At 42.9% G+C, this 851568-nt stretch overlaps 8 protein-coding genes and 3 long non-coding RNA genes across 31 annotated transcripts; 4 read left to right on the forward strand and 7 right to left on the reverse strand.

The window, feature by feature from the left end:
• Nucleotides 1-12063: 12063 nt before the first annotated feature.
• On the reverse strand, nucleotides 12064-450455 carry PRDM16 (PR/SET domain 16). 8 transcript variants are annotated; one of them, XM_039509460.1, is made up of 18 exons: nucleotides 421491-421754; nucleotides 420777-420854; nucleotides 279954-280303; nucleotides 214487-214537; nucleotides 70466-70600; nucleotides 57046-57148; nucleotides 50727-50922; nucleotides 48301-48448; nucleotides 47545-47698; nucleotides 41650-43060; nucleotides 37343-37430; nucleotides 31909-32078; nucleotides 30414-30491; nucleotides 23019-23188; nucleotides 21718-21892; nucleotides 18516-18746; nucleotides 16683-16857; nucleotides 12064-13772 (listed from the first exon to the last, which is right to left on the reverse strand). In XM_039509460.1, exons 3-18 carry the CDS (start codon nucleotides 280278-280280, stop codon nucleotides 13638-13640), a joined length of 3747 nt encoding a protein of 1248 aa, XP_039365394.1. In that variant the 5' UTR covers nucleotides 280281-280303; nucleotides 420777-420854; nucleotides 421491-421754; the 3' UTR covers nucleotides 12064-13637. The 8 variants fall into 8 exon arrangements, with proteins under 8 accessions (XP_039365394.1, XP_039365391.1, XP_039365390.1 ...); XM_039509457.1 differs by lacking the exons at nucleotides 420777-420854; nucleotides 421491-421754 and adding an exon at nucleotides 449930-450455 and having other exon boundaries at nucleotides 37343-37427; nucleotides 41650-43051; XM_039509456.1 differs by lacking the exons at nucleotides 420777-420854; nucleotides 421491-421754 and adding an exon at nucleotides 449930-450455 and having other exon boundaries at nucleotides 41650-43051.
• Nucleotides 21633-22999, forward strand: LOC120387980. Its single transcript, XR_005590467.1, has 3 exons — nucleotides 21633-21680; nucleotides 21782-21939; nucleotides 22894-22999. It is a non-coding gene; the product is annotated as an uncharacterized LOC120387980 (long non-coding RNA).
• Nucleotides 450456-465842: 15387 nt separating the features above from the next.
• On the reverse strand, nucleotides 465843-467113 carry LOC120387954 (actin-85C-like). The gene has a single exon (XM_039509387.1). The coding sequence runs from the start codon at nucleotides 467050-467052 to the stop codon at nucleotides 465919-465921; it is 1134 nt and encodes a 377-aa protein (XP_039365321.1). The 5' UTR covers nucleotides 467053-467113; the 3' UTR covers nucleotides 465843-465918.
• Nucleotides 467114-467190: 77 nt separating this feature from the next.
• On the forward strand, nucleotides 467191-523180 carry LOC120387958. The gene is made up of 4 exons (XR_005590452.1): nucleotides 467191-467368; nucleotides 467475-467544; nucleotides 495541-495910; nucleotides 523103-523180. It is a non-coding gene; the product is annotated as an uncharacterized LOC120387958 (long non-coding RNA).
• On the reverse strand, nucleotides 471275-473241 carry LOC120387955 (actin-related protein T2-like). Its single transcript, XM_039509388.1, has 2 exons — nucleotides 473088-473241; nucleotides 471275-472735 (listed from the first exon to the last, which is right to left on the reverse strand). The coding sequence occupies exon 2, from the start codon at nucleotides 472503-472505 to the stop codon at nucleotides 471369-471371; it is 1137 nt and encodes a 378-aa protein (XP_039365322.1). The 5' UTR covers nucleotides 472506-472735; nucleotides 473088-473241; the 3' UTR covers nucleotides 471275-471368.
• On the reverse strand, nucleotides 475046-476526 carry LOC120387957 (actin-85C-like). The gene has a single exon (XM_039509389.1). It carries the CDS (start codon nucleotides 476326-476328, stop codon nucleotides 475195-475197), a length of 1134 nt encoding a protein of 377 aa, XP_039365323.1. The 5' UTR covers nucleotides 476329-476526; the 3' UTR covers nucleotides 475046-475194.
• Nucleotides 505794-552588, reverse strand: LOC120387959. 2 transcript variants are annotated; one of them, XR_005590453.1, is made up of 3 exons: nucleotides 552462-552588; nucleotides 506648-507191; nucleotides 505794-506567 (listed from the first exon to the last, which is right to left on the reverse strand). It is a non-coding gene; the product is annotated as an uncharacterized LOC120387959 (long non-coding RNA). The 2 variants fall into 2 exon arrangements; XR_005590454.1 differs by lacking the exon at nucleotides 552462-552588 and adding an exon at nucleotides 551002-551128.
• Nucleotides 552589-669976: 117388 nt separating this feature from the next.
• TTC34 (tetratricopeptide repeat domain 34) lies at nucleotides 669977-713304 on the forward strand. Of its 2 annotated transcripts, none has more exons than XM_039509339.1 (8): nucleotides 669977-670053; nucleotides 672132-673798; nucleotides 675318-675543; nucleotides 680574-680766; nucleotides 689447-689613; nucleotides 700574-700844; nucleotides 701887-702101; nucleotides 712531-713304. In XM_039509339.1, the coding sequence occupies exons 2-8, from the start codon at nucleotides 672195-672197 to the stop codon at nucleotides 713050-713052; spliced, it is 3198 nt and encodes a 1065-aa protein (XP_039365273.1). In that variant the 5' UTR covers nucleotides 669977-670053; nucleotides 672132-672194; the 3' UTR covers nucleotides 713053-713304. The 2 variants fall into 2 exon arrangements, with proteins under 2 accessions (XP_039365273.1, XP_039365274.1); XM_039509340.1 differs by having other exon boundaries at nucleotides 675465-675543.
• An 11781-nt stretch (nucleotides 713305-725085) lies between these two features.
• MMEL1 (membrane metalloendopeptidase like 1) lies at nucleotides 725086-781543 on the forward strand. Of its 6 annotated transcripts, none has more exons than XM_039508982.1 (23): nucleotides 725086-725153; nucleotides 736646-736809; nucleotides 748207-748266; nucleotides 749854-750015; nucleotides 751418-751498; nucleotides 753329-753424; nucleotides 754855-754973; nucleotides 755702-755767; nucleotides 757361-757495; nucleotides 759181-759270; nucleotides 763279-763415; nucleotides 763988-764081; nucleotides 765525-765653; nucleotides 766406-766504; nucleotides 767331-767414; nucleotides 767745-767848; nucleotides 770851-770909; nucleotides 773147-773266; nucleotides 774382-774515; nucleotides 775246-775311; nucleotides 777986-778081; nucleotides 778863-778939; nucleotides 780027-781543. In XM_039508982.1, the coding sequence occupies exons 2-23, from the start codon at nucleotides 736656-736658 to the stop codon at nucleotides 780124-780126; spliced, it is 2262 nt and encodes a 753-aa protein (XP_039364916.1). In that variant the 5' UTR covers nucleotides 725086-725153; nucleotides 736646-736655; the 3' UTR covers nucleotides 780127-781543. The 6 variants fall into 6 exon arrangements, with proteins under 6 accessions (XP_039364916.1, XP_039364919.1, XP_039364915.1 ...); XM_039508985.1 differs by lacking the exon at nucleotides 725086-725153 and adding an exon at nucleotides 725683-725719; XM_039508981.1 differs by lacking the exon at nucleotides 725086-725153 and adding an exon at nucleotides 727751-728022.
• Nucleotides 781544-784336: 2793 nt separating this feature from the next.
• On the reverse strand, nucleotides 784337-795232 carry PRXL2B (peroxiredoxin like 2B). Its single transcript, XM_039508986.1, has 7 exons — nucleotides 795088-795232; nucleotides 793646-793850; nucleotides 791707-791758; nucleotides 790840-790903; nucleotides 790161-790236; nucleotides 787988-788106; nucleotides 784337-785591 (listed from the first exon to the last, which is right to left on the reverse strand). Exons 1-7 carry the CDS (start codon nucleotides 795148-795150, stop codon nucleotides 785565-785567), a joined length of 606 nt encoding a protein of 201 aa, XP_039364920.1. The 5' UTR covers nucleotides 795151-795232; the 3' UTR covers nucleotides 784337-785564.
• Nucleotides 795233-798643: 3411 nt separating this feature from the next.
• TNFRSF14 (TNF receptor superfamily member 14) lies at nucleotides 798644-834858 on the reverse strand. Of its 7 annotated transcripts, none has more exons than XM_039508741.1 (8): nucleotides 833674-833997; nucleotides 826262-826367; nucleotides 824767-824892; nucleotides 823179-823334; nucleotides 818781-818871; nucleotides 802552-802739; nucleotides 801139-801155; nucleotides 798644-799356 (listed from the first exon to the last, which is right to left on the reverse strand). In XM_039508741.1, exons 1-8 carry the CDS (start codon nucleotides 833680-833682, stop codon nucleotides 799234-799236), a joined length of 816 nt encoding a protein of 271 aa, XP_039364675.1. In that variant the 5' UTR covers nucleotides 833683-833997; the 3' UTR covers nucleotides 798644-799233. The 7 variants fall into 7 exon arrangements, 5 of the variants coding, with proteins under 5 accessions (XP_039364675.1, XP_039364676.1, XP_039364674.1 ...); XM_039508742.1 differs by lacking the exons at nucleotides 818781-818871; nucleotides 823179-823334; nucleotides 824767-824892; nucleotides 826262-826367; nucleotides 833674-833997 and adding exons at nucleotides 804396-804486; nucleotides 806141-806296; nucleotides 807397-807522; nucleotides 809071-809176; nucleotides 811234-811252; XM_039508740.1 differs by lacking the exons at nucleotides 818781-818871; nucleotides 823179-823334; nucleotides 824767-824892; nucleotides 826262-826367; nucleotides 833674-833997 and adding exons at nucleotides 804396-804486; nucleotides 806141-806296; nucleotides 807397-807522; nucleotides 809071-809176; nucleotides 810821-811201.
• Between the last annotated feature and the right edge of the window lie 16710 nt (nucleotides 834859-851568).

Raw genomic sequence — 851568 nt, forward strand, 5'->3', positions numbered from 1 at the left:
TAGCCGGTGCTGCTGGACACCAAGAACACGCTGAAGAGCAAAGCACTCACTAAAGAAGTTCTGCAATTTGTTTTTAAAGTATAATTTTGGAAGAAATTCCAGCAAAATCAGGTAAGCCACTTGTGAGCGTGGGGGGAGAACATGGCCTTGCCCCTTGTGGACACAAATTGCCTGGGTTGGGCAATTTAAAAAAATCAGGCTTCAGATGTCAATATCAAAAGGGACTGAATGGTGTGTGAGAGTAAATCAAGGTTTGCTCTCATCGCTAGCAGCTGTAGCATAGGGTACTATATGAGCCCGATTCCCAGTGCCCTGCAGTGCCATCATCTGCATGTGTGCTAGTGTGTGTAAATCATTAGCACTGCTAGGAAGGAATGGAGAAGTCCCATCTGGGTGCACCGAGGCCCTGCTTTGCACAGAGCTGAAGGACAAAGCTAGGCACAGGGCAGGGGAGTATCAGGTTCCAGTGAGTTTTGTCTCAAGGCAGAGCTGGTTAAAGTACCTGTAGGCAGCAGCTGTGTACGGCTGCCCTCTGCCGTTCCAAGGGTTGTATTGCAGAGATTTCAGGAGCCCGCAGGTGCTGCGTATTTAGGCCATCAGCCCAATTTTATTACAGTGTCCTGAGCTTTGGTTTCCACAGGGCATGAGGTAAAGTTCTTGGTGGACCTACCTGGGGGCCTTGATCCTTACAGACGAATTAACCTGAAGCATGGGAGGAGGCCCATGGACTCCTCGTGTGTGTGTGTTTGCTGGTCGGGCTCTTAGTTTGGCGTAAAGTAGGACTAAATGGAGCTAGTACTTCAAAGGTGTCATTGCACTGGCTCGTTACAGTCACACGTCTGTGCATATGCACACAGGCACATGTCATATAGTATGCTCCTACCCGGACTTGAGGCATGTAATTATTTCCAACACTTCGTTACGGTGAAATAGCAGCAAGTTGAGTGCACTAGGTTGCCTCACAGCTAAGGTAATGGAGCAGCTGCTTTGCTGGCTAAAACCTTTTGCTGAGAAGAGCTGTATTTGTATATGTCAAGGTAGCCAATATCCTAGTATCAGCTCCTAAGAACATGTTAAGGTGGGTAAATAAAGGTTTTTTTGGGGGCCAGGTGGAGGGGTGGGAAGGGCTCAGTGAGCCTGTCTGGGGAAGGGAGTTATCAGTATTATCAGGTTTTCTGCTACTGTTGGATCCCTCAGTCTCTGTGGTGTGTGCTGAATGACTGTGCTCTACCTCCTCCGCAGGCTGCTGTATTTTATATTTCTGGCTCCTGGTGGATGGCCCAAAATATTTATAAACTGTCATGATGGATCCTGCCTGGGGCACCCTCCAGCAGTAGGCTGTACCATGACAGGGGCTCCTGCCTCAGTTTCCCCTTTCTTCCACCCAGAAAGGAACAGTGTCTGATAAAAGCCCATCTCTGGACATAATTTATTCCTTCCTATCAGTGCAGCAATTCCTCAAAAGCCTGGTAGTAAAACCATTCTCACAGCAAACATCTCACGGTACAGCAGGTCCCCAGTCCCCTCTCCAGGGACATCACCACCAAATCCCAGGTTTGCCCCCTTCTCCCCTCTGTCCCCCCACCCTTCACTCCACCCAGAAGGTTCCCTGCAGGGCTTCACTCCTCCAGGTCTCCCTGCCTCTGAGTCCTGCCCCTGCTCAGTGGGATCCACTCTCCCAAGCAGCCCTCTCACTTCCAGGCTCAGCTTCCCCTAACCAATGTGGATCCTCCACTTTTTCCCAGAGGCCATCGCCCAAGGCGTCTGGTCAGCCGGGGTCCCCAGCTTTGAACAGTTCTCACCAACAGGCCTGTTTCAGCCCCATTCAAACTCAGCTGTCTATTGGGTCTCCTGTCGCCCTGCCCCAAGCAGCTCCTGTCAGCTCGGCCTGGTTGCTCCTGGTCTCTCCCTCCCTCTCACACCAGCTGCCCTCTCTGCCGCCTCCTTTGGGAGTTAACTGACCAGTCAGGCCACTGTTGCCCTGGAACCCTGCCTCTGAGCAGGGTCATCTTATAATCACCACGCGGGGAAAAGAGCCTTTAATTCTGAGGTTCCCTGGAGTAAAACCCTGTCACCCGAATGGAGAATTCACTTGGCCTTCTCCCAGAGCAGAGGGAGAGGCTGAAATGTGATGATAAACTGCTCCCTAGTGGCACGCAGTGATATAGCTATGGGCTGGCTGGCTGGGGCGAATTCCCCTCTCAGAAGCAAGGCAGGAGGCACATTTTGCACAGCAGTACCCTGGCTTTTATGCACCCAGCAGAAGCCTTGCCCGTGCTGGGAAATCGTGGGCTCTTTTTCCAGCACTAGCACTGTGACATAGTGCTGGCCTTGGTGCAGTCACGATTGCAGATTGGGTACAGGGGGTTTTCTCACCATGCCATGATACTCCAGTGCTAGGGCTGTTGCTAGCACTAGTAAGAAGCAGGGCTACTGGATAATGGGTACAAGAGTGTCTAGTGTGAGCGCACCCTTTAAACAAGCACCGATCTAACTACAGTTTCACTCTTGAGTCTGATAGAGACCCTTACGGTCCAGCGCGATCAGTTCCTGCTTACCAGGGACATGTGTCACTAGCTTCAAGGTGCCTCCCAGAAGTGAAAAACCAGCTTGGAACCCTACTCATCTCCAAGCCTTGGTCTGCTCCTTTCCCCCCCCAGACCTTCCTTCTGGGCCATCCTAACAGCATCGCTCCTGTCTATAGAACTGTTGTATCACGAGTCTGTCTCTAAACCACACTGACACTGAGGAAGAGCTCTGTGAAGCTCGGAAGCTTGTCTTTCTCCCCAACAGAAGTTGGTCCAATAAAAGATATGATCCCACTTTGTCTCTCTAATATCCTGGGACGGACACTGCTACAGCAACACTGCAAATGCTAAAACCCAGTTACGCCTTCCAAGTGCAGTCGTCTGTCGCTGGTTTCTCAGCATTTCCTGCGCCTTTCTTCTACATCTGAGCTGGTTGGTCTGGATTATATAAGAACTGAGCTGCACTTTCACCCCAAACTTGTTCCCAACCCTAATCAGGAGCCATTTTTTATTAAAAAAACTTAAAGCTTTTTAAAAACAACTCCAAATCTCCATGCTTCTCATTTTGCCCAGGGCCAGGAGAAGGGAATCCTGAGATCTGAGGGTACACTCCAGTTCCCACACTGACAAGATGTGGGACATTTGCATTAGCATCTCCAGCATGGGTCACCTCAGCATGCAGGTTTCAGGATCTTTAGAAGTTCCCCCCATCACTTGTTACTGACATCAATAATCTGGGGGTCTTGGCTCTGCTGTCTATGGGCACAAGCTGATGTAATAAGGGGCATTTTCTTTGCCTTTGAGGATGGCACTGCAATGGAATTAGATGTGGGAGTTATTGTACCCACAACAATTGAGCTTTTCATTGCAGATCTTTTTCTTCATTATTTTCCTGACCTATTACGTAGCGTGCGTGTTCATATGGGCATCTTCCCTCACTGGGCTCTCTCCAGGAAATTTTTTTGCAGTGACCTTAACATGATACAGTGAGCTATTAGCAAGGCTGTTGGGAGAAACTTTGTCTTCACTCTGTTTGGTGATGGTGGTTGGGGGCAGGGAGATGGCTGAACAGGACTCATCTGTTCACATTTCTAAGGCTGGTTCTTTAACCCATCTCTCTACCAGTAGAAGAACTATGATGCTGGCATCCAGAACCATTGTTGCCAAGGTTCAAAGCAAGGAGGAAGCTAGATCAAGCTACTCATGGGATAAGGGGGATCAAGATATTGAATAGAACTTGTGTTGCTTAAAAAATACTTTTAGAAATGAGCCCAGTCCAGATCCCTTGCACTGAATAGCCTGATCCAGAACCAAATTTTACAGCTGGCTCCCTTCTTTGCACTAGGCCAAACCAAAAGCACAGCTCCCACCATCCCAAACTTCAGAAGGGTTGGGCTCACCCTTCAGACAGTGTGGCTCAGTCCAGGCCTAATTATTCATATATCTAATTTCTGCACTTGAACTATATTTCCATAGTATTTCCAGTCCAGCCACAAGCAAGAAGGGACCAGAAATCTCACAAGACAGAATGCCCCTTGGATGGAGTTTAGATAGTTTGGAGAAGGTCTGACACCTTTAGAGATTCTCCCATCACACTAGCAGGTGGCAAACGAAAGGATTGATTTTCAAATTGTCCCCTGGGCTAGGTCGGCGATGGAAAGTAGGTGTCAGCTAGCACTCTAGTGAGCAAGTGGGACCTTGGATTTAGTGACGATTCCAGCCCACACCGTTATATTAGCATCTTGCGTTCCAGGAGTGAAAAGCAGCCTGTGTAGAGGGCAGCATGCAGCCCACTTGAGCCACTTAAGCCTATTCTGAGAGCTTAAGTGGTACCTGGGCTTTGTGCTGGCTCCCTGCATGAGGGAAGCCTAAAGAACCCAGATCCCCATTGTTACCTGTCAGCAATGGTACAGGATACCAACTGGCCCAGTTGCAGCAGTGGTTGTCTCCACAGCAGGGTGTAGGCACCCTGGAGCAGGTAGGTTTGAGACACGCTTGCACTTTCACTACTGCGGATAAGTACAGCATTGCCATCCCGCATCGTTCACCAACACTTGATTCACTCAGAAAGGGTAAAAAGAAAATATTATCCTCATTTCAGAGAGGGAAACTGAAGCATGGGGAGATTAAGGCCCCAACTGATCAAAGCACTTGGGACCCCCGTGATACTACTCGTCTTTACAGCAAGGGCACATGTTTAACTGTCCCGCTGAATTGCAAATCTAAGAGAGAGGCCCAGAGTCATGCAGGAATTTAACCCAGATCTCTGAATCACAGGACCGTCCTTCCTCTAATCTTCTTGACTCTCGCCCTTGCTTTTGGAAGTCACCCCTCATTTGTAGACAAATATACATATAACTAATACCTGTCTACCAGGCTTCGTCCCACCTTTTATCTGTCTTGTCTGTTTCGATCATAAGTTCTCTGGGGCAGGGGCAGCCTCTGACTCTATGTCCATTCAGCATCTAGCACCGTGGGGCTCTAATCTATGCTGGGCCTTTAGGTACTGTGATAAAAATACACTGAAAATATTGATCTCAAATCCCTTGATTGCATCATTTAATTTATTATTAGGATGTGGTTTGTATGTTAAAGAAAATAAGGTTATCCGCACAGGACAGGTGGCTCAGCAAGTCAGCAAAACCTGACCCTGCTTGGCTATACTGTATGTATCCACCCCACAATTGATAACACACATTTTGCTGGGAACAGATCTTTCCTTGATCTTCATTTTTTCCTCCCCTGTTGATTTTTCCCCCTCCCTAAAAATGGAGCCTTTTTCTTGCTAGTTTATGGTGAGAATCAAGTGCTTTCTGGACGACAAAGTCCACTTGTCAGCAATATTCTCTTAAATGTCTCTGTTCTCTCTCTAAAGCCTGCCTGACAATCGCTCTATTATCGGAGCTTTCTTAGCCAATAGATTTTTTTTTTTTTTTACTCCCCTCCAGGGCTAATAAGGAGAGAGGTTGCCAGCCGCCACAGAGATGCAGAGGATTTCAACTCAGTTCGGCTGAGACTGAAACCCTTATATGGCAAACTCCGGGAAAGTGCTATTATGTTGTATGCTGGATACTGTCATTTGAGCACCATGAATGACTTTTTGAAGCACGGACCATTCATCAGTTTTGTAATGCACATTGTTAGTTCAAAGACCCTGCTTTCAAGTCATTTTTGCTCCCAATGCCCCCGCTGAAACATCTGACCGCCATCTCTAGATATTTCACCAACTCTCTGCTCATCGTGTTGAAGGGAAAATATTTGCCACGTATTTTAATTCCTTCCTCTTATAATGTAAGAGACTCACCTGCCACTAAGAATTTTCTGCTAAGAAAGAGGCACCCCCAATTAGTCTGACGTTCGAGTACCCAGTAGCATTGTCTGTCTCTTTTTGACCTGGGAAGAGCTACTCAGGAAGGTTAGGGCATCAGGAACCCACTTTACCTTAGTTGTCTTCTCCAAAAGATCCAGAAGTTATGCTTAAAAGATCTCTTGCTGAATTTCAGATGTGGCCATGTACAAGTCGCGCTCATTAAGGTCATTCTGCAGGATTTATTTACAATGCAAACATCCCCATTCAAGTGGTCACCACAGGTACTTTACTATTGAAAAGTGAGTTCATGCCATCTGTGCTCTGTCACACAGAGTTGCTTAGACTCGTCCTCATCCTCAGAGCAGTACTCGTTGGCCTTGTCTGAAGAAATACTGCCAGCACTTTGGAGTTCCTCTTGCCATTGGAGAACCTCTCCTGGGTCTCTAGGTCCAGGTGACGTGTAACTTACAGTGAAGAAGAATTGACTAGCCGTTGCTGCTCTATGTTAGAAGACAGCAACAATGGAGTGGGTGGGTGGAGGGAATCCAAGATGCTGTTTGCCACAATTGAGACTATGAAAAAGTCCCAAACCCAATCTTTTACAACCCCATCTTTCCCCACACCTAAAACCAAACAGCTGGGCCCCATTCCTTAATCAAACCTGCATTCCCACAGAAACTCATGGGGCTGCTGATGAGTTTGTTAGGCCCAAACATCTTTATTATGATTTCTCTACTGTCAAAATGAAAATGCTGGCCCACTTTCAGGCATCACTTTGTGGTACACTGTCTTGTGCCAAGAAAGCTCACAGGGCCATTGCTTAGAAAAGCACACAGGTTTATTGCATATCAATCTCATGTATAAATTCATTGTAGCATTGGAAAGATTACATTTGGTATACATTCCTATTCTACAGCATTAACCTCAAAATCAGCTTTCCTATTCATTATTTTAAAGGTCTTTCTCTACACAAATACATTTGCCTTTTATCACAAGCATCAAAATGAAATTTGTAAAATCGCTTTTTTTTAATTATTTTCTACACTTCATATCTTTTATTTCATTATGCTCCCAACAAAGCGATTTCATATTAATTAATAACTGCCACCTCTTTTTTTTCTTCCTTGGCAGTTCAAGGCTTCTAGCCTTGGACGCAAAACCTAATCACATATACAATAAGTGCATCTACAGAATTTTTTTTCTTTTTGATAAAAATTTCACAAACAGACACAATAATGACTGCTAAACACAAGTCATGCACAGTTTACTTATAAACATAACAGAAGCAATATACAATCAAGAATGATATGGAACAAGCACCATCCTCTTTCTCAATGTTTTTTAAACATTATATGAAAACCAGACATTTACAATTGATTGTTTTTTAAAAAAAAACAAAACACTATACAGGTCTAAAGGAAAAAAACAAACAAACCCTAAATCAAATCTGTATTGTAACAATGGGAGAAGGAATGACATAGGATGCACAGATTTATGATTTTTGCAAGCATTATATATATATGTTTTAAATTACATCTTCTGCAGGCTGAAAATGACATTAGGGCAAAACATCTCTTACTTTTGAAGAGAGTGATGAGAACGTAAAATACATTGAGAAATATTTTCAGAATTACTTTGTTCACACGTGAATTGCACATTCGGAAATCAAAGCTGCCTTTTTTTTTCTCTCTCTCTCTCTTTTTTCGTTCTTTTCCAAAAGTGGTAATAAGAATCAATGACGGAATAAAGAAAAAAATATTGGAATAACGCAATAACATTTTAATCACAGTATCACTCAACACTACAGAGAAACAGTTTCATGGCTTTAAACACTACTGACCATCAACTAGGAGCAGAGCTTTTGCCCTCATGTTACCAACACAAATCTGAGCAGATTGTTTCACTCCCTGTTTGTTTTTAAACAGGCAGCAAAGTGCAGGTTCCTACACCATGATGCTTCCCCCTCCCCCCCACCACACACACACATACACACACACAAAATACAGCACGTAAAAATTGAATGTAAGTCAGTAGATTGAAATAGGCTGGAGGGGTGAGAGAGGGCTTACAGTCCAGTGCTTTGATGCTTAGAGTCTAAACATGTTAATATGTCATTGTGCAAGTGCTTTTATAAATGCTTCGTATGACATGAAAAAGAGAAGCAGTTTTCAATAACTATTGAATTTCTAAGTGCTGGTTTTGGGGAAATCGAGAGGCTCCACTAATCGTTTTGAGCAAGACAGAAAATCGTAACTTTGTTTTTTGTCCTGGAATGCAGTGTAGCGTTTCAGCTCATGTTTTGCTCTTAACCCTTTTGGTTTGGTTTGCTGCTAGCATGCTGCTGGGCCGGCTGGGCTCTGATCGTCCAGTGACGTCATGGCATGTCAGACCCAGCTGGAACGTTCAGCAGCGCAGGAGATGCATTCTGTAAGGAGGCACCAGGAGGTTCAGCAGCCCAGCAAGTGTCTTCAACAGGAACGTGCCTAGTACGTCTAACAGCAAATCTGGTGCGTTCTACCTGGACAGACCTGGGTCTTCCAAAACAAAACAAGTGCATTCTATCTGGATGGACCTGGCACATTCAGTAGCACAGCAGTTGCATTGCACCTTGAACATTCTGTACTTGCCAAGGGATTAATAGCATTATTTTCAATGCTGGTATCAGAGAGCGACAGAAAGGAGTAGCAGGAACATTTTGGGTTTTTTTTTTTTGCTTTTATAATTAGCTCATATATAAAATTTCTAAATTTAAAGTAGCATTCAGTAGAAGGAAGGGTCCCTCTGTCTTGTAGTTTTATTTCAGCAGTACTGAACAGTTTGGCATAGCCAGAGGCTGCTAATAGCCTCCCTGGATCCACCTAGTGATATGAAAAACAACACAGCAGGTCCCATTCCTCACCTCCCACTATTATGGCAATATGGCTACCTGCTGCAGACATGAAAACAGGTAAAATAAATAGCCCCCATCCAACAAAATTCTTAGTTATAATCACCTCTGGGATGGTACCCTTGATTTCAAACAATTACCAGGCCTTCTGGAAATCACTAACTCCACCCCTTGATGTACCACATCAACAGCATTGGTTCCTGAGCATAATACATTAGTGGTGTAGGGTGCACATGAGCTATGTAGCTCCAGCAGAGGCCCCAGATCCTTCCGCTGGCTAGTTCTAAAGGAGAGTCTCAGTTCTGATTGTGGGATCTTTCTCTTCTCTATTTAGTCTTGACATAAGCAAGTCTCAGGAAACATCCTTCAGAATACGCGATTGTTTTTTTGTTAAAGCCCCAAAAATATTAGCTACAAATTGCAACATTTTGAGTGCAATTAAAGAAGGGGCTAAGGGATAAACATAAATTTGATTAGGCATTGTATCTACTTCTCTTGCTTGGAAAAAAATCTTAAAACGTGTAGCCAGTGCTGGTTTAGAGAAGTCTGGATACTTAAATGGACAGAGACCAGCTAGAAGAAAAGGAAGGAACCAAAGTGTGGTCTTTTTTGTTTTTTAAGTAACAGGAAACAGAAAAAAAAATCATTTTATGATTTAAAAAAAATTTCATCTTCTTAATATAGGGCTAGACTGTGTCACCCTTACTCACGGTGGTTGGTAACGTACTCCTCAATGAGCCCTGGTGAAATCAGTGAGCTACTCAGCCCCGTAATGGTGGCACAGCCTGGTCCCTAGAAGGTAAACAAATATTGCTCATTGTCAGGCAGAATTAAGAGCTCTTAACACATTGTTCTTTTGAAGAAACAATGCAACAAATAAGGGGGCAGTGTCCACAGACTGGAGGGAAGACAAAAAAGCCTTTATAACATTTCTAAGATCTTTGCCACTGGTTTGGAGATGAGGTCACCATGGCAAGTTGTCCCCACACATGGAGAAGCAAGGCTGACCCCCTCTTCAAAAACCCATGCCAACTACTGACAGACAAAACTTAGGATCAGACTCTGCAAACACCTACTTCTGCTCTTAGGGCTTGATCTTGCAAGGTGCAGATCACTCTTGCTCCAATCCAGAAAGAGACATTAGCATGTGCTTAACTTTAAGCCTACCTGTTTGAACTCAGTTGGGACGGACTTGATCCTATGCTTAAGGTTAAGAATGTGCTTAAGTGCTTGGTGTGGTAAGCACTATCGTTGATAGTGTTGATAGGAGGGGGCCTCTGAGCCTCAATCCTGCAAACGCATACATAGACCCAATGATTTACTTTAAAATTAAGCATGTTTGCAGGATGAAACTTCACCTTGCAGGTTCTTTTGGGGCACATTTGTTTCTCGAAAGAGTGAATATTTTAGTGATATAATATTGCTGACAACCTCGCTATGTAATATGCCATTTTTATTTTTAGAAGAACCTTTTAGTTCTGGTAACAAAGAATCCTGTGGCACCTTATAGACTAACAGACGTCTGTTAGTCTATAAGGTGCCACAGGATTCTTTGTTGCTTTCACAGATCCAGACTAACACGGCTACCCCTCTGATACTTAGTTCTGGTAATTATACCAGTTACTTTTGTAAATGGCTACAAATGCCAACTGAATCAGTGTTATCCTGCAGCTACCCATCTACACTGCTAGATTTGTATTTCAGGTATTTACAAGGCATAGATTGCTTATAGTTAGCAAAAATTATACTGATGGGATTTTGTTTCCATTCCTTTAAAAAAATAAGCACTGATTTCCCCCGCAAAATATGGCACATTTGCATTGCATGCCATCCTGGCTACAATATGGAGTTTCACAGTTGTTTTTATTTACAGTTTTTTTTGCTTTATTTCTCTCTCTTTTTTTTAGTTTGTTTCTTTTGTTTTTTATTAAGGACATGTTGGAAAGGTTTTTTGTTTTCTTCTTGTGATTTTTTTCCAAACAATAAAAGAAATAAATAGAACACATCCTACATGCAAATGTAATTGAAACTCAAATTTAACAAAACATGATTGTCGGGAAAATCGGCAGCAAGAATAGGATTATTTAGGGTCATTTGGCACATAAAAAAATCTACTCCCTGGTTATCAATCATACAACATACAACCTTAATTACACAATTTTGGTCCTTCACTAGATACTTATATTAACATTATTTCTTCACAATAATGATATCCAATGCAAAAAATACTGTTAAGGAAGAAATAAAATAAGAAAAGAATTAGAAAAAAAATTACAAGTTATATACAGATTAAGGTAAATTCCATTAGGAAAAAAACAATTTTATTATTTTAAATTGGCCCCTACGGGAATAATTTAAAGCCCAAGTGAATGGCAAGTACTGTAATGTTAGCATAGGCAGAGGTGCCAGGGAAAGGAATGTTCCATCTTAGAGACTGGTTTCTTTTGACATTGTCAGTTCTTGGGCTACACCTAGTCAAGAGCTTTGTGCAAACATTTGAAACTGGGGAGGGGGGGGATAGATCACTGTTGGATTCAGAGCCTTCGGCACATAGACATGGTGACTTGGAGAAACTAGCAGGAGGGATGTCGTCTTTCCCTGGGTGAACTATGGAGAATTATTTGATGCTGCTAATGATCCTTTCTTTCCCTCTACCCCAGTGGCAAACAGAGGGGCAGCTCCAGGGGCCAGCTGAGGCCTCATGGCCGACCTTGTCTGGAGTATGAGGTGCGGCCCATCAGGACTGCAAATCCCAGCATTCAATGCTCCACTGTAATCTGAGCAGTTGCTTCCAGATGGAGCATTGCATGCTGGAACCTCCTTCTTCATATTCAACAGAGAGCAGCTGCAGTCTATTCCCGCACATATAAACTCGGGGCCCAATCTCGCAAACACTTACTAGTCGATGTGTTTACTACTGTGCGACGTTTCTCTGAAGTCAACTATTGACCCAATTCTGCAAACACTGACTACTAGGTGTAGCACTTACTACAAGTAGTACTCCCAGCTTTAAGTGTTTGGCAGGGGCGGCTCTACAAATTTGGCCGCCCCAAGCAATCATGCCCGGGAGGCGCCCCCGAGCCGGGGAAGCAGCGGACCTCCTGCGGGCATGACTGCGGAGGGTCCGCTGGTCGCGCGGCTCAGCTGGACCTCCCGCAGCTGCGGGCGGTTCGCTGGTCCGGCGGCTCCGGTTGAGCTGCCGCAGTCATGCCTGCGGGAGGTCCAGCCGAGCCGCGGGACCAGCGAACCGTCCGCAGTCATGCCTGCGGCACGTCCGGTCGTCCCCGGGCTCCGGTAGACCTCCCGCAGGCATGACTGCGGCAGGTCCGCCGGCCCAGCCTGCCGCCCCCCTGGGAAAGGGCCGCCCCAGGTGGGTGCTTGCCCCGCTGGGCTCTAGAGCCGCCCCTGGTGTTTGGAGCCTGGTCCAAAGTCCATTGAAGTCAGTGGGAAAAACTGCTAATGTAGAGTCAGGCTTGTACCGAATTGGGTCCTTAGAGCATCTGGAGGCTCCTAGGTGAGTTGCTGATGCAGCACTCAGATGGGCAAGTTTGCAGCACCCCTGATTCAACTTAAAGTCACTTGGTGGCAGGCACCTGTCTTACCTTCAGGCAACCCTGATTCTGTAACACCATATCGAGGCCTTTCTCAGCACACACATTACAAACGTTGTCAGAGTAGCCAATGTTATTCTTTGTAATATTTCTAACCCCTTTCGAGAATTATGTTCAGGTTTAGCTTTACCTATAAAAATCACAGCTAGAACACCAGGTTGTTATTACAATGTAGAAATAGCACAAACTAATGTCACAGGATTTCTGGAGGCTGCTTTACGTCAGCAAAAGAGCTGAGACTTCAAAGCAATTTAAAATCATCCGTAAAAAATTGCAAGTAATTTTAGATCCAGAGAGAAAATACATTTCCTTAGCCACATGCTTAAGGAGCTGAGCTGCACTCATAAGGTTATTAAAAACAAGGATTTTTTTTAGCCGTATTATCAAAATTATGGGGTAAATGATGGCAGGGTACCCGGCATAAGCAACCACCAGCAAACCAACACAAAGGCACAGGGCAGAGGTTTCTCCCCCAACATTGAAGAGACAGCATTTGAAAGACCCTCTGGGAGAGAAACTACACAGGAGCTTTCTAGGGTCGAGCTTACGGGGCATTGTCTATGTATTTGTGTGCATGTATGAGCAGCCCCAGCAATACTCCTTCTGCACCAATTATTTGTGCTCTTGGCAGAAGCTAGCCCTGTTTGGACATTGCATGTCAGGGAGCATAGCCTCCCACAACAGAGACTCACAACAACACTTTGCAGTGTAAGGAGGAGTGCTGTTGTGGGGGGTGCAGAATTTCACGCTCTTTCAAAGCGCTATGTTATGTAAAATGGGTCAAATTCACCGTTCCTTGGTATAACTCTGGTGACTATATCAGAATGATACCAGGGATGGTCAGCTCTAGATCTCTTCCCACCCCTTGTAACTGCTATTCAGCTGAGGTGAATGTGGTGTGTGAGGGGGGCACGGGGTCGAATGACTTCAAGTTTTAGTTTATAAGCAGAAACCAGCTGGCTCAGTTATATTGTCTTGTAACTGTAAAGGGGCCAGTATTTGATTGCACCATTGCAATTCACTTATGGTTTACACTATTCTTAGAGATGGTGGAATCCTAGGGCTTCTTCAGGGCTATCCAGTTTGGAGAGTTTCTTTCTAACAAATTAGAAATGAACAACTGTGGATAGATACAAATCTGGGAACTGCAGGTCACATGTGACAGGTTTATTCTCCCAGCCAAAAGCCCGGGCGACTCCGAGGCCCTCTGATCCATCTTCTGCGTGCTAGAATTTCTGATAGGGCAGTCACAGCACCACCTCCTCCTCACTCGGACTCTGAACCAGTGCCTTCTCGACCCGTCAGAGATGGTTGATGGGATTAAAAGTCCCCGACTCTGAGGCTGCTCCTGCCATGTTCAACCAAGCATCCAGAGAATTCTGGGAAGAAGTGTGAAGGGGAGCGTTCTCAGAAAGGGACAGCATCATTGCATAAGCCTAAAGGAGGGGAAGAAGCAGAGGAAGGGAAATGGGTGAATACACACTCCTGGGTCCTGGAATAATCCTCATGAAGTACAGAGTCATTTAACTATTTACATACCAGACACTCAGGACAGTCAGTGTCACTTTGGTGCGGGCTGGGGATCCTGCCTGCCAATCAATACTTATGTTCACTCATGAGGAAAACACATGGACCTTGCCATAGAGTTGTACCCGGCAGCAGTGGGTTTGGAAGGGCATCTCAAACACACCCCTTCACTTCCTTCCTTGCACTTAATGACAAATACTGACACTTGCATTTAGGCCCCTCTCCTAGAGGACATTACTCTTCCCACCGAACTTATCCAGGGAGTTCTGGCCTTTTTTCACATCGTTTTCAAAAGTGCATATGGAACAGTGTGCATTGCGGAGTGAGTCATGCCGATCCCCCCGACTTGGGCATGATAACTTTGCGGTACACCTGGGGAAGACAGGAGCTCATGCCTGTGAAACTTTGGCCTTCAGAAGTTATTGTTGACTCATAAAAGGAGAATTGTAAATGGGGGTTCAGCTATATAGGACAAAAGTGACTGAAGTGATTCAGTGGAGATGAGCTTGCGCATGGCATGTTGTTCCATTTACTGAGCATTTCCATTGTGTCTGGAGGGAGCTGGAGCCTGGTTGTGTCAATTTGGCAATGTAAGTGTGGTGTGTTTGCAGGCATGATTGTGTGTGTTTATTGCAGCACTACCAGCCGACAAAGCCTAATCCGTGAATAAGCAGAGACCACTGCTTACTGTAGAATAATTTGGTTACTTTGCTACTACCTAAGCCTTCTCCCGCCTCCACTTTTGTTTGTCTCATCCATTTTTTGCATCATCACAACCCAGGTCCTGATCCTGCAAAGATTTATGCATGTGCTGAACTTTGCACATTATGAGTTAAAATCTATGGAATTACCCATGCTGTGTAACGTTAAGTACATGTATAAATCTTTGCAGGATAGGGGCCCTAGGTTGGACGCTCTCTTTACTGCAGATGTCTATACAGTGCTTAGCACAATGGCACCCTGAGCTACTACTGCAACACAAATTTAATAAAGAATAGTAATAAAACTGCCCCCAAATTCCAATTACAACTTTCCCCTCCCCCACAGGAAGCTCAAATTCAGATCCAGTTCTCAATCTGACCATTGTATCTCATGCTTGTCTGTATGTGCTGTAGAGCATTCTGCTTTATGGGTGTTTGCATAGATGCGGGCATTTCAATACTACAGGGACAGTGAGCCAAAACCGATAGAAAGGTAAGATTTCTGTGCTGGTCTGACCAGATAAATATTATATTCCCACCATATTGCCTGCAGTAATACATGCAGAGCAGAGAATTTTAAATTGTCCAAGTTATATCATATGTGACAATATGTAACATGTCTTAGATCTCACTTACTACAAGATTACCTAAAAAAACAACCATGTGCCAGATCTAACATTGCAGTCAAGAAAAATCAAGTTGTGCCTAAATAGTACACTCAGCGTATTAGTAAAAGGACACAGACAAAGGCATGCAAGTGGCTTGTGTTGAAAGGATAAATGAGCTCTTTTTTCACCAGAAAAGAACTTCAGTGCTATCTTCATAGCCAAAATACTCCCTTAAGTGCAGTCAAATCTGTACAAAATACCCACACTTCCAATAGGCAACCCCCACCCCAACTTCCTGACCCCAGTCTTAACAAGTCACTGTAAAGTAGCCTTAGGGTTTCCAGCACAATCCCCTTTGACCTTTAATTAAAGACCCACCTCTATTAGGCAACTGCATTTAGTTGCACCTTTGGGTGGTCTTTAAGATACATTGTGTTGTATTCCTGTTGCTTAGAGGACAGAACGACTCCAAGAACAGGAGCTGATCTCATCCCCAATAAAACCTGAAGCAGAGGTAAATATACTCAAACCTGCACTACTATTCTTAAAAGAAGCATTTGAACTACATGGGCTCTTATAAGCAGATAAGAGCAGATGGTCGATGGCAAAAAGTTTGCAGGTTTTCTGCAGACCCTTTCTCTGAATTTTGTCTCGGTGTATCCTCTTTGTTCTAACGGGGCTGGACATCTCACCGAACGGCTCCCTCAGAAGATCTGTTGCTGCTTTATTGGACCAGGATGCAAACGTCATGAGAACAGAGCCTCTCGTGGCATTTCTGCGTATGGCAAAACCAGCACACGCAGAGCCATGCTAATTAAAAACAAAAGAAATACGTTTTCCAAGTTCTTTAAAATTTCAGGATTCTGTTTCAAGTTTTGGAAGAAGGCCTGCATCAGCTTTTGCTGTGCCTGAGCTGGTATGTCTTTTGATAAGAGGGGGGGATTTTATTTTAAAGGTGTGTTAGGTTTAAAGCTTAATGCACAAAATAATGGCATTTTCTAAATTTGCTTAAGATGATGCAGTTCTCCTAGCAAGTCTAGAAACTATCATTCTGAATTAGATTTTATGTTTTTTATTATTAAATCCTGTTATATTTTACTGCTGTTTCAAAGGGCCAGATGCTCAACTGGTGTAAATTGTCATTATTCCAGTGAAACCAATATATAACAGCTGGCGATTTGGCCCAAAGTTTGTAACTATTGCACCATATTTCTATATAAATTTCTATAGACAGATGAACCTACATCACTATATAGCTATAAACCTGCACTCACTCCACAAGGTTATAATGGTACGTGAAACTGATTATATAAAACGTGAGTTAACAATTCCCTCCCCCTCCTGTTTCTCCTGGACTGCAACATGGTAGCAAACATGTGATTTACAAGTTAGTCTTCACCATCAGAATTCCAATTCAGAACCCAGACCTGGCTACAGGAACCCAGCTGTTTGATAATCCCATGCTAAATGCTGGAGGTAAGCTCGGTAAAATGTTCTGTCATATACCTACCTGGTTTTTAGCCTGCCTGTACAGAGTCTGTTTTATTGTCTCAGAGTCTAAGGTGGAATTAAACACATCTTTAACTTCAAATGCTTCCTCGGCTGCTTTGCGAAGATCCAGCCCCTTCCCAAAATTCGGCATCTGCTCCAAATCTAACAAGCCGGCTTCGTCCTCCTCAATACACCTGTACCAATGACCAGGGGAAGGGGTTGACCTGTTGTTAGCTCATCTCACTGTTTACAGTCTAACCAATGTGTGTGTTGCTAAGTCAGTGCCTGCATGCACATACCATGGGGTTCTCACAAGCCACATGCATGAAGAGACAGACAGACAGGTGGACAAAAGAATGCACATGATGCAAGGAGCAAAGAAAAAGTGGAATGGATGGTTATGCACGTACATCTCAAGCATTAGTGCTACCATATGGTCTGTGGTTCGATGTGGTTACCATTTTCATTGTGGTCTCCTATTCAGAGATGCCTGATTACTAGCTATTCCTGAAAGTTGGGGGAATAGAGCCACTGCACCATATTCCCCAGGGGTTTCAATAGGCTTAACTGGAAAACGCTGACGCACTGAAAAAACCCTTGGAATAGAATACTACTTTGCATGACATAGCACTTTTCATCCATAGATATCAAAGCATCATTAGTGGATAGAAACCTGTAGCACAAGAGAGGCTAAGATCTACGATTTCAATAGTGGACTTTAATGTTGAGTGCCTGATGTTTTGGACCAACTTTAGATACCTACAGCCTGATTTTCCCAAACACCAACGACCCCAATGGAAGTCAGTGGGAGTTGCAGGTGCTCCTCCCCTCTGAAAATACTGAGAGTCAAATATAGACTTTTCCTGAACATTTAAGCTTAAAGTGACTTAAATGCTAGAGCGCATAGTGAGCCGATGGCAGAGTGACATATAGAAGTCTGGTTTCCCACCCTATCTCCTGGACCACCCTTTGGCATGCCAGCTCCTGGATGTAATGCAATAGATTTTGTGAAAGGCGAGTGGGTCAGAGAGCTAATGGAAGGAGTGGATTCCATGTTCCACCATTGTTTATATCTTTACAATCAAACACTGCTGTATTTTATTGCACTTTCTAATGTACAGTTATCCTAGGGTGCCTTCATGCTAATGCTCTACCCCATATTGTAAACTACATCTGCGGCAGATAGTTACCCATCTTGGTTTACACAGCTTTATACTGGTGTGCTTTGTATTGTCACTCTGGATAGACACCGGAGTAAAACAGAATTCCAATTAACTATTTCAGAAGTGTCCTTTTTGTACCTGCAAACGTCTTCCTGGTGGTTTACGAACCAAGGTGCACTGCACGGATGGGCACAAAGTGAAAGAGAGGCCTGGGGACACATCCACACAAAGGCCAGCCGCAGCGTCTCATCTGAAATTAATTCATGGCCTTACATCCTGAGACAAGAGGCTGCTGCAGATAAAATGGGTGGGGTAGTGGAAAGCTGCCATTATCTAGATTTCCTTGCACCAGCTCTCTTTTCACTGACCAGGGGTTTGAAAATCGAGATGTTGCCATTGTGTCAGGTAGAAGAGTTCATGATACATTGAGGAGGCTGGTTTTTTCAGGTGCTAACTGTTTACCTTTCCCACTAGGCATTTTTCAGGCCTTGTGTATCTGTCTTCTTATACTTTTGCATTTCAGTTTATTTATTTGTGCTTCCCACCATGGTGAAAATGAAGTTCCTAGGGCAAACTGGAGGTATGATTCATGGTTTGAAAAATAAAGTGATACCGCCCATGACCTGCTAATGACACAGGGTGAGAAATCTAACCCCGTTCTGCTTCCCAGAGGAAATGGCCCCACTCACCTTCGGGTATGGTCAAAGCTCATGGTGAGGGATGTGGGCTCTTCATCCTCCTCATCCTCAAACGCTCCTCGGGGCTCCGTCGTGGGTGATACTGTTTCATCCTGTGACTTCCCTGTCAGGCTGTCGTCATCTTCCTCCTCCAATTCTTCCTCCTCCTCATCCACATCTTCTGTTTTCTCATTTGCTAACCCGTGACACTGGGCGTTGCTGTCAATGTCTTGGATTTCTGGCCTGGAGTGTTTGAGCACCGGGGAAGGAACCAAGAGGTCAGTTGAGAGCAGCAATGCACTGCCACTTTGGTGCAAGATTCAGGCATTTAACCATTTATTTGTTATTTATGGTTCAGAACGGCTGGGGACAGAAAATACCTATTAGGTGATCTAATCTGTGCTTCCTCACCAATGCAAGATTGTTCTCTATAGTGTCTAAGAGCTCATGGAGTGAGTCAAATATTGTCCATTCTTAAAACTAGATTTTGTTCAGTCTGGTTTTAAGTATCTTCACCCTGTGGACTGTAACTTCTATGGGCCAAGGGCCATGTTTTTCTCTGTGCTTATAGTATCAAAATAACCACTCGCCTAGCGAAAAAGCTCCACAAAGGGATAGGTTTCATTACAAACATTCCCTAATGGCCAACCTACGTCTTCTTTTGTCCCATTGCCCATTGTTAAACCCATATGGACATGAGAAGAAGTAAGCTTCCAGCAAAATAAAACAAACCAGATTAAGAGAACAAGATCCCATTTGGTAACAACGTCTAGTTGGAACACTCTGAGATGCTGCTAGATGGAATGATAGAAATTTAACTTCTTCACCCAGAAAGTTTCCACAATCAAATTAATATTAAAATCAGGAACATCATTGTCCTGTTGCTTTTGTTGAATGTAGGTTACACTAATTACATGGAGGTTCCATACAAACATTTTTGGCTTTTTTTTTAAACCAAAACAAAAAAGCTTTCAAACTTGGTATCATCATAGAATGGTTATTTGTAAAAACAACAGAGCAGCAAGAACATAATTACAACTGGCCCTGGAATGGAGTGACATTTGTACAACACAGAATGTCCTTTTTGGTTCCCCTGTAGATTAAATATCACTCAGTCAAAATAAGGTTTAAAAAATTAAGGGGAAACTCAGATGTTTTCCAAGCCCTGGATCTTGTCACCTAGTCTAAACACATCATCAGCATGTTTGTTTTAGAGAATTTTGATCGATTTTCTTTAAGGTACAGGCCCAAATTTGATTCTCCCTCTGGATCAATTATACCAGCTTGCGGAGGAGTTCTCTTGTCTATTTTTTTGTCTACATCAGGCAAGGTTGAAAGATTCCTAATTTCCCTCAGGAAATACAGCAAACTTTTTCCTCCCTGTTTTATTTCCACGTGTGCAATCTAAACAAAAACTCTGGTGAGAAGTCTGTATCTGAGATGGGCTTACTTTATCTTGCTTTCAGGGCTGAGATGAAGGCAACAGAGTAGGGAAGGAAATGGAAAACGTGTCTAAATTTCACATGTTTACAAGCATTCTGGGTGAAGTGAAGTGCTGCATTCCACATGTAAAGTTCTTAAGGGCTGTCACTACTGTAGCACTGGCAATGAACACCAGGCTGGCCTGCTGGTAAGTTAAGCGCTGAATGCAGTGTAATCACCCAGCATCAGCACAATTTGTTCTTTGTTTATGAATGCAACTGAATATCCAGGGCTGGGTTCATGAGTGATGGAGAAAACGAAGGGATCCATGGGCATAGAGCTGGACAAAACATTCTGGACCAAACTTCTTTTTCCCCAGGAAAAAATAAACATTTGGCAACATCTAAACATTTTGCAAATTCTGGTCAGTTTCACCTAATTGTTGATTTGGGAACTTTCCCCCTCCCACCAAATAAGGAAAAAATAATCTGAAAAAACCAAACATTTTGATTGGACATTTTTTCTAATGAAACATTTCAATTTTTTTTTGTTTGAAACAACTTTGTTAAAAATTTTCTTTTAATTTTATTTTAAATATCAAGTGTTAAAGAATAGCAGAATGAAGAACTGAAATGAAATGTTTCATTCAACCCAAAGCAAATTTTTTTTTAATTTTTCAATTTGCCAGAACAGTCTAAAATTTTCATTTTCTGTCCTATCTGAAACAATTTTTTTTCTTACTTTTTGAAATAACCATTACATTGAAAATGATGTCAAGCATCAGCGGGGTAGCCGTGTTAGTCTGGTTCTGTAAAAAGCAACAAAGAGTCCTGTGGCACCTTATAGACTAACAGACGTATTGGAGCATGAGCTTTCGTGGGTGAATACCCATTTTGTCAGACGCATCCACGAAAGCTTATGCTCCAATACGTCTGTTAGTCTATAACAGGGGTAGGCAACCTATGGCACGGGTGCCGAAGGCGGAACGCGAGCTGATTTTCAGTGGTACTCATGCTGCCTGGGTCCTGGCCACTGGTCCGGAAGGCTCTGCATTTTAATTAATTTTAAATGAAGCTTCTTAAACATTTTAAAAACCTTATTTACTTTACATACAACAATAGTTTAGTTATGTATTATAGACTTATAGAAAGAGACCTTCTAAGAATGTTAAAAGGTATGACTGGCACGTGAAACCTTAAATTAGAGTGAATGAATGAAGACTCGGCACAGCACTTCTGAAAGGTTGCTGACCCCTGGTCTACAAGGTGCCACAGAACTCTTTGTCGCTTTGAAAATGATGTTATTCACCCAGCTCTACTTGGGAAGGGGGACCCAACGCAGCAGTGAGCCCGAGATGCCAAGTGACTTTTGGTGGGAAGAGGATGAAGGGGGAAGTCAAAGGGCCAAATTAAGACTTGCTGTGAGTCAGTGCAGTTCCACACAGAAGCCAGTGGCACTCACTGGAGGTCTAAATTTGGCCCAAGGAGTGCAAAGTGTGGAAGGACCGAGAGCTCATGTCTGTTCTATACAAACAAGCTATGAGAGGGTGAAAGAGGAGTCTGGGTGGGAAGGGGCTGATCCTGCATGGCCGTTCTTATGTAACTTCTGCCACAAGCAGAAAAGAATTGGGATGCTCCGTGTAAGGAGTCTAAGCTGAGTGCCTTGCGGGATTTCTCATTATTACTCTGATCTCTTCAGACTATTTGAAATCAAGCCCTGAACACGGAGATGGCTGGCCAGCCTTTGAACAGTCTGGTAAGAAGTGTCCATTAGTGCGGCTTTGTTTGTTTACCTTTTATCTGTTAAAGTTGATGCTTGATTCATCTCGCTATTTGCAATAAAATTTCTGATTTCAGAGAAATACGAGTCCTCTTTCTCGTCTAAAAGTGCATGGTTGTCTGGCTCCGAGTTTGGGGAGGAGGCACTGGTCCCAAGGTGGTTAGTGATGACTCCAGAGTGTTGGCTCACTGCACAGGGGACAAGGGACAAGAGAAGAACCAGGAGAAAGAATCAGGTATTGCCAACGCTGCTCTCAATAGAAACCAAGGAGAAAAATTAGCGCAATAAAGCATTTACTGCATGGTAAGAATTTACATTGAAAGAAAGTTTCAGGAAACAAAAATCTTGGCAGAAAAAGCTGGTATCTTCCAAAAGTCAATGTGCACAGAGAGACAATTAGTATCTGTACAGGGACGGGAAATATCATTAAGTACTGTTATCTGTCTATCCTAGGTTCTTATCTGCCCCCACTACTGCAATATCTGAGCACCCCGCAAGCTTTAATGAATTTATCCTCACAGCACTGTGGGCAGGCAGGGCAGGGTTATGGTCCCCATTTGACATAAGCAGGAATGGAGGCCTGGAGAAATGAAGGGCTAGAATTTTAAAAGATGCAATAGGCACCTAATGAGATTTTCAAACATGCCCAGGGCACTTTTGAAAATTCTTAAAGGGCTTCAATACCTTGAATAAGTGACTTGCCCAAGGTTACACAAGGAGGATGGGACAGAGCAAGAAATTGAATCCATGTCTCCTAAGTCCCAACCCTCAGCACTGGACCATGCTTCCTCTCTGTTACTATGGGGTTAGCAGGTCTAAATAATACGTCAAGTTTGTACTGTCACATACACATTTCAGCATTACTGGCATTTATGGTATAAAAACATTGGAGAAGAAGAATCCATTATAAACTTCTGTTTCTATTTGCTTGTAGCTTTTTCAAGAAATTTCTTCTAGACCAAAAGTTCATATGTTGGGTTTCAGTACACCGGTTCCTTCTCTCTCTTTGTGGGGTTGATTTGTTAAGTTGTTTTTCACAAAAGCAAAAATCTATCTGCTTCCATTATGTGAGCATCTAAAATATATTATTTCAGCTTAAAAAAAAAGTCTGTCTCTCTCACACACACACACACCTTTGTAATTTTAGAAATGCAACATCTAAAATAAATATTTTTCTTTTGCTGCCTAGCAATATTCACGTACAAGAATGGATATTTCCATGAAGATTCTCATATGTGACCCAGAGGGACTTAAATTGGGGATTTCTCTCTCCAGTGCCCCTAACAGAATTACACAACAGTGTTGACCCCTTACCTGGCACATTCTCATGTTCATGCTTCTTAAGGTGTCGGTCCAAGTTGGTCTGCTGCCCAAAGCATCGGTTACACAGGTGACATTTGAATGGCTTCTCCTTGTTATGGATGTTTCGAACGTGCCGCTGGAGGTTAGAGGAAATGCTGAATGACCTGTCACAGTATTTACACCTGAAAAATAGAAGCAAATGCCAATGAGTGCAACCGAGGGGGGAAAAAAACCTACCCTCAAACATCGCTCTATAAATCTTTACTTGACTGAGGACCTGGAAAGCATGGGGCATTAATCATCTCAGACAATTCTGATATTATTATTATTCAAGATGCGGAAAGAAGGGGTTAGGATTAATTAACAGGTTAGCCAGTCCAAACAAATAGAAACTTAAAAGTAAATAATTACTTTTCCATATATAAATGTACCAACACAAAAGGGGAATTTATGTCTGTCAGGTTTCTTATTTTGTAAAGAAAGAAGAAGGGAGAGAAGGAGATAGAAAGGAAGAGAAAGAAAAGCCCATTTTCTCATAGCTTCACAAGTGACAGAGTCATTTGGCGATAAAATAGACTCTAGTGATTTTTTGTGAAATTTCTCAAGGGCTGAAGGAACAAAGATGCTCAAGGTGTAGGCCTATTAGCATATAATTAATTTTTATATTGTGGTAGTACCAGCATCTGCAAAATAATCTCCAGTCACAGAGGGAAAGGCACTCCCTGCCCTGAGGAGTATAGGCAATCTAAAAACAAAGCCATGATTTATTTAGCAAATGATCATGCAAACCAGAAATGGCATTTGTAAAGGTGGGGAAACCGACCCATGTTGGGAAGTTAGTGTATGTAAGGAGCCATGGAAGAGAGCATTTAGAAAGGAGTGAGTGGGAAAGAGTCTCCCTTTCAAATAAGTCTCTGCAGAACCCACAGTTGATGTGTCAGCAGCTCATTTTGAAACCATGCCTCCCCACCCCACTTTATATTCAGTGTCTTTGAAACAAAGTAGGAGTATACAGGCCTTTGCAAATGCAATGGTGCCTCATGAGCCCAAACCCTCTGCACTCACTTGTACTGAGGAACAAGAATGTACCTAACTTACTGAAGAGGGCAGCTTTGAGCCACAAGGAAGGGTTTTAATATTGAAGATTTCAAATGTTAAGTCCTTTTTTTATCAGTCTGAATCTCAGTAAGTTAATACTCATCAAGTCTCCTTTCCCCGAGCCCCATCACCACAATCCGCAATAACAGTGTAATTATTTCTCCTCTGTGGACTTTTGCAAATCGTTTAAACTTTCTGGACCAATGCACTCACACCACCATAAATCCCGGGTAACTATACTTACTTTAAAGGGAGTTGCTCTGGATATATACAGGCATAAACAAGAGCAAAATTTGGCACATTAAACCCAGCTCCCGCAGAACACAACATAAACCCTGCTGTTGGCCAAGTCTTGTTAATTTTATAAATGTTCCTAGTCCCATTTACTTCAGTCAGAGTCCTTAGGTGTGAGGAAGACAATCAGGATTGGACTTTGTTGTACCATTTAGCTCTGAAACTAGATTCACCCCAACAGTAAGACGTAATGTTGGTTTAAAAAAAAAACCCATAAAAGATTCAAATGAGGGAGGGCTGGAAGTGTCAAAAATCTACACTATTGTGGCACACCCCCCTTCTGGATGTGCTACAGCTGTGACTGTGACTTGGTCTCTAAAAATATATTCATATTATTGTTGGAAGTAACAGAGAGATATATATGAAACTCTCCCCCCAAATATTTTTGGACTCCACATCCACCTCTGTGTTGCCTACTGTTAAATCACAAATAAGGATCAAGACATTAGATATAATGTAACTTCATCCTCAATACACTAGGGGAAACACACAGTCTTTTGCTTTATCACATTTTTTTCAAACTGCCTTTCTCCAAAATTCTTTTCCAAACACATTTCTTTTTTAACTCAACTCTTACAAAATGCAAACTGAACCATCAATGAAAACAGAGCATAATGCCTCTTTGGACATTTGCTTTTGTTGGCAACAAAAAAGCCAAAGAAACCATTTTATATACTGATGACTAAACGTGTACAAGTTTTGTACAGCTCCCTTTCCCTCCCCAAAATTGAAGGGTCTGATTTTAAGATATGTTGAGCATCTGCAGCTTCTACTGAGCCACCCGAAGATGAGGCTGCCCATCACTTCTGGTCATCAAGATTAAAAAGTGGCCAAATAACAAAATGTCCCGATTATTCCATAGACACCTGGCTACCAATTCTTCCTCTTTGTTTTCTAGTCTTTTGAACTATAGTAAGATCATCATACAAGACAATGAAAGAAAGTAGACACTTTGACTCATCAAAGTGAGGGGAGGGATGGCTCAGTAGTATGAGCATTGACCTGCTAAACCCAGGGTTGTGAGTTCAATCCTCAAGGGGGCCATTTGGGGATTGGCCCCCCTTTGAGCAGGGGATTGGACTAGATGACCTCCTGAGGTCCCTTCCAGCCCAGATAGTCTATAATGTCATATTTTTGTATATACACAATACACACCTACACACAGAACTAAATACACAGTAAATAAAGAAAGGTGATACTAAAATTGGAAGGAACCCCCCAATTAAACCAACCCAAAAGCATGTTAAGCCAATCCAAGAAGCTCCCTATTAGCTGAGTGAACAACTGCAGCTTCCAAAGAACAGGCCATTGTTTGAACTCATTTCTCAGTGCAATGTGTGTGTGGTAAAACAATTGAGATATTCTCAGGAATTCACAAGCTCTGACAAATCAAGTGTTCTAAGGGAAGCTGTCCGTGGGTGAGGGGCACACACACCATAGCTCTGGCAGTCCCATAAAGGGTATGACCACAGATCACACAGCCAGGTCAAACGTCACTGGAAGTGCAGGAAAGCAACACCCCAAGATGGCTCCTGTTTTGATTTGAAGGTACATCAACCCTTACCCTGGCTTCAGGCTTTTGGGCAATATAAAAAGGAAGGGGACAGGGATGCTGTAGATGACACAGATCTCTAGAAATGGACACAAGTCATTTAGCTTCTTGAATGTAAAAGCTTCTACCTCTCTAGCCTTGACTTCTGAGAACTTGCCCCCTAAGGTCCGCTCCAAATGCTGGTAAGACTAGCCTATTGCTCCAGCTACACGCTTGGTCCACCACCGCTCTGGCCATTGCGCTCCCAGTAGCCCTTAACTAGCTTCTCCGTCACCTCCACACCAACCACAAGCTTCTTGTCTTTGCGTTCAAGGCTCTTCACTACTGAGCCCTGCCCCATTTCGCTCTAATAATCTCTCATTAGCATCTCCTCCTTCACTCCGGCAGAGTCACCAGCCTTTTCTGTCCACCAGTCAGTGTCTTGTGCATGGGAAATACTCCTTGATAAAAAGCCACATAGCCTATTCCTCATCCTCCCTCAAATCCCTCTTTAGGGCTCCCCTTCACCATGCTGCCCACATCACCCTTCCTGCTGAGCGTGACTAGATTGGTGAGGACTCCTTCCCCGGCCTTCCTTCTCCTACTCCACCATTCCTCACCCTACCTCTACCCCCAGTTAACAAATTAAACCCCAGCCAAACCTGTAATTCCCCAAGTGGTGCCAATTGCTCGTATGTTATATCCCAATCCCTTCTGTCTGCGTTGTGTCTTTTAGACTGTCTGCCACTTGGGGTAGTGGCTGCCTCTTCTCTGTGTCTGTACAGTGCCTGACACAATGGGGCTTCAGTCCTCACTGGGGCCTCTGACTGCTACCGGAATATAATTGTTTACTGCTGCTGCTACTATTGTAGGTCTACGTGCCACGTCCGGCTCACATTACTCACACGGGCAGTTTCAGGGACTTCAAAGGGAGTATGCACGAGTAAGGCAAGAAGGATTTGGCCCCATGTTTGTCAGTTTATTTAGATGTTCAGGAAGCCTTTGAAAAGTTTCGCTTGACAGGCCCTTGCTTTAACTATGAGCTATGGGGATCCAGGGTAGGAGATGGAGAATGGATAAAGAGCTTGTTAAAAAACCAGAAAACAGAGGGACATGTGAAGGGAGGTATTTCTAATGTCTGTGAGTGCAGGGACGAGGGAGACGTACTGTATTAAATGTGGTCCCAGAGGGGTCAGAACTTGGATTTCTGCTGGTTTTAATCTAAATAAATTACCTCGACAGAGAGACCAACTTTAAATTTAGGGAAGAGGTAAATGCAGAGGCAGAAGGAAAGTAGAACACAAAAGGAGTTGCATTTGGTTTGTAAACTCACTGACATATTGCCAGTGAAATTTATTGCTGAACAATTTAAAATAATACACCAGCAGGCTCAAAAATAATAAGCAGGAACAAATGATGGATAGCAATGAGCCAGAGCTGGGGAACTTTGAGAAAGATCTCAGAGAAATAGTGGACAACCTTTAAGACCTCAAGGACTACGGAGACAGGGTTTAAAAAGCCAGTTGGAGAGAAACAGGCAGCTAGAACACCGTTGTATACCATTGTGTAATGGAGCTAGTCACCATAGAACTAAGATACTCTGATTAAATCACAACTAGAATATTATGGTGCCTTGTTCTTACTACACTATAAGTAATATGATTCCACTTGTAAAACTTTACATTTATTTGAAGACTCAATAACATGAGCTGTAAAGACAGTAAAAGCCCTTAAACATATGGGTCCATATTCCTTCCCTATGTAACTTCCTAGTCTTGAGTGGAGTTTCACCAGGGATGCATTTAGCCCATGATCTTTAACAGAAAACAAGAAAGAAGAGATTTTTATTGAACTATGTGCAATCTTAAATGACATGGTAAATGTCAGCTGTAGTTGTTAGTTTCAACTTAGTGCAGACAACAGGACATGGGGGCCTAAAAGGAAATTAAAGAAAAACAAATTCAAAACAGACGTCAGGAAGCACATCTTTATAGAAAGAATCGCAGATCTAGGGAACAGCATAACAGGCAAGGTTGCTAAGGCTCCAGGATTGGGTGTAATTCAAGAATCAATTAGATGGCATCCTGGAGGGAATGGACTTTTGAAAGAGGGAATAAGCCTTGTTGAACCAAATGGCCTTTGCTTGTTCTTGATTCTGGTTTTATGTCGTTTCAAAGCAGGCGGGGGAAAGCCCCCACAAAACACCCTTTTATTTCTGCATTTTAAACAGTAAGAGGGTCATTAAAAAAACCTGCTTCTTCTGAATCTTGCTTTGCAGTTCAAGGAGAAGGATGACAGAGTCCTGTTTTTTTACTACCTGAGTTGCCAGAGAAATTTGACATTATTTCACAACAAGCCAAACTTATTTTGTCCTCCTCTGAAGGAAATTGAAATAGTTATGTTTGATTGCTTTGTTTTATTCTTGGGTTCTGAAACATACTGTTGAATTTTAGACCAGATGGGGGAAAAGAATAGGAAAGAATGCCTCCTAAATCCACTGTATCACATAGATGTGCACACATCATGACACAGTCAAATCATCTTTAACCATTTTGCTTTTTAATACATATGTATAGTACATTAGTGTGTGTGGCTCAGTCACAAAAGAAGTAGCACTTTAAATTTTCAAAATGTAATGTATTTTTTCCATTTTACAGATGGGGAAACTAAGACACATACAGGTAAAGTGACTTGCCAAAAGATGAGACAGTTTATCAGTGGCAGTCAGGAACAGAACCTACGGCTCCCGATTTGCTAATTCCTGCTCTAACAATACTGCTTTTGTATTCATGCATGTACATTTGTATCTCTGGGTCTGTGTTTCATGTAGGTGGTTTTGTTCATGTTTGTGTGCATGTGAGTTTGAATAATCCAAATTACAAGCGTGAACACGGGAACTGCTTAAAGAGTCAAAAGAAAAGTTGCAACAAGAAGAAAAAAAAAAATCCCGAGAATCAGCCAGGTCCCTTTACCCAGACAAAGTCAATGTTTGCTAAAAAAGCTTTCAAAACAATTATTATTGCTAAAGTTGGAAATCGCAGTTCTCAGAGAGCAAAAGAAAATCAATGATAATTAAAGTCTTCTGTAAACATAGCACTAACTCTCAGGAGTACTATTCCAATGCAACATTGTCCAGAAGTCAAACCTCTATTACAAAAAAAAACACACACACAGCTCATTTTCTGGGAGAAGACCAGATCAAATAAATCTTTATTTTCCTAACCTTTGTTAGGTTGCATGTCTCCTTTTTTGGAAGAAAACTGGACTCTCAATCTGCGCGTAAGCGGGAGCGTGCATTTTGGTGAAACGGGTGTGGAGTGAATATCAGTATTCATTCACCTCATATTAAATAATGAAATTGAAGAATTAGAAGAATAGTGAGGAGTTACAAAATATATGCCATTTTAGAGAGGCCTTACAAATAATTCTTTACTTAATGCTTACAATCAAAATTTAACTCTTCTGGAAAGGTTTAAATAAGGGGGAAAGGTGGCTTCATTAAGTTAAACTAAACCACCAAAAATGTCCAGTATGTTTGACCAGATGGCCCTTTGCTGTTCCTAAAATTGTTTATGTTTGCCTTTATATGGTCAATATCACAGGTCTCTGTAGTTAGCGTAGAGATCCCCATGGTATTAATTACTAAAACACCATCACCACAATGAAAGTTACCTGAATTGTTGATATTAACGATAAGCCTCAATAACAATAACCAAGGCTTGTTCTGAAAATTCTGATAAATATTATGATAAACCTTGGAGAGGACACAACTTGTCCTTCGCTCGTGTGAGCTCAGTTTTGCATGTCCATATGCCTACAAACATTTTTTTTCCTAAATTTTTGTCAGCAACCGAAATTGAAATTGAATTGGAAAATTGAAAGGAAAAAAAGTTTGGCAAATTTTCCCACCATTTTTCAGTGAAAAATATAAATTTTCCGATTAGTTCTACTAAATTTTCAAACATTTGCACCAAGTGGATTTTGCGTACAAAGTTTCTAGCACTTGAATGTGCTGTGTCAAACAGGTATAAAAAGGGTGTGTGGGGGTTTGCATTTTGTGCACACACAAGTGCAGACTGAAGTGTGAAAATCAGGCCCTTTGCTTATGATAACCAATACTTTCAAACTGACTCAGTTCATATTTATTTATGTATTTAGATTTCAAAATATACAAAATATAGATTTCAAGATATACAAAAAAGGCTCAATACTCTGTTATTCAAGGCATCTCTGGCAAACATTAAAAGAAAACTCATCTGGCTAAACCCTACAGCTAGCTCACTGACAACCCCTACAAAACAGCTGGAGACAGTCTTCAGCACTCATTGAAGTGAATGGTTAATGACCGTGTTAATCACTATGTGTAACACAACGTTACTACAGTATTGTGCAGGGCTAACTTTATTGAAATCAATGGAATAGCACAGTGGTGAACCAGACTCTCAACATGTAGGGAAGGGATATTATCTGGGCAAGAGTATCACCTGTAGGGTTGTTCTCCTGTGTGTGTCCGAAGATGCCTTGTCAGATTCGCTGACCGGGGGAAGATCTTACCGCAGTACCTAGGAAGGCAAAAGTCAAAGTAACCATGAGTGCCTTAATGCTCTGCAATACTTCATAACATTCGGTATCACCCCATACTCTCTATCCTGCTGTCACTTATTTTGGTAACATTCCCAAATGAGAACATTATCCTCTCTCAAATGACCTGTGCAACAACACACTATTAAAGTGCAGGAGAAGCTGGTACAATCAATTGTATTTAAGATGCAGACTAAAAGGAAAAGGGCAAAAGACAATTGGTTATGCTCAAATGCTGAGAATGAACAGGAAAGCGGGATCAAACACCCATCATTACATGACTATAAATTACCATTGTCTGGAAGAACTACTGCAGGTGCGACCATCTGCTTCGAACCAGGTGGTTCAGCTTTAGGAGGTGGTAAGAGACCGGACAGCAGGAAAATAAGAAAGGGAACTGGATTTCACAACAAACACGAAAGGAGGAGTGGATATATTTACACACACGGAATGCACCACGCTAATAACAAATAAAGCTTTAAAATTCTGCCACTGCAAAACCTGACAGTTAACGTTTCCATGTGGGGAACATGAACCAGCATGGATTTACATGATGAATAACAGAATCCAGGGATTTCTGAATACCTTAGTAAAATCTTGGTCTAAAGACTAGATGTCAATTTGGACAAAGTGGATGCATCCACCCTCCCAAAAATGCAATGAGAATTGGCACAAAAAATTGGTAATTGCACATAAAAATATGGGTGTGTAGACACAGATGATTGTTACTCAATATGCAGGGTTGGCGGTCACCTAGGATGCCACCATTTGCGGGGCAGCGGCCGGATCTTCTGCTGCCCTGGTCGTCGTCGGTATTTTGGGGGTGGGACCTTCCGCCGCCTCTGTCAGGGGCAGTATTTCAGGGGCAGGACCTTCCGCTTCCTAGGGCATCAAAAAAGCTGGCGGTGCTCCTGTCAATATGCATGCTCAGATATGGGGTTTTGCAGATGGAATGGATCCAGAAATATTTTTGTGGCTATGCCTACATTTGACATATTGCTGCATAAAATATCATTTTGAGTGGCAAAGTTTCGCATAGTTGAAGCTACAATGAGCTTGCATTATAAAGACTTATTTTAGCTGCCTTCTCCTTCCCCCCAATAAATCTGGTTTATAAAATTCTCTTTGGCCTGAGAATTGCTAGATTAAGGCTATAGGTAAAAGGAGGACGGTGAATTTTCTTCAAACAAAACCAAACAGTTTTAGAATTAATGTGTCACCAGGATCCTCTTCTCAGATTCTGCTCTGTGTATCTTTTCTTCACACCCCAATGGAGTTGGGTAACTCCTCCACGTGCCCCATAACATGTCTCTATTGGATGTTGCCTTAACAAGTATGGAACCAAACTCCCAAACGGAGCATCCCGGGTTAGTTGTACTGGCAGTGCCTGTCCTTTACCTGCAGGTATAGCGCTCCTTGCCCTTGCGCAGGATGGGGTCTGACAGCGTAGGGGGCGGGGACCGGAAGTTGAAGGAGTGATGTGGGAGGGGCTGCAGGGATGTGCTGGTGTCTGCTTTCATGGCCGCAAAACTCTCCAGTTTCTCTGTCATGGTTTCTATGGCTGACATCTGTTTGTACAAGTAGAGAAGTCGTGTTATGAAAAGCCACTGAAAGAAGAATGCTGGAGGCACAGAACATGTTTCTCAGCTGGACTGTGCGTTTCTGAGGTGACTGCAGGCTCTAGCCCACACCCTCAGAAGCCAGCTCCACAGAGTAAAATAGATTCACTTAAACCCAATCAGTGCCCTGGGAAATAATTAACCAGGCTCTGAGAAATCAGCTGAAGATTCAGCTGATAAAGCCAAGCTTGGCTGTGCAGGAAGCATCAGAATTTAGAAGCTGTATCAGGCACATTTCTATCGTCTGCTATGCCCATATGTTGACTTTTGGCATTAATAACAACCTCAGAATGCACTTGGCTTCTCTCTCCCCCTATCTAAATGAGGCGGTGGCGGTGAAACTAGATAAAAGTGTTGAATGCAGAAGTTGTAGAGCAAACACTTCCCTCAAACACAAAACAAACACAGGCTGGGAATGTAGCACACAGCATTTTATTTTTAACAGAGCATCCACTGCACTTACAGTCTCACCAAGGACTTCAGAGGGAGAGGGAGAGACAGACAACCCCAGCGTGAAGAGGAAAGGAAGGTTTCAGACTGGAAGTGGCTCACAGGGAGGAGGCAGGAGAATTCTAGATGTATGGAGGGGGAAAGAGAACAAGTGAAGGAGTGATCTCCAGCTATGGAGAAGGGACAGAGACGAGGCTGAGCTTGGAGGAGTGAAGAGAGCAGACGGGGAGTAGGTGGATGTGTGGTCAGAGCTAGGATGGGGTGAGTCCTCAGAGAGTTTTGAAAGCTAAGAGGGCAATGTTTTAATTAGACACAAAGAAGGCTAGGAAGCCAGTAAAGGCGGTGAAAGGGTGGGTGTGATATGGGCCCATTTCCTGGAGTGGAAGAGAATTTCAGCCAAAATATTCTGGCCTCCTTGCAGTTGAGAGTGTGCAGGTTTAGAGAGGCCATAAACTCCATGTTTTAAAAACCTACAGAATGGGGTGGGGGTGGGGGGAAGGGGATGCAGGATTGGGAGATTCAGAAAGTCACGGTGGCATGACACAGTGTATGTCTACACGGCAATTAGACATGTGGCTGGTCTGTGCCAGCTGACTCAGGCTTGTGGGGCTCGGGCTAGAGGGTGGTTTAATTGCAGTGTAGACATTCAGGCACAGGCTGCAGCCCAAGCTCTGGGGCTCTCCCACCCCACAATGGTCACTGCTCTATGAAGAAGGTGCATGAGCAGGGATGGACAATACTAATGGGTCTTTATCATCAGTAATTTCTAGGATTTATGGAAGCTGATTCATCAATGGCTGTCAGATCATCCAGGAATGGGATCGGGGCACTGGAACAATTTGTATCATGGGGGTGCTGCGAGCCATTAAACCAAACTGTAAACCCTGTATATGATGGAAACCACTTCAAGCCTAGTTCCAGCACCTATTCATTGCATTAAATCACCAAAGTGTGATGGATAAACAGACCCAGGGGACAGCAAATAAATCCAGTCACATGCAAAAATAAATATGGAGAAAAGCAAAATGAAACGTTGTTACTTTCATTAGAATCAAAACGCTCATGCAGAAAATCCCAGGGAGAAATTCAATTTAGAGGAACCGGCCAACATTATTAACATTTGTTTCTCCACTCATGAGGATTCTTTCAAGACACCAAACTGAAAATTTGGGTGAAACAAACAAGCAAGCAATAAAACTGCCTCCTCGCTGCAGATTACATCATAAAGAAAAAGTGAGTGATGGGGGGAGTGGGATCCTGTGAGCTGGAGAGCCAGCCGCAGAGCAGGAGAGACTGTGAGCGAGCGGAAGGGAGTAGGAAGCCATATATCAAGACCTAGATGCTCCAGTGTACAGGAAGGAGTGACCTTTTGCACGTTTACACTATATTAAACTGAGCTGGGGGGAATGGGAGCCAAGATATTGTTTGACGGCCAGCCATAAACCTTAAAAAAAGAGGAACAGTAAAGCCATTTCTCGTTAATAGAGCCACAGCCCGTTAGCTGGAGACTCACAGCCTATGATAAATAGTAAGTAACACTTAGCACCAGCCATTTGAAAAGGTTACTTGAGCATTTACAGCAAAAGTCCTGCCCTAGCTGCCAGTCATGTAACAAAACCATCATGTTAAAACGCTATCCGGATCTTTTAGAGCCGTGTCACTTTGTCCTTTGCTGGAATACCTGGAGATATCTTTTGTTGTGCCCTGTTCTTTAGGCACTTAGTCAGAGATGTTTGCTAGCATGACAGCTGTGGGCTTATTTTAAAATTCTAAACACGGGTCATGGCCTCTCTAGTGGTAGAGGTGCTTTGTTATTTAGGGAACAAGTGACTGGTATAATAAAAAAGAAAGGAAGAAGAAAAGAAAGTTAACAGGTGGGAAAGGGTTTGCCATTAAGTAATCATGAAGTCATACCATTTATTTATGTTGTCTAGAGGTTCGTTTAAAATAGACAATGACAGACTAACTGAAATCATTGGAGGGCTGCAGGGAAATACTGGATAAGAAACTAGAGCTGTGTGGAATTCATTTGGCTTTAAGGGAGAAACGCCTTTTGCATGTTCCGTCTGTACCACACATTAGGACTCAGTTCTAAAGGCTCCACTACCCAGAACTTCCTAAAAGGTCAATGGGACTATTCGCATCAGGAATGGCTGCAGGATCAGGACCTACAGTAGGAGTGAAATCAATTTATTTCTCGGTTGGGTTCCAGTTCAGAGAAATACTGAAATAAATACACATGTGCATCTAGATTAATATGGGCTGTAAGAAGAGCAGAGACAAAGACGTATAAAAACCCTTTAGTGCATGGGACTTAGGCAAACAACATCCCTGACATTAAATAGGTGGACAGTATGGATGAATTCCACACAACTGTAGATAAAAGCGTCTTCTCTGTCTGCTTCCATCTATATGATCAGATTAACTACATAACAGTATGGTCATTTAATTATTCCGATCAGAATGAATTTACAGCTCACGATTAAATATCCTTTGTACAGGAACCTATTGTACTTTTTAAAAAAGTAGTTATCAGGAAGTTTCAGACTGAGTAATATTTAGGTTTTAGACTATTTTGTGTAATAAGCTATTAGAGATAACCAGGCCTTCCATATCTTTTTTTTTTCCATGGGAAGAGGAGGGGGGCTGGATTTCATGAACAATGTTAATAGCCTTCCACCCAATGCCTGCTCTTATTCGGGGCTTGTAAATTTCTCACCGTCTTGCTGGACCCCGGCTTTGCCTTAGTAGCTCCTCCCTGCTATCAGATCCTTTACAGGCAGATATCCCCACTATTCTAATTCACACAAACACAGGATGTTCCTGACTAGCCTGCCGCTATTATCCAGCTAGCTTGAAGGAAAAATCAGGGGAAGTTATTAACCAAACTCTCGGGCTGATGCGAAACAATGAAGGAACTAAGTTTAGCCGTGAAAGCAGCCAGTATCCAGCTTTCACAAACCCGTGGGTTATTTATCCAAGGTGGGAAATGCTGTCAGAAGAGAACAATGCACGTAAATATAAATGAGACTACAATAGTGACCACAGAGCTCAGCTCACAGAGCATTTGGAGAGAGCAAATGAGGGGAGCTGGTGGCTATCACATAGAAAAGGACACTATGGCAGCATGGCAGAGTTGACTGTATTATCTCTAAAGAAGCAGTGAGTCACACAGAGCATCAGAGAAATGCTAAATGATGGAGGTTTTAGTTTGTACTTAGCCAATGAGTTTTACACGGGCCTGATTTTCACTGACAGTCACTCTGGGGTTAGGGCTTACTCATGCCTTTTAAGCACAGTTCTGCACACTGGGCCCACTCTACACCCAGCACAGGGCACCGCAAGCGGCTGACTTTGGCCCCTCTTCTTCCCCCTCCCATTTGAGATGTCTTGCACCTTAACGAGGTACAGATTACTCCTGGGGGAATTCCGCGCCACTGCGCAATGCAGAATTTTGCAGAAATTAACGTCGTGCATGCAGAATTTCCTTTCCCCTAGAGAAATGCGCTGCAGTTCTGCTAGCCTCCACTAGTGGGTGCTGGACTTGCCAGAGCCCAGCTTGCCCATAGAAAATACTGCCGGGGGTGTGCGGTGGAGAGGGAGCTAAAAGGTTCCCGGCAGCTGGAGTTCCCGGAGTGCCCTGAGGGAAGGAGAAGGCAGTGTGCAGGAAACTCTGTGCAAGCCCCGGACTGAGCATTAGTCTTTCTCTCCCTCTGGATCCTGGGGCTCTGCAGGGGAGGGGGCTGGGTGTCTGGGAAATGGGTGCCTACAGCTGGGTTCTGGGGGGGAGGGGTGTGGGTATCTGGGTTGGGGGTCCCTGCAGTTGGGCTCCGGAAGGAGGGGGTTAAGGTATTGGCTGGAGGAGGCTCTGCAGGTGGGTTTGGGCGGGAGGGGTTGTGTGTGTCTGGCCCCCTGGCTGGGCTCTGGGTGGGGAAGGGGGCAAAGGAACGGGAACTGGGTTGTCATAGGGGTTTCTTTAACTCTCTACTCCTGGGGGAAATTTTCTGTGTGTCTGTATTGTTACAGCCATACTTGCTGACAGGTATTTTGAAATATATTACAAAAATAATTGAAATGGGCATGATTATGTAGTGTTATTATGACAAATAAAAATTGCAGAGTTTTAAAATATTGTGCATAGAATTTTTAATTTTTAGGCGCCGAATGCCCTCAGGAGTAACCCCTGGAGCAGTTTCTGAGCTCTCGGGAGCCCAGGGACGGTAACAGTGCCCAACGATTGTGCAGGGGCTCAAGGGAGGTGGGGCACAAGCTTGTTCTTAGTAGCAAATACATTCTTGAACTAACTGTCTCAGGAAGGCCTGATTCTCCACTGCCCTGCAACTGGTGCAATAGTTACAGGGGTGTAAATTGAGCACTGTAAAATGCTACTGTTCTGATTTGGTAGCGTCCTACTCCCACTTCGCACTGGTTTAAACTACTGCACAAGGTGCAGGGCAATGAAGAATTAGACCTGCCTTTTGGAAGAGAGGGAAGCAAGAGGTTAGACGGGCCCTTGCGAGCTGCCCAGCCCTTTCTCACTTGGACCCTGGCAAGATGAATTTGGTTAGTACTAAAGGACCAGTAGGTCAGTGATTCCATCCTGCTAAAATTGGGTATGAAATTACTTTGCTTTAAACCTGAGTGCTGGAAAATACTGTCAGGCTCAATCAGGGAGGTATGAACAAGGTGACCTAAATGTCACATCTCCATCTCTAATTTCTGGGCAGCCTATCAACACTGCATTGTGGTTCTGCTGGTTTTACCTGCGGGTGAAAAAGCAGCGGGGAAGGTCGCAAGTACTTCTCCTTTAGGGCACCCACCGGGTCTGTCACTTTCCGCTTCTCCACCCTGCTGGACAACAACACAGAGGGTTACATACCCGACAGGGCTGCAAATGGGGAAGAAAGCTAACAGCAGCAACAAGTCATTTGTAGAGCAGTTGAAATGCATTTAAAGACAATGTTTCTGGTAATAAACACACCTTACCACCCTTTTACTTGGGAAACGCAAATGTGATCCCATAAAGCACACAGACAGCAGTTCTTTGAAAGAACAGGCTAAGCTCATGCTTTAGATTTTGGGGATATACCTTACAACACACACCACAACTGTTGTGCTGGTGATGAACAAAAGGGTTAGATGTGCCCACTCAGGAGTGTCCCAGTGCCTTTGCTGCATCGATACGCCACCTGTGCCCTAAAAGGTTCATCGCTGTTGTGGAATGTTCTGATTCAAAACCACATGTGCTGCAATAGCTAAGTGCAAGACAGAGAAGCTACTGAGTCTGTGGCAGCCATAGCAAGGAAAGACCTTTGCCCCAGTTTGTCTTTATCTTATGGGTCACGCTGGGCCTGATTCTGCAGCCCCAAAGTGTGCTAAAATCCAGCTGAAATAATTAGGTGTTTTGTATTTATTTCCTCTCTCTCAAAGCTTAGGTATAGTTCACATTGGCTTTGCTTGGTAAATGCCTATGACCAAAATTTTCAAAAATACGAGCTGAAACTTTGTTTCCTAAGGGTCTATCTACACAGGGAAGTTCGTGCGCAGGGAGCGAGGGTGTGAATTTAAAGAGCACTAGCGTCTCTGAACTAACTCCCTGTGTGGACACTCTTAATACCCACTGAGGCTGTCCTCAGGCAGTTTAGCTTAACACACGTCCAAAGTGCATTAAGCTGATGCACACAAAGATGTTCTTCGTGCATAATAAGCGTGTTCACACAGGGAGTTAATGCAGAGTAGCTGAGGTCCACTCGCACTAGCTACTGTGGGCTTCTTCCCCATGTAAGCAAGCCCTAAATCGACATTTAGGCTCCTAAGAGTTGGGTTTTCCAAAACGCCTAAGTGACTTAGGAGCACAACCCCACTGAAGTCACTTAGGGTCTTTTGAAAATCTCAGGTTTAAACACCTAAATATGGATTTAGGAGCCCGACTTTAGGCTCCTATTTTTCAAAACATTGGCCTTAATGTCGTTACATCATAGATTTGCAGTGAAACGAGGCGGTGAAGTCACCCAGCAAAAGTGTGAACTAGACCGTTTGTTGGGGGAAATAATGTTATGGAAAATAACTCCTAGGAATGCAGCTGCATCTTTCCAACCTTGGACTAGATTCTATCTCCGTTACACCAGTGAAAATCCAGTGTTATCATAGTGACCTTAATTACATTTCTCAAGTATAAATGAAAATAGAATCTGCTGTTACATCTCAGCCACTTGGTACATAGTTTAAATTGCCAACAGAGTTTAATCCAAATGATGGGCAAAGTTCTTGCACAGTGCTATTGAGTGTATTAATTTAATTTGAAGCTACTCTTTCTAGAGGGAAAAGAAAAAAGAGGATCTGAAACTTAGTCCCAATTATTATTATTTATTTTTTTAGTGGTTTGGACATAAAAATCATGAACTGAGTAATTTTTGCTTAAAAAAGACAAATTGTAGAAGTAAATTTCAAACTGATCAAGTGTAAAATGGCAGATATATTAAACTGCAGCTAATAATGGTGCAGCCAACTCAGCCTTCCTTCCTCCATGAAGGGCTGAAATTAGCCAAGATGTATTCATTCGGGGAAGTACCTTCTTGAGCTGCCTAGAAGGTTTCCCATGAAACAACCCAACCTGTTTCAAAAAAATTGGAAAAAAAACCATTCACATGAGGCCCTGGGTGAAGCAATATCACCCTCTGCTCAGCTCTGTCACCTTCCGATGCCAAGCACTGAACACAGTAAAGGGCAGATCTCCCTGTCAGAGCCAAATTCCACAGTGACTAAAGGATTAAGCTGATCTTTTCAGCCCAGTGCCTGAGAACATTACCTTAACAAGGCTGAGTTGAAAATTGCACTGATTTCAGGCTGTCTGGCTGCATTAAATTATATCACCAAGAGAAAATGTCAAGGACTTAAGCTGCCTTGGTGGAGGGGAGAGGGGGGAAGAAAAAAAAAGGAGCCAAATGATGTGAGAGAGTCTGATAAAGTTTAGAAACAAAATATTTCCATATTTTTTCAAGCTAGGACTTGGAAGCTTTGCTGTTTAGCTCATTACATCAGAAGTCTGATTTGCAAGTGACTCCACACTGACTTTCTATTTTAATATCTTACTAAAACTATTTGCATCCCATGGAATGCAGCAAATGACACCCTCATCCTTCACTCACGCCTGTCTTCTGGTCCTTTAGAGTTTTCCCGAGCCTGCTATTTTAACTGGCAAGTGCTTTTTTTCAACCTTTGTTATTTTAGCATTCCTTCTGAGAATACCCAGAGGTGGTGGAATACTAAACTGATTCTCAGCTCCCACCCAATCCACTTTATTTATTGTCCAGACATATTTTTACAAAAATAAACACTGGACTATTTACGTCATCACTTATTTTTCTGGAGGAGGATGATCATGATAGGTGCCAGACAGAATATATTATATGTCCCAGGTCGTGGAGCAGCCTTCTTTCCACCCCAGACAGTAAGCATGTAAGTAAGCAATGCAGTATCAGCCTTGAAAGTGCTGGCGAGGAGACTGGGGCTTTCTTAACAGCGAAGCAATGAGGGCTCACTAATCCTCATCCTAGCTGACAGCTCTTTGGCCTGGTTAGACATTGACATCATTTTTTCCCACACTTATCAGCCATGCAATAGTAGCAAGGCAGTGCATAGCAGGTGTTTGCCCGGGGTACCCTTCCATTACTGTGTGCACCTCCCTGAGCACATGGACAAAGTGCTCTGCAACCCTCATGCCAGCAGAACTTTGAATCCCTTCCATCTAAAGGAGTGTGCCCAATAACGTTCTGAGACTGGTTAGTACTAGATTCAGTTTTCCTCACCATCTCCTCTTGGAGGACCGGTGCAGGTGCATAGCCATGTACTGGATGCTCCAATTTCCATGCAGGAAGCAATATAAAGACAAACCACTGAACCTGTGCAGCCAATCTGGAAAACGGAAGCTGAAAGCCCAAATCCATCATTTGCATAATGCAGTGGCCCCGATACCCATTTTAACTGTAAGTGCCTGATTTGGTGCCTAGATCACAAATCTGATGCACCAACTTACTGCGGGTGCTAAAAATTAGTATTTGCCACTCCACAATGATTGAAGTACCATGGTACAGCAGGAAGATATCAGGGATATTGCTGGCACTGGGGTGGGAAACACAGAGTGTTAATGGTGCCCATTTTTTGTAACTGGAGTCTCTACAGGTTTTTAGTGTTATAAAAACTTTTAAAGGGCTCTAAAATAAAAGGACTCAAACCTTCACTGTCAGTTGGAACCCAAACTCGCTCTTTCTGGAGGCTCAAAAACCAGGTTGGTTATTTTGTTTTTTCTACAAAGCTTTCACATGCTCCCTGGGTTCAGCTAGTACCAGGAGCAAAAGACCACTAATCAGGCTTTCCTCATTGGCTGAGACCAGGAAGCCCTTGAAACCTTGTACAGAAGACATGCTTGCAAGATTTGCAGACGAGAGAGTTTTGGATAACAATCATGCGGCACTTAGCATTTACATAGTACTTGTGACTTGTAGATCTCAAAGTATTTTGGAAAGGTGGGTATAAATCATTATCCCCATTTCTACAGACAGAATAAATACAAAACAAGGTGAAGAGACTTGCCAAAGGCCATAAAAGAGGTCAGTGGCAGAGCCGGGAATACAACCTATGCCTCCTGACTCTCAGAGTCATTCTCGGCTCATGAGAGTAAAGGTTCTGATAATACGTCAGAACCGTTGCATTCTTATCTGAATCAAACTCTTTGGAATTCACCCAATATGAGATGCCATCTTACTGTTGGCTAGGAGGTCTCTTAAATGGGCCATGCTCCTTCTTGTTGAAATAGGAATATGGCCCTTTCCCTGGATGCCTCTGGATAGCATCAGTGATTATTCTTTTCAGTTATACAGCCCTTTTCATTCACAAATCTCTAACTGCTTTAACAAAAGAGCGCAAGTACAATCAAATGTAGCATGCTTTTACTGAATCATTATTCTCTTCTTTCCACCAACCCCCCACATCTCGATCTGCCTTCAGTCATGAACCCCACCTTTGAAATGAGCCTGTTGGAAGAAATGATTAAGGCAGGGTATGTTAATACCTGTATATGGGGTCCATGAAAAAGGGTGATGGCTTAGCATAATGCAGGGATGGCTGCTGATGGAGCTGAGACTGAGAAATCTTGGGTAGTACGTCACTGGCCATTAGTTTCCTTTCCCCATAGATGTGGTTTTTCCGGGGCTCCCTCCCTCCGTTCTGGCTGGCTCGGATGCGGTTGCCGATGCTCAGATCCAGTGGCTGTTCCTCCCCACAAGATGGGGCCGGCAAGACCTTGGGTGGTGGCAAGATTGGCTTAATCTCTTTTGGTTTTGTGGTGAGATCAAAGGGAGACTCTGAGCTGGTGCTACCCACTTTGTGAAGGTCCCTGGGTGACTTTGGTTCTGCCTTGACCAGCAAGTTGTGATTGAGGGTCCGGTCCGTAAAAGGATACAGTGAATGGGGAAAATTGGGGAGGAACTGAAATGGGAACATGGAGTGATATGGGAGGGAACCTATCTTCTTCTCCTGCATTCCCATAAAGCCAGGGCCGAAATATTTCTCTGCAATAGAGGCAATAGCTTTTATAGAGTCATTGGCTGCCCCCGTCGTGGGTAGCAGCTGCTCTTCTGGGGGAGGGAAGAAGGAGTGCTGAGAATAGAAAAGGGGGAGCTCGTTCACATTGTTGGTGGAACTGGTGGACACAGAACTGCTGACAAAATCTGGCTTGTTCTCAGTCTGTTTGCTTTTGTCTTTCATTTTGTCCCTGTCACTCTCCGCGTCGCTCTCCAGGTCAGAGCCAGTGCCAGTGGTGGTATCGAGGTCTGTGCCTGTGGTTGTGTTGACATCCTCGAAGTCGCTCCCATCAGACATGTCGCTGTTCCTGGCTTTTAGCTTGTCCAGGTAGGAGTTTTTCAGGCTGCTTTCAAATTTCTCCTCCCGTGAGATGGGCTGATTGCTGTTGCTCACTGCAGAAATTAGAGGCAGTGCCGGGTTCCCCAGGGGGCTTGGAAGCTTTGCGTCTTGGGTGTGGTTGAGGGGACTCTTGAGCAGCGGGGTGGGAGGCAACAAAGGGGGCCTGGGGTACAGAGAGGGAGGAAAAATCCCTGGGAATCCTGGAGTAAGGGCAGGAAATGCTGGGGGAGCAGGCGAGAATGGAATACCCGCTGGGTGAGGTCGGGATGGGAAGTAATCATTGAAACCCAGGCTGGCATGGTTGAGGTTGGGTGAGGGTTTGGATTTGTCCATCATGGAGGTGGGCGTTAAAGGTAGGCCAGGGGCAAAAATCCCCCCTGGGTTGTAATGGTTCTTGCCCTCGCAGAAGCGCCGGTGCTTGTTGAGAGAGGAGGTAGTGCTGAACATCTGGCCGCAGTCCTTGCATTTGATCTGGGTGCGACAGTCCGCGTGCATCCGCTTGTGGCGGCAGAGGTTGGAGAACTGCGTGTAGGATTTGTGGCAGACCTCACCTAAAGCATCAACAGAAACCAAAAACAAAAACAATATGAAATTAATATGAAATTGCTTCGATCCTGGGATGAGCAGCTTTGTGGGTGTTTCTCTCCCCACTCTTCACCTAACCCCTCTTTCCCCACAGAGTTAAACAAACGAGGAGGAGCAGGCTTGTGGGTAAGCCACTGGTCTGTCTGATCTGCCTTCAGCTGCTGGTTCTACCTCAGACTCTCTGCATGACCTTAAGCAAATCACTTAATATCCTTGAGCTTCAGCTTCTCTTTTATAAAATGGGGATAATAATTCTCCTTTTGTCTGCCTTGTCTATTTGGAATATAAGCTTCTGGGGGCAAGGTCTGTCTCTTACTGTGTATTTGTACAGCTCCCAGCACAACAGGCTCCTGGTTGTGGCTGACACGTGGAAGCATTACTGTAATACAAATAGTAAATAGCAGCCAACAAATTTCCCTGTGAAAAAGTTCCAAGGGATGCAAATCTCTCAACTTGCAGCTTTTCCCCTGCAAATCTTCAGAAACCCTGATGTAATGTGCTATTCTAGCTCAAGGATTTTTATTATTATTTTAAATGATGATAATCATGCACTTTAATCATAATATCTATTTATATTAGCTAGTCTGCTTTCCTTGTAGTCTGGCATGGCAGGAAGTATTCAAGGCTGAAGGGAGAAGAACTTTGCCTCATTTAATCAAGTCTATCATTTTTTTTTTTAAATGCCATTAATAGTAAGTTACCGCTCCACGGGGATATTCTATAAATATTCCTCAAACCAGGGCTCAGCTTCAGCTAGGAATGAGATGAGATCTTGTGCTTGTTAAATTAATAGGGGCACCCTAGCAGTGGCAGAGTTAATGCTCTGTCAGCATTTTTCATACAGACTTCTAATACCAGGCTTTCACAATATGACTTGCTACAACTTTTACCTGGAAGGACTCAGCCCTAGAGGGGCCAGGCACGGTGGTTCTGAGGAAAGAGGAATTAAACCCAACCCAAACTGTTTCACAAGTCCAAAGAAGTTTAACTTTTTCAAGTGTCCCTTCTGCACTTAACAACATTACTGTCTAGCACCTCTACTTTACCTTCTACCTGAGGTAGAACCTTGTAAGCATGAAGGTGAAATTCACTCCCTGTGCAGATTACCAGCACAAGCCTTATCCACCACTCACATATACAGGACTTAAGCGGTGCAAAGGCTTTCTGCTGGCCCCCAGCACAGGGATGATGTTAGTGAATCAAGGCTTTCGCTGACTTTACAAGAGAGTTGTTATCACCATTTTACAAAGAGAGAAACTGAGGCAGAGCACGATTAAGTGAATTACACAAGTTAGTAGCCAAGAAGAATAGAATCCAGATCTCCTGACACCCAGTCCTGTGGCTTAAGGATAAGGCAATACTTCCTTCTGTGGTAGAGGCCTTTATACCTCGGTTAGAAGTGATACCTTTGCTATAATTTATTATCTTCCTGGTTTACATCAGTACTTGAATGGAAATATCAAAACACAGCAAGAGGAGATGCTCTAATAATATTTCCAACCCAGACAAATCCAAGCATCCTTGGGAAGCTGACGAGGAAGACAGTTCTACTGAGATTTCAAGTAATGATCAGTGAAATGTCACCAGTTTGGCAATTCAGTACACATGAGCATCCAAAAATGCAGAAGGATCTCACAAGAGCAGACTAGTTCTCGCTGTGGTGGCGTTACTACAAGAACGGTCTTTCCTCATGGTATTTCAGCACTCACGCTTCTGGCCCTGGATGCCCCTGAGAAGTGCAGAGGCAGCACAGAACTGAAAGGACAAACAGCAATCCATGTTTTTATTTTTAAGATCAAAAGAGGTTAAAAGGCCAAATGATGATCATTTTATAAAACTTGTTCAGTCCATCCCTAATTTCCAGTATTTACACCCTGAACTGTGGCAGTCTGTGCTTGTGTGTATAGTATGATGATTTTTCTATACATTCTTCAACTAAGATTTTCAAAGGAGGATTTGGGGGTGGTTGGTTGTTGCTTTGCTTTATTTATTTTTTTAACTATTTCCTTGTTTTTTATTATTACTTTTAAAAAGGTATAAAGGGAAATGAATCTCAAACTATTTTCACTGAGGGCATGTGAAAGCAATTATGGGTTTGTTTTATTTACACCAGAATTTGTACATAGGGATCTGCCAGAGTCTGCATTAAAAAAGAAGTTACAGGAACTTGCTCTGTGTTTCAGCAGCTGCCGCTGACTCTCATTCTTACTGAGTCCAAGAGACATGCCTGTCATTGGGCAGCCTCAGAACAGTGAAGTCAATTTTCTGAGATATGCTGCAAAATGCTGCAATAGGTAGGCCAAGGTAAGGATGGAGCATCCATCCTTAACTCTGAATTTACCGGCTTTGACAGTTGCATCTCTGACTCTTTAGTTCTAGTGTGCAGGAGTGTTTCTCCCTTAATGCTTGCGTGTATGCAAGGAGAGCATCTGTAGGCCTCTGAGTGTTTGTATGTATTCAAGAGAGCATATATATGAGTCTGTGTGAACACAAGTGTTTCCATGTGTGTGAATTTATAACTCCCTCTCAAATTACTAATAATTTTTGGAGAAATGTCACATTTTTGGATTTATTGAAAAGATGTTTGTATATTTTTCTTTCCAGTGGAAAATTACCCCCTTTCTAATTTTAACTATGTCTCCTTTAGCATGTGCCAAAAGATGTTATATTGTGGTTTGGAAGAGACATAACAATTCATAATAAATAGCTAATCTACTTTAGAAAATTACATCAGAACAGAATGCAATTTTTGTAAACATTTGTTGGCTGAACATTGGGTTTGCGGGTTAGCATTATCCCTATGGTAAACGTGTTTAATAATGCAAATAAACAAGCAAAGTATAATCATCTCATGCAGAAAAAACGTATGGAAAGATGAAGGGTAATATTCAAAGCAAGTTCGTCCAAAGAAAGGGATTGTTTTTTTCATTCTTCCATGCCCTAAAGAGTCCCTGCAACACCCTCACAGTTATGCAAACAGGCATCTTTGTGCTGCTAAAGATACCAGAGTTTATTTCATCATTCCAAGGCAAGCAGGGCCTAAAAATACTTGTTTAAAAGCCCAGAGGTGTAATGATTTTGGAAATCCACGTGGAATCTTCTCACTTGCTGTTCTGGGGTTAATAGTTATAAAAGCATCAAAACCAACTTCCTTTATTATCCAGGCACAAGACTGCAAACACTTTCTATTAAACAGAAAGAAAAAGTTTTGCTGGGGACCCTGGGTCCAAGGATCCCTAAAGCACAGTCAGCATGTCCCCCACAGCCCCATCAACTTTTGTTACCTTCTACCCAGTTGTTAACAGATTTAATATTAACACTTGTCACACGTGAACTGGGCAGACTCGTTCTCAAGTTATTTCAAACCTTGATATGGCTGAGGAGAACACTTTACCCATAATGGCTTTGGTAAGAGAGCGAAGAGATTGTTAGAAGGAACAGTTCATTTCAATGTGGAAATATGACGAGATTCAAATTCTCTCTCTCTCGCATGTGCCAGTTGGCATGAGATGCTAAGTGACAGATCACATCATCATCTCTCTAGTCAGCCAAATGAGTAGCAACAGAATTTTGCTGCCGCCCATCTGATGAGCTCAATGCACGTTAATGAATTTCGCCTTGCACCTACCATTGTTACTGTTCCTGTTTGGGGAAATGGAGGCACAGAGCAGCTCAGTGGCTTGCATGATGGATCGTCTGGCCTCAGCCTCAAAGCCAGGAACTGAACAGAGATCCTGTTTTGTGGTTTAACTACCTGGCCACCCTTTTTTTGTGAGATGATGAGTGGTAGCCACCAGAGCACCATATGCACATTTCTGGTGATGTAGAATACACCATCCTGCACAGTTACCAAGGTACAAGGGGAATGATAGAGATTAAAAAACCCCCAAAGGCAACAAGAAATGAGCTGAGGATCTTTTGGGCATTCCCAGGGTAAATGATCCCTTTGGAAACGCCCTTCTGAACACTACAAGGATGCAGCTAATTTGCAATTTAAATGGTTGCAGAGTATTGCCTAGATTAAAGTTCTCGGGAATAAAGAAGAAAAAACTGCTTTTAAAAGTGCCTTTTTTCTGGTATGCTGCTTTCCCAAATTCTTCACCCTGATTGTATGATTTGAAGCCCCCCAGAAACACATTTCTATCAGGCTATTTATTTATGTCACCAACAGGACCATTACAAAAAGAGAGAGAAAGAAAAGAGATGAGAAAATGGCATCGCTGGGACTGCTGAGAGACTCAGCTTTTAACATGTCAAGAAAGTCAAAAACTGCCATGAATGTTTACTGAAAAAACAAGGAGCATGCAAAAAAAAAATCGCTGCGGAATTTCATCTTGTGCTCTGACCTATAAAATTACAGCGGCTGCTCAACAGAGGTACAGCCAGTGCTGGGGGGCCCCCGCAGGATATGTGCAATTATAGTGAAAGCCAGGATTCTGTGATGGCCGTGACAACTTACATATGAAAGGTTTGACAGTACTGTGAATGTGCTTGTGTTGTTTGAGGCCAGACGAGGTGGCAAAGGTTTTGCCGCAGTCCGGGCAGGCATGGGCTCGTGCGCCAACGTGCTGGGAACGGATGTGCCGCTGGAGGTTGCTGGGGTCAGTAAACACCTGAGAAAATGAGAAAAGAGAAAATGCTTTTAGGGGACAGAAACAGACGTAGCAGTGGCAGAGGCGGGAGGGTTGGCTGACTGTTGTTTGTCATAAGTGTTCTTGGAATAATAGATTCTGAGTTCAGCAGTGCAGGATTTTCACCTTGCACTGCAAAGAGATAGCCGATACAATTAGTGCTGACTTGTATCACGTTAACCTGCTGTATATGGTGTATCCAATTTTATACATAAAGTTTTGCTTCTGAATAGCTAAATCTATCTGCCTGACAACATACATGCTTCACAGTGCTCACCTGGAATCTAAAGAACCTTGCAATGTTTGGGAAAAGGCTACGAGAATGGTTGCTTGCAGGTAGATTGGGTTCCACATCCAAGTTTACAGGACTGGGTTAAACCCCAGGCTGAGGAGTCTTTTCTTTGCTTCCTGTTACTCACGTTACCTTATTCTGAATTATGGTTACAATGGTCATTCCTCAAGAAAGTAAAACCATGTCGATTGCCACTACGTTTGATTATTTCCGCTGAGTCGTTTCTCCAGCTCACCAGGTCTTTTCCTGGATGACGCTGTGAACCCACGCTGCATCATGCCCTGAACCATACCTTCACACAGTTTTCACATTCAAATCGTTTGCCACTGTCATGTGACATCTGGTGACGAATCAGGTTTGATTTCCAGTTGAAAGCCTTTGGACATTGGTCACACTTGTACTCCCTCTCCTCAGTGTGGATGATCATGTGCTGCTCCAAGCTAGGAAAGAAAGAGAGCAGAGAATTCAGGCACACAGCCACAATAAATGAACCAATGAATAGTGTAGTCCTCCACTGGTTCTAATTTAGGGACAGGCTGAACAAGACACTTGCTGACAATGGAGCTAAGTTACCGTAATCCTGTTCTTTAGGGTCACAGTACTAAGGAGGTTTGAGAGAGACAGCGGTGATTAAAGATGGTGACAGACAAACAGGTCAATAACCACTGTTTTTTTCAGACCTAACTAGTTGACCTGCTGCTTGTCACAAAACATGACTTCAAAATCCTTTTAAAATAAAGTGAACAATGTATTAACAATGAAGGATGTCTCTAGGGAAATTTTCTTCTGTTTTTCCTGTTTCTTTTGGCATTTAATTTCACATTTGAAAACGGGCCCATTCTACCCTCCAAAGTTTGTTATGTTTCATGAATTTTCTCCCTCAAAAAATGGACTGTTTAGTGTGAAAAAGAGAGAAAATGGACCCCAATCCTGAAGGTCCATGAGGGAAAAAACTAGTGACAGAGACTCCAGCAGGATCCCGGCAAAGAAAGACAAGATATTAGCTATTGCTGCTGAACCTATCATGTTGCCATTTTCATGGGCACAAAGCCCGTAACTTCCCAGAACACTGGGACTCAACATTTGAAAGAAACGTGATAAGGTGCAAACACATTTCACTTTTAAATGTCAGACATCTTTTATTACTTAACTCGGTGATTTCAACTTCTGCCAACTGGCAGCTTCTCTCAAACCAGGACGATGATGGCAAACCCAAGTGGCTACTGGAATAGTGCCATTACAGAGATAGCTTTTCAAAGAAAGCTGTAAGCTGCTGTATTTCCCCCATGCCAAAGTGTTCTCTCTGCCTTTTCATCTTGAGTATGTGTGTCAGCAAGCAGCTCTCCTGCTGAGCCAGTAAACCAGGGGGTGACAGTAAAGGGAAGCCAATGTGATGGGTGGTGGGATCGGTAGAAAGGGCAGGAAATTCCTCTATTGAGGATGAACGTAAAGTGTGGTAAAGAAGATTTACCCCATTGGCAACTCAAGTACCAAAAAAGCTGGAAATTTTTCACCCTGTAAACCCCGTGATCCTGAGAAAGGAGGAACATTTGCAACTCCCATTGGTTTCAAGCATAGATCAGTGGGAGTTGCAGATACTCAGCTGTATAGATAAATTCCACAGAACTATAAGATTTCATTTTATTCTACACATTCTTTCACATATAGTGCCACTCCCGCACCAGCACAACCTGTTCTGTCCTTCTGATATATTTTGTACCCTTGTATTACTGTGTCCCATTGATTATCCTCATTCCACCAAGTTTCTGCGATGCCTATTATATCAATATCCTCCTTTAATATGAGGCACCCTAGTTCACCCATCTTATTATTTAGACTTCTAGCATTGGTATACATTGGTAAAATTCATAATAAAGGGCTAGAAGTTGTCTCATACTTTAATGGTTACTAAAAAGAAGATACTAAATTGAAGATATCCTGTTTTTTCATTCAGTTTTTTCCCCCCTCAATGAATTGTTTCTCATCCACTTCAGAACTGATTGGAAAACAGAAAATATTTTTAAAGAAAATTTTCACTAAAAATATATTTTAACAACGTTTTGTTTTGATGGAAATTTTTGGATCACCTCTGTAAGACAGAGTAGGAGACAAAGGCACCTTTGTAGCCCTACAACAATGTTTCTCTGGTACAGAACCTTTCCTCATTGACTTCAGTGCTGAAGGAAGGGGGCCTATTGAGATCCTTTTTTAAAATGGTCCTCATGCTGGGTTGACAGAACTGATCATCACTGCTTGTCCATGGAACTAGCATAGCATAGGGAGAGGCAGTACAATCATACCAGCCCTGCCAATGTGCCTCAGTCTTGACCTGACAAGGGGGAGGTGGAATTCAGTCACATGCCTGCTGCTGAGATGGCCAACAATCAGAGCCGACTATCAGGATGGATTTTCTAAGGCAGCGTGAAAATAGACAATGGATCATGACAGTGGACCCTAGGGCATGAACTGAGACCACAAACTCATTCAACATGAGCTGCCAACCAGCTGCCTGATTGCGAGTGATTTTCTGAAACCCCCTGGTCGGAGCAATATTCAGAATGGTGGCCTACAGCTGAAAAGCCACAATCAAGTACCAATCCTGAGCCCTCCAGCTCCCCCTTGATTCACGCACTTCCAAATACTATTTTGTGTTTGGATAATTTCTTCTAGCTTTCCACATCCCACTAGGTAGGTGAGTTCCTGCTATCTCAGCAATACCTGTATTTATTGGGGAACATTCTCTCACAGTCTTTGCACTCATAGACCTGCCCGTCTAACCCTTCCTGCTTGATCTCCTCGTTCAGTGTCTCATACAGCGAACTGACGGAGTTGCAGGCGTATTTCTTGTGTCGCCGCAGGTCCAGCTTTGACTGGAAGAGTTCATCGCAGTCCTCACAACGGAACGTGTGCTCTTCTAAAAACAGGAAGACAAAAATAGTTCAATGTCAGCATTAGAAAGTCACAAATAATTTCAATTCTTTTAAGCAACTATTTCGCCTGTAAATAAAATGGCATACATGCCACATAATCTGAACATAGCATGTTTGCATGCTGCAGGTACAGAATGCACATCCATAAACTGGGCTGGTGCAGTTAATATCAAGCATGAATGGCGTCATTACAAACGTCACACAAACCAGAGACCATGACTTTCAGAATGCTCTTTGCTGCCGAAAAGTGCCTTGACCAGCAGCAGCTTGAACTCCCCTGTCTGCTTTTTGTCCTCAGCTCAGCTGACACCAACAGGAGTTACTGGATTTACCCAGGGTTGGGTTTTGGGTGTCTTTTTTATTTGTGCAATTAAATGTTTTTAAAAATACAAATAACTTTGTGGCTGTTTCCTCCAATGGGCCTGCCAAGAGGCAGGAAGGAATGCTTTGCAAACCAGAAGGATTCTTGTCTCAAAAAAACCTGTAAAAAGATGATAATTATATTTCTGCTAGGAAAAGCTCCTCTGCTTTAAGCCAAAGTGGAGAACACACTTTTCAAGGGATTCCCTTTCCCCCAGTCCTCTAAGCTGGTTATGTAGCAGCCACAGTGCACTGTGAAGCAAGAGGAGTTCGAAACCAGAGCACCGTGCAGTGAAGAAAAAAGGAGCCAAATTCTTTGTTTAAAAAAAAAAGATCTAATGCACATAATAAATTATTGTAGTCAAGGTCAAACAAATTAAAAAGAGGGCAGCTATTATTAAGTTTATAAGGCAGCATCCTGACTATAGTGCCAAGTCAAACAATCAGTGCAGAGCTGTAAATTTTCCAGGAGAACGACTTCTGTGAGGGAGTTGGGACAATCCGTGGTTTCTCCACCCAGCAGTCAGCTTGAAACAGAAGCTTTTGAATGACCATTTAGTTTCTTTATGCTGGATTCCCTCCCTCCTCTTTCTCACTCCTCACTCTATTTCTGAAAGTCTTCTTTGCAATTCAAGTTTCATTCTCGCACTTCAAGAGCTTTGCTGCAAATTTAAAGCCTGTCGTTAACTCAAAAGGCATAATAAAAATATTATTTTTAAAAGGACAGAGCTGATAGTGAATTTCGTGATCTTGGCTAATATTGTTAGCGTCTGTGGTATAAGAAAGGAGATGAGCAGGTGAAAGATGGGAAGCATTCCTATACCCTCCTTCCCCTGTCTCTATGAGTCTCTGTCTGCCCGGCACTGGTGTTTCTAAGATGTGTAACAAACATTTTATCTGATATCCTTGCTATAAGGTACACATGCTAATCGGCACAAACTTTTGCACAAAATATCAGCATCCCCATGTCTTTGTTTTACAAGGCCCAAAAGTGTGTTTGGTGTAAATCAGGAGGACCACCTCTGGAGTCAATATAGTTACACCAACATAAGTGAAGTCACAATCAGATCCAGGGTCTTTTAGTGCTTCCTTGTTTGTGATTCAAATATTAATCCTCCTCTCTAATTTTCAATACTGCCTAGTGCTATGTAATGAAACTAAACAATATCAATCATAAATAATAATTACCACTCACAGCACTTTGTACATCAAATAATGTTAAGATATTAACTAAACAACTTGTTCTCACAGCACCTCTGTGAGGGAGGTCAGTAGTGCCATTCCCATTGGACACAGGAGGAAAATGAAACACTGAGAAGTGAAGTGACTTGCTGAAGATGAGACGAATGGATGATGCGAGGTGGGCACACAAAGAGAAGCAAATTAACATTTTCTAAAATGAAATTTTTATTCAAATATTTTTTATCCAATTTTGAAAAAAGGGGCAAAATTGGTGAAAATTTCACTTTTCCCCCTCCCTTTTCAAGTAGCTTAGATGGATAATAGAATATGGATCTGATTCTTCTGCGACTGTTGACATCAATGGCCAAAGTGCTCTTAGCCTCAGTGGAAGCTGGATTGGGCCCAGGGGCGGCTCTAGATATTTTGCCGCCCCAAGCATGGAGGGCCCGCTGGTCCCGTGGCCTGCGGGAGGTCCACCGAAGCCGCGGGATCAGTGGACTCTCCGCAGGCAAGCCGTCGAAGGCACCCTGCCTGCCGCCCTAGCGTCGACCGGCAGAGCGCCCCCCGCCGCTTGCCGCCCCAGGCACGCGCTTGGAGTGCTGGAGCCGCCCCTGATTGGGCCCCTTTTTCTAGTTTTAGGGGAAGAAACTATGTTTATTAGAGATCTTGAGAACTGCGCCAATATGTAAGTGACATGTTTTGTGTCACCGGGGAGGGAGAGCTGTAAACAGAAGCAAGAGAAGCTACCCAGGTGTCACAGAAGGTTGACAAGGCAGTGGAAGCTGCAGCACTCGTTGTGTTTATTCTATCATCAAGAAATTGTTTCTTATAAAATAAAATCATGAATGGACCGAGTTCTCAAATTACATTGTCACATTTGATGTGCTGTGATGGAATGATGTGATACAAGGAGTGTCCAGGCTAAATTTAAGACACCATCCACACACAGCCATTGGCTAAATTATGCCTCTTCTGGGACAGAGCTGAACTGGGCGGCAGGATTGGTGCACTACCTGAACAGCCTTTCCTTATCCTTGTCCCAGGCATAATGCATCCGGGGATGCTGGAACAGCCAGATGGGACTGTTGTTATAATATTGCAAGGAGCAGCCTGCACACCTTGTTTTGCAGCAAACAAATAGTTACAAACATTAGCGAGTTCAGCTCACGGAGACCCTTGTGTATTGCTACAGGGAGAGAAACTGCAACACAGATAAAGGCTAGTCTCAGCATCTTGTAGGAGTGGATGCCAAGTCACAGAGGAAGCTCAGAACTAAACTCAGATCTCCTGACTCCCAGAGCTGTGCCTTTGTCACTACATCATCCCTCTACCTCCAGTTTATGGTATTTGGGTTCATTAAGGGTTTTTTCCCCCTTTAAGCACAATACATAAAAACAGTGCCCTTCAAAAACAGGTTCCTACTTCAATATCTTAGCAAAAAGAAAAAGAAAAATCCAAGAACAACGAATTGCTGCCAGTGCTCAATGTCTTGTTTGTCAAATCTGTGGTTATATGCGTCTATCTTAAGTTCCATCAGTAACACTCAGGACAAAGCAGGAATGTAACAGAAAAATAAATCAGTGCCTAATAGCTTTCAGAGAAACCAAGGGGAACACAATTATGTGGCATCTACATGCTAATCTACCAGACTCAAGTCTCAAAGGAGTTCAAGAGCCCTACTCAAAATTCCTGCAGTGATAAGGGGTCTACTGCATTCGGCTGGGGTTTGGATAAAAGATTTTTATGATAATTATCTTTGTGTGGAACATTTTTGCATTTTCTTTCTTGTGCAATTCAGAGTTTAAACGGGGGGAGGGAGGGAGTGGGACAGGGGGAGGAAATCATTACCGAAGGTGAAAAAGTATTAAAAAGACAAATATTGGATGTTGGGCTATTACAATTTGAAAGCAATTAGCTGGCTAAAGCATGACACATTATTGGGAGGATGCAGATAAATGTTATATAATGACAACAATGGCGTATTATAGGGAACAAGGTGTTTTTGCTTGTTCAAATAAATGTCAATTAAAACCAAAAATGAAATCTCTGATGCAAAACAGATCATCCTACATTAAACAAAACAGCTTTGAGTTTTCGTCCTGATTTTGTGCCCCCCCTACTTTTTTTTTTTTATTACCGCAAATGATCACGGCTATATTTAGTTTTTATGACATTACTTTGAGGAAGAAACTACTCACATCTCTGTCTTGCTCTCAAAAACAGCATTAGTAGTTCTGAGAGAACACTGCAAAAAATTATTCAGAAACATGAACCTGAATACTTCCGTTAATTTGTATCATTTGTGTTTGGACTCTTTTTTCATTCATTTTTTCAGACTGCCCTTTGCAAAAGAGGTTTTTGGTAGAACCACTCAATAAAACAGCAAATATCAAACAAATATTGCAGAATATTCACAGAAAGTGGAGTTTACATTTATAATCCTAAATATTTTCATTAGAATTCTGAAATGAGGAGTTAAATTAATATACTCGTTAGGGAACAAAACCCAGCATGTGACCAGAATGTCCAACCAAAATACCTTAGTTTTCAAATATTGATTAGGTAAAGCAGTAGGCAAATAGCTCATGGGCAACCCACAGGATGAAACAGGTTTGTATAAATCAGTCATCAAATTATAATGAACAAGTTTGCACCAATCATGAACCATTCTCACAGTCAATAACAGAAAAGACTAACTAAATTCAGCTGATTGTTCACTGGAGATCATTCACCCTCCCTCTCATATTAGTCTTTAACTTTCGTCGTCACCAAATTAGAGCCAAACTCAAAAGCACATTAAAATATATTAGTTCTTAGCACATCAACAGTGACTTTTGTTTGGGAAACACAGAGCCCTTTACGTTTGCTTAGCTTTAGTTTCACATATGAGTTACAAAGGATTTTTTTAAAGAGGTGGGTTGTGTTCTTTTTTGATTCTTTAAAGGAGGCTTACAAGATTATATTTTCAAATTAGTTGTCTGTGGTTTAGGTTTTTACTTTAGCAATACCAGAAATAGCATGTCTGGTCTCCCCTGTTTTTGCAGGGTGACCACTTCCATAACTCACTTCCAGCCCTTGTATTGTGAGTTCTGTCACTTTAAATGAAAGGAGGAGGGATATTGAATCTTTAATGAACACATCCTCTTACCAAAATGTTGATTTCTGTGTTAAATAAGTATTAATAAAACAAAACAACACATAGGAACTTAGGAACTGTCAGACTGGGTCAGACCAAAGGCCCATCTGGCCAGGTATCCTGTCTCTGACCATGGCCTAGCACCAGCGACTTCAGAAAAAGAATTCTGATATTCTTGCCACCTACATAAATAGCCAGTTTTTAAAAATTCTTCTAAAACCAAAGCCCAAGTTGTAAACAGTCTATTTCCCTTCCCCTTTCAAAAACTTCTCCATATCACTAGTTTTCCAATAGTCAGAGTATTCCCCTGGAGATAAGACCTCTATTTCTAATGAAATACAAGCAGAAACCCCTCTTCCCTCTCCCTTTGATCTGGAAAAATCATTTCAGTCCATCTTTAAACATCATAAAAAGGGGAAGACGGCGGGGGGGAGGGGCGGGAGGAGAAAGGACATAAGCTCAGTTTTTTCCCTTTGCAAGTTGCCTTTAATTGCACATAGCAAGTGTATGGCATAGTCAGAAACAGAACCCAGGAATCCTGACTCACATTTCCTTGCTGTATCTATTATGAAACACTCATTCCTCCGTGAAAGCATAATGGCTCTTTAGATGTCCTGTGTGGTTACTGAACTTTAATAATTAGTATCAATGTATTTAGGGGGAAATGATTATGCTAATGTAAGAGCGAGATAAAAATGCTTAGCCCGTAGCTCTGCTCAATTCACAATGCCTCTAAGCAATGTGCTCACCCGTATGTGCCAGGCACTAGACCTGTCATTTCAATATGCTGCCAAGACACACACACATTGCTGGGCAACGTAGCAATGAAGATGTTAACTTTATTTGTGATCAATTCATGCAGCTTGTCACTCTAACTGTTCAGCTGAATGTCAGTTGATGATGTGGAGCCATCCATAGTTGGGGATTGGTCCTGCTTTGAGCAGAGAGTTGGACTAGATGACCTGCTAAGGTCCCTTCCAATCCTGAGATTCTATGATTCTACGATATTATAACAGCAGAATGGCTGTTCCAACTTTGCCTTGGTCACATTTGCCATGTGAGCTAAAGACACAGCATGGTTTGCAAGTCTCATAATGGTTTGGCTCAGTTTTACTGCAAACCAACCACCACGATCACCCTGGGAATTAATGAGATGCCCCCTATAGTATTCAAAACCACAAAATTCCTTAACATTATATATTAGTGTCGCTGGGGCTGTGTTTAAGTTAAAAAAAGGTTTTGCTCAGACTTCACTGACTAAGACAACCAACCTAGCCAGTGAGAAAAGGTATCACTATAAAACCTCCAAACAGGCTGCAGTTACATAAGAGAACAGGCAACAGTGCAGGCTTCATTTCTTACAGGATGTGCTTTTGTTAGCACCTGTGTGCACCTCACAACTGGGGGTATCCAGTAATAAGGGCCTCACCTTCCAGACTAGGTGGCATGTTCCCAAGAGAATAGGCACCTTCCTTCATATACACCAGCAGTTCTTCTCCCGGCTCAATTTCTTTAATAACTTTATAATAGACCTGGGGATAGGAAAACAAAAAGGAGACAGACACGTTAAATATGCAAAGCAACATTTTATAATTTTATGCAATAACTCAAATGATTCTGGCTAAGAGGGGAGGCTGTCACTCGATTTGTTTGATAATTGCTACTGAGAGCTCTTTCTCTGCCTTTATTTATACTCTACGTGTGTCAGAGTTTCATGCGGTTTGAATGATAAAGTAGTATTTACAGTAAGAGCCTCTCTTATCCAGATTACACAAAAAACTTCCTCCCCCTCCCCCCCCAAGGTTACTGAACTGATATTTGTTATTGTAAATGGGAAATAACATTGACAGAGAACTAGTCTTGGTCCCTGCCTGTCAAAGTCAGAATCAGGCTGGTGCTCAGAGGTTCAGTTCTTCAGCTGATCTCAATGAGCGGAGCTCCACGGACATCAATGGAGCTACACTAATTGACACTGACTATTTGTCTCTTCACAAATCCCTGATGCCATTTCTGTCCCTATTCAAAATATTGTCAGCCAGACTTGGTACTCTATAGGCCAAACATTTTGGAATTTGGTGAGTACAATACTGCACCTCTTAGAGATCGGGTTTGCTGCACTGAAGCACCATCAGGGGAACACAGATGGCAGCCACTCAAGGGCACAGCCCACAAACAGTCCTATGCACCACTTAAGCCTCCACTTAAACTGCATAGCGCAGGGCTCAAATGGTCTGAAAGAACTTATGGAGATCTCCTGCACTGGCGTGAGCTTTGACCACTTGTGTATAAGGCATAAACCTGAACAGAACCCTAGGGATACATTTATTCGAGAGGAATAGCAGTTGTTTTATTTATACAAGATGAACATTCATTGAATCCAAGAGACAAAAGACGACAATGCTGCAAGCAATACGTGTGCATCAACACATGGCAGGTACTATTTATTACGTACACGACGTCGTGTGCACTATTATTTATTATGCACTATCCAAAAGTGCGTTAGAGCCTTTACAGGACAAATAAGAAAAGCAGGATCCCAATAAGCTGACAGTCTATAGCCCTCCTTCTGCAAATCATTACATCTGGGCAGACACCTGCACCCGTGCAGATTCCCGTCAGTTTCACGCAATAACTGAGAGTAACAAACAACGAGGTGAGGAAGGGCGAAGGTTACAGTAATGAGATCACATCGTTACTTTTGGTATACGTGCCTGAGGTTCCTTTACATTTATTTATTAATTGTATTTTATACACACACACACACACACACACTCTTCTTGTGGGCAACACAGGAAAGAGTTTTTAGGAGCAAGTTGACAGAGGGAGGGTGGTCAAAGTTTGGGGGTCACCTAACAAAAGCCACAGCAAAGAATAAAGCACAGAAAGGGGAGTGTTAGAAGGAACCTAATGGTGGGGGTTGAGCTGGTGTTGCTGGCAAAGCAGAAAGGGAATATGCCAGGAGAAAAGGTTCAAGAAGTTCTGAACCTTGGATGTGTGGCCAAGAAGGTTTCCAATTTTCCAAAGAGTTTGCTGGACTTTGCCCTATTCTAATAGTAATACCCTGGGAATTCAATGGATATTAGCTATTAACCTTAAAAGTCAATTGCAAGGTTTTGTTAGCACTGGGCAATCCTTTTAGTGAGGGTGAATAAATACCATGATGTTTTACATAAGAGGCTCATAAGAATTTTCTTTTTTCAAGTTAATCAATGATAAGTCTCCTTCCCCCACCTCCCATGCAATTTCCTTCCCTGAGTATAAGCTAGATTTTATTCAGCACTTTCATAGTTCACTGATTTAGTAACAATAACTCAATCTCTGCCAATCTACCATTTCAGTAGGAAACCAACATACAGAATTCCTATAAGTCTAATGGTGTGTACTGATCAATATCCCTAGGATGAATATTTATTCACAAAATATTTCTCCATACAGACACTGCGATACACAAGAACGGCCAAATTCCCAGAAGTTCTGAGCATCTGCAACCCTAGCTGTATTCAGTGAGAACTCTACCTCATGTGAGTTGGGCCTTAATTGTTTCAAGATCTGATCATGCCAAAACTTACATAAATTACTATTTTTACTCCCATAAGGAGTCTCACTGAGTTCAGTGGGGTAAAATTGAATATGGTTACTCATCTGATTTTTTTCCCCAGAATAAATCCTTAGTGAGATCAAAAAATCTTAGGTACATATATTAATTAATTTTCCATATTACAGATGAACACAAAAGATGTTGTAAAACCAACGAGGCAGCCTTGTGGCACCTTAGAGACTAACAAATTTATTTAGGCATAAGCTTTCATGGGATATAACCCACTTCATCAGATGCATGGAGTGAAAAATACAGTAGGCAGGTATAAATATACAGCACATGAAAATATGGGAGTTGCCTTACCAAGTGTGTGTGTGTGGGGGGGCGGGGGTCAGTGCTAATGAGGCCAATTCAGTTAGGGTGGATGTGGCCCATTCCCGTGCATCTGATGAAGTGGGTTCTAGCCCACGAAAGCTTATGCCCAAATAAATTTGTTAGTTTCTAAGGTGCCACAAGGACTCCTCATTGGTTTTACTGATACAGGCTAACACAGCTACCCCTCTGAAACAGACATGGTTGTTTACCATATGCCAGTAAACTATCTCAAGTACTAGATTATTTATTAATAACATTTATAGTTTAGGAGTTTATGCAGCGGTGTGATCCTGGGAGTAATTACATTTAGAGGGAAATAATATCTTGCTTATCTCTTGTCTGTTGTTCCTCTTTTCTGTTTGCTTGTTATTTTAATTTGATACAATCTAAGAACTGCATTGAAATATAACCATGTTACATTACACATTCAGGACCTGGTTCTCCAAAACAAGTTTTGTCTGAGGAAAGAATTGGCCCAATGTGTCAGCATCACATATCAACTTACACTATGATTCATATTTTGTATCCTGTTAAAGAAAGAGAACAAACTGTAAAAATGTATTTACTAAGTACATAACTTTTAGTTTATCATTACTAGGGCTGTTGATTAATCGCAGTTAACTCATGTGATTAATTTTAAAAAAATCGCTATTAAAAAAATTAATCGTGATTAATCACACTGTTAAACAACAGAATACCAATTGAAATGTATTAAATATTTTTGGGTGTTTCTCTACATTTTCAAATACATTGATTTCTATTACAACACAGAATACAAAGTGTACAGTGCTCACTTTACATTATTTTTTATTACAAATATTTTCACTGTAAAAAATGATAAACAAAAGAAATAGTGTGGCTGAAATAGGACTGAGTGGACTTGTAGGCTTTGAAGTGTTACATTGTTTTATTTTTGAATGCAGTTTTTTTTTGTAGATAATTCTACATTTGTAAGTTCAACTTTCATGATAAAAAGATTGCACGATAATATTTGTATTAGGTGAATTGAAAAATACTATTCTTTTGTTTTTTACAGTGCAAATATTTGAAATAAAAATATAAAGTGAGCACTGTACCCTTTGTATTCTGTGTTGTAGTTGAAATCAATATATTTGAAAATTTAGAAAACATCCAAAAATATTTAAATAAATGGTACTCTATTATTGTTTAACAGTGCGATTAATCACGATTAATTGTTTTAAACGCGCGATTAATCACAATTAATTTTTTTTAGTCACTTGTCAGCCCTAATCATTACTATTCAGTAAGATATCCTCACACATTATCTGCCGTAATAAGTAGCATTCAGGGAGATAGCTTCGATTCAATACATTTTGATTATTCAATTAACATTACGTATGTCTATGTTGAAAAATATATCTGGCTGGTCTAAACACAAGTGAGAAAGAGAAGACAATTACTTTTCTTATTTTTAGTGACTTTAACAGCACTGATTTTGTTCAAACAACACACCTAGTAGTTTAGTTGTGGGGGGGGGTCATTATTATGCCTTCCAAGTTGTTCCATTAGGGGGCAGGCTTTACCAACTAAAATAGCAGCTTGTAAATAAATACCAAAAGCTACAGGCTCTCTTCACCCCTGCCTTGCACTGCAACTCTCACTGCTTTTCATTTAACAGTTGTTTTAAGGCCATCTCGTCCAAACCTCCTTCTACCAATTTAGGACTATGCAGACCAAATATTCAGGCAACATCTACCATCAACCAAACTTGGAAATAAAAGACCTAAGTACTGCTTGACATGATTACCTTAAACATTATGATCAGTTTCAAGACACTAAGCATATGAAAACAAGGAACTGAATGAAAACAAAAGTGCCAACAAGAACATGAAAAGAAAAAAAGAGTCAAGTATAGGCAAGAAGTTAAAGAAGAAATAAGAAATTAAATGTCTAACCTGTTTTCTCTGAGTAAGGTGCGTCAATTCAGAGACTTGAGTTAAGTTTAAAGCTTTCCAATAAGGTACCCCAGTATCAGTGGAGCTGGTGACAAAAGCCATCCTCTATACTTAAAAGAGAGGCAGCTGGTATTTCAGGCCTTGTGACAGCTCATGCTCTGAAGGACCATCCTGGCTACTGCATCATCATTCTGTGCATCTCTCTTACAGAGGGATTTCTTTAGTGATCCTTTCTCGATTATCTAAACTCAAGTCTGAGACACTCCCCCTAATCTTATCAGTGAGGACTGTTCTCTCTGGAGACCCTCCCTACATTATGCATGTAATAGAGACTACAACATTGCTGCAAATCAAAGGAAAAGGAAGTTTGGGTTATACAGCCAGCAGTCTAAGTTTCAAACAGGCAGAGGATTTTATTTTCACAGCTCTTTCTTCATTAAAAGGCCTGAGATTAAAAAAAACGTTATTTGAATTGCAAGACAAATCCCGATTACGGAGATCAACTAATACAGAATAAATCAGGGGCAGGCAAAAATAAAAAACAATTTCCATTATTGCTAAATACATTTAAGACAATTTATTTGATTTCCCCAATTGTCTCTATTTGTGCTCCTATATTTTAAAAGTCCTATAACTTCAGCCAGAGATTAATTCAAGTGTTAACATCATGTTCACAGCAGACCAATGAGTTCTAACACAAAAGCTGTTTTAAGTTCTGTTGTTTAACTTGGAATTTTTATCAATAACATGGACATGATATCAAATAGCAAAGGGAAAAAATAAAATCCGTCTGAAATTGACTTGTATCCCATTCTTGCATTTTCCAGATTTAGCTTGTTTTGAATCATTGCAAATTTCACTGCTTGGATTGCAACTAACTGCTTCCCAGATTGACAATTGCTCTGATCCTCCCAGTCAATGGGACGGTGTATGGATCAGCCTATGCAGGGATAGTTGCAGGATCGGGGCCTCTCGCCATAAAGTGTGCTGAGATCCTCGAACTAAAGGCTCTATAGCCGTCAAACACATTCTTATTTTTTAAAAATATATAATGTTGAGATGTGAAAATATCCCTGGGAGACTATGTTTAATCACTAGATACAAACCACAAGTATTTGCATTCTGGGTAGACTCCAAAGAAAAACTACAGTTGATACGGAGTGTTACTTTTTTCAAAAAAGGCTTTTCTTCATTTTCACATCATGCTTATTTCTTTGCTGTCTCATGCAACAGACACGATGAACCCAATACTGACAAAAAAAAAAAAGCAAAATCTTCAGGAATATCTAGTCTACAGATGCTCCGTTTTGTACATAGATATAAACAGCAGATGTTCTAAAATCAAGAGTGAAATCCGGGCCACAGTGAAGTCAATACTTACACACATTTCTTTCATTGGGGCCAGGATTTCACCCCGTATCTTCAAAACTGTAATAATCAATGGCTCCCATTAAATCTATTTCAATATATCATTAGCATCATGTTTGCCCCCTTCCATATGTTTTCAAAACCAAAAAGCAGCTGAGGTAAACAGTAACAATCAAGAAATGTAAAAATACAAGACAGATTAATTACTCTGAAAAAGGTTAGAATCTGCAGGAGTTACATGCATTTTATCATTTTCTTCATTCTAATAATTAACTTCATCTTGCAATTGTGCTACTGAAATTCTGATTTAATTAAAACTACTGCTGTGTTTAAAACCCTTTCCCTTTTGTTTGCTATGAACTGAAACATAGATTAAATAGTACATTAAAATATCATATTTTTGAAATAATTGATATTTTCTATTTTCATCAAAGTCCTATTAATTTTCTTTTTCATTTTTCTTACATCAGAAGATGTCACCATTAAAATTTTAAACACCAAACAAATATTAATGGCCAGCTAATGATATTTAGCCCGAGAAGAAGATACAAAATATAGTTTTAGTGCAATGCTCTGCCAGAGACTTGAAAATGTTACACTCCTGTTTGCAGTTCTCGATTTTCCTAAGGATTTCTCACTGGCTAGATATGGATTATTAATAAAAAGAGACAAATCTATGTTCTACGGGGCCCGAACCACAGCCCAAAGGAAAGTCTCCCCTTGACTTCAATGGGCTTTTAGACAAGGCACTTTTATGAGGTCTTTTTATTTTTTCCTCTTAAAAACTGTGTTTCTCGAGCTGTTTCTAAGGATGATAGCCTGGTGTTGGGGATATCTAGGAGAAACTTAGCGCTGAGTAGCATACAACATTTTGCAGCATATTAAAAACCACTTAGTACAATTACTGATTACGCAGAATTCTAAGTCCCATCTCATTAACACTACATCACAGTGTAGTCAAAGACTGTACATCTTTGCTATGAAAAGAGTGTTCGTGAAACAGACAGACATTTAAAAACAATGTGGTAATTGTCTAACTATTTCAATATCCATGCAATAGACAAAGATGAAACATGTGGAGTGAACAAAGTATGTCTGAGTACTACCTCATTATTCAAGTATCTTTCATTAGAAACAGCATTGTTTACCTGTTGCATGAGTGATGGCTGCTATTTATTTAAGCTTCAGCGTGGTGGCATTTTTCTACTTTTAAGAAAGGCACACATCACAGAACTGAGAAAACAGCTGCAGTGTTCAGCCAAAGATCAAAAAGCGCACCCACTAATTGCATCAGCGTGAAACAGAAGTGATGTACACAGTTTGAGACAATTTAAACAGAGAATTATTGCTGTAGTTTTTCTCTCTCTTGCAAGTAGTTAGTTATATTAGAAATTATGTGACCAACACTAAAAGTATTTCTAAGCGCTGTTGATCTAAAGATGCAGTCAGATGTATGTAAACGACACCACTCCAGTGTGGTTTTGCCTATCAGTATTGGGTATTTCAGGACTTTGCCCGTATTGGGATGGTGCATTTTGCTTTTGCTTGGCTGTATAATGGCCCTGTAAGAATTAGCTTCAAAAACATCATGCTAAAATTTATATTTGGAGAATTGGTTTAAAAATGGAACTGGAGGATAAAATGTTACAACTAGTGTCTTTGAAGAAGAGCAACAATTTACTTTAGAAGAAGTGAAGAAAATGTTCAGCAAGCCACATGCTGCTCTTAGTCACACGCCTGTAAATCCAGAATAATTCTATTGGCATTATTGGAGCTGTTCCTGCTTCACATGGGTGTCGAGGAGATCAGACCTCAGTCTGACGTATGCACAAATAAGAGTGAAAAGGACCACATCCCAATGTAAACATGTCTTATTTTTGTCTGGATAGCAAATGGTTTTGATTAAAAGCTTGCCCTGGCTTTCATCAGCACCATGATGTTTAGTTGTTTTGTGGGCAATCGTTTATTGCAGAGCTTTTGTTTTCTTTACATGTTTAAGTAAAAAAGATTAATCTTTGCATGCCTACTGAATGGGTGTGGTCAAACCTTTCTCCATTGAGCCTGAGTTCCAGTCTATAAACAGGATGTGCACCATGCTGTACACAAGGAATTAACATTCACTTGTTTGTTGGGCAGAAATTGAAAATGTTCATTCACTTCGAAAAGTCACATTCTGCTTGATGGCTTAGGGCTTGAGCCTATTAAGTTCTGAGCCACATAAACTCTCATGAGACGGATACTGATGGTGCTCAGGACCTTGCAGAATCACACCCCAGAGAATTATTCACGGTTTATAGTGCATAAGAAAGAAGTGTGACCTCAGCTCTGATAATCTGATAAATGTATAACACCTGATAACTGGGAGGATTAATGCCAGCAAACCACTATGGCCCCAACCCTACAAATATATATGCATATGAGCAATGCTGCTCACATGCATAGAATTCCCCATGGGCATAAGTATTGCAAGATCAAACCTTATCTGAATGTTAATTACTATTTTATTTACACTGAATTCTAATAAGTGTCAGCAAAAAAAGGCAGAATGAAGAGTGAAATATGATTTTCCCCATCAGTATAAATGAGGTTCTAATGATAGAGGCTTTAACTAGCCACAATGTAATTTAAAATGCACTTGAAAGTCTAGAGGGTCTCTTCATTATTTTGCTCCTTATTACCCTAATGGTTCTGATGGGTAGGATTAGAAATTGCTAAACCTGGATCTTGTTGTCTAGTGAGCGTACAGTGACAAGGAACCTTAAATTGGCTAAAGTTCAAAATATAAAATGTTCTTCTCAGCCAAAAGATGACTTTGGCTAGTTGCCATGATTTGACCCGACTCCCGTTCAATTCAGTGGGAGCAGGAATTGGCTTATACTGTAGATACTTTCACATTAACTGAGATTGATACTTCAGCCCTGAGAGGTAGGTTTGTGATTTTTTTTCTTTTGTGTTACTTCTTCATTTCATATTCCTGTTTCCGCCCCCCCTAAAATTAAAACAACTCAAGGTGCAAATCCTAGACCGATCTGTATGCATTGAAACTCTTCAGGCCAGACTATCCACTAGCAATTGTGCAAAACAGAGTCACACGTAGATAATGGCAATAGTTTGAATTTTTCCAAGAAAAGAAAATTGTGTTTGCATTTTGTTTTTAAGGTGGTGCGGAGAAGGGAAGGGGGGAAGTAATAATATTAATCCAGCATGGACATGCTTACTGCTATTTCCCCCATGTAAATGTTAAAATTGATTATAATAATGATAATAAAGCCTACAAGGATTTCAATGAGCTGCTGATTATCCCAAATATTGTAAGGCCTATTGCTGCCCACAGATTGTCATAATGAGCTGCTTGAGAAAAAGTACATCCTGACCTCGATGTTGTTATGCCTATGATTTTTTCACATAAGTGTCTGGGACTTCTGGTTATCAATCACCATTGTCTGCTGCACTTTGTACACTGGACCTTTTTATTCCTACCAGCTGGCTTGACCTAAAAGTCTTCATTGCTTCAGGAAAGAGGCTGGAGGGAGAAAACACTTTGAAATGCCTACCATCTAGTTACATTCTGGGGCCTTTTTATTTCCCTCTTCTTGAATAACCATTTTGCTATCTTTTTTGATGTATGTTTTAGTGAATTTATAATAAAGCAAATACACAGGAAATGGCAAGAATGTAACAGAAGGTGGAGAAACCAGGTCTGGTGTGAGTGCAAAACAGAAGTTCTTTCTAATCAGACTGCTACATAAATTGAAACTGTGCACAACCCAAAAGCTCCAGATGAAGGAAAAGAAATGCAATTAATTGGTCTTAAAATCAAATGTGATACCAATAATCATTTAGCCCTCTAGCTGTTGGCAAAATATATACATGTTGCTCTCAATCAAACCATTAACCTGGCATGCTTGGAAAAGGCCAGTAGTCTAAAGGTTAATATTTCAAACAGAAAAAAAAAACATACGTTAACATCAAATTGGCATATTTCTACTCTCTTTTATTTAGTCTAAAATATCTTTACAAGGAGCCCGAACTTGGAAGGTCCTTATCCCGCTCCAATGATTCCCCTGGGTTGTTTGTATTTAATACAGTGGCTACACTGGTTAATTCAAAAACTGCAAATGGCTTTTTCAAATTTCTGGTAAAGGAGCTTTTTGGCAACAGCAGGTGTTATAGAAGTAGAGTTGCTTGAACAGACTGTTGGGCGTAACTACATTTCTTAAGGCAGGGAGTGAATACGACCAACTGGAGACAGGGCTAGTAAGGTATAAGGCGGTGCCAGAAGGTATTAGACTGTGTATCCAATTGCACTGGAGCTGCTGAATCTATTGGGAGTCCCAAAGATATGACTTAGTGTAATAGGCTGAGCTCAGATAATCTGTGGGATGCACTAAAAGGAAATCAGGCCATTTGTAGCCTGCCTGGAGACCTGTATAATCTGCACAGAATGAAGGACTGTAAAGGTCTAGGTTATAGGTAAGGGGAAACATAATGGCTCCTATGATATTTATCCTGTCACTCTCTGAAACTGAGATATGGAATTCAGCTCCATGTGCTATAAAATGCATAGAGGATAGAGCAGCTTTTGATGTGAGGCATGGAGTCGATGATAAATGTAAGGCTCTTGGTTATAAGGGTCCTTGTTTCAAGAGGGTCCGTGATGAGTAGTGGATGGGCATCACAGCAATCAGGAGTTCATTTTATATACGCAACCGAAGTTCAGATGCTTTTATCCAAAAGCTCATCCAGATCATGTTGGTCTAGGAATCAGGCTACAAATATTGCAGTATTTTGGCTTTCCCATTTCTACTCATCGCCAAAGGCAAGCTCTGTAGGAGCCTGTTATAATATGAATGAGAAAAAGTTTATGGAAATATTTCAAACTTCATCAAGTTTGGATTTGGACTGGGTCAAGCGTTGTGTGAAACGTTCAGGTCAATTCTCATTTTATATCAATGGGCGTGCCCATCTCTATGTCAGACTCAGAAAAATATTTTGGCTTCCATTTCTACTAAAGAGATTCTTGTAATGTCTTCCTTAGTAACATGCATGTTAGAAATATATTCTCCATCATGGTTCATCCTTTTATGCCTCCAAATGCCTATTGACAATGCTAGGTAGTAATAATATTAGTATTGCACTTCTCATTGAGATGGGCCTGAATCAACACCCTGGACCTGAACTTTACTCAATCTGAAGTCTTATAAATCCCCAGATCTAATTGTTCCTCATGTACCCATTTCAATTTTTTAATCTTCCCAGCGCTTTACAAAAAACTAGCTAATTAATCCTTGCAACACTCTGTCATCTGTCTAGGAGGGAAGATGACTGAGCTTCTGGGAATATCATTATAAAAATTATATTAATTCCTTGTAACATCTCCTCCCCAAGGAGAGCGTGCTACAGACATCTCCACAACATGCCTATTAGGTTTCTATTCCTCTCTCAACAGTCCCCAAAACCATTCCCCCCCCCACTTAAATACAGACAAAAATTTAGTTCACAGCTTGGAAGCAGACTTTCTATCCATCACTGTCAGTGTACAGCATGCATTTTCTACTGTTCGAACTGCGATGAACTACCAGCATTGATCTCCATTCATTCATTTATTTTTTAATCAAGAGAATTTAGGTTTCAGCTTGCTGTCAATGCTTTGCAGTTTTCCTCTACTAGAAAAGAGATGTGTAGGCCAGGAGATTCCCACTATTCCAATGTCCTGAAAAAGATCAGAGCTGCTGAATGGACATCCCACTCAGCCACTTGGATTCAGCCAAAGTGCTGGTGTTCTACAAATCTTGCTAAATTATCATGACTCTGGATTGGAGTATACAAGCCTCTGTCTTGGATTCCAAAAAAACCTGGAGATAATCTGCTGATTGTAATTAAGTTCCTCTTGCAGCATTTGCAGAAAAAGTGGAAAGAAAAATGTGTGTCATTTTCTTGAGTCTCACACAAAGAAGAGATAACATCCCCGTGAGAGCTCTATTACCAAAACTCTCCAAGTCTGAATGGTGCCAGAGAAGGATAAAAACAAACAAAAGAAAACTGCAGCCACTGAAACTGGAAACATGACGTCTTGAAAACAAAATGGCTCCAGCCTCATTTCTCCATCATTGCCATGTTGTCCTACATTGTGCAACCTTATGGACAAACTTTTAAATTGAATAAATTCTGTTCAAGTCCCAGTGTAATAGCAATCTGCTACCAGAGACAGTCACTTCAGGAACAAACAAGCCCCCTTAAAACTCTTACAAATTGATTCCTCTGGGATATTATTTGCTTGCGATGTGGCGTAAAGCAACTGAGTTACTCAAACCACCTTTTCAACCAGACAGCAGCCTTAATTCCCTAAAGAGCTGACACAATGTGCAAAACATTTTTTTGGGGGGGGAAAACACTTAGGGCCTGATTCTCCACTGCCTTGCGCCTTGTGGGATCTTTATGACTGTGTAAAGAAGGGTGGATTTTTACACCCACTTTGCACAGGTATAAAAAACTATACAAGATACAGGGCAGAGGAGAACCAGGCTCACCACTTAGGAGCAGTTCTGTGTCCATCTCCTGTCAGACAGACAGACTGCCTGGCTATCTGATTATTTGCTTCTTTCAGATTTTACTGGTATGAATATCTGCATGTGCACTAAAAAAGGAACTTTGTTTCAGTTTATCCGCTCATGCTGCTTATTCCTCATGCAGAGCCATAATACTTTCTCTGTGATGCCATCATCATCTCCACAGTAACCAAGTGTGATGTCAGAAACAGAATATTATGCCTAGTGAGTGTTAGTGCATGGGCAGCGGGGAATGGGTGGGGGGGGGGGCAAGAGAATAAGCAGCTGATACAGAAAAAAAGTTATATCAATGTTTGGATTTTTATCAATTGAAATTTTCAGAGTTGTGTAAAATTACGTGGGTGGACAGAAAATTAGTATTTAATGACAATGGACATTAAGATTCAAAAAGTTAAAGCTTTATAAACCGTTAAAACAAATCATCAACATCACATGTCAAAACATAAAACAGATCATACTTGTTTTTATGCTTCATTTGCTAGTCTATTTGTAACAAGCCTAATTCAAAAGTCCAAATTGCTGGATTTTGACTCTAATCAGTTCTCAAGCAGCATTTTTCTGACTGTGCCTATCTGTAAATTTCAATTATTATTGATGGAAATTTTTTTTTGTTGGTTCGTGTGTGTGCAGTGAAATTGACGTTTACTGATATTTACTGATAAAGATCTAATCTTTCCGTGCCTAAGTATATGTAGGGCATGCACAGCTAGTTGATCTAAAATAAAATGTGAACCACATATTAGCTTAAAACTCAAAGAGTGTGGAGGAAAAAATAGCAGGTGAAAGTCTGTTCCTGTCATATGGCCCTAACTCCAGAAACACTACAAACCTCAGGAGAAAGCCTAAATTCATCTTGATTCCCAGACCAGAGGCGTTCAGAAAAGCATGCCGATTTAAGGGCTATCATCTCAACTGAACCTAGTAAATATATCCTCTGAATTTTCACATGGTGATGTTTTGCTTTTCTCCTAAATACAAAGCAAACCTGTATTTGTTCAAGTGATCAGTTGACTGTAGCAACCTGATAATTGCTAAAGCTATAAAAAAACCACATTGTGATGGCACAGCTGAGCAGAAGCATACCTGGTCATTAATGGGACATACAGCTAGATTTTGTTCATCACAGGAACAGGCCACTCGGATGTATTTCAGCCAATTTCCAGCTCCAGTCTGATTAGCATCAGCACAGAATTTCTCATTTCCCAGGTCATCAGCGATCTGAAGAAGAAGAGGAGGTGGAAGAATATTTTTCACTTGAGATGAAATGATAAATATGGAAATCAACAAGTGAGAAATGTACTTTTATAATGATTTGCATTGCAGGGCCCCAAAACAATAAGTAAAACTAGAGAAACAGCTTGTTAGTCGACATGACTAATGAAGATATACAAACAGAATAACACCAGCTGAATTACAAAGCTGCTTAAGTCCCAGTCAAGAACCTCTATTGACTTAAGGGGCACATGATCACATCCATAATGAGCAAGGAAAATAGAGCTACAGTATCCAGATATCTATTACAACTAAACAGGCCACCTTTTCTGAACTGCTTTCTATGAACTGTCTAGGTACTTATATGGCTCCATCTCCATGTTATCTGGTTCTATTATTAGGTTCAAAAAAGGAGCACAGTACTTACTACTGTAAATAAAGAGACATTCAAACCTGCAAAAACAAATCAGAACTGTCACCCTTCCCCACTAGTTCCTAGTCCCAATCTCCTTTCCAAGCCAGTCCCAGACTCCTTCATAACCCCAGTTCCCAGTCTTCCTCCACCTCCCTGTTCATAGTCCCAAATGACTCCCCCAGCTCCTGCAGGTCTATCTTCTGTCCTCTCTGTGTGGAAATCAGGTAGCTTCCTCCTCCATGCTGCCTAGGTCCAGGTCATTGTCAGCACAGGAGAGACAAACTTCTTGCTCTCAGTTGTGGTGCCTGATTGTGGCCCCAGCTCTGGCCTGCAGCAGTCCAGCGCAGTAATTGCAAGGAAAGTCCTACTCAGCCCTACACAACTGGTGTCTCCCCGTACTGCGGGGTGGGGGGACGCACAATCTAAAGGGGAGGAGACATGATTGTCCCACGTGTCCTCTGCCCACCGGGGGCTGCCGCACTCTCCCTGCCCCGTGTTACTTGTGTGTGGGGGGTGGGGTGGGTCGGTCCATCTCTGCCTGCACCTCCCCCTGGTGCGTTCAGCCGCTCTCCCCAGCGGCCAGGCAGGGAGTGGGATGGAGCCACTTCTGCTTGAGACAGTCTGGCTGGGAGGCAGCAGCCGCCTGCTCCCTGCCTGGGCTTGGCTGCCGGGGACAGGGGCTGAGCAAGCCAGAGCCCCCTCTCCCCTCCAGCATGTTCTGGCTCACTCGCCCAATGTGACCGGCAGCTGGGGTGGCAGATTTTCATGCAAAATGTAAAAGGCACATCCCTGACTCAAAGACCACCACTGTCTTACCAAATTTCAAGTTTCTGCTTCAAAGCCGAGGATGTCAGAGCTTTAGGAAAGGACATCCATTTTTTTTTAAAAGGCAAAACAACATATTTTTCTTCCCTGGCCTCATTCTTGGAAATGGCTGACCTGTCTGAGGCTGAAATTCTCAAAAAACATTCAGCCTGAGCCAGACACCCAGTATGAAAAATTTCAGCCCAAATGGTTGTAGTTATAAGCAACTAAAAAAAAGGGTCCCAGTAATGGGAAATATCAGGCAAGCTTAATAATAGTGTGGTGCTCCCATCCCTGCTTGTAATAAGGAACACATGATCATCCATGTAGCTACTCTCTCTCTGGATCACTGTACGGCCTCCCCTCGGAAACTCCACTCCAGCCCAGCTTCCTGAAAGAATTGCAAAGAAAAAGTACACACATCCTCGCAGGCGCTAGATAATCTAATTTCCTACAACAGGATACAGACACTGAGATCTCCAATTTAACTGGGTCCTAGACCATAAAGGGCCTTACAGATTGTAACCATAGAGAGGCAAACAGTTCAGAGCGAGAAGCACTGGGGTTTCAAACATTCAGACCAGCATGGCACCTTCACGAGATGAGCTGCTGCATTTTGCACTAGCTGAAGCATCTGGATGGACTTCAAGTGTTGCGCTAAGTAGAATGAACTGAAATAAACTAGCCTTGAGGTTACAAAGGTGTGAACTACTTTGGCAGGAGAACATTCACAGATGCTGGTCCAGCCACATACAATGTTTCCACAGTGAAAGTCTGAAACTAACTGTCAAAAAATGATAATTAACCCTTAGCCTACCAGAAAGTGCCATGACTGGTTAGATTAATGCTTATATATCAAAGTAACGAGTAATCTGACAAAAGATTTATCTTAAAAGACAAGAGGTAAAATGAGGATAACTCAAACAAAAAAGTTTCAGAAGTTTAGAAAGTTTTTTTTTTCTTTAAAAGAAGCGGTTCTCCTGGGAAAGGAGTGCACTTGTCAACATGGACCCGACTTGTCCTAACTTCAATAATAAAAATACTCCAGGTAACAAAATCACAATGTATGTTTGATGTTCAGTTGCTGAATTAAACACTGTGCAGAAGCTTGAAGGTAATTAGCACATCAAGTAGCATCCAGCAACATCCCCCAATCTTCACGACATTGTCAAGGTGGATTGTACACTCTAGTAGTACGGTGACCAGATGTCCCGATTTTATAGGGACAGTCCAGATTTTTGGGTCTTTTTCTTATATAGGCTTCTATTACCCCCCACCCCCATCCCAATTTTTCACATTTGCTATCTGGTCACCCTATCTACTGGTGACAATCTGAATAGGGTCAAATGCTGAAGAGATACTGTCAAACAAGACGACAAGGACTACAAGCATGATCTAAATTATAAGCTCTCTTTTTGCACTCTCTGAGGGCTGGGGAAAAAGACTTCAGTGAGTGCTGGTCGAACCCAGAACTCAGCTCAAATTTGCTAAAAAACTCACAATTCATGAACCATTGAGACCTTGTGTTTCAGAATGAAGCCTAGCCTGGCTAAAAATCACATGAAGCTCACTGGTTTGAGCTTTCAAGCCCAAATTGAAACTCTGGGGGCGTGAAATCTCATGAACCAAAACCGGAAAAAATATTTATGTGAAACTCTGAGAACTGAAACCCTTGTTTTTCACACACTCCTCCAACCTGTAAATAAACTGAGGTGACATGAACAGCGGCCCAGCAACAACACCGAACTATGTTCTGTCCAATACTTTCCTATATCACAACGTGTTTTTCTCTGGTTTTGATCAGGACACTGAAAATAAAAATAGCTTCCTGTTGCAGGGTGAGATAGTTGGCAGATACAGGGCCTGTGCATGGGGTTGGTAGGCAGGCCATTCGTCCTGTTTTAAACTGGAGAGTTTTGCTTTTCTAAGCTTTTGCTTTTGTCCTGCAGCTGGTACTGAGACAAAACTGGACAAGGTTTTGTCCGGTATGAGATGGGAGATGCCATTTTGAAAAGTGTATTGCCCTGCCCCCACTGGCATGGCTCACGCTGGTGGGGGCAGTCCCTCACGCTTCCTGGAAGTACTGGGACTTCTAGTATTCTGGGAATGCCTTCGTGGTGGGGCAGTTTTGTTAGAAATGAATATGGTTTATGAGCATACAGCAAACACAACTGAAAAGGAGGAAGATTATTGTTAGCACTTCTCTTTAATGGAGACTCTGTCTATCCACACACTCAAGGCTTGCCTACAAGGTGCATTAGTCCACGCTAGAGGGAGGTGAATTCCAGTGCATGCTAGCGTGTTGTGCACTCAGTGGCCTGGGTGGAGCCTGCTGGCATGCACTAAGAGTTCCCTAGTGCACATTAATGTAGGACTGTTCAAAATGGGACTACAGGAACATGCACTAGGGAACTTTTAACGTGTGCCAGCAGGGTCCACATGGGCCAGTTACTGCACAACAGAATTTATACATCTCTAGTATGAACTAATGCATGGTGTAGACAAGCCTCTAGACTGCATTGGAAGAATCACCTGTGACTAAGGCACTGGACTGGGATTCTGTAGATCCAGGATCAATTTCTGGCTCTATCATTGTCTTCCTGCGTAACCTGAATCTCTTACTTTGGGTGTGTCCAGTGCCTTACCCAATAAGGCCTTGATCCTAGTTGGGCCCTGTACACATTGCCATAATATAAATAAGGAGCATTAAGGAGCTAAATGTACTCCAGAATACCTTCCATATTCAGAGGTAGGACTTTCACCACCACCTTTAGTTTGGCTCTAGATATGGTAGCAGCCTGGAGTCATTTAAGAGTGCTACATTTCATGTGTGCTACATTTTGGTGCAACAGAGAAAGCTGAGTCTGAATTTCGTTCCTTTGCTGCGGGGGGATATTGCCCCTCGTAGTTGTTTAGAACAGAAAGAGTTCATAAGTGTTGGGTACAAAGCAAGTTTAACAGGCATGGATAATAATTAACTAATTTGTTTTAAAACAGCTAACCCAATTAATTTTATTTAGAAGTCAACGTGGCCTCCGGTTTTTTTCAAGGAACAACTTTTCTCTAGTAAATAATTGTATTAGCACTTTTTTCTATGCCTACAATTAATAGGAGGTGAAAATGTTAGTAGTTATAGGTTTAACTGAAGGCATAAAGAGGTAGTTAGTTGTGTAATTACTATACTTGCCTTCAATTTAGTGTGGATGCAAAAATGACACAGCAGAACCACACACACACACGAGGCTAGTTGTGTAAATCTGACATGTAAACACTAGTTTCTGCATTAAGATATCAGTATTTGCCAAAATTTACCCTACAGTTTCCCCCTATATATGGAAGAGAAATAACTGCAATATCTCAGATCCCATTTATTGGCAAAGGTTGACTTTTTGATGTAAATATTTCAACGCTTCTGTATTTGTCTGACAAGCTTCAAATGCCCCACGCTGTGAATTGCCTAAAAAGGATGATGTTCTGACAACAGTAAGATAGGCAGAACCAACTACTTACTGAAATAAAGTACCATACTTCACAGCCAACTCCATGGTGTACGCATTCTTAACTAAATCCAGTACACTGTGGCTAACACCTTGAAAGATATCAATTATAAACACCCACATCCTTTTTTGATGCTGTATAGGAAAAAAATTGATGAAAAAAATTGGCAAGTAGTCCCCCACTACCTGAGCAGTGTACTGTTTTTTGTGTGTCACACACATGTAGAGAGAGATGTTTAAAATACCCCCTAAAAGCACACCTAATTTTCTGTCTGTTTATGTTGAAAGACAACCAGAAACTTAGTGCTTGCTAATTTGTAGCATCAACTGCTTCCAAATCAGTTAAAGACATTGCCCGACATTTTTAAAAGTGACTAGTGATTTTGGATGGACTAGGCAGCAATTCTATCTGCGTGTCATGTTAAATTATTATGAATTGTATTACAGTAGCATCTGGAGCTCCCAGCCAAGCTCAAGGCCACTTTGTGTTAGGCATTGTACGGACACATAGTGAGAGGCAGTCCATGCCCCAGAGAACTCACAATCGAAATAGAAAAGACAGACAGAGTGGGAAGGTTGAAGTATTCCTATCTGTATTTGAAAGATGTAGAATTGTGGTTTGCAGAGATTAAGCAACAGGGAGTCTGTGGGAGGGCCAGGAATTGAATTCAGCTCTCTCTTTAACCACAAGACCACCCTTCCTCTCTAAATGGCATGGGCTTTTACTTATCGATACTGGCAAACGCTTCACAAATTTACAAAGCACAAGTGCCCCAAGAGGTCCCTTTTTATCTGAGCAGCCTCAGGGATTGCTTGATGGTCCAGCCTTAGGTGTCTTGTATTGTATATTCAGCAGCAGCAAATGGAACGATACAGAAAAATGTAAAAGTTGTGTTTGTACTTAACAAGTGAATCTGAAATAACTGAGCTGAAATCTAACAGACCAAATTCTGCCTTTTGTTTTACACTCTCACAACCTCTTTTATGCCAGTGAAGTTGCACAGGTGTGCTTGAGAGGGAATTTGGCCCACAGTTAACTGGATTAATCAGCTCTCTCTGTAAAAATCATGTGTGACTAGAAATTGATAAATCTTTCACAAAAGGTGAAAAGAGATAATTTCTGGATATTTCACTCAGTGTCAGGACTACATTAACTGCATTCTTCCTTGCATATCTTACTGTCCAAAACAGTATACCACTGCCCACGAAGCAGAGCTCATAGGGAAAGAGGAACGTATGTCTTGACTATACCCAGGTTTACCTCTCTCTTAAATTAGAGCATAAGCTCTTCAAAGCAGGGACCATGACTTTGTATGTGCTGTAGCTCACTTAGCACAAAAAGGCTTTGATCCAGATTAAGGACTTTGGGCTGTATTGTAATATTAATCAGAATAAATAAAAATATGTATGATCCCTCTGCAATCTCTCTCTGTGATCAACTTCCCACTTCTTCTTGTCTATCCATTTTATTGTTATGGATTTCCCCACTGCTTTCTTAGACTCAACAAATCAAAAATTGAATTTACCTTTTTTTTCCCATGACTTCTCTCACCCATTTCTCTATCACATTTGACAGCTCCACTATTCTCTTCATCATTCTATTACCAAGCCTAGGGTTAAGCAACACTCCTTCATTTCTTTCTCTCTTCACATCCAAATTGTGTCACTTCTTCTGCTATAATCCACCCCTTCCTCTCTGTCCACGCTGCCAGGGCCATGGCTTGATCTCTCTTGGACTATTGTTAGTTTCTCTGCCTCCAGCTTTCCTGTCTCTCACCTCTTTAGTCTCTTCAGTTAAAACAACCCTTCAATGCTCCTGACTTCAGGTGTGTTTGTATCAGGGGTTTTGGAAAGGCCCATTACAGAGAGATGAATTTTGGAGCCAGGTCTAAAGTTCTGACCACCTTTCATTCAGACACATTTTTATCTAGCCAAAAGGAAATTGTTGTCATGTTCCAGGGCTCACTTTGCAGCTTCCTCTGCTTTCTGCTGAACAGCATTCAGGATCTGAATCCAAAGGGCTCATTGATCTTGCAAAGACTCCGGCTTGTAATTTATTAACATCAGAAATGCTGAGTTATGAAGCTAAAGTTATGGAAAAATTCTCTTAAACGTTTATAATTTTTTTTTTGCACATCATTTGAGGTTTCCTGCTTCTCTAATTTGTGGGCTCTCCATTGGGTTGTTTCTTTCACAGTTTAATGGGCAGAGTCCAAAATTTGGCTTTAGCAGAGGTGTGCCATATGGACTGGAATGCTTGCAGATCTGTCGTCAGTTCGGCTAATGGATTCCCAGTGTGCATGAAGAAATGAAGCACCCATGAGTTTGCCATCAATGACCCAGCGTCTTGTTGCTATAACACCACTCCCCAGAAGCTGAGTGTGCAATAAACCTTCTCATCCCATAGTTGCAGGATCTGCCTTTGACAGTTTGGCTGATGTACGAATTTTATTTGGCAGGAGTGAGGGAGGTTTTTTTTTCTTTAATGACCCACAAGCAGATTTAGAGCAATAAACTGTTGCCATAAGGTTTTGTTGTGTTTTTTTAAAAATAAGGAAAAAATGGCTACAATTTATGACTTTTAAAAGTAACTGAAACAGAAAGTCCATTCTTGCAACAAAATGAAGAGGAAAAAAAATTGCCCAGAGAAACGCCTCTGTCAGTGTGTAGACACGAAGCCTGGATGAACTCATAAATTCAGCGCTCTACCTGCAATTAACCAGGCTTCCTGGTGATCTGACAATGAGTTAATAAGAAATGTGTCAGACAAAACCAGGTCATAGTACTGAAAAGTCAACGGGAGATGCAACAGAACCAGCCCTGTTCACTGGCTCCCCACTAGCTTGGAGTCACAGGAAGAGCTTTGAGGGATACTGACACAGAACTACTTTATAAAGCATAAAGAACAATGTCTGGCCCAAATTTAAGTCCCACCTACATGACCGAGAGGTGCCTCCCCATCCAGAACATTGAGTGCCATGTGATAAAGATAACAAGGACTGGAGGAACGGTGATTTCTTCAGGAGCCAGGACCTTTGTACAGTTGATGGATCTGCCACAGACTTCTTACATGACCTTGGACAAGATGCTTAGGCTCTCATCCTGCAAATATTTATGCCCATACATAACTTTACTCATGTGAGTGGCCTAATTGATTTCAAAGGGACCACTCATGAGAGGCAAGTTATGTGTTTGATTAAATGATTCCATTAATGATTGCATTAATCCCTCTGTGCCTGAATTTCTGCAGTTGTATTGGGGTAGCTACTATTCTTAGGCACATCATTAAGATTTGTAACACACTTCAGATCTTTAGGTTGTGGGAGATACTGCAGAACTAAAAATTACTATTATCTATACCAAAAAATAGCATCTCAAGTAGCTTGGAAAGCTCCGAATATGTGAAGCAAAAAGAAACCCTTGCAAGACGTCTTTCCTTGGAAACAAGTATGTTAATGGCAACTATTGAGACTGGGTTGAAAAAATGCATCCATGGACCAACCCAGTTAGAAGTTTCTATGCTCAAACACAGGGTTTGTGTCTTATGGTGGCCTTCATGGCTGCTGGGCAGCTTTATTCCCATGAAGAAGTCTAGCGATGACAACAGCCAGCTATGAGGGATGGGAAATAAACAAGGTTCAGATTAAAAAAAAAAAAAAAAAAAGGATTGGTCTTGACCTTTCACTCCAACCAAACTCATAGCTGAAGTGAAAATGTTTTGTCAGGTTATGTTTCTATTTCTAGATAATATTCACCTCTACATTATCTGGTTTCAGCAAGGCCTGGAAGCAGAAATACCAGTGTCCTGCAAGAAAGACTGTTCTGGTGATTTATTTCATTTATTTTTTCATAGGGGAAGGACAAGACACCCTCTCCTCCAAGCCCCACCCCACATAACCAAGCCCCAAAACTACTAGAAATCCCATGAAAACAGCCTGTTCTTTCAAAATGTCCTGCTCAATTTCTAGACCAAGAGAGTCGGGATAAGCTCAGCCAAACTTTGGAAACGTCTTTGAATTTCTTGTCTCTTATCTGAATCAAACCTTCTAGCCTTTTGAAGGTCTGCCCATTATTAACTGCTGTTCTGTTATGTACCAACAGAGAACTGCCAGTGAATATATCCAATGTATAAGCTGGCTTTGGGTGGGGATAGAGAGCCTGAGAAATTGCAGTGTCCTTACAAAAATTATTCTATTACATGGATGTGTCTTTCAAGCACAGCAGATTGATTCCAGCTGAGTGTACATTAGACCTGACTGTAAATACAAAATCTCACCAGAGAGCGCAACAGCAGCAATAATAATATAGCATACTTGTCTCCAGAGCTCACTAAACAGGATTTCCATGTAAGCATCTTCCTTCTCTAGAAAGCAACCAGACCCAGCATGTACTAGAAGGTTTAAGAGAACTCACACTTGATCTACGGAACAGGGCAACCTCTGTGCAAAGGGATAAGGATGAGAAATTCAAACCTTATGATAAAAATCAACAACTGTTCTGCTTTTCTTCTCCCGTAAAAAGATCTCTGCTTATTTTCTTGCTTTAAAGGTGCAGGTTCATTACACAGAAGCCAACTCTAAATAATACAGTATGTCAAAAGAGGTGCCACTCATGCTAATTACTGCCGATGCATGTAATCTTTTCTCCTCTCTTTCTCTCTCCCTGCCTCCTCCCCCACAACCTCACTCTTCTTGAGAGGGAAAGGCTAAACTTTCACAGCAACAGCTAATCATCGTGCAGAAAACCAGAAAGTAAAAATGTCAAAACAGAAGAAGAGTTTCAAGCTGATGGCAAGCATTTATCTCAACAAAAGCTCATGTTCCACCAGTAACGTAATTCATACCACACTGATTTAAATTAAACAGTAGGCTGTAAAAAATAATGTTCGAATCAGATCACAGATGTTGTACACACAAGTCAGAAATGGGACTGGCTGATTCTTTACAACACCCCCCCCCCCCCAAACTTTGAAACTTTCTTCCCAAGAAAGAGCTCAGAACATATTTTTTTCAAAGTGCATTTTGCTTTATCAAAAACCAGAACAACACAAAAGCAATAGTCTGCTATATTTTAATATTAATGGTTCATCGATGTCTAGAGCCTTGTGGATGGAAAAAGAGGCACGTACTTAAAACAGAAGCGCTGGACATGGTAAACAAAAGATGCTGAATATTTATAGGTACATTGAGATTTAGACTTTCATGCAATCTAATTCCAGTCTGACTGGGGAGGTTGAGAGGGGTGTGTGTGTGTGTGTGTGTGTGTGTGTGTGTGTGTGTGTGTGTGTGTGTGTGTGTGTGTGTGTGTGTGTGTGTGTGTGTGAGAGAGAGAGAGAGAGAGAAACAGAAGCGTGCAGAACAGCACAAGTGTTTTTCTAGTGCTGTTCGAAAGGATTGAATGTGGCATGATTTGGGTAGGACGGGCTTGCTATCATTTAAAAAGGGTGATATAGTACTGAACCGTCTCTTTCTAACGAAACCATGTCAACTAGCCAGATCATTGTTTCCATATGACAGATGGGTAAACCGAAGAGAGAGACAGCTTAAGAGACTTGCTCAAGGTGATGCAACAAGTCAGTGTTTTCTGACTTCTGGTCCAGGGAACTCCTTTCTGGATGCTAAACACAACGGGTGCCATAGTCCCAAGAAACTGCCATGCAGGGACTATTCTGGGTATTGTTGGCTTCCTCTGAAGAAATGAATAGAGATCATTCCTCAAGATCAGAAAGGTATATTCTACATTCTTGACCTCCTGCAGTTGCAGGGAGAATGGGCATTTGTAGGCTTCAGTTCTTATTGTCTTTTGCATTTCTATGTGCTGAACAGACCCTGAAAAGAGTAAACAAGAGAGAAGGAAGGACGTTCTTGTGGGCAAAGCACTGGAATGGGACTTGGCTGGTGTGAGTTCAATTCCAAGTCTGCCCCACATCGCCTGTGTGACCTTGGGCAAATCACTTAATCTCATTGTGCCCTGGTCCCCCATCTGTAAAATGGCAATGACAACGTTCCCTTTCTCCCACCCTTTGTCTGACGTGCCTAAATTGCAAGCTCATGACTGTTTCTGACAGCACCCACCACCAGGGGACGCTGAACTCAGGTGATGCCTTTTGATGCTACTGTGTTACAAACAAACAAAGGATAGTGATAAAATCAGAATGCACATCTTTCTGCTGAGATCAAGCCACGGAATCAGCAGGTCCCCAGAACGATACTCAAACGGGTCCATTGCTACGAAGAAACTGTAGCTTGTCTTTTTTAAAAAAAACAAAAAAAACCACCTCTAATCGACTTCCCTTAAAAGATTTTGTGCATTTCTCTACATCCAGAGGGGTTACTGCTGCTTGTTTTAAATCACTTATTACTACCTCTCTCTCTCTTTTCAAAGCTTCGGAAATGGAGTTGTGAAGCACCACGAACGTGTAAGCCCCGAGTGCCAAAACCATTTGCCACATTTCACACTCTTGCCAGAATAGTAGCAGAAATTTCAAATGCCCATTCCTACTGCTAATACTCATTTAAAAATACCACCCTTTCTTACAGCTTTTGCAGTCAATTGAAGGCTCAAGCATGAGAAGTGCCATATGAAACAACATTGTCTTAAGGTCTCTTACAAGCCTTTCCTGTGGAAGAATATTGGCTTCTAGCTGATAACTTCTTGGAACCCTCCTCCATACCCTCCCCCCACCAAACCAAGCCAAAACAATGCTCAGATTCTACTTGATCATGAATAATACACCAAAGAAATTATAACTTCAGGTATCCAGATGACATGGGGAATGTTGAATGAATTCAGATAACTACGGTTTTAGAAATAAAGGGCATTTTCAATTCAATTAATAGATGTTGAGAGAGATGACTCTGCTTCAGCTAACAGGGAGTTTCAGACATTTGAGGTTTGGAAAACCAGAGCTGTGGTGTATCATCATTTTGATGCATAGGAATTTAAATTAAAATAAGATGAGAATGTACTTAGAGCTGTTTGTTACACTCTTCTCCTCCTTTTTTGTACGGGTACCTGGGCAACATCCCCCGCCCCTGAAAACGTTGTGGTTTACTCATAGTGCCAAAAATCAAGCATTAGGACAATTACTGTCAGGAAAAGTTCTGAGAAATCTGATTGTAATATGATCCAATTGAAAAATCTCTCCAGATTAAGGAAAAGTCATTTTCCAGAATGACACATTCGTTCATATGTTATTGGTGCTAGTTGCATTCATCCCAGTGAGAAGCATTTTCTAGGTCTCGCTCTGTTGAAATTCACCTGTACGTCTGCTCTCATCCCAAGAAACACACTTACAGGGGCACAATAGAGCTAAAGTCAGTGGTAATGGGGATTTAAAGCCTTGGATGCCTATTACTAGTTCAAATGGGATTCAGTTTAGAAATGACCAAACTTTGCTACTATTTTGTGGCAACTGTGAAGGGAGCTGTAGTCCAGTCACAAAATCAGCCATCACATTTGGACCCTTTTTGAGACTCAGCAGAGAGGGCAAAAAGTGGAATGAGTCATGAATAGTGAACTCCCTGCCACACTATCCCCTGAGGTCAGGGCTTGAGACATTTTGGCAGGATCATTGTGTCTGTAAAGCTCACACTACAAACTATTCATGTTGTACTTGCTTGGTGGATGAACTTTGGACCTAAGTTTCACCAGCTCTAAATTCACCATTTTTTTTTAAAGGAGAATTCATGTACAGTGTCTACCTGCGATGAGACATGATAACACTGAACGATCTCCAGTGCAGAAAGAGTACAAGCCGTTCTTACCTCTGATTTGCAATCTCATGTCAGCATATGCTATTGTGTTCAAGCAGGTTAGAAACATGAATCTAACAGCATACATTTTTTCACATACTACCATTCAATCGCACAATGATATAAAGCAAGAGCTTGCACATTACTGCAGCCTTGGCCATGACCTTATGCCTTGTGAGCAGAGAGGTTTAGAAAAAGAAAAAGAAAAGCAGTACCCTCCCCCAGGGTTGATATTGCTTTGAGCATATCAGAACCGAAGTTTCATTTACACAGGAAGCACCCCCTCATCAAAGGTGCCACAAATGTATGGGGAAGCACAGTCCTTGTAACCTTTCTTGCCAGAAATGAGTAAGGCAGCTGCTTTGCAGATGATTCTCGTGCTTTTTAGAAGGTGTGAAATAGATGAGCCTGTAAACTTGGTTGGCACTGGAGAAAAGAATAAAAGAATATTTGTAGTTTTCCCTCCCGATCAATGTAGTTGACCAAAACCAAGAACAGAGACCTCTGTTTAAAGAGCTTTGCAAATGAAGCGGCCATCTCACAGTAATAATGTGCTGCTCACCAATCATGAAGCTGAAATGTGTTATTTTCTTTATATTTGATGTTAACCAAAAAGGAGGTGCAAAAACGAGAACATGAAGGTTGCACAATTGTTCCGCAGCAACATCGGAGGCTCCTACCCTGCTGAAGCAATTACAATCCTGCATAAAAGCTGTCCATGAACTTTTCTTTGATAAACAAAAAAAACCCCCAATAACATTGTAACCAATCTGTAGCTACTTGGTACTTTGTGGTTGCCATTGTGCCATGACTTTCTGGAGGTAGAACTCATATCTCCCCCCTCTACCCCTTGAATGAATGGGAGATCGCCCGTAGCTGGTAACAGGATAGGGCCTCTAACGTGTAGGCTACATCTACATTACAGATAACTGGCGGCAGTGTGCAGGGCACCGAGAACTACATGCCACAGGGGAATGCAAGCTGCATCCGCACTGCTGTGTGTAGCTACGTGTGCCAGTGAAAGGCTCCAGCAAAGCTCCAGTAGTGGGGAGGCAGTGGGACGCTATAGTGCTAAAAACCAGCAGAATAGACAGGGAGGTACCGCGTGGGAAGTAGAGAACCATGCAGGGTACATGCGCACACACTGCAGGTGTGACTTTGCTGGCCTGTGACTCATTGTCTTCACTGCTATTTATGTCCCGTTGGGAGCTACCTGTGCACGCACTCCTCTGGGTGGCTCTGGGGCTTGATGGGGGAAGCAACCTGGTGTTAGGGCCCCGCTTTGGTACAGAGAAAGTGAGCCAGTCTGTTTTCCCTGGTGCTTCAACAGCCCGAGCTACTCTCTCCTCGCTGCCCTGCAGTGCAGGGCTGGTGGGGGAGCTGGTGATCAGCTGCAGCAGAGAAGTGACAGCAGCTGCTCAGAGCCCCGGGGCCCATACCAGAGCTGCTCCTGTAGCTGCAGGGGAAGCAGTGGAAGGCAGTTGGGGAGGCAGCATTCTGGTCTGCCTCCCTGTAGCATTGGAGCTGCTTTGTACACTTGAAGTATCGCTGGGGGGTGCCTTTCAATTCATAATCAGATGCAACTTTCCTGATTAATAGAGTTGCCCTTGAGAACTACAATTTAGAGCCCCCAGGGGCAGCCCACAGGCCCTGGGCTGGACACCATTGTCCTAGACAGTTCGTTTTGACTCTCTGCACTTATGCAGTGCCTGCCATCTGGGGAGTTAAAAATCTCTTTTACAGAAGTAAAGGAATGAATCCTCTCAAGCTCCTCTCAGGTAAGTATTATCCCCCTTCCACAGGTGCACATAAATGGAGACACAGCAAGCGAAGTGATTTGCCTTCCAGGCCACGCAGATAATCAGCTGTGGACATATCAGACCTGACTTCCAGTCTCCTGCTCTAACTGTCAAGTCCTGCCAGCTCCCAGTGGAAGGGATCAAACTGTAAGAGACTTTCTTACCAATTTTTCAGACTGTTCTAGCTTTTCCAACCAGAAGTACCTTTTTCTGACTTCCAAAGTAGAGATACATGACCCTGTCCAGATGCATTTTAAGGGCATCTGCAAAGGAAAGGTGTGAGGACTGATACGCATTGTGTGACCCGCAGATAATATGCTATTATCTACACTCCAGTGGCCCCGGCAACACCAAGCTGTGTATGGCAGTACCCGCAGAGACAGCACCTTCACACGGACAGTGTGCATGTCTGAAGGGTGCGTCAGAGGTATCCACCTACTTGCACATCTCTAATGTTACTGGCTAGGTGCAGCTTTAGTGTGGGTTCCTGAGCTTAATTGTACCTACAGAAACTGCACACACTCCACTCTGAGCATTGCACCCCAGGGCCTGGGGGTGCATACCACTCAGGTTCGGCTTGGCAACCCTTCCATCACGATGGAGGGCTGGGGTGAGTCAAATCTGGTGTTGTGACTGGTCACTGGTGCCTGGGGTTGCAACCTAGATGGAGGGGCAGCCGGGCCAAACCTGAGTAGCACTGCACCCCTGTGCACCAGGTCAGAACGCCTGAAGAGGGGAGCCAGACTCAGACCCATGTGACAGGAGCCACCGCCCCTCCCCCCTTCCAGTCCTATGTTCTATAATTCTATGCAAGATGACAGTCCCTGCCTCAGATAGCTTACAGTCCTTATACTCTTGCATACTCGCCTCCCTTCTTAGTGTTCACATCTTTCAAATGGTTACACAGACTTATATCCTATTGTTTGTCAGGCAGACAAGCTATATATAGGTAGTTGCTGCTTTTGTGTTTTGGTCAGTCCACTTGCCTCTTAATCCATATTTGATACTCTGATCAAAATCATGCTAATGATTTTACTTCATTATCAAGCTTGATGGTTTGGATTTGAGCTCTCAGCCTGAGGAAACTAAGTGTCTATCTTGTTAGCCATCACAAAGTAGATTTTTAGTTATAAAGTGGTATAAGAGTAAATTGCACGTCTAGTCTGTAGTGCCTTCAGGATGAACTTTAGCTCAGGCCAGTTGAAATATAAAATTATACATTCCAGGGAATTGTTTTAATGAATAATCGGCCTTTTGGGTATTTTCAGAACCATATATTTTGAAACTCTAAGATCTAGTATCACAGGAATTTTATCTCAGTGTCAGAAGATGGTTTAAGGTGACATCTTTAAGGCAACAGTGTAATTACAAACCCAGAATAAAAGGTCAACATTAAAGGTATGCACCAATATCTTGACCCAGGCTTATTGTGCTGAGACTTTGCAGCCCAGTCGATCCACTAACAAGGATCTCGGAACAATATGTAATCTGACATACTATATATGTTGCGATTGCCTAGGTGAGGCAGGTTTGAGTTAAGGGGAATCTGACAGCTCTCACACAGAATTTCCTTTCCTTGTGGGCTTATTCTCACAATCTTAAAGACATACCTGCCAGACAATTGAGGCCAATATTTTGATCTACCTTCAAATTGTTCTAATCCAATGGGAAATGCTTCCTCCATTTCTAAAATTCACTGATTTCAGGCCAAAAATGAATCAGAAAAGAAAAAACAATAGCTACTGGCTATTGCTAAGATGTTGCAGAGCCAGACAGCTGTCCAGCCGATGGAGTCAGGGCTGGCACAACCCATTAGGGGACCTAGGTGGTCGCCTAGGGAACTAACATTTGGGGGGCGGCGACCGCGGTGGCCAGATCTTCGGCCACCCCGGGCGTCGTTGGTATTTAGGGGGCGGGACCTTCCGCCGCTTCTGTCGGGGGCAGCATTTCAGGGGTGGGACCTTCCACCGCCTCTGTCAGGGGCGGCATTTCGGGGGCGGGACCTTCCGCCACCTAGGGAGGCAAAAAAGCTGGCGCCGCTCCTGGATGGAGTTAAAGTTAACATGCACTTTTTTATTCTAGATCTGTCCTAACGTAAGGAAGGAAACATATTCTATGGTTAAAACAAGGGACTGCAAGTCAGAAATCCTGGCTAGGTGTCTTGGCTCTGCTGATGACTCACTCAGCAGCAAGTCATCTAACTTCTTGGTGTCTTCATTTTCTCACTTGTAAAAGCGGGTTAAATGTTTGCCTGTTTCACAGGATTTGCTTATTATTACTGGGATATTGTACATGATTTTAAACCAATTGATGTATCTATCTGGGTTGCTATATCATCACCATGGTATCTGAGCACTAAAATAAGACACATTCTCTGCCCCCCAAAAGCTTGCAATCTGAAAAAGCAAAGCCAGCCACACACAAGGCAAGACCCAAGCCAACCGGTTAGAAAAGAAAAGGTCTGAGACTCATTAAATGATGAAGGGAAGGAATTAATTGTATGTAAACCTGAATGTGGTTCCCAAATGTCTTCAAGATCATCTCTTCCAGCTTTGAAAAAAATGTTGGGAAAAACTATAAGGAACATCCAGGTACTTTGCAGCCTCATCCAAAAAGTCCTCACTGACCCCTTTGCAGTTGGAAAGAATATTTGCCCAACTTCCGTGTGGCATTATTTTGATGTATTAAATAAAAGACACCAGATAGCATCCGAGATGAAGCATTACTTAACCTTCCTTCAAGTTATAACAAAATCATGATAGGAACGATAAGGAGAAAAAAATTAAATCCCTTTTCCTTTAGCAATTCTTCAGCACGCAAAATACAAACACCATTAATAGAAACATACTGAGAAATTAAGAACATATTCCTGACAATATTACCCACATTCCCTTTGAAAGCACCTACGTAGTAAGTTCAAGCATCTATTCACAGCCTGAAATGCTGCTGAAAGATTTCATTAAAACCTAATCCTATAGTATTTAAAAATCTAATTGTATAGTATTTCCATGGCATAAATGATTCTCGTATGTGTCTGGCAGCCCCATGTGTTCTCAAGGATGAACATAACAGAGTCAATTATCCCAAATTAAATATGGGTGTACATAAGCCACATAGCATTTTAATTGGGACATTTCTTGGCATTTTTGAAAGAACTATACAATAGCAGAATCTACAAGGATGATATGACACATATGTTTTCTCCCATGAGCTGCCTGCTTTTATTAATTACTCTGCCAGAGATATGTTTATATTGATGTTGTCAGTTTGTGAATAAAACCTCATGGATAGAAATGGTTTAATTAAAGCAGCAAAACATGGTTTATGGGTGGTTAGCAAATCTGTTACATGAAGTCAGTAAAACTTTCATAAGTGATTAAACAGAAATAAATCCAAGGAAAAGATTTGTATCAAGTGCATCTTTTTACATTTTCCTTTTAAGTGTATTATAAAAGCAGCATGATTGTTGACATTAGAACCTATTGGCTAAAGCACCCTCTCTAGGTGAGCTCACATGGCTTCAGCTTCCATCTTCACTCATATGACTCACAAATCTACCTCTCCAATCGGAACTTGCTCCCTCTCGGTCTGTCTTACCGACGTCTCGTCCTGGATGTCTCATCGTTAACTTAAAAACTAAGCATGGCTAAATCCGAACCCCCTATTGTCTCCTCCCCTTGGAACGGGTAGGCAGTTTGTTCCCCTAAAGCTACATATGTCCCAAGATCAGTGCAGATCTTGAGTCATCATCAGAAGCTCAATAAGTCCATGCCGCTCCCTCACAGCAGTACAGGTCTACATATATCCCCACAACCTACTGCTCCAAAGCACCCATAAGGAAGACTCTCCATTCATTCATCTGAAGTGGATATCGCTCACCCTCAGAATTAACTCTGGGGGAGTATCCTCATAAGGTTGAACAGAGACAGTCTCCCGTCCCATCTTGGGCCATGCACCATGCGAGGGCGTCTATGGGATCAGGAGTAGAAATTAGCTGGCGATGGAAGTTCTGCCAGATTGGCGTTCCCTCTACTGCCAACATCAGAGGAAAATCTGGCTCTAAACAATTATGTAAATGCTCGTAAAGTGCTTTGAGATGGAATGTGTTCTGGCAGTGCTAGCTATCCGAGGACATGGCCCCATCACTGTAGTAACTGAGCACTGCACAATCTTTAATGTATTTATCCTCACAGCACTCCTAGGGCAGTGCTACTATTCCCATTTCACAGACGGGGAACTGAGGCTCAGAGAAGCTAAGGGCATGTCTGTGCTAGAGCTGGGCGTGGGCCCCCCAGCACAGGTAGACAGACTCGCGCTAGCTCAGCTCGAGTTAATGTCAGTGTGGACATGGCAGTTCTGGTGGAGAATTAAGCTAGTCACCCAAGCTCTGAGCCAAGGAATTGGGTGGACTTGAGAACCCACGCTGCCACCTGAGAGGCAATGGCCATGCTGCTATTTTTAACGTGCTAGCTCAAGCCGACCTAGTGCGAGCCTGTCTACCCAGGCTTGCTCCCAGCAGCAGTGTAAACGTATCCTTAGTGACTTTCCTAAGGTCACATGGGAAGTCTGTAGCAAAGCAGGGAATTGAAACAGGGCCTCCCAGGCCTCGCCTAGCGCCCTACCCATCCGTTCTGTCCCATAGCATCGTTATGTACAGCCACTTAAACAGAGACATGTTGCATTCCACCTAATGTGCTTGATTGGGGCTGGCCCGCGCCACCCAAGGCCTTGCTATAAGGTTTATTGGTGGATTATGCTGTATCCCAATAACCTCACACATCAGAGTCCCCGTCATTTAAAATTAAGTAGCCAGAAAATAAACAAATCAGGACAACCTCAGAGGTACTGAGAGACCGTAGAAGGGAATGCATCTTGTAGACCTATTTACTTGCCACTGGGGTGTTCATGCCGAGTTCGCAGTTCCTCTTTTCTCTCTTCCTCTCTTTATTTAAACAAAAGTTCTTGTTGTTGATGGACAATGTTCTTGAGAGAGACTGTCACAGAACAAGAGCATGCAATAGGATGTCGATCTCACATTCTAATAAATAAATAAAAATAAACATTGAACCTGAAGTAAAAGAGCCTTCATTAGACACTCCTAATCATTTTTTTCTACTCCAAGTTCAGTTTTTACTGGACTGGATCCAGTGATTCCATGGTAATGTAATGGCCTTTTCCTCTTTCTGAACAAAAGTCCTTTTCTAGTCCTAAGGACCAACAAGTTTATCCAAATATTCTCAGTTTACTACTAGCCTCTTTTTGAATTGATATAGCCAATAAAAGGACACTTTGTATCTTTAAAACCACACCACAGAGCAGTGAAGAGCAACAAGCTACGGAAACATGCTCAGAGCACTCGTTCCTGTCAAAGAGGCGTAGCAGGAGAGAGACGGAACAAACGGAGCATGTGCATGGTAGATCCCCCTCCTCCCCTCCAAATAACCCACTTATGGCTGATAATTCAAAGAAGAGAACACACATATAAAAGCAATTCTTTCTCCCCTCCTGCCCATCTCCCCAATCAGAACGTCTGCACACACTAATAGTCTACACCATGTTTCTGCATCTTATTTTGGCTAAGCTTGTCCAGTCTGTTAGCAGCTGCCAAATGCATGAAGTAATGAGAAAACATAGGGAGAGAAAGCTGACTTCATTCCAGCAGTGCTGAAGCTAACACAGCCAGTATGTTCTGTGGCTGTCAGCACGCTGTTGAAGTGGACCTCATTAGTGAATTTGAGTTTAACAGCCAGACAAGATCCATTCCTTAGTGCCACCTCCTCCCCCTGTTAGCTGGATCGAGCTCGCTTAATCCCTTCTGTGACTTATTTGTCTCAAAATGGTTGCAACATTTGTACCAGAGTATTTTTCCCCCATTCCCCTCAGAAATGGCCTATTATTTGTGATAACGCTAATCATCATTAATCACCAAGTCTACTCCGGATTTGAAAGAAGAGCAGGAAGAAGTGACATAAACCACTTACTCTATATTTATGACTTCTGTTTAATAGCTGCAATACAAGGTTCCTGACACTGCTGACCTACTGCTGACATTCACAAACTGCAGCCAAACTACACAAAATACGGTACCTTTCCCCCCATGACTTAAATCAATCACAACGCAGTCAGCAAGCTTCAGCTATCCATAATGTATATACAAACAGCTCTTTCTTGTTCAGGGTGTTTCCCATGAACAGCTGAAGTTTGGTTAGAATTAAAATTCATCTGTGGAATAAAATTAAACATCTTGAAGCTGATAAAAAGGGTGGAGCCAACTGCTCTGGTAAAACAAGAATTAAGTAACCCAGACCTTTAACCAAAGCTAGAATAGTCATCATGTAGCTTGGGACTTGATTGATTAATTGATTACATACTTCTTGGTTTCTTTTGGGGCCAGAAATGAAAGTAATAGAACACCAAGAGAAAGGTAGCTCTCTATAATATTCTGGTCTGGGCCAGAAATCTGGGTAGAACTCACAAACATGTGTCTCATCATTCTAAGCTTCAGTTCCAAGGTTTGAAAGCTTAGCCAAATGGACCCCTTCTCTGCTCCAGAAATATGTGCTTCGTTACCCAAAATCCTTCTCCAGGGCAGACGCTATGTTGATGTTGGCCAGATACATGGACAGAGAGACAGGTGTAAATAGGGACCAAACGAAGAGACTAAATAGATCAGACAGAACATCTACCATCACTGTAGTTGAAATGTCAGAGAATAGAATGTTGGGAACACACTAGAGCTGCGTGAATATTGCTAGCGGATGACTAAGATGTTAGACACATATTTTGTGTTATTTGACCATCTCCAGAGCTAGTCGCATACTAGTTATCAAGTTATTATTCAGCAATTGACGGTGATATTTGCTGGAAATATTATCCAATGAATATTTTTTCTCGTATTGGACTAACTCTAGTCCATGTATTAGCCTCTTCAAGTAATTTCACTGTGTTCCACAGTAAACTTTGCAAACTCTTGTATTTATAAATACTAGTCTTATTCATGGAACATTGAAACAATTTTCAGCAGACAAATATCCATAAATCTCTTTTCCTTTGCCTTATTAGAATGATCGCTAGCTAGCTAAAATGAACCCAACGTATCCCCGGAACGTATGCTCAATTTTTGACAAGGAGTTTGCAATAACATGCAAAAGCACATAGCTGAGACTAGTGCTGTAATTTCCATGGGGCTGAGTGCCACAGGTGCACTATTATAGGCATTAGTGAATGATTAGGCCTCATAAAATATATGAATGCTGTTTCTTTAAGAAGCCATAAAATTTTATTGAGGAAAAAATCCATGTGTAAGGCTTTTGGTTTGTTTCATGCGGTCATTCAGCATTTCACTCATTTCTGACAGGACTATGATAATTAAAACTGTGCCCTGGGTCTGGTTTCTATAAAGTCCATCTGGCCTTCTGCGATGGAGAGTTTTGGAAGTATGCAATTGCCTGGGCATCAAATAACTATTTTGCCATCCGCAGTAGTTTAATTTTGTCCTTGCAGCAGGGGAGCAAAGTCAGAGGGGCAAAAGATCATTAACGTACATGGTTAGAGAGAGGGGCTCCCAGGGCAGCTGGCTGGCCTGAATTTGTTAAAATGCTTGACACCAATGGGCCCCATTAATGCACGGGTTAGATACAATCTGTGGAAACGGCTCTATTATAAAGGGATTATTTGGAAGTGTTCACTAGATGGGTGTGGGTGTGACTGAAGGACTTAAAACTGTTACATTAACCCTTAGGGCACTCAAAGCAGTAACAAGCCTAGCATTAAAGAGCTGGTGTGTGTCACATTTGCTTCACTTCCCCTCTTTCTCCTTAACGTCAAAGAAACTAAAAATGTCCATAATGTGCTCTATGTTATAAAGATGAGGCTTGTTTTCTGACAATTTTATGGTTGTAGCTGAAACCGCATCAGAATCATTATGCACATACGCACGCACACACACTCTGTACCGATGATTTAAAATAAATTTTAAAAAGCAGCAAGGCAAAGATCAACATGGATGGAGTGACAATAAGGAGAGGCTCTACAGGTTTGAATAAGCATCCAAATCTTGTGTGCTTATGTATAACTTATCTGAAAAATCAAGTTGGAGATCACATGTTTGCAAGCTGAAAATCTGTTTGCAGGCTCTGAGATTCTGCTGTCTCAGACAGTGTCACATTTCTGCTTCCTTTTCCCTGGCTGACACCAGGAAATATGTGCAAAAATATTTTTAAAAATAAAATTTAGAAACTTCATAAAAGGTCAGTTCAGATTTTTTTTGCATATGTTCATACATTATCGTTGATGAAAGAATATTATTAATAATAATTTGTGTTGTGTGGCGCCCCGTAGAAGAGTTTACAATTTAAGCATAAGAATAGAGACAATAGATAGATACAACAAACTGACTGGAGGGACAGAGGGGAGCACAACATAACAGTGAGACTGATGTAATTAAGCAGCAATCATTGCTTAATAACAAAAATTATTTATTTGTTCCCAAATGACTGTGTTCCTCCACCAGTGGCCCATTTGCATCGTTCGGTGAAACACATTTTTGTAGTTGGGACCATTCACTTGGTCTGACTGACACACACTGCCAACCAAGCACCTATTCACAAGTATTTACAAGGATATTGGAAAAGTGATAGAAACAATAGTTGCAAGAGTGTCCCATTTCCTTCAGCACCGTACCACAGTCTGATGCAGGAATGCAAGTTACTAGCTCTGCTACACTGAGAGAAACCATGTGCTTATTAACTATTCCCCAGATCCTACTTGAAAGAGCAACAACAGATATCAGAGTGGAAAACATACTTTATGGAGAATTATTGAAGCTGTGATTCTTCCAGTACAGTAGAATGCTTGTTTTCTGACAAATGAACCTTTTGTTTCACTATCAGTAATCTGAAGTCATTAATTACTATTAGAATCTTTTTGAAATGTTTAATAGTTCTACTTAGAACATCAGATAGGTTAAAAATAGCAAATTTAAAACTCTTACCCAATCTACAAATACTACCTAGGGCAGGGTTTATTATCACAATTGACAGTTTAGGAGTTCTGGCTGAGGTCTAACATAACATGTTTAAGAAGGTGCATGTTAGCCTACAAGATAAATTAGTTAACCATACAGTATCATGTACAGCAGAAGGAGTACAGAGCATACACCTTCTGAAAAAAAACAAAGCCCCTTGAAGGTGTCTCAAATGGGGCACCAAAAATGGAGGTCACAGATCACTACAGAAAATTTAGGACCTAGATATTTTCAAGGTTGCCATCACCATGTCATCTGTTGCAAAGTAAGCTAATTAAGGGCAACAAAACTTTCCATTGCTCTCCAAGGTTTCATTTTTTTTCCACTTTGTATTGGTTAACCACAGCCCTGCAATTAGCAATTAATCTAACCAAAATAAGACCAAATCGAATCAGTAGAATCAATAGGAAGAAACAGCTTTAAAGTCCATGCACATTCTGACATTGTAATAAGTGAAGGTTTAAATGGGTTAAAAAAAATCAGTGGTTAAAAGAAAAGAGTTTAAAGTGCCTGAAGTTCACCACAGAACAGAATTGTATAACATGATGCCAGGCACATTGTTCCTGGCAACTTTATCTCACTTCAAAAGTCTTTTTGTGCCTTTCAATGGGATATTGTGTAATGGACACTGCAGTGACTGTTAAATCAGTGTCTTCACTAAATCAAACAGAAATGGTTTTGCAGCAGAAAATGAAAGACTAGAATGGACCTGTAACCATGTTACACTAATGGGACATCATGAGCACATCTGGTGTCACTTTATTACTTACCAAGGATGTTCCACTTTGGAAAATGCAGAAACACCTTAAGTTAAAAAGAAGACTGTGAAATGTATAGGAGTTCAGCATAACAGCTCTACTCCTGTGTGTGAACTCAAGGGCATTTCCCAGAGTTTGAATGACAGCACACAGGGCTCCACACCTGCAAACTCTCTACGTCACCCTTTCTTGAAAGCACAGGTGTAGAAAAACATATTCTATGTACATCATGATGTATTCTTCTCAGTATCCCAACCATGCTACTTTTGATGTCAGGAAGGTTCCTGTGGATCCTCTTTTTTTTTTTTAAATGAACACAGTGTTAGATCTCTTCGTTCAGCTGCATATACTCCTGTTATATGTTATGAACTGTCTATTTTGAGAAGCTTGGACTATAACTGTGGCAAGGTGAGTGTGTGTACAAGTTATAAATGGTTAGGTGCGCCCTTTCCTAAGGTGTGATCAGTGTGGACTCCAATGGTTAGAGATGGGTCTGAGATGCAAAGTTCTGATTCAGAACTTAGAAATTCAAGGACATTTGGACCCCAGGTTATAGCTCAGCCATACCACACACCCAGCGTTCATCTAGATTAGAATTTCATCAGTTTAGAGGTGCACAGATCTTGAATTTTGGTTCAGCCCCGCTCTTGCTGTGATGGGGATTGCCGATGCCTAAGAATCAGTCCGAGAACTCCAATTTATTTTACAAAGATAAGCAATCAGCCATCATGAATAGGAATTGCATCCAAAATGACATTAAAAGAAAGTTATTTAGGCTGCAAAGTCCAAAACTCAAAAGTAAGGACATGCCAGGTTTATGGGTTGTCGGGGTAATCTTAATTTTGCCCCTTGTGCATCCCAATCACACATGGAATCAGGCAGGGATCCTTGGAAACAAACAGGGTTATAATAATGTTCTGCTGCTGCTTGGTTGTAGCCTGGGCCTGGCTCTTTAGAACATTCATGTTCAATTATTATTTTGGATGGCTGACAAAAATTTTCTGAGGAATTCAAATAAAAGAAGGGAAATGGCAATTTTAACAGTTTATAACTCAGCTAAACCTGAACTGAATTGCACGGGCAAAGAAAAGGTACTTCTTTGGCCCCGTGGCTTTCTTCCTGATGAATTTAAAAGCCTGCTACAGATAATGGAGATTTTAGGAAAAGAGGTTGCAATAAACTTTTATAATAGATAGTGTTGGGCACCTTAAATGTAGAGCACCCATTATAATGTTCACATTTGTTACCTCCAGGCTGGGCTACTGAAATTCACTGTAGTTGAAGCTGAGTATGAAGATGATGCATAAGCTCAAGCTGGTACAGAATGTGACTGCCTGTACTCTCCATGTTGTAGACTCCTGTGAGCACATCACACCTATGTTTAACTCCCTCCACAGTTTTCCAATGCCAATTTAAGGCTTTGGTCCTAATCTTCAAAGCAATTAATGGACTGCTACACTAAAGACTAGGTTTTTGATTTATGAACCACAGCAACAGCTGCACTCCCCTGGGACACATCAGCTCACAAAGTCCTGGACAAAGCACACAAGATCTGGGGACAAAGTGTTCCCACTGAAAGAGAGCAGACTGTGGAGCATACTTCCAGAGGAGGTTGGTCAGACTTGCCTATCTTTAGGAAATGCTGCAAAACCTTCCCCTTTGCAAAAGTATTTCTACCATAAGAACAACACTCACAACACTGACATCCCCTTCTCCCTAATCAACTCCTACTAATTAAAAAAAATCAAATCTATATTTCTATATTAGAAAAATGAATATAACCTAAAAAATATCAAAAACAACTCCTTTATCCCATAACGGGAGAAGTGCCAGAGACCCAGTGAAGTCTAGTAGGGACTTTGCTATTACTATCAATTGTATGTGGAGAGTACTCAGAGATACTAAGGTGATTGGCTGAAGTATAATATACCCTAAGACAGTTTTGCAACCCACAGCCTGGATCATAGCTCAACATCCAGCATAAATATAAAGAGACACCTTTGACCATCAAGTTCCTGAATTTTACGTTTAACCAAAAATTCCAGCGTGGTTTGATAAGAGGTTTCCTAGGATCATCCAACTCTAGAAGCCAAGAGGATAAATGCTGGCAAAGAACACAAAAATTGTTCTCTAAACTCTCCAGAGGATTATTTTCTATAGCGCCAGATACTTTTGATTAATAACTGAGACAACAAATACTTGTTTTGAGGCACAAAATAAAGTTGTCTTAGTGAAACAACTGATTAACATCGTATTTCTACAACCACATACCAAAACTCTCACATATGGCCATTATAACAGTGGATGATAGCAAATCAAATAATTATTTCTATTTATGCATGCCTTCAAATGTGTGAAATATTTTTCTTGATATGCTCTAATGTAATTATACCCTAATTTACTTGGTGCCCACTTAATTACTATTGCTTGTAATTAGACTTCTATATTTTATGTAATTGGCAATGTTCAAAACAATTGGCTGCATTGTACAGTAAACAGCCTGCCAAATAGATCTTTGTGAATTTACCTTTATAGTTTGTCATTGTTCTCTCTAAATAGCTATTAATGAGTGTGAACAGAATTATTTACCAGAGTCAAAACAAAAGCATGCTTGTACTAACTTGCAGAAAGGCACATTACATATTAAATATGATAGACCATTATCCCATGCCAAAGTTTATACAGAACCACTTTTGGCAATGGAGCTACTTCCCTACATCAAAAGAGACACTTAATTCCTCTACAGATATTGTAGATATGGATTCATTAACCTTGTATCTTTGTTAAGTCAAACAGAAAGAAATTTTGCTAGAAAAATAAGAGCAAGATTGCCAAAAATCCAGAAAAAAGGTTTCTAGAGGGGAAAAAAGTCAGAATAAAAGAAGCTGTGAAAGTTTATGAGGATAAACATTGATGACAGGTGGAGTAGAGACTGAAATTTGAACTCCAAAGTAACTACAAATAAAGATTTGTTACAGATGGTTTTAATATGACCTAACACTAGGATGCCAGCTACAGACTCACTTTTTACTGTAGGCTGGACAAAACTAATAATACAGTTATGGAAACATGTTACACTAAAGCAGATACATAAGGAACAAAGCTCTCTAATGTATGTATACTATTCTCTAAGGAGAGCAAGACAGGATTATTTTATATATATATATATATATATATATATATATATATATATAGAGTTTAAAAGCATGCTTGAAGGAGACATCGTTGCTCATTTTAAACAGGTAAAATCAAGTCAATCCTGTATATGTGGAAAGTTATGAAGACATACAACCTAGGCATCTGTTTAATTTGTGCCATGGGTCTTTTGATCTTTGAAAATGATTCTTCTTTATTTTTTAAAGACTACATTTGGCAAATGGATTTTTTTTCAGTCTGCCGAGCTAAAAGAATGCTTAAGCTGACAATATTAGCGCTACTGGTTATAATTGTTTCACACTGACTTTTCAGAAGGGAACATTTGGCCATTTTTCAACTATTAACAATTTTCTATTCTTTTCAGCGCACCTCCAAGAGTCCATTTCCTTCAAAATGGTTTGAATTATGTGTGATCTCCCCCTCCCTCTCTTGGCATGAATCATCATGTATACTGTAGTGAGTATGTAGAGAAAAGAAGTAAGGTAAAAATCATACATAATTTCCTTTTGTTAGGTTAAATTATCTCCAGTAAATACTTGTACCAACATAGGAAGGTTTATTTCAGATGAACTCCATCTGGTTTCCCACTACAGGAATATTGCTTACCTTGCTCAAGATGCTGAAGACCATTTTAAACAGTGAGGAGGAGGAGGGGGTACAAATCACATCCTTCTTCACTGCTCTGTGTTTACAAAGATTCAGGTTATGGCTATACTTAAAACGGTACAGTAGCAAAGTTGGATCACTTCAGTGCAGACTGATGAGAGGGGTTCTCTTGTCACTGTGACGTGGGACCTAGGTCGACGGAAGAAATCTGGTGCTGTCTAAACAGGGGAGTTAGGTCGGCATGGCTGTATCTCTCAGGTATCATCCCAAGCTACCTGCCCTGTGTACAAACCTGCCTTTGCCACCACCCACCACTGCCCGTGCTCCGCAGGTACTCTACTACTTTTAACACACTGGTTTGATTACAGTAAGCAGGGGTATGTGTACTTGAACTAGGAATCTCAGCCCTAGCTCCAATTGTAGGCGTAGCCTGAATGTACTGACTATTTAAACACACTTTTAGGAGGATAAATACTCCACAGAGGATTTGGTGCAGCGATTGCCTCGTCAGAACAGATTGATCTATTCTGGTCACCCCCTCTGAAAGAAGGCAGTGCCAACAGGGTTAGAAAAAGGTGTCAATCACCACAAAACATCTGGGAGGTATCATTTGAGGTGGATCTGGTAGCACAGCCTACTATTAAGGTTGTCTGACTTCACTATGAAACCCAGTTTTCAGTTGCTTATAACTCTGCCAAACTTTACCCATTTGGCTGGACTTTTATATGCCAGGTGACTGCTTCAGGTTGTTGGTTTTTGTTTTTGTTTATATTTCAGCCAAAATGGTACAGTCATTTTGGAGAATGTGGCTAGGGACAAAATACACGTTTTTGCCCATGTTAAATGAAAATCTGGTGACCTTTTCTTTAAAAAAATATATGGAGCTTTGTAACAGGATAGCTGGCTCCTTACATGGCATTGGGCTTAGCTCTCCTGCTCCAGTGCAGCTGTGCCTTAGTTTGGGGAAAAGAGGAGGGTGGGGCTGCCCGTGGGAGTTACAAGGGAGAGGTCAGAAGCCTGAGAGGGGTGTTCAGAGTCCAGAGAGAGAGAGCTTTCGGGGAGAGTTTTGAACCCCAGAGTTTGGAAAGGGAGAAGGTTCTGAGAGTAAAGTGTGCTCCAAGAAAGAGCAGAGCTGGGCTGAGAGCTTCCAGGAGGGGACACTCCTGAAGCCCAATCAAGCTAGTGAAAGTGGAAGGCAGTCAGGGGGTCACCTACGAATGTTCTCTAGCCAGAAAGCCATGGCCAGGGATGGATGAAGCCAAGCTGATAGCAGCAAAGAGAGATGTCTGCTGGTCTCTGAACCAGAGAGCTGAAGCCAGAGGGCCAGAGAGGGCTGAAGGCTGGAGTATTATGGAGGGTTGAGCCCACTGGTGTCTCCAGGAAAGAGCTGGAACTCTACCTGGGAAGAAAACAGGATAGAGGAATACCTGAGCTAGCGAGGCTAGGAAGAGATGTTGGAAAGAATTAAAATGAAAGAAAGGAATGCTTTAAATTTCTGTACTGTGCTGAAAATTCTTTCCCCCCGGGTTTATAAAACATTAATTTGTATTTTTTATTTTACTATCTTTTTTTTGTTTTAAATCAATAGGTAAATCTAGGACCAGCTGGGGTGCCCTGACAGCTGGGGCGTGCTGAGAGATGCCACAGATGTCCTTGGAGTTGGACTGTTGAGCGAAATGTACTGTTTGGACTGTGCTGGGTGGGAGGATTCTGGCAGTGGGACTTTTGGCAACAAATCAACCACACAAAAAGGCTAATTATATAGTCCGGAGGCCGTACTGAGTTTATCTGAGGAACCAAGAGGGAAACTTGCAGGGCTGCCATGATGTCTGAGGGGTGCTCAGGAGGTGGGCATACATTTATAAGCTTCTATGCTTTGGAACAAGGACTTGAAATCTGGCTGGGGCGGAAGAGGGGGTGGGGGCGGCTGTGCCAGTGATATGCCTTTTGCCATCCCTGTGAAAGTAGCCCAAATGTGGCCAAGGTCAATTTAAGTGGCAGCTTAGCAAGGGGTACTGTAGCATATCAGGGGAGACACCATCTGGCCAGAGAAAACAGCACCTAGAGGAGGCAATGTGGTGGCATTTCTGAATCCAAACATTTGGGTTTTGGCTGATAATTTTCAGCTTTTGAATTTTCCTAAAAAAAAATAATAATAATAATTAATTAATAAAATGCTATGGCAACTTCCCCCATGTCTTTTCTGACCCACGCCGGGGGGGGGGGGGCAAGTGTGTGTGTATGTTTTTTCTTTTTAGCCAAAATCCTGAGACATTCCCAGGTAGAATTTTGGCAGTGACAACGTGCAGGATGCAGTCACTCACTGACTGGGTCCAACTTGTGACGAAATTTACTTTGGCGTCAGGTCACCCTTTGGGTAGGTGTTTTGTCCCCATTTACAGGCAGCTCCTAAATCCAAGCACTGAGACTCAGGAGTTTTGTAGATAGGGATAACCATTTCCGGTTACATCTGCATTATATGAGCAGTGACTAAATTCTCCGAGTCCTTAACCACCATGCACTGAGCTGTGTGTGAAACCTGGGACAGATTGTCTGGACACGGTTTGTCTGGTTGTTTTAAGGTACTTCTCAGTGAGGGGGAGGGGCTAAGTTGCTAGGTTGACTTGTCACAGATTTTTCACACAAGCATTTCCTGCAGCCCCATCGATCTCAATTGGTGTTACAGTATCTGATTACACAAACAGACCTCTCTGTCCTCCAACACTCAGAGATTCTGGATAAAGAGAAGGAAGAAAGCCTCTTCTTCCATCCCAAATTCATTATCTTGGGAGCTGACCCCCTGGGATAAGTAACTAGGGAAAGGGTCTTCTTTAGGGAAAGTTATGAAGCTCTTGTTTCTGAGCTCTCTCTCTCTCTCCCCTTCCCCAATTACCTAATTCTAACCTTACAGTCCAACTGAAATCAATTTGGTTGCCTCATCTTAGACTATACCTTAAGCATATCGCACAGCTGTCACCTCTGACCATCTTTGTAAAAACTGTAACAAACCGAATTGCATCTCAATTCTTAGAAGATTATTTATCATGCTGAGGAAAAATTAATCAGCCATGAGTCAGGGTAGGAAATGCTCCATTGTTACTGCTTGGCTAAGTATAAGAACATATATTTAGTTTTCATAACTGATTGCTTAAACTATGACCTGTGCAGGCACACGTTCTTAAAAAAAAATATGACCAAGATTTTTTGAAGCAACTAACGACTTGGAGTGCTTTATTATTAGGGAGTCATACTCTGAGCATCCAAAAATTCATACAAACTTACTAGCCACTCTTGAAAAGTATGGCATATTATATGCCAGGGGTAGGCAACCAATGGCATGTGTGCCGAAGGCGGCACGCAAGCTGATTTTCAGTGGTACTCACACTGCCCAGGCCCTGGCCACCGGTCTGCGGGGGCTCTGCATTTTAATTTAATTTTAAATGAAGCTTCTTAAACATTTTAAAAACATTATCTACTTTACAGGCAACAGTAGTTTAGTTATATATTATAAACTTCTAGAAAGAGACCCTCTAAAAATGTTAAAATGTATTACTGACACGCGAAACCTTAAATTAGAGTGAATAAATGAAGACTCGGCACAGCACTTCTGAAAGGTTGCCGACCCCTGTTATATGCCTATGTGTGCGCACGCACATACACACACACACACACACACACAGCTTCCTTTTAACTAACAAGACACGTGTTTAAGACAGAATGTAACAAGAATCAGTACAGCAATACAGTTATAAATGAAATTATTTATCATATTAGCCATGAAAACAAAAAAATACAACTTACAATAGTGCACAAAAGGGAGCCACAGTTTGTCAGTAATATCTGTTGTTTTCCCAACTGATACATATCTGTCACAGATAATAAAGACAACTATAAGAGAAAATGGAGGCTTGAGACCTGCTCCCTTTATCAAAAAGGTAAAGAGAAGGCATGCAGGGAAATGGAGCTTTTAATCAGTTGGCCGGCATTCTGCATTCAGGCTGAATGTTGTTACCATCTGATGGCTCTCTGATAGCCCATGTGAAAGGTTCTGGTGGTCTAGATCTGGTCCTAGTTTAGGATGTTACATGGAAGAGGGCCAGATATGAGGGTATGAGAAAGACAGAAAACGGGCTGGTTAGTCTTGCAGCTTGGACAGAATGAAGTAGGGGACCAGAAAGAGATGAGAGGATGGTATATGGCTACATTAGCATCAGTACACATGGATAATGAGGGGCACATTCACATTTAGTGCTGTTCCCTAACCGGCGATGCCAAAACCTGAATGGTACGCTGCTTCCACTGGAACAAAGAGTAGTTCCAGTAAAATTCCAGCAAAATTTCCTGCATTTCCCTTAGAATATTGTAATTGTTAGCTGGGCAGTTTTCACTTCAAATTCCTACAGCATGCCAGGTTAGCATGCTCAATAATGAATGCACCCTCTGTGGTGAGTGTTGCTGAAGGGCGTCTGTGCAGGACTACCTTTCTAACGGACTGGCAGGCACGCAGGCTGGGGTTGGTGTATGCCATAGCTCAGAACATTGAATGAAATCATCAATAAATCTAACATCAGGGGTAATGCATTTTTAACCACTAACCTTCTGTATCTTGTATTGTACACCTGATCAGCCTTGATCACCATCTCCAAAGAATAAAGGCATTCTTGCTGCCGAGAGTTAGAAACAATCTTTTGAGGGGATGAGGGTGGAGGGGATGGGAAAGCAAAACCAAAACAAAGCAACCTAATTCTAAGGGCTGCATTCCCCAGCAGTTTAGAAATAGCAGGAATAAACAGTTTAACACACACCGGTATAATTCTAAACCAGCGAGCAGAGAAGCAGCCTTACCTTTCTTGGGACTTGTGAAGTAACACCATGCCTTCCTAATACGCTGTGTTCTACTCTTCCCAGGCTCACATTCAATCCATATACTGTGGAAAAGAATTCCCAAACTCCACCCATGCAATAACTTACTACAATGGCTACTGATATAGCAGTTGCTGCCTTTTAATTGCAGCAGAAGATTTCTCTTGCTACACAATTCTTAAGTTCACTAAGAGAAATGCATTTGAATAGAGTACGCTACAAAACTATTACCCAGGCATATGTACTAGTAAGCGCTAGAGGAAGCCACACCTTTCTAGATTTCCTTTTACTCACTATGCTTATATTTTGAAACTTTTATGAACACCAAACATGAAAAACCTACTCTGAGTAATCCATTGTTTGTTAAACTGGATCATGCCAGTGGCCTTTGGGCCCCAAAAGTCAGGGGACTGTGTCTCTAAATGTCTGTTTTTAATACGAACCCAATTTTTTTTCCTGTTTAGTATAATTTTATACTGGGTGGACATATTTAGGGCCTGAATGGTTTGACAGTCATGATTAATACTGTGCATTAGGAGATTCCAGTGAAAGTATTCAGGAGCAAGCTGTGCAGTTTGGTTCTCATCAGATGGTCAGGCCTACAGACCTATTAAAAACAGCAGGAGAGCTGCAGACTTAATCACAGAGGCTGGGCCCATGGAGGGTGGAAGAGAGATATCCCCCCCCCCCCCAAAAAAAAAGCCCAGAAGAAATAGAGACTGAATCGAATGCTAGAGCAGAGGTATGTGAAAATGCAGCTCAAATCACACCCAAAACAACAGTAAAAATTAGGAGAGAGAGAAAGAATGAAGATTAAAAAAACAAAGTAGGAGAATGATTTTAAATATAGAAACTGCCTCCATACCCAAAACAGGTAACACTGCAAGAGTACATTGAAAAAACAATACAATAATACCAGCACTATGGGTGAGAAAGTAATTTTAAAACCAAACTGCAAAAATCCTTAAGACATGAAATAAAAGCAAAAGGGAAAAAATGGGTGAGCTGCTGGAGGGACCCGAAAGCGGAAATGCTCACAATAAATGCTTGATGTGATTGCAAGCACTGAGAGAATGTTTGAAAGCAGATTTATGAAGAGAAATCAGCTAAGAAATCATCTCTGAGGAGCAGGAAACCCCTCTGCAGTATGTAGCCCCAATCCAGGTCCCAGTTAAGTCACTGTGACTTGGTTTAAATTGGACCAGGAACGGGTTCTATGCCCCTTTCTGATGCCTGCTGTGAGTAGGGTGGCAGCATCCTTCTGAAATACTAAGTCACGCCGCTCAGTGTGTAGGTGATTACTAGCCAGGATGATGGGTTCGTGGCAATCTGTGTGACTAAGCAGACAGGCTGCTGTATTTCATACCAGTTTGAGCTTTTGCAGGGGATGAGTATTTATTCTTAGATATGATGCAATAATTAAGCCTGGCAGTCACGAATGTATAGATAGGTCTGACAGGCACAAGGACACTATTCTGGCAGAGGGATGTTGGTGTTTTTGCCTCTAGTTATTTGGGTAGCCAACTGCACAGGGGAGTCCCAAAGGACCCCAAGGCTGCAGAACAATTGACCAATCTGAAGACATGCGCTCTCAATAAGGATGTTGGTACTTTGAAGCACTTCCCTCTTTTTTCACCAACATCATCTCTGCTGGTGCTGATTTTGGCTAACCACTGGAAAGCTAGGAGGGAGCATTTGATCTAAAGGAGATGCACAGTGTTGGGTGTCCCCTGCACACCGTTGGTGCTTCAGCCTGTATTATCTCACCAGCTCTTCCAAAGACTTCAGAGAAATGCAGAACAATATAGGGGAGATGACTGGGCCTTGTGGTGAGGTGAGGACCTTGCAAGTGGAAGAAAGGGTGCCCATAACAGCTATCTGGGTTTGACCCAAGAGGAAGTATTTGAACCATGTCAGGTTGTTTCTGTTCTGCCTTGCAGCTTCTAGGATGCGAGGCAGGAATACGTGCTGATCCGCAGTATCTAATGCTGCACACAGGCTCTATCTGATGTTGTAGATGCCTCCTAGGCTGTTATTCTTAATATTTCTTCCCTCTCTCTGGTGTTGGCACCTTTCAGATATTTATGATCTTTTATATCTTACCAGTCATCACTTAGCCAACTCTTTTACTCTTTTTAATTATTCAGTCACAGCAGCCCTGTGATTTGAGAGCCCAAAGGTGGAACTGATCTACTTTGATAATTAGACTCTGCATTGAACTTTTTGAGCCTTCTTGGCCAGGTAAATAGGAACATGTTGTCCATGGATTTCACTGGGCAGTGATGTGCTTGCACACAGTGAATTGCAGGAGCGGGGCCAAAGGCTTCAGTTATCTTAAATGTAACCACATACGTAAATCTTTCCAGGATCAGGGCCTATCTGAAAGATCATTTCACCCACCACTGAAGTGCAATTTGATCAAACTGTGTAAAGATTTGTTCCTGAAACCTGCCCTTGCATGAAGTAGCGATTTTGGCCCTTCAACAAGGCATGTGTATTTATTCCATTATTCGGAGCCTAGCCTGTCAGAGCATAAAATGGCAGTTTATATGTCTGTCTCAGGAGAAACATAATATTCACCAAAGAAGTAAAGTCCTCACAACTGAATCAAATCCTAGGACATTCCAGGCAGCCTAATCCTGATGGCAACCCCGGTGCTTACTTCACATCCCTCAGCACTGGGAAAGGAGCCTTGGAGCCATAAAAGATGTCTGCTCAGAGCTAGTAAGGGACATTAAGGCTCTGGCTAGAAAAGATACCTCGGAACGTGGCCTCTGCTCCAGCTGTCAAGAAACACCTCGCCTGTGACTGCAGCTGTTTTGTCCCCTACTGGCGGAAGGAGAGTCAGTGGGACGGAAGGGGTAGTCGCTGGAGGACTGTCAGCGTCAGCAGGAGGTAGCTCGAAGCCCATGCTCACATTTCAGGCACTGCTTCATAATTACGTTGATGCTGTGGGAAATTTAGCTTGTGTACTGTATAGGCAAGACATAAAATATGTACATGCTAAGTACAAGGGTTAGACTTTTGGCCCGTGGGACCAAGTGTGCAAGGGAAGCAGATTAATGGGTTATGACACCCTTTATGGGGCCAGTTGGCCCATTAAAAAGTCACACGTTACTCACCTGTTCTGCATAAAGCATAGGACATGCTAGCAAGGAAGGCTGCATTTCCAGTATATTTTTAGGGATACCAGAAGAAGGATTCCTAAGGCCTTGAAGAGAGTGGCCGACACTTCTAAGAGTGAGTGCCTGAAGTTAGGCATCTAACTCCATGCATGATACATGCACTGAAAGAAATGGCCTAATTTTCAAGAGTGCTGAGTGCCAGGCAGCTCCCAGTGAAGCTAATGGGAGCTGCTGGGTAATTAGTACCTTTGAAAATAAGTCCCCTTTAATAAAGTGTTTACGAATTTAGAAGTCTACCTTTAGGCACCTAGGGGTGCGCCTGTGTGCTGTGCTGACAGGGATGGGGATCTTTGTACCCAGGGGCGGCTCTAGACATTTCGCCGCCCCAAGCACGGCGGCATGCCGCAGGGGGCGCTCTGCCGGTTGCCAGTCCCGCGGCTCCGGTGGACCTTCCACAGGCGTGCCTGCGGAGGGTCCGCTGGTCCCGCAGCTCCACCAAAGCCGCGGGAGGTCCACCGGAGCCGCGGGACCAGCGGACCCTCCGCAGGCAAGCCGCTGAAGGCTGCCTGCCTGCTGCTCTCTCAGCGACCGGCAGAGTGCCCCCCGCGGCTTGCTGCCCCAAGCACGTGCTTGGCGTGCTGGGGCCTGGAGCTGCCCCTGTTTGTACCCTCCCAGCTCTGGGCTGCTGCAGGGCCTGAAATGGCCCCCAGTGTAATTGGAGGCTGTGTTAAGTTGCAGCAGCTCAATATGAGCTGCCAGTGGGCAGCAGCACTAGGCAGAATCACCCGAGTACCATCCATTAGGGGCCCCATCCCACAACATCCCCTATGTCTTGCAGAAGGGACCTGGTAGAACAGCCTGTAGCTGTCTCACTTAGTTCCTGCACCAGGGGAATTGTCCTCCAGCTGGATCAGGGGCTTTTGTGGTCTCTTTATGCTGACATAAAGTGCTGTAGTGGGAGCGTGAGTTCCTCCCTCCATTTTTAAAATCTTGGCTCATTACTTTAGGTTTACAGTCTTATTGTCAGGTCAGCTGGACAACCATACGGTAAGAACAATTGATGGGTTTTTCCTGGTTGTCAGATAGAATATCCCCCCCCCCCCCAGTAAATTCTGGAAACCTATAGTTTTATAGAAAGGTGAAGGGGGGGATAAAGAAAGCTGTCCTCTCTTTCTGTGTTTGCCCACAGGTCGAGGCTGTCCCCAGACCAGGATCCTGACTTGGGAACACGCCAAGAGGGCTTTTTCCTAACTGGAGGCAGTAATTTAAAAAGAAATATTTAGGCCGATGCAAATGTGAGAGGAGGACATTCTTTCAGGACTCCCATCCAGCTCAGCCGCCTCCCCCATACAATATTCTTCCCTGGTCCTCCAACTCCCATACCCCAACATACACAGCCAGCTTCCGTTTTACTGCAGTAAAACGGAGCGAGCTGGAAGTGCCTAAATTCTACACCATAACCACCCACTAGAGGGCACACTTTGGCAAACCAGTGCACTATGATCTGTTTATATATTCTGGTTTTCAGTTCACACTCAAAACAATGAATATACCAACTGTTGTAATTGTTCTTTAAAAAATAAACACTGGGTAAAAAGAAAAACAAATCGAAAATAGGAAGACTCATTTAAAAGGTCTTTGACATCCTGTCCACTATGCCTGATGTATATTATGCTATATTTCACTTCCTGTTCATGGTTCACTTCCTCTCCAGGGGTTATTTCTTTGTTGTATGTGGTAACAAAGTGGTAAGTGGCTTTTATTGTGTAGTTAAATATGTGGGAACGTAGGATGCAAATAATGCATGGCACTGCTTGAAAAGAAGATTGTGAAGGGTTTTTGTTTTTTGTTTAAACTTGTGTGTTTATTTCATTGTTATTGAAACCACTGATTCTGTTCAAATTTATGCCGTCAAGAGGGGAAAATCTATAATTACTCATTTTTCTAGAACATTACAAGGCACAGCAGTAGCCAAAAATAAAAACCAAAAATATGGAACATATAGAAAACGAAAACTGGAACCATTAGGTATGTTCCCTGTTGCCTCTAATAGGCCAAAACTGTGATGACACAGACAAGGCTTCGCTGGCATTGCTTGTACCCAAACCTAGGAGCTTGTCTATTAAACCAATGAACCATGTAAGAAATGTATGTATATATAGGTTTCTCACTCAGTCTCCACCCCATTGAACACAATGGGAGTTTGCCTGGGTAAGGACTGAGTAAAAGCACTGTTACCATTTGTAATTAATTAAGGAGCATTGTTTACATATACCCCCTAGTACTGTTTAATGAGAGTCACGAATAAACAACAAAGTGTAAAAGCTCCACATTATGTCCAGTTACACTGGAAGTCAGGAGAGTTACTCCAGATTTCAGCAGTGTGCCAGAATTTGCTCCAGGCATCGACAGCACTTGAAGAGCTCATTGGCTCTTTCATTGAAGTACATTCCAACCATAGATTCAGGTTCTATTGAGAGAAAATCGGGTCCAGTCTGAGTCTCGGGGAATGGTTCAGGTGAGGTCCTGTTTAATCCAATTCAGTTTTCCCATCTCTAAGAAAGATTCCTGCGGACATATTAATAGCTAAGACAAGGTAAAAATAAGACATTGTAAACACTATTCCATCTCCCAGTTTGTTATTTTTGGAGCTAATTTTCAGAATTTTATATATACTTTTTTTCTCTCATGCACACAAGAATAAAGAAAGTACTAAACAGAGCCAAGAATGTCTCCCTTCGAGGGGACCCCGCCAGCATTTTGAGTTGCACATTCCCAGAAGAGCACAGAGAGGGGCTTAGTAACTTGCTCACAGTAGAAGTGATTTTTTTTTTTTTAAAGACTTGAGGAAAAAAGGGACTGTGACTTGGGCCTGATTTCAAACTGAAATAAGGCTAGAAACACCATATTTTCTGGAATAAATGGTACATTAATTGTGGAGAACATGGTCTATGACTTTATTATTATATTTTATAGTTTGCCTGTTGACCTCAGAGGCAACCGTCATCTCCTGTACTGCAAAGCAATAAACTACAACTACTAAATTGGCACCCTGTGTCTGGCAATCTCCGCAAAGAGGCCAAGGATTGCATGGACTCTAGGATACGGGCAAACCTCCAAAGGTTCGGTTAGAATACACATCCAAAAGTTCAAACACTTTCCTGAAACTTATCCAGGCTAACTCAACATCTGGAGTCTTGTTTATTTTTTAATTTACAATTTATGAAGATGCACCCACCATAAGACCTCTGGGCACATATGTAAAATAAAATGAAAACGAAAGCTCGGTGAACAGTGCAAACATTTTCTCTTGAATAGTGAATGAATTTTTTAAATGAATTTACTTCCTCCATCTTGGTGCCCCATGTGAGTGCATTTATGGAAAATAAATGTTGCCTTCACACATTTGAATATCCAACCCGGAAGTGCTTGTTCTGTCATCCTATCGGGGAACAGAAACAATACCACATGACTTATCTAAACAACACAGCCAGGATAGTGATGATAAAGGATCAAATTCTTGCAGGAAACTGTTTGCAATCAATCCATGTAGTTAAGAATATCCACCAAAAAGTACAGGAACTCCTCACTTAAAGTCGTCCCAGTTAACGTTGTTTCGATGTTAAGTTGCTGATCAATTAGGAAACATGCTCGTTTAAAGTTGTGAAATGCTCCCTTCTAACATCGTTTGGCAGCCGCCTGTTTTGTCCGCTGCTTGCAGGAAGAGCAGCCCGTTGCAGCTAGCTGGTGGGGGCTTGGAACCAGGGTGGACCAGCAGCCCCCTATCAGCACCCCACTCCCCTAAGTTCTCTGTGCAGCAGCCGTCCCTCCCCCCACCGCCATGTGCTGCTCCTGCCCTCTGCCTTGGAGCTGCTCCCAGAGACTCCTGCTTGCTGTACAGGGGGCGGGGGAGGGGGATGCTAATGTCAGGGTGTCTCCCCCTCCCCCCTGCTCCTGCACCCGCTTACCCCATCTTCCATAGAGCGGAGGGGACACAGGATGGAGGGAGGGAGCTTCTAGGCAGTAGCTGCAGTCTCAGGTCTCAGCAAGCTGATTGAATTAACAAGGCAGTGTACTTAAGCCTGGGGTCAGCTACTTAAAGGGGAAATGCGCATTTTTTTCTCTCACACACAGGGTGTGTGTTTCTGTCGGCCCTCCCTCCTTTCCTGCTGCCTTGTAGAGTGTTGAGAGAGTTAACCCTTGAGGGCTCAATCAATTGCTAGTTCATTTAGCAGTAAGGCATTCCCTGGGAAATATCCCACCCTCTGACTCCACCTCAACCAAGCTTCACAATCATCATCACTGTGTACCAGTATTAAATTGTTTGTTTAGAACTTTTGCTGCGTGTGTGTGTATTTTATATAGTCTTTTGTCCGGCAAAAATTTTTTCCCTGGAACCTAACCCCCTCATTTACATTAATTGTTATGGGGAAATTGGATTCACTTAACATCATTTCGCTTAAAGTTGAATTTTTCAGGAACATAACTACAACGTTAAGTGAAGAGTTCCTGTATTATCAAATTATTTCAAATAATATATATATATTTATTAAACTAGAGCCAATAATTAATAATATTTTCTCTATTTATAAAATAGGCAACAGTTGATCATGAATTCTTTGAATATATATATATATTCAAAGAATTCAAAGAAATATATTCAAAGAATTCATGATCAGCTGTTGCCTATTTTATGAATAGAGAAAATATTAATTATTGGCTCTAGTCTAATAAAAATAGACATTTTGATCAAAGATAACCCAGAATGAACTTTCCCCAGACACGACTTTAGAACCTTCTTCAGTTAATACCCTGAACAAACAGATGTAGCCTTGAAGATCAGCAAACTTGATGTCTATTGGTTAAACATGCGGAGCTATTTCTAACATCAAGGGCTGTCTATGATAGCAGTCCCCCAAAACTGGTTTGGAAATCTCACATCGACAGTTATTAAGCTCTAGACCTTTGGCTGGGCTCAGAATACAATGTGAACATCCTTTGTTGTACTGTTTCAGCATATGTGGCCCTGGCTGGAATGCGTAGCCAAAAATTAAAAATGATGAGACAAAAAGTCTTCAAGACTTTTTTTGGTCTCAAAAGAGATAAGTTTCAACTTTCCTAAGAGTGTTAAGTGAAGGTTTGGGTCACCTCTTATTTAATCTGATCCTCCAGCACTTATGGAGAAGGCGCTCCCCTTTACGCTTCAACTGGTCTCTACAGGTTAGGTTGAGGCTTTTTTTTAGGGCAAGGTGGGGATGCTTGTAACTGCTGTGTGGATAAATAGAGGACTTTTTCTTCTGACTGGTCACCTTTCACCAGTGCTAACTTCACTTTAAAAATTAAATCATCATTGAAAATGCAACAACATCAAAACTCCAACAAAGCCTCTTAGGTGTTCAAACCCTCTTTTTTAAATGTCTGAATAACAATAAACCCCAAACAACAATTAATTCTTCTCCAGTGCACAGACCCAGTTCAGTAGCAAGTGCTAAAAATACAGCAACAAACGATGTGGCATGGAACTCTTTGAAAGTTTGCGACGCTGATTAAATAAATTAGACCTGAGTTGCTAAGATGGAAGGGACAGAAAGTTCAATACTGGCACAACAAGAGATTGCCAAGGCCTTGACTTGTTTATGAGGAGCAAAATCCACCAAAAAGGGGGAAAAACAGAGCACGGTTTACCTGATTACTGAATTCCAGACCCTTACTATTATTAAAGCTGACAATATGATTTTCAAACCTAGCATAGTTGTGTGTTTTTCAGATGAGTGGAAGAGAATGTCCACTTCCTGCATTGTATTCTCTGACTCTTGCCAAACACAGTGACTGGGGAAGCATCTCCATGCAGAGGAGAGGAACGAAAACAGAGGCACTTGGCAACTATGTGAGTTTTGACACAGCCACAGAGTTGGGCTATCAGAACAGTCTAATTTGGGGTGTCCTAGAGATCTTTCATTCTCCCCACTGCTTCACCTTGCTAAATCATCTTCAAAGTCCTGACTTCATGATGGTCTTCTCCAGCTGAAATGAGATCCAGAAGTGATCAATGATGCTCTGAGCATTGTCCAGTGGTGGTCAGTGGACAATGGAGCTCACACCACCGTCGCCTCTCTGTGTATTTTTACTACACTCCACCCTGCAAGAATGAAGGTGCTGCCACAACTTGTCTAATTTAATTTGACTCTGCAAGCTGAGAGCTATTCCTTCTTAGCTCCCATGTGAACCTGTAGGGCGAGACATTTTAATTTTCACTAAAAGAAAAAAAAAAAGGTTCATGTTGGAAAACTGAACATTTTTAAAAAAGAAGAAGAATGGGCCCTCCAATTAATTTGGGTCATCAACAAAACAAGTTATTGTCTAAAGGTACTAGGCTCCTCTGATATGTGCTAGATTTAAAAAAAACAAACACCTTATCTGAATGTTCCTGGGCCTTCAGTATAAGGTCACAGCAATGTGAGCCTACATGTACAGTAAGATTTACTAAAGCTTTTCCTTTTCAAGTAGATTCTGCATTGTAAAACCCAGTAGAATAATTCTTTTATTGTACACAAATAAAATGCTTGGCTCTTTATGATGAGAATGAATGAGCCCGAGCACAAATATCCATATCCTACTGACTTCTCATAGCTCCAACCAGCTGTGGAAACTGGGAAAAGAATGTGGGTTACTCTTCTGGAAGCATTTTGGTTGGTTGTGATTGGGTGCTTGAATCTGACTGACAGCAAGAGAATACAGGGACAGGACTTCTAAACACCCTACTGATATCTTCACATTATTTGGATTTGCAGGTTATCAGTGGGGCAGCAACTTCAGCTATGACCTCATTAACTAATGTGGCCACATCAGCACCTTTCCACAGCCTTTATCACTCATCATGTGTCATAAAGCAGCCCGTTGACACCTCCTCGGGAACACTGGTTGTATCTTATCTCCTGCAGGGATAGGACCCTAACCGGGAGACAGAGAGCATGTCTAGGAATGCAGCTAGGAGACAAGTTCACCAGCAGCAGCTGACAGAGGATGATTTCTCAAACAAACACTGAGTGGGAAATTAATGGGCTTTGGTTTGCCACTGACAATGCTGAAGAGAAATACATTAACTTCTGACTGCTATAATTCAAGAATTATTACTGTAATTTCAGACTAGAGCTACTGGGACATTTCCATCACTCTGCATCCAGAATACGGCTGCTTTACTTACCATTACATGAGGAAAGTCCAATATATTTAATTTTCAAAAATATAGTCTTATTTGCGGGAACCTGGTGGCCTAACAATAGGCTCCCTCCCTTTTTTTTTTTTGGAAGGTTGTGGCAGTACTTTTGTCCTAATTTTTGTACATAAAAATCTTTCGTTTGCATCTCTTATAAATAGGACACAGGGGAAAAAAAATCCACTCTAAACCACTAGCTCCCAAACAGCTGGATTGCAGAATAAAATGATGCCAGGACGTCTTACCTTGTTACACTTAGCAAGAATCTTGTTCCAAAAATGCTTTTTAAAAAGGTATATTTTGCAAGAAAAATAGCCCATTTAAGTGGCAGAAGCTGTGCATTCTCGTCTTGATGCACAAAGAGGACTCAGCGTGGAAGTGAGTCAAGCACTGGGATAGGGATGGCTTTATGTCACCAGCACATATATTTGCAGAGAGCAACAGTGAACAGCTCCCCCCCGCCCCACCGACCCTTTTTTCCCCCTCCAGAGCAACAAAGAGGCTTTGGGCATGAATATTAAAAAGAAAGTTGAATGGAACTGCTTTATGCTCATATAAAAAAGGCATGAAACAAGTTATTCAGAATTAAATGAAAGTGACTGGCACACAAACGCCAAGGGTGAATATGTTGGTCATCACTAGGATAAGTCACAATGGCCTGTAATAGGCAATGGCTGTAGAAAAGAATACACACCCTGACAAATCCCAATAAGAACACAACATTGCACGCCTTGTAATCTGGCCCTATTTGGAGCAACAAACAGGAAAGATGGTCTGGTGGTTACAGCACAGGACTGGGATGCAGAGGATCTGGCTCCAGCTCCCAGATATGTCACAGATGTTCTTTGTGACCTTGGACAAATCATATGATCTCTCAGTGCCTCGGTTCCCCATCTATAAAATGGAGATAACAATCGTTCCTTTCTTCCACCCATGTCTGTTTAGCCTGTAGGCTCTTTGGGGCAGGGACTGTCTCTGACTAGGTGTGTGTACATCACCTAGCACAATGAGGCTAGGATCTCATTTAGGGCCTTTAGGCACCTGCTGGGACATAGATAATAGCGCTATTATCTATGGGTGTCAGTTTCACTCTAAGGAGTGTTCCCGAGGCCTCTTTCCCTACATTCCCCTGGAAGGATGGTGAAGCCTTCAAAAGTTAGTAGTTGTTCAAAATGCAAACTAACTGCCAAAGATCTTGGGCTGCCTCTACATTAGACACAAGAGCGCAAGATTTTGCAGCCTCTTTCTGTAGTGGAATGTTATTTTTTCGGTCTCTAACCCTTCTACACACCATGGACCATAGCCACCTTTTATAACTAAGTGGGAACCTGGGATACGGTCCTTCACTATCATCCCATATGTTCTAGCCCAGTGTAGTTATCTTTGTATGAGATTTCATAGAGATTGCCGTGCCTGGCCAAAAAAAAAAAAAAAATCTGATCTCTCTTTTGTCCTTGCCCTTGAAGGAGAACACCTGCTGCTAACTGACCACTAGTTGTCTTCCCATGCTTCTCTTTGTGTCATCCAGGGGGCAGATCACTGATAAGGGATGCAAAATGCTCTGTCCCTCAAAAGCCTGAGTGCACTGTCTTCCGTCATAATCCATTCCGGGGCAACAGCAGTTAGAGCAGAACATAAACAAGTAATTCTAGCCTCTTTCCACCCAATAGAACCTGATTTCTCCATTGTAAGTGCATGTAGAGCATAGGTTATGAAATTTCTGAATTCTAGAATCAAGAGCCAGAGAGCATAGAACCTTAGTAAATCTTAGGGGAATTTTGTACCAAAATATAGTTTCTGTGGCAGGTTATATTTGGGGGTTTGGCTAAAGTTGCCAGTTTTATTTGTACAGCATCAGTAATGGGCTAGATAGTTCATAAATTAACGATCCTTTAACAGGGGAAATGAAATCCTTGTAGAGTCCTTGATAAATTCTCTCTGTGGCTCTTGAACAGAATATCATTTCTTCACAAATAATGATGGGTTTTTTTACGGCTTTCAGACATGTGAAGTCATAAAAAGGAGTTTGTGTACGAATGCAATTTGTTCTTTTCAATGTGCAAAAAACCTTTTTTTAGGGCATCCCATTTCCTAACCACATATTTTGTAAACTCACACTATAACTGAGTTAGATCACCACGTGGAAGCTACAGGCAGTAAAACTCACATGGTCTGACAATTTGGCTCCTGATACAAGCTACACAAAACCACTAGATCCCGTATTTTTCCTCTCTGATCCAAATTGTTCAGGGAGCCTTGAGGCTAAAAGATCGCATGGAGTCTACACTGAGAGAAAGAATCTTCCCCATGCCTTTTCCAGACCTTAAACCTGATCTTTTATTAAACCACATTAACCCAAACATCCTCCCTTTATTTCTCCCCTGCTGGGTAACACCATGTCAGAACACGAGCTGCCAGGAAAGCTCAGTGTCCTGCTGAAAGCTGTAAAGTAGTCTGACTAAATGCACAGAACAGAAAACATAAACACATTGGGCTGACATATTTCTCAGGGATTAAACTGATCAGGGACATCATTACGACTACTCTCACATGCTATAAACAAAAGGGAAATCTGATAAACTTTTTCCATACCCAACCTGCCAGGAAAAGCCATTTTTTAAAATTAAATAATCCTCCCCTCAGAAGGTTCCATTTCAGCAGAAATAACTAAATATATCACAAAGCCCATATTGTCACAAGCTACACACATTCAATTCACCTTTATATACTCTAGGGGCAGCATTGTCTTAATGGTGTGAGCATCAAGATAGGAGCTAGGGATTCCGAATCCCACCTCTGCCGCTGTCTTTGAGGGGAGGGATAGCTCAGTGGTTTGAGCATTGGCCTGCTAAGCCAGGGATGTGAGTTCAATCCCTGAGGGGACCATTTAGGGATCAGGGGCAAAAATCTGCCTGGGGATTGGTCCTGCTTTGAGCAGGGCGTTGGACTAGATGACCTCCTGAGGTCCCTTCCAACCCTGAGATTCTATGATTCTAAGTCACCTAACACTTCTATGTCTCAGATTCTTCATTTGTTAAAAGGGGCTAATAACACTTACCTATCCCCTAAGGGTGGTATTAGCATTAATTAGTTCGTGTCTGTATAATGCTTTGAAACACAAAAGGGAGATTTCATCATGGATGCTTCATAGATTTAAAAAAAAAATCATTGGTATTTTGTATTTCAGGTATACTATGCTTTGTTTTTACCATAATGCAGACCTTAACCTTCACCCAAGCCACCTTTGTGAATCTGTCATCTATCATATACACAGCAAAGTTGGGCCTGCTCTGCATTTGGACAGGAGACTTCCAAGGGGAAAAAAACCATTTGCCTTAGGAAATGGCATTGCTGACTCAGCAGATCTGGCCCTTACCGATCCCTTGGTCTAAAATAGTCCGAATTGGTTGACCTTCCTGACATGCTGTAAGGCCCATTCATTTATCCAAGATTTTGGGGAGGGAGTGGTGCTGCCTTTTGTCATCGTAAGGCTGTGGTGGTATTTGGTTTATTTCTGGTTATTCTTTTTCTGGCTTTGGGGAAGCTGCTAAATTGTTATGACAGCTAGAGCCTAATGAAGCCTCTATTGTGAGTCTAAATAAATACATAACTGAATAATGACTGAGCGTGGTGTAATGGGTCACTGTGTCAGGCAGGATGTGGTGATGTCTCTCTTGGTGGCACCAATATGTTTTCCTTTGACTCAGAATTGAACTAATGTGTGTGCCAGAGAGCACAGAAATGCTGGCTCTTTAGATCTGGGATGGTGGATGTATGGGTACACACACACACGATCTATATATAGATCTATATCGGTCTATCTGATAACTGAAGTAAAAAAATGTGCGTGTGTGTATGTATATATCTATATGTTTGTGTACACACACACACTTTTTTTTAATTATTATTATTACTTCATTACCTGATTTTGCCTGGGAATTATACAGGCCAATTTACGTGTTGCACTTTCAATATTTGGCCTTTTGATTTTATAATTAAGCATAAGAATTTCAAAATATATATTCATAAAGTTTAATTATAAAATCAAAGGGCCAAATTTTGAAAATGCAATACCTAATTTAGGCCTGTATAGTTCCCAGGCAAAATCAGGTAACTGAAGTAAAATAAGCCTTTGCACATAAAAAGTATGTATTTGCACATGCAGTTTTTACCTTATTCACACAATTACTCTTTTATACATGCATACATGGGCCCTGGCAGCCACGCTTTTTGTTTTCACTGCTTTAGGAATTCTGTTTCATTGGCTGATTGGTATTCTTTTGGCTATTAATGTTATAAAAAGATCATTGTTCTTCTGATGATCTTTACAGAGAAATGTCTCTTATGAATGGTAACATTTAGTTATTAATTTAACACTATGCTGTCTGCTGAATTTTCTGAACCACAAGTACGATCAATGGGGCAAACAATTGGTTTATTGAATTTCCTATAGGCTTTATTTCCTGAAGACATAGATGAGAATGCAAAGAATAGCTGCTGTGCGGGGTATACCACTGAAAAATTAAACTAAATCAATGCAAGTTGCCAAAAATAATTGTTTTATTCTCTCAGGGAATGTTCAAGACGCTATCGGATGCACTGACCCATAAAGTTGATTCTTGAGAAGTGCAGGTACTTTGGCATTTATTGGCATTTTGTCTGCAACCTCAGAGATTTTGCCAAGTAAATGCCTATACTTCATTCTATTATTTTTACTTTTTATGTTATTGTTAAGGGCTGGAGAGGGGGAAGGAGGAGGAGGAAGGAGAGGTAAAACAAGCCAGCATATATCCCCTTGCTCGGCAAATATGAAACTAACGGTATTCCCAACTCAATGGGTGAGTCAATGCACACATGCTCATTGCTTCTACTTGCTCAAATGCTGCTGTACGTTCCAAGAGCAAGGAGGCCAAGGCTTTAAGCAGGGGGTTGGACTAGATACCTCCTGAGGTCCCTTCCAACCCTGAGATTCTATGATTCTATGACTGAATGGACCAGGATCTCCTCATACTCCTACAGGTGGGACCTTCCAGGTCAGGATTGATTCCACTTTAATGGAGGCTAGCGTATTAGAGGTTTGTACTGTCACTACCCGTACACTGTGCATGAATACAGTAAGAGTTTCAGTCCCAATAGCTATCAATCTGCCTCCTCTTGCCAGCCCAATATCACATGACTCTCCTTTTGCTGAATATATCCTACTATCTAGCACAGGGGGAGGCAACCTATGGCACGCGTGCCAAAGACGGCACGCGAGCTGATTTTCAGTGGCACTCACACTGCCTGGGTCCTGGCCTCTGGTCCAGGGGGCTCTGCATTTTAATTTAATTTTAAATGAAGCTTCTTAAACATTTTAAAAACCTGATGTACTTTATGTACAACAATAGTTTAGTTATATATTATAGACTTCTAGAAAGAGGCCTTCTAAAAACGTTAAAATATATGACTGGCACGCGAAACCTTAAATCAGAGTCAATAAATGAAGACTCGGCATACCACTTCTGAAAGACGGCCGACCCCTGATCTAGTACAAGATATACTCCCAACCATGGTTAGAAGCCTCATACACTCATCGAATGAGGAGCATAGGTGATGGCTGACGTCCCATCAGAGACAAAAAGTAAGAGGGGATGTTATGGAGTTCAGCAGTTATGATACACTTCATAGGGAGACGATGGCAGAGAATCCTAGCAGCACAAACATCTCACCTGAGACCAGCCAAACAGATAGGACTATACTTTTGCTTTATTATTTCCCCCCAGGAATAAAACGTGCCAATATTTGCATGCATCCCTTTTGATATTTACTTAATGCGTTCTCTACAATGCTGCATTAATTATTTTGGTATCATGTTAAATCTGATACCTTAAAACCTTTTAAATCAAACCATGTTTTCTGATGCATCAGAAGCTCCAAATCATTTAATTGTCCTAACGGGGGATTGCGGATAATTCTCCCACAGACTATTCTTAGTAGTGTCACAGAAATGAGCCAACCCAGTAGTAACAAGCACCATAGAAAAGTGAATAGTTCTAAAATGTAACTATATTGAGAACTGTACCTCTAACCATGCGAGCATTTAGAGCCCGCTCAGGATGGGATTTTACTTCCTCTATTGATTTTAAGCTCACCGTAGGCTTGCAGGTGTGGAGTGATTTTTTTCCCCTTTTTTAAAAAGGAGAGATTGCACGCTAAGCAGGTTTTTTCCAAGCACTCACTTCTCTCATTATTAGCACTGCCAACTTTTGCAACACAATGTTCAGTGTCAGATAAATGAAATCTGTTCCTGTCTGTTCTGTAACTGATACCAGCTCCATAGGGATAGTCCCTGACCCCAGGGCCCCAGGCTTTATTTAATACTACCTCTCTGACGTGTTGTGAATAGAGCCCATATACATCAGAAATAGCCAATATTCATTGAATCCCAGATACTCTTATCACCTTACTGAATGGGCTGTTCTGGGACATTCTGAGTAGCCCCAGCAATGCTTTTTTATTTGTTATTTGTAACATTAAAACATTAGCTTTTTAATGATTTACTTTGTCTAATCTACACTTGAACTATGTGATTCAGTGAATGTTTCATAAAGGAAGTCTAAAACCCAACAGGTGATCTGAATATACAGCACATGCTATGCACATCTGTATGATGCAATACTTATAATGCAATGTATATTCATAGAGGAAAAAAGTAATGAAGACTAATTGCAGGATATTAAAACAAACATGCTCCAGTCTGACAGCCAAATGGATGCCTAGGATGACGTGCACCTATATCTGCAGTGTCCAAAGGACTATTACCCCTCGGTACAATGGAGACAAAAGGTTAGAATGTTGGGTTTATAATGTGAAAAATGGATTTTTTGGTTCACTATAAATTCTGTAAAATCAGAAAAAAAATTTGCTTCGGGTTGAACTAAAAATTAATGGTTTTGAAATCCTTGCTGAATCATAAATTGAAAAACATTTTGTTTTGGGTCAAATGAAAATTTTTTTGGACAAAATCTAAATTTTTTGTTAGTATTTCTGCCATTTTAGAATGCTTTTTATCATTTAAAAAATAAAAAAATTGAAATAAAAAGGTGTTTTGAACTAAAAAACTATGTTTTGTTTTGAAAAAATTCAAAATGAAATGCTTTGGTTTTTTCAGCCTTGGGGAGGGGCAGGAGGTAGGTGTCATCCAAAACAATTTGGCAATACTGATACAAAGTCACAAAATATTTCAGTGTAGCCAAATGCACATTGTTGAAAAAAAAGTTTCAGCCAAAACACTTCACCCAGCTCTATATATAAGTGCATATGATCAAAATTACAAGACTAATTCCTGGCACTGATATTATTTTCACCGTATCTCTAAGCACTTTACAAGGACTCAGCTCAACTCTTCTTAGAACCATTTTACAGATGGGAAAACTGAGCAATGGCTGGTAAAGTGGCTCGTGTTGGCTCATGCAACAAGCCAGTGAGAAAGGGGAGAATTGAATCCAGAGGCCTGTGTGACTCCAAGATGACTTATCTAACTCCTAAGTCAGAATTAGACCTGTGAGTTATTGTGGATACCTGAGGAAGAACAGAACTTATCTAGGTGTTACGCATGATCCTCCATAAACCTCAAAACCCATCTTTCTTTTTTGTGCTATCCAAACTTACCGAGTATACAGAAAAAGCAGATTTTCCCCAACACTTCCACAGCCAAGTAAGTTTCAGTAGTGGGAGCTATTTGCTTTCCTTTCAATTTATGACAGTGTGGGGTTTTTGGTTTTTCTAAAAAGAGCTTTGGCCATTTGAGAAAGAACCATCCATTTATTTTAAACACTGCAAATGACTCATCTGGGCAGAGATAGCTGACAAATTAGGAGAAGGGAAATATAAAACATCTTGAAACTCACCTTCCTTTCCCACCTGAGTATCTTAAAGGCACCCATTGTTAAAAAGGGAAGAAACCCAAAACATTCAGAAGTTCATTTATGGAAAATGAAAAATGAGCCACATTAGAGCCTTGTTCAGAAGGCCCATAAAAAGGAGAATTGAGAGGGCTCCGTGTTTATCAATGGACTCAGCCAGCAGCATTGCAATGCAATGCTAATGACCCCCAGAACGTGAACTTTTTGGTCAGCAAAAGAGTCTTTTATGTAATTTTGGCTTGTCTTCCTCGCTTGGCTTTGCCACTGCAGGGATATAATGTAAAGTGGTTTCACTCTACACAGAAATAATAAACTCTTAAAAATGATTCTTGGGTAACTTATCCATTTCAATGTCATTCATAGACCCTCCAGTATCTGGAATAAGAAATCAGGGACAATACTAATGACCAATATTAGGGACACTTTGAGGAAGAAAAGACCGGCTAGTAAAGAGGCAGAAAGACGTAAATGGGAGAGGCTTTGAAAAAAGCAAGCGAGCACTAACTCAAAAGTATCCATGTAAAATCTGACCTTTATCATTCATTTTTGAAAAAAAAATCCTATTTTGTCTTTTTACCTTATTTATTACAACAACTAAATGATGCTTTATTTATTTGGTTTTGAACAAAATCAATAAACACGACTGAAATAAAAAAGAAATGGAAAAGGGAGTATGCTGCTGCTAACACTCCCGGGCCTGGAGCTGCAAAGCCCTCCATGTGAACTGAATGTGAATTTGAGTCCCACTGAACTGAATGGAAGTCCCACAAGTGCATGGCTTTGCCAGATCAGACCTTCAGTGATTACTGTGTTTGAAGATACATGGAGGGAACCTTGGAGTTAATTAGAACCATACAACACCCGCCACTGTCCTTTCAAAGGGTGTCAGGTAAATATTTTTTTTTGGTTTTAAAAGTTTCTTGACCTTGGAGTCTCATGAAGTTTGGGGTTTGAACAAACCAAATTCTTGACGGGAAACCTCAGTCAAAACTTGGTGGTTAAGCTCCCTTTGAACTGCTTATATTTCATGGTGATTTCTATGGGGCTACTTGCACTCTGTTCCTGGAAATCCTGGAGGAGGCTATTTGTCCCTCAAGGAACAGCTGGGTGCAGAGCAATCCCCTCCCCACTTTCGGTTGGTGTGACAGTGACTGTGGTGGATTTATGCCCTTGGCTCCCCCATCCACATAGTGTGTGTTCTGCAGCATAGGCAGTGGTCCCGGGCTGGTGGAATGATCCCTTGGGGGCTGTCTGAGGTCAGCCACTTGTCACTAGGATCAGGAGAGTTGGTAAAGTGGCTCAGATTCACCCAATTGAGGAACATGCTGCGGCTGGGGTGAAAGCTGTGTAAAACTGAGAATTTCATGTCATTTTACTACAAGAATCAAATCTATACCAGCTTGATTTGAGTAAACCTAGTCTGAGTTTCTAGTTTGTAAACACCCCCCCACCCAAATTGGGTAAGTATCTAGTGGCTTCAAGGTTTACTGTGAACATTTTATCTAGTTCTAGCTGTAACCTCCTATCTGTTCCCTTGGACACTAGTTGGTAATATTGTGTCATGATATGGATATAAATCGATAGCTGGATGGACGGACACACACAGATTCTCTCTCTCTCTCTCTCTGTTGCATACACACACACCTTCCCCCTCCCCACCCGCTATTATTTTCTGTTCCTGTGTACTGTGGCAAGCAGGACCTAAATTGTGTGAAGCCCCAGGTACATTTAAAAATGAAGGATTTTATTGAATTTAATATGAAATGTTTGATACAGTAAGTACAGTATTTCTTGTGTTATTTATTTTCATATTAAATTAACTTTACTCGGTTCCCGAATTTTTGGTATGCCATAGATTTTTTGCATGGATCATATGAAGCTGAGCATCTGTAGCAATTTTTTTTGATGTACAGTCAAGTTAACAAACACCGGGGGCCAAATTTTCTTTTCACTTGCTTTGGTGCAAATCTGGAAGAACTCCATTTAAGACCGAGTTATACCAGCACGTAGATAGAGTTAGATTAGTCTCTTGCCCACACATTGGTACAGCCTTAGCAGAAGGTAAAGAATACTAATATTTAATTTAATTAAGAGAAAATGAGCTGGTTTACAATCCTGTTATTATAGGCACCTACTGTAAATGAGAAGCAAACAGAACCTAATTGAAATATAAGGCAATGTGCATTAAATAATGATTTTAAACAAACGGTTGGAACTATTGGAATTTACTTTATGGATTAATGTCTTTTTTAAACTAAAAGTTAAAGGTTAAATTCCAAAAGCCTCTAGACAGGCTTGGCTCATCTGAAATGCTATTTATTTGTTTTGCTTGGGTACTTTAAAGTAAACTAAATCCGCGTTGCCTCTTCTAGAATGCTGTCAAATAAATGTTAAACATTTTGCTCACCAATTCTGATGTGACTGAGAAAGTACTTTTCATAGGTGAGTTTTCATTGGGTCCAGTGGATCATTTTACATATTTGAAGGGCCTGATTGTTTAAAAAAAAAAAAAAAAGGCGGGGGGGGGCAGGGAGGAGTGGAGTCAATAAAATCTTCAAGCTTGCTTCCATTTCTGAAGGGGTGTTTAACATACTGAAAGCAAGTACTTTTATTGCTATAGAAGCCATCTCCAAGGAATATTCACTGAACTACTGCATGGTCTCCCAGCCCCACATCCTTCCAGCAGCCAGAAGCAGGTAGCCGGTCATTTTGTGAACTTAGCACTGACAGAATGAAGCTGATATGGCATTTTGAGGCCTCCAATGCAAGGTTGAGTCAGACTGGGATGACACTCAGTTGCAACAATGCAGTATCATGATGAAAATATTCGATGCCAGGGGTCACACTGGATTCATATGCTGTCCTCCATGTAGTCCCATTGAGGTTAGCAGACTTCTACCAGCGAGGAGTTTGGCCCAATATGCTAGTTTTGTGGCACTTTGATGCCATTCAAAGGAGAACATTTATTTTAGGATTATTTCCCCTTCTCCAAGAGGACCCAAAGATGCGAGGATTTACCTGTAGTAAATGCTATTGCTTTGTTACTAGGAGACTGTAGCAAAAATATTTCTCCCAACTCCCATTACATTTAATAGTGACGTGAATGCTCATATCCCAGCAGCATGTAAGTTGTTCTTCTGCAGTAAACTTTGCACGGCTTAAGTTGAGCATTTGATGGGAGAATCTGCATAATGACTTCCATCTAGCTCACTGTTAGTATCAATCAGCAGTGCAATATTTAAATGCCCATTAAATGAAACTTTAATGTTTTTATGGAATTGTGGATGAAAATTGTTGCTTTATGCAAAATTTTGATGAAATGGATGATTTAAAATGTGCATTTCTGGATGTTTTTAGTTAAGAAAAGCCATCTTAGTAAAAAGGCTCATACGAAATAGAAAAAGGGATTATTGTTTGCTTGAGAAAAAATGTATATTTCGTAGAAAATTTTTCCATGAAAATAGGTTCATTGTCCAGTATTCCAGGAGACAAAGAAACCCACCATGTCAATATTTCACATATTGTTCTGAATATTTTGCATATCACTATTATAGGTGCAATGGCCAACCTTCGGTGGGCCCCCTATTGGATTCTGCACTAATTTTAAAAAATCTGACCCTAAATTTCTCTTACAAACTTTTTCACAAAAGAAATATAATTGCCCTTCATGGGTGATGAGGTACTGTATTGTATGTTAATTACTGGTAAACAGGTTTGTTTTTCATTTTTAATCTCTTCCATTAGCTGTGGAATAATAGGGACAAGATGGTAACTTTCTGGAGCTCGGAGTCTGAATCGTATCCCTAATAGTGACATGTTGACAATATAGTTATTTCCTCTGTATCTTAAAATCACTTTTGTAACCTGGAAGGAAGTTACTCTTTGCTGTCAGGGAGTATCAGTGATGTCAACATTTTTTGACACCCAAAATGTTATTAATGCCTAAACTTCTTTTCACAGGAATCTTTCCGCAGCAGTTATTAGAAACGTGTTGATTACTTGTATAATTGAGTGGTACTGTTCGTAACAACACAGCAGTCTAATTGAAATGTATGAGAGACAATTAAGAGTAATTGGAATCAATTAACTGATGATTTTCCTGGGAGCTGGTACCTGATCTGCGGCGAATTCTAATTACGTGTTCTAAGTCTAGGAAAAAACTGAAACCACATTATAGATTTTGAAATAATGCTGAGTTACTGCCATTAGAAGAGCTGCTGTCTAAGCATAAATTTAAAACCAGGAAGGATGACATATGTAATGTAGACAAAAATAAACAAACCAATCCCACTAACTCAGGCTGGCATTGCTGTGGCCCCTGTATCTGCATGAATGGCCTTATGCACATCTGCTTTATCCATGGCTAGTCAGTTTGCCCGTCCTTGGAGCAATTTTATAAGCAGACCAATGTTTAAAATAAGAGACCTTCGGTTTACAGCTATGTACTTTACAGTGCAAAACTAGCGATGCATTCTCTGTTATCTGCAGGGCTCCTGCCAGCTCCAGCCCTGCCATCTCTACTACCCTGAGGTCTCTGGAGTTGCTGCCCACAGACAGTGTTGCTATCTCTATTAACTGCAGCCCAGAGGGTGCTGCCCAGAACCAATGCTGCATTCTCCATTACATGTTAAACATGTTAGGGCAGGGGTGGGCCTCCTCTGGGTCTGGAAATTGTATGGTGGGCCATGAATGCTGACGGAATTGGGGCTGGGGTGTGGGAGGGGTTGAGGGTTCTGGCTGGGGGTGTGGGGTCCAGGATGGGGCCAGAAATGAGGAGTTCAGGGTGCAGGAGGGGGCTCTGGCTGGGGGTACGGGCTCTGGGCTGGGACCGAGGGGTTTGGAGGGTGGGAGGGAGATCAGGGCTGGGGCAGGGGTTTGGGGCATGGGGGGGTGAGGGCTCCGGCTGGGGGGTGCGGGCTCTGGGGTGGGGCTGGGGATGAGCGGTTTGGGGTGCAGGAGGGTGCTCTTGGCTGGGACCGAGGGGTTTGGAGGGTGGGAAGGGGATCAGGGCTGGGGCAGGGGGTGGGGGCTCAGGGGTGCAGGGTCCAGGCGGCTCTTACCTCAAGCAGCTCCCAGAGGCAGCGGCATGTCCCCCCTCCAGCTTCTACATGGCAGCACGACCAAGCTGCGGTTCCTGGCCAATGGGAGCTGCGGGGGCGGCCCTTGGGGTGGGGGCAGCATGCGGAGCAGAGCCCCCTGGCTGCCCTTACACGTAGAAGCCAGAGTGGGGACATGCTGCTGCTTCCGGGAGCCGCGTAGAGGGGCCCCCAACCCTGCTCCCCAGCTGGAGTGCCGGAGCGGGACAAGCCCCAGACCACACTCCGCCATGGGAGTTTTCCGACCCCTGTGTTGGGGCATTAAGTTTGAGAGACATATTCATGTAGTAGGGGTGCCAACTTGCAGACTGACTCCTGCAACTTTCCTCTCTAAGTTCTACTCTCACTTTTAAATCCTGAGCCTTATTTTTTCACTGATGCACCAGTACGAATCCCCATACGGTTAGCAGGAATGGGCATCAAAAGGTGAGAAAGACTCCCGAAGAACTGACTCTTCTTTTGCTTCTGATGGCTCGCCCTCTGCTTCAACATCACTGAATGGAGGGTGTTGGAGTGGCATTGTGGGGGTGTCAAAGCAAATTTGAATGGATTCTGCTGCACAAAGCAGGTGCATCAGTGGCAAAGAAAAGTGGGGGTATTTACCTGTAAAGAATATTATATAATATTATTGGGGTGATTGCAAACACTGCAGGCTCACTCTGCGACACTCAGCAGACCACTGTCTGTCTTTTAACTTCAGCTTGTGAGTGGAGTCGCCCTGTCACTGTTAAGTTTAGTGTCTATCCCTTATCAGATCAAACCAGGCTGGAGTTTCACCGTTCTGACTCCTGCCATTCTCCTTGCATTCATTCTTACTTCCTGTACGCTGAAAGTCAAGCTCCCATTCACAAAAAGCCTGGCCTTATCTCCTTACCTCTTGACCCTGAATCATGGCTGCAAGTATAGGATTTAATTTCTACCAGTGAGCTAATAGGTGACAAAGTCCTTTGGTGCTGTGCCTTAAAAGAATAAAAGAGAGGCCATTTTTAGACCTCTTATTTACATCCCATGCACTGAATCGAGTTCCTTGCAAAAGCTCATTAAAACAAAGCTCAGCTTTTGAAAATAGAACTTAAAAGTTAGGAATTCAATTAAGTCAAAATCAGAATTGAACCTTAAGCTGCGAGAGATGTTGGTAACAAAATCAAGCAAAACATGGTAGTGTTGGTAAAATTTCCCCTTTTAAATGAGCCCAAAATTCAAAGTGAATCTCTCTCTGTTCCGAGGGTTCAAGTGGCTGGGAATCAAAACTGGAAAAAAGTTTCACAAGAAAGACTGTGAACATAACCCCCAGTTTCTCTTATTCCAAAGAATTAATATTTTCCTGTAAAAGAATGATTAATTACCCTTCAGGAAAGCCCTATAGAATTTTATAGGGGCTAAGGTCAATTTCCAAAAAACAGGAGCGAAGGTTAGGGTCCTAGATAAGAGACCCGATGGGAGATTTTGAAAGGCACATATGGGAGCTAGACTCAACAGCCAGTGATGTTCAAGGGGAACTGGGCATGTAACTTTGTGCTTTAGAAATGATTTGGAAAGTGCTGAGGATCCTGCAGTTCCCATTTACTTTAAACAGGAGTTGCACTGTGTTCAGCAATTTGAAATTCAGGTCACTTACTGAAAAACTTTAATAAGGATTTGGGAGCCTAAATTAATACTTTGGGTCTTTTGGCCTTTGCCAAACAAAGTTATTTAGAAATTACTCTAAAAACGATAGAATTTAATAGAGAACAACATTCCTGCTATATAATTCTGTAGGCTGGTTAAAAAATTCCGTTGTATCACATTCTAGAGGACTTTTTTTATAAGGATAGAAATTAGAAACTTGTGTGCGTGCGCGCGCGCATGCTTCGCTGAGACCATATAACCTAACAGCTCTTATCAGGATTCACATTTATACTTTGCCTGACTTTGAAAGAGTGTTATCAGGCAGAGCACTTGAGCTGAGCAGCTTTCGGTGGGGACAGGACCCACGACTCAGTTAGGGTAACTACCACATAAGTGCCAGTGAAAATTTAAAGAGGAAAAATATAGCCTTGTTTTTTTAATGCCTTGGGAGAAAACACATTTATCCAAGACTGCTTGTGTGTCAGAGTACATTAAAACCCTGGCATTGCTAAAATAACCATTCCTGTTTAAAGGTTTCCAGATTTATTTTTAAGAAATGGTGTGTAGAGAATGCATAACTGCTATCCTCCTGCGCTGGACAGACCAAAGGGTTAAGAAGGCCAGTGGAGTTTGACAAGTACCAGGTGAAGTGGGTGGTCACAGGAGTCTAAAAGGCACCCTTAACCCCTCTTGGCTGGGAATTCAAGCTGTTCTCTGTGTAGACCCGCACATCATCACTTGTCGATAGAAATCAAAATGAGACGGCTGCGGCAGACTGGGGCTTTCATTCTTAAAGGGACAGTGATTCCAAAGAGCTCCTCAAAGTGGACTTTGGCACTTTCCTTTCGCCTGACATATATTCTGCCCTCAGTGCCTTGACGGCCTGATTAATGGGGGAGGGCTGTATTAAGCTTTACTTAAAGATACCCCTCTGTAATTCAGGACTTGACTACTGCTTTGCAGGTCAAAACGTGGGAAAAATCAAATCCAAACTGTGAGATCGCCTCCTGCACATACTGTTAATATGGATCCTGAAACACTTCATTCCCACTTCCTTGAAGCACATACTTGTATTAAATACAGTTTAGAAATCACTGGAGTGTTGATACCATTTCTGTTTGTTGCAGAGATGTATTATCTTTTGGTCCCTTTGGCAGGAATTAGGTACGAGAGAGACCGCAAAGGATAAACAGCTCAAGAAACTACAGAATAGGGAGTTGTGATGGCTCCTTTAAACGTGTAGCAGAGTTCAGACACTTAAGTCATGTCCTTTTCTGTTTGAGTTTATACAGCCCCCTAGAACCAAGGGGCTTTGATCCCTGATTTGGGCTTCTAGGTGTTACATCAAGACAAATAGTTTATAATAATAAATGGCTTTGTTGCATCTGGTGCCCTCTAGATCCCCAGAAAAGGGGACAGGATTTGCCTCAGTGAAATGGCTGAAGAAGCTAAAACTAGGTTCACCATGTCTTACTGTCCCTGGAGTCACCTCAATACTGGGGGAAAGATACCTGAAAGGCCAGACCCTGCAATCCTTTACTCACTTGGAGTAGGCCTTGCTCAGACAAGTTGTGCCACTGACACCACTGAGCAGTACTGAGTAAGGGCTGGCAGGATCCCAGTGTTACCTCTGAGAACTTGTTTCAAGCTTCCAATGTCAGATAAAAGTGACATGAAAGCATGTCTCTTTACTGCATTCAGAACTCCCCTTTGTCCCACAGCAGTACAGTGAGAGCTGACAGTGTACAGTAGTCATCAAATTGTTCAGCAAACTATGTCATGTACAAGATAGGCACAAAAAGCCTCTATTTAACCAAGTGTTTGTGGCCTTTTGAACTCGTGATGAGCTTTGCAGGTTTTCTCCTCTTTGCTTTTTGTAACTGCTCCAAGTTCCTGTGGCAGGTGATGAAAAAATTCAAGGCAGGTTTGCAAGGAGTAACAAGCGCATGGGCAGAGGGAGGAGACAGATGAGGCAGGCATTTGTTATCACAACAAATATAAGCATGATCCCATCACATAAGGAATACAGCTGAATCAGATCAGAAGCAACAGTACACTAAGAGGACAACACTTGCATGTCTGCATCACATTTCCTTTATTTTTATATGAAGGTGGAAAAATGAAACCACGACCACCTCATACTCCTATAAAGCACCTTCCCTTCCCACAGAATCTCACTCTGTTTTATAAACAATTCTTAATACCCATGTGAGGAAGGTAAGTACCCTTCTGCAAATGGGTGAGGCACAGAGAAAGGGGAAGTGACTGGGCCAAGGTTGCAGAGGGAATCAGTGAAAGAGACACTAGAGTTCTAGCTTTAAGACTACACTCAACTCACTAGAATGAAATTGGGTATACGTTTTATAAAATGTTTGTGAAGCAATAGCTGCCATGCTAACACAAGTCTGCAGTGATTGTGCTAAAGGTCTTGTAGTGGAGTCATTTTTTCTCAAAATAAATTCATTGAGAGCAGAAGGTCATTTAAGGACTTTCATTATATTTACCTAGTATAGATAGTGTCTGAGTTCTGCATAGGATGGCTCCACTATACCCATTACTTATCCTCGCTGATACTAGTCTACCTCTCCTGAGAACAGCTGCCCACACTGTGCAGCTAATGGCATATTGCTATGCTTTACTGCATGCTTTCCGCCATGAAGGGGTGTACGCTTGAGTTGCCAATGGAAACTCATCTTCTAAAAACATGCATCTCTGCAGTGAGTTCAGAGCAGACTCTCATTCACATTTACTGTGCCGGGGAGCATCGAACCCTTAAAGGAACAGTTTAGAAGTGAATCTCAGTCAGACTAACACAAAGAGCCCAGTTTTCAGAATTACATGACATTAAGGTGACCTATTCCTGCATTTGAATAATCAGACATGGACTTAGGTGCCTATCAGAGTTTTCCAAGGTAAAAAATTGGGCCGTTATTTTCATCCACCTTTATAAAATCATTTGTTAGCTTTCCATACAGCCCTGACGTGAAGCTAATAAAGTTAAGCTAGGATCTATTATTCAGGAGATCTCGATCCCCAGCCAGGGCCCAGAAAAGAGTAAATGCCATAACTTTACTGTGTCATCACTAGAGCATGCAAAAGCTCCTCCATGGCAATATCTCCTTCCTTGCAACTTCTTCCTCTCGGTCTCTAAATAAGGCCCCACTTCATTCCCCAGATGTCAGTGCATTGGTGCTCAAAGTATCAGCCAGTGCGTCAGTGATTTGATACATTCAGTATCAGTAACATGATCAGCCGGGAGGTCAAATAACTTATTGTCAGGATAAACAGAATTACTATAATAGGCCTGTCTACGTTTGTTGGCCCTAACTGTGTATGGTCTCAATGAAAAATGAATCCCAGTGCAGGAGAGGGGATGGGAAGATGGGAGCTCCAGGAAATGGGGGCCTCTGTTAACCCAGCTGAAAAATGGATATAACCCTTACCTCCCATTCATCTTTAGAGAATAGTTTGCGTTTCTACTAACATCTCTGCGGATTTTCAAAGTATTCCAACTATTAGAATGTCAAAGCACTTGTCAGTACCTACATCCAGGACATCAGTGCATCCTCTGTACAAGGCTGCTAATAACTATCATTTGAACAAACACATGGTCAGTACTAAGGCTTTATTTTGGCTGGGAAATGTGTCTTTTACTGCAAAGCGATTGGTAGAGCCACATGCGCACACAGAGCGTGCGTACAGACAAACTTTGCTAAGAATACATTTTACAGTATTCACGGAGCCTGCAGAAGCAGCAGCGTGAGGCAATTGAGCTCCACATTCAATCTTCTACGATAACAGGTTATCTACATAGCAGCCTGCAGGTCGGGCCTCCCATAATGAGAGATGCCTGGCAGTTGACTGAAAGCTGATTCCTGTCAGAAGCTATTTTCTCTCAGAGACAGAGGAGACATTGTACCCCTTGGTGCTTGAGTGTGGCCTTGGCTACTGGCAAAAGACCACCTTTTTTTTTTCTTCCCTGAGACAAAACAGAATCCCCCTGCTGTCAGCTCTATCTGGGGCTGCTGAAAGGCGATGTATAAGCCCGGTAATGCTGCTGAGGAGATAACTGTCAAACAGCATGAAAAACGCTGCCTATCTACCAAGCAGAGGAACTGAAGCACCGTCAAGGCTACAACTCAATGCTCAACAGTTTTTGGCATCTGTGAGGTCTTTTTTTTTTTTTTTTTTCCAGTCATTCATTAATACCCTGGTGAAAGAAAATACCGTGGACACAAGCAGAATTCAGAACCTGCTTTCTACTCAAAGTATTCGGGGGTTGGTCAACTGATTTTTGATTGGGAATGTGGAAACAGGCATTGTTATTCTTGAAAAGGAAGAAAAGAAAAAGACAGATTCTGTAGCCTACAGTGTGAATGTGAACTAGATTTTCAACCTGGCTCCGCAGTGTTGTGCTAATCAGAAAGGAAGAAAAAGGCCCTTCCAGAAGCAGAACTCTGCACTGAAGTCACAAGGACTGCAATATGCACTGCTGAAAAGCTGCAGTCTTTACTTAATGCTTTTTCTAGGGTACATACACATGGACTTATATGGTAAACAGTTTGTGTTGATATTCAAGAGACTCTGCAAGCCAGGTGAAGGATGTACAAACAGTACAAAAGCCAAGTTAAAAAAAAGTCAGAGACTGCAAGGCTGAATGTAAGATGAAGTGATTTATTTTATGACCCACAAGAACATTTGTAGTAATGCCGCTAAAAGCACAGTAATCAAGTCTGGTGCTCCACAGTATGCACCACAGAGGACAGGAACCAGTTCCCTCACCACTCCCGCAAATCCCCGACTGCAGGACAGGTGCTCATTAGAGTCTTGAAACAGTGGGTGCTGAGCACACACTTGGAGCTGAGGGTGATCTGCAGACAGCAACTCACTAGACCTGATCCACCCCTCTCTGGATCAGGCCCTCACATAGGCAGGATATTGGATTTGCCATATCTCATATGACAGCACCTAAGCCCCTACATTAAGAACCTGGGGCACTCTGAACAGAAAAAACAAAAACAAGCTAAGCAACCCCACCCCATGTCTGGCACAGAAAAAAAAATAGAATAAAGAAGTTTTCTCCTTAAGAAAAACCATGACTACGTTAAATTGCATTGAGCTGCAATGTGAGGTGTAACCAGAGCGGGAAAATGCCCTCCCATTGCTAGTACAGTATCCGCAGGTGTATGGAAATCAAGGGATTGTCTACGTGAACATTTCACTTGTGGCAAGCTGGGATGTGATTCTACCCTGTACTAGCTTGCTGAGCACTAGCTGTCCGGGTGGAGCCTGCAGATGCCCACGAACAATTCATTAGAGCACAAACTTCTGTCAGTATAACTATGTTGCTCAGAGGTGTGGAAAATCTACACCTCAGCAATGCAGTTACACCAGCTGAAATCCCAGTGTAGACAGCGCTCTGATGATGGGAGGGCTTCTCTCGTCAACATGGCTACTGCCTCTCTGGAAGGTGGAGAACATACCCTGATGGAAGCAGCCCTTCCACTGGTGTACAGTAAGCACTGCAGCAGCACTGGTGTGGTGCTGCCAGTGTAGATGAGCCCTCTGTGCGTGGCAGGCAAGCGTGGGATAGATTCACACACTGGCTTGCTGTGAACTGAATGTTCATGTGGACATCCCTGAGGCGTCACCATTGAAAGTTTTGTGGTTGTGTGACTGAAATTGAGAGGGCCAATTTTCTGCTGCCGTGCACCTAGTCTAGCTATTTATACTGATGTAAAATAGGTGTGAAGTGCTACCATTCTGACTGGTCATGTTTTACACTCGCTTCATAAATGACTATATGGTGGCAATGGAGAATGAAGCCCTAAACTGGTAGTCAGCAAAGGAAGTTTCTGTTCCCAGCTGTCTCACAGCCTCTCTTATAACTTGGGACAAGTGACCACAGGACAATCCTGCTGCTACTGAAGAAATGGCCAAGACCCTCTCTCACCTTCACGGGGAAGTGTCTGTGCTTCATTTCCCACAGATGTAAAACGGGGCTTATAATGTGATTAAAATGCTGTGAGAGCCTCACATGCCAGCCTGCACTGAAGTGTAAAGCACTGGTATTGGATTTTGAACCAAAGCAAGATGTTCCAGGTCAAACTACAAATGAACCAACCTATTTCACAGTATCCTCTACTTGCTTCCCCCATCTGTAGATACTCCAAACTGCACAACAGGAGTGAAACCCTGGGCTTACGTCCTCCAGTGACTTGCTCTTCTGTGCTGGAACCAGCCTGGCATTTCTGTCCTTCGAGGGAAAGATGCCCCTGAAGAAATTTTGTCTAGCTATCTGAGGGATTTATACTGCAGTATAGGGGCATCTTCCATGTAAAATCAACAGCAAGAACAAACTCCTTAGTGGACTCCATGGAATCTCCGGCTCTCTTCCCTTTATGGAGAAAAGCTCAGCTTGGAGTATTTTGTTTGTTTGTTTTGGTTGATTATTGATGGATACATTTTTGTTTATTTATTTTGGGAGCAGTGGCCCATATTGTGTGTCAATCTGCTATGGTGCAAAATCTTTTTCAAAGAGGAAGGTTTTGTAGAATTTCCTAAAGACGCCAAACTCTGAATTCTTAATCTCCCCTCTGGAAGTTTGCTCCATAAGTAGATCCCGTTAGCCAAGAATGCTTCACCCCCAATCTCTCACACACATGTGATCCCCATTGCCCCAGAGAACTGTCTCGCCAGGTTGGACGTCCCTAGTGCTGTTAGTTTCACATTACCTTTAGATGATGCCAAACCCTTGGGCAGATGACAGAGGCACACCTTTACACACCAAATTCCGACACAGCAGAGCTGAATTTGGTTCAATGTCTTCTAAAACAATTATGTAGAAAATCAATTTCATAGCACAGACCTTCTGGGGAGGAACCCGAATCTGTTGGAGGAACGGTTCCAAATTGCTATTACTTGCTTAAACTAAAACCTTCCTAAAGGCAGCTTGTGCTTTCTCATTCAGAAACAAATAGATAAAATAGTTCTCACTGTTTTAATCCAACACTGAGCCAGGAGTTCAAACTTATCCTAACATGTAGGTACACTCAGCACAACATCCACACTAGGTATGAGTAGTACGTGCAGTAATCGCTTATTGCTGCTTCCCCACCTAGAGTTTTTGCTCTATTCATTACAAAACAACTTCACTATTCATTGCCAGTCTGACATTTCCTCATGGATCTTTTGCATATATGTTAGAGCTGGTGAGTGTGTGTATTCTGGAGATCTATTTCAAGTGCACTTGTAGACGTAAGCAAAAAGCAGTCTTGGCAATGCAAAAATGAAACATTTCACTACAAAAGCTGATGGTATGTTGGCTGGCTACAGTACAAAGTGCTCCTCATCTTAGCCTCTGTTCCTGAAAGTGGCAGTACATATGGCTCCTGGTGCAGTGTTGGCAGCATAAGGCATTGCATCTGGGTATACAATCCTGGGCACATTTTCCTTTGGCTCACATTTGACTCCTAAATACAATTGTAGATATGATTCTAGGGGAAATCCATGCCCAAGTCAACGGATCATAATCTGAAAAAGAATGAGGGTTGTAGACACTTGCACATCTGGTATTTGACATCCACACCCCAAGACAGTTTGCTTATGCAATGAGAGTCAGATCCTGCCCTGGTGTAAGTGGCATCATCCTGCTGTCTGGACATGTATCTCACCTATTTGACGATAAAGCCCTACATTATATTAAATACTTTTCTTGACACCTTGGCATATTTTAAATGTTATCTAAGAAGATAAGCACGGTGCCTCCATAGTGAGTTGCAAAAATAAAATACAGAGGAGGCGGCATACTGCAGGAACTGAAAGCTCTGACGTCCCAAATGGCCCCCTCTTCAGTAGTTTGAATTCACACACGAGATGAGTTTTTATGCCCTTGTTGTGGAGTGGTTCATCAGTTAATATTTTTTTAACCTAAAAGTACAAGTCGGTATCCAGCTTTCAAAGCCGTCCCTGTATAAGTGTTTGTGCAGATGTTCCTGGATATCAACAAGAAGCTACATATTATGGGGCCAGGGCAGCTGCACTGGGGCTGGAAGCTTTAGTGACCGCTGGGACTCCCTAGCAGCCTCCCTGATGGAGACTGCAGTGGGACGGTACAGAATCAGCCCTGGCCACACCTTCTCCCTGGCTTGCCTCACCCACTTTTTGACTAAGGCTGGCCACCAAGGGCCTCCCAAATAGGTTGGCGGCAGTGTTCATCTTGTACCTAAACCTTAATTTGCAGATTCTCCACCACTAGGGAACCCATGCTCTGCTTTCTGCCTCCAGTAGCCTGCATAAACCAGGAGTGAATTTAGCCCCAGGTGTATATTTTACATTGAAAAATGTCCTACTCAGGTTCATTAGTAATTAAAATCTACAGGCATCCCCTTCTATTTATAGATTTCCATCCAGTTAAAGAGGCCTTGGGATGAAAGAGTCCACCAGATGTTTTAATCTAAGCATCAATTCATTTGGAAAGTTCCAAACAAAAGGTGTAAATTGAAAGCATAACGTAGCTGGGACACGGCGCGCGATAAACTGCTGCCTAAACCATCATGATTGAGACCTCAGCCCACGAAGTGATTAATCAGATACTTCCTTTTTGTTTTGATAAATGATAAGCAAATCTACTTAGTTTATGTGGATTGTGCCTGCAGGGACTCCTCCTTCCTCCACCCCGCACTAGGACGGCAGCAAGCCAAAATCTGGTAAATACTAGCATTTTTGAATTATGTCAACCTGTATGTTTATTTCTGTTCTCCAGGAAAAAGAGACGTCTGTAAGGAACTTCTGGTTTCATTCTTTGGTTCTGCTTTTCCTACATTTAACCACAATATCATTACCAAATTTTAAAAGCAGTTTGATAAATAAACTCAATATCCTTCTGTCTATACATTTAGCAGGTGACAGCAGGCTCATGTGCACTAACCATTACTCTTCCCTTTACTGAATGAAAAAATAATCCTTGTTCATGGAGCATGTCAAGTGGAATATTTTCAAGTCACAGATTTTTATAGATTTACATAACCAAGCCAGCCTAGTACCACAGAATCCACTTTAGAGCTTATCAGCCGCAGAAAATGAGGCTAGAACTTGAGGACTTTGGCGTTAAGACGTGGATATTAACCATTAGAAAACTAAGAAATGCCTCTTTGACATCATTACATAAGCGATCACATTGTTGCAGGCAGCGGCAAGAGGTTGTAAATAGCCTGAGAAAAGCCTCTTATGTTGCTTCAAGGTTCCTAGAGACTTTTGACTTGGAGCTTTTACTACCTTGGATTAAGGAATGAGGTCCAGTTCAGCGTTAGTAACTGCAACCAGGCTCAACACACTGCATGCTGCCCTGTAACTGTTTTTAAAGTATCATTATAGTTCTGGTTTCTAACACAAGGCATGATTATTGCTCTCTTCTCTTCTGCTGACATTTGGTTCACAGGTGGGCAGGGACACACCACCACTCATCTGGAGCACTGCTATTTTAAAAAAGTGCATCTCTTCATCCACCGATTGGTGCCTATAGCATTCGACCAAAACCGATAGTATCCAAAAGCTTGACCTACCTCTGTGGAGAGTTGAAGTCAATTATATCCCATTAGTAGAGAAAGAATAATACCATTCAAATCCCTGTTGAACTGAGAAATCTCCTCAGAAGTGAGACTTACAACAAAATTAACGAGTGTTGTAGCAAGCTTAACAATTGAGCATTTTTCCTTTAATTTTAACCCTCAAAACCAAAAAGGCCATGAATTTTACAATAATCAGAAGAGTCCACTTTTTAACAACATCACCTCTGCCAGTCTGGGCGTCTTTGATCAGAAATATTATTGAAGAGAGTGGAAACTTGAATGTGTGAATTAATGACTCTTGGAGCTTGATTGCCAAGTCAGGAAGCCTGGTATTTAGCTAAAGCCCCGTGATATGTACGAGGAGAGTGTTATCTAAACCACTAGGAAGACTATAAAATATCTTAACAGCTTCTGCTGCTTGGCTGGAAGTGGGGCTCCTCTAGCATCTAATATGAAACAAGTGGCCCAGCCTGTGAAAGGCAGCTCTATATTCAGAGGCCCTAGCGGCGGGAAGCTGAGGGGTCGTCTCAGAAGCTCTCAATTGTTTTTAAATTCTGTTTTTACAAGGAGCGTGAGATTTATAGGCTCTTGAGGGGAAGAAAATGATGTAACTTGAGTAAATCAACAGGCCATTTATTCCTGGCCCTGTTTCCTCTCTGTCACCGAGCTCTGGAACTAGCCCCCAAGCACTCTGCCTTTATAAAAAAAAAAAAAAAAAGCCTACCCAAACTGCAGACATCTTGCAGTGATCATTAAAGGCACAGCTCCTTTTTTTGTTGTTGTTGCCCGTTTCAAATGTGGATGCCTGAGCTGAGCCCACAAAATCTACACATGTACCCCCTGTGCATGCAAAACAAAACTGGTGAGACACTGGCATTTGTGCTCATGCAAATTGGGTAACTGTGTCTAAGTATCTGTGGAACATACAAACCCTGTATTAGGGCGACCAGACAGCAAATGTGAAAAATCTCGACAGGGGGTAGGGGGTAATAGGCGCCTATATAAGAAAAAGACCCCAAAATCGGGACCTCTGGTCACCCTACCCTGTATTTGAATGCCTGGTGCGAGCACATTCAGATTTGTAGATGCCTGTAGCATTGGCATAGCATAATTTTGTTTTTATTTTATTTAATTTTATTTATATTAAAGGGGCAAAAGACCAGGACATACCTTGAGTTGTCTAATGAAAAAGCTTTCTGAGAGCAATGTGCTGCAAACTGGAGTGAGTTTTGGAAACTGTACTTCCTAAGCTAGCACTGTGCATCTGTTCTTCTACAGTCGCTATTATTTCATTGTTCTTATATTCTGATTCTTCTAATGACAAATCATCATTAACAAAGATGTTATTTTTAAAATTGCTCTTAATACTGCAGTTTAGCTTCAGAGCTGCTTGGTAACACCTCATGGCACGCAACACTGTCTAAATGGCAATAGAACTTTTAGTTTGCGGTATCATGATTAGTGTGCTGTTATGGGGAGAAGATGATGCTCTGAATTCCTAGGCCAGCATGGAGGGTGTTTTCTAGGTACTTATGTGGTGTGCATCACTTCTGAGTACCAATGAGCAACATTCCTCCCTGTATGCAACTTCCTTCCAAAACAAAGTGAAATAATTAAAATAGGCAACTCATAGCCAGGGACCTGCTGCAGTTAAAACAGGAAACTCTTCTGATTAAAAATGACACTCCAGGAGTCTTGAAAGTGAGGAGCACAGACCTGAGGCAGATGCCCAGAGTGAGGAAGACACTGCAGGAGTTGCCACAGCAAAACCTCGCCAGCAGAACTAAAGCATGAGTGTTGGAACCCCTAAAAGGCAGGGGGCGTTTGGGTGCAGACACTAGAATTAAGCCCATGGGTAAGGTTTCTAATGCCTAAACACACATTTAATAAATCACTTTCACAAACCAAAATCTGAACAGCTGAAAAACCTGCTCTAAAGCCAGGAATGGCTAAGGGCTCCAAATAAGAGAACAAGTTAACCTTTGCACTCTTCAAATTTCAAGCCTTATTAGCATCTCCTAATTTGCCCCCTTAACCTTGACCAGGAGGAGGAGATTTTTATAAACACAATTTACTTGATATACACTATAATACCTGACTACCACCCCCTTCTCAACGCCATCCTCTACCCAACAAAGCAAAAACTGTTTTTTGTTTCCTGCTGACACACAGCTGCTGCCTCCAAGTGACTGCTGGAGTGAGCAGGGCAATTTTACCTTCCAGGCCAGCTAGCCAGTTTGACCTCTCACCTTTGACAGTGATCTTTATCTAGACTCCATCTTAATTATTTATCTCAGGAAGGTCAGAATGAAAATGCTTCTCTCCAGGCCCCTACTGTTTCATTCTGGATAGCTTTTTAAAATCACGTTCCTTGTGTACGGGAATCCTAGCAGGCCATCTCAGAAATTGTTGCATCACATTTATAACAATATGTTACATTTCCAAAATAGATTAATTGCAAATCAGGCCCCTTTTCTGCCATTTGCATTTTTACCATGAAGTCATACACAGAGTAGGCACCAAATTCAACTCTTCTGTTTTCTTATTACCTATTCTTGCAACAAACTTGCTGAGAAAGAGGAATTATATTAGTACTTTCTTGGCAAAACTGAAATATCTTAGGAAGTTGTTTAGAATATTGCTTGTGTGTTACATAAGGTGCCACCGGACTCTTTGCTCCTGTTACATTTGTAACATTCTAAATTAGTAAATGAGAAACTTCTCTCTTAAAGTTAAAAGTCAGATCGGATAGTAAAGCTTTCCCATTAATAAGAATGTAAAAGATTTTCCATCATTTTGGGTTAACATATGTCATTAACATTTTTGTGGTTAAAAGTTGAAAAGTCTAACAAAACAAAACACATACAAAACAGCCAACCAACCAACTGAAACAAAACCCTCAGACAAAATAACACTTTTAAAAATTAGAAAATAGGAATAACTTTTCAATGAGAATTCTTCAGCAACTTAAACAAGATTTAAGCAGAAAGTAGTTGTAACTGCAGTCTTCATAAAGTTATTAAAAATGCAACACTTTGTCTTCCTTGTAATTGTATTTAGCCACATAATTTAAGAAAATCTCCCCCCCCCCTCCACCCCACACACATACACAAAAAGGAAGAAAAAGAAAAAAAAACTTGTAAAAAACCAGGGTATAATTTTCTTCAATCAACTCCAGCTCATGACTGCAATTACCCAAAATCTTTCCGAACCTTGCTGTGATACACCAGGGACGGGTCTTGGAGCCTCTGTGGGTGGCAACCTTTCATCTGCCTCTCAAACTGTTCTTTATTGTAAGGTTTCAAATTAGTGCTAGCAGCAATGAGCAAATTTGATAATTCAGTCTCAAATTAGTTAATGTAACGTGCCAGGAACCACTAACGAGGGCATAACAAAGGTGAAAATGTATCTTTCCATAGTTAGGATGCAAAGTTAACCAGTCTGACATTTTATATTAGAAAAGTTACTTTTCGTTTTAAGTCTTTTAAGGGTAACCATCTTTTGCTCTGTGTTTTTTTCTCATTCTGCATGATAGAACTGACTATAAACACGATGCACACAGTTTTGGTGATACTATATGAATTTTGTCTGGATAAGGATGACACATATAGGATGTGAATTCCATAAGTCATCAGAATCTCATGTACTGAGTGAGCCTTTCTAGATAGTAAAGTTAACTGAGGATATATTTCAATGGCAGCTTTCAGTGAAATGAGTCAAACTAATGATCCACATTTCAGATCCTTATCTGAAGTTTACCCAAACTCATTTGTACTAGAAATCAGGCTGAAATATCTAGACACCCCCCCCCCAAAAAGTCTTCATCTTCAGTTTTCCAATAATTCTTGATCTTGACTTGAGACTACGAAGGCAATTCTCTCTCACTGTAACTGGGTCATTTTGCTCTAGTTAAAGCAAACCAGGAAGTAAAGGGACAGATTTTTTTTTTAAGAGACATATTTTATTTTTAAGAACACACTTCCTTTTTTTTTTACTTCAAACTTTTAAAAAGGGCTCTGGGTCTGAGTTCAAGGTTTGGCCAGAGTTTTGAGTTCATTATTATTTAATCGGACTCTTTGCTTTTCAAAGGCTCTCTCATCACCCCTCCTGTTCAATGTACATGGAGGCCATTAGGAGGGCTTAGGATGAGATGCCCTAATATCTTCAGTCTGCTGAAGACACACCACTCTTTCTCTCTCTCTTTGCCTCACCCAACTGGGCTGAGGCACTTTAGTGACTTAATGTCTGGTTGAGACTGATGGTTACCTGAGGCTCAACACAGACAAGACAGTAGTAGTGTCAGTCGACTGGGGGAAGTATCTGGAAGAAATGATGACGAGCATGTCAGCCATCTTGATTGAGGGCGTGCACCAGCCTCTCATTACATAATTCGTGCTAGAGCCAGGAGATCCAGGCCTGGATGTAGTTGGCTTTATGCGTCTGTCTCTGCTTTTTTCAGTCTGCGCTTGGTGAAGAGTATGGGAATTTTTCTTTCCAAAGCAGACTTTGCTACAGCTACCCACCCCTTAGTCACCTCAAAACTCGACTACTATAGTCCCCTGGCTTTGCGGCGTCAGTTTGGGACTATTCAGAAACGTAAGGTACCACAGAAGGCAGCTGCCTACTTATTGTGCAATGTTTTACACTTTGCCCACTACTCTGTAGTCTACAGTCAGAAGGAGTTTAAAGGGCTGGGTTTGATTTACAAATGGTTATATGGCTTGGGCCCTGCGTGGCTGAGAGATCACCTCTCTCTGCGCTATGCTACAGTTTGCAGTCAGTGGACCTACCTGAGCTAAGAGTTTTCGCCTTCCTCTGCAGCGTGGGGCATGGGTCACTTGCTGGAGGATTCTCTGCAGCTTGAGGTCTTCAAACCACAATTTGAGGACTTCAGTAACTCAGTCATAGGTTAGGGATTTGTTAGTGAAGTGGATGGGTGAGATTGTGTGGCCTGCATTGTGCAGGAGGTCAGACTAGATGATCATAATGGTCCCTTCTGACCTTAAAGTCTATGAGTTTCCCAGCTTAGAAGAGAGACAATTGGCAGTAGGCATTTTCCATTGGGAGTTCTTGAGTGGGCAAATAACTTACTTCTTTTGCCCCACAGAGACTGAATGTATTGACCTGGACATGCGGTGATGCTCATCTGTTTTCATGGTCACTTGACAAGGAGGGAGAGGATAGTGGGAAGAGGTGAGTGGTTGTTGGCCCTTCTCACCACATCATTGTGCATGTTGATATAATAAGGCCTTATCTTTATAGTCTGGAGTTTCCTACATTCAGTGTTTTACATATTGTTTGCAGAGGGCACCTAAAGGAAAGGTGATGCACATCTGACTATACTTATGAAGAGACAAAGTAAATTGATCTGATCGGGTTTGCCAATTCCCCGTTTGGGATGGAATCTCACATGCAGCACGTACACATGTCATGGTGAGGACATGGCGCTGGGCAGAAAGCCAGTCTAATGATCACTCTGAATTAGCAGAATGGAAATGTATATTACTGTAAAAAATATATAATTGACATTGTGGGCATTCTTTTAGCAGCAAGTGTAAAAATCTCACCGAAATGTCTCTGCCTACAAACGAGACCTCTCATGCGGTGACGTTTGGTTGGCAGAACCCTGCACGGCCCAGTGAGTTGAAGAAAGCAGGTCACAGAAGGCAGAAGAGGGTGGAGACAAGGCAGCCACACAGGGAAGGGCTCTACAGCTCTCTGCAAGCTTGGACGTGGAGGGAGGGGAGCTTTGTGCTGACTCTAGATCGGCTATCTGCATTTGCCATAGGTCACTCGATCTGTGTTTACACCAGAGGGCAGAGGGAGTGCAGATGTTTCATCCCATAGGCTGGGGTAACAGGCAGGCCTTGAGGCTAGGAAAAAGTTGTGTTGTTAGCACATTAGCTAAACACGGGATAACTAACACCTTTTAATAATCTATTGTAGAAAAGGCAGTATATTACTTTAGCTATGCCGAACTGGTGGAGCGAAAGCCAAGGGACGCACTGACCGCCGCTTCCAGCAGCTCCCATTGGCCTGGAGCAGCGATCCACGGCCAGTGGGAGCCATGATCGGCCGGACCTGTGGATGGGGCAGGTAAACAAACCAGCCCAGCCCGCCAGGGGCTCTCTCTACACAAGCGGCGACCCCTGTTTGAGAAACCCTGCTCTAGACTTTCACTCCACCAGCTTAGCACATGTTAAGGACAGTGAACCTTGTCTACGTTAGACTTTATAAACTTGTCAGTTACTGCCTGACATGTTCTAAGGACACACCTTTAAATCCTAGTCTATACAAGGCCCGGTAGGGAGAGAGGGCACAGATGGGCTGCACTATAGCCTGCTCCACAGCGATGGTGTCACTAAAACCTTACCTAGCTCCCCGGCTCACAGAACACCTGTTTAACTTGGGCGGTGGGCTTCAGGGGAAGGTATTCGTTGGGAGGAAGTGAGTGAATTTCACATGTAATTCATAAAGCAGGAAGCTTTCAGGGTATTTTTTAGCATAAGCAGCAAAATGTTTGTTAGGCACAGCCCGTCCTTTCCAGGAGGAATGTTTGCCTGGAATGAAAATCATATTGGTAATATCTGGATGCCGGGCAGTTTGCTTCAAACCCTGGGAAGCTTTGAAGCAAACTCTGGAAGTTAAGACAGAGGGCAGGACTGGAGCGAGTTTCAAAAGCTCCAGTGTTACGCTGAACTCCTTACTTTAATCAGAGCTGAAAGGCCTGCGGCCCAGAGCCTAGCGATTCTACCCTGAAACGTTTTAAAATGGAACAGAAGAAGTTCTTTATCTGTGTGGTCTGAGCTCATTGACTCCAGGAGAAAACTCCAGCTCCCGCCTGACTGAAAGCCAGGTCTTGTTCTCCCATCTGATGGATGAATGAAATTTAGAAGTTTGATACTGTCCCCTGAGATGTCATTTAAATCCACAGATACAGTCAACAAGCAGGCCAATGTCACTCCTTAGACCCATCTCTCCAGCTCCCTGCCTCCTTCTCCCCGTTCACTGCAAGATGCCGTCTTCACTTTTTTATTATAATGAAGTGAAGACATGACTCCAATCAATCTAAACCACAACAACCACCTGGGGGGAAAAGTCTCTCGTTTGTGGTTCACTGAAATTCAAAACAAACAACCCCTTCCCCCGCTCCCCGCAAGATTAAGAATAATTACTGAGGTTGTTATAAATTGTACGCCTTCAAAAGGAAATATTACATTTTCTTTAATAGGGGAGTTCCCACATGTTTTTATGTTTTGATGAAAGTGATGAAATAGTAGAACAAGCAAAAACAAAGAAAAGTTATTCCACCTCTAGTTGCCCGTCTCCTGAAAAAACTAGCTGTGAAGTTACCATTTTTTCATATTATGTAAACAAAGTTGGGGGGGGGGAAGGGAAATACTGATAATGATCCAGACAATCCTTAGTATCAGTAGATGTGACATTCCAGTGTAATGGGTCTACTCATCTTCCTGAGATTCAAACATAAATCCACCTCCCACCCTAATGGTTTGCAAAGCAGTCGTGGCAGTTTGATTTATTTTGCCCTGTCGACTCTCTGAACTTAGAAAGCAAAGGGATGCAGCAGAGAGACAAGTAACTTTTTCTGGACCATCCACATGACTCATTTACCATTGTGACAACCACACAGATCCTCCTCCTGAGTGGCCCGTGCTGTGGGGCAAGCGTGGTAGAACTTGACAGAAAAGTTCCCACTAGAGCAGGGGTAGGCAACCTATGGCACGTGTGCCCAAGGCGGCACGCGAGCTGATTTTCAGTGGCACTCACACTGCCCAGGTCCTGGCCACCGGCCCGGGGGGCTCTGCATTTTAATTTAATTGTAAATGAAGCTTCTTAAATGTTTTAAAAACCTTATTTACTTTACATACAACAATAGTTTAGTTATATATTATAGACTTATAGAAAGAGACCTTCTAAAAATGTTAAAATGTATCACTGGCACGCGAAACCTTAAATTAGAGTGAATAAATGAAGACTCGGCACACCACTTCTGAAAGGTTGCCGACCCCTGCACTAGAGCAATGAACAGAATATGGTTTTTGCATCTGATTACCTAGCAGTGATCTGTGCTCATTCAATTCATCTCAGACCGGATAGTGCTAATCTGCACATTTCTCTCTATGTGATGTTCCAATCACTTTATCATCAATAGGGCACGAAGACACTCAAAGCTGCTACTGTTGTAATCCATCCAAGATGAATAGCAGAGAAAGCCTGAAATAAAATCCTAGTTTCCTGTCCCATATGTTGGCCAGACTGCTGGGAAGAGGTCAGGGGCATCCTCACTCCAGACTAGTAATTGCAAAAAATGAAGGAGCTGAACCCTAACCAGTAGATCAAAGGATGAAGGAGAGGACAGGAGAGGGAGGGATTTTACAGGGAACAGACTGACTATGTGGGCAAAAGATTAAGGAAGAAGAACTTCTGGTAAGAGAAGAGTCAGTGTAAGTAAGAGTGCCTTGATATATCATGGCGAGATAAGTAGGTAAAATCATGAGCACTGCGTTACATTTTCTGAAGTAGAAGTAGTTTAATATTTTACTCAACAGAGATTTATATTTTTAAAATCCCTGTAGTCAACACAGTGAAGGGCAGCAAAGATTTCCCTTAGTTATTGAAGAGTTGAAACTGCAGCAGGAGTCAAACAGGATGTTCTTCAAAATTCGGAGTGGATTTAGTGGAATTGTTGGATGAATAGTACTTTGACAAAACATTGGCAGGCGCTGCACTGGCATCCCTTGCAAAACTCTGACAAGCCTGGCTCAATGCGTTATTCCCAGGCAGTCGAGGTTGTGTGACATGCAAAAATCAGAATGAGAAGGGGACTGACTCATTTTAAATGGGAATGTGCCTACACCAGGATTCAGGCATGAAAAGGACATGTTTAAACACTGCACCAGTCCTTTCTTCCAACATGTCACTGATTAGTCCTGCAACTCCTACTTAGTTCCTGCGGACGCTTGCCCCATGCCCCCCTCCACTGATTCACAGAGACCCTTAATACTACCTAGTACCCACTAGCACTCCCCACATTCCATCACACAGATGCTCCTTAAACTATGCCGTCTTTGTTCGCACCTCATTGCACCATCTTCCCCTCGTTTTCACTGTTGCTAACAAACCCAGCAGTTTCTTCTCAAACAGAAAGTGTAAACGCTTTCTCTCTCAAAGCAGATACTGAATAGTTGCAAACTAGGAACCTGCTGGTATTGAGAAGAAAGTGCTAATAATAAGTGTGTGTCTGTCTACACTGTAGGTTAAAAGAGGAATTCTCTCGATTTTGAATCTCTCTGCATTTGCACACACGACTCCATTAATTATGTGTCATATTGAAATAGATAACATTATGCAACCAAATAATATTTTCCATACCAAATTGATAATAAATCATGGTTTTGCGAGTGCTAATAGTGCTCACATTTATTCCTATTAATACTTCCTGGTTTTGAAAGCTGGGCCAGTTCCAGAGATAATGCATTACAAGCCTTCCTGCTGAAGTATTTGGGTTCCTCTAGGCTCAATTCCAGTTATAACTGGCAGCTAATACTTTCACACATTCACAAATCCCTAACTCCTCCCCAAGAGCAGAGGAGAGTGGAGAGGTTTTGGCTTGGGTCAGCAGATTGCAGAGTGTTAGAGAAATGAATGGGAAATGATGCAGTCTTCTCAAAACATCATGCTATAACAGTAAGATCTCTTCATAAATGTATGTGCTTGTGTGTAATAGATACATAATTATATATGTTTGTACTTACATACCCACCCGCATAACTTTCTGCACAGAGATCCAAAATCAAGTGTTTCAACCCTACAATAACACCCCGGACAATACCATTCTCAGACAGCCCTACAATAACAAACCACCATACAAGTTACAAAGCAGCCCCCAGACGCAACCCTACAGTAACACTGTATGGAGGAAACATTTGTTAAGAAAGCAGGCTTGAGTTTGAAATACCGTAGTTAAAAACATAAGAACGGCCACACTGGCATCAGACCAATGGTCCATCTAGCCCAGTATCCTGTCTTTTGACAGTGGCCAGTGCCAGATGCTTCAGAGGGAATGAACAGAACAGGGCAATTTTTGAGTGATCCATCCCATTACAAACCAGAATTTTATTTCCCCCCCTCCAAGGTGACTGGTTCCAGGCAGGACGAGAAGTGGAAATACTGAAATACTGGGTGGTGGGAGTGGGAGGACCATGGAGGAGAAGCCTCTTTCTAACCAGAATCAAAACAGGCAATATCCCAAATCTTGTGAGATATCTTCTACCTATTTGCAGAAAGCAGGGGACAATCTCGAGTCAATGGGAGGGTTACTGCCCACTGGTGAGAAACGGATCAGGACAATAAGGTTCAAGGTGAACTCAGACACTGTGGAGAAGCAGCTGAATTTTTAATGGTTTTGTTTGGTTGAACATCCAAACTTCGGAAGTTTGCCCTTCACTAATATTTACGCACAAATGTCACTTAGTACATTATAAAAGCAGCATGGCCTAGCAGACTGAACATGGAATCAGGAGTCACTCCCAGGAATTCTTACAAATGATTGAACTCGGTCCCAGCCACTGACTTCCTAATGTGGCTTTTGGCCAGTCACTGAAGCCCTCATAGGACATCTACTCTGCAGCTGGGAATGTGCCTCCCAGCAGGGGCAGATAGACATGAGTTAGCCCAGCTCCACGTAGCGCACTAAAAATAGCAGTGTGGCTGTTGTGGCACGGGCAATGGCATGGGCTAGTTGCCCAAATACAAGCCACCCAACCCTGGGGTCTAGCCCACGTCACTGACTATGCTGCCACAGCCACGCTGCTATTTTTAGCATGCTAGCTTGAGCAGAGCTAGCGTGTGTCTGTCTACCTGGGCGGGAAGGCATGCTCCCAGCTGCAGTGTAGACACACTCAGGGCTGGTCTACACTAAGGGAAAAAAAATATAAGAAGACTTCCGCCACGCGTGTGAATAGCGTGGCTGAAGAATATCTTATATCGATAACTTTCCCGCCCACTCGCGATCGATGATCGTCGTCCGGGGCTCTCCATGTCGCCGCCCGCCACGTTCGGGGCGGTGGAAGAATGAATCGATAGCGCGCGTTGGGATCGATATATATCGGTCTCTAGATAGATGATGATATAATCGATCCCTGAAAAAAATCGCTGCCGCCGGCCCTGTAGGTGTACGGACCTCAGTGTTTCAATTTCCCCACCCACAAGAGGGGATAACAATGCTTACCTACCTTCCTCATAAGGTTGTTGTAGGGATTAGCTAATGTTTGTAAAGCCCTTTGAACATTAAAAAAGCTATATCAGGAGATATGTCATTATGTGGCCTCGAGAACAGAAGTAAGCAATTGTTTCATATACAGCTAGCAGTTCAAATTAGATTTAAACAATTGCACATTGCTTTAAACCTAGCCTCCAAAGAGGGCTCCCAGACCACATCCTATTCATCATATAATCACAATAAAGAAAATTCTAAGTAAACCCAAATTGTTAGGCTTCTGCTAGTATTCATTATACACACTAAGTAAATCATAAGTGTAGGTATTTATGGGATGCCATTACTGGAGCTTCTAGGGATGCATATTGTTTCTTAATGAATAAATAGGAATGCCTTCAAAACTCTGTGAGCTTCATAAAAGTACCCATCACTTTCTGGAACGTGTCTCTGTTAGTGTACACTATGAATTTTAAAATACTCCACTGCATGTGAAGATCACACATGTTCATGACCCATATATACCTTTCAGGAGTTATTTCTGGAAATGTTGAATCTCATAACAGCAATAAAAGGAAAATATTGTTGTAGCCAAAATAAATGTCTATCTGGAACATGTTTAAAAAGCATTGGAATATTTGTGTAAGATTGAAATTCCAGCCTTCATAGAAGAACAACTTGGCAGTTCAGAGATATCAAGGAGGAGGATAAATTCATAAAGACCTTCTTACTTGATTTGACTATTTAATAAAAATGCTCAGTGATATAAAAAGTCTGAAATCAGATTCTTTTGCTTTAGTAAGATCAAAATGCCTTTGTTAGCTCTTTCAAATCCCTTAAAAAGGATAAAATCTATATGGACAGTATAAAACACACACTGCACATTTTGATACAGCCTGCTAAAGCTTAAAATGTTTATGTTCCTCTTAAGGCCTGGCATTTTAAACATACAAAAGCCTGCATGTGTATCTTTTAGTAGAGAGGGAGAGGTAAGCACAGCAAAGAAACACAAGCACAAGGAGGGGAATGCGTCAGGCTGGACAGGGATGCATGAATAAATTCATAACTCAAACAAAAAATGGGTGGAAAAATATGTTTTCATTGTCCCACCCTGCTAAGACAGACAGACAATATTTTATAGGTTGGTCTCAATATTTTTCAAAGTTACTGTTAGAAACATACACTTATTCTGCCTAATAAAATCACAAACAAGTGTTTCTATCAATAAAAGCATCAGCAAGAAGTGGTCTAAGAAAATTCTAATCTTTCACTTTAGCTTCTGACAATCCAACTGTGCACTATAAAGTAGAAATTTCGTAGGTCAGGTCTCCTTTCGGTTTATAAGTCTCTTGTGTAACTGAGGGCATTTTCAAGAAGAAAAGGGCTGCTGGGATATCCAGACAAATGGATGTTTATGTGGAAAACAGCTCAATATTGTTTGTTCCATATAAAATGCAAGACATTTATTTGCAAAGTGCTCACTGAAGTCAAGGAAATTTCACCAGTTGACACCATCTGAATATCTGGCCCAATGTCCTTACAAGCTCCTTATCTTCATTATTTAGCGACCCTACAATTCAGAAGCATGACAGAAATATATGATCTATTGACCTGGCAGACTCCCCCCACCCCGAAAGAAAAACAGATGATCAAATATATCGAATCTAGATGCAGAGTAATATACACATATATACTAAAAATACATATTATCTATATATAATAAAAACAACAACAGTGACACTTCTCCCAGACCAGGAATGGTATCTTGTAACACTGGAATGATTGTTGCTGGAGTGATCTGGTTTTCATTAGAAGGAAATGATGGGTCCAATTTCTGCTCAGGACTGTTTGCTTGCATCTCGCTGTTTGTGTTCTGTGTTGGTAGTTAACCCTTTAATTGATGCATGGCATAGGCTACCAGGCATGTCCTGCCTACTTCTGGCCTTGTGAAGCTATAGGCCATAGATAACGGGTCTGTTTTAAGACATAAATGTCTACACAATGCAATATAAAATTACTCCAGGTAATGTCTGCAGCCACGAAGAGTGGGTACGGAAGCTTTCTGTCTCTGATCTCAGATTGGAAGGAATTAAATTGGTTAAGAGGCTGGGGGGATTGATTTATGCGGAAAGAAAAAAATAAATATATAATTGTACCAAAGCTGCATGCAGGCAAATTAAGGCCAGGTTGAGGGCTCTTTGAAAATGTGGCCCTTAAAGTGAATTTAGTGCTTGTGAAAGATGATGTCAGATTAAGAGCCCTAGGAATGAAGGCCTCTATTTATCCAGAGAAGAGGTTCAGAATAGGCAAAGGCAATGATTGTTACCTCCTGCCAATGTGGATTTGGAGGGATCTCCTTTTAGAGGTAGCCTCCAAAAATACATTAGACAGGAATGACCCTCTGATCACTACTGATTTCAGCCAGAGTTGAACTGGCAAGCCTGAAGTGAAAAGCTCAGTGTCCCGTTACCCGAGTTACCAAATCCTCCATGCTTGTTTTCAACTTTTTCATTTGCCTGATGAGGAGGGAGCATACCCATTTTTTGTATGTTAAAGTAATATTTTGGGACAATCTGGCTGCATCTTTACACATCATTCTTTGTGAGGGACAGGTATTATTCCCCATTGCTTTGTTACATTGCAAAGAACGGTTTTACTGCTCAGCATGTCAATTCATATGAACTCCCTCCACGGAAAGAAAGTTACAGCAACCCCTTCAAAAGGATGCAGTGAATCTTATGGGGGATACACATGAGCCACCCTTCTACATACTACCCACATAGTCAGGTGTCAAGATACAGGACCAAAGTTTCCCGTTCCTATTCCCACTGCCAATCTCCATTGCACAGACTAATTTTATGCAGTTCAGAACTTGCATAGCTGTCAATGGAAGTTTTGCATTTAGAATACGCAGCACAGACCCACAATTACAGATGTGTAATGAGTAATTTGCTGGATGAATGTCATCTCTTTTTCTATTCAAAGACTACCCATGAACACATTGTGAAACTCTCAGATGTATTCACTATTCAAAGGTATGAAAAAAAATGTGGTGACTATTTCTTGGTTTGCAAACAGTTTACTAATTAACTCTTGAGATTTCAACTCCTGCCTACGAGTGGCCTGGGATGCCTGCCTCCAGCACACACTTGTTACATTTTCAAACAAGAATCTTTTTGCTTTCTCCCAGGCAGCCCCTCACACATGGGAGGTGCTCCCTGTAAACCCCATGAAATTAACGCATTATCTTCCTTCAAATCCCTCCTTAAAACTCTCCCTTGGCCTGATGCCTACAAAAAACTTGACAACGATTAGGCTGTTGGAGTGCCGAGATTACTGCCCATCAGGCTGACCAATAGCATATCACTGTTTTCTTGTACTCCCCTACTTGTCTGTATCCATTGGTTGTCTCTTGTCTTGTACTTAGATTGTAAGCTCCTTGGGGCAGGAACTGTCCTTTTCTTCTGTGTTTGTACGATGCCTAGCACAACGGGGCCATGGCACATAACTAGGGCTCCCAGGAGCTATGGTAATACAAATAATAAACAACAGTTACGCAAGCCCTGTTGGACTAATTTAACAAGCTATGAGAATTTCAAATTTCATATTAGAACGTAAAATTTGCTATTCACAACTCAACCATACTCAGAATCAAACTTTGCTTTCTGAGAATAGTTATTCTAGTAAAGCTCTTTCACCAGTATTTTTGTGACAAATGAACCCAGAGAGGGCATGAGTGCCGTTCATGCCAATGGCCATTGAAAAATTCACACAAATGTAAATGCAAACTCTTTCTGAGGTATTCACCTAGCTCTATGCACAATGTAGATCAGTGAAGAGAATTTTGCCCAAGCTTTGGAAGGTTCCACAATAACATAGTATTTATTTATTTATTCTGTAGTCAGAAATTGAAGAGAATTTGCATTATTCATGTCTAAAATGTGAATAAATGCCAGCCATATAGATTGCATAGAGCAGCAGCTGCTCAGGCACCATGGCTAATGAAAGGGGATTGTTCGGTGTGTCCTGTCAGACAGAAGCTGGAAGAATTGAGTCTTACATTCCAGTTTACACATCTTTCAGGCACAGAAATCAGGTAGAGCTTGCCGAAGACATGAATTCCTGAGTCAAGCTATGCACATCTGCTACCTCCATAAAACACTGTCCAAACAATACACAAAGGTGTTTGATTTTACAAGTTGAGAGATGTTTTTAGAGAGTTACACAGGGAAGCATTGCAAGACATGTACTTAATTGTTCTGCCACCATTTTTAACATGCCAAGAGCAAGTTAGTCCAAGGACCACACAGCAAGGCCAGCAAAATTCAGACTGAAAAAGCAGATGAGGTGTGGTGTAGTTTGGGCCCCACAGGGAGCTATAAGATCCCATGAAAAGGGCACATTGGTACTAGTACAATTTTGACTCCCTGAGGAATTTTTAATGTGTGTTGATTTTACCATGGCTAGTTCAAATGACAAAGTTACATGTGGCAATATTTTACTGTATTCTTCCGATTTCAAGATTAGGTAGGCATAACAAATCTTTGCAACCGGAGCTGGTTACAAACCCCTAAAATCCTCCTCTGAGGTAGCTTAATAAATAATATCCTACCTTCATATGGTGCTGTTCACGCCAAAGCGTCCCTAACTGTGCAGTGCAAAAATTGTGTTTTGAAACATGAAAGTCTCTTGGTTTCACATTTTGTTACAAACTCTTAACGCAGCAGAAGCTTGTTGAAAGGGTTGAAAACTTATGCGCATTGTTAAAGGAAAGCATTAGGGCTGATCTATGACCTTTTTATTATTACGTACTTATTTATTTATTAATATTATGATGATTATTATTATTTACCATTTGTAAAACCATTAGCGCCCAGTCAGAATGAGGACTCACCGTTCTAAGCAATTCTCAAACACACAGGAAGATTATAATCTCTGCCCAGAAGAATTTAGGCTCAGATTTTTAAAGGCATTGCTCTGCTCCGCATAGGAGGGCCTAAGTGACTTAGACAGCTACATTTCATTTTCAGAAATGGCGTAGGCACTTCTTCATGTGGTAGTAGCCGTGTTGGTTCCAGAATATTAGACACACAAGGTGGGTGAGGTAACATCTTTTATTGGACCAGAGTCTGTTGGTGGGGAACTTTTGTCCCATTGGGACTCGGGCTCCTATGTCACTTTGGGAAATGGGCTGTAGCCATGTAAATCACGTAGGAATTGCAACTCTGAGTGGTGCAACAGCTCAACACCTCTAAAACTCTGGCCCTTATAGTCTAAGCCCCAGACGCGGCAATGAGTCCTTTGTGGGCAGATAGCACTCTGCACCCACACAGCGAGGGAATGTGCACCTGCACTGAGCTCATTGCAGAACTGGGGCCTGTTTTCAAGCCAAGTGGGTGTAACAAGCAAAGGGAACGGGGAGGGAGGATGAAAATAACCGTGGTAAGATCATGTGATTTCACAGACTAGCTTACATGCAACTTGATGTACCTAAAAAACCAAATAAATACATAACACAGATGTCAGCAATTCCCACTGCAAAACCAGCTGTAACTAAAAAATTCTGCCGGAGTCTTGTTTTGGGTTTGTTCAGACCCCAGACCCCAAAAATACAAAGCCAGCAGACTGAACCCAGAAAAAAATATCTGATTGAACAGGGGTTTCCTGCCCTCTCTCCCTTGTTCTCAGAACTCCATTGTTCTTGTTCATCCCACCCGCTAGCTTGCCAGGCCATCTCTATATTTGTTACCTGTTATAAAATTATTTAAATACCAGGTTTTAGATACAAAATACAAAGCCAAACTCTCACCCAGCTCAATAGCCTCTAATAGCTAACTGTCATCTGCTCTCAGCAGATCTGCCCTGCTGTCATTGATATCAGCTGGGTCATCCCTTAGTGAAAAAAAAAAATGGAGCTCCAAAATAATATCAGTATCCCTGAGAACAATCCTTTGGAGAACTAATTTTAAAATGAAAGCAAATAATTCATTCTCTCCTATAGCTCCAGTCTGGATGCATCCACAAATATTCCTAATCACAAACCTAAGTAACATCTAGGCATCGTAATGAAGATTAATAGAGGCAGTTTCTGTCCCATTGGCAGAATATTTTTCTCTTCTCCTCCTTCAGCTAGGTCATATTTCTATGGGTCCTTTGGAAGGATTTATCTCGAGGATGGAAAATCCTGCCAGACCTTTTATTGGAGGAAAACCTCTCTCTTGATTTCCCCTTCCCTTTAAATTGAACATTCTTGTAGACATACTTTGTAAAAGAATATCAAGATAGTAATAGTGAAACAGTGTTTCGTTTGTGTTCTTGCCCTAAGCCCAAGCCTTAGCTAAAGTTTAGCATAACCACAATATGTCAGGTCGTAAAGTATTTATGGTAACATGGACTTGGTAGCATGTACATACACCCCAGCACATTTCAGACACTTCAAAACAATGTCCTGGATGCCTTTTTTTCTGCTCAGACAATTCCTTGCGTTACATCAGTACAATATTTTGCTGTACTCCAACCATTTATTGCAAATTAGATATTTTAAATCTTTAAAACATGCAGTTAATGTTTTAGAGGGGCAGGAAACACAAATAAATCTGGGAGTTTATTCATGAAGTGACTGATTGATGTGGCCAGAAACAGGGCTTAAAATCAAAACAAAACCAAAGCTGGCACAAAGACAGCAATGTAAGAGGATGGAGTGCTGGGAGTTCTAGTATTCAGCTCCAGTAATCTCACCTCACTGTGGCTTATCTCTGAAAGTCGGATAATTTATCCTCCTCATGGCAAGACAAAAGGAGAACTTGGCAAAGGGGGCAAGACAAGAGTAGACATTTTGTAACTGTTGAGGGCTAGCGTTTCTGCAGATAATTTTTTTTGCAAAAGGTTTCTAAATGGCCCGTCAGCCGAGTTGTGTTTTGTTATTTCAAAGTGACTGTGGGAGTCTAATCCAGTTCAAACCCTTTGTAAAATTTTAATGGAAGTGTTCTTGCACAAAGGACAAAAAATGCTGAGCTGCTGTTAGATAGTCAGGAAATCTAAATCTAATTTGCACTTTTAATCAGACCTACAGTCTCCACAATGCATGTTTGCGCTTCCCTGTTTTGCTATTGCATCTCCAAACCTGGTATCTATTTTATTACAAAATGCAATTCTCTCTTAGTTTTTGATAACAAACAAATCAATCAACCCACCCACCCCATCAAGATCATTTTTAGCACTGGGTAGGGTGACCAGATGTCCCGATTTTATAGGGACAGTCCCGATATTTGGGGCTTTGTCTTATATAGTGCCTATTACCCCCCCCATGTCCCAATTTTTCACAGTTGCTGTCTGGTCACCCTAGTACTGGGCAAATAATAGATTTTTCAGTTTGCTGGCAATTCCAAAAATCAGAAAAAAAGTTTCATTTAATGATTAAACGGATTTTTTTTTTTAAATTTTCAGTGAACCAAAAGTCAAAGACCTGGCTTCAGTTCCCTCGCCCTGTCTGACATGGAGAAGGGATTTGAAAAGCAGGGATTATGAATCACTATGAATTGCTTCTATGAATGACAATGAATAGCCACTGGGCCAGGGAAAGAGCATCAGAATGGGGATGAGGGCACTCACCTATGATATGAGACACCCAGGTTCGAGTCGCTGCTCCCATGACTATTTAAGTATTTATACAAAGTGAAGAACTTCCACAGGAGAGATTGAGACAGCCCATGCTAGAATAGCCCACAGCTCAGTGGCAAGGGCACTGTCTTGAAACGTGGGAGACAGATCCAATTTCAAATCCCTTCTCCACATTCAGGCACTAGGAAGTACTGAACCTGGGTCTCCCATGTGAGTGCTCTAAAAACTGGGCTAAAAATTATAAAGAGGGCATCACCACCTCCTCCTCCTCCTCCTCCTGCTGCTGTTTTGTGACCCCCTCCAAAAAAATCAAAATATTTTGGTAATGCCAAAATGAAATTAGTTTCTATATTGAAACATTTCAATTTTTCAATTTGGTTGAACTATTCAGCACACTTCACATAAATTAGCAAGTAGATTTGGGTCGACCAAAACTACATTTTTCAGTGAATAAACTCTTTTGCGGCACAAAGTTCTAATGATGTTTCTCTGCAATTCAAGCATTCCACGTTGGGAGGTGGTGGGCCTAGGGAAGCATTGGAAAGATTGTATATGTGCCACAGGCAAAGTATATTTAAAGATCAGGAAAAAGAAAACTTTTCCATGCATATCAAGATGGCAGGCTTCTTGGAACAGGCATCCACAGTGTTCTTTTTTTACTGAATATTCTGTATGACAAACTTCTATTCTGCATGAAAAATAAGTGCAGAATTTGTGACCACAAGCTACTCTGAACTTCAGAGATCGGTAACAAAGATCAAAGAGCAGAATTTTGCTCTAAAACATGACAGGTTTGTTTTGCTTAGCCCTCAGTGTTAGCAGTCTGGTCAGAGAAAAGTCATGGAGCATACAGTTTATGCCCTGTCCATTGATGCCTAGTGGGTAAACAACACCCCGAATGATTCTATGGAATCAACATTAATATTTTACATTTAAAACAGAAGCTTTCATCCAGGATCTTCGAGTGCTTTAAAAGCATGAATTAAAGCATCACAGTGTCACTGACAGATGAAGGTTATTACATCCCCTTCACAGATAGTTAAACTAAGGGATAAAGAGGTGAAATGATGTACCCAGTAAATCAATGTCAAAGTTAGAAATAGTAGACCCAGGAGTTTTGACCTCCAGTCCCCTGATCTAACTGCCTCACTTAATTTTTCAGAAATTCCTTTGCTTCCCAATTATATATAATCTTACAGAAAATGAAGTCCATCAGGAAAAAGCTGAGAATTTGCTTTGCTGCTCAGCTCAGAAAGTCAAGCTGAGCAAAATAATGCATTAAAAGACTATCTAACAAGACAGACTATTGCTGTTAGGTTACAAAAGTTACCTGTAATGAATTGAAACAATCATTCAACAGGATAGCAATCTAGTAGAACAAGCTTGAATTTAGTTGAAATTCAATTCCCCAGCTGTTCAGAAATGTTGATTTTCAGGCTTAGAATTAGTTACTGGATGATCTTCTAATGAAATAATGAGAACATTACTTCCAAGTCAACCAGACTGTGTCTCCTCCTTGGCACCCCTAACTCCGTAAACTTCTCCTTTGGTGAGTCAATAAATAACAACAATTAAATGTTCTGCACTTATATAGTGCATTCCATCCAAGGATCTCAAAGCAATGCACAGACATGAATGATTTAGCTCCAGAACTACTTTAATGAGGAACTGGAGATACAGAGATATGTAGTGACTTGCCCCTCAGTTCCATAGCTGTAAAATGTGAATAATATTTCTCTACCTCACAGGAGGGCTATGAGAATAAATCCACAAACACTCTGGAGATGAACAAATACTATGGTGATAGAGGCCACAGAAGTACTCAGATAGTTTCTCGGTTTACAGACAGTGGAATTTCCCTTTAACGGGAGCAAAAGGGGCATTACTTGAACATTTAAAAATGATACTGAATAAAAACTATTGCATATAACGTAGAGGCAATCTGTCACTGGCTGGGTGACTGTAGCTGTCCTAACCGGTCTGTTCCACCATCTCTAATTCTAAATGTTTAAAGTTAGAGTAAGAGGAGAATAGATATTCTAATAACGATGATAAGAGAAACCATGCTAATTGACACCCACCCACGCTGGTGATATTTATGTAACAGAGAGAGATTGGTCCACTGTGTTTAAAAACCTTCACTAGCGAGGAAGGCTGTTCCTTAGGGGGCAAAACACAGGAGTTGTGGCCATATTTTTCAAGGTATTTAAGCTCCTAAAAGGCAGATAGTTGTCTAGCGGGATTCTCAAAAGTGCCTGGGCACCTAACTCTCACTGATTTCAATATCCTTAGAAATCTGGTCCTGAGCATCTGGAGATCCAGATTCTTTTCCTGGCTCTGCCACAGATGTCTTTGGTGAACTAGGACAAACCATATAACCTGTTCATGCCTCAGGCTCCCGCTCTTTAGAGTGGATAATAAGCCCTTCCTACTTTGCAGGGGTATTGTGAGGATGAACACATAAAGCTTGTAAATGGAGGTGGGATCCTTGGATAGAAGGTATTAGAGATGGACAAAGTCTAAATGAAATGTTTCAAAAATTTTGAAACATTTTTCCTAATTTTTTTCAAGTCAAGAAATTCATTGAATGGATCTTTTCCTGCAAAAAAAATTCAGATGAAAAAAGTTTCATTAAAGAATTCCTGACTAGCTCTAATATTAACCTTTCATATGAGGAGCGGTGATGCTTACTTAGGGAATGTTTCTGAAGCGCTTTAAAGATGTATGATACTCGGCCCCCCAATACAGCAAAAATTTATGCATGCATACATGTGCTTAAAGCTAAGTAAAACTTCGCAAGACCAGGACTGCAGTGTTATAAACAAAAATAAAAAAAATAATGGATTTATTTTAAACAGCCCCAGTGAGAGACAAACACTAACCAGTTCTTTATCCTGGTGTACTTTGGAAAAAGAGCCCGAATTCCCATGTATATCTCAAAAATTACATAGGATATTTGAAGAATACATTATATGTGAAATATTTTAAGGGGTTTTGCCATCTTTATTAAAATTGCCTTGTAAATTTCTACTTGTCCACCTGGAACTTCTGCTTCCCAGCTGGCAGAATCCATTTGGATCACTCAGCAGGCTACCTAGCACAATTAGTGATGATCTGCCCTCAGGAGAAACAGGAACTTATTCATTTAAGGATGTTATTTAGTCATTTTTGGCTCCTTTGGAGAGGTCTTCTGCCTACAGAGCTTTGGAGGAATAAGAAAGACTTAAATTAAACACTGTCCAGACTAAACAAAAGGAACAGTGGGAAAGTCTTGGTATATGAAACTGGGAAGCAGGACAATTGCATCTGCTAGAAGGAATGAATACACAGTTCCTCTTATTTTAGAGAAATTTATCCTTTGCAAATACTAACGATCCAAATGCTCTTTAGGATAATACGAAAATCTGTTGCTCTCTTGAGGCACATACATAATTCCATCGACACTAATAGGATCTATTAGGCGGACTTAGTGCAGTGAGTGGGAGTTCAGGGAAAAGGAATCCTGCTCAACAGCAGCCGCAGGCTCACTGGATTCTTCCCGGAGCTAGGGTGGCTCTGATTGGCCTGAAAAGTGGGTGCTGCTGAGCTGGAAAGGGACATGGATAGGTTGGCTGGAGAACATACTGAGTCAGCAAAAACCCACCAAACAGCTCCTGCTAAGCCTCTACACAAACTAAGGCTGCCCCCTGCCCCGCGACCCTATCATAAAAGCTGAGGGATAGTGGCCACAGGCCACGGCTTTAGGGTGAACGTTCCAAGGTGCCAGGAGCCTGCTAACATAGGGTAAGCCTGTAACTCACTCTGTGTGCCTGCACAGGAAATTAAGGAGATACAAATCGTCCCCTTACACCTCTGTATGGTTAATCTGGATTGTCTGCCCCAGTGGAGTGTGTGCTCCTTAGGGCCACTACTTCTCCCCACCTACGTGGATGGGGGGGGGGGGCAGAGAATTGGCTGTGTTCCATCTATGCATCAGCATGCACAACTTATCTGGCATGGGGAGAGGTTGCACCTGGTTAAGGCACTGCAGCAGCTTAGTTTCCCCCAGGAGCAAGGAGGGAACCAAGGGAACATCCGAGTCACAATATCCTCCTGCACTCAGGTTTGGTAAATATAAGTCAAAAGCTATAGGCAGTCTGATCTCTGTCTGGCTATTCTGCCTTGTTTCTACTTAGTCTCATGACATCAAACCATTGACAGTAGGGTTAGCCTAGCTCAACGAAAAGTAAAAATGTATGTATAATTTTTTTTCCCTTTCTTGATTCCACCTGGACATTCTAAAGCCGAGTTTGCCATTCCTCCTATTGGTTGCATGTTACACGAAGACAGCCCATGAATAACTGACCAGTGTAAGCAGTAAGGAGGAATCTGAATTAGCTGTGTGGGATGTAACTATGTACAGTAGGATGAAATTAAGGAAGGAAAATTTAGGCTGAATATGAAGAAAACCTTCCTGACAGTGAGATCTATAGCATCAGCCCGTGGAAGAGTGTCCCCAAGGGAAACGGTAGAAGGCCATAGCTTTTCACTTTTCAAACTAGTTTGGCTAAAACACTAGAAAATGTGCAATAGGGAACAATCCTCCAGTGGCACAAGAAAAGGACTAGTCACTCTTTCCTATCTCTAGATGCTGTGATTTTATGACTCATCCTAATTGTTCTTTAAAGAAAGTATACGTACGTCAATGCTATGTCTAAGAGTATCCTGATGATTAAGTGGCTGGGTGGATAGAAAAGTGTGTGTTTCTGTGAACATGTGCACACATGTGTTTTGGAATAATAGCAGGCTAAGGATGGAATGGATTAGGACAGGAGTTTCCTTCATTCTGGGAAAGGGGTTACATCATTTAACCACTAAACGTGACAAACAGCTGTAGCCTGGATGCCATTTGGCTGAATTTTAGTTTTGATTAACAGTTGATTTTAAAAGGTAGGATATGGCCCATGAGAAATAATCCCATAACGCCCATGAGATGAATGAAAGGGACCAGTGGATGAACAAAGGGGGAAGAACAGAAGGAACAGGTACTCTTCATTGTCAAGCAGTATGCACATGGGACCTCTCAATAAATTCTATTCAACAATCTTAAAAAAAAAATAAAAAGCATAATATCAGTTGAGACAAGCATTTCCCCAAAGCAAATATTATTCATTAATTTAGCTAAACTGCATTCCCATGTGATCATCAGTTCATGGCCTGGATACCTTCATCTCTTTATTTATGAAATAATAATGGAATTATATTTAAAAGCAGAGCATCAAAGTTCAGTGCCTCTGATAAGTTTGCAGTCTAACTTTGCCCCTGGCAATACAATCCCTATTAATGCCTTGTCCTGGTTCATAGATGGATGAATCACTATACAGATATCAATACAACCTTTAGCCATATATTATCAAAACCACTGTCCATAGCGATTTTAGAAGGTTTCATTACAATGCTGTGTGTAGGTATGGATTGAGATGCAAATGTTTATACTGATTACCATAATTTCATATCCAGGAGCCCTGAATGATTTTAGCTGTAATATTTGTAATGTGGAGTGCAGATGATTTTCAGAAATCTCAGCATCAGTACAGATGCTGAACTGAATCTTTTGAAATTGTTGAGCATCTCAGTGGTTCCTGATTACCTGGATTCCAAAAGAAGTGGAAGGCTCTCTATGCCTTGCAGTTGGTACACAGCACCTCACAGGATTGTGCCGAGATTTCCCGAATACAGTTTTCAAACAGGCAAGTGGTTTGCTGGCTTTTGTTATTGTTATTATTCTGTGACTCCTTAAATATTATCCTTCAAATAATCATGGAGGGTTTTAAGTCTTAGAGTTTCCCCAGAATGCTCCACACACTGAGAGAAAGAACGAACGAACGAAGAAAATGACTTCAGGTTATTCGCTCATGTCAAGAATCCAAGCATGTGTGATTAGCTGCTGCAATTAAACCAAAATAAGTAGAATGGTGTAAAGCTTTGGTAAATGTCAGCTTCTAAAATGCAGCTAGAGGGATTACTAAATTATTTCTGAACAAACAAAAACCTTTACTGATAGATTAAACAGGTTCTTTCTTTCTTTCTTGTTACCTAATATTAGTGGCCTACATTTTCTAAAGTGACTGGTGCTTTGAGGTTCAAGTTTTAGATGCTAAACTTAAGCTTTCTTGAAAAGGTTCAATTTTCATAAAGTGCTGAAAACTGGGCCCTTTAACATGTCGTACAATGGGCGGCAACGAACATCAGTCACTTTTGAAAGTGTAACTCAACTCGTTTTCATTAGTAGGGGCCTAAGGATGTTAGGCATCCAACTCCCTGTGACTTTCTTGATGAGTTGAGTATCTCACTTCCTTTGCCCCCCTTGAAAATCTCAACCTTAAGTTTTGGATGATGGACTGCACAGGTCAAGCTCCATGTAAGTATTATTAGTGATCATAATCGTACTCAAAATAATGGTAATCATGAAAATGAACATGACCTTATATTTGTACCACCTTCATTCCAAAGAATCTCAGTTTTCCTTATTTAAATTCAGATGCAAATTTCAGTTTATACATGGATCTCTTTTCAGGAGTGGGTTCGGTTCTGTGGCCTGCAACGTGCAGGAGGTCAGACAAGATGATCATGATGGTCCATTCTGGCCTTAAAGTCTATGAGTCTAGGAGACAGCCACTGAAGTGCAATCATCTCTTTGAGTGAAAGTCAACTATTAAACAGTGCACAGTGAAGAACAGTCTGTCTGGTTAGAACTAACTTGCATCCAGCCTGTTACATACTGCAATATGGACCATAAAGGAGAGACACACACACACACCGTGACATTTTAAAATGCCCAAATATAAATCCTGTTATTTTATCAAACCACCCCACAAATGCAACTGAAATAATCATTCATATTCTCAACTGTCATTAAAGAATACCAAATAAACTGTAACTTGTTCATTTCCTTTATCCTCAAATATTTAACTGTCTCTAGACAGTGCAATCAAGGGTGAAGGTTATTTGTGTCATACTTGCCAAGAAAGCGCCCCTTTCAACACTTAGGAAACAGTCAAATTGCAGATAAAGAAGCAGCCAAAAATGATCCTGTCTTTTTCAAGTATTATTTATCTCCTTGATGTTCTTTATTTCTCTTAAGGTGGAGACATTAGCTAGAGCAAGGGCCAATAACTTAGAAAATTGGATTCAACAACAATTTAATCTTGCTGCATATGAAACTAACGCTGGGTGAATATCAAAGGTCAATGCTGTGCATGACTTTAACAAAAACCCAAATAGATTCTATTCCTTTTCCTAAGAAATAGGCCACAAATTTATAAAAACCAACAAACCCTACCACCCACCTTATTCTTAGAAAAAACTCCTGGCAACCGCCAATAAATAAATTAATATGAGAAATTTGGCTGCACTGCGTGTTGTTTATTGTTTCTTTGTATTTATGCAAAGACATTTTGAAATTAAAGAAATGCCTACTATATGACTTAGCAATATTAACATCCATATTCTATGAGCTGACTGTTTCTGCCCATTTGCAATGACTAATCACAACCACTTTTGAGAGTTGTATACTCAGTCAGAACAGTGAATACTCATCAGCATAATTGATAAAAACGGTTTCAGTAGATCAATGTGCTTGAATTAGCCCACTCAAAAAAACTGGTTATTACACAATGTTCTGGATTGGTTTATTCTAACACTAAGCTCTGTTTTTATGAGAGGCAGAAAATATTTGTTCTGCGACAATTTCATGCAGAACTGTAGTTTGTGTAACAGATTAAGGGCCTGAGACCGCAAACCCTTACCCAAGGGGATCTTTACTCACACAAGTAGCTCAGTGACTTCCCAGGGCTACTGGCAAGAGTGGGCTTACAGGACTGACCCCCTATTTTTGCAATGTGCCTCAGATCCTTTGGCACAACAGGCTGCAGTATAATGGTAAGGTGATATTATTAAGATTATATTATTGCTCCCTCACGCCACCACGGTTTCAAGGAATTAGCCCTGTGGAAAAACTCCACCTTAAGAGCATTGTCCTAAGACCCCAGACTGCATCACTTTTTTTCACAGCTGTGGGAGAAGAAGCCCTCTTCCCCAGCTGCTCAAGTCGGAAAGCTGGGCCCGCTCCTAATAACATCGGTAAGACAGTTAATAAGACTCCTGATGAATGATTAGTATGGATTTCTGCACTGCTAATTTCCGTAACTATCACTCTTTGAAAGACAGCTCAAGGGATTTTGGGTTCAGGGTGCCTCTGTCTCTGCAAACACAGACCTGCATTATTTGAAAAAGTTCAAATTGGTGTATCCCGTTTCAGTGATCTAATGTGCACTGCATTTTAAAATGATACAATATTTTGAAACACCGACTTAATTTACTGATACTTTCTGTTTACAAAAGTCTTAGTGGAGCTCAACTCTCACAAAGGCGTGCATCTTATTCTTTTTAAGACAACGCAAACAGGGCACGGGTTTTAATTTTATTTTTAGCATCATCTTTGAAGCTTTATACTGAAATCTGCTTCCATAAAGAATTCCAGCTCTTCTTCCCAACTACAATGCACACACTTGCTTGCAGCTGTAGGTCAATTGCAAGGGCTGGTTTCTCATTGTCCTTGTTGGTCATTGTTATTGTGTGGCTGTGCCTGAGTGTTGCGCTGTTGAGATGGATTCATTTTCTTTACTTATTCTTAGTAAAAAGCCAACATGTAGAATTTATTTTGAAATCTCTCTATATATTTAGACATAATTCTAGATTCCTGTTTACACACATATATACACACACACACGGCTTGTCTACACGGTGTGTTAGTTTACACCGGTAGGGTGTAAATTCTGGTCTGCCCCAGCATGTCGTACACTCGCTGGCTCATGTGCACCATGCTGGCATGCCGTACAAGTTCCCTAGCGTGTGTCAATGCATTTCAAATACATTTCAAAAAGTACATGTTAAAGTTCTCTGGGGAACTTTAAATGTGCTCCAGCAAGGTCCACGTGAGCCAGTTAGTGTGACACACACTCATGTGATCTAGAATTTACACACCCACTGGTGCTAACACACCATGTTGAGAAGCCCTACGTTTTATTTTCAAACAAATAAGGAAAAAAGGTAGCGCAAATTTTAGATCGGTCAAAGCTGAGTCTGCCCCGTAAGTTTTGTGCTATATAGAAAGTCTATCTAAGGCTTGTGACCTATTCCATCTTGGCATTTCTTTGACCACGGTCAGCCCTGCAGCTGCTTGATACAGGGATTTGATCTGAGAGTTCTGGGGACTAACCAGTGACAGTATGCAGCCGAAAGTTCACAGAAGTAAACACTGTTAACTAGTAATTATTCATTTAACACGAGACTTACATTCCGTTTGGTTATATTAACTAACTCTCCTAAATCCCAGTAGGAACGCCTAATTACAGCACAGAAACAAATTCAGAGGTGCATTTAAGTTTATCTGTGTGTGTGTGTCATATTATACCTATATATGTTGTGTATGCATGTTAATGTGTACATATGTGAATAAATATATACAATATATAAAATACAGCCTGATTATGTGGACTGGCTATTGTGTCATCGCTATAATATTTCTCCTACTCAGTCTCAAGAGCATTCTGTCCTGGAACAAGAGCAGTGAAAGTACCTGAAAGCCTGAGACAATGTCCAAGTTCCTGTCAGACTGGAATGTAATTAGTGCAAATTAAGCAACATCCTGAAAAGGGGGAGGTCAGAGAGAACTGGCAGGGCCAAGCAGGGTCATTACCTAGCATTTTATAGCAAAGTAAGGCAGGGGGGTGTTTGAGTTACTAATGCCACTGTAGTTTCAACTCTGGCTCTATTTCTGAGACTGACTTTTCTAGCCAGGCTGGACCAGATTAATCGGGTCAGTATGTATCTATCGTATCAGCAGCAGCCTGGGAGCCAGTGATTGCAAATTCAACCCAATAATGCAGATTTCCAGATTTTGGGTTTTTTTTGTTTTAAATAGGAGAAAATGTAGGGGACCCACCAAGGCTTCTTGATCTGTTTCATTCCAATGCTAGCTTTTGACATGAATTTAATCGTGACAGGAGCTAGAGAGTCCTGGAGACAGACGGAGATAAAGTCTTATTTATTTCAGTATCGCACAGTTCAGAACAGGAGTGCTGCAGGTCACGTGTGCCAAAAAATTTAGCATGTTCTTCTTACTTCTAAAATTATTTTTATTTATGAAAACTAAAATGAATAAATAAATAAATAAATAATAATAAAAAAAAATTAAGTGCACAAATTGCATCCTTAACAGGAATCTTTCAGGAATTCTGCAAGATGTTTGGTCTTTCACCTGTGTCAAAGGACCAATGCCACAAAATTGCATGTAACTATGCAAGTCAAACTTCGTAAGTTTTAGTTCATCTCCAGGAGATGGACATCCTAAGCGGTATTTGGTTATGTGATCATAACTTATTAGGGATCATTAAAACATCTGAGATGAGAATCTGAAATTACTAACAAAGGTTGAAAAATTGCCCCATTACATATTCACTATCTACCTATTGATGATAGCTGAAAAAGTCATTAGCTTCGGTGGAATTACTTCAGATTTAATTTGGTTTTAAACGAACTCACAATTTCACCCCTTTTATGGCAATAGAACTACTTGCATGAGTAAAGATTATTTGTGTGAATAAAGGTTTGCAAGGTTAGATTCTGCTTCATCCAAAACCAAGCAATTGCACCAGAAATATGAGTGAAGAACATGTGTCTTTTGGCTGAGATATTCAAACTGTTTAGACCAGAGGTAGGCAACCTATGGCACATGTGCCGCAGGCGGCACGCGAGCTGATTTTCAGTGGCACTCACACTGCCTGGGTCCTGGCCACCAGTCCGGGGGGCTCTGCATTTTAATTTAATTGTAAATGAAGCTTCTTAAAATGTTTTAAAAACCTTATTTACTTTACATACAACAATAGTTTAGTTATATATTATAGACTTATAGAAAGAGACCTTCTAAAAATGTTAAAATGTATTACTGGCACGCGGAACCTTAAATTAGAGTGAATAAATGAAGACTTGGCACAGCACTTCTGAAAGGTTGCCGACCCCTGGTTTAGACAGACACTCAACTCCTATTGAAAATTAATGGGATTTGGGCACCTACCTCCTTTAGGCCAATTTGAAAAAATCCAGCCTTGAAGTCCAATGTACTGTAGCTGTGTTTACTCCAGGCTTTAATATGTTCTGTACGCAACTCAAATAATTTTGAGACCCCCATAGTGAGGATATGAAGACCTCATCATGGATATTGTCCCCATCTGTAATTTAGGGAGAATTTGCACCACTGCCTATGGTCACAGAGCAAAGATGATCTCTATCCATTGTTCATTTGCTGTTTGGGAATAACAGCATAAAGGGAGTTTTCAAATCTTAGAACAGGCATTTAAAAACCAAGACAAAAGAGACAACTTTGAGCATGGTCACACACTCTGTTTTAGGTAAACTTTGTCATCTATGTCCATGCAGTAGCCACCCAGTCAAAGATCTTAGTGCTATAGACTTTTCCTGTGTCTGACAAAACACAAAAAACCCTCCGGCATAGCAACAAAAAAATAAATATCAAAAGAACATTTGAAGAGCTCAATAAATTGATCATATTTTGCTGAACCTTCACCCTTGTAACGACAGTACCATTTAAATGCTAATGTCATTTTTAAAAAAGTCAATTACAGGAGTTTTAAAGTAATGGAGTCAGCAGTCTTGATGTAAATCTGTTATATTAATCTGCTCCCTACCCTGTATCCATGGGCACTGATGCATTCACCCCCTTTTCCCTGGAGGTAATGTTCCCTCACAGTGGTACCAGTAATTGAATCAAGTTGATACAGACACCAAAAATATTGTAAGTCTTGTAGGTAATGAAAAGCATATGTTGATAAAGCCAGTTGCTGTATTTTTGGATAAGGGAGCACTGACATTTTGGGAACTCTGAAATTAAAGTTAACCCTTTGGAGATTAAGTGACCTGGGCTCTTCACTGCATACTCTGCTAATTTTGCTGAGGAAAGCTGTTTGAAAACCCTCCATACTATACCAACCAGCCCCTCTTTCTCCACACCCCGTACCCCCCACACACACTTCTCGTTCAGAGTACATTTAATCTAGTAACGTATGGTTTTAACTAGGGCTAGGTGAACTGGTTCAGATTAAATGAAAACAGAAGTGGATGTTCTCCCAGGCATGTTCCAGTCATGAAGAGAACCTTTCTGAGGTTCTGAGTTTGGTTAATATTTTAAAAACATATTTTCCATGCCTTGCCTCTTCCTGGCTTCAGCTGAAACCACATGCAGAAAGAACAAGAGAGCTTATGGTGCTTAGATCCAGGTGGAATGAAGATGCAGTGGAAATCGAATGAAGAGAGCCTGTTTTCACAAGATTTCTGGTATGATTTCTAGACCAAACAAGTTCAGATAAACATCTACATTTTGAATCAGTTTTCCAATCCTACTAAGGTTTGTCTATCGCTAACACAGAATCTTACAGGTGGATTCCAAAAACAAGTATGACTGATGCACTATTTGAAAGAGCACTGGAAATCCATGGAAATGACCATGCATGCCTGCTAGTGTATTGTATTGCAACAAAGTATTGTACTTGCATTGAATTTAGACTGTAACCCCTCACACTGAGAGCCCATTATATGTAACTGTCTGTAAAGCACAGTATACATAGATGGTGTTTTAAGAATAATAAAATATATATATATATAAGGATAAGATAAATATATATTATATAAAAACAACATTTGAAAAGGGACTTTTATCTGGGAACAAACTTTGGAGAAAGACCAACATTTTATAACTCTTCAGTCCATGTTGGCCAATAATGATATATCCATATTATTTAAGTTTTAAAAATGGCTACTTTACATATGGTGCATATTAAATAATGATTCCTAAGGGTTTTTAGAACCACAATTTACTGGGCATGCTCAGTACCCTTCATAGATTTCACGGGTTATTAGGAATAATACACAAACTCCTGTTGCTATATCTCCAAAAGAACTTTTATGGTGTGTGGTTTTGCTGAGTCACAGATTACTGACTTTAAAAGTAAATACTGACATCACATGCCAGCTATTATCAATTCTTACAATCCCTTATGTTAATCTGAAGATTAAAAGGTTAATTATATTCAGCAGCATAAGACTATCATTTTCTAGTCTAATAGAGACATGGGGCCTGATTTTGGTTTGGGCTGCTACTTAAGCCTATAGTGCTATATGCATGAACCGCTCTTCTGGCTTGGTGTATTAGGGACCATCACAGGAATACAGAGAGAAGGTGAATGGCCATTTGCTTTACAGTGGGATGCTGGAGTGGGTCTATGGGCATTCAGGTCTCCCTTATCCCACAGCTCTTGTAATTTATACTGGAGTTACTCAGGGTTTACACCAATGCACCGAAGAGGAGAATCTAAAATTACTGACATGAGCAAGGGTTGCAGAAATGTCCCATTGTACATTCACTAGCTACCATATTTGGCCTAATATTTACATCACAAGATTTATAATTTCTAATTTTGACATCCAAATGCAGACTATGTACAACCACAAATATATATTATTTATGTTATATATCAATATATATGAAACCAAGCTTGACTTTTGCATTTAATACATAAATATAGATACATATAAAAATAGAAAAGGAAAGAAAAAAGATGAAAAAACAGATTATTTTTTCTTCTATATAAGGATTAACAATCATTTTATATACCGTACTTTTAAAATAAATCAGAAACGGTGCTTCCAGACCAGTTAGTTGTCTCTATACGTTCAGTACGTTATATAAACACACCGCCTGTTTTCTGCTAGAGAGAGGCTGGTGCACCATAAATCAACTTCTGCCGCTTCTGTCCTCTATAAATTAATTTCAAGTGTGGGACTAATAAAGTTTTAGCAAACAACATTGAACACAGATAAAATATTTCCAGTGAAGTTATAAATCTAAACAGTTTGGAGCAGTGTGCTGCACAGTTATTTTGTTCGCTTAGGGCCTTATTCTGATGTGGTTCTAGGGTTAAAGGGATCCACACGGTTTTAAAACAAGGTTCAGAGAAGGCAGCTCCAAGTTAACCACAAAATTCAGAACATGTCTAACAACATCTCAACATTCTCAAAATCTGGAACTTTCCCAAAATACTAACGGCTCTAATATCACATGAAATCAATCTAGGGTTTTAGAAAATCTGCTGCTACCAATAGTGTCAGATTTTTTTATTACTATAAAGTTTTCTCCCTTTACTCCAGTCCCTCTACCCTCCCCACAAGGGGCAGAGGGGTTGTAATCCTCAGTGCTGGCTCACATAGTAGTGCTTACGGATAGTGCTCAAAATTAACACCGCTGTATCATCGCCTCACTCAAGAGAGTCCCTCATATGAAACTATTACACTGTACAAGGGACTTGCTCTCATGTAACAAGGCAAAAGCTTCCAAGATAGTGTTGCCGCAAAGCTCTCTTTGTGCGTATGCAAAATCCGATATTTCCAAAAACATTTGGAAGAGTTTAATAAACTGAGTCAGCAGGGCAATATTTAGCCACTTCTACGGACATGTTCTGTCCTCGGGACAAAAACTCTGAATTTGCCCCACATATTAATTTCCCATTTTAGCAAAGAAATGTAAAAGTTTAGCTAGAAATATTACTTCTTACACCAAAATGACAGCGTTTGGCTATAAGACCAGACATTTGTGACAATTGCATTTTTTCCACAAACCTGGCTAAGTTTGATTTTAAAATTGTATTTCTTCCTTAACAGAAAAATTTCCCACACAGTTCTGCTCTCAATGACCTGGAAGTCATGCACCCAAGAGCAGTTTATTTTACTGGAATAATAAAATCCAGAAAAGTGCTGCCATTTCTGATGTAGTGTTCATGGATCCAGTACTGTGAACAGAACCACAATCCTTAATGATTCGACTTGGACTTAAACTGTGACATGGTTACTAGGAAAACTAGCCATCTTGTAAATCTACGCAGGAAAACAAAGATACATGTGTATTGGGGCAAATTCTTTCACACCAGTGTAAAATGAGTAATAACTTTCTTCAGGTAAGTGCAATTGCTTCAGGCAACACCTGCATAATTGAGAGAATTCAGCCCTCTTATCTTTAATAATGTTCATAAAATATTAGGTATGTGAAACAAACAAACAAAAAAATCAAAGTATTGAGATTCTCTCCCTGCCACTGTATGAAAAGTTGAAAATAGACTTATGCTGGCCAGAATGTTTGGCTCTTTAGCATTTACATTTGTCAAGAGGTATTAGTTTTATTTTATTATTTTGCTTTAAGCAAAAGGCACTCGGTAATAGATACATCAAGGCACATGTTTCTGCAGAGTATATTTTGCCTCAGAGTCCAGCTTTGAACTAGTTAAGTTAAGTGAGGCTTGTTCCACTCCTTTTCCCTAGAGAGTATTGCTCTGTTACTAGCAAGGCCAGACCTATTGTGCCTGCAGTTCTCAGCGAACACCGTGAAGTATCTAGTGCTTCCTTGGCAAATTTTTAATAAGAATGTTTGGGTATGGGGAAAAAATAACAAAAACTAAAAAACAAACAAACAAACAAAGCTACAAAAACATATACACACCTTGGGGTGAAATCCTGCCTCTGCTGAAGTCAAAAGGCATTTTCCCACTGACTTCAATACAGCCAGGATTTCACTTCCTGATGTTAAAGTTATAACATGGAGCAAAAATTAGAAATATAAAGCTGAGCAATCTGCTCGCCTTAACTGGAACATTAACTATAGGGCAGCATTTGAATTTAGAATTGGAGTTCTTTATACACAGAATTACAATGCAACAAATAATTAAAGTCATGTCAGGCAGCTTTTTGTCAGGTAAGCATTATTATTTTTAGCACTGATTTTGTTTGTAAAGAAAATACAGCACCATGCCTGCTATTTAAACAAACAAAATTCTGCATGAATCAAAGCCCCAAACTATTTATTAGCCAGCCAAGAAAACACAAGAGTGTGGGTTTTGTTTTTAAGGTTCAGATAAAGTTGGCAGCAGCTGAGGAGAGCATTTTGAGAAGAAGAAGAAGAAAAAAATATATTTTATTTTAAGTTTTAAAACTCTCTAAGCTCGGCCAAAAACATATTTGCATATTACTGTAAATTCCATCTTTCAGCAACAGAGGGCGCCTTCATACAGTAGTTATAACCAGTATTCAGGCAAAACAATATGCTTAAGACAAAAATGGCATGCTTATGTGTAAAATATCAGCCTGACCAGTTTTTAAAAACATTTCCTCTCCAGGGATATGCTATAAAACAAAAACAACAGAAAGTACACATCAAAATAGTCAACATTTAGGTACTGTATCTCACATTTATCTTAAGGTTATTAAAAAAGGTTAGTTTTTTTAAATTATGGTTCTTTTCCATATAAAGCATTATGGTTTTTAAAACGGAAGGTCCGTGTATACATTTTAATATTTTACACATATTCCTCTATATTTCTTCATCCTAAAAGGAGATTAACTTCACCGTACTATACTTGATCAATTACTAGAGAAGTCAATGCACATAGCCATGTTCTGTAGTCCTGATCTTCTTTGTAACTTTAATACTTCCATAGTCTGAGCATCTTCTGATACTACCTTATGACCTGATCATTTTTATTTTTCAAAGGGAAAATTATACATTATATATTAAATTATATATTAAAATAAATGCTATTTGCTTCTTTTTAAGCTCTCCATGTAACAAGCTATGTTGAAATTCCATTTATATTTTAATAGCATATAACTTTAATGAGGATTGCACTGATTTCTTTTCAGAATACTTTAGCTTAAGCCTAGAACAAAGTTACTGTATCTTGACATATTACTCTATAAATGCCAAATCCTACAACTGTTTACACTGAGTTAGGTGGTACAGTGTTACCATAGTCAGACTGAAGGAATGAATGAAGAAAAGTCCTCAGAATAGTTTTCATTCATAAGAAGTTAGTACAAGTGTGAACTGACAGTCATTATATCACAATTAATATCCTAACACATTCTCAGGCAGCAGAGATTTTATTTAAAAAATTATTTCTTCTACTATGGATAAAGTGTGGCTTACCTGGTCAGTAGAGACTAGGCAACATTTTAAAACAGTGTTAAGCCACTTTGAAATCTAGTCAGTTAAAAAAATGAATTAAAAAGAGTCTAAGGAACTACATTTGCTCTAGAGTTTCCCTGCCATTTTTCTGTGGTTTTACAAACACATTTTCCTGTCTCTCTCCCTTGTTCCTGCAGGAAAGACTCTCACAAACAACAGGGGAAACTGATTAACTGACTAACAGAGAAGAGAGTGAAAATGACTGTACACCACGTGCTGCCAAAACAACAAAGTAAACAAATTGGGAAAAATATTCAATACTTTCCCTCACATTTACAGTAACCTTAAATGCTTCTTGTAACAAAATAGGTAAAAACAATCCAAACCGAAGTATGATTTTTAGGATGAAGCTTCCCCCTTTCTCTGCACTAGGTTTGTTCTTATTAGAAAATGGTTTCCCTAACCATTTAGAAGTGTTTTGCCTGGCACACAAAGTTCCACCTGTGTCAGCAGAAACCACTTTTAAACTGGGGTTTAAAACAGTTTATAACCATCGGCTTAAAAAATCATATAGTGAGGGTCTTAGAAGAGGGATAGCTGATGAAATCTTTCAGATAAAATAACAAGCATCCTGAATTTCTTCCAAACCCCCAGCCTTTGGAAGTTAAAAAAAAAAAGGTTTGGTTATTTGTCTTTGTTCCTTGGACCTTTGTTCTTCGTGTTTGCATCTGGAATCAAGAAATGCGGTAACAAAAACTGTTCTTACGATATCTCGGACACTATCAGTCCAAGAAGTACTGGAGTGCTCTTGAAAATGCAAAGAATCGGATTAAGCTTCTGGGCTGAAATCCTGGCCTCATCAAAGTCAATGACAAAACTCCCATTGACTTCATGGAGGCAAGGATTTCACCCCTGAACTTCTGGATGCAAATTCAACTGAACTTAGAGGTTATCATATGACAATTTTAGGCAAAAACAGGAAAAGAATGGCTACTTTTAGCTGGAATTCTTTGTTAGCCCTCCATCTGAAACTTAAGGACATTGTAACTCCACTTCCAACTGAAACTTGGACATATCAGCTCAAAGGAGTACTTTTTGTTGTTAAATTTAAAAAAAAAATGATTCAGACATTTTTATAGACATAAAAATAAAAGCCAAGATGGTTAGTGATTTCAGATGGTTTTTTATTTGCAGTTCCAAAAGGACTTTATTTATAAATTGAAATAGTACCGTCCGCTAATCCAGAAGGCAGGCTAGTGCCTTTGGCTATATTTGAAGAAGCAGAAAAAATATATTTTAAATACAAGTTATTTCATTTGGAAAAATGAGTGCTGTAGTTGGACAGTACATTTATTTTTTAACAAAACTCTTATAAAGACTTCTAGATTGCAGATTTATAGCCGTTGTGCACCTCAGCTGTAAGGATATGATAGGGTATAATATTTAATGTGGAGCCACTGCTGTGTATTGTGTCTGCATACTAATAATCCCTATCAATAATCAATGAGACAATTTATTTGAGGAGTTTAGAGGTAGCTGCCATTGATCAAGTAGCCTAACCTGAATCATAGGGGTAGGTACATTGAGAGTAACTTGGATTGGTGGTCTGAGCACAGGAATGGGAATCAGGAACTCCTGAGTCATAATCCTGCCTCTACCATAAATTCTTTCTGAAGTTTCCTTCTCTGTAAAATGGGAACAACAACACTGACCTAAACCATAGAGGGAGCCTGTGAGGATTAATACTTGCACTCTGAAGATGACAAGTGATACCTATAGGAATTACGCTCAGCAGCTAAACTGCTCACATGCCACATGGAGAATGCTCATGACCTTTTTGTTCCATGTATAGAAGCCTGCAGCATTCACACAGAAGAGTCTCAATTAATTTTTACTAGAATTGGGGCTTTCAGTCTCCACAAACCTCCAGTCCTCTGACGGAAGAGGCAATCACATACTACTGAGCAGGTCTGGATGTTGTAGGCTGCGACATATTTACATGCTGGTGAGATGGGCCAAGGCAACAGAAAACAACAGTGGCTATCGATAGTCTCCAATTGCTTGCATGCTGTCCAGTGCTTCCTTGCATTTTTCACATAAAACTTTCCCTTTCTGACTGACCCAGTGCCAACATCTCAGGCTGCCTAAAGAGGGTTCTGGGGGGAGCAATTATTTTCTGCCCTTTGGTGGAGCAAGCAGGGGATGGAGGAGGAGATACCATTTTTCATTGACGCGGAGGACAAATGAAAGCATAAATCCATTACTTGTCAGAGGAGAACAGGAAGCACCATAAAACTGCTACATTTTATTCACCTTTTAGTATTATATATGAATCATTCTCCAAACCTGAATCCAAAGGAGTGCTGCATCCAACTCGCAGTTTGTATCACTGTAACTAAGTTTGGCATCAATAAAAGGTTTGAAATTATATCTCCTACTTTGTTCCCAGGAGCGGACAGAGCATAGCTCAGGAAGGCACACCTCTAGGGTTAATTTGATTGCTATTAAATAGTACAACTAGGAGGCAAACAGTTTTGAAGCCCTGGAAACAATGTCAAGATTGAATTGGGACAGACCTTTTATTGTCAAGTCAAACATTTTATTGTATTGAAAAAAAAACCTGTTGCAGGTCAATCAAGATGTTTTCATCATTTCAAAATGATTTGGGCAGATTTTTCTTTACTTATTTGTTTGTTTTTACCATTAGCTTAAAAGTCCAAATGAAAGGTCATTTTTAATTGGAAAACTGGAATTTTTCATTTGGAAAATAATGAAATGAAATGTTTAAACAATTTTCAAAAAAATTTGAACGTTGAGAAATTCACTGAAACCAACTCCCGCAAAAAGTTTTTTGCTTTGACAAATCAGCATTTTCTGACCTCTCTGCCCCTCCCCCCCAAAAAATTGTCAAAAAATTACAGTCCAGCCCTATTAATTTATATTCTGATAGGGTCTAGAGACCCCAACCAAGATCAAGGCCCCTCTGCACTCACATTCACATAGTAAATTCCTGAACAATTTAAAAACTAAATAGGCAGACAAAAGGTGGGAGAAAAAGTATTTCTATTCCGATTTTGCCAATGGGGAACTGAGGCACACAGAGATTAAGTGAACCACCCAAGCTCAGACAGGAAGTCTATGATGGAGCCAGGCACTAAACTCAGATTTCCTGAGACCCAGTCATGCCTTAATCACAAGATCAACCTTTGTCTCAGGCACTACGTACCCAAGGTTAAGTGCCGTCCCCTCCTTTCTAAGTATTGGTGTTAACGTTATTAGGCAATTTTTTTTCTTGTAACCAAGCAACACATTAGTTCTTGATATAAATTCAGACAATAGAGCTCTGTTAACTACTGTGGGTATTGCTATAGTAGAGTATTGGAGCTGGCCAGTAGACGGTAAATGTCTGGTTACTGTAAGGATCATGTTCCTGGAGAAGGAACCTCTGGTAGGAAATAGGAAGTAAAGTAGCAAAGGCAGGTTCCAAAAGCAGGGTTAAGAGCAGCATGACTGTGAAGTCTCCTTCTTCACCCAAGTAAACAGAACTCTTCCTTCTGGATTTCCTCATTTCTAGTCACTTGGTTTGATACACTGGGACGATACAACTACTGCCTCTATTTCACCCACTGCTTACAGGGCCTGACTCTGTTGCCCTTCACCTGGTGTAGTCATTTACATCTGTGCGATGAGTGTGTAAAAGGCTACCAATCAGAATGGAAATACTTTACTCTTACTTTGCAATGGTGTAAACTGGTGATACTCAGACCTCAGTGGTTCAGGAACCAAATTAGCGATCAGCGTTACCCAAAAGAACTACAGTAGTGTGAATTCATTGTTTCATGTACTACTCTGTTTATATATAGTATTCTCACAGCAAAATGACTGACCAGGTCTTATTATTTTATCAACTACAATTAATTAATAATATAGTAAAAGCATCCTGATTGGTTAATAATTAAATCTCACAATGTTTTAATATCCTGTGCTGCAAGGAGCCACAGGAGACACATTAAAGAGCCACTTCAGGCTTGTGAGACTCAGTCTGAGTATCACTGGTGTAAACATCTATACAGTGGAGAAGCAGATCCAGAATATGTTGGTTTTGTCTTCATCATTTGGCCTTTTCAGCAGTTCCCTTTGAACTTCTATTATCATCGAGAAGAGCTTTCAGCATTCTTATGTGCAGGACACACCAGGTGGATGAAACAGACAAATGGAGTGGGTTGGATTATTTCCAATTGCTATGGTTTTGTTGTTTCCTTTTGGGTTCTGTGAAACTCATACGTAATGCATGGAGCTAAATGAAATTCACAGTTTTTATTTTGAACCATAAGGGTTAATCAGAAGCCAAAACTCTAAATTTCAGTGGGGAAGAGGACTCATGCAGGCTGAAATTGATGAAAGTTTGACCAAACTCATGCAAAATATAAACACTAAGGTTCACTCAGCTCTAAAACACACCTGTGGACTTGACACATGGTTAAGGACACAAAATATACATGGCGTACACACAACACAAATTTCTCTCTGGCGGCTTGTGGGTTTCCCCACAGAATACACAACACATTAGGATGAGGACTAGTCTCACTGTTTTTAATGCCCTTATACAATCACAGGGTTTTCTCTGGCTCATGTTTTCTAGCAGCCAATCCTCTAGCTCTCCTTGCAGTGTTTATGTCTAGTTTCTCTCTGATGGAAAGGAAACTCTCCGGGACGCTAAGACTGTCACCTCCTCAGCCTCCTGAGCTGAGATCATGGCCTGTTATCACAAGAAGGCAGCACATTAGCTGTCTCCTGGAATTGTTTCTACTCAAGTCAGTTTTTTGTTTTATAACTCACTGCTCAATGAGCGATTCCCTTTGTTACACAGTGTTCTTGTTTAGTGGGGTTAGAAAGCACCATAAATGGTCACCTGTTCTGATGGAAAAGTCAGGGACAGCCAATTTATACACAACAGAGTACAGTTCTATTAGCACCTCCAACCTGCCACATATCACATTCCCTATCCTCCCACAAATAGTAAGAGAAGTGCTTTTTGGACTCTGGGGCCTTCAAATGAGTTCATACTTACAGGGCCTTTCTTCCCTCTTTCTTTCAATATCTTTCCCCGCTACACACACTCCTCATTGTCTGTCCAAGGCTAGTCTGTAGATCCTTGAGACAGAGATCATACATTCATACACACATCACAATACACAACTGCAAGGATGATAATCTGCCAACTACGCCCAGCATCCAGCAGACCCCCTGAGTCTGGCGTTACATTGGCTATCTTGCAACCGGAGGACCCCTTTATCTGTAGGTTTCACAGTTCGGAAAAGCGAGCTTTGAGAGTCGGGTCATTAGTCAGCACAGAACATCCTATATCCCAAGCCTCACAAAATGCCCACTATGACATTTCTTACTACCAGCTACATTTGGACTGAAATGTCCAAGACAGGTTCATTTTCCTGCTCCCCACAGCATCTCTCTCCCACTTTCAGTCCTTCCCTGGCCTAGATGCCATTTTATTTGCAGTCTTGGAGCCTAGGATGCCTTGTGATTGTGCACTCACAGTAAAAGGCTGCTGTTTTTCTTTTCTTTTCTTTCCTTTTGTGCTGAGAAGAATCCCCCTTTTGGTCTCATTTCTCCTGGGCTGTTCAGATCGGCCAATGCCATAGCACGGGCAGGCATGTTTCTGAAGAAGCAGCCGCTCTGCAATGTGTGTGCTCACTCTGTATGGACTGTGCTGAAAGCACAGAGCATTTCAATGTTTCCTTCTCACTGCGAGGGCCAGCATGGTTACTTTCTCTCCCAGGCAGTGTTCACTACCCTCCTGTGAGAAGGCTACCTTCAGAACTCCAGTCAGCTAACCACAGCTGCAGGCCTAAACAGTATCTCCTCTTATTCTGCAATGTGTCCCTGCCCTCCTGTCATCTGAACATCTTGTTCTTTTCAATGCTTTGATCTGACCACATTTACCCAAAAAAACAACTGCTTCTCGGGGGCCCTGACCTCAGACTGCGTCAGTATCGCTAAACAACATTTTCATCTCCAATAAGCCTATGGGAGATTAGCAGCCAGCCGTCTTCACACTTCAAGGAGAGGACTACCAGGCTCCTCAGCAGGATCTCCACCAAGCCATATCCAGTCAGTGACGCTGTCTATTCATCTCTGGTGAAAACTTCCCAATTATCATCAGCCATTTAATAAAGGAGCCAAGCACAAAATTCCACAGGTGTTTGTTTTTGCAACACTCAAAGCTTCTTCCACAAACAGACTCTCTCAGTCAAAAATGCATGTTGAGAGAAAGCTGCATTGTGCTACTTACCTAAACATGGACCTTGATAGATTTTTAATATGGGACATGCTGAGAGACATGGACACAGACAAGAAATGACCCAGACCTTAATACTGGGAAAATTCAGATCCAGTTCCAAACTGCAAGCTCCTTTCTGAACAACAGGCCAAACCAGAACAGCAGCTTTGAACACCCCGAGGCTTTAGAGCAATTTGTCTCTGAACTTTGCAGTTCATAACCATCTCCATTTGTGATTGTGGTCAACGGAAAAGTCTGAATAAAATAAGGCGAACCCAACTGCTGTCAGTTGGCTTGCGCATGTGTTCTCTCCATGTGCGGTCCAGCTCTGCGCAGGTGGCTGGCTCAGCAGATCTTGACAGAACTGCCTGGAAAGACCACAGACTCGATTCAGTGGCAAGGATGTTTATTGCCCTCAAGACATAGTACTAGTTCCCAGTTCAAGTGTCTACAGGCACCCTAACGCATGAGTGCAAGGACTAAGGTCAGTCAGCAGTGGGACTTTCTGCTGCCCACTAGGCTGGGCAAAGGGTTAAGGCGATGTACCTCAACCTTTTTAGACTGATACAAACTCTGGGATAAACAACTTACCTACCACCTTGCTTGTTTCATGACAGCTGTTTGTTACCTCCCCTTGTTCCTGATATCTCGGAGAAAACAGCCCTATTCATTGTTTTGTCAAACCATCTCATGTTGGGACGTATCTGTCCTAGCTGGAATATATTTACATAAATCTCTAGTGCCTAGTACACTAGCACCAATGCTGCCGAGTTCATGTACTGGACAGTGGACTTGCAAGCATCTGCTTTAATACATGGCCTGGCTTTGGTTCACAGCCTCTGGTTCAGGCCTCAGACCTTCCAGCAAGCTCAGTGCTCCAGGCTCTCGCTCTCTCTCCCTACTACACCAACCACAACTTTTGCTTGAATATTTCGAGGAAACGCTTAAAAAAAACCCCACAGCTCCCTCCACACAACATTTTCTCACATCTGCACCCTGTGGTCGGTCCCAGATGAGACATTTCAAAATAATGCAGAAGAAAAGCTGCCCTTAGGGGTATTTCTAGCTCACTCCAAACCAGGATAAACTGATAATCTAATAGGTGTCGAGCACCCTTGTGACGTTCAATCGGAGTTGTAGAGTCCAGAGCACCTCACCTGATCTCATAAGATTTGCAGCCCAATTTTTTAATATGTCAGAAGGATCTGAGCTGATAGCTCAAACTTTTTAGATGCTTCTGTTGCCCATTCAGTTTAACACCATAGGTTTACAATGACTGTATGTATTTTGCACTGAAACACAAAGGCTATCGCTTGACTAATACTTGGTAATACATTTTTAGAAGAGTTCTGTACCATAATTGCAATGTATTTCAATTCACTATAGAGCGTTCTAGTAATAGAACAGTCCATGAATCTTCAAGGGTTCTTGTAATAGCTTTTAAACCGTATGTTGCAGGCTGTTTATGGTGCAGTTGCATTTGCTTTAGAGATTTCTTTTGAAGCTGCTGGTATTATTTAGAGAGATGTTAAATTCAAACAGCTTTATGGTTGCTAATAAACATCTATTACTATTACAGACATTCTGATAGAAAAATCTCATACAGATACTTTCTCTAAACTATGCAAATTTGATTGATTGGGCCACAGTGGTTTATTTTACACTTCAGTGGTCACTAAATCTATCGTTAAGATTAAAAATTATAGTTTGTGCAGTCTGGGAATAACTTTGCACTCAACCTGTAAAACAGAAGTCACTTAACCAAAATTCCTTGGGAAAAAACAACACGGCAAAAGTAGGTTAAGAGAAGAAAAGTTTTTATACAGTCCTACTCATACGTTGTTTGTTTTTCCATTTGTCATGTACAGCAGATAACCTGTTATCACAAGGATGAATGAGAGGTAGTATGACACTTTATCGTACTTTGTTCTAAAACTAAGATACAAATATCATTAAAGTCACTATGATCTGCATCACAACAGAAACCTAGGCCCTTATCCATCAGTGTATAATTTTAAGCATGCATGTAGTCTTATTAAAGTCAAATTAAGCAGGTGATTAAGTGCTTTCTTAGATCAGGGTCTTATTTAATATGCAGTCCTGGCCCTTTAAAACAGTTTTGCTCCTGCTGGAAGGGTGGGTCTTAATGTTAACTTGGGAACTCAATGCTATTCAATAGAATGATCCCTGCAGTGCAGAAATTCTCCTGTAAGATAAGGAGAATTTTTAAAGGACCAGTAACAATTTTTAAAGGACCAGGAAAGCCCGGGTCTGCAAAAGCTCATTTTTCAGAGCAAGTGTATTAAAAGGAAGGAGAGGTTTGCATTGGTTTTGCACATCTGCCCCCTTTGTTGTAATTATGTCTGTAATAAAATTATGAATTATTAATATTAAACAGCAGCAGCACCACCACTGACAACTAGGGACAGGATCAAACATGTTTAACAAAATGGACTGAGCAGGGCTGCCCGGGTGGGGGGGCAAATGGGGCAATTTGCCCCAGGCCCCGCAGGAACCCCCTCGAGAGTTTTTCGGGGCCCCTGGAGCGGGGTCCTTCACTCACTCCGGGGGCCCCAGAAAACTCTCGTGGGGCCAGGACCCCCAAAACTTCTTCCGCTCCAGGTATTCGGCAGCGGGGGGGGGGGGGTGTCCTTCCGCCCCGGGACCTGCCGCCGAAGTGCCCACCGCCGAAGACCCCAGGCCCCCTGAATCCTCTGGGCGGCCCTGGGACTGAGAGGAGCTTTGCAAACTATCAGTCCCCCAGATCTACACAGTAGGTGCTGCTTTGATTGCTTCAGTTTCAACCTGGACCCCCTTCAGCAATGAATAAATAGAGCAGGGGAAAACAGACTGTCAATACTGATCCATTGAAGCAATGCCTCTCCACCTTGGCACTTCTAGATAGATATCACAAAGCAGAGACGTCCTGCCTCTTCTCTCTTATGTGTGTGCTGAAGGATTAGGGGGACATAACGGTATCTCACATACACATGGTTCCTCTATTTGTGCAGTATGACATAATTAGACCTTGCACAGCGGTTTTCAAACTGGGATACACATATCCCTAGGGTACACGAGCTCTCATCAGGAGTGTTGAGAGAGAAAACCTGTAATGGCAGATAATGTTTTTATTTAGTAAGACTTGGCAATCTAATCAACAACTAGAAACTTGTTTGGGAGACTATTTTTATGCAAAACAAAAATATATAATAAATAAAGTAATAATAATAGCAGCAGCATCTGGGACAACACACTCCAGGGCCTGTGCATTGTGTTGCATCGTGTTATCCTTAGACCTAGAGTGACCAGATGTCCCAATTTTATAGGGACAGTCCCATTTTTGGGACTTTTTCTTATATAGGCTCCTATTACCCCCCACTCCCTATTCCGATTTTTCACATTTGCTGTCTGGTCACCCTACTTAGACCTTTCTTTCTGTTTCCATAGGTATATTATAATCCTATCTCAGATGACGGTACATGGTGGACTACATTATGGAAAGGGGTACACAGCCTAAAAAGTTTGAAAACCACTGGTCTTGAATAAAGAGGGTTTTCTGTTTGGCAGAGGACTGGAGAGGAGAAATGATGTGATCCCCCATACCAAGGGTCCTGTATTTGGGGAAGCAGCGTTAGCTGGTAGAAGCAAAGAGTTGATTTCTCTAGTCTTGCCTATTTTATACTCAAGTAGAAACGTGCAGTTTGACTCTTAAATTCCTCTAATAGCTAAAGATTTAATCTAGGCCACATTCAGGCCCAGGCACTATGGACCTGTGTCTAGGGACCCAGCTCCTGAAGTTTTGTGATTTCATATTTCTCTCTTTTTTAAGATGCTTGAAGAGAGGGTGGGATGTGTTTATGGGAGCTGTATTTGTTACACTTAACTTATCAGACAGGTGCCCCGACCACTGGAGGGCACCAGTAGTTGTACTTTAGAAATTCTGAAGAAAGAATATATGTCAGAATCTCAGCTTTCATCTTTTTAAGAAGCCCCTACCCCTTATGTTTGCAAAGAAAAACTCACAAGCATGACCGACATGTAGCTAATGCAGTGATGTCTACCAAGTCTGCAGACAGCCTACAACGAAAGCTCAGAGAGCTATGAACTGCCCCAGGCATCTCAGTGGGGTGTTGTGACTATCTACACTATTCTAGACTCATAGATTTTTAGGTCAAAAGGGACCATTGTGATCATCTAGTCTGACCTGCCATACATAGCAGGCCACAGAACCTCACCCACCCACTCCTGTAATAGACCCCTAACCTCTGGCTGAGTTACTGAAGTCTTCAAATCATAGTTTAAAGTCTCAAGTTACAGAGAATTCAGCATTTACACTAGTTTAAACCTGCAAGTGACCCATGCCCCATGCTGCAGAGGAAGGTGAAAAACCCCCAGGGTCTCTGCCAATCTGGCCTGGGGGAAAATTCCTTCCTGACCCCAAATATGGCAATCAGTTAGATCCTGAGCAAGTGGGCAAGACCTACCAGGTAGATACCTGGGAAAGAATTCTCTGTAGTAACTCAGAGCCCTCCCCATCTAATGTCCCATCTCCAGCCATTGGAAATTTTTGCTACTGGCAGTTGCCAATGGGCCACATACCATCGTAGGCAATCCCATCATACCATCCCCTCCATAAACTTATGATTAGATTATGGTCACCACTTTTACAAGACTATGATACACTTTGTACAAAGTATGTGTTGTGAGGGATCCACTGAAAAGTCATAATCTGCTGAATATCATTATCCTGCTAAAGTATGCGTAGTGTCACTACACAAAGTTATAAGAACCTACTGAATGATTATTACCAAAATATGTTGTTATTTTGGCTAACACCCACAAACCAGTTTTTCAGAGACAAACCCCAGACAAGTGTTAAAGGGCCATCACCTACTTAAGTGGCCATCCTCCAGCACCAGCAGCAGGCAAGGGTGTAAACAAGAAATTTACATTTCATCACAGGGACGATTCAAACCTCATGTCCACAACAGACTAGGTGTCACCATGACTCAGCAAGGACATTTCTAGCACAAGAAACTGAATTATAAAGACTTGACTTCACCTCTCCTCCTCCTTTGGTCATGACATCAATGATAATTGTCACATAAAATCACTAAAAATTTATCTTTCTGGTACATATATCATTTTCCTTTGATGAAATGACAGACTTTCTATGAGGTTGCATTGTGCTGGACAGTACAAGATGCATATTTCCAGGGGAACAAGGCTGAGACTAAGAATTTGCAGGTGTTGCCCTGCAGTTTAATTCATGAGTGACTGGTCAGAGTGCTCATGTATTTAGCTGGGAGTCAATTTGCATGCCGAATGCTGCGTGAGCAGGCCAGGAAGTGATGTTCCGACAACAAAGCAGTGTAAAAGGCACCCAGGCTAGAGAATTAACGGGACACAGATTGTACCTTGGGTTATGTCAAAGGTGTTAACGTCAGAAACCACTTCTACGGAGTGCCCCATGAACACTATCCCAGCAGAGGTCTCTGTAGGTGTCAGGAAAAGAAGAGTGCAGAGATCCTAGCCCAACCCCATTTCCATGCCCAGCAGATATTGAAAGGACTCCTGTTGTCGTTGTTTTCCTGAGGGGAGGACCCTGCGTCACTTCTTGAGGGTGAGGGGAAGAAACGGGTCTTCTATAGCTGCCCCTTCCACTCTTAGGCTGAGAGGGGTGGGAAGCCCCCCACCTTAGACTGTGCTGACGGGCCCAGGCTGCCTTAGTCCAGTTGTAGGTTTAGTACAAACGGCGGGACTCAACAAAACGAGCTATGCTATTCGCTCGGTGAAGAGATTCTCTAGAAGCTAGATTAATGTCAGATTATTATTATGAGTAGTGCTGGCTAGCCCAATAGGTAGGGCCCTGCCAAATTCACCGTCATGAAAAACACGCCGCGGACCGTGAAATCGGATCTTCCCCTCCGGGGCGCTCCAGCCGGGGGCTCCTACCATACATCAGGCTCCAGTTGCTAGTCCTGGCGGGGCTGGAGAGGGACATGACTTCCTCTTCCCCTGCACGGCCACTCTTGGAGGGAGCTCAGACCCAGGTACGTCCTCCGGCTGCAGGGAGCTCCGTGGTTGCTGCTTTCAGAGCCCAGCTCTGAAGGCAGCACAGAAGTGAGGGTGGCAATTCCATGCACCCCCCCGCCCCCCGATCAGCTTTGCGACCCCCCACATGAGCTCATTTTGGATTGGAACCCCCCATGGTTACATCATCATGAAATTTCAGATGCAAACATCTGACACGGTGAAATTGACTATTTTTAAAATCCTATGACTATGAAATTGACCAAAAGGGACTGTGAATTTGGTAGGGCCCTACCTATCAGCATCCGCACATTGGTAGACAGGGAAAGTACATGACAATCTGCAATACTTAAACTTTTCTGAATCAGTTCTTATTCAAAGAAAGGATGGATTTCTCCTGTTACAGTCTAGAACAGGGCCCATTCAGATTAAGAAAGTGTAATCTGACATGCATCTGAAAGTGCAGATTTTTATCTGAACTTGTTAAATTGACCCATAATTGGTATATAGGTTGCAGCCTGAGTTTATAGAGGAACTCAGTAGAATTTAAATGCGATATTTGTGCTTACAATTTTTATTCAACTGCAGTGTCACTTATTACTGTACTTCTCATATTAGCTTCAACTGAGTGTCCAGTGGTTTCAAATCTATCCCCACTGCAGTGAAACAGAAGTGGAGTTTGTTTGCCTAACGGTGTTCAGACACTGACCACTGGGGAACAGGTTGATAAATGGCCAGTTTATAATGCTGTCATGCCAATTTTGTCCTATGGGAAATGTGGGAGTCTCTCAAAACAGCTTATTACCAACCTGTGGCAAAGGCAATGATCAATCAAACTGATCAGATATGGCAAACATGGTAACTGATATAAAGAAGATGTCTTACTGCACAGTTTGAGGTTAACGTGACAAATGAGAGGGTGAGAAAGACTAACTAAATAAGAAAAAAAAGATAGCACATTAAATGCTGAGCTGCAGCATAGTTCAGGGGTGTGAAGTTAACATCAATACCTTTTAACATGCACTCTTTCCCCCCATTCATCAAGGCAACCATGAATGCATTTACTGCAAATATCCTGTATAACCCACATTACTTACAAGAACATAAAGACCATAAGAATGGCCATATTTGTCAGACCAATTGCCAATCTAGTCCATTACGCTGATGGACCTATCCTCCATGAACTTATCTAGTTTGTCTTTGAACCCAGTTACAATTTTGGCCTTCACAACATCCCCTGACAACAAATTCCACAGGTCAACTGTGTGCTGTGTGAAGAAATACTTCCTTTTGTTTTAAACCTGCTGCCTATTAATTTCCTTGTGTGACCCCCGGTTCTTGTGTTATGTCAGGGGTTGGCAACCTTCGGCACGCGTCCCATCAGGGTAATCCGCTGGCAGGCCGTGAGACAATTTGTTTACGTTGACCATCCGCAGGCACAGCCTCCTGCAGCTCCCAGTGGCTGTGGTTCACCATTCCTGGCCAATGGGAGCTGCGGGAAGCGGTAGGCCGCAAGGACGTGCTGGCTACCACTTCCGGCAGCTCCCATTGGCCAGGAACGGCGAACTGCAGCCACTGGGAGCCACGCCTGCAGATGGTCAATGTAAACAAAATATCTTGTGGCCCACCAGCAGATTACTCTGATAGGCCGTGTGCTGAAGGGTGCCGACGCTGTGTTATGTAAAGGGGTAAATAACACTTTCTTATTCATGCTTTCATAGACCTCTACCAAATCCCACCTTAGTCGCCTCTTTTCTAAACTGAATAGTCCCAGCCTTTTTAATCTCTCCTCAGAGGGAAACTGTTCCATACCCCAATCATTTTTGTTGCCTCTCTCTGTACTTCTTTCAATTCTAATACATCTTTTTTGAGATGGGGTGACCAGAATAACATGCAGTATTCAAGGTGTGGATATACAATGGATTTATATACTGGCATTATATTTTTAATGGTTCCTAACAACCTGTCTTTTGACTGCCATTGCACATTGAGCAGATGTCTTCAGAGACCTATCCACAATGACACCAAGATCTCTTTCTTGAGTGGTAACAGCTAATTTAGACCCCATCATTTTGTATGTGTAGTTATATTTTCTATTGTGCATTACTTTGCAGTTATCACCAGTGAATTTCATCTGTCATTTTGTTGCCCAGTCACCCAGTTTTGTGAGATTCTTTTGCAACTCTTTGCAGTCAGCTTTAGATGTAATGATCTTGAGTAATTTGCCATCTCACTGTTTACCCCTTTTTCCAGATCATTTATGAATACGTTGAACAGCACTTGTCCCAGTACGGATTCCTGTGGGATCCTGCTATTTACCTCTCTCCACTGCGAAAACTGACCATTTATTCCTACCTTTTCTTTCCTATCTTTTAACCAGTTACTAATCCATGAAAGGACCTTCCCTCTTATCCCAGTAACAAACTGGCTTTAGTTTAAAAAATACTAATGAGAAATGCACAAAATTCAACACTGTACATTTTTAGTGTTTAAATATCAAGATTCACAATGTATCTGTATGCGTTTCCTATATTGGTTTTATTCTGTATACTGCAGCCAGTATCTAGAGCAAGAGTTATAGTTGTCTCTTCAGCTTGTAAAGAGTGGGTAGTGTACAGTTTAATTTGAAAGCTCTGTACAAGCTATTGAAAATAAAATGCCTAAGCTATAGTAAGGCAATGTTAAGGTGGAAGAGAAAAGTCAGGAAATACCAGTAGCATGAGGTAATAAAGATGCTGTCCTACACATGTGGATAAAATTCCATCATATTATTTGAAAATTAGTATGACTGTAAGTCTCCATCCTAATATATATACACAGGTCGCAAGAGTTAAGGTTTCACATAGAACGTCAACATTTTAGAGCTTCACGGGGCAATTCCTACATAGGAACATCAATATCTTCTTTTTCCTTAAAATGTCCTAATGTTGCCGCCACTGGTGCAATTCCACTAGAGGGAGCAATGATGGGAGCAAAATGTAGACAGACCACCAGCATTTTAACCAGTGTGTCACTCAGATCTCCGCCAAGTGGCCGGCAAAGGGAGGCAGCCTGGTCTAGTAGCTAGAGTCTTAGATTGGGAGTCAGGAGACTGGGGTTCTATACCATCCCTTCCACTAACCTGCAATGTCACCGGGGCAAGTCACTTCCCCTCCCTCCCTCTGTCTTGTTTAATTTAGATTGAAAGCCATTTGGGGCAGGGATTGTTGTTCAGTGTGTGTTTATACAGCGCGTAGCATGATGGGGGCCTGATTTTGGTTGGGTCGTTGGCTAAACGGTGGGTGACAACAACAGAGAAGTTTTAAGACAAAAAAGCTTTAGTCTAAATCACAGGCAGATAGGTTGTGTCTTGTCAAAAGTCACACAATGACTTAGCAGTCCATCCTGGAAGAGGACCCAACTATGCCGGCGTCCAGTCCCTTAACTACAAATGTCTCTGAATTAGCTGTCTCAGCCCTGAACAGTATTTGAAGAAAGTGTCCTAGTATCTTTTCTCCTTTTTAATTTTTTTTCCCCGAACAGCAAGAAGGGATCTTGTAACTTCATATACTCTCCTTCAAAATTCTGCAGAAATGGCCTTGATGTTGGCCAAAACATGCCATTGTCCCGTATATGGGATCACCACTGCAATCAATACCAGGGCTCCACAGCACAAGGTACTGCAAATTCTACCAGTTACCTAGAATGCAATGGGAGCCAAGAGCAAACAGTACCCAGAAAATAAAAGGAATTCCAGATGCTTCACTGGGAATGTAAACTATGCTACTCTCAGACAACTCCTCAAACTGTGGGTTGAATGCAAACTTTTTTGAACTAACTTAGCCTGTTGTCCAAATTCACCATTTTTCAAATGTAACAGATGCAAAAAGGGAAAGGGTAAGCACTGAGATTTCCTGGAGTGCTAGCGACTTCACTTCTAGCAACCTTCATCCCACCAGGCTATTCAACACTAAGCCTAATTCCCTAAAACATTTCTTTAGTTTTGTTTTGAAAATAGTCTATAAGCTCTTTGGAGCAGGGATTATGTCTTCATATATGTTTGCACAGCACTAATCAGATTGATGGTGCTTCTGAAATAATATTTTATATAATTTTTCAAGAATATTTAAGATGAACTGTGCTGCAACACACCTCATTAAACGTATTTGCTGCTTACTAAATGCATATATATTTCATGACATTTATAAGAGCTAAATAGTTAAGTTGCAGATGATCAGTTTTAATGAATCCAATTTGTAACTTTAAGGGCTTAGCCATGTAAAGCATGGACACAGGTGCATGTTACAACACAAGATCTACCTGTCACTCTATTGGCTTGATTATTTTTGTTGGGTTTTTAATGATAGGATCTTTTTTAACACAATTATCATCAGAATTCCCCTTTTACCTTTCCTGGGCCACATATTTCTGTCACTTACACAGTGTAAAAACAGAGCAGAATGTAGCCCATTATCTCTTTGTGCCTAGAGGAGGGAGCATCCATCATGTTATCATTACACACATCTGTATTGTTAATTCTTGGAAAGTTGTTACAGGGTCTGTTGAGCCTGTAGCCAACAAATGATGTTACTCACTTGACTGGGTTTGTGAAAACAAAGACTTATTAATGAGAAAAGAATGTCTTCAATGAGACAGTAATTTATGGCTTCCAGAGCAGCTAGAGAGGAACTCATCTGATTGTACATTTCTGTGAAAAGTAGAGAAGGGGAAAATATGGTGGATTTGTTTTTGAAAACCTTACTGGTTGATTCAAAAATCAGATTTTGGATATGGAATCTATTTTATGCAATTCCTCCAAGTTTAGGTAAGGGTTAAAAAAATTGACCCAGTGAAATAAAATTAAACGCTGTGTATACATGCCATTTGATGGCACATTTTAGATCATACCAAGAATGCTGGATTCTGAATGTATTTTTACTTTGTTATACATGATAAATTGTCAGTCATTTTCAAATATGTCTAGAAATCTATATATTTAGAAATATTTCTGGATACTTTATACAATAGTAAGAGTGACAAATGCAAATATATATTTTTTGCTGAAGCTCAGTTCCCCGTGTGCTCACAAACACTGATTCTTTTAGCTTCAGATGCGGAAAACTGCAAATAGAAAAGCTAGAAAATGCATCAGAAAATAAAACCTGTATAATGGCTACCAAACTTGCAGAGTGTCAGTTCTAGTTTTTTTGTACAGATCGGTTTTAGACTCTATAATAATCATGCAGCTAAGATACAAGGTCTCTTGTTGGCAATAACCTACATGACATGACTTAGAAGGCAGGTGTTACTGTAATTAGCTATTGTTTGACTATCAAAAGTCAGAGCTGATTAAAGCCACTAAGTACAAGTGCACTATTTTATTTCAAAGAATATTATGAACTGCATGCTGGGACTCTTTCACTGCGGACCTACCTTCTGGAGTCTGCTAAGAGCCCATGCCAGCAGTAATCAAAACTAAAATCTGCATAAACCTTCAGGGTTTTAATTCAAGCAGAGCCCTTTCATTAGAAATATGTTACTTTATGAAATCTGGTCGCCAGCAAGGGGAGAAAAATGTGACTTCTTAAGAAAAGTGAATGGCATCTCTTTAGTGATTAACCCAAGATTAATGGAGGCTCCTACTGCTAGGCCTAAGTCCATTTTATTGCTAATTCATTTAGGTACTATTTCAGATGTACTTGATGAAAGTCACCTGCTAAGAAGTCATGTTTTGGCAAGCAAGAATAGCCATTATGGTCAAATCCCAAATAGAATTTTTATTAAAGAAGCTTTGAAAAGTGTCTTGTATTAGTCAGTCTTTTAGGGACATATTATTTAATGTACTCAATTAGTTAAAAATTTGGGGCCTAAGTCACTAATCAGAGTTATTACGTGTGTTTTTTCTCTACATAGATCTTTAATGTTCAAGTTAGGGGGAGTATTGTCTTGAATGTGTGACACACACACACAGACAAAAGCAGCAATACTAAGACTTGTCAAGAAGTCTGTGGGATTTGGGACACGTGCTCCGTCGGATGCAAGAAATATGGGTCTGGCGGAGCACCTCTTTATTCCCCATGGTATTGTGAACAGTGGGAATTAATGCAAATCATTTCTCAATGAACTGTACATAGCCACCCCCTTTGGGTATTGTGTGTGCGCGCGTGCACACACACACACACGCATCCGCACAAGAGACAGAGGGAGAGATGTGGAGGTTGATATGCTCTGGCAAAAATGGGTTGAGTCCATTCATATCAATAGTTACATTTTTCTTGCTTTGTATATTGTGTTTTTTGGGAAAAGTACCCCAAACAAAGAGGGCTACAGAGTTAGCAGTTGGTGAGCTCCACAAGCACTGCTTTGTCACAGTCTGTTGGGCTTCAGGCCCCATACTCACAGTCAGTGTAACCATGTCCAAATCCTATCCTTTATCTTTCATGGGCTAACTGGTGTTTAGGCATGCCTCAGGCATGATGGAGAGGTAGCTCTACATAGGTTGTGCACATTCTGATGGCTAGCTCCAGACGTGCACTCTTCAGGCACTTCCTGACTCCGACCTTCTAAGGCGAGGCACAAGGCTCCCTTCAAAGAGGCAATATATGGAATATGACTAATGATTGAGGAGAGGAAGGCCAATTGAAAAAGGCACGCTCTCATGATGGCCCTGGTAACCACAAACTATTTTCTCCCCTAACAGTTCCCTCCCCTCCTCTTAAAATGATGTACAATGTCAAACAAAGGTCCAAGACAAAAATTTAGAAGTGGAAAAGATGGATTTTCCCTTCACCTTGTCTCCTCACACCCCATAAAGTTCAATGGAGAACTTAAGAAGTCCACCAGTAGTAACTCAAGGCCTCCTAAATGCCAAACAAGATAACCTTATTTTATAAATCCTCTCCATGCCTTCACTTATATCCCATCATTTCTGGTGCGAGTTGCATGTTCACATACAGAGAATGGCTGTGCTAAACATGGGAAGGCCCCCACAGCTAGCTAACAATGTTTGTAATGTTTCTCTCTCCCTGGGGGAGGTCAAATTTAAGGCGATAGTGGCTGGGGCTTCATAGAAGCCATACCATTGGCCTGTTGCGGATCAACTCACGGGCATCTTGGCCATGTTCTCTCCCAGCCAACATCATGAAATTTTGCAAGTGAGCCCTCTCCCCACCATGTTGGAGTGGGGATTATGGGTATTCTGTGCTGCTATAATCCCTGTTCACCATGGATGGACTTTCCACCACTGAGGTCCCCTGGTCAGGGCTATTCTTGGGAGGGGCCAATGGTCTTTTATTGGGTTCATACTTAGTGTGCTAATTTTTCTACCACCAGTACCTCCCATACTGTACTGCACCAGGAGGTCATGCTCTGTTCTTTTCCAGTGTCTTGCTCTTAGACATCTGATTGCCAGTAACAACTGCAAAATTAATATACTATGGCATTTGAAAAGAGTCCCTTCTAGGAGCCCCGGGAGCAGTATCTGGGAGTCTTGTGTTAGCTTGGATCCGATGAGACACTTTACCTGACTATATGCAAATGTAAAATTGCACATGCACGAACAAGTGCATGAGAAAATTGCAAATACAATTTAGGAGCCTCTTTTGAAAATGTCCTAGTATTTTCAGAAAATAGAAGTCTGGGGAAAGAGGAAAAAGTATGTGTGTATGTGTGGCATCTTTAACTAATCTGAAGGTTTGTTAAGAGTTTGAAAGGTTAAAAGATGACTGGCGATTTGGTCTTTGTCCCTAGAAAAAAGTGTGTATTTAAATATGAATATTTGGATCCTAATTCTACAGATTCCATTTTGATCAGTACTGTTATCTACATAATTGATCAAATAAAAAAAAATTAAAATGGATTAGTGGAGTTAATAAGAGCAACAAAAACAAAAAGAGAAACTCTGCAGGAAGCCATAAGACAGCTTTGATTGCACATTTAGTTTCTCAGGATGTGTTAAAAACCAAACCCTGAATGATTCTGCCGCAAGGCACATCTCTGACACTCCTGGGCAAGCCGAACCTTTTATCAACGATGGCAAGAAAAGTCCTGGTGCCTTTATTAGTAATGATTAATGTGGTTTGAAAAGGCAACATGGGTTCAGTGCCAAAGATTTATTTCGGTTGGAGACAATACAAAAAAACAGCAATGTGGGCTTTTGAAATAAATTTCTGAAGGGGAAGGGTTTCTAAAGGAGACGCCTACATGTGATAACAAAGTTAACCTAATCTGTTCCCTCTTGTGTGCTGGGGCACTCACACATGCAAATCTTGTCCCTCGTTCAACTGTGTTTGTTCACCTCCATAGCCCTTCGGTGATTCAAATCTGTGTCTTACTATCCTATAATACCCTTGTCTAACAGTTCTTTTTAAATGCATGTGTTAATTATCTTGCCACTGCTGTAATTTCTCCCTGTGGTCCATTAATTAAGAGGTCACAATCTAAGAGCATGTTTACCCAATAAGCTTTCTTTTTTAATTATCCTAATTGCTTGAATACTGACAAAGGCTCTGTCCCTCCCCTTTCCCTCAGTGGATTAGCAAACAACATTAAAAACCCCACACAATGATGGGTTTGTTAAATATATACATTTATACCCCCGCCATGTTGTATCATCAAGGGTCACTGGGGAAAAAATGTTATATTCGTATTGCTGTGTAAAAGCACAGGCAAAGGTAAATTAATGAAGCTCAGTTTATTAATGCAAAAATTATATTGGTCAGGAAAAATATTAATACAACTTTTAAACCTCCAAGGCCATGAACTGAAAAAGAGGATGGTATGGTCTTAGTCTATGTTAAGGACAATCATAGTCTATTAAAGAAACCCGCATCTGTATGTTTGCAATCTGTTTGTATCACTTTGGATAAAAGCAAGCAGCAAAAACAAGCTGGGAGCTGGCTTTTATTGTACAAAAGATCTATTACTGTTTTTTTCAGAAATGCCAGTCTCCAGTCGGTCTAATGGAGTCTTGCATCTTGTTAATCTGGTCACAGTTTCACTTTCTGTTGTTTTAGCGGTACTAAGCACAACATAATCTCTAGCATCTAAAAAAATGGAAAAACATAGTTCACGTTTGTGAGTACGTTACAAAAGGAAAATGTGCTATTTGAGTTCCAGGTAAGATTTTGATACAAAAATAGGTAAAGGCTATGTTCAGAAAAGCCAGTATTTTTTCCAGTGCTCTTTTCAGAGTGTAGAACAATATTTGATAAGTCAACAAACATTTTTTTTTGTTTAATAAATCAAATGTTTCATTCAGACTAGTCATCTCTGGGAGTATATAACAGAAGTATAATTAATTAGAAATTGCTTAGGTAAGCGTGATTGATGCCTGGTAAATAGATGTTTCCAGCACTTATTGTTTCTCCTTGATGGATTAGGAAGAGTTGTTTAACAGTTCATTTGACCAGTCTCTCCTGGTGTTTCTTGAGTCTGGCTGTGCCAGTCAGCACCAGCAGTTCCTTGGTAGTTTAAGTCTCTTTAATAAAGATTAAGATGTCAGAGGTCCTGCATTGCACAAAATCCCAATTTTATTAACTTTTCATTATCAGCTGAAATATGAAGTGCATTTGTTTTCCTCTAAAGCACGGCATTTTCAGGGTGACGGGGACGTATGTATATAATATACATTTATGAGGATTAAGAGCTGGTTTATTCAACCCGAGCTCACACCAATGGGCACCTACTCCTGTGAGCAGCACCATTAACATCAATATTACTGCTCAAGAGAGTAAGTATTCACCAATCAAGCTGTTTCTAGAGGGAAGTGTGGTAGGCTACTTACACTTTCTGTATTCCAACCAATAGTGTTTTCATTGAACAGTGGCAGTGTACACTGTCAATGCAGATAAAACTGAATCACAACATTAAATCCACCAAGACAAAAATATCAGTGTTGTCTAGTTTCAGTCAACATCTCTCTTCACTCTGTGCAGATCCATCAAGAGCACAGACTGTAACAGTCCAATAGTTCACTGTACACTTACACTCATTAAAATGGACCACAAAAGCATTCAAAGTCCACTCCCTGGCCAGAAACATAGATAATCAACTCTAATGCCATCCATCTGAACTTAGGCAGCTGCTGATAAAGTTAAATTGCTGAAGGCAGCAGCACAGTTCAGCACCCATATGCCATCTTTGTATAAAGAACTGCTTTTGATCTTAATCTATCTATATATACACACAGTATGACTGGTGATCCATCACACAAAACCCTGATATTTAAGGTTGCTCTTTTTTCCTGTCTGATCAATTGGGCTCAAGTTTTAGGGAGCTTCTGAATGCTGCCCATGATACATATTCAGCATATTTTATTGGGAAAAATCCTTTGAGAATCACCTGGTTTTTGAAGCTGTTCATCAAAGGAAGCATACAGTTGTTACTACCTGATACTTTCTCAAAGCAAAACGGGTACAACTGTGAAGTGTGTTTTGGAAAGAAGGTATGATCTATACTCTTCCACCAAGTACAACATAAGTCCTAACAGGATGGCACAGGAAAACTGAACCCAACCCTGTAATAGAGCTGGTTGAGAATTTTTCATCAAAATGGTTTTTAAATCACCAGGCTATAGAATCACTTTCTCTCTCTGGCCCAACAAATAGTTAAGTATTTATAAAATATGAGCCTGCTGCAACAGGAGAGAACGATGGAGACCCACGCCCAGAATATCCCACAGTCAGGGGGCAAGGGTACACTCCTGGGCCCTGGGAGAACTGGGTTCAGGCACATCCCAGGTGAGTGTACAAGCTACTGAGGGTGACTGACTCTCTCTCTCTCTCCCTCTTTTTTTTTTTTTTTCCCCAAAAACGTAGAAAGGTTTTGGTTCCATCCCAATGTGAAACATGAAAAATTTCTGAAATCTCAAAAAATATTCGCAGGATAGAAAAACCGTTTCTGACCCAGCGCTATCAATAATCCCTTTCCTGTTAGTGTTAAGACCTGTTATATTTAGTCCTGCATAGTACAAGGCATTCTCGTGTTACCATGTAAGAATTTACATAGAGAAGTTCCTACGCAGCAAGATAAATAACATTTAAGCGAATGGCCCTTGTATTATATGCAAGGCACTTCAGTTTGGGTTTTTACTGAAATTTCCCCCAAATTTCTATGGCTTTTTAAAAACCTGAATTTGGGTTTTACTAGTTTTCACCCACAGTTTTCGAAATGCTGAAACTCCCCAGACCCAGCTCCCCACATTGGGAGGAGAAATGCCTGCTCGGTCCCCCCTCACAGAGTCCCCACTGGACAGCAGTGGGCGCCTGCACACAGGAGGGTAACTTCCACTGGGTAAGTTGGGCAGGGAGCAGGGTGCTGGCAGCTAAGACTGTCAGACTGCTATGGTGACAGGCTAAAGTCTTCTCAACTGCTACATCGTGAATAGCAGGCATTCTCACCCCCCACCTGCTGCACCCCTAATCCCTGGCTCTTTGGTGTGTTTTTTAAACCAATTTTCACTTTTTTTTAAAAAAAGGAATTTGGAATAAGCACTGAAATTCTCAGTAAATTTTAAACTAAATAAAAAAAACTATAATGAAGGTCCTTAATTACATGTCTGTCTCTATACCACTTTAAGTATATGTCGACTTATATAAATACAGATGTTAGACCAGGGGTAGGCAACCTATGGCACGTGTGCTGAAGGCAGAACGCAAGCTGATTTTCAGGGGCACTCACACTGCCCGGGTCCTGGCCACCGGTCCGGGGAGGCTCTGCATTTTAATTTAATTTTAAATGAAGCTTCTTAAAACATTTTAAAAACCTTATTTACTTTACATACAACAATAGTTTAGTTATATATGATAGACTTATAGAAAGAGACCTTCTAAAAATGTTTAAATGTATCACTGGCACGCAAAACCTTAAATTAGAGTGAATAAATGAAGACTCGGCACACCACTTCTGAAAGGTTGCTGACCCCTGTGTTAGACTAAATTCAGCAGTCAGTTTACTCCTATCACTCTATTCAAACCCTCCTTGATTTTGACAAAGACTCTGATTATCCTACATCCTGCAAAAATATCCCTAGTGCTACATCGTGACCTGGTTCATGTTAGAGGCTTTGACCATCAACAACAAGCAGTGGTTGTGTAGAATTAGTTATAAATTGACTCACTGAGTGGCTTCTACCATCACATATAGATTTAGACCACTTTTCCTTTTCACTAGAGGGTGTATTCATCTTGTCCTTTGAATACACAGGTATTGCAAAGAGGAGGAGACTGTAGCATCAGCTGAGCAAATAGCTGGCTGCTGTTTGTATCTCCAGACCTAAGTTAAAGTCTACAACTTGTAGGCAACCAGCTTTGAGGAAAATGCTGATTCTTCTTCTCTGTTTACTCCTTTGCTAAAGCAGGTCAATGTATCAGAAACTTCAGCCCATCAGTATTTAGGAAGGAGGAATACATATGCCATAGCTTGTCTGTTTCAAAAGTATGTATGTACAAAAGGCATGATAAGTGGGTGCTGAATGGCTGGGAGTGGCAATTATCAGTTATACATATCACTATAGTCTCTCAGCTTTTCAATAGCACATAGTTCCTAATACCATGTTTACTAGATCAGGTAAAAAGGGACTCTTAATACTGTGCAAATATGACTTACCAAAGGACTTTGCTTTCTCACCTATTCTTGGGCTTTTCAAATCAACATTATTAATTGGCTGGCTTATCGGTAAGTGCTGTCTGGCAGTTAAAAGATGTTTCCACCCATTGCAACGATACATAGAAACTGAGTAATGTCAGCCACAAAGACAAATAACTTCAATGGTTGAAGCAGAGAAATATTTTGACATACTAAATCTTCTTTTTTTTAAAAATCATACCATTCCAAGATTAATTTGCTATCCTTTAAGATATCAGTTATTTCATATTAGCTTATCATTGTCTGTTTTATATACATTACAGATTAATTCAGAGGACTGGTTTATAGGTATCTTTTAAGGATATTTTTACATCTTTGTTTCCCCTCATCGTCTCTCATTTTCTGTTGGGCAGGTGTGCGGGGTGGGAGGGGGAGGAAAGGGGTTTGAAGCTTGCACTGTTGCTGTCCACACTGTACCTGTTCTGGAGATAACTGACACAGCCCTGCAAACTAAATCCCTCTGAATTTGCCACCTTTCATGAGCACTAAATCTACTTTAAAATGGAAAGAATCAATTGACTGACATGATAAGGAATATTGAAAATCAGAGAACATGAAGCACAGGATTTATATGAAGCACAGAATGTACCTACGTTCATTATAGAAATAATAAAACAGACTAATGCTCTGCCTCTTTTCCTCTCACACTGCTCTACCATGCCTCAACCCTGACCCGAAGAGCCCACTTATGGAACGAGAAGTTTCAGACTCCATGGCCTATTTGCTTGTTGGTTTCTTTGATGCTGCTTCCAAAGAAAGAGGTATAATTTGTGCCTCTATGATGATAATTTTTTGTGAAGGCAACTGACCACTAGGAACTGTTCTGAGATCACAAACTCTTTTCATACAGGCTACCTAACCAACATAAGAATGGCCATACTGGTCAGACCAAAGGTCCATCTAGCCCAGTATCCTGTCTCCCGAGAGTGGCCAATGCCAGGTGCCCCAAAGGGAATGAACAGAACAGGGAATCATCAAGTGATCCATCCCCCGTTGCCCATTCCCAGGTTCTGGTAAATGGAGGCTAGGGACACCATCCCTGCCCATCCTGGCTTAACAGCCATTGATGGACCTATCCATGAATTTGTGTAGTTCTTTTTTGAACCCTGTTATAGTCTTGGACTTCACAACATCCTCTGGCAAAGAGTTCCACAGGCTGACCCATTAGATAGTGAGGACTTCAATGATAATAAACTATTATAGAAAAATTATGACTATTTTACCAAGCTTGCGTAACACAGTATATGAATTTGGGATTCAGTTATTTAGCTACAAAAGGCCTTTTACTGCTTTCATGGACATTTTCTAATAGAAGCAGGATCAGGCCCAATTATTTTATTTTAAATATTTGATATTTCCGGTTTCTCTTAAACAGGAGTTACTTGCCATTGCCATCTCAATGATGCTGAAATTATCATTCATGAATCATGATGCTTAGAGGCCTTTTTTATTTTTTAGAAGACGTGCTTGCTTCATAAAGGTGGACATTTAAAGAAAAGAAAACAAATATTTGATGTTCTGTGTTAGCATGAGTAGGGAGAGCATTGTGTATGGAGGGTGAATTCAGAGGAGTTATTCTGTGATGATAAAACAAGCTGGGGGAAGAAAGGTTGCTATCAAAGATAAACCAAGGCTGTTTAAACACAGAGAAGGGTATGGTCATACACAAATGGAAAAGGTAGTTAGCATACAAATGGCTGATTTAATCTGGAGTCTGGCAAATTTAAGTAGCAAATGGATGATGATGATTACACAGAATGATCGAAGAAGGGCAGAAACATGATGATATGAATAATGTGTTAGATCTCTTTATTTATCAACATAAATAAACTTTTTTTTAAAAGGCACCAATTAAAGTTTTTGCTTGCTTTCAAAGTTAATTACCCAGAATTCTGAGCACACTTTACCTGTTCACAGTCTGGAACGATGAAAGGTTTTCTATTACATCATAAGGCCATTCTGCTGCCTAATATCTCAGTAGAAACATTTGCTTTCTAAGGCCCAATCATGTCACTGCATCTGTGCAGGACTCCAGCAGACACCTGAAGCCAGCTGTACGATGGGGACCAAATCCAACTGAGTGTCTCGTAGATAGAGCAGTTGACTGGGAATTAGAACTCTTGGGGGTACTGACTGGTTCCACCTCTCTTTGTGACCACAAGCAAGCCATGTCCCCAAAACAGGAACATTAACAATTAATTGTGATGAGGGTCTAGCCAATCACCTGTTTTGGGGGTCAGGAAAGATTTTTTTTTCTTTCATGGGCCAAATTGGCAAGCCACAGTAGGAATGTGCCTGGTACCTAACTGAGATCTGGGGTGGTGTTGCTTACTTGTTGCAACTTGTGGCTGGTTTCCAGGGTAGTTAAGAGAATAAAATGAAGGGTTTCCAGAGGTAAAAGACATGGGATTTTGGTGATGGGCCAAACTTTATCAATCCCCAGAGTACACTGAGGTTCTATTTGGCTATAGTTAGGGGCAAAGGTTCTGTTTTTTCCCTATTTTAAATGTAACATTTCACTGGTCCTCCTTTTTTATTTTTATTTTATTTGGAATTTAATTTCTTAATTTATTTTCCATCTAAAAAGGAAAGACCTTCACTGATCTGGAGAAATTGCAGTGTTTGACGACACCTCTTCCTCTTCCCTTCACTGTAAATCATGCATATGCTGTTTCCCTGAAGGATACACACTGAAACACAATGAGAAATGCTAGGCCCAAAGCAAACAAGTTCCGATAGATTTAAAAACAACAAACTACAAGAACAACCGAAAACTAGTAATGGTTGAGAACTGTTTGGTTGTACAGCTTTTTCCCCCCTCAATCATTTGTGGATGAATTTACTATTCATTACATTTACTATCTTTTGGATTGATCCCTTTTATAAGGGGCTAAGCAAAATACAGTCAAGGAGCTGTGTAAGTTTTCTCATACAATTTCTGCCAATATCACTTCTGACCTGCAGTGATCTGTTCTTCTTTAGAAATCGGCCATTCATGTCAAATTGTATCAATTTTTGTAGTTCTGCCTAGGTACAGAAGAACCAGTTTGGATAAAAGAAGAACAAACACTTTTCATTCTGCAAAAACCACACCCAACTCTGAACTATTTTTGAGAATTGAAAAAAAAAAGTTTTTCCTTATTTTTCTCATTATTATTTATTTTCATTAGCCTCTAACACTTCAATAGGCTGTGTGGGATTGGAAGCAGAGAAGCAGAACAGCTGAATACAAGAAAGCCTATTTTTTAGGCATTACCAGCCCAGTTAGAATAAGGGATCGCTAGAAATCTCACTTTAAAAAAATGTTATGCACAAGATTTCCACCTAAGCATTGCAGACCCAGAGAGTTCAGATAAGTTTTAGCGAAGCAGCTGAACTTGAGAGTATGTATCCAAACCAAACAGACTCCAAAATGTCTGACGGTTATCAATGACTTTTTCTCCAACCTCTGTATCATGTGGTATATATGAACAGAAAGGGGCCTTTAATCATCTCCAGATACACTGCTTTCATGGTCATGGATATTTGACTGGGCTCTTTTTGTGCAATGATTTTGAGTCACAAAAACACAAACATTCATATGGAGGATGCTTGAAGCCCTCACCGGCACTCAGGAATAACACAGGCATGGTTCCAGCATTAAATTATAAATTGTGCTTTTATGACTCATTTATCAACACTACATTCTGGAAAAGGAAATATCTTGCTAACTGGCTAAGAAGAAATTGATCACTTACATTAAGGATATTACCTACCAAAAAACTGTCACAATAGTTAGTAGTAGTAGTAGAGATGGGAACAAGCAAAAGTACAGCTGAACTTCTCAGAAAACAGGTAGTGTTTTATCAGTGTAAACATTTATACACCCCGGTCATCGTCATCATATTTGAACTCCTCCCAATATTTAAGGATTTATCCTCGCAATGTTCCCATGAAGCGGGCACATGTTATTCATATTTGAAAGATGTGTAAACTGATTCATAGGATATCTTATGCGACTTGTCCGGTGTAATACTGGAATTCAAAATAGCAGATCCTCAGAAATAAAACCCAGAAGTTCTCAGTCATTCCTGACTATAACTATGAGAAAGGAAGAAAATTCACCAAAGGTTTTAATAAAAAAACCCAGTCATGCAAGAGAATGAGCAATGGAAGGCAAGCTTTAGTTCTTTTAAGCAAAGACAAATAATTGCAGAAAAACATTGTACAAAGTTATTCCATTGATTAATTTTGACATTAAATTCTCAAGGAAACAGGTCTCATACTATAACTAAAGAACCACGAAGTCGATTTTGGTGCACTAACATCTAAGTTTGTTTCTGGAATTTCCACTCCAATCTGCCTATAATAGAAGTGGAGTGGAATTAATTTTCTCCTGGGTCATGTTGGCTGGGTTCTGAACCAAGAAATAGTCTGTTGGAAATTCAGGTGTCCAGTAACTCAGGATTTCCATTTAATTCCTCTAGGCCTGAGGAAACAGGCTGTGAAATAACACTCTGGAAGTATTCTAACAGGGGATGTGAATACACGTCTCCAAAGTAGTAATTAACAACAAGGAAAACTGTTCAGTAACAGGCTAACATCCCTCTATTTCAGGCCAGCATTCATTGATTTAGATGGAGTATGCTGCAATCAACTAAGTCAGTATGAGAGCAGTATTGCCTCAAAATGAACCAGGATTTCCTAATTCCAGTAGCTGGTGAGGCACTTGTCTAAATAAAATTGAGCAGAAGCCAGAGAGCTGGCCCTGGAGCATGGGAAGCTTCCTTTCACCACAAGTATTCTCAGTATCTAATGCACTGGCTTCTGCACTAAGTATATTCACAGTAAAATCTAGAGGTACAAAAATGAACATCTCTTTCCTTTCCTTCCTCTCCCACACAAGAGCTTCTCTCAGGATTACATATTTGTATTTCACAGAAGGTATGAATTGTTTTAATATGTAGAATGAGTCATGAACATCAAATAATCAGCAGTCCTGGTAGCATTCCCTCACTGTCTTTCTTCTTCACTTCTTTTGGTCATTCATACTAGCCATTTTAAATTACATACAACTCCAACATATGCACATGGGATTTTTGTTGCTGTTTCAAGGTCCATAGGACCAAGATTAGTTAAAAATAGGTGTCTACAGTTAGGATTCTAAGTTCGCATTTAGGTACCTTAGTAAATGGTCTGAGATTTTCAAGACTGTAGATCACTACTGATATTAATGGGTATTCTGTACTTCTGAACAAAAAACAGAGTTTTTTTGCACTTTGGCAAATTAGGCGTCTAAATAAATATTTAGGAGCTGGATTTTATGCTTCTATTTTTGAAAATGTTGTCCTTCCTGCATCTGTTAAGCAAAGGTCCTATAATGTGCAAATGGATCGAAGTTTGTCAAGCCTCTTCAGATAGCCCTGGTGGACAACAGCACTCTGGTGGAGAGAAAAATACTGCAACAGCAGAAAATGTACATGATGACGATTGAGAACGCTCACTCTCCATGACTCCCTTGGGGGAGGGATAGCTCAGTGGTTTGAGCAAGGGCCTGCTAAACCCAGGGTTGTGAGTTCAATCCTTGAGGAGGCCACTTAGGGATCTGGGGCAAAAATAAATTGGTCCTGCTAGTGAAGGCAGGGGGCTGGACTCAATGACCTTTCAAGGTCCTTTCCAGTTCTAGGAGATTGGTATATCTCCAATTATTACCTTTAATTATTACTCAAGCTGCCCCAGTCTAATCAGGGACTTTTCAATGTGTAACATCTATCTAAGAGGAGAAGAATTCCAGCATAAATTACACAATTCATAACTGAAGGCGGAAGGATGAAGTTCACATTCTATTTTTTTCCATTATCTTATCTTTAGGGTTCTGTTAGGAAGAAGGTGCTGTTAATACAAGAAAGCTAAAAACAACACCAAGGTGATAGAGATTAATGTACCTTCGAATGCTTCTGATTATCTGAGGACAGTCTGAAGCTTCACTGCACCTTTATTGGTGATATATTAAAACTCTGAAAGTTATCATGTGACCTTCTGTCCTTGTCTCTGTATCTACAGAGTTGTGTGGGACTGTGTAAGGTTCTAGAGGGTCTAAAGAGTTAACATTGTGCGTGTAGCTATTAAGCTTGTGTGCAACATCTCACATTTGAAGTCCAACATTATTTGTAGTCTCTCAACTTCTGATTGGTCTGGGTTATTCAGATATCAAATGCTCAGACAGAGAGAAAAAACAATTAAAATACCATGTCTGAATCCTACCTTGTTGTTCACATATATAGCTCATAGACCTATGGAAAGCCATAATACAATTACAGATTATAGCAGTGGTTCTCAACCAGGGGTGCATGCAGAGAGGTCTTCCAGGGGGTACTTCAACTTATCTGGATCAGTGTTTCTCAACCCAGGGGGGAGCGGGATGGGTTTGGAGGGGTCACAAATGCAGGGCCAGTGTTAGAGGATGGCAAGCAGGGCAATTGCCTTGAGCCCCAGGCACAAAGCTAATTTCCATATTTCAGACTCCTGAAAGGGGTACAGTGGTCTGGAAAGGTTGAGAGCCACTGGATTATAGGATTTTATCTCAGATTCTCCATTTCTTTTCGCTATCATTCCTGGGAACGCCAGACTCACATGGGAACGAATGATGTTTGCTAAATGTCTCAGTTGCCTCTCTACAGAGACCTGGCTTTTCCCATACTCAGTGCTGATTTCTCCTTTCCTAGAGAAGGAGGTGGCAGAAGTAAAACAGAAGCCTGAGCAGAACCACTTGTAGCTCTGTATTAGTGTGATCTCTGAATGCTTAGTTAATTAGAAATGTTTTCAAAGTACTCTGAAAGTTAAAAATACAATTCTTAGGGAGTCAAAATAAAGCTTATGATGAGTGACACTTGAATATTTTCTGACAGAACATTTTTTCCATTGGAAAATGCTGATTCTACAAAATCAAGAGATTTGGTGGGAACGTATGAATGTTGTCAAATATTTTGACAGGAAGTTTTTGAAATGTTTCATTTTGATGTTTTACAAAATATTCTCAGATTTCCACTTTTCATCCCAGTTCAGCCTGAAATGAAATTTTGAAATTCAGGAATTCCATTTTTGGCCCAGCTCTATTTAAGATACTATGTTTTATAGAAATTGGACAGCCTTCTGTTTCTGTTAATCTATATCATGATTCTGGAAATCAAGGAGTTCATGAAATGGAATGAAAAGAAACAGTCATTTTGAATTACAATTAATATTCATTAAGATATAGGGCCAATTTTTCCATTAATCTCAAATCAGCCTCTAGCTTTGCGCTTGCAAGCTTTTGTCTGTGACCGTTTGTGCATGCAGCTACCCTGTCTGGTTGCACAAAGAGCAAACGTCTTGTGCAAAATAAATCAGATTATTTAAGCACGTTTTATAGGCAGAAGATCTCCATGTCGAAAGAAAGCAGTCGTCTGAGAAGCAACATCAAAATATATTGTATGCCTGAACTAGGCACAGGACTCAAGTGACGTATTGGTTGTTCTGTCCCTCCTACACACATTTCTGGCCCAAAAAAACCCTAAAAGGAGCATTTTTTTTCCTCCTAAGGTTAAATGTCTTGGAAAAGTATAGGTCATCAGTATCTAAATCATTACTATGACACTTTAGGTCTTGTTTCGTTTTCGTTTGTGCAGTGCTGCCAGGCGCTAATTCACACTTTTCCAATTGTTCTCTCCCTTTTCTCCCCCTCTCCCCTCCAACCCATCATATCTCCCTTCTCCCTCCTATTATTGTCTAGGCTTTTTAGCAGGAGAGGTCTAATAGGCCTCCTAGCTTATACATATTCTTCACTCTAATAGCGCTGCACATTTTAATTAACTGAATATTGCAGGCACCTGAAGATTACAGATTTTATTACTACCACCATCTGGCTTCTATAATGTATGTAATATATACAATAAATCCTGCGTCCAAACAATTCTGCAAAGAAATCTGTCCTACTCAGTGTAATCTATTCTTACAGCACTTATATATATATATATATATATATATATATATATATATATATATATATATATATATATATATATATATATATATATATATATATTGCATCTAAATAATTGGTGGCAACACACACACACACACACACACACACACGCTCCCCTCTTTACTAGACTAGAGTATTAGTTACAGCCTTCTCAGTTTTCCCAATCCATCTCATCTATGGCTCTGAATTTAGATCTAATACCAGCACATCCATCCTCTGTGTGCAGTGAGGAATTACAGGGTGGGTTGGGTTAGTTTTGTTTCGGGTTTTATTTTTACCTTGTAAGTTAACGTACAGGTTTGAAGTCCCAGAGGCTTTCGTTCCCAAATTTGTGATGTTTTGTCTGCTTTGGTGATTTAAGGTTTGTCAGAAAATGTCAGAAAGGCCATGAGGCCAAGGGCGTCCTGATGACTGAGGATTTTCTTTCACATGACCTTCCTGAAGTTGATTTTGGGCTCCAGACAGTGCTGCCTTCAGCTCTGACGGGGGCCGGCTGGCAGCAGATTCATGGGGATCTCTAGGGCATTCTGGCATTTTTAAACTAACTGGAGGCTGTAATACCTCCTAATCATCCAGAATATTATTTCACAAGTAATCATCTTGGAGGCAGTACATAAGCTCCAGACTTATTTTATTTTGCAGCTAATTCCCTAATGACAAACAGCACACTTTCAAGTGTATTCAAACAATTAAAAACACATCTCTATTTAAATGAACAAATGCATAAGCTGAGCAAGTGTTTTGGATTTCACAGCTGGCATTCTGTTTGGTTCTTTTGACAGAGACGTACATAAATGCACACATAATGGTGAATGTAACATGGATAAGAAATGGTTAAATAGCAAATACATATTTCTGAATACTTTCACTAGTAAAAGTGTTCAGTTCCCTCACTATGCCATTCAGTCTCATATTATTTAGGCAGCTGATAAGTATTCATCAAATTGTTTGAGAGTCCTATAAATAAATTATTAATCTATTGAAAAGTCACATCAGAAAGTGTTATTCATTCCCCACCTCTTTAAAAAGCTTCAATCATCCAATGAGAGAGCAGAAACAATACCAGGTGATTTAGTTGGCCAACCACACAGCATGAACTGATTTGAGCAAATAATCAATGCAAACACTTTGTGAATAACACAGAGGCAGAAAATTATTTGATCAAACTATTCTATGAATACTTACTAATAGGCCAGAAGAAATCACACACTAGTCAAAAAGGGGCTGTAATGAATAGTTTGGCCAGCTTTAGTTGTCATCATTTTTGCCTTAGTGAGATGTGCCTGCATCAGTGCTGGCAAAGGACTGTTTGTAGTAGGTTTGGGTTTTTTTTTAAACTAAGTAGCCAATAGAGATGAACTAAGACTGGAATAATTTAACTTTCAGGGCAGCAATATAAGGGGACACAGATTCATATCAATCTGTTTTTTGATTTTGACATATGGGCCACCTCTCTTTCACCCCACCACAAAAAATTAAGTACCCATTTCTGCTATTGAACTCAGGTTTCCTCAAAGTCAGAGCATTTATGTTTGAGGAAAGCTGAAAATCCAGGTAGGCAAGGTGACCTCCCATAGCTGTCAACCCCTGAAGTAAATATACATTTTTATCTTAAACAGATATTATTGTAATACAGATGCCTGTCATTTAGAACAATGTGTATAAATAACTCAGTAATACAGTTTAGGCACTTTCCCCCGAGATACATTGTTCACTTAGACATTAAAATATAACAGTGGGCTATAAATTAGTGTGAAAAGAATTAATTAGCTTCATTGCATTCTGGATTAATCTGGTGGCTGAGCTGATTTACTGGAGACTCCGCTAGAGTAAATGGTGAAAAAAATCAACTTAATTTACAAAAGTCACATTTATAATAAAATAAGGAAGTCTTCACCCTGTCTATGCTTTGCATTAACTCACAAGCAGAGGCTGGGGTAATTTACCATCAATCACCCTTATCATCCACAGTATTGACAATATTGAAAATTGAAACTGTTGCAAAGGTGCTGAGTTCACATGTTCTTGAGTTGCATGGGGTTAGAGTTCACTTGAGCGTACTGGAGACGGAAATATGGATAGAGAAATCTTAGCAAAATTGTGGGTCTTGTTAACTTGACCTGATTTTTACATTTAACTACCAAAATAAAAAAGCCTCTTCACAGAAATATTTCTCTCTCTCTGACTCACCCTCCCCACTTTTTGCCCCCTTTATCCCTGTTACAGCACTAATCAGACAATTGAATCTGAGAAATTAAATCTACAGCATTAGTAGTTCAAAGTTATTTGACCAACACTTGGTTTTCTGACTTTTCTGTGTCTGCTTTACACCATTTTTACTTTCCATGCTTCATTTCAGCAAAATCAAGGATGCAAACTTCTTAGTACTTAGTTTCCATGGAAACCTAAGCTGACCTCAACATTATTGTTCTCAAGAGGGAACTGACTTTACTATATGTTCATTCACTGAATTAATGGACTCCTGGTTCTTTTATTAGCAGCCCTCTAACAATGGAAAGAGAGAAATGTTGTAAAAAAGACTCTCAGACAACTGTTCCCTCCTTTGTCCAGGGCTTATTGGAATGACGCAAGTCTATTCAAGAAAAGATTATAAAAATCAACTCAAAGCTGCCTCTGTTTGTGGCAGCTAAACATACTTCTATTTCATAAAGATATAACCTATAAAACAAGCAAATTAAAGTTCTTAAGAAACAGCACCTTTAAGGCAGAGATCATGTTGAAAGTGGATTTTAGATATGACCAATGGATATTGCTATTCACTCCAATATAGTTTTGCGAAACATCATCAAGGTCTGGTTTCAGGCACTTCATAGAATTGGCTTTGAACTATGGCTGGAATAATGCTTTTTATGAATAGAGAGAGATAAAAAACACTAGCTAAATATAAACACAGACAGACAGTATCACAATTTAGAAATAATTACATTTAATCTCTGGTCTGCACCCTCTCCATAACCACTGCAAGGACCTTTCTAACAGATCCCACTTATCCTAAACGTATGCAGTTAGTGGATCAATTAGTGGAACTGTAAATTAAAACAAATGTCACTACAATTTCAGGATTTTTTGACAGTTTCAGGGAATCCACTTTTCACTTTCTCTGTGTGTATGTGTGTGTGTATAAATAAATAAATAAAAATGTAGTGATAAAGTGTTCCGTGCAGTACAGCAGACTAATGTGAAATGCTGTGAATCCATGAACATTAAACAGTTCATGTTAAAATCTTTAAGTCACTCTCTCAGTGAGTATCTAATATTATGATAGACCCTGCTTAGGCCTCAGGCTGTATGGCCTAGCTAGTAATTGCTCCACAAAAGACAGTTAACAGTTCCCCTGCTCTTCCCTAACTACCTTCCTGACTGCTTATTGAAGTCTGATTTCTTACTCCTCTGGGTCATCATTCATCAGCCCTAGATATCCCACTGGGAGAGACTGACGAGACCTTTCCATATCCCTTGTTACCAGGGGCCATTTCTGATGGCCCAGGCTATAGAAAATGTCTTCACAGCAACCCAGTGGGACAAGCTATGCTTATAATACCCAAATAATCATTTCACAAATTATCATAATTATCAATCAATCATCCAGTTTGAACAATGTGTTTCTGAAGTATCAGATGGTTTTTGTGACCTGTAGCATTTTGTACACAATAATAAACCTAGAGAGATTTATAGGTCCATCCTGGTTCACATTTGCAGCAATGAAACTAAGTTAATTTTTAATTTAAAAAGCCCACTACCAACACCTTTCCACTTATATAGCACACTTTGTGCCACAGAACACTTTCTAGATGGTCAAGGTTTCCAAAGCTAAGACAGTTTGAGTTTCTCTAAACAATGTTCAAGACTATCAGTTACTTACTTTGGAAAACAGGGTTACTTTCAGATTATATTTTCTTTCCAGCTGTACTGTATTAACAGCTTCTTACATTTTGCAATATAAAATAAAGTGAGTCAAAAAAGGACAAAAGAAAAGTTGGATTATATATATATATATATATATATACACACACACACATACCAGATTGAATCTAACTCTTTTATTAAAGCTGATGGTATCTCCCGCTCTGTGTAATACAGTCTTGTTAATGGACAAATTCAAGCTCTCCAGAAAGTCAAAGAATAAATTTTAAACCTTTTGCCAAATGTCTATCCTATTGGATTTTGATAAGATGGCTATTGAGCTTTAATAATGTCTTCTATCCATTTTCAGCTGGCCCTTAACATGTCTCTTTATTTGTCCCTAAAGCCTCTTCAGCGATGCCTTTTTATTACAAGTCTCTCAGCTTGCTCTCAAGGGAGACAGGGTCGACAAGAGTGATAGATAGATAACTCTATAGATTATCTCCCACAGATGTTTTCTCTCCAGTAGCCCCTTAGGCTATTCCCTCTAAGTAAACAGAGACTAAATAGAGAGTCTACTGAAGAGAGAAGTCCCTGAGGTCTCTTGTCACCACAGTTAGAAAAACAGTCCATCCAGAAGAGGTTGGTTTGGAGCCCTATACCCGGAGCCTCTCTCAGCATGATTCTCAAATGTTCGTCCAAAGTGACTTTTAGAGCAAAGTTAAATACAAGTAGAATTACCCATCAGAAATAAAAGCATCATGCAATGGACATTGGCATCATTTCCTAGCTGAACAGGGAGTATTATCTTTCATGTCCCTCCGAAGTCAAATCAAAATGATAATGATATCAAGCTGATCTTTAGATGTATTATCTGCAGTGGAAAAGCTTGGAAAATGCAGATAAAAAGCACATGAGCTGCCCTTTAAGAAAAATAAAATAGAGGGCAGCAGATTTAATCAGGGAAGATGTTCCTGAAAATGTGTATGGGAATCTGTGTCTAGCTATATCTATATCTATGCACATAAAAATGTGTGTGCACGGCGTGCACCTACCTGAAGGCATATATGCAGTGCACTAAAGAAATGTGAACTTTACCTGATTCTCTTTAAGCAAATACTTCAACCGCCAGAAAAATAATCCAAACCATGTATTGGCACAATGCCATCAAAGCTAACAATATGCAAATATACAAAAAATGTATGGCAGTTCACTTTGGCTGGGATGCACATGCTTAGAAGTTTGAATTATTCTGAATCTCTAGATTTCACAAAATTGGGCGGGAAACTTCATGAGAAAAAGTCCTCTTATTAGATTCCTTGGACTTCCTGCTTCCTGTGAGGCCAGTACCACCACCAAAATCAGCCTTCTAGTGTTAGTATGACACTTCTGCTTCTAGCAGCTACAGAACCCAGACATGTGGAGGCCATAACACACTGTGAAAAAGTTATTTGAACCTTAAAAAAAAACAGTGAGATAATTTTATATTTTACCCCAAGCTAAATGAAAGCCATTATTTATTATACAATAAAGCAGTGTCCTCTAAATAAAGTTATTGAGCATTTCACTAACAGTTTATTAATGGAAAAGGACCGATAGAAAGTAGAACATTTCCTTCAGTTGGTAATTTAACCAGGAAAAATTACGTTGAGGGTTTAAACTAAACAAATGTAACGTGTCTCCAACTATACTTCAGTTCTCTCACTCTTCCCTCCACGCTTTCCCTTTTTTCAGGTCTTCCCTCTCTTCCATGTCTTTCTCTCTCATGCCCTATTGATGTTCCCTGCTATTGCCCCCTTCAGAACCTTTGATGCAACAGCCACCTAACTGACTCATTTCCAAACAATGGTACCACTGCTTGGTTCGGACTTCCTTTGTTTCCAGCCTGGACTGGCCCACCCACTACATTCACGTCTGTCTTGGTGGCTGGATGGGGAGTGAACCACATTCCTGTCCTCCAGCTTGCCTCAAAAGGAAGAGGATTGAATGGCAATCAAACCCCAGAAAATTGTGTATCCCATTGGGTATGGCAATTTAGTGATTCAGCAAGTTTGGGAACTGAAATGTTCCCCCAGTGGCTTCTTGCACTGTCAGAGTGAAATGTAGATAAGCAAAGATTACTCTTATAAAAAATTAGACCACAGAGCCCTGATGCTGCAAAAATCATACAGGATTATTTTTCATTCATTCTTCCCCCCCACCCCCACTCCTGTCTGAAAAACTGTCCAGCAATGGTCCTTTCACAAGCCATTAAGTTTAGACTTGAACTCTTTACCTTACTGCTTTGACCTTTTTTACCCTGGCTGTAAAACCCTACTGCCCATCCTCCAGTAAATTTATCACCTCATAAACTCCCACTAGTGCTTCTCTACAATGCATTTAGAAGAAAAAGTCACAGTGGCAGTCCCTCTGTCAAATATCATAATTGTCCAGAGTTACATTTGGAGTAAGAGAATTTTGAAGATGCAAGAAAGCTTTTGGGAAGGGGGAAATAAATGTTGTCATCTTTTACTTCGTAACAAAAACAGTACAACTGAACTGGATTTTTTTTTTTTTTACATCTGAAGATGTCTGTTTAATGTCTCCTCCTACTCTTCCTTTGTTCAAAGCCTTCTTCTTTTTAGGTTGAATGTGGATTTGCAATATTGTAATTAAAGACTACCAGATAGAAATAGCTGAGCAGTCCCTGGGCCATGGAGAATTTACTTCCATCTTTGTGATAAGTGGATTATGATAATAAGAACCTGCCACCTTGTCACCATGTCTGCTCAGACAAAAGGATCCCACTGAGGCACAGACAAACATGAAACGAGTTATGGAAATCAACAAGGTAAAAAGTTCAGCAATATTGCTATAGGTCCTTTTGCAAGGTCAATGGATGGTCAAAAGACATTTCATAGAGGAAAGCTTAGCTTCCAAAATAAAAGCTTATTTTGCTCAACGTGGTGTGAATAGAATGGTCCATACTGGACATAGATGTGTCTAAATATCTGTTCTCAGACTAACTCCGGAGCCTGACAAGTATTAGATTTCACTATGTTTGGCAGAACTGCACAAGTGTTTTCTTTTAACTTTCAGAGCTAAGAAATGGTATTTAAGATAGCCTAAATGGGTGAATAAAATGGCAGTTGTTGCACTTTTCCAACTTCAAATATTTGACACTTTTGAATCTCATCTGTGTCTATTTCTTATAAGACAATAACATGTGAAAGGAATTAAAGCCAACTCATGACTCAAACAATAAGGATAAGCTACCCCTCTTATGGGCATCTAGATAGGCTATAATCAAATGTGACTTGCTATGCTTTACCTTATAATACTGTTAACCAAAGATACCAGTGGAAAGAATGTTATTTTTATGTTATTTAAAATAATCCTGAGCAAAACACTAGACAGGCTACTGACACATGTACTTTATGGAGTTGTCAAACAGTTCCAGTATAGACATTTATAGAAATTATAATACAGCTAAAATACACTTGAAACCAGATTTTCTCTGGAAATATAGTTTAAGATGTCACAAACCGAGGAAAAGCTCAGTAATACATAAGACTAGTTAAATTCTGTTATTTTATTCATGCATACCAGATCCCTTTGATTTCAAATAACCATCATATGGTGAACTGACTTCTACTTAGAAGTACGGACAAACATCATTTCACTGGAAAATGGGGTTTCCAGGTTTGAACAGATATTGTCTAGGCTATAACTGTAACAAAGATTCCTTTTAGATAAGTATTGGATCCACAAATCACACATAAAAGTATCCCCAAATAAAACTAGGGGTACAATCCTGTGCTCATAGAAATGGATAACAAGCTCTGAAAGCCTTTTTCATGTATTTTGATAACTACATTTATTACACATTCATGTGCAAATAGAAATGGAAAACTATCAAGATAATGACAAAGCCAAGTAACGAACACAACTTGGATAAGATTAAATTGTTTCCTACCTTTTTTATACAGCCCTCTTGGGATGCCACCTCAGGATCAGTCAGTATTTGCTGTAAAATAATAAAAACAAAAATAAGTCAATCTGCAATGAAAAAAGAACGTTATTAGGTACAGTATAAAGGCCAGAATCCTCAAATGCAGCAAACCTGTGTCGACGTTTTCAAAGTTAGATACAATACCCACCAGTACTACTACCACGAAAATACACTGCACTGGACCTGAGCAGTCACTTTATTCTGGGATGTTTGTCATAGAATTAAATTAGGCTAAAATTGGTAAGTGGTTAAGACTGCTGCTTCAGGCCCCAATACTGCAAAGCACTTAAGCACATGCTTAAATCCCACTGAAGTCAATAACTAAGCAGGGTAATATTAGCATAAATTCCACTTCTTGGGGGCATATTTGCCTAGTGCCAAGGGTTTAGTGGTTTCTAGCTAGCTGTGGGGTTCTCAATCCTGTTTTAAAATAATATGTAACATTTAATATAAACAATGATATTAAAATCTATAATAATAAAAATAACAAAATATAACAAAGATTAAAAAGTGACAAAATAAAGGTGGAATGCCATACATGCTATTTTGTTCCTATATTTTTTTATCTGGTACAATAGTTTACTTCATTGTAAGAGTTTTTCAAAATAGTCTGGCCTCTTAAATGGATGGCTTAATAAGAAAGACAGGTTCACCAATGGGATGTCCCAGTTCAGAGCATTCCACTCAAGTAGCAGCATGAATGTATAAAACACTTTCCATACCAAAGGATCTCAAAATACTTTATGTACTTGGAGGTATACCAGTCCTACTGATATTATTAATTATCATTATTCTAGAGCAGATAGACATTTTGCAAGTTTTTCCTCACAAAAATCTCTCATTGAAGCACTGAAAATTTTCAACTGTTCTAGTTACTATTTCTTTAGATTTGATACACACAAAAAGTCACAAAAAGCATCCAGTCTAGAGTACAGGCAGAGAAGATGGAATGCAGTGGAAAATCCAGAGGTGGTGATGCAGTCATTTCTGGAGTAGATGCCAGGTAATCACCAGCACTCAATATGCTGCACAGCAGCACAATTCTGTCTAAAAAATCAATTAAATGTAAAGAAATAATGCATTGGAAAATAATTAAGTTAAGTCTGCAGAAGATCCTAATATATCTGCTAGAGAAATCCTCACACACTTAAGATGCTAACGTTGGAGAGAGAAGAAATAAATCGCAGTGGTCTCAAAGCATTGGTGCTGGAACTAGGGGTAGTGGGGGTGCTACCACTCCCACTGCCTTGAAGTAGTAATACCAAAGACAGTTTCCATCATCAGCACCCCCACTATAAAAATCGTTCCAGCACTTCAGCACTGCAGAGAATTAGATTGGCATGCACACCATTAACGATGGCTTCCCTTGGTTCAGCAGCACAGGCTTGGTGAGGGGTATGGTATGGGTTTGGAGGAATGAGCTATTGGAGATCTCTTTCAGGTGAGATCCAACAGCAGTGTTTTCCAACCCACTTTTGTTCATTAAAGACCTTATGGCATTTTTTTTTAACAGTAAGTGTTGTCCTAACTCCAGAGAATTGGCCGGATTCTGGTTTGAATTATTCATATTCTACCTATTTAAATTCTTCCTGCACTTGCATACAGTAGTCTCCATGTCCTCCCGCAGGCAGCTGTGTAGTGCTGTGGTGTGTGGTAAGAGAACTGAGATGGAAATTAATGTTATCAAAATGAGAAACGTTACACATTTAAGAATTTTTTCCATTTTTAAAACAAAAACCAGACCCTCAATTGGTGTAAATTCACCTGGCTCTGATAGCTAATTTACATCAATTATTATTATTATTAATGTATGTCAAGTTACACCAGGTTAGGACCTGGCCTGACGTTAGTGGGCCTCTGTGACCCAGGGCAGGTGAGATTGACCCATTTACTGAACTAAAATATGTTGGCAAATGTTTCTGAGCTCAGCTGTAATAACATGTCATATTTTAAATATTAAGAACTCTAACTCATTCTATATTTTACATAACTTTTAATAGATACTGAAATTGTGGTTTGGAAAATAGCTAAAAGCAAACAAGAGTGAAAGGTGAACACTAGAGCAATATTAAAAAAAAATGCGAAGAGAAACCAGCTGCCCGAAATGCTGAAAGTTAAATAGTTTAACACGCACCGTTACAAGTAGATTCCACTGAGCTGCTGTTGGAACAACCTGATCTTTGAAGGTGCTAAGTAATCCCTCACTGCTCCCACTAACTTCACTGTGAAGTCACGGTCCTCAGTGCCCTTTGAGAATCAGGCCACTAAACTCTCTATACTCCAGTCTGATCCTCTGTATGACAGTTTAAATACACCTATCGTATGAGCCTTAATTTGTTTGTGAAACACTGGCACATTCAGATGAAAGTTGCTCAACAATAAATCCTAGTATTATATGCAAAGTACCATAAAATATTATTGATTGTAAATGATGGAGCAACGTTCTTGACCCATTCAGAGGAGACGTTCGGGGAGGGGGGAAGGGGAGCGGTCAGGTGCTGACCAACGTTCTTGACCCATTCAGAGGACATATTGCACTGGTTTTACTTAACCATAAATGCACAGAAAAAAAGTGAGAACTAAGTGCAAGTTGGGATGTGCTCTAGTGCTCTCTAACTGGGTTGCCATTCTTGAGTGCCCCCCCTGCCTCCCATGGCCTTAATGGTTCTGCCGAGGCCCTGCCTTTGTTTCTCCTTCTTAGGGCGTCTTTGAAAATGCCCACAACCTGGTTTGGCTACTCCAGTGACTTGGTCCTCTGGCTAAAGTTGTTTAACAAAAATCCACCCCTTCTGGGGTACACCAGTCAAAAAGACAAACAAAAACCCCACAGAGTCTTCATACCAGTCTCAAGCTAGGCCCAGGCCCTCATCCCTGAGGGCCTGTCTTCTCTTTAAAGTTCCTTTCAAAATTCAAACACAAACAGGCTTTTCCACCCAGTCCCTCCTTCCTGAGTAGCTTTCTTCCAAAGTCTTCTCCTCCTAACAGAAGAGTCTCAAAGTTTGCCTCCTTGGGGCTATGCTTATTCCCGCCAGTTGCAGACCTGGATCAGCTTCCCTCAGCTGGCCTCTCCTGCTGAATTCCATTCTTCTCTGGATTGGGAGAGGTCAGCAGGCAGGCCTCCTTGCTGGTTGGTGTCTCAGCTCTTATGAGGGAAGAAACAGGTGATAATCTATGCTGTTTCCCAGAACTCATCCTGCACTACTGGGCGAGAAGGGAGCCTTGCCTCACCCTGCACCGCAAGGCTCCTTGTCCCGCATCCTTAAAGAAACAGTCGCTTGGAACCACCCAGACACTATTTATCATTCCAGGACCACTTTCTCTCTCCCCACATGTGCTCCAAAACACCTGGAACAGGGTTTGACTGACTCCAGTACCTGCTCACTCTAACATGGGACAGACCCACCCTGTTATATGCTCTGTACACATGATTCAGAGTCAGGAACTCCTGAATTTGAATCCCAACTCGTACACAACTTTCCTTTGTGGTTTTGGACAAATTTGTGCTGAGGATGTAAATTCTATTTTGAAAAGGATTTTAGGATTGCTATGTATGGCTTGTTTCAAACTGGAGTGGAAAAAAATTCTCTGTGAAGGAAAATTCTGAAGAAAATTGTTTTGGGTTGATGGAAACATTTCATTTCAACAAAACCAAAATGTTTTCACTTCAATTTTGCCTTTTAAAATGTTTATAGTATATTAAAATATACAATACAAAATTTAAAAATATTCTAAATGAAGCTTTTCATTTAAAACTGAAAAATTGAAGCTTTTCATTCAAAAAATTTGAAAACAAGACACTTTGATGTTGTCAGAACTTTTTTCCCCTTGTTTTTTTCCTAAATGAAATTCTGTCAAAATCAACTGGTTTTGTGAGGCATTTTCATTTCAGAAGAACTACCTGTTTTGCCAAAGTTTCTCCAACCAGCTCCAGTTTTGGATAAGCCAGTCTGCCTTGTGTAAAACAAGATGATAATACTGCTGATAGACTAAGCTGCGAAATGGAGATCCTAATTTGAATTTTTCCAAAGTTCCTATTTTTGGATCTGGGGGTTTGATTTACTTGTTATAGAACAATCAGCCGTTGAATCAAGATCCAGATCGGAACCTCCTCCAATTTCAAGAGTGGGAAACAAGGTTTTAGCATCTGAGATTTGGTTTTGGGTCCAATCTCTAGGTAATACTTTCCTCTTACAAAGGACTTTAAAGTGGAAGGATGGTCTTGTTGTTGAGACAATAGACAGGAACTCAAGAAATCAGATTACTTTCCAGCTGTGCCGCAGACTTTCTCTGAGACTTGGACAAGTCCTTTAATCTCTGAACACCTCAGTTCCCCAGTTGTCCTGTGGCAATACTAACAATTTGTGTGTTTAATGAGTGTAAGATCTTAGGGGCAGGGTCTGCCATTTACTATGGGTATGTCTACACAGCAGTTAAACACCTGCTGCTGGGCCGGTGTCAGCTGAGTTGGACTCACAGGGCTCAGGCTGCAAAACCGTGGTGCAGATGTTCAGGCGTGGGCCGGATCCCAAGCTCTGGGCCCCATAAAGTGGGAGGATCACAGAGCCCAGCTCCAGCCTGAGCCCGAACATCTACCATGTAATTTTACAGCCCCACAACCCAAGCCAGCTGACATGGGCCACACACGGGGGTTCAACTGCTGTATAGATGTACCCTATTTGTCTGTAGGGAAAAGGGTCCCTGATCTTCATTGGGGTCTCTAAGTACTACTGTAATACAGATAAACATAACCCATCATAATAATACAAATCATAAGAAAAGTACCATCATAAAGGATGTCTGTTAGCAACAAAAAAATTGAAAACCCACCCATTGGGTAATTCTAGCTCAGGCCGGAATTCATCTTCTACGAATGCCATAATACTAAATGCAGTGCTGGACACGCACAGAGGGCTGTAATTCTGCAATTAACACAGATGTTCATAAATGTACTCAAAATTTACACCATATGCTTTTTCTATCAACTGCTGTGTTGTTTTTAGCCAAAAGAAAGACAACATGTCAGCAGCAGCCATGTCAGAGACATTTTTGTTACAGGAATCTGTTTGGAGCGATCACTCCTCCAATTGTTGAAGAACATCACTGGATTTCATTTCCTGGATTTAGGGAACCGATGGCAGCAGAATCCCGACTTTGGTTACATTAGTTAGGGATGTGCTAGGGATGTGCTATAATTTTTGCAAAGCCTCCCAGATGTATACTAAACATGTCAAGTAACGCCATGTGATTCTTTTTGAAAAACAGTTTACAAGCTGGCATTCTCCAGCTGCAGTTAACCCTAATTTGATTACATTACTGAGACAGATCACAATGAGCTTATGTAAATAGTAATGTTATCCATTCATTCCCTGAGCTCAGATAAACTGTCATTTAAAACAAAAATCTGAAATGGGCATGGTGTGACATATTCAGTAAATTCTAGGGTGAAGAAGCTATATAATGGGCCGAACCCTGCTCATAATATCAATGCAAATCCTGATTCTTATGTATTTCCTACAGATTTACAACCATGTAATATAGTGTAGAATTTGTCGACTGTTTCCATCAGATGAAGAGATCAAAGCTGTCCTGTACACTTTTTCTAAATGCTTTTTCCTTTATCAACATCTTCAGCTGTTTACTAACTAAGGTCCTGATACAGAAAAGCATTGCTATTCAGGAAGGGTGCTTAAACATGTGCTTACATCCCACTGAAGACAAAGGGACTTAAGTATATGCGTAAAGTTGAGCATATGCTCAAGTGTTGCCATCTATGATTATCTAATCTATGAAAATCACAACAGCAACTATGTGCTAACTGCACCATTTTTCACAACGATATACCAAGGCACAGTACAGTTACCTATATCAATCATAATAACGATACTTTGCAATTATGTATCCAATGCCTTTTAAACCAAGAGAGCAGAATCAGATTCTAAAGGTAAGCATAGGAGCCTTGATCACAACTAAAGTAGGAATCTTCTCCACGCTTTTGCACTGCAGACTTCAGGGACATCAACAGAAAATCCCGAAAACACAATTATAAACCTAGGCCGCATCCAGACTCCTGTGCCCAAGCAGAACCTCACTGAAATCAGTGGGATCCCACCTGAGCATAAAGGTCTGCAATGAGGACCATGATGTAGGCTCAGGTCAATTAAATTCTAGTATCCCAACTACCTACTATCTTGGCACAATACTAGGAAACTATGAATAAAATGATAGATTCATGCAATCAGCCATAACAGGACCAGTTTCGTTCAAGTTGTTATATGTTTCTTAAAAGAATCTGTGGTGCACTAGTGAGGAAGGTCACTGCAGGCTTCTCCATATGCACCAGAGCAGGATTTAACCTTGCACTGAATGCCATTAAGGTATCAATTAGTGCACCATAGTCCCAACAGGGCATGGTCTGTCACCTAAGGGAAATGGCCTGCCCTGCAACTGATTAACAACATGCACTAGCTGGAGGGGTGCACACTGCCAAAGTGCATCCCATGTGGTCAGGCAGCTGCCTATTCTGCCCTGCACCAGGAAGATGGCTAAGTTATTCACCACCTGTACCAACTCTCTGCTCCCTTTCTGCAGGCTGGCTTAGAGGAAGATATCCCTGCTGGGACCTAAAGCAAACTAGGTATCTCAAGCTTTAATAATTATTTTAGGGCTTGATCCAACGAGGTGCTGAGGGCTCTGACCCTGATCCAGCTAAGCACTCAAGCATGTTAGTATTAGTAACCCCATTGAAAGACACACAAGTCTTTTGCTGGATTGGGGCCAGAGTGCCAAGCGCCTTTCAGGAGACAGCCTTCAATTATAAAACACCCAAATCTGTTTCAGCTACATTCTTACCATTTCTCCATCGAGAACTTTTGCCTTGTACTACAAGTCCTTCATACTCATGGAGAAACTGACAGTGCTTGGGACACTTCAGTTCTAGCAGTCACCGCAAAGAGGACAACAATTATTATTTTCCCTTCCTCCTGGGGCACAAAAATGGATGTCCTTTCAAACGACAGACCTGTCTGTGTTTCAGTGCATGAACACATATGAGGACTTTCACTTTAAATCACAGTCAATTGGCCACTCTACCTTGAATTTTTCTGATTTATCTTTCTGGTTCAATAGTGGCTTCCTTGGAAGCACACAAGGAGACCTCTTCTTTTTCACCTCCAAATTATACTAGACAAGTAGCGATATATAGTACTTGGCAAAAACAAAAATAAAAACCAAAACACCCTCTCTTCCCTCCCCCACCCAATTTCTCCCTCTTTCATAAAGAAAATATCTTTCTATCCAAAGGCTGGTGGAAAGCTTGGCCTTTTGGGCCCACATTTTTAAAGATATTTAGGCATTGCTGCACCCAGTGTTGCAACAGCTAACTGATTTAGGAGCCTACGTCTCATTTTCAAAAGGAATTTAGGCATTTTAAAACTCTGGGCCTCGGTGTAAGTCTCAGTAACCCCATTGCGATCAGTGGAGTTACTCAGGGTTCACATAGACAGAGCTCAGAATTTGACCCTGAATCTTCATAGTCAATCACATTATTGGCAAAACCACCATTTCTCATCCCCATCTCTACAATTCGATAAAAGCACCCCCCTGCTGTCCACCTTTCTTTCTTTCTTTATTAAAATGTTCAAATAGTTTGACAATTTTCAGATACAGAAATGAAACCAAAAAATTGATCTGTTCCAAAATCCAGTAGTTTGGCAGTTGAACAACAAAATAAGAATCTTTTGCTTGTATAGATTTTTAGTAGTTTAGCATTATGTGTAAAGACTTTTTATGTTAAATTTATTAGACAGCCAAGATATTAATGTTAAAAAAGCACTTACTGCAGCTCTGTAGTAACTGTCCTTATGTTTATAACATACTTTATGTACGTGCACTAACAGTATATGAATGTCATTCTATGCATTGGACTTCATTTGTCATCCTATAAAGTAAGTGAACAATTATGCACTTTCTTCCTTCCATTACTATCCATTATTGTGTTTTTATATATTATATAATATGTAAATATACTCTCTGCAAAACACACACAAAAATTTAAAAAGTTATAGGACCCTATATAAAGCCCACTGAAGTCAAATAAAGTAAATATGTGCATTTCCAACACTTTTGGATCCTTATATACTGTAATGATTTTAAAAAGCATCAAAATCATGTTGAAACTGTAGGGATGATCTACTTTAAATACAACTTCAGATAATTTTTTGTTTATTCTGTCCATTTTCTCTGCATTTAAGAAATAATTGGTCATAAGCCCAAATTGGAACAACACATTTTAACCCTCAGATCTTAACTTTGGATTCAGATCCAAATGTTTAGCTGATCTTTGCAACCTGCGTAGTGATTTTAACCAAGTTTTTTAAAAGATTAAAAGTGACGTTAAATTGTGTAAACCTTACAACATCTGGTGAGGAAGGAACATCCTTTTAACAGACTGACAAACCAAGGCACAGAGTTCAGGTTAGTTGCCCAAGGTGACAGGGTGGGTCAGTGGCACAACCAGGAACTGAAACTAGAGGCTCTGACTCACAATCTTCTGCCCTAACCAATTGAACATGCTGCCTCCTTATTTAATAAAGTGAAATAATTAACAGTTTGATTTTAAAAATTACCAAAGTTAAGAAGTCCAAAATTACGGCTAAAAATACCCTTATTTCCCCTTGCTGAGCCTAGCAATTACAGGGGTCCACAAGCAGCATACAATGAGCTGAAATACCTAGGCACAATGGGGAAAATTCAGGTCCTTGTCATTATTTGAATACAGACAGGGAAGGAGTTGGTTTAATATTAACCCTAATCCAGACGCTTTCTGTGTAAACATTATCTCCCATCACGTGCGTGTCTGTTTTCACCTTGCTGTGCAAAGCTGCACTCTTCACCTGAGCCTTCTGACGTTCCTCAAACATTACCATGATTAATGGTCATTTTTGTCTCACCATTCTTCACTTAGAAATACACCACCATGCAGATACAAAGACCTCACCTAGGAGCTCCTTCAAATTAAGGTCACTCAGACCTCCCAGGTAGAGTTATAGGAAAGGCCATAAATGATATCAAATGCTATTAGAGACAAAGTGAATTGATTAAAAAAACCCACAACCTTGTAAAGCTAACTTTGTATACAAGAATTATTCTACTAGTAAAATTTGGAGGGAAGGAGGGTTGAGGATCCCCTCCTGAGCAGAGAATCATGCTCATTTTATGAAACAAAATAGATATCGAAGTTAAATCTGACCTTTGATCCCCAGGGAACATCTTTTCATCAGGTTTGTTTTTTTGTTTGTTTTTGCTTTGACAGCTTTTAATTGTCTCATGAGCTGCTGGTTTCAGCTCACATTTTCTATAGCTGAATATTTTATTCCACTCATCACTGCATGGACTTGTGATGTTAAAGTTTCTCCCAACTCTCTCTGCACCTGATGTGCATTCAGATCCTGGAGAAGAAGCGGGACAAGCTTGTGAAAACTGGCCGACAGCACAGTACGAGAAAGGCAGCCTGGCAGTGACAATAAGCAGGATGTTACGGCTTGTGTCCTGAGACACCAGAGCAGTCCTTTAAAACTCACTTCTAGGACTTTGGAAATCTCTACTGTACACATGTCACCATGGCAATGTTACTTCACAACAAAGGATGGGGAAGACGGGCACCATAACAAACTCTTCTGATGTTATTTTAATACTTCTTTCTGGTGTTCATCATAAAGAAAAAGTGTTTGTGATTCGCAGTATTTTCTGGCAAACGACAGATGAAAAGCCATAATGTTCTGCATCAAATGGGTCTGTGAAACACTGCTGAATTGAGGAACTTTTCAATATCCTGTTCTGAGTACTTAAAGTTGATGTACCTGAAATTAAGAGGAAATGGAGGAAAGATGTTCTTGATACTTATTTGAGAGCGGGGATGGGAGGGCAGCATTTGCTTTCCTGACCGGGGGCGTGGGGTGACTGAGGATGAACAGCGTGGATTCGTTATGCTGTCCAGGGAAGGGCTCTAAATAACCCAATGCTACATGGGACACTTGAGTTAGAATTTGTGTCTATAGATAGACTTGTCTGGTTTCATTCAGAATAATAATGTGTTGAAGTTGAAGCCAAATTCACTCTTTGCCAACCTCAGGAACAAAAGCATTTTGTTTCTCTTAAACAACTTAGATGACATTGGTCTGAATTGGAACATCTAATTTCTACCAGCATATGGGGGGGGAGTATAATTAACCCCCAATACTTAATAGTTACAGTTATGATTCTATATGTAATAATCAAATTATGTAACATTAAAATATGCAACATTGTGACACTTTTGCTTAAAGTTGTGGTATATCATGATACAGTTTGGGAAGGAAGTTCTATGGCCTGTTTATACAGGGGTCAGACTAGATCACAATGGTCCCTTCTAGCCTTGGAATCTATGAATCTGTGGCATAATAGAGCAGGGGCCCTGGATGTCCAAGCTGCTTATCACACTAAAGGAGAAATTCTGCCTTTCCATTGCCATTGGAAAGGAGAGTTTGCGAAGTCCGAGAGTTGTTACCGTTTAGCAGGAATTTAGTGACCAATGTAAATTCAGATGGTGGTCTCAGTCCAAGTCTAGCTAAACAGGTTTCCACATCAGTAAAACCAGGATTACACAGAGTCAGGGCCTGCTCCAGCTTTTTTGCTGCCCCAAGCAGCGAAAAAAAAAAAGAGAAAAAAAAAGCCGATTGGCGGCAAGTCGATTGCGCCGCTTCATTCTTCTGCGGTGGGTCCTTTGCTCCCTCTCTTCCTCTTCAGCGGCACTTTGGCGGCAGCTTAAAGAGGAAGAGAGGGACCGAGGGACCCGCCGCCGAAGACCTGGACGTGCCATCCCTTTCGATTGGCTGCCCCAAGCACCTGCTACCTTTGCTGGTGCCTGGAGCTGGCCCTGCACGGAGTGGTGCCAAGGACTGAGCAGGCCATGGAGAATGACCTCACTGCTAAAGGCAGATCAAGCACATTTTTGGAACACTGTAGAGGAACCTTGCATGGCCACTTGCCCGGGCTGTATCTCTTCTGGCAACCTTCAGGAGGGCTAATTGCACTTTTATAAAGATGAACTGTTAGAGGATATTCATATATTAGTAATAAATAACACCAGATAACCCCCAAAACAAAAGCCTGTGCATGCAGAAAGGAGTGAAAAAATGTCAAGGTCAGATGATGGGGAAAACAATGAATGTCAAACACTAAGAATAAGTTAAAGAACAAGATTGCAAGAGAGAAAATAAACATGCAAATTACATGCATGGTATCTGAACTCCTGCATTTCGTTTTAAAGACATAACTCCTCCACGACATTGTGATCAAATTCTACTGCAAATACCAGGAAGTAAAACACAATCTAATGGAGAGCATTTGTAATAACTTCAATAAGCTGAGGACTTGAGACTTTCAGCCAAGACAAATAAGAGAGGGTACTGATTAGTAAATGTCACCATTTCTCTTGCCAAGCACTCAGAGGCTGGTGATAGGAGGGTATTAAATATAATCTCACAGTCTTTAGGGGCTGTTTGATTTTATATTGCATTCTTATCAGGCTCTTAAAGTCCAGTGTTAATGAGCATGAGAAATGCACTTGGAAGTTTGGCAGTTTTGCTAAAAGAAAAAGTATTTCATTCATTATATGTATTCTTTGGATACAAACAACAGATGCATTTGCCTTTCACACTACTCCAAAGCATAGATACTTGTGGCCTAAATTCTTGTCTACTCCTCCATTTTCAGTCACCCAACATTTTTAAGAGCCACTTATTTATACTATTTAAACAAAAATAGGTTTAATCAACCACACCCATTTCCTGCTACAGTGACTACATTCCTTAGGGACTCTAGAGCTAGGATGAAATTTGTACGTGGCAGGCCCATACCTATGGAAGTCCCAGAATATAGAGTGAGTATAAGCTTCACTGCTTCCAGAATGAAACATAAGACCCATCTCTCGACATGAGCTGTCCCACAGCAACACACCCAAGATGGCAAATGATTAAAACAGAAAAAGAACAAAAAAAGAACTTTCACTATACAGCAGGGGTAGTCAATTATTTTTTTGTCAAGGTCCATATTTTTTGGTTAAGGTATAGTCAGGTTTCAGACTCCTGAAAAAAATAACAATGATAATGATACGTAAATAAAAAGATTTCACCATCTGGATTCGGCCTGTGCTCTGCCCTATTGACTCCCCCTGTGTGACAGGGTGGGACTCACCACTGCGGCGCCTCACACTGGCTGTCCTGGAAATTAGCTCTGGCACCTTCTAGTCCACCTTCAGCTAGTAGTGTCACAACTGCCGTCACTGCTGTCTCTACTCTTTGGACCTGTGTCGCTCCCCGGACTGCAGCGTCCTCTTCTGGGCACGGTCCTCCAGCTGTGCCCCCACCCCAGTATCTCCCCCCTTTCGGGGGACCAGTAGTTCTTAGTCCCACCACTTGCCTCAGCAGTCAACTGCAGTCCAAGGTCCAGCCCCTCGTCTCAGGACAAACTGCAGTCTGGATATCGCCCACTCTCCTCATTGGCAAGTGGGGTGCAAAGGGGGGGGGGGGGACACCAGGCCCATCCACTACTCTGGGTCCTGACCCGGGGACCCTATAGCCAGCAGCCACCTACCGCCTTCCTCCAACCTGCTGCCTATTTTCCCTGGGCCACTTCCCTCGTAGCACTAGCACCCTCTCAGCACTTGTAGCAAGGCCCCAGTCTGGCAGCGGTCAGCCAGCAGCTCGCCCTCGCACTCTGCTGCCCCTGCCCCACGCTGCTGTATCTATGGCACTTCCCCAGGCAGCCAGTCCTCCTCTCTTGCCTTCCAGGGAGAGACTCCTCTCTGCTCCGCTGAGCAGCCTTTTATACATGGCCCTCGCCGGCCCTGATTGGCTGCTCCAGCAAGCCTTCCCCTATTGGTGGTCTCACTAAGCCCTTTCCTGATTAGTGGGTTCTGCACTGGCGCTGCTTTTAACCCCTTCTTCTCCCTGTGTGGGGCAGCCACCACACCACACCCTGCTATACAGTTTCTGAGCGCATCATGAGTCAAAGGAGAGAACAGTTTTTGGGTGACTGGATTGACTGTATGTTTTGAGAAATCTGGTAGTACTCAGTTTATGACAATGAAGGTCACATTTTAAGTGCTTAGATACAGAGATAGGGCCTGATCCAAAGAACACTGAGGTCAGCTGAAAGCCTCTCATTGACTTAAGTGGGATTTGGATCAGGCCTACAATCTTAAGGGCCAAATTCTGCCACCTTCACTCATAGCATGTAATCCTTTGCTTTGCAAATAGTCTTATTGATTAGAACAAGTCTATTCACAGTATGATTCAATGCAAGGGTGACATAATCAGGCCTTCAGCTTTTCCCCCCAGTGAATATTGACAATTATACAATGTAGGAAATATTAAATACATTTATTTTTACCGTGTGTGGTAGGTGTCACGTGTTATTTGGTATAATTGAACTCTGTGCACTACAGTTCTGTTTGCTTTAGCGAACTACAGGATTTCCATCCCTCAAACCAATGTCTTATTTTCACTATTAATTAATTAAGGAACACATTTCTTTCATTTAACACTTTTTCCATCAGTCTTGCTGAAATTCAGCCAGAGAGCAACCCTTGAATGTTATGAAAAGGTCACTCTTAAAATTCCAAGAAATCATTTGAAAATAAGGTTTATGGGCGAGTATCCACATAATTGGCTTGCCAGCTAAGCAATCACCCAGATAAACATAATAATATGTGCAGGAGGAAACTGCACTAAAATAATCCCACAAAATCTGGTTACTTTACTAAACTGGAGAAGTCTGGACAGAAAGGAGGAATGTGACAGAAGTGTCTCCTGAACGAGACATGGAAAGGAAATTTTCCCAGAAAAAGAAGTGAGAGCTTAATGAGAAGCCAGGCTTGGCTCTGACTCAGTTTGAGACTCTAGTTTCTTGATCAGTTCTTGTATTAATCTTAGTTCTTTTGTAGGATGTTAGAGTCATCTTTAGAGGTGGGCCTTGGTTGTAAAGTTCAGAATCAGAGTCTGAGTGCTGCCAAAGTGAGAGGGCTTTTGAATCTCCTGTTGTATAAACAGAGGACTAGGCACAAAGTTTAGCTCTGGAATGTTTCTAGAATTCAAGGAGGTTCTGACCCAGGTTAACAGTTCAGTCCCTTGCTTGATTTTATTTAGGAATGAACAAACCAGTGCTCATGATGACAAATAATGAAAACCTTTGTCCCAAACCCAGACTGAACCCAAAATGTGTCTGAGGTTTGAAAAAAATTCAGGATCTCTAATCCCATTCTTTTCAGCTTTCATGGCTTCCTCTGAACTCCTTGCTTATAGCTGGGTCTGGAGGCAGAAGAACCTCCTCCCATGTGGCCTTTATGAAAAAGTCCTTCTGCGTGTAATAGAATGTTGTATCCCTGTTATAGAATTTCATATAGAAAGGACATCATTCTGCATTAAATTGTATAGGGTTTCAGACTAATTTCTATTGCTATCATCCCTATTAAATTCTATGGGTGAAATCCTCGTCAAAACTCCCCTTGACTTCATTGGGACCAGGATTTCATCCTATAGGTCTTTTTCAGGAAGCAAAAGCCATTTTTGATTAATATTTCTGGTCTGACCAGATATAGTAAGTACCTGAAATCTCAGAGTGTTTTCCACATTTCCAGAACAATTATGAAGACTGAGGAGGTTTGTGTAGTTTGGATTGCACGTTGGCCTATGGCTAAATCACTGTTAATAAACTTGATTATAGTTTGGATCACGTAACTGGTAATTCTTGCTTCTAACTACACTAGGAATACCAGAGAAAGTCTTTCATGTAGTATTTTGGCACTTCAGTCAGGGCCAAGAAGAGAAGAGTTACACATGTACATACACAAACAAAAGGAAAGTTCTGAATTTATGTTCATTTTCTAAAAAAGTAAATTTGAATAGAAATGGTGATTTAAAAAATAAAAAAAAATAAAAACAGCAATAGAACTAGGGAAGTCTTTTGACTAGAAGCAGAAAACTAGGAGAAGAACTTCTGTTTTCTATCCTCAGCGCTGAGACAGGCACATTATCAAGTGGTTAGAGCAGGAATCAGGGATTCCTGTGTTTTGTTTCCACCTCTTCAGTGACTCAGTTTATTCATCTGCAAAATAGGGATAGCACTTTCGATACTAACATTGCAAGCTGATTTTCAGGCTTAATGAGCTAATGACTGTAAAGTGATCTGTGCTCCTCTGATGAAAAGTGCTTCAGAACTACAAAATACTATTAAATTTCTATTCAAAGTTCCATATTATTTAAGCAAAAATTATCTTGAAAAGTTAAACATGTTCTGGATATCGGAGATGAAGCTTTGCTATCGGGAGTAAAGTAAATGAATTAGATGGTTAGCTTCGGTCATGTATGTTCCATCCATCTTTTGTTCACAACCCTTTTTAGTTATAGAAATGACCTTGATATTGATAGAATAATATAAATGAATTTCTTCCTCACTTTGTATATTGATAACCTCTTTGTTAAGATGATCAGTAATAATCATAAGTAAATAAGGCGAGATCATACATCTTCTGGTAATGGCAGCAGTGACATACACTTGCTCTAGAGTATTAAGACCTCTGAGCTTAGGTTGAAGAGATCATACTTCATACTAAATTGCAGCCTTCTTATCCAGGATATATATTGGCCTATATATCTACCTAGGAAGATGAAGAGTTGTTATAGCCATGTTGGTCCCAGGGTATTAGAGAGACAAGGTGAGTGAAGTAATATCTTTTATTGGACCAACTTCTGCTGCTGAGACACACAAGCTTTTGAGCTTACACAGAGCTGAATCTTGAAAGCTTGTCTCTCTCACCAACAGAAGTTGGTCCAATAAAAGATATTACCTCACACACCTCATCTCTTTGGGGAGATGAACTTGTATTGTAATATCTAATCTGACCTACTCCCCCAAAGTACCTTCAAAATATCCACCTCAACCAAGAAGAGAAGTGTTAAAATGGTTTTGGGATCTCAATCTACTAATCCCCACAATAATCTGATATAAAGTGATTGTGTATGTGAATATCTGTGTATGCATCATATACTGCTAGTTAAATGGCTTGCCTGATCGCTCAGTAGCATGGAAGGTGCTCCTGATTCCCAATCCCAAAGCTCCCTGTGCTTCAGTTGTAAGGTGCACAAATTCAAGCACACATAAATATCTCCAAGCACAGGCATGTCCTTTGGAGGAATGCATTCATCACCCACACTGGGCCATGGTTTTCCAGGTCCTTTGTGGAAGAACTCTTCTAAAAGCAGTACAATATCCAAAAGATATTTTGAATGATGTGCTGCTGTTCTCAGAATGTCAAAACATAGCTTCCTAGTGTGCATGTGAGGAGGCTCATTATACAGGAGGGAAATGGGGCTGGAGGGAGGGACCTTTTAATATTGAATATTTTTGCACCAAAGCAGTTACAGACATCATAGTTCACTTTTATTCATCCTTGGTAAGAATAATTTAATACAGGTTAATAACTCGTCAATAGCATGTAAAATTAAGAAACCAAGTGCTGTTCCCCTCCTTGATCAGCAGAGATTAACCAGCAAATACTTCGATTTCAGACCAGGATATCTATAGCAAGCAACACCAGTTCAGTTCCATACAATGAGCTGCACAATGAGTTCACCAGTGAGGTCAAAAAGTCACTCTTCATGTGACAAAGCCTTGTCAAATAGGAAGGCATCAATTAAGAATGAAACCTTTGAGGCTAACAATACCATTTAATCCTCCCATCACAACACCTTCCCTAGTTACCAGTTGTAAACTAATAAAACTAGGAGAACATGTATCCATTAGCAGAATTTCTTCTCATGGCCTCAAGCAAGGGAGAAGAGCCAACAGTCTAATTTGTGCTTGCTTTGGCTTCTGCCATCTCCCTTCCTGAATGATGTAACCTCTATACTTATGTAAATGTAATGATTATATAGTTAGACTCCAAGAATTTGAGTGAGAATGGATGAGATTTGAGTTTACTTCATTATTCTGCTTGCAGCCTGAATTAAAAAAAAAAAAGTTATTTTGAACTATTTTATCATGTTCAAAGAGCATGTTTATAATGCAATATATTGTTAGGATAGCATGCTTTTGTCTTTTACATGGTCGCTAAGAAGCCAAGTCTTCTCTCTGCACAAATAATACAAACTTTGTCAAGCTCACTAATAGTCATCTAGATGTTTCAAAGTTAGCATGTAAATACATGCACAAATAAAAATAAATTTGCCACTGACTGCAAATAGTATGTCCCAAAAATCCAATTCAATAAATTGTATCTATATCTGATTTTAACTATATCAAAAATTATGACCTTCCATTAAATGCAGCAGTGAAAAACAACCTTTCCTAAATAAATACCATGGCTGAGATTTGCTTAAATGTAGATTTTTGATCATTAATCACTCTTTAAGGAAAAGAAAGCCAATATGCAATGTTCATTGTTCTCAACAATCTAAATTGGGAAATGCACAAGCAGCTTAGTTTACCTGGTCTCACAATGAAAAGAATGGATACAAGCAAGTCAGAGCAGCCTTTCTAATAGGTGGTACTGTCTGGGGGAGTTTTGGCTGTCTGGGAATGTGTCCCTACCTGGCACCCTGACAGAAAGGATGGGATGTGTCAGTTTGATATCCATCAGCAGTATGGTGGAACTGTCACTTTAACATGACAAGGTTGTAGTCAGTCCATGTGATGTAGTAAGAAAAATGACCCCTATTAATACATGAGAAGAACTGGGAAAGAAATGTAAGGCTGGTCCCTGAGAAAAGCAGATGCTCAGAGCCTCAGTTGGAGCCCTCTAAGCCAGGGGGATTTGAGGGGAAAAAACAAAAATGAAAATGAAGCATTGTGACCAGCATATTCTCTTCAGGTGAATTTTTCCCCTCTGCAGAAGGCCTGTGGAAAGTCAATGCACCACTTAAGTTTCATTGAATCTCTTAAAATATGGTTTAAGTGGATTTAAGTTGGACATAGCTTTGTGCAGACTCTGCAGGGGGTGAATTTTAATCTGTGTGTTCACTTCTTGGTGCAATCTATGTTTGTTACAGGAATGGTTTGTGCTATTGTGTATGCCATTGTTTCGCCACTTGTCGCCAAGACTCACTGCAGATCAAAAACAGGATACTTTTTTTAAAAAAAAATTGGTATGTGAAGAACGGTTCCCAATAGTAATGGTTTTGTACAGGGAAAAGTAACAATGGAGGGACGGAAAAGAGCATTTTTTTCTTCCTTTATTCGGAAGTAATATTAGGCAAATGATATTCACTATGAAGAAAGGTTAAAGAATTATTCTATGGATTAACTTTAGCCATTGCGTAATCGGTTTCCTATTTAAAAAGCACACAATGTTGTTTCTTTATCTGAGTAGATAGGGGGTGCCAGGTGAATTCATTTTTAAGAGCTGTAGAAACAATCTCAGACACTACTGGATAATATTATGCTTGGAATGATAATATTGTGTTTGGAAAGGGTCAATATTTTATTTAATCAGCCAGACTGAGAGTGGGTGGCAATTTCAATGCATTTTCTTGAGATAGGAATTTAGAAAGTCTAAAGTGAACTTAGTTTCTGTTTCTGCATGGGCTGTTGATACCTTCTGCAGGTGGGAATTAATTTGCATTTAGGGTACTGAAAACCATAATGCTATATGGCTGGGTTTATCTGGAATGCTTCTGCCTTTACAATCCTGCTCTTTTACATCCTAACTGTGTATCTATTTTACAAGTCTGCTAAATCCAAGGAATTGACAAATTAGGGGATTATTTACTAGTGCAGGCAAAGAAAAGAAAAGTTAAAGTAAGTGGCCAGATGTTAATCTTTAGAGCATCGCTATAGATTACATCCCAAGTAAACCTGTAACGGTACCACATGGTATATTTACCACTAAGCAAGCATACTTTTCACTCTGCCAAGCACATGGAATAGGGATGGGGCATAATGCATGATGCCTATATGGCTCTGTTAGGAGAGGTGGTGTTTTGGTTCCTCTGACCCACCTCTCACCAAAGGGCTCATTAAAACTCAAGAGGGGAAGGGCAGAGCAGGCAACAAAGATCTTTTCCCTGAATAGACTTTTTGCATTTGCCCCAAGTAAGTCTCTGGGAACACTGGAAAAAGCCTGAGAGTAATTCCCCCTGAGGTGCTCCTCAAAGGCTTTTTAGGTAACTCATAGAGGGAGAGGTTACAACCTCCTGGTAAGACATGGCAGCCAGTAAGGACTCACTGCTCCACTCCCAGTCTTCATGGGCAGAGAAAATGAAGGGATGGGCTGAACGAGAGCCCTTAATTTGCAGAACCCTTGATAGCTCTTCCCTGGCTTTCCAGGCTGCCTCGGGAAGAGTCTTTTCCCCCACAGGCAGCTTCCTTCCCCTTCATGCAAGCTGGGCAGGGCAGTCCCTATCTCAAAGCCCCAGAGACTTCCATTGCTGCCTGCTTCCACCATTGCCTTCCCTGCAGGTGAGCATCTCTCCCGCTGAGCAGAGTGGTCAGCTTCAATTGCTGCCATTGGCAGGGCCAGCTCCAGGTTTTTTGTCACTCCAAGCAAAAAGGGCAGAGTGCCACCCCTTGAAAAGTGCCGCCCCAAGCACATGTTTGGAACGCTGGTGCCTAGAGCTGGCCCTGGCCATTGGTAACTCACAGCTACTCTGTCCTCTTCTCGTCTTGGCTGGGCCACCTACAGCCTTGCCTAGCAGAGTGGGGTCTTTTAGCTCAGGCAGTGGCAGCTTATAGAACCAGATATCTTAGGGTTCAATGCCCACTGCTGACCACCCACTAGGGGCTGGTGTTTCCACACTTCTGAGGAAGGGGAGATTTCAGTCAATGAGCACTGAAAACCTGCCTAAGACCCCAGGAGAAAGGCCTACTGGAAGAAGCATAGGCAGTGGGGAGGGCAAGTTCTTTTTCTTTCACCTTCTTTTGCCATGAGACACGCAGCACCAGATGCACCCTTGCAGTTACCCTCCGGTGCGTTGCTCTGAGTGACGCAGGAGGAACATAAATCCTGGATGGTGACTGGTCATCACCCACTGAATGAGGAGGTGGAACCCAGTGGCAAGGCTGTCCCAGACCAAGCCACAGAAATCTTCTGAGCAGTTTGAAAGTTGTTGCCTAATTTCACTGAATGCCCCTTTGTTCTCGTCTTACAATAAAGGGTAAAGCAAACAGCAGAACATAGAGAAACAGCCCCAATGGCAAGATAAAACTGATACAGGATGACAGAGAATCAAGGGTGTTGACTGGCTACTGGTCTGTCCACCATGGAGTTCCTAGGAAACCTACCACAGGTCACCGTCTGTCCACAGGAGTCTGTTACTATGAAAACTGTATTTATGCAATTAGATCTTAAGTTTTGAAGGGGGCTCTGTTCGACCTGCTTTTTCTCCTGCAAATAATAATTGTTGATGTCATTCAGGTGAAGAGCTTTGTAGCCAAGCTCATATTTCAGACAGCAAGACATCCAAATGATATTAACTGCATCCACAATTATGAGTGCAAAATTGTGTCTTCAGAAAATGTGGTTGGGTTTTAAAAATCTGGACCCTAAGCTTACAATTACCTGCCTACCCGCCCTGGGAGAGGGTCTGGCATCAGGATAGATTCTAAGGCATAGACAGATTCTGGCTTTTGCTGTCAGTCATGCTTGAAAGACCATGTTGCAGCCACCTGAGGATCTGTGCTGACTTGGACTCCACCAGGATTCCTTCTGGGGATCATACACTGAAACGGTAGCTCCATCATCCCCTTGCTAGGGAGTACAACATGTGTTTCTTTCTCCAGCAGGGCTGCTTAGCTGACTGGTACAGATGCTGTAGGGTTATAGCATCACCCTTCCCCTGTTCCCATTAGGGAGCTAGCAGGGCCTGCACTCTCCAACAAGATTGCAGATGGGGGTGTATGGTGGAAAGCTGATTTTGCCTCCCACACACCTCACTTGTGCACCCACACAGAGGCAGGCCACAATCTAGCCATAATGTTGATTAAAATGGGGCAATGCATAACAAGGAAAGTGAACCTGTAGTATAGCTATCACTGCCATCTTTGGAGGTAGGGGGAAAAGTACTATGCACTTTTAATGTTACCAGTAGCCTTAGGGTAGCAGAACAATCCACTAAGGAGTATCCATTTCACTGTCTCCTTGTGGTAATTATTGTATCTCCTTTATGAATGGAAGACAGGCTTATGGGCTGACGTTTTCAGAAGAGATCAGGTATTCCAAGCACCTCCATTTAGGTGCTCAACCTAGATAAAGGGCTCTGATTTTCAGAGCATGGGTGCTCAAAAACTCTCCAACAACCACTCCTCTTTTAAGGAGTCTCAAGCTGAGCAGCCAATAACCAAGGCACCCAAAACTCACCAGTCACTTTTGAAAGCTGGCCCACGGCATCTAAGCCCATCTAATTGTTTGCTCTCTTGGTTAGCACATCCCTCAGAACAGCAATGGCAAATATTTATCATCATTATAAATTTGAAGAAGCGCACACACAACGCCATCATTGTTATGAAATGCTCCAAGTGCAGATTTGCAGCAAATCTTGGGGAAATTCAACTTTGAATATTGATTGCAAGGCTTTTTTTGTTTTAATCCGATGCCAAAAGGAACACTGATGGTAAAAGATGTTTCTCTTCATGATCTTGCCAAAAAGCATTTCTGTTTATGTCTTAAATGTACCACCAATATTTCATAGACACAGAAACATCCATAATGCATCCAGATGCTGGAGATGAATTTTTTTAAAGCTGTTGAAGAGGGTTTAATAAAGTAAAGCACATTTTTTAACGGCACGTCCAAAGTAAATAATCACTGATCTGAGTACAGCTAGAGATTCCATCTGAGTTGTCAAATAATCACGATGTGCCACCAAGGAATTGCAGCTTATGGGAAATGCACAACATTTTAATGTTCTTGTGAATTTGACTCTTGTTATCCCTAAATGCCCCAAATCTCTTTCAATTGCAAAAGTGGAAAGCAAAGACTGTGAAACCAACAGACTCTGTAGTGTTTGTCAGTATCCACTTCTGGGTCATCAAGATCAACTGGTCCTTTTGTTCTTTAAGCAAGGGAAGAATAAACTTATTAGCAAAAGGTTGCAGTGGTTTGCCCAACTTTGCCCATGGCACCTGTTCTAATCAGAATGGAAACTGACTAACTCAGACAGTCCCTGGCCACCTTTCCTCCCAAGACACAAATGCACAGCTGTAAATGAACATTATGAACGAAAATTAAGAATTGCTGCAAAAATGTGCCTGTACCCATCCTGGAACAAAGACTCATACATTTTTGCAGTTAGGGTTGTTTTGCAGAGCTTTGAGAATTTGGCACTGTATTTTACCATTTTGCCAAATTTTAGAAAACCCCATAGGATATTTTGAGATTCTTAGCTCTCGGGTAGCAGAATGTGGCAGTGTTTTGGATTTAATTATTCATGCCCTTCCCCCACACTTTCCTCTTGGGCTTCACAAAATAGTTTCCCCTTAATTTAAACCATTGTTTTTATATAGCAAATTTAATTTATATAAAGAACACATTTCTAACGAAGCAGAATCCCGTGCAATACATAAACAGAGATTCTTGTCCTGGTTTTGGATGAGCTGGCGAATAAAATGAGAATGAAGAAAGAAAACACAAGCATTACCAAACACATCTTTTTTGCCAATGCCGAAAAATTTTAAATTTGATTGTAAATTTAGAAGCCACAATGGTATATTTCCCCTCCATAATTCATATACTCATCTTGCGGGTGAACAGAATAGTAAAATTATATCAAGCACAATACTCTGATTGACCTATTTCTCTGGGGCATGAGTTTGAATTCAATCATCTCTGACCACGTAAAGAATCTTATTTTTCTGTGCTCCCACTTCTATCCAAAATGGAATGACAGGATTGTTTCCTGGAATTTTACATTGCTTTTAAGATCACGTTGGGTCAGCTGACATAAAAAGGTGTGATCACAAAATTTCACTTTAGGTCAACTTCTGTGGCCTATATTTACTGTTACTAGGTGGGAAACATTTAATACAATCCTCTATGGAAAAGCTAATGAAATGGTGAACGCTTCTCAGAAACAGTAACAAAATCTGCCGGGAAGGTAGCATTCTACTAACCTACTATAACTATGTATCTCAAACTATAGCAGATAATCTGCCTGCCCATTCCTTTTCTGAACAATTTAATCTACAACACTAACTTTTAAATTTGAGTTTCTCACATCCTTGAAAGTCTTCCAGGACTTGCAAACAACACATGTACCCTGCCAGTCCGGAGGGCTTTCCCACAAGTTCACCCATTATGTACTCCATTATTTCGTTTGGGCAGTACATTGGAAGGTGTTCTCTAGGCCTCCACCAGGAAACAGTTCTGCAGGAAAAAAGTAACACTTGCCCTTATTGGGAAATAAACAAAGGATTGCATTCTGATCCCTTTTTGCTCACGGGGTTGTGTCTAAGCAGTCAGTATAACTTGCCTGCTTATTTGGGAATGAATAATGAAAGACACCAGGTGAGGGCACACAATTATAATAGGAGGAACCAATTCAGTCTTCATTTTTTTTTCTTCTGCACAGGGTAAAAATCCTCCTGATGTTGTGCAGAGGAAGATTTGGCTTTGCAGGACTGTTAACTTTAGTGAGAAGCTAAATAAGTGACTCCAAAGATAATATAAAAAAGTAGAGTTTGTGACATTATCTCCTGAGCTATAACACTGTGATTCAAGTTTTATGCATTTGGGGGGGTCATATTTATTTCCTACAGATTTCATGCAATCTGGTTCAATTATAAATTTGATTGCTTTTTTGCACAATATAAAATCCTTTACCCTTGCACCATTTAATTGTATTCCATGACAGAACTGGTATTCATCACTACTGCTGCTATCCCCTAGCCCAAAAGATAAACCATCCAAAGGGTAATAAATGTCAAACTCTGATTATTGATGCTTTCTGTGAAATTGATTATCTATTTGAGGTGCATAGCACTGTGATTTATAGCTGTCTTTTACGTTGCACTTACACAATGACTTTTCTGAAAGATGAATACTTTGATTGTTTCCATAGATTTTCTATTAAATCTGAATTTTTCAAAGGAGGCTCACAATAATTGTAGTGATTGTTTAACTGGAATAGCACCTGATTGAGCCTGACATATGCTACCTGTTTCCATTTTCTTACAGAGTGAGGAGACAAGTTAAGCAGTGCACTGCAATGTGAAATTTAAAAAAAACAAATAAAGATTATAGTGCAGGGGGGAATTGCACTATCTTAAATTATACCTTTCGTTCAAAAGCTCAGAACAAAAGTGCAGACATTTAATACTCTTTTTTTAATATATTCACATCAATTGATATTTTGGAAGAAAAATGGCCTGATTCCCCATGACCCTTCACCTTGTGCAGGCATCAACACAAGTGCAAAAGCCGGTGTAGTGTTTTACACTACCAGATCAAAGTAGTAGCCTTTTACACTCATTTTGCATTGGTATAAGTGACTACTACAAAAAGTGGTTAACAAAAGATCAAGCCGAAAACACACAAGTAAATGGAGAAAAATATATAAAACAGAAAGAGACCAGAATGAGGGAAGAATAAGAATATGCTTAGAGTATGTTACATGATCAGTGTAGCTTCAAAATTCTCAAGAAAAAGATTATGGCTCAAATTGTCTGCTGGCACTGCTGAGTTCATGGGACTTGCATCCACAGAGAGTTCAAACCTTAAGGCTGGATTTCAAATGCTAGCAGTCTGCGTGCCACCCACAAAACTTCTACCTGAACTCAGGATGTGTGCGTTAGGTATAGGCTTTACAAGCTAGTGGAGAACCAGTGGAGTACTTTTTATGGGCATGATGGCCACTTTTGCACAATGCAAACACTAGTTTTCAGCAAAATATGGAGATTTTGAACAGGCAAGTGTTGCAAATGCAATTATGGCACTGGTTTTAAAAATCTGACTCACAGTGTCTCAGATTATATATTGTAAAATGGGGCTTGGATTATGTCTGGGGAATCTATTTTTGAGAAGTTAAATTTGGGCTCAAAAAATAAAAATGAAAGCCTATCTCCTACTATTATCACAATAAAAAGTTTATTATACTAAGAAACAAAGCTCTTTGTGTTAGAGAGGGTGTATGTAATCTCCACGAGTCACCTGAACAGAGAGAAGGGATGACCTTCAACTCATCAATGCATTGTGTTTTTATTAGTCCCAGATAACAGATGTTATAAACTCAGACATTTACTTACTAATGATACTCAACAGATGCTTCACAAACCATGCTTTTATGGGCCGTGTCATGGTTAAAGTGACTCCAGAGACATTCATCTGATAATTTACTCAAAGAAATGCCTTATATGACTGATCAACAGAGCACCAAGTTTCACTATGGTTATTTCATCCAAAGATATTACAACTGACTTGGCTTCTGTTTTGCAAACCAAACTCAGATCAGAAGATGAACTGTCAGCCAGATATACGCAGGTAACTCCACGAGCAGCACATCTGCTTTATCTACAGCAAACACAAGCATTTCTTGTTATAACTCCCTTAAGGTGTTTTGCTTGCAACTCATATGAAGAAATTCACACAGACTTTTTATTCTCAAGCATGCACAATGAGAGAGATTGAATATCAGCACAGGAAACAGGAAGAAAATCCTGTGGGGAAGGAGAAACCAATTCTCAATTAGAGATGGGACCAAATGTTCACTCCCTTCTGAACATCTCTAAACTGAGGAGGTTAATTTCCAAATCCCAACCTTGTGGCTGAACTCCCTATCTCTACAATAGGTCAATACTCTATTATGGTTTATTATGTGTATTTCAGGGGGCCCCAACCAAGATCAAAGTCCTAATGTGCTAGGAGCAGTACAAACATAATAATAATAATAATAATAATAATAATAATAATAATAAACTATCTCTATCTCAGTTGACAGTCTCGAGATGGCAGATAAACATGGAAGAAAGGAAGGATTACTATCCACATTCTACATTTAGGTAATAGAGGATTAAGTGATGCAAAGAATCTGTGGTAGAGTCTGGAATTGAGTCCAGATCACCCGAGTCCCAGTCGAGTGCCTTCACCACAATACCATCCACGGGGGAAGTCCAGAACTAGATCTATATCTAGATTCAGGCTTTGTAGCTGGTCTTCTCTCTCATCAGTATAAACTGTCCCCTTCACCATCACTGCCACTGTTTGACAAAAAGCAGCTCAGACCAGAAATAACTCTCTTACATTTCTATAATGCTTTTATCCATGCTGAAGGAGCCCAAAAAACTACACACGCCTATCGGATTCTGTTCCCCCACAACTGAAATATTGCCATCTCTGGAATAGGACAGCCATTTAACAGCCCTCAGCAACACTGTAGAATAATTCAAGATAGGAAGTGAAGAACTACCATTACCAACTGAAACTGCTTGGTTAATTTATGGAGACAGAATATAATTACTCAAACTGAAATTTGGCCAGAACACTGGGTCTAATAACTTTCTTCTTGCCATTAAAGATCCCATGTCTTTTTTTGGCACAAGTGACCAAGATACCAGTTTTATGCCCTGTTTGGAAGTCACTCTCCCCAGTAGCTTTCTCCTCACTAGCATCATGCTGGGGTATTGATTCAACAGTGACTCAGAGGGACGAGTGCCACCTACTTAACCAACACCACTTCCTATAACACCATGGGTTTTCCTTGGAAGTCTCCCATCCAAGTACTGACCAGGCCCATCCCTACTTGTACTGAGAGAGGTGACAAGATTGCAGCCCACGTTGGTATGGCAGCAGACGTTATTCTAACAGCCAACGATGAGGCTTCAGAAAAAGCCACTTGGCGATTTCTTCTGTTGGAAAATGCATTCCAGGGATGGGCATGTGGGCCCCCGCAACTGCCAGGTCTGCCCCAGGAGAAGCCTGTGGAGGCTGGCTCTGAACGCCGAAGCTCGCTGAGGAAGAGAGCACATGAAAAAGACCACAAGCAACAGGGAAGCAGTGACAAATCCTTCCTAAAATTACACACGAGGGCCAATTTGCTTAGCTGCTCAACTGCCGCTCAAAAATGTCAAGGCTGTTTCCACAAAAGCACAAGTGCATGCACTGAAGTATTTGTGGGCACTGCAGCAGGGGTTACCAAATGCAACACCTGGCTTCCAAAGCATCTCCACACAGCCCCACACAGTCATAAATTATTATAATCATTTTTAAAGAGCACTAAACTATGTTTTTAGTTTGGAGGATCACGTCGAAGGCCTGAGATGGAAACAGAGTGAGAAAAAGCAGGAGAAAGAACGGGCAATCTGATGCGATGGAAGGCGCTGGCTTCCCTCCTCCCCACGCAGTATAAACGTTTGGCCTCACGGAAACCCATGTGAAGTAACCCTTTGTGGGGAGTGCAAGCTTAGTCCACTTCCCTGGCGGGCACTGACTGGCAGAATGCCCCCTTTGTGATGACAGCAGCAGCTTGGAGGTGGAAGTATTTTTGCATATGTAAAGTCCTTGGACTTCTCCCAGTTTTGTTGCACTGAGAATAAAGTGGGAGTGCTGGAGGTGGGAAGGACCCAGTGGCCAAGGTGATTCTGCCAGCACGCCTTTGGCTTCTAGCGAGGGATCTGCTGTGTGTGTGAGAACAATGGGGACCACACACCACCTGTCCCCTTTGGCCTGCGTTTTCAGCTCCTACCTGTTAACTGTCTGACAAAGGAACAACATCAGGGTGAGACTCTAAGAATGGAGCTCTGCAAGGGTGCTTTTTATTTTACATAACCTGAGACTAAAACAAATCTTCAGTGGAATTTTTAAATCACAAGCACCATCGCAACTGGTACTATTTGTCCGGCCTTTCATGTTAGCAGCCTAAACAGAGGTGCCATGAATTCCCTTCTCATTGAGGCAGCACATCCAGATCAGATTAGGGCATCTTAGCAGGGCGGCATGGGGAATTTGCACTGCCGCTGTTATTTCTCGATGCATTCTGTGGATGGATGAATAAGAAAGGAAGAAATTGTTGAGTATTTAGATCCACTTTGCTTGGGGGGAGGAGAAGAGAGAAGGGATTTTAGAGAGAAAACTCTAAAATGTGTTTCCAAATACTTGGGGTCAAGTTCTGTGCAAAGATAAAATTGCAAATTCCAATGCAGGCAACTGAGGCTTCTCACTGAAGCAAGCACAGAATAGGGTCCATAGATTTCCCCTTTCCCCCAAAAAAATACCTCTCTAAATTCTCCTAAAACTTTTAATTTCTCTCTCCTTTCCTTCCTGTACCAGAAGCTAGAAAGTATCTCTTCAAAATAAACTATTTCTTGGATTCACGAACTGACCCACTTTGAAAGATTTCATGCAAACTGCGCGGTAGTTCAGAGTTCTTGCACTAAGCATTGTCTCAAAGAGGAACTAAAAATTTGGCTTCCAATTCTGTAACTTTCAAAAACTGGCTCCATGTGCCCAAATAAAGTGCCTTTTCTGACTCCTTTCTTCAGCTCAACTATGAGAAGTAGTGTTTCTTTATCAGATCACAAACAGCAGCCTGTTGAGATCCACAAGAATGAATGATTTGGAGACCAGCTCTTAAGAATAGCATCTTCAGGCTTCACAAAAGAAAAGATATCAAGTCTGCGCAGTGAAGGTATTTTGGAGTAATTTATTTTACTTAAGGCAGGGTTTTTTTTAAACAGAGACACATTGAAAATGTTAGCAGTGTTATCATGGCAGCTGTGCCTAGATATCAGCAATAACTGTGATGGCTGGGCTGGACTGTGCCATTGAGGAGGCATCTGCTCTGTTTAATGCACAGGAAACACAGGGCAGTTTTTAAGAACTATGCAGAGGATAGGAGGATGTAATGGAGCCCTTAATGTGTTTAGGTTTCTCCACTGGAATCTAGTTTTATCGGGAAACAAAGGTCCTGATGGGACTATCAATGAAAAGAAATCCAGAACCTGTCTAGTAAGGAAAGGGGCTTGTGAAGATTGTTATGTCAAGGTGCACCAGCTTCTCTCCAAGCAAGATAGTCATAGCGTAAGTGATTTATACTGTGAATTACTTTCCTCTGCAGAAACATATTTGGATTTTGTGTTCACAATGGGGTTTTCAGCACAAATAAGCCACTATTTACTTGACACTGATTCTTCATAAAAAGTAAAGAGAAGGGATGAGATGGGGGGAATCTCAACCGCACTGGAGTTTCTTCTAAAAGAGTCAATAATATCATAATAAAAAGATGACAATTTGTGGAGATGCTTGCCAGGAAACTTAAAAGCTTATACCTGTTGCACTTAAATACAATAGTAATAAAAACTCAACACTCATACCACTTTACATCTTCCAATCATTGTACAAACTTTAACTAATTAGTCCTCCCAACACCCCAGCATATAGGCTAGTATTTTCCCCTTTACAGATGAGGGAAACTGAGGCAGGGAGGTTACACAACTTGTCCAAGGATGTACAATGAGATTTTTATTCAGTTGGAATCATAAAAATCACAGAAGTACCCAATCCCTTGCTCTGGGTGCATCGACATAGTTTATATTATACTGTAATCAGTATTTGAATCCAAATACTGAGCTATTTATTCTAGGATAAATGAGAGTCATTGGCAGGGCTGGCTCCTGCTTTTTTGCCGCCCCAAGTGGCGAAGGAAAAAAATAAAATAAAGAAAGCCATGATCGGCGCTGTTCATTCTTCGGCGGCAATTCGGTGGCCGGTCCTTCCCTCCGAGAGGGACTGAGGGATCCGCTGCCGAATTCCCACAGAAGACCCGGACGTGCTTCCCTTTTCCATTGGCCGCCCCAAGCACCTGCTTTCTTCGCTGGTGCCTGGAGCTGGCCCTGGTCATTGGGCCTCAGGCCGCTGAATATGCCCATGCACACAGTACCTTCACAGAACAGGAGAACATAGACGTGAGATGAAGTCACGGAATACCCTGCATGTTCGGAGCACCCCATTGTTCCGTGGGGCAGGGTTCAGATCTGAGGATTTGGACTGGACCTTTTAAAAGTTTGGCAAATTCTGATTTTAAACAAGCCCAAGGTGGAGTTTGGATCCAGATTTATGGAGGAGGCTGATCTCTCCTGAAAATTTTTTTTTAAAGTTTTATCTGAAAATCTCAGCACCGATATTTTTTTATGTACTATGGTAACATTCCATTGTAAAATATACTCGCTGAGGACATCTATCAACTCCTCTAGTGACTGTAGGGTGTCCTCAGTGCTTCTTTTCTCCCACAGCCACTTTTTTTGATTCACCTACAGACTGAACACCAGCCTCCCCCATGAAATGTTAATCTTGTTCGGGTACCTACTGGGCACAATCAGGTGGCTGGTATTCAGATTATTTTTTCATTCCGTTCCTAGAAAAGGTATAGCTGGACTAAAGTAATATTTAACCTCGCTACAGCATTTTGGGATCTCCAGCTCCAGCCAGCAGCTAAGGATGATACTATGAGCTAAATTAATGCCAAACTACCCCTCCTCCCTTTACTTGCCAATCCCCCCCTTCTCCTGTACCATCCCTTTCCCCCACCTCCTCCCACAAGCACCAACTAAAAATGGGAAAGAATGAGAAAGTGAGTACTCTGTAGCTGGCACTGCAGACAATGTATGTCTTGTGTGAGTAATTTAGCACTATGGCCAGTCAATCTGGTTTCTGGGCCCAATGCCCTGACCCTCTTTAGAGCTGCTCTCTCTCTCTCCAGCACAGTGTGAAACATTTCCTTTCACAGCACTGACACTTTGCAGATTGAGACGTCAGGCCTGTCCAACTGCAGCAAATTAGCAATTTTTCTTTTACTAATTGGAAATAAAAATGTTTGCTAAGGGAATAATTTGTAGGAATGCAGTGTTAGGTTTCCGGATTTTTATAAGGATGTTTTAAACTTTATATATATGCACTTTTCTTCTGTTTTGATGCCTTGCACAGTAAATTTTAATAGATTACTCGACTGTTAACTTTACAGTCTCAGTCTTCCAAAGGATTAGTGGCAGTTCTTAATTTCTCTCTCTCTCAAAGCCCAGCAGGGCCTTCTTAAAGTAGTCCCCAGTAAAGTTTTGTCCACTTTTGCAGCGAGCAGTAAATAGGAGCAGGACTCTAAAGGGTTAAAAATATACTTGGCATCTGGATGAACCTTGGGTAGGCAATTTGTAAAACCTTCAATTCACAGCTCTCCAAAGTTCCCTTCGAGCTTGTGGGCAGGAGGGGGGAGAGAGGGAAGAGATGAGCAGCGTATTCAGGAATTCAATGCAGCGTTAACCTGTCACAACTGGGTGATTTCATAATTCTGAATCTGCGTATTGGCAGAATAGTTTCTTCCCCCCACCACACATACAAACGGTGAAGATAAAAAGACCCCAATGTTGCTGTATTGGTATGTACGGGATGCAAGGATGTTCTTATGTTCCACTGCTCCAACTTAATTGTACTAATGCAGCTTTGTTCCTTTGATGTGAAAAACTAATATCCTGAAAAGGGTTTGGTGGTTGTGGTGGTTTTTTAAATTCCTTTCATAAGCAAAAGTGGGCTGGGGACATTTTGATCTATCTGTTCCTATACATCGCTCAGCAGTTTGGCATACAAATGACAGTCAATAAAAACCTATTCAATTAAAAAAAAATGTTCTTCGGGACAATGGGCTCAGATGGGAATTTCCTCATCTAAAGGGAAACAGAATGAGGGAAAGAAAGCAAAATGCCTTATTGTCAGGTGCTTTTGCCTAACAAGTGTACTTTACATTCATATTTCTGTGTCATTGGCGAGGAGCGCAAGATCTGCGAACAGTCGGGATCTGTGCAGTCGTACATAAGCTCTTATAACAATGATAGCACATAAAGAGTTACTGTTCCGCCCTCCCCACTCTCTCCCCCTGCCCTTCTGAGAAAGCATTTGACAGCCATGCCTAATAATTCTTTCTGGGGAGTTTTTTTTTTCTTGATGTCTTTATGTGAATATGAAGCCGGAGTGAAAGGCTTTGGGTGACCCCCGTGAGAGAGAAAAAGTAGAAACTAGAGGGAAAGAGAGTGAGATACAGACTCCCTGCAGAGCCATAGGCATCGTCTCTGGCAGCTCACAACTTGCCGTCAGAGGGCCTTTGTCAAAGAAAAAGGACTCTTCTTCACTCGGGCTATGACAATAGGTGTTTTGTCAGAGAGGGACAGGATAAAAAGAGAGGGGGGGAAGGGGGGAGATCCTCATCGGCAAGGGGTGAGCCTTTGGGGCCTGCAGATGTTGGAAGGAGGATGATTTATTACTCCAGTGTCCTCAGTGGCATTTGGCTACCTTCCCAGACCCCAGCACTGGTGACTGTGGTGGGAGGAGGGAAGTTGCTGCATAACTGTGGCATCTCCATACCTTGTATGGGCAAAGTAGGCGGAAGTATCACATAACTCTCCCTGTGAATGTGGGTCACAAGAGGAATCACTATAGAAGGGCACTTGCAGAATTCTGCACCCCCAGAACGCCACATCAGAATCATGGCTCACAAAGAATTTTGTACAAGAAGTTTTCTAACCCCCCTGCTCAGTGAGAGGATCAACATTTTATTTTTTCCCTGCCGAAATCATTTAAGAGCACGACGAAAGGGATGCACTATTAACTGTAAATCACAAACACTGTGAAGCAATGTGAAGACCATTGTAATTTATATTTGGTAGCCACAGTCTTTATAGGTAAAGTTACCTGATCCACTTACACTAAATTCAGAGTGAAATTTGAAGACATACAGGTATTAATTTATGTGTGTGTTTTTGGTGGGTTTTTGCATGGGCGTGGGAAGATTATAGCTTCAATAATTCCTAGAAGCAGCTAAGAAGAGGGGCTAGTGAATTACCGTGAAAGAGAGTAATTTGCATAATATCAAATGTTAGTCCGTGTCTAAGCAAGGGAGTATGCAGCAGGTAGAGTAGTTCCTTGCTCTGTGGCAAGCAGATCCTGCAGCTGGCTGGCTGATCCTGAAGACAACTTGATCTGGTGCTTAAATGGGAGGGAGGGACTCTGTGGTGCCTAGGGCTCAGTCAGAAGCTGCAGACTGGCTCAGAGCAGCGTGGGAGGATTTATTCAAATCACTTCAGAGAAGTAACTGAAATTGTGGATGTCTATTTGAACCAAAACAAATCTCAGGCCCATTGGAAGTTTGCCTATTACTCCATACAGCCAGTATATATATATAAAATCATTCTGAATTGCCAGTATCCCAGATCACTGAGCCAGGAAGTGCTGGATAACTTCCAGGAGAAAGGAATCACAGCCGAACAAGAAATACACAGTAAGACAGTATATTGCCAGGAGTTTGATTTAGGATTTTTTCTTTAGCTCCTTTCCTCTTTTTAATATGTAGTTTTCCACCATACTTTTTGCATAAATACTGTATCCTAAAGATGACAGCCTCCTTTAACAGATTTTAATAAAAAAAAGTTTTCTGCTGAAACAAGACTGCATATGCTTCACTTTTGCAAAATGCAAACCCAGAGACTATGTTAAAATTGCTCTCTAGAAATTGCTAGGTGGATACAAAGAGAATAAAACATGAATGGGGGGAGGAGGGAAGAGAAAAAGCTGTAAAACAGAAGTTGGAAAACCAGCTAAACGAATGCAACAATAACTAGGCTTGCCCACCTATAGTCTCATCTAAAGCCATTAAGGTAAATGGAACAACTGCCTTTTATTTCAATGGTCAGGCCCCTATAGTGCCTGTCTTGAGGATCTCAAAGCACTTTACTATCATTGATACATGATGTCTCTAAACACCCCTTTGATGTAGGTACTTATTACTGCAATGCTCATTTACAGAAGGAGAAACTGAAGCAATTAAGAGTATCAGTGACTTGTCCAAGGTCACAAAGGAAGTCAATTGTGGAGTTAATAGAAGAATAGTAACTAGATTTCTGCTTCGAATCCCTCGGTTTTAATCACTAGACAATATCTCCCATTCCATGTACTAAGGTGAAAAAAACAAGATTCATCAAGTAGCTATGGAAAGGCATCAAAAATGTTTGCAGGATGAAACCTTTTCAGTTAAGAATAGAGTTTGGGTGATCATTTATGGATTATTTGACGTTACCTAAACCTCTTGTTGGGCGGTTGGGTAGAAATTTGATGAGTACAATCAAGACACACATGCAGGGCCAGATTTAGGGGCAGGCAACCTAGTGCCAGGCTTGGGGGATGCTGGGCTCAGGGTGCTGTTTAGGGATCAGAATGAATAAACACAGATTTACAGATCCTAGCGTGCAAATTTATCATCTTATGACAGGGATAAATCATGCATGCAAATTGTGTATCAAAGTCGTGAAATGGGCTACAAATGCAATAAAAATAAGGTTTTCAAAGTTTAACAAATTGGAGGGGGGCACCAAAGATGGTCCTTGCCTTGGGCTCCATTTGGTCTAGGGTTGGCCCTGCACACATGCTATAAGAAACATCTTTAAGTATTTCTTCTGGTCTGCGCAGAAAGCATAAAGTACACTGGCATGCCAAAAATGCAATTCCTCCACCCCACCTTACTTTTTCAAATCTAACAAACTACAAGTTGAGGCTGGTTTTTAGATCTGAAATTAGTTTGTCAAACTGGAGTATAAGTTATCTATTATCTATCGAGCCACAAGCCAAGAACTTAGGAAGTCAGTCAGTGATCACTGGGCTTGATAAAAAGCCCAGTGAAATGCAATGGAAAGACTCCCATTGATTTCAGTGGGCTTGGACAAGGCCCATAAGCTGTTCCTCAATTCTTATTTCAGTCAAGCACATTAATATCATTCTATAAACAAACATTTCATAAATACTGTGCTTGGACAATCTGAGCTTGCACAGTTTAGGAGGAGTTGAAATTAAAAGAATCTGAGAAACTTTCAATTCACTTTACACTTTTGAGTGTGTGTGCGCACGCGTGCGAGTGTGTTCATAAGTACATAAATTCTCCTTATTTAAGTACAGTAAATCCTGTATATCATGTGATGTCAAGTTACTTGGCTCCTGGAGGACTTCATGGTTTTGAAAGTGGAATATATGTCAAACTCAGCTGTAAGAGAACATACTGTTAAAGTCTTGCTTTGTATATTTTTGTTGAACAGACAGTATTTGGACTTTGGACGCGGATAACACTGCATCTTTAATGCTTTGTAAATTGCCACATCAGCACTAAATACCTCCACTTAATTTTTCATTTTGATATGATGAAACATTTTTTCCCATGGAAAGAAAAGTCTGGTCTTTGTGAGCCTGGCAGTGCCACCCTAAGTTACAGTAAAGGTTAATCACAAACAAGAGACGAGTAAATAGACAAAGAGCATCATACACTTCACTTTTCAATGGATGTTTTCATAAATGTATGAATAATTTAAATGATCATTGCCGAGTATTTATTCGAGTGTTTCAGGGGAAAAAAATGCCTCCTCTTTTTTTCCCCCCCTTGATTCTTTTCATTTTTGTCTCATCTCTTTTATGTGCTGCATCGGCTGTTTTCTTGCCATCTGAATCAGTTTTGCAGAACAATGGGATGTATGAGGGCTGAGGGGGCAGATGAAGAATACAGCCCTTGTTGTACACTCTGTGACTTGACGTTGATTAATGAGGGTGCGGACATGGGCAGAATTTGAGAGAGAGAAGGGGAAATTAGAGGACCTGAGGGCACCAGAAGGAGGAGGGTAAGAAGATGACAGAAAGAATGCCAGAATGATGCCAGTGAGACTATGAGATACACAGAAAGAATGAGAGGCAGAAGTAGAGTCACTCCATACCACCTACTCCAAAGCGTTAGGATGTAGCTGTGTACATTTCTTATATAAGTAATATATATTACTTATATTACTGTGGTCACAGCAGAGCCTTCCATATCGTGTCATGTCTTGTTCTAGCTTTGTCCCACAGAGCATGACTTGATAGTTATACCACTTTCCCTCATATTAATACATGTCCATGAAAAAATGGCAGAGAAAATTCTTTATTATTTCCATTATTCTCCCCACAATCTAAACACGCAGTGGGTTTGCAACCTTTCTATTGGAGTCTATAAAACTTTCCTGAAAAACAATGCCTCAAAACAAGAATTTCTGACTCCGCTGGGTTGCTTTTTTTAAGCCAATGCCACTTTGGAGAGATCTGAGCTTTCCCCAAATGCTTTTATTTCAGTGAGATGCTGCTTTATTTTCTCATATGGACAAATTTTGAAGACTTGATCTCATCAGAAAGAGCAAGGTTTTATGCTGTGAAAAACTGGCATTTGTGAAAGGAACCCACTACTCTCTTTGGGAGAATGGGCTTCAAGTGTGTTTAGCCAGTTGGTGACATTTGGGTAAAAGAACAGTGTACTTGTTGAAATCTGCTAATGGTTTAGGACCCTGACATTCCTGAAGTCCTTTTTTTCCATTCTTTTTTTTCCTCCCAGCTGAACTAAATAGGAAAAAAAATCTGCTCTTTTTGATTATTTCAGTTCTTCAAACTTTTTAAACAAATTTAATGGATGAAACCTTCAGATTCATGTCTAACAAACAATGGGACAGATAAAAGTGCTTGTGTGGTGCTTTATAACATTGTTCACGGCTTAATTCCATTTCTGATCATTTTTCTGAGACTGGTATAATCGGTCTGTATATTTGGTATAACAGACACCTGACTGTACTCTCTATTATAAAAAAATAAAATCTAAAAAAAATATTACTTCTGTAATTTAGAATCATAGATTATTAGGGTTGGAAGGGACCTCAAGAGATCATCTAGTCCAACCCCCTGCTCAAAGCAGGACCAAATCCCCAAATGGCCCCCTCAAGGATTTAACTCACAACCCTGGGTTTAGCAGACCAATGCTCAAACCACTGAACTATCCCTCCCTCCAATTTAACTGAAGTACATCTGGAAATGGTCATATTAGATAGATATCACCACCTTGGACAATGCCCTTATATAGTTTTGGCATTAAAAATACAGGGATACAAGAAACATTTGTTTTCCCCGACTTGAGAGGGACCAAGAGGGCTCTGGTGGGGAGATCACGAAGATCAGCAATATGTATTTCGCAGCTAGGTTATTAGTTATATATATTTTGAGTGAAGGGGCTCCCCTTAGTCTATTTGTATTTTTAAAATGTGTTAAGAATAGCCCAGAGCAAAGGCTACATGCTCCATTTTATGAAATGTGTGTATAAATTGAAAGTCAATTAATAAGTAAAACAAAGAAAGTGTTGTGTAGCACTAAATATTCCAAATCATAGGAGCTAAATGGCTGTATTTTACTGGGCTAAATCTCTCAGAGGACTCGTAACTGGCACACGATTACAGACAGGGACAAAGAAGATGTACCTAACCCCTAGGCAACACTGCAGCTGGCCAAAGGCAGTCCTTCCTTGCAAGGGGTAGCTTTGGATCATGCTGGTGTGACTAAAGGGGTGGGTCAGAGACATTGTCAGATAGGGTAAATAGCCATTAATCCACCTTCCAGGATTGGCTGAACTCTCACTGTGACCTTTGATCTTGCCTGTGCAATAGACTGTGCATCACGGCACACCTTGGAATTGCACAGGCTCAGGCTGGATAGACCTTGGATTATTAGGATGCACCAGGATGAGGGTATCAAAGAGTGGGCAGGCAGGAGTCAGCTGTAGGCAGCTGTCATCTCTGCCATTCTCTTGATGTCAGGACAGGTTGAGTGTTAGCTTATTCCAATGTTTCAAAAGACAATTAAGTCATGGCCACTCAGACAAGCCTTTCTGGTCCCTGTCTTTTCAATAGCACATGGAGCATTTCACTCCCAGGTTGCTGACTCCAATATAGATGAAATGGTCACAAGTGATCAAAACTCATCTGAAGGCGATTGGGTGCCCGCCCTGTGCAAAAGGAGTTGGTGGTCTCAGTCTGGTTCCTATGGGAAATGTTATTAAAAATGCAGACACCACCACAATTGGGCCCTTTGTTGTGTGCCTCAGCAAAAGGTCCATGGCCCAAATGAGTCCTGGACACGGAATTACCTTCTTGCTTTCAGAGATGGTCATTCTAGAATAGGGTTGAGACAGACAGAGCTTATAATGCATGGGATTATTTCCAGTGACTCTTGATTTAGTCCTAAGTGCAGCACAGGTTCAAGTCCAAGAGGTGAATATAACTGGACCGCTTGGAAATAGTGACCATAATATAATTAAATTTAACATCCATGTGGAGAGGAAAACACCACATCAGCCCAACACTGTAGCATTTAATTTCAGAAAAGGGGACTACATAAAAACGAGGAGGTTAGTTAAACAGAAATTAAAAGGTACAGCACCAAAAGCTGCATGGAAACTTTTTAAAGACACCATAATAGAGGCTCAACTTAAATGTATACCTCAAATTAAAAAAAACAACACAGTAAAATAACCAAAAAGGAGCCACCGTGGCTAAACAACAAAGTAAGAGAAGCAGTGAGAAGCAAAAAGGCATCCTTTAAAAAGTTGGAAGTTAAATCCTAGTGAGGAAAAAAGAAAGGACCATTAGCCAGAGTTTATGAAGTGTAAAAATATAATTAGGAAGGCCAAAAAAGAATCTGAAGAACAGCTAGCCAAAAGTAGCTAGTCAAAAAGTAATAGCAAAAATAATTTTAAGTACATAAGAAGCAGGAAGCCTGCTAAACAACCAGTGGGCCCACTGGACGATAGAGATTCTAAAGGAGCACTCAAGGACAATAAGGCCATTGCGGAGAAACAAAATGAATTCTTTGCATCGATCTTCACAGTTGAGGATGTGAGGGAGATTCCCAAACCTGAACCATTCTTTTTAGGTAACAAATCTGAGGAACTGTCCCAGATTGAGATGTCATTAGAGGAGGTTTTGGAACAAATTGATAAACTAAACAGTAATAAGTCACCAGGACCAGATGGCATTCACCCAAGAGTTCTGAAGGAACTCAAATGTGAAATTGAAGGACTACGAACTCTAGTCTGTAACCTATCATTTAAATCAGCTTCTGTACCAAGTGACTGGAGAATAGCTAATATGACGCCAATTTTTAAAAAGGGCTTCAGAGGTGACCCTGGCAATTACAGGCCGGTAAGCCTGACTTCAGTACCGGGCAAACTGGTTTAAACTATAGTTAAGAACACAATTGTCAGACACATAGATGAACATAATTTGTTGGGGAATAGTCAACATTTTTTTTTAAAAGGGAAATCATGCCTCACCAATCTACTAGAATTCTTTGAGGGTAGTCAACAAGCATGTGGACAAGGGGGATCCAGTAGATATAGTGTATTTAGATTTCCAGAAAGCCTTTGACAAAGTCCCTCACCAAAGGCTCTTAAGCAAAGTAAGCAGTCATGGGATAAGAGGGAAGATGCTTTCATGGATTGGTAACTGGTTAAAAGATAGGAAACAAAGGGTAGGACTAAATGGCCAGTTTTCAGAATGGAGAGAGGTAAATAGTGGTGTCCCCCAGAGGTCTGTACCGGGCCCAGTCCTATTCAGCATATTCATAAATGATCTGGGAAAAGGGGTAAACAGTGAAGTGACAAAATTTGCAGATGATACAAAACTGCTTAAGATAGTTAAGTTCCAGGCAGACTGCAAAGAGCTACAAAAGGATCTCTCAAAACTGCGTGACAGGGCAACAAAATGGCAGATGAAATTCAATGTTGATAAATGCAAAGTAATGCACACTGGAAAACATAATCCCAACTATACATATCAAATGATGGGTTCTAAATTAGTTGTTACCATTTAAGAAAGATCTTGGAGTCACTGTGGATAGTTCTCTGAAAACATCCACTCAATGTCCAGTGGCTGTCAAAAAAGCGAACCCAATGCTGGGAATTAAGAAAGGGATAGATAATAAGACAGAAAATATCATATTGCCTCTATATAAATCCATGGAATGCCCACATCTTGAATTCTGCGTGCAGATGTGGTTGCCCCATCTCAAAAAAGATATATTGGAATTGGAAAAGATTCAGAAAAGGGCAACAAAAATGATTAGGAGTATGGAAGAGCTTCCATTTGAGGAGAAATTAATAAGACAGAGACTTTTCAGCTTGGAAAAGAGACGACTAAGGAGGGGGATATGATAGAGGTCTATAAAATCATGAGTGGTGTGGAGACAGAAGTATTATTTACTCCTTCTCATAACACAAGAACAAGGGGTCACCAAATGAAATTAATAGGCCGCAGGCTTAAAACAAACAAAATGATGTATTTTTTCACACAATGTGCAGTCAACCTGTGGAACTCCTTGCCCAGAGGATGTTGGGAAAGCCAACAGGATTTTAAAAAGAACCAGATAAATTCATGGAGGATAAGTCCATCAGTGGCTATTAGCAAGGATGGGCAGGGATAGTGTTCCTAGCCTCTGTTTGCCAGAAGCTGGGAATGGGTGACTGGGGATGGATCACTTGATGATTACCTGTTCTGTTCATTCCCTCTGGGGCACCTGGCATTGGCCACTGTTGGAAGACAGGATACTGGGCTAGATGGGACCTTTGGTTTCACCCAGTATGGCTGTTCTTATGTTAACATATTATGGTCACTTTTCTAGATGACAAGTCTCCCCTCTTCCTGGTAATACCACAGGCAGAATTACAGCCACAGATTTCCAAAAAGTTTTAAGCAGCTTCTTTCTGATTTTAATAATGGCCCAATATTGTAAGTTGCTGAGTGATCTCAGCTTCCAATGAATTCAGTGGGGCGGTAAAGACACTCAACACAGTGCAAGATAGGATCATAGGACTTGAGCCACAGAGGTGCTGAGCAACTGGAAGTCCACTAACTTCCGAGGGAGATGCACAGATCTGATTCCAAACCTTGAAAGTTAGTGCTTTGCTTTTAGAATTAGAAGTGAAATTTATTAGGTACAAGCTAGTGGAGGGGCAGAAGCTGCACAATCATCTTCTGCTTATCTGTCTCCATGTGGTGTGTCTTTGGGGTTGTGTGTGTGGGATGTGTTTTTCTTTCCTGCTGCACCGAAAAGAGGAGGGGTGGGAGGGAACAAACAAAATGATGTATTTTTTCACACAATGTGCAGGAAAATGAAGGAAAGTGGAAACAAAGTACAGCTCAGCGTAGCTAGAAACATAAGAAATGGGCTGGAATGAGGTTGGAAGGCCCTTTGCATCAATGTTTCTAATAGGATCCGTGTACTAGTATATAAAGGTAGACAGTTAAAAAGCACAAAGGGCCGGGGTTACAGTGGGGGGAAATGTATAAATGGATTTTGATTTTGGATTATGTGTCAAGTTTAACATTCATTCCTACGGTTTATTATGGAGAACCGTAGTGTGTATTTAAGCACAGTGAATCGCAGTTGCTCAGTCACTGGTCTGCAGATACTGAGGATGCAGCATATCAAATGAGTAAAAGTGCATTTTTTACTAGAGCTTCTAATGAGAGCGCTAATTGTCTTTCATTTGAGGAATACAGCATCCTTCAGCTAAAAGAATGCTTTATCAGACACATACGGACCATTTCATCCATCCAGTGAAAAGCACCCACCTCTGAGGTGAAACCTAGCACATGTGTTATAGCTCATGACGACAATATTCAGTAGAAACTTGGAGGGGAATATAGGGAGGCAGGATGTTATCACTTTCACTACTCTGTCAAAAGAGCTATAGCTTCTGCAGTGGCCACATGAACTCAGGAGCCCAGTTTTATGCCTCACCCAAAAGAGCAAATATACTAAAATATGGAGATGAACTGGCTTTCAACTTTTGGTTATGCAAGCACTCTTTCATATTAGCAATTCATACACTAAAAAATACTCCCTAAACACAAACCTGACCAGGACGCTGCGGTCTTGGACTTTGTTTTGTTGTGCCAGAGTCCCTAATCTCAAACCTCTCAGCAACTCCCCTCCTACCCACCCTCCCTCTACATCTAAGACAAGCAGTCCAGTGATCACCTGCAATGGCAGCCCCAGAGGGTGACCTGAGCCCTAGAGCTGCTGCTGCAACAAATGAGGGAGCTTAACTAGAGCAGGACTGACATAAAAAGGAAAGAGAAAGAAAGAGAGGAACAAAGATTCCGTCCAATTTGCTCTTTTCGGCATTGTGAAAACTGGCCTGTTTCCCAGTATATCACTCTGCCATTGAATAAGGTCAATTGCAGAGCAGTTCTTCAGTCGGCCTGATGGGTTTTCATGAGAAAGTGAATGGAGTGCAAATTAGCCAAAGTCGTCACAAGCTTTTTTTACTGTCACTCCAAACCTGACAGTCCAAAGGAAAATGAGGATTAATAAATCTAACGAACTTTCTCTATTATCAAAGCCAGGTTAGGAAACTATTTATTGTCTCTTTTTTCTCCATGTTTCATCCATTTTGCCTACTGCGGTGAAGCATTTTGAGAAGAATGGAACAACAGACGCGCGCGCGCACACACACACGCTCGCATGCGCGCGCACACACACAGCTTAGCCTCCCCATGTCTGCTAGAATATGCCATGGACATAACAGAAAATAAAGGTGGCTGCATCTTTATAATTCCGCCTCGCACATAGTACTTATATAGTATACAATGAGCATGGCAGTTAAAGACTGAAAGGCCCTATTACATGAGTGTGTATGCGTATATGTCAAATTTCATAAATTACAAAATAATTAGCAGTAAAAATACACATTAGTACAGGATAAAGAAGGTTAGAACATAGCAATAGAGCCTTAAAAGCGAGATGCTGTTACTGAAAGTGAAAAAAAATCCTGATTCGACTTAAGCAAAAACCATGTTTTTAAATATATTTATATACTAGAGGATCAGTTGACGTTCCCCATAAAAGTTTCATTATCACATATTTCGCAACTCACTGGAAGAAAACTTAATGGCAGGATGAAGCCTGACTTAAAAATTGTCAGAGTCAACTATATTTCAAAATTCAAATGAAATTGGTTTCACTGTGTTTGTTCTTCAGAAAAGGAATGTATAAATTGGGGTTTTTTTTTGTTTGTTTGTTTTTTGTGCTGTTTTAATAAAACTATCGGTGCAAGTACTATCATCAGCTCTAATGTAGACCGATACCTCCCTTTTTATATTTAGGGGTAGAAATGTTGCTGCTTTGTAAATAACGCACTAAAAGGGAAATCTTCTAAATCATTTGGGCTTCTCTTGAGACAACCCATTGCCTGGAGCACCAAAGGTTTATGGGCCATGTGACAGCACTGCTACCCAATATATAATTTACTACTCCAGAAAATTAAAGACTTTATAATGTATTGGATATGGTGGGACTGAAGTTCATGAGATCTCATGGTGTAATTCCAAGGGTAGGATTTGGCCTTGAATATGCAAAATATTATTTTTCTTCCCTACTTGTGGAAGTGGGGTAAAGAACTGAAGCTGTAACACTGCACTGAATTCAGATGAGATGATCAGACAACTTTTTCTCCCTTAAATTGAAATGACTGATCCTATTGATTGTTATTCTATTTTTAATATCCAAATGTCCATATTGAGTAGAAATTTGGCACTTCCCAAATATCAGATTTGTTTGTTACATGTATGTTCAGATACCAAATATTACAAGAGTATTAACTATTTTCAAACGTTAGTAGAACAAATAAGCATGGTATGTATTGTCTGGAATGTCAAGAAAATATGCATCTTCCCTCGTAGCAGAGGTACTTGAATAGTTACTGGTCTAGAATGCAAACTTTTTCTAGTTGGTGTTTTAGGAAAATTGCTACGATTAGGAGAGGCTCTCATTGCACATTCTTAGGGAGTAAGGGACCATGAAGCAAAACCGAGCTCAACACCCAAAGGGTGCAAGAGAAAAGTAACACTCTAGTAACCATAAAGTGAATGCCCCTAAGCACACCATCCTGCACACCTGCCAAGGCCCATATGTGGGACACAAGAAGTTTTACCACATATAATATAATGTGTTGCCTCTGCTAAAGTGCCTTCCTTCTGAGAATCTCAAAGCGTTTACAAACTTAAATGAACTAGGCTCTGGATCTGTGCTGAGAACACAGCAGGCAGATGCCCAAGTATGCATGGTTCTCAGTGCAGGACCAAGTCCTTAAAGCACACAGCCCCCCGTAAGAAAGATGGGGGTGGGGAGAAGAGGCAAAGCTAAGTGACTTGCCTTTAACCACTGAAGTAGTCTGCGAAGAGCCAGGAATAGATTTACCCAGGTCTTTTGGCTCCTGGTGTAATCTTCCTCCTAAGTATTTATTTTGTTTGCGTTCTAAGGAATTTATGTGTGCGAAAAGTTAAACAACTTTTACTATGTCCTCACTTTCATGAGCCAACGTTTCTGATGCAACTGGGGGAAGTGAGGGAATACCAAGTTTCCGAGGAATAGAAATACTCTTGGGGTGAAAATAAGGGACAATTGAGAGGTATAAATACTTTCAAACAGTGTCGGATCCAGAATTTTAATACAAAGTCCCCTGTTATTGTGAAAAAGGGGCTTAGGCTGGAAGGGGGGGGTTGAACCAAAGCAGAGACAAATAGAAGCAGCGCTGCCAACAAGTGCATTTTAGAGAAACACAGGTCGCTGAATCACAGCAGCGACCTAGAATGATGCGATCATTCCGTTTCTTTCTGTTAATAGGAAAAATGTTACTATTCAAATCTTGCTTTATGCCTGTTTTTATTTATATGATAAATAAATTCCCCTCCCCCATAATTCCATACCCATCATAGCCTCATGTCTAGCAAAGAACAGGGATGGAGGAGAGAAAGAGGGTGACTGTTAAATACATGGATTTAATTCTGGCAGTTAGTCAAAGTTTTTCCACTTTTATGTTGTTGTTTGAGATAGTCAAAATTGCAGCACGTGGGGCATTAAATACAGAGTTTGATAGATGCCTGGTTGGAATAGTTGAGTAAAAAATAATCAATTTAGAGTCAAATCAAAAGAGTTTGTTGTAACATTTCTGGTCTCATGTGACACCAGAATAAAATCCTCAAGAGGAATGAAGTGCTACAAAATAACAAACCAAGGAAAATTATTTACCATTCAGAAACAATCTGGGTTTTGTTGAGATTTTTCCCCTCTCCCATTTTTATAGTCACGTGTCATTCTATTTAATGAGAGAAAAACTTTCCTGCCCATCCAAATTATTCTATTCAAGATATTAAAGAACACACACACACACACACACACACACACACACACAGAAGTAAAGGTAAAATTATGCTGCAATCATCAAATCAGCCTTCTCTTCTTTATCCCATCTGTATATTCTCCTTGTAAATGCTCAAGCATTGGTTAGAAAGCCATACAAGCAACATAGTCCTACCTGCTTACCACTTAAATTGCTGGTATTTTAATCTCATCAAAGGATCTGAGTTTTTCTTCCTGCTGTTTTGACTTTCCTGTCTCTTAGTCTTGTCACATTCACTAGTTTTGAATAAGTGCAGAACTTACATTTACAGAATTTGCAATCTGCAAGATTGTTTAAGTGATTTATCAAATACTTTGATTGAACACTTATTTTGCTGTTCCCCTTCTGAATCTCATTTAAATTGACTGGGCTTGACATAAATCTTTTGAATGAACACAGAGAAATGGATTTGGGCTGTGGCAGGTACAGTGCAAAGAGACCCTTCCACCTCTTTATTTGACACTTGTGGAATTCTGCTCAGCAGTCATGTGCAATTCTCTTTGTTACACTTCTTATCAGTGCCTTATTTGTGCCAGGGCTGGGCACGGGAACTTGTGGGCTTGGCAGTTCAGAGCCCCAGCACCTCTGGGCTTGCTGCAGGGCCGCCCGGGGGGGGGGGGCAAGAGGGGCAATTTGCCCCAGGCCCCACAGGGGCCCCCACGAGAGTTTTTCGGGGCCCCTGGAGCGGGGTCCTTCACTCGCTCCTGGGGGCCCAGAAAACTCTTGCGGGTCCGGGCCCAGGAGCTTCTTCCGCTCCCGGTCTTCGCCGGCAGGGGGTCCTTCCGCTCCAGGGCGGAAGGACCCCACACTGGCGAATTACCGCCGAAGCGGGACCCGCCGCCGAAGTGCCCCGAAGACCTGCGGCGGGTTCCGGAACGGAAGGGCCCCCCGCCGCCGTAGACCCCAGGCCCCCGGAATCCTCTGGGCGGCCCTGGCTTGCTGCATCAGTTATGAATATAAAAAAACAGCCTAAGCCCTGACACCTCTTTCATTACAAATTAAGCACAGCATCTTATCTTTGATAAAAACAAAATACCAACAGTTAGACAGGATTTATCTCCTCAATGGGCAAGCATGATGTTTCTGTGTCTGGCTCATGATAGATTCTACCATGTAGAAATAAAACATAACATTATATGATTTTTTAGAAAATAAACTAATATTAATGTCTCTATTTCAGAAGCTGAATAGCCTGTGATGTAGTCATGCTCTGTACTACCATGAAGACTACATTACCTAAATAACAGCTTCACCACCACTACTTTAAATGCATAAAGTCGCTGGCATCATAGTTCTCAAAGCACTTTTCAAACATCAATTAAGTGACATCCCTGGTAAGTAAGACTGTAGTGTATTATCCTCATGTAGCATTGGGAAAATACCAAGTGTTGTGAGCCACAGGCAAGCAGTTCTTCAGATTCCACAAACATCAGATGAGTACATTTCATATGGGCATACAAGAAAGAGCCATGCAGGAGAACTCTTCTGAACAATTACAAAGCACTGCACTAGAGACAAACATTAGTCTTTGGAAGGAGATTTCTTTTGACATGGAAGAGAAAAATACCTTTAGTTTTATCCCTGGTTTGCACCACTCTATAAACCTATAGTAACCCTCCCCCCACATTTTACTATATTACATATATTTGCACACCTGAGAAAGAACAGTCACTATTCAACATACAGGATATATTCAATTAAGAAGCACTGAATGGTTTGACTCTGATAGAATGCTTCTCTGCCTGTTACACACTTGAGGTCAGCAGAAGCACTGGAACAATTTCAGTATAGAAAAGAGAAGTATGCCAGCAGGAGAGAGCCCCTCAGCTCTGGAATTTTTCCCCATTCAGTCTCAAATAGTCTCAATCTGGGGACCTCCAAGGCCTGGTGCAAAACCATCTCTTTCCTGAGGCTGTTGGGGAGTGGAGGTTACGGCTGGTGCTTGTGGGTATTGTTGGGCTTCTGTTTGGGTTTGGATCTTTTGTTTTTGGTGAAACTGTTCATTTTCTCTCTGTGTGTTTTCATAACAAAGGCACCTAGAGCACAGGACAGGCACTTCATAACCATGAATAAAATCAATTATTGCTATCTTTTTTCCCCAATCTCGTATCAGGATTGATTAGCATGGACCCTCACACTTGTACAGAGTCCCACTGAACTACGTACGGGTCCACACTAGAAGATCACTTTGCAGGATCCGGGCCTTAATTGGATGCAACGTCCTGATGAAATCATGCTACGCACGTTACGTTATTAATGTAATTTTTAACATTTACTGAGTGCTTCTCTGCCGCAATATTCCCTATTTCCATGGCATAGGGTAGATCCTCCTCCTAATAGATCGGCACCTCACAACTGTTTACTATTATTGGTGATCTGACCAAATCGTAGATTATTTGAATTTCTGACCTCCAAACCACAAACTCATTGATCACAAAATCCCATCTAGGACCAAGCTCCATGCCCGCTATTTTATATTTCAAAGACCGCTAAGCTATCTGTCTACCTAACTTGGGCTAATTAGAAGTCAGCACACTAAAACTGATAATTCCATCTTCATAGGTTTAGAAAATCCAAACTATCACATCCAAAAAATTAGAGTCTATAACAGATAATACAGATACGTCTATATCTAAGTCAACAAAAGGGAATTAAAAGAATTCAAATTTAAAAAATGTGCAGCACATAAAAATGCACTGAACTCCTATTGGCAATGCTTTGTTGATCACAATGGTGTATACAAAAAGTACAAAACAGGAAAGTATATATAAAATGCAAGTATAGTACAAGGTAGTTAAAACCACAGTTTTGGAACCTGATAACCTGTTGAAGTGCTCTGAGCTCTGGATGTGAAACTCCTGGATTGGAAAAAATATTGGTGAGAATCAAATGATTCCTCCTCTTATATTTGGACTTATAACAAGACTGAAGTGAATGATGGGGTTACTAGACTTGTTCAAATAGTCTCAGTTTTAACACGCTTTCTTAGAGGGACAAAAATAGAATTAAGCCAATTACAATAACCATTTTAACTTCTCTTTTTTATTACCAAATACAATGAATGACTTCCTAAAACGATGATTTAGAATTTAAGGAAGAGCAAGTTTATTCTGTACAGACACACTTTTTCATGTCTGCAATGTCATTTCCAGTGGCATGACCTGTTATAAACAAGACAACGGGAACCAAGGGAGACTAATAAACATATGCAAATGCTCCCATATGTCTTTCCTAAGACAAGTAGAGATGGGCCCAGGCCACAACACCCAGGGTTCAGAGGTGACTGCATCCAGAATTTTTGTCTTTAATAGAAAGTAAGCAAAGCTAAAATATAGGAATAGGCTTTGCTTCAGACAATTCACAGCACATTTAAATATATTTTTCAGCATAACTGATTTAATTCTGTCTTATTAAACCTGTTGCCATTCAAGTTCATGACATGGATGATTATTTCCAATGCTTCACCCAAATCCATGTGGGATAATATGCTCCCAACCCTACTGGCTGTAAGTAATACATTCTTAAAATCAACCACTCATCTCACATCTAAACAAAAGTGAGCTTTCCTACCCATTTTCCCCAAGAAAGGAAGCTTGGAGCCCTTTTATGCATTGTGAATGGCCCACCTAATTTAGACTGAATTATACCCTAACCTTCATTTCCCCTTTACTTCTTTGCTTCATTCAGGGGTTTCTGACTTCAGCTAATTCACTAACAATCCCAGCTGGTCCTTCCCAGCTCCCGGTTCTTTAGCACATTGTCCAAGGAAACTATGTGCTCCCATCTACACTGGTATTCCACTCTCCAATTAACCTACTGCTGAGACAGCTTTACCTCTCTTCTCCAGCCATTCCGCTGCACACTCTCTTTTTTAACCTCTTACTCTTTGAATTAAACTTTATAAGAGCCCTTTGAGGTGAGATGGGGCTAACTTTATTTGCTAAATCTGGTGTTGGTGACACAGGACAACGTAACACATGATCAAGTGATATAGTCATGAGTAAAGGAGCTAGTTGATCTAGAAACCATTTCCAAGCCAAGTATTAAACTGTATGTTCAAGACACAAGTAATCACATAACAAAGATTTCCACATTTGCTGTATGACAGGCATATGCTTTCTCTTATTTATGGTATCACACAGAGTCACTAAGGTTAGCTGGAGATATGGCTAGTGTTGGCCTTTCACTGCACTGCAGCGGCATTGCTCCTGACATTAACTTTTATGTGGATTTGCATTCTCATATTTTAAGACAATCATTTATAAATTCTGCCAGACACTTATTTTGCATGACATCACATCACAATGAATTCCCCCTCCCATGAAATCAGTGGAAACACTGCTTTTTACCTTAGAAGTTTTCCCATGTGTGGTCAAAACTAAAATATCCCTTAAACAAGTCGACATTTCAGACACAGTAGTTTGACTGTATTTCATTACCTGATAAAGCCACCATACAAACACAACATAACCCATGATTTCATCTACTGCCAATAACATGGATGATGTGTGGTTCTACATACCTTGGGACTTATTAGACAAGTAACTATCCTCATTTTACATATGGGGAAACTGAGGCAGGGAGGTTAAATGACTTGCACATGGTGACTCAGCAAGCAAATGCAAAGACAAGATTAGAATTTAATGGTTCATAGACCCCAGATCCCAGGCCAATCTGCTAGACCACACTGACTCTCTACTTAAAGATACAGGAAGCACGGTAAATTATTTGAGCTCCAGGGTTAAATTTCAGAGTAATCTGAAAGGAAGTTAGTTTGACAATGTTATTCTAGGCCCACTCCCAGTCTATCTGCACAGCAGAACTTCATCTATAGTCACTAATTCAGAGATATAATCAGCCTATAGACGCCACCAGTGCAAACTAGTGAAATGTAAATGTCTGGGTAAAATTATTAAAGTGGATGGCAAAACTGGCTGAAAGACCATATTCAAAGACTAGTTATTAATGGTTTTCTGTCAAACTGGGGGGAGATCTATAGTGGGGTTCCTCGGGGTTTGCTCTTGGGTCTGGTACTGTTCAATATTTTCATTAATAACTTGGATAATAAGCGGACAGTATGCTTATAAAATTTGCTGATGACACCAACTTGGGCGGGGTTGCTTGCAATTTGTAGGACAGGGTACTACACACACTTAGGGAGGAAAAAAATCAAGTGCCCAACTACAAAATGGGGAATAACTAGCTAAGCGTATTACTGCTAAAAAAAGATCTGGGGGTTACAGTGGTTCACAAATTAAATATGAGTCAACCATGTTGCGAAAAAGGCTCGCATTATTCTTGGGTATAAGCTGCCTCTACACTAGAACAGTTTACCGGTATAGCTATACCAGCCAACCTTTCCTACTGTACAGTAGGGCCCTAATTTTAAAAGTCTTAAATATTCAGTTAGGCGTTTTCTAAATCCTTGAGCATTCTGAATAGACAGAAAATGAACTTTTCTTATGCAATATCAGTGTCTTGTTTCCATGTGAATAATATGTATTGTTTATAAAAATCGAAGGTAAAATAAAGGTAATGAAAATGTAATTGGTGGCTATTAAACACCTGCATCCCCACAATTCCTACTTTCTTGTAAATTTGCTTAGAACTAAGTGAGCATAATAGCAGCACCGTTTTCAGAAAATGGTTTTCAGAATCAGGCAGTGAGAAAGTCAATACGGAGTACTGTGTCCATTTGTTTTGATTTATCTCACTAACTTCAATTGACAGTTAATTCATCAGAGTAGGAAAATGCCAGTCTAGTGAAAACACAACTCATGAAGGAGAGAGAACAGGGTGGAAAATGTAGAGAGTGGCTAATACAGGTAATAAATTAAAAGGTATAGTATCAGTATTTTATCATTCGCATCCTGAGTTCAACTATACCCCGAGTCTTGCCAATTATAATTTCTAGTAAATTGTAGATACAGGTAGACATTTATTTTCTCTCTATAAAATGAAGTCACTTAATCTTTCACCTGTATTTAGAGTTTATCAGCCATATCAATGGTGGTGAGGGAAAAATACACGTATATTTTCACGTTTTAAATAAACAGGCCCTCATTCAGAAGTGACATTTAAGGTAATGTAAGTTTCACATCAATATAAGGAAGTAGATCCAAGTGGGTGTCTTGGAGAGCATCATGAATTGGTGTAAGCTGCATGCCTGGGACCAGAAGAGAGGACAGTAGCAGGAAAAGCAAAGAAGATAGCTAAGAAGGTATTATTAGGTGTCCTTTCTCTCCCCCATACCTCTTTACCTTATGCCTTTCTTCTGTCTCTTGTGTGTGTCCATTACACTAGATTAGAATCCTTTATCAATGTGAACCTTACACCACCTTCCACGTCACTTCTGAATTTGTCCCATCCTTAGGTAAATCTGACTCTCATTTATCTAATATGTATGAGAGCAATACATTCTATTTTTTTAAGGTAGGTATTCCTAATGAGGATCATTATTAGGACAATAACTGTAGACTGTTGATTTAAATAAGAACGGGCATACTGGGTGAGACCAAAGGTCCATTTAGCCCAGTATTCTGTCTTCTGACAGTGGCCAATGCCAGGTGCCCCAGAGAGAATAAACAGAACAGGTGATCATCAAATGATCCATCCCCTGTTACCCATTCCTAGAGTCTGGCAAACAGAGGCTAGGGACACCACCCGACCATCCTGGCTAATAGCCACTGATGGACCTATCCTCCATGAACTTACCTAGTTCTTTTTTGAACCCTGTTATAGTCTTGGCCTTCACAACATCCTCTGGCAAGGAGTTCCACAGGTTGACTGGCATCTACTGGGAATTCTTTAGATACAAATAAGGAATTGCTTATATGGGGCATGGTGAAATGCCAGTTTTAGTTATTGATATTAATTAATAGAACTTGGTAGGAGTTAAATATGCTTCTTTATTTTATCCACATTTAATTCCTTCCAGTGCTTTAAAAAGGTTTCATTACAGCACTATATGGAGAAGGATAAAGAAAAAAGAATGAAACCCTAACCCATATTATCTCAAATTGCATTACATTAGGTCACATCTCTAAATCTGAAATTTGTTAACTGATTGCTGTCAAATATTGTAACAAACCACTGCATGTGGGATGAGAACTTGCATGGTGAATTTCTGGCTGCTATGAATCCTTTTAAAACCATGAAAACTTGGAAAATAGGGCTTACAACAGAAATACTGGGAGACTACTAAGGTGGTCAATTGCTGTGTAAGTGGGAGTGGAATGGGAAGACCAACTTCTTTATGTTTCAGTGAATATTATTATTATTATTGCCTCTTATTTGTTCCATGACGACAATTTGCTTGGCAGTGTACAAATCACAGAAAAACAACATAATATCTGCCCCAAGGAGCTTACAGCCTGTCTAGAATCTCCACTTCTTGACATTCTTTTATAAAACTTATTAAAACCTAAGCACCAGTGCAGTGGACTGTGAAAAGTTAAGCTCCTCTCTGCCCGTTTCCCAGGAAATTGGACCACAGCCAAAGATAACCTGTCCTGTTTAGAGTATCTGCATTTTGCTTCAACAACACTCCAAAAAAAGGCAGTCTTTTTTTCTCCTGCAGTATTGGAAATTCAGTTTGGTGATGATCTAAGCACTTGTGAATAGTAAAAGATCTTTAACTTCCTACAGTCTCTCTAAATCATAGTCTGAAGCAATGGTCCAGCTGTATTCAAGAGACGCACAAATCTTTTTTGTCTTAATGCAACTAAAGAGGAGAGCAGGTTATCAGCTTGAGAACAGCGTAGCGAGTTTGCACTGTGGACCTTTCCTAATGGGATATAATACAACTTGAGTTGAAGTCCAGCCTGGGTCTGAGGGGAAATAAAGCACATTAACTGTAAAAACCCTGGCATTTCCACATAACTAGCCAATAACTGCAAGGGAACATGTACATTATGAACATGTGAAATGGAACAGATAATCCAAAACAAAAAGGACTGAACCTTCATCCAAATCTTGACTCAAATCAGAGTCACTGAGGTTTATGAAGGTTTGGTTACTATTGTTTTTAATTGTCACGTGCCATTCTATTTCCCAGGCCTATTGTGGCTCAGAAAGCAAGGGCCGTCATCAGGATGTTATTTTTTGGTCTGAGTGGTAGTGGGAAGACCTGGAAATCTCACCACCACAGCTTTCCTTGAGAGGTTTCCAGCTCAAATTTGTAGGTTGGGCCGATCATAGCCTTAGATAAGCTTCCAAAAATGTGGCTCCTTATCCAACCCCATGTCACCTTTCAAGATTTGTCCATCACTGATCACTGTGTGCAAACACACACAGCATACATCCCAAATGGGCCTTCTAGCATTCTTTTTCAACACATCTTCACATTTCCTTCTGGGCAGGCCCTCACATTTGGAACTCCATCTTTTGCTTTGTACCTTCTCCTTCGTTCAAACAGGAGGCTAAAGCCCAGCAATCAAAGCCTAAATCTTCTCCCTTCGTTAAAACTGTGCACCTTTGTACCTATGGAGAGTTACCCATTATCTGATCATTCCAACATACGGTGCACCTGATACTTACTGCGTAACTAATTAAAAATGCTCCTTCAGGCAGGGACTGTACCTCCCTTATGTCTTGTTCATGCTATGTACTCGGATGGCAGACAATACACACATAACAACTACAACCACAGCCAATAAAGTTTAAGCCAAAAAGGCACTGTATTTAATTCTTCCCTTCCAAAAGCTTTCACGTCAACTCAATTAAAGTAATCCAGCACACTGATTGCAACTTTTATGGACAAAAGTTTTTTTCCCTCCCAACACACAAACTCCTGCTTTAGCAATAGTGTATTTGAAAGATATTAAACAAAAATAACCCCTTTTTAATTACATAAAAAGAGCAAGGAAGCCAAAAGATAGAAGCACTAACAAAAGCAAGATCTAAGGCTGATGTCCTATCGTACTAATGATAGCTGAGCTGATTCCAATAAAATAACAGCAGCTCCCTATGCTGCACAGACAGAATCGTCATCCAAAATTATTTTTGGTTATGTTTTCCCATTATTTTCCCAAAGAGACAAATGCCTTCTCCCTGCCTCACAATAGCGCCTCCAGGTTGGGGCAGCTGCCCCTGTTGTGCCTGCTGTGAAGATAAAGGGGACTTCTTTTAGCTCTGCCCTTTTGACACTTCTCACCATTGCTGAATTCACTGAGTTGGAAATAAACAAGACAATTAACTCCTGCCGATATTAAAGATAAGCTTCCAGTATTGTTATTTTTAAAACCCTGTTTATTGAGTGAAGGTGAGTAAATAGTAGCCTGGGGTTGCTACATGGGAAGATTTTTGGTACACGTCAGAGCTGCTAAGTAATCGATTTATTTTGGGCAACAAGTTCAGCCTAAAATTGCAGAAGCCTCCTGTGGCTTCAAATTCTCTGAAACAGCTGTAGGCCTGTTTCAGTAGGTGGAACACTAAATTCTGCACAACCCCTTTTATCTCTCAGCGATGACTGAGTGCTCTATCGGTAAAGACCCAAAACAAGAGGGCCAGCAAAGAGGTGGAGAACTCAGCTATCACTCAGACCTACCACTTTCTGATTTCAAGGCAGGCGGCTTAGCCGCTTCCCTACTTCACTCCTCTTCTCCCAAACATTCGGTTGGTTTCTTTTCTCCCCTCCCCAAGTTTAAGGCAGTTCACCACTTATGGTCATTTACAGCTTACATCTCAGTAAATCCAGAAGGTGTCTGATGAAAAAGAGGGACTAGCCAAGCATCTTAATCCCCCTGTTCATTCATGCTCTCTGTAATGTTCTTTCAGGCCTCTGCTGAGAGACTAGGCTGAAATGAAGGCTGATAAATTAGTCTGGAGGGAAACAAGGCAGATTCTGCTTGTAAAAGGTCATTCCAACTTTGTTCAGGGTGAGGGTTTATCTTGACTGCAGCTGCGACAGACAATGGCCGGGGCCTAAATGGCAGAAATCCTAGCTCTGTTCATGAAATTACTGTGCTGATAAGGTAGAATGGACTTTAGTAAGATCTAAATGGGAAAAGGGAGGTAGCAGTGGTGGTGGGGGGAATTGTAGGTATTTCTGAACATGACTGAACAGGGATGGCACAATACGATGTACAATTAAACCAATGATTTGCCCAAGCATTCTCTCAAAATGAAGGAAGATACTGACGGCTAATCAGATAAAAAGGAGCAAAATAACCACTTCCCTCTTCTGAATAAACTGCCTCAGTGCAAATCCCAGGACAAACTGGTTGGAATACAGTGGTTTCTATATACCATAAAAGTTACAAAAGAGATTAAATACAGTGGTATTTCTCAAGGGTCAGTATGCTGTGGTGTCATTTATCATACATGATGTCACTTGAGAGACCTACTGGAGATTTACTTTAGAATTAGCAATGTCTTAGCAAGGCAGGGTCAGGTGAGGCCCAGCTAACAGCAGCAGATAAGATAGAACATCTGGGTTAGAATACTCCTCAGTGAAAGGGATATTTTTAAAAATACATTTGTAGACTTCTGAAGCCAAAACAATAAGGGATGGCAAGTTCTGACTAACCACCCCTCCGATTCTGTGCCTTCTGATGTGTACACAAATTGACTTTCCTTCAGAGAGAGAGAGATGCCTCTCCTTTATTTACACATCCCACTTGAATGTGCATGTCTCTGATGAATGCAAACACATTAAATGGTCACAGCGGACTATTACCAGGCTGGAACCTGATTAAGCTAACCAGCTTCCACTTAGCCCAGTGTCTAAAATCATCCTGTTATCTGTTTACTTTCAGAGAGGGCACAGAGAAGCAGGAAATGAAGAGAGATGCACAAATGAGCCAAGGTGGATATTTTACAGGGATGGCTGGGCATAGTGGCTGAGATGATGCACGATTTAGAAAAAAAAAAAGTTTGTGGTTTGTGAGAGGTGGTGCCAGAACTAAATAATCAAACCTACCCTATGCGTGGTAAAACCCTCCCAACTCTGTTTGGCAAAGCTACCATCCTGTTTACCACTCCCTCCCAAAGACTCACTTCCTTCAGCAATGCCCATAAGCCAACTAACCACTCCAAAAAAAAAAATTATCTCCATGTTATTCCTTCCTCAGGCATTCCCAGTAAAGCCTGCCTCTCTTGGTTTCTCTCTTTCAAAATGGTAAATTCTTCAGGGCAGGGATTGTCTCATTTTGCTTACTGTACAGGACCTAACACTTTGTTGGGATTAAAATAAACAACAAGGATGAGGATGAGCAAGTAAATGTATATATATTCCTGAGCCAGGAATTTGGTATCCTGATCTTTTCCAAAGTCTGAAAGGTTCCAGATAGGCTCAAACTGGAAACCTTTTGTACCCCTCTGCATTTGCAGCTAGAATGGGAGTTGCCAAACCACCTCATGAAAAAAAGCACAGAAACCACCAGTCTCTTTAAATATGAAACTTTCAAATCTAAAAATAGCTTTCAAGTAATTTATCTAATATTAAAAATTTCATTTTGAAACATCTACTGTTGTCTGTTAACATCTTGTCCCATTCACCCAAGATAGAGTAGCACAAGATGTTGGCAACCCAATCTGAAACCTATTTTCAGGTATCATTACAAACTCAAAACTCAGATCAAGTTCACTCAGAGGTTCGCTAAGGTCACAAACCTTTACAGTCTAATTCTAGGCCAATTAATGATTTTGCAAGAAAATCATGTTATGTATGGGGCTTTGAAATTTGGCAGCTTTCTCTAAGTTTGACTCAAAGCTGACCAAACTATGCAAAAACTTTCACTGGAGATTCTGAGTCTGACCCAACACTGAAACCCAGGAGCTGGGGATGAGCTACACAGAGAGAACCTAAAGAAAATAATTATATGAATCCTTTCATAGTGCAACCACAACTTTCTGCACAGCGAATGACTTATTGCAAGTCACCTACTGATGCTTCTGTACTTTGGAACCATAGATGAGATAGGATAAAGAATGGTGCCTTTCCAGTAACATTTTGATTTCATTCTAACTTATTGATCATTTCCCTTACAAAAGGCTACTGTGTTCTAATGCTCCAGAGCTTTCTGGAAGAAGAAGAAAAAAAAATAAAGCCTGGAATTATATGAAGGTTAACATTCCAGAGGAAGAAATAGTGTCCTGTACCCTGCAAGGCTTCTGACAATGAAAAGGCTATTTTTCAAGTCCTGTGGCCACAAGTGAGCTATTCTTGGTTCTCTCTCTCTCTTTTTTTAAATATGTGGATGATAAAATACTGTCTCAGAAGCTGGTATTCATGTATGTCTCTCAAAGACGAAAAGAAAATATTTATTTCCTTTTTCTGCTTGTGAATCAGAATGTTCTATTTAAAGAAAGTGCCCTCTGCCGGATCACTCATGAGTTATTACCCCTTAAGGAAATAAAGGAGAAATATCAGGGAGGTATTCTTAGTCATTGCCTCTGTCTCTTTTTTCCCCTTAATTCCTTATATACCCATGTTTCAGAGCAGTGCCTAAGATAGTGCAGGATTTCTTGGCATTCCTGGGCTAAAAAGACTCCCTCCTCTAACCCTGATGTCATGGTGTTGGTGAGGCATCAGACAGTGGCACTGATTTATATGGTTTCGCTTTGCACTGTTTTGATATATTTTTCACCTTTGTCTACTATTAAAAGTTGATTAAATGAAAAAAGCCCTTGACATAACTAGAGAAGGATAATTTCCCTTTGATGACACAAGAACCCTCCCTTCCTGGGGTCAATCAAATTTTAGAACCCAATTCCAAAAAACTTTTCTGAAGTTCTGACATTTCAGATAAATGTTTTTTCACTGCTGATTTCTGGACCAGAACTCGTATTGCTAAGCTGTCGTCAGGAAAGCGTGACATGTTTTCTTAATGCCACTCAGAGCAGAGAAACCAACAACTGAAAAGGGACTAGTGGCTGCATCATCCACTCAGTCCAAGAGATGCTCACGCCACGACAGAGTTTAGGCAATGTGTTGTGTGAGACACTGGCACTGTTGATGCCCATACTGTATATGTTCTGTGGGGAAATGACTCCGTCTCCAGGCCTCATCAGCGCAGCAACTTTCAAGAGCCCCAAAAGTCACACAGATTTAAAAAAAGTCAAAAGAAAAAGTTCAATAGATGCCCCCCGCCAACAGACTCATTTTTAAAAATCAACACTTAGTTTGCCAAATTTCAGCTGACAGCAAATGTCTACATCCAGGTTTTCAACCCATGAGAATCATTTAGACACAAACTTTAACTACCACGTTAGTAACAATGATGCTTTAATAGCTACCAGCTACTAGAAAAATATAGCTATATGTAGGAAGCCTCACAATGCCCTTTTGTCCTGTTTACCATATAAACAGTGTCCTGCAGACTGTTGCTTTTGCAGAATTCTGCTGTCAAAACAAAACTTCTGGAACTGCAAAGGAGCCCTGTGTGAAAAAATATACATATTGCAAAGGTACCACGCTCCATCTCTGGGAGGGCCGTGTGCACTGTTCTTCGGCAGCCCCTAAGACTGCCTATCCCTTGCAAAAGCACTAGATGTGGCTCTGAAGGAATGATTCATAAACTCCTGCCTTCGGAGAAGTAATGGTTGTTATACTAACACTACTCTCAAGCCAGAGGGACAGGGAGAGGTTCGGGAAAATGAGTGAATCAGAAGATATAGAAAGAAACGCTGCAAGGAAATAGTATCATATCCTTTCTAAAAATAATCAGAATGTACATTAGTAAGAGTTGGGGCAAACAGATTCGCTGCTTCGGTTGCATGTAGCTGAAGGGCTCAGATGCTTCTCCAAGCCACTCTAGTCTAGAAAGGAGGTAGATGAATACAAGCTCTCTTGGGAAATATTGATTATGATGCCTTCCTAGTAAGGCTGAGCTGGCAACACAGCTGGGATAGGATCTCTCACGTTTTAGCAACCCCACTTTGGATTCCGAATCTGAATTCCAAAACAAATTTGGCAGTTCAGTGTCAGTTCAGTTTAGGGTCAAGGATTTTGGTTGGCTTTTACTCTAATGAAACTGTTTGCCCTTCAGGTCGTGGGGAATATAAATTATTTTAGGGTCTGATCCCCTAAAGACTCTCAGAGACTCCAATGGACTTTGTATCAGATTCTAAAGTGAAGTGAGATAGTTTGGGTTCTGTGTTCCTCCCAGTGAGAACCAATCCAGAAGCCATCGCTTTCTGAAACCTGTTCAGATTCTTTTCTTACTTGACTTAATTTTGTTTAAGCCCTGAGGAGAGATGACTCTACCCACAGCTCTCAGAGCCAGTTCTCTGAAGCACATTTTTCCTCAGTGTGTGTGCGTCACAATTTCTTAAAAGCAAAACAAAACAGAAAACCACACACAATGCTTAAATAGTCTCTCCTGCGGGAGGAAAGAGGTTGAACTATTATACATAACTGACAACAAAGTATCTCAGACATTCAGAAACCACCAGCATTTACTATTGGCCCAGATGTGATTCTGGAGCTTCCAAGCAAGGAATGCTTGCTGTATCTTGAACTGCTTGCTCTGAAGTTATCCGCACAACTATTTTTCTTCAGTAGGATGGTTTCCATAACCACCCTTAAAAATGGAACTAATGCACTGATTTTGTTTTTTGGTCTGTAAAGGGCAATTCCATTTTGCCTTTCTGAGGCTTATAGGACAGGTGCAAGAAGTCTCCATCTATGGCTCAATGGATTGTCACGCTTAAAATACAAGTTGGAATAAAGGGACTAATCATTCTGTTTTATTGGTTGTATTTATTCTGTGACAAATACCTGCGTAATGGCACTTTGGAGCACTGCTCCCAAGTTCCCCAGTGTTCAGTTGCTATATTTCCCTCCAGGATGTCAGTCCCAGCCATCTCTTAATTAGCAAAATAAACAGCACTATGATAAATGTCATTATTTACTCAGCAAATGATCATATTCATTGTGGTGGGGGGAGGGGGAGGCGCGTTTAGGCCCCAGGGGCAATAAAGTGAAAACATGGTGTGATTTATTTGGGGTACTGTGACTTGTGCGTTCTGTGTCAGCAGGCAAAGGAGCAGGAAAACAGAGCACACTGAAATGCAATCACATCACACGAAAGAATGAAGGGCTTTTAATTTGGGTTGCATCCTCTTTTAAAAAAATAAACAGACAAACAAGCAGCGTGGTGGTTTCCAGGAATGATTGTTTCAGAGAGTACAGACAGAGCACACACTGAACTGTATAAGCATTTATTGAATCATCTCCATGAGGGAGGGGGGATAATCAGGTTGACATCTCATTTATTCTTATGAAATGAGTGTGAATCATTCACTGCCATGCCATGTTAAAAAAAAAAACCCAGAATAACAGGTGTGGTTTGAATTAAAGAATATGCTTAAAAACACAGTCCAGAAAGCAAATATTTGAGAAAAATGTATAAAGAAACAATGTGGTTAAAGAAATGAAGCAGATAAAATGGGAGATATTCACATAGTGCAAACCTGAATCTTCCTCTCTCACTAAAGGGAAAAATGTCTATAATAAGCAATATGCATCTTTTTTCTCTTTCAAGGTCAGACACAGCCTTCTGTATTCCCTGCGTGATGTTTTAGGCTATTAAGAGAAATAATGAGTAAGCTGAAAGTTTCAGCATATGGCATTCTTCTTTTGCCTCCTGGAGCTAGATCTTTTGCATCAGCACCAGGCATGGGTGAAGCTGTTTAGCTGAAATTAGAGTTGACCTCTATCTCAAACAGGATTCCTGAGCCTATTCTGAAGTTTGAAGAAGTTTGATTAGCTTTTTTTGTTTTGCTTTAATTTTCACATGCCTATCCTCATCCAGGCCTAGAAACAGAAAGCTGATCTTGCAGTAATTCCATCCTGACCAGAATGGATTGGTTCATATTTACAAGAAAACCTGTTCTCACAGGTTCCCCACACCAAAAGGGTTTGTTCCTTATTAAAAAAAAAACAACAACAAAAAAACTACACAAATGGGCCTGAGCTACAAAGTACAGAACCAGAGTCACATTTTCTAAAAGTCTGGGCAGTGTTTGGATCTGTAGCATTACTGTGTTGCATTCTATTAAAAAACTCAAACCTCACAATATCTTTCAGTAATGACCTCCAACATTACAGTACCCCTATATTTACTTACAATGATTGGGGAAATTCCTGGACAATTAGAGATGGGGTCAACCAAATCACAAGATCTGGTGAAACTCACATTTTTGGGGTGTGTAAAATCTAAGCCAAAAGCCCAATCTGAATTTTCCAGATAGTCCCTAGTCTTTGTAATATCTGAGTACCAAGACCAGTGCTTTATAAAACCATTAGTAGAAGACATCCGAATAGAACTGGTCTATACATGGCAAATAGAATGTGACTTTTTTCCACTGTTATCAAAATTAGAAATTATGATGAAAACTGTTGGCTAGCTTTTGTACTGAACCAGTACCCAAAGGTGGTGCTAGTGAGCGTTAGAGCAACCAACTTTCAAACAAGGTGTAAAAAACAAACAAACAAACAAAAAAAACCCTGAGATCTTGATTCCTCACCATTATAAGTTCCAGTGGTATTCTTAATTAATATTAGTCAAAGACTGCTTTAATACCTCATATTATGAAGACTGGATATTTTATATTTTGGGCATGAAAACAAAACCACCAAGGGAACAGAAACTGTTCTAACAAGACTTTAAAAAAAAAAAAAGTCTTCAGGATTTTTTGTAACTTTACTAATTTTTAGTTTAGAAATTTCAGCTATTGGGAATGAAATGATGTTCACTTGTTATGAAAGAAAATATGAAACCAAGAATAATTATCTTTCATTAAATAAAAACACTAATGAAAAGCACATCATGTTGCACAGAAAATCCAACTGTAGTATTCGTAGACTATGTAGTGGTCAGTAAGTAAATAGTCCTGTGAAAGGAGTCTAGCATTATAAATCAAGGAAAATTGAAACCACAGGTCACACAGAAGTATTGTAAAAAAATAAAAATAATGTTGAACTACAGTTGTGTGCTATCTACTTCCATACCAGTAAATACTCAACTAGCGCTATGATCTTTGTGAACATTTCTCATAGTATATTACCAACATTACAGTCATTGATCATTATTACTGCAATAAGCAGCACTGGGATATAGAATCTGGTTAAAATTTTGAAGTATTACCAAAAATTTACTGATCATTCTTTTACTGCATCCAGTTTCCTATGTAATGACTTTCATTGCCAGAGGATGGAAACACTTACTTGCTCTAAGTACTGAGGATACTTTAGTACAAGGACTACGAGGTGAGACAGCACAGGAAATCTCTTTTCAGGGTTTTCCAGCCTTATACTCAAATGAAATAGCAATAGAATGTAAACTTGCTCAACAAATAAAGTGGCAGAAGCACTATTTTTACATGTATTCCAATTCAGAACTCAAAGGCCTCCGGACAGGTTGCTTAGGTGTAACACATGGAAGAGTCTTTAGTGACTAAAAGTAGATTTCTAAAAAGCAGTTAAAACTATTATTAAAAACTGTTTATCACGGACTTGAAAATGACATGAACTGAAATGAGAAGGAGCACAAAAAACAGGCGATTGGTATTTGAACTCACAAGGAAACCAAGGTCAAAACAGATAGTGTCAGAGTGGGTCTAAGACTGTTTGAGGACGTTAGACTGAGGACAAATATTGCTAGCTTTCTTGCATGAAAAGTAGCTGGCAGGTCAGGGAACAAAGGAATGCCACAGAAATGTGAGGAGCACCATAGAGAGAGAAAGTTCTCTCACGTACACCACAAAAATAAATAGTATCACAGAGTCAACATATATGGTAGATAATAGAAATGGCTTGTGGAGATATGGAAAGTTACTTAAAAATATGAAAGTAAACAGAGACTTTTATCAGAAGAATACAGCAGACAAGAACAATGTTACCTCAAGGTTACAGGAGGAAAAGAAAGCACTCTGCTCCAGTGTTCAAACTCTCTCCAATTTCCAGGACTTGTGAGTCAAAGAGATGGCACCATATTTAACCCGATTGTTCTAAATAGAACAAACATGCTCAAGGACCAATTCTATATGTGTCAGGTTCGGAAAAACAAGAAGATTTACTTCCATTCACAGTCACACCCATTTCTTAGTCTGAGAACCATTTACTTGTCATGTTCCTTGAGGAATATTTTCTTTTGTTCCACAAGGTATTGCCATGTTGCTCAGAATCATATTTAATCTGTGTGAACAGTATTTCATGTGATCCCAAAACTTCCCTGTACCCACATCCTCCCTGAAATGGCCAAATATTTCCAGTGCTTTAATGAGTCTTTTCCAAAAGCATATTTTGAACTTGATATCGACCAAACATTCTATACACTACAAACTTCACAACAGAAGGAGCTAACTCCAGGATGAACCTATGAGGCACCTCCATTATACATCCAGGAAAGTTTAGCTGAGAGTCTACTTTTCTTTCTTTCCTTTTCTTTACACGAGAGATACACGGAGAGAGAGATAGGGAACCCTGACTCAGTCATTCATTCATCATTCAACCAAGCCCTGTTTCTAGCACGTCAGGAACTTCCTACCATAGAGGGAAGGCAATTACTAGTTGAGCTTGCTTTGTGTGTGTGTTTTTTGCTTTTTTTCTGCACTTTGGACATTTAAAAAAAAGTAGACAAAGACATCAACTACAGGTGGGACACATTTATCTGGGCTTTGTGGAATCTGATTGTAAAATCTAAAGAATCAACAAATATTGAGGAATGTAAATATAACCAGAGCTGAGCACAAACGTATTTTAAATGAAACGTAACCATTTTTCAGATTATGAAAAGTCTTTGATGTTTATGAGTTTGGACAAAAATGTATGGCCTATTGGTGCCTTTGCCAATCATTCTTGAGGTTTTTTTTAATTGCTATTTATGATTGGTCACTTGATGTCATATGGCATTTCCATTTTTTGTCTCAAGCAAAATCCATTCAGTTACAAGACAAATTTCATTTCCTACAGAAACAGTTTTGAATTGTCTGTATTATTCATTTTGTTTGTGAACATTCATATAAATAGAATTCCATGTTTGAAAAAAATTGTGAAAAAAAAACCCAACAACGGTTTCACAGACATTGTGAACTAAAGTATGGTATTTAGTTTGCAAACAATGTGAAAAACTGTCACCTCTATTCACCTAGCTCTGCAGATGACAGAGTAAGCTGTGTCCTCATTGTTATAAAGTGCATTGTTTTAGATATGAGGATCGTTGTTAGGACAAGGATAAGCACAGATAGATAGATAGATTTCTTTTTCAAAAAATATCCTACTCAGTGGTTCTGACTGTAGATGTGAGCTTATTAAAACCAGAACAGTTTTTCTAAGATTTTGGAATTGCATGTGAACAAAACTAAAGTAACTACATCATGTATTTGCCTTGAATATCAGCCAGGATGAGAAGGAGAAATACCAGAAGAAAGGCAGTTCTTGTACTATCCAGATTCTAACCTGACCAAAACCAAAAAGTACTGGAAACCTTGCTAGAAAGTGTTTTCCCTAAGGTTCTCTAAACCATTAAGGTTAATAGAATTTCAGATGTTTTAACATTGCTGAGCATCATGGAACTGAAAACGTAGTCTTGTTTTCCAAACAATCAAGGCTCTGGATTAAAAAAAAAGCACAACCTTCCTACAGAATTTTAACAACATGTTAAATAACATTTCTCCAAAACTGCTAATTTATGCTTAAGCTCATGTAAAATTCTGAAATAATTCTCCCCAGTGTAAGACTGAGCAGTGCTGGTGAGGGATATTCTCAGATAGGAAAGGTGGAGAGGTTGGAGAAGGTTCTAGGGATAAACTCAACAGTCGAGCAGAGAGGCAGACACGTGTTTTAAGGATAATACTGTTTTTTCCTTTTTCTAAAAAAGGTCCTTCTTCAGTTCTGGGGGAAAGTGACCCTTTTTCTGTGTTTCTTTATCATTGTCACACGGCAAAGGACTTCAGAACACTTGCTTCAAGGCTGTTAATGGATACAAGTTATTTTTCTACAAGCAACTAAAGGACTGGTATGACAAATATGGACTGGCCATCTAAGATGACATACTTAAGTACTTTGCCATCTGTAAAATATGATGTGATTAATCTTATTTGTTCTGTTGTGACAGCAAGTTTAGAAAATTGCAAGAGTGTGTGTTTTAAGAAATTATACGACGTCACTAAAGCTAGCCTTCTGATAATGGTGCTAGAGCAACATTTGTGGCCTAGAGACTATCCAGCAGGATTTCTGTTACTTTTTAAAAGTAGTGCATATAAACTGTGGTACAAAATAAGCCAGGGAAATATGACATTAGCAAAGTACCGCCTTTCTATATACTCTTGTCCCAAGGCCAGTCGGGACTCAATATAGCTTCATAAGTATTTTATATACAAGACAAATGAGCGTGATCAATCATAGTCAGCATGCTTACCTCCCATCCAAAGTTTGTTTCCTTTAATGTGGTCCTTGGTATTGTCAGGTAAGGTCCAAATCTTTCCCCAACTTCAATCTTCTTTTTGGCCCAAATCCCCAGCCCTGCCCCTGGAATCGAGGATTCTCTGAGTTCAAAGTCTGGCGGGATTGGAATGTCATCAGGAATGTAGACAGGAGCTTCGTAAGGTGAGCCTTCCTTGGGGGTGAAGTCCTCACTGGTAGGAAAAGGTGATGGAGGTCCGACGGGGATAGGGGACATAATACTATCCTCTGTTTCCTCCTCTGCACTCTCACCAGCCAGGAGATCAGGGTCTGTCTCATACATACTATTTACAATCTCACTGTCACCTAAAAGGGAAACAACAGAACAACACATTCTAAAATCCTGAAGTCAACAGTTAGTTAACCCCTTCCCTGGACAAGGAACATCAATGTGCAGTGGACATTCTAGAGGGTGGGAATGGGGCTACAGGAAAGATGGTCCTGAGCTACAGAATTCAGATTTACAGCTTTCCTCATTGAGTTTGGGGTTTTTCCAGAGTTCCCCGGTAATTTGAAGGTGTGTGGATCCAGTGTTTTGGTGCAGATATGTCTACAGTAATGCACAGCTAATGACAGTGACATTAAGGAGCTGCCTTTGCTTGGTTAAACATTCAAGTCCAGCTGATGAACAACTATTACATTAGACAGCCCTGTGAGCATCTTACTGCATCCTGCAGGGGTTCACACTTCAACAGGTTGGAAAGTTGAGATTTTACTGAAAAAGCAATGGTGGCCTCTAGCGAGGGAGGAAAAAGGAATATAAGTAGTGGCTAAGTGGTATGCAAAATGGCATTTATTGAAAAATGGAATGGAAGCCAGCAACCATGACTATCATGTGGCACAGGCTCAGGATAGCCATGCCAGATGATCTCCAATGATGGAATGAAGACAGAGGAAAATGGAGAAGGTGGCCAGAGCTCTCTCTTATTGTTCAATGTTTTAACTGACTCCGTGTATTTTACATCAAATGCAAAAAGCCACATTAAAGCGAAGTTATGGGTGAAAGTTTCATGCACAAAGATCCGATAATTCTGGTGAGTTTTCACTTTCCTTAGGGGTCACAGGATAAAGCACACGTGTGTACTGGAGAATGTAGGTACTCAATTTTAGCTTATTTACAGTACTTGTGAAACAGACACGCTAATAAAGGAAACCAATGCTGATGAATCTTGGTTCGGTTTTCTGAGCAGCTCTGAAGAGGAGTCTTTCAGACATGATTCAGAGGAACAGTGGCCTCAGCGCTATGCTCATCTCTGCAACACTGAACATCTGCCAGGACATGTTGGTCATGTGCATTTCAATGGCCAGGAGCACTCCTGCTAGCACATCCCATAACTGGAGCATAGTTAACTAATCTCAAGGCTGGGATCACCAGTAACAGCCGGCCTCAGTACATGTACAGCAGATTAGTGCCTAAGGAGCTCTGTTCTGTGGCATGAGCTGTGACCCTAAGAAAGCCTACGGCACCTGTGGCTCAGGTTTGGCCAGAGCTGCCAGACTAGTTTTAGGTTTGGTTTATTTGGTTCAATGGGTTATTCAATTAAAGCTGTGGCCAATTTGACCTTCCAACGATGTCTCTGTCTTTATTTGCGGTTTGGCACTCAGCAATGTATGTTCCTTCTCAAGCATAATTATAGCATCCCTAGCTTATAACATCGCATTAAGAGTAATGTATCATATATGCTTAAACAGTGGACATTTTAAGTTACTCTCTCAACCACACTACATATATTGTTTCATAAAACTTCATAGGACAGGGATGTGGTTTAATGCAGTGCTACAATGCTGAAACTGAAAGCTATGGAAAAGTTGTATAATATCGGTTCCAGAAAAATATTCCATGCAGCATTTCACGATCTGGTTAGAAACAGATCAATTCAAGAACTATTTACAACCATTTTTTCTAAAGAAACCAAAACCTTTAGAAGTCATGTGGCTAAAACACTTATTTAATTTAGCAGCATTCAGAACAGTAATTATTAGGCTTTAAATGGCCAGTGGTTTCTTTTTTTTTCTTTTTCTTTTTTAATTGATTTGTGTGATTTTTTCACAAAAGCAACAGTAGAACTGCAGCTGTTTCCCTTGTACCCAAAGTTTTTAAGTTGTTTAGGTTTTAGAAACACCCACATAAAACATTTAAGTGGGATGTATACAGAATAAAGGTAAAATTGTAAGTAGGAGCAATTAACATTATTAGTCAGAATTGGTAACCACGTCCAGTTACAAACAATGTGCCCAATCCTGGGAAAGCTTAGCACCCTCAACTTGAAATGCTTGCAGTTGGAGTGCAGGCTGCTTAGCCTTACAGGCTTGGATCACAAACCAGGTTTGAAAAGGGAAGGTTTGTTGTTGTTTTTACAGTAAATATCCTTAAGGCTGTTGAAGATCCATTCTTCCAGAATAATTAGGAAATAAGTGCTATTATTTTAGAAGTACAAATTATTACACTTGAGATAATTGCAAGGAAACACCATTATTAAAACTATCACCACATATCTCAATTTTCTGGTTTGATTTTTGCTTCTAAAAGCTAAATAAACCGAAAGAAGTTTTAGGAACTAGAAACCTGTTCTGTAACATTTTGAGGGTAGTTGAATAAGAAAATGCAGTGGAACCTAGAACTTGGATACAGTGAAAATTCTGCAGTGAAAGAGAAGATAACCTGAGATGATGATTATTTTTTTTGCACTGCTATACTCAGAGTGTAATTTTGCTTATTGTGACCCTTCTTAGAGTATTTAGTTATTGCTTATGTTACAGTAGCACCTAGAGTTTGTACAACAGCTAGCACATAGATAGAAACAGTACCTGCCTCAAAGAGCAATCAAATAGATGAGACAGTCAAATGGTGGGAGAAAGAAATGATGTTTATCCCCATTTTGCAGTTAGGGAACTGGGTCGCAGTGAGATTAAGTGACTTGTCCAAGTCCACCCAGGAGGGCTGTTACAGAGCTGGGAACTGAATCCAGATCTCCTATGTCTCCAAGCACCTTAACCTTTCTTCCCCACACGTAAGGAAGCGGAATGGGGGTGGTGAGGGAAGATAATACTATTGGTGGTTTTCACTGTAGTTCCTTTCCAAGCAGAACCTCTGCACTCCACAAGCACCTTCTTTAAGCATGAGTAGAGGAGGTGTATTTTTCAGTAAACAGACAAATCCAGAGCAGGGTCATTTGTAAAAGTACCACGGCAGTTTGCAATCCAAACACAGGCCTACAATCACTGCTAACCAGCCTCAATTACAGCCGAAGTGTTTCCAGTCACTCTCTTCTAGGTTGCTGGACGGCCTTGCCAAGAACATGAGATTTTTAATGACTTTGGAAATATGCTACACAATAGTAAGTTATTTACTTGTAAGAAAACCTGAAATTCTTTATTTTGGTGTTGCCGTGGTTTCAGGGGATAGGTTCACAACTGTGTTGATCATTCCAAAACATTCTTCAGGGAGGCCTAAAAAAATAAGGAAAGTGTGTGTGTGTCGGAGGGTGAAGGGGGGGAGGAAGAAAAAAAAATATCTAGACTACAAGCATCATTTCACCTTAGCCACCGCAGTGTCTGAATTCTGCCTTGTTGATGTCTCTCACTTCCAGAGAGCATTCATGTGCGGTGTGGCAGGGGATTTTTTTTCAGTCTAGCGCCCCCTTTAGCAATTTTGGTAAACACCCATGCGCTGCCTCTTGCTCTGGCAGAAAGGTAGAGGAACCCAGGCCTGCCTTCTCTTCTGGGTTTCAGCTTCGGGACCCTGTTTTAGGTGGCTAAGGACTGTTTCATCAATCCCTCTGCCACTTCCCTGAGCTGCTCCTACTAGCATCCCAGCCTTCCAGACTAGAGCACTCGGCAGGCCAGCCGTCTTCTGTCAGTGTCTGCCTTCCCTGTGAGGGAGGAGGCAATCTTTATACTGGCCCCTTTCTCCCAGTTCATCCCCCAGCTGGCTGGAGGAAGAGAGGAGCCTTGTCCCACCCCTTCTGCCAGGATCCTGATCCCAGGCCTTTAAAGAAACAGTGCCTTTTTCCTCCCAACCACTACTTATTCCTAGGACCACTTCTTCTGTGTCCCTGACCCTCCTTGGGTCCTTGTATAACTTTCCTGGGTCTTTCAAAATCCTTAAGGAGACATACCAGGCGGTGGGGTGGGCTGACCACTAGACATTACTTCTCTTACGAGCAGGCTACTCACTATCTGCCTATAAAACACTGTCAAATGGGCTAATTTCTCTAGCCAAGCTCATCCATTTTGGTACACACACATCTCACTTAGCACACAGACAACTGGAGAGATTTTTCTCAAGCTTCCGAAAGAAAGAAACCCAAACCTCCTTCACCAACTGAAAGAAAGAAACCCAAACCTCCTTCACCAATGAGTTGAGATTCAGCATTAAATAAAAATGGCCTCTCCTCCCCCTGAAAGTTATTAGGAAATGGAAACAGGAGTTATCATGGATCTCCATAGTTTCTGCTAGAGTGTTGGCTACTACACATGCTATAATACATTACTTGAATCCAGGGTAATAAATCGGTATTCACATACCTCCTGCTATATTGCAGCCAAACTGATGTTATTGAAGTAAATGATTATTGGGAAGTAAATATGGGATGTATGTTTGGCAAGATGACAACAGTTTTAAGAGAAACTTGGGGAAAATGTTAAATTAATATTCCCAAATATCAGCGCTAATAAGATAGTTATTAGATATTGAATAAAACAGTAATGGTTCTCCTCAAATATATATACTGAGGGTTAGTAGTGGCTATGTCATAATAAGTCTATTCCACGGTTGTTAATTCTAAATGACTAGAAATAAATGTATCCCGCTAAGTTAGCATGTTGGCTCAGGAATATACAGCTCCTGCCATTGTAATTGGAACAGAATGTAGCTTTGCTACTCCCTTGTGATCCCAGGGGAGTATGGTGGAAGGGGCATCTACAGTGGTACCTGACTTTTCTAGAGCTAGATTCAAGATGCTGCCTGGTTTCAAAGGAAAGGAGAACCCTAGCCATCAAAATGATAGTCAAAGTGACCCGGGAACAGCAATTATTATCGCAGTAAGGAAATCTTAAAGCAGAACCATGCTATTGGCTCTTAAAGAAGACAGGGCAGACTCTCGTGACTGCAAAACTGAATTTAAAGGCAAGGAGTGGAGCACAGAACAGTGGAGGATGGTGGCAACGGAAAGTGGGTCAGTGAAAATGACCTGCGAAGAAGCAGGCTCTGGCGATGCACAACACTACATAAACCACTGGGTAGTTGGCCCAGTTTTCTAATTTGGAAGCATATATTAGGTCTCCAAATTCCACCTGCTGGCACTCAAATTGGTCCTTAGATGCCCACATTTATTTATTTGTAAATTATATTTACAAAATGTGCCCATCAGAATGGTCTGTCAGCTGAGCACATGCTTAAAAAAATTGCCAACAATTAATGATGCATAAATAAAATGGTGTAAGTGTATAAACCACAATCACCCCCTCAGACAGAAGTCTGAGTCCATGGATGATAGGCCTTTTACCAAGCCTTGGCATCCGCATTCTGCTCTCTCACTGCAGGAGTCAATGGAGCGATACTCCATTAAGACTAAGGGCACATCTACACTGGAGAATTTACAGTGGTGCATCTACAACACTGTAAGCTCTCTAATGTAGCCGCTCCAAGCTGACAGGAGGGAGCTCTGCCATCAGCTTAACTACTCCGGCCCCCGCAAGCAGCAGTAGCTACGTTGGCATTGCGCTGTCCACACTGGTGTTTGTGTCGGTGTAACTTATGTCGCTCTGGCGGGTGATTTAGTCACACCCTGAGTGACCTAAGTATGCCGACATAAGTTGTAGTGTAGACATAGCATCATGATCATGATGTTCCCATTATGCCTCTGGCGTTTTGGGCAGCGACGAAGCTCCTCCGCTCCTGTCTCCGTCTAAATGATTGAGAACCAGGCCTTTTGGCTCAGTGGGACTGAGAGAATTCCAGAGTCTAGAGCCTTATCTCCCAGACGCTCAAATCTAGTCTCATACCAAGAGCATCTCCACTGAACTTGACTGTCACAGGAGCATGTAGGAAGAGAGTACGCCAAATGTCAGTGTGAATGCCAGATAGGCTTGAAAACGGAGCTATGTCATCTGATTCCAAACAGGATATAAAAGCAAACCATGCCAATTCTGGGGAGCTGCAAATGAGCAAAGGAAAGGAAACCGAGGGAAAATGGGTGATTCTCAGGCTGCTAATGTTTGGGGATTTTCCATGAAGAGTCAATTGCTGAGCTATGACCCTCAGATGTAGGGGAAATGGAGCTTTCTTCATCCAAAAGGAAGAGGGGGGGTGAAACATACACAGATGAAGGGGAAAAGAAAAACACATTTGTCATACAATACAAGGAGCTGAAGTATTTTGGGAACAGATTTACCATCTCTCAATTAAATATGAGGCAGCATGACTGTGCTTTCGTTGCACAGTAGTTTCCACTATGATAACAACTCCAACAACTGCCTCATTGTGGGCCACGGAGAAATGAGAGGGACTCCCACAGTGAATATTAATGACTGACCTCTGATGTAATCATGGGGAAAAATAGCACCCAACAAAAATTACAGTTTTCACTTCAGCATGGAAGGCATTTCTTGCTGCCAAATAGGAACTATCAGGGGAGAATAGCTATCACAGCAGGGCTCTGCTTAAGGAGTACATACTACATCTCTTTTATAGCCTCAGAATAGGCCTTCTGTCCTAAAGAAATATCTCCTCTTCTCTTTTTGAGACCTCAAAGGTTTTTCTGAGTTTATTTCTTTTTTCTCCCCTAAGAAACTGTGTGGCCCACTCCACTAAAGGGAGAAGACTTTGCTTCTTCACTTGCTGGCTTTTTCTGCCCCAGCTTTCGGGAAGCATAGCAAACCCTCTGCTACAGCTTACAAATGTTTCCTCTAGTAAAAAGTGCAGCTCTGCTTACGCAAACATGTCCCCAGAAACAAGCTTTCATAAGCATTATACACCATAATCCCCAAAATACTTGTGGTTGCTGTAAATGTTTTCTCTTCTGGTATTAGCAAGTCAAATTATTTTCTACTCTATGATTAGCCTCTTTTGCACTTAAGAAACAGGAATTCCAACAGAGTTGAAAGCATAGTGGGGCTTAGCAGAGCTCAACCTGTGAGATACTTGAAATGGCGCAGGTAGACAATAGAGCTTACTCTCTAGTACAGACCATGTAGCATTGTTGCTATCTGGACATACCAGTCCAGATTTAATTTAAAAAGTAACCCCAAGTGACCCCACTCTTGATCTGACATGTCAATGAAGTGTGGTTAGCTTCTCCTCCTCTCTTTTCAGTTTCCATATACTGCCATACTTTCTAGAACTGGAAGTGGAAATACCAAGTTACTATGAAATGGAATATTCTCATGGTAATTCTCACCCAGCCGATACCTGGTGGGTAGTTCTAGAAACCTCCTGGGATCTGCGTGATGTCAGAAAGTCTTCAGACGGGCATCTGAATTTAGGGATGTTTATCACAACTGAACCTTTGGACCATTAACTCATTGGCAGTGTTTTGAAAAGAGCAGGGATGGTCATGGAGACAAGGCAGGGCCATTTCTCTAACCCAACCCCACCCCACCGCCCAAACACTGTCCAGCAGAACAGCCTGGCTGCACAGAGGGAGAAACTGTAGTGACTGTAATGCAGTCATTGTCCCACTCCCCTCTGAAGTATAATCATCACTCTCAGCCACAGGAGTTAAATAGATATATTGCAAAGCATCTAACTTTGTAAAATGGTTGAATGTTGCCCCTTACATTCAACATAATATAGATGGCTTTAGACCTGTAACTGTGTACGAGGTTGATCTTTTGTGTCATGCTGCTGGGTTTAAGAGCTCCTTTGGAACCTTAGCTGGAAATGACCCAGGGAGACCCAGCTGAGAGCGAGTACCTCTGAGAAGCGTGTTCGGAGGCACTCTCAAAAGCCGTGCATTGTGTCAACCTGAGCTAGTTGGGAAGTGATATGGCCTGCTGTGGAAGGGAGACTGACCATGGTAATTAGCTAGATGTCACTACAGTATACTTGTGTGATGCTGTACTTCTGGAGTACAAGGTTTGCTTGCAGCTCCTGGAATAAAGTAGCCCATTAGCTGAATGTTGGCGTTCTCTAATTTAGAGAGGGACAGCGTTCCTCCCTTGTCCAATAGCTTTTCAAAGCTGACACAAGCAGATAGGACATTAAGAGTACCCCTCTGGGTGCAAATTATCTCAGGATATCTATGTAATACTGTCAAGTCTAGCTGGGATATTTTGCTGTAATGTCTGAACAGAAATAACAGGGCACTGTGAGAGATCTGTAATGACTAACTTCCGCCCAAGAAGCTTACCCAAGCTATTACAAGCTCAGCAGTGTGAAGGCATCTTTATATCCCAGTTGTTGCCTACAGACAAGGAGGATTGTAGTTTCAGTTTGGGCTACATACATATGCAGGATGCATTCAGGGCAAGTCCAGCCACTAGAGGGCGGAGTCCAATATTTGGTTAAGCCTCTCTGGTTTCTTCCCATCACATAAAATATGATTGCTGGTGGAGGTGCTATCAATATAGTATGCTAGTAAATCTGCATTAAATCTACTGCATATTCCACTATCAAGTCTTTTGGCTGCTCCCCTCAATGTTGTTCTAAATGTAATTTGGCTGGCAAGAAAAAACCAAAACCAAAACAAAAAACAGAGGACAACCCAGGGCTTCAAGAGGATTCTCTAGTGGATTTGGTTTGCATCAATACAGCATTCATAAAAATGTTCTGATATTTTCATTTTCTTAACTAAAGAGAAAGTTTAGGAAAGTTTAAGAGCACTCTTCACTTTTACTGAGTTACATCACAGATTTGCTGGCCTTTATTCGCAGCATGCAGGATGTTGCCATTCACTAATGACAGCCACGCTGTCCTACATACTCCCTCCTCTACTGGCAAGTATTTCAATGCTCTGGAATGTCTGATCATGTGAAAAGCGCTATAGAAATACAACTTGACCTTATTGTTATTGTCATGAAACTAAAATTAGTCTTTCAAAGCTCACTAGCAAACTTACTCAGTAAAAGTTCATCTTGAAAGGTTGTTTCCACAGATAATCAGATATGGGGATAGGCTTAAAATCTGTGTGACACCAATGATGTTTCTGCAACAATTAAAGTGATGCTTTATTATTGGTGATAAGCCTCATGAATAATCTATTTGGCAGCTGTAATATATAAATATAAATCTAGCAAAGGAAATGTGCATTATTTCCCACCTAAAAAGTAGCAGAACATTAATGATTGCACAAAAACAATGAGGTAAATGATTTTTTACAACATAGGATTCCATTAGCGATACACCTAGTTATGTGAAATGATTAAACAACTTTTATATCCACAGACATTTGGAGGAACATTGCAGATTCCTTAGCCTTTAAGACATACAGAATCCACCCACACTGAACTCAACTCAGGCTGCCAGTGTCTGAACTGATTTGATCAGCAAGTAAGTGTGCTCTTCTTTCAATTGCACTGACGTCGTAAGACATAATATTGGGCCCAATCCTACATTCCTTCTGTACTTAAAAGTCCCATTGAATGCAGTGGGAGTTTTGAGAGCAGAGAGAATGCAGGATTGAGCCCATAACACTTTTGTCATACTCCATTGCATTATTCTGTTGGCTGACATACGGTGACTTTCCAAGCTAAAATTTGGCAGACAGCTTAAGAACTGGATGTTCACAGAAAATGGGTCATTTTTACTTGCACATAGAATAGCAACAGGCTCAAATCCACAGTGCTGCCAGGACTTCAAGAGGATTCTCTAGTGGATTTGGTTTGCATAAATACAGCATACATATAAAACATTCTGATATTTTCATTTTCTTAACTAAGGAGAAAATTTCAGGCTCCCAATGAATTCATACATTTCTTGGAGGCTAATTTGCAATCTCAGCCCAAGGAAAAGAACTTGTGTCAAAGAGTTGACAATCTAAATATCAATATATTAACTATACCCCTAGATCTGAGTGAAATTATAAAGAGGGTCAGAGAAATGGCTTATTTCTTTAATTGAGATATATCCTGAAGGGGATTGGTTGATTAATTGTTGAGGATTTTTTTCATTTTATTGTTCATTCTTTATAACTGATACTTCTTTACAAGTTTGAAAACAGATCTAGCCAATGACTATCATGGTATTGTCTCCAACTGCTTCTTATCTGGCTACTGTCTACTATAATTTAAAAGACATAGTCAAGCAAACACCAAAGGCATAAAATATCCATTAGCTTAAGGCTTCCCTGAGACCTATTTCTTCCGCGCTGACTCCAGAGGAGAAGCAGCAGCATCAAACATTTGTTTCAACCAACAAGGGAATGTATCCATTCCCTTTATGGTGGCAGAACATGGCAAAGCTCCTGCAGTGTTTTTGCTTTAGCTTCAACTTTTCTCTTTAAAAATCTGTACTGGAAATTGTTTTGGAGTCTTGCTATTTCTAGCAAGAAAACATGAAAAATTTCACACCTCCAGGAAAACACAGAAAAAATTGACTTTTTGCCATTTTTTATTGTGGGGGAGGGGATGAAAGGACATCTCTTTTCCCATTCAGGCACTCTCATTTATGTTTTTCCATAAACAAAAAATTGATTTTGGTGCCTCAGAATCATAAGCCAATGGAAATAGTGCAAAAGGACAGAATTATAGCCCTACCACAACAAAGCACTTAAGCAGGTACTTAAATTTCAAAGTCAATAGCAGCCACAGTGCTTGGTACCTCTGAAAATCAGGCCTCTCTTCTGGAAATAACCCTGAGGGTTCTCAACAAACAGCTGTCTTGGATTCCCTCTGGAAGACTGTTGGAGCCTCCAGTCCCCAATCCCGTTTCCTTACCCTGCTCTCCACATCTGATAAGGCCTCTGGAACTTCATCCTGGTGGCTCATATGAAACCAATTAGCGGGTCTCAGTTCAGATCTGAGATGTCATGTTTGTTAATCACAAAATACCCCATGGCACCAACCGGCACCCAGACTGGCAGTCCCTATTAAGGCATCAAGCACTGAATTGGCATGGTGAGCAAACGGCCCTGCTCACACCTTGGCCAGAGTTGAAATACAATGGGAAGGCAGAAGCTTAATGCAGGGCAAAACTGCAGCGTGCCTGCTCACACGGACCCTGTTGTTTGGATACAGAGCCTGGTTTTCAGAGGGGAGGGGCATCTTGCAACTCCTCTTTGCTGGGACTGGAGTTGTGCATCTCTGAAAAAAATCAGCTCACGCTCTACAGGGATGTCAGTCCAGGCGTTTTGTGGCATTGATTCAAAAGCAATGCCAACCAAGGCAACACCTAGTGCAACCCACTGTTCAGGATATCTGGTCCAGCTTCCTCTGTTCACCCTCTTTTTACAGATTGTTCAGTGAACTGTTTAGGATGCCAGTGGTGACATTTCTTCTGTGGGTAGGAGGCCTCCTGCCTGAACAGGCAGAAGGCAGGGTTTGTTGTTCTTAGCTCTCAGAAGGTGAGCGATACCAAGGCTAAAGAATTAAAGGCTCTCTGGGCTGCCATTATGGTGTATTTCGAAAGTACTTGTTTTTCCTAATTCCACAACCAGCGCTAATTAGTGTGGGGATAGACTTTGCTTTTGGTTCACTAGGAACTGGACTGAAATCACAAATACAATTCACTGGGAAAGCAGAAAGTAAGTTACTTCACATTGGTGAACGTATGTAATTTCCCCCGAAATTCATTACTGGAATTTCTCATCTCCATCAATGTTGCCTATAAAGAGATCCAGAGTACTTGCTAATGGACATTGGACAAAGAGCAATAAATCCAGCAGCATCTGGGTGAACATTGAAATAAGAAGCAGCCAATGAGAAATCATTCGTATACACATGGCCTACATGGTTCTTAGACCCTTGGTCAATGCCCTCAGATGTTTTCCGTACAACTCTGGGATGCCCACAGAAGGGAAAGTAGAATCTACTGAGTAACTGACCATTTAGAGATGTGTCTCACTCATTCATTCATGAAAATCCTTGGTTTTCACAACCACCCACATTTGCAAGAAAGACCTAGACAGACACTTAAAATAAATAAGTGTGGAGGGACCCGACCCTAACTGAGTAGAGAATGGGCCAGTGTACCACAGTGCCATTGAAGTGCCACATGGTCTCTTTCTATCTCAGAATGTTTATATTGCATGTAATGATTTGGTCCAATTCTGCATTTAACTCGCAGATTAGAATGATTCCACTATTGCTTGGGATGTTTTTGCCTGATTTTTCAATAGTATAGGAAAATATCTGATGGACAAACTTTCCAGCTTGGGACAATATGATGCCTCCCTTCAGTCAGGTATGTAATTTTTTCCTTTTTATGTTGTGTCCTGAGGTTTCAGGATAATGGATGATGCTAGAGCTGAGAACATAATGCACATCAAGTAATTTCATCTGATGACTATGGCCTATTTTTCAGTGCGTCGGACAGTCATGAGCAGATCATATTTTCCTTTAACTTATTCATTATTTTAAAGTATCCAAAACTTTACAATTTTTTTAAAATTTCTGTGGATTGATCATGAACAATTTTGTGTGAGGATCTGGTATTTGAAATTCACTATCAAAATGCATTAGGTAGCTGTGACTGTTCCTATAAGTCACATCCCATCATTTCTGTTCTGACTGAATGTCTGATCAACTAATTCCACTGTGCACATGGCTTTAAAGTTCAGTTTCTGCAAACCTCAAATCACCCAAATCCACGTGGAAAGCAATTGTAATGGAATGCAAACGTGGCTGAAATGAATCAACAAATCTGAATATGCACCCATCTCTAGCCGACATCCACATTCCAACTCCTGAGTTCCTAGGCTCCTACTTCCCTTTTTATTGTGTAATTTAATTCTTGTGCGTCTCATGTATCATTTAAACATCAGTGGAGCATAATATTTTCATTTACGTGAGTCGCTTATCAGATGATCTTACAGCACTGTAAAAATAATAAGGCTCAATATTTAAAAAGGGTAAACGGGATGACCTGGGTAATTATAGGCCTGTCAGTCTGACATCGATCCCAGGCAAGATAATGGAGCGGCTGATACGGGACTCGATTAGTAAAGAAGTAAAGAAGGGTAATATAATTAATGCCAATCAACATAGGTTTATGGAAAATAGATCAAGCTAACTTGATACCTTCTTTTGATGAGATTACAAGTTTGGCTGATAAAGGTAATAGTGTTGATGTAATACACGTAGAGTTCTGTAAGGTATGAGACTCGGTACTACATGACATTTTGATTACAAAATTAGAAAGATATAAAGTTAACATGGCACACGTTAAACATATTCAAAGCTGGCAAATTGATGGGTCTCAAAACAATTATAAACAGGGACCCATCATCGAACATAATTATAAACAGGGACCCATGTGTTTCTAGTGGGGTTCTGCAAGGATGGGTTCTTGACCATATGCTACTTAGCATTTTTATTTACGACCTGGAAGAAAACATTAAAATCATCACTGATGAAGTATACAAATGACACAAAAAATGGGGGAGTGGCAAATAAAGAGGGTAAGTCATTGACACAGAAGATCTGGATCATGTGGTAAGATGGGCACAAGCAAAGAATATGCATTTTAATATGGCTAAATGTAAAAGTATACAACTAGGATACACAAGGGGGATCTATCCTGGGAAGCAGGGACTCAGAGATTTGGGGGTCCTGGTGGATAATAAGCTGAACAAGAACTCTCCGTGAGATGCTGTGGCCAAAAGGGCTATTGCAGTCCTTAGCTGCAGAAACAGGAGACTCTCCAGTAGGAGTCAAGAGGTTATTTTACCTCTGTATTTGGAATTGGAGCAAAACTTGCTGGACTACTGTGTCCAGTTCTGGCATCCACAATTCAAGAATAATGTTGATAAATTGGAGAGGATTCAGAGATAAGCCACAAGAATAATTAAAGGCTTAGAAAACATCTCAGTGATTGACTCAAGGAGCTCCGTCTATTTAGCTTAACGAAGAGAAGGTTAAGGAATGACTTAATTATTATTATTAATTATGGTCTCTTCAATCTAGCAGATAAAGGTATAACACAATTCAATGGCTGGAAGTTGAAGCTAGACAAATTCGGACTGGAAATCAGATGTAATTTGTTAACAGTGACACTAATCAACTATTGGAACAACTTAGTAAAGGTCATGATGGATTCTCCATTACTGATAATTTTTAAAGCAAGATTGGATGCTAGGAATTATTTTAGGGACATTCTATGGCTTGTGTTGTACAGGAGGTCAGACTAGATGATCACAACGGTCCATTCTGGCCTTGGAATCTATGAATACACTTAGGAGGTAGGCACAACGTTAAGATGTTCATTTTGTAGAAGGGTAAATGAAGGCATAGGAAAGTTAAGTGACATGGCCCAGATCTCTCAGCAAGTGAGTAACAGAACTGGCAATAGAACTCAAGAATCCCAATTCCCAGAGCCCTGCTCTAACCACTAAATAACACAGATTCTTGGCAGCTAACACTTATCAGGATAAATTCATGCAAAACATATAATCCCAAGAGATTCATTTTTGGAGTCTTACTCAAGGAAAGTCATTTTTACATGCCCTTGAAATTGGCTCCTGGGTGGACGGGGTTTTTTATTTAATAATGTAAAACCACAAAAAAACAAAATGAAGGGATAAGTTGGCGAAATGCTCTTCTCATATAGCAGGTACAGAAGTTTCAAGGTTACTACTAAATTTGAGTGTCCAGCCTAATGAAGCAGCCTAGCATCATGCAGCTACTACAATCAGCAATTAAGATAGTGACAAGTGTAGCTTTCCTCATCTCGTCTCCTGTGAGAACAGCCCTTTAAAAGTATTTCAGTCTTTGACAAAACTAGGAAACCCAGAAGTGTTCAAAAGTGTGGGGGGGGGGGAGGGAGAGACCTAAAAACAACATAAATTGAGCTATTCAAAACTTCATAACTATTCAATGCTTGGTTTGAATTTTAAGCCAAGATTCATTTCCGATTTCCAGCAAAAGGTAAGTCTGTTCTGATTTTATCTTTATTACTTCTCCTATCCTTAGGTTAGACCCAATTCTCTTATTAAAAAGGTAGAACTCTCAAAATATGAGCACCAAGAATTGGTAATGACAGAAATATGGAACTGTGGAGTTAAACAATCATATTTAAAATAATCTTTCTAAAAAAAAGTCTCTGTAGAAGCTGCTTGTAAAAAGAAAAAGCTTTAAAGATTTAAAGTGCCGTCAGTTCTAAATACAAAATTAAGTGTTTTCTTTTATTAAAGGATTTCTGCTGGCAGAATGGAGAATAAATCCTATAACAATATTTCAAAGTGTTCCTTAATACGCATTTTCCTCCAGTAAAACCAGCAGGGAGAGTGTCCAAATAACTCTCCACTAAATGCCAGTATTATATTTCCAGTAAAAGTCTAGTTCAGCCAGGCATCAAAAATATTTTCACAGAAGAGCCTATTAGAATCAAAGCCTTATTAACAGGAGGTTGCTGTCTGCAGCTAAACTTTACCTGATTGCCTCTCTTTTTTTTTGGGTTTTTTTTTTTGTATTTTTTAAATGCCCAGTATTACATTTGAATCTGAAACGTCTGAATACACTTCTTAAAATTCTACAGTGTTGTGCAGACAGTTCATGGCCTAGTGAGATATAGCAGATAGAATTGGATTCCTTTAAAGAAAAAATATGGCCAAGTTATGCATTGTTAAAGCCACTGGGGAAGATAAATCAGTCTTTGGGGATTTCTGTGGCAAATTATTTGCTAAAACCAACTCTCAGTGATGAAGCAGCAAAAGAAATATAGAGTACATCATACAACCACAGTCTTTAATCTCAACAAGCTTTCTGCAAATTTAGGGAACAAAATATGAACAATTAATAAAGCAGAAACCGAGTCTGGGAAAGAGCGGATTCTTAGAGAAAAATCAGAATTGCATTTTGCTGCTTTGGCTATTTTCTCAGCAACTCTGGTAAAGCATGAAAAAGTTCCCAATTCAATGGAAAGTTCTTTTATGACAATATGAAAAGGTAAAATCTCTTTAAAAAAAACAGTGTGAAAGATAATTTGTCTGGTAAGAGAAATTTAGTCTCAGTAAAATAAATAAATAAATGTAACAAGTTGAGGTCTCCAAAAACTAACAAATGATGCTTGGTATTTCTCTCAATCCTGAACTGCAAACTGCAGAACAAGAATAAAGCATTTGCAACTCTCCAAAAGGAGACATTGCATTTGGAATTCACATCTCTGCCAAGTGAAAGCTTTTCTGCTGTTGTCACTGTCTCATTGTCATTCTACTCACTGCAGACTCCCTAGGGTCCAGAACAGGAGTCCTGGCATTATTAACATAGCAGATTAATAGCAGTGGGAAAAGACATTTTCAAAAACATGCTAAATATTAATAATAATCAATAACAATTTATATTTCCTAACGTGAGCTAGACAAACATATCCTGGGCATGAAAGGGAGGGGGGAAGGCAGAGCAAAGGAAAGGGATAGCATTAGCAGACTCTGCAGACTAGAGAGAACCAGTGAATCAATGCAGGACAGGGGACTGAGCCGTGAGGTGGATGTCAAAAGCCAGGCTCTGTTGTAAGAGGAAAGAGATGCAGATTTTAATGTAACAATATAAAATAGATTTTCTGTGACTGGCCAAAAAAAAAATTTCTTCCACGTTCAACAATTTTACATCATGTCAAACAGAAGAACTGTACAAACCCCTTGAAAAATTTCACCTTACAATTTTCACCATTTGGGGCAATATTGTACTCTGCAAATCTTCCTTTCCCCCAAACAGGTTATCATGATTATTTTTTAAAAATCGGACATTTGTAAATACCCACATTTCAACATTTGTGTTTCACGGCTGCCTTGTGCTCTGAAAAAGAGTTAATTTTCAATACATGAGAAATATATTTTAATGCAAGAAATCTGTGAAATTTGAGTTTTTCAGTGAAACTGGCTCACTATAGTTCACAGCAAGTTTAAAAAAATATATGATTGCGAGTAGGTTCAATCTTCCATTGTGAATATCTCACACAATTTTAGCTATCATCAGCTGATGGATATGGAACAGTACAATGCAGAGTCCTATTGCTTAGAGAGGATCCTGAAAGAACAGCTTGGATTCAAACAAATCCAATCTCTGTTTTCAAAACCCAGATCTGGCTTTTCCATCTTGGGCCCATCTTGAGACTTCTTCGAATCTGGGATATGGATTCCAATCTGTCACTGAGCAATTGGGCAAGGCCCATCAAATATTGATTCATGTGAGTTTGGGGGGATTTTGTAACATCCTTCTCCCTGCAGCCCCAAATCCCAGAGCTTCACTTGAGTATAGTTTTCCAAACGTGAAACTCAGAGTGAAGGTTTGTAGGAACCTCACTCTAGGAGAAATTTACAAGGGTGAGGGCTTGCAGACAGCTGGCCAAAATGGCAGAGGAAGGGGTCTCTTACTTGTGAAGGCTGAAGGTTGGATATTTGGAGATTTTATGCAACTGCACTAATTTGCCTAGGGAAGAACATGCATTACCTGTTTAACATAAACGACGGCAAATGTCCTGATTATCAGCACTGAAGACTGACAAATTTACCACTTGGAAGAAGCTTTATGAACACAGGTATTACTGCAACCTGGTTCTGTCATTTTACTGGGCTGGGGGTCCAGGTAATTCAGGCTGTTCCTTGAGTCTCTGGGCATGGTTGCTCCCTGTCCTAGAGTGGGTGGGAGGCTGCGGTCGGGTTGCTAGCCCCTGGGCCTAGCTGCTGCTTGCCCATGGATGAGTGGACAATCTGGGGGGTTGTCTAGCTGGGTTGCCATCTCTTAGCTGGGTGCAGAGCTCTGGCGCATCCCTTGCCCCGCATTCCCTTGCTTCAGGGGTGAGGAGTGTCCCGCTCCTGCTGCTTAGCTAGGAAGGGCCCTGGCTCTGGCTCCTGCTCCCTGGTTGCTACTCACAGGCTTCTCTGGCCAGGGAGATACTTAACCATAGAGATGCAGGCCTTGAGTGTCTCAACTCTCCACTTGGGAGGTTTAGGCTGCTAAGTAAGAGCTGATGAGAGAGAAAAGCTAAAACCAGGAGGCTCCTGGCAACAAGAGGCATCGAGAAGGGCCAGCCTAGCTGCCCTCCAGGATCTCCCTCCCAAAACCCAGCTTGTTTGGGGTGAGAGAAAGTCAGCTCTTGGTTGGCTTTTGTGTTCTATTACAGCGCCATTGAAAAGCCTCTCTCCGTAGGTAAAGGGTGTGACTGAAAGAGACACCTACAGCCTGATTAAGACCAGGGATCTGAAACTAGGACTCCCAGCTCTCAGGGGAGTGGCCTGATCTCACAGTATCACTTCCTCTGGCCCAGTGGAGAGTTGTATAAAGTGGAACAGCCCCAGCAGGAGAGTCTCTCTCTCTCTCATTTTGACCAGAAATTCCTGACCTGAGAAACCTTCCTGACAAAGCATTTTGTTGAAACTGACCTTTTCCACTAAAAGTTTGTTTCAATCAATCAGAATTTTCTGACGAAAACCATCCCTTTGAAGATTCCCAACCCGCTCGATGACTCATGCCCCTCAAAATCATAAGATTTTTTTTTAAATAATAATGAATGTTGGGTTGATTTTGAATTTTGTCTTCTAGTTTCAGAGCCGGTAGGGTTCACTCAGGCCATATTTTCAAGCTTTTCTTCACAACCATAAGGGCTAAACATTTACTTTAAAAAGAAAAAGAAAGCTAGGAATCTCCTGTAATAACTTGCCTCCAGCAGCTGGAGCTTAAAGAAGAACAGGCATCACAAGGCTCATAATAAAAACATTTAAATTGGCAACACTAATCCTCAGATCTGAATCTGACTTTCATGGCTGAAGTACATCTCTAACTTGCTCCTCTCCCCACACCACTAACTCAGGGTTAACTTGACAGATTCCAAGCAGCTGGCAGAGAAAGACCTAGAAAGACTCCCAGTGGAGTCCTAAATGCACACTGCTGATTGGCCAAAGAGACAAGCCACTGCTGCTCTCTTAATTAAACCAAACTCTCTTCCTGTGCCAGGCATCACCTCCTTCAGGTACCACTGCTCTGATAGACTCTAGAAATGTTTAACTGTTATAGGGAAAATAATATTTGACATGGACAAAATTCACTTTAAAGGCAACCGCAAGAAACACAATTAAACCTATTTTTAAGCCCAGTTTTCCACAGAGAGCTCTTTCTTTTTCCTCACGTTTCATCTCCTGGTTTCAATGAGTGTTTGTATAGTGAACACCCTTCCATGGAGACTACCACATTAGAGTTTTCCCCTGGTCACTCTTTGCAGACAGGCTTTCCTGTCTAATTAAAAAAAAAATGCATAAAAAAGTATCTGACAAAGTGCTAAGCATGTGTTTAATCCTAACTCTTTACTCACATGAAGAAAGCCATTTACATGTCTGTTCCAACCAGAAAGTGTGCCTGTAGTTTTTCCTGTAACATTCAGATACAGAATAATGGCAAGTCTCACAAACAACGAGGCATGTAGTAATAATAAAAATAAATTGTATTTATAGACCTTTTCTAACACTTTGCAAACAATTATTTAAACCTCACAACACCCATGAGCAATAGAAACATATTTCTATCCATTTTACAGATAGGCAAACAGAGGTGCAGAGGGGTTAAGTGACTTACCCAAAGCCACACAGAGATGGGAACAAACACCACACAGAAAATTCACCCCTCATAAGCAGACAAATCTCCCATTATCTTCAATGGGAATTCACATGACTTGGTCATATATGCTAGCTTGGAGAGCAGAAGAAACACTTCAAAGAGACTCAAACAAAAACTACACAAGATGACTATTTCTTACTCGATCTTTGAGCAATAGGCGACTGATCACATCGCTTGGCACCTTGGTATAATGTTGGGTGTCCGGGACTTGGAGAAGAACTGTGTTGTGCAGCTAGAAGCAGGGCACCAGGTACAGAAACAACATGCAACTCATTCACCACAATCAGGCAAATGGTTCTGTGGTCGGTGCAGTAAATGTCATTCTTCCCAAACTGGTTTATGGAGTCATGCAAAGACCCATTAGTACAAATTGTGATTAGTGACATTGTCCTCAAAATCAGGATGGCCTGTAGCCGTTTCACTCTTATTGAACCACCTGACCTCACAACCCCACCATACTATATTTACTTTTTATCTGGGTTCATAAGGGGATCCCTTTAGAGGCACTTTTGAGTGAGAAGGAGGGGGAGTGGAGTAGGGGCAGGGGTGGCTACTACCATATGTACAGTTAGGGTGACCAGATGTCCCGATTTTATAGGGACAGTCCTGATATTTGGGGGCTTTTTCTTATATAGGTTCCTATTACCCCCTTTCCCCTGTCCTGATTTTTTTACACTTGCTGTCTGGTCACCCTATGTACAGTATCCTGTCTCAATCCGAGATCCTCCAAAGCAAGCTTAGGTGTTGCACCCTGCCACCTGGCTCTATTTAAAGCCAATACGTTATTCTAAAAAGGATTATTTATACTGAAAATCCTCCTGGGACCCCAGTATTTGTATTTCAGGGCTGCTGCACCCCCTATTTCCTCATTGCTTTAATATTGCCGGAGGCAGAGCGGTGAAATGAGTTGCGATGCCACTGTAATTTTTATCAAGGCTTGTTCCTGGTAAAAAGCCTCTTTGTTTCAAAGAAATGTGATTTGGCCTTTTTCCTCCTCTGCGCTATTCCTTGGTTAATATACCACTTCCACTTGCCCTGGGGCTAGGAAAGGTATTCCATGGAATTGCTCAAATCTCACTGTTTTTCTTCTAAATCACAACTGACTTTTTTTCCCCCCTCGACCCTTGCTAAGCACTATCTAAGCTGACAGTCTGAACCTCGAGATTTGATTTCTGCCTTAACTCTTCATCTCCTGGATTTTAATGCTCATGAGGCTATATTATAGAGCCGCATGTCAGAACTGGTCAATCTGCTCCCACAAAGGATGGTCATGGTACAGAGGGAGATGGGGCAGAGAAACCCTGGCTAGTGGTTTTTTTTTTCATTTTGTAGAAACGTAAAAATAAATGACTTCTGCTGGGCTGATAACTTTCATTATGAGTCATGTGGCTGTAAAAACCATTTTATAGAGATAATTACAGACAAGTACATTGGGAAATAATATACCTGAAAAAATCCACAAGGAGATATGCAGGGTTCTAGGTGTGGTATTTTGGAGATCTAAAGCTTTTATTTCACGCTACTAGCAATTCTCTCCTATGCATACACACACTGCAACAGCTTGATAAGACTGATCATCAGCAGGGATACTTGATCAGCAAGGAACTGTCTTTGAATTATCATTGTTATTTTCAACAAAAGTGAAAGCCAGTGCTAATAGATCACACAAATATAAATATTAAATGATGGGGAATATATGGTTAATGGGGTAATCGAATATATTTCGGACTATCACACATTGACGTCAAAGGGTGCAAAATCAGTGAAGTAAAAAAACAAGGTCGGAGCTATACTAAGACAGCAATTACCAAAAATTAAAACAACAACAGAAAAAGCAAGTAGGAGTCTCCACATCTTCAATACACTTCTGCTCAACTGGTCACTTAAAGCACCCCCCTCCCCGCCAATCCATGATTTTCCCCCAGGAAAAATCTAATTTTTTCCCAGATGACATTATGCCTTATTCTACAGAAGGGCACAGGAAAGACTTAAGCCCTGATCCTGCAGTGAGCACCATGCAGGCAGGTTCCTGCACCCTCACTGAGCTCCACTGGAGTGCAACAAACTATGAGATGGGAAATAAATCAGTCACTGGGCCTCTGTGCAGGGTGCATACCCACCCCTCTGGAGCAGATTTCAGACTGAGACCCAACACCCCAAACCAATCCTTCCTTCCTTTGTGGCTTCTGAAGCTTCCCAAGCAGATAAACCGGCATGCAAATTGGGCTGCTTAGCTCCATGGAGGACCCTAAATGGAAAAACACAGAGCAAGGGATGGGAGGGGAGGTACCTGGTGAAATATTGTTCTTCATAAGAACTAGAGCTGGCCAAAAAATGGAATTCCCAGCCCACAGGAAACAGTGAGATTTCAAAAATTAATTTCATCCTGAATCAGAACAAAAAGTTGAAATCTTGGAAATTTTCACTAAATTAAATATTCTAAAATATTTTATTTCAACCTTATCAAAAGGTTCAAAGTTGAAACATTTTGTTTTAATTTTATGTTCTATTATTAAAATATCAAAATGATAAAGTCATCATGAAACACTGATAGTCTCCTGTAGAAAACTGACCAAGTCGATACATTCCCACAAAGCATTTCAATTTCGTCAAATCAGCATTTTCTAAACATTCTGTCAGAAATGTTCTGACCAGCTCAAATAAGAATCTACATAGGTCCTTCATACAGCATTTTTATAAATTAGCACATGCACAAGTATTTGGTGAAGTGTTATTTAAAATATTAATAGACCCACAAATAGTCAGAATAAAAGTTTTATGCATAGGTCCAAAGATGAATATTTTATTTGGAGAAGAATTGTTACATGAAGGTAAGTCTCCTTTCTGCACCAGTCCTGAGATTGTCTAATTGAGTTATGATATGTTTTGTGTCTTGCATTTCTCATATTTTGTTTTGCCAAAGGAGAACCCAGCCTAATTTTTAAGATACATGCCAGCAAGAGAGCCTGAGTGCAGGACTGATAGAAAATTTGCAAGTATTAATTCAGTGAAAATGACGATCATCGCAATCTTTGCATTTATACAATACCCAAAATGCTTTACAAATTTAAACAAATACAAAATATATAACACAATCACTTTACACATCTCTGAAATGCAGTCACCTCTGGCACCCAGTGACACCACACCATATCCAGCTGACACTGAAAAAGCAACTCAGCTACCAATGCAGTTTCATCAAAATGCCATGGGTTAAAATCTACAACACTTTTAAAAAAATGCTACCTATTTTCTTATTGGCTTATGCTGAGTTAATTTTATGCAATGCGGCAATGTTTTGTGTTTATGTGGATATAAAATTTGCACTCAAACAAAATTCATTAAAAAAATAGCACAACCAAAAATGATATAAGTTCTTAACTTCATCCTGGATGATGCCTATGCCTTGCTATTAAGAGAGAGGAGATTTTTTTTAAACTGTTTCTCTTTGCTTTGCAGTAGCGCAGGGAAACTCTTTTGGGGGGTTCCTTGCAGGAAATTGCCTGGATGCATCACATGAAACAACCTTTCCTAGAGCACAGAGAGCATACAGAACACTGTCAGATCACTGCTGTGCCCTACCATCTGGAAGGTGCACCTGGGCACATAATATTCAGTCCAGCGTAACATTTGGGTATTTTTTTTAGGGTTTTCCCCTTGTTTTCCTTTTCCAGTTCCTTAGCTTTGCTGCTCCCCAGGAAGCCAGCTATGTGAAATCTTTAAAGGAGTAAGATCTCATGCCAGGTCAGTCTCTCTTTTCTTCCCCTTCACATATAAGACCCTTTTAAATGGCATCTTTGCTGTTAATAAAGATTTGATGCAATGGGGAAGGATTTCCAGTAGGGTTGTGTAGTTCCTGTTTTCTCAAAGAGCCCTGGTTGGTCAAACTGGCCAAAAGCGCATAGGCTACCCGTGGTATATGTAAAAAGGGGTGGACTGAGGCTGTCCTCGTCTTTATTGTGGAGATGCAGCCAATGGAGACTTTAGGTCCCAGAATACAATGATCTGAAGATTCAAGCAGACGGACCGCTAATCTCTGGGATCTATTCCGAAATCCCCACGGGCTACACTTCCCATGTTAAAGAGGAGTTGCACTGTCCTGCTCTTTCAGCTGCATTTGGACCTCAGACTGCAATTTGGTCACCCCTGAATGTCATATTGGGTTCCTGACTCAAACCAGTGAATGGCTTTAGACAGACAGTAAGGAAAAGCTAGAGTAAGCTCCTTCCGAAGTAAAATCCTCACTAACCAAAGCCACACTCTTCTGTGGCCAGTACTGATGGGTAGCTGACTTGCCGGCACGTAACAGAATACTTGTCCTTACTGCAGGTAAGATGACAATGAAAAGTGGCTGGTGACTTTTGGTGCCACTGTCTTCCTCAGCTAACTGCCTCTGCCCCATCCTCATATCCTGTGGTGGCTTCTGAAATAACCAGGTTCAGGAGCATCACATATGGGAAGGCTGCAGCTCACCCAGAGGAACTGCAGATGTTAGCAGTATGCTGACCACCAGTGTAAGTACTCAGAGCCATAGGGGGCTTGGATGAGGTAAGGAGATGGGGCAATGGATAGGGTGGACATCTTGGTTGGTAGGGAGCAAGACGGTGGATTCTTCAAAGTTACGCACATGGGAGTGGGTGGGTGCCTTTGGGATATGTTTAGGGGGTGGGGGAACCCTCACTATTGTTCGGCCCTTGCTGGCCTCCAAATATTTCAAGTCTCTTTTGCTTTCTATTCCCCCCTAACTACACACACACACACTTTTAAAAAGCCAACATTCATTGGCGCAAACTGCTTCGGTGCATGAACAAAATCCCCAACACTTGCCACATCCTATCACAACTGTAATAAAGATGTTTATAGTTTTAACCATCAAATAAAGTGCTTAATTCCACCGAGCTTGTCCCCTCTGCTCATTCACTCCACGGCTTCATTTAGCAGGCCAGTGGTAAAAAAAATTCATTAATTTTTATTAACAGGGAGAGCCATTTGTTCCCTGTGACAATATTTGACTTGTCGAAATGATTTTCACCTCTGCCATGAGGTGCGCGCTCCCCACATACATCACCCGATTACTCCAAGAGCAGCCAGAGTTGCAGTCATTAGCCAGTGAATTAACGACAATCCACAGCGCTATTAATCACGCTGACAAAAGCGTTAGCTTGCTGTTGACCCGAGCACGGCTCTGGGACACGAACAGAGGAAAAGAGAGCACAGCCACAGGGCTAGGAAAGAGGATTTATTTATTTATTTATTTTGTAAGCTGGCGAGGCAGGGGAAAAAAAAAAAGGAAAATTAGATAGTCAGTAACAGTGGAGCAGAAGTGACCTATACATGGAGACTGGTGGAAGGCACAAAGGTTCCAGTAGAAGGTGTAAGAATAAATATCCAGTTGTTTCATTGTCACTAGGCCTGTTTCCACTAAGCACTTCAGGTAAATTTCTTTTTAAGCACCTAGGTGACTTAGGAGCACCGGTCCTTTCAGTGGGACTTAGATACTTTTGTATAGACGATGATGGCTGGTGAAGGCTGGTATTATTTTCCAGTTTACTGCTCCATCTCCAACATTTTGGCTTCCCTCCCCCAGAAAAAAAAATAGCCAAAAACTGTCGCCTCTGTTCCTGGCTGGAAATACGTTTTTTAAAAAAAACAATAGATGTAACTTATAGGTTACTATGGCCAAATTTTTGAAAAAAGCAACTGCTGATTTTCAATTTCAGGCTGAACACCTTGGAAATCTGGGACCCCCAAAAATATGAGGCACCCATATTCAGTGGCCAATTTTGAAAATACGGACCTATATAAAACATCAAAGAGACGATCACTCAAAATTGTTCCAATACAAATGCCTAGGTATGGGTGACCCTATAAATAATAAATATTCCTTATCATAATTAATATAATAAACCCCACCAAACTGTTTGCACCTTAAAGGTCCCATGACGCAGAGCAGGTCTGAAGGAATGTGGCTCCCATTTGAATGCATGGGAAAGCAGAGACTTACATAACTGTTGTAAGGGGGAAATCTTTGCAACAGCTTTGAATGTTCCTGCTTTCCCATGCACGGAATGGAAATGGAACCGCATTCTTTCGATCCTGCCCTGTACCATCCTGCCCTGTACCAACTCCCACTGGAAAAGACCAGTTTCAACAGAGAGGCTATTCACTGTTATGAAGATAATAAAACCCTGGTGGGAATGGAAAAAAATTTGTTTAGAACATTTTTTAAACAAATACAAATATTTTTACCTAACAAACATTTAAGGCAGAATTTTCAAAAGAGCTCGCTATTTCCCAGGCTCAAACCCACCTATGATGGGATAAGTTACAACATTTTGCTATGATGATCATTAATATAAAGGCATTATAAAGAAGTTAACAGCAAACTACAACCCCGCGTTATAATTATATGTACTCTGTCTGCATTGTAACCTCACTCTTCTAATCCAGTTTTCAGTGCTCTCCATCCCCCGAGTTAGAGAGTCCCTCTCTCTCTCTCTGAAGTGGGATTACTACTAGACAGGTTGATGGTATTTTGTTTTTACCATACAAGAGAATTTTCGGACCTGTTTCTTGTTACTCACTTTCATCGCTTTAATTCTTCTCTGTTAGGGAGGAATGTTGTGAGGAAAGCTGGATTCGGAAATCCATGATTTCCTGTCATTTAATTCATTTCAGCCAAGCAGAAGGCAAAGCGATATTCCAGTTTAATGCTGCTACTTAGATACAATAACAACGAGGGGCTAAAAAGGATTTTACACTGCCCTGCCGAGAACCCCAAATACCCACCTTGTGCCAATCCACAACAGCTATTTTGTTCTGTTTACAACCTACAATAACTTCAGCATCAAAGAAGAAACTGGAATGGGTGCAGGTGCAAATCACGAAATCTGTCTGCATACAAGGTGAAGCTTTACCCATCCCCAGGCTCTTATAGGCAATATGAGTAACTGGTAACCGATGCTGGAGTTACTAGCACTAGTCCCATGTTAGCATCATCCCAGGACACACATACAAGATACACCCCACTCTATCGGATTCCATTTTTTGATGGGAGACATTCTACATTTCAGGCTTGATGCAATCACCACAGCCACCGACAATCCCCAGGCTGGAGCCAACTGTCCCCAGACCAGTTCAGCAGTATCATCCGGTCAGGTTTAGGTGACAAATACAATATCAGGAACCTCCACAGCAGGCCAGAAAGTCCATCTCACTAATGCAGGCCCTCTCCCAACTCCCAATCACACAACCAGTGTCAGAAAAACACCTCCTACCCTCATTGCATCCTCTTTAACTACTCCATCTTGACAGTCTCCCACCCCATATAGTACGCATGCCTCCCGATAACTCCCACGCATCCAATGTTCAGTGTCTTTCACTCATACACAGGAGGAGAAGCTAGCAGAATCTCCCACAATAATCTAAGGTTCATCAGGTCTATCCAATTAAAAAAAAAATAGTTTACCGCAACACTTAAATTCATAGATTTTTAAGGGCCAAAGGGGCCATTAGATTCTGTATACCACAGGCCAGAGAATTTTATCCAGTTACTCCTGTATTGATCCCACTTGTGGCAGAATTACCTTCGTTCAGCCACATGCCATAGCAAAAAGCTCCATATACCAACCTATGCAACAAGAACACCAAAACTCTAGTTCCCTTCTTCCATATAAACTTTGACCACGCCATGCCATGGCACAGAACAGTCAGCTATATTTGAGGAGGCAATTTATCAGCATTCAAAATCATTATTAAGAAATACACTGCAGGCATAAAAGATGGGTTTTTTTTTTAAAGTGTTGTTTCTGATGACTTGCAACAATCCAACATGGCTTGAAGTACTAACTGGTATTGGAAGTGACTTGCAGCTTCCCAATTTTAAGAGCAAAAATTCTTACTCTTTCAAGCAGCTGTCTGAATGCTGTTGCCTTTAATTGGTTATTAAGGAGAGGGGGAGGAGAGAAAGCTAGATGCACTGAAATTACTCCTGCCGTGACTTATGAACCAATATTTGTTAATGGTCATTAATCATATTTTATTTTATTTTAAATTAGAAACAAGAAGTCCAAGTTATTAATATTGCAGAATTCGTCATCTCAGATTGGTTGTTACACTGTTTATCTGACCTGAGACAACATAATAATATTTTAAAACATTTTTCAAACTTAGCCAAAAAAAAGTTTCTCTGGTTATTAAGTGTTATATTGATAACCTACTGGTAAGATAGGTAAGGGGACTATAACTCATAGGTTGATGTACAGAGACAGATGGGTTCATAAGAGAGGCACAGGAAGTATAGTGGCACATATACATGTATGCACTGAAGTAGGGTTCAAGGGTATATGTAAAAGGAGCAGAGTTTCTCTTACCTTTCCTCCTACTGTAGTTTGTAAATAAATACTTACCTATACCTTAAAAAGTTAGATCTGTACCACAGTGTTCAATGATTCTGGAATGAGGTTATTGACAATCAACAAAACTGAGTATTTACATTGTATGTTTTTTGTGGGACTTGTCATGTTATGTCTTTGCACAGCACAGAGCATGCTGGGGACTTACCATAATACAAGGATTAAATCATACTGGCAGACCCAAAGAGCTCACATTAATCATAAACCTTGGCAAAAACGTTTCTAGTAACCACATAACTGCTGCAAAAATATAAACAATGTAGCTGGTAGAGAAAGCACTGCTCACCGCATGTGCCATATACCTCGCTTGGAAGTACTGGCATTCCACTGGAATTGTGAAGAAACACAACATTGAAAAGTATCAGAGGGGTAGCCGTGTTAGTCTGGTTCTTGCATCCGAAGAAGTGGGTATTCACCCACGAAAGCTCATGCTGCAAAAACGTCTGTTAGTCTATAAGGTGCCACAGGATTCTTTGCTGCTTTAACATTGAAAAGGTTAAATATCTACATTAGTTGCTAAAAGAATAAAACTACAAAGCTAAAAATCTACCTTCAAGGCCCTGATTCAGCTAAACGTGCAGGTGGTTAGCTTTAACATTAAGCATGTGCTTAAGGGCCTCGTCCAGCTCCCACTGAAGTAAATAAAAGAGTCTTTCCGTTGGCTTCAACGGGAGTTGGATCCGGATTGCAACTATGTGCTTAACTTTAGGCACATACGTAAATGCTGTGCTGAATGAGGACTAAGATAACCCATTGATATGAGCATATACATGAGCTACCTAATACATGGAAGGGATTTCTCCAACTAATCAATGAAAATGAATTGTCACAAATCCATGGTCTTTATTGCCAGATATGTACGAGGATGCTACAGAATTCTTTTAAATGTACATTAATTATTTCATAACCTCTCTCTCTTTAAATGTTCAAATTCAGGTAGTGCAATTTGCTTAATCCCAGCATTCAGTCTGGTGCTAGAGACCTTTCTCCTCCTGAACTCATGCAACAGCCTTCCTGCCCATTCAGACCATTCCATTGTATGTCTCGTCTGAAAACTTCTCCTTTCTCCCGTCTTTCTTCCTGGTTTCCTTCTCCCTTTAATGCTATATTTCATTTAACTCTCCAATTCTATGATTTAACCCTGAAGTGGGTTTGGGATACAACTTGTTAAATACAATATAGCAGCTTTATACATTTTATGATGAAATATATTATATAATTACTTTTTGAAGGATTAGATATTTATTGGTAAATGTTGATTAACTGTGTACACACAAACTGATGCAAAAATATTTCTATTGATAATCAGACATTTACAGATAGGCAAAGTAAGAAAAAGGCTGCTTGAGAACTTAAAGTTTGATATAAAGCTAAAATTTTGACATAGATGTTGAGAATTTGTGTTTTAACTATTATAAAGCTTTAACTTTTAGAATTTCAACATATACGGTCATTAAATAATCATTGCCTGACCTTTACCATTGTCTAAACCCCCAGAATTTCCTGTAACTGTGAAAATTTAAATTGATGAAAATTAAAAAATGCTTAAAAATCACAATTATGCATAACGGTGAACATAAAAATCAGAAAAAAATGCTTTAAAATACACATCAATATGATCCGTCAAAAAAAATACTCCAATTGTTCCAAACCTATACATAATTACGATAGTCAAAAATACAACTATTTAAATCAGTGATGTGTCTACTCTATAATTTATATTGCAGTCACATGTAGGGGCCCCAGTCAGGGACCAGGACCTCACTCTGCTAGCTGCATTACAAAACATGGACTAAAAAGATAGTCCCTTTTGACCATTAAAGCATGGAAAGCAGATTCTGCAGCATTAAAATGATTTTGTGATGTGCAACATTTTCTGACTCAATTCAAAGGCTATCAGAGTGTTACAGAAAGACTTTGTTGTAGTGCAACCTCTCACACTAAAGGAATAAATAGGGTGATGCTTTAAACTTTTAATTGTTCCAATTCTTTTTGTTACCTGCCTTGGAGGATACCAGCACTGGACTTACTCACGTGGTAGCAACTTAAAGTTCAAATCAACACATTTTTCCCCTACCACTTGCTCTTCTTTTAAACTAGCAAAAATAAAAACCAAATTCCACTTATTTTTAAAGGATTGGTGTTCCTGATTTTGATTTTTTTTTTTGGCATATTGTTTAAAAACCCACACCCAGATATCTGGCTTTCAAAGAAGAAAAATTAAAAAAGACCATCCCTTATTTGCCCAGGGCCAAGTGTACTTCAGAGACCGTAACTTCACGGGTTACTTCCTGCGTGAACACAGAGAGGAGAGTTATCTGTAGAATCGCCTTTGGCTGGGCAAACGCTAGATATTCTGCATTTTCAGAAGTCAGGATGATGATGAGATGACTATGGAACAAGCTTCTTACTATTTGTTTTTGCCAACTCCTGATCCATCTATGAAGAGTTTTTGCAATTTGACTCAGCTCATCTTTTTAACTGCCGTTGCCTGGTGCCTCCGACCTCTGCCCTTCAGCCCACTCACTGGTTAGAAAAAAAGCATCAGGGAAATGGCAGAGGTGTGAAACTCCACTTTGAGGTTACACTGCAAACTCATCCTCTGTCTCGCCAAAGTTTGCAAACTTTTTCAATCAAACTCCAAACTCAGTTTTTTGCAAACCTGGTCAAGTACCTGTGGTTTGAATGGAAAGTACCAGTAACTTTGACTGAGTCTCTCTTTAGATTCTGGCATTCATCTATTTAATAATGTCTCATAGGCCCATCACAATGGTATCTGGGCGGCAGATTTTCATTTGAACCTGAAACTAGAAGCGGAAGTATCAAATTCTACCTCAATCAGAACCAACTGAAAAAAGTTTGTAAGACTTGTGCCCCTCCAAAAACAACGCTTTCGGGAACCTGAGAAAACAGAAAGAACTGTGTGACGGTGATGAGTAATTTGCATCATTTGTTTGTTAATTATCAGTTACCAGTCACTACACAACACTGAACATATGATTTCTACAGACTTTAATGTTGCCTTTCTCCCTTCTGCTTTTCCCTTTTCTAAGCCCAATTCTTTCATCGAATTTCCCTATCCTGACCTCTCTCTGCTTTCCAGAGTTCTGATCTGACATAAAAACCCTGCAGAATTCTCAGGCCACCTCTAAAAAGGTGATTGATACTTGTGGGCTCATTTGAGAGCACGTGCAAAGTTCTGCATTTGTGAAAGCCCAGCTCAGGTGGGTAAGTGTATATACAGATGGTCAGCCAGCTGCAAGTCATCCATTTTGCACACATATTTGCCTGTGTGCACATGCAAATGTAGGTCTTTTTACACACTCAGATTTATGGGCCCCAATTTGAGGGCCACAGAAAATCTGGTCCTGTGTTGTTTTTTTCTTTCCGCTTACTGGTTGCTTTATACTTTATCCTGAAATGCATGTAGAATGAAAACATTAAATGTTACACAGACTTTTTAACTTAGGGTCTTCATCCCCACATATTTTTCATATTACTCATATTCCCCTGCTTGACTTAAACTCAAACAGGCCTGGAACAACTTCATTAACATAAAACCACATGATAATAAGAAACAGAGCCTTTTAATGGTTTATTTTCTTATTATCTTATGATATATTTCATCCTCTCCCCCTTTTCGGAGTGCTACTACATTCTCTCCTGTTTTCACTCTGGTTGCTGGTTCTAACACAGCTCCAGCTTGGCAGCAGGAAGAGACCAAGCAGAGAGCAGTGGATTCCATCTATGGAGACCACATACTGTTAAGATCACAAGGTGCCATGAGCAGTGTTACTGCCCTGGTGCTTACGTATGGGGCTCAAGTTTCTCATACTGAAGCAATTCTCCATTGCTTTATGCTGGCTGCAATGCTATTGTCTCATTGTCATCCAATAATATCAGCAAAGACCTCAGAGCATTCTCTGTTCAGAGAGACCACAGTGGCAAACAATGTTCCTGGCTTTTGTTAGAAGAAACGGAGAGCCTCCTATGGAGGGAGCATCTCCATTGACAATATGTCTGTCCAGAGGTTCCAGTTTAGATGCCAAGAATAAAGGAATTGCCATATCAGTTTAGATCAACGTTCCATCTAGCTCAGTATCCCGGCAGTACCAAATACTCCAGAGAAATGTGTCAAATCCCCTATAATATATGATTTTGCAATAACAGGGCCATAGTTTAAGTTCCTTCCTGACCCCAGCCAGTTAGCCTTGTCCTGGAACCTTCCTGAAAGTAGTTTCCTGTCCCATCCTGTTTCCCCTCTCCCCCCCCCCCCACCCCCAAGATTTCTAGTAATTCCTGAGTTCATATGGTCTGGGAATGTGGCAATAAAAATTCTGTCCTGCAGTAAATCTGGCATTCTACTTCCAATTGGAACTGAACCTCCAAATTTTAGAGCCATGACATTTTTCTTTAAAGTTAATGGAACTTTTTGACAAATTAGGTAAAATTTTTGTGTTGGCTCTTTTTTTTGTTCTATTTCAGTCATTTCTATTTTGAAATAATAAATAAAAGTTAATGTATTTATAATTTTTTTTTAGAATTTTAAATGATCTAGATTTCATTTTTTTCCTTTACACATCATAAAAAATTCAACAGAGGTTTGTCTGCTGAAGAATTTCTGGCACTTTCCTTGACTGTTCTGTACACAATATCCTGAATCCCCAATTAATCAAAAAATGAAAAGTGCATGTATTCCACCCTAACTTAGAGTACTTTAACTGAGCACTCATGGCCAGTATGCAATCTGTTGCCTGGGAAGTCAGTAGCAGCCTCAAACATGTCTTTAAAAAAGGAATGACAATTTCTAGGATTCACATTTTATCATAGCTCAAAGTAGGTTCTCTGAATAAATGGGAGAGGGAAATCAGTGAGATATATTAGCACTGGTGCATATTTTTCATTTCCTTCTGTCTTTCCTTCCCAAAGAATATTGGTGATGAATTTGCAAATGGTCCTGGATTATGACAGAATTTCCCCCCCTGCATTATTTATCCCCCTGCTGCACACCTCTATTAGAGACTACAGTGACAAATGCATGAATAAAAGGCAAAGACAATATTTTAGCATTGCAGTGTAAATCTCCTTTTACGCATTATTAATTTAAAGAATCTATTACAGCATACAGCTCTGAGGAGGAAGACAAGATTACATAAGGACGGTTATAGGAGCTTGGGGGTCAGGAGAAGATATGATCCCAGTTCCATCACTTTGTGCTGGTTAGTCTCCCAGGCCCTTTTTGTGCAAAATATTTTTTCCTTCACATTTTTCTCTTATTTTTTTCCTCCATTTTAATTTAATGCTGATGGAAAATGATTGACAGCCTGAGAGACTGAAGCACCACTTATCCACAGATTGGGTACAGCATAGTCAGGGACAATCTTCCTTGAGATACGGAACCCTACCAATGCTCCTCAACCCAGCCTTGGTAGGACCACATCTACGGGAGAGATGTGGTCTTAACTCTCCATACACCAGTCAGTTGTCCTTGGCTTCTCTGCTGACAGTGCAAGAGGCTACTGGGAATGATGGTAGCAGTTAGTGCTAAGTGTAGGGCTGGTTTCTGTGATGTGGCTCGTTGTCCACTTTGAACTGGACAGCGGCCCAAACTCATATGACAGAGTCCACTCAACAACTGTGAGATAGCACAAAGTGTGTCCTGCCAGTTGAGGCCAAGATACGTTTGCTTACAAAAGGGAAAGTCTCTGGCTCCAGTTTTGGAGAGTCTCCTAAGCATAGCTTTACATAAGGCCTTTGGAATAAATAAATAAACAAACCAACCAGCCCGCCAATTTCCTGAAGCTGCTGAGACTGGAATCTTGGGCTAAGATCTGCAACACAGAGCTAAATGGGGCTTTGCACAGCGCCTCCCTCCCTGTTCCTCCGACAGAGTGAGAGGCGGAGGAAATGCTGCTCATATCAAGAGGAAGGAAAAAGGAAAACAGATGGAAAGTGCTCAGAATTGGAACAAGTGCATTTTAAACAATGCAACAGGTCCCTTTTACTCCAAAAAAACAGAACATGACTGTGAAAATCTATATACAATAATACCATCAACGACAAAGATAACAGGGAAATAATTCTGTGAACCTGAATTGAAAGTACTTTTTGTAAGAGATGCTAATCACCAGACACAGTCTCTGTATAGCTCCCATGATGCAACATCAAGGCTTTTATTTTATTTTATTTATTTATTTTTGTAAATCTTCCAACAAAAGATCTGCCAGGATTGCAATACCCAGTACTGACATCTACCAGTGGGTAACTAAAATGTGCCACATTTAATTTAATTTATTGGTAATTAGTAATTCATGCTACAGCTGGTGGAATCACCGGTGAATCATTTACCCACAAATTTAGTCTTTCAGTTCAGCAACTATCTTCATGGAGATGATATATTGGACTGATTATGAATATTATTTTATTTACATAAGTCCCAATCCTGCAAACACTTGCACAGATGCCCAAACATGCATGCAATCCCAATGATTTCAATAAACCTACTCACTTGTTTAAATTTAAGCAAATACGTGAGTAACCTTTTCACATTGCAGGGCACCCGCAGTCGTCAGGGTTAGTTGTGGTTGTGAGATCTGAGAATTAATGCTATTGGAGTGCATATCTTGGAGGTACAGAAACCAGTGCTTTTTTCACGTGTGACTTACACAGAACTCTTTGCTGATACTTTAAATCAAAGTTCTTCAGATTTTAAAAGATACTGCATATTAGCAAAATAATAAGTGATGATCAAAGCAGGTTGAACTTAAATATATCCAATGCCAACTGTGCATCATTAATTTTTAATGGAGAGGCTTCAAGTTTGGCCAGAATTTTCAAATTTACTAGCCTAAAGTTATTTGCAGCATTGTGGTAGCCATGCTGGTCCTGGGATATTAGACAGACAAGGTGGGGGAGGTAATATCTTTTATTGGACCAACTTCTGTTGGTGAAAGACAAGCTTTCAAGCGACACAGAGCTCTTCTTCAGGTCTGGGAAAGATACTCAGCAGGTACATCTACACTGCGATGGAAGATCCATGGCTGGCCTGGGTCAGCTGACTTGAGCTCACGGGGCTCTAAAACTGCAATGTAGACAGTTGAGCTCGGGCTGGAGCCCAGGATCTGAGATCCCACAAAGTCCATGTAGCTCAAAAGCTTCTTTCTTTCACCAACAGAAGCTGGTCCAATAAAAGATATTGCCTAACCCACCTTGTGTCTCTCATAACCTAAAAATAGACACTTAAATCCATACTGAGACACCTAAATAAATGGTCTGATTTTAAAAGATGCTCAGCACCCAACAGCTCCCAAAGTCAATGGGAGCTGCAAGTTATCAATAGCGCTGGACATCAGATTATTTTGTTTTTGCGCTTAAATATGGATTTAGATACCTAAGACTAGGCTCCGAAATTTGAAGATGTTGGGTTTAAGCACAAAGCTATTATAGTATTAGAACAATATAGATTAAGAGTTTGACCCTGCTACCATTGAAAGCAATGTTAAGCCCACAATCTTAATAGGAGCAGAATCAAACCCATAATGCATATCTGGCACTTTTAAAGGATTACTAGCTAGTAATTCAAAACAGAAACATTGGATCGAGATTCTTGATGGTAATAGACTATCATTGGAGCCCAGTCCTTACTACTCAGTTAGAGGCCAATCCTACAAGATACTGAGCATCCAACAGAGGTGCTGGGTGCTTTCATCTCCCACCAACCCAACAGATACTGAGGATGGGCTCCTCCTTGCAAGACTTTCCAGGCTCAAGCCTTTACACTCCGTTGACTGTAACTAACTGCAATGGGAGTTCTGGATCATTGGGGAGTGCATGAGGAAAGCAGGACTGGATCTATTAGTAACAGGCTCTATTAGGGATGGGCAGACCCCAGAGGACTGGAAGTTTAGATTCAAAGAAGTATTCAAAACATTCATGCAAATCTTTTCTGAACTATTTGAACTTCTTTGGACTTCCAAACTGGTCTGAACAGGATATCTGATGAGACATCCTTTCCTAAAGTAATTCAAACACTTCTACTTCTTTTTCTGATAGACCCAGGCAGTTCAGAGGCAAAAGTAAACAAACAAACAAACACAAACAAGAAGAAAACAAATAATGAATCAAAAGAAAAAAGGTTGGTTCAGGCTGAATTCTTATGTTAGCTACTCATGTGCTTATCTCTGGTTATACCTAGAGGCGGCTCTTAGCAATAAAAGTTTGGATCTGGGTCCAAACTTTGCAAAGTTTGGGGGAAGGCAGCTGGATCTGGTGGTTCGGTACAAGCCCATTCTCCAGTTGGACAAAGGACAAACTCTATCCTCAAGATTGCCTAATGGGGATTGAGATATCAAGCGCTTGTTGAACACACGGGTTTAAATGTTTGAAAGCGACTCATGGTTTTGAGTGCCCAACTTGAGTCACCTTAGAGGAACCAGATTTGCTCAGGGTGGGTGCTCAGAACTTTTTGAAAATCAGGCTCCTTTAAGGTTTTGGACACCCAACGTCACTAATCATGTCTGAACATTTAGGCCATGGGTTCACGGATTTCCTTTCAGCTGAACTGAGGTTTTGGATAGAGTGGGGCTGGGAGTGAGGATACTAAAAAGTAATACTGAACCTTTGACTTGCTTGCCATCCCTTTACCGCTTTAACAATAAATCCTTTGAAAAACTGAAAGTGTGTTAGTGAAAAGGCTGATGGGAAGTCTTAAAAAACATCTCGCAAGCAACACAACGTTATCTCTGTTTGTTTAGGCAAAACATACTTCCTGTTCTTTTCCCTTCTGACTTAGTCAGAGTCTGCCTTAGAGCCCAGACTGCTGGGATTTCTGCAGATCAATAGATTAGAGTGGTCACTTATACTGGGTTTTTTATCTAGTGTACAAACCCCCCAGTATAGATACGGTGTAGCGTTATCTGTACTACCTTCCCTTGTGTAGACACAGTGTAGCGTCACTTGTACAACACCTCTTGTGTAGATGCAGTGACTGCAGTGAGTAGCACAAGCACAAGTTACAGCTTAACTTGGTGCACCAAATCTACACCAGGGTGGTTGCACCAGGTCACCGACCTAGGTAAAGCTGCTCTTCTGGCTGAGAGCTACGTTGTAGACAAGGCCTCCATATTCGGTAGAGAGCCTGATTTGGCCCGTGGCTTGAATGTAAGTGTAAGAAGGAAGGAGTGAGACAGTAACTTGGGTGGTTTTCTTATTTCTGAGCCAACACAAACCTTGCATGAAGAATTTTTGTCTGTAGGAGCTTTTAGTTTCTAAAGAATTTACAAAAAAAATTGAAAGATAACAACTGACAGCCAGTGGCGCTGCTTTACCAATAGCAAATGACTGAAAAACGGCCATGAAAGCCACAGGGTTACACTGAATCTTCAGGCAAATCACTTAGGCACTTTCATACACGCTCACTAAAGTTGATGAAAAGGATTATTACTGCATCTCAATTATGCTGTCCCAATAAAAAGGAAATTAGTCTGTTTAATAACAGTGCATAATGAAGACTGTAGAATAAAGCACTGGATAATTTGTCAGTGATTAGAAGGTCGGGGGTCAATTTAGGAACAACTGATTCGCTTTACCTGAGGGTAGCCACTTATGTAACATGAGAAAGCCCCTCCTTTGTCTCTGTTATCTCACCGTTTGTACACTGACATCTAAACAAAGCTGTAATTTATCAGTCAAAAGGAAAACACAACTAAGTTTAAACTAAAACTCCTGTCAAAGGAGCAAAAAAATTGTACGTTTTGTTTGAAATGCTTTCAAAACCAAGATTTTTTTTTCCCTGCGTGGAAATTCTTCCCCCCGCTTTAGCAAAGGAAAATTGCTCGTTTCTAGTGATCTCAACACGGGATTTCATCAATTGAGATTCAATACTTCGTCTTGTACATTTAGAACGTAAATTCTGAACAAATAAGATTGTTTGGTAGTTCGTTTTTCAATTCCCTCGTCATTCACCTCTTAGCTGCACCTGAGCCACTTCTGAATTATTCAAGGTCTATGAATGGGATGCTGATGTGGTCTCATTGAGGAGTCATCCATTGTGGAAACTGTTTCTCTGAGGAACTTTACAAGGTGAATTATAAAGCTTTTATACCTGCCAAAGACTTAGTCCAGGAGTCTCTATTTCCCCTGCAACATTTCCTGACATAACACACACCTAAAATAGAGCAGGAAGACATGTCTCTCACACAGGTCTGCTCATTGGTGCTAGTATCAGTTGTAGCAGTGGGGAAAACATACAATCCTGAACTCCAGTCTCAGCAGAAAGAAGAACTGATTTCCAGCTGTCCTGTTTAATGTGTATCCCCTTGTAAATATTAGGTGCCCGCTCTTGTCCTCAGATACCCGCACATCCCCCCTATTGCAGTCAGTGAGAAATAGTATTTGTTATTTGTCTTAAGATAGCGCTTAGAGGCCCTATTGTACTGGCTGTTGCACAACACACAGTCAGAGACAGTCCCTGCCCAGAAAAGCTTTTCATCTAAAGACAGGCAAAGGGGGGAGAAAGGAACTGTTTTTATCCCTATGTTACAGAGGGTAGCAACTGAGGCATTGAGATATTAAGTGACTTGCCCAGTGTCATTCAGGGAATCTGTGGGGGAGCCGGGAATGAAACCTAGCTCTGCTGAGCCCCAAATACAGGGCCTCGTTAGGGAGTGGCTTCAGGTTAGTACTAAATCTGCACAGTTAACGTAGGGTCCAGTTCTGCACCCACTGAACTTAATGGCGCACGCGCACACACTCACTTTCTTCAATGGCAGCAGGCGCAGGTCCTCCACCTCATTCATTTACTAATTTGAAGTGGAAGGGGCCTCATCCTGCAGGATGCTGAGAGCTTCTCCTGCAATCCCCCTCTAGTCTCATAGCCCTTTCTGGCTGCTTTGCCAGTCAGACCTTAAAGATTATGGCTTTCCCGCTGAACTGAACGCAGTGTGCTTAAATCTACGGCGTAATATGGCTCCTTTTTTTTATTTCTTTCTGTGAAGAATTTCCATTCACAGGCTGACCCCATAACAACAACGAGAAAGAAGAGATGAGACCCCTGGAAGTTTAGCATGCAAGTAACTTTTAAAGGGGAAGAATTTTCTTTTCTCTTTAAAAAGACCCACTGGATTAATGATTTTAAACATAAATAAAACTTATGTATTGAAGAAACAAGCCAGTTTTCGAACAAAAGCTGAACCAAGGCTAAAAAGAAACCAGAAATAATTTTCAAGGAAAAAAAAAGAAAAAAATAAAGAAACCCCAGGCAGAGCACCTCTGTTTGAGAAGATCAGATTCCACCCAAGACAAGGGCTGGATTGCAAAGGCTCATTGAATCTGAATTGATGATAATGCTGTGACTAGAGCCCCAAGGAATTCTCTACATTTTTTTTTCATTGAAATGATTAAATTGGATGAGGCAAGATACCTGATCAGTTAACATTTCCATTCCTTCATTTCCAGTGAAATAAAATCTAGCAACAAGTTTTTGTATAAGATTGCATTCTGTGCCAACGGGTCACCGGCCAATTTAACCATAATAAATAGTCTAGCCTTTCAAAGATGTTACAAAAAAGGGAGGGGGGGGAGAAGAAAAAGAAAAAGAAATCTTGAGTGCTAGAAGACCGTTTTCCCTAGAGCTGGCTAAATCATCTTCCTAATAATCACAGGGAGAACAGGGGTTCAGACAGTCACAAAGTCACTGACATTAACTACAAAATTATGTAATTTCCTAAAAGCAACAAACTCAGGTACCATCCAGGTCCAGTGAAACATTTTTGCCTTTACCTGCACAAGCTGCAATTTCAACTACCCTGGCATCGGAGGCGTTTTACTATTCCTTAACTCAGAACTGAAATATTTTAAGTTCTAGCCCAGAGACGCTTTTTGTCTGATGACGATTGCCTCCCCCTTCCTCCTCTTTTGTTTTGAGAATTTCAGAGTATGCAGCCTTGCGTAATGCAGAGCTGGTTTCCAATTGAATTTAGTTGTTTTGTCTTTTATCATAATGGAAACGAGTACAGGATCCTTCTTGGGCTTTTTGCCCTATAAAAGGAAACAGACTTCACTTTCCTGGTCCCCAGAATGGCGGAAAAAAAAGATGTATGTCAAAGGCAACATAGCTGCTGCTAGGGAGAATCAAAGCTCTGTCCTGAGTCGGTGTGAATTCATATTCACTTTAGGGTTAGAATTAACAGGTGGCCTACACTGACTAGGTCAAGAGACACTCCAGGACCTCAGTACTAAAATAGAGTCCTACACAGGAGCCACCCAGCCTCTGCTTACTGAAGGTCAGACTGAATGAAAGTACAGAATTAAGGGTTCTATTCTGGCAGAGATAGTCTATGTCTGACATGTCTATAGCAGACCTCGGGTAGTATGAATTATCTGAGTTACAAAGTTAGCCCCTTTCTGTGTTCGCAGATTGATTTTTTTTCCTCTGAATGTGTTTGTTATTTGTAAGTATTTGCTGAAATAGTTTGGACTAATCACATTCAGACCCTGGGTTGCTCATGAATAGCTCACATCAACTACTCGCTGTTAGGACCTACTCCTGCTTACAGCCAATGGCAAAAATCCTATTAACTTTCATGGCGCAGGATCGGACCTTCAGTTATTACCTATTTGCATTGTGTGGCCAGTCACCTACGCCACGATTTTATTTCTGCTTCTTGATTGGCCAACAAGCGTTTTAAACAAGAGAATAACAAACAGTGACAGATACACTTTCCCAGTATAAATATTTGAACGAATAATCATTCAGGAGAAAATGTGTGACGCTTTCAGGATTTACAAACATTTCTGAGAATACCTGGCATTGGTCCACATACTTAAGAAATAATACGACCCCATGAAAAGCAAACCAAGTCCCATGCTTTTTGTGATGAAAAGATTCACAAATACTTAAGAGATTTCCACCAGCTCAGCTCTTAACAATTGTTGAGACCATCGGCTTCCCAGCTGGATCACAAATCCAGGTGAAACGGCAGGTCATCTGCGTTTCTTGACACAGGTGCAGGAACTTCCTGCCAGTGAGCAAGGACTAAAGCTCAGAGCAGCAGCTCGGGCCATTTTTCTGTCTTACCAGTTGGAATGCTCCATGCAGTAACTCAATGAGTGTGCAAAAAGAGATTAAATCTCTAGGGAGCGGGGGTGTAAAGCTAAGGGTACCTAGACACATCTATATTACAAGCCCTACAGCGGCACAATGCAGATACATCACTTTAATGCTGTAGTGTAGATGCTTCCTGCATCGTCAGAAGGGGTTTTTCCATCCACTTTCCCGAGCCACAGTAATTAGGTCGATGGAAGAATTTTTCCATCAGCCTAGCTTCATCTGTACTGGGAGTTAGGTCAGCTTAACTAGGGTGCTCAGGTGTGTGAATTTTTCACACCCCTGATTGATGTAGCTAGGTTGATCTAAATGTTAAGTGTAGACCAGGCCTCACTGGCCTGTTTTTATTCTTTTGCACATATGGTAACATCACTGTGTCCGGGCACCAAATGTAAAGGTATGAATTGCTGCCAAGGGGCTAGAAATGGATCTGATCTTGTTCAGGGCAAGATAGGTGCTTCTAGAGCAATTAGCACTGGGAGGAGACACTTAGGGAGATATCCTTACAAGTGACTTTGTGATACATTGTGACAATGCCACTGATGTGATTGGACAGTAGCACAGCAGCATTAATCTCATCTTTACAAGTAGGTACAAAGTGTTTGTAGGTTGAATTTTTCTTGGCATTGATTAGCAATTACTGGAAATTCAGTACACATCACATCTTACCACAGCGGTGAAAGAATGTACAGTCAAACAGATAGTGACACCGGTTGGTACCAACACTGCTCAGAGAAAAATTCACCAGTACCACTTGACAAGAAAGGATTTTCTTTCAAGTAATTGGAGTGATAAATCTGAGATTTTTAAATTCTAGAGTTCGTTATTAATTGGAAGCAGTTCTCGCAGGAAAGTCAGATCGTGCATCCACAAACTAGCTCTGTAAAAATTCAGTGGCAAAACAGCACCCTGTAATTTAAGATCATGCGCCGTGCCCTGCAAAAAACGGTGGTATGTGCCCCGCGTTGACGACAGATCTGAGGACAGCACATTCGATGTCAAATGGAGTGCATGGCCCTACTTGGTATAGGAGAGGCTTTCACTCTCTGAAGCTAAAAAAGAGTTCATATCTGGAATCCTTGGTTCAAATCTGAGGTCTAAAGTGGAAGAGGAAGCTTTGGTCTCATTCCCAACTTCTGTGGACATTTATCATGAAACTGCTCTCTCTGGAGAGGCCCAGGAGCGAAGGGCCAAGAATATTACAGATCAGAATGTAGGTGCTCTGGCAAAGTAATGGAGAAATTTGCCAGTCATTTCACAGCATGCTACACCCCTTTGGTTTCTGTTATTTACCCTCTCGTTCATGAGTGCCGTATGTGGACAGAACAACATACATATTTATTTGAAAAGGAATCAGAGGAGCTGCTAATTTTAAATCACCTTTTTATTGTCACAACAATCTCACTCATTTATTGGCTAATCCAGCAGTCTCAAGTTGTTGGCCTTTAAACAGATAAGCATCAGGTAAACATGATCCAAGTCTAAAAAAGGACCCTATTTGACAGAGACTTGAAATATTCATGAAAGAAAAGCAAGTACTTTCCAAACCCTGAAACTCAGCATTTACAGGAGAAGAAAAAAGAAGAAGAAAGCCACTGGCGTGTTGAGTGCAATAACTCTGCACACTTAGCAACTGCCTCTAAGCTTCGTTAATGGCTTCCAGGAAAACCGAAGCATAGTCTAAGCTAAGCCCTAAATATTAACGGCATGTGAGACCTGGAATTGGCCAGCGCAGCACTTTGTGCACAAGGATGCGAAAGACGAGCCATTATGCCACAGCTTGTCTCTGGTGGCACAACTGATGGGACTGTTTCTCTTACTAGTCTGAGGCTTTGGGGTGTGTGCCTCCTAGACATAGTGCAAGGAATCCCCTATGGAGAGGAGACAATGCAACATCTCTGTTTTGACCCAACAAGTAAAAAATGACCCTCGGAAAGCAAACGAAGAAAGTCCTGTGGTCAACATGTATGCAGAGCTTCTGTTAGCACTGGCAAGGTGACAGTCAGCTTGTTCCCCTTTTTCCATCCTTTTAGGAGTCCGTCCAAAAGTCTGGGGAAGGTAGGAATTGGTTTTGAAAGTCCTTGCTACATAACTTGGTAATGGAAGCAATTCAAGAAATCACAACTTTAAAGTGCTCATGCATTCACATTCCTCCAGCCACTGAGGAAGCAGCATGTCTAGCAGTGAGAGCACAGGAGTAGGTTCAATTCCCAACTCCACTGCTGGCTGTATGGCTTTGGGAAAGACACTTAACCTCTCTGTGTATCAGTTTCCATATCTGTATAATGGAGGTAACACTTTTTAAAGGTGCTTTGCCGTGTCTGATGCAATGTGCCGTAAGGAGATTATTACTACTGTCATACAAAAAACACAGGCATACGTGTTTTAGACATGGCAAGATAAAGAACCATCTGTCTTTTTTAAAATGTCCATAGAAAGCTCAGAATCACCACATTCAGAAACATGCCAAAAAACCTGTGTCCTAGCCTGATTATAACAAGTGTTTGATCCGACAATGCCTATTAAACTGAGGCATCAGATTACTTGAAGTCACATCATACCATTATGTTGAATCACGACACTATAAACATGACACAACATGACTCAGTTACTAGATACAATACAATAACTCGCTTTCTCTTCTGCCAGGGGAAGCAAGCAAAACACTGTGGGGGAGAAGCCTGCACCTTATCTGCCCAGATGTTTTAAAACAACAAAACTAGATCTCCCAATCCTGTAATGAGGTCTAAGTAGCAGATCCCTGCACAGAAATCTGCTGATTTCAGAGGCATCAGTGTGGGGTTCATTGTGGGAACAGAGCCTCAGTTTGCTGCTAAAGAAGTTATGAAAAGCTTGCCTATCTCAAAAACAAAACAAAAAATGAAGCCTTTGGCTGTGGCTTTAAGAAGGATCAGACTTGTCCAATGGCTTTGAGAGGCTCTGATGCATCTAGTCAGGTTGTGCGAATCACATTGCTGAAGCCTGAATTGATGGGTGACAGCAAAGGAAGTCGCTTTACGGGCATCACTCTATAATATACCTTAGCAAAGTTTTGCTGAGCACAGAAAGTTTTGTGGAGGGCTTGTTATGGGCAGCTCTTGGCTTGGGACCACAGGGAGTCCATGACATGCTGGACACTCAAGTAGAAGCGAGTTTCTGATGAACTGTTAAACTCATTTCCAAACATGATTCAGCATGACAAAACACACACAACGGTATGCACAGTACAGCAGTCCTGCTGTTTTTGGTGGGGGGAGGGAACCACACAGACAAACAAACAAAGCCAAACCCTTCTCAGGTATTTTTCCACCTGCTTGGCTTGCACAGAACTGTAGCAGAGCAAATAAAATATCCATGATATCAGCAGATACCACAGTTCGTGGTTAATATCAAGTAACAAAGAACACACCTCTTCAGAAACGGTGCCTGGCAGCTCAAATGAATTAAAAAAAACAAACATCTTTGGACGGGTGGATGTGCTAGGCATCCAAGCATCAGAAGAGCAAATTTAAGCAAGGTAATTGATGCAAAACATAAAAGTCTATACTTTGAGAAGAAGCTAAAACTCTTCACCCGTTACTAGCAGGATTTTCATATTATTTACTATTTTTATTACAGTAGCAGCTAGAGGCCTGACATGAGATTTGTCTGGCCTACTGGGACTGTAAAGCTCTTAAAGGAAGGAACTGTGTCTTACTCTATGTTCGTACAGCACCTAGCACTATGGAGGCCTGATCTTGGCTGGGGCCTGCAGACACTATTGTAATGCAAAAAATAAACACCAGGCCTGGCAACAGGGCCAATAGAAGTAATAATACTAATTTGCCTTTCTATATCACTCATCATATTCCAAATGCTTTACAGACACTAATTAATCCTTACAACACTCCGTGGAAAGTAAGAATAAACCTCCTTATAGATAGGAGAGTGCATAATTTTCAGTTACAGGGTTCCCCTCTGGCCCTGCAACCTGCTAGTGCACCATCAGACAGGAGACTGGAATGCCCTGGAATAACAGTTCCAAGTGTCAACAACTCACTTTCACAGAGGAGTGAACTGAGACTCGGAGGGAATAGGGCCATAATTACTGACTACAGTAGGAGCTGAAGATGCTAAACAGAGGAGTCATTTTGAATGAAGAACCCATTGATTTCACGCTTGTGAAGATGGAGTATTAGCGGCTCCAGGGCTTAGTTCTTTTCTTTTTAATGGTTTTAGTTATTTTTGAAAAATCAGGCCCTTCATTTAGGTGCCCAAACATGGAGTTTGGTGTTTAAAATGAGGCCTCCAGGTGTGAAAATTTTGGCCTACAGGATTTGCCAAAGTTCATCCAACAAGTGAGTGAGAACGCCCAAGAGCTCAGACCTCCACTCACCTGCTTCAACCCACCTTGTGTTTATCAAGCAGATTTCTAGAAACCAGCTCCTAAAAACTACTCGGTCAGAGAACGGACTCCTGCAAATAAGGAAGATGATGGGGCATCTCTGTGTAAAAATAATGTTAGAACAATAAGGAATCCAAGAAAACTAACCCTCCTGTAGCTACTAATTGGCCCGTCCTCAGAAGTATGAAGTTAATAGCTTATTCATTTAAAATTATTCCTCTGCTTCAGATGGGCATCTCAACAAAGCTTTTTTGTTTGTTTGTTTTTGTTAAAGCTTCACTGTAATCTGCTGCACCATCACAACACAGTGTTCACTAACCTTACATCCTTCATTACCCAGGCAGGAAGGGTTAATGCTCATATTTCAACCCCCTCTATTTAATAGGAGAGTTTATTTTGTGCTATTTGACCCTGTGCCGAGAAACATCCACATTCACCAACTTCTCTCCCTCTCTTTTTAAAAAAATCTCACATTCTAAATGGAAGACTATAAAATATCTTTATTAAAGTTTGGTCTTAGATTAGCAAGAGGGCATTAGTGCCGTGACTCTAAATCTAGTGCACACCTTTCCCCCCTAATGATAAAGGAAGGGAGAGCAATGTGATGGCTCCTTCCACCTTCCTGATTTATAAGCGTCTAGGACTATAGGTCAAATGAATGAAAAGCACCAGGGGAGCGTGCTGCAGGAACAAGCGCTGGGTGCGATAGCAGAGGAGATAGCTAGCCCTACTCAGTCAGACAAATTAGATAATTAAATGGAAACAGGCTAGATGAATTGCACTTTCTTAATTGGGTTATCAGGAAACAATAGTGGCTATGAATGACCTCACTGTCTGTGTAGTCTAACACTTCGCTGGAGGAACTAGGAGGGAGTTACTTGTCTAGGCTCGGGTTATTGTTGGCCTAGAAAACTAATGCTTAAGAACAACATTTTGTATTTTTTCCCCCCACTAAAAGCCATAACAGATAAAAATCTAGATTGGCCACGGTGGGGATGGGGGCAGGGAAAAGAAGGAATGAATGAACGAACTTTGCATTAAAATAAATAGCTCTCTCACCAAAAGTTAACTGATGTCCAGTAGATCATCAGCTGTAAAGGCCTGGCTCACTCAAACATTCAGCTTTGTCACCACGTGTGGAATCATTCTTAGCAAACAGTTTGCAGGGGGAGGTATGTGGATGGGGGAAGGCAGGGGAGATTGACAGGCTATCACAGTGCTTGTAAGATGTTGCAGGGAATTCATTTTCTAGAGGCAAAAAGCCCTGGAATAAGTTAGAGGCTGCCCCCAGCTGGGCCAAAGAGCCCATTGTCTTCTCCGTATTTCAGGCCAAATTCTCTGGCCCTTCACAAAGCCATGCAATATGATTTGCCAGAGAGTCAGTCCTGTGGGGATGACCTTACCCCCCCCCCCAGTCCATGAAGCTCCTGTGCTGTATCTGCGCCTCCCATGGCTACAGTAGCAGCCGCGCCGCGCCTCCCCACCGCCACGTGTGTGGAATAGAGCAGACACTGCCTAGATCCCAAAACTCTGTGTTGTGTGTGGCTCAACCTCTGCCTCCCACACACCAGTGCTCCGTAACTTACAGGATATCTGGAGACTCCTGATTTATGCCATCACTGGAAAGAAACAGTTCAACTTAGCAGGCTTGATCCACAAAACCCTTCTCATTCCCCATCCTCGCTCACTGATGCATCAAAGTTTGGACTCAAGGTCACAACACTCCGTGAAAAAGAATACCAAAAGTGACAACAAAATAATGGATATTATGTTCTTCCGAATAGCGCTCTACATCTCCCCAGCTCTTTTGACTGGTGCTTTATGAATGCCTGGCTAGAAGCAGACTCCACCTCCACTCTCTCTAGCAAGTCACATCCATCCACCCACCCACGCTGGCGGAGCAGTGCTACTCTCTTCCATACAGTGCAGTGGAGGGCAGCTTAGCGGGCCTTGGATGCACACTTCTAAAAAAATACGTGAATTTGTTGGGACTAGCAACATTTGGACCCTTTGAGACATGCTACCTGTTAAGCAAAAGTTGACTATGATCACATCTTATCACCACGTCCTATCCAGGGGATAAAGGAGACTCATTTGAAGCCCCTGGAGTAAACCATTCATAAGAAAGGTTTATTTTAAAATACTCTCAAGGTTTTGTCCTTGGTGCCACTGTGTTGTCATTCCCAGATGCACTGTAGAAAAGGTAATCGATCCTTCTCCAGGACTTATTAGGAAAAGCCACACAAAACAATTGGCATGTGTAACTTTGCAAAAGACACAATAGCCAAATGCAGGGAGTGGGAACAAACATACACATTTAAAAATTCACATATGGCTTACGTTTACAAACCTCTCTCGACTCAACAACCCCAAGGCAACAGGCTACATGGAAGCCTAAACTCAGTTTAGGCTTCAAGTTGTCGGGCTGCAATATACTGTTAAAATAGCCCATTTACCTTTGATTGAATTAATTATTGTTATGATCTGACTGGTGCTCAGCTATTAATGTCCTGCAATTGATTCTAATTCCACACGGTTCCCATTTGCTTCCGTGTCCCGTTTACAAGACAGAAAGTGGTTGTGCCTGACAAATTAATGGCAACATTACATTACAGGATGTTTGCAGCTTGTTGGCTTTAATTTTAAAACCCTTCCTTTAAGACAATGCTACCTAAAACTACTTTTAACTCAAGGTTCTTATTAAGATACCCTTCTCTCTAGTCTTATTTTTATTCAATATGACAGGAAACCAAAAACATCAAGTGTAGACTTTTTATTTAAGTCTCCATGAGATCTAATGAAAAACATAGCCCGGGGCTGCATCCAAGAAAATGTTTAGGATTCTGAAACAAGAAAACTGCTACTGACATTCGTCATCTAGTTACTGTGGATGAGACATTGGCAGGCTCTGGTATGATGTTACCCAGATGATAAATAGTTTAAGACATATAAAAAATTAAATTATTTCCCATTCTATAGCACTTTTTATCCAAGGATCTCAAAGCACTTTAGAAATGTTGACTCTCAGAGACCCCATGTAAGCAGCAGGGCATCATTGTCTTCATTTTTAGCAGGGACAGGCAACCAGAGACACAGAGAAAGCAGACCAAGATAATACAGTGAGTCAGTGATACAGCAGGAATTAAATCCAGGTGTCCTGCTTCCAGATCTCCTGCTCTTACTGCTGGCACACTGCACTGGTGCTTGCAAAGGAGCATGTGGAAGAATGCAAGTTGCATATTAACTGATTTATGCAGGGCAATCACACGTCCCTTGGTGAGTAGTCCTGTGCAAAAACCTGATATTTTTCCTAGTCTTCATGGATTAAAGTATCACCAAGCCCTGTTGGTAAATGCAACCATTCATAGGAAAAAAATAGCAGAATTTCACTTGCTCTTGACAAAATTTAGGAATTTGTCCCAACTAGAAACTTTGACTGAGATTTTCAAAGCTTCCTGAAAGGGATTTGGATGCTCAGTTCCTAGTAGTGAACCTACAGGAAATGGATATTTTTCATCGGCATGGGGGGTTCTTTTTATCCAGCAATAGATACAAACAAAAAGAAACATATCTATGGCCATAATGTATTGGGCTAACCAAGGAAAAGCACGAAATTTACTAAGGGCAAAGTTTTCAAAGTTGGCTGCCTAGAATTAGGCACCCAAAGCCACACCTTAGTCCTCTAAATAATTATCCAGAATTCCAGTGCACTGGACATCCAGAACTTGCACTGAAATCAAGCAGAGCAATTATTTAGTTTAATTTCAGTCACCAATGTTAACAAAATGTTTAAGAAAAAAAATCTATTTTATTTGGGTAATCAATTAATTTGTCCCTGAGATACCAGCCACAGGGCTAAAATTTACTTTTGAATGCATCATTCAGCGCCCATTAAAATCAGTGCTGCACTGAATGTTTTCTCAAGATCTGTATCCTGCTCCCTTTAAAGTAAAGGGGAAAATTTACCTTTATGTGTTAGACTAATGTGAATAGGTTCAGTCTCAAAAGATTAAGTTGATTTAAATGCCTCTTACCCAGCCCCACTTTAAAATTGAGCAGAGTTAATTATGTCACCTGAATTTATCTTCGGAATGGATATTTGCTTGGTATATTATTTACACTACTTTGTAATGAACTCTGCACTTTCCTACTTTTCTCTCAGGGAGCAGCAATCGAAGACAAAAGCCTGCAAATGAGAGACAAGGGCAGAGGCCATGTCCAACTTTGATATCTTGTTGATAACATATTGTACAATTAGATCAATTTGACAATTTCCATTATGGCTGATAAAATATTTATTGAGCCTTGGAGATGATGTCTGATCCCTGTGCCATTTGTTTTACTAATGGTGGAGATACTTACCAAATCAGTAAAAAGCATTCAAATCTCAGATCCTCATAGCCTCCCTTACATTAGATTTGCAAATTACTGGCTCAAGTCGTAAATTACAGCACAGCACAGCCAGACTGATGCCAAGCTGACAAGGCAGGTAGATGGCTTGCGATGACATTGTTTCATAGAAGCATTAATCATAGCAAGAAAGAAAATATTCTCAAATTGGTCCATAAGTCTAAATATTAAGGAATAAGAAGCAGGTTGCTGGGAGATAGCTTTAGCTGGAGCTGGAAATGAGGAAATGAAAAACTCTTTCTATTATTTAACAAATCATCTTAATAATATCTTAAAGCTCAAGTTCCAGGAAGCAAAGAAATTCAGACTCTTTTCCATTTACTCTTTATCCTCATTGCTCTTTAATAAGAATATTAATATACCGGAGACTGGCTCAGAAGCAAATTGTGTTGTATTTTTATGTCATAGTTTAAGTTAAAAAAAGGGATAAATATTGAAAGGAAGGAACATTTTAATTCCCATGTTTAAACTATTTGCTTTGTCAGCAGCACCAACAGGGGCTATAGCCCCTCATCTGGTGTTATGTTCAAGGTCAAGTGTCTGTTTACTTATGTGCGGGTCATGCTTATTAAAATCAGATAAGGTGCAAAACCCAGTTTCCTAAGAAACACTGAACCATAGGCTTGTAATCTTCAGGAAAAATGTACATATACTGTTGTTGATTAAATACAGGCCCTGCTGATTAATTTGGGGAAAAACGCCACCTTACAGAGATGATTATACAATATGTGGCTTAAAATGCTTCCCTACTAATGGCATTGTCAAAAATCAGAGCCTTACAGTACATTGACCAAGGGAGATTCATAGCGTGGGTTGACTGAAGTAAATTGAAGGGGACGTATTTGTCTAGCAGACATAATTAAAGGTATAATACTGGTGCTAGAGGTCAGAGTTGTAGAGTCTTAAGGCAAAGGCAGTTTGAAAGAACAAGCTATGGAATAAAGGAATGAAGAATTATGTTGGTCAAGAGTCTCTGAGGCCTCTCTCCCTAAAAAATAGGAAGGCTTGGTTTGGCAGCCCTGATACTCATGTTTTCCTAACTAGCAGCCATTAATATAAAGCCAGATTTTCAAGGATTCAGGATCCCTAATGGGAGTCAGCGCCCACTGTGACATTCATGGCCAGATTTCTCAAAAGATCTCGGCACCCACCATGCAGCCAATGCGCTGAAAACCTAGCGACTTCTTTAAGTGTCTCATTGGGAGCGGAGCTCATCTGAGAATCTGGCCCAATGACTAAACTCTTCCCATTTGAAGACAAATACACTTAGAGGTTTTTTCTTCTTCACTGCACATGCAGCTCCCAGCAATGTTAACAGGCGCTCCTGGAATAGATAACGGATAATTCCAATAACGGAATAGATCTTCACAAACCAGATGGATTGAGGAAATAGCCAATAGCCTTTGGAGGCTCAGGAAAAAGTTTGGTTCACTAATATTTTTTCCTAGTACTCCAATTCCCACACCGCTTTCCAAAGGCACTTCATTTCCCACCTGCAGCACACACTGCTATTTCCAGCCTGGTATCTCATTCAGTTCTGCCGTGCACCTCAGAGTCTGGACAGCAGCACCCCCTTGCAATTACGCTCATTTGCTGTGACCACAGGAGAAGGCTGCTGCACCTTTAAGAGTGAAATCTCAGAGCAGTGCAGTCTGTTTTGTTTGAGATAGCAAAGTTATTGTCCTTTGCGGCTGTCTGGCAGCCCCTTATGTCCCCAGGATTTATCTCACACACATGATGCAGCTTTGCGGAAGGGATCGGGAGGGACTTTGCATTCCTCTAGTAGGATGATATGGGTTTGTATCTAAATCTGTTCCATATGACCCACCTCACATGGCTGCTGTCTGGCCCATGCACTTGGAAAGGTCAAGGAGCGTTTGAGCTGAGGCTTCAGAGTCAGAGGGTTGATTAATCAACACTCCTCCTGATGGAATCAGGGCTTAGGAAAGAGGTTGTGAACATTCTCCACCCTTTGCAAAGAGATGGGGATGTTTGTGGGCAATAAGCAGCACAGGTGTGAGTTTGCTTTTCTCAGAGTGTCACAACCCTTCTTCCCTCCCTCCAATGTCTAAAGCAAGTAACCCTGAAAACATTTAGACTCTGGGATAGGTTAGACCCCTCTGAGTCTGCCACAATTGACTGGAAAACTCACATTTAAAAAAGATTTCATGCCAGATCACTGGCAGAATCAGCATTTCTTAGGATAATTTTGTCTTTTTGTTGCTGGTGGTTGTTTGTTTGGGTTTGGGGTTTTGTGGGAAGGGGGGGAATTGTTTTTTGCGCAGTTCTGTCAGAAGCTGAAGGTGGAAAGTTGAGTGAAAAAAATTATCTGAACATTTCCAGAGATGAACCAGAATCTCCTTGCTAAACACCACAAACTTTGGCAAAGTCCGGATCCAGAGCCAAACTTCCCAAGTGGCATATCTCTGTAGTGAGCGAAAGGAAACCCCCCAGAATGGGACGTGACAAACTTTGATGCAAACTTTGTTGCTCAGGCTCATCTCTGTTCCAGAATCTTTAAAAAAAAAAAAAAAAAACCCTGCTCAGTCTCACATCTAAAAATGGCCAAAGATGTGCAGGCTGGGTTTACTTTATTTGAACCAGTTCATCTTTCCCTAAACACTACATCCTCATTACGTATCAAATAGTACAGGTGCACTCATGTATTTCTGTTAGTCTATAAAGTGCAACAGGACTCTCTCACTTTTTACAAATCCAAACTAACACGGCTACCCCTCTGATACTTGTCATAGAAATGAAGTTCTCAAAGGCTGTCTAGAAGTCACTGAATCAGATTTGCTGTATGTATATCAACCAAACATTTCAATAATACAGGATATTTATTGGGATGAGATGCCTAGGAGCAGAGGGATAGCTACCATAGGGCTGATGATTTTCTCCTGTATGCGTTGACTGGTGAATTGAGCAGAGATTTTACCTGGGGAAAAGGACACAGATTGGAAGGTCTTTGGGGCAGCGACTGTCCTTTTGTTCTGTGTTTGTACAACACCTGCTCCATAATTAGGGCTCCTAAGTGCTTTGTAATACAAATAAATAATAATTTGAAAGGAACCAACTAATCTGACCTTGGGATGCCTGCTATTCTGCAGCTGGAGAAAAATTTTGTCACCAGTTCTGCTGCACTTTCTGGCCATTTGGAGCCTGAGATGAGAGAGTCAAGCTGGAATCTCTCTTTCTGGCTCATGCACCACCACCAATAAAAGATTCTCCAAACATTCTGCTCTCTCTTAAATCTGTGCAACTCCAGTGTCTTCTAGTTATGGCCTCACTTGCACCTGCCCTATTACCTTCAAACCATGCTCCCAGACACACCTGTAACTGCCTTATTCCTGTCAATAGACTGGCACAGCTCTAATTGAGGGCAGAATCTGGACTGGCTACTGGAACTTAGTAATTCTCTTGGAATCTTGAGTCAGTGGCTAACAGGAGTAAAATAAATACTGTCACTCTAGTCAGCAGACTGGACCGACAATGAGCCAGGTGCAATCCTGTGGAGTGAAAGGGGCCATTTTTTTATACAGACACATTTCAGACTGTACCATCTATAGACTCAAATCTTGCCTTTTATACTACCTGCAATGCGTGACATGACACCAAGGGTGGTGGAGTCCCGAGTTCCACTGGAAAATGCGCTACTAATTGTTCAGTCAGAAAAGCCATGTGCAACCTCTTATCTCCTCACTATCCCAAAGCCCTTTATCCCCCCTCTTCCTCGAACACAGCTGACCACCTCTGGAGTGGAGAGCAGCTGACAGGTGAACAAAGACCCCATAGCATGCTACACAGGAGAGAAGGATGGGACACCTAAGCAAACCCCTCCTCCTCTCATAGAAAATACAAAGAGATCTCTCATATCTGAACCCAGACTACAGGCCTCTAGGTGTTTTTTGTCTAATCTGAAAGAGACCCACCCAATATAGCTTCTTGTTACGCCATTTATCTACCACGGAAGGATGACCAGCTCTAGTTTGCTATAACTTAGACTCACTTGGAGCAAAATTATTGTGTCATGCATGAACTTTGATTTAATGAAGAATAGCGTGGTTGGCTATTTACCCTATATCTTAGGAGAGGGGATAGGTTAGTAGTCTTTCACCTTTGGATTCATACACTCAGAGAAACTTCGGCTAGTTCCCTACTAGGAGCCAATTGAATGTTTTTGCCCTAGTCCAGTACAAAACCACAACAATAATCTGGCTTACAGCTGGCGGTCTGAATTCAGGAAGAATTTTAGGCAGAGGGATGCTGGAGATCAGGATTGAGGTGTAATTTGCTTTCACTCAAGAAACAGAACAACAAGGAATTGGCCCCCTCGGACTGGAAGAGGCATATAGGGGTCCTCGTTCTAGAACAGTCGAGGCTGAGCTGCAGGTCAGCACTGAGGTACGATGGCAGAGCCTGAGCTCTAGAGCGGCTAGGCTAGGCTCTCTTGGGCAATACCTGTCTGAAAATGATTGTCAGATTTACATATGCTGATAGGGTGCTCCAGGACTAGCTGCTAAATAAATCCACTCATGTTTTCATGCCTCTTTATTTGTTGCAGAGACTGAATCTAGAAAAGCTATTGGAAATTTGGGCCTCTGGAACAATCTCAATCAAATCAGAAACCGAGCAGAAACGTCCAACAGATGAACCAACAGCCAATATTTAACATTCTATGGGCGGAGCCATTAATGAAATGGTCCAGAACCTGAAGTCACAAGAGGGAAATATTTTGATTTAAATCCATTCCTTAAGTTAGTCCTGGTGATGACCACCCGAGACAGAAAAGAAGCCAACAAAGAATAAAGGGAAGATGCTCAGAGGGTCTTTTAAGGTTCTAAATAGCTGGAGGAAGAAAAGAAAGATAATTTTAACCAAAAAATAATAGCAACATTTTGAGGAGTTTTAATATAAATCTTTCTGTTGCTGGCTTTGCAGCCCAAGAGTGCAAAGAACAGAAAAACTGAACTGAACTGAGCTGGGGATGCCACGTGCTCTGCCTTGTTGAGAGGTTTGTATGTAGCACCGAATACCTGTTTCTCTTCAGGTAACATGACCCCCATAATTACCAATATCCACTCAAGTGGGGATGGCGTTCCCTGTTCACAGTGAGAATAATAAGGAAGCAGGTATATGAAAAGACACAATGCTTAGAATAAATCCACACTGGCACATTACATCAGACTGGTTTCGGTGATATTTTGTGCCTCTATTTAAGGTACGATGGCTTAACATGGTCATGTGACATAAGGATTTGTTTGGCGGTGGCAGGATTAGAGAGATTTGCTTGTTGCCATCAGCTCAGTTGATGAAACTAATTCAAATGCTTTGCAATTGGTTTGGGCACAACTCAGTCCATTCTCAGCCCAAGAGCTGAACTGTGTTAAGTTGTCCCTTGTTCAAACTGCGACCAGAACACCTTTAACTGGTTTTTTAACATCCTTTCCAGCTGTAAACATTATGGTGATTATAATCTGATAAAATAGAGAGACCATCACTTTACATCCACGTGCACAGAGGTGAAAGGGGCCAGACATCCAGTCTTTAACAATGCAGTCTTGTATTTTTCCAAAACTAATACAGAATAGGGACACGGCCGTGGAGTCTGTCCCACCTCCCCTATCTGCCAATAAACCTTAACACAGAATGGAAGGAGTCACCTTTAAAAGTGAAAGGAAAGCTTCTTTCCCATGGCCAGTTCAGTCACGGACCTCCAACCAGGCTGCTGCTTACTCTACATTAAGATGATGGATTTGTTTGTTAGGAACAGACTCATGTCCTCAGGCCACCAAACAGCCGCCAGAGCAAAACTTTTTGGACATTGACCTGGATTTGCACCTAGAGGGCTGGAGATTTAGGGTTCCCATTACCAGTCCCCTGAGCCATCAAGTCCCCTTGATTTGGTCCCTCCTGTCTCTTCAATGAAATATGACAAGTTAATTCCTTAGAGAGAAATATTAGACCACATTCATGCACTATGATTACTGAGCAGACAAAGGATTAGCTGGCACCTTTTGTAAAATTAGCATTTGTTCCCCAAATATGAACTTCAGGTTTAACAGCTTAAAACTCTTCCCACTTTCAGAGAGATAGGGCAACATTTTCAACGTCACCTGTTTTCAAATGGATTTGGGCACTTTGGAGCCTAAGTCTTCTTGAAAGACAGTATCATTTAGATGATTTTGAAAACGTTATCCATAAATGTATTGCTCATTCAATAGGAATACCTTTAACCCAGAACTCATTGAAATTAACACTAGAAAGAAGAGCATTGCATGAAATTTTCTATCAGTTGCAGACACGTTTGCTAACTACTCACTCCAACACATCTTGCGGGTGGCCATTGGTTTTTACTGCTGCACTAGCAACTCTGACTTTTAATCCCCCTGCTAATACCCCAACCTGATTCGCTTTACTGGCGATAGATAAGTCATGTTTCTGGGTCCCGCACACAGCGACCGGACACCACCTCACTGTGGCTTGCAGGCAAGCTCTATCGCTAAACAAAAGGCGGCCTGTTTGGTCACCCTTCCTTCAGAGAGGCTTAAGAACATTTTTGTCATTTTTGAACAGCTAATATCTTGGGGAGTGGGGGGGGGAGTTGTCTAATCTCTTTAAATTTAATCTTTACTTTTTGAAAACTCTGAGTACAGATGCTTAGTACTGGAGTATGTTCCATTATACTAATTAGGTCCAGATTACCTGAAGCAGTAGGACTCCGCACCAGCTTGATTTAAATTCTTCCCTCTGCTCACCCCCTTCTTCTGTAAGGCAACACAGTTTGGAATTTATTTATTTATTGCCTCTTTTCTCCCCCCGTCCCCACCAGTTTTATCTGATGAGGGTCTTTTACTATCTATTTTATGGGACTATGGACCATATTCTTTGCTGGTATAAATTAGTGTCCATAGACATCAACAGAGCTGTGCCAATATGCACCAGCAGAATTTGGCCTTACTTATATTTTGCATGGCTTATGCCCTTTAGTGATTTTTTTAAACAGTCTTTCTTTATGAGAGATGACAGCTAATATTTTGATTATTTTTTCTTTCAGCATTTTTAAAGACCCCTGTTAAACTCTAAGCACTTTACGCCTATTAAAACAAATAATTGACATAAAAAATGACAGTGGATACAAGATACTTGATGGGCACCCAAAAAATGACAGAAGTCAGTCACCTTGATAACTGCTATCCATCAATACATCCACCATGTACCACACCATCAACCTACCTGTTCCAGAAATGCTCCGCAAAACAAGGCACGTATGGGTTTCATTTTTTGATTTGTATTTACAGTCTTATGGTTTCATCAGTTCAACATGGGTGGAAACACTTGAGACGACAAGGGATAACGTTTTTCAAAAGCTGCTAATTCACTTAGGCGCCATTGAAAGTCAACGCCAGTTGAAAATGGGACTTCAGCATTTCAAAATTTTATTCTGGGTCTTATGTCACTTGAGTCCAGTTACCTACAGTGAATAAGTCCATTGAAAACAGACTATAAACAAAGCTATTTGTTTTTACTCAGACTCCTTTAAATAGGGCTGTTCATGGAAGGTCTAATCTCTCATTAAGTTATTCCATGTACATGCATATATTCTACATAGACAAACATTTGTTCTTATTTCTCCTATTCCAAGTCTACACTTAATTTTTTAATAAAGACAAACTAAAATGAAAGGTAAAACCCTGTGTAGTAGATGACAGCCATGTAGTAGATGACAGCTATAAGCAGAAGGCTTGCTCCTGAAGCCAATTAAAGAGGAGGGTCAAACTGTGAAAGTAAAAGGAGGTTAGAACAGGCCCAAACTCCGCTAATAAGCATGTTCATGTCTGAAAAATTTTTCACTTAGCAAATACGGCCTCCTGAGATTCAGTGTAGAACAAGCCCGTGCTTCAGTTGCAGGAAGAAGAGTTCTGTGAAAGGGAAGTCAGTTAAGCAAAAATACGCTAACTACTTGAGAATTACCACCTGAAACCGTAGAAAAAGTTTGAAGTGGGTGTTAATTAGCGCTACGTGAATCACCAGGCATTTGGATTGGTGTGGGGTTCATAAAAGCTGAACGTTCCAGTGGTCACCCGAAGCACACAACCTTCCTGAGCTTGCAATATCAGGACAACATGCTCCTGGGAGATTTCTTCACTTCCTGCTAGCACTCCAGGCGGAAAATACTACACCTGGTGCAGAGCATGGTGGAAATGGAAAAGAAAACACTGCCCAAATGTTCCCCTTAAACATTTTTTTGTAGGTTCAGAGGCTGGGGGTATGTTATTGTCTCAGTGAGTTCACAAAGGAACATGGCGAAACAAGTGGCCTGCACATCCCTGGCAGAGCATAGGGGGTCTTTTCCCCATGTCATGGTTTCAGTACCCATCCCCCACTGAAGTCTTTGCATCTTTGCTACCATCTTTCTAATCCCAGGACACGGAACACTAACTGTGCCTCTCTCCATCAACCAGAAGGGTTGCTGTTGAGCTGCAAGAAAGGGGATTTTCCCCTTCAACTCCAGGTTTGTTTCTTTATTTCATCAGGGCTTCTCAGCTGAGCTAGTTTCCAGAAGCTTATAAGAGAGACGGGCTATTATGATAACATAACTAAGAGATCAAGCAGCCCTAATAAATATGGGGACCACCTTTCATCGTGACCTAAGAACCCAAGTACACTTTGTTTATGTTTCCTTCAATCCTTGACATCGTATAATGCTACCTTAAATACTTAAGGTGACCTGTTGGGCTCGTGTGTTGGAAACCCTAACACACAGTTTAGTCTTAAATGGGACATGGTCAAATCATCTAACCTCATGTTTGTATTTTGTTTTGCAAAGTTCCTTGCACTCTTTGTTTTTTATTTTGTCCCTCCCTGAGTCACTGGGAGTTTTTAAAGATCTCGTTCACTCTTTGTGACAAGAGGGTTATATGCCCCTGGGCCCTGGTCTCATGGGCAATTCATTTGGCTTCTCTAAATTCTGCCTGCAATTCAATTATATTTGGCATTTGGTCACTTTCTGTCCTAAGCTGCTGCATACTATTGCTGGGCATGGTTAAACTGTTTGCCACTCTTCACCTCTAGAGGCTGCATTTCAGCAATGGACTTAACAGTACCAGTATTTAGCTTGGAAAGAACTTTAGAAGCCTATTGAATAAAACCCCTAGTATAAATGCAGGCTGGGATTTCCTATAGTAGCATAAAGGAATTAAAGAGTTGCCTTTATACCTAAATATATTTGAGGATCTGAGTCTAGGTGCCTAACTCCCCTTGACTCTTGAAAATCCCAGCCCTACAGTATCAGTAATTATACAACTGAGTAAAAAACATTTCAGATGTTTGGAAATATTTTTCATAAGTGCCCTTGCGAACTGTGAATTTTCTTGCTTTGTTGTCTGTTCAGGCTCTAACCTTCTTTATGCACTGTAGTTTGTAGTGTGTCAATATTTACTTTCCTTTAGCGGTTAAATGCAGTTTGATGTTAATATGTAGGGGAGTTTTGCTATAGCTTTGGAGTGGAAGTATTTGTATTTATTAGAGTTTGAGGTTGTGAATATGTTTACTTGGCAGCTCTTTAAACACTGCTGCACTAAATTAAACTAAATGAGCAGCATGGGGTTATACAGGGATAAAAAGGCAGAATCTGGCCCCATAATCTATATTTCTTTTTTTTTTTAATATACCTCCAAAGACTTCCTCTTTCCTGGGGACATCAACAGCATTCTGCAGTCTTACAGCCCCTTCCCTCACAGGATCTCAAAGCCTGGGTCAGAAGGGGATAACTGAAGCACAAAGTAAGTCAGAGTGACTCAGACACCGAGAGTAATGGAACCTGATCCCCAGTCCCACTCGCTCACCACTAGACTATTTGTGACTTGTTCTTTAGGCAACATCTGGAGGCAGTGGATGCAGGCAACCCACACTAACAAAGGCCCAACTTTCAGGAGATGAGCTCTGGTGTCCTGGCTCACCTGAAGCTCTGCACTACTAAGTTGCAAAATTAATCGGAGGCCATTGGTTTCACAACATTCTTGAATAGGAAACTATGTAGAGATTGTTTGAAGAGAATGCATGCAAAGTGCTGGTGAATCCATTTACACTAGCAAAGACAATAGCATGTGCGCACACACACACACACCATTTTTCATGCTCCAAGCCTCTGATCACCTGTGCTGTGGACAGGGAAGAATCCTCTCCCTCAGACTCCAAGCTGCAGTTGTGTGCCATTCTAATGATTCAGTGTAGACACTCACTACAGCAATGGGATGGGAGTGGATTTTTCACACCCCTGAGTGACTTAACTTTTTAAGGTAGACCTGGCCTCAGGTTCACTGAGTCAGGTGGTTTTTCCATCTTCCTCTGAAACCCCCAGCACTTATCAGTGTCAAAAGTTGAAAAAATAGCAGTTCTTACATTCCAAAACTGTCCTTACTGATCACTAAAAGAATCTGACAAGGATCTTGGGATCTTCCTGCTTGTGGGATGCTCATTAATGGATGTTGTAAATTGTTTTATAAATCTAAAACTCAGGTGTTACTGGGAAGGATGGTTCCCCGCCACGTCCATACATATGAGGGATGGTTCAGGTACCACGTCAATGATGTGGAATGCCAGGGGACCAGAAGAGAGATGGAGGACAACATAAACTCAGAGGTTTCACAGAAAATAAAGTCACTGATGATATAATAAAAGTTAGCTAAAATAGAAGGGTTTGGATATGAATATTTCACCAGTCCATGAAAACCTCACTCCGTTGTTAGTAAAATCAAAATGAAAATGAAAAGTTAAAGGGCTAGTTCATTACACACTTAAAATGTACACAGCACTAGAAAATATATTGCAAAAGACAATCCTGAATTGGCCTAAGGTGAAATGGACTAAATAGATCCTCTTTATCTACAACTTCTGTGATTATTTAATGCCATGCTGATTACTAGTTATCATGCACCTATGGTCAATACTAGGTGGCAATAATGTAATCTGTGCTATAGATGACAACACTAGTGGAAGACAATAAAATACAAATGGGGCATGTTATCAGAGTGGCCTGACTGTTAGCCACACCTTCTTGTTATCAGCCTGTCCTTCAGCACAGAGCTGAGATTTCAGTTAATTATATCTATCAACAGAGAGGATCAGAAGCACAACAGAAAAACTCCAGTCTCGATCACAGCCCAGCTTCTGAAATTCCTCACACAGTAGCCTCAATCTTTGGACTAGAGTCATGCTAATCACATAATTACACCCACTAAACTCTAATGTTGTGGGAGGGAAATGACATCACATGATACTACCAACATTGGGATTACAGGTTGGTACAGGAAACTAGCCAGAGTGAAGATGAAAATTGCTACTACAAGTTACAAACAGTCACCTGCATGATATGCCAAAATGCAGTCAATGGACAATTACTATTTCAGGACTGGAAAAATATACGCATTGAAGAGCTTTATTTCTGTGACAACTCCCAAGGTCTTCACAGATTATAGAACTTCTTATGAAAGTAAAGTTATTCGTGCATCACTGATTGCAGGATTGAATTGTAAACTAAAATGTTTCAAGGGCATGTACGTGCCATTGTGATGGGTACAATCTAAGTACCAATAGAGAAAATAAAAAAATCAAATATTCCAAAAAATATTTTCGTGTTGCCATTAACACCTTTGATTATTAAACCTGAAAGAATTTTAAGTATTGGATATGCTTTTTTGCCAATTTGCCCTGATTTTTACCATTTGCCCTGATTTTCACCAGCTACATTTCACCCAGTTTGCACAATGAAACTGGACTGGTGAGTTTCACTTCCTGTTTAGAGTCAGTGAATTTTCTGGTTTCCTATGCATTACAAATATGCTGTTGCATTTGAGTTTCCAACTCTACTGCAGATGGGTTTAATTAAAAAGAGTCATTTATTAATTAATCCTCATGACAGCATTTTAATCTATCTCAGATTTTCTAGAAATCATGTTTATCACCACAGATTTTGGATTCAAGCACTTCAAAGTAATCAATAATTTTCAAACATGATAAACTAAAGACTTCCCAGTTTGTGGTTTTTTTCTTTTAACTTTACATGTAAATTAAGTAGCACCATGAGAAAAATCCCTTTTAAATAACATAAGTAAAAATATAAGCAAAGAGAAAGGAAAAGAGATGGCTAGATAAGGCCGCTAGTCTGTGACTTGAGAGACCTGAGTTCAAATCCCTCCTCTGCTGCAGACTTTCAGTTAGATCTTGAACAAGTCACTTAGCCGCTCTGTGCCTCAGTTTCCCCTCTGGACAATGAGGATAATAGCACTGCCCGACCTGGCAGGTGTGCTGTGAGGAGAAATACACTAAAGATTGGGCAGCATTCAGATACTATGGTAATGAGGGCCATACAAAAGTCTTAAACAAAAAATCCAGTATCTCATATTCTGGGATCAACACAGCTTACAACAACACTGCAAACAACTATGGAAGACATCTATTTTTGCTGTTTAAAATGGAAACTTCACAACACGAAGAAGGGAGCCAGGCTAAATAGTGACATCTACTTCCTGAGCAAATGTAAGAAACAAAATATTATCCTTACCCCTTCTGCTTAACAATCTGTCCCAACTTGTATTTAGCTCAGATACTCAACTTCCTTCCCCAGACCTGAAGAGCTCTGTGTAGCTTGAAAGCCTGTACCTTCCACCAATACTTATCTCTCTAATATTCTGGGAACAGCAGCTACAACAACACTGCAAACAAAAATCCCATTGACTTTAAATAAGGTCTATAGGATAAAACCCTTGGATGCAGTCAAATTGTATATGAAACAGAGAATTAATAGCAGGATAGTCCTTAAACATGGTTTATTTTCCACCCTAGGCCCTGATTTTGCAAACAATTACACATGTACATAACTTTACACACTTCATCACCCACTGATGTGTGTCAAATGCATGTTTGTTCTTTTTTCATTTTCTTTAAAACCTATTTCATGATACATCTTAGTATGGAATTTATTTTAAAGACAGAACCAGTTATTAATGTGGTTTTCCAATTTTGGAAGAATATGAACATCTTCTTTGCCTGAACAGCCTAATAGTCCATTTCTCAGTAAGTCAGTCTCAGGAGGAACAAGATTTTGGTCTCAAATACTTTTCTACAGTTATTGGAAATGGTTCTTTTTTTCATTGGGATAGTAAATAAATTAAAATATGAAAATGAGGGAAATGCCAGCATGTGCCGTAGGCTAATGGTAGCAAACTGAGGCCCTGATTTTGCAAAGAGAACCATAAAGGCAGATCCTTGCAGACAATTAGGCCCTATTTAAATAAGTTGGGCTCTGTGTTAAGGCAGAGAGAGTTCTGCCTGTGCGGAATCAGTTTCTGGATCAGGACCTAGAACTTCTCTTTGAGATGGCCACACAACCCTACTATATTTTTAATATTACATGATGTCCAAAAAAAAATTATCAGCTTGACCAAGTGTGTGAGAGAAAGGATGAAGTAGAGATTTATCTTTCACCAGCTACAGAGCAGCTGATTGGGGAGGATTGTTTTGGAAATATTCTATGGTATCTGTAGGGCATGAAATGTAACACACACACACACACACACGCACGCGCGAACCCATACTGAAGTAATACCTTTTTTCCTACAGAACAATTTCCCCATAAGCAGAGATTTACTGTAACCTGAATTGCAATTTGCTCATTGCAATGTATTAAAAAATATTTAGACTTTCATTAGATGTTAGGTCTAGAAGTTGGTTCTATAGCAGTATTGCCCACACATATGAAATAGGCTCCAAAGTATGAAATTCGTTAATATAATCTTAATTAACATAAAGATGCTATTTTCTGTTCTCCTTTCCAGCAATTTAGAAGACAGAAAAAAAAATGAAAATAAGGAAAGGAAAACAAACAGTGGTGGCCTTTTACTGGCTGGATGACTAAGAAGCAACGTTTCCAAAACAAAATCATCAAGAGCTAGACAATCTGTTTGGGCCAAAGAAAGATTCTGCCAGTAACTATGGAAGCCACTCTTGATATAGTCAAAGTAACTCCCCTGTAGGGTTAAGTTCCCTTTTTTCAATTACAAAGATCATGCAAATAGTAATATAAAATACAGTGCCTGCACCAAAACACAAAAGTTAAAGAGTGTCTTTTGGGTAAGCTGATATCATGTGTAACAGGAGGGGGAAAACACATTTAAGGAACAAATCATGTCTATAATTTGTTCTATATATCAGCTTTTGGCAAGTAGAAACACTGCTGTTGGATTTTTAAATAACTCTTTGCCAAATAGTAACAGCCACCTCTTGCCAAAATCACAGCAAGGTCAAACATGTATCCTATAGGCCTGATCATCTGGTCTGACCGCCACATAAAATGCCACCGGGTTTTACCCACATAAGGATGGAAAGATTTTTTTTTTAAAATTAGTTGCAATTCATCTAATTTTAAAATTTCACTAAAAGCAAAAGGTCTGAACTTCTGCCCTTTCCTAATCTCCACTCCCCACCACCCCTGCTGACCGCTTCCAGAGATTCCATGATTATTATTTGATGAAGGAGAATGTCATAACACACTCAGAGCCAATCACAACTCAGAGGAAGGTAGACTAAATGGAAACAATATAGTAAGTGTGCGTGTGCAGGAATCAATCACTCTGTGCTTCTTCTCCAGCTTTCAGTTGTGAGCCGTTGACTGGAAGCACAGAGTAGGGGAACTGGAAAAGGCAGGAAGCAGCATTATCCTGCATTCGACACACTATTTTCCCTCCGCAAATTAAGATTTTGCAGCCTGCTTCAAAGGCACTATTTTACTTTCATCAACCAGTTCCCCAAATGCTGTACCTCTCGCGCAGCTTGCAGTGGGTTATTTCCTCAAGCCCCCACCAAATCAGCCACCACCCACGCCTCCAATATTCACGACAGAACAAAATACAGCCACTAGGCAGTTAACACTATTCAGGTAACAGAGTTGGCAGTGCAACATAATGTTCTGGCTAAAAGACCAGAGGCCTCAAAACAACAGATGCCACTTTTAAAAGGAAGAGGCCAGGATGTGGCTCTGAAAGTGACTACGCACTGTTTATTTCGCTTGAATAAATTTGGGGGTTTGTCACTTTGGGGTTTTCGTTTGTTTTTTAAAATGTTCACGCTGCTGAAGACCGTCGTCCTCTTTAACCGGATACACTAGGTCTGCAACCTGCCTCACGCTATCGTGCAGCATTGCTGGGCAGTGTTAAACAGCTGCTACCTTCTGTTGTAGGGGCTGCTGCTTCAGTGGTGAGGAACGTGAACCCCGATAGAGACAGAGCTAATACAATATACTACCATGGAGCACATTCCTTCCTTTAAACTCTAACACAGGGATACATACACTTATGTATATGCATCTATACGTCTATTCCTCCAGGGTCATTACAATTTTTTTTTCTTAAAAAGGTATGTGTTGAGGGCCTTTTACAGATTGCGCATGTGCTTTTAAAGATACCTTAATATTCATTTCCTAGGCAGTTGCTGACAGTTTTTGAAAATGAATCCATAAAAGCTCCAATACCTGCTGCTCTGAGCTAAAAAACCTTTGAGTCACCAGCGGGAAAGAGCGGCGCTGTATACATCCCCCCTAGAATGGCCAGCTTTTCTCCTCTTGTTTATTGAGACAGTTCAGAATATTTAAACAGTTGTATATTCAAAGATTACAATGGAAGGAAGAGAATTACCTAAGGACAGGGTTAGCCTGTTTGATCAATGCATAATCAGATAACTGCTCCAGCTTTTTTACAAGTCTTTAAGCAAAGATCAGCCACTCAAATTCTAATTCCTTTTGCTAATTAAGCAGCCTGTTAATTGCTCTCAGGGTCTCTAATGCCATGTCATTATGCTTTTTAACAGCCTGCTTGACATCAATAGGGCTGCAAGCTCCACACAAACAAAGCAGGCATCTAGTACTTAATGAATTAGGTTAATGCTGGTATTCTAACTGGTCACTGGCACGTCGCCTTCAGCGTGCAGGATTTCATTATAATTTCATCATCTTTCATGGAAAAAAGCAAGTTACAAATGTTCAACACTTACCATAACAGGCAGCAAAAAGTACTGAACCTAATACGAAAGGACCTAAAAGATTTTTTCCCCCCTTTTTCCGCTGGTCAATAGGACTTGCATAATTGCTTCCTAAAAAACACAACATCAGCGCCACCTTTTCAAAACACCAGCTAGTTCTCAAGTTCCTTTGACATTGTCGGTGTCAGTCAAACTATTTAATGTGCCATGGAGGTTCTAAACTACTCATGTCTTGTTACGACGTGGAACCCGCAAAAAAAAAATAATCAGAAAAAAAGGATTTCCTTTCACCCCTCAGTCCCTCTTATAGGAAAGCCCCACAGACCTGAATGTGAAATAGTACTGTGTCTACAGGATATTTCTTCTAATCAGCCTATACTATTTATTCGAACGCTGATTCAAAGTACCATAGGAAGGATGTGTTTTTTTATTAAATGCTATAGGTTTTTAGAAGATAGACCCGTGTATTTCGATAGAACCCCAGTGCTTCCATCCCTTATTAAATTTTAGAAAAAAGTATTCAGCCTTTTTGCACAAGGGTCCGGCTAAAGCTAAATATGCAGAGAGAGAGAGAGACAGACACACACATACCACCAGGAACAGTTATTCATGCTTAAACCAAAAGAGCTGTATGGCACACACAGTAAATGAAGAGCCATTAGCGCCTGTTCAGTGCCCCCATCCCCCTCCCTCATTCCAAGACTAAGCAAACCATGTGGCTCCAGCTGAGGTACTCCAGTTTCCGCACTCCATTATTCCAAAATAAATTCCATTGGTGAACTGATGAGTGAGAGGCCTTATCTGCCCGTCATAGATTAGTCTCTGAGAAGGGTGGTGGCAGGGATAGAGCCTAGTTTGCACACAGGAGGGGTTAACTAGGGCTTTTCTTTAAACAAATAGACACGCATAGATATATAGATACAAGAACCACACAATTTTTTTAAAGCTTCTTGGAGGGAAAAGAAAGCAGTCCTGCGCCTAACAGCAGGATCCCCCCCACCCCCCACAGAAATCTAGCTAGACAGGGGTGGAAAATTCTTCATGGGGTGCAGCATGGTGTCCCCACTCCACAGTGGTGGAGGGGGTCAGGGCCATGCAAAGAGAATGCAGAGAAGCATTGCCTAACTGTACAGATACAAGGAGATCTGCAGCTCTTGGGGCATCCATGGCATGGCTCTCTCACAGCGGCATCGCCTCACTGTAGAAGGGTTACAAGCCATAGACACATGAGCCTGGTGTGAAGGGCAATCTGTCAGATACTGTATTTAGACCATTAAGTCTGACCTCTCCCACCCAGAGCCCCTTGTGTGCAACATTACGATGGAGGGCTGGCTGGGGAAACTTCTATTCTTCTTTCCCCTCTCTGATCTGTGCAGCAGATTGGATCAGAGGATCATGTTGTACATGTAATTTCAATTTGTGCCTCTGGGGCTCCTGTACTTTGTATTTACACCGGAAATAGAGTAGCATCTGAGAAACATGGCCTATTGCAACAGTTCTGGTGTGGACTCTGTTACTCATCTCTTCCCAAGTTTTTGCAACCAACCAGGCATTGTTAGCCAGACACCATGGGGAGCCCCTGAAGCCCAAAAGATTCTGTATATACTTCTACTTCAGCCCTGCAGGTGGAAAATAGGTCTTGTGATCTTTTTTATAATCTTTCTGATGCAGAATGAATCTCAGAATATGCAGATCAGACATACTTCTGCATAAAGGGAGTGATCAGCACTGCACACGTTCACAAGAGCATGTAAGCATCCAGCAGAGCATGAGTAAGGGCAGTCGTGGGCGTAGCAATGTCTGTGACATCCCTCTATAAAGAGGGTATCCTGTATGGTCATGAGAGTGGAGTGTGGTTTATTAGTTAGAAGACAGGTTGAGTCAGGACTTCTGGCACTTCCACTGCCTAAGTGACGCACCCTGTGCTGACCCCAAATTTCCAAACCTGAGTGACTAAAGTTAGGGACTTAATCCAGACATTGGTACCTAATTAGAAATGCACTGATGTTCAGAGGTGCTAAGTACTCACAGCTCACATTAACATCCAATGAAGACACACAAGTTTGAAAACATTAGCCTTGATTGCTCTGTTCCCTTGGTTTATCCACCTGTAAGGTGGGGATAATAATGCTTTACTTATTGCACAGAGGTTTTGCTACTCTTAATGTTAATAAAACTCAGAACAAAAGCTACGTGTGTATTATAGTAATATTGTAATATATGGAGATTCTTTTCAACTACACGAAGAAGAATTAAATTCAGTCACATTGTCTGACAAGATGAACTCAGATAAATCAAAACATCATTGGCAAAACTATGAGGAAATGAGAAGTCTGCTATAAGGGCAGATTCTGATCTCAGTTAAATTGGCATCAAACCAAAGTAATTAAAACTGAAGTCCAAATTCAACTGGTTTAACTGAGATCAAAATCTGCCCTTTATTTCAGGCCATGCTGTGACATCAATGTAAGAACTCTCCATTAACTTTAATGAGGAATTCTACTCTTTAAAAAAAAAAAAAAAATCAGGGGCACAATTCTTGTGCTCAGATACTACAATGATGGTCATCAGTGTAATTCCCCTCTTAGTTATTATGGAGCTGAGGTCCCAATCCTGAAAAGAGACTTAAAGACGTGATTCTCTTTTCCCATGTCAGTAGCCCAGCTGACAGGATGTCAGTGGAGCTACTCACGTGCATAGAAAGTTAAGCGTGTACTTAAGCATTTCCAGTACTGGTGACTTACTCCCCAAGTGTCTCGCGTTTAGAATATGGCTTTAGGAATACAAATCTTAATTATTTAAGATAAAAATATGTACGTTTATATTTGTGCATTTCAAAAGAATGTAAATGCATTGGGGGTAAAGAGCGCTGCGGGGAGCTGGTGCATTGTGAAGTACTGACTTGTCAGTTATGCTCTCCTGAGATGGAGTAGGGTAAGAGGAGACAACTTAATTGTCAGAAAATGCTCACCCCCAATGAGCAGAACACGATATAATGACTATCGAAAGCTAAAGTTGGGATGACTCTTCCTCTTTTGAGCTCCATGTGCCGGTTCATTTGTTTTCCATGAGCAGCCCATTAACTTGCTCCTGATGTGGAAACCTGGCCTTTCGGACTAAACAAACCCGAGCTCAGAGCTGCTGAAGAAGTCTCACCACTTCAGCTTCCATCAAAGAGCAGCAGCAGCCCCTGCCCCCCTTAGTCCCTTTCCCAGAGATTCACACTCGCTTGGCATGCGCTTACAAGCGCTGGCCCCTTCAGGCTCACTCCTGTTTTAAATGAGGCTCAATTTTAAAATGCACCAAGTTAAGGGAGTATCTTTAGCATAGTCAACAGTCCCTTCCATGACTGCAGAGCCCAGGGATTAGGGACACTTATGTTGTGAGACAATGGGCAACACAGGTTACACCAGACAGCCTGAGACCTAGACAGCCACAGAGGACTACTGGGTCTGGCCTATGTCCTGCAGCTGAAATACAGTAGCCTGGCTGCAATCTAGTAACCGAGCCGCATCTCTTCCGTAAGGTGTGTTATAGCATCAGGGCTGTTCCTGGGGTCTCAGAGCTGAGGGCAGGAAATGGCAGAGACCACCTTACAGAAAGTGACAGGTAGCCAGCTGGTATGCAGACAGGGCCTTGCCACCCAGGATTACATACCAGCTGGGCAGTGACCTCATGCTGGCTGCTGAGATAACCAGTGATTCCTCTTATCGAGGTGCTGCTGCTGTTTCTGGCAATACTAATTTGGCAGAGCAGGCACCTGTTAAAAGATACTGTGCTTTTTAAAGCTCAGGGGACAATGAGTAAGTCTGGGGGCCCCTTATTCCCAGATGCTCTGCTTTCCCTGTTCTTGCACGCTCTCTCTCTCTCACACACACCCTTCATTGTTTCCTCTTTGCTCCCATCCTCTTTTCCTCATTCCTCGCTCTGTCCATCTTCAAAGAGCAGCAACACTATCCTCACTATTCATGACAGTTTCCATCTGGTTGTTATCTCCCCATACGAGCTGTAGCCTGGGAAACTCTCCATGTTGTCCTCTTCCCCTCACCACTCCCTTCGTAGCTCTGGCAGGAGTGGCTAGTGCTCTTAAAACAACTGGCTAAATAATGATGAGACCCTGTTTCACAAGTATGTGCTACCCAGAGATGAACTTCAGCACAAGCCAGACAAGCAGTACTCAGCCAAGCTGATCTGCACCCAAAGACCCTGAATATTACTGTCCCAATGCCACCAACAGTATTCAGCTAAAATAGGCTATAGCTTGTTATCTTTGCATGAATCTTGCATTTTAGGCTGTGGTTCCTGTCAGCTATGCCTAACAAACATCAGTTCTTAGCCTAGTTACAGGGCATTTTAAAAACTCCATATAAAGTAAATGATCCAGCTTCAAATGCATTTATTTTTTGAAAATTTGGCACGGCAGAATGAGAAGAGACAAAACGGTTCAGCGTGGGGCCTACTGCATGTGGTTTTTAAAGGGAGGGGTGTCACTTAGTGTTCAGCTGATGGCATGAAGAATTTTTATCAACCCTTGGGGAACTGAGGTCACGCAGTTTATTTATAAAGATAAGGGCAATTAAAACACATGCAATTATGGTCACGTGAATATGTTACTGGCCTTTGAGCGGAATTAGCCAGGAGGTCCCTTTTATTATTTTATATTATATATACACATGCAAAACACAGATGTGTGTGTGTGTGTGCGCGCGCGCGCAAGCACTGAGGTATATGTATACACAAAACACACACACACACACACACAACCATTATGTATCACATTTCGGTCGCAGCGTGGTAACAAAACTAAGTGACCATGACTGGGAAGATTACACATACAGTAAGTAAAATGAGATGACCACAATGTGCTGAGGAGTTACTAAAAGTCTGGGAATAGAATACAGAAATTGTGTAGAGTCATGCAACTAATGAGCAATAAATACAAACTGGCACACCCTCATCAATTTTAAAGCCTTGGTAGGAAAAGAATGTAATTAATTAAGGTATGTTGATTTATCAGAGGTGGCATAACAAGATTGATAGAGAAATCTTTTTCCTCCAATCTGTCATGGTTTCTTTCCAGAAGACAGCCCAACATGTGACAATGCCATTCTTGGGCATTCTTAAAAAAATGCATTCAAATTTTTGCTTTCTAAATAGTCTAGCCCTTTCTTAAGCCCTGGTTTGAATTTAGTCTTACAGTGCTGGTATTAATTCAAAGAGAAACAGTATTCCTATAGGCTTACAGGAAGGATTCAACCTGTTCAAAGTAAAATAAAATATAAGAAAACCCTTTCCAGGTCTTTATTAAATTAAAGATTGTGTGCTTTAGGAATGATTCCTCTTTCCCCCACCCCTCCCTAAATCCGATTTCCTCTCGTAGCTTGGCGTAGAGAGAGTCTGGTAAAAGACAGGATTGTGGCATTCGTTGAGTCAAGATGTTTAATTTTTTTTTCACTCACATAATGATTCTTTTTTTCCCTCCAGCCACTTGAGTTTTGTTTATGCTGCTTGAGCCCTAAACTAATAGATGAAGTCTCTTCACTGCCAAGAGGATGACTTTGGCACCAGACTTGATGAGCCAAAGAGGGCTATATTCATTTTTAAGGATGCAGGCTAGTTTAAAAGACATCATTTTACAGTTGTGACAAATTGAATGCATTAAAGGAAACAACTGCCATTGCAAAGGTTACTACTGGCCTTTTAGAAGAAATTCTCAGAGTTTTCTTTTCTTTCAGAGCAGTTAACTTTTGCAGGGGGCCCTCTAACTTTCATGTCAATTCTGGTCTATATTTTATTACTTTTAGGACCCAAGTTAGCAATAATTAGAATTGGGGAAATTATTCTTCAAGATAGAAAGTCATGAGACAAAAGGCAAATTGGAGAGCATTAATTGATTATAAATGGTTAGTTTTTAGGATGGGGAACAAACTCCCCAAATACACTAGTTTTACCCTTTCAAGAAAAGATGAATGAGATGTGCAGCTACTTTCACTCAAGCCAGGCATGTAAATCTTGTACTTAATGACTGATGAGCAACATTTTTTCTCCTCCAAGTGCAGATGGGCAAATCTCCCCTAATTAGAAAACTTGAGAAAAATCTCATTTGAGCACTGCACTGCCCAAACATTTTCCAACCCAGAACTTTGGGTGCTTGGTCAAAAAAAAAAAAAAAAAAAAAGGAAGCAACTTCATCTAATGTGATCCATATTCTGCCACATGCACATTTAATATAAAAGCCATGTTTGATATATACCGCCTTAGCATTTTTCTATTTTAACTGAGAGCCTTTTGTTCTGTCGAGATTATACTAGGATTTGCTTTCATTTTTCATGATGTTTCACTCAATACATCACTAACATTAGCAGCACTTAATAAGTACCCACCTTCTCTCCTGCCCTCCCCCAAATATCTTTTGATACGTGTGCTTCGAAAATCTTCAGAAGCTATATGTTGTCTGAGAAGTGGTCTCTCTAACCCCAAATATCAAAGATAATGAAGAGTACATTTCTGTAAAACATTGCATGGTAATAGCAAAGTGTAGTAAGCAAAATGTCTTGCAGATTAAATTCCGCCCTTGGTACGGTCTCTGTAATGGGCTTCCCTTCCTCCTTTTCTCTGTTGCAGATTCACATCTGTTTCTCTGCATTTTGAAACTGTGTTCATTTTTCACTGCTGCCCTTTGTTCCACACTTACCAGCTCTCGCCAAGGGCTTCATTTCACTTATTCAATAAGCGGGAGGCACTGCAGACTGGAGAGAGCTTTCGGACAAAGCTCAAACTTCTATTAGGACTCAACAAAAATGTGTTTGTTCCCCATCAAGGAACTTTTTTTCCCCCTCTGTTACTTCTTGTTGTTGTTTTTTAATTAGTAACCATTTGTTTTTTTAGCATAAGGTTGTTGAAATGGAGTGGGATTTCAAACATAAGTCATTCTGATAACTTCAAAAAAAAACTATATAAATTACAAAGCTGCCGCTGAAAAACTATACGGGACTGAAGAAACTTTATCATTGGAAATATCTTTTACTCTTCACTCTCTTGCTTAGAAATAGTTGATTGTGTCTACCAATCCCTTCATATTCTCTTCTTTTTTTTTTAAATGAGATTTAGACACCAACATCACATGCCTCTAGTTTTGCAACTATTTCTTGGACTTTTTACCCTGTATTTTTCCTGTCTCACTTAGTATGCGTTAAAATTAAGACCACACTGCACTGCAAAATTGGATTTAAATTGGAAACCAGGCAGGACTTCCTGGTGAACACCTTGCTAGGTCATCCACTGTTATGTCTGGGTTATTCCTTCTAGCATGTTCTCCAGAGGCTAGGCACTAATTGCTGTGTTTTACTGCACAACAAAATTAAAGAGAGAGGGGAAAAACCCGCCACCTATGTTTTCCCAACACAAGATTTTGACAAGTTAGAAAGTTTATTATATCCTGTTGCTAATCTAAACACAAAATAAGCTCTTCTTTGGAGAAGCAGAACATAAACTCCTAACAGTTAACAATTGTAGCAGCAACCTAATGTCTGAAAGTAAAATAAACAATTGAACTCTTGGGGCTATGTTCATTATGCCACAAGCACACTGAATCAAATGCTTTTTTTTTTTTGGTTATTAAATCATCATCTCTCTACGGTGTCAGTATCATAAGTAACTGTGAAACTCTCAGGGTCAGGCAATATTTATACACAGATTGCTCAGCCTGAGAATATTACCGTTCTTCATGTGCAACACTTCCTCATCTCCAAAAAACCTCCACTTCTTTAAAAGTACTTACATTTCTGCCCTCCCCTCACTTTCCCTTTGGATCGGTGCTCATCTGAAGTCTGGAACACCGCTGGTACTTACATGTGTTTCATTAGTAATTATGTTCTATTTTACAATGTAAAGCTTAAAAGGCTCAGAACATAAAAGTCAACAAAACATTTTTATAACCGCTACATCTAAGGAGAACAACACTAGTTTTATGGGTTTGTTGGTTTAGAGAATCTGCCCAGCTGTATATTTTTTCAAGCAATATTCTTTGGGCCAATATAAAAGATCTTATATAGGAGCTAACATGCTCCACACAGCTGGTGGGCTGCAACTGAGCTCTCCCTCCAGTAGTAGTGAGGGGAGAAATCCTTAGAAATAAAGATCAATCCCACCTGACAGGGGCAGTGCAGTATAATGGCTAGATCACTGGAGGGGGGCTTAAGAAATCTGGGTTTTATTCCTGGCACTGCCACTGTCCTGCTGGGTGACCTTGGGCAAGTCACCGTCCCTCTGTGTGCCTCAGTTTCTCCATGTGTAAACTGGGGATAGCAGTGCACACCACTAGGTACCCCTCTGTATCTGTTGTTATTGCACTGGTCTTTCAAAGCTCTTACATGTGGATTTAACCATCTTTGTTCCTAATTATTCTACTTTCTTTACAACCAAATGAATCTAAGTGAGGATCAAACAGTATCATCTGTCCACCCAACATTTCTCAGGTGCTTATCACCGTATTACCCAAGTGTGTTCGGGTTTTTCTGTTCTTATTATATCATCGCTGCTGCTGCTGCCAGACTATTTGCTTAAGTTCTGTCCACATAAGAGAGGGAAGATTTCTTGTTTCTGATTGGAGGACAGGCTCCGTTTCAGACCCAAGAGCCCAGCACCCTTCTGACATCCGAAACAGGTGTTTGTTGTCTTCCGCCCGTCCAAACTCCTGTTTGCTGCAGGCGGCTTTAAGGGCTATGGAATTTTAAAGAGCTGCCCGAGTTTATTTACATTTGCCCCATTTTCTGGCAATTAAATCCCATACGTCAAAATGAACAACTGGTGACATTAACGAGGCTTCAGCAGAGTGAGATTGCTCTGTGGTAGTTGTCTCTCCGGGGGGGGAGGGGGAGGGGGAGGTGTTGATGATGGGGTGGGGAAACTTGATATATGTGAAATTAAATGATACTGGATAAGCAAGATGTCTAAGACAGATTGAATCCATCTCCTTAATGATTTAGCAGGATTTGTGGTTTTTTATTCCTAGAAGTGAATTTTCCCCTATACTCCTGTGGGACACCAGAAACCATGATGTTAAAAGCCATAGCCACTTCTATTTGGGGACAGTTGATGGCAGAAGGGCGGTCACCTCTAGAGACCTGAATTCAAATCCTTGTTGGGTTACATGTGGAAACAGATGCCGTGGTCTTCAGATATACCTTAGTAGACATTTGCCACATGACAGTCACCAGGAAAATTTAGCACCCGTAGCACAACCTCTTTTCAAGAGAGACCCAGGATTTGGAATTTTCATGGGTTATTGCTGGCCAGAACTGAGAAGTGTCACACAAAGCTTTGGGCAGAAGGCAGGAGGAGTGGGGAGGACAGGACTTGAAAAGCTGAAAATCAAATCCCTTTAAATTGGCTAAAATTACCAACCAAAAACAGAGGTGTTTGAGTCACTCCTCAAATTCTGAAGATCGTGGCCTGAGGGCTTTATAGACCAGGTTCTCCAGCTCAATGCAGCTGCTTTGAGATTCGTTGCCACCATAAATTAGCCCCAACACCACTGTTACTAGCCTGAGGAGGACGACACTAGTGTAGGGGAGTGATCTCAATGGAGGGACTAATTTATGGTGGCAACGAATCTCAAAGCAGCTGCATTGAGCTGGAGAACCTGGTCTATAAAGCCCTCAGGCCACGATCTTCAGAATTTGAGGAGTGACTCAAAAACACCTCTGTTTTTGGTTGGTAATTTTAGCCAATTTAAAGGGATTTGATTTTCAGCTTTTCAAGTCCTGTCCTCCCCACTCCTCCTGCCTTCTGCCCAAAGCTTTGTGTGACACGTCTCAGTTCTGACCAGCAATAACCCATGAAAATTCCAATATATATAATTATATATATAATTATACACACACACACAGACTCCAGAGATCAGGAAGGACTTTGGTTCTTTTAACATACTAAAATATAGAAATAAATAATAAACAAAAAAAATCACCTTGATGCAAGCAATGGACATGGGACACATCAGAGTGTTCTCAGCTAGGAACAATCCTTGCATTGAACTCTGAGTAACTGAATCATCATCCAGGTCTGATTTCTGTATTCTTGGGCCCGATTTGAACCAGGGCTCACCCAGTGCCAGGGCAACACCCTGACCCTCAGGTAGCAATAAATCACCTGTGCTCCCTTTCCTCTTCATCTCTCCACTGATATTAAGCTAGACATAAGCCAAGGTGCTCAGAGACCAAGAACCGTCTGAGCAGTTGAGGACATTTTCAGATGTTGTATTGATATAGAAAGGTAAGAACAACCTAACACTGTTGCACTGGAAGAATTATACATAAGGAAATTGAGACAAACCAAAAGGTTTCTATTGTTTTATTTTCCCTAACTGCAATACAAATCTTTACAATACAGCTATATTACAAAATGATTCCACTTGTTGAACTTGGTCTGGGAATGCTTACACTTACACATTCCATTTATGCAAAGTTACTTAAAAATAGCCAAAGAAAGAACAATTAAATCTCCAGCTATCTTTGAGAGCAGGTGGCTTTTAGTTCTGTTCCATCCAGGGCCTTTCCATTAACACTTTAAGATTTTCAGTTTATTCGCGCACACACACACACACACCCCCTCTGACCAAATTGGCACATGAATATTTACAGAAATACAGAAGAAGGTAATTGAGTCCTCCTAGTCCTCTTCAATTGAAATATCATCTCAAGCTGAATGATATTAAATGTAATTAAAAAGGATTCCGAAGGGACAAACCCATCCTCTGCTCACCCGTACGGCAGCACAATGGGCCAACCACTGAGTGAGTGGGCAGGCCTGATGGCACTTTATTTAACACGTCTATCTTGCCTTGATGAGCAGCTCACATTGTGAATCACAAGGAAAGACCTACTACCGTACGAGTAAGGCTGACACAGTCTGTAACTGTTCATAAAAGGGAAACAGCGAGAGCTCTCTGCAGAGGAGGATACTGTCCCACTCCATCCCAGCATGGAATCGATAAGTTTCTAGATGAATTCACGAGGGAAGTTTGTTTGAAGAAAAAGCAATGTGCATTGATAAGAATTGCATCTGGAAGCAGCACAACTGCACAGCAAACTTCACCATGAGCAAAGATAAACCAGCCTATTAAATTATACTACCATGTCTCCCTTCATAAGATATTTATACCAACATGCATTTTTTTTCTTTTTAAAAACAGTGTCATACTACACCTTATGTCTCTATTAGTGCTTGCTTTCATTCCAATTAGGGCTCCAATAAAGACAAATGACTGTGGCAGATTCAACACATTTTTCCTTGTCAAATACAATGCACATACTTTCCTTCATGTGCAGCTGGCTGTTAAGGTAACTTGCTGCAGTGGCCTGATGCATTGCAGATAAGTGGTGTTATATATTTCAGGTTCCTTTTCAAGGGTTCTTCCTTGCAAGAGGTTTGTGAAAAGTTTGGAAAGAATGGCCATTTCCCATCACCCATTCTCTCTGGACATCCTTCACCCAATGTTATAGATAATCAGGGGAACTAACATACATACATGCTGCACAGATCTGGGATTATTTGGTCACTGGCTTAGGCCACATAACTTTTGGCCTTCTAATTTTCTTAGGGAAAACCAAATTAAATTCCTCTGAGATATGGAGTGGGGGATTGCTATGCAGGTATCATTTATTTTTGGTTCGGTAGGTCCTAATTGATGCTTCAATAGAGCAATAGATTTGGTATTAAAGTTAGGCCAAAAACAGGACAGACATTTCTTGGTTTTTGTTATTCAGGAAAGCTCAGCTACACGACGTGCCATTTCCGCAGCCTAAGGAACACAAGTCAGGAGCAGACAGGCCAATGAGAATGGATGCAGCAGCCCCAGAACAGTTAGCTTTCTCTAGCTAATGAACACGTTACTCAGACATTACAGAAAGGAGGGGGAGGGAAAGGAAGTTGAAACATTCTAAGAAATGCTGGTTTCCAAGGAAGTCCAGAAAAGGGGGAGCAGCATTTGAAACACACCTTGAGCTGTTTCACATCCTCATGCTCAGCACGTCAGCTCTGTTATCTTACCCTAGACGTCAAACAGTCCTAAGTGACATTACAGGAGGCCAAACTAGATAATCACTGTGGTCCCGTCTAGTCTTAGAATCTATGACATCATGTCACTAATCTAGGCTAGCCAGACAGCCCATCATCGAAACTCTTTCCCCCCCCCCCCACAACCATGTGAGCACCACATTTGATTCTGATCCTACTTTGGCTCCCACGGAGCAGTGGCAGAAGCATCCAAAAAAAAAAGATAGATAGAATTTCTACCTTCCAAGCTTGTTGTTGCTCTCTTCACTACCTCCTTGTTTTAGGCTGGAGAAGGGAACATTTGAATCAACACATGAGTGGGAAGCAAAACTCTGGGTTTTTTTTTTTTTAAAGTTGCTCCAATAGTACCATATTAGTAAATTCCAGGTTATTTTATTCATACCATCCTGGTGCCTTGGCATTCCTTTTATACCTGACTTTTAAGGGTCTCAAAGTGCTTTACAAGTGTTAATGAATTAAGCTTCCAACACCCTTGGGAGGGAGGGAAGTATTATTGTCAGAACATACAGGGGAGGGAGGGAGAAGAGGGGATTACTGAGGCACAGAGCATGACTTGCCCAAAGCTACACAGCAAGTCAGTGGTGGAGCTGGGAATGAAATCATGGCCTTTGGGTCTCCATATTTTTAGCCATTTGATATTGCCCTAAACCTTAATCACTTTTCAGCAGGGAGGCAAGATGAAGAGGGAACAGAAAACTTTGCTATGGCAATTTTTAGTCCTGGATGATTTATAAGTATTGTATTGTGGGTCATATGGACTGTGGCTGATATAAGACAGTCATACTGGATCTGTACAGAAAAGCTAGCAGGTTCAGCAATTTTAGCGAATGGAAGGGGAAGAACATATTAAGGACTGTACTAACAAATTATATCAATACCTTTTACATTTGTGTATGGACATGTGTTCACAGAATATACCTACAGAGCTCTTATGATACCCATAGGACCATGTTTTCCACATAAACTTTTCCCTGATCAGCTCTGTTTTCATTTGCATTCCAAAGTTTTTATGATTAGAGGGAAAATACACACAGATCCTTTAGCAGGCCAAAATATATATTTAAGTATTTATTTTACAAAGGGTCCATATAGCTCCATGTAACTACTATAAAGTCTAATGCTTTTACATGTAAACTCAGAATACTTTATTTTAATTATGCATCATACCATTTTTTTTTTTACACAAAATATGTGCATGTATAAATTGTTGCATGACAGTTAAACTTTCCACTTTTTTTTATATTTCACTGTATACATTTTGTCTGGGTCTTAATTCACATGCTGTTTCTGATTAAAAGCCTTAATTATAAACCCTGTCTTGTTCCAGAATACCCTTATATATATATACACCCCTAAAATACCAGCTTGTTAGACTCCAATCATAAATATTTGGAACTTTCCAAAAGAGTTGCTTTAGATGAGCTCATGCCTATTTATCTAAAGTATCAAATGGGTAGAGAGAAATATCAACAGAGAAACTGATAGGCACACAAGCAGCTTCCCCACCCCCATCGTTCTGAGGAGACTTTAAAGCTGAATAAATACCTTGAAACAGCACAAACAATATACATATCTCCTGGGTTTTGAACCTGACCTTCTGAAGTTAAAAATACACATTTTAGGGGCTGATCCAACAAATCCTTAATCATGTAAGCAGTCCTATTGATTTCGACCCTGTAAACCCGTTGGTATGGTTTGCAGGATCGGGATTTGAGGTCGTAATGAATTTTGTCAATTCTTTTGTTCTCTACATAGAGCACAAAACAAGTTTTTTACACTCACTCTCCCATAGCATCCTCTTACTACTAATTATCTCTAGAGGTTCACGTGCTACTAGCTTAGAAAGTCAAAAGTTTTGGTTTATCAGAGGGTTCCCCCACCCCATGTTCAGTCACGTGTATTTTATTAAAAGCAAGTGAATTACAAACGTCTATTAACGACTGCACAATTTAGCTGAGAGCAATTAACTGGGGCTACAATAGATCAATACAAATAACAAAGGTTCTGGAATAGCTTTTAGTGGTAAAACATACTTTAATATAAAAACAAAACAAAAAACATTGTGTGGACAAAAGTTTTGGACCTAATTTAGCTCTGTAGCAGATGGAGGTTTTGACCTATGCAATGACTGAGAAAAGTACTGGAGCACTCAAAAGCGAGAGGGACTCAGAGAAATTTCACTTCATGAAGCCTTTGGGTTCTTAGTACTAAATCTTCATGCTGACCAAAGAATATACAAAATTACCACCAGCATGGATGCATCTGGGGTTTCAATACTACTTATTGCCACTGGGCTGCTCCCCTCTGCTGGGGCTCGCAGCTGAAAGTTGAAAGGCCACCCTATTTGCCATGTGTTTGACTGCATGTTCTTTATCAGGTGCAGGGGAAGCGAGGCCGGCTTGGCAGTCTGTGAAAAAGGAAGGAAAGGAAGGGTGCAGCCGAGTGCGGTAATCGCAGCAGGACTCTGGACTGCCTAATCGTGGGGGGAGGAGCATAATAGGACCTTATTTTTAAATAAATAAATATAATCAGTCCTCATAAGTCCCTGCGTCAGCCAGACGGGGGGTAAAAAGCGTTAAAAGCCCCACAGAGCTCTGCCAGAGAATTCTGGTCACCGTGGTATTTCTATATCCAGTATCGCAAAATTTCTAACTAGGAGAAATCTACTTGATCTCTGGTTTTGGGACTCCATGGCTGGGATTTTCAAAGGGATTTAGGAGCACAAGTCCTACTGAAAGTCAGTGGGTGGGATCCATGCTCCTAGGCCCCTGCAGCAATTTTGAAAGTCTCCCACTATATTTCTAATGGTGGCTCTTCCATGTGCATTGTTACGTGTGCTCTCTCCCAGACACCCCCCGCCACACACACACACACACACACGCTTTCCAAGAAGTGCTCAGTTGCTGGGGAATACCTTACCCACCTCTGGCCCAGACCTGCAACTACTGCTGAGATGCCTTGCCCTGAAGAGGGTTCAGCTGAGTGACTACCTCCCATTCAGTGGGTGTTGAGGGCACTCAGCACACGTGTGTACGTGCTAGAAGTGAGACTCTGCTGCAGCCCCTAACAGTATCATTTACAGAAGATTCTTTCGGGTTCAAAAAAAGAATGAGAGAAGTTCATGGAGGGTAGGTCCATCAAGGGCTATTCGCCAAGATGATCAGCGATGCAACCCCATGCTCTAGATGTCCCTAAACCTCCAACTGCCAGTAATTGGGGCTGGACAACAGTGGGCGGCTTGTTAACCCTGCTCTATTCATTCTCTCTGAAGAATCTGGCACCAGCCACTGCTGATACTGGGCTAGATGGACCATTGGTCTGACCCAGTATGGCTGTTCTTAATGAAGAAACAAATGCAGAATACAAAAGCTCCCATGCCTCTTCTTGGACGACAGCACCAGGGGGTGGGGCTGGTGAAAACTGACTATTCCTGCGCTCTGGTGACCCCTGGCTGCTTCGGGATGATGGCAGCGGGGGCAAACTAGAGCAGCCCTCAGGCAGCATGCAGCAGCCCCCCAGCTGAGGAGAGGGGTGTGTGTGTGTGTGTGTGTGTGTGTGTGTGTGTGTGTGTGATATAAAAGTGGTTTAGTGCCACCACTGCAACGCCTTCCTTGCAACGCCTTCCGAGCCACTACTTTTAATCCATACACCCTGATGTTTGCATACACTGTCCTGCAATGAAACACACAGGGTAACATATGCCTGTCCAAATCCACTTCTATATAACAGCGCAGCTTTTCTTACTGTTTTGATTTACATTTAAGGATAGGCATGCTGCTTCTACATAACACAACTGAATATTATTGAAGATATTCCCCCCCCCCATAAGCACCCGTGAATTCCATCCATTTCATGCCAGTCTGGATATTTCGGGGTGGGGAGAAGGAAATGGGAAAGGTTGCATCTCTATCACACAGCACAGTCTGTCCTTTGGGAGGTAAAAAAAGGACAAAATATGGATTTTAAAATAAACAGATTCTCCCGCCTCGAAGGACAAAAATAAAGTGAAAACACACTCAACCTGAAATGAGAGAGGGGAAACAGCTAAGTGAGTTAAAGTCTTGTCGACCCCAAAAACAGATACAGGAGGCTTGCAAAAGCCTGAAGTTTGCCACATCCCTGTTTGTACCATCAGAGGAAGAACCTTTAAAATACACTTACCTGTCAGTCTATGGAAATGTTATTCTCTAGAAGTTATGGTTGTTTCCCCCCTGCCAATCCTCCCAACAAACCCCATTTTGTCTTAATTTAAAGTTTATTGTACGCAGGAGACGGGACTATGCTAGCAACAAATGCACAGACTATCAGCAAAGATCTCTCTTTTGTCCATACAAACGCTATTCACAAGGTCTCAAGCTCTCCTGCCTGATAGAGTATTGATCCCCTGGAGTGCAAAGTCCAGCGTGCCATTAGTCCAATCTGTTTTCAAGCTGACACAATCCCATCATTTGTCATCTTCTCCTGTCCTGCTGTGTTTGTTTAGGAGCAGGATATTTGCTTTATCTGTCACTTTCCAATCCTCACTGTATTCTTTACCCGACATGCAGTTTATTGGGTCCACAGTTTTCTCAGAGTCATTAATAAAGGAGATTATGATGTGCTGATGGGATCATTGAACAACACTATTGCTTGGGAGGCGTTCACACATTCACTTCTAAATATGTTTTAAAAAGGGGCCTATTTTTGCCCTTTCAAAAAGAAGAAATAGATTTGCGAGAAGTAATTTCTACAGAATATTTCATTTTCTACAATCAACATCTGAAAAAGATGGCCTAAAGGAGGTCTTACAGATAATTGGAATCTATAAGAGCATTTGCTTATAAAAAAAAGTGAGCTCACTTAGCACCTTTACATTTTTTTTCCCCAAGGGAAAATAAAAATTCAGGATTGTGTCACTTGAAAGTGAGAGGAGACCACACTTGAAGGGGTTCACTAATATGAAACTAAAAAGCACCGTAGTCCTTGTGTGTTTGCTGTATTATACAGACAGAAATTTTAGACACAAAATCCTGAAAGATTCCCAGTGCAGTGGAATACTTAAAAGCAGGACTGTTTACAACATTTTTAAGACATAGCTGAATTAGTAGAAATAAAGCTCATTAAGATCCATTCAAAATCTGAATGGCTATTTCATTTCACCATGTCCATGTACCTTATTCTTCACTATTCATGAGCATTGGTATCACCAGGGATTAGTTTGCACCAAAGGCTGGTGAATGGTTGATCTTTCTACAGGTATCTATGCTGGCATGCAGTGCAAGGGCATTTTCTATTTGTTATTCATCTGTCACTCTGAGGGGTTGCCTTTCTTGTTCAGCGGCATCTCTTGTTCAGTGTGCCAGAGACCGTTCAAAGCTCAAACTGGCCTGATCAGCCACTCACGTGTTCACAAACCCCAAACCAACCAGTGAGGTCATGGTCATCGTCGAACCCGAAGGACGAACAACTGGTCAGTCACTACTTTCCATTTTAAAAGATTCAGTCAGCCAATCTGGGAGCAGCAATGACACCACATGTCAAGTGACCAATCACACATCATGAAGAGTAAGTAATCTATGAACAGCCCTGTTATACTGAAATTTGTTTTAATAAACTACAATCCTCTAAACTTTGGTGCATACTTGAAAACAGTGAACACATTTGCAGAATTCTGGATTGGCGCAAGAGTGATTCACAAAAAGAAAAAAAAAAGACTATTTGTGAGCTCATTTGTTCACCTGGAAAAAATCATCAGGCTCCATTTGCTTCTGTTTTAAGTGGAATCTGTGCCTTTTAAAATTTGCAGATGAATCCACTTGAACATTAAATATTTAACAATTACAAAAACTTCTCCCTTTTTTCTTGATAGCTTAATTGTATGAGTGAGTTTTTAAAAATACAGACAATTATTCCCAGATCCAAATAAGGTTCAGTTTATTTTCCTCACTCAAGCTCCCTAACCTCAGAACCCAACGTAACGATGCAGCCACACACCAAATAAAGGTGGTTAATTATAGAAAATGTGAAGTAATTAGACGACTGAAGCTGTGGCTAGTGGCACTTCTAGACAACGTGGTTCTAGGCAAAGGGAGCTTTTCCATTGATTTTAATGGAGTTGGATCAGGCCATCAGTACTGCTACTATACCTGGTTAGCTGGCACAGATATTACTGCAACCTACTGGTGAGTGTATGTTACAGGTCCCCCTCTGACCCACAAAAGAGCTAAGTTGCTGGTTCTTTAGCTAAAGCTGTAGAAGCTCATGGTTTTAGCTCTGGAGGTCCCCAGTTCAATCCTTGAAGTCTTAGGCCACTGAAGACGACCATCACATTAAACCTTGCAGCACGGGCTAATTAATTTGCATCAACTTGCTGATATCTTTATTCTATGTAGAAAGGTCACGCCCATGCCAAATCCTGCCATCTGGTGCAATACCTGGTGCAAAAGCCTGTATGTCTTATAGCAGAATAAGCTGCAGTGGTAGATTCTGGTTTTCTGTGTTGTATTGCTGTATAATAACTTATTAAAAGGTGGAGGAAAGAGGAAAGGTGACATCATTAGCTGATTTGCCTCACTCTCGTCGCTGAAATTTTCTGTGACTCTCTTCTGTTCTACAAACAAATAAATATCACAAGTGGGCCTGAAATTTAAATGACCCCAATGTTTCTTCCTATCTCTGACACACTCAAAACTTTCTGCCGTGAATCTAGGTAATACTAAAATACTTTAGGCTCTGCCAATCTACTTTTCTTTGTGCCCTCACTTGCCTCTTTTTCTTGAGTGCTCAGTTATATACAATGTATAAATATAACACCCAGTTCCTCAATTACCCAGTTTACACACACACACAGGTTGGAGGAGGGTGTTAAAGTAGAGAGGAGGAAGTAAATAAGAAACCTGGGTAATTTAGGAGCTGGCATTCTATGGTTTCTGGAAATCTCTAGCAGTTCAATATCCCTGAGAGATTTGGATTAGGTAGGTTATAGATCACAGGATACACTCTTCAATAAAATTTTAAACATTCTCATTAGCTAACAGAAGTCTATACACAGAAAACAGCTGTACAGCTGTTAAGGATTGTCTGTGCTCATTCCGTGTTGTAAATGTAGTTCATACGGTAATATCAGCCAAGTGCAGCACAAGGGAGGAGAGGAGACTTGCTACACCGTGATGGAAAATTCACACTGGGCTCCAGATCCCTGTCACTCAATCTCACAGATGTTAACTGAGTTTACTGCAGCTTTCTGCTATTGCTTGCAGGTTGCTGAAGTAATTGGTTACAAAAAAAGAAAAAAAAGAAAAAATATTAATAAAATAAAAGCAAAATCTGCACAGCTCAATAAAAATATATAGAAGGCAGATTGTGTCTTCTGAGCGAGCAGCATGTGTATTTATGAACAAACAGGCCCCCGTGTTCTCTCCCCTACATATAGGGGATAAGGTTACATTTTATTTGTAGAGAACTTTATGGCAGCAAAGCCCTTTCATTAAAAAAAACACCAGACAGGAAAAACAGACGATCGTTACCCAGGAATCCTCATCAATTCTTTCCTGATTGTCTGCCCTTTAACTTTTTAAAGAAATTTTTAGACAAAGATGCTTTCTCTCTCCACTGTGAAAAAGAAGGGGAAAAGAAGAAGCATGGTTCCACCCAGGGGCTTTTTAAATCCCTTTAGGCAACACCCCGAATACAACATTCCTTTTAATGAAGACCTTTCTGGTATTCTCTTCTATATTCACTTAAAAAAAAATTAAAACTTCACAAGTTCATAAGCATGGATCCCCGGGTAGGACTTTTATTAAGTCTTTTCTATTTACTTCCTACCTAGATAAGATCTTAATCACAGCCCCCAAATTATCCGCAATGACATTTATCAACTCTAGTCATCTTTTCTTTAGCATGCTCCGCCTGACCAGTCGGCTTTTCTTCCACCCCTTCCTTTCAATGGAAGTTAATTTCGAGTACATGATTTATCTTGCTGGGCTAACAGCACTGAGGCAGCCCACCTTTTCAAAGGGCTGGCCAGGGAGTGAATTATAGCAGAGTTGTCCAGTGATTGCGTTCCATAGGGAAGGAGAATAGGCAGCCAGTATGTTGCCCCGATGTGGCGCTGGGACCTTTTCAGCGAGTGAAGAAAAAAAGATTAGGCCTCTGACCGTGGGGCTGACAGGCAAGCGTTATATCAGCAGACAAAGGCTCAAATACCTGAAAGGATCAGAACTCCATGTACTCCTAGATGTGATGTTGTTTACAACACCAGATGCTGACCCTATCCTGAATTTACATGATATCAGTGCAGCGGTCTTTAACCTTTACTCATTCTTCTGCCTGCATCTTCACAGAACTATTAGCATACTGAGAATTAGCAACGACTACATTAAATCCACCAACACTTTGAAATCCTTTGCATGCATTCTGCAGCAAGCGTTGCTGAAATGTATAATTTCCCTGCATGCCCTGTATATATCCAGGGGCTCTGTTTGGCTTGGCAATGGGTTTCATTCAGTATCTATTAACATTCAGCTTCTATTTGTAAAGGGCACGTACAACCCACTCAAGTACATATTTGGCACAAGCTACAGTCATTTAGTATTGGCCCAGGAGTACAGCTGGTGCCATCTGGGGAAGGATAAGAAGAATCTTTCACAACAGCCTCAGAAGCTGCACTTACATATTTCTTCCTTGTTCTGTACAAATCTGGGAAGTGCATTAACGCAACTAGATTTAAAGTCTGGGCCTACAAGTCAGGACTGGATTAGAGATGGGTGAACCTCAGCAGCTGTGGAGGTTCTGTTCAGAAAAGCCCCTATAAAGTTTGGATGCTTATCTGAATACTGGGCCAATCTACCTAAAACCAATTTGGTCACCTGAGGACAGATTTCCAGCACTTCCGGGTTTGGGGCCAGCAGCAAGTACCACAAGGATAACCTTTTGCACAGTAATTCCACTTCCCGCACTAACGGGCAGCAGGGAGTTCAAAGGGGCAGGAAAGTCATGGTTACTTTACAAAAAAAAAAAGCCAATTTCTTCAAATGTAATAAAAGGGTCAGTTTGAGTTTAGGGCAAAAGCCTGACCTGATTTTTACCATATCTGAATTAGATGGCTCATCCCAACTAATAACAGCTGCTCCAGGGCCCAGATTTTCAGCAATTTCGGGGTGCCCAACTTGCGATACTTGAAAGGAGCAGAGGAGACTCGCATGGCACTTTCTGAATATCAGGCCCTTTTAACTGCATTTCAAGTTGGGCAATTAAAATCACTTGAAAAAACTTTGCTGGATGATTTATGCTTCAGCTTTTACTTATTTTATCCGCTTCTTCTTCCATTAAAACATATGCATTCATCTCTTGGGTCCACATGCAATAAATGTTATATCACAAAAATTCCAAATTTCACTAATACTGAAATGGAAAAGAAAAATTCCTATTCAAATTACCACTTCCCCAATTCATCACGTTCAGACCCTCCCCATCCAAACAGGCCTGGGTAAACTGGTCATTCTGTTACCTCACCTTGAAGATCAACAGATTTGAAGCTCAACCAGATTGGAGGATGAGTAGACTCTGGCGTCAAGGGTCCCTTACTGCAAATGCCATGCCTAAGCCCCATCTTGTTGAAATGAGAGATCCAGGTCAAGTTAGTCACCAGATCTCAGCTGGTATGGTACCACACTGACCGTGTCCTAGTTAGCCAGGACCCAGACCAGCTACCGTGGTTTAGACATGGAAATCAATATCAGTGCTAAGGGATGGAGGAGTACAGTAGCCACAAGAAAGCCACTAACCAACTAAGGAAACAATTCTCAACTTCAAACCATGTCCTTCCAGGAAGGGAGGCTGAAAAACAAGTGTTCCTGTTGCCACCAGAACAATGGAGACTTTAATCTGGAGATGATGTTCATTCATTAACTTCAACATCACATAGACTTAAGATGACCACTAATATCTATGTATCTCTCAACATGGAGGTACTGAACCTACCTATGGCCAGAGGAGGTACTTTGTTACCTTCATTGGTTACCTCCTCTTCATCAACTGGGTAATAGTTGTGTTTTCAGTAGTTCTTTTGCTGCTGGACCCAGCATTGCTGGAAATGTCGTCTCAGAGATGCTGGTGTTTCATTTAGTGTGAGTTTTGAGTGAAGGGTCTTATCTTATCAGAACCAATTCACCAAAAATGAATACTTGGTAAGTTTGTGAGGGGCCCAGGGGTTTCCGAAGATAAAATTAAAGGCAATTAATATTTGAACTTTATTAACATGAATGTGTACTTAGCCCTCTGAAAGACCAATATTGCCCCTGTACTAGTTGCCCACAATCTGGAAGACAGACAAGGAGGGAAATGCATTGGGAGACTCATGTTTTTCTCTGGAATTGATCACAATTTTTATATGATCACCTATCACCCTGATATCTGAGCCTTTGTTATGGTCCAGAAGTAAGGAGGGAATTCAGTGAGAGATGTTGCCTTAAACACCAGCTACAGAGATCACAAGTTGTGATAGACCTATAAATATTTACTGCCAAATGAAGTTCCTCAGTTATTTTTGACCTAGAAAGTTCTGTCAATGGTTAAATTAATACCTGTGTTATTCAAAATGTAATTTCGGTAAAAATATTATGCTTTTTACACACATATTTTTAGATTTTTTTCCTGATTTATACCATAATATACAGCTGCAGCAACTCAAGTTGAAGAGACCATTCATAGCAAATAATTTATTCAACAAATTTAGCCTCTTTCTGTTCATGAATTATCTTCAAGCAGTTTAAAATTTTCTTGAATCAATTTACCAAACAAGTTTCTCAACTTATAGGCTGAATACGTAAAACAACAAACTACTTGTGTCCAAAATCTGAATTTAAGCAGTGTTGGTCCATTTTGTTTGGATGGATAGTTCACTTAGTATCATTTCTCTCCCTGATTGGATGACAATTAGACTCTAGATTCAGGTACAAACCCTTGTATTTAAGTGAGTTCAAAATCTGAAGTCTGCAAAGATATTTGTTTCCACAACCCTAATAAACAAACTACAGATATAATCCCAAAAGGCTCATTTGTTTAATTATTAATGAAAAGTGAAAACTAAAAGGGATACAATGCAGTCATATCAAATTGTGTGTGTGTAATTCCACTGAATATTAGTGAAAATTTTGAGGCATTCCCTTATCCTTAGTTAACATTTTCAGACAAGCCAAGGAACAGATATTTAACACGATAAAAATCAGACATTAATCCAAGAAAAAAAAAAGATGGTTATTATAAACTATGTATTCATCATTTAATCACTCCTCAGTTAATTGTCTGGCACAGTCCCTGCACTAATATTTTGTCATTCATGAATAACCATTGCATATGGGAATACTGAGAACACTGAGCACTTACAAGGTTATTAAAAGATGTTTGACTTCTTGAAACTTTGCAAATCCTAATCATTTTAACATCTGTCTAGAGAACCGTACAAGCCCTTTTGCAAATTCATCCCTTACAAAGAAGGGCATGAATTAGCAATTGGGGGAAAAAAACATGAGGATAAAAAAGCACTTTTAGTTTTTACTGACTTAAAGTCTGCCAATTTTTCAAGGAGCGCAAGCAAGCACAATATATTTTATTCTAACTACGGCATACAAATTTGTACCCTACCAGCAAACAGAAATGCAAGGTAGAACAAATATTAGAAACAGGAGAAGAGAAATCCAGTTGTGAGCTATGGACTATGCAACCAGTCCTACTGCAGAGCATAACATTCACTCTCATTCAAGGTAAAGCTAAACAGTGAGAGCCAAATGCATCTTCCATAAACTGTAAACACATCTCTGTCCTTTCAATGGCATTTTTGTAGTCAACTGTGGCCTGTGCTTCTCAGTAAGCATTCACAAAGGGGAATGGTGTATGCTGCGCTGGAGACAAGATGCTTAGCCATCTTTTGCTATTAAATTTTATTTGTCAGTTGTATAAGAATAAATCAAACATGCAGATGAGAAAAAATAATTAGGAGTAAAACAAATTAGAACAGCATTAGCCTTAGATTTTAAAGGGTTAGAAGGCAAGGAGGTGTGAAAACCAAAAATAAATATTATGTGTAATATATTAAAGTAACATTTTGATGTGCACTAACCAAATCAGTATTTGAAATCACGGTAAGAGGACATGCATTTCCAGCTGGGTTAAGGAAATAAAAGGTGGTGAACAGTTGGCATTTGGAGAGAACTTTACCATTGCACAGCTCTGCAATATCACAAGTTTGCATTAAGTGGCATGTAACTGTACTTGCATTATTCCTGTGTTTACGTTAGGGTTAGCTTTGCAGATTGACACCAAAGAACTGTAAAACGGGTTTTTAAACCCCTCACCTTTTAATCTCTTATTAAACACACAAGCTACTGCCATCTAACCTGTGTGCTTAACAACAAGGCCCCAATCTTGCAGTCCTTACTTAGGCAGAACTTCCATTGACTTTGGTCATATTTGGTAGTTCTGCGTGAATAAGGATTGCAGGACTAGGCCCAATCTGTATGTTCCCAACTCTAGTTGAAAATATCCCAAACCCATAAAGTGAGTTTCCTGGTACACTCACTCCTTATGCTAACTACAAGGCCAAGAAAAACCTCATAGAGACCCAGCCGGAAATTTAACATTTTGTGAGCAAACAATGGGAGCAAACAGCTGGTGAAGCACAAGGTGACGTTCACTTTGGCCCCTCTCTCCGAATCCACAGACTGCACCAAGACAGGAAGGATGGAGAAAGGTATGTGTGAATATACTTAAATGACTTCCATGCTGGTGCACCATGCTAACCTATTGAAACTCTGGGATGTAGGCAGAACCCACCAGAACAGTGAAAGACGACCACCTCAAATATGGGAGGGCACACAGAACCCAGAGTTTAACTGATTGTGGGGGACAACGAATGAAAAACAGCAATGAGGGTGTAGGTCACAGGGTCAAAACAAGGGATCCGGAGGGGGACACTGAACAGTAAATCCTGGAAAATGCCACCTGCCCTGAGAACGAGGCTGAGGTCTTCTGTCAAGTCACAGGACAGAGATGGCACAAGCAGCAGCAATATAAGCGTCCTCCTAGTACTAATGTATCCATCCTGTTGAGGTGAGATGGAAGCTCAATTTCCTTGGCCTCTTCAGGGCTTGTCCTCTTGGCTAAGGCCTTGTCTACACCCAAATTTGCACCTGTTTAGTTAAACTGGTTTAGTTACCCTGTTCTTATTAATGTCAACTACACCAATATATGCTTGATTTAAACGGAAATAAGAGCATCTACATGGCCTTGTGCACCTGTTTATTTAAACTAACTAAAAATCACCTCTTCTGTTAAACAATTAGACCTGTGTGCATAGACAAGCTGTAAGGAAAGGCCATTATTCATGTCAATACTAAGCATGGTTATGTTTGTGATAAACACATGCCCACTCTACACTGAGACCATCAGTTAGCCATCAGATGGTAATCACTGTGTTGGTATTGGCCTGGTCTGAGTCTGAACCAAAGTCCTAGAGCTTCTGAGACTCCTTTTATCCTTTTGCCACAGTCCTCTCTGAGACCTCTTTGCCGTTATTTAATCAAGTTGTGCTAAAAGAAAGACCCCACTTAAATAAAGCCAGTGATTGCCCTTGAAAAACCCAACACTGAACTACAACTTGAGCACCTTCTCTTGATGCTCAGTTAAGAACTAAAGGCCCAACAACCTCCTCCCTATCCATCTCCACCCCTGGGGAATCTAGAGATCCCAGGTGTGCTTTAGTTGGGCTGAGAAAAGGAAGCACATTAATTACCTCTGGTTCAAGGATCAAGCCTATTGCAGAGGGTAATTAGCACCAACACTCACCTGTCTCTGTAGTGAACCATGAACAACCTCTGATGACTTCCCTGTGGCTAGCCATCAAGCAAAGCAGATGCTAAACTAAAGCACTGGTGGACCTGACATAAACCAACTTTTATGAGAAGAAATCACTGCTATGTACCAGTGGATTAATTTGGGGTGGCATTGGCTTGCAAGAGGAGGAGCCCATAAAAGAGAAAGTCTAGTCATAGTGAAGGAACTCCATCCACATGGCAAACCTGATACATTTATTATTACTAGTATTTTTAAGTGAGCTTGGTCTCTCTGGGTCACTTTACTCAAACCTGCCCAGGCCCAGGAATAATGAGCTGAGGCTGGTTAAGCAGCTAATTAGCATGCTATTTGTTAGACGAGTTAAGAATGTAATTATTGTGAGTAGGCAGAGCTTGCCGATGGAATGCATTTTGAAGGTTACCATAGGAATCTTTCCTTAGTCTATTCATTCTGAGTGTAATACTAATCACTATCATAAGGAAAGGATTGCTTGGATATAGACTGTAGGTTAACATCTGATTAGATTTCCAGTGAACAAAGCAATTCAGGCAGTTTGTTTGTTAACCCTTTTGGGTCCAGCCAAAGTATCCTGACCTGAGGAAGGAACTCTGGGTTTTTCTTCCTAGTTTGAAGTAAAAGTATCCAGCTGTATAACTCAGGGACTCTAATTGCAGAAGGTAGGCTGAATACTACACTGCAAATGAACTGAAATTAGCAGGGTATTTACCAAAACTGGCATGGCAAGCCATCTATTACTGCCTTTTTCATTTGTACTTTGGTTGAGTTTAAAGCATTCTGGATAATTTAAAGATGTGATTAAGCTGGTCATTTGGAAAAGCTCTTGACCCAACACTTCAACATTATTATTATTTTTTAGCTTTCCTTGCCACTTAATGCTGGATGCTACAAAAAGGCTCCTTAGGCAAAACTCAGCCCTTGTGTAACGACTCTGATTTCAAATCCATCACATTTACACCAGGGTTGACTTTGCCCTTAAAAATTAAAGCCACAATAAGAGTGGGTTGCAGTGATGTATTAAATCAATGCTTGAAAATATGGGGCTTTCACATCGCCCAGCAATGGCACATGAACATCTAAGTATCTCTAATGTACCTATCTAGGTGCAAACGTTACCAGCCAAGGGATGTTACCAGCAGACAGCTCTTTGGTGGCTGTTGTGATATACATTTGGTGGCCTCTATCCCAGTTCCTAGAGGATAGGCCCTCCACATCCCCATCACCACAATTGTCCTGTTCAGGTACAACCACACTGCAGCTGGGAGCCTGCTTTTCAGTGCAGGTAGACAGACACCTGCTAGCTCTGCTTATGCTACATGCTAAAAATAGCAGTGTAGCTGGGGGTAGCCCAGGTGGCCTATTGGGCTAGCTGCCCAAGTGTATTACCCAGGGGGTCTGGGCAGGTTTGTACTCAGGTGGCTAGTCTGAGCCACCAGCTGTGCTACCCCTGGCTACACCGCTATTTTTTGCCCGCTGGCTCGAGCAGAGCTAGTGTGTGTCTCTCTACCCGAGCTGGGAAGCACACTCCCAGCTGCTGTGTAGACGTACCCAAACTGATGTTGGTAACAGCAAAAGAACGCATGGATTGCATGGAAACCAGACTATACTCTCACCTCTAGAGGGCCTCCTTCCAGGGTGGAGACACATTGGTGGAACATGATGGAGTGAAGCTTTGACAGCTACTACCTGTGCCACACCATTTCTGTGGCTAAACAGCAGCTCTGTTTAAACGAGATGCAAATCTGGCACCTTTTGTTAAAAAGAATTCCTCTCCAACCCACCCCCGCACCCCCAAAAAAATCACAAATAGAGGCAGTCGCATTTACATCGATACAGTTTTAAAGAACTACGGATGTTCATTAAACCGCCTCTGCATATTTTGCTCTTTTCTTGAAGCTGCCTACCAAAATTTCACAGTGGTGTTTCTTAGCTATTCTCCTAAAAATATAAATATATCAAAAATGAAGTAGTGAACCCCACAATTGGAATGCATTCTGTGTCCCACACCATGCTGTTATCAACAGAACTGCCAGGCCAAAACTCGGTGGGAATTTACAATTCATCGGCGACTAAACTATTTTAATGTTATCAACACATCTTTACCCTGGCATATGAGTGCGTGACTTATGAAGAGAGAAGCAATTTGTTTTGTGAATTTCATCCTTTGTTATTGAAAGCTGCTGGATTTGGATGTATAAAAACCTGTGCCATTAAGCCACAGGGCAGAAGCATCCTATGGGTTTACAAGTTTGTTTGCTTGTTATTATTATTTTTTTAATATAAATGATTTCAAAGTAGCATTGTGTGAGCTTCAGAAAGTGCTTTTCTTAGACCCTGTTCTTCTTCCAAGGGGTTTCAGAATTAATATAAGAAAAAAACTGAACAGAGCAAGATCTCAGCTGAACAGAAAAATAACAGATTTCTATCTAAATTAATTTGTAATAATCCAATATTTTTAACATCCATCTAATCCTATGTATCTGTGTGTGCTTTCAAAAAACATTTGCATCCTCATCCAAGGAATTGTTGAATTTTCTCTGACATAGTTTGTTTCATATTGTATCAGCCAGTGAGTTAACCAGTTAATTCACATAGCCTAAAGCTAAAAAACAGCTTCATAAAGTGAGCATTGTCAGTATCCATTCATTTTCAAAACACAAGTAGCTGCTGAAAACAACCACTTAATTTTTCACTGATGGATGACAGTAATACTCCTCCAGATATTGGGAGGAGGAGCAGAGACACAGCTGATCAGATGGAGAACAGGTCAGGAATTTTTTGATTATTAATTTTTTCATTGGGACATACTGATTCATCTAAGACAAAACTTTGAAGGAAAAGGTTAGTTTTGACAAATTTCCTGTTTCAAACTTTTTTTTTTTGAAAGGAAAAAAAAAGTTTCTAATTGTTGAAACATCCTGTTCTTATTTTTTATATATATAAAACAAAATGGTGTGGGTTTGGGGGTTCAAGAGAATGTTTCACTTTTAAATTTAAGTTAATCTATAGTAAAAAAAATTAAAATAAAATGAAGTCTAAATCAAAATGAAGCATTTTTATTGACTTTATTCAAGATTATTAGTTTGTGAAAAAATTGAGATTTTGACTTTTCGTCCTGAATTGGGAAGGGAAAAATTTTGGACTTCTCTAAAACGCTAGCAGGAGCAGGAACCAGTTTTCTGCTCAGCTCTGGTTAGATTAGGGTGATCAGATGTCCCGATTTTATAGGGACAGTCCTGATATTTGAGGCTTTGTCTTATATAGGTGCCTATTACTCCCCATCCCCATCCTGATTTTTCACACTTGCTATCTGGTCAACCTAAGTTAGATATACCACGGCGCGTGTGCATTTATACTCAGACCACATACCATCTAGCTTCTAATATTTCATGGTAGGAAAGCAATAATTTTCCATTGCCCTGCACCCTGTGTGTGTAGTGGGTGTAAAATGCTACTAAGTCAGAATTCTCAGCTGGCTAATACTGGTGCCAAGCAACTATTTGACAGTAAACCCGTGTACTGACTATCCAAGGTGCAACGCAGAAGAAAATTGGCCCTTTGACTTTCCAAGTACCTAATTCTTGTAGTTTTAGTCAGCATTTGTTAATACTGACAGCAAGTGAGTTTTGTCAACTCGAGGACTGCAGGGTTGGGTCAGGAATTTGTAAAAATCTGTATCATCAAAATGGTAGCAAAGAGTAGATCAAAACATGCATTATTATTTTGTAGACAAAGGCCCCCAAAACATATTATTTCAACCCAACTTATTTTCTCAAACTGGTTTATAAAAACAATAAGCCATAGACAGAAACCATTCAACTAAAAGGAATAAATATCCCAAGCCAGTTTCCACAAGAACACCAAATTCAACAGGATGATGGGGGGGGGGGGGGGGGGAGAGATTCTTTACAGACTATTGTTTCCAAGCCAGCTCTTTCACTTTATTTTTGGCTAATTAAATTAATCTGGCAAACAGGTGTAAACCCATTTGTTTCAGCAATGGTTTGGATTGCTAAAAGGAGAGATCAGAGGTATTTGCACATCCAGAGATTTGTACAAGAGACTATTAAACCCCATCAACAAGAGAAAACTTCACACAGGATACAGAAAATCCTGTTTAGCACGTACCAAAATGTACCAAATCCTAAATGCGGTGTCTTTTTAATCCAATAGACTAAAACCAAGGAAAGTAACAATCAGCAGGTTTCTTAATGTGAATGTTTTGGCCAGCGACTTTGCATAGAATAAGCCCTTTGCACCATCTGTATTTTCATAACTTAATATTGTAAATAGACACACATAAATGCCTCTGTCCTTTGACATTTACACAATATTCACAGTTGGTAACATTCTCAGTTTGATTCAAGAATACTTAATATCCAGCCTTTACTTTCAGTGTAGGTTTTATTTACATGCACTCAACCTTACAGGAATTTATACCAACTCTACCAACAACAAAAATCAATAATATAGTGTAAACTCCAATAGGTTAGTTGTCATCAAGGCCCTAATGTTAAATAAAATCAAAGGATCTGATTTTCATCTGATTTATACAGGATGTACAGTGGAGTCACTCCTGATTTACACCAAGGTACATAAGATCAGACCCAACAGCATCAAAAGTTCAACTCTAGTTTGCATCAACTGTCCTAATATAGAAGTAAACTGCAAGTGAAAGCTACATTAGTGAGAGGTTAGTGTCTTCCAGCTAAACTGCAACAGGAATGTCTTTCAATATATCACTGATTACAAAGGTCACTGCTCAGTCTCCAAAACCCTATGGAAAGCAACTGAGGAAACATCCTCAAATGGATTTCTAATGCACCAGGCCCAACTCTCAAAGGTGGGCACATAACTGGGCACCCATGTCCCACATTTGCCATCTCAAGTTTGCACTTCAGAATCCAGTTCTTTGAACCATGGAAAATAGGAGGCAGAACCCATTGCTTAGTGGGGCATATAATAGTAGAGTTTTGCATTCTTTGGGCCAGATGACGCCTAGTTCTTTCAAGGACGTACAAAGGGAAGAGTTCCATGCCAAGAACTTCCTCCCTTCACATACACATCCAAAAGCTAGACAGGGCCATAAAGGAGAGAAAAGGCTGGAAGAATAAGGATGAACCATAACTCTGTAGCCCTCTCTGCTGCACACTGACCAGCAATGCCAGCTGGGGAGAAAGACAGGACAACAGCATTCTCTGAGGGCTCCTGGGATTGTTATAACCCGCTGAAGCTCTCCTCCTCCTATGGCATCCGCAGGGGCTGTGCATCTCAGCACTGCCTACAACACAGAGCTGTGCCAACTTTTGCCTCGTGTCTGCTGCAGCTGATACTCCCTTTGGGCACACATTCAGCCATTAGAGTGAGCAGAACATGTGATAAAGGCAACTACCAGGCCATTTTTGTTTGGCATTCATCTCAGGATAAAGTGAGCAGGAAAGGTCCTCTAGTAGAGAACATCCAGTCCATGCATGAACACAAGATCACTTCCATTTTCCTTAAGCCATCCCTCCTCTGCTATGGAGCTCCCATGGCCTAAGCAGGAACATTCCTTTGCCAGAGCTATTCTTGCATTTAGAGATTCCCTCCTCCTTCCACCAAATACTTCACCCAATATCTATTTGAATGGTGACAAATCTGGACAGTTGAGCAAAATGGCCATTTTGTTTACCTCCTTGTGTAATAAAAATCTGCTACAACGACTATCCTCCCTTCCCAAGTCCAGAGCACTTTCTTTCCCCCCTTCTCCTCCCAGATTTGCTCCTGTTTTTTGTCTATTTGTGAAGGTGCCCAAGACAGGAGCTCACTTAATACGGTCCCTTACGCTTGTGGCGCAACAGCCTATTCAGTGCAGATAAGCCCCTTTAGAAACGAAGGGGAATTTAATTCAGTGCTTGAGTGACAGCAGGAAGATTTATCCCCTCACTAGACAATACGGCTTTTGGGGCTTTAATCTTGCCCAGACAATGGGCTGTTTCTCGGCCCTCATCTTGTGCTTTTCCCACGATGTTCGGTGATTAACCAGGGCTCCATTGGATGGAAGCCACTATCTCTCGTTTAAGAGTGTTTGCGCCTCTGTCAAGGACTGAGGAGGGAGGGAGAGAGGTGGGAAGAAGAGAAAAGGGAGGGGGGAATAGTTTAACATCTAGAAATGTCTATTTGCAGATACAGCCTGCATGGCTGCAAGGCCCAGGCTTGGGCTTCATGCGGACACCAACATGACCTGAAGTAGGCAGGGCCGAACAAGGAAGCAGACGGACATCTGTTAGGATCTCCCTGCGAACACTGAAATCACCACCTTTGTGGATGAAACGTGGGCAATTTCTTTTAAAACGAACAGAAACTCCTTCAATTACTTTACCATGGTCTCTATTCAAGAAAGCACTTAACATGAGCTTAAATCCCACTGGGATTTAAACACATGCTTAAAGTTAAGCACACGCTTAAGTGCTTTCCTGAATACAGATCGATTTAAGCAAGTACTTAAGTGCTTCCTTGAATCAGGGCCTATATCATCCTTTATGGTCAGATACTAGAGTTCTATAGCTTCTCAGTCACATTCGGAGGTGCTCAGAATCTATAGTGAAGGACAACGTAATAAAAACCTAGAACAAAAGACCTTCCAAAAGGTGGTATGTGCAGTAAACAGTTCCCTACAGATATATGCAGCATTGCTGTAGCTTTGTCGGTCCCAGGATATGAGACACAAGACAGGTGAGGTCATATCTTTTATTGGACCAACTTCCGTTGGTGAGAGAGAAGCTTCCCAGCTACACAGAGCTCTTCAAGTCTGCAAAGGTATTCAGAGTGTCACAGCTAAATACAGACCCGAAGAAGAACTCTGTGCGGCTCAAATGCTTGTCTCTCTCTCCAACAGAAGTTGGTCCAGTAAAAGACATTATCTCACCCACCTTGTCTCTCTTGTTCCCTTTAGAGTCAAGAGATGCCTTCAGAGACATATTGCTCTCCATCTATTAAGACATCAGCAGCTTTCAGATAGTGTGTCTTTCATCACAGAATCTCTTAACACCCATCAGAGGGAGCATTACTTCCATTTTATTGATGGGGGAATGGAAAAGTTACAGACCCAATCCAGTGCTCATGGAAGTCAATACAAGGATTCCCATCAACCTCTCAGTAGGTAACAGATCATGTCCTAAGTGGCTTGTGCAAGCTCACGTGGTATATCGGAGTAAAAGACTCAAGCCTTCTTCTCTAACCACTATACAACACCAGCAGATGCAACGTACTTTCTTTGCACACAAGTATGTGTTGCAGCAAACCAAGCTAAATAAAAGTGGGCAACTGTGCCTTTGATGAGGGATTGCCAAAGGAGAATTCTAATTTCTGCTCCCAAGAATATTCAACAACAGAGGAAAACAGAATAGGTTGTACAGTGATGCAGGACAGGCCCATTGAATGGCTATGCCCTGCCAGCCCAGGAACAAGAGATTGTTAGTTATTACCATTTATTACTTGTATTACTGTAGTGCTGAAGAGCCCTAGTGAGGGACCAGAGCACCACTGTGCTAGGCTCTGTCCAAACAGAACAAAAAGATGGTCCCAGCCCCAGTGAGCTTACAGGCATTGAATCCCAGTGTTGTGTATCAGTACGGAGCTTAAGCCTAAGGCCAGCTAGCTGGTTCAAAGATGCCTTGCCTTAGCTAATGGGCAAGGCCTATAGTACATCTATCGTTTTCTGATCCCAAAACTGCATATTTGGATGACTTAACCAGCTGGAAAAAAAATGCTGTTGAACTCTCTTTTGTTGATGAGAACACAACAGCAGCTGAGCCAAAAGGCAAAAATCACATGCTTCTCCCTGAGCTAAGAGCGGTGATGACTGTGTAATCCAATAGACACAGCTGAGTCAAGGCCACCAACAGATCGATTGTCCCAATCGCTTAGATCATGCACTTGTACAATACAGAAGATGCCCAAGCTGTGGCAACCCTCTTACTTTGACAGAACGTTTGCATAATGAAAAATGTGGCTGCTCTGATTTCTAGGAATGATCAAAATAAGAACTGGCACTAATCTTTCCCCTGAATTGTTAACTTGTTTGAGCTTGATAACGTCATGGTGCGAGTCACTAGATGGTGCTATTCCTCATTGTCTTACAAGTTATTCTCTTAGCATGATGAGTTGTGAACAGTCAGAAATGCTATTTTGTTATTAGTTGTGTGATGTGGTTCCTTCCTGAGGAGCTCTTTCAAACAGCAAGAGAGTTTGCGCTCTACTTTGATCTCTCTAATTAGAGTCAAATCTTGGTGAAGAGTTGCTTCCTAGGATCCAGGCATTGGTGTTTGGGATGATATTCCTGACAGGGGGACTGACTACATGCCAGTGTGTGTAGTATAAATAATGAAGAAACACTGAGGGTTTGTCTATACAATCATTTAGTCTGCAGCAAGGTGGGGTGCGGCCCTACCCTGCAACTAGCCTGCCTCAAACTAATTGTTCATGTGTCCCCTCTTTGACATGGAACTAGATCAAAGTGCATTAACAAACCACCAAAGTGACAGCATTTGTCCTCTGGGGTAGCACCACTGTAATAGGAGTGACCAACCCACCCAAACACAGAGGATATAGCAGGGGTAGGCAACCTATGGCACAGGTGCCGAAGGCGGCACGCGAGCTGATTTTCAGTGGCACTCACACTACCCAGGTCCTGGCCACTGGTCTGCGGGATCTGCATGTTAATTTAATTTTAAATGAAACTGTTTAAACATTTTAAAAACCTTATTTACTTTACATACAACAATAGTGTAGTTATGTATTATAGAAGAAAGAGATCTTCTAAAAACGTTTAAATGTATTACTGGCACACAAAACCTTAAATTAGAGTGAATAAATGAAGACTCGGCACACCACTTCTGAAACGTTGCCGACCCCTGGAATATAGCATTGATGATGTGATGTGCCTACAGAGGTCACACAAGATTAAGAAGAACCCAATGGTAAGAATCAGTAGCTAATTGCTAACTATTGTACAACACAGTGACCCATGTCCAGCCCACAGAGCTCTACAATGGCATTGAGCACCCTCATTTTAGGAGACGTGTGCTGAGGAGACCAAAGTGCACCACAATCAATGCACAAGACTTCGTCTTCATGGATTGCACCTCCATTTTAGAGAGGAGGGGCACTGCTGTTCACTTAATTTTATTCAGATTATCTGTGGGCCACAGTCACCTGCCAAGTTGCCCAGGATGTCTTCAGCTAGGCAAAGTGTGGCCACCCCGTGGTGTAGAATAAGAGAACAGCACCAGCATTGGGGCCATTACAGATTGGCAATCCGGATTGGGCAGACTGAGTTTGCTCAATGTGGAACCCGCTCACTCGTGCTTGTAGGGTATGAGTGGGAACCTGTGGGTGGAGGGGGAAGAGAGAAATAATCCAATGGCAGAAAAATAGGGATAAGACAAACAACCACCACCACCGAGAGAGGGAACACAAAACAAAATAAACGCAAGAGACACAATTCTTATAATAGTTAGACCAGTGCAAATCCAGAGTCACTCCATTGAAGTCAATGGAATTACCCTGGAATGACACAGTTCTCAGTGAGATCAGAATCCTGTTCATATCCCATTGTGACAACCTCTTGTTTTCATGGAATGGGGAAGATAGAAGATGAGGTACGTTTATACCCAATATGTACACAGACTTCCTATAAGTCATGTTTGATTTTTGCAGCTGTGGGAGGAAAGGAGAGAAGAAATGCATCATAAAACCATACCTACCTCTCTGTTTCTCCACACTGGGAAGGGAGAGGTACATGGCAATGATTAACAAGAGGGTAGAGGAGATTATTTACATTTCAGAGGGCTTCATTTCTATTTGAGGGGTATCTTTGCTTTAATTCCCGAAATTGGAGGTGAGGGCTCTCCTTCAGATGGAGCTATGTTGTTACCTCTTCCTTCCCCCAACCCCCATATAATCCCAATATGACAGTCAACGCCAAACAGGTGGTAATCCATCAGTCCAACAGCATCAGTATCAACGAACTTCTCAGCCAGAAAGAGAGGCAGTGTGAGAGTGGCAGGGCCTGCCAGGGCCTCATTGTATACTAGCGCCAGAGACAAGAATAACTGCCCAGGTCAGCGGCACCAGGAGTGAGCGGATTCTGTGCACAGCTCATAAACGGAACGCAGGCTTGGATGCTGCAAGGTGCTGATTGACTCAAGTGATAATCACCCCCAGCTTGTCATCCATAGATCTCTAAGCACAGTGCCCAGGGGAGTGGGAGAAATACTGTTATCCCCATTTCACAGAAGGAGAATCTGAGGCACAGAGAGACTTGGCCAAGGTCATACAGTGGGTCAATAGCAGAGCCAGGAACAGAACCCAGCTTTCTCAGCTCCCTGCCTAGAACTGTATCCACTGGATTATGCTGCTTCCTTAACTTCTCTCCACCACCACTGGAATCCACGTGGTGCTTGGCACCCAATCGTGGATGAGCCCTCAGGGGACTGGATTGGTGAGCGGGTAACAAGTGGTGCACCAGGTAATGGCCACTGCTGGAGGTGAGGTGTTGGCCAGGGGCTGACAGGCCGATCTCAGTCTGGCCGGACTCACAACAGGATGGTATGGAGCCGGGGGCTGAGCTGGCCTCTGTGCCTCCCAAAATATCCTGTGGTGCTTGGCCACTTAAATCAGTGCTCCAAACAAACTCTCGGGGGTTTTGAAGCTCACCTGCCCTGGCGCGAGGGCATTAAGGGAAGGAAGGAAGGTATGTTTTTTGTTTAGCCACAGCAATCTGCCTCCTTCCTTTTTTCCAGGTTTGATTTTTCATGGATACTTTCAGGCAGCTCGCTTTGTACGGAGCTGCTGAAAGACAACTCTGGGAACCCTTCAGACCCACCCTCTAGCTCATGCTTTAGTGTCCCTCCCTCATTCCGGTATTTCCCTCTCCCAACCTCTTAATAGTTTGAGATTAATTTTATGATATACCCAACATTGTCAGAGGCCATGTTCCTGTTCGTTCTCAAGGCTGCTATCTGTGTGCCGACAAGGAGCAGATCAGAGGTGTGGCTCAAAACCTGTGTCAGCTAGTCAGGTGGCTACATTTTCTCTCTTTTAGATTAAGACCTTAACAAATATGGCTCTAACTTCTCACAAAAGTATTTCTTCTGCATTTATTTTTATAGGCCTCTGATCAAATGCACCTCTTCCCAGCGGCAGGCAGGCAGGCAGATTAGGACATGCTATTCAAACATTGCTGGTTAAGATTATTACTCATTTTTTCATATTTCAGAAGTGCCTCTAAGCCCCAATGTGATGTGGGGACCCCATTGTGCCAGGCACTATACAAACACAAAATAAGAGATCCTTCCTGCCTTAAAGAGTTGACAGTCTAAACAGACAACACAAAGAGTGAAAGAAGTAATGTGACTTGGCCAAAGTCACAGAGCAAGGTGAAGACAGCGATGGGAATGCACCCCTCCTGAATCCCAGTCCAGTGCTCTATCCATCAGATCATGCCGCCTCCTCTTCTGAGCTATTCTAGGCAGGGGCGGAATACGCCAAAAAAACGGTGCTAGTTTACCGTAAATGGAATAGGAATTGTTGGAAGAGCTTTTAAGTCGTCTGGTTCACACACAAGCTCAATGCATTGGAATGACAAGGAGGGGTACGGAGCGTGATACTCACTGCTTTGAAAAAACAACTCTTAAAAGTATGGCTGTAAATCACACTAAGAGAAGGGCGGGGGGTTGAGGAGGTAGTATCAGGGTGGCCAGGGAAACACTGGGGTTGAAGGGAGGGCAGCTTGTGTCTATTTTCCATAGAGGCAGCATCCGATCAAGTTTCCCTGGATTGGAAAATGTGGAAGAGCAGCAGCTCTTTCAAATGGAGTGGTGGAGCGCAGCCAGCTGACGTGCAGCGTGTACCTCCACAGCAGCGACACTTGGTGGGCTTGATGGTCAGGGAGAAAATGAGTAGCAGAAGGACATTCAAGTCCATGCTGCACTGGAAACAGTGCTAACGTGACACTATTCAGAACCGGAAGTCGTTTGCCATTTCCCCCCCCGACCTCAGTCTGAGGACTTGAAAACGGTGGCTCAGAAACTCACTTTGAGCATTCCCATCCCTCTTCCTCCTCTTTTTTAAAACAGAAAACAGTGATGATACTAAGGCACAAGTTATTGATAGCACCAGATAGGCCCAAGAGGGTATTTGACATACCACAGTGCCTCATGCTACATGTCCCGTAAGGGATATTTTTTGATATATATTTTAGAACCTAGCCAAACCCATGAAAGAGTCAGATGCATGCTCCTTTCTTAAAGGATATTGCACAACGGGGCACACTCAGAATAATTTCTCCAGGCTAAATAAACTCATCTGGCACAGACAGTTGAAATAACTGATCAAAACATTTTCTGGGATAGATGAGCATCGTTTCCTTTGCATAATCTCACCGCTACTCGCCAAGTAAAGAGACTAACAATTCAGTGCTTCACAACTAGGGGATGAAGGAAGTGGTGATAGAAAAAAGCCTACTGTACAATATGCACCAAAAGTATCTTCCCCACTCCGGTAACTTCCCCTCCCTTCCGTTTTCCACCCAGCAGCAGAGGCAAGTGTGGGTAGGACATGCCCATGTATAGTCACTTATTTAAAGCAATGTTTTCATTAGATAGATGCTGTCGGATTGGGCAGGAGACATGGGCTACTAGTCTGAATGCAGGACTAGGAGTCATGAACTCATGAGTGCTAATCCTGGCACGGACACCAACGCCTTCTGTGGCCTTGGGAATGTTATTTAGGGCCAAATTTTCAAAAAATGACCTCTAGTTTTTAGATACATCAGGCCTGATCTTCAGGAACTGCTGGACTTCACTGGAAATCCCAGGGATTTAGCACCTCTGAAAATGAGGCCCTTGCAATCTAAAATGAAATTCCCATAGTTAGAGGCCACTTTGGAAAGTCTGGGCCTTCAGCTCCCTGCCTCAGTTTCTCCATTTGCAAAATGGGAGTGACAAAATGTATGTGTATCTCAGAGTGGTGGGTGGCTCTGAGAAAGTGTTCTGACATCCTCAGATAGAAGATAGATTGGTATGTTCCACTGTTGTTATATATTATTATTTCAAGTGTGTGTGAGATCTAGTGGAAAGCTAGACAGGCAACAACTGCTTGCATTGTATGTAACTTCTGGTATTAAACCTGTTTAACAGTTTGCTTGCTGCCCTGGAGTTTAGCAGCGAAAAGCACAGAAGTATAAAATTTGTTGCCCTTCACCAGTCTTTGCCCAAAGCTACTAAATGACATAATGGCTATTAGACACAGACACTCACCCTTGTTTCTCTAATGGGTTTTTGTTCCAAGCATCCTTAACTTCCCAAGCCCTCAGGTAGGGCTATGATACTCCCAGCTATTTGGGATGCATCTTTGCCTTAGAATGAGTATATTGTGGCAGTGAAATTAACTCTTTACTACATGCCCTCTCACTCAAATAATCTGTTGTAAAAGAAAATTAAAAGAAAAGATCAACTCTTCCTAGACAGAGTCCAGTGTTATATTAATACTTTTTTATATTTTAATTTAGCTCGTGCAGCATTCTTGATTTACTATTCTTCAGCACAGAGATGTGGGGGATGGAGGGAAACGTCTTATACAAATTCCTTCCCAACCAGTTACACAATCTTACTCTCGCTCCATTTTTAAAATATATACCATGGCTAGGATCTGTAACGGAGTCTTCCAGAGTTCGGGTTAGGAGCCCTACTTCCTTAGGACTCTCTGAGTTACACAAATGTGTATGAGTAAATATAGATATACACCCACCGAGGCAAACCTTGTATATCATCATGAACACATACGCTCACACATCGCTCGTAGATAATGCGTGGCTTAGCAGGTCTCATTGATGGTCCAAATGCTGAGGCCCAAATTCAGTTTTTCCTCAGATGTATTCACCAAGGAGTTTGCCCATGTGAGGCTCTCGGGATTGACACAACACTGATTGCTGCCAGATGGCAACACTTTGAGGTGACACAAGTAATCAATTTATTAAGAAAAATGTATTCAGATTTCCCCCCCCCCCAACCTAAAGCAAACTAGCACTTGTGAGAGGAGTCAGGCCTGGAGACCAAAGTCCTCTCTCTATCTACACAGGATAGGCAGCAGTGCAAGCTTCCCCATGTACTGCTCTTCTAACACGCCTGAACCTATGAAACAGCCGTCTGCAGGGCTACAACGTGAGTTAAGATGCACTGGCCCACTCAGTCTTTGGCCTGTATGCTGAGAAGGGAACATTGGTGTTTTGTGTTATGAAGCACAATTTTCCTTCCCTACCATGGGCAAACTATTAATCTCAAAGCTTCTCAAGAACAGAGGAGCATGCAGAAAATTACTGTACAAGGTAGTGCTTCCAGTTACAGCCCGGCATAATGACTAGTAGGAGCAGACTGGCAGAAAACACAACTGGAGTTGTTTTGGGGGTTTTTTAAGTAACATTGGTTTAATGGTGAATGGTTTTTTTTTTATAGAAATAATTAGTTGGTGTGAAAAGACAGTGCAGATTCAGAATCTACTCTTAAAAAAACAAACCCTCCCCTTTATCTCCTAGATTGCCATCTAGCTCTGAAAACCTAGTTGAGTGAGGAGCAAACAAGCCAGATAAGACAGCAAGAGAATAGATCCAAACCAAAAGGTGTTTGATCTGAAGACGGAGTTCGGTGATGTATGGCAGCTATGGAAGTAACTAGCAGTGGCATGTTTGTTAAATACAGAATATTCAAAGAGTGACCCTCAGGGGCGGCTCTAGACATTTCGCCGCCCCAAGCAGGGCGGCATGCCGCGGGAGGCGCTCTGCCGGTCCCTGGTCCCGCAGCTCTGGTGGGCCTCCCACCAAACCCGCGCGGGACCAGCGGACCCTCTGCAGGCACGCCTGCGGGAGGTCCACCGGAGCCACCTGCCGCCTTCCCGGCGACCGGCAGAGCGCCCCCCGCAGCATGCCGCCCCAAGCACGCGCTTGGCGTGCTGGGGTCTGGAGCCGCCCCTGGTGACCCTAACTATGAAGGGGGCTGTTCTTGGCACAGTAGATTCTGCAACCCTTACAGCTCCCAACAGGAGGCATTCTAAAGAAAACTGGTCAAAATTTTTGAATTTTGAAAATGCCAATGACATTTTGTCAAAATATTACATTTTGGTGAGAAAAAAATGGAATTATTTAAATATTTTTGGAAATCCCCACGCCCTATTTCTCAACCAACTTTATTCAAAAGCATGAAAAGCAGCAACAACTGTTATAAAGATTGAGAGCTGAAGGGCCTGATGCTATCCACAGTACAACAAAAGGCCATTAATAAATGATGACTATGGAAGGATTCCATGTGTTCCAAGCTGGTTTCCATTCTGGAAGAAAAAGTGAGGGGCTTGAACAGTAGCTGAAGGCACAGAGAAAAAAATGGAACCCAAAGGGAGTTATCATTAGACACACAGCACGTTGCGACCCCATGTGAAACAAAGAAGGAAAATGAAGCAACACTAGAGGCTGTGGGAAGAGCAGAAAGCAAAGTTTAGAATCATTTAATACTGACAGCTGCAATAAGTAGTCTTCCTTTGGCAAGACAGAAGTATTAGGAGCATCAGACACTAGCAGGATGTCAAAAGGTATCAACAGAAAAGAGCACAAAGATGGATAGCTCAGCTTGGGATCAACGGAGTAGCACTGAAAGGAAGCCGCAAGACATGTAGAAGAGGCAAATAAATCCTGACTGGTAATGCCACAGTGATGAGCGTGGCCTAATACATCCAGAAAACAGTTTAGGATGATTTTAAACAGACCTATGTGGGAAAGCATCCATCTACATTTCTAGACTGTATAAATCCACTTATTCAATCAAACAAAATGGAAACAGTCTTCAGCTACTTACCAGAATCTTGTTACCAACCAGGATAGTCCAAATGTTCCTTAATTTCTTTAATGAGCTGTGAACATGAAAATCTTTTAATTTTTGTTTTCAGTATTTGTCTGATAATGCAGAGAAATCTAGGTTTCCCCTCAGAAGCTAGATCCAGATTCCTTGAGCAAAGAGAACACTCAAGACGAGAATGACTAGTGAAGTTAGCAAATTTCGAATTATCAGGGGTGACCAAGAGATGGAAATTGTGATGTGGTTTTGTTTGCAAGAAAGGCAAGACAACTACTAGAGATAGAAAGAGGAAGGAAAGAGATGTAAGCAGTGAGAAGGAAGTACTGGTTCCTTGACACCTTCGCAAACCGAGTACAGGTTTGCAAAGCAGAAAATTCCCCTTCCCTTCTGCAAATCTTCACTGTCTAATCTGATTTAGAAAAAAAAATCTTTCAAATGAAACATCACCCTTTTTTATTTGAGTATGGTGGCACAACAATAGTTACATGGATGAGTCTGAGGTGCTCCCCTCAAAATTGTAAGCCAGACCCCCTTCCAAAGAACTGTACTGCATTTAGCTGCACTCTCCCAATTGATTTTCATCAGAGCAGTTGTGGCCATAAATCCCAGGCAACTTTAGGCTAAAGGTGCTTAGAATACAGTCAGAAGAATGACTGAAAATGACAACTGCCCTTCAGTTCACTCTATCTGAGATATGGCAATATGGCCCCTGGAGACCAGTGATTCCTACACAGGCCGGAACCCAGATCTGCAATCCCTCTCTGATCGGTATGTGAATGCCTTTTGTTGTCATTGCTGCCAGCAAACTCATCTTGTTAGCTGAGTTCAGTTTCCTTTCATTTATCAAAGAAAATATGAGAGCCTGGTTTAAATGAGGTGCAGAGAAACCACAGCTCCAGTTCACTCCAGCTCCTCCGCACCTTTGAAAATAAGGCCCCAAGAAAGTACGTTTATGTGCACGTACTCTATATTTAAAAAGAGCCAGCAAATTAGGTGTGCCTCTTTGCCTTCTGGAAAATTGCAAAGCTGGCCCTTAGTATCACAATTGGCTTATTGGCTTATGGGCCCAGCAGTCAGAGCTGTCACACAGCTCTTTAATAATAACCTGTAAGGGAAAGAGTTTTAGCAAAGTTTCTCCTTCTTGGTAAACAACTCTTCCCTGCCTTGTGTGTGTGTAAATCAGCTGCCTGCTATGAACTCTGGCTATAGGATAATGTGTCTTGATGACAAGGGAGGAAAGCAATCCAAGTAAAGACACCCAAAGCTATAATGTGAGCAACTGCTTTCAGACAGATGATAAACTACAGTCCAAACTCACCCTCTTCCTAGAGTTTAATTTTATTAACAAACAAGTTACCAGCATAACAAAGATTATCTTCAACCTTGTCTGCTCCTAGAGTTCCTCCTGTAAGGCTGCTCAGCCAACATACTAGATCCTCCCTCTCTAGAGCACCACTCTCACCTTCCCTCTGTAGGCACAAAATAAGGTACTTGCCCCATTGAGTCAGCAGAACTGATTTAACTCTTTCCCAGCAGGGTCAATACTGCCTGAAACACTCTGTTAGCAAAACATTGCCAGACAATAACGTAGAATGTGTCTTGCAGTGTCATGTGGAAGAATAAAGTTAGAGTCCGACTCTTGGTTTCAAATCCCTATTCAAGGACATGTGCCTTAGTAACCCCCTCAGTCCATTTAAGGTAGATGGACTCATCTCCCCTTCTTCAGCCAAAGGGATGGGAGGTGAGCCTGGTGCATTGTGATTTATGACCGTTTTCCACAGCCATTCAGAGGTTCTTGCACACACACACCACAACACTAACAAGACCCTGAAATGCACTGAGAAAAATAAGCTGGCATGTCCATGCAGGTACACACAGAGAAACCTACCGAGGTAGACAGTTAGAACGGTTTGGGATTGTGCGGATAGTGAACCAAGCACAGCTCTTTTTAGAAGTGGCAGCAAGTTTGCAAGAAGGGAGTGTATGCGCATGTGTGTCTATCTGCCTCTGTTTCTCAAGTACTTTCTTTAAGATACCGAGTATCTATAGTCAACTGGATCCCAAATCACCAGCCTTAGGAATACACCCACAGGAATACACCCAACCCCTCTATTTCCCGGTCTTTGAGTTTCCCCATTGTCAGAAGCGTCTTTCTTCATATTGGATGATCTCTCATTCACCTACCTCTGCCCTGATCAGCTGGGGAATGCAAAAAGCCAAAAACCTGGAGAAAGAGACAGAATTCTGCCACTCATGGTCTCTGAATTCCACTTGTGCTCTTCTGTATCCCCTGAAACTCAGAACTACCAGTGCCATCACTAATGGGGGGAGGAGGCAAGATTACTCTGTATCTGTTGCTGCTTTCAAGGTCCCACAGTTCTTCTTTTTAGAATCAAGGGGTAATCCCTGGAGTGCTATTGTTAAATGGTGACCCCAGAAAAATCCTTCTAAAAGCAATCCTCTTTTCTGTTTACTGTTTGTATTACAGTAGCCATTTAGAAGCTTCAACCATAGTTGGGCTGTATTATGCTAGGTGCTGTACATATATGTAATAAGAACAGTCTGTGCCTTGGAGCTTACATTTAAATAGACACTATCTACACACCTATCATTTCTATCCAGAGTGCTTATATGGTCCCATCACCACACCATCTGAGCACCTCACTAGCTTTATCCTTACAACAACCTAGAGTAGGGCCGTGCTATCATGCCTGTTTTGTAGATGGGAAACTAAGTCACAGAGAGACTAAGTAACTTGCCCAGGATCATTCAGGTAGTCTGTGGCAGAACAGGGAATTAAACCCTGGACTCCCAACCTAGTGTCCTAACCACTGGACTGTGCTTCTTCTCAAAGAGTCAGAGAAAGGAAGTATTATCTGAGGGACAGAGAAATTAAGTGACTTTCTCAAGGTCTCATAGGGAGTCTGTGGCAAAGCTGGGACTAGATCCTAGATCTCCTGAGGCTCAGTTCAGCTCCTTAACCATGACACCATCCTCCCTCCTCTACTTATTTCCTTTGGAAACCGCAGGAATGATGAGTTTCACAGGTGTGTAGCCAAAGCCCTAACAGGCATGCAAGTGTCCCTCTGCACTGTGCGTGTTATTTGATATTTTGAGGGCTGACAGGATAAACCTACAGATATTTCCATGTTCTGACTGATAAGGAGAAAAGAAGGAGGAGTTGATGGCTAAATCTAACAATTCCCCTTCTGTTCTGCTGCATTAGTCTGGACTGCCAGGAGAAGTAATATAGCAACTGCTCCTTCTTCTGGGAAGTAAGTCCCCTCTCACAGTTTAGCTGACAACGGCCCCAGCTTTTTGATAAATCTCTTCCCCATGGTCATATTTTTGCTTTTTGATGCATCTGTGGTTCTATAAGCCCACTCTATGCAGCATGGCCAATGCGCACAAAATCACGTGGCTTTTTTTTTTTTTTTTAAATACAAGGAGGCACACTATATATTAATAGGGATCATTTTTCCAGGATCAATATGCAGAAAGTTGCAAGAAGCCCTGAACTAATTTGCAGCAAAAATCAGACATGATGGTCACACTTTTTTCAGGACTGGTTATAGTCATCTTGCTTATTGTTCCTCATTTTTAATAGCGTTTAGCAGAAGAAACGCGTAGCCTATGCAACTCTTAACATAACACATAAGGAGGCAGTGTGATCTAGCAAACAGGGAACTAAACTGCAACTCAAGAGGCCCAAGTTCTATTCCTATCTCTGCCATTGACCTTGCTGTGTTACCTTGGCCAAGTCACTTCCCTCCTCTGTGGGGCCTTGTTTCACTTCCCACCTTTTTTTCTGTTTAGATTTAAGTTCTTCATGGCAGTAAATGTCTCTCACTCTGCATTTGTACAGTGTCGACAACTGGGCAGTGATCTTGGCTGAGGCTGTAGGAGCTAAATAAGTAATAAATAGCAACTTCATATCACTCAGAGATCATGTTTAAGGCAGAAGAAGTCATTTCAGTGGCTGGAGAATTTTTTTTTAAATATAGATTGGTTGACTTGGGGTATAAACCCAAATGAGAAACATTCAGAAACACCAATAATAAAGAATTCTTTTGAGCCACAATGTACATTTTAAAACGTTTTAAGTGTTTACCCTGGCAATGCTACAAATTTTTTCTCTGAAGTTTATAAGACTTGATCCCGAAACGGATTGACTTCTACATTATCTGACATTTCCTCATTAGCTTCTTTCCTTTCTCCTTTCCCCCCCCCCCCTCTTTGCAAAAAGACCCCTGAGTCCAGCCGTGTCAGAAGTCTCTGAAATTTGACAGATCTTACATTTCCAGCTCATTTTCTAATGAGTTTGTACATCAGGACCAATTAGTGTAATAAAGAATTCATGAAGCAAATAAATGTAACATGAAGACACCTTGAAGAGGGGAAAGAAAGAGCAAGTCAAATATGTTGAGAAAAGGTCTGGCCTTTTTAACCTTCATTTAATTGTTCTGACAAAGACACTTCATCAAAGAGACTTGGCACATATTTGGATTTTGCTTGCAAATACTGGGCTTTGAACTTTTCCTCACTTGCATTAGCCAGCCAGAGATCCCACCATTAGCCTAATTTAACCAACTTTTTAATCAAACAAAGATTTTGCTAACCACCTATTGACCCTCTAAGCATAACTTCTAATAACTGCAAAGTATGGCTTGCCTTGTGGTACACAATTCGCATTAGACTGCACTCTCTGTAGCTGAAATACTGGCTTGCTCAGCCAACATGGTGTAAATGCATCAACTGATTTCAGATCAGCTTGCAAACTTTGTGGAAGTGCTAATGATCATCCTGCAATGGGAGTTCAAACTTTCTCCTAATGGTGGGCTCTTGTTAAGTAGCATGGCTAAGAAAAAGAGCCACAATGTATCTTCCCTGGCTGGTAGATCACACTAGGCAAAAACAACAGACATGTGGTTCTCAACCTATTTACTACTGTTGGCCACACATGCAGCTCTCTTTGTGTTATGTGGGCAGCATCCACACGATATATATATACTACTTGTAAGGCCCTGAGGATGTCACATGGGCCACAGCTGTGTGCTGATTGGGCTACAAGCTGCCCGCTGGCTGAGAACACTGCAATAGAGGAATAACAGGCTTACTTGTAAAACACACACCTATATTTGCATTTTCTTACTATTATTCATCAACATCTCCTTCTTCGTTACTGATTAATTGTATGGAGATCGCACCCAAAGGCCCAAAGCAAGCTTGGGATCCTACCATATTAGGCACCAAACAAATGACATGGTTCTTGCTAAAACGAGTTTACATTTTAGCTAAAAAAAGTGGTATACAGGAACGAGGAAGAACAAAGAGTAATGGTAAGATAACAAGGCTACACCAGTAAGTACAGCATCACTTTGTGATTCCAGATTGCCAGAGAGATTGATTTATTTATTTTAATTCACATAATACCAAGTGTTGCCCCACTCAGCCCTCACTGGCTGGCTGATTTTGTGTCTACATCACAGTATGACTGGGAAATCTCAAGTCTAAAGACACTGTAATGGAGAGGTGGCTGATTTATTCATCATTGCTAGAGCTGGTGAAAATGATCTGCTACAAATGCAGCTGGTTTCTGTTTGCAAAGAGATACTGATTTTACCAATGTTTTTGTTCTTCATGATTATTTGAAGACTATTTCCCACACCATAAGTTTCAGTCTGACTTACCATGGATAGTCAAAAGGAACAGCTCATGGCACTTGACTAGTTATCTAAGTCATAAAGCTTTGATTCTGCTCTCTGACTGGATGACACACTTTTCAAACCAGGAAACTCATGAGTGCCAACAGCAGGATGGCTTTGTGACAACAGCACGGTACTGGGACTCAGAAACTGGGTTCAAATCCTGTGTCTGCCATAGATTTCCTGTCTGACCTTGAACAAGTAACTTAGGCCGAGATCCCCAAAGGTATTTAGGTACCTACCTCTCGCTGAAGTTAGGCGCCTATATATCTTTGAAGATCTGGGCCTTAGTTCCATCTCTATAGAATGGGGATGATACTACTACTTTCTTTCCATCATACTTTATCTATTTAGTAGACCTCGTCAAAATGTGTTCATCGAAACATTTTTTTCAATGAAAAATAGCTTTTCAACCAATTTTTTTTGAATATTTTCATCTCAGTTCAAATTTTCTGGGGCGTTTTGACAAAAAAAAAAAAAAAAAAAAAAACCAGAGACTGGACATTCTTGGGGGTGGGGCCCCAGTATTTGAAAACTTATAACTAAAAACTGATTTATTTACTTTTACCAAAAAATAGATGGCAAAAAAATCACAACACAGTTTGGGTTCCATGTTGTTGTTTTGTGGTTGAAAAGCCAAAACATTTCCAAACTTTCTATGAAAAACAAGTGGCATTTTTTGACTAGCTTTGGTATTTCTATAGTAAGGTTCCATCAGGGAGCAGGTTTTAATATGTGTAAATACAGAGCTTTGCAGATCAGGCCTTGATTTCAGCTGGAGTCCTGAGGGTGTTACCTCAATACAAATAGCAACAACAATTAACAACAAGCCATGATTGCAATAGGCTTGTTTGGATGGTTAACCATAGGTGAAAGCTTCAGTATTCACAGCCATTTCACTTCTGGCTATCTGAATACTTCCCAACAATGAATAGGACCCCACAAATAGCAGCAGCAAACCAAACTCACCACTTTTATCCATGAATCCTTTTTTTGTATTATTCAGCCAGCTGTAATCATTGCTTTCCTCCTGAAATGGATGCTTGCAGCATCCAAACCAACAACATTATCCTGTTGAGGTTCCTTAGGAAACTGTAAGAAGATTCTTTTGAATAAGTACTGTATGTAAAATAGTTCAAAAGAGTCCTTGTCTCGCAGAGACTGGGGCTGCATTGGGAAGTTACTTTTTTGTTCTTAGGAAGAAAGAAAACCCCACAAGGAAAAAAAAAAAAAAAAGAAGAAACTGAAGAAACCTCAAACAGTTCAAAGACTGTTTCATCAACACCTCAGCCTTCAAGACTAAGGGCCCTATTGTAATCTTCTGGTGATTGCTTGCCTAGTCTCATGAACTGACTGTGCTCAGGGCATCTGGTGCACATTTAGGGCAAAATTCTTCTCCCCATTCCACACTGAAGATCTGCTATCTATGGCGAGGATCTCTAATGCATATTCTGTACTCCCTCTGTGCATTGCTGTCAATGGGTGTTCTGTGCGCTGAACAAGTGCAGACTATGCAACAGGAATTCACAGGGTGGATATTGCCGAGAAGAAATTTGCCCTTGGTCTGTTCTTCCAATTGTTTTATTGGGGAAAATGTGTGGCTGTGGATCCTGCTTGTGCCCACATGCTCATCTCATCTCTCTCCCTGTTCATGCTTTCAAAGTAATATGACTGTGGGACATGCCTATTTTTCCCTAAATCTGATTGTAGTTGAAGTTACTCAGCCCAATTTTTAAAAGATTTTTCAATTACATTTTTAATTTTTTTTTAATAGAACTGGAAGGGACCCTGAAGGGTCATTGAGTCCAGCCCCCTGCCTTCACTAGCAGGACCAAGTACTGATTTTGCCCCAGATCCCTAGGTGGCCCCGGGTTTAGCAGGCCAATGCTCAAACCACTGAGCAATCCCTCCCCCCAAAATCTTAGGCTGATGCATGCACACACACAAAAAGTTAGAAGCCCATTGTAAAATGCAAGCTTAAAAATGTGCACCTCTTCCCAGCTTCCTAGTAATCCTGTCCTGCCCCTTTGAACCCCTTCATTCTGGCTGTGTGCCTTCCTTCTGCCTCCCACCACGTTCTCCACCTTTACCTTCATTGTTCTACATCATTTCAAGACTTTTCTGCTCAGCTGCTGCATACCTCTCTGTGCTCCAATCATTGGCCCTCTTCTCTTTACCCCATTTACCTGCATCTTCAATTAACATAACCCAAGAGAAGCTACATCCCCCCTGGACATTTCTCTCTACACGTTTGTTCTGGCTTCAACTCTGCTCTTTGACGAGCTTGCTCTGGTCTATATGTAATAAAGACCACAGTTGCATAGTGGAGGATGAAGGCAGTAGGATGATATGCTCAGGGTTTTTGCCAGTTTCATTTTTGTTTTCTTGCAGGACTTGCTTTTGGAGCATACTTATAGAAATGGAAGCTACACTGTCAGAATCTGAAGAAGAAAAGCCAATGTAAGAGAGAGGAAAATAATGAACCCCTTTTGGAATCAGTGTAAATTCTCACAAGAGCAAACTGTATTGCAGCAAACTCCCTGAGTAAAAGAAACTCTAATGACAAAGATAAGAGATGGGGGTAACAAACAAGGTAAAGTTTTCCAAACATCTACAAAGTACACACACACACACACACACACACACACACACACACAATCAAGGCAAGCAGAAAAAGCATTCAGAACTGGGGCTTCCTTATTCAAGCTAGCATTCCTGACAAGTTAAAGAGAAAATGCTTCTTTGCAAAACACACAGAACATTTGTAACTTCATTCTAATTTTTATATATAAAGTGCAGACTTGGCAGATTTCTAGTCTATTAAATTAAATAAATACTTCATCGGTTTTCTAGCATGGCAGCCTCTTTATATCATCTGTGAAAAACCCAGTGAGTAAATTCATTCATGGTGTAATTCCACAGACTCCAGTGGGATGGAATTGTCCCTTCACCTTTGAGCTAGCCCATTTTTTAAGTATACACACTGAATAATATAGAAAGAATTCATTTGTTTCCCTCCATGAAAACTTACATCCACAAAGGCCTGGACAGCCCATAATAATCTCTGAACAGGCACAGGTACCCTCCTGGCTACAGCTCCTTGCAGGGCTGGAGACAGAGCTGGTCAAAATTATTGTTGTTTTTTTAAATACAAATTTTTGTTGAAAAAGTGGCCTTTCAAAATCTGAAATTTTCACAAAGAAAAAATGTTGCATTTTCGAGTTTTCCCTTTGTGTTTTTTTTTCCAGTTTTCTCAAAAAAAATATTTGGCCAGTTTTATTTCCCTTCTTTATAGTAGCAAAAGGAGGGGAGCTGGATACAAGGAAAAATGTGAAGTTTTTAAAAGTATGTTTCTGAAACTGAAACTTCTCCATAGAAATATACACGAAAAAATGTCAAATTAAAAAGTTATTTTCAAAGCCTACAAAACAAATATTCACAATTTTAGATGAATTTTCATTCCTCCCTCCACCCCATGTTCCTTCTGCTCTAGTGCATACTGGTGAGGAGATCTTTGCTTTCTGTATAAAAGTACTTTCCTCCCTCTTCCCCCTTTATACCCTGTGCCATGAATACAACTGCTTCAGCGCTGTCAGCCAGTGCAGACCTCCTCCTGGCTTCTGTGATGCTAACCAAGGTAAACTTCCAGGTAATTCCACCACCTCACCACTTCTCTTAATAAACTTCTTGAAATGAACTAACCACATAAAGCAGCTTTACCACAGCAACAGAAACACTCATCATCACTCTGGGAGTGGCTGGTTCAAGACGCCTTTTTCCCATTAAAGGATTTTTCTCTCTCATTCTTTGTGAGCATTTGATTGTTCCTCAGTTTTTGACCTCTTGTCCAGTAGGAGACGACAATGGTTCAGAAATTATCTGAATGTTGTTTTGCACAAGGCTGCATTTAAACCTGACTGAAGAAGCAGCCCCTCAAGTCCAGTATTGAACCTATATATATATATATATATGATAACTAACCCATATTTTGTATTGCAAACAGCGTTCACTGTAGGCCTTCTTTTATATTGACATGTGATTACAAAATTTTGCCCTGAAATAAGCCCTTTGGGCCATATATCTATTAAGATTATGGTAGGCATTTTGTAGGGGAGTAGTGATGTGCTCAGGGATTGACATACTGATAGCTACATGAAGATAGCTGATACTGATAGCTCGGCTTTAGGCTGAGCAGTTCTTATTTTAGCTCCAATTTCAGACAGAGCTGAAAGGCTATAGAGGTTATTGCAAAACTGGTCATTTAAAGAAAACATTTACAAAAAAAAATTAATACAAAAGTTATCTGTTCTATAGGCATAAAAAAATGCCAAAAGTCATGCAAATAGTGACACTCTCACCCTGGAGGTGAGCTAATTGCACAAACAATCATGGCACACAATTATCAGATAATTATCGGTTGAGTTTTATCTGAAATGTCCTGTGCCCAGAGATTAAAGCCGGAGAGTGGGAATGGAGCTCCTGGGTTCTATGTCCAAATATGCCACTGATTGGCAGTGGGTCATTGAATAAATGACTTAAATGAGACACAGGTTTGAACTAAGCGCTTGTCAGGTTTGGGTAGCTCGGATCCAAGTTCTGTGCCTCGGCCCACATTTCATAATGAACAGACATTTACGGATATTGAGAATTTTACTTCTCTCTCGCTTAGTGGTGGCGAAAGGAACCAGACTGAGCCTTGAGGGCTGAAATCCTCAGTTAATCCACAGGACAGGTTTAGCACAGCAGCATCAATATGCCTCAGCCTTGGGTAGGTAGGATCATAGGTGCTGGAACCAGGGGTGCTACAGCACCCCTGGCTTGAAGTGGATTCCATTGTAAACAGGGTTTATGGTTTGGGTCAATGGCTCAGAGCACCCCCACTATAAAAATTGTTCCAGCTCCCGTGGGTAGAACCACTTCTGTGAGTGAGATGGTTATGTCTCTATGGCTCATTCAGTCCTTGGCCTCTGTGCTGAGACTGTCAGCAAGGTGGCTCTTTCTGTAGCATACTTGTCCATGAGGACTAAGTCCAGGGGCAGTTTGATATATAAAGCTGTTTATTTCTGGCTTGTAACCGCCTGGCTTTGTTCAAATTTCTGCATCCTGGTTTTGCATGCTGCAGAGAAACAATGTTTTTTAGTTTTTACCCCCTCTAAAATCAAGTTAATGTCTCGATCATTGGCCAAGAATAGTAAAGCAAGATGTATTTTAATCCTCTTTCTGAATGTTTTAAGGCAATTGAATTTGGAGATACTACAGTAGGAGCCTGTCCTTTCGGCTCAGCTGGAAGGGGAAAGAAATGAACCGGCTTTAAAATGAAACAGGTTTTTCTTCTGACTGACCGAAAAGCTACAGGATGTTGATCGTGAACCAATTAAAACACATCTTAATATGATAAATACAAACCAAATGTACATTATCAGAGTGTTCAGCCTTGTGTTTCCCAGTTCTGTTTGGTATCTGCTTATTGCTATCGTATGTGTTTTGAACGGGGGGGAAAATCAGATTATTTTAGGAAACAATAAATAAAGAAGCCAGCCAAGGTAACAAAAGAAGACTGCATTTACCCAGTCATAAAATGAACCATGCCTTCATGAGGTATGTAAAAGAGAAGCTACAATGTACGTGGACTGATGGAGCTAAGAAATAAATAGGCAATGGCAGAAAAGCAATTCCCTCAGTATATTTAAGACAATGTGGCTTCTACTGAATATGTGAGGAGCAGCAAGGAGTCTGCTTTAGTACTTGCTGCACAAATAAATCTTCAGTGAAAACAGTCCCGTCTCAGTCTATGAGCAGCGGTCACATGGCAGACTAATCGTTCACTCTTTCATTTCAACTCAAAGGGGCTTCACCAGAGATATGTGAACTGGTCCAAATGAGATCTGGCGCCCCCCAACTTCAAATTACAGTCCCCGGGCTCAGCTCCTCATCTTGAGCCCAGAGGAGCTCCCCTATTTCCCCCCCCCCCTGCCGCACTCTGCTTGCCAGCTCAGACTTCCTCTGCAGCATTATAAGAGATCATCTTTTTTCTCCTTCCCACTTGGGTGACTAGTGAGGGTGAGAGATGGGGAGGGCACTTGTGTCCCCTCATTTCCAGCCACGTATCGTATTATCAAACACCTGAACTACCCTCAGCCTTTCTTCCATGTGCATAAACTGTTCTCCCAGTGGCCAGTTGTATTATCCAAGGAACCTCCATAATCCACCAAGCAATATCACGTGAAATGACTGATGTGCAGGTCACTACTGTACATGTACAAACTCTGACACTTGCACACGAATTTGCAAATGAGCTCCTGAATGAAACTGCCATTTCTGCCTGGTAACAGAGCATTTTGTAGCTGGGGAGAAGAGAGGTGGGGGTGCGCGCACACATCTGTCTGTGTAAAATTGCTCCAGCTGTGGAAATTCACCATTGTCAGAGTAAAATAAAAATGAGTTGCAGTAGACTCTTTTACAAACCCCAGGAAAACAGGATTTTCACTTCTTTTCCTCCATAGTTTCTCTGGCACTTAAACCCTTCTCCTACGTTTTAACAGCAAAGTGGGGGGGGGATTTTTTGCCTGCTGTCCCTAGAACAATATGCACAGTCCCAGCCCCAGAATGGTTCAGTCTTACTGGGAAATTGTGGAATGCTTGAATAATTATTTCATGATTTGGGGCTTCAGGTAAGTAGCTGCCTATACTGTCCACTGCTTAGTGGAAGGAAGTATTGAAAATCTCCTCTGCTATTCCCTGTTTCACGGTTTATAACGTGATACTTATAAATACTTTGGTAGCAGCTTAAGATGCAGAGAAATGAAAACATTAAAAAAAAAATAGCACAAAGCCTGCAAGTGTCCAAACGAGGGACCAGAAACTCTGCTCTAAGCTCCAGGAGGGGGTTTATGGGTTGAAGTGCCATGTGCCATACAATACAAGATAAACATCTGTTGTTATTTCAGCAAACCGAAATCAGATGTTAAGCTTTTTCTTCAGGAGGATAGTGGCACAAAGACAGACCTTTTTTTATCAGGGTGGCTGCATCCAGTGCACGGAAGGCCAGGCGAGGATTCTAGAGGTGATTTAAACAAATACTATTAAAGCAAAATAGTGGCACAGAAGTGACCTGTTTTGACCCTAAGTATATCACAGGCCTCTAATGTAAATTCTCAGCCAAGAAGGGCTTATTAATAAGCAGGTTAATATAGCAAGGGCTCGGGATGAGTTACTATCCTACGCACTTGAGATCTGATCCAAAGCTGAGAGTGGTCAATGGAAAGACTCCCATTAAGTGCTTAACTTGTGCCAGGGCTGAGCCCCGGCACCTCTGGGCTTGGCAGTTCGCAGCCCCGGCACCTCTGGGCCTGCCACGTCAGTTATGAAAGTAAAAAAATTGCTTGAGACCCGGCGTCTCTTTCATTACAAATTAAGCCCTGCTCCCATTGGTTTCAATAGGCTTCGGCTCAAGCCCTTGTGGAACTCGAAAGGAGACCCTCCTACATTAGCATATCACTGTCCAGTTCAGCTGCCCTGAATACATGAAGATAATTCATAGTGTTTAACCTGGTCCAGCATTGTGGTGTCATGAGGGGACAGTGTCATCACTCAAGCCCCAATGCCAGTTGCTCGAACATGGGACTAACTGGTAAATCTCAGTGGGTCCCTTTCGTCAAGAGAATTCTAAGTCCATGACGGTGTAACAGAATTGATTTCAATGGACACCTTTACAATACCCATATTTATAACAAATAAGAAATGAACCCTGAAGTTTGGATGAATAGCTCAAGCTGTTGCAAAGGGATTTTTTTGGCCTTACTTTTCCTCCTCCCTATAAGAGGCAGAGAGATGATTTTTGGCCACGTGGCTAATTTACGGACGTCACTGAGCATGATGCTGCAAGGCCAGATGTGTGCAGAGTAGTCTGCTGCTACAAAGGGATCCAAGCTTTAGTGCCACGCGACTGCGCCAGGCATGCCAGATACATAATGGACGCAGCGCACTCAGCCCTAGAGACATGGAACACCTCTGTTGCTCTTTGGTGACACCATCTGTTAGAAGCAGAGACTTCCTTCTTGGATTGCACAGACAGCGAGGTCCTCTTTGGTTTTTTAAAGACATAAGGGGACCCAAAACTGGGGATGTTGTATTGGTTCCGGAAGACGATTGGAGGGGACACATACTGTCATGCAGAAGATTAAGAAGGGGGGGGGGGGGAGATATTCCAATGCAGCTTGGCCATCATTAACATGCTTTGATTAGAACAGTTCAAATAGTTCAATTTAATTTGCAGCATTCCACATTTAAAATGTAAAGAATCAGTCTTAATTGCTAACTCTGACAGCTTGTCTACTTTTCTCATTACACGCTGTAAGCAGCAAGGTACAGCTAAGTTAATATTCCAAGCTGTTTCTGTTTTTGACATATTAAAGGGGAACTTATATCCAAAGCACCAAACGGCATATGGAGTTCAGATCTCCAAGCCTTAGGGTAAAACTTCTTGGGCTTACGCTGGACCACTGGAGATTCTGTAAAAAGGAAATTTTGCAAGGTATGGTTCCAGGAGCTAGGCTTGCTTGTGTTTCTCTGCACAGTGGTTACCAGCAGCACAAATGAACCATAGCCCAAATGCAGAACTCTGGGTAAGGTAATAGTAATCTGCTTTTGTGTCCCATTCCAGATGTATTTCTGCTCAGTTTTTAATTAGGAAATTTTGTGGCATAGACTGATTTAACAATGCACTTTTAATGCCCTAGTATATATGCCTTTTGTTTCATTTTTATTTACCTTACCAGCATACTAAAATATAACTAGCATACTTTAGTTTTTTACGTTATATTTTAATTAGTATTTTTATATATAAAAGACAAAGCCACTACTCAGTACAAACACCCCTCTGCTGTGCTGCATTTCCCATGGCATATGCATTAACACCAATGGCACACAGTCACTTTTTATGATTGTTTATGCATTCTTAAGGTCTAAGGCCCTGATCCTGCAAGGAGATGCTTATAGATTGACTTCAGCACCCATGCAGAGAGCCATTGATTTAATAATATCTCTCATTGCAGGATAACAGGGTTTGTTTGTTTTTTAAAAAGGGGCCTCATGTTTTGTGAACTTAATTGTGCTTGGAAATGCTAGCATTTATGCATGTACTACATCCGTAAGCACACTCAGACAGTCTGATGTCCCAATAGTAGCATTTTCACACAAGGCTAATTGCATCTGCAAAACTGAAAGCCATTTAAAAAAATATTATGCCCAGGACATCTCCCATACATTTTTAGTATACAATAAACACCACTTATAAAGAACATACTTGGCAATTTTTAAAAATATAGCCTTCTATTCAAGAGGCTGTAGAAAGAACCAACGAGAACTTTCACCTGAGCCTTTTCTGGGGTTCCAAATAGCTCAGTTAACAATTTTTGTACATTTCCACACACCCCAGCACTTCCTGGGGTCAGAAGCAGAAAGCCCAGCATGGAATGGAGTAGACATTCTGGCAGTAATTCTGATCCACTCGGCAGCACCTCATGTCTGTTTCTCAGGAGATTTCCAGATTGATTCCCAGGCCAGGGGAGGGAAAGTATTAAGTAGGGAAGTTTTATACAAATTTTTGTATATTTGTCCAGACTGAACCTCTGGAAGTTCACTCATATCTGACCTGGAAGTGTGCTATAAAGCAGCTTTGTCCACTCTATCCTCCCTACCTTTTCTTTGCCGCGGGAATCAATGCTATGAGCACATTAACCCTAAATCCCCACTGTTACTGCTGACAGGATAATTTTTAACTGCACCAGCACAGCACAGAGCAGGCAATGGAAACAATATCTGAGTCGTTCCTTTGAGTTTGGGGTTAGGGTTCAGAGTAGGGGGCCTAGAAGAAGAGGTTTTATTTTGTTTTCTATCTGAACTGGCTTGGCACCCCCAATTTTAATCCGGGGGAAGATTTATGGAGCATTCCTTTCCTCTGCCTCAAAAGCAAGTGCAAATACAATTTGGCAAAGAGAAACTACCCACAAGGAAAGAGTTCCTCAGTGCAGTGTCACTAGAACTTGAACTAACCACAACAGAGCACGGCTGAATAATAGTGTGAAGAATATATAAAATATGTTACAGTATTACAAGTTTAAACATCATAAATCTTCAGTGTGCTATTTACTCAGTTATGAAGGTGAGCGAAACAATATCATGAAATGAGAAAAGAAAAGAAAATGTAGTATGAAGGCCAGAGTGCATTGAAATCACCAGGGATTTGGCTAAAATGCAACTTTAAAAGAAATGTTAGTCTGGTCTTTGCACAACCAGAACTGGCAGAATTTGCTCCCATGCTGTAAACAGGGATGCACTTCATTTCACAGCAAACTGCTTCGTCAATAATCTGTAAAATGGTTTTAAAGAAACATACCAAGATTGATCAAAATAAAAAACTATTTTGCTTTTCCCCACTAATTCTGGCCTAAAAATAACATAAAAAATAAAGCAGTACTCAGGCTATTATAAATGCAATTTTTGTTATAGCAGCCCTGTTGTCTTTGTTCTACTTAAGGATTTAAAAGCATTTATGTTACAAACTCCCATTTTGGGGAGAGCAGTTTACACAAAAAAGGGTTCATTTTAAATATTCCAGCTACAAATTTTGCCCCTAGGTTTGCCAAAATTTCAATACAAGGTTTAAAATCCAGAAACATTTTCCCACTTTTAAGTTAGTGCTTTGCAAATACATAAAGGAAGATAGTTATAGGTGATTTTTTTACATATGTCCATAATTAGAGATGCCTTGTTTTCAGACTGCATTGCATTTCAGCAAAGAGAAGATTTAAATTGTCAGCATGTGAAAATATTGAATGAGAATTGCAGTGCACACAGAATATATTTTGCAAGCTATTAGTCCAAAGGAAGGACTATAGTCATTTCTGAAAAAAAATTACCATTATTAATTTTAAAAACTGATAATTGTGCAGGGTTGTTTTTTTATGAATACTTAATAAGAATGTTAGCTGCATACTTTAATTGATAATTCCTAAAAACCTTCAGAATCTATTCTCAAGAATTCTTATTTTTAATCACTCCCAAACTGAATATTATTTACCAGACCAGGGAATAATAATAATTATTTTTATTACAGTAGCACCTGGGGGCTTCAGTCATGGATCAGGGCCCCATTATGCAAGACACATAACAAAGACTGTCCCAACGGCCTTAGTTATTCATGCATTTACCAGGTCGTCAAGTTTGAAATATTGTACATGCAGAAAGGAAATTCAGAGCTATAGTTGGAAGTACAGGTCACTTCTCACAGAGCCTTATTTCAGCTGTAGTTTATTCTAAACTGGATTTTCAGCTGGAACGGGGAAGTTTTCTTGCTTCTGCGGCTGTAAGTCAGCTCATTAAGATTACTTAGCCATCATTTTTATAGTTGAATTATACCATGTTTATACTGCAGAATTCCATTACTTAATTGCTTCACTACTGGAAATTTCAGTGGGATTCTCATTTTTCGCATAAATCTTGTGCATAAATATGTTTCTGTATTTTTTACCTAATTAAGTGCATATTTCATCAAAACAGTCAACACAGACAAATTAAGATGAGAATAAATTTGTTCAATCAAATGGGAAAACTTGCGCCACATGCAAATGGGCAAACTTCAAAAGCTTTCGCATTTGCTTGAGGTAAGTGCCCAAAAGCTGGGGACTTCTCCAAAATACCCACACATTTTTGGCCTACAAAGATCGGCCAAACCTTAAACTGTAAACCTCAAAGCAGGTGGTCTCTCCGTACAGCCATCCCCAAGAGTTTGAAAATCATGAGTCATGACCCCTGAAAATCATGAAGTTGGCTTAAAAATAAGGAGATTAAAAAAATTGGGCTTCTTTTTATTTGCCTTCTTCCTTCAGAGCCTTTGGAGTGCAGGCAGTTCATGTTTCAACGTTTTCTCTGCAACTATGAGGTCCAGAAACTTCCTTACAAAAACAACCCTGAGATCATCATGTAAATCAGATAACTCCAGGAGCGGGGTTCTAAGAAAAACACCAAATCTTACTACAAGAGTTGACAACACAGTAGTACTTTCTTCTCTCACTCGGGGTAGAAATACACAAGAATGAAAATTTATCATAGCCTAAAAAGGAAGAGATGATTAGACATGAAAAATAATGGCAGCAAAATGTTTGAGTTTTGGGTCAAAGTTCAAAAGTGGGAACGTATTTTTTTCATTTTAACTCCCTCCCTCCATGGAGAAGTTCTTCACAACTATGTGAGCTTGAAGACCAATAGGAGGCTCTGCATGTACAATAAATGTATGGCTAATAGATCACCTTGTAAAATGCCTGGATACAGGAGGAAGAATTTAAGCAAGGATAAAGTTGTAAATGAGAAGGGCTATCTCCCGATCTACATTCCCGCCCCCTAAATTTCAGATATTGACAGTATTCGTCTACCCTTCATTTCCAAAATTATTATGTGCAAAGTTAAATATCTGCCATCTTCCATGCCAGCGGTGGTGCATTTTAGTGGTGGGCAAAATGATTCCTAGATGTTTAATATTTGAAAAGCAGTTTTGAATGAAAATACTCTAAATATACAAGACCTTGATGATAGTTATATTTGGTCCCAGCAAAGCTAGTATAGAGATGGAGGGAAAATCTCATTTTCTTTCTTCCTCTGCATTTATTACACTTTTGTGTTAATGCTAATTCTTTCTATATCTTTATAAGGGAAAATCTGCAAGATTCTGGTAGAGCAGAGAAATGGGATTCAACATGAGTTTGAGTTTATCCTGTCACATCGTATAAATTCCATAGTTAATTTCCCTTCTCCTGGAAGGCCCATGCCTTTGAAAGCTGGCATCAGGAGTATTTCAGGTTTCCCCTACAGCTGAGCCCATCAGGTACTGGCCATTTAATGCATAGCATGAACAAGTTTAGTGTTCCAAGAGTCCTCGTCTAAGGTATTCTAGCCCTCTTGAAGGATTCATCCAATGTGGCCTTCAAAATGAAAATGCGCTCACTAGAATAGTAAGTGTTGAACAGAGATTTTTAAATTACCATACACAAGTGCCATCATCCCTGATGGAACCGCCCTGTCTTCTGTGGATACACCAGGGATAAATATGGCCCTGGTACACACAGAGCTATCAATAGGTTTACAGAAAAGATCTTGTTTTGAGCAACTTTTTACTCAAGCAACAGAACAACTTAGCAGTTATCACCTATTCTGGCAGAGAAGCAGCAGCTAAACAATACGAACATCTGGATTTTAACGTTTGTGTCAGCCTAATTCAATGGCATTGGATTCTTTGCTTCACCCATCACGTTCTGAAATGCAGCCAGGTTTTAGCTTCCTAAATAGAATCCGTCTGGGCACTGGCATTAAAACAGTTTCCCTGGAACCCCAGAGGAATCCGGTGATTTATAGAAACCAGTTGCTCGCACTTTAAACATGGGCTAAATAATAATCAATAACCAATCAATATATTTAATATGACATTATGGACTCTTCTGACTTTTTTACCACCAAGATGTTTATGGAACTATACATAACTTCCTACTGAAGCAAAGAAAAGGATGACTTCCCTCCCTAAATGCAAGCCCAGTTTTGGTATGTGCTGTAAGTTTTTGGAGGACTACGGATGACTTTGGTTACTTACAGTAGACTAGTGTAAAGACTGGATTAAGGAGGAATACTCTTGTTAGATATAATTAGGTATGAGCAAAGTGGTACGGGGATGACACGAGCACACTTCAACCTTCCTTCATGTATAGAACTGGAACTTTTTTGTATGTGCCAAAAGGTCTGGATAACATTGATTTTTGATCACCTTTGCATTTCCCAAGAGTGAAAGCTGAAAGTGCTGGATCTGGTATGTGGGGATATTTATTCCAAATTACTTTGTCTACTAAAAAAAAAAATTTGTTGAGGATGGCGCCAGTCACATTTTCCTACCAATCACTTCAAAAACACTCTATGCTCTTTGAAATGTCAGTGTACTTCTGCTTCTCTATGGTTATGACCACTTCAGTCATTGTCACTTAGTTATACACCACCAGAAACCTGGTTTGAGAGAGATCTCACCTAGCTTTGCAAACCCAAGTTCACATGAGCTTCGAAACTACATGCCATTGACCTATTCTGCCCCCATTCCTAGTCATCCCTTTTTTGGGGGCGGGGGTGAGGGGCAGTTTATGGCGGACGTGGATCTTTCTCAACAACAAAAGCAATGGCAGGGGTATCTCTCTCCTGCAGCAGCACAAAGGGAAGGTATGGCACAACGTTCCTTAGCCATTGGGAACTGGCACAGACTGTGATATGCAAAGCTGGTATTCTGTGCCCAAGTAGGTTGATCAATAGTGAATTAGTGCAGTGCTTTGACATTTTAATTTTTTTGTTTTAGTTTTTTGAGATCAAGGGCAAAATTGTCAAAGGCAACTAGAGTAATTTAGGAGCCTAAATCCCATTTTAAAAAAATTATTTAGGCACTGAAGTTACTTTTGAAAATAACATTTAGACACTTTTGAAAAATTTGCCATAAGGTTTCAAATGGAAAATGAACAGTATAAAAGACAAGAAATATTGATACACTTGTACCCCGATATAACGCTGTCCTCGGGAGCCAAAAGATCTCACCATGTTATAGGTTAAACTGCCTTATATCGAACTTGCTTTGATCTGCCGGAGTGCACAGCCCTCCCAGAGAACTGCTTTACTGCGTTATATCTGAATTTGTGTTATATCAGGTCGTGGTGTATATGTATAGACACATATATGCACAACTGTTATGCACACAACTCTCCTTAGGGCAGAAGACTGCTTGGAGACTTTCATCTTGTGATAGAAATAGGCCCATCTCCAGCTGTGGCCAGAGGTGCTAATGAACCCTATCTGAGAACCTAGGCTGAGCACTATGTTTTCCAGATGCCATGGCCAGATACTGTGTATTAGCAGAAGAAATCTGTTTCTCCAAAGGAACAATGGGGTTAGTAGAGATTTGATCCTACAGTGTAGTACTTCAATTGTATTACTGGTTTTACCTCATAGTATTGTACCTAGCTGATATTGGTCTGGTGGCGAAAGACTTAGATATTTTTTATCTTTGAGGGGCCACATATTTCCCTGAGATTTTTATAATCTCATCTAAAGTTCAGGGTTCCAAAGGGCAAAAATGAAAGGAAGTGTGGCCCACAAAGCTGAAATTTATGGCTTGACAGAAATCTGAAAGGTGTGCGCACGCACACACACACACACAGTCTCCTGATTTTCCCCCCCTTCTACATGCAAGCAGAAAAGTTCCTCTCATTGGGAGTGCACGGCCCAGTGGCAGCATTAACTTTGAGATCACTGCTTATCTTTACCATGTGTTTCAGCATGTAAACTTTGTTCTGACAACTGAAATTACTGTATTAAAAAAAAAAAAGACTAGAAATGAAAATATCATTTATGTAGGCCAGGAAAATGGATTCACTTTGATCTGAGTGACCTAGCAAAAGCATTTCAAAATCAGGTCTGATTTTAGATAGATTTTAATTTAGGCTTAAGGCTGCAACTACCATTGACAACAAACACATTCCTAAATCTTTCAGGACTGACTTTTAGAAGTGCTGAGCACTGACAGTTCTCACTGACTTTGGTTGCAAATGAATGCTCAGCACTTCCAAAGATCAACCCTTATACTGTTTAAAAGTGACACGTTCTGCACTGAACTTAATTCTTCCCAAGTGCCAAGATACTACTAGAGCAGTAGAATTTAAAAACCAGAAGGATGGAGAAAGGTTGCCAATAGAAATTTTGATTAAATAAGGACTGTGAGATTTGGCCCAGAAAGCAGAGATGATAAAATACCACTATTGTACCAACATCTTTCAAACAGTATGAAATAAAACATTAGCATGGAGCACTGTCCTACACAAATGACAATATGCCAGCTCTCATATTGTACCTCTGCTAATAACAGCTGACTGTGCTAGTCCTGTATTATGACTTCTTTTTCTTGCACTAGCCTTGTTTGGAGATCAGGAATATACATTTTCTCCAAAAGTTTCTAAGTCTTCTTTAAATCTATTTAACTTTTAGGATCTCTATGCCTTAAGAATAAAAATGAACAAGCTATCTCCTATGCACACACGGAAAATGTCCCATTGCTTCATATTTTTCTAGAGTACACAGATCCATTGATCTGTACCGTATATTTAAAGACAGCCTATCTAGAACATACAGGAGTTCCCTTTAAATATGTGCCAATTTTCCATAGATATGGGTATGTCAGTATTTGAAGTATTCCCTAACTTCCTTTTACTTACCAAAGGGAACACTCCAGCTACTGAGAGACCCTTATCTAATAGGGCAAAGCTAGCACATTTGAAAGGTGACCCACGGCATGCCACAAAACCGTATTCCCATTGAGAATGTCACTTACTCTGCGTTTGTATACTACCCAACACAACGGGGCTCAATCCTGCTTGGGCCTCTCGTCAATACTGTAATACAAATAATAAATAAAAGACTCATATTACTAACAATCCACAATTTATTTATGGTTGTATTGGCATGGAGATGCCTTTATATACATCTCATTTCATATTTAAGTCCCATTCCCTCCCCACACAACCCCCCCCCCCCGCCCCACCATCGCATTTTGCGCAGACAAAAATGTCTGAAATACTCAGCAGAAAATGGCTTTTATAGCAACCCCAGAAATATTATTCCATTTTCTGCTGAATACAAGTCTCGAGGATTCTTTGTCAGAGAAAAGTGGGGCTGGATTCCTTTATCCTCCTGCTCGTTTCCTTCACAATGCAATACTCTGTTCGGTGGGCCAAGGAGGGGCATTTCCCATGAGATCCCAACAGAAATCAGTCCTCTGGTAATGGACTCCTAATACTAACTATAACCATCAGCCTCCTCCCCATTTCTCTTTGAACGAGGGTAGTCTGTCAGGATTGGAAAGCAATTTAAAACCCTGGGTAAAGGGAGAGGAAAGAATGATCCCTTATCAAAGCTGCCAATAGAGAAGACCCAGGTGGTAAGGCAGAGATGGATCCTGACCACCTCGCCTACCTCATAATTAGCAGATGAGATTCAATAACAAACTGTGGCTTTTAGCAGCTCGGCCTAACCTTCCGAGGGTGAAGATTAACACCTATGTGGGGGGAAAAGACACAACTTAGCAGCTCTTTGGGCTTTGCAGTTCTGGAATGTCCATCTCTCAACGAGAGAGTCTCAGTTTAGTTGCATTAGCCGCACCTAACATTTCAGAACCAGGAGCAGGTTAAAGGGTCCATATTTAGACCTTTTACACATAAAAAGACTTTCCAGACCATGTAGCCGTAAAAATATTTAGAGTGCTTGGAGTTTTCAGGCTGTCATTAAACAGAGGAGCGTAGCTCTCAGTGGGGGTTATTTGCAGTTGGAGGGGGTACAGCAGGCCTTTGCTATAAAGAAATATTTTAAAGCGTTCCTTGTAATCTGTGTTACTCAGCCAGACCTTCAGCTGGCTCATCTCAGAGTTGGGCCAATTTTCACCAGCTGAGATCTGTCCCACTATGTGCAATTACTCCTGTGTGCCTGAACTGGACACAGGGCCGGCTCTAGGTTTTTTGCCGCCACAATAAAAAAATAAAATGAAAAAAGGTGGCCAGAATGCTGCCCCTGAAATTGTGCCTCCCCAAGCACGTGCTTGGTTTGCTGGTGCCTAGAGGACACCTATTTTTCCTGCATTGTTCCTATTTTCTCTCAGTGGGAAAAGCTAGCAATGTAAGACATGAGCAAAGTGTTTGCAAATAAATCATGATATCAGGGAAGTTATCAAGGAGACAGTTTCATCGAGCAAGTACAGTGTTAAAACAATGGTGTGCAAAGAAGGCATTTTAAAGCATTATCTCTGGACAGGAAATATCCCAGATTTTAATAGATATAATTTTGAGATCTTCTCATTCTTTTAAGAGGGACAAAATGTAATTTTTTTTTATAACTCTTGACACTAAATAGTGATGAATAATTAAATATGTTTAACTGTTTCATTAACAAAAGATGGATCGAGAGACCGAGCAGGATAGATAGAATATAGATCAAAAAAGATGGAGACTGGCTGCAAATTCCCCTGATGTTTTATGACACCATTTGTATTCTGTCACTCACTAGCTTTATGTTTAGTCCAAGCTGTGAACTGAATACTCCATTCAGAAAGGCACTCACTCTGCATGTTATTGCAATTTAATATTTTCACACACAGACACATCATTATCTTGGAACCTGACACTGCAAGGATAATTCTGTAATTTTTCAAGAAAGCCTATTTTTTTGAAAATGTGAACACTGAGGCACAAGGCTGATCTAAATGGCTGCACTTTCTTTTCCCGTGTTTAATCTTTTATACATACGTTTGTACACACGAGTGTGCGCGCTCATTCTTGGATTCTTCTCACTTCGGACTTGTACAGATTTAAATTTCACTAATGGGAGTGAACGAAAGAAAAGGGGGATTGAGAACCTATCCTCATTCACATGGCAAAACACCCCCATACAGCTCTATAAACTGATAGTGTCTGAGAGATCAAAAGAGCTAGATATAACCCCGAAAGCTGAAAGATCCTGGTAGCTCTTTATTTGTCTCCAGTTAATGAAATGTGTTGAGTAGAATAAGCAAGTTTTGTTCATTTTGTCTGTGCTGGGAATCTGAAATGGTGACAAAACATATTACTCCATTGTGTTTGTTTTGAGAAGATTTGGACACATTAATAGCGCTATTAAAATTACAGATACAATCATGTTTGTTTATGAATATTTTAAAAGCTATGTCACTTTACAAAGGCACTTTAGAAAAGGAGACAAAGACATCTTCTTCCATGAAAACAGATATATTACATACAAACCCATGCTAGGTAACATTTAACTAGCATTACATACAGAGGAACCTGCTTACGGTGGACTCAGAAACAAGCTAAATTCTTTACAGTGAAACAGAACTGGTCAATGCCTTCAGGGCCTGCTCCAAAATCCAGTGAAGTCAATGGAAAGACTTTTATTCAACAGGGTTCAGATCAAATGGAGTGTGTCAGTTGCAGTGCGAGTTATAAATGAAGCTCAGGCTAGAGAGAAGATCCACTGTATAAAGTAATCCTCTGTAGGTGATGTGCACTCACCCCAGACACAGCAACAGCTCCTAAAGAGAAGCTGATATGGAGGGTTCTCTCCTGGCTTTGGCTTCTCAAAGAGATCTGTGTTCCATTCCCATCGGTGCCTAACTTTTGCTGACTTTGGGCAAGTTATTAATCTATCTGTAGCTCAGTTTCCCCATCTGTAAACTGGGTATAATGCTATTTCCCTACATCACAGAGGTGTGGAGAAGTGAAATTCACTAATGTTTGGAGGCACCCAAACACTACGGTGACAGACTCCACATACAAGCCACTTGAAAAGAAATACAAAATAAGTCATTGGGAATTTCGATTATTTCTGAAACAATAAATTTCATGGACCTGATAAACGCCAGTGCCTCTAAAGAGGCAGTTAAAGACCATTGGGTAAATGTGGATTTATAAGTATTTTAAAAACATGCATGCTCCTTTTCCTGAACCACTGGACTAGAAAGAGCTATTATGTAAATTAATATTTATGTATCATATTGGCTGCTAGATCATGTGACTGCAGATGTGCTTATGAAAATATGAGAAAGTTTCTGAACATGGGCTGGGGATATTTGTTAGAACACTTGCACTGAACCACTCGACACTTAATTCAAATACAAAAGAGATTTAGCTCAGCATTAGGGGCTAAAGAGCTACAAAAATTTCAACACACACACTCTTTCCAGGGGAAAAAAAGAAACATATGCACTGAAGTGGAAACAATCCCCTTCACCCCACACCTTTTACTTTTGTAGGTTGAAGGGTACCATATATATCCTTCATTCTGCATAGACATTGATATGTGGATTGGTGGGGGCACAGAATCCAGAATTATATTTTCTGGTCACACACACACACGTTTCATTTCAGAGGAATTTTTTTTACAATGATCTAAAACCTTGGAAGTAGGGTATTGAATGAAAGCATTGAAATAATCTTGAAGGGCTGAAATGGACATATCAAATATTCTGTTTAGTGACAATTCATCTTAAACATCACATGTTTTGCAATTGCTGAGAAAGTAGCAGCATTCCCTCAGTTTTGTTATTAAGGACACATATGTAAGGAGGTCATGGGTTTCCTAGCAGCTCATCTTCAGCTACTAATCCTAACAAACCTGTGTGTTAAAATCATCTCATCTCATTAATAAACTAAACTACGATGTCACAAATAGACTGTGGACAAATTCTGCTCTGAATTCTGCAGGTGTAAATCTGAATCAAATCCATTTAAATTATTCTTCAAGGAAGAAAAACAGCAAGAGTTTAAGAACTGCCACAAAAAACAAAGATCTGGTTTTCATTCACTGTATATGGGATATATGAGCAGAATTGTTTCTGAGTAAAAGGCTTTTCAAAGTTTTCCATGAGGCATTAACTGCTGTTTAAATATAGTTGTTATGCCACATAGGGATTTAAAATTGATTTTATTTCTATTTGATAATTCTAAAATAAATATGTACATATATGAATATTTGCTGGTTGTGCATGTTCTTTATTTCATGACTCTGTTATAAAATGTAACCAGTGCTTATCTATACACAGAAAAATATTTTTTGTAATGCCGTTTTATGACAAACCATTTGTGAACCTTAACTACAGCAATTTCTTAAAACTTATATTTTAATTTACATGAGTGATCCCTGCAGGCCCTCTCCTCAGGGAGCACAAACAATGGCAAATTATAGTGAAAGGTTTAAAAAAAAAAGAACAAGGAGCAAAAACTGCATGAAAGCAAAACATTCCTTAGAAGACATTTTAGAAGAAACAAAATGTAACCTGGAATTGTTACAATAGAACACAGGGTCTGATCCTAATGAAGTCAGTGGAAAGACTTCCATTGACTTTGATGGAAGCTATATCAGGCCGATAAATCATTAATAATAAACTTGTATAGCACTTTTCATCCTTGGATCTCAATGTGGTTGAAAGACAGGTGAGCACTGTCACCTTCTTGTACAGATGGAAAAACAGAGGCACAGGGAGGCTAAACGATTTGCCCAGAGTCCCACAGCAGATCAAAAGTAGAACTAGGAACAGAAGCCAGGTTCCCAAATCTCACTCCTGTGCCCTTAACCCACTGACCATACTCTTTGGGTATTTTCAGGACTCCTTTTTAAAATGCACAGAATACACCCACAAGTCCCAGCTTTGCAGAATGGGATACGTTTTCCACACTCCCTAAACCACTCTTCATCCAAGTTTCCGCACTTCTGCTCAGCCAAAAAGGCCGGCCCTCAAGAAAAATAACTGGGGAGGGGGAAAAGAGACACTTATGTTCTAACTTGCAAAGCATAGACTCAGAGAGTTGATCCATGAAGTCAGAGGGCAGCTCTGGCTTGTGTGAGGACAGGCCAATCCCGGCCTTTTGCATAAGGCCAGAGTAAACAGACTTCGCATATGGGGACCTCCGCAGCATTCAGGAGAAAGTATCTTCTCTCCACCCTCACTGAACCTGATCATAAAACAGGCTGTTTCTCTGGTCTCAGTCCTCCCAACCTTGCATCAGAGAACCTCACCACCTAGGTCCATCCGTCCGTCCCCCCTTCCTCCTTCCCTCCCCCCCCCCACACTTTGTCCCAACAAATTACAGCAGTTCAAGATCTCATTCGCCCTCGTAGAGGATAAAGGCGCAGTCCTACACGGAGACACCTACATTTAAACACCAACTCCCATCAGTAATGCAAAGCCACCCGTTTTTAGGGTTCAGTTGCTCATCTGGGCCATCAGCTAGAGACCATTTTTTTAGCTTCTTTTTGCAACTTTGTTATTTTATACCAAGCAGGAAACAAGACAAACCTTTTCCCCTTGAGACCAACAATCCAATACCCTAGTATCAATGCCACCAAAGTACCAATCCTAGCACAATCAGCAAGGAAACGACAATAAGTAGGACCCTGGATGTGCCAACAAATCTGAGCATCCTGGAATTTGATGCAACCAGACTGATAGACTCCCTATGCTGGAAATGGGACATTCCATCCCCACCCACCTCATTCACTCAAGTGAGAACACACTTAGCCAAACCACATTTCAGTGGTCGTTAACTACCATTGCATGAAGAGAGGGCAATCCTTAGCACTTTTCCAATGCTAATGAGCACCACCCTCCCAGCTGACATCCCACAGTTTGGCAAGTAGATATCACAGAGGTGGTGGCACTATGAAAGCCTAGAGTTCATTTCACACCACATATTTGTGTCTATTAGAAACACACACAGTTTAAGTGATAAGGAAAAGAAGATGTGTAACTATTTTAAGGCAGCAGGAGGAGAGAAAATGGCGAGTCCAAGAGAACAGCTGAATTGTGTCCAAGATGTCACTTCCTCTGTACACCATTACTTTGTTTCTTGCCTTTAAAAGGAAGCTAAGGCAACTCCAGAGACTAGGGATCCATGTAAATCCTGCTGAGATCATATGACTGATCATTCTATAAATAAAAAAGGACATTTCTCTATTGGTATATTGATTTCCAGATGCTAACAGAAAATTCCCTGAAACCATCCATACTCCAATATTTCTATATTTTATACACAGTCTCATGGGCCAGATCCTCATCTAGTTTAAATCAGCTCCATCAATGCTGATACACGGGGCTGATGGATTAGCCCCACTTTCCTTTTTTATCATAAAATGTTTCAGTTCAACTTCAGTGAAAAGCACATGCCAAATTCGTACTAAACACAGCATTAAAACGGAGTGTTATTCACAAGCACATGACGACGACACCATGGAAGCTTAAGCTGTGTTCAAATAAAATATGCACAGATATTAAATAAGGGGAAGGATAGTGTTGTGGCTAAATAACTGTATCTGAAAAATACCAAGACCAGATAAATTAGGTGTGGAAAATTCAGCAAACAAGACATGAAGTTCCAAATCCTGATTGTCCTACGCACATTAGAAGTTCCACTGAAGCCCAGGGAACACCATAGCAGTTAAGATAAGGAAGATTAGGCCCAAAAAAAAACATCTTCATGGATTCCCAAGAAAAATATTTCATTAAACTACATGCCAGTACCATGTTCAATGCAGCAATGCATACTGCATAGCACATCAGGAAGGGGCATTTGGAACAATAGCTTAACTTGCTTCACCTTCTGACTTATGTTGTTGGAGAAATATACCCCATCCCCTCACTCCCAAAAGCTGGAATTGCAATCCTGCAGTTACATCCTGCTAAAAGCCATCTTCAGTTTGGGGATCTTTAGAAAGAGAAACAGATTTTCTAAACTGGAAACAGAGGAATCAGTTCATAAAATGTGCATGTGATAATGAATAGCCAGCCTTCTTTGGGGGGTGATAAAATATTCTCACTAAAAGCACCAGGCCAGGTTTAAAAAATGATTACAAATTATTTTAACAGTATACTTGCAAAGGGTTATGAAAACAGCTATAATATTTTTGTCCTGGATTCTAGAATTACCAGTGTGACAGCTAATGCAATAATGATTTGTTTCAAATGCCAGTGTTTAAGCTGTATAAAGCTGATTTTATACATTTTTCCAGTAGGCCGCATTGTAGTTAATGAAATTAAACACACCAATCGCATTTGTCCCTAGGGGCTGAGGAACTGAACACACCACTGGTTTATTTTTTTATTAAAATAAATTGCAGCCAGCAAGATGGACTAATTGCATGCAGAATTGAAAAAAAAACATTCCATTGATATAATTAAGCCAATTTTCATGGACAGAAATAGTTATAGTGGATATAAAATAAGCAGAGCATTCACTGGAGTCTGACTTCTCCCCACCGCACTCCCTTTTTTGGTACAGAATGTTAATTATTAAGCAAATAGATACCTCAAATGGGCTAGTTGTGTTATCTAGTAATGATGGCTAAATTGTCCCTAATATCTGATGCCAGGGCATTGTGTCTTGGTGAAAAACTTGACAGACAACCCCCCCGCCCCACCATAATAATATGTTAAAAAGCAGAACACCTGAAATATTTAAATCAGTCAGGAGGAAAACACATCACCCTCCAGCTTATTTTGGTCTGACATTTTACATATAGTAGCTGTATATACACTTCTCTTTAGAGAGTCGATATTCATCCTTCCTGCTTCTTCCTTGTAATAATACAGAAACTGGGTGGCTGGTGGAATGCAGAGTCTTTCCACATACCGGGCCAAGAGAAACCAAAAAGTTACCATCCCATAAGCCACAGAAGAGCGGTTATCAGAAGTGCTTTGGCCATCTCAGTCCAGTTTCTAATTGATAACAGGTCCACAAGAGAATTGTCATCACGACCCATTGGCTTTATTAGCAGCTCAACAGAGAGATCACGGGTTCAGCGGATAAAGAGACTACATGGCCAGCTCACCCTCAGAGGCTACATTGAGGCACATTGTCATGGCAGCCCGCAAGGGTAGCCCGTGCGAACAAACAGAGGCTTCCATCTAGTCCAGTTTCCTACCCAATGACGAATGTTTTAAACAGCACCATGAAAACGTCAAGTGGTATCTAAACTTACCAGATGACATTCTGATCCCCTTTCTCAAACGGAGACATACTTTACTCCAGGAGAACTCCTTGCTGAAAAAGGTACTAATCAACATGAGCCAAGGGACCCAAATCTGCCCCTAATTAACAACAATGTTAAACCCACATAATGCACCTTATTGTGGGAAATTTCCTCCTGATCACAAAGATGGTGATCAGCCTGTTTTGGGTCACATGACTCTAAATGCAAAGCCATGGAGAAGGATGCTCATTTTGAAGGGGAAATTCACATGTCATTTTTATCAGTGAAGAGGGCCACATCACCCAGTGAAGGAAGAGCCGCAAAAAAGCTTTTCAGAACAGGAATTGTCTCTATGATACATTTGAACACTGCCTAGCCCAACAAGACCCTGGCTGCTCAGCACTACCATAACACAACTAAAAAGCCCATGAAAGTGCACCATGGCAATTCAACAGTTTCAGACAAGAGATGATGAGATCACAGGTAAAGATGGAAGAGACCTATCTGATCATGCAATTCTTCCAGGAGAGCACACATTAAAGATTAAACGATTCTGTGAAGCACTGCCATGTTTACGGGAATAGACATGTATAGGGGTTGCTAATTGCCCAGAGTCAAGGAACAATTTTGTTAGTCCATACCCTTCAGATGGCTTTATTCTTCTTAACTGTAGGTGAAAAAAAATTACACTGATGTGCTGGTTACTCACCAATAATAGATTATATAATTTAAATATGTATTTTGGAAATTCAAAGGAGAAAACCTATTGTTCATTAGAGGTTTTGACCGTTGTAAATATGCATTTGGATTCTGATTTGCTGGTCACAAAAATATTTTATGAAAGCAGATACATATTTCAAGGATGGAAAGATGGAACAGCTTCATTTTGCAGAAGTGAAGGCCTTCAGCCCACAGGCTTCCCCTGGCCTCTAGATTTTGTCATTTGTTGTTGCCCACGCACAATAGGGGAATCTTATAGTGAAGTTACTTCATTTTTCTGCAGAAGAATTTCATTTATCAGAAGTTCACCATGGTTGGAAAAATAGAATAGTAACACTGAATAATAATCAAAAGGAAAGTCTTGTGGTTAAAGCACAGAACTGGGCCTGGAGAGATTTCAATTCCCTTCCTGGCTCAGCCACCAACTGTGTGAGAGAAACCTTGGACAAGTCATTTCACCTCTTTCTGCCTCAGTTTCCCCTCCTGTAAAATGAAATTAATAATTACAATCCCCATGTCATAGGCAGGCTGCTGAGGCTTAAACTCCTTAATGTTTGCAAACTTCTTGAGGCCTTTGGATTTAAAGCACTATATTAAGCATTACACGGCTTTTATAAAATATGTAAGCCATAATAATAATAGTCATAATAACAATAATAATGCTTTTTGCTCAATAGGGTCTTTACTTCTGAGGATCTCAGAGTGCTTTGCAAACATTACAGAGCCATGTCATAGAGGGATATTTCCCTCTCAAACAGAAGATTCCCTTGTCATATGCTTAAGGTATTTCACTTAACAATTGAGCCTATTTATGCAGCCAGCAGTGCAGCCCATGCAGGCAGGTGTAACCTCTATGCAGCAGGCAAGCTAGAGCATTCCTTTATCACCAGTCACGGAATGGTTACGTCCGGCTAAAGAGCTGGGATATTATTACAGTGAGCGACAGCTATGAATTACACTGCTTCTGTGCTGTGAAAGCCTAGCTTCTGCCCTGCATTTTGCCCAGGAGTGACTGGAGAGTTGACGTATTTCAGGTATGCCTGGTTTGCTCCAGTTTAATGCTTTGAAAACTTATTTGTTTTCAAGAATTTTTTTTCCATTATATTTTTTATCATCATTATTCTTGCTCGGGGGATGAAAACACATAAGAGGAAAAAATGAGGGACTTTTTGTTCATCCCTGCATCCTAACGGAGGCTGTTCCATCGGACGTTTGTCCACAGAAACCTCTAGTTGCAATTGTATTATTTCTTGGTTCTTTTTATAGCCTATTAAATGGCCCCACTTTCCCTTTGTAGGTTTGCTTGGAGTTTTACACTACAGGTTCAACACAAAACCTAAACACAGGGAAGTTTTTTTGTTTTGTTTTGTTTTTAAAAAAGGTGTAGATTTTAAAAACAGAGTGGTCATGTTTTTGCAGGTAGGATACACATAGGTAATGATGTGTGCATAGCACATGTGTACAGTAATACACATGTATACATGATGTACACATCTGTGTACACTAACATTGCCTATATAGATATAAGCATAAGACATGTTATATCACGTGTTCTGTTTTTACCCCCCCATACACACACAGGTGTTAATGTACATACCTATGTAGTGATAAGGACATAATGTGTGTGTGTGTGTGTTTCATATATTTGCATTATACCCATATAGTCACACAAACCCGATAATGTATACAGATTGTAGGGATGTGTGCATAATACATGTTCTACACACAAACTACATAGAATGGTTTACTGAGCTCCATGCTCCAGGTATGTTGTTATACAGCTACATTAAATCTTTATCTGCAATGTCTTTTTCAGCTCCAGAAAAATACTTTGCCACCTTAAATCTTGTTAGTCTATGGACAAGTTCAGCAACATAAAAAAAACTCCCAGGTCAAATAATCGAGGCTTTAGTTACTTGGCAAAGTTTCTTTCTGGGCCCGCAGAGAGAAGGCCAGTTGGGTGTATTTGTTCCCTTTGCAGCTTCCACAGGTATCTAGCAAACGGGATTAAAACAAAAATCCTGATCAATTTTATTTAACGCTGCTTGGGATTTTAAAAACCCCAACCACCTAAATTCATCAAAAAGATTTTAAATCCTGGGTAATTTTTGTTGAAACGCTAATTATCCATCACCTTAATTACCAGAGCAGAACCCCCCAAGGGCTCCTAATTGCCTAATTGAATAAAACTGGGGAGCAGCAGCCAGCGGAGGAACAGCACAGAGAAACTATTGGCGAGGTTTCCCCGACTGCTGGGGACCAAACAAAAAAAACCACGAGTGGGTTTAGTTCCACCGCCCAGTGGCACATTTTAACCCCCCACCCCTGTCATTTAGCACCCTGCACAAACACAGCATCGGGTTCCTTCCCAGCTGGACCAAGCCAGGCGGAGAGAGCTGGGTGGCTCTATTAATTACCAGGACTGCTCTGAGCTGTCACTGAGAGCAAAGAACTGGGCTCGCTTTTCGCCCCTCTCCAGCGCTGGATCTGCACCGGGGGCTTGGGAGGGAGCCTTCCTGGGGCAGAGCAACGGACGAGGCGTTTGCAGAAGCCGGCCAGAGCCAGCCCGGGACTGGCCGTGCCGTGCCCTGGGTGCCCAGGAGCCGTGGGGAGGCAGCTGCTTTCCATACCTGGGAGCTGGGGGAGGGATGCAGGTCACGCTGCACGCTTCCGGCAGCAGGGAGAAAGGTGTTTCGCCTACCCGGCGTTTTCTTCCTCCGGAGTGGCTACACCTGTTTGTATTTACATGCCAAAGAGCCTCAGCAAAGTGGGGACACAAGAAGCCCTTTATGCAACGACCATGCCCGGAGTGAGCTAAGAAAACGAGGAGAGACACTTTCTAGCTTGGGGGCGGGGGGGGACTCCGGGCTCGCTCCGGTTTGCTTTCCTTCCTGTCGGGTTTACATTCCCCCTCCCCAAAACCCACCAGCAATGATGGCGCGAGCTGCCAGCTGCCCCGTGGGCGCGGCGCTCGCGGGGCCGGGGGGGGGGGTTCCCCTCGGGCCGGGCCCCACTTGTGGATCCTCCCGCGCGCCAGTCTCCAGGGGACCCGGGCGCTGGAAACCCGGCTTCCCCGCAGCTGGCCGCGCCGCCTCACGTGCAAGCCCCTAATCGAGGTGACAACAAATTGTTTAATTGAATAGTGTTGGCATCTTGTCCGGAACTGTTCACATCTGCGACAGGCCTGAGCCCAACAGCCCGTGTGACATCCTTTGCCACATGCTTCCTCTGCCCCCCACCCCGTGTGAACGTGTTTTTAATCCCCGACTTTCTCCCCACGCGGACACGCCGCCCCACGTCCACGCGGCAGAGACACGCTCCTGGTTTGCTTTGAAACACTGGGCGGCGGGGGGAGGAGAGAGGCTTTGCAGGAAGAGGAAATAAAGATGCATTTTTCTGTGCAGCTCCCAGCCTGGGACGCGGGTTCGCTAGGGTACTTGGGAGGGTGACGGGAGAGAAGTGAGATGGCCACCTATTGAACTGGAAATCGCTGTATTTACATATAGGAGAAAGCTGGCGAGTGGGGGATGAATATATAAATATATATCAAAACAGCCTCCCTGGGTATGCCCTGTTCAGATCGGCCTTCATTACTCCAACAACATAAGGGTTTTATTTCAAAAGCAAGCAGTGCCCTAAGAGAGAGAGAGACAGCACGAGGAGAGTTGGCCTCTCGCCTCCCCTGTGCCCCATCAGAAGCGCTGGAGGCGGGCTCTAGCTCTCCAGAGAAGTACAACACGCGTGGGGATAATGTGCACACGCGTGCATTTGTACACGCGCGCGCACCTCCAGGCACGTCCCTCACACCTAGGCGCTTCTGCTGAATAAAGTCCACCCACGTCTACCCTCCACTGTCCCCCCGGCTGCCTGCTCCCTGACCCCATTGCTATGGCAGCTGGTTGGGAAGCGAGCACTGAAAGTGCTCCGAGATTGAAGAGTGAGATTAGTGTAAGGCAGGGACTCGGAGGGGGCACGCACAAAGAGCCAGACCCAAACCAAGAGGGAGGGAGGCCCAGACTTCTTAACCAAAGCCATGCACCGCAAACATTTTTCCTAAAACTGCCTCCACAAAACCCCTCTGTCAGATAGCGCAGGCAAGCCGGGCTGGGACCCAAGGAGGAGAAACAGCAGCACCGTCTCTTGCAACAGTAGGGTTTTTGCGTTGCTAGGCCTGGGAATCTGATCTGCCCAGACCGGGCCAGGGAGGTTGCAGGCTTCAGGTCACTTTTAAGACATGAAGATCAACCACCATCGCTTTGGGGTTTTGTTTTGTTTTGTCGCTGCGATATTAGAACCTTCGGTTAAAAAGCAGTGACTAGGATACTTGGAGTTGCTTGGTTTTTTCAGCATTTTAGTTCATTTCTTTCTCTCTGTCCCATGGTAATAGCATCATTGGTGCATTTTTATAGTCAATTAAAAATAATAAAAGGAAAAGCCAAATCTGTCCTCTTAAAGAGCGAGGTTTGAAGCCCCATAATACGTAATAAGAAACACTATAAAACCTTTGACTGGAACTAGCAAGGGGGAGTTTGGACTCACAACCAGTTCTCTTTAAGAAATACTTCAGCACAGCTCAGCTCTGAAGACTATTACATCCTCGCCTAAAACTCAAACCTCAGACTTTAACTTTGTCATGTTCCTAATAATGAAAAGCAAATGTGAACGCAAAAGGGTTGGCCATCGTTTTCCAACATGGATGTTTATTTAGAATAGGGCCTTTAAAAAAAAATCAAACCAGTGGGAACCCTCCAAAAGTAATCTAATGATCTCGAAATGGAGCGAGTCGAAATCGGGTGCGTTACAATCGGATTTAAATGTGTTAACATCTGAATAGCTGATGTCCCGTCCCATCACATTTTCATTTATGGAAGAGAGATTCTCAGTCCTAGGGAAAGGGTCTCCCTTATTGTTGACTGTTGGTTTTCTTTTTAAATTATTACGTCTATTAAAATATGATGCACACACGCAGAGATAGATACACTAATATATATACACACACACGAGCGCGCCCGCACATATTGGAAAAACGAGGCACATTCGACACTGTTTTTTTTTATACCCGATGATCTAGCTGAAATTTCCTTCAGGGTTAACAGATCGCGGAGTACCAGAGGGCTTTAGAAGAGAAGATATCTTAATTAAAAACCCTAATCAAGCAACATTAATTGAAAATACTTTGCAAAACACAGAAAGCATTGCAAGCGGCTGATTCTGAAGGCGCTTAGCATATGCACTTGTGTCTGTGCATATACGCAGACACTGTGTGTACACACACACACACACACATATAATATATATATTTATATATTATAATACGCAAAGATTAATATTATACCGTAAGTCAGTATGTTTCATTTCTCTGGCTGTAGAATTCCGCAGTTTGGCCCTTACTCACCTTATTATAAAGCCTAATCTTTTGATTTACAGCTATTACAGCCGACAGGCTCCTGTCCCGATAGATAAATTATAGTCTGAAGTGATCCCAAACAATTTGCATCTCTAGCTAAGGACTGCTTTAGCTTTTTAGATTTGCCTTTCGCCTTGTGAGCCAGAGTAAAATTACAAAGAGTTTCTCTCTAACCTGCCCCCACTCCCCCAGCCCCTTTCGAAATCAGGTAATAGAGTCAAACTCCCAGGAGAGCTTCACATCTGCTTAAAATATTGTCCAATGAAATGAAATTCTACAACCGATTGTGTTTAATATACTGTACACCACTAGCCTGCATACCAAGTCCGCAGAAGATTTGTGTATCGCTTTACCACAGGATATATGGGCGTATTAATAACTACAAACACACATTAATCGGATCGAGGCTTAACGAGTGCGGATCCAGAGGTGTGCTGGGGAAGGTGTGTGCTGGAGCTTTGTGTGACATGTGGGAACATCAATAGCCGACTGTATTCGATACACAATGTCCTGTAGGTGCATAATCTGTTTTGCAAATAAATCCTCCTGGGAGATGGAAACCGTAGCTTTGGGCTACTGTTTTGAACTGTGATCCCTAAAATCCTCGGTTGAAACCCCATAAACCGCCGGGCCGTGTATTGTGTGAAACACCTGATTTTAATCAGAGCTCGGCCTTCCGAATAGACACTTCCAGTTCGCATTAGTGCTCGTGCAAAAGAGCCGTGTTTGAGCAGCAGCTCCTAGTGCAGAAGCGAAGTGTCTTGCTCCAGGCAGAGAAGTCCCAGCGAGCGCTTCAGACAGCCCGGCTCTGAAAACCCATTACCGCTTCAGCGGCAGAAACTCCCTTCCCGAACTCCCACCATGGGCGCCTCGAGGGTGGGAGCAGCAGGATAGCTGCTGCAGACACACAATTCTAGTCAAACCAAGGTGGGGGCATTCTGTATAACTGGGTGTGTAGAATTAGATGCGAGATGTTCACATCTGCATCACACACACTCCCGTGAGAGCTGCTAAACTACAAAATAAAAACGACTCCGTTCTCCTCAGCCTCGCTTCTTCGTCAAGGACAAAAAGAAAGCCCGTTCAAAAATGTCCAGCTCCTTAAATAAAAGGCAAGAAATAAGCTTCGGTATTTTAGGGGGTATTTTTTTAATGCGGGGCTGTAATCCATATGTGGAAAATCACAGTATTAATTGCAAGACAACTTCCCTAATAATGCACTCAAAGTTGCCCATGTACATTGCAAGACACACGCCTTTGTGTGTACATAGCCACATTTCTAAGTGCGAGAAAGGTGTGTGTGTGTATTACACATATGCACACAGCTAGGTGGGCCGGTTGGGTGTCCTAATGGAGCATACTGAAAAACGACAACCTCAGAGGTAAGTTACCGGGCCTTGCGCTGGCGCTGCGGGTGAGAGTTTGTCCTTTTAAAAATAAAAGTGTTTAGAAGTGTCAGTTTTCAGCGACTGCGGTAAAAACTCTCACTCCACTTCGCAATGATTCAAAGGGAAGCAAACTACGGGACAAATGCAATTTGCTTTATTATTAAGCCCCTATGGAGAGTCGTACTCTTATTTCGGACAGTAGTGTTGAAATTTTGGAAGAGCAATTCCAACCGAAAGAAGGGGAAAGGCCACTGTCTGGGTGGAGGTAGGACTTGGATTCGGTAAACCATGGAAAAAAATATCCCCTGGCCGTGAAAAAAAAAGTAAAGATGCTACATAATAATACACCTGAATTACAAAATAAACCCTGGAAATAGTAAGGGGTTTGTGTGTCTCTTTCACCTACCTGCCCCTTTGGAAAATTAAAAGTTTAAACTACAAAATAAAATAAATCTAAAATACAAGTTAGTTTTCTTCCCTTTCCTATCGCATGGTCATTTAAGAATCTAATTCCTCTTCCCCAGCATTGAGATACAAACTTCACTCTCCTTACCTGGCACAGCTCTCACCTCGGCACTGCCATGACCTATGTTAAAAATGTATTTACATGCAAGGGGGCAGCTCTCGGATCCCACATATTCTTGTAACGTCCAAGTATTAATAAGTCCTGAAAGACTCAGTGTGAAAGTGCCCCCCGTTTAAACAAACTAGACATCACTATTGTAAACGTATCCAAATACGAATGTAAGTAGTACAGAGAATGAGTTGGAACTTACAAGTCTCCAGATATTTTGCACAAAGCCAGAATGAAACAGAAACTAAAAAAAAAAAATATACACAAAATAAAAAAAAGCGCAGCTTTTGACAGATTCAATAGGCACCTAAATTCCCTAGTGCATCAAAACCTTAATATCGACCCAGCTAGGAAACACAGCAGGTATTTCAAGCTGGGCTCTACAAAGGAGGTGGAAGCGGTGGGGGTAGGAATAAAACCACCCTTTTTCCTACAGCAACCCAACTCCTCGTGTGAAAATTCAGCTTTAAAAAAAAAAGAAAGAAAGAAAGGAAGGAAGAACCAGTCCAGGCGCTGAGGAAAAATCTGCCGCAAAACTTAGAAGTTGACATTCCAAAATCACAACCTCTAGAAAGACACCCCCTTGTCGTGCCCCCCATACCTTCTTAACCCTCCCCTCCCCTCCAGCTGAAAGAGTCTAAATCTTTCAGTTTCAGCGTAGGAATCTGCGAATCCAAACCCTAGTGAGAAAGGATCCATTTTGATACAAATTCTCTTCCCTTCTCTCTCTCTCTCTCCTCAATAATTGTCCCTTAGACTAGTGGGGTTGCTCTCTCTCACTCACTCTCTCTCTCTCAAACGTTAAGTCTCTCTGGATCCTGAAGGCTAGTGCCAAACGCAGATCTCTAGCGCCCACTATTTCAAAAGCCAGGAATATTATTTCACAAGACTTGGAACGACTCAAAAAAAAAAAAAAGTTGCTATCCCCTTTCGTCAACTTTGCAGCTAACTTTCGCTTCTCTCCCCCCCTTTATTGGCCGTCTCCGCTCTCCTCCAGCTCCTCCGGGGTGAACCCCACCAAGGCGCTTGTGGGGTGCACGAGAGACCCCCAGCCCGCAAGAAACTGCCACCGCCGCTCTGCTGAGCCCAGTGCGCCTCCGCGCTGAGCCGCTCGCACACAAAAAAGGGGTGGACAGCAGGGCTCTCGCATCTATTCCGCTCCAGGAATGAGAACGGGCACGAAAAGGGGGCTCCCTCCCCGCAGCGGCACCCACCGCCCAGCCCTCCGGCGGCACAGATCCGGCGGGACCCGGGAGGGGACCCTGGAAGCGGAAGAAGGGAAAGAAAGGACCTACTTTTGGGTAGTTTTCTCGCCCTCGCCTTGGATCTCATCTTGTCGGCTTGTGGATTCTTCTCCTCCTCCTTGAGCCCAGAAGCAGCTACACACTATCTTCATCTCCCGAGCATTGTCAGTTTGGACACCTTCGCACATGCGCACAGAGCATTCAATCTGACACCCTCGCCAGGGCCAAAAAAACTTTCCAATGTATTCATCACCATCAGGGGTTTTTTTTTGGTCCTATCCTCTTCTTCAGATCACTTATCTCCCCCCCCCCCCCAGCACCATCACAACCGTTCCCTGATCTGCCCCTTTAAGAAAAATCAACCCACTCTCAGCCTAACCCTTTCGCACACTGACCTTACACACTGGACAATATTTAAGGATCAAGGTACCATCCTATAAAGAGGTGATTATTTATTATTAATTATTACTATTATTTAATAGCAATGTTGTAGCACGGAGGTGTCGTTCTGTAATTGCGAATATTTTAAACAGGCTTGTTTGGGGTTTTTTTAATTCACTTTTTTTAATTTACTGTAACTTTTCCTTTGACAGACAGGTTTTTTGGGGGGGGGTTATGCTTTGAATTCGGAGGTTTGCGTGGCTATTTAAAAACATTATCTGCGATTTGCTCCATGCGATCATGCAATGGTTTTCACACGGATATTCCTTTCTTTGAATGCCGTAACGAGAATGTCTGCTGAACATTTTGTGTATTAATTTTTAATTCAAATATTCAAACACCGGTTTTACACTTTTTTAGGCTTGGGGTGTGTGTGGCACTTTTGCTGTCAGGGTCCTCTCTTTATTATGCTGTGCACATTTGCATATGGCCAATAATGCTAAATATATATGTAACCTTGATCTTGCTAGTAGGGGAGCTGGAATTCTGTTTGGGTTATTAGCCAAGAGCGGCTGCAGGTAGCACAAGATGCAGTCACACTTAGTCTACGATTTGGCGTGTGTGTTTCTGCATTTTTCCCCCCGACAATTAAGACAAAATAATATGTTAAAAGGTTAAAAAAATAGCTCGCCGGTGTTTTAAAAAGAGACTGAGAATTAGGATGCTGGGTTAAAGAGAAACATATGGTCCAGTCTTCATTTGTGCCTTTGATTCTAAGCTCTGGCAGGTACCTGAGTTTGGATTTCAGAAGGATCCCATATCATTTCTTTACGTTTCTCCCTCCCACCCCAAATCTAACTCGACCTCCTATCTGGACTGGGCCATCCAGTTCTGAGGCTGTCCCTTCCTGGATGGGAGAGATGCTCTGCCTTACTCATCCCCTACCCACTGAAGGGGCTCTGAGGAGTAGTAAAGACCCTGGTTTGGAGAGAGCAAAGATGAGTCTCATGCTTTTGCATTTTAGGTACCAAAGCAGAATCATTTTCTGGATGCCAGATAATAATAGCGATCGCCTCCTTGGGAATATTAAAAATACTGCTAGACATTGGAGTTGTCCGTGATCCCCGGAAGTGGAGGCACAGACAGATCAGACAGACCCTCTTTGAAGAAAGGAGCGAAGTGTAAATAGCTGGGTGATTGATGTGCTGTCTTTGACTGCGGAGAAAGCACTATTTTAATTCAAGTGGCCAGGTCAGATGGTCACGGAAGAAGGTTGAAAGGTAGGATTTAATGAGATTAATATGGAGGGAGAGCGACTTCATAAACATTCAGTAACAGAAGCGGGCTGGGGAAAGTACTCCGATCCGATTTGCAGCGAAGGTGCAGAAACATATTGGGGGCTCGGCGAGCAGAGGCCTCTCACTCCAGGGCATTCCAAAAACAAAGGGAAAGTTAGATGGGTGGCTGGGCTCTCTCCTGGAAGCCATTCTGCCAGCTGAACTTTTGCACTGCAGGTGGAGGGGGGGGGGATTATTTTTGCTAATTACTGGGTTTCCCTTCCTCACTGCGCTCTTTAATTGCAGATGGAAGCAGGGCCCTTTTAGATGCTACTTATTTAGTAATAGGTGGGGAGGGGAAGGAGCCCAATTTTTAAATATACAGATAGTGAAACTTCCAACCACGTGTCGCGAAAAGTGCTGAAATGCGGATTGCAGATTTCTTTCTTGACAAGGTATTAATATTCAGAGAGTCGTTTCACTTCATTGTGCGGACCCGCAGGTTGGAAACTCAAATTGTTTGTAGCTTAAAATGTTGAAACAGCAGAGCTGACGTTTCAAATCAGTTGAAATATTTCCTACAAAGACCGTAGGTATCTTCCACACCCCTAAAATGAGGTGGTAATGGAAGACCCAGGTTTGGGTTAAACTAAATGTTCTTAGTTCTTTTCTTTTCGACATTATTGTCCATTCACGGTTTTTGCAGAACAGACATGAAGACAAAACCTCGTTTTTTTTCCCCAAATGGTATTTTAAAAAATCGATTTAACAAATGACAACGGGGCTAGAAGACTATATTAATATGAGTCAGGGTTCGAGTACAAACAGCAGATTGGTTTGAAGTTAAGTATCTAAAAGCATGCTATTGCTAATTGCACACGAGTTTGCTTTTTTACAAAAAGAATTCTGCATGCAAATAATTCTTTGCTGGAGTCCGAATGTACAAGGGTGTATCTTGCATTAACTATTAGCAAGAATAGCATTTCTCGCGCAAGACATACACGTATATTAGAACTCCATCGCGTTATATCTAGGAAGCAATGAACTGCAGACAGTGCTTCTGCTAGATCATCTGTTTAACTCTAGTGCTAGAATCCAGCTCTTTGGCTGAGTGAAGGTGCACTCAGGTGCGTATGAAGAGCTTGAACTATACCAGGTGGTCAGAAATCACCTTCACCCGTGAAGAGCATGGCGGAATCTCGGGGATTTTTATATACCCACAACACACACACACCCCGGCACAGCTGCCCCTTTTCCCCTGTACAGCAGGCGAACGTGTGAAAAACGGCTATTAATACGGATTACACAAAGGTATAATTGAAAGTACTGTTCCCTGGCTGTGCAGAGACATCTCTCTTATACAACTCTTCGTAATCATAAGCCTCTTTCGATTGCCAGATATCCAGCATCCTGATTACATACATGTGTATATTTCCTTCCAGAAATAATGCAGCAGCAGCGTTGCACTAAATGCTGCGTCCGACTAGCCCAGGAACCAGTTGTGTTCCAGGACTTTCTCGTTACAGATTCCTAGACAGTGTCGGTGACAAGATGGACTCTCTGATCTATTTTTTTTTAAAGGAAAAATTGTATTTATTCATTACAAATTAAACAGAGGACATGAAATGCAAAAAGCAAACGAGCTCTCAACTAAGGCGAGACAGAGAGATTGGGAGCAGCCCTTAGTTTTACTTTGAAATGATTTTCCCGTCTTGTATTTACTACATCTGCGTTGTTAATATGTGCACAATTTAAATGTTGCAACAAAGAGCGAACGGATTTCTCTTCGGTTCCCCATCCCTTCCTCCTCCCCCTCCCATCCGACCTACAATAATTTACAAAGAAGGAAATATACCATGTGGGGGGGGCAGTTTTCCCTCCCTCTCCCCGCCACCCCCCTTGCAAAAAACAGGTACAAAACTGACATCGGATTTACCCTCGATTATTCGGGGGGGAGGGAACTAAAAAGCCAAGAACCAATCTCAAACTGTATTTATTTCTCTCTCTCACACACACACACACACACACACACTTTTACTTTTGAAATTATTGGAAGTGTGCTTTCTTGATTCGGACAGAGGGGAGTACCTATAATTGAACCAGAATCCCCGCTGTTTTTCCCCGGGTCCCCTTTTACAAAATTTGTTTTAGATCAAACACATATTTTGATTGTCTTGTTCTTTAAAAAATCCAAACAAATCGAGGAGTGAGCTCCGTTTACACTGCGCTCCTGCTAAGTTCTAATTAATGTGGTTCGATTCGATGCGCAGAGAAGACAGCCGGCTAACATCCTGGTGTTGTATGCTATTACATACCTTTCCCCCAGCCCCACACATCCCTGGTTTATACGCCCGCACAGCGCAAAGGGTGTTTTGCTATATTTCAGACTTGACCTCCCAGGGGGAAGAAATGGGACCGAAGACCAAATGCTGGTGCTCAGCAAATCCCAAACACCCAAGATGAAACCTCTAGCCATCCTCAAATACCGATTCTGCGGCTCCTTGTCAAAAGCCCGACGTCGCTGGCCGGAGCAGATTTGCGACCTACTAGCCGGGTATTTGATTTTACAAAGAAATCCGTATGATCCCCTTTTGCACCTGTTTGAATACGTATCGCTTGCAGGGATAAGTGGAGGGATGGTCCCTATTCCTTGCGGGTCTACTTGCTTGGGCTGGGGAAGGGAGTCCCTTGGGAACGCCTGGCCTGGCGAGTGGAGCCCCATAACCCTGTGTTTAGCCCCACATCACCTCCTCCAGCTAGCCCCGGAGCCCCCGACAATGATTTCGGAGGACGCAGACAATACGGCTGAGCAAGGCACGGGGAATCCCTGCCTACCTCTGGGGGATTTGACGGTAGCTCGCCAGGATCCCCAGACGTATGCTGGGCGCATTCCTGCAGCTGTTTTCAGGCGATACCCCCCGGAGGAGGTCACGTTGAGGCAGGCTCTTAATCGTTCTGCTGCCCCATGAAAAAGCTCAGGCCTTTACATTTTAAAACACAAACCCCAGGCCAGGAAAGAAGAGTGCAGAGCCCCTTCTGCACGGGGTCCGTGACCGGGAAATTGCAGTGAGCCCAGGCTCACAATCTGGGGCTGGAGAGGTGCGTCTGTCAGCCGGGCACATGCACAAACCAGTCCTGGTGAGATCGCCATTTTAAGAGTCTATAGGATCTGCCTCTGCCCCTATTTCCACCTTCATCTCTGGGTTCTCATCCAGCCAGGGCACATCCCCCCTCTACACACACACACCGGCGCGCGGGGTCTATTTTAACGGGGCTCTAAGGTGGATACCGAAGTGGTTCCAATGGAGGGGTCGCCTGGCTGGCGTTTTCATTGCAAAGTCCTGGGCTTTCTGTGAACTTGGCTTTGAAAGTACTGCACGCTCCAGGCGAAACTTGGCGTGCCAGGATCCTCGTTCAAAACAACAGCGAGCCCAGGTGGGTCATCTTCACCCTGGCAGGGCAGCCCTGTCTGTGAGCGGACGGTCCGCAGCAGCACCTGAGCGGCGGCTTTCAGGTTGTTTTCCGCTGCTTGGAAAACACGGGTTTACATTTGGCAGGCTGGTGTGCACAAGTGCTTTTTAAGTAGTAAAGCAGATTAAAATGGCTGAGATGTTATGGCTCGAGCAGGAGCTGCGGCACCTGCTTTCTCTTCCCGAGGATTTTAGCACAAATGCTGATTGTTCCTGCCCAGGGTTGGAGGGGGATTATACAGAGAATTATTTTTAAAAAATACGCAAACTCCCCTGGGCACATGAAGGGGCCGCTCTGCTCCAGTGTCAGCGAGGCGCAGATTAGCCGCTAAGAATGTCACACGCTTACCTAGAGGGTTTTTCCTTTTTAATCTGCCATCAATAAACGAAGGAAACAACACACACAACCCCCACATTGCAACCCACGCAAGTTCCCTTTCATCCCCGATTATGCCCAGAAATTTCAGCATCTTTCATCCCGGCTTCAAAGCCCCGTTTCTCTGCAGGCACAAGGGGGCAGTTCAGGGCAGGCTGGAAACACTTGCAGCCAGTGAGGGTGGCTGGGAGGTCACCAGCAATTGGCCAGGGGGGAAGCCAGAACCCCGAACTCAGCACCGGGCCGGTCACTGAAGGAGGAGCTGCGGTGCAAAGCTCCTGGTTGTCACTGTCTGGGCTATTCTCTTTCCCTTCGCTGCGTCGAGCCTGTCAGATTGTGTCAAAGGGAAAGTTTGTGTTTGTTTTAATAACAGATGTTTACTGCTGCCCTGGAAAAAAAAAGTGTGTGTGTGTGTGAGTGTGAGTGTGAGTGTGAGTGTGAGTGTGAGAGAGAGAGAGAGAGAGAGAGAGAGAGAGATTTTTTAATTCAAAGGGTTCACTCCTGGTCACAAACCGATTTGCACAAGCTCCTGTTCTAAAACAACACTGAAATGTGGCCGCAGCACCCGCCTTGAGAAAAGCCAGATTTACAGTTCTGAACGCGGAGTTATTCCCCTTGACCAAAGGATTCTGCTGGGAAACACGTTTGCCAGTCTTTGCCCTGAGCCTGTACCCCTCTCTTTATATTTTTAATGGTGGGGTTAATAAACCAAGCGTGTGCAAGGCGGGGGGGGGGTGAAAGTGGAGAGAAGCTGAAATGCTTCCAAAGGAGCTGTTCCGATGAAATGGTCTTTAGAATCAGGTAAACACTTGTACTAGTTTTTTTAAAGGCATGTTTTTTACCTAATAAACTGTAATAGCTCCTTCCTTGGGTAAAGATCTGTTCATTTTCCTTTGGAAAAAACAAACAAACAAACATCATTTACCCAAACGCTCCTAAACAGCTGCTTAAGAAACATCATTCCTTATTGAAGGAGAGGGAATTCTGCTGGTCTTCTGCACAGAAAAAAACCCAACCCAACAAGAATTCTTAAGGCATTTTTACAGAAAATTGGAAATAAAATAGGAGGGAAAATACTGATTCTATCAGGCTAATATAATCTAAATATATATCTTACTGCACGTGTCTTCCTAAAGCACAGTATTTCCTGGCTAGTTTTTCTTTAAATGTTAAAATATATTTTGATCCAAAACTAATTTCAATGCAGTTTACTAATTTCCGGGGGGGAAATACTGGTTCCGTTGGGCCCCCGAAAAATTAAGTATTTTTTTAAAAAGGAGCATGATAAATTTAAGAATTCTTTCAAATTCGTTGCTGTCCATTGTGCAAATCTACAGTTACCTGGTCCAAAGTAGAGTACCAGCGCAAACGTTAAAACGAGGGGCTGCGAAAGGGATCATTCAAACCTCAAATATCAGAGGGTTTAAAAATAACATTTTGGATAATAGGATGATGCACAAGTGTCTTAAAACGCCATCCTGGCAGTGTAATTAGTTTTTTTTGCCTGATGCCAGCACAAATTTAATTAATCCCGACCGTCTTGCATGAAAATTTTAAAATAAATGCTAAATTATTTGTTACATTTGTTATAAATGTTTTGTTGCGAGGAGGAGACTTGGTAAATGACACCAAGCAGCAACTGACAGGTAATAAACCATTAAAGCGTTTTATAATGGAAAGGGCGAAGTGTCCCGATGTAACGGGACAGGCTGTTACATAGCCCTGCTAGGAGATTTGCAATTCTTTTCTGACAGGCCTGGGCATTATAATAATTTAGCCGCTATGCCGCAAACGAAAACCATTGGGGGGGGGCATTTTTTCCTACTACCGAGATACATCATTTCTAAAATACCCAAACGCTCTGTTCAACGTCCCCGTTTGCTTAAAATTAGCTCAACTCTCCACCTATTTCAGAGGCGGATTCTGTAACGTTCAGTGAAGTATGATGATTTGCAGGGGTTACAGGACGGAGACGGACCCAGAACATCTACATCCGTACAAAAAAATAATTCTCGAAGGGAGCTGACACCTTATCCTGCCTCCATTCGTCTGAAACAAAAATGTAGATCCATTTTTAATAGCCAGCGAACCGGGCACCAGGGAGGTTGTAAGCCAAGAGGGGAGTTTCTTTAAGTGGGGAGGGTGGAGAACAGGAGGTTTAAACTGAACTGCGTGCAGATTTAATTTACTATCCTGCAAAAGCTCTGACGCCTCCCCAGCTAGTGTTATGTTCATAACCATTATTAAAGGAAGGTCCGTTTAGATCTTTACCCCGAAGAGTCAAACCCCCTCCTCCCCTCATTTTTCCTCAACACAGATCACAGCTGCCCAGAGCCAGTTTCTCTGAAGACACGTGGAAAAGAGGAGGACTCGCCGGCGTTGCGTTTAGTTTCCCGCACTGTTTGCCTGTGGAGAACAAGGGAGCGAATTCCCCCGAGAAGGCGAAGCACAGAACCTGAAGGGTGTGTGGGGAGAGGGGCGGGGGCGAAGGGGGAGTTCGCTCTATTGTTCCTAATTAATTCGGATTAACAACGATTCCCAATCAAAAAACGTTGGCTTCAAAGTCGGAGAGCCAGGAGGACGTAATGAGGAGCCCGCGCCATGGATCGTGTGTAAATTGTCCCCTTCCTTTCTTCTCAGTATAAATAAAGCGGGGCCAGTGGATGAAGACAGAAGGCGGCAACCTTCTTTCGCCCTATATTGATACTCGGCTACCGCAATTAACATTGCTGCATATGGAGTGAGTCCCCCCCCCCATGTGTACATGCCTGGTTCCTCCCCCCTCCCCCCCATGCTAATAATGGCTGCAGCGGAGTTAGCTGTATAATTATTAGCCATTAATTGAGTTCAGGACCTTTTATGGCGGTGGGAAATGAGCAGCCTGACCATTCATTCCAGTACGGGTCTGCACACAGCCAGGAGCTATGAAAAGTCATCCCTGGCTGGCTGGGCCCAGCCTGACAACCCCCCAGAGGGGGAGAAAGACCTTGGGGGGGGGGAAATCAGGAGGTGAAAATGACAGGCCCTGGAACCGGACCGGACGGATCCTTTCAGAACTTTGGGGCGCACTTGTGCCCACGCGAGTGCGCAGGGACGGAGCGAGGCAGCTGACTGGAACAGCTTGTCTTGAGGCAAGAAAAGAAACACAAGAAAGTTAAATGAAATGAAGTGCACATTAAGCGAAAGGCTATGCAGGCGCACAGACTCGCCCTGAGCTGGGGGGCGGGGGGGGGGGTTGTTTTCCAGTTAGTGGGCTGAGGAATGTAGCTCCGACTAGGAGAGAGGCTGAGCCCATATTTCTGGGGACACCCCCCCCCTCCGTTTATTTGAGGATACTGATAACCCCAGGGCTGGCTCAAGCACCGGGGAAAGTGAAAGGCAAAGGGATAATGTTCGGGTTGGAATCTCACTTTGCAAAAATTGCATCTACGATTATCCCGACCCCCGCGCTCCGGGAAACCTGTTCCACATTTAAACTAACTTGCAAGTTTCAGATTTGCGCCAGGATCTGCAAAAAAATAAAATACCCCCCCCCCCAAAAAAAACACATACACACAAAACCCCACAGAAGTCACTCAAAATGGGTCCATGCGCCCATTGCAAGAATCAATCCGAATTATGTTACAGAAACTGCGGCTGCCTTCGCTGCGGGAAGAGCAGTTGCCTTCTGGAGCGGGAACGGAGCCTGGCTCCCAGCGCGCGGTTGCATTAGCCTGTAGGGCACCGAACAGCCCCCAGAACAGTGGCATCATTCGGGGAGACCCTCCGAGGGGAAGCCAGACACGGATGAAAGTCCGTTTGAGCTCCGGGGGCAGCAGGGCGGGCTAATGGAAGCCGAGCCGCAGCGAGCTCCATGTCGCAGTCTAGCACAAGGTGTAGCAAAGAACAGCCCCCCCAAAGCAGCAACCCCCCCCGCGGGGAAGCAGCTGGCGGGGTGATTCCAGCTCAGGAGGTTCAGAGGCGGGAGGTTCTGCCTTTTGGTTTCCTACCTAAAGAAACCGACCCTGCCCCTGAAAAGGTGACAGAGATGCTGCTGTCCCCCCCGGTCTGTCTACAGCCCTGGAATGTGCAGGCAGGAGTGGCCCGTCTCACCCAGCGAGGGTAAGGGCAGCTCGTGTAACGCCCGTGTCATTGGACTCCCTAGAGACGCTACAGGGCTGAGCAGTTACAGGTGAACGGGTCCGGTCTCTAACGGGCAGGGGGGTCCGCACTTTATCCCCGGAATCGGAGAAGGGGGCTACAGGGGATGAAGACGAGATCCGCATTGCTCCAAACGTTCAATGGGGAGACCGAGAACACACCCCCAGCACGAATCCATATTGCAGAACGTGGGAGCGACTCCTCTAGATTCACTTTGTTACGTATCCTTAACTTCACGTTTCCACCTTCCAATTAAAGTTGACCAAAATCCCCCCACAGCCTTATTTGCATGCAAGGGACTCAGTTCAAAGATGCTAACGTATTGTCTCCTCTTAGAACTTAACATTTCCCTCTTCAGTTCTCACTTGAAAGAAGTTTCAGAACAGTATTCACAGACTGTCCAAACGAACAAAACCTTCCCCTTTGCTAGGAAGAGAAATCCGGTGTATTCAATCAAGGGGAGGGGGGGCATATTCTCAGAAGTCTGCAGATTTTTTAAAAGGCTGCATTGTTCTTGCCTTTTCCTGAAAACTGATTTTTAAAGCACAAACTCGCACGCCTGCAAAAAAGGATAAAAATAAACCCTCACCGATTTCTTTTTGCACAGTTTAGACTCTTAGAATTACTTTTCTGCAAGAGCTTTCCAAGCACAGCCTTTCTGGAGACATAATGATCAACTTTAAAAAAAATCAAGCAAACAAGGGGGAAAAAAAAGACCCAGGACTTTCCCAAATGCTCCTCTCTTTGATTTTCATTATTTCAACTCCAGATGACAGCCTAGGACTGTCGAAAAAGCCTGACTTCTTCCGAGTCCCACCTGAAAAACGTTTGGGTGCCAATTATGTCTGATCATCTGCAGGCAAAGAGCAAGTGGGATGTTGATTATTTTTATGCCCAGGGAGATTCTAACCGCATCTCTGTTAAAAAAAAAAATTCACACCCCCCGCAATCCTTTCTGTGCACTGCACATTTGCTTAAAAGGCAAAGGGGCCTCTCCTCCTTTTTTGTTACTAAAAGGAAGATCCAAGCCAAGCAAACTGGGGAAGTTGAACCACTTTTTGGCTGCCTCTTGGGAAGGCGATAAGTGCAAAAAGCCAGTGGCAACCCATTTATGATTAACTCCTTCTCTTATAAAGGTGCATAATGGGAGCAAACAGGGAGCTGATGGGACATGAACATATTTTATTCATTTAGGACACAAAGCAGCTTTTTGATATATATACATAACTCCCTTTCAAATTCAAGGTAGTTAAGGGCATAATTCAATGGGGTAGGCGGGAGGGAAAAACTTATGGAGTGCGAGGTGATTTTGCCGTGATCTTTCATTCACCAGTGGGGGTGCCTGATATACACAGGCGCGACAGGGAGAGAAATGCGGACCGCAGGCTAACACCTAGCAGGCAGCATATGCACAGGGTGGCAACAAATGGGGTCTTTGGCTTGGAAAACTCTTCCCAGGAACCCCGATCACATGCCTGGAGAGGCTATGCCACCAGAGCTTGGCCCCATCCAGATAGCCCTGTGTGCCCACAACACCATGGCCCACGGGCAAAGACGGGGTACCCAGCTACTGAGCACTGACCCGGGTTGGCTCCCTTCTCCTGCTTTGCTGAGCCCAAATCTCTAGGCAAGGATTCCTGCATTGACATTGCGGCGTCTAGCTCTGTCGGGCCCGAATGGAAAACGCTCTGCAAAATTCCGCAGTAGAGGCAAAGCCTACCCATGACCCCGCTATTCATCAAGACTGGGATTCTGTCTACACGGCTCGCTGAATTGTCCCAGGGCACAGATAGAATTCTCCGCTCACGTTTCTGGGCTGGCTCAGAAAAACCCTGTGGGAAGGTTATCGACTCCAATCCACGGGAGTTTTCCTTAAAGGCTCGTGGTCATTTCCACGGCGCCGAGTCTGGAGGAGGGAAGGGCTGTAGATGACCCCGGTGACTGACCAGCTTTAAAAAGGCCGTTGTCAATAACGTTCAAATCAGGGGACTCATGATTCTTGCCCCCTGCCACCCTGTGTCCACTGCCCCCTGGCCCCCTTATGATGGGTGGAAAGGTGGGGGTTCCTCTTCAGCCAGTTTTTTTGACGATTTCTGTCCAGGTCTTGGTTGCTAACCCCCCTCGGGGAAAGGAGTCCAAGAACCAAAGGGCACACGAATCTGACATGGGGGGGCGCCACCTTTCCCACCCACCAGGGCAAAGGCAGGAGTGGCACGAAACTCGGCGCGCCTCGGTTCTGGCTCTAGCGCATCTTGGCTGCATTGGCACAGATGATGGCAGCAAAATTCTGCGAGAACAGAATTGCACCATTGCTGGAGGGGGCAGCTCCCGTCTGCCCTTACCCCAGCTCCCGTCTGCTGGTTGGAGCCCAAAGCACGAATGCTACCGCCACCCCACCCCCCCCATCTCTGCTTTCCTCAGCGCTTGGGCTGGACCCCTGCCCCCGGACACGGCAAGCAAGGTGCGTTTAGACATTGAACTAGTTAACTCGAGTTAACGCACACCCCCGGCTCCTTTCACGGTGAAGACGCAGGGGTGGCAGCGTGCCGGGTGGATCAGGTGTTCTGCCTGGAAACCTCCCTCTAACTGTGTAAAAGCAGCAAAGAGTCCTGTGGCACCTTATAGACTAACAGACGTATTGGAGCATGAGCTTTCGTGGGCGAATCCCCACTTCGTCGGATGCATGTACCCCTCTGACCGTGTAAGCGGGTGTTGATTCTTGCCTCGCCTCAGCGCTTGCTTCGTGGTCACAAAGTTAGCAACAGACACTGACAAGGTTTAAACCAAAACTACAACCCCGCTCCGCGTCCCACCTGTGCTGACTACACAGGTCCCTTTGGAGATGGAGTTAGAGGAGATCCTGGCTAGTCGCCTCCCCGCCGGCAGGTCAATTGCTCCTGCACCCAGCCCTCTCTGTCCCCCCCCCGTTCCCAACCGACACTCTCCCGCTGTTAAAATCAGGCCCGGAGTCTCGCTTTACTGCCCAACAAATAGCTAATCCAATAGGAAGGAAACAATAAGAGCCCCGGCTCTGCCAAGACAGCTACAACAGTGCAGAAACCAGGAAAGCCCTGGAGCAAAACAACTCTGAATGTGACCTTAAGAAGATGCAATCAATCATGCTCTGCTAGGGGGACACCTCAGCGGCGAGACCTGCCCTGCTCGCCGAAACCCAGGAGCCTTTTAACCCTTTTTGTGCCCTAGCCAAGCTCAGTAAACTTCCTCCAGCCCCCATCAGACAATTAGCTACAAAGATTATGAGAAAGGGCCGGGGTGAGCAGTGTCCTCTGTGCATTTAAGAAGTTAGGGAACAGCTTTAACGCCAAGAGGGTTTGGCTTGGCCAGGGGTAGGTCTACAGGTAAGGCCGACACTGCATGCCCAGGTAGCTGGGTATAACCAGCCGTGGAGATAGGAGGCATTGCTTAGCAGAGAACACAGGCATGCTGGATCCCTAGAGTATACATCATACAGCTGTTTTAGGTGGTGGGGACCCACACCCCTGAAATAGAAAAGGATTCATTGGAAAAGGGAGCCTGTTTATGCACCCCTAACAATTGGTGGTTGTTCTGTCCCATCACATCACCCTAAATGGGCACCCCTTTTGACTCCTGCCCTGCAGCCAACTTGTGTCACTGCTCAGACACATGGCAGCCAGGACAGCCAAAGGAAGCTGATGCTACAAGCAGAGTTGCCTATTGCTACAAAGGCAGGAGGCAGACGGTGGAAGCTGCAGGTTTTTCTCCCAGGCCACTTCCCGCTGAGCTCAAGACATTAGTAACAGTAAACATTTATAGCCCAATGAAAGCCAAAAGCCCCAGTTGGGTCACGGCCCATCGTAATAGGTCCATACCCACAATGAAACTCAGGGTCTGTCTACAGCAGAACTGCCACGTTGTTTGGAGGAGTTTGTCTGCTGGCCACAGGTAATCCACCCCCCGAAGGCAGTAGCTAGATCAACAGAATAATTCTTCCCTCTACTTAGCACTATCTATGCTGGGGTTTAGGTTGGCAGAGCACTCTCTCTCTCTCTCTCTCTCTCTCTCTCTCTCAGAGGTGTGGATTTCCACATCCTGAGAGATGTAGCTAGACCAATATAAGTTCCCAGTGTATACCAGGCCACAGGGCCCACCTCAGAGAGACTGCAATTTAAATAGATAAGAGACTGGGCAGGAGGGGAAATGACTTGCCCAAGTACACCCAGCAGAGCCAGGACCAGAACCCATGTCTCCTGATTTACAGGGCCCTATTCCATGGGACCATGGTGCCTCCTAATCCAGACCTGCTGGAGATAGTTCATCCCTCCCCCCAACAACAGCCTATGTCTATTATTTTTCAATAATCACTCCTTGAAACCAGAGTCTAAAGGAGCAGGACAACAGCAAGACCCTATTCTGAGTTTCCCTTTGTGTTCAGATCCAAAATCCTGTCCAATGCATTTACCTGGCAGAGTCATTCATAATGACCCATCTGATTGGGAACCCTCTCTGAACATTCTTGTGCCCTACTCTCTGTACGGGTTACCGCTGCAACCTGGTAAGGGACATACACCCCCTTAGCACTCTAGAGCCTCAAACCAGCCTCATGTTTAGTTTCCTGAGGAACAGCAATGGAGAAAGATTTATGGCAAATCTCACCTATTTTCTTCCACCTCTGAAGGAACCTCACTGGCTCACAACAGCGCTGCCAGCAACATTTCACATCCATCCCTAAAACTGAGAAAAACCTTCAAATAAAAACCACACACACACAACACCTCACACCACACTCCTGTCCTGGAGCAGACAGAGAATAGCTATAGCTGGGAAAGTACTTAGAAGCATTTCTCAAGCGGCCAGCGCAGTTTGCATCTCGCCCAAGTCTAGGAAAAACCATCAGAACCCAAAAGAACTCTTCCAGCCATGGGAAATCCTAATCCATTTAGATGCAGGAATGCATGAAAAACTGTCCTAGCAAATAATATTAAGAACACACGTTACTATGCAATAGACTTGACTTCTGAGAGGGAAACTGCAACCAGGAAGAATACACCAAGTTCATACCTACTGTAAGAAAACCCACCAAAGTCAATGGGTTACACCGGTGATGAATTTGGATTGCTCCATTTCCCCCATCCAATACATTGCCATCCAGTGTATTCCAATGCCATTTGTGGGCTGCATGGAGGAGTTGGCAGTTTCAGAGAAAAAAGGATACATTTTCCTAAGTGAAAGTATTTTGTACAATTAACTGACAAGAAAATCTGCCCCCCCACCACCACCACCTCCAGCACAAAAAATAATTGTGGCCTTGCTACCTTGATTTTTTGTAAAGGCTGAGTGATAATTCATTTGTTATTTTAGATTTTGTGATTTGGGTAGTTTGAAATCTCAGCATACAATGATCAGTGTAATAGTGGATTAGGGCTCCTATCTCTCTGCTAGGAGAACCCCAGTCTGTGTATCCAAAATCAAGTTTCAAACATCCCTTCTCCCCCTCAATATATGGGCACACAGATTGGCAATTAGAGCACTGGTTTTCAACCAGGGGTATGCATACCCCTGGGGGTACACAGAGATCTTCCGGGGGTACAGCAACTCATCTAGATATTGGCCTAGTTTTACAACAGGCTACATAAAAAGCATGAGTAAAGTCAGTACAAACTACAATTTCATACAGACAATGACTTGTTCGTACTGCTCTATATACTATACATGGAAATGCAAGTACAATATTTATATTCTAATTGATTTATTTTATAATTATATGGTAAAAATGAGAAAGTCAGCAATTTTTCAGTAATCGTGTGCTGTGAAATTTTTACATCTGAGTGTATAAGCAAGTAATTTTTAAGTGAGGTGGAACTTGGGGTACGCAAGACAAAAATCAGACTCCTGAAAGGGGTAGAGTATTCTGAGAGCCACTGAATTAGAGGACCTATCCAGATTTCCCCTTCTCCTGAAAGCATATCAACCATTTAAAAATAAGATCACCAGACTGTTTTATTTGACTAAGGGTTTGCTTCACAAATTATCTACCCTGAGAGCTAATGGCAACTCCCCCGGGGGGGGGAAGAAACATCATGGAGCAGTTTTGTTAGCAGAGCAGAGGGTCACAGTCAGTGAGAAGTAAAAGCAGCAACGAATCCTGTGGCACCTTATAGACTAACAGACGTTTTGCAGCATGAGCTTTCGTGGGTGAATACCCACTTCGTCGGATGCAAGTAGTGGAAATTTCCAGGGGCAGGTATATATATGCAAGCAAGAAGCATACTTGTCAGTGAGAAGCTTACTCTGAGGCAGTTAAAATAAAACTACACTTAGAAAAATGGTTACAAAGTTAATTGCAAAAAATTGCAGTGCACCCTGAGTGTGGAAAATTTGGGGGGAAAAAGTCAAAAAGTCAAAAAACAAACAAAAAGAAAAAAAACCCAACCTATTACCTTTTTCCAACCTGACCTTTCCACTAGTAATGTCTCTGCACTTCCTTATCCAGGATCTGTTCCATTCATAAGCTATTGGCCAATCTTGCACACACTTTCTCCCTGGCTTCACCTTCCCTCCACATTGAAGTTAAGGGAAGAGACCAGGCTCCTTGGGGGTAGCCTCTGTAAGCATGTCTACACTGTAATAGAGCATCTGCCACTGGCCCAGGTTTGCAGGGCAACAAAACTGCAATGCAGATGTATGGGCTTGAGCTAGAACTGGGCCCTGGGACCTTCCCACCTCACGGGATCTCAGAGGCCAGGCTCCAGCCTGAGTCAGCCGACAGAGGCCAGCCCCGGGTGTTTGTTGCAGTGTAGACATATCCTGTGGGTTTTGTGAAGCGTTGCATAGGCTTGGGAGGATTCGATTTTTGTCAGTAAATGTCAGTTTCACCGTATACACACAAACCTACAAAAAATATTTCCACTGATAATCATCTAAATTTGCAGATGGGCAAAGAAAGACTAATGCTGCTTGAGGACTACTCTGAGTGACATTTACTTGGTATATTTGGTCATGTGATGTTGACAGTTTGTGTTTTAATGGTTATAGAGATTTAAAGTGTTGAATCTCAATGTCTACTGCCATTACCTGATCCTGCCCCCATTGCATAATTTCACAACTCTGAAAACTAATAGATTTTTTTTAAAAAGCGCAAAATTACGGGGTTTTATACCACTGTGAACATTAAAATTGATAATTTTTAAAAAAAACGAACAGTGATCTATCCATCAAAAATTATAAAACAAATATTGAATCCTCCAAGCCAATCTGTACATCATAAAAGCACCTTCTGTTCCTTCAGATCTTGTGTAGGAAACAAATGATTTTACAACCAATATATTATTGAAAGTAAAAATGAACCCAATATCTAAATTTAAACACAATCTCACTGAACAATAGTGTTTACTAGACTTTTTTAAAGAAGAAACTTGCTAAATTAATATACTTATGCATGAAGCAAACCCCAATAAATTGCTATCCAGTGAAGGGGTATTAAATTAACGTTATCCTCATGCTATTGATTGGAAGCATCTCCAATCAAACTCCCCTGAACAAGCATATTGTGCATTCCTGGCAGCCTTTGCTGAATTCAGGAAGGAATTAAGTACCCATCAGCCTACCTCAAAGGGATACTTTTGGGTAATATACTGCATGCATGATGGCTGTAGGGAAAAAAAGGTTCCAGGTGTACCTGCCCAGGGGCCACAGAGCACTTTTCTCCTTAGCTATACATCAAAAATAAATAACTGATTTTGCTGACCTAGGGCTAAAACCCACTTTTATTGCATACCCAACATGCCTACTGAAGTTCTAGATGCACATGGAGCACAGGATCAGACCCCTATTTCATAGAGGGCTGTATGTACATTTATGTCAGTTCCAGCATATATCACTTAACCACTACAAAGCAATGACTTATTATCAAGCACCACAAAGGTAGATACACACACATGCAAGCAGGCCCTTCAGAATCCATTATCTTCAGGGGGTTTACTTTTGCACTTACAGAATCAGCATTTTTGTACCCCTCTCTCTTCCCCCACCCCACATATTTAAGCAACAAGAACATAAAGGAAGGACATTTGCTGAGGACTAACAATTGGTTGAGAGGAGCTGGTGTAAGTGGCCGCTCAAGGACTCCAGATAGCATTATTCCCCAGGAAATGCTCTGAGGCCATGGCCTTGTTCCTATGCACTGTAAATAGAAAGAAGCCCATGAGTACATGTGTTTTTGTTTTGTTTTATTAAAAGTGTGTGATGTACTTTCTAGTACATTAGCCAGGTTGCTTGAGCCATCCGCTGCAATTCCTGCTCTTGATGGTGATGGTCCGCTCAATAGGGCAATCACAGGAAAGCTAAGTCAGAGAAACAGGTGTTGCAGTGAGCTCTGAAGATACCGAGGTCTATGGTCATTCTTATTTCACCTGCCACTGAATTCCAAAATCTCTGTCCTGCTTCTATGGAAGTCCTGCCTCCCCTATTTGTTGAGAGCTTCTCTTCTCTGGAAAAATGAAGCTGCCATGTGAGGTTATTGTCATAGAAGGAGGGGACTCTCTCAGGTAGCAAGACCCAATGCCATGCAATCTTTGGAAATCAGTACAGAGACTTGGAACTCAGCTTTGTTCAGTGGGGAACAAGTGCAGGGAGTGGGCAATTCAACGAACAATGGGTACGTTCAAATTTTTGCAAGTCCTGCTTCTAAAATACTTTCATTTGTTTGCTTGCTACGTTAAGTTCATTTACCATATTTGGCTGAAATATTAGCTTTGAGAGCTACTGATGAAAAGGGCTATATAAGAGCTAGGTATTATTACTACCTAGAACCTCGGTGTAATACAAATAAAACAATACCTAGTGCTTATACACAACTTTACATTTTCAAAGCAAATTACCTACCTAGATGGTTGACGTTCACAAGTATTATTTAAAGAGAGGCCAACAGTAGCAGAGCTGTTAAGCGAATTGCCAAAGGACAGAGGCAGGGTGGGATCAGACCCAAGGGGTTCTTGTTGCTAACTGTATATTAAGTGGTGAATATTAGAAATACGTTGTCACATGTAAAAGTCCCCTTCAGATTCCTTGTCCATGGCGTTGAACACTCTTTTGGCTATCAGATTAAAAAATGCTTATATTAAATGTTCCAACATTCAGCTACATGCAGCTTTTAAGAGAACAGTGCCAATAGTACTGTTTCCTTATACATCATCCTGTTTCCTTCTCTTATCTTCAGTACCTCAGAATGGATATACAGTCAGTAGCTCATCTAGCACTGAGTTGCAGTTCTGCTCATTTACTATGAAATGAGATGGGACAATAGTGTCATTCCTCAAAAGTAAATTAAAATTAAAGAGAGTGAACTGAGAACTTTCTTTACAAATAGTTGAATGAGGTCACCCATACAGTGATTTTAAATGGCTTACATCAGAGTGGCTGTCTTCTCGCTTTACGAAATAAGTTCCTGTGAACGAGAGGCTCTCTCACTTTCAGTCATTTGGGTGCATTACAGCAAGTGGGATAGTGCTCAGTCATTGGGGGAATGTATTTTCTATAACATGATTACTAGTTGCTTTTTAACTCGGCTCTTCAGCAACCTAGAATGTGAACCAATTAAAGATCACAAAAGGGCTTGACGTTTTCAAGAGAATCGGAACCTTCATCAATTTTTTTCTCATAAAGCTCAGCAGAATGAGCCGTTCTGGCTGTGAAGTATGTTATTCTGCAGCATATTGACCACCAAATGCTGTCTGGCAGGGCACAATTAAGGTGTAAAGAATGACTGCAAAATAATAAACCTAAATCGGGTCACAACAGGGGGAGAAAATGACCAGTATCTGCTATTATTTCTTTAAAAAAATAATTCAGAATGGCTGCTCCATTTGTGACAGTTGGTATAACAGTTACCTTAGTGAGAGTCCTGGCAGAAAAGTGCTCTGCATTTCTGTGTTATAATCATGTGGGCTTCACCTCGGCCTTTAATTTTTACAGCTGGACTGGTTTATCGCCGCCCACCTTTCACTACAAAGGGAAAACTGTCACTTTAAGCAAAACCATTCAAGACTCTGCATCTGAACACAAATCAATCTAACAAAACAAGATTTATGTTCCCAGTGATGTCATTCACTCAAGCTCCGCCTGTTCCCCAAGCAAAGCAACACTCAATATTTTCCTTCTTCTACTTACACCTACACAAACTAATGCTAAAATTGCATCGTTTCTCATCACACAGGTTATTACACATTCATATTTCTCACCATCCTTTTCTAGATACTTCCCCCCCTCCCAAGCCAGGAGCACATATCCCCTACAATAAAATCCCAAACCCTTGTGTGTTGGTGATGATCAAAAACTGTCAGCTCTTAGGACCGGATACTGCAGACACCTGTGAGCTACTCCAAGCATGCCAACTGTCTCATTGACTCAATGAAATTACTCATGTAAGTGTCTGGTCCTTAAAAAGGTCCTATTCTGCAAGCTGAATCAAGCATTTGTGACGACTGTCATTTTAGCCAACACACCCAGGATTGAACCAGGACCTCCAAGAGCTAACATGAGCCGCTACTGACTGAGCTAAAGAGCAAAAGCAGTATAGTAGAGGGCCACAACAACTCATATCCCTCAGTGGATTGGCACAGAGGGGGACCTGCAACACAAATTCCCCAGTGCGTTCTACGTACACAGTGCTACATCATGAGATTGCCACTTGAACGGACAAAATCAGCATTTTAGAACTCACCCTTAAATGGTGAGTGAAAAAAACAGGTCACATTTGAAATACTGTTTCTGAAGGTTGGGGGAAAATGTTAAGCATTTTTTATGAGGGGAACAAAATTACAAAGTTAGCTTTAAATCTTGAAATCTCTCATGCCCTGATCTATAAATAAAAGTTATTGGGATTTTCTTTTGTGCTAAATTTAAAGAGAAGTCTCTTTTCCAAGGAGAGTTTTCTTTAAAACAAGCAACAGAAGGAATTTAATGATGGCATTTCCAACAAGCAACATGAATGAATTAAACAATAAATGGAATGAGAAAGCAGCTGTATTTTAAATAAGAGCAGATGCATTTGTAGTCAGCTATATAATATTATTTCCAAAGAAGAACACAATTCCCTAGCAATATTCAGTCAGATTTCCTTCCACTTTTGTACCTGAAGATCATGGGTTCTGCTAGGTAGCAGAATTTGTCCTCAAGTGAAACACTGGTAAGGAACAAGCAGAAATTCTAAAGATGTCTCTCCTGCCCTGGTTCATTCTAAACCCCCGCTCCAGCTCTTTCCCTCATGAAGAAAAGACATAATGAAAACACCTGTCAACTGTTTGATTAAGTCAAATTGAATCTAACATCAGGACATAGCAGTCTGAGCTCAGCTGTTTGCACTAATTCAACCATGCTAGGTTGCAAAACAGCAAACTCTTATGTGACTACTATAGCCAGAAATCAGCCAGGGTCTTTCCCCTCCTCCACTCTCAAAATATACTCAGCTCTCTGACAAGACCTAGAAATGGCCAAGCCTCAAAATAATTCAGGTCAACATCAACTGCCTGGAAGTTTATCGGCACAAACTGCTTTGTTTGGGAAACTTTATAACACGCTCATGGGTTTAGCAGGGTTTATAGCCTCGTCCATGACACTTTTCAGGAGAAGTGGTGATAGCCCTGGTGCCTTGGCCAAGCAGCAGTTTGGATAATTACGTCCGTAACAGTTTGACAGGAAGTTAAGAGGACAACTTCAAAGTAGTTGCATGCTTGCCACATTCCACCCCAGAGTTGGCTGCATTTCAGTTGTAGTAGCTGATAGTGGTACCTACTAAAAGTTAAGGTTTCCTAAACTACTTTCTGCATTAGCTCTCTGTTTTCATATGCTTACACTCCTGGGGCTTAAACTTTCTGTCCTTTATCTCCTCTCAGAGCTGAGCTTTTCCGGAGAAAATCTGAGTGAAAACAAATCTGTTATTGAGTTATGGGAGAGAAGAGGAAAAATTCCACACTTTCCCCCTATAGACTGGCAGGGCACAGAGAAGGGGTACTGAAAAGTTAGGGGACTTGTATACACTGCAGTGATTTTAGTGGTCAAGCACTCGCTCATCATACACAAGGGGTCTGTATCCCTCTCAGAAATAGGTACGAACCTATGATATTTTGATCCACAGGAGATTAAAAAACCTTCCACCATGCTTTAACAATTTAGGGCAAGTTTGCCAGTCTGCTTTGTGGCAAGAAGACATCTACTGAGGGAATAAATGACTCTGACTCTATATACTCTTTAATCTGCAGTTATTACCCAATCTAACAAGTTATCAATGGTTCAGAGGTTCAACACACCCCATCGGGTGGGACTGACACAGCACATTAGGTCACAGTAAGAAGGGATAAGGGAACACAGAGTAAATCAGGAAGTACTTTATGGCAATACAACATTCCTGAGTCCATCTACAAAGCCTCTACCCGGCCCATGTGTTAAAGCTCTTCCTGAATGCTCACTTTTGCTGGGCTGCTTACACTGAATTTCACTGACTTGTATCAAAAATTATCCTTCCTTTCCCCTACCCGTGGTCTGCTTGTCCCCCTGTTGGGAGATTGTGAGCTTTTCAGAGTAGGGACTACCTCTCTTCCTGGATGGCTGCAAAGTGCTGGCACACTGTGGGAGCTACTCTAAATCCATGGAAGCACAATCAGGATAACGTGTAAAAAGCCCGGACAGCATTAACAGATCAGATGAAGTAACCTGGCAATGAAACATGAACAGATTGGCCTTCACATACAAACATATGGGGGCCTAGCAAGGTTGGGTGGAAGTGCTCTACATTGTCCAGTGCTCTGGAAAAAAAAAAAGGTAGATTTGTTACTCACAGCCACTGTCTTCATCCGCTCTTTTTGTCATCCATGTTGGCACGTGGACATTTCTCCTGGAGGATGGAGTTGCTGCACTAGATCCCCCAATGACAACTTCAAGGAGGGGGTGAGACATATGGCAGCGTGAAGCTTTTTGAATGGTTTCACCACCAGTCCCACAGCAGGGTGCACCCTGTATGGTAGAATGGCAATGGCACCACAGTGGAAGGTTGCAGCAGGGTTTTCATTGGAATACACCGTCACTTGCTGACAACAGTTACCAAAGGAAGCATAGTCCCAGAACTGCATGTGATCCACTCCTCTAGATGCACCACTATTTTGGTTTAGATTTTACTTCCACACACACAGGGCAGATGCATTTTAAAAGATTGTACTTTGTGCTTTATCTGCAGAGGGCACAGCCTGCTCCCATTATTGCCAAGGAGCCCTAAGGTCATTGCTTCAAAATAGTTAAAGAAGGCACAATAGAGAAACATGTCAACAAGTCTACCAGGCTTGTGACTCAACACAGACAGACCAGATTCAACCTTCTCAAACAAAAGCAAACTGCTTCCTTTTGGTGCTGCTCTATATACACCTATATCATTGGTTAATTGAAAGAGGTGCTCTCATTAATTAAGCTGAGCATAGCCAGGTGGGCCTAATTTATCTGGCTGCATGAGGCTATTCCCCCTTTAGATATTGTAATATTGCTGCACATAGTGTAAATGGAAAGCAATGTATATAGCAGAAAGATTGCTGCAATTAGATTCTAGCACCCTGCAACTGAGTGAATTCTCAGTGAGCCATAGACTGTATATGCAACAGGCACAGGTGACTGGGAAGGCTGTGATAGCAGTTTTGTGTCTATAATGAGTTCCCTTAGGGGAGTATCAATGATCGCACAGGGGTGAGAGAAAATTGCTACCACAAATGTCTTTTCTAAGCACATTTTTCTGATCAAACCTATTTCTAATCCACAATGTCTGACTAGCCTGGAAGTATTAATTGGGAAATGTGCATTCTGTAAGGCAAATTAAATACAACACATTTCAAAGAAGTATGCAAAAAAATATGGCAAGAAAATTAGAACCACATCAGCTCTACCATTGTGGCCTAAGGTGAGCAGAGAAATCACTAGTATCAGGTATTCGAGATGGGGATTAGCCCCAGAAAAAATTTTAGTTTGGAATCCTGAATTCACAAAGTAGTTTCAAATGCATATGTTCTTCTTCTTCACTTCCTTTCAAAGCTGTTGTGCAATTCTGTTATGTGCTGTGAAAAAGCTACCACATTCCACCATAGAGCTGGCTGCATTTCAGTGGGGCGGGGGGGAGAGAAATGATTCCTTTATGTACAGTAGAGCTGATTGAAAATTGCTTTGTTGAAACATATTTTTGATGAAGCTTGACTTTTTGACCCAAACATTTTTTCAAAAATTCCAGTTTTTCAATCCAAAACCAAAAGATTTTTGATGTTTGGTAAAAATGATCAGTTTTCAAAAAACAAAAAAAAATGCTAGTTTTTAATTTTCAGTGAAAAAACTGATGTTGAGGGGCTGGTTTAGGAACTTTCCCCCCAAATAAAAATTCCTGTGGAAAGAAATATTGGCATTTTTCTGATATTTAGGTCTTGTTCCTGCAATAGACTCTTGGAGGTGCTGTCTCTAACATAAACAGAGAGCAATATGGATATAGAAAATAAATAAAACTACTAAAACAAGACACTCCACTGCACATGCTTCTACCTCTGAGGACAGGATGAAAGAACAAACAACACATGATAGATGTTAGTAATGTTGCTTGAAGCACTGCTGGAAGGTGCCCAGACACTATGGTGATGAGAGCTGTACAAGAAACTATAGAATAGAATAGAATAGAATAGAATAGAATAGAATAGGGTGCATCCGATATGAAATCAATGGTCCTGTGCAGCACACCTGTAAGCCTGTGTGCAGTCAATTACAGGCTCAGGGTCACAGTTCATGAAGTACTTTGCGGACCCTTCATGATGAAAGGCTCTTAATGTAAATGATTATTCTACAGAGCAAATCTTATGACAATTCCAGGCGAGGTGCTCAGCTACCCCCCGATGCCATTCGACGCCCACACTGTATCTGCTGTGTGTTTCACTATCCGGGGGGCTGCTCAGGAAATGGCACTTCTGATAGTCAGAGATATTGGTAAACGTGGCTCAGATAGGACAATCTTTATTATACTACTGAGTGAACAGATGGATGTCCCAGAGCTATATTCTCCTTCACGGAATACGGGTGACGTGTCTAATTTATGGATTCCCACATTTCCCCCACCCTTTGTACTATATAACTGCTAACATTATTTTTATATCTCCTCACAAAAGCACTGGAAATATGTAAAACACAAATAATAAATTTACTTTGGGCTGTTGGCAGCTCTGTTTCCAGAGCAGAGTGGTTATTTTAAAATCCACTGCAAAAACAAAACCGCCTTCCTCCAAAAATGTGATGTATAGGATGTAACATAATGGTGCAAAAACTTCTGGCAAAGGCAGGTATTATAAATTGCTCTGCTGCACTTTGCAGTGGTGGGTATTTTAATGCGGTGTACTCTGCTTAGAACAGACATGGGAGTACAGACAATCACACATAGGGGATTAGAAAGAACAAAACCATTTTCTAAACAAAAAACATATCAAGTTCAGTAGATTTTTCGCTAGTTGTAACAGACAGAAACCTTTGTGATAACAGATGCTTTCTGGGCACTTGCGAGCCTTGCTAGTGCTCTGATGCAGGAGAGGAGGAGCACCAGTGAAGAGCTGGCAGGCATGTACCATAGAGGGATGAAAGGCTACAGAGAATTGTTTGCCTTCCACAAAACAATTTCACAGGTTCTGTGTGTTTCATTGGGCCTTGGCACAGCTGAGCAGATAAGCATTTCTGATGTAAATGAGGTTTTTTTCCCCTTCTACTTTGACACAGGCGTATGAGCACACACTTGCAGTACTTTGCTATAATTTTGTTCATTTCTGATTGCACCAGTTCCCTTTTTATCCCATGCAAATAGACACTGGCTACAATAGCAAAGTACTGCTCAAGAGTTAGCTCCTGTGGCTGTGGCTTCTTGCCCAAATCTGAAGGCCAGGAACAATGAAAGAAATTTACCGGGTGTGGAGGGCCAGTACAAAGCCAATCCACCACTTCAGTCTCATTTAAACTTTATAGTGAGGGTTTAAGTGGGACTTGAGTGCAAAGTCCTTGTGCAGGGCTGAATTCCCTTCACTGTGCACAACTGAAAGCACTCTTCTTACTAGGGCCAACTGGAAATTTTCCATCCAAGATGTTTTTTTGAGAAAATTGGGTTTTGGAAGCAACCATTTTTTTCACAAAAAGTGTCCACTTCCTGCAGAGAATGTTAATTGAAAAACTGAAAACCCGAAGCCCTTTTTTTAATTTTCAGCTGAAAATTTTTGGTTCTTTGACAAATATGTTTTGGGTTTTTTTCCATTTTCATCAACATTTTCTGTGGAAGAAGTCCCTGTTTCCTGACCAACTCTCGTCCTGACCCACGGACAAATGTTTCCTGCCACTGCCCCTAAAGTAAGTCCCCATTTGCTTTACTTTCCCATTGGGTTTTCCTTTCCTACACGTACACGCAGCCTGGACCTGTGAGGTGCTGAGCATCCTCAACAAGCAATGGGCAGAGGGACAAAAACTCACCTCCCACCTTTTGCTGGTGGAGAAAGAGCAGCTTTAGAATCTCACTAGGGCTCCAGAATCTGCACATCTCCTGGCCAGGCTTCTCTGCCCCTTCTCCAGCCAGCCCTCCTGATCTGTGGGCTACCTTAGCTGGTGTTAGGCTCCCTGCTCCAACAGAGTGGGGGTTGTGGGCAGCTGCCCCTAATCCTTGCTAGCCAGGCAGACTTTCCACCGCACAGGATCCAGAGCCTGTTTCCTGCTGGTGCCTAGAACATTAATCTTGCCTTTCACCTTCAGTGGAAGTTTCCAATAAGAGGCAGAAGTAAGATGGCCTTGGGATTAGGGCACTGGAGATCTGGGGTCAATTCTGCATTCTGCCATACACTCCCTGTGAGACTTTGATCTATCTGTGCACCAGTTCCCCATTCCTTGTCTGTCTTGTTCATGCAAACTTTGGGCTTTCGGAAGGAGAGACTGTCTCTTGCTGGGTGTTTCCGCACTGCCTAGAACAGGGGAACGTTGATTTCAGCTGGAGCCGTAAGTGCTGCCATAATACAAAATAATAATTATTAATAATGGGGCAGCCAGCACCCCACCAAATTAGCTCTAATTAACGATGAAGCCTCTCAGCTCCACTACTGTGGAGGGCTATTGTGAATATTGGTCACCTTCTTTCACAGATGGAGAAACTGATGTGCAGACAGGTTAAGTGGCTTTCCAAAGGCCAAATAATGACTCACTGGGACAGAAGGGAAAGAACCCAGGAGAGAATTCTAGCTCCTCGTCCTATATTTGAACCACAATCACCTTTGTGTCCTGATGCCACTCATCTCATAGCCCATTGCAGACCATGCCGCATGGCACAGAAGGTGTCCTGTGGCTGAAATATTAATAGAGTCTGTTTGCCCATAAATAAATCATTAAATACAGTGAAATCGATCTGTGTGCACTTCATTTCATTTTTATATCAGGAGTTGCACATTGTTTGCTTACTGTACACTGGCACCTCCAGAAGTCAGACCTTTGGGGGAACGCATACAGAAAAGGGTTAAGAAGTTACTTCCTTTGCAATTAATTGGAACAGATCCTATCTGAGCAATGATCGTCATGGCACCTTCCTTCCAAAGAAGTCACATCACTTTACAGACAAGAGTTCATTAAGTCTCAGCACCCCCTTTGGGGGGTCTGTTAGCACTTTTATCCCCATTTTACACACTAGGAAACTGAGGCACAGAGGGGTGAGACGCTTGGAAGCCACGACAAGTGAAGTGAAGTGAAGTGAGTGATTGATGGGTGACTGTGAAAAGTGCCTTGCAAACCGAAAGTGCAACAGGTTTGCAAAGTACTATTAGCCTTGCTGACAATCACAGGATCAGAGCAGTGAGAGACGGGCAAAGACTGATTAGATCAGAACCCGTCCCAGTCCCAGAGCCAGCTAATCCTCCAACAGAGGACATGTCAGATCTAAACACCCAGTCCTGTAAATTGCCAAATGCTCTCAAGTCCATGGGAATCGAGGCCATTCAACGCATGGAAGGGTCAGGCCCTTAGACACATACTAAGGGCCCAATCCTGCACACATTAGTTGCACATGTAATCCTTCCTCTCACGACTAGCCCCACTGAGGCCGGTAGGACTGCTGGTGTGAAGAGGAGTTTGGATGATAGGCCCTATGTCTGAGCTCAGCCAAAAGGCTTAGCGGAAAAGAAGAAATAACAGAATTGAGTCAGCATCCTGCTACAGCCCTTGGCGAAAGCCAAGCGGCTGGAAAGGGGTTATAGGACGGGTATAAGTGCATACTTGATTTATGCCCCTGCTTCAGGTGCCAGGTGCCTCTGTGCCATCTCTACAGGCGCTGTGGGCATAGTGGGGACTCAGGCGTGGAACATGGAGGGGACAAATTGGGGACAGAAATGGGCCAGAGTGGACCTGCCCCATAGCAATTCTGCACCCCAAACTAGCTTATAATGGCTATTAAAATAGGGGTGCAACTCAGGGCTACACTAGCCTGTCAGGGGGCTGCACTGAACTCTGCAGTCACTAAAAGGAACACACACACACAGACACACACAGACACACACACACCAGTCCCTGCACTGATACCTGCACAAGGGTGAGAATGAACCAGGCCCAACAAATTCTGCCACAAGGAAACCATTTAGAAAAATCCACTTATCTGGGCTCAGTGCACAGGAAACCAGCCTTGGCATGATTGTTTAAAAATTCCAGTTGCCCCGCATTAGAAAGTTCTGATTTTTTTTTTCTTTCTGAGAAGTGGAATTTTCAGTGCAGTGGCCACTGCCTGCACTGGCAGCCAGGCCTCGGAATAACTCATTCTGTAAGTTAGACAGCTGCAGAATTCCGGTGTGGAGTGATACTGACAGTACTTTCTTTTTTCTTTTCTGTTCTTAATGAAATCTTTCCATATTATTAACGGCCAGGGTGGTTCTATACAGTGTGTTCCTTCCAGAATTTTCTTGTTTGCTGTAGTCTTCAAATTTTCCAGTTCATTTCCTATTTTCCTGCTCTAAAACCATTGCCAAAAAATCCCTGAAGCACTCTCTGGTACTTGAACAGAAGAAAAAAAATCCAAGCAGCAGACGTTTGGTCCAGATTTTGAAGATCATTAGCAGTATAACTATCCAGAAGAAGCGCGTCACTTTAATTATCCACAGCCAGTTCTCTATGATGGATATTTATTTGACTACTTAGGGCATATCTCAAAATGCATTCCAGTCACTAGAAATATTTAAGGAGATTTGGGCAACTGTATTGAGAGTCCATCTGCAATTAATTGTCTGGGAAGACGCAGCCAGAATAGGATGTTTGATACTCCATTTAGGCAATCAGGTTCCTTTAGAAATGAAATGATGGGTTGATGCCTATGTACTCTAAATAGTGGTAGCTAATACAGCCAATGAAAAAACAGATACCCAAGAAAGGGTTTCTCATCCAGGAGGCAGAATATGAGAAATAAAAGTGGCAGTGAAATCCCCCAGAGAAAGAATTATTTTGGTTTCATGTAATTTCTCATCAGAAAAACTGGAAACTTTACAAACTCCACTGATATTAGAGCTCGGATGTGAGCTGGTGCCAACTGCAGCAGGTTAGAAATTAGGGAATTCTTTATGACATTCTAGTGAAAAAAAAATTATGCGGCAATTTCATGAAATATTGGTGTTTTTAATCCACATATGTGGCTTTTGGAAAAAAAAATCCCACCCATTTGGTTGCTTATGACATGTACGAAGTTCTTCAAGTATAAACTGAAAATAAAACTAACATGCATAAATCAAACCAGTGGAACTAGCTCCAGTGCTGAACATTTCAGAGCATGCTTTTATGGGAGGCTCCTTAGTTCATTAAGTAACATTATTTAATTTGGGGAGAGCTAATTACATATATAGGTCGGATCCCATGCTCCTTATTCAGATTAAAACTCTCACTGATTTCAGTGGCCTTCAGGCCCCAATCTTGAAATTGACTCTGTGCGGGGACTGATCCCTTCATCTGCATGGAGCCTTGTTGGCTTTCATGGGGCTCCAGACAATGTAGGTGGCTGCCTGAAAATAACAAGTTGCAGGACTGGGGACTCCGTGCGGAGTGGAAGATTAGGGCCAAAAGCCAGAAGTATATTAGCATCTGAATTGGACTTGTCTCAGCCAGGCATGCTGGGACAACTCCCTGCACTCAGTGCTATCTGGATTCCTGATTTGTATAATCACAGGGGCAAGACTGCTAACTCCTTCCTCCGACCAATGGTCAAGTAGTCCCATCAACTCCTGGGGCACGCATGCACCCAAGTAGTCCATCTACTCCTGGGGCACCCATGCACCCAAGTAGTCCCATCAACTCCTGGGGCATCCATGCACCCAAGTACTCCTATCAACTCCTGGGGCACCATTTGTCCTCATCCCTGTGAGCAAGGTGTTCACAATCTGGCCCTGGCAACATGAAACTTGAACCAAAGTCTCCAGCTAGTTGCCAACCACTGGACCATCCTCCTCTGGTTTTGACATCACAGTTCATCCATCCCAGAATACAGCTATCGTCTCATCAGCTGGAACCATCTGTTGAGAGCTGATATAAGAGCTGCACAACAAGAAGTTTTATGGGGTCTACAAAATCCAGGAACTATGCTCCATATTCCTGAGTGCCATTTACTGACACTTTATCCATTAATTAACTATTTACCTACATACAGATATAAAGCACTCCTGTAACAGATTCTGATCTCAGTTACAGCAGTGTAAATCTAGTATAATCCAGAGAATGGCCTGGATTTACACTGATGTAACTGAGATCAGGATCTGATCTACTATCTGTGAATAAAAAAAAAATCACACCTGTAACTGACATTACTGTATCAGCAAAAGTTTCTAGAGCAAGACCTGGCCTGAGACACTGTTATTAATCAGAGTCGTGTTTGATCTAAAATGTTTTGCGAACCAGAGTGAGAGAACAGTTTGAACACCATAGATTTCCCCCTTACTCTTGGTGAGGGAGATTCATTGCAAAAACAAGCAGTAAATTCTCAAGTTCTGCAAGAGTGCAGTACCGAGGGCCAGACAAATTAAGACAGATGTTCTGAACTTTTGGATAGCAAGGAAGTGGTTTCATGTGGCAAGCCATGTGAAGGCTTCAGGACATCCTCCCTTCTCAGACACAGGAATAAAGCAGATAGCAAATTGAGACACAATGCCCAATCCAAGCTGATTCAGATGGGTGGGGAGAAAACCTGCTGGAGCTCCTGGAGCCCATAGATGGATACCCCCTGGTCATCTGACTTCCCAAGTCAGATTCACGCTGCTCAGCACATTCCCATTATGTGAGCCTTAAAAAATATGAAATAAAGTGCGGCCAAGTGTTACAAAGACAGGAAAAGGATTTATCAGGGAGCCTTGCAAAAGGGAGAGACGTGTCCCCACGTTACTGTTTGCATCTGCAGAAACCACAGCCACAGAAATATCAGGCAGAAAAAATGAGGAGCCTTTTAGGAAGGTTTAGATAGTGTCTAATCTCAATTCAGCAACTGCATCATTCTGCATCCTCAGACAATTCCATTGCTCCCGCAGGCAGGAACCCACTCCCCTCATTGCTAAAACCCTCCACAGACCCTCTCCAGCTGACCTTACTAACCTCCTGTCTCTATAGCCCCTTATCTACTCACCTAGCAATGATCTCTTCTCTCCCACACTACCCAATCTTGCCACTCATAGCACCAGAGACTTCTCCTTTGCAGTTTCTGTCATCTGGATCCCCTGCCCCTCCCTATTCTAACACAGCTAAGTGCCCCCATGATGTACAGTTCTTTGGCATGTAGGAGTGTGCAAAACCCATGCGTGAGACCTGCCTCTTTGCACAGCAGAACCATACCAGTTCCTCTCTGTCTTTTTACCCTGTTCTCCTTTGGAAAGGAGTCTGGGCCCCAGTGGGTTGCTTGGTACAGCAGTGAGCTAATTCTGCTTCCTATACATGAACTAAGGTGAGGATCAAAAGTGTAATTCAGGAAGAAAAACGCCCTGTGTCCAATAACAGAAGAATATGGTGGGAGCAAAAGCCAAGTGTGGATTTTTGCTCCAAAATCAGAGGAGATACTTAATTCACCCCATTTCCCTTTACAGAAAGTCCAGTCCCAGGGCTAATACTTGGCATTCCCCAGAGGCTGTATTTAACAAAGTCTGCACAGGGAATGCCCAGTTATGTTGCTTCCCTCTCTACCCCGTCCCCAACACAACTTCACAGAGGTGACAGACAGCTGTCACAACACACTTCTTGTTTTCAAACTGTCACTCAAGCTCGCAATTTTTCCACCCTCAATGTTTTCTGCGGTGCTTTTTAAAAAATATTCTTTTCCTTGTATATAACCACTAAACCATGGGCATAGAACAAAGCAGCTTGGTCAGAGCAATCATTAAAGACTTAGGTAATATGCACGCTTATTGTCTCACATACTTTTCCAGTTAAAATATTTGGTCTAAAAATGTGGGAGGTAAAGAACTTATATTTTGAGGTCTTTATAAAACAACTTACATCCCCTGATTTATGTTCCCTGGGACTTGTTCTATGTGAAACATTTAGCCAGCTATATTTTAGATAAAAGAAACATCTCAAGCATTGGTTGTTTTGGAGTTTCTCATTCTTTACTCCCATATATCTTCATAATATTTCACTGTCAGGCGCAATAATTTTAAATTCAGAACCTTTCTGCTTGCGCCTTAGTTCTCTCTTCTTGGGCAATATTTATAGCATTGCCTTAACATTCTCCACGTCTGCTGGGTTCTCAGGACCTGATCCTACAAACTCTTACACATGCAAGTTATCCCAGCGCACATGAGGCAGCAGATAGGCTCTGAGGTGCATTCCCAGGTCTGCCATAGACTAGGGATCTGTGGCAAAGTTTACTGAAATCCATGGAAAGATTTAAAACTCGGACATCAATGTGCTTTGGGTCAGGGCACGGCAGTGTGACCTGGTGCAAGTCACGTAACCTCCTGGTACCTCAGATTTCTCATCTGTAAAGCAGGGGTAATAATACTACACAACTTTCTGAAGCACTAAAAGAAGCACTACAGAGGCTGGCCTCACCCCTGCTCTATCTTTACACTGGGTAAAAGGACAAGAGGGGCACAAAGGAACCCGAAAAGCCAGGGGAAGAGGATTCCCCCAATGCAGGCAGAACAAGGCTGCACAGTAAGATTGCTTTCTGAAGACCCTCCCCACCACCTACCGTGAAGATTTCAGGCACCACCTGCCGCCCAGAGGGCAGCCCGAGGAGGTACTGTAACTTAGGCCCTTTGGACTGTCAAAGTTGCACTACAGGCTTCGTCAGTCCCCAGAGCACCCCATGATCTAAGGGGCCTTGTCGTCCCCCTCTGCCAGTGCTATGAATTCTGTGGTGAGTCTTGTAGGGGCTCACCCAGCATTCCACCCTAAGGATTTATTGTTATTGTATTAGGGAGACAATTTGCGTGAGAAAGTATTCATGGCACTGGGCCTTCAAGATGATCTCTCACTTTCCCAGGCCGTGACTGTGGTGTCATCTCAACTTCCTCTGATCCCTCCCATGCTCTCACTCTACACTTTCCCTAGCTCACCCATTGTCCCGTCTCTCTCCATTTTCCTCTAATCGGCTGCAATGGTTCTATACACACACACGCAGAGGAAGGATGATCAGGTGGTTAGGGCATGGGATGGGGAGGCAGGAAATCCAGATTCATCTCCTGGCACTACCACAGACTTCACATAAGCCTCGGGCAAGTCTCTTAGTTCCTTCTGTACTTCCGCCCTTTGTCTGTTTACACTGAAAGTGCTTTGAGACAGGGGCAGTCTTGCTGTGTGTACATCCAGCATGAAGGGGTCCTGATCTCAGTTGAGGTAGGTAAGTGCTGTTAAAATAAAAATAATAAGAAACTAAAATGAACAAACAAAAACTCTTATAGGCCTTTGCTTCGGAGGGTCTGAGCACCTGGTGCAGGTCCCACTGACTTAAATCCGAGTCACAGGTGCACTGCCCTTAGGGAAATCAGGCTCACGTTGGGTACCTAAAATCTGAGGCCACTTCTAAAAATCTGGGCCTTTGCAAATGAATTGTTCTGCATTAACGGAGTGGAAAAAAACATTCAAACCCCCACGTAACACTGTGGCCTGCTGCTACAGCCCTGGGAACTGAGTGACAATGCCTATTTTCCTTTATGAAATTTTTATTAAGTTTTTTTATTATTATTATTGAATATGAATATTTTACACGTCTGAGCGCAGAACAATGCTTTTTTTGGCTGCCTCTGCTGCTTTTCATAGTTGTGCACCTCGCCGTTGCATAACTGAGAGGTATCCATTTACACACTGGGGAAAAGGAGGCTAATGAATCTCAGCAAAGCTAACTTTAGTGTGTGTGAAAAAAGGGCACTCTGAAGTTTTCCAAATAAAAAAAAATATAATACTTGTGTGGAACAGCTTAATAAAAATCAGGTTGTGTATATGTAATGAATACAGAACTTCTCTCAACAAGAGGAAAATAGTACTTAACTTAGCAACACCTCTACAGGGCAAAACACAGGAACATTCTTAACCCTTTACTGTCAAATTCATCACAGCCTAATGCACTCCCAGAAGCACAAAAGTCAAAAATGAAGGCAGCTGGGCCAAGCTCTCTACTGGAGTAAATGAAGTTGATGGCACTATATCCATTTAGAGGAGAAGGAAATTGAGGCCAGCTATTTTTCTGCCTCTACTGGCAATATTCCCCCTCTCTCCTACACTATGTAAGGCAGGGGGGTCTCAAACTGGGGGTCAGGACCCTTCAGGGGGGTGCCAGGTTATTACAGAGGGAGGGTGCGAGCTGTCAGCCTCCACCTCAAACCTCGCTTTGCCTCCAGCATTTATAATGGTGTTAACTATATAAAAAAGTGTTTTTAATTTATAAGGGGGGGGTCGCACTCATAGGCTTATTTGAAAGGGGTCACCAGTACAGAAGCAGCAAAGAATCCTGTGGCACCTTATAGACTAACTAAACGTCTGTTAGTCTATAAGGTGCCACAGAATTCTTTGCTGCTTTTACAGAACCAGACTAACACGGCTACCTCTCTGATACTTGACACCAGTATAGAAGTTTGAGAACCACTGATAAGGGCTCACTTGTAGACCTGGTTCATGAGGGCATCTCTAAAGATCTCTCTGCCTAGTGAGGGGTTCTTACACCTTCCTCTGACATGTCTGGTAAGGCTACTGTCAGAGACAGGACACTCGGCTAGGTGGACCACAGGAACTGCTCCAGGTATCAGACCCATGTGCCTAAGAACAATTCTTTTTTCCTGCTAGCATGTACCAGATTGTGCACGGGCCTGTTCTCTCTCTCTCTCTCTGCCCTGGTTCCCTCCACTCAAATTTCCCCCCCCCCCAGCTCCTTCTGCAATAGACTCAGCTAGAAAGCAACCTACCTGGCTTAAGATCCTTCACTTCCTGCTTTAAGCATAAGCTGCCTGCTGGCACCCATTAATGTCTCACTACCTGCAAGAGGAATAGGAGTGTGGTCACCTCTTTTTTTACAACAGAGTTTTCACGCTGCTGAAAAGGGGAAAGGGGAAGGAACCAGGCTACTGGAATAACAGAGAAAATTATGATGTGTCTAGTGTAGCCCAAACCTTTTGCTGTGCATGTGATAATGGGCAGGGGTTGGGGGGGTGGGAAAGCTCTCCTACATTTATCAAGAGCTTGAAGCCAGCAATAGGCAGGGTGACAATAACCACATTGTTTTGGGTACTCAGTTTGCATCGTCCCAGCCTGATATGTTCGGACGCACATGGGCAATAAAACCTGTAGATTTGTTCAGCCCAGGGAATGTACAAAATGATGAATTGACATTTAAAAGAAAGTGAGGCACCGTTGCTAGGTTGGAAGCAAAGCTAGATGTGGGGGGATGTGGGGGAGAGAATTGCCAGTAGCAAGTAGATATGTTTATACATCCCTGTGTCATCTTCTCAAATGATGGTGTTTATTTCTTGAAGATCCAGGGGCCTGGGAATGTGGGCACAGATTCTCTCACACAGCCACATCTCTAGTTTAAAGTCTATTTTTGTGCTGGTGAAAGATTTATTATGGCAGAACCTGGTGGCCCCAACCAAAATCAGGACTGCATTGTGCTAGGGGCTGTACATAATACGAGATGGTCCCTGCCCCAAAGAGTTTACAAGCTAACTTGACAAGTGAGTCAAAGGAAATATTATGATCCCCATTTTACAGGCGAGGCACTGAGGCACACAGAGATTAAGTAGCTTGCTCAAAGGTGAACAAGGCAGCTGTGGCAGAGCCAGAAATTACAGCCAGATCTCCTGAACCCAAATGCAGGATGTAAACCACAAGACCTTCCTTCCTCTCTTGATGTTGGCAAGACTAACGGCCTTGGTGAATGATGATCTCTAGCTATCCAGAGGCAAGGTACAGCACAGACAGGACTGGATTAAGGCAGGGGGTCATGGCTCCACAGTGGCAGACCCAGGGCTGAGAGGAGGGTGCTACTTCAAAACGTTTAAGGCAAAAGACCCAAGGCTTTCTTAAAGTAAAACTGAAATACAAGTAGGGCAGGAATGCCAGGTGAGCACTACAGAGTGGAAACTTGGTCCCTTTGAAGATCAGTGTAGGTCAGCGGTTAAAGAAAGTGATTAGGAGTCTAGACTCCTGGGTCCAATATGCAGTTTTGCTGTGTGAGCAAGTCACTTCTCAGTAAAATGGACTCAACAAGGCCCACTTCACAGGGTGGGAGTCATGTGACTTTAATAAGGGCTTAAGAGCCTCATTTAAAAGGCGCTAGATACTGTGGGCCAGATCCTCAGCTGATGTAAATGGCCATCGCTCCCACTGGTTTACACCAGCTAACTCTCTGGCCTGCTAGGTGTGAAACGTTATTAAAGGAGTGTATCGATGTCTGCGAGTTCTTCACTTTCTCTGCTAATGGAATGTGATTGTGTTTCTCTCTGGCTCTGTGTTGGCAAGAAAATAGTTCTCTTTGTTTTTCCCATGCCGACAACAACTGTGAGGTGCTCCATTCTGTCAGATTTCCCATGCTTTCCAGGACGATGTGTTTTGCATTTTTATCTGCATTGGATTATTGTAGCAGGAGTCTGAACACTTAAGTTACTGTAAATCCCTTCTCATATGGAAGTCAGTGAGCTGTAAAATATTTAAACTGTCTACAGTTGTACCTCGTTTGTTTACACATTTCCAGTGGGCTGCTAAAAGGTAACATACTGTAATAGAACAAAGATTTAAGATCGCTGAATCAGATTTCATAACAGCTCTGTAAGCGCTCTGAGCATGTGCATTAACTTAATGGAGTAACGTATATCTCAACAATCGCAGCCCTAAGGGGCTAAGTGATGCTGAGAATCAAACCACTAAACTTTTACCTCGTGAATTCTTTGGTTCAATCCTTTAGCTGCGTTCACAAGTGAAAATACCTTTAGGTGGGTCTCATCCCAGGCCCTGTGGTCAGCTATCCAATGTGGTGAAACCATCGCAGCTTTCAGCACAACAGGCAGTGCCGGCTGAAGAAAGGCTGGAGTCTAGGGTGACCAGATGTCCCGATTTTATAGGGACAGTCCCGATTTTGGGGTCTTTTTCTAATATAGGCTCCTATTAACCCCCCACTCCCTGTCCCGATTTTTCAAACTTGCTGTCTGGTCGTGCTACTGGAGTCAGAACTGTGGGAGGAACAGCTGAGCAGAGCCACAGCTTGTGGAAAGGAAGGTCACCTTGAGGTGAGCAGAAGAGCATTCCCTTCTGTTCAACTGAATCATCTAGACCAGTCTCTGCAAGACCTTTCTCCAAGGAGACTAGTAGTTGCACATTAGGGGAGCAGGGCTGCTGGGGTAGGGGGCACAGCTGCTAACACTGAAGCCTGCTTTGGACAGTCACCCCTTACCTACAGCTAACACAACGCACTCCAGTTGAAGATCTGCTGCAGTAGTTATTACGGGCAGTTAGCAGTTGGAAGTAGGACTTGAATATAGAGGTGGGTTCTATGTAGTGGTTCTCCTTTTTAGACAGGCACCTAAAAGTGTGGATATTTGAACTTCATCCAAGCTCCTGACTCTGCAAAACTTGTCAGGGGAATCTCATGAGAAAAAAAACCCCAATAACCAGACATCAACACCTTTCACCCACGGATCTCAGATTACTTTACATATTTTAATTAAGCATCACATTGTCTTTGTGCTCTAGGAAGTTATCTGAATAGAGGGGTAAACCATAGAAAGGTAAACTGAGGCACAGTGGGGGTGAAGTGATTAACCTGGTGTTGTGGGGCTAATCAATGGCATAGCTTGGAACAGAACATAGGAACTTAATTCCCAGGCCCTTCCTTTAACAACTCCACCAACTTCTTTACATATAGAATAACAAACTTAAAAGCTCAACTCTTTCTGGGCTTCTTCCAGGCTCACCATGGCTACCACAAGAGACTTCCAGTGCCACTGCAAAGGGTCAGCAGTACACCAGAGCCCTCTATTTTTCCACCAGCAGTCTCTTTCTACCTTTTGGTAGCTTACTGTGAAGGGCAGTTAAGCCAGCCCTCCCAGACATACGATGGAGGTGGCTTGTTCTGTAGAGTTTAAAAGTCTGACAAACTATTTGCAGTTCCAGCAAGGATCAACACATTTATAGAATTAAAACCAGCATGCTGGATAGCAAAAAGAAAAAAAAGGCACTGAACAAGGGCTCTTTCTTTACCAAGCCATAAAATCACTTACTACAAATCAATTATTTTTGCGATGATTTATTAGCTGCTCTCCAGCTGTTCAGGTTGGTGCTGTGTTTTTCTGGATGGTTGGTCTTCTCAGAAGCATTTTCTCTGAAGCACAGATGGTCCAGTTTTCTTGTAGTCTTCACTCGTGACCCACATGTCCCTAAATGATGTTAAGCTGGTGAGGACGGAAGCCCCAATCCACACAGAGTACATCCTGTCTCGGGGTGCTAGGATCTTTACAGGGATTGCGCTGGGGCTCTGAGTTTGCAGCTCCTTTAGAAGTCTCTCGTTGAGACCTCGGAAAAGGGTCGACCCGCCTGACAATACCACATTCCTCATGATATCAGGGTGGATATTTCCATCGCATTTCATAACACTTTGAAGGATCATTTTGTCAATCCCTGGTGCCTCTATGCCAGCATTAGCTGGCACAAAAAGGGTTTCAGGAGCTCTGAACAGCTGGTCGGTAATCTTGATGGCATTGCCATCTGGGAGAATATACTCCCGTCCAAGCCTGTTGGGCTTCTCCTGAATTTTTTGGCTGGGCTCTACGGCCACAAAGCACAGCTTCTCTTTGATGTCCTTCACAATTTCTTTCTCTGCCGTGCTCACGAAGGAACATCCAGTCTCCAAGAGCAGCTGAGCAAGGTATTTAGTAATATCTCTGCCTGCAAAATCCAGCCTGGAAACACCATGGAGCAAGCAGTGGCCTTTGTAGACAGGGACTGTCAGGGTCACGCCATCTCCACTGTCCAGCACTAAGCCTGTCGTGCGGGCTGCAGCGTAAAGGGCCATCAGAGCTTGCAAAGCCACAAATATGGCAGGCACCTGGAAACCTTCAAACATGATCTCGGCCATTTTTTCTCGGTTCGACACTGTGTTCAGTGGAGCCTCGGTCAGTAACACGGGCCTCTCGCTGGGCTTCATCTTGAGTTCATGCTTAAACAAATGCCACCAGATCTTCTCCATGTCCTCCCACGATGTAACTATGCCATGTTCCATTGGATACTTAAAAGACAGGATGCCCCTCTTGGACTGGGCTTCTTCTCCGACGTAATATTCCCTATGACCAGCTCCAAACATGATCGCTTTGGATTTGGGGTAGCCGACAACAGTAGCGATGACTGACCTTGGTGCCTGCTCTCCCGACAGGCCAGCTTTGCACAGCCCAGATCCATTGTCAAAAATCACAGCGGGGCGATCTAAGATCTTGGATTCAGACATTCTCTGGCAAGATAGAAGCAGTCTCCAGGCAGCCCTCTCTCTGGTTCTGTGCTTCTGCTCGGGTGACATAGAATGTCTAGTTAAATATTCTAGATTCTTGAGAGTCACAAATGGGAACATTTCTCTGAGTCCCCCTGAGCTAACAGCTTGTCATGGCCACCTAATGAATATTGCTCCCTTCCCAAAGTCCTGGGAGAATGCCCTGAAGGTCACCAGTATGAAGAGTTTTGCTTCTCTTCCTATGACTGAGCCATTCTTATGCTCCCAGATGAATTATAACAGAGGCACAACACATAGTCCCAGACCATCACATACGGTGGGGACAGGTTCTAGTGCTTGTATTTGCTTATATTATATTTTTGTTTTAACTCAGTTGTTAATGCCTAATTAACATGATATTTGGTCTTCTCATGACTATCCAGTTCCTCGATGATGGAAACGTCCTGAGAAGACTTAACCCCATGTTCTGAGTCCCATAAATAACTCCATGAGGTAAAGAAAACTGTGGAAAAACAGATACCCAGTTGCTTGGCGCCTATGTAACTAGAGTCCAAAATATGCTAGAGAAGTGGCCCATGTGGATATACAGACCTTAAATTAATTTTAAACATTGTACTGCTTGCATGGGTTTCATCTTGATAGCTTTTAAAGTAACGTCTCAAGATGAGGATTCCAGAAGATAAAGTGTTTGACTTGCAGCCCAGTTCCCAGATAGAAAGATTACTGTAAATGTTCTTGTTTGCAATAATGGCCAGTTCCAAAATATAAAGATTACCATAAATTGTCTTGTTTGTGAGAATGACATGGATCATAAGTTGTTCAAACTTATTTTTTCATTTGCAGTTGGATGAAAGTTGAGTGACTGGTTGTTGAAAAAGAACCCGGCCAATCAGCTGTTTTTAATAGGATTTTTGTGTTGAATTGTCCATAAACTGGTGACTCAAAGTCATCTCAAATCCTTTTCACCAGGATAAGTCCATGCCAGTTTCCCCAAATGTATCCATTCTGGGGAGCGGGGAGGCTTGGGTTCAGTGTTTCTGTGGTATTTAAAACACTGAATATTTTTTAAATGGCTGACTGAAGCACCACTCTTCCAAATTGATGCTTGCTAAGGCCTGGTCTACACTGGGGGGGGATTGATCTAAGATACGCAACTTGTCAACGTATCTTAGATCGACTTACTTCGCGTCCTCGTGGTGTGGGATCAACAGCCATCGCTCCCCCGTTGACTCCACTTCCGCCTCTCGCCCTGGTGGAGTTTTGGAGTCAACGGGGAGCATGTTCGGGGATCGATGTATCACGTCTGGACAAGACTGCCGATCTGGCAGGTAGTGTAGACATACCTTAAGGCTGACCTAGTTTGAACCTGATTGGACCAAGTTGCAGGGCTCCACTATCTTGTCCAGAGACCTTAGAGGGAGGCGCTACAAGGTGGATGGAGTATGCAGGTGTGCGAGTCATAAGAATCAAGGGTAAGGCCAATTTGTTGAGACTGACTTACTGATTATTTGATCAGTTGTATTGCTTCAGTCTACATTTATTATTATTAACAGTAGCATAACTTTGGTGTTAAGTTTTTTCTATTTTATTTGTGTTTGTGTAAGTGTTTTAAGAACATATATAAGAAGATACTGAGTCATATTTCTTTCAATAAGCAACATGACTCTAGAACCTTTGACGACTCAGCCAGTCAACCCAAAATCCTGACCTGCTGCCCCTAATTAATCTTTGGTTCTCACAAACATGGCGGGCTAAATACCGATCTCAGTTACTCTGTAACTCAGGGGTAAATCTACTGAAGTGAGTGGAATTGTGCCTACTTAAAATCAGCGTAAATGAGCTCAGAGCCAGGTCTGGAACATTTATAACACTATGCAAGTGTCCATGGCAGGCTTGTAAAAATGAGTATATATATTTTTAATCACTATTCAGCCTTTTGATGACGAACCTCAGAAAAAAGCAGTGATGCAAAATGCTAAAAATGCCTCTGTGTCTCTTCTGACATGACATCATTTTAAAATTCAGTTTGTCAAATGGGGATGGGTTGTGGTGAGGGAGAGAGAAACAGATGCTTTGCAGGAGGAATTGATGCTTTGAGATCTTCAAAGGAAAGGGGCTATACATTTGTATTACTGAAGAAAGGGGCAACCCATTATTGTTAGTCATAATTTTCCTTGATCTGCAAATAAAACTTAGTAATTAGCAGCAGACACACTCCTCTCTAAGGTCACCCATCTCCACTGGAACCGAACTTTATTATAATTGAATTTATACTGAAAGCTCTTTGAGGCAGTGACAGTTTCTTATGGAGTGCCTGTACAGCACCTCCCACAAAAGGGCCCTGATCTCAGCGGGGGCTTCTGATCCCTTGTTCATTGGCCTGAGGAATTGTTCTGGCAATTTAGGAAGGATTCTCCAAATGGATCAAAACTGGGAATGGTTAATACTTTGAACACTGATACATTTAAATGAAAATTGTTCATCTGGAAAGTTACATTCACTAGCAAAATAAATTCTTGCTAAGCAACTTTGAAATATGACAATAAAGCCAAGAATCTTCCCACGGTCTAGACGGCAGGCCATAGCCTCAGGCCCTCCTAGGCGTCAGTGCAGCACCATCCTGCCCACCCCAAGGGGAACATAGAGAGGGATGGATGATCTCTGCTGGGAGTGCAAAGTGAGCAGGGTTAGTCTGCTAGCCATTTCCACAGGCTAGCATGGAAAAATAACATTAAGGAGTGGCAAACCAGTTTGGATACTAGAAAAACCAAGTTCAGCCAAGCCATATAGCAGAGCCAAAATCTGTTAGTCAGCCTGGGTTATGCACCTCTACAGTCCCTCGCCTCAGCAGAGATGTTGACATTTTTGAGTTGATTGAAACCATGAATTATTAGAAATGTTTGGACCTCCCCTTTGAGATTTCCAGTCCCTTTCCTTAGCTACCGGGTTATCTGAAAAGCTCCAGAAGCCTTTTGGACCTTCCGGTCTTCGGATCTATCAGAAATGAGCTTCCAAGCTCCCCAGGGCTTCCTGAGTCACCATGTAGCACCCTAACATGTCAGAACCGCGGCTGGCTTGGGACAAGCTTTGTACTGTACATATTTATTGTACCCTCAGTTCTATTCCTCCTCTGGCCAGAGGTGGCTCTGAGACACAAAAGCCAGGCAGCCCTGGGGCCTGATGCAAAGGCCTAAATGGAAAGACTCTCATTGACTCCAGAGGGCTGTGGATCAAGCCCACAAATTATGACTATATCAACGAAGACCTGGGGGGAGATGCTCACCCCTCCTCCGGTGTTTTACCCTGGGAAGCATTCCCCCGGAGCAGGCCGCTGTCAGACTGACCTCTGAGGGCCCCCTCACAAACTGACATGGAGGCACATCAGGAACCAAGCTACTACATACAGCCCTACAAGGATCCCCAGCTGTCTACATTACGTCGGTGCCTCTCCAGTCCACAGAGCCGTGCGTGATCAGGAGGATGCTAAGGGGGCTCCATAGCTGCCCTTGCCTGGGCTAGGAGCTGCTGTGTCTCTTAATGTCACCCTTAGTGTTTATTGTTATTAAGTCAACGGGACTGTCTGACATAGCGTTTGTGCGAGGGGGAGACATGGGTGGATCATTTCAAAATTGCCCTGTTCTGTACACTCTGCCTGAAGCTCTGTCAGAAGCAGGTACTGAGCTAGATAGACCATTGGGCTGACACAGAATGGCAGCTGTTATGACTCGGCCCTCCAGCCCTTCAGTAGCATCTCAGCTTCCCAGACCCTCTGGGGTCATCTCAGCACCCTCTGAGCTCTCTAATGCTCTATCTTTCTCATATCCATTGTGCTCTCTTGCTTAGCTTTCTTTGCTGTAGGTGATGATCTCACACTCAACCACACCAACCAGTCTCAGGGTTAAGGCACAGAATGGAGATGCAGGAGAGCTAGGTTCAATTCCTGGCACTGTCACAGACTTCATCTAAATCTTGGGCAAGTCACTTACTTGTAATCCCTTTGTGCCTCAGTTTCCCAGCGGTAGACTCTCACCCTGCTTTATTTTAGGAGCTTTAAAATTAACACCAGTAAGAATCATTTTAGCAGATTATTTTGTATTACTGAAGATAAGGTCTTTAATCAAGGGAACAGCACTGCAAAGGCCATGGAATTGAACAGACCGGAGGTCCCCATCTCTAATTTCCATGACTCTGAAGCCAAGTATACAATTAGAAAAAGGAAAACTTCTGTCTTAGGACTTTATTATTTCATTTTAACTAGCAAATGCAAGAACTGCCACTGTCCTGAATGGATGCTGGCTAGATTTACCTAAGTCCTCTTAAAAACATCTTCTTTGGACAATGTTTGGTCCAAAATCCTTGTAATCAGCTGCAGTGATCCACATTGGCTTGAAGCTGGTCAAGGAAGTAATTACAGAAGCCCCGATCCATGCAGAAAACCACCTGTCTGAGGGTGCTATGATCTTTATAGGAACCCCTTTGGGGACCTGGTGTTCTAGTCCCTTAAAAATCCTCTCATCCAGCCCATGAAAGAGGGACGAACCACCCGACAGCACCATGTTCCCATAGAGAGTGTTGTGAATATTGACGTCACACTTTGAAACACTGTGAGCGATCATCCTAAGAAGGCCTGGTGCATCGTCACCAGTGCTACCTGGCGCAAAGAGGATCTCTGGTGCTTGAAAGAGTGGGCTGCCAATACTGACTAGAGTCCCATCGGGCAGTTTATATTCTTTCAGGACCTCCTCTGGCCTCTTGGCTAATTCTTTGTGTGGATCTGGAGCCACGTAGCACAACTTCTCCTTGATGTCCTCTATGATACTCTTCTTCTTCGCCAGGCTCTCAAAGCGTTGCCCACTTTCCACCAGGAGCTTCGCGAGGAGTTCTGTGATCGCTCTGCCTGCAACATCCAGCCTGGAGACAGCATGGGGTAAGTGGTACCCTTCGTAGACTGGTACCATCTGGGTAACACCAAAACCACTGTCTATGACCAGCCCTGTGATGCGTGCTGAGGCATAGAGGGACAATATGGCTTGGACAGAGAGGTAGAAAGCAGGCACCTTAAACTGTTCGAACATCAGCTGAGTCAGTTTTTTTCGATTCTCCATTGGGTTCAAAGACGTCTCAGTCATTAGCACAGGCCTCTCAAAGGCTTTCAGTCCCAGTTCATGCTCATAGATATGCTTCCAGATCTTCTCCATGTCATCGCAAGATGTAACTGTACCATGTTCAATGGGATACTTCAAAGACAACACATCCTGTTTGTGCTGGGCTTCTTCTCCCACATGGCAGTCCTTCTGAGCTGCCCCTGACAACGACATATTTGTTTTGGGGCAGCCAATAACTGTAGGAATGATGTGTTTTGGACCAATTTCTCCTGACAGGCCAGCTTTACATAGCCCTGATCCATTGTCAAAAATCACAGCTGGAATATCTAAAGTTTGGGGATTAAACATCACTTCAGCTTCCCCCCTAGACCTTAAATAGTTTCTGAAAAAGCTGCTTCTGGGAAGCTTAGTTGTGAAGGTTTAAGGATGTATCTTCCAACCGTATCTTCGCAGTTTTACAAGATGACAAGCGCTGCTAGTCTACAAAGTCTAGGACTGATGCTCCTAACTTTGACCGGGATTCAGGATTTTTATCCCCACTCATGTGGTGGCAAGCAAGGCATTTCCAGTGCTTCGTCCTGTAACACACAACAATGGATGAGCTAGATAATGATTGTTTGGTGGCCATTACAACCGAAGCAGATATATTCAAGGCGTTCAATGTATTAACTCACCTAGTCATATGTATCAGGAAAATTATTAAGAAATTTAAAATATAGACTTTTTTTGCAAGCAGATCATTAAGGATTTGAAATGCTCTTTGAATCAGAGAGCAATGCGCCATTTGCTTTTATGAGGCTCTGAGCATTTTTAACACAGAGACATTGGTGCTTGTTTTTAAATGATCTGAATCCTTTTCTGATCACTTATGCCAAACAGCACATGTGTCTCTCCTGGGGATTATATCAGCTCCAGCGCCACTCCACTCACCTACACAGTTTTGTTGAGTTCTGAAGTTAGCCAAGATTGTGGCAGTAGCTTATCATTTGCTTCACCTAAGGGTGACTATATTCAGTAGGTTTATATATGTGAAGTACAGTCATCGTCCTTGAAGAAATTCTCCTCTCTCTTCCAGCTGTTGCTCTGGTGCCCCCTAGTGAAACGTGTGCTACCCAGTCTGGGGCACTGATGCACAGAGATCCTTCCTTGAGAAGATGGGCCCGGCTGTGAGTTAAGCAGTGTACTGAGTGGTACACAGAATAGGAAGATCAGCAAATGTGATGTGATTTTATCTTCTGCGGGAGAAAGCTCTAAGGGTAGGTCTATACTAAACAAACAAAAAACCCCACGGCAGCAAGTCTCCGAGCCTGGCTCTGCAGACATGGGCTCACCCGACAGTGCTCAAAATAGCTGTGTAGATATTTGGGCTCAGGGTGGAACTTGGTCTCTAAAGCCTGGGGAGGTTTTCAGACCCTGAGCTCCAACCACATCATCTACGTAGTTATGTTTGGGGTGCGAGCCCAAGGCTGAAGAGCCAGGCTCGGAGACTCGTTTTTGGGGACGGGGTGTTTGTTGTGTAGACACACTCTAAATGTCTATGTGCTAACACGCAAAACCCCACCTCTTGGACTCAGGCCCTTAAACCCAGAAAGTCAATAACTGTCTGAAATGACCTGGAGCAGGGGTAGTCAATTATTGTTGTCAAAAGTCCAAATTTCTTGGTCAAGGTCCAGACTCCAGAGAAAATAATAACCCCCCCCCAAATGATAATAGTAATAATTAAATAAAAATATTTAGGGGTCTGTTCAAAAGCATCTGGCGGTCCAGATTTGGCCTATGGCCCACCTACTGACTATCCCTGACCCAGGGGTTATTAGTACAATTATGAACCATGACATTGGAAAGGAAAATGCCTTTTTACGTGCTGAAAAGCTAGGCTTCTTTTGGTATTAATTAATTAAATAAAACATGAATTAATTAATAGTATTCATTTGTTTGACCACAGCACTTAGGAGCCTTAGACATGACCCAGGACCCCTTTGTGCTAGGTGCTGTACAAACACAGAACAGAAAGAAGGCCCCTGTCCAAAAGAGCTTCCGATCTAAGTTTGAGACGGGAGACAATAGATGGATACAGACAGGCGGCCAATCGAGGGGTGGGGTACAAGGAAACAATGGAACAATATTGGTCAGCGCAAGAGGCAGTAGTATCCAGCGTCAAGATTTTTGTAGACAATATGGCAAAGGAGAGTTTTAAGGAAGGCGGATAATGAAGTGGCTTCACAGATAAATATTACAGGAAGCTCCACCCAGGACGGCGGGACAGCATAGGACAAAGCACACGCCTTGTTCTCTCTGGAGCAGCTAACGACCTCATTCTCATTATGCGCATGAGTAATGTCAGTAAAGGGGGTCGCCCCATCAAGGTCAATGTTTGCAGGATCAAGCTGCAGTACAGTAAAGATTTGGAAAGCTGAATTTCCGTTTTAATGTTCCTTTAGGGTCATCACATTTGTTTCCCATAAACTGGATCGCTACAGCAAAGATAAAACATAAGCTATCCACACGGCCCCCATGACTCTCCAGCCCTGCTTTGTGTTGCTACATTAGGAGAGAAAAGTTCAGTCAGACCTGACTCCAATTCTGGTTTTGATTTTTTTTTCCTCCTGGGGGTAGGAGGAAGAGTATTGGGGGGCTACAGGATTCAGTCAGTGGTGAGGAAGCAGTGGGCTCTCACTGCTTTAGGGTGACCCCTCTGGCCTGCTAAGGAACAGCATCCATGCCTCCGAAGGGAGTCCCAGCCAATACTGAGTAGAGACCAGAGGGATGACAGGTGCGAATGAAGATGTGAAGACGTGGGAGCAAGAAGTAGCTAGGGGTGGTAGGACATTGTGCACCCTTCGAGGGTGATAGGAAAATAAGACACCTAACAGCCATTCTGAACAAGATGGTCTGTTTCTAATGTTTTATTTTCTGTAATGTTTGGTCATCCGATAAATACACAAACCGCTGTAGCATCTTCTGGTTCACATCTTGGGAGCATTTCTTGAGCACTGTTTATTCGAATGAGAGCATGGTTCAGTTGCATAGTCTCTCCTTAAAAGCATTTTCTGTGTACTACAGTGGCACCAAACTCTTTGTAATCACTGACGGTGACCCACATTTCTTTAAAAGATGACAAGCAAGTGAGGATGGAGGCCCCGATCCACACACAGTACTTCCTCTCGGGCGGTGCTATGATCCGTACAACCATCCCGATGGGCACCTGCCGCTGCATCTCCCTCAGGATCCGTTCATCCAGTCCAGGAAATAAGGTGGACCCACCGGAAAGAAGCACGTTGCCGTAAAGATCCCTGCGAACATCAATGTCACATTTCATCACACTGTTGAAGATCATTTTGTGCACCCCAGGGGCTTCGATACCAATATTAGCGGGCATAAAAAGCGTCTCCGGGGCTCGAAAGAGCTGATTGCCTATCTTAATGATATTTCCATCTGGCAGTTTGTATTCTTTGAGGATTTCTTCTGGCTTTGCTTTCATTTCTTTGACGGGATCTAAAGCCACGTAGCACAGCTTCTCCTTGATGTCTTTCACGATCTCCCTCTCCGCTGTGCTCACGAAGGAGTGGCCACTTTCCAAAAGGAGTCTCATGAAGTATTCAGTGATATCCCTGCCTGCGATATCCAGCCTGGAAACTGCATGGGGTAAACAGTATCCTTCGTAGATGGGTACGGTGTGGGTAACTCCGTCTCCACTGTCCATTACTATCCCCGTGGTGCGTGCTGAGGCATAGAGTGCCAGCGTTGCCTGCACTGCAACATACATGGCAGGCACCTTAAAGCCTTCAAACATGATCTCAGTCATTTTTTCCCGGTTCTGTAGGGGATTGAGTGGGGCCTCCGTCAGTAGCACCGGCCTGTCGCTAGCTTTGAGTCTCAGCTCACACTCGTAGACATGTCTCCAGATCCTCTCCATGTCATCCCAAGATGTAACTATGCCGTGGTCGATTGGATAATTCAAACTTAAGACACCCCTTTTGGACTGGGCTTCTTCTCCAACATAAAATTCCTTCTGTCCTGCTCCAAGCATCGTTGCTTTGGCTTTCGAGCGACCAACAATTGCTGTAATAACTGACCTTGGTGCACTGTCCCCTGCAATACCAGCCTTGCATAATCCAGATCCGTTGTCAAATATCACAGCTGGGATATCTAAAATTTTAGGGTCAAACATTCTTTGAACTATTTGCTGCCCACCTGAAAGCTGCTTTTGGGAGATTTAATGCAAGCAGAACGTTTGATACTAAATGTTCTAGAGTGCTGATGTCATATATGGCAGAGTCCTCTCATTCGCCCACGTTATCAACAAGGCTGTTATGCTCCTGACAAACGCCAAGGCAGGTTTTGGAGGAATTTGCAGTTTGCCATTTCTGCTCTCAAGTACCTAACAGTGGACCAATGAAGTAATAATGGTTTTGCTGAAGAGTCAGCTGTCAGGGTTGTACAGACTTGATTGCTGATCTCAGATACATCCCTGAGAAAAGGCTTGCTTAGATTCCTAGATTCACAGAGAATCAGACCAGAGGGGACCATTATATAACACAGGCCAGCAAATTTCAGCCATTTACTGAACCCAATAATTTGTGTTTGACTTAAGCTTCTCTTACTGAAAGGCATGTCTTGATTTGACCTGATCCTGGCTGGAGCCTCTTGGTGCTACCAAATACAAATAATCAACTGTTTACAGCAAAGCACAAATGTTCATAATGCCTCACCAACAACTAACACCCAATGCTTTTTCTCCCCACTTGTATTATTCCTACCAGGTTTTCTCCAGTGGCTGGTGACACTGTAAGAAATATTCTGTTATGAATATACAGTTTACTAGCTTTTTTTCATAAGCTCCATATGGACTCATTTATGGACTGTGAGCTATTTAAGAATCACTTTGGAACCTGCTTGCAAAGTGCCTGCTTGAAAATAATTAAACCTCTCACGTGCACCCACACCTTAACTAATAATCTGCAAACATTGCCAACAGCTGTTGAAGATGGGAACAACTTCGCTTTCGTGGGGGATCTAACTGCATTTGCCTGTTTGATTTCTGAACAGTGCCTGCACCAAAAACAGAACCTTTCACTTAATTCTTTTCAATCCTACATGCAGAACTCCTAAAAAATATAATGTTTAAATAGAATGGGGCTACATTTGGTACTGGTCATGGCATTCTGTTTCTTGTCAGTTTTTGCTGTTACTTACTTTCAAAGCTCTACCTTACCTGCAAAAAATCATGGAAGTGAAAAACAAACAAGTCATTTTTGCAGATTTTGCTGTTTTCAGGAGATTAGCTTTCTTGAAATTAAGTTTCTAACACTCTCCACTGGAAAAAAAACATCTTTCCTAAATGAACCTACCTATTGTGCTGCTGGCATATAAGCCTGCTTGCAAACAAACATCCTTCTTCCCTTCTTAGCCTTTATAATCACAGCACATTCCAGGGGAGAACCAATGCTCCAAAAGTTTTCAAATATTCTCTCTGTGACATTTGACCTCAGTTTTACACCTATTTTTTCTTTTTAAGTTGTATTTTCGATTCAAGAAAATGTTTCCAGAGGAAGATTTCGATCATTAATTTTGGAATTTACTTCTGACCACAATCAGGTCTGACAACCCAATCCCAGTTACAGTGAAAATTTCCATTAACAAAAATTACCATATAACTTAGTTTCGAATCCATGGCTGTTGCAATTTAATTGCTTCTCTCCATGGCTTTAAACCTAGGGCAGCTTCAAAGAAAAGGTGGCTTCTATTAAATTTAATTACTTTTTTTTGCAGCTTGCACGGCAAAGGTGCCAGCTACTAAATGAAGGTGGTTATGAATCAGAGGCAGATTCCAAAGCAAGATATATTTAAAATCTCTACTTAATATATAAATCCATGACTGTTAGTGCAGGGACTTTTCTGCCCCAAGTGAACTTAAAAAAACTCACCAAAACCAAAAATGTAACATCTGATAAGTGATCAACTCCATGCATGTTCTTTCCATTTCAGCCTAGATTCCACACATGTTCGTGTTAAATGCTGCTCGCTCCATTTTAGCAATTTCTCTAATCCTCTAAATATTTGTGTACATATATTTCAATGTGCAGCACATTTATTTCCATGTGCACTTCTATATTAATGTCAACAGGTGTCCTAATCATTTAAGAGGTTGTTATATTCATCGCAATAGAAGCCCTATTTAGTTCAGCATGTTCTGTGTGCAGTTTACAGTGAAGTATTCGGTATAGAACATAATGTTTATTATTTAAACAAGGGAATTTTGACTGCAATTATAAAACAGTAGTTAGGCTGAGCGGTTGGAACGCCCATCTGGACCCAACATTGGCTCCCCCTTGTAAATCAACATAACAAGGTCATGCATGAATTACCCTTAACTTTCTTACTATTGTGTTTGTAACAATGTGTGTGAATTTGCTGCTCCTGACAATTGGAAGACAACTGGAGACTGAAGACCTCTACTCAGAACAGGTACAACAGAGGGCAACAAAAAAGTTTCCTTATGCCCTCTTGACAATGTGGTTCAAACCTGACCTGGCAGGACCATGTTTAGGAGTGAAAAGTTAGTTCTTTCTCCATGGCCCATTCAATCCTTGGTCCTGCAAGTCTGCCAACTGCTGTCAATTGTCGGGGAAATATCTGCCCACCAGAAACAGGTGAGGTCACCAATTTCCTTTCACACAGGCCACTGAAGAACAAGCAACTGGTAAATGAACTGGCACCCAAGGAAAAAAATCATTGGAAATATTTTAATATGTGTATTCTACAAAATTTCTGCAGACACCTCATAAATGATGCCAAACTCATATGAACAGACACTGGATTTTATAAGTGAAAGGGCACAATTCACATGCTACTTATTGGGCATTCTTGCTTATTTTATTTGAGAAGTGCTGAGCATATGGTTTCAGCTGAAAACACCAGACACAGCTTTGTGCTTTGACCATTTCACCTGCCCCGAAATGCTCTCTCCCTGCCCGCAGCTAGCTAAACATCTCTCTGGTGGCTAATCCAGAATTCAGGCGGATTCTGAGTTTGGAAGCCATACAAAACTTACGGAATGAGTTTCACTTGAAGATTTGGCGTTTCAAGATAAAACAGTAGGGTGTGTGAAGGAAGTCCTGGGCTGACACAAACCTAGTGCACCCTCATGACATCACTGAGTGCCCATGATGCAGACTGTGCAGTACCATGCACAATAAGGCCCCTGCTCTAGAGCCTCTAGCTGCTACCAACTAGAGAGGAAGGACTTGGAAGACAAGGATTCAATTTCTTGCTGTGTGACCTTGGGAAAGACACTTAACCTATCTGTGCCTCAGTTCTCCAGCTATAAAATGGGGATAATAGCATTTCCCTACATCACAGGGGTGTTATGGGGATAAATACATTAACAATTGGGATGCACTGAGATACTATAGTGATGGGGGCCATCTAAGAAAGAGAATTAATATAAATAATGTATTGTTTAGTGGCTGGCCCAGCATTCAAGTCATTATGGAACTGGGCTGCAGGGATGTGAGCCCTTGTTAGGGAAAAAGGAAGTGGAACAAACTCTTAGCAGAATTTGCACAGCTCTAATGATCAGCTGATAGCCTGAAGCATGAGGAGTAAATGTCCTTTTAACACTGTTTAAGACAGGGTAGCTACCAACATGGCAGACAATAATGAAATTACCCATATTTTAGTAGAATAAAATCCAGACATACTGTTTTTATGCTGGATTCCTGCAGCAGTGGGTTCCACAGGTTAAGCATGCAGCACTGTTTCATTTTTGTCAGTTCCCCTTTTGATTTATACCTGAGGTTAAAACCTGGTGTTCAGTTTTATTCCATCAGACTTTTAAATACATTATCAAGTCTCCTAACTCTTCTCCGTGTTATTATCCCACTGCCTACTCATTTTCTTTAAGTTTATGTGGATCTCTTTGTTCTCATCTGAATCTTCCTTGAAGATAATCCAGACTGAGCAAAATATTGGAAGGCTGGAAGAGGAAGCTAGACAAATTCAACCTAGAAATAAGGTGCAAATTGTTACCAGTAAGATAACAATTAACCACTGAAACATTTTACCAAGAGTTGTAATAGAGCCTCTATCACTGGGAATTAGGATTTTTTCCCCTAATTTCAAACAGAAATTAGTTCCAGGAAGTCCTGTGGCCCATGTCATACAGGAGGTCAGACTTGATGATGATGGTCCATTTTAGCTGAATCTGCCCCATGGAAGGGCATAAGGTTTACATAGCATCATTATAATATACTGCACATTGTTTATACAGAGATGAATACAGCTGGAACCTCTGAAATGCTAACCTTGCATCAGAGAGATTCTCAGAACATGCCATGTGCTCAGGGCACATTATTGTTAGTCACAAGACTGCCAGCAGCGTACCCTAGGTTAAATCCTGGTCCTGCAGAAGTCACTGGCAAAGCTCCCCAGGATTTCACTGAAAGAGGTCTGGGACAAGGAATTTTGTCACTAACCAAACCCATTCCAACTCTAGTACTTCCTCAAATTTCTACAAGCAATCACATTTTACAGTCTAACACAGTGCTTACAAAAATCTCAGACACGTTGCTCCAAGCAAGAAGTGACATATCCATCATCAACTTGACAAGGGGCTTGATGAATTGGTGTTAATTTCTCTCCCAAATAACAAATGAGCTTTGTCGGGCAAGACACAAGTGCCAGTGTGTCAGGGTCCCTTTTCCTCCCTTTCTTCTCATGAATACCCTATTAAATGTTTATTATTTGTGTGAATTATAGTTTCCATGTTTGCTTTTATGGATGGGGAGAATGGGCCCTGCGTTCGTTGGCCGGGCTAGCTCATTTTTATATTTCACATCTGTGATAGTGTGTTGCACGACAGGATGATTGATACGGCTTTCAAAATGGATTAAGCTGCAACTTTTAGATTTCAGTGAAGCTTCAAAGAAAACATATTTCTGTGCCGTTTTTTCATGATGGAACTTCCTTGTTAACCATTGCATGCTCCTAGAACACCGAGTCAATTGCCAGGGCAAATATGCCTTGCTCTTATTTAGAAGGATGTAACCATAGACATGAAGACATCATGCCAAGGGAGCAGAGTACATTCTGTGACTGTGTCTGAAAAGAGGATTTTGCAGCATCCCTTTGATATTTGGACAGAAAATTAGTAGCTGACGTCTGTTTGGAGTTGCAATTTGAGAGAATGCTTCCAGACATTAGCGACATTCAATGAATTAAAAAAGAGAAAATATAAGAAATAATAAACAAGAGGCACACACTGATGGAGAAGCTATGTCTTAAGGCAGACAGGGCAGTCATGTTGTGTATGAAATCATGTTCCTCTCCAGTGGCTATGCCACAGATAAGATAAAGGACCTATTACTACTGCTGGCAAAGGGAGATCTCTTTTAGGTCAAGTGCTAGAGGCCTGTGGTTTATGCAGCTGAAAGACCAGAATTCTAGTCCCACCTCCCCAGTGTGAGCATGGGACCTGTGCACACCGTGCCTGTCTGGAGTGTGTGGATTTGCACGTCCTAGGGCAGCTGAAGTGAGCGTTTCCGAGGAGATGAAACAGACAGACATGGGTGTTTTCTCACAGAGTGAGGGCGTCTCCACTAGGAGAAACTGGATGTGAGAGAGCAGAGCAAAGGGGGAAGCAACACAATGCACGGTGGGCAAGCAGGTGAGGAAAGCTGGTCGCCAGCAGCCTTCCCTCAGACAGGGTAACGAAAATAACAGGATTGAACAAGTCTTAGCCAATCAGAAGCAGTGATCACAATCTCAGATTCTTCGCTCTAACAACCCTGCAAGATCCCTTTCCTCTCTGAGCGGAGGTGTTTGATTGCTTCCATACTTGTTTCAATGTAAATCCCTATTGTGCAATGTCTTCAGCACACTCCAGACACCCACAACACTCTGACGTTGACTTTTAATGTGTTTATTGACACCAGTTATGATATTTCAAAACACATCAGCTACAAATTGTTACCATGCGCCCCTAACATTTCCAATAACCCCCGTGTAAAAACAAACACTGCCTTCCCTGATGATTTTACATCTTCGTGCTGACTCATTTGACTGTGTTTGTTTAAACTCCCGGGGTTTTGGTTTTTAGGGTTTTTTTTTTAAATGTAAAACATTCAATGCACGATTTTCTGCATACCTAGATTTCAGACACTTTGGCAGTATTTTGAACTCATTTTTGTGAGCACCAGATGGACAAAGTCCTCCTCTCCAATTTTCACTGCACATCTTTGATCTAAAATGTTCGTCTCTACTACAAAATCTGCCACCATTCCAAGCATGGAGCACCTATTAACGCTGTAAGGATTGCCACAGTGGTCCATCTAATATAGTGACCTCCATCTGACAGTGGCCAGATGTTTCAGAGGAAGGTGCATGGAACCCTGCAGTGTGCAATTAGGAGAGCCTTTCCCTGGGTCAGCTCTTGGCCTCACTGATACCTTGTGGCATTGAGTTCCGCAGGGTAACTTTGTAGCAGAGATGCAGTGAAGAATTTGAAATAGAGATCCAAAGTGTGGAAGAGAGAAGAATTTTAGTTAAAATGGGCCTGACTTTACATTCTTTGTGCCCCCAACTCTCCATGAAACCCATCAGAGACTGGGATTGCGCATGCCAGAAATGCAGGATTCAGTCCTCGTTGCAGGCTAAGCATTGGATATTTTTTAAATAGGCAAAGTAAGATGAATGTTTTAAGACCAACTCTGTTATTCTGGAGCGGTGAAATTCACCCCTGTGCAGAAGGACAGCGCAAAACAGAATTCAAGTGGCATTGCCCTGTACACAGAGATGGAATTACCCCCTAAATTTGTTCATAATCTCTAGTAAATCTTCTAGATTTTAGCTATATAAAATGAAACAGATTTACAAAACCCAGCTCCAAAACCATGACCAGTGCTCACTACTGCAAAACACTTGCTACTAAGGGTAGTGCTTCCTATCACACGTAGTCCCATTGAAATGGCATAGTAGTAAGCCGTGCGTTTGGCAGCTTTTGCAGGATCACACCTTTGTTATGTGGAAGCCACAAAACTGCATTGTGCTCCCTCTGCCGACCCTGCAGACGTGTTTCAGTAACAAACTTCCTTCGCTGAGCTTTGTGTGGTAGCAACGATTGATGCCGGCAAAGACAGGGGAAAGCTCTGAGCCTGATCCAACTCCTCTGGTAGTCACTGGCTCAGGCCTTGTGCAAATTGAAGTTGCTGCTAAACGAAAAGAGTGTGTTAATTTCAGCTGCATACAAAACACTGGGGAGGAAAATAAAATCAATGTTTGCTAAATAGAAACAAAGATCTAAATCAACAGGGAAAATGTTTATGTTCCAGCTCCTAAAAGGCATTCTGGAAAGTGGAAACAAATTATAAACTATACCACAAAAATAAATACATCTCACTGTCCTTGTAAGGGCAACTTAAATTACCATGTTGGTAAATTGGAATGTCTTTAGGGATACAGACCTGATCTTCTACTCTTTACACTAAGTATCAGGGGGGAGGCGGGAGAAGGGTCTGGAATTAATAGTATCATCTGAAATGTAACAAACCCTGCTAGTGACAAACAATCAGGAAGGTTCAAGCCCCAGCAGGATTCAGATTTAATTCAAACATCTTGGAATCCAGCATCACAAAAGCGACTTAGAGTTGCATATTTTCCATTTGGGGAAAATAGAAAGAAAGAAAGAAAGAAAGATGGGAGAATGAACCACACACCTTGACCCTGTATAAACAATGTACAAATAAAAGCCTGGCTGAAAATCCACATCTTTAAAATGATAGACTTGATTATCTGAAAATTGAGAAAAAGACTTATTTACTTCCTCCATGGACAGTATCAAGAAAAGGTAAAGGAAACTCACCCAAGTGCATTCCTTCTGCTCAGCCATGAATTGATCCTTCCTGTTGCTATGGTCCAAGGGTAAAAGTGATGCCTCCTAGGGTGCTCACTGAAAGGCAGTAATAATACTGGCCCCCATCTCCTATAGAGTGCCTAAAAAACTGGTGCCAAGAAGGGATGGGTTTATGATTAAACCATTGGATTGAGAGCCAAGAAATTGATCAGTTCCCAGCTCTGCCACAGACTCCTTCTCTGACCTTGGTCAAGTCACTCAGCCTCTGTGGCTCAGTTTTTCATCTGCAAAATGGTGACAATAATCCCACTCTGAGTCTGTCTAATCAGTTTGGATTGTAAACTTCTAAGGCTAAGACTGGTTTACTATGTTTATGTACAGTTCCTAGCGTATGTACAGTATCAAATCTCAACTGGGGCACTTAGGCTTGACAACAATACAAGTAATAAAATAATATTCAGCAGAGATAAAACATTGAACATCTATTAAAAAACGAAAGTCAGGGAGCCCCAGGCAAAAATCCTCACACCTGCTTGCAGCCATATTTGTGCAAATAAAGCATGCAACTGTGTACCCAAATGGATATTTAGGCACCTAGACACTCATCTGAGCATGCAACTGCCTATTAGTCACTTACTCCCAGCTGTTGTCCCTTGTTGTATGTATCACTTCATGTATGCTTAATTAATGTTGCTGGTATGTGTGTCACTGAAGTTAATGGGAGCTTTACTATTGATTTCAGTGAGTATAGGATCAGGTCCTGAGTGAAAAGTAGATTAAGAGCCATAGAAAGGAAACTTGAACTCCTCTTACCCATGAAGAATAATTATTCATTTAGGATTAAATCTGCAATTAACCATTTTGGAGTCTCATTGTTACAAGGGCCACCAGGCTGTGGTTTAGACACAAATGATTTAAAGTTGTATATGAGGTGTGAAAGCAACCAGTGCAGAGCTTTTGTAATCCAGCATGCAAGGCATTCACATTAACTAGCATACAAGTGTAATATCACTGGAGCTCGGCCAGTGATATAGGTCAAAACTCAGTCACATGTCTTGTTACTCAGTCCTGAACATCCTTCAAATCCAGCTAAGCAAACAGCCCTGAAAATCCTTTGCCAAGTGCCAACTCCAGCTGGCATCCTCATGGATTTTACTGTAGAGCTTATTACAGTTTGAGGTTATGAAAAGTTTACTAATGAAAAACATTTCAGGATACTGTGCCAGCAGTTTAGGCCAGGGGAAGAGCTGTAATGACGCGAGCATATATAACTTTGGTGGAAAGTCTGAAACATCCGTTCCACACCCTGAGAGCAGCATCTGTTTATAAATCCCAACAATTCTGGACAAGAGCAATCACATGGATTTCTTCTAAGATGTTTATGTTTTGCTTTCTAAATATTTAAAACCATTGATAAAATTAAAGACAAAACTTTCATAATATTTCACTCCTTGGTTATTTGGTTCATTTTTAGTTTGCAGGGAAAGTGTGTGTTATGTAAACACGAACTCGATACAGCTAATAGGGAGTGAGAGCACCAAGGAACAGGGCATGTCAGCAAAATGTTTGGATAACTAAGAAAACCTCTTTAAGTGATCCTTCTGAAGGCCTGTTGTGAAATAACACTTGATTCCTAAGAAAGAACCATTTAAACTGAGTGTTATTTTTCACAAGTCAAAAGGGCCAATCACACTTTCTCTAATAAAGCTACAAGAACTACTGATCTAATTTTCATTAAGAGAAAAGCATATTCCTTTTGAGCTATTACATTTCCCATGTGCTATTTCGCCAATGGTTGGCACCTCATAAGCATTGTATATAAAACGTATCTACCTGATTGATCAGAGCAATATTTAAATGATATTTTAAGGTGCACCCTTTACAAGTGTCCACACAGCAGTAAGCAGCATGGGCAGTTAATCTGGTTTGTTCAGATTTGTTGTTGCGGCATTTCTGTCTTCCTTACCTTTTCTATGGTTCAGTCACACTTGAAAACTCAAAATTTGCCCTCGGACACTACCAGACAGCTTCCACTGAAGTCAGCAGAAGTGGAGCAGGCATATCTGAAGACACAACCGGGTCTTCTATGGTTTCATTCTTCCACTGACATGCAAAGGAGTTGAGGGTAACTCCTATTAATACTAACAGGAATCTCCTGGCCAGTAGTCGGAGACTGTTCCTCAAAGGCTGTTCCACATCTGCTCCCTTCTGCAGGGTAACAGTAAATCAGGTGCTTTGACTTCAGTGGAAGCTGATTTACACTAGTGGATGATGTGGCACCCAGAAACATCAAGTGCTGCCACTAGGCTTCTCGCTGCCTCCAAGGTCCAGGGCTTTTTAAACCAGTGGCCAGTTTATGATCTGACATCAGCGAACGAAATGATCAGAAAACAGGCAAAGAGGGGCTAAAGGCCGGGGGAGGGGGGTGGTAGACTGGTAACCTACGTTATTGGGAGACAGGCAACGTTTACACACAGAAACAGAGACTCAGTTCCACTATTGTCAACATTAGGGAGAGGGAAAAGGAGGAAAGTACACTGGGTTCTTGCACCAGGGAGTTTTTAAAACCTTCCCAACCACTCTGTGTTTTATTTCTTTTATTTGCTAAGTCCTTCTTTGTTTCCTCCCCTGGCATCCAACCCGTCATTACAAAAAGATGCCTTGTTGCCATCCCATGGGATTTCTGGCAGAATATTCAATATTAAAAATTGAACGAGAGATCCTCATAATGCAAGCAAGCCCTCTGCTCTCATTCAACCAGGGCCCGATTTGGATGCAGTGTGAGTGCAGAGGGCTGTCTGCCTATCCACCAATGCTATCCATCACTTGATAGACCTTAGTCTTCCAAAACTCTTGGCTTCCCTCACGTCTGAGTGTTTTTAAACTAGCCTTAATGTCATAAATCAAAGTTGTCAGCACTGGAAGAAAATTAATGTGAGAAGTTGTTCAAAAGGCCACCAGCCATGTAGACTCTGCACATACAGTATGAAGCCAGACTTCCTCAACGACTTGGCTTTTCCCTTTTATGATGTTTCCCTATGTGAGTATTTGCTAAGTAATGTGTGTTGGAAGAGCTGCCTGTTCTCCACAGGACAGCTCATGGCCTAGAACTTCTATTGAAGGATCTGCTTCTCATGCAAGCCACTGAATTCCCTTTGATTTCAGAAGGTGTTGAGGAGACTCTGTATCTGGCAGGCTCTGTAGCTTGGACCCAGCTGTGTAAGAGTCAAAGTCTAAATCTGGATCCAGATTTGGAACAACCTAAGGTCTGGACCTGGGATTTTGGTTTGGACCCATTACAGAGCGAAGGGCCAACCAAGCCCAAACAATCCTTTTCCTCTAGCAGGGGAGCTTGTTGAATTATTCATTGTGAGTGATTTATCCAAAGAATGTTGTTGGCATTTGTGCTGAATAAATAACAAAATATATTCTCCCCCGTTACTTGACCAGCTCTACAACAGCACAGAACTTATTCTCTGAAAGCTTCTCTCTCAAGGTTGAGAAAAGAACACTTAGGAAATAACTTGGTGCCCATCTGCTAAGGCCAGTGGCTTCAGGGTGAAAGAACAGTCCATGGGTTAAGATGCTAGCATGGAACTCCAAAGCCCATTGTTCAATCCCTGAGTCTGTCGTGAGCTTCCTGTGTGATCCTAGGCAAGTCCTTTAGTCTCTGTGCCTCATTTTCCTATCTGTAAGGTGGTGGCAAGAGCACTGCCCTACCTCACAGGGGTGTTGTGAGGATACCTGCATCGAAGACTATGAGGTGCTCAGAAACAGTGGTGATGGGGCCTATATAATCACCTAAAATAGAATAGTTTCAAAAGGAGCCTCGCTGGTTGACAAATAATCATCCAAGCAGTTGGGTACAATACATAGTGCCATATTAAGTGGTGAGATGTAAAGGATTCCACTGCATCCTTTGGGACAAAAACTCCTCTCCTGAACTGGAGAGATCATGATAAGCAAAGGAAATGTGTTGCGTGACTATCTTCAGACCATTTTATTTCTTTTGCTTTAGTTATTTAGATTGGCTTCCCAGGGCCGCCCAGAGGGGGGGGGCAAGAGGGGCAATTTGCCCCAGGCCCCGGGCCCTGCAGGGCCCCCCACGAGAGTTTGTCGGGGGCCTTGAAGCGGGGTCCTTCACTTGCTCCAGGGGCCCCGGAAAACTGTTGTGGGGCCCGGGCCCCCGGAGCATCTTCTGCGGCAATTCAGTGGTGGGGGGGTGTCCTTCCGCACGGGGACCCGCCGCTGAAGTGCCCCGAAGACCCGTGGCGACGGGTCCTGGGGTGGAAGGACCCCCCCACCTCGGTGGCAATTCAGCAGCAGGGACCCCCTGCCGCCAACGACCCCAGGCCCCCTGAATCCTCTGAGCGGCCCTGTGGCTTCCAAGAGTCTTTCTCCAGTAGATCTAGGCACTTGGGAATCAACTTAGAATTTAATACAAATCCAGAAGATATTCTCCAAGAACAAAAATGTAAACAAAATAGCCTAAAAGTCAACAGATTGGGGACATCTTGGGCTAGAAGTTTAATTTCAAAGTTGAAGGTCCTCCTGACCTCAGCCTCCACCCATTTAAACCACAGGAATAAGGCATCTCTGTGGACTGCTACTGTGGCCGGCTCCTCTCCTTCCTTGGCATTTCTATCCCGCAGAACCTTGCAGACCAGCATCACTCTCCACCTCAGCTGTCAGGTGCTCAAGCCCTAGGCCTAGAACTGACCCAACTGGAGTAAGAATTGAGTAGGGCTGTCAGAACACAGCCCCCTGCTGCAGAGCCAATGGAAGGAAGACAAAAGAACAGGTCATTGTTCTTTGGCCTACATCCTAAATAAACACAGGCTTTGCTTTCTAATTTCGAAAGGGTTTGTCTACACCGTATTTTGGATGGAGCGGGAGCAAGCCTCAGCCTGGATCAACAGAGGGCCTCACGCTAGGTAGTGCTCTAGAAATAGCTGGCGTTTGGGTTCTGACGCTTGGGGTGGGGGCAAAGAGCAGGTAGGTTTCAGAGCCTGATGTCCAGCCTTAGCTGCAGCTACAAAGAACTGGCTAGACAGCTCCTTTTGTGAGCCACGCTAACCCAGGGCTGTCTGTGCAGGCAGTGAGGGTTGCTCCAAAACGCTATGTAGACGTTCCCTGAGAGACCAAGTAATTTTATTTAAGGGTATTTTAAATATGTCAGTTCTCTCTCCCCCCCCACACACACACTCAATTATGATAATTTTAAGATATTTCAACATTTTAGACCTAAGCTACTCCCCCTTGTCCCTTTAATGATCCAAATCCTTGACACGAACAGTCATTATTTGCGAAGTCTCCTGGTCGTGTTGCTTATTGAAGTGAGGCTGTTCAGGTTTGGGTGTTTAAAAATGGATTTGCCCTTCCAGAGGGCTCCTACGACTCCAGTCACGTCTCGGTGGGGTAAAGCACTCAAGGCTTTCAATTGCAGCAGGCCCTGCTGATTCAGGGACTGAAAGCTGAGGAATTGCTGGCAAAGGAAATGCTAATAATTAAAGCCGTAATCGTGACTCCGAGGCAAGAAATACATGCCTACGGGGTGATGAGAGATTTAATAAACAAAGCAAATAGGCGCCTCATGCTGCACAATGCCACAGAGCAGCGATTACAGCTGGCAGCGTATCCCTCCTGTCTTATGTGCCAGCACAACAGGTACGCTAGGTACGGCTCACAAAAACACAGAGCCAGCCTCCTGAAGGAACAGCGGTCGGTTTGCTAGATTGGAGAGGCTCATTCAAGCAAACCGTTCAGCGCAACGCTGCTCTCAATGCATTCCCACTTTGCACAGATGAAAGGCTCTTTCCCAAGCTGCTGGAAAACCGGCTCACAGGGATTTTATCAGGCACTGGTCAGATTTACGCCCATTCGGGGATATATGGCCCCTATTTTCTATAAAATGGGGCTATTCACCCTCAAAGCCCACAGCTAATGCTAATGGGAGTGACTAGCCCACACCGAGGAAAGGATGAAGACCATTGTATATAGCATTCCATGCTCTCTTAGTGCTGAGGGGGAGGGTGAGCCTCATTTCAGATCCAAATTTCCCCTCCCAAACCTGTCATTGTTGCAACAACATCATTATTTAATTCAGAAATGCTGCACCATGAAACCTCAGCAGCGGTGGAAAGCCATAACGACGCTACTTGGCACTTACGTTGCACCTTTCACCCAAGGATCTCAAAGCACTGTGCAAACAGCTAACTCATCCTCACAGTCCTGCTTGGAGAGCATTCTCCGGCTTGTTTCAAGCTGCTCAATCACAACAGAAGGTAAAAAAAAAAAAAACAACCACACCAAATATCTCGCTAACATCACTTCCCCATGAAAGCAACAGGAGTAGATGTGCTGGGGACGTTACATGACCACACATGGGAAACAAGGGGGGCCTGATCATTGTGAATGGGTAGCAGGATGGTCCAGGCAATCAGGAATGAGAGGAGAGATGGCCACGAGATGATCTGTCTATTAAGATGCGGTTTATACTATGAAAGTGTCTGAGAACCCAGGCCACATGCTGAGGAATGCTCCTGAGCTTTTCAGGGAGAGGGATAGCTCTGTGGTGGCGTGTTGGCCTGCTAAACCCAGGGTTGTGAGTTCAATCCTTGAGGGGGCATTCAGGGATTTGGGGCAAAAATCTGTCTGGGGATTGGTCCTGCTTTGAGCAGGGGGTTGGACTAGATGAGGTCCTGTCCAATCCTAATATTCTAAGATTTGGGATACAGTTTGTATAAAAGGTACTACAGAAAATCAAGATGTCTATTACTATTCATTACTTGAATAGCATCACAGGTGTACAGGCAGTGTGTAGAGTACTGGATTGTGACCAGGTTGTATTCCTAGCTCTGCCACTGAGCTGCAGCATGACCTTTGGCAAGTCATTTAGCCTCTCTTAACCCACTCTCTCTTTACCTATTTACGATTGTAATCTCTTGCCCCTTACTTTGTGTTTGCACAGCGCCTAGTAAAGTGGGGACACTAGACAGTCCGGTCAGACAGACAGACTCCATTGTCCTAAAGAGCTTACAATCTACCAGCTATCATATCTCATTTACTGGAGGTATTTCCAGTCAGCTCTCCCCCAAGACAGTTTTCATTGCAGTTTGAGAGAGCAAAGAGTGCCCAGTGTCTCACGTACTCAGCACTTTGCAGACTTGGGCAATTGGTGCTTAGCTGGAATCTATTTATGGAACACTGCATGTCTCTGCACAAAGTCCAGCAGATATGTACCCTGGCCCTTTGCGACTGTCAAATCACAACATTTGCTGTCATGCAGGTGTCAGGTTGCCTGCCCTTGTTTACCATGTGTAATAATACCCCGCAGTATCTGCCTTACACACTGACCTAAGTGAGGTAATTTGACAGGCAAAAACAAACAAATGAAAGGAGTCTTTGAACACATCAAAGAGAAAGCGTGCGGCTATCTGCAGGACAATCATCACAGGCCCAGCCGCTGAATCCCAGCTCCAAGGCAGAGCTGAACTTCCTTGAGTGGTGGCTCTAGAGATAGTAGCATGAACACCTTGCTCCTATTCATTCTTCTTTTGAGGCTTCTTCCGCTCATAAATAATTGCTGATTCTGGCAGCTGTAGGCACTCCTCTGTGGGAGAAATCAGCACTGCCCCATCTGTGATGCAAAGGGCCTTTCCTAAGACATAACCCAGTTATTTATTTACATTTTACCTTTTGAAAGCCCTAGGTCCCCGCAAAAAGAGGTGAGGCTCCCCTCTGTTCTCCTCCACCCACCCCACAACCTCAGAAGAAATTTAAAGAGTTGTTCAGAATCACTAGAGGTTGGATTTCAAGTGACATAAAATGGGCACAGAAGGGTAGACACAACGCTGGTGCACCGCCTCCTGGCAAGGCACGGCATAGCAGGCTCCTCTTGCCTAAAGTCCCCTGCCCAAGGTTTCTCTAGTCCTGTGGTGGTCCTTCTCTTCTCACAATTCAGCCCTGCAGCCAGATCATGATTTAGTGTCTCTCCCCATTCCTGCTTTCTGGGGTAACAACATAGAAGTCCAAAAGGCCTTCTCCACATAACCTCTCTAGGTCCACCCTTCTTTCAGGGCTGGGACCAACAGGGTTTTCCCTGGAATTCCCCAGCAAGATCCCAAACTAAAGAGTACAAACAAGTTCTGCCCTCCTCAGGCAGAACCTTCTGGCCTTCTCTTGGCCTCAGCCGAATGCCCCTACAAGTTCAAACCCTGCCTTTTTTTCAGGACTCACCACCAAATCTTGCCCCACCTCACTAGCTGCTCTGTCTCTGCTGGCCTCTTACTGAACTTATCTACCCAGAAGAGGATCCTAGGTCCAACTCTCTCTTTGGGCTTCCTCCTACTCACACCACTGCAAATAGAGGAACTACAGAGCTCCTACCCATTACTCCTACAGTCTCCATCTGCTCCAGACTTCCTGCCTTTATAGTGTCCCTCAGATTCTTCTCTAGCTGGGCTTCATCTTTAATTAAGCCTGGCCCAGCCTTCAGGTGCAGCCAATTGGCATCTCAGGCTAACCTTAACCCTTGTGTTGTCTGTGTGGGTTACATACTCCATCACAGTGGGGGGAAAAAAACCAAGTCTTTTTCAATCAGTACAAAGTTGCTTCTCCAACAAATGCAGTATTGTCAGCCCCACACATTCAAATATCATGGGTCAAGTCTCAAAAAATGAGACTGGCTTAAAATTCACCAATTTTTTTGTAATAAGGAGGGAGGGTCTTTTTATTTCCTTTCTGGTTCCTGAGCCTTTAGAGGGCACTCAGATCACATCCCTAAGCTTTTCCCTGCAAGCACTGGAGCTAGAGACATACTTTGAGAAAAATGAAAGCTGAGACTCCTGACTCCTGGAGCTGGGGCTTCAAAGACTTCACCAAATATCACAAAATCTGTGTTAAAATTGTGAGAGTTGACAACACTGGACATAGAACTATCAGCTAGACGGCAGCTGGGTTTACAAAGACTGTAATAAAGATTCAGGGAAAAGACAAAAAAGGATGTGCTTAATAATGGTTAATAATGCTCAGCAAGACTAGGGCATTTTTAAAAGCTCTGAGCCTGGTAAATGTTCTCCTTGGATACGGAGCAGCACACATAGCATTTTACAACCATTTACCACTCTCTTAGCAATGGTGTAAATTACTATAGACAGTGCCGGGCAATGGACAATCCATCTGTAAGCAAATGACCTCTCTATGCAGATGTCTTAAACCCCATTTGGGACATCCACAAATTCAGGTGATTGAACCCGTGGGAGTACAAACTTTATTACCCTGACACAACCATTGAGATGCAACTCCTTCACTTGAAATTCACTGAGTTTGCTGTCCCATAGCTGAGGTTTTTTCTTCATAAGGGACAAGTTAATTTTTTATCCTAGGGATAGACATCCTGGAGAACTAAGTTTGGCCAAGGAAATCTTCATCAGGATGTAGCTATATCTCAGGGATAAAGACATGGGGTGAGGATATTGTTATTGGAAAGCAAAAATCTCGGTTACACCATCAATGTGATACAGTTTTGCAAGAAAACTTGACATGGAAAGAACCAAAGGAACCCTCTTTCAAATGATGCTAAGAAAGAAAGAAAGAAATGGTCTATTTATTTTTTTAAACAAAATTGACCTAATAATGTAAGTAATTAAATTATAATGCCTATGTTCTTGTTTGAACAAGGCAGACTCCTCCACATGCCATTAATGGGCTATTGCCAGCAGCAGACCAGGAGTAGCCTCAACAATAGAGAGGATTTTGCAGCTCACTATGTGATTTGATCTCTGTAAGCCTCCCATAATATATACTGTACAGCAGTAAATCATTTATAACTTTATTATCCACCCATCTGGGATCTGAGTGCAACCACCAAGACAACATAAGAAATCTGAGTTTCTTTCAGCACTGTGTGAAATGAACTTCACTGGTGGGATTTCATTAATTGAGCAAATAGATCACATTTTCTGCAGGAGTGACCATACTTTCCATTGGCTACATTCCTAGCATTTCCCATGGCTCTGGTAATTTTCCCCAGTATTTTTGATGTTTTCATTAGTGTTTTGAAATGGTTATTACATGAGTTTGGTTGGTTGGTCATAGTGAAGTTCCAAGTAGACAGAAGACTTGTGGGGAGCATTCTCAATGAATGCCAAAAACCACCCAAAGTTCAGCTGTTTTCAGGTTTAGCTGCAAACTTGAGTCATGACCCACCATCCAAGTTTGCTGAACTTTCCTAGCAAACTTCAGACCAGCTTTGACTGAACCTGGGAGTGGCATGAGGCTGTATGTCGAAGACATAGAAAATTCATGGGGTTATGTTGACATATGTTCAAACCAGGGGGCTACCAGCTTCAATTGACTGCTTGTGGGTTTGGGGTTAGTTCGAGCCTAAAACTCACAGCAAAACTCAGGAGGGTAAGGAACTGCACAGACCTAAACCAAGGAAAATGTTTGCATGACCCTCTGTGAACATAATGTGCCAAGTTGCACACAGATCAAGTGCACAGGGATCCAAATTGCTATAAAGAAATACCACCGCTTGAGTTGTTACTTGGGACCTGACCCAAACCACTGAAATCAAAGCCTGTCTTTCCCTTGCACTTTAATTATTATTTTTTCTTGGCTAAGGAGAGAGGTCAATAATGAAGAATCTTTGTTTTTGCCCTTAGAAGTGGTCCCTCCTATGTAGGATTGAGGCAAATACGTGGGGATGCTTGGGTCATTGACTGTGGTGTATGGAGTTTTTAAACTATAGAACGTCAGTCTCTGGTGGTGTTTCACCAGCGCAAAATTCACTGAATAAAAAGTTAGCTCAGGGACGGGGTGGGCATCAGTGTGTTTCTCTATTTAAGGTGTTATATAGCCTCCATCAGTGTAGTACCTGAGCATCTCACAGCCTTTAATATAGGTACCCTCACAACACCCGGTGAAGCAGAGCAGCTACAATCCCTATTTTCAGCTCTGGGACTGAGGCCCCAAGAAGCTAAGTGACTTGCTCAGTCAGTGTCCAGAGGAGAAGGGACTTGAAAAGTATCACTTACGTCAGAGCCTTGGAATAATGTTATTTAGGCCTGGTCTACCCACATATAATTTGCACCCATTGAATTATATCAGTTTCCTAAAACCAGGTTAGTACTTCGGGTGCCCGTCTGTATGTGGACACTCTTATTTTGGAATAACAGTGATAAGGGTGTTTTAGCTAAAGTTCATAACAATTGCTAACTTCAGCCTTTTTATTCCAAAATGTGAGTGTCAAGACAGAGACTGGCACCCGAATAACTAAATCAGTTTCTGTCACCAGACAGGCCACCTCCCATGTGCCTCCGCATTGCCCAGGTCACAAAGCAGACAATCTGCCTCAGTTTCCCCCTCAAGGGGTTTCTTGAAAAAACTTAATGTACTCAAACTTGAGTATGGCAATTTCCTGCAAACTCCTGGCTAAACCTTACTGAATTAAATGTAATACCTTTGGGGTCCATTAGATTAAAATGCAATTGTTTATGGGTTCTTAAAGGATTTTATATATTTCCACAGGAAGAGTAAAAATACAGCTTCTCCAAGAACTGAGAGCAGAGGGGTGTGATTGGTCAAAGTCAAGCTCCAGTCCCCCACCCCCGCACCAAGATGTCCACATCAACTAGTTCAAACTGGATTCTCCAGGGACCAACCGACAAAGAAAGGCTCTTTGGATAAATAGCTTGGTGGCAAACTGACCCCATGGCCTACGTTCTGATCCAGCAAACCGCTGGTCGACGGAGGGCCCCAGTCCTTAGGGAAAAGCTGGAAGGATTTTGCCCTAGTGAGGCTGTGTAAGACCGTTTGCTTGTTCTGAGAAAAGGGTGCTATGAATTGGAAACCGTTTGAAGGACTGCTCACCTGCCAGAGCCTTTTGGGGTGATTTCTGGTAAGCTTATTAGCATATGCATAGATTATTTCATCGTTTTTAATTATGTTTTCTCTGCAGTGCTTTTGCCTTAAGAATAAAATGTGCTTGCTTAGAAAGATCAACATGGTAGATCAACTGTGGCAATTGCACTGTTCACCACCTCTGAAGAGAAGGCAAAAGAAGCCTGCTTAGGTGGCGTGCCCTTTGCTGGGGAGGTCGCAGTGCAGGCAGAGAACTGTCCAGCTTGGAAATAACTTGGTCAGAAGGGAGAGAGACGTGTTTCCATTGAAGAGAGGCGACAGCTGGGGAGCTGGAAGCCTAGGGTGGGTGCCCTTGCTGGATAACAGTGGGGAATACACTGTGACATCCCACAACACCCCGTCCAAAGGTCGTTTAAAACATTCCCCTCCTGGGGTCAAATTTTAGTCCTTACACAGGCTGCCCCTCCAGGCCCCAGCCCCAGGTCCGTGTCTTTCTCTCCCCTTAAGGTACGGCATTGTCCCCACCCCCACTCCTTCCCAGAGCTGGGTCCCAACTCAATCACTGCTCCCGGGTTCTACCTGGCCGGAGTTCGGCCTTTTAGCTCTGGCTTCCAAACACTCCTGGTGCCAAGAGCTCTCCCTGCAGAAGCCTTTCCTCACGCCTGAGCATCCTGCTGCTCTTAGAATGGAATCACCGGCTCTCTCTCAGGTGTGCCTCTTCAGTAACTAGGGTTGGCTGGTCCCGGGCCTCTAGCCTTAAGGCACAGGCCATCCTGGTACCGTTTCCATTCACACCTTTTAGTATTTTGCTACAAGTTTGTGTCTAGACCAGCCCTGACTCACAACATTTTTTCAGAAGCATCAATCCAGAGCTCTGGCCTTAAAAAAGAAAATGAAAATGTACCCCCCAAAAATTGAAGGATTAACCCCCTGCCACCCTCCAAATAACCCCAGCCTTCCTGTCTGTCCACTGACCACAGCTGACACAAACTGCACCCTCTCTCCCTTTGTGGGGAAATACAAATGCCAGACTAACTACAGTGCAAGAGAACTGTCCAGCCCATGCCGAGTGTTTAAATTGCAAACGCCTGACTCACCCTATTTGCATTGGGCTCCGCGTCCCTGCGTGTCTCATTGGCCAAGCACAATACTTTTGGTTTCTTTACAAAGCTCGGGATGATTGACAGGCCCTTCTTTCCCCTTCCCTAAGGAGACCAAATTCAATCCGGCCCCCTATTGGGGCAGCCCTCCTGAAGCCATCCAGACCCTGCCTTTCCAATCCCGTCTCCGACCTGTCTCCTACTGCGGTAGGTAGCGAGTCACTCCCCAGCCTCCTCGAATGTCGTCTCTTTTCAACAGACCTAAAGGGGCAAAATAAAACTTGGCTCCCTTTCCACTACAGCTGAGCCCTTGAAAAGCCTTTGCCGGTAGCCTAACAATAGCTGTGGAGAGGAAAGATTTGTTCTGTTTTGGAAGACCCGCAAGCACACCTGGGCAGAGGAGCTTCCTGCTGGCTCTGTGAGGGGCCATTGTTTGTCATGTCAGCAGCCTGAAATCATAATGGCCTGTACATCATCATGCCGATGAGCAGAGCTGAATGCAGCAGGCTCCTTGCAGGGTCACATAACGTGGCCCTCAATCCCCATCGGCTGAAACCCTAGCACTTCACCCACAGCACAGGCTCTGTGTGCCAGCTTTTGCTAATGGACTCCTTGCTCCTGTGCACACTGACCTTATTGTATGCTGATTCTATTGCCTGCGTGTGCGGGAGAGTTGGGGGCGGGGGGAGTGTGTGGGAGAGGTAAGCTGGGGAGAGGCTCCACCAGGACTCAAAAGAATTGCCTCTAACGGTGCTGAAAAAGGTTGCGCCCCTATCTACACTAGCAGCTGAGTCCTTTAAACGCTGGCAATGGGTGGACAATCATTGTCAGCATTTGCCTAGTGTTGACAAGTGCCACAGAGAGGCAGAGAGACTCAGAAGATCATGATCCATTTTACAGTTTCATCTAGACTTCTAGTATCCCCTCCCCCAGCCAGCCTCCTCCTTCCTTTCACTTGCCTTCCTGCACTAATGCCCTGGCTGGTGCTCTCTGGTCTCATTTCTGCACCTGTTCCTTTATCGGGTCAGTCAGGAGCCTGGCCTGGCTCTGGGGGCTCTGGCCACCTCCCCTCCGTGGGCAGCATTCGATAGAAGCCCCCGTCAGCGGGGACTGCCGATGGGACTCTAGTTACATCCCCTTTCTGGCCAGATGTGGGACCCAGTAGAGTGGGGCTGTGGGTGACTTGTGGCATCTCAGTCCTGGGTTATGCCAGTAGGAGCCTGCTTGACACAGCAATGAATTGAGTGCTATGAGTCCCACTGACTATTGCACATTCACTAGGAAAGCTAAGTGTGGCAAGACCAAGCTCCCCCTGCGTGGGAGCAGCACGAATTGGGGTGTAACCATAACAACCAGCATTACCAGACTTTCCCATCTTCTTTCACTCACATCTTCTCCTGTTGCTTTGATTGAAATCAGTGTCTGATCCTGTTATCCATATGGCCACCAGAGTGCACACTGCCGAGTGCGGGCCACGTGGCAGGGCTCAGAATGTCAATAACAAAGCCTGATTAGCACCTTTCATTGTGTTTGTCTTTTATTATCATGGCTCTTCTTCTGGCTTTTTCTTCATCTGTCCCAGGCAGACCCCTGTCTGAAGAACAAACAGCATTCTGGAGTTAGGGATTGAATTAGCCAGTAATAAATGTGGAAAGTGAGCACCACTGTTGGAAATAAAAGGGGGAAGCGGCATTATTTTGTTCCCTGCGTTTTTAAGCAGGAGGCCCTGAAGATGGTTACACAGGTTTTTTGTTTAGCGCTGTGTGAAATTAACACTGTTGGTTGTAATTTCACTGGGCAATTTCTGGTGATTTGTTTTGTTCTATTTTACCTCACCAAAAAAAAAAAATCACTTGGTGGAAAATGTACAGCAAAATGCTTGATTTTTAAGTGGAGAACATACTAAACAGAACATTTCTCTCTTTTATTTTAAATGCACATCCACCTGCACTCAAAAAATGGGACCATTTCACTTGAAAATTGGCATTTGCAGAAGCATGTCTCATAGAAATTGGCTTAATTTTGAATGCATAACAAAACAAAAGCCACCTGAATTTGGAGTAGTTTTGCATTTGGTTTATCAGTATTTCAGAGTCATGTAGGGTGAGATTCCAAACGTATAGCCCACAGGGATGAGGTTTTAAGCTATCTTTGTACCCTCCCCATCCTGGGCTGGCATAACTTAGACACCCCTGGATGCCCGTCTGTTACAGCAGCTTCCTGGGGCTGCAACGCTGTCTGGAGCTGCAGCCACGCACTCAACCCCAGCAGGTCTCCTATCCCAGGGGGTCCTCAGAAGGTGGCTGAGGGCTGTATTCCACAGTGCCTGTGCAGAGAGAATCCTTCCCCAGCTACGTATGAGGCATTTAGGGTTCCTTTATGCCTCTTGAGCCCTGCCACCTGGTGCAGAGCTGGGGTTAGGATCTCACCCCTGGTTTCTGCCTTTTTCCTTTCTGCTAGGAGATTGGAAGGGAGATCGGATGGGATCGTACAGTCTCCAATTCTAAAGGGTCCCTGCTTTTTTGGCAGTTAGGGGAATCAAAATATTTGCCTTCACAGAGGCATAGAGGAAGTACTACTTCTGGATAATGGATGCAACCCGCCTCTCTTTGGCTTCGAAGGGCTTATGATAGTTTTGCTGCTTGAAAAGCCTACAGAAGAGAGCTCATACATCCACATGAAATACCCAAACATACCCATTTGTTTCAGAAGGTCAGATAATAATTTTGCTGGTAAGCTTAGTAGATGTAAGCTGGAAAATCTTTGAGTTCTGAGTTGTCTGCATCAGAACCCTCTCCACCCCGTCCATGTCTGGCATTGCCGCAACAGAAAAGATGCACTGGAACTGAATGGGTAGGCAACTGTGGATGCATGTTTTGTCTTGCTAAAGAGCTCACCAGCAGCAAGCACAGAGCAAGCTAGCCAGGTGGAGACAATACTAGAGTACATGGTATGATCAGGACTGGGAATACATTTAGCATAGTCTGACCTGTACGCCCATTTGTAATGTAAATGAATATTTAAACTGCTTTTGAACGACAATGTCAGCAGCTAGTTACTGAAATCACGATTATTTGAATTCCACAAGAGAAAACAGAAGATAATTTCTGTAATATAATATGAAACAAAGTGTGCTAAGTAGGATCAAATTCTTTACAGCACCTTACCAGAAACAATGCATGGCAGAGTCTGTTTCAAACAAGGTGATTTTCCAAAGTATTGTTACTGACTTTTTGTATTGTGTTAGTGAATTTTGTATACGCTAATAAAAAATGAAAGCCGCTATTAAGAACAAATCAATGGACTGTACCTGGTTTTGATCACACATGAGCTGGCCATTTGCATTGGTATTTGCAGCATCTGTTCCAATTAAGACTTGTTTTCTAGTTTAAAGATATTAGTCCAATCACTAGTGTTCTGTTCAGAACATGAATAGCGCATTGTTCTGGCAGTATGTAGTTAAACAGACTCCACAGACTCTATTAAATAGCTTTGCTGCCCAATTAGAATAAGAAGGAGTCAGGCAGACATGACTGTACTATATACCCTCTGTCCCACATGTATTTTTATAGATTCATAGTCAATGAAAACAGTTAACATGGAACATGTGTTAAGAAAACACAGCCTGAACGCTGTTGCAGAGTATGACAGAGCATCGATCAATTTATCAGGATTTAAAGGACACAGAATTTAAATACGATAACGACTGCATGTGAAATAATGCACAGGAACAGCAAAATAAGCAGCTTGTGTATGGTTAAAATAATCATTTGAAACCTGGTAACACAGAATCCTGAAAGTATAAAAATGAAACTCAATTCACTGAGAAAAACCCACACGTCTTTATATGGGGGTGTTACGTGAGTTTATTCTGGATGTTTCACTGGTGAATTGGGTGGATTATGATGTGTTGCGGGGTAGGGGTGGGGTTCTGCTCACAAGCTACTGTGTAGCTTATTGCAGAAAACTTGAGGACTGCTGTAAACATATGACAATGTGTGGCCATAGAGGAGAGAAAATGTGTATGTAAGGGGGCAGTTGTGAACCGATTTGTAATGCTCGTGGGCGGTTACTCCCATATGTAGTCATAAGAACGGCCATACTGGGTCAGACCAAAAGTCCATCTAGCCCAGTATTCTGTCTTCTGGCAATGGCCAATGCCAAGTGCCACAAAGGTGCCCCAGAGTGGGGGGAGGGATAGCTCAGTGGTTTGAGCATTGGCCTGCTAAACCCAGGGTTGGGAGCTCAAACCTTGAGGGGGCAATTTAGGGATCTGGGGCAAAAATCTGTCTGGGGATTAGTCCTGCTTTAAGCAGGGGGTTGGACTACATGACCTCCTGAGGTCCCTTTCAACACTGATTGTCTATGAATGAACAGAACAGGGACTCATCCAGTGATCCATCACATCAGCCATTCCCAGCTTCTGGCAAACAGAGGCTAGGGACACCATCCTTGCCCCTCCTGGCTAATACCATTGAAGGGCTTATCCTCCAGGAACTCATCTAGTTCTTTTTTCAACCCTGTTATAGTCTTGGTCTTCACAACATCCTCTGGCAAAGAGTTCCACAGGTTGACTGCGCATTGTGTGGAAAAAATACTTCCTTTTGTTTGTTTTAAACCTGCAGCCTATTAATTTCATTTGGTGACCCCTAGTTCTTGTGTTATAAGAAGGAATAAATAACACTTCCTTATTTATTTTCTCCACACCAGTCATGATTTTATAGACCTCTATTATATCCTGCCTTATTGGTCTCTTTTCCAAGCTGAAGTCTTATTAATCTCTCCGCATACAGCAGCCGTTCCATTCCCCTAATCATTTTTGTTGCCCTTTTCTGAACCTTTTCCAATTCTACTATATCTTTTTTGAGATGGGGCAACCACATCTGCATGCAGTATTCAAGATGTGGGCGTACCATGGATTTATATACAAGCAATATGATATTTTCTGTCTTATTATCTATCCCTTTCTTAATGATTTCCAACATTCTGTTCACTTGTTTGACTGCCGCTGCACATTGAGTGGATGTTTTCAGAGAACTATCCACAATGACTCCAAGATCTCTTTCTTGAGTGGTAACAGCTAATTTAGACCCCATCATTTCATATGTATAGTTGGGATTATGTTTTCCAATGTGCATTACTTTGCATTTATCAACACTGAATTTCATCTGCCATTTTGTTGCCCAGTCACCTAGTTCTGTGAGATCCTTTTGTAGCTCTTTGCAGTCTGCTTGGGACTTAACGATCTTGAGTAGTTTTGTTTCATCTACAAATTTTGCCACCTCACTATTTACCCCTTTTTCCAGATCATTTATGAATATGTTGAATAGAACTGGGCCCGGTACAGACCTCTGGGGGACACCACTATTTACCTCTCTCCATTCTGAAAACTGACCATTTATTCCTACCCTTTGTGTCCTATCTTTTAACCAGTTACCAATCATGAGAAGACCTTCCCTCTTATCCCATGACAGCTTACTTTGCTTAAGAGCCTTTGGTGAGGGACTTTGTCAAAGGCTTTCTGAAAATCTGAGTACACTATATCCACTGGATCCCCCTTGTCCACATACTTGTTGACACCCTCAATGAATTCTAGTAGATTGGTGAAGCATGATTTCCCTTTACAAAAACCATGTTGACTCTTCCCCAACAAATGATGTTCATCTACGTGTCTGACAATTTTGTTCTTTATTATAGTTTCAACCAGAGGTGAAAGTAAGCCAGTACACCATGCCGGACTGGACCGGCTTCCACGGTGGTGATTTAAAGGGCCCAGGGCTCCAGCAGCTGCGGCCGGAGTTCCAGGCCTTTTAAATCCCTACCCGAGCCCGGCTGCCGGAGCCCCGGCGGCACTTTAAAGAGCCAGGGGCTCCCATCAGTGGCCAGAGCCCCGAGCCCTTTAATTTGCCACTGAGCCCTGGGGCTCCCAGCCGCCTCTGTAGCTGGCAGTTCCGGGGTGATTTAAATACCTTTAAATACTGAAAGGCCCTGCCTCTTCCAGTTGAGGCCACACCCCCGCTCAGGACTCCAGCATCCTGGTAAGTCCTTTAAGTTACTTTCACCCCGGTTTCAACCAGTTTGCCCAGTACTGAAGTCAGGCTTACCAGCCTGTAATTGCCAGGGTCACCTCTGGAGCTCTTTTTAAAAATTAGCATCACATTATCTGTCCTCTAGTCATTTGGAACAGAAGCTGATTTAAATGATGGGTTACAAACTACATTTAGTAGTTCTGCAATTTCATATTTGAGTTCCTTCAGAACTCTTGGGTGAATACCATCTGGTCCTGGTGACTTCTTATTGTTTAGGTTGTCAATTTGTTCCAAAACCTCCTGTAATGAAATCTCAATTTGGGACAGTTTCTCAGATTTGTCAGCTAAAAAGAATGGCTCAGGTGTGGGCACCTCCCTCGTCCTCAGCTGTGAAGACCAATGCAGAGAATTAATTTAGTTTCTCAGCAATGGCCTTATTGTCTTTGAGTGCTCCTTTAGCATCTCGAACCCACTGGTTGTTTAGCAGTCTTCCTGCTTCTGATGTACTTGAAAAAAATTGCTATTATTTTTTGTCTTTGGCTAGCTGTTCTTCAGATTCTTTTTTGGCCTTCCTAATTATATTTTCACACTTCATTTGCCAGAGTTTATGCTCCTATCTATTTTCCTCACTAGGATTTAACTTCCACTTTTTAAAGGATGCCTTTTTTGTCTCTCACTGCTTCTTTTACTTTGTTGTTTAGCCATGGTGGCACTTTTTGGGTTCTCTTACTATGTTTTTTAATTTGGAGTATACATTTAAGTTGAGCCTCTATTATGGTGTCTTAAAAAAAGTTTCCATCCAGCTTGCAAGGATTTCACTTTTGGTGCTGTACCTTTTAACTTCTGTTTAACTAACTTCCTCATTTTTGTGAAGTCCTCTTTCGGAAATTTAAATGCTACAGTGTTGGGCTGATGTGGTGTTTTCCTTGCCACTGGGATGTTAATTTAAATATATTACCAAATGGTCCAGCTATATACTCTTGGACCAGATCCTGAGCTCCACTTAGGACTAAATCAAGAATTGCCTCTCCTCTTCTGGGTTCTGGGACTAGCTGCTCCAAGAAGCAGTCATTTAAGGTGTCAAGAAACTTTATCTCTGCATCCCGTCCTGGGGTGACATGTACCCAGTCAATATGGGGATAATTGAGCGAAATGATCTAATATTATTATTGAGTTTTTTATTTTTATTGCCTCTCTAATCTCCCTGAGCATTTCACAGTCACTATCACCATCCTGGTCAGGTGGTCGGTAATATATCCCTACTGCTATATTCTTATTATTAGAGCATGGAATTACTATCCATGGAGGGTCTATGGTACAGTTTGGTTCATTTAAGATTTACACTTCATTTGATTCTATGTTTTCTTTCTCATATAGTGCCACTCCCACACCAGCACGACCTGTTCTGTCCTTCTGATATTGTACCCTGGTATTACTGTGTCCCATTGGTTATCCTCATTCCACTAAGTTTCTATGATGCCTATTATATCAACATCCTCATTTAATTCAAGGCACGCTAGTCCATCCATCTTATTATTTAGACTTCTAGCATTTGTATATAGGCACTTTAAAAACTTGTCACTTTTTAGTTGTTTGCCATTACATGATGTAATTGAATGGGACTCTTTTTCATTTGACTGTTTCCTATTGGCATCAGTGGGTATCATGTGAGTAAACCCTCACCAGCATGAGCAGGGATTCCATCACTGGGCCCATAAGCAGCCTTCAGCCACATGTAGTGAAATCTGTCCTGCATTCCATGCTTCAATTTTAACAGATATTATTCCCCACTGCGTATCGGAGGTGGTGTAACTTTGACCCCAGCTAATTAGGTTTTGTAGTTTTGATGGATGGATTGATTCAGCAGTTAAACAGAGATAAATTAACTGTCTGTCTAAACATGGCTTAAACGAGAAGGGAATTCTGATTAGAATGTTATTTCATGCAGTCTCGCGCTTCTTTCTCGAGCAAATATCGAAAAATGCAATACTCCCTTATAGAGGAGACATCCTGACGAACTTAACCAAGATTAAACCTATAGAGTTTTAGAGAAACTTAATCAGCTCCTATAGAAATTACTTTAAGAACATCTAAAGGCCAAACCCTCCACTGGTACAAATTAATAGAACTACACTGATTTACACCAGCTGAGGATATGGCCCATGGAATTTAATGAATTAAATCTTTTTGGCTCATTTGAAATGAATTTTCTATCGAATTCAGTTAGAATGGCCAACAAATCCAGCTAAAAGTTATTTTCCATTAAATGCTATAAGCTTTTTCCATTGGACTATTTCCCCTAAACTTGAGACACAAGATGGGTGAGGTCATATGACCCATATCCTGGGACTAACATGGCTACAACCACTGTCGTAAACCTGATAATTCTTATATTATTTTTAAAGAAGCTAGTTAAGAGACAAAGCCAGTAGTGTCTGCTCACACAAGTAGCCCATTGGGGGAGGTCAGAATCCCAGCCAGGATTCAGAGCTGAACTTTGCACTTTTATAATGAGATGAACCAAAACCCCTGAACTTTGGGGTGTTCAAAATTTGGATCCAGATCTAAAACCTGTGTTATTAATTTATCTTTATTGCAAACCCTTCTTTTCCCAAATCCTAGAAAATAAGGGCTCGAGTCTCCTCTGACCCTCCAGTTACTTACACCAATTTGACTCCTTTCACGTTAGTTCTGATTTACACCAACATAAGTGAGAGCAGAATCAAGCAGAAAATTCTGAATGTAACATATATTAAATAATCCAAATAAAAATGCATAGGGTACCCACAATATTGTCTCACTTCTCTTTTAAAGGACTAGCCATATTTTATTTACAACTCTCCAGCTGAATATTTCCTTAATTACCACTTCAAAAAGTATTAACAGTTACTACAGGATGGTTATTATTAATTATTATTATTATTTTCAAGAACCAAAGTCTAATTCCAATTTTGCAGATTATGTAGGTCTGAAACATAAAATATAATATACAATTATAAAACAAATAAAAATAAATATCCAAAAAGAGATTTCTCATCTGTTGCGGAGCTGCAATCAAAAGGGTTTATAGAAAGATATGTTTTGTTAAAACTGCATGCAGCACTACAGTACCTTAGCGTGTAGGTATCTTAAAAAATAAACACAGCGCTCAGCTAACTTTAAATATGTTAAATAAACATGCGTCAAGCAAGATGAATATTAGATCATTTCACATAAATATTAACTTTTAAAGCTTTCCAACTGGCAAAATTAAGGCAACAAAGAATGCCACTTTATTTGCAACCTCATATACTCAAGGGTCTTGGAATGGAACCAAGGTAAAAAAACAAACAAGCAAATGCAGTCTGAAAAAATAGCACTCGAAATATTTGTAGATGCTGCAAATGAAAGCTGGCACAATGATGAACTTCTCTGGATGCATTGGCCTGCCAGTGTAAGTAATGTGCTAACACTAGGAAGGGCGGCCAACTCCAAGCCTTGCACAGAGCCAGCTTCGATGTCTATTCACTCCAGCGCTAGAACACGTCCAATATTGAGCCCGAAGTGTATAGGAAAGCCTTGTTTTCTGTGAATAAAGAGGAGCACAGATGAACAGAGAGGTAAATCTGCATCTATGCACACAAAAATAAATGGCCTGCCACTCACTTTATAAAACGATCCTGCTGTATATTTTGGAAGCGTGGATAACCTTTGGCTTTAAGCACCCCCTTGCCCCGACTTTGACTCCCAGTTTCACTTGTAACAGGCTGTGTGAGATGTTCTGTTCTTCTGTGGTGAGGAAGCACCTTGGAGCCTTCCACCTTTGCCAATGCCAAGCCCACTCCATTAACTCTATGAAGAATCTCATGTTGGCTGCTCAGAATGAGCTCTGCCTGCTGCACTGGCTCTGTTCCCTTACACAATACCAGACCGATCATCTTCAGGGTAAGCTGCTCAGCTCCCTCAGCCATGACAGATGGCTTGGTTTTGGCCACATAGCACTTGCTCTTCTGGGAACACAAAGGGACTTCTCCTGCAAAGGGCTAAGCTTTGAGCGTCTTCTGCTTCCCAGGGACTCCTGGGAGGCTGTTGTCTCTTTGCAGGTTGGGCTCGCAGACTCATGTGTTGTTGCATTCGCTCCGCTCTGCACACTGGACGTCCCGCCTTCTCCTATGCTGCTGCTCTGAAGGAAATGCGTTCGCAGGAGAATCTGCCCAAAACAAGATAAGCCGGGGGGGGGGTTCATTTTACACAAAGGATCTTCCTTTATTTTATTTTTTGAATGTCAGTAATCTTAATAGGTTTCAGAGTGGTAGCCACGTTAGTCTGTATCAGCAAAAAGAACGAGGAGTACCTGTGGCACCTTGGAGACTAACAAATTTACTTGGGGATAAGCTTTCGTGGGCTAAAACCCACTTCATCAGATGCATGCAGTGGAAAATACAGTAGGAATATATATATGTGGCCATGATTTACCTCCACTGGTGTCTGTTCTGACTACCCTCAGCAAAATCTAATGCCCCCTTTAATAAGAAGCCAAGGATCCAATAGGCATCGGGCTGCGCTTCAGTTCATGGCAGAAGGGCACTGATGGGCAGCGTATTGTGGTAGTGGGACGCTTCCCTTGGTGCTATTCCTGCTGGTCCTGTTCTGTTACTAAATAGAGGAATTCAGGCTCTAGTGGCTGCCAAGCTAATTTGGCAACTTTCACCAGTGCTACACGCTCTTAAAATAAATGTGATTAAAAATCATTATTTAACTAAAGCTGTCAACATAATTGTGAGAGACACAGCAGATGAGGTCATATTTTTTACTGGACCAACTTCTGTTGGTGAGAGAGACAAGCTTTCGAGCTTACATAACTGTGAGATAGTTGTGGTGAGGATTATTTTCCTCTCTAAGATCACAAGTTTTTGGGCTTAATGCAAGAAGCACTAGGTGAAATTCTGTGGGCTGTGTTATGCAGGAGGTCAGACCAGATAATCACAGCGGTCCTTAAAAATCTATGAACATTTTTCATGCTAAAAATTCAAGTCCATTTTCTACATGTAGAAAACAAGATACTGACGATAGTCTTTATTGCAGAAGCAGGACCTTTAATAAATACACTGAAACAGGGGTAAAATGCAGACAAGTGTCTTACAATTCAGATATAAGACTCGTGTGTCCCTGGCTCTAACATTTTGGGGACAATCTCATATATATTTTGTACCCTGGAAAACTTTGTGCATCTTTTCTTCACTTCACTAATATAGCAAGGACTGTCATGAGTTCTGACAAACAAAAGCAACAGAATCTTATCCCAAAGCCCCTGCAAAACAACATAAAAGATTAATTGTAAATCAATACTGTATTCAGACCGCCACTGATAAGGCAAAAAAGACAGCAAGACACTCTTGTTTAGCCAGAAGGCAGCAGCAGAATCTGTAGAACCAGTGCCCCATGTTGGTGGAAAGCGAGCACAGCAATTTGGTAGGCAGAAAAATATTTATAGCTATTTGTGGGTCTAATAAAAAGTTTCACATTGTTTGCCTCAGCCTGCAATTTAGGAAATTTTAAATGCATCTAATGCTCTCAAAATGCAATATCCTTTCCTGCAATATACACCCCTCTGCACTGGGGGCATTCTAAAAGAGAAGTAGTCTTGTGCTTGATGTTTCTCTAGTTTGGGGAAATATATCTGCATGGTGTTGGTCATTTTGATAACTAATTGGACTACAGCACTTTAACAAAGGTTGTCCATTGCTTGTCTAGGAAAACATTAGGGAAAGATAGGTAACGCTATATTCCATTTCCATAATGCCATATATACATGTATTAATAAATAGATTAGCTGGAGTATTGAGTCCAGTTTTGAGCGCCACACTTTAAGAAAGATGTGGAAAATTGGAGGGAGTCCAGGGGAGAGAACAAAAATGATAAAAATTTGCAAGAACCTGACCTATGAGGAAAGGTTACAAAAACGGGGCATGGTTAGTCTAGAGAAAAGACGCGGCCCGGTAACAGTCTTCAAACATGTTAAGGGCTGTTATAGAGAGGACAATGATCAAACGTTCACTGTGTCCACTGAAAATAGGGCAAGAAGTATTGAGCTTAATCTGCACCAAGGGAGATTTAGATTAGATATTAGGAAAATCTTTCTAATTATAAAGACAGTTATGTCAGTTATCAAGGCTGGTTGTGGAATGCCCATCATTGAAGGTTTTGAGAACAGGTGAGACAAAACCTGTCAGGGATGGTCTAGGTATACTTGGTCCTGTCTCAGTGTAGGGGGGTGGACTAGAGGACCTCTCAAAGTCCCTTCCAGCCCTGTAGTTTTATGATTCGATGATAACATAATCCCAGACTCACATTCAATTGCTATTGACTCTCTTTGATTGTAGGCACATCTCTGCTTCAGTTCCCAATCTGTACAAGGGGGATCATAATACTTTCTTATCTCAGAGGGTGTTGAGAGTTTGTAAAACACTTTGCCCTTTATATTTAGCACCATTCACCCAAGGAGCTCCAAAGTATTTAGACAGTTTTTATTATTAATTAATAGTAATAGAATATTCAGGACCAGCAGGGTGAACTAAATAGCAGCAGCGTTATCATGAGTTTGTGTCTCAAGTTTAATATTATATTTCACCCCTTTGGTGAAATATAATATTTATTATATTTATTGTAAATAGATAACTATTTCTTTATACCATCTCTGACTTTTTGCTGGACAAGGGTCGTTGTTTTTGTATTATTTTAACTATTTATTCTTTTAATGGCTTATTATTTTCAATGGGTTCCCGTGTCTCATTATACATGGTTTAGTTTGGTGAGGAGGAAATTTGCCCTCTCAGCAGGTTTGTTCATACGTTAGGGGTTTCTGCTCTGATTACTGTGTACTGTAGACTAGTCTGAGCATTTCATAAGGATCCAGTGGAACCAAATATCTTACTTGCTTTAGGTTCCCTGGACAGAATCACTCAAGCGTTTCCAGAAAATATTCTTCCCATTTTTCTTTAGCACACATGCAAGAATTTCAGTAAGACTGCTCTGGAGAAACTTCCTTGTATCACTCCCGGTCAGTGGAGAAAATCCCAGAGTCGTTACATTACGAGATGCCTCTTCAAAGGAGATTACCCAACTGACTGATCTCACCTACTCTCCAGTTTGGGCTGCAGGAGTTACTAGGACTGCTGCCCTGCGTTATCCACAGGGCCCCCTTTGCTTTTGCTTATTCTTGCCCCTCTCTCTTCTTACGTGAAAAGTTCCCAAAAGTCAGTGGCAATCGGTGCATGTTGTTGATTAAAATAAAATGGCTCAATCAATGCAACCTTCAGTTAAAAAGGAAAACAGTAGTCCAAGGAGCTGAGAAGCCAATTTTCAGCCCAAAATAAATTTGAGGGTGGAGGGAAGAGCCAGACTCAGGACCACTGAATTACTCTTAAGTCTAGAAGCCCGGCCAACGCAACATTCGAATGATTGTGCAGCCAGTTCCAAAGATGACACAGATCACCCCCTAACACACCCCCTGCCCTTGGCTAATTCATGGCAAACTCTCAGCCGAGCGCTTTACTCTTTTTTAAAAAAATGTAATGCTCCAGAATCCCGAAGACAGCAGAGAAAGGAGCCAAAGTGAGAGGAGCCAGGGTGGATCAAATGTTGCCATATGTTGTACACTTTGCAAGCCCGTCAATTGCCAAATGTCACCCAGCCTCACACAGCTCATGGCCCCATGGCCCTTTTCAAAAAATGTCAGAGCCCAGAAAAGGTCAGCAACCATCAGTCCTGTTAGGTGGGGTTTTACTGAACTCTAACGTACCAGTTCAGATATTCGGCCCCTTTACAAAGGAGGTAAGTCTCTCCCCAGCATTTTTTGGAAGGAAAATGTGGCATGCACCTAGTTTGTTTCATTCTGTGCCAGGGCCTATAAAGTTACTGTGGGTTGCAATTCTTGCCAAGTTCTAAAGGTGACACGGCAATGGGCACCCAAAGGACACTTTTATCAATGCCCTTTTATTCCTCTCTCTTTCCCCTCCACCAACCATTTTTTTTTCTAATAGAATTACTCTTATCTGCAAGTGATTTAAACTCTAAGGTTTACAGAAGATTTAAAGAGTGCGAACACAGTTGGAATGTTTTAAACTAACAGTACAAGTTGCATTTTAAGAAAATAATTAACTCCCAGGGGAGGTGCGGTTCTTGGAGTAATGACAGATTCAAGGCTGGCTCTCCCTATATGGAGTTTCCAAATAATAAAATATCTTCGGTTCCCTACTGGTGTCAGATGAGAACCTGTTAGTGTGCGAGTTGCTGGTGGACTGTCATGTATTTTTTTAGTGGGCCCATTAGTGTTTTAAAGACACAGTACACAGTAGGTAATCTTACATGCAAAGCTTTAGCACAAAACACTGTAAATGCATTTATTTTATGTGCTTACAAACTTTTTTTTTTAAAAGCTTTCCCCTTGTTTTGCACTTTTGGCTTCTGAATACTCGCGGTTTTTCTGAGGACTTAGCAATACCGCAATGGAGAGCTGGACTCTGGTTTTAACCATAGCGGAGTATGGCAAGTAAGATAGACAAAATGTAGCATACACACCAACTCCCTCTCTCTCTGGCTTGTCCTACTGTGGGAGAGAGTTATTCTAGGTAATTCGCAGCCACCTGGCTGGGTGCAGGAACACATGCCAAATCTGCCAGCTAATGAGGATGCTGTGATCAGAATCGAGATGCCATTTAACCATTATCATTATAGACTTTGGGGGAAAGAATGGAGTTCACGGGATTCCCCTGAACTGTCACTAGAAGTCTTGGGGCCAAATCCCTAGGCTTTAGCTCACACACACCTCCCATGCCTTTGGCCTGTAGGATGAAACACAAGTATCACGCTGTGAATACCTAATAATATTCTTTGCTGAAATATAATAACGTGCTTTAATCCTTTGACCATCCAAGACTTGGTGTTTTGATTGGCTGCTTGTCGCAGCCCTTTGCTTCAGGCCTGGGGCTTTAAAGGAGGGAGTGGGCTGACCAGTTAATGAAAACTTGGTGCATTATAAGCCTTATAATTCACCAGGCAGGCACCAGGAAGACATTCGCTTCTCTGATACATAATTTTCTCAACACCATTAAGGTCACATCATTGGGAGAGCCTACAGAAGATGGGGCACATCGCAGCTTGCTCTTCCAAAAACAATGCCATTTTTAATGGCAGAATGCACGTGGCTTATTGGAAAAGGGCGAAGTTAGGAACATTTTATCTTATTCTCTTCAGGCCATAAGGCATGCGACTTAGGGACTCTCTCTTCTCCGCATCTGTACAATGCCTCGTACTATTACTGCTCTTACTACTACTACTACTATCTATCATGAAAACCACTGTTTAGAAGGGACAGCTGGTGACATCTCGTTATTACAGAACACAAAGTGTCAGTGGACAGCAGGGTACCCATTGACTTCAACTGAGTTACTCCTGATTTACATTGGTGTAGGCAAGAGCAAAATCAGCCCCCTGGAATCAAATTCTCTGGGCTGCCCTTCGCTGTCACTGGGCCGTGACTTTTAAGGGCAAGTTGGTTTTCCAAGCCTGCTTATACTTACCATCAGATCCTGTAACTTCTCCTTAACACTAGTTGTATCACTATTTAAAAAACAGTTTCCCTCTATTTAGAGTAGCTACGTAGGCCTGACTGTGAAAAAGAAGGGGCTGAAAAACTGCTACATATTACCACCATTCACCCCCAGAGTTCACAGGCAGCTTTGCCAGTTCTCATGATCTTATTGTGAGTGTCACCATATTTAGGGTTTATTTAAGTTCCAGTTCCTGGCGAATCCCAGCATTCATTGAAAAAGAAAGCAAGTTTCTAGCCCCGATTGCTGCAGAGAAAAGCTTGGAGAAGGGGGCTGAGTGTGCCCTGCAGGGGCAGAAACCAGGAAGAGAAAGAAGTCAGCGTTTATTTTTTAAGATCCCCTGATTCTTAAGCCAATCTCATGATTCTTTGAAATAAACACGTTATTTTGTGAACTGTTGGGGGTTGGCAATACTGTACAGGCCTTAGGGGTTATAGCTGCGTGCTGGTGCCTCCTCCATGTGTCTGTTAACAAGACCCAGGACCACAACTCACCCAGCCTCTGCGGGGTTTTCCTACCTCCTGCAGCCAGGACAGCCTGCATCTTCTAGCTGTTCGCCTCTGGGACCATCCTTCCTTCTTCCCCACTATGATTTGAGCTAATGGAGAGATAGGTCCTTTGGCTCCAGTGGCAACGTTCAGTTGCCTAGATGGGTGGTGCAACCATCTGTGCTTCCCCTGTGAAGTAATCTATTGCCTAAAGTATGTGTCTGTGAATAACAGTTACTGTGTGTTTGGCCTGAGCTCAGCAGCCCTGCATGTCACTGCCTGGCCCCGCTGTGAAGCCAAGTTACCCTGGCTCTACCTGTTACAGGGTCTGCTTTAGTGAGTAATCAGTAGGGTCTGATGGAAAATGACCCAAATGAAATTCTGATTTTAAAAAGAGAGGGAAAGGATGATTCCCTCCCCAGTCCTCAGTGCTGACAACCAGCCATATTCACTCACCCATCCCTTTCAGTCGATACTGAATATATGCCAGAGCGTGGTACAAAGGCATACTACATTCTGGAGGAGCCATCCCATGGGTGAGACTTCAAACGGAGAGTCTGCCCGCTTAGGGACGCTGATGATCAAACTGAGTATTTCTAATGACTAGGCAGGAATAGACCCAGTGTTCTGTCACTTTCCAAATGGGGTGACTGCATTCTGCCTACCCACCTTCCCCCTGCAATTCCAGATGGGAATGGTGCCCAGCTTTACTTTGGCTCATAACATTTTGCCATGCACTCTCAAACAGCTGCTGTGTTTCACCCCCGAGGTGGTAACATTTTGAAATGTATGTAGGTTGTAAAGCACTTTGGGATAAAATGCAATGTGCAAATGTGAGCCGTTATTCACCCCACAGCACCAGTCCGGCCTCAGCCACAGCGAGGAAATCCAGCACCAGAGCAGCTGCACAGCCTGAGAAACACCTACGCCAGGAAAGTGGTGCCCACATCACAAGGGAAACCTGCAGTGTAGGGAGCTTAATGAGGTGGGGCCACCGAGGTGTCTCACTGCTGACTTAGGAAGGGTGGGGAGCATGATGGGGTCAGTGTCAGAGTGCAAAGGGGGAGTAATCACTGAAGGGTCGGCTGTCAACACAAACTGCCCTGGCCAGGGTTTGGGGTTTTAACCGGGCTATTTTCCTTCCATGAGGTTTTATAGGTAGTAAACGCCAAACCATATAACCCAGACTGGGCAGCTCTTCCATTTCCCCAGAGCACCCATTCCTAGTAGCAAAACACCCTCTCTGTCTCCCCTGTGGGAGTAACCTAGCTCTCTTTTAAGGTGCTCAGCCTAAACCAGTTTAGCTGCACCTAATCAGCTCCCAGCTGGAATTGCCTCCTTGGATGGATCCTGAAATCTAGATGGGAATTAACCCACTAAACCCCAGGCTGCTGTCTGGCTTGTCTTGGTGGGGCAACCACTGGGATGTCTTCTTCCCCTTCTTCCTAATCCAGGTGTAATAATTTCAACACAACTATTCAACAGGACTAAGGTGGCAGAATGGGCCCCACAGATTTTAACTCACATATAAAAGAGCTTAAAAAACATCAGTCAGGACTGATGAATAATGCATGATCTTAATAAAAGCACCAACATAATAAAATAAAATAAAATATATCTGCTCTTCTCATGCCTAACAGCCATCAGAAGAACTGGCCTTGTGAGCTTTCTAATAAATTCTTGCTTTCTTTCCACCCAGAAATATCACAAAAACAGCCTTTGTTTGGCTGGAACAAAGGTGTGCCCTGAAGCGTGGGAATGAAATATAGGCAAGGTTTTCCTAACCTCAAAAATGTTTTGATTTGAGATTTGGGAGAAAGTTTAGGTGCTTCTTATTCTACCTGAGCCAGATCACACATCTGTTATTTAGGTCTGCTTGGTATAGACACAATAGCTTGGTTGAAACCTGGAGATGTAATGGGTCACTGGATCAGAGAGATACAGTGGCTTAGGTGAAGATGGCAATGACTTTGTAAGACACAAATAGAATGTCTGAAGCTAACAAGGAACATCGATATCGATTTGTGTATGGATTTGCAACTCGTTATGACCACTTAATTAGGCCCTGTTCCGGGAGTACACTGAAGTAAATTATTTAGTCCATCTCTATTCAGGACAGCACTTGAGCACACGCTTAGCATTAAATATGCGCTGAGCCTGTACGGGGACATTTTGTGAATTGGAGTCTTAGAGTCTTTATATACATATACATGGGGGGAGGGATAGTTCAGTGGTTTGAGCATTGGCCTGCTAAACCCAGCATTGTGAGTTCAATCCTTGAGGGGGTCTCTTAGGGATCTGGGGTGAAATCAGTACTTGGTCCTCTAGCAAAGGCAGGCGGCTGGACTCAATGACTTTTCAGGGTCCCTTCCAGCTCTATGAGATAGGTATAGCTCCATTTTTAAAAAACTATATAAATATTACATTACAGTATCAAAATTTTATGTATATGTATATATGTGTGTATATATACACACACATATATATACATACACACACACTGCAACTTTCCATTTAGATATATTTTCATTCCTATGACACGGAAAATAAATTTTCATTTTATATGCATTCAAGAGTACCAATAATAGTTTTGTAATTAAGTTATTAATTGTATAAGAAAAATAACTACATTAGTTAATCCAGCTCAGATATTTAAGGTAAAACTGTTAGCTTCTTACAAGCTATGAACAATATACCGTATGTTTAGGAACACAGCAATGCATAGACGCGTGCCTGTTCTCAAATACCCTCTTCTGCTTCTCTGCCTCTCAGGGATAGTGCTTTCCGCTAATTTAATTACTTGCAAAACCTTTGGTCATTAACACCCAACCTAAAGTCTGTTGCAGGTCACAGACTATTAAAAAAATAAACAGTCTCTGCTCCCTAAACAAAGCTGTATTTAGCCGCAGATTCGATCAAATCCACAACACCACTGGGGGAAGCCTATTGCCATTGTGTTCACTCTGTATCAATTTCTAGTGGCTACAGCATTCTTAATTCTTTGCCCTTTAACTCTGTGTGGAGTTTCTAGACACAATGAAACATCCCAGAGGTAGCTGCATTTAGATGATGGTTGGAGAGACATTTGTGTGCACGTGAGGCCAAGATGTCTAGTCGTGAAGGTGAAATTCACCTTTGTGCCGAGGGCCAAACCTATGCACCACAGAACTCCTATGGAAATCCTTCAAATAAGGGAGACTTAAGTGCAGAGGAGATTTTGTATTGGCGTTTTGCACAGGAGTGGATTTCACCCTAATCAAGGCTAACTCCCATTGACTGCTAAGCACTTTGGGGTGTACAAATGTAAAAGCCACATGATGCTCATTAATTATCATTATCATCAGGAACCTTAACAAGGCATCTGCATTTGCTCAAAGTCCGTTTAAAGTTTTTGCATCTGTCTTTTATGGGACTCTCTCTAGGAGGGGGTAGCTACAGATGTTCTACAGAAATCCAAGGATTGAGATATATTTTTGTTACCTTCCTCTTACCATGATCTGGAATGGGTTCCATTAGGGACATAATGCAGCAGCTGCTCCACCTCCTTTGCACAGCCCACCCCAAGACAACATAAATAAGCCACAATCTGCTTTGCAAATTTTGCCTCTTGGAGCAGGGCTAGTTAGAGAATGATACATAACTAAACCTGAATGCATGTGTTCACACAGAGATAGCCCTCTCGGGCTGCCTGTAGTAGGGATATTTTATGGCGTTCATAATATTTTCTGGGTTTTGAAATGCAAAGCATATGTTTAATATTCTCCAAATTTACACATTGCACTTGCTGGAAGTTTTGCTCATTCTGGCCCCAGCATAAACCTCCCTTTTAAATACAGAGCCAGGCAGAGAAAGAGACAGACACCAAGCTCTGCCATCACAGCTTGCTGGCAGCCCTGCTACTGAAATCCAAAATTGCTGGGTGTGCTCCTCGCCTGCTTTGATTTTATGAGGCAATAAAAGTTAATGATTTCCTTGATGACTAGATAATCCAAATTAACATCCAAACAAAGGATAGAAACTTGACAGCCTGCAGATCATGGAAGAGGAGAATGTAAACAGTTGGAAATGCTCCATATTCTAAACCAAATTAATCCAGGGAGTAAAACCATTGAAGTAGATTGGATGAGTGTGGCCCTCTACAATCAGGAGCGGGGGAGAGCATGGTTTGTGAGTAACAGACTATAAAAATACAGAAGAAAAGCAGGTTTCTTTGGTCTCTGCAACCAACATGCAGCAACCTATCAAAACCAAGTCACCCGTTTGGTTCAGATACTGCATGCCTATTGTACTCCAATGCAAGGTGCTCAATCCTGCATCTCTTGTCCAGGTAAATAGTCCCCTCCACATCAATGAGCCAACTCACTTCTGCAAGGGGTGCAAGATCAGGCACTTTGTTATGGTTTGACATTTATGGAAAACCAGTTGCATCCTGTCTGATGTGTAGATTGTGAGCTTTCTAGGGCAGGAGCTATCTGCTTTGTGCTTTGTCTGTATGGTATCTCGCACAATAGGGCCCTGATCCTCTGGTCAGGTTCTAGATGCTGCGATAATACAAACCATCAATAATAGTAAAATTAAACTAATAAACATTTGTGGTTTTGGGCATTGGGGAGTTTTGCCGAGGTTTCGTTGTGATACAGAATGAGCTAGACGTGTTCCACCACAGGCATTTCATTAACAACCTTGGGAAAGATGGATTGTAGAGATACAGGGGAATGAAAGAGACAAGTAGATGAATAAAAGCTGGATACAGAGCAGTGCTGAGCTCCTGCAAATGCAGCTAAATGTCAATGGACCTGATTCTCTTCTACTGGAAATCCAAACTCTATTTAAGTCAGCAGAGCTAAACTAGTGTCAAATGAGCATCGCATGAGATCAGAATCAATCCCATTGGGAGTTTCAGGATCAGGTCCTAAAGGAGCCAGTCAAATAAGTTCATGCACACCGAAAAGACCTGTAGTGCCTTCCTAATCCTATTACATTGAATAATAGTTTCCCCAGTCTACAGGCAGGCTGGCTTCTTTTCAATACTATAGTTTTCTAAGACAACCAAGGACAGTGCGGAACTGAACAGAATCTCAAGAAGAGTGTCTATGCATGTCAACACCCAGCACGGGACGTTTTCTTCAACAGGACAAAATGACAGATGGTGATCAGAACAACCACTGGGCTTGAGAGTGCTTAGAGATGCAGAATATTTTAGGGCTTTATAATTTAGCCTTGTTTTAAGGGTCTGAAAAGTTCAGAAAGGTTCTAGTGTGAAGTGGATCCCCCACCCCAGCTTTTCAATTCTGGGCTCACACCAAAATACTAAAGATGGGCCTGACCCAGAAGCCCTGAGCTGGACATGTTCAGACTTGGTGGGAAGTTTGGATCCAGATGCAAACATCGTGTCTCATGCCCATATCTGTAGAATACCACAGGAAAGGCTGCTCTTGTGAGACTCCTACCCAGCACTGGCCATTAGAGTGTTGGAAATCACACCAGGACACCTGTTCACAGGAGGCTCCCAGCTCAGCTTTGCAAACTCAGGCAGCTGGATGAGATCAGCTGAACCACTAAATGAAATCAGTGGAAGGACTCCCAGAACCAGATTCTGAAGGTATTTAGGCACATAAAAATACAGACAGTGCCTACTGGAATTTTCAAAAGTGCCTACGTGCCTAACTCCCACTAGACACCTATCTGCATCTATAGATGCCTAAATACCTTAAAAAATCTGGCCCCTCCATTGTCTTCACTCAGCATGAGTGTCTTTTCCCCTCTAGGCCAGTGTCTGTAAGCCCCAGGAGCGACATTACTGCATTGTCCAAAGACAGTAAAGTTGTTTAATGCAGAGAGATCGTAGGAATGTTCATGGGTTTTTTGCAACCAGAGCAGAATGGGATAGGGGTCCTGGAGACCAGCATTTCTCTGCCTAGAATGGCCCAGCTCCTCCCTACCTGCCTCTGGCTGGTGCCAAGTATGTCCATAAAGAACCACACATTTATATTATAGAAAACACTGATATAATTAGAGATTTAATGAACGCTTTACAAAATATTGGGGATTTGTTAGGTCTCTCATTACACATTTTAACAAGCGTGTTCTCCATGAAGGGGCTTCTGTGTCCCGAGGCAGCATACAGTGCACATTGTGCCGTGCATTGCTTTGATTACGACTCATTTTTATTGAGTAATAGATTAGAAATGCACATAAACCCCCCAGAAATGGCCTGGACCTGTGTGTCAGGGCCATTCTAAATCCGCACAATGCTTTTCAGCCATGTCTTTTCCCTCTGATTCTGCTGCAGGAACCTCAACATGATTGGTGCGCTTGCACCCAGACTCCAATCACATTACAGTTTCACCCAAGCACCTTGTTTCTTGCTAAAAGAATATACACATTCTGCATGTTTAAAGCTCGGAGTGTCCCTAGCAGATAGCATGATGCAGGGACCAAAGCAGGGAGCTAGGAATCAGGACTTCTCACTGAGCTCTGTTCTGTGACTCTGGCCAACCCACTTAGTGCCCCATGACTCAATTTCCCCCCTGTAAAATGGCGACTCTAACACTTACCCTTCCTCTGTAAACTGCTTTGCGCTCCTTGTAGGCACGTTGCTCTCTATATAGTAATAAATGATGAATTGTTAATCGTTGCAGGATTGAAAGAGCCAGGGGAAACGTGCATTGCTTTCTGCCTTAACTGGAGACGCTAGCACTGCATGTGGTGGGCTGCCATGAATTGCAAAGCCCACCATTTTACTCTGATTTGAAACAATGGCAGTTAATAATGTGCAGGTCAATAGGACCCCGTCAGCCTCTGACTCCCATTGAAACCAATGGGAAAACTCTTTCTGGCTTCAATAGCACAGGATCAAGGCCACTATGTTAGACAGAGGAAGAGTGAACTATCTGTCCATATGTCAGAACCACTGCCACCGTTTGCCTACTGAAGCTGCAGCTTGCTACCTCATATACCCTGTCCCCTAAATCACTTGATTTCCAAAAGACCACAAAGCATCCTCATAACAATGTTCCTCTACCACATCATGCACCTTCCCCCGGGGAAGCAACATTTACTGGATGTACAGGCATTGTAAAAAAATTTTTTTTAGATCCCATCCCCAGGGGACAATTACAATCAATCACACTTGTATTCAGATCCAATTTGCTGCCAAGAAATTTACAGACCAGCGGGATTTACACATGAAGAATGCCTGTTCGTAAAGCACATACTAGATGGAAAGGCGAAGTCCCTGGTATGAAATTCTGATTTGTCATTGATTTTTAGGGGCAGTAGTTTCCTCTTCACTCACTGGCCACATTCTTGTGGAACACGTACCTGGACTGGGACAAAGACAATTATGCAAGATTCCAGTTAACCGGCTTATGGTTATGTTTATTGTTAATATATATTGTGTTGTAAATGCAGATATTGCGCCAGTGAGGGCTGAATAAGAACCTGAATAGAATAATCAAAAGCTAAAACATGCTAAACCCCTGCTCATAGTTTAAAGGCCCTAACACAGGTACAGCTCAGTGGCACATGGCCTTTTGAGCTAACAATGCTTCACCAGCTAGGAGAGTTTGGCAAGTTTTGTTGAAGGAAGGTCTAGAGGGGATTTGGTGCATACCGATTAAGAGACTGTTCCAAATGTAAGATATGAAGATCAGAGCAAGTCAAGAAGACAAAAGTGATCCTATGAGAGCTACGGGACTCAGAACTGATTCTTCTTGATGCATGTAAGAGACGGAAACCTGGCTTCCAAAGCACAAAGGTCTCAGTACAACTACACACTTACTTCTATACACATGCTTAAACTTAACCATGCTCTTAAGTGCTTTGATAGTTTTGGGCCTAAGCCCACGGAGGAGAGAAACTGAGTGGTAGATGGGACTGCTCACATGCTTAAAGCTAAGTGTGTGCTCAAGTGCTTTGATGAATGGGGCCTAATGGAAGATCAGAGAAGTTGAACTCATAGGAGAGGGCATAGTTAGTCAGGTTCATTGTAGCAATCTTTCTGCTGGGTCTGAACTGAAACACTTGGCAGTGGCCACCGAGTACTTGTGGTGGGTTTCTAGACTGAAAAGACTATTGGCCTGGTCCAATAGGGTAGCACCCTTGTTCACTGAGAAATTCCAGTACAGTCACATCCTCAAGATCTGACAATCCTCTGTCAGATCACAGGAGAAAAGTTGAATTGCAGCATGTTTGACATATACACACACAAACAACCCAAAGCAAAACAAACAACAGAACAAATAGATAACGAAAGTCCCAATCCTCTACATCCTCAGATGTTCAGCTTTGGTAAAGCACCAGCTATTACTTTCACAATACTTGCATTCATTACCTTCCTTAAAAACAGTGCACTGTGTCTGGAAAACAGGAAGTAAGCCATAAATCTCTAGTTTAAAAGCCATCTGAAGCCTGTGGACCAGATATGTTCTCAATCAGTAGTCAGGCAGTAAATAAACATTTATATACAGCAACTGCTCTCAACCACCCTGACCTCCGGCTATTACAGGGCACATAAAGAGGAAATTTGTTTAGTCCCGTAAAAGCCCAGGCAATATATCAATAGATTATTAAAAATGGAAACAATGTAGGCTAATGGATTATATTGATTTTAATAAGCATAAGTATATGGGATGCAAAGATAAGAGTAATATATTACATCCTACCATGCTCACCTTTTGAGGGTATCTCCTAAAATTAACTTAAACTAGCTTCATTAAAAATGTAAAGTACCAGATTTTCCCTTGACAAGCTGACACATTTTTGGCCAAGGGTTTTAAGCAAATTGGGGATTTTGCCTTTCATTTTTGTCTGTGAATCTCGAATGCAGTAGATAAGTTAAACATGTGGAGGGAGAGAGAGAGAGAGAGAGAGAGGACAGAAGAATTTTCAAGCAATTGTCAGTTTTCAGAAGACTTGCTAAGTGAAAATGCACTTATGCTGCTGGTATTTTCCATTTCATATGGAAGCTATGACAGTTCTCTTAAACAGGAGCTCCTATATTTTACACATTAATTCTTCATTTATAATCTAGCTATTACTGGAGGTTTGGACCTAATTTTCCCAAAGTGACCTCTGCGTTTGACACATGTGTAGTCCCAATGAGGTCAAGTTACTCAATCATTTGCAGGAACAAGGGGCCAATACTACAAAGAGGACTGTGATTTGCAGAGTTTCTGACAATGCCCAAACCCAGTAATGCCAGTGATGGTGCAAAAATAATGCATTTCTAGAAGATTTCCACATCCAAATATTGTGGATAAGTTGGGATAAGCTATGAAAGTCTGGATGCTTCTCTGACCATTTTGAAATTTGTCCAGTGCTGGTTATAATATTTCTTTTCCTCTGTAATTCCAGCAATGGGCTTTATTTTCCAGAGATGATTCTTACATGAAAACCCTAATTGTTCACCTTTGATTTGCCTCAGTAGCTCAGACAACATTCAGCATTATTCTGAAAAATTACTTAGTTTTTTCCACCAAGTAGAAGGCTTTTGGAAGTTTAGGAATCTTACAAGTCAGGGGTTCCCAGAGACCATAGGATATCAAGGCTTAGCAGAAATTAAGCCAACTGCAGCCCTGCACTTAAAATCAAATCCGTAACAGCTCTGCAACTGGCTCTTAGGTGTGGAGGAAAGTATGAAATCTATGAAAACATTCTCAACTTCACCTTAAAAAACAAGTGCATTCAGATCATATTTTAGTAAATGTAATTACACGTCTAATCTATTTTAGTGATTATAAATAAATGGATTAAATGCAAAAATCTTGTTCGGCACTAATGGAAACCCAGACATTAACTCTTAGGCCTTTCATCCAGTTGAAGGGAATATTCTCGGTCAGCTGCAATAGGTGTGTATTTCTTAATACGTATTTCATCGCTCAGTTCAGTGATCCTAAATTCACATTTGTCTCAAAGATTATACAAGGTACGTGGAAATTTCTGATTTCAACATTTCTTCATCACCAGTTATGATAAAATATGAAAAAGCAAATATTTTTCTTGTTGATTTTTCTTTCTAGTGAGATTTCTGAATGGAGTTATTCAGCTCCAAGGGACAAAATTCTGCCTTCAGTTATGGATGCACCATTCTCACTGACTTGTGCTAGAGTCATGCATATGTTTGAGAGTCAAATTCAGCCTTTGATGTATGTATTACTCGTTTTGCTGGTTATTGCTCACTTTTGATAATTTATTATTAGTCTTTTTACAAAATATGACTACAGAAATACCAGACCATTCAAAAGAATGATTTCCCTGAATATACTTTTAACTGAAAAAAAGAAATGCAGCAGCAATACAGATAGCAGAAAAGGCCTGTACCTACCCTTCCATAGATGATACTACAGCAATAATAAGCATTAGCTTTAATATAGCACTTCGATGTCCAAAGCACTTTTCATGGGACATGTCTGTAAGATGGGTAGGTATTATTATTCCCCTTGTACAGAAGGTGAATCTCAGCCATATATTAAGGCCAAATATTTTATAGCTTCACAGATTTTAATGCCAGAAGCAGCGGCGGCTCCAGGCACCAGCGCTCCAAGCACGAGCCTGGGGCGCAAGCCACGGGGGGCGCCTTGCCAGTCCCTGCAAGGGCGGCAGTCAGGCAGCCTTCAGTGGCTTGCCTGAGGGAGGTCCGCTGGTCCTGCGGCTTCGGCGGTGGGTATGCCGAAGCCGCGGGACTGGGGACCTCCCGCAGGCAAGCCGCTGAATCCGCGGGACTGGGGACCTCCCGCAGGCAAGCCGCTGAATCCGCGGGACTGGGGACCTCCCGCAGGCATGCCGCCAAAGGCAGCCTGCCTGCCGTGCTTGGAGCAGCAAAAAAGCTAGAGCCACCCCTGGCCAGAAGGGACCATTGTGATCGTTTAGACTGATCTCCTGCATAACACAGGCCTGAGAACCTCACCCAGTAATTTCTGCACCAAGCCTAAAACTTCTGTTTGAACTATTATAGCTTAACTTTTAAAAAGACATCCAGTCATGTTTTAAAGGCTTTACATGATGGAGAAGCCTAGGTACAAATGTTCCAGTGGTCTATTACCCTCGTTGTTTAAAACTGGCCCCCCGATGACACGTGCCTTTAATTTTGGGTGGCCAGTTTGAGATTCTTTTCAGCCATAACGAACACCCACAACTCTAACTAAAGTCAGTGGGAGCTGCAGGTGCTCTGCACCTCTGAAAATCAGGATCTTTCCAGGTGTCTCATATGGAGGCCCCTCCAAAAAATCAGAGTCCACTTTTAAAAATGTGGTTGCAAGTGACCTGACCAAGGCCACACAGGTGGTCAGTGGCAAAGCTTGTCCTAGAACCCAGATCTCCAGCCCCCAACCTAATCTACTAGATGACGCGGCCTGCTCATAGCATACCTCCTAAGGGAAACTAGTGTTATAATGCACTACCTGGAGCTCTTACAGAATGTTCATCCCACTCATGAGTCCCTAGCTGCTTGGAATGGAAATTCAGTCCAATATTTATAGCACAGTTCAGCCAAGTCCAAAACCCTAAATAGGAACATCCATGAAATTTAGAGAAATTCAGATCTAACTATGGCCCATTTTCTAATTCATAGTCAGAATGTGCCGCAGTCATTTTATTGTAACGATCAGACGCTACTTAAAAACAAGCAAATGCAGTGGGGTGACCAGATGTCCCAATTTTATAAGGACAGTCCCGATTTTTGGGTCTTTTTCTTATATAGGCTCCTATTACTACGCCACCCTGTCCCAATTTTTTGCATTTGCTGTCTGGTCACCCTAAAGTGCAGAGCAAACCTCAGATGTTTAAGATTAACATCCGGAAGTTTGAAAACATATGGGACAATGGCGCAAACTACCTGAACCTCCTGAGTTTGTAACAATGGAGTGGAAGGGTTACAAAACAGGATCTCTCTTGGTTTCTCATCACTCCCAGTTTTGATTCTGTCTAGACACCAGAAGTGAAAACAAAAAGTATCCAAAGCTTTACAGAACTTTTGGTCAGACCATCGAGTTTGGTTAAAAAAAATGGGCAGAGATTTGAGTTGGTGTCCTATCTTCTATGTATTGATTCACCCTACATTCCTTCCAACTTCAGGGAATAAAACTAATCTTTGTGTGACCTTCCATTTACCAGAAACTTTTCATCTATTTTTTTCCCATAGCACAAAAAAGTTAATTTGTGATATTTTTAATGTCATGCTTCTTACTGAAATAATAATTTGTGATGGCTGATAATGGGTGATTTGCAGTTTCCAATGGCTCTAGTCTCTTCCTTTGCAATATGGTGTTCTACATGTTTTCTGAGGAGATGGAAAGAATACAAGACTGAACCTATAGCAGAGTTACACCACTGCTGCTTGGCCCCCTAACAGTAGAAATAACACCCTTGCAAAATGCTAAATACCTCACGAATTACAGTAAACTGTAATTATAAACTACCGTGTTAATGAGGTTTGATTGCCTGTTATTTGTGAGGCCACCTGTAACTGCAGTTTACATTTTATAGCATATTGAAGTTAATGATCTGTTTTGAGAAGATCGCTAATAGTAAAAATGCACTTTTATGAACACTTTTCGCAATTTCAATTTGTTACCTAGAAACCAAATGTGTCCACAAAGTATTTAACCTAGTCATTGTGCCTGATCCATTTGATTCCTTGCCTAACAATGCTGCTTCGCTTCAGTTCTGATGCTGAGCTTTATGCAGGAGGCCCCAGCTTTCTTAATTAAGGAGAGTGGCATCTGAAGTTTTATGCTTGACCTTTAGTCAACATTATTTTGGTAAGTCTCTAAGAGGCCTAATTGTGTCATTCATATACTTAAGGGCTAATGTAGCTAGTGGAGTAGTACAGGAGGCAATAACTAGCTTTTATGAGAGATTGCCTGGGCAAAGCTAAAGCATTTGGATAACTGCAAAAGCCGTTTATTGACACAACGCTGCAATGTCACTAACACCATTGTATTCTATAGTTCTCTACAACAAGAAGAGAGCTTCAACAAAAAGCACCGCACAGAAGAAAAGACAAACCATCGATTTTCTTCCTTTGTAGGAATCCTTCCAGTTCTGTGTGCTCTTCTTCATAGACCTTGCTTTAGGGGACATGGCTTAAGTGACTCATTTTTTGAAGGCAGGGCTAAAAAGAGAACAGTTGCTGGAGAGTTTCGGTGCATGTGGAAAAGGAGTAAAGTGATGTGGTACACAGAATGTCAATGGGCATGTCTACACTGGGGGGAAAAAAAAGCCATGCCAGTGAGTCTCGGAGCCCAGCTCAACTGACTTGGGCTCATGGAGCTCACTCTATAGGGCTAAAAATTGCAGTGTAGATGCTTGGACTCAGGCTGGAGCTTGGGCTCTGTGACCTGGCAAGTGGGGAGGGCCCGAGCCTGAACGTCTACACTGCTATTTTTAGCCCCACAGTGCGAGCCTGGGTCAGTTGACCAGAGCTCAGACTTGCTGCCATGTAGACATACCCAAGAAGGGGAATTTGGGTGACATTTGCGAGTTAACATTTGGTCAGGAATCAGGATCACTAAATCAAGTGAACATCATCTTGAGAGAGCTGCGGGTAATTGCCAACTTGGGTAGACATACATCTGCTCGCTCTGGTTGAGCTAACGCACTAAAGAGAGCAGTACAGCTGCAGCGGGATGGCTGGTGGCTCAGACGAGCCGCCCGAGTATGAGCCTGTCTCACGGACACATGCTCGGGCAGCCAGCCTGAGCTGCCACCCATGGCCTGTTGGCTACACTGCTCCCTTTAGAGCATTAGCTCAACCAAAGCTAGCAGGTGGTATGTCCACCCAAGCTGGAAACTACACCTCTAGCTGCAATGCAGATGTACCCAGAGCGGGTTATTCTCTTTCTGTGCCACCACAAGTAATTCCCGCTCCAAACTCTCCCCATCTCTCACCAGCATAAACCTAGCCTCACTTTCAGCTCTGTGCAGTAGTCTTGGGGTCAGCGCTGAGCAACCTGGCAGGTGGAGATGACACAAAGCCTGATACTTTAAGGACGTTTGAGAGAAAGTTACCCAAGAACTGCTTCCAGTTTTGACCAGCTCAGCACAGCATGGCCAGAGGCTCCCTTCTTCCTGGTTCCCTGGTAGACATGCTGCTTACACACCGCAAGTGTCTTGCTTTGAGTCTCAGATATGGCAATGGACCAGGTGCACATGTAATGCTACCGCACTGTGTATGCTGCACCCCCTCTGATGGCTGGTCCACACAGAGGATAGTTGCCTACTACTGCTGTCATCAAATGAAGCTATTCCTAGAGCTGATGTGATGGAGGTCTGTTTTGTGGTGCTGAAAGTCTCTGGTTCAATATCTGCTGATGGCCCATGCAGAGGATCATTCTGCACACACAGAACAAGTCCAAAAGCCAGGCAGAGACCACTGCTTAGGGCTTAAGACTAGCTTGGTACCTAGTGTCAGATTAGCAGTATAACTAGGGCAAAGAGCTCTGTTATAAGAAAAGTTCAACGCCTGCTGTCATTAAGATGCAGCCTTGGGCCAGGACTGCTGAGATGCTGAGCACATTTAATTCCCATTGAGCTGAGCGTCCTGCAGGATCAGACCCATCTTTGGCGAGAGAGGGGGAGGAGGAACACAGGTGTGCCTGCTCATTCAAGTTCTTCCCTCGTATCTTGTTTCAGAACATCACCTCTGTGGTAAGTTAGTCCTAGAGTCACACAGACAAGCATAACCTGCGGAAGGTTTGGGGTTTTTCACTTGTGATCTTGCTCTTTCTTTGCCTGTCTCTGCTCTAGCATTTCCAGACACGCCCAGGCCCACCTGCCATTTGATTCCACTATTGGGCACACTGCAGAAAATGTTTGGGAACCTCTCCTGCTCATTTACGTGTGATCTCTTAATTTAATTCCAGCAAATATGTATGCATTTACCTTTCAGTGCTGTGTGGAAAGGGAGTTAAAAGCTTTGCATCATAAACAGTTTACTGCTAATATGCCATATACAGAGTGGAATATACTTAATGCATCATCTATTCAAGTTAAACATACTCAAAACTGTCACAAAATATTAACGCTGATATGAAGCTATTAGAATAAACGCCATTCCTCCCAAACAACAGGCTCTAAATGCGGATTACCAAGGTTGTTGTCAATTAGAAAGATACATTAAGGTTTTATCCCTTTTAAAAAATAAAACAAACAAGAGTTTTATAGTGACAGGCACTTCAAAAAGCTGGTGTTTGTAAGTTTAAGGGCAAGTCAATAAGGCATGGCTAATTGGAGAACAAATTGACATTCATAAGCTGGTGTTTAACATGACTATGGTAAACAGGGTAATAGACATTTAATGCACTGGACAGGGCTGGTGAACAGCCGCAACCCTGGTTGAATAATGGAAAAGGACCAATTGAGCAAATTCGAAGTGCAAACAATCTGATTTCAATCTGCTTAGCGGGGATCATTGACAAGCTCATAGCTATTATAGACTCATTCGGGATGTTGTCTTTAAAGAATGCGTCTGTCATCCAAAAGAGAACAGAAATCTACATAATGGCAAATGAATCCGGGTTACTAAGTGCACATAGTGATAAGGCTCAGGAGGGTAAATACGAATGGCTGTTTAGAACTGATATATATCTGAAATAACAGCAAGCAATCAGCAAGCAATTGGCCAGCATATTACTTAATGGTGTATTATCTTATTATAAAAGTTATGAGTTATGTAAAACAAAGGAGCCACTGATGCTGGGTTTGCTCTTAACACAGAATTCTCTTGTCCTTGTAAGATGTGCTGTCTTTTGTAGTATAGGTAACAGGAATGCATTTGGGGGAATTTTTTGGAACCCAGTTTAACTTAGATTCATAGATGTTAAGGCCAGAATGGACCATTATCATCATCTAAGTCTGACCTCCTGCAGAGCACAAGCCAGAGAATTTCATCCAGTGATTCCTGCATCCAGCCCATAACTTCTGGATGAGCTACACCATATGTTAGGAACTCATCCAGTCTTGATTTAAAGATGTCAAATGATGACAAATCCACCCTATTCTTGGTAAGTTGCTCCAATGATTAAATACGCGTATTATACATTATTATTATTATTATACATGCTAGGGTTGAGAGGGTTTGACCCTTTGAGTTCTCTTTAAGGGTGGCTGGAGGGCTTGAGGAGGTGTTGGGAGGAGGGGGGAAGGTGGAGAGTTGACATCTACTCATTCTTCAGCTAGCCTGTAGCAGTCAGTGGTAGCACTGAGATTGTTGGCCAGGGAGAGTAGGGGGGAAAGCCTGGAGCACAGAGAGATGCCCCACTGGACAACAGAGCCTGAAACATGAATGGTATGACCTTCAAAACAGATAAAGGCCTAGACTTGAGCTGGAAGGATAAATTCAGCTCTCTCATTTAAGAGCTTCAGATTTAAACCCTAGGAGTCACAGGTATGAAGAATAGAAGAGAGATAAGTGTCCCCTTGGTCTTAGGGCAGAAAATAAGATGTTTGAAGTACTGAGAGAAAGCATGACAAAGAGAGTAGATAAATAGATACTGGGGAATGGAGAGGGAAAAGGAACTACCCTAGTGCAAAAAAATCAGCAATCACAATGAAAAACTGAGCATTTTCTTCCCACAGTCATTATGCTAGCCAAGATATTTATAGAATTTCCCCTATAAGGAATATGGCAAAGATCAGACTAAAGGTAAACAGTGAATGTCCATGTTTTAATGGCATCCTTTGTTCCACTTGGGGAGAGGATCTATAGAAACAATCAGCCCTATCACTCATGCTGCAGCCATTGCCACCCACGCATATTTTTCAATAAGCTGGAAGGCTTCAACCTCTTTACTGAAAGAACGGGGTTGATACTAGAACTGAAAATTGGATGGGAGAGTGGAGTCTTCCCTGCAGTCAAAACTGCAGTCAAAATTTTGAAATTTGGAATTTTTTGACCAGCTCTTCGGTCATGTATTGTCCAAAACTGATCAGAGTAGGTGGTATTTATTTGCTTAGTCACGGCCTAAGTTTTATTGCATTTTTATTCCACTGCTTGCTAATAACTATTTCCCATTGCAATGAAAGCTCCAAGCCTAGCATTCAGGGGATAACTACGAACTGAGGCTGTCAGAACCTTGAACCAAAAAGGGATGTAACTGGGCTAACTAAGGTCTCCATGTAGAATATCTAACTACAAGAACATACTGGGGGGAGGGGAAGACAGAGAGAGAGAGAGAGACAGCGTGTGCACCATGTGGGTTAAAACCCCATTCTTTAATTGTCTAGCATCTAATAATATCAGGTTACAAGTCAGACAGACTTCCTTATTTTCACTCCTTAACTTCAGCAACCAAAACAACAGTTCACACTAACAATTAATACTAACAATTAACATTGTGTCTCTGTCTAAAATTAACAAAGTCCAGCCATTAATCAAGTAACATCATGCTCTTTCCCCCATTTTGTCTGTGGATGAATCCGTTTATCATCCTATCGTGTGGGGCAAAAAGAGAGATGGGGGTTGCTGTGCACTTTCAAACCCCCTTTTCCAAGATTATTGTGCATTCTCCAAAAGCCCAGTCCCAGTGGAGAGACCACTTTACCGAGGGTCAGTAATGAGCTCCATATGTCATTTGACAAGGCCGTGATCTCTGCTTTAACTCCCCTCGATTTGTCAGCTGCGTTTGACACCCTTGACCAGGAGACTCCTTTAGAATGCTTGGGGAGTTTTTTCTTTTGTTAGATTCTCAGGGGCTGTTCTTTCTTGGTTTCATTCATTGCTTAATCCAAGTCTACAATTTATGGCTACAAATAATTCCTTCTCAAACACTTACTTGCAGTGTTACAGAGTCCCTTGGAGGCTCCCTTCTAAACTCTTTGTTCTACCATGTTTACATATTGTCTTTTGGTTCTAATTTCTATCCCCGAAAGTTTGGGTCACTGTTACACAGATATCAAACAACCCTATTGTTGCACAGAAATCATTGCCAGGGTCATTTGTTGCTCTTTGGGACACTTTCAGCTTGATTTTTGCCTCTGTTATTCTGGTTTCACGCTGGTGATACTCTATTGGCTTCAGGGGAGTTACTCCTGATTTACACGAGAATAAGGGAGTTCAGAGTCTGGTCCAGAATTGTCAGAAGAAAAAAATACTGTTTTAACCCTATACCCCCACTGGTATCATCCTCCCTACTAGTGACTGCATAAAACCTTCTCCTTTCCCATTCTAATCGCCGCCTCCTCTTCAGAGTCTTGGATCCTGTCCAATCCCAATTTAGCCTTTGAAGACTCACTTAAATAGACCAACAAGACACTTTGTGTCATTGCAGAAATATTTTCCTGCTCAGACGTATTGCCCAAAATAGATCTGGGAAGATTTCTAGATGTCTCTATATTAGGGATGGATGAACCAGAACGGATAAAATAAGCTGCAGCCCTTTGCCAGTGAATGGGCAAGCTTTTTCCAAGCAAGTCTTGGGGGCTCTTGTTAGCCAAAACCTGGGTCTCTGATGAACAGGATGGTAGCTGCATTACTAATACACAAAATCTTGCTTTGTAGTATAGAAAAAAAAGTCACAAGCATTTTCTCTCTGTGTGTTTGTGAATGAGTGTGTGAGAGAGAACTCCCAGTATAGTGTGTTCCCTAAAGATAACCTAATTTAGTTTTGCTGGTATATATGGGCCATAAGGTTAATAAGATTGATATTTGCCCAAGTCTCTTAATGCCTGCAAATTAACTAACCACACACAGCTAAATGGTGGAAACACAGTTGTGAAGGATGCTTTCTCTGAAGCATTGACTCATGTAATTGATGACAATGGTTTACTTTTGAATTGGTCCCTGTTAGATATATAGGGAGGCTGTATGAATTGCATATCCTCTATTGCTAAGTGACAGCCACGATTAAACAGATGCTCACCAGGGTATTATCCCTTATGCAAACAAATGATAATTTCCTTCATAAGGGGCCTGACTCATAAGAAATTACATATGTGTGCGCTGTGTGATTTGCAGTGGAGATCTTACTCACAAGATAGGACACACAGGGCCCCTCGCTTACACTGGTGTAAATCAAGAGTGACTCCACTGAAGTTAGCGAAATTTTCACATTTGTAAATCTGGCGTAAGTGAGAGGAGAATCAGGTTCATGCTGTGTACCTGATTCCGATAGAAAAAGCAGAGGATGGGCAATCAAGAGTATCTTAAAGGACATTTGCAAGAGTTTCTTCAGGATCACAATGACAAGTCGAGTTCAGATGTAAGCATGAGGAAAAAGGCCTTCTTGGTCATCAAATGATGTCTGCGATCATATGTGTATTCCCATGCTGAATTTATATGGCGTTTTAGCCACTGAAAGGCGCCAATGAGCAAACGGCACAGCCCTCACTGATGTCTGGCTAGCTGCAACAAGAATTTGGCTTGCTTTATTCTCAGGTTGAATTTGGCCCAGCGGGCAACCCAGAGGTCAGTAAGAGACTGCAGACAACTGATCCAACACAAGAGATTACCCATAATGAACAACGATCAACAGACAAATAGGAAGGACGTATAGTCCCCTCATTAGGGTACTGGACTGTGATTCTGAAGACCAGGGTGCAAATCTTTGCTTAACCACAACCTTCTTGTGTGACCTTACATACTTCATTTAGTATCTCTGTTCCCAATCTATAAAAATGGGGATAAAACTGCTTACCTCACAGGAGTGTGGGGAGATTAAAGACAGTGAAGCCTGTGAGGTGCTCAGATACCATGATAACAGGGGCCAGATAAGGACCAGAGATAGAGAGATAAACAGCCTCCTGTGGTTTTTTGAGACATTAATTTCTGAGAATCCACCCATTACCCAAGAGGAGAACGGTCTATATACTGCCAAAAAAGGCTCAGGAAAAGGAGTGGCACAGGCCATATGGCAGCCCTCAAAATAATTAGGCTCATTAAAAAAATATATATAGGAAAAGTTTGGCTAAAAAAAAAAAAAAAAGCAGTGTGTCCATTAAAGCTGCAGTTTACATGGGTTTTATAAGAGGCACTCCAGCAACCACAGGTTTTTCATTAAAAGCAGCAAATATTTAAAGCTGCTTTTAAATAAAGCACGAAGTGTCCACTTGCAGGCTAAAGTGATGCTGGGGCAAATTCATCTTGGGTGTAAATCTACTTATATGGATGGATTTGCAGCAAAGACCAATTTGGCGCAATAAGTCCTGAATGAACACTCTTCTTCTACATGCTGTATTTTTCCAGGAGATTCCCTGATATACTCCCATTTTTTCCCCTTACAAATTCAAGTCCCTCCTTGAATCTCACTTGCCATAGTGACCCATCCCTGACTGGATCAGCTGGGGGAAGGGGGCTCGAAGGAGTTGTTCCTCATTCCCCGAGGTGTCATGGCCTCCAAAGTACTCCCAACCCTAGTGGGACAGGGAGTTTGGGACTCAGATCAAGACAGTGCTTAGCTCCCCTATGTGGCAGATATATCCCAAACCCAGTCATGTCTGTGACTTCTTACAGCATAGAGAAGATAAGTACATGCTCAATAAAAATGGGAAACATTTTATGGTTCCATGGCATTAGAATGCCCAGTGCTGGAATTAGGTCAGTTGTAACTAAAGCAGAATGTTTGTTGTAGAGCACTATAGAAACAACATGGTTATTGGAAGTTTATCAATATTGGTTTTCTTACAGTTGTTACATTATTGCTTCAGCCCAGACCAATCAACTTGCTCAATAGTCATTCTGAATTTTACATACAAAAATATACGCTGCCACATTGCTCAAACCAACATGACTATTAAACTATCCTTCCTCATTTCAAGATACAGTGTAGACAAGTTACAAAGGGAATAAGGTTTAACATGCTTTTAAAAATATAGCAATAATTGATAGACCTAGCTGGAAATTTTAAAATTTCAACACTTATTGAAATTTTGAACTTTGACTAAAAACAGTCAACATTTTTGTGAAAATTGCCCTTATTTTTGATCAGTCTCAATTACTATAGATGGGTAGAAAAATTCAAAACGGATTACATTTTTCATTGAAATTTTAACTTTCAACAAAAAAGGACATTTTAATGAAAATTTTTGCAAAATTTCCTCTTGTTGTCTGACCAGCACCAGGATCTTATTTTAATGCACAAAACAAATGACTGCCCTAAATTCAACAGCAGCAGAAGTTCCTCATGTCATTTTCTGCCAATGCACCCCAGCCCTGCTTCTCAGCATTATAGGGAAGTGCCTTTTTCAAGTCTATTTTATCCAAGTCTCTTTGCTGGCACTGCCAACAGCGTAACATTTTACTTCTAAATGGGGTTCATATCTTGATCTAAATCTGCTCCATCTCCAGTTTCTACAATATCATAAACTGCACCAATCCTACCCTTTCCAACCTGAGTCCAGATTTCTTTCAAGTCAGTTTTACTTCCCCTCAAAGTTAGCTTGCTAATCCAATAATACCTGAGTTATCAGAATCATATTAAAATCTTTTTATTGTCAGTTAAGATCACCACTAAGAAAATGATTAAAAAACAAATAGTATCTCCACTGCTATTGGTTTTAATGGGACTTCAAATGACAAAGAACAATATTTGGTGCTTTTGAATGGAAAACAATTGCAAAACATAGTTTCACATACATTTTTGTAATTAGAATTCCTCTTTAATTCTAGTTATTACACTGAAATCAAACTACTCCAGGATTGACCATGATAGCTCATGATGAAACTCTTGTGCATGCCCATTATTTTTCCTTGATAGTGTCTCTTCTTTATAAATATACCCATACAACCACAAGCACACATTTATAGGGGAGCATTGCTGCTTGGAAGGTTATGCAGATCTGAACAGCCGTGTTGGGTTTCTAAGACTTTTTTTCTTTTGTTTCGATTGCCTGTTTGTTTTGCTTTTTCTATGGTTTTCCTATTTAGAAGGTTTTTGAGTTCACAGGGCCATGTGTGATCTTCAGGTGAGTGTTGCTGGATGCCCATCTACAACAAAGCGAACCCCCTCATGGTTCCAAGCAGTCCACAGAAACAAAATCCAAGACAGAACCTTAAGCTGTTTATCTACTTGCATCTCTATTTCAGCTAGGAAAAACAGAGAGAACAAACAAACCGAAACGGATTCTGCCATAACACTTTTCCATCCTTCATCAGGGCCTTGGAACACTTTTGAAGATACTCTGCAGGTGAAAAAAAGGGTAACTTTATCAATGAAGGTGCTGAGCTGCTTTTGCCTGCCATGAGTTGTCATAACGAGCACCAAGGCCTCGATCCAGCAAAGCACTTAAGCATATTGAAATCAATGGGACTACTCATATGTTGCAAATGACACACATGCTTAAGTGCTTTGCTGGATCAAATCTCAAGTCATTACATGAAGGTCCAGTTGCAAAGGGGTTACTGTCTTTTCCGCATATGGAGACCAGTGCATTCTTCCCAGGAACATTGCTTTCGTCATCACTGGGTAGAAGGACATTTTCCCAAGCGAATTAGTCTGAGGGAGCTCTTCTCTTGTCTGGTTTTGGTGCACACTTTGCTTCAGCATGATGGATAACATTGTTCTATTGTCAGCGAGTGAGAATCAGCCTAGAAGCAACAGCTCTTCTCAGACAAAATGGCTTCTCTCAATAATAAATTCCCAAATCAGGAAACATCCAATGTGCCTTCTGCTTAATTCAGACAGTCCGCCCATGCTTTTGTAAAGAGGGTCTCTGCACAACAGACATCCCAGTTAATGAGCGAGTATTTGCTTAAGGCACTGGAATCAGAAAGGCAAACTACTGGTAGAGAGGTAGATATATTGGGATATAAAAGATCATGAAGGTTATTTTATGCAGAGTAAGGCAGGTACTGCATAGGGGTCATTCATTGTTCTGTTTTCATAAAGTCATTTAAGTAGCAAATGGCTCTTGAAACTGATACTATGATGTTGGAAGGCAGAGTGAATTAATGATGCAGGTGTAGGTTGTTGTTCCAAAAACTTTTTTATAGCAACAGTGGGAGAGGAGGAGAAGCGGGGGAGGGGCGGGGAGTTAAATAAAAAGGTTTGGTCTATGTTGCGTTTTTCTAATATTTGAATTTTACCTAAGATTACTCCTTCTCCTCTCTTTAATATATTGTTTTAAATAAAAAACACTAATAAATCTTGAGAGAAATATGTCATAGTGGAGCTTAAAATCTGTAGTGCAATATATAACAGTTCATAAAATATTCTATTCAAATAGTCAAAATTGTAGTGCATTTGGACCAGAAGTAGTTAACTGCAGGAACAGCATTTTATTAGCTACTAAAATTAAGAAAGAGTACTGCTGTTTCACAGCCAGATAATTAAGTACCGTTTTCTCTTTTTTAATATTATAAAATTAAACTTCCTGTTTAAAAGGCCTGGTGGGGACTGCATGCAAAGGGCTGTCTGATGAGCCCTCCGGGCAAATCCAGAAACACAACATAGAGCTTATTCACACAGACTTTAACGGGATGGAAAACACTGTGATGGGGGGAAAAATGCTGCAGTAAGCAAAAAATTACAGGTAATAAATCAGAGATCCATTTTTTCACATCATTTTAGCTAATCCATTAAATCTCATTGCAACAGGGTCTATCAGAAACAGAAGCCGCTGCTCTCACTTCTACATCTCCAAATGTTATTAAAACTGGATGAGCAGTGAAAGAACTCAATGACACCTAGTACACTGATGAGATGTTCCAGTTGCTCCTGACCCACCAGCTTTTTCTGGCTCTTCTTTAGTTAGCAATAGTTTTGCTAAATGTGTTCTTTAGGGAGGAATTATGCCCTTGCTCATGATTAGGCTAAAAAGAAAGTAAATATTATTTTACAGGGTGCTCTCTCTCTCTCTCATTGTCTAGCTCTAATAATTGTTAGTAACAAAATTCAGGTAGGATTAGCTACCCATAATAGGTATGTTTCTCTTATCCAGCAATCTCATCCCATTATGACTGTGTATGCTGTAAATTAAATGTTACCTCAGTTTTGACTGTAAAGCACAAAGTGGGCGAAAGCTGCAATAAGAATTATTGGAAATATGAAGGTGAATTCTGACAGGCTTTAATTACATGTCGAATTTGCACTACATTACACCTTATTAAATGAAAGATTGCTGAACAAGGCAGCCTAATAGCCTTGCCATTACCTAGCCAGCCTCCATCTCTTTGTATTGAAATGCTGTTTATATTGGTTCACATTTAATGTGCAAAAGGTACACGTTGAAAAAGCACCAACACATACTAAAACTCACACACACAATGAGCCAACAGCTCCCACTGAGCTCAATGGAAGATGGGGGCCCTCAGTACCTACAGGACTGAGTGCTAAGAAATGGTACTACATCATAGAAACCAGAAGACTGCACATCTGTCTTGCTCATGCATACTGCAAGAACCAAATGGAGAACCAAGTAAACAGTTCAAGTTGCAGTTGCTGTTCTGTCAAAATGCGGATAGATTGAAATCTCTTGAGGTGGCTTAATAAGTAGTAAAATGTATCTTCAATTTACAAAGTAGTCCAAAACAATCTGCTATTGGTCAGTTAAAATATTCCAAGTCATGTCCAAAATCACATGCAAATAAAATACTTCTTCCTTTTGGTACTTTTGTGCTGGATAGAATAGCTTTGTGGTTAAACTACTGTCCTGCTGGATGTTTTGATGCTTTCAGAACTTTTCTTCCGTTTTTCTTCTAAAATGAAAATCTGGTGCAATCAATGCAATTATATAAAGTGTTTCTATTTCAATGGAACCATATATTCCAATGAAACATGGTTCTGTCAAAATTTCTCCAACCACCACTATATTAGAACTGGGCAACTTGTTTGCCACAATCCTCAAAACAATGTGGAACTCTCCGCATTTGGCTTTCATCCATAATTGAATGTTACCCCTGGTTACTTGAAAGCATTGCTAAAATCGCAAACCTTTTGAGTGAACCTGGGCTTAGTTTATGATCATGGCTTAGTCATAGTTTTGAAGCAAATCTTGGTGAAAGTCAGCTGACAAACTCTCACATGATGCCCTGCGTGCTCTAACAGCCCAGCTTTCACATAGCATTACTCAGGACCAAAACTCTACAGAACATCCAGCACTCACTACCAAAATCCATTCTATTCATGGGTATGACCAAGGTAGGAGTCAGCCATTCCTACCCACAAATACATCTTGTCATGTGAGCAAAAGCAATGAAATTCCAAGCAACCATGAATTTGTCCAGGTGGAAGTGACTGCTTGCTACCTACAGAAAGGTCATCCCAGTTGCTCAACAATGGACTACCACAAGGCTCAGTACTCACACTGATACTTTTCAATGTTTACACAAGCGACATACCTCCCATGAAGTCATGCAAATTTGCATATGCGAATGATCTTGCCCTGGCAACACAAGCAGCCATCTTCAGTTACATCAATGGTCCCGGAGCCGCGGGACCGGCGACTGGCAGAGCGCCCCCCATGGCATGCCACTGTACTTGGGGCGGCGAAATGTCTAGAGCCGCCTCTGCTTCCTACACTGCACAGGGAAGCTCTAGCCCTGAGGAAGGTGCATCCCTTACCAACTCACCCACAGACAGTTTGTTCGCTGGTTGCCTGAGCTCCGCCCAGACCCAAGCCAGCCCTGAGAGACTGTTTGTTTGCTGGCTGAAGCCAGCCCTGAGACTGTTTTGCTTGTGGACCACCTGAGCCTCTTCAAGCCCAAGCCCAAGCCCACTGATAGCCTGTTTGTTTGCTGGCTGCCTGAGCTCCGCCCAGGCCACAGCCAGCTCTGATGGACTCTGTGTAAGGGCTGACAGCTTGAGCCACCCAAACCCAGGCTAATGCCCGACAGTGACTATTGATTGCCCAGCCCTACTGTGGGCTCTGGGCTGTCCTGCGGACTCTGGTCTTGGCCAGGCAGGACCAGCCTGAGTGTCCTCCCTCTGACCGGGAGAGCGAGGGACCATTACAGTCCAGAAATGGAGGCTCAAGCCAAATCCCCAGCAAACACAGTCACTGCATTCCATCTTCATACCAGGAATGCTAAGTACACCCTGAAAGTGACCTTCTGCAGCCACACTGCAACATGACCCCACGCCGACCTATCCCGGAGTGAAACTGGATCACACGCTAACCTTCCACAACCATCTGAAGAAGGTAGCTGCCAAGATGAAGACAAGGGTCAACCTGATTCAGAAACTGGCAAGTACAAGCTGGGGAGCAACAGCATCAGTGTTACAGATATCAGCGATGGCCCTTGTGTACTCTGTAGCCAAGCACTGGGCACTGGTATGGACTAGAAGAAGCCATACTCAACTTGTTGATGTCCAATGTGGTGCACCACTGGAACCCTCAAGCTGACTCCAATACCGTGGCTGCTGGTGTTGTCACACATTGCTTTCCATCCATTCGCCACGATGCCACAACCCTTTGGGAATTCTAGAGGATCATGGAAAAGGAACATCTCCCCCCCACCAAGACCTTAACAACATCCCTCACCACTGCTTGAAGAGACATGAGCCCTTTTAGACCCACATGTGTAACCTTCATCAATGCAACTTCAACCCTGACAAAGCTTAGAAAGCCAAATGGCGTTCACAAGAAGTCACAAACACACACCTCGTGAAAGGCCCAACGCAGAAGATCCTGACTTTGATCTCCCATGAAGCTCATGGGCAACCCTAAACCACATCCACACAAACCATGGCAGAGTCAGATACTTGCCGCACAGATGGAAAATTAAAGATTCCCCAGTGTGCAACTGTGGTCACCCAGAACAGACCATGGAACATATAACAACTCAATGCCCTATTCACAAATACAAAGGAGGCATCACAGCAATACACGCCGCTATTCCAGATGCAATTATCTGGCTTAACTATCTGAATGTAAAATTATAGTTATTGCTCTCCATTCACATCAGCCGCACGAAGACGGCAACCTACAGAAACTGGTCTTTCGGTGTTCAAAATAATTGGGGGCAAAGCCAAACAAATTTTTCCACGACCTCCCTGCCACCTCCCCAGACTGGAAAAAAATGTTTCCATCATCAGTAAGAAATTTTTTCCACATTGCTCAAAGACAACTTACTAGTTACTTCTATGAAATGTGGTCACTATTGGGGATGCCACTGCAATGTTCAAATATATTTTGCTGGTTTGAGATTTATATTATTCTTTTGTTTAAATGTCCCATTGTACCTACATGGTCGGCCCATATTATACAGTAGCTATGAAACTTTATAGAAGGCTTTGCTTGCAAAATCCTTTTGTGCGTTTATGGTAATGTAACACCACATTTTCATAACAAAATGCATTTCAAACCTTAAAAGAGAAAATAAAGTCTTTTATGTTGCTATAAAATTTTCAAGTAAAGCCTGGTTATCAGATTTCATCCTTCTGTTCTTCTGGGGCCTTTGCACCAGATTGTTTTCCAGATAAGCCACTGCAACTGCTGCCTCTCCTTCATGCATCCTTTCCCTTGCACTGAGGGGAGCTCTCAGAGAAAGACTAAACAGTTGAACTATGTTGTGATGAAGAAGTGCTTTGCATTATAGGAATAATAAACTGCTTCTAGAAATAAAATTACACCATGTAATGTTTAGTCTCATTTCAACTAATATTGGCTGCTAATGGGTTCTGATCTTGCTTGTATATGTAAAGATTTTATTCCAATTAGTCAAAAGTTGAGATTAGCTTTTGTATCTCATTTGCGTAGCTCTACATTCAATATTTTAATAGGTCAATATCAACTAGTTTTAGATCCAAAATTAAAATTTTGAGTTTTTTATCTTACAAACGATTATGTTTTAAAATTTATTTTTATTGACTTTTAAGAAGAATTACAAGCATACATGCTTTCAAAAGGGAAGGCAGGCATCAAATAACAAATCAAATAAAAAAGGAAGGAATTTTAAAAAATATGTCAAATCCTTCTAGACGTATCCACCGTGCTTTTCTTTTAGCATTTATAAAATAATACTGCAATGTAAAGATTAGAGAGGAAGACATATTATACAAAAATAAAATATCACAAGATATTATTGATATTCATGGAGCAAAGATGCATGAAAGATTTCAAAACTTGCACATGGGTTTTCATCAAGAAAAAGTAGTTCGATTTTCTATCATTACATTGCTACAGTAAAAGGAACTCTGCATTATCAAAATTAAAAAAAAAGATATCTTAATGAACAACATTTAACTAGAAATAATACTTAGGCTTGGAAGCGGAGAGAAGAGATTCAGATGATAAAATAATAATTGTCTGCAAAGCTCAATCTATTTTTGATTAATGATCTTTGTCATATAATGTTGCAAAGACTATTATAGTTCTAGCTGTACTTGAAGCACTTTGCAAATTGCAATATTTTTAAGGATACTTGCTATACTTTGTTAGTATAGACTAAACCTGACAAAAGGTTAGCTGCTTTAACAAATTAGTCTCTTTAACTCACATGTTCAGTAAATTTAACAATACTCAAAAATCTGAATATATATAGTTTTAATAATGTGTTCCATGAGTTTAGTGTGTGATGGAACAAGCATACGGTACTTATTGTTAATAGAAAAAATAGAATTCTTAACATTTAAAGAAATTCTCTTGCAACAGCGTGAACTGAAACAAAATGTCAGTGAGTTAGAGCATGCTACTGGCAGAAAACACCTCATGTCCATTTTCATTGTCTAAATTAACTGAAATGCAACAAGTAAATAACAAGCAGAAATGAGATAAGTAAACAGGATTTTTTTTAAAAATCTTTTGTTTTGATAACCAAAATTACAGTTAGCAATACAGAGGTGAGAAAAAAAAATTGATGCGAGCTTGATGTTAACGGTGCCTTGTTAGTATAGCTAGTGCTGATAGTAAACTCTATTTTTAAATGTGCCTAACAGTTTCCATTATAAAACCATTGTTTTCATTCATTCATTCATTTCATTCCATTTTGTTTCCGTTGTTTTCAGTTGCTTATATCTTTGTCAAACTGTAAGTGTTTGGGCTGAAATATATAACTTGCAGCTCCAAAATGCAATATGGACCATACTTCTCTCCAGCTACACAGAGAAAAAGCTGTTGCATTATATCATGACTAAAAGTACAGTCCTATATAGTTATGGCTGAGTTTTAAGTCATAGATCCTAAAAAAAGTGGCATGTGATAAGTTTTAATTCATTTTAATTCTGAACAAAACAAAATTTTATTAGGCAGACCAGGGAGAGAATTATGACCAATGTGAGAGAAAAGATTAATATAGAGATGACATCTTCCAAGAGGGGATTAATTGCAGAAATGCGGTGATTTGAGAAAAACTTTACTCTTTCCATATACATTCATTATTTGCTACATTTGCCCTTGTAATATTGCTATTTTCAGGGAGGAGTGCCGCAAACCCCCCATTTTATCTCTCTGTTAGAACGCACCTGACGTTTTAGTACATGGGCTACTTGGGATGAAACAGAATGGCTGGTCAGAATTTTCAAGACAAATTTCACCACTGCAGACAAACTGAGTTGGGATTTTGTTACCCTACCATAGATTGGGCCAGGTTTACTGAAGGATCCACATGAATTCACAAACATTTCAGGTTGGCTTTCAAGTGAACCTGTGCTAAATTTCAAGCCTCAAAAACCACACAAAAATGAAAGTCCTGGTGAGTTTCACTGTGGAGTTTTAGGGTTTGTTAACCCAAAGGAAGACACAGGAAGTGGAAATCCCTATGTCCCCACGGATGACCTGGGTCAAACCTTCCTCTGAGCTGAAACCACCCTTCCTAGCACAGCTCAATTTCCAACCCACTGATGTTTTTTAACCCGATAAGACGGGATCCTATTTTTCTTTCTTTTATGCTTTTTTAGTTTCATGGATCCACCCCTTTCAGACATGTCCCCCTTCGAGTGCCAGGCAAGACCGCCAGCAATCTCTGCATGAGACCCCCGCTAATTGGCAGCAGAGCGCAGGCCCAGCTGACATCTGCAGCTGGTTTAAATGATAATAAATCAGGGGCGGGGGGGGGGGTTAGCGTGGCACACTGCCCAGGAGTTTTCTTTTCCTTGACCAGCCAAGAAAGCTAGACAACAGGGACTGGAGCAGCTCTGGTGTTTTGGGGTCACTTGAGAGAGAAAACAATCAGATACGGCTGCAACTAGCATTCACTCTCTGCTTCAGCTTTAATGTTTATAACTAAAACCACACTTCCCTGTCTTTATTATGGGCCAGATTGGGAACTCCTTATGTCCACTGGTGAGCTGTTACTTGCATGGGGAGTCCGACTGAAATCTAACACTAAATCAACGGGACTATTTGTTTGAGCAGAAACTGCTTCCCAGAGGAAGTAAGAGGTTCACAGTCCTGAGAATTTCTGAGACTGCCTGAACCGGTAGCTGCACTCTGATCATCTAACACGCTCTAAAAATAGTTTTGTGGGTAGGTTTATAATAATTAGATTTGGTGCCCAAACCAACACCTGGGTTCTGAAGAACTTCCAGTCTTTGGGCTATATGCTTGGATCCCAGTTCCATTTCCATGGCAGAGCTAACCCAGAATCCTGGGTCCGAATGTGCCTATATGGGGAGAAATTAAGATCCAGAATTGAACCTTGCAGGTTGGGCTTTTCTGTAATAACAACCTAGGGGCAGAATCTTTGCATTCAGAACTATTTTGACTCTGAAAAAAGAGGCCTGTTCTCTATAAATGATACTGAGTCTTTTCTTCTTAAAAAGTCTTTGCATCATCACAAAAACTATCAGAGGGGTAGCTGTGTTAGTCTGGATCTGTAAAAAGTGACAAAGAGTCCTGTGGCACCTTATAGACTAACAGAAGTATTGGAGCATGAGCTTTCGTGGGTGAATACCCACTTTGTCAGATGCATGTGAGGTATTCACCCACAAAAGCTCATGCTCCAATACTTCTGTTAGTCTATAAGGTGCCACAGGACTCTTTGTCGCTTTTCATAAAAACTAGAGAGTCAACTTTTTGTCCAACAATTTTTTTTAAGTGAGACTGATCAGTCATAAGAACAGCCATACTGGGTCAGACCAAAGGTCCATCCAGCCTAGTATCCTGTCTACTGACAGTAGCCTGGATCAAACAGGGCAAAAAGGTGGCAAAGCCCAAGCTGCCAAGGTGTTATGATATGTTTTCATGCTTGGTCCAGATTGTTTCTTTCCAAACCAGAACGCTGCTGCACAGAGAATACATTTTAAATAGGACAATGTGGCTGAATTACAAGCCACATCCTTTGCTGGTTAAGGACCTAAGTGTCAAATTTTGCATTCCCTTCCCTACCTTCTGCTGCCAAAATCCTAACACTCCTTGCATCAGTAAGAAGCATCTGAGTTACCATTGATACCCCTGCTACAGATTGCACAGCATCTATAACGCAAGTCCCAGAATCTGCTTTTTTCTTAATAAACAAAAAAACTTTTCTAAAATCCCATAAAAGATTTTCCAAAGGCAACAGGTGTTCCAAGAAAACATCCCTAATGTCTTTTAAGAGGTCAGGGACTCTCAGCCATTAGTGGAGGCATAGGAAAAAAATAAAAGAAGCGGTCATTCATTTTCACTCACGTTACACAAGATCTGCTCTTGTGTACATTAAAAAAACCCTCTCTGAGTTACGAGGCAGCAGTGATTACATGAACCACGGAGGATGAGACAATAAAAAATCAACAAAGGGGCAATAAAGAAGCAAAAGTGACTCCAGTAATATCCATATTTCAATGTTCTTTTCTCATTTTTTAAAATCTCTCCATTGGAAGGAGAAATGCTCATAAAACGTTGACTGTCTCTAACTTCCAAGCTAGTTACCGTTTAGCCAAGTCTTTCAACAATTCATTGTTTTGACAAATGATGCCTTTTACTCCAATAGTTTTCATGCTAGTTTTTTTTCCCCAAGAGTAAAACAAATAGTTGGACTCTCATAGCTGCATTTTTATAACAACAACTTTGCCCTTCCACAGAGACCTTCATCTGAGGAACTGATAGAACTTTACAAATATTAATTAATAAGCCCTTACATCACTGCTGTGAAGTAGGCCAGTATTATCCCCATCTTATAGACAAGGAAACTGGGGCACAGAGCAATGGAGTGACTTGCCCAACTCCACAAGCCCCGTTGGTGACACAGGTGAATATGGAATCCTGAATGACTGACTTCCATTTCCCCCAAATCCCAAGGCATGTCTTCTCCATATTCACACCAAAGCTGGATCAAAACTGCAATCATTGATCCAGGAGGAGAAGAAAAGTTGGGGAATTCAAATGAAACAGGACTGAACCACTCCTTGACTGAAAAAGTTTTAAGGAACCAAAACCACCTGGTTTTGCCCATTTCTAGCACACATGCCTCTCAGGAGCATCTGTGCATTCAGGCAGATATGTGCAAAAAGTACACAACTGCACAAACCAGTGGATACTAGTAGGTGTAAAGATACCATGCACGTGCAATGACCTCTGCGTATTTGTTTTGCATCTGAAATGAAGGTGCTAATGTCTGAAAATGAAGCCCTATAAGCTATCTCTAGGGTAAAACTTTATCACTTACATTACAGATTTTAGAGACCTAGAGAGCTGAACAAACGAGCAAATCAGATACCACCTGCTTTTATGTTGCTGTAGTAGTGTCTGCATGGAGATATTCAGAAGGCTGGTTTGGAACTTTGCTTTCAGTTTGTTTTCAGGCCACCGGAGCCAGTGCTCAATGGAAGCAGGAGCTCCAACCGACACGGTTTTGTTATCAGAAACTGCTCACCAGAAAAATAAATGAGAGTATCTTATTTGCTTGTAGTTCTCTCTTCTATTTTAGCATCTTTCCCGTTCAGCCCTGCCCTGAACAATTACAGTAGTTCGCCTGCTTTCCCAGTGAATTCTTCTCCTCAGCCCAAACCGGTATTGCACCATGAAAGGAGTTCATTTTCCCCTCTTAATTTCTACCTTGGATACAAGGTCAAAACTACATGTCTCAAGCACTTTATAACCCAACAGACTCTTCTGAAAGCATCCAATAGTAACAGTTAATGACTGCGGAATTACTGTCGATTTACAGCACTCTGGGATCAGAATCTGGCCCACCAGCAACAAAAATTCCACCTCTTAGACCCAAAACTGCAGTAGAATATTTAAAAGAGTTTGATTCAGTCATGGCAGAATGAGAGATTGTGCTTGGGGAAAGAATAATAATAAGCAGCACAGTCAGAAGCAGAACTGAGCAAATAACTGATTTTTCAGTTCATTAGCCAAACCCAAAAAAAATAAAAAAAAATCATCTCCTTCCAAAAAAATTTGGTTCATTGCAAACTAAAATGGATTTTTTTTCCTTCACTGAAATGAAAAACTGAAAAACATGGGCTGGACTGAACAAAACATTTTACAATCTCTGTTTTTATTTGGCTAAAACTATTTACCAAATTTGACCCGAATCCATGAACAGTTTTGATGCCTTAAAAAACGCATTTTTCAGTGAATTTACTATTCACCAAGAAAGTCACCTAGCTCTAATCAAGGGTGCATGTCCATAATCTTATTGCAATGATATCTTTGACAATTGTATACAGTCCGCTACTGCACAACTTGGAAATTAGGATTCAGGTTTGTGAGAATAATAACTGGCAGGAACTATTTCTTGGGCTTACTTCAACTTTAAAACCCATGGAAGGAGCTGTGCATGAAGGAATTTCCAATTTAAATGAAGGACCTGAAGGATGTTGCAAGGCAATAATCATCTTATTGTGCTAAAACTCTGTAATAGCTGAAAGGAATTATAAATTCCTCTAATGGACATAGTTGTTAACATTCTGAATCACTACTAACCAATGCGATGCATTCTGAGTTCCAGTGCCGGATTATAAGAGACTGTATAGGCTATCTTAGATTCTCCTGGTTGATTTGGAACCGCCAAAGACAAAAGATCTCCTTCAGAGTTTGTGGAAAACAGGGCACTCTTGGAGGTGATAAGCCCGGACTCGTGGGAAAGCAGCCACGTTTCATACAGGCATCAGCATCCCTCATTTCCACTGAGATCAATGGATAAAATAGAATGACCAAAATGCATGAAGAGATTGGAAGTCATAGGATACTAAGTTGAAGGGAGTTTCATCATTGAAAAGGACCAATTTCTTCTCAATTGGAATTTGGTCATTGTCTCATGATTTGGCCAATAAAAGACATTTTCAGTCCTTATATTTTATATACAACACGTACCATACTGTTCACTGTAAGGGAAGGTTCATTCTATCTGGCATTGCAATTTGCACACATATACGAAGTGGATGTTTAAATCTAAGTGGATACAATCCTGCTCAAGCATTTCCCCTTGAAATGACCCCTAACTAAACTGCCCACAGTTAGCAGTCTTTTAGTTGTTGAAAGAGGTTGGTATTTTACCCGTGTGCCGCAGGATTTAAGAAGCTATTGTGTTAGGATTTACAGTATTGTGCTATAACTTCTAGGGAGCACCTGAGATCTAACCAACTGTAGCCTCATTAACACTATATCTTAGATACCTTTGTGTACACTTGAGAACACTATATTCATGTATCAACTGCGTCGTCATTCTAAGCTTATCATCTGTTTCACTGCTCTGGTAAGATAGACTGAAAAAACATTTTATCCTGAAAGATTAGTACTTTAAAGTTAAAAATACTTGCAACAACACCTGAAGCCAGCCAGAATGCACCAAGGTTTGAGTTTCATTATAAGCTTGATGAAAGTCGCCCTATCTCAAAAAAGATATTAGAATTGGAAAAGGTACAGAGAAAGGTAACGAAAATTATTAGGGGGTATGGAACAGCTTCCGTATGAGGAGAGATTTAAAAAACTGGGACTTTTCAGCTTGGAAAAGAGATGACTAAGAGGGAATATGATAGAGGTCTATAAAATCTTGACTGGTGTGGAGAAAGTGAATAAGGAAATCTTATTTACTCTTTCACAAAACACAAGAACCAGGGTCACCCAATTTAATGAATGGATAGCAGGTTTAAAATAAACAAAAAGGAAGTTCTTCAAACAGTCAACCTGTGGAACTTGTTGCCAAGGGATGTTGTGAAGGCCAAAGCTATAACAGGGTTGAAAAAAGAACTGGATAGGTCCATCGATGGCTAATAGTCAGGATGGTCAGGGATGCAACACCAGGCTCTGAGTATCCCTGGGCTCTGTTTGCCAGAAGCTGGGAGTGGCCAACAGGGGATGGATCACTGGATGACTGCCTGTTCTGTTCATTCCCTCTGAAACATTTGATATTGGCCACAAGTGGAAGACAGAAAACTGAGCTAGATGGACCATCGGTCTTACCCAGTGTGGCCATTCTTATGTTCTTGAAGTTCAGACCAGGGCACAAGATTCACTGAGGTTTGTGATGCTGAGCCCACTACTGAGCAAACCCATGGCCAGTTCCAAGTGAACCTGAACAGATTTATTGTTTTGCAGAAGTGAAAAGGGTGAAACTCCATGGTTTCAGACTCAGTTTCACTTTGAGTTGTAAAGGTTTGTTTGAACCCAAAATTCAAAGCACAACTCCAGCAGTTCCTATCCACGTGGATAGAAAATATTCATGTGACTGTTCAAGCAAACAGTCAGCACTCAATAAATAATAAATAATAATTAATAACAGCCCCTGCGAAGTGGAAGTGCTGAGCTGCACCAGATCTAGCTAGGCACTCCTCATGGCGAGCATTACACGCTATTTGAACAATGACAAATGACCTCACATCACACCTCCATATACTAATCTTTAGGCACAAACACACATTTTTGTTGCTGTTGTAATTGTTCTCCTTGCAATTTTCCCTAACTCTTTCTACCCCAACCGTGTGCCTTGAATGTTGAATTACAACAAAAAAATCACTGATATCTTATCACAATGCAACACGCTAATAAAATAATAAATAAATAAATAATAATAATTAATAAACACCTTTCCTAAAACCAATTGCTTGGAAATGGCTTGTTTTCTTTTCTCCCCCTCCCCTCCCAACATAAATTTTATTATTCCAAGGCCATCTTCTCATCGACAAACTTTGCCTTCCATTATTTCTAACTTGTACACGGTGTTGAAAGCCAGCAAAAATGATAAATTAAATGAGAAGGAAATATTTAAGGCCCCCTATTCATAACAAAAATACTTAAGGCGGCTTGGGCCATGAATCTTCCACCAAAAAGTTGAGATGTACATAAAGAACTTGATTCAAAAAAGCAATGTTGAAGACTTTTGTGGATGCCTGCTGCTCGGTGGATTTATGGGGGTAGGAGCTGGTATGTGGGTAGAGTCCAGACAAGTAATTAGTTCCTTGCAGAACTCAAATATGGAGTTACCTTTTGCCAATTGTGCAAAGGTTTTGAATCAAAATGGTGGGTTAAGCAATAAGCAGGCCCATTTTTGCATTTCCAATATCTGCTCATTATGGGGGTTGCTCTAACTGATCCCTGTGTGCAAAGATTAATTAATGATAAAATGCAGGTTTTTAGTGGATGAGACGAGTGTTTCTAATTAATGGATTCAGCACCCTGGCATTGGAATCTTGAGCCAGATGCACATTCTTGAAGCCCAGCTCACCAAAGTTTCTGTTTGGTTTAATTTCCCAGCTAGTCAGGATTAGTTTACAAACTTCAGGCACCTTCCTCCATGCATGCCAGCTTGTTAGTGACTTTTGTGGAAGCCACCGGATTCACACGCCTGAAGACTGAAATAATCTGTTTATCCACAGAACAGGAGCAGCCTCGGTAATGGCAGGGCAAGCTGCCACTTGTCATCATGTCTCCCCACTGACATGGAGGGTCCACTTCTAGGGTTAAGTGTCCATAGTCCATCCATTCAGTCTTTGGCCTCTATGCTGCCTGCCAACCGGAGGAGGGAGTTTTTTATGATTGCAGCACCTGCACATTGGAATGGGACCACCCATGTCACATAAGCCACTACCAAAAGAAACAGAGATGCCTCCTGGAGTATTGGTGACCTCCACAGAAACAGGCAGTAAGCTCTTTGCAGGTAGCAGGAGAACCCTAGCCTGCTTCTCTACAGTGCCAAAGGAAAATTGATGAATGTGCCAATCAACTTCCCTTTGCAACATGTTCTGACTCCCTACATAACACACTAGGATTGTTCCACGAGCCTTTGGAGGTGATGCCAGAGAGTATTGCTCATGATGCTTAGTCCTGAAAAAGAGCCATTGATGGCAATGACATGCTGATAGCTTTACATTTTAAAACTCAACATAGTTGCACCTTTTACGTCCTCCACACCACCCCGCAGCCCAGCTCATGAGAACCACTGGAGCGTGTGCTGCCCCTTTCCACCTACTTTCACCTTATACGTTTCCTTGCAGAACAAAAAGCCAGCACAGAACTGCCCTTGAATTTCTCTCTCTGAATTGCAAAGCAATTCAAAAGTTTTAAAAGCCATCCATCCCCTTAACAAGTCAGCAGAGTTTGGCTGCCTGCATGCTTTAACAGCGGCTACTACCAGAATCTGCTGGGTAACCAAACACAGGAATAAACTAAGTACACGTTAATCAGCCTGTATCTGGACCAGTGATGTTGAGAAATAAAGCAACCTTTAAGCCTACATAAAATGGTAAAACGTGTTCATCCTTAATTTGAACCACCTAGGCATTCAGCAGCAATGAGCACTAAAAACTTCATGTATAATACCTCCTAATATCCAAATTTGCCTGGACTTTCAATTATCCAGACAATAATGAAAACATGTTGGTGAGGCAAGCATCAGGTTACAATCACAAATTCTTACTTCAATAACAGCAATAAAATGGAGACCTAATGCATGTTTTTTGCTTTTTTTCAAACATTAGCAAATCATCTGATACTTATTCCCAGGATCTAGTTTCCTGCAAGTTGATGACATGTGAGACCACAACCCCACGGCTGATATTAAATTATACATAGAAATACATAGAAATATAAAGAAAAAACTGTGAAATTACAGACACAGATGTGTTGCTGGTGTCATATTTTTTTTCCCATTAAACACCGTATTAGGTTTATCCCCCTTCTATACCTGAAAATCTTCACATTTAAAAGATGAATAGCAACTTCTCCAGGGGATCCTTGTGGTTTAACCTTGTTTCAGGAGGTCAAATGCAACATACAAACTATATTGGTACAAAGACCACTGTAAAATGGAATTAGCCTTTCGCTCTCTCTTCTAACAGAGAGGAAGCTAACTTTTACATTTCTTACTCCCTTGTAATTCAAGACCTGAAAATGGGCTGCTCTTTTCTTTCTCTGACTAACTTAGGGTTCAGCAGAGAGGGACTTTCTTTTTCCCTATGCATTGCCCCAAACAACATGGGGCATCGATCTGCTTTGTGGCTACCAGATGGTAGCCAAGTGCAAATAACAATAATTGTAGCCTGATGTTATTCTCATCTTAATGACGACTTAGGTTTGAAATCCCCAAGGTTCCAGCCCTGTTGAAACTGACATACACCTTATTCCCCATCCTTCGTCTTTTTGATAGTGGGTGTACAATTGCTCTGATTGGAATTAGGCAAACAGAGGCAGAAGGCTTCACTTACATTGTTGCCACTCACTTTTGGGAGAGGAAATGAGGAGATTGTGTGTATTACGGCCTGAGGCGGTAAAGGAAACCACTCAGAAAGAAGTGGAGTGCGTGATGCCTATATAGGACTCTTTCTGGTGATTCCTCTTTTCTCCAGTGATTTCTCAGTCAACCTTATGATCTCTCTCTCTCTCTAAGCATGTGAACCTAGGGGGCTTTTTAGTTGTTTTGATTTTTTTCTGTTTTCTTAAAGAGCTTGTACTCTGAGTAAGTTTCTCTTCATTGCCAATTCACATGATTTTATCGTGAGTCTCATGCTATGTGGTGATTTTTTGAAAGCTCCAGCTCCTGGTGTCCTGTGATTATGTGAGAATTACAGCCTGCATTACAACAGCAACAACAAAAAGAACTCTTTGGACCTTGTGCTTGTGGAGGAAAATGCCTAGAAGCATGACCTGAGTGCCCCTAAAGACAGACACCAGAAAGGAAATAAAAACCCCAAATGCATTATTGTTTTAAATCTCATGATTGGGGGGGGGCGCTGACTCATGATTTCAGAATAGTTGGGGTTAACAATACTGCATCATAAAGGTTGTGAAGGCAGAGAAACGTTAACCTCAGCCAGTGAAAGAGCAGAGAGTAGAACTCATGGTCTGAGGTCACTGGCTTCTAGTTTAATACATTTTTCCGTAGGCTTCAGGGCAGCATGTGTATGTAACTTCTCCTCCTCCCTGCTTCAAAAAAAATCATGCGACTGCTGCAGCTTTTCCTACCATTGTAATACTGACTGCATCAGATGCCAAAACAGCATTATTTGCAAGAGCTGGCAACAACAAACACTGCTTCCTCCAGTTCCCCAATACTCACTAGCTCTGTTCATAACACATCTCTCAGAAGAGTAGCAGCCTGCCTGCTTTTAGTGTGGCTAGGCAGACCTACCAGCATATCTTACGCACCTGGACTCATCCGTTTCTCCAGCACTACTAGTGAAGAAGCAAAAAGAACCCACTAGGATCTCCCAAGCAAATATCTGAGTAAAGAAGAGCATGCAAGGAGCAGTAGAGAGAACAGTAGCCTAACCATTTTGGAAGCCAGAGCAATTCTGCAGAAGGAAGTTCAGCTGACACACCCTACCTTAATTAGAATGTGCAGGTGCATAGCTCAGTTTGCAAAAATGTGTATGTTGTTTGGCTGTTTCCAGCCCCTCTGGCCAATAGGAAAACAGCAGCTCACTGGTCTCCACTTTAGTCCACATGCATATATTTTGAGAACCCAGAAAAGATTAACTCTTTAGCTGCTGGATTAAAGTAGTGTGCAAAACTCAGAAGCTGAGGCAAATGTTCAACCTACTTTGCCAGAATTTCTTTCCTGAGTCTATAGACATTAATAGCATTTAGGAAGAGATTACAGAATGGTTCAGCCACTTTGCTTAATGCAAGCTATTACGAATATTTTGCAGCCATAGCCTTTGTGCTGTTATCCAGTCAGATCTCACAAGTTAAGTAGGGTCAAGACAATAGTAGGACAATGGACCTTCACTGAACCAATGCCCCATTATGGCACTAGCGGAAACTGCTTTTGGAAAATTTGGAGGAGATCCGTCAAAGATCCTGTGGCACTTTTCCCAAGAATTGAGGTGATATGGGCCTGGCAAACTTCCAATTCAGTGATAATTTATTTTAATTATATTCTGTCTACTTACATCTCCTCTTTAATTGGGTACACCTTCATTCTTCATTTCCTGCCTCATTTTGGAGCATCACTGTGCACACTTAAACTGTTTTGTCATCATCTATGATATTCTGGTTCCTCTTAAACAGTAAGTGCTTTATTTGAAAAGCCACTACAAACAAACAAGCTTCCACCTAGCTTGTGTTCCAACATTGTCTTTCTTGTTTGCCAGTGAGCCCATCCTGCCTGGAACTCTAAGCAGTACAAGAGACATCTGGTGGCTGAATGGCAGAACTGCAAGTAAACATCTCATTTATAGTTTCTACATTTACTCTCAGAGGTAGCTGCATTTCTGTGGCAGTTGAACTGACCCCTAATGTATCGTTTGCCTATCCTTTTCTTACTTTCCTAGAGGGCTTTGGCAACTTTCAGGATGAGAGGCAGTATACAAATCTAAATTATGATTATAAAAATTTATTTTGTTATTTACTTTTTTTAATTATTCCCAGTTTTCCTGTTAGTTTGATGGCTGACACCACTGAGTTGCAAATGTGAAATATATCCAATAGGAAACTCATCATGTCAATGGTATCTTGATCACTCAAAATTCTCCCTTCCACTGAAACCATAATATTATCATCACCATAATTAATACCACTAGACATTTATTATAGATGTCCTAGCAAGTAGCATTTTCAAAGAAAGAGCTTCCAAAACCACTATTTGCTGATATTACTTTGTCACTGAGATTTTGTATGGAGAAACTCCCTTCCCATCCCCAGATGTTTAGCAGGCAAGACATCTGTAGGCCTTATGAATTTTACAGTCATTTGAACAGAAACGTGAAGCATAAGAACTTCCAAAGGAAGACACCAGCAACACATGATAAAGATCTTCATTATTTTTCCTTGATGTTTTCATGATAGAATTCATGTAGGACATAATAAAAGCATACGGCATGTTTACTGGAGGTTTTATAGTTCAATAAAATGTAAATAAACAGCATTTTAGATCAAAGCAACTTAAATAACAGAAGCATTGCGGCTTCTGGGGCAAAGCTAATACATCACATGTTTTTAAGTTGAAAAAAAAAATACTTCTAGCATTCAAAATTTTATTCTAGAGCAATTCTACCATAAAGGTGTATATGCCCGGCCTCTATCGTGGTCTACATCTGACTTCCTATTTTATATTTAGGGAGTATTTTAAACAAACTAGTACAGTAAAGTTTTTTTTAGTGTAGCCTCATCTCTCTACAAAGGCCTCCATAACTGATGAGAATCTAGAGTCTACAAACACAATAACAGCAGCAACAGTCAACAATACTAAGCACATGTATAGCGTTAGATTTTCAAAAGAGCTTAGGGTCAGATTTCCAGTAGCTCAGGACCCACAAATGGGAACAAATTTCATTTCAGAAGTGCTGAGCACTTTGTGAAATCTGGCCCAACTTGCTTTGTACAGCCTGGTCTGACTTTTCTTTAAGTCAATGGAAAGCGGAGCTGGGCAGAACTAGATTTTTCATTTTGCAAGGAATGCTGCGATGTCAGTATTTTCCCCCATTCCGCAGTGGAATGAAAAGAAAAAAACAAAAATTGAAAATTAAAACGAAGTTCTGAAAAAAGGATGTCTGGGTCGATTGAAACGTTTTGTTTGGATAAAAATGAAAATGTTTCATTCTGACTTTGACTTGTTTTTATTTTGTGTTATATAAAACAAAATTTAAAAAATTGAAAGGGAAAGTCATTGGAAAATGAAAAACAGAAGCATTCCCTCCCCAAATGGTCAGGAGACTGGAAAATATTGCCTCCAAAACAAAAACCAACACATTTCTGCAAAATGTTTTGCTTCAATTAATCAGCACTTTCTAAAGGAAAAACATTCCATGGAAAATGCAACCAACTCTACTGGCAAGACTGCTGGCACAGGTGCTGGAACTAGGGATGTTGCGGGGGGGTGCCACACCCCCAGGCTTGAAGTGGTTTCCATCATATACAGGGTTTGCAGTTTGGTTCAATGGCTCTCAGCTCCCCCGCTATACACATTGTTCCAGCACCCCTGACTGGGGGTGGTGGCAATGGGCTTTGATTCAGGCCCTAAATATTTAAAGCTCCTGTATTTAAAGAAAGGATCATTTTTCTTACAAATTACACCCATAGCTGTGTATAAGGACTTCCTAGGCCTCTGCATTTTCCTTTCATCTCCCCTATTTCCCTTTCTGTGGGCCCAATTCTGCGCACACTTGTATGAATAACCTGACTCATGTCTAATCGCATTGACCTGCTCATGTGGGTCAAGTTACATATACATAAATATTTGCACGACTGGGCCCTATGCTTTCAGGAGACCATTCAGTCCTCTTTTCCTGAAGATGTATCACATCCACGTCTGGCTAATCTTTCTTCCTAATCCCCACACCCAAAGCCTCATTTAGTTTGGTCACCATCTCAATGCGCCTTTTCACTGTCAGCTCAGCAGAACTGCACACAACATCAGACATGCGGGCTCTTTATTAGGGGCATACGCTGGCTCGTGCCAGAATAAACTCAGTGCATACCTGCACACACATTCCAAGCTCTTGTGTGGTTTTCTTTTTTCTCTGCTGCCAGATATTATGCGGATCATGGTTTTAAAGCATTATTGACAATCAGTCCCTGGTCTGTTTCCTGCTCAGCATTTTATATTATGTTTCCTGGGGGGGCTAGAAGGGAGCCTTCGTGGTTAGTTTTGGTCCCATATCTCATAATGTGAGGTAGTGGGAACTGAAAATGTTACATGGAGTGCAGTGCATCTTGGTACACGTTTATTGATCTAATGCCAGCAGCATTGCCGGCCACTCCTAAAAATGGACATGGATCCATCTAGCCTGGAGCACTGGTTAATCTGAACAAAACCAAAGGGTAAACCCTGTGTGTGTGCACACAGAGAGGGAGAGAGCCAGCATTCAGGGCCTTGACCACAATAGTGCTGGTGTAGCTGTATTTCATGGGGAGATGTCACACGCACACCCCTCTGTACTGCATGCCAGGAGCTGTCCTCAACGGGGTTCCCTACACCCAAGTGCGCAGTGAGGATACAGGAGGCTCAGGTGTCAGGAGTGGGGATTTCACTGATGTGCTGCAGCTATATCAGGGGTTCTCACACGGGGGTCTGTCCGCCTCCACCCCCAAACCCCGCTTTGCCTCCAGCATTTATAATAGTGTTAAATATAAAAAAGATGTTTTTACTTTGAGGAGGTTCACACTCAGAGGCTTACTGTGTGATAGGGGTCACCAGTACAAAAGTTTGAGAACCACTGGGCTATACGGACCTACTGGCCATTTCCTCCTCCCCACAGAGGGGCTGCTGTGTGCAAAGAGGACAGATCCTTACCCTCTGAATCGCTACCTCCCTCCCCACGCCCAACAGCAGAGGCCAGTGGGGCCGCATGTGGGAAGCTCACCCTGAGGCTGCCCAGGTTGTAGCTGCCTGTGAGGCTGCATTTTCTAGGGTTTTCATCGAGAACCAAAAAGTCCAGTTAGCGTAAGCGAGTGCAGGACTCACCCCTGCAGGCTCCTCTGGCTGGTTTCTTCCAGGAATTAGCTCTCCAGCCTCCGGAGCACCCTCTGCAGGCCAGTGGCCTGCTACCGCTTGGCCCCCATGTCCCTCTCAAGACCCCAGAGCCCCTTTAACTGGGTGCTGCCCCCTGGCAGTACCCCCACAGTCTGGGTCTCCCCCTCCCAGGGGAACCCCAAACCGCTATCCCCACTTCAGCTCAGTTTAAGGCCACTGCCAGTCATCGTCTAGCCCCACACCCTGGGGCAGGCTGCAGTATCAGCCACTCATCACTGGCAAGGTTGGGTTTGGACCTGCTGCCTTGGCCTACCCCTGGGCTGCCCTCTGCAACCCCAGGACCTATTTGCCTTCTGCTAGGCCGCAGCCTGGGGCTTTCCAGGCTGTGTAGTTTCTTCCGTGTAGTTTCCAGCAGCCTCGGGGCTGCCTTGTAATGGCCTCCAGGAGAGGCCACCTGTGGGGTTTGCCAGAGCACAGCTTGCTCTGGCTGTGCCTTACTGCCCCTATCACTCCCCCTTCACTGGGGGACAGGCAGGGGTAGGATAGAGCAGAGGGAGTCTTCATCTGCCTGATTAGACACACTTCACAGCCCCTTTGCACTGCCAACGCAGTTCAGAGCGACTGTATCGGGACCAAAGATCAGAAATGCAAGGTGGCCTGGTCTCATTTTTACAGCTACTTATCTGCCCCTTAGCCACATGTTAAGGGGCTTTATTCTTCTTCGATGCATATTTTAAACCCCCCATTGCTGCTGGTGGGAACTATGAACCATCAGTATCAGATGCTTAACACATCCATTGGGGTAGCAATCTTCTCCTGAGCGTTGCCACATCCAGGGAATACACAGAGCCTCCCTGAACCTCTGAGAGTTTGGATAACTGATCACCAGGCAAATCATTGCAGACTGAAGATGCTCTCAGACCTTCCTCTTGCACTGCAGAGCTAGGATATATTTCCCTTGTAGTGGCTTTCCATTTAAAGCATTTGAATGGCGATCTTTCTGTATTAATCTCTGGGAGGGTAATGTGCTATAGACAGGCTAAGTTGTCCTGAACTCCCCCTGCAAGCACTGGAGTGGGTAATTTTATACCAAATGTGCTTGTCTAAAAATATCTCACTTCTGTGTTTTTTGACCATATGCCCAGGATCATGAACATTTTTCCATAGGAAAAAAAACAACCAAAAAAAAACAAAAAAAACCCTGAAACCCATAACATGTTGGAATGATTTGACCACTTTCTTCTCAGGACATTCTCTCCTTTTTATAACATGATGGGGTTTCTCCTGAATTTAAAACATCAATTTGGCCTAACATGAGGGGAGTGTTCGTTCTTCCAAGCCATAAAAGATCTGAGACTATAAACTGTTGTTTCTTAAATGTTTCATGGCAAGAGGCATTTGCAGCATAACATTAACACAAAGTTTTCTGTAAAACAATCTGGGAAGTGTAATCTCTATAAGAGGTTTTTTATGCAGCATGTCTAATTGTCCCTGACAATCTGACTTTACATCAGGCACTTTTTTGTAAATTCAACACCACTCAAACTTTATAGCAGGTAATATTCCTTACAACTGCTAAAATCATGAGTGCCTCTAAATTACTGTTGTAGTATGACTTTTTTTAGTACAAAATATTGGGCCCAATTCTCTCCTGCCTTGCAACTTATGTCCTCGTTTACAACTATATAAAATGCTTCCATGTTGGAATTCTCCACTCGCTTGCATCAGTGGTAGCTTTCTACACCATTTTTCCACAACCCCAGGTGCAAGATATTGATAGAAGCAGGCCCCTTGCCATCATGCTAAGGGCAAACTGAGCAAAGCGTTAGAGCAAACCGATGGATTTAGAGTGGGAGACAGTGAAGATGACTCATGGAGCCAAGTCGTGATACTTCATGTTTTTCAAGCTGCAGCTCCTCCAGTCATGTGATTCCATGAGAATGTCACCTTTTCTTAAGAAAAAATAAATTCTAGCTCTCATGATTGTAAAGCTTTAAGATATGAATCCTAGAGACTCAAAATCCAGAAGGCAATTAAAAGGAACCCAACATTTATTATTGTTTTTAAGTGTCATGATTATTTGGGGCCTGACTCAGGATTTTTGGATGCTTGGTTTTAGCAATACTGCAGAATGAATATTCTGTTGGGTGCTTGTGAAATCGCGTCTCTTTTGCCCTCCACGGACCCAGTCCTGAGAGGAGATTTAGTGTCCTCGGCCCTTATGCAAGTTGAGAGTGCTCAGCACTGCATTGTGCTATGAAGACATGCATGTCGCTCTTGACTATTGGCCTGGGGCGGCACTGCTTAAGTCCATGGACACTCAATAATAATACCTATTTCTTATATCGCACTTTTCAGCCGTGGATCTCCGAGCCCGTCACAATCTTTTTACTGCATTTATTCTCACTAACCTGTGAGAGAGGGAAGTGCAATTATCCCCATTTTACAGGGAGGGAACTGAGAGGCAGCAATTTGCCCAAGGTCACACAGGAACTGTATAGTGGAGGAGGGACATGAACTCAGGTTTCCCAAGTCTTGGTTAACTATGGCACCATCCTTCTTAAATAAGAGGGGAAAGGGCCAGCGATAGACTTGTGAAATAACCAAACTGGGTAATAACATCAGCGTTTGAGAGGCTTAACAGAAACCAAAATTAGCAGGCGGCAGGGGGACTGAAGGAAGTTACTTAGTCCCTGCTTGATGAAGGAGTAAACCTACCACACACACAATGATTCCAAGGCCAGTACAGGAGAGTTGTGATAATGACTGAAAACAAACTTGTGACAAGTTCTTGACTGGGGCCAGTTGCAGGAGGCCAAGGAGTTAGAGTTAGGGAGTGCTGTCAGTGATTTGCTTTTCTATTTAAACTTGGTGTATTCTACCATGTAGTTCACAAAATGATTCATGCAGGAATCATACGTGAGAAGGGAAATGCTGATTAGAATTTAAATAGGTTAGCAATTTTTTTTTCATGGAGAATGGCCACAGTACATTGGAAAAATGGAGATGTCTTCCTGACAAAATTGGCTGTGGTGTGGGAAATAGAGAAACTGCAAGAAAAGAAAAAAAAATCATACTCTATTCACCATCCCAGCTAACTCTGTGCCATGATATCTTTACTTGCAACATGTAATTTGACCACTGGATGTCTCTATATGCAGTGTAGTATTTCAAACAGGTTGTGATCTTCAGTGAATCACAGAGACAAAGCTGGAACTTGAGCTGCGTGGAAGCTGGCTTGTTTGTGTCTGTGTCTGTAGCTGTTTTCTTTAATAATTACCTCTTCTTTCAAGTATCAGAGAGGTAGCTGTGACATGCGTCTGACGAAGTGGCTATTCACCCACGAAAGCTTATGTACGTCTGTTAGTCTATAGGGTGCCACAGGACTCTTTGTCGCTCTTCTTTCAAAAGAATCATAAGTCCATATAGCATGACAACCTGTGATCTCATCACATCTCACTTTAAATTACTCCTATACAAAGTCCCTTATTGACATCATCCCGAAGCTGTAATGTGTCTGTTCAGTGCTGAGACATTACAGAGATTGATGTTATACAAAACCATGAGATAGATCATTGATTGAGTAGATAGACAGACAGACAGATATTATACCAGTAGAGGTGTTGCTTTCAGATGAGATGTGAAACAGGTTTTAGAAGCATTAGATACAATTTCCAATTCGGGAAATTCTGCTGAGCTGAATTCCCCCCGGAAGTTTCAACTGGCATCCTGTGCTAAGCTAGAGTGTGAAAATACGGGTTATGAAACAGCTGCCACATTTCAACAAGTGATGGTTTCTTTTCAAGATGGGATGAAGTAGTTCTTTTTTTTGGAAAACGTGTAAAATCACTTTGAGGTGAAAATTAATTAATTAATAATCTGTCTTCCAATGGGCTAAAACCCTCCTTCTAGCCAGGGTTCTTATGAGCAAACTGAGTTGTAATCTGTATTATCTGATCGGCCAGTGAACAGACTAGAATCTTAGGGTACGTCTACACTACCCACCGAATCGGCGGGTAGCGATCGATCTATCGCGTGTAGTGTAGATGTGATAAATCGATCCCCAATTGCTCTCCCATCAACTGCTGAACTCTGGCTCGGCGAAAGTCGACGGGGGAGCCACAGCGCACCACGAGGATGCGAAGTAAGTAATTTTAATTCAATCTAAGATACGTCGACTTCAGCTATGCTATTCTCGTAGCTGAAGTTGCATATTTTAGATTGATTCCCCCCTGCCCCCAGTGTAGACCAGGCCTTAGTAAGTCCCCTAGGTGAAGAGTTGCACAGCTGTGTCATGCAGTCAGCATCCACCATGCTGTCCTTGCAGTCCTGAGATGCACAGAATTACAAATGCTCTAGCCTTTGCTGGGATAGGTATTTGTTTTCCAGGAGCGAGGAAATCTCTTGTGGTTCTTCTCTTCCATACCCCCTTGCAATGTAGCAGGAGTGCATTAGTTATACCTACACCGTTGTCCTTAGGAGTTACTGTAAGGGCAGTAAGTCTGAGCCATAAGGAACAGTCCATTTATGAGTATTTCTTACAAGAAATTCTTTAAACCCACAAAATTTAATCTGGAGAAAGTTGGACCCTGATTGGAAAACTCTGGACCACTACACTGTTAGCAGAGCTAGGGAGGCTGAGGCAAAAAGGGTCAGTCCCATCACCAGCCAGATTAATATGTTTGTTAACATGGTGTCTCCCTAACCATGACCATTCCATTCCATGGAGATTTCATTCTGAGCCCCATCCTTGGGGTGTATTTATACAACACCACGGATTGTGGCCAAACTGCTTTGCCAGGCTACGGTTCTGGAACCTGGGAATTAAATCTGATTCATATTTTTACAAAATCAAAACAAAACAAAAAGCCCCACCTTTTGTTCTACTCCCTACAGCTTATAAAATATGACTTATAAAACTTTACGGGCCCTGTTGCTCCAAGGGGCTCATACCAAAGCAGAGTACGCAAAACCCAGCCATTTTTATAGTATGGCACAAAAGGGCTCGGGCTGTGAACAGGGCTTCAGACGATTCAGAAACAGGATCCAGCCTGCAAATGGACCACACAGCCTGGCCTGGGTTGTTCAAGGGCAGTGAATGGATTTATGCCTGAAACAAATAGACCAGTAGTAAAACACAAGCCTCCTTTCTACTAGGAACAAAACCCTGCCATACGGGTCATAAAGAGAGTGACCTGCATAAGGCACTATAAAAATGGCAAGAGCAGCTGTCTCCTAGAAGGCATAGCCAAGCATGAGTGTCTTTCGCTAGAGTCAGTGGAATCTCCAAACTACTCAACCAAACTGGCCTCTGCTTGAGAATCTTGTTAACTTGCTGCTAAAACATGAGTTGTATTCCATGGTTAGGAGTGAATAGAACGATCCTTTCTTTAAAGAGGGGTTTGGGCCATTGGATACAGAGGCCACTGGCTCATTTGGGTGCAGGAAGCACCATAGTATTTGCAGTGAGCACATCATCTCTGAAAATTACAGAGTAAAACCAGCCCTGTTCAGCAAAGCTCATAAGCAGGTCTTTAGCTTTAAGCACATGATTAAATCCCATTGCCTTTAATGGGATTTAAGCAGTGCTCTGTCTTGCTGAATAGAGTTGGATTTAAGCATGTAGTTAAGTGCTTTGCTGAGCTGGGATTTAAGGGAGAGAAATAAGGGACTCCAAGCCTCCCTTCTTGAGGATCTCCCTGTTCTGGTGCCCATAAACATAGAGAGGTTATAGGGAGTTTTGTGTTTGTAACACGCTAACTCAAGCAAGTTTCATACCGTGGTGAGTTTGATTGTGAATATTTTGCACAGCCCTGCACGAAACATCATCCTATCAGCTTCTCACTCTCTCTTCATGTTTATTTTTCTTGCATGGAAGGAGCCAGATTCATCCATGGCATAGCCTGACTCATGTTACACCTCTGGGCCCATGTTTAGAAATGGTATCCCAGGCTGGATCTGCCCTTCCCCATGTCACTGCAATGTCAGCTTCTTAGTCCAGCTGGTCTACACTAGTTTCCCCTTAGATTTATTTTTCACTTATTCAGCAAGTAGGTTTTCTTAGCACATAATTCAATTATTCATTATCTTCTTTATTTTTTTCCTGGGGTGGAAAAGTTACAAAAAGGCTTCTGTCTTGTATAAAGCATTTTTATGTTTGGGTATTAATTTTTAAAATGTGCCATTAGCCCAGAGTAAATGTTTGTTCCATTGTTAGTCTTATTTTTTTAATTTGACTTGTTTTACATAAGATGAACAATAGAACATATTTTATATAAATGTATTTTATATAAACAAGTCAAATTAAAAAACTAAGACTAAGTATATGATATAGATATATATATTTTTGCCCTTAGCTTTCTTTCTGATATTTGGCCTTCTTTTCGTCAAGGGTCCTAATTCAGCAAAGCACTTAAGCATGTGCTTAACTTTCAGTTTATGCTTAAATCCATCCTAGTTCTGAAAAGCATTTAAAGGTGTGCTAAACTGAACAGGGAGGGACTTGAGCATATGCTTAAGTGTCTTACTGAATTGGGGCCCAGTCATTTAATATTAAAACCACATGGTCATTGAAGGGTCAAATGAAGAAACTGGTTTTGTTCAGGCATTTCACCTTTACAATCAGTAAGGAAGGCACAGCCAAATCATACAGCAGCAATGAAAGCTTGGACCCCCAGTAACCTTAGGACTAGTCTAGCTAGTGAATCTCACAGTGTGGACAAGGTGATTCAGGTGATTCATTAATGCATGCCCAGCTTTAATGAGTGTGGTATGCAATGCACAGATATGAAAACAAAGCAGCTCCCCAATGATAAATAGGGTCTATTTATTAGAAAGATACAAAAGTTTAAGGTGCTCTCTTTTTGCCAGGGCATCCTATATAAAGCCTTTTCCCTGACCACTTGTCAATAAAGAACCTTCTCACAGGAGCAGACCCCGTCCTAGCCAAAGTTTAAACTTAGTTGCTTAAACTCTCCCCAGGAGTTTCAGGTGGATGTGGTGGTCATCACCTCTCATCCCAAACTGGTGCAAAGACTTCCTACGCACGGCTAAAAAGTGGCTCCCTCCCATTCCAGAGGGAGCTATGTTTCCATGGCAGGTTCAGTGCTTCTTGTATGTACAGAACTCAAACCTGTTATTGTTGAATCCAACAGAAGTTTTGTCATTGACTTCAACTGGAACATACTAGGGCTCATCACCTGTGAAATGCTTTGGGATCCTTCAGGGTGAAAGAAACTAGAGAATGTGCTCTCATAATCATAGATTATGTTTACTATTATTTATAGAAGGTCTTGGAGCAGCCTGGAAACCCAGCATCCAACAGCCACTCAGACCATTCCAAAACTCATCCATGCTCTGGAACTGTTCACAGTGAGTTTTGAAGTCGCCTCTTTCCTAATAATCACTGTGGCATGACGCCATGGCATTATTTTCCTGACTCCTTTAGCCGGTAATGGGCACCTTACAAATAAACACGATTTGTTTTTCCCAGGTTCTGTTGCTGCTTTGTTTTAAAGCCAGTACTGCAGAGAGTGAAAGATACCAGAACTGACAGAGCAGAAGTTTGAAAAGAATCTAAATTCTGGAACATGGGAATTTCCTTCAAAGATCTATTTCTAGAGTCCATGAATGCGTAAAAGGTTCCACCATCTAGAAACAATGAAGTTCCATCCAGGCTGTAAGGTACGTGTAGAACTGTAAAGGCAGGGAGGTGCCTCTCTCAGAAGTATCAGGCATTGGTGCTCCTAGATAGGATGTATTTAAAATATTTTTAAATGCACCCACCACTCAGTTCTTTGGTATATACAGAAAGTATTTCAAAGAATACACAGTTCGATCTCCTTATAGTCATGCACCACCATTCCCTTTGGGCAAAAGTCTGTGCGAATAGATTAACTTTCCCCACTATACCCTGAAATTTAAGAGACTTGGGCTCTCTGACTAGTGGGGGAAGCTCATTCCAAATGCAGAAAATGCTCTATGCCAAGCTGCCAACTCCAGATGTTCAAACCTGAGGACTGTTAGCAAGAGTTCAACATCTTTGGTGTCAGACCAGCCCATAGGAACAGGGTAAATCTCACTCATAGCCAGGACCCAAACTATACAGGACTTCACAGAACATGGCCAACACCGTGAACTGCACACAGGAGCAAAGGGAAGCCAGGACATTTTTCAGAGAATTGCTGCAATTTGTACCCTACTGCTAGAACCCCCAAGCAAGCAGGAAGCACAAGCTACATTTCTGGTTGTTCCTGACAGAACCCCTTGAAGACAGATTGTGGGATCCAGTCTGCAGATCATAAAGGCATGAACAGCTGTGACCAGGGTCACTTCAGAGAGGCCTCTGTGAATCCTGCAGTCCTCAGCTGCTGTAGGGTATGGTCAGATTGCAGTGGCAGCTTCATAACCAACTCCTTTTCCGTTTCCATTTGGCTAAAATCATATCCTCAGTGTTATGACTAGAGAGTTTTTAGTAACACCATTGGTACCATTTTGAACACCTATATTTTGCCTGCAAGATGTGCGTGCATCCATTGTGTAAGCAACTCCACCCATCTGTGCACGACAAACAGCTAATGGTCCATACCTACAAGGATTCCCATGTACAAACCCCTGCATTGCACACACACACACAAATGCAAGAATGCTGGGAGTACCCATAGGCACTGTACAAGTGCAGGTTCTGTGCAAACATTTGAAAATTCATGCAGTTGATGCATTTATCTCCTATAACAACATCAAGATTGTAAGAGATTTGGAGCAGAGACTTATTCCATGAAGTGCCTAGCACTGTAATAATAACTAATAGCCACAATATAATACAGCATGCCCTGTTTATGTGCAACACCGGGGCAGATGTAAAACCATGTACACTGGATCACACATCACATGGATATAGATGTCACACATGTCTTGTTCATTCTGCCATTCATGCCCATATCAGCTAGGAAGCCAGACTACTCAAGAGTTTGAGCAGCTCAGTGAGGTCACTCTGCCCAGAGAAGGCTGTAAAAGCTTGCTGAGTTGATGGTTCAAGCAGTCACAGGCCTTTTTCATTACAGAATAGATATAACTCCGAAATTATAACAACATCATTTATTTCATTGCAAAAAGTCTTTATGATGGTGTTTTATACCCAACATGTGCGCTATAAATATTTCCATAAAAGCATATATTAAAATATAAAGTTGGCAAAAAGAAATCAAAAGGCAGAAAAAAAACATGCAGTTAAACAAACATTGCAGCCATAAGGCCAGGAACAGTTAACAATAACAACCCTGCCAGTCACGGCGATAGGCATTGCTGACTGTGTTTTGAATTACACTGAGAGCAAGGTGTGACCCGAGTACAAAGATTAGCCACGGGGAAGTTCTGATATCTCAGACACCACAGCAGGGTCACGAAAACCTGGCTGGCGCGTCTTTCTAGGCATTCACACTTTGTGTATGATTGTATCTAATCGCTTTCCTTTGCTAAACTGTCAGCCCAAGGCTTCCCCACTCCATGTTCCCTTTTTTTAATTAAAAGTTTCTTTGTCATTTCTATTATGATTGTGCCTGAGTGCCCATTCAAGATCAGAACCCCTTTGTGCTGTACATACAGATAGGAAGCAACAGGTCTTCTCAGTGAGGGCTTGTGGTCTGAATAGACAAGACAGACAAAGGAAGGGTTACAGATGGAGAACTGAGACACAGTGAGCAGAGCAAGTGGCTTCGCAAGGATACACACAGTCTGTGGCTGAACCCAGATCTCTAAATCTATGATCTGTGTGATGCAGGAACTCAGATCAGATGATCACAACTGTCCCTTCTGGTCTTAAAGACTATGAAGGTGTGAACAGCTGCTGAACCTGCTTTTCCTGGACACCTGTACTAAGGCTCTTCAGGTACCAAAGCGCAGGTGTGACAAACTCTGAAGTGACTGGATGACTTTGCAGTTGGGCTACCAGCAAACAACAGGCGTTGCTCATGTTGACCTAACACCCTGAAAACAAAATCCTGTTTCCCAAGCCGGCCGCACTGTAAATGCACCTTACCAAGCTGACTTGTCAGATCAGTTTGTCTACAGATATGTTCACACTTGGAAATCTCTCCCCACATGAGCCGCCAATCCATTAAACATGCAGCTCTCTGGTTTCCCCATCTCGCTCTCGGTACACCTTTTCCCCTCCTTACATAAAAGAAATGTTTTCCCTTTGTCCCCAGCAAATGCCTATTCCACATTTTTGCATGTTTTAAATATTCACGCATATGAAAAGAGGCTGTAAAAACATTGCCTGGTTTATTTATTATTTACTATGCACACTCCTCTCCTGCCACCCCCACCAGGAGACCAAAATAAAAAAAACTTTTCTTTTTTGCATTTTCTCTGCATTTTATTTCCATTAGTCTGCTCGTTAAAGTTTAAAAACGGCTTTGTTTCTCAATGGTTAAGATTTATATGTCTGCCTGTCAGGGGATATAGTTGTACTTGGTAAGATGATGATGGGGGCAGGGGGAAAACACAGCAAACTGTTGGCTTGTCATACAGGGCTCCAATGGCTATCTAGAAATCTTAAGTTATGCCAACTTGGCTGCCAGAGGGGCTTAGAGCATCAAGATTCACATGTGCCCCTGGCCTGCTTTCCAACACAAACTAACTCTGATCTTTGAGAGAGGCTGGCGTTCAGACATGAAGCCTGCAGCTATTAAAGGAGTATGCGGGAGGGCACATTATTCCCGAGGAAATATCTGCCACATGTCACTCACTCCCCAGTAAGCAGTCACGAAGGACTGAACTCACAGATCTTAAACCAGAAGGGGCCATTTTATGATCATCTAGCCTGACCTCCTGCAAAACAGAGGCCAAAGATGGTCACCCAATAATTTCAGCATCAAGCCCAACACTTCTGTCTGGGCTATAGCGTATCTTTTAGACAGACATCCGGCCTAGACTGAAAGGCTGTAAGTGATGGAGAAGTTGCCACTTCCCTGGGTAAGTTGTTCTAGTCATTTATTTCCTTCACTGGTAAAATGTGCTCTTTATTTCTGTATTCTGTTACCCCTGCTCTGGTTTAGACCAGTGGTTCTCAAACTAGGGCAGCCGCTTGTTCAGGGAAAGCCCTTGGCGGGCTGGGCTGATTTGTTTACCTGCCACGTCTACAGGTTCGGCCAATCACGGCTCCCACTGGCTGCAGTTCGCCGCTCCAGGCCAATGGGGACTGCGGGAAGGGCAGCCAGCATGTCCCTCGGCCTGCACCACTTCCCGCAGCTCCCATTGGCCGGGAGTGGCAAACCGCAGTCAGCGGGAGCTGCGATCGGTCGAACCTGCAGACGCGGCAGGTAAACAAACCGGCCCGGCCCAACGGGGCTTTCCCTGAACAAGTAGCGGCCCTAGTTTGAGAACCACTGTTTTAGACCACAGGTAGTCCCATTCACTTCAGAGATTACTTGTCGAGTAAGGCCCTGTTCAGTGAGAGTTAGGGTATCTGAATCTGGCCCTAAATAATTTGCTGGTCCTAATTCTTTTAGGTGTCCGCATTGTACAGCAATTTAAAAATATATTCTGAATCAAGTCTGAAGAGTGCCATACTGATAGTCCTGGAGAGTGGAGCCATCCCACTGTCTAGACCATACAACATGCGTAGGCAACATTAAACTTCCCTACACCACCCTCAGCAAGATATTTCAGTGCTGACCTAGAGGGACCACCCCTCTGGATGGCAGGAGAGCTCAGTCTTACTGGGCCATTCAGAATTTGTTCTTCAGCTGACACTGCTAACAAAAGTGCCAGGTGGCATGATAGTTTTTGCAAGCTGGGCATCTTTCCACTAGGAAATGGATTGAGATCAACAACTCTTTTCACATAGGTCACACAACAGCCATAACTACCTACATGGTCTGGATTCAAATGACTGACCTGGCACAAAAAGATCTGGATCCTATAACCTGTACTGCCATTAAAATGCTCAGCTATCTTAGTAGCTGGTTGGCAAGAACATGTTCCATATGCTAGATTCTAACACCAGTGACATATCATGAAAAAATATTTCAGAAAAGATAGGTGAGATTACTAGATTTTTATGTATTTATACACTCCATCATAACATACAGCACTTGGGAAAGTACCTAGTACATTGTTGGTGTCGTACAAACTCTATGTTATTATATGATGGAGAGAGAAATCTTGTAGTGGGTGAATTAAAATGTCTTATTTTTTGCTATTTTATTTAGGCTTGTATACTGCACCCATAACCTTGGACTCTCAATGTGATTTTCTAACTTTTATGAAACAGACCTAATGTGCAATTACAGACATTAAAAACCACCATCAAGGGTCTCATTCGGCTCTCACTTTCACCAGTGTAAATCAGTCAATTAAGTTGCAACCAGTGTGAAAAGAGAACTAAGCCCTCAAGACTTAATATACATGTAGGGTCTGATCTCATGTAAGGTAAATCAGGAATCACTCCATTGACTTCAGTGTAGTTACACCAATTTAAAACGAGCATAAGTAAATTCAGAATCCGGGGAAACTTTCCTGGGCCCTAATCTGGTGAATGAGGACACTGAACATGTTCCCGGAGGTTCACAGGCCTTTCCATGACTGGGCCCTTTATCTCAATAATTTGCATGTGATTGACTAGGCAGAACATGACAACCCCCACCCCATCACACCATCATGCAATTATCTAAATTATACATTTTTTAAAATATGAAACTAGATGATACTTCTCTTTCCCAGCCGCTCAACCCTCCAAATGCTGGCCTTTGGCAGGCTTGAATATGGCTGGTTTGGGCAAACTTGGAGTTACACATGAGCTGTTTGCTCACCCCTAAGAACTACAAAATGACAGGAGACTCCTGGAACTGAGAGTTCCAATACGAGCTATTTCAGCTTGTATCATTCACTGTGAGCATCGTGTAGTTTACTGTGTAACGGATTTTCAGATGAGAACTAAAGAGCAAGGCCCTGGCTCTGTGGGAAGATTAAAGACCCCTTCCCAAGGGTTGGAGTTTGCTCTGGTGTCTTGGCTCAAATACTCCCTTCTTTCCCTGCTATACATGAACCTGTATCCCAAAACTCTTTACAATGTTAAAAAGATGTGGCACGTGAGATACAGGGAAGTAGTAAATGGGCTAAGTGCTTAGAGCACAGGGTGGAGAGTCAGGAGCTTTGGGTATTCTTGCCACTGCTGTCAACATCCCCCTGCGTGCCCTGGGGCCAGTCACTCTCCCTCTCTGTGTTTCAGTTTCCCCACATGTGAAATGGGATAACGATGGGATGTGGGGTGACTTACCGGGTTAATATTTGAAGACGGGCTTGTGGTTACAGCACTGGACTAGGTCCCATTCCTGATTTTGCCACGGACTCCCTGTGGAACCTGGAACAAGTCACTGTGGCCTCGAGCATGCGCCACGGACGTCAATAGGAATGTTGCCCACGATTTCAGCGGGAGCAGAACCAGGCCTATCACTTCCCCCGCCATTTGTCTTGTCTGATTAGAATGCAAGCTCTTTGGGGCAGGGACACTCTTAGTATGTGTTCATACAGTGCCTAGCGCAATGAAACCTCTAGGCTACTGAATACAAAGAATAAATAACGATAATAATTAACGATGAAGTGCTTGCCAACTCTCCGAGGAATGTCACTAAAGAACTGCAAAGTATACACACACACACATATATGTATGTATAAATTTACCAGATTACCTAGTGGAAGGAAAGGCTCAAGGGAGATGCTGGCAGACAGAGAGAGCAGGGAAACACAAAGAATAAGATATTCTGGAACGTTTCAGTCTCCTGTTGACTCAGAAGATTGGAGCAGACAGGTACATCCCAAAGACAGCATGATATCAGTGTGGGCCAAGCTCTAGCACACAGCAGGACTGTCTCATTTTAGTCTGTCCAGAATTGGCAATGTTGCCTTTATTTGCATGGCTCATTTGAATTGTAAAACACCTTTAAATGTTAATTGGTAAAAGCAATAGGCCCTGTCGTACGGTAATGGTCATATTTAATTTTAACAATGCTGAATGCGGTTTTAACCAGGTAAAAGTCTCTATGGTTTGGCGAGAGGGGTGAATCCAGGAAAAACTGTTCTGGAAACATATGCTTTGATTTTTCACTCGTTTAGCTCTGTTTGCATTCCCACCCTCTTTGTCTCTGCCTTTCTGCAAATGTTTGTGCGATTGGCCCAAATTTTTGTGGTTAGTGAATTTCAAAGTTGCATGTCTGAGTAGTGTTGGGAATTGTGTATGTGCAACATTTCACACTTTCCAGTCAGCTCAGGGAAACAGCACCACGAGCGAGACTTGCCAGAGAACTGAGGCCTAGATTTTCAAGGGCTCAGCACCCACAATCAGGCTGCAAAAGAGCTCAGCTCCCCGTTGGCCATTTCTTTGGGTGCCTCGCTATTCAAAAGTGTTCAGCGTCTAGTGGTCCCACTGTGACACTCATGGCCAGATTGCCAAGAGAGGTCATTGTGTTCTTGGAAATCTGGCCACTTGTTTAGGTGCTGAAGAGAGATGAGCTCTTCTGCAAATCTGGGATGAAATCCTGGCCGTAATGGGAGTTTTGCCATTGACTGCAATGGGGCATTCTGAGCTGTCTTGGCAATTCAGCCCTGTGTGTTTTAACTGACAAAGCACAACTAAGAAACACACTTGACATTGTTGAATGCACACTACCGAATACTCACAGTGCGCAAACTCAAAATTGGGGGGGGGGGGGCGCAGGGGGCAGTTGGATTTGAATAAAGACACCTGAGACAATAATCAGGAAGCCCTCAGATATGCCTTATCCTAATTACATGGAACCCGATTCAAGCAAAACCAACCTCCAGTAAGAGTAAGAAGATAAGAAATCTATAATCTTACGTGCATAACTGAATTTCAGGGACAGTGCCCACAATTTCAGTATAGGCAAAATCTGGCTGAGCCAGTGATGCACCGGGCGGGGAGGGGAGGTTGGAACAATTTGTAGGAACTTTGACTAGCCTAACCCCCACCCACCTCCGCAAACACACTTCACAGGGTTTTTTTGAGGAGTTGAGTTATTTGGCTGGGTTGTTTTGTCCCTGACTATGCTGCATTTAGAAACTCTCACATCTTTCTGGAGAAATAGCTCTCTGACTCCCTCTAGAGAGATTTGTGTGATCTTCACAAGTGCAGGAATCTAGGTGTTGCTCTCTATTTGTGTATACAGTCAACAGGCTGCTGACTTCGGTTTTGCTGTGTTGGCTCTTTAATGCATTCTAGAATTATCTGAATCATTTGACACTGCACAGCTGGGCTAGTGATCTATTGAACGGGCTCTTTGATGATATTTCCACTCACTTTTGCTTCCATTAAGGTTGTACATACCACATGATCAGCCTCTCTTAACATGTGGTCTCTTTGGAATCAAGAATAACAATTATACTTAGCAATTACAGCCCTGTAAAGACATTTACTAATCTACCTAGAATCCCAGAGATGCAAAGAAATGAAACCAAGATAGAAACAATATAAGTTATCTAAACTTTTACAAGTTCTGTTCACATTTCAAGCAAAGGTTCAGGTTGGTACTGAACTCATTAGCCCAATATCTTCCAAGTCTCCCTTTAAACTACTAAGAAAATGCAAGAGTATGTGCTGGGTCTAGGGTGACCAGATGTCCCGATTTTATAGGGACAGTTCTGATTTTTGGGTCTTTTTCTTATATAGGCTCTTATTACCTCCCACTCCCGTTCCAATTTTTCACGTTTGCTGTCTGGTCACCCTAGCTGGGTCCCAGCCAGGGCTCAGCCTCAAGGGGACTCTGCTAGAGAGACAGTGTGGTCCAGCAGCTAGTATCCTGCAGTAAGGACTCCAGAGCCCTGCATTCTAATCCTGGCTCTGCCGCTGACTTCTTGTTTGACCATGGGCAAGTCACTTCACTTCGCCAACCCTTTGTCTGTCTTATCTATTTAGATTGCAAGTTCTTCAGGGCAGAGGTGGCTATGTGTGTGTACAGCACCAAGCACAATGGGGCCCCAGTGTTGGTCAGAGACTCTAGGATGCTACTGTAATACAAATAACAATATATAAGTTATGTGAAGAATACTGTCCCTTTATCTGATTTGCTATTTTCTTGAATTGCAAGAAAATGTTTGGAATAATTCCATGACATTTTTCATGTATTTTGTTTACTCATTGGCCTGCTATTAGAGACCCATTGATTTATTGCAATTGGTCCCATCTACCATTCAACACTCTTTTAGTTCTCCGGTTGGATGAGCAAAACTCTCGCAATTAGATATTAGTTGTGAATGCTTGACAAGAGCAAATTTTAAAGTTTGCTGTCTGCAAGTGTGTGAATGTGCAAGTTTAAACTATTGGCTTTTCATCACCATTCATGCTAGTAAATCTAATTCCCACAATAAAAAAAAGACTGTGAACACAAAGGGAAGATCTTTACAAATGTGAACGAATGTTTGGGAGCCTGTTTTCTGGCTTTGGCCCAGTTCTAGTTAGCACTGACCGTGTTCGTCATCACTCTGCCAGGTTATTAGCTATTCAGGTGGTAAATAGCCTTGAAATCAACAAGCAAGCACTCAGTATAATGCACTATTTTACATTCTCCGCAGCTATTTCTGGTGCCAGCATATACAGAAATCAGAACCATACCCCAACTGCTGAGAGCAGAAAATCATAACGTTTGCAGGAGAAATAAAGCTGCAATGATAATTTGTCTTAACTCTCTGTGCGTCTGTCTGAGATTTATCTAAAATACCTGTACCTTGGCGTATCTCAGTACCATGTGCCATGAACAGACACTCAGTGCTATATGCCTTCAAAGCTGTTCTTTTACTTGCATATGAATGGGCCAAAATCCTCAGCCTGAACAGTGCAGTAGCATCAGGTTCATTCAAAGCCCCTCCTGTAATGCTGAAAAGCTGTGAAACAACAGAGCCCAGGGCAGCAACGTTACACTGGGAAAATCTGAAGTCAGATGTCTCCCCTCCGAAACATCCAAGACAAACAATAACAGGAAACATTCAGCATGCTGTGCTAAGGCTTCGAAAAGACCTCGCAATAAACATTTGGAGGGAGATGGTGAGGCAATTTGGAGTGAGGCTCGCCTCAATTCCCTAAGCCCCTTTCTCACTCCTACAGTTCCAATAGTGCCAACTCAGTAAGCACGAAAAACAGGGTAGCTAAGTGCACAGACCAAAGTTTACACTCTGTCTCAAACCAGCTTCTTAATGACTTTAAGTGTCAAAACCAAAATGCTTAAAAAAAAATCCTATGCTGGTGATGGCCCATAAAATCTGCGACCAATTTAACAGCTCTGTCAAGGTACAGAAAAAAAAACCTTGAGTGAGTTTTACCAGGTCAACAGCCTGCCAAAATATTAGCTGAAACTCTTAAAAGTCTTTATTTCGTGTATATATACAGAGAGAGAGAGAGCCCTACAAAAGCAATGATATAGGTAGGCATACAGAACTCAAGATCATCTAGAAGAAAAAAGCATTGCACAGTATGAGTAAGAGGCTACTGCTATTGGAACGGTTCACCTCCCTGAATTGGAAAACACCCCACCAAATTATGGGCCCTTCCTGAGACGCATGTACCCACATTATGGATGGAAGAGGTGCCATAGCTTTTTAACTTGAAGGGGGGTTCCATGTAGTCTCATTGGAAGGACGCATTTTTCTTGGTCTAACTTACAAAGATGAGTACCTTAGTAAGGAACAAAATCCCACATTTGGAGGTTAAGATTAGTATTTAGGCACAGGGGGACAGAGTTCAGCACCTAGGAGCCATGGAGTCCTCACTTTTATGACATGCATCCGACGAAGTGGGTATTCACCCACGAAAGCTCATGCTCCAAAACATCTGTTAGTCTATAAGGTGCCACAGGACTCTCTGCTGCTTTTACAGATCCAGACTAACACGGCTACCCCTCTGATACTTGACACTGCAAACCAGAATGCCTAGCAATGGAAATATGGAGATCTGTCTACTAGCAAGATGACCGAGACCACCACCTAGTTTCACATAGGCTGCCATACAGTGACCAGATGGCAATAAGGAGAGCTCAGCAAATCATCTATAGCCAATAATGTCACCTCTTTTCCTATTTGGCCCTGATTTGTCAAGGTTTGCAAGCATGCGATTATTCCCAGTGCAACTAGGCATGTGCTCCAAGTTATGCACATGCTTCAATATTTTGCTGAACAGGACCTTTTTGAATAGCCTGTAAACTGACCGTGTGCATCTTGAATTTATTATTTGAAATGATTACCCGAATAATTTATGCAAATAATTCCTAGTCTGCAGCTCCCCCGTAAGTGTATTTCCTTTTTTTCTTTTGTTTTACAAATATTTGATAGCCGAATTTTTATGTGCTATTTTTCAGAAGGCACATAAGTGATGACAGTTTGTCCCTCCAATTTATCACCCTCTTTCAGGTAGTGGGGTCTCCAGAACTCGATGCAATATTCTAGGTGGACTCAATTCTATTCTTTTCCCCTTTAGGCTAATGAGTCTTTAAAGAGAGGAGGCTAGGAAATAGCTAGGCAATTAAGATACAGAATATGGAGGGGAAAAAATAAAGTAATGCATCCTTTGACTGTAATTTAGAGACTGTATTAGTCACTGAAAACCTTGATGACTTATTCTTTTGAAAAAAAAAAGCTGTAATAAGAACAAAGAGAAAATGGCATAAATATGAACCCATTTGTAATGACAGAGATTGTAACAAGACCGGGAAATGACAGAATGCTCCTTTGGATGTATTTGACTTCATAATTACAATCATATGGATATGTTCTAATATCACTATTTGGGTAATTTATTGTTAATTTTCTCTTGGAAACATTTTTATTCAAAGTATTTGCATTGTATCTTTTAAAATAAACATGCCAGACGAACAGCAAGGAGTGGTGCAAAAAGTTTTGTAAGGAAACCAACATTAAATTAATAGATTAAATTTGTCTGTTATCAGGTCTTGATACACACCAAATATGTGGGCCAGGTTTGTAAAAGGGATTTCTATTTTGGGGTGGAAATGGAAACCATGCAAAACTAAGCAGTTTCAAAACACATTTCACCCTTTTTGTTTGTTTTGTTTGAAGGACAACCAGAAAGATGGTTTGTGTGAATCCCTATGAAAAGAAACAGTTGCATTTCACACAGCCAGATGACAAACCTTATGCTCCATAAGTCTCAATTCGGTAGCCTAAATTCCTATGGGTAATATTAAGGGCTACAGGATTGGAACCATAGTCAGTGAAGATGCATTTAGAAAACAATGACAAAATCATACCCTAGAATGCCAATTGTTATCTCCTTTCCCAGGTGCAGGAGCTACTTATCAGCCGCTGGAGTTCTAGGTGGTTGGTTACAAGTGCCAATATTGTATTCACAGATATTTAGACTGACAAATTCCAACCTTTTTTTTTTTTTTTTCATTTTCTTGGAGGCGGCATAAAGTGAAGCCTCGTTTTGTATTACAAGTCTAAGCAACAATGACTGAAAGCTGAATGAGTTTGGGGGTCAGGACCTGCTACAATAAAAGCCAGAGCTACTCCTTGGGAGGACTTGCCATGCCTTTGTGCAGTATCTGGAGCTACCTCATCTGAGAAACGCCACAAGGAAAAAACAAAGATTGGAATTAGATCCTGCAGATTAAACTTCAGATTCAGAAACAAGATACTGCTGAAATCCCACCTGCAAACAAACTCTAAGCAGAGCTAATTCTGTGGCTAGCATTTACTGTATCACTTCCCCCCATTCACCTTTTGCTCAGTGCCTGATCCACATTTCAACCCTGAGAAGCCAACAAACAAACAAGAAAGAGGGAGCGGGAGCCACATAACTGTATATTCTGAAATATGTTCTGCGGCTTCACCCTGCCAAGTGACAGTCTCACTACATTCCGTGTGTCGGAGCTCATTTAATTCCCCAGCCAGAGTCCTGACAGGCGCGTGAGTAACGCCTATGTGTTACGAGATTTATTTAATGGGCATCTGATGAGCTGACGGGGAGCTGGGGTCCTCCCAAAGCCATATTATCTCTGCCAGGAATAAAAATCAGCTGGAACGGGAGGGCTTTGATAGCCACAATCTGTTACCAGAAAATTGAACTGTCACCCTTGTGTGTCATGTTCATTTTGGCTGATTAAAGAGATATTAATCTACTGTCATTGTTACAATATCTGTCATCCTGTGGAAAAAACAGGGATATGCAGACAGCTCCTCCAGATACACACACAGGGAAAGGAGAGGTGTGTGGAATATTAACGAAACTCTGATCCCTTAGAAATATCGAACCAGCTAGAATTGATTATATTTTCACTTATGAAGCAAACAATAGGTCCCACTTCAGGTAATGAACCATTTTGGTTGGTATTGACTACAGTTGTAAGGGAGTCAAATGAATTCCTTAGACTTATGCTATGCCCTTTTCAGGAGATAACTACCTTTACCAATCTGTAAAACGGGTGCAGTAACCTTCTGCTATTTCCCAGGGGTGTCAGAAGCTTAACAAAATGAATATTTCTAAAGCACTTTGGAATTAGTTATTGTTATTTCAGATGGGCAATAATGAGGACTCCATTGTTGCCTTTTTCAAAGGACATCTTTTAGTTTGGCTAGTGTCTTAAACACTGAGCAAATCAGGGTGAACAGGCATTGTGAAAAGTGGTTTGTTTCTAAAATTTCTGGACTGGGGCCTCACTGGGCTTGGTGCTGTACACACACATAGCAAACATTGCTATTTTGTTTATTGCACAGACAGAGAATATGGACATACTCCTTACATGCAAGATGCACATAAAACCTAGCATCCTTGGCAATTCCACTGGCAGGTGGGTTCTGGATTATTGGCATAAGAGCTAAGGGGTGGGACCATCTCTCGAGGTGGCTGCTGGGAACACTGGGGCAGTCAGCCCACCAGGGGAAGATTTGGGTCATGTCTAGTTTGGAGCATGATTTGGACAAGATCCACCAGCTGTTGTGATTGCAAAGCATATCAGGGGAGAGAGAGAAGCATTGGTCCCTTGGCCTAAGCAAAGGACTAGGGGACAGGAATTTATGTATTCTAATCCCTGACTTCCCTGGGGCAAGTCTAGTCACCATCCTGTGCCTTAGTTTCCCCTTCTGTAAAATGGGGCTAATGCTGATATTCCGGCAGTAATTAATTACAGATTGCTAAGTACTTGGAAGATGAACATGAGCTATAATTATTAGATTAGCAGGAGTAAAGTGAAGGGCACAGTGAGGGAAGGGGAGTAAGAGAACCTTGGCTTCAGTGAATTCTCTGGGATGCAGGAATGCTCTGAAATGGCCCATATTTCTCTTTAAATGATCTGGGTGCAGCTTCAAATGAGACTTAACTCAGACTGTTTTTCTGGGGAACAATTCCATATGGGAAAGAGAAAGGGCAGGAGGTCAGCCTGGATGCGTTCTGTCAACTCTACTTGCCATAATCTCCCAGCTGATTGGCCCAAACTTTAAGAAGAGGAAAAGGAATAACGAATGGAGAAGACTTTGGACTCCCCAGTCCATCCTCTGCTGCCTCCTGCCAAAGCCACGAGCTTTTCCAGATGACAAGTGTTTAGCATAGGGGTGTCAAACTCACATTGTGAGAGGCCAAATTCCCTGTCCGATTGCGGACCCTGGACCAAGGCATACATTTAGGATTCCATGCTTCCCTCAGTCGACAATGGGAGTCCCATGTGTCAAACAGGAAGATGCATAAAATCAGGAGTTAGGTAACATATAGATCTGGCCTATAAATGGTGACTGAACTTTTCATTATCCCCATTATAATTAAGAAACATTCAGCATTGCTCAGTGGGAAAACCACTCAGCCTTAGCACCAGTGTTGTTGCTGCCCTGGACTTCATTCCTTTCTCCATCATCCTTTCTTCCCTGCCTTTATGTCTCTTCTTCTATATTTCCTCCACTGCAGCAACTCTCAGTTCCCGCAATGGGTGCCCCTCCGGCCTCATCCTCCATCCTATCTGAAAAATGATCAGCATTAAAATAGGACATGCAAAGTGTCATCAGTAGTCTCAAGAATCAACACCCAGTTGAGGCTAAGAGAGAGTGAGGGAGTTCACACATCTCAGAGCTATCATTGAAGACACCACACTATAATGGTTACATTCAGCTCATGTTTGGAAAGGTAACTTCATAACTATGAGGGCTAGAAAATGTTAGAATCTGAATATGCCAGACAGGCCACCAGAATACAGGAGTGAACTAGATGCGTGAGGGACCCTCTGGCTCAGGGTAAGTAATGATATCAGTGTAGCTTTATAATGACTCTGTAATGCTCACTTAACAATAGTGAAAACAGTGTACCTACCTACCTAGCTAGAGAACCTTCTTTATCTAAAATAAAGAGCCAAAGTCAGCCCTCGCATAACTGGACGTTGGCTTTAATTTTAAAACGCTGGTACACATTAAAAACTTCGGGTGACTTCAGTGGGAGATATATATACAGGCAGCAAGGCTGAATTTAGTTCAAAGAGTCCCTCTTTTATATGAGGCAGAATGGCTGTTACTTTGATTCAGAAAGTGAGACATCATTAAAAGGAGAGTTTCAATTAATATGCACACACGGAAAAAAAATCTCAACTCGGTATAGATGCTTCGTAATTTTCTTTGTAGCAATGGTCATAAAACCTGAAAACACCCAGGAATTCAGTATTTTTATTGAGATTCAGATGAGAAAATGTAGGCTGCACATACCCCAGCTGCCATCTCATTTTTACTGCACTCCTAGTACTTTAAATTTGAATCAATAACTATTTTAATACAGGGAGTTTGGAAAAGTTTGATTCAAATTCCTTTGACACAGTTCCATCAACATTCAGTTATAGAGCCATTCTGCATATGACTCATTAAATATTTAAAAGATTTCTATTATTGAATTAACTATTTATTGATTTATAATTTAAAAGATTTATGCTTGGCCATTAAAAAAAATTCCAAACTGACTTTCACTTAAAGAGATGTCAGGTGCCATTTGCTGGTAGCGAATGTCTAATGTACCCTTTTCACCCCCCGAGTGAAGAAAGGACAATTACTCAAGGACCTCTGGTTCAATATTCATACTGTTTAGATGCTGAGGTCTGTGGTTGGGTTTTTTTCCCCCGGCATTAGGTTATGCTCGGCAGCTTCTATCCATCCCACAAAAGCTCAGCTTCTGTGGAAATGCACAGCTTGTAGTTTCTCTCCTGTTACATTTATTGATTTGGATCTTGGATGAATTTTCCACCCTTTTGTGTGACTTATTTATTGTATTCTTGTTGTGCTGATGCTCTTGTTGGGATCACACACACACACACCCCTTCTCTTTGATCAGTGCTGATATAGGCCCCTAGCTCAGCAAAGCATTGATGTAGTCCCAATAGAAATTAATGGGGCTACTCATGTGCTTAAAATTAAGCACAAATTTAAATGCTTGGCTGGATTGAGCCACAGACATAATGATAATCTTTGCATTTGTAACACTGACTCCTGACTTTAAATCTATCCCTGCATCTTAACCCTTCAGCTTATTCCTTCACAAATTCAAATAAGTTCTGCAAAGATCTGGAGTGAATCAGAATAAAAATAAATTACTCTTCCATAGCCCCTTTTAGCTGAGGCTCACAATTTGCTATGCCAACATTACCAATATCCCGACAGTACCCTGACTGGTAACTATTATTGTCACACCCATTTTACAAAGGCGTAAACTGAAGCACAGGGAGGTTAACACTTGCCCAAGGTCACTCAATGAGCCACTGGCAGCGGCGGAAATAGAACCCAGGTGTCCTAACTAGCTTTGTTGCCAGAAGTAAAAGCAGCAACCCGGCTGGTCTCATTGGATTTACTCTTCCTAGGAAGAGAGAAACGGCAGATTTGGAACGCATGCGCCGTAAGCACTAACTACATGAACTTGAGTGTTTCCAAGTACAAACAGAAGTACTGGCTGGATTAAAAAAAAAAGTGAATTTTTTGTACACAGCTAGTATGGATCTGACTCTGATAAGGATCTCTTACTGTTTGTTTTACTTGTGGCTTTGGGGACCCAAGCTTTAGTGATACACATTTTTCTACAACCCGCTCTTGGCTATACATCAAAACCACACAGAGTAATTAGTGCGGGTCTGTCAGACAAAACCATAGCAGAGTAATGTACTATACTTTGGAAATCACTGCCCCGGTTTCTCCAATCAGTGAATTATAAATAATGATTTCTCTGACTTGAAAAGAGTGCATGCTATAAATAATAACTATTTTAAGACACCCATGTAGCGTTCCTAATGGTACTGCTGTGGGATAGGGATTAATCCTAGGAAGATAATTATTAGAATATCAGACACAAAATTGCAATAAAGTGTATTAAAATTGACATAATAGAACGAACCAGAGGATTATGGGGCTAGAAAAAAGGAAGCTCATTCCAATATGATATTACCATGGGTGAACACTTTTTAAAAACATATAAATATTATGCTAGGAGTCACACAACAGCTTGACTTTCCTCTGCAGTTTAGATTCTAGGGTTAGGTACTGTAAGTACTGTATTTGGGAAAAGGCAGCAGGGTCACCAAGGACTTTGCTTACGCTCTATTTTCCCTCTCACTTCTTTCCTTTCTTCTTTGGAAAGTCGGCAGGGGGAGGAAAGGACGTTAGAGCTCTTGGCCAAGGCCCCAGAAGAAGGAAGAGAGAAGAATAAAAAGACTGACAAGGTTCAATCTTTGCTTAAATTCTAGCTGTGAAATAGATACATTATTTTAGTTAGTGCTGTTCAGTGATGCGCTTGGAATCTGTTTTCCCGGGTTCCATTACCACTGCTACTGACTTGCTGAATGACCTTGGCCAAGCCATTTAAGGACAGAAGCTGTTGCTCATACTCACAATAGTTCATCTGCACATAATCCCACTGACTTCAAACACGTTACATCTGGATCTGGCCCTCCTTTGTCACCTCCCCACCTAAAGAGTAGGGATAATACCACCTCCTACCAGCCCAATTGATTGAGGCTTGATTGATTGACGTACAGGAAGTGCTCTGAGATGCTTACATGAAAAAAGCAATACAAGAACAAAATGTTCTTGGTGACCATGGCTGCCACATCTTTTTTGCCTTCCTCCTTCTGGCCAGGTGGAGTCATAACAATATTGTCTGTTAGGATGTTTATTTTCCAAGATGAGGTACGTGTTTCCTCATCTGACCTCCTTTATCAAGTTTCTTGAGGGCTATGGATGAGAAGCTCTATAGGAGAGGTCAAGGTTTTTTATTATTACATCACAATCCAATGAGGTTCCCCATCTACCTTTTTTAACCAACTCAGAAACATGCATGTAGCAGATTTGTTTTAAATATAGATATTTCCCCCTGGAAAGGGCTTGTTGGGATACTACCGTGGACCACAACCCATTGTGAATGCTGGAGACGGTGGGCTCTTGGATTCTGCTCCACTTCCCAATGGAAAGGCATTCAATGGCTTCAATGGGAGATGCCCAGGCCCCGTGTGTGCTGGGGACTTTTGAAATATGCTAATAGAGCCTGGATGAAGACATGGCACAAGTACAGCAGGAAGGAAGATGCTCCGCTCTAAGGACAGCAGTGACAGACAGGCTATGTATTGGATATGTCACTTTTAATGGACTGGAAACTGAAGAGCCCACAACAAAGAGACAAAATGAGTGTCTGCCTGTCTCTGAGAGCCCTACCTTTCAAGCAGAGTCAAAGATGAACTGTCTGGCCTGTCAGCACCGATTAGAAGCTACATCTTCACAACTTGCTAGTTCTCTGAGGAAGGAGAAATACAGCTAAGTGATTTCAACTGAAACTACCATGAACTACTGGCCATTAAGCCAGACAGCTGGGCTGTCGTGGTACCTTGGTCTGAGCAGCCACGGGCCAAGCAGCATGTAAAACAAAATCAGCCAGCATTGACTATTTAAATGTGAAAGACAAACTTCCAAAGGCTCAGAGATTGGGTGCAGTTTGGATAAGTATGTGAAGTTCATATGCTTTGTGGAACAACTTGTGTTGGCAAGACAGGCTCTGTCATGAGATATCTGGCCCTTCTGTCTGTTTTTCTTCATGGAGCCACCGATCCTGTGCTTCCTAGCCAGATCTCAGCCTCCCAGCTTTGGCTTCCTCCCCCTGTCAGCATGCTTCCTGTTCTGAGGGAGAAGGCAGCATATATACTGCCCTCTTTCGGAGAGCTTCCCCCTGACTGGTTGGGAGAGAAGGAAGCCCTGCCCCACCTGACAACTACAGGGGTCCTAGTCGTGGGCCCTTAAAGGGACAGTATCCTGGATTTTCCTAATTCCTCAAGACTGCTTCCTCTCTTCCTAATTCCTCTCTTCCTGCTACAGTGCTATTTCCAGGGCCTCTGTTTATTCCAGTGTTCCTGGAATAGGGTCTTCCGGACCCCATCCAGTCTTAAAAGGCCAGTATGCCACATTATACTTTGTAATACACCTCTACCTCAATATAACGTTGTCCTTGGGAGCCAAAAAATCTTACCACGTTATAGGTGAAACCGTGTTATATTAAATTTGCTTTGATCCACCAGAGTGTGCAGCCGCCCCCCCCCCCTCCCCGGGGCACTGATTTACCACGTTATATCCAAATTCATGTTATATCGGGTGGCGTTATATCGAGGTAGCGGTGTATATCTAATCTATGCACTGCATCCCTCATGGTCAATACCTGGAAATGGAAAATATGTATCTGAACATTAAAGAATCTTAAATATCTCTTTGCTTTTGTGTCCAGAAAAGGGCAAACATTCCTGGTGGGGGAAAAGGAGCAGATTTTTTTCCCAAACCTGTTCCCCCTGCCCTTAATGATACCCAGCTCCAGGATGTTATTGCCTATGCTGTGAGACATGATTTTAATTTTAATCATGGATACATCCCATATCAAATAAGATCTGACACACTTTACTCTAAAATCAAATCCCGATGTTGTGGTGTGACACACAAATGTTTATCGGTAAATATCACTGCACACAATAGATTGAAGCTTGAACACAAAGGGTTGCTTTGTTGCTTCGATACCAAGGGGACAGTGCAGCTGAGAGTTATGATAGACAGACGGATTTTAAATGTGTGGGCACAAACTGAATGTTTCATGAAAGGCTCTTTTATGGGCATTATTCACAAGCTGAATAGGAACATACTCCTGTACATGATCAGTAGATCTCAATCCAAAACGCCACTGCTATGGACCAGTAGAGGCAGAGGAGGTTATTTCATAAATTGAGGTTCAACTCAGCTCTGCTTTTAACTGTAATCTCTGCACACCGAGATTAATAGAACATCACTCCGTGGCTGAGAAAGCAAGTTATGATGAAGAAGCTGTTGAAACAGGAAACAATTGATTTCCCAGGAGACCCGTAAATCCACCTCTCATGTCCTTTCAAATTCTGTGTTATTGCTGTAAAAATTTTAAACACTGGTAAGAGGGTGAAACAGCTGACATACTCATTTGCCATGAAAAGAATTGTATTCTGGGGCTGTGTTTGGAAACCAATTCACTGTGCTTAGCAGATACATAAAAATCCTCTGAGTAGCTTTGGAATGCACGATGTCACCCCTTCAAACATTTACAGTCACGTTGGAGTCTCCCTGTCTTTGTTGTTGCTCACCTTTAGCAATTTATTACCCCTTGCTCTCTCACCTCATTCCCTCCCCTCCAGAATATTATTTCGGGGTGTGGGGGGGGAATAAAGTCAGATGCCCTTCACACAGAGAGACTAAAGGTCCCATGGCAGGGCATGCCTGCACTACACGTTCCTTCTAACGTTCTCGTGACAGCATGTCATAAATCCTTGCTGGGTATGCAGCAATCTAGCCAAGGGGACTTTTATACCTTAGGATTTATTTTATTATGTTTATATTAAGTCAGCTAATTTTATACTAAATTAGGTCTGATGCAGTTCTGGGTATTGTGCCAACGTTTCTGTTGAGCCACCCAAGAAGAGGAGGTCAGGTACCATCTCACAGCTTCATTCATCTACAGTTCATCCTAGTGAGAAGCTCTGTGTTTGGTCAATGAAGGGTTTAAAAAAGAGCTGCTGTTATAACTGGGAATCAAAAACCCTGGGTTCAGTTCCTTGCTCTGTTAGGGAGTCCCTGTGTGGCCTTTGATAAATCATTTAATCTCTCTATGCCTCAGTTACTCATCTGTAAAATGGGGATCATAATTCTTCGTCTGTCTGCCCTGTTGTCTATTCAGACTCCCCAGGGCGGAGATTGTCTCCTAATATCTGTTTGCAGTGTCTAGCACAATGGGGCCTCCATCACAATTGAGTTACCATGGTATTTATAATAGCTGTGAGAGGCCTACAGCTAAGCTGTATGTATGTATCCTCTGGAGGATAGGGTCAAAATTCAAAATGATCTGGACAAATTGGAGAAATGGTCTGAGGTAAACAGGATAAGTTTAATAAAGACAAACACAAAGTGCTCCACTTAGGAAGGAACAATCAGTTCACGCATACAGAATGAGAAGAGACTGTCTAGGAAGGAGTACGGCAGAAAGGAATCTAGGGGTTATAGTGGTCCACAAGCTAAATATGAGTCAACAGTGTAATGCTGTTACAAAAAAAGTAAACGTGATTCTGGGATGCATTAACAGGTGTGTTGTGAGCAAGACACGAGAAGTCATTCTTCCGCTCTACTCTGCGCTGGTCAGGCCCTCAGCTGGAGTATTGTGTCCAGTTCTGGGCACCACATTTCAAGAAAGATGTGGAGAAACTGGGGAGGGTCCAGAGAAGAACAACAAGAATGATTAAAGGTCTAGAGACCATGACCTATGAAGGAAGGCTGAAATAATTGGGTTTCTTTAGTTTGGAAAAGAGAAGACTGAGAGGGGACATGATAGCAGTTTTCAGGTAGCTAAAAGGGTGTCATAAGGAGGTGGGAGAAAACTTGTTCACCTTAGCCTCTAAGGATAGAACAAGAAGCAATGGGCTTAAACTGCAGCAAGGGAGGTTTAGGTTGGACATTAGGAAAAAGTTCCTAACTGTCAGGGTGGTTAAACATTGGAATAAACTGCCTAGGGAGGTAGTGGAATCTCCATCTCTGGAGATATTTAAGAGTAGGTTAGATAAATGTCTATCAGGGATGGTCTAGACAGTATATGGTCCTGCCACGAGGGCAGGGGACTGGACTCGATGTCCTCTCAAGGTCCCTTCCAGTCCTAGAGTCTATGAATCTATGAATGGTTGGTAACAAATTTCATTCTTGCAAGAATCACAAAAAGTGGAAGATACAGTATCTGATCCTGACGTTTTCATTGTGCTGAAAAGATAATTTTTCAGTCAAAAACTGTGTTCACCTGTGTTGTCCTCATCAAGCCATATTCATTATTAAAATATATTTTCTTTGAGACTGGGCATACAAGACCCCAGCTGTTCATTTTTGCTCCAGGTAGGAAAGGAGGAAAGGGGAAGAGGATCTAAATACTGTACACCACTACATCAGCATTTTCATGATTGTGGGGGTTTCTTCCTCCAAAATTCCACTTGCGGTGAAAGAATCTGCCAAGTGGAAGCAGGAAGTTTTGTTCTGCATTGGGGCACAGATGGCAAATCAAAAAGTTATACATAAACAGGCTTAGCTTCCCCCTACACTGATAATCTTCCCGCCTTTCTACAGTTCAGTGGAGAGATGCAGCAGACTGTGCATGTGAAGATACATTCATAAGAACGGCCATACTGGGTCAGACCAACGATTCATCTAGCCCAGTATCCAGTCTCTGATAGTGGCCAATACCACAGCTTCAGGGGGAATGTACAGAACAGGGCAATTTTGGAGACATACACCCCTGTCTATCTCTCTTGGCTTGTGACATTCAAAAGTTTAGGGTCACCCCAAGCATGGGGTTGCCTCCCTGATCATCTTGGCTAACAGCTAGTGATGACCTCTCTGTGAATTCACCTAATTTTTTTTAACTCGGTTATACTTTTGGCTAGTCCTGCAATGTTACCGAGGTCAACGAGACCTTTGGTGACATGTGATAACTATGGTGATAAGAATAATTAATATTAACCCTTCCACTTATATAAACTGCCTTACACCTGAGGATCTCAGAGCAATTCCAGAAAGGGGGAACATAGTCTCATCCCCAGTTTACATATAGGGAAGCTGAGATGCAGAGAAATTAAGTAGCCTCTACAAAGTCACACCATGAGGCAGTGAAGAGCTGGAAAGAGAAGACAGGGCTCTCCAGCCTCACAGCTCCTTGCTGCCCCCAACTAGACACCACAGCTTCCCTGAAATGTTGATTGAGTCCTGAACAGGCCTTGGTACGTAGTGAAAGGTGTGAAATGCACAGCAATGTTAGTACTCCATAGAAGAGGTGGGACAAGAAGGCACGGTCTCCTGACTCACACCCCAGTGCACCTCTCCTAGGCCAAGGGGTCAAAGGCTCTCTCACTCTTTCCCTCTCCTGTGTGACATTTCACATGGGGATGCACCAGGAGTAAGAGAGCTGCCAAATGCACAAGTGTCATGCAAGACAGGTCCGGAGGAGGGCTGCTCACCCGCCCTGGGATGGGAGCAAGTGGGTAGGAAGTGGAATGAGCCCTGGCTTGCCCGGCTTTTGGCCCCGAACCTGCTGTCTGGGAATAGCTGATGCAGTACAGAGTAGAGAGTTGCTGCTCCACAAAAAGGGATGCAGTAACTTATTCCCCAATGAGAACAGGGAGGGGAGGGATTGTGGTTTTGAGTCGCAGTTTGTTCTCCAGGGTGCTCCTGGGGCAATGCAGCTCCAAGCCACCCTGCAGGGCAGGTTGGACAGTTATTGCCCTTGGTGACTATGCCCATCAGAATTGACAGGATACCCCCCATCCTAGTATGAAAGTGCTGCTCAGTAAGGGCAAGCACTGGGCCCTAAACTCCAGCCAAGAAATTCACAGTGTGGAGGAGACAGAATAACTTTTTCTTTCACTTGCTCCCCCCGGTTCTTTTGGATTTGTACAAATCTGAACAAACAAACAAAACGCAGTGGGCCAGGTCTGCTTTCGCGTCCCGCTGCTCCGCCCGCTCAGAGGCTCTTTGGCGCAGCATGAGTTGTGATCCTGGCGTTCCATCACTTACGCCATTAAACACAGCACCCGGCTTCCAGCCGCGCTCCCAGAGTTTAGGAATGCAAAACACATTTTAACCAACAGGTTACATTTACCAAATCCTAGCCATGCATGACCTAGCTATGTGAGCAGCCAATTCTTATGTTTCTTCATCAAGGATATTTTTCCTTCTTCTTTCTCAGCTGTACAGTGTCTCTACATTTTTTTTGGCTTGAGGTCTCTGCCTAATTATCTGTAACCTTCTGTTCGAAGATCGCTGTCCTGGGCTGATAAAAACCAGTAACTTTGAAAGCAAACTGGGTCTTAATTTTCCTTGACAGCCCTTCTTGAAACATGTGGGCAAAGTCCTGGCTTAATTAAATGCACATTCGTATTCCAAACAAATTAAGTACAATTAAGGACTCTGAGTTATGGGTATCTATCATTCGGCGATGTTTTTGTAAAAATTACCACATTTAGATCAAAGGCAGAGGACCCTTCGCTTAATTGCTTCATTAGGGCCCGATGCAATAGGCTTCATAAATATAGGGTCTGATGTCTCTTTGGGAATTACCCAAAACACAGCTCTTAAAGTAATTGCTTCCATATTGCTCTCCGTGCAATGTTCATGTGCTCCACTGATCAAAATGGGTTGGCTCTCAGGAATTAAAGGGAATGTGGGTCCCTCATTATCTTCCAGCAGCATGACTTTCAGCGCTGGACTGGGTTTGGGGTTATTGGCTATTACCATCCCGGTTTCTATTGGGAATTTCTACAACTCAGCCCTACTGGGCATGGCCTTGACACTCATGCTTGAAGTCCAAAGGCACATTAGGCAGCCCCACCACCTTTCAAGATATCAAAGGCTACACGGTGGGCTTGCGAGTTTGCTTTGTGTTTACTTCTCACACGAGGTGTTCAGCTACCAGGGTGACGGACAACCTTAGAAAACTGATTAGACAGAGATAAAATTATATCTGGTTTTCTGTGGCTTTTATCACACTAAAAAGAAAGATGATATGACACAATTTTTTAAAAACAGTGGTTACTTAAAACTATTGTTTTTGCTGACTTCAACTTATTTTTGACTAACTCCAGCCTTTCCTTGAAACACATTGAGACCTAGGACTCCAGCTTAAGGGAGCTAGGAGTGGGATGTTTATCTCCTGTTTAAATTAAAGTGACTCACTGCATACATACGGGGAGGATACAGAAAGCAAAGGAACTATCTCCCCTGCTACACACTTATAATTCTAGCATGGCCAAAGAAAAATTAATATAATTGTGTACCTGGGACAAACATTTTTTTTTTAAATTGCTAATAATGGTCTATTTTTGATGCATTATAAACATTTATTTTTGGCTTGGTGCTTAACTGCAGGGCCATCTGGGAACCAGAAAGATTTTTTCATTCCTTGAGAAGGCCTGTGACAAAACACCCAGCCAGCAACTTATCCTTTGCCTTTATAAGGAGGATGCGAATGCCAGAGGGGTCTTGTCATTATGGTGCAAGAAGTTACTGGGAGCTCGTGGCCAGAGTCTAGACAAACTTCAGATTAATTTTTAATGAGACTGAGCTATAAGTGGCACCCAAAGCCAAGGACTGTTTATTATCGCAATGCATTACATCAGGAAATGCAGCCGTGGTATTAAAAAAGGGGTCTCTGGAAAGTGGCTACACAGATAAATAGACTTAACAGAGAAGGGAAGGAATGATCCTGTTCTCTCACAATTGAAGGCACTGTGCTGTGGTATGAAGGTGGGTTTTGGTGAGCGCTTTTAGCAAGTGGAGAGAATGACTTTATTATACTCAGAGTGGAATTGACTGCATGTTGTAAAATCATTATGGCAGTATTTTAATTTTTGTTAGGATTTTGTGAATGACCCAGATTATTTCTTTTTAATTTGATTTAGCTCAGATGAAAACTGGAGGCAAATACACAAGAGTTTGTTTTATTCCTCTTCCTTTGCGTATTCCAGGTTAGTTAGTGTTTGTCTTCTATCTTAGCTGAAAAGACCAAAGAGGGGGTGACGTCATCTGTCAACATCAGAATAGTCACAGTGTGTCCAGAAACCACAATGATACGTGCACTGGAGACAGAGAGACAGTGCAGTTATTTAGATGGCAGAGCTACCATTGAAAAATTGTAAGTATTGTTGTTGGAAAGTTGGAAAAAAAATAATTTCTGTGCATATATTCCAGTTTTCAACAAAAAAGGAACCCTACAAATTTTTCAGTTTGGGGGGGTTTTCCTCTCACTGTTTCTTTTCCCCACATCCTCTATTTTTTATTTTTTCCATTTTGCCAGTGGAAAAGGATAGCGGAAAGGGAGAGAAAAGCAAAAACTAAAACTAAAATCCAATATTTTCCCCAATTTTTGTTGAGGTCACTACTAGAGCACTTCCAGTAATGGAAGTCATTGTTAGTGAAAACTATTGTACTTGGTTCATCTCTGCATAACACTATCAGCAGGTCTTATAATTTCAGAAGACACACACAAAAAAGAGCAACATTGACAGAACTGGAGACAGCAGCCACAGAAAAGTGCAACGTGGTGATAGGCTATACATGATATAGATGCATGCTTCTTCCACAGTTGCCCACCTATGACACAGAAGGAGCCCTCTCTAGAGTGACACAGTGTTCAGCCCTTGGCCTCCCGCAACACTGCATTCATGCTGCTCAGCAACCATCAACTTTTGGTCACTAACGTCTTGATCTGTATTGTCATCACTGACCTAAAGAGGACAGGCTCCATGTCCAATCTTCAGTCCCTTGAGACATCCGGTCCCCTAGAAATCCCAGATTTGATAAGGACTTTGTTAACAGCAATGCAAAGCCATAAGAACAGACAGGGGCTAGAGCAGTAGTGAGGAATAGGGTTTTGCTCCATTGGGTTAGGAGAGAAGAAGTCAGCCAGATTTCCGCTAGCAACCCTGTCCATCAACCTCCAATGCTGGCACAGAAGTAACTGCATATTTCCAGGCAGCTTTCTTCTCCGAACCAATTTTACTCAGTGCTAAGGAAAAACAACCACCCCTGATTGTCCAGTCCAGGAGTGGATGGCTGGCAACAGAAATCCTATTTCCAAACTGACCCTTGCTTTCCAGCATTACATTCATTAATTCCACAGGCTCACATTTCTAGGAAGATGTCAGTCATGTCTGTGAGTTTTCTATCAGCTATTAATGCCAGATCACAAGGTGAGAAGCAGGGGTTTTAATCTCAAGACCCTCAGGAGATGGAGCTGAATACATTTTGCGCGAGGCATATGTCTGGAAATGTCAAGGATAAATATTGTTAAAGTAGAGGGTGCTGATATTAACTTGTAATCTTAAGTACTATAGGTCTGATTGAAAACACGGCTCCCTGCCTCCTCATTATGGTTGCTCAGGTGTAATCAGCAAACATCTCCTGCTTCCCAATAATGATCACATTTAAATCATAGAACCGTGCACCTTCACCTGTAGCAATTTAGATTTCTGTGCTGACTGGCAAGTGACCTAAGGGTGTTTAAAATACACTCCCCATGACGGACTGGCTGCTCCTTTATTCTTAGGGAGGAAATTATAAAAATTCCCTGCTCGCCCCCCAAAACCTGTTTATTCCTCTCTCTAAATGTTTGACAATTTCCTAATCAGGACATAGTTTTGCCTTCCTCAACAACATGTGGTTTGCATAAGCATTTGCCAAATGTATCCCAACATGTCCTACAACTCTGGGGCCTTTGTATGGCTTCCCCCTTGCCTAGGAATTTCACAGATAAGGGCTTGACTCTGCCACCTTTACCTGGGCTGAGCTGTAACTTGGTAGGCAAGTGGTCCCACTATAATCAATGGCTCTGTCTGCGTGGCAGAATCGGGCCCTAAATTACTGGTGGTGCTTATTTCCCAATGGTGCCTCTTCCAGTGAACGCAGAGCTACAGCCCTCACTGTGAACCTGATTTCTGAACTACACCCGACAGGCCCCATAATTCAGGATGAGGTGCCCCCAGGAAATGTATTCTAAGGCCCTTTGAAAAGCCCAACACGCATTCCTAAAATTAACATACAAGGGCCTGGGACTGCCTCTCAGCCCTATTCAGAGAAGTTCCCCCGAACAGCCTGGTGGTGGTGGACACTCTTCCAATGTGTAACAGGCTCCCTACAAAATCGTGGAGTGAAGAAATGTTGGAGCAGAGCCGGAATGCCTGCAAGTGTAAATGGCAATGCACCAGGCGCTGAATTTTGGAGATGGGCAAATCCAGAAGTTAGACTGAGCAGTTTCCTTTTTCAAACGCAGGGCTGGAGTCTGACCCAGATGCACAGAGTCCACTGAGTGCCAATTTTGACAGCATTGCTGCACTGGGATTGTCTGTGTGTCACTTCCCAAACCAAGGAACCCTGGGGCCACCAGGCTCTTAGCCTCAGCAGCAGCTGAAGAAGCCAAAACTATTAACTTAACTATCTTTATGCAGCATCAGCTCATGGGCCATGCAGGGATCCACTTGCTGAGATCGGACTATATGAGTTTCATTCGCAAAAACATGTTAGGAAGGGTTGCTGTGATCCACTTTGCTTGGCGTCTTTTCCCACCATTGCCAGCTGATGGGCCTATTAACTTCTGCTAGCCAAAGGGGCTAGATTACTTGATGTAAAAATTGCCAATTTATCTAGCGATCTGGAGAGAGAGAGAGAGATCTAGGAGGAAGTGTACCCATTGGAGATGGCACCTAAATCAGTACATAAGAATGGCCATACTGGGTCAGACTAAAGGTATCCTGTCTTCCAACCGTGGCCAATGCCAGGTGCCCCAGAGGGAGTGAACAGAACAGGTAACCATCAAGTGATCCATCTCCTGTCACCCATTCCCAGCTTCTGGCAACCAGAGTCTAGGGACACCGGTACCCTAAATACCTATTTCCATTACTTGAAACACGGATCAGAGCCTGATTTCAGCTGCTAGCTGCCTTATAACTTATGATCCAACTTATTCCAGACATCTTGCCTCTGGAAGCAACAAGCTGAGAAGGCATCTTCTGTTCCTCTGCAGCTGGCTCCCTAAACATTCAGCAATTTTCAGCCCCTGAGCTGCGCAGCTGAAGAAGTGCATAAACAGGCTCCACTGAAATGTGAAGATGACTGATTATGTAGTAACACCGAGCCCCCTTGCTGTGATTATTACCCCCTGAGTGCTCCTTACAGAATGTGCCTCTTATCTCACACTGACAACGCTAATAGAATATGCATAGCCCTATTAGCATACAAGATAATAGCACCCTGGAGGGGACAGAGCCATAAAACTTTAAGTAGAAATCAAAACAGAAGGAGGGAGAAAAAGGGAACATTGTCATAAGCAAAAAAAAAAGGGAGGGGGGGAGAGAGAGAGCGCCCGAGGGCAAATTTTGCTGCAGCGAACACACGTAGTCATAATTCTTGCGCTAGTCACCATGCAAATGGTAATAGACTGCAGTCCCCTGAATCCTACCCGCGCCATGTTTGCGGTGAAACATTAATTGAGATAATGTGCCCCTCCCGGGTGCGGCGGGGAGCCGGGTGTGGGTGTCGCGTTGTACCGTAACAAAGCGATGGCAAGAGCTGCACGCAAACAGAGCCGCGCGGCATGGCGCGAGCCCCGCCGGAGCCCGGGGACGCGCTGCGCTTGGCTCACAAACTCCCGCTCTCTTCCCCGCTCCCGCTGGCGGCTCAGGGCCGGCGCGGGGGTGCGGCTCGCCTGCCCAGCGCACCGAGCGTGCGCGTCATTTTCAAACGCTGCGCGCCCTGGACGCGGCCCCTGAGGGCTGAGCCCCGCACAGGTGATGCATTTACCTCTTGAGCCTATTTCAGCTGCTGGCTTAAACCTCAAACCAGCTCTGCCAATGCCAAGTCCTCCCTGGAGGCACGTCTGCCCCGCGCAGCCCCTCCATGGTAGCAGCCCTTGCCCGGCTCACCCGCGGCTGGCAGGCAGCCACGCATTCAGATGCTTTCCATCGGCCAGCAGCAGCCAGAGGAAATCTGGCCGGGCTTGGCACGGGAGTTCAAGAGAAAGGCTGAGCTGGCTGGGCTCTAAACAGATGAGGGACCGCGCGCCTCGGGGGGGCAGATACCCCCCCCCCCCGCGGCCACGCTGACAGCTCTCTGGGGAGAACGGGGCACCCAGCTGGGCTCAGCCCCCTGGCCAGGAGGGTGAGGAAGGACATCAGCGAGGTCCCTTTCAGGGGATCGGAAACCTTCCTGCCTCTGAACGCTCCAGGGCAGCTGCTTTGCAGCTCGCCGCCTGCTTCTCCCGCTGGAGCGCAAAGGCGGGGTCAGCCGGGAACCGGGGTCGGGGCCCTGCGCTGCGTTTGGAAGGAGCCTGCGAGGTTTTGGGGGGAGCCTTGCCAGCCCTTTGCTGCGGCTTCTGCAGGGCACAGGTCTTCGGAGCGCGCCTTTGGGGTGCAAATTCTCGCGGCGTGTGGGAGCTCGTCTCGCTTTATTTTAGCAGATGGCACTTTATGCGGATTGGTTCAGCAATTAGGACACAGCTGGGCACGACTCGAGGGAAGAAAGTCAAAACACCCGGGGGAAAGAATGGAAAGTGCCTAAAAAACTAGAACGTGTGCGTGTGTGTGTGTGTGTGAGAGAGAGAGAACTAGAACTATTCCTAGTTTGTGTGTATGTGTGTGTGTGTCTCTCTCTAATAGGTCATTTCCAACCCCCACTCCTCTGAGCCTGGTGACTTTCGCTATCTTGAAAACAAGAAATTCTTCTTGCGCAGAAGTGAGATCATACCCTTGGCCAAAGCTGATTGGTCAGTGCTGAAGCATCCTTCCCAGAAGAGCCACCCCTTTTATAGGCAGTACCTCCAATGGCAGTGCGAAAACACAGCAGCCGCCAAAGCTGGGCAGACCCAGGTGCTAAATTATGGATTTGCGGGGGTGGCCAGGTTGGTCAAATAACATTCCAAGCACAATAGTCCTATAATTAAACTATCTCAAAACAGCCACCCAAAGCCTCAGTACACTTTTCCGGCACCCAAACTAAGTGAGTCTAGAGCAGAAACTTTCCTTTCTGCAAGCTGGAATTGTGATAGCAAGGACTTCACCCAGGGACCAGGTGCTCAGCATGGGCCTTTGTGACACTCCTGGAACATGCAGCGAAGAACCATATCTCATTAAAAGAAGGGTTTTTTTTAACATATATTCAGCATACAAATGTTTTCAGCTCTAGTGGACTGAGACTGAAATCCCAGCTCAGTCACAGATATCCTGTGTGGCCTTGGGCAGGTCACCTGATGTACCCATCCTGTGCATCTGTTTCTTTCCGCGGAGAAAGTGAGGCTAATATTTCTGTTCCTCACTGGAGTGTTGTCAGGATAAAACCATTAATGACTGTGAGATGATCCAGTACTATGATGGGGACCATATAAAAATCAAGATATGTAAGATGAAGGTGTTCCTCTATTTATCAATCTTTCTGAGATTGGTAGCAACATTTTTTCTTTGCTTAGGACACAGAGTAAAACATGTAAAAATAATAAGATTCTGCTTTGGATGCTTGTTTACTGAAGATACAATACATAGAATACCTCAGGAGATCATCTAGTCTAACCCCCTGCTCAAAACAAGACAAATCCCTAAATGGCCCCCTCAAGGATTGAACTCACAACCCTAGGTTTAGCAGGCCAATGCTCAAACCACTGAGCTATCCCTCCCCCTATACATAGCACTAAAAAGAAAAAATCCCCACCATAGAGCTAAAATGAAGAGTCTCAAGCATTTCTAGTGTCTTTCTACTCAAATTCAAAAAATAGTTATTAAAAAAATCAAATATCTTGGTCCAAATTCTCCACTGGCATAACCTCACTGGACTCAAAGGAGTTATGGCAGCAGAAGCTAGGTCTATAGATGCTGAAAATGAATATGCATTGCATCCTTCCAGTGTGGTGGCTCTAAAGCTAAAATTTCAGAAAACCCCACTCTATATAAATATGTTTTCCACCCAGTGATCCACTTGCAAGCCTTCAAACTTGAATTAAAACACTAAAATAATGATTTTTTTGTACGTTGTTCCCATTCAGTATATCAAATTCAGGACCCTGTTGGGTTCCACATTTTCCATTACTGGGATGGTGCTAACAATTCATATATTTACTACAGTCCCCAGAATTGGATGGATGATGCCAATATTTAAACAAACAACATATTTTTTCCCAGCGTGGCAGTGAATGACAAGGGAGTGGATGGGCTGGTTTATATTTGTTGCATTCTAGATCTGATTTGATACACACGAAGTCTCATTGGCACCAAACCCTAATGTTCCTCAAGAGATGCCATTTTCACATAGCTGATTATATTTACTGAAAGTGGATCAGGATGCATTGAACTTAGAAAGTATATTTGATACAGTGAGTGATTAGCAACTCTTAAGTTTAAACAAGTTCCCTCATAAAAAAAATAGTGTGGTAAAATATACTACGGTTGCTATACTTTGCCTGATGGACGAATATATTTTCCATCACTCCTTATAAAATGTTACATCTCACTGACCTTTATCCTGGACAAGCCTGTTTTCTTCCTGTTTATGCCTGTGAACTGTTAACATAAGAAATGTTAAACAATGACATGGAGGTCACAGAAAACTTCGTGCACATTAAAGGAAAGGACTGCACCTCAGTTTAAGCTTCTGTCTCTATGGTTTTATGCTACACCTCCTCCCTTGGGATCTTTGATTAAAAAGGCCAGAAGCCCTGCATTTGGGCCTTTGTAGACTCAGAGCTTGCTTTCTGACTCAGGCTGCAATTCAGCAAAACACTTAAGCATGTGTTTAACTGTAAACGCTTAATTTAAGAGAAATCAAGATGTTGCTCATGAACCTTTATTGCTTAGAAAAAGGGACAAAAGTCAACAAATAAGTTGTTGGTTGTGAATTATTTGTTCATGGATAATGCTGGAGAAATATATAATACACATACACACATACTCTGTGACAGACAGAAAGGAAAGACTCTTCCCACCCTATGTAATCCTGTTTAGTTAATAACATCAAGTTCAATGCACAAATAATTCTGCACAGAAAACGGTATTTTTTCTGCACTAACTTGACTAGAACTGGAGCCTTATTTAGTGAACATTATCTAGGAAAATCCTTAATAGACCAAGACATGGAAGACGCAATACAGTGCAGGCTGGATGTTGTTATATATTTATTAAGTTGTACCGGGGCCCATTTAGTAGCAGCTCTGCAGTTCATCACGTAAATATCGAGTGCCAAATACAAAAGGGAAGAAAATAACAACATAAAAAATTTATCTTTGGGGGGCGGGGAGGAATGGTGCTGATAATGCAATTGTGCCTTCAGCTGTACTGGCTAATGTCCCTTTGTAAGGGTGCGGTGTAAAAATATTCCATAGCTGGGAGAGCGGAAACGGGGGGGTAATGAGAGTAAGAAGGGGGGCCTTGCTGTTTGTTTTAAAGTGTATTCTGGTTGCAGGCTAGGTCAGCGGGTGGCCAGACTGAGAAAATGAGTCCCCCGGGCTGTAATAATTGTAGCTGTCAGGGAAAAAAGTCAAGGTCTTAGATAGCACTGGACTGCTCTGACTTCTGACCACGGAGAAATATATATGAAAACTATTGCCTGGGGCACTCTAGGAAGAAACCAAGAAACTCCTGGTGGTTTGTGCTTATGAATCTAAATCTGAAATCTGAATCTGGAAACTTATTTTGCACCTCGGCGAGTTTTATCTTTATTATTGTTATTTTAATTTGTTGTTTGGAAAGAACTAGAGATCTTTCTTTCCATAATGCCCACTCTGTGATGTAATGAACAGCAAGTACGAGCTAGGCTTTTTCATAAAAGATCCATAGGCAGCAGAGAGGGGATAATCCATAGATAATTATAATGAGTCTGATTCTGGTCTCACTTACAATACGCTTGTTATGTACATGGTTGCATTCAATAGAGTTACTCCAGATTTATACCACTGTAAACCTTCACTGACTTAACCCGAGTTACTCCTGATGTGAAGCCCCCAGTTGGGGAGATGTGCATGGTTAGAGCATGCAAATAAGGAGACAACCCACAAATGTTACTGATTTGTTTCTAATTATACACAAAATAATTCAAACCAAGGAAATCTGCTAAAACAACATGCCAGGCTTTTCCTGAAACACCAGATGGTTTCCCTTTATTTGAGAAAGTGTGGGAGGTTAGGGAAAAGTTTGAGTCCATGGGCTACAATTCTGGTTGCCCCCAGAACCCACTCAGAAGCCAATCCATGACAGAAGCCAAGGAAGAGGATGGGGTCAGGTGCATGATCTGCTTAATTGTGTGGGGACATCCCTTGAGCAGGCAGTGGGAACTGTGCCTTCACTGTCACGAAGATCACACCTGCACAAATGGTTCTGCATCATGTGGGCTTGAATCTCCCCTTTGTTACACCAGTATAAGTCAGAAGTAACTCCAATTAATTCAATGAAGCTACATCAGTGGTGTAAAGGAGAGGACCTAGGCCCTACTTCTATATCCACAGGATGCACCACATCTACAAAAGCTCCACATGGCCTCAGGGCAGTCTTGGATTCTGAGGGAATTTTCAGAATGGGTTTAGCTGTGTCCAAGCACCCTCACTGTAGTGCTGCAGCTCGTTCATGAGGCTCCATTCTTGGTCCCGTTACAGGGGTAACCTGCTTGATGAGGACTTCTCTTTCTGCCGCTCTTATGTTTAGGGTCTCTCTTCCTGGCTCCTCCGTATACGTCCCATCCCTGCTGTCTTCCCTGGCCCCCGCCCCATTCTCAGCTGCACCTTCTGTCCTCCTGCCAGCATACGCTGCCATCTGCCTTGCCAGTTACCCTCAGCCTCTCATTCAACATCTTCTCCTTTTATGCAAAGCACCTGTGTGCATACAAGCCTCATCAACATATGCAAATACTGTGTTTTGTGAGATCCCTTTGTAATTCTTCACAGTCAGCTTTGGACTTAATGACCTTCAGTAATTTTGTATCATCGGCAAACTTTGCCACCTCACTGTTTGCCCCCTTTTTACCAGATCATTTGTGAACATGTTGGTCCCAGTACAGATTGCTGGGGGACCATGCTATTTACCTCCCTCCACTGTGAAAACTGTTCATTTACTCCTCCTATCTTTTAACCAGTTACTGATCCATGAGAGGACCTTCCCTCTGATCCCATGACTGCTTACTTTGCTTAAAGGCCTTTGGTGAGGAACCTTGTCAAAGGCTTTCAAAAATCTAACCACACTATATCCATTGGATCACCCTCATCCCCATCCTTGTTGACTCCCTCAAGAACTCTAGTAGATTGATGAGGCATGATTTTATTTTACAAAAGCCTTGTGGACTCTTCCCCAATATAATGTATTCATCTATGTGTCTGATAATTCTGTTTTTTACTATAGTTTCACCCAATCTGCCTGATACTGAAATTAGGCTTATGGGCTTGCGATTGCCAGACTCACCTCTGGAGCCTTTTTAAAAAAAAGATTGGTGTTAATTAGCTAACCTCCAGTCATGTGGTATAGAGGCCAATTTAAGCAATAGATTACATACCACATTCTATCAAAGAATAATCCAGCAAAAATGCCTGGGTATAAGAAAGAATATTGACAATGGTCATTTCTAGTGTTACATAAAGTGTTTTCCTCTTGTACCTCAGCAGCCATAAATCTCAGTGTTTCCCCTTCTGGCTTATTAGGCCCCACACATAGGCCACAGAAAACAGATCTATACAGGTGGCAACCAACCAGCCAGAGACACTCAGATCGGAAACATGACCCATGAAAATGGGGGATGTGAGTCATGTAAAGCTGGGTTCACCCTGTAACAGGCACTAGGTCTTGGGGGTTTTCATACAGCCATAGATTTTAAGGCTAGAAGGCACCACAAGGTCATCTAGTCTGACTTCCTACACAATGCAGGCCAGATAATTTCATCCAGTAGCCCCTGGATTGAGCCCAGTACCATCTGTTTGGCTAAAGCTTCTCTTCCAGCAAGGCACCTGGTCTTGATCTGAAGACATCCAGAGAGCGAGACTCCACCACTTCTCCTGGTGGTCTGTTCCAAGGCTTAATCACCCCCACTGTTAAAAAAAAAAAAGTGTGCTCTATTTCTAATTTGAATTTGTGTGGATTAAACTTCCAGCCATTGGTCTTTGCTCTGCCTCTCTCTCTTAAATCAAAAAGCCTTTTAATGCCCAGTATTTTCTCCCTATGAAGTCATTTATACACTGCAATCAATTCACCTCTTGGTCTTCTTTTTGATACACTTAGGGTGCGTGCACAGGTTCCAATGTGCTAGTTATGGCCCTTGAAAACTGACTAGCATGTGACCTACAGGAAGCTAGATATAAAGTTTCCTGCAGAGGCACCAGGCAGGAGAGATGTGGGGTCAAGGAAGCCCTGGTGTCCTCTCTTCCCTGCTGCAGAGAAAGTTCTCTGCTCCCAAGCAGTTTGTATTATTTTGAGCCTTTTTGCATCTTCTGTTTATTAATAAACCTGTCCAAGGAAGCGGATAGTGGCACTGGACTCAGGTTTGGGGCAGTCCAGACAAAGCACAGGCTGGCAAATCGACCCCAAGCAGCCTCATTGAAAATGGTGGCTCAGTTCACAGGCTGTATTTGTAGCTACCAGGATTCAAGGCAAGATAAAGTTATGGCTGGGGAGCCCTGCTGTGCAGCAGTTTGTCGTCATGCTTGGTGAGCCCCTTCACCGTATCTACGCAGGGGTTACAGCAGCCCTACCTGTGGCTCGCTAATCCTGCTTGTGCCCGGACACGCAAATGATTGTACAAGTGATTTGCTATTTTAAGGTGAAGGTGGTACACATGGAAGATCTCAATGTCATTACAAGGCAGGGAGGGAGGGCACGAGAAGGAGGAAGGCAGAAACCTTCACAACTAATGTCAATTTTCTGCATCAAATATTTTGATAATTAAACAAAGCTGATCAAGAGAGGAAAACAGCATGTCTCCTGAGCTCAGGAAGCAGAGGCCCATTAAATAGAAGAGTCAGAAAGTGCCAGAGGCGGCAGCCTCAGATTAATGACACCCCAGTAATAGATTTTCCCAGGCACAGTCACACAGGAGACAACTACTGTGTAGCCAGAACAGCGATGAGGCTGTTAAAGGAATAGTAACATTAAATCACCTGATAGCAGTGGGGCGCGGGGATAGATGGGGGAGCAATGACTCCTGCACTGCAGAAGGTGTAAACCTCAGTCTGGTTTCAGGCAAAGGGGCTGGAACCCAGTGGTCATTTGCAGTGAGGGAAAAGGGGCCGCTCAGATGTTCTGCATATATAAAAAGAGGTAAAGGATAGCACAGAAACCATTATAAGAGGAAACAAAAATCTCTTCTTCTGATGTAAGGAAGATGCATTTGGAATTGAGGGGGAATTAAATCCTACGTATTCTGCTTTTCCAGGAACTGACCCATCCCTGTTTCAATTAGATTGCTCTTCTCTTTTTTGCAAATGGTATAAGCATCTAGGACCAGTTTCATCCTGGGTACAATTCCCTTGACTTTGATGGGGTTAAACCAGGGGATAAATTTGTTTAAATGTAACTGAACTCAGGAACCGAATGGGAAAAGGCTGTTTTCTTATGATCAAGTCAGTCTTATCTCACCAGTGTTTGAACTGATCCCCCTTGAAATGTCCATCTTGTCTGAATCATTTCTATCCGTTTTTATAATACAATAACAACAGAAATGAGGGCTTCTCCTGAGCTGGGCTGGCACAGATTAGAGTTCACCACGAGCGTGCTTCGCTCACAGCTGGGATGTATGGAAACCATATGAAAGGGCTGAAAATCGGAAACAACTTTTTAGACGTACTTGAATCCTGATACGATCACATCACAGGGATGGGTTAAATTTATGATCTTATCTGGGATTTTTGTTTGTAATCAGTCCCAGACCTGCTGGCTATCACTCCCTACTAGCTTGTGATTTCCTTGTGCTAACAAGGAAAAGTTGGGACATCAAACTGTCAGGGAGTGAAGCCAAAATACGATATGATATTAGCAGATAGGATCAGGGCTGGAATGCAAAAAATATAAACTGGAAAATGATGGGCCTTTGCAGCATGTGAAACACAGCACTTAACTACTGCAACACAATGTTGCTAACACAGACAATAATGTGTGCAAAGAATGTGCAGGGAAAGCCTCCAGAATAAAAGCAAACAAAATACAAGATACAATGGAACCCTCCTGATGTCCCAGAACAACTTCACTGTGGAAATATTTGCTCCCCTAGGATGAATTCATGCCTGTGCAGAATGATGTGCTTCAAAGAGCCCATGCAACACTGAAGTCCCAAACCTGTCCCACTGAAGCCTTCCCCTGGGAATACAGGAATCCCATCTGCCTCTGCTCTGTCATTCTCCCCAACACAGTGCAAGATTTGTGCATTTTCACTCCTCATTCCCCCTGCTAGGTACAAACACATATACATCACAGTCCCTGCCCTGGATTGCTTACACCACCTGCCTCCTGAGATTTCCTTCTCTATAGGGATTGCTTTTACCCAAGACTCTCTTGTTAAATGTTAATCCTAGAACTTCCCACCTTTCAGCTAGAGAGAGAGATTGGTACTAAATTAAAAACTAAAGAACTTCACCTTACGCACAGAGTCACCGTCTTAACTTAGAATCAAAGATGGTGGTGCTACGAATGAGCAAAGAGACTCTGCTCCATTTACTTCTTTACCCTGGGAATGGATCTGAATTTGACACTCAAGTGGGGTGTTTCTAGAGGTTAAGAATTCCTGAGACTACAAACCCAGCAGGCCCATTTCTCTCTCCTGTTATTCAAAATAAACCAAGACATTAATTCTCTCGTGATTATTGTCCCATTTTACAGATAGGACAAGAATGGCAAGTTACCTAACCTCTCTGTGCCCAAGATTATGCAACAAACCAGTGAGAGAGCTGGAAAGAGAACCCTAGATTCCTGACTTTCCGTTCCCAGCTCTAACCCCTAGAACACAGCCTTAGCCTTTGGTACACAGGGTAATTCTCCCCCTCAACTAAGAGAGCATTGGGTTCCTTTGATCCCTTTCCCCGCATTCTTTGTTCTCTCTGGTTTTGCACCCAACATCGGGATCAGGCTTATGCCCCTGCATGTGGCTGTTGGCCCCAAGGCATGGAGGGCAGCAGGGGGGAGGCTCACTACAGCTTCTCATTGCACAGAAATGTAATTTTTCAAAGCCGAAGACACCACCATGGACGTATAATGGGAAAAGCACCAATACGTCTATGAAAAAACAAGCCCTGGTTTCTTAATGTGGAGACTGGATTCCCCATGGAGATACTTCACATGCTTGCAGTGCAAGTAGCACAGTGTTCTTCTGCTGTCAATATATGTAACACTCTGCTACAAGTCAAGATACTACACTGCATCTAATGTCCCTAGAGAAGAGTGGTATTGAGATTTCCAGGCTACTGTGCATCATGCAGACGCTTGGGGTCGGGGGGTGGGGGTGGGGAATGCCTTCTTCTCTGATTTACTAGGATGCAGAGTATTTTCCAATTAGAGTTTAGCAGGAATCTCTCTCTCTTCTCACCATGCACTGCAGCAATTTACCTGCCATCTAGTTTTTGTTCAGATGTAATCAGATATGCAGTTTACCATAACCCTTTCTTGCTGTATGGAGAAGTTCCAGCCCGTGGGGAATCGACACGACAAGGCTACATTTAAAATCTCCACACCATGATCTGTGGTGATTTCCAAAGACAGAAGCAAATGATCCACTGCCTATAATCCTGCAACGTTTGATGAACCTGCCATTCCAAATCGGACCCTGCTGATGACAAACGGAGCCTTCATGCAAACTTGCCCCTTTGGCTTGCAGGGAAATGGCCATATAGTCACAGGAGATAAACCATAAAAAATAACTCTGCACTGGGCTGGACTCTCCTTTGGAAGAAATACATTGTAAAAATAATATAAACACCCTGCCCTAAAATTGTTACAGAGAATCATTTATCAAAGTGTTTTGTTTGACTTTGCTCTCTCTTATGTTTTCAGCTGTCATGGTAAGGAACTCTTCAATAACTCCCCAGTTCAAGCCTAAACCACTGGCAGATAATTTATTCTCTAGAAAACATCTATTACTTTAATTATTATAATCAGTTTTGTGTAGGGTGCTTGCAACTCATGTATATGAAAAAAGCTATTGTAAAATCAGACAAGGTGCGGGTTATGAACTCACACTGAAAAACCAGCAAAGGCCTCATGTCTCATTTATCAGAGGGGTAGCCGTGTTAGTCTGGATCTGTAAAAGCAGCAAAGAATCCTGTGGCACCTTATAGACTAACAGACGTTTTGGAGCATGAGCTTTCGTGGGTGAATACCCACTTCGTCAGATGCAAGTTGCATCCAACGAAGTGGATATTCACCCACGAAAGCTCATGCTCCAAAACGTCTGTTAGTCTATAAGGTGCCACAGGATTCTTTGCTGCTTTTACATGTCTCATTTAGAGGTGTATGAGCTGAAGACAGTATGATCCACTGGATAGGGAATAGGCCTAGAAATCACACAAGCTATGGTCTATTCCCGGCTCTGGCACTGACTCATTGTGTGGCCTCAGGCAAGTTTCTTAGCCTCTATTTCCCCATCTGTAAAATGACGCTAATGAAACTCAGGTGCATTTGCAGAGAGCTTTCATACTGATGATGAAATGCACTATACAAATGCTGAATATGATGATGAATGGGCTAACACAAGATATCTGTACTCAGCTTTTACAGTCTAATTAATGGGAAATTGCCTAAGTCAGTACTCAGAGTTTGACCTTCTATTGTTAATCTGTTTGGCTGACATAGGAACCACAATGAGCTTTGCCCAAAACTCAGACCAAAACATTTTTGAGGGTCCAAAAAATTTGGTAATTTTGTTCATTTCAAATCTTCTTGAGTCCCCTCATTTCCTTGTTTCAGCTGAGCTAGGGAGGTGGATGTAATAAAGTACCGTGAATAAGGCTGTTCTCATGGTGTTTCAAACTAGGAAAAAAACCTGTTCTCATCAGATTTCCAGACTGTTTTCCAGGCCAAGCCTTCTGGAATGAGCTTAAAATAAGCCACAGAGGGGCTCAGGGTTTCTTTTTTGTTGTTGGGTTTTTTTAGTTTATCTGAACCTGATTGAACTTAGTATTTCTCCCTTTGTCAGTCATGACTGAAACAGATTGGAATTGTGGGCAAAATGTCAGACTGATTCTATAATCAGACCCAGTTTGCCCAGCACTACTCGCAGTGAAAGACAAATGAATAGGACCATCCACATGACATGAACTACAATGCACAGGGAGCGGATTCCCAAGCATGAGAACATTATTTCAGCTGTCTCCCTTTCTCAAATTTCCAGTTTCTTTTAGGTTGTTTTGTGCTTCTTTCTTTAGGGTTGCTGACATGGGTGTCCCCTCCAGGTTCCCAACATCTCTGGGACAGGTTGAAGGGAGGCAGGTGGAAAACAGCTGTATCCTTCACACCCGTGGATAGACCTCTAAACTCCTCTGCAAGAAACAGCCTGGGTGCCAAACAGAAAGCGGAGTTCTCTACATAACTAGGTGTGTTATTTGCGCCAGTCAGGTTAGTCCTGAATAGTCAAGGCCCACGTTGCAACGTCTCTCACCTCTATCTGGCGAATGACCAGTTGAGGTTAATTATCAGGCAAAATAATTTAAAAGAATTCAGGATAATCTGTATTTAATATCCAGGATGGCCCCTTCAAATGGTGTGAACTCATCAAATCCATGCTGAATTGCTAACCCCTCATCTTTGTAGCAGCTACATAGCTTGTTAGACTAACAGAGTGACAAACTTGTTAATGTTTCAACAGGAAATTCTTATTTTTAAATATCTTTCAAATATGTCGCAAGGCCCTTTAGTCATTTTCCACCTGGAAGTGTCTTGTTCTCCTTTCAAAACAAACCATCTATTTCCAATATAAACATAAGAATATTATTCAGAAAGAAACCCTTCATAGGTGGCTCTCAAGTTGCTTTAAAAATATTAATTCTCAGAATGCCTTCTGAACCAGGAAAGTATTATTATACCCATTTTACAACTGGGTACAAGGAAGAAGAGACAGTTTTTGTTAATGCCTAAGGCCATCCCAGGGGCAGAGGTGGGAATATAAAATCGTGACTCAGAGACTTCTTGCTCTAACCATTAGACAACACTCCTTTTTAGATCTCTAATTTCGCTTTTGACATGTGTGATGATTAAAAGAAATATGCAGTGCATTAAAAATCAACTCGGACAGAATTGGTAAAATGTCCTACTCCATAAGTCACTAACAGAGATTCACTCACACGTATCAAAAGGACCAAATTAGGAGTTGTACTGTGGAAGAGTTTCATTCAAGGTGCTCACAGAGAAACCACAAACACCACATAACCAGGCAACATGTAGTATAATCAGTCCCCCATAAGAAACATAACGAGAACAGGGAAATATTTAGGGCCGGGTTCTGCTGTTGGTTATAAATCCACATTTTAAATCAAGAAAAATACAAAGAATAAAGAAGAGTAACTTCACTGATGCTAAAGGATCTGCTTTGGTTTTACAATGACTGGATCAGAATCTGGTCCTCAGAATCACACCTTTCAGAGAATCCACAGCAGTCATAATATCAGTAGCAAGGAATTTCTCCTAATTGGCACCAGATGTGAATCAGCTCATTACCTGGACATGGCAAATAGTATAACAAGAGAGATGTCAGAAACTGAATGTAAAATCCAAGCAGAAACATAAAGAGCAAACACATTCCTTGGGCAAATTGGAGTTGAAGTGTAAAAGGCATTAAATAATGGCTATAAAATGTTATGTATGTATAGTGCACAAATTACAATGTTATTTCTTCCAAACTTATCCTCACAGGAAAGGTGTCTATTTTTTTCTTTTCTTTGTGATACAAAAATGACTCATAAAATTACTAAGTTACCCTATTTGTACAGTGCCGATAGCCTGTGAATTAGTACTGGTGTATGTTTGCTACATTGAGATTTATATGCATATACGATCTTTCGAAACTACTTGACAGCACAATGGCTTACAAACCAGCTGTAGAAACAGTGCATTGCCCAGGAACTGGTAACATTACCAATACAGCTGTAAACATCTGGGTCAATAACCCTGGTGGTATCTAGTGAAAGATTTAGAGTGAGATTTGCAAAGGAGCCTAAGGAAGAAAGACATCCATATCCCATTGAAATGCAACACTCGGGACACTCAGGTTGTCTGTTACCCTTCACAAAGGAGCTTCTGAGATCTCCATTATTTGCCCAACCAGATGCTTGTAATAGAAAATTTAGTAACGTTTTAAACCAGGGTTGAAGAGGATGGCTGCTCTGACAGTGTGACTCGCACTCTCAATGTGGTCTCGGTTTAGGAAAGGAAGTACTGTTAACTGACCCAGATTTTGTTTTATTTGCAATGAATGCAGCACCATAGCATTCCTGGCAATCGGGTCATAGGGGTGCATGGTGCCAGAATGGAGCATGAGAAGGCATATTGTGATAGCCTCGAGAAGTTCACTTTGCATGGCTACTGTTGCCTTCAGTGGTCTTTGGATCAGGCCCATTATTAAAAGTAGCATCTCAAGTGTCTACCTCCAGCTCTCTCTGCATGTACACATCTCCCAGTTGCATTTAAGGGAAGTTTTCCATAAGTACAGAGACCCCTAAAACTGCACAAGTAGGAGATATACAACATATATATACACAAAGATATATGTCCGCTGGACAACATTTGTCAGATGATCCAGGGCCTGGACACTTCTTTCAGTGCATTTCCTTGCTGTCATCTCTTTCTTCAAAGACATCTCTCTCTCTCTCTCTCTCTCTCACACACACACACACACACACACACACACACACACACACACACAAACTGACATTCTTTCTGGAATGTCTAAGGGGCCATCTTATCCAAAATCCAATCACATTAATGCACTGAGAATGGGAGCACATACATCAACCTGAAAAGAAAAAAAATATTTCCTTCAGACCTTTAAAACAAAATGGAGGGGAGGGGGCAAAGAAAGATACAATGTGGGCTTTTGTTTTCTGTGACTCCGTAACCCAAGCCTACCTACAGTACAATAAGATCTACTTAAACATAGACAAGGTCAAAAGCTGACCTTTTAAAACTGGTCAGCCATGTTGACTCGCAATGAGCATTAGTACCACATCATTATGTTCTGATAAAACTCAGTTACTCCTCAGCAAAAACCCATAAATCACAACGCTTCACCCAATCAGGGTTCTGTCACTGTAACTAAACAGTGACTCAAGAAACACCTTATTTCTATTGGCTGTGACAGGAGGATATAAATCTGCCCCTGGCCAATCCACTGCAGGCAACAGGGCATGTCAAGAATGGTGACAGCCAATCAAGGATTCGACACAGAAGAGATCAGAAATCCCCCACCGACTTGATAAGAGGGAAACTCGCAACACTTGTTGAAGTTGTTGAAGTGTCTCTAATTTTAAATGGTGAAATGTTATTTCAGTTATCACTTCCAAGAAAGGTCAATTTGTGCTTTGAAATGTTGCATGTCACACAGTGAGCTGGTGCTGGGGAACAGATTTTCCACTTGCCAGCCTAGCAGATAGCTTCAGGTTTGTTTTTATACAGAAGCCCGACTGATTTATTTGGCATTCGGATAGGCAAAAGCTTAAAACGAGCATCTTCCCTTCGCTGGGCAACCTCTGAAAGTGGCCTATCTGTTCCATTAACTTTAGATGGCTTGAGGCCCAGCTGCATGCAGGATGCCCTCTCTCCTTGAGTGGCACTAGCACTGTGGGGACCCACTAGGGCAGGAAAACTTGGCAATCACTTGTCTGATTCTGCTGGTGTGAACCAGGAACTACTCCAATGGAGTTAAATCAATGTACATGGGAGCAGAATCAGAACCTGGGCTTTCTCAGCTGTTTTCAAGAGCTGGTTTGTTAAAGAGCATTAATTGTTGTCAGAATTAACAAACGCAGCTGCAATTGTGCAGCTGGGGAAACTGAGGCCTGTGGAGGAGACATGATTTTTCCCAAGACCACACACTGAGTCAGTGGCAAAGCTGGGATTAGTGCTCAGGAGATCCTGACTTGCCCCCAGACTCCCAGCTTACTCCTCTATGCCACACGGCCTTTGGCTGCGCTCCCATCTAAAAGCCTGCCCTTGTGAGATCTCAAAACCAAAAGTGATTCAGCAAAGCTAGCAATGAACAGCCCACAGTTTGGCACCATCTCTCTGAAATGGTTCAGATCCACCCATTGCTAATGCCCCCTGATGAAGGGAAACAATTATTCCAGCCACAACAGATGCTGCATGAGAGCAGCTCCCATTTACTTCAGAGAGAGAGAGAGAGAGAGAATTTGGCTCTAAGACCCATGTTGGGATTTAAAACAGGGCCATAATGATTTACCACAAGCCATGAACATTTCAAACAAAGATAATGCGGGTAATGAATTATTTGCAAATCCAAACGAACAATTGGACATACCCACTTCTAGTGGATTTAATCTTTGCCCAAGTGTTAGCTTGTGAGCATGAAATATCACTTTTCTGAGGCATTCTGTTGCATTTATGCAGTATATAGTTACATTAGGCAGCTTATGACACATCAACTCAGTCGAGTGCAGTGCTATATAATACAACCAAAGTAAGACGAGCTTTTAAATGCAACATGATGGCAAAAATCCATTTCAAATCTGATCTTGGTTTAATTTCAGATGCCTACTGTCATAATTCACACAACGCCAAAATCTTCTGGCCTTACTCACATGAGCAATTGCATTAGAGTGAATGGGAGTTTACCCACATCTGTGTAGGAATTGAGAACTGGGCATATCTGGGTGAAGGAATCCATGATTTAGTTGTAGCGCAGGGGTCAGCAACCTTTCAGAAGTGGTGTGCCGAGTCTTCATTTATTCACTTTAATTTAAGGTTTCGCGTGCCGGTAATACATTTTAATGTTTTTTGAAGGTCTCTCTCTATAAGTCTATATTTTATGTAGCGGCTAGTAAGCATCCCTTAAACTGGTATCTGTAATGCCCCAGATCAGCAGAGATTCCTCTTCAAGCAAAAGCACGTAGGCCCAAATTCCCCACTAGCATAAGAGGGTTCGTCTCTACTGAATTTAGTGGCGTCGTGCCAATTTATACCAGCAAGGAATTTGCTCTTATGCACATATAGTAGATGCAACTGTCAATACATTCGCTCTTCCAAGAAATGAAACACAGGAATGGAGTTGGTATCCTCTGATCTCTTACCACTCAAAGAGCTCACAAGAGAGAGGATTTTATCCCAATTTAGATAACAAGCAGCACATGATAATACATTTCAGAGACTTCCTATGAGCAATGCCTTGTACTTAAATGGAAAGGGTCAAAGCACACATGGATACAGGAATAGGATGTGAGCCATCTTTATCCGATCTCTGGTTAAATTCTGGACTTGTTTTTCCCCTTGTGAGGTGATTTCAAGACTGTGCTTATGCAGCTACTCCAGCCCAACCCCTCTCTCTCCCCCAAGAATGAAACATACCGTTGGTATCAGCCAGTAGACAGAAACGTGTCAATTTCAATTTGATTCTGATCCTGGGATATTTCTAACTCTCTCCATATCCTTGATAGATAATGGTTTAATAAGCGATCTGTTTTTTATTTAAAGGGTCGGTAGTAAAACCCAGATCACATTTCTCACTTGGTGGGTTAAAAAACCGCTTACGCTCATTTCTGCAATGTAAAACGACACTATATCAAATCAAACATTTCCAGATGTGGCCAGCCGGTGTGTGTATGTGCAGGAACAACAAGCAGATCTAGGCGAGGGTTCCCTGGTTTCTTTGGTAGGGTTGGAACCCCACCTACTGGCAAAGTCTGGAATAGTAACGTCCAGATAAAACCTACGGAGCCATAATCCATCTGTTCCAAGGCCAAAAACTTCATGTCTTAAGTTGGGCTCCTAAATAAGTGGCCTGATTTTCATAAGTGCTGAGCACCCAGCAGCTCCCATCAAAGTCATTAGCAGCTGCTCAGTGCATTGAGCACTTTTAAAACCAGGTAACTTTTTGAGGTGCCTAAATATGAACTAAGGCCATGTCTACACTACAGAGACTGAAGCGGCCCAGCTACAGTGCCGTAAGCGATGCCAGTACAACCTCCTGGTGTAGGCACAGCCCTCAGCAATGGAAGAGGATTCTTTCCTGCTGCAGGAACACCCCCTCCCCGAGCAATGGTAGCTAGGTCGAAGGAAGCACCCTTCTGATGACCTAGCTGAGTCTACACAGGAATTAGGGCAGCATTGCTACGACGCTCAAGGGGGTGGATTTTTCACATCCCAAGCAGCAGAGGTATTTCAACCTAAATTTTAAGCATAGACCAGGCCTGAGGGTGAGATTTTCAAAAGGCGTGTAAGTGACTTTAGACCCCAAGTCCATTGACTTTCAATGTGCTCACTTGTGCGCCTAAGTCACTCAAGCACTTCTGAAAATTCCACCCTTTAGCAGTGTAACTTTAGACAGCTAATTTTGAAAAATTTGGCCTAAAACCTCCTTGTGTAATTCTGAACTAAGTAATAGTCCCAAAAGCCTCCAGTATTGGATCCCAGCAATGTATATTGCTCAGCTGACTTGCGCATCTCCATTTCATGCCACTTAAAGCAGATGAAAAATGAAGAATGACAAATTAAACAGGCAGTCAGGATAGAAAGAAATACCATAAGCTCTGCTAAATATTCACAGCCAAATTAGACAACCATAAAATGGGAGGTTTTTGTTTTTCCATTTAGAATTCACAAAGCAGACTGGTTTTTGGAAAAATGTGTATAACTTTGCAGTTTTCTGTGAAAAAAATAAATAGTCCTGTTTTAAGGAAAACCTTGGCATTTCCAAAATCTGGAATCCTGATTTAAAAGATCATGTTAAAAATATGAATATTTGCATGTTTCAAAGCCAAACCAACCATTTAAAGGAAAAGAAATTTACAGAAAGTGAAATCACATGTCCACAAAACAACCAAGAATGAAATGGCAAATGTTTAAAAATAACCCAAACCCACAGAACAACATTCATTCTGTTTGCACACTACCACTAGAGCGCACTCCTCCATGCACAAAGAAACCACAGTTTACGTTCTTCCATAATTTTAATAATATGAATAACTCATGGTTTGTGATACATTAGATTCCTTAAGAACACAGCAATATCCTATGGCTTGTTCTATGTTCTTGGAGAAGGTGCTTTCAGGATGACCACTTCATGCATGTATGCGAGTGAGAGAAAACAGGAGAGGACACTGCACAGATAACTTTCAATTCCAAAGGCAGACACTTTTCCAGGGGGGACTGAAAACATCATTGAAACAACTGTGACCTTCTGTGGTTTGTTCTGTAAGACCCATAGTGGCCCTAAAGCCACACATACATACTAGACACCAACCAGGTTATAAGACAGACAAATAGGGATTTGCAAATCTTCCATAGCAAACAGAAAACCAAACCTCTATGAGCAATGAAGCCAGCCTACATCACTCCATACAAGCTCTTTTCTTAACAGACCACAGATTTCCCCCTTGACTCTGGATATCTTGAGAGGGGAACAGAGGCCACCTACTCTTTTGCCCTCCTGAAGTCTTCAGAGGGTAGACGACTGGCATATTCCATCCTCCAGATTCTTTCCCACCCTTCTCCACTTCCTTCTTCTTCAGGAGGTAACCTGCTAGCCTGCTCCCCTTTCTTCTCTCTTTGTGGCCCATACACTCGCATCTATCGTCCTCTCTCATGCTCCACAGCAGGAGATGCTGCTCTGGTCCAGCTGCTGTTTATCAAGGTCTTTACTCCAGTTTAAAAAACCCAAACCCTTCTGCCAAGCCCAGAGCCAATTTTTCACAGTCAAATTATAAACACCTGAGGAAAGAGACAGCTGACAGCCACCTGTGGGGGCTGCTATGAATAAAGCTAGAGGTGTTCATTCATAGCCAGGCACTGGTTTCATTTACCACGGGGGTTCATTCAGTAGATTTTGTTACTGTTCCATGTTGCTTTGTGGACCTGCATGATGTTGATAGGACTGTGCATTGGAAAGACTTACAGGGGCCAATCCTCTGTCCTTCTCTGCTCCCCAGAAGTATACCACCAAGGGATACCCCTAGTGTGGGGGAACCAACAGCGGGCATAGTGCATGCACACGTGTCTCCTATACCTCCCTCTTTTTAATCCCCGGTGCAGGGGGGGTGTTGGTAGCCAGTGCCAGGGCAGGGCAGAGGACCCCAAAAGTGTAACTAGCTCCCACAAGGCCTCCCCACACCCAGCTTCCCTCCCCTCCATTGTGCAGCAGAGAATCTGGGCCAAATTCTACCTCTCTGCTGACGCGGCGTCAACCCAATGATCCAAGATGTCAAGCATGCACCACAGAGTCCTTCGGAGAGAATCCAGACACAGCCTGACAGCAAGAAGAGATTGGGTTATTTGTCCATATCTGTCTTATGCATCCAGCACGTCCAAGTACGAGGGGAGAAAGAAAAAAAAAACAACTCTCTAGCAAGAGCCAAGGGACTGAAAAAAGAAGTTTCCAGGATGTGAGTCAGAAAGTCCTGGAAGAGTTTCCCTCGAAGGACTAATGATAACGGAAGGGAAAGTTTAGCATTGAGCTAGCTGCTTAGATAAGGCCTAGGTAGACACATTTGCTTCCTGTCTGTCAGAAAGGAAACAAGACACACGCACACACACACACACACGAAAGGGAGCCCTTTCACGTGAGGGGGAGAGTCACTTACAGAAAGCCACACGTCTGGCATCCCTGGGCACTGTCTGTGCAGAGAATTAGTCAGACCTGGCCAGAGAGGAAAGACAACACGCAAGGCCTAGTTGTGCAACACCAGGCACCACCTTTCAGAGATCCCCAGGGCTGCCCTGAGCTTACGTACTGATTTATGGAGGGATTTTTAAAGATTTAAAAAAACCCGATGTGCTCCAGGACAGCATTTGCTTGTGCTGGTGTCTTCCTTGATCAAGGAATAGAAATGATCTCTGTTCACTATGAATAAAAACGTGCAGCTACAGGGTAAGGGTGACCAAAGGTATAAAAATCAGGCTGCATTCAGCCACACTTGGGGTCTGGTTCCTCCTACAGACAGTCTGTTAAAGGCCACTTAGCCATTTAATTCAAGTTCTTCCACTTTAGAAGGCTTCAACATATTTTTGTAGCCTTAGAAACTTTGTCCAGCATGCAATGCTGCCCCCACCTTACTCAGCTCAGCACCCTCAAAGTTTTTGTGTTAGCTAAGCAGCATAGGGAGAAAGCAAGTTCTCTGCTGCCTTCTACTAGTCTGCAGTTGTTTACAGTGACATGAACAAAATATGAGGACAAGGACTCAAACTTCTTTTAAATAGTGTATATCGCATCTCAATAAAGATTGTCTCTTGGATCAGCTACTAGAACATCCCTCTGGCAACTACAGCAACTATTTATAGACAAAAGTAATATTAGGAAAATATTTCAGCTGTCTTTAAATGCACTTTAGCAGCTGGAAATGAGGAGGAATGCAAGCACCATGTGGTCAGTTAGTCTGTGGAATACGAGCAAGTGATCTGCAGACCACCTGTGGCCCTCCACAGACCACTGTGTGTGAACATCTGTATACCTAGTGCATTCAATATTCCAGCAGGTGCTTTCTAATCTAGGAATACCTGGAATGCTGAGCAGCAAGTCTAGGGGTTAAACCTGCCATTTCTGAGCCTTTTGCTGGAAGAGACCCCAGTGTCTGAGAAAATGGAACCCCTGCAGTAAGAAAGTGCGGGTGCTATGGAAGTTTCTGGGCCAAATGCAGCAGTGATGTGAGATACACGATAGGTGTCAGATGGTCATAAGCGTGTGTAAGTGGCTAAGCAGTAGGGTGACCAGATGTCCCGATTTTTCACATTTGTTGTCTGGTCACCCTGCTAAGCAGTATGGTGCACTGATTTGACAATTGGTGGGTGTGCAAAAGCAGAGACTTACATGCCAAGGGGGTTTGCAGCAGAAACATTAAAGACCAGGAGGATGTAAGATAATGCCGCCCCCACACACTGAGGCCAGCGCCTCCATCACAGGCTGGGGTAGAAATGCAGCCATGCTGGAAGCAGGAACAAACCTTTGTGCTTTGCTCCCACTGAGAGCAGGGCTGAGTTTGGTTCTGAATAAAGGCCTTTTTCCTGGCTGTTGTACTGATATTAAAACAGCCCCTGTGCTACGGGGTCCAGGGCTGTCAGTCTTAATGAGACCTATGTCCTAATGTCTTTCACATCTTCTACATGGAGCAAGAGACTTCTCACCATGCGGGCTTGCAAACTGCTCTGCAGAGAGAGGCAGCATATCCCTTTTCAGCCAATCCCTGGGTCTGAATAGGATTGTAATGCACATTGATCCAGTTTTAGTCTGCCTTTTATCAGGCCTGAGCCTGCAAACCCCTACTCCTTTGGAGTGGCAACATTGAATACAATGGGACTGCTTGTTTGAGTGAGGATGACTTGTGCACGTAAGGGTTTGCAGGGTTAAGCCCCTTCTTATCAGGCCTCTTCCTGTGGCATAGAGAAGTCAGTTCTGCAGGGAAAGCTGATTTCCACAGCACACCTTCCTGTCTGACACTGCCTGGTAATGTTTAATGAATGGGTTTCAGAAAACAAGGCAAAAATTGATGGACCGGCTACCTGCTCCATACGGCGATGCCTACAGTATCTCCCCCTCTAATCCCCAGAGGTAGATAATACAAACAGCTTAATACAGGGTGAAATTCACGCCTGTGCAGAAGTCCAAGCCCAAAGCCCGAGTGCCACTCTCGTCCTATTTAAGCCTTGGGATTTGAGAGGCGCACAGGCTAGGGGCTGGGTTTCACTCTTAGCGCACAGTTCAGGCAGCCTGAGTCAGGCGGGGCTTCATTTTTCAGCAGAGCTGAGCACACTGTGGATCCCATTGTTGGATACTGGGCCCCTCTGACCCATGCAAGTCCTCTTGCCATCACTCAGACTAGTCCTATGATTAAGAGAAGAAAGATCAGGCCTGAAACCATCCAGGGACCAAATTCCAGACTCAGTAACACCAGTGTGGCTCTACTGAAGCCATGGAGTTACAGTGGTTTCTACACATATAAGTGAGAGTGGAAACTGGCCACAAGTGAAGCTAAGGGAACAGACAGCCTTCCTGAAGCCACCATTCCAAATCGGACAGCCCAAGAGTCAAATTAGCTTCATCGTCCTACATCTCCTTCTAAAGAAAGGTTCAGTCCTTGTGCTAGGCATTTCTGGGGAAAAAAAATCAAATCAAATCAGAGGTTTGGCAGGACTTGGGCATTCTTGCTACTAAATAGTCCTTTTGCTTGATGTAAAATTTCAATATATTAAAGAGAGGGGATCGCTTATTTGACTGGGGTCCAGAGGTTTAGGACGGCTGAATGTGAATTTTTGCCCATATTTACATGTGGAATGGAGCACAGCCATCCAACCACAAAATGTTCCCAAAGCAAACATCCAAAACCTGGCCTTTGGCAAGGCCCGTTGACAGATTCGCCTGAAACCAGTCATTCACAGAAAGCCAAAACAGCAGAATACCATTGGTGCAAAGCACACAGGGTTGTTTTCTTACCTCCTGGGAAGAGGCCATTGAAAGTGATAGGAGGCAGCAACTGGCAAAACAAAATTTGGGCTCATTTTGTTATTTGGAGAGGGGGAAAAAAGCTCAGTGGTATTTCAGATGTGTAGAAGAGCATACTAATAACACACTAATAATGCAAACATACATTGACCAATAGCACTTAACGCCTGCCACTGACCCAAAGTGGGGTACCTCTACTCTGTAAAGTCAGGAACAGCTGAGCAAAGTAAAAACAAGTAGTTTGACGTAAAGTATGAGCTGCAAAGAGTGTGAATGGGATAAAGCAGCCCTATTAATTAGTCATGTGGGAATCTGAAACCAACGGGTGGCTTGCTGCGGTTCAGGTAGATTCAGTGTTTATCCTAAATGTATGTGATGGCCCGCACACAATGGGAAGAAGACAGCAAGACATTTGTGTTACTTCTCTATATGTTTTTTGAATGTATAGAATATAATAGGAAATTATATCCCTGCTATAAAATTGTATAAGATGTTCAAACCACCTCTAGAAAGGATTGCATTCTTTGTTAAGTTTTATAGGTATTTAGGGTGATTTCTATTGAATCCTATTACATTTCTGCATAACACTAATGGATTCATTCCCATTAAATTCTGCAGAACTTTTCCATAAGGAACTTTCACTCTGGTCTTTGTTTTGCGTCTTCTTTTCACAGATTGAATCCCCCCAAGTTGTCCATCTCTCTCATTCTCACACATGCACACCACGGCAATCTTATGTGGCTCCCTTGTCACATTATACAAGGGAAATATTGAGATCTGCATTCATCAGATTTCCATGTCAGACTAGCAGCCAGATTCCCTGAAGATGACACAGGGGTGTGTGCAAGATACTCTTCTGTGCGCCACCAAAGCCCCTTGTACTGCCAGGGGGCACTCATCCTCCCCACCCCCAAGGGATCGAGAGTAGTTTTGTGACCATTATCCATACTCAGGTCCAAAAGGGAAGTAGCAACTTTAATTGTCACTGGAAACTCTGGCCACACCCTTTCACAGCCAGCCCTGCCCAGATATGGTGGTACACTGGTCATGGCAATGATGTGTTTGCTTGCAATATATTATTCAGCCACTAGGTGTCTCTGAGTTCCATGGAAGGGGTTAACATAGAAAAGAAAGCTGGAACTCAAGCTGTGCAGAAGCCTGTTTGCACAGGCCTATAGGTTGCAGCTACTTTCTTTAAAAAGTGCCTCCAGTTTAATCCGATGTACGGCAGTCCTCCCCCTCTCTCTGGTAAAAGGGGGATGTGGCCAGTTTATGCCACCACCAGCGTCCCTACTGGCAGACTTTATATCTCTGGGACTTCTGGTTGGCTGCAGAATGGCATAATTGGAGTGACTCCAGCTCTGGGAATGCTGTACTCACTCCATACCTGCCTTCTCACATTTGATCTCTAGGCCTCTTTCTTCAGAGCCTCAGAAAAGTCCTTGATTTCTGACTATCCAAGCAATGAAAACATTTCACCATGATATTTTCTTTCCTTTCCCCATTAACACCTCCCTGTTGGCTAAGTGATCCCCATACATGCCAGACTCTTGAAACTGGCCAACAATCCCCTCATGATTTTGCTGTGCTTGGGAATATTGAAATCAGATGGCCAATACTTTCCTAAATTAGTTCAGGCTAGAGGGATCTCTCACTCACAGTAGGAACAGTGTTGCAAGGGGCTTTCTGTAGGCCCTGCTATTTACAGTAAACACACACAACTTTATTAAAACAACATTAACATTCCAACATAAACCCACAATAGCAAGGAAATGTCAAAGTCAAGGCAGCCACAATTCTTAGCTCCAGAACAACCTAAACAAAATTGTCCTGCAACTGCATCATATGGTACATAAGCTAACCCATGGGACTGCTTAAAACCTGAAGGCAGAGGACCATGTGTGCTTCCTTTGATGAGAAGGATGGGGAAGGCATCTGAGGTGCTTCCATTAGGTTAACTCTGAATGCACTTGTCTTTGTGCATATATAGCAGAGCTGTAATGCCATCATAATACAGGTGGGTTGTTCACCTCTTTCCCCTGGGTTTTCCTTTTAATATTGTATATGAAGAGTAGATACCAACACTAGGAGGAATGGTGAAAGTGTGGAACAGTTGCGGTAAAAGGAACAATGATACCAAGTAGATTTTATTTGCTTGGTTCTCTGACACAATTAAGCCTTTGAAGGATACAGAAAGCCCCTGGTCTGTCCATGTAGAACACAGCTATAGTGCTTCTGAATATACCAGGCAGGTCCAGGTACATGGGACTGCACCTGCTGTGTTGTCCGACATACCTGTAGAGCTGAGCAGATAACCAAACTTTCCCCTCCAAGAAATTCTAATGAGAAATCCTTATTTCGATTTTTTTTCCAGTGGAAAAATTTCAGGTTTTCCCCCAGGAAGTTTGGAAGTGATGCGAAATGGCAGTTTTCATTTCAAATTGACATTTCGAAACAAAATGACATTTTAAGGTGAAACAAAAACAAAAATGGCCATTTTGTTTCCAAACGTTGATTCAAAATGAAAACGTTCGTTTTGACATTTCCCGGGGGCAAATCCAGAATGTTTGCTGGAATTTGAAATTTCAGTTTCAAGAAGCCAAAATTTTGGAGGGAAAAGTTTCACCTGAAAAATTTGGACCAGCTGTACAGATCATGCCTATCCAGGTAGAATTCGGATGCTGGACTTCTGCATACAGGTAGGTCTAGGTTGAGTGACTGGGTTATTCAGGTAGATGAGACTTATTGTGCAACAAACTTTAAAACGGGCACCTCTTCATATTCCAAAGGACTGCCACACGGTGGATGCGCTGCAGCAAAAGCCATACAAACATCCCAGGAGGAAAACACTGAGTTATCATCAAGGTATAGAATCAAAACGGGGGGAGGATTTTGTTGCTCACTTCATTCCCAGAAGTTCCATTGTCCCATGATGGCATTTGGCAGACATCCGACAACAGGAGCTCAGCAAATATCTGAAAACGTTTCCTGGTAATGTTCCCTCAGATAAAGACTGGGATGAATTTGAGTCACGTGTGGTCATCCTCCTTTTCTGGTCATTTCCCATGAATATTCTACTGCATGTGTTTGCAACCTAGGGATTGTGAGCATTTAGATGAGGACATGACTACTCTCTCCCTTATATTATATAGATAGAAACAGAAAGGGCAAAGCTTTTTCCCCTTTGTAGCACAGGGTCAGAGTCGGGAAAAGGATGGAAACCACTGTTCTAGAGCACAGATTGGTGGGAGGAATGTTTGTGGGAATAGCAAATTTTGAGTGACTGTTAGAGAATATTTGTGGGAAGCAAATATAAAGATTCTGGCTGGGATTCTCAAAGCCAATGAAATCTCTAGGACTTCTCGTGAGTTAAGCAGCTACTCAGTGTGACGTAGGGGCAGAGAAGGGAACTGGATGGTTGATTCCATAATGAGACAGACTGACTTCAGTCAAAATTGAAATTCACATCTCTGTAGGACTGCAGAGTGAACAGCAAAAGGTTCAGAAGTTTGGTTCAGCTCAAGCAAGAACCCCAAAAAAATCAGGAGTGAAATCCCGCCCCCATTGAAATCAATGGCAGCACTTCTACTGACTCCAGTGGGGCCAGGGTTTCACTCTAGATGTTTGTACAAAGTTTATCCAAACCTTACAGCCCTCCTGTGTCTGCAAAATGCAGCTGGGAATTTCAGCAGGGCAACCCCACTCTGGGTATTTTGTCATTACCAAACCCAGCAATCACCCAAAAATGAAGAAGGGTGTGAAAATCTTTGCTGGTCTCACTTGATTTATTGAGCTGAACAGGGGCTGTCCTAAACTCTGGTTTGTAAAACATTGGACTGAATGTTTATATGGATCAGCTAAAAGTCAGGCTGTGGCTTGTTTTCTCCTTCCTGTTCACTTTATTTCACTTTCAGCAGGTGTTTTCTAGCCACAGTGTGAGTTCAGATGTAGTTAAAAATAAAATCAAAGCATATTAAAAAGGTTTCAAACACATTACCCAAAATATTTAGGGTTTTTATAGCATTTCAATACATTGTTTGAAAAATATTTTAACAGGTGGATTGACAATGCTGCTTAGCAGGGATTTGAACCTATCACATTATTGGTATTTCAAGAGATAACACCAGGACCGTGCTATGTTTTATTTGCTGACTGTGATGCAGAAGGACTTGAGTTGTTATAGAAACCCATAGACTTGCCAGAGAACCAGTCTGGAAATAAGGTTACTGGATCATGCCACGATGTTCAGCCAGACCGGTGGAATTTGCTTACTTTCTGCCAACTCTTCTAACGGAAAAAGGAAAACAAAGTAGCATGAAACATGCCCATCAGCACTGGCCTGGACCTAGCAGGAGTCCCTTGCCAGCCAAAGACTTTTTCCTTTCTTTAAAGATGTGGCCACCCTACTTTCTTCACTATTAAACATATACAGAGCCCACGCTGCTTCCAGCAGCTCCCATTGGCCCGGAGCAGTGAACCGCGGCCACTGGGAGCCGCGATCGGCCGGACCTGCAGATGCGACAGGTAAACAAACCAGCCCGGCCCACCAGGGGCTTTCCCTGCACAAGCAGCAGAACAAGTTTGGGAACCACTGGACTAGACGAAAATTTCTTACATTCATATTGAATTGATGAATAAACTGGCTTGGCTCTCATAAACATGACCTCACCTTAGCTAGAACTTTCAACCCTAAATACAACATCAAAACGGGATTATCTTGCTAATGATGTCTGGTGTCACACACAAGGGATAACAAAAAAAGAAAGGGCTAAGCTGTGGTTCGTGAGAAACTGCTGAAGGATGAGAACAGTTGGACTGTGAATGAGAAGTGAGGGAGGCCCCATTTGTTTAAGACACTAAAAGCTCAACTGAACAAATCTCTAGACATTCAACATAGGGAATAATATTACACCAGCCAGGGGATGAGTGAATGACCAATCAAGTCTTTTGCCTGATGAGGTGATGATGAGTCAGAGTGATGAACATATGAGGAGCAGATGAGATTTTTGTGCACATTTGATTTACATAAAGCAAATAATAGTAATAAACTAGGAAGTGTGAGACACCGAGACAAACATTTTATAAACAAAAGGTGTTCTTAGTGTTTCCCACGTGCACAACATATTCAAGGGATGTTTCTAAAAGGAGCCTCTACAGTTGCAAAATACGCACGTATGCTCAAGGGGAATCCATCCTCTGGGGGATTTGCACACTCAAGCAGGTGCAAACACATTTTGGAGGCTTGGTCCAGGAAGGGTTTTCGAACTCCGGGCCCTAAATGTCATCCACGGAAACACAAAGGGTGATTTCTAGAGGCCTGTGGAGGCGGAATCATTATCATAACAAATCAGCTGAATTCTAGAAGTCAAGTTTTGCTAACAATGCCTTAAAAAACAAATCCATATACCTTCCAGTGTGAGTTTCACTGAATAATTTAATGAGATACTTTCAACGTCTGCTCCTGCTTGATATTGCTTGGGAAGGCCACCCCAGAAGTGGATGGTTTAAGGTAGTTGAAGTGGGATTAGCCTTCATGAAAGGCTCAGCGATCCTTTTTCTCAGTGAAAGTTTACAATAATATTTTAAAGACTCTCAACCAACGCCCAGACTTAAGCTTTGAAAACAGATAATGCATTTTTAATGGGATTGCACATCTGACAAGGAATTGGACTAATTCCTCCAATAGCAGACAGCTTCCTCCCCATAATTCATCTCAAAAGGATCAAAAATCAAAACACGTCCCCCCATCATCTTTGAAATGGCCCCCAGTGAGTGCCTGGAAAAGATCAGATCAATTCAATAATTCAACAGCAAGAGACTAGCACAAAAGATTCCTGACCTCCCTTGGTCCGTCCTACTGAAATAGAGACTTGGATAAACAGCCTAAGACAGGGGGGCAGGAGCCAGGTGAAATGCGGATTAAGAAATAAATTGGACCTTCCTTGAGTCCCATTGCTTCAGAAATAAATTTGGGTCCAGTATTTCAGCTGCTGGGTGTTCAATAGAGTGGCCCAATTTTTCAAAGTTAGTTGCCTCAAATGAGACAATTTGCTCTCAGTTAGTTAATATGGGTGAAGTGCCAGGGGGGACCTTGGATTAAATGTGCTAGAGACTGGGCAGCTCTAGGGATTTTGCCGGCCCAAGCACAGCAGGCAGGCTGCCTCCAGCGGTTTGCCTGCGGAGGGTCCGCGGGACCAGCAGACCCTCCGCAGGCACGCCTGCGGGAGGTCCTCCGAAGCTGCGGGACCAGCGGACCCTCCGCAGGCAAGCCACCGGAGGCAGCCTGCCTGCCGCCCTCGCAGCGCCGGCAGAGCACCCCCCGCGGCTTGCCGCCCCAAGCACGCGCTTGGCATGCTGGGGCCTGGAGCCGCCCCTGGCTAGAGAAGATGAAGGCAGGCTTATTAATTATTATTATTAGCTTTAATGAAGGTTACCCACCAGCAATGACTTGGTTTTAATTTGAATTCACATCCTCCCCAACTCACCCACAGAAAGAATTAGGCCAACTGGTCCATATTTGCATAGTTGTGCCTTTAAAGCGTTCACCACTATAACTCTATGTTGATGATCCACAGCACAAAACCTGGCGAGGTCTGTCAAGGCACTATTAGCATTTGTTCTGTTTTTTTTTTAAACCCTGCGGTATTAGGGTGCACTAATCTTTAAAAAGGTTAATTTATTCATAGAGATTTTGACAGAGATGTATGGCTAGGCTGAAATCCCAGACACCTCTTCCCGAGGGGAAGTGCTAGCGCAGAGACTGCTTTCCCGAGACGAAAAGAGAGAGACTTTAGAAACAGGCCCAAACTGAATTAACCTGAGGGCTCCTACACTTTCAGAGCATTTTCACTTCCTTAGATAACTGGTGTGTGGAGTGGGACCTGAACAACTGAGCTTCTGCTGCCTGCTGATAAATGGAGAGGATTCCTAACCAATAACAGGCCTGCTTTCTTGGAAACCAGGGTCCCAAATCAATCATGGGCAGCAAAAGCATCACAATCCTTTGCAAAACAAAAAACAATCCATCTCTCTCTCTCACTTACACCCACGCCCATTCCTGATGAGAATTTGTCCCAGAGAAGCTCAAGCTATTGTAGGTTGATATCACTGAATGGCGAGAGAGATAAGATGGACAATACAGAGAGAGATTCTAATGAAAGGTTATAAAATGTTCTATTTGTCCAGGTATCACATCTGTCCATGCTGCTAACTTGGTTTTCCTGGAAAACATTTTGCACTGCTGAAGTCAATATATTTTTTCACAAATGAAATTTTGGTGATGCTAAATGGCATCTATCTATTCTCCTACACAAACATCCATCTATGTATCCTTCTACTTATATGGCCCTCATCAGCATAGTATCTGGATTCACCAAGGCAGTTACAACCCTTTTTTCAAGCAGGCGTCAAGTAAGATCCCTGCCTCCAGGGGCTCCAGTCAAATATAAATGGTTCCTCTAAAAAGGCTGATTAGAAAGGGAGGGAGTGGAGGATAGTTTTCAGCTGTCTGATCGTGCCCCACTGAAGTCAATGAATATTTTCCTATTCACTCCAGTGGGAGCAGGTTTGGCCTGATAAGCCTCTATGAAGATCACTCACTTTTTAGAATTGCTTTTGCCTGTTTAAACTCAAGCACGTGGGACACTGAAAATGCAGAAAGCAGCAAACCGTGTGCCTCTACAGTGAGCTTGGGGCCCCTGGAGTGTCAGGACATTGTTAGATGCCAGCCCAGTCACTGATTTGGTGACCTAATTTTAATTTGTTTGAGGTCTGGGCAATTAAACACACCATTTCCAATGGGTGGCTATCTGCAGAAGGAGAAAGGTCTCAGCTAATGTGTGAATGTCCTCCGCTTGCCAGCAGCAATTGCTCAATGTCAGGAACACCTGCCCTGTTGCTTACATGCTCTTTTCTGATGAAGAGTCTTAATCATGCTGATTGTTTGATGGATTCTCCCAGTGGCCAACCAGTTCAGAAAGTCTCTAACAAACAGAGTAGAATCTACTCCAAATGGCTTTCCATGTAGAATCACGAGTCAAGGATGGGGCCTGTTACATACTGTGCTGAGCAACACAGAACTGATCACTTTCTCCCTGTGCAGAGTGAGATGGTTTTGCCTGAGTCACATGTGCATGGCATTTATTCAGACCAGCTACTCCATGGCATGGACCACAGCTTAATAGATCACCTGGTGGACCCATCTCCCCTTTCATTCATAATCACACAGACCTTCTTTAGCCTCCCAGTCCCATTTGCAATCAGCCCTTTGGCAATAACAGCAGTTGTTTATTCACAGATAGCGAGGTTCTGCTCCCTTGTTTCCACCTGCATCGACAGGACTCTTGAAAGAGGAGTTGGACCCATGAGACAGCGATCTCCTTGTGGGAGAACAGCAATGGCTCCTCAGCCCACAGTTTGAGAACTGCTAGTTTCAATGATTAACCTATAGTGCTGAGGAGAGTCATGAGGCTGCTTAAGCCACAGGAAACAAAATTCTCCTCATCAGAAGCATGGAGGTCCCAGCAGTGTGAATGTGACGCACATGGTGTAGGGAAAGAACACATGGGTGGAAAGAACTTGTTTGCAGAATTTAGGATCCATACAAAAAATGATGTTTGCTAGATTTATAAACAAGCATAAAACTTCTGAGGTTCAAGCTTTGTTTGGCTCTGGAAAACACAGAGTTCTGGGTTTCTGGGTGGATTTTCATTTTTAAGTCCCAGGTGTCACAAAACTTCCAAAAGTTTCATGAACTTTTTTTGTCCCCCATAAGTTGTTTCATTATTTTCTAGGAAAACGTGTTTGATAAATAATATACTTCTGCTGTGCTATGCAAACAATAAACTCTGTCTGAAAGCATTCTTGCCCAAAGGCTAATACAGGAATGAATGAATACATAAAAGGTCTAGTGGTTTCACAAAACTACAAACCACCAGGTTTCTCCCGATCCTTGAGGAGAGATTACTCATTTTGCTGACTTTTTATTATTATTAATGATAATACAAGAAGATGTGTTAGAATCAATATATAGATCAATTCACCCAACACATAAATGCTGCCACCTCTGGAGTGGAACATGGCAGCTGCTTAATGGCACATATCAAACCAATTTGGAAGCAAAGAAGTTTATAATATCAAGTTGAAACTGCATATTGTCTACCCAAAACTCCCCTGGTAATTATGCCAGATGCTGTTAACATCCCTACTCCACAGAAAGTTCCATGGTACCATTCATGACCACAAGCCATCAGTACCTCTAATATTACTTCATATCTAAGTTACTTGTAGCACCCTTCTCTATAACACTCTGCCGAGTCACTGATGTGCTATTGACTCAGAGTACCACCCAGTGTACCATCAACACTATTCCTATGGCGCCTGGGTTTTCACTGGGTGTTTCCCATCCAAGCTCCAACCATCCCCCACTTTGCTTAGTTTAAACCTGAAAGGTTCTGAGCCTGGTGGGGGTTGCCCTTTAGGTCCCTCCTTTTCTGAGGCATTTAATCTTCGTGGGGTGTTTTCTTTTAACATGCAAAGGGTTTAGGTAAGGAGTGAGCCTTTTTCTAGGTCAGGGTTATATTGTAACAGAGAATAGGGATTTGCTTTTCCCATTATACTTTCCATTGTTTGAAACGTGAACCCGCTGCCTTTAAACACAAAGAGCAATGATGGCAGGTGAAACCTGAAGACTTTAGGAAGGAGGAGGCTTTCCTCTGAAGTAGGGATGGAAAGATCTTAACCTTGTAGTGCTGAGATAATGCCCTATGGGAAACCACAGCTTACCTTACTGCTTTGAGGTTCAGAAATTCACAGTGTATGATGGAAACAACCCACCGGAACCCCCTAGGAATCAGTGTCCTGGAAAGCATCAGTGTATAATGCATTATTCCCTAGCGTCCGAGCTACTGTGCTGGCAAAAATGTTTCATAATGACAATCACATACCACACACACACTGGTTTGCATTACAGAAATCACAGTACAGCAGAAAACCAATTTCTCTTTGCTACAACTGGGTTTGGATTTATTCCAAGCAGCCAGTATCTAACAAACAATCTCCTTTCAAAAGTTCCCACTCACTCTACTCAGATCAATCTATTTTTACCTTGCTATCTCATTTGATCTCTGCTTTCACATAGACGGGAGCGCAGCAACAAGAGCAGATGTGCCCCATTTAAGCCCAGAGCAAGACCTAGCCATAGTACATTTAAAGTGGTTTTTCGGGGGCATTGGCAACCGTGGACAACAGTTCTCATGAGATTTATGCGTTGGCTGGGTTGGGAACATTACTGGGCCAGCCTATCAATATTCCTGCAAGCCTTCCAGTCCTGGCAGCAACCAGGAAGCTTGCAATTGGAGCTGGTCAACATTTTTTAATCCAAACATTTCTGCGATGAAAAACAGATTTTTGACCAAAAGGAACTTTTTCATTTTGGTTTAAATTTTCTGTCTTTTTTATGAAAAAACAGAAGACAAACTTTTCAGTAAACATTCTGGGGGTTGGGTAAAATGTTTTCGGTTTTGGTTATTGAAAAAAAGATTTTCTTCTTTGATTTTCCGTTTCAGTTTTTCCCATCAAGAAACTGAAATATATTCACTGGAAATTTCAAAAATAACCATTTTTTCCCCAAAATTTCTCAGGAAAAGTCATTGCATTTTTCAACTAGCTCTATCTGCAAGCACAAAATGAGGATATGAAAGTTAAAACATACAAGAAAGATACATTGTGATACTGTAAAGATCTTGGTTGTTGGCATGTGTCACCACTTTCCTCTACTGGATGGAATCAGAAGTACCCCCACTGTGTCGTAGTCATACTCTAATAACAGCTGATGGAGATTCTCCCTTAGCTCACATGGTAAGGGGTTCTGGTTTTGGAGTAGCAGGACCTGGGTTACCTTCTCTATCAATATGAAGTTCCACCCAGCCCTGGTGTGCATGATAAGCAAAGTGGCCATGGATTTGTTATAATAGGTGTATGCATACATTGTTATAAAACAATGTATTTCATTGATAGCCAGTGGATGGGTACCCCACTCTAGTCCCATGAGGGACAGGTGCTGAGCATAATGGATCGAGATGCCATTTTCAAACTTCATCCGCCATTATGGATTCCTCAGGAACCGCAACGACACATCTTTGCTTTACATTACCCTAGCTGTAAACTGCAGCTGCAAGATTGGGCTGTACACTTTATATCCTGCCAGGTTTACACTCAGGGGTCTTCCACACATAACATGAAGGTGCATGCAGGACTCTGGCCTCTCTGGGGAGAGAGATCCTAGTGGTTGGGAGTGCAAGTGAACTTTAGGTACAGGAATTTCCAAACATTGATGCAAAGGAGGATCAAGATTCTGAGGACTGTGCTTAATACATTTACATATGGTAATTATTTATTGTAATAAAATAAATGCACGCCATCATTATGTTGGCTTATGTTTGTATTTATCTCCATCAGAGACTAGTAGCAATTGCCCGCTGGTTGAATTCACCAGCAATAAAAACATGTATATGCTCAGCCTTGTCCTCATTCTGCAGCTAGAAGGAGAGGTCAGCAGTGGGAGGTCTTTTACCATTACAGTTGGCCTCTATTCTTGCTGCAACAGCAATGAAATAACTCACACAGTGCCTGCCATCGTCTTGATCCCTAAGAGCTGTTCCCTCCAGGGCAAAGGCTAGGCAAGGAATGGTGGAGGAAGTGTGCTACTGCTACCCACACTGCACGACTTGATCGATGATAAACAGGACTTCATTCTGCAGGCTGTCAATCAGGAGCATTCCACCAGCTTGAAATGCACTTAAAGACTCACATTGTACAGCAGTGAAATGAAACAATGGCAAACAATAAAGGTTTTGCTTCTGCTGGTCATCACTAGCTCAAGTGACAAATAAATTCCCCCTGCCCCCACCTCTTCCTGAAACACAAGAACGTTCAGGGATCAGTGAGGATCAAGAGGAGCCATCTCAATGAGAGCTGCTCAGCTTTCCTCTGCTTTTAGGGACCACAATGTATCATCACACTCACATCGAGTAATTGAGCACAAATTGCTGCCATATTTCTAAATTTCCTTCTGCTATTGTCCTTTTAGTGACTTCATGTCAGCATCTCGTTCAGGATCTTTGGGTAATTTTATCATTTTATAGTCGATAGCAAACCATATATTGCCCATGTGCACTGCCCACATTTACACCAGCATGAGCATGGAGTAAGTTCAGTCATTTAAGTGGAGTCACTGCATCAGTCCAACAGTGAAATCTATTCCAAAGGACTACTAAAAAATGTCCAGACTTTCTCTAGAGACAAGCAAGTTTCACAAGGTTGAGAAGCTCTGTTTGGATAAGTACCTAAGGCACCAGCCTGCCAACCCACAGCACCCTCCACTCCCCCTTGCAACTCTCATTCCGATGCATCAGTTCAGTACTGACTGGCAGAGAAGACAGACATACTGACTCAAATGCTGCTTCATGCAGCGCCTATCACAGGCATGCAATGTAAGTCTCCCATTGTGTAATGTGCGGCTTTAATGGCATGTTGCCTCAAAGGCAGCTTTACTTTTGCTTCAACAAAAGGTCTGATTTTGAAGAGCAGCATCCATAATTTTGCACCAACATATATTTCGTGTGGCAAATAATTGTAGGCATATTTGCACACAGACAAGCATTTATTCTTTGCACCCTTCAACTACCTGCTTGCACAAGCAAACCAGGTGATTACAAATCTAAGTTCCCCAAAAATACACCTGCTATTACTTGCATCCACAAATGTATAAGGGTGCAAATTTGGAGTCTGACTTGAGGTCCTTTTACAAGTCAGGGGTATAAAGTATACCATCCACTGTCAAATATAATGCATATATGGGTGCAGGGCACAATACGAGTTCCAGAAGGCCAGCAGTATACAACTGGGCAATAGAACCATCATCAGCCCGTGTGGTTCTGTGAGAAATGATGTTATTAATGGAACCCCAGTCAATATTTAGCCAATCAGCTCTTATCACTAGGAGCACATGGCATTAAATAAAGCTAGATAGATTTCTTCTGTCTGCCAAGAAGCCACTGCAGCTCGGTGTGTTACACCAGCCTGGTTTTACATCTCAGCATTAGTTATGTCACCATAGGAGTTCAAGGAGCATGAAGGAACATGAAGGAAGGAGCATGAAGGAAACCATAGTCAACAACTTCCATTCACCACATCCTTGGCCTCACCCACAGCTCTGAGAATCCCTTTTAAAACACATACACAGTGAATCAAAGGGCGTCTTTTGTAAACCTCCTCTGACTCCTTCCTTCCCTGGGGTGTGTGAGCAATGACTCTGAAGGCTCATTCCTGTGCGGGTGTTTCAGTAGCATTTCTGATGTCTTTATGGGGAGGAGAGGTTGGAAGGGGAGGGGGGACATTTTTACACAGGACAGATGTTGTCACCAAGGCCGACCTTGTAAACAAGATATGGAGATGGCCTGGATTGGGTTACCTTAGTAAAATAGTTTAAAATAAATAAAAGGATGGTTGGTCTGTTTCAGGTGAATTAGCTTGATTGGAACTGTCAGGTTAAAAAAGTCTAAATAAACAGAGTTCTGCATCTACCCATACTGGAATTAAGAGACTAGGACACTATTCTGGGGATACAAACGCAGCCGGAAACCCTAGTGGGTGAAATTCACCCCGTGCAGAGAGCCAGCACCACTTATGTCCCAATCAAAACAGGGCCTATCATCTGAGACTGCCAAAAAAGGTTTCATTTGTGGTAGCACGATGTAGAAAGTAGACCACCAGGAACTCAGGAGACCATTGAGTCATTTCATGTAGCCCACCAGACACCTATCAGATGATAATGAATGTCTCTTATGATAACCCAGAGCAGGCATCAAACTCGTGAGTTAGAGGGGGTGGACTCCCCAACAGCTTGCCTGTGCCCTGAGCTATTATTTCCTCCAATAAAAATAGACCTTGGATGTGATAGCCAGAATTTTTCATATCTTCTTGCCCCTTTGCTTGGGAAGTCGTATAAAAATCAGATTTTAGCCACGCCAAAGAAGTAGCACAAGAAAAAGAATCAGGTCTTTGGACTCATTACAGAAATAACTCGATGAAATTCTCTGGCCTGTGTTGTACGAGATGTCAGACTGGAAGAGCAATTGTTCCTTTTTGGTGCTAAAAATCTATGAATGGCACCAGGGTGATGACTCTCTCTCAATCTAATAGATATGGCAATGGTCATTTTAGCACTAGCTAGTTCGCTCAGCGAGATTAGACATGAAGGAGTATCTGGTTCACAATTCTTCCACTGTGCTAAGGTCTGTAGGCTGCTTCTGTTCAGCCAAAATCAAATAAAAATAAGAAAACTAATAAAGGAGCAACAATAAAAAAAAATCTCAACAATGGAGGCAAAAAGTGTTTTCTGCCCTTTAAGTGAATTTCCGTAGCGTCCTGTACAATATGCAATTTGGAACATGCATTTGACTGAAAACGAACAGAGAAAATAACCTGCAATGACAAGAAATGTAGGATTTCCCATCCAACAGTATGTAGCTATCCCATGCTGAGCGATGATTGGACAAGCTCAGCAGGGGCAAGCCGTGTTGCAGTTGGATGGGTAACTCCAGAGAATACCCAGGCGCTTTCTGGTAGCGGTTCTAGTGATTCCAGGTGGTGCTCTTCTCTGATTCATTACTGAACAAATTGCCCAGCGTGAGGCTGAGGCACTGTGCCCTGGGACTGCCGTCATTTGAAGCCAACGAAAGTCCTTAAGGATTAAAACCGTTAAAGATTCTGTGGCGCTTTCCACAAGATTAGGATTGTACCGACCAAATTTCAGTGCAGCTGTTCTAGCTACATAAATTCTCCCAGCTGTTTCAATTGGATACAGTAGTCATCTTCACTTCCGGTCCTAAATCATTAAGAAGTTTTGATATTAAGTAGCTGCCAAGTGCTGCCCAGAAGTGGCTGCATGTCAGTGGTAGATTATTCCACCCGTGTGAAAAAGTTTGATGAACTTTGTGCAATTCTTTGGGAAGAAAGGTGGGTAAATATAAAGGGTTGAGCGTTAGGCATCCAGACCCCACTGAGATTCAGTGGGAAATTATCAACTAACTAGATGAGCTCTTCCATCTGGCAGACAAAGGTACAACACAATCCAGTGGCTGGAAGTTGAAGCTAGATGAAGTCAGACTGGAAATAAGGTGCACATTTTTGACACAAAGGGTAAATAACCACTGGAACAATTTACCAAGGATCGTGGTGGATTTTCCACCAAGGACAATTTTAAAATCAAGATTGGGTGTGTCTCTAAAAGCTCTGCTCTAGGAATTATTTTGAGGAAGCTTTATGGCAGGAATGGGCAAACTTTTTGGCCTGAGGGCCACATCGGGGTTGCATAACTGTATGGAGGGCTGGCTATGGAAGGCTGTGTCTCCCCAAACAGCCTGACCCCCCACATCCACCCCCTCCCACTTCCCGCCCCCTGACTGCCCCCCTCAGAATCCCTGACCCATCCAACCCCTCCTGCCCCTTGTCCCCTAACTGCCCCCTACTGGGACCCCCACCCCTAACTGTCCCCGGGACCCCACCCCATCCAACCCCTGCTCCCTGTCCCCAGACGGCCCCAACCCCTATCCACACAACCGCCCCTTGACAGGCCCCCTTGACAAGCACACGCTTAGCCAACCCCCATCCCCTAACCACCCCCCAGAACCCCTGCCCCATCCAACCCCAGCTCCCAGTCCCCTAACTGCCCCCCTAGGGACCCCTCGCCCCTTATCCAACCCCCGGCCCTGGCCTCCTTACCATGCTGCTCAGAACAGCATGTCTGGCAGCCGCCATGCCCGGCTGGAGCCAGACACACTGCAGCTCTGCTTTGCAGGAGCATGCAACCCCGCCGCCCGCGCGGCGGCATGGCTGTGGGGGAGGGGGCAATGGGGGAGGGGCTGGGGGACAGCCTCCCTGGCTGGGAGCTCAAGGGCTGGGCAGGACAGTCCCATGGGGTAGTTTGCCCACCTCTGCTCTCTGGCCTGTGTTATCCAGGAGGCCAGATTAGATGATCACAATGGTCCCTTCTAGCCTTGGAATTAACTCCTTGGGCCCATTTAATAATCCTACCCTAGCTATATTATAGTTGGCTCAGGCAGCAATGCCTATTAAGGTTGCCCGACACCTCCCATTATAAATCCCTCTTGTCAGTTGCTTATAACTTTGCCAAACTTTAACCACGTGGCCTGAAATTTTCCAAGCTGGGATATCTGCCGCAGGCTGAATTATTCTAAAATGTTTCAGCTAAAGTGGTTCAGCTGTTTCAGAGAACAAGATTAGGGAAAATATGTTGTTTTGCCCACGTTAAAGAATTAGCTATAGCTGAGAATTTCTAAAGAAGACTAGGAGATTGATACACACAATCCCCATGGAAATGAATGGAAGCTGTGCCTCTAAACCCCTCAGGCAGTTTTGAAAATGCCAGCCATGCATATGCAACTTGTCTATCTACAGCTAAAAAATAATGTCAAATGCCCAGAAATAAAGAAAATTGGACAAAGAATCTGAACCACTGCAAATGCATGTTGTAAAGTAGCCTAAAAAATAGATTCTGTTCAGACCAGAAATTACCTTAAATGACTGTTGAGTTGACTGAGTTACAATATTTTAAGGATCATAAAAATAAATATAGTTGTCCAAACAGAGAGATTCAGTGCACTGCCAACTAAAACACCAGAGCATGAGGGGTGCTTACCAAGCACAGTGCTGGGCTGCCTGTAAACTACAAGGGCCAGAATGAAGTGACTCTTTGTTCAGTCTGTGTGTTTAGAAATTGACGAGTGCCCCGCTGTATCAATCACGCCTGTCAGAAAGCACAAGTGCAGATCTGTTACACTTAAAGGGTCGTCAAGCGAGACATGATTTAATTTGTCATTTTTTCTCTCTCTTTCAGTGCAGCGTGCACGTGCTCTTCATTACCCTTCGTCGGCAGGGAAAATGAATACATTTTTGTATAATTTTTTGGCAGGGGGCGGGTGCAGTTTGTTTACCAACTACCCAGCACTTGTGAAGAGATCACGCGCAGCTGTTCCCTCCATGCCCTCAAGAACTGGGACTACGACTGAAGGCTTTGGGGAAGTAGGGAGAGGGATTATTGGGTTATTTTCCAATAGACTAAGGCCCTGATCCTACAATGAGCTGTATACTCATTGCAGGATCAGGCTTCTTAGTGTTTGCATTTCACTGTCTTTCCTTATCATGTTTACTCCTCACAGATCTTTGAAATAAAAATTTTAGCTGGACGTCACTCTGGACCTCAAACCAGAGATCAGTGGGCAGTTTTGCCTGCATTGAGACTGCAGAATTGGACTCACTGGGCAGAAGTTGTAAGATTTCCCCAAGGAATGTGTTACAATACAAGCCCGGTTTTCTTTTATTCTTCAGCCCGGTTTTCTTTTATTGTTTTTCGCAATCCAGTTGGAGACAAAGCAAATATACGAGGAATCAAAATGCTTTGTTGGGAGGTAAAACCATTTGTTTCAGTTATTGCAGTGGTATCAGTTTTACTAACTGGTAAAAGAGAGAAGAAACAATAGAAGGAGGAACCTTGCAAAGGGAAAAGGAGCTATGAATGAGCCCATTTTGCAAATGTGGGAGCCCAAAATTACCTTCCTAAAGGGGCATTTGAATGTGTCTGAGTGCAGCTTTGAACTCTCAGCTTGGTGATGTGTTGCCCTACTAGTCAAGAAGCAGGTCTCAAATACTAAAATAGTGTAATAATGGCCAAATCCCCCCATTTTTAGCATTTCTTGAACCCAAGTAAGCTCCCGCTGGCTCTTGGTGTGAGTCTGGGTCAGGACTTACGGATCGTGCAGTTTGACAACACTTTCACACGTCAGAGCCAGATTCTACAAGGTTCTGATCACTTTCCAGGAAGCACTCAGCAGCTAACAGGATCAAACCCATTCAGTGATTTTATCTATCGGCTTCAAAGTACTTTACAATGGTAAGTGTTGTTATACCCCCACTTTACAGGCGAGGAAACTGGGGCACCAAGAGGTCACATATCGAGGCAGTGGCAGATAGAATAGAACCCAGGAGTCCTTACTGGCAGCCTCCTCCCGTATAATAAGCAGTAGTTATATTTTCTGTTACCTAGTGCTTTTCATCAGGAGATCTAAAAGGAGGTTACAATCATAATTTTATGGGAACTGAGGCACCGAACAAAGGAAATGGCTTGCTCAGGAGCAGCTGAGCTGGGCACAGAACACAGGTGGCCCTGACTCCTAGTCTAGTGCTCTGTCCCCTAAGCCATACCACCTCCCGTCCAACAGCTCACAACTACTCCTCTTTACGTTATCCTGCTGTGGCACATTCGTAAGAGGCTGAAGCTTTCAGTTAATATTGAATGGTAATTTCACCCTAGATGATAGCATTGTGGTAAATAGGTTGGTCTCTAGGCGCTACTGGAATACAAATTACATCTACTAATCACCTATGGGTCAGGGCCCTATTGTGCTAGGTGCTGCACAAAGCCAGTCCTTACCCCCAAAGAGTTTACAATTGAAATAATTTCTCCCTCCAGTTGAGAGAGGAATCCACCAGCCCTCTCTTAGCAGGCCAAATACCATGTGTAAGGGCTGAATCAGCCAAGGTCTAACTGCACCTTTAAATTAGGGTTTTGTTAATTGCAAAAGGCTGCAGAAACTTAGTCCAAAAAACAAATGGCGATTTATTTTTTAACCAAGTGTCTCTTTTTCTCTCCACTAAACAATCTGTCTCCCCTCTGCTATGCTGCTTTTTTTTTTTTCCTTCACATGGCCAGGATTCGGCCACCTCTGAAGTAGACGTCATGCTGAACTCTCTCCAAGCACAACAAGGACTGTCCTGTCTCACATAAAGGAGTGTCTAAATTAAAGTCCTACTTATTCTAGCATTTCCTATGGAAAGATTTTACAGGTCCCCACATGGAAAAGTGCTTGAATTAAGTATAGTGCTAAACTGGCACTTCTCTGCTCTATTCCATCATGATAAACTAACAGGGTCACGTCTTTTAAATGCTTCTAACTTATGAACCTGATGATGCAGCATTTGAACTTGCAAAGTGGCAGCTGCCAACAACTTTCTTCGTATTTTCATCCGGTGATCCTTGCGGCATTTAGGTCGGCAAAGTAGCAGTTGTCACCTCTAATTTAGGCCTAGGGGATGCACTGAGTAGCAGAGGATGTCATCTGAACTTTATATAATGCCCATTTGTTGATCTCATTTTGTTCATCTGCAAGATGTTAAGGACAGTCTTAATTCAGTGCGACTGACTGGGATCCCACCTGCAAGAAGCCACTCACAGGACTGGGGCTGAAAACAGTAAGAAGCATCCTGGAATGCACGGGGATGCTTTTTTTTTTTAAATACAAGTGATTGCAGGGCAAGGGGACAGAATAGTGCACTTGTCAATGGCACCCGTTTGGACTGGTCCAAATCGGTTTATGACACCTGGGTCAATGAAGTATAAAGGAGGAAGACTGGGTGAGAGGCAACATAGTAACAGAACTGATGTGTGAGTGTCATATCCCAATAGACTAGGATTACCTACTAAGTGTGGCTTAATGGTTAGAACATAGGACGGGAAGTCAGGGCTTCTTTGTTCTTGGTCCTGCCTCTCTGACCTTAAGTATATAAATTACCTCCATTTGCCGCTCTTCTGAATCAATTTTCTTAACATTTAGGGGATTAGACAAGATGGGGATGTAAGATCTTTTATTGGACAAACTTCTGCTGGTGAGAGAAACCAGCTTTCAGGCTACAGAGAGCTCTTCTCTGGGTCTTTGTTTAGAGGGTTGAGAGACTTAATTTATGAGTTATTCACAAGCATTCATTCTTTACACCTTTAAACCTCTGCAGGAGAGCTGGTCAAAATGTTCAGTAAAAGACACTGAAATAATTGAAATTTTTCTACATTTTTCATGGGAGAAAAAAAAAGTAAAAAATTTCAATTTTTGGACAAGGAACCTGAAAAGCGAAACATTTGACTTGAAGCATGGAAAACCAGATCTCTCAGATTTATTTCTTTATTAAGCTTTTGGGGATTGGATTATCTCCTCTTTCCACCGCCATCTCCCTTTTTTCTCCTGCTCCTCCCCCCCCCCCCCCCATCACTTCTTTCAGTGACAAAATGGAAAGAGGCTGGGGGAAGATAACTGAAAAACAAAACAACTCAAGTTCCAAATATCAAAACAATTTTTTTCCCCCATCAAAACACAAAACTTCCATGAAAATTTCCCTTTTCAAAAAAAGGCCATTTTTCTTTTTTAAAAGTTTCAGATGAAAAATTTCAGCCAGCTCCACTTGTGAGTTTGCAAAGCTGAATTAGGATTTCCCATGGGAAAAGGGTTCCTGGGGAGACCGCTGGATCTAGGGACAGGTAAACGTGTAATGCTATGCTAACAATCTTCTCCATCCTGACAGGAAATGAGATCCTGTGCTCTAAAATTCAGCTACATTGTTATCTAATGCTGTGACTCTATCCAGCAAGTTCCAGGTCTCACTGAAATGAATATAAGACTTTAAAGGAAGATTCCTAAATAGGCATTGAATGTCGATTAAGCAATATTTTATTGAGATTTAACAATCATTGGGCACCTATTGTTGTCAGACAGCTGTTTAGCTACAGTTTGTTTGTTAACCCTTTCATTTTTCATCCCCCTTCTACACCTGCTGTGTGGTCACTGTCCATTGTTGAAAGGGCAACAAATTTAAAATGTAAACAAGGAAATGCATATTTTACACAATGCAAAATTAACCTATGGAACTCACTGCCACAATATAGTTTCAAGGCCAAGAGCTTAGGAGGATTCCAGAAATTATCCATATAAATGTCTGATCCTAAGTATGTCCGTAGTTTCTACATGTTCCTATGCACATGCTATTAAAACTGATGGATGGGTTTTACCTAATAAAGTCAGGTTTGTATCTGGATGGATTTGGCATGTCCAAAGAGTCAAAGAATTTTATAATGATCAGTATTGGTGCCCCACTATTTCAAATACATCTCTAGCATCTTGCCAGTTCCATGACATGTGACAAGGTCTCTGTACCTCAGCAGGGCTTTGGCCTTCCCGCCACATCAGGAATTAGCACACTGCCGTGGCCAACTTCCTATTCTGTAAGATGGAAACAACACTGCCTTTCCTCCTACCCTTTTTCTGCCTTGGCTGTTTAGAGTGTGGGCTCTGGGGGGCTGGGAGCATTTCAGTCGGTGTGTCTGTACAGGCCCTAGCACAATGGGGTACCAATCTCAGCAGGAGAGCTCGGCTTTTCTGGAATACTAAACATCTGCAGGAGACAGAACACAGGACTTCATTGACCAATGGTCTGGTATGGTACTGTAGAGTCAATGATCCTGCAAGAGCAAACAGCCTGAGGGACCAAGACTTCAATGAGACTTAAGTACATGCCTAATAGCTTTGCAGGATTAGGTCCCAAATCCTGTTCATGTGAATAGCCCCATTGAATGTAATGGGTCTGCTCATGGCAGTATTGGACAGCAGAATTTGGCTTTATCTTAGTAAAGAACTCACTCAACTAAAAGAATATATCTGAGTTTGTCATAACAAGGACTCTGAATTCAACAGGCCTCATGAAAGGAGCTTGTTTCATTCCTAAATCAATTTATAAAGTATAAACGTAGAGTTAGCTGAATAAAATATGAATACTTCCAATTTGAAATACCATGCCTCAGACTGAGTAAATGTCACCAGTAGGCAACCCTTAAGGAAACAGGCAGCATGCTACCTTTGGATGCCCAACCTATAAATCAACGTATTTCCTGAACCCTGCCTAGAATAGTGGAGACCAGCCAAAAGAACATAAACTGCTATTTGTGTGCTAATAGTTGCAGAGAGGGGAGGGGCATAGAGCAAAGCCATCTTTTTAATGGTTCCTACACTGTTTGGAAAACATTCCTTCCTAACACCCATTTATCAGGTCTCTGTGCAAGAATTTCAGGCCCAAAAAACCCCTCCATTTTAAAAAAATCATCAAAATAAAATTAAAAAGGAGGGGGGAAGAAACCAGTGATGGGGGGGAAATTGGAATGCTCTCAATCTTTACATTTAAAGAAATATGGCAATTACAAAAAATATTTAGTTAGGTGCCACACAGAGGTAAGAGATGAGGTCGATTTGTTCTGCTCGTAGATTTAAATAATTTTAATAATCCTGTATTATATAGAACTTTTCATATTTTATTTTTTGCAGAGAGCTACAGACTCCCACACCCCAGTGTTTATCAATATTCATTACAGAAATGCCTATAAGGTCATTTCCACAGTTGGAAAAATCTGCTAAAAAAATGAAGGCCAAATTCTCAGCTACACATGGGGAGCACTTGGCATGGCCTGGACTGGATAGGTGGCTTTAAGCTACCTTGGCACTGTTCCCTGATCCTGTACTAAAAGGAGTCATTCTAGTATCTGAACATCAGGACATGTGGAATCACAGTCTGTCTTAAACAGGAGGAATTTATTAATGCATACAGCTACCAACCATAGACACAAACTTTTCCAGCAGCCTGAGTTCCATCTTGGTTTTCTTTATTTACCAGGGATCATGCCTTACTGGAACTCAATACATTAGCCAGAGACAGCTAGTGGCTGAATGATACAGTACAGATTTTATATGGCAGGCAATTGGTCCCTAATATGTAATTCCATTATATCTGAAAAGTGACAACAACCAAGAAAGTGAAATGACAAAATCTGCGTATATGAAGCCAAAAGGCATATGATGGTGGCAAAGCCATTATTACAGCATTAAAGTAGGTAGGAGTGAGATCCCCTGCCAATCATCAATATTAGTTTAAACACAGAAATTTTGGATCAACTATAATCTGTAAAAGATGGAAACCACTGTGATTAGCAAATGAATTATTTTTATCATATTTTAACAGATTGTACTCATGGCTGTTCAGTAAATACATTTCTAACGTTCCTAGGGAGAGAACATTCTCATAAAACAAAAATCTCTTTGGGAATCCCTATTGCTGTGATGTTTTTGATTAGTTCAAAAGTTTTTCTGGCTGGCTGTGAAAATGCATTTAACTGTAATTGACTAGTCATTGTAATTCTGAAGCTTTATCAAACAAAAATCCACACTCTGATACAGAAATCTGGCAGAAGATGACGTACCCTGTCCCTATGAGGCAAACTTAATGGAATAATAATATTGATCTAATATAGAAAGATCAGATGTAAATTTCCCTATAGCTTTGCAGTATTATCTGGAGAGGGGTGGAGGGGAGAAATGCTAACATGGAGATCTATTAGGATTTGGAACAGTCTCTCTCAGAGGAAGTGGTGGAATCCTCATTGCTCACTTTATTTAAAAGTGAACAAAGTCCTGAAGAATAGACTGCACAGATCTATCTAAAAGGGAGGGGAAGTGGTATTTTATGTCAAAAATGTCTACCTGTTTCTGAGTCACTGGTAACTCAGAAGAAAATTATCTTGAATGCTTATAGATCGATGTCCTAATAGATAAAGCACAAGATGGGGTATTAGTGTCTGCTACAGACCATCAGATCACACCAGCAATCAGGATGACCAGCTCCTTGCACTTGTCTATAATGAGTAGGGAAAAAAATGCTGTGTAATTATGAGGGACTTCAGTTTGAGTGACAGATGCTGGAAGTCTCATGCTGCTAGTTTTAAGACATCCTCGGAATTTCTAAATATTATAGATGACAATTTCATAGCTCAGAGTTTTGCAACCAACATGAGGGAATTCAGTTTTAGACATAGTCTTGACAGATAAAGAGAGACTGATCATGGAACTATAAGTTAATAGTACCTTAGGAACAAATGATCATGACTTGATCAAATTTATAATGTGCAAACAGAATAAAGACCAAACTAGGAATGAATGAGTACACGTACACACACGCACACACACAGAGCTTTAGAAGGGCCAATTTCACAAATCTGAAAATAATTATGAGCCAAAATGGCTGGGAAGAAGAATTTAATAAGAAAAATGTGAATGATAACTGGAATTTTTTTTTAAGAACACTTTACTAGATGCCCACAATCCCACAACTGAGGAATAAGGCTGTATTGGCCTGGGGGAAAATCCCCCCCCACACACACACACACACACAACCTGATTTACAGAAGAGAAGGCAGCTATAAAAAATTCAAATATATAACAAATGGAAGAAAAAAGAAGCTGATAGTAAAGAATATAAATCAGAATATAAATATAACCGTAGAAAATTGATAAGGGAAGCAAAGAAATACATGAGACATCCTGACAATGGTATTAGTTCACTAGAAGATGGAAATGGTAGAATTATTCATTTATACTGCAGAAAAGGCAGAAGTGTTCAATAAATATTTCTGTTCTGTATTGGGGGGAAGGAACATATGATGTAGTCTCATCTGATAATGCTCTTTCCATTCAACTAGTATCTCAGGAGGATGTTAAACAGCAGCTACTAAAGTTAGACATTTTTAAAATCAGCAGGCCCACGTAACTTGCATCCAAGAGTTTTAAAAGAGCTGGCTGAGGAGCTTGCTGGATCATTAATGCTGATTTTCAATAAGCCTTACAGCAGTAAGGAAGTTACAGAAGACCGAAAGAAAGCTAATGTGCCAATATTTTAAAAGAGTAAACTGGATAATTATAGGCCTAACAGTCTAACATAAATCCTGGGCAAGATTCTAGAGCAGCTGATATGGAATATAATATAATAAATGCCAATTAACATGGGTTTATGAAAATAGATCCTATCAAACTAACTTGATGTTTTTGGGGATGAGATTACAAGTTTGATTGATAAAGGTAATAGTGTTTACATAATATAATTAGATTTCTGTAAGGCATTTGACTTGATATCACAACAAAACTAGAATGATATAAATTTAACGCACATTAAATGAATTAAAAGCTGGCTAATGGATAGGTCTCAAAATGTAGTTCTAAGCAGAGACTCATCATGAGTATATGTGTTTAAAGTCAGGTGCTGCAGGTATTGGTTCTTGGCCCCACATTATTTAACATTTTTATCAATGACGTGGAAGAAAACAAATAATCACTGATAGGGTCTGCAGGTGGCACAAAAATTGAGGGAGTGGTAAATAATGAAGAGAGATCACTGATTCCAAGCGATCCAGGTTGCTCTGTACACTGGGTGCAATCTAAATGTAAATGTATACATTTAAAAACAAAAGAATGTAGGTCATACTTTCAGGATAGGGGGACTCTACCCTGGGAAGCAGTGACTCTGAAAAAGATTTGAGACCTCCCAGAGTGAAGCTGTGGCTAAAAGGGCTAATATGATCCTTGGATGAATCAACAGGGCACTCGTCAAATAACCTCTCTACTCTGACCTCTGTACTTGGCACCGCTGCCGGAATAATGTGTCCAGTTCTGGTACCCACAATTCAAGAAGGAAGTTGAAAAATTGGAAAGGATTCAGAGAAGACCCACAAGAATGATTAAAGGTTTAGAAAGCATGTCTTCTAGATTGAGCTCCTTGAGTCTATCACTATTTAGGTTTGACAAAGGGCAGGTTAAGGTGTGATTTGATTACATCTATAGATACCTACCATGGGGAACAGTGGGCTCTTTGGTCTAGTAGATAGAGGTGTAACATGATCCAATGGCCGGAAGTTGAAGTTAGACAAATTCAGACTGGAAATAAGGTGTAAATTGTTACCAAGGGGTGAAATTAACCACTGGAACAATTTAGCAAGGATCACGGTGGATTCACGATCACTGACAATTTTTAAATCAAAATTGGAGGTTTTTCTAAAAGCTCTGCTCTAGGAATTATCCTGGGGAAGTTCTGTGGCCTGTTTTATACAGGAGGTCAGACTAGATGATCACAAGGTCCCTTCTGGCCTGGGAATCTATGACTAGGAATCCTGCCCTGGATGGGGACATGGTGAATGAATGCATCTTCTCCATCTCTAGTTTTTATTATTCCATTACTTCATTTGTCACTGAAACTCGAGGAATAGGCTGTCCCCACTGTTATTGCTAGGACAGTAGCATCTCATGGTCCCATTTCGGGCAGATTAACATGTCTCTTCATTTAGCCCTTTAACGAAGAGATGCTCAGGATGGTAGGCATGGGGAGACCAGAGGATAAGCTTCCTTTACCCAACTCTGCAGATGGAAAATGCAAGCCTGGTTGACTCCCTTACTCTAGTTTTATAGAGCACTTTTGAATAATGCTCTAAATTAGATCTCCTTGTGGGAAAAACAAATCTGTCAAGGGAACAGACTTTTTAATGTGTGAAACAAGGAGCTTAGCTGTATGGTAGTACCGACGACACCATCAATTTAGTTCGAACAGTTGATGCTAAGCTGAAAGGAGACCATGAGAACGGGTGCATCAGCGACTGACTGGCCAAGGGATAGCGGACCAGAGCTCTCCCTTCTATTTCATTTTAGTCCTACAGAGTTTTGGATACGATTTTCCCCCCTCCTTCTTTGGGAAAAAAGGAACGATGAAAATAAAATAAAACCGCTGTGGGTAAAAAAAATAAAAATATCTTGCAGCATCGAATCAATTAATTCGAGTTCTTCCTAACTTCCATGCAGGCTTTGCCTTCAATTAGCATGATCTCACTGAAACCTCTTGTGCAGGCCCCGAGCAAAAGCAATGGAAACTTTCTCCCTTCTTGTTTTAATCTTTCACCAAGTCCTGACTTTCGCCTCCAGCCCGTCTAATTGAAACTAATCTTCGCGGGCGAGGCCTGTCTCTTTCCCCTAATCCCTCTCTAAGGAAGCTCACATGGTCCCAATTACAGCCACACCGGCCCCTTTTATTCCCCTCCTCGTCTCTTTCTGCCAGTTTCATTTTTTGAAAGTTTGCATTATTAACTCCATGCTTGCGAGTTCCTGTCTGTCACGGGGGCCTCGAGATGTTATCACTGGTTGCCGATGTATAAGGTTACCATGAAAGCATTTTATGGATTACATTTTGCAAAAAGGCGATAGAGGGCATGATAGCTAGCAGAGTGGTGAGCTTTATAGGAGTTTATATCAGCAATAAATGAGGGCCGAGGAAGTGTTTATCTTGGACTTAAGTGTATACCTGCGTAGATATCTGAAGGCAGAGACAATAAGAGCTAAGAAGGGATCGCTAACATTTACTGGGAAGGTTTCACAGAGATGCCTCTAAGATGTGCTGCTACCCTGGGAGGAAGGCAGGCCACAGAGAGACAGAACCAGGGAGCCCTGCTGAAGAATGTGTTTAACATTACTGAGTTAATGAGGTTATAGGAAGGCAAAGATAGCACTCCCTGGTTCCCAAGCCGGCTTCTAATCCCAATTCAAACCCTAACCACTAATTCCGAAGCTCAGGCAATTTATTAAAAAATAGACAATTTTCTCTCTCTTTGTTTCTTCCCCTCCGCCTCCAACTTCCTCCCCATCACTTGCTGAGTCCCAGGCAATAGCTCTGCGTCCCTCCAAGACCATGATTTATGGCTTGCTTATATAGTTTCTGGTTTAAAGCTAGGTGCATAAATCAATCCCGGTGGCTGCTCCCCAGAATACATTCACTTGAACTTCCCTTGCGCAGCCAGGAGAAAGGCCGTTCAGCACCACAACAGAAAACCCCGCTGAGCAGAATTCACTCTGGATTTCATTTTTCCTTAAACCCACTCCCCTAAATGGCATTTCCCCCACCACCACTGCCACCAGCACCTTTCCCATTTTAAACTCTCCATTCGCCACCCTGCACATCATATTCTGTATTAACGAATGTCCGGCTAGCTGATAAATAGACAAATGTGGGGAGGACAGGTGCGGTTGCAATAGTGGTCATTGTGGTCTCCATAGTTACAGATAGTCACCAGCCTAACCCATGCAGCTGAGGCTGGGAGAGGCCAAAATCTGTTGATGGCTATTAGCAACCTATATAAGAGGGGCTGGCAGGTTTGGGTCAGCAGGTGTCCACATCACAAAGATCTCAGTCTGGAATCACAGTCTCCACCTCCTTTCATTCCACGTGTCAGGCACTCTAGTGGATCCTGGCTTTTACTAATAGAAACATGCAGCACAGCCTCCAGCGAATATATTCAATTATTTTTAATAATAATCCTCACCCCATTCAATTTCTCCCTCTGGAGAGGGAGGGAAAGAGGAAACGCCAGGTGTTACAGATGCTAGTCATGCTGCTTAATGCACAGTAGGGAAGGCCAAATAGAACTTGAATAGAATAGGATGGAATAAAAAGATGCAGGAAGGAGAGTGCCCCTACCTCCTTCCTCAGCAAACCCGTGTAGCTGTATGCACCAGGAACTCGGAAAGGGTCCCGGAGATAGTTCCCCCTCACCTCACATGACATGGGTGAAGAGAAGGCCCCATAATTAAACAGTAGCAAATGGACTGGGCCAGATTGTGATCTCAGTTCCACTGCAGTAAACCCCAAGTAATTGCACTAACTTCAATGGAGCTACTCCAAAGTTGCATTGAGATAACAGAGATCAGGTAAAGCTCAGCAAGGTCTTCCTCCAGACAGAGATAGGACTGAAGCTCTGTCCAGATACTCATTTCTTTCCATCCTGCTGAATAGGATGGGTTGCAACATTTGAGATAATGAGCTGCCCCCTTCTGCCTTCCCCTCCTCCCACAAGTATTTTGAAAAAAATTCTTGAATCCTGCTGGGAAATTAAAACAAATCAAAATAATGATGCAATTGAATCTCTAACCTTGCCTCTTGAAGACTCAGATATTTTGACTTGAGCCTAAAACTTTCTCATAACAATGCATCTGCCCTAGTCTAGCTTAGAATGTGGATAGAATGACTGCTGAGAGCTGTAAGAGATCAGCCCCTGGAGAGTCAAGTTCAAATTCCGGGTTAGGTCACAAGGATTATCTGGAAGTGCAAAGGCAGAAGTCAGAGCAGATCAGGATTGAGGTGCATTGGCAGAGCCATATGTGGCAAATTTGAGTAAGCTACTGGCGTGAGTGCGTTACAGGTCCCTTTCTGTGCCAAGTCTTTAGCAGACAGGAGTCTGGTATAGCATGAGCTATTTTTAGCCACTTACCTTTTCAGATCTGGGAGGTTCAATACCTCATATGTCCATCAAGATGGAGGGCCATTCTGTAAGTGGGTCTGTAACTGACTCGTATCCTCTATGGATCAATTCCAGCCTCCTCTGGCCACTGTAGTACAGGTTCCCTACACACTCACTAGGACAGTGGCTCTCAAACTTTTTTACTGGTGACCCCTTTCACATAGCAAGTCTCTGAATGGACCCTGCCTTAAATATAAAAAAAGTGTTTTTAATTTATAACACCATTATAAATGCTGGAGGCAAAGCGGAGTTTGGGGTAAAGGTTGACAGCTCCTGATTCCCCTCCCCATGTAATAACCTCACGGTCCCAACCCCCAGTTTGAGAACCCCTGCACTAGGGTTTACACTTGTGTGGTACCTTGCCTGGCTCTGATAAATGCTACTAGTCCGTTGCTACAATGGATGCTTATTTCACTCTGATTTTTAAATAAACATTTATGCTACTTCTCAAACCCTCTCTCTTTCATACAAGTTGCAACTCATTAATTTTTCCAGCATTATCCATCTTTATTTTATCTAAGAATATTTGGTGCTTTTCTTAAAGCCCCAGCTCCTGGAACCATTAGATTGAATATAAACCTCAGCCTTCATTAAAAAAAAAGCGCAAGTTTCTAGCCCTCATGGTTGTGGAGAAAAAGCTTGAAAACATGATCCCATGTGCTCAATAACCAGAAGGCCAATGAAAAGCACCCACCATTTATGGTTTGTAAAATCCTAAATCAGCCCCCCAAAATCATGAGTAACTTAAAAATCTTGAGATTTAAAACAATGTTAGCAATACTAAATTTTTATACTATAGAAAAAGAAAAAAAAATCAGTTTCTTTCCATGGATACATGAACACACGCATGCTACTTGTCATATATATGCGTTGAAAACTCTTATCACATTCATTTCCACATTTTCTTCTGCCTTGAAAATGGCCTATGCAAAGACTTTAGCATCACATACCCTAGGTCTGTTGCTGAATATTTTACCTGCTAGCTGAGAAGTAAAAACTCATAGCATGGCATTGTATTTTTTATGGCACAACAAAAGTAACTTCCCCACCCCCAGACTGTGATATTTATGAGGGCTTACAGAATGATTAACTGAGGGGGATGGGGGAAAATGAATCCTTCCAAACAGTGAAGGTTTGGATTCTCCAAACTAAACAAATGGCTTTTATTCCAGATTTATGATCTTTTCGGAGCCTTGCAATGATGAATAATGACCTATCTTCATACTATTGAAGAGTTTATTATGACAATTTATCACCAAAGTAACATAAGATCTGAAGGGTTTTCAGAATAATACTGAGAAAGCAGCCAAGATAGTCTCAGCTGTGAGCTTCCCCGAATATCCAGGGGCCTGCTGATGGGATGTCTGCTCTGGAGTGTCCATGGGGAGAGTGCATGGGAAGGGACAAGTCACAGTAGGAGGGTGTGTGTGAATGCGCAGGCTTGTGCACAGGAAGGAGAATACTACCATGAGATGGGATGTGTACGGTGTGCACACGTGCACAGAAATAGGAAGGCCTGTGCTCGGGGAGGGGAATGTTGCTGTGTGTGTGTGTAGCCTTGTTTATGGAGAAAGGAATAATCACCATGTGGTGGTGCGTGTGTGCAAGCTGATGTGTGCAGATGTTGTTATCCCTGTAGGATGGTGGGCATGTGCGATATGGGGTGAGAATAGGCTTGTACAAAGATCCACCATTTTAACACAGTTAAGACCATCTGTAATTAATCTCCTGATTGAAACATTTTTCGTCTAAATGTTTGTCATCTTTTGGTAAGAAATTTTTGGTTTTCACAAAAAAAATTGGTTCTGTGTTTCTGAAAATTGAACTCTCCCCCCTGCTTTTTTACCAAAAAATTTACAAAAATTGAAATGGTCACTTCTGTTTTGTTTTTTGTTGAAAAACTGACATTTTCACGAGGAATTTAGGACTAAATTACATTTTCTGCAAAAAAAAAAAAAATTGTCAGTCAGTGTCTTGCGTGCTCCCCAAAGAGCCAGTGCTTGTCCCCGAGCGTTCACTGGCTTTCAGACAATAGCTGTAACAGTTGCCGGTGGCTCAGTGGATATTAGCCCCTACAATATGACAGACATTGGACTTTTTCCTAGTAGAATGCCATTCCTTTGTGTTCCCACTGGAACTGGGGCCCGGAAATATAATCTGGGGCCCAAGTTCTCCCAAAGCGACTCGTACTTTTTAAATTTATGAAGTAAAGAGGACTGATCTGCAGAGAATTCCTCACAGAAAAATCAAGCCCCTGTGTGTTATCTGAAGTGGAGCACCCAAAAAAAATCTCCAGTCACCTTTGAAAAAAATCTTTGCCCGGTATCTTACCGGATTCTAGTCTCTAGAAGTGGGGAAGTGTTTACATGATGGGACACGAGTTATTCTTCGCCTCCTTCCTCCCTCAGTCACTCTGCACTCTCCACAAAGCTATTGATGAGCCAGCCAGTTGCACTGAGTAACACAGATCCCATCCAGGACAGAGCAGAGCCTACAGCTGGATGACATTGTACACAAGTTTAGAATGTCTTGCAAGATGTTCTCCAATTAGTCATCATCACTCACAATATGTTTTACATATTACCGCACAGTTTACAGTCAGACTAATACAATCGCAGCGCAGCTGCTCACAGCAAGACACAAAGGTTATGGCACTGTGTACATAAGCAAGCTGTGAAAGTAACAACCATCCAGCTCCTTTACCCTCCCGTGCTTTTAAAAGCCAACAGAAGCAGAAACAAATAGCAAGCGTGCCTCTCGTTTCAGCCCTGGAATAACACTGGCGAGTGTGGAGCGAAAGGAGGGATTGTGTTTTTACAATTTGATTCCCATTGCTCAGGCTGTCGCCAAAGCCTTTGGATCCTGGAAAAAGTTCAGAAGTGCTGCTTTTTGGAAGGGACGGTGTTTATTGGAAAATTACATCTTGCCCAGTAAAAGCCGAGAGTAGAAATATTGGAGTCTATTAAAAGTTACAGAAAAGACTGTTCAGAGTTGATCTGATGATTGCTACACTTTGGGTTTGGGAGTTCCATGCTTTGTGTTGGCACGTGGAGTTTGGGGCTCCAGTGTGGTGATTGGGAGTGTTGGACTGGTGACCTCTCCCGTCCATTTGCATCATTAAACCAGAATGTGCCGTTGCAGTGACCTCTGCCTAGTAGCCAATTGGTTTTCCTAAAAGAGAGACTTATCCGAGCAACGTAGGGAGAAGAGCTGCCAGCTAGAGACCAGAATTCCAAACTGCAGCGAGGGGGCTTGGGACCAACACAGCACAGAGCTGGTGCCTGTCTCTTTGTCCTTTGTTTTGTACAGTGCCTAGCACGATGGGATCTGAGTCCATGACAAGTGCTCCTAGGCCTACGAGAATACAAATAGTAAATAAAAATAATAAACCTTGGTTCCAGCAGATTAGCTTAAAAGGAGATTCCCGTTAGTTCAGATCAGCTGTTGTCCCTTTGAACTTTCCTAAAGCTCTTTGGAGTGAAAGTAAAATTGAGGGTGAGGAAGAGGAAAACCCTCCGTAAAAAAAATAAAGGGTCTAATCCAAACTCAATTGTAATGAATTGAAAGACTCCCACGGGCCTCCACAAGCTTTAGGTCAGCCCTTAATGCACACACCTATTGCTCTAGGTTTGTCAGAGAAGGTTGGTCAAACCACTGTGCCTTGCACTCGGAGGAAAGGGTGGGGGAGATTTGTGATGGACCTTTGTTCCTGGGCAAGTGCATTCCACAGTCTTGGGCCAGTCCCTGAGAAAGCCGTCTCCCGAGGTTGTTGGTTTTAATTGCATACAAGAGGATAAAAGCTCACACGTGGCAGAAACTCCCATTTTTCAGGGCATGAGCCAAACACACCGATATGGAAGCTATGTCCCACTGTAGGCTGGTAATTCTAGAGCAGGGGTCGGCAAACTTTGAGAAGTGCTGTGCCGACTCTTCATTTATTCACACTAATTTAAGGTTTCGCGTGCCAGTGATACCTTCTAAAAATGTTAAAATGTCTCTTTCTATAAGTCTATAACATATAAACAAACAGTTGTATGTAAAGTAAATAAGGTTTTTAAAATGTTTAAGAAGCTTCATTTAAAATTAAATTAAAATGCAGAGTCCCCCCCGACCGGTGGCCAGGACCTGGGCAGTGTGAGTGCCCCTGAAAATCAGCTCATGTGCCACCTTCGGCACATGTGCCATAGGTTGCCTACCCCTGTTCTAGAGCCACCCTTGAGGGGGCATCAGCACAGCAGGCCTGGCACACAGCAGGCAGCGAGCTGTTATCTGGTAGATTTTCTAGCAGCAGGGGTGTGTGCCTTGCACTCAAGGGCTGAAGTCCCGCTGCTCAGTTTGGGCTCTATATCACCCCTTACCATAGGCAGAAGGGCTGTATAAATCACAAGGGTTGTTATTGCAGTGTGGGTGTAGCCATGTCACCCCCAGGATATTAGAGACAAGGTGGGTGAGGAAACTCTCTCATTGGTCTGAGTGGCTCGAAAGCTCCTCTCTCTCACCAACAGAGGTTGGTCCAACAAAAGATATTACCTCACCACCTTGTTTCTCTAAGTGTTGTAATTTATTTTTACAACCTGACACGAGGTTGGATTCTTCCTCCCAACACACATACCCATAAGCTGGACAAAACAACGATCCAGACACTTTTACAATCCATCACTGTATTTGCCTCAGTGGCTGGTATGAAAATCAGCCTAGTTACATTGACTTACAGCAGCTGAGGATCTGGCCCCTCGTGCGACAATTGTCCTTTGGGGTCTGGCACTGGTGTTGGAACACCAAATAGCCATTTTACTGTAGTCAGCAGAGCATACGTGTATGTCTACACTACAAGTGCCACAGCAGCTAGGCTGTTGTAACATAGACGCTTGTTAGTGACACAAGGGGTTGTTCTGTCGCTATAGTAAATCCACCCCCTTGAGAGGCGGTAGCTAGGTCGATGGAAGAATTCTTCCATTCACCTTGCTGCATATACACTGCAGGTTGGGTCAACCTAGCCATGATGCTCAGGGAGTGAAATTTTTCACAGCCCTGACTGATGTTGCCTTATCAACCTAAGTTTTAGGTGTAGACCAGGCCTCAATATTAAAAAAGAAAAAGAAAAGAAAAGAAATGTCCCACTGTCACAGCTGGTGTGAGCAGTTTTGGTGTAAGTCTGTTTTATAGGCTATGTTAGAAATGTTTATTTGGATTTAGCCTTTCAACAAAATAAAATTACAATGCTCCTGGCCTGGTAGCGCAGCGTGCGTTGCCATATTTGTCTTTGTAAAGACTGAGTTGTGTTGCCTGTTAATGGATACATATAACAGAGTCCGTTCTGCCCTCTCCCGCACAGGGGCCACTCCTTTAGAAGTGAAGAGGTTGAATTCATATAAGTGAGGACAGAGGCCTACACACAGTAGTTTATGTGTGGGGAAAGGGTGCTCCCAGAGACACTGTGCTAAGATCGCCATAGTTACACTGCAGATGTCGTATTTCTTTGCTATACTAACATAACGTACATTTTAAAACTTCCAGTAACAGATCGCCAACAATGTCTCTCATTGTTCATTTGAACGTAGACTGCCTCCAGACAATAGGTTTGTTGTAGTTTCAATAAGCTGGAGCATATCTGCTATCTGCCATGCAGGGAAGGTGAGGTTAGGCTAAGGGTAAAAATAATTTGGTCTTCCCTGGTGCTGAAAACTCTTTCATTGGTGCTGATATTCAGGGGCCTAATTTAAATGGGGGACTATCTTGCAGCATGATCCTCTCTGATTGCATCGGACGGGCCTTGAGGATATCCAATTACAGAGTGGTGGGCTAGCTTGCTCATTCTGCATTAACCGTTGTGGAGAGATTTTAAATCATAATAAGTCCAGGGTGACTAGTCTTTGCAGTATATAGCTGCTAGTAACAGATTCCCTGGTACTGGAGATGGATAATAATTAGCACTGGGTTTAGTTTACAGGACTGAATTGTAGGCCCAGTATGGAGCCTGAGGGAATGCTTGTGGGGGGCCGAATGCCCACGGATTCACCCCTCTCCACACATTGCTCTACCAGAGGTGCACTCACAGGCACCGAAGGCAGCAGCCTGCCGGTGACCTGGTGTTCACCTTGGCCACTGGTGCTGTAACACAGAGCGGTTTTGTTCCTCCCGAGTGGACGGCGTCCAAACAGCAAATGTTCAGTGAGGGCAGGAAGAGCGTTTGAAGCAAATTCTTGGAGAAATAAATGTGAATTTACTTAACTTACCATGTCTCCTGCTTTTCCCCTCAGCCCCCCTCCCCTTTTTCCTTCCGCCTGCCGCTTCTCAATGCCATCCCTCTAGTATCTAAGTCACCCTTTACGCTCACACGGCACCTCTCGCTCATGCAGTCCCAGACCTGGATCTTTATTTTCTCTCTCTCCTTTCCCTCCTCCTAGCCCAGATTAATCTGCATGTGAGACCATTTTCCCCACTGAGTCTATAAAATAGTCAATTGTGCAGGTCTCTGCTTCTGATATTTTTATATCCTCAGAACAGGCTAAAACAAAGTGAAGCAAAGGAGCTGGGGTGACTACAGAAAACAAACGTGAACAGAAATGTTTGGTTCCCATGTCCTTTTCCTTCAGTGGAACTGGGACTTTAGAGTTGCCAGATCCACTGATTTTATTACGAGCCTCACAATATTTGGTGGGTCCTTAGAAGTGCTGGTTGCCAGAGTCCTGGGATTACATGAGACTTGCAACTTTCACTTAAAAATAAAAGGATCTTCTAACTCTCATGGGCACAAAAAAGTTTGAAAACTGGAACTTTGAAGTTTGAAAATCCAGAAGGTAAATAAAAAGAACCCAGTGTTCTTTAAAATGTGATTTTTTTTAAAAAAAAGCTATTCTCTTGATTTGGGGGAATTTTATCTTCCTGTAGACTGTAGAGTCCTCACCTGAGATTAGGGACCTTGTGTACATACACAAGGTCAAAGACACTTCCCAGCCCAAAGAGCCTAAATAGGTGAGACCCACAAAGGCGGGAGAAAGAGAAGCAACGTGCAGGCAGAAGATGGGAGAATGGAGGCAGAGAGAGATTAAGTGTTATGCCCAGGTCACAGAGGAGGTACGTGGTAAGGGAAGGAATTGAAACCACAGCTCCTGAGCCACAGCCCAGCACCATAACAAAGGCCATCCTTCCCCTCTTCTGTTTGCTGTTTTGTGCCACATAACAGAAAGTAAATTCAGCCTCAAATAGTCTTCTTGCATCAGAAGAATCCACAGCTTCCCAGTATAGCAATTCTATGCCACCCACTCTTATAGGGTATTCCAAAGGGAAAGGGGATGTAGCCCATGCCCCATAATGCCCATTAATCACCAGCTGCTGGGGATGCCCCATAGGGCCGTGGCAGACAACAGGCTGCCCTAACTTTCCCTGGGGGCAGTCCCCAGAAGCAGGAAGCTTAAAGACAGCTTTGCCCCTGTGCCTCCCTGGCTTGCACCACACACAGTGTGGCCACTCCAGATACCTACCCCTATATACTTAAAATGCTTCTGGCGTGTGGCTTGCTTAACACTGGGAGGTTAAGGGAGTCTCCACCACCGCTTCAGTCCTATGGGTTTTATGCTGGTGGTGCCCTGTCCATTAATGTCACCCATAGGCCTTCAATAGGACACACACACACACACACACAGAGTAAGGCAAAGCTTGCCAGCAATTAGTCACATTAACTACTCAGGAAAATAGACTCAAGCACCGTTTACTGTTTTTCCCCCTTGGAACAGCTGGGGAGACAAATCACCCTTTATTCTTCCTCTATTTTGGGCCTTAAATGAAGGGTTTAAAAATCCACAGGGGCAGAAAACAGCATCCACTTCAGTCTTTTTTTGGATCATCTCCTTTATCTGAGTGACCTGAGTTCTAAGTGGAATAAGAGGAATGTTTTTTCTAAGACAAGAACAATCCCCACAGACAAATGACGAATATGTTACTGGCTTGTGCGCTCATGGTTTCACAGAGGTTCCTGCATTGAAGAGCACGCTATTTGGGATCACCAAATAGCAGCGGAGCCCCCTACCCTTGGACTGCACAGAAAGGGAACCTCTGTGATTTGGTCACACAGATATCTTTTGCACGACAGCCATGTTCAGACTATTCTGCCACTTGCCATTAGGGATGGTATGTTTTATTAATACTTCATATTAAACTTTAATACAGTGATTACAATGGAGAAAAATGTCACTTCACATTAAGGAGGTCTTAAAGAGTTTGGCAGAAATCCTTATTTTGAAAGGGGCATTTATCAGGTATGCAAAGGTGATTGCTATTCATCAGAGCATTTTCAGATTGGATGCTCAGAAATGGTATTGTATGCTCAGTATGATTATTAATGGTAACAGGAAACAATTACCTTTTTACTATTCTCCCACCTTTTGCCCAGCTCATCTATTTGGATAGACCATAAACAGCTTAAGGCAGGGACTTACTAGGTGTATGTACAGCACCAGGCACAATGAGGCTCTGACTTCCATTGGTGCTACTGTAATGATCATCATGGAGAGATCAAACTAATGACTGGCAGCTCTCCAAAGGTCTGGAAATCTGAAGTCAATTTGGCTGAACTCAAAAGCTAGTGAGAAAAAAAAAAAAGTTAGTGAGTTTGACATACAGGCCTGGAGACCTCACCAATGTCTCTTGGGAATTTCCACTTTCTGATGCCATGCTCACTCATTCTCCATATGGAAAAAGTGTATAGATTTTTAATTAAAAATTATAACCTTTCCATAGATTTTTCAGACTGCCCAATACAATAGCAAAGAAGGTTTAATGTAATTTCTATAGGACCCTATTAAACAGGGATTGAAACCTACTGGTTCTTTTCACATAGGCCACCAAATGGTAATGACATGTGGTCACTGTTGATCTCAATAGATCCAAACTACTGGTTTAGAGATGGAAGTTCAGTATCATGTTACTAATGATCCGAGTTAAGCTGCCTGCCTTCCCCCATCCCTATCCCAAAGCTTCCTAAAGAAGAAAGTTCTCCAGTGGAACAGGTTTCCAGTGGAAAATGCTGATTTGTCAAAAGTGAAACATGACAATTTTGACAAAAAAAGTTTATTTCAAAAGAAACTGAAAGTAGAGTTGGGAGATCTACATTGCCTTTGCAGAACAGAACATTCAATTTTCTAGTTCGGAATGACTTTTCATGCAAAATCAATTATATATAAAAAGTCAAAATTAGAAGAAAACATTTCAGTTTCATCAAAAGGAAATATCTAGATTGACCCAAAAAGATTTTGTCTTCTTTTCTGAATTTTATTGAGTGGAATTTTTTTGAATGCATTGGGTTTCATTCCACTTCAGACTTGCAGCAATCCCCATAAAAATGAAATATTTGGTTCCCACCCAAGAGCTGCTTCCTATTCCTCAGGCTAGTTTTTAGAAAGCAAAAAAGGATCCATGTGTTATTTGCATCTCTCAGCCTCACTGTGTTAACTAGGGTGACCAGATGTCCCGATTTTATAGGTACAGTCCCAATTTGGGAGTCTTTTCCTATTACCTCTCCCCCGACACACACACACACACACACACACACACCCTGTCTTGATTTTTCACACTTGCTGTCTGGTCATCCTAGTGTTAACTCCTCCTTTCCCTCCTACACCCCTTCATGATAGGCTGACCAGACCCAAGGCCATTCGAAGCCCTGGAATGAGCTTGTGCCTCTTCAATTTCATCAATAGAAGAGCAAAAGTTAATCTCCTAAAGAAAAAAGGAGCCATCTCGCTTCCCTGGAGGATGGTTTTAATCTCATCCTGGACCCAGTAGATCCAAAAAGATGGAGCAAATGGCAGCCCCATGAGAGTCTGACAGCAGCCACAGGGAAACATTATCTGATTCCTTTTTTAGGAAGTGTTTAGTGTAAGAAGTAGCAGGAACAGTTAGTGGAAACAGACTCTCCTGTCAGTGCTGCAGCCACTGTTCGCTTCTGTGACCCCCGAGCAGATGTGTCCATATCTCCGGCAGTAGACCGGCCATGTAGGGACCCTCACAAGGGAATTAAATTAGCTCCCACTTCCTTACTGTAACCTCTCAAGTGCTGGTGCAACATACACACTCAGAGCCTGGAAGTTTCACTCAAGGGGAAGCATGCCTGCATGTAGCAGTGCACCCCCGAGCCCAGCCTAGTGGTCTCTGGTGCCCTAAGCAAGAATGGGTCCCACCCAGTTGCCAGTCCCCACTCCAGTCCCTGTGATGGAAGGGGAGATTGGACCATCCTGTGATTTACTTGCAAGGGTGCAGAGAGCTCCCAGGGTACAGGCCCTGCACAGCCACAGGCTTGTGCTGGGAACTGAAGGGCTTCGAGAACAGCAAAAGAAATAGAGCCCTGCACACTGACTTGCATTTCCCAATAGTGCAATTCACTAGCTCTTGGCCACCCCCACCCCCATCAAGTAAAACATTGACACCCAGGAGTCCTGAATCCCAGGCTCTTGCTCTGACCACTACTTCACATCTGCTCTCCGTGGGCCAGATTGTGCCTTTAGGTGCAGTCCCGTACAGGGGAGATACATACTCTTGTGCCTCCTAGGTACCCCTCCAAGTCACAATTCTACTCGTGCAAGGGAGTAATTTCCTGCTGGCCTCCCCCAGCAGCAGGTTGCAACGTTGGCCTGAGTAGCTGAGAGCAATAAGAGTGGAGTCAAGGATCCACTCATTCCCCATCTGCTCCTCAGAGGGCATGAGCGGCCCCATTTACTCCTAGGCATGTGGAGCTAAGATATGGGTAGGGTAACCCATGCAGCGCACGTCCTCTGACTGCCATTCTCCGGAGCGTAGTCCAAGGCACACAATCTAACTCTAGGCTCACCACCGCAGGAGACCACCGTATTGAATCGTTGATTTGGGGGAAAATGACTGAATTCAGACTTGAGCAATTTGGCTTTGAAGCGAAGGCTTGAATAAAACCTTGGGAAGGGGCTGGAGCAGGGTGCATGGCTTCTCAGTGGAAACCCTGGTATCTGAACTCACTCAAAGTTTCGAGTTAAAGTTAAAAGGAAGTCATGTTAGCAGCGGGCTCGTCTATCCCACCTGTGCCTGCCGAGCAGTATTTCAAGCTTCCTCACATTGTGTTTTTTATTTAATTTTCCAGCGAACACACTCTTTTATCATCCGGAACCATGAAAGTAAATTAAGAAGAAATGGTTTTCTTTCAATTAGGCTCACAGTTGCTTTGAGTAACTGCCTATAATTCTATTTAATGAAAAAATAAAATCATTATTCCACTTCTCCCAGTACCCTGTGACAAGCGCACAGACGGGCCCCATTAGCGGGTACCGTAGATTTATTTAATTAGAAAAATATTTTGTTTTCACCAATTCTTAAAAAAGGAAAAGAAAAAACCCTCCAGGCACAAAATTAATCAAATCTCTTACCTAGTGCTTAATAACTTATAAACTACAGGCATCTATCAATCCATAGGTTTGTTTTCCCCACTGTTTTAGTATTTACATCCTAGTACAATGAACAGGCTGTCATCTTAAATGTTCTGTTGTTTCTTTGCAATCCCAATCCATGCAACAGACAAGACAAGAGATCAAAGGATAGGCTCCAGGTCCCACATTTGGATCCAGGATGGAATCGGTCATTGGAACAGGACTAAATTCAGGATAATGTCTGACGGCAGAGAGAGGGCCACCTTGGAGGATTCAGATCCAGCTGCTGATTCCAAATACCCACAAAGGCCTGACTGTTGTGTGCCCAGCTCATTGTTATTCTGTGCTCCCCCATTTGCAGTAGCCGCCTGCCTCATCTCACACCTAAAATGTAAGCTGTTCGGGGCAAGGACTTGTTTGCACTGTGTCTAGAACAGTGGGATTGACCCTCTGAGCATGATTACAATAGAGAGGAATGAAGACAAGCATGTGGTTTGGGCCAAGGAAAGAAAGAAAAAAGAAAAAGAAAAAATGTTGATGTTTTACTTCTCTTTAATCTCTTCTATTGACAGCTGGGGAAAGGAGTGTGTGCGAGTGTGTGTTGGGGGGCAGGTTGTAACAGCCGCTCACTGCTCTGGAAGGCTGCACATGAAGGGTCAGCAGTGCTGCAACTAGTGGCCAGCAGAAGGAAATGGCCATAGCACAGTCCTGCCTCTAGGAACAAGCAGGACACGTCAAAGGGTGTTGCAGTGGTTCTTTGTCAGACCAGGAGCGCTGGTGAGCAACCCTGAAGGCAACAGCTGCCTAGTTGTAGGCATGTGTACACAGAGGCCAGCTCTCTGGTGGAGTTGGGGTGAAGCAAATGTGTAGCCAGTGCAACTAAATTAGATTCTTTATTCAAGCAAAAAGTGACAAAGAGACCTGTGGCACCTTATAAACTAACAGATGTATTGGAGCATGAGCTTTCGTGGGTGAATACCCACTTCGTCAGATGCATGTAGTGGAAATTTCCAGAGGCAGGTACAAATATGCAGGCCAGAATCAGTCTAGAGATAATGAGGTTAGTTCAATCAGGGAGGATAAGGCCCTCTTCTAGCAGTTGAGGTGTGAACACCAAGGGAGGAGAAACTGCTTTTGTAGTTGGCAAGCCATTCACAGTCTTTGTTTAATCCTGAGCTGATGGTGTCAAATCTGCAAATGAACTGAAGCTCAGCAGTTTCTCTTTGAAGTCTGGTCCTGAAGTTTTTTTTGCTGCAGGATGGCTACCTTTAAATCTGCGATTGTGTGTACAGGGAGGTTGAAGTGTTCTACAGGTTTTTGTATATTGCCATTCCGAAAATCTGACTTGTGTCAAGCAGACTGCAGATTTAGAAGAGGACAAAAAATAAATTAATTTCCAAGTCTGAAAGAATTGGAGTCTCGGGTTTCCATGACAAACCCCTCCATTCTGACCATCACATTTAGGGTCCTGCGACCAGCCATTTGGTGCAAATTCTGTGAGCAAAACTCTCAAGCCCCATAAGGTAACAGCTTTCTGCTTTTGTGCTGGCTCCAGCTTAGCCACACAAAGGAAAGATTCAGGATTTCCAAAGGTGACTATCTGTATAAAGACAAACAGTGCATTGGTACCCTCTACTGGTAATGGTTTAGAATAACCGGAGGATGAAATTCAGAGAGAATTACCTACAGTACAATCCAGGCTTGAAAAGAACAGAATCACATTGCCCCAAAGGTTTAGAGCTTGTTAGTTAATTGTATAAATTCAGATATTTCTTTTCACACACCATAAACTAGGGTATATGAACTGGCATCAACTTTCTCCATCAGGAATTTATTCTCCATTTACCATGGATTTACGGTGTCAATCAATTCACATACAAGGAATTTTTCTGTCTGTTTAGGTATCTATACTATACTCATTATGGTATCAAAGCACCTTATTTACCTGTATATGCAATCCCTGTATCTTGATACCAGATATACCATAACACAACCCACTGAAAACAGTTAAGTACCAATTTGTTCTCAAAATTAATGTATTCAGTTGGCATGTTACAATGTGAGCATCTGGTGATATTACCCATTAGTTTAATGTTGCTTAACTATTTATCCCATCACTTCTTCTGTGAATGTCCCATCTGAAGTGCCTTTCCAGTAGCTGCAAGCAGGTAAATTGCACTATCCCCAAGCTTTGTGCTGTTGGGTTCGAATTGTTGTTATTTTTCATTTGTATTATGGTGGTGTCTTTTTTCTTTCAGTAGCAAAGTCATTTGGTGCTACTTTACTTTCACACTCAGAACTCATGAGAAAGTTTTCCCTAGAATCCAGCATTCAGTTCTCCAGTTTGGGAACAGGTCGTGATTCCAAAATGATCTATATTGCATAGACACTGCAAATGAAGCTGCCCTAGAGAAAAACATCAGAAACCTTTCTAACTAGCTCCACAGCTCTTCAGGCTGGCTGCTGCTCAGTGAGTCCCTGTGACCCCCTCAGCTGCACTTACACTTGTTGAAAGAGTGCACTTGGCAAAGTACTCCTGCAGTGACTATCCACCTCTTCATCCCAGGGTGGGTGCCTCCCAGAAACTCCATTGCTGCTGTGACTGTGGAAGCCCTGGCTGAAATATGTACCCTGCCACCCAGAGCACCCTGCCATGGATCTTTCATCTGGAAGAAGGAAGCTTGACCCCAGTAACAGCTGTGAATGGTGCACAGAAACGGGTGAAGGTGATTTTATCTTCTCATTTTCTGAGCATGGTGTTGCCTCCAGATTCTCCCAAAGGGAAGACTGCTACTGGATACAATTCAGTACACACTCAGCCAAAAAGGTCAAAATGGAGTAACACCAGGGTGTGTTTGAGCTGATAATGTTGTGTAACATGTTACCTTTAATAACTTTAGCTATTTCCAAGGACTGAGTCACTAGATTCACCTGGCGCTCAAGCAAACAGAATTCTTGAATTTGGCTTAAGCCTGCAGTGAAATGAACTTTGTGGGATTTGGCGACTGGCCCTAATGGACCATGGCCCGTCAGATACCAAAACCTCCCAGTCTAACACCACGGTTCCTCTGCAGCCAAATGCTTTTATGATATTGCAAACAAATATCTCCATCACCCCTTCATCACGTTAGTTCATTTGATCAAGAAACAAAGCCCTCTTGGCAAATTAACATGGAAAAAATCTCTCAGGGCAACCGTTTATTCATTACATAAGCAACAGGGAGAGTTCCCATCTGGAGATCATTACCTAGCAAGAAGGTGACTAGAAGCATAAAGGCCCACAGGAAAACTCTATCTAGTCTTCATCTGACTATTGAGGTAGGGTTTACAAGTTTATTCATTCAATTATAAAACCCATTCCAGGTTTTACATGAGATCCACTGCTTGCAAAGAAAGGACAGGTTAGGTGTATTAGCGAGTTCTGTCAAGATGCTCAGCTGGATTAAAATGGGGTAGCTGCAGTGAAGTCCAAAGCCCTGATTTAAAAAAAAAAACCTATATATTCTCATAGTCAGATGCCCACTTAAAGATAACAAAGAAGAAACAATGAAAGAAGAATTCCCAGCAAGTTAACAATGCCTAGAAATGGGAGACAAGGGAAATGTTGGCAAAGAAGGTCCCCACCTCAAGAGTAAAACCAAGCAGAACAAGCCTTACATGAATTCCTAGGAGGAAACATGGCTGTGGCCAGGAATTACATGTTCTGCTCTTCATTCTCACCGCCTTACTACACAATATGTAGCACATTGATGGCCCTGGCATTGTTATACTTTGCATTAGGCAAAGCCTTTAGTCGCAACAACAAGAAATTCAGTCAGGGAAAGTCACCTGTCTGAATTCCCTCATTCCCATGTCATTCTTACCAAGGAGTATCAGTTCTCTACCTAACCATGCAAGGTCCAGGCTGGCAGGCACTCCACACTCAGAGTTTCCACTCAGGTCAGCTCCACATCAGGGGTAACAAAAGTACAACAAAACATCCAACGCAACATTTCCTTCTGCCCCCTCTTGGGCTATTCCTCATCTCATGCTTGACGCTCCATCTTCAGACACCCCCAGGCTCAATAGTCCTTACGTCAGACTCATACACCCCTTCCTCAGGGCTGGGGGTGGAATCCAGACTCACTCTCAGCTCCGGGACCCTGTACGGAGCAACTAGGTCTGTGCCTTCGCTACGCTGCTGTTTGCCTGGGCCACTTCCTACCGCCAAGCCCCTTGTGTGGCTTCCCTCAGCCTGTGCTTAACACAGCCGCTCCTCTGGTTCCCAGGTCTCTGCCTTCACCCTAGATCCTCCCAGCTCCTTCCTTCTCTGCTGGAACACCAGCCTCTCAGGACAGCCTCTCAGTGCCTTGCCCTCTTTCCAGGCCCACCACAAGGTTTAATTCCATCTCTGTTTTTCTTCCCATACAGAGGGAAGTCCTTACCTCCTCTCTCCTGGGTGTCTCTGTCCTGGGTCACTCCCCTGGCCCTCCTCTGTAGCTTTCACTTCTTTTGTGAAGAAGCCCCAACTCCTGCCCAGCTGGGTCAAATAACAAATCAAGCCTGGCACCTGCAGGTGCAGCCAGGTGGGATAATCAGGCTCTTACTTGCCTGTTGTCGTTTTGTTCACCTGTGTGAGGTAGACACCTCATCACATACACAGAGAAAAGCAATGCCAGGCAACCCCCTGCCTTAGTCTAGACTAAATGGGGGCATGTGGCGCTAGCAATGTGACCAAACTGGGCTAATTATTTCTCCTTCATATTAAATCCATCCCCATTTTAATGATAGTAATAATAACAGCAACTAGAACTGGTTGGAATTTTTTCATTGAATTTTTGTGTGAGAGAGATGAAAAATTACCTCTTTTTTTTTTAAATAAAAATTTGTGTAGAAAATACTCATTTCTTTCTAAAATTTCCCTTTTTTGAGGGGGGAGGAGAGAAAAAAAACTCTGAAAATCAAAAGAGTTTGGTTTGCAACTTTTCATTGAAACACTAGAAAATGTCAGCAAATAATATTTTCAAAAAATGCAAGTTGTTGGTATTTTTCTTTCAAAAATTTTCACAGAAAATACTTTCCACAAGGTATTTGCCTGTCTCTTTTTTCAGATAAGGAAACCGAGGCGGAGACCTATATCACTAGCCCTAGGCCCCATGGCACATTAGTGGCAGAGAAAGAAGTAGACATCAGAAGTTTTTGAATAACAATCCCAACGCTGCCTCTTTCATAATCAATCGCTTTCAGGGAGGAAAAAAGCCTCAGAACTTTCCATCAAATCAACAAATTTTCTTTGTTATTAAAAATTCTAACTAGCCACTTTGTGACATTTGCCTTCTGGCTTTTATTTGGTCCCTAAACCCCCCTGGATATGATCCACAAGGAGGCATTATTGGCCACCATTTTCAGAAGAGACTAGTGAACCGGAAACCTTTGATTGCTAGCTGCCCAACTTGAGAGACTGCAAAAGGCTCTGATTTGCACAGCGTGCGTGCTCGGCACTTTCTGAAAATCTGGCCCCTTGGAAGGGCGGGAAATGATTTTGGAAAATCTTGGCCCACATTTCAGTGTTTATGTCTTATCCCAAAAGTGGCGCTCCCAGGTGGGTAAGTGCCTGCCCTCTTGGGCATTGGCTTAGCACTGACACACAGGGAAGAACGCATCAGCCCAGCTGCTTCAGAAGAAGACCTATACATCCCCTGTGCTGATATGTAGCAAGCACTAGCAAATCAAGGCAGAATGTATCAGCTAAGCCAGGGATAGGCAACCTATGGCATGTGTGCCAAGGGCGGCACGCGAGCTGATTTTCAGTGGCACTCACATTGCCCGGGTCCTGGCCACTGGTCTGGGGGGCTCTGCATTTTAATTTAATTTTAAATGAAGCTTCTTAAACATTTTAAAAACCTTATTTACTTTACATACAACAATAGTTTAGTTCTATATTATAGATATAGAAAGAGACCTTCTAAAAATGTTAAAATGTATGACTGGCACGCGAAACCTTAAATTAGAGTGAATAAATGAAGACTCAGCACACCACTTGTGAAAGGTTGCCGACCCCTGAGCTAAGCTGTTGGATTGATCAGGGTTTTCCGTGTGCAACCCTGGCATTGGCTGTGCTGTGAAATATGCCAGGCTATAGCCATTGAGAATGCGTACATCTGCTGTGCTGCCATATGTACGTACAGAAAAAATCCTTGGTGGGATTGGGTTCAGTACCCCAATGGGAAGCTATAGCTGTGGGGGGGGCACCTAGGACCTCTGGCTGTAAAAGCACAGACCTCGACAGCCTGAGCTACTACATGCAACTGCATTAGCCCAGACTAAAACAGGCTCATCAATCTCCACATATGGCCCGTCCATCAGGAGAGGGGGACAGAGCTCCACACTGAGTGGGTGTGGACTACACAGGCACACCCAATGTCTCTAACATGATGCTGACTGGATCAGGCATCTCACAGCAGTCTGCCAATCAAATGACAGCAAAAAGGACCGGCAACAACACAGTTAACAGACAACTATCACTGAGACCCAAAGTCTCATGGTTCTATGGCCTGTCATCACAAAGCACCAGACTCCACCATGGCCTATTTATGGTTGCAAATGAACTGTTTGTTTTCCAACATGGAGAAGTAGGCCAGTTCCTCCTTAGATGCTGAGAAAGCCCTCTGCCTACACAATCCCTGCTTGTAAAATGAAGCCCGAACCCCTGAGATGCGGGTGTGTGTCTGTGGGTAATCCAGGTCTCCCAGTTCTAAGCACTGCGCTGTGTCCGGGAACAACGCTGGAAAAACATTCTCATCTGACTTCATTAATCTAACTCTTGCTCATATATCAAAGTGTGGCGCATTTTCTTGTAAAAATGATTAAGCTGCTAATTAAGCTGTTTATAACTTGTTTCCCCAGTCGCTAATGATAATTAACATGCAAATTAGCTGAGGGAGGAGAGGCACAGGGGTCCTCAGTTCATTACCAAGTTAATTACTGTTTGCATACTTAAACATTACAGTTATAAATGGTGGCATTTAATGTAATGGGCAAGATGATAATTATACCAACGACATTTTGAAAAGTCATTTCGCTGTGTGTTATTTTTTCTGGGTGATTAATGTTTCCATGCCTGATTGATAAACTTAGTTCAAACGAATATAAGTTGGGAACATAGTGTAACCAAATCAGTTACCCCTAACAGTCACATGCTTTTCTATCCCTTTTGGTTATAAAGTTGCAGCGCAGGGAAAGAAGGAGAGAAAAATGTGTGGCAGTTCAATATTGAAATGTAAGGAGTAAAATAAGTTGATTAACACTAGTTCCTCACTCTCTGGTCTTGCAATGCTCAGATGAGTGAGTGCCTTATTTGCAGAGGAGCTGAGTCCCCAGTTTGGGTTTGTAAACATGAGCATTATTTATGTTGACAATAATAATGTCCAGAAGCTACACCTAAGCTTAGGGGCCCTTTGTGTGCATGTGTACACACACAAGTGTGCCCCAGAGAGCTTACAAACTGAATAAACAAGACATGCAAAGGATGTTAGATATGAAAGATAATTCTCCCTATTTTGCAGATGGGGGAATGGAGGCACAGAGAGATTAACTGTCTTTCTCAAGGCCACACAAGAAGCCTGTGGCAGAGCCAGGAGTTAAACCCAGATCTTCCAAGCCCAAGCACAGTGCCTGAACCACAGGGCAAAACCTTCCTCTCCATTGATTTCCACTGGAGTTGTAGGTGCTCAGCAGTTCTGAAAATCAGGCCCAAGCTAGGCAGATAAATGCCAGGTACAAGGCTCTGAGGTTCAATTCATAAAAGTTCCTCAATGTCTGCATATTTCTCAGTCAGTGGGAGCGAGACTGACCCAGAATTTCTCACTTCTGCAGAACCGGATGGGAAATGCCACTGGAACAGCTCAGATCATGAGATTTCAAACAGGAATTTCTACACACGTGGATTTTAGAGCGGTGGGGATTGGGAGGAAGAAGGGAGTGAGGAGCGATGACTATGGAGGTGCCAATCCATCTGTAATGCACTTTAGGCTTCCCCCAAAGAATCAGGTGAGTCATATCACACCGTGGGACGACCCAGGCTTCCACATGCTGGATCATGTTTTACAAAAACTATAAAGAGATGAAAAACTGACCACTGGCTGAATAGAGAGTTAATGGAATGGTCCAAGGCAAGGGAGGCTCAGAGAATTAAGTGCTCATTTTTTTCTTCTTAGTAGGGACAATTGCTTTGCTCCTGGAATGCAAGGTGGTTACAGATGATCACTGATTACTGCTAAGCCTTGCCGGGACACCCAGGAACTAAAATGCCAAATATTCAGCGACCACATGCAATTGCATCACTCAGCAGTTGTTATAGAGTCTATGGAGACACTGGGACCAAACCAGGGGCCTTCTTCCAAGATCAAACCCCACCCCTTACCCAGCTTGGATAATTAGGGCTTCCTCACTGGCTGATTGGGAGCTCTGCTTCACCCCCGTTAGCACTGGAAGGCAGGGAGCTAATTAATTTAGGCTGCTGCGTCGTTGTGTCCCATAGCTCCATCCCAAACAATAACTGCACCAGCAAAGCCTTTGGAGTGGCCCTCAGGGGCTTGTGCTGTTGTTGTTTAATCTCCATAATGTTAATAAAAGGGTTGCTTCTCTCTCAGAGTGACCATAACTGTCTTGTAATCTTGTTCAAATGCTCTTCACCAGTACCTCCTTTCATCCTTTGCTTGGATCATATGCATTGTAATTGTAATTGGGCTAAAGAGGTGGGTTACTGGGCAGTTGCATAGGGAAATAGCAAAGGGTTTCTGCTTTCCTTCTCCCTCACCCATTTATATATAGCTATAGATATATATCAATTTTGTTTCATGTACTGACTCGTTTGTGATTAAATATACATAAGGAACAGGAGTGCCTGGATCAGCTGACAGGGCAAAAACAGGTGGTGGGAGCAGAGAACTTTGAATAGGACAAGTCATCCAGTAAAGACCAGTCCTACAGGGCTTTATTGAAGTGCAAACAGCACAAAAAGTTTTAAAACATTGCAGAGAAATTGAGGTTGAGTCATGAAATAAGACTTCTCCTTTCTGTAACAGCTTTCAGCCAAGGATCTCAAAGCACTTCACAGCCATTGATTGGGTCACCTTTAAATGCCCCAGGGATGTATTGTTGTCCCTGTTGTTCTGACACATAACTCGGAGCACAGGGGCAAAGCAGCTTTCCCAACAGAGACCAGCAAGTCAGTGGGGAAAAAAAAGAAGAGCTGATCAAGACAAGGAACTTCCGATACTTCAACCTTTGGTTTTGTGCTGAAATGAAACGTTGAGTTTTGATTTTCCCAACAGAACATTTTGATTTCAGCAAAACCCCGTTTTCTGACAAGAAAATGTTTCATTCAAAAAATTTGGGCCAGCCCTGCCGAGAATACACCTCCAGAGCCTTGACTTCTAATCTCCTGTTCTAACAGCACTAGGAAGGGGGGCACGGAGGAGATGTTCAGGGTGCCGATTTCCTTGACAAGAAAGGAGTTCCCTAGCTCAGTTTTACATCCAAGTTCTCCACAATCTACTTCTCAGGCTAGGCAGTGAGCACGGAACGGAACACACTCGCGGATGAAATTTCATCATGAGGCTTCAAAGCTGATGGTATCCAGCAGAGCCTCTTGACTTCAGTGTCATGAGCACTCAATCACTTAGCATCTATTATTCAATACCGGCCAACTCCTTCTCTCCCTGACACCAGAGTCACTCCATTGTCCTCAACCCTCACATAGGTGTAGATAAGAGCAAGCTTTGGCCCCTTGACTCTAAGCAACACAATTGATAATCTCACTCTGACAGGTCACAAGTCATTTTTGGGGTGTTTTCTTTTTCTAAATGTAGCTCGTTGCTCCTAGGCTACAACCTCTTGCACCAAGCAAGGAACTCCTATCTTTCCTTGGACTTTGCACTCTTCATGTCACATAGATGCAATGGTCAAGCTACCCGGATTCACAAGTTAGCTAAATCATATGTATTGAAGTTCTTCACTCTTTCCTCCTCAGCCCATTCCTCAGCACACACTGTTCATCTTTCTCACAAATACGTAGGAGACACACTATATGGTTTTGTCCTACTCGTGCTGAACACACACACAGGAAGCCTTGTTCAGGTCCTGAGGGTCTAGTTCACCCCTAACTTGACACTAAAGTGTTTTCAGAATCCCTTAAAGTCGGTGGGATTCTTTCCCTTGTCTTCAAGGGGCTAAGGACTAGGTCCCCGAAGTACATCCCCTCGCTCTCTCTGTCCATCAGCCTCTCACTTCCGTGCATGTATTTAGTGCCTCTCCATACTCCTGCCAACCTCCACCTAAGCTTCAAAAAACGTCTGAAGATCCAGCTTGTCAGTATAACGATGATTGTGTCACTGTCACCCTCTAGTGGCCACACCCTCGAGAAAGGAAAAAAGCCCGACAACCAGTGACAGCTGAAGTAGTAGAGGCCCATATTTCTGGTCCCAAAGATCATGGGGTTTTATCCCCACTCCCATCCATGTCTGTAGCATGTGGATTTATTATACTGTCTAAAATATGCATGATGGGGTTCTATTGTTTCTCCTGTAATGCTTCTGTTGTGCCTTTGGCTTGTAACCTCTCTAGGCAGGGTCCTGTTATATGTAGCCCCCAGCTTTGTCCAGCATTGCGGACACTCCAGAAACAAATACAACAATCATGATCATAAGTTCTTATTAGCACCCAGCCCATATCTTTTTGGAGGAAAGTAATTCCATCCTCATGCTGCTGAACAGCACTCTTTGCAAGGGCACTCCAGCTAGCATGCCATCTGTACTCCCTACCCCCTCCAGCCCCCTTTAAAAATTAATCACCTGGCTACAACAACAGGAGAAGTTATTGTAAAGTATTTAATATTTAACTAGTGTTTGGAAAAACTCTCTTCTTGCTCTTTCTCTGTGTTGGTTTGAGCATTTGCATCACAGTAATTCTTTACAATACGAGAGAAGCAGCATGATCCAATGTCTTGGACACAGGACTGGGAGCGAGGAAACCTGAGGTCTATTTCGGCCCTTGACTCAGTATATGATGCTGGGCAAATTGCTTCACCTCTCTGGGTATCTATTATTCCCTCCTACCTTTTCCCAGTCTTGTCCACTTAGATTGTTAAACTGTCTCTTGTTATGTGCATGTACAGCACCAAGCACAGTGGAACTCTCATCTCATCTGGTGCTAAGATTATTAATATTTTTTTAATGAATGGACGACATTGTCTTTCTCCGTGAGCTTTGTATCCACAGGACAAGATGTCCCTGGAAGCGATGCCCGGACCAGTGATATGAAACCTCCCTCCCTCACACAGTGAAGTCAAATTATGGGTAATGATTTTTGAAACATGGACCGCAACCCATCGAGAGCACCAGCCTCATTGTGTTCATTCCCACAAGCTGAGCTCGAACCACAGTGAAGGAGGGATGAGGCCCATGTGTTTGATCAACTCGGCCCTTGCTAATGTGATTTCTATTGCAGAACTGTTCCTTTTTATGCCTTCCGGTCTTTCCTAGCAATATCACCTATGGCCTGATGTGACAGCAGTACTAAATTATTTCTTGATGGCTCATTAGGGTAATTAAAATGAAAGTAATCAAAGCCAAGTAATGGGCAATCTCTTAATAAACTGTCAAAAAAATCTATATTCATCATAGGGAATTTTTTCCCCTCTGAATGTCAAAGAATACAGATCAAGGAAAAGCTGGACTTCAGAATCATTTCTGGTTTATACGAGCACTGTCAGGCGAGCCACATCGGAAAAATATACCTTATCAGTGACTAATAATATCAAAAATCCATTGTGCACCATTGAATCTGTTTGCTCCCTTTCCACATTTCACTATTTTGGACAGTGAAAATAGAGTGGTCAGTTTCATTTTCTATTTACATATCAGGTTCCCTTCCTGGCTGCCCACCCACATACTGCACACTGTGTTTGCAGTCTAATCCGCCAGGGAATGAACATAAGAACCTAAAAACGGCCATTTTTTAAAAATGATTAATTTTTTTCCATTTATCCTAGACCAAATCTTGAAGTTCCCTCTCCATTTTTCATGGGCCAGACCCCACCACTGATTGCAATGGGCATTTTTCCTGAATAATGACAGAGCCTGGCATCATCATAGGAGCCCAAGAAAGTTAGGAAGCCAACTCCCTGTGGGATTTGAATGACCCACATTTACAGAGCGCCTTGCGATATTCAGCAGAAAGATGCCGTATTGTGACCAGACACTTCCTCCTCCATAACACTGCGAGCTGCTTCTGCGACGTAGAGCTGCCATGTCAGGGAGCTGAGCAAAGCCCTGGTGAATGACTTTGGGCACCACTGTCTCACCTGACTCCAGATGGGGAGCAGAAGGGAGACAATGACATGCCTCTGCCATGACAGCGAAGCACCTCCTTTGGGGGGGGCGGGACTGCAGCTAGGTGGTAGCTACATCAGCCCAGCAGCAAAGTCTAGCTGAGACCAGGTGGGTGAGGTAAAAACTGGTCTCTCTCACCAACAGAAGCTGGTCCAATAAATGACATTACCTCATCCACCTTGTCTCTCTAATATCCTGGGACCAACCTGGCTACAACTACACTGCATGAGAGTAGTAGGACGGAGAGATAGAATCATAGGGTTAGAAGGGACTGAAAGGGTCATTAGATAGATAGATAGATAGATAGATAGATAGATAGATAGATAGATAGATAGATAGATAGATGGGGTGTGTAGGGATAGATAGATAGATAGATAGATAGATAGATAGATAGATAGATAGATGGGGTGTGTAGGGATAGATAGATAGATAGATAGATAGATAGATAGATAGATAGATAGATAGATGGGGTGTGTAGGGATAGATAGATAGATAGATAGATAGATAGATAGATAGATAGATAGATGGGGTGTGTAGGGATAGATGGATAGATAGATAGATAGATAGATAGATAGATGGGGTGTGTAGAGATAGATAGATAGATAGATAGATAGATCTGGCAGCTCAGGCTTCGAGCCCCCCAGTGCGCCAGCCATGGCCTGATGCCTGCACTGTGCAGCCATCCCCTGCCTGCGGGAACAGAAGCCTGTGTTAGTGTTTACCGTCTCCTGGGTAACAGGGCATGTGGCAGGATGAACCGAGCCAGCCAGTTCTCACCCCATCTCTCCCGGCAGCAGCCGCTTCTCCTGAGTGCAGCCGCAAGGAATCTCCGAGATCACCCTGCACCTCCACCGCATGAGCGTGTTCAGACGTGAGTTCCCAGGCCCTGCTTGCGCCCTTCTCCCCCGGCCCCCTGCCCTCTGTTTCCTCTGCTCTTCTGTCCCATTGTCTGGGGAGTGAGCCGCTCTGGGTTTGGTCCCTGTCTAACCTTTGTAGATTCCCAACTTTTTGTAGTGGGAGGAGAGAATCTGAGCCCCCCCATCCCCTCCAATCCCAAAGCTGGGGAGAATCCACGCAGACTTGGCTACTTGTGCCAATAGTCTGCCCCCCGCCCCCCCTCCCGCCCACACACACACACCCAACCCCCCAGCTTCAGAAACAAAGACAGGCTGGAAATTGCCTCCTCCCTTTCCCCGCGTGCCCAGAAAAGCAACAATGTCTGAGGAATGGCAAACAGCAGGCAAAGCAGGGGTGGGGGTGTTTCTTTCCCAGCGTCCGGCTGTCACAAGGAGTCTGATGGTGCAGTGCAGGTGGGGGGAGGTGGGAGAGGGTCAGACAAAGGGATGGGAGGAGCACAGATCAGAGCAGAGTCGGACAGAGCAAACGCACTAATCAGGGAAGGGCATTTGGAAATTAACCCCCATTGAGCTAGGCGCTGCACGCGCACAAAATGAAAAGACAGCCCCAGCACCAAAGAATTGGCATTCTGAGCATCCACTTTATTTCCTCTTTAAAAAAAAAAATTGTAAACATTCAGTTTGGATGATGCAGCAAATGTTTTGGGAAACAAGTTATAAAAGGCACCAACTACAGGGCCCCAAATGGTATCTTCTGTGGGCCCAAAGCTGGCTATATACCTTTGCGCTTGCTGGTCAGGTAAATGGTGCTGTGTAGCCTCTGTTCTCATGGAAGCCAATGAGGGAGGGTGAATTTACTGAGAGCTGGGGATTCAGAAATTAGACCTGAACTACTTCACCGATGTGCCGTTGGGGCGGATTGCTGTCTCTGGGGTGAGATGTGAGACTGATGTCCCGAAGGCTTGCGCGGTGGGCGTGGTGCTGTTTGCCAGGTCTCGGAGTGGCTGATAAGACTATGTGCTGGGCCTGGTTTTCCTGCAATACCAAAGCCAGAAGCTGCATTTTCCAGCTTTGCTGTTCCTTTCTTTCCACTTTTGTGAGCATTTGTCTTGTTTTATCTTCTTAGGAAACGGGATTGGACCTTCACAACAGCAGCAATAACAGCAGCTCCATCCCATCTCAGCTGACTTCTTCTCTTTTCCCCTATGATTGCCATCTTTGATACCCTCTGATAGACTGTCAAACAAGGGGAGGGTGGCTCCTTCTAAAAACTCTCTCCAGCAAAAGGGAAAGGGAACAAGAGGTGGTGTTAAAAATGAAAGCCTTACTTAATACTTTACCTTTCCGATGCTTTAACTATTTTCTCTTGCTTTCTGTATCTTTCATAAAAGGTTTAAATGATTTGTAATGATGGGTTTACCAAGCTGAGGTCTCTGCATCCCAAACCTCAAACTTCATTTAAAACTGTTTAATGTTGGACAGTGACTGGATTATGTTAACACCTTTGACTCTTTGTGCCCATATGTTCCATCTAAATTAATACAACGGGTCCAAAAGCATGGTTGGGGGAAGGGAGGGAACGGCCCTCTGTGGTTTGGAGGCTAGAGAAAGATGTGCTTGATGGGGAAGGGAGATAGTTAGAAGACAGCAGCAGAGTAATGGTAGGTTTGTTTATTACACAAGTATGTTTAAATTCCTCCTCTCCAATATTTGATGCTGAAAATATTTCATATATGTTGTCAAATGGAATTTAACAACAAAATTCAGCATTAAATACTGAGGGAAAATGTCTCCTCTCTGTTCCACATGCAGATCTGTGTAGCCTATTCTGTGCTCCCCCTGATTCTTGTATCCACCCCAGGTCTACCATCATATCCCTAGATCGCAAGCTCTTGGGGGAGGGACCGCTTTTTGGTTATAGGTGCATACTTTTCAGTGACCAATTTTTTTGCTCTTTGTACGACTCTGTGACCTTCAAAACATCTGAGACCCTCGTTTGTGTCTGTCAATTTGATGGCTTAGAAAAAACAACGGCTACCCATGAGCTGTGGCAATGTGCTTAGTTCTAACTGCTCTAATTTCTGTTCTACAGGCACCCGAAAGGGCTGTGTGTGAAACCACACTTGCTGAAGATGTAAATGCCTCTGTGTTCAGAATGTCAGCTCAGGAGCTTGCTACACAGCTCTGCAAGGAAGGGGACCAGCACCTAGCCATGGATGAGCTGCCGCTAGCCACGGCTTTCTACATGGCTGCATTCAGCTGCAGTGCACTCCTGGCAGTGCAGAAAGTAAAGTCCCTTAGGAAGGGGCCCTGGGAGAAAGTGATAGCTACCCTGGAGACATGGTGCACAGGCAAGAGTCAGATTCCCAGGATACACTGCAACAACTTGGCCATTGTGTCACTCAACGTGGGAATAGCTGCAGTCTTCCTATCCACCCTAAGCCCCAACAACTTGGCTTCCTCTGTATTCAAGCTAGAGGCCATGCTCAGGCAGGGGCGCTATGAAGACGTGGTGAGCCGGTGCAATGCCCTGCTCAGCTTTCATCCCAAACACTCAGTGGAGCTGCTGCTGACGAGGGCTTTGGCCTGGGTGCTGTTGGGGAAGCAATCTGGGAACGGAGTTGTGGACTATATCCAAGCTTTCGTGACGCACCGGGCTGAGACGGTGGCATATGTACGCAGCAGGCAGAGGGAACACCTGCCACTGGTGATCCAGACCTTCTCTGATTACCTCTCAGTGCACCGGGAGACAGGCCCAGATAGCAGGGCTTTGGATGGCCAGTTGGGTGACTGTTATGACTTCCTTGTTGCCGTGGCACCGAATGCCATCCAGGTATGCCAGGCACAGGCCGCGTACCTCTATGAGAAGCACAAATTCGAGGAGTGTGTGGCAGTTTACAGCAAAGCTATGGAGGCCTTATCTGCTGGTAGCAAGCTCGGAGATGAGAGAGCTTTGGGTGTCCTCCTAGGCCGGGCCGCTGCTTACTTCTCCTTGGGTGGGCGGACACGGGAGATGATGCAGGACTTGATAGACGCCTTCAAGATAAACCCTGGCCAAGCGAAGCAGCACTTTGATGAGCTTTTCTCATCTTGTGCCACTGAGAGGATTAAAGAACAGGCCAGAGCTGTCCTGGATGTAGAGTTTGCGGCCTACAGAGAAGCTGTGCGTACTCGGCCTGAACTCCGAGATGATGCTGGCACAGAACTGCTTTCCCCAGTCATCCACACTCTCCAGTTCCTCATTCAGATTGCCCCAGGGTCCAGGCGTGAGCTGAGTGTCCGGCTGGCAGATTGCCAGCTGCTGAGCAAGCAAGTCAACAGCGCTCTGAAGATCTGCAGCCACCTCTTGGAGTCTGACCAGAATACTTATTACAACAGCCTCCTGGTCCTGCGAGGGTTTTGTTACCTCCACGCCAATGACTGTCAGCAAGCCCTGCTGGACTTCCAGAAGGTCATCGAGCATGACTCCCCACACCCCAACAGTTGTGTGAAAGCCCTGTGCGGGCGGGGACTCATCCGGATTTTGGGTGGCAGTCCTTACCTCACGGCCCTGGATTATATCACTGCCTGTCGACTGAGATTAGATGAAACCATCCTCACTGTCAAGTCCTATGTGCCTTGGAACCAAAGAGGGCTGCTCCTGAAGGTGCTCCAGGAAGAAGGGCAGAAGATACTCCAGAAAAAACCATCTCCAAAAGGCAGCTCAGCCTTCAGGCAAAAGAAAGGAGCAGGACTGAATGGATTCCTGACAAAAGAAGGGTATGGCGTGGGCAGGTTGATTGTTCAGGTGGAGGGGAATGGGATACAGACCCTTTCATGTCTAGGTCACCAGTTGGTGGGAACCCAGCCTAAACTGGTAGTGGGCAAAAGCCATTAACATCTGAGGGCTGCTCAGTGTCCTTGATGAAATGAGATGGAGGGATCTCACTCTGGTTTCTCATGGAGTAGATATCCACATCACCAAAACAGTCAGTCATTTTTGGTGCTAATAGGCCCCCTCACTGGAAGTCTCAGCAGAGTTCAAGCACTGAATGGGCCATGGAGACAACTCTCTTAAGTGCTCTAAAAGAGGTCCTATCAGATCAGGGATGAATGACTGCAGGGGAGGCTATCTGCTATCTGTGCTGCACCTGGTTCGAGGATAAAAGAGTAAGTTCCTATCCAGGGCTGGCAGTCTGGTACCATTGTCCAATGCTAAATTAATTAATGTAACACTTAAGTGGAAAAACAAATCAAAGCAGAGTTATGGCATCTAAATCCATTTACGCTTCTGCTCTACTTTCTCCCGGGGAGGGTGCTATAAATAAGATTAGCAGAGCTGGTTGTATTTTTCAGTTGATTTTTTTAATGAAAAATGGCTTTCTGCAGGGGGGGGGGCGGAAGGGGTTGTGAAAAATTTTATTTCTTTATAAATTGTCAACTTTTTCAAAGATGAATTGAAAACCGAAAACATTTGTCTCCAGTTTTCAGTTTTTCAGCCAAAGAAACAGAAAATTGCTGTAAAACATTTTCAAAACCACTATTTTTTTCATTTCTTTCTATATTCTTCCTGGAAAATACTCAACTATTTTCTGACCAGCTCTAAAGATTGGAAAAGAAATGAGTTTAGAAATTTGGTGGCAAATGGAATATCCCACTCTGACAGCAGAGTTTGGCCTATACAATTGGGGATACTTTAGAGAGGTCTCTTATTTATAATTGCTAAGTCAATATAGCATTTTGCTTCAGTAGATCTCAAAGCCCTTTACAAAGCAGGTCCGTGTCATTATCACCATTTTACAAATTGGGAAACTGAGGCACAGAAAGGAAATGATTTCCACATAGTCACCCAACGGCAGAGCCTGGACTAAAACCCAGATCTCCTAAGTCCCACTCCAGTGTTCTTAAAGCAGGAGGCTGTCTAACAAGTCTGTTCCCGTGTACATGTGTTAGTGTTTTATAGCAATTTTTAGTTCTTCAACTGAGATAATACATGATTTTCTATATCTGCTATTTTTATTATTTGTATTGAATGGTGTCTAGGAGCCCCCATCATGGACCTGTACCCTCTTTTGGAGCCAGGCTTTTACCTGTACTTATAAGCTCATTTGCAAATAGGCATTTGATGAAATGTTTACAATGTGGCTCAAATGTTTAAGCGACAGGAAGTTCACCGTTGCTGGAGACAGTGAAGTTTGGCTGCCATTTTAGTACAGGGCTCATTCAGAGCCAGCTGCACTGTCTGACCGATAGAGAAGCTCCACCAGAACTACGAGCAGTTCTTCCTTTGTTTATGCAGGGATGCTTTCGGGGTTCACCAGCTGGCGTCTCTCTTGATGGAGCTGGACCCTTCTGATGAAGCATCTCAGATCCTGTGTGCCGATGCCCTGTACCAGCTGGATCGGGTGGAAGAAGCTCACAGAATCCTCTTGGTTGCCCTCTCTAGGAATCCCCAGAGATCTCCCATCCTGGCCAGGCTGGCGCTGCTGCAGCTGAAGAAAGGCTTCTTGTATGATGGGACTCAGGTAAAAAAATATCTGGCTGGCAACACGGGCAAGACAAAGTCCTGTGGGTGACATGAATGGGGAGTCCACAGTTCTCGTTGGCTGATGTTAGGGATGCCGTATGTACGCACTGAGTGGTGTTTGCGAGAAATGAACAATTTGTGCGTCGTGATCTGGGACAAGAATATTGGCAAAGCTCTGGGGCGAGCTGCTTGGAAAATGGGTTAATCTTTCATGAACACTTTTGTGAAAAATCAGTCCCTTTTCTTGCTGGAGATTTTCAAATTCAAAACTTGTCAACCCGCTCTCATTCTGGGGAGTGCAAAGTTTCAGATGAATCCCCAGGGCTTCGTCACTTCCCTGTGGCTAGTTACAGTGGACCTACTTACGGCTCCCTTCACCCAGCAGTGTGGAGCCTTTGGCACAAATAGTGCCATGCACATGTAGGATAACATCCTTATTGTGACCAGAAATAATACAGTCCTGGTCAAGTGCATCTCACGTCTTAAATTAAAATCTCTGGTGTGCAGTAAGACTCCATAGCAGCAGACTCAGGGTTGGAGACATGGTGAAGTTCAGAGCTAAAATTAGATTTAAGTATCCCAGCCACTAACAGAACTTTTATGATCCAAACTCAGGCTTGGAAGGGGAAGCTCTTGGATTGTAACAGGCTCTGCAAGGACACAACCAAATGCAGCCCATTCATCACATTGCATTTAATGACACCTTTCATCAGAGCCTTTTAACTAGATAGAGCATGATTGAATGTGCTGCTGTGGTGGTAATATCATTGATGGATTGGTAATTTTCCCTTAAAAGGGAAGGAAATAGCTATTGCCTTTCTTCTGCAGCTACCTAGTCTTGCTAATGAGTCTCTGCGACTCTTTCCCGGTGGCTACATGAGGCAGCAAGAAGATCTGCAAACTGTTGCCTTATTTTAGGATCTCACAGGCTAGCGGATTCATGTCTCTCGAAAGCAGAGAATGTGTCTGTGTTTATGGTAAATAAAGCAGCAATCTTATGAAATGTATTCCCTAGTGGATGGGTAAAAAATTACTGTCTGCCACCGAGTCTCTGTGGATTCACTCTACACACAGGTGGAAATCCTTGATTGAGAAATGCAGTTTAAATCCTACGTTCACCTAAAATCTGAGAATATCTAATTCCCTCACCAACCCCACCTAGGAAACCTAATACTTGACCCATCAGGTGAAAAGCTACCAGGAAGGTGAGTGACTAGGAAGTTGGGGTACAATGAACTCCATTTCTAGCTCTGACCCTGGTTGGTACTTACTAAGAGAACCAGAGGTCCCTTCTCCCCTCTGGTTTTAGGTAATGGCTTGTCTTAAACAGCACCCAAGTTCCAAGGTAAGTTGATATTCAGAATCTTCCTCTCAGCATCTGCAGACTGGTTATCATGTTCATTGCATGCACACAGCTCCCACTGAAACCAAGTTTGGAAACTCTAGAAAGAAGTGTTTTGCCACAGTAAAACCATATCCACTCATTGTAACATCCTAACAATGTATGGCATCCCAGGGTGAGAGCATCAGTGGCACATATACGTATGGAGGAGCAAATCAGTAGCCATTATCTCATGCACAGTGGAAGCAGTGGCACTGAATCTATCGGCTACAGCAAAGCGCTAGGAGTCAGGACACCTGTGATTCCTGGACAAAAACTTGCTGCATGAACTTTAACAAGTTCTTTAACTTCCGCATTTCATTTGATCCAAATATGATAATAATTAATAAGACTTGCCTACTTTAGAATGGGAGCTCCCTGGTCAGAAAGTGTGTCTTCCTGCAGATCTAGGTGGAGCCTAGCATATTGCAGGTGCCACTAAAATATAAATAGAGTAAGAAAAATATTCAGCTTAATATAACATCACTAGCAGAAGTATTTGGGGGTCCTTGGATAAAAGAGACAAATGCTTGTGGGTGTAAGGAGATTGCTTGTTAAATTGGAAGGGATTCGAGAATTTTTATTTCTGCTAAGCAGATATAACTGCCAAGATTAAACAGTTAAATGACCGGAGTTTGCCAGCAGAGGACACTGTTGCATTTTTAAACGATGTAATAAATCCTCCAGATGAAAAGGAGAAAAGTATTCCACCAAACCAAATGTGTTATTTTTTCCCTGTGGAGCATAAAACTTCTGTGCTTTGTGCTGAGAATGAGAGAGCTCTGAGTGAATGATACCACTCAGAGTTCACATATAGTCCTTGGAAAGTCTGACTTTGAACAAACTTTTTAATGTACTTGTTATTTGGAGTCACCATTTTTTTCCCTTTTGGATGTGCACAAAAACAGTGGTTGAAAATCCATTGTTTTATTCTTTGGCCAGGACATGTTACCCAAGGGGGCATATTCCATGATGGAATCACACTTGAACTCTGAAACTGATGGCATAAAACTTCTTGTGGAAGTTTTTCTTTCCTTTCCACAATTTTCCAAGTCTTACAAGCTTTCATAGCCATCAGGAACACTGAGAAAATCCTGAAGATCAGTGTCTGAAAAACAGCAGCAAATTTCCTTCACTGCCACCTGCCCCATAATGTGGCAGCTCACATGCCTGCACTACTCTGCCTGCACTCGTTTTGCAGTAAGTGTCTACCACTGCAGAAGTGTATAGGGTAGGTGCAATCCTGGAGTGGTGAGATTTGACAGCTGCATGCATATGGCAGTGAAGAGTGGAGCCTCGTTCAGCTTTTTCTCATCAGAATTAGTACCTAAGGGGTGCGGGGAAGGGAGCATCTGAAATCACTACGTTCATTTTGACTTCAATGCCTCTTTATTCTATTTGCACCATGTTTTATATGAAAAAATGCCTATCCAAGTTGTGAAGTTGCCTTTCTGGTGCAATGGAAAGCACACTTTTTAAAAGGAGGTAATAAAGATAACCTGACCTTTACCCAGCAACCTTCCATCCCAAAAGCTCTTTGCAAATGAAATGAAGTTCATGTCACCCACCACTAAAATGCATTCATCTGTGGCGAAGTGTAACAGAGCACAGCCACTTTTTGAACAGTCAATACAGTACCTGGCTGAAAGTGCACAGAGAACTTACCATAGTCAAATGTGATTTTTCTGAGTTGGAATTTAGCCAGAACATTGTTCTTCCTGTGAATACTGTAAATGGGATCTTTAATGGTCGGTTTATGTGTTATCATCCAAAAGATAGCAGCACAGTGGCCTTCAGCACCATAGGGGACATTAGAGGGAAGAATCCCTCTGTTGTGATAATTGGACCTACACATTTACCCTAATCGTCAGTTCAGCTGTAAAAAGTGCAGGGGTGGTTCTTTGATGACTTTTCATGAATTCCTTGGTTTTTGCTTTTGTGGCCCAGATAAGTAACTGAGATTCTTCCCCCAGTCTCTCCACCAGACTGAATCTCTTTGGGGCCATTATGGTTCGGTTCAGCTCTCTTTGAATGTTGTGAATTTTTTCACAATTCTTTTCCCTTTTCTTTACCATCTCTAATAAGAACCAACCCAAGCTTTCTCCTCAAATTCAAAGCAAATCTACTCCAAAGCTTGGAATTTTGGATAACATTTTTCCTGCCTTTATTTTAAAATGTCTGCTGTTTCCATGTTTCATGGCCCATCCAGAGCAGGAGAGAGTAGTGCTCACAGAGAGAGATTAAAAAGACTGGGACTTTTCAGCTTGGAAAAAAGACGACCAAGGGAGGTATGATAGAGGTCTGTTAAATCATGACTGGTGTGGAAAAAGTAAATAAGGAAGTGTTATTTACTCCTTCTCATAACACAAGAACTAGGGGCCACCAAATTAATAGGCAGCAGGTTTAAAACAAACAAAAGGAAATATTTTTTTCACACAACGCACAGTCAACCTGTGGAACTCTTTGCCAGAGGATGTTGTGAAGGCCAAGACTATAACAGGGTTGAAAAAAGAACACAATAAATTCATGGAGGATGGGGCCACCAATGGCTATTAGCCAGGATGGACAGGGATGGTGTCCATCAGCCAGGGGCGGCTCTAGGCATTTTGCCGCCCCAAGCACGATATGCCCGCGGACCCTCCGCTGGCAAGCCGCTGAAGGCAGCCTGCCTGCCGCCCTCGCAGCGACTGGCAGAGCGTCCCCAGTGGCTTGCCGCCCCAAGCACGCGCTTGGCGTGCTGAGGCCTGGAGCCACCCCTGCCATTAGCTCTGTTTGCCAGAAGCTGGGAATGGGCGACAGAGGATGGATCACTTGATTACCTGTTCTGTTCATTCCCTCTGGGGCACCTGGCATTGGCTGCTGTCGGAAGACAGGATACTGGGCTAGATGGACCTTTGGTCTGACTCAACGTATGCCCACTCTTATGTTCTTCTAGGACATGAGATTATCCTGAGAATAACATGCTGTTGCATTTAAACGCCCAAATATTGTATTGCCAAACTGGTTATTTCCTCACGATGTGGAGTCTACTCTGAGATTGGAGATCCTTCGAAATGATAGGCTCTCGCTCAGTGTCTGTTAACCTTTCCAGGTTGACAGTCTCTTATGGAAAGTCAAACATGTCTATGTCATCCCTCCCCTTTACATTTATTATAAAGGGGAAAGTAAGAAGTGTGTTAACCCCAGCAATGCAAAGCCCATCGAATGTATTTGTGTGTGTGTTTCAAGAGATTGACAGGGAATACTTGACCTCGAAGGGTGAGGGTTGGCAGGAGAGCAAGGTGGCAAGCTCCCCTGTGTGGATGTGAAAGGGGCGAAGTTACAACTCCCGTATTTGACCTCACATACTTGGAAGGTTTGGGCTGCACTGAAGTTATTTGGAAAATGTTTTTTTTCCTTGCTTTAGAATTGGAATAAAAATGTTGACACTTTGTGACTCCATCCTACCCCACCCCTCACTGCTTTTCATCACCATCCCTGGGGATCATGAGCCCTGGCTGAGAAATACTGCTCTAGTTCAATCCCAGACTGTTAGACTCAGGAGTGTTTACCTGCGTCTGTGCCCACGGTCCAGCTGCCTCTGATCCTTTCTGATTTCCATGTATGTCCATTTAACCCTCCCCCCCTTTTTCTCTGCCCTTGTTAAGTTGCTAAAGAAAGTGATCCAAATCGGAGACACTTCCTGCCTCCTGCTGATCATGGATATTTTCAAAGACGAAGACCGGAAGCTGATGCAAACTCACTGCCACTCCAGGGCTATGACCATCCTGAAGAATAAGCAGGGAGATACTTACGTCAAAGAAGCTATTGCCAACCTTTCCTTTGCTATCATTGCATCAGGTAGGCTTATGAGAGGTTTACTTCTGTGGGAAGTAGGCCAGTGTGTGGACAGACGTCAATCCTCATCTGTTATTTCTGCTTCCCTCTAAATATGATGATAAAATGCAAACAAAATCTTTGCAGGGGCGGGGTGGGTGTAAGTGGCTCAGGAGAAGGGTTCTGTGTGCCATGATCACTCTCCTCCAAGTTACTGGCTTTGAAGTAGCCCAGCTAGACAATGACCAAAGTCCTTAACATCCAACAACTACTTTGTGCCAGTGTGAAATTAGCTGGTTGGGCTCCGTGTAGTTCCCAGATGTTTAGGTTAGATGTTAGGGGAGTAAAGCTCTGGAATAGGCTTCCAAAGGAGGTTGTGGAGGTTTTTAAGAACAGGCTGGACAAACTCCTGTCTGGGACGGTCTAGGTTTACCTGGTCATGCCTCGGCACAGGGGGCTGGAGCTGATGACTCTTGAAATGCCCTACATTTCTATGATTCTGTGAACAGTCGTGCTGGTCATCTTGGTCATCTGGAAATTCCCCTGCAGAACCCAGCCACGGCTAGCAGCAGGGAGGCATCATCCTTTAGCGGAGAGGGCAGCACACTCAGACTCAGGAGATCTGGTTTCTGTTCTCAGCTCTGCTGCTGACCTGTTGCGTGACCTTGGGTAAGTCACTTCACCTCTCTTTCCCCTCCCACATCTTGTCTATGTCTACTGCTAGCTCTATAAGGGGACAGTTTCTCTGTGTCCTTGTGCAGCACCCAGCACAATGGGGGCCTCTAGACACTACTGTAAAATAAGTAATTAATAATCCAAGGAGCAATTAAAATGGCTGGGACTGTTCAGCTTAGACACGAGACGGTTAAGGGGAGGATATGACAGAGGTCTATAAAATCATGACTGGTGCAGAGAAAGTGAATAAGGAAGTGTTAGTTACCCGGTCACATAACAGAATCAGGGGTCACCCAATGAAATTAATAGGCAGCAGATTTTAGCCAAACATAAGGAAGTACTGCTTCACTCAACGCACAGTCAACCTGTGGAACTCATTGCCAGAGGATGTTGTAAAGGTCAAAAGTATAACTGGGTTTAAAGAAGAATGAGATAAGTTCATGGAGGACAGGTCCATCAATGGCTATTAGCCAAGATGGTCAGGGACGCAACCCCATGCTGTGGGAGTCCCTAGACTTCTGACTGCTAGAAGCTGGTACTGGACGACAGGGGATGGATCACCTGTTCATTTCTTCTAAAGCATCTGGCACCGTCTGCTATCAGAAGCCAGGATAGTGGGCTAGACGGACCATTGCTCTGACTCACTCTGGTAGTTCTCATAAATGATTGTAATGGTGTTTTGGGGCTGTGGTCATCTGTTCACTTTGGCCCATAGAGTAAAATTTTCAAAAGTATGTCACTGAGGAGCCCAGAGTTTAAGGCTCCACTTCACCAGTGTGATTAGGGACCTATGTCATTTAAGCCCATTTGAAAATTTTACAATGGAGTCCTATTGACGTAGGGTCCTTACTGTCTAAATCACTTTTGAAACTTCTCCCCATGCTCGCTGCCTTGTTTCACACAGGGTTTGTTTCACACAGATGGCAAGTGGCTTGGAATGGCTTCTGGATTAGTTCCAGTCTGGGCCAGACTACGTAGCCGGAGAGAGCTCCACATCCAATTCTCAAAAAGAACAGTAGCACTTGTGGCACCTTAGAGACTAACAAATTTAAGCTTTCGTGGGCTACAGCCCACTTCTTCGGATGCAGCCCACGAAAGCTTATGCTCAAATAAATGTGTTAGTCTCTAAGGTGCCACAAGTACTCCTGTTCTTTTTGTGGATATGGACTAACACGGCTGCTACTCTGAAACATCCCATTCTCAGTTTGCTAAACCATTTAGTGCCCTGAAACCTCCCATGTTAGTAATGTTGATGGGATATGTTCTGTTTCCTCTGTGTTAACCTATGGTAAATATTGTAAATGCCACCCAAATCCCTCTTACCCACTGCTGAGCTTCCCTGCTCCCATGAGTTTGCGGGTGTTTCAGATGCATGCCTTGCTAAAAGGTTACGCACCTGGCTGTAGGCATTAGAGGTGAAACATCATCTCAGCTTTCCCCAAAGAGAGGGGCTGAGCTAATTTGGAAACGTCTCTGGCACATTCTAAGCAGAACTCTATTCTTATGGAAATCTGACTTTCACTCAGAGCAAATGTTATGACAGTAGCATCTAGAAGAAGAGAGATCATGAAAAGAAAAGGAAAACTGCTAATTGCCTTGAGGTAGCTCAGTTCTACAGCCAGTGCATTCTGGCTTATCAGCTTCCCACTTGCTTGGGGCAGATGCTTGTTAAGAAATGGACATGGTCTTTTATTGGTGTGGATCATTACAGTCCCACAAATATTAATAACATTTGGTGAGGAAGTTTGGAGCATATCTTGAGGGTGAAAGCCTTGTAACTGAAAAGGAATTGCTAAATGGGCATCCTCTGGCACATCTCTCCAGGCAGCTGTGCAAAAGGCTGCATTCACTGACCTCCCAAGGAAAATTTTTTTACAATGGATCCAATATGGGGGCACCACTGTTATTGATCACAATCCTTAGTACATGAAGATGCTTATCAAAATTGCTTTGAAAGGAAGGAGGTGAATGAATGAGAGATTCATGCTCTGCAGCCTTCAGGTGAATATATTGTACATTTCATAGCCAATTGATTGATTTTTGGGGATCAGAGGAAAGGGAATCCTAATATCACACATTCACATGTCTTGACCTATGGCATTATATGGCGAGACAGTGAGACAGACCTGTCTGGGTTATTGTTATTTCTGATTCCATCCCATCTGATCCAACCAACTCCTTTCACTGCTAAATCATTCTGCTTCTGCCTCCCAATATCCCCTCTCATCCAGGATATTCTTTCTCCCAGTGTGCTGCCACTTGTAGGTTATATCTACTAAACCTTCAGAGGTGTCCTCCTAACTAGCTGAGGCCTGGCCATACTGGCTAAGTTGCCATATCATGCCCCTTTGAAGCTACATTGGGTAGTGTGTCTCCCTTTGCTATGCACCAGAAAGGAACGCTGCTCTTTGCTAGGGTATAGTGGAGAAGTGCTTTCAAGCCATTCCCTCTTGGTTTGGTTCCAAATATCAACAGCATCTCTGATTTCTTTGGCTGCAGCACCACACTGTTGCCTTTGACAGGTCCAGGTCCAGTTCCCACCAATGAGTGAAGGAGGAGAGGGGACCATTATAACTTCCTAGGGAGAAGCTTTCCAGGTTTCCTAGGAAACTCAACTCAAACTGTCTGATCAAAGCAATTTCATGACAAACAGCAGAAACCAAACCAACGGCAATTGTGGGATTTCTCTTAACTGCGTGCAGACATTTTCAAGGACAAAGATGCAGAAAAGGAATGCTGAGCAATCCCTCTTCTGAGGGAACCTCACATAACCTAAGAGGGTTTGGTAAGTAAATAAATACAGCCACAAAAGAGCAGCTGTCATCTTTGTGAGCCTGCTGCATCGCTCTGTAAAGCAGGTCTTGCTAGTTGTCAGTCTGGCAAATGTTGACTAAAACAGTGGCCATCAAATGAAACAACATGAAATGGAAACTGACCAACAGCCCACCAAAATGAGGTCAATGGAATGCAAAGATGGAAGTTCAACAAAACTCTAAGCCTAGACAAACTGAGAGCCAGGATCTCTGCTGGGTGAATGACCAAGCACCACTGGTTTCATTTGTACCAGAAGAGAATTTGATTCTCTCCTCTTCTATATAGGTTCTTATATCGCCCTCAGCACCATGATATCTGAACACTTTCTAGTGGCATATTAAGCAATGGGATTATTGTCTGTTCTGAGTCTCTTGGGTGGTCATTTCTGTCAAGCAAAAACATTTTTTAACCCTTTTAATCTCCCCCACCTTTAAAATTGCAAGCAATAAAAATTAAGCAGAGAAAAGAAAGTATCCACGTATTTAATGCATGAGGAAGGCAGTGTGCTCCATCAGACAAGGCCCAAGCCTGGAACCCAGGAGACCTGCATTCTGCTTCCAGGTCTGCCCTGCGTGTATGGCCTTAGGCAGGTTACTGAAGACCTGATCCCAAGCTCAGTGATGTCAATGTGAGTCTTTCCCTTAGGCCTAGATTTTCTAGAGGATTTACTAACTCTGAATGCTTCAGTTCTGGGTGCCCCAGCTTCAGAGATCTAGGGCCTGGTTTTCAGAACTTCCACTGAATGCACCTCTCTCCTAACAGTTTCAAATGTGGCTGCTGACTTTGGTGCCCCAATTTTTCAGAGACTCTGGGTGTCAAATAAGCCAACAAAAAACATGGGTCACATCTGAAAATTTCATATGTAGCTAATTACAAGCTCCTCCCCCAAATTCCTTCAGGAGACCCACTTCTGCTGGGACACCTGCCCATAACCAGAAAGCAATGACAGCTAGCTGGGGAGATCCACTGCGTATTGATTTGTTTATTTTATTTGGAGCCAGCAATCTGTGCCCCTGACTGAGCTATGTAACTGCATGATCTTACTGCTGTTACCCTCTGCCTTCCTTCTCCATCTTTGTCACAACGTTCTTTTTGCTTTTTGTCGTTGTAAACTCTTTGGCGAAGGGACTGCATTTGTGCATCGCCCGGCACACTGGGGCCCCTCTTTCTGACTGGGAATGTAGCGCACTGCTGCAATCAAAGCACTAGATTATAACACAAATCACAGCTACGCATCTGCTCTAAGCAAAGCAGCCACTATCTGTTTTCATAGATCACTGTTAGAGGTGCCTTTTCCCATATCTTCTTAGTCACTTTCAGAAATTGATTATCTCCAGCATACAGCATGCTGAAATTATTCTCTCAAGACTAATTGGCAAAGCATTTCATGTGGGAAGGCTCGTCTGAGAAGTAAAATATTCCTATTTTATATAGCGCTATCTCATTTTATTCACCAGGAGTCTTTAGCTGGCTCTGGCTTTTTGACAGGATGTTTCAAACACTGACATGTTATGATAATGGCAGGTAGCTGGAGAGCGTTGGACTTAGATGATTTAGTAAATATTTTCCATCTTGGTCTCCATCCTCAGCTGCTCTTTGAAATGAATTGTAATCGCATTCAATATTCTATGTGACGACAGCATCACCGAAAACAAAACTACCTTTGTGGGACTCCTGTGCTCTATGCCAGCTCAGCCACCGACTTGCTGTACACGTTATTTTTAACCTGTCGGTTTCAGTGTAGTGGCTTTAAATGGGTGGCCCTGCAGTCCTGTCAGAGGTGCTGTCAGGCTCAGATAAGACTTTTGTGGCACTCTGAGATCCTTTCACAAACAGTTCTTGGCAAATGCAGAGTTGTGCAGTGTGGCTTCGTGGGCTGAGCACTAGAAAAGGCAGGCAAGGGTCCCATTGCTTGCTTGGTGACCTTGAGAAAGTCACTTCCTTTCTGTGCCCCAGTGTCAGTTATTTTTACTTTCCTTTGTAAAGGTCTTTAAGCTCTATGGGTGAAAGAGCTAGGCCTTTTTGTTATGTACTAGCCACCAAAAGGACAAGGATTGCTGCCTCTACGGAACTTCTTCAAATACAATTATTCTTTTCATTGTTATATATCTGTTTTAAAACATAACACAGATGAAAAAAGCTGCACAACTCTACACCTGTGGGACCACCCTTTAAGTAATAACAATAAATTGTCCCCATCTTGGTCCAATATAGTCTAGGCTCAATGGCCTCTGGACACCGTGCAAAATCCAGTTGTTTGGCATGCTGTGTGGGAAGGCTGAGGGTATATCTCTGGTGTGGTGAAAGGGCTTTTCTCTTGTTGGCTGGCTGCGATCATTTGTAACCCATATGATTATTTAAAACTGCCGGATGGTCATCATTATGTTACTGCAAGTTGTATTAATTGTGAGGCGGCCTAGAGGGTTTTGCATGAGCATCAGATATTGTTGTTGAAAGCCAAATTAGAACAAAAATACTTTGCATGTTGCTTTTTCATTCAAGGATCTCAAAATACTTTACAAAGCAGGTAAAGTTGTTTTTTGGGTGAAGGGAGAAATCAGTAATTTGTCCATATTTACCAATTCAGGGCCCAGTCCTGTAATTGGATCCACACAGACACAGGGATCTGCTCGCACTGATCGAACTAAAATTGAATGCCTCCAACTTTAAATAAAACTTGTCCTGCAGCACTCCATATGTAGATCTCCACTAGGTGGTAGTAAATCATCCTCTATCCTTATGGAAAACTTCGGCAAAAGCTTATTTTCCCCATGTACCTGCTTTAAAAGCAAATATTTTTTTTTAAAAGCTAAAACATTATTATTATTTTTAAACTCCTTTGATCACCAGTGTCTTTGTTTTGTTCTACTGAGTAAAATATAATTGTTGGTTAAATATCACTGAGGTCCAAGAGGCTGATGCTGTAAACATTTTAAGGGAAAGCATTGAAGCTGTGCACCGTTTTTAATTTCCTTTATTACCGAACGGGTGAAATAAATCATAATGTTAATGGCTAAGTTTACTGCAGCTATCACAACAAATGTGCATAGGGCAAGATCCCTTTGGACATAGCTGCTATTCATCTAGGAACTTATATGGCCCTTATCAATTAAATATCTGGGTACCTGACAAGCATTAATTCATTTTCACAACTGTGAAATAAGGATCCCCCCCCATGTTACAGTTAAGGAGCTGGGGCACGCCTATTCCTCCGAAGGTTAGACAGTCATTCTCTGGGTAATGCAGACCTTGGCTGCTTGTCGATTTAAACGGCTGTATTTAACTGGAGTTCTGCCAAGGACTCTATAGTCTTCTCTCTCTCGTTGCCTGATGTGCAAAGCCTGGTTTCTTCACTTCTGCTGGGGAACAAGGATTCTGTTGATGCCCGGCCAAGGCATTGAGTAGGGAAGTGCAAGAAAGATGCCGTTAGTAAAAGTGCTGTCGCTAAGGGAAAGCAGCTTTGGTTAGCAGCTGAGACAATCAGAGCTTGGCAGAGGGGCTATGGGGAAATGGCTCCGGAGATTCCATGGCCGTGAGTTATTATCATGATGTAACATAGGGATATGAACCTTGCCACTATCTCTAGTGCAGTGGAACGGTTGTGAACATTTTTGTTTATCTCAGCTAGAATGGAGCATCCCCAACTGAATCCCGATTCTCTGTCTGCATCCTTGCTGCTTCCAGGGGGTAGTAATTTATGGCTGGCATATACCACCCCCCCATGCCAGCCAGCGCATAGGGGGCTCTGCCCATTTCCCACCCATCCCAACCACTCCCCTTCTATCTACTGCCCTAGGTCCGGGTAGCTTCCGCAAGTAGGGGGGCTCCTACCCCACGTCACTGATATGTGAGCCCAAGTCACAATCTATTGATACTGGCTTTTCATCCTCAGTGACAAGGCCATTTCCATATGGAAAGCTGGAGAGACAGAAAATGCAAACAGCCGCACTCACAAGAGACATGATCACTTTTCCGTGTGCAGTAGGGATGGCAGGGGTGCAGCGAACAGCTGATTCAAAATGCTGCAGCTGACAGAAACCAAACAGCTGCATCTCTCCATGCCGGGGCAGTTCCCGCCCCAGATGTTTTCAAGGTTTCAAGTCCCCTGCAGTTATCGTAACTGTAGCAAGTGCAGCAACGTGGGAGGGAGGTCAGGAATATGTCCATTGGGGAGGCATCATTTTAGAAATTTCACTTGGGAAGTTACCATTTTCCTTCCTTCATTTTTCAGACACGTCAGGTTAGGGGGAGATTATCAAAACAAATGACACTGTTCAAATAGACATTAAGACCCAGTTATGCTTTCAGAGGAGACATCCAAGAGACCTTGGACAGTTACTTGATAAAAACTCCAAAGAGCAACAGTCACTGGGAAAGTGAAGAGTAAAGTCTCAGTTGCCTACGGGGCAGTCTCTGCTCACTTGGAGCCACCCTATTGAGAACCTGGTATTAGTCGCAGAGTCGGATGCCACTCGGCATAAGGAAGGCAGAACTAAACTTAGTGACGTGATAAAGCGCAAGGAAATACAGGATGCAAATTCTGATTGCAGCATCGGTATTTAACAGCTGAGTGCAAATAAACCCCCTGATGTGAGTCTGAACATTGGAGCCATAATGTTGCTGGGCTTCATGTGCAAAATAATCTCTTTAGTGCCCCTCACACACTTAGTCTTGAAGGGTGAAAGTCACCTCTGTGCGGGGAGCCAGCCCAAGTCCCATTTAATTCCCCTAGTGCAGCTGACCGGCCCTGCTGAACCACAGAACACTCTGCTAAGAGCTGGATACTGGTCTCACGGAATCAAACAGCAAAATTCCTATGGAGTTCAGTGGGAAATAGGATTAGATCCTGAGGGCTGGAAAGGGGTGTTTAGGTTCTTGTGCACTGGGGAGAATTTTGCATTATTTGGATACGTTTCTTCATCACCATTCTGCTTAAATATTTTTGCCCCGCTTTCCAACCACTGGGGAGCGAGCCCCAACGCAATCTCCTGCTAGTCTACCCCAGGCTCAGAGCTCAATAGCTGGCTGGCCTTACGTCCTGCTACACAAGGGTGCAAAAGGGCCATGTGCCACGTAAGTCCTCTAAATAGGGCTGTTGTGGAGCAGAGCACGCGGCCTGGGGTGTGAGCTCACCCACACTCCCAGTTTTGGAGCTCTCTCACTAGAAGGCTGTATCATCCTCTCTCTTTGATTTGCACATTTCTCTCTTGCCCAGGTGGCTACGCAGAAGAGTACCTTCTCACCAGGGCCCGATGTTACGGACACCTTGGCCAGAAGAAAACCGCTATTTTCGATTTTAATGCCATCCTGAAGGAGGACCCTAGAAATGTACAGGCCCTGAGCGGAAGGGGATTCATTTACCTTGCCCTGAACCAGCAGAAGGTATTGTTGTTGTGTTGGATTAATGTCACGCATTGCCCAGTAAATATAAAATATTTGTAAGAACGATCTCAGGTTCCATGTGTCTGACCATGTCCCCACTGAAATCAATGGGAAATCTGCCATCGATTTGAAGTGGGGTGAAGGTTGGGCCCTAGATGCATTGATGCCTGGGCCTAAGTCCATGGATATATTACACCAGTGGCTCGCAATCTTTCCACACTACTGTACCCCTTTCAGGAGTCTGATTTGTCTTGCATACCCCCAAGTTGCACCTTTAAAACTACTTGCTTAAAAAATCAGACATAAAAATACAAAAAGTTTCACAGCACGCTGTTACCGAAAAATTACCTACTTTCTAATTTTTACCACATTAGAAAATAAATCCATCGGAATATAAAGACTGCACTTACATTTTAATGTACAGGATACAGAGCAGTATAAACAAGTCATTGTCTGTTTGAAATTTTAGTTTGTCCTGACTTTGCTAGTGCTTTTTATGTAGCCTGTTGTAAAACTAGGCAAATATCTAGATGAGTTGCTGTACCCCCTGGAAGACCTCTGCACACCCACTGGGGTGCACATACCCCTAGGTGGGAATCACTATATTACACAATGTCCTGGGTGGGTTGTTAGTAATGGGGCTTGAACGGAGCCTCTCTGGAGCTGAGCATAAGCCTCAGCTGTGTGAGCGGAAAGAGGCGGATATGTTAGCGCCAAGATCATAGCAGGCCCATTCTCCTCTACACGTGACCCAGTGTCTACAGGGGCCAGAGCGCCACACTCTGTAGCTGTGGGCTGCACTTAGCACTGCCAAGAAGACGAAATATTATTTTAAGACCTAAAAATGTCTGGTAAATGGTAAAATGTGTGGGCTGTGTGCAGACGCCCGTTAAGATTATTCAGAAGCTCTGCTGCATGCAAAAGGCCTGACCCAGTGTGGCCCAGGGTACTTCTGTAGATTTGTTGCCCCGATCATTCACTGCCTAGGCTCCAAAGCAGAAACATGCTGCTCTCAGGCAGCATGTGCTGCGAGATCAAAGCCATTGCTCAAAGCAGTATCCTGCTCTTCCTGTGTGCATGTCGATCCCTCCCCCTCCATTACTAACTCAATTGCCTGTGTCTAGAATGAGAATCCGTAGTCATCTCCTCATTTGCGTCACTACCATACAGTCATATGCAATGCTACAAAAAAGCCCCTCTTACATTTGTTGCTACATTGTCTGTTCCAGTGGAAAAAGAGGATAGCAGCACTAGATGCCAGACCATAATATGGCCAACACTGCTGCATCTACACAGCATAACCACTTCTGATTTGTGGTATGTCACACTTCAGGGCTTCATTCATTACCCTCAAGCTAAGTGGCACATGTCAGACTTTTGCCTGCGTCATCTGCCTCTTGCAGAGCCAGTATTAATAATAATAATAATACTCGGCTGTTATATAGCACTTTCCATCAGTAGCTCTCAAAGCACCACTGAACTAAGCAACATTGGAGGTACTGGGCCAGGTCTTTGGCAGTTATAAACTGGCACAACTCCATTGAATTCATTGGAGCTATGTCAGTTTACACCTGCTGAGCCAAATTCTGCCCTCATTTACTCCTCTGTAAGTCCAGAGTAATTCCATTGGCCTGAGTGGCTTACCGCTGGATTTATACCAGAGAAACAGAACAGAAACTGTTTCATGACAGCAACTTCTTCCTTAATTATGTGCTTAGAATTACTAGGTCTAAATGTGTTTTCCTGCCTCCACCAGGAATATTTTTCTGTCTATTTATCCAATTATTTTGGCATCTGCAGAGCTCCTCTCCCTCACTCTGTGCAATGGAGGAGTTGCGTTTTATCGTGTTTGTATTGGCTGTTGGAATGCTGTGACTGCTCTTCCAGTGCACGGAGTCTCACAACCAGGGAAGCACTTTATCAGGAACATTATTCTATCGGAGCAACACTCTGATCTGAGTCTCAAACCCTGCCAGGCTGTTGGCAGATCACTCCTTTAGACATCCATCCAAAAGAAGTGGTTAGCATGCTACAGGGCACATCCTGGGTTTGGGGAATGGAAAGTGATTATTTGTGTATGATAGGACATTGAGAAGCCTTTTTTCCTACCAATTCCACACATCACAGTGATCGTGCCAGGTTCAGACCCCACGTAAGGCTCACTCAAGTGCCAGTTTAAGGAGCGGAGTGGTTCTCATAGGCATTGTGCTGACCCTCTGCACAAGGTGAGCTTTGCCCAGTGCAGGCGTTCGGTTGTGCCAAGCATGCGCCCTGTGCTGCTTCTTCCTTCATGCTGAGTATGGTGTAGATCCACGTAGTTCTCACACAACTGTCCCATGAAGTCCTTCCTGTAGGTTGCAGAATGAAATACCAGAGAGGAGGCTCAGAGACGTGCTAGAGAGTCCATAGAGCAGCTCTCTCTCATTGATGAAACAGCAACTCACTCTGCAGGTGAAAAACTTGCAGAACTTCTAGCCATGTATGTAGTCAAACGAAGCATCGGCTTTATGTCAAGTTTTGTGCATAGCTGAATAGTGACAGACTGAGTGAGCTAGACACTAAAATCCTCGATTTAGCCACAGGTCAGCATTGGCCTAGACAGCATCCATGTAAGCCCCCTACATCTTGCCTAACCAGTGTTCCTTAACCTTCAGCTGGAAAAAACCACCTCTCGTGGTGCAAAGATAGCTCAGGCTCCATGGCCTATTCAATTCTTGGCCCTGAAGGAGGCCAGCTTGGATATGGACACCTGATCACTAGGGAATAGACCAAGATCCTTCCCCCACACAGATACACACCCAGTTCATATAAACCCCTCCAATGGGTCTGACTAGAGCTGAGCAAGATATTGGTAGTGAAGTATTGAGAGTGTGGTCCAGATCCCATGGGAGTCTTTCCTTTGATTTCAGTAGGCTCTAAATGGGATCCTTAATGAATTCTCTCCCAGGAGAATTTGGATCTGGGGTCTTGGTTTGGCTCCATCAGTGTTTTCTATAGAATGCTTCACAACACCCTCGTGAGGTCCTTGCTTAGACTGTAAACTCTTGCAGATAGTGACTGTCTTTTTGAACCACGCTTAGCACGATAGAGTCCTGGTTTATGATTGCGGTCCCTAGGTAATCCTGCAATTCTAATAATAACAATAATAATTAGGCAAGTATTAGCATTGACATATTTTTTCTAAATCTCTAAAAGGAGGCACAGAGAGACTATGTGACTTTCCCCAGGTCATACACAGAGCTGAGCCAACCTTTGGCTATTCGGATGGAATTTGGCAATTTCAGATTCATGGGTGCATTTGTGAATTCGCTCCCCTCCAGTAGCTGTATAATTTATATGAATGCCTCCATCAAAGATATTCCAACTTGGTGATTGGAGTATTCAAAATTCAGCAGGCAACCTATGTGTGAGAGGTGAAAGATGCTTGTCCCCCCCGACTATATCTAGCATTTGCATAGTGCTTTAGGAGCGGCATTTTTCAAAAGCAGTCAGCATTGGCCTAACTCTGCTCCCACTGAGGTTAATGGGAGTTGACTTCAGTGGGAGTGGAGTTTGATCAATGATAAATGCTTTTGAAACTCCACCTGCAATGTCTGAAGCACCGTACAGATGTTGACTAATTCACCTAAAGTGGCGCAGCAAGTCAATGGGAGAGCTGGAAATAGAACCCAGATGTCCGGACTCTTTTGTGATTTCTCTGTTGTCCACTTCTAATCTTTAACAATTCCCCTTTTTGTAATCACGCCACCTTTCTGCAAATAAGTAAATAACACTCTAGTCATGGGTATTGTGCAGCAGAACCACCTGTCTGACGTCAGAGTAAAATCTTGTAAAAAGTGAAAAATGTCTCTGTCAGGAGATGAACTACATGATATAAAGCCCCCCGAAAGTGATCCGGAGTGTTCATGTTTATTTTGGCTTGGACAGCAGTTATCAATCCATGCGAAAACCTTTCCCAAGTGAATGAACATCGGGAACATTGTATGCACATTCATTAGAAGCAGGTTTAATATCCTTTGACTTTGCAAACAAGTTGTAACCAGAAGCAGCCAAGCCTAGATGGTTTACATTGCAGAGACATGATTTCTCCTGACAATCTTAAAATCCCTTTTTAGCCTCTGTTATTAAAACAAGATGCTGGCCTAGGCTGCTCTAGTGACCCTCCTTCTGCCACATTTCATATGCTCAGAGACGTTTGTCTTTTCACAGAATCAAGAACTAACATACCAAACATTCTTAACACTTACGAGCAGGCTGCAATGTCTCATTTTGAATACAAGTGGCATTTGTGTCCAAAGACTGATTTTTAGGTATTTCACCCAATCAATCACCTTCCAAAATATATAACAAAAATGCCACGATCTTGGTGTCGAGTGTCCCTGTCAGCACTGTTACCCATTAGTGGTACAACTATCTGGATGGCATCTACCGGTACTGATTTCAGATACTGTGCTGTGATCCAGGGAGCTATTGCTTGAATGAGTGGTGACTCCAGGCATGATGTTAAAAAGATGACAACAAAGGGTAAGGTCTCTGGAGAAGGATGCCCAGGTTTGAGGAGATCCCTGTAAATCTGTCGCTGTGTAGTTCCACACTAGGTGATATCAGTACTATTAGCTCTGCGTGATATTTTTAAGGGGTTTTGTTTGTTTGTTTAATTCTGAAGAACTAGAGCAAGTATTACAGTGGAATTTGCTTTAGTAATTTCTTTTGGTGGGGTGAAATTCACCCCTATGCAGAGGGTGTGAGAACAAGTCCGCTGCACCACTTATGTCTACTTTCTTCGGTCCTATTCTGAGGACTGATGCTGGATTTACATGACCTTGTGCCACCCCTCTTCATCTATACTAATCATTCAGCTATTTTGGTCAAATATGACTGTCCAAAACTTAGCTCCCATTTCTGATGTCCTGTCCCTTTAAATGTCTGAACACACACACACAGTGTGCAGCCTCATTTTTGTATTGGTTTCTGTTTTGCAGCAGACCTGCCAAACCCATGGAAAAACCACAGAAATTGGGCTTGTTTTTGGCTTAATTGGCTTGTGAGTTGCTTGTTGGCTAGTTTTGGGCTTGTTGCAGCTTGTTGCTTTTTTTTGATCGGCTCCGGCAAGCAGGGGCAAGGGAGAGCGAGAGTCAGGGGTGCACAGCAAGGCCACCACAGTCCCCGACTGCACGCCGGGGGATCTAGAGTGTTGGGGTTCTTAGGGATTGGCTTGTTTGGGCCTTCTTTTGAAATGGGATTAGCTTGATTTTTGGTTTATTGTGAAAGTCGGGGTGCTTATTTCCCACATGAAAGTTGGCAACTGTGTTGTGCAGTCAGAACAACAAAGGAGGACAGTGGGAAGTTGTGTTTCTCTGAGCTCTCTCTGTGTCTATGTCTGTCTCCTTCCCTGCTTGGTCCAGCTATAACACCATTGATGCAAATTTTCCTTGAAGGAGATATGCTCAGGCAAGACACCATGCCCATACGTTGAGCAAATGCCAGCTATTGGAGACAAATTGCTAACAAAAGGCAATATAGCTCTGTGATTCCATTTTACGGAAAATCCATTCATTGTGTTTGGGGAGACATCTGCACTTCTTTTCTGAAGTATTAACAAAGAAAGATACAAGTTCAAGATACAGACTATTACAGCCTGTACTCATAGCAGTACTTCAACTGTGCAAGGGAACTCCACCATTATGATGTGGTTAAGGACGTTACAGGAAGCCCAGGAGATGGGATTCATTATAGGATCAGGGCCGCTTCCTGGAAAGATGGAAACTGATCAATGTCTTATGCAGAGACACTAATAGAATGAGATGAGGAGGTGCTTGAAGCTGTATGATCTGTGGTTTGTTCATTAAACTGATGAGAGCAAACAAGTAAAAACCAGATACGTGGACCAACATCATAGACTTTCATATAGCCAGACCCTCCTGCTTTTTATCCAAAGCATTCATAGCAAGTCAAGAACTGTCTCTTGAGTTGTTTTTGTTTTTTCCATTAGAAAAAAGATGCCTCATTTATAACAACTCGCCCTTCTTCCAGATGACTATTTTAAAAATATTGTCACTGTTGATGGTTTGTGACTATACCTTTTTCAGTCATACTCAAACATTTCAGTAAAATGTAAGAGGTTTGCGTTTTTTTTAAACAAAGAGTACCAACCGGAATGGTTTATTCTTTAAAAAAAGTATCAGAGGGGTAGCCGTGTTAGTCTGGATCTGTAAAAGCAAGATCTTTAAAAAAAGAAAGTCAGTGAAAATATTTTAATAGATCACACATTCCCTTGTAAGCTTGCAACCCAAAAATTGCACCGCCCTCAGAGTGCCAGAACTAGAAAGTGAAAATGACTAGAATCTTGTAAACAAGTGTGAAATTGAGTAGTCTTAATTTCATTGTGCAACAGGAGTGAAATGCAAATAGGAACTAAACAGACCTGCAGCCCTCAAATGAATATTTACTGACTCTTTATGAAATTTATTTCTTGTGATTTATATTCAGAAGCATATTTCTAGGCTGAGAAGTTAATTGAACTAGGCACATCAGTAAGTGCTGTAGAGTTGGGTGCTAAACTTTTATGTCAGTTAGCATCTGACCACTCTGTTAGGGTTAGTAATCTAAGGGGTTATCGGTGAGAAATGTTAAAGTCACGTCATTAGCATTTTTATTGCAGCTGTGGCCCTGTAACCCCAGGGTCTGTAGCTAGGAAGGGTGAGATTGCACATTTGCTGAATGCTTTGCGCAAGGGGCAGTGCACATCTGCAGCACCCCAGGAGGAGTTCAGGGAAGTAAATGTGACTCAGTCTCAGCTCCTTCCCTGATGCTCTTTTTCTCCCACAGGGAAATCATTTGCACCATCACTTTACTGGTGCAGCTGACTTCCTCACCACTCCCTGCCAGTTCCATTGCCTGGCACAGGGAGGCAAAGGAACTCACATTCCAACTACCTTCAGCCCCTCCCCATCTACCTGCTCAGAGACAGGTCAAGGCAGCCCCCCCTTTATCCCCTCATCCCTATGGCCCAGCCTTGATATGGGGAGTGCTGGCATGGCTATCTAGGGAGGCCAGGGGGGGAGGTGTTTTCATTTACTCCCCCGTTACTCTCCTGCATGGCTGTGATAGGGCCAGATTATGTCCCAGCCTAAGTATTTAGAAATTATATCATGACCAACTCCAATACCCATATTCAATAGTAATGATGCTTTGCATTTATAAAGCATTTAATCCCAGGAGCTCAAGGTGTTCCGCAGGGGTTAATTAATCAACCCTCACAACCCCGTTCATGGGGTAGGGTTGTATTTATCATTCCCATTTTACAGATGGGGAATCCAAATCGCAGAGAAGTTAAGTAATTTGCCCGAGGGTCACTAAGTAAGTCAGCAGGAGAGCGGGAAGAGACTCCATGCCAGAACTCCTGACTGTCAGTCTCATGCTCAAACCACTAGATCACACTCCCTTTCCGTACAAATTGTGGCTGTACAGAGATAGGCATCCAGCAATCCTGAACTGCTGTTTGTTTGTTACAGTGAATGTGCTTGTCCTTGGGGAAAATAATAGAAACCAGCTGCCTAATCTGATCCTTTGCTGGATAAAAGCTCGGACCTGATGCAGCATGTACTGATTTTGTTAAGGGCTTGAGGCCGAGGAAAGAGCAAGAAAATAAAAGATGCCATTAAGATAAGAAAGTTTCAGAAACAAATCCCTGGACTTGCTGTCTAGCTAGCAGTACTGCTTAGAGCTCAATCTGTTCCAATTCTCAATGTGCTGTCTGCTTTTCCCCTTCAAGGTCTTTGGAAGGTCTGCTTTCAATTTCAGCAAGATGTTTCATAGCCCATTGGGTGGTCAGCTCAACTGCTTGTTAAAAGCCTGCCGTTTCCCAAATGTTCAGAGTATAAAACAGCAAATGTGCATATTCACTGCACTGTTGTAACGCCTTTAAAACCCAATTTGCAAAACGCTCGTGTGGACGTTAGGGAAGCCAGGGGCAGGAGAACAAGTGGATTTCATCTCCAATTTAGGCAAGAAATATTATTACGATTATTAAAGCTCAGAGTGTATGTTGAGTGCTGGATAGACAAGAAAGGGGAAAAGCCTCACACTTGAGGAGCCCACACTTTAAGGCTCTGAACCTGCAAGCTGTTTCATAAGAGGGCAACCCTGTAGCCGTAGAGAACAACTTGCCTAACATTATTTACCTGCCGAGACCAGCAATCTTTAGCATCTGCTTGCAAAGCTTTGCAAAATGATAGGCACAGAGGAAAATTTCAAAGGGTAAAAGTCACCCCTATGCAGACGCCCCATGCAAGACCTATGCCCCACTTAATTAATTAATTGAACTGATATTTAGGACTTGTGCTAGCCTCCTATGCAGGAATGAATTTCACCCATACCATATAAGATTCTCCCGGACTCTGGGTATGAGCTCTTATGTGTACATGCCAGATATGGACACACTGCACGGAAATCATTCATTAAAATATGCTAGAGGATGTATGGCAGGTGGCTAAGCTTGCCAAATGGAACTGTCCATTTCTACATCATTCCCAGCCTTCCTACATTAATCACCACAGATAAGGACAGGCACATTTTGTGTAGCAATGCAATTGCCATGGAGGAATCTAGTTAAAGCTGGGGCGTGCACTAGCTCCACTTGTGGCAGGAATAATACCGTCATGGCAAGCATCACAAGAAGGTGCTTACACGTGGTCTTCCGAGTTCTTCTTCTTAGCATGTGAGCAAATGTTCAGTCTTGGGAAGACATGCGATCTTGCTGTTAGTTTTTAATCATTCAAGGGTCTGTAGGCAGGATCTTGGAGAGGGAGCTGGGTCAGCAGCAGTTGAGTTTGCTGTCTGCCTTAGACTCTGATCACAGTCAGTTCCTGCAGCAGAAGAAGGGGCAGCAATACTTTGCATTCCTAGAGCCCTTAGAAAACATTAAAGGTACGTCTACACTGAGACAGACCTGTGGCACTGTCATGGCTGGCCCAAATCAGCTGACTGATGCTCACGGGCTTCAGCTGCAGGGCTATAAAATTGTAGATGTTTGGACTTGGGCTGGAGCCCAGGCTCTGAGACCCTGGAAGGGAGGAGGGTCTCAGAGCCTGGGATCCAGCCCAAGCGTCTGCACTGCAGTTGGATAGCCCTGTGGCCTGAGCCCCACAAGCCCAAGTCAGCTGACCTGAGGTGTGAGACTCGGAGCCGTAGGTTTTTTTATTTCAATGTAGACAAACCATTAGTAAGCCTCAGAACCACCCTCTGGGGTAGACAGATATTACTGGTATACCAAAAGGGGTAAACTGAGGCACAGAGCGACTAAATGACTTGATAACAATGTTAGATAGTGAGTGATGGACAAAACTTGAACCCAAGTGTCCTGGCTCCCAGGCCCCTTGCATGAATCACCATGCAGCATTCCCACAGCTCAATGGCTGGACCGGTACCGTTACGTAGCACTCCGGACAATCTCTGTCCTGGGTTACATTTACAGATGGATTCCATGAATGTATTAAGGACAGTGTAGAGGTGATGAGGAGAAATACTCCCTCCCAGATCCTACCAAAGGAGACTGTTATGAAGGTGATTTCAAAAAACCTCTATGTGAATATTAAACAGAATTGATATAGAAAATGTTATTATTAATTGGCCTTAAATGCAAAATATTCCACAAAAGAGGCCCCCAGTGGATCCTAATGATAGTCCCATGATTGCTTGCTTGCCTGCTTTTCGAGATAGCAGGCACATCACAATAAGCAATTGGCTTTAATTTTGCCAGTCAGATTACTTATTGAATGGTTTATTGAAATGGAAGGCATTTGTTTCTTTGGTTTACAAATTTAAAAAGCTTTAATTAAATACCATTTTGGCTTTGGAATTTTTTTTTAAAGGAGCATAAAAGTGAACTGTAATGGTCTTGTTCAATCTAATTAAACTTTTCAAACAGTGTTTTTCTAATGGACTGCGTGGTGGAGTAACAATCCATTCCAGCCTACCAGAGGAATAAGCTCCTTGCTACTCATTCCCCTTGTCCTCTACTATATCTCTCCTAGCGGTGGGGATGGGGGGGGTCTGGTTGGAGTCAGATTGAGATTTGGGAGATGGAGCGAGAGAGAGAGAGAAACTACCAGGACTGGAATTCTAATGAATCCGGGGTCATCAGACACTCCATCTGACTCGCACGGTTATGCTGTATTTCCTCCTCTCTCCTTGTCTACCCAAAGTGTGAGTGAGGTGAAGAAGATCTCTAGAGCTGGTGGGCTTTACTGCCATTGGATCAATGAGCTGACCCATTGAATGGAATTGAACACCGTGGTGAGGTATTTTAGCTGGTTCTTTCCCAGGTACACACCCTATCAGGCCTCCTGGAGCACAGCAGAATGTCAGACACTAAGGGTATGTCTACACTGCAGACTTACCCCGTTACCCCTAGGCTTGAGACTTCAAGCTGGAACATCCACACTGCTATTTTTAGCGTGCTAGCTTGAACCTTGCTAGTGCTAGATAGACATAGGCTAGTGATGGGGGAGACACTCCCAGTTGTACTGTGAACATACCCGAAGTCCACACTGCTGATAGCTCCATTTAGAAAGCAACTCAGCAGGTCACTAGTAAGAACTTCTATTCCTTCTATCTCTTGGTTGCAAAATTAGGGCTCTGGTTACGTAGCTTATTCCTTTCTCAGAAATAACATTTTGTCCTTCTCTTGCACCTCACATCTGAAGATCTCAAAGCACTTTACAAGCAGTAGTTCATTGAATCTGAGAACCCCTCCGTGAGGTTATTAATAGTATGATCCCAGTATTGCAGATGAGGAAATCAAGGCACAATAAGACTAAGCAGCTTGCCCAAGATCCCACAGTGTGCCAGTGTCAGATTTGGGAATAGAGGTCACTAGAGACGGGCCGATTATTAACACATTATTATATGATTATTGTTGTTATTATTATTATATTATTAGCTCTTGTTTTCCATGTAGGAGGCAGTGCAGGATTTGACTTCAGCCCTCAAAGAGGATGCAGCAGTTGTAATCCCAGAGATCCTATCCTTAAAGCATGAAGCCCAAGTGCTCATCACTCAGTGGATACTTGACCACTGCAGGACTGTGTTAACCGAACTTGTTGCCAATAAGGACCTTCCAAAGGAAGAGATTCTCAAGGATCTCATTGTGATTGGTGGATCTTTAATTAAAATTAACAGCAAGGAAACAAGATGTCACATCTTATATACAGACATCTTAATTGCAGGTGGTAAGTTCTCTTCCTCCTGTTCAACAAGTCATTTTAACTGTAAGAGTTCGGTTATAGATACTATGCATCACTGTGTCTCTCCAAAGTACTTTACACATGCTGCATGCAGGAGTCACTTTGCCTACTGTGGGAATGTAGAGATTCCTGGGATAAAAGGCAGCAAGTGTTACACAGCCACACGGAATCGTTTAGGAGAGAAATGTCAGAATATTTCATCACCCTGGAACTGCAGGTAAATGCAAGGAGGCAGAAAGTGATAACACAAACTAGAATGGGACTGGGCATCAAGGCTAACACCCCACCTCTTGGGAAAAGGCTATGAAATCTTCAGCGGGCATGACCTCAGTGTTATAGCTCTTCCAAGAGAGTGTTGGAATGGGAACGGTGCCTATTATCACCATACAAGATCATCACCAGTGCTGACCCTGAAGCCATCACCAGCTACACTTCAGACAGGGCCCTTCTTTTGAGACCTCCCAACCTAACTACTGAACAGGCTCGCCGATATTTACTCTTATGGAGGGGCCAGTGGCCACTCCATAGTTAAAGCTGAGATGAGTTCTGCACTGAAAGGAGGGATTATGTAGCATCTGACTAGTGCCAGTGTGGTGCTCAGTGCTGAGCACAGATGAGACCCGGTCCCTTCCAGTCCCAAAACTTAACAGGTTACAGCTGGCATGATCAGAGTCAGACCATAGTGAGTCACAGGGAACTGGTGGAGAAAGTCACATTTTTTTATACTGATGAAAACAAAGGAAATGTTTAGAAGACCCAAGACAATCAGACGTGGTTACAGATTCTGAGTTAGTTGTTCCATAGTAACTAATTCACTTACAAAAGAACTCCAAATGCTTAACATCTGTTGCCATAGTCTAAAAGTTGATTATTGCAAGTAGAAGGTGAAAATCAATACCCTCAGGGCCAGCTTAGAACAATAGACCGATTTGGCTGTAACACTGGTATAACTGTTGTAGGTTTCCTTGGTGTATCTTTCTGGATTGGGTGTATGTTAATTAGTCACTTTATTGGTATTGACCAACAGGGAGGTATGAGGATGCCCTTCTACATCTTCAGGGGTCGTTTGGCCAGGCTATAGCTGACAAATCTGCCAATGCTCGACTTGCTGTGCTGCAACTAAAGAGGAGAAACATGCTGCCGTCTGCTCACTCCTTGAGCATTTTAGCTGAGAAAGGCCACGGGGAGCTGGGATTCCTCTTGAACTTTTTAGACGCTAAGCAACGACAGAACCTCTCTCAGGTACATCTTTCTTTGATGCCTCCTCTAAAACCACAATAAACAGATCCACTTTGGGAGCCTTGTGCAGCCTGCTAATGGCTTGGGAAAGAGACAAAATTAGGCTCAGCATGGTGGGTAACATATGGACTTTTTTTGTTAGTTAGCACTGGGCCCTGTGATTTGCAGAAGGCCAAGTTTGCAGAGGAGTGAGAGGGGGTTAAATAACGGAGGAATGAATAGTTGCCTTCCTCCTCCTTCTTGATTCTGGAGGGGAGATTGAGTCTCAGTTTGAACCCAATGACTGTTTTTATTGCTTGAATATAATCAGTGATCCTGATTCAGTTTATATTGAGTCACCAGCACCACTTCCTGCACCATTCATGGGACTTCCTTGGAAGTCTCCACTCCAAGCATTGACCAACCCTAACCCTGTTTAGTGCAAATACTATGGTGACAAGGGCTATATGGGTGGGAGGGTGAAATGGACCAATAAATAGAAATTCTACAAGACCATTGCCGAAGGTATTGCATGCATCAAGGCATCACTTATTCTGAAAAGTGATAAACCAAGAGAAGGTCAGTCTGATTATGAGCAGCGCTAATATTCACTTGAGCATCTGCAATTCCAATTACCCAGAAGCTCTGTGTTCTGAGAATGCTCCTTCCTAACCAGAATCAGTTTGCTTCCTTTTATTCAATTTGTGGATTGTGGTTTGTGTGCGCTCTGGTGGGAAGCTATATTGTTATGCTTTCTCCTGGGTTATACAACAAGGAACATGCTGATACTCTAAATGCATCTTGAGAGGAGTACTTTGTATGTATTTTAGTGAACCAGCAGGAGGACATAAGTAAACAAGTATTAATTTACCAGTCCCTAGATACGCTCCATTACCGTGAAAAAAGCCTCTCTCCTCTGGATAATATACAACGTTCACTCTGCTGGGGGAAGAGCTAGGCAATATTAGAAGTAATTTGCAATCATCAACAATATAAAGACGATAAAGGTGCAATCAAGTGTTTCTGTGGAGACCCAAGAGAAGGTGCCTCTCAGTGAAGATAAGGTTTACAGCTGAATTCCCCCAAGTGGCCAGGTCACTCTGTCTGTATGGGAGTCTCATAGCTATATCCCTGCTCACTGCTTTGAAAGCACAGGAGTTCCTTCGAGTTGCTGATAAGAAAAATGTTCTTTTTGCACAGTTTAAACCAGCCTGACTTTTGGGGCGCTCAGTGGTGCTACAGATAATGAAAGCTTCAGAAGCGGGAGAACACGCTTTTTTCTGCCTTTTGTGGGCAGCTTTGGCAATGGGTCTGGAACAAAACCTTTGCCAGTGGCTGATTTAATCTGAAATATTCCTCTCCCCTGCCAGAGAGGAGGCAGCTGGGCTGGTTTCAAAGACGCAAGTTGATAGGAGTATTAAAAAAAAAAAAGAGACGCTCTTAATATTTTGTTTGTAATCTCGCGGATGGTGGAACTGGGTGCACACTTGGACCTCAGCCACCTGGAGGTCTTTTCACAGGACGCTTGTCTTGATTGCAACTTGCTGCAATTATTTTTATTAGTGATTAGCCCAGAATGAAACTTGTGAACTAAGCACCCCCGGGTGGTTCAGTGATTAAAATCCCCACTGGGCTGTTTTCCAGGTGTTTTACCTGTAAACCCTGGTTGGGCACACATGGTAATTTAAATACCCATGTGTGAAAGGGAGTTCTTGGTACAAGCACAGAAACAATTGGACACGCTTTGTGCTAAGATAAGTAAAAGAGGACCTCAAAGTGCTTTACAGAGATGAATCAGTTAATCCTAATTAAACCCCTGGTGGGTTGGTTCCATTGTTACCTCCAGTTTATAAACTGGGAAACTGAGACATAGAACTATTCAGTGAGTCACCCAAGGCCACACAGGGAATCAGTAGCAGAGCTGGAAATAGAGCTGAGGGGTCCTGACCCCACCCTTCAGTCCCTGCTCTAACTACTCAGAAGGAAAAGTATTATTGCACAAGTGTTTGGGGATAAAGGGTGCTGTAGAAATATGTGAGCATTATCCTGGAGTCTGGTCCAACAAGTTAAAAACAAATTAAAAGCTATCTGCATGAAAAAGAGTGGAGAAAAGAGATCTCCTGACACTTAGCAAGAAGGCCTTATTAAAAACTTAATAAGCAAAGTAATTACAAATAATAAAACCTTCCCACTACAGAAGGTATTTGCAGAAGGAATACCGCTGCTGAGGAGTCTGAAAATAGCGGAAAGGTCATTTGGGCCTAAGAGACTGAAAGATTTATTTGACTCCAGAAGGTCAGAGAAAAGGAGCTTGCTCTGTCCGACCCTGCAATTTCTGATGTCAGAGGTTAAAAAATTATTACTGGTTACCAGCTGTTGGTTTTTCCCCTGAGCTATTTGCAACTGCATCCCCACAGCAATACTTTCAGAGCCCAACGGAGCCCCATTGTGAGCTGGTGTGATTCCAGCAACATCTGAAACTGGCTCTCAGTGGTAGGCAGCATGCTGGCCCATTCCATGCACTACTGCATGCAGGAGAACTCAGAACTGGCTTTGAGAGCAGTGCTGGTCACTGGGAAATACAGAGGTTTTGGTTTGGTTTTCAAAGCAATCTAGGGGATTTAGACACATACGTCCTGTTGAAATTCAAAGCCCCAAACTGCTTTGAAAATCTCAGCCAAAGGCCTTAACAACAATCTGAAAGAGGACAGAAGCTTATCTGCTCTCACCCTAATTTTTCCTGATGCAAACATTTAAACAGTTGAGGTCAGGTTGGTGATAGGAAAAAAGAAAGATGTTTCTTGACTGCAAAGCAACTTGCCTGCTTGCCATGGTGTTTTCTGCACACCTTTTCTGTAGTTGCTCTATAAGTGTCTTTGTTCAGAAGCAGTTGTACAAACTGGGCTGCTAATTAGTGTGTTTTATCTGTACTGTACATTCAAAAGGGCCCTCTGCCATTCCGTTATAATAAACTAGAGACTAGGCAGCTTGCAAGAGCATCATCACCATGTTTATTCCAGCAGTGGAAACAGAATAGTATATTTTAGTTCTCACAAACTCTTCCTGTGAGTTTGGTTGAGGGGAGTAATCCGTAATTTCCCACCAACCAGCTTGTTTAATCCGCAATATCAGGGATACCTGCTTTCTGTCGGAAGCAGTCAAAGCAGAAACTCACTTAACAATCGGAGCTGCCTCTGCTGTATTGAGCTTAACTTGATTCCTGCTCGATGAAGTTCAATGCAAAGTTAATCAATAAAAATTGGAGCCAACTGGAAAAGGTCTTCAAGACAGCAACAGAAATGTGCACAGGTGGTTTCTCTGTCATTGAGAAAATATTTATCCTTAAAAGGGTGAAGCATTGTCTTTTAACTGGACAAACATGTATTTCAAAGAACTGCCCTGGGCTTTTCAAGGCAATGTGATCTAGCACTCAGTAGGAACTAAGCTCATGTTCTTTCCCAAATCAAAACAGCTCTAAATATGTTACATTTGGTGACCTTTAAATTGTACAGTCAAACAGAGGCCTGACATGTTTTCGGATAAACCACCTGGCACCTTTAGGGCCAGATGCATTGAAGTCAATGGAGCGCCACTGATTTACAGCAGCTGAGGATCTGGCCCCAAGTCATGCATTTCTAGGTACAGGCGTGTGAGTCTCAGTGTTGACGAGCATGGTCATAAATGGAATTCCACATCCTTAATGTAGGAATTACTGGCCTTGAGTTCTGCCTAGACCATTAGCAGGGGCGGCTCCAGACCCCAGCACGCCAAGCACGTGCTTGGGGTGCACTCTGCCGGTCGCCGGGATGGCGGAAGGCGGCTCCGGTGGACCTCCCGCGGGACCTCTTGCGGGAGGTCCACTGGAGCCGCGGGACCGGCGACCGGCAGAGCGCCTCCCATGGCATGCCGCCCTGCTTGGGGCGGCGAAATGTCTAGAGCCGCCCCTGACCATTAGGAGCAGAGAGTTGTTCCATATCAGGAAAAGTAGTATTGATAGGCTCTCAGATTTGACCACTGATGTTGACACATCTTTTAAGTGGGTTCATTGAGTAATAACCAGTTCTAATCCAGCTCCGGCTGGCAGTGATTAGAAGTTATGCCCATATAGTGCCCACGCAGTAACCTGTGTGAAATGAGGCAGTGGGGTTTCAACCCAGTTCCTGGTTGAGCCATGTCAGTGTGACATAAAATCACCATCACAACTGGCAGTGTCCTCAAAAAAAGCCATGCACTGGGGGTGAAATTCAGAGCACCAGAAGTGGGTAAATGTTGGGTGGGAGGCAAGTTTGCTTATGCTGTATCTATACTATGGATGAGTAGAGTAGTGGTTCTCAAACTAGAGCCACCGCTTGTGTAGGGAAAGCCCCTGGCAGACCAGGCCGGTTTGTTTACCTGCCATGTCCGCAGGTTCGGCCGATCGTGGCTCCCACTGGCAGTGGTTCGCCGTTCCAGGCCAATGGGGGCTGCAGGAAGCAGCACTGGCCGAAGAACGTGCTGGCCACCCTTCCGGCAGCTCCATTGGCCTGGAGCAGCGAACCGCAGCCAGTGGGAGCTGCGATCGGCCAAACCTGCAGACACGGCAGGTAAACAAACCAACCCGGCCTGCCAGGAGCTTTCCCTGAACAAGCAGCGGCCTTAGTTTGAGAACCACTGGAGTAGAGGACTCCATTTTCCACAGCTGTTAGTCAAAAGCCTTCCACTAGCACTAGGATTCACACCAAGTAATGAAAAGTGCTGCTGGAGGAGAATAAGGAAGGCCAGCATTTGTTACCTCCTTTTCCCCTAACACCTCAGTTCAAGAAAGTACTTAAGCACATGCTTAATTTTAAGCACCTTGAAAGCAATGGGATTTAAGCAGGTGCATACAGTTAAATATGAGCTAAAGTCTTTTTGAATCGGGCCTAAGAGAGGGCCCAGTCCTGTGACCAGGTGAGCACATCCATCTCCCACCAAAAGATTCTGCAGGTGGAGCCATTGATAGAAATTTCAGAGAAACTCATCAGGAAGCAACCTCACCCAGAGGGGCCACATGTGTCTGGAATGTTCAAAGCCGGTCAACCTTGGCCCAGTCTGAAAACAACCGGGTCACTGAAGAAATAATTATATCATATCAAGAAGCGCTGTGACATAACTTCTGAAATCTTCCACTGTTTGGAAGGTTTGCTCACCAGCAGCACTTGACAAGGCTACATGCTTTCCCCAACCGCCAGCCTTTTGACACAGGCTAAAACATCTGCTTCAATTCATGATGCCACTAATGAAACCAGCCATCCAGGGCTTAAATGGTGTTAGCCAAGCCTGGCCTAAGACTTACGTTTGTGATCGTGTTGTTTATAACTTAAGTATTCCCTCTGCTACCGCATGTAAAAGCACTGCTTCATTTATTAGTATTAGCAATAATGAGAAATGCATTAGAGGCACATAGTTCTAATGGAACTTTCCGTATTGACCTTTCTGAACCTGAAAAATTATGTGGCTCTTTCAGTCTTCTGAGTCGTGTCGTTGGATTGTGGGGTTTGTTTGTTTGTTTGTTGTTTTTTTTCCTTTTGACAAGGGCTTCTAGCTAACTTTCGTTCAAGAATAACGGTTAGCAAAGCCATCAGATGGCCAGTTTTCCCTGAAACCTGAATCTTTCTTTTTCAGTCTAGCTCCAACTTTGCTATAAAGACATGGGAGTTTACATGGAGATTTCCCCCTTCGTGTTCTTAACATGATTGCTTCAGAATTATTTGTCACGTTTTGCTTCAGGTATAGCACTACAGATAGCTGAATGAAAACAATGCGCCAGCATAATTGGTATTCCGACAGATATGGCAGTTTCCTGCAATATCCTTGCAAAACCTTATTGTATTAAGTTCCAAAGACTATACTGAAAATGTGCCTGACAAGTGTGGACTTTGGGGACAATACGTGTTAAGTGGATTTCCTGGGGAATCCCTGGGGAAAGGTGAATGCAAATTCCCCAACTCCCGTTATGCAAAAACCCAGATATTTGAAGCTATGCTCTGTGGAGAGGGTCATTGCCTGCTGATTACCGTTAGAGGAAAGCCAAGGTCAAAGGCCTGAGCTGTATAAAGAAATGGCTGGATCTGTCCAGTCTTTGTTCTGGTTCTGGATTTAAGATGGATTAATTGGTAACCACCAGGAAAACCCAGTTGTTGGTTTTGAAGAACTAAAATATACCATAACCCCAGGTTGGAGCTGGTGGATGACCTCTGTTAAGGTTTTTAGCATGTGTGTAGGTTCTTTATTGTCTTTTATATGTTTTCTCTATGATGCTTTTACCTTCATAATAAATGTGCATGCTTAGAAGGAGTTGTGTGATAACTTGTAACTGCGGGTGACACACTGGCCATTGCCCTGGGAGAGAAAGCAAAGTGCAGGTGCTGGCTTTTTCAGGAAAACTGGCTTGCTGGGGATAACAGAGTGCAAGACAGGCAGCTGTGTAGACTTCAAATCCCTGGTCAGGACGGAGTGTGACGTTGGCGTCCACCTAAGTGTGGTGCTGCTGAGAGCTGGATGCCTAAAGGGAGTGCCCTTGATGGACCATGGAGGAGGAGTACAGGTGCAGTTGCCCTGAAATTGTGACAGGGACATAATGCACAGGAACTACTTAAATAATTTTATGCAAACCATCCAAGAGCAGATGAAAACAGCAAAATCCAAACAGCTCTCAGAAGATCTGTTTGTTCTCTGTCTTGTTGGAGCTGTCCCAAAAGTGACGAGGTAAATGTGGCATGAGGAGCATGCATGTTATTCATCTCTCAATGACCCTTTGTTTGGCGTGTTGAAGGGGTTTCTCACCACCTGACTTAAAATGCAACCGAGAATCTAAGAGTCAAGGGTTTTTCTGCTTCATGCATCATCACTCGTGACAAAGATTCTTCCAATCAGATTTTATCCTCAGTTGAATCTGTGCAGCCCCATTATGTCAATGTGTGAAAGAAGCTAGAATTTGGCCTTCCAGCTGGGCTTCCATCTTTTGAGGGTGTGTGAATCAGATAATAATTCAGCTCATTCTACTGCTGGGCTGGCTCTGCACTGTGACCAGAAGCACATTTTTTTTTTATTATCCCTAATCTGAGAGCAGACAACTCTGTCTACCTAGGGCACAGAGCAATTGACTAACAGGGAGTAATTTGTATACAGTCGTCTTTCAGAGCAGAGCCGCACTTTAAACAGAGAGGAGCAAATTGTTTCCATCAAGAGACAGCTCTGTCTGCGTTTCGTGGTTTGTTTCCTCCATTAAAGGGGTTTCATTTCTGCACATAGCAGTTTAAAAGGAGGAAACTGGACTTCAGAAGGACCACACTGAGAAAGAAGCAGCAAAAGTACACAGCCCCAAAATAGGGCCTGATTCTGCATTCCCTGAAGTCAGTGGCAAAGTGCCTATTGATTTTGTTAGTACAACATCCTACCCATTAGACCCTGATTCTTTTGGATAGCAGCATTCTTATCCCTGGAGAAAATGTGCAAAACTGCACAATACCAAGCTTGCATGACCCTCACTGCTCCCACAACCAAACGGATGCAGAGGCATGTAGCTCATCATTTCGCCAGTGGAAAGATGTCTCTCACTATATCCTAGGTAACAGTTTGTGGTCACTACCAGGCCCACAGACGCTGACTCCGAGGGTGCTCCCACAGAAAAAAAAATGGTGGGTGCTGAACACCCACCAGCAGCCCCCCCACATCAGCGCCTCCCACAGTCCCCCAGCACATCCTGTCCGCTGCCATCAGCTGTTCCACGACATGCAGGTGCTGGGGGGTGAGAGGGAGGGAGGAGGAGCAGGGGGGTGTGCTCAGGGGAGGGGGCAGAACAGGGCAGGAAGAGACAGGGCCGGGGGGGCCTTGGGGTAAGGGGTGGAGTGGGGCGGGGCCTGGGGCAGAGCCAGGGGGAGCACCCCCCGACACATTAGAAAGTCGACGCCTATGACCAGGCCAGATTGGATTTGAACTAATAATAGAATTAGAGATAAAAGACTACATTTCCAGCGACTTTTCCATTAATAGGCTTCTTAGTTATCAAATGCCACTGGAAATTTTACCAAAACCCAAAGTAACTAAGCTCATGTTCTTTCCCAGATGAAAACATGGGTTTATCAGCAGATGTTTGGAATACAGTCTGTGAAATTCACTGAATCCCAGGCTAACCTTTTCAGCCCTCCCACGGGACAGCCCTCACAAGAGGTTTACAGACCCCTTTGTGCTGCTACTGTAGACAGAGACTCCAGTAAAGTGTCTTAGCCAAGGGGCAGGAAGAAAATATCAAGTAGTTAATTATCGTTGTCAGCCGAGGGTGACAAACAGCTCACAGTAACCGCCAAAAGCTCATCTGAGAATGGAGAGAATTAAGATACTTTCCTGGAACGATTACATGGACACAACCTGTTAGAATCCTTGAAAATCACACGACACCTCTAGTGAACAAAACTGAAGGTGCGTCTACACTGCAAAAATAAAACCACAACCCGGTGGCAGCAAATCTCAGAGCCTGGGAGAACTGACCCTGGCTCACCAAAAATAGCAGTGTAGATGTTCCCGGTTGGGTTAGAGCCTGGGCTCCGAGACCCACCCCCCTGGGCAGTTCCAGAGCCCAAGCTCCAGCCCAAGCGAGAATGTCGACACCATTAATTTTAGCCCCGTAGCACAAGCCACATGTGCCCAAGTCAGCGGAGCTGGGCTCCGAGACTTGCTGTCTCACATGGGAGGGGTTCCACTATGGACATATCCTGACATTTTTAATAACTTTCTCTAATGATCAAGAAGTGCAAGTCTGGGTCCATTTTTACATATTATTGATTAGTCTTTCCATAGAATCTTTGAAGTTAAAGATCGACAAGACCTCTGAGGTCTAATCTAGCCCTGATGAGAAAGTCCACCATATAATGGAAAATTACGACTTTTCTGTAGTTTATTTTTTCTCGCAGCACCCTATAGACTTTAACATGCACAAAAATGTCCCCTGCTATCGATTCTATAAAAGCAGTAAAAAAACCCATGGATAAATTACCATGCTCTGTTCAATTCTATGGTTTGCAACAATTTCTATAAATCTAATGTGGTCCTTTTCCATCATACTCTATAGGACTTTTGCATGAGGGACTTTCTGGTCTAGTTTTGTAGGAAAGACATTAAGCACCTTTACAAATGTGAACAAACCCCTATACCATGTGACACTGGTCAGTGTTGTTCCTGCTTTACAGATGGGTAAACAAGGCACAGAAAAGCAAGGTGCTTTGACAACCTGAATGAACATTATGCATCATTTAACCTCTTTAGTAACACATGCTCTGTAGAGGATTGTTTTAGGGGGTAACGAGATGGCTTCCCCTTAAGTGCTGGAGGCCAGCGGCCAGCCAACCGTCATCACAGAAAGAAGAGCTTCAGCCCATCTGTGCTTCACCTTGATGGGGCCTGATGGAGGATTAAGCAATTCCCCTGTAAAGGGCAGCAGGAAGATGGGGGGAGAGGGGGAGTTCAGGAAATTGCAGAAAGGCTCCTGCAGGGAAGATATTGACACCAGGGGAGTTGGGAGGTCAGAGCCAGGAGGCTGAACTCCAGCCTGGAAGTGCCTGGGAGTGACTGTTGATAAGGACCCAGTTCTGGGAAGAAGGGCTCAGGACTCCCACTGGAGGGGACAGAGACGCTGAACTGGGGTTGGGGCTGGCAAGGTCAGTGTGGAAGGACCAAAGAAACAGGACCCCAGGAGAGGAATGTTTAACTTCCCTCTGGACTGAGTTATTAAGGGGCTCTGAAGAGGGGAACAGAGGCAGGGTCCTGCAGAGTGACGTCCGGGCCCATGGTTGTGCTGAGCAGGCAGCTGACCCTGTTCCATAGGGGAATGGCTGCCAAGACCAAAATTCCTTTCAAGTTTACATTTGAGTATGATTGGGACTTCCTCGCTGATATTTGAATATGATTATACCCATGTTCTCTCCCAGCCCATGGGCATCTGGTGTTTGCCTTTAAGACCGGCTTGAGTGCTTAGATGAATAGGGATGTAGTTAAGAAAGTGCTTAAATACTTTTTTTGTGAATCAAGGCCTTACGGAGGAGATACGGCTCAAAGGACTGTGATGTACAAAGCTAACAAAGAAGCTAGCAGGCTCTAAAGCCCTGATTCAGCACGATGCCTAAATTAAGCCTATGAGTAATCTCGCTGCAGTCATTGGGAATACTCACATGCTTAAAGTTAGGGATAGTATCAATGGGACTGAGAAACGGGTCAGCACTGAAAGTGCTCAGGAGAAAAGCCTTCGTGCAGAGACTAATTCATGTGTAGAACAGACTCTATCAAAGGCAGTAAACAGAACTTCAACCATAAACATATTAGAGAGAGGAAACACAGCATACAAAGACTAAACAGATGGATGGATGTGTAGAGTAGCTGAAATACTACTTGTTTGGTTCATTTTTAATGGAATAATTACCAGCACTTTCTCTGTCCATAGGTAGCCGCCCAGGAAGGAAATGCATTGATTAAGGACCATCACTATGAGACGGCTCTAAATTATTACTCACTGGCTATCTTAACAAGCAACAATAATCCCCGCTACCTTCGGCAACGTGCTGCCTGCCTAATGCACCTGAAGGAATATGGCCGGGCTTTAAAGGACGTGGACCAGGTGATCCAGAAACACGAGTTTCATGGCCTAAGAGCTCAGGTGGAGGATCACTGCTCAAAGGGTCAGATACTCTTATCGCTTGCAGACGCAGAAGCCGCAGTTAAACAATACATTCAGGCATTGCAACTAGACCACTCCCTGGCCCTGTGCAGCATCACTAACGGCCCCGGTAGGAAAATTTTGGCCCAAACATTTCACCAAATTGCACAACGTTATTTTGAAATTCCCCATTATGAAGAGGCCTGGAAAACTGTGGCTTATGGTCTCATAATTGACACAAACAATAATGAACTCAAGAAACTAAAAACAAGAATTAAACGAGAGGCATCTGGGTGCAGTGTTCATTAATCTGTTCGGTTTTGCCCAAGGATCCATTGGTTATGGGTTTTGTTTATGTGAGAACAAAGGAGAGGGTTAGAAGTTTACCATATACAGCACCATCCAATTAATGTTCTGAGTATCTTTTATATACACGCTGTGCATTGCATGGCACAATATGAGCTCTGTACTGTGTACAGCAAAATCAAGGGATTCAGTGCAGCAAGTTACAAACATTAAAGCAAAACTGACCAAGAAATTCAAGTAAAGGAAAGGTCAAGGAGTGCAAACTTCAATATCCAGTATCTTTTTCAATTATTTTTGACACATTTATTAAAATTTAAGATAGTCTAAAACTTAATTCTGGCTAGTACATAGTCTTCTATCAGATTGAAGGGAAATTCTAAATGGCTGTGCAATGTTTGTGAATAATTACTGTATTAATACTTTTGACTGCTATGCTTTTTTCTACCTTTAACATTCTTTAGCTGACTCAAGAGGTCCTGTGCTGTACATGTCAAATGGAAGCATTAGGACTGTTGCAGCAAATAAGACATTTGCTGCATTTTCTGTTTATCATTAGTATTCAGTCTCGCCAATAACCCAATCCTGAGATAAGGGGAGCTCTACATATGGGTTTGTGAGTGCTCAGCACCTTTACCGAGCAGACCACAAATGCTTTATAGAGACACTTGCTCGTACGCTAAAGAGACAAGGAAGATTTAAAATGTGTGATTAAAAAATATACCTTATTCATTGATTCACAGGAAAATCACAGAAAGAGCTCAATATACAGACTGGGGTGGGCAAACTTTTTGGCCCGAAGGCCACATCTGGGCATGGAAATTGTATGGCAGGCCATGAATGGTCATGGTTCCCGGCCAATGAGAGCTGTGGGGGCAGGACTTGGGGCAGGGGCAGTGTGTGGAGCCCTCTGGCTGGCCTTACACGTAGGAGCCGGAGGGGGGACATGCCACTGCTTCCGGGAGCCGCACAGACCCATGGCACGTGTGGAGCAGGGCAAGCCCCGGACCCCACTCCCTGTCGGGAGCTCAAGGGCTGGATTTAAACATCTGAAGGGCCAGATCCAGCCCCCGGTCCATAGTTGGCCCACGCCTGATACAGACCCATAGCCTCAGGTTATCCTTATATAACATTTATATAGTGGCGTTCCCTAGAGGGCTATCAGGTCAGGGCCATGCTGTGCTAGGGGCTGTACAATTGTATAGCAAATGACAGCCCCTGCACCAAAGAGCTTGCAATCTAAGAGACAAGACACAACAGGCTGATGGAATTCCACTGGACCAAATAGAAAACATAGTGCAGAGAATGGTGCCTTGGCTGGGGAATGGACCAGACAAAAACCTTTCTGGCTGGCATCCACTTTGCATCTAGAGTGAGTGCACAAAGTGCAGAGCAATGGCACATGGAGCCCCAGAACAGCAGTGCTTTATATTCACTTTGCACTGGTGTAACCCGTGACTCCAGGTGGCCTATTCCATCTCCAATACCAATGAGTCCATGAAATGGGACAATATAATTATGGGGTGGGAGGAAGAGGATAAAAATCTACTGTTGTAAACAAACTTCAAAGCCATCCTGGAAAACAAGACAGTTGCTTTCCCATTTTGATTTAGATTAGAAGGGGATCAGAACAAATTCACCCCTTTTGTGATGAATTTACATTGTTTACCGAACGACAATATTCCAAAATAAAACCGCATCTGACTCCCATGGAACCAACCCAGCAGCCAGTGAACGTGACTGTAACCTTTTGACATAACTATTTTTTCTACCCTCAGAGCACAGGGAGGGTCAGTTTGGGTTTCTTTTCCTTTTCAAGGTCAAGAAAGTTTCCTATGAATTCACTGCTGGAGACACTGATAAGTAATTATTCCTCCTGATTGGCATAAAAAAGCCATAGAACAGCTTCTTCCCAAGCATGAAATTATATTTTTTAGACTAATGGTGGCTACACTTGCAGGCTGAAAGGAATAGCCTGGCTTGCAGAGAATACTGATTTTTCTTCTGCAGCAAAACCACCATTAAGAGATTTACAGCATATCATTTTGGGGATTATTTGGGAGGAATTGGTTTGCTGTTGTTGTTTGGATTCACTGAACTAATGAGTCACATCACAGCCTCCTGACATCAGTTTTCCTGTTAGCGTGTCCTCTCTTAATTGCTGTTTCTGTGCTGAGCAAGTGGTGTTAGTCAGCCGATCGCTTCTTTCTTTAGCAAGTTTGCGCCTTTCATGGCATTTGCAGGGCTGCTGTCCAATCACACTGTGTGTGTTCCCTGTTGCTTGCAATTCGCTGCTTGTAAACACAATTTAATGTTGGCGAAGGTGCCACGTAGGCATCCCTAAAGAATGAAGGCCTTGAGGCCTCTCCAGAAGCCATACACAGGTATCCAAGTTTCCCTAGCCTGTATTAACTTCATTCTGAGAGCCCATGGGTCAGATTTTTTTCTCGCAGTTATCACTGGTGTAAATCAGGATTAATTCCAGTGTGAAACCTGTGTCAGACTCAGACTCCACACCTCTTGGGAGTGGTTGGGGGAAAGAACTAGATAGCTCATTCAGCCCTTGGTCCCTCTGCTGAGGGCAGTGTGTTGCCAACCCTCATAATGTTATTACGAGCCTCACAATAACTGGCGTTTTCCCTTAAAGCTCCAGCTCCCAGTGCCATGTGAATCTCAGCTTGCATTTTTTATGTAAATATTTCATCCTCATGGCTGCTGAGAAGCATGAAAATGCGGCCTCAGCAGAGCCTAAAGGCTCAAAAGCCAGAAGGCAAATAGGAAACCAGAAGCTTTAGCCAGGTTCTTTGAATATTAACCTGATTCCAGCTAAGTAACGTGTGATGTAGGATGTCAATGTTTTATTGTAACTTCGCCTTATTAAAAAGTTTCAAAACTGTTTTTTAAAATGCATTATTTAAAACAACCTCATGATTTTAAGCCATTCTCATGAATTTTTTTGAAGCCCAACTCATGATTTGGGAACGTTTGGGGATGGCAATACTGTGAGAGTGCCCAGAAAGGGGATAAGGAGTAGCAGTTGTAACAGGAAGCAGGCACATGGCCCACTAGATACAAGGCTAAGACTCACCAACTCATTGCACACAAGCCACTGGCAAGGCAAACTTGGAACTACAAAGAAAGGAACTGTCTCCTGCTGCTTCATTCCTACTGTGTTCAGGGAAACAGGACTTCACGTAGAATCTTTATAAATAAACAAGATTGCAACAAAGGAAATGGCTGGCTCCAGCATCGATTTCTCCTTCTAATGCAAGCAACCTACAGGGCCCTAAACTTTGGCTGTGGTCTTGGCTCAAAAGAGGTAATGTATACAGCATAAAAGGGATGCATACACAGTCAAAGCATATTCGTTTAATATTTATGGGGGGGATTGCAGTAATTACCCAAGATTGTAGCTTCCTTCCTTTAATTATCAGTATCCTGGTAGCATGTAGAGAGGCCTCAGTTGAGATGAGGTCCCATTGTGCTCGATGCTGTACAAACGTGCGTTAAGAGGCAGCCTTTAACCCAGGAAGCGTACTGTCTGAAGGGCTGGTCCTGCACCACGGAAGTTTTGACATTGACATTAAGGGTGCAGGATCAAGCCCTATCTAGACGAGAGAGACAAAGGGTGGAAGAGAAAACAGTCAGAGGAGAAGTGACTTGCTCAGTATCACCAGGCAGGCACAACCAGGAATAGAACCCAGGTCTCTTGGGTTCAAGGCACCACATTGCCTCTTTCTAGGAGACTAGGTTTGTTTGTTGTTAACAATTTACTCTTCTTTGTAATTAGGTGCCATGATTAGAAGAACTTTCCTATTACCCTGGAGTGTTCCTTTAAACAAAGGGGCGAAATTCAGCCCTGCTGTAACTCCACTGCCTGCTATGGAGCTACTTCCAGGGAGAATTTGTCTTCAGGTCCCTACAACTCCCTTTTCTTCAAGCACCATAAAGTCACATAAGAACTTCTTATTCTATTAGTCATGGTCCAGATTAATGACTGCTTCTCTCAGCGGGTCTTAACCAATCTCATCAGCATTTTTATTTGTTTCTTTTATCTCCTCTCCCCTCTTTCGAAACCCATTAAACTATTGAGATCAAAGCTCTTATCTCTGCCCGCGCCCCAGCTTTTGATTTGTTCTTTATTCCTCTGTTACGGCCTCTTTTTCCCAAGTAATTTATTAGAATATCAAATAGAACTTTTATATTAGTCACAGTGAGAGGGCTTGATTAGCAACGTCATCACATTTTACATGCTTACTGGAATTTCACACTCATCATGGCCCACTTTAATTCCCCAATTCCTGGAACTCTGGCGAGCAAGCAAGTCAGCTGTGACCCTCTTCATTCCAGCGACTCCACAGTCCATGATTCTGGTGCTCACACACACACACACACACACACACAAACACACACTGTCTCCATTCCGCTATTAGGTATTTGCCACTAGAATTGCATTTACTAATATATATTTGTTCAAAAATCTCTTTTTCCGTTCAACCTGCTGGGAGAAAGTCTGTGTTGAGAATCCAGTCTCCATTGGCCTTCATTGGAGCAGCCCTTCTTAGGCATGGTGATGAGTCCATGGGGCGCACTGCAATTCCCATTGGCGCCATGGAAGATTTCTATTGGCTTCAGAGGGAGCACTCCCCCCACCAGGTGTAAGGGTTGCACAATCTAGCCCCAGAGCGCTAGGAGAATGGAACCGCAACAGAGCAGACGCATGCAGGAAGGTGTGCTCAAGTCAGGCCATTCTGCATTTATATTTGGAGGGAGACAGAGGTGGGCCGCGTAGCTTATGCATCGAGCCCTCTGTTTTGAGGTTTTCTCTGGGTCTCCATGTGCAGTCCAAAACAGAGGCTTAGGATTCCTTCCCGCTCTCTCTGGGAACAAGAATTTGTCCTTACTTCCTTCCAATCCCATCACCCAGCCAGCAGTCCTTATGCACCGGGAATGGCCCTGCAGTAGCACTGAGCATGAAATATCCTCTTCTCACTTCAAGGCTCACCCAGATATCCCACATCAGGCCTGCAACTACCCTACTGAGTCATTTTCCATCGATAGTATTTTCTAATAGGAAGTAATTTCTGCTTCTCCTCAAACACCTGGATGGAAAATGCGTGGCAGGTTGGTTCTGTGTGTTGCCTTAAGGAAGAGCGGTGATTCTCAGAGGTATTGATAAAAAGAGACATCTGTGCCAATTCCTCCCCTGTGTGTGGCTGGGACCAGGAGCTGCACACAGAAGATGTCATTGGGTGGCTGTAATGCCCGCCCTCTGAACTCTCTGATAGGTCTCCCATGCTAAATCCTTTCGGCCATATCCCGTCTCACACTTGACATATCTGGATTTACACTGGTGTAACCAAGAAGAGAATCTGGTCCTTGTAGAGCTGATGCACACCAGTTAACTCTCAATCCACCTTAAAGCTGCATTTCCCCAACAGGCTGTGTCTATAGAATCAGTGTCTATATTTAACTGTAGCTGCAGACAAGAGTCTACCTTCTATTCCTCCCTTTTTTATTGCCTCCACTCCCTTAATGCTGTTATGCAGCCTCAGTGGTAAGCCGGTGAAGATGTAGCAATTGCAGTTCATCAGCTCTCTGCATCTGGAAGGAGCCAAGCTGAAGAGCAGAGGACACCTGGCCCTGCGTTGTCACCAGGTAATGAATAATGACGGAAAGCTTCAAAATAATGACTTGAAATGTCTCTGTGAAACAGGAGCACTTGGCAGCCCTAGCTGTATGAAGTATTTATTCCCTGCTTTTCATAAGAATGTAAGGGAGAAAGCAGCCACAACCAGTGATAGCCCAAATACAGTGGGATAGATACAGGTTCCTGACCTTAAGTATTGCAGCCCAGGAGGCAAAGATGGTGAGCTGGTTTGGATTCAATATTCAGCCAGAGCCTTTGCCCAGACTTCTTTTAACCAGAGCCAAATGCTAAACTTCTTTGAGTTTAAAAAAATGGTGTGGTGAGGGGGTTCCTGTCAAGTCTTCTCCTCCATTATTTTTCACTTGCTCTCGCTTCTGCACTGCCAGGTACCAACAGAACCAGAAATAAATATCAGCCAGCATAAGCTTTTCATCCGACACATGTTGGAAACGGATACATTCCCAGTGAAGCAGCTGCCCTGACTTTCACTCTGATTCACTGTGCTTTTCAGATTCAGATCAGTGGGCAAAATTTTGCCCTGGCTTACACACCTGCAAAGCCTTTGCAGTCATTCCCTGACATCGGAGGTTTGCATGGGGGAAAAGTCAGGACAGTATTTGACACTGGAAGACAGCTGTTTTGCTTAATGACAGCTAATCTAAAACCCATTTGTTTTACTACCGTCTCCCCAGGCAAGATTAACTGAATTATCACTGCATCGCTTCTGCATCAAGCAATTTCCAATTTGCCAAGGTTCTGAGGAGCCACTGTCTTTATTAATGTAACGCGTTACATGACATTATCATTGCCATTACAGTCTGCCTTTGGAGTCTCAGCCTTTTAATCACATTTCCCCTAAACCAGTCCATGCTGGAATCTGCTGGTTCACTAAGCCTTTACTCAGCAACACCTTAAATAAAACGGCTTGTTATTTAAAATGCACAGCTCTCCAACCTCACAGAAGCAGCCTACTGGAACAGAAAGGATCTTCCCCTCCAATCCTACTCCTGCTGTAATTTCCATAAATGAGCTTTGTTTTTTATTATCTGTATGGGAGCCCATACAACCCCCCCCCCCAACACTTCAGTACTGCATTTGCATCACAGACACATTGCATACCCCAGTGATCCCCCTTGCTGGGCGTCACTGGGACCCCATGCACATGACCAGTTGTTTACTTGACAGCCAGTCTACTGTGAGGGCACAAGACAAATGCATGACTACGCAGCTGACTGAAACAGCCCGGCAACTTGGAAAGTCCTGACAGCAACGTTGGCTAGCGGTTGGAGCACGTTGCTGGGAGTCAGAAGACTTGGGTTCAGTGCATGACTCTACCACTGACTTTCTATTTATTTATTTACATAGACCAACATTTTCAAATGTGGGTGCCTAAAGGTAGGTTCCTAAATAAGGCCTGATCCTGCAAGCCCCAGTGGTCAGTGCGCAGGGTCCCATTCCTCTCACGTACCTCATTGGATAGACATACCTGCCTTTAGTCCCAAAATGACTGAGACGCCGCATGAATTTAGTGCACCCTCGTTTTTATTATCAAAAATTAAAGAGCTATTTACAGAAAAGGAAGGGATCCCACCATACCGTAAGTCTCCTGAATGCATCATTTTGGAGTTCCTCTCCCTATGAGTCTTGGTGGTTATGCATCGCCCCCACCCCTTCACCTTTGGACCAGGGGAAGCTAAGCATGAGGGATCTGCTCCAAAGGTCAGCGCAGGACTGGGTCCTTAAAATGGTCTGGTTTATCTTTGAGCAGCCACCGGTAAAAGGTTTTGGTCATGGCTCCTGGAAGCAGACTGCAATGGGCCTGTCGAGCCTACAGATTCTGTGGTCATACGCGCCACATGTGACGCCAAGGAAGTCAGTAGAGGTGCAGGGGGTATAAACTAGCATAGGATTTGCCCCAAAGCATGTAAAGGGAATAGGAAGTGCAGAATGTGAGAATAGGATTACTGGCCCCAATCCTGACCTGCCCCAGTAGACCTGCCCCAAAAGTGGAAAATCCAGCAATGGAGAGTGAAAGCCAGTGTTGTGTGAAGCAAAGCTCATGCAGAAGACTGTTAATGACCCTTTTCCATTACTGCTGTGTATTTTGTTGTGCCCCTTGGGACATACTCTTATCACATCGACACTGCCCCCAGCACACTTGTACTTATATCGATGAATTGCTTCGCTGGGAAGTTCTGTGCAGGTGGCCTGCAGTGAGCTAGGGGGCAACATTTCAACAGCATGAGTCAAGCCATGATTTGCATGAAAAAGGTCTGGTGACATTCTTCGGAAGAGCCACTCCTCCTGAAATATCTTTGAATGTACAGAAGCCTCTGACATCTGATATTATGCATCATTCAAACACCCTGGACTTCTATTACTATACTCCATATCTTTTCTAAAAATGACGTTAAAATCTTATGAAGGTATGACTATGTTTGGGTTCCGTCTGCGTTTTGGGCAAAAGTGCCGGGTTGGTTCTTATGTTACCGAGTTTTAACAGCACATTAAGCTTTCCTACATCACCACTTGTTTCTTCGCTGCCTGGTTGAGGGGTTTACAACGTGTATTTTTGCACTGATATTTCTTTTCTTTTCATGCATTTCTTGTCATTCTTGGGCAATGAATTCTACATAACGAAAGGGGTAATTAGCCAGCTACCAAAATTATCCTGTGTCCACATCATTAATGAGTTTGGATGCTTTAATTGATTGCATTCTCAGCTGCTTTGGACTGGCTTAAATGTATGCTAATGGAATCCAATTAAGCCTCCTAATAAACCTCGCTGATGAACTGCAGTATAAACACACATCAAGTAGAGATGCAGAGGGAAATGCCAGGAAACTGACCCTCTACAGTTCACAATAGAGCAAAAGATTTGCGAGCGACCGAGTGAGAGAGGTAATATCTTTTATTGGACCAATTTCTGGTGGTGAAAGAGGCAAGCTCTCCCACCGACATAGCGCAGTCCACACCAGCACTTATGCCAATGAAAGTTATGTCGGTCAGAGGTGTTTTTTTTCACACCCCAACCGACAAAAGTTTTGCTGACAAAAGTTCTAATGTAGACAAAGCCTAAGCGTTAGTGTTAATTACACCAGAAAACTGCCCACTAATCGCCCAAGATCAAGAGAGGTAGAATCTAGTGGTCTGAGCACAAGACTGGCAGCTAGGAATTCCTGAGTGGATAGCACTATTGTTATTGTAACTCAGTACACAAAAGTGTGCCAGGCACTGTCCAAACTCAGGCCTCAAACCTGCACACACTTATGTACAGGAGTCAATGGGACTATTCACCTGAAGAAAGTTACACACAATTCTTATTTATATTTCCATAGTGCCTCGTCATGAGACCCCATTGTGCTATGTGCTGTACAAACACAGAACAAAACAAGGGAATTACAATCTAAGTATAAAACAAGAGACAACAGGTGGATACAGCCAGACAAACGGGAGTATGAGAAAACAATGAGACAATATTGGTCAGCATAATGAGCAGTAGTCTCAGCACATTGGCAGCCTAACCTCTCTTAAGTTTTTTGTAGGAATCATGACAGAGGGGAGTATTGAGGAAGGATTTGAAGGAGGCCAATGCATTGATTCTGGGAGGTTTCTCGCGCGCGCCTCCCAAGTGTGAAGGGCAGCATGAGAGAAAACACGCACTTCTCAATGACTTCAATAGGAGTTATGGATTCTCAGCACTAAAGCTGGTTGGGGATTTTCTAACTAAATGTTTTTTCATTGGAAAATGTCAATTCATCAAAATAAAAACTGTTTGCAGGTAAAGTTTGGTTTTGAAGAATCTCCTGGTTCAAAAATCACATTTACTAAAAAACTTCTGAAATGGTCAAAATGCCCCATTTTGATATTTTCAAAACAAAATTTTGTTCTTCAGTTGAAAATGGCTTTTCTTGTAGAAATTTCAGTTGATTTACACTAAAAAAAGTTTAAAAAACTAAAAGGGCAAATTTAAGGCAAAACATTTCAATATAAACAAAATGAAATATTTCAATATTAACCTGAATCCGAAAATATTTGGATTATAAATTTGCAAATACTTTCTGAGATTTTGACTTTTCTTCCCATTTCAGTACCAGAAAAATTTTGCAAACTCTAGTAGAACAGGAAAACCATTTCCCTCCCAACTGCACTCAGCACTTCTTGGAAATTAGTCTTTTAATGTAGGAAATAAGGGACGTATCAGAGAAAGTTGAAGAACATCAGACCAGTGAATTCCTTGCCACAAGAACAAGTTATGCAGTACTGATTAATACTGGTTACACCAAAGTGGTCAGGTAAAATTCATTGTTGACCATTTTTCCAACAGGTGCAGCGTTTGTGTGTTTTGTTTGTTGACAGTGGCTAAGTTGATGTAACCTGCATTTTTCCACATTTCGTCTGCTTTCGTGTCGCTTTACTCTACTCATAGAGGATGCCACGAGAAGGCACCCACCTGTTTGCAACCTGGGATGCAGATCCTGGACTAGGCTTAGCCAGCTGCTCATTGGAATGGCTGGAGTGGCTGCCACAATGCTGAAATGTGGAGTAGCCCAATCTTCACAGTGTGACTGTGGGCAGCAATGCAGATGGTCAAGCATGTGGTGGAAGGACGCATCATTAGAAGATTGGAGGGTGAACTGCAGCACATTGCCCTCAATGATGCAGCAGTGAGATGGCTGGACAATCTAGACACTGACTGGTGACAAATACGGAAGATGTGATTAGTTGCTGCCCTTGTGTCATTCCTGCTCTACCAATTTCCTAGCCTGTTGCAGCCGACCACCACATGCAGCATGAAAAGCATTTAAAATTCTTTCTGGACCATTGTGGACCCAGTAGATATGAGGAGGTGTGGATGCTATCACTTCAAAGGCTTGGTATCATGGAGTGCAGGAGCAGCTATGAAGAACGTCAGTCTGGCCATTCAGCCGTCGGATTTGCTGCACTGTGAAATATAACAGCGCATAAAATGCAAGAGAAATAGACATTTTTAAGATACTTGCTCTGGGCCAGATTTTGATATCTTCTCTCACATTCATTTAGGCATTGATAGAGAAAAACACTTAAGCACTTTAAGTCTGTGCTTAAGTGCAATCCTAGCTGTGAAGACTTCCTGGAATTGGGCCCTAAGTGCTTTGCTGAACAGGGGTAGACAAGGACACACAAACTTAAGCCTGTGCTTACCTGCTTTGATGAACCAGGAGCTCACTCCTTGAACAGCCTCATTAAAACTAATAGGACTACTTGCGGAGTAAAGTACCACCATACCCAAGTATGGGTGTCTGCATGTGGCTTCTGTGATTAATTAAATAAAATGCACATGTGCTTTAGAGAAAATATACATGATTCCATATAACCTTACTAAGGTTGCGCTCACAGTCTTTCTACCAGTTTGAACATCTTTACTGGTTTGAGAGCTCTTTCCTACCCATTTAGTGGGGAATGCTATTCAGCCTACTCCCATAACTCAGTCCCCTCAATCTTAACGGACTTGAGCATTGAACGAGGGGGCAGAGACACCTACATGGTCCCCGGGACCAGCACTCTGTTGCAGGGGCTATAACAATATTGGAAACTATTTTATAACTTGGGCATTTGCAATCACTGCAAAGTGACAGCTATAATAGCCATTTGCCGAAATGTAAAGCTCTCTACATAGTACAACTCAATGTGTATCTTTTTAGTGATATGAACTGTGTGGGAATACATATTGGTGCATACGCGTATGAACTTAACAAAACCAAATTAAAACAAGATACATTTTACTCAGTCTCCACACATGATCATACTTTGTAAAATATATTTATACTTTATTTCATTTCTATATATTTAATTTAAGAACTTTGCACCATCACAAATGTATTTTATATGCATCACTGTGTATTGTAATTAAATGGATGGAAAACACAAGACATTCCCTTTATGGAGCAGAATTCTTTCTGGACTAGATATGTGAAAAGATGTTGGGAAGAGATTAAATATATCATTATGAATTATAGCTTTCTTAAAAACTGATCATCATTATAGGACAGACATCTGTAAATGCTGAAAAATCTGGAAAATCAGCTTTGACATTGACTGGCAGACATGTACCATAAATTACAGTACTTCAAGTCTTTTCCCCTCCTACACACAAAATGGAGTGGTTTCCAATACAGCAGAAAGAGTTAAATTTTCATTCTAATGTTCTGTAATCACCTAGCAGAGCATTTAATTCATTGGGCATTCTAAGCCACCTGTGTGTGAGAGTGAATGTACATGAGGGAAAGAGGGAGGGAGAAGTTGCCTCAGTACTTTGTAAAACCATTTCTTGAGACAAGCTTGCTGAAGAGATCAGTGCTGATAATAAGCTTTCCTTTCCCACCGCCAGAAAATGTAAACATCCCAATTACAGCTCAGAAACCACAGTCACTACCTGCTTTCTGCAGCTGAGAAAAACAATCTTCACAAGACAGAGGTAAGAAAACTTCTCATTTCACCTGGTTCTTAGTTCTACTTATTCAGACTGCACGCATTTGGAAATCAACGGCAAAAAATAATAGCATGCATTATACATCTAACATTGCAAGTGCCTGGAGTTTTTGTTCTAATGATTTGCAAGAGATCAATTATCTCGATATGGAGAAGACTTGCAAGGCAGCATCTGAGCTTAGAGGTTTTCCTGATTCTGTTCTGGTTTGGAAAATGTGTCTGCTGGGGTTCACTTACACTACACGCATCTGGTAGCCAACTGGCTACCTGGGGGAATCTTTGAGCAAGATTTTTTAAAGTGCCAGTTAAGTCTTGTTAAGTTATATTGCTGCTCAAAGGCAAACCTGTTATTATGCGCACTGTGAGTCATCCTTATAGCACTGCATTTCCTAGACAATGAGTCAAAAAGTAGAAATCAAAATATTGCGTTGGAGTTTCCCAGTTTTAGTGTTACTGGGTTCCTCATTATCATGGTACTTCTTCTAACATTACAGTACAGCTTCATGCTTTCTTCTGCATTCCAGCTAGTCCTTACCATCGATATGGATGCAGGTTAGTGTACAGAAGATCCATTCTGAGTATAGTTGCTTAAATATAAACATTTGTTCTATGTTTCAGAAAACAGGTAGGTAGACTGAGGGTACTAAACAGCACTGGGATTCTAAATATGAAATGTACTAACAGACAATTTTGGAATATTATCTGCCATTTCTATTCCTAAGCAAAACCGATGTCTGTGTGTAGTAAATATATCACTTTTAGATAGATCTTTGCTCAGCTGATGTTACTGAACTTCCCTCTTTACAATAGTTCAGATGCAAATAGGCAGAATACATCAACATTTGTGCCGTTGATGCAAAGGGACCCAAGTCATAACAGAAATATCTATCCTTGCAGATTTGTAGCTTTTATTGCACCAAATGCAACTGTGCATATAACAGAATCATTTTTAAATCATCTGTTTCGGATAGGTTTTCACCCCTTCTGACATGTTATCCTTTCTAATCAGCAATAAAAGCAGAACATGCAAATATTTCCCCTCCAGACAGTTTCAGAGATGTTTCTCGTTAAATATTTCTACCTGGATTGGGGTTGATGCAGTTGCCAGATTGTATGTGCTGAGCAGCAGCGGCTTTAAAGGAAAGAACGAAGACTTGACACATGATAAGTGCCACTTCACTGACCTGACTAGTCCTAAAGCATAATACTTTGTGTCACTCAGTGATAAAATCAAAAGCCGTGGAGGCAGAAATACATAATGAAAAGCAAAACTCTGATGCAAGATAACATAAGAATATGCTTTGCATGTCAATGTAGTCATTTAAATTCTTACATGGACCCCCACCCTGGGCTCAAGGTACAGGTCAATCATTAAAACCTCACAGGTCAAAACGGACACGGGATCATGTACCACTGTGTTGGCCTTTATTGAAGGAAGGGCTTAAAGCGAAGAAAGATAAAACACTTTATTTCATTTCTATATGTTTAATTTGAGGACTTTGCAGATTCCAATACCCTGACACATGGTAAGTAGCATTGTACTCCACAAGACGTCCCATTAAAGTCTTGCAGATTCCCAGTGCATTGGACGTCTTTGTTGAGAAAGTGACTTTGTTGAGAAAGTGGCTTAAAGTGACTAAGAGCAACAGAATCTGGCTCTTGCTAAATAGTACCTGTCTAAACTGAGTAAATTAGAGGGAAGCAAGGAAAGGCAGGTAGGAGGCAAGGGGGAGTGAGGTCTGGGTACCGATCATGAGAGCTTTTTTGATAATACCCCTCATTTGCTGCATTCTAACAAGAAAGGCCTTTGGTCTGCAAAGGATTTTTATGAGTCATGGATGCCAGAGTTAGTGGGGTGCTGAGGGGTGTGTCTGGGGAAGGGATAGAGAGAGAGAAACTGTTTGATAACTGCAACACTAGCACCAGGGAGACAGCTGCCACTGTACACTCTTCCAGTAATAAATAGATGTGGTTCCTGGCTGCATGCGTCATTGTTCTGAGGACTCTGCCTGCGTGCACTAACCCAGCAGTAAGGAGACTGCAAGGTCTCATAACAGCACCACTAGTGCCATCGCAAGTATTCAGAAACCAGGAGTCGGACATTCCCGTCCAGGTGTTTGTTCAGCCCGTTTTCGGGATAAGAGGCAGCCGGGTAGTTTGCTTGCAGATCCGGATCCAGTTGAGGGCTACGTTGGGTGCAAGTTGCTCTCCAATCAGTAGTGAGCTTGCCAGGATCTTCACCCATTGCCTGAATTTGCCCATGACCAAGATGGCCAAGCCCAGTTACCATGAGTGAGGAGAGGACTTTTGTGCCTCATTCATCTTACTTGATGTCTTCCATTGAGGTGCATGGAGATTTGCTCACCAGTACCAACAAGTCAGAGACAGCGGGAGAGGAAGCCTCTTTCCCTGCTGCTATTGCCCAGAACAGCAGGAAACAGGGACGAGATAACAAAGGCAGATCTCAGAGTCTGGTGTGAGAGATGAGTGACTGCACAGAAGCCTCACAGACTGCATCACAATGCCCAAGGCTTTTTGCTGACTGTTCGGTGCCACAGGGAGACTTGTCAAACCCAGCGCTCATCGGGGCATCTCCACGGCTTCATAGCATCCAGCGATGAGACGTGTGCCAGGGGTTGCTAACATTAGAAAAATAGCCCCAGAGCTCTGCAAAGGGTCTCACCAGCCCCATCCTGCTCCAGTGCTGAACAAACCAGCAGCCCATCCAAACGCTGATCCATTCACACATCACTCTAAGGGCTGTCGATGAAGAGTTCAGAGCTCTAACGTCACCCTTCCACCAGCTCCTCGAGCTCACAGAGGACAGCCGGGGCACAAGACACTGGAAATCGGAGGTATTCAGCTTTCTCTGTCTCACAGTTTCTCTGAATGCGGATCAGTTACTTTGCAGACTCGGTCTGGCTTACAGGGACGGAGCCGCTGTTTCTGAAGACAGGAGAGACAAGACCTGCTCCACACCAGAGAGGTGATGTCTTTGAAATGTGTCAATGCTATGCCCCAGCTGCTAGCTTTAGGAAGCTGGGTTTTAAACTTTACAAGTAGTAGCTGTTTGCCCCTTAGCATTCCATAGGGAGCAGCAGGGCTGAGGGGCATTTGGTACAGCACAGTGAGAGAGACGCTTACACGGCTGCTATCCGCGCAGAGCACTGACAGTGAAACTCAACCCTGTGCCAAGAGCCAGTGGAAAACCCATAGGTGCCGACTCCACGGTGCTCCGGAGCTGGAGCACCCACAGAAAAAAATAATGGGTGCTCAGCATCCACCCGCAGGCCCCGCCAATCAGCTCCTCCCCCGCCCCCCAGCGCCTCCCACCTGCCTATGGGCCCCGCCAATCGGCTCCTCCCCCTTCCCCCAGCACCTCCCACCCACCGAGGATCAGCTGGTCAGCGGTGGGCAGGAAGTGCTGGGGGGAGGGGGAAGAAGTGGAGTGAGGGTGGGGCCACGCTGGGGGAGGGGGCAGAAGGGGGCGAGGGCAGGATGAGGCAGGGCAGGTGTGGGGCCTTGGGAGAAGGGGCACAGTGGGGGTGGGGTCTGGGGCGGAGCAGGGGTTGAGCACCCCATGGGAAATCAAAGTCAGCATCTCTGGTAAAACCTAGGATTTGTGTGCAACCCAGATGAGACCTAACCCTTGCTTTGTGCTGGGTGTGGTGCTCTGTCCCATGTAGTGGCACCGAGACCACATAGAGATTAATGAGTCTGCTACAGCCTTCGCTAAGGGGGCTGTGGCTTTTAGCTCATGGAGCAGAGGCTCATGCATTTAGCTCCAGAGGTTCCAGGTTCGATCCCGCCCACTGGGGTCTGTCGGTGTTACACTAGCACTCCAGACATCTGCTAGTGCTTGGCGGTAGGGTGTAGAGCTAGCATTATGCACACATAGCATTTCTGTGGTGCTCATCACCACTATTATTTACTTTATACAGCACTCTAGTGAACTAGACTAGGAGTCAGATGACCAGAGTTCTAGTGTAGGCTCCACCAGTGACCTTCTCTGTAACCTTGGGCAAGTTGCATCAGGTCTCTGTGCCTCAGTGTCCCCATCTGTAAAAATGGAGAATGCTACTTGCTGCATCATCATATCCTCTTTGCCATAAAGGCCACCTGGTGATATCGACGCATTGTCAGAGACCAAAATAAGTCCTTTCCTTCAGAAGCAATGAACAGAACGGGGACATCATGGCCCTGTTGGAGAACTGTCAGAATGACTGATTACCCTGTGCTAATGACCACACAGATGTTGCTCAAGATCAACAGAATTAATGATTCTGCAAAATTGTCCTTTACAGTTTCTGAGCCCTCTGCTGATACAGAAGAAAAAGGATGCTTGCTCTCTCTCTCTCTCCCTCTCTTTTAAAGAAAACAAGTGAATATCTTGGTTATCAGATTCCCCATCATGAATAGAAACAGCTAATAAAAATCAAGAGATAGGCTGTCTTAAATCAAAATCAGGGTGCACCACATGCGCACCATATTGACACCTCTGTACCTGTTAATTAAGTCTTCCTTGATTAATCTCATCGCTGACATCAAGTCAGACTCCTAAGGCAAACTGAGCTGTATTCTGTCCTAATCAAAAGGTGCAAGTAACCATAATAAGGTCTGTTCTTACTAGTGCAAGTCTTAAATGTGTGTGTGTGTGTGTGTGTGTGTGTGTGTGTGTGTGTGTGTGTGTGTGTGTGTGTGTGTGTGTATAGAGCTACTGAAGATACATATATGGAAGTTCTCTCTCACACATAATATATATCTATTAAGAGCCTAGTTCTGCTCTCGGATGTATGCTCTAGCTTCCGTTGATTAACCATAGTTCTGTGTGCCCATGTGTAGGGGAGAATTTGTCCATAGATGTGTAAAGCAGTGGGGGAAAATCATATTTTTGTTTTCATTCCTACTGAATTTCTTCTCATAAACCAGCTTGAATCTAAAAGTACAGAGTCTTCTTAAAGATCATTAATATCATTTTAGCCATTTGCTGCCTGTATTATCTGTAATTGCTCCAGTCAAATTACAGGTTCTTTTGTTGATGAATTAAGAATGATGACTCATTTTATTGGGTATATTTTAGCTCTGTCCCATCTGTGGTTCTTACCTGTTCTCTGCATACACTGTTCTGTTCAAATGTCTGTGTCTGCAGAAAGGGTCTTTGGTGGGTTGTTTACTCATTTGCCATAGATCTTTCACACTCTGGGAAATGTCAGGCTGGAAGGGACCTCGAGAGGTCATCAGGTCGGGCCCCCTGCACTGAGACAGGACCAAGTAAACCTAGGCCATCCCCGAGAGGAGTTTGTCCAGCCTGTTCTCTAATGATAGGCATTCCATGACCTCGCCCGGAAGCCTGTTCCAGAGCATAACTATCCTTAGAGTTAGAACGTTTTTCCTAAATCTCCCTTGCTGCAAATTAAACCCATTATTTCTTGTCCTACTCTCAGTAGCCATGGAGAACAATTGATCCCCATCCCCTTTATAACAGCGCTTAACAGCGCTTGGAGACTGTTATCCAGCCTCCCATCCTCCAGTCTTCTTCTCTCAAGGCTAAACATGCCCAATTTCTTTAACCTGTCCTCATAGGTCAGGCTTTCTAACCCCTTCATCACTGTGGTGCTCTCCTCTGAACGCTCTCCAATTTATCCACATCTTTCCTAACCTGGTGCCCAGAACTGGACGCGGGGTTGCAGCTGAGGCTTCACCAAAGCAACTAGAGTGGGACAACTACTTCCCATGACCTACATACAAGACGCTGTTAATTCACCCCAGAATGATATTAGCTTTTTTTTTTTTTGCAATCTTATCACATTCTTCACTCGTATTCAATTTGTGATCCACTCTGACCCCTGGATCCTTTTCAGCAGTAGGACCACCTAGCCAGGTACCGCCCATTTTGTAGTTGTGCATTTGATTTTTCCTTCCTAAGTGAAGTACTTTGCACTTGTCTTATTACATTTGATTTTGTTGATCTCAGACCAATTCTCTAATTTGTCAAGGTCATTTTGAATTCTAATCCTATCCTTGTGCTTGCTACCCCTCCCAGCTTGGTGTCATTCACAAATTTTATACGCATACTCTTCATGCATATATATTTTTTTTATTACAGCCCTAATTTAAATAACCCTCAACATTTGTTTTGTCATGCAATGAACCTTAACAAGGTTAACTAATACAAATGCCCATGCAGAAATGAAAACTAAGTATGAAAACTAAGTATCAGAGGGGTAGCTGTGTTAGTCTGGATCTGTAAAAGCAGCAAAGAGTCCTGTGGCACCTTATAGACTAACAGACGTTTTGGAGCATGAGCAGGACCTGCATCCGATGAAGTGGGTATTCACCCACGAAAGCTCATGCTCCAAAACGTCTGTTAGTCTATAAGGTGCCACAGGATTCTTTGCTGCTTCTACAGGATTCTTTGCTGCTTTTATGAAAACTAAGTTTTTCTTGAAAAGTACTCTTAGGACAGAATCAACACACACGGTGGTTGCCATTAAGTCAACAGCCAGATTGGTCTGAGAAAAGAAGTAAGGATAGTTTCTATAGGAAATACTGCAAATAGGCAGGTAATGTTATATAGTTCGCTAAGACACTTGCAAGCTTGTACTGTAGATGTTCCCCATCCAGGGACTGACCAAGAATGGCCTCTTTAGCTACTAAGATCTGACTCGATAATCACACTAAGGGGCTAGGGCTACAAGTTTCTACAAGATAATTCTAAAAAAAGGGTCATATTTATAGCCCCCTAAAGTTACCCCAATCAGTAATTGTGAGAATTTTAATCTGGGGAAAGTGTGGCAGGTTGACAGGAAACTGTAGAATTTCTCCTTGAATGTTGCAAAAATGTCACCTGAAACAAGCTGATGACTAAATCTCCTTATAGGTCATTTCTGGGATAGACTTGCAACGTCGTGGCCCCATGCCAGCCTGCTCCCATTGAAGTCAATGGCAAAATTCCTATGGACTTCATTCAATGAGAGAAGCACAAACTATCCATTACTGCTGACTACTAGGTCTAAAGTTCCTGCTGGCCTGAGACAACCTTTGCCTCGTATTCACCAACATTGTGAATACAGACAAAGTATTTTGCCTGTAGGGAAATGGCATGAGCTTTTTCTCAGCCCTTCTGGCATGTGCATCCACCATAGAGATTCAGGAAAAGATCCTTGAAAGCACCCCAGCTTCATACCAGTAGGAGGAAAAGGCAGGCAGAATGCTCTTTATGACTAAAGTTTTCTGAGAATACCTGAAACCTTTCTAAGAAGATCGCAGTAGCTATGTTGGATGAGTCTTAGTCAGTACTAACCTCTGAAACATCTATAGTGTAAAAGTCCTTATTCTCCCTGTCTCCTAACACAACCATATGGGGCATTCAATGAAACTGAAAAGTGGCAAATTCAAAATGGATTTAAAAAAAAAACCCACTTTCCCACACAATGCATAATCATACTGTGGAACTCATTGCCACTGGATGCCACCAAGGCCAAAAACTTAACAAAGCTCAAAATGAGATTGCACGTTTATATGGATATCAGAAATACCCAGAATTGGAATCATTATTGCTAACAAAAAATTTGATAGGAATATAAAACCCTGTGGTTTTAGAATGTGAGACAATGTAACTGATCCCTATGTTTCCATGTACAACTTGGACCAAAAAACTTCCATCGGTAGAATTGTGGGAGAATGTTCTGCATTCAAGTGACAGCTGCTCCACGCATGACTACACGGCACCATACTTGATCGGGGTCTTGACTCCCAATGAAGCCAATAAGAGTTAAAGACACTCAGGATTGGGGCCTATGGGTCACATCCTATCCTTCTGATCCAAGACTCTCTCCAGCAAAATGTCCATTGACCCCTTCTCTTAAGGATCAATTAAAAATATCCCGAAGGCCTCCAGGATAATTTTCTTTCATCTTCAATAGCTCTTCTTGTGGGCCCCCATGTTTCACTAGCTGCTTTGGTGGTAACTTGACACTTGGCGCTCAGTCAGAGAATTGTGGATGTGCTGAGCACATTTAGCCATTTGAAAGCTGTAACGGGGAGGGGACGGGGAACTGTGAACAACTGTCACCATGGCAAAAACTTTGTGACCCGCCTGATTACCTGCCTTCTGCAGAGCTACTCACTGTGCCCTGATCCAGCAAAGCACTTAAGCACGTGATTAATTTGAAACAAGTGGGTGGTTTGGGCATTGCCAATCTATTTAGCTTGGAAGACACCCAGAAACGACTGTAAGGGGTGGCAGTAGAGGATGGGAAGGGTCAGATTCTGCCCCTTACGTTGACTAGTACTGTACTACCTAGGTGATGCCATGGATAAGGGACCATTCAGACCAAGCAAAGAGATCGCAGTCTGGCCCTAAACTAGATCAGCCCAGTGACTTCAATGGGACTATTGGGCTCACACTCTGCTGAGCATATGATCTTACTATGGGTGCCTGCAGCCTTGTTAGCATGCTGTCTGCAGTGTGAAATGGTAAGGAAAAATCACAATAAAGCCGTGAAATTGTATTGCAAACTAGCTCCTTTACCCTAGATCTTTTGCCCAGGTTTAAGAAGCACTCACTGGCAGCAGCAGCAACACACCTGAAAGTGTAGTTAGAATGAACAAAAGCTATTGAAGTGGGGAGGGTTTTAAACTGATGACTGTGGGTTAGTTTCCAATTAAAAACACAATTCAAAAGGGGATGATATTGATTAAATTGCAACTCATCATCTCCGGGGTGACGCCAGACACCCTTGAAAATGTCCCAACTCGGGTCATCTGTACTCCAGTCTCTGCACTGGCTCCTCACCCTCGATGCAGGGTCCAGTCTGGGTCTTTGCCCTAATTCAAAGCCTGTTGCCATCTGGGACCTGAAGAAAGATGCCGTGAGTGAGACACGAGAGAGCTAGGCTCAATTCCCTGCTCTGCCAGAGACTTCCTGTATGACTTTGGACAAGTCACTTAAAGACAGATTGTTAAAGGTATTTAGGCACCTAACTTCCATTCATGTGATGATTCCTTTAGGTCTATGGTAATGGTGCCTTAGTAGATAGACCTGCCCTGCCTGTTATGTTCTGCTGGAACAATGAAACTGTTGGCCATGCAGGGAAAGCTTGAGTGTGAGCGAGACAAGCGTTTTGCTAGCGCTAGGCTATGGAACTGCCTGCCACAAGAAACACAAGGCCACTTCTTGAGAACTACCTCAAAACTCATTGCTTCAGCTTGGTTTCCCTCCATAAGTTGTTCTCACAGACATTATATCCAGGATCGGGAAGTGGGTCGGGTTTCCAAACAGCCCCGCAGTTTGATTTTTATTCAGGCTTACAAAGGTTAACTTCAGAGAGGGTCCGGTGCAGCCTTCCCCCACTGGACAGAAGCCCAGGGTGCAAGGCAAACCACATGCATAACCCAATGGGTTTGTGGGGGGCAGAGCCCAGTGGATTGAATTGTTTGTTTCCTTCTTTTATCCCAGGTGACAGTGGTTTTGTGGGTCCAGCTCAACTCTGTAGCAAATCGCTATCAGGCACTCTCATAGGACTAAGGGTACATATCTAAGCTTCTACCTCTTACGGGAACTCAAACTCTTACAATCATTATATATGTGTAGGTATTGCTATGCAGGGGCTGGGTGAAACCTTGTTGAAGCAGCTGGCCATAACATCAGCCCAATACATTTAAGAAGCAGTTAAGCTCCTTTTGGACTTAGATCACTGAAACAATAGGAGCCACCCCTCCCAAAACACATGGCACATGCAAGGACAGCCAGGAGCTGAGCTATGTGGGTAGGGAGATTTCAGTGGGGGATGAACACAAACACAGGGGGCTGGGTATTATTTGGTGGAGTTGTGTGTGTGCATGTCTGTCTGTCTGTCTGTCTGAAAAAGAGAGATGGGGAAGCAGCTAAGAAACACCGCAGAAGCAATCAGGAAAGACATCAGGAAGCCAAGAACAGCCAGAGAAGCACTTGTAGCATGACCCTGGCCTGAGGGAAGGCAAAGAGAATGCTTTTGGGGGCAGAGTGCTGGCTGGAAAAAGGGGCTTGAAATATTGAACAAGGAAACTGCCTCCAGTTTGATTCCTGCTGTGTTCAGGGAAACGGGACTTTGTGCATCCTTTGTAAATGAAGAGGATTGCAGCAAAGCAATATCTGACTCCACCCTCAATTTCTCCTCAAACAGAAACAATCGACAAGACCCCAAATATTGACTAATCACTAGGGTCAAAAGGGGCAACAATACCAAGATTAGCATAATATTAACCGTGGCAACGATCCACAGTGCATCCTAACCTGCACAAGCAAATCAGCCTTCAGAAAACACCACCGCCCCCCACCCCCATTTACACCAATCCATTTACACTATAATGTCTATAGCTGCCAATTTAAAAAACTGAGGGGAAACCACATGCTCAACCCGCTCTCTTCTTAACCCACCTTCCTCCCTCTGCCTCCTTCAAAAGGCAGCATGAGTGAGGAATTCTCTGCACTTAGTACAGGGGAGCTGGAACAATGTGTATAGTGGGGGTGCTGAGAGCCCTTGAACCAAACTCTAAACCCTGTGTATAATGGAAACCCCTTCAAGCCAGGGGATGCGGCAGCCCCCACAGCACCCCTAGTTCCAGCACCTATGCTTCAGTATATAAATAAACCCAGCTGCGGAGAAAAAGGCAAGCGGATCCCTAGAAAGCAAGAAGAAACTTAGCAGAGTCTGCAGCAGACACTGTATCTCTGCTGCTTGCACGCACCGTTCAGTGCACAGCCTTCAATCTTTCTCTGCAACGCAAACCCTCCTCCCCCTGCTGCTCAGGATCATTTGCTGGAAGCTCGGAGCAGCACACGGCTGGGCTCAGAAGTTTGGGAATGGATCTGGGAAGACTGAGGAGCTGGAGGTTGGAAGCCCTCACAAACCAGCAGGCTGGCACATATTCTGGGGTGGTTTCGAATTCCAAAGCTTTCTGCTCTGCGAGGGAAAAAGCCAGCACAGCAAAGGCACTGACACCTGGAGGCATCTCTTTTGGATTCAGCTTCTTTTAGCAGAGCCTAGCAGCGCTACCTGACCCGGGGAAAAGTTCTTTGCGAAGGTCCTGAGACACTGGTCGAAGGGGTGGAGAGGCAAGTCTCTCACTTGCCTTCCCCTCTGGGGGCAAGGGAGTTACCAAATTGATCATGAGACTCTTCTTACACCTCCCAGGGAGGGCGTCTTAGGACACTGCCCCACCAGGAGAACTGGGGCTGTGGAGGGAAGCCCCCTACCAGCACACACTGAGCGCAGTCAGTTCTGTAGGCGCTGGAGATGGAGAATGAAGTTGGGAAATCTGTGGACAACCAAATGGATAAGTACATGTAATCATTAAGTGTTTGATTTCCCTCTCTGCCCTCCCCTGTGGTGCTGTTCCGTGTCCCCTCGTGCCTGAGCAGTCATGGATTTTGCCAACCTGGTAAGTTGCCTGGTGCTATTAATTTCTGATCCTCCTCCACCCCTCCTGTTTCAGAGTTACAATAATGGGGAAATCAGAAAGTCAAATGGATATTGTGGAAAAATCGACAAAATCTGGGAAGAAATCCTGGAGCTTTGCGACCATCGGTCTGTCGGTCCTGCTGCTGCTGATGACCTGTGCGGTGGTCGCGCTGGTGATCCTGTATGCCAACAGTAGAGGTAAGAAACCTGCCGCTCCCTCCCTCCTCTCACCCCTTCTTCGTTAACACACCCATCCGAGTCTTTTCTGCAGCACTAAATCAAAAAATGGGAGAGAAGGTGCAAGCGCCTCTGTCTGGGAGACTTTGTTTTCATTCTCTCTGCCTTGCTGTAGGCTCATTAACGGAGATGTTTATCTTCAGACACCTGCTTTTCTGTACAACTGTGCAATGCAAGTGGCTTCGATCATTCGGACTGAATCCAAAATCTAGCAAATTTGATTTGACAAAGATCAAAATAAAATGTGTCACAGTCTTCACTGGGCAAAACATGGATGCAACACGCTCTGTGTGTGTGTTTCTGGAGGAGGCGTGTGCATAAATTCTAACACTTGGTATTTTTTTGTGTATTTGTAGAAGCCTGAGAGTCTAAATTCCGTTTAGGCAGAAGTTTGAAAGCAACAGCTGCCTACCAGAGCCACCTGGGGCGTTGTTTATTTCAGTGTAAAAGCTGCTTTGAAAAATGCTAGTGAAGAGAGGTAACATAAATAAGGGCACTCAGGGCCATTTGAAATGCAGTTCAGTGACTTCCATGTGAACATTTTGCCAGGGTGCATGTTGCTTACATGTATTAAATGGAAAGTGTCCCCATAATAACGTGTTTTTCACTGGCACCTCAATTGTAAAACAATTTTTCTTAAGTGTTCCTTTAAGCTATGCAGGCTGGATTTGTAGCAGCACCTGCATCCTGTTTGTCACTTCCCTGAATACCTCTTGATTTCAAAGCTTTGTTCAGATACTTGAGAATGAAATAAATGAATTCTAATGTCAATACTAAAGCAAGGCAGGGTTTCTTCTCTGTATATTGTATCTGCATCCCCTACCTGCAGCGACTTGCTTTCTAAGGCACTCATAAGTACTCCAACACTGCCAGTTTCCAAATAGCAATTCATGTAAAAGGCTCCTTTTGTTGTTGCTTGTACTCTTCTACCACTAGCAAATGAATGTTATCAGCATTTGTTACAATTCTGGACAAAACCCCTGAGCGTTTGACACTCATCATGCTCAGCGGAAAGTTTCTCATATTTAATCTGTTACCCCTGGAGATGTGAGAAAAAATAACACAGGCTTCATGTGCTACTGAGAACTGAAATTCCATTTCAAGGGAAGGATCTTTAAATACTGAACTGGAGCAGGATTCGGATGCTTGGCTCCACAAAGGGTTTGCCAGATCTGTTTGGCAGTTTGCTTTGCCTGTGGGGCTCCTCTGTTCCGGGTTCAAATGAAGTAAAAACCCAGCTGAGAGGGATAACCTGGACAGCTTGCAGCTGGAGAAATCTTAGGCCCCCTCACAAGGGTCACTGGAAAGGCTTTCACCAAATGCAGAGCCGAGTCTGGGGTTGGTAAATCTCTCCTAGAATATACGTTGACAAGAGGGCAGCAGGCATTGCTCAGATCTGGGCTCCAGCGTTGTAACTCCCAGTAACACAGCAACAGGGAAATGCCATTTGGACGGAATGTTCACGATGGGAGCAAAAACTTTTGCTTTGTGTTTATTTATTTTATTTTAATTACACACGAGTGTTAAGGTTGGAAATGGGAACAGCGTCCTGGCTTTCTAATTAAAAGCTGGGTGGGTACACAGATTCGCAGCTACGGCCAAATACAGTCGTCATCAAAATGACACTTCCCTGGAAATGCTTCGTACAGAAAACGCTATTTAGCCAGCTGAACATTAATAGGCTCGTACGTCCTCCTTCCTCTCATTGTTCCATAGTCATGTTGCAAAACATTGCAGCTTACACAGCCGTGTGACAACACTGTTTTGGACCAGCACTGACAAATCTTTTCCTAAGAGATCTGAGGGATTTTTGATCTCTAAAGAAACCTTTTATATCCCCAAAGCTGGGTCTAAATAAGTCCAAAAGCAGAGGAAAGAGACAACTGCTGAATGATCTTGGGAGGAGGGTAGACAGGGAGGCAGACAAAGGTGAAGGGATGTACTTTTGATCCTAATATGCCGGAGTCCTTTAAATGATTTCCCCCATTCATGACCTTCCCAAAGGACAGTTCCCGAATAGCATGAGAGTTAGTAGCGCAACCCCAAAAATTCCAGCCCTGCATCACTCAGGCTTTGGTCCCAAAAGCACCTTAGCACTGATCCTACCATAATAGAGTATGTCAAGCCATAGGCAACCTTTATAAAAACACTGACGAATGCTGTTTAAATGAAATTCTCCCACTATTGCCAATTGTTTGAAAAAAATTGCTTTCTGGTTTCAGAGCCTTTGGAGTTCTCACAGGTAATATCTGCAAGATTTTCTCCACAACCCTAGGGGTTAATATTATTATTATGGTTGTTTTATTTATTCCTTGTAGTGTAGTAGCACCAAGGAGGCCTAGCCACAGACCAGCACCCTACTGTGCTAGGTGCTGTACAAACAGAACAAAAGGACAGTCCTTTCCCCGTAAAGCTTAGAAACTTAATTTTGTTTTTTGTTTTTAATGAAAGCTGAGAGTCTCAGGCAATCACATGCCTCCAGGTGCTGGGGCTTTAACAAAAACACTATCACAAGCGCCACAATGAAATCATGAGCGTGAGCCATGCCCTTCACCTTTCATACTGGAGTAAATGTGTAGGAAGCAGAGTTACATGGATGTAAAACCAATCCAAATGAGAGGAGGGTCAGGTCAAGAATGACAGAAGGTGGATGAATATTCAGCATCTGCTAATTCTTGCTTGAAATTTATAAATTCGTTTCCATCGGCCAGGGCCAAAGATGGCTTGTGTTTGCTTCTTAAGTGATATTCACCTGTCAAAGCCTGGTAAGTTGCATCACTTAACTCCCATTTAAAACAGAGAGATCCAGCACTGTCTGCAGACAGGTGAATTGCGAAGGGCCCAAGTTTTATCCACCTGAATTTGCTATGGAGAAATAATTTCAAAAACATAGACACAAGTATCCGTGGAAAATGAATTTTAGATTTGTACACACAGGTATTTGTGCCATAAGTGCTTGCAAAGTCATCCAATAAGGTTCCAGAAATAATCCCAATGGGACTTGTTTGACCAATCCCAGCTGACCAATGTACCATGTATATAGAATAGCCAACAGTTGCTTAGAGCAGCCTACAATCAAGCTATAGATTTTTAAATATTTGCAAATAGAGAAGCAAAAATTGCAAATAATAATAATAAATGGAGTAGTGAGTAGAAATGCAGGAAATTGACATCCCGTACAGATATCCTCAGCAGAAAAGAAGCTAACTTCAGTGGATAAATTATGTGTTGAAAGTAAATTGCTCAGCTTTAAGAGCTGCACAACCAATCTGCAGTGTTGACAACACGTCTGCAGATGAGAACTGTGTGGGAAACAAATTCAGTGAAGATGCTGATAGGTGAGTGTCACTGATGCCTGCCAAACAACAACTGTGGATCTAATTGCTTTAATAGGTGCCATCCTCAGCCCTCTGTAGTCCTTGAAGAAAGGGGCGAGAGGAGAGGGAGAACAAGAAAAAATCAAAAACAAAAAAGCCACAGCACAAGGCCCGAGTATGCTTTGAACATATGACTGTGTCATTTGCTGGGTTCTCATCTTCTGAACAGAAAGTTCAAAGAGGGAATGAGGCGCAAAGCATGCTTGCATTCCAAAAAGTTCAAACGGCCCCGCTGCTCAGCAGCCGCATTGTGCTGCACTGGCACTGTTGTGCTAAACGAGTCTAAAGACCCATTTATAAGTTCCTGTGGTTCGTTACTGACTATGTTAAGCGTGAATCCCAGCCCAGGGCCTGCTCTACTGCTCACCTAAGACAACAATGATTCTTTTCACTGACTCCACTGGGCTTTGGATCAGGTTCCTATTGAACTTTGACATGTCTCCAGTAACCAGCCGACCTCTGAATCTGTAATAGCTTTTACCCCAATGACACTGACCTTCCCTCTCTCGCTTTGGGCCAGATCTTCAGCTGGTGTAAGCCAGTGCTGCTCTGTTGAGTTGGCTTTTTGATGGAGCTACCCCATAGCTCCTCAGGCACGGACTTACTGCTTACCAGTGAGGCTAAGGGAGTCACAGCTAGAGCTCGGTGGCCTTTGTTCAGGGAATAGTAAATTTGACTAAAATGCATTTTTCAGGGCACTGAAACTATTCGCAAATTCGGGTCAAATAGTTTCAGCTGGAAAAAAATGGGGAAACAAATTGGGAAGAGTTGAACTGTTTCAGAAACGTTGATTGGAAACGACATTTCGCTTTGAAGTGTCTTTTCAAAACGACGTTTCGTTCAACCCAAATCAAATGTTTTTGTTTTTTGTCTCTACGAGAAAAAGCAAAAAAATTCCACTGCAACCACCAAACCAAACATTTACTCATGCACTCGGCTCTATTCACAGCATCACCAATAATCCGGTTCTTCCCCATTGCAATGCACTAGCCTTAACGTTAGGGTCATAAACATTGGCTCATGCATTATTCACCCCATTGTGATTTTCATGCTTGGCCATTTCAAAGTGCAGCCATCTAAATCGAGCTAGACATTTGTTTTGTTTTGGCTTTGGAGCTTTACGGAAAATGAATTAACCCATGAGTTATCCCTGCCCTATCAGGTTGTGCATTAGCAGCCTACCGGTATTTAGCAGGTTTCATCAGAGGATATCAAATTAAGAATCTTCATCTAAGTATTTGGTTACAGTTCACACAAGTGTCACCATCCCTTTCCTCAAATTACACCAAGGGGAAGATCTCGCTACTATGATAAAAGAGGATTTTTCTTTACTGGCAAAGCAAGGCTGGAAAATGTAGTACCCCCAGCGTTGCAGTGCAGCCCCAGAGTGTACATTTCCCACTGGAGGTGTTGTTTTCAAGCAAACTCATGTGTGGTTCAGGAAAAGAGCAACGACAAAGCATTGTGCCAAGCATTATTCGGCTTAGTCTGCAAAGCCCCATTGAGCACACTGTGGCGTAAGAGCAGGTGGCATTGGTCATATCACATAAAGCATCAATTCAGCTTGTTTTTGCCAGGAATTATACAGAGGCATAATTGAGATAATTGAAGAGGAAACAAAAGCACCACTTTTGGAAGTAAGCTGAGAACCCTTCACAGGCCATTTTTAATTACCCACTTCGGTGGCAAAGTTTTAGAACTCCACATACACTACAGAGGTTTCAAAATAGACCTGACGTCTCTCCTTCACCCAGCTCAATTACGCTTTCACGACAGGGTCCATTCTCTGGTGCTTTGGCGTTAGATACTTGCTGATAGAGGTTTAGTTCCAGCCGTTGAGCTGAGTCATTTTCAGGGCACGGTCGGGAAAAATGCTTTGCTGATAACTGCCATTTGGTGCAATCTGGTCCATGAGAAATGATAGAAGAAAAGATGGTAGCGAGTCTTTCTGGGACTTAGGCACCTAGACACATCTCCCATCTGAAGCTAGTTGTTTATCCAAGCCCTGGGGTTAGGTTTTAGTACTGTTGCTGAGCAGCACCAGGACTAGTCAGTTAGAGGTTGGTAAACAGGTGCCAAGTGCAGAACACTTCCAACTGAAAAGAAATAATTGATCTGAAAAAAGACATACATCTTAGTCCTGGCATAGGGCCCAATCCTGCCAAGGGCTAAGCCCCCTCTAACCATTGTTGACTGCAGGATCCATCGACTTGATTCAAAGAAACTATGATCAAAGCATAAAAGTGATCAGACAGTAGATGGAGAATCCAGATACCATTGGTATAATCAAGAAAGGACACGTTTTTCCAACCCTCTCATGGTGGACGTACAACTGCTAAATAAAATGTGATTGCATAAAAAGAAGAGGAGCAATAAGCCAATGTGACTGCAATTATAATCCCTAGCTCTTACATCCTGTTTTTCATCCGTAGATCTCAAAACACTTTACAAATGTCAGGATAATTATCCCCAATGTACAGATGGGGAAACTGAGGGCACAGAGACATGCCATGCCTTGCTCAAGAATCACTCAGGCCAGTGGCACAGCCAGTAATAGAACCCAGATCTCCTTAGGCCCTGTCCCATGTTCTATCCACTAGGCATCACTGCCTTAGTTCTGCCATGCGTGGATTCAGACACACATCAACTGTCGAAGACACATGTCATGTAAACGTTGTAGGATGAGTAGAAGCCCAACTCATGTAAACGAGCATTGCTTTGCTTGTCTCATAACAAGTAGTAGTGATGGCTTTTCTTTGAGATGGCGAAGATGAAAGATGGTAGCAATAAAGAAGACAAGCCCAACAAATCTTCAAATGCCATTGAGTCATGTAGATAACTCTTGCCTTTCCTCCTAGAGAGACTAGCCAGGGGAGATGCTCCCTTTGAGTGTGTAACAGGTCACTGAAATGTTATCGGGCAGCTCAATGTGATTAGCAGCGTAGGTGGCATCAGGCTCAGACGCAGGATTGCGTGCAGCTCAGCTGCCAATCAAGGGGAGGAGCACTTGTGAAGGCAGCACTGTATTTAAATGGGCAACTGATATTTGGGCCAGGACACGTCTCTCTTTCTAACGTGCTCTCTTTTCTAATCCAGTTAAATGTTTCTATTCTTTCTCACGAGAGAATATTCTGCAACCTAATGCACTTACCGTTAGGGAACGTGTCTGGATATTCAACCTCTGTTCCCCTTAGGAGCCACTCGAAACAAATCATTGCCCCAATTCAGGTCTACACCCTTCAGATGCTTGGAGATGATTATTATCTATTCGACTTCAGTATTATTTGTTCACATTTCACTGAAGCGCCCGTGAAATTAATTTACCCCAGCTGATGAGGTGTATTTAGTTCTTGCCATCTTTCCTAACCATGAGCTCATCCCTTCCCCAGTGAGAGGCAGGGACCTGGGTAAATCACTGGAGTAAGACTGGAGAGATCAGTGTTCAGCTCTGCCCAGACCTCCTATATGGCCCTGGGCCAGTCACTAAATAATCTCTGGGTGCATCAGGTCACTAGCTGTAAAAAAGCGCCTGGTAATTATTCCATTATCCCATCTGTCTTGTTATTTAGGATCTAAGCAATTTGGGGCAGGGACTGCCTCTTACTATGTGTTTGTTCAGCCCCTGGCTGACAGAGCTCTCACCTGAGATGGGGTCTGGAAGTGTAAAAATACTTTAACACGCCAGAGACATTTCTGAATAGGTTTTTTCCGTTTCAGGAAGGCAAGTTATAACTATTAGCCCAATGGAGGTATTTTATCATACATGCTGCTCTGTCCACAGGTAGGTGAGAAGAGACGGACAGCTGCAGCGGACAGAGAGGGGCTGGGGTACGTGGTGCTGGGACACACAGGTTAGCAGGTTTGGGCACTCTTGGAATGGAGTGAGACGAAAGGGTTAGTGCCCTCCCTTTAAAAGTCTTCATTAGGTAACTGTAGCATTTTACGACTCAAATCCTGGTGCCAACGAGACGGTCCCACCCATTTGGACAGCTAGGAAAGTGTGAATCACAGCAGCTTTGGAGTAGCGTTAGAGCCATAAACTGCTCTTGAACCTCAAAGCTTTCCTTGAGCACAGTGGGGGTTTCCAACCACAGCCAAGGTCATAAGAGGGCCTCACTAAAACGAAGACTCTCAACCGTTTCTTTTCTTTGATCATGGTCATTTTGCAGCGTGTGTCGCACCAGCAACTGTGCATGTCTGGAATGGGCTGGATAAAGAATGTGTGTGTCGCTTCGAGGATGTACACAACTACGAATGCGGGAGGAAGGACGAGCTTGTGATTACGGGCTCGGACAGCAGCTAGCAAAACAGAAGCTGAAGCTGAATGAAAACAAAACATTTCAAATTTCCCCACAGGATAAAATTCATTTTGGGTCAATCGAAACATTTGGTTTTGATAAAATCAAAATGTTTCCTTCCAATGTTGACTTTTTTTCTAATTTCATACATTAGACAATCACATTTAAATAATTAAAACCAAAAGTCATTTCACACCAGCAAATTGAAACATTCCATTCTAAAAAGTTCAAAATGGAATATTTCCACCACACCAAAATGCTTTTTTTCCAATGTTTCTTTCCAAACAAAATTTCATTGCATTTGACACTTTTCCACCAAAGGTTTTGCTTCCAACAAATCAGCATTTTCAGACAGAAAAATGTTCCACTGGAAAATTTCTAAGAAGAGGTAGCAGGTTCACTGGGTGGACCTTTTAGAATGAAGTGGAGAAACAAAATCACAAAACTCTTGTCTTTCATCTTGGGTCTCAATTAAGAAAATGAAGAAGATTTTTAGGCAATACCATCCTATTTCCAGCAGTCCCGATTTTATATTGACTGTTACTGGAGGAGAAAACACTGAGTAATGAGCCTGCTCTGTTCTTGTCAGACATATTTTACCTGCCAATATACTAAATGAATCTCAGGCTGAAGTGGCTCTCATTCTAATTAATCCACCCACACCCCTATGCTGTGGATGTAAAAATCAAATGCTTGATTCTCCTGAGTACCTGAGAATTATTTTTGTCCATGTTTTCCCTACCGCAGTTTATTTATAGCAGCCAGAAAAAAAATCTCCTCTCTGCTTTAATCCTATTTGCGTTCTTTCCCAATTAGAATTCCCAATTTGGGCTTCCTCTGCTGTTTGTGTTAGCTTTCGTTAGCCCACTGCAGGTAACCGTGTGTTCATGAAGAGATCAAAGGCAGGGGGCCTCTTTCCTGAACAAGAAAGATCAGTGCGTGCACACAAATCGAAACAGCTGAGCAGCAATTTGGAAAGTGGCATATCTGGCACTGACCGCCGACAGAAGACAGGACACTGGGCTAGCTGGAACATTGGTCTGACCCAGTGTGGCTGTTATTACAGAAATCAAAACGTCCCTGATCATGAGCTGAAAGCTGAGGAATATCTGATTTGTGCCAGATTTCCATCACATTTTCCCCCCACCCTCTGTTATTTATGTTATACATACTTCTTTGATTGTCTCAAATGTGATTATAATTACTTTGTGTTCTATCCCTCCCAGAGGGGTTGCCCGGTCAAAATACGGTCTTCAAATGGTATCGCTTTAAACAAGCACAAACCGATGAGAGAAAATGCCTGCTAATGCAATGTGTTTATCAGACATTTTATAGGTCACTTGCCGTGAGTGCTTTTGAAGAGCTCAACTGAAAAAACATAGCCACATATTGTGTCTAATGGTAACACTTTGCTCTCTCAAAGCACCTTTTTCTGGGGGGCATAGAACAGGCGGCTAGGAACATCAATTAAGTCTCACAAGCCCCTGTGAAGCAGGTCTGAAGTTACCTATATTCTGCAGAAGGAGAAACTAAAAGGTTGGGTAATTTGCCCTGTAAATTGTACAATGTGAAGTTCTTTCACCCCAAGCAGACGACCGAGTCGAGGCTTGGGCCCCACGTAAACCCTCCAGGGTGGCGCTCAGATCGCGGGGAGGCATTCTGCTCAGGGGTGAATCTCTCTTATAGTCAATAGTGAAACCAGGATACACGTGACTCCCACGGAATTCAGTGCAAGTCCTACACATCCCACAGCACAAGACTAATTCCCCTCTGCATGGTGTCACCATTTATATCAGTGCAAAGCATGTGTAAAATGCCACGGTACACTCACTGTGCTCTCCCTTTGCAGTGGTGTAAAATCATCTCAGGCAGTGAAGAAACAGGCCCAAGAAAAGTGGGGTCCCCAGGATACTGACTAGAACAGTGCAAAATACACACATTTCTGGGCTGTGACTATTGTGCTTTTTCCTCTTCCTCTCCTCTGCCTGTCTCCTATTCCCCCTTTATCTGCGATCTCGGTATGCCAATATTTGCACCCACATGAATGTTCATGCCTTTGATACATAAGCCGCTTGTCTGCATTTAAAAGGGTTTGTTTTTTAGCTCAAAAAGTTATGCAGTTTAGGAACATTTTTCACAAAAATGGGCCTGTTTTCAAGTTTGTACAATGTGCAAAAACCTCGAATTTGGGGTAATTTTGTATGTTGTCACAAATACTTTAATCGCCTCCAGTCCCGATTCCCAGGCCCCTGTCTAATTACTAGACCCTAATTTGTGCAGTGTTTCTAATGCAGATTTCTACACACACATGCCCACTTGATTTAGCCCTGAATGTTACGTTCCCAATCACAGGGGGTGCTGTTGATGTTGCTTCCGCTGATGAACTTCAAAGCTCTCTTTTCCGCCCCACTGTTCTACGTCTACCTGAATTACTTTAACCGTGTCTGCTCTTGCCAAACACTTGTATTCAGCGTGAATCGGTTTGCCCAATATCTCTGCGCTAGAAACATTGCTGCACAGGAGAACCAAGTTAAATTCACTTGGAAAGTGATTTTTTTTTTCCCAGTGACGGCTCAGTGATCCTTTGCCTAACAGAAAGCAGCCAAGCACAATTCAGACTGAAATTATGCCAGGGAAAAGCATAGGCATAAAGCAGAGCACATTCAAACATTCCTGAACAATCCTGAGGGACTTGGGGAGCAGGCCAAACTCTGTAAAATACCAAACAATCCCAAACTCGGGGGGAACTTTGGAACTAGATCCCAGCTTTGTGGCCTGGGCCTATTCCTGTTTATAAAATTTACGACTAATGACAAGAATGTCCTTCACTAACATAGCACCTTCCTTTATCAGAAGCTCTCAGAGCTATTTACAAACACTAATGAAAAAAGCTTCACCACATCCCTCTAAAATAAGTGTGGTAATGCCCATTTTACAGATAGGGAAACTGAGATACAAAGAGATCAACTGACTGGCCAAGTGCAAGAACTGTGCTCCACGAAAGCCACATTCATGCCTAACTTTGAGGGCTTACTCAGGACCTAAGTGGTGCCTAGGTCTGGTGCTACTGGGCCAGGTCTGCATTGGGGTAAGTTTCACCGGAAGAGAGCGAACAGCAGAATAGAAAAAAAGAGCCTAGGAGAAGTCCTGCTTATAGCACACTAGAAGCACCTTGTTCTACTTGGCTTTCAAAGCCACAGTTATCCTGAGAGAGGTTTTCATCGGGACAAAATACCATCGCTAGTGTCCAGGTTTTACAATGGTTTTGAGCCGCAACCCTGAATAGGAAAAAGTACAACAAGGTGCTTTGTGCCATGAGCAGCTTAATAGGAAGCACAGAAGGTGCTTTCAGAAGCTATTGTCTGTTTTATCACAAAAGATTGTATGGCAGAGACTACGGAGCGGATTAGCCTGGGAATTGATCTAGTCTCTCACCCGCTTCAAATGAGCCTGAGAGAAGCTTTCATTGTAGCTGCCCCTCACTGCACCTATTCTTCAGATAAACAAAGCTCTGGCATCTTTCCCTGGCACTAGGATTCACTTACTTTAAAATAAAAAAAAAAGAGCCCAGGTCCTTACAGATGAGCTTGGAATGAAGTCGAGCAGTCCTGAGTGGCAGCGGTGCTCTGCCCTTCCTTACACAAATGAATAATGGCATCGTGTGGTTTTATTCTCCCCCACAGATATGCAGTGTGGCACCAACTCAGGCAGCATATGCACTACGCCTGGATGTGTTACAGCAGGTAATAATTCTTCATCCCTACCCTGTCTGCAGAGGAGTTGTGTCCGAGTAGGAACTGCCCCGCCTCTCACCCCAAGCCCAGTAAGAGACTATCCTGTAAAAGGGAAGGAAAAGATGATTGAAATGATGCTCAGGATCTGAAAGGAAGGAAAGCTCCCATTTGGCTGCATTAATAAGCCCAGCATTGCCATTTGAATCTTGGGAGGGATTTTCAAAAGCACCCAAGTGATTTTGGAACACTAACCCCATTGACTTCAATGGGACCTTTGCACCTAAGTCACTTAGGCATGATGAGACTTGAGCTGTTAAGTAAGGGGCTTTTGAAAATCCCACCCTTTGTCTGAAATGTGCAAAATGTGCAAATCCTGCTGCACTTTACCTAGCATTGACCAGCCAGGTAAGCACCTACTTGTTCATTCTCATTCAGAATCAAACTATCTAAGAAAACAACATAAAAGGGGAAAAGTCTCTCCTGGGATCCCCACTCTCAGTGGTGTTTTTGTATGTGGAATCAGGGCAGACTATGCAATAGAAATTTGCCTTGTTGATAAGAGACCAGATCTGCTGCATGGACTGAAGAATAACTTTTCCCAAAGCTGCCTGCACATATCAGCATTCAAGGGTTCGATGACTCAATTTTCCCATCTGTAAAATAATTATACTTCTTTTATGATGTGCTTTAGATCTATGGATGAAACGCACTATGTAATAGCTACATGGTATTGGTATTGTTATCGTCTGAGTATTAGTATCTGCAGGTGACACTAATAGGGAGAAGTCTGCCACTCCTTAGTGCAGAGGAAAATTACCGTTGGGAGTCAGTGGCCTTAAGCAGGAGGTTGCAGGCTGAGTGACTTCAACCACCTAATAAAAAGCACAGCAGCCCCTGCCCCGCCCCACCAAATAGTCTGCTTGTAGGTTTGATTTCCCTTCTCACTCTCCATCAGAATGTGGCACTGTCACCATGGGGGACGACCACTGGCAGCCCTGCTGAAGGGGTTTGCCAGGGTGGAAGTTTGCCCAGTGCAGATGGCTGGTTTAAAGTCCTGCACACAGGGGCAGCTCCAGGCACCAGCACGCCAAGCACGTGCCTGGGACAGCAAGCCACGGGGGGTGCTCTGCTGGTCGCCGCGAAGGCGGCAGACAGGGTGCCTTCGGCGGCATGCCTGCAGAGGGTCCACCGGTCCCGCGGCTTCGGCAGACCTCCTGCAGGCTGCCGCCAAATCTGCAGGACCGGGGACCTCCCGCAGGCAAGCTGCCGAAGGCAGCCTGCCTGCCATGCTTGGGGCAGCAAAATACCTAGAGCCGCCCCTGCCTGCACACCACTGGGTCCTTGCACTGAGGGTTTAAATGGACTGGACATGGTGCTCAGGGCTTTTTGCAGTCTCACTGCACCAGAGTGAATCTTACCCAGATGAGTAGTATGAAGATGCAAGATCTGTTCTGCAGAGCACCTTCTTGGGAAACATACCTGTGTCCTTGCTCAGGGAGGGAACCAAGCAGTGACTCCTCCCTGAATAACCTCAGAGCGTTATGTGCAGCTTGGACATCCTATGCAACTCAGAGGTCTGGTTTCTGTGTTATGCAGCTGCTAGAATACTTCAGAACATGGATCCAACGACTGAGCCTTGCGCGGACTTCTATCAGTACGCCTGTGGGGGCTGGCTGAACCGGCACGTCATCCCAGAAACCAGTTCGAGATACAGCATTTTTGACATACTGAGAGATGAACTGGAGATCATCCTGAAAGGTAGGACTGGGACGGGGTTACAGCACGTATGCAAAATAGTGAGACTGAGCATCAGAACTTTGAACTAAAGATACATCCCTCCCCCCTTCCCCTTCCCCTCCGGAAGTGGTAGCCAACACAATTAAATCTGCATTAAACCAATGCATTCACTCCCCTACCCCAAAATATATTGTTGCCCACATGGTCCGTAAAACCATGAAAGAGGATCTGGAAGTAATTCCCAGGCATGGCTTCCTCAACAAAAGCTAGAGCCTCATTTATAAATCAACATAGCTCCATTCAAGTCAATGGAGCGACATTGACTCATCCCACCAGAGGATCTGATCCAGACTCTTGAAAAAAGCCGTGCGGCTCAGGCCAGGTCTAGACTTTATAATTTTTGCCAGTACGATAATGTCAGTTAGGGGTGTGATTTCTTACAATATTTTATACCAGCCAAAGCCCTCGTGTAGACGCACTTATATGGGCAAAACAATTCTTTTGGCAGGATAGCTTATTTCATTTGGGGGACTGGTATAAGCTATGCCGGCCAAAGCACTCCTTTGCCAGAATATTAGTAGCAGTAATAGCTGTATTACGTAGCACTTAAGAGCCCTAGTCTTGGAGCAGGATCCATCGTGCTCGGTGCTGTACAAAGAGATGGTCCCTGCTCCAAAAAGCTCACAGTCTCACCTGTGTCTAGGATGGTTTGTCTGAATAGCTCTACCAGCAAAACTTCTCTAGCGCTAGATCTGAATGGGGGATGGGTGCAGAGGTGGTGGCATGGATATTTCTCACCACCACTGATTTTTTTAAAAATAAAGAAAAGTTGACCTATGTCATGTTTTTTCCACATGGTGGGCATGATAAAGCCAGCCTTTGCCAACGGCTACCACGCCACGATTACTGACATACCACAGTTGTGTTTTTGTCATTGGTTCTATTTGTGTTAACAGCTGGCAACTGTATGTTTTAAAAAAAAATCAGCATGAGCTGCAGTGACATGCTAAGTAATGAACGCTCTGGTACCTGCAGTACCCGACCTCTCGTCCAGGCCTTTCCCCTCCCACCGCTCAACACACAAACACTGAAAGAGTGGCCCTGATCCCACTGAAATCGATTGGAGTTGTGACATTGACTTCAGCAAAAGTAGGAGAAGGGGTGTGTGTGTGTGTGTGTGTGTGTGTGTGTGTGTGTGTGTGTGTGTGTGTGTGTGTGTGTGTGTGTGTGTGTGTGTGTGTGTGTGTCCTTCACAACCTCCCCCTTTCTGTAGAATAGTTCCAGTACAGAGCACTCTCATTTCATGGTCAATGGAGCCAGTGGATGCTGATTGTTGCTGGCATTCCTGCACTACCACTGATTCAGATGATGAGAAAGAGGCCACCTGGGGCACCATCTCACTGCAGTGATTCCATCCCTCCAGGTGTGCTGGAGTCTCCGGAGCAGGGTGATCGAGAAGCCTTTCGGAAAGCTAAAATGCTTTACACTTCCTGCATGAATGAGAGTAAGTCTCTTCTTCTGCTGCTGCTATACTTGTGAAAGTAACAAGCCCACCCCTCCGGCAAAACCTTCCCACCAACCCCTCTCTCTCTCTCTCTCTCTCTCTCTCTCTCAAGATCTCCCCTGAAAAACCTGCCTTTCTGCAGGTGGATGACTTGAGCACACACACAAAGCTTTAGGGTGTGCATTCTGGGATATGGCACATTAGGTAATAGGTTACCCACCTCTATATGAAGCGCCTGCCTTTCTGAACACAAACATCCAGTCATTAGTCTTATCCCATGTTCTCCTGGGACCCAATACAAGTCCCACACTGAAGTCAATGGAAGTCTTCCTGTTGGCTTCAGCAAGCGTTTGGTCAGGTCCCTGGTATATTCAGGAATGGCAGCTCCAAGGAGCATGTCCCCCAAGAGTCATCTACAAAACCAACTGTTGGGCAAACTCTATAGAACTCCCACTCTCCAAAAATGATGGAACTTAAATGCTAGGAAGCAGCATTAAATGATGAGGATTTTTGTTCTCGTAATCAGAGTAACGAGGAACTTCTAGTAGTTCTGAAGGCAAAGGAGAATGTTTCTAAAACATCTGAAGAAAATCCAGCAAACCCCTTTTTTGAGTTACATGTGGACAGTGCAAGATTTAGGATGCTTCTAAATGTTATTTCCTTGCTTTAAATTATTTGAGTTTTGTAAGTGACGCAATGGGTGACTAAACTCTTGTCACTTAGCAACTCCATGTGGTTTTTTAAATGAAACTTGCTTTGCTTTTGAAGTCATTTACAAGCATAAAAATATGTGATTAAGGCACAGGGTGATGATTTCTAAAGCACCTCAGGCAAATGTCCATAAAAGAAGTAAGCATTTAGGAGCCTAAGAGTCTTTGAAAGTCAATGAAATATAAGCTCCTCCATGCCTACATTTTACCGGAGAAGTCTAGTCTATCTTCACTGGCAGATAACTGCTTGTTGGAGAGAATTTGAAGATTACGTGTATGGATTTACAGAACATACACAATATGTTAGAAACAACTTTGTGTGGGTGCATACTACACCACTTGGAAAAATTATGCGGTAACAGCCAAAAGCACTAGTTTCTGATAGTGATACTATGTTATTATTAGTTAATTTTTATCTTGTGGGATTGCTGACAGGCCTCAGTCAGGGACCAGGCTCAGTACTGTAATGTTATAAGGGACACAGTGGAAAATCCACCTACAGTGAATTACTTGGTCATAATTCTGTGTAATTCTGAAGAACTCTTATCCTTGGATAAGAACTTCTGATCTGTACAGAGAAACACTAGACTCAGTCTCCATCTTTGTGTGGTCACTGCTCATGCATTACAATGTTCTACAAAAGGTGAGGACTGAAGCAGTGCAGAAGCTTATAAAACAAATCAGGGTCCCAAGAGACCAGGCTGAGGTTTCAGACACCTACCCTCCCTTCTCACGGGTGTCACAGTTACACGAATAGCTTTGCATGGAATTCATCAGTTTCACAAGTCAAAACCCACCAAACAAAATATCAGAGGATTGGGGTTTGTTTGAACCCCAGAAGGAGTCACAAAACACCCCCAAAATTAACTCTTTCGCCCTGTGAACGGAACCTTTCATATTCAAAGAGTTCTTGTTAGGCTAGGATTCCTGCCCAGTGGAGTTGAAAGCTGACACCACGAGGTGTAACACCATCCAGGGTCACAGGGGACTTTTAGAATCTGCCTCCCCTATTGCAAGAGTTTCAGCTGCTTAGTTTAGTCTAAATTTTCATCTGTTTTTCTTCATTTCTAGTGAATCAGAAACAGGGACTTTACATTCATTTCCTCTTCTTCCTCCTCAGGCTTCATAGAGCAGCGAGATTCATTGCCCCTGTTGGAGGTTTTAGCTATGGTTGGAGATTGGCCAGTGGCTTCGGCAGATTGGAATATCACCAAAGGTAATAGCGTGTGCTCAGAGAGCTCTACCTTGTCAGGTTAGGGTAATTTATCTTCCTAAAGAGACTGATGTCATTGCATCAAATCTCCACTGAGGCTTTCCTTAACGAAGTTCTGAGACATTCACACACCATTTGGAATGCATCAATCTGCATAAACAAGAAGGCCTGGATTTAATGCCTGCAATCAAAGATTTCAGAACCCTGTTTTATAGACACAGATCATTTTTTTTGCAATAAATAATCCAGGTAAAGGGCAGATAATATAACTTTTTTAATTGATAAAATGTGCACAATTCTAAAACCTCAACACACAGGCACAAAATGTGAAAGTAATAATGCCATCGTTTTTTCAACTTTTAGATGCAAGTTTCCAAGGTGCACACATCCATGCAAAAATTGTGCTCCTATATTTCCGTATGCAACTATCATAAGTGGGTCTTGAAGCACCACAGGCTAACTAGGCAACAATATGGTGATTTGTAGCATGGGTGTGTAATTGCATATACATTTTTGCATGCACATATTTATATTTTTGACATTTAGTTACCAAAGTGGTAGTTGCTTTACAAATGCTATAGATAAATAAAAATGAACCTCCCTTTTATTAAACAAAGATGAGCTGTCATCAGAAACATGAAAAAAGAACAGGCCTATTTAGATACCACGGTGATGGGCACGTTAAAAATGCCTGGGCAGGTAGATAACTAGCACCTTGTGTGATGTATTGATTATACGCCCCAATGTGGGAGTTTAAAAAGCACTCAGCATTAGCCAAACTCTGCTCCCATTGGAGTCAATGGATTACATCAATGATTGCCTTCCCTGGAAGCAGAATTAGACCAACGCTGGTAGCTTTTGAAAATCCCACTCCTAATCTCCAGACTGGCCATGAAGAAACGTCCATTCCTTTTATTTCATCTTGCCCCTGCTCCTGCAAGACCCTCCCATCCAGGAGGTGCAAGGTGACCACCCTCCTCTTCTTTCTTGTCCTTCCTTAAAACTCATCTCTTCCACAAAGCCCACCTGCATTGACCCCCCAGCTTAGAGCGACCATCTCACTTCTATCCAGCAAAACCCAGGCCAGACACAAATAGGGACAGCAGTGCCTTGTGCATCTGAACGGTTTTGTCTGCATATCTAAACATCCTGCTTGGAGCAAGAATTGGGTTTTCCTGTGGCCGTGTGCTTTGTACAAGGTAGAACTAATAAGAAGAATGATGAATAATAAGTTACTGATAGAGAAGTCCCTCTGGGATCTCTTTGTTCATCCGCTCCCAGCCAGTGCAGGATTGGTCCCTACGAAATATTCTCAAGTGCTCTGTCCAGTCTGATTTTAAATTACTTAAGCAATAGGCTTACAATATATGAAACTTAATTTTTCTTGATGCACATCAAGAAATACTGCATAATTTTTCCTTTTATTCCCCCAGAGTCAAATTGGAGCATGGAAGAAAAACTCTCCACACTGAACTCCAGATTTAACAAACGAGTCTTCATTGATATGTTTGTATGGAACGATGACCGTGATTCCAGCAGACACATCATTTATGTAAGAAAAATAATCGAGAACTACAGCTCCATAAGTCCCAGTACTCCAGATTCACAATGGATCACTACTTGCATCGCATTTAGACATGCTTTTCATAAGCACTGATTTGTATTGGTGGGCATTCAGAACATGGGGGAAATGTGCATATTAAAAAAGAACTCTACAAATCTATTCGTGGTACCCCAAACAGTATCAAATACATCTTGAGGAAGATCCTATACTGATTTACACCCACTGGGCCATTGTAGAGTATTGTGATTTACCGGCAGGGTTCAACAAATGGCATAAAACTCTACTGCAGATATCCAATAAACATAGCTAGTCCATATATAGCTATGAATATAGTTAGTCTCATATCTTTTATTGTCACATATGAAATCTAGCAACATCTTCTCTGGCAGGTTACTTTATTTTGGTCTTTCAGAGGTCTCAGTGGTCACTGAAAAATCTTGCCTTATAACCCAGGATAAGTATCCATCCGATACTACCCCAGAGAGTAAGGGTCAGATTTTGGTCCTGGACCTCTGAGGATTGGAGGTAGTAGTTCTGGCTTCCATCTCACTTCTGGCTCCAAGGAATAATAGGCAGAGCTGCTACTTGAGTGGGTTTATCATGTAACAGAGTGCTATGGTCCTTCCAGCTTTTCACGTTGGTCTTGAATGACCTCTTCTTGCCAACCAGTCTCACTGTTCATCACTCACTAGAGATATGTACTTGATTTCCTTCAGATCGACCAGCCTAGTTTGGGAATGCCGTCCAGAGACTACTACTTTAATGGTGGCAATTACCAAAGAGTAAGTATTCCTGAACTTTGCTACTAAAAATTGTCTTTCACTAATCATGTGCATGTGAACACTGCTTTTACAAACCACAAGTAGCTGAATCTTCATGTTCTCCAACAACCGCAGTTAGATTGTAGAACTCATTGCCACGGCATGTCACTGAGGCCAAAAATTTAGCAAGACATGAAGATGGATTGGACATTTAAATGAACAAGACTATCCAGAGTTGTGATAGTTAATGCTAACACAAAGAGTACCGTGAAGGAGATAAAACCTCGTGTTTCAGGGTTTAAACCAATCTCTAATTTTTAGGGATAGGGATGAGATCCTCATGTAGGGCAGATTATCCCACATCTGCCTACTGCAGGGTTTCTTGCACTTTCCTCTAAAAACATCTGGTACCAGCCACTGTCAGAGACAGGACACTGGACTAGAGGGACAGCAGGTCTCATCCAATGTGGTAATTTTTTTATTCCCATATTTCTACAATTTCATACAAATCCCCAAATTCATTCTGATGAACCCTAACTAGAAGGTTTCAGACATCCCCCATAACAGACAATTCCATTCATGAAATCAGGATTGACCTGGACAAATAGAAGGAAGATGGATGGTCCTATATGTGTTGGATGATCCTTATTTTTTTGCAATGAGTTCCAAAGCCTACATGAACGTTTGGAGACGCTATTTGGAAACTGTTTCACTTTCCTCCACTGCACAGACCAAATTCGTTCACTTTCTCCTTCTTGCTTTTCTTTGTAAATGCCTGGCTGAGCCGCTGCAAATGTAGATGGATAGAGATAATTTGTCAATTTCAGGCCTGAAAATACTTTTGAAGCTCTTTTTAGTTTCGTAATTATTTCATGCTAACTGAGTAGATTTGAAGCCAAGCATTAAATTGAATTTCCTAATGTGAATGAAGGGGGAACCATGTAGACAATGATCAAACATTTCAGACTCAGTTGCATATTACAGGAGTAGGAGCCTGATCCAAAGCCTGTAGATATCTCTGCGTGTCTTTCCGTTGACTTCAATGGGGTTTGGAACACGCCTGTACTGAGATCTAACTCCAAAGCTTTCTTCATCCAAACTACAGAGCTGTGAGATCCTGATGGCAGCGGATCTGCCGGCAGCCTCACCTCAGCCACCTTAACAAATTGTGATTCCTATGTCCCGTGTCCCATATTGTTCTGTCCAGGGGATTCAGCATGCGAGCTATCTCAGTGCACTCGAGGTACTATTTATAGAATATGGCCAAAGTCTTCTGACATTCACAGACTCCATCGAGCATGTGCTAAAGGCAGTCGCCTACAGAATTTCTTAGAGGTACAGTGAAACCTGCAAAACAAACCAAGTACTTCACAGGGCTGGATTTGATCTAAAAGGGAAACAAAATTTTTATTTAGCCCTATGGTTCATTCTCAGTGCATTTGCTGATTTCCCTAAAACTCCCTCAACAAGCTCCACCACAGAAAATCTCTCATACTGATGCTATTATAAACCTGAATTTCTGGACAAGATTGCCTTGATAAGTGGAGAAAATGTATATTGTTAACCTTATAAAAATGACACAGACACACAAGGTTTCCTTTCATGTGTGTTTAGGTGCGGGAAGCCTACCTGCAATTTATGATCACCATTGCCAAAATGATCAGAGAAGACAAGAATATGGCAAAAGACGACAATTTTGTCCAAGAGGAAATGGCAAAGGTTATGAAGCTTGAAACTGAGATTGCAAACGTGAGTACGGGAGATTATGGGAGACTGATAGGTGAGCTGAGAAAGAGTGATAGGTTGTCATGATATATGGAATCACAGCTTCTCTTGAACTGGAGTGGTGAGATTTTTGTGCTGCACCTCCATGAGGCATAACATAAAACTCACGGCCCACAGGGAGGCAAGGCAAAGGTGGTTTTATAGCTCTTTTGTCAACCCAGGATTATGGGCTAAATTGAAGCAGCATCCGTGAATAGTTCAATAGCATGATCCAGAATGGTCAGAGTGGTGTTGACGATGGCCATGTTCCCTTCTTCCCCGGCCATGCCCCCTATGCTGGGACTTGCAGCAAGGGCCTTGCAAGGCAACATAAACTGTCTTTTATAAAATCTACAGAAGGGGGAATTCTCCCTGGACAGATCTAGGGCTCTTTCGGGGCTTTTAAAGTGCTGCAGCATCTTGAAAGGCGTTTATTTTTTTTAAAATACCTACCACTACTGACAAACTTCCACATAGTTTAAGTTCCAGCTCTGTCTCTGTTGTTTAACAGGGACCACAGCCTGTCTGGATCTCTGTATTGAACCTAGAGACCTCTAATGGCTGAATAATTTACTGCAAGAACACATTTTTACCTAGGTTGAATGACTTCTTTTCAATATCATGGGATGTGGAATAACATGTCAAACCATTACTAAACATTTTAGCAGTTCAAAGCCATATTGCCAAAATAATCAAAGAATATTATATATATATATATACCCATATGCTACAGTTCAATTAAGCTTTATAATTATTAGTATTTATACAGGACAAAATTCTCCAAACGTACACAAGCAATGAAAGAGTTCAAAACGTGAAAAATCTGGATTTGTTGAGTATTAAAAAAATGGTTGACGATTATAAAAAAAATACATCTTTATTTTTCATGTTCTTTTTTATGTAGGATCTCTGTTTTGCCATGTTGAATAGGACACCAAAAATAGGGGATATAGCAGGGATTCTCTATACAGTTAATATCCAGGTTATACACATGTTGGCTAAGATGCTTGCAACTTTTTGTATAGCTGAAGTTTATTTCTTACATTTATCTAAGATCAGGTAGTTATTCTAATCTGCTATGTCAGCAAACAAGTGACTAGATGAGTAGAGACTAATAAATGCATTTTAGGTATAAGGCAGATAGAGGTGGACAAAGTTCAGCCTGGTGTAGGCTGGTTGGATTTCCCAGAAATCCCAACCACAGTTAGATCAAACACAGTAATCTGCCCAAAAAACAGCACTGCATGGAGTGTAAATTTTCCCATATTGATAAATATCCCGACTTTACCTGCGTGTTTGCTTTTTTTAAAACTGAGAGCAGAAGAGAGCCCACAGACTTCAGTTTTCCAATGCTGGGATTTTTGCATTGCAAGTTTCATCTTGCTGCTGCAGTTTTCCATTCAGGTTCTGAAGAGAATGGGGGGAATTTCTTGGCCATCATATTACTGAAATAACATAATGGTCTTGAACTCACTCCCTGGGATGTTAACTGATATACTGAAATGCAGAAAACCCAGTTTTCTAAAAACACTGAATATATTTTAAGGAGCAATTAAGAGAGAGACAGAGTGTGGGCGCACGCACAAGAGAGCATACCCCTGCATTTGTGTGATTCCAGCTGTTGAAATTCTTGTCAGTCAATTCTGAAGATAATATGTGAATGTCCACAGGCTACTGCTCCTGCAGAAGAAAGGCATGACGTGACCTTATTGTACAACAAAATGACCCTAAGAGAGCTCCAGGAAAAGTTTGCATTGAATGTAAGTGTTTTGATAAGAATTCTATGGCTTCCAGCTCCTCCCACTGTCTAGTCCAGGGGTCAGAAACCGGTCAGAAGTGCTGTGCCGAGTATAGGTTTCACATGCAGTGATACATTTTAACATTTTTAGAAGGTCTCTTTCTATAAATCTAAATATATAACTAAACTATTGTTGTATGTAAAGTAAATAAGGTTTTTAAAATGTTTAAGAAGCTTCATTTAAAATTAAATTAAAATGCAGAGCCCCCCGGACCGGTGGCCAGGACCTGGGCAGTGTGAGTGCCACTGAAAATCAGCTCGCGTGCGTGCCAGAGGTTGCCTACCCTGATCTAGTCAATGGAAAACAGCTTTGCAGACTCTTTATACCTGCAAAACAAAAGGGATTCAAAGTCATGCCTCTTCTTAATGTAAAGCTAAGAGATTTTTAAGGCATTTTCCTTTTAAACAAAGCCACAATTGAAGCATTTGCCAGACCTTAAATCTCTGAATCATGCAGGATCATAAATACCTGAACTCCAGTCCAAAATAGGTGGTTTAAAGTCCTTTAGTTCTATGCACAGAAGAAACAGGTGTAAAACATGGTTTGTTCAGACCTAGCATAATCATTTAGTAAAACTTGTAATGATTCATTCATCTCTTTTAGTGTGGAAGTATCTCTGTCAAAATCATTGCAGAAGTCTGCAAATGCCACAAGCAATTGTGGCCACAAGTTGTCCCAAGAATGAGTTCGAGTTTCCTGTCTCCCAGCCATGTTTAAACTTTCAGTTGCACAAAGAGGTCAAATTACAGTGAGTGACTTCTTCACTGTGTAGAAGGATGTCTACAGCTCACAAGCACCCAGCCAAACAGTAGCTAATCCTATCTGCATTTTGACTTGCAATGCCTTGACCCAACAAAAGCAGTTGGAAACCCTTAACTAAATATCCATCCTTCCATGGGTTTAATATTATTTTAAGTAGGTTTTAGCACAGATATGCAAGTAATATATGTATCTATTGATGAATAGCACGGTAGCAATTCTAGCCAAGTTAGTGGGGAAAATAATGTCTATCACCATCGCTACTAGATGAATTTGATGGGAATCCAAAACACTATCAAATTTCAGGTTGGAATTTTCCCAAAGGGCAGGGTATCCTCCCATCTGTGATATATATTTTTTACAGACAGAGGGCAGGATGGAACTCGGATGACAGACTTTACCACCCTGTAAAAAAAACCTTAAATCCCCATTTTAATTGGGAACCGAGTGGGAAAATATAAACAAGGGGAGGACTTGTCATGCTCTTTTGCTGCAGTAGCAAAACAGAAAATAAATGAAGACTTGCTGGTTCCCAGCTGTTATGCAGGCCAAAGAGGGTCTGAAAGGGTAAATAAAGTAGGGTATCTATGTATATTCGGTGTTATATGTATTTACAGTTTGTTTGTTTGTTTTCTTCATGGCATTCAATATAATCTCAATCACAGGCTCCCTCTGGTGGAAAATTCAGTATCTGTCAAAAAAAATCCAACCAAAGACTTTGTCTAGCCAAAGGTAGGACAGGTTTGTGCGTAACATGCTTCAAAATGCGGGCTCTGACCTTCAAAAAAAACAGGGGTTTTTATTAGCTCCAGCATTACAAACATACAGCTCACGCTTGTAACACAGAGCAGAGACTTAGGGGGTCTGTGCTAAAAAAAACGGGGGAGGGCTCCAGAAACAACCTGTCCACCTCCATACAACGGCAACCTCAGCCGGCAAGGACAGGGAGTGCCTGAAAATTACTGCCTCTGGGGAATGCAGGGGAGAGTTATTCAAAAAGTTCACCCCATTTTGTGCCCCGATGCAGTTTGTTAGCTGTATGCATTACATACCCCTGGCAACATTAAATGTCGCCCTGACATTTTGAGCACCACAGACAGGTCTTGCTTGATTGCAAAGCTTTTATTTGGGTCCAACATGAACACATCCTTTGCTGCTTAGGAACCAAGATTTTTGGTGTTATCCGTTTGATTTGCATCACAAACTTATCTTGTAACTACTGAGCAATTCCTATGCCCAAATCAAGCACATACAATATCTGATATTGAAATTAAAGTCAGCTACCCATCAGTGGCCAGTGGCAGTCAGTCTGGCTGATGTCAGTACATATGTCAATGGGTTGTTATTATTATTATCTGCGTAAACAGTGAAGGATGGTGCCTAATATAAATTGCCCCTTCTGGAGCCAGGAACTCCACTTTCCCAGAGTGTCAATTACATCTTTTTTTCTACAGGAGAAAGGGTCCTAAAGCCATAGCTACCACCGTAACTTGCCCTCCCGTTGCTGACACAACACAGCTCCCAACCTATCAGAAGGTGCAGCTGTACATAACATGAATAGCAGGGTTATTACTGGGACTTTGTGGCCTTTAGAAACTGTGCCAACACATTCATGTTTTTTCTACTAACCATGGGGAAAAGCCATTGACAAATGACTCTGGAAGGCTGGCGACCTGTGTCATCTGGCCCTTTTGTCCAATGATAGAACTCACCACCTTATGAGCTGTGACCAGCATGGACACTGTCCGTACTTTCCCACCTTCTAGCAGCTGAAAGTGTATTTCAACCCACCCGCCCCATAGGAAACAGGGGTGCCATAAGAAGCTATGAGCCTCAGGCTTTCATCTTTTTCCAGCAACTCCAGGAGTTCACTTCCTGGGTCATTGAGAAGATTTGCCTTCACCCACTGGTGTGACACTATGCATTCCCGTGTCTCTCAAAGCTGCTACTTTAACCGCATTCAAAATACACCAAACCTACTTTTTCCCCCACCATTAGTTAGCTTAGCGTGCTGCTTTGGCGTCAGAGAACAACCACCTACTCGCCTTTCAATATTACAATTATACTCACCGTTACCATTCCTCTGTTCAAGTATATCTATACCAGTCTTTAACATCTCTACGTCTACTGGTCCCCTGGCTTTCTCATTTCCCTGTTTATTTTTGATGACTCTCTCTGTGGGACCTGGTGGTGGTCGGTCACTCAAGGCCCTTTGGAGTGACAGGGATGTAGTTTCCTCTCTGTTCCACTATTTTGGGGCCTCCTGCTAAAACAACATCCATCCAGACTTATAGTGCTCTTCACCCCCACCCTGGAAACAACGGTTGTGGGTATTGCCTTTGTCCTCTTCTGGGAAGTTGGGATGGTCTCGCCTCCACAGAGCTCTCTACTGGGTGGATTGGAGTGGCCTGCTTCCATCGTGATGGGGTGCCCTCAGTACCCCTTTGCTAGCCCTGATCTCCATCTTAGATTTGTCTTCAATTCTCCAGTCTCATCCCAGCTGGTTGGTGCCACAAATGGATTTTTTTTTTAAACTGGTGCTACTTCCTCGTCTGTCTCTGACTCACCAACAACAGATGCCTCTTTCATGACATTAAGTTCTGCCGCTTTTCCTCATGCCTGACTTGCACTTTGTGCTGTTTATCTCTTTCCTAGCCAGTTACACTGTTCAATGGCTCCAACAATGCTTCATCTTTGACTGAATTATCTTGGAGATAGGGCAACATCACAGTCCGAATTTTCCTATTCTGCAGCCCAGGAGACTGAATGGAGGAGCATATTTTGCACCCGGAGCAGGCGGAAAGATCCCAGCTCTAGCAGGGCTTGTTGGATACACACTTAAAGCAGCAAAGGAATCAGATGCAGGCTTATGGCATACTTAAAAATCTGTGCCTATATATGATGCAATAAAATATGACAGGCTCTTGCTTTTGGTTCCACTGATACCTAAGAGACTTTCTGTCTTCTACACCCAATGCAACTAGGCGCTATTTACAAATATTACAACACAAGTTACAGCAGGGCCCTTAGTGTTGCTGGACAAGTAAGGAGACAGTTCTATAGGCAGGAATCCTCTCTTTTGAATATGCCCAGCTGCTAGCCCCAGAGTGCCTAGTCCCAGGTAGCGCAGTGAGAGGAGGCAGGACTCCATTGTAATAGGTGTAAAGAAAAGCTTGGAATCGGTGTGTCTGCCTCTCTCTGCCCTCACAGGAGTTTAACTGGACTCTCTTCATCCAAGGCATCATGTCTTCAGTAAACGTTCAGATCCACCTGGATGAGGAGGTAGTTGTGTACGGTGCGCCCTACCTGCAGGAGCTCAAAGCGATTATCTCCAACTACTCAGCAAGGTAAGAACAGCGGCTAAGGTAGAAGAGATGGGGCGTCATCTGGTGCTCAAATGGGCCAAAGTGGAAATAAGGAGGATTTTCCTGGCTACACCACAGACTCCCTGGTGAAATTATGTCACATTTCTGGGTACTCCATGCTATAAATTAAGGATAACAACCTTACAGGGGTCGTGGAAGGCAACAGTCATCGAAGTGTGGGAGGGTCTCAGCCTCTAATTGACTAGTGTCATAGAAAAGAAACAAGAGGTGTGCTTTAGCTCACGTTACATTCTAAAAGGAGAAATAGGTGGAAATTAGAAACATACTCCCCAAAGAGCACCAGGGAATGGAGGGGAGTGGAGTGATATTGATGGTCTGGCTCCTCTATGCATGTTGTGCACTCTGGATGCTTCTGCAGTTAATCAGCTGAGCTAAATAAAAGCAGCCACAATGCTCCCCATAGGTGTTGCAAGAAACTTGGCAGCCATTGCTAGCCCTGTCCTCTGCATTCAGACTAAAGCTTGTCCTTTGACTATCTGCAATAGAGTGGCCCATTGCATGACCTTAAACTCCACTTTGCTTTCTACCCACAGCACCATCCAGAACTACCTAGTCTGGCGACTGGTGACTGACAGGGTCAGCAGCTTGAGTCGGCGTTTCAAGGACGCCCGGGCCAACTACCGAAAGGTAACCCCTCCCCTGCCAAAGAGTCCATTCAGCTGTGACATCATTCTGCATTAGTGGTCTTGAACCCATCAGCATCAGGACATCATGACCCTAGACAAAGGGCAGCCAGTCCATATCTGCACAATGGACTTTAACCAAATCAACATTCTAACCTCTGCTTTGAGTGAAAGGTTGGCTCAGTGTGTGAAGTTTAAACTCAGATCCAAACACCGCCAGAGTCTGGAGATGTTAACATCTGGAGTTCAGGGGCAGGCCCATCCCTAGTGTTGTCATCTAGATCTGTTCTTTTTTGAGTTAAGGTTGCTGCTGGATGCCCAGACATGAAAAGTGCAAAGCAGAGCTGAATGAACAACTAAGGTGTTCCAGTTTCTTTCAGCCCCACAGGGAAATGGGTTCTGCATCTCTTTGGACCTACATGTGGGGATGGACCAACATACAAATCCCATCACGTCACTAGGAATAAGAGAACCAGATCAAATAAACTAAACACCAGATTTAGTATTAGACTCAAGATGGGAACTGAAATGAGCCTTTTATGGACATTCAAAATGCCATGGGAAACTCTGGGTCAATCTGAACTCCACAGGCTCAGGGCTTCCAGGTAGACCTTTCTTGGATACATATCCTCTAAACCATTTGACATTAGCCCATCACTAGTGACAACTCTTCCAACAGACCATTTGTTTGAACCACCTTTGCAGGAGGGCAGGAACCCTCCCTGAGAGGCCTTCACCTCCTATAGATTGCAAAGCCCAGGGGTTCTCAACATTTTTCTTTCTGAGGCCTGCCCCCAACATGTATAAAAACTCCACCACCCACCTGTGCCACAACAACTAGTGTTTCTGCATATGAAAGCAAGGTCTGGGGTTAGGGGTACCAAGCAGGGCAATTGCCTGGGTCCCCATGCTACAAGGGGCCCCGTGAAGCTAAGTTGCTTAGGTTTTGGCTTCAGCTCCAGGCTTCAGCCCCACATGACGGGGTGTTGGCTTTTCTGCCCTGGGCCCCAGCAAGTTTAATGCCAACCCTTTTGGCCGAGCCCCTAAAACCTGCTCGTGGTCCCAGATCCCTGGTTGAGAACAGCTGGTAAAGCCACTTCATGTAGGAACAGGGGTGGGTATCATGCTTAGCTACCATGGTGAGGGACGCCACAGAAATGCCTTAGGCAGACAGAGAGATGGAGAGAGAGATGATCCATGAAATGACAGCGTGGTTGGACAGACAATGACCAGTACCCATACCACCTCCTAATAATGTCCTGTGCACAACGGATCAATGGAAGGAAGACCAGAGCTTCCAGAGAAATAAAGCTAAAGTGTGAGGGGACAGAAGCTGAACAGATGAGGTCCTCTCTCTTTGATTAGACCTCTTGCCCTTTAATAACTTGGCATGGGGCTGAGGGGAAGGTACAAAGGCAGAATTGATCCCCCTGCATTTCTCTTCCAGGCACTTTATGGGACAACACTGGAAGAGGCCCGTTGGCGGGAATGCGTGAGTTATGTCAACAACAACATGGAGAACGCGGTGGGAGCTCTGTATGTCAGGGAGACATTTGCTGGTGAGAGCAAGAGGATGGTATGTAGTTTACCTTTCATGCTATCATAAGCCCACAATTCCTGTGGATCTCCTCATCCCCCACCTCCACTCCCACCCCAAACCTGGGGCCTAATATCTTTTAAATATGTACATAGTGCAGAGCTTTAACATAACTTGGGGGAGACAGACAGGATGGGAGTTTCATTGTTCCTAAGGCAGAGGATTATGGGCTCTCTCTTCTGAGAGGGATTTCACCTTCTGCAGATAGTCAGCCACTTTCTGACAGCATACCAGCAGGCCCCAGATCCTCTCTTTGTTTTGTCGGGAAATACTGAAGACTGTCCGCCAGCAGGCCAGTGGTAAAGCTGAGAACAGACCCCAGAGTGCCAGTGTTCCAGTCTAGTGCACTAGGCCAGACAGCTCAGATGGGTCAAGCTATGTGATTTGTGACTTTCCACATGCTTTGCCTCCCAATGGTATCCCAGCATGCTTAGCTGCTGAGCACGATACTGATCTCTTGCCTGCTTTTCAGCTCCTCCAGTTCATGTCTCCCACAATTCAGCCAAGTCAGGAGACACACATAACTGAGTCTTGGGAACTGTGCTAATCAGCCAGCAGGTAGCAGACACAGGGACTCATTTATGGTGTATATTTAAATGTGGAACGCCATGTACTATCACAAAGCATTTGAGGAGATTATTCTTCATCAGGAGCCTGCTATCTCTCTAGAAGTGGTTGAGGAGAAAAAAATAGTATGTCACTGATTAATTTCTTGCATGTCTCTATTTTAGGTCCGAGACTTAATAGACAAAATCCGGGAAGTGTTCATTGAGACACTCGATGAATTACAGTGGATGGATGAAACATCAAAAGAGAAAGCTCGTGAAAAGGTCAGAAATAACAAGAAACCTCAATATCCTGTGCGGGAATATCAGAAAATCGTGTCAAATTTTGCAAGACTTATTTTCCATCCCTTAAAAAAGGAGAGCTAGCGAGCGAGAGAGAGAAATAAAAATCCACTTTCACAGTTATCCATAATTTTCTCCAGGATATTGCTTTTGATCCTTTATTTATTTAGCTTTCAAACATTTTTTATTTCCAAACAAACTATAATAGAATCTAATGTAATGTATCCCATAAAAGTGGTAAGCCAAAGAAACCCAAACAAACTACAAGTTACCTAAAAGAGCCAAATTGGTAAAACCAATTAAAAAGAAATATATTAGTAATAAACTTCCAAAAGATTAGGCCACGTTTCCTTAAATTCTTCCTGGGTATGAATCAAATGAAGAGCATCCTTTTTGATGCAGGTCAATGCATTATTCCACAATATGAAGGTATTCAGATGGTTCCCAAATGGAAACTTGCCTATTAAAAAATTCTTGCTTCTCAGTAATGTTGCCGCCTTTCAAAAAGTATTTGGGTCACTGAAGTCACTTTCCTTTGAATTCAGGAAGCCCTATATGAGTGCATCAAATGCTTGTACCCAAGCCCATCACCCCTGAACAACCCTTGCACACATTCTCAATACTTACATCAAATACACTCTTTGTTGGCTCATCATATGAATATTGACTAATCTGAATTCACCCCGGGTTTAACTCCACTGAAACTAGTGGACCAACACCAGTAATGAATTTGATCCATTGTCTGCAGCGATCCAGATTTTTTTTTTTACACTATTGTGAGACCATTGGGGACTTTCTTTTCTTGTAGGCAATGGCAATTAAAGAACAAATTGGCTACCCAGACTATATTTTGGAAGATCAGAATGAAAAACTGGATCAGGAATATGCAAATGTAAGTATGCGGCACGTACCTGAACAGGGTTAATACAAAAGTGTAAACATACGGCATTGCTATTTACAACATTAAATGCCTGTGTTACTGTCACCCCCGGATGCCCCAGTCAGGCCTAAGGCCCCATTGTGCTAGATTCTGTATACCACATGCAAAGACCTGGTCCTTGGCCCCGAACAGCTCACTGTTTAAGAAAGAGCTGGCCATCCGTTTCTATACAATGTATAACCACAGGACAAATATTTCATAGCAACATCCCATAGGCGGTGGTTAAAGGAAATTCTCCATTAAAAGAAACTTGCTAATACGCTGGGATTTGTATTTCTTCAGTTAAACTTCAGTGAGCACAAGTATTTTGAAAACAGCCTGGAGAACCTGAGGGCTGGAGCCCAGAAGAGCTTGAAAAAACTTCGAGAGAGAGTTGACCAAGATATGTGAGTGTCCAGACTGCCTGGCTATATAAGCACCCGAAATCCTGGAATAATGGTTAGGGCCCACCCTGGCGCTACTGTGGTGGCATTGCCCTAATCCACTCATATCAGATCATTACAAATACTTTTGTCTAAGAATGGGGCATCTGAGGGAATTGAACAAAGAGCTCTTTGTCTGCCTCTAGTGGTAATGTACGTTACAGCGGCTACATGGGATCATTCAGACCTTTTGGAATCTCAGTTTAATCCTTCACAGAACCACTTTACACACTGTTATATTACCATGGAGCAACTTATCACAAACACTGGGACTGATCTTCTTGGCAGGGGAGCAATGGGGATGGGCCAGTGTGTACCTTGGAAAGCGAATAACTGAAAGGAGGTAAAAACCATGGCTTAAAATAGCCTTTCAAAGTCTAGTTCCCAACACATCTGGGCTTTGTAACTGTTTAGATCCAGATCCAGAACTGAACTTTTAAGCTCAGGCCCATCTTTAAGTAAGATAATTTATGGCTATGGAGGATGAAGCAATTAAATATCAGCATTTTCACCCCAACTATTAGAAATGTTAATTTAGTCATATGAAAATGTAATTTTTACTATATCAGTATCATGGCGACAGGGCTGGCTGCACCTCTAACCCCTTCTCTGGCCTCTCTGAGTCCATCCCCTCAAGTGTCAGGCCTCAGGCCTTTACCTCTCTGAGGTGGAGTCTGACAATTCCCCCCTTTTGGGGCTGGGTCCTGAGCTCAAGCCCTCCAGTCTATTGAATGTGCTGCAAGGCCCTGCAAGACCACTGGGTTCATGTACCTGCAATTCTTCCCTTTGGGAGCTTAGAACCAGCAACGAATACAGGGACCCAAAACAACCTTCCTTAAAACAGGCACATTGTTTCTTTGACAACAAGAACAAAGCAGAACGTAAGAGAAAAGGATTTTAAAACAGTAAAACCCAGTAGCTAGAGTCTAACCATCCTCTTCTTGGGGACCCCAGTAGGTCTAACTTCCCCCTTGGTCCCCCAGCCTCTGGAGTCTGGGTTCACCTTAGCTCTCCCTCCCTGTTCTTGAGGGCCTGTCTAGGAATCCAGCCCACAGTTTTTGTTCCGTCATCTCCCACACTTGCCCAAAACCAGTCCGGTGAGGGCCACCGTGGGACAGAGCCAGAGCATCCAAGTGAATGGCCCAGGCATTGTTTCTCAGCGTTTGCTGGGAAGGGTCTATCTGGTTCCTCCTCGCCCCTACTCTGGGTGTGCATTTCCTGACCATCCTGCTATTGAATTAATTCAATACGCGCATAGCGTTAACCCCCCTCCACACACACACAACAATTAGACACACAGAGAACATACAGCATTCATAAACTGTTACAGGCAGCTCCAAATCCATTACACGTGGCAAGGCAAGCTGCTGTGGAGTAAGGAGCATCGGCCTGTAACATTAGCCTGCAGCATGAGTGGTTTTGCTGGTTACAGACACCTGCAAGAAAGCCAACAACTGATTGGTTGTTTACATGCTAGTGGGCCTCCATGGAGCAGGAGGATGTTCCCAAGACAAAAGAAAGGCAGAAGCAAACTCCAAAATGCATTTGATTAACACCTCTGTTTATATAACACAAAATCCGCTGTTAACAAAGGGTTGGTCTGGGATCTTGCTTCTATTGAAGCCAGCGAGAATTTGGCCGTTAACTTCCATGGAAGCAGGCTCAAGCCTAAAATCATTATTTTTTCATAAACAATTATATTAAGGACTTTGTGTTAGAATAGTGCAGCCAAAAGCCATTTGGTTCAGATTAAGGTGTGGAATAAGTGCCCTGCTGTCAGTGCCTTGCACTGCAGCCATTTTATTTTCATTTAATATGCAGAATATACCTACTAAAGCCTGTGTAGGTTACAGTATCTATCACTCACAGGTTGGTATTTTGGGAATTGGGATGTATTAAGCAATGGAAAAGTCAGATCATTTGATCGAAAGCCCATTGGACTTAAAGGGAGCTTTTTTTCACTGACTTAATGAGCTTTGGTTCAGGCCTTCTTTGTGTGGTAATTTGGTAGTGTGTGGAGTTAAGTTTTTCATTTTTCGTGTATGATTTGTAGACTTCCAACCAAGTCCCCTTGCAGGCTTGGAAGATTTTCCCCAATAAGCCATAAAACCACTTATCACTTTAGATCGTTAACAGTCCATTGTTTAAAGACCCAAATTGAAGATGATTTTATAACTAATATCTTATTCATCATCGTATCAACTACTTATCACAGTCGGATGGAATGCCTATGTTCACATCCTGGAAGTGTCCCTTTGTAGAGTAAAAGGGAAGGTTTGTTATTACAAGTCTCTTGGCTAGTCACCTGTTCATTTAATGACGCAGTGAGGTCTCTCTGGGAGATGCTATGAAACCATATTGTGATGTAGTCATTCATTATAGACTGAGGAGGGACTGGGAGCTATTCCAAAATCATATACTTCAAACAGGAATTCCTTATCAAAATTAGTACTCACTATTTATGAAAAATCGGTTTCACAATATAGATGGTAGTACGTCTGGCTCTACATTTGTAATGAATTTACTCCCTGACTGTTCTAATTAAACATTTTCAATAGACAAACTTCGTCCCAGTTCTCAGCGTGGGTAAAATCCATTCTGCTGCCCTAAACTTCCCCTCTGCATTTTTATTTAGATGTTGTATTCTTCATTTCCTGTCTCAAACTGTTAAACGTCAGTATTATGAACTGTTAAACAGCTACCACATTCCACCCCAGAGGTGGCTGCTAAGCAATAGCGAGCAAAATGACACCTGGCTTTGATCTGGGATCCTTTAGGCTGAACAGTGTCAAACAAAAGAGTGTTATCATTTTCCAGTTTGAGTGTCCTTGCTGAACCATTCCCAATTGCTTTCTTCTTCTCCACCCCTCCCATTTCATATGCAACTAGTGCTTTCTGAAGAAGATTAACTCAATAAAGAGAATGCTTATAAAAATGACTATATCTTTACGTACTGTTCTTTCTAGATGGATCATTGGTGCTGCAGTGGTCAACGCATTCTATTCCCCCAACCGAAATCAGATAGGTAGGTTTCAAACCATTTTGACTGTGCAGTGGAATTTAAGAATAATTTGTGTGAGAAGCAATGCATGTTAGCGGTGCCATGTGGTTGCCCATATGCAGCCCAGATTGAACATTTGTAGCACTCCTGGTGCAAGGTGAATGGGCTGTTCTCTCCAGCCTCTGTTTTGCTGATGAATATTCAACCCACTTAAACTTGCCAAAGTTGTTTACATTCCTTCGTTGAAATAGCCTTGTGTTTGACAACCTAGAAAGGAACAGCCACCAAGTGAGTGCCAACTTCAGGGAGTGGTGAGCATTCACCATTTGAGGCTGTTTAATGTCTCCGCATGCCTGGGAAACTTAAGCGATGCTCCCGGCTTTGCTGTTTGTGCAGATGGCACTGAAATTATTTTTATGAGAGACACACAAGACTGAAGAAACTTGCCTCAGCTAATGGGACATCAGACTCATGAGAGCTTCCAGATCTGTAAAAGCTGTGACTAAAACATCCTTCATTGGATTGGGCCCATATGGGATGCTAAGAAGTCCCAACTCCTCCTACAAATACGCCTGCATCCCCCCTTCCACACACTCCCTGGCCACTAAAACCAAGGCTCATTGTATCTAGGGTCCAGAGCAAATGTACCTCCTGAGTTCTGGTTTGATTTTTCACAGTGTTAAAATTTCTGCTCCTGAATGGGAACTGGTTGCCTTTCCTCTCCTAGTGAATGGTCTGGGTACACAATGATCTTTCTTTACAGACAAAGGGCTTTGCATCTCCCTACACACATTTTTGCAATGTGTTTTTTTCACATTTTTCACTTATTAGAAGGCATCTTATTAAAATGACCCATTCTAGAATGACCCATTTGCAGTATTCATTCCTTCTTGAAGGTCACATGCGTCTCCTCTTCAACGCGTGGAAGGAAGAATAAACCCGACTGCCGATATATTCGGCTTTTGTGTGTAGTGTGGAGGAGGCTAGAGCTATTTTTTCCAAGGCTGTCATCCGAAGTACAGTTGATACACAGTAGTAATTCCTCTGGAGTATGCTTTAAACATTAAGCCTCAGTGTTATTTGTAGGCCGCATATGGTGGTTAACCTTTCTCTTAACAAAAATAAAGCAATAAAATATCCATTAGCTGCCCCATAAAATGGCTCCATGCTACAAACTGAACATAGTTCATTGGGACAGCAAAGAGGAAAAAATGTACAGGTGAGCCAGTAGTCTCATGTAATCGTAACCCAGGGTGCTTGGTGCGTCTTTGAGTCAGATCTGTTGCCTTTAATGACAAATACAAAATGTTAACTACCTCTGTGCCAGCCCCATAAAATGTAATACAACTGTGGGTGAGGGAGTCAGGGTGAGGGTCCATTCTGCCTCTTGGATAATTTGAAGGATTTTCAGTTCTGTTCTGATTAAAACCATTTTTTTTCTAATGAAGTATTGCCATCTATATTAAATAGCCTTTTTTTCCAATAACTTTTTTTTTTTTTTTTTTTTGCAAACACTTGTTGGAATTGTAGACACTTTGTATTTCATGAAAAAAATCTGGACTGTTTCAATATTTTCTCTACATTTCATCAAAGATGTTATTGCAATTTTTTGTTTTGTTGACCCCAAACCTGCTTTTGTTAAATTTTCCAAAAAACAACCTGCAAAAACCGATGACCCCTGCAAATGGAGCCGTTCTGAACATTTCAAAATGAAATCAGTTTTGAAATGTTTGTGTGAAAATAGGTTTCATTTTGTGACCTGTTCTAGTTCGGACTGTTAACTCTCTCGTGATGACATTAGGAGCAGACCAAGCCAGGTTGATCTTCAGATCTGAGGCTTGGGCTCAGCTTGTCAGCTTGGGGGAGTGGGGGAATTATCGTTCAGCTTGTAACCTAAACAGTTCTTTGCTTGATTCCCTAAAAGGGAATAGATAAGGAGATTCTACTGTGTAATTCTAAGTCTCTTTTCTAATTATAACTGCACTTTAATGTACAAGATATAGAAGACTAAACAAGCAGAGCTGGAAGGGAAATTATGCTGGGTTCTCAAATGGGAGATTTTATAGTTACAGATTTACTACATTTATCATTTAAGAACGACTCCTTGCACATGATTATCCTCAATGTGTTATAAGATGCATAAAGCAAGTGGCATAAACAGAGGAAACATTTCCTGCTTGATCTGCTGCCAAAGGCTGACCCATCTACAGAGCACACACAGATGAAATTATCTGAACCTCTCTCTCTCTCTCATTTTGCAGTGTTTCCTGCTGGAATCCTTCAGCCTCCCTTCTTTAGCAAACATCAGCCACAGGCACTAAACTTTGGAGGGATTGGGATGGTAATTGGACATGAAATTACTCATGGTTTTGATGACAATGGTGAGAAGAGGCTAAAAAATTATTTAAGCAAAATCTTTCTTTTATAATTCCATCGATCACACAGTAGAAAACTAGATGTGGGTGGTAATAGTCTATCCGCTCTGACTGCTGTGACTGAAACACACACACGATGTAATAACAATACTACAGATGTGTGATTTGGGGTGAATGATCCTGGAACCGATCAGGGGAAATGAGGGTAATGAATTTAAAGAATTGAATTAAATTAATGGCAATACACCAGAAAACCTGTTACTTTTACAGCAGTGAAGTATCAGAAACGCTGTCAGTACTAGCCTGTGTGTGCTGCCTTTCAAAGTAAAATGAAATCTGTGAAACGCATTCTGGTGGCAGCACAGTGACAGAGCCCTGACCCATTTGTTAAAAAATCATTGATTTTGTCATTATCATTGACAGGGGCCTAAAATGGTTTTGAACCTTGAGACTCAATTCTGTTGCTTCTTTTAAAAATAATAATGATCAATAATTCTTTATACATTGGCTTTATGGAATGTGGCTTTTACTTCTATGGGCTCTATATCATTTAAACACAAAACACTTGCTGTAGCTGTCCGGATACAGGTCCATATTGAGCAAGAGGTGTGCTCTGAGCAACAGGAACAGAGACACCAGAATCTTGGTCTTGGTTTGCTCCCTCTGTGGCTTTGGCAAAGTCACTCTGACCCTCAGGTTCCTCATTTGTCAATTGGAGAGAGCACTTTCCGTATTTGCACCGGGGTTGCAAGGATTTAGTGGCTAATTAGGAATATTATTATTTGTATCACAGACATGCATCAAAGCTGTAATCAGGATCATGGCCATATTGTGCTGGATACTGTGCATTCTCATAGTAAGAGACAGTCTCTAGCCCTAAGAACTGATACTCAAAATAGAGAAGATACAAGTGGGTGTAAAACACACCAAAGGGAGGCAGGCAGGAGACAAGGGTACTAGGGAAAGGAAACACTTTTAGAAGTTGCTCTGGTTAGACTGCTAAATGTAGCTATAGGAACTGTGTGCCAATATTTAAAGCTGGGAATCAGTCAGGGTCTCTGGACACACAGATCATTGCACCCTGAAACAGTCTCTCCTCCATTCTTTGCTTTCATGAACAGGAAGAAATTTTGACAAAGATGGAAATATGTTTGATTGGTGGAGCAATTTCTCAGCCATGCATTTCAAAGACCAGTCACGCTGCATGGTTTATCAGTATGGAAACTACACATGGGAGCTGGCTGGAGGACAGAACGTGAGTACACTCCACAGGATAGAGATTGGGTAGGATGCCTCGATGAATTAATTTAGCAGATGGGAAAGCAACTAGTTTGATAGCAATAGAGTCTTAAGCACTTGATCCAAACTCTACAATCCAGGGTTTGAAGCTAGGTCTCTAGAGGTAAAATCACCCCAGTCTTAACTTTCTTGTTTTCTTCCAAAACTCCCAGCTCTAAACCAGCCCAGAGAATTAGGGAAGCAAAGAGAAGACACAGATTCCTTCTGTGGAGATGATGCTTCCTCACCTGGGCTACTAGGCTCATCTATCATCTAGCAGGGCCATGGGCTGTAATGGAGGCAACAGGACCCTAATGAATTGGGTTCAGAGCTGCTTCTGCTGCAAGAGCCTGGCAAGCTCTTAGGGCACAACTTGACATACTCCACCCCCCTTTATACACAAAAGGGCTTGTCCCACCCTGAACTGCCCTGGCTGATGGAGACTCCACCCCCCAACAGCCTGTTTGCTGTGATTTTCCTAACCCTCTTCCAACTCTGGTAGACCCTGTACACTCTACCCTGCTGCTTCTGTAACATTCAGTATTATTCCCTTTCAGTTTCTTTCTCCTCCACCATGGTGTAGTGTTGCTTCCACCCCAGAGGTGGCTGCACATCAGCGGGGAGAATAGTGTTTCTGTTTCAACTTGTGAAATGCTTTTGGAGTGACAGACATTCCACACAGTAAACAAACAATTGCTCTGTTACAGGTCAGTGGAATAAGCACCCTGGGAGAGAATATTGCAGACAATGGAGGAGTCCGACAGGCTTACAAGGTAGCTCCTTAAAATATTGCGAGTCGGTTTTTGCATGAAAGCCAGAAATTGGTCAAAGCCAAATGTATTTATTTTCCTGAGGATGTGTTGGGAGTTACAGGCATCACTCCTGGGACTGAGAGGTGAAGTTTAATACCCTACCCAGGCAAAGTGCCCTGTGCCATAGGGAATTCAGTGAATGCCAATACATAAGATGGTTCAAATGTCCCGAATAGGATCTATGCAGGCCCACCCTAATGCCCATGTGGATCCAATCACAAGATCCAGAGTGACCACAGCCATCCTCATTATCATCTGTAGTGCCTAGGCCTGAACCACAGACCACCCCCACCCCCCGGGCTCAGTGCCGTGCAAACAGCTCTGGTGAGCAAGCAGTGTGGTAATAAATAGGCAGAGAAAAGGGTGAAAGAACCTGCCTCATGCCAAAGCCCATCGGACTGAGATTCTTGCTTCAACTTCAATCAGCTTGTCAAATGGTATCTGTCACATGGCAACAGAGCTTTCGTTGCTTAGCAACGTGATTTGATGATGACGATTTTTAAAGCACAGTAACCTTTTTTTTCCCCCCTCCCCAGTTTACTTTTCTTGCACTTTTCCTCCTGGAACTAAAGCCATGTGTCAGGTGTGATAGGGGAGACATCACAGCATTGATAGAAACATTGCATCACTATCAAGAGAAATACGGATCATATCTGTATACAATCTCTGCCCCCAAATTCACAATAGAATCCAGCCCTGAGTTGCCTCTGTTACTTCCCTTGCAAGTTTTATAACCTTTAAAGACAGTGACACACTGAAGTTTCCTCCATCTTGTTGCTATTTATTTTGCATGCTCCTCTGGAGCAGATTGAAAATGGCCCTCAATATATTCTATATATCAACAGCAGTCTGCCCCTTCCCAAGAGAAGTGTTCTCAATCCTGTAAGTTATTTTCAGAGCAAGAGAAGGCACGTTTGACATTCCAAGGGATTCCCATCCCACTGAGAATGGGGGAATTCACCTAGCCTGTCCGCCTTCTTTAGACACACTAGATATCCCGCTGTACGTCTCACTCGCTGTCCTGCAACAGCCAGGAGATGTGCCACTCCAGACGCAGAAGAGACCTCCTGCATCTGTGCCCCTCCTGCTTCTACACACATTGGCTGCAGATATGAGTACTGTAGTCACCAGTCTGAATGCTCCTTCCACGTGGAGAAAGTGTGGGATTGAGAAATGTAGTTACTGACATGAAACAGTTCTAAAGTTGTGGTAACTGTGATCTACCTGTATCCCTATTAAAGGGATGGTGGGTGGAGATATGGGGTCAGAGTTAAGGATGTTTGTGTAACCTTGCCTCTGCATTCCTTGATTTTTCAAAAAGATAAATATTCTGAATATCTGGGAAGCCTTTAAAATTAAACATTAACTTTGCTGTAGAACACATTGGAAATATGGGAAACAGAGTGGCATGGAGGTAGTTAATGGCCCCTACAGTTCAATCTTCTGAGATTCTTTGCTATGAAACTTGTATTTTCACTGTTCACACTACCTTTAAAGCCTTTTGTTTGGGAATATCTATGTGAGTGAGAGGATATGGTAATAAAATGTTCAGATTTAACTGGCATGAGACACATTAAATTGTCTTCATTATGTCAATGGACCTAAAAAAAGAAAATTGGCCAATTAGCATGCAACAGTAACAGGTAATGGATTTAACTTTGTTCAGGGTTATTATCTGCTATTTTATGAGCAGTTACCTGAAGAGAGAGAGACAAAAGTGAGGAGGAAATTTAACTATCTGCTTTCCTTTTCCTTCCATGGTCATACGGAAAAGTCCCAGACAATCTGCTGCTATCCTTGTATTTCAAACCACAATCAAGTGCATGCAGTCTAAGTTGATTGCTTTGAGCTACATCTGCATTGTCAGATGAATTTTTGTCAGGGCTTTTCAGAACAGTAGCATGTGTCCTACGTTGCCAATCTTGTTTGCTATGCAACGTGTGGTGAATCCCTGCTCCAGCAGAGTGCTGCACCGTACTGTGCCACCTTTCTGGAGACTCCCAGCAGAGCTCCTGATAATTCATGATAATTAAAGATAAGTCTTTTTAAGGTTAGAGATGTTAACCCAAGTGGACTGCCCAAATTCAAAGCCAAGTAATTACATATGATGATCTAAAATCCCACCTGCAGTTCCATTTGGAGTTATTTTTTAAGAACATAAGAGCAGCCATACTGGGTCAGACCAAAGGTCCATCAAGATCAGTATCCTGTCTTCTGACAGTGGCCAGTGCCAGGTGCCCCAGACAAAATGAACAGAACTGGTAATCATCAGGTTTTTCTTGTTTCCTCAACAGTTAATGCACAGCAACACTCCAGAAACTGTTTCAGCCCAGAGGTGGCTGCTGATGTGCAAAGTGATCTCGCTGTGTTTTTATATATATATAAACATATATAACATCTAAACATATATAAAAATCTAAAGTTTACAAAACCCGTTAGGATGGAAGGCTCTTTATGAGAATAGATACAAATCGCTGCTTTCTAATAAAAACAATTACTAAAGTGTCCAAGGTAAAAGGTAGCGGGACCATGCCTTTTTAGGCAGGATTTACCCTACCCGAACAGTGACATTCAGAGTAGCCATCATGTCTGAATGGGGAGGCCTCTTGCTAAATGAACCTGTGATCATTTATAGGCCTATTTAAAATGGCTGGAACGCGAAGGGAAGGAGCCAAAGTTACCAGGACTCGACCTGACTCACAAACAACTTTTCTTTCTGAACTTTGCCCAGGTAGGAACCCATTGGCTTTTGCCGAGAGTTGCATGAAAATATAAACTGGATTATAACGTGCTGAAGCTTATGGACAAAGAATGTGTCCAAATGCTCTTGAGCCTCACCACCCTGAGGAAACACCCTCCTATGGACAGGGCTTGTCAGCAAAGGGTCCTCTGACCCAACGCTGAAGATGACTTAACTATTAGCATAGGTAGGGCAAACCTGTTTTCAGCACCTTCACAACAAGAGCATGATCGACACCTGGGGGAACATGGCGTAGTGAAGAGGGGGCTTTGGAGAAAACTGACTCCCCATGACAGGAGGTTTCTAGAGGACAATCCATGGTGTTAATATCTCTGGGGCCTCTCAAGGGCTTGATATCTTGGGTGAAATCCTGGCTTCATTGAAGTCAATGGCAAAACTCCTATTAACTTCAATGAGGGCAGGATTTCAGCAGTTGCAACTCCATCTAAATCAGGGGTTCTCAAATTGGGGGGTCTGGATCCCGCAGGGGGTCATGAGGTTATTACATGGGGGGGTCATGAGCGGTCAGCCTTCACCCCACCCTGCTTTGCCTCCAGTATTTATAATGGTGTTAAATATATTTAAAAAGTGTATTTAATGTATGGGGAGGAGGGGAGGTCACACTCAGAGGCTTGCTATATGAAAGGGGTCACCAGTACAAAAGTCTGAGAACCCCGCTCTACATCAGTGGAGCTGCACTCACTTCCACAGCTTGGCCTGCTAAATTACCCGACTATTGATCCATGAGTTTTTAATCCTCTTCTTTGTGTAGGTGTGGTGTGGTTCCTACAGACCTGAGTACGCCAGCCAGTCTATAAAGACAGATGTTCACAGCCCTTTGAAATACAGGTGAGTCGTAAGGACTTGGGCTAGGACTGTATAACCTATTTCACACACCCCCCACTGCAATGTGTCAGGAGACAGCATGCTTAAGCTGTTTTACACAGCTAGCAACTGCTTGCTAATGCTTCAACACAATCAAACTGGATTAACCCCCTTCAGGCAAATTTCTGCCAGAATTCCACCACCTTAGACACACCTGAAAAGAAACCCACTCCCGTATTGAGCCCAGGGAGCTTGGCCACACTGAGAAGCAGTACGCACCTTATGTGCATCCCACCCAGAACCTGCCATGGAGGAGCACAAAGAAACGGGCCAGGGATTAGGCAATGCAGCAATACACCAGCCTGCAAAACTCATGCTATTACTTCTTCAATTAGTCCCCAGCCATTGTTTTTAAAGTCTGACTCTCCACCTGAAAGAATAATTGTATTGCGTCATTTCACTGGATTGTCTTCAAGTTGTGTTTAAAACAAGCAAACTCACTCTTGTCTGTATAACTGCACATCAAGGGAAAGGGGGGGCGGTGTCCGTGTACACACATGTATATCTTTGAGGAAGAATCCTGTAAGTAAAGGAGGTAAGGAAGAGTAACTTTAAAAATGCCATGCAGGCACAAGTGTCTACCCACGTCGTCCTCATTGCCGGAGCAGGACCTGTGTCTAGACCGTACCCAGTGGCAGTGCTTGACAGTGGCTGGCTGCTCTTTGCAGGCATCTGTGGGCCATCCTTCTGCTTCATGGAGTTTGTTTCAGTGGCTGGGCTCCCTTTGGCCTCAGCACTAGTGTCACTGAGGACGCTGCATCTTGCCTTATGCCTAGATCCTGCAATAATCCACCCGCCCAGACCCACTGTTTCCGTGCGGGATCAAAAGCCTGCCAGCACGAACCCGACTGCAGAATCATAGCCTGAGACTGTATAAGCCATCTGGGGTAGAGACCATCTCTTAGTGTATGTGCCCAGCACGATGAGGACCTGACAGACCTCCAGCCCTGATTCTCTCAGGGACATGCTTACGTTCTTTTCTGCACCGTGTCCTCTGCATGCTCCTGACGTATAAATAAACCCCTTTCTTTTTCTCCCTTGTGTTGTCTAGGGTGATGGGATCCTTGCAAAACTTTGAAGCTTTCTCTGAAGCATTCCACTGTAAGAAGGGCACAGCCATGCACCCTGTCGAGAAATGCAGAGTGTGGTAGCCAAAACAAACGATGATGCTGATGATAATGCTTTGACTGCACAGTCTAAAAACTGAACTCATGTGGCTACCTGCTGAACAGTTCTAGCCAGTGACGTGCCTGATGTTTTCCTGTGCAGTGACAGCCAAGGTTAATGGTGCAGCTACTGTAGTCAGAATTAAAGACGCTACAGCTGTCGGGCTTTTGTGGTTCGGCGGGAACGTACGCAGGCATCTCGCAATGTTGTCTGATTGGGCTGGATTGAAAGCGACAGTACGCTTCAGGAGAAAAATGACTGTTTCAAATGACATCCTGACTGTTAAGATACCACATCAGGGTTACAAAGACTAGCTCTTTAAAAAATAAAAGCCGCTCTATTTTTCAGTGAGGAATATTCATTTTAGTATGTCGTACAACTAACGAAGCCTTTCGCGATTCAGTAAGCCTGGCTGACTTTTCACGGAGTTAATTATTTTTCAATATTCTGATTCAGTTTCTAGTGCACTTCTCCCAAACCCAAGGGTAGAGCTAGTTAACTTATGTGCTGTCCACGTAACACTGTCTGCTCACACCTCCATGACTGCTTTGTTGTAAGAGATTGTAATTTGTCTTGATATTTTACAAGGTAAACTGTATGTTCAAATACCTGCTGGCTGCTGAGTTCAAGCAAAGCTGAACCACTGTTTTTGCACTTCTTATTTTGCTCTACCGGGCAAGTTTAACATGATCTCAACTCAAGGAGATGTAAAGAACTTTTAAAAGAGGAGATTCCCTAGCATTGCCAAGGTCAGAATTACATGGGTCTCTTCCTCCCTTCAGAAATATATTTAAGAGGATGCTTATTCTTCCATTAAGGGTAAATATTTAGCTTGTTGCTTAGTGTAAACAGCAAAACATTTACACAGGGAAACAATTATCTATTTTTAATCCTGGGCTTTTTTATTTTGCTATAGTCTGCTTTTAAAGATTGGATGTCATTACACTTTAAAAATGCATAAGTCTTGTTAATTTTTATATAAATAAAACTTGTACTGCAGTAAATTGTTCAGGCATTTATCTGTAGAAACAGGTCTGGATTGCTTTCTTCCATGAACGCTAAAATTTCAGAGTAACTAATACTGAAATGGTCAATCCTTTATATTGGACTTAAACATTTTCAGTGAAGAATGTTTATTTTTGGTATATGTACCACTGGAAAGCAGGATACCTCTTATTCTTCATAATTTAATATTTGGTATTATCTCAGATGTCAAACCAAGTTATTAAAGCATTTAGTCTCTATGTAATGCATAATTAAGAAAAGATTAATTTTATTTTTATGGAACGTGACTTACAACCAGTGTCAGTAGCATTTTGCTAAGAGTTCTATTTTGTGGTTGAGTGTCGATCTAGCAAGCAAGTTTCATTAGCAAAATAAATTAATCCCATCACCCCTTTTTTTAAAAAAAAAATCTTAGAACAATCTTCAAATTTAAAGTCATTGAGTTAAAAAACAAAAGATGCTGGAATTCACTTCACTAAATCAGCACTAATTACCAGTAGCAGCTTTATACTAGAGAGAAGTGTCTAGTTGTCACTGAGCTATTTTACTATTTGACAGTAATAGTGTGTTCTTACCAAATGAAGTCTAGATAATATTTGCATATACATGTAATACATGGAGGATTCTCTGCAACTTGAGGTCTTCAAACCACAATTTGAGGACTTCAATAACTCAGACATAGGTTAGGGGGTTGTTAGAAGTGGATGGGTGTGATTCTGTGGCCTGCATTGTGCAGGAGGTCAGACTAGATTATCATAACGGTCCCTTCTAACCTTAGTCTATTATCTTCTCCTGGCAAAATGAAGTTCATCTACAAATTGAGAGCATCTACTACAGCAGAGAACCCCTAAGTCATTTAGTTTGAATTTCTAGATTAGAAGAGTTTATTTAATGACAAACCTATCTGCCCTTACCTCCTCCCTCCCCAACTCAGAGACCTTGTACTTTCTCAGGGTCTAATCTCTCTCCTATGTACCACAAAGTCTTGGGAGCAGTGTATAGGAGAGAGAGAACCTTAATAACATGGGCACTTGCCTTCCCTTATGTCCATAAGCGCCTTGTGCCATTAGTTAGGGCCTAATCCTCAAGAGAAGGTGATGGTGCTCAGCACCACCTAGGACTGGCTATGCATGCTGGTATTGCAGGAGGTATAAACAAGGGCAGGATTAAGCCCTTAGTAACATGCTGCTATTCACTGAGCATAGGCTATTTTCATACATAGCTGTATTACATACTGGATCTCAAACAAGCATGACCATATCCATTATTGATGCTTGCTCAGGCAGAGGTAGCAAGAGCATACATGAGAATGCTACCTAAAGCTCCTGGTTTTGGTATTTATATACCCATCAGCTGGAGAAAATGGGGGGTTAGGACCCAACCCTGTTCAGTGCTAGCTGGAGTGTTTAGACCTAAATGGACTATGCAACTAAGAAAGGAAAATCTACAGCCAGATTCAAGCCATTAATGAGGCTGGTAGAATCAAATGCCTTTGAAAGTCTGGCTTGAAGTGCCTAACTCCCAGGGAAGGGGAATCAGTGCATGTTTGGAGCCTAAATATATTTGAGGATCTGGACTTTAAAATTTGGCTCAAGTCTAGAGGCATAAAACCAACTAGCTGAGTCTAGAAACAACCTTCTCTAGCCTTTTTTAAAAACAAAAAAGAAAATTTGCCTCCCCCTGTAGAATGTATAAAACAAAATCTTCCTCATTGCATCAGTGACCTAAAAAGTCTACTTACTGCAATGACAGATGCAGAACCTGGCCGCCAGGTACTCTCTCCTAAGGTCTCTTCCACGGTAGTTTTCAGGGAGAAATCATTGGGGCACCTCTAGGTTTTACTGAAGTTTAACACAACACGTCTACTTCCTGTCAGCTAGTAGCTGAAGGCACTTGGTCACTTTCCAGTGAGGTAGGGCTTGTTCAATTAGCTTAGATGATAAAATACTGGGCACGATGCAGCAGAAGTGACGTACTCACCTACCACGATTAAAAACCTGTGTGTATTTGGCAAGTTTCAATTACCCTTAATGTTAGGAAGCCGGATCTTATTTTCTTGGCAGTTAGATGTTCAATTAAGATAAAGCAGATGATTAAACACCATAAAGGTGATTTAGTTGGAAGAAAACAGTGAAGGATAGCCCCTTCACTTGTTAAAATTATGCACCAAGATATAACACGTTAACTCCTCAGTTAACATGCAGTTCTTATGCCTGGTGTATATTAAATTAGATTCCATTTCTAATCAGCACTTTGTGACTCAATATACAATGGGAGCCATACAGCATGCTACTGCAGCTACAGTTTAAAAAAATTAACCAGATCTCTTCTTCTCCCATTTTATGAAGTTCCAGGCCAAGTATTCAGACCTTTTCTCTTCCCCGCAATTAGAAAGCTGTACCTATATACGAAGCTCAAGGCACTGGTATAGCACCAAAACACAGAAGTCGTCTCAGCTCTACATTACAACAGCTTGCAAAATATTTTCATTCACTTAAAAAAAAATCACCACCTTGACTGCTTCTTTAAAACTTTGCTTTGAAGGTGGTAGAAGCCTGAGTGCTTTTCTGCTCTGCTGATAAATTAACCAGAATTGCATGGATGATGCAGTGTAAGATTTAAGAGATAGTCATATTGTGACAAGAGTGGATGTTTCTAAAGATCTGCTCTAGGAATTATTTGGGGAAAGCCCATGGCTTGTGTTATCGAGGAGGTCAAGACTACAGGATTACAAGAGTCTCTTCTGGCCTTTGGAATCTATGACTAGACAAGGTTTGCAATTGGTCCTAGTTCAGAAGTTGTAACCTCTTCAGGCTAGGGACCTTCTCTTGGCAGAAGTCAGAGTAGAAATAAAGTATCACCCTCAAGTTTTGACAGGTGAGATGCTGTATATGTTTTGCTGGGATCACAGGAAATTAACCTACATCATATTTAAATGTGCATCATTAATGTGTACAATAGTCAAGCTGGTCTTTCTCTGAGTGTTTCCTATTTCTACATGGTTTTTAATTAAGTGACTAATTACAAAGGAGTGTTAAGTACTCTGACAAATAGCATATTAAATCATTTGTGTATGGTTGCAGGTAGAATAATAGTCACTTTATTTGTCATGTTTATTGTCCATCTCCACTTACTCACCTTTTCCAGACCAGGAAACCTATTGCAATTAGTTCACACAACAGAAAATGAGGACAGTTGAAGGTTAAACTCCATCATCAGCATGAGATGCCTACTCTTGGGTGTGTCTGCAGTTAGAATATGGCTCTTTAAATGCACCTAGCTGACCTTGCTCCAAGCTCGTCAGCTAATGCATGCTGGCTTTAGGAGGAGGTAGGCATCAGTGCTTTCTCTAGGATCTGGCATTCTTTGCTCCTCAGAGCCTGGATTTGATGACCATAGAGGCTCATATCCAGGAGTTTTCCTGGGACATAAGGATTATTCAGGGCTAGTGTTAAAGTGTCATCATTAGGAAGACTGTGAGTGATAGGTAGGGACATGGAAGGTAGATAGGGCTGCTGGGCTTTCCTCAGTCTTTTGAATGGCATGTGGTGCCTGTTAAATATTTACCTACAAAATCTATTTCTCTGCACCAAGGAAAAAAATCTTGAGTCCACTTTTACTGTAGCTTAGGTTGAAGCTACAGTAAAGAGTCTATTTGGACACCAGCCTCAGATAGAAAGAGTACATAGTCTTGGCTCTTTTATTAGATGAAAGAGCATGCTGTGCTCTGGGTGCAGGCAGCAGCATGATCTCCACCTGCTGTTGCACCCCAGCGTATGTATTCAACAGCCTACTTCAGCTAAGAAGCAGAGTTAAGCTGCCCTCTGACCAAGCTGACACTGGTCAAGCTTTAGAAGTGTGTTCAGGCACTCTGCCCGCAGTCATCTGTGAGGCTCTTCTGTTTTAATGCTTTTAAGAAGGGTGAAGTGTTAACAGATGGATAAAGTTAAGCCACCACCACCATTTGCTAACGAAGTGTTTCTGCAGAGCAGGACAAGAGTAACGTGGGTGGAAAGGACTTCTAACCAGGGAAGAAAGCTAATAGGGGAAGTCTACAAACTATTAGCACTGGCCATGAAGCAAGAGAGGCTCTCCTTGTCTCAAAATCTTCAGACGATACTCTTGTTCACACCTACTGGTCACCTGATCAAAATGATCCAATGGGAAAGCCACCAAACTAGCTGCTATTGGTTACAATGTTGAGCAACAGGGAAAGCTTTGTTATGCTCATCCAAGACAGTCTGACACAGCACTTCGCTTGAGGGCATTTACTCACACTTCATACTTTTGTATAATGGCCAAATCACTGAATAGATACAATGGGGTGAGATTACAGCAGCTATGATGTGGTAGAACAGAGGATGTCACCACATTGGCTTCTTTCTTGCTTAAAGAAATTGCTCCCTGCTCCTCGCCATCATCTGGTACAGGCCTCTTCATCGCACTGTAGAGAGACAGTCATTAGGTTAGCAAAGTGCCTCCCTCAAGCCCAAGGGGAGGTGGAGCAGGAGAGACATCCAGGAAGTCCTACACAAAAGAATATTTTGCTCCTTTTACTTCTCTACCCTTGTCGCCCTTTTCTTCTAGCCTCTCTAAACCACTAGGTTAGACCCCAGCTTCATCTCATGGCCTCCATAAAAGGCACCCGTACCTGGAATCCACTTCTGAACCTGAAAAAACCAGGCTTCCTCCACCAGATCAAACAAACCCTTCCTGGGCTCCCTACGTAGGTTGCTTTGTTTCTCCCTCGAAGCACAAAGACCCTCAAGCCGTGCACTTTCATATGCAGCAACGATGGCTGCCTTTAGCTTCCTGTTTGTCCACTTCCTGCAGGAATTCTGTCAGCTTATGGTTGCAAACCATGGGAGACAGGGACTTGTCTGCCAAGCCCAGCACATCTCGTGGGCTGTACAAACAGAGCAAGAGGTAGGTGCCTGTGACAACTGCAGCAATACTATCAGTCTCGGATTTGTTATTCTACTCAACAGGACTGATCCTGGAGCGAATAGTCTTGGCCTATTTCTCCAAGAACACAAAGAAGCAGTTTACACATTTTACCTCATTTGCAAGAAAACCCCAGAGTCGCTACAAGTTCACAGTAACTAGTGGATGGAAGGAAATTAGAGTTTTGACCAAGGAAGTTCTGAACCCATGTGCTACAGGCTGTCTCTCTAGTAGACCTTTAGTTGAGTTGCAATAGCAGCCTAGTGTCAAGCAAGAGGCTAGAGTGCACGTATCTCGAGAAAACAAGGGGAAGCGTGGAGGGGGAATTGTTCTGCCCTGGGGCCCGGAATTGCTGTCGCCAGGCCTGAGGAACAGTTTAGGTCAGGGGGACATTACATGGTTGACAGTTTAGTTACTGTGGAACTTAATGATTTTGCAGAAAGGTGCCATTAGAGGCAAGTGCCAGAACTGCTGTTACAAGTGATAATTAACATGCCAGGGAGGGGTTTGTTCCAAGTCACCACTGCACATGGACCTTATTTGATTTTTCCATGGACGTTTATTAAGCCTCCCACTTACAGAGGAATCTTTCCATCTGAGAGCTCGAGTCTGTGCCAGCCAAGTATTTAAGCCCAGCCAGTCGTCTGCCCTTCCTTTGAAATCCCCACTCACCCCGCCTCCTTTTAGGCCTACTGCTAGCTCGGCCAGTCTAAAAGCACCTTCCTCTGGTAACTGGAAGCACTGTAGGTGTCACTGAGGCTGCCGCCATTAACCTTAATGAGAAATCTGTTGGAGGGCACTGGGAGGCTAAGCTGTCAATCACATATCCTGGAGAGTGTCTCAGGGGGAAGCACTAAAGTTGATTGGTCCCTTCCTCTTACCCACACACATCTGAAGAACTGGGTTTTTTACCCACGAAAGCTTATGCCCAAATAAATCTGTTAGTCTTTAAGGTGCCACCTGACCCCTTGTTTTGGGGATACAGACTAACACGGCTACCCACACAGTCACTGACTGTTCTACCCACTCGTGGGGGAGCCTGATTTCTTTGGAAGTCTTGGATGCTCCGCAAGAGTTAGTGGCACCTACAAATCTCGTGCAAGGGGCTATTTGAGCTAATGCTACAGAAATCCTGGGGACAGTTTAGGAACAGGCAAACTGCATTACACTGTGCTCTGTTCCCCAAAGAGCATTAGCCTTAAGAGCTGCCCAGTGATTTCCTAATCCTCTTTAGCAGCAAGCTGATGGGAATCTCTGTCCTTGCCACACCTCTGCTAGAGGGTTTTCACACACAAACAGCAAAGGGATGGAAGTGCTAGGCCACCTGGTCTGTTTTCATTAAAAACAGACACACTGCCAAGGATTCATTCTGGCTACATTTCCCCACCCCGATTTTTTCCTTGACTGCAGGAGAGCCACTACTTTTCAAGCATCTCTATGGGATAGTCTTGAGTCTGGTAGCAAACAGAGAGAGTGCTTGTCTACCCAAGCAGCAATGCACACTACACCCAATGATTTCTGAAGCGCACTAACAGGATTATACAGACCCTGCTGGAGGGCACTAAAGTCCCCTAGTGTGTTTTAATGTAGCCCTGCTCAAAGTGTAGTCTCTCTTGGCAAACAGTAACACCTACTTCCTGTTTGGTATGAAAGAGCACCATGTCAAAGCACACCAGGGAACACTGCGCGTGCTCCAGCAGGGTCGACACTGGTCAGTCAGTGCACTTTAGCAATCACATGTCTGGAGTGTGCATTCCTTTCCCATGGAGATGGGCGGGGTTCACTGTTGGTACAGTGCTCTAGGTAAAGTTTGGAATGAAGTGACTCCAGCAGGTTCCTTCATTTTTAAAATGGTAGTTCAGTTTCCAGCATTAGAGGAACAATAATAGCTCTTACCTGAGGTTTCACACCCTCTTTAACACTTGCTGAGATACCAAGGGTTTTGATGATGGTTTCCAAGGGAACATAGTCACCAGGTGAATCCTGTATAAAGTGCAGGAGCAATTTCTCTCCACCTGAAAAAGGACAGGATGTATTTAAGGTCATTATGAATGACAAGCATTGGGCAGCCAGGCACAGAACATAGGAAGTCTTTAATAAGGGACCGCTGATTGACAGCCAGTCACATCCACATCAAAGCTAGAACAGCTCCCGTGCACCCCAACAAGAGCGTGAACCACAGACTGCAGAACACTTCAGGGGTGAGAGATCAGATTGCCTTCCATGCCCCATTCAAGCCGTCGCAATCTCAGGGCTGAGTCTACACTAGAATTGCTACAGCAGCAGACGCTCTCTGCCGATGGGAGAGCGCTCCCCCGTCACATTACTCACTCCACCTCCCCTAGTGGCAGTAGTTATGTCAGTGGGAGATGCTCTTCCACTAACACAGCGCTGTCTACACCAGAACTTAGGTCAGTGTAATTTACATCACTTGGGGGAGCACCTCTGAGCAACTTAAGTTACACCGACGTAGAGTGCTAGTGTGTACAAGCCCAGTGTCTGCCAGCAAACTGTACTGACTCACACTCATGTGAATTCGATGCAGCAGTTCTAGGGTAGCATGAGGCTTTTCCTAAAGCCTGTAGGAACACTGGCATTTCCAACAATTACAAAAACCTAGCATCACTACCAAGTTGGTGAACAAGTACAGGTGTGTTCATCACAAGTGTTTGCCAGCTCCCCTTTGAGAAGTCATTCAGAATAGGTTCTGCTGCAGAATGGAGAGCAGTCTGACATACTAGTGTGACTTGAGACCCATGCTAGAACGTAGACTTTGTAGAGGGCTATTTTATTAAAGAGGAAGCAGCATGTACTGTACTCCAAGACATTCTATACATCCAGCTGGGACAGGTGCACTCCAGATTTCCTATTGCTTTACACTCCAGTATCTAAACATTATGTTAGCAACAAAGTTTCTCTGTTTTCTGTAGAAGGGGCAGCATTTTAGCTAGGAAGTTTTAAAAACAAAAGTTACATTTGGTGTTAACAAGTGTTTAGAGAATGCTTTCTACCATACTGCCACCAGGTGGCAAGAGCTGGACCCAACTCTAAGGTCTGGTCTACACTAATGGGGGCGGGGGTCGAACTAAGGTACGCAAGTTCAGCTACGCTATTCGCGTAGCTGAACTTGAACTACCTTAGTTCGAAGTACTCACCCGTAAAGACGCCGCAGGATCGAAGTCCGCGGCTCCCCCGTCGACTCCGCCACCGCCGTTTGCGGTGGTGGAGTTCCGGAGTCGACGGGAGCGAGTTCGGAATTCGACATATCGCGTGTAGATGAGACGCGATATGTCGAACTCCGAGAAGTCGAACGCTACCCGCCGACCTGGGCAGGTAGTGTAGATGTACCCTAAGAACTGAAGAATGCAGCATTAGAGAAAACTATGACATGTTGTGGGTCAGATCTCAAAAAAGGCTTAAGTACGTTCAACTACAGACACCACAGCATGGACAGCTCCCATTGCAGAGATGTGCCAGGGCTCTGCATCAACTCCACTATTGGGGAGGTACCAAGTTTCAGCCAGAAGAGTTTTCCCTCCCAGGCAATAGCAGTACAATATAGCAATAGCAAGTACAACTGAAGTCAAATGCCGGAACCATTATGCAGGCCACGGACCTGCCAAGCAGTGCCGGTTCAAAGGCTGATCTTAGTTTGTAGGCAGTAGGAACAACTAAAAACCACTTTCTGGGTCTGAGAAAGTATAGAAGTGACTTAACTGGCTTAACTAATGCCATGAAAGACCCCATTAAATAGCAGAGCATTAGCAAGGATGGCATCCATTTGTGACCAACTGATTCATCTAACAACTCAGATGCTCGCCTAGCAGTTTTTCCTTTGTCAGGTTTCCACACCACCGTACTCCATTAGCTGCAAATCCTCCCCACCCTCAACCCAGTTGTCTTGCCTTCTGGAGGCAGGATTTCAATGTGGTGGCTTCTAAAGCCCTCTCCAGGCACAGGCTCCTCAACCAGCTAAATTGCTCCAAGCCGGTCACCTAGAAAAGTGTCCCCTTCACCAGCTATAGCCAGTTACCTGGTAGTTTTGACAGATGGAGTCACCTTTATTTACCTTGACTGACTATTATTGTTCCTCCACTCTGCAAGAGGTCACCGCTGAAGTTGCCTTGGATGCCGTCTGCATTTGCCTGAGGAAAAAATAAAGCCCAAGTCCATTGTGAGTATGATACAAAGGCCTCATCTTGAGGATGCTCAAGGCCCTCTCAAAACCCACTCAAGGCAGTGGGCAGAAGGGTCCCAGATGCACCCACTGAAGTCATGCAAGTGCTCAGCACAAGTCTGGTCAGGCCTTTAGAACAGTGGTTCTCAACCTTTCCAGACTACCGTACCCCTTTCAGGGGTCTGATTTGTCTGGTGAACCCCCAAGCTTCACCTCACTTAAACTACTTGCTCACAAAAATCAGACAAATACAAAAGTGTCATAGCCACACTACTGCTGACAAATTGTGTACTCTCACCACAGTTCTAAAATACAGCAATTGGAACATAAATAAGTACTTACATTTCAGTGTTTATACTGCTCTGTAGGCCATAGAAGTCATTGTCTGTATGAAATTTTAGTCTGTACTGACTTTGCTGGTGCTTTCTCTGTAGCCTGTTGTAAAACTAGGCCAATATCTAGACAAGTTGATGTACCCCCTGGAAGACCTCTGAGTACCTCCAGGGGTACATGCACTCTCTAAAGCAGTGGTTCTCAACTGGGGTACATTTCCTACTACCTAGGATCTCACCTTTGTGACAACTTCTCGAACTGGTTTCCCCAGAGCAGCAGGAACTATACTCAAGGCATTGTACCTGGGGGGGAGAAAGGACATGTTGGTTATCCTCTGCCACTCTAATTTGCTTAGTCAATGGAGCTACACCAGTTTACACCTGCTGAGGATTTGACACCAATAATTAAGCTCACAGGGAGACCAGCACTCCTTCCATGCAGCTTGCTATTGAATGTTATATTAGCCAGAGGTTCTCCCACTTCACTGTCCTGCAACCCCCTTCAGACAAAGTTACACCATGACCCCATGGTGGCGGGGGGGGGCCCCCCCGCAGGGCAGAGGAGGCTGCAGCCTGAGCCCTGCGACCCTGGGTGAGGGGGCTGCACACACACACGGGAGGAAAAGGAGAAAGCTGAATCTGACTCATTGTAACGAACATCCTAAGCACCACCACGGATCCCCGTGGTCAGTGCGTTCCAGCACACCGGCATGAGCTAGCCAGAAGCCACTGAGCTCAGGATCTCGCTGGTATGCCCAGGCTTTTAGTTTTGATCCAAGAGCCTTGTATGTTTGCCTAGGTCTCAAACCAAGTACAGTCACTTAACCATTAATGGTCCCCAGGGTAACAAAGCGACTGGCAAGAGCTGGAGCCCCCGGTGGGTTTGTACTGAGGGAGCCTCGCAGTTTGCCATGTGGCAGCCCTTTCCCACAGGAGTCAGAGACCATTAGAACTACACTGGGGCAAAGCCGTCTTCTCGGTCGGAGGGGGTGCTGCCTTCTGCTGTAATGGGCCCCAGCCATCTTAGCTACGTCCCTTCAAATTGCTTTGATTAAGGGCTGAGGTTCTCTTAGACTGGGGACAAGAAGTCAATAGGAGCCACTCACCTTTTGAACCCCAGGTCATTGTAGCACTGCTTAGTCTCATCAAGATAGAGTTCTGGGGAGGGGGAAAAAAGGTGAGGTTAACACAACCATCTCAGCAGTATGTGTTTTATGTCAGTCTGCAAAAAAAAAATCTCAGCAGCAGCCAGCAAGCAAAGCAGCTCATAGTCAGAACACGACTAGTCTCTGGAACAAGCTCACAAAACAGCACCATCATCCAGCAAGAAATTGCCTCAAACCTAGTTATTGTCTCCCCCACCCTTCCACCCATGCCTATAACCCACAGGAGGGAGCTTCCCTGCAAGCACTCCAGATAATTCACCAACACATGTGATGCCAGGCACACACCCCTGTAGTATCTAGAGGCCATCAGTGGCATTGCATGAGGATCCAGGGCACAGTTTTATACTGAAGAAGGGTGTGGCATGAATGTTACTCAGGAGACTGGCCCAATGGCTTGGCATGGAAGCAGCACGTTTTGGGGTATGAACGGGGGAGGGGAGAGAAGAGGGGGTACTCAGAAGAGTGGTGGAGCTCAGGCAGGAAATCAGGTTCTGCAGAGCTAGTCAAGAGTGGGCCGGATGTGCAGATGCAGGTAATCAGTGGGTGGAAGGCAATGGGTAACATGTAGCCAGAGACAAGCAGGTGACTAAGCCACCTTCACAACCCCCAGATCCTGGCCCCAGCACTGCACCCAGCTGGGCTTAGTACAAGTTAGCAAGCTAGCAAAGATGCTCAGCTCTGAAGTCTGGACTGGCAGTCCCAATTTTAGAGGTTGGAGAAAGGCATTTGCTGGACCCAGTGCTGGAAGCTGAAGTTATCCACAGAACACGTACAGCAGACTTCCCCATGCTGCAATTCCAGTCAGGCTGGGGCTGGTTCTAGAGGATATGCCCCAGGGGCAGGGCAGACTCCATGGACACCACGTCCTCGGCCTCTCTGCTGAGACTCCCAGCAATGTACAGGTTTCCTCCACCTGGTTATGCACGTATCATTTAACCTTCCAAGCAGCTGCTGATGCCAAGCCCGCTGAAGGCAACTTTCTGGAGCCATTAAGTGCTAATTACACCTTGTTCACATCCTTCAACTCATGACTGCCCAGCGTGCACAGGAATGAAATACAAGAACAATTCTAGCGTGGAAAAGGGGGTGTCACATTGTCAGAACTCCCTGGGGCTAGTCCCAGCTCTGCCCTCAGCTTGTTGGGAGTCCCATTTAAACTCTCTTGCTCCAGTTCATGGTTGCCGTGTAGCCACCTGGCTACACAACCCACCATAAATAAGTGAGGTTCAGCCCGAGGGCAGCACGTCTGGGCAGGAGAGGTTGTGCTCAGGGCAGGCCTGCACTCTGGCTATTCCCCAGCTGAGGCAGGATCAAGACAAGTTGGCAGATAGATACAGATTATGGTAAATGACCAGTTCGATCTGGTCTTTAGCTGTGACACTGGGTACCTTCCCCAGACCCGAGGAAGAGCACTGGGTAGCTTGAGCACTCATCTCTCTCACCAACAGAAGTTGGTCTAATAAAAGATATTACCTCACTCCCCTTGTCTCTCTAATATCCTGGGACGGATACAGCTCCAATACTGCATCTCTCACTTAATCACTTCCCCCCCATTGCAGGAGCCTCAGGCCTTAATGCACCTCAGTCCCTCCTATTCTCTGCCTGTGGCACATAATTGCAGAGTCTCTCTCGGGCTGTAAGACTTAGGCCACTCAGCAACTGAAATTAGACCAATGACACACACTGGAGGGTAGGCTGGGTGATTTGGTCATCCCTTCTGGCCTTGAACTCTGAGCCTCTGCACCCCAGGTTTTGCCTGAGCACAAGGCTGAATAAAGCCCCTGTACCTTGCTTTCTGAACTGGGTGCAGCACTTCCCCAGATGAGACAGGAGAGCTCAGAAACTCTTGGAGGGGGAAGTTCCCATCCCCTAGTCCTACCTCCTTTGAAGTAGTTCCCATCGATGAACTCCTGCAGGCCTACGCTCTCCGGCCCGACTCCGATCAGGCGGACGTTGTGACTGTCCAGCAGATCTTTCAGTTTGCTGGTCTCCTTGGCAATCCAGCGGCAAACCTGGCAGCCAAACCGCCGCAGGAAGAGCACCACACATGGCTGGTCCCGCCACAGAGCCCGCAGCTCCACCACCTACGGAGAGGCATTACCGGTAGCCACAAGGCCAGCACCAGGAACGCATCCTAACAGAACTTACAGGCTATAGCAACCTCAACAAATTCAAGGGCCATTGTCCACTGGCAAGCTCGACAGGCGGTTTGTTTGAAGAGTTAGGAGGAGTTTCCAGGTACAGTATTAGAGGGATCGTTATCTCTGCCCCCCACTTTGTGGTTGTCCGGTTTTAGAGAGAAGAGAAGCAGAGAAACATGGCATGAAAGGCCCCCACAGAGGAAACGGACTATGCCCAGAAAACCATGACGAGGCCTATACAGAAGAGGCCCGATGGTCAAGCCTACTCAGCCCCCAGCATTGGGGCCATATTAACAAGAGTTCTCAATGGGCGCTGGGCATTGCAGATAATGAGGCCTCTATTTGTGGGGCTAAATGAGAGCTGAGCACTTTTGAAAATCTGGCCTGTAGCCGATAAACTGATGGGGGAGGTTCTCTCTGAAAGATCAAAAACAGGCTTTGGAAGATGCTCACTACTAGGACAAGGGAAGCTTTTTTTAAATTTTTTTTAATTAACAGGCAGTATTATTACACTGACTCACCTCCTTTCCACTTGGGGTGGCAGAAGATTATTAATTATTATTATTACGAGACTGAAAAACAAAACAAGAACCACCCACCCCCCACATCAAACAGGGCATTTAACAGAACCTGCTGAGGTTTATTAGGGACACGTGATCAGGATCACGGCTCTGCTAGAGCGAGCTAACTCCCTGCTGCAGTCACTACTCAGCGGTCTAGGCCCATGCAAGGTGCAGCTGGCGGAGAATGAAGTTGCTTGGCCTGTGCAAACAAAACAAACCCACCGACCCCAACAACGTGGGAGCAAAGCGATTTAAGGCGCGTCTAAGGGACCAAGAGGCTTCAGAAACAAGCAGCATTTTCATAACTGATTATGAAACATTTTCACTGCGTGCGTCTGTCCCTCTCGCCCCGTCCCCCGTTCAAAGGGGCTTTACCCCGTTTCAGACGCGGAGAGCTGCCTTTCCTGGCCGGGAGGGCAAGGGACGGGCTGGACTGAGCCTAACCCGGGGCAAACCCAGGAACCCCTCGCCCCTCGGCAGTGCAAGCTCAGGGCCCAGCCCCGGGAGCCCCTCTCCCCCCAGCCGTGCTCCCCAGGGCCGGGAGAAGTGCGGACGCCCTGCTCTCGGGGCCACCCGTGGGGACCCCATCCCGGGGGGGGACCCCCCACTCCACTCACCTGCCCACTCACTGCGTGCTTTAGCGCGTGGGCTCCCACCTTGGCGAGATCCACCGCGGCCATGGTCAGCTGCGCCCGTAACGCGCCCGCTCCTAGCCGGTCCCTTATAGCGCCCGGCCGCGATCAGCTGAGCCGTGCACGCGCGTGACCCTGCCGGACGGGGTCATCTCTATGCATGAGCTACCAGCCAATCAGCGCTTGCGGGCAGGGCGAGGCTCCGCCCAGGGGCGGGGCTAGAGACAGCTGGGTCGGGAAAGGGGCGGGGCAGGGGTGCAAAGGCGAGCAGTGCAGGGAGCGTCTGCTGGGGAAGGGGGGGGGTGCAATGCTTGGCTGGGGTGACTGGTCTAAGGGGCGAATGGAGCAGCGATTGCAGAGGCTGAGCTGTGCCATGTCCCATGGGGGAGGCAGGGGAGGATCACAGAACGGGAAGGAACCTGGAGAGGTCATCTAGTCCAGTCCCCTGCACTCATGGCAGGACTAAGCATTATCTAGACCATCCCCGACAGGTGTTTGTCCAACCTGCTCTTAAAAATCTCCAATGATGGAGATTCCACAACCTCCCTGGGCAATTTATTCCAGTGCTTAATCAGCCTGATGGGAAGTTTTTCCTAATGTGCAACCAAACCCGCCCTCGCTGCAATTCAAGCCCATTGCCTCTTGTCCTGTCCTCAGCGGGTTGCAGGAGCGTGGTGAGGATACAGAATATGCCAGCTACGGGGCTCTGCGCAGCACCCCTGAAGAAAGGAAATAAGGGTGGCGTGGCTAAATCATGCAGAAGGTAGTTGTAGCAGGATTGGTGCAAAATCCACAGGGGACTGAAATGAGGGGGTGCAAGAGTTCAGAGGTGGAAACTTTTGCAAAGCAGATGCATGGAAGGGTGTGTGTAATGAGAGGGGCCAGAAACGAACCCATCCAGAGCAAGGGTGAGCTGATGCAAAGGCACTGTAAGGTTGCATGAAGGAGTCTGTGCAAGGCCCGGGGTACAGAAATAGCAACACACAGAGTGGTTAAATCCTGAGCATGGTTATTAATACTCAGTGGGCGCTTGCACTTTACCCTGCAGATCATTCAGGGCTTGGTTGGAAGTTTAACCCATATGCACCTGTTGGAAATGTGTGTGCATGCAGGGGGGAGGGAGGTAGATAAAGCTCAGGAAATGCCTTCCTGTAAACTATGCTTCCTGGCGTTAACCACTAAATAACTTCTGAGTCAAAAGGACATTTCTCCCTCTGCGGAGATCACTAGAGCGGCACGGAGACAAATTGCTGCTCAGAAGGGCAGTGCTGAATAGCAGCATAGTAATTCTTAGCTCCTTTCTCTCATCTGAGGATCTTACACGGTGCCATGAACATTAGCCACACTTCCCCTCCGGCTGTGAGGCAGGGATGGTTAATACTGGTAACATCAGGGGTGACCAAAGGAATGACGTGAGACCACATTGTCTAAATATCCAACCACCTTTCATGCAGTCAGAGCCCCTCCCATGGTACCCCTAGAACTGGTCAGACAGCCCTACCCCCAACAAGCACTTGTCTGAACCTCATTCTTCCAGCTTCTCCCTCAAACCAAAGCCACCCACACCCAACTAATGGACAGGGGAGAAGCCTATTACAATATTATCCCCTCCTCCTACACTCAGGGCACATCTCTGCGGTTTACCCCGGTCACACAGCAAGGGTACACGTGTGTCACAGGCCAGGCTGGAACCCTGGCTTCCTGCTGCCAGGCCTGGGCTCTCACCACCAGGCCGCAGTGAGTAACACAATAAACAGGTTATTAACAATAGTTTACATTCCTCTAGCGCCTTTCATCCAAGGATCTCACAGTGCTTTACGAACAATCATTAACCATGGCGAAGATTAACGAACATTAATTAAGTAGAGATGAACCAGAACCAAAACCTCAGCTCTAACCACCTGCAAATGCTGAGGAAGCTCCGTTTCAGATCAGACCTTCCTCATTGCCCCCTATCTCTATATAGTAACTCCTCGCTTAACACTGTAGTTGTGTTCCTGAAAAATGCTACTTTAAGCGAAATGACATTAACCCAGAGGTGGGCAAACTGTGGCCCAGGGGCCACATCCGGCCCTCCAGCCATTGTAATCCAGCCCTCAAACTCCCACTGGGAAGTGGGGTCTGAGGCTAGCCCCGCTCCATCGCTCCAGCCAGGCTGGGCTCTTGCCCCATGCCACATGGCTCCCAGAAGCAGCAACACCTCCCCACTCTGGCTCCTACACGTAGGGGCAGCCAGGGGGCTCTGCACACTGTCCACACCCCAAGTGCTGCCCCCACAGCTCCCATTGGCCAGGAACTACAGCCAATAGGAGCTGCCAGAGTGGTGCCTGCAGACACGGCAGCATGCAGATCCCACCCCAGGACTGCCGCCTGACCCCCTCACATGCCCTAATGCCCTGCCCCAGCCCTGATCTCTCTCCCGCCCTATAAACCCCTCTGGCCCAGCCCGGAGCACCTTCCTGCACCCCCAACCCCTCATCCCGAGAACCCACACCCCCAGCCAGAGCCCTCATGCCCTCCCACATCCCAACCCCCAATTTTGTGAGCATCCATGGCCCGCCGTACAATTTTCATACCCAGATGTGGCCCTCAGGCCAAAAAGTTTGCCCACCCCTGTGTTAAGCAAATCCAATTTCCCCATAAGAATTAATGTAAATGGAGGGGTTAGGTTCCAGGGAAATTTTTTTTGCCAGACAAAAGACTATGTTTTTAATACGTATACACACACACATATATACACAGCATAAGTTTTAAACAATTTAATACTGTATACATAGCAATGGTGATGGTGAAGCTTGGTAGAGGGGGTGAAGTCAGAGGGTGGAAGATGGTGGGATATTTCCCAGGGAAAGCCTTGCTGCTAAATGATGAACTAGCACTTGGCTGAGCCCTCAAGGGTTAACATGTTGTTAATGCAGCCTCACCCTCCCCCACTCTAGAGAACACAAGCGTCTCTTCCCTACCTCTAAGACTCCTCATCATGCAACCTCTCCCTACTTGTCTGCTCCTGGATCTCACTGCATCGCCCCCAGCACCCCCCAGGCCTCCCACAATGGCAGCCTCCATCACCCATTCATCTGCCTCTCCCACAAGCACCTTGGCTCTTTCTTCCCCGGCTCACTTATGCCTGGTTCATCACTCCAGACTAATCGAAAAGGCCACAGCGCTCTCCTTCAAATCCCTCCGCAAGACCCACTTCCACCATGCCACAGAACAATCATCATGCTGATTTTCTCTCTTGTACTGCCCCTCATCCAAGCACAGCAGTGCTTAAATAGATTAATGAATGAGGCTTCACAGCCCCTGTTCTCCCCACTGACAGGACAGCTGCTCTAGGGTGAATGTGACTTGACTATCTTCTTTCATACGCATCACAAATCGATCCCTAGATTGTCCAGCCCTCCGACTGCTGCGTTATCAAGGGTAGCAAGTTGGTGCAGTCCAGCCTCCAATCTTCACTATAAAAACATTTAGCTTTATTTCCAACCATATGTCTCACCTGGGATTTTATCTTACACATAGAGAAGGTTCAAAGCAAATCTGATTAACAAGAGACAGTAAAGGTGCAGATTTAATGTAGGATGAGATATTAAGAGCTAATATTTACAGCACTAATACATTTCTGTTCCAATCCTCTGTTGCCCTGGTATAGAACTAAAGCTATGTATAAAATCCATTTTGACTATATGCTTTGTGTTCACCTGGTCCAATATGGCAAAGCAACTGGTCCAGCAGAGATTCCTGGGTACCAGGTTAAGTATTTGTGGTGTGTGAGTGGGAACTCCCAAACATTGTCATGAATAGATGGAAGTTTAAGTGTAGTTACCGAATGAAACCAAGAGCCCAGAGTCTGCTGACATTACACGTAACAATGTGTCTGTGAGGAAGGCTTCAGCATAACAGGAGACAGCCAGAGAGACTAAAGTTACATTGATGATGATCACTAGAATCCAGTGAAGAGGGATCATTCAGCTTTTTCTAGAGTAGGCCTGAACCTTCAGAAGAATCCAGGGCTGGTGGTCATTCCCCAGACTCCTCTCCGTGTTCCTCCTCTATCACGTGCAGGGCTGACGAGTGGCTCTCTCTCTTCCCCTACTTCGAAAAAGTGCATCTGCTCTTGCCCGTGTTTGTTCAGGGGCTGTGAAGGGTGGATGTGCCGGAATTTTTAGTAGTTTCCTGAACAGGGAGGGCTGTATCAGTCCCTGTGTTTCTAGTCCGTATCAAATTTTCCATAACCTCTTCGTTTAGCTCATCCTTTAAAATATGACAAAGTAAAGCAAAGAGATGATGAACATTCGGTTACTATCAATCAAATGGCTGGTACGTTTTCCTAGCACCTGCTAGAGTTCTCTTAGAATTTGTTTTCTTATTCATTATCATGAAGTATTATAATACTTATTAATGTCATTCCCCATTTAGAACAGAAGTGTAAGTTATACTGTCTGGCATGATTTTTTCCTATAAATAGGGTCCAATATTTGCTGGACAGATCTTAGACTCTGTAATTAGCTAATTTTGCATCATCTTAAACTGTGTAATGTCACAAGGTAAAGATATAGATAAACCCGGCATAAAACAGCAACTGTGCTAGAGATGCCCATTTCCAAATCAAATACGTTGAAAGACGCACAAGGTGGGTGAAGTAATATCATTTCTTGAACTAACTTCTGTTGAGGGAAGAGACAAGCTATCAAGCTTCCCAGAGCTTTCCTTCAGGTCTGGGCAGGTAACCAGAGTGTAACAGCTAAATACAAAGTGGGATGGATCGTTAAGCTTAAGAGGTTAACATGTTGCAAGAAACCACTTATAATGAAGTGGGCATTTATCACCTCTGCAAGTCATAGGACAAAGCAGGGTTACTAGGTTACAAATTGTTATAATGACCGTAAAACCAGTGTCACTGTTTAGACCCTGGTTGTTAGTGTCTAGCAGAGTTATGAATTTAAGCTTGTCTTTGAAAGGTGTGGTGCAGGTTTCCTTTGAGGACAAGGAATAAGTCAGATAGGCAGTGACTGCTCTGTGAAAAGTGTTCACCCATGGGTGACAGGGTGTTTTTGTCTATTATCATTTTTCCAGTGAGAGTTCCTTCAAGAGTGTAGTGATTGTTGGGTATCACCCACGTAGTTGATGGGGCATCTGATGCACTGGATGAGGTACACCAAAGGCTCTTCCACCAATAAAAGAAAGGTTTTACCTCACCCACCTTGTCTGTCTCATGTATGTTTAAGCATCTTGGCTCCAGGTTGCATGCCTGGAAGCTTAAAGAGCCAAAAAAGTCCATTTTAACTTCAGATTTTAAAGATTCTTTTGCTTTCAAGTGTGCTATCACTCAGGGTGGAATTAAGAGTCAATCAAGCCATTTGTTACTAAGCTTCATTATATTTTTTGGATTATAGATGTCAGTTTACTGCAGATTTTGACCCTGGGCACATTTAATGCTGAATAATAATATTTTGCACTCCTATGGTACCTTCCATTCAGGGATCTCAAAGCACTTTACAAAGATCATGGAGCAAATCATGGTCTATGCACCGCCTGGGTAATTGGTTCTGCTGCTTCAGGGCCTTGCATAGCCACAGAGCAAGAACGTGTAAGTGTGGGGGGCAGGGGGTTTACTCTGACTGACTCAAATCTCACAGTACCCCCAAGGTAAGTATTTTTCCCATTTTACAGATGCAGACAGTAAGGCGCATTGGCCCAGACCCTCCAAGATATTTAGGCTCCTAACTTCCATTGAAATCAGGAGCCTTAATACCTTTAAAAATCAATGAACATTAAATACCTTTGTGGATCTGGACCGTAATGTACAAGTGACTTGTTCCCTAGTCCCATAGTGACAGAGTTGGGAATAAGATTTAAGAGCTCTCGGTGTTAATCTCATTTGACCAGTGGGGACTTTAGAGTTTATGCACATACACACTTGTTCTCAGAGACTCCTGTGGCAAGCAGCCATAGCCATGGCAGAGATACTCATGCCATCCAGCAACCCCTGCTCCAGTTGCTTGTGCATAGTAAATAAAAGACCAGACAACTCACCCCTATGTCCTGTGCAGCTGCAAAGGAAAAGGAATCTCGTCAGGAAACAGTTTGCTGCATTTTGTACTGATGTTTTTCTGTATTAATGTCCCCAGGCCAAGTCCTGCCCTTGGACGCATGCACAGCTCTCTGCGATTCAGGGGGGCCATGTGGGTGCACATCCACAGAACATGGCCCCCCTGTGCGTGACTGCGATTTGCACTACGCTTAGCAGCATCTTGAGGAATCACCCCGCTGGGGGAGGAAGGTGGTTAGGTAACAATGCTAATCCAATGTGATTTGGGCTCCAACAATGATCTGCATTGATACAGCACCTAACCGCTAAGGATCCCAAAGAGTTTTGCAAACAGCAAACCACACAAACCCTATAAGGGGGCATTATGTCAAACAGCTACTCCAGGGGTAGGCAACCTATTGCACGTGTGCGTGAGCTGATTTTCAGTGGCACTCACACTGCCTGGGTCCTGGCCACCGGTCCGGGAGGCTCTGCATTTTAATTTAATTTTAAATGAAGATTCTTAAGGTTTTTAAAAACCTTATTTACTTTACATACAACAACAGTTTACTTCTATATTATAGACTTATAGAAAGAGACCTTCTAAAAAACGTTGAAATGTATTACTGGCACACGAAACATTAAATCAGAGTGAATAAATGAAGACGCGGCACAGCACTTCCGAAAGGTGGCCGACCCCTGAGCTACTCTATGGCACAGGGAAATTGAGCAATTTGCCAAAATTCACACCTCTGGTCATTGGCAGAGCTGAGAATATTATCCAGGAGTCCTGATTCCCAGCCCCCAGCTATAACCAGTAACCCGCGTTCTCTCTTGGACCTGAGAACATGTTCTTCTCTTGGTGGATAAATGATGGGGCAAAACTGAGATGCTTATTTCTGCAGCAGGAACCGGTTCTGAGTACAGCCCAAACTCCCATTCCATTAACATCACTGCTCCCCCAGCAAATGAAGAGGGAACTTTGTAAGCACATATCAGATACAAGCAGGGGAGAACTGATCCGGGTTGCTTGGAGAATGTGAACAGCTGGTATTTCTAGCCACTGGGGAATCTGGCCTGGGAAAAAGGCCAGTTTTGGCCATGACTTGGGGAGGGACAGGATCCTCCCGAGCTGGGCACTGCAGCTGGTGCTATAACACAGCACCCTGGCCTGGGACCAGCCAGCTCACCTCGTAAAGTAGGTCAAATTTAGGGCCAGCGGATATTAAAGGCAACCCCGTAAAGAAGAGAGATTTAGACTCTCACAGGGATTCTTGGTTTGAAGAAGCAATTCCAGTTACAGGTTGGCATGTTCCAGGGTGAAACAAAGACCAATGTGCCAAATACAAACTCGGCCAGTCTGACCCCTTTAGAGACCCTTTGACGGGTTTCACAGGTCTCACGCTTTTCTGACTTACGTGGTCTCCCATCTTTCCTCTTCTTCCTCCTCCATAAAAAGTACACTGCTCCAAACACCACAGGTACAATTAAAACTAGAAAGACAATTATCAATGCCAGCCCTGTGGCAGAAAGGCCTCTTTTTACACAAACTGCATCAGAAGTGGCTGTCCCGGCCTTTCCTTCTGTCATCCCTTCCTCTTCACACCTAAGATGAAAGAAGACATGTTAGTAAATAGGTCAGCGTATCCACAGCCTTCTCATGGTCTTAATATATGGATCAGATATGATAAAACCCCATCCAGATTCTGGGCCTGATCCTGCAGTCTGTGGACAGGCCAAACTCCCACTCATTTCAAGGCTGTAGGATCAGGTCCTTTGAGCTGTAGAAGCCTGCACATTGGAAAATTAAGTTATAAGGGTCCAAATTGTTAACAGAATATAGGATGAGACTGAAAAATGCAAATACAATAAATTTACTGTACTGACCTCAGAAGTTTTTACCTGCCCCCACCTCAGCGGAGGGTCCTGTGTTTTCAATGAGTGTCACTGACGTACCCAGGCAGCACAGGAAGTGGTGCTCCCACGCTGACTTGGGTACGCCTCAGCAGGGGTGAAAGTTAGTTAAAGGACTTACCGGTAAGCCAGAGTCCTGAACGGGGGGCAGGGCCTTTAAATTCCCAGGCCCTTTAAATTGCTGCCGGAGCCCTGGGGTAGCAGCAGCGGACCGGGGCTCCATTGGTGATTTAAAGGGCCCAGGCTCCCAGCCGCTGCCACAGAACCCCGGGCCCTTTAAATCACCGAGCCTCAGGGGCTCCCAGCTGCCGCTGCTACCCCAGGGCTCCAGCAGTAGGGCCCTGGAGGCAATTTAAAGGGCCCGGGGCTCTGGCCGCTGCTAGGAGCCCCAGGCTATTTAAATCGACAGCCTGGGGAAGCCAGTACAGTCGGGGGGGTACCAGCTCTTGCTGCTCCGCCGCACCATACAGTACCAGCTAACTGTCACCTCGGCTCCTCAGCCAATCACCCACAGCAGAGCAGAGCCTAACTGAGCCGAAGGGCCAGATTCACCACTGCTCTACGGCCCCTTTGCACCGTTTGTGGGACAGGCAGGCTGTGTGGTTGGGAGGGGACCTCACCTGGCGCAGGGGGGCCATGGTGGCGCGGGGGGCAGGCCAGAGATGGATTGGCCCAGGGAGGGGGCACGGCCAGGGCAGTTCTGCCCCCCATTCGTGGCCCCTAGGGGGCCATTGTCACTGGTAAACCTCACAACTGACCTAGCCTGCGTCAGGGGCTGACCTGGCCCCCAGCTGCCCATGCCAAGGAGGCAGAAAGGTCTTTAGGACGTGGCGGATAATCGAAGAAGGAGCCGATTTTCAACTCTTAATTCTAAAACGTGCCATATGTATTTGTAATCTGTGTTCTGCCCGCTGCTGTGCAGCCATGGGGCTCTCTGGCCATGGAACTGGGGCTGTTACACTGCATGGGTGGCCAGTCCCAGTATGGCCCGGGGCCTGGTTCCACCCAGTCTCTCCGCCATGTCACTGGGCTCTGTGCAGGGAGGATCTGGCAGAGGGGGCTGCATCCCATGTCACGTTTATAAACAGCCCTGAGGTGAATCCAGCCCTCACAGGGAGGGCCCAGGGTACGGAAAGGGATTCCTGGGGAAAGGATTCCCCAACACACAGCTCACAGCCCTATTGATTTTGGGTTACGTTTCCCAGCTGCTGAACTTCAGGGCATCTCTAACCAGGTCTGATACAGCCGCAAAATTCAAGTACAAAGAAATAGTGATGAATGAAAGGAGAGAAGGCAGCGTGTAAAGTCGGTGCAAGGGAAAAGGCCATGTGTAGTCAGAGTCACCTACCTGGTCCATGGCTGACAGGCCTGTGACATGTTAGTTGCTGAGAAGGTTCCATCAGGGCAAACCTCACATACGTTGTCGCTGAATTCTGTGCCTATAAAAGAGGGTGACATAACTGGATTCTCTCCTGAATGTGGGGCCTAAAGGAGCTTTGATTTCAGAAAGGTCTCCAGCTGCATCTCCCCACTCTCCCTACCATGTTGCAGAGCCTCTAGATCCATTTTATTCTGAAGCCTCCAATTCCATGTGGCCCTGATGGGGTAACAGAGGGGAGGGAACTCGGGTTTTGAGACTTGGACTTGCAGACCTAGGTGTGTATTAGGTCGACTTACAGCCACTGCAGTAATTACCCCGGTGGTGCATGTCCACACTACCCTCCTTGGGCCAGTGGTGCATGTCCTCACTAAGAGGGCTTCCACCTACCAAAGAGGGGCAGTGTGGGGAGCGGAGGGCCCGGTCTCTCAGCTCTGCTGGCAGCTCAGTGCGGGGAGCGTGGCTGCCCCACAGGTTCCTAGCGGGCTGCCTCCCCTCATCGTCTGTTGACAATGAGGTCCCTTCCTAGAGTGTCATTGTAAGGCGCCTGTTTGCCTTTTCCTGCACTTCTCTGCAACCTCCCTTTCCGTCCCAGTGTAGAAATGCTACTGAACAGCCTGGGTGACGTGTGAATGGAACAAAACCACACTCTGCTTCTCGACAGCAGCTCCCATCCCAGCATCTCAAAGTGCCAGGCTCTCAGGGCGTTAAGCTCACATCTCCCCACTCAGTATCCACCTTTGCAAACAGAGCAAAGAACCGTGAGGTACTTTTGATCAAGGGCAAGAGTTCCAGATTAACCAAAAGCCTTAACAATGGACCATGGCCTGGATCCACACCCACACTCTGTAAAGGCACTTACGTGTCTACAGCACTGATGTACTCCAGTGTAATTAACGGGGATTCTGCACCACTAGAAAATGTGGTGCTGAACAAGTCTGTAGCACTATGGGAGCTCCAAAAGGGGTGTGTTTAGCACACTTGTCTCACTAACAGAATTCTGTGCCCAAAGACGGGCTCGAGGGAGCTGTTTCTGGTGTGCAAGCTGCAGCTGAACTCACACTGCACTCTGCTGCTGCGTAGGTGGGCTGCCGACATGTGTGAGTACAAACCCACGGCCTCATGCAAAGTGCTGCCTGCAAGAGCATCATGTGAGTGTCCAACGACACCCAGAGGAGTCTGAGCTCCTCACAGCCTGTGACACACTTAGCTTTGCCCCATCTATTTCATGCTTGTTTCACAGGGAGATGGCAGCTTTGTGTCCTGCCTGGAAGGTGAACAGAGCCCAGCTCTAGAGCAGGACCCACGGCAGGGAATAGGAATTCCAGAGTGCAGGACCCCCAGCAGCTTCCTCGCTCCCACGCCCCTGCCCCCCATGTATATTGAGGGAGCTCCAGCTTGAGCGCCTCTGCTGAGCGCAGCTGGGGCAGTGTGTGCTGGGACAGAGGCAGTCGGGACCCAAACCATTTCTGTCTCTATAGGTCAAAACCAATTCCTACATGTGACCAACGGGCAACTCCGCTCCGTCAGCAGGCTGCAGCATTCTGCATGGTCCTAAGGGGTGGCCCCATCTATAGCCCAGCCACTCTTCCGGCTGCTTCCACAGCATCACCTCAGTCTCACCAGGATTAAGTCTCAGCCAGTTTGCTCTGCTCCAAATTCATTCTGTGACTGCAGAGTTTTGCCTTAGTATTACAGAAATTATGTTGCCTTACCAGATATTTTCACCTTAAAGCCAGGGAGGCAGACGGTGGAGGGACTACACATTTCACAGTCCAGGCCTGCAGGGTGCCTACAGAAATCGCCCGGGGCACAGCCGCACACAGTGTTCTTCGTATAAGTGCATTTTTCTTTTGCCATCAGTCTGGCTCCTAAAGGAAAGTTACATGCATCACAAATACATTTATACGGGAAATAAACAGAGCAGAAACAAAACCTGATGTGCACCCCTAATCCTTGCTGATCCGTGGTACAGGGCACAGGAGCTATAAGGGTTTGTTATGACAACTCCATTTTACAAGTTTTGCCATGTAAACAGAACCATCTGGAGCCTGATTCTCTGCTGCCCTGCACCTTGTATTGTATTTACATCAGTGCAAAGGGTGCATGCAAAATGCTACCAAATCAGCATTCTCTACTCAGCTGCAGTTCAGATGGTGCTTTGCACCCACTCTGCATTCACTTGCACGGGTGTAAATAATGACAAAGGCGGTGGAGAATGAGGCTCCCAGTAGCCACATATAAAGAACCTCAACCTCCAATCCAGCTGGTCACTGGAGGAGCAGTCCACTGTAGGGGGATTTTGGAGTGCTCATAACAGCTGCTACACAACCCGTCCTCCTGGCTGCCCAGCTGATCCCCATGTGCTGGGATGGGGCCATAGGCAGCTGATGTAAACAGCCTGCAGGCTGTTCTAATTCATGCTGGGGACCAGGCACTGATGGCCCCACAGAGACTAGGCAACTATTGTGCACATCACTCATATCACTGCCAGCTCCTGAGTTACGTGCATGTTCTTCAGCCACTGCTCAGGATCTGAAAGGGAAGGTTATAACCTTCCCCGTGTACAATCCAGATCCTGAGGCTGAAGTGCTGCTGCTCTAGGACAAAGGATACCATCTGAAATGTTTGATTATAATAATTGTTTATTGTGTTTGTTCTACTTCTGCTAAATCTAGAGATCCACTTTCCTGCTGAAAAGAATCTCCCTGGATGATTCCAGAGTCCTTAATCAGTGGAACATGTGCGACTGAAGCCCGTGCACTGTGCCAGAAATCTCCACTTCAGTGATTTGCCCAAGATTGCAAGGAACTCAGTAAGAGAGCTGTGAGCAAAACCCGGGTCTCTTGACTTCCATTCCCGGGCCCAAACAACTAGGCTGCTTTTGTATGTGTCGGCTGGGGGAGACAATTCAGAAAAAAATAATTAAAATCCATCCCTCCCCCGGCCACACACCAAGCAGCTTCCTTACCTGCATCGCAGACTTTACATCTCATGCACTCTGTTAGGCCATTGGGATGCTCTGTATACGTGTCGTCCACACAGGGCATGCAAGTTGTGCTGCTATTTACTGTACAACGTTTGAGCACCCTGTTCCCTAAAGCAAACAAAACAATTAGCTCCTCTGTAAACCAGGCTAATCTATTTAATGCATTAATCCAGAGATTGCAAAAGCAGGTAATTGTGCATGACAAATGCACACACTATGTGTATGGTTGTTATATGTTGCACACACCACCACTAGAAATAAAAGGTAAACGTCTCAGAACTAGATTGCCAGACCTGAAATCCTCTATTTCTGCACTACACAGGTACAGCATAGACAGAAACAATATCATAACTCACACCCCTCCCTTATCAGTAGGATCCCTAGCACAGTCGTGCTCAGACAATCTCTAATGGACACGGCACCTTTGACAGATGCGTGTGTCCCCACTGTGCCCAGTCAGGATCTCGTCCCTTTAAAAGATGCAGTTCTGAGCACTGTAGTTCCTCCTAAGCGGGTGGAGAATCCTCAGGTGAAGCCAGTGACTGGAGGGATCCTATGACCAGAAAGCGCCAGGGGACTAAGGAAGTCAGGTGACAGCCTGTGGCCAGGCCTATCCTACTGTAAGAGGTAGATTGAGAGGTGAGGGGCTGGGGCAGTGCTGGTGTCCAGAGCAGCCTGCTGGACAGCGGCCTGGGGCGGGGCTGTGGCTGGGGTGGGGCTGGCAGAGGTCCCTGTGCAGAGGAATGATCAGTAGGACCCTGATACAAGGTGACTCTTGGCTGCACCTTCTGACTACAACCCCACTTTACCCTCCTGTTACAGTCAATCAGGGCAGAGATCTGGGTCCTGGGCAGTCAGGCCTAGAGATTGAAACGAGAGTTCAGCCGACTGGTTAGAGCTGGGCCCAGCGGGGCAGGGTCCAGGAACAAGCCAACAGTCAGTGCTGGAGTGACAGAAGCCGAGTGCCGGAGATGGAGGGTAAAGTGGGGTTGTAGTCAGAAGGTGCAGCCAAGAGTCAGAAGCCAAAGGGTTAACCAGAGTCACAGTCGGGAGGCGCAGCCAAGGGTCGGGGTCCGAAGCCAGGACAGGGTGGGGTCAGGACTGGAAGCCGGCTGGAGCAGGGCTAGGACACAGCAGGAGCAAGGACTAGGCACGGAGCAGGACAGGCCCAGCTGCAGGCAGGATGCGCATCGAGCAGCCGCTGCTCGGCTGTGGGTGCCAGGCTGCTACGCAGGAGTCAGAACTGCTGATCCAGCAGCCACTCCGGTGCTGTGGCTGCCCCGTCAGTTCCAAAGTGATGCAACTCGGCTTCCTGGTTCCCCAGCAGCCAAGCTAGTCAAGGGAGCAGGCCAGCAGCTGGTCCTGCCTGACCTGGCCTCTGAGGACGAGAGGTGTTACGGAGAGACTGACTTGCCCAAATTATCACAGTACGTCTCCTTCTGGATCCCGTGTCCCAGGCCACAGGAACCATCCTCTCTATGTCCTCCATTGACAGGTGAGTAACAAGCAATGAGATGTTTACATGGCCAGAGCTGTGTCCTCACCACCAGCTAGATTCACAGTAATAGAGGTGAGCAAGCTCTCCGGAGGAGGCCGGACAATTGGACTCTCTAGGGAAGGGTCATGATTTTTAAAGAAGCAATCAGATAGACCTACCTGCACTGCACATGGGACAGCATTCACCATTTATTTCATATTCACCTGGGTCGCATTGTAGAGCTTTCGAATGAGGTAGTTGTGTTATCAAGAAAACAACAAAAATCTTTAGGGAAGAAGAGAAAAAAGTTTCTGATTCGTATCATGCAGGCTCAAGTACATTCAACGGAGATCATAGTGATGATAATGATATTGATTAGAAATGTTACCAGCGCTATTACTTTTCCATGATACTTTTACAAGTTTATCATCATATTTTGTTCTACCCTTTAAGGTATTGCTGTGATGCTTTGAGGTCACAAAGAAATCCAATGTGTATTATTTCAAGAAATAAAAGAGTCATTCAACTAACAGAAACAAATGCAAATTCCAAAGAGGTCATTTTAACGTTTTTATGGAGTCACTGTTTCTCTCTGTTTCTGTGCTAACGGCACCACTTGACAGCTCCACAACATACCTCATCTTAAAGTAGACATACAAAGCTTTCAAATGATGTGTGATGTGTATTTGTATAGAGAGACTACAGGAAGAGGACCAATGGGTGGTGTCTGCCGCTCGCCTATCAGCCCCCTACTTTGCCATTCCCTCACTACCACTCTCCACATTCTGGGTCAAACTCTGCTCTCATTTAAACCTGGAAGAATTCTACTGACACTAGTCTGGCTGGAATCCAGCCTTTACAGCCTTGGGACATGATCCTCCATCCCGGGATCATGTGAGTGCTCAGCTCAGTTTGGGTCTAGTCATGTGGATCACAGTGATGGGGTTGGATTCACAAACTGTGGCCTTTGACATTTCAGATAAAGCTGCCTTCTGTTCTGATTTTCTAAATCCAGAAGCACAGGGATACCATTAGCCACTTGGAAATCATTTTCCTTTTTCTTCCAGTATAATCTCTTTCCCTTTTACTCCTGGCGCGTTTTGCTGAGTACTCGGAATAGAGTTGAAACTAGCTCCAGTTTACACTGTGACCCCCAAAATGGAAGGACTGAAATATGATTGGCCATGGAAAGCCCCAAACTGAGACCCAGCAGCCCAGCTTCCGTGTGGGCCAAGCGTCATTCCCTGTGCTGGCCTGTCCCTCAGGTCCATACAGCCCTGGACACCCTGGGAGGAAACGGCAGATACAAAACAACAAACTATGGGGATAGAGCAGCAGCGGATTCAATACAACGCACCACAAGGAGCTACTGTCCATTTAGAATCCTCAAACATTTCCCCTTTCAAAGGGCAACTTTTGGGGGTAGGATTGTTTGTTTTTCTTTCTAAAATCAGTGTCTGTTAAAAAAAAACCTACTGCCAATCTACATAATGAAAAGTCAATTCACTTAGACCCCCCAAGCTGCAGGCTGAGTATCACTGATGAGAACAAACCAAAATCTCCCAGCGGTATTTGTTTCCTACTAAATTAAGGAGGAAAAGTTTATTTTCAATATTCATTTTTGTTGTTCTTTGCTGTCTCCACCAGATGGAGCCCAACAGCTTCTAAAATGCAGAGAGATTTTCTCGAACAAGGAGTAAACAACCTCTAACTCGGGGGGGGGAGGGGGGCGAACGGTTAGAGTTTGCGTTAATAAAAAAAGGACAAATGTAAAAATTCAGCTTCCTGGGATCTTATATCATTAGTCACAGGAGATTCCCACCATCCCACCCCCACCCCCAAACCTCCCCCCGTGTCTCTGCCGGGTTTGCGGGGCAGGGCCGATCTGTTGGCTCCATTTTATTTCAGGCGCTTTGGGGATCCACTTACCCGGCGCATGGACCCGAGAACAGACCGCGGAGCCCGGCTGCTTCTGCCCCCGCAGGGCATCGAGTCTCGGACCGCTACAGCTCAGCGCGGCCTCCGGGTCCGGTCACTGGCTACAGGCTGCTGGCCCGAGCGCGCCCGGTGCCCCCGCCGTGTCCCCGGGTGCCCGCCCCATTGATCCCCCGCGCCCCGCTCCGGGGAGCTCCCGGGCCGCTCGCAGGACACAAGCCCAAAGTTCTGCTCCGGTTCCGACCCTGATCCAGGCCCGACGGCCCCGCAGCAGCAGCAGCCAAGAGAGCAGCTCCGACCTTCACTGAAAGTGAAAGTGGATTATGTAAGCAGACGGGGAGTTTCCCAGCAGTCTGGGCTTTCGGGTTATATTGTTACAGGGAGAGAGACATTTAAGGCAAACTCACCATGGGCTCCAATTAAGGGGGGGCAGTGGAGAGCAGCCCCCCCTTCCCCCGTTTCATACAGGAGGTGCAAGCTCCCAGGCGGAGCCTTTAACTGCTGCACAGGGTCAGGGTGAGGTTGTGCACAGGAGAGGTGCCCCGGTGCAGGGAGTCAGTATTTTGTTTACAAACAGAGGCTGGGTGATTAAGATCAGAAAGGGCTGGTGCTTAAATGAAGGGTCTGGCAGTTTAGCTGTAAAAGAGGAAGCCCACCGTGGAGGAGGGAGGAGAGTTTGTGTCGCAGAGAACAGGGGATTTGGGAAAAATACAGCAAAGCACTGAGCCTAGGTTATCTTCAGAAAAGGGGGAGATTTCGGAGCTTAGGTGAAAAGAAGGGGCCAGACCCAGAGCAGGGTTAGCAGTGTACAGAGAAACAACAAGAAATCCGCTGGCACCTTAAAGACTAACAAATCTGTTAGTCTTTAAGGTGCCACCGGACTTGTTGTTGTTTTTGTGGGTACAGACTAACACGGCTACCCCCTGACACTTGAGTGTATAGAGAAGTTCCCACTCTACCTGTGGTACTTATGTGGCCCCATCACCATAGTATCTGAGGCTGCGCCTCACAGTGCCTAACCTATTTCTCCTCCCAGCCCCTTGGCGAGGTAGAGCAGGGCTGATATCCCCATTGTACAGGGGGGGCACTGAGGCACACACAAACCAAAGGCCAGATCTTCAAAGGTATTTAGGCACCTCGTGAGATTTTCAAAGACACTTAGAAAGTTTGGTGCTTTGTAAACCCCACTAGATGCCTGGCTGTATCTTTGGGTGCCTAAAAACCTTTACAATTCTGTCCCTAAAGCACTGGCCTGGGGTCAGAGAGGAAGTCCCCGGCGGAATAGAACCCAGGTCCTTCAGGGCTAGCTCCCTATCCAGCAGCTCTGATAGATAGGAGCAAAACCAAGGCAGCCAGTTCACTGAGGCTTCAGCAAATGGTCCCAGGATGGATGCCATGGCTGACAGCATGAAAAGCCGCACCAAGGTTAGGAAGGCTGGAGAATGACAGTAGCTCACTTCACTCCCAAGGGGTGGCAGGTTCTGCCCATGCTGGGTTGCACAGCAATGGCTGCTGTGCAATTTTACATTTTAACTGAAAACCATTTTGTTCAGCCAAGTTTTGTTCTGAATTAGAGAAAAGGAAGGAATGAAAAGCTGTTGTATGACTATCAGGTGTGTTTATGCCTCAAATTCGTAGGATTTCAACTGTATTCAGGCCAATTCCAGAACAAAGAACAGAAACTGCATCCACAGAGTCCATAAAGTCGATGATTATTGTCATGATTTGCATTATTCACTAGATAATTATCTTCATATAAAAACATACTTGTTTTTCTCCACCAAAGACACAGCCTGGTACCCCAACAATGGGCTGGCTACTCTGCCTAGCAACAAGTCTCATCTAGCCAATTGAAAAATCACATTCTGTTCAACCTCCTCTGCCAATGACAGCGACAGAGGAAGAGGGGTTTGTCGACTGGCCAAGATGGTCACCCAATCACAAAAATACACCAATGGGAACAATCAGGCAGGGCCCACCCACATGGCTATCCTGCCTAGCAACTCCTCACTTAGTGGCTACGGCCCAGTTTAAAAAAAAAAAGAATTTAGCCCATCAGGAAGGTAAATCAGGTGATTGACAGACCAATATTAACCCCTGGTGGAGGGCAGGTTTCATGCCTTTTCCCTGACTCTGGGATGAGTTGCAGACCCAGACACTCACTGAGTGGTAGTGGATGAGTCGGGGGCCTCAGGCCCTGGGAAGGGGTTTAGCCCTCCCCCACTCTAGAGAACACAAGCGTCTCTTCCCTACCTCTAAGACTCCTCATCATGCAGCCTGTCCCTTCCTGTCTGCTCCTGGATCTCACTGCATCGCCCCCAGCACCCCCAGGCCTCCCACAATGGCAGCCTCCATCACCCATTCATCTGCCTCTCCCACAAGCACCTTGGCTCTTTCTTCCCCGGCTCACTTATGCCTGGTTCATCGCTCCAGACTAATCGAAAAGGCCACAGCACAAATCCCTTTGCAAGACCCCACTTCCACCATGCCACAGAATAATCATCATGCTGATTTTCTCTCTTGTACTGCCCCTTATCCAAGCACAGCAGTGCTTAAATAGATTAATGAATGAAGCTTCACAGCCCCTGTTCTCCCAACTGACAGGACAGCTGCTCTGGGGTGAATGTGACTTCACTATCTTCTTCTTTCATACGCATCACAAATCGATACCTAGATTGTCCAGCCCTCCGACTGCTGCTTTATCAAGGGTAGCAAGTTGGTGCAGTTCACCCTCCAATTTTCACTATAAAAACATTTAGCTTTATTTCCAACCATACGTCTTACCTGGGATTTTATCTTACATATAGAGAAGGTTCAAAGCAAATCTGATTAACAAGAGACAGTAAACGTACAGGTAGAATGTAGGATGAGATATTGAGCAATACAACATTTCTGTTCCCACCCTCTGTTGCCCTGTTATAAAACTAAAGCTATGTATAAAAACCACTTTGACTACCTGGTCCAATATAGTCAAAAGAGCAACTGCTCCAGTAGAGATTCCTGGATACCAAGAAGTGTTTGTGGCTAGAAAGTCCAGCGTGATATGTGAGTGGGAACTTTCAATCATTGTAATGAATAAATGGAAGTTTAAGTTTAGTTAGTGAATGAAACCCAGGCTACATCTATACTTGAGTTTTTGCGCTGTCAGATAGGGAATCAGAGTAAGAAAAGTGCTGGTTTCTGTACTCAGTTACTTCCACAGGGTCAGAGAGTGTTTACATTTGCAGCACTTCCATCGCCCATGAGAGCAGCACACTGAGGGCAGCTATCCCAGTATAGGTCTTGTGGGAAGCAGGGGGTGAGCGCAGGGTCCCAGCGGTGGATCGTTTTCTCTGTGGAGCACCATGGTCACTTGGCCAGATGAGCACTTGCAAAAAAAAAACCAGGAAGGGGAGTTTCAAAGTTCCCACTGGCTTTACAGGGGAGAGGCGGACTTCTGTTTATTTAGAACAGCAGAGCTGCTGGCCAGAGTGATCGCCCTAGGCACTGTGGGATATCCTCTGGAGGCTAAAAGCTGTTTACACAGGAAGAATGTGCCTCCACTTGCGCATCACCACAAAAGGATCAGTGGTAAGAGCTGTACGCTGCTTGTCGAGGTGGTTTTCTGTTTGCAGTGAAACTTCTGTCACTGGCAAGTTTAGACGCTCCCACAGTTTTTGTGCAAAACAGGGACTTTTTGTGCTTTAAATGGCAAGTGGAGACATGCCCCAAGAGCTCAGAGTCTGCAGACATTCCACTAACAATGTGTCCCTGAGGACGGCTTCAGCATAACAGGCCTTAGCCAGAGAAACTAAATGATGATGATCCCTGAAATTCAATGAAGAGGGATTTTCAGAAGCCTCCAATCCAATCACACGGGCAGGGCTGACAATGGCTTTCTTTCTTCCCCCACTGCTCTTGCCTTTGTTTGCTCCTAAGGAGGAATGTTCTCTGTGCCATTCTCTGTAGGCTAGATAAACTTGCTCCCAACCTGTCCATTTGACTCCTTTAAAATATGACAAAGTCAAACAAAGACATTATGAACAGACAGTTACTAACAATCAAATGGCAGGTACATTTACCTATCACCCACTAGAGTTCTCTTTCTTAGAGTTTGTTTTCTTATTCATTATGAGGAAGTATTATAATACTTATTAATGTTTTTCCCCACTTAGAACAAAAGTGTAAGTTATATTGTCAGGCATAATTTTTTCCTATAAAAAGTGACCAGTTTGCTGGACGGATCTTAGACTTCGTAACTAGCTAATTTCACATCATCTTAAACTGTGTAATGCCATAAAGATATAGATAAACCCGGCATAAAACAGCAACTGTTCTAGAGATGCCCATTTCCAAACCAAATATGCTGAAAGGGAGACAAGGTAAGTAAGGTCATATATATTTTCTTGAACCAACTTGTGTTGATGGAAGAGACAAGCTTTCGAGCTTCCCAGAGCTCTCCTTCAGGTCTGGGAAAGATAACCAGGGTGTAACAGCTAAAGGTGGGACAGATTGTTAGATATACCAATCTCCTAGAACTGGAAGGGACCTTGAAAGGTCATCAAGTCCAGCCCCCTGCCTTCACTAGCAGGACCAATTTTTGCCCCAGATCCCTAAGTGGCCCCCTCAAGGATTGAACTCCCAACCCTGGGTTTAGCAGGCTAATGCTCAAACCACTGAGCTAGCACAGGAGGTTAAGACATCTTGCAATAAACCATTTAAACAAAGTGGGCAATTAACACCTCTGCAAGTCAGAGGACAAAGCAGGGTTAGTAGGTTACAAATGGTTGTAATGACTGGTATAACCGATATCTCTGCGGAGTCCATGATTTAGGGCTAGTCTACACAGGCAACGGTAAAAACGCTGCTGCGGCAGCACTTTAATGTGACTGGTGTGGTCACGGCAGAGCGCTGGGGCAGAGCTCTTCCAGTACTCTAAAAAACTCACCTCCACAAGGGGTGTAGCTACCAGCCAGTGTAGACAAGCCCTTAGTATCTAGCAGAGGTATGAATTTAAGGAAAAGTCTACACCTGAAAAAGCTGCACCTGAGCTGCTGTAGCGCTTTAGTGAAGACACTACTACGCCGACGGGAGAGCTTTATGCACAGCCCAGGTAACTGGCTCTGTTGCTTTCAGGGCCTTGCACAACCAGAGTGTGCAGGGGGGGAAGAGTCAAGTCTTTGATATCCCCTAAGGTAGGTATTTTTCCCATTTTACAGATGCAGAAAGTAAGGCATAATTACCCAGATCCTCCAAGATATTTAGGCTCCAAACTTCCATTGAAATCAGGAGCCTAAATACCTTTAAAATCAATGGACATTAAGAGCCTATATAGTTTTGAGGATCTGGACCATAATGTTCTAGTGACTTGCTCCTCTCTCTCCCTCCCCCTCCCCCCCGACATAGCCATGGCAAAGAAACTGAAGCAAACCTCTGCTCCAGGTGTTTGTGCATAGTAAATAAAAGACCAGACAACTTACCCCTGTCTCCTGTGCAGCTGCAAAGAAAAAGGAATCTGTTCAGAAAACAGTCTGCTGCATTTTGTATTGATGTTTCTGTATTAATGTCCCATAGAAAAGTCCTGCCCTTAGACGCATGCACAGCTCTCTGCGATTCAGTGGGGCCATGTGGGTGCACATCCACAGAACATGGCCCCCCTGAGCAGTAACTGCGCTTTCCACTACACTTAGCGGCATCTTGAGGAATCACCCTACTGGGAGAGGAAGGTGGTTAGGTGACAATGCTAATCCAGTGTGATTTTGGGCTCTAACAATGCTTTGCATTGATACAGCACCTAACCTCTAAGGATTTCAAAGTGTTTTGCAAACAGCAAGCCACACAGCCCTATAAAGGGAGGCATTGCGTCAAACAGCTACTCTATGGCACAGGGAAATTGAGCAATTTGCCAAAATTCACACCTCTGGTCATCTCGGCAGAGCTGAGACTATTATCCAAGAGTCCTGATTTCCAGTCCCCAGCTATAACCAGTAACCAGCGTTCTCTCTTGCACCTGAGAACATGTTCTTCTCTTGGTGGATAAATGATGGGGCAAAACTGAGACGCTTATTTCTGCAGCAATAACAGGTTCTGAGTAGAGTCCAAACTCCCGTTCCATTAACATCACTGCTCCCGCAGCAAATTAAAACGGAACTTTGTATGCACATATCAGATACAAGCAGGAAAGATCATAAGCACGGGAGAACTGATCCAGGTTGTTTGGAGAATGTGAACAGCTGGTATTTCTAGCCACTGGGGAATCTGGCCTGGGAAAAGGCCGGTTTTGGCCATGAGTTGGGGAGGGACAGGATCCTCCCGAGCTGGGCAGGGGGCATGTTCACTGCAGCTGGTGCTATAGCACAGCACCCTGGCCTAGGACCAGCCAGCTCACCTCAAAGTAGGTCAAATTTAGGGCCAGCGGATATTAAAGGCAACCCCGTAAAGAAGAGAGATTTAGAGTCTCACAGGGATTCTCATTTTCAAGAGGCAATTCCAGTTACAGGTTGGCATGTTCCAGGGTGAAACAAAGACCAATGTGCCAAATACAAACTCTGCCAGTCTGACCCCTTTAGAGACCCTTTGACGGGTTTCACAGGTCCCACGCTTTTCTTACTTACGTGTTAATCCATATTTCCTCTTCTTCCTCCACCATAAAAAGTACACTGCTCCAGCAAATGCAGACAAAAGTAAGAGAGCAAGGACAATTATCACTGCTATCACTGCGGGAGAAAGGCCTCTTTTTACACAAACTGCATCAGAAGTGACTGTCCCGGCCTTTTGTTCTATCATCCCTTCCTCTTCACATCTAAGATAAAAGGAGACATGTTAGTAAATATGTCAGCATATCCACAGCCTTCTCACCGTCTCGGGGCTCCCGTCATTCCACCAGGTGGATTCCTTAATATACTGGATCAAATATGATAAGACCCCATCCGGGTTCTGGGCCTGATCCTGCAGTCTGTGGACAGGCCAAACTCCTACTCATTTCAAGGCTGCAGGATTGGGCCCTTTGAGCAGTAGAAGCCTGCACATTGGAAAATTAAGTTACAAGGGCCCAGACAGAATATAGGATGAGACTGAAAAATACAAATACAATAAATTCACTGTACTGACCTCAGAAGTTTTTACCTGCCCACACCCCAGCGTAGGGTTCTGTGTTTTTAATGATGGTGTCACTGACGTACCCAGGCAGCACAGGAAGTGGTGCTCCCACGCTGACTTGGGCACTCCTCAGCCAATCATCCATTGCAGAGCAAACCCTGAGCCGAAGGGCCAGATTCACCATTGCTCTACTGTCCTTTCCCACAGTTTGTGGGACAGGAAGGGGGCATGGCCAGGGAAGTTCTGCACCTCATTAGTGGCCTGTAGGGGGTCATGGCCACTGGCAGGCCTCAGAACTGACCTAGTCTGCGTCAGGGGCTCAACTGGCCCCCTGCTGCCCATGCCAAGGAGGCAGAAAGGTCTTTAGGACGTGGTGGAGGAGGGGCTGGTTTTCAACTCTTTATATTTGCAAACTCTGCCCGCTGCTGTGTGGCCACGGGGCTCTCTGGCCATGGAACTGGGGCTGTTACACTGCACGGGTGGCCAGTCCCAGTATGGCCCAGGGCCTGGTTCCACACAGTCTCTCCGCCATGTCACTGGGCTCTGTGCAGGGAGGATCTGGCAGAGGGGGCTGCAGTTGGAATCCACTGGCCATCCCATGTAACGTTTATAAACAGCCCTGAGGTGAATCCAGTCCTCACGGAGAGGGCCCAGGGTACAGAAAGGGATTCCTGGGGAAAGGATTCCCCAACACACAGCTCACAGGCTTGCTGGCTTAAGGTTACATTTCCCAGCTGCTCAACTTCAGGGCATCTCTAACCAGGTCTGATATAGCCGCAAAATTCAGGTACAAAGAAATAATAATGAATGAAAGGAGAGAAGGCAGCGTGTAAAGTCGGTGCAAGGGAAAAGGCCATGGGTAGTCAGAGTCACCTACTTGGTCCATGGCTGACAGGTGTGTGACATGTTGGTTGCCGAGAAGGTTCCATCAGGGCAAACCTCACATACGTTGTCTCTGAATTCTGTGCCTATAAAAGAGGACGACATAACTTGTTTATTTCCTGAATGTGGGGCCTAAAGGAGCTTTGATTCAGAAAGGTCTCTAGCCACATCTCCCCACTCTCACCACCACCACCACATTGCAGACCCACCTCGGTCAGTTCAGGAGTTAGCACTTTAAAAATAGATCTGCACTGGTGTTTTATTCCTGCCCTGTACTTAAATCCGTCAGTACTCATAGAGCACAGGTACATGGGGGAAAATGCACCTCCTGCTCCCCACATACCTGGGCTATTACAAGGGCCAATATCAAAAAAGGAACAGTCAGACTCAAAATAATGGTGCCAAGTTGTGTAATAGCACAAAAGCTGCAACAGAACACAGCAGTGAGGGGGTTAAATGCCCAAAAGACACTGAATGCAGATAAGGCAGCTGGAATTTGAAAATATTTAGGACTTATCCTGCCGCGCTACCAACTTATGCTGGGATGTGGTCCGTGCTCACAGGCTAAGCAGGTGCTGGCTGGGAGACATGGGTGAAATCCTGGGACACTCTCTCAATCCATTGTCTTCAGAGGGGCCAGGATTACACCCCAAAATGTGTCTGGAAGTGATTCTGCCACCTACTAATTCTATCCCAGGTGTCCAAACACTATGGTGATGGGTCATGTAAGTAGACAGATACACTGATGCAAGGAGAAGCTGAGGTGCTGCTGGCTTTCATATCAGATGGAAACCTGAGGTCTCTGTGCCTTGGAAATCCCATATACACATCTCCTAACCAAATTCCTGTTTGAGGAATTATATCCCACTTACCTACACTCCACTTGTAATTAACTGAATATAATATTCTTCACCTTCTGACCTAACCTGGTGCAAGACTGTGAACTCCTAAATAGCTGTCTGCTTCCGCCCGCTTATGGCCACATTTCAGGGCTGGATGAAATGATACCTGAATATAGCCTGGAGATCATTTTATTACCTTTGGAAAGAGCTTGGAAATGCAAATATAACAACTATCATAGGACACTGTCATGTATGTGAAGTTTTATTCTGAAGCCTCCAATTCCATATGGCCCTGGTAGGGGGAACAGGGGGGAGGACACTCAGGTTTTGGGACTTGGACTTGCAGACCTAGGTGTATATTAGGTTGATTTACAGCCACTGCAGTAATTACTCCGGTGGTGCATGTCCACACTACCCTCCTTGGGCCAGTGGTGCATGTCCTCACCAGGAGGGTTTCCACTGACCTAAGAGGGGCAGTGTGGGGAGTTGAGAGCCCGGTCTCTCAGCTCTGCAGGCTGCTCCATGCCAGAAGCCTGGCTGCCCCACAGGTTTCTGGACTCCTGGCGGGCTGCCTCCCCCCATCATCTGTTGACACTGACATAATGAGGTCCCTTCCTAGAGTGTCATTGTAAGGCGCCTGTTTGCCTTTTCCTGCACTTCTCTGCAACCTCCCTTTCTCTCACAGTGTAGAAATGCTACTGAACAGCTTGGATGATGTGTGAATGGAACAACACCACACACTCTGCTTCTCGACAGCAGCTCCCATTCCAGCATCTCAAAGTGCCAGGCTCTCAGGGCATTATGCTCACATCACCCCATTCAGTATCCACCTTCGAAGCACACGCCTGGCTGGACAGTCAAGCTCATTAGTTATTAGAGCCAGGGTGGGCAAACTACGGCCCATGGGCTGGATCTGGCCCATCAGGGCTCTGGATCTGGCCCACGGGATTGCCCCCTGTGGTGCCACAGGCCCCACACTGCTCTCAGAAGCGGCCGGCACCACGTTCTTGTGGCCTGGGGGACAGAAGCCTCCGTGTGTTGCCCTTTCCTCCAGGCACCGCCCCCCGCAGCTCCCATTGGCCGGGAATGGAGGCGTGGCAAGGGCAGCACACGGAGTGCTGGGCCCCTGTTCCCCCAGGGGCCGCGCAGGGACGTGGTTCCAGCTGCTTCTCAGAGCGGCGCAGCATGGGGCCAAGGTAGGCAGGCAGGGAGCCTGCCCTGGCCCCGGTGTGTGCCACTGCCACCCCGGTGCCGCTTTAGGTAAGCGGCACCGGGCCAGAGCCCAAACCCCACCTGCACCCTGCCCCTCAACTCCCTGCCCTAAGCCACCTGCCTGCACCCTGCACCCCTCCTGCACCCCAACTCCCTGCCGAGCCCCCTCGTACACCCTGCACCCCTCCTGCACCCCAACTCCCTGCCCTGATCCCCCTTGTACACCCTGCAGCCCTCCTGCACCCCAACTCCCTGCCCTGATCCCCCTTGTATACCCCGCACCCCAACCCCTGCCCTGAGCCCCTGCTGCACCCCACACCCCTTCTGCTCCCCAACCCCTGCCCTCATCCCCCTCATACACCCTGCACCCCTCCTCTGCCCCAATCCCTTGCCCTGAGCCCGTTCCTGCACACCGCACCCCCTCCCACACCTCAACCCCTGCCCCGGCCCTGCATACAATTTCCCCACCCAGATGTGGCCTTCAGCCCAAAAAGTTTGCCAACCTCTGTATTAGAGCAAAGAACCATGAGGTACTTTTGGTTAGTCTGGAACTCACATATCAGAGGGATTAATATTAGGGAGGGAGAGGAATTATTTAAGCTTAGTAACAATGTGGACACAAGAACAAATGGATATAAACTGGACACTAGGAAGTTTAGACTTGAAATTAGACGAAGGTTTCTAACCATTAGAGAAGTGAAGTTCTGGAACAGCCTTCCAAGGGGAGTAGTGGGGGCAAAAGACATGTCTGGCTTTAAGACTAAGCTTGATAAATGTATGGAGGGGATGGTATGATGGGATAGCCTAATTTTGGCAATTAATTTGGCAATTAATCTTTGATTATCAGCAGGTAAGTACGCCCAGTGGTCTGTGATGGGACGTTAGATCGGGTGGGATCTGAGTTACTACAGAGAATTCTTTCCTGGGTGCTGGCTGGTGAGTCTTGCCCACATGCTCAGGGTTTAACTGATCGCCATATTTGGCGTCGGGAAAAGGTTTTTTGCCTTCCTCTGCAGCATGGGGCACGGGTCACTTTCTGGAGGATTCTCTGCAGCTTGAGGTCTTCAAACCGCAATTTGGGGACTTCGATAACTCAGACATAGGTTAGGGGTTTGTTATAGAAGTGGATGGGTGGAATTCTGTGGCCTGCATTGTGCAGGAGGTCAGACTAGATGATCATAATGGTCCCTTCTGACCTTAAAGTCTATGAGTCTATGTGCCCATCATCAAAAGCCTTCACAATGGACCATGGCCTGGATCCACACCCATTCTCTCTCTAAAGGCACTTACGTGTCTACAGCACTGATGTACTCCAGTGTAATTAACGGGGATTCTGCACCAGTAGGAAAAGGTGTTGCTGAACAAGTCTGTAGCACTATGGGAGCTCCAAAAGGGGTGTGTTCACACTTGTCTTACTAACTGAATTCTGTGCCCAAAGACGGGCTTGAGGGAGCTGTTTCTGGTGTGCAAGCTGCAGCTGAACTCACACTGCACTCTGCTGCTGCGTAGGTGGGCTGCCGACATGTGTGAGTACAAACCCACGGCCTCATGCAAAGTGCTGCCTGCAAGAGCATCATGTGAGTGTCCAATGACACACAGAGGAGTCAGCTCCTCACAGCCTGTGACACACTGAACTTTGCCCCTGTATATTTCATGCTTGTTTCACAGGGAGATGGCAGCTTTGTGTCTGGCCTGGAAGGTGAACAGAGCCCAGCTCTAGGGCAGGGCCCACGGCAGGGAATAGCAATTCCAGAGTGGAGGACCCCCAGCAGCTTCCTCGCTCCCATGCCCCTGCCCCCCATGTATATTGAGGGAGCTCCAGCTTGAGCGCCTCTGCTGAGCGCAGCTGGGGCAGTGTGTGCTGGGACAGAGGCATCAGGACCCAAACCATTTCTGTCTCTGTAGGTCAAAACCGATTCCTACAAGTGACCAACAGGCAACTCCGCTCCGTCAGCAGGCTGCAGCATTATGCATGGTCCTAAGGGTGGCCCCGGGCAGAGCACAGTTCAGCGGAGACTCCTGCCTTAGGGAGGAAAGGGCAGAGGCGTCTCGCCAGGCACAGATGGACAGAAGTTGTCCACAGCTGTTACCTGGGCATCCAGCTCAGCACCTGCTCTGACACCACCCTGGAGCTGTGCAACGGCGTTACAAACGGCAGTCACGCTCCTTCAATGAGGTGGGGCCATCTACAGCACAGCCACTCTTCCGGCTGCTTCCCCAGCTCACCAGCATCACCCCCTCATCAATCTGCCCTGGATCTCAGCCAGTTTGCCCTGCTCCAGATTCAGTCTGTGACTGCAGAGATTTGCTTTGGCATTACAGAAATTATGTTGCCTTACCATGTTCTTTCACCATAAAGCCAGGGAGGCAGATGGTGGAGGCACTACACATTTCACAGTCCAGGCCTGCAGGGTGGCTGCAGAAATCGCCCGGGGCACAGCCGCACACGGTGTTCTTCGTATACGTGCATTTTTCTTTTGCCATCAGTCTGGCTCCTAAAGGAAAGTTCTATGCATCACAAATACATTTACACGGGAACTAAACAGAACAGATAGAAAACCTGATGTGCACCCCTAGTCCTTGCTGATCCGTGGTACAGGGTACAGGAGCTAGAAGGGTTTGTTATGATGACTCCATTTTACAAGTGTTGCCATGTAAACAGAACCATCTGGAGCCTGATTCTCTGCTGCCCTGCACCTTGTGTTGTATTTACATCTGTGCAAAGGGTGCATGCAAAATGATACCAAATCAGCGTTCTCTACTCAACTGCCGTTCAGATTGTGCTTTGCACCCACTCTGCATTCATCTGCACAGGTGTGAATAATGACAAAGGTGGTGAAGAATGAGGCTCCCAGTAGCCACATATAAAGGACTTCAACCTCCAATCCACCTGGTCACTGGAGGAGCAGTCAACTGTAGGGGGATTTCGGAGTGGTCATAACACCTGCTACACAACCCCTCCTCCTGGCTGCCCAGCTGATCTCCATGTGCTGGGACGGCCTTTGGGGCCATAGGCAGCTGGTGTAAACTAGAGCAGCCTGCAGGCTGCTCTAATTCATGCTGGGGACCAGACTCTGATGGCTCCAGGACAGGGCCGGCTCCAGACCCCAGCGCGGAGGGCGGCAGGCGGCTCGTGGACCTCCCGCAGGCATGACTGCGGAAGGTCCGCTGGTCCCTGGACCTCCGCAGAAGTGCCTGCGAGGGTCCGCTGGTCCCGCGTGGAGCATCCGCTGGCATGCCTGCGGGAGGTCCACTGTAGCCGCAGGACCAGCGGACCCTCCACAGGCACGTCTGCAGGAGGTCCACCGGAGCCATGGGACCAGCGACCGCCAGGGCACCACCCCGCAGCGTGCTGCCCTGCTTGGGGCGGCGGAAATCCTAGAGCCGCCCCTGCTCCAGGAGCAGAGGAGCACAATGGTTGCTTACTGTCACTCATGTCACTCCCATCTCCTGAGGTACGTGCATGTTCCTCAGCCACTGCTCAGGATCTGAAAGGGAAGGTTATAACCTTCCCCGTGTACAATACTGATCTTGAGGGTGCAGAGCTGCTGCTCTAGGACAAAGGATACCATCTGAAATGTTTGATTATAATTATTGTTTATTGTGTTTGTTCTACTTCTGCTAAATCTAGAGATCCACTTTCCTGCTGAGAAGAATCTCCCTGGATGATTCCAGAGCCTTTAATCAGTAGAACATGTGCGACTGAAGCCCATGCACTGTCCCAGAAATCTCCACTTCAGTGATTTCCCCGAGATTGCAAGGAACTCAGTAAGAGAGCTGTGAACAAAACCCAGGTCTCTTGACTTCCAGTCCTGGGTCCAAACAACTAGGCTGCTTTTGTATGCGTGGGCCAGGGGAGACAACTCAGAAAAGCTAATTAAAATCCAGCCCGCCCCCCCACACACACACACAGACCAGCTTCCTTACCAGCATCGCAGACTTTACATCTCATGCATTCTGTTAGGCCATTGGGATGCTCTGTATAAGTGTCGTCCACACAGGGCATGCAAGTTGTGCTGCTATTTGGTTTACAATGTTTGAGCACCCTGCTCCCTAAGCAAACAAAACAATTAGCTCCTCTGTAAACCAGGCTAATCTGTTTAATGCATTGAAACAGAGATTGCAAAAGCAGGTAATTGTGCATGACAAATGCACAGATTATGTGTATGGATTTTACATGTTGCACACACCACCACTAGAAATAAAAGGTAAATGTCTCAGAACTAGATTGCCAGACCTGAAATCCTCTATTTCTGCACAACACAGGTACAGCACAGACAGAAACAATCTCAGAACTCACACCCCTGCCTTATCAGTAGGATCCCTAGTACAGTCATGCTCAGACAATCTCTAATGGACACGGCACCTTTGACAGATCCGTGTGTCCCCCCACTGTGCCTAGTCAGGATCTTGGCCCTTTAAAGATGCAGTTCTGAGCACTGTAGCTCCTCCTAAGGGGGTGGAGAATCCTCAGGTGAAGCCAGTGACTGGAGGGATCCTATGACCAGAAAGCACCAGGGGACTAAGGAAGTCAGGTGGCTGCCTGTGGCCAGGCCTATCCTACTGTAAGAGGTAGATTGAGATGTGAGGGGCTGGGGCAGTGCTGGTGTCCAGAGCAGCCTGCTGGACAGCTGCCTGGGGCAGAGCTGTGGCTGGGGCGGGGCTGGCAGAGGTCCCTGTGCAGAGGAATGATCAGTAGGCTCCTGATACAAGGTGACTGAGAGGGGCTGGGGAAGGGCTGGGGGATCCCGGATGCAGGGCAAAGGGTGAATACAGTGAATCCTAATGGGGACAGTGTATTGACTGTTACAGTCAATCAGGGCAGAGATCTGGGTCCTGGGCAGTCAGGCCTAGAGATTGAAACGAGAGTTCAGCCGACTGGTTAGAGCTGGGCCCAGCGGGGCAGGGTCCAGGAACAAGCCAACGGTCAGTGCTGGAGTGACAGAAGCCGAGTGCCGGAGCTGGAGGGTAAAGTGGGGTTGTAGTCAGAAGGCGCAGCCAATGGTCAGAAGCCAAAGGGTTAACCAGAGTCACAGTCGGGAGGCGCAGCCAAGGGTCCGGGTGGGGGTCCAAAGCCAGGACAGGGTGGGGTCAGGACTGGAAGCCGGCTGGAGCAGGGCTAGGACACAGCAGGAGCAAGGACTAGACACGGAGCAGGGCAGGCCCAGCTGCAGGCTTGCCCAAAGTATCACAGTACGTCTCCTTCTGGATCCCGTGTCCCAGGCTACAGGAACCATCCTCCCTATGTCCTCCATTGACAGGTGAGTAACAAGCAATGAGATGTTTACATGGCCAGAGCTGTGTCCTCACCACCAGTTACATTCACAGTACTAGAGGTGAGCAAGGTCTCCGGAGGAGGCCGGACAACTGGACTCTCTAGGGAAGGGTCATGATTTTTAAAGAAGCAATCAGATAGACCTACCTGCACTGCACATGGGACAGCATTCGCCATTTATTTCATATTCGCCCAGGTCGCATTGTAGAGCTTCTGAATGAGGTAGTTGTGTTATCAAGAAAACCACAAAAATCTTTAGGGAAGAAGAGAAGAAAGTTTCTGATTCATATCATGCAGGTTCAGTAGCAGACGGGGAGGGACTGGTAGCACTGTGGCACTGATTAGTGGTGTGATGCTTTTGCCTGAAGCCCTTTGAGTCGCTCAAGTTCAAGGTGGGGATTCAATAGTGACAACACTCCTAGCAAACTCTTCTCAACGCTCACCCGGATGCACCGAGTGCCAGTGTATACGGAGCAGCTTCCATCTCCTCTCTCACACCGCTACAGAGACACCTCTGAAATCAACAGGAGCTGGGGACACCGTTCAGGAAGTGCTCAGCACCCTGCAGGATCAGGCCCCTTAAGTGTCTTTTGATGTCTCCTTTGCAGTAGGAAGCAGCGTTCACACACTGCATGTTACTGCAATAACTTCAGTGACCCATGAACATGTGCCTCACTCGTGTCTGGGTATAAGCGTCATGTGCTGAGTTGCTCTCTCCTGACACTGAACAAGGAGCCATTAGAACAAGGAAAATAACAACATCTCTGCGGCTAGCTAGAGCCTTCCCCGGCCCCATCTGCTTCCTGGTTCCTCCTGCTACAGTTTTAAAGAAACCCTGCACAACCTCACCACGCTCTGTGTAGCAGACCAAGACTGAACTAAGGGCGCAGCTGGAGCTGCAGCCTGTCTGTGTGCGGGGAAAGCATGTTCAAAGTCAGACTGTGAGGAGGCTAACCTGGAATCTAAAGGTCTTTTCTGCAGCCTTGCAAGACCCAAATGTGATGTCTAAGTGTTGTCAGGAGTTTTGCCATTTATTTCAATAGGACTTGAGAGGATCAGCTTCTGACCAGTTGTTGCGAAGCAATTCTCTAAGAAGGGCCATATTTTGGGAGTTTACTGTGCCCACGCTACATACACCAACTTCAGAGATCATCTGAAAGCTTATTTCATGTATGTTTAGCTGGGGTATGATGTGGAGCTGTCAAATGGTGCCGTAAGCCGGTAGGCGAGGTGAAACAATGGTACCAAAATGAGAAAGTGTCACTTTTTCCACAGTTCCAGACACACTGCAACATGACTGTGACTAAAGTGTTTAATCATAGACTCATAGACTTAATGGTCCCTTCTGACCTTAATGATCAACTAGTCTGACCTCCTGCACAACGCAGGCCACAGAATCTTACCCACCCAGTCCTGTAGCAAACCCCTAACCTATGTCTAAGGTAAGGTAATAATTGGAGATATACCAATCTCCTAGAACTGGAAGGGACCTCAAAAGGTCATCGAGTCCAGCCCCCTGCCTTCACTACACTAGCAGGACCAATTTTTACCCCAGATCCCTAAGTGGCCTCCTCAAGGATTGAACTCACAACCCTGGGTTTAGCAGGCTAATGCTCAAACCACTGAGCTATCCCTCAAATCATGATTTAAAGACCTCAAGGTGCAGAGAATCCTCCAGTGACCTGTGCCCACGCTGCAGAGGAAGGTGAAAAACCTCCAGAGCCTCTGCCAATCTGCCCTGGAGGAAAATTCCTTCCCGACCCCAAATATGGCGATCAGCTAAACCCTGAGCGTGTGGGCAAGACTCACCCGCCAGACACCCAGGAAAGAATTCTCTGTAGTAACTCAGATCCCACCCCATCTAACATCCCATCCCAGGCCACTGGGCATATTTACCGCTAATAATCAAAGATCAATTAATTGCCAAAATTAGGCTATCCCATCACACCATCCCCTCCATAAACTTATCAAGCTTAGACTTGAAGCCAGACATGTCTTTTGACCCCACTACTCCCCTTGGAAGGCTGTTCCAGAACTTCACTCCTCTGATGGTTAGAAACCTTCGTCTAATTTCAAGAGTAAACTTCCTAATGTCCAGTTTATGTCCATTTGTTCTTGTGTCCACATTGGTACTGAGCTTAAATAATTCCTTTCCCTCCCTGATATTTATCCCTCTGATATATTTATAAAGAGCAATCATATCTCCCTTCAGCCTTCTTTTGGTTAGGCTAAACAAGCCAAGCTCTTTGAGTCTCCTTTCATATGACAGGTTTTCAATTCCTTAGATCATCCTAGTAGCCCTCCTCTGTACCTGTTCCAGTTTGAATTCATCCTTCTTAAACATGGGAGACCAGAACTGCACACAATATTCCAGATGAGGTCTCACCAGTGCCTTGTATAATGGTACTAACACCTCCTTATCATTACTGGAAATACCTCACTTAATGCATCCCAAGACCGCATTCGCTTTTTTAACGGCCATATCACATTGGTGGCTCATAGTCATCCTGTGATCAACTAATACTCCAAGGTCCTTCTCCTCCTCTGCTACTTCCAACTGATGCGTCCCCAATTTATTAATCCCTAAATGCATGACCTTGCACTTTTCGCTAGTAAATTTCATCTTATTACTATTACTCCAGTTTACAAGGTCATCCAAATCTTCCTCTATGATATCCTGGTCCTTCTCTGTATTAGCAATACCTCCCAGCTTTGTGTCACCCGCAAACTTTATTAGCGCATTCCCGCTTTTTGTGCCAAGGTCAGTAATAAAAAGATTAAACAAGATTGGTCTCAAAACCGATCCCTGAGGAACTCCACTAGCAACCTCCTTCCAGCCTGACAGTTCACCTTTCTGTTTAAGCTAATTTCAACTTCTTAATGTGATGGCTATTGCTTAAAGCTACTAAAGGGGAACGTATTACAAGATTTTTATTGGCTTTGCATGGGCAAGTTTTGTTTTTTTCCAGAAATGATTAAGGTGTTTAGCATATGGCAAAAATCACCATTTTCCAATATACTGACATGAAATCTTTTCACATTGTATATTCTTAATTGTCAATGTATTTCACAAGTGATAATAGCTGTCTGTATTTTGACTTGAAATTTACTGACCAGATCAGTCTCACACTGGTCACTGGCTGACCACTACTAGCAGTATACAGGTAAGATTAGAAAAAACACGATGGTTCTGCAGTTTCATTCCATGCACAGCATAGGCAAGGTAAGTCTTCCCTTGTTCTGTGCAACACAATACCATTAACCGATGCTATCCAAGCTGCTAGTCCTGTGAAGCAGGAACATAAGGCATCCAAGTGTTTTGTAGATGTTCTTCTGGCAAATGAGCTTGATGAACAGCTTTCAAATGAACAAGTGGTTTTGTATAATGCTGCTCCAATCCTTCAGTCTGAAACAGCCAAAATAAAAGCCACACAATATTACCCTAAACCGGGACAGTGTAGCTTACAGAGGTCAGCTACTTTGGGGTGCAGTTGGTGCTGGGTTTTTCCTTTGGCTGCTGATAAAGAGGTATGTAATTCAGCCAACAAGTATCATCCTTCAGAAGATATTCAAAGAAGTTGCCTCTCAATTGCAGAGTGTGCAGTATTCATCTGTTCCCAAATTATCACAACACTAGTGCCATGAGCTAAGAGCATGCAACAAAGGAACCACAGTGTACATCAGAGATGCCTTGGCAGTCATGCACATGATGCCTGGAGACAAATTCCGCCCATTCAATGAATCGGCTGCTGAGTACTTGAGGCAGGTCCTAAAAGGATCTGACAAAGTTAATTCTGTAACTGAATCTTTGACAGATATGACAGCAGTAACTATGAAATTGCAGAAAGACGATATTGGACAGGATCTAAGGCTGGATGCAAGAAATACCAGCTGATTGGTGGGTGCCCTGGGCCTCCATGGGAAAAGTTTCTAACCGTGGTTTCCAACAGGCCGTGACTTGTAAAATTCTCTGTGAATATATGGCTCAAGATGCACCTGCGAGTGTAGGAACACACCCAGCACACACACTCCTTCTCACCCAGCACACACACTCCTTCTTGCTGGAGGCATTTCCAATGGTGAAGTACAAAGTCCATGACCAGTAGAGGCACTGAAGGAGCCCAAGACTCATACAGTGCTCAAGAGGAAACAGACACAAGGATGATCTATCTGCTCTATGTGCTGATATGGTTTTTGTGTCTCTTGGTGTCCAAGGAACCACAATAATTAGATCACCTCATACAGATGATTTGCTCCTGGGCGTCGGGTATCAAAGGCAGGGGAAGGCAAAGCCCATCTCAACTGCCTGCATGGACCCGCCCACACTCCACCCCCACGTCCCCTGCTGCTTCCTACCGCGCTCTGCGGCGGCTCCTTCCCATGTGGCTGGGGCCACAGGCCAGTGGTACCAGAACCGGGGGCCAGGAGGCCATAGTCCTCCCACCTTTTGAAAGTGGGGGAGCCCGGGCAGCGGTGGGGAGCTGCAGTGGACCCTCCACCGGCCTGGGGTGCAGAGGGCTGAGAGCAGCCCCTGGCCATGTCCCGGACGACCAGGGCAGCCGGAGGGTCCGCGACTCCACGCCGGTTCCCCACAGCTGCCCACACGGCAATCCCTGACCCGACCAGAGGGGCCGGAGGCTGAGGCCTCGAGAGCTGCAGCCCAGCCACGCTGAGGAGCTGCAGAGTCACAGACCCTCCACCTGTACCGGGGGGCAGGGACACGGCCGGGTGCTCCTCAAGCCCCCTGCACCGCAGGCAGATAGAGGGGTCCACCACTGATCCCCACAGCTGCCCGCCCTGCTCTTATCATGGCCGGGCTGTGGATCCGAGGCCTCCCCCCAGCTGGATCTGGGTCGGGGAGAGCTGCATGGGCAGCTGTGGGGAGCCTGGGTCCTTCCACTTGCCCTGGGCAAGGGGCCCAGGACATGGGCAGGGGGCTGCTTTCGCCTCGGGCAGGGTCCCCTGCCCCCCCGACTTTTGGAAGAGCTCCAACGCCCTTGCCCTTGGCTGGGACTACTGGGGGCCGGCCCGTAGACAGGGACTTCAGGCGGCTGGAGCCGGGGTTTGCATCACCTGCCCGCCTGGCGCTCCAGGGCTGGGGGCTGCGCTGCCTGCCCACTGAGTGCTCCAGGTCAGGGGGGCCAGGGGGACAGGACCCCAGGCAGAAAGGGCGGGTGGCCAGAGCCCAGCCTCCCTGAGCCCGTGGTTCACCCACCACCCATGGCTTTGCTCCTTGCTGCTCACTATTTTCCAAAACCAGATTGAAATAGGCACCAATACCAGCAAAACTGCCCAGAGTCACTTCAGACCTGTGCAGACGATTTGCGACACACTTATTCATGACTTCTGCCACATACCTCCTGCTGCACACACAGTAACAGGATGTGTCACTGTGTCATCCCTATTTAGTATTGGGAGGGGGAACTCTGTGTTTAATGTGATCAAAACAAAGAGCACTCACCACTTCAAAGATCTTGCCAAACTGGGAGAAAGTGATGGACAAGCCACAAATTCTGCAGCAAGGAAGTTGGTAGCAGTCCTGTCTGACCAGCATGAGAAAGAAAGGGAGATCCACAGAGAACCGAATTCCTTGTATCTCAATCGACCCATCAAAAAGGACAAGTCACTGGCCAAAATCTCACCATAAGAGAATTTTGAAGAACGTGTCAAAGATCATCTTGACAAACAAAGATTTGGATGTCCTCTCCCAACCAGATATCAGCTCACCATTGCAATGTGGATGAAAAAATGTGGATGATGAACTACTGTACTTTAAATGGCATCGGATCTTCGACATGTCTTTATCTGTGCCTGTACCAGCAGGGGTTGTTGAACAGTTAACTGTGTCTGTAGCCAGAACAATCTTCCCTGGACAGAACTGTGAACAAGCCAAGGCACAGGAGCCTTTGGTAGCACAAGCACATTCAACGGAGATCATAGTGATGAACAAGATGATAATGATGTTGATTAGAAATGTTACCAGCGCTATTACTTTTCCATGATACTTATACAAGCTTATCATCATATTTTGTTTTATCCTTTAGGGTATTGCTGTGATGCTTTGAAGTCACAAAGAAATCAAATTTTATCTCTTGAAATACAGTCATTCAACTAACAGAAACAAATGCAAATTTCAGAGGTCATTTAATGTCTTTATGGTGTCACTGTTTCTCTCTGTTTCTGTGCTAATGGCACCACTTGACAGCTCCACATCATACTTCATCTTAAAGTGGACATACAAAGCTTTCAAATGATGTGTGATGTGTATTTGTATAGAGAGACTACAGGAAGAGGACCAAATTGGTGGTGTCTGCTGCTCGCCTATCAGACCCTTACTACCACTCTCCACATTCTGGGTCAAACTCTGCTCTCATTTAAACCTGGAAGAATTCTACTGACACTAGTCTAGCTACAATCCAGCCTTTACAGACTTGGGACACGATCCTCCATCCCTGGATCATGTGAGTGCTCAGCTCAGTTTGGGTCTAATCATGTGGATCACAGTGATGGGGTTGGATTCATAGACTGTGGACTTTGACATTTCAGGTAAAGCTGCCTTCTGTTCTGACTTTTCTAAATCCAGAAGCACGGGGGATACCCTGTTAGCCACTTGGAAATCATTTTCCTTTTTCTTCCAGTATATTCTCTTTCCCTTTTACCCATGGCGTGTTTTGCTGAGTACTTGGAATACTGTTGAAATTAGCACCAGTGTCTTTCATTATCAGGGTTGGAAGGGACATATGGAGGTTATCTAATCCAACCCCCTGCTCAAAGCAGGACCAATCCCCAGACATATTTTTGACCCAGATCCCTAAATGGCCCCCTCAAGGATTGAACTCACAACCCTGCGTTTAGCAGGCCAATGCTCAAACCACTGAGCTGTCTGTCCCCCCCATTTCAATTTACACTGTGACCCCCAAAATGGAAGGACTGAAATATGATTGGCCATGGAAAGCCCCAAACTGAGACCCAGCATCCCAGCTTCCGTGTGGGCCAAGTGTTATTCCCTGTGCTGGCCTGTCCCTTAGGTCCTTACAGCCCTGGGAACTCTGGGAGGACTTTTTAAAATCAGTGTCCGTTAAAAAAAACAAAATTCTTCCAATCTACATAATGAAAAGTCAATCCACTTAGAACACCCCCCCCCCCAAGCTCCAGGCTGAGTATCCGCTGATGAGAACAAACCAAATATCTCCCAGCTGTATTTTTTTCCTACTAAATTAAGGAGGAAAAGTTTTATTTTGAATATTCATTTTTGTTGTCCTTTGCTGTTTCCACCAGATGGAGTCCAACAGCTTCTAAAATGCAGAGAGATTTTCTTGAACAAGGAATAAACCACCTCAAACTCCACAGCGTGTAGTTTGCGTTAGTAAAACGGATAAATGTAAAAAATTCAGCTTCCTGGGATTTTATTAGTCACAGTAGATTCCCACGATCCCTCCCCCTACCGTTCCCCACCCCACCCGCACCCCCAAACCTCCCCCCGTGTCTCTGCCGGGTTTGCGGGGCAGGGCCGATCTGTTGGCTCCATTTTATTTCAGGAGCTTTTGGGAGCCACTTACCCGGAGCATGGTCCCGAGAACAGACCGCGGAGCCCGGATGCTTCTGCCCCCCGTAGGGCATCGAATCTGACATCTACAGCTCAGCGCATCCTCCAGGTCCTGCTGCTGGCCCGAGCGAGCCCGGTGCCACCGCCGTGTCCCCGGGTGCCCGCCCCATGGATCCCCCGCGCCCCGCTCTGGGGAGTTCCCGGGCCGCTCGCAGGACACAAGCCCAAAGTTCTGGTCCGGTTCCGACCCTGATCCAGGCCCGACGGCCCCGCAGCAGCAGCCAAGACACCAGCTCCGACCCAGCCCAGCTCGAGGCTTGCTGAAAGTGAAAGTGAAAGATGCGAGCAGGCGGGGAGTTTCCCAATAGGCTGCTCTGTAGGGTTATATCGTTATAGGGAGAGAGACTTAGGGTAAACCCACGGTATAGTGGGCACATAGTGTTGACCCTGCAGGGGTCACATGCAGGTTAAAAACTACCTGTGCCGTGGCTACATTAGGATTTTAAATCCAGGTATTTCTCTCCATATAAAAACATACCTGTTTTTCCCCAGTGAAGACAGCCTATGTCGTGTTATAACCCCTCTCTTATTCTGTGTGTCTTGTGCCCCAGGTCAGCGTGGCAAACGCTAGAGCCAGGTCTAGCTGAGAGATTCCTGTCGGTCAGGGTGTGGTGTGATCTCTGATGCAGTTATAGAGGCAGAACAGCATTTTGCCAGTACAGCTTGTTTTCAGGGGGTGGGATTGGGAATAAGCTGTACAGGTAAAATCACAGTGTTGCCAGAGATGACTCAGGGGTCTTTTATATCCTCTGTCATGTGCTTGGAATTTTACTGTCCCAAACAAAGCCCAGAGCTCCTGTTTGTGGAAAGTTACTGACCCAAGCTGGAGCCCAGAGTCGCATGAGCATATCACATGTCCTTACACAGTTTGCTGACTCAGGAGGGGTGATCACTGGCCCTTCCCTGTCTGAAGCATCCTCAGGAAGAACTATCAGGAGGGGATGAGTTTCTTCAATGGCCCTTTTTGAGGGCTGAGTGTTCTTGATGGGCCATCCACACATAGCTGTGTAGCCTTGATGTAAATTCTATTGTGGAGGGGTGGGGGTGTCACCCAGGAACACGTGTAAGATCCAAGTACACAGTCAATATTCATAACTTCAGATACAAAGTGATACATGCATATAAACAGATAATCATATTTAGCAAATCAGAACTTTTCCACTTATCAGAGTGGTAGCCGTGTTAGTCTGTCTCCACAAAAACAACGAGGAGTCCAGTGTCACCTTAAAGACTAACAGATTTATTTAGGCATAAGCTTTTGTAGGTAAAAAATCCACTTCTTCAGATGCATGGAGTGAAACTTACAGAACAAGCATAAATATACTGGCACATGAAGAGAAGAGAGTTACCTTACAAGTGGAGAACCAGTGATGACAAGGCCAATTCAGTCAGGGTGGACGTGGTCCACTCCCAATAACTGATGAGGAGCTGTCAATGCCAAGAGAGGGAAAATCGCTTTTGTCATGAGCCAGCCTCTCCCGGTCTCTATTCAAGCCCAGATTGATGGTGTTAAGTTTGCAAATGAATTGTAGCTCTGCAGTTTCTCTTTGAAGTCTGTTTTTGAAGCAACCTTTCCACTGACACCTTACATGATACAAGCTGTAGAAGATCCATGGAAACTGTGACAGTGGTAACACAGTGATATAAATGGTCACCTTTCTTATACACGGCATCACATCAGCATCAAACATCTTCACCAGACGCACTGCAGCGCAGTGGTACAGCTGCGCCGCTGCAGCGCTGTACGTGAGACGTGGCCTTAGAGGGAACAGATGAAGTCCAGTCAGAACTATATTAAGCTCTTTGTGGGTTGTTTGCGTCTCTGTCAGCATGTCCAAGGAGCAGCCAGCAACATTCTTGTTTTTAGTGATTTTAGTCAGTTTCACTCTCAGGTTGTTCCTGCTTTGATGTTTGAGCTTACAAAAAGGGTAGGTGAATTTTTATTGGGATAAAAAATAAATTGTAGAAACATTTCACTCCTCCTTGAACAGTCAGAGGAACGAAAGATCTCGTTGTGTACTAACAACTTTCTGCTGTTTTGTTAAAAACAACAAAAAATCATGGAAATATTTGTCTTGGGTTTAGCTCTGGGGCTGAATTTGAGTAGACACCATTCACTGAAGTGCAGGTCTGTGTGAACAGCAGAGATTATTCCCAGGAGGCGTCCACTTTCTCTTGGGTATTGCTCTCCTGACTTGGTTTTATAACATTGTACTTTTCTCTGAGGATCTCAAAGCACTTTTGCAAAATATAATTTTCACAAGCAGGCCCCTGTAAGGTACTGAAGGCTGTTCTCCTTGTACAGGGGGATGGAAACTGGAGACACAATGCGGTGAAATAACTTGTCCAGAAGTCACTCAGGAAGGGGCAGCGCCAAGAAGAGAACCCAGTAGTCCTGATTCATAGTTCTCTGCTCTACCCACAATGTAACCTTGTCACATGCTGTCAGTGCTACTAGTGACGTGTGAACTGAGGGTCTGACTACACTACCAGGGTTGCAGCAGCTCAGCTACCGCGCTAGTGTGTAGACGCGACCTACATCGACAGAAGGGGGGCTTCCATCAGTGTCATTAAACCAGCTCTCTGAGAGGTGGCATCTAGGTCAATGGTAGAATTATTCCACTGACCTTGCTGCATCTACAGTGGGGGATTAGATCAACTTAACTATGTCACACAGGGCACGACATTTTTACAGATCTGAGTGATGACATTAGGTCCATCTAATTTTCAGATGTAGCTGGGCCTAATGTAAAATTGGAACAAGCAGTAAGAAGCAACCGGGTGCGAAGGTAACTACACTACACCAACCTGCTATGAAGCAAATCGTTCTACTGTAAGTAACTGCTGGTACCTTTTTCATGTTACGTTATATGCGAGGAAAAGAAAACCGGAATGGTGTAGGGTGCATCTGAAATTGTTAAAAGGTGAAAAAAGCAAATTTATTCTGTGGTTTCAGTTACACTGAGAAGTAAAATACAAAATGCCCCTGCTCTGATATAATTGTTGTATTAAATGGGCAGATATAAAGTCAGATTCTCTGTGGGTATAAATCGACTTAGTTCCGCAGAGGTGAATGGGGCTCATCAGTTTGCACTAGCAGAACATCTGCCCCGTAAGGTCTGAACTGGTGACGTGCAGGGCCGGCTCCAGCTTTTTTGCCGCCCCAAGCAGCGAAGCCGGAAAAAAAAAAGAAAAGAAAAAGATAAAGCTGATCGTCAGCACTTCAGCGGCAGCTCAATCGCGCCGCTTCACTCTTCTCTGGCAATTTGGCAGTGGGTCCTTCGCTCCCTCTCTTCCTCTTCGGTGGCAGCTCAAAGAGGAAGAGAGGGACAGAGGAACCCGCCACCGAATTGCCGCCGAAGACCGACGTGCTGCCCCTTTCCATTGGCCACCCCAAGCACCTGCTTCCTTCGCTGGTGCCTGGAGCAGGCCCTGTGTATAGGACTTGTTCTCTCATGAGCCGCTGATCTCCCACCCACGGTTACAAGCAACAAGAGCTTCCTTGTCATTTCTGATAGCTGCAGAGAGATTCATTTCCCTATTTGCTGCACTCGTCACACTGGACATGTGAGAAGGGCCATGTGAGCGTTGGTGAGGGTACTTTCCTAGTTTTCCACAACGGGGGCAGATGGAGTCATTCACGCAAGGCACCCTTGTTAGGGTCAAATACTCTGAGTATTTTCCCCAGGACTCCACGCCACAACTGGAGAAATCTTTAATGCTGCTTCACCTCCTCATTTTGTGCCCCTGTTCCAGCTCGCTGGCTGCAGACCCTCTCTATTAGGAGCAGGTAGGAGCAGACACATTCTAATGGGGCGGGGGGGAGTATGCAGTGGATGAAGTTCATCTTTCCTGAAACACAGACGGGCTGATTCTCCTTGGCCTTGTGACTTTTGCAGTCACTGGTGTGGACGGCTACCCAAGGCCCAGGGCAACAAGTCACTGGCCCATAGACCATATCAGTGATTATTAATGATCATCCGTGTTGTGGTATCACCTAGGAGTTTCAGTCATGGCCCAGGGCACGTTTGTGCTAGGCACTGCACACGCACAGAACCAAAAGATGGTCCCCGCCCCAAAGAGCCTACAATCGAGGCCAGGGGTGGGCAAACCTTTTGGCACGAGGGCCACATCTGGGCATAGAAATTGTATGGCAGGTCATGAATGCTCACAGAATTGGGACTGGGGTCCAGGAGGGGGTGAGGGCTCTGGTTGGGGGCGTGGGCTCTGGGGTGGGGCCAGAAATGTGGAGTTCAGGGTGCAGAGGGACCGAGGGGTTCAGAGGACAGAAGGGGGATCAGGGCTGGGGTAAGGGTTGGTGGGGTGAGGGCTCTGGCTGGGGGGGTGGGCCCTGGGGTGGGGCTGAGAGGTTTGGGGTGCAAGAGGGTGCTCTGGTCTAGCATCAAAGGGTTTGAAGGGTGGGAGGAGGATCAGGGCTGGAGCAGGGGGTTGGGGCATTGGGGCAGGCTCAGGGGTACAGGCTCCAGGCAGCACTTACCTCAAGCAGCTCCTGGAAGCAACAGCATATCCCTTCTCCAGCTCCTATACAGAGGTGCGGCCAGGCGGCTCTGCATGCTGCCTCATCCGCAGGCACCACTCCTGCAGCTTCCATTGGCTGCAGTAATGCAGCATGCAGAGTGGTGTCCCCTGGCTGCCCCTATGTGTAGGAGCCAGAGGATGGCCATTTCACTGCTTCTGGGAGCCGCATGGAACAGCCCCCAACCCTGCTCCCCAGCTGCAGCGGGGCCATGCTGCTGCTTCTGGGAGCCATATGGAGTGGCCCTCGATCCTGCTCTTCGGCTGGACCACCGGAGCGGGGCAAGCCCCAGACTCCACTCCCCAGTGGAAGCTCACGGGCCGGATTAAAATGGCCGGTGGGCCATAGATTCCCATCCCTAAGCTCAGCAGCAGACAAGAGACAACAGATCCAGACAGACGGACAAATGGAGGCGCAAAAGGAAACACTGAGACAATACTGGTCAGCATGATGGGCTGTGGTCTCACCACACCAGCCACCTAACCACTGTCAAGATTTTTGTAGGCACCATGGCGAAGGGGACTTTGGAGACGGGATTTGAAGATGGATAGTGAGGGAGCTTTATGGATGTTTATGGGGATCTCCTCCCAGGCATGTGGGCTGCACATCACCTAACAAGCCGGGTGTCGTCCTGTCCTCCATTACCTCTCTTCACCAGCGTATCCCCGCAAAGAACCAGAGGTGAAGACAATGGAGAGCACCACTGGGAAAACAGAGCAGGATAAAACCTGCATCAGCCTACTACCCCCAAGCCACAACAGCTGTGTCTGTCATTGTAGCTGGGCGCTTTATAAATGACTTCAGATTTTCACTCCCTCACTCACTATTTGAACGAAAATCTTTCCCATATTCACTTTATCAACCAATTTCGATAACATTTGAATGGAGTCAGTTTTTTCTTTTTTAGAGCCCCTCATATTGCGAGGCTCTAAACTGTAGCTTAGTTAGTTTATGCCTTAATCCGGCACTGCCCCCAAAGGAGCAGAAGCGAAGAAAATGGACAGCACCATTGGAAAAACAACAGAGCAGGTAAAACCTGCAACAACCTACTACTAAAGCAGGATGGAGAACCTGAGACCCCCAAGCCACAACTGGGGTGTCTGTCGTCCTACAGCTTTTCACTCACTCGCCAGTTCTTACAGTGCCCCCAGGAAGTGACTCAACATCATGATCCCCATGTTCCAGAGAGGGAAACGGGGGCAAATCAGGTCTCTCTGTGCCTAAGGTCAGTGTGTGAGCTGGGAACAGAGCTCTGGAGTTCCAGGTTCCCACTGCCTGGGCTGACTCCTTACACCACACGCTCAGCGCACAGAGGTCCCTGCAGTTGGGGGTCACTGATCACAAGCCTGGTTCCCCTGGGGCTTTATTAACTATCCTGCCTCTGCCGTGGCTCACACCTTCGCCATGACATGCCTACTCTGCGTAGCTTCCCTTCCCCCCCACTCCAAATCAACTGCCAGGCGTGCGCAGAGGAAACTGCCTATTGCTAAATCTTGCCCTGCCCGACTCCCCCCTTTTTCCTGTCTGAGACTGGCTGCCCAGAGGCATTGTTCTGTACTGACCCTGTACGTCTGCTGCAAAAATACAAACCTCCCCTTCATTTCTTTACTGCTGGGTTAAATGAAAATTGCAGATAAGGCAGCTCCTCGACTGGCTGCAGATCTGCTCTTCTAGCTAGGTACAAACACAGCTTTACCCTACACTCCCCGATTCTACTAGCTCCTGCCATACAAGCACCTTATTGAGGTGGTGGACGCCAAGGGTGCAAGGGAATCTGTGTCAACCCACAGAACCTGCCAATCAAGCTACAGTTTAGCAGAGCTGGTGGTCTGGGTAGGAGGCTGGCAAGAAAGAACCTAGGAATTATTTGGCAAAACCCTTCTTGCCCAGACTGCTGTAATCTCAGAGTGCCACATGTTCTTTAAACGCAGATAAACAACCCATCGAGCTGGGAGTGTCAGGTTATGGATTCTTTTCAGTGCTCATACTCCAAAGTCCAGCCACTGCTGCTTGTTTAATATCTAGCTGGGTGAGTTACAAGGTAAATAACTGACAGCCCTGAGGAAAGGGATGGTTCAGGAAGTGAATTTCGGGTCCTTCCTTACTCAGGGCCAGGGCCGGCTTTAGGAAGTGCGGGGCCCAATTCGAATAGTTTCGACGGGGCCTCGGCAGGCATGAAAAAAAAAACACATGTAAAAGAACACTTGTATGCACTGGATGGTGCTCTAAGTCTTCAGTGGCACTTCGGCGCCGGGTCCTTCACTCACTCCAGATCTGCCGAAGACCAGGAGCGAGCGAAGGACCCGCCACCAAAGTGCCGCTGAAGACCCTGAGTGCTGCCAGATGAGTAAAAATTAAAAAGGCGCCTCTAGCCAGGGAAGGGATTCTCACTGGGCGCGGGGCCCGATTCGGGGGAATTGGTGGAATAGGCCTAAAGCCGGCCCTGCTCAGGGCATATCCACACTTGCCATTTAAAGAGGAAAAAAGTCTTTTTTTTGCGCAAAAACCATGGGAGCATCTACACTTGCCAATGAAACCATCTCCACAAGAGGCGTACAGATCTTACCGGTGATGCTTTTGCGGTGATGTGCAAGTGAAGACACATTCTTCCTGTTTACAGAGCTTTTAGCCTCCGCAGGATATCCCACAGTGCCTAGGTGACCACTCTGGCCAGCAGCTCTGCTGCTCTGATGCCAGGTAAATAGACGTCCACCCCTCCCCTGGGAACTTTGAAACTCTCCTTCCTGTTTTCTTGGCAAAGAGCTCACTTATCTGGCCAGGTGACACTGCTTGCTCCAGGGATCAAAGGATCCCCTGCTTGGAGCAATGCTGAGCTACTAGAGCTGATCAGTGTTTGGGGAGAGGAGGCTGTGCAGGGACCCAGGATGCCCCGTGATCACCAACCCTCCTTCCCACAAGACCTGTGGTCAAATTGGAGAGACCTGCACTGTGGGATAGCTGCCCTCAGTGCGCTGCTCTCATGGGAATGGAAGTGCTGTCAATGTAAACACTCTCTGATGCCTGTAGAAGTAAGTGACTACACAAGCCAGCACTTTTCTTTCACTGGTTCACTATCATCCATGAAACTGACAGCGCAAAAACTCTGCAAGTGTAGACATAGACTGAAGTGGATTCTGATCACGAACGCTGTCAGAATCCCAGTGGGCTGGGTAAAATGAGCCATCAGTGAAAACACCCTTTATGTTTCAAAGGGAAGTTGAGGGTCATGAACGTCTCTATCATTTCAGTTTTCTTTTCAGGAGGAGAGAACTGGGGAGTTTCAAGTAACTGTGGGTGGGAGTTATGGGTCATTAAATGTGAAACAATTCCGGGCAGAGCACTGACAGAGGTTGTTTCTTGGTATTGTAGCTGCCTCAGCTCTCCACCCATCACTGCCCCCCTGCTGTGCAATGAACCTGTGAGGTGTGAGCCAGGGGAATAAGCGCCACACTGCTACAAAGAAAAGCTGCCAGGTAAGGTATGCTTGTACAGACAGAGCGGACCTAGGCTTGTGTATCCCTGAGCTGGACAGATTTCAGCTTGCATTGATCTGCCAGGGCTAGGCAGCCAGAGGTGCGATCACATCGCATGCTGATGTTATCCTGTTGCTGAGGGGTTTCACAGCTAGAATCCCCTTTGCTTGTGGCCAGCATTGATCACTAATTCAGGTTGATTTCAGGCAGGAAACCCACCACTGTTTTCTACCATGGGGGGCTATCAGTGGCCCCTGGGAAGGCAAGAGGACTGGCTGGTTAAAGTGCAGCCCATGCTGAGGCTTGGTGGGACGTGCAGACTCTGAGCAGCAGTGTCTGGATAATGGGGTGGGGTGGGTTCCTCTTTGTCCTCCATGGCAACCAAGCTGCAAATGATGCCAGCTTTCATGTCACTGTCCATCTCCATGGCACTCCATCTGATCGCTAACCTGATCTCTGCCTTACAGCAGAGCAGCCTCAGGGCTGCTGTAAGTTACTCTGGCTTCCACAGGGCTTCCAGCCGCAGGGTTTTAATGGCGCTGTACACATACCCTCAGAGTTGTTCAGACAGGGCAGGGCTGGCAGGCCACAGAGGAAGGAGTCAGTTACATTGCTAAGTTCTGGGAACTGCAGATGAGCTGATAAGATTCAACAGCTTGGCCAGTTTAGTGCTTAGCAGCTAAGTTAGCCAGCAAACAGCCAGGAACATGTGTAGGACTGGAGCGTACTGCCTGCCACTGGAGAACGGAGACTGAATGACAGCACACTCCAGCTCTTTCTATATTCCTGGAAAGGGACCAGCTTGCCTTGTGCAATGGCCTGAAAAGTGCACTCAGAATGGATAGAGTCATTGTGACAAAACCCAACTTTCACTAGAGGTTTTAACAGTTGTGAATAAATCAGCCTTGAATTTGCAATCCCCAGAGGACTGCAGTTCTGAGCCAAAACCCAGACGGCGGAGAGCACGAGGGTGTAGGGACTTACGAATATCCTCCTGACACCTTCTGACCACAGGCACCCACTCAACCTGAAACACACAGCCAGTGAACCTTGGCTGGGGTGGAAATTTGTCACTGGGATTATTCTGCAGTATGTCTAATTGGTGAGGTGCGTGCGAGCCTATTGGAATCTGAGGGAACAGTGGGTGGCTACAGTCATGCCTGCGGGAGGTCCCCCGAAGCCGCAGCTCCGGAGGACCTCCCGCAGGCATCACGGCGGAAGGTCCGCCGGAGCCGGCTGCCGCCCTGCCGGCAAAATGCCGCCCCAAGCGCGCGCTTGGCGTGGTGGGGTCTGGAGCCGGCCCTGCTTGGGTGCATAAACAGGGTGTAGCAGCACAAGGACTCACCAGTGTGGCGCCTCCTGCTGGTCGTCTCAGGAATGAGCTCTTTTAGCACTCAGAGCACCCTCTGCTGGCCAGTGCCCTGCCTGCCTTAGGCCCCCAAGTCCCTCCCAGACTCTGGTGCCCTTTACCTCAGGGTTCTGCCCCAGCAGTACCCCCACTCTCTGGGTCTTCCCTCCCAGGGGTACCCCCAACCCTCTAAACCCACCTTCCCTCAGGGGTGACTGCCAGTCATCATCTAGCCCCCGCTCGCTGGGGCAAACTGCAGTCTGTCATGGCCACTCGTCATTGGCAAGGGGGTTGGACCAGCTGCCTCTGCCTAACCCTGGGCTGCACCTCCCAAGCCTAATAGTGACTGAGCTCCTTTAGTCTATCTATTCAGCTTAACAGAAAGGAGGTTAAGTGGTAACTTGGCTACAGTCTATACGTACCTGCATGGGGAACAAATATTTAATAATGGGCTCATCAACCTAGCAGAGAAAGGTATAACATGAGCCACTGACAGGAAACTGAAGCTCAGGGCCGCCCTTAGGATTTGTGGGGCCCTTCGCAGTATTATTAAACTGGTGCCCCTATGCTCCACTGAATGGTCCCCAGCCGGCGCCGCTGACCCCAATGGGGGCACAGCCCGTCAATGGGGCACAGCCACCACCCCCGCCCACGGACCCCCAGGGCTCCCCCCATTGCTGACACACCCCGAGCTTCACATGCAGCAGACACTGCGGCAGTGGCTCAAGGCCGGCTTCGCGCTGTCACAAGGGGGCTGCGTCCTGCCAGAGCCCACGGCCCTCCTGCAGCCCCTCGCCAGTCCTGGCTCACCACGAGCATTTTGACAGGAAGTACCAACCAGTAACAACAATAATACAAGTGTGTGTGTGTGTGCGTGACTGTGCGTGTGAGAGAGCCAGAGAGAGCGCAGTGTGTGTGACTGTGTGTGTATATGTGTTACAGTCTGTATGGGGGACTGTGACTCGTGAGAGGCAGATGTATGTATGTGGGTGTGGGAGACAGTGTGTGGGTGTGTTAGGGAAGTGTGAGAGACAGTGAGTGCACTGTCACTTTAAGTCCCCCCCTCCCACCCCGCCGACTCACGTGGAAGTTTCGCTGCTCCTGTCCTGGCCCCGGCTTGGCCCCGCGGAGCCCGAGCGGCGCAGGCAGGCAGGGCCAGGGAGGGACTCGCTCCGGGCGGCAGTGGGTCGGGTCGCCGCGCCGGCAGTGACCGGTCGCACCGCTCTGGGCTCCCCGGGGCTGGGGCGGCAGAGCCGGAGGCTGGAGCTCTCAGGTGGCCGGCTGAGGAGCGAGGGAGGGAGCGGGTGCGGCTGGGGGCGGGGAGAAGCCCGATGGCCCAGTGGGGGGCGGGGGCGGAGAAGAGAGGATTCCAGCCGCGGCCAGCGAGGGAAATGGTGCCCCAAATTTTTGGGTGCCCTATGCAGCCGCGAAAGCTGCCTACGTCTAAGGACGACCCTGCTGAAGCTAGACAAAGTCAGACTGGAAAAAAACGGTGTAAATTGTTAACAATGAGAGTAATTAGCCATTGGAACAATTTATCAAGGGTCATGGTGGATTCTTCATCACTGGCAAATTTTAACTCAAAATTGGATGTTGTTCTAAAAGATCGGCACAAGGAATTATTTTGAGAAGTTCTCTGGCTTGTTATACAAGAGGTCAGACTAGATGCTCAGAATGGTCCCTTCTGGCCTTGGCATCCATGAATCTAGGTTCCTCTATCCCCAGCCGTGCCACAGATAGTGTGTGACCTTGCCCAAGTCACCTAATCTCTCTGTGCCTTCTGTAAAGCGGGGAGGATAATACGCTCTCTCTCTCTCTCTCTCTCTGGCAATTGGATCATGTTCTCTTACATTTTGTCTGTCTTTTCTTTTTGTCTACACTGCCACTTTACAGCACTGCAACTTTCTCGCTCAGCGGTGTGAAAAAACACCCCCCTGAGTGCTGCAAGTTTCAGCAGCAGCGCAGGGAGCCCGGCTCCCAGCGTGGATAGCTACTCCCCTCGTGGGGGTGGTTTTTTTACAGTGCTGGGGGAGCTCTATCCCAGCACTGGTGCCACGACTACACAGCCATGTTAAAGCGCTGCCGCAGCAGCACTTTAACAATGCTAGTGAAGACATACCCTTAGACTAGCTCTTTGTCAGGGACAGCCTCTTAGTTTGTGTTTGCACAGTGCCTAGCACAGTGGGCTCCTGATCTCAGTGTGGCTTTAGGGGCTACTGCAATATGAATAATACAAGGGAAGTAGCCTCAAAAGGTCTGAATAAAGACCTACATTTCCAGAGGTCGGACTCTCACGCTAGCCCTAACCCCATAAGAGAATTGGTGTTTGGCGATGGTTTGCTAAACATTCATTTCAGTAATTGATTTCCCCCTTAGACACAATATCACGTTCTGAAAGTGCGTACAGGCTGCAAAAGGTGCTCATGTGTGCACCGTGGGCTTGAATTACTTCAAAAAGCCTGTGCCGACCCCTCCTATGCACAGGAAACGTGCATACTTCACAGAGTGCGCAAAGACTGCTGCACACCCTACAACAAAGACCAACGTTGTACTTGTGGCTTCCTTGGTCGGTGGCTCTGAGAACGTGTTCTTCAGGAGCACTGCAAGATGTCGCTTCAGTGCAACGGCCAGATGTGCTGTCAAACCAAAGACAAAGCTGCTCTTCAAAGTTGCAATCCAGATTTGTGCCTGAGCCCCCGCCTCAAAACCAGATAACGAAAGGTGAAGATTTTATCTAGTGTACAGCTTGAGGCCTGCTCGCAGAAACCCTGTGCATGCACCCATCACCCACACAGACTCAGATAACTGGGTAGGCATCCCTGTGTCAGACACAGCCCAAAGCAATGTAACAAGGATCGGGTAATGACGCCCCTGTCAAATGCCTACAGCAGGTCCCGTGTTGATTCTTGCTCAGGAGCAGATTGTGCCTTTGCAATCTGCCATGAAGGGCATCATGTCGCTACCCCACCCCAGGAGCAGAGCAGAGCAGAGAACAAACTGTGTCTCAAAGACCCACTTCCTCCCTTGTGCTGGGAGGAAGGAGAAAATCACTTCACCCCTTTTCTTGGATCTATTCCCCATCCAGCCAACTATTCTAGCTAGCAAATGGGGAGGGTGCAGCCCGAACGCCTACTCCCTCCCCCCTCCCCATCCACCAGCTTGCAGCACTTTATCGGGTGAGTAGCCCCTGCAACCTCTCCACTCTCCACGGCCCGAGTGCCAGGCTGTCTCACAAACCAGTCCAATCCATCCTGTGTTCTAATCGCAGCTTCTGGCTACGCTGATAAATCTGGCCGTAAACTAACAGCCCTCCTTTTCCGGAAACTGGCAGGAAAGGATTATCTGGACCAGTTTGAGTCAGTTTCCTGTTCCGTGGGAGAGGTTGGGGAGGAAGGGAAGTAACCTTATAAATCAAGACCTGCTGCATTTTGAAATAACAGGGCGAAGTAGGCTCTGAACATTAAATGCCAAGTGGCACATCACTAGCCAGGGATATGCTGGAATCCACTGTGCGCTGCTCAAACAGAGACATCTCTTAAGCTTCAGTCCTTTATTGTTATTATGTATTGCCTAGTACTGCCCTGTCCTAGCCAAGGGTTGACAAGTGCTTCACAAACACTGATGTACACACACTCTTCTCTCTCACACACACACCCACGGGCTGTGAAGGAAAAACGGCTCTTCAAACATAGATAGGAATTCACTAGAACGTTGTCCTGTCAAAGCAGGGTCTCATACAAGCTGCCCAGGGTTACAAAGCAGATCAGGAGTAGAGATTGTGTATACACAACAGCCCCGAATCCCAGTCTCACTGCTCTACCCCAAGCTGAGAGAAGAGACCAGGAGTTCAGACTCACAATCCCTGCTTGCCTGAGGCCATGGTTTGGTGGGCAAGCAGAGGAGCTGATTTTTCCAGTCTTCTGCTTTAAGCTCTTTCCAGGCTGTGTTCCATGAGGCAAACAACTGAACATTTCCAGGTTTTGGCTGAAATATTTCAAATGTTGATTTTTGCTGAAAATCTGACTTTTTTCCTAAGGGGGAAAGGACCATTTTCTGACCAGCTCCAATAAAAATGTTATTCTTAGTCTTCATATGGCATCTCTTGCCTGAGGCTCTCAAAGCACACACGCTCACAACATCCCTGTGAGACAGTGAAGTGCTGTTACTTCCTTTTCGCTGCTAGGTACGTGCTGGGCCACAATGAGGTGAAGTGACTTGGCCAAAGCCATGCAGCAAGTCAGTGACTGAGCCAAGAGCAGAACCCAGGAGTCCTGATTCACAGCTCTCGTCTTTAACCACAAATCAATATTGTCACGAGTTTCACTGTTGTGAGGAAGGAGCAATTAGAAACTGTTGTACATTCAGGTAAAACATATCACAGGAAAATATTATTTAAAAAATAGTATTAGTAAAGGGTCTCATTTATTCTAATTGCATTAATCGTGTCTCTGACACTGCCACTCTCAGTGGACTTGTGCAAGTCACTTAACTGTTCTGCCTCAGTTTCCCCATCTGCAGATAATAATTATCAGGGGGACTAAGGGTCTGGATCAATCACAGCAGAAGCTGGTGGCCTTTGAAAGTAGGCAGGAGAAACTGAGGCTCGAATTGACACTTGATAATCACAGCCAATTTACAGCAGCAGGTATGAAGTCTCTGATTCAAAATAAAGCAGGAAATATCCAGCTCTAAGAGGCTGCCACTGATTATCTTTGCAGATGAAAAACACTCTAAAAGGGCTACCTGTCGTTAATAAACAGGGATTAACATAATTGAGAGTCTGGGCGAAAGGAGATAAAACAAAAGCTGAACTGAGTAGAAAAGCTGGCGCCCCGAAGCCCTGACAGCCTGCTGTTCTGCTTACCTGCTCTCTGGCCCAACGCCCGTCCCGCTCTCCACCCCTCCAGCCATGGTTTCCAGGAAGCTGACAGGACTGAGTGAAGTATAAGTGAAAGTTTTCTGCATGGGAGGTTTGTGAAACTAATTTCTGCTATTTTAAATAACAAATAAGACTATCTGGAATAACAGGGATTTTCAAGGGTTAAAAATGGGAAAGAAACACAGCAGCAGGCAGAAGTCTGCTGGGATCTTCTAAAACACAGAGCCTTCTGTCTTTTTAATTATTTACTATTATCTGTCGTTCTCGCCCCCAGCGGAAGTTGTCAGCGTGCTTTACAGATACGAATGACCTAAGGCCTTGTCTCCACTAGCAAGTTACTGCGCAGTAAAGCAGCTTTCTGCGGTGTAACTCCCAAGGTGTACACATTGCCAAGCCACTTAGTGCGCAGAAACTCCTCAATTGCAGCGTTGCAAAAAAACCACCTCGACAAGAGTCCTAAGCCTTAGACCTTGTCTACACTGGCACTTTACAGCGCTGCAACTTTCTTTGCTCGGGGTGTGAAAAAACACTCCCCCCCCGAGCACTGCAAGTTTCAGTGCTGGACAGTGACAGTGTCGACAGTGCGCCAGCGCTGGGAGCTACTCCCCTCGTGGGAGTAGTGTTTTTACTCTCGCAGCGCTGGTGCCATGACTACCCAGCCACGGTAAAGCACTGCTGCAGTTGCTAGTGAAGACATGCCCTTAAAGTGCAGAGGCTCCAGCGCTGTATTGACGATGTAAACACATTACAGCACAGAAAGCAATCAACTGGCCTCCAGAAGTGTCCCATAATCCCGCAAGTGGCCCCTCTGCTCATTGTTTTGAACTCCACTGCCCTGGAGAGATGCACCCCTCCCCTTTCAAAGCTCCATTTCTGACAGCCCTTGTGTGCGGTGCTGATCTGCTGTGGGACACAAAGCAAACCATTAATGTGGAATGCGTGGGCTGTTATACACAGAGAGGGGGGGGGGTGTGTGTGATTGCTGTACAGAGAGCTGGGGAGGGAGGGTGGGGCTGATGTTGTGGTTCCCTGCCTCAGGACTGGTTGCTTCCTGCCGCTGTATGAACATACAAGACAGCATGCTGACAGGCTCTCTGTCCCCAAAACACACACACACACACACCCGCCCCCTCCACTTCAGCTGAAAAGCAGCTGGCAATGTAGTAGGATGCCCATGGAACAACGGGACTGGGAAACCTGCATCATGTGATGTGCCTGCCCCATGAGGCATTGCAAACCCTTCCCAAAGCGCCCTGCGGCCACTTGCATGCTGGGATAGCTCCCACAATGCACTGCTCTCTTTGCCCTTGCAAGAGCTGCTAATGTGGATGCGCTCCAGCGTCACAAGGAGCACAGTGTGGACATGTAACAACGGTTAATTCCAGTGCTCTAATAAACATGGTATAACTTGTTGTGCAGAAACTTGCCAGCGTGGCCATACCCTACGACACACACATGTCCCAGGCAGGTAAGGTTACAACAAAGGGTGTGTCTACACTGCCCACGTTACAGCGCGGCTGCGGCAGCACTGTGACGTGGGCAGTGCAGTCACGCTTTATCGCCGGGGGAGAGCTCTCCCAGTGATAAAAAATAACCACTCCGATGGAGGCGCTATCTATCCTGGCGTTTTCAGCGGGAAAACTTTTGTCGTTCATGGGGGTGTTTTTTCACACCCCTGAATGACTAAAGTTTTCGCGCTGAAGGTGCCAGTGTAGACACCGCCTAAAGCTTCTCTTCAAACAAAGCCACAGCTATGAACTTTTTCCTTTCACAACAGGATGTTGTTCCACAAGCTGTGGGGGTTCGCTCTGATAAAAGGGCCAACATGAAGCTGTAACCCTTTCAAAACCCAAGCTAGCAGTATGTCCATACGACACCTGCCTATACACCTCCCTGTTCTTTTCAAGGCAGTCCTCTCTCCTGGCACTGTGTGACAGACCTGCACAAGTAACTGGGGAAAAGCGTGACGCTGACTACGCACGAATGTGGCCAGCGTTTCTCAGCAGCACTCAGCATCGCTTACAAGTGCCTAAATAATGGGGCCAGATTTTCAAAAGTGCTGAGCACCCTACCTCTCCCATTTGCCCCCAAGTGCTGTTGAATGCACCAAGTACTGGGAAACCAGGCTCCTTTGAACCACGATCATTTCTGGGAGCCAGAAGTCTTGCCTCAGACTCAGAGTAAGTAAAGCTGTGCAGACAGAAGTGAGAAGTGTTGTTATTACTAAGCATGGAAACTGAAACACATTCCAGTGACAGACCATTTGGGGCACCTTGTGGGCAGCATTAGCAAATGTAGGTGTGAGGCATGCACCTGCAGAACCCCGCATTTCAGGGCCCCAAGCGAGTGCATGCGCTGCCCAGTGAGATGGCTTGTGCCCACAACCACCTGTCTGCTCAGACACTGCCGTGGTAGGTGCCACATAAAAACCTAGGGGAGAGCAAACCTAGAGTTCTCCAAGTTTAATGGGTGCACCTGCAGTGGTACAGGCTTCCCATTGTACTGATGCAGGAAGATTTTTCCCGTATTTTTTACTGAATACCAAACTATCCTGTGTTGCATTGCAGATGGTTGCTATGGAAATAACTGTAATGCCATAAATGGTGCAGGGAGCTTACCTAAAATCTCCAGCTTCCACCTCCCGGTGACATTTGCTTATTAAAATTAAACAGTGTCCCGCAGGTGACCACAATGACTAATCACCAGTGTGCTGTGTACTGTCCATGCCCGGCAAGGCAGCTGTTTACCTCCTATGTGCCTCCAGGCCTCTGAGGAAACTAAACCAACCCCAGCTGGTTTCAGTCATTGTAAACAAATTCAAATCCCACCAGGCCTGCTCTAGGCCGCAGTCTAGACAACAGGGCAGGGCACCTCCTCCTGCACAGCTGGCAGCCTGGAGGAGAAGTTTGCGACACCTGGTGGTGGAAAAGGAGAAGTGCTCTCTTGAAATCTAGTTTAAATCCTTGTAGGTGTTTTAGAGCCATAGAGCGTAGTTTGGGGAGGTGTAAGGGGGCACTGCTCCCCCAGACCCCAAGCCTCAGGCAGGCATGGAATTTTCCCCCATGCGGAACCCAGTTGGCCTGGCTTAGGGCAACCAGATAACAAGTGTGAAAAATTGGGGGAGAGGGTGGGAGGTAATAAGAGCCTATATAAGAAAAAGCCCCTAATATGGGAACAGTCCCTATAAAATTGGGACATCTGGTCACCCGAGCCTGGCTGGAGCTGCCTCCCCTTCCTCCACCAAATATAGAAATCAACCTACGCCTATGTTGGTACAGCAACATCTCTGCAGTGGAGGCCCAGTCACTGCTTGGAAGACGTGTTATTCTAGTGTTACGGTAGAAGCCTCAGCTGAGGTGCTGTACACACTGGTACAGACCGTGCAGCGTTTATTTATCTGATTTATTTACGAGGGCCCCCTGGCCAAGGAATCAGAGTCACCAACATCAGTCCAAACAGTGAGTTACAAATCAACTGCAGAATCGAACGGACCCCTCCAGTCCCTATAATTACAAAAACCAACCCCAATCCTGTGGGAGCAAATGGTACAGCAGGGTTCCATGCTCTGCTGGGGAGGAATTCAGTCCTACTCAGGACTCCCTGCTCCTCCC

The sequence above is a fragment of the Mauremys reevesii genome, linkage group 21 (assembly GCF_016161935.1).
Source record: "Mauremys reevesii isolate NIE-2019 linkage group 21, ASM1616193v1, whole genome shotgun sequence".
NCBI classification, from domain to species: Eukaryota; Metazoa; Chordata; order Testudines; family Geoemydidae; genus Mauremys; species Mauremys reevesii.

Bases quoted from the DNA above. Each gene is read 5' to 3' on its own strand.
- PRDM16 (XM_039509454.1), bottom strand. From the start codon at position 450,047: ATGTCTCACCCCCTCCTTGAAGTTGTCATTGGGGGATCTAGTGCAGCA. The intron at 280,304-449,929 runs GTGAGTAACAAA...TTTCCCTTTTAG, and splicing joins AGCGGATGAAGACAGTGGCT to GTGACAGTGAGATTGTAAAT. The intron at 47,699-48,300 runs GTATGGTTCAGG...TCATTTTCTCAG, and splicing joins AATGTGAAAACTGTGTGAAG to GTGTTTACTGACCCCAGCAA.
- LOC120387954 (XM_039509387.1), bottom strand. From the start codon at position 467,052: ATGTCTGAATCCAAGATCTTAGATCGCCCCGCTGTGATTTTTGACAAT.
- LOC120387955 (XM_039509388.1), bottom strand. From the start codon at position 472,505: ATGTTTAATCCCCAAACTTTAGATATTCCAGCTGTGATTTTTGACAAT.
- LOC120387957 (XM_039509389.1), bottom strand. From the start codon at position 476,328: ATGTTTGACCCTAAAATTTTAGATATCCCAGCTGTGATATTTGACAAC.
- TTC34 (XM_039509339.1), top strand. From the start codon at position 672,195: ATGTCAGCTCAGGAGCTTGCTACACAGCTCTGCAAGGAAGGGGACCAG. The intron at 689,614-700,573 runs GTATTGTTGTTG...TTTTCCATGTAG, and splicing joins TTGCCCTGAACCAGCAGAAG to GAGGCAGTGCAGGATTTGAC. The intron at 702,102-712,530 runs GTACATCTTTCT...CTCTGTCCATAG, and splicing joins AACGACAGAACCTCTCTCAG to GTAGCCGCCCAGGAAGGAAA.
- MMEL1 (XM_039508980.1), top strand. From the start codon at position 736,447: ATGGAGAATGAAGTTGGGAAATCTGTGGACAACCAAATGGATAAGTAC. The intron at 750,016-751,417 runs GTAGGACTGGGA...CCATCCCTCCAG, and splicing joins ACTGGAGATCATCCTGAAAG to GTGTGCTGGAGTCTCCGGAG. The intron at 755,768-757,360 runs GTAAGTATTCCT...ATGTGTGTTTAG, and splicing joins ATGGTGGCAATTACCAAAGA to GTGCGGGAAGCCTACCTGCA.
- PRXL2B (XM_039508986.1), bottom strand. From the start codon at position 795,150: ATGGCCGCGGTGGATCTCGCCAAGGTGGGAGCCCACGCGCTAAAGCAC. The intron at 791,759-793,645 runs GTAGGACTAGGG...CCCCCTCCCCAG, and splicing joins TGGGAACTACTTCAAAGGAG to AACTCTATCTTGATGAGACT. The intron at 790,237-790,839 runs GTGAGATCCTAG...TTTTTTCCTCAG, and splicing joins TTCGAGAAGTTGTCACAAAG to GCAAATGCAGACGGCATCCA.
- TNFRSF14 (XM_039508740.1), bottom strand. From the start codon at position 810,880: ATGCCCTGCGGGGGCAGAAGCAGCCGGGCTCCGCGGTCTGTTCTCGGG. The intron at 809,177-810,820 runs GTAAGTGGATCC...TCTTCCCTAAAG, and splicing joins TTCTCGGGTCCATGCGCCGG to ATTTTTGTTGTTTTCTTGAT. The intron at 804,487-806,140 runs GTAAGGCAACAT...CCTCTTTTATAG, and splicing joins CTTTAAGGTGAAAATATCTG to GCACAGAATTCAGCGACAAC.